This window comes from Dromiciops gliroides, chromosome 1 (genome assembly GCF_019393635.1).
Source record: "Dromiciops gliroides isolate mDroGli1 chromosome 1, mDroGli1.pri, whole genome shotgun sequence".
NCBI classification, from domain to species: domain Eukaryota; kingdom Metazoa; phylum Chordata; class Mammalia; order Microbiotheria; family Microbiotheriidae; genus Dromiciops; species Dromiciops gliroides.
Genome location: NC_057861.1, coordinates 472,286,626 through 473,316,371, shown reverse-complemented (window position 1 = coordinate 473,316,371; position 1,029,746 = coordinate 472,286,626). Strand labels below are relative to the sequence as shown.

The 1,029,746-nt window shown below is 37.0% G+C and overlaps 1 protein-coding gene across 1 annotated transcript; it reads right to left on the bottom strand.

Annotated features, from left to right (window-relative positions):
* Window positions 1-240,270: 240,270 nt before the first annotated feature.
* FBXL17 (F-box and leucine rich repeat protein 17) lies at window positions 240,271-760,015 on the bottom strand. Its single transcript, XM_043986707.1, has 9 exons — window positions 758,856-760,015; window positions 751,703-751,825; window positions 749,197-749,454; window positions 732,083-732,214; window positions 628,634-628,741; window positions 590,597-590,727; window positions 421,041-421,117; window positions 279,735-279,877; window positions 240,271-243,042 (listed from the first exon to the last, which is right to left on the bottom strand). Exons 1-9 carry the CDS (start codon window positions 759,873-759,875, stop codon window positions 242,905-242,907), a joined length of 2,130 nt encoding a protein of 709 aa, XP_043842642.1. The 5' UTR covers window positions 759,876-760,015; the 3' UTR covers window positions 240,271-242,904.
* Between the last annotated feature and the right edge of the window lie 269,731 nt (window positions 760,016-1,029,746).

Genomic DNA, 1,029,746 nt, shown 5'->3' with positions numbered 1-1,029,746 from the left:
AGAAAGAAATAAAGGAAATAAAAGAGGGAGAAGAGACGCGTGTGTATTTCGTAGTTGGGAGGGGGAGAGCGGGAGGATGCCAAATCTGCTTCTTAAGAAGTGGGAGGAGGCTGGTCACCCCGGGAGGGGGAGGTGGGAGCCGAACTGGGCTGTGGCGGCGGCGGCACAACGAGGAGGCGGCGGCGGCGCTCCGAGCACATTCACCGGGAGTTCAGTGCAGCAGCCACAGCGAGACATACACCAACCCACCCACCCCGGCTCAGCCCGTACACCTTCAGCTGAGGGTGGTAGTGGACGCTGACGGGTGGCGGCTCTTCTCCGGCACGGTTCTCTCGCTCTGCCTTGTTTCGTTCAAAGTTATTTTGGTAGTTGATTTAAAAAACAAACAACGACAACAACAAAAAAAAAAACCTGCCGAAGGAAAGCGTTTGGTTTGGAGTATGTGAGTTTCTTTTCTCAAAATAAAATGCGCCCCTCACCACCACCCTTTCGCCTTTGCTTTAACAAACCCGTGTAAGTCTTTGAGGAAGTAGATGCTGCGGGTTCAGGGGAGGCTGTGAAGAGCAAAGATGGGTGGGGAAACAAAACTGCTGAATTAAATCTCACTCCTGCCAAGGTCCTGGAAATGGTTAAAAAGTAGTTGGGCTGAAGAAGAATGGCAGTGATACCCAAACGTTTAAGAAAGTTTGGTCCTTTCCTTTATCCAACAGAAATGCTGGGTAGAGTTTGGCTGCGGTAACTGAGATGAAGCGCCGGTTCTGCAGCAACAGCAGCAGGAGGAGGAAGAGGAAGAGGAGACACCCGGTGTGTTGGAGACTTGATAGGGATTTTTTTCCCCGTATTCTTTTCTTTGCTGGGTTCTGGATGCACCAAAGAGTGTAAGAAACAGCAGATATAAAAAATCAGCCAATCCAAGCAGTGTTATGATGCCAAATCAAGTCGACACAAATAAAACTGTTTTGCTGAAGGGTGAAAAAAATAATTTCAAATGAATCCGACAAACTCTGGGAAAAGCTGGTGTCAGTCGCCTTGTCCGCACAAGGACTGAGATCGAGATAGAGGCATAAAGTGAGATCCAAACATCTCCCGAGCAAGCTGTCAAAGTGACTCTGTGGCTAAAACGAGTCCGAGCCCAGGAACATTAACTTAGAGAAATGCATAAATCAGTTTCAAATCAGAAAAGAGCAAAAAGAGAGAAACCTCACCGGTGACTACATCAGAAAATCTTGTTCTTCTTCGGCAGCTGCTCCTTTTTCCTTTCCGAAGAAAAAAGCAGCAACAAGAGGGGGGAATCACACTGCTACTCCTCCCTACCCCCCCCCCCAAACCGAACCCTGCAAGAAAATGAATAAACTTCTGTGCAGCGGCAGCCAGTGAAGGATTTCAACGACTGGAGAGGGGGTCAAAAGTCAGTTTTGGAAAAAAAAAAAGGGGGGGTGCTCTATAGGAGGGGGAAAAAATCTTAAACAGTCACGCCCCCTTCGCTATGACCTGCGTGTAAATCCGACATCAGCAGCAACCTAGGACAATCCAAAAGCTGGGCGCCCACTGTGCAATGAACATATGCGAGTACGTATGCAGCATATATATTTTATATCCATGCATATGTCTGCATGTGTGAGCGATCTGGAAGCTGGTTGGCGTGTATGCGTGTATGTTTTCGGAGTATGTGCACAGAGGAGGTGCAGCCAGCGAGCTCAGAGCCCAGGCGCTGCTGGTTGATCATGTGGTTTTTTTTTTTCCCATGCAGTTTACTTGGGAAAGGGGGATTTGCAGGAGCAGCCAGTCAGGGAGCAGCCTGCTGTTTGCTTACAGATTGCTTTTTTTCCCTCTCTTTACTTCAACGCGATTGGTTTGCAACACGGGAAAGAGGCGTTTTCCTAATCTCTTCCCCTCCCCCCTCCAAAAACACCGGCCCCACCTTCCTGAAACCTGACTAATTGAATTACTGGGAGATCCGAGTGGCCTGTATCCACTACGGGAGACTGGCTTGCTGAGAGTAACCCTTTGGATGCTGCATTCCGGTTAGAATACTAGGAAGGATTCGACACTTTTTACTTAAGAGCGACCGGGGCGGGGGAGGGGCGCGTTAGAGGAGGGGGTGTCATTTTGAGAGTGGGTTCTCATCCCTTTATCGGAGGACAAAGTATGTTTCCTATTCTCCATCGGCGACATAATATCTGTTGATTGGGGTGTAGCAATAACAGTTGTATTTATTTTATTAGAAAATACGGTCTTAAGATTTTATATCTCTTGGAGTTCGCATGTCTGAAAAACCAGACATTCACTGGTAAGAAGTAAAAAACTGACACCTTACTTCTTACCAGTGATTTAAAGGTTAATAAATGGGAAGGGAGACATTTCTTTAAATTGGTTTTAAATGGTACTCCGAAAACACATTTAAAAAAAAAATTCTGAGAAATCACAGTTGAAAATTATTACAATTCAGTGCAAACCCGCAGCCGAGAGGACATTAATGCGGCAAGTGATCCGATTAGAAATACTTTACACCCTGTACATTTCAGCTAAGAGAATGTATTCATACCCCTCTCGGCAATTGCTCAGCTCTCTTCAATCCCACTTCCCTAAAGGCGAAAATGTCATTAACACTTACGGGGGCTGTGTCTGTGTGTGTGTGGGGGGGGGGGGTAGTGCAGAAAGGAAAGAGGGATGAGTGAGGGAAGGTTTCTCTTATTCTTAAGAATATAGCCCCCTTTTCTTCGACTTCATAGATAGGTCCGTAGACATTTGCATTTGTCTGGCTGGCTACTCAAACATAGTAACCTGGCAGCAAAGTTTGCGCAAATCATCTAAAGTGCCTCTGGGTTTTCACCTGAGGACGTCAAGGGACATCTGCGTCGTATGTCCAGAGGGAGAGTCTACAGCACAGAGACTGCTGCAATTTTGCAGTTTGTTCCCTAGTGCCACGCTGGGACCACTGGAGACTAGCGCTCTCGAGGTGTTGCAGTCTCAAACCTCCCTTTGTATTTTTTCTCTCATTCTCACAAGAGTTTTCTGTCTCAGTAGGAAGAGCTGGACAGAAGAAAAAAGGAGAGCAAATTAGATTTTGCCCCCAAAGCCTGCCACTTCTGCCTTGTACATGCTAGTCCAATAGAACACAACATTAGCTTTTTCTCTCACATCCTTTCTTTTTCTTTCCCTCGACCTGGCTTAGAATTTCTGACTCTGAGCTGTTTGAAAGCGCCCAGACTCCCTCCAGTGGTAGATTTTTATTACACACCCTTTAAAAAGTATTTCTGACAGTACTTTCTATACTGAAAGGACAGATCAACCAGATTAGATTGATGTTCCTCTAGATTTTAAGAAAAAGAAAAACTCCGATAAGAATGGTGGTAGTTGAGGGTTTTATCTCAGGTATGCTTTGTATTTTTCCCACAATGTTACTGAAAAAAATCCTCAATTAGAAAGATTGCATTGCTTGAAGATAATATACAAAGAAGTTGTCTAGCTAATTTGTTCTTCCAAATTTTGTGATTGGATCTAGATTTTAATCAATAGAATTCTGTAACTTCGAATAAAGATATTCAGTAGTCACCAAAGAAATCTATCACAGAGACATCCACCCTTTTCAAGAAATTTTAAAGATTGCATATTACCTAACTAAAACAGTTCTTGAACATGAAGCTTCAAAGAATAAGTATTTTCTCCATATAATGTTATATCCTGAGTTTTCATTATTTTATGTAGTCTGGCCTGAACCTAGATTTTTTTTTTGCTCAGAAAAGGAATCTAATGTTAGCTTCCTTCAACTTTTTGGAAGTAGTAACAATAGACAGGGATGACTGAATCGGCATTAAAAGAGATCTGGGGGGCAGCTAGGTGGCGCAGTGGATAAAGCACCGGCCCTGAATTCAGGAGTACCTGAGTTCGGATCCGGCCTCCGACACTTGACACTTGCTAGCTGTGTGACCCTGGGCAAGTCACTTAACCCCCATTGCCCCGCAAAAAAAAAAAGAGATCTGGACCAGGACAAGGAATACATATATGTTTAGAAGGAAGAGCATCTACTGCCTTTAATAAATCTTTTATGCAAAAGTGCTAATACTTTCGTGGGTGGAACTTTTCTCAAAGCAGTTGCTGTATTTATGTATCTACAGCATAACTACTTTATTAAGTTGTTTTAAAAATTGAAAAAAATAATCATATATTTGCTGCTTGAAATGAATGTTATATCGTTTTTTCTTTTGTTCAAGTCTTCTTATACAAAATGACTAATATGGAAATGATTTACATAATTGCACATGTATAACCTATATCTGATTGCTAACCACCTCATGGAGTGAAGAGAGGAAGGAAGGAAAGAGGGCTAGAATTTGGAACTCAAAACTTTAAATAAAAATGTTTATTTAAAAAAAGAATAACAAATGACAGTAAAAAAGAAAATAATATTCTAAATGAGAAGAACAAATGCTAAAAAAGAGCTTGTAGACTTCAAAATATTAACATCTTCCTACTTTGGTTAATTATATGATCATTCACAGCAGACAGAAGGACTTTAAGCAAATTAGCAAATTATTCTGCCTTTTAAATATTGAATAAGAATAAAGAAAAATGTTGAAATTTATGTCAGGCTACAGTTCAAACAAGCACATGAAATGCCTATAAATGAACAATCGCATGCCCCTTTTGTTGTTTGTGTAATTAAGCATAACTATTTTGAAGTTATAACCATTTAATGATTATTACATTTTATTTTATTCTGAACTTAATAAAACAAGCATTTCCATAACATAGTAGAATAAAGAAAAAAAAGATGATTGCAAATGAAATTCCAAATCTATTATGTAGAACTTGCTGTTCCTTTTAAATATATAATAACGTTATCCTATAACTTTCTTTTCTCCCCTTTTCCTTCCTTCTTCCCCTCCCCCTAGATGGCTACACCACAAATGCACACAATTCTATACATCAATTTATCAGTTCTCTCTCTGGATATAGATAGCATTTTCCTTCATAGGTTCTTACAATAGTCAAAATTACTTAGTCACTCCAAGTTGTTCTTAAAACAATACTGTGGTTACTGTATACAATGTTTTCTTGTATTACTTTTGAGGAAAATCATTATCTTATCATTAGATACTGAAAACAACATAAATACTTATAATTACCTCATATTGGGTTTCCCTAACTTTCCTCCTTTGCTTTTTAAAGTAAATTTCAAAAGTTTCTTCTATGTGTAACCAGGTGGTTACACAGGGCATTCATTCATAGAATTTCCCTGCCTGATAGCCCACCACCTGTGCTTGAGCACTTTGGAAATGATGAAGCCCCTAAGCTGCTTCTAGCTAGTCATGTGTGGCTCAGGACTGAGAAGTACTTTAGGGATGACTGTTTTAGGACTGACAAAGCAAAACCTTTTTTCAGCAGTGAGAGGACGAGGCAATCACTCAGTCGGACTTTAAATGGAAAGGACCATGTTGCCTCAGTCGGACTTTAAATGGAAAGGACCATGTTGCCTCAGGTTTCAAAGCATAGCAGGAAACCTCTTCCCAAAAGGAGTGGAGGAAAGGAAGAACCCACTTTCCCCACCCAGTCACCATTCAGCCATGAGCACCTGGCAGCTAAAGCTCATATGCCCAGATAAGCCAGAGACTGGATCTCAGAGACCTAACAGCTTCTTTCCCAAGAGGCAGTTGGTTGCCCACTGGAGAAAGTACTATGCCTGGAGTCAAGAAGACCTGAGTTCATATCTGACCCTAGGCACTAATTAACTGTGTGACCCTGGACAAGTAATTTAACTTCTGCCTCAGTTTCCTCAGCTATAAAATGGGGATAATAATAACACCTACCTTGCAGGGGGTTTGTGAGAATCAAATGAGATAATATTTGTAATAACACTTAGCACAATGTCTGGAACATAGTAGGTGCTATATAATTCATATTCCCTCTCTTCACAAGTATATGTAACTGAATATAGATCTCAAGAGAGAGTTAGGTGGCACAATGGATGGAGTACTGGGCCCATCTCCTCATCTCTATTTGTTGAAATCTCTAAGTCCAACTTCAAATACCCCTTCTGCATGAATCTTCACTCATCCCTGACTCTCGTACCCTAGTTGGAAATGATCCCTAAACTTCACAAAGCACTCTTCATACCCCATTTTGTTATTCTCTTCTACACTTTACCATAGTTATTGTTATTGTTATTCGATCTTCTCCCACTCCCTACCATAGTACTTTGCCTTAACTTACCACCTATACATTGGGAGAAATCATATAGTACTATATGTGAATTATTACTGTTATTGAATTAATGAATGAATAGCCAAGTAGTCTCTCCTTTTAGTGAGGGTGATTGAAATAGTTCTGGATTTAAATCACATCATCAAGGTCTTTTCCAACCACAAAGGCTTTTATTAAAAATAAAAATATGATTAGAGTTGGTCTCTAAAACAAAGAAAATACTCTTGGGTACAAGGATTAAAGAAACAGAATTAATTAGGCACAAATCACACACTTTCCTAATAGATGTTAAACTGCTCTTAATCTTTGCTTTTTTTTTTTTTTTTTGGCATCTTCCCAGCACTGTTCAGTGAATCTTCAGTAGGTTCCTAGCATCGAAAAGTAGTTCTGGATCTCACCTTGCCCATATCCCTGAAAGGTCTTTTGTCTAATTCTGCTAAATTACTACTGCTTCAAGCTTGGAATAGTATCCTACCCACCCTTGCATCAGAAATTCCCGGGGCCATTCATTTCCTTCTCTCAGTAGCTAGTCCCACCTGATAACTATCTTTAATTGGTTTGCTTAGACTACTTCTTTAGCAAGGTGCTATATATTAGGAGAACTGGGTTTTTCACTGAGACCTCTCTGAAGCCATTTAAAAAAAGAAGAAAAAACCTCTCATCTTTTCTGATTCTGTTCTCCTTTCTGAGTGTAGAATGAAAGCTCTACTAACTAGTAATTTTTGGAAAGTTTTCCCAATCCTGTGACTGGAAATCTGCCTTCTCTTTACTTTCCCCTCTTCTTCCATTGCATGCTAAATCTGTATTTCACAACACCCACCTACTACTAATTCTACTACCAGTTAACACATTCTAGGCCAGCAGTTTTACAAGCTGTTGCAGTATTCTACAGAAGGGATTTTCTTAAAGGGGCTGATCTTATTGTTCTTGAAAATGCTAAAGTATATTTAGAACTTGTCAAATGGCTTTAAAAATCGGGGGGGACTTATAGACTGGTAAGTCCTGCTCAATTGGCTGATATTTAGTTGCCTCAATCAATGAAGACAACCAAACCATGTGGCTAAGCATATATGTGCAAGTGTGTATATATATTTTTTCCTGTACTTGAAATAATTTTCCTAGGCACAAGTCACTCAGTTATCAGTGGATCCTGGTCACCTCTGGGATAAAATACACACTCCTCAGTCTGTTACTTAAGGCCCTCATTTCATAGCTCTTGCTTTATGTAGGTGGACAATTCTATTGACCTCTACACAAAGAAATTTTTACCAGTAATGCAAATTTGCCCCCCACGGTGGGTTGGAGAAAGAAGGAAAGAGACAGAAAGGGGCTGGCACATGGTGCAAGGACAGGTAGTTGTCAGAGATAGAGAAACAAGAGTAAGAGGAGGAACACACACACAGGGCCAGTCACATGGGGGACTGACTGGAACTTATCACAAGGGTAAGTGGGCAGAGTTGGCAAAATTCTCAAGCCATTCCACCCTCCTGCCCTCCAGTCAGGTGGAGGGGGAGTCTTTGCATGTCAGTTCTTTTGCTTTTTACTTGGAGGGGTTTGGGGGGGTCTTTTTTTACAGTTTTGTTTTTGTGGGGGTTTTTGTGGTGGTGGTGGTGGCAGCGGCAGGGTAAAAGAACAGGGGTGGAGAAAGAGCACAGTTCTATACAAAAAAGTTTAACATAGGTGGGGGTGGGAGTTTGGAATACAGATTTCTTTCAGAATTCTTTACCTAAAGTGAGAACTGTCTGTATTCACTTTTGTGCTCCTATTCCAGACAAACTAGACTACTATACATTCCAAATACTCCAATCTTCAGTTTTCTCATGAGGTGTATTTCTAAAAGCTATTTGCCATGAATTCCCACATCTCCACTTTTCAAAATCTTTATCTTTCTTCAAGGCCGAGTCTTCTTGAAGTGCAGTCTTCTTGAAGCTTTCTCCCATTCTACTACTGTTAACAGTCTCTCCTTCCTCAAATCATCTTCTATTTGATCAACTGTGTATATGTTGTAGTCTCCTAATTGAATGTGAGCTCCTTTGGAGCTATAATAAACCATTCTTTATTCTCTTTTTATTTGCAACACCTAACAATACCTTGCACAGAGAAGATGCATTCTAGATTTTCGTTGGATAAAATGAATATTGTCTCACTGGGAAAATATTGTTGTTGAAGGAATGACCTTTCCCAGTATGAAGCAATTTTGGATCATTGAAAGCAGTGCATAATTTCCTAAACGTATTCCAGCCTGATTTTCTTGTCCCACTCAAATTTGGGCCAACTTCAATATTGCTGTCCACGATATACATATTAATGAACTAATTAGAAAAGCTACCCATCCAGCTGCATACTGTGGCCTGGGCAATATGCATTTTCACTGTAGTTTGTTTTTCTAGGAGGGATAGTTAGACAAATCTTACATTGCTGTGTACTTCACAGAGTTGTATCACAGGTAGCAGTGAAATTGTGGCATCTGTGAATATAGGATTTATAATATAGAACTTTACCATGAATAGGAAACCATTCTTTCCTTTGGACCGAATAAAAGACATATCCCATGAACTAATGATTTATCTCATTTGATGTCAATAGATAGGTATAAAACATTTATTAACTCCTTACAATGTGCCAGGCACAGTGCAAATACAAGCAAGCAAAATAATTCCTTATTTCAAGGAATTTACATTATTCCACTTAGGAAGGCTTTCCTTCCCTTTCTTATGTTTATATTGTGGGATGCCCTCCATGGATGCAACTTAAGAGGGGGCAACTCTACTTCTCTAAAAATGTTCAGTACACTAGATGTATTTCTGAGATATTATTTTTAGTGTCAAGGGATCTGTAATTCCATTGGTGTGAGCAACTCCCAATGAAGAAATTCTCTCAGCGCAATGCAAATCAGAAATTATTCTGAAATTTATAGTTTTAGGGAGTTATTTGGCAGCAACTAGAGGTTAAGTGACTCAAAGTTGCACAGCCAGCATGTCAAAGGCAAGACTTAAACTCAGGTCTTCCAAACATTATGGCCAACTCTATCTACAATGCTTAGCTTTATTTTCATAAAAATTGCTTGTCCATTTAAGTTATCAATTTGTTTACTATGAAAATAATTCTAGATAGAACCAGGACTGCAGCATAACATAAGCATTCCAATCAAACCCTCCCAACATTCCATTCTAAACAACTTTAAAATAACATATGTTATTTTATATTATTATTTATATGTTTTTTTGAAAATAATTTTTGTTATTATTATATATGTTATTATTTTGAAATAGCAGCACAAGAAAAAAAAAGAAAGAAAGAAAATAGTATGAATAAGCCTGAAGCTTGAGAAAGCATTCAACCCTAAACCCCTAGGTAAGCAGAGCCCAACTTTAGAAAAAAGTTTAAAGTCAAGAAATGGGATGGAAATATAAGCAAACAACAAAAAATAATCTCACATTAAAAGCTACTATGGTGGCAGGGAAGCTCAAGACAAACTCAGAAGGCAATGACAAGAAAACATCTACAAGCCAAACCTCAAAGATAAATGCAAATTGGACACAAACCGAATAGGAAATCCTAGAAGAGCTAAAGAAATCGATTTTAAAATTATTTTTTAAAGGTTGTAAAAGTCAAATAAGAATCATAAAGGAAAAATTGGGAGAAGAAACTAAAGCAATGAAAGAAAATTATGGAAAGAGATTTGACAGCTTGGTAAAAGAAGTACAAAAAATACTGAATAAAATAACTCTTTAAAAAGTAGAATTGACCAGATGCTAAAAGAGAAACAAAACCTCATTGGAGAAAATAATTCCTTAAAAATTGGATTTGGGAAAGTGGAAGATAATGACTCCATGAGACATCAAGAAATAATCAAAATCAAAAGAATAAGAAAAAAGTAGAAAACCATGAAATATCTCATCAGAAAAGCAACTGACCTAGAAAATACATTGAGGTGAGATAATAATAATTTTAAACTAACCTAGATATCATATTTTTTTAAATTATAAAGGAAAACTGTTCAGATATCTTTGAAACAGAAGGCAAAATAGACATTGAAAGAATCTACCAAATATCTGAAAGATACCAAAACAAAAACTCTTGGGAATATTATTGTCAAAATCCAGAGCTTCAAGGTCAAGGAGAAAATATTTCAAGCATCTAGAAAGAAACCATTAAAATACTGTAGAGCCATAGTTGGGATCACACAAGATTTAACACCTACCTACAACTTTAAAGGAGCAGAGGGCTTGGAACATAATATTCCAGAAAAGAAGCTAGAATTATAACCAAGAATAACCTACCCAGCAAAACTGAATATAATCCTTCCAGGGGGGAAATGGATATTTAATGAAATAGAAGATTTTTAAACTTATTCCTCATTGAAATATGCTGAATAGAGAATCTGATATTCAAACACAAGACTAAAAAAGGTATAAAGAAGTAAATGTGGGTGAGAAATCACATGGAATTTAATAAACTGTTTACATTCCTACATGGGAAGGTGATGCATGTAAATTCTAAGAACATTATCATTATTAGGGAAATTAGATGGAATCTACATAGCAGAGGAAATGAGTGTGAGTTGCTTATTTTGGGATGACTTCAAAAATAGAAGGGTGAGAAAGAAGGATGCACTTGGGGAAGGAGGAAAGGAGGGAAGAATGGAGGAAATAATTTCACATAAAAGAGACCCTCAAAGAAGAGTATTTACAGTGGAGGAGAAAATGGAGAGTGAAATGGGCAATACTTGAACCTCACTCTTATATGACCTGGTTCAAAGAAGGAAAGATATATATACAAACTCAGTTGGGCATAGCAATCTATCTTACCCAACAGGAAACTAGAAAGGGAAGGAGTTAAGAGGAGGTGAAGGTGTTAAGAGGAAGGGAAAATTAAGGGAGGCAGTGGTCAGAAGCAAAGCCGACTTTTGAGAAGGAACAGGTCAAAGAGAGAGAAAGAAGAAGAAACAGAACATAAGATGGGGGAAAGTACATAGTTGGTCATCATAACATTGAATGTGAAAGGGATGGACTTAAGCCATAAAATAGAAGCAGCAGAATGGATTAGAAACCATATTTCACCAGAGACACACTTGATATGACAAGACACAAATTAAAATAAGGGACTAGAGCAGAATCTATTATGCTTTAGCTGAAGTAAAAAAAAGGGTTAAGCAATTGTGATTTCAGACAAAGCAAAAGCAAAAATAGACCTAATTAAAAGAGATAATAGTTACATTTTGCTAAAAAGGTACCACAGAAAATAGATTAATATAAATACTAAATATATATGATCCAAATGGCAAAACATCCAAATTCTAAGAGGAAATGTTAAATGAATTATAGGAGGAAATAGCAAAAATTATACTTGTGGAAGACATCAATTTACCCCCTCTCAAAAGTAGATAATTTTAACCATACAATTAATTTAAAAGAAGCTAAAGAGAGTAACAGAATTTTAGAAAAATTAAAATATGATAGATCTCTGGAGGAAATTGAATGGAAACATAAATAAGTATACCTTTTTCTCAGCAGTAAATGGAACTTTTGCCAAAAAAAAAGAAGAGAAAAAAAGAAAGAAAGAAAAAGAAAAAAATGACCATGTGATGTGGCACAAAAAAAGATATTAAATGCACCCTTTTCAGACCATAATGAAACAAAAGTTACATTCCATAAAAAATCTTGGAAACATAGATTAAAAATTAATTAGAGGGGCAGCTAGGTGGCGCAGTGGATAGAGCACCAGCCCTGGAGTCAGGAGGACCTGAGTTCAAATCCAGCTTCAGACATTTGACACTTACTAGCTGTGTGACCCTGGGCAAGTCACTTAACCCCAATTGCCTCACCAAAAAAATTAATTAGAAACTAAATAATATAATCCTAAAGACTGAATGGGTCAAAGAATAAAACAGAGAAACAACAATAAATTAATTAAAGATAATGGTAACCATTAGACAACATACCAAAATTTGTGAGATGCAGAAATATTTAGGGAAAAAAGTAGTATCTCTAAATGTTTACATCAATAAAAGAGAAAGAGCAGATCAGTGAATTGGGCATGCAACCAAAAGAAACTAGAAAAAGAGGAAATTAAAAATCCTTAATTAAATCCCTAAATAAAAATCCTGAAATCCAAAGATATTAACAAAATTGAAAATTTAAAAACTGAACTAATAAATAAAACTAGTAGCGGGTTTTATTTTTAAAAACAATAAAATGGATAAACCATTGGTTAATTGGTTTTCAAATTTTTATTCATTTTGAACTTAAATACAAAAAGATAAAAAAGAACATTTCCATGTACACAACACAATATAGAGGATTCAACATAAAACCATGAATTTCTATTTCACACTTTACTTTTCTTAAAAACTATGTAATAGGGGGCAGCTAGGTGGCACAGTGGATAAAGCACCGACCCTGGATTCAGGAGTACCTGAGTTCAAATCCGGCCTCAGACACTTGACACATACTAGCTGTGTGACCCTGGGCAAGTCACTTAACCCCCATTGCCCCGCAAAAAAAAAAAAAAAAACAACTATGTAATAAATACTGCACATCATTTTCAAAGCTTTGCTGCTTTAATGTGCTCCCCTCTAAGTTTTCTTTTGTTCTCTACTCTGCATTCTTTTCTTGCTCTCCACCTCATCCTAAAGAAAACTATCATTAGACACAAATGTGTATACATATGTGACACCATAGTATGTATACTGCCATTTATCAGTTCTTTCTTTGGAGGGAGATAACATCTTCCTTCATTGGTTCTTTGAATGACTAAGTCATTTGGAGTATTATAAATACTCAAATCTACTACAAAGTTGTCAATTTGTACAACATTTTTTTGGTTCTGCTCATTTCACTCTTCATTATTTGATGCGAGTTTTTTCATGTTTTTTCTAAAACCAACCAGCTTATCATTTCTTATAGCACAATAGTATTCCATGATAATCATATACCATAACTTGTTTAGCCATTCCCCAATTGACAGACATCCCCTTAATTTCCAGTTCTTTTCCACCACCAATAGAACTGCTACAAATATTTTAGAACATATATGTTATTATCCTTTTTCCCTAATTGCCTTGAGAATCAGACCAATAAGGGTATATTGCTGGGTCAAAGAGTATACAGTTTTGTAACATTTTGTGCATAATTCCAGATAGCTCTCCAAAATGGTTGGATCAGTTCACAGTTCCACTAACAATGAATTAGTTCCCAATTTTTTCACATTCCCTCCAAAACTTGTCGCTCTCCCCTTCTATCATTTTAGCCAATCTGATAGGTGTAAGATGATATTTCAAGGTCGTTTTAATTTGTGTTTAATTTGCATAATCAATAATGATTTAAAGCTTTTTTCATATGACTTTATGTAGTTTTGATTTCTTCATTGGAAAAACTGCCTGTTCATCTCATTTGACCATTTATCAATTTGGGAATGATTCATGTTGTTATACATTTGACAAAGTTCTTTATATGTTTGAGATGAGACATTTATCTGAAAAACTATCTATTAAAATTTTTTCCAAATTTTAAAGTTTTTAATACCCTAATATATGGTCAAATTACAAAAATATACCACTGAGAAAACCACTGAGTACCACTGGAGAAAAGATGTATTACTTTCCATTCCCATTCAATTTTATCTAGATATTTATCATATCTTGCATTTACTTCCTTAACATTTATTTTTTTGGTTAGATTTATCTAATTCTGAGATGGGAAAGTTAAAGTCATCCACTATTATATTATTACTATCTATTTCCACCTGTAATTCATTTAAGTTTTCCTTTAAAAATTTAAATGCTATAGCATTTGATGTATATAGGTTTAGTATTGATATTCCTTCATTTTTATGCTACCTTTTATCACGATGTAGTTACCCTGTTTATCTCTTCTAATTAAATCTCTTTTAGCTTTAACTCTGAGATCATGATTGCTTCCCTTGCTTTTTTTTTAACCTTAGCTGAAATTATCCTCTAGCCCTTTAACTCTATGTATATCTCTTATTTTAAAATATTTCTTGTACACAACGTATTGTCAGATTATGGTTTTTAATCCATTCTGCTATCCATTTCTCTTCTAAGGGTGAGTTCATCCTATTCACATTCAGTTATAATTACTAGTTGTGTATTTCTCTCTATCCTATTTTTCCTCTCTATTATCCTTCTCATTCTTTCTTTTTACCCAATCCCTCTTCACACATCTGATTTACTTCTAAACAATACCTCCCTAAACCATACCCTTTTAAAGAAGCCCTCCATCATTCTTTCTCCTTACCCTCCCATCCCTTAATCTACCTACCAGTCTAAGAATCTCTCCCTTATTCTCTCCCCCACCCTTCTACTTTTTGATCTACACACCCTTCTAAAAGTCCCTCCTTTGTCCTATCCCTTCACATTCCTATTTCTTTATAAATTTAGAAGACTTTTGGAGGGGGGGCAATTGGGGGTTAAGTGACTTGCCCAGGGTCACACAGCTAGTGTCAAGTGTCTGAGGCCGGATTTGAACTCAGGTACTCCTGAATCCAGGGCCGGTGCTTTATCCACTGCGCCACCTAGCTGCCCCCTTTAGAAGACTTTTTAACCTATATATGTATGTGTTATTCCCTTTGACCCAGTTCTGATGAAAATAAGGTTACAGCACTACCAGTTCTTTATTTCCATTTGCATTCCACTGTAACATTTCTTCCATTCGCACCACCACATTTGTATGAGATAATTGCTTCATTCTACTTCTCCCTACCCAATTTTATTTTTTAGAATCATCTCATCATACTCAAAATTCAACCCCTAAGGCTTCTATCTATGCATGTTCTTTCAAACTACCCAAGTAATGGTATTAGGTAACATTGTCCCATATAAGAAGTAAACAGTTTGATCTTATTGAGTCTCTTATAATTGGTCTTAAATGTTTACCTTATGTTTCTCCTAGATCTTATATGTCAATTTTTCCACTGAGTTCTGGTCTTTTTGTCACAAATAGATGGAAAACTTTCAATTCATTAAATGTCCTTTTTTTTCCATTCAGGATTATAATGAGCTTTGCTGGAAAAGTTATTCTTGAGTATTGCAAACTCAGCTCCTTTGCTCTTCAAAATATTATCTTCTAAGCCCTTTGATCTCTTAATGCAGAAGCTGTTAGATCTTGTGTTATCCTGACTGTAGCTCCACAGTATTTAAAAATGTTGGGTTGTTTTTTTCTTGTTGCTTATAGTATTTTCTCCTTAACCTGGGAGCTTTGAAACTTGGCTATGATGTTCCCTTGAGTTTTCATCTTGGAATCTCTTTTAGGTGGTGATTGATGGATTTTTTCTATTTATATTTTACCCTTTTTGTTCTAAAACTTCAGGGCAGTTTTCCTTAATGATTCTTTGTAATACCATATCTCTACTTTTGAAAAATCATAACTTTCAGGTAGTACAACAATTCTTATAATGTCTCTCTAGATCAGTTGTTTTGTTTTGATTTGGGGGATTTTGTTTGTTTGCTTGTTTTTGCAGGGCACTGAGGGTTAAGTGACTTGCCCAGGGTCACACAGCTAGTAAGTATCAAGTATCTGAGGTCAAATTTGAACTCAAGTCCTCCTGAATCCAGAGCTGGTGCTTCATCCACTGTGCCACCCAGCTGCCCTCAGTTGTTTTCTAATGACCTGTTTCACATTCTCTTCTATTTTTTTCATTCTTTAGAATTTGTTTTATTATATCTTGGTATCTTATAACATCATTAGCTTTCCCCTGCCCAATTCTAATTTTTGTTTGGTTTTTTTTTTGGTTTCAGTTTTGGTTTTTTGGTAGGGCAATGAGGGGTAAGTGACTTGCCCAGGGTCACACAGCTAGTAAGTGTCAAGTGTCTGAGGCCGGATTTGAACTCAGGTACTCCTGAATCCAGGGCCGGCGCTTTACCACTGCGCCATCTAGCTGCCCATCCCAATTCTAATTTTTAAGGAATTATTTTCTTTCTTAAGTTTTTGGACCTCTTCTTCCAGTTGGTTGAATTTCTTTTCATAATATTTTTTCCCTTGGATTGTTCTTATTTTCCCCCTAATTTTTCCTCAACCTCTCATTTGATTTTTTTTTTTTTTTGGTGAGGCAATTGGGGTTAAGTGACTTCCCCAAGGTCACACAGCTAGTAAGTGTCAAGTGTCTGATGCCGGATTTGAACTCAGGTCCTCCTGAATCCAGGGCTGGTGCTTTATCCACTGCACCACCTAGTTTCCCGTTCTTGTTTGATTTTTAAAGTTCTTTTAAAGTTCTTCCAGTAACTCTTTTTTGGGTTTGTGACCATTTCACATTATTCTTTAAAGTAGGAGTGGTTTTTTAAGCTTCACTTCTTTTGAGTATGAACCCAGATCTTTATCCCATATCCCCTAGCTGTCTGTGGTCAAGTTCTTTCTCTTTTTCTGTGTTGTTGTCATCATCGTCATGGCCATCCTCATCATCGTGGTCTTCATTGTTGTGTTGTTGCTGTTATCAGGTTTTAGTCCTGATGTGAAGAGGGTGCATGCAGCTGGGGAGGGCATGGTGATGCTTTTGTTTTCTAAGCACAGTCTTGGGACCTACCTAATCTCCACCCTTGAGCCATGGCTAGGGTCTCCACTGTCACTGCAAAAACTCTTGTTCCCTGTGGTCCCTCCTGTGGCTGCAAACTTCAGCTCACCCCTCTGCCCTGGAACTGAAACCAGGGCCTTTGCTCTCAAGCAGGTTCCCTGCCCCTCTGCTACCACACTCATCTGGCACAAGCTCTGTCCTTGCCCACAACTGCAGCCCCAGACCTCATCTGGTTAGCATGACTGGGCCTGGTATCCCCTAACAATGGAGGGTCCTTCAATCTTCCTGTAACCAGTGGTACTACTCATACACAGTCCTTGAGGTGAAAGTTCCTGAAATGGAGACTGCCTCTAAACTCAGCTGCCCCTGGGGCTTGTTGTTTGTTGATTCAGAAGAGTGTGCCTGGAGGTGTTTTCACTTCAATCAGGCCAAGCCTCCACCCAAAGTAGTTGGGTCTTTCCTAAGGTCCTCCCAAGTTGTGTTAGGAGGACAACTGTTTTACCCAGACTTTATTTCTGCCCTTTGAAGTTCACTTTGAGGTGATGATCTATCTTGTTTGTGGTAGAAATTTGAAGAGCCTGGTATTTCCTGTCTTATTCTATCATCTTCCCAGAATCCTCTCTGAATTTTTTAAAAAGAAAATCAAATTACCAGTTTCAAAAATGAAAAGGGTGAAAGCACCACCAATATGGATGCAATCAAAGCAATTACCAGGAGTTATTTTGCCCAATTATATACCAATAAAACTGAAAATCTAAGTTAAATTGATGAATATTTACAAAAAATATTAATTATCCAGATAAACAGAAGAGGGATTACAATATTTAAATTTAAAGCAGCTCTCTGTGGTGGCAAAGAACTGGAAACTGCAGGGATGCCCATCAAATGGGGAATGACTGAACAAGGTTTAGTATGTGATAGTGATGGAATGCTACTGCATGCTATAAAAATAATCAGCTCATTGATTGTAGAAAAACATGGATAGATTTGCATGAAATAATAAAGAATGAAATGAGCAGAACCAAGAGAATGTTGTATAACATATATACATTGCAATATTGTTTTAAGAACAACTTTGAGTGACTAAACATTTTTGATTATTGTAAATACTCAAATTAACTACAAAGGACCTATGAAGGAAGACACTATCTGCATCCAGAGAAAGGACTGATAAAAAGAAGTATGGATGGATATTCTACATGTTTTCTTTTTCCATATTAATTTAATTATCATTTTATCAAGTTCTATAAAGTATCCCTTAGTAATTTGATTAGTACAGCATTTAAAGTATACATTAATTTAGGTAACATTGTCATTTTTATTATATTGGCATGACCAATCGATGAGCACTGAATCAATCTCCCAGTGCCCTCATAGTTGTGCTCTCTCCTGGGTACTTGGTCTCATCTAGCTGTTTACTACATTTTTTCCTTGTTTTCATCATTCTCCCTCTTTTCTAAGCATATGCAGAACCACAATGTTAGAGCACAAGTTTGATAACTCCTGTTTTTGATGATGACAAAAGTTTGTTATAAAAATCTTTGCATGTTATGTGGAGAACAGTGATGAGAGCGTGTAAGTTTGTGAGGGTACAGAGGCCTGGAAGTTTGTGGGCCAGCATAGAACTTTGTGAGCTAAATTCAGATGTCCTACTGGTGATTTCATCCCTGAGACTATGCATCTTTCAACCCTAGCTCTCTCATATATAGCAATATCAGTATCCAGGGAGCAAGGAAAAAGGAACTTTAACATCTGAATAGGACATATCCCCCATAATTTTTCACATGGAAAAAAAAATTGAGTGTCCAGAGAAGTGAGGTGGGATTAAGGTGAGGAATAGGTGGGGCAGGAAGGGTACATGTGGAGCATGTGAATTCTGAGGTTCTTAAATTATTATGATCAGAGAATTTGCAGACAGAACTAACATCTGTGGGCAGCTACATTCCCCTGTCACCTCTCTAGGATAACTGTCTGCCTAGATACCCTCAGAATCTAGCACTTGTTTAGATGGCATATACTCATTTCCTTTAGATTCAGAACACTGTAATACCTCCTCAGGAAAATGCACAACAATGTGAAAACCATTGGTCTCACTGTTAAAAATTTTTTTTTAATTTAAAAAGGAATGAGAAAAACATTTAGCCAAAATTGCAGAATGTAGCTAGAGGGGTAACCAATTGAGCTAGTCCATCAAAATGTATATTTTATAAAATTATCTAGACACAAAATGGAAGAAAAGGAGATTAGCCTGGATCACATTTGGGGATTTGTGCAGGGCTTTCAGTGATCATTAACTGCTTTCGGCCACAAAAGCTCATCTCTTTACCACATATATTCTCCTCCTTAGGATTTATGACTATTAGTCATGTATAGCTGTGATCTTATATCATTATCAATAGCATAAAGAACACTGAAAGGACACATTATGAGCATAAGTAGTTACAGCATCTTATCAACAAGGATTTTTTTTTTCCAAGAAGCAGCTAAGAATCACAGGTTCATAGATTTGTTGCTGGAAAGGACCTAAGAAGTTATGAGTCCAATCCCTCATTTTACAGATAATGAAATTAAAGCACAAAGAGGTTAACTGACTTGTCCAGCTAATAAGTACCTGAGATAAAATTTGAATCAGGGTCTTTTTGAATCCAAGTCTAATCCCCTATCCACTATGCCAAACTTGAACCTTGATTCCTAATCCTCTGTTCATCCCACTATACCATAATCGGGGCAGCTAGGTGGCGCAGTGGATAGAGCACTGGCCCTAAAGTTGCAGACCTCAGATATTTGCTAGTTATGTGACCCTGGGCAAGTCACTTAACCCCAATTGCCTAAAACACCTAGGGTCATCGCTAGTCATCCTGATACACACCTACACATGTACACACATATGAATGTATGTGTATGTATGCATGTATGTATGTGTGAATGTATTGCCAATGGACCCAGATAGCTCTGAAGGAAAGAGTAAGGTTGGTGACTTTACACAGCCCTCCCTCACTTAAATCCAATTATTGCAAGTCATGACATCACCCTAGTGATGCAGGACAAACACCACCACCATTATCAAGTCAAATCAATGAGCATTTCTATTAAGGGCTTACTGTATATCAAGCGTTATGCTAAGTACTGAGGATGCAAATATAAGCAAAAAGATAGTTCTTGCTCTCAGGGGGGTTACATTCTAATGGGGTCTAATGACTTTGAACAAGTCATGTAACCCCTCAGTGCTCTAGATGACTCTCAAAGAACATCAGTTTCAGAAAAAGTACCAACGTGCATAATCAGGGTTCCCTATACTACTGAAAGCACATGTCAAATCCCTCCCTCTATCCCTATCTCTTCTATTACAAAAAGTATAATTATAAATATTTTGGTATATATGAGACCTATTTTATCTTTGATTTCTTTATACTACATGTTTAGCAGTGGGATCTCAGCATCAAAAGGCTTATATATGTTAGTTACTTTCTAGTATAATTCCAAACCAAAAAGCCAACTGTTATAATAGCAATGTTCTTATAGGTAATGTTACATGGCCACAAATCATGTAATAGCACAGTGTCCAAGACATCAACATTTGGCCTAACTAAAGGGCCAAAGGGAGATGTATCATCATACATACATATGTTTATAGCATATTTACTAATGGTATATATAAAAGCAGCATTAATAAATTAGGGAATAAAAAGATATTTAAGCACTTGCAATTTACTAAGTCCAGTCCTAAAGGTTGAGAATACAAACAGAAATGCTAGAAAGTCCCTACTCTCTGGGGTTTCCTCCAATTGGGAAAGAACATGTCGGAGGGCTCAGTTGCAGGATGGATGAAAAGGCCCAATGGTCTTTAGGTTATAGCAGGAACTTTCTGAGTAACTCAGCCAACATTCATATCTTCTGGTCAGCCTGGAATATATGATTCATTCTCCCATTGATAGCAATTTTCTTCAGGCAGTTGTAACTACAAGGAAAACTAGGGCAACTGACACTGAATGAGGATTCTAAAAACTCCTGAACTCCCAAGGTAGCTACCAGACCGGAAAAATGTGTCTCTTAGGATAACTGTTCAGTCAAGGAAGCAAGCACACACCACAATAGGCTACTAGACCTTTAAGATACTATCTTAGGGTCAACTAAACCAGCATAGCTGCTAGCAGAAATTGGGGAAGAAGAGAAAAACACCCACCACTTTGCCTCCAGAGCCTACCTTCTTAAACTATGGGTAGTGACCCCATATGGGATCTTGTAATTGAATGTAGGGGTGATGAAAAATTTAGAAACGGTAAAAGATTATGTATACCTCTTTTTTATGCCTACATACCTGGGGTTGCATAAAAATTTCTTGGGTAAAAAGGGGTCATGAGTGGAAAAAGTTTAAGGAGCCCTGCTTTAGAGAAGTTTAAGGAAGAGCTGTCAGAATCCCAAGACACACATCGAGAAGAGAGAAAGGAGAGAGAAGGAGCTAAATTTCTTTCTCCCTTTTAAGTGTTTTGAATGGGAGGCTCTCCTCAGCAACCAATCAATCCCCTTTGGCATAGCCCACTCACCCCATCTCACTTTCATGTGTGATAATATTAACAGAAGGGGAAAGGAATAAACACCAGATGTCTCTGGATGAACATGTCATGGGGAAAATGAGGTAAGGGGTTTGGGGTCCTTAGGAATTCCTCTTTAGAATTACACCCTCTTGCACACAAAAGCAGTTGGAATAAGATGGTAGTTTATTTAGAGGAAGGGGAAAGGAAGGGAAACTATGAAAGAAGTCCCTGGACTTCTCATGGGGAGAAGGCATGGCACAGAGCATGGCTCTGAGATACCAATCTCCTCAAGCAGGAGACTGGCAGGTACTTTTATAGAGGACTGATGGGGGTGACCATCTGACTGTGGAAAATTCCCTTAGTGAGGGAGGACCATCCCCCACTGGTGGTGGCTGGAGGAGTTGGGTGAGGGGTGGCTGCAGATCTCAAGCCATCTCCTCAGGACACAAAGGAAGCAGCCACACCTAATCTTATCGCCCCAGGGTTGAGGGAGACTAGAATGAAGGGTGGGGGTCCTGGAGCTAGCTCAGTCCAATCTGGTTCCACTTATCTCTCTAGGCGTGTCTGTCCTCTGGTTTAGTTTCTCTAGGAGAAGGTTCTTTGACATGCCCCAGAGAACTTCCTGGGTGCTATGGGCCCGTAACAAACATGAGCATTGTCAAGGGGCCCACTGGAAAAGACCAGAATAAAGAACTATCCTAATGGATGTTCAATAAGACAACCATTGTTACATCATCATTTGCAGTGGTATTCAATCACTAATAACAATACTGTTAAAAAGATTGGCTTATGTTTCAAGGCGCAAGCAATATTTGGCTTAGTCTAGTCACTGTAGAAGCAGAAAACAGACTACATAGCGCCTTCTCTCTCCTTTTCAACATGTTATTCATCCTTTGCTTTTGAAGAGGAGCATTAACATCATGGGGTGATGTCTTAACTTGTGCATAAATTGGATTTAAGTAAGACAGGGTCACACAAAACTGTCAGCCTCATTCTCTCTTCCAGTCATTGAAGTCCAGTTTTAAGACAAAAGTCAAGATGACTGGAAATGGCCTAGATGACCTTGGCATCTTCAATGTTTGACCAAGCTCTAAGAGATCCAGAGCACTAAGAGATCACATATTGGAGGTAGGATGCTTGGTCTACAACTTGCCATCTTTCTTCCCTTTTTGCTTTTGGTTTTAGTGATCATTCAGAGATTTTCCCTTTTTCTCCTCAATTAAAAAAAATATTCACATATATTGACTGGCTACCAGATTTTATCTTTAGAAGCCCCTGTTGCACAACCCATGGTCTTAGAGAGTTGCCTAGAGCAAAGGTATTAAATTCCTGGCCTGTGAACTGCATATGGCAGCAAAATTTCCAAGTGTGGCCCCAACCAGATTAAAATGTAACTTGGGAAATGTTCAATAAAATAAATAAAAATTAAGTGCCTGCCTCAGCCCAACCTCATGATTTTTGAAACAAATTGTTCTCATCCACTCATTCCACTGGGGGAAGTCTTCACATACTTGGGGTACACATCCCCCAAACTCACTGATGGATTTCTGTTGGTTACCTTCAACCTGGTTTAGCTTGTCTCTCAAGATATTTTTTACTGGAGTGTGGCCACTGCACGTTACAGCTTCTTGGAGCCACAGGTGAGAGAGCAAGTGCCAGGTGGACGCCAAAAGTAGATGATCAGCCCTGAAAAGGACTCAGCAAGGTCTCACACCAGAGATGCTTGTAATTGTCCTCCCAGAAAGTCCATATACATGGAAATTATTAGCACTCAAAAGTTGCCGGTTTTTACATGATAAAAGAACCTAATTAGTAGCCATCTGTTTCACAGTATATTCTATAAAATGAATTTCTTAATTCCATTTTTAGATACTTTACCCTACTTTTAGGTACTGACATCATTAAAGTTGCACCCACGTGTTATTTCTGACATTTTCAAGTTTCTTAAGGAGTAACATTTTTGTCAGGGCAGAATGGACTTTAGTTCTAGTAGACTAAGTTCTCAAATTATTCTTCCCATATTTGTTTTCTTACAAAGATGTTATCTTTTTCTAACACATTTTATAAATTTCCTTTTGATCTTGTAACTTGCAGATAGTAGTTTGAAGCTTGATTTTTGTTCCAAATTTTTGTAGTTAGCTTCTTGCTGCTCAGTGGTTCCTTCAGCTATCTTTAATATTATATATTTATGGACCAGGAATTCTTCCAGGGAATGGGCACTCAGATCATATAATTCTAATTTTCCTTTTCATAATTTTTATTCATTTTTTTTCTATTCATTTTTTCTCTAAAATGGTCAGCTTCCTTCACTGACTTTAATATACATTTTAAAATTTTCTGTCTCATTTTTTTTATAGCAAATACTTTTTTTTTCTAGATTGCTAGAGTATTCACAATTATGTTGGAGTTCCATTAGTTTCCCTGGCCTGGTAGAGTACCAAATTTTCCATAATAAGTTCCTAAACCATAGGCAGAGGTGTTCTCAAACACCACCTCAAGCAGCATGGGTTTTGCTCCTCTGCTTTTCTTCACATCTTGGAGGAAAGATGCTTGGTCTACAACTTGCTATTTTCCTTACCTTTTCCTTTCTGTTTGTAGCGGTGCTTCAAGAGATTTTCCCCTTTTCTCCTCAATTAAAAAAAAATTCATACATGTTGATTTGCTACTAGATTTTATCTTTAGTAGCCCTCATTCTACAACTCTAAGTCTTAGAGAATTTCCTAAAGCAGAAATGTTAAATTTCTCACGTATAGATTCCATGTGGCAGGCAAACCTCCCAAGTGTGGCCCCAACCAGATTAAAATGTAAGTTGGAAAGTTCAATAAAATAAACAAAAGTGCAATAAAACATAGATAATGTTTTTTTGTGGGTTTTTTTGGTGAGGCAATTGGAGTTAAGTGACTTGCCCAGAGTCACACAGCTAGTAAGTGTTAAGTGTCTGAGGCCGGATTTATGTGTGGTTTTCTAAGTCACTATGAAGTCTACAGGAATCCTTTCTATTTGAGTTTGATACCACTGTCCTAGAGAACTAAGAGATTAAGTGATTTGCTCAGGGTGACAGTTTGTGTCAGAAGTAAAACTTGAACTCAGGTCTTCCTGGCTCCAAGGTCACTAGCATATGTTTGCTCAGTTGAAGAAGTAGTGCACTTTCCTTTATGTTATTCTGCAAAAGGTTATATTCTTATCCCTTTCACTCATGTGGTGGAGTGGAAGTACTCCACTAAGAGGCTATCTAGTCCAACCAATACCTGAATGAGAATACCCAATACAAAATACTCCATCAAGCAAAAGTTTCATGTTGTAAACTAATTTATACTTCAGTATTAATGTTGCTAATGACCATTCGTATTCCTTTCTGTTTTATTTGCATTTTAATAGGAGGAAATGATTAGTTCCCTTAGAAACAACAACAGAAAAGAGAGCTATTTGAGGGTGGAGGTATCCTTCAAATCACACTTGCCAATTGAGTAGTTTTGCCTATATAGGTTAGCCCTGCTTTTACCATGCTGAGAGCACTTACTCTCCCTCAGACACTATCAACAATAGCCAGAATAACCTGCTTGCTGTCCCCTGGGCATGGCATTTCATCTTCCCTCTCCATACCTTTGCATAGGCTGTCTGTCATGCCTAGAATGTACCCCCTCCTCACCAACTCCTTTTGAAACCCTCACTCTCTTCAAGATTCAGTTCAAATATTCTGGGTTTGAATCACATCTCAGACACTTACTCTCTGATCTGGGGCAAGCTACTTAATTTCTCTAGGCCTCAGTTTCCTCATTTGTAAAATGAAGGGGTTAGACTCTATGTCCTCTAAGGTCCCTTCAATATCTAAATCTACGATCTTAATAATTCAGTGATTCTGAGAGGCTTTTCTTGATTCTCCCAGTTGTTAATGTCCTGCACTTCCAAAATCACTTTCTATTTATATGTTATATATCCTACATTTATTTATTTGTGAAGGTATGTTATCACCCCAGTAAATTCTTTGAAGGGAGGAGCTATTGTTTTGTATTTGCATTCTCAGTTCCCCTTTGTGTAGTAAGCCACAAAATTTCAAACACACAGGAATGCATTCTTAAATGTGTAGGAAATGGTCTATTTTATAGAAAATACAAAAAAGATTTTTACTTTCCTAATTTAGCATTCTAAGTGATGAAGTTAGAGAGGAAATATTTTCATTGATTTGAAAAGTATAAGAGGATCAGACCAATAATGATGCATTTGGCATTCTACTACAAATACAAAATGCAGAGTTAGATTTTTAAATACAATTAAGTATTTTGTAGCCATATACAAGAATATACTCATGACAAAATGGATTTAAATGTGTTTTCTAAGTCAATGTTTTAGGAACATCTTCAAACAAATCATTTCATTCCCAACCTATATGCCTTTTCATGGACTGCCCCTCATCCTTGGGATACATGCCTTTCTCACCACATACCTTAGGATTCTTAGTATCTTTCAAGAGAGGGAACCTGACAGTGGATAGAGAGCTGGTTGAAAGACTTGGGTTCAAATCAAGCTTCTTCTGTATATAACTCATGATCCTGGACAAATAATTTAATCTGGGGGGGAGGGGGCAGCTAGGTGGTGCAGTGGATAAAGCATTGGCCCTGGTTCAGAAGGACCTGAGTTCCAATCCAGTCTCAGACACTTGACACTTACTAGCTGTGTGACCCTGGGCAAGTCACTTAACCCTCATTGTCCTGCCCCCCCCCCCAAAAAAAATCTAGGGGCAGCTAGATGGTGCAGTATATAGAGCACTGGCCCTAGAGTCAGGAGGACCTGAGTTCAAATTCAGCCTTAGACACTTGACACTTACTAGCTGTGTGACCCTGGGCAAGTCACTTAACCCCAACTGCCTCACCAAAAAGACAAACAAAAAAAAATCCCTTAATCTCTCAATGTTCTAAGCAAATCTATAAGAATTTGCCCACTTTCACTGGTATAGTTAATTCTCTATGCTAGTTAATCAGAGGTCCAGTACCTATATGTCTTTATTTTGTATAAATGAGTCTAGCATAGAAGGACCACCTATCTGAGAATCAGAGGGAATAGTGAACTGCACCATTCCCTCTTCTGCACCCAGTTATTAAAATTTGCCTGGGTTCAGCTCTGAGGATTCCGGACATTTAATTAGGAGTATTAGGCTTCCCATTCTTACATTCACTGACCCAGTAATAAAGCTCCAACTCAGTATCCTGGGGTCAATGATAGTTGTAACAGGATGATTTAAACAAGATTCAGTAAGTTGACTTGCAACTAAAATCTGTTGGGAGGCTGATAGTTAAGACCCAATAAGACATAATGTAGTTGTACAATACTGTTCATGAGTCATTTTATATTTTACCTTAGCTTAGCATTGTCCTGTCGCTTCCAATACCTGTCTGTCTGCAAAGGAGCCAGTCTTAGTCTTTCTCTTGGCCAAATGCTATTCTGCAGAAGTTTCCTCTTATATAAGTCATTGCTACTTCAGTGCAAATACTGCCAATATGCTAATAGAAACATTTGTTGCCACCATGCTATTACACATTGCTGACAAAGTAGACCTTCATATTTTTTTTAAAACTCAAATGATTCTCTAGGTATTTATATCTTGAGATGGTAATCAGTAACATAATCAGGGAAATTTAAGCAATACATTTAAAATAGAGGCAGTATAAAGAAATGTTTATGCTTTACTGCTCCTTGAAGAGCTTGGTAGAATTGTAAGTCAGCTAATCATTGTCTGGCTGAAGATATAGCAGCGACCCTAATTGCCTTTAAAATCAAATTAGAAAAAAACTCTATTTTGCTAAAGAATGCCACAGACAATGAATTAATCTCAATACTTAACATATGCACCAAACAGAATAGCATCTAAATATTTCAAACAAAAACTAAATGATTTATATGAAAAACAGATAATATTAAAATAATAGTGAGGGAGCTCAATATAGCCCCTTCCAGAGTTAGACAAATCTAACAACAACAACAACAAAAAAAACCCAAAGTAGGAAGTTAAGAGCCTGAATAGAATTGTAGAAAAGTCAGACATGCTAGATTTTTGGCAATTAGAGAAGGAGAATATAAAAAAGTGTGTATATACATACATACACATACACACATATGTATGTATATACACACATACACATATATCTATACACATATACATATGTCAATTATGCATGCCACTTTTACAAAAAGCCCAGCAAATATGAGAGCACAAAAACCTCACAAACAAATGCTGAAAAGCAGAAATATTAAACAATCCTTTATTGGGTATATCCAACTTAAAGGGGGCGGGGGTTGGAACTGAAGAAAGCATTGCAAATTAACTGGAGACTAAATAACTTAAACCTAAAGAATTGGTGGATCAAAGAACAAATCATAGAAATAACAGATAATTTCATTGAAGATAATTCCACTAATGAAACAAAATAAAGATTGGGGGGATGCAGCAAAAACAGGTCATTGGGTAAAATGTATATCTATAAATACTTTTATCAAACAAGAGAACAGATCAACAAATTGGGCATATGACTTTAAAAAAAACACTAGAAAACCTACAAATTAAAAGCCTCCAATCAAAAAAAAAAAAGATAACCAACTCAAAAAAGAAAGTTGAATGAATTTTTAAAAACTAGACACCTCCTTAAAGCAGGCAAACCAATTGCTAATTTGATTTTTAAAAATTAAAAAGAAAGAATAATCAAATTGCTGGTGTCAGAATGAAAAAGAGAATTGTCAATTATCTGCCCAAATGATGTGCCAGTAAAACTGACAATTTAAATGAAATGGATGAATATTTGCAAAAAGATAAAGTACTCAGATTAACAGAACAAAAACCTAACACAGGGAAAGTCAAAACAGAGAAAGAAAAGTATAGATCAATATCTCTAATGTACATTGATGCAAAACTTTTAAATAAAAATATTAGAAAAGAGGTTACAGCAACATAGCATAAAAATCATATGCTATGACCAGGTTGGCTTTGTAAAAAAATGGCATACCATTAGGAAAACTATAAACATAACTTACCAAATTGATAGCTAGAATAACAAAGATAATATAATATATATATATGATTCTGTATGTATGTATGCATGTATGTGACAAAATACAAGCCTTTCTGTAAAGAAACAAAAAAGAAAGAAATAGATCTTTCTTTAACATTATATATTATGTTATGTATCTAAAACCAAGAGCTAGAATCACATGTAATGGGGAAAAACTAGTGGCCTTTCCAATAAGATCAGGGGATAGCAAGGATATCCAATGTCATCACTTTAATTTGATATATTACTAGAAATGCTCATTATAGCAAAAAGATGCTCATATATGCAAAAAAAATCAAAATTATTACTTTTGTAGCTATAGGATATTGTAGAGAGCTAGAGTCGACTAAAATTAATTGAATTAATGATTAGCAAAGTTCCAGGATGTAAAATAAATCCACATAAATCACTATCATTTATTTATATTACCAATAAAACCCAGCAGGAAGAGATTAAGAGAAATTTCATTGAAAATAATTACATAGAGGGGCAGCTAGGTGGTACAGTGGATAAAGCACCGGCCCTGGATTCAGGAGGACCTGAGTTCAAATCCAGCCTCAGACACTTGACACTTACTAGCTGTGTGACCCTGGGTAAGTCACTTAACCCTCACTGCCCCCCCCCAAATAAAATAATTACATAATGTATAAAATATTTGGGAGTCTTCCTACCAAGATGTACAGAAGAACTATATAAATACAAGTATAAAACACTCTCTATGGAAACAAAGACTGACCTAAATAATTGGAGAAATGTTCATTGCTCATGGGTAGGCTGAGCCAATATAATAAAAAGTATAATACTACCTTAATTAATATACTTATTAAATTCCATACTAATTAAAGGATTACATTATGGAACTAGAAAAATAATCATCATCATCTTGTCAAAAAGTCAAAAATCTCAAGGAAATAGTGAAAAAAAGTGGGAAGGAAACATAGCAGTACCAGATTCCAAATTATGTTATTAAATACCAATCATCAAAATGATAAGGCATTGACTAAAATAGAGAGAAGCAAGTAAATGGTGTGGGGGGTAGGGGGACTCTGCAGCAAGTTTCTCTTATTTCCAAGACATATAAGAAATAGATTCAAATTTCTAACAATAAGAGACCCAAGTGATAAATGGTCAAATTATATGAACAGCCAGTATTCTAAGAAAGAAATCTGAGCTAATTATAACCATACAAAAATAACCCTTTAAATTACTAATAATTGGAGAAGTCCAAATTAAAACAAATCTAAGTTCTACTTCAAAACAATTTGGATTGACAAAGTTGACCAAATGAGAAATGGAGGTGCCATGAGAAAGTAGGTACATTATTGTACTGTGGTGGAGTTGTGAACTTGGTCCAGCCATTCTGGAAAGTATTTTGTAACTATGCCCCCCAAATTACTAAAATGTGCATACCTTTTGCCCCAGGGCCATAATCCCAAGAAAAAAAAGAAATTGACATATATATGCAAAAATATTTACAGCAACTCTCTGTAGTAGCAAAGAACTGTAAACTAAGGGAATGCTCATCAATTGGAAATATATGAACAAATTCCCACCTCCCTATAGTGGTAATACATTCAGAATGAAGATTAAGACATATTTTTGGACTTGAACAACGTAGAGATGTTTTTGCTTGACTGTATTTATTATAAGGATTTTACTTTTCTTTTTCAATAAGGTGGGGGAAGTACATTTCCATTAATCAAAAATAAAATTTAATTCAATTTAAAAAATACATTAATTAGAGGAATTGATCTCAACATAAACACATATTCAATATATAGGAAGCAAATGAAAACAACTGTCGAGTGTTTGAAAAACCCAAAGGCCCCAGCTACTGGGGTAAGTAAGTCACTATTCAATAAAAGCTGCTGGAGGGGCAGCTAGGTGGCACAGTGGATAGAGCACCGGCCCTGGAGTCAGGAGTACCTGAGTTCAAATCTGGCCTCAGACACTTAACACTTACTAGCTGTGTGACCCTGGGCAAGTCACTTAACTCCAATTGCCTCATCAAAAAAAAAAAAAAAAGCTGCTGGAAAAACGAAAAAGGAGTCTACAAGAAACTAGTTATAGGCAACAACTTACATTATAAACCAAAATAAATTCCACATGGGTATATGATTTAGATGTAAAAAGTTACATCAAAAACAAATTAGAGGAGCAAGGAAGAAATCACTTCTCTGATTTATGGATAGTGGAAGAGTTCACAACAAAAGGATGAAGACCCCAAAAGATAAAATGGGCAATTTTTATTATATAAGATTAACAAGGTTTTGCAAAAACAAAAGCACTGAAGCTAAAATTAAAAGAAAAATGAGTGGGAAAAATTTTACAGCATGTTTCTCTGACAAGGGTCTTCTCTCCAAGACATATAAGTACTGATTCAAATTTCTAAAAAATAAGAGCCATTTCCTCAAGTGATAAATGGCCAGATAATATGAACAGGCAGTTTTCTTTTTTGCTGTTTGTTTTCTTTTTTTTTTAGGTTTTTATTGAATTTTTTCCCTCAACTACATGCAGAAACAATTTTAACATCCATTTTTAAAACTGTGTTCCAAATTCTCTTCCTCCCTCCCTTCCCACCCCCCACCCTTAAGACCACAAGCAATTCAATATGTTATACATGTGCAGTCATACAAAACATTTCCCTACTAGGTTGTGAAAGAAAATAGACAAAAAAAGTAAGAAAAAGAAACTAAAAAGATATACTTCAATCTGTATTCAGACACCATCAGTTCTTTCTTTGGAGATGGAGTGCATTTTTTATAAGTCCTTCAGAATTGTCTTTGACCATTGCGTTCCCGAGAATAGCCAAGTCATTCACAGCTGATCATCTAGCAATATTTCTAATACTTTGTATGCAGTACACCTCACTTTGTATCAGCTCATGCAAGTCTTTCCAGATTTTTCTGGGAGCATCTTGCTAATCATTTCTTACAGCTCAATAGTGTTCCATCAGAATCTCATCCTGTAATTTATTCAGCAATTCCCCAATTGATGGGCATCTCCTCAATTTCAAATTCTTTGCACCAGAAAAGGGCTGCCATAAATATTTTTTCTACATATAGGTCCTTTAACTTTTGGGGTTTTTTTATCTTCTTTTGGATACTGACATGGTAGTGATATTACTAGGTCAAAGAGTATGCCAGGTTTTATAGCCCTTTGGCCACAGTTCCAAATTGGTTTACAGAATGTTTGAATCAGTATACAATTCCATCAACAGGACATTAATGTCTCATTTTCCCCATATACCCAACATTTGTCATTTTCCTCTACTGTCCTAATATCCAATCCAGTAGGTATGATATAGTACCCCAGAATTGTTTTGACTTACATCTTTCTATTCAATAGTGAGTTAAAGTAAAGCATGTATAAACAAAAGTTGAGAACTATCTTTACATGTAATGGAAAAAATAAAATATCTCATTAAAAAAATAGTGAGTTAAAGCATTTTTATATGGCTATAGGTAGCTTTGATTATTTCATCTGAAAACTGTTCATATCTGTTGATCATTTATCGAATGGGGAAAGGTTCTTATTTTGCTAAATTTGACTCAGTGTTTGAGAAATCCCACCTTTATCAGAGAAACTTGCTACAAAATTTTTTCACAGTTACTATTGCTAACTGAATTTCCCTCCATCCTACTCCTTCCCCATATCATTTACTCTATTCTCGATCTCCTTTTACCCTTTCCCTCCTCAAAAGTGTTTTGCTTCTAATGGCCCCTACCCCAATGTGCCCTCCCTTCTCTTACCTCTCCCCTCTTATCCCTTTCCCCTCCTACTTTCCTGAAGGATAAGATAGATTACTATACCCAATTGAGTGTGTATGTTATTCCGTGTTTGAGCTATTTCTGATGAGAGTAAGGTTCACTCACTCCCAGGTACTTCCCTAATCTTCCCCTTCACTATATAAGTTTTTTCTTGCTTTTTTTCTGTGAGATACTTTACCCCATTTCACCTCTCCCTTTCCCTTTCTCCCAGTACATTCTTCTCTCACCCCATAATATTATTTGTTAAAGATATCATCCCATCATATTCAACTCACACCTGTTCCCTCTGTCTAAATATACTCCATCCACCTGACATAATAATGAGAAAGTTCTTATGAGTTACAAGTATTATCTTCCCATGTAGGAATGTAAACAGTTTAACCTTTTAATATCCCTCATGATTTCTTTTTCCTGTTTACCTTTGTATGCTTCTCTAGAGTCTTGTATTTGAAAGTCAAAATTTCTCTTCAGTTCATGTCTTTTCATGAAGAATGCCTGAAAGTCCTCTCTTTTATTGAATCTCCATTTTCCCCCTGAAAGATTAAATAAGTTTTGCTGGGTAGGTGATTCTTGGTTGTAATCTCAGTTCCTTTGCCCTCTGAAATATTATATTCCAAGTGCTCTGATCCTTTAAGGTAGAAGCAGCTAAATCTTGTGTTATCCTGATTATGGTTCGACAGTACTTAAATTGTTTCTTTCTGGCTGCTTGCAGTACTTTCTCCTTGTCCTGGGAGCTTTGAAATTTTGCTATAACATTCCTGGGAGTTTTCATTTTAGGATTACTTTAAGGAGGTGATCAGTGGATTCTTTCCATTTTTATTTTACCTTCTGGTTCTAGGATATCAGGGCAATGTTCCATGACAATTTCTTGGAAGATGTTTTCTAGGCTCTTTTTTTGATCATGGCTTTCAGGCAGTCCAATAATTTTCAAATTACCTCTCCTGGATCTATTTTCCAGGTCAGTTGTTTTTCCAATGAGATATTTCATACTGCCTTTTATTTTTCCATGCTTTTGCTTTTGCTTTATTGTTTCTTGATTTCTCATAAAGTCATTAGCTTCCATTTGTTCAATCCTAACTTTTAAAGATTTTCTTCAGAGAGCTTGTGTATCTCCCTTTCCATTTGGCCAATTTGGCTTTTCAAGTCATTCTTTTCCTCATTGGCTTTTTGTACCTCTTTAAGTATTTGGCCTAGTTTGTTTTTTAATGTGTCTCCTTTACCAAACTGTTAACTTTTTTTCATTATGTTCTTGCATCACTCTCATTTCTCTTTCCATTTTTTCCTCTACCTTTCTAACTTTATCTTCAAAGTCCTTTTTGAGCACCTCTATGGCCTGAGACCAATTCATATTTTTCTTGGAAGCTTTATATATAGGGGCCCTGACATTGACATCTTCCTCTGAGGGTGCACCGCAATCTTCCTTGTCATTATAGAAACTTTCTATCGTCCTCACCTTTCTCTGTCTACTCATCTTGCCTTTTTTTTACTTGACTTTTAGCTCCTTAAAGTGGGGCACTGTTTCCAAGCCACACTATGCCAAGCTTCAGGAGGTCCCAGGTGGGATGATTTAAGGTAGAGCAGGTTCTTCACTCGCCTGGCCTGTTCCCTGGTCCGTAGATGACTCCAGACAAGCCTGTGCCCCTCCCCAACCTGGGCCACTGGTACTCAAGCCTACCACCTGATTCCCAGCAGGGATAAAAAACCCAAGTTCTGCCTCAGCACCAGCATAGATCCCTGTAATCTCCCCCCTTCTAAGGGCTCAGCCCTCTCACCAGACTGTGAGCTTAGTTCTAGATGATACTGACGCTGCAGCTGATTCAGAGGTTCTGGGTGGGGGGGAGGAGGTCTCTTTCTCTGGTGAGGCCTTCCTGGGACTGGATCTGTGTCAGGGTGACTGTGGTGTTCGGCTCCACTCCTGTCTCAGCACAGCAGCTCCCTCCTTCCAACCTTCCAAGTCATCCTTGGTTGGAAGATGATTTTAGCACATTCTTCTGTGGGTTTTGCTGCTCCAGGAATTGTCCTATGGCATTATTTGGATGTTTTTTGGAGCGATCATGTCATGATTTAGAGAGCTCACTGCCTTTTCCTCAAGACAGTTTTCTAAGAAAGGAATCCAAACTATCAATTGTCATATGAAAATAAAATCTCTAAATTACTATTAGAACAATGTAAACCGGGGCGGAGCCAAGATGGCGGAGAGGAAGCAGCAAGCTGCCTGAGCTCTCCTTCTGTTCCCTCAAAACGAACATTAAATCAAGCCTCTGGACGGATTCTGAAACTACAGAACCTGCAAAGAGACAGAGAGACACAGTCCTCCAACCAGAGATAATTTAGAAGACTTCAGGAAAAGGTCAGTCTGACTCGGGCAAAAGGGAGGCCCAGCGCAGGGCAGCAACCCAGCGCCGAGGGGCAAGTCAGCAGGAGCTGCGGGCCACAGCCGAACAACTGAGGCTCCCGGAACCTGGTTCAAAAATCTGGTGGCCAAGAAGGACAGTGGAAAAACCTACCTGCACCAGCCGAGAGGGCCACGAACTGCGGGATCAGACGCCAGGGTTTGGCGCCTGGCTGGCCGAGCACAATCAGACAGGAAGTGCAGGGCGGGGGATCTCCACACACCATAAAGGCCTCAGAGTAAAAGCCCGGTCACACAGCACCTATACACCTGCACAAGAAGCCCAAAACAGGGACCCTGGTGCCCCCAGAGCAGACCTCAACTTAAAGAATAAATAAATAGACTGCAATAATGAGTAAGAAGCAAAAAAGAGCCCTCTCCATTGAGAGCTTCTGTATCAATAGGGAAGAAGCCAACACAAACTCAGATGAGGACAATAGCCTCAAATTGGCTACATCTGAAGCCTCACAAGGGAAGGTGAATTGGTCGCAAGAACAAAAAGCCTTCCTGGAAGAGCTCAAAAAGGATTTTAAAAATCAATTGCAAGAGGTAGAAGAAAAAATGGGGAGAGAAATGAAAGCAAAACAAAAAAACTATGAAAAAAGAATCAGCAGCTTGGAAAAGGAAGCTGAAGAAAACAAAGCCTTAAAAAATTCATTTGGCCAAATGGAAAAAAAGCTGCATAATCTCACTGAAGAAAACAATACCTTAAAAAATTCACTTGGCCAAATGGAAAAAAAGGTGCATAATCTCACTGAAGAAAACAATGCCTTAAAAATTAAAGTGGGACAGCTGGAAGATAAGGAATCCATGAGACACCAAGAATCAGTCAAGCAGAATAAAAAAAATGAAAAAATAGAAGAAAATGTGAAATACCTCATTGGAAAGACAACTGATCTGGAAAACAGATCAAGGAGAGACAATTTGAGAATCATTGGACTGCCTGAAAGCCATGACCAGAAAAAGAATCTAGACACCATATTCCAGGAAATTATTAAGGAGAACTGCCCTGATATCATAGAATCAGAGGATAAAATCATCATTGAAAGAATCCACTGATCACCTCCTGAAAGAGACCCCAAAAGGAAAACTCCAAGGAATATTGTAGCCAAATTCCAGAGTTATCAGGTGAAGGAGAAAATACTCCAAGCAGCCAGAAAGAAGCAATTTAAATATCATGGAGCCACAGTCAGGATTGCTCAGGACCTGGCAGCTTCAACATTAAAGGACCGCAAGGCTTGGAATATGATATTCCGGAAAGCAAAGGAGCTTGGATTGCAGCCGAGAATCTATTACCCAGCAAAAATGTGCATCTTCTTTCAGGGGAAAAGATGGACATTTAATGACATTGGGGACTTTCAATCTTTCCTGGTGAAAAGACCAGAACTGAATAGAAAATTTGATCTCAACATACAAGACTCAAGAGAAGTTTAAAAAGGTAAACAGAGGGGAAAAAAAGTTACCCTATTAGGTTAAACTGTTTATATCTCTACACAGGAAGATAATACTCATAACTCTTAAGAACTGTAAATGTATTTGGGCAGAGAGAAGGACTTTATATAGAGGGTATAAATATAAATTGTCTTTGATGTGATGATAAAAAAGAATTAAGGGGATAAAAAGGGAGTCTATGGGGAGGAGAGGAAAGGGGAGGTGGAATGGGATGAATTATATCATATGAAGAGGTGGAAAAAAACCTATTACAATAGAGGGAAAGAAAGGAGGGGGGAACATGGTTTCAACCCTATTCTCATTAGATTTGACTCAAAGAGGGAATAACATATACGTTCATTGGGATAAAGAAACTTAACTCATTCTTTAGGGAAGCAAAAGGGGAAGGGAAAGGGGGGGACTGATAGAAGGGAGGACAAAAGCAAGGGAGAAAAGGGTAAAGAAAAGAGAGGGGGGTGATAAAAAGGGAGGGCAGATCGGGGGAGGCAGGGGTAAGAAGTAAAACGTCAGTGAGGAGGAATAGGGTGAAAGAAGGGGGGGAAAGTACAAAGGGGGTAAATAGAATGGAGGGGAATAGACAGTCAGTAATAATAACTGTGAATGTGAATGGGATGAACTCTGCTATAAAACGGAAGCGAATTGCAGAGTGGATTAAAAACCAGAACCCTACAATATGCTGTTTACAAGAAACACATTTGAAGCAGAGAGATACACACAGAGTAAAGGTAAAAGGCTGGAGCAGAATATATTATGCCTCAGCTAAAGTAAAAAAGGCAGGGGTAGCAATCCTTATCTCAGACAAAGTGCAGGCAAAAATAGATCTCATTAAAAGAGATAAGGAAGGAAATTACATCTTACTTAAAGGTACTATAGATAATGAAGTAATATCAATATTAAATATGTATGCGCCAAGTGGTATAGCATCCAAGTTCTTAGAGGAGAAGTTAAATGAGTTACAAGAGGAATTAGATAGTAATACTATACTAGTGGGGGATCTGAATCTCCCCCTCTCAGAATTAGATAAATCTAGCCAAAAAATAAATAAGAAAGAAGTGAAAGAGGTGACTAGATTACTAGAAAAGTTAGACATGATAGATGTCTGGAGAAAACTGAATGGGGATAGAAAGGAATATACCTTTTTCTCAGCAGTACATGGCACATTTTCAAAAATTGACCATGTATTAGGGCACAAAAACATCATAGTCAAATGTAGAAAGGCAGAAATAGTAAATGCATCCTTCTCAGATCATGATGCAATAAAAATTACATGTAAGAAAGAGCCAGGGAAAAGTAGAATGAAAATCAATTGGAAACTAAATAATTTCATTCTAAAGAATGAATGGGCCAAACAAGAAATCATAGAAACAATCAATAACTTTATCCAAGAGAATGACAATAATGAGACAACATACCAAAATCTATGGGATGCAGCCAAAGCAGTGCTTAAGGGAAAATTTATAGCTCTAAATGCTTACATGAATAAAAAAGAGAAAGAGGAGATTAATGAATTGGGCATGCAACTTAAAAAGTTAGAAAAAGAACAAATTAGAAATCCCCAATTAGACACTAAATTAGAGATCCTGAAAAATTAAAGGAGAAATTAATAAGATTGAAAGCAAAAAAACTATAGAATTAATCAATAAAACTAAGAGCTGGTTTTATGAAAAAACCAATAAAATAGATAAAATATTGGTTAATTTGATTAAAAAAAAAGAAAGAAGAAAACCAAATTACCAGTATCAAAAATGAAAAGGGTGATGTTACCACCAATGAAGTGGAAATTAAAGCAATAATTAGGAAATATTTTGCCCAACTGTATGCCAATAAATTTGACAATCTAAATGAAATGGATGAATATTTACAAAGATACAAACTGCCCAGGTTAACTGAAGAGGAAATAAAATCCTTAAATAAACCCATATTAGAAAAAGAAATTGAACAAGCTATTAATGAACTCCCTAAGAAAAAATCCCCAGGGCCAGATGGGTTTACGGGTGAATTTTACCAAACATTTAAAGAACAATTAATTCCAATATTATACAAATTATTTGGAAAAATAGGTGAAGAAGGAGTTCTACCAAATTCGTTTTGTGACACAAATATGGTGGTGATACCAAAACCAGGCAAAGCAAAAACAGAGAAAGAAAATTATAGACCAATCTCCCTAATGAATATTGATGCTAAAATCTTAAATAAGATATTAGCAAGGAGATTACAGCAAGTGATCACCAGGATAATACACTATGACCAGGTGGGATTTATACCAGGAATGCAGGGCTGGTTCAACATTAGGAAAACTATTAACATAATCAACCACATCAATAAGAAAACCAACCAAAATCATATGATTATCTCAATAGATGCAGAGAAAGCTTTTGACAAAGTACAGCACCCATTCCTAATAAAAACACTAGAGAGTTTAGGAATAGGGGGAGCTTTCCTTAGAATAATAAACAGTATCTACCTAAAGCCATCAGCAAGTATTATATGCAATGGAGATAAATTAGAGGCCTTCCCAATAAGATCAGGGGTGAAACAGGAAGAAAAATTTTAAACACAGAATTAGCTCAGGGACCTTGATCTCATTGGAGTGGGCTCATGGAGGGAATAGCTTTCATACCCAACTGGGAGGAGTAATCTATTTAACCCTGCAGGAAAGTAGGAGGGGAAGAGGATAAGGAAGGAAGGGTGAAAAAGGGAAGTACAGAGAGAGGGAGAGGATAGTCAGAAGTAAAACACTTCTGAGGAGGAATAGGTAAAAAAAAGATAGAGTAAATGTCATGGGAAGGGAGTGGGATGTAGGTAAATAGTTATGATGATTGATTATAATGGCAAAACGTATGGTACCTACTTTGGTGGACTTTTGTGAATAAAATTCTCTGTCAAGCTTAAGGTACTATATAAAGGTTATGATGAACAGGATACTATCAGAAAAACCTGGAAAGACCTACATGAACTGAAGCAGAGTGAAATGTACTGTATACAAAATAATAGCGATAGTGTAAGATTATCTGCTGGGATGGATGTGGTTTATTTTCAGCAAGGCAATGATCCAATATAACCCTGAAGGACTTATGAAGATTGCAGCCCATCTGCAGAGAAAGAACTGATAGTATCTGAAAAACAGATAGAAACACATTTTTTTAAAAATTGTTTTTTCTTTTCCTCTTTGACAATTCCTTAACCTGAAGTTTGGGAGTTTTTGACTGTTTTCTCTCACAACTGGCTAATATGGGAATTTTTTTCATGACTACTCATGTATAACTTATTTTAGATTGCTAGAGTTCTTGTGGGTGGGGGTGGGAATGGAGGGGGCAAGAGAAGTTGGAACACAACGTTTTTTAAAAATTGATGTTAAAATTTTGTTTTTACATATATTTTGAAAAATAAAATTCTATTCAAAAAAATAAAATAAATGAAGATCTATCAGTAGATCTCAAAGCCTTGGGTAAGTATCTGAGTTGATTCCTGGCAAATAGGCCTCCCTTTCCCTCCCTTTCTCTTCTCTTGGGTTTATTGGGGTGGATTCATTGGGATAGACAAGCTGGGGTAGGTAGACAGTAGTGCAAAGGGCATTAACAGGGGGCTCTAGTTAGGGACTGGCCCTGAAGCCAATGGCAAGAGAGGTCCTAGGCACAGACCACTTTGGGGAAAGGAGTACAACCTGAGATAAGTAGCAGAGGGGAAAGACCCTGGCCAAAACCTAATGCAGTAGTTACTGGAGAAGAGTCCCATGGCAGAGCCCAGAAGCAGAGGAGTCCCATTTTACATTTAAGGAGGGGCTTAGTTTTGACACCAATTACTCAGGAACAGACGGGTCTTGCCCAAGACATTCAGTTGCCAAGCTTGACCAGAATAAAGTACCTTTCCCCACTCTGCCCCACCCCCTTCTATGTGAAATAAACAAACCAAGAAAAAACTGCATATACCATAAAAATACTTTGAGCTGAATGACTCCAAAGGGATAAATCTCAAAGAAAACAGTGAACACACAAATCCAGGTAAAGTCTCAAGGAGAAAAATATGTCCTGCCTTACAGAGACTGAGGAATTCATGTAAGAAATGAAAGAGATAAAATTTGGAATAGCTGTCAAGGGAAGAATGGTGAGGATAATTTAGACCTTAGAAAAGACAATGGAAAACCTCCACCAAGAACTTAATGTCCTGGAAATTAGAATAAGCCAAACAGAATTTAACCCAATAATACAACACAAATATTAAAACAAGACCAAAAGATTGGGGGAGGGAGAGAAGAAAATGAAAGAAATATTATATCAAACACAACTGACTGAAAATGGGTCAAGGAGTTCAAATCTGGCCTCAGACACTTGACACTTACTAGCAGTGTGACCCTGGGCAAGTCACTTAACCCTCATTGCCGTGCAAAAACAAAAACAAAAAAATGGGTCAAAAAAAGATAATCTAAGAATTAAAGAACATGGCCAAAAAAAATAAATGTCTGGATACCATATTTCAAGAAATTACAAATTAAAGCTGGCTAGAATTCCTATAACCAAAGGGTGAAGTGAAAATAGAAAGAATTCACCATTCTTCTACTGAAAGAAGCTCTAAGATGAAAATTCCCAGGAATATCATAGCCAAAATCTAGAACTTCCAGGTCTAAGAAAAAATACTAAAGTTCAAGGAACAAATGAAGGAGGAGAAAAGAACATTAATGACACATTGAAGCAATAACAGAAGAAAAAAAGAAGAAACCTCAGAAGGGGATTCAAATAAGAAGTTTTGTTATTATCATATTTTAAAATATTCTTAAAACTATATAGAAGTTCACATTTTTATGGGTTATACTCTTTTCTGTTCTTTGCATATTAAAAGTCCATATATGTTCATGTTTAAGTATATAATTAGAAAAAATTGTATACAAAAAGAGTGGATAGGATGTGTATAAAAAGGCATTTTATAATAAATCCTTGTTTAGAAGAAACACTTGAAAGCTTACAGAAACAATAGGTTTGTTTTTTTAAGTAACCTTCAAGTTTTCTCTAGTGACGATGGAAGAAATCATCAATTTCATTTCTCCAAAGAAACTGAAATTCGATAGCTGAATGTCAGGATGAAAATTAAATAGTTGTGTGATCCCCAAGGGAAGACATATTTAACTGTGAAGTATTTTCACCAGAAACCTTGAAAACTTTACATGAAAGGGAGTAATCTAAACTTTGTGGCATTTGTGCTCTCCTTTTTTGACAACATTGTTTATCACAATAATTACAAATTTTATTTTGAAAAGACTACTTTTTCTATATTGTTATTCCATCTAGTGGGAACAACAAATCATAAGTTTAGTGAGTTTTAAGTTTTGGGGTGTTTCTTAGGCCAGTTAATTCTTGGAAATGAGTGCCTTGGTTGCAATTATTTTCTGCATCTTATATTTTAAAACTATTGTCCAAAGAGAGTCTTAGTAATGGGATTTAGAGAGAATGATATAACAAATTTCTTCTTCTTCTTCTTTTTTGCAGGGCAACGAGGGTTAAGTGACTTGCCCAGGGTCACATGGCTATAAGTGTCAAGTGTCTGAGGCCAGATTTGAACTCAGGTCCTCCTGAATCCAGGGCCGGTGCTTTATCCACTGTGCCACCTAGCTGCCCCCAAACAAATTTCTTTTAAAGAACATTGCTCATTTTTTTCTTCTTCTAATTTTCCTCATCGTTTTCCTATTTGGTATCTTAAATCTGAATGGATTGAGCTAGACTGCACCTCAGGGTAGCTGGGTAGGCCATCAGCCCAAAGCACTTCATTCCAATTGCTTGGATAACTGGATTAGAGTACTTGGAAAACACCTTCTAACAATTAAAACATTCTATTCCTTTTGTTTGTTTGTTTGTTTTGTTTTTAGGCAATTGGGGTTAGGTGACTTGCCCAGGGTCACACAGCTAGTAAGTATTAAGTGTTGGAGGTCAGATTTGAACTCAGGTCCTCCTGACTCCGGGACTGGTGCTCTATCTACTGCGCCACCTAGCTGCCCCAAAACATTCTATTCATTTTGATCTTTTCAGATGCCTCCTTTCCCCTAGCTTCTCCTCCAGCAAAATATCTACTGAAATAACATCTTTTCAAAAGTGGTTCTAATCCATCTTATGTGGTAGGTGATTTTTTTTAAATTACAGACATGATAAGATATATTAGAATATAAACTAGAGAAACATTTGTTTTGAATACTTGACCTTGCTAACTACAACACAACCCTGGAATAGTTTTCTTTGAGGCAATTTCTTCACACTGGCAAACACATTTTTTGGTAATGTATGGAGTGCATGGGACTGGTAAGCCTTTTTTTTTTCCTTATGGGGAAGGAAATTTAATTTCACTCTACAAAAGGCTTCACTAAACCATTTCTTTCAAACTGTTTTAGCCATATTGAGAGATGTTGGGGCAGCTAGGTGGTGCAGTGGATAGAGCACCGGCCCTGGAGTCAGGAGTACCTGAGTTCAAATCCAGCCTCAGACACTTAACACTTACTAGCTGTGTGACCCTGGGCAAGTCACTTAACCCCAAATGCCTCACCAAAAAAAAAAAAGAGAGAGATGTCTTCCTTATAAAAAGTTTAGTAATTGACCAATTAGTCATTCAATATTGTTTTCAAAGAAACACAAATCTGAATGGGCATTGAGAGAGGAAGGAGGAAAGCTGATAGAGGGAAAGGTACTCCCCCCAAAGAGAGAGAGAGAGAGAGAGAGAGAGAGAGAGAGAGATAACACCTTTCTTCAAGAAGCTTGCAATCTAATTGAAGACATTGTAAACCAAGGCAAATGCTCTCATAAATGGAATTTGGATCTCTTTCCCCAAAGGGGAAGACTGGAGAACTCTAAGGCCAATTCTCCAGAGAACATAAAGGCCAGTTCTTGAGATTAAAATCTCCTTCTTCCTAAAAAGGGAAGAAAAGCCAGAGAAAAACAATGCCTGTAAAAATTAAAAGAAAGGTTTTATTAAGCAGTAAAGAACATCTAGCATGATCATGGGTGCTATTCAGCCTATTGCTGAATAGGACACCATGCAATAGATTGCAAGGATTTATATACAGATTTTTAAAAGATAGGTAAAGAATTTGGAGGAAAGATAGACTTAGAAAAGTCCACTCCTAAAAGGAGGGGGCATCTGTGAAAAATTCCAGGGGTGAAGGATGTGGTCTTTGATACACAATCAAATGGTGACAGGTAGTTCAGTTCAAGGCTTGATTATACAAATTTTCTTCAAAAAGAAAAGGATTGTTCCAAAGTTAGAGAATAGTTGAAGATAAAGTCCATATCCATAGTCTATCCACAGTCAGATAAGTCTTTGAGTGGTTTCAGGGTTACTATTTCCCTGTAAGTCCAGCTTGGTTTATTTTCTGTTGTGGAAAGAATTGTTGATGTGTTAGCCAATGAAACCAGTCCTTACAGAGCTGTTCTGTTTACCTGGATAATTGGAGGAGAGGGGGTTGGAGCAAACCAAAGTACCCATTTTCACAACATAAAGTAATTCAAATGTGAAAACTGCTTAAAATATAAGAAATTCTAGATAAATATAATAATGATAAAAATATTGTTATAAATGAATATAGGATAAAGTGAACTCTTAAGTACTATTAAATTCAATTCAATAAACATTGATTAAGTTCTATGTACAATAGATACAAAGAACAAAATAAAAACAATTCCATGCCCTTAGTGAAGTTACATTCTACAGTATGGATAGAACATGTACATAGATGAATATGATAAAATTTGAAGAGAGAAAGCACTAACAACTAGGGCAGAGATGTGCTGGTAAACAACTGTCTCTTTTGGAGAAAGACCAAGTATGCACGACACATTTTTAAGCTTAATCTGCATTAATAACCTTTTCTCCATCACTTTCTTAAAACTAGACAATACACAAAACAATAAATCAAGCCCAGATTTGTAGCATTTTCTGATTTCCAAGTTGTAAATGCTTATATTGAAAATTAAACAATTGAACAAGCTGGCTCCAGAAAGTCCTTGAACTATGGGCTTTAGGAAAGGTTTCCAGTAGGATGTGGCAAATGATCTAAGGGAAGTTGATTATTTTGAAAGGAGGATATGATGAAAGAGCTCCTTTCAGTTGTAAGGGCAGCCTATGCAAAAACACGGTGGTGAGAGGTGGGATGTCCAGTTCTGAAAATAGTCAGTAGCTCAGTTTGGCTGAAACATAGAGGAGAGGAAGGGAAGTCATTTGAAACATCTGGAAAGAAAGCCTAAAGCAATACTGTGAAGGGTTTTAAATGGAAAACAAAGTTGCCTATTTTATGAGCAATAGAAAGCCATTCTTGGGCAGTGAAGTGACATGGTCAGAAATGTATTTTAATTATATATCATTTTGGTAGCTGTATGCATGATGAGTGTTAGGAAGAAAGCATTGGAAATGGGAAGACCAATTATTATACAATATTGTAATATTGTAATCAAGAAGTAAGCAAAGGTCCAAATGAATTTGTTTAGCATAATTTTATAATGAATGAAATCAATTTAATTTCAAAACTTGCTCCAACATTACTCAATAATCAGAGTGCCAGGTGTATGATAATGAAAGTTTACTAGGGTCAGCCTCATTGCCTCATCAGAAATAGTGGAAGGTCAAGAGAGCAAAAAATCCAAAGTTTGTTGCTACTGAACCAAACTACTAAAGTGGTTGACCACTTGCAAGGGTACAAATGGAAACCATAATTGATAAGATAGACTGAGAGAATAAGAAGATGTCTTCCAAGCAGAGGATATAAGATCAAACAGCAAGTTTCTTCTGAAGGAAAAGATGGGAGAAGTGAATATATAGGAGGTTTTGCTTAGAAAGTAGAATTTAGGAGCTCAGGATTCTGGAAGTATCACAGTTTTTGGTAATGGTGTGGTGGCATATAATATAGAAATTATAAGAGATGGAGGTAGAGAAACCATGATGTCAGAATATATTATTATAAGAGTTACTGGGGCAGCTAGGTGGCGCAGTGGATAGAGCACCAGCCCTGGAGTCAGGAGGACCTGAGTTCAAATCTGGCCTCAGACACTTAACACTAGCTGTGTGACCCTGGGCAAGTCACTTAACCCCAACTGCCTCACCAAAAAAAAAAAATAGTTACTAAAATATATATATACATATATATACATATACATATACATACATACACATATACATATATATACATATATACATATATATATATAATGATACTAAGAATGATGGCAAGTGCTGAAGTAGAGAAAAGAGTAGGAGCCAGGTGCCGAAGTTGTTAGGGAGGTGAGGAAAGTTAGCCCGAAATGAGAAGACTCACAGGGGACAAAATTACTGTCTTCAAGTATTTGAAGAGCTATCATGTAGAAGATAAATTTATGTGTTCTGCTTGACCCTGGAGGGCAGCAATAAGAACAATAAGTGAAAACTGCAGAGAGGCAAACAGATTTGCTAGAAAGAAAAACCTTAATAATTAGCACTATCCAAAGATAGAAGGAACTACCTCAAAAGGTTCAAGTATGCTGCAGAGAAAATTCTTAATCAGTCATAGGTTGGATTCAATTATCTCTGAAGTTCCTTCCATTCTGCGATCTGTGATTATCAATCCATCACCAAACATTTTTAAACTGCTAACAACATGACAATTTCTAACCTAAACAAGTTTGTATTCTACTGGTGGGATATATGTTCATTATTAAATAACTACAGGATGTATGTAAAATAATATCACAATTTGAGGGGGGTATTGTTTTGTGGTTCTGAAGGAGTCTGGACATATTGACTTTGATATTAATAGAGAGACGATAATATATACCTGGTTCTGAAAACAAACTAAATAAAACTAAGAAAATGAACATCATCCTCATATTTAAGAACAAGTATTCACGTCAAGTAAAGAATTGGAATTTTTTAAAAAATAAGCTACAATTCAAATTTCTGATAAAGCAATGAATGGGAGTAGAGGAAAGATATTAAATGAGGTGATCTCTTTCTAAACACAGCTGACACTCTGTACCTTAATATATGCTGCAGCAAAACTTGTAAACACAGACTAATATGGTTCTAATGTGTGTTTTTCCAAATATTTCTGAAGATGATGATGACTACATTCTTAAAATTTAATTTCCTTTTTTAAAAGACAGGATTACTAAGCTAAGAGGTGAAAAGAATTCTGTAGACATAGTTTGCCTAAATTCTAGAAAAGTTTTTGAGAAAGTGTATCATATTGCTCTTATGGAGTAGATGGGGACATGTAAATTATAAAACAATACAATTATATGTATTCAGAATTGTTCTGATGGCTAGGCTCAATGAGTAATTGTTGATAGTACATTATCGGTGTAGTAAGAGATCTCCAGTGTAGTACTGCAGGAATCTGTGTTTGGCTCTGTGCTATTTAACTTTTTTTCCATGACTAGAATAGAGGCATAGATGGCTTATCAAACTCACAGAAGAGACAAAGCTGAGAGGTAAAGTTAATCCACTAGATCACAGAGTCAGGATCCGAAAATATCTTTATAGACTACAACATCGGGCTAAATCTGACAAGATAAATTTTAGAGGTATAGTGCATGAGTAGCAATAGTTAACTTCACAAATATGACAGAAAAGGCATGGTTAAGGTGATAGTTGTTCAAAAAAGAATCTTGGCGTTTTAGTATGTTGCAAGCAATATTTATGTAGCATCTAAAAAAACTATTGTAGTCTTGGGCCATATGAAGAGGTAATAACTTCTAAGAATTAGGGAAGTGATATACCTAGTGTACTCCGATCTTATCAGGCCTTATCTGGAAATATTCTGTTCGGTTCTGGGCACTACTATTTTAAAGATATTGGTAAATTGGAAAGTATTTAGAAGAAGGTGACCAAGATATAGAAAGAAAGGCCTTGAATCCATGTTCCATGAGGATTGAGCATGTTTACGGTAAAGAAGAGGATACTCTAGGTGATACATGTTAGATATTTCTTTTCTTTTCTTTTTTTTTGGAGGCAATTGGGGTTAGGTGACTTGCCCAGGGTCACACAGCTAGTAAGTGTCAAGTGTCTGAGGCCGGATTTGAACTCAGGTCCTCCTGAATCCAGGGCTGGCGCTCTATCCACTGCGCCACCTAGCTGCCCCACATGATAGATATTTGAAGGGCTGTCACATGAAGGAAAGATAAGACTTGTCCTTTTTGGTTCAAGATGGAAGAACTGTGAGCAATGGGTGGAAGCTGCAAAGAGACAATTTTAGAACTGATGTCTGGAAAAACTTCCCAACAACTGGAGCTGTCCAAAAGATCAATGACAGGATGTGCTTGAGAGGTGATGGGTTACTTTTCTTGGAAGTCTCCAAGCAGAGATTAGAAGACCATTTGCCAAGTATGTAATAGTGAACATTCCTTTTGCTTATGGATTGGACTAGATGGCCACTGGGGTCCCTTTCAACACTCAAATCCTGTCATTCTGCGATCCTAGCTCCATAAGTCAGGAGGAGTATGAGAAGTATCATTCTCCCTTACAAATGGTTCAGACAGATGTGATGTCCTAATGAATGTCAGATTTTGGTTAATGCATAAAGATGGAAGGAGGTTAATTTAATTATAATAGAAATTCCAAGAGGCATCATTGAAGGGTGTAGGAGAGTTGATAGAAAGTGGTCCTGGGGAGGGATAGAATTGATCTAGATGAAGGACAGAGTAGGAGAGGATATAGTATTACTACATAATATCAGAGGTGGAACACATCTCAGAAGCTAATACAACCTATGCCAAACCCATTCCTCCTAAAGTATCACCAAAAAAGTAATTATCTAGAAGTCACTTGAGAACCTCTAATGAGAGAGAACCCCAAAATAGCCCGTTCCACTACTGGATTGCTCTAATTGTTAGAAATGTTCCCCTTGATGATGAGTTGAAATCTGCTTTTTTCTTAACTTTCATCCATTGCTTCTAGTTTTATTCTCTATAAGGCCAAACATAGTAAGTTAACTCTTTCTTCCATATGGCAGTCCTAATGATTATCATTCTTTCCCTATGTCTTCTCTTCTCCAGGGTAAAGTGTATTTTCAATCAATTCTCATATGACTGCTTTACCATCCTGGCCACTCCTGTTTTGAATGTACTCTAATTTACAATGTCGTTTCTAAAATGTAGCATCTGGAATTAAACATAATATACCAGATGTGGCCTCAGCAAGGAAAAATATAGTGGGTCTATCACTCTCATTCATATTAAGCCTCTTTTAATACTGTCTGCAGAGACAACATGGTGCAGTACAGAGAATGAATTTCTTGGAGTTAGGAAGATCCGGGTTCAAAGATCACCTCCGATACTTAATAGCTGTGTGACCCTGGGAAAGTTACTTATCCTCTGAGAGCCTCAAGAAATCCTATAGGACTTATCTAATAAGATACATATGGGCTGCAATCTGTGTTGTTAAAGGAAATTCCCCCACCTGAAATTCTCCCACATGGATGAAATCACATATCCTTTGAGCATTCACATCATACAGCCTAGGCTAGCATTAAATTTATTGGTTACCATATCACACTGTTGACTCATATTGAGCTTATATTCCAATACTTCCAAATCTTTTTCAGATGAAATGTTTTCTAGCTGTGCCTCCCCCATCTTGAACATGTGTAGTTGATTTATGAAACCTAGTGTAAGACTGTACCTTTATATTTATTAAGTTTTGTTTTCTAAGATTTGGCCCATCATTTTATCCTGTCAAGAGCTTATGGACCCTAACTCTATCATCAAACATATTAGTTATATCTTGAACCTTCTTGTACATCTATAACTTTGACAGCCATACCTTTTATACTCCTATTCAAGTAATTGATAAAAATCTTGAATAACACAAATTCAAAGACAAATAGTTGAGGCATTGCATAGAAACCTCCCTCCAAACCAATATCTACCTCTTCAGGTATACTCATCAGATCAGTTCTTAATCCACTTGATCTACCTAATTGCATATGATGAAGGCATATGAATACAACATTTTCAGAAAAGATAAAAACTGTTAATAATCACATTTAAAAAGCTCGACCTTACTAATAAAAATGATGCAACAACTTAGAGGCTCCATCCCAAACTATCAAATTGGCAAAAATAATTAAAAGCTACAAACCTCATTGCTGAAGACATTGTGGAAGAACAGGAGGGATACTCACATGTTAATTGTATTACTGGTAATTTCTAATCATTCTATAAATATTTATTACTTAGCATTTCCTTTTCTGTGTGGGAATAAACTATCTGTTCCATGCTGGATTCATTTTTGTACATGTTTAGTTTTCTTCCCTTGCTGGAGGGAAACCCTAGACTCTATAACTATTTCTAAAATAAGCAACTTTCCTCAGGAATCTGAAGTCAGGGTAGAATGAAACATGGGACAGCCTAATTTTTCTACTGGGGAGTCAGGATCCCCATAGCAGTGAACCCCAAACAAACCTAAATGGCTGATGAGAGGGAACAATTAATACAACTTGTCAGCCCCAGTAGCCTTAGTCAAGCCTCAGTACCTACCTTGCTACTATACTAAAAATTAATAAGGATATTAGCCACGGATTGACAATATTTCTTAGTCACATTTTGGGCAGATCATTCTAAATTGACCTCCTGGGAGCCTTTATACTGACCAGTTTGAAATACTCTGTTAATCTTCACCCTTACTTGCTAACTGCCCTAGATAATTATTTAACCTGTATTCCAAAGGCTCTCTCCCTATTGGAAGAGATGAAAGCCCTGCTCTGCATAAGGGACAAGGCAGAGTTGGGGAGAGGCAAGAGAGCTGCAGTTTTTACCAGTCCCTTCTGATACTTCTTACAGCAAGTTCCCTTTGGAGACTTACCAAGTTTCAAGTCTTTAAGCCTCAAATCACTTCAGCTTCCAGATTCCAGCTTCAAGAGGGAAGACAGGGAGCAGTTAGATGACACAGTGGATAAAGTACCAGCCTTGGATTCAGGAGGACCTGAGTTCAAATCTGGACTGAGACACTTCACACTTACTAGCTGTGTGACCCTGGGCAAGTCACTTAACCCTCATTGCCCCACAATTTTTTTTTAATTAAAAAAAGAGGGAAGACAGAAGAGGCCAACCCCACTTCAGGTTGCTGAAGAAGATGATTCCAAGAAGACATGAATGGAGCTAGCAGTCTTCATCATGCCCCTATGCTCAGCTTGCTATTTTAGAGACTTCATCTAGTTTCCTCTTAGTTGAGATCTAGGGCACTCTCTCTTGGTTGAGTTAAGTTATCTTGTTCCCAATGGGAGTGCTCCTTCACTCTGTATTGTCTGCTATAGATAAATGATAGATAAATAGATAGATGATTGGTAGAGATATATCTATCTCTAGATAGACATATCTAGAGATAAAGATATCTATAGCTAGATAGATATAAGAATCTATATCTAGAAAAAGGCATCTCTATATAGATATATAGAGATAAGATAGATAGATGATAGATAAATAGATCTCATCTCTGATTTCTGTTTTAGATAATGGGTTTCCTTTGCTATATTCACTGTGTTAATTGTGGAACTTGTATTGGGTGGGAAAGGGGTCAAGCCTTGGATATAGAGTCTGGTTTCCTACATCCTGCCTCCCCAAACAAAACACAGAACAATCAGAAATTAAATGGAAACCAATTATATCTCCCAGACTAACAATATTTAAAGGACCAGGTAGATTTACTTCTAGCCTAGTGCCCTCTCTCTGAGGAGAGCAGAGAAGCCTCTCACCTAACTTCCTGCTTCCTTTCTTGGCAGGAATTAAAGTCTCTCAGACAAGGGTGGGAGGAGAAGAAGCTAGAGATGTCTATTCTGCTTACCTTTGAGTCACACAGGGAGAAGCCCCTTACCACATTCAGGTTCCTCTTGCTACATGTGGAGGGCTCTTTCCTTACAATGATCATCACTGTTTGGCCAGAAAATTGCTGCAGTCCTCATAATTCTCTGTTTGGTAAAGAGAAAGGAGAAATAGAAGGGATGTTGAAAGGGAGAGAGGGAAGGAAGAAAAGGAGGGAGGGAGTAGAAGGGCAGAGAGAGAAAGGAGAAACAAAGAAAAACAAAAAAGGTGGAAAAAAGAAAGGAAGAAGAGAGAGAAAGAGAAGACAGAAAAGGAGAGGACAGGGGAGAAGAAGGGAGGGAGGGAAAGGGAGAGGGAGAGGGAGAGGGAGAGGGAGAGAGAGACAGAGAGAGAGAGAGAGAGAGAGAGAGAGAGAGAGAGAGAGAGAGAGAGAGAGAGAGAGAGAGAAATAGAAGAATACTTCCAAAATATTTTGGAGCCAAGTCTAAGAGTAAAATTTTTCCCCTCTTCTTAAAAGGACAGAGATATCAGAGACAGTTAAAATAAGTGGGTTAGTAAAAACAGAATCTTTGTGAATTAGACTAGCTCAGTTACTTCAAATTGAATTACACAGAATCATGGCAATTAGAATTGGAAAAGAACTCTCAGTCCACTCCCTGTCAAACCATGATTGCTCCCAATAGTATAGTCTCCAGAGTTTAGTCTAGTCTAGTTTAGAATTTTAAGTGATTCAAGCAATGGGGCTTCTACCACATCCCTTGAGAGACAAATCGACAGTCTAATATATCTAACTCTTTGGAGGTTTTCCCTAGATATTAAATCCAAATTTCCTTTGCTTTATTTCCATTATTCTTTGTTACATTCTCTTTATCCAGATGAAAACTATTTGAATTTAATGTTTAAATGCTCAGAATCTAAATGTAAGCAGTATCTAATCTAAATTATCAAAACAATTTAAGATTAAATCTTCTTGGGCTAGATTAGCATCACACCGTTTCTTATGATTACAGAGCTACATACAACCTAACCACATAGAGAAGTAAAATATTACATTAAGACCCCTCACTTTGGACTGTCGCACTAGCGAAATAATCACCACCAAAAAAGGCCACATCAGTAGCATGCTGATTAAAAAATGACCTAGCTGACAAAAAACAAAGAAAGAAGCAGGCTTCTTTTAGAGCCATTCAATTGTAGTGGACAGGGGGCAGCTAGGTGGTGCAGTGGATAGAGCACTGGCCCTGGAGTCAGAAGTACCTGAGTTCAAATCCCGCTTCAGACACTTAACACTAGCTGTGTGACCCTGGGCAAGTCACTTAACCCCAACTGCCTCACTTAAAAAAAAAACACAACTGTAGTGGACAGGAGGTTGGTTGGATGTAGAGTCAGGAAGACCTGTGTTTGTAGCTCACTGTGACCATAGTAGGCAATTTACACAACCTACCTGAGACTCAATTTCCTCATCTATAAGATCTGAATAAAAATAGTGTATGGATGACACCAACCATTTTATTGTGAGTTAAAAATGAGATTTGGAAAATGAATCAGTGTCAAAGACTAGATAAGGAATAATATAAGGAAAAATAAAAAACAAACACAGTGCCCTAGTGTTTGATAAAACAGAAATTATAATTTACTTGGAGAATTCTCTATTTGACAAGAATTCCTGAGAAAACTAGAAAGCCATTGGGCTGAGATTAGTATTAGAATAACAGGCACTGACTGATGTGGCTGCCAGAAAACTAAATGATTTTAAGTCTAGAGACTGGTCCTGTGATTTCATTGGTATAGGCAGAAGAGTGTTGGGAAATTTTTTATCAACTGGCTCTATGGGAGAAAAATGTATGCAAGACACACATTTAAATTTAATTTGCATTATTAACATTTTCTCCATCACTCTCTTAAGTCTAGACAAGCAACAAAACAATAAATCAAGTTCTTGCTGCTTTCCAAGATGTAAACTCTCATTCTGAAAATCTAACAATCATCCCTCATGAGTCCTTTCGGGTGGGTTCCAGCATACTCTTCGATGCAGGTAACACCTGAGTGACAATTCCTTCTACTATCATAGGTTGGCATTTTTTTGGCAATCTGTATTCTTAGAGTTGCAGAGAGCACTGAGAGAGAAAGTGAGTGACTTGATCAGGATGACCTAGTCAGTATATGTCAGAGACAGGACTTGAACCTAGGTTTTTATGGTTTTGCAGACAGCTTTCCATCCACTCTAATATGATGACTTAGTTTGCATTGATAGAAACATAATGTCCAGAATGAGGGAGATTGTAATGACACTGAATTCTACCCTAGGGAGACCACACTTGAAATAGTAAGCTCACCTTTGATTACCATTTCTTAGGAAGGATTAAGTTTGAGCACACATAGAAGAGAGCAACCAGAAAGAGTGGGGGCAGGGAGCTCTTCTAACTATGCCCTGCAAAATGGATTGAAGGAATTGGGGATGTTTAACCTGGTGAAGAAAGACTTTGAAGGATAGAAAAAGAACTTAATTTCTTTTACTTGGTTGTCTCTATAACAGGGGTTGTTAACATGGGTTTCACAGATTTCCCAAAGGATCAGTGAATATATTTCAGAGAGTTCATGAACTTGGATGGGGAAGATTTTTTTTGTTTGTTTCAAAATAATTGGTTTCCTTTGTAATTCTGTGTATTTTATTTTATGCATTTAAAAGTATTATTCTCAGAAGGGGTCTAAAGATTTCAACACACTGGCAAAAGGGATCTATGACACAGAAAAAGTTAAGAACCCCTGACAGAGAGGGAAGAACTAATGGGCAAGAAAAATACAAAAGGAAATCTCAGTTTAACAAAGTAAAAAAAAAAAAACTTCCTTAAAATTAGAGCTTTCACTTTAGTTTGGGCCTTCAACACCTCTCACCTACAACATTTTAAGAGCCTCTTAATTTGTCTCCCTGCCTCAAGTCACTACCCACTTTGGTCCATTCTTCAAAAAACCACCAAAATGATTTTATTTAAGCACAGGTATAACCACATCACTTCCCTTCAGTAACTCCCTATTGCTTCTTCTGCTTGGGTTTTATTTAAACCCCTTCACAACCTATCTTCTCAGCCTGGTTATATATTAATCCCTTTTCTGTCTTCTGTGGCTCAACCAAAATGGCATTCTTTCTTCCTTAAAGACAGTATTCCATTTCCCATCTCTAAGCCTTTCTTGTTGTCCATACTACAAGCCTAGAATGTACTCCCTCCTTACCTCTGCCTCATAAAATGGCTTATTTCATTCGCAATGCAGCTCAAGCATCACCTTCTTCAGGAAACATAAACTGTTTGTTTATTAATCCTATCTTTACTAGGAACAAAACCCACTAAGCCACATAGACTAGGCTAGTTTTCACCAAAAGGTGATGAAACCACCCCTGAGACTTAAGTGGTCCAGGGAAATAAGGTAGGAACCATTCTTGTAGCTTCCTGGTGACCAAGTGAAAAAGCCCATTGTATGAAGGGGTCAGGAGCACCTCAGACATGTCACTGTGATAGAGGCAGAGGCAGGAGAGCTGCACCCAATTGAATCTATTCTGTCTCCATGCTATTTTTCAGGTAAATTACTTTTAGTTAAATGTTAAATCTTGAGCCTAAATCACTAGTCCGGTAGACTGACTAACTACTTCTATGAAGTACAGGAAGCTGGTACAGAGAGGGAAGAGACCTCGTCTCCCGGCTCTGGTTCTTGATTCAACAGTGTTTGGACGGAACAGACCCGGGGTTCGCCCAGCTCCCCTCGCGCTAGATCTTCGTCCTTCTGCAGCCCGCCAGCCCCTGGGACCACCCGACCCTCACTTTTGAGACCATCCGCCCCTGGCCTCCGAAACCAAACAGCTCCTGGCCAGCCGCCTCCTCCTGTTGCTGTCGGTGCCATGAGCTCCACCTCTCAGATCCGCCAAAACTTCTCCTCTGAGGCCGAGGCCAACCTCTACCTGCAGGCCTCCTACTCCTACCTGTCCCTGGGTTTCTATTCCGACCGGGACGATGTCGCCCTGTCGAGGGTGTCGCATTTTTTCCGTGACCTGGCGAAGGACAAACGCGAGGGCGCCAAACGCCATATGCAGCTCCAGAACCAATGTGGCCGCAGCTTGGATGCCATGGAGGCTGCCCTGAGACTGTAGAAGGGCCTGGTTCAGGCCTTTCTGAAGCTGCACTCCCTGGGCTCCAGCCAAGGGGATCCACACCTCTGCGACTTCCTGGAGAGCCACTACCTGGGCGAGGAGGTGACGGTGCTGAAGCGCCAGGGCGACCACCTGACTACCCTGCGTCAGGTGCAGGCTGACCCCCAGCCCAGGCTGGGAGAATAACTCGAGAGGCTGAGCCTGGAGCACGACTAGGAAGAGGAGCCCCATGAGAAAGCCAACGGGATCCACAATAAAGAATAAAGTTGGCTCGCTGCTCAAAAAAAAAAAAAAAAGAAAGAAAGAAAGAGAGAGAGAGAGAACTGGTTAAAACTTTTAGCTTCATTAAAGCAGTCAAATCTTAAATTTTTTATTTTGATTTTATGGATTTATATACCTAGAATTGGAAGGAACTTCAGAGACCACTTAGTTCAGCCCCCTAATTTTTCAAATGTGGAAAATGAGGCCCAGGGAATTTAAGGGACTTGCCAAGGTCCCATGGATAGTGAGAGCCTGAGGTAGGATTTGAACACGTTTCTTCTGACTCTCCAGAGCAAGTTCATATTTATTGCACCACATTGCGTCCCATTATTTAGGATAGACTGCTCTAACTTGAAAGCAATTTAGAGAGATTATCTAGTCATAGCTCCTCCATCTACCACAGAGGGAAACTGACTTCCACAAGAAGCCATTTGCTGAAGGTTTAGTGAAAGTTTTCCTTCTTTAGAATGAATTATAATAATCACTGGCATTTATATAGCACATTATAAATTATGTAGTACTTACCTATTTTTTTTCTCATTTGAATCTCATAGTAATCCCATGAGATAAATACTAAAGCTATTATTATCTGTTTTATAGATGGGGAGACTGAGGCCTAGAGAGTTCCAGTGACTTTTGTTGTAGTTCAGTTGTTTTAGTCATGTCTGACTCTTTCTGATCCCATTTTGGGTTTTCTTGGTGAAGATATTGCAGTGGTGGGGGCAGCTAGGTGGTAAAGTGGATAGAGCACTGGCCCTGGATTTAGGAGGTCCTGAGTTCAAATTTGACCTCAGACACTTGACACTTACTAGCTGTGTGACCCTGGGCAAGTCACTTAACCCTCATTGCCCCACCAAAAAAAAAAAAAAAGATATTGCAGTGGTTTTTCATTTCTTTCTCCAGCTCATTTTCCAGATGAGGAAACAAAGGTAAACAAGGTTAAGTGTCTTGCTGAAGGTCACATAGCATAGTCTGAGGCAGGATCTGAACTCACAAAGATGAGTCTTCCTGATTGTAGGTCCAGCACTCTATCCATTGCACCACCTAACTGCCAGATCAGTGATTTATTTACTCAGGGTCTAACAGCTAGTGAGTATCAGGAAGGGATATAAACTCTTACTTTCCACAGCACCATTCTGCCTCTGAATGCACTTTTTAGTTATATGTAGTGAGAAGCTTTCTTATTAATGTAGCTTAATCTTTCTAGTAAATTCATAACTACAAGACCAGATCTGTTCCACACTGTCCTAATACAGTAAAAATCAAATGTAACTGCTCAAACCCAATGTAAATAACTCATTTTTCTTTTCTTTCAAACCACTTATGGTTGTGCTACCATAAATACTACCTGTGACAAGATGGAGCTGTGTCAGTGGATGAAAAGTATGAATGAAATTGAAAATGCATTTGAATAATAATAGCCCATGATAGCATTTTGTAGAGATGACAATGATGTGAAGCAGCAGCACTCAACATAAGAAAAATTTCAAGAAATCACTAAATCAAGAGAAATTTCTTCAAACTCAATAAATGCAGAGGTTATTCTCATCAGGGCTGCTTTACCATGGAATATATCAACCAATAAAATGCTTACCATATCTTTGTAGTCAGAAGCAATTGCAAATGGAGTTTATTTCATGTATTTGTAGATTAAAAGGGTAACCTTGCATGGGATAATTTCAAATCCTTGAACTTATTGTTCATAGCTTTTTGCCACATGCTACATGAAATTTTCATTAGTTAAACTAATGCATATTATTCATGAAATTCAATATGCATAGAGCCAAAAGATTAGGAAAAATATCTTTTCCATCCCTAAACACTGAACATGAACCGTCTCCTTTTCTATACTACATTCTGAAGAAGTCATACTACTTCCACTTTTACCCACATCCTCTATAGCAAACATTAGCCCAGAATGCAATAAAAAATAACTACCTCCTAGAGACTAGTCAAGAAGATGGATTAGCAAGAAGAAGTACAGCTAAGTACTCCTCCACAACACCTCCACAAAAATCTAAAAAATGCAACAAACCAACTTCTGATGGAGAAATGCAATAAAAAATCACAATGAGTCATTTTTCCAGGTAACTGGGTGATGCAATGAATAGAGTTCTAGGCCCTGAGTCAGGAAGACCTGAGTTTGTATCTTGCCTCAGCTACTTACTAATTGTGTGACCCCAGGCAAGTTACTTTAACCTCTCTGTCTGCCTCAGTTTCCTAAACTATAAAATGGGGGTGACAATAGCACCCATCTACCAGGGTTGTTATGAGAATCAAAAGTTTGTAACCTTCTTTGCACAGTACCTGACTCAGGAGGAACTAAATAAATGCTTATTTCCTTCCAAACTGAGTTGTCATAAGGAGAGAGATAAAGGTGTCTGTGGACACAGAGTAATAAGTCTAGCCAGGAACAAGTATGCAGAACATGCTAGTACAAGTTCTGAAAGAGTACTATTGCTGGGTATCAGTGCAAAAACAGGTCCTAGACCCACACAGAGGGACTCAACCTTATACAGCCAATTGGAACAAGTATCAACTGGCAGCTTTGTCATTCACTACCCAATTCTGGGTCACACATCTAAGGAAGACTATAGAAACCTACATCTAGGAGTAGCATTCCAGGGTAAGGAGGGGTTGCTGGCCCTAGGCTATGTGCTGAGTGAGGAATGACTTCAGGAACAAACAGAAGCTGTGTAACTCTAACCTAGGGAGAACAGTGGAATAGAGTTATCAGTTCTAACCTCCAGACCAGTCTGAAAGCTGAAGTGTAAAACAAGGTAAAAAATACCATACCCTGAAATTCTGTCTCTCAGAACAGAGCTTTACATCTAGCCAAGTGTGGCTGAATCTAGGAGTAGTGCACTGAAATTCCAACCAGAGACAAGTGAGCTGCTTAGATACAAACCCGTCAGGAACTTGGAGAGTTCAGACCTAGTTAGTGACAAGACTTCACTCCGGATCTCTGTGGGACTACTGAAAGCATACAGGTCCCTGGCCTGAGCTGCCCTGAGATCCAGGAATAGCATAAAATTCAATACATTAAGAAATCAGTGATAGGACCCTGAAGGACACAATGTTAGCCAAGACATTGCCTTCAGAAGTTTGCAGATCTCAGCCCCAACATGAAGTCTAAATCATAAAGTAGGCCAGAAGAATAAGAAAACAAACAACAACAACAAAATCCTATGACTAAAAGCTATTATGGGGGCAAGGACAATCAAGACATAACCCAGAAGAGAATTCATTCCAAAACATCTACAAGCAAAACCCCAAAGGAAAACATAACTTGGGCCCAACTTTAACTGCAATTCTTAGATAAGATAAAGCAAGAGGTTTTTTTTTTTAAAGTTAAAATGACTTTATAAATTAAATGAGAGTGCTAGAGTAAAAGAAATAAAAGTCATGGAAGAAAGAATTGGAAAGAGACTTTATAGCTTAGCACAAGAAGTTATCCAAACAACATCTCTGAAAATTAGAAGGGATCAGATAAAAGTTAATAATACCATGGGACAAAAAATATTAAAATGAAGTCAGTCCTTTGACTTTGTCATAGTAAAAATACCCAAACTTGGAAAACAGATCAAGGAAAGATAATGTAAGAATCATTGGAATACATGAAAGTCATGACCAAAAAAGAAAAAAGAAACTGTAATGATTGGAATGACGCCACCTGCTGGAGACTTACTGTAGAAAAGCTCCACGATGAAGTGAAGGTCTTTGAGGGCAAGACCAGGAGTCTTTTCTTTGGCATCAGGAAGTGACATCTGCTGGTGGGAGGAGGAAGGGGTAGCCAGGCGCTCTGTCTCACTCTCTTTCCTTTGGACTCTGGTGGAGAGAGCGGAGTTAGAAATGTGCTCTCCCTTTAATAGATAGATGAATGTAGGACTTTCTCTCTCTTTACCAAATTCTTATTCTCCTTAATAAATGCTTAAAAGCCTAACTCTTGCTAAAGCTTATAATTTATTTATTTATTTAATTAATTTATCTATCTATTTATTTATTATAATTTATTTATCATTAAATATTTTAGACAGAATAGCTAGAATTTTAGCCCTTAACAAAACCAAGCCATCATATTTCAAATAGAAATATTTCACCGTATTTCAGGAAAGAAAACTTCTCAGACATATTAGAACAAGAGGACAAAATTTAAAAAGAAAATCCACCAGTCACCTCCTGAAAGAAACCCCAAAATAAAAACTCCCAGGAATATTCAAAGCTTCCTGGTCAAAGGAAAAATACTTAAAAGTGGCCAGAAAGAAAAAAATTCAAGTACCAAGAAGCCACAGTCAGGAACACACAAGATTTAACAGCCACCACTATAAAGGAACAGAAACATCAAATAGGATATTACAGAAAGCAAATGTTTACTGCAAAAAAATATAATAACTTACCCAACAAATGAGTATAATCCTACAGGGGAAAGAAGATACTTTTTTTTCCTATGAAGTAGAGGACTTATAGCATTACTGATGAAAAACCACAGCTGCTTAGAAACTTTGAAATACAAATACAAATTGGGAGAAACCTAAAAAGCTAATCATAAGAGACTAAACAAGGACAAACTGTTTACAGGTTGAATTTAATAAGACAGAGGGGATGGGTTTTATTATGTTTTGATGATTTTAAAAGAAGAATAGAAAATGAAGGGAAAAGGAATAGACTTAGAAGGAGGGGAAAAGGGAGAAGAGTAGAGGAAACTCACTTAATTAAGGTATGTAAGGTGGAGATTCTCTAAGCAATGAGGGTGGTATGGGGGAAGCAACTAACACTTGAAACTCCCTTTCCTTTGAACTAGTCAGACAAGAGAAGAATACACTCACACTTCACTCTCAAACTCAGAAGTGAGGACAGATATAGGATGCCCCAAAAGCCTTAGTACTGTTTTAAGCTATTAAAGTTATGTAAGCTATAAAGCCTTAAAATTGTACTGAGTTTTTTTAGATACATTTCATTCAACAGAGAAACAGGAGAAAATGGAGAGAAGAGAATAGATTTTCTTTCATTTCATTCATTTATTTATTTCTGAACTTAAAAAATAAAATAAACATTTCCATAACATAGTAGAATGGGGGGGGGAGATGATTAAACATGAAACTGCAAATGTAGTATGTACAAGTTAGTATTCCTTTTAAATATATAATAAAAATTGTCTTGTAACTTTCTCTTTTTTCCCTTTTTTCTTCCCTCCCCTCCCACGGTAGAGCTAGCTACCATAAGACACACACACACAAAATCATTTTGTACACACTTCTATTTATCAGTTCTTTCTCTGGATATAGATAGCATCTTCCTTCATAGGTCCTTTATAGTTAATTGGGGTATTTATAATAGCCAAAATTACTTGGTCACTCAAAATTGTTCTTAAGATATTGCTATTGTATACAATGTTCTCTTGGTTCTGCTTATTTTGCTCTTCATTATTTCATGCGTCTATCCATGTTTTTCTAAGATCATTGAGCTCATCATTTCTTTCTTTTTTTTCTTTTTTCTTTTTCTTCTTCTTTTTTTGCAGGGCAATGAGGGTTAAGTGACTTGCCCAGGGTCACACAGCTAGTAAGGGTCAAGTGTCTGAAGTTGGATTTGAACTCAGGTCCTTCTGAATCCAAGGCTAGTGCTTTATCCACTGTGCCACCTAGCTGCCCCCTCTCATCATTTCCTATAGCACAATAGTATTCCATCAAAATCATATACTCCAACTTGTTCAGCCATTCCTCAATGGACAATGTCAACTTCTAGTTCTTTGCCAGCACAAACAGATCTGCTTTAAATATTTTAGAATATATAGGTTCTTTTTCGTTTCCCATAATCATCTTTAACAGACCTACTAGTGATATAGCTGTGTCAAAGGGTATAGCAACTGAATAAATCTTTGGGCATAATTCCAGAGATTGCTCTCCAAAATGGTTGGATCAGTTCACAGATCCACCAACAGTGAATTCATGTCCCAATTTTTCCATACCCCTTTCAACATTTGTTGCTTTCCCCTTCAATCATTTTAGCCAATCTAATAGATGTAAAATGAAATCTCAATGTTGTTTTAATTTGCATTTCTTTAATCAATAATGATTTAAAACATTTTAATATGACTATAAATTCTTTTGATTTCCTCATTGGAAAACTGCCTGTTCATATCTTTTGACCATTTATCAATTGGGGAATGACTCATATTCTTATAGATTTGACGAAGTTCTTTATATATTTGAGATAGGAGACATTTATCTGAGAAATTGCCTGTAAAAGTATTTTCCCAATTTTCTGCTTTCCTTCTGATCTTGACATTTGTTTTATTTGTACAAAAACATTTTATTTTAATGTAATCAAAACTATCCATTTTATACCTCACACTGCTCTCTATCTCTTATTTATTTATAAACTATTCACCTATAGATAAGTCTGATAATTAACATGTTCAAATGTTTTTGTAATATCTCTCTTTATATCTAGGCCATGTTTCCATTTTGACCTTATTTGTATAAAAAGTTTTTTTTTAAGGAATAATTTTGTTTGTATAGTTTCTAAATTTGTTTTTATAGGTGTTCTCCCAGGCATTTCATACTCTCTAGAGTTATTTTAAATGGGATATCTCTTACTATCTCTTCTTGCAGGGTTTTGTTTGTGGCATATAGGAGTGCTAATGATTTATGTGGATTTACTATATATCCTGCCACTTTGCTAAAATTATTGTTTCAACTAACTTTTTAATTGAATCTTTGGGATTTTCCAAGTATATATCATCATATCATCTTCAAAAAGATAGTTTTGTTACCTCATTACCTATTCTGATTCCTTCTATTTCTTTTTCTTCTCCTATTGCTATTGCTAGGATTTCCACTACAATATTGAATAATATTGGTGACTATGTATCATTGTTTCACATTTGATCTTACTGGGAAGGCTTCTATCTTATCCCCATTACAAATAATGCTTGCTGACAGTTTTAAGTAAATGCTTTTATCAATTTAAGGAAAAAATCTACTTATACTTTTACTTGCAAGTGTTTTATTTTATCAAAAGCCTTTTCTGTATCTATTGATCTACTATATGATTTTGCTACATTTATTATTGATATAATTAATTATATTAACAGTTTTCCTTATCTTAAACCACCCCTGCATTCCTGGTATAAATCCCACTTGGTGATAATGAATATAATCTTTGTAATATATTGTTGCAATATTTTAGCTAGTATTTATTTTAGGATTTTTTATTCATTAATGAAATTAGTATATAATTTTCTTTCTCTGTTTATACTCTTCCTTGTTTAGATATCAGTATCATATTTGTTTCATGAAAGGAATTTGGTAGAACCCCTTAACTTTGCCTATTATTAAAACAATTTATTTAATGTTGAAATTAGTTGGTCCTTAAATGTTTGATAGAATTCACTTGTAAATACATCTGGTCTTGGTGCTTTTTGTTAGGAAGCTCATCTATGGCTTGTTCAATTTCTTTTTCTAAATAGGTCTGTTTAAATATTCTATTTCTTCTGCTAATCCAGGCAGTTAATATTTTTATAAATATTCTCCCATTTCACATAAATTGTTCAATTTATTGGTATAATTGGGCAAAAAGAATAGATTAAAGGGGTGATTATTATTAAAACAAACAAGCTTTTAAAAGAATGGAACTCAAGAGAAAAGAAAGAATTGATAAGAACCCATAATTGTGCTCTGAGTGAGGAAAAGGAAAGAGTAGCAAGGGAACAGAAGCATATTTCATCAAATTTAGAGCACTAAGGCTAACCACACACCTTTTCTCTTACCAACGTCATCTTTATAAAGAAGAAGAGTGAAACAAAGAGAAATAAAAATGTAAGAGAATAAGATAGCGGAAAAACACATAATTAGCAATCATAACTGTGACTATGAATGGGATAAGCTCACCCATAAAATGGAAGAGGATAGAAGACTCTCACAATATGTTGCTTACAAAAACACACTTGAAACATAAAAATTAAATAGAATTAACATTAGAGGCTAGAGTAAAATGCATTATGCTTTAATTGACATAAAAGAAGCAGAGGTAGCAGTGATGATCTTAGATAACATGTTCCAAATAACATAGCATCTCAGTACTTAAAAGAAAAATGAAAATGAGTTACAGAAAGAAATAGTAAAATTAGAATAGTGGAGGTCCTCAATTTACCCCCATTTAGGCCTGAATAAATTAATGAAAAATGCAAAAATGCAGAAGTTAAGGATTTTAATAGAATTTTGTGGAAGTTAGCTATGATAGACTACTGGAAATTTACTGAATGGAATCGAGAGGAATATACAAATTTTTATATGCATATGACACCTTTACAAAAATTGACTAGTAGTATTAGGGCACAAAAACTTCACAAATTCAGAAAAATAGAAATATTAAATACATCTTTCATGGAACACAAGGCAATAAATCTTTCATTCAATAAAGAGACACTGAAGAAATGATTAAAAATTAAATGGAAACTAAATAACAATCCTAAAGCATGATCAGAAAATCAATAATAAAAAATGAATAATCTCATTAAAGATAATGACAACAAGGGGCAGGTAGGTGGTGCAGTGGATAAAGCACTGGCCCTGGATTCAGGATGACCTGAGTTCAAATGTGGCCTCAGACACTTGACACTTACTAGCTGTGTGACCCTGGACAAGTCACTTAACCCTCATTGCCCCAGGGGGAAAAATGACAATGAGACAGCATACCAAAATGTTTGTGATGCAGCCAAAGCTGTCTGTAGGAGAAAATGTGTATCTCTAAAAATTTTCACCAATAAAAGAGAGAAAGAGTAGAAAAAACTAAAAGGCCAACAAAATTTAAAATCCCAATTAAATATCGCAATATTAATCTTGAAAATCAAAGAAGAGGGGTGCAGCTAGGTGGCGCAGTGGATAAAGCACCAGCCCAGGATTCAGAAGACCTGAGTTCAAATCCAGCCTCAGACACTTGACACTTACTAGCTGTGTGACCCTGGGCAAGTCACTTAAGCCCTGTTGCCCTGCAAAAAAAAAAAAAAACAGAAACAGAAAATCAAAGAAGAGACTAATAAAGTTGAAAATAAAAATGCATTCAATTAATAAAGATAGAAGCTTTTAAAAAAAAAGATATAAAATAAACCCACCTAAATCATTAGCATTTCTGTATGTTACCATCAAAATCCAACAGGAGGAGACAGAAACAGAAATTCCATTTAAAATAACTACAGATTTTGTAAAATATTTGGGAGTATATGTTCCAAAACAAACTATATAGAAAAAAACCTCACAAAATACTTTTTCACAAAAATAACAACAGACCTAAATAATGCTCATTGGTAGGCCAAGGAGATATAACAAAAATGACAACACTAGTTACATTAATTAACTTATTTTGTGCCAAACTAATAAAAACAACCAAAGGAAAATAATAATAAATATAATAATATAATAAATATAACAATAATACATATAAAATGATAATAAAACTCATTTGGAGGAATAAAAGGTCAAGAATATCAAGGAAAAGAATGAAAAAAGTGGGAAGAAAGAGGGCCTAGCAGTGCCAGATTTCAAAGTATACTATTAAGCAGTAGTCAAAGCAACTTCATACTTGTTAAGAAATAGGTAGATTAGTGTAACAGATTAGGTACCCAAAACACTGAAGCAAATGAGCACAGTATCCTAGTGCTTCATAAACCCAAAGATCTAAGCTATTGGTTCAAGAACTCACTATTCAGCAAGAGCCCTGGAGAAAACTGGAAAGCAGTCTGGGAGAAACTGAGATAGACCAATAATTCATGATACACCAAAATAAGCTCCCAAGGGGGGTATATCACTTAGATACAATAGATGACATCATAAATTAGGGGAGGCTGGAAGACCTGTCATATTTGTGGACAGATGGGGAAGAGTTCATGACCAAAGATGAACTAGAGAGCATCATAGAAGGTAAAATGGACAATTTTAATTACATTAAAATTGATAATAATATTTAAAAGGTTATATACAAACAAATATCAATGTTGCTAACATTAGAAGATGGGAAAAAATCTTTGCAGTAGGTTTCTCTGCTGAAGGTCTCATTTTAAAGTATATAATGGAACTGAGTTAATTTATAATGAAAGAGTCATTCCCCAATTGATAAATGGTCAAAAGAGAGAGAGAAACAGGCAGTTTTCTAAGAAATAAATTCAAGTTATTAATAACCATATGAAAAAATGTTCCCAATTAATATTAGTTAGAAAAATTGAAGTAAAACAACTCTGAGGTTCTAGCTCACACCTACCAGATTGATGAAGTTTAAAAAAAAAAAGGTTCATAAATGTTAGAACTGTCTGGTCTGGATATTCTGGAAAGCAATTTGGTACTCTGCCCAAAAAGCTATTAAATTGTGCACACCCTTGACACAAAATCCACTATTAGATTTATACCCCAAAGAGATTAAAGAAAGAGAAAAAAGACCCTTATTTACAAAAAATATTTATACCTCTTTTGCTGGTGGCAAAGAATTGAAAACTGAAGGGGTGCCTATCAATTTGAGAATGGCTGAACAGGTTACAGTATATGAATGTGATAGAAAACTATACTGATGAAGAGGACAGTTTAAGAGAGATTGGGAAGGGGTAGCTAGGTGGCGCAGTGGATAGAGCACTGGCCCTGGAGTCATGAGTAGCTGAGTTCAAATCTGGCCTCAGACACTTAACACTAGCTGTGTGACCCTGGGCAAGTCACTTAACCCCAGTTGCCTCACTAAAAAAAAAAAAAAAAGAAAGAAAGAAAGAAAGAAAGAACTAAATTTAAAAAAGAGAGAGATTGGGAAGATTTGCATGAACTGATGTAGAGTGGTGTGATCACAATTTTTATAATAACAATATTATAAAGAAAAACTATTTTAAATTAACTTAGAAATGCTGTTTGACACAATGAACAACCATAATTCCAACGGACTCATAATGAAGAGAGATGATGGACTCAGTGTACAGATTAAGTCGTATTGTGGTGGGATGGGATGGCACATAGTCAAAGTAGGAATTTGATTTGCTTGACTATATATATTTGTAACAAGGGTTTTAGGCAGAGAAGGTATATAAACCAAACAAGGCAGATCTACATTTGAAAAAAAATAATTTAAAAAGAAATAAAGAAAACACCCAGAGTGATTCCAACTAATTAGGGCCCTCAGTCTTAAATGTGTCAGTCTTCTCACCCATATTTCCTTTACTCCAAAGCTAAGGTCTTAGAGGCTTCACTCTGACTTAGGGCAAGAAATGTCTTGCGACTCTCTATTTAATCCTTAATTGCTACCTGGAATCCAGTTAGCATATGTTTCAGAGGCTGTTGTCCCAACAAACTCCCATGGTTTCTTTTTATTGTTTGGTGAGGCAATTGGGGTTAAGTGACTTGCCCAGGGTCACACAGCTAGTAAGTGTCGAGTGTCTGAGGCCAGATTTAAACTCAGGTGCTCCTGAAGCTAGGGCTGGTGCTCTATCCACTGCACTACCTAACTGGCCATCTCCCATGGATTCTTGAAATTTGGGGTGTCTGACTTTTCAGTTTCATAATTCTTTTCAATCCTATGCAAATGAATGGAAGGTGAAAAGTCACAGGAGCAAACATTAGACCCAGTGAGCAAAGTCATTGTTTTCCTCCTACTGTTCCGTCAAGGAAACATTTTGTTTCTTGAGGAACAACAGGGGGGACTGTAATGATTGGAATGACGCCACCTACTGGAGACTTGCTGTGGAGAGCTCCACCATGAGGAAAATGCCTCAGAGGCATTGTGGCTTTTCCTTGGCGTCAGGAAATGACGCTTGCTCATGGGTGCTGTCTATCAAGTCTACCAGCCAATCAACTGGAGGAGCCTCCTATGGTCTGGGAGGAGACAGGAAGGAGGAAAGGGAGCCTGCGCAGAGAGCGCGGGCCCTTTTGGCTTCCGGACTTGATGGTGGTGGCGGCAGAGGACTTCACAGGAGATTTGAGGAAAGATAGGAATGCCAGACTGTTAGAATTCTGTTCTCAATCTTTTTTCTTTCTATTTTCCAATAAACCCTTAAAAACCTAAACTCGTTTTATCAGTGATTTTTAGTCAGTTTCCCCCAAACTGGGGGAACACATTAGAATCCACATTTAGAATCTTAAATTACACACTACCAAGCCAGATTCCTGAATTTATTGTGTACATATGGCCCAATAAGCCTATAGTTTCAGCATATGTGGCTGGCATCAAGCCAGCTCTATCGCTATTTCTCTACAACCTCATTAACCAGGAGAGTACTGGTAATGCTTCACAACTAGATGTCCAGAAATGTGGGATATACCTTTAAGTTGAATTTGCATTATTAACAATTTTTTTCTTCATTTTCTAGACAATCAACAAAATAATAAACCAAACCCTAATTTGTAGCATTTGTTTGTTGCTTTTTGAGGTGTAAATACTCACATTGAAAATTTTAACAATAGAACCCTAACAGCTGATTGAAGCTGGCTTCAGAACACCCCTGCCACCAGCACAGAGTTTTGCTTCTGTTAATTTTAAAGGTTATACCTCAAAAATGCTTTAATTTGCATTTCTTTTTGTTGTTCAGTCATTTCAGTTATGTCTGATTCTTTGTGACCCCATTTTTCATTTGGGGGTGGGGCCAAGATACTGAAGTGGTTTGCCATTTCCTTCTCCAGTTCATTTTACAGATGAGGAAACTAAGGCAAACAGGGTGAAGTGACTTGCCCATGGTGACACAGCCAGTAAGTGTCTGAGGCTAGATTTGAACTCAGAAAGATGAATCTTCCTAACTCCAGGTCCAGCACTCTATCCCCTTAATCACCTAGCTGCCCCCTTTCATTTCTTTAGTTGAGCAATTTTCGAATAGTTATTATTGTTTTATTTTCTAATTTATAAATAAATTGTCATTGTAATTTTAATAGTTTTCTCTTTTTGTTGTTTTGTTTTTTTGGTGGGGCAATGAGGGTTAAGTGACTTGCCCAGGGTCACACAGCTAGTAAGTGTCAGGTGTCTGAGACCAGATTTAAACTCAGGTCCTCCTGACTCCAAGGCTGGTGCTCTATCCACTGTGCCACCTAGCTGCACGATAGTTTTCTTTTTAATGTCAGATTTCTATCTTTTACATTTGTCTAGAATTTTTCTTAGAAATTCCTTTATTGTAACCATGTGTCTTATTCTGGTTAGTCCGTATAAGGCGTATAGGGCAGCTAGAGGGTGCAGTACAAAGTGCTGAGTCTAGAATCAGGAAGACCTCAATTGAAGTCCTGACTCAGATATTTATTAGTTATGTGACCCTTAACAAGTCATTTCTGTGCCTTAGTTACCTCATCTGTTAAATTAAGATAATAATAGCACCCACTTCTCAGGCTGTTTTATTTTTTTTTTTTGGTGAGACCAAAAAGAGAGCTTTTTAAAACACCTTGCAAACTTTAAAGTGTTATATATTGTGAGATTTAAAATTGGATATTAGATCATAAATCTCCCCTACTTAACTTTTCCCTTAATTTATCTCCCAGACTAGTAAATGGAAGAAGCTTCTGGTTTTCTAGATAGAGCCTTTATTGTATATAAGGTGTTGTTGATTAGAAGGATAGGAAAATAGAAATACAGTACAAATCGTCTTAAATCTAGGCTTAGTCTATATTCCTTATAAAAACTCACCAAACCGAAAAGGCCACCTTTGGAGAGAGGGAGACCGTCTGTGCCGCGCCGCCAGGAGTCCCACCAAGCAGGCAAAAAGGGCTACTCTCGTTCTCTCCACCCCGGAAGTCAAAAACCCGGCAGGCAGTCTGACATGCGCAGCAGGCGGACTGTACCCGGCAGGCAGTCTGACATGCGCAGCAGGCGGACTGTTCATCTCCTCCCCAAAAGGGTGGTCCTTGAAAAACTGGCGTCTTTCAGTTATCCTAACCGACTGTTAAAAACTTTCATATTTTACCACATTTCCCCCCTTTGCTTCCTCAAGAAACAGAATGTTTCCTTGATGGAACAGTAAAAAGAATATAATAACTTTTGCTGACTAATAATATGCGAACAACAATACAGAAAAGGAAGAGAGGAAAGTTTTGTCCAGAGGGGCGATTTTTTTTTTTCTTTCCTCATGAACCGACGCTTTGACATTAGTCTTGCAAAGGGAGAGCCTCTGCAGAGAGTACATGTTACAGATAGTATATAACAGAAAGGAGATAGTAAAAGCTAATAAAGCAAAACAGTTCATATAAAGTCTCTGAGTTCTCTTGTCTTCTTGAAGTGGTAAGATGTCATCAGGAGGAAACTGGATTCTGGTCTGGAAAACTGGATTCTGGACTCTGGTCTGGATTCTGGACTCTGATCTGGATTCTGGACTCTGGACTCTGGTCTGGAAAGCTGGATTATCTTCTTTAACTGTTTGAATTGCTGTATTTTTTTTTACTAAACCTTAGCATAGCATTGTCAATGATCAAATTAATAAATTCCATTACATTCCCTCCTTTATATCCTTAGACTTCCAATAGAGGGTTGAGGTAGTTTTGCAATCAGTAACACTTTTTACCACCATGTGTCTGGATCAAAGTCAAATTTAGTATGTGTTCATGACACCTGAAAATGTTATGGAAAGGTTATCATACCATATCTCATGGTTCCGAGACAGCCAATGATTGTGCTAGGCCACAGGTGAATTCAACTGAGTGAGATAAAAAGATAAGTAAGTTCAGTTAAATTAGGTTAAATTAGGAGGGAGAGAGGATAAATACTGGACTGTGCCTAGTAATTGTGCTCTACATAGTCACCATCATAAGCAAACCATGGACTTACGTATACCTGTCTCTCCTTTTGTTGCACATATATTCTCTCCAGGGCCTGCATCAGAGTTCACAGCAAGTTAGTCTCTGAAATGATAAGTTTCCATACTTCCGAAATCTCATTAATTTCACCAAAGACAGTATGATGGTAAAAATGTGTGCTATGCTGCATAACTGAGAACATATTAGTGATATATACAATAATTCCAAACCATACCCAGAGTATAATGACATATAAATAATAAACGAATGTAAATAGCTGATTATATTAGACATTGTTACATAATCTTCTTTTAGACATTATTACATAATCTTCTTTTAGCAAGTAGACCACATCATCTTATACATGAATTCTCTAGTATAACAGTAGCAGATACTTAAAGTGGTGATTAATTCATCAAAAAGAAATAAGACTTCAATTAGCAAGATTCAATATTCAATAGCATATACTTAAAATGCCTTTGAAAAGTCACTTAGTTTACAAAATCGGGTTTTTAAAGAAAAGCAAAAGAAACAAAAGTAAAAAAAAAAAACAAAGCAAAACCAAAAAATAAAAATAAAAGGCAAAAGATTTTTAAGCATTTATTAAGGAGAATAAGAATTTGGTAAAGAGAGAGAGAAAGGCCTAGATTCCTATCTATTAAAGGAAGAGCGCATTTCTAGCTCCCTTCTCTGCCAACGTCCTCAGGAAAGAGCCCCAGAGTCCGCGCCAGTCTCTTCCTTCCTCCTCCCACTAGTCCGTGTCACTTCCTCCCGCCAAAGAAAAGACTCCTGGTCTTGCCCTCAAAGACCTTCACTTCATGGGCAGAACTCTTCTACAGTAAGTATCCAGCAGGTGGCGTCATTCCAATCACTACAGTCCCCCCTGTTGTGTGATGATCAATCTGGGGATAGGTGACTATGACAAAAACGGAAAATGATAAACGTTGGAGAAATGGGAAAATTAGAACACTAATGCTTTGTTGCTGGAATTTTGCACTGATCTAGCCATTCCGGAGAACAATTTTGAACTATGCCCAAAAGGCTATAAAACTGTGTATACCCTTTGACCCAGCCATACCACAACTAGGTCTATATTCCAAAGAAATCATAAACAAGGGAAAAGGACCCACATGTACAAAATATTTATAGCTTTTCTTTTTTGTGGTGGCAAGGAATTGGAAATTGAGGGGATACCTATCAACTGGGAAATGGCTGAACAAGTTGTGGTATATGAATGTAATGGAGTACTATTGTGCTGTAAGAAAATATGAGCAGGCGGATTTCAGAAAAACCCGGCAGGCAGTCTGACATGCGCAGCAGGCGGACTGTACCCGGCAGGCAGTCTGACATGCGCAGCAGGCGGACTGTTCATCTCCTCCCCAAAAGGGTGGTCCTTGAAAAACTGGCGTCTTTCAGTTATCCTAACCGACTGTTAAAAACTTTCATATTTTACCACAATATTTTGATAAAAAATATTGGCTACCAAAATCTTGAGCTGACATGTTTCCCATGTCCCAATGGAGAAACTGTTTTTGTTAAGATGAAAATTTATGATATAAGACATAACATGTAACATAGTATAGTGTAACCTAATTAATATAAAATATATTTGGAATTTTAGCTTTCAGTCAATTTTGCTGATATATTTAAAGCTATATATATACACATACATATATATTTGATTAATTTTAAATATGTGAGCTGAAATTATATATATATTTGTTTCAGCTTACATATTTTAAAATTAATCAGATTCCTACATAACTATTATTCTGTTAATCTATTTTTAAATGGAATATAACAATGATGATATGAAAAGAAAGTTCAACTATGCTACAGTGAAAATGCACAGATAATTATATTTAGATTGGTTACATAATCAGAGAGAAAGAAGATTTTTTTCTCCTATGATGATTTTTGACAGAGAAAACATTTCAACTGCAGGTAGTTAAATAGGGTTGGCTATATGCTAAAATATACATTTCTAATTTTCTGCAGGTGGCATCTCTAATGATATAGCTATTTTTTTCCCTTTAGGGATCTGTGATTAGGTCTTTTGTTAACACTATCTAACTGCACCTGTTACATTCCAAGATCACATTGCATATAATGGCAAGATTATGTACCTTGGGAGATTATTGGTATAGGGCTGTTAGAAGACAATGGATCTGTCATTTTCCATATAATTTGAAAAATAGCACTATATCAATTAGATCCATCAAAGGTAAGTAGTATCCATCTTCAAGATAGAGTTATTAAGGAAGTAATAGTGAAGTATATTTTGAGTCCAACATCCCCCAAATAGCAGAAGATTTTATCAACATGCTAATAATTTCTGCATATACTACAAGGTTTTGGTTGAATAATTATTATGACAACTTAGACCATCTCCATTTAATTGGTAACCATTATTTTTCTTAATTTTCATCACTCAAACAATCAAAAAGACTTAAGTTCTCCCCAGAGAGACAAATAAAAGAGTTGGCACAGTTGGTTTCACTGTGTGCCCAAAGGCAATTTTAAAAAAATTTTGAGACCAGCATGGAGATAATTGTATCTTCCATACCAATGTCTGTTATGGATGATGTAGTAGAAGAATTCTATAAGGGACTTTACATAATTCTCTTAATTAAGTTAAGATAGATCTTGATATTCAAGACTTTAGTCCAGAAATGCATACAGAGCAGGATGACAAAAAATATCTTAAAGAAACATGATATAGTCAAATAATTAATATAAGAAAAAACCTGATCCAGATATGTTCAAAAGAGGATTCTTTTAAACTTACTAAGTACAAATAATCCCTATATTACATAAAGTACTCATAAGCACAAAGAAAGGATACCAAAATATTTTATGAGACAAGAATAGTATTAATTTTCACAGTAGGCAAAACTAACATTAAAAAGAAAATTATTAGCTAATAACTAATTAATTTAGATATAGACATTCTGGATAAATTTTTGATCAATAGAATATACCACTGCATTAAGAAAATTATTCATTTTGACCAAGCAGTCTTAATATAAGTTATGCAAGACTGAGATAAGAGGAAAAAAACAACAAAATAAAAATATAACCCTCCCCAATTTAAAAAAAAAAGCCCTATACATTCTCTTATTAATAGATGAAGGAAAACCTATAGATAAAGTTCAACATCCATTTGTAAATAGAAGAATAAGAATAGACAGGTTTCCCTCAACACAATAAAAATTATCTACTTTAATCCAAAAATCAACACAATATGCAATAAAGAAATTTAAGAAGATTTTCCATTAAAAAGAGGTACAAGGGGGCAGCTAGGTGGTGCAGTGGAAAGAGCACTGGTCCTGAATTCAGGAGTACCTGAGTTCAAATCTGGCCTCAGACACTTAACACTTACTAGCTGTGTGACCCTGGGCAAGTCACTTAACCCCAATTGCCTTACCAAAAAAAAATGTATTTAAAAAGAGGTACAAGTCAAGATGTCCACTCCCAGTGCTTTTCTTTGTCATAGTAATGGAAATTCTAATAATTACAGTAAGATGAGGGAAAGATAGCAGAATTAATACTGAAACTCTCTAAGACTACAAGTTGAAAAATCAGTTGCTGGCCTGCAGTTACAGGAGGTTTTCTCATTTGACCTTCTCCAGGTCAATTACAGATTCAGACTAAAACAAACAAATTAAACAACAACAACAAAATAAGAAAGTCAAAATACCATTATTTACACATGGAATAAGAGTGTCTTTAGAAAAAACAACCATCTTAGCCAAAAAATGATAGATATAGTAAATTAGTTCAATAAAGTGCAAGATAGGTTAACCCACAAAAATAAACTGAGTTCTTATTTTCTATCAACAAATATTTTAGGTATAATAAGATAAGAATCTCTTTTACTACAACAACAATATTTTGAATAGCCTACCTAGTAATATAGAGAACCTGTATTAGGATTACAAGAAAACTATAATGACCAAAATAAAGGAAGACCAAAAAACAAGAGAGAAATTTATGATGAAAGTATAATTCTACTAAAGAGATCATCATTTGCTTTTCAAAAAATTAGGGTCCTTTGAGCAAGATAGTAACATAAACTTCACTGGGGAAAAAAGCCATAAATATGGCCATAACACTGCAAAAGAACTGTTAAGTATGTGTGATAATAACATACTCTTAACATGCTAAGAATTAAAAGAGTTCCTACTAAAAATGCCCTCGTTTGCATCATGTGCATAGTTAAATGGATGGATCAGTATAGTGTTATCCACCTTTTGTTGCACTACAACAGATAACAGAAAAAAAATCTGGAGGCTATGCATGTGGGACTTGACAGTTTGGTATTCAGAGAATTCTGGGAAGAAGATAGGAAGAAAAAGGCACAGAGTTCTAGAGGGACAAGCATATTTTCCATCTTGAAGAAGAATATGGTGGAAGGACTTGTTTCCTTCCCATCACCTACATCAAGAGGGAGTATGAGAACTAATGACCAAAGAGATGCTGCTGGCAGCATAGCTATGGTATCATGGATTGTGTCCAGTTAGGTGAGACCAAGGAGCCCAGTCCCAATGGCCAGGGGTTACTGAACTCATCAATGCTTTTTCTCTTGTAGCTGAGACTAGTCAGAAAAATTTTGCTTCTACCTGGAAAAAGTCCAGTATACTTTCACTGTCCTTCCATAAAGTTGTCTGAACTCTCCTTCATAATACCACATTCTTGTGGGCAGAGACCTGAAAGAAATCCTGACCAGTGGGGTGGCTGGGACCCACAGGGAAGTTTCTCTCTCAAACTCTAATAGAAATAGTTGGAGTTTTAGCCACAATGACCATAGCCTGAGGCTGTATTTCTGTTGTCTTAAAGCAAGGACATAATACTGTAACTGTTTTACTAGTAGTATGAGATAGATACTCAGAGCCAGAATCAAGGGCAGATGTAGTAGGCTCTGGTCAGGCTTTGCTATAAACCCCATTAAATTCCAGTTATTTAGATAGAGTCAGAATGGGGAAGTAGCCTACAACAATTGTGCAGTTGAGATTTAACTGTGTGATAGTAGGAAAATAAGGTTATAAAGCTAGAAAGGGAAAGTCCCAGGTGATGGAGCACCACATTACATAACAACATGCCCATCTCAATGACTATATATTTTCACAATCGCCAAAGAGAGTCTAGGCTGACATGGTACCTAGAATTTGAGTGGGATAAAAGTAATGGTGGGGACAGGTGACAACCTGATGACAATATCACTTCCATGTGGGCTACTGTCAGTGGAATCAGGTGTGCCTCTGTGAGAAACAGAGAAGCATCCGGAAGCCAAGCTTAGCTTTCTTAATGGATTTTGAATGTCTATGTGACTGAAACCTTCTATGGTAACAATAAAAGGATAATTATAAGTTGTTTCCCACAGACTCTTGCCAAAGCCAACACCTAAAAGAGTCTCTGGTCTCATTCAACCAGTCTCCATTTCCAGGCTTATTTCATTTCACTCTCCTTTGCACACTCTATTTTCCAGCCAAACTGGATATTTCACTTCTGTTTCCATGCCTTTGCACAGTATGTTGCCCATTCTTGAACTGTGTGCCCTCTTTACTTCTTCCTCCTAGAACCCCTAGGTTTATTCCATCAGTAAGAAGCCACAGGATTCCACAATCAAATCCAAGCCCAAACCATCAAATACTGTCTACCAACCCTACCTATGGACCATTCTTTAAAAAAGAAATTATCTGAAGCCAAGATAATCCTTTTTATGTTGTTGCTGGAAGGGTCCTGTGGATTAAGTTATCTTAAATAGCCACTTCCTCTCCCCATAAAGGGGCAGAGGCACATGAAGGACAAGCAGCCCACAGGATAGAGACAGAAGTAAACATGTTCAAAGTTTCCACATATGATGAGTGTTACTTCATGTGGTGGCTGGGTAAATTCTGACAACCTAGCAACATGTGAAGTCCCAAGTGGTTGGCCCAAGTCCCAGAGGCTTGATTTTACCTGGGACTTGTCTTGTGACTTAATTGTCTTTTCTTTCAATCCTAAGTAGCAACCTTTAAATGTAATAAATTGGCTTCAGAACCTTTGTCTCCTGGGGCATAGCCTAGTCAAGGGAGTACCCCACCTACCCTGATCCATCTCAACACCCTGAGGTTTCATACTTCTAGAACTGGAGTTGGGTTTTGTGTGTGTGTGTGTGTGTGTGTGTGTGTGTGTGTGTGTGTGTGTGTGTTTTGTTAGTGATATAACTGGATATTTGTCCTTGAGATTCTATCAGAATTAGAGTTTATTTTGATGTTCTGGTTGAAAATATGGCTCTAAAACGATGTCAGTCTCAGTAGAATGATTTCTCAAAGATCTTCAACTGATTTGGTCCATAGGGAGTAGCATCCATAAATATATGAACTATCTTGGCAGTCATGTGTGTGTGAGAGAGAGAGACAGACAGACTGAGACAGAGTGACAAAAAGAGAGAGGGAGAGGAAAAGACAGAGAGACAGAGAAACAGAGAGAGAAGCAGAGAGAGTTAGTTTAGGAGTGGGGATGAAAGAAGGGTGGTATTGTGGTATTATTGGGGCTCATTAGAATATATCCTAGTAACAGATAAAGACTCTGAAGCCCAGAGGGGTGAAATGATTTTTCCCATCTTATTCTTTAAAACTTTGACTTCTTTTGCTTTCTCCTATTCCTTCCTCAAACAAATATTTAAAATATGCTAAATACAAAGATCATCTCCAACACTTTTTTTGATTTTATATCTTGGTAATGGTAATTGTTATTTGTAATTCCATCCTGTATTTCACCTCATAACTCAATATGTCTTGCCTTGGTGCCCCAAAACTCATTATGGATGGTTTTGAGATAGTTTGTTTTTCAATCTTTCCTTTTAAAAATTATTTTTCCAATTACCTGTAAAAACTTTAACATTAAAATTTTTTTTGAGTTCCAAGTTCTCTCCCTCCCTCTCTCCTTCCCTCCCCTGTCATTGAGAAGGCAAGCAATTTGGTATAGGTTATACATGTGGAGTCATGTAAAACATATTTCCATATTAGTCATGTTGAGAAAGACAACACAGATTGTTTTTAAAATGAGAAAAAAGGAAAATTTTTAAAAGTATACTTTGATCTGCAGAGTTTTTTTCTTTTTTAATTTCATTTATTTTATTCTGAAATTAAAAAATAAAACAAGCATTTCCATAACAATCTAATGCTCCATAATAGTAGAAAAGGAAAAAAAGTTGATTGATTCATTGATTCAGACTGTTTTTCCATCTTTTTATGGTGATTTAGCCAGTACCCTAGTATTAAACTCCACTTACATCTTTCCTCTTACTATTTCCATATTCTCAGCTCCATGCTGAGAATTGTATTTTTAGCACAAGTAAAACTTCAGTCACTACTTTTTGCTTTTCAGTCAAGAACAATTGACAATTAAATTGGAACCTGAAGTTATCCAACCTTAATCTTTCTAATATATGGTCAACTGGGCAGTGAGAAGAGTCTCTTTTCCTTAGCAGATTAATTACCTCAATTTAATATGTGACAGGGAGGAAGGGAAAGCTTACCATCTTTACTTATTTGCCATCTCTCTCAAACATATGAATACAGATAATATTCTTTAATTTTTATTTTAAATATTTTATTGATACTTTTTCATCATCTTCATTTCTGAATCTGTCTCCCTTCCCTACTCATAGGACCATCCCTGGTAAGAAAAAATAAGAAAGTGAGAAGAAAAAAAAGTAGTTCAGTCAAATTAACCAACATATAAATCATGTTCAAAATGTATGGAATGTTCCACAGCCATACTTAGTCTACTCACCTCTGGAAAAAAAAAGTAGAGAAGTGAATTGTCTCACCTTTTCTCTGGAAACAAGTATTTGTCATCATAATTATGTGATATTTGGACTTTTTTTAGGGGAGTGTTTTGTGCTTTCTGTTTACATTGTAGACATTCATTTTTTTCTTTTTGTAGCTAGTAAAAATGGTTCTATTTACCAAGAGTAAAAAATTCTCCATTTCTACCTCTATAGTCATTCAAAATGAATTCTTTTCGTCATGGGGTTAACAGACTAAAACTAGTTACATAATGCCCATGCATACTCCAAAGTCCACATTAGGATCACATGACCATCAGTAAAGGCTCTAAATAACTGGGTTTATTGGCCAATCTCTTCCTATATCAATATATGCAAGACAAATATAAGATAATGGGGGGATGGGAAGACACAAAACACTCACAGCTAGAAGGATCAATCAACAAACAAGCATTTATTGAGCACCAACTATTTGCCAAGCACTGTGCAACCTTTGTACTGTATGTATAAAGAAAAAAATTAAATGGTCCCTTACCTCAAATATATTATATTTTATAAAAGCAGCAAAGATATATAACATATACACATATATTTAGAGTAAATATGAGGTAATTTTTTTTGTTTTTTTGTTTTTTTTTCTTTAGTGAGGCAATTGGGGTTAAGTGACTTGCCCAGGGTCACACAGCCAGTAAGTGTTAAGTGAGGCCGGATTTGAACCCAGGTACTCCTGACTCCAGGGCCAGTGCTCTATCCACTGCACCACCTAGCTGCCCCAAATATGAGGTAATTTTTAAGGGGGAATCACTAGTACCTTGGGAAGATCAGGAGAAGCTTCACAAAGATGATGGTGTGTGAATTAAGCTTGCCAGAAAAAGAATTCTTAGAGGAGCAGGTGAGGAGGGATGCTTTTTAGCATAAAATCTGGAGTTCCTCATCATAGGACTGACATAAATCCACCACATCTAGACTCTGCTCTAAATGAAGAGGACACTTTATCCCTGCTTGTGGAGAAAAATCAACACCCTGATCCACATGCTAACTGACAGGCATCCTAGATGGAAAGTCAACAGCAACACTGGCAGAACAAGCCCTGCTATTTGACCTATACCTATAACTTTGTGCTTCTACACATGTAGGGCAGATCTGGGCCCATTACTGATATTCTTCAAACATACCATCCATCTTTTGTGTGGCAGATACACCTGATATGACATCCTACTCAATGTCTGTGTGATAAGCTGGGTGGGGATAGTGGCAGAGATGCCATAGCTTTACCTCAGCTGGGCAAGAAATCAGCATATAAAAAAAAAAGAACTCAAGGAATACATTAACATTTTCTGACTAGCTAGGACACAAAAATGAAAGCAAAATCTGTTATGTCAGAATAGGATCTAATGACCAAGTAAGTATCAGCAGGCAAGGAACCACAACTAAAGAGTTGAAGAAAAACCTTGGATAGTTCAGGAACCTAACAAATTTCAACAAGCCATTTCTTTAATAAGATACAGGCCAAGCATCTTGGAAGTGTTAGGTCAACCTAGTACATTCCAGATACTTAAATCAAATGCAGAGATCAATATCAACAAATGCTGCTCTTAAATTTGTCAAGAAGAGAGTAGAAAGAGGGCTTCAGTGCAAGCACACAATGCCAAATTATTAATAGTGTTAAGAAGGAAACAATGGCAACAATTGGAATATAGTTGAAGTTCCTACTATTAAAGAACAGGGAAATGCCTATATTTCCTTTCCCTTTTTCACATATGTGAAAGTCAATCTAATGCTCCAGGCATTGTTGCATTAAATATTGATGGAGAGTCACTGTAGGTTTTTCTTTTAAGAAACTGATAAATAGTTTATGAGGAATTGGGAAGCTGAGTCCATCATGAATAGGTAATTCTTTTGAATAAAGTTGGCTTTGTCCCTGGAATTGTTATTCCTTTTCCCAAATTCTATAATAAGACATTTTCACTCTAGGTTTATTTTTCTGGTAATTATAAAATTATATATGTGTAATAAATACATTTAGATTCTAAATTATCTGAAAATATTTGGAAAGTTCTCACTCTATAAGAATAAGAGTGAGTAAAATCTAGTAGGGACTGTCCTACAAAATATATCGTACTTGAGGAAGAAAGAAATCAATAGCATCTGCTTAGGAGCAGGAAATAACTGACTGGGTGAAAAGCTTTAACTCCTACTTTCTCCTGAACTTCTAGCCAACTTTTTCCTGAGAGCTATGGACATCCTGGAAATGTAAGAGTCAAGGAGGTCATCTCTTTGAGGTGAAACTGTATATTAAGATGAATGCTTCTCAAATGATTATTTCTCAATTGCTTCAATTCAGCTTAATAAGAATTCACCAAGCATATTCTCTATGCATAGAGTTATAATAGGAATTCAATGCCTTGCACATAGTAAGCATTTAATAAATACTAGTTGACTGACTGAATTACAAAGTGTGTCAAAGAAATAAAAGACATAATGACATAATGGAAAGAACATTGGAAGAGCAGGGTTTGCATCTTAGCCCTACTATTTGTCACCTGTGTGATTTCAGGCAAATCACTTACCCTCTCTTGCCCTAAGACTTGATAAATTTGAATATCCCTTTCAGATCAAAGTCTTAAGATCAAATAACATAGTTCCAGACTTAAAAGAGAACACAATTTAGATTAGAAACAAATCATACATACGTGACACTGCCAAATATTACCTTTTCAGTTTTGGTGAAGCTGTCTGAAAATGGCATTTTTTCCTGGGTTATTTTGTCCCTATTCAGAATTTCTTAGCTAACATTTAGGGTTGTGGCACTTTAGGGTTGACAAAGCCCTTTACACATATTGCCTCATTTGATCCTCATCAGAACCCTGATATGGGGTTTTCCATGCTAAAGTAAGGAATTTAAATATGGAACTGAAAGGCATTAAGAAGCCATAGAGATTTCTCAGATATGGGAGTAACAGTGCTTAGGGTTGGGGTAGGAAGCCAACTTTTTCTGGTATTTGTGGACAGGGTTGAAGTGGAAAGCAACAAAGTGCTTGTCATGTAGTAGGTACTTAATAAATGCTTATTTACTGACTGACTGACTGACTGACTCACTTGACTGACTGACTGACTGGATAGTGTGATGTAACAAAAAGAACACCAGTCTTAACCCTGCCACTTGTGGGAACTGTGTGAACAGTATATAATGGAAAGAGTATGAAATTTAGAGTCAGAGAACTTGAGTACTAATCCTGGCTCCACTCTTTACTATCTGTATAACCTTGGACACATCAGTGAAGCTCTTTGGACTTCTTTCTCTTGAAAGCTTCAGTCTAGATTAGGGATTCTTTACAAACTTAAAAAAAAAAAATTAATGACTGGGGCAGCTAGGTGGCACAGTAGATAAAGCACCGGCCCTGGATTCAGGAGGACCTGAATTCAAATCTGGTCTCAGACACTTGACACTTACTAGCTGTGTGACCCTGGGCAAGTCACTTAACCCTCATTGCCCTGCAATCAATCAACTAATCAATAAAAATTAATGACTGTATTTCAATATAATTGGTTTCCTTTCTAATTCTGCGTGGGGGTGGGGGGTGGTTTGGTTTCGCTTGTGGTTTTCAGGGTTTGGGGTTTTTTTGGTTTGGTTTGGTTTGGTTTGGTTTGGTTGGGGGTTTTTGCACTTAAAAACATGAGGGAAGAGATCCATAGGCTTCACCAGACAACCAAAGGGATACATACCAAAAAATGGGTAAAGAACCCTTGCTCTAGAAGGTCTGTAAGGTCTGTTCCAGTTTTAATATTCTAAAACTCTAAAGGGAAGAAAATCAACTAGGGGACTAGGGCAATGATCTAGGTGTGAATCATGAAAGACTACAATAGGATGGTAATTTTTGGAAATGGAAAGGGTAGAAATAGTGAAGCAATGAAGAGCAAGAAGAGGCAGGACATAGTAAAGAATGGAACAGGGCAGGCAAAAGCATCAGAGACAGAACCAAAATGGATCTACAGTTAAGAATACTGAGAAATAGGGGGCAGCTAGGTGATGCAATGGATAAAGCACCGGTCCTGGATTCAGGAGTACCTGAGTTCAAATTCGGCCTCAGACACTTAACACTTTCTGGCTGTGTGACCCTGGGCAAGTCACTTAACCCTCATTGTCTGGCAAAGAAAAAAGGGGGGGAAAAGAATACTGAGAAATAACTTGGTGCCAGGAAGGAAGGCAGAGGAAAAAAAATCCTTACAACTTCCCCAAATGGCCTGTTCCAGGATTTAACATTCCTTTGAAATTCCTCAAAAGCAGAGACTGTCTTTAGCTTCTTTTTGTATCCCCAAGGCTTAGCACAGTACCTGACACAACATAGGTACTTAATAATGCCTATTGATTGGTTTATTGATTGAAGTTCCCACTCTACTCTTGGAGCAAAATGTTTTCCTGATTATGAAACTTCCAAGCCTGAGTAGTTATGTTTCTGCCTCATAGTACTGTTATCACATTGCTTCCAGAGTCAGTGCTCACTCCTAGGCCTTCAGTGTCACCTTCAGCAACACATTTGGGGAGCAATCTCCAAATTGTAGGGGAAAAGTTGTACTCCAGGAAAAAAGTAGAAAGTATGGTTATAAGAGTTAGTTATGAAGCAGCCTTCAATGCAAGAACAGAGAAAAGATCAACCCCACCACCCAAGGTCAAAATTGCATATTGGTCAACAGCAAAAGCTGAAGCAGGATATGGCTTCTTACTCCACTGCCACATCAGGCTAGCTTTGTGGCATCTCTAACAAGGGCCATTCCTATTCACAAATAGAACCAACTACTAACAATGTGATTTGGGGAGGGGGCAGGGGTGGGAATTCCTTGGCCCAACTTGTTTTCTCCACAGGTCTGCCAAATAAATAAAATACTACCATTAGAAGTTAATTCCTTTGGATCAAGGCATTATATCTTTGGGGAATCCCTAGATTTTTACCACAGTAGTCCCAACCTGTGGTCTACAGTCTCTGGAAGATTACAGAGGTATTGTCTTAGGTCTTCCTCTTCTTTCTCTGTACTCCCCATCTCTGTCTATCTCTATCTGTCTATCTGTCTGTCTCTCTGAGCTCATTTGCTCATATTCCTTTAATCACCAAATCTACACTTATAAACTCCTAATCTACATTCATAGCCTTAATGTTTCTGCATTTTCTACTCACTATGTACAAAACAGAGCTCATTATCTTTCCCCCAAATTCCAGCTTTATACTGGACTTCCCTGTTTATGTCAATAGCATCAACATCATTCCAATAATCTAGATTCATAACCTCAGTATCATTTTTGACTTCTCACTCATACTCACCCCACAGATCCACTTAGTTGCTAAATCTTGTCCTTTGTACCTCTACAAAATGTCTTGCCTCCCTCTCCTTCTTTTCACTCACACAGCCATTAATTACCCTAGTTCAGGCCTTCCACACCTCTTGCAACTACTATTGTTATATCTTCATAATTTGTCCCTTTGCCTCAAACATTTCCCTATTCCAATCCATTCTTCATATAGCTGCTAAGTTGATTTCCTTAAAGTACAAATCTGAGTATGTCACTACCTAACTCAATAAATTCCTATAATACTACCAGGATCAAATATAAATTCCTCTTTGGTATTTAACTCCCTTTACAATCTGGCCCCAACCTATTTTGCCAGCTTATTTGAATGACGCTCCTTTCTATTCACCATGAGGTGCTGCCAAACTGGTTTAGTTGTTGTTCTTCATACATAGCTCTATGACTTTGGTTGTTCTCATATTGAGAATGCATTCCATACTCATCTCTATCTCCCAGAATCCCTAGTTTCCTTCAAGGCTAAGCTCAATAATTTGGAACTATGCCTAAAAAATATCATTCTGCACATACTTTTTGACCCAGCTATACCACTACTAGGCTTACATGCCACAAAGATCAAAGAAAGAAGAAAAGGCCTTTTCTTTACAAAAATACTTATAGCAGCTCTGTTCATAGTAGTAAAAAATTGGAAATTAAAGGAATGTCCTCTTATTGAGGAATAGCTATGTAAATTATGGTAATGAATATAATAGAATATTATTATACCATAAGAAATAAAATATACCATTTCTGAGCAAACTGGGAAGATTTCTATGAACTGATATAGAATAAAATAAGCAGAACTAGGAGAACAATTTACCTAATTACAAAAAAAAATAGAAAGAGAAAACAGTTTTGAAAGACGTTGGAACTCTGATCGTTGCAATAATAAACCATGAGTCTTGAAGACTAACAGCTATTCACTTCCTGGCAGAGAGGTGATGAAATTGAAATCCAGAGAAAGATATAAATTTGAGAACAAGGCCAATGCAGGAGTTTGTTTTGCTGAACAATTCCCGTTTACCCTGAGAGTTTTGTTTTTCTTTTTCTGTTGTTGGTCAATTGTGAGGTGGAGAGGCTAGTAGAAAAGACAGATTTTAAAGAGTGTAAAAATAAATAAACCCATTTAAGTAAATTTTTAAAGACTCACCTCAAGTATCAATTTCTTGATGTCCCCATTTGCTAGTGTCTTTTTAATATCACTTTGCTATCTATTTCATATCTATGTTACAGTTATCTCATATTTATTTTATATCTACATCACATATTTACATGTTGTTTCTCCATAAACTTATTCTTTTTTTTTTTTTTAGTGAGGCAGTTGGGGTTAAGTGACTTGCCCAGGGTCACACAGCTAGTAAGTGTTACGTGTCTGAGGCCGGATTTGAACTCAGTTACTCCTGACTCCAGGGCCGGTGCTCTATCCACTGTGCCATCTAGCTGCCCCCTCTATAAACTTCTTGAGGGCAGGGACTTTTTTTACTTTTTTCCTTTGTACCCCCAATGCCTAGAGTAGTTCATTTAGTAAGTTCTATTGATTGATTGATAAATTGACTGATTGATTGAAGTGTTCCAAGTCATTAAATAACTCTATAATAAATAACCCCCAATAACTTCTATAGTTTGAAAAAAATGTGTCATACATGAATGCACTGCCATTTTTCAAATATATGTAAATAACATTATGAGGAATAAAATACAAATTTATCTAAAAGAACAAATCCATAATAGCTTTTTGTTATCACATCTTTTCTTATGCAACAAATACCATTAATATAAACTTAGTGCCTCTAAAGCCAACAGGTTTTGATGCTGGGATATTTCACAAAGGTGGTTTACTTTGCCCAGACACAGCAAGGATATACAGCAAGGATAACAGCAGCACTTATCTTTAACAAGATGATTCCGCTATTTCTTCCTCAGGAAAACATGTCTGATCAGCACGTCTACAGGATATAACTCCAGTGGTGTTAGGCATCCACTACATGGGTTTTAGTGGCCCCAGGCCACAAAACCAGAACAGAGAAGCTGGGGCCAATCAGGTTTCACTGGTGGGGAATGGAAGGAACGGTGAAGCTACATCTCATAGAGAAGCTGCTAGAGAAGTTGGGGCTGAATGAAGTGCCTATATGTGGGGAAGAAGTTGTGCCAGGGAAGTTGAGGACATAAGGGGGTCCTATCATGATATTCTATGAATTTTCATACCTTAAAAAGGTGTCTCCTTACTTGAAAAAGATTGTGAGAGGTTACACATTAAGCCATTATCATCCATTAATATGCCAGCAATCCAGACCTCTATGTGCACTTAACTTGGGGCCCTAGTGGAGTACCTTTTAAAAATAATTTCAAATGGAGAAATCCTAATCTCTAATAATAATCATAATAATCTCTAACAACTTCTCACTGGCCATCTAATAGCATGAAAGGAAGACTAGCCTGGTCAGAAATATGTTCAAAACATCAGAGGAAAGGATAGGTGAATCATTTTCAATGATGGATAAATTAGTAAATGAAAATAAATTTGAAACTGACATCACCAAGCTATCATCACACTATAGGAACATTACCATTTAATACTTACTATTAGGCAGCTAGGTGGCACAGTAGGTAGAGTGCTGGACTTGGAATCAGAAAGACTTGAGTTTGAATCCAGCCTCAATACTTGCTAACTGTATGACCTTAGGCAAGTCATTTGACCTGTAAGCCTCAGTTTCCTCATCTGTCAATTGGGATAATATTAGTGTTGTTGTAAGGATCAAATTAGATAACATACATAAAGCACTTTTAAAACCCTAAAACTATGTAAAAAGCTAGTTATTGTTATTACTAAATGAAACTGAGTTCCAATACCTACATATAACCAACTTTAACATACAGGTTAGCTTCCAAATGGAATCAGGACTGCCTGAATTTCTTCATAGTAGAAATGACTCAAAGCCAGGCCAAACCTTCTGGAGTCCCCTAATTTTTATTTCCTTTGGTTTGTACCTAGACTTCTGACTGTGTTGAAATTAAATATGTTTTTTGAGTGGGAAGTGAGACATTTACCCAGACATCCATCTTTGACTTTTGGCATTGGAAAGAATAAAAAAATTTCTTCATTTCAATTGATCTGATTTAGGAAGTTTTTAATCAGTCAGAAATTTTTTGAACAGTTATTATGCTGGTATGCTAATTACTTAAGACAATGTGAAATAATTAAATCTATTGCTATATCATAACCCTTTTCAACAAAAAAATGAACATGTATTATATTCTCTTTTTCTGCAGTCATTTGTTTTATATGATGTGGCATTGAGTTCATGAGGTTTTGACACATTTTATTTTTTCATCATGAAATCACACTTTTATCACTATAAAAATCACTATACTGTATCTTTAGGAAATAGTCATTTTTTCCCAAGCCTAGCTTTGATTATAAACCACAGATTTCCGAGGGGGTTTGAATCAGTAAAGATCCCAGGCCATGTTTATCTACATCATTTAGAGAATTCTGTCAACCTTTCATGATGTGTAGCATTGTACAAAGTTATGTTACAGGATTCCACTTCCATTTAGTAATCTTTGTAATCCTGGAACAACTGGGCTTCTTTGAATTGAGTAGTTGAAGATGAGGAATCAAAGATGATTCCAAGGTTCCCAGACTCCATGAATGGAGGAAGGATTGCATCACTAATGGAGAGGGAAGCTCTAAGGGGAATCTGTATAAGGGGAAAGATGAATGGGATGGTAGCATAGCAGAAAGATCACTGAATTTGGATTCAGAAGATCTAGGTTCAAATGTTACTTCTTATATTTATTACTCATATAACCTTGGACAAGTGACTTAATATCTCTAGGCCTTTCTATAAAATTAGGTGATTGGATTAGGTTATCTCTGAAGCTCCTTCTGGCTTGCAATCTATGATCAAATTTGGGTTTAGAAATTCTTAATCTATGATAATAGTAGAACATGCAGATTAAAATTCCTAACAACTAATTGAAGAGTAAATGCTAAAGTTCAAGAGATGGGTCAGGGCCAGAAATGTATATCTGAGAGTACCCCAAGTGGAGATGACAATTGAATTCATGAGAGTAAATGAGATCTCTGAGGGGAAAAAAGAGAACTAGAAGGGGCAGCTAGGTGGCGCAGTGGATAGGCCCTGGAGTCAGGAGTACCTGAGTTCAAATCCAGCCTCAGACACTTAACACTTACTAGCTGTGTGACCCTGGGCAAGTCACTTAACCCCACTTGCCTCACTTAAAAAAAAGAGAGAGAGAGAGAGAACTAGAAAGCTGAAGAACAATCTTTGGAGTATGCTCACATTTATTCATGAGAAAAAAGCATAATCAGGTCAGTAGTAGGTACAAAAGATGAGGGAGGAAGCAATGTATTGCCACAGATCCCAAGGAAAGAGAGAATTTCAAGATGGGGATTTGACAGAATTGGGTACTTATAGAGAGGAAAAGGAAAAAGAGGACTGAGAAAAAGTCACTGGGTTTAGGTGATCACAATGTCATTAGAAACTTTCAAGAGGGAAGATTTAATGGTTTGTTGAGAGCAGAATTTGCTAGATTGAAAAGAATTCATTTGAAAACAGGCAATGAGAAAGAGAATGCAATACGTTGACCACACATTTGTCAGTAAAAGAAACAAAAGAAGTAAGGCAAAAGATAGAGGGGATGGCACATTATGAAGATTTTTTCAAGTTAGAGCTCTCTTTTAAAGTACTTCTCAGTATCCCAAAGAGAATCTCTTTGAGAATCACTGGTATAGAAAGTCTCAGGGATTAATATTGCTAAAGCAATCCTACAGATGTTGTCATAAAAGTCTGTCTTTTATAGGTAGTAAGCATTACTGGCCTAGATTGTTTGTCTCTAGGTCACCATTATGACTCAGTAACTGAAATTTTCCTTCTTTCATGAGCTTATAAAAGAGACATTCACAGCTTGGGCACATTATCCAGTGATAATGAATGCTTTCTTTCTCATTTGGCATCTTGACCACAGGCACTGACCACTCCTGGTCAGTGACTGTCAGTTGTGCTACAGGGAGTACAAGAAAGGGAGGAGTAGGTTGGAGAGGAAATGAACACTTTAGTCACACAGAAGGATCTAAAGAATTGGGTTTAGATCTGTGCTCTTTTCATACTTTGAATTAGAAATAATCCTAATCATAGGGAGTCAGTGACAGTGGGGTCTCTGGTGTTATTAGTCACTGAAGACTTCTTTGGGTTGAAATGTACCCTTCCTACACCTATCAGCAAATCTTAATAACTTCCTATTTTACCAAATATGGCAAATTTCGGTAAGGGTTGGAGAGGACCAACAAAACCAAGCAACTGACAACTAGAAATGAGTGGTTTTGCATTACAATACTTTTTGGTTACAAAAGCAATCCTGCCCACCTCAAATCATGAATATGTTTAAATCACCATGTGAAGGCATAGGAAAGATAACAAAGAGTCCTGTCTTTCTAGTGAATACATTTCTCCTTTCTGAATTCAGAATGTTAAGGTAAAAGCATTTAAGACAGTTGTAAATTTTATTCAATCTTTTAGAACATTCTGAGTGTCATATTCCCCTATGAAACCTCAAGACCTAGAATTGTCATGCCCACTTTCTTATTTTTCCCAAATCCTACTGAACCTTTTCTTATCCCCAGAACTTTTTTTTTTTAACCTAAATCACCCTCTGAGGTGAGTCTAAGTTAAGGCAAACTTTCAACTAGGTCAGGTGTAAGCAGTCTTTTTAGAGGGAAGATAGGGAGAAAGAAATAAGCATTTATTAAGCACCTACTAAGTACTAGACAATTTACTAAACTCTTTAGAGATATCATCTCATTTGATCCTTACAAGAAAGGGAAACTAGGGAAATTGAGGCAGGCAGAGATTAAGTGACTTGTCCAAGGTCACACAGCTAGTAAGTATCTGGGGTCAGTTTGGAAATTAGGTCTTAATGACTCTAATCCCAGTGCTCTACTCTGCCACCAGCTGCCCAGAGAGAAGATGACATTAGGCTTAATATTACAGTTGGAACAGCTACATCAGATTTTATATACACAAATATTCAACTGATCCCAGATTTTGCATAATCTCATCTGTAGTGTTTTTATTTAATTTACCAAAGACAGGATTCTGTTATCTTTCCTATGCCTTCACATGGTGATTTAAATATATTCATTATTTGAGGTGGGAAGGATTGCTTTTATAACCAAAAGGTATTGTAATGCAAAACCACTCATTTCTAGTTGTCAGTTGCTCATTTTTGTTTGTTTATCCTCTTCAGCCCTCACTGAAATTTGCCATGTTTGGTAGAATAGGAAGTTATTCAGATTTGATTATAGGGGTAGGAAGGGCACATTTCATCCCAAAGAAGTCTTCATTTATAGAATGTCAGATGTATAAGAGAGCTTAGAAATCACTAGTTTAATTGTTTTATTTTATCAACAAATAAGCCATTGAAGCTTAAAGAGGTCAGGTAAACTTAAACTTTGTCTAGTGTCCCTTCCACTACACTATACTACAATAGCAAGAGAATATAATCATGTGTTGTCTCCAGAAGGACCTTGTTATAATATATAGCCTAAGCTAGGTGGCACAGTGGATAGAGCACCGGTCCTGGAGTCAGGAGAACCTGAGTTCAAATCTGGCCTCAGACACTTGACTCTGTGTGACCCTGGGCAAGTCACTTAACCCCAATTGCCTGAAAAAAAAATAAATATAGCCTAATATTTGAAGGGAGGGCCTTGGAAAATTTCTATATACTTCTCCCATCAGCACAGCAAGGAGCTTCAGCTTCTTTAATTGTCATTTTGTAAGAGAAGGAGAACCCAGTCCTAAGGAAATAAGATTTGAGAAGGGAGGAGAAGGGAAGCATGATAGCAGTAAGCCCTGGGAGAGGAGGGCTTGACAACAAAGTGCATCCCCACTAGTAATGGGAAGGAAAGCAAAAGGAGTGTGATTGCTTCTAGCCTGGAAATTGTAATTTTACTCACATGGTGAGGGGATCATTGATTCTAGATTTAGTTTTCAACTAGGTTGTTCATTGATAAGATAAGTCAACATAAAGATTATGGATCTAGAACGGGAAAGGACCTTAGAAGTTCATTTCTTTATTTTTGGCTAAAAGAGTTTCCAGGATATAATATTATCACACCTAGAGATGGAAAAGACCTGAGATCTACCTATCTTCTAGTCCAGGAGTTCTTAACCTGAGGTCTGTGAGGGGTTTTTTTTTCCATTTTTGAGAACTATATTTTAATATAATTGGCTTGCATTGTATTCACTCTCTCAAATGGGGTCTATGATTTACCAAAAACAAAAACAAAAAACCTTGACTCTAGTCAAACCCCGTTATTTTATAGATCAGGAAACTGAGATCCAGCAAAGTTAAATGACTTGCCTAAGGTAATAAGTAACAGAGCTTTTAAAGCCAGACCTTCTCACGTCCATTTCAATGCTCTTCCCACTTCATGTGAGAAATACTCTAGATCCGTGTTCAATGCCATACCATATCACCAATTCCATCCAAAGTAGCTATAAACTATCATTCTGTCTTTGATGTTGTCATGAGCGGCAGAGCAACAGAGAAACTTCCTTCTGACATTGTATCTGATGAAACAAATGCTTAATGAAAAGAATAGCTGAGGTATTCTTCTGGGCAACATTTTTACTTGATTCAAGGAAATAAGTGAAAACATATTTGTGTGTCTGATATAAATAGTTTACTTCCATTTTCACTATCTGACATTTGTCTTGGGCTTTTCTCCATTAGTTTGTGGTAAAAAAAAAATAAGTAAAATAAATCAAATGTTAAATGAATTAAAGCACACACTAATTAAAAGAATGTTCAAAAACAATCCTTTTTGGGCAGCTAGACAGCGCAGTGAATAGAGCATCGGCCCTGGAGTCAGGAGTACCTGGGTTTAAATCAGGCCTCAGACACTTAACACTTACTAGCTGTGTGACCCTGGGCAAGTCACTTAACCCCAATTGCCTCACTAAAAAAAAAAAAAAAACAATCCTTTTGGAATGTGAAAAACCTTTCACAATGCAAATTTGCCTCTTTTGTAGGGTTTTCATAAAGAAGAGTCTATCAGAATATTCTACAAAAATAGCTTTAAAATTGTAGGGAAATTAAGGAAAAAGAACAAAATAAGAAAATGTACATAAAGTACTTTAGAACCAACAAAATGCTTTCTAAATATAAGCTGTTATTAGTATTATTTTGTGAGGCAGTGTGATAAAGTAGAAAGAGCACTTAAAACCAGATAATCTGGATTAAGTTCCATCTCCATCACTTGATATTTGTAAGATGCTACATCAACATATTTGTCTGAGTCTCAGTTTCCTCATCTGTAAAATGAGGATATTTATAGTTGCATTACTTGCCTCACAGGTTTAGGACAGGGATCATATGAGATATTGTGTGTAAAAGCAGTTTGGGAACTATAAAGTACAATATAAATATATAGTCTAAAACTGACTTCACTGAGGTATAGAATTTGTAATCTTAGGGAAATGCCTGATGCACTGAGATGATAAGTGACTGGCCCAGGTCGACACACCCAATTTTTTTTAAAATAAAAAGTTATTTTTATTTTTAGCCACACGATTATTGGGTATAATATAATAATATAGTCAAACAAAACAAATTTTTACACTGATCATATATATTTTTTTAAATCTTATTCTGCGAGGGGGACATCTAGGTGGTGCAGTGGATAAAGCACTGGCCCTGGATTCAGGAGGACCTAAGTTCAAATCCAGTCTCAGACACTTGACACTTACTAGCCACGTGACCCTGGGCAAGTCACTTAACCCCCGTTGCCCCTCAAAAAACCAAAGCAAAACAAAATCTTATTCTGTACTCTGGGTCTATCACCTCTTTATCAGGAGGTGGGCAGCGTGTTTCATTATGAGTCCTCAGGAATTATGGTTATTCATTGTGTTAATCAGAGGCCCCACATTATATTTATATTTATATAACAAATATATGTATGAATACATACAAGCACCCCTTTCAACCATATATAGTCAATCAAAACACATTTTTACCATATCCTAAAAGATATTTGTGTCATTCTGCATTCTGAGTCCTTCACATCTCTAACAGGAGGTGGGTAGCATGTTTTATCATTAGTCCTCTGCAATCCTGTTAGTTGTTATGTTCGTCTATATGCTTTCTATGTTTCTCTTGACTCTGGTGTTTAAACTTTAGTTTCTCTGCAGGTCTTGTCTTTCCATCAGGAATACCTGGAAGTCCTCTATTTCATTAAAAATCCATTTTTTTCACTCCTCAGTTTTCCTGGGTAAGTTATTCTTGGCTATAAGCTCATATCCTTTGCCCTCTAGAATATCATATTCTAAGTTCTCCACTCTTTTTAATGATGGCTGATAAATTATGTATTATTGACTTTGTATCCTCAGTACTTAAGATCTTTCTTCCTGGCTGCCTGCAGTATTTTTCCTTTAATGTAGGAGTTCTGTATTTGGCTATGTTGTTCCTGGGAGTTTTCATTTGGGAGTTTATTTCAGGAGGTGATGACTGGATTCTTTCTATTTCCACTTAGCCTTCTGTTTCTAAGAGGTCCTTTCTTTTAAGATTTCTTGAACTATAATGCCTCTTTTTTTCTGGTCATGGTATTCAGAGAATTCAATGATTCTTAATTTTTTTCTCCTGGGTCTTTTGTCAAGGGTAGTTGTTTTTTTTTTCTATCAGGTATCTTACATTTTCTTCAATTTTTTTCAGTCTTTTGACTTTGTTCTAATATTTCTTGTTGCCTCATGGAGGGATTAGGTTTTATGTACCCCATTCTAATTTTCAGGGCGTTTATTGTTTGGTCAAGGTTTCATACATCCTGTGCCAAGCTGTTAGTTCCTTTCGATTCTTTCTTCCATGGTTCTCATTTCTTTTCCAATGTTTCCCTCAACTGCTCTCATTCCATCTATAAAAGGTTTTTTTCAACTCTTTTTTAAATCCCTTGCTTCATGTCTTCCAGGAATTCCAGTTGAGACTGTCCTCAAGCTGTGTTTTTCTTTGAGGACTTGCTTATAATAGATGTTTTGGAGTCATTCTCTTCTTTTGTGTTTGTGTCTTGAGAATCCCTGCCACCATAATCGCTCTTTTTTGGCTTCCCTGTTCATCCAGCCTATTTCCTGACTTCAGACTTGTTGTTTGGGCTGGTTTCTTCTGAAGGGAAAGTCTGGGCTTTTCCTGTTGCTGCTCTCTTGAAGTTATGTTATTCCAGGATCTCAGGAACACATTGTGGAAATTTATTTTGATTTGGGGACCCTACCTTTAGGCTGAGATTAGAAAGCCTTAGGCCCTCAGGGTCTCTCCCCCTCCTCCTCAGCTTCAGCTGAGCAAAAAAGCCCTGTGGGCTATACAAGACACCAGGTCAGACAGCTGGGGGAAAAAAAAAGCCCCAGCTCCCTCCGACCTGTGCAGAGCTATCTGAAAGATAGCCTGTGCTGAGGCATGTGAAGTAGGAGTGCACCCCCCCCCCAAACCAGCCGCAGCCCTGGATGGCGGATTAGCTTGGTCTGTGGGGGCGAAGGAAGCCCCGAGATTTGAGTGGAGAGAAGAAAAGGTATATATAGACCTGGGAGTTAGAGGAGAGGGGGTGACTAGAGGAGGATGGACTAGATAGACAAGAAAGAGGGTGTGACTAGAGGGGAGCACGGACAAGGACGGAGGAGAGTTTGGTTCAGAAAAGGAGAGACAGGGCTGACAAGGTTACAGGGGCTGACAAGATTAGAAAGGAGAGATGGGGGACAAGACAAACAGTAACGGAGGACTAGGAGGGCTGAGAAGGTTACAGGCCTTATTACAAACCAAGAAAAGTATAATGTGCCCTGAGGCTGGAGGCTGCTAAGGTCCTTATTGTATTCAAGAAGTTCGAAGCTCAGCAGGTGGGAAAGAGACTGCAGGAAAGCAGTCAGGTTGTACATTTTATTTCCCTGTATTCTTAATTTTCAACAGTATCTCATAAATAAACTCTGCTTTGATTATTTGGTTAAGAGGCTTCTTAATCTTTAGTTTATCAGTTTGGGAGCAGTATGGTAGAACTTTATAAACAGCCCACATTAAATTAACGAAGTCAGATAGCCAAATAGTCAAAAGTCCCCAGATTAGTCCTCTAGTCACCCATAGATCAGTCCCCCCAAATTAGGCCCAGCCAATTCAAAAATATTTCACATTTAATGGCGACCCAGATGGGACTTACGGCCCAATTATAAATTTTCTAAACTTATCATTTTCATATAATCATAATTTTTCATAAATCCAATTATATATAATTTTTCCAGGTTAGTTATAGTTATTAATAATTAATTTTTTGTACAACATGGAGGGGGGGTCTTCACACTTTCTTTTCTCCCCAAAGTGATCTGATCCAGAGCAAAGTCTTATTGCTGCCTCTGAGCTTTTTAAGTGCTTAACTTGGATTTTGGTCTGAGCCGTTGGACTCAGCCCCAATCAGCCAGTGGAAAGCTCTGTTGATTTAGAGTGACAGAATTGTAAACTCCACTTTGGTCTGAGATTCCTCTTTTAGTTATTCCTCTTCAGGCTAGCATAAATGCTTTAAGTGAGACCCTGTTCTGCACTTGGAGTCTGAGTCATGGTGCTATTGCTTCTGGCTTCTGAACTTCCTCCTTTCTCCATACATAGTCTATGACCTCCCTTTAGGGAATATTTCCCTGTTCAGGTCCTTTTCTCAGTCCACCCTGGATCTTTGACTTGGAACTGGAGAGTGGGCAATTATACTGCCAGCGCAAACCTGTTCCCATTTCAGTGCTTCCCATACATGGATCTGAGAATGCCCTTCATGGGTCTAGAACATCCTTTTGCCCTGTCATTAAAGTCTCCCACACACACACACACCCCAAGCAATGTAGTATATTTTTTGTGTGTGAGGCAATTGGGGTTAAGTGACTTGCCCAGGGTTACACAGCTAGTAAGTGTGAAGTGTCTGAGGTTGGATTTGAACTCAGGTCCTCCTGAATCCAGGGCTGGTGCTTTATCCACTGCACTACCTAGCTGCCCCATAGTGCATTTTTTGAAGTGTATTCCTAGTCAGAATACATTCTTAGTGTCTACTGACCCCCATGTCTGTCTCCCTATGCCTAGCTGAGCTGAACAAATGACTCACTGTGACTTTTTTTTTAATTTACCCATCAGAATTTTGTTTGGTGAGTTTTTTGTATCTATTTGGAGGAGTTTGTGACTTGGAGTTCACTGTATTACTTCATATCACTCATTATTTTGGCTCTCATACCAGAGACTGACTTTGAACCCAAGTCTTTTTAACTCAGAGGCTCACCTTCTGTCTATTTACTGCACAAGGGTCATATAATAAAACTATTTACCTAAAAGAATACATTTCTCTAAGTCTCAGAAATTTCTAGAATAGGATCTACTTTTTTGCCTTTCATTAGTGTCAGCAAATATGACTTGAGAACTGGAACAGTCATTATTCTTCTTTGATGATTTTCCTGTGATCCATAAAGCAATAGAAAATATTCACTTGGGTACATTTATGAACTTTCCTCAGATGCCATCATCTCAGTAATGCATAGCTACAGCTGATGCCCATCAAAGATCCAGATGTTGAAATGGGCCCAGAGAATACTAGCAAAATTAATTAGAGATTTGGGAAATAGGACCCATGAGAAAATAATCAAAAAACAAAACAAGGCTTGGGAGGAAGCGAGGAAGCGAGGGAGAGATTGGCCAGGACATGTTCCTAATAAACTTATCAGTATATTAAGACAATGGATGAGTGACAATTAACAACTGCTCTGTATTTTCATGGAAAGGAGAACTAATGTCCTAAACTTCTGGAAAAGAAATTTATAAAAGATATTAGGAAGAACCTCTAGAATCAAAGGTTGATGAAATAGTGGAATATGCCTCCAATGGCTACTTGATATCATTATTAAGAAAGAAGATGATCAGGGCAGCTAGATGGTGCAGTGGGTAGAGCACCAGTCCTGGAATCAGGAGTACCTGAGTTCAGGTCTGGCCTCAGACACTTAACACTTAACTAGCTGTGTGACCCTGGGCAAGTCACTTAACCCCAGTTGCCTCACTAAAAAAAGAAAAGAAAGAAGATGATCACCATCTTTCTGGGTGACTTGAACACAGCTCTGGCTAGGAGCACAGGACTAGACAGATGATTTATTAGGATCTTCATCCAGTTCAGTGAATCAATAGGAAAAAATTATTTCCCTAGACTATGTTCTTTTGGAATATAAAATATTTCCTGAAACACAAAATCAAATATTTCCAGCAACAATCTCATTTACCCCTTGCCTACATATTCCAGTCATATTGAATCTAAGAATAGTCAGTGGACTGTAGTAGGTGGCTTTCCTTGAAGTACAGAAAACTAAGGTTTATCATCATATAGGCTGTGTGATGCTAGGCAAGTCACTCAACTTCTCAGTGATGCCAAGCAATTCCCTGAGACTATAAATTGTAGATCAGGTGCTGACCTAAGTTGGTGGAGGAAGTTTCTTCACCTGGAGATCTCTATATCAATGAAATCACACAGATCTTTTTTTTAAAAGTGTAGGGGCCAAATTTTAATTGGGGAGTGTTAGTTAGGTGGCTCACCACAATATTGGGGCAAGGAAGGAGATTAACAACCTCTTTCAAAAACAGAACAGGGTTTCTTAACAAGAATGAATTTTAAAACATAAGCAAGATTAGTAGAATTAAGGGAAAGGAAAAAAAAAGAATAGGGGAAGGAAAACAATACAACCTGAATCACACCACCACCCAGGGCTCAGCTGAACACACAGCTGTGTCCTGTCTCTTTCCAGCTCCATACCAGAATGGTGAAACTCCTCCCTTCTCCTTCCCAGCAACCCCTGGGCTTCCAGGAAACAGGGCAAGCAGACACACAGCCCCAGGCTAATTGGTCAGCAGCCCTGATTGACAGAATTAACAAACCACTCTACAACTGCCAGCCACCCTTCAGCTTCCAGATGCTGGAGGTCACCTGACTGCCCTCACCCTGCTTCCAGTCATGGCAGGGCTGCCCTCATTATAATCTGGTCAGGCTCATGCAGGTGCAGGGGTGCCCACCAGAGCAAGGTCAGGGTGCAGGGCCACCTGCCAGGGTAAGAGCACATGGGGTTTCTAATTTTAGGCAAAGATGGGGTCATAGAAACCTCAAATTACAATAAATTCTTTTTTTAATTAATTAATTATTATTAGTTTTAGTTTTCAACATTTGTTTAGATAAGATTTCCAATTTCAAATTTTTCTCCCTCCCTCCCCTTCCCCCCCCTCCCCTAGACAGCAGGTAATCTGATATAGGTTATATATATAATAATATTAAACATATTTTTGCATTAGTCATGTTATAAGAGAAGAATCAGAGTAAAAAGGAAAAACCTCAAAAAAGAAAAACAACAGCACCAACAATCGATTCTTTACAAAAGCAATTAAAATATAAAATTATACATTTTCCCATAATTTTAATGAAAATGTTAATTTTATTAGTTTAGAGATTGTATACCAAATTCATGAATGTAAGAGAGACTCAGACATTACTTTTGATTTCACAACCTTAAACCAACCAAAGTGGTCACATTATATCTTACTTGATAATAGTAATAATAACTCATACATAGTAATTTAAGGTTTGCAAAATGCTTTCAAAATATTAACTCATTTGAGATACCAACTTGAGTAGATGTGAAACTAATTCCATAAAAAACTTCTTGATAGAAAGTAGTTATATCAATCACACTATAAAGTCTATTTCTTCCAAATAGAAAAGGTTCCATTTTTTTGCCTTGTTGTCCAACCTTCCATGCCTGTTTCTTTAAGGATGCCTCCTTCATAATGGGGGAAAGAGGAGTTCCAGTTTCTTCAAAGAGAAAATCTGATGGGTCCAGACTCCACTGGGGTAGCTGGCACATTCATCCACAGAACATAGAAGTCAGCCATGACCAAAGTGGTCCCAAGTGAATGTTTCCCCAGCTAAAAATTCAGGCACCTGGTGACTTCCCCTTTCCCACTGTTCCCTTTACACTTTCTGCTCCCCTCCCCTTCTCTTTTGTTCTCATTAGATTGTGAACTCCTGAAAAGACTGTCTTTTGCCTCTGTAGTGATAGGCCAGTGACTGAGGAATGGGTCCCACTTTGGCAAGGAGAACTGTTATGTGTGGGTTGAAGGAAGTCAGAATAGCCCTCTCTAGCCTCTTCTCCCGACCTTTCTCCAAAGAGACTTTTATTTCTGACAGGAGGGGAAGCAGGTTGGTGCCAAAGGCTACTACTGTGCTCTCCTAAGAGAGAGGGGACACTAGGCCAGAAGTATATGTACCTGCTCCTTTAAATATTGTAAGTCTATGATTGTTACTATATCATTGGGTTCTATCTAACTCTAGATTGCTTTGTCATTTCTGGGAAGAAAGGGGGACCCCAAGCTCTATATCATTCAATGCTTTACCCTTTTCCTGCCTAATAACCAGTTCCACAATGAACTCATAACAAAAGCAAAGAAGCCCATTTATCCAAATTGTAGCAAAACAGAAATCAGAGAAGCTATACCTAGCAGAATATATATCAGACAATAGAAAATGAAGGAGCACTCCTTATTGGGAACAAGATAACTCAATGAAGAGAGAGGGTCCTGGTGCTCACCCAAGGGGAAACTCCCTGAAGTCTCCAGAGGAACAAGCTTGGAATAGAGAAATGATGAAGACTGCCTTCTCCTTTCATGTCTTCCCAAAGTCATTTCCTTCAGCAACCTGAAGTAGGGTTGACCTCTTCCTTCTTTCTTTCTCTCAAAGCTTGAAACTGACTAGACATATGCTTACTGAAGACGACTCTTACTTAGAGATTCTGGAAGGGAGACTCCCACTCGAAGTGTCCATATAAGAGGGATTCTGTAAGGCTGGAGCCCTCTCTCCTTTAGCCAGTCCTAACCATCCCCTTACATAGAGTAGGACCTTAATCTCCACCAATAAGGAGAGTCCCATACCAAGGGGTTTGGGATAGGGATTACACTTCTCTTGTGATCCTGTGAAACCTGGACAGTATGCCAATGCCATTCCAGGAAACTGAATCACGTCCATTTGAATTGTCTTAGTAAGATTCTGAAGATCACCTGGCAGGATAAGGTACCAGATAATGAAGTCCCAAGCATTCAAACTCTACCTCAGAGAGCACACCTTCCAATGGGCTGGTCACTTTATTTGAATGCCAAACATACACATGCCTAAAAGACAATTTTATGGAAAATTCACACAAGGCAAGTGTTCACATGGTGGTCAGAAAAAGGAAGAAAAGGACACTTTCAAGGTCTCCCTTAAGAACTTTGGAACTCAATGAATGATATGGGAGACCCTGGCATAGGACCACCTAGCATGGCATGCCTTCATCAAAGAAGGTGCTCTATGAGAAATGAAATAGCTCAAAAGAAACTTGAGGTGTTCAAATTTAGAGAATCCACCCCAAATGTTCACATGGACTATTTGAGCCTGATCTATGGTTGAGCTTGTATTGGTCTGATCCACCCCAAATGTTCACATGGACTATTTGTGCCTGATCTATGGTTGAGCTTGCATTGGTCTGATCCACCACAATTAGACACACTTATTTGACTCATAGTGATGCCAAGAAGGAAGGACAACTGACTGATCCTAATGCTTAGCATGATGCCCTTAGCATAATAGGCCCTTAATAAACATTTATTGACTGACTCTTTAAAACTGTTTTATGTGTTATTTCAATAGTACCAAGCAGGCCTATGTGGTATAAAGGATTGATCTCAAATGTTTCTGGGTGAGAATTAAGGGTTGAGGATGTGTGACTGGCTGCAACAGAGAAGAACAGTATTTGGTACTGGTAAACAGAGAGACTGAAAGGACCAAGGTTTGAGCTCTGGTCCAGAATTGCCAGTATTCTCCTTGCTGAGGGCTTAATTAAATTTAGAAAGAATCTTATGGTTTTGATTATTAATAATTTTTCCCAAAGGGCAAAACTGAATTGCACTGGAGGTTTTTTTTCTTTTCCTTTGCCTTTGGCTGGAAGAAAGTCAGAGTCATTTTTTTCTGGGGAACACAAAGCTAGGCTTTCAAGTCACATTTCTTCCTTCCTTCCTTCTTGGAGTTGGGTGGAGTTGTGGGCTTTTACGGAAGAGACTGGAGAGTGGGAACCAGCTGGTAGGAGGAGAAAGGGGAGTCTGGACTTATCCAATGACCACATATTCCAAAGGTGAGTGTCCAGGGGGGGGAATAAAATGTCAACTTTCATCTTCTACCTCCAAATATATTCTCAGGAAGACACAGAATAGTGTGGGAATTTCGTCTATTGAATTTCTTTTCTTTTTTCTGTATTTTTTTATTCACTCTTTGTTTGGGGAGTTTAAAAATCATTCTTTCAAAGCAGAATTTCCTGCAGTGTTGCTTCATTCATTGAAGCAAAAACATTTTTTTACAAATTTTTATTTTTTTCTGAATTTTCAGAAAATTATCATTTTATTTTATCCTTTATAGTTTGAGTTTAAAAGTAATTTAGTTCAATAATTGGCTAGCTTTGAGGGAAATTAACTTGTAGATTTTTTTTAAATTTTAATTTGTGTTTGTTGAAATGTTTTATATATAATTTTATTCCCTTTAAAACAAATCCATATTTCTTGTTATATAATTTTACTTTCTTCTTTTTTGCTGAAGTTATCAGTTGGATTTTTCTTTTGAATGCTGCTTATATTTTTGTATCTCATTTACTTTATTTTTACAAAGGAATATTTACTTCAGAAGGTATAATCACAAATATAGAAACTGACATTCCCCCACCCCTATATTGGGAGGCATAATCATCCTCCCCACTTTACCACCTCGGTCTCTAGGGAGGAGACAGGGATTAGGTTCATAATTTAATTTGGTTTCCATAAAGTACAATCTCAGTTCCAAATCCAAAAACCCACTGGCTCAAGTCCCAGGCACCCTGACTTCTCAGGGCTTCCATAACCACTGGGAGGTCTGACTGGCTACACTGCCTCATCTACACTCCTGGCTCCAATGTCATCATGGTTCAAACTCTCTAATTCTATGAATTACTTTTTCATTTACTGTGGATTTGTTTTTCTCTTTCTCTGTATACCTTCTATCACGGTATTCAATCTATTGTACCCCATGGAAGCTGGTTGTGTATTAGATAGGACTCTGGGCCAGGAGTCAGGAAGACCTGGGTTCAAATTTGACCTCAGATTCTTACTAGCTGTGTGACCCTGAGCAAGTCACTTAATCTGTTTGCCTCAGTTTCTTCAACTGTAAAATGAAGATAATAACAGCATCACAGAGGTTCTTGTGAGGATCAAATGAGATATTTATAAAAAGCACTTAATAAAATGCCTGTCACATAGTAGGCTCTATATAAATGCTTATTCCCTTCCTTCACTTACCTTATTTTGCATTGACATATGAAGGCATGTTCTTTGATAGTATCAAATTGAATACTGTTATATAACTTGCCAGTTAGTCTGCTAAGCAAGTTATTGCAGTTAATTTGCATAATTCCTTTCTAATGGGTTAATATAACTTTTGGTAATTAGCCATATAATGGTATTATGAATTGAACTATTATAACAAAGTGTGGCATAAGAAATTATGAAAAGAATGGTTTCAGAAAAACTTGGGAAGACTTACATGACCTTATATATTGAACTGAAAAGTAAAGTAAACAGAACCAAGAGAACATTGTACACAATGATAGCAATATTGCAAGGATAATCAACTGTGAAATATTTAGCTACTCTGATCAAGACAATGATCCAAGGCAATTCCAAAGAACCCATGATGAAAAATGCTATCCATAAGAGATCTGATGAACAGTACAGATTAAAGCATACTTTTTTACTTTCTTCATGTTTGTTTTTTTTGCAACATAGCTAATACGTAAATACATTATGCATGATATTATACTGCTTGCCTCTTCAAAGGGTAGCAAGGACAAGAGCAAGAGAATTTAAAACTAAAAAAAATTATTTAAATCAATGTTCAAAGTAAAAAACAATTAACATTTTTAAAAAAGGAAATATTATAGTAACATTTTTCAAGTACTGCCATTTTATGGAAGTTAACATTTAACTAATTTAACTTATATTGGAATAGATATGTAGCTACTAATGAGGACATTATAAATATCTTGAAGGACACATTAAAAGTGTTGGAGGACCATAGAATAGTCCACATTGAGCGAAGCTTGGTACAATCAACTAAAGATCTACACTATGAATTCATTACCTGACCCAGGTGGCCATACAAAAATACTTGACAAAATCCAGAGAGGGGACAGTGATGGTACATGGGAACTGGTTTATAAACTTCGCTTAAAAGTGGAGAAAAGATGCCAAAAACTTGCAACATTAATGAATACAGACTGACATTGCTAAAGAGATTCCAGCTTGCATACATACTTGGTCTGTACACAGAAACCTGAAGCAAATTCCTTGCTTTCAGATACCTGGGGCCCAGAACAACATCCTAAGCTGCCCCACCCAATGCAAGTTAGACTAATTTTTCCTTAGAAGTTATTGAAATTATTAAGATTTATTAGATTTAGGGAACCAAAGGCTTGGGTCATTGACATCATTTCCTGGCTGCCTTAGTACAGACACAAGGAGCTCTAGTGGCTCTTTGTTCCTTGATTGATGGGTGAAGATGGACACAGAGGCAGGAAAGCTTTGTTCAATCAAATCACTGAATACTCTTCCCCTGCTGTAAATGAGGAAATATCCTTTTGTCAACTCTTGAATGACCTATGAGTGTCTCATTTCTTTCTAATATTGGACCTATAGAGGATAGATAGCCTTAAGGATATACCACTGAAATAGTTACTGAGCTATGACAATTTCATAGACCACATGAAATCATTTGAGCATTTTGAAAAGGACTCCATTCCCAAGATAGCCTATATTGTAAGGATTCAGCTCTAACAACTGCAAGAGTGTTTTCTCATATATGGTCTAAGGAAATTATGCAGGAGACTTGACATACATCACAGAAAATCTATTGAGAAGTAGACCCATGAGGAAATCCATTCCACCTGAAAAGCTAATGAGAAAGGGGCATAAAGACAGCAACAGCCTATCAGAAGAACAACACTATGAGAAGACAACCAGAAAGGTACAAAATTCCCTTCTGTTTCAACTGTGAAGATGTATATATACTAGCTATGTGCATGTGAGAGGAGGAGGCAGCTTTGGTGGAGTAGAAGGGGACAATTATAGGACCACTTTTGGGAAGAGTAGGTGGAGTCAGAGAAGGAAGCCAACTTGGTCCCTGCAAAGCCTGAAGATGACCTTATTAGCCATTCCTAATGGTCTTTTCCACCTAAAAAGAAGTGGACACTGAAGACTGAAGATGTGATTGTACTGCTGACCTAGATTGTAGAGAACATCTGACCAAGGTATTCTTATAATTTTACATGAGCCATTTTAAGAAACTACTGTTATAACTTGGAGAAAGGGGGTTCTTTTTTTTTTTTTTTTTTTTTGCAGGCAACGGGGGTAAAGTGACTTGCCCACGGTCACACAGCCAGTAAGTGTCAAGTGTCTGAGGCCGAATTTGAACTCAGGTACTCCTGAATCCAGGGCCGGTGCTTAACCACTGCGCCATCTAGCTGCCCCCCAAGAAAGGGGGTTCTTAACCCAAGGTAAATGAACTTGCTTTTAAAAATATTTTAATAACTGTATTTTAATAAATTGTTTCATTTGTAATCCTATGCATTTTATCTATGCATTTAAAGAACATTCTGAGATGAGGGTCTATAAACTTCACCAAACTGTCCAAAGGGTCCATGACAGAAAGAAAAAAAAATTAAGACCCCCTGACCTGGAAGGATTTGGTTTTGAAGGACTGAGTAACAAAAACTATATTTAGTATACATTGATGCAACTTTGAAATTTCACAAAGAAATATTAAGTGTCAATAAGAAACTGTATACCCTGCAGCTGGTATCACCTACTATGTGTCAAAAGTATCAAATCTACAGGCAATTTTCAGACAAAGAAATCACAGCTATCTATAGCCATATGAAAAAATGCTCCAAATCACTACTGATTAGAGAAATACTAATTAAAACAACTCTGAGATACCACCTCTCACCTATCAGATTGGCTAATATGACATAAAAGGAAAATGACAAATGCTGGACGGGATTTGGGAAAATCAGGACACTCATGCACCGTTGCTGGAGTTGTGAACTGATGCAACCATTCTGGAGAACAATTTGGAACTATGCCCAAAGGGCTATAAGAATATGCATAGGGGCAGCTAGGTGGTGCAGTAGATAAAGCACTGGCCCTGGAGTCAGGAGGACCTGAGTTCAAATTTGACCTCAGACACTTACCACTTACTAGCTGTGTGACCCTAGGCAAGTCACTCAACCCCACTTGCCTCACAAAAAAGAAAAAAAAAGAAAAAAAGAATATGCATAGACCCAGCAATACCACTACTAGGTTTGTATCCCAAAGAGAATTTTTTTTCAAAAGGAAAAGGAACTATATGTGCAAAAATATTTGTTGCCATTCTTTTTTCTGGTGGCAAAGAATTGAAAATTGAGGGGATGCCCATCAATTGGGGAATGGCTGAATAAGTTGTGGTATATGATTGTGATGAAATATTATTGTGCTATAAAAATGGCAAGAGGTATGCTTTCAGAAAAACCTGGAAAGGCTTACATAAACTGATGCAAAATAAAATGAGCAGAACCAAGAAAACATTATGCACAGTAACACCAATGTTGTATAAGTATCAACTATGAATGATTTAGCTATTCTAAGCAATAGAATGATCTGATAATTCCAAAGGACTCATGATGAAAAATGCTGTTTCCAGAGAAAGAACTGATAAAGTCTGAGTATAGATCAAAGTATACTTTGTTTTTTACTTTTTTATATTTTTTTATAATTTGAGGGATGGGGTAGTGGAGGGTGTGTGTTTTTTTCACAACATGATTAATATGGAAATATATTTTGCATGATGGCACATGTATAATTCATATCCAATTGCTTGCCTTATCAATGAGACAGGGGTGGTTGGGAGATAATCTGGAACGCAAAATTTTTAAAAAGTGTTTTTACATGTAAATGGAAAAATAAAAGATTAAAAAATATTTTTAAAGTGTCAGATTTAATTAGAACCAATTCCAATCTATTCTCTATATGGATTAACAGATTATTGCAAACAATAAGCTGGGCCCAAATACCTGCATTCTTTGACTATCAGTGTGGCCTGTGTAGAAATTCTTAGTTATAGCTCTTCCCTTGGACTACAGAGAAAGCCAAACCATGGAAAAGAGGACTTAGGACAGCATATACTGAGGAAACCCATGTTTATAGATCAACCTGTCTCCCAGGATAATAGCTCCCAGTGAAAACTCTATTCTGCAATAAATTTGCATTGAGTGCTAAAATTATTAGTTAAGATAAGCCAATTTAAGAAAAAAAAACCAAATGTGAGACTTTTAATCAGGAGAAAATGCAGTTCTGACTTGTCTAATAATTACATACCATTATGGACAAACTGCACAGTACTAGCTCCATCTAAGAGAATAAGCAAAAGACATAACATTCCAAAACTAATATAATTGGTGGATAAAATTCATTCAATTCATTTAATAAGCATTTCTTAAACACCTACTATATTTGAGGCACTGGGAGACACACACACACACACACACTCAGATGAAGCTCTTAATTCCCAAGGGTGAGGCTAATGAGGTTTAATTTGAAGTGTAGCACAGTCAGAATTGGCCAATAGTGGCCATGGAGCATGCAGAGATTTGCTGTTTCCGGATGCTATTGACTACATGGGAGCTTTGAAACTTGCTTCCGGCCATATGGAGACCTAACACTGAAAAGACTTAGCATTTTGGTATGATGTGGAAAACTCTGAGTGGTCCCTTTGTCCTCCCAAACCCCATGAAAGCAGCAGGGGACAGGGGACTGTGTCAGTTAAAAGAAGAGCACCTTCCAGCTTGGCCTCTCTCTCTTTGACTCTCCAGGTGGCATCATGTAACTCTAAGACTTCCAACAGCACAGGTTTAAATAGCAGCCTCCCAGCAGATTATAGCTATATAAAGTTATTACTGAATCCTGTTTATGAATCATTCTGTTAATGCACTGTGTGAATCTTTTATGTTTAGCCTTTCTGTGTGTGTAGGAATCAACTACTTGTCCCATAACTAATTCATATTGTAGATTTAGTACCTCTTTGGGGAAATCCTATATGTGAGGCATAACCTAAGCTATAAGTAAAATTATCCTTGGAGTATTCAGGTGAGAGCTTTTAGAGCTGAAGAGTGTGAGAACAGAGACTGCACCCCCACTCCACCTTAAATAGATATCAGGATATCCTGGACTGAACCTGGGTCCAACCCACATGCCTGAAGACAGAATAAGTAATAAGAACTGCCCCCAAATCTTTGTAGACACAGTAGTGGTTTTTCACTCTTAAATGAGCAAAGAATAAGTATTATACACTATCATGAGGATATATAATATATGGTGTATTTTTCTTTGAAACAATCAGGGTTAAATGATTTGCCCAGGGTCTCACAGCTACTAAGTGTCAACTGTCTGAGGCTAGATTTGAACTCAGGTCCTCCTGAATCCAGGGCCTGTGTGTAATCTAACTGCCCCTATATAGTATACTGATAGTTTCTCTCTATGCTAACAGTAGAATTTAAAAACCCAAACTAGAAAACTGGACTTTTTTGACTGAGCATGAGGCATTATAATTAGAATTCTAGTAATATGTTGACAGAAATCTGTGCTGCATGATGATATTTTGCTTCAAATACATACAAGAGGTTAGCTTAGGAATTGGGTGAGAGACAGACTAGACATAACAAAATCCTTAGACATCATAAAGCATCATAATTCTGTGAAAAGAACAAGTAGAGGGTGTAATAATTTAGCTGTAAAACTTCAACAATATAAAACCAACCATAACCATAGTTGTTTGCTAGAAGCCCTAAGAGCTGCTTGGCTGAGTTCTTCAGGACAGTGTTACTGTCTTTGGTACAAAATTATTTTCAAGATCTGTGGTTTCATATTTGTCCAGTTCACTCACACACACTTTTCTTCACCCACACAAATGACAGCATCTACACACCTTAGCAAATGATGCGGCTGAAGCACATGATCTCATTGATTCTCCAAACAATCCTGTAAAATAAATGCTATAGTTATCATTATCACCATTTTAAAGAAGAGGAAATTGGGGTGGAGGGAGATTTAATAATTTATCCCGGGTCACACAATTAATAAGTTTATGAGTCAGGAGTCAAGGCCTCAAACATTTTAGGTGCTTAAGAAATGCTTACTGAATGAATGATTGAATAAATGAGTGAAGGAGGGAGGGAATGAATAAATGAATGAATTTACCCATTAATTACAGTAATTTTGGATTACTTTGTCTTTTGCTTATACTCCAAGAGGGAAATGTTTTCCTGACTTCCTGGTCAATTCTCTATGTACTAGAGGTGATAGATTTAGGCCTTTTTCTTTTCTCCAGGGATAGTGGAAAAGACAGAGGAAAAAGTGATAAGAAGAGATATGGGGAAGCTAGAATAAGCTTCAAAATCCAGCTAGAAATTTGGTGTCCACTTCTAAGCCTGACAGTGATTCCTTGTAGCCTCAAAGGAATCCTTTACAAGGTATCTCACCATTAGGATCTACTGTGACCCTAACCTACTGTGCCTTTGGTTGAGTTGCTAGCAAGTCTGAGGATTTTGAAATCATGGTGAAGGCTCTGTGGTCCCCAGTGACTAAAGAATAACACTAGAAAGAGAGTTTCTATTTGGTAATTCTTTTTTTTTTTTTTTTTAGTGAGGCAATTGGGGTTAAGTGACTTGCCCAGGGTCACACAGCTAGTAAGTGTTAAGTGTCTGAGGCCAGATTTGAACTCAGGTCCTCCTGACTCCAGGGCCGGTGCTCTATCCACTGTGCCACCTAGCTGCCCCTATTTGGTAATTCTAATGATAATCTAATCCCACTGAGTAGACTTCAGGCAGCATGTTGGACATCTCAGACATATATTGCCTATAGGGGACCCATAAATGTGAGGGATAGCTAACACATTACATAATAAGATGATAGATTTGGAGTCCATCACATCCTACTCCCACATGTTAAAGGTAAGTAAGCTAAGGCCTAGAGTAGCTGTGACTTTCCCATGATTGTGCAGTTAGTGAGAAACAGAACCAAGATTAGAAACCAGGTCCTTTGACTCACAGAGCCAGAATTTGAAAAAGATCTTAGCAGGCCAGAATGTTGGGGTCAATCCAATAAAATAAAATTTAACAGGAATAAATATTACATCCTATACTTGGTTTCCAAAAAAAACCAATTTCCTAAGTTTTCATTCAAAAAGACATGGCTAGGTCACAGTTCATTTGGAAAAAATCTGGGTATCTTATTGGGCTACAAGCTCTGACACAATGAATATAGATTCTAGACTGGGATTCAAGAAAACCTAACTTCAACTACTAACTCCATGACTAGAAACTTCTTTCACCCTCAGTTCCCTCATCTGTACAATGGAGATAATAGTATCTACTTCAGAGGGTAGTTGTGAGGATCAAATGAGATAGTTACATAACTAAGGTGCTTTTCAGACCATAAATACCATCGCCATGACCATCATCATTATTATGAGAGCTAAAGAAGCCAATGTGATTTTAGATTGCATTAAAAGTAACAGTGCCCAAGACTAGAGAGGCCAGAAAGGAGCCCACACCTGTAAAGCTACCAGGGACTCTGTTCTAAAACTCTAATCTTGTTTTCTCGGAGGATAGATCTTTCTAAACTAAATTACTTCAACCTGCAAAACCATTGTTGGAGATTTTAACCTCTTCATCTAAGAAGATATAATATGATCATCAATTTTAGAGGTGGAAGTAATCTTATAATCAGTCAATATGTATTCTTTGAGTATTCATTTGTGTGGGCATAAATTACCATGACCAAAACCAATTTCATTTCCTCTTGGCTAAATTGCAGGTGAATACTATTTGGGTATTCTCCAATCCATCCCTGCCACACAGAATTCAAATTCAAGTCCTCTAACTTCAAATTCATTGCACTTTCTATCATAATCACTGCATACCTTACCATATTATTGTTATACTTAGGAAAGCCCTCCCAACTTTATTTGTTTCATAAGCCAAAAAAAAAAATCATACCAGTGGCCAGTCTTCTGCAGATGAGCCTCTCTGAGCCTAACTATTGACAGACACATACACTCAGTTAAGTAAGTTAACAGGTCAGTAAAATTTGTCAGTTTGCACCTTGCTGGCACAACCTTTCAGAACCCAGTCACCTCCATATCATGAAGAAGAAGTACAATAGGATTATGGCGGAGGACTAGAAATTGCCTTACCACAGATATATATATATATATATATATATATATATATATATATATATATATATATATATATATATATACTTGTGTTCAAATACCATAGAAGCTTAAAGAAATATAGGTGTCAGAAAATACAGTCCAACTCCCCTGGACCAGGTATGTTTCCTATGAATAAATGATTAAAAGAGGTGGTTTGACCATTTCTTTTCTCCAGTCATTTTAGTCGTGTCCAACTCTTTGTGACCCCATTTGGGGGTTTTCTTGGCAAAGATACTGGAGTGCTTTGCCATTTCCTTCTCCAGCTCATTTTACAGATGAGGAAACTGAGACAAATAGGGTTAAGTGACTTGGCCAGGGTCACACAGCTAGTAAGTGTCTGAGGCCAGATTTGAAGATAAGTCTTCCTGACTTTAGGTCTGGCAGCTCTATCCACTTTGCCTCCTAGCTGCCTTGCCCTAACCAGATCTACACATTAATAAAATAACCTATTTCCATGGCATTTATTTGTAAATGTTTTCATTTTAATCAACTCATTTTATACTAACAGCCCCCCAAGGAACTTAAAAACAGCTGTTATGATTTCAATTTTATAAATCACAGAGAAGTTAAGAAGCTTGCTTAAAGTCCTATAGCTAACTAGTGGCAGAGCTGGAACTACAATTCATGTCTCCTGGCTCCCAGTTCTACAGTACAGCCAGGAGATCCCACTATCTTTCCTAACAACTGATAAATTGTTCATCTTATGCTAATCTCAAATTTTTCTCTACTATGGAACAGCATTTATGAGAAACCCCAATATGACTATACTACAATCCATTCACGGAATGCTGGCTCTTTCTTCTGGACTCAGAAATTGGCCCCACATCATCACAGAAGCTGTGGGAGTTGCTACACTGAAATGTCCAAGCAGATATCAGTTCACACTCCCCTAGCTGGAGCATCCCTGGAGCATAGTGCAAAAAACCTTAGGCTGGATGTCAAAGTCCAAATACTATTTACTATCTGAATGACATTGAGCAAGTCACTTAATTTCCCTGAGGCTCATTTTCCTCAACTGGAAAGTGAAAAGGTTGGATCAGATGATCTTTAAGGTCTCTTTCATGCCTAAATTCTAAGGTCCTCAAATTTGCTATGAATGACATCAAGTCACTGGAGAAGGGAGAATGTTGAAGAACAAGGCCTGGTGGCAACAATCAGTCTGAAAATAATTCATAGATACCATTCTGCTAATAGGTTAGTAATTACTGATTTAGGAGCTGGGTAAATATTCAATTCATGCAGCCTTAACCTTAAGCTACCCAAATCCTTCCATTTCTTGATGCAGTCAGTTTGTATTTCAGGCACACAATAATAAAAATAAAATACCTGAATTAAAATGAAAGGTGCTTCACTGGGTTACAGTGGGAGTACACATATATGACAAATCAAAGAAGCCATCAGAATTTTAAGTCTACAGGAAGGAGAAGGAAGGGGAGGAGGAAGAAAAGGAGAAAGGAGGAGGAGGAAGAAAAGGAAGAGGAGGAGGAAGAAGAGAAGGAAGAGAAAGGGAGATAGGAAGGAAGGAAAGGAAGGAAGGAAAGGAAGGAAGGAAGGAAGGAAAGGAAAGGAAAGGAAAGGAAAGGAAAGGAAAGGAAAGGAAAGGAAAGGAAAGGAAGGAAAGGAAAGGAAAGGAAAGGAAAGGAAAGGAAAGGAAAGGAAGGAAAGGAAAGGAAAGGAAAAGGACAGGAAAGGAAAAGGAAAGGAAAGGAAAGGAAAGGAAAGGAAAGGAAAGGGAAGGAAGGAAGGAAGGAAGGAAGGAAGGAAGGAAGGAAGGAAGGAAGGAAGGAAGGAAGGAAGGAAGGAAGGAGGGAAGGAGGGAAGGAGGGAAGGAAGGAAGGAAGGGAAGGAAGGGAAGGAAGGGAAGGAAGGAAGGAAGGAAGGAAGGAAGGAAGGAAGGAAGGAAGGAAGGAAGGAAGGAAGGAAGGAAGGAAGGAAGGAAGGAAGGAAGGAAGGAAGGAAGGAAGGAAGGAAAGGAAAGGAAAGGAAAGGAAAGGAAAGGAAAGAAAGGAAGGAAGGGAAGGAAAGGAAGGAAGGAAAGGAAGGAAGGAAGGAAGGAAGGAAGGAAGGAAGGAAGGAAGGAAGGAAGGAAGGAAGGAAGGAAGGAAGGAAGGAAGGAAAGCAAGGGAAGGAGGGAAGCAAGGAAGGGCCTCAGCCAGGGCTGGAAGTAGGGGGGCTGGGAGAAAAGTGGGAAGGGGAAGACCTGCTTCCGTGCCTCAAAGACCAGATCTAAAGCTGAAGGGCTATAGTCTGCAAAGTGAAGAGAAAGCCCACACCACAAAATCATCAAAGTTACTGATAAACTGTTAGTTTTGCCATAAGAGATAAACTGTGAACAGCAGCATGGAGAACAAAGTTTTAAAACATACACACATCATATCAACTTTGAGGTTGCATAAACAAAGCTAATGGTAACAAACAGAAAATACTGTGGCAAAGCAAAGAAATAATTTTTTTCAATAAGAGAAAAAACAAAAATTCTTTAAAATAGAAACATACCACCAAAAAAAACTACATTTTTTCTACCTGCTCTTACACAGATTGAAGTATTAAATACAGGTGGAACCAACAGGGATAAGTAAATGGAGGGAAGAGCAGACAGTTAAAGGGCTGTAGACAAACACCACTCCCTATCCTAGAAGCAGACAAGGTATAGAAGGTATACAGACGCTGTATAGAAGCAAACCATGGAGGCTATGGGATAAGATCAGGCAATAAAAATTTTAAAGTTTTAAATGGTTCCAATCATGGAAAGGGCATTATTTTTTTCCTCCCCAAATAATTTTCAGTCCACAGTAACCTGAAGCCTTGATGGAGAATGAAGTCTTTCAGGAAGTTTTCATGTAGCGAGTTGAGAAATATAAGTGCTGTGGATTTCTAGTGCCAGATGGTACTCATTCTTTGCTCCCCAAGTGACAGTTTCAGATCCGGGAAGCTGCTAGAACAGGTTCGGCACTGCTACAGGTGAGATGTTAAGGAAAAAAGACACAGAGACATAGGATGGGATTGGAAGGGCCCCATGCACTCAGGTGGAGGCAAAAGGCAAAGTTTATTCAGACAGTCTGACATTTTTATACTTGAGGTGAGCAAAAAGAATACCTTTGTGTGAAGTTTGCACCAAAAGAATAGGATGAGGGGATTGATTCATAGACCTTGGGCCATGTCGGCCTTATCTATGATGAAGAGCATGGTTCTGTCCTTTGAAGTTTCCTTGGTGCCTATGCAAATGCATCATCCTTGGTGCTCAGCAAATGCATCTGCATCCAGAAAGGATGATTGTGGTTTACAATCCTCTTATCAAGGGCTAACTAAGAATCAGCGCATATTTTCTGGAAGGTGGGGTTCTCTCTGTGAGCTTTGCTCGAACAGTGAAAGGGGAACTTCGTTAGCCCTTAACACCCAAGGTACTCAAGTGTGAATAGCCTTGGCACTGGTCAACACATAAAATATTGCCTAATTTCTACATTCTTACTGGGACATCTGACTTTTCTGGGAGATTTTTTCTTGACTATGAGTTGTAGAATAAGGTCTCACATCTGTTGGAAGAAATGAACAATTTCTGGAATTTAGAAGATACTGAATCTCTAGGAAGTGCAAGAAATTAGAAAACTTTGAGCCTCACTAATTCTGAATGCATTTACTTCAAAGTCTAATTGAATCAATACAGTTAGACTCTCAATACATGCAGGAAGAAAAAAAGGAAATCAATATTAGATTTAAATATGGTGGTAGGGATGAGAAGTGAGGAACAAAAATGGGGAGGAATGTAACTAGAGAATACAACAGTGTATTCAAAAAGGGATGGAAATAATGCTGCATAAGACCACATATCACACAATAAGACATTCTATATCTTGAAAAGATAGGCTTCAGTGATATAATAGTGGTTAGCTGCTATAGCTGGGATTTGAAACAAAAATACCATGTAATAATACATTTGTTACAAAATTGAACAATCTGATATTTTTACAATATAGAAAATAGAAAATCCATAGACTTGATTGATTTGAGCATCCAAACTCTCAGTAAAATGGGAGCAACCCTTCATTTCAAACTATCTGTGCAATAGGAGCAGACATTGTAAGAAATTAATGACCAGTAAAATTAGAAAAAATAAAGTGAAATGATATTACACCCTGGATAGATTCTGCCTGTGGAGATCCCTACTATGGTAGAACATTGAGTTAAATGTTATTGTAAGAGGAGTAAAGGGGCCATATAATTTTATGATATTAATATCATTTATATTCATGAAATCAAAAATACAAATAAACTTCATGCTTCAGTACATTAGGTTTTTATATACAAGATCTGGTAAGGTATTTACCCTCTTTCTCACCTTAACAAGAGTTATTTTGAGAATGATACAATGGATTAGTTAGATTAGGAAGTAAGGACTTCTGCTTATTTCTCAGGTATCAGATATTGCCTGCCTAAAGGAAGGAGGATGTCTAGCTAGGTAGATCAATATTCTAATCACACAGGCCAGGTAACTAGTTCCCATGAAAGATATTTGTTTAAGAGCGGTTCTGTTCCCTAATCAGCTCTGTGAAGAGAAGGCCCTTATAAAATAAGCTGCTAATCAATGAACTACCACTAACCTCAAGGTCAGATAAATAACACTATAATACTATGCCACTGGGCATCATTTCCCTTTTGTTCATATTGGATTGATAGGCATGTTGTTTCTTAACAAATAAGAATAGGACCAGAAACTTGGTGTTCTTTTGCTATTGGTATTGGAAGTATAGCCACCTAAAAGTCATCAACAGTATAATGTCTACCAACAATCAAAAAGATATAGACGGGGGGCAGCTAGATGGCGCAGTGGTTAAAGCACCGGCCCTGGACTCAGGAGTACCTGAGTTCAAATCCGGCCTCAGACACTTGACACTTACTAGCTGTGTGACCGTGGGCAAGTCACTTAACCCCCATTGCCTAAAAACAAACAAACAAACAAACAAAAAGATATAGATGTCCCTGTTGACCCTTCTGTTTTCAAAAACAATGGTTTGTTCATTTAACTGGTAGTGGATACCCTGGTTAGAGTCCTTTAGCACACTGACTAGAGAACTAAAAACTCCCAAAGATTAACCTTAGGAACAAAAGAGCAAACAAACACAATCTTTTTTAGGTAGTTCTACCAAATGGGGCAATTATTTTAGTGTGTTAACATCCCTGAATGGAATCTTCAGCCATGGTTTAGACAAATCATTTGGTTCAAAAAAAAATTTGTTAATCATTAATGAAGATCAGATATTAATATATAGATCTATATCAGATGTGGATATAGATTTTTATATATAGATATGAATATAGTCAGTCAGTCAACAAGCATCTATTAAATATCTATTAGGGGCAGCTAGGTGTCACAGTCAATAGAGCCTGGTCCTGAAGTTGGGAGGACCTGAGTTCAAATCTCACCTCAGACACTTACTATCTGTGTGACCCTAAGCAAGTCATTTAACCCTAATTGCTTCAAAAATCCAGGGCCATCTACAGTCATCCTGATATATATCTTGCTCCACTGAACCCAGATGGTTCTGGAAGAGAGAGTGAGGCTAGGAAGAGAGAGGGCACAGCCCTCCCTAACTTTAATCCAATTCATTGCAAGTCATGACATCACCTCCCAATGTCATGATCCTCTTCCTGAACTAAAGCCAAACAACAACAACAAGCACTTAGTATGTGCCAGGCACTGTGATAAGCACTGCTGATTCAAAGAAATATAAAAACCAAAACTTCTGGATGATTTAAAGACCAGAGGAGATTCAAGTGCCAAAAACCAGAATTCCTTTGTTCTCAATGATCTTTCTTGAAAAGTCCATCTTTTGAAAACCACATATTCTCTTTGTAGCATCTCTGCATTCAACTATTCAACTATTCATTAATGAATAATGAAAGTTAAGAACAAATTGAAAAGAATGAGTGAATTGAACTGAACTGACTATACTTCACTTTGTAGCAGGGATTTTTTTAAATCAGTCTTTTTCCTCTCAGAAATCACTCTACTCTTAAATTTTATTTTGTCATAGGGCAAAAGCCCACAAATAAAAAATATCAGAAGAAAAGTAGCTTAATATGCTGTTTAAAAATCACTACTCAATCTGCTTTCCATAACTTCACCCCATACACTTTTTAAATGTCCTTATTTCCTTATAATGTTTATGAAGACAAAGTAGAGTATGCCCACCTTCAGACAAAGGTCATGGCATAAAAAAATGACCTAGTAAAAGTAGAGTAGCCTTACCTGTTTGTGATTAAACAATGAAAAAAGATAAATGGAGTCAAGGCTGAGGTCGCTACAATGCGGAAGTTTATCCTGTTTCTTGCTGTATCAGGCTCATTTCCTGAGTCTTTTTTTTTTCCCAAGGCCATCCTGTCTATCACAGGACTAATAATTTTCTTCTTATAGCTCAGCCTTGAATGCTTTCAATACCCTCATTAAAGCACAGAGATGGGGACTGTCCCTTCATTGTTAATATCAAGACACTTCTCTGCTTATTACTTCGAACTTGGGGATAGAAAAGGACAAGGAGAATCTGTGCTATAGTTTTAACATGTTAATTCAAGAAACGAAATTCACAACATCTGAAGTCAATTAGTTTCTACACTGTGTTAAATAACTACAACTAGTGTGCCCCATCTTTACATCCTCTTCCAATACACATGACCAGGCATACTTTACTGTGCTCTGCTAGACCAGGTTAGTGATGTGAGCAATATGCCATTTGCCTTACTTGCTGACTGGCTTAAACAGAGAAAATTAAATACATTTCTCATAAGGATATTTTGTGGAATTTTTCCACATCATTAAATAAAATGTAGCCCTGGTTTAAAGGCTTTTCCTATGAGAAAAACATTTCTTAACCTAAACTAAATGAACTATGTGAAGCAGTCTGCTTGTATACACCATAATATTTTTTTCTTATTATGCCTAATGGGTCTCCCATCATCCTGCAAGCTTACTCATATTATTGAATTGTTTCATGACCATGCTCAAAAAATAAGTTGCAAACCTTTTTAGCATCCTAGGAAATGGGCAGTTATTTAATGTTCTCTTCAGAAATGTAAAAGAATGGATAGCATGGGAGGTGACATTTCAGAAATAATTAAGAAAAATATCTATATTTTCCTTAGGAGGGATGCATACTTCCAAGGCAACTTTTATATAACAAGCAATAACATTGCATCTTTTATGGCTCAGTGAACACTGAGAAGGAGGGGAAGTTCAAATGTGATGGAAAGAAGTCCACAGGCAGGTTGAAAGGTTTCAGGAGTGCCATTAGAACTGACATTTTTTTTCCTGAGGAGCTAAATACAGACACAGAATAAAGGACTGGCAATTGCCTAGGATACAACACACTAGAGGGTACCAAATGATGGGGGTGGGAGAGCAAGAGGGGAGAAAAACAAGAATTCCTTCTTTTCTTTAAAAAAAAAAGGTGTTATTGATGATTTTTGCTTTTATATCACATTTATTGGGGGGGGGGCAGGGCAATGAAGGTTAAGTGACTTGCCCAGGGTCACATGGCTAGTAAGTGTCAAGTGTCTGAGGCCGGATTTGAACTCAGGTTCTCCTGAAACCAGGGCTGGTGCTCTATCCATTGCACCACCTAGCTGCCCCCAACATTTATTTTAAAAATACATCTCCCCTACCCATTGTAATGATAAATATTTTTTAAATAGTAAAACCAACTAATAAATTAACCATGTTTACCAGTATATGCAATATTCTATCATCCCAGTACCTCACCACTCTTTTCATCTCTTCTCTAGGGCAAAGCATGATCATTGTAACTGCAATTTCCATTCATTTTTTTCTCCATTTATATTGTTGTAGTAATTGTGCTTCGACTTTTTTTGTTGCTTCTTACTTAACTCTGCATCAGCTCATATGAATCTTCTTATGTTTTTCTGAATCCTTCATATCATTGAGTTGTTTTTTAAGGCATAGTGACACTTCATTGTATTTTCATGTGTGGAAACTCTGGGTCAAAAATGAATCTTGTTTTCCTAGAACATTAGACTCTTAGAACTTTATGCAAAATCACTCTGACTTCTCAATTGAATTAATCCATCAAAGGTATGACCTAGGTAGGAAAAAGGCATAGATAACTCTATGGAATCAATGAAAAAAAAATCTCATTCCATTTAGAGTAACTACCTTAACCAGGTAAGCATACCTCTAATGAATCAATCAAAAGCCTTTAAAAATGAATATGGGGGCAGCTAGGTGGCGCAGTGGATAGAGCACCGGCCCTGGAGTCAGTAGTACCTGAGTTCAAATCCGGCCTCAGACACTTAACACTTACTAGCTGTGTGACCCTGGGCAAGTCACTTAACCCCAATTGCCTCACTTAAAAAAAAATGAATATGAAGGCTTAAGAATCACTATGTGTGAGAAGTCATTGACAGTTATTGGATGAAATAGAAAAAATGTGGTATAGGAAATGGGGTGGTATTGCATGATGGTATTTGGTCATGCCTGTGGGTCTTCTATAAAAGAGTAAGTTAGTTTAGAACCATCATTGAGAAGAGGATTATTGTGGAGAAGAAGTCTACCTTCCTCATCTCTATCAGCAAGGAGCCAAAAAAAAAAAAAAAACCAATTCAAATATTGTGGAACCATAGTCAGGATCATTCAAGATTTAGTAGCTTCCTCATTAAAGAAGACAAAGACACTAGGATTACAGCCCAGAAAAATCTATCCAGCAAAACTGAGTATAATCCTTTGGGGAGGAAATGGACATTTAATGAAATAGAGGATTTCTTAGCATTCATGCTGATAAAAAGACTAGAGCTGAATAGAAAATCTGACATTCAAACAGAAGCCTCATACTTACATAAAAATGTAAATATGAAAGAATAATCAGAAGGTATACAGTTAAACTGTTTATATTCCTATATAGGAAGATGATACATGTAACTCCTAAGTATCATTATTAGGGCAATTAGAAGGAGTATAGACAGAGGGCACAAGTGTGAGTCAATTATGTTGGGATCATCTCAAAAAAATATATGGGTGAGAAAGAGGAGTGCACTGGGAGAAGAGGGAAGGTAGAATGGGGAAAATTTTCTCACAAAAGGCACACAAGAAACACTTTTATAATGAAGGGGGAAAATGAGGAGAGGTTCAATGCTTGAACCCCAGTCTTATCAGAATTCGTTCAGAGAGGGAAGGATATAATATACCCACTTAGTTGGGTATAGAAATCTGTCATCAAATAGGGAAACAGTACAGAAAGAGGATAAGAGGTATGAAGGGTGGGGAGAGAAGGGATGATAAAGGAGTGTGGATTAAGGGAGGCAAGTGGTCAGAAGCCCAAAAAGACTTTTTGAGGAGGAACAGGATAAAAAGAGAGAAGGATAAGGGGAAGAAAATTGGATGGAGAGAAATACACAGTTAGAAATCATAATTGTGAATGTGCATGGGATGAGCTAACCCATAAAATAAAAACAGAAAGCAGAATGGATTAGAAACCAGAATCCAACAAAATGTCATATGCAAAACACATTTGGAACAGCAAGACATGCACTGGAGCAGAATTTATTATGCTTCAGCTAAAGTAAAAAAATAGGCAGGGGTAGCAATCATGATCTCGGGCAAAACAAAAGCAAAAAATAGACATAATTAAAAAGATAATCAGGGAAACTACATTTTGCTAAAAGCTACCCTAGACAATGAAATAATACAAAAACATTTTATAGCAAGTTTCTCTGACAAAGGCCTCATTTCTCAAATACATAGAGAACTGAGTCAAACTTATAAAAATAGAACCATTCCCTGATATTCAAGGATATGAAGGTAATTTTCAGAACAAGAAACTAAAGCTATCTATAGTAATATTAAAAAGTGCTCTAAATCACTATTGATTAAATAAAGGCAAATTTAAACAATTCTGAGGTACCACCTCACACATATCAGAAATGACAAATGCTGGAGGAAATAAGGGGAAATAGATACATTAAAACACTGTTGGTAGAATAGTGAACTTGTCCAACCATTCTGGAGAACAATTTGAAACTATGCCCAAAGGGTTATAAAACTGTGTATACCCTTTGATCTAGCAATACCACTACTAGTTCTGTACCCCAAAGAGAACAAAGGAAAAGGGAAAAGACTTATAGGTACAAAAGTATTTATAGAAACTCCTTTTGTTGTGGCAAAGAGTTGGAAATTAAGGGGATGCTTATCAATTGGGGAATGGCTGAACAAGTTGTGACATATGATTGTGATGGAATACTATTGTGCTATAAGAAATTATGAGAGGGATGGTTTCAGAAAAACATGACAAGACCTATATGAACTGATGCAAAGTGAAATGAGCACAGCGATGTTGTAATGATAATCAACTAGGAAAGGCTTGATGACTCCAATCAATGTAATGATCCAAGATAATTCCAAAGGATTCATGATGAAAAATGCTATCCACATCCAGAGAGAGAATTGATGGCCTCTGAGTGCAAGCTAAAGCATAATTTTTTTCTCTACTTATTCATTGTATTTTTGTGATATGACTAATATGAAAATATGTTTTGCATTAATTCACATGTATAATTGATATCTTACTGTTTGCCTTCTCAGTGGATGGAGGAGGGAGGTAGGGAACCTGGAATTCAAAATAAAAAAGAAATTAATCATAAAAATTTTTTAGAGCAGCAAGAAAGGGAATCTACAACCTGGGAATATACCCTTACATCTCATGTTATTTCTGCCTCTGAAGAAATATTTCAGGAAATCATGCTCTTTTAAAAGAGCATCATTGTTCATTATTATTGTATAAAAATTTACACAAGGCAGAGTAGGGGCTGAATTTTTGCCTTTACAAAGGGCTTCATCATAAGAAACAGAGGATGGTAAAGTTGGAAGGAGCCTTAGAAATGATCTAGTCAAATCCCTTTATTATACAGATGAGAAAACCGTGAATGTAAAAATAACTTGTTCAAATTAACACAGTGAGCCAGTAGTGGAGCTGTGACTAAAACCCAGGTGATCTGACTCCTAGTCACGAGAATTTACCCCAGTTCACAAATGACAAAAGGCATAGCAAAGATTTGGTAATAAAGGCTCATCAAAATCACAGGCATCCAGGAATGAGTTTTCTCTGGCTATGATAAAGAAATTAGCAGTTCACCGCTGAAGAATGAGGATTATCGTTTGAGATCTTCCGTTTTAAAAGACGTCACTAGCAAAGTAGTTCTTATTTGAAGTGAAATATGTTGATTTTCTGAAATTAAAAAAAAAAAACATTTGTATATGTTGTATTCTCCACCCTTCTCCCCATTCAGACATAAACTCCTTGAGGCAAGGACGTTATTATTTTTGTATCCCCCATCAGCTAGTACAATACCTCACACAACAATTCTGCTTCTTCTTACAAGGTCAATTTTTGATAATGGAACATTCTTTCCAGGGCTATTAGGTATTTATTTTGCAAAGTTGCCTATGTTGCAGGAAGGATTCAAGGCTTCTAGTCAACAGTCAGTCAGAGTGAGCTCTATTTGTCCAACTTGCCTGAGCTGCACAGACACCTGGTCTCAGCTCTGATCCACAAATTAAATAGTTTAAGTCTATTGAGGCTTTGTAGCTTCCATTTAATGGGCTGCATGTTCAGGGCAGGATGAATTAGTAATCATTTCAAATAGACATGATTAATATGTAGGAACTGAAGTATTGTTACAAGTTTGTGTTTCTCTTCAGTACTGTTTTCCTTTGGAGTAACCACATGAGATTCACTTTTAAGGGACTTTCTTGGTCTCTTTGTCTCAGCCAAAAATTTCCTATCAAAAGGAAGGGGAAAAAAGAACCAAACAAGAAGATATAAACATCCACCATTTATTCTCCAGTGCCCTCTAGACAATTTGAAAGTTAACATCAGAAAGAGAGTGGGGTTTTTTTGTTTGTTTGTTTCGATCTGAACTTTCACAGTTCTTCAAATTGAATCAAGAAGCAAGAACTTTAAAACTAAGTCTAAAGCCAAAATAAAAGTGTGAGAGATCTGTTTTTACAAGCTTTGTGTGGGAGAACTGCAGAAAATATCCTGTAAGAAAAATCAAGGAATGCTGTAGTTTTCACATGCAATTATGACTACACAGCAGTCTACAGCAATATACAATCTAATGTATGGGAAATGGATAGATATACACATAATGTAATTCATTTTGCTGTAATCCAGGCTATGTGGGAAAGTTCCTGAGGTAGGGTTTTTGAAAGTATTACTTAAATGATGCCCTAAGATGGAAAAAGTAGAATTCAAGAAGTCAGGTTTCAGGACTCATCCACCAAATTCCTTCCCTCCTCCCCCACCACAAGACATGGTTGGGGTACAAGGATGCTGTGTTTCGAGAGCACCATGGAACAATTTTCTTTTTTCAGATTCTGGATCAAATTGCTGCCCTGCTAACGAGGTTAGTACTTTGTCCTTGCTCTGGGCTGTGCCATGTGGCAGAGGCTAACCTCCCACACCATTTCTATTCATTGAAAAAATAAAACCTGCAAGAATGAAGAATGTCCTATTGTTGGAGCAGAATTATTCCCCTAGATTCTCAAAGAGGAGGTATTTTTGGCATCTGGGAAGAGAGTGTATCCAGAGGGGATTCTTGGATTTACAGCTGGGTCCACTCAAATAGTTCCAACAAGTCAGCATTACATAGAGCAACACAGCCAAATGCACTTACTTCAATCAAGCTCAATTCACTGGGGTTCTGGTAAATGAAAGAACCCCACCCCCAAAACTTGGCTTTTTATTTTTCTTAGGGCAAAGTCCATTTAAAATTGATATAATCACTTGCTATGGTTACATGTGCCACATTCATTTTTAAATAGTTCAACATCCCAAGGGCTCCTGATTTCCATCCATACAGTAAGCTGCAGGAAAATCATTTTCAACAATCTAACTTGATCAGACTCAGGAGTATATCTTGTTAAGCAAGAGTCTACCCTATAACAGATCCTTGATCAGCCACAGCACCCTATGTATTAAACTCTTTGGCAGTGAGTAAGAATGACTGATGTTTTTGCTTGCTACTGCTAAAGATCTGACTAAGCTAATTGCAAAAGTGAATGTGAGAGCAGTCACCTGGAGTGAGGAATGGTTGGGAGGACTCTCATTTGTTTCCCCCTCCATGAATATTGAGTCAGCTATACACAAAAGATTTAGATGACTGCCAGTAAGACAAAAGGGTGAAACATTAATGTGATATTGGGATGAGTATTATTTTTAGTGCCAATTATATTAGCGACACACACACACATATATATATATATTTAACAACATATATATATATATTTAACAACATATATATATATATATATATATATATATATATATTTAACAACAGGATCAACAAGCTGCATAAGTGAGGGAGGTAGCTACATTCCCTCTGTCATTTGAAAGGTATTGCAAGGGACTACATGTGTTCCCTCCCCAATTACTTTCCTATGGTTCTGTAACGGCACCAAGTTTATGGTGGACTGTGTTGTCCAATGGAAAGAACATTGGCACTGGAGTCAAATCTCATGTCAGATCAATACTACTTGTCCGACTTTTGATCCATCACAACCTGCAGAACCCTCAGTTTTCTCATATATATGGAGCAGGTGAAGACTACTTATTCAAGTAGAAAAGGTTTAGCTTTTGAGATGCTATAAGAGGAAGGAGAAGAAAATTTTCTCCTCCTCCAGCCCCCACCCTTGGAATGTGGGCAACACCAAGCCTTGTCTAGCCACTACCCTTCTCCCCCAAGATGTGCCCTACTCTCTGGGCACTGCCTTTAACCCTAAGGTTATAGAAGGATTTCTCTGCACATTTGCAGGGGGAAACAATGGAAAAGGCAACATGATCAAAATAACACCCAACCCCCCACCCCCAATGGAGAAGTAATTGCTATTTTTAGTTCCTAAGGAAGAAGACCCAGATCCATATTTATGCTATTTGAGGAAGTTTGTTTTTTTAAATAACAAATTAATATCAATAAGATTCTCATTTATCTCCTGACACCTGAACCAGATTATTCTGGTAAAATTTGGACAGAGTATCTGTGTTCTCTGTCTGTCTGTCTCTCTGCATATATGTGCCAGTGTCTCTTTATCTCTGCAACTTCCTGTTAACCAGCAATGAAACAAATAGGTCAGAAGTAGCTATGATGGTTCACCCTTATGTAGCCATTAAATTCAGACTAATTTAAGAGAAGTTAATCTAACTTTAAGGGACATTGATTAGCTATGAAACAAGAACACAAGCTCTGCCTGGGAAGGGAAAAAGAAAGAAAAAGGGGAAGAGAGTAACTATCATTATTATCCCTTTCAGCATGCTCAGATTACCAGAGACTCCTTCATCACAACACAGGTACTATCCTCAAGGATCAGAATGAGGGGTAGGCTGGAGCCAGCACCTACTGACTCAAGCTGATTGTTAAATTTTCATTATGAGCATTTTCCATTCAGATATTGACTTGATTTATTATTGTGTTGACTGTCTAAACTCATGAAAATGATGGGGAAAAGGTTAATGCAGTACAAACTTAAAGTGTATCCTGCATACATTTTACCCAGAGAGCCAGTTGTTAAACATTTGCCAGCACATCCTTGATTAACTTCCCATGTTGACCTCTACAGTAAGTGTTCCTTCCATCTCTCTTACTCTTCAAAAATTAAATGGAATTTGAACTACTTGAATTTCTGTACTGGCACTCAATTCAAAATCCCTAAGGCATGGAGGAACTTTGTCCAACTCCCTCCCCCCACCCCCACCCCCAATCTCTCTCTCTCTCTCTCTCAAGAGCATTTCCTCCAAGCTAAGGAGAAAATGAAGCACTGTCCCTTTAAGATATAAAGCCCCAGGGGCAGTTGGGTGGTTCAATGGATAAAGCACCAGCCTTGCTGTCTGGAGGACCTGAGCTCAAATCTGTCTTCAGACACTTACTAGCTGTGTGACCTTGGGCAAGTCACTTAACCCTGATTGCCCTGGGGGGAGGAAGATATAAGTCCCCTATTTTGACTAACTTGGAGGAGATGGAGTTGAAAAATTGTAAGTGGAGGATTGCACTCCTACCTCAGGCACAATTGGGACTACTGAGGGAACCATGCCATTCCTGGGATTTGAAGAGACTACGGTAAAGATTCCCTTTGGGAGTGAGAGGAAGGAGCCAAGAGCCCAGGCCAGAGCAAACCAAGTTATCTTTGCACAGGACTGCAAAGATATTGCTTGTTGGAGCTCTCCATTTGAAGAAAGGGGGAAGGGGAAAGAAGAAGAGGTTTTAACGAGGCTTGGGACGTCTCCCTAGCCTATCCATCAGGCTTAGAACAGCACTGAATTCCCAGTCGAAATGAATAGGGCTGTAATTGAGGTTTAGGCTGTTTCTTTTTCCTTATCCTTATGTCCCAGCTCTGTAACACACCTATTTAGTACCAAGATAAAGTAACTAAAATGGGAGTGTGGAAATGCAGAGTGATTCGTCTGAGCTTCTCCCACTCCCTAGACAGAGTAAAGGGAATCTGGGAATTTACAGAGGTAATACTCTGTTTCCTACAGGCTTTGAGAAGGGAACACTTCATGTCAACTGCTGCCCTGTCTCATATACAAACTGTACTCTTTTTGCCTTTTTTATATTCAGGTAAGAATAAAAAAGAAATCGTTTTAAGAGTCTCTCTCTCTCTCTCTCTCTCTCTCTCTCTCTCTCTCTCTCTCTCTCTCTCTCTCTCTCTCCCCCCCCCCTCCCTCCCTTCCTCCCTCCCTCCCCCCTTCCCTCTCCTCTCTCTCAAGATAGAAAGCCCCTATTTTCACTTTAGATCATGGCAAACCATTTCTTCAGGTCAGCAGCACCTCATCTTCAAGCATGTATTTCTTCATGCCAGAGGTACCCAGGGTCATATAAACAACATATAAAGATAGGAGGTTGAACTACATGTTCTCTGAGGTCCTTCCAGCTATAGATCTATGATCCATGTATGATCTGAGACTCTCGGAGTCATTCTCCCGAGGCAGATAAAGACATGGGTAAAATCTCTAGAAACCCATACTTTTTTTTTCTCTTTAATAGCTAGAAGGGTCAGAATGGAGGAAAAGCCCATTCTGATGCTCAACTCTACCCCTGTTAGCATATTCAAAGAGACTTTTTATTAGATTATTTAGTTGTTGGCAGAGAGCAGCCAATTGAGAATGGAACTCACAACAGATAAACTTCAGTGGAGCCAGAAACATACTAATAAAGGGAACAAGGGATTATAGAATGCTGAGGGGAGCTGAGCAAAGCCAGGAAGAATACTATACAGAAGGAACCTCCCATTCTTTGGTGTCAGGCCTGGGAAGACACACCCATGTCAATGGGGCTTTTAGAGAAGGACCTTAAGGGTTGGGTGGTCCTTCCAATCCAACAGGAGTTGAAAATCCACCAAAAAAAAAAACACCCAACCAATTTTGCCATTTTCACAGTGGTGCAATAGAATAAGCCATGCCCATGGCTTTAGGATACAAGTCATTTACTTTCTTGGTTAGCTTCAAAATGGCTTTTTGTAGCCCTGGCAGACCCAGTCTTCACAAATTGTTTCTATGGAAAACTAGATTAGGGCTCTTAACATTTAGTGACTCAACTTATCATGGTCACCAATATCTTTTTCAGGATTTATAATGTGATCATGGTTTGCCTGAGGGCAAAGGGCTCTATGAGGAAAATATTGAAAGGCTAGTATTTCTTAGAATTTTATTTAAAAGGTTAGAGTGAACAGACAAGCTAACTTTTCTTCTTGGCAGGATCATTTACACACTGGACTGAATGTGTTAGGAATCATCTATCAAGAGTTTTTATACATGAATTCTAAGGTTCTGTTGCTATCATATTCTGAAGACAGAAGAAAATAATTTTAGGGAAAGAGGTAATAAGGAGAAAAAAGGAATTTTATAGAGTTCCTTAAAAAATGTGAATGTAAAGCTAAAGGTTTTCTTTAGTCATGTCCCTTTGAAGAATCTCTTTTTCCCCCCACCTCTCAATGCCACTTAAGTTTCAGTTGTCTGAGCCTGGCTAATTACTAAGTTAGAGTTAAAAGTTCTACATTCTCAGAGAAAAAAAGGAGTAAAACCAATGAACCACAAAAGTTGTGTCAGGAAGGTTTATTTTTTGTGGTCATTGACTTGACAAAGGAAAAAAACCAGCCTCTCTCTATTTCTCTCTCTCTCTCTCTCTCTCTCTCACTCTCTCTCTCTCTCTCTCTCTCTCTCTCTCTCTCTCTCTCACACACACACACACACACACACACACACACACCACACACACAGTCATCCTGCCACAGTTTGGGAGAGGTACTTGTCACAATTAGATCTCCCATTACACTGGGGAAGAGGAAAGTAACAATGGAGAATTTCATTATTAGAAAATGGTTAAAACTTTTAACTTTCATTTTAAACTGCTTGCTTAAATTTGGACAATTGTGTGATTTGAGGGAATATTGTAAAAAAGAAAATGAGGAGCAGATGGATCAAATAATATGATGGATGTTTTTCTTTTTCCTTTATGGGAGTGGAGTTCAAGAGGGCTCAGAAGCCCCTTATTTAAAGCTGAAAGTATTTTCATAGGATCATGGGCTTCTCTTGGCATTGAGTGAATGTTACAGGAGAATTCAAGCATTCTATTAGTTATACTTCCCCCTTGCCATAGTACTATCCCAGCTTTAAAAAAAAAAGTGACTGGATCATAGATTTAGAGCCAAAAGTCCTGCCTGTCATTTTACAAATTAAAAACCTAAGGCAGAGAAAAACTATGACTTCCCTAAGGTCATACAGCTAGTAAGTGTCTGATTTGGAATTTGAATTCAGATCTTCCTGACTTCAAGTCCAGTGTTTTATGCATTATGCCACTTTGAGCAAGTGTGTGTGTGTGTGTCTGTGTCTGTGTGTGTGTGTGTGCGCACGCACGCGCGTGCACACATGCACACACATTGGACACATGCATGTGTTAATTGAAAAGAGAAGAAAAGAAAGAAAGAGGAAAATACTATCATCAGTGGCTAGGAAATTTATCCCAGCAGAATGTCACTTGTCATCCAATTTTTTTTTTAAGTGAGGCAATTGGGGTTAAGTGACTTGCCCAGGGTCACACAGCTAGTAAGTGTTAAGTGTCTAAGGCCAGATTTGAACTCAGGTCCTCCTGACTCCAGGGCCGGTGCTCTATCCACTGCACCACCTAGCTGCCCCTGTCATCCAATTTTGAATGAAAAGGGGATAAAGGCTTAGAAACCCTGGGCTACGAGAAGGCCTGAGGGTCCCTGTGAAGCTGAGGGCTTCAGTGGAAGATAGTCCAGAATAGGGGCTTTTTCAGAAAAAAAATTTGAAAGTAGCTCCATGATTTGGTATGGATTAGTAAGATACTTTTCATAATGATTCCTATGCCTCCTAAACTCTCCTGGTGACAAAGTCCCTGGTTGAGGATTGTGAAATTCTTATTTCAGCTACTTTGGCCCTTCCATGGTTTCAGTGATAGGAATTCGCCCTACCACATCAGATAACACTGTCTTAACAAGTTGATGGTCCAAAAATATATTTCCACCTGTGGTAAGACTAACACTGACCAGTGTTTCCCTAATGCAGCTTCTTTCCCCAACCCACAATGTAGGATAGGCCCAGGCCCTTCCTCTTCTCTCAAATAGGGGGAGCTTTTCCTTAAAAGGAGACACAGATGGCCCCTGGGATCTGTTAGACCCCAACCTCTTCCATGGGGATTCCTGGTCACCTAAGAGCAGAAAAAGTTCCAGTCACATGACCCTGCCCAGATGACCAGATGTTTAGATGTGTTTCCATATGGAGATAAGGGGAGTTGTATCCTGAGAAGCTGAGTATCATGGGATCCTTACTGCATATCCATGCTGTGTTAGGGCAAAGCCAACCTCTTTTTGTTTATCATACAATGACTTCTTAGTGCCTCATTTTGTCCCAGGATGGAACCCAAAATAAGAGAGTGCTGGTGTGAGAGCCAGTCTCCATCATCACCTTATGACTAACCTTCTAGTAATGAGCTTTTCTGAACTTAACCAGGCTAGCCCTCAATCAATTAGTCAAATAATCTATTATTTATTAAATGCCTACTCTATATCAGGCACTATACTAGTTATCAAGGGGACACCACAATACAACAATGAAATACCTCTAATGGCAAGGATCTTAAATTCTTGTGGGGAGACAGTGATGACATATAAAGGTATTTAGAGAATAACCATAAAGAGAATAAAAAGCAGTTAAATAAAGCATAATTTGAGGAGGAAACTGGTTGGGGGAATTAGGAAAGGCTTCTAAGAAAGATGGTGCTTGAACTATATCTTGAAGGAGAGATTCAATGAAGCAAAGATGAGGAGGATATGGGGATACCCATCAAAAGGCATGAAGATGGGGGGCAGCTAGGTAGTACAGTGGATAAAGTACTGGCCCTAGATTCAGGAGGACCTGAGTACAAATCTGACCTCAGACACTTGACTTGTACTAGCTGTGTGACCCTGGGCAAGTCACTTAACCCTCATTGCCCTGCCCCCCCCCCAAAAAAAGGGCATCAAGATGGGAGATGAACATGAGGAACAGAGTGGGCTGGCTGAATAGCAGACTATGGAAGGAGCAGCAATGTCCAATGAGTCTAGAAAGATAGGTTGGGGAGGGCTTTTAAAACCAAACAGAGGGCAGCTAGGTGGTGCAATGGATAAAACACTGACCCTGGATTCAGGAGTACCTGAGTTCAAATTCGGCCTCAGACACTTGACCCTGGGCAAGTCACTTAACCCCCATTGCCCCACAAAAAGAAAACAAAACAAAACAAAAAACAAATGTTTAAAACTATCTTTACATGTAACTGGAAAATTTAAAATACTAATTAAAAATGAAAAAAAAAGATATACATCAGGGACGACTAGATATTTTAGGCAATTAGGGTTAAGTGACTTGTCCAGGGTCACACAGCTCATTAGGTGTCTGAGGTGATATTTGGAACTCAGGTCTTCCTGACTCCAGAGCCAGCACTCTATCTACTATCCCACCTAGCTGCTCAGAGAGGTTTATGTCAGGAAGGGAGCATAGTGATGTCAACAGAGCAGAGAAGCTTCAACTACAGAAGGCAGAAACAGCAGTGATTGAACCAGGAAGAAAGCCCCAAGCTTGTTAAATGCTCCTAAGTTGCAGAGCCCTGGCTGGGGTAAACTGTTCTTTCCTCTAGTTCATCTATTTGGAAAGCATTAGAAAAAAAGCCAAGCTTCCCTAATTTCCTATCTTTCCCCCACTACCTCTGGTATTTTGGAAGCCTGGTTTTCCTTTTATAAATGAGCTTGTTCCTATTGTCTGTGGGCCTGTCCTTTGGTTGGAGTGTGTTTATTTCACAGAGTAAATAAGCTAGAACCTTCCAGCTCTTGTTTCGGGGATAAAAGAACTCCCTTGAGTGCAATAGAGTTACAGCTTAGTTTTTGTAAATGATCCTATAACTCTCAATAAGCAAAACCTTAAAATTTAAATTTAGGGCTCTCTTAGATTTCCCCTAGAATAAAGAGACTGTTGGAACCACAGTGCTGCTAAGAAGGGTGTGAGTGCAGGTCTAGGAGACTAAATTCCAACCCTTTTACCTAAAGGAAGTGGAGGAACTAGAAGGGACTTGAAGAAAAAGATCTGTCTCTGAAACCTGGCTAGTAGGAAGAGTTAAGTATGAAAGAAGTGGGGTGGGGACAGCTAGGTGGTGAAGTGGATAAAGCACTGGCCCTGGATTCAGGAGTCCCTGAGTTCAAATCTGGCCTCAGACACTTGACACTTACTAGCTGTGTGACCCTGGGTAAGTCACAAAACCCCCCTTGCCTCGCAAAAAAAAAAAAAAAAAGAAAGAAAGAAGTGGGGAGAGCACAAACCTTCTTTTGTTCCACTTCCCCAACAAAAGAATATGCTAGAATTCATCATAATTATTCCTACAAACAGAATCTTTGATATGATCTAAAGCTGTGTGACCCTGAGCAATTCATTTGACCCATTTGTCTCAGTTTCCTATTCTGTAAAAAAGGGGGATAAAAATAGTACCCACCTCTGAGGACTGTTGGAAGGGTGAAATGAGATATTTTTAAAGTGCTTTGCACAGTGCCTAGCACATAGGAGATGCTTAATTAATAAATGCTTATTCCATTCCCTCATATAAAATGGAGATAATGGAGGAAAAGTTGTGAGGGAAAGTGCTTTGTAAATGTTACATCATTATATAAATGGAAATAGTTATTATGATTATTATTTGGAGTTTCCAGAAGTTAAAAAAATCTTTTTTCCCCCTGCATTCACATTGACTACAAAAATGTACCCTCTTTTTTACCATCACTCTAACTTACATGATTAGTTTATTTTTAAGTGGACATGGATAAGTTTATCCTTAACCATCCTCCAACAGACAGGAAAGGAAGCAAGCTCATTTTTATATAATCTAATAAAAGCAGATTCCAAACCATCATAAGGAAAATACTAGATGTTCTTTATACTTATAAATGTTTTCGTGAAGAAAGTTCTTTTATCTCCCAAACAAGAACTGGGAGTTTCTAGTTTATTTACACTGTGAAATATAGGAAATACCTCAGGGCTGCTTCCCTAAGCATACTTTAATCATAAGGACAGGCCCACAGATATTGAGAACAAAATCATTTATAAAAGGCAAACGAGGCTTACAAATTACCAGTAGTTGAGGCAACTGGGGAGAGAAAGATAGGAAAAGTAGGGATTTTTGTCTAATTTCTTCCAGGAAGATGGAGTGGAGAAAAGAGCAGTTTATAACCCAGCCTGGGTTCCACAACCTTTGAATGTTTACTAAGCTTGAGGCCCCCTTCCTGATTCAGTGACTACTGTTTCTGCCTCTTGGTTTACAGTATAAACACACTTAAATAAATTCATATGGAAAAACTCAATTATCTCAGAACTAACAAAGTTCTTTTAGTCTTGTTTCCTAAAACCAACGAATTACCTGAGCCTGACCAAACTTTGTCATTTCCAGCCTCTGATTACTTTGTAGATCTCCCAAAGAATCTCATGACTCTCATCTTATTATCAAAAAAACAAAAAAAAAAACTTAACAGGTGAAACAAAGGGTAAACAACCCCAAGGGCAGCCTTTTCATGTGCTCTGGTTTGTTTTGATTTTGCTGTTGTTGTAGGTATCCTATATAAACTCTATTCTCAGCCCCACCCTTTGGGTTTTCTTATTATCTGCTATGGGCTACCCCAAATTATAGCTCCTCTGCCACGATTATTAGGCCTCAGTTTTGTTTATTTGATTGCTTTAATAATTTTTCAGGTTGACAATATAAAGTAAATGCAAGGTGAAGAAGAGTAGGGAAAAAATTCACACAGAAAATGGCATGATGAGTTTTGAAGGAGGCATGGGATTCTGAGAGGTGAAGAGAAAGTAGACTCCAGGCATGAGACATGATAATTTCTCCAAAGGCAAACATTTGTCATCCTCTAAGAGAGTTGCTTTTAAATAAACTGAGAAGTGTGGTCCATAGGGATAGCTCTAAATCCTCGGACCAGATTTGGAACATATGCTGCTACCCCATGTCCGATGCTACCACTAGGTGCCCTTCTATAGGACAGGAAATTGGGAATAAACTCAGATATTATAATTCAGGCCAAATTTGTTCACATACAAGTTGGTCATGATTACTTCCTAAATTTTAGTTGTTTGTGGGAGTTTTCTGAACAATTTACTGAGCTCACAGGATATTGAGCTTCTGAGGGCAATGGGAGGAGGGTCGATTTATTTTTGAAGGTATGGGCATCAGCAACCTGGAAAGGACTGGAAATTAATTGTTTGGCTCTCTGGACACCTTCATTCTAGGCCTGTAAAAGAAGTTTGCATCACACTCTCAGATATTCTGCCTTTTTCTGAACCAGAGAGTAGAATTTTGTACTGAGGGAAGAACCCACCAGAGTCCAATCAATAATCACCTTCCTCACCCCCTCAACACCAGAGATGGCGACAGCCAGGGTAGTGATAGTGTATCAAGGTGTCCTGTGTGCAGAGCAGGAAAAGCCCAGGACCGAACATCTTAGCTATGGCAACTCTTAGGCTTTTGTTTCTGGGTTTTTTTGTTTTGTTTTTTTAAGCTCTTAGGCTTTTGAAGTCTTCACCAGCCTTTTCTTCTTGTGGAGGAAAAGGTTGGGGTCCTTAGGTATTCCAAAGTAAAGAATTACATTCTTACAGCCCAATTAGAATTAAAGTGGTCTTTTATTTGGTGTTAAAGAAAGTGACAGTGGTAAGTCAAAGACTTCACCCGTGGGGAGGAGGTGAATTAGAAACACCCTCCTCCCAGAACAGACAGAAGGCAAAAGCTTTTATAGAGGATAGATGGGGTATCCACCTGAAAGTGGAAAAGTTCTTTTTTGGGGTGGGGTGGGGAAAGCTTAGATGCTTTTCATTCCTGAGAGTCGAAGGGGATTTTTTTTTCTTTTTGGAATGATGGTCCTGACCTCTGGAGTCATCTCTGTCTCCTGGTTCTGGTCAGGTAGTAGCCATGCCTAATTGATTTTCCTACTATAGAATGTTATCTCTCCTTACTCCTTGAGTGTCTGTCGTGATATCTAGTTGGTCAATATGAACTTTAATAGTGTCTTGATTCCTTGATATGTCTGTCCTGTTATCTGATCATCTTTGGTTTTGCTTCTCACAGGAAAAACTTCTGAGTTATCTTAAGCCCCATGTCATTCTCCCTCTCACAGTTTTCTCTCTCCCTTCTAGTCAGTAAGGCTCGCTCTGTGTGTGTGTGTGTGTGTGTGTGTGTGTGTGTGTGTGTGTGTGTGTGTGTGTGTGTGTGTGTGTGTGTGTGTGTGTGTCTCTGTCTGTCTGTCTCTCTCCCCACCCCACCCCATCTCACCAAGTCAAGTTCAGGCAAGTTTTAGGCCAGGAGTTTCTGACTGCTATACAGCAGCAGCCTTCTCATTAGCCACTAAATGCCTTGGCACAGTGGCTGAGGCAATTAGAATTGACTCACCAGCTGTTTTCCCTGAAGCTGGACTGGGGGAAGGGCCCAGTGTTTCCACCACACACACCCATATATTCTCTTTTCCCTTCTAGACTGATAATAGGACACTACAAATCCAGAACAAACCTCAGGCGTGTTTTACGGTAAAGCTTCTAGCAGTTTAATCAAAATAGCAGCAATTTGAAGCAACTGCTATTCCCCAGCAGAGTTCATGCCACACTATTTTAAAATAGAAATATTGGATAATGGAAACCTATCCATTTCCCCTGGTCCCCACATTTCAAGTATATGAGACTTAACTGCTTTAAGTTACAACAGGAGGATGTGAAAATGGCTGCTTCAAAAGGGTGGATTTAAGATTCTAGTGAATAGAATTTTCCAAAGCAAAAAGTCTATCCAGTCCAACAGGGATCCACACCTCCAGCTTGCAAACAAAGAAAAGATAATGATTCTTGTGGCAAATCTGGCCCAAGTTATGCAAGGCAACAAGTGACTTACTTCCAGGTCTGCTTTATAACTCAGACCACAAGATTTATGTATCTTTATTATTATCTCAGCTTAAAGGGGCTACAAACTATACAACCAGTTAGAAAACTCTCCTTACAAAAAGCCAAATTGGTATTACATAAGTGGATTTTCACGGAAGCAGATTCTGCAAGTTGAATTAATGTAATATGAAGTGGTATTTTTTTCTCATTTTACGCCCATAAATTTACCACTCTGATTTCAAGTGATTTTTTGTTGTTGTTCTGACATTCTAGGGCAGGAAGTTCAGGGCAGGCTGATCAGATTTCCTCACACCTTCAGACTTGAAAACCTTTATGTTTGAATATATCAAACAAATCTGTTCAAAGCTTTGTCCATACTAAATATTCTCAACATGTGTAAGTCATACATACAGTAAGCAAACTCCTTCCCTTTTCTCTACTTCCTGGTCACAGAATCGGAGGCACGTAGATTTGGAGATGGAAGGGATTCTCAGAGGGCCACCCAGTCTAATGACCTCCTTTAGCAAATGAGAAAAATGAAGCCCAGTCTTTCCATTCTTACAGTACAAGATAACTAAAGATTAAGTTCCTCTTTCCCAGTCTTAAGTTCCCCTGTTCCTGAAAGCCACAGAGCAGAGATTCCTAAAGCAATCTGACAGACAGCTTGATAGACACAGGCCTTAATCCAATAGACTATCTGATTTAATAGTTATCCCACCCTAGAAATGCCCCATTAAAACCCAACATGCCCACACTCAAAATGTTAACAACAGTGTGAATTTGGGTTAACAGAGCCCAGGAGAGGTTATTAATGTTTGTCAAGGTCACAATAACAATTTTTTTTAAGTGAGGCAATGGGGGTTAAGTGACTTGCCCAGGGTCACACAGCTAGTAAGTGTTAAGTGTCTGAGGCCAGATTTGAACTCAGGTACTCCTGACTCTAGGGCCGGTGCTGCATCCACTGCACCATCTAGCTGCCCCAATAACAAAATTTTTAAAGAAAGGGTGATGGCTACACTTTACACCCAGAAAATCACACTATATCTGGAGTTTGGGACTTCTACCAGATAGCATACCAGCAGTGTATGTGAACCTCTTTTCATTGAACCAATCTTCTTTGTCTGTGAATGACTGGTGAGAGTAGATGGCAAGTGAGGACCATGAGAAGTTTTTTAAAAAGCTAACTGACTTTGTCAGGATAAAATCATTTGATCAGGATAGAAACAAGATAGCGATGCCAAAGGACAGAAATTCTAGCCTCTCAAAGGCTTCCTGCTGTTGAGATAATGGCAAAAGTTGGAACTATGCAACATATTTCTATCTTGAACTGTCACTGATTCCACACATAATATTGGAAATTGTACTATCTATTTCATATCACTCTATGGCCATGAAAACTTTTACATGATGACTTTGGAAGCATGGGTAAAGAAAGAACTTTAGAGCTGGTAAGAAATATATACCTACTGGCCCAACAAGGCTATAGATGTCAACCAGAAGTTTGAGAATTGTTTTTCTTGCATGTATAGAAAAGTGCTAGGAGTTGCTATGAGCAGGTAGCCATTAACATTCATTGATGGAGGGGCAGCTAGGTGGCGCAGTGGATAGAGCACCGGCCCTGGATTCAGGAGCACCTGAGTTAAAATCTGACCTCAGACACTTAACACTTACTTAGCTGTGTGACCCTGGGCAAGTCACTTAACCCCAATTGCCTCACCAAAAAACAAAAACAACAACAAAAAAAACCCATTCATTGATGGGCAATGGCTCCTGATGCCTCTCACATTGTAATTAAAGTCCCACATTTATAAGAATCATTTATTCGTATCCAAAGTTTAGATTGTTTTTTACAATTTATATTACTCTGTATTTACCAAATTAGATCTGCTTCTTGCAATTGAAATTTTTAAAAATTCAACATTAATAGTCCTAAATTCAACACTATAAACAAATTATTCTATTCCTCCAGGTCTCCATTTTCCCATCTGAAGGAAACAGGCATGAAGTTGGAACTTATGTCCTTTGATAACACTATATCTTGCTTGTTGGCTCTCACTACTTTTCATCGTCTCCTATTGCTATCTACTCTCATCAATCATCCGTAGACAGGACAGATTGGTTTAGTAAAGTAAGATTCACATATATTGCTGGCATGCTGTCTGGTGGACATTTAAGCTATACTGAGATTTACTGGTATACCACCTTCCTGGGTGTTATGTTTAGCCTTTGCCCCTTCTTAATTGGTACAGGGCTCATTGGTACAGTCTAACATCCTAGGAAATGTAATTGCTAAGTTAGCAGTATCAATCCTTTTTTCTGGTGGTTGTGGAGATGGACAAGACCTGGGATTTGATCAGGATATAATCATTAATTTAAATCTTTGAGACCTCAAGGCCATTGAGTCTAACACTCTCGTTTTATAAAGAAACTGAGGCACAGACCATTCTGGGGCCACATATCTAGTAAGCAGGATTTGAACCCAGGTCTTCCTGGCTCCAAGTCTAGTGTTCTATATACTATACCATGCTTCTTCTCCCAGTAAAGAAAATCCTCCTATTCCTGCAAATTGCCAATTATTCTGAAGATTTTAGCCTTAAAGTTGACTGGGACACTGAGAAGTTAAATGACTTTCCCTGGGTCACATTACCAGTATATGTTTGAAACAGAAAGTGAACCTACATCTTTCTGATTCTGAGGTTGCCTCAATCTCAATAAAATCATCAAAAATTATTTTAAGTTTGTACTCCCATCCATATATTTTATGAATGTTATTAATTGACCTTGAGTCCCACTGAGGACCTCCTCAATGTTCTTTGGAACATAGTAAATGTTTCATAAATGTTTGTTGATTTAAAGTTCTCCACTCTATACTGCCTCACTGTTTTTGAGGTTCATTATTTCCTATCCCTTGATATCCTATCCCTAGTTTTTAATTCCACCAGACACTTTAACGCAGAATGTGTCCATTTCTTCATGCAGCTGGCTCCCAATTATTAGAAGATCTATTCTATGCAGGCTTGAATCCTTTGGGATTCAATTAAAATTAAACAAGAGTTAACTGAGAACCTACAATAGTAAGTACTGGACACCATTCAGTGCTGGGGATTTAAAAGCAAAAAATTAATACCCTCAAGGATACTTACTGAGAAATGTAATCATCACTTTTTTTTACAACTGTGGCAGGGTGGAGGTCTTATCTTTCTCTGAGTAAGTTCATTCATACAACTAGTCCAAGAATCAAAAATCTGTGGAGATGCCTGATTTGAATTATTTCTACTGTGAGCAGAACTGCTTTCTCCAAATACCCAGGGATGTGGGAGAAGTGATACTCTGGGGAGCAGGCAGTGGAAAAAGTGGGAGTCAGGAAAGCAAATCTAAAAGAGCTAAGAGAATGACAAATTAGTATCCTGAAGGCTCCCATTTCTAGGTTCCATGCCCACTGTACATAATATGAAAGCAAGGACTCTAAGCATTAATTCATCCAAACTCATAAAGTTCCCTGAATATCTAGGAATTCATGCAACATTTTTCATGCAATATTCGTCTGACTTTTCCCCCATGCCTTACTCCATCACCCTCACACCCAACCTTCTGGGAGAGACAGACATAAAATGATATCAAGGATGTCCAACTTGAAGTAATACTCCTTTAAAATTTAATATTGAACAAATTACTTTTTATTTACTCCCATATCTTGATGGATATTCCATCAAACTTTCTGGATTTGGCAATAAATTGAAAGTCTACTTTTGCTCCTATACTAAGATATTCAGACTTTGTTTTGGTTTTCAGCATATGATTTGTGGGAGGTAGAAAGCTGTTTTTCTTTAGTCAGGTTTCAGGTGGTCATTTTTTTTTCCTTTTCCCTATGTTAAGGGCACATTCATGATAACAACTAATAAGAAGGAAGGATTTTTAAGATAATGTCTAGGATCGAGTTTTCCACTCTTAAAATTCTCCCTATATGCATATAGATCATATTACCTCTGGGAAAGCTCTTTCTAATCTGAGTGTTAGAGCTATTTCAACAAATCTACTGTAATAATGAAAAGTCATCCTATCACTCTTTGCTCTCAGTAAATTTACCATTCTTTGATAAGGTTGCAAACAACTGGGAAGTAATTGATCTGTAATTAGTGGGGCAACTCCAGAAGTCTACTGGGCTGGGATTTCATCATTTATCTGCCCAGAGCTGTGCATCCAGTGCTAAATTATTTAGCTTTCCTTTCAAATACAAATGGTCTCATGCCTCCTCCATTATTTTAAGAACTTTCTGAAGACAAGGGTAACATTTAAATTTCTGATTATCTGTCACCAGTGGAATTCTGATAGGGGCCAAGGATGGAGGGAGCTCATTTTTCACATGACTTGCCTTGTACTTAGCAACACTAAAGCTTGCCTCTGCTCATGAATGAAAAGGAACAGGGGGCCCTTTGATCTGAACCAAACTTGCACAATTTATCTTTTAAATGCACTAAAGCTTTTGATAAATGTCAATTTGACAATTAAACTCTTCAAGGGCCACAATCCATCACCATCACCAGTTCTATTTTTAAGGTTCAGTCAGCTATAACATTTTTCACAAGTCTGCTGCATGTGGAAGTCAGAGGCGGAAATGATTGCTTTAGGCCCTACCCTAGTTCTTCTACCATGATGTATTCTTGTCTGTTTCTAAGCAAAATGGTTATGGTCTCTTCCTTCATGATGGTCTCCATAGCTAAATTTGCAACCTTCCTTTCTACACAAAAGGATACCTCTCAAGATCCATTCTCCCTTACTCTCTCTCTGAAAAGAAAGAAAATAATATCTTTAATGACATGCCCCAAACTTTTTGACAATAAATTGCTGCATTAATTTGTCTTTTAAATAGATGTCTCTTTGTTTTTATCTTTTCCACATACAAGCTAAGTGAATAGTTCCTTCAATATCAAAGGCATTAAAAAAGGGAAGCCAAAGTGGGAGTCCTGACTTCTGACTCTAGTTCCATCTGTGTCTTGAATTTAACACTTGCTTCAAAAGGTCACTGGAGAGGTCAGTGTGTCAGGGCTTTAGATGTTGGTGGTTGGAGGGTTTAGTAAATAAATAGCAGACCAATAGCTTTCAGTTTGATTTCAGGTTAGAAAGGCCACTCTATGCTTCAGGCTATGGGACCTTCAAAGCTCCCTCCTGAATAATCCTCAACCCTAAAAGTGCCTCTTTGAGAGTTCTGAATGCACACTTCTTTTGGTGCTTATTAAGCAAAAGCATGGTGTTAGGTACTGTTATAGATCCCATGGAAGAGCTCCACTTGCCTGCTTGGGCTTACATTCAAAGGCATTTCCTCCCCTTTTTGCCCTTATTCCATGAAAGCAGCAACACTGCTGGCAAAATAACAATTCTGATGTGTTATTAAACACTCCACATGAAAGGTCATTTCACACTCCATGGTTACCAGAGTATCTCTAAGAGATGAATAAAGAAGGGTGCTTCAGACATAGCACATGACCTCTGTCATCTCCTCTAACACTATTTCTTTAACAGAGAATATTGCTATAACACAATGTAGAATACCTTCCAAGATAAAAGTTGGCATGGATGTGTGTCTATCTTTTTAAAAAGTCAACATTGTAATTAGACTTATGAAAAAGAGGAAAGTTACTACATCATATGACAAAGTTGCTGAAAATACAGAGACAAGATGTTCCAATGCCTGCATGCTTTCTTTCTTCAACATAAAGGACACAGAAAAGATGCTATAATCATTACTATCTCTCAGAGGAACAATGAAAGAACTGATTGGCCAACTGGAGAGCATCTTGCTATTTCCAGAACTGGTTAATTTTGCGGATGGACTATTGTGCAATATTGGCTGTCATGGGATTATAAAGGCCTAATGTGGCTATAGACCATAATACAATTGAAGTGATTTTTGCAGCCTATTAGAGAGAAAAGAAATGTAGGTCAAAACTCAAACTTTTCTCTCTCTGGAAAGCATTTAATAGATGTGACTGCTCGTGAAAATGTACCAAGTTTCCAAAGGTATGTCACAATAGTAAAAATATGTTTGTTCTGGCAACATTCCATTTTGACCAGGATCATAGTTCTAGAGTTCCAAGGGTCTTTAGAGGTCATCTAGTCTAGTCCCCATTTTTTCAGATGAGCAAAATGAGGCCTAGAGAGGCCATTCCCTAAGTTGCACAGAACCACAGTTGAACTCAGATCTGGTAGCTCCAAGTTCATCACTCCTGACACTGTTCCACAATGTCCGCCATTTTGATCTGGATCTTAACTTAGTAACGTTATCATGCTAGGGATCGACTTAAAGATTAAGCTACCTTATAGCAAATCATTTTGGTATTCTGGTACATGAATCCATCATACAGGGCCAAGATAAAGCAACTTTATACAGAAGTCTATTCCACAACGTGACAGAGTTTCAATATATGTTCAATATATATCCATGTCAGAACACTGTACTAACAGTGCTTTACTGAACTAGTTCAAAAAATATTATTAAAAGAAAATGCCCAACAAATGTGTTCACCAATCTCTGTGCAGGGAGTTATAGATATACTTCACTTTTTAAAGGATCCTTCATTATATTGGTATGAATCTACCTTTGAGATGATGCACATTACATTAATAGATGGTATTTGTGAAATTGAAATGGCCAAAAAAGTTGATCATCTGGTGGCCAACTTTCTGGTGCTAAAGCTTTCTAAGCTAGGCTGATCTCTAAGCAGAAAGCACACAGCCCCTCACCAGGTCCTTACTTGGAACCTTTCTAGTTGCACAGGACCTGACAGACCTTGTACCTTTCTGACTGGCATAGCTTTGAAGAATGTAGAATCACTTTCACATCAGATGAAGGATCAGAGGTGGGACTTAGCAAAATCCTTGCTATGTGTTTTGTTTTTGTTTTTTTTTTCGGGGCAATGAGGGTTAAGTGACTTGCCCAGGGTCACACAGCTAGTAAGTATCAGTGTCAAGTGTCTGAGGCTGGATTTGAACTCAGGTCCTCCTGAATCCAGGGCCCATGCTTTATCCACTGTGCCAGCTAGTTGCCCCCTCTCTATGTGTTTAAACACGAGTACTTTCTGTTGTAATTACATTTGTATTCTAGGGTCTCAGATGAAAAAAGTGAAAGTGATATGTGAGATAATGATTAAGTGGTCAAAACATATGAAAAAAATCATTCTCAGAAGAAAAATTTCAAATGACCAATAACCAAATAAAAATGTTCCAGATCACTCATAACAAGGGAAATGCAAATCAGAACCCTGAAATTTTATCTCAAACCCAGAAAATTGGCAAAGATGACAAAAAACGAAATAATATTGGAGGGACTATTGGAGAGGCTGAAAGACAAGAACACTAATACATAGTTGGTGGAGTTGTAAATTGGTCCAATTATTCTTGGAAGGTAATTTAGAATTATGCTAAAAACAAAAAGTCCTACTGCTTAGCACAAATCCCAAGGAGGTCAAGGATGAAAAGAAATGTCACATATACTCCCCAAATATTCAGATGAACACTTTTTTTTGCAGTAGCAAAGAACTAGAAGCAAAGTAGATGTCCTTGAGTAGAGACAGAGATTGCCAGAGATAAGCAGATGATATTAAAGATGCAATTAGGAATATTTTTCCATGAAAAAAAAAACAACAGTTGAGGGTAGGGACAAAGGGGACTGTGACATAAGGTCACAGAGATGATGAATTTATAAGTGGCAGAGCTAGGATTTAAACCCAACTCCAGAAATCTTGTACTATTACAGAACCCATTTGGGCTTTTCAGATAGCTGGAAAACGTACCACTACCAGGAGACCCCTTTCTCCCTCTGTCTTCCCCTTTTTTGCCCCCTCCACCAACCCTGGGCTGCTTGGCTCCTCACATTCATTTGATGAGATAAGAGTCACTAACTATTCCTTCCAGACTTATGGAAAACTACCAGGCCTTACCATCTGCCCTGAATCTACATCCTCCAGAGCCCTGGCACCATCATCTGTCTTCCTGATGCACCCTAAGGACAAAAGGCTTTGGCATCTGCCCCACCATAGCTATCCAGACCTTTCTACTTGCTCTGTAATTGGTCTTTTTAAAAAATGCGTTGTCCTCACTTAGAGTGTGATCTCCTTGTGAGCAGGGTCTGTCACACTTTTTCTATTTGTATGTCAATTCAATGGCCCATAATAAATGCTTCTTTTTTTTTAATTCATACACTAACACATCACTTTATTTGATAGATGTAGCAATGGTGTTGGGGGTGCACTGCTATGCTATTCTGGTCAATAAGACTCACTCTCCTCTCTCTCTCTCTCTTGTCTGTCTGTCCATCTGTCTCTCTTTCTCTCACTCACTCTCACTCCAGTCCTTATATCAGCAGGACTACTCCTTTCCCCAGACATTTCCTGGCTTTCTCTCCTCTGGAAGGCATTTTTATCTAGAACTAAGCTTGTGAAAAGAGAGAGAAAAATATTGAAGGCTCTACCTCTGGTATGGCCTCCCTCTACTCTGTCAGATTGCTCACATACTAATTCATTGCCTAGAAGTGATCCAAATATAATTCCTTCCCTCACCTGTCTTGGGAAAACCCAAAAGATGATAAATCAACAATTTTCTTTATTTCAGCTCTGAGTCCCAGCCAGAAAACCACCAGAATACCACAGTTGGAAATCTATCTCTCTTCCTTCCCAGGTACCCTCTTACTGCCCTTCCCTGTGATTTTAAGTAATGGCAGATACTTAATAGCAATGCAGCAATTAGCCATGTTTATCATAAGAATTGGCTTTTTAAAAAAGTAAACCAGAAAGGTAAGCAAACTTATAAGAAAAAAAGCTAAGTTTCAGGAAATAGGCTCCTGGGAGCCTGTCTTGGGAGACAGGGAAAGAGAAAGAGAGAAAAATAAATGGGAAATTGTTCAGTCATTTCCATCATGTCCAATTCTTCAAGACCTTATTTGAGGTTTTATTGGCAAAAATACTGGAGCAGTCTGTCATTTCCTTCTCCTTACAGATGGGGGAACCGAGGCAAACAAAATTCAATGACTTGCCCAGGGTCACAGAGCCAGCGTCTGAAGCTGAATATGAACTCAGGAAGATGATTCTTCTTGATTCCAAGCCCAATGTTCTATCCATGCCTCCTAGCTGTCTTGGTTAATGACATGTTAATTACACATTATGCATTGCCTGGCCAGACTGGCCTTCATGTTTATTCTAACAAATGACATCACATCTCCCGATTATGAATTTTGTATAGACATCCTCCATGTTTGGGATGCCCTCCGTTAGATTCCTTATAGGCTCATCTGAAGCACCATCTCCTACGTGAGGCCTTTCTTGATACCCTAACTACTCCAATACTCCCCACAATTATCTTGTATTTGCCATGGGTCTGTTTTTATATGTGTCTATATTGTTTCCCTTAATAGAATGTAAGTTCTTTGAGGGCAGGCCCTATTTAATTTTTGTTTTTATATCATAGTGTCTGGCATATTGCAGATGCTTAATAAATATTGATTGATTTAGGTCAAATCTGGTCTGTGTAAACCCAGAGGTTTTTGTAGACCTTAAACCAATATCTCCCTCTTTACAACTTTTAGCCTACAGTGTGCTTGCCATGGTCCCATTCTCCAACCATCGTTTTTTGTTGTTGTTCAGTCATTTCAGTGGCGTCAGATGCTTCTTGACCCCATTTGGGGTTTTCTTGGCAAAGATACTGGAGTGATTTGCCATTTCCTTCTTTGACTCATTTTGCAGGTGAGGAAACTGAGGCAAACAAGGTGAAGTGACCTGCCCAGGGTCACACAGCTAATAAGTGTCTAAGGTTGGATTTGAACTCAGGAAGATGATTCTTTCTGACTTCAGACCTGGCACTCTATCTATTGTGCCATCTAGCTGCCCTCTAACCATCTTTTCCCTATTGGAAACTTAAAGTCCCCCTCTGGCTCTCTACCTTCTCCACTAGATCCTCAGTCCTGGGCACCAGAAATGGAACTGCATATCTTGCATGAAGAATATCAAAATGAGTGAAATATTCCTGAATTGTTCCTTCTCCAGGCTGCAGATCCAAGGTGAGGTATTTCCCATTTGGGGCAGCTAGATAGTGTTGCCAAGAAAACTCAAATGGGATCACAGAGTCAGACATGACTGAACAACAAGTAATTAACCTGAAAAACTTGTGTTTGAAACAGGTTGTGAAGGACTTTAAATGATAAAGGAATTAGATCCTGGAGGGATAGGTAGCCACTGAAACTCATCAAATATTAGATTTCTTTTGCAATATTTATTTTACAGCTTGTGGAGGGTACATTGTAGAAAGAAGAGACTTGTGGCAGGGAGAAAAGTCAAAGGTTATTGCAGTGGTGCTGATGAGGGGATTAAGGTAGTGGTCTTTTGAAGAGAAGAAGATAGATATGTAAGTAGTATGAATAAGACTTGGCAACTGATTAGATATGAAGGGTGAAGAGTAGAGTGGCAAATCCAGGTGATTGGAAGCATAGCAGTGCCCTCAACCCATATTGGGAAGTTAGGAAAAGGGATATATTTGAAGGAAAGATCAAATGTTAAACCTGAGATGGCTGTGGGATACCTAGTGTAAAATGCTTCATTTAGAGGCGTGGCTTTGCAAACACCCTCAGCAACACAAATGAAAAGTAAACAAATACAATAACCCAGGAATGGAAGGTAATGAAATAAATTACCCCAGGAAAAAAACAATTTACTACAACATAACATAAAATTGGGAAAAGAAGACCCACTTATAAGGTAAAGAGAAAAATACTTCTTTTACCTCTTAGGAGACTTCTTGTGTGAGGTCATGGAAACTCCAGTACAAAATATGGTTTTAGAAATAGAAACACTCCGTCCAGAGAAGTATATTTCAATCTATAACACAAGCTAAACTCCATTCCTTTATTAACAACTGCCTGGTGAATGTCTTCATCCACATACCCTAATGACATCTCAAAATTCAATATGTACAAAACATCACTTCTTATATTTTCCCCAGATCCATTGCTCTTCCTAACATTCTTAGTTCTGTTGAAAGTAGAACCACTAACTTTCCACTTCTTGGCTTTGCTACATTGGACTCATCACTTTTATTTCCCTCTCCTTCACTCAGTTGCCAAGTCTTAACAATTTTACTTCCACATTTTTTATTCCATTTCTTTCATTCTACCAAATTCTACCATTCAACTACCCTAATTCAGGTGCTCATCATCTTTTGCCTGAATTATTATTATAATAGCAGTTTCCCTGCTTCTAATCTCTCTTCTCTGCAATCCATTCTCCAACATTAACATTAATAACAACAAATTAACATTTTTAAAGCATTCGTAAGTTTTATCACCTTACTCTCCTACTCAAAAATCTTGAGTGGCTTCCTATTTACTCCCAAGACAAAATATAAATTCTTCTGCCTGGCATTTAAAGCCTCCACAGAGTGGCTCCCCATCTACCGTTATATTAACTCCTCGGGAATTCTACATTCCAGCTGAACTAGTCTACTAGTTATTCCCAGAACTAAACATGCCATCTTCAATCTCTTTACCTTTGCACAATCTGTCCCTGAAATGTTTTGCTTCCTCACCTCTACCTCTTCAGATTTCTAACTTTTTTCAAGGTTCAGCTTATGTATCTCTTCCTCAGTGAAGCCTTTTTGGATGCTCCTAGTCCCTTCTGAAATTATTTTGTATTTTCTTATCTGTATGCATGGTTTTCATCCATGTCTCAGTACCTCTAGCACCTGTGCTTTTCACACAGTAGGCACTTAATAACATTTGTTTGAATGAATTGGATTGGTGAGAGAAGAGTTAGCCAAGCCTCTTCTCTCCCATTATTCCTCAATGCAGTACAGCTATGGAATTGACAATGATTTTGAGTGTTCCTGGTGAGACCCTGCTTATAATACTTTGTTATGTTGTGAATTACAATTTGGAGCATTTCACTGAATACAATGAACCTAGAAAGAAAGAAATGTCAGAGGATGGCAGTGTCCTGGAAATGAAACAGCACCAGTGATTTTACCAATAAATCTCAAGGAATATAATCAACAAAAGTAACTTTGGGCACCTTTTCTTTTCTGGTTCTCTTTTTGTTTGAAAATTATATAAATATCTAAACATATCTATTGGTCAGAGATGGAGGATTATCACCAGATTAATGTAGAAAGCCATAATTTATTGAAGCCTTATCATTTTTAGCAATAGAAAATGAGAGTTGGAATCAGGATAGTTAAGGACAGTTTTCAGCTGGTGAGGAAGAAATGGAATAAGTGCTGAGCCTGGATAGAAGCAAATTGAGAAAAGGAGGCATATGGCTGGATTGTTATTTCTTTTTAGTATATATCAAGGGTATTAGAGTGTTAAAATTTGGTCCTAAAATATAAATCTAAAGACATTATTATATCCATGTACTTCACATATGTGAAAACCTTCAGATGTTCATGCCACTCTCCATTTTATCAACAGTTCACAAGTACCTGATTAATTTTGGAAAGTTGGAGAGAAAGAACATACTGTCTATTTTCCAAGTACTTCTTCTTTATTCTTTTATGGAACGTACACCACAATAGATACCTAAGGTCATTGGCATGAACTGCCTTTTGCTGGTGTAGATTGCAAACTATCGACATTTGTTGTCCATCTCTTTCCTAAAAACCCTCCATAGAGAAGTTGCCAACCCTCTAGATGTATCCTATGCTTTGCTTAATATACCATGGAGCAACTCAGGCTATCTGTAACTCATGCTCATACTACCTGATAGATGTGACTCTTTAAAAAAATTGCTATGTCCTTGATATCTTTTATGCTGGCTGTCTTGAGCAAAGGCCATCGCTGGCAAGGTGTTATAGTATTCTTTTACCTGTACTTCATTTAGATTGCCCTTTGGCAAATTTAATTCTTCTGAGTTTATGATCTTCCATTATTTGCAGCCAAAAAGCATCACCAGGAGAATACCAATGTTCAAAGAATGGGCATGTATGGCAAGGAATAGCTTGGGGTCACTGAAAACATTTGATAGTCTCTCAAATTCAATCCTTTTCTTATAGAGATAGGGATTCCACCTGTGATTTCACTGAACTAGAGAACTCCTAGGTGAAGAAACAATATCTGCCAATGAGGATCGATGCCTTCTCTGCAACTTATAGTCTGTTGCCTAGAGTACTGAGAGAATAAGATCCTTGCCAAGGGTCACACAGCCAGGATGTTAGAGACAGGACTTGAACTCAGATCTTCTTGGATTCATGGCCTGTCCATTACACAATGCTGTTGGGTCATCTATGTTCACAAAAATTAGTGTATTTTTTTTCTTACCTTTATATGTCAGGATTTCTGCAAATCAAAAGGACCATTACATAGTAAGACACAATAAGGGGAAGTTAAAAGCTGTTTAATAACATGGTATCTGAGGGTAAGATTAGTATTTCTGAGTCATGGCTTAAAGTGTAGAAATGACTGGATCCTGGCAATGAATATAGTCAAAACATTGAAACTTGATAGAGTAAAGGAGGAAATTGCCTATGTATATACACCAAACTAGTTAACATAGAGTGGATACAATGTAGAAAGAATAGCAGTTGAAACAACCAGAGTTCACATAAGAAAAAAAAATCCAAGAAAGGAGTAAGTAGCAAACACATGGCATCAAATGGCTATATTACCAATGCCCAAAGTTTAAGCAATGAGCACGGGAAACTAGAGATCTTAAATCAAAGAAGGCAAATTTGAAACTGGAAATTTGTGGGGTGGTTTTGAGTAGGTATTCCTTGATAAAAAAAGAAACTGGATAGGGCACAATAGCCTTATTAAAAATACACCCGGGGGTGGGGGGCAGCTAGGTGGCACAGTGGATAGAGCACCAGCCCTGGAGTCAGGAGTACCTGAGTTCAAATCTGGTCTCAGACACTTAACACTTACTAGCTGTGTGACCCTGGGCAAGTCACTTCCCTCAATTGCCTCACTAAAAAAAAAAAAATACACACAGGGCAGGTAGGTGGCACAGTGGATAGAGCACTGGCCCCTGGATTCAGGAGGACCTGAGTTCAAATCCAGCCTCAGACACTTAACACTTACTAGCTGTATGACCCTGAGTAAGTCATTTAACCCTAGTTTGCCTCACTAAAAAACAACAACCAACCACACACACACGCGCACACACACAGGAGGGGGGTTGATGCAAGAGCCAAAGTGAAGAACCAAAATGAAAAGTTTTAGATGAATATTTATGGAGGCCAAAAGAAGAAGCAATTTTGCCACTGACATATTACTGACCACTTAGGTATGCAATTTCCCCCCTCTTTCCAGTCTTCTAATACTTGACTCCCTTTCTACTAACTCTATGATCCAGATCCAATGGTCTATTTGCTGCTTCCCTTCACATGACCACTCCATCAGCTAGTTCAGATCTTTTCATTGACTGACCCCCATATATAGAATTCTCTCTCCTTTCACTGCTGCATGGCTTGCCTGGCGTCCTTCAAGATTCATATCAAATTCCACCTTCTATAGGAACCTGTTCCTGGCCTTTCTCCACCCCCACCCCTCATCTGCTGGTGCCTTAACTCTGACATTACCTGCTAATTACATTGCATCTATCTTGTATGTACAGTTATCTACATATCACCTCCTCCAATAGAATGTGAAGTCTTTCAGGACAGGGACTATGTTTTTTACTTCACTTATATTCTCAGCACTTAGCATAGCACCTGGAACATAATAAGCATTTAATAAATGCTTTGTTGCCTGACTGACCAGATCCAGGATTCTTAATCTGCTCCCTTTGAAAGTCTATGGATCCATTTCAGGGGAATCTGTGAAATTGGATGAGGAAAACGATTACATCTTTATTTCAATATAATTGGGTTCTTTTGTAAAACTGTTTTTACATATTTAAAAACATTATTCTGAGGAGTGTATAGGCTTCACCAGACAGCCAATGGGGTGTGTATTAAAAAAAACACATTAAGAAACGAAGGCAAGATAATAGTATAATTAGATGGATATAAAATTGGTGGAATGGTCAAAGTCAAAAAGAAGTCATTAATATTGAATATTGGGGGCAGCTAGGTGGTGCAGTGGATAAAGCATGGGCCCTGGAGTCAGGAGTACCTGAGCTCAAATCCAGCCTCAGACACTTAACACTTACTAGCTGTGTGGCCCTGGGCAAGTCACTTAACCCCAATTGCCTCACTAAAAACAAAAAACAAAAATATTGAATATTGGGAGGAGATCTCTAGTAGATTGCCCTAGGGAGATGTGTGTCCTTGTACAGTTTAACTTTTTTATCAATGACTTAGAGGAAGACATAAATGTCATACTCATGAAATTCACAGATGACACAAACCTGGAAGGTGTGGATAATACCCTGGAAGTCATTGTCAGGATACAAAAAGTCTTGACAGGCCAGAATATTGAGCCAAAACTAATAAAATGAAATTTAATAGGTGAGAAATGTCAAATTTTATATGTAGATTCTAAATCAGTTTAATAAATACAAGATCAAAGAACTATGGTTAGGAAGCAGTGGGCTATCTAAAAAGATTATCAGGTTTTGATGCAACCTCAATAAGAATTAAAACTGGGATATGGCAACCAAGGAAGTTATTATGATCTTGGGCCATACGAAGAGGGGCAAACTTTCTGAGAATAAGGAGGTGATAATCCCATCATCCTCTGTGTTAGTTAAAACATATCAGGAGCATTGTGTTCATTTCAGGGAATCAAAGTTTAACATTCATAAACTGGAAATAGGTCAAATCCAAATAGAGATGATCTGTGCTGCCACATATTGAATTTTAAAAACCCACAATTAACATTACTTATGTTCTATTGTATTTTATTTATTTAACTAAATATTTCTCAGTTATATTTTATCTTGCTCTGGCTGGATTCTGGGGTTTTGCTTGAAGCAGGGAGTGTGACACCTCTGATTTTAGAGGAAGGCAACCATGATGAGAGAAGGTATGTATAAGTATTTGTTGAAGGAACTTGGAATGTTTAACCTCAGAAAATAAGACTCACAGGGTACATCATCATTGTCTTTAAGTATTTGAGGGACTTTCATCTGTATTAGGCTTCTTCATAGAAGGAAGAATCAGAGTCAGTGGGTAGAAGTTGAAAAAACTTTTATTTGGTATAAAGACAAATTTCCTAAAAATTAGATTCACTTTCATTGGAGTATTTTCTTTTGGGGGCCTCTCTTCAAGTGTGAATTGGATTGGTTGCCCTTGAGGTACCTTCTGGAATTAGATACTTCAGTGAATTTGTGATTTCATCAGTGTGGGTACTCCCTTGAACCATAGCTTGCAATAGATCCATTCTTTCCTATCCTGTGTTCATGTATCCTATAAAATCTCCACTGAGTCTGGGGCAGGGTGGGAAGCAAGGTAGAACATGCAGGGTGGTCCACCCAATGGAGGTCATTATGCTTCAATGTTACATTGTGTAGCATAAAGGATTTCCATCTGGCATCCCTTGTCCTTTTTAATGTGTGATTTCATTGGTGTAGGGAGCTCTGAGGTGAGGAAATTCCCTCTCTTGGTGTCAGCATCTTCTATGGCCTTTATAGTCTTAGAGAACTGACTAGAATATTGAGAGTTTAAGGAATCCATCTCACCCTGGCTTTGAGGCAATTCAAGGCTAGCTACCTATTAAGCCACGCTGTTGAAAATTTAACTAGTTTAAGCTTGGCCCCACTGAAGAGATGAGAAAATATCCATCCTTCCCTTCTTTGTGAGATAGAGGACTATGAATGTGGCATACCATATATACTGTCAGACTTGGCTTATGTATTGGTTAGTTTTGTTTTTATTTTGTTTTGGTGGGGCAATGGGGGTTAAGTGACTTGTCCAGGGTCAAACAGCTAGTAAGTGTCAAGTGTCTGAGGCCAGATTTGAACTCAGGTCTTCCTGAATCCAGGGCTGGTGCTTTATCCACTGCACCACCTAGCTACCTCCTTGTATTGGTTAGTTTTGCAGAACTCCTTTTATTCTCCTTTCTTATTCTTTGTTACAAGGGATAGTCCACTGAGTATTATAAAAGAAGGGATATATTTGTAAATGAAGGTGATGTAAAAACAAAGAATAATTTTAATTAATTGGTTCATATTTGATAAAAAATGAAGACAAAAGATGTTCTACCTAAGAGATGTTGAATGGAAAAGCAAAGGAGTTTGGAGGGACTTATTTTTATAACAGAATGAATCAGAACTTCTTGGAGAAATGGTTCCACAGCCTCAAACATTAACTGAGATATTAGAGTTATGGGAGTGAACTTTTGCTAAGGAGAATGCATCCTGGGCCAGATTTCAAATAGACAAGTCCTGGGAGACTATTCTAAATAATTAGAAGCAGTTGTCTGTCATTTTACATCATAAGCATTTAATAAATACTTGCTGATTTATTAATCCTCATGCCAGCCACTTCCAGACCTGTGATTTCTTCTGGTGCCTTAACGCATATAGGAAAATCAACCTTTAAAAGTCCTTACAAACTGAGAAGGGCTCTAGGGGAAGGAGAAATTGTTGGACAGCATTTACTGTGCCTTGTCACAGACAAACTAGCCCCAAATTACCAAATTCAATTCAAGCAACACCAGGCAAACGATGAGTTAAGTCTATCATAGATCACACTGACCCAATTACACTGGACAGGATTAAGCTATGCTTGTGGCTGATGCACTGGCTAATGTGTCATTCTAGCCCCCAAGGCCAAAGCCTTTGGTCATGTTTGAGTAATTGCAGAGTTAAAGGATGAAATGTAATTTACTCTATCATATACCACAGACCTTAGCCATGGGCATTTAGCTACCAGAAATACTGGAAAGAGCTCATGACTACAGGGTCCCATATATATCATATATAGATGATAGTCCAGTTGCATAAACTAAGAAGATAGCAATAGAGCAATACTATATATAAGGTGTACTTCACTCCTGGACATGATGTAATTTCAGGCACACTGGGAAGAAGGCCCCTTACCCACAAAATTCTTTTCCACTTGCTTATGGTTAAAAATCTTTAAAAGAGGACAAAAGCCTTTTATTATGTGAAGCTTATAAAGATTTTAAAAGAAAATTATTCTTGAGAGAATGAATTACATTGACTTACATCCTCACTAAGATGCAAATCAAAGAGGCAGTGGTTGGAATAAGATTGTATGAGGTTGAAAAGAGAGTGGGAGAGGAAGATATGGCAATTGAGGATAGGCTACCTTTATTTTAGGAGTTTAACTGTGAAAGAAAGGAAAGACATAAGACAATAGATTACGGAGATGTTCAAGTAAAGATTGTTAAAAACCTTTATCACAACTACTACTTCTTTGATATGCATATTAGTGAAAATTACTAGCTTTGTCAATTAAAAGTTCATTAGAAACTTTGGAAAGAACAGTTTTGGTTAAATGAGGTCTGGAGTCAGACCCTAGAGTTAAAAAAGAGAATAAGAGGAAAGGAAGTAAAAGCCCCAAATGAAAATGGACTCCTCTACAAAAGGGGGGGGGGAGGAGGGGGAAGGTATAGGATGAAAGCTAATAAGGATGAACAGATCAAATGAAGGGTTTTGGGGGGGTTGGCATCTTTGAAGACAGTCAGAAGCAGCTAAAAAGATAGAAAATTATTACAAATTAATAAGAGAGAAGGAATGTCAATCTGCTAAAGAAGATAGGATGGAATGGGATCACTGAATATTGAAGGGTTTGCCTTGGCAAGGAAAAAAGCCACTTCTTCCTGTAAGACAGGAGTGAAGGAGATGGTAGTAGAAGGTATCTTAGTTATATGAGATAAGGAACAGAGGTGGGGACAGGTAGGTGGCAAAGTAGATAAAGCACTGGCCCTGGATTCAGGAGGACCTAAGTTCAAATCCGGCATCAGACACTTGACACAAGCTGTGTGACCCTGGGAAAGTCACTTAACCCTCATTGCCCCACCAAAAAAAAAAAAAAGGAACAGAGGAAAAGAGGGAGCTCTTAGGTGATAGTCTCTCTCTTTTTTTTTTTTTTTTCAGTGAAATATACAGCTCAGCTGAGCAGGGTGCCAAGGAGGGAGAATTGTGAGAGGTTTGAAGTGGGATTCAAAGGTTTGGAAAGGTGCTTGGTGAGTAATATCGTGACCTGAATGGATTAAAGAGCTAAAAAAGGGTTTGCTTTGATATATTGAGGGTCCAGTTGAGATATAGAACAAAAATTGTAGTGGACTCTGGCAACATGGTTTTGTGATTTTCTCCAGCATCGTAGTAAAAAAGAAGTGAATGATGGAGTACTCCAAGTATAGTGTTTGGAAGAGTAAGCTCTTTGATAGAATAAAGACACATAAGAATGCAAGAGAGAGGACAAATTGATATTTGTAGATTTGAACTGGTTCACCAGCAAGGTCAAAAAAGGGGTAGCCAGTGCAAGGATGATGGTCTGGGGACAAACTAGGGATTGTAGTTCGTACCGGTAAGGATGAAAATCTTACTCCTTGGAATATCATCAAAGGTCCTATTCTTCTTCCTGTAGGCTTGCTTATACTTATTTTTGCTCAATAGTTTATCTCTTTAATTGTAAACCTTGTCTTAGTATTATAAGTTCTTCTCTTCTTCATTTGGCAGCTGCCTAAATTCTTGTGTGATGCTTCTTTGAGCTCCTTAGTCACTTGAACTGGTTCTTCTGGCTGCTTGTACTATTTTTTTTCTTTGATCTAGAAGCTCTGGATTTGGGTTATGAAGTGCCTGAGAGTTTTCATTTTGAGTTCTTTCCAGAGGTGATCAACAAACTCTTTCTATTTTCACTTTACTCTTTGGTTCTAAGTTTTCTAGGTGTTTTTCACTTGTAATTTCTTGAAATATGGTATCCAAACTTTTTCCTGCTCATGGTTTCAGGATAGTTTGATAATTCTTAGATTCTTTCATTGCCCTATTTTCCAGGTCAGTTGTCTTGGAGATTATATTTCTCATATTTTCCTTTGTTTTTAATATTTCTTGTGTATTTTTAAGTAATTTTCTGTCTGGTCCAGTCTAATTTTCAAGCATCAGTTCTTGGGGTTTGAGGGACTGTTTAGGTGGGACTTTACCTAGAATGTTTCTTCCTCAGCTAAGATCATGCCCCCGAATCTCACTAGAACCACCTGAAATACCCTTAGAGGCTACTTTCTCCCTCTCCCTCTCCCTGGGATCGGGGGTGCTAGGCTCAGGCAGACAGTTTCTGAATGCTTCTGAAGCCTCCAAGATCTGTCTGCACTCAACCATCTCTATTCCACCCTCTCACTACCCCAATTTGTCTATCCCCATTTCACCCATATGACTCCAAAGATTTCCATGGATTCCTCGTTTGAGTGGGTGATTTTTTTTCATTTCTTTCCAGAGTGATGCATTCCTAAGCCCCACCAAAGTATTTGTAGGAATTTAGGGTAACAAACCACCTTTTTCCCACAATTCCTAACATTTTCTTTTTTCATTTGCTCTCACTATAAGCTCTGGGATGATTAACTTTGCAACAAACTTCTCAGATAAAAGTCTTATATGCAAGGAAATTAATTCAAATGAACAAATTAATTCAAAAGAACAAGAGCCACTCCCCAGTAGATAAATCATCAAAGGATATGCTGAACAGGCAGTTTTTCCTAAAAAAATGCAGGACCATTAATATACAAAATGTTTCAAATGACTAATAAGAGAAATCAAAATTAAACCACTCTGAAGTTCTACTTCTCATCCATCAGATTGACAAAGGGGAAATGATCATTGTTGGAGGAGATGTGGGAGCAGCTATGAAGTGGACTAGCCATTCTTGAAGCATTTGGAAATATGCCCCCAAAGTGACCTTTGACCCACGAGTAGGTGTATACCCCCAAATAAATAAAAGAAAGAAGAAAAGGACCCATATTTACAAAAATATTCATGACAAAACTTTTTGTTGTAACAAAGAACTGTATACTTAGGAGCTTAGGAAATAATGACTCACATTACCTTACTAGGCTAAAGAAACTCAGAATACACCATTCCCAGAATCTAGCAAATGTTTTTTGAAGCAGAAAGGACAAATAAGCAATACATATTATCAGTAATTAGCAATCTCTGCAGAGATGCCAAGGAATGAGTTGACATCCTTCCTACTTGAAAGACATCTATCCAGGAATTCTGAATAATGGCTACCACAGATGAAGGCCTTTTTCTTTTATGTCTCCTGAATTTTGAAAGGTCTCAGTAGCCAAGTAAAAGAATTTTGAAACACTCTCCTCCCAAAAGTATATATAAAAAACCATCATTCCACATAAAAATGTGTCCCATTTCCTCTTAAACATTAATTCATGAAGACATTCTCATGTTTTCATACAATATAAACTAAAATGAAGCAAAGCTGAGGTCAGTCATCTACAAAAAGGTATCACAGGGAAAGACAGCAAATTTATGGAAGAGTTTTCAGTTAACAAAGAAAGATGAAAGTCAAATTCAATGACTAATTTTCTCTAATTCCTAGTCTTCAGAAGAGGCCAGGAAATAGAATTTGCTGATTCCATCTGTCTCTAGTCTTTCCAAAGTAGAGAAGAATGACCTCGGGCAGAATAGTTCAGACATTTCTCCTTTTGTCCTGAAAAATAAAACTATTCTCTTTGAGTTTGGAGAGTTAATACATAAGTTTTTAGTGAAGAACTTATATTTTAAAATACTGTACAATAACATTTTACAAGAAACTAGGGTCAGTCAATTGTGAGCCCATTAGAAATATGGGAGATAGGGGCAGCTAGGTGGCGCAGTGGATAGAGCACCGGCCCTGGATTCAGGAGGAACTGAGTTCAAATCTGGCCTCAGACACATAACACTTACTAGCTGTGTGACCCTGGGCAAGTCACTTAATTCCAATTGCCTCATCAAAAAAAAAAAAAAAGAGATACTAGAAATATGGGAGATAACTCTTCCTCCTAAGGAAAAAAACCAACCTCATTACTTTTGTTTATTTTCAAGTCTCTTCTCTAAAGAGCAACAATTTAGCTAAGAAAAAGACACTGGACAAGAGTTTGACTAAAATACTTTGTTTCCATAAAGGCTTCATGGTTCCAGACTCATCTTTCAATAAGCACAGTCAAAAGTGTTTATACATTTAAATCGCATCCCCTTCCATTGCCTACTATTTTTCTTATAAAGAATTTCATGTCCTTTTAAAACATTAAATTCAAATTCACAGCCATTCTTATGAAAATTGTATTATACCAGTCTGAGAAGTTATTGCTCTCATTTACCAAGCAAGCCAACTCAGGTATGATGTGATCACGCAGCAAGTCAGTGGAAGACTTGCTGCTCAGGAAATCTGTTCTCAACCTTTTGCTCAGAAATATGAGCTGCCTACTTCTTTTTTTTTTTTCCTTTTTGCTTACGGCAGAGATATTTTTTTTAAAAGTACACTGCCCACCTCTCTTTGAATGTCACTTTAGAAACAAGGCAGGAATAAAGGTGGACCTTTTCTGTGATATACGTGGGATAAAGCTTGGTAATAATTCCATCAACTAATAGCCTAATTGGCATCACCTTTAGACACACATCACTGTCTGCAAAACCATGCTCCAAACATATATTTCTTCTTTTATTTATAAATGTATGTGTGTGGGTGGGGTGTTGCTTGAGGCTCTTAGTGTATCACACCACCACCAAAACATTTTCCTCAAACAAGAACTTGATACATGATGATCTAGTTAAGAAACAAAAAAGCCTTTTTGTAGCATTAATATATCTACATGAGGACTGTGTAATATCAATGGGAATAGGGCAGCTAGATGGCGCAGTGGCTAGAGCACCAGCCCTGGAGTCAGGAGTAACTGAGTTCAAATCCAGCCTCAGACACTTAACACTTACTAGCTGTGTGACCTGGGCAAGTCCTTAACCCCCAATGCCTCACTAAAAATATATATATATATATATATATATATATATATCAATGGGAATAGATTGTTCCAGTAGTTCATGGGCCTTCTCTTGGAATCCTCTCTATGTTTATTTCCTAAACAGGTCAAAGTTAGGAATCAGTTTTTAGATAGAGGCAAAAGTTTGGGGAAAGTATCAGACTTCAAACCTCAGAAAGAATCAGTTCAATTTACTTGTCCACTTAGGGAAGATAGAAGGCTATTATATAGTTCCTGCCTTCATGTAGATTAGAGTCTACAAAGTGATATAATTCATATATTTGTTGCTCATGATCCCCTCAGTATGGCTCCTTGAACGTAACACCCAAGTTGAAGATCCTCTTAGGGTTAGCATCTATTAAAAAAAATTTAACTTATGAGACCCATCTGAGGCGTCCCTTTTACCAGACCAAAGAAAAGGACTCATTAACTCAGAGCTAAGACATTTAATTAAACAGAATTGCAAGGTAAATAACATGAAAAATTGCCTCCCTCCTCCCCTAACATTCACTACCAAATCCCACAGTTTTGTGAATCAGACCTACTGCTGTAGCCAGCCAGAACAGAAGAAAGTCCCTCAGGTCATCTGTCTTTTTTATACTGCTTTTCTTTTCCCATCTGTGTGAATTTCCCTAGGCCTACTAGATAATTGGTTGGCAGTAAGTAATCTTCTGCATTGCTACAGCCATACCTAAATCACTGCCCTTCCTATATACAAAACATTATATTACAAATAGCATAGGACAAGTGCACCAAAGAATTATATGATGACTAAATAGACCTCATACTAATTGGTAGGAATAGTGACTTCTTAGAGGAGGTGTCATTGGAGTTGAATTTTTAAAAATCAGTACAATTTCAACAAGTGAAAAGGAAAGATGGAGTAAAGGTATTCTGGGCACAGAAAACAGCATGAACAAAAAGCATGAGGAATGGCAAATTTTAGTGTGTGCTCAGAAGACAGAGAATTGTCCTAAATTGACTACAGTGTAAAATACAAGTTAAGGAATAGGTAATACAAGATAAGGCTTGAGAAAGACACCAGAATGTGAAGATCTGAATGTCAGTCAAAGGAGATTGAATTATATGCGTAAGGGAATAGGAAGGAATTGAAGGATTGTGAGAAAAGGAGCAACCAAGAACCCATCTAAGCACAAGGAAGATAATCCAGCAACAATAGGAAAGACAAATCGTGTGGAATGGTGGGGTTTGGGGAGGAGAAGGAAGGGTTGATTGTAGGATGACCTTGAGGCAGAAGGCTCTTTTAATAGACTCAACGATAATGCCCACAGTTTTAAAATAGGTGAATGGTGGTACTCCAGAGACAGTAAATAATCCCATGACTGGGGCAGAAGGTAAGCCTCCCTCTAATTCAAGGCTTTCAGTTTTTCTTTGCATTCCTAGCATCTAGCATAATGTCTGCCACCATGGCAGATACTTTAAAATGCTTGTTGATTGAATAATCAATTCCATAATCCACTCCTGATTTAGCATCTTGACTCTGCTCTTCCTTGGTGAGTTTCCTGGGATTAAGACCGTATTAGTAGTCCCACAAAGAGAAAATGTTCTATGTCCCCCTCAACATCTACTTGCTCAATATTTTTAAACTGCCAATAGTATGGAACTTTAAAGTTTGCAAGGTGTGTTATAGGTATTATCTCATTTGAAACCTCATAATAATCGTCTAAGGGAGGTACTGCAGTTATTATTACACCCCTTTAACAGATGAGGAAACTGAGACTCAGAAAATAAGAATGGCCCAGGGTACACAGCTAATCAGTATAATAGATAGATAGATGAAAGGATTTGGTCTGAGGTCCTTCTGATCCTTTACATCATACTACAGAGCCTCCTGAAGGCATAGCAGAGTGATAGAAAATGGATGATAATAGAGAGCTTGAAACAGCTTTAGTTTTAGGTGGAGGTGGAATGTGAACTGACGATGTCCAGACTCTACGTCCAACTATCCATCACTTCTCCAAATGTGAGAAGCACAAAGCAACAGAATCTTGTGTTTGGAAGGGAATGAGAGGTAGTCTACACATTGCTAGGATACCAATATGAAGAAATCATCATGAAACGTGCCACCATTTGCCATTTTTATCTGTAAAAATAACATTGTATTATTGAATTTCTATCTCAGTTAAAGAAATTCAATAGAAGAAACTAACCACACCAGTTCCTTGCATTCAGGGACTTCTGAATTCTCTCAGCTGATAAAGGAGACAATATGTAAGCATATAGTTAGGTATTCAGTCATTTCTATCATGCCAACTCTTTGTGACTATTTGGGGGTTTCTTAGCAAAGATATTGGAATGTTTTGCCAGTTCCTTATCCAATTCATTTTACAGATGAGGAAACTGAGGCAAATGGGGTGAAGTGACTTGCCAGGGTCACACAGCCAGTAAGTGTCTGAGGTTGGATTTGAACTCAGGTATTCCTGACTCTGGGCTAAGAGCTCTACTCATTGTGCCACCTGGCTGCCCATTGTGTGCATATGAGTATATACCAAATAAGTTTATGTAAAATAAATATAAGTTGAATGGGGAGGTTCTAGTAACTGGTGATATCAGAAAAGGCATCACATAGGAAGTGGCTCTTGAGCTAAGCTTTGAATATATTAGGCCTTCTAAGATTTGGTGGAGAGGAAGGCATATCATATGGAAGGAAGAAGAAGGATAGTTTGGATGGACTGAAGAGTAGGTGAAGAACATAATAACGTTGGAAAGGGAGATTAGCCAAGTTGTTCAAAGTTTTAATTGTGGGATGGAGAAGTTTATATTTCATCCTGAAGGTACTAGAGAACCCATTTGAAAAATGAGGGGGGCCAGACCTTTGAGGTCCCATTTCAAGCCTCCATCTATGATTCTCTGATTCTACCATGACTTTTCTTACTACTCCCAACCAGTCCTAATTGCTCCTCTGAGCTCTGGTGTGCATAAATTAAGTGGAACTGTCTAATAGTCATCTCAAACTCCACAAGTTCAAAACAAAATTCACTATCTTTACCTGCAAAGTCTCCCCTCTTCCCAACTTTCCTCTCACTATCAAAGACTGCCACAACTCCTCCAAGTCACCCAGGCCTAAAATCTTTACTACCATCTTGGACTCTCTACTTACTCATGTATCCAATGTGTCAAATCTAATATTTCTGCCTTCACAACATCACAACCCTAATTCAAGCCTCTCATGACTTCTTGCCTGTACTACTTCCCAATACTTTCCATTTGGTGTCTCTGACTCTAATCTCTCCACCCCCAAGACACTCTCCATTCAGCTGCCAAAGAGATTTTCCTAAAAGGCAAGTCTGACCACATCATTCCTTCTATTCAATAAAGGCCATTATCTCTGTGCTACTTCCAAGATCAAGTATAAATCCTTGTTTGGCATTCATAGCCCTTCAAAATCTGACCCCTTGTCTACATTTCCAGTCTTCTATCAACACCCACACCACATATCTACACAGATCCAGCCAAACTGGTCTACTTGCCAATTCTCAGGCTGACAATTCATCTCCCTCCATGCCTAGAATCCCCTCCTTACCTATTATTCCTAGCTTCTCCAACTTATTTCAAAAATCAACTCAAAAACCATGTAGTTCCCTCTCCCAGGTATCTAGCTCCCTGGGATTACCTCCCAGTTACACTATATATATATGTGTGTGTGTGTGTGTGTGTGTGTGTGTGTGTGTGTGTGTGTGTGTGTGTCTATCTACATCTATCTACATCTATCTATATCTTATATGTACATATATAACAGGGTTCTGGCCAAGTAGAGCTCAGTTCTAGAAGCATGAGCTCTGAGGTCAACCTGCTTTAGGAAATGCCTGATGATTTGACATGGAGAGGCTGTCCATTTCAGAGCAAGTATTACAGGATTGTTTATGGTTCAATTAACATTGGGTGAAGAAACGCACTTTTGATTGACTGCTGAGCTGGAATTGGGTGTGAACTCAAAGGTATCAAACAACCAAAGCATGTTTTTGTCTCTCTTTCCCATTTAGTTGCATTTGAGTGAGGAGGCCTTGGGGTAGGGAGAGAGAACTATGGCAGCACCCTACACTCCCCACCTGGGTGGACATATAATTATACTCACATACACCTGCTGTTATTTCTCTCCCTGTTGCATCTATTCTTTCCTGCCTTGTGTGGATTATTGGAGACAGAGCAAACAGCTATAATATTGTAAGCTTTGAGAGTCTGAAAGAACAACCCACTAGATGTTCAGTGATGAAAGGTCCATAGTAGAGTTTTCAAGCAGCTGAGCCTGCTGAGAAGTGAAGCCCCAAGCAAATTTCTTGATTTAACAGAAGCAGTGGGTTGAAGGCAAGGAGAAGCAACTCATCTATGGACTACCATCAGGAAATGCACTGTAGGGAATCAATGCTTTGTAGTAACTGCTTTAAGTTTGAGCCCATTTTCCCCCAGGACTAAGGTGATATAGAGGAGAATGTGCTTGAGGATTGGGGGTAGGGGATGTTGATATGTCTGTTTTTAGCTTCTCATAAATATCCATTTCAAAAGCCAATTTATATTAATTGTTTAAATAATAACAGGATATTAATCACTGGCAATTGATACTGGGTTAGATGAGGCCAATGCAGCACAGGAATCTCAATACACCTCCAGCACAGTTAACAACTCTTATCACAAATCAAGATCATCTATGTAAAGTGGTGGTGGTTTTTTGTCCTTCATCTCAAAGAGAACAAGGATATCAGCAGAGTGATGTCTTTGGCTGCAAGTGAATTGGATTTAAGTGAGGCAGAGCTGTGCAAAGTCATCAGGAAACAAGAGAGAGTCTACAGGGAGAATATATACCAGACACTACAGAGTTAAAGAACTCTCCTTTGGGATCAAGGTATCTCATCGCAACCAAGAGAGAAAGTCCCAAATCTCACCCCAGTTCCCTGAATTCTCTAGTGTAGCAACCAAGATAAGGACATGATGAAAACTGCCTACCTCCTCTCACATGGTCTTCTTCCCAGGATCTTATTCCTGCTTCAGCAGTTCTGAAGTAGGGTTGATATCATCTATCTTCTCTCTAGAACCTAAACAAAACCAAGGCCGCACCTGAAGCAATCGCAGGGCCCTAAAGAGACTGAAGATAACCTGAAGAGACCAGAGGAGACTAGCAGAGACTGAAGAGTTCTCTCTCCACTCATGCCATCTCCCACCCTACCCCTCATAGGGGTACAAAGCTGTGATATCCACAATGAGGAGAGTGTCCATACCAATGGACTTTGGGCTTCAGATTATACCTCAAGCACTGCTAGCTACACTGATGATATTTGCCCAATACCAGCTTCCTGTTCAATTTTTACCAGTGATCAAGCCAACATGTGTATGATTGTGGGGTAGATTAGATCCATATCTGAAGTCCAAAGTCATTATGATAGGGCTCCACCAAGAAGTTGAAGTCTTATTGTCTCTGAGGCATGCTGGGCATAGGAGGTATGTGTCTGTGAAGAGGAAAGATGGTCCAATGGGACATATAGATACTAATAAGCCCATTTTCTTTAAGAACTTCCTCCCTTTTTATTGCTGATTCCCAGCTGGGAGTCAGCTATTATGGGCCTTCATCAAAATGGGACATGGTACAATAATACTCTATCTCAGCCATCTATAAAGGAACAAAAAGAGGTTCCTGTCCAGAACCCTATAGAATTTGCCATCTGCACAAAAACTCCTCAATTAGCTTTCCCAGCCAATGAACTCAGGTGCAGAGACTATCTCAGCATTGGTTCCATTAGGCCACACACCCTCAGGAGCCATTGATCCAGTGATTCCTTAAGTTTGTGTTTGTTCTCATATAACTTGCCCAGTTCCTTAGTGATACAGTTCCACCAATCCTCTATTTCCTCAAGGTAACAAATCATCTTCCTCCCAGGAGGTGTGGCTAGGTGGCATATTGGATAGAATATTGGGCTGAATTCAAGAAGACCTGAACTTCATAACTGTCCTCATACACTGTCTCTTAACCTTTATCTGCCTCTTGATTTCTTCAACTGTCAAGTGAGGATAATGCTTTTACTTACTACCAGCATTGTTGTGGAGATCAAATGAGATAATATTTGTAAGGTGCTTAGCACAGTGCCTGCACATAATAAGTGCTTAATAAATGTTTGTTCCCTTCCCCTCCCCTTTTTGTTTCCAAGAATCCCATCTTTGACACATGCTGGTTGTATGGTTCTAGGAGGACTCATATCGTCTTCTCAGCGCCACAAGGAAATATCTAAGGCTCTAAGCCATAGAGAAAGTGCTCACCTGCATTGGCAAAAAGAATTTCCTTTTTTCAAGTTTCCTATGCGGATAAAAATCACAGGTGCAGTATCATCCTATCACTTCACACAGTGACTGACAGAGGAAGTGAGCATAGGAACTATGGAGTAGAAGCTCATCCAAGGTCTCTCTTTAGCACCTTAAATACACCACCTCACATGGGTCATCTCTGGTCTAATCTCCTCATCCCCCATATTGCCTCAGCCGTGTTTCAGGAAACAGAAGCCAAATGGATTTGGGAAATAAACAAACTCAAAACCCCTTCAGCGGGTAACTATGGTGAGTGGTAGAAAGGGTTTGTTTTTTCTTCAAGTCTTGTTGTTCAAGGAGACAGATGATAATTAAAGTGTCAGATCCCTTCATGCTTCCCTGATCGAGATAACTACTTTAACATTGGCATTAGAAAGAAATAGGAGGAAAATGTCTGGAGTCAGGGAAGATAAGGTGATGGTTCTGAGAAACAGGGCAAAGCTGGATGGGCCAACATTAGAATCAGCTCAAGCCAAAAATGACTTGGGCGGAATCATCAGACCTGATACTGACAGCTTCACCCATAGAGTTCTCTGGAGGTCACAACATACCCTGCCCTGCCCTCCTAAGTTGGGTGTTCATCCCTGCTGATTGATCTAGAGCCAATTTCTAGTGGATCAATGAATTCTTGTTAATTCCAGCCAATTCTTCCAATTCAGTTAATCCAATGCTCTTGTAGCAGAAATAGCAATTGTCAAAGAAGGCAGCTGCTTCCTTTGTCCCCTCCCTTCACCCCCCTTCCCTGATATCTCCCCTCATACTCTTCATGTAATTCAGCCAGACAAATGTTCTTTACCTCTCAGAAAGGAAGTTAAGGTTTTGGGGAGGGAACAAAATGGAAAAAGGAAACTAGGTCTTTGGGGGGGGGGGCAATGAAGGTTAAGTGACTTGCCCAGGGTCACATAGCTAGTAAGTGTCAAGTGTCTGAGGCCAGATTTGAACTCGGGTCCTCCTGAATCCAGGACCAGTGCTTTATCCACTGTACCACCTAGCTTCCCCTGGGAAACTGGGTCTTAAATGTAAAAATGTATCAGGGCTTCTCCTAACATGGTTAACTTTAAAAAATTCTGAGCACTGGACTTGTATTCAGGAGTCAGACTAGGATTCAAATTCTTATTCTAGCACTTAATTGTGTGACCTTGAGTATGTTGGTTAATCTCAATTAATTCTCTTTGCAAAATGGGACTAACAATATTTGGCACCACCTCACAGGGCTGCTATGAGGAAAGTACTTTATAAATCTTAAAAGTGAGTTGTTATCATCCCTGTCCCTGTAAATGCTGGTTGGCCCTTTTAGTACATACAGACCCTATAATTTTTCTTTCTACTGCTCTTATCCACTTCCTATTTCAAACCACTCAAGATGTACAGATTTTTTCTAGTCACTGTTCCTTTGCCATCTTTTTCTTTTTAGTGTTTTTTTGGAGGGGGAAACTCTTTTATTGTGAACATTAATAGTGCTTTTTATTGTAGCAAAGAACTGGCAGGAAAAAAATATGTGCCAGTTAATTGCTGAATGACAGAACAAATTGTGGTGTGTGGTTCTTTTAGGTAAAGCCTCCCCATCTTGTGGATGGAGAGAAAGAAGCTGCATCGAGAAAACACTGGAATAGAATTTTATTGTAATATAAGAAATGATTACTATGACAGATTGAAAGAAAGGTTTATGAGTGCCACTCACTGTACTAAGCACTTTACAAATATTATCATATTTGATCCTCACAATAACCCTGGGAGGTAAATGCTGTTATAATCCTCACTTGACAGTTGAGGAAACTGAGGCAGTCATCAACAAACACAGACATTTCAAGATACAAAGAACAAGAGGAGGAATATATAAAAAATGAATTTCTGTTACATATAATTATATATAATATATGTAAACATAACTATGTATGCATATGCAAAGTATAAAAAGTGATCAAAACAATTTATATCCCCCTTAATTATTTTACTTCTGTGCATTTAAAAGAAAAATGTTTTTGAATCAATCAATAAACATTTATTCTTTATTTTCCATGCCTATCATCTACCCCCAAGATCTCCTGAATAGTACAAATGTAACATTTATTACAAATATGTATAATTTAGTGAAATAAATCAACACATTGCCCACTTCTGAAAATATATACCTGATTTTGTCCCTGTAGTCCAGCATCCCTCTGCCAAGGGATGAGAAATATTTTTCCATTATTAGTCCTTTGAAGTCACGATTGATTGATGCTTTAGTCAAAGTTCTGAGGTCTTTCGACTTAATTTTTCCTCCCAATACCTTTGAGGTCCCCATGTAAATTGTTTTCCCAGTTCTGCTTATTTCACTCTGCATCAAAAGTGTCTTTACAAATGTGACACCCCTTTACCCAAAGAGTTGGAATGTTCCTGACATGGATGTCTATAGGACAGGGCAGAAACCTTCCTTGTATTCTGAGTAAAGGACTGAATAGGCTATGATTATATCCGAAAGGATAGTCTTTCTCTTCCTAAATTCTCAAGGAAGTGTGGTTCATAGGCTTCCAAGAGGGCCATAGACAGATTTTAGGGATGGGGTTGCAGGATCCATAAACTTTGTGGGGACCAATTTTTAATTGGGGAGTGCTAGCTAAGTGGCTCGCTGCAATATTGGGGCAAGGAAGGAAACCGGCAGCCTCCCTCAAAACAGAACAAGATTTATTTTAACAAGAACGAACTTAAAAACACAGATAGGATCAGTAGGATCAAGGGAAAGGAAATAAAAATGGGGGAAAGGGAAATTATAATACCTGAAAAAATACCACCACCCAGGAATCAGCTGAAAATACGTAGCAGAATGCCAGTCGCTTTCCTGCTTCCACCTAGATGCCCAATTCTCCTCCCCCAAACCTAGAAACACCCCCACACAGTCCCAGCCAATGGGATGGCCGCTCTGACAGTCACATGACTGCCCTCACTAGGCTTCTAATCATTATAATTTTGCCAGGCCCATGTAGGCGTTGGCGAGTGGTGATGACGTGAGGTGCCAGAGCCCTGGCAATGGCTACAACCAGTGAGTGGAACACCGTGCGGTTTGCGGAGCCCCAGGCCAGTGCTCCCCGAGGCATAAAAACCTCAAATAACAATTAATTCTTTACAACTTGAAGGAGAAAAATAATTGAATCTTTATTTTCACTAGTCTCTAATTGAAATTTAGTATTTCTTTCAATTATTTAAAAATATTATTCAGGGAAAGGGCCCATGGGTTTCACCAGACTGCCAAAGAGGTATATGACACCCCCAAAAGGGATTAAGAATGTCTGATATAAAAAGAAGAGGGAAAGTGAAATCTCACCAAAGCAAGCCCAAATGGGAGGACATTAGCTCTTCCATTGAAGGACAAGGAGAGAAAAGAGAAGGGTTAGAGGAAAGGGAAACTAGTCTCCCTCTGCAGTGGGAAGCCACCCAACACCACTACTGTTGCTGCCACTGCCACTGCCACTCACTGGGAGTGAGATGTGTGGGGGACAGGACTGTAGCTGAACTCATAGAAGCCATACTAAATAGATGTCAACTGGCTTTATTAGTCCCTATTGCCAAGAACAAAAGTAATCCCACTTTCTATCCTTTACATCAAGCCTGTATCCACAGTCTTCAAGTTTGTTCCCTTTCTGCATTTGCTCTGTATTTTCAAAAGAAAATGGTTTCCTTATTATAGCATTCGGTTTTTTCTGTGTCCCTAGAGACCTTATGCAAAGGGGATGGGGGCTATGGTCAGTCGTATCCACAAGGAAAGAGATTCTCCTTCTGGGATTCCCAGTTTGAGGCTAGAACTGAACAAAAGAGATTTTTATTAATAGATATTATTCTAACTTTGACAAAGCAGAAAAGATTAAATGAATCCAGACTGTCTTAGACATAGAATGAGTCAGTTATTTTCTGGTGGAAGGAGGTATGGTAAGTGACGGGGTATAAGTCATATCTGAGTTGGTGGCCTCAGGCAACTTCCCTTCCAATTGTCTCTCCTTGGGCAGGTTTTTAAGAGTCCCATTCCCTGCAAGGAGCTTACTTTTAAAGGCTTTGAAAGTCATGTCCACTGGGAAACCTGAAGGGAGGAGCTGGGAAATAGTGATGCCACCCACCCAAGGGTGAGGCTTAGAGAGGGGGGATTTGCTAAATCTCCTCAGCTGAATACCATCCTAATCTCAAACTCTGGTGGACATTTTTCTTATTCTGTCATATTCTTTTCTTACAGTACAATAAAATTCTATTCCAGTGTTTCCCTGATGCGACTTCTTTCTTCCCACCCATAACACAGGGAGGCTTTACCTAAAAGTACCACACACTACAATTTGTTTGGTCATTCACTAATTAATGGGCCTATTCTTTGCTATGATAGAAAGTACTACTATCACCATTCTTGTGTATATGGGTCTTTTTCCTCTGTCCTTGGCTTGCTTAGAGTACATGCCTGGTAGTAATATCACTGGGTCAAAGGGAACAATAGTTCCAAATTGTTTTCTAGAATGGTTGAATCAATTTGAAGCTACACCAATAGTGTATTAGTATGCTCATCCTCCTACTGTCCCTCCAACAATTGCTATTTTCCTCTTTTGTCAGCTTTGACAATCTGATGAGTGTGATTTGTGTCATGGAATAAAGACCATTTATCTGTTTTTCTAGGCAGGATTTACTCAAAGCTTTTATTATACATACTGATCAGTTTGGGAGACAGCTTTTATAAAGTTAGTTCAAAATTCTCCAGTACTATCAATACTACGATAAAAGAAAGAACATATGTTGGGGCCATCAACATCAGGATTCTTGTTAGGGCCCAATTTTTCCTGAGCACAAAATTTGGGAACATCATGTATTTGTGGAAGTAAGGATTTTTAAAAAAAGGTAGAAGTTGCAAAGGCTTACCCATAGATCCTTTAGGTCAAGCTGGCTTCTATACTTGGGTAATACCTTACTAGGTACAAGAAGAACACCTAATGGAGGGACATTTCAAAATAAAAATACTTTAGCTAAGCAGGGTTCTCCAGAAGTATAATCTCAAAGTTGCTTTAATTTGCATTTCTCTTTGGTAATTTGGAAAGTTGTTTTTGTTTTTTTTTTTAAATATGGTTGTTGACAGTTTAACCTGCCACTTATCTCCCCAGTGTCCTTTGGGTGACCCCAGCATCTCTTTGGCGGTTAGACCTGACAATTTTATGGCACCTAGAAAAGTACAGTAAATATAAAAGAATAAACCACCAATTCTGCCTAGACAGACACTCAGCTCTGATGGATATGCCCAGATAAACCAGAATGATTATTGCCCTACCAGTCCTTGTGTTTTCCATAATTACAACCTTTATTTAAAAGATGAACAAGCCAAAGATGAGAAGATGACTGTGATTAGGAACCAGTCCTGATGAATTCCCTGATGCATCTTCTTTCTTCTCACCAACAATTTAGAAAGGCTTTACGAAAAAGAAGACAAAGCTGTTGGACAAACCCCTAGAGGCATTCCCTTTAAACGATCCATCAAATCATATGGTGACCATGTGAGTCACCGTACCTGATGATCTTCTGATCAGAAGTGTGTCCATGAGAAGGCACGGGAAGCAGTATCTACCAATACCACTGTATCCTTGTTGTATATCTTTGCTGTGTTAGAACAAAGTAAACCCCATCTTGTTGAATGGTCAATGACTTACAAGCACCTCATTTCATCCTTAAATCAATTCTGAATTGAAGAAAGTATTTGCTTCAACTTGACCTATTCAAATAAACCATTGATGTCAAAAATGAGGAGTAGAAAAAAAAAAAGCCAAAGAGATTCCTTTTGGCCAGGAAGTTGTCATGATTCAGTGGAAAATGCATTGGATTTGGAGTCACTTAACCTCTAACTTCCCTGGGCCTCAGTTTGCTCAGTTGTAAGGGGCTCAGTCTAACCACCCTTCATTCTACTCTAGGTCTTCTGATTCTTTGAGCTTCACCACCATACTATTACCACCCCCTTCCCCATGTATATGTTATCTTCCCCACTACAATATAAGCTCCTTTAGGGCAAGATCTCTTTTTTCCCCTCTTGTATTTGTATCCCCAGCACTTAGCACAGTGCCTGATACCTAGTAAGCTCCTAATAAATGCTTGTTGGCTGACTGAATGAGCTATCTGTTTCTATCCTTTGACTACTTATTTCTTTAAGAATATCTCTTAGTCATATATTTGTCCAAGTTCTTTATTATGGATATAATACCTTTATCTGAGAAGTAGGTTGGGAAGATATTTCCCACTTCCTTGTTTCTCTTTTGATTCTAACTATGCATTTTGCTCAAGCAAAAGCTTTTTGATTTTTTGTGTTCAAAATTGCCCATTTAATCTTTCATAAATTATGTCAGTCAGTGCTAAGGAATATAAAGAAAGACAAAAACTTCCTGCAAGAGGACTGTGCAATGGGAATTCATCTTTATGGAGTCAGGAGTGAATAATTCCCTATCTCTACCCCTTAACAAGAGACAAAGAATATCCTTTAACAGGAGGGTCTAATAAGTTTAACCAATTTGGTTAAAAAAAATTTTTTTAAGTCCTCAGGGAACTTCCCCCATCCCTTCCCAAGCTCTCTGGGGATCAGTTGCAGAAATTGTCTTAGCATTGACTCTATTATATACCACATCCACAAGAGTCATTACTCCATTGACTCATCAGGTTTCTTTTTTAATTTCTCTTATAACCATCTCCAACTCTTTGGAGAAGATCTTCGTGTTCCACCAATGCAGAGAGTCATTTTCCTCCAGAAGGCTGTGCAAGGTTAACAACCTCACTCTCTCCTCTAGAGCCATCTGGGACCAGTGGCAAGATATATATCAGGATGACTAGAGATGGCCCCAGATGTTTAGGGCAATTAGGGTTAAGTGACTTGCCCAGGGTCACTTAGCTAGTAAGTGTTTGAGGTGAGATCTGAACTCAGGTCCTCCCAACTTCAGGGCCAGTGCTCTATCTGCTGCCTCACCTAGCTACCCCCTGTTGTTCCAGTACTGGAAAGTGGGGGGAGGGAAAAGAGGGAAGTAAAGTGAAGCACATATGCAGAAATAGAGCATTTGGTGAGAAGATGATCAAGGGTTGAGGTGAAGTCTGGTTGGAATTCACCTAGACATAATTGGCAAACTGCAGTGCTCATGAAAAAGGAGCTGGGGACGGGGGTGGGGCGGGGCAGGACAGCTGAGTGTACTGACAGGGGAATGTAACAACCTGGAAATTGGATGTGAGGAGGTCTGGGAAGCACCATAAAGGTAGAACTAAAGCACTATCACCAAGCGGGGTCACCAGCTGTAGTTCTTCCATAGCCTACATACCTGAGCCATGACTGTGAATGATGCATGGTGGTATGTGGACACCACCCCAGTTGGAGAACAGTGTGACACCAATACAGACTAGGTGGATTCTCATCCCTTCCTCTCCCTACTCCTGTCTCTTGCTTCTCTCTCCCAGGGAGAAATTGGCTTGTTTGTTAAGTCTGATATCTGTTTTGGCCACTTGCTTTTAAAGAAACCTATTTCTCCAAACTAATATGCTTGTGTATTGTACTGTTGATTTGTGTGGGAGAGTTTGTGTGCCCCTTGGGGTATAATGCAGCTGAGAGGAAGACACTTGGGATAAGGTACTTAGAGAGAGAGAGAGAGATTGAGAGATATTATTAAAGCTGAGAGCTTTTCTCTAGAAATATGTTGCTGCTGCTGCTGCTGCTGTTATTGTTGAGTTGTTCAATGATTTCTGACTCTTATGACCCTGACCACAGCACACCAGGCCCTTCTGTCCTCCACTATGCCTCGAAGTCTGTCAAAGTTCGTGTTTGTTGTTTCTATGTCACTATTTATCCATTTCATTCTCTGTTATCCCCTTCTCCTTCTGTCTTCAATCTTTCCCAACATGAGGTTTTTTTCCAATAAGTCCCATCTTTGGGCTCATAACCAAACTGAAAAGAGACCTTAATGGTCAATATTTTATAACTTCCCAACAGTAGAGAGAAAGACCTAGTGAATCCAGGCTATGAATTTAGGCACGGTCTGAGAAAGGGAAAAAGAAGCTCTAATATACTATGCAAGGAAGGAGAAATCTTAATCCACCAGTGATTTTGAGGAAACTGAAAGTGAGCTCCAGTACAATGAGGGACACACTGGTGGCATGCCCAATGCATGAGCACATTCACAGACAGGGGCAGAGTGTGGCTGTCTAGAGGTAAAACATTGGGGCTCAGGTCACATGTATAAGGTTTTTGTATCCAAGGACGAGTGAAGTACCTCCCTTGCCCCAAAACCAACCAGGTCGTATTCCAGCACGTAGAATCATAGATTTAAGGACCCTAGAGGTAGTATAGCATAGTAGGTAGAGGACTGGTCTTGAAATCAGCAGAGGTGGCAACACGAGTACAAGTGCTACCTTTGTTATGTGCAAGCTTTGTGACCATGGACAAATCACTTACCCTCTCTCTGTCATAAGAAATCCTCCAAGACTAGAACAGAGGTTTTCAACCTAAGGTTGCAACACCCCAAAGGAGTCCATGGATGGATTTCAATGGATCCATAAATTTTGATAGGAAAAAAATCACATCTCTATTTTTAATAACCTCTAACTGAAATATGGTATTTCCTTTTATTATGAAGCTAGGCCCCAAATATTATTCTGAGAAGGGAGAACTGTAGGATTCACCTGACTGCAAAAGGGTCTGTGACACAAAAAGGTTAATAACCTTTATAATTGATTCCTGAAATGGGAATTCCCTATAAAGATGAAAGGATTAGTCTAGATTTTTTTTAAATTCAAAGATAACCTTAAAGAAGTTACAAAGTGGCAACCTAAGGGATGGATATGTGTGTGTGTGTGTGTGTGTGTGTGTGTAATATAATATATGTGTGTGCATGTGTGTATACGTATGTGTCTGCGTTGATATGCATTGTGTATATGTGTGTATACCTATACCTATACCTATACATATGGATACATGCATACATACATACAAAGGCAGTATCCCTGCTTTTCCTTGGTGATGGTAAAAGAATCTGTGGACAATTTAAGTATGTAAATGAATCTCAGGCATCTTAACAGAGAGGGAGAGTCACCTCCTTAAGTCACTATCCATCTGCAAGCAGCACAGCTCCCAAGGGGAAATTGCCCAATCTCCCTTTGTCCTTAAGACTCCAACAGCCAAGTAGCTAAATTTCTAAAGGGACTTTGAGGGCTAGAAGTCCCTCAGGATGGTTCATTATGCTGCAGCTGAGCACCCAAGGTAGTACAGCTGACAAGCTATGTTATCTCTCACCTAGCACTGCCCTGTCCACCTGGACTGCTGCTAAGGAAAGAATTATTTGGACCCTGGTGTTGTCTTTCTGGCTTATGGGTGACATTGCACAGACTCGCCAGTTTTACTCCTGGCTCCTTTGTTTCTGATCTACAAAAGCCTGTTTAGTTTTGTTTGGGCCTTGTCATGTTAACAAAAACAAATGGGATAATATTCATTCAAAAAGCCTGGCAGGTCTTGATATTTTAATAAGCTTGTGATTCTACTGGGGCCTCAGAGGCTCTTAAAAGTTTAAAGTTAATAAGGAGAGAAAAAGAAAAAAATATGAATTGTTTTTAATTATTATTATACAGGATTAACTATGCCAGTTGTGTATAATTAGACAGTAGCTACCTTGTAAAGGGGAGACAGTGAAGAGCCCCACAGGGCTTCTGCCAGAAGGCTGAGGTGTTTACAAGGCACGGGAGACATTTTCACCAAACACATGATCCCCGTTGCGGTAACTATTGCTTTTATAATGGATGTGTTCATTACAACCTGAGAATAATATGTTTATCCATCATCTTCCTAGCAGAAATTATTTTGAAGTGGGGGAAGGGAGAGGAGCATAGCGTTTGTAATACAATTTGGTGGTGGAATTATTATGAGAGCCCATTCAAATGCAGATTTTTTTTGTCTTTGTTATTGTTGCCATTGCCTAGATGAATTTTAAAAAGAACTTATGGAGATTGGTTGCCAGACTAGAAGTGATTAGGGCATCTTCTGAGAAAGTAGAGTTCTTAATATTAGGAGCATAGGTACTCTCAGCACTTCTATTTGAAGTGGAAAAAGCTTTAAACTGGATGCTCTTATTCTGGCTTTAACATGAACTTGATCATATAACCTTAAGTATAGGATTTAATCATTCTCTGCTTCTACTTTTATATCTGTAGATTGGGGATGATCATTCCTGTCCTGCCTATAGTCTCTAAAAATCATGTAAGAACAGATTAGAAAATACTTTGAAAGAAAAAAAAGGATATTTTACAAATGTAAGGGTTGTGTTTTTTTTTTTTAAAGTCATTGAGGATTATAAAGAACTAACTTACATTAATGTTTTTATTATTAATTTCTATTTGTAACATATATTGGGACAGAGCCGAGTAGTACAGAAATGTTTAACTTCAGACTCAGACAGAATTGTAAGTTTCAGATTTGAGATGGATATCAGGGAAGCTAAGGGGTGCACTGGATAGAGTGGTGGGCCTGGAGTCAGGAAGATCTGAGTTCAAATATGGCCTCAGACATTTAGTAGCTATGTGACCCTGAGCAAGTCACTTCACCCTATTTGCCTCTGTTTCCTCATCTGTAAAATGAGCTGGAGAAGGAAAAGGCAAACCACTTCAGTATCTCTGCCAAGAAAACCCCAAAAAGGGGTCATGAAGAGTCAGACATGACTGAAAACAACTAAACAACAACCAATCTGTAGCCATCCAGTACAACCCCAAACTCAAAGTAATCTCCACCATAATATATCCAATAGTCATCTATTTTCTATGTTAAGACCACCAAGGAGAGGGGGAACCCATCACCTCCCAAACCAACCATTCTACTTTTAGACAGTTCTAATTATTAGCAAGGTTTTGTTTTTGTTTTTTTCCCAGATACCAAGTCTAAAATTTTCTCTCTAACTTCTACCCATTGCTCCTGGTTCTGTCCTTTATGAACAAAGAGAATAAATCTAATTCCTGCCTTACATGAAAGCGTTCACATAATTGACACTAAAAGCTAAAATGCTCACCAGCATCTTCTCCTCTCCAAGCTAAACATGTGCCATTCCTTTCACCCATCCTCATAGTCCATAAAATCAAGGTCCTTCACTAACTTCACTGTCCTTTTGACACTATCCAGCTTTAACAGTGTCCTTTGTTCAAATAAAAACTCCTGTGAACTGCTAAAAACAGAAGAAACCCCAGGTCCAAAGGGGGGACCTGGAATGAACCAGAGTCTGATCACAGTTTACAAAAATTTTAACTGCATGTATTGCCTGAGAAGAAGCTTGAAAGCTGGAGCAGTAAGACAATATTATCATCTGCTCAAGGGGGAGTGGGAAAGGTTGAGGTATGTATGTATGTATGTATGTATGCATGTATGTGTATATATGTGCATACCTATACCTATACTAGCTATTTAGAACTTTTTGAGATATGTATGGCTAAGTCAGGGTTACGGGAGAAAAACAATAAATTGGGAGTCCAGGGAAAAGTGGGGGGGGGGGCAGGTCTAGGGAGAAGATACCTATAAATACAATAAATTAGAAAGCAGAATGTTTGCTCTTCTATAGAGAAGTCAGAACCCAAGATGTTTGCATCACTTTAGATAAGACAGAAGCCACGATGTTTACTTTTCTCTCTGAGCTGGTCAAGACTGGTTTCAGCAGTTGCAGGCATTTCCAAGTTCAGCTAAAGTTTACTTCCCAAAGCATCACTGGTATGTCAAGCAGCCCTCGGCATCAGAAGTTCTCCTGCTTAGCTGGTTGTGCTAATCCATCATCTGCTTCTCCTGTGGAAAAGGAAAGCTCTAGCATTTTCAATCAGTTAGTACAAGTATTACAGAGCTCATGTCCACACCTTATAGTATGGTGCCAGAATTAAACAAAATACTCTGGGTAAATTCTTGCCAGGGCAGAGTACAGCAGAACTACAGCCTGCTTATTCTTGGAAGTTAAACCTCCCAGTGCAACATTAGCTTTCTTGGCTGCCTGGCCCCGAGATAGAGAAGTCAAAGTATGCACACTCCATCTGTTTGCCCTTTCCATTTTCAGTACTACCAATACAAGCTTAGGTGAAGATATGATTTTTTTTTTTTTTGGTGAGTGAAGGCTTTATTCATCTTTGAACATAGCTGCCCTAATTTGAGTGCTTCAGTTTGGGTCAGTCAAGAGTTACAAAAAAGAGAGGGAAAGTGGCTGGTGTATTATGGAGGCCGAGAAAAGTAAATGCAGAGCAGGGACCCCTCCTCAACTTTTACCAGAATCAACTGGTTCTAGGCTCACAGCCAAAATAAGAATCTTAATGTTTTTTCAGTATCTTATAAAAATGTCCCCCAATTAAATCTGAGGGGTTTTCTTCCATGGGGCCATGTCGCCAATACCCATTTGCTTTGTCTTTTCCCATTGTTTCTTCCCAGGCGTGCTCAGAAACATCCTCCTGTGGGGGTGGAGCCTAGGTGGTAAGTGGCCCATAGGTCACGACAGGTAGGAAAGAGAAAATCTACAAAATACTAATGTTACCCACATTCCAAAGGAGGAGCATACAGCCAACCTCACAGAAGCACCTGGCTATACTTTCTTCCAGTACTAGTCATATGTCTTGTTTTGACAGAACAGGCACATCTTCATGCCTGTGCTACTTCTAGGATAACCTATTCAACCTCAGTCACAATTCGAAGTTGCCCACTTTCCTATTTTAGTAAATCACCAGGCATGAGAATTGCAGAATAATTTTTTTTACACTAAGTGAGGAGTCATCTGCCTCCATCCTGAGCAGTCATTCAGCAGGTTTAATAATATTTTGGACTGAGAAGCATTCAGTGTAACTTAACAAGAGACTTCATCTCCCTGAGCTGGGAATTTTAAAATGCAGGCTAATCCCCCAGGACAAAATAAGCTAAAACACAAATACTTAAAGGTAGGTGGGTACATAAAAATTCTCCAGTGCCTTTTAGGTGAGCATGACTAGTGAACCTGAATGACAATGAGTGAAAATAAAGGAATTTTTAACATGTTCACTTAGCAAAGTTTTCTTGACCCTGGATCTTCAACCACACACATTTTACGGCAAAGGGCAAAACCCTTTGACTACCTTAGTCTATGATTTAGTATAAGGGTGACATGGTACTATCATAGAAATGATTTAGCTAGAGGTTTGTGAGGCTTGGGACTAGAGATATTTATTTCAGTGTTAGAGGTCAAAAAACAAAATAAAATCAAGTAAAGCTGCCACCATCATTTCAGGACCAGAAGGGATGAATAGCAAATAATGATTTTTTTTAAATAGATTTTTAATTGTCCACTACTATTGTGTTACATATTAAGTGATAACACTATTAACCTAGTAGTACAACTAAGAAATTAATAAGAAGCAAAACTAAAAATAAATATTAAAGGAAAAAATATGAGAGAACTTACAGACTTCTAAGAGCAGATGAGAGCAGGCTTTAAAATCCAGACTAGATTAAAGCCTAGGAAATTTGCAGTATTTTCTATTGTAAGAACAATTCTAGACCATCTCCAAGGGACAGACAAAATCATTAAACAGGACGTTCCTCACTATCATTTTTCTCACTTCTATAAAAAATCCTTCTCAAACTCTCCCTAAATCTCTGTGGTGTTTACTACATGAAACAACTTAGTGCACTCACAGCCATCACTAACTTACTATCCATTTGCTCTTCCAAATCAATAATAAACACATTAAATAGCATTGGTCCCCAACAGACCCAGAGGCCCTACTCTATTAACCTCTCTTCACTCTGGCTGGCCAACTGACAGACTGTCTCCTGCTGCCTCCCAAGTTTTGCAAAACTACATTTTGTCTGCTAGCTCCCTACAAGAAACATGGGGAACATGTCCCAACTCCTGGTTGCATTTTTCTCCCATTAGTGAACTGCAACTGTCAGGCTGTGGGTTTGGACCTTGGTAAAAAGGGAAACCTGAGTACAATATATCTATGTATAAAGGTGGTGTAATTTTTTAAATAATAATATTTTTAGGGGCAGCTAGGTGGTGCAGTGGATAGAGCACCGGCCCTGGAGTCAGGAGTACCTGAGTTCAAATCCGGCCTCAGACACTTAACACTTACTAGCTGTGTGACCCTGGGCAAGTCACTTAACCCCAACTGCCTATCTAAAAAAAAACTAATAATAATAATAATATTTTTATTTAAAGTTTTGTGTTCCAAATTCTATCCTTCCTTCCCTCCCTTTCCTCTCCCTGGGGTTGCAAGCAATCAGATATAGGTTATACACATGCAATTATGTAAAACATTACCATATTAGTAATTTTGTATAAGAAAACTCAAATAAAAGAAAAAAGTAAAAAATAGCATGTTTCAGTCTGTGTTCAATCAATATCAGTTCTTTCTTTGGAGGTGGATAGTATGCTTCATTATTATTCCTTTGGGATTGTCTTGGAGAATTGTATTGCTGAGAATAGCTGTCATTCACAGTTCTTCATCAAACAATATTATTGTCACTGTGCACAAAGTTCTCCTAGATCTGCTCACTTCACTATACATTAGTTAGTATAAGTCTTTCCAGGCCTTTCCAAAATCTACCTGTTTGTCATTTCCTATAGCACAATAATATTCCATCACAATCACATACTGCAGTTTGGAGGCAGCTAAATAGTGCAATGGATAGAGCACTGGCACTGGAATCAAGAGGACCTTGGTTCAAATCTCACCTCAGACACTTACTAGCTGTGTGACTCTGGGCAAGTCACTTAACCCCAATTGCCTTAAAACATCCAGGGCTATCTCCAGTCATCCTGAAGTGTTGCTTGCCACTGGACCCAGATGGCTCCAGAGGAGAGAGTAAGGTTGGTGACCTTGCACAGGGTGATCTTGCACAGCCCTCCTTCCCTTAAATCCAATTCAAGTGCAAGTCATACTACCTCAATGTGATGCTCCTCTTTGAGAACAAAGGACCAACAACAACAACAATACCACAGTTTATTTAGCCATTCCCCAATTGATAGGCATTCCTTTGATTTCCAATTCTTAGCCACCACAAAAAGAGCTACTGTAAATATTTTTGTACAGATAGGTCTTTTTCTCTTTTTTGGGGATGTCTTTGGGTTATAAACCTAGCAATGGTATTGCTGGATCAAAGGTTATGCACAGTTTTAGAGCCTTTTGGGCATGGTTCCAAATTGCTCTCCAGAATGGTTGGATCAGTTCACAACTCCACTAACAATGCAATAGTGTCCCAGTTTTCCCACATCCCTTCCAACTTCCTTTTTTGTTATATTTGCCACTCTGATAGATATGAGGTATCAAAGTTGTTTTAACTTGCATTTCTCTGATCAATAGTAATTTAGAGCATTTTTTAATATGACTATAGGTAGCTTTGATTTCTTTGTCTGAAAACTGCCTGCTCATTGTATTTTTATAAATTTTACTCCATTTTCTATATATCTGAGAAATAAGGCCTTTATCAGAGATATTCATTTTTAAAATTCCCAGTTTTATGCTTTCTTATAATTTTGGTTATATTAGTTTTGTTTGTGCAAATTAATTTTATGTAATCAAAATTATCTATTTTACATTGCTTTCTAAATCTTGTTTGGTCCTAAATTCTTCCTCTGGCCACAAATCTGACAGATAAACTATTCCATGCTCTCTTAATTTGCTTATAGTATCACCATTTATGTGTAAGTCATGTACCTATTTTGACCTTATTTTAGTATATGGTGTGAAATATTGGTCTGTACCTAGTTTCTGCCATACTGTTTTCCAGTTTTCCCAGAAGTTTTTGTCAAATAATAACTTTTTGTTTCAAAAGCTTGGATCTTTGAGTTTATCATATACTAGATTACTATAGTCATTTACTCTAGTATAATTTGTACCTTTTCTATTCCACTGATCTACTTCTCTATTTCTTACTCAGTACCAGATTGTTTTGATAATTACCACTTTATAATACAGTTTGAGATCTGGTACTGCTATCCCAAGGTGGTGTAATTTTAATGAGAGGAGAAAAAATTTGATTGAGAGGAAAAGGATGACTGAAATAATATCTTTCTTTTTCTTTCTTTCTTTTTTTTTTTAGTGGGGCAATGAGGGTTAAGTGACTTTCCCAGGGTCACACAGCTAGTAAGTGTCAAGTGTCTGAGGCCAGATTTGAACTCAGGTACTCCTGAATCCAGGGCCAGTGCGCCACCTAGCTGCCCCAATAATATTTTTCTTAACAAAAAAAAAACCTGAATTAAATTAATATCATAAAATTCCATTGAAAAATTTCTGCTTTCTTTTTTTATTCTTTGATGAAGGCTAATTTGCCTTAAAGTCTCTATACAGAATGAGTTTTTCCAATCCAGTAGTTTGTAGGCCAATAAGCTGAGGAAAACTTCCCTTTTCTGATTCTGCTTGCCAACACATACTTCTCCCTGTGATAGCCATATAAACAGCTGTGAAAGAGTTTGGATTCATGTTACCACCAAGAAACCTCTTTAGCTATCATGCAACTACATACTTCCTCTTCACCATATTGTATCATCTCACTGTGCCCTCCTTTGCTTTCAAGTGATCAGCTATAACATATCATATGATTTGGAACTAGAAAGGACCTTAGAAATCATGTAGTCCAAGCCCCTTATTTTATACATGAAGAAATTGAGGCACAAGAAGGTGGAGTGATTTTCTTAAGGTCTCACAGGAAAGTAAGTAATGTAGCCATAAATTGGAACCCAGGGCCACTTATCCCAAATTCAGCAGCATCTACAATTATACTAGACTCATCTAGTTGTAATTATCTTGACTGATTTTTGAAGCATGAAGAATTATGGTGCTAGAGAAGACTTTTGAGAGTCACTTGGAAAGCAAGGAGATTAAATCAGTCAATAATTTTAAAAAATTAATTCAGACTATATGTTGGAAACTGAAGCTTAAATACTTTGGCCACATAATGAGAAGACAGGACTCATTGGAAAAGACCCTGATGTTGGGAAATATTGGAGGCAAAAGGAAAAGAGGATGAGATGAATAGATAGAGTTGTAGAAACAACAAACAAACTTGGACCAATGTCAAGAGTTAATGGAGGACAGAAGGTATACTGTAGTCCATGGGATCACAAAGAATTGGACATGACTGAATGACTAAGCAACATAGTAATATCATATATGATAATACTATATACTGACAATAGCATATGTAATATATGGAGATGTATGTGTATATATATGGTAATATCATGTATGATAACTATATGCCAACAATATAATATATTGTATATGGTAATACACACATGCATATACATATATGCATACACATCCGTGTGTGTGTATGTGTGTGTGTGTGTGTGTGTACAATCACCAAGAATATGTTTGATGTTATAATTGATGATGGGAAACCAAAGTACAGTAGGCTGAAGAAGTCATAGATGTTTCCTCCTTAGAGTAAAAATAAGAATCCTGTTTCTCATTTATCACAGAGCTGCAAGGATAATGAATGCTCACATTTATATAATAGTTTAAGATGTATAGAGACTTTTTCTCATAGTTCTGCAATTTAAGTAATGAAAATATTGTTTATTCCCATTTTATAGGTGAGGGAATAGACTGAGCAAGGTGAAATGACTTAACTTGCCAATAAATAGCAAATTTTGGTCTCCTGACTACAAATTTACACATTCTTTCCATTATAATCTAGTCTCATTTTGGTGGCCAATGGGAAGAAGATTATTAAATATTAGACAGCAAACCTTTTGAAAAGGGTATTCATGAGCCATGGGTTCCTCTCTTAACTTAAATCCTTGGTACCCATTGTGCCACAAAAGACATCTTTAACTAGGATTTCTAATTACACTGTCTTATAAAAGTCCTAAATATTAGATGAAAAACAAAAAAGGCCATTGCCAAGGCATTATGAACTATGCAGATGAGTGTGGTTGCATGGACTAGAATCTATCCCCCACTTCACACATCTAGAGCCTACAATTTTGTTTTACAACATAGGAACAGCTCTCCCTCTACCACATGGCATTTGGTTAAAGGAACTGTGAATGTTTAGCATGGACAAAGGAGGCTTAGAGAGAGAACATGACATAAATCAAATAATTGAAAGGTTATCATGTGAAAGAGTGATTAGACTTGTACTTCTTGGTTCCAAAAAAAGCAAAGCAATGATTAGCAGAAGTTGCCAAGGAGTGTTTTCAACTCAATATAAATTTAACCACTGGGTGGCATTCATAGTCATTCACTAAGGAGTCCCACACCAACTCTGGCAGTTGTACATGCCCTGCTGGTGTGGAAGTGCTAAGGAAATGCTACATTTCTACGGTTACCAAAGAGTCAGTAGCTTTTTGTTCACCATTCCACTTCTTAACAGAGTGGAGTTGATTTCTTGTCATGAAATGTATGTATTTGTGCATTAACCCAATCAGAATTAACTCTGAGTTTCCTCTCACTGGCTAATATTGCCTCCTCCTCTTGAACTAGTTATATTTCATGGAGATTGTCACATGGCCTTAGCATAATGTCATCAATTTTTATGAAGAAATAGATTGTGTGTAAAATTTACCGAGCACAAAATCAATAACAAATAAACCATATGTAATAAGGAGAAATCAATGTGCAATAAACATAGAGAACATAGACTATAATTCTCTTCAGTTTCTATTGATACCTTTATCTCTAATCCCCACAGATTGGAGTCAAAATTAGAGGGATGAACTTTCTATTAATTAACACTGTCCAAAAAATAGTGAAATAGTGAAGCGTAGGCTAGATAAGCACTTGGATTTGGACTAGAGGACATATGTGGATTTTTTCAGTTATGCAATTCTATCATATCATTTCAAAGACTAAGAGAGAGCTCACTATTCTTCTCAACCTAAAAGTCTTTCAAGACACAGGGCCTATAAAACAGAGTTTGAGTTTGTTTAATTTTTCTCTTATGAATGGGCAAAGAAGCATGGTAAAGTATACTAACAGTTCCCACAACAACACATTTCTGGAGGAATGTTCAGTTTGGGGCTCACAATATGGAGGCGTAGAACTTGGTATCTGATATGAATTTAAATTCAGGAGGATCAATGCTTCTCCTCATCTCAGTTACTTCCAGCCTCAGCTAGACTAATATGGATCTAGGTGAATGTATTCATGTATCCATGCCACCACTATCCTGGAATTCCATTCTCTCTAACCTTGACCCTCTGTTGTAATGCCCTGCTAAAATCGTATCTCTTTTGAGTTTCCATTGGCATTTATCCCCAATCCTCACAGACTGGAGTCAGAGTGAGAGAGATAAACTCCCTGTTAATTAAGACTGTTCAAAAATTGAATTGGTTGCCTTTTGAAATAGTACAATGCAGGCCAGATGACTACTTAGATTTAGACTAGATGACATATATGGTTCCTTTCAATTCTACAGTTCTCATATGATGTTTATCAACATCAAGAGTGAAGAAAAGGAGAGATTTAAAAGATCTTCGAAGAACTAAGAGGGCCATAATAGTTTATGGGCAAGGTTAGGCAGGAGAAGAGTAAGATTTAGTTGAGCTAGGATAGCAGTGAGATGGGAATTTGGGGAAAGCAAGAGCAGCAAAGTCATACAGAAGCTTGAGTGATCTAAGAGATAGAAGAAGAAAGGTCTATCATGATTTGAGTGATCAAGCCCTTTCTTGAATTTTGGTTTAAGAACCTCAGTTTTCTAACTACCTTTCTAACAGTTAAATACTCTAGGTATGTTTGCTCTCTATGTGGGATTATAGGTAAGAGTCATTTCATAATCACATTTCCAAGGGCAGAATAACTACAAAATTTTCCATTAAAAAAACCTTGCCTCATAGACAACAGTTTAATAATGATCAAGAGTTACATACAGCTAGGTGATGCAGTGGATAGAGCACCAGCCCTGGATTTAGGAGGACCTGAGTTCAAATCCGGCCTCAGACACTTAACACTTACTAGCTGTGTGACCCTGGGCAAGTCACTTAGCCCCAATTGCCTCACCAAAAAAAAAAAAAAAAAGAGTTACATGTTGTTTTCCTGGTTCTATTCACTTCATATAAGTCTTCCCATGATTCTCTGTACTCACCATACCCACCATTTCTTATAATGTATATCCCATTACATCAATGCACCACAATTTATTTAATCATTTCCCCAACTGATGGGCATGAAGACTATTTGTTTTGTATTTCTACTTTCCTATCCCTCTAATCGACATCATGTTAAGGGCTAAAATTCTAGCTAAACTGTCTAAAATATCTAATGAGTGGTCGCCAATAAATTATAAGCCTTAGCAAGAGTTAGATTTTTAAGCATTTATTAAGGAGAATAAGAATTTGGTAAAGAGAGAGAGAAAGGCCTAGATTCCTATCTATTAATGGGAGAGCACATTTCTAGCTCCCTTCTCCGCCAGAGTCCAGAGGAAAGAGCGTGAGACCGAGAGCGAGCGCCAGTCTCTTCTTTCCTCCTCCCACTAGTCCGCGTCACTTCCTGACTCCTGGTCTTGCCCTCAAAGACCTTCGCTTCATGGGCAGAACTCTTCTACAGTAAGTATCCAGCAGGTGGCGTCATTCCAATCGTTACAATCACCTTGTAATTTCCAAACAATAAAAGCTCTAACTAGAGACCAGAGGCTTCTTCCATTTACTAGTCTGGGAGATAAATAAGGGAAAGGTTAAAAAGGGGAGGTTAATGCTCTAGTATCCAATTTTAAATCCATTTTACTATTAGGCAACATAAATCTACCTTGTAAATTTTACCTATTGGTCATAATCCTGATTTTTTTAAACATTTAGTCTTCTCTCTCTTTCAAGACAATCCTTCAAAAGTTTAGCAAAGCATAATGAAAAGAAACTTGGATTTGGAGACAAAAGACATGGTTTCAAATCCTGGCTCTGCCACTTTCTAGTTACCTGAACTAATGGAAGGGGACAGTGGTAAAGGAATAGTGTGGGATGGAAAACTCCCTGGCTTTGGCTGTCAAAAGAAGGGCTTTGGTATTTTCTTTGCAATAACAGAGCTGGCCACCCTGGCATGCACAAAATTGACTGCTTAGGATCTCAGTCTTGATTTTTTTGTTGCTCATGGCATGGGATCTAAAGTTGTTTCTAAAAGTGGAGCAAATAATTCATTAAAAGATTCATTATAAACCCAGTAAAAGAAATGTAGTCTGAAACTTATGGATGTAAAGCTCTCAGAATTCAAGTTAAGTTGTGGCTTTTTCTTTTTTTTTTCCAGTTGACTAGTAAGATTTTATAAATGTTTTCTTTTTTGAAAGAACCAAAGCAATAAATCCCTGAGTTGGTATAGCAGTGTAGTATTTATTTTCAGGAGTCTGAAACTCATTTTCTTAGAGCAGAAATATAAGGGCAAGAGAAAATAACAATGTCCAAATGGGTCTCAGTTGGAGATTTTTCTTTGTGCTCATAGCCAAAAAATAGCTTTCATCTAAATAATGAAATGTGACAAGAAATTAATCCACATTGTGATCTAATTATTTTTGGAATTATGAAGAAAATGTAAGGTGTCTCCACCATTTAATGTTGAAAAGTGTCTATGGAAATTAACTTTAACTACTTTTTAGACAGATTCTAAGTTTTCTCACACTAATCCCTATTTAAATAGCATTTATAAAGGTCATTTATATTGCCATTTCTGTGAGGTCAGATCACTAGCATATAAATTAAGTTTCTTGAAGAAATATATTACATGTAGTGGTTGGAACTGATCAGAAGGTAATGAATTACAATCTATGAGCTTACTGTGAACAAGAAGCCAATTTCTTCATCCTCTTCATCAAAGCAGCTGTGTTGGAGAGTTAAATTACATTCAACAAGAAGTTCCATGCTCAATAAGCAAGGTTCCTTGGTGGTGTAGGGGAAAGCAAGTATGAATCTGGCCCTTGGAATAAGTCCCTCAAGAACAAAAATAATGAGAAACTAGGATACAGAAAAGGAGTTAGAATATTGAGAATGTACAATGAGGCAAGAAAGGACCAGGTTGTGGAGATTTTTAGTAATAGAAGACTTTAGATCCAACCCTAAAGGTAATAAGGAACCCTGTAATTTCTTGGATTGGAATGGAGTGAACCTTAAGTAAAGGAATAAGAGTCTATCGCAATAGTCCTAGTGAGAAGAGATATATGCCTGAACTTGGGTAGAAGTTGGAATCTAGTGTAACCTGTTTTTGATGAAGTTAGGCAGGTTACGAGTGAGCTTTGTTTTCCTTTCTAGATGTCTACTGACCGTTCCTTTCAAAACATGTTCTAGAATTCCCAGGAATTAAAGTCAAGCTCACCAGTCTATACTCCTTTTTATTTTGATTTTTTTGAAAATTGAGACAATTGCCCTTCTCCAGTCCTGTGATCTTTCTGAGACTGTTTCTGTATCCTGTATCCTGTATCTTGTAATCCTGTGCAATAAAAGGGAAGATAGAAGGTGATAGTGCATAGATCAGGGGATTAGACCTCTGTCCTTGAGGCTAAGGTTTGAGTCTGATCTGGGTGCCCCAGATTACATGTTCAATAGGATTTTATAGTGATGATTTTATTAATAGCCTTTATTATTAAGCTACTAAAATAGCACAGAAAAGGACCCACTTGGAGTGGGGCCACTCTGCCCCAGCCTGGAGAGCTGACTGCTTTAGCAGAGTCTGGCAGCTCAGATCACAGGTGCCTCAGTCACATCTCTAGTCTCTGACTGCAAAATGGAGGTTGGTGGGGTGGTAGGTACAGAACAGAGAGAAAGTCACACCTCTTGGGATGCCAAGTGGGAGGAGAAAGGTGTAGTCTGGAGGGAATCTGCACCTCCCCAGAATTGCTCTGGGCACAGGGAGTGAAAAAGAGTATATCCTCTGTCAACTGTAGAGCAGTGATACCTGCTTGGAAAATAAGTATCAAAATATAAGATAATCCAACAGACAACTGAGCCCTCAGAGAATGGGGGAACAGGCCCAAAAAGAAGCATGACAATATCTGAATTATGTGGCACTGCTTACGGAAGACACCACAGTTAAGGGCTCTGAGCAGAGGACAGTAATGGGGCACTGAATGCCCAGGTAAGAAGAAGCAAAATTTGGGGCGGCTAGGTGGTGCAGTGGATAAAGCACTGGCCCTGGAGTCAGGAGTACCTGAGTTCAAATCCGGCCTCAGACACTTAACACTTACTAGCTGTGTGACCCTGGGCAAGTCACTTAACCCCAATTGCCTCACTAAAAAAAAAAAAAAAGAAGAAGCAAAAGTATATCGATAAATGGAAATGGAAAATATGAAAGGGGCTGGAGGGAGTGAGCACTGGATTTTTGCATACTTAATGATGTCAATTTTGTGCTTGTATACACACAAGCATCACCACCATCATCAATATATAATTTTTTTTTTGGTAGGGCAATGAGGGTTAAGTGACTTGCCCAGGGTCACACAGCTAATGTGTCAAGTGTCTGAGGCCAAATTTGAACTCAGGTCCTCCTGAATCCAGGGCCAGTGCTTTATCTACTGCGCCACGACCTACCCCCAATATATACATTTATTCAGCACAAGACATGACACTAGGCCCTGAAGATGCAAAGATACATGAGACAGGGGGCAGCTAGATGGCGCAGTGGATAAAGCACCGGCCCTGGATTCAGGAGGACCTGAGTTCAATTCCGGCTTCAGACACGTAACATTTACTAGCTGTGTGACCCTGGGCAAGTCACTTAACCCCAATTGCCTCACCAAAAAAAAAAAAAAAAGATACATGAGACCTAGTCTCTGCCCTCAAGGAGTCAGAAAGGTAGTGAATAGGTATGGGGCGGGGAGCACAATAATAATGAAAAGAACAGAGAAATCACTATTATAATCACAATTATAATCTCCTTTGGGTCAAGGGTCATGTCTAATTTACCTTGGTGTCCTCCTCATTGCCTAGAAGAGTGCCACAAATCTAGCACATTTTCACTATATCATCGAATTGAATGTGTCTGAAGAAGTCAGGGAAGACTTACTTGGGAGTTTAGGATGAGGTAGAGTAATAAGGGGGCAGGGTTCAACACTTGAACTGGGCCTTGAAAGAAGCAAAAGATATCCAACCATTTTACAAAATAATTTGGAATCATGTAAGAAAAGTCATTAAATCCTTTGTAACTGTGACCCGACTTTTCATTAGAAGCTAAAGATGCCAAAAGCAGAAAGGTCCTATATATAAAAATATATTCAAAACAGCCATTTTTGTGGATACTGGGGAGGGGTGGCAACAAAGCAGGTGTTCAGTAGTTGGAAAGTAGTACAACAAACTGTGGTGTGTAAATTGAATGGAGTATTATTGCATTTAAATAAATGACAAACACAAGGGACTTAGAGAAAAGACCTATATGAAGTAAAGAAAGAAGCAGAACAGTGATGTGCCATGACTACGATAATGTCAATGAAAACAATGTCAGAACAGCCAAAATCAGATTAATTGCAAATATAAATCTTAGTCTCAGAGAACAGATGCTGACTCACATCATTCCTCTTAGTAGAAAGGTGAGGGGAAATGTTTATAGAAGGTTGCATACATCATCAATTTCAGTCATTTTATCAGGCAGTTTTGCTTAACTGTTTTCTTTGTTACAAGGGAAAATTCAGTGTAAGGAGATAATGTGTCAAAGTCATCAATAAAACTTTTAAAAAAAGAATCAAGAAACTATATCTGAGGTCTGGGTGGGTTTTATTGCTTTGAAACAGGCATGATTTCATTAGTGTGGATAATGATAATAGCTATCTTTATATAGCACTTTAAGGTTTGCAAAATGCTTTACTTGTTATTTCACTTGATATTTATTTCCTTCACCAACCCTTATAAGACTTCAGTCTGCAGTCTTTTTTTAACTTTTAAAAAATTAAAAAGAACTTATTTTTCCAAAACTAAACCTCCATAAAATATGCATAGTCAAGCAAAATAAATTCCCACATTGGCCATGTTAAAAAGATGTGCGTCTCATTCTGCACCTTGAGAATATCACCTCTCTGTCAGGATGTGGGTCATGTGGGTCATCACTGGTCCTCTGGAACTACAGAGATCAGAGTTCTTAAGTCTTTCAAAGGTGTTTGGATTTGCAATGTTGTTACAGAAATTATTTATAGGAAACTTACTTCATATTAATTTGGACAATCACTATAAAAATTCCAGAAGATATTTGTATTAATTGTATTGTAAGAAAATAATGGGTTTTAGAATGTCCAGAAGCCCCGCTGTTGGAGGGGATTATATTAAGATTGATTGGATTGACTTTGCTGATTGACTCACTTGAAGTTGATTGAAACCACACCTACTGAGATTCTGGCCCTCAGGGAGTGTGTTCGCTGAACTCTGACTTCAGCACATTCTGCTCATGCACTGCCCTCAAGTCCAGTGAACCAATGGATTTGGGTGATGCTAGCCAATTAGCTTGAAGCAGTGTGTAAGGGCCGCCTTCCCAGTCTTAGTTACTCTCTCTGAGATGCTCTTGGTGGCAGAGGACTTGGAGGAAGAAGTAGGCCAGCCTGAACTCTATTCTCTCCTCTAGGCTAGATAGGCCTTCTGAACTTTCAGAGACATGTGTGCTTTCTTTACTAATATTTAATATTAGAAATATTTCATATTAGAAACCCCAGCTAATTTTCCCCAAACTTGAGACAGAAATAGGGCCACCACATATAATTTTACTCGTCATAGTATCAATCAATAAATGAAACCAGAAGATATTTGTATCAATTGTATCAACCTTGTCATTCTTACTCTAAATAAAAAGTTCTGGTTTTATTTATAGTGAGAATGTCAAAAAATGATAAAATTTGGTTCCACTCATTTGTCATTGGACAAGGATTTCACTCCTTACTCCCCTGCCACCTTCTCAACCTTTCCAGCTGCCTTGCTGCCAAGTGTGTACCTTACCTAGAGTAAGTCATGCTTGATGAAGGTTGATCTAGTGGTTCAGGTTTGAAATTGGAATGAAAGATTATACTTGAAAACATTTAGTAGTTTTTGTTTTGTTTTGAAAGATTTACTTTGCCATAATATGAATAGGATACTTGGGTTTAGACGGTAGATATAGCCTCCTTCATCTCCTTTTAGATATACCTGGGGAAGGTATGAAGACTTGTGTGGCCATGGGTTATCAACCAAGTCTGAAGGGCATTGAATCCACATATCCTGCCCTCTTTTATGCTCTTAGGTAATCACAAAGTTGTGTCAATGTTGACATAGTTTGGTCCTTAGCCCCCTAGGTGAACAAATTTTGAGACAGCTTTTTTGATTTGTTTTTAGGGAAAGAGATAACTTAGCCTACACAGTTTATCACAGCACACACTGAAATGGGAAGATCTTAAATGCCTTCTAGGAGCCTTTCCACCATTTAAATGACTTTAAGCTGTTACTGGAAAACTTTAATGCTGAGGGTTCAAGAAGGAGAGGAGATGATAACTAAACAGTAAAGACAGCAAAAAAAAAAATACACAAGTTTAAAAAAATCAATGGGCCTTTGAAAGAGTGACTCAATATGGAAGAGAACAAAGATCAGAAATCCCAAGCTTTTCCTCCTCTCTTTGGAAGGATCAAGTCTCAGATCTCAATAATCTGTTATATAAGGAGCAGCCTAGCTGAAGCTTAGGGAAGATCACCCCCAAAATGGTTGACTAGCAGATGATTACTAATTTTTAATCTCAAGAACCCATGAAGACCTTCTGTTAAAGTTAGTCTTAGATATGTACACATTTCCGTCTTAAATATTATCTGGTAGTTTTAAAAATTATGAATGCCAGCTAAATTTTTTTTTTTTTTAGTGAGGCAATTGGGGTTAAGTGACTTGCCAAGGGTCACACAACTAGCAAGTGTCAAGTGTCTGAGTCCGGATTTGAACACAGGTACTCCTGACTCCAGGGCCGGTGCTCTATCCACTGCGCCACCTAGCTGCCCCGCCATCTAAAATTTAAAGACATTAACTGTTGGTATAGAAAAAGTACTCCCCTGAAGAATAAGAAATCCATTAATATTAACAAACAAGATATGTGGAGTCATTGGAGTTTTATATATACCTGTCAAACTAATAAAATGTTCCTTTGACCCCATCTTGTCTCTATTGGCTATGGTAGATAGGAGTTTCTTTTTTTGGTGCCCAAGGAAGTTTGGTTTTAGTTAAGGAAATCTCCTGACCCTTATGCAATGGGATGTGGTGAACCCTAGTAAAACTATATCCCCAATAAGTAGGAAGAAACAATATCAGAGAAAGGGGTTGGATAGAAATGACAGTTGGAATTTATTAATCCACTTATGTGTGCAAACTGTGAGGTCTGCCGCTTTTAAAATACCACCTTTGTTAAGTCAAACTTTATTTAGTTTACCAAAAAGGGGGGTAGTGAAGAGTAGGAGGTTTTTACTGCTGGTTGTTCAATGTGTGGTAAATTGTCTTGAACACACTATTTCCTATCTGATTATTAAATTACTTAGCACTATTGCTTGTGTTCTGCTGGATAGACTCAGCTTGCCTCAAATAACTCAAGCAGCTATTTTTGCTTGCCAAAGCTGAATACAGCATGAATGTTGGCATGTCTTCCAACAACTTGTATTTAGGTCTTCCTATAAGATTACACAAAACAAAAAATAGGGCTTGAAAGCACTTTCCCCCTAGATTTTGTAGTCATTAATTCCCTCACCACCACTAAAATCCTACCCCAAAGTACTTATTATGTGGCAGGCAATTTAAGAATTGGGGAAGCAAATACAAACAAGCAATACAGTAGAGGCATCAAGAAACTTAAATTCTAAAGGGAGTGAGACACACAAAGAAGAATTTAAAAGTATATGGAGTCAGGGAAGGAATTATGGTTCTGATGGCATGGATTGAACAAGTGTGGTAAATGGGATGCTGGTCTGATTCCAGGCAAGGTAAGGGGAAAACTCACTTGTCAGAGCCGATGGCAGAGTCCAAGGTTCAGTGGGAGAGGAATGAGAGGGATGACCACAGTGTATTGGCATGATTTGGAATTATCTGAGAAGTGATATAATGTCCTGGTTCCAGGTAAGATAAAGTTCAACTATGCCAACCCAGGGTTCATTGTAATGTAAGCTCCTCTATTAGATTATAATGACTTCCATTAGATTGTAAGCTTCTTGAAAGCAGAGACTGGGGTTTTTTTTTTTTGCTTCTTTTTATATCCCCAGTGATCAGCACAATACCTTACACATAGTAGACACTTAATAAATGTCTATTGGTTATTGATTGATAACATGTGGTATGGTTTAGAATGATCTGGAAGATGATATAATGGTCTGATTCTAGGAAAGAGGTGAAAGCTCAGCAATGGAGTACAGGGGTCCCCTGGGCAAAATCCTTCAAAGCTTGTAGTAGCAAAGCTCAAGTATTGGCAGCTCCCACCAAGCTGCACCCTCTGGATATGGGATCGATCTAGTGAAGCTTGGAGAGACTCAGTGCCCAAAGCTGAGAAGATGATAGGAAGACAAAATTAGTAATTTGGGAACCTGTGGTGAAATTATTTTGGGGGATGGGGTGGGGACTCAAAATACGTCTTAGATAATCATGCCAGGAGAAATTTGGGTACAATACCAGCAAGAGGGAAGGAGGAAAGGAAACATTATACAGGGCATGTGGCACTGGGGGAAGAGAGCTAGGAAAGGGAGGAGACACATGGCCCCTGAGAACTGAAAGGCTCCGGGTTGGTGGGAAGAAAGTGTGCCCCTAGATGCTGGCATGCTGAGGCAAAGCCCTAGCTACGCTGGTTATTCCAGTCTACTTAAAGCTCTGATCAATTGGTACTTTCTCAGTGGTCTTTTAGCCACTCTGTTTTTGTGAAGGGATAATTCCTTATGGTATGGTTTCCACTCCAGTCCAAGGGGCATTTTTTCTGTGCTCATATGTGTTCTCTCTTCATCAAGTTCTTTTATCTATAGTTTGGCTTCCTCACTAGAGCAGGGGCAGAGTCATAACTAGAAAATTTTACCACCTGGAACAAATTCCATGTGTGAGGAGGGAAGTCAGTAGTGACATAGAAGACAGTGCGTCACAACTGAGTGCTGCTGCTGTTGTTTTGTTGTTGTTTGTCCTTTGTTCTCAAAGAGGACCATGCCATCGGGGGTGATGCCATGACTTGCACTGAATTGGATTTAAGTGAAGGAGGGCTGTGCAAAGTCACCAACCTCACTCTCTCCTCCAGAGCCATCTGGGTCCAGTAACAAGACATACATCAGGACAACTGGAGATGGCCCCAGCGTGCAGTTATACTTAAAGAGTCTGGCCTTTATCCCAGAATGTCTGGCTTACCTTTGATGGCATAGCTAACTACCCCAGCAGCATTAAGGAAAGAAAGGGGATGACATGGGAGCTGTGTCAAGAGAAAAAAGCCTTGTGAGAGGGATGGGACTCTCAGGAATGGCATTACACATCATACAACTGGAAGATCATGAGGCACAGGGATCCAGAGGCCCACTGCAGGGACAAATATCACCCCTGTTCTACATGGGGATCTGAGGCTACATAATGAGATATACATAGGTTGCTTTTCTGTAAAAAAGGAAAAGAATGATCATATCTATGAAGTCATTTGAAATATTAAAGAAGTAGCTTCTATAGTTTTATGAGACTGATTCTCATTTTTATAAACCTGACATAGCCAGGAATGAATTGTCTGAGTAAAACTAATACAATGACACAGGGACAGGAATATCTCATTCTATGCTTAGGAAGCACAGACATGATGACTAGCTGACTTGCATCAGAATTTTAAGAAAAGGTGATGCTGGTGATAGCGGCAATCAAACTTTCTTGAATATCCAGGTTAAAGCAAAGTCCACAAAAATTACAAATGCCTTGTGTTCCTACTATAACGATATATGAAAAGTAAATATTATTTTTGTATAGTCCACATATTATATGGAGGTCTAGCTGCCAGATCCTCATTACATATACTTTGAATTACTCTACCACTGTTAGATGGACAATGAGTTGGGCTAGAGCTGAAGAGGTGGAAGAGAGGGTAGGCTGGGTTGCATTTGGAAAATTGTTTAAATTTTTTAATGATCCCAAGGTGCCCCCATGACAAAGCCCCCTTTTCACACATATATTCTTCTGAAGATGGCAATATGTTTACAAACTTGGAGATCCTCCAGTTTCCAAGTAATCAAACTTATCAGTGACCAAAAGGTCTCTGAAGAGAAACTTCAGTAGCAAAAAAAAAAAAAAAAAAAAGGGCCAGGTTTTCAAGAATGTTGTAAGGGTTATTTTTTCAGGAGATGTGTAATTGGAAAATGAAGAGGCCCAGCCATGAGGCAAGGAAGAGAATAAGAGATAGAAATCCTAGGTATTGTATTCATATATACACAAAATGTCTAAAGACCAGAAGGTAGGCCTGAAGCATAATGGGTGGATCCTCTTCGTAGTATTTATAGGAATACACAGACCAGACATACATAGCAAAGGACAAAAAGGAGTAATGGATAGGTTGTGATCTACACACAAATGCACATATGTAATCTTATTTGGTTCTTACAACAGCCCTTTGATGTAGGTACTACAGATATTAAGAGATTGTCATTTTACAAATAAAGAAATTAAGGCTAGAGAATTAATTATTTGCTTATCAGCTAATAAGTTTCAAGGGCAGGATTTGACTTCTGTTCTTCTCACTCTAGATCTAGTGTGTCTCTGACCACAACATACTGCTTTTTAGAAGCTTTAGAGCTATAAAGTAATGTATAAGGCACATTAGAGATTATATGGGGAGGGGGGAGGGGAAAGGGAAATGATTTGCCCAAAGTCACACACTTGCCTAATACATAGCAAAGCCAGGATTTGAACACGGGTCCTCTAACCCAAATATGACATTCTTTCTATCACACTGCTGAATCAAAACAGGGAGTGGTGAATTTCTCTGGTCTTTGACAAAGCCGTGTCTTTCTGACATTAATAGGGCTAGTCCTAAACAAAATTGTGCTATGAGAAATATTTGTCTTTGTTGATTCCCTCTTTTTAGCATACTCCACCTAGGTACTCAGTGGTATCTTCCTTCACTTTCACTTCATATCCTCTTGTTCCTAGCTAATGAAAGATCTAACCTCTCAAACAACTCTGTATATTCAAATGCTTCTCTTTAACTTCTTACCAGTTCACCTCAATCAGTGCCATGAGGTCTGCCAATTTTTTAAGTGTATTTAAAAACTATACCATTACTGAAATGTTTTATACATTAAATAGAGGCTCTTTCTTGATTTCTGCTTAGAGATTATGACATGAGTTTCAGGGACACAGACTCTCAAACAGATATATTTCTTAGCAAGCCTGTGGCCTGGTGCAATATCCCTCTTCCACAGCTTCTCCTCATGGGAGAGGAAAAAACGCCATATATTTTAGGCTACATCTTCCAGAAATTCATGAAGCCAGGCACTGAAGATTTTTCTTTGCCCACAGAAACTGTTCTCAGAATGGTCCAATATGAATGAATAAGTGGATGAATAACAAAAAATGTACCTACTAAGTATTTTTTTCTCGTAGTCGGCAGTTTCACCCAGCTATTGCAAAAGGATCTAATTGATGCTAAGGTATTTATTGCTGATATAAAAGCTTAATATTTTGTCCCTCCCAAAGGTGTTTGCATTTCAGCTGGAGAAAATGACTTAAACCTGAGGAGTGAATTCCTAATACTAGAATTTGAGGCATCATTAACATTTGAGACTTAGGTTTCAGACATTATTCCGCTTCTTCAATTTTATCTTAAGATTAGAGTTGGAAGGAACCTTCTATCTGGCCCACCCCAATCCACTCCACCTCTGAATCCCAGAGATGAAGTAACCTGTCCAGAGTCATCATACAAGTCATAAGCAGAAAGCATCCATTCCAGAGCTCTTTCCAGCATATCACAATTGTTACCATATTAATAGTCACTATCTCTCCTTATTTCTATCAGTCATTTTAATCCAATTCAATTCAAAAACTCTTAAGAACCTAAGGAATGCAAGAAACTATTAAATGTGTATTGTTCTGGACAAGGTGAGGAAGAGGAAGAGCACCTGCGGTCTTTGGAGTCAGGGAACTGAAAACTTTCTTTCAAAGACAAAATAAATTTTAACACAAAGGAATGCACATCAATTGAGAAATGGCTATAAAAGCTGTGGTATATGATTGGTTTTGGGGTTTGTTTATTTTGGGGGGTTTGTTTCTTTTTGAAGCAATCAGGGTTACGTGGCTTGCTCAGGGTCACACAGCCACTAAATGTCGTCTGAGGCCATATTTGAACTCAGGTCCTCCTGACTCCAAGGCCAGTGCTCTATCCACTGAGCCACCTAGCTGCCCCTGAGTAAATGGTATGTGATTGTGATGGAATATTATTGTGTTATAAGAAATGACAAGCAGGACTATTTCATAAAGGCCTAGGAAGACTTATATAAACTGACATATAATGAAGTTAACAGAACCAGAAGAAAGTTGTACACCGAGACAGCAATATTTGATGAAGAACTGTGAATTACTTGACTGTTCTCAGAGGTACAATGATTTAAGAGAATCCCAAAGGACGAATGATGAAGCATACTATCCACTTCCAAAGAAAGAAAAGATATTGATTGAATACAGACTGAAGCATACTATTTTCACTTGCTTTCATTTTTTCTTCTTTTCAAGTCTTTTTATACAAAATAACTAATATGGCGATGTTTTACATAATTGTACATGTATAACCTATATCTGATTCCTTACTGCCTCAGTAAAGGGGTAAGGGAGGGAAGGAGGAATAGAATTCAGAACTCAAAACTTTAAATAAAAATGTTCATTACCATAAATAAATAGATAGATAGATAAATGAATAAATAAATAAATAAATGTGAACGCTATCTTATCTACAATCTAGAAAAATGAGTCCCTCTATCTTTGGAAGGGACAGCTTGCCATGTCCTGAGAATCAATTTGTGGTATTCTTAATATCTGATAAAATCTCAAATTATCTTATAAACTTGCTAGTTGAATGAGCCAAATACCACTATACACATTTGAATGGCAGTATAAAACAGATGAAGTATTTCTAATTATGCAAAGGTTATTTACTTCTCATATTAAGTTGTAATTACTAAAATGGAGGCATCAGTGAGGCTTCAAGTTAGGAAGATTTGGGTTCAGGTATTATTCCCTCTGACACAGACTAGCTCAGTGACCCTAGACAAATCACTTAACCTCTCAATGACTCAAATAACTCTCTAAGGACTAGAAGTTACCATCAGTGAAGGGGGTTTCCATTTTGGGCGTTCTATATGTCAGTGAAACCATAGGTCTAAACAAAAAAAATATATATAAATGAAAAGAAAGGGAATGTATAACATTAAAACATTTTTGAGAAGCCTTTTTTTTTAATGGAAAGGGAAAACGACAGTGATATATTTTCTTTAGGTGGCAGTAGTTTTGCTCTTTTTTAAAAGAAAGGATGGAATGCTTAATATTAAATAACTCATCCTTCATTCACTCAGCAAGCATGTTTTGGCACCAATTATGCATAATGTGCTGATATAAAATGTATGGGAGAATCCCCTAAAAATCTCAAATAGGATCCTATTTTCTAGAGACCTGTTGGGAGACTGTCTGCCCTTCAATTATGCTCTGAATTGCAGTGAAAAATGTGGCCCTAGTTTTCATACAAACATGTAACTAAGTGAATATTTGAAAAATCATACACAAACAACTTCCCTAGTTAAATTTGATGGTCATATTTCACAGAACCACAAAATTGCCCAACTTGAGAGTTGGAAGGAATCTCAGCAGCCAGGTAGCACAGCAGATAAAGTGCTGGACCTGGAATCAGAATAACCTGAATTCAATTCCAGCCTCAGGTAACTAACTGTATGACCCTGGACAAGTCATTTGACCACTGGTAGCATGGTTTCCTCATCTGTAAAATGGGTATGATAATAACAGGATTGATGAAAGGAAAAATGAGATATTTGTACAGTGCTTTGTAAATATGAAAGTTCTGTTTTCTGTCTCCTCTAGAACAAGTGATCTCCCAGCTTGAAAACCTCCAAGGAAAGGAAGCTCACCACACCTCCAAACAACCCTTTCCACCTATGGACAATGATAATTGTTGGGAAATGTTTCCTGACATCGAGCCTCAATTTGCCTCTTTGCAGCTTCTCTATCTACATTGCTCTAGGTTCTGTTATCTGGGGTCAGACAGAATAAGCCTCATTCCTCTTATATATGACAGCCCTCCTCATACCACAACATGGGTTATCATGTCTCCCAATCTTCTCTTCTTCAAGCTAACACACTGAGTTCCTTTGCTTAATCCTCCTCTGATGTGGAATCAAGATACATCACCATCCTGGCTGCTCTCCTCAGGACATTTACCAAGTCTTCAATGTCTTTTTTCTATCATGGTGCTCAGAATGTTAGTTCTCCCAGACTCCAGCTGAGGGTCTCTCCAAAGTTCATCCTTTCTCAGGGTAGCACCCCACCCCTCATGATTGCCTTAGCTTTTTTGACTGCCACATCAACCTTCTGACTCAAATTAAGTTTTCAGTCCACTCAGACTTCCAGATCATTTTCAGAATGACTGCTTTTTAACCATGCCCCCCCTATCTAATATTTACGAAGTTGATATTATGTACCATAGTGCATGATTTTGTATTTATTCCTATTGAATTTCATCTTATTAGATTCAGCCCAATGCTAGTCTGTCAAGATCCTTTTGGATCCTGACTCATTTATCCAGTGTGTCAGTTGGCCTTCCAAACTTTGTGTCATCTATACATTTGATGAGCATTCCCTTTATGCTTTTAACCCAGTAAAAGATAAAAAAATATATTATAGTATATATACCTGTGGTCCTATACGAGGGACCTCCTACTTCAAAGACATTGGGCAATTAAAAATTACTCTTTGGGTTCTGAATCCATTTGGTTGTATTAGCATCTAATTTTACCAAGCCACCTTCCCCACCAAAAAACCCCCCAAAAAACTAAAAACTAAACTAAAAGAAATTTTATCAAAAGCTTTGATAAGTCCCAATAAACTACTACTAGTAATAGCTATTATAGTTATGCCTACAATGTGTCAGGCACTGTCCTAAGTGCTTTACAAATATTATCTTATTTGATCTTTACAACAACTCTGAGAGGGAGATGCTATTATTAGCTTTATTTTACAGTTGAGGAAACCAAGGCAATAATAGGTTAAGTGACTTGCCCTGGGGTCACACAGCTATTAAGTGTCTGAGGCCAAATTTGAACTCAAGCCAGATCTTCCTGACTTCAGCTCCAACCATAGCCACAGCACTCCTCTCATCTGCTACTTTAGGAAACCTGTCCAAAAAGTAAGTGAAGTTAGTCTAACAAGACCTATTCTTTTTTTTTTTTTAATGAGGCAATTGGGGTTAAGTGACTTGCCCAGGGTCACACAGCTAGTAAGTGTTAAGTGTCTGAGGTTGGATTTGAACTTAGGTACTCCTGACTCCAGGGCTGGTGCTCTATCCACTGCACCACCTAGCTGCCCCAAGACCTATTCTTGATGAAGCCACACTGGCCATTATGATCACTGCTTCTCTTTTTATATGTTCATCAACCTTCTCTTTAGGGATCCATTAGAGAATTTTCTCAGGAATCAAAGTCAACTTCTCTGGCCTAGAGTTTGGAGACCATGTTCTATTTCCATTTTGAAAATGGGTATACATTAGCTTCTTTAATCTAGTACTTCTTGATTAGAAGGTTGAGGGACCTGGAAAGTCAGGTGGCTTTTGAGCTAAATCCTGAAGAAAGCCAGAGTTGGAGGCACTTTCTTGATCCCTCTCATCTTGTACCTAAAATAATATTAATGTGTTGTTTTTTGAAGTGAATATGTGGCCTGTAGGTAGCCTTATGGAGTTTAGTGGCCCACATTTCTATTTGAGTTTAGTCTGTAGTGTACTCTCATGACAAAATCTCCCTTTGAGCTTTACCCAAATTGTCTCTGTCATGCTTCCCTCTTCTAGTTCCTGGGTTTCCTAATATGAGTATATTGTATCAATTTTACAATGCTATCCTCTCCCCTACCACCACCACTTTACACCTTTCCTTTTTCTTCTGAAAAAATTATATCTATCCAGGGCCACAGTTGAGTCTTTAGTTTCATTGTACTAAGTCTATGAGGTCAATTCACAGCCCCATCCCTTCTTCTATTAAGACCTCAGTTCTTAGACCTTATTTTTCAATATTTAGAAAACCAATCAAATTTATAAAAAAAATACAAGTCATTCTCTGATTGATAAATGGTAAAATGATATGATGGGCAGTTTTCAGACAAAGAAATCAAAGCAATCTATAGTCATATGAAAAAAATGCTCTAGATCACTATTGATTAGAAAAATAAAAATTAAAACAACTCTTAGGTACCACCTCACATCTCCCAGATTGTCTAACATAACAAAAAAAGTAAATGATGGATTTTTGGAGGGGGAGTGGGAAAACTGGAACACTAATATATTGTTGGTGGATTTGTAAAATGATCCAACCATTCTGGAGAGTAATTTGGAGCTATGTCCAAAGGGCTATAAAACTGTGCATACACTTTGATCTAGCAATACTACTACTAGGTCTATGTCCCAAAGACATCCAAAAAGGGGAAAGATCTATTTGTACAAAAATATTTATAGCAGCTCTTTTTGTGGTAGTCAAAAATTGGAAATTGAAGGGGTGTCCATAAATTGGAGAATGGCTAAACAAGCTGTGGTATACGATTGTAATGGAATATTATTGTGCTATATAAATGACAAACAGGATGATTTCAGAAAAATCTGGACTTACATGAACTGATGCAAAGTGAAGTGAACAGTACCAGGAGAGAATTACACATAGCAACAGCAATATTGTTTGATGAAGATCTTTGAATAACTTAACTATCCTCAGCAAAGGACTAATGGTAAAGCATATTATCAATCTCCAGAGAAAGAACTGATATTGTTTGAATACAGACTGAAGCATGCTATTTTTCACTTTCTCTCTTTTTCTTTTATTTCAATCTTTTTGTATAAAATGACATGCATATATTTAACATGATTGCACATGTATAATCTATATCTGATTACTTACCATCTCAAGGAGAGTGGCAGACAGGGAGAGAGGAATTTGGAACTCAATACCGAAAAAAAAAAGTTAAAATTATTTTAACATGTAATTGGGGGGAAATAAAAACATATATAATAAATTGATTTACAAAAAGAAAATAAAAACAAAAGACCTCAACTCTTGCTTGCTGACTAAATGTTAGGCATTTGTATATAGACACTAGAAACCATGGATATTAGAACTGAGTCTTTCCTTGAGTGAGCAGTTGTCATCTGTTTTGATAGATCATAAGAAGTTCTTTTATATATCTCTAATGTTATTATCAAGCCAACAAATAAGTACATCAATATCCCTCAGTGGAGAATCTACTACTTACTCTTCTCTTCTACTGCCCCTTAGTGGATGACTTTTCAGCCGATAATTGCTGTGGCTTCTCTGCATCATCCTTGGTACCTTCTTCCTCCTCAAAGCAGCCAGTTCCTTCCTCTTTAGGTAGAGCTTCAAATTTGTTTTTAAGTTCTAATTTTACATTTGCCCTCTTCCTTCCCTTTCTTCTCTGTAGAACACTCATATTCAAGAGGGTTGAATATCAACCTAGCAAGGGTTAAGTCTCCTCTGCCCTTCCTCAGATCCCCCTTTTCCCATTGAAGTCTTGCTATTATTTCCCTTAAGAATCTTCATTCTCCCCAGCAACTGTGGGAACTGAGTGAACCATACTGGCTCCTCTTGTAACTCAATTCTAAATCTAGCTCAGTTCCCTTTCTATTCAATTGTGGTTCTAGTCCACTTTCTGTCTTGTGAGAAAATTTTATGCAATTATGGGAACTGTGAAAAAACTTAATTGCATTGTTTGAACCTTAACCCTGAGAAGCTAGGAAACTGGATCACCTCTACCTGTTGCTAACAGACCCTTAACTAAGGACCTAGGTTATGTTGACCAGAAATCCAGTCAGATCAAATTCTGATGAAAGAAGTTGTTTCACAATTATATCTCTCAAGTAATAGATATCTTATCTGAAAACTGGCCCCATACTGGTGAATCAGTTGTTGCTTTCAGGTTCCTTTGGTTGAATATAGACATTGGGCGGGGGAGGGGGGGACAACTCATTTTTTGTTGTTTAAATTTAACATTTTATTTTCCCCTAATTACATGAAAAAAGATTTTGAAATTTTTTTTCAAATTTTGGGTTCCCTTTCCTCCTCTCTCCCCTCATTGAGAAGGCAAACAATTTGATATAGGTTATACATGATACCTCTTTTTCTGATTTCAGGCAATTTCTACCTGCGTGCTCTCTGCCTCGCAATTTGGAGAGTCCCTAATCTTTCTTCTAATTAGAAACCAGATTAACTAATGTTGTATCACGGTTAATGGTTTTCTTTTAATTAATTGGTCTTCTTTGAATAATTGTTTTTAATACATAAAAATCTGTCTCATTCTGTGTTCAGAATCTTTGGACTTATTGGGGAATACACTGGCCTGTTTATTATGCCTGCTTTGCTAATAAATCATATAGCTGGGTTTATTTCCTCAGTTATTATTAATTATCCACGAGACAGCCTGGAGTATGAAGAGGCATCATTCCTCTAGTCCTTTCACCTTCTCTGAGGCCAGAGGGAGATCGACCTATACTTTGTACAAAGTTAACAATCATTTGGCTGTGGCAAAAATACAAAAATCAAATAGTGCAAGCCAAAACATCTATTTCCTCTATTCTCCATAATGATTACAATATTGTCTTGCTTCTTGAAACTACTTTAGTATTTACACTTCCACCTTAAGCACTCGTTTAAAACTTTTTACAATAAATTATTCTTACAGGTCATTTTATTTTAAAAGGGGGGAAAAAGGGGAATTCGATGCCTATGTCCTATATATTAAACAAAGATTCATTATTTGATTACTATTCTGAGTGAAACTATTCACAGTGAAACAAAAGTAGATGGCAGCTTGCAAAGGTAAAAAAACAAAAAAACAAAAAACCTGTGGAAATGAGACAAAGTAAGACAAGGCCTCCAGACCTGTGAGAAAAATCAATCTGATGGGGAATTGACAAACTTGTTTAATGTGCGGGCCCAAGATTTGAGGCCTGACCTGTGGAGACCTTCTCTTAGACATGTAGCAACGTTACTGTCAGTTCTCTTAATCTGTTCAATTATACAGCAGAATCTCAAAGGCAACTTTTTTCCCAAGCATCAATTTATATTAACTTTTCCCATTGTGTTTGAAATACCAAGTCATCTTCCCCTCTCTTCTTCTCAATCCAAAATAAATTATTAAAACCAACAACTGCTCTGAAATTGCAAGTATTATAGAAGCAGGAATGCCAAGTTTGGAGTTGACTGAAGTGAAGTCAAACAGAATGAAAGCTATGCTCAACATTTCCGCACTAGTAGTGTCATTCATGGCTCTAGTAGCAAGTAATTAAAATCAATGTGATTTTTCTCTACTGAGACAATGGTAAGTGCTCTCTGTCCCATTATAACTCAGCTGAGGCAAAAGAGGGATCTGAGAGAAATGACACAAGCAGCCTATTTTTAAAAATTTTATACAATTCTTCAACAAATTGCTACAGCAAGTTGATAAAATGAGGAAATTCAGACACAGAGGGAGTCAGATCAAAAAGGAGCTGACAAAGCTAACTCACTTTAACACCTGCCCAGCAGAGAACTGACAGCAAGAGAACTTGATATTCCAAGAACAAATTTAACTCTACTTTTCGCACAAATAGACCAATCCTGGAAACAAACATGTACTTTTTCCCCTGAAGTTCTTTTCTAGCACTTCATGGAGGTGTGGAGGTGACCCTATGCTTTTGATGGCTGTGATAATGGACTACAAGTGCTGACAGGTCGTATCAACCTGGAAAGGCTCCTAGTATAGACCCAGGCATGGGCTGACTGTCATCTGCAAACTAGTATAGCTCAGTTCAGAGACTCATTACCAGGTTGGCCACAGGGTGATTATTTGGTTTTTTTGGATTTTTTTTTTTGGCCCACATGTGACAGGTAGAGGTAAACTATGACTACTACAATTAATTTTATAATGTCTGGTTTGGGTACTATAGATTTAAAGCAGGAAGAGCCCTCATAGGCTTCAGTCTAATCCCCTCACTTTACAAATGAGGAAACTGGTACAATAAAAAAAAATGATGAACGGGATGCTATCAGAAAAACCCAGAAAGACCTACATGAGGTGATGTAACATGAAATGTACTGTATACGAAAATAATAACAATACTGCAAGATAATCTGCTGTGAATGGCTTGGTTATTTTCAGCAATGCAATGATCCAAGACAACTTTGAAGGTCTTATGAAAAATGCAGTGCATCTACAGAGAGAGAACTGATGGTGTCTGAATATGGATTGAAACATAATTTTTTTGTTAGTTCCTTTATCTGAAGTTTTGTTTTCATCTGTTTTCTTTCACAACTTGGCTAAAGTGGAAATGTTTTGCATGACTGCTCATGTATAGCTTGTATTGAATTGCTTGAGTTCTTGGGAGGAGGAGGGAGGGAGGAAGAGAATTTGGAACACAAAGTTGTTTTTGAAAAATTGATGTCAAAATTTGTATGTACATGAAATTTGGGAAAATAAAATTCTAAAAAAAAATTAGGAAACTGAGGTCCAGGGAAAGTATGTGAATTGGCTAGAGTTACTTAGATGGTATCATGTGGAATCTGAACCTAGGACATTCTGACTCCATGTCAAGTACTCTATTTACTATATCATCTTGTTTTTCACCATGAAGAAGAGGTTTGCTATTTAGGATTTTTGTAAGTACAAATGCCATCTTCCCTTTGTCAATGTAAATAAATTGAAGTTACCTGTTAGAAATGTATACATTTTAGTAACTGAGTAATTGCATGATAGCCCATAACACAAATATAGGGAGCATTGAGCAGAGGAAAATTCCTGGGTTAATGCTGGCCTGTTTGTTCTCCCTGAAGCACACTTTGGAGTTTGGGGACCGAATCAGGAGAGTCTAGAGATAAATAGATAATTTGGGTCCTGACTGAACAACAGTATATATATTTTTTCTTTTGTTTTCCTCATGAAGCCCATGTGAGTCTATGTGAGGGATGAGGCCCCTTGGCTCCAGTCACTATGTTACAGAGACCAGCCAAGGCCATAAGAGCAGACTGCTATGTCTGAAGACAGGTCCCATGAATCAGCAATGTTCTGAGCTAGAGCCTCTCCACAATTGTCCTTTACAACCTCCACCAATTAAAATGCTCAAAGACCCCAAAGCATGGATCTGGGAGCATGGATACCACACAATGCCTTGATTCATCACCATTTACTACCCTACAACCCTTGGAAGTCAGGAAAACTATTATTGATATGAATCAGTTATTTTCAACAATGCAATGATCCAAGACAACTCTGAAGGACTTACGAAAAATGCAATCCATCTACAGAGAGAGAACTGATGGTATTTGAATACAGATTGAAGCATAATTTTTTTGTTAATGCCTTTATGTGAAGTTTTGTTTTTGTCTTTTCTTTCATAACCTGGCTAACATGGAAATGTTTTGCATGACTGCTCATGTATAGCTTATATTGAATTGCTTGAATTATTGGGGAGGGGGGAAGTAGGGAGGAAGAGAATTTGGAACACAAAGTTTTCTTTAAAAATTGATGTCAAAATTTGTATTTTACATGTAATTTGGGAAAATAAAATTCTAAATATAAAAATATAATTGGGAAATGTTTAATTAACCAAATAAAACTTAATACAACATAGATAATGCAAATTCTATTGGCTCAAGCCATCATTCTGGTGTTTTCCTTCCAATATCATTGTCAGTAACTAATGCCCTAATATCAGCTAATTAATTAACACTAGGTTTTTCAAGGTGATATTTTTTGAGAATGTATAGCAAGAACAGAAGTATAAATATACCCTCTTGAATTGGAAGGATACCCTCTACTATCTCATTCCATAGGGAGAGGGGGCCCAAACAAAGTCGGTGCTATTAACATTCATTCACCACCAAATTGACTTGTGGGTGCAATCTAACTAATGGATAAATTGCTCTCTTGACTGCAGGACACAGCACCTTGATGGCAGAGTTGATCCACTACTGAACTAGATCAAACAGGTCATTCCTCATGACTGTCTCCTCATTAGAATGGGCTTTTCCAACCTTCATAAGGTCACTGGTCCTAGCTTGGTCAATTCCATCTTAATATTTTTTCACCCAAGAGATGAAAAAACGAACTAAAGAGGCACAGGAAGTAAGGCCTCAGACCTCTTTTCTCACCTGGATGCTTACAGAATTTCTTCCCTCATTTGGCACCAAGAAGTAGAGATTTGGTCTTTATACTGTACGTACACACACTCAGCCAGCTCAACATCCAATTAAAATGCATTTCTTTACCACACAGTGAGCAAACAAGAAACAGTCACAGAATATCTTTGTACAGTCTGAGTTGGGGCCATTTCCAAAAACAAACTTACCCAACCCCTCTCCAGACCATAGATTGGCAGCAGGTGGAGCACACTTTATATGCTCTTAGGATTGGACCCCCATTAGCTAGTCCCTCATTTCATAAATACAAACACATATCAGAGAGAGAGAAGATAGATTAAATATATGATCAATTGATATATTTAGGTATCCATCCATATATATGTGCATATATACAAAGATGTGTATGTAGATGTATATATCAACCCTTTAAGAATTCAAGTTACAGAGTAGCTGCCATCTGTGTAGAAGAGAACTTTACCAGGAACTTGCTATACCAATGAAACCACAGATTCTATCAGAAGGAAGAAAAGAAAATAGAAGAAAGGATGGAAGGAAAGTTAGAAGGAAGGAAGGAAAAATAGAAGGCTAGAGAAGGAAGATGGAAGGGAAAAAGGAAGGAAAGAAGGAAGAAAAGAAGGAAGGAAAGATTTATTAGGTACTTCCTGATGATTTGCTCGTACAAATTCAAGTCAAAAAGAAAATCAGACTCTTACCACAAGAAGCTTAGATACTAATGGGGTATCACAAAAAAGGAGCTGAAAAGCAGGGATGAGTGGCTGTAGAGTTAAAACTACTTGACATAGGGGCATGAAGTCTAGAAGCTAGGGACAGTGCTTGGGAAGGGAATGAAGCCAGCTTGACCCTTTCCACAAAATGGAGGCCCTAAGAGGACCTCACCAATGGAAGAAGGGGGCAAGATCTTACAGAGGAGTATTCCAGGTTGATAATACCTCAGGGATGGTTGAATATTCCAGAATGAAGAGGCTCCAGGCTCTGAGGGAAGTTTTCTGGAAGAAACAGCAAGAGAGGCATTGTTCTGAAGTTTAGAAGCCAGGAACAAGGCCAGGAGGGGTTTGTCCAAACACACAAGTATCCACATATATATGTATGTCTGTAGTCTACATGCCTCTAGTATAAGTTAGGGGCATCTTTGACTCTGTACTGGGGATTCTTCTCCCAAGTCAAGTTCTCATCCAAAAACCCAGGGAAAATCACTACACCAAGCAGACTGATACTATCTCCTCCCTTGCCATAATGTATTTACCTTTAATTAAAGGTAAAGATGAGAGGGGGAGACAGAAACACACATTATTTAGAAGAATGTTATATAATGTAACCACAATATTAGGTGTATAAGGAAAGGTTCAATCTGGAGGCCAGAGTGAATGGAGTGGATATTTCAAAACATAACTACAATATAAAGTCAAAAGGCTTATTTTTTTAAATGGATTTCTAGGAGGCAGCTAGGTGGTGCAGTGAATAAGGGACTGGCCCTGGATTCAGGAAGACCTGAGTTTAAATCCAGATTCAGACACTTGACACTTACTAGCTGTGTGACCTTGGTCAAGTCACTTAACCCTCATTACCCCACAAAAAAAAATTAAAATAAAAAAATGGGTTTCTAGACCTGCTCACAAGAACATCTTTAATTCAGTGTAGTAGAAATGTTTGTGATGAATGATATTATAGGAGTTGAAAAGACAATAGGTGGAGGCATTTCAGGCATATTGTGGATTAAATAGGATATTGTGGGCTATTCTAGGAACCTAATTAACCCATTTAATATTGTTTTCATTGTAAGAGGAATGTTTCATACCTCACAACTCCAATTAATGTAACTAGCACAATTCTCTACAACCAGATACCTTTATCAGGTGAGAATGCCTCTTTGACTGATTTACAGAATCAATTAATCAAAGGTATAAACAATGTGGGAACAAGCTAATTAATTAAATTGGGAAGGACTGAAGTGCTTCGGGCCATTGGAAGAAATCAGATAACAAAATGTATTGGGATTGGTTAAAAGAATTAGATTTTTCTCTCATTTTATATATATATTCAAAAAAAGAGATTCCGTCAGAGACATTTGAGAAACTGCTTCAAGAGTTAAACTTTAGGAGTGCTTTGAAAAGCAGATATTTGTGCCTGTAATTAGAGGGCAGCAAGGTGTATGTTTGAGGGGGGGTGGAATGTGAGCCCAGAGGGAGTATTGTACCTCCTCACCCACGCACCCCCCCACCCACCCATGCATTCAGCTGGAGGCTGAAAGAAGACAAATTCTACAGCATGAGGAATGGCACCTACAGGGAACATTTGGGACAGAGAGACTTGAAGCTTCGGAATTCAAAATGCCTTTCAACTGTGAAAGCCAGCAAAGGGATATACTACTGCAGGAGAACTTTCTAAGAACTCCACAAAGGGAGAAAAGGACTTCCCTTCGACAGAGACACATTACCGTTTTGCTACTTGTGCTCACTAAGCATGCACCCATCTTCTTCTGGACCCAGTGTGATGGGAGAGTAAGTCACAGATTTGGGGGTTGGATGGGGGGGGGGGAGGGGAGCGGGAAATAATTTTCGCCAACTTTTCTTGCTAAAAATAGCCTTAATAAATATTCTTAAATAAAAGTTAATTAACTCAGGACAGAAAATTGATATTAAATATCAATAGGGAGCCCACCAATAGGGGCTTGTGAACAATAGTACTAGAAAACCGCTCCCAACCCCTCAGGGTTATCCCTATAAAACTGAGTAGGAAAAAAAAAAAGTCAGCCATAATCTGAAGATACAATCCACTAAAGTCAGTGGCAGTTTGGAAGAAAAATGTTTTCCTGGAAACTTGGGATACTAGGAACAAATTAGTTTTTATTTGCAAATTAAATGGTCAAGTTTAACCTTCTAATATTTAAATTATTCCTTGAAGATGTTTTGTGTTTTGAGGTACCCTTTAACCCCTTCCCTTCAAAGTTAAAAGATATCTCTCAGGATTTCTAATTTCATCTAAGGGAGTAATGTGTACCATGAATGAGAATCTGGTTGACTTGGTAATACTAAACTGAAGGCTTGGAAGATTTAGGAGAGGGCAAGGGATGCCTTTGAAAATGGAGTACTCATGTTTTTGTTTGATACCAGTCCCCTGAATTGTATCACACAATGCAGTGAGAGAATTTTGTTTTGTTTCAGTTGTTAAAGCAGCCCCAAATCTCAGGTCAGTCAGTTTTTCAGTCCTTGGTCTCAAAAAGAATGTGTATGTGGATTACATGTTTATCATGAATGCTATGCAAAAGATTAGACAGGCCTGCAAGGAAGTCAGGCTAAGGTAGATTTGTTTCCCTCATGTGGGATTAAGGGACTCTGATTCAGCTTGTGAAAACTACATCTTTTAGAGGTAGAAGCTTCAGAACTCAGTCATGTGCTGGTAAAGAAACTCATGCATTTTTACCATAGACTGATGGATCAGCAATCCAAACGAAATGGCTGGGGCCTGAATCCATAAATGGGAAATCTTCAGATATTTCTTTCTGGGGTGACATCGTGTTCTCTGTATAAAGATTTGCTCTAGCAAATCCTTCCCTTCCACCCTTCGTCTCTGGCCATGATACTTAAAACTTATATAGAGTTTATTTCTGTAACACACAATGGTAACATTACTTTTATTTTAAATGGGATGTTGTGTTTTCCACATGTTCCTGAAGCCGCAAATTGTGTTAGATCTCATGGGAAATTTGTGATGGTGTCAGGTAAATGCCTGTCACCACGGCAAGGACTGCAAAAATAGTGTAGCCCTTGATAAAGACCTGGATAAAATCGTGAAAGGTTGCAGCAAGTAAAAAAAGTCTGCAACCCAATTAGTTGTAGCTGTCCTTGTTTCAATAAGTCAAATAGGCATCACATGTATGAGGACGAGCAGGTGTTAGCACACTCTCTATATTTTTAAAATTTTTAGATTGTATTTTTTCCAGTTATATGTAAAAAAAATTTTAACATTGATTTTTTGCAAAATTGTATATACAAATTTCCTCCCATCCCTCTCCCCGCCTTGAGAAGGCAAGCAGTTTGGTATAAATTATACATATGTATATTATCACCCTCTACAAACGCTCCATGGCTACTAAGTAAACAACAGCATGTACATGTTTACGCACTCGAGTCTCTATGCATTAGTCTCTTGTGGGCACAGTTGATTTTGCCTTTCTTATCCACTCATTTTCCCTCTTACCTGCAAAATTTTGTATTCTCTTATTTATATGGCTGTCCATGCCCGTCAGTATTCCTATTCATGTATGAACGTAAATGTACAGTGGACCAGATTGTACTCCTTCTTTGGATACAAGCTGAATATTGAGATAAACTGTTATTCCCAGTTGTCCTTCTTCCTATGGCTATATTCCTAGCTTCAAGGGTCCTAACTACTTGATAATCTTTTCTTCCTTGCATCATTTCTTTATACTAAAAGAGATAGCTTGGTATAATGGAAATAGCACTGAATTGGAGTAAGAATCTCAAATTAGAAAGGAATAAAGACAAAAGAAGCTTGTGCTAAGAGACATGTAATATCTGGTGAGGAGAAAAGCAGTCCAATCCCTCCCTGACTCAGAAAAGGTCATAACGGTTCTCACTTTTGTGGAAAGTCACCAGAGTGGAGACTGAGAGGTATATAGAAATTTTTTGAATGTACGTTCGTTCAGTTTCAACTCATTCTCTCCTGCATCATCAGTCCTTTGAGCTCTGAAGCCAATTAGAAAGTTCATCATGGACACCACCCTTTAGTTGCTAATGGCCAAAAGTAATTTCACTAAGCCTCTACATAGGATTGTAACTGGGTGGGGAATATCTGTACGTTCTGTATAACGCACTAGGAAGAGCAAATGTGAGCATGCTTTAAGGACTGAACTCTTATCTGCCAGTGTCTCACTCTCCATTCCCCATTGCATTTCCAAATACAAGTCTGGAAGGGGAGTGATGCTAACCTCTCACCTTGCTTAAGCAAAGATACTAGAATACAGTCATTTGTTTTGTTGTTGGGTGTTTTTTTTTTTAAATCCTGGAGAGGGCATAGGTTTTGCTGAGTCTAAAAAATAATGCATTTTTAAAATAGGGCAGAGTTCAAAGAATCGACCTGACAGGTATCTTTGGCTGTCCAGTTAAAAATGACGGGAACTCACCTATAATAAATTAGTCAGCAGAAGGAATGTGAACTCTTAAATCCTATATGTATAAGACAGTGATCTTGAAAGTGGAAACCATGCATCCCCAAGAGATCATGGAATGGTTCATGGGGTGCACAGCCAACTAATCTGAGGGTAGGTCACATCCCACCCTCCCTTCACTCATCAGATTCAGGGTTTCAGCCTAATACTCCCCACACTCTACCTCTTCCTACTACTGTGGGAAGCTACCAGCCTCTCCTCTTATGCACCAATATCAGCAGCTCAGAGTAGTTATAACCTAACAGTGACCCACTCTCCTGCAACAGATGCTACAAAAAAGGGAAATCCTTTCCCTCCCCTAGTGCACCTGCCTTCTCTCCCAGATCACCTTGTAGCAACAATGGGCATCTTTCAATGCATTTTAGGGTTTAGGATAGCAGGTGGTCACATACACATACAAACACATTTTTGGGTGGAAGAAAATAAATTTCACAGGATGAATGGGCATGTCTGGGTTACAATCTTCACAGATCTCATTTTTCTTTTCAAATCCACTCCCTATGGCAAATTTTCCTATTACTATTGTAATAGTGATAGAACCCAAGTTATCAACTTTTTTTTCTTTTCTTTTCTTTTTTTGCAGGGAGTGAGGGTTAAGTAACTTGCCCAGGGTCACACAGCTAGTAAGTGTCAGGTGTCTGAGACCAGATTTGAACTCAGGTCCTCCTGAATCCAGGGCTGGTGCTCTATCCGCTGTGCCACCTAGCTGCCCCCTCCAGGTTATCAATTTTGATGGCATCCTCAAATCCTCCTTCTCACTCATCATTCATACCTAATCAGTTGCCAAATCTTATTTCCATCTCCATATTTCTTTCATCTTATCACTTTATTCTCACACAGCCACTAGCTATTTGAAGAAGGGATAAAGAGATGAGTCAAATGCAGCCCCAGACACTAGCCCAGCAAGTCTCAGTTGTCTGACACTGTCTGCCTTAATTTCCTCAAATGGGTTTTAAATAACATGTAACTCACAGGTTTGTTGTTAGGATGCAATGAGATATTTGTAAAGCACTGGCATATAGTAGGCACTTAATAAATGCCTGCTCCCTTCCTGTGCCTAGTTCATGCCCCCATTCCCTCTAACCTGTATTATTACAAAACCCTACTAACTGGTTTCACTGCCTCTTTCCTTCTTGTCTTCTCTTTCCTTTCCTTTCCTTTCCTTTCCTTTCCTTCCTTTCTTTCTTTCTTTTTTTTTTTTGGTGGGGCAATGAGGGTTAAGTGACTTGCCCAGGGTCACACAGCTAGTAAGTGTCAAGTGTCTGAGGTGATATTTGAACTTGGGTCTTCCTGAATCCACTATGCCACCTAGCTGCCCAGTTGTCTCCTCTTTCCGATCCATCTTCCATACAACTGGCAAAATGATTTTTCAAATGAACATCTGATTCCTCTACTCAATAAACTCTAGTGGTTCATTATTACCTCTAGGATCAATTATAAACTCCACTGTTGGCATTTAAGTGCTTTCACAACTTGGCCCCAATCTACTTTTCCAGGTTTAGTCCATTTTACTCCCTGTCCCAAACTAGTCTTTTTGCTATTCCTCACCCATGTAGTTCTAACTCCTGTTTCTGGGCTTCTGTGTTTCATGGGGGTGCTGGAGCCACTTCAAACAGGCTTTCAAAAACCAATTGTTAAATTTTCCGTGAGAGCATTTACAAAGCAAAGCTAAAAACTACAAATCTGGGCTTGATTTATTGTTCTTTTGTTTGTCTAGACCTGAGAAAGTGATGGAGAAAATCTTAATGATGCAGATTAATCTTAAAAGTGCTCTGTGCCTGTGTCTTTCCTTTCCTCCCAGAAAACAGGTTATTAAACCTTCACTGGCTCGCCTCTGGCTACATCCTGGCTCAGAATGCATTCCCTACTTACCTCTGCCTCTTTGAATTTTCTTTCCTTCCTTGCTCTTATAGCTACATGTTCTTTCCCAATCCCCCATCATAAAGATTCTGTATTCACACATTTATGTACAGAAATTCATAGATCTCTATCTAGAAAAGTTGTCAAGGGTCTCTAGACAAAACCTCTTTGAAGCCCACGGTCATATAGCTGGTGAGCATCACAGAAGACCTGAGCCTAGGTCCTCTGTGTCTTCCATTATGAATTGCTCCTCGGGGCAATGGCCTATTTCATTTCTGTCTTTGTATTTCCATTGCCTAGCAGTATGCCTGGAACATAATAAGCACTTAAATTCTTGTTGATTGATTTGGACTCCAGTGATTGCTCAATCAATGAGATTACAGGTCCATTTGAGTATTTGGGCTTCAACTGATTGGTCTCAACATCTAAATCCAGCAAAATCATTAAATGCACAAACAAGCCAAGGGAAGAATGAGATAGGTATTTGAAGGCAAGGAGGAAACAACCATTTGATTGAACATTTACTGTATTCCAGTCACTGTTAATACTCGGGGGAGAAAAAGACCTTCCTCGTCCTCAAGCATTTTACATTCTAATGGGGGACAACATTTAAAAGGAAGTTAGGGGGGTGACTAGGTGGCGCAGTGGATAAGGCACCTGCCCTGGATTCAGGAGTACCTGAGTTCAAATCCGGCCTCAGACACTTGACACTTACTAGCTGTGTGAACCTGGGCAAGTCACTTAACCCCCATTGCCCTGCAAAAAAACAAAAGGAAGTTGGGTGAAGAGGGAAGAGAAGGTACCCACATCGGGGGCATGTTGGCCAAAGTCCAGAGAATTAGAAACCACATAGATCCATCTCATCTTTGGTTTTCTCTGACTCTGTCTCTGTCTCCCCCTCCCCACACCCTCCTCTTCCTTCTTCTATTTGACCACTCCTCAATCTCCTTTATTATATCTTCATCTTTATCCCACCACTTTACTGTGGATGTACTCAAAGCTCTCTCCTGGGTGGTCCCTCTTCTCTTCTCTATATTTTCTGTTGGTAACTTCATCAGTTTTCATGGGTCTATCATCTCCTCACAAATAATTCCAAGATCTATATAGTCATCTTTAGTCATTCTCCTGAACTTGATTCCCATGTTATTAAATTTAAATGGATTGTTCCAGAGACACATCAAATTTAATAGCTCCAAAACAGAACTTTTTCTCTTTCTCCTCATCCACCCTCATCCAAACTTCTCTATTTGTGTGTGTATGGCATCACCATCCTTCCAGTCACCCAAGTTTACAACCTTGGAGTCACCTTGAACCCTCAGTTTCCCATACTCCAGATAGCTTATCAGTTGCCAAAGCTGATAAATTCTACCTCCACAACATTTCTCATCTACATCTTCTTGTCTCTGGACCACTAGATCTAGTCATTAACCATTTGGATTATAGCAATAGCTTCCTAAATGATCTCTCTACTCCAAGTATGCCCACCTCTAATCCATCCCCTACACAGTTTTTGAACTGGCATTTCTAAGCACAAGTCTGACTATATCACCACCTTCTTCAAAAAAATTCCATTGGTTCCCATAGACTCCAGAATAAATGCAACTTCTCTTTTTGGTATTTAAAGCTCTATACAACCTATCTCTGACCTACCTGCCCAGCCTTACTGTACATTTTTCCCCTTTGTGCACTCTACAATCTAGCCAAACTGACCTTGCTGGGCTCACACAAGCTATCCCTCACATGTTGGAAGCACTTCCTCTTCATGTCTTCAAAGTTCAGTTTATGTATCGCCTCTTATGTAAAGTCTTTCCTGACCTCCCCACTGCTGGTGTTTGTTGTCCTAAATTACTGTGCATTAATTTTAATTTCCTGATCTGCACTGGTAGAGGAAATTCCTCATTGGGAGCTCCCTAAATCAATTAAATCACAAGTCTGGTTTTTTAAAAATTCTTTTGTACATTTAATCCATATAGGCTCTGGGCTCATTCTTCTAACCCCTGCTAGTATAGGTGGTTATGATCCCTCAGCATTCTAGGGGTACATGTTGGAGAGGAAAGGGTTCTCTAACACTGATTCTTTTTTGGTTTAATTAATTAATTAATCTATCTATCCATCTGTTTATTTGTCATTGTTAAATCATAAAAGTATTTTATTATTTTCCAGTAAAGATAGTTTTCAGCATTTGTTTCCATAAGATTTTTAGTTCCAAATTTTTCTCCCTCCCTCCTTTCCCTCCCTCCTTTCCCTCCCCCTCCCCAAGACAGAAAGCAATCTGATATATGTTATATATGTACAATCACATTAAACATATTTCTGCATTAGTCATGTTGTGAAAAAAGAATAAGAACAAAAGGAGAAAAACCTCAAAAAACAAAAACAACAAAAACCATAGAAACAGTATGGTTCGATCTGTATTCAGAATCCACAGTTCTTTTTTCTGGATGTGGAGAGCATTTTTCATCATGAGTTCTTTGGAACTGTCTTAGATCATTGTATTGCTGAGAAGAGCTAAGTCTATCACAGTTAACACTATCATTCTTAAGGTCCCATTTGATGTAATTCCTTCCAAATCAATTAACCAAAAATTATTAATTTTTTAAAAAGATCAATTAACCAGCTACCATTTCCTCAACAGTATGACACCAATGACTAGAACCCCAATGTCAGCTTGACCAATTAATATCATCAATTAGCTTTTATAAGGGATATTTACTGAGAAGATATAGTGAGACCTGAAGTATAAAAACTTCCAAAATGAGTATACTCTTCCCTCTGAACTATGGAAGAGTAGATCCAAAATTAAAATGGTTGCTATAGAATTTTCTCCCTCAGCTGGGGAATATGTCCTATATCCCCTCAATCCCTCAAGAAGATGGATTCAAATCAAGCTACAAAACTTTTTTTTCCACCAAGTCGCCTTCTGGATAAAGCATGTTGGATGGATGTCTCTCCCTTGCTTCCAGGACATAGTGTCCTAGCTACCAGTTTTCACTATAGTTGAACTGGGTCAAGCACTCTCCACTTCAGGGCTAGGCTGCCTCACCATGTTCAGTTGCTGGCACTATTACAGACTCTGCTATGGATTCCTGTTGCAGGACTTCTGGTAGTTCTTCTGACCTCTAGATACTCACAAGACCATATTGAAGTTGTTCTAGCCCTGATACTACTTAACCTAAAAGCAGGAAAAAATAAACCAAGAGGCAAAAACCAGATTACCACATGGTGATGACTGAGTGAGGGGTTCCCCCAATCAAGGGGTTGCTTGTAACATTTCTTCCTCCAAACTTGAAAGTCACTGAGATGGAAAGAGCTTTGGTCTGTTTGTGCTTTTTGTGTGTATACTCAGTTCAAGCATAGGAGCCAATCATCACATAGTAAAATGATATGAAACATGCAAAATGTCTACCCATGCTCTGAAATCAGGGGCATGGACCCACAGTATCCATGATTACATGTTTTCAGAAATTAATTTACCAAACCTCAGCTCAGATTGCCAGAATGCAGAGCTAATGTTCCAAGGACCAGATCCCATTGGTCAGTCCCCATTATACACAACAACATTGTGTCTGTTATCCCTTCCTATAGGATGTAAACTCCTTGAAAGTAGGAACTGTTTCATTTATGTTTCTGTAGCACAAGTACCTAGCACATGTTAGTTGGTTGTTTAGTTTTGGAAATACTTGTTGGCTGTTTAATTTCAGAAATTCCTGAGATGGGATGTAATTGGAGCTTGGCCAGGGGGGGGGGTAAGGGGAATGAAGGGGACCCAGAGTAGCAATGACTTAGACAGGAGATTAGGAGAGTGCTTGCATTAAACTTGCCAGTTTGCAAGGCTTGAGAGTTCTTACAAAAGGGCCATAAGATTAAGCAAGGGCCCATCATCTCTGGGAAGATTTAGTTTACCGAATAAATTCTCTTTCTACTGCTGCACAATATATTCAGTTGAAGTAAATTTTATGAATTGAATTTATCACACATCCTTGTTTCAATAATCAGTGCCCATAGGCTTCCACAGTCAACAGGGAGTCATCTGCCTAACTGCAATTTTACTCATTTTTCAATGAAGCCAGACCCTGAAATATAAACTGGAGCATCAGAAAGTATTCCATAGATCTGTGACCCTCTCTAGAGGCCTTTGGACCCACAGATCAGGGAATGGATTACATTCAATTATAAATACATTTTTTTTTCTCATCTGTGGCCAACAGACCAGAAAACATTCCTCATACATTTAGCTTTTCCAACCTGCCAAGTATAAGGAAATATAACCCAAATAAATTACCTGTATGTGAAAGTGGATAATGCCAGTGGATGTGTTTGTGTGGAGGAGTAGGAGGTATATAGAAGAAATGATTCCTAGCTTTCTCTTTCAAGAGGTTAATGTAAAAAGACTCAGGGTTTTTAACCTGAGCAACAGAAATATTAATATGGTGAGAGCACAATGACTTAACATAGTTTTTTTTTTGTTGTTGATTTCTCCACTTTTATTTATTTATAGGGAGTGTTTTTGTTTGTTTTTTGTGAGGCAATGAGGATTAAATGACTTGCCCAGAGTCAGACAGCTAGTAAGTGTCAAGTGTCTAAGGCTGGATTTGAACTCAGGTCCTCCTGAATCCAAGACCAGTGCTTTATCCACTATGCCACCTAGCTGCCCCTTAACATAGATTTTCTAAAAGTTGTACAGATGATGGAAGGGCAAGTAATAGAGGGTGAATGTAAATGCTTGTCAAAGCCCTGTAACAATAGTGTCAATAATACTACAGCTCAAAATTAGCTGAGACTGGCAAAGAAAGTCAGCATTAGTGAACTTTATTAGCTGAAGTGAGGTGTGGTGGATAGATCTCTGTGTTTGGAATTAGGAAGACCAGGTTTTTGTTTTTTTCACTAGCTTTGTGACTCTGCTTGAGTAATTAACTTGCTGTGCTTTCAGGCGACCCCCTAGGGACATACCTCCTGAGTCATTATTTTGGTGGAGGAAGTTACCATGCCTATAGTTCTCTACAATGATGAAATCACAGATCTTTCACATATCCACTGACCAATTTTATAAAAAAACAGCTTTGATCCATGACTTCATCAAGAACAAATTATGCTAGAATAATCTCATTTCTCTATTTCACTAATATTTGCCAAATTTGGGTTAATACACATATAAATCAATGTAATGCTGTAGGTATAGTTTACCTGGATTTTTTAAGCAAAGCATTTGATGACATCTCCAATACTATTCTTGTGGAAAAGTTGAGAAATGTGATCTAGGTCCTAGCTTTTTAAACTGTGGGTTTTGACCCCATATGGGGTCACATAACTGAATGGGGGGGGTGGCAAAAATATTTGGCAACAGTGAAAGGTTAAGTATACCTATATACCCAGGGTCACATAAAAATTTCTCAGGTGAAAAGGGGTCACAAGTGGGAAAAAGATTGGGAAGCCCAGATCTAGATAACACAATTAAATGGATTCAGAACTGGTAGAATTTCTTCACTTAAAAGTAGTAATTGTCATAGTTCAGTGTCTACTCTGGAAGGAAGTCTGCAGTAGAGTATCCTGGGGATCTGTGCTTGGCCTCATTCTACTCAACATTTTTTATTAATGACTTGTCAAAAGTTCAGAATTTTGATCTGCGGGGTGGCATATCATTATTAGCCTTACTGGGCCCTCATAGCAGCAAGGCTTCTACTCTCTGATTGTCTGTCCCACTTAGTACCTTGGCTATTTCAATATTTTTCTTCAAGCTTCTTTTAATACTCCCCTCTCAACAGTGAGTCAACTCATACTTCACACTCAGGCCATCCTCAATGAGCTTTCTTGTCTCTCTCATCTTTAATCCTTTTAATATCATCCAGGACTATTCTCTTCCTTTACTCCAGTGTCTAAGGAAGAGGTAGCCCTTCTCCTTGCTAGGGCCAATCCTTCTACATGCACCCTAGATCCAATGCCCTCCCGTCTTCTCAAACAAATTACTAGAGAACTGGGTATTCTATAGGCATCTCAAACTCCACATGTCCAAAACAGAACTCATTTTCTTTAACTCCAAGTCCCCCTCCCTTCTGAACTTCCCTATTATATATCAATATAATATAATAATTAAAGGCACCACTATCCTCCCAGTCACCCAGGTTCAGCATCTCAGCATTATCTTCAACTCCTCACTCTCATTCACTCCATATATCCCATCAAGTTGTCAAATCTTGTCATTTCCACCTTCACAACACTTCTCATATAAGTCCCCTTCTTTCTACTCACACAACCACTACTTTAGTTCAGATTCTCATCACCTCTCCCAATGTGTCTTAAAGAATTTGAAGAGCTATTAATATCATCTCTTTAGTTCCAAAGGGCAGAACTAGGGACAATGAATAGAAGTTGTAAAGAGACAAACTTTGTTTTGATGGAAGGAAAACCTTCCTGAAAATTGGAACAATTCAAGAGTCAAATGTGCTCCCCAGGCAAAAAGTCTAGATGACCATTGGTCAAATATTGTATAGCAAAGATTCATGTTAAAGTCTAGGTGTCATAGACTAGATGACCTCCAAAGTGCCTTCCAATATGATTCATTTGATTCTGCCTATTTTAACCCCAGGTAGGTACCTTTACTGCATCAGCAGAGCGAGTTCATTTATACATCTATGACAGAGCCTGTTCAGAGAGTTACGTGCCATTTAAGAGCATATTACACTGGAAATGCATCCTAATTAATAAATGTTCTACATTTTTATGGGAGGATGTTTAATATTTAATTTTTCAATAATTTTATCATTTATAATTTATTAAATTTACTGTTTGTAGCTTATATTGATTAAAAATTCATATATTCACTATGTCTTTTGCTCAATTTTCAATTATTTTTTAATGTAAAATAAAAACTGTATGCTGTTCAGCCAACTGATTTATTTTAAAGTCTTAGATATAGTATATCCAGATCTACTGAGTAAAACTCCATTTATATTATCCTATATTATTCACTATTCCCTATAGAAATATTTAATTTGTCTAAATGAGAAGGGGTTTCAGACCACCTTTCACAAGTGAGTGCCAGTGTTGTAGCATCTCTTCTTCTGGGGCATAGGTCAGAGGGGATCAGGGGGATGTAGCCCTGACAACCCTCAAAAGGTGGGTGACTGGGAGAGTAGTGGCACCACCTATCCCAAGTGCCCCTAAAACTCACTGTCTCATTTTCCTGAGTCTAACCTAGTTGAATAGTTTTATAAGTGGTTCAGAATCCTCTTGTGTAGAAAGAAATTCATTATGTTAACACTTTTCAAGAGTATAAAAGATGTCAAGGAATTAAAAAATAAGATCTATCTCCAGACAAATTAGGCTGCTCTCTGATGAGTATTGAAGCTAGATTATGTGGGAGGCTCAGTGGCATCTTTCATTAGTCATGAATGAACACAAGCTATAGAACTGCTAAGCACCATTAAGAATGTTAATGCTAAGCTACTGTCAGTAATATTTGAAAGATTGTGATGAACAGGAAGAGTAACACAGGACTAGAAAAGAGCAAATGTCCTGATTTTGAAGAAAAGAAAGACAATTAAGTCTGTTAAATATAAATCAATAAACTTAACTCCAGTTCTTGGCAAAATGTAGGCCCTTTCCTGAAGGTGATTGACAGAGAAACTAAATTCTAACTCTAGCACTACCTCTTGCAGATCCCTTGAAAGTAAATGACTCAAATGATAATTCTACATTTGTAAAACGAGCATTAATGAGTTTTTGAATCACTTTTGTAAAGTACTTTTGAGGTCCCAGGATAATATGAAGTAATTTAATAGACCCCCCCCATGCCAATATAACAAAAAATAATAGCACTACCAAAGACAATTTACAGTTTAATGTCATAACTATCAGAGTATCAAAGGGACACTTTACAGAACTCAATAAAATAATAACAAAATTCATTTGGAGAAACGCAAGATTTGCAATACCAAGGGAAATAATTAAAAAGGTAGGAATTAAAGGGGGAGGGTGCTTGCAGACCTTAAACTATATTATAAATCAGTAGTCATCAAAACCATTTGGACTCATTTGAAAAATAAAAGTAAATCAATGGAACACACCTCTTCAAGGGAGAATCGGAAACAATGGAATTCAAACCAGTATATGATAAACCACAAGACATAAATGATTGAGGAAACAACTCCCTATTTGATAAGAACTAGTTTATCTGTAAAGCCTGTGGAAAGAGGGGCGGCACACATTGGCGTGTGCTGGAGCCAGCTTCAACTAGTTCTCAAAAACTGTTAAATTTTCAATGTGAGAATTTATACTTTAGAAATCAGCAAGTACTATAAATTATATATATATATATATATATATATATTTTTTTTTTTAGTGAGGCAATTGGGGTTAAGTGACTTGCCCAGGGTTACACAGCTAGTAAGTGTTAAATGTCTGAGGCCGGATTTGAACTCGGGTACTCCTGACTCCAGGGCCGGTGCTCTATCCACTGTACCACCTAGCTGCCCCTATAAATTATATCCTAATTTATTGCTATGTTGATTGTCTAGACCACAGCTTCAGAAACTTTTTACATTCACAACCACTTTTTGCCTGAGAAATTTTTACATGACCCTGAGTAAAAGGTAGTGTCTAGACTTAAAGTGGTGGGGAAAATGTAAATAATGCAAATTAAACTTAAAAGTGTCCTGAGTACATTTTTCCCCCTAGATATCTAGTTAAACATTTACTCATACACTCCTGAGCACATCATTGAATTGTTGATGGAGCTACAAATTGATACAATCCTTATGGAAAGCATGATAATGGAATTATGCAAATAAAGTGAGTAAAATGTATATACTCTTTGACCCAGAGATTCTACTGCTAGGCATATACCCCAAGGAGGTCAATATATAAAAAAATATATGTAGCAGTATATTTTGTGGTATGTAAGACTGGAAATAAGGAAGGAAAGGAGGAAATAAGCATTTATTAAATGCCTAGTATGTACTAGACACTATCCAACATGCTTTCCAAGTATTATCTCATTTAATCCACACAAGAACCTTAGGTTGGTAGGCATTATTATTCCCATTTTGTAGATGAAGAAAGGGAGGTGGAATGCCTAGGGTTAAATATCTAGCAAATATTGTCTGAGGCCAGATTTGAACTTGGGTCTTCCTAACTCCAGTCTTGGCACTCTAATCATCGGGCCCCCTGGTTGCTTCAATTTATGGTACATGGATGTAATGGGATATAATTCTGTTGTAAGAGATAACAAATTTGATGAATAAAGAGCACAGAAAGACTTGCATGAAATGATGGGGAGAGTGAAATAAGTAGAAGCAAAAACCCAATATACCTAGTGACTATAACAATGGAAGTGGAAATAGATTCCACAAGACAATTAAAAGTGAATGTTGTAAAATTACAAAGAATAGGCATGGTCCCAAAGAAAAGACATGAGAAGATACTCCTACCTCTCCCAGCCTCAGACACTTGACACTTACTATGTGACCTCGGGAAAGTCACTTAATCCTCATTGCCCTGCAAAAAAAAAAAAAGTGAGAGAAAAAAGTGTGGAATATTGAATATAGTTTGACTTTTTCGATACATTGATTGGTTTTACTACTTTTTTCTTCTCTTTTTTGTTTTTTTCTTTTAAAATGTTATTTTTGAGGGGCAGCTAGATGGTGTAGTGGATAAAACACTGGCCCTGGATTTAGTAGTACCTGAGTTCAAATACGTCCTCAGACACTTGACACCTACTAGCTGTGTGACCCTGGGCAAGTCACTTAACCCCCATTGCCCCGAGAATAAAATAAAATAAAATGTTATTTTTATATGGGATGGTCCTCGAGGAGGAGGAGGGATAAAAGGAAAAATTTTGGTGGCATAAAACAAGTTATCAATAAAAAAGTTATTTAAAAAAAAATGAACATTACAAGATTCAAAGAAAAACCTTGGCCTAAGAAGAGAAAAGAGAATCCTCTTTCCTCTACTCTTTTGCAGAGATGGGAGGTCCAAGGGTGTGAAGCATTGAATATATTGTCAGATTTTTTTTTTCAATGTGCTGATCCCATTGACTGTGAGTCCCTTTGAGCAGAAACTTTTTGCTTGTCAGTATTCCTAATACATAAGAGGTGCTTAATAAATGATCATTGACTTGATAGGTTTTTCTGATGTTTTCTCTTCTACCTCTTTTTCTTTTAAAGAAAAAAATCTTAGTTATACAAGGTGGTTGTAAGGGAGGGAAGGAAGAAAAGGAACACAGAGGTGATATAAAAACAAGATATCAATAAAATTTGTTTGTTAAAACACAATTAGATTTTAGACCACAAGAGTATATAGGATGTAGAACTTTTTTCCCCTTTTATTTATTTAGATTTTTCCACAAGTTACATGTATAAACAAATTTTGACATAGATTTTTTTTTCCCTGGGAGCAATGAGGGTTAAATGACTTGCCCAGGGTCACATAGCTAACAAGTGTCCAGTGTCTAAGGCCTGATTTGAACTCAGGTTCTCTTGAATCCAGGGCCGGTGCTTTATCCACTGCACCACCTAGCTGCCCCCTTTCACATTGATTTTTAAAACTTTGTGTTCCAAATTCTCTTCTTCCTTCCCTCCACATTTCTCTCCTTAAGAACTCAAACAATTCAATATAAGTTGTATGTGTGCAATCATGCAAAACATTTCCACGTTAGGTTGTGAAAGAAAATAGACAAAAAATTTTAGAAAGAGGAACTAACAAAAAAAACTTATACTTTCAATCTGTATTCAGATACCATCAGTTCTTTCTCTGTCAATGGATTGCATGTTTCATAAGTCTTTCTATTAATTAGCATCATGCTCATCATTTCTTACAACACAATAGTGTCCCATCCTAATCTCATCCCACAATTTGTCCAGCCATTCCCCAATTGATGGGCATCACCCTAATTTTGAATTCAAGGTGTTCTTTTTAATCCCTTTCAGGACACCAACTTAGTAGGAGTATTGCTAGGTTGAAGATTATGCATGGTTTTATAGCTCTTTGGCCATAGTTCCAAATTGCTCTACAGAATGTTTGAATCAGTTTACAACTTTACCAAGAATGTATTAATGTTTCATTTTCCCCTTATCCACCACATCTGTCATTTTCCTCTGCTGTCCTATTATCCAATTCAATAGGTATGAGGTAGTACCCAGAATTGTTTTGACTTGAATCTCTCCAATCAATAGTGAGAGCATTTTTTTTTTCATATGGCTATAGGTGGCTTTGATTATTTCATCTGAAATCCTCATGTCTTTTGATCATCTATCAACTGGGGAATGGCTCTCATTTTAACAAATTTGACTCAGTTCTCTATGTGTTTGAGAACTGAGGTCAATCAGACGAACTTGCTTCAAATTTTTTTCACAATTACTATTGCTAACTGTATTACTCTCCATCCTATTCCCACCCCTTGATATCATCACTCTTGTTGAACTCTTCCTCAGAAGAGATAGTTCTTTGAGCAAGAGAGAGAGAGAGAAGGCATATATTCGGAAACAAAGGTGATCTAAAACAAAGGATATTACTGTAATAGTAATTACTCTAGTTTCCCTTTTCTGAAGGTCAAGTGTATTACATTTCCTTTCCTTGAGGTTTTTCAGAACCCTTAAGGGGATTATCCAGTCTCTCTACTATTAACTCTAGCTCCAACCAATGACGTTTCCTCAATTGTAGGAGTTCTCTGCAGCCCAGTTTCACTGAATCTCTTAATAGTTGGATAAACTTTAACAAAGAAATAATTACATAAAAGGAATAGCAAGAATAAAAATATAAACTTCCTCCTCCCCAATATCTGGGACAGAGTCTCCCCTGTGGACTATCTCACCCTGAGAATAGTTCCTATACATCATAGGACCACCAAGTTCCAAGTACAAAACCCACCTTGTACTCAAGCCCCAGGTACCCTGGCTTCTTAGGGCTTCCCTTCTGGGCTGGTTGACTGCAACATTTAGCCTGGAATTCCTGCCTCCAAGGTCACCATGAATGCAGAGGACAAATAAAATGGACCACAACAAAACCCCATGCTAGTTTCTCAGGGTCACAGGATAAAAGGAGAAAAGAAGAGAAAGCAGCCCTTCCCTCTACCTAGTCAGTTCATGGCACCCATGCCATGGCTGAATATGACTGTTACCTTCTCTGACTGTGGAAAAGAAAGCATATCTTGTCCAACCTAATAGTTTTAAAGGCATAGCCTGTTCTGGCAGCCAAAGGAAAGAGGTTATTGTTGCCACTTATAGGGTAGGGTCACGCAGAATGTCTCCTAGAAGCAGGGTGTCTCCATATTGGGCAATCTGAACCTGTGCAGGAAAATCCCTGTTATAAGAACTCTTTTAAAATAAAAAAATGAGCAAATCAAGGGAAAAAGAAGAAAATCTAGGTCTCTACTTAAACATATCTTTAAAATATAGAGGCTTCAAAAGTGATGTCTGTAAGGAACTCCCTCAGATAATAGCTTTCTTTGAATTCTCTTACACACACACACACACACACACACACACACACACACACACACACACACACACACACACAAACACCTTACCCTTGAGATAACTCGAGTGATTAATTTAACACTAAATGAAAAACCAATATTCTGCTCTGTTTTACTGGAGAAATGAATAGTATCCATTCTAGTGTTCTCATTAGTTTAGTTTCCATGACATTTAGTTGTGTGTCAAGAACATTTTCCTCTGTTCTTGGATTGACTAACTTATCACCAGTGAAAATCATAACATTGCCAATTTAGAAGAATCATAAGGTAAATAGAATCACTTTCATTCATAAAATTTTCATTCTGAACCCCAGGGTTATTTCAGATGTGGCTGGTTTGGGTTGCTGTGTGTGCCATGACAATCTTTCAGCATTAAATGTTTACAGTCTCCTTGGAAAATAAGTAGTTAAGTAGTTGGGGGGGGTTCTTTTCTTTTTTTTTCTTTTTTTTTTTTGGCAGAGAGGTAACTTTCAAAAACTATTTTATTTCTACACATCAAAATAATGAAGATTTGTGAGAAATACAGGTAGTCCCCTCTTTCCAATAATGTGTTCCTGGAAACCATAATGAAAAGCAGATTATTGTAGAGCAAATTCTATTTTCCCATAAGAACAATGTTACATTTGGGAATTGTGTCTCTGACTAAGGATTTGGCATCAAATGTAAAGTGAACACAACCATAAAATCTAAGTCATAACAAATCTAAACCTTGCTAACTGTTAAAAAAAAGAAAAATTATGTTTTATAAAGCTGGGAGGGGATACTGCTGGGTCAACTAATCAACAAGGTGGAGGACTAAGCATTTTCTCTAGTCTTTAAAAACTCTCAAACTCCAAAAAGGAATTATGTGCCAGAGATACAGAAATTACAACTGTCTCCACAGGCCAAGATACTGAGAAACTTAAGGACAAAAGCAGAGAATGCTTATACTTTACTAGCTAGCTCAGAACTCTACCCACCATATCTGACTTTCTGGAAAGGCATAAGACCTGACTCAGCAATTTCTTGCTATTTGTACAGTGTATTCTGCCCCTAACCTTTCCTCATCATCATGTGGCAACAAATAGCAGACCTCAACATGTAAAGGAGAAAATATAGGAAGGTGGGTGTGGGCTTTGGCCAAGGTGGCAGCACTAAGCCAGAGAACTAAAGAACAGAGAGTACTTGGATGGAATGCCAACATGGGATGGGGGTGGGACCTTCACCCCCAGAAGAAAAGGGGAGGGGTAGCTAGGTGGTGCAGTGGATGGAACACTGGCCCTGGATTTAGGATGACCTAAGTTCAAATCCGGCCTCAGACACTTGACACTTACTAATTGTGTGACCCTGGGCAAGTCACTTAACCCCAATTGCCTCACCAAAAAAAAAGAAAAAAAAGATGACGAAGACGACGGGCAGGAACTGAGGCCAGTTACAAATGAATTTTGGAAACCAACCCCAAAGGGGGAAAAGAAAACAACATAGAAAATGAGCAATACAAGAGGGAAAAAAGGCTAAAACCACCAAAGATCTCAGGAGGAAGAAAACTCAGGTAAAACACAAATAGATCAATCAACAAGGAAAATATTAAAACAACTGAAAATGTTTACCAAATCATCTAAGTTATGGCAAACATCTCTAAATTAATATGGGGAAAAACAGAAAATTGAAACAATACCTGACAAAACAGAGAACCCTATTAATTCTCAAAATAGCATAAAACCACAGCAGGATGTTCCTGTATGATTCAAAAGAGAAATCAGAATATTGAAAGAAATTAGAAGGGAATAATGTAAGAATTTGTAACATGCACAGCAGGAAAAAAAAATAGCAAATTAGAAAAATATTGAATCCACCATTGCAAGTTTCTCTAAAGAAGGAAAAGAGAGAACAATTAATTAGGAATGCATATATATGCTAAAATGAAGAACAGTCTACTAGAAGACAAACCAAAAGGCAAAAACATCTTCCTTTCTTTTTGCGGGGTAATGAGGGTTAAGTAACTTGCCCAGGGTCACACAGCTAGTAAGTGTCAAGTGTCTAAGGCCAGATTTGAACTCAGGTCCTCCTGAATCCAGGCCTAGTGCTTTATCTACTCTGCCACCTAGCTGTCCCCAAAAGGCAAAAACATCAAAATAGCACATTGATCCAAATGAAGACCTTACAGTGAAATCTTAAATAATGTTTATATCAAAGAACAAATCATAGAAACAATGACTAATTATGTAAAAGCAAATTATAAAGATGAAGCAACATACCTGGGATGAGGCTAAAGAAGTCTTCAGGGGGAATATAATATTCCTATAAACATTAAATTGATGCAATAGAAAAATACAAAATTAATGAACTGAATATTAATTGTTTAAAATCAGGAAGCCAACAAATTAGCAAAAAACCCCCAAAACAAAACTGAAGAGATGTTAAAAATTATAGGAGCAATAGATAAACTGGAAAGCAAAGAAATTATTAAAATGATAAATGAAACAAAACACTGATTTTTAAAAGAAGACTAATAAAATTGAAAAACTTTTAGCCAACTTATTTAAAAATTTACCAGAAGATCCAATTAATAAATTAGCAAATGAGCAATGTGAAATCACATTATATATGTATTATACATGCATATATATGCTAATAAAACACAACACAAAAGAAATAGAGGCATGCCTTCAAAATTTAAAATACACAACTTGACAGAAGACCAAAGAGAGAGCTTAATTAACCCAATTTCAGAAAAAGGTAATAGAACTAGCTATAAAGAAATTGCCAAAGAGAAAATTCCTGGTTTTCACAGGAAAAGTCTATCAAACTTTTAATGAACAATTAAAATTATACTCATACTATACAAATTTTTCTCAAAAATTGAGAAAGCCCCCTGCCCCGGCCAGATTCCTTTTGTTTTGTTTTTTTTTTGGGGGGGGGGGTTGGTGAGGCAAATAGAAATACTTTTATTTCTGCTCTATCTTTATAGCTCTAACTTTTTAAAATTCTCATTTCTATTACTGGATTTCTAAAACTATATCAAATAATAATGAGGAAAGGGGTCATCCTTGCCTTACTCCTATATTTTTTGGGAAAAGTTCTATTGTATCTCTATTGCATATGGTTCTTCCTTTTGGTTTTGCATACTATTTGTGATATTAAAAAAGAATCCCTCTGTGTCAATATTTTGCATTGTTTTATATATGAATGCTATGATTTGTAAATGATTTTTTCCACATTTATTGAGATAATCATATAACTTTGGATATTTTGTGGACTACATTTTTATGACTAATTATGTTGTTTAACATAACAGTCCTAATGTTGCACATTCCTGGTATAAAGCCAAATTGGTTAGATTTATTGATTGGATTGCTTGGTTGAATTAATGTCATCTGTTTGATGGGATTTTATTTTAACATTATTAATCAATTCTCATTAATGTATTGGTCTATAGTTTTCCTTCTCTGCTTTGTTATTCTCTGGTTTAACTATTAGGACTATACTGTCTCTTAAAAGGAATCTGGGGGCAGCTAGGTGGCACAGTGGATAGAGCACCAGCCCTGGAGTCAGGAGGAGCCAAGTTCAAATCCGGCCTCAGATACTTAACACTAGCTGTGTGAACCTGGGCAAGTCACTTAACCCCAATTGCCTCAATAAAAAAATAAGAAGAATAAAATAAAAAAAAAAAATAGTGACTTGGAGAAATCTTTCATATGACTATTGAAAGTTTGCAAATCTTTTTAAAACTGACCGTATCACACACATATAAAACACACACACACACACACACACACACACACACACAATATGTTTGTGCATGTTTACATTTATAATTACTGTTTTTCCTTGCTTCCAACCACTTTTGTCCATCTAATTTATAACCTCAGCAACATTCTTATGGGTTGTCTTTGTTCATTGGCACTGAGTAGCTTATTTCTGGATATCAGGATGTAATTACATCACAGGAGAGCAGAGGGGGAGCAAGCATGGCTTTACTATAACTGCAGATGTTTTGGAATCATTTTTCTCTCTCTCTTTTGCCCTCTTCCTTCCACTCAACACTTCTCCCATTCCAACACCAACTCAAAGTCATTGGAAGCTGGAGACAATGTCTCCGGGCAGCAGAAAGAAAACTTTAGCGCCCCCTTATGCAATCCCCTGAAGAACTTCCCTAACCCTGCAACAGACCAGGACGAGTCTATGACTGACAAATTAGACCCTTCACATTCCTGATAGAGAGGGGAAGCCACAGAAGAGTATGCACCTGGGCAAGAGCACATTAAAGTGAAATAGTGTGGGGCCCTGGGTAGGCAGACAGTATGACTGCTGCCACATATAGCAACTGCACCAGGAAATGAGAGGGATATGAACATAGGCAGATGAAGAAGGGCATCACTGCTGCCATTAGCAACTACCTTGTGAAACTGTGAAGGGAGAACATGACTCATATTAGGCTACAAGACAGGGAATGTCTGACAACCCCTATACTAACCAGCAATTCAATCAATAAACATTTATTAAGTGCCCACTATATATCAGGAGCTCTGTTAAGGGCTGGAGTTACAAAGCGAGGCAAAAGGCAGTCCCTGCCTTCAAAGAATTCACAGCCTAATGGAAGAGACAATGAGCAAACAAATATGTAAAAAGTAATAGGAAATAATTAAGAGAGGGTAGACACTAGAATTAAGAGGGGGTAGAGAAGTTCCAGTAAAAGTTAGAATTTTAGTTGGGACTTAAAGGAAGTCAGGGAAGGTTAATAGAGCAGAGAGCATTTCAGGCATGGGGGTACAGCCAGAGAGAGTGCCCAAAACTGAGAGATGGAGTGTCTTGTTCATGGAACAGCCAGGATACCAGTGTCACTGGATTGAATACATGTTGGGGAGTAAGATATAAGAAGACTGGAAAGGTGGGAAGGTGTGGGGAGGTTATGAACTATTTTGAATGCCAAACAGAATTTTCTATTTGATCCCAGAGCCAATAGGGCATCTTTTGAGTTTATTGAGTGGTGCACCATAGTGTAGAGAGAGACGAGAAGAGGACTCGGCACAGAAACCTGAGAGATACCTATGGTTAGAAAGTGTGATCTGGAAGAGGATCTAGCAAAGGAGATAACCATAGGTTAGGTAGAAAGATGGCCAGGCGAGTGTGCTGTCCTGGAAACCCAGAGAGAAGAGAGTATCAAGGAGGAGTGATCAACAGTGTCAAAGGTTGCAGAGTGAATCAAGGAGAATGATGACAGAGAAAAGGCCATTGAATTTGACAACTAAGCGATCATTAGTAACTTTGGAGAGATCGGTTTCAGGCAGATGATAAGGTTGGAGGCTAGATTATAAGGGGTTAAGAAAAGAGCAAGAAAGGGGCAGCTAGATGGCACAGTGGATAGAGCACCGGCCCTGTAGTCAGGAGTACCTGAGTTCAAATCTGGCCTCAGACACTTAACACTTACTAGCTGTGTGACCCTGGGCAAGTCACTTAACCCCAATTGCCTCACTAAAAAAAAAAAAAAAGAGCAAGAAGAAAATGAAAGCATCTGTTGCAGATGACCTTTTCCAGGAATTTAACTGCAAAAATCAGAAGAGATAATGGAATGATAGTAGGGATGGAAAGAGCAAGTGAGGGATTTTTTCCAGAATGGGAGAGACATGGGAAGGTATATAGGCAGTAGGAGATAATCCAGGAGACAGGGAGAGATTGAAAATAAGTGAAAGAGTGGGGATAACAGGGCAATCTGTTAGAGGAGATGGAATGGAATGGAATGGGTTGGCTTGAGCAAGTAGAGGGATTGGTCTTGGTAAGGAGTAAGGCCACCTCATTATTTGAGACAGGTGAATTAAGAGAGAGTAACCGAAGGAAGAGGGGAGAAGTGGGAGAATATGGATACCAGAGTCACAGAGCAAGTGGTGCGTTTGCTGAAGCTATTTGAATGGCTGAGATTAAGGGTAATGAGTCCTCATACTTCTCCCTCTCTTCCTGACTTTTTTTTTTAGGAGATAGATGCCTTTTGCCCAAATCTCTAAGAGTTTGCTTTCTGTTTCATTTTTGTTTTTAAAGCTAGAAGATAAATGTGGTTAACTATTGTATTACTGATGTAGGTGTTTTGTTACTCAAATGCAATAGAGAAAATGAAATAAGGAAAGAAATGTACTTTGCAACTGTAGTTTATATTTGCCTGAGCAATTTTTCCTGTCTGAGAACAGAAGCTGAACAAAATAGAATTATTATTATTATTATTTTGTAATTTACCAGAGAAGAGAAAAAATGTGAACCCTCATCTTTCTAGACAGATGAGTAAACAGTTTTGGTGTAAGAATTGTTGGAAGGAGTGGCATCTCCACTACTTTCCTCTCAATTGTCTTCCAGCAGCCAGTTTAAAAGGAAAATAATTTCTCCAGTGGGGTGGAGTCAAAGGAATGGCTAGAGAGAAAGTCACACCAGAGAGGAGGAGCTGGAAAGAAGTTTGGGGTTAGGGGAAGAGAGTGGCCCAGTCCTCACTAGCTTAGCCTACCTTCTACCTGGCTGGATTAAGCTAAAATCTCAGACAAACCTCTGACCCTTCCTTATCTGTGTTCCTTTAAGAGTCAAATGTTTGCCCGAAAAAGTCTTTTTAAAAATGTTTTATTTTTTCTCCCCAATTACATGTAAAAACAATTTTTAACATTAAAAAAAAGTTTTGAGTTCCCAGCAATACAATGATCTGAGACAACTTTGAAAGACTTATTTTTTTAAAGTAACAAGCATTTTTATTTATAGTTTTGGGTTCCATTTTTTTATCCCTCCTTTCCTCCCTTCCCTCCTCACTCCCTGATAAATAAGCAATCAGATCTAGGTTATATATGTATAATTATGTAAAACATTACCATATAAATCATTTTGTATAAGAATACTTGAATGAAAGAAAAAATGAAAAAGTGAAAAATAGCATACTTGTCTGTGTTCCATCATTATCAGTTCTTTCTTTGGAGGTGGATAGTATGTTTCATCATTAGTCCTATGGGATTGTTTTGGATCATTGTATTGTTGAGAAAAGTCATTCACAGTTCTTCATCAAACAATAAAGCTGACACTGTGCACAATGTTCTCTTGGTTCTGCTCACTTCACTATACATCAGCTCATACAAGTCTTTCCAGGCCTTTCTAAAATCATCCTTCTTGTCATTTCTTATAGCGTAATAATATTCCATCATCATCATATACCACAGCTTGTTTAACCATTCCCAATTGATGGGCATTCCTTTGATTTCCAATTCTTAGCCACCACAAAATGAGCTGCTATAAATATTTTTGCATAAATAGGTCTTTTCATCTTTTTGGAGATATAAACCCAGCAGTGGTATTGCTGGATCAAAGGGTATGCACAGTTCTATAGCCCTTTGGGCATAGTTCCAAATTACTCTCCAGAATGGTTGGATCTTTTCACAACTCCACCAACAGCGAATTAACGTTCCAGCTATACCACATCCCCTAAAACAATCCAATGTCTCCTGACAATTTCTTGGAAGATGATGTCTAAACTCTTATTTTGGTCATGGTTTTCAGGTAGTCCACTGATTTTCAAATTATCTCTTCTGGATCTATTTTCCAGGTCAGCTGTTTTTCCAAGGAATGCAAACCATTTTGGAAATGTGTGGATGGGTTTTTGGGAGCTTGGGGGAGTCACAGCCTTTCTTCCACCATCCTGGCTCTACCCCCACCCCCCAACTCCACCCACCCACCCAGTCTTTTTCTGTCTCTTTCTGTTTCTCTCCGTCTTTGTCTCTATCTCTTTCTCTCTCTGTCTCTGTTTTTCTCTCTTATCTTTCTGTGATATGGTCCTAGTAGTGGCATTGCTGAATCAAAGTGTATATAGTTTTATAACTCTTTGGGGATAGTTCCAAATTGCTCTCTAGAATGGTTGGATCAGTTCACAACTCCAACAGTGTATTGGTGTTCTGGTTTTCCCACATCCCTTCCAACATTTATTTTCTTTATCTATCATAATAGCCAATCTGATATGTGTGAAATGGTACCTGAGTGTTTTTAATTTTCGTTTCTCTAATCAATAATGATTTAGAGCATTTCTTCATATGACTATACATAGCTTTGATTTCTGTCTGAAAACTACCTATTCATAACCTTTGACTGTATCCCATAAATTTTGCTGTGTTGTCTCACTGTTGTCATTCTCTTTAATGAAATTATTTCTATGATTTTTTTACTCATTTATTCTTTAGAATTATATTAGTTTCCATTTAATTTTAAATGTCTTTCCACTGCCTTTTATTGAATATAATTTTTATTTCATTATGATCTGAAAAGGATGCATTTAATATTTCTGCCTTTGTACATTTGATTGTGAAGTTTTATGTCCTAATGCATGGTCAATTTTTGTGTAGGTGCCATATACCATTATATAATTTTCTATCTCATCCAATTTCCTCCAGAGGTCTATCATATCTAATTTTCTGAGATTCTATTCCTTTCCTTATTTCTTGTTTATCTTGTGGTTGGATTTATCTAGTTTTGAGAGAGGAAAGTTGAAGTTCTTTCACTAGTATAGTTTTACTGTTTATTTCTTCCTGTAACTCATTTAACTTCTTTTAAAAAAATTTAGATGCTATACTATTTGCTAAATATATATTTAGTATTGATAGTTCATTGTCTATGGTACAATTTAGCAAGATATACTTTCTTTCCTTATCTCTTTTAATTAGATCTATTTTTGCTTTGTCTGAGATAATGATTGCTACTCCTGCTTTTTAAAAAAAATTTCAGCTGAAGCATAATAGATGCTGTTCAAAACTCTTATCTTTACTGTGTATCTCTGTGTTTGAAATGTATTTCTTGTAAACAACATATTGTAGGATTGGGTTTTTTTAATCCATTCTGCTCTCTGCTTCCATTTTACATGTAAGTTAATCTCATTCACATTTATATAGTTATATTTTTTTGATTATATACTTTTTCTTTTTTTTTTTTTGTGGGGAAATTGGAATTAAGTGACTTGCCCAGGGTCACGCAGCTAGTAAGTGTCAAGTGTCTGAGGCCGGATTTGAACTCAGGTCCTCCTGAATCTAGGGCCGGTGCTCTATCCACTGCACCACCTAGCTGCCCCTATATAGTTATATTACATTCATTCCATTCATATAGTTATGATAACTGTGTATTTCTCTCCTTCCACTCTGTCCTTCAAGTGTTTTACTTCTGATCATCACTTCCTCCAATCTGCCCTCCCTTGTATTAGTGCTCTGCCCTTTTATCCATATCCTTTTTTACTTCCCTATAGGGAAAGATAGATTACTATATCCAACTGAGTGTGTATATTGTACCCTCTTTGAACCAATTCTGATGAGAGTAATGTTCAAGTATTGCCAGCCCCACTTTCCCTGTACTGTAATAGTTATTTCATGCTTCTTTTATGTGAGATCATTTACCCTCTCTTCCCTCTTCTCCTTGTGCAATCATCTTTCTCACTCCTTAATTTTGTTTTTTCTTTTTCTTGTCTTTTTTTTTAATGGATAGCATCCCGTCAGTCACCATATACCCACAATCTCTTTCTATGTATACTCCTTCTAATTGCTCTTATAGTAATAAAGTTAATAAATTGCAGAGATCATCTTGCCATGTAGGAATATAAAGTTTAACTTTATTGAATTGAATTTCTTATCTTCTCTCTTGTTTCTTTTTACCTTTTCATATTCCTCTTGAGTCTTGTATTTGAAGATCATTTAAAAAATTTAGTTCTGTTCTTTTAATTAGGAATGCTTGAAAGTCCTCTATTTCATTGAATATCTGTTTTTTCCCCTGAAGGATTATGGTAAGTTTTGTTGGGTAGGTGATTCTTGGTTATAATCCTAACTCCTTTGCTTTCTGGAGTATCATATCCCAAGTCCTCTGGTTCTTTAATGAAGAAACTGCTAAATCCTATATGAAAAGCCCTTTCAAAAGATATTACAGTATTATAATTAATCCTCCTTCAGAGCTTCCTTTTATTTTAGGTAGTTGTATTGGAGGCTTTTTTTTTATACCTCCTTGCTCTTTAGAACCATGATGATATTTATCATTTGCTAATCCAATGTAAGCATTTTGTTTGACTGCCTTTTAACAGCTCCTGAATCAACAGAAACAAAGGGACTAGGGAGAAATGGGAACACTAGAGATGACCAGGAGAGTAAGCTAGTAATATAATATAGAAAGAGAGTCCCTAGAGAGCAAATCAAAAATTCCATAAATATAAATTTAATCTAAAACAAGCTATTTTTTCCCCATTGCTTCATGATCTACTTTATGACACAATTCTGGGTGCCCTTATAATGATGGATATTTGTAGTTCAATTTGTGTATTTATCTATATTTGTCCCTATATCCTTATAATTCACTACTGTAATTTAAATTGGACTTTAGCATTGAGGGATTACTTTAATAAAAGCTCCACTGTAATCCAATAATCACAATGTCTTTTTTGAAGCCAAGTGATTCAATGGCAGGAGATGATTTAAAATACAAATTTGCTTCCATCACCAATGTAATGGTGAAATAATAAAGTCAACCTTGCAGAGCTTCCTCCCATCTGTTATGTATTTAGAAACTGAACATTGTAGACAATCAAGTCCATCAAAACAGCATTTATATTTAACACTAATCTTTAAAAGCCTCGTCTTCATCCTATTATGTTAATGATCACTGAAGAACTGCAAGAAAAAATGAAACCAGAGGGATGAATTCAGTAAATCAGCATTGCTTATCAATTTATGAAGTGAAAAGAAAAAGTCAGAAGGCCTCCAGCTCCAGAAGCACAGAATTTAATTCTGTCCCCAGTCTGCCTGGTTTAGCCAGGTACTGTAACCGCAGGCCCCAGGAAGTTTATTACTTCTCACTCACAATCTTTCATGCCATGCCAAGGTAGGGGAAAATGTAGGGAAAATGGGTGCTTCTGTCATGATGTGGCAGATGAAAGCATAAGGCACCTGTATTCACAGATCAAAGTTTCAAGGTATTGATGATGGAAGAAATTAGAAATGACAAGAGTCATTACCTCTCCATTATTGTTCTGTTTGGATATTTCTTTTCTTGGAATTGCTGGAACACATACATTTGTTAATAAGGCAAGTGGAATTCACTGACGTGCATTAGAGGGGAAAAGGAGCAATTTTTTATATGATTTGTAATGGGTTATGATTTTAAGGGGCATAGAAGCCTTTAAGACACAGGAATTGAGAGTTGTTCTGTGTACCCTGAGCATTTTAAAAAATGGTATTTCTTTCTCAAAATGCTGGCGGGACTTTGGAACACCTCAACTCACCAGCTTTCTGTCTCTATGATACATAGCAATGTACTAGGCTATTATGGCTACATATGGCCAACTAATTTGAGAAGTGGCAACTGTTTTATAAATGTTATCTATGAGGCAGTGCCTTTATTCCCATCTTAATGAAATTATATGTCAGCCTAATCAATTTTTGTGGTCTATCTCACTAGACTATAAGCTTCATGAGGGCATAAACCATTTCTTATTTTTTCTCATCCTCTTGACCTCTCTATAGTATTTTTTTGGGTTGGGGCAATGAGGGTTAAGTGACTTGCCCAGGGTCACACAGCTAGTAAGTATCAAATATCTAAGGTCGGATTTTAATTCAGGTCCTCCTGAATCCAGGGCCGGTGCTTTATCTACTGTGCCACCAAGCTGCCTCCTTCTTTATAGTATTTGACACTATTGATCAACTCCTATTGGATCTCCTCTTTGGGCTTTCATGACAGTTATCTCTTGGTTCTTTTTGTCCCTATCTCACTACTTCATGTCAAGTTTCCTTTTCTGGGTCATCATCTATGTCATGCTCACTAACCACGGGTATCCTCTAAGACTCTGTTGTGGCCCCTCTTTTCTCTCTGCACTCTGTTACTCAGTGACTTCATCAGTTCCCATAGTTTCAATTCTGGTTCTGTTGGTTCTCTATGTTGATGATTCTCAGATCTGTATGTCCAGACCAGGTTTCTCTATTGAGCTCTGGTCCAGCATCACAAAATGTCTATCGGACATTCAAATTGGATGTATCATAGACATCTTGAAATCATTATGTCCAAAACAAAACTAATTTTCTTTTCCCAAAAACCCACTTTCTTTTCTAGTCCCTACAACTGATGAAGCAACCCACAATGCTCCCACCAGATTTGAATCCTCTGTCATCCTCAGCTCCTCACTTTTACCTTGTATATCTAATAAAATGCCCAATATTCTTCTTTCTACCTCCGTGATATCCCCTGTATAAATCCTCTTTCCTCCCTAGTTCAGGTCCTCATCACCTCTTATGGGGGCTATTTCAAAATCTCCTAATTTATCTCCCTGACTCATCTTTCCTTCCTTCTAGTCCATCTTCTACTTAGCTGCCAGTGATTTCCCTAAAGCACAGGTCTGATCTGTTTCAAATCCCATACCTTGAACTCAGTAGCAACTCCAGCGGTTATTACCTCTAGGATCAAATATAAACTTCATTGGCATCTAAAGCTCTTCATGACACGGCCCCTTTCCTATATTTTTCAGTCTACTTATAACATTACTCCCTTCCATTACTATCTACAATCTATCTCTACTGGTCTGCTTGTTGCTCCTCCCAGGACACTCCATTTCCCACTCCCAAACTATTATTCTCGTCCTGTGTGTAGAGTATTCTCCCTCCTTGCCCCTGCCCCAGAATCTCTGGATCTCTTCATTTATTAAGCATTTCCTGAATAGACTGTGCTAAATACTAGTGATTACTTCCCCCCTCCCCAAAAGGGCAAAAATAGTCCCTGCCCTCAAAGAGCTTACATTCTAATGGCAGAGACAACATCTATATAAATACTTACAGGATACATACAAAGTTAGATAAAAGATAACCTGGTAGGGTTGATTAGAAGGTCAGGGGACCTGGAAAGTCAGGTGGCTTTTGAGCTAAGTCCTGAAGAAAGCCAGAGTTGGAGGCACCTTCTTGATCCCTCTCATCTTGTACCTAAAATGGCTCCCACTTATACTCTATATGTACATGGTTGTTTGTGTGCTGTCTACCTCATTAGAATATGAGCTCCTTGTGGGCAAGAACTATATTCCTGTCTTGTTTTCTGTGTTGTTGTTGTTTTTGTATCCCTCATGCTTAGCACCTTATCTAATAATGGCTTGTTGACTATTTCTCATTTGTCTTGATGAAAACCATTGCTATTTTCCCCAATTAGACTGTGAGCTCCTTGTGAAAAGGGACTCTAAAATTTACCTCTCTTTGTATCTCTAGCACCCAGTTGGCATTTAATAAATGTTTATTGACTGACCAATGGTCACTTATGGACTGACCAATATAATATCTCTGAAAAATGGTCACCTATTCTATTTTAATACCTCCAGTGTCAGGAAAATGATCATCTCATGTGGCAAGGCATTCCATTTAAAGATAGTTTGAATTATTATGAATTTTTAGCTTATACTAAGCTGAAACATGCCTCCCCCAAACTTCCTTTCATTTGTCTCAGTTCCCTCTCTAGGAGCAAACAAACATATCATAGGATCATATAATTTATCTATTTATTCATTTTGTTTGTTTAATCATTAATTCATTAATTTATTTGTTTATTAATTTAGTATTGGGGGGGGTCAATGAGGGTTAAGTAACTTGCCCAAGGTCACACTGCTAGTAAGTGTCAAGTGTCTGAGGTCAGATTTGAACTCAGATCCTCCTGAATTCAGGGCCAGTGCTTTATCTACTGTGCCACCTAGCTACCCCCTGGATCATACAATTTAGAGCTGGAAAGGATCTTAGAGATAATTTAGAATAATCTCCTCCTTTTAAAGATAGGGAAACTGGGGCACAGAGAAGTATGACCTACAAAAAAGTAGCAAAGCCAGGATTCAATTATGAGCCCCTTACTCTAAATCCAATGTTCTTTACATAATCCAACAGGTTCAATGCAACATGGTGTCAATGCATCTTTGATAGCTCTTTACCTATTTAGAGATCACACCATATCTTCAATTTAGGAGTGAGTTATATATGATGGTTGGGTGATATGATTACTTTAAAAATATCAAAAGTTTTCATTTTCTGGCTGTTGACAATCATTCCCAGGCAAAATTTTCTAGCCAACTATAACTTATACACACACACACACACACACACACACACACACATTTGGATTTAAAACAATATTCTGAAAAAAAAAAGCTCTTGGATGGATAATTCCACTGGTAGAGGTGACGTGAAGTCCCTCTACCGAAGCTGGTTGACATCTTCTCTGAAACTTGGGAATCTCAAGAGTTGCCACAAGCACTGAGATTAAATGACTTTCCCAGGGCCAAAGAGCCAGTAGGCAAACACTTGAACCCAGATCTTCTTGGATTCAAGGCCAACTTTCTAACCATTGTGCAGCACTACCTTTTGCACTAAAAAAAAGGAATTTTTATTATTTAGCTTTCTTATTCAAAATATCCCAGTACTCTGGAACACCCTGAAACATCCCATAACTAAACTCCTATCACACCTCTCAAAACAAATGACACAGAGAGGCAGGTGATGTAGTAGAAAGAATGAAAAGGGCCCTTGGTTCAAATTCCAGCTTTGCCAAGTACTGGCTGTGTGTGATATTCATTCACCAAGAGTAGTGCTGTAAGTGTCATCCTTTATTCCTTACTTCCAATATTCAATCGGCTGCCAAGGCCTGTTGATTTCACCTTTACGATATTTATTGAATATACCCCCCTTTCTGACATTGCCACCGTGCCAGTGCAAGCTCTCATCACCTTATGCCTGGACTATTGCAATACCTTATTGGTTGATCTGCATGCCTCAAGTCCACTCAGTTGTCAAAGTGGTATTCCTAGAGCATAGAGTTGGCCATGACACCTCTGTACTCAGAAAATTCCAGTAGTTCCTTATCACCTCCAGGATCAAATATAAAATCTTGTGGCATTTCTATCTCACCTCCCCACACTCCTCCAGTCTCCTCACATCTTACACTGCCTCCTCCCCTAAATGTGGACCCTCAGCCATGAAGAAGAAACACCACGTCCTGACTCTGGGCACATCTCTGCCTCCTGGCTTCCTTCAAGTCCCAGATAAAATTCTACCTTCTACAGGAAGCCTTCTCAACCCCTCTTGATTCCAATGCTTTCTGTCTGTCTAGTATTTCCAATTTATCCTGTATATAGTCCGTACAGCATTGTTGAATTGTTGTCTCCCCCATCTTACTGTGAGCTCCTTGAGAGCAGAGACCGTCTTTTACAATTCTTTGTAACCCAGCACATAGCGCAATGCCTGATACACAGTAGGAGCTTAATAAATGTTTACTGGCTGACTTTATAAGTCTTTTCATTTATAAAGTGAAAGGTTTGATGATTTCTAACTGCTCTAAACTTTACCATCCTATGATTTTTTCACCATTTTATCTGCTTTCATTAATCAAAGGACAGCTTAGCAATTGATGAAGACTCAATCATGTTGACTATTCCAGGTAAGTCACTACTAATGCTTTCTAAAAATATTTAGTGAGCCAGGATAGTACAGGGATTCACACAGAGTCCTCAGTCCCCCCCCAAGAAACATCAAGAAGTGTATATGCTGCAATACAGAAAACAAAAGACACAGTGTTTTACTTCTTTTTTATTTCAACCCATTGCAAGGTCAAAAGTTTCACGGAAAAATAGAAACCTACAAAGGCTGAATTTTCTTGTTGCACTCAGAAAGGGGCATTCAGGACAAAGGACCAAGCTTCTCCACTTCAGCAATATCATTCATTGTCTTTATTCTGAAAGGGCTGTAGATACTTTGGAGAAGATAAAAAGCCCAGCATTCAATTTGTCTACATGTATTTGTGACATTCCAATCAAAAATGCTACATTTTCCAGAACTATTGCTAATCTTATTTTGAAGCATCTAATTTATAAGGACACACGGAAGAACAGTCCCTGGAGTCCTTGCAGTAGATGAGGTTTGGGTTGTCCTCTGCAGTGAATACTTTGGGGCTAGATGTGAGCTTTCTCTGAATGTACCAAATTGAGATTTGCCTGTGTCTCAAAGAATAAATGCAACCCCTTTAGTAAAGCTTGAGTATTTTAGAGCACTGTACTTCAGGTTTAAACAATGCAATATTTAAGGGGAAAAAACTCAAGTACACATCTCAAAAAACATTCAGTAACTGAACAGCAACACTCTGGAGGCTATAACTTCCACTGGAAGCCATGACATTTCTATTTTTGATGGCTGTCACTTCTTTTGTCATTTTAACTATTTAAAATATATTCAGACATATATAGAAAATTAAACTTTTGCTTATTCGTTCAAGCTATGACTACACATATTGTCTTATAAATCAGTTTTAGATTAAAAACCAGTTAAAATATTGCCAACTAAGGTATTTTTTCAGTAGTTGGGAAATGAGTATGAAAATCATATAGTACAAGGTGTAAGAAATAGAGTTTGCTGATTATAAACAGCCCCTTTCTTCCAGAGTAACAATGTCCTTCCAGAGAAAGTTAGCAATCTCCTGCATAGTCATGGGAAACACTTCTGTTGCTTACTTGACTAGGATTTTTTTTTTTTAATATGATTTGGACTTTTAAAAAACAGGCAACATTGACATGGTAACATAATCAGAGGAGACAGTTGTTTAAAAAAGGAATTTTAAATAAGTGAATGATATACATATTTAACACCATGCTTACTTCCCAAAGCTACTATCATCTACAACTTTGGGGGAAAAATAAGGTACCTGTGGAAATGGAAAACTCATTTAATATATCTGTTAAAGAGAGAATAGTGTCTAATGGCCATAGCATGGAAGAATAAATAGCAAATTTATGAAACAGGTCTCTGTTTCTAGCTCTACTCTGAAGAATAGTATACTTTATGTTAAGCAGATCCTATGCCTTGATTATATATTTCAACACAGGAATTGACTGAGCTTCGGTTACTGCTATCAAATATGGGACATGGAAATTTAAAAACATTTTCATTTACTGATAGCTGGACATCTTTCTTAAAACAAATAAATGATTAATATTGACAACAAAAGTGTAAACAGAAGTGTAATTAATAAATTTTCTAATTGTTAGCCAACATTCATTCTTTACCTGTGACATACCTACCACTCAAAAAACAAGAACATGCAAAAACAAATCCTTCCTACATATAGCATTTCTAAATCCAAAAGAAAAAGAAACAAAAATCAACTGAAAGATTGTCTATTTAAATATTAATTAGTTAGCGTTCATTAACATTCCTAATCATAGAAAAGGATTTTCATAATTATAAAATTAAGAAAACAATTAAATGATCTATAGATTCTGTCATAACAGCACATCCTTAATTAAAATGGTGGCTTCACTGTACATAATATGGAGATTAGTCCCAATTTTAGTCAAAATATAATCTGCTCTTAAATTGGTGCTTGCAGTGAAACCACAGCTAACACAAATATTAACTTAAACCCTATGAAAAGCTTTAGTACTCTAGATAACTCAAACCACTTGTAGAACAATGAATAATTTACTGAGTTGGCCCAGAGAATTTAGATAGCTTTTTGCTTACAACAATTTTACAAGGGCTCTACTCTGTCTAGTGCCCATATCACCCCATGGTGGTTAGACAATGCTCTTGGATGCACTTAGTTGAACACTATGATGGTGCACAAAATGATTCCCTAGTGGCCTGAAACAGTACCCGAATGCCAACAAATGACATCTGCAACAGAAAGAATCTGGCACAAGGCGGTTTTTGTTTTTTGTTTTTAATACTGGTTTCTAGGGTTCATAATCAGTGTAAGATCACTTCTATTTTTACTATGGCTTGTCAAAGTCAACAATTATATTACATCAGTTAAAGAAAGTGGCCACTCCTTTGGGGAAATCTGAACATTTTAAAGAGAGTAGGAATTTAATGCTCAGAATAATAAATCCAATCTGGCCATTCTGTCTTAAAATTCTTTTTTTTTTTTCCAGAAAAGGGCCCCAAACCCAAGAAGATCCATTGTTTTAAAAATCCTTAATTCTGAAAAATAAAAAATAAGAGCCTCATCTGGTAACAGCTAACATCTGTTCTTATGTTCTGTAGAATCCAAATGGAAAATGCACACCCGCTCGTGCATACACACACGCATATAAACACCGAGGAAGGTGAAAGTTAAAACATTCCCAAGAGATCATATCATATACCCCAAATCTGTAATTCCCGTTACACCTGCTGAATATATCAGAGAGTTGACTTAAAATACTAAAGGGAGTGTTAAGAGGCATTAGACATATTGGGTGTCCAGCCCATCTGATAAGCACGTTCCAGGGTCCTCTTGCAGTCTTGCAGGACAGTACTGAAAGTTATGTGTGGATACTGGTGCACAAGCTGCTCCACAGTTACTTCATTCACCTGTAAACAAAGAAGAAAATCCAAGACTCATCAGAAGCAATAAATATAAATGAAATATTGACTCTAAATTCCTACATTCTGGGAGAATCAGAGAATTTGGAGTTCCAGAGATCGAGTCCTCTTTTGCTCCAAATGAATCCCCTTCTCAAATATACCCAACCAGGAGGTTATACATCCTCTTCCCAGCCAGATCCTGTGTTATGGAACTTAATACTAAACAAAGGGGTTCATTCCATCTGGGGATAGTTTTAACTATTGGGAACATTCTTCTCTAAGCTCATTTGATTTTGCAATTTAGAAGATTACAGGTTAACAAATTCAAACTTTATCAATATCCAATAAAAATCTAGTGATTGTAATATGTTATCAATAAGAGTTTTCTACTGTACAAATATAAAGGATACAAACAAGGGAAATCAGATATCAACTCTAAAACATATTATTACTTACACCTGTTTGTACAAGATAAAAAATGTGTGTAATGACATAGAGAACTCTTGATATTAGCTTTTTGAAAATGTCTATTTTTGTTCTTTAAAATTCAAGCCCTTTATGAAAAGGATTAAAATTTGAGAAATCAATAATTAAAACATACAAGGCTGGCTAAAGTTGGCAGGTCAGAGATATCCCCATGGACCTTAACCATCTTGATTAGACAAGGAAACCAGACAAGCCTAATTAAAACTAACACCTTTACAATTGCAGTGCTGTGAAGGGATTAATTTGTCAATTATTTTAAAGGAGATTGTCATTCATATCACAGAGGGAGACAGCTTCCTTTTCCCTTTAGGTAAATAAATGATTAACCTAAGGACCATAACTTTTAGATATTTTTATTTGAAATCTTTATTGATCACTGGATTGTTTTCAAAATCATCATTATTTTATTTCAATATTTAAACAAGCTAGTCTGAAAGAAGGAGCTAGTAACATATAGTACATCTTTGCAGTTCCTCTCATATCCAAAATAGGAAAAAACAAAACCATGTAGAACCAATGGGGAAAACACGCACACTAAAACTTGATAGACTAAGTGAAAGCCTACTTATAGCTGATGTTGGAAGGATAATGAACTTTAAGAGTCGTTTTTTATCCTCTGAAATGGCAAGATGTCTGTGCTCTGCTGTATTGGAGTACTCTGATAGGAATTCTGAGATTTCATTTTTGCAGACATTTTTCACCAGTGATTTGATCCTAGACACAGGCATGTCTTTCCCAGAATAATTGGCCACACAAAATTGACTTGCATTTAAAAATAATCTGACTTCAAATTCAACTAGGCAATTGTTCTAATGAAAAAAAAAGACATGTTGCTTTCGGAAAAAAGAAAGTCTTTTTATGAGTCAAAATAAAACCCATCACATGATTTATTTTTTAGAATTAAGAAGTAATATGCAAGTAGATATGATAATATATATATTAATATTTCATTTGAAAAAATCCCACCTTGTGGAGCTTCTTAAAATACTGCTTTATTCTACAGACATCTTAGCAAACACCATCGTCTAAGGGCTCACCAACCCCAATACCCCCACAAAGTAAAGATTATTTCAGTACTAACATTTTCTTCTCTTTAGAAAATGTTATTCTTTGTGGCTTTTAATAAAAAACATACCATACCATATCCCAAATGACTTATTTTTTAAAAAGACATTAGGGATTTGGTGGAGTGTGTTTTTTATTAAAGAACATTAGTAGAATGTTAAGAGCTGGAAAGGGCTTATAATTCATCTGTCCATCTTTTATTTCATAGATAAGGAAGGTGAAGCTCAGAGATGTTAAGAGATTTTGTCAATGTCACAGAGCAAGTTAGTGTCAGAGCTGGGACTGTGTTAACTATTTTGAGACTACTGAAGTTGATGGTCTTCCTGCAATATACTGCTGGACAACTATTGCACTAGAGGTTTTTAAGGAACTGCTTTTCTGTGGTTGGGTTCATAGTGAAAAACATTTCTATTTCATGGTATACACACATACATACATTATGACATTAACCTTTATTGTACATGAAGATGGTTATTTTTCTTTTAAAAGTACCCAAGAATTAAGGTGTTATTATTCACTTTTAGGACAGATTACCTGTAGCATTTCTTTTTAATCAAGCTCTGCTAGGACATTTAAAATATATGCCAACCTAACAAAAATTTAATTTAAATACATCTGTCTAATTCATTGGTATATCTGTAATGAGCAGAATTTCAGCAATGATATATAGCAACTTGGCCTTGTTTTCATGTGAGATAACAAGTAGAATGCAACTTCTTTAAATTCCTTCTGATACTGTGGTGGTGGTGGTAGGAAACATAAATATAAATTTCAGAGCTTTGCTGGAATTATACAACAGAAAGAATATGAATTCTACAACTGAAGCTGTTAAGGCCAAGTAAATACATTAGCTTCCTATCGTAAAGACTTTTCGATACATTTAGTGTTTCCTAGCAATATATTGTGACAAATTCTCTACTAAAGTCACGTTCTTTTGCCCCTTTGAAATAAAAATTGTGCCTTTTCCTTTGGATAGACTGCCTATCTATTTGGCTGCCTTACAGAAAGAGTTTAGCAGAAAAAAAAGCAGCAAGCTAGCATAAATCATTTTAAATCATTACCCCTACACATATCTGCAGACCCTTTAAGTCACAACGCTAGAAACTAGGATGAAATGGAATTATGTTCTGTTCCAAATCAGAAAATGTATACAATAGAAAAGGCGAATATGAAGAATTTAAGCTTAAAAAAATGTCTCACCATGACTTCAGGGTCTTTAGATATTCAATGTCTTTTGCTTTGACTGAAAACTATCAGTGGCGACTTTTGTATTGCATGTTTGATTTGAAAAAATGTAGCACATCTTCAAGAAATGTTAGCACAGTCATTTGGGGGAAATTACAGTGATTAAAGGGGAAAGCATGTAACATAGGTATTTTTTGAATGGCAGGAAGATTAGATTTTGCAATTCTCTTCTAACCTGCAGAACCATAATTTACATTTTCAAAATTATTGTAACTTTTTAAGGAAGGTGGTAGCAATTTGTCTGGCATTTTAATCTATTTTGAGTTAACGTCTATTAGTAATTTTTGAAAATCTGAGGCAAATTGCTATGCTAATTATGGTAAATCATACCATAGTGACATTATATTGCTATTGCTGCTACTGAACTGTGATGAGAGAACCTTTAAAGTTTTGGTTTCAGCTTCTTAAAGTTAGGGCATTTATGTGATTTTCTAGACTTTTAAATTGTTTATATCCATAACAGTGGTGTATGACTTTACTCATAACATCCCCAAATCTAAAAATAAACTCAGTTCTACTCTCAATTTCTTCTTCTTTCTACCTTCTATTTTACACAACAGATTAACTCAAGCAAAGTTTTTGTAAAACAAATTTTTGTTAAATAAACCAATTTCCCCCCTCTTGGTTATATTAGAAAATAGGAGATGTGTTGGTGAAAAAAGATGGGCACATGGATCATATATCAGAAATCAGTAAATATATTTAAATGACAAAAATTATCTAGCACAATACTAATAACACAATAGTTTTTAATGATTAATATTTTATTGTAAAACAACAAGCCATTAAATGAAAATAAGGGTAGGAATCTTGTCTTATTTAAACATTCCTTTCTCGGTGCCCGGCACAGTATACAATAGACACTAAATAAAAACCTTTTGAATTAATGAATATAAGAAATTCAAGTAAATAAGATGATCAATCTCACATGCTGTTGCTATACTAGATGCAAGGGCTTTGCAATTTAGCTTATTCTAAAGAAAGCCTTTAAATTCCATAATACTGATTTTATACCCACAGGAAAATTTTTATATATCCCCCACCCCTTGAAATTACTGGGATTCCCTTGAATTTGATGAGATCTCCCAAGAAACCTATGTACCCGATTTGTTTCCGCATCCTCAGATAGGAGAAGATAAGGAATAAAATGCCTAATCTTTGCTCAGCTATTTTTTCTGAGGTGAAATTGTAGGAAAATGATCAAATAAACAGGCTTTATTTTATTAGTTAATAACTACTGTCTTTACTATGGACTTTTTTTTTTTTTTTGCTTTTTAATTTTGTCTTCAATTCCAAATTCTCTCCCTCTCTCCACCCCTTCTTTGCCTATTATCCAGTACCAAATTGTTTTGATGATTACTCTTTTGTAATATACTTTGAGATCTAGTACTGCTAGGCCTCGTCACATTTTTTTCAATGATTCCCTTGATAATTTGACTTTTCGTTCTTCCAGATGAATTCTGTTATTAATTTTTCTAGCTCTATAAAGTAATTTTTGGTAATTTGGTATAGCACTGAGTAAGTAAATTAACTTAGGTAGCACTGCCATTTTTATTATATTGATTTGACCTACCTATAAGCAATTAACATTTCTCCAATTATTTAGACCTATTTTTATTTGTGTGGAGTGTTTTATAATTGCGTTCATATAGTTCCTGTGACTCCCAAGTATTTTAGACTGTTTGCAGTTATTTTAATGGAATTTCACTATCTCTCCCTGCTTGTATCTTTTGGTAATATCTAGAAAATGCTGATAATTTTTTTGGGTTTATTTTATATTCTAAAACTTTGCTAAGGTTGTTGATTATTTTGACTAGTTTTTAGTTGACTATACAGGGTTCTCTAAGTATACCAACAGATCATCTGCAAAAAATGATAGTTTTGTTTCCTCATTGTCTACACTTCAATTTCTTTTTCTTGTCTTTTTGCTAAGGCTAGAATTTCTAATACAATATTGAATAATAGTGTTGATAATGATTCATCTTTGATCTTATTTGAAAAGCTTCTATTTTTCCCCCATTACAGATAATAATTTCTCGGTCTTAGATACTACTTATTTTAAGAAAAGCTGCATTTATTCTTATCCTTTCTTAAAAAAAATAGGAATGAGTATTATATTTTTTAAAAGCTTTTCCTGCTTCTATTGAGGTGATCATATAATTTTTTGTTGTATTTGTTATTGATATGGTCAATTATGCTTAATACTTTCCTACTACTGAACCAATCCTAGATTTCTGGTATAAATTCAATTTGGTCATAATGTTCAAGTTTTGTGATATATTGCTATAATTCCCTTGCTAGTATTTTATTTTAAAAATTTATATCAATATTCATTAGATAAATTAGTCTATTATTTTTCCTTTTTGCTTTTGTTATTCCTGGTTTAGGAATCAAAATGACATTTGTGTCATTAAAGGAATTTAGTAGGATCCCTTTTTACCTGTTTTTAAAAATAGTTTATATATTAATGGAATTAATTATTCTTTAAATGTTTGGTAGAATTCACTTGTAAATCCTTCTGGTCCTGTTTTTTCCCCACATGGGAAACTCATTTATGGCTTTTTCAATTTTTCTAAGAAAGGGTTATTTAAATATCATTTCTTTTTCTGTTAATCTGGGAAATTAATATTTTTATAAGTATTCATCTATTATTTTATTGTCTATATCTTTTTAGCAAAATGTAGTTTCCCTGATTATCACTTTTAATTAAGTCTATTTTTGCTTTGTCTGAAATCATGATTGCTACCCTTGCTTTTTTTCTTTTTTTTTTAACTTCAGCCGAAGCATGATAGTCTTCTCTGGCCCCTTATTTTACCTTTCTGTTAACTTTGTGTCTTTCCGTTTCAAGTGTGTCTCTTGTAAATAATATATTATCGGATTCTTGTTTCTAATCCATTCTGCTATCCTTTTCCATTTTATAGGTGAGTTCATCCCATTCCCAATTATGATGTTGTGTATTTCCCTCCATTTTATTCTCTTCTATTTATCCTTCTTTCTTTTTTTTAACCCAGTCCTCTCCTCTAAAGTCTGTTTTGCTTCTGACTGTTGCCTCCCTTAATCTACTCTTCCTTTTACTGCCATGCCTCCCTCCTCTCCTATCTCCCTGTTCTGAAAGATAACTTCTGACATCAAACTGTATGTTTATATATATATATATATATATATTTTTCCCCCTCTTTCAACCAGATAAGAGTGACGTTTCAGCATTGTCTGTTCCCCTTCATTTTCTCCTCCATTGGAAAAAACTCTTCCTTGAATGCATTTTTAACATGAAATAATTTCCCCTTTCTCCCAGTGCATCCTTTTTTTTCTCAAACTTCCATTCTTCTTTAGAGACCATGCCCTCTCTTTAAGACAACTCCTCTAATGATGATAAAGTTCTTAAATGTAACACGCATAATTTTCCAATAACAATTTAACCTTATTGAGTGCCTTATGATTCTTTACTCATGTTTGTCTTTTTATACTTTCCTTGAGTCTTGTGTTTGTCAAATTTTCCATTCAGCTCTGGATTTCATCAGGTATACTTGAAAGTCCTTTATTTCATTAAATATTTCTTTTTTCCCCTATAGGATCAGACTCAGTTTTGCTGTGTAGGTTATTCTTGGTTATAACCCTAGGTCCTCTGCCTTGTAGACTATCATATTCCCTAGCTCCTTTATACTGGTAACTGCTAAATTCTTTTGTGCTACTGACTGTGGCTCCAGAGTATTTGAATGGTTTCTTTCTGTCTGCTGGAAGTATTTTTTCCTTGACCTGGGAGGTTTGGAATTTTACAATAATGTTACTGATAAAAAAAATAACATTACTGATAGTTTTATTTGGGGATTTATTTCAGAAGGTGATCAGTGGATTTTTTTTTCAATTTTTACTTTGCTCTCTGGTTCTAAGATAATTTCTTGAAATATCATAGGTAGGCTTTTAAAAAAATCATAGCTTTTAGGTGGTCCAATAATTTTCCAATTATCTCCCCTTGATCTATTTTTCTGATCAGCTGTTTTTCTTATGAGATATTCAATATTTTCTTCTATTTTTGTACTTTGTTTTTGTTTTATTGGTTTTTTATGTTTTATGGAATGACTAGCTTCTACTTCACCAATTATAATTTTTAATCAGTTATGTTCTCCCATTTTTGCTTGTTTACTTGGTACCTCTCTTACCATTTGGGTTTATTTTCTTCAATATTTTTTGTGCCTCTTTTACCAAGCTGTAAATTATCTTTTCATGATTTTCTTGCATTGCTGTAATATCTTTTCCCAATTTTTCTTTTACCACTCTTATTTGATTTTAAAATGATTTTTTTCTTTTGTAATCACATTCTTTAGCTCTTGTAGGAGTTCTTTTTTGCCTTATGTTCAATCTGCATTTGTTTTTTCCTTTGAGACTTTGCTTATAAATGTTTTCAAGTCATTGTTTTCTTCTGAATTTATACCTACAGCTTTCCTGTTACCATAGTACATTTTTATGCTCAGGTGTTTTGTTTATTTTTTGGTGCTCGTTTTTCCATCCTATTTCTTGACTTTGTTAGTATTGAGTGCTGTTTACCTCTTTGGGGGAGGGGAGGATGATTAGCCAGAACTTCAGTCTTTTATGTCCTTCTGGTGCTTTCACAGCTAGGTCTGGTGACTCTAAGTTTTCAGTTCTTCCAAAGTGGTTTGATCCAGGAATGTAGCCTAGTTATTATCCTTCTGGTCTGCGCTCTGATCCTTACTCAGATAGGGCCCCTGCTCCCTTGAGAACACAACTGCTCCTCTCTGCCCTGGAACTAATACCTATAACTGGCTAATGGGCAAAGAAGCTGACAAAGAGTGACTTGTTTTGTGCCTGGTGCTAGCCCAGATGACCCCTGGAATCTCTTTCTAACTTGGTGTTCAGTTCCCTTTCTGTCCCTGTGTACTGGGTTCTCCCAGTGCTACCACCACTGCTGTTGCTGCCTCTTCTATTGTCACAGGCTCCAAGACCCACAGCCTGTGGTGTTTGTTCTGTGCTATGCTCCAGGGCAGCTCCCATGCCATTTCTGTAGACCTCCTCTCTTTCTGCCCAGAGTTACACAGTAATGTACTGGGGTGAGACTTGAAGTCAAGATAGCATGACTCCAAAGTCTTGGGGGAAAAAAAAAGAAGAGTAAAGTGAACAATTTTCCAAGCTCTCCAAATACAACACTAAACAGCTTTAGAAAGCACACAAAACAGAATTGTGAACAAGGTAACCAACAAAAAGTCATAGTGAATTATTTTTCCAGCTCCAGACATCTTAGAAGGTAAGGTGTGCTACAGCTATGTGTAAAAATAGGTAGATAAATAAATAGACAGGTATTAGACCTGTGATTTCTTGAGTGAGGAAATCTCCTAATCAACCATTTTGCAGATTTGTAATCTCAAATAGTTGCCTAAAGCAAAGAGAGTCTAAGTGACTTGCTTAGGATAATACAGAGAGTATGTCAGAAGTGAGTCTTTCTGGCTTTAAGGCCTGTTCTTTATCTACTATACCATCACATATGTGTGAGTGTTATTAAAATTTTTTTAACAATGGAAGACTCTTAGAGAAAGGAAGGGAATTCCATTGAACACATTTAGGTATTGATCAACCAAGGCATAAACAGAAACCATGTTATCCTTGAAATATAGATCACATGGACAAAAAAGAGGAAATAGACAAGTTTAGGAAATGATAAACTTATTATAGAGGCCTAGTATAGTAATGATGGGGATCTTCTATAGTGTGAACATCTTCTAGAGCTCTCTTCTTGCTAAAAGTAGAACTAAGAATTTCTTGACTCACCATGATACTATATCTTAGAGTACTAAAAGAAATGGAAAATTTGATTGCTGGGCCACTGTCAGTAATATTTGAAAAATCAAGGAGACCTGGAGAAGTATTGAAGAAATGGAGAAGGTCAAATAACCTGATTTTCAGAAAAGGAAACCTAGAAATTAAATAATTTGGGGGTGTTAAAAAATTTGTTTTTAATTTTTTTGTGGGGCAATGAGGGTTAAGTGACTTGCCCAAGGTCACACAGCTAGTAAGTGCCAAGTGTCTGAGGCCAGATTTGAACTCAGGTCCTCCTGAATCCAGGGCTGATGCTCTATCCACTGCGCCACCTAGCTGCTCCCTGAACAAAGCCATCTCAAGAGGCATTTATGTCAAAACCTGACATACATCCCCTACCTTTCCAGTCTTTTTATATCTCATACTCCTGTATGTATTCTTTGATACACTGACACTAGCCTCTTGATATGGAACACTCCATCTATGGACTCTGGGCATGGTCACGGACTGTACCCCTGCTTGGAGTGTTCTCCATCCTCATCTCTGCCACCTGGCTTCCTTCAAATCTCAGCTAAAATTCTACAGGAATCATCCGTCAATTCCTCTTAATTCTAGTGTTTTCCCTCTGTTGATTATGTCCTCTTTATTCTGTATCTACCTGGAGATTACTGGGCAAGAGAAGGTAATGGACACTGAGGTCCTCTCTTGAGCAGAACTGCCAAGTATTCAAACTCTGCTGCAAGGACAATAACTCTGAAGGTCTGGCCATATAGCCTCAATGCCAAACAAATATTTACCTAAAAGTCTATTTTTGGAGAACTTACACAAGGCAAGTGCCCATGTGAAGGGCAAAAGAAGTAGTACAAGGACACCGACAAGCTCTCTCTGAAGAACTTTAGTATCAATTATGATACATGAGAGACTGGCACAAGACCACGCATCATGGTATGACTACATCCAAGAAGACATTGTGTTCAATGAGCAAAGCAGAATTACACTAGCAGAAAGGGAATGTGAGATGTACAAATCTAGAGACATCTTCATCCCAAATGTTCAAATAGACTATCTGTGCCCAATGTGTGATAGAGCCTTTAAAGCTTGTATTGGACTCATCGCCATTTCTGAACACACTGGACCTTGACCCCAACATGAAAATGTCATTGGTCCTCTTCCGTATGAAGGACAAAAAACAATCCTGTATCTATCCTGTTTGTACATAGTTTTCATTTTGTTTCCCCCATTAGATTATGAGCTTCTTAAAAGCGGGGACTCTCTTTTGCCTTTCTGTGTTTATATCTGCAGTTTGTTGCCTGGCACAGAGTTGGTGCTTAATAAATATTTACTGACTGATTTCCATGTGATGTCACTACTAAGAGTCCTGGAGTTTGATTCCTGTGGGTGGAAGGCAGTATGTCTTATCTCAGGTAATATGCCTCTGGACTGCACTTTGATTATTCCAACAACTTTGTTGTAAACAAACTGAACTTTCCTGTTGTTCTGGGTACAGGCACTAGTCATCCCTAGAGCTAAGTTTTTACCTGGTGCCATTGTCAAGAGTCATTTCAGACAGCACATATTCATGAGATCCCACTGTTCTTTGTTTATGTGCCCAGAGGCTCCAGGATGGGTCCACATTTAGGAAGGGAAAAACAGTAATATTTATTTTAGTAACATCAAAAATTTGCATGCAAATGATATGAGTCATCTAAGTAAGGGTTTTACTTTTTAAAATAAGACACTAAAAAAAGAACAGAAGAGCAATATGGATTTCCCATGATCCTGCAAAGTCTTTGACATGGCAAATAATTTTAGGCTGCTGCATGTATTATGTATTCATTATAAATTTTAATGGCATTTCCCATAGTCAAGTAGTATTACTTCTCACTGTTCCCCTTTTATTATCTAGCATTAGATAGAATGTATATTTAAAGTTTGCTGATTTTGCCTCAGGGTGTGGGAGCAGGAAGGAAAAGTTAAAAGATGTAGAATTTGGTGATCCTTTCACTGTCTTTTTCTTTCCTCTTTTAAAGTATCCATGCTTCTTAGTACCATGGAAGCAATGCCAAATATGTGCCCAAAGACCTTAGATATTGCCTTAGTAGACTACATAAAGAATGGAAGGAGTTGATGAAAGGGGCTCCCCTATCATGATGAAGATAGAGAAAGGATCTTCAGGCTCAGCATCTTCTTCAAAAGTTGTTGACAATCTTCTTCTCTACGAAATGACTTTTTTCTTCTCATTAGCACCTGAGAGACCACTAAGTCCTTAATTGTCACAGACCATCTGCATGATTCTAGGAGCCAGAAACAGGAAAATCTGGTAGGAAGGAGGTCTTTCCTAGGTTCCAACAGTTGAAAGAAGACATTTTAAATCACAAAATACTATTTTTTAAATGATCTTAAGAGAAGAAGAGGATGGCAGGTATCATGAAATTCTATTAGGAACATTTCCATTTGTCTTTTTTAAAAGTATAAAACAAACTCAAAATAGTTATTAAAACTGTTTTCCTCTGAACTTCGATCTTCTGTACATTCTAAAAATGTTTCATTGATGCTTTTTTCTTTCATTTCTTCTTTGCTTGGCATCAGTATTACTACCCTCTTTCTCTTGTCCTCCCAAGCAAGTAGAAGCCAACCCTTGTAACAAACAGGCAAGTTAAAGAACTCCATACATCAGGCATGTTTGAAAAGGAATATGTCCGGGCAGCTAGGTGGTGCAGTGGATAGAGCACCGGCCCTGGAGTCAGGAGTACCTGAGTTCAAATCCGGCCTCAGACACTTAACACTTACTAGCTGTGTGACCCTGGGCAAGTCACTTAACCCCAATTGCCTCACTAAAAAAAAAAAAAACAAAAACGAAAAGGAATATGTCATTCTGTACCTCTAGTCCAACACCTCTCTGTCAAAGGTGGGAAAGCATGACCCATCATTGGTTTTCTACAATTGCTACTGGTCATTTCACTGATCAGAGTTCTTCAGTCTTTAACACAAGTTTTAAAAAAAATTTCTAACCCCCATTGAGAATGCAAGAAAAACAATATTCTTGTTACTAAAATGTTCCTAAGTCTTTTAAAATTGTTTGTCTTTGTAACATTGTTTAATCATGAACTCTTTCTTCTGTTCATAGGTCTGACAGGTAATTTTTAACTTGTTCCTCCAACTTGTCCATGTTTTTACCCTAAGAAATGTAACCATTTGGAGCTTATCTTGGTATATATCTGATTATAAATGTTGTTCTATACCTTGTTTCTGCCAGACTACTTTGCAGTTTTCTCAACAGTTTTTGCCAAATAGTGAGTTCTTGCCCCAATAGAAGGGATCTTTGGGTTTATAAAGAAAGAAGGCTACTCAGAATTATAAAGATCAAGCATGAGTTGAATGACAAGATATAGCACCTGCAACTCACTCTTTCTTGGAGGTGGGAGATCCAGGGTATTGCCACTACACATGTTTTCAGATTTTTTTCAATGTACTGATTAGTTGTGCTTATTTTTTTTTCTTGAAAAATGCTGTTTGTTAAATGTTAAATAAAATTCAAATTTTGTTGGGAACATACAGAATTGCTGATGATTTATGTGGATTTGTTTGCTGAAGTTAATTGTTTCAACTAGTTTTTTAGTTGACTCGCTAGGGTGCTCCAAGAGAACACATCAAAACATCTGCAAAAAGTGATAATTATTTCCTCTTTGCCTATTCTAATTCCTTAATTTTCTTTTTCTTGTCTTATAGTTATATCTAGTATTTCTAGCACTATACTGAATAACAATGGTAGTAGTCAAATTCCTTTCTGATCTTATTGAAGAAGTCTGTAGTTTATCCCCATTACAAATAACACTAGCTCTTGGTTTTAGACAGGTACTACTTATCATGGGCAGCTAGGTAGCCCAGTGGATGGAGTACCGGGCCAAGAGTCAGGAAGGCTCATCTTTCTGTATTCAAATACAGTCTAAGATGCTTACTACCTGTGTGATCCCGGGCAAGTCACAACCTTATTTGTCTCCGTTTCCTTACTTATAAAATGATTTGGAGAAGGAAATGTCAAACCACTCCAACATCTTTGCCCCCAAAACAAAACAAAACAAAACCCAAATGGGGTCATAAAGAGTCAGACACAACTGATAGATAAACAAGAAGAAGTACTTATTTTAAGGAAAGTTCTATTTATTCTTGTACTTTCTAGAGTTGTTAGGTTTTTTTAAACATGAATGGGTTTTGTATCTTCTCAAAATATTTTTCTGCATCTACTGATACAATCATGATTTTGTTTGCTCTTCTTATTTAATATGGTGAATTGTATTTACAGTTTTTCTAATAGTTAACCAGTTTCTGGGTATAAATCCAACTTGGTCATACTAAATAATCTTTGTGATATGTTGCTGTAATCTTCTTGCTAATATTGAAATTTGTGTACCAGTATTCATTAAAAATATTGGGTTATAGTATTTTTTCTCTGTTTTGACTCTTTCTGGTTTAGGTATCAAGACTATATTTTAATCATTGATTAATCTAGTAGGACCTCCTCTTTTCCTATTTTAAAATATATCAGAATTGAGTTTTCTTTAATTTGATAAAATTCCCTTTAATTTGGTAGAATTCTGGTTCTGGGATTTCTATTTTGGGGAATTTATTTAAGGCTTGTTCAGTTTCTTTTTCTAAGATTGGGTTATTTATGTCTTCTATTTCTTGTTCTGATAATCTAAGAACTTTACATTTTTGTAAACACTTGTCAATTTTATTCAGATTTAGTTTTATTGTCATATAATTTGGTGAAAATCCCAATAATTTATTTTATTTCTTATTCACTGGTTGTAAATTTACCTTTTTCATTTTTGATACTAGTAATTTGTTTTTTTTTCTTTCTTTGATTAAAGTTACCTAATAATCTATTTTGCTTACTTTTCTTTAAAAATACATCCTAGTGTTACTAATTCAGTGAGGTTTGTTGCTTTCAATTTTGTTCTTATCTTCTTTGATTTCAGGATTTCTACTTTGTTGTTTAATTGGAGATTTTCAATTAGTTGGTTTTCTAGGGTTTTTGTGGTTGTATATTCAATTCATTCAGGTGGTTTTAATCTCTTTTGCTGATGAAAATGTTTAGAGAACTAAATTTTCTACTAAGGACTTCTTTGGTTCTATCTTGCAAATTTTAGTATTTTGTTTCACTGTTGTTATGAAATTATTTTTTTATGTTTCTATATGTTCTTTGACTCATTCCTTCTTTTCTTTTCTTTCTTTCTTTGCAGGACCAATGAGAGTTAAGTGACTTGCCCAGGGTCACACAGCTAGTAAGTGTCAAGTGTCTGAGGCTGGATTTGAACTCGGGTCCTCTTGAATCCAGGGCCAGTGCTTTATCCACTGTGCCACCTAGCTGCCCTGATCACCTAGCTGCCCCCTCATTCCTTCCTTAGGATTTTTTAGTCTCCAATTAATCTTTATTCACTTCTTCAGTGGCTCCTTATTGAATAAAATTTTTACTGTGCTGACATCCATAAAATGAATTTAATAGTTCTGCTTTTAGTCATTTGTTTAATTTTTAATGACCTAATACATGGTCAATTTTAGTGAAATTTTGTGTGTATATATACTCTTCTATTCCCCTTCACTAATCTCCAGAGGACTATCAAACTTTTAAAAAATTGTATTCCAGTCCTTCACTTTCTAAAAAATTTTGAGGTTAGATTTATTTAGGTCTGAGAAGGGTAAATTGAGGTCCCCAACTATTAGTTGACTGTTGATTTCTCCATGTAACTCATTCAATTTTTCCTTTAAGTATTGAGATGTTATGCCATTTGGTGCATATGTATTTATTAGTTGTGATACTAATTTGTTATCTATGGTACCTTTCAGCAAAATGTAGTTTCCTTATTTATTTCTTTTGATTAGGTCTATTTTTGCAGCTGCATTATTTGAGATTACGATTGCTAACTGTATCTTTTACTTCATATGAACAGATTTTGCTCCAGCCAACTTATTTTAACTGTGTGCACTTCTCTGTTTCAAATGTGTTTCTTGTAAACAACATACCATTGAACTCTGCTTCCTAGTCCATTTTGCTATCCTCTTCCATTTTATGGATTAGTTCATTCTATTCACATTTTGGTTAAAATTTTATTAATTGTATATTTCCTTCCATGCTATTCTCTTATATCTTCCCTTCTCTATATTTTCTGCCACCTCTTTATAAAGAAGAGGCATGAGGTCAGCATTAGTTTCTAAGATTATTATAATTTGCTTCTGCTCTTCCCTGGCCTCTTCATTCCCTAATAATAGTTTCTTATCTTTTCTTTTAAACCCCTCTTCAAAATCCATCCTCCTAGGGACCCACATGTACAAAAATATTTATAGCTGCTCTTTACGTGGTAGCAAGGAATTGGAAGTTGAGGGGATGCCCATCAATTGGGGAATGGCTGGACAAGTTGTGGTATATGAATACAATGGAATACTATTGTGCTGTAAGAAATGATGAGCAGGAAGAGTTCAGAGAAACCTGGAGGGTCTTACGTGACCTGATGATGAGTGAGATGAGCAGAACCAGAACATTGTACACAGTATCATCAACATTGAGTGTTGACCTACTGTGATGGACTATATTCTTCTCACCAATGCAATGGTACAGAAGAGTTCCAGAGAACTCATGATAGAAGAGGATCTCCAAATCCAAGAAAGAAAAAGAAAGAAAGAACTGTGGAGTATAAATGCTGATTGAACCATATTATTTCTTTTGTTTTGGGTGCTGTTGTTTTTTTTTTCTATTTTGAGGTTTTGCATCACTGCTCTGATTTTTTCTCTTGTAACAGGATTAATGTTATTATGTGTATATATATATATATGTGTGTGTGTGTGTGTGTGTGTGTGTGTATATGTATATGTATAGAGATATATAGATATAACCTATATCAGATTACCTGCTGTCTAGGGGAGGGGGGAGGGAGGGGAGGGAGGGAGAAAAATCTGAAATTGTAAAGCATGTATAAACAAAAGTTGAGAACTATCTTTACATGTAACGGAAAAAATAAAATACCTTATACATAAAAAAAAGAAAAGAAAAGAAAAAAAAAAGTGCATGGACTCAGGTTAAGCACCAGAGTATGGTGTTTTGTGCGGATAGCCCAGGAAACTGTTCCATCAACACAAAGCCTTCGGATAGTTGCACACTTCAGATGGACAGTCTGCTGGGCATTGAATAGTAGAAAGAGAACAGGATGGACTGAATTTGGGAAATGGTTTAGTGCTTTCAATGTCATTAATGCAAAAGCAATGCGGAAACACAATTACATCATTCTTTTATATCAAAATTATTCAGGCGCTATTATGTGGCTGTGAATCTTTGGGACCATAACCATCAGAGAATCAAAAGTGGGGGTCACCTAGAGGGCATTGGAAAGATTCATGGTGGGTGTAACCAGGCTGCAGCCTATTACCAAGGATAAATATGGTGGAAGATAATCACACACATTAAAATATATTTACTGTAAAACAAAATCATTTGTTTCTCTCAATTAAAATTAGATTTCCTTTTTGTCAAAAAAAAAAATCTATCCTCCTTAGTTAGAATTTGTTTACTTAAAACTATTTTTTTCCTTTCTTAATCTATTCTCCCTCTTTTTCCCTCTCTCCTTTCCCTGATGGATGAAATGTATTTCTGTGCCCAACTCTGTGTGTGTGCATTCTTCCCTCCTTTGATCAGTTCAAATCAGTGTTAAGTTTAAGTATTGCCTGCTGCCTCCTACCCCATTCTTGTTTGAATTTGTAAACCTCAATTATATGATATAATTTTCTCTATCCTTCCTCTTCATACCCCCACACTGCATTTCTCTTCTCCCCATTCCATTCTTCATATCAGATCATGAAAAAATAACAGAACACTTCCAAGACCATCTGTCTAATTAGACTCCCTTTAAGATTCCCGATGATGAAAGAATTCTGAGGGGGATACATGCAGGAGTTTGCTACTAAATGTTTAATAAACAGCTATCTGAAAATGCAGAATACATTTTAAAGTTTAATTTGCATTATTAACCTTAGGTCTATATAATCAAGAAAACAAGCTCTGATTTGTAATGTTTGCCTCTTTCTCAGGTGTAAATGCTCACGTGTAAAATTTAACAATAGGCTCCAATACACCCCTGGTTACATGGAATATAAATAGTTTTTTCTTGTTTAGATCTTTAAGACTGCTCATTTATGTTTGCCTTTTTATATTTCTCTTGTCTCCTATGTTTGCACTTCAAATTTTCTATGCATATCTGTTCTTTTTATGAGGAATGCTTCTAAGTCCTCTATTTGATTACAGATCCAGTTTTTTTTTCCTGTAGGGTTTTACTAAATCTTTTGCTTTCTGGAATATCAAATTCTAAGCTCTTTACTCCTTGACAGTGGTGGATATTAAATCATGAGTGATCCTCACTGTGGTTCTTTGGTACATCAATTCTTTTTGACTGCTTGGAGTAATTTTTATTTGACCTGAAAGCTCTAGATTTTGGCTACATTATTCCTGAGAGTTTTCATTTGGGGGTTTCTTTCAGGAAGTGACTGTAGATTTTTTCTATTTTTCACTTTGCCCTCTGGCTCTAACAGAGCTGGACAGATTCCTATTTTCTTGAAATAAGGTATCTAGGTTCTTTTTTTATGGGAGTGAATCATCATGGCTTTTAGGTAGTCCAAGGACTCCTAAATTATCTCTTCCCTATCTCTTTTCCAAGTCAGTTTTTGTTATAAGATAGCTTCAGTCTTTTGATTTTGTTTTTACTATTTCTGATTGTCTCATGGAGTAAATTAACTTCTATTTGGTCCATTTTTTTTTTCCTGTGGGGCAATGTGGGTTAAGTGACTTGCCCAGGGTCACACAGCTAGTAAGTGTCAAGTGTCTGAGGCCAAATTTGAACTCAGGTCCTCCTGAATCCAGGGCCAGTGCTTATTTGGTCCATTTTAATTCTTAGTGAGCAGCACAGTGGATAGAGTGCTAGGCCCCAAGTCAGGAAGACTTATTTTCCTGAATTCAAATTCAGCCTAAGACATTTACTAGCTGAGTGACCCTGGGTAAGTTACTTAACCCTATTTGTCTCAGTTTCCTCATCTGTAAAATGAGCTGGAGAAGGAAATGGCAAACCACTCTACTATCTTTGCCCAAAAAATCCCAAATGGGGTCATGAAAAGTTGGATATGACTGAAACAACAGAAAAACAACAACAAACTCAGGAATTTTTGGCTTGGATCAAGTTTTGTACTTCTTGTTCGAAGCTACTGATTATATTTCCAAATCTTTCTTCCATAGTTATCATTTCCCATGTTTCCTCTACCACTCTCATTTTTTTTTTTTGGGTGCGGGGCAATGAGGATTAAGTGACTTACCCAGGTTCACAGAGCTAGTAAGTGTCAAATGTCTGAGGCCGGATTTGAACTCAGGTCCTCCTAAATCCAGGGCCAGTGCTTTATCCACTGCACCACCTAGCTGCCCCTTCTCATTTGTTTTTTATATATTTTTTGTTCCTTATTGAACAACAACTGCCACAACCACAACCTCTTGCTTTATCCCTTGAAAAAATTCCAGTTAAGCTTGTGCCTAAGTTTTATTTTTCTTTGAGGCTTTCTTTATGGGTATTTTAAAGTCATTCTCTTCTTCTGGATATGTCTTGAATATTCCTGTCACTATAACAGTTATTTACTGTGGAATTAATTTTTTTTTACGTTTGCTGCTTCTTCTTCCTCCTCTTCTTTCTGGGCAATGAGGGTTAAGTGACTTGCCCAAGGTCACACAGCTAGTATAAGTGTCAAGTGTCTAGTGTCTGAGTTCAGATTTGAACTCAGGTCCTCCTGAATCCAGGGCCAGTGCTTTATCTACTTCACCACCTAGCTGCCCCCTATGTTTGCTCATTCTAATAAAAGGACTTTCTGATCAGGTGCTCTTTATTTCTGTGGAGAAAGCCTGGGCTTATCTTTTATCCCCTTGGGTCCTACTGTTGCTTTCTTGGGGATGTTAATATTATTTTAATTAGAATATTATTATTTGATAATATTAATATTTATTGTGTCATTTCAGGCTCTTGTTCAGGTTAGAGATCTGCAAGTTTTCAGTGCTGCCAGTGTGGTCTGATCCAAGGTAATGTCTGATTACTTCCCCCTTGGTCTGAGCTCTGAAGTTCTTGACTCAGGTTTGGGTTGACACAATATGCCTATGGGCTTGGTTCCAGTTGGAAAGTTCAGTGGATTGTTGCTGGACTCAGCAGCTATAAGCTAGCTGGAAAGTTCTGCAGATTCAAAGTGACAAAACTGTAGGCTCCCTTTTATTCTGTGATCCCTGCCCTGATCAATCCACTGTAAGCTTCAGACTGAGAGGGAGCTTGGAATTCATGCCCTAGTAGGCTCCCAGGGTCAGAGCCACACCGCTACATCTGTACTTATTTCTCACTCAGTATGCAAGTTAGGGCCATTAACTATAGGATCTTTCTTCATGGGTTTAGGTCCTCTCTTGCCCTGGGACAGAACCTTGGTTCTCTTTCAGCTCTTAAGCACTAGAATGCTCCATGTGGCACATTCTTGACTAAATCTCTAACACCCTGAGCTGATTTGGACTATAAATGTGACATGATTTTTCCCTCCTTTGATTTTCCAATCAAGACATGGTCTGGTAGTTTTCTAGATCTTTCTGGAGGAATTGTGTTGGAGGGCTTCCTGCTTTTTTGCCATCTTGACTCCACTCCTCAAGTCTTTCAAAGTTGCTTTCCTTTATAATTTTATTGTCATTGTATAAATTGCTCTTCTGGTGTTACTTTATTCTACATTAATTCATATAAGTCTTCCAATGTTTTATCCTGGTTCTTACTGGAAAGGCCACTATCATTTCTCCATTACAGATCATACTAGCTTGTGGTTTTAGATATACTATTTATCACATTATTTACCATTTACTATTTATTCCTATGCTTAATGTTTTTAACAAAAACATAAATGGACACTGTGTTTTATAAAAAGCCCTTTTGCTACCTGTTGATAGAATAATATGATTTTATATATATATATATTTTTATCAACATGGTCTGTTATGTTTAAGTTTATACCTCAGAATTGCTTTCCCTGCACACCAAAATTTTTGGTATTTTGTCTCATTTTTGTCATTATCTTTGATCAAATTATCTATTGTTTCTATGATTTGTTCTTGGATCCCCCAATTCTTTAGAGTTTAATCATTCAATTTTCATCTACATTCCAAAAATTTCTTTAAAAACTCTTTAATGACTATAATTTCCCATACATTTCGGTTAGTAATAGATGTTCAATATTTCTACTTTTATGAATTTATTTATGAGATTTTTATGTCCTAGGGCATGGCCTATTTCTATGAAAATGCTATGTACACAAAACTATCTGGTACTGGCTAAAAAATAGAGTGGTAGATCAGTGGAATAGGCTAGGCACAGGAAATGCAGTAGTAAATGACACTAGTAATGTAGTGTTTGATAAACCCAAAGACTCCAGCTTCTGGGATAGGAACTCAGTATTTGACAAAAACTGCTGGGAAAACTGGAAGATAGTATGGCAGAAATTAGGCATAGAGCAACATCTTACACCTTATACTAAAATAAGGTCAAAATGGATACACAATTTAGACATAAGAGGTGATACCATAGGTAAATTAGGAGAGAAAGGAATAGTCTACCTATCAGATCTTTGGACAGGAAAATAGTTTATGACCAAACAAGAGATAGAGTATATTATAAAATGCAAAATGGATGATTCTGATTACATTAAATTAAAAAATTTCTGTACAAACAGAAGCAATGCATCCAGAATTAGAAGGGAGGCAGAAAGTTGGGAAACAATTTTTGTGGCCAGTGCTTCTGATAAAGGCCTCATCTCTAAAATATATAGTGAACTAAATCAAATTTATAAGAATCCAAGTCATTCCCCAATTGAGAAATGGTCAAAGGATATGAACAGGCAGTTTTCTGATGAAGAAACCAAAGCTATCTATTCCCATATGAAAAAATGCTCTAAATCACTATTGATTAGAGAGATGCAAATTAAAACAACTCTGAGGTACCACCTGACACCTATCAGATTGGTTAAAATGACAAAAAAAGAAAATAATAAATGTTGGAGAAGCTGTGGGAAAATTGGAACACTAATGCATTGTTGGTGGAGCTGTGAACTTATCCAACCATTCTGGAGAGCAGTTTGGAATTATGCCCAAAGGGTGATAAAGCTGTCCATACCCTTTCACCCAGCAATACCACTTTTGGGTCTTTCTCCCAAAGAAATCATGGAAAGGGGAAAGGGACCCACATGTACAAAAATATTTATAGCTGCTCTTTATGTGGTGGCAAGGAATTGGAAGTTGAAGGGATGCCCATCAATTGGGGAATGGCTGGACAAGTTGTGGTATATGAATACAATGGAATACTATTGTGCTGTAAGAAATGATGAGCAGGAGGAGTTCATAGAAACCTGGAGGGTCTTGCATGGGCTGATGATGAGTGAGATGAGCAGAACCAGAAGAACATTGTACACAGTATCATCAACATTGAGTGTTGATCTACTGTGATGGACTATATTCTTCTCACCAATGCAATGGTACAGAAGAGTTCCAGGGAACTCATGATAGAAGAGGATCTCTAAATCCAAGAAAAAAAAAAAAAGAACTGTGGAGTATAGATGCTGAATGAACCATACTATTTCTTTTGTTTTTGGTGCTGTTGTTTTTTCTATTTTGAAGTTTTTCATCATTGCTCTGATTTTTCTCTTAGAACATGACTAATGCAGAAATAGGATTAATGTTATTATGTATACATACATATATATGTGTGTATATATATATATATATATATATATATATATATATATAAATAAACCTATATCAGATTACCTGCTGTCTAGGGGAGGGGGGAGGGAGGGAGAAAAATCTGAAATTGGAAAGCTTGTATAAACAAAAGTTGAGAACTATCTTTACATGTAATGGAAAAAATAATTAATTAATTAATTAAAATTAAAAAAAAAAAAGAAAATGCTACGTATGGCTAACAAATAAGTAAACTCTATCTGTTCCCACTTAGTAATTGCCAGAGAGCTACCATATAAACTTTTCTAAGATTCCATTCAGATGTTTAACTTCTTTCTTGGTTTTATTTTAGATTTGTTTAGGTCTAAAAGGGGCACATTGAAGTCTCAAATTATAATTTTGCTATCAATTTCTCCCTGAAATTTATTTTCAAATACTTAGATATTTTTCTATTCAGTACATAAATATATGATATTTTGTGATTTTATTATCCATGCTTTGGATAGGAGTAAGGCATCATAAGATGCTCTCTCCCCTACTGCATCCTCTCTGGTTGTATACAAATTATGAGAAACAAATTATTTTCCTTTTTCAGTTCTTCCTGAGGATTTTTATTCCCACCCCCACCTCTTTTCAATCCCCTTTAAAAATCATCCCATCATCTGGACTCTATATTTGTTTTTCTTAACTCCAACTCTTAACTTACTTTTGAAGACAATAAGTTCTGAAAGGCCACTTGTCTCTTCTCCCCTGATTAAGATGTAATTCATTAACATTTAATCTTGAACAATTGCTCAAATGGATGTACTTTTTGTGTTTCTCTTGATTCCTGTTTTTGCATTTCAAAATTTCCGCTCATCTGTCTTTTCATCAGGCATGCTTAAAATTGTTTTAATGTATTAAAGGTTCATTTTGGCCCCTTTAAGATCATACTCAAATTTCAGGATAGGGAGTTTATGCCTCTTCATAAAAATAGTTGCTACATATTCTTGTGATACTCTGACTGTGGTACCTTAAGTCCTTTCTTGGTGCTTGCAGTATTTTGTTTTTACCCTGGAACCTCTGGATCTGGCTGTGACATTCTTGGGTATTTTCAGTTTGGGATTTCTTATAGGAGGTGACTGTCGGATTCTTTCTATTTAAACCTTGTGTTCCATTTCTCAAGATCAGTTGGACAGTCAGTTAACAAACATTTATTCAATGCTTACTATGTGCTTAGCACAGTACCTGGTACATAGTTTTTAATAAGTGTTTATTGATTGATTAAGTGTGGGGAAATACAAAGAAAGGCAAAAACATGAATCCTGAATATAAGAAGCTCAAATTCTAAAAGAAGAGACAGCACAGAAATAACTATGCACGTATAAAACATACAACGTAAATGGAAGGTAGTCTTGGAGGCCTCTTGAGTGGGATGGGATTTGAGAAACATGAGATTTGAGCTGAGTCTTGAAGAAAGCCAGGTAGTCTAAGATTTTAAGGGAAGGAAAGAGAGCTTGCCATGAATAAAGGAATAGCTAATATAAGGCACAGAATCAGGAGATGAAATGTCATGTATGAGGAACAGCAAGTAAGCAAGTGAAGCTGATTATTAGAGTTTATGGAGTGAAGTAAATGAAGAATATTGAAAAGATAGGAAAGGGACAGGTTGTGAGGGATTTTAATGCCATATAGAACATTTTATATTTAATGCCAAAGGTAATAAGGAGCCAGGGCAGTTTATTGAGAATGGAAGTAACCATCACATTTGTTTAGTTTTCTTTTCTGATATTTGAAATATGGTATACAGGTTTTTTGTTTGGCCATAGTTTTCAGAGTCTGATCATTCTTTTTTTTTTTTTTTTTAGTGAGGCAATTGGGTTTAAGTGACTTGCCCAGGGTCACACAGCTAGTAAGTGTTAAGTGTCTGAGGCCGGATTTGAACTCAGGTACTCCTGACTCCAGGGCCAGTGCTCTATCCACTGCACCACCTAGCTGCCCCAGAGTCTGATCATTCTTAATTTATCTCTCCTTGAATAGTCTTCAGGGCAGTTGTTTTGGACAATAGATACCTTATATTGTTATCTTCTTTTTGTTTTCCATTTTTTCAATCTGTTGACTTTGTTTTAATTTTTCTTTTCTCTTAGAACCACTGAATTCTATTTGCATCATTCCATTTTTCAAGGAGTCTAATAGTTGGATAAGTTTTTCTATCTGCTCTTCTAACTTATTTATTCTCCTTCCAAATTATTCCTTCAAAGCTCTTACTTCATTAGAAAAAATTCTTGCTTAACATCTTCCAAGTACTCTTGTAGTCCTTGTAGCCAGGGCATTTTTTCCTTCTCATGCTCTTTAAGGGGTTGTTGTAGCATTGTTGTTCAGTTGTGCCTGACTCTTCATGACTCCATTTGGGGTTTTCTTGGCAAAGATACTGGAGTGATTTGCCATTTTCTTTTCCATTTCCTTTACAAATGAGGAAATGAAGACAAACAGGGTTAAGCGCTTTGCCCAAGATCACGCAGCTAGTAAGTGTCTAAGGCCAGATTTGAACTCACAAAGATGACTCTAAGATTCTAGGCACAGCACTCTATCCATTGTGTCATCTAGCTGCTACAGTATTCCTCACTTCTTATGGGTTATCTGTGAGTCTCTTTACTGGCAGTACTGTGTTTAGTATTTTATTCTGTTTACTCTTCTCACTGGCCTCCTTTCCTGGTCTGTAGCTCTGTGCCAGGGCCAGGTTCTATCCTCTGCTGCACTCTTGAATGAGATGATTAGGTCCTGTTTGCTCTTGTCTGATTTCTAGGTCTCATTTTGGCAGCTGTACTTATTCCTGTATTTACTTACCTTACTCCCTGCCAAATACTCCTCCAATTTCTACCCCTGCTGGCATTTCTACACTCAGATATCTGGCTGGCTTTAGGTCTCCCTGGAATGATCCCTGGTTCAAGCATGCTGTGGAAAATGCCATCCTCCCAGTCGCTCAGATTCACAACCTGGGTGTCATCTTTGACTCTACACTGTTTCACCTTCTCACTCCTCTATCCAAGCTGTTGCCAAGGCCTATAGATTTCACCTTTGCAACATCTCTTAAATACAGCTCCTCTCATTTAACACCGTCACTACTCTGGTGCAGGTTCTTATCACCTCACTCCTAGACTACTGTAATAGCCTGTGGTGGGTTTGCCTGCCTCAAATCTCCCCACACTTCAGTCCATCCTTGATTTAGCTGCCAAGTAAGTTCCTAAAGTGCAGGTCTGACCATATTACCCCCTACTCAATAAACTCCAAGGGTTCCCTATGGCCTCCAGGATTAAACTGAAAAAATGCTGTCTGGACTTAAACACCTTCTTAGAATAATCTGTCTCCTCTTTTCCAGGTTGTTTCTTTTTTTTTTTTTTTAATACCTTTCTCCCTGCCATGCATGCTTCAATCCAGTGACAATGTCCTCCTTGATATTCCACAAGCAAGACACTCCATCTCTTGGCTCTGGTAATTTTCTCTGGCTGTCCCATGGCTGGACTGCATGACCTCATCTCTACCCCTTGTTTCCCTGGTTTTCTTCATGTTGTTGCTGTTGTTTAGTCAGTCATGTCCAACTCTCTGTGAACCCATTTGAGGTTTTCTTTGCAAAGATATTGAAGTGGTTTGCCATCTCTTTCTCCAGCTCATTTTTTTGTTTTGTTTTGTTTAGTGAGGCAATTGGGGTTAAGTGACTTGCCCAGGGTCACACAGCTAGTAAGTGTTAAGTGTCTGAGGCCGGATTTGAACTCAGGTACTCCTGACTCCAGGGCTGGTGCTCTATCCACTGCACCATCTAGCTGCACCTCTCCAGCTCATTTTAAAGATGAGGAAATTGAGGCAAACAGGGTTAAGTGACTTGCTGGGTCAGACAGTAAGTATCTGAGGCTGGATATGAAGCCACTTCCTTTTGACTTCAGGATAAGCACTCAATCTACTGTGTACTCAATGTAGCTGCCCTGGCTTCCTTCAAGTCCCAACTAAAATCCCATTTTCTACAGAAAGCCTTTTTTCAACCTCTCCATTATAATGTCTTTATCTGTTAATTATTCCCTATGTCCTTTCCTATATCTTTATTATATACTTGTTTGTACATATTTGCTTGTTGATTCCCCCACTATATGGTGAGTTCCTTGAGGGTGGGGACTGTCTTTTAAAAAAATTTTTTTTTTAATCCAAGAATCTTTTATTATGGTTTTTAGTCACTTATGCCATGAATTTGTAGGCAATTGGTTCCAACAGCTCAGGTTCCTTTTGCCATTGGTTCTCACAAAGTGTGCTTCTCTGGGTGGAGCAGGCTGGTGTTTCAGCCGAACCATGGTGCCTTTTTCTTTGGCTTCCTTCTTCTTGTCATTTTCTTCTACCCTCTTCAGGAAGATATCTCTGCTCTTAGAATGCTTAATATGCTCAATACACACATTAATTTTCTTGGCTAGAAAGAATCTTGACCTTAGCCTGTTTGTTTACAACAATGCCTACAGCATGTTGAGTAACATTATAGACCCATCCAGTCTTACCATGGTAACATTTGTGGGGCATTCCTTGCTGAACTGTGCCCATACCCTTGATATCTACAATATCACCTTTCTTGTATATTCACATAGCCAAAGGGACAATACCATGTTTTCTAAAGGGCCTAGAAAACATGCATTGTGTCCCTCTCCTTTTTCCTTTTGTGTTTGTCATTTTGGCAACTCGCTGGAATACAGCAGAGGTGGTGGAAAGGAAGAAGGTGTGCCTTAGCACCAGGGGACTGTCTTTTGCCTCGTTTTATATCCCCAGTGCTTAGCACAGTGCTGGACACAGTAGGCACTTAATAAATACTGACTGGGGGCAGCTAGGTGGAGCAGTGGATAAAGCACTGGCCCTGGAGTCAGGAGGACCTGAGTTCAAATCCAGCCTCAGACACTTAACACTTACTAGCTGTGTGACCCTAGGCAAGTCACTTAACCCCAATTGCTTCACCAAAAAAAAAAAAAATGCCGACTGACTGATTGCTTCTTACTCTCCTAGAGAGTCTCTGGTCAAAAACAATGGCATTGATTTTGTGAGCAGAACTCCTCTCCCAGTGCCCACAGCCTTCTGGTTATCTTGTTTTGCATAGTCTTGTCCTAGATGACAGAGGGTTGATGGATCTTTTTCTTTGGATGTATTGATTATTTTTTATTCTAGTGCCCTTTAGAGGTCTTTGCTATAGTGGGAGAACTGGGCAATTCTACAGTCTTTCATGCTGCCATCTTATTTGAAAATGAATATTAAGTTTTTTTCTTAAGGAGAATCCATTTCATATTAATTATTCTATCAATCTACATTCTTCTCATGAAGTTGTGGTTTGAATAAAGTAGCTTTCCAACCATTCATTCTTACCTATATAACAGAAACCAAAGACAACAGTCTTTAAAATGGATTACATAGATTGGTATCCTGCGCTTCAGCATTCTGCCTGACATGTGCAGGTATGTCTGAAAGGCTTTCACTTGAAAGGAAAAACTTATCTTAGGCCTGATCCTCCTACAGACATTCTAGGAGCAAGGATAGGTATGCCCAGTTTTGCATCCAGTTTGCACAGAATGGGGTATATAACTGGCTCTCTCCAACAGAATCCATCCAAGAAAAAAGGAGTGAGAGGACTAAAAATCGTAGACTTTGAGCTAGAAGGAACTATAGAGGCCAACCCTCTCATTTCAAAGATGGTAAACTGAAGCGCAGAAAGGTTTAGTGACTTGCCCAGAGTCACAAAACCATTAACTGTCTGATCTGAACTCCTATCTTCCTGACTCCAAATATGAATTTATATAACACTATACCATGTTTCTCTGCCTTTCATATTCAAGCCTTCTTCAATAACTTTTAAAAGAAAAAAAAAGAAATATTAAATTGTATCATGAGAGCTATCATCTTAAAAATAAACACAACACAGATACAGACATACACACCCCTCCTAAACAAAACTATAAAACAAACCCTAAAGTAGATTGATTAGTGAATAGTCACAATGATAGTCTCTGGAAAAGGTTACTTTGTACCACTTCTATGCAGCTTCAAGAATGTGCTTTTTAAAATGGGGGTTAAAATATTACTCCTTAGTTGTAAATATCGAAGTCTAAGAACTGCCCCCCCCCCACAAGACTGCAATGAATCTGACAGATGCAGACTCATAAATTGAGTCAACTTTGTCAAATTCAGTCATTCCATGTAGAGTCTGTCATGATTGGAAGTGCTATGCTTTTTAAATATTCTAACAGTCCTTGCTTTGTGCTGTCTTTTCAGCAATAAATAAAGGTTATCTGTTAGCCCAAACATTGATTATTTCCCTTGAATTACAGTGTGATGGACCTGGAGCATGAGCACCGCCACAAAAATGTCTGTAGTGTTAAGTGATAATCTGGGCTTAAGCTTTTAATTCAGGCATCCTTAACTAGGGTCTGTGAACTTTTTTTTTTTTTAAGTTTTTTTTAGGAGCAGCTAGGTAGCACAGTGGCTAAAACACCTGCCATGTAATAAGGAGGATCTGAGTTCAAATATGACCTCGGACACTTAACCCTGGGCAAGTCACTTAACTGTGACTGCCTCCAAAATAAAAAGTATTTTGAACTGTATTGAAATGTAATTGGTTTCCTTTGTTGTCATGCATTTCGTCCATTTAAAATATTATTCTTTGAAGGGGTCTATAAGTCTTCAATGTACTGCTAAATGAGGGTCCAATGTGCCACAAAAATTTATTTTTGTTAGACATTATTGTGATGAAAAGTACAAAACATTAACTATAAGCTATACATATCAAGTAAGGTGTGCATCTGGTGTTTCACCAAACAATAATCTACTGAGATAGGGCTTTTCATGTAAAATCAAGTGACAGGAAAAGCAGCATGGAGTAGTGAAGAGACAATTGACCTTGGAGTTAGGAAGTTGCAGAGAAAGTGCAGATCTACATTGGTATGGGATGCTCCTCACTAGGAACTCCATTATCTATAAAATCAAAGGTCTTTCTAAAAAACAAAACAAAACAAAAAAAGAAGCCGAGTGATGGTTCTCTGGAACAAAGCATATTTAAGTCACTCGAAGACTCTATAATTTTTATCTGTTCATATGATATACGTGGAGAATGCAGACTAATTTGGGCTATCAGGAGGGAGTTATCTATTTGTTAAGTCATCTGCAGCGTTGAAAAAAAAGTTCAGCAAAAGAGCTGCTATTAGGAAAACCTGGTCCCTAATAAAATAAGATAATTAATATAGTCACCAAGTGCAGTATATTTATGGAACACATCTGTGTGCTTCTAAATTAAACTCTCAAAGTTAAGCTGAAAAACATGATCAAGGCAAAAAAATCTGAATTGAAAAATGTGTTTTATATTTAGTGACTATTTTCTGCATTCATTTTTTTCAATAGGCCCCAAAGATGATATCAGACACTAAGTGGGCACTGGATAATGATACTTCCATGCCCGATATTACTGACTTTATTATCCATCAGAATTTACACATTTTAACTGTTTCCTCAAACTGGTTTAACTATCAGTTAAAAGTTGTTCTCGGTGTAATATGTTTATTAATCTCTGTATTTAGAAATCTGAATATTAATAACTATTTAGTATTCAGAAAAGATCTAAATGTAAGATGGTACTTTTTTCTTCTTTCCTATGTATCAAACCTATAAATAACAGAACACATGGGGTTAATGTTTTAAATCAAGAAAGCCTTTTGTGGGATGATTGTTTTGATCTAATTTTTGAGCCAACTTAATTAATTAGTTTTGTGGTGGGTGCTTTTGCCCACCTTTTGATGGGAATGGGGAAAAAAAGACCAATAGAGAAGAGGCAACATAGAGAGACAAGGCTTGGTAACCTATGGTTGAATAGTTAAGGCTCCATATTTTCTAATTTAAAAGTTTACTTCAGAAGTATTCACTAATTTTATATATCACAACTATAACCCCATACATATACACTTGGTCATGTTACTCTGTTAAGAGAACTGAAGTATAATTTGAGCTCTATTAATGACTTGCTATTACCCTTTTCATTTTTAAAATAGAAAATATGATCCACCCACCAAGTTATTTTAATTATAATTAAACCAACTCAAAGTTTTAAACAGTGCACTCACGTGCAAAGTTGCCACAAGGTTTCTCGTGCCAAACTTTAAGGACACTAACACAAAATTCCACTTTCTCTACTATGTGGGTAAAAGTAGGTAAAATCAATTCATTTTTTTAAAATGCAATTATCCCTTCTTGATTCCTTGCCTGGAAGATACAGACTTCTGTTAAAACCAAAGTGAGCAGACGGTAATGACAGGGTGGACTGCACTCTCCTCACAATGGCTACTTGATTCTCAGGAAGCCGTACTGATTTTCTTTTTAAGTCTTGCACTCGGGCTAATGCTTGTATTAATGGTTGTTAATGCTACCGTGTCCTCTTAGTGATATTTAATTAATCAAGCACAGGACTCTAGTGCTATATATAAACAGCAGATTAAAGTTTCATTCACTTTTTAGTTAAATTTTTAAATACAAGTTGGCGTTTTAATATTTAATAGTAGTTGTAGTACAAAGGATTGGGGGAAGAGGTTAAAAGGAGGTTAAAGGTTATCTGTGAATTAACACTACTATCCTGGTCCCAATTACCATCTTATAATTAGAAGTGGATTATAAAAGTGTGTTCCAAAATGAATGATTGCCCTATAATCACCAGGAGAAGCTAGCTGCTTTTTGTGTGAACATGAATACTATGGCAGAATTTCCATCCCTGTAGTTTAGTTTATATTTCTAGTTGATTAAATATGGTGAAAAGGACTCCTTTAACGTGCCCTCCCCTTCCAAATTATCCTTGGAGCTCCCTTTTCACCTCACTCCCACCCCTACCCACGCTCCTCTTGCCTGGAATCAAAAGGGCTATTTGGAATGATAATTACAGCTATTCCTGATATGATCCAGACCTAGCAGAGGAAGAGTATTTATAATCTGCATATCCTAATTATTCCTAATCTTTAACATTTTATTTAGATTCTTTCCTGGGATGATGCACAAGTACATAAAAATATGTATAATTTTTTTTATATGGCATAAATTGTGAAGTGATATCGTCTCATAATAGCTTAATTTTATGCTCTTTGTGGTGTGGATAAACTGTGATACTTATTTGTACATGTAGAATCCTGGAGGCTGAAGACAAGAGCACTCTGGTTTACTGGCAATCTTAGATGATTACCTACAAAATATTTTTCCCTTTAAACTGATATTTCCAGTTAGTTTGGTATAGTAGATATGAAATCCTGTATTATTTTCCATATAGGGCTTTCTTGTACATGATTTCTAAACAGCTTGAATGATAAAAACTTCATTTTCAAAAAAGAAAGAAATAAAGAAAGTGTCATGGTTTTTTCTGGAAAAAAAAGAAATATATATATGTCAGTTTTTCCTAAATATTTTTATATTAAACCAAGTACATAAACCTTGGCCCTGGCAATTTAAGATGCAGAGTCCAGGCTTTATAAAGCTAACTGGTTTCTATTACTTGCTTTCTCTATTAGACTCTTACTGGTTTTATTAAATAAAACTTCTCTGCTATTTAAATAAGATGGGGTTTAAAGAAATACATCTTATTAAACCCTCCTTATTAGGAGAACCCATTTTGAAGAAGGCTGGCATTTCAGAAGGTAAATATAATAGCATTCATTAAAAGGCCTCGAACATTTAATTCCTAAACTGTGTGCTTTAGAAATTGGGCAGAAAGGGAGAAAGGTTATGGCAGTGACAGTTTGATGAGAAATGAATTAATTTGATTATTTTCATGGTCCAGATCAATACCACTCAGCCTCCAATAAGGCTGCCTGCCTGCCTGCCTGCCTGCAGGCAGTTGGGTAATCAATGGAATCAAACAGAGGCACTTTCCTCCCCAAGTAGTGGCTCTGATCTTTTCTGGGAGGACTCTTCACGCCCGTGTAATTCTAATTTGTGTCAACTATATATCAAAGAGATTCCTAGCAGCTTTGGTCAGAAAATATTTTGGTGGACCTTTAAAAATCTTACATAATGTGGCAGCTGAAGCCCTTGCAATGACTGGAGAAATCTCCAAAAGTAGATTATAGATGAGTACCTGCTAATCATAAAGACAAAGCTGGGTGGAAAAACGGTAAACTTTCACTTCTTCCAATCTGCAGATATGCAGGGACATAAACCCTAAGGATTTCAAACAAGATACTTTGCCAAGGATTGTCTCCCTCAAACATTCTCTTTAATGGTACTCCAGACGTTGGCATTTTCAAATCAAATGAACAGTGTATAAAATTAGTTCTGCATGAAGTTAAAAAAAAATCCAAAGTGAAAGGGATCTTTTAAAAACTCTAGCTTTTCTCTATCCAGTTGCTTTTCACAAGGGTTTGGCATCTGAAGACGGCTATATTTATGATGTTATTCACTGCTCATAATTCAGCCATTCCGTCTCCAAATTTCTGTATTAACTCACTACTTCAGAGGTTTCTAGTACAGTGTTTTATCACCAAGGTTTCCCAAAGGAGCCAAATTGCCTCTGGTGAGGCTTTTGCTTCTCAACTGCAGCCATGCCACAATGTTCATTCATTTCTCAGAGGTTTTTTTTTACCCAAAACATTTTTTATTAACCCCTCAGAATTTCATTTCCATTTGCCCTAGAGGCTTCTCCCTGATTTTTTTTAATCCTCTCCAGTCTGCTAGTCTCCCCAAGCTGTCTGTGGTAAGTAGGAAAAGATCACGTGATGACAAGAATAAGATCTAGCTGGCATCTGTAGTTTTGCTGCTGAAGATGTAAAAACGATTTCCATTACCTAGGACATTGACTATCTGTAGCTGCAGTAACCAGAGTAAACATACTGCTCTTGTTAGAACCCTGTTGATTGTACAAGTAGTTTTAACTAAATCCACCCAATAAATGCATGTTAAGTTGATAGGTGATTTGGAGGTCAGCTCTAATTCCCAAGGTCAAGTAACTCTTTGAACAGTCTCTTAAGTATATAAACTCTGCCCAATTCATCAAAGGAGTCTCACACAGCTTTTCTGCTCTTGGTTCTTACAATGCACTAAAGTTTAGAAGATTAAATGGCGTCAGCTTCAAAACCCAGAGTAAAGCCTCTAACATGCTTATCTTCCAAGAAATCTGGAAAACTACTAACACAGGTTTCTTAATGCAATTGCTAACTTTACAACTGCCCTGGGACTGCTGCATTTGTTGAGGGAGGAGCTAGACTGATAGTCTTTCTTGGGTTTTACCAAATGTTTTAGTCAAACAAATTCAACATCTGAGGCTTCAAGTACATATTTCTCACTTGTTCTCTTTTACTGAAAGAAAAGGGGGAAATATATTTTATTAAACAATTAAGACCTTTTGTTCTTTAACATTCTGAGGGAAAAAAATTATTAACCTGGCTAAAACACTATACTTAGAACTTGAAGCAAAGGAAATATAAATGAGAGGGAGAATCAATCCACATTAAGTCTATAATCAGTCGCTGTGTTTGTGGATTATTCCAGTCACTGGCTTCACCTTTATCTTTCCTCTTGCCAACCTTAGATATAGACAACTAGGAGCTGATGGGAAGAATGCCGAATTCAGAATGCTGAGGGTTTTCTTGGGTTTTCTTGATATCCTCACTAGCTATGTGACTGTGAGCAGGCTACTTACCAGATATGGCCTCAGGGTCTTAATTTTTACATTTTGTAATGTTCTCTATATCTTCTGTGGTCCTAAATTCTTCCCTTACCATAAATCTGACAGATACATTATTCCATGCTCTCTTAATTTGCTTATTGTATCACCCTTTATGTATAAATCATGTACCCACTTTGACCTTGTTTTGGTATTCGGTATGAGATGTTGGCCTATATCTAGCTTCTGCTATACTATTTTCCAGTTTTCGTCAAATGACTTTTTGTTCCAAGAGCTTGGATCTTTGGGTCTATCATATACTAAAGGGTCTTCATTTTTAAAAGAAGAGTAAGTAAACTCAAAGATCTTTTAGCACTAGATAATAGGATTTAAAGATCATCAGTGCTACCTTCCTTCAGGTGGACAGGAACAGGGGAGAAGCTTAAGTCAGTCTTTTTTTTCTTTCTTTTTTTTAACTTCAGCAGTTTTGGTTGAAGGCTTAAGGAATAAAAACATTATTTTTCTTTAATGCTTTCCCCCCCCACAAATTACTCAGAAAATAGATTGTAATCCTTCCTGACTATGTATTTCCTTTGCTTCTGGTTTCGTCTTATTTTCCTGTTCTATTTTTTCTTTCTTTTCCTTTTTCTTCTTTCATCTTTCTATTCTATATCCATAGCTCCCTTTCTTGCCCCTGTGTTTATCTTTCATAGTGCCCTAGATTGATTAGGTAGCTGGAAAATGGTCAAAGGAAGGTTTTAGCATTGGTGTCCTGAAAATTATCATTTATATCCAGACTATTTGAAGTAATAAATTGGGTAAGTTTTATTTTGTAAAGAATGTAGAGTTTGTGATGTGAAAGGTTCTAAAAATCATACTGCTTTTATTGTGAATTTTAATGTCAAAGAGGACAAAAATGTAGAGATAGTATTTTCTCATTTAACTTATGCTTTTTTTTCTACTTCTCTCTCTCCTTTGAAAATGTCTGAATGGGCCAGTATATTTTTCTTTTATAAATATTCACAAATCTCATCCTGAAAAAGTCTAAATTTCTTGCCATTCTGTCACCCATACCTTGCTATCAATGAGGATCTGATAGAAATAAAAGAGAGAGGTGATTATAGGAAAGTCGATCTGTAATGCATTTATTGTTGAAACTTTTGAATTTGCCTCTGTAGTCCTCTGGACTTGAAGTGTCTAGGGACTATTCCTCCCAACCTTAAGACTCCTCTGGACTTGAGGACTCCCTAGGTAGCCAGTTTCAGTTCTAGTCTGTGTACCTCATGGTACTGGTTTGCTTGCTTTCAGGCCAGGGTCAAACCTAAAGGTATCAAACCCAAATGGTAGTCCTGAGTCACAGAGACAGGGCTTAAAAGTGACCTTATTTCATTAGGGAAGATGCCCTGAAGCCGATTGGAAGTCTATATGACAGGGATTCTTAACTTGAGGTTTATAAAGACACAAAACATTTTTATAACTGTTTCCTTGGATCCTATATATTTTATTTTATGCATTAAAAAACCTCTTTCTGTGAAACATCATTCTAATTATTTCTAATCAAAATATACAAACCTCCCCCCAAACAAACATAAGCTACCCACATTTATTTTTTATGCATGATATAATTATAGAAAATATTTGTAAAATTATCTTTTCACATACAAACATTCTGTCATATTTATTCTGGTTTGGAATAATGAGCATACAAGTCCATTTCAAAAATATCCCATATGTGCAGATTAGAAGAATTTACAACGATTATAATTGTTTCAAAATTTGTATTGTCTGAAATCAAAGGAACCAAGAAACAAAATACCTGTCCTAGAAACAGCCTTCACCTATGATAGCAAGAAATCAGTGGGCTAAACTATTAACTATTCAATACTGTAGGTTTTATTTAAACAAAGACTTTCTAACTTTGTCTGATTCTTAACAAAACATTTTTAAACAAAACCCAAAGTAAATGCAGGTATGTTAATGTGTAAAAGAAAGTGTAAATTCATTTACATTTTGCCCTTTACAATACTCTGCATAGAAATAAAAGTGGATTGGATATCCCATGCTGTCTGGGATTCACCTCAAATCCGAGAGCTATGCTTAGACAGACATGTAACAATTCTTCAATCTACTATAATAGGTTTCATGTTGGCCAGTACATGCAGCTGAGATGCTGCTATGCTATAACATGTTGGGTACATGAGTTTCTATACTTAAAACTTTGAGGCAACGCCTCTTTTTTTTTTTTTGGCAGGGCAATGAGGGTTAAGTGACTTGGCCAGGGTCACACTGCTAGTAAGTGTCAAGTGTCTGAGGCCGGATTTGAACTCAGGTACTCCTGACTCCAGGGCCGGTGCTTTATCCGCTGCACCACCTAGCTGCCCCGATGCAGCACCTCTTGCTTAAGAAATCTAAAAAAGGATAACCTAGACCTTAAAGAATAGATGTATCTATTTTTTAAACATAAACATTTGGTTGTACTTAGGTATTTTTTGCAGTCTCATTCTGGAAGGATGGGGGTAAGGAGCCTTCCTTTGTTGTCAATGTTTCTGGAGTCCTTTTATCTTTTTGTGTGCGGGACAACAATAATGTTAAAGTAAGTTTTTTAGGTAAGCAAGAAATTTAATAAAAAATTAGTTAATAACAGGGACTTGATTGAGACTGTGTCTTACAGCTATTGCTTAGCTACTAAATCAGGCTGCTTCCTAGTCTGGGCTGGGAGATTACTATAAGGATTGTATAACATAATCAAACTGTGGAGAACAAGCACTGTTTTGTTTTGTTTTGTTTTAGTGGTTAAGTATTCTTATTAAGATATACAAAATGACACAACACAAAATGAGACAACAATCATTCAGACTTGGTCTTTTCCAGTTTCTTACCACCCACTGCTACATTTAGAAAACTTAGGTCATTATATAGTGATTTTTACACTTAGCTTCATCTATTTTTCCTAAATTACTCTGGAACTAGCATTTTAAAGTGAAAAGCAATAGACAATCACAAAACTTTTCTCAGAAAGTATCAAAAGTCAAAATATTCTGGGAAAAGGAAAAATCTAATCAAACTCTTAGTCTTCATGGGCTCTTGTTTAAAGTATTACACCAATATTCTCAATTCCTCATTAATCCTTTTGGCTAGTTCCATCTATTTTTGACATTACTTCATGATTCCTCCCCTCTTAGAGCTCACTTGGAGCTTTGTTTTTTAACTATCTAGTTAATTTGCATAAAACACCATATAATGTAGTTACATGTGTTTGTATGTTAACACCCTAGGTTTCATGAGGGTAGGGGCCAAGTTGGCAAGTCTTATTTAAATTTTTATCAGCCCCCTGGTACTATGCACATTTAATAGCTGGTGTTATATACACTTGATACATATTTATTAAATAAATGAACAAATAAATAGATGAATCACATGCTGAGGAGTATGATCTTCATGTTGCTCTGTGTTTGAAACAAAACCAAGCCCAAAGTGGCCATAAACTAGGCTAAATACTCATAAGAAATATTTGGAATGTGTTGGAGTCACAAAATGTGGAATTCTGGAGAAAGTTTGATTGTTAGAAACCTTAAAATCAAATCCTTATTGTCTATTTCATCCTATTTAGACTCTTGAGGATGTGGTGTTATACTTGTTAAATACAAAAAAAAATGCAAAATTAATCCATGGTTATCGAGCACCTTTAGAAATGTTCAATATAATAGCTAATTCAACTTAATACACATTTCTTACCTTATCACATCTCATCAGTCCTAAATATCTGAGAGACTTGCTGCTCTGTGCAATCAGGGTGGCCCCCTGATCTGTGATTTCTTTACACCATCCAACATCTACGGTCTCTATTGTCATGCTGTATCGTCCAATGGCTATCAGTGCTGCAAAGATGAAAATGGAGAGAGAAGCAAAGTATAAAAATCCAGACTGGAAACCAATGATTCAAAAATGATTCTGTTTTCAATGAATTCAGTATACCTTGTAGGTAAATTGATTTTTTTCCCCAAATGGAATCATATTTGAATGCATTACAAGAACTTATTCCTTAAAGGATTCCTATGAATGAATGAGTGAATGGATGAAAGAAAGCATTTATTAAGTGCTTACTGTGTGCCAATAGTTTGTGACAAACACAAAAGCAAAGATAGTTTCTGCCCTTGAGGAGCTGACATTTTAATAGGGGGAGACAGGAAAGTGGTGGCTAAAAAGGGGTATTTTGGTTTTGAAAGTGGCATGGATAGTTAATGGAATAGACTGACACACCCCTTTACAAGAGCAACGATGGTGTTGATTTGATTATGATTTTAGAACTGGGTGTTTGAAGAGATGGTGGTAGTACACAGGGAGTGAAATAAAACATGGCTGGGCTTGGGGCTATATAGTGGGCAACTGAGGCCAATCAGTATAGTGGGGACCCTAGAGTGTGAGTGAAGTCCTCCCAGGCCTGGTTATCCTTTTGTAAATCAACAATCTCATATTTTTTTTCTTTTAAAAAATTTTTCATGAAGTAGCTAAGTGGCATGGAGAGATCATATTATATGGAATTAGGGAATCTGGTTTTGTGAGGAAATCACTTCATCTCTCTGAGTTTGACTTTACTAACAACACCTAACACACAATAGGTTTAATAAATACTTGAATGATTGATCAATTGTTCTAGCTTTAACTCAATACTTTTGATAAAAACAATACTTTGGATGCTCATCTACGAGAAAGATGAATTAAAATAAAATTTCAAAATATCTTTTTTGTTTGGGGTTAAGAAACTACAAGAATGAACTAAAAGCTAAGTATTCTTGGAAAACTAGCTTTAAACACTCTTTAGAGGTGTGCTATACTGCATACAAATTTTTCTACCAATTGGCATAATTCTTTCCATCTGTTCATGTCTTGTAAAATGTAAAAGAATATAACATTTTCCACATTAGTCCTCCTCAGTGAATCCTATATTTCCCCTTTAGGAATTAAGAATATATTACATATACTGTTGAACTTAATCTGTACCATGCTACAGTTGAGTGAAAGGAAATGCATTTGTTATGGTAAATTTCCTACACTTTATCAGAGGCTTTCTCCAATATTAACACACAAAATAAATGCTGTAGTTTCAAAACAATGATAGTATCTCCAGTCTACTTGAATTTTTAGAACTTTTCCATTACTAAAGTATAGGGGCCTTATCTCATAATCAAATAACGATATGTGCTCTATTAATCTGCAGTTGCATGACTTATCCTGTTGTAGGAATCTTTGAAAACACCAATTATATGATACTTCATATATATTTCTCTATATCTTTATGATCATGTATATATTCATTTATGAATTACAAACAAATTTTATCAGATTCTCTACGCTAAGTGTGTTTAGCAATATCTTCTCTTGTCCTACAATCCTCACCCGCCCCCCCCCCAACCCTTCCAGGGCAGTAATGGGGCTAGTCATCACTAAAGAAAAACACAAAGAATGATATGACACTCCCATATTTAGATTTAGAACTAGAAAGGGCCTTAGAGACGATCTAATCCAATCCCTTCCTTTTACAAAGGAGGGAACTGTACCCTGAAGTGGTAAAGTGACCTGCCTAAGATCACACAGGTATTATGAATGAACTAGTCACACAACTGGAGGCATGAAACTTTTTCAAAGTACAAAGGTACCATTTAGTAAAACCTCTCTTCTCATGGCTTTAGTGGCCTAAAAGAATTAGCAGTGAATATAACTTTTCTTTTCCCACACAGAATCAGATCCATATGCCTCTTTTATAACAATTTACCCAGTTACTCATTCGGCATGTTTTTTATTATTCATAATGATAACATTCTCAAGAATAGTTTCTCCTCAATAAAAAGAAATAGTAAATAGAAAAGATTTTACTAAGTTCTTTGTCTCACTGCTTTGCTATTACTTTCAAACTTATATACTTTTTGTATTCAAAATTAAACAAATTTGAATGGGAAAAATAAAAACTCGAGATAGGATAGCTTATTAACAATTAAGGTTTGCTGAAATGGATGAAATTACTTTTTTTGTGGAATAAAAAACCAATCCCTCTTCAAGGTATTCCCACATAAAAAAGATAATTATTGGTCTTGACAGAGTTATTATTATCTTCATGAGATATGAGGTCAGCATATTACTTTTCACTAACTATACATTCTCTGATGCAACTATAGTGATGTAATCTCTACAACCGCAATTCAATCTAATTCACAAATATGTTAACCCCCAATAATACAAGCCCTGGATTCATGAAATACATTATTTGAATATAGTATGTCAAAACTGTGACCAAAAAGGCAAAGTAAAAATATTTCATCCTTGTTTAAAATATGATTTTGTTCATTCAGATGGAGATCAGTAAATTATGTGGAAACCTGAAATCACTTTGGTATTCCAAATGTACAGTCTTAATGACTAAAATGTTTATAGAAGCTGTTTTTGAAAAACAAATGGAGATGAGCCAGTAGTGAGATAAGCCTTGATCTAGCTTTTGTTTTCACAAACACATTACAGCTCTCCCAGGAGCTAAATAAATGCTTAGGAATCTGAACCTCAGATGAGAAAGGGCAAGAGACAACTTGATCCTGAACAGGAATCTCCCCTACTACAGATCTGAAAAGTGATCTTCTAGCGGGAGTCCTGACAGCTCATTCCGCTTGTGGATGTAATTCCACTCATAGTGAAGAAGTTTTTCCTGACACCAAGCCTAAATCCGTCTCTGCACAACCTCAACCTATTGTTCTTTGTTCTGCCCTCTAGGGCCAAAGAGAACAAGTCTAATCTTTTTTTTTTTTTTTTCCCCATGACAGACCTTTCAATACACAGGGAGTCTAAAATCAGATCGCATTGCTGGCCTCAGAATACTATGCCATCTTTAGGAGTCGGGGAAGTTCCTAAGTCCTTGTGTTAATGGACTCTCTTCCGCGGCCAATGATTTCTTAATGGAAAAATCCAAAAGCCTTTTTGTAGTCGTCCTTCTTGACCACTCTATAGCATCTGATACTGTTGACTATCACAGCTTCCTAGAGACCCTCTTCCTGTTTTCTTGTGACAGTGTTCTTATCATTCTGTCTGTCTGATGTCTCAGATTTCAGTAGGATGACAGACCATGAAGATGGTTCATCATGTATGATGAGAATTTGAACTACTAATATAGCACAAGGCTCTGTTTCCCTCTTCTTTCCTCTCCGTATATTCTCACTTGGTAATTTCATCAACCTACCACAAGTTCGTTTATAATCTCAACGCAGATGACTTCCAGATCATATATATTTATACCCAGAATGGGGCTGAGGATTTAGGCATAATAATGACTTCTGCTTCCCCATCATTTTAGATGTTAACATTATTGTACAGAGAGCTATCTAAGTCAAAAATCCATTGTGGCTTTAGGAGTAATGGCCTGGTAGAAATTGGTGTCCTTAGAAATGACATAGCTTTCCTTCTTCACGCTGGAAGAAAATTCATTCCCTTATCTTTCCATCTTGTTCCTGAGATTAGTTAGGCAAGGGATAACCTTTCTGTAACTCAGGTTGCTCACCTGTAGAATGGGGATAATAATACTTTCTCCTAAAATAATCTTAAGGGGTTGTGAGTATAAAATGGAACCAATATAAAATCATTTTGAGAAGCACAAAGTCTGTGGAATTGAAAGCAATTTTATGCGTACATAGACATGTTGACGGTAAAGTTCACTTGGGTCCATAGATTTCTAAGTAAATTGACAGGCTGAACTTGTGTTGATCTTTCTGCTTTATAACTATTAAAAAAAATGTACTCAACAGCTGCTATCTTTATTGTGAAATCTGTACATACAATAAGGTGTTTTTAAAGGCTTTTGTTTCCAATAACATCCTTAGCACCCTTTTGATGTGGTAAAGAGCGTTTAAAAAGGATCCTAAAAAAGCAAAGTATTGAATGTTTGGTTGGTTGAACATATTCAGAATCTGTAATTTATTGATTAATGAGTGATATTATTGATCAATTGGACATTAACTACACACACACACACACACTCACTCTTACTTTGTCAGATAGCAACCATATTTTTATATATTTTCGTAAGATAAAAGTACATAACTTCCAAAGACAAAATTCATCATGATTTTTGTTGAAAGTACAGATTATTTCTTAGATTCTGAGACCCATTTTATTTTTGTTTGTTTTAAAACAGGGAAATGAGGGTTAAATGACTTGCCTAGGGTCACACAGCTAGTAAGTATCAAGTGTCTGAGGCCGCATTTGAACTCAGGACCTCCTGGATCCAGGGCCAATGCTTTATCCATTGTGCCACCTAGCTGCCCTCCCAGACCCATTTTAATGATTAAAGCACTAAAGGAAAATTTTACAGTAGCAAATTAGATTTACCGTCTAAAAACTAGTATTATTGTCAAGTTTAAACTGAAAGGACTTTACATATAAATGCTAAACCTAAAAATATATTTCTTCCTTATAGAAGCAGTGTTCCTCTCTGCTAGTCATACATGCATTTTAACAAGTAAACTATGTACTGGTAGATTCCTTTTCTTTTCTCTAGCCATATCATCTGTCACCCATTTTTATACTTTAGTAAAATCAAAAGATATGACCTAATGCTCTTAAGAAATAGGCTTTAAACTTAACAAAAGGATTAATATCTTTCAAAAGATGCTTATATACAAACCTTTAGTTAAGAAATTTCTTGGCACAATTCTAAGTAACTATGCCAAATGTGCATTTCTTTTTGTGTGTATGTGTAAACCAAATAGTCTAAAAGGCAAAGTGATGATAGTAGAGATGGTTAGTCATTGGCTGTGGTTATTTTATTTACACAACAATTTCCTAAGCCTCTACAGTATAGAACTTTAGAGGAATCAGTACACTGAAGAAAAAAATTGATTTGATACGTTGTATGTCTATCATCGACATATATTTATAACTTTTGTAACTCAATTGTACATATATTTGTTATAATGGGATTAGCAGAGAAATTAGATCTGGAACAAATCTTAGAAATAGGTTATTTTATTTTGTAGATGGGGAAACTGAAGCCCACTGAGGTGAAACAAAAGACAAAGCTGAGAATTAAAACTTGTTTACTGTCTCCAGATTCAGTGTTCTTTCGACCACATTACACACACTACAATCCTTTCCTCCTGGTAACACTAGAAACTTTTTTCTTTTGGGGGGTGGGGAAGGGCAATGAGGGTTAAGTGACTTGTCCAGGGTCACACATCTGTTAAGTGTTAGGTGTCTGAGGCCCAATTTGAACTCATGTCCTCCTGAATCCAGGGCCAGTGCTTTATCCACTGTGCCACCTAGCTGCCCTTGACACTAGAATCTTTAAAAAAATTTCTGCTACCTTTTCCTATACTGTATTTTCTTTTACTACAGTACACCTAAGGTTCTTTACCAGTAAAATGGTGTACATAATAATAGCACCTACTTTATAAAGTTGTTGTAAGGATCCAATGACTTAACATGTAAAATACTTTGCAAACCTTGAAATGCCATATAAATGCTAGCTATTATTATTACTTTCCCAATATAGCTTTTTATTTACTTAGTCAAATCACAAAGTTACCAGTTTAACTTTATTTTTAAAAGTATAAATATTTTGTACTTGCTGTGGGATAAAAGTAAGAGTAGTTCTAATAAACTTTTGCTATCATCTGACTTCATAGCCCAGGATCATTTTCTGTGCAACAAACAACATTCTTAAGAAAGGCAGCAGTGGAAAAGAAACTCCTTGCCGTATCCTCAAGAACACAAAACTATGATAGGCAAAGCAAACCTGGAAAAACACATAAGATTAAATAAAATTTTTCAAATGATACTTGTTTTTGAAATGTTCAGAATGTGGAGTTTGTTTTGGGGTGACAGCTTCCTTTGCATTTCTTGAAGATCAAATAAAAAAGAAATTGAATCTCAAGTGGTGTTTAAAATATGTTAGTGAAAATGCAAGACTGCTAACATTTATAGGTGCTCATTGTGTAGAGGGCATTAATATTAAATATATCTGCTTACAAAGTTCAGAACTGCAACATCTAAGCATTGTCTAACTTACAAACAGAGTCAGCTTGCTCCGGCATTTGACCTTTCTAAGCAGAGGTTTTTCTACTCTATACATTTTTAAGCTGAAATGTAAGCATTATTTATAGGTTGCACATGCTTTCCTTCCCATGAGATAAACAAGTAGGAAGAAAAATAGGAGTTCATGAGAAGAATTTCATAATTTTAATGCATTCAGAATCAACAGTAAATACTTTTACTTTCTTAAAAAAATACAAGGGGAGATGCACAACACTTGTTTAGTGTGTAGAAATTCTTTAAAACATTAGTTTCAAATGTGTAATTAACTTAGAAATATTTAGTCAGAATTAACTTAAATTCAAAATTAATCAAATCCATAACTCTTGCTTTTTTGCTAGTGCTGTTTTTCTTAAAAACCAATACCTTTAATGGAATGTTAAGATCCCTTGACAATTCTACTTATTAAAATTTACAATTCAGTAAACAAAAAGAATTCTTCACCATCAGCTGACAGTCTAAAGAACCTAATTCAATGATTTTTTTCCTCTTCTGGCCTGCATAAATACATATATTATTTATCATAGAATTATGCACTCTTTTTTTTTATACTCCTGTCATTACAGTAGATTTCATCACTTCTTGAGCAGTGAATTCTGTAGCTTTAGTATGACTATGGTTTATTTATTCTGGTCCACAGATGTGGGAAAATACAGTTAGGTGTTTATCCCCGTGTACTCCATTTTCTACCATTCTGTGATTAATTTGTTGTACACCAATGAAAACAGAAATGATTTAAAGTGATTTCAAATGGCAAGGGCAAAAAAAATCCTTAGTGTCCAGATGGGCAGTGCAGCAAGATGTTATTTTTGTAGCAAACCTAATGCTACTAATGCTGTAGGTGATAATAACACAGAAATTGACAGTCTGGTCAGTCAAAAGTATGCCAGGTGGGAGAAGTACCTCTGTTGAAAATGGACCATGCAGCAGCCAAGCAGGACTAAGAAGGGGAGAGACATACGGAAAAGTATCATTAGAATGAACAGACTTTCAGCCTACTCTATCTCCCCTAAAGCAAATTTCCTTTGTGAAGTTATTCATGAACAAAATGGCAAGTGACTTAAAAAAAAAAAATCTAAAACATGACCAGAAATGGGAAAAAGGGTCCTCATTTACATTCTCATCCTTATGGTTGCAAACTTTTTGTGGGCTGCTCTGTTCCTTTCTGGTACAATTTCTTCATTAAATAACTATCTCTCTGCTTTTTTTCCTCTCTCTGCATGCCTAAATGGAAATGTGAAAGCTGTTAATTCAGATATAGAGTTCTTGGTCAAAATGGACTTCCTCAACAGTTCGGGTACATTTTATTTGGAAACTCCTGGAAGTTGTGGCTAAAGCCTTAGAAGGGGCTGTGAATTCTGTGTACTTCCTGCTCATTAAAAACTGGGAAGGTTCCACAGGTAGTAGACCACTACATCCAATTACCAGTTAATTCAACTTTTCAAATGATCTCAGAGTAAAAAGGGTGCTGTCAGTGCGGAGCTGGTAGGGGTATTACAACTAAATATAAACATTTCTCCTCGATTCCAGTCACTTCATTTAAAAGTAAATGTATATTAAATCATGAATTATACATGTTCCTAAATCTCAAGAAGCACCCTGTTTTAAAAAGGGCGACATTGGACAGATTGCTTTATCTTCCAATGAGGTTGATCTATGGGCTGTCATACCCTCTACACAGAGAGGGTTTGCTCTTTGGGCCAGTGTTCAAGTAATGAAAAGACATACTGCACTAACTAGAAACTGAGTTTATCTAACAATGCAAAATGGGATAAAGCTAAGGCCTAGACCTGTGATTTCACTGCTATAGAGAAGTCCCAGGTAAGGAAATCCTCTCTATCAATGCAGCTTGTTACCTTCTCTTCAATTTACAGAGAGATCAGACTAGCATACCTTGAGACTGAGTGACTTGTTAGTATGCGTTGGAGGCAAGGGGTAGAATCCAGATCTCTGTGTTTGGGGCAAACTGCCTCAGTTTACCCAAATAACTCAAGGAGACCACCAAGTCAAGCAGAGACAGATTTATTACATTCCTGCAGGAATGGGCAAACTCAATGCCTGAGCCACGATAGCTAATACATGCCTTGACCTTTCATAGGAACGTTGGTCAGAGGGGAAGTCCCCACACACACTAGGGCGAACTCACAATCTAACACCCAATCCTGTCTCACCCAGGGTGCGTGTTTAGCTCGTGATCAATGTATGGAGACATGCATACGTGTTCTAGGAACAAGGGGGAAAAGGGGAGGGGGAACAAGGTCAAACTGAAGGAAGAGGTAACAGGGGAGTGACAGTCAGATGTTTCAGATCTCACAGTTCCCACTGACTCTCCTCTCCTGGCCCCCATCTCTAAAGATATTCAACTTGAATAACAGGAAGAGTCACTTAGGTGTTTTAGCATTGTTTTGTAGTCGTGTTAATTTTAGAAGGATGACAGGGTTAAAATTTATCTTTGGCTATGTTGGGAAATCAAAGAAATAGAATAAAGAATAAAAGAATAATCCATTGTTGGGACCCTAGGGTCAAGGGGATTCTGCTCTGAGAAAAAGAGACATGTCACTTAACATCTGGTCTCAACTCAATTGCTGCATCCTGTGCTGAGCCCTGTCCTTTCTTCTTGAGTCCCGAGTATTGAATTGGTGGGCAAACTCCCTGACCCACTCAACAGGGACTGGGGTTCTGACACATGATGGATTCCAGATAAAACTAAAATGTAGCTGACAAGTGGGGAGACTGAGCAGAAGTAAAAATACTGTTAATTGGAAATAGAACTTAAAGGAGACAGTGAGAATTTGACAAGCAATAAACTTTTAAACTAACTATACTGGGGCGGAGCTGGGTACCTTCCAGACCCCATCCTCAGAGTTTAACTGACTCAAATCCATAATCATCTCTGTAACAATTGGAATAACGCCACCTGCTGGAGACTTACTGTAGAAGAGTTCTGCCCACGAAGCGAAGGTCTTTGAGGGCAAGACCAGGAGTCTTTTCTTTGGCGGCAGGAAGTGACGCGGACTAGTGGGAGGAGGAAGGAAGAGACTGGCGCTGACTCTCGCGCTCTTTCCTCTGGACTCCGGTGGAGAGCGGAGCTAGAAATGTGCTCTCCCTTTAATAGATAGGAATCTAGGCCTTTCTCTCTCTCTTTACCAAATTCTTATTCTCCTTAATAAATGCTTAAAAGTCTAACTCTTGCTAAAGCTTATAATTTATTGGTGACCACTCATTAGATATTTTAGACAGACTAGCTAGAATTTTAGCCCTTAACATCTCATACATCTGGGTTCCTGGCTTCAGTGCTGGGTCCTCCATATCATTTTGCCTTAACTTAAATCTGACTACCAAGTAAAAAAACCACACACACAATTACTTAATGGGTTTCTCTACAACTATTGGCAACTTAATGTTAAGAGACACCGAAAAGTAAAATAACTTGCCCAAGGATACACAATAATGTATGGGGGTAAGACTTGAAATCAAGATGGCATGATTCCAAAGTACTGAAAAATAGAATGGGGGGCAGCTAGGTGGTGCAGTGGATAGAGCACTGGCCCTGGATTCGGGAGGACCTGAGTTCAAATCTGGCCTCAGACACTTAACACTTACTAGCGGTGTGACCCTGGGCAAGTCACTTAACCCCAATTGCCTCACTAAAAAAAAAAAATAGCATGGATTTTCGGGATGGAGAAGCACTAAGAGGAAGGGGAAAGGGAAGGGGGAGGGAGGAAGAGGCCTCTTTGTAGCAGATGCTACTTTAACAGAGAGCTGATAGGAGACTGGGCCTAAAGGAGAAAGCATCCCACACAGCCAGTATAGGGAGGGAAGATGAAATGTGTACAGTGAATAGCAAAAAAGCTAGTTTGGCTAGATTGAAGAATGCACTAGGGAGAGTAATATGTAATCAGTCTGAAAAGATAAGTTTGAGACAAACTGTGGAAGACCTAAAGTGCTAAACAAAGGAGTTTGTATTTTATTTTTAAGGCAATATGGGGGCCACTTAACTTTCAACATAATTTAGTCAATGGGTTATTTTGGATATTTTAGGGCACCTCTAACACAAGAAAAAGGATATGAAAAAAAAATGAAGCACAAAGCAGTCACTTTGCAAATCAGATAAAGTTTCGGTGCAGTGTTTTGAAGTTATAGGGACAGTGAGGGATGGCAATATCCAGAGACTCTGACCAGCAGGGGTGGGGGAAGGAGGAGGGAAGGAAGAGAAGAAGAAGAATGAAGGAGGGGAGCAGGAGAAGAAGGAGGACAAAGAGGAGCAAGACTTATACCACTGTAGTATGCTCCATAATCCCTCTGATTCACTTATTGTCTGCTGAGGGGGGAATCCTTTCCCTCTGTTCCCAGCCCTGTACCTCCACAAGCAGTACCCTCTGATTCTGGAATCACTGATCTTTCGGCTAGAAAATCCTTCTAATCTTATCCTCTTTGCATATCCCTGCCTGGCTCCTTCAAGGAGCTTACAGTCTTTCAGGAAGGTGGGTGAGCAAGACTGTGAAGAAGCTCAGGATTCTAAGAGGTCAAGCTGAGAACTGGGCTCACTCCAGGCTCAGAGGATGAGCTGGTGAAAAGGCTGACAAATGAGAGATGGAGTGCCATGTATGAAGATCAGTTAGAAAACAAGTTTGGTCTATAAAATGTGTACAATAAATACAGTGTTCAGAGGCCATCTTTATAGGGATGTTTCCAAAAGTATTGTAGATACACACTGGGCTATGTGACTGGTCAATGCTGGGTAGTAAATAGTTAACAATATTAGTAAACGTGTACGACTTAACTAGGAAATTCTAGATTTGAGAAGATTGTATAATAATTTGTTTTATTTTAAAACCAAGTTACATGTAAGAGTATATGAATTAAATTTGAGAAAATATGTTTAAGATAAAAAGGAATCAGGGTTCGGTTGGGTTTTTTTTTCCCCCCTTTTCCTGTCTTTTAAAACATTCTTTGTTATATATAATGGCTCTCCAGAAAGAAGGAAGGAGAGGGATACCGGAGGAAAGTTAGGCAATGTACAGAAAAAAGATCAATAAAGTTTATTTTTATTTTTATTTTTTTAGTGAGGCAATTGGGGTTAAGTGACTTGCCCAGGGTCACACAGCTAGTAAGTGTTAAGTGTCTGAGGCCGGATTTGAACTCAGGTACTCCTGACTCCAGGGCCGTGCTCTATCCATGGTGCCATCTAGCTGCCCCAAAGTTTATTTTAAAAAATGAATCATGGTTAGGGGTCAGCTAGGTGGTGCAGTGGATAAAGCACCATCCCTGGATTCAGGAGTACCTGAGTTCAAATCCGGCCTCAGACACTTGACACTTCCTAGCTTTGTGACCATGGGCAAGTCACTTAACCCCCATTGCCCCGCAAAAACAACAAAAAACAAAAATGAATCATTGTTACAGGATAACTGTTAATTTTCCATTTTCAGTTCAAATGACATTCATATAGAATTTTCTTTATAATTTAGACTTGAAATTCTTTTTGATGTAAAGATAATCATTGAAAATTGTTGCTCTTGGGCAGCTAGGTGGCGCAGTGGATAGAGCACCAGCCCTGGATTCAGGAGAGCCTGAGTTCAAATCTGACCTCAGACACTTAACACTTACTAGCTGTGCGACCTTGGGCATGTCACTTAACCTCAATTGCCTCACCAAAAAAAAAAAAAAAAAAAAAAAAAAAAAAGAAGGAAGTTTTGGGGCAGCTAGGTAGCTCAGTGGATAGAGCACTGGCCCTGGAGTCAGGAGGACCTGAGTTCAAATCCGACCTCAGACACTTAACACTTACTAGCTGTATGACCCTAGGCAAGTCACTTAATTCCGATTGCCTCACAAAAAAAAAAAAAAAAGAAAATTGTTGCTCTTGCATCAGAATGAAATGTAGAACCCAAGGAAAGGTTAGTCTGTTTTAGATAGACATGTCATATATGAAAAGAAAAATTAATGGTTTGACAACAAAGCCAATAACATTAATGGTATTTATGGCATTATAAACTAATAAAGTAAATGTTAAAAAGGCTTAACTTTTTAGCTGCTGAAGCTGCTAATCTGATTTGTGTTGACCAAACTTAAGCTTAATGTACAACCTAACTTCTTAAGAATAAATAACATATGGGGCAGCTAGGTGGTGCAGTGGATAAAGTAATGGTCCTGGCTTCAGGAGGACCTGAGTTCAAATGCAGTCTCAGAAACTTGACACTTACTAGCTGTGTGACCCTGGGCAAGTCACTTAACCCTCACTGCCCCTCAAAAAGAAAAAAAAAAGAATAAATAACATATTCTGGGATGCCTGGATTGCTCACTTGCCTTTCCTTGTTCTTCTTACCCTCATTTATTAAGTAGTTATACATTGTGTAAAGCACAGGACTAGGCATTAGAGTAGAGCATGTGTATTGCAATAATAGTAATTTACATTTATATACTATCTTAAAGTTTGTAAAACAACTATACATATCTCATTTGAACTTTACATCAACCCTGGAAGGGTGGTGGTATGAGTATCGATATTCTTTTCTTACCTATTACCTCCTTAATGACTTACTCCAATTTTTCACTGTGTCATGGAGATGCCCCCACATTGCTGCAGGCAATGCCAGAGGAGTATTAACTCTGGTTGGTTCTGCCACTCTTTGACTATGGATTTGGCATCAACCTCTGTCTGCTTTCCAGCCCAGCCCATTGTTACTGGACTGGCCACTTGGTGATGAAAATGTTTTGGCCAAGGCAATCCATGAAACAAATTAAAATTCAAAATGACTTTGTTTAACTTCCTTCCACTTAGGTGGCATAATGAAGGAAAAGAGGTCACGAGGTCTAAGGACAAACAGTATTTAGATCACATAAACTTTTACTTGACTTTTGTTATTCCAAAGGTGAGATCCTTGCCCAAATTACATGCTCTTGGAAGAGCCAAATCCTTTCAGTCTTGATATGCTTACTATAAATGAAGGCAGAACAAAGGAGGAAGTTGTAGTTTATGGACAGATGGCTCTTTGGAGCAAAGAAAGGAGTGGGCAGGGTTGATTTTATTTTACATCATTTCATTACATTATTTCACCACTGCTAGGCCTATACCCAAAATAAATCAAAGAAAGAGGAAAAGACCCTCTATATAAAAATGTACAAAAGTTATATACAAAAATATTATAACAGCTCCTTTTGGGGTGGAAAAAACTGGAAACTAAGAGGATGTCCAACAATTGAGTGTGACGTACTATTGTGCTATAAGAAATGAAGAAATAGATGATTTCAAAAAAACATGGAAAGACTTATATGAGGACTTTTATAAACTGTTATTGGCCTGGGGTGCCTCAGAAGTTTTCTGGGGGAAACCTAAGGAACCTTCTCCTTGAGAAACTAAACCAAAGGACAGACACACCTAAAGAGATAAGGGACACCCAATCTGGACTGAGAACTCCAGGACCACCACCCTTCATTCCAGTCTCCCCCACCCCTTGAGGAGATAACCCTATTAAGCATGGTTGCTGCCAAAGTGGTGCAAGGGGACAGAACAGCCTCCTCTCACCAGACTGCTTCTAACCTAGCACCCAATAAGGGAACTTTCCAACAGCCAGAAGATCACCTCGTCGGACCACCATCAGTCCTCTATATAAAGTATCTGCTTGTCTCCTGCTCCATGAGAAAGGTGTCTCAGAGAGCCACACCTCCGTACCATGCCTTCTCCCCATGGGAAGTCCAAGTACTTCTCTCTTGGTTTCCTTTTCCTAGCACCTAAATAAACTATTATTTTATTGTAATTGGATTTGTGTGCAAGAGGGTATAATTCTTTAAAGAGGAATTCCTAAGAATCGCTACCCCAAACCCCCATCAATTTTCCCCAAAAAATAAACTAAAAGAAATGTAAATGAGTAGAACCAGAAGAACAATTCTACAACACTGTAAAATAGTTTTGAAAGCTATAACAATTATGATCAATACAATGACCATTCATAATTCCAGAGAGTTGATGATAAAAACATGCTTTTCAATACAAAGAGGTGATGGATTTAAGGTATAAAATGAAACTTTGTGTGTGTGTGTGTGTGTGTGTGTGTGTGTGTGTGTGTGTAGCCATTGAAGGAATTTGTTTGCTTGACTATGTGTAGTTGTTACAAGCTCTATTCCCCCCCCCCCCCGCAATCGAATGGGAGATAAAATAGACTAATATGGTTTTTTAAAAAAGAGGTGGGAGTGCTTTAGATGTGAAATGCTGCATGAACTTTTAGATAAGGTCATATTATTATATCTGTTATATTCTTATTATATTTCCTATTGTTTTACTTTGTTGTTAGACTTTTAATAAAGAGAGAGTTCTGTAAATGTTTATAACATAAAACCCTGAAAATGTAAAAATTTTAAAATAAACATTAACTCATAGGATATGTGGTCATCTTATAGTACTGATGATAAGTATTTGCACTAAGCCCATCATGAGAAATGTTATGAAGAACTCAGTAAGACTCTTCAGATTCAATTAACATACATGCTGAAATTTGATGACTTCAAGACAAATGTGGGAATAGGAAAGACTGGAAAGAAAAATATGGAAAAACATATTTCAGGAAAAAGTAACAAGAAAAGACAAAGGCCTGTAGATTACAAAGAGGCTTTACGCCTTTCTATCAAGAACACTCTCTTTGAGAAAAGAATTGATAAGCACTGGCCATGGTGAGTACCAAATAACTTTATAATAATAATGAAACATTGTTTTAACAGATTGAAAAAAGGCTTGTTACTGATGTAATATTTATTCTGGAATCAGTTATCTGTGTACAATCAGATCATTAATAAGGAAGCAAGAAGAAAGAATAAAAAAAATACCTATAATTGCTATATCTCAACCTTGACCTCTTTAAACAAATTAACAAGCAATGAGCAACCAGGGAAAAACACCTCAGAAAAGACATAAATACTGATTTAGAGTAATTTTAAAGGGGGTAAGGATAGGGGCTAGACCTTTGATTTCCTTGGAACTCCCAGCTGAGGAAACTCCCTCTACCACTTTGAGTCAGTACCTTCTCTACAATTTAAAGTTGTTTAGAGATATGAGAGCTTAAATGACTTGCCCAGAGTAGCAATATATAGATAGATCAACAGATCAATAGATATCTATATCGATCTATTGATCTATCTTTATCAATCAGAGGTAAGACTTTGACATGGAGGAAATGGGGTACGTGTTGGGTTAGGGGTAGGGGTTGGGGTTCTTAGGAATTCCTCTTTAAAGAATTACACCCTCTTGCACACAAAAGTAGTTAAAATAAGATGGTAGTTTATTTAGGGGCAAGGGAAGGGAAGGGGGGGGAAGGGAAACCATGAAAGAAATCCTTGGACTTCTCTTAGTGAGGGAGGACCATCCCCCACTGGTGGTGGCTAGAGGAATTGGGTTAGGGGTGGCTACGGATGGGATCTCTCAAGCCATCTCTCTCTTCAGGACACAAAGGCCGCAGCCACACCCAAAGTTATCCCCCCAGGGGTAAGGGAGATCAGAATGAAGGGTGGAGGTCCCGAAGCTAGCTCAGTCCAATCTGGTTCCCTTTATCTCTCTATCCTCTGGTTTAGTTTCTCAAGGAGAAGATTCCTTGATGTACCCCAGAGAACTTCTGGGGTACTCTGGGCCCCATGACAACTTGAATCCAGATCTTTCTGGCTCAGCTCTCTATCCACTATGCCACACTGACTCACACACTCATTTTACATGTTTCACTATTGTATATCTATTCCCACAGTAGAAAGACCAAAGAGCCCCAGAAGTGCTTTAGCCAGCAAAACTTTACCCTCAGGGCAAACTAAAATTGACACAAACATAGATTTGTTTGAATAGTTGAGAGAGAGAAGACAGAAGATAGAGAGAAGACAGAAATCTTGGGGGTAAGGTGGGGGAGAAGAAGGGGAAGCTACTAGGCTTCCTTTTGTATTTGTATCCCCAATGCCTAGAAAAGTGCTTGTTGATTGATAAGTAAATACAAAAAATTGAAGGGAGGAGAGAGCACTAACAATGAGAAGCTCCTGAAAAGTCTTCCAGTAGGAGGTAGCATCTGAGATGAACCTTAAAAAAAAGGACAAGGATATATGGAGTCCTGGGAAGAGTTAGCAGGCTAGTTTGGCTGAAATTCTGACTGAGTGAAAGGAAGTAACATGAAATAAGTTTGAAAAGGTGGGTAGGAAGCAGACTGTAGTTAACTTTATAAACTAAGCTGAGGAGTTTGCATTTTATCCTGGAGGCAAAAGAAACAATCAAGCTTTCTAAGGGAGGGGGGTGGGACATATTGAGTTTGATTCATTATAAATCCAGATGGCAGCTGGTATTGAGTAATTTAGAGTTCAAGAATATTAGGGCTTGGGAGTCATTTGCACAGAGATAACAATTGAAAACATTTTTGACAAATTTTCTAAAACTTCTATATAAGTAATGTTATAGGGTCTAGCACCCCAGAAGTTCTCTGGGGGCACATCCAAAGAACCTTCTCCTTGAGAAACTAAACCAAAGGACAGACACACCTAAAGAGATGAGTGGAACCTGATCAGGACTGAACTAGCTTAGGGACCACCACCCTTCATTTCAGTCTCCCTCAACCCTTGGGGAGATAAGATTAGGTGTGGCTGCTGCCTTTGTGGCTGGAGGAGGAGAGAGATGGCTTGAGAGATATGCAGCCACCCCTCACCCAATTCCCCCAGTCACCACCAGTGGGGGATGGTCCTCCCTCAATGAGGGAACTTGCCACAGATGATCACCCCCATCAGTCCTCCATAAAAGTATCTGCCTGTCACCTGCTTGAGGAGATTGGTATCTCAGAGCCATGCTCTGTGCCATGCCTTCTCAGCATGAGAAAAGTCCAAGGATTTCTCTCTTGGTTTCCCTTCCCCAGCCCCTAAACGAACTATTATCTTATTCTATTGGATTTGTGTGCAAGAGGGTGTAATTCTTTAAAGAGGAATTCCTAAGAACCCTTACCCCAAACCCCCTACCCCATTTCCCCCACAACAGTAAAGAATGGTTGCTTATGTACCTCAAAAGCAGAAAAGTAAATGTGTCAATGCTTGGTGAATTATGCATATATCTGTGTGTATGTGTATGTATTATACATATATTCACATGTATATATGTGTGTATACACACATGCATAAATACATTTAACTGAAGAGATTACTTTTAGTCATGTACTAGCACATATTGCTTCAGTATTGATAAAGACAATTTACTGAGAACTGACTGATCTCCACCTACTCCCCATTCCCAGGCCAATGAACTGCCTGGGACTAACCAATCTTTGTCAATTCCGGACTCTTGATTGACTTATGGATCTCCTCCAAACAAATTATGCCCTCCCAGATACTCCTAAACTTACTTCCTGGACTTTAGGTTATTATGTAAAAAGGGTTATTTACATTAAGCAGTTTCTGTCTCTGAGAAACTTACTTTTCCCAAGAGCAGTCTCATAGCTCCCTCTGTTCTGTTACCCCATATAAACCCTGTCCTCAGTGCCCATCTTTGAGTATTCCTGGCATTCTTGCTTTGTGATACTCTGAGTTATGGCTCCTCTGCCCTGATTAAAGACCTTATTTTCTCCTATATTGATTGTTTCCTTAATTTCCAGGTTAACAATATATATCACAGTATTAAGATTTAGCCTAGTTTAATGGAAAAGGAATCTTTCTAAAATGTTATTACACCTAAATTTACTTTACTCCATCATCTATAACCACATATGCAAGAAAAACTGAATTTTAGCCAACTATTTTTCAGGTACAGAACAAGATATATTTAAAACCAGAATATGATTGACAATCCCCCCAAATTAATATCATGAATATTTTGCATAAAAGTTAGAAATAAACAGAATTGATTTAGGAAATTCAATTTGTACTTAATGGGAGCAGACTGGAAATTTTAAAATTAGATTTTAAGATTTTTTGGGGGGGTATGTGAAATCTGTTCTTAATAGAAATCAATTTTTCCTTTAAGAAGTATTAGTTTTTTCTTATTACCTAGATCATTAAATTTCTTTTAAATATAGCTTATGCTTATGTAAGTTTTTGAAAAATTTCTAGTTAACGTATAAGGTAACTAAATGCTATAAAAATGCTCATATGTACAAAATGGTTGCTAGTGGCAAAAAAAGTTATCTTAGGAAATAGTGTGCAGACCTTCAATAAATGAGAAAAAACATTAAATGGCATCCCCAATTTAGTATGCCAAAGCTTCTTATCAATATTTTCTATTTAAGTACTTCATCTCCTCTTGTGAAGCCTAGAGAATTTCAGGTGGAGCTCTACTAGTAAAAAATGAGTCTCTCTAAAAATAGCAACTTGCAACCATGGAGAAGGACCAGATAGAGAAAACTGCAAAACTCTTAATTTCTGGAACATATTTTATTAAATGATAAATACAGTAAACCTCTCCAGAGTGAGCGTTTCTTCTTAAAGGATTAAGAGATTTGTAATGCTACTATCCTATAATAATAAGGGGATTATCAAAAGCAAACTGTTTTCCCATCATCTTTCTCAGAGTATATTATTGTAGCCATGAACATAAGCTAAATTTTATACTTAGTGAATGACTATGATACTGTACCTTTTAACCATGTTTATATGAAACTCATATAACAATTTTCTTCTTTAGTATTTTGTGCATTTCAATACCAACATACATGGCAGTTTCATTTCTCTGGTATTGCCAGATAATGAGATATTCTACATAAGGGAGTTTTCCAGATAACTAGCTTATCTCTTATTTCTAAGCACCCAAACTTAAAAAAAATTTTAATAACTTCAAAATTTTAACTACTTTAGTGGAAATTTTTCAAAGAGTCGAGTTTCTTTTCTAAGAGTTTTTCTAGTTAATGAACAACAATGAATATACTGACTGACATGAAAGATAATTTTCTGCCTCTAGGCAAAACTAAAATTTTGAATTCTTGTGACTACCATTGATAGGTGTTCACTTCTCCTCAAATATTCTTGCTTTCCATTTATAAACATTCTCAGGTCCTCCGATCTAAACCTTCCTTCCTCCGTATTCATTGTATTTAAAGAGGTCTTATAATCTAAAGTAGATTTGGATATTATATAGCAATGGTGTCAAACTCAAATAGAAACAGACTGTACTACTGGCAGCATATGCTGACTTATAAAATCATAAATTAACATTATTTATTTTCATTTATTTCATTAAATATTTCCCAATGACATTTCAGTCTGGTTTGAGTTGCACTCTCAGGAGTTTTGCCTGTGCCTCACAAGTATGATACCTCTGTATAGCTAAGGTTTCAATTTGCAGGTAATCCATGGTATGTTTATAAGTAGAAATATTGATCTGTTGAATGATCTTGTTCATCTATCTCCATCCAAATCAGGAGACCCATAAGCAATATGTGATGAGATCCATATATCTAGCTAATTTATAGTTTAATGAAAGTGATATAGAACACATGAGATGCCCAAGCCTATTTTGCAACCAAAATAGACTTCATAACATACTTTCTTAACTGGAGGAGTTAAATTTCATCCCTGAAATTTGAAAATTAACTTGAATTCATAATAAAAGTTATTCAGATGGCCGCTTTACAAGGCACACAGAGAACTTAAATGCACATCAACATCTACCAAGTACAAAACACTTGAGAAAATAGGAGTAGAAATAGCAGTCATATTTGTCAAATGACATCTAGCATGCAGTTGACTTATAGAGTTTTACTATATAATTGTATATTTGAGTAAATATGTTCTATCCAGCCTGCTTTGCTGAATAGAGCACATAAGCTAGGACTTCACAACATTGGAGAATAAGACAATGGGAGGAATGTTATGCATGAAGAACATTGAGAAAGCTAGTTTGATGTAATAATAATGTACATGAAGAGCGGCAGTATGTAATAAGGCTGAAAAAGTAGGTTGGGGCTTTAAATGCCAAGCAGTAGAGTTTATATTTGATCCTAAAGGCAACAGGAGGCTGCTGGAGTTAATTACTTAGTAGTTAAGTGATATAGTCTAACAAGTGCTTTAGGAAAATCACTGTGGCAGTTGTTTGGAGGATGCATCAGAATAGGGATAGAACTCAAATGGGGAGCCAGTTAGGAGGATTTTACAATGGTTAAATTGAGAGAGGTCATGAGTCATTTGAATGGAAAGAAGAGGATGGATATGAACAATGTGAAGATAGAACAAGATCTTGCAACTGATGGGATATGTGGGGTGCCTTGCACTTAACCTACCAGTCATTCCATAAATGCTGATCTGAACTGGAAAAAATCTGTACTTTTTTGGTTTAAGAAGCTTAGTGGCTTCTGTTTAAACAACAAGAACAAGACAACCAACCAAATGTTTCATACGTTATTGACCAGGCTGGTTTGGAACTAGAACAAAATGAGTCACTTATTGAATATCTAAGAGTTAACCAAAGGAGATTTACTTAGCTAGGCCAGGAGAAGGACATCTGGAATAGGGAAGGTATGTTTATTGAAGCCACTAGATAGAGCTGAGTGTAGCTTCCTTGTGTTGCTATTGGTCTGTAGTCCAAAGTCTGAAGGAAGAACTTGTCACTTGTATCCTGAATTTTTTTGTATTAGAGTAATAGAAAGTTCCATCAAAGGCCTGGGCCTTAGCCTGCTGAACCATTTAGATCTCTAGGATCGTTCCAATACCTTTTAAGGAAAAAAATTATCCTAAGTTGCCCAGGTTGGGTTCTTAGGTTATTACTGCTGCCACAATACATTTTTTCTAGAATAAGAGATTTTATTATATCTAAATCTCTTTTAATCTTTAATTTCCTATTCATTCCATATGTAATATTATGGTAGGACAGTTTACTCTCAAAATGTTAAATAGTTTTAATATATTTAGGGTTATTATGTTATTTATCAATAATGTTTATTGGGTATTTAATGTATATAGAATATTGTACTAGGCAGTATGAAAATGAGAATTTAAAATAAACCAAGTACAGATAAATACTGACATGTAAACAAGTATATGTAAACCATTAGTATACCTGAAAAATCATTATATATATGAAGCTTGTTAAACTATATTTGGATAGAAATATAGCAGTAGTTCTCCCACGTGGTATGTAAAAATTAAAAGATCATTTTTAGGATCAGTCCATCTGGAATTATTTTCATAATGGAATTCCATATCATAGTTTTTGGGGTGGAGACTTGCCTTTTAATAAATTCTGTATGTTTCATATTTTCTCTGGGCCTCACCTGCCTCAGGCTATTGAGGCCTCCTGTGGTAAGTTCGTTGGTATACCTTTGTGCATGTGCGCCTTTGGGCAGCATTTCTTGAGAATTAAGTATGGGACTACAATCAAACTCAGCAGGAATATAAGGGCATGACCACATCAGGGAAACCAATCTAATATGATGCCCAGAGGAACTGAAAAGGAAAAGAGTCAGACTGCATGCCTAGAGCAGATTTTCCCCCCCTTTTTCCTACAAGAGTTTAGCAAATCTGGTTAAATTCCCTAGATCCAAATGTACATTTTGACCTTTTCTTGGAAACTACATGACAAGTCATTCAACTAGTAAGAAGAATTTTTCAGAAAATATATTTCCAAAAAACATGCTTCTTTAGTATAGATTCAGGGCTACATATATTTATTGTAAAGAGGAATATCATGATTGCTACATAGGGTTTTAAATATTAAACCAAGATTGATTTTAAAAGTTTTAAATATGTAATAAGACCAATCAAAGAAATAGATGATGTACAATAATACTTAATTTTAAGAAGTAACTTAAAAAGGCTGTATATGAATGCAATAACTATATAAAATGTGATAATGAGGAGAAAATCTTTATACATTAGAGAGGAAAAAAAAGGTCTTCAATAAGTAAAATCACAAAGGCAATGAAAGAGATCTATTACTCTTCCTTTAAAAAAAGTTTGCACTAATCAAATTAACAACAAATTCCTTAATTTTCAATCTGCTGTCACCTGTCTTTTCCTTTGTTATAGTTTGAAGTTATACTTAGATTCATAGAATAGAGCTTAAGAGGGTCTCAGAGCTCATCTAGGCTAACCCTTATTTTATAGGTGAAGAAAAGCAAATACTCACCATCATGTACCTAGCTCTGCTATCTGACTATAAGGTAATGAGTTGAGTTTATCACCTTCTAAGATGTCTACTGTGAAGGGTACAGCTATCATCTGATTTTTTAAAGTTCAAGTCAATTGTCAATTTCATTCAAAACTTTGATTAAGCACTTACCTATAAAGGATATTTTGCTAGTCAAGGGGTGGGGGAGAAAAAAAATAAAATAAAACATGACACCTCATTTTCATAGAACTTACAATTGTACCTATTAAAAAGTCAGTTTACATTATATTCACAGTTCTAACAAGAGTTGGTGAAACTATTCAACACAGCCACAAATATAAACAAACTTAAAAAAAAAGCTATCTGTTTTAGTATAGGCTCAGCAAACAAACTTTAACCTCTTAGTAAGTGCCATGCACTGTGATAGGTACTAGGGATATAACCTTTGCCCTCAACATGTACATACACAAGTATATGCAAATACATAGGCAAAATCTGTCCTGAAGTAGGCACTGAAGCATAGCTGAGAGACAGCTGGCCTTTTAAGTCAAAAAGACCTGAGTTAAAGACCTGCCTGTAACACACACTAGCTGTGTTACCCTGGACAAAATCACTTAACTTTTTAGTGTCTTAGGTGACGCTTTTAAGACTTTAAGTTGCAAAGAATATGCCAGTTTGCATTGTTAGAGACAGTTTCCTCATCACATTTATTTGTCAGTGAATTCACACGCCTAGTCCCCATATGCTTTAGACCAGGGCTTCTTCAACTTTTTCCACTCACCACCCCATTTTGCCCAAGAACTTTTTATATGACCCTAGATATATAGGTATATAAAATAGGTATACATAACCTTTTACTGTTGCCAAATTTTTCACTACCCCCACGTTCAGTTATGGTTTCAACCCACAGTTTCAGAAGCTTTGCTTCAGACCAGAGCTTCCCAAACTTTCTCAGTTCACTGTATCTTTAGTGTTTCAAGAAAGATTTTAGCCAAAAGAAATACCTAATAGTTTAATTTCTTAAGTTGTTAAGTCAAAACAACTTAATAAGTATTTATATGCTAACAATTTACTAGCCATTTGAAAAAAATAATACACATAAATCAAAAGAAATAGTATTTTAATTAATAAATAATGACAATTACACACTGATGGGGTGTGTATGACTATTGGGAACTACAGTTATCCCTTCCACATTACAACCATCCCCATTGAAGTTTTGATATATTGTGCATCAGCATAAGAAATTAATGGGCACTTTTTGGGAGTCTTGCAGAAATTGCAGATGACAGAGAAGAAGTTTAGAAAGTCAGAAATGCATAAAATATAGGTATAGAATTATATAATATCAACCCAAATTTTATAATAAGGTACCATAAACAACCCATAAAAGAAAAAGAAAAAATTTAGATATCTTCTTTGATACAACGAGAGGACCAAAAAATTTTACATGGATTTTCCATATTGCAGGGGCACTATAGCCATAACCCCCGCAACGTGGAAGGGATAACTGTACAGTTTTAAAAACTCTTGTATCTGACTAAACACTGCTGTATTCCTTTCCTGTTCCACCTTGATTTTTGAGCAGTACTGTGTTTTTGTTACAATAACCATTGAAAACCCAGCTTCACATAGACACGATGTTGCAGGAAAGTGTAAGAATCTACTGAAAAATATGGATAAACAAAAACATATCTTGAACATGCGAGATCACTGAAAAGACGGCTGTGTGGCCTAAAGCTGAAACTGTGAACTACCTTGAGCTAGTAGTTCTCAAGGTGTCCAACAGACATCAAGCATTACTGTGTTTCCCATGAAAAGCTCAAAGATATCATGGTTCCCCTGTGAGTTCTTCTGCAGTAGTGCCTTGGGGTATGCTGGCACACAGTTTGAATACTTTCGGTTCTAGACAAAATAAATCTAAAGTAATGTTGTAAGGAACTAATAGATGGTATTCACTGATTACTTTATCTATTTAGGACTGTGCTAAACGTGAATTGTTTTCTATTTTTGCATATTTGCTCAGTTAATTCTAACCTCTTCTCCTGAGGTGTTCCCCCTTTTGATTGAAGGGATTTGCCCAGGATAGCAACCTCTTCATTTCCTACCAATCTGTACTCCTCTAGAAATCTCCATCAGGCCCCTCTGCTTCTCTCCTTTTACCCCCTATTCAGCTTCCTTCAACGTGATATAGTCACAATTAGAATGTAAACTCTTTGATGGAAGGGACTGTCTTTCTTTTTGCTTGTATTAGTATTCCCAGGGCTTAGCAGTGCTTGGTACATTGTAAGTGCTTAATAAGCTTGTTGACTGACTGATTCCCTTCTTAATATATGTGTGGCATACTTATTTTGCTTCTCATATAAAGAAATCAAGGGTCAGTCATGAAGACTTGTTTATAAGCTTAGTGCATGCCAATCAAAGAGGAATAAAGGAAAGAGGTTTTCTGTTGTTGTTGTGTGATTCTTCATGACCTCATTTGGTGATTTCTTGGCAAGAGTACTAGAGTAGTTTGATATTTTCTTCTCCTACCTATTTTACAGATAAAACACTGAGGCAAAGAAGGTTAAGTGACTTGCCCAGGGTCAGTCAGCTAGTGTCTAAGGCCAGGAAGAACTCAAAGAGTATTCTTGATTCTAAGCCCAATACTCTATCCACTGTGCCACCTAGCCGTCCAAAAAAGAAAGGAGGAGTTAACTGGAAATAAACAAAATTTAAATTAGGACAGAGAGCCAAATCTCTGGGTTATTATACTGCACCTAGGCTAATTTTTGTAACAGGATCGCTAATTAAATCTTCAGAGACTGTAGTGGGGCAAAGAAGACAGTTTGGTAACTGAAGAGGATATACCATGAACACCACTCCCCCACCTCTTGCCACAGGCAAAAGACTGGATATGGTGTTATGCCATAATTGACACAGAAAATACTTAGCCAGGTACTCGAGGTGGAAAGAGAGAGAGTGGACTCAACGGGAGGATTTCATCCCTTCAACAATGAACAATGAGTCTTGTAACCCACCTGGTTATATACAAAAAGAGTAGGTGTGGTATAGTGGCAAGTTTATCAAACAAAGATGAGGTCAGTTAGTTATTCACCGAACAAAGGATGCATAGTGGTGCCTAGTGGTTAGAGGAGGCTTTTTGTTGCAGCTGGGGTACCATTAAGGGAGGGTTAAGGGAGGCTTGGCATTGTAGCTGGGGTACCTCAAGGCCAGAGCTTGTCTGAGACAGACAAGGCTGGAAAGCAGAGATTAAGATGCAGCTGCTTCTTGGAACACAGCCAGGCCCAGGGTCTGTTTGAGATAGACAAGATCAGAGGTTACCTGTGATATTCTACATCAGTGGGGGCTGAGAGATAGTGAGGAGTTGAGGACAACACCTAAGTTGTGAATCTGGGGGACTGGGAGGATAATGTTGCCCTTGGCGGAAGAAGGAAGTTATGAGGTGGGGATTATTTAGGAGGAAAGATGATAAATTCCATTTTGAATATGTTGAGTTTACTATGTCTATTGGATTTCCAGTCTGAGATGTTTGAAAGGCAGTTAGAGATAAGAGATTGTAGGTCAGCAGAGAGGCTGGGGTATGATAGGTAGATTTGAGAGTCATCAGCATAGAGATTTAATACATGGAAGCTGATGAGATCACCAAGTGACGTAGTATTAAGGGAATCAAGAAGAGGATCCAGTAAAGAACCCTGTGCGACACCTATGGTTAGAAGGCACAGTTTGCATGATGACTCAGTGAAGGAGACTGAGAAGAAATGGTTGGATAGGTAGGAGAACGAGGAGAGAATGGTGACCCAAAAATCTAGAGAAAAGAGTATCAAGGAGGAGAAGGTGATTCACAGTATCAAAGGCTACCTAGAGGGTGAAAAGAATAAGGACTGAGAACAGGCCATTGGCTTTGGTAACTAAAAAATCATCAGAAACTTTGGAGAGAATAGTTTTGTTGGAATGATGAAGTCAGAAGGCAAAATGTAAGAGGTTAAGAAAAGAGTGAGAGGAGAAAAAAAAGAGGCCCCTATCATATAGAATGACTTTCAAAGAGTTTAGTCACAAAGGGCAGAAAAGAAACAGAACAACAGCCGGAAGGACCAAGTGAGGATGTTTTCAAGATAGGGGAGATATGGACATGCTTGTAGGCGGGAGGAAATGAGCCAGTAGTCAGTGAGAGACTGAAGGTAAGTGATACAATGAGGATGACAGAGAGGGGCAGTTTGTTGGAGGAGACATGATGGAATTGGATCACTTGAACAAAAAGAGGGGTTAGCCTTGGTTAGGAGTAAGGCCACTTCATTATGTGAGAAAGGGGGAAAGAGGAGACAGTGGCAGAAGGTACCTCAGTGATGGATGACAAAGAGGGAAAAAGAGTGAGTTCAGAGTGAATGGTCTCAATTTTTTTCTTTAAAACATGAAGCAAGGTTCTGAGCTGAGAGAGTGGTGGTAGGGGGAGTCATGGGAGGTTTGGAATTGCTTCTGTGAAAAGTGAGATTGAGAGTTCCTAAGGGAGGTATAGCAGGATTGCCTAGCAGTAGTGATGGCCCAATTGAGGCTGTATAACACAAATCTGTAGTGGACTCAGTCAGAAGAGTTGTATGATTTTCTCCACTTTCATTCAGCCAAGCATGCGTAGGATCAAAGGTGGCAAATGGTGGGAGTGATCTATGGCTGAGGCTTGGTAGGGCAACACTGGCCAAATGATAACGGGGAGTAGAGATCCAAGAGAGGAAGGCTATGTAGAATTATGATGGGGGAAAGAAATGAGTTACTAATATAAGGGAGGTGATGGGGGGGTGGAAACTGAGGCATCAGAGGATTCGAGGTTACAGTATGGATGAAAGGTGGGGTTTTGTAAGGGAAGGCAGAAGAAAAGGTGAAAAGTCAATAGATTATGGTCAGACATGGGATTTCTGAATTCTTGAATGTGGAAGTGGTTCCATTTGTGGGTCAAGGGAAGTGAGTAGCTTGAGAACTGGATGGTCAGGGCATTTGAGAGAGAGAGAGAGAGAGAGAGAGAGAGAGAGAGAGAGAGAGAGAGAGAGAGTATGTGTGTGTGTGTGTGTGTGTGTGTGTGTGTTGAAGTCTCCTAGCAAGAGGGCAGATGATGGGGAGGAAAGAAAAAACATGAGCCATGTGCCACATTCACATGGACGTCTGTAGATAGCAAGATTTTGATTGGGTGGTAGATATGAATTGTATGAGCCTCAAAGGAGGGGAGGTTATTGAGTGGTAGACATAGTGGGAGAACCAGGAAATGGCAATGAGGAGCAAAGAATATTCCAACTCTCCTGCCTTGGTCAGTGAGTTGGGGGGAAGAAGTGAAGGTGCAGCCAGTACTAGAAAGGGTGTCCAGAGGGGCCGTGTCCTCAGGGGGATCAGGTTTCAGTAATACCTAGTAGATATAAGTGGGTGAAAGAAGAAACAATTTAATTGTTGGAAGTTTGTTGCTTACGGAACCGGCATTTGGTTGAGAATTTGGGGTGGAAGAAATGGGAAGGTTTGGGATTTGGAACAAGGTTTGGATGATGACTTACAAAGCTTCAGAATCCCTTGGATCTGAAGGTTCTGACCATGTGTGAGAATGTTCACCACTGGGTGGAGAGAGTCACTCAACTTCCCAAAGGAAGATGGAAATTTGGCTGGAAGCAAGAGAGGGGAGGCACAGGGTCAGATGGTCAAGGACAGGCTGCCTCCAGCAGAAGACAGAAGGCATAAAGCCCATGTAGTCAAAGTAACTCTGGGCTCCACTTCTTACCTGAGAAGGCTGGAAATAAGGGGGCAGCAGGAAGCGATAGACTGGAGTGTGTAAATAGTATCATATCACAACCTCAAACTTTTGCATCTTTAACAGTGATTTAGTTTTGTGTTGATGATCTTTCCACTTCGAGCCATCACACATTTGACAGCTGTAGCATATTAAGTGGTCACAGCAGTGTATTGTGTCACTATGTTAATTATGATTAACCAAACCTGTAGTGCTCTCACTTGTACTTATAAATCAATATAAATGAATGTTTTGAGTGAGTACTACTTAGACTAGGACAAATGAACAAAATTAAAGAGGACTTCAAACTGTGAATCATTGCAGACAGACACTACCAGAAATATTTTTTAAAAGCCATGTAAGAAAAAGAGAGCTTCCAGACAGCCCATTTTGAATACTTATTATTAAAACCTTTAAGTGAATCTTGGGAATTTCAGAACGACAATTGGAGCCATGTTGCTGTGGAAAGAACTACAATTTTTGCAGAGTATTCAGGGGATTCATCAAATTATTTCCAAATAATGACACCTACTGTATGTGCACAATATTTATAGCTCAATAGTTACACATCACTTGCATTTTCTGTAGACTAATAAACATTCTAAAGTAATTAGCTACCCTGAATAATGAATAGCATAAAACTCTAGGAAAGTGGTTGAATGTAATCATCACGATTTACAAGATGGGAGTTTTTAAAAATTCTTTTGGTTCCTAAGGGCTTTGAACTATCTCCCCTCCCAACATTCAACCTATGAACTGAAGAATTACTGTGGCTCACCCTACATTTTAAGCTTAAGCAGCAAAAATGTTAGTTTCCTCGCTAATAAGGGCCTTTTTCCTCAGGGATTGTTTAAGAAACATATTCAAATGGCAAAATATCTCTTCTATATCCTCACCCAGTGAATTCTGACAACCTTTAAATAAAATATAAAAATAAAGGAAGAGGAAAGAAAAAAGGCAGAATAGAGTGACTATAAGAATACAGTATTTAATTCATTTTGGTCTAATGAGCATTTATGATATACCTACTATGTGTAAGGTACTTGCTACTTGCTGGTAACACAAACAGAAAAATGAAAAGCAGCACCTTACCCTCATCCCAAGGAATTAACATTATTTTTGGGAATACAACAAGAAAATAGGCTCTGACTGGCAAGCTGAGTCCTGAAAGATGTAGAGAGACTGAAGATGAGAGAATAAATGTGGGAATGACTAAAAGGGCAAACTCTAGGGGCTTAGAGAGGCTGGCTCTTCCTTTTGTAAGACCAACCTGATTACTTGTGTGCCCTTGATCCCATTCTCTCCATACAATCACAGGTGTTTATTTCTCTTGGCATATCTTCTTTTTAGGTGATGTCAACATTTACTATGGGTTTAATCATCATTTCTATGCAGATGACTCTCAATTCTATATATCCAGCCCTGATCTTTCTCCTGAATTCTAGTCCCACATCAACAATGTCTTGTTAGACACCTGCAGGGAACTCAAACTCAACATATGCAAAACAGAACTCATTACCTCCTCAATGAAATACATTCCTCCTCCAAATTTCTCTGTTTCTATTAAACATTACCCAGGTTTGCAAATCTAGTCATTTTTTATTCTTCCCTCTCCCTCCCTCAATTGAGTAATCTTGCCAATTCCATCTCCAGAACAACTTCCAAGTATGCCCCCTTTTCTCTACTCAGAGCCTCCAACCTAATTCAACTCCCAAAATGCAGGAGCTGGTTTCTGTTTTGTCTTTTTATGCCCAGATTCTAGCACATAGTATGCTTCAGCTTTGGGGAACAAAGAAAGCAAGAGCTGTAATGAAAACTCCTCCCATCTCAAAAAGCCTCCCATCTCTGTCCTTCCCGCCACCTAAATTGTGATCAGGGGCCATGCCCCAACTTTGTGCTCCTTGGGCTTTTCCTTGGTAATATAAATGGCATATAAGGGAGATTTGTACTTTGGAATTCTAAATATCACTCAAATCACATTAAGACAATGTCTAACCACATTTTCCCTGCCTTCATCTGAAGGTAACCCCTTAATGCTTTTGGATAGTTCTAATTTTTAGGAATTTTCCTCTTTGGCATTTGGCATAGGAAATTGACATCTCTACACTGCTTCTTTTTCTGCCCTCTGGGACCAAGCATGACAAGTTTAACCCCTCTCAGATATAACAGTTCTTCAAGACACCTACTGATTTTCCCCTGAACTTTCTCCCAATTTCTTATCCCCACTTCCTTCAAATGATCTCCATATAGCATAATGTCAAAACCTTTTTACCATAATAGTTGTCCTGTGAATACTCTCTAGCTAATTAATGTCCTTCCTAAAATCTGGTGCCTAGACTTGAACACAATATTCCAGATGTGGTCTAACCAAAGCCATTTATGGATTTACATACTGCATGTATGGTAGAATCTCCCTATACCTGGATCACTTTTCTGGCTGCCATATAGGATATAGGATATCTTAGGATAGGATACTGTTGTCTCATCATAAGCCTGCCATTCATTAAAACCATCAGGTATTTTTCACACAAACAACTTTTAGCCATAACTTTCTTATATGTCAGTTGAAGAATCTGGGTTTGGATTCAATGGCAGTAGGGGGAGGAGAAAAAGGGAAAGGGGGCAACATATTTTAAAAACTATTGTGATAAAATAATAATAGAAGGCACCAATAAATCCCCAATATGCACTAAAATTAAAATGTTAAAACCCCATAGCTTTGGGAAGTAGGCTAGACTCCAGGTGATCCAAACTCAAAAGGCATTTAGCAGAGAACTTTGTTTCAGAATTAGAATCTATCACAGGACAATGAATCCAGTTTTCCCCCGAGAGTTCAGAAAGCATGCCAGCCCAGAAACTCCCTTCTTGCCTCTAAGTTTCAAATAGTTACTGCATTGGGGGCAGCTAGGTGGCATAGTGGTTAAAGCACTGGCCTTGGAGTCAGGAGGACCTGAGTTCACATCTGGCCTCAGACACTTAACACTTACTAGCTGTGTGACCCTGGGCCACTTAACCCCAATTGCCTCCTCACCAAAAAAAAAAAAAAAGAAAAGAAAGAAAGAAAAAGAAAAGAAAAAAAGAAAGAAAGAAAGAAAGAAAAAGAAAAGAAAAGAAAAAAAATAGTTACTGCATTAAGGATGACCAGCAGCTGAAAGACAACCTGATCAGAATGGTTCTCTTTTACCCTTTTTCCATTTCCTACATTGGTCTACCCTGGATAAAACTTATACTTTTGGGGAATTACAATTTAACTGGCGCTAGTTTTTAGGCAGGGGAGTAGCAAAGCAGTTCATTTTTAATTTTGCAAACTTTTTTGCTATTAAATTCTATGGCTGATATACAAGCACACTGGATTCTGAGGAGAGTTTGGGGATAATGCCTCATGGACAAATACTGTAGTACAGCATGGTCCAATAGTATATTATGTTTATAAGAGATATAAAAATCCTTTATAAAGGTTTGTTGAACTTAATATTATTATTAATATTAATATTATAATCACCTCCTAGCTGTTCTTTAATTTTAATATCATTCAACTTCAACCCATCAGCATACCACAGTCAGACTATTTTTCCTAAAACAGTATTTTTAAATGAGGTCATCTAGTCCATCCCCCTCATTTTACTTTTTTTTAAATTAAATTTTATTTTATTTTCACAAAGATCTGCCTTCTCTTCCTCCTATCTCTGCTCTAAAGCAAGAAACACAACACCCCCATTACTAATGTGTGTAGTCAAACAAAACAAATTCCTGCATTGACCATGACTAAAAGAAATTATGTCTCAGCCTGAACTCTAAGCCCATTTCTTCTTTAACAGGAGGTGGATAACATGTTTCATCATGAGTATTCTGGACTTTTTCAAAGTTGTTTCTTTTTACAATCTTGTTGTTGCATAAATTGTTCTCCTGGTTCTGCTTACTTCACTCCGCATCAGATTATATGTCTTCCCAAGTTTTTCTGAAACTATTCCCTTTGTCATTTCTTATAGCACAACAGTATTCCATCACATGCATATACTATAATTTGTTCAACCATTCTCCAACTGATAGTCAGTTTCTAAATTTTTGCCACCACAAAAAAGCTGTCACAAATATATTTGTATATATGGATCCTCTTCTTTTCTTTGACCTCTGTGGGGTATAAATGTAGTAGCAGCACTGCTAAGTCAAAGAGTATTTTGAGTTTAAAAGTTTTTAGGGGAGGATAGGTCCAAATGACTCTCCAGAAAAGCTGGAGTACTTCATGGTTCCACTAACAGTATATTAATATATCTGTTTTCGTATGGCACCTCCAAGGCATGAGGCCTTTTCCATTTTTTATGGTTAACTTTACTGAGGTAGAACCTCAGAGGTTTTTAAAGTTGCATTTCCTTAATTGTTAGTGATTTAGAACTTTTTTTTATATGGCTATTGATAGCTTGGATTTCTTTCTCTGAGAACTGTCTATTCATATCCTTTGACTATCAAATAAGGAATGGTTGTTATTCTTAGAAATTTCAATCAGTTCTTATATATCTTAGAAACCAGAAAAACTTGCTGCAAAAATTTCCTTCTCATTTGCCTGCTTTCCCTTCCAATTTTAGCTGTGTTATAAAATAGTGCTTTTAACATGTTACTCTCCTTGACACCTATAAATGTTCCCTACTGCCTATCACATCAAATGCAAACTTATCCTTCCTTGTTTTCAAAACTTGGGTTTAATTCTACCTATGCAACTTTTTACCATTACTCCTGCTTTTATCAGGTTGGTTTCTCCACTGACCCAAAGATAGTAAAAACATAGTTATTTTTGCCCATGGATTTGCTCAAGCTGGCCTATTCTAGCTCTCCCTGCCCCAGCCTGGAATGATTTCCTTCCCTCACCTACCCAGATCTCATCTGTCCTTCAAGGCCCAGTTCAAGTCTCACATACTCCATGAAATTGTCTATATTTATCTCTTTCTTTTCTGAAATCTTATCACATCTGAGGTTAGCACTATATCATTTAGTACCCCAGGAACAATAAGGGGTATATTTCTCATGGGTCTCCAACTGTATCTAGCATTAAGTATCTCTCTCTCACATGGACAAAGTGTGCCCTCAAAAAGGGCTTGCTGACATACTATATAAAGTATAAACTGTATTTGTTAACCAAGAGTCCTCCTTTTTTCTGACTGGCTCTCCCCAAAATCTGAAAGGCTCTCCTTCTTCCACTCAGTCTACTGACCTCCTAGGCTTCAAGTTCCAGCTAAAATCCCACCTTCTGCGGGAAGCCTTCCATAACCCCTCTTAATTCCATTTAATTAATTCCAAATAATTTCCTTTTCTCTTGATTATTTCCTATTTATCTTGTATATGCCTTGCTTTGTATATATTTGTTGCATGTTGCCTTCTCCATTAGATTGTAAACTCTTGAGGGTAGAGATTGTCTTTTTGCCTCTTTTTTTTGTATCTCCAGTGCTTAGCACAGTTCCTAGTACATAAGTAGGCATTTAATAAATGTTTACTGAATGAATGAATGTATGAATGAATGAATGAATGAATGAATGAATGGGAACATATGAATTTGGCTCATTTTAGCTCTTCCCTAAGAGTATTCGTTTTCTAACTGCAAGTAACCAAGGCTACCAAGGCATTTGATCTTAAAGCAACTAACTGTATAAAAAGTCATATAAATAGGAAAAGGAATGGCAGTAAATAGCAAGCACCCTTCATACTGAAACCTCTCAGGCCCTTTACCTATAGTTTGGTACAGACCCCACAAAAGAATCATAACACTAATTATTAAAATTGCAGCAGCTTAAGTGTTCTGCTTCCTTGCTCCCTTAAGTTTTCTTCAATTCTTCAATTCCTTCTATTTCTTCAATTTCCAGCTTGCCTCAGGCACTCCTGGAAGGTAGCCCAAAAGCCAGTGACTCTGCCTGTGACTGCAAGTGTGTCCCTGAAAGTAACTTATACCTTTCCAACAATCCCTTCCTGATGCTCTTCTGCTTTTCTGTGCCCTGAGTCATGAGCATTATGAGAAAGAAAGTCTGATACTTTTCCCATCATCATCAATGCTTCCTCTTGACAACCCTTACATTAGGGAAAAGAAAAGGAAAAAGGAAGAAAGGCTTAGTCAACAGAAACACAGTTCTTTTTTGGTAATATTGCTAATGATGATGACAGCTGTTCATTTATATAGCACTTTAAGGGTTGCCAAGTGCATTATATACTTTTTTCCTTTTAATTCTTATAACAACTCTATTATCATCCCTATTTTATAGATGAGGAAACTGAGGCTGAGAGCTTCGTTCAGGATCACACAACTAATAAGTATCAGAAGTGAGATTGTAACCCTGTTTTTTCTGACTCCAAGTCTAGCACTATCTACTATACCATGTGGTTTCCACTGTTTCCATGATGGCTACACAAAGGAAGAACTTTAAAAATAAATGGATGAGAGGGCAGCTAGGTAGCGCAGTGGATAAAGCACCGGCCCTGGATTCAGGAGGACCTGAGTTCAAATCCAGCCCCAGACACTTGACACTTACTAGCTGTGTGACCCTAGGCAAGTCACTTAACCCTCATTGCCCTGCTTTACAAAGAAAAAAAAAGAAAAAAGAATAAATGGATGAAAGAAAAAAGTATTTATTAAGTGCTGACTATGTCCCAAATACTGCACTGAGTGCTGGGGATAAAAATGCAAGTAGCAAGACAAGAAGCTCTGCCCTCAAGAAGTGAATGGGCAACTGATTGACATGTTCATTCAGGAATGGTATTAAGGGTTCTGTGATGCAAAAAAAGAAGACTTACTCTAAATTCTTCATTTTCATCATTCTTTATGGTATATTAGTATCCACTCATATGCCAAAATGTGTTCAGCCAATTCTCAATCGTTGAGCACACAGTTGGTTTCTGATGTTTTGCTATTATAATAGTAAAAGTTACTGTCAGTAACTTCCATTGAGCATAAACCCAATTGTGGAATCACATGGTCAAAGGGATGAACAATTCAGTAACTTTTCTCCTATAAATCTAAATTGCTTTCCAGAGCCATTGGCACAATTCACAGCTCTAGCAGCATGGGATTAAGATTCTCTGTACAGATCCTTTAACACTAACTTTTGTATCTTTCATCTTTGCCAAATTGATAGTTCTATGAAGTGATACCTCAGAAATGTTTTTATTTGTCTAACAGTGACTTTTGTAGATGGTTATTGGTAGTTTGCACTAATATTATTTGAAAACTTCATCTTCACTAAATAGTTGGTATGTTAGGAAATGGCTCTCAATATTTTGGATCAAATGATATAACATACATAAAGCACTCTGCAAACCTTAAAGTACTATATAAATGTTAGCTATCATTATTTGTGTCATTTCTCTATAGATTTTGGATATTAATTAGACTTTCATTTGAGATGTTAAATGCAAGCGTTCATTTTTTTCTTATTCTAGTTACACTGGTTTCATCTTTGGAAACATTTTTCAACTAATGAAAATCATCTAGTTTATAAAATTTTCTGTGCCATCACTGGTGATACATTATTCACAGTTGTAAAGTTATAACTCTGCATTTTCCTCTAATTTTGTGCAGTTCTCTACAGTACACATTTAATAAGTTGTTTGCTAAAATGAATTGATTATTTTAGCCCTGGTTTTCTTCTCAGACTTGAATAGAATATTCTTTACCCTGAATATTAATCTTCTCATCAGGTACCTCCAAGGGCTGATTCACAGGACTAAGGATTTGGGGACAGTGTAGGAACCAAAGCTTTCAAGACTGTTTTCTTTATGGCCTATTTCCCTACATGGCAGTCATTTATTTAATCACACTTGGCTTATTAAAGGGATATTGTTGACATTCACTTCTACCAATTCCTTTGATTTCCTTTCTTTTTTCCAAATGTGGCAAAAGACAAAAAGCTTCTAGATAGGAAAGTCTATTCCCATTTTAGCACTACAAATGGTCTAATTTTCCCAATTAGAGAAGAGGAACTATCACCTCTCCCAGCAAGAGAGGCTAAATCTTGTTTATTAGAGGCAGCTAAATGAATAGAACACAGGACAGGAATACCTAAATTCAAATCCAGATTCAGACTCTTACTTACTAGCTCTGTTGCCCTGGGCAAGTCACTTAACTTTTTCCTAGAATCAGGAAAACCAAGTGTTCAAATCTATCCTCAGGCACTTATTAGCTGTGTGACCCCCAGCAAATCACTTAACCTCTGTTTGTCTCAGTTTCCTTAAGGCTAAAATAGGGATTAAATATATCACCTACTTTACTAGGTTGTTTTGAAGACTGAAAGAGATATTTGTGAAGCATTTAGCAGAGTACCTGACACAGCATAGGTGCTATATAAATGCTAGCTATTATTATTTATTACTAATAATTTACACACAAAGTGGTATCTTTAGTCACTTTTACTTTCTTGAAAGCTTGAGGCAATTCTTAACTATTGTTTTATAAAATTCATTAGTGTGTGAATTCATTGAGGGCAAGGACTTCTTTTGCCTCTTTTCGGGTCCCCAGCATACAGAAAATGTTTATTAACTGATGACAAATCTAGCTAAGATTTGACCACTTCCCTAGTTATACCTTCATCAACCAGCTAGTATTCATGGCTAATCTAAACAGTCTAGCTGTAGATATAAATATCATATTTAATTTGGTCTTAAAACATAGATGTGAAGTGATTTCATTGCAGCTCTGAATAAGATTTTAGAAAATCAAATCTATGATTTCTCTCTCCACCAATATAAATCAGCACATACTCTGAATCATTGAGAGTTACCTGGGCACTGACAAGTTAAGTGACTTGCTCATGGTCACATGGCTAAATTTTTACAGAGTTAAGACTTGTATGGAGCTCTTACTGATTCATGCTGGCTGCCTATCCAAGATGCTAGCCTACCTCTCTTTTGAAATATTACAATAAGTATTGAAATACATTAGTACTTTAAAAAAATTTTCTTTTGCTTTCTGACTTTCTCATGCAGATGTATTATCAACATAAATGTTGTCTACATTATTGGTTCTTTAGAGCACACCCCTTTCTCCATGTGTGAATTTTTCTTTGTAAAACAACCAGCACCATGTCACACACAAAACATTAAGATTTCTAAATAAATATGTACATTAGATAGTAAAATATAATCACTGGCTAGTTGGTACTCAATAATTTACATAAGGATAATCACCTGAATATGTGCTAAATATCTTCAAATTGGTGTTTTAAAGCATTTAAAATTGTCGTCATGTTCTGTTTTTCAACATTAAACATGAGATAGTTGAAGATCAATTAATATCCATTGACTACTACAGAATAGTCATTAATTCAACAAATGTCAGTTTCAATTGTATGAAAGGCATGAAGGAAAGCAAATCTGTGTATAAAGAGAATACAATAACATTACCTGGCTCATCTTAACATGTCTAAACAATATTACATTACTGTATATTAATTTAAAACATATTACATTAATACATAATGAAGATGTTTAATTTCAATTGTTTTTCAATTTTCTTTTCCAAATGATAGAAACCAAATAGACATTATATTCACTGCTTCATCTCAATGAAGCAGATCAACAGGAAATACTTCTTATTTTCAGCTAGTCATAGCTTTTTTCCCCCACCTTGTGTGAATCAAGTTGAAAATCCGATTTACTCAATTGCTTATCATGCCGGTTGGCCGGCTAGCTCTATAAAAACCAATGATCAAAGAGAAATTCAGTTTTCTAGATAAGGATAAATGCTACCACTTTGGCTGAAAGGCTGTGTATATACCTGTATATACATGTACCATGTTCACTTGGACACAGCTTGCTCTCACAACTTCCATTTTAAAAGGAAAACTTGGCAAATAAGTTGTTGTTGGTGGTGGTGGGGTATGTGTGTATTTACCTAGAGGAGTCATAACCTATTTGTTATTGCTATTATGACAGAAATCTTGGAATTATATAAAGCACTGTAATCATGTATTAATATAACATGTATTTTATTCAAGCTGATGTAAGGGGCTAAAATTCTAGCTATACCAAATAAAATCTCTAATAAGTGGTCGCCAATAAATTATAAGCTTTAGCAAGAGTTTAGACTTTTAAACATTTATTAAGGAGAATAAGAATTTGGTGAAGAGAGAGAGAAAGGCCTAGATTCCTCTATCTATCAAAGGGAGAGCACATTTTTAGCTCTCCTCTCCACCAGAGTCCTGACAAAAAGAGCAAGAGCCAGCCTCCCCCTTCTTCCTCCCACAAACAAACGTCAGACACTGAAGAAAAGCCACATGGCTTGCCCTCAGGTGCCTTCTCCTCATGGCGGAGCTTTCCTATACTAGCTCTCCAGCAGGTGGCATCATTCTGATCGTTACACTGAATAATACAATTACATTTTATATTGCCAATATAATACTAAAAACATGGTATATCCTAGCTTCCATTTTATAGAAATGCATTTATATATTGGCTATATATCCTTAATGTTCTCTAGTAGTTGGTGGATAACAGATTCTGTAAAATAACTTGCTTTTGCTTTTATTTCAAGCAACACTTCTTTTCAGTCATATAGATTTAAATGTTTAGTTACCAAGCAAAAACTGACCTGAACTTCCCCTAAGCCGCTAAATTAAATATAACTGACATAGTCAGACAAAAGAAAGGGTTAACTGCCGATATAGTCTGGCATACCTATTAACCCCTATACACAAAGATGAAATAAATGCATTCATCTTTTGTAAGGGGAATACTTTAAAATTCATAATTTCATAGGTGTGGACTCTCCATCTATGTATCTTTATCTTAGAAATCCCTCTGTACTTCAGTTGATCGTTTTTAGAGATGAATCTTTCTTATTTCTGTTACTTATATGGTACATAAATGCCCTCTTGGGAGGGTCTGCCACCTGGGTGGCACAGTGGATAGAGTACTGGGTTTGGAGTCAGAAAGACTTGAGTTCAAGGCATCCTCAGACAATAACTGTGTGATCCTGGGCATATCATTTAACCTCTGTCTCAGTTTGCTCAACTCTAAAATGGGGATTATAACAGTGCCTACCTTGCAGCATTATTGTGAGAATCCAATGAGATAATATTTGTAAAGCACTTTTAAAAGTGCCTGGTACATGGGGCAGCTAGGTGGCGCAGTGGATAGAGCACCGGCCCTGGAGTCAGGAGTACCTGAGTTCAAATCCGGCCTCAGACACTTAACACTTAATAGCTGTGTGACCCTGGGCAAGTCACTTAACCCCAATTGCCTCACTAAAAAAAAAAAAAGAAAAAAAAAAGTGCCTGGTACAAAGTAGTAGCATTAACAAATGCTTATTCCCTTCTACAGGCAAAACCTTTGAAAACCCAGAGTTATCTCTGAGCCAAGACAGAGTATGGAGCTCAATGTTAGTTGTAGAAAATAACAAAATAATAACTCACATTTATAAAGCAACTTAGAATTCATAGAGGACTTAAAAACAACAACAGCCTTGCACTGCTGGTGGTATAAATATTACTACATATATCTTCATTTTACAAATGAGACAAAAAATGAGGCTCACAAAGGTTAAGTGACTTTCCCAGGGTCACAATGCTGGTAAGTATCAGAATCAGGATTTGAACCCGTGTCTCCTTAATACAGGCCCAGTGTTCTTTCTACTTTTTCAAACTGTCTTTCTTAGCATTTTAAAACAAAGTTATGGGTAAAGGAACTAGTTAAGTTCTCCTATTTTCTATAGGAATTAAAAGGTTGGGGTAGACCTTTTCAGCTAATCATTACTGATTTGTCAAAAATATAAAGGAGCCACGGGGGCACAGAGCAGGCCTGCCTCTGACAATGGGAAACTCAAGTGGGGCATGAACTTTCTTCCTTGTTTCTTTTAACCCATTTCATGGTTATTCCTTAGCTTCCTTAAAACTGATGAGAGCAGTCCCAGGTAAGAAGAAGGGCTCTATGACTGACTTAATTTGAAGTGTAGTCATTCCCTGATGTTGGAAATATTAATGGGAGAGGAAGCAATATTGAATTTCACTCTTCCTTTTGTGTTTAGGGATTGCATTTGCTGTTCCTCTAAATAACCTTTTTTTTTTCCATAATATTCATTTCTGTCATGGAAAAAGGCTACTGGATTTCAAGTCATATAACATGTTGGACTACCATGCCCATTTATTTCCTTACTAGCTGTGCAATACTGAGGGAGATCATTTAACTTCTGGGGTTCAGTGATCTCATCTGTAAAATGCGAATAGTAACATATGTACTACCCACTTTAGCGGTTGTGAAGATTATAGATAGGATAAAGATTCAAAGCTGGAAAGGACTTTACAAATTATCTAGTTCAACCCTCTCATGAGACCCAGAGAGTTGCAATGCTTTTGCCCAAAGTCACAGAGAAGTAAACACCAGAACTCTCATGTGAACCCAATCCAGTGGTCTTGTGAGAAATACAGTAACTTCCTTAACACGATAAAACAAAGAAGCCCCAGAAGAAGAGGAAGGGAGCTGAATTGTCCTGTTAGAAGGAGACTAGTAGTGACAGACCAAAGACCCTTCTACTGTGGGTGAATAGTCTGAATATTAACCAGCCTCCAATTCCCCAGGAATCTTCTTTTCCCCAATTAGCATGAAGCAGTACCAGTTACCAGAGCCAGACTCCTTACTTCTTTCCCCCAGTGCCTGGTCCTGCAGGACCCAGATAAGGCCTCTAAAAACCCACCAAACCACTGGTTTAGGAGAGATAGAGAGCTCCATTTCCTCTGGGACCCCATCCTGCATCCCTGTTCTATTTCCATGATTTTCTCTGATTGTCCTTTCCTTGTGAGCATCTTCTCAATAAAGACAGATGGCTTTTCTGTTTTGTTGTGAACTCCGTATTTCCTTGTCCAAGGTCAATGGTACTCTAACCTTCCAAAACCTATATTAAGATATCCTCCCATTATATCATGCTGTTTTTTTAAAAAAAGAATATATGCAAAATGTTTTGTAACTGTACAATGCTATATGAATGACATAGCAATTATATAATTGTCAGTCTTATTATTATTAATCTTATTATATTATTATTATTGTTGTTGTTATTATTAGTTGGTATGTTGGATATTGCTGTGCCCTGAGTAGGGACTACCTGATGATAGTAATAGCCTTCATTACTCATTTTCAAAAAATAATAGCTATCTTTTTTGTAAGCTTATCCTCTTTCATAAAAAAACCCCAAACTTTTAAATAATAATAATAATAACAGTAACTAAAACAATAATAAAAACAATTGCATAGTGCTTACTATGTGCCAGATGCTGTTGTAAGTACTTTTACAATTATCTCATTTGAACTAACAATAATCCTGGGAGATCTTTATTATCCTTTTTTTGCAGATGAGGAATATGAGGGCAAACAGAGGTTAACGGGCTTGCCCAAGGTCACACAGCTAACAGGAACCTGAGGCTGGATTTGAAGTCAGGTCTTCTTGATTTTCAGCCTGGCACTTTTTCCACTGTGTCACCTAGCTGCCTCTAAACAAAAACAGCATAAAAACTGTGCCCAGTACTCACAGAAAAGCAACATATTACACAGCCACATATAGAATAATATATAATAAGAGAAAGGTTTAAAATTTAATTAAAATAATTTGTTAATAATGGGCCCTATGTACATTTAACATAAAATACAATATTTAAAAGAATAAAATCAGAGGTTTTTTAGTTGTAAAAAGGACATTATACTTTATGTATATATACGCATATATATAATTTTGTCTAACACATACACACACCTTTTCCCCATATATACAAGTATACCAGAAAACATAGATGGAGAATGGAAATTTCCTCTCTCAAATTTGGCTATTCTTTAAACCCTATATTGGTTGTCTACAGCTAGAGCTAGCTATGTTTTAATCAAAAGGATACATCTCAGTGCTTTTGACATGTCACCTATAAATTAACCTCAAATGGTTTCTATAAGTTATCTATAGAAAAATATAGCAAGAAGGCATTTTTAACATGCAGATATTTAAAAAAGCTAATAGGAGACAGAGAACACAAAATGTTTTAAAATAAGAAAGTAATAGGATATCAGTGGTTCTATTCTATAAGCCTTATTCTTTATTATGTATGTGAAATGTAGTCAAAATACTGAAAATCAATAATCTTGTTCATAGCTTTACAATGCTCAACTTAGAAGTAGAAAATTACTATTTTTGTACTAGAGTATAAAGTGATGATGATGATAATTAGTGTTTATATATCACTTTAGCATTTGGAAAACACTGATTGTTATCCCATTTGTATCCTGGTAACAATGCTGTGAGGTAGGTGTTATCTCCATTTTACAGATAAGGAAACTTAGATTGAGGTGTTCAATGACTTGCCCAAGGTCACACCTCTCATAAATATGAGGTAGCATTTGAACTCAGATCTGTCTGACTCCAAGTTCAGCCCTCTAGCAACTGCACTATCTAGTGGAGTCCCATGTATGTGCCTTGTGCCTCATAATGTGCTTACATTACTGCTGAGAAATGCAAGAGAAGCATAAGATAGGGTACTCCCTTGGACATATTTACAATTTACTTGTACACACTATATGCAGAGAGGACACTTGATGGTATTCTAGAATCATAGATGGAAGGGAGATGGTTGTCCTGTGTGCTTACTACACTGATCATCAGAGAAACTGAAAGCTGGCTTCAGCAAAGCTGTCATTTCCAATAAAGAGCTAACAGGCTGAGGCATAGTCTTACATGGACATAACTTTATGGAATGAGTTGAATGAATCCTTCAAGTCTAGAGGAAAAGGAATAGTCAAGATATCTTTAGAAGAACCTTATGAACTTATGGTTTTGAGTTTTATTTCCTTTTCACTAATATAGTAATATATTATTCAAATAATTAATCATATATAAAACATAAATGGAGCTCTGACCTGTTTTTTTTTAGCATGTGAAAACAGGCATTTTGCATGTGAGAAAGATGTTTTTCACTATAATTGAAATATTCCAAATACTTTGCTTGCTTAGAACTGAGTATACACCCATTATTTCTATTTACTTATTTACTTATTTTTGCAGGGCAATGAGGGTTAAGTGACTTGGCCAGGATCACACAGCTAATAAGTGTCAAGTATCTGAGGCTGGATTTGAACTCAGACCCTCCTGAATCCAAGGCCAGTGCTTTATCCACTGTGCCACCTAGCTACTCCCACTCATTATTTTTTATATTCTCTTTCAGAGCTTCTTTCTTCCAGGTAGACTATGAGGAGAAATATCTGATTTCTATGTCATGTTAGGACAACATTTTGCTAGCTCTGTGCCTGGGTATCTTATGTTCAGAACTGGAAGTTTGACATTAATAAATGAGCTCAAGGGGCAGCTAGGTGGCACAGTAGATAAAGCACTGGCCCTGGATTCAGGAAGACCTGAGTTCAAATCCAGCCTCAGACACTTAACACTTACTAGCTGTGTGACCGTGGGCAAGTCACTTAACCCTAATTGCCTCACACACAAAAAATTCCTTTAAAAACAAAAAGATTTAAATAAATGAGCTCAAAAAAACAAAAACCAAATCTCTAAAGATATATATATATCTATAGATATAGATATATATATATGTATGTATTTGTTGTTTATTTGGAGGAATTTTCAATTTCATGGAAGTTATTTCTAAGACAGTGGAACAGAAAAGGTTTCTTTGTTCAAATCTAAAAAGCAGGGCACAACAACAGCTTCAAGAACCTGTTCCTGCTATAATCATAGTTTTGTTTTTAGTGTCTAATATTTATACCCAGATACATTCCCTTTAGGTAATTAAATGGCTTTGAAATATATAATTTTCAAAACAGAATGAGCAAAGGTAAAAATGAAAAACAGAATATGCAGTTATTTTGCTCCATTGAGGAAAGATTTTTTTTTCTTTTTCCTAATGTATGAATGGTTTGCTGCTCTGTTCCACAACTGGAATCATACTTCAACTCAAATTTGAAATTTAATTGTATTATTATTATTGCAGTGTTTGACTACTTCTCTTGTTTTCTTCAATTGAGCTCATGTCTTTTGATTCAAAGGGTTTTACAATACCTGCCAGTAAAACTAGTATGCGTTGGTATTAGGTCCCTGTGCTTACAGAAGTGCTTCTTTGTATTTAGCACTTGATATTTCCACTGCCATTTAAAAAATATAGCACAGATGGACACTTCATGGTGCTATGTTTGAATCATTAAAATCTATTCAGCTAACATAATGCGTACTGATTGCTTATCAGAAGCTCAAAATCCACATTTAAGTGGGACTTTGCATGCTGATGACACTGTTGGATATTTATATGGCAATGTTGTAGCCACAAAATGCATAATCCATGTTTATTTAATAAAAGTCAAATATTTTGATGGGTAATAACAATAGCTTTTTTTCCAAAGGTAACATAATAATAGGTTTTCAAACTTTTAGGTAAGAGAAATAATAATACCCAGCATTTATGAAATACTTTAAAGGTTTCAGAGTGCCTTACATGTTTTCTCATTTGGCCCTCAGTTCTATAAAGTAGGTGATATTACTAAAGATGAGGAAACCCTATTTAAGAGGTTAAGTAATTTGCCAAGCGTCAAATAGCAAGTTAGTGTCTGAGACAGAATCTGAACTCAGGTTTTCCTGACTCTAAGTCTAGTGCTCTATCCATTGCACTAGAAAAAAAAATCTAAGTATCCCATACTACTCCAGAATTCTCCTTGTAGTTGTTTTTTTCACCCCTAAATCCCAGCCAAGAATAAGATGGTGCTATTCACTTATACCAAATCTATTGTCTGGCACTACAGTTTTTCTTGGAGATATAATACCTCCTGTCTGACTTTATTAAAAAGCTTAAGAAAATGATGCCTGATAGAGATACTTGGGAATGTATAGCATCTGATGAGAATACTCCACATAACTCTGAGAGTTAACTAAATAAACACTCCATTAAATCTTTTTAAATGAATGTCAATCTTAAAATTGGGTAATTTTAATCATGGTACAAACTCTACAAACTCTGATTTTTTATAATGAGTTAGATAGCTATATTGACAGCTGTAAAGAAGCTGCCTTATTTTTTTGTCCAGTGATCCCTGGGAATAACAAGTGTTTGTACTAAAGTTCTTGATTCCACCCTTTATTCTATTTATTTTCTGTAAAATCAATGAACAGCCTTCACTTCCAGTAGATTGAATTAGAGGGGGCTACTGTTACATGCCGCTACAAAAGTTTCCTTTCCGAATTAAAACTGCTGGAATGTGAAATGATTGTCCCGGCAGCATGCTAAGAATTTAGCCTTGGACAGTGATCAAAGGTGCATTACTAAGCCATAGTTCCTTTCGATCTAAGAATTCTCTAAGAATTCTTTTCCTTTTCCAGGGCTTACTATTTCACAACACAACAAAGAAACTTGTGAAGGTCCATTTTAAGAACCTTGACAAAATCTTACACTACCAGAAGTGTAAACTATTAGCTACTTAGGTTAATTCGAATAATAATGACATTAGCTTATAATGACCATATGAATACACATTTCATTAAAAAAGGAGAAGAAAAGTAAGGGAATTCATACCTTTCAACTTTGATGTTTGCATGACTTTTATGATAGAAATGTGATCATTAAAAAAAAAAAACCAACTCCTGAAAACAAAATTCAGAGAAGGAAGACTATAAAGATCAATAAAAATTAGATAAGTTTTATAGAAACTATGGATTTCTTAAGGGTGAAAGACAAAATAAAATTTCTCTCAAATGGTATCTCATGAAACATTTTTTAAAAAAATAAAAATGGCGAACCAACAATATGTCTTCCATGATTATGTTTCTATTTAACTGTGGCATATACTGAGTACTTTCATAAACAAGCTTCAGCTGGAAAACACCAAACTGAAGAAACATGCCAAGGTCATTGATATGGAACAATTTAATGTGTTTGCTCATTTACAATTTGATCTGCAAACATCTGATATCATGCTGGAAAGGAAAGGAAAGGAAACCAAAAGTTCTAAGACTAAGCAAAGTAAAAGTAGTTTCTAATGCTTGGATATTTTTCTTGTCATGTTCCTTTTTGAAAAAAGTTAATTAATAAAGAAATTACAGGACTTACTCCAAAATTAGGAAAAGAGAAGTATATAACTAAAGAGACTAGGCACCAGAAAGTTTACCACTAGGAAATGAAATATTTTTGTCAGAACAACCTTAAGGTAGAGGGGTACTATAATTCGTGTTGGTCACAGGAAGAATGAAGCTATTGAAGCTATTAATCATGTATAGTAATATTAGGTGGGAACAACAACAACAAAAGTTGAAGAGTTGTCATGAGGTTTGGATTCTCTCCTGTGCTAAGTCCTTGTACAAGCTTACTACTATGGCTCTGTGAAACTGTGTTCTTTGGATCTTGTTCTGATGATTTTTAATCTCTTTTTGAGTAGGTGTAATGAGATTGGCACTTAGGCCAAAAATATCTAAATATTTAAACACTTTATGTTTTCAAATAGTATCTACCAAATAAGTTCCTTGCTTTAGAAATATATTACATATGAGTAAAACTGTATGTGTTAGGTTGTCTTATATATTGCCCTTTATATAGATACAAACTAAAAAGAATCACCATGTCTGTAGGAAAAACAAAAATCTTACACTACCAAAATATCCATGGATATTTTGTAGAACATATCCATTACATTTTGATTATTCTATTACAGAGTAATCCAGGCTAGGTTAACCCTGCCTCTCTCTTATGACCTTTCTGGTTTTTTAATGCCAGAGTTGCAAGAGACACATTCAAAACTCAAATAAGATGCTGAATCATATTTTTCAGTGTTTCCATTTGTAATTGACCTTTAAAGCCAACATTTACTTTTTTATAATAGGGAAACAAATTAGTTGGCTTTCATTTTGAAAATTGATGCTAACATTGGTAATGCCTATCTGTTAAGAGTGATTAAAAGGCCCACTACCCCATAGCTCCTTCTTAGTAACAGAGAATATTGAATTTGTGACTCAGTAAAATAAACAGCCCAGTTATCTGAAAAAGGTCATATAATTTTTAAAGATATATGAATTAAAATAAAGACTTGGGAGAATCTAGTTCAGTGTCTTTCTTATTCACTAGTCTGAGAAAATTCTCCAGGTTGTAACAGTTACGATTAAAGTAAACTGAGGTAAAAATTTCCAAGCATGATCAATTTATTAGTAAAGCATGAATTTACCAATAAAAAGGATCTCAGCTTCCCCAGAAAAGCTAAGACTCTGAGTGGGGGGGACAGCTTCCTTTTATACTTTTGTGGGAGTACAGAACAAAGAACAGAACTTTATAAACAGAGAACAAGTTGTGATCAGTTAAGAGCTCAGTGTCATGAATGGTAAAATCAATATGATTGATCACAGAGCTGAGGTGTGGGGGACAACATAATTGGTTGGATATTGGGAATGAGGGGCTAGCAACAACCTCCTCCATCCCTCCTGTGATCAAGAAATATTCAATGTTTGAGTCTTCCTTCAAGGTTAGAGATAGTGGACCAGATTTCTTTGGATAATAAACCAGGCATTCTTTATGGATAGATTAGTGGTGTAAAGATGCAAGACCAGAGTCCCTGGTGTCTACCTGCATCCCTCAACGATAACAGATTTCCTTGAGGCAAGAATAGAACAGTGAGTAGCAGGAGGACTGAACTTCTACACTTTACTCATTAGAGGTCAACTGAATTTCTGAACTAAGAGACAATCGTGACTTAGGCAGTTACAGGACAAAAGAAATTAACTGTAAGTAGGATCAGTTAAAAAAGGATACAAAACCAATCTGATCATTTCATGGTTATCAAGGATTAATGTGGTAATGACGGCCGCGTAAATAAAAAATCCACACTCCAAATAGTGAGTTTTAGGAAAAAATTAATTAGTTATCATCTTTTGTAAACCTAGCAAAACTGAATTTATATTAATACTAAAGGCAGAGAGAATCCTTCTCACACAAGCACCTAATTCTTCAATAAACTCATTGAAGAGATATATTTAATATCAACAAGGCTAAGTGCTTAAGAGATCTCCATGGTGTATTCTGTCACTACCAGCAATTTTTGCTATTCCTTAAAAGCCATGCAAATGGCTATACATTTCAGCTAAGAGCTCTGGGAGTCACTCACAGCAGAAAAACCAGTGGAGGTGTTTTTCCTCAGAACTATATTCTTCACAGAACTAAAATCTGTGCACTATTAGGCCAACTTGTTTGTCCCAGTTTTAAAATCATGCCCTACAATGTCAACTGTGAAACCCTATGGTGTATCATAGGAAAATCTGAACAAGTATTTTAAAACTATAAGAACAGTGTTCTCTAAAGACTAGCAGGAACAGCACCATCTATTTAACCTGACAGGTCCTGCTTAAATATAAGATTTTACATTTGCATCGTGTATTTCTACATTTTTCTTGAGGGGGGATGGGACAAATGTTTTTGTTTTTATCTATTATGAAAATAAGTTAGAAACCTTAAACATTAAGGTCTTCTGATTTTAACAGATATATTTTATCTTATGTATCACACTGGGCTGTGAGCTTCTTGAGAGTGGGGATGATTGTGCTTTTCTAATCAATATCCCCAGCTCTTAGCATAGTGCTTTATATAGAGTAATTAAAAGCACTTGGAGCAGCTAGGTGGTGCAGTGGATAGAGCACCGGCCCTGAAGTCAGGAGGACCTGAGTTCAAATCCAGCCTCAGACACTTAACACTAGCTGTGTGACCCTAGGCAAGTCACTTAACCCCAATTGCCTCACCGAAAAAAAAAAGGCTAAAAGCACTTAATAAAATGATTTTTCATTTATTTCCATTTATGTGTGGTATACTGAATAAAGTGCTACATCTGGAGTCAGGAATCCTACATTTAAATCTTGTCTCACTTTCTAGTTGCAAAATGAGATGATACTGGTGTACTATAAAGGATCATAAGGAAAATATTTTGCAAACCTTAACTACATTATAGATGTTATTTGTTTATTATTATTAATGTAAGATAAATATACTATACAAATTCTCCAAAGAAAATAACATTTAAAAAAACTATGAAAGGGGCAGCTAGGTGGCGCAGTGGATAAAGGACTGGCCCTGGATTCAAGAGTACCTGAGTTCAAATACAGGCTCAGACACTTGACACTTACTAGCTGTGTGACCCTGGGCAAGTCACTTAACCCCCATTGCCCTGCAAAAAAAAAAACAACAAACCACCAAAAAAACCAAAAAACCAAAACAAAAAAAACCACTATGAAAAAAGCCAGAGATTGGAATACTGTGCTGTTAAGTTAAAACTAAACATATATAAATAATAAAATACTTCTATTAAAAAAAAAACTAAACATATATAAATTATTTCTTATTCAAAATGTAAATTCCTTTCTTAACTCAAATGCATCAAAAACACAGTAATGGTACACTTGGTCAAATAATGCCACCATTTTTTCCACTCTAATTTTAAAATTACTGCTATCACTATATAGGGCAGGAACAGACATGATAAAGTCAATTTGTGGAGGAGTGTCAATTTGCATAGTTATTTTTATTTGAAACTAACCAGAAGAGCCCATGCCTAGGTTGTTAGATTTTTCAAACTTTAAGAAATATTTTCTCAATTTTGGATGATAGTTGTCTATTGGGAAATTAAGGGTCTGTTGATTTGGGAAGGCATAATTGTTCTTAGTGAATGGCTTTTTTTTGTCCTAAATGTTTGAGGGAGGATATTGGCAGTGGGAGAAGTGTATGGAGTGAGGCACAAATTAAGCTAGTTAACCTGATAGCTGGTTTAGAACATCAGTTTCTGTTTCAAAATGAATAAAGCACCTAAAATGCTCAGTCTAATTCTAGAAGAAGGTGAGAAGTTATTCCCTTCTATCTCCTCTTCTCTCTATATCCATCCACCCCACACAATGCAATTTTATGGATTTAAAAACATCTGTAGCATTATATCTCATTCAAAGCAAAGAATTTGGAATTGTATGTTACAGAAGATGAGAATATCAACAAAGTTCAAGTTTTACCTGGGCTTCAGTTACAGCTATTCAAAATGGTAATATAGGGATCATAGAAACATAGTATCAACTTATAAAGTGCTCTAGTACAAATATTTTCATTTCTCTCACAAAGAGGGATGCACACACCTGAGGTCCGCGTGTATAAAGGAGATGGGAAGCAGTGTAGTATGATGGCAAGAGCACCAGCCAGGAAGCCAGAAGATCTGGTCCCAGACCTGGCTTTTCCTCTGTGATTGCTGTGGGACTTTGGGCAAGTCACTTTATGTGCGCCACAGTTTCCTACTTTGTAAAATAATGGATTGAATGTAGATGACCATAAATGAATATTTATTTATATATTACTTCATATATACTTAAAATTATTTATTTAATCAATATAATCAAAATTGGGAAAGAACACACATGTAAAACAATAATTAACAATATAAAATAATACATGTATATTAATGAATTCCAAATGAGTGGTACAGTGGAGAGGTATTAGAATGCAGAGGAGGGTGCAGCTAGGTGGTACAGTGGATAAAGCACTGGCCCTGGATTCAGGAGGACCTGAGTTCAAATCCGGCCTCAGACACTTGACACTAGCTGTGTGACCCTGGGCAAGTCACTTAACCCTCACTGCCCCTCAAGGAAAAAAAAAGAATGCAGAGGAAGGAAAGACTATCTTGGGCCTACATAGAGCAATAAAGGCTTCATGGGAGAGGCAGGCTGACTTCCTGTTGACAATTTAACTTTTTGCTTGGAGAAAGGATGGTGAAATGACACATATTGTAACAGATCATATGATAAATTAGTCCTTGATTTTTTGGCTGGTTTCTAGCATAGTTAAAACTTCTTATAAATTCTTTACTCTCATGTATTGGGTTAGACATTGTTATATTACATGTAGATATTGATTATTAAAATGTTTCATTTTATTTACCCAGGAGCTTCTGTATTTAGATGGGGCTACCAGCAAAACAAAACAGTATTTGAGTCTGGAAAAGTAAAGACGTATTTGCTCCCCCCCTCCCCCCGGAATGATGGTTTCCAATACTTTGTTGGGGCACAAAACACACCTAATTATGCCTGTGTGTATGTGTGTGTGTCTCACACACACACACACACACACACACACACACACACACACACACACACACGATTTTCAAAGATGAATGATAATTTTCTGGCTACAGTCAGCACCTCTGGACCCAGGGCCACTCATATCCATTAGGAAGTGTAAAACAGTAAATAAGTAAATAAACTTGCTTCACCATTAGTGTTTTTTATTCACTGGTGACATTGGTTCCTATGGGTCAATAAACATCATTTCAAAAATGCAGCTATCAGTTACTTTTACATTAGTGTGAATTAGTTGATCAGATCATTTTCCTCAGATTTAAATAACAAGATACTAGAGGATGGAAGTAGGAAATGCTGTACAAATTAGTATGAAGATAATGACCATTTGGGTCAAAATATCAGGGATGAGAGAACAAAAAGGGAAATAGGCGGATACCAAAGAAGAAATATGTCTACTTTTCACTTCTATCCAGGGTGAGCCATATAAATATGAAAACGGGGGGTAGGCAAGTCTTTTGACCTCTCAGAGCCTTGATTTCCTCATCTATGACTTGGGGACAATAATTCTGGCATTATCTGCCTCATCGCATTGTTGTGAGGAGAGTATTTTGCAAACATTAAAGTGCTATATAGATTTGAACTTTTAGCAGCTATGGCCAACTTGCAACCAATTTTTTAAAAGGATTAAACTTTACAATATTCCATTTAGAACACTAGTTTGAATGTGCCTCATACAGACAGAAGGTCACAAGTTTGCAAAGAGAAATATACTCAACCACCTGTAGGGGCTTATAGGTTCTCTCCAAGCAGTGTAATGATTGGCTTCCTCACTATGGTATGACAGGCAAAGTAAAGCAAGGCAGGCAACTCATCACTGGTAGAATAACTGTGCCCTCCTTGTGCCATAGAGTTCCAAAGTTACACTTTGAACATGCTAAGTTTGAGATGCCTATATGATATTCAGATATCCAACAGGTATTTGTTGATGTAATACTACAGCTCAGGAGAGAGGCCAGGGCTGTGTGCCCATGTGTGTACACACATAAACACATAATACATTTAGAGGTAACTAAAGATATCTAAATATTATAGCTATATCTACAGATATAGAAATATAGAGAATAGGCATAAAGAAATAGAAATATTTTATTATTAAATATTTATTAAAGAGAATTATAGATTTACATATACATATGTGCATACACAAATACATAGACCTATATGAGTGTATGATACATATAGAAATAGATTTATATATGTATGTGTATATAGACACATATGGAAATATATTTGTGTATATTTACACATGTAGAGATAGAGGAAGCTAGATATATACACAGATATATGTGCCTATCTATCTATCTATCTATCTATCTATCTATCTATCTATCTATCTATCTATCTATCTATGCCATTAGGTGGTACAGTGGAGAGAGTGCTGGGTCTTAAGTTAGGAAGACATCTTCCTGAGTTCAAAGTAGGCCTCTGACACTAACTAGCTGTGTGACCGTGGCAAGTCACTTAACCCTGTTTGCTTCAGTTTCCTCATCTGTAAAATGAGTTGGAGAAGGAAATGGTAAACCACTCCAGTATCTTTGCCAAATAAACTCCAAATGGAGTCACAAAGAGTTGAGCATGACTTAACAAATCAACTGATCTATGAATGGATTGATTTGAGTCATGTGCATAGAACTGATAACTGAATCTAAAAAAAAAATAAGATAATCAAGAAAAAGGGTGAAGAAAAAGAAGAGGGCCCAATACAAAACCTTAGAAGATGTCCACAGTTAGGGAGTGACACATAGATGACTAGAAACGAGGAATGAGAAAAAATTTAGACATTTAGGAGGAAAACCACAAGAATTGAGTCACTAAAAACTTAGGACCAAGAGACTGTTCATATAACAACATGATGGTAAATAAGCTGCTTATTACATTAAAAATGAAGACTTTCCCAAACATTAAAGTACCTTAAGACCAGTGAGTTAGAAATACTGCAACATATTTTGAACCAGAAATGTTGTAGAAGTGAAATCTGAGCAAGTGTACTTACTGCATGGCAAAGGCATAGCTCTAACAGTTACTAAAGTTAGTTAACATACAACTTCTTTACTGTGTAACACATTATTACAAAATATGAAAATCAATGTCCTATGGACATAGACATGTAAAAGAAAAGTCATTTAATTGTTTTTTCTCCTTTAAGTATACTCTTCACTTCAAATAAATTCATGTCGCTGTTTCTATGTTAGTTAAGAAAATGCCACCATATCAAACAGGAAACACCATTTGGGAATGCCCAAAGTAGCCAAAAGATAATACAAATCTTGAAAATTCAACAGATTAGTACAAATGCTCCCCGAGGATACGACTGTAAATGAAATCTCTAGCAACTAAAGATTATGAATAACCATTTGAGCTATACTCAATCTCAATAAAACTGACATTTACTTTCCTCCTTAGAACCAAGGCTTTTCTATAGTTCTGATGATTGCTGGATTGTTTTAAAATAAAATTATATAGTCCATTTAAATCTTAGTATATTAAAAGAGCATTTCTAAAAGTGCAAATAATTAATAGTCAAGAAAACAATACAGAGAAAAATGACAGTTTATTATACTAAAAAACTAGGAAAAACCTAGAGAAGAATCACCTACAACCTTTAGATAAATAGGATTGCACATAAAAAAGGAGAAAGCTATGGGACTGATCGAATTGATGGAGTTTAGGTTCTAGGGTTTCCCATCTTTACCACACAATGTAAAAAAAAAACCCCAACAACAAAAAAATTGTATTTATATTTAGGAAACTGGAAATAATTTTTATCCTGTGTCTATAAGCTCTATGAAATTATCCAAACAGAAATTGAGTCATTATGTTAATAGTAATTAATAACACATTTATATAGCACTTTTGCCAAATATTTCTCTTATGATAATTCTGTGAGGTAGGTAGTACTCAAGGAAGTTCATTAACACTAGCAGTATTACCAAGAATCTTAGAGCAATCTCCAGCTTTTGTATGTCTATGGTAATCGTGATGTGAATGAATTAAGTAAACTAGTATTCTAGCTACTCAATGGGTACAAATATGATAGAGTAAAAGTCTCAGGATAAGGAAATTTAACAGTGTTACTGGACTGAAGAAATGCCTTTCTGTGAATGGCAGCTCAGGAATTTTTGGTCATGTTTATTTAGGGAGATGATATACCCTAAAACCTAAAGCATATAGAGCTGGTTAAAGGAAACATGAAATGTGGGGAAATGCAAGTCCACCCTGATCTTCCAAGAAGCTGGAAAGCAATGAAGATAACAGTAAAGAAAGAATAACTTGCTTGTGGAGCTGTGCATGGTTCAGCAGCTCTGAAAAGCAATTTGGAGCTATATCCAAAAAAAATATCACCAAACTGTGCATATCTTTTGTTTCAGTGATTCTAGTACTAGGCTTATGTCCTAAAGAGTTAAAAGAGAGAAAAAATAGATATGTAACAAAATAGTTTCACAGCAGGATTTTTTGTTGTAGCCAAGAATTAGAATAGAGGGAGGGGGTGCCCATCCATTGGGGAATGGCTGGGCAGATTACAGTACATCATTGGATCATATATTTAGAGATTGAAGAGACCTTAAAAGGTCATTGAGTCAAATCCTCTCATTTCACAGATGATAAAACTGAACCTCAGAGAAGTTAAATGATGTCCCTGAGGTCACCCAGAAAAAGTCTGAAGTGGGATTCCAACCTAGGTCTGTCTGTCTTCCTGAATCCAAGTCAAGAAAAATGAAATAATAATGTGCTATAAAAATGATGAAAGGTACAGAATCAGAAAAACCTGTAGGGGGACTTGAAAGTGATGCAGAATGAAGTGAATAGAACCAGAACAATTTATACGAAGTCTATAACATGTTAGAGAAAAACAACTTTGAAAGACTTATCAATCAAATGACCAAACACAACTCCAGAAGAGAGAAAATAAAACATGCTTTCCTGCCTCTTGATAGAAAAGTGAAAGACTAGAAGTGAAGAATGAAATATAATATTTTCAGGTAGGGTCAATGTGTGGATATTTTGTTTGGTTTATTGTTATGTTATGCTATGTTTATTGGTTAAATTGGAGTTGTGTTTTTTTAAGTGTGTTTGTGTGTGTGTGAATTGAGAGAAGAGAGTAAGACTACTGATGCTAAAAATATGCTAAGTGTCAGTGAAACATTTTAAAAACTGGAGCAAAACAGAACAGAACAGAATGCTATTCAGAGGGAAATACAGGTGAATAGGACAGCTTTAAAACATGTTATATGTATTATGTTCCTTTTTTTTTTTAAGCAGGCAGAGCAATCGGGGTTAAATGATTTGCGCAGGGTCACAAAGCTAGTAATTGTCTGAGGCTGGATTTGAATTTAGGTCCTCCTGATTCCAGGACCAGTGCTCTGTCCACTGGGCCACCTAGCTGCCCCTGTAAATATGTACTTACCACCCCTCCAAAAACAACAACAACCTGACAACAACAAAAAACCCAAGTTGTATGCAATGGAGATTCATGGTTTCATGTAGAATCCTCTTTTTTTGTATATAGAGACAATCATATTTTCTGGTGTTTGTCAATTTCAGAAAAAAATGAAAAATTAATTTAAAAAAGGGGTATTAAATTTAAGATGCTTAATATTGATCGTTCTAGGTGACCAAAGACTGAGCCTTTCCCCACCCCTAAAGGGAACTTTCCATTGTCAGGTGGTCACCCCATTTACCATCTATAAATGCTTTTGCCTTTCTTCTGTTTGAGGAGATAGGTACAGCTTAGAGAATCATGTCTCTGAACTATCTCCCCTTGAGAGAAGTCTCTCTTGGTCATTTTCTCTAGAACCAAAATAAAAGATTATTTTATTCTAATTGGATTTGTGTGCTTGAGGGTGTGACTCTTTAAAGAGGAATGACTAAGGACCCTGATCCCCCATGACACACTGATCCATAGAGATCCATAAAGCTAAAAAAGATGGGCTAGTTTAACAACTGTAGACAAGTGGTGAATTAATGAAGAACTGAGGTATAAATTCAGCTTTTGAGGCTTTCCCCTAGCTGTGTTTCTCAACCACTGTTAATTAACATTCGGCTCTTATGAGAAATAAATTAAAGTTCTTTTCAGGTCAAGTTCTGCTCTTTCACCTTACTGGTCAGATTAAAGAGAGCAACTTATATAAGGCCGGAAAGTTTGCAAAGTTTTTAATATAATATCTCATTTAGCTCTAGAGATAGTTATCATAGGTATTATCACCCCATTTTATGGATGAGGAAAGCTAAGCTAAGAGGGGTTAAATCATTATAGACAAGCTGCTATTATCAGGGGAAAGATGCAAACCCAAGATTTCCTGACTACAAGTTTAGCACTCATTCTACCAGGTCCTTTCATAAGTTAAAAATGTATGAATGAGTGCCCCAGAGGGCTCTTTCTCAGGGGGTATTTATGTAAAGCTGCAGTTCAGTGATTTATTCAATAAAGTCACTCCATTTACTTAAATAAAATAAGTGAAAAGATACCCTTGGATTAAAACCATATAAATAAGAACAATTAATCTCAATTATAGATTTTGGTTTAACTTGTATCAAACTCAGATAGAAATTGATCTCTGGGCCAGACTCTCTTAGAAAATCACAAATTAACTTATCTCTGTTGTACTACATTTTTATTTGTTTTGTTAAACATTCCCTGATTACATTTAATCTGGGGTAGGCTACACTAGGGAGTTACCCTTTTCCCATATGTGACTTCTAAATTTAAGCACACCTTCTCCTGGACTCTTTATGCACTTGTGGGAAAGGGTGTCACAGGTTTTGGGGGGAATGTTTTGTACCAACTGTCCTTCCTATATTACATTAGCAAATACTTCTTTCTAAAAGCTCCTTAAAGCTGGGTAACTAAAGTGATTCTCAACTGATGATCTTCAGGGAAGTACATGGTTGGGGCTTGAGCTGTATTAGAAAAGCATTAGAGGAGGCAGCTATGTGGCACAGTGGATAGAGCACTGGCCTTGGAGTCAGGAGGACCTGAGTTCAAATCCGACCTCAGACATTTAACACTTACTAGCTGTGTGACCCTGGGCAAGTCACTTAACCCCAATTGCCTCCCCCCCCCCAAAAAAAAAGCATTAGAAAATCACTCCAGATCCCTGAGAGGAAGCTGTTCCCTTGGCTCCACTCACTATCTGAGACTCATCTGTGAGATAAAGATCCTCAGAGCTTATATTTTAAAAGAATGTTTGGGAGCAGTTAGGTGGCGCAGTAGATAAAGCACCTGCCCTGGATTCAGGAAGACCTGAGTTCAAATCTGGCCTGACACTTGACACTTACTAGCTGTGTGACCCTGGGCAAGTCACTTAACTCTCATTGCCCCACCAAAAAGAAAAAAAAAAGTATGTTAGATAATCCAACAAATCTCCTATATGATTGTAAGACATGACGCTAAATGTTCTGAATTACGGAAACATTTTTACTCATCCTTAAGAATGGTTTAGATAGCTGAAAAAACTTTAAAGTGCAGTAGCATTTGTACTCATCCCTACAGGCAAAGCTAAGAGGGTATGTGACTCTGAAGTCTTTGCATTGTTTGATTTCTGTCATGCTATAATACAACAAAAGAATTACTTTTAACCCTGTCAAGTGGAGACTCAAGGACGCTGATCTTATCTTTTTCTTTTCTAGGAACATTGATATAAAAATTCAATTTAGTTTGGACAAATTCTTTGGCAACAATGCAGAAAGATTGATTTTTAGTATGAATATTACATAATTGAATTCTCCTTTGACAACAGAACTAATCAAAAGGTAACCATACTGAAATTCTTCCAAATACTCTAAGATTATTTTTCACTGGGTTTAAATGGAAAAATAATAAATCTTCCTCGTAGACCTTTAACATGTTTCCTTATTAATGTTTTTTCATTGTGGGGGAATTCCCCCCACCCCAGCACCAAACAATATGCCTATTCAGAAATGAATTCCTATATGACTTCTTCTCTATACCATTCATTTGGTAGTTTACATATAATAGCTTTTATTATTATAGTTCTTTTTTCATGTGTACATGTTTCCTTCCCCATCTAAACTACAAACTGGGGAGAAGGGGCCATATCATATGCTTTATATTCTCAAAGTGTCTAGTGTGGTACCCTGCATATGGTGGATGCAATACAATTTTTTGTTGATTTTAGTGAGGAGGAAGAAGACTGAGGATCATTAAAAATATGCTACTTTATCCTAGCTTTGCAAATAGGACAAAAAATCATGTGTTTGGTGGTACACTGAAATTTGCATTGTCTTTGTCCTCATCTCTGGAAGCTCTATAAAAGAGGTGGCATGCCAAAGAGAGCAAGCCTCCAAGTCAGGGAGAGTTGGGTTCAAGATCCACCTCTGGGGGCAGCCAGGTGGCGCAGCGGATAGAGCACCGGCCCTGGAGTCAGGAGGACCTGAGTTCAAATCTGGCCTCAGACACTTAACACTTACTAGCTGTGTGACCCTGGGCAAGTAACAACCCCAATTGCCTCACTAAAAAAAAAAAAAAATCCACCTCTGACATGTTCCTGGCAAGGTGATCCTGGATAAGTTATGCAACCTCAGTGCTCTAGGAAACTCTCTAAGACTTGAAGTTGCTGAGAAGGAACTGACTTGCATTGGCAAAAGGAATTTCCTCAGCTTGGTAAAGGAGTTCCCTTTGCCAGGAAAATCACAGGTCTGTCTTTATCTTTATTTCCCCATAAAGTCAGAAACCTCTTGCATATTCACACCTTATATTCTGCTTCTCCCTAAATCTTTGGGCTAAGTGATAAGCCACTGACTCTCAGAGTTGGAAGGGGCCTCAGTAGCAAATGTCTATTATTAGCTAATACCTTGGGGTTATTACCACATACTAACAAAAGATCATTTAAAATATATGGTAGGAATTACTGCATTTATTTTAGGCATCCACTGACCCTTTAGTGTCTGAGGTCATTTTCATTGGCATTCTTAGTTTATTCTGCTCTTCTGGTAATCAGTGTGTATCATGACTTTTGGCAAGCCTACTGATTTTCTAACATCTAATATCTCAGCTGAAAACATTAGGAAGATGAAAAGACTGATTTTTCAGTGCTAGATAGAAAAGTAATATCCTATTTTGGTTAAAATAGTAAAAATTTGGAGGCAGTGGTAAGTGATGCTATTTTCTGCTTTTAACAATTTAGAAACAGAACTCAGTAGAGAAGAAGTACAGTAAGCCTCCCACCCTGACTCCTCCAAACAGATGCAGAAAATGTACCAGACTAAATCTTGATGGAGAAATCCAAGAAAAAGAATCATAGTGGGTCATTTTTCCAACCTAGCTTGGCACAAAGAGATAGAGAACTACAGATGCTAGGAACAGGGTCTAGCCAGGAGTTTGCCAAGGAGCACTCCTATTCACAGAGGGGCTGTAATACCATTAAAGACTAAGTCCAAACCTAATAGAGGGCACCAAGATCTTGTGCAGGCTTTGGGAATGGTGCCAACTAGATGCTTTGTTGCTCACTACCCAATTCCAGGTCACAGATCTGAGAACTAAAGAGGGGAATTACATCCAGAGGACTCCTGGGGTAAGGAGTGGTTGCAGGCCCTCAACCATGTGCTGAGAGGACCAAGTTCAGAAGCAAGCTGTAGCTTTAGGACTTGGACATCAGAAGCAGAGCAGGGTCTTGGTTCTAACTTCTAACCTTGTCTGTAGCTTGCAGAAGAATAACCAGGGCAGGGATCCACACCAAAGGGAAGCCGGCAGTTCGGTCACTCTGAACCATCAGAGCTTTCCAACTGGCTGATAGAGGCTGAGTCCAGCAATAGTCTCCTGTTGTTCAGATGAGGGACACAGAGATCAGATTCTGCCCTGGATCAGATCTCTTTGTGAGTACCAAGCTTGTTGATTACCAGTCTGATCTGTCCCACAAAGTCCGGAATAACACAACATTCAATACTCCAGGACAACAGCAATAAGACCAACCAGACCTTTCCCACATTAGTTCAAAGATCTTGGGCCTAATCTATCCACAGTCAGGAAGGAGTCAAGAAGAAGAAGCAAACAAAAAAAGAATCTCACCATAAAAAGCTATTAAAGACAGTTCTTGCTTTGTGTAAATTTACATTATGTACATTTGACTCCTTGGTGGGCAGGAAGCAGCAATAGCAGCAAGGACTGAAGCTGTTCCAGTTGTAGCTGTGGGGTACAGAACTGTGAAAGGGCAGGGGCCAAGAAGGGCTTCATGAAAACTGTACAGTGACACTGAAGGGATGCTCAAAACATAAACCCATTAGAATAGAATGACTCCAAAATATCTACAAGCTAAGACTCAAAGAAAAACAGCTTGGGCACAAACTCAACTAGAATTTCTTGAAGAGATAAAGCAAGCATTAAAAACAGAATTAACAGTTTGGCACGATAAGTACAAAACTTTGCCAAAGCAAAAATACCCTGGTAATTAGAATAGACTAAATAGAAGCCAATGACTACAAGAGACAATAAGAAATAGTAAAACAAAGTTTAAAATGAGTGAATAATCATAACAGAATAAGCAAGTATAAACTGCTTACATTCTAATATGGGGAGATGATACATGTGTCCCTTCTGAACCCTAACATCATTAAGGTTTATAGATGAAGTATACTTAGATGGATGACCTGGGAAGACCTTTCTTGATGATATTAAAAGAAAAATGGAAAGAGGGGGGAATACACTGCATAGGGGGCAGGGAGGGATGGGAAAGGAAAGTAAGGGGAAATTATTGTACGCAGTATGATACAGAAATACATTTCATTTGATAGGGAAACAGGAGGAAAAATGGAGAAGGGAGAACCATAATTCCAGGAGTCATGATGAAACACATTGCTGATCTCTGACAGAGGTGATGAACTCAGAATACAGATTGAGACTTTTAAAAAAATAGTTAAAGAGGGGGCCCCTAGGTGGCACAGTGGATAGAGTACTGGCCCTGGAATCAGGAGGATCCGAGTTAAAATCTGACCTCAGACACTTCACACTAGCTGTGTGACCTTGGGCAAGTCACTTACCCTCATTGCCCAACCCCCCCAAAAAAAAAACCAGTCAAAGAGCAAGTTTCTTTTGCAGGATTGTACATTTTAGTAACAAGTGTTTTGTTTTTCTTTCTTAGTGGGTGTGGGGGGAATGGGATGGGAGGAAGAAAAATGGAGTTTTTACTGATTAAAAAGAAGATTTAATTTTAAAATGTTTATAAACTTATTAAGTACTATTCTTTACAATGTTATATATATGTGTGTGTATATATATATACACACATATGTATGCATACACACACATGTAACGATTGGAATGACGCCACCTGCTGGAGACTTACTGTAGAAGAGTTTCACCCATGAAGCGAAGGTCTTTGAGGGCAAGACCAGGAGTCTTTTCTTTGGCGTCACTTCCTGACGCAGGCTAGTGGGAGGAGGAAGGAAGAGACTGGCGCTGAGTCTGGGGCTCTTTCCTCTGGACTCTGGTGGAGAGCGGAGCTAGAAATGTGCTCTCCCTTTAATAGATAGGAATCTAGGCCTTTCTCTCTCTCTTTACCAAATTCTTCTTTTCCTTAATAAATGCTTAAAAGTCTAACTCTTGCTAAAGCTTATAATTTATTGGCGACCACTCATTAGATATTTTAGACAGTTTAGCTAGAATTTTAACCCTTAACAGATGGCTGACCACGAAGAGGAAAGCTAAACCTCAGTCTTCTGATCTTCTGGTTGGGTAAGAAATTTCCCCTCCCTCTCCCTTTAACTGCTAAGTACTGGCGTACTGGCTGTGTTTTCCCTTTAAATTTTTTCGAATGGACCTTTTAAACTCCCTAATTAGCCTATTTTTGATTTTAGTCTGTTTAACCAGACAAATGGGAGATAAGATCATGTTAATGCTTTGTTTTTGTGGATTTTCTATTTTTCTTTTTCTTTTTGTTAAAAGAGCCAGCAACTTACTCATACAAGGAAATATCTCTCCCTCTCCCAACCATGCTTTTTCAGAGAAGCCTGAAGAGATTCCCGCAGCTTTTCCCAGTTCTAACAGTAATTGTTGCTTTAATTTTGCATGCCTGGAGGCAATGACCCACCCTCTAGAAGCTTTTAATCCCCTAGCACCTGGAGGCAAAGTGGGGGAAGAGGAATCCAGGCCTGAGTTCAAAATCAAGTCTGATTCAAATTGCTCTGGTCCCTCCCCTCCTCTCCAGACCCCACCCTCTACTCCTCACATGGCCAAGCCCATTGCTTCCCCTGCCTGGGAAGTCCAGAGATCTGATGCGCATGCTCAACTTTTTCTACCTGCATTTGCAGCTTCAGGCTCAGCCCTTCCCCATCCTGGCTGTGCTTTTGAGACAATCTTAGAAAACTCTTTAAATTCCAGATATGCTCGTTTTGTTCATAATTTTGCTAACCTGCTTTTGTCTTTCATTAGTAATCTTATAAAGCATTTGTATGGTGAAAAGCCCGACAGACAATATAGAGGGGTTAAAGAAGAAAAACTTAAGCTGAATAAGAATGACAATCATCAACATAGTTCAAGACAATGCTTCTTTTGGCATGGAAGGATATATATTGTACAGAAATGTAGAAGTAAGCAGCAAGGTATTGATATGAGTATTGGGGATTTTAGATATCGGAATCAAAAGTGTTCTGAATTCACTCAGAGTAATTGTATCAGTTCAGAGGTTACATAGGATTTCTATGCTATTACATCTACATTTTGAAATTAATGGTAATGGGTTTATTTTCATAGAGATTTTCATGCTTTTGAGATTGTGTCTTATACTTAGTTTTTAAAACAAGGAGAATATTTGTAAAAGCTTTTTATAGTCATGTGATCAAGTTTATATTTTATAATACTCTTATTAATATTAAGTTCACATTCATTTAGTCCTAGTTTGAATTTCATTGTTTTTTATTGTTCCATGTGTATTTTCTTCTATTCGTTTTTATCTATCTAATTTTAAAAAATTGCAAGATGGTTTTGATTTCATAATACAATGTTAATTCTAGGAGTATTGTGGTCCCATATTCTGAGTTGTTTGTTTTTGTTTTTCTCAACTGATTATTTGATCAAACTCTTTAAAGCATTTCCTTGGCAAATTGGTTGCCATGGCAAGTGTAAATTGATTCTAGAAGTATTATTTTTGATAAGCACATTCCAAAAAAAAAAAAAAAAGAGGGGAACATTTGTAAAAGTTTTCTTTGAGATTGTGTTGTGCTTTAACTTGTATTTAAATATGTTCAGATTTTTCAAAAAAGTAATTGTATACTAAGTTAAAAAAAAGGGGTATTATTTGAAATTGTTGCATAATTATATATTGTGTTCTGAGTCAAGATGTATTCACATTTTTTGCAATCATTTATTATCCTCAATTTTTAAATCCATATGAGACTTGGATTATGGGAATTTATCATTTAAGACATTAATTGCCTTTATTCTGAGTTATCAGATGCCAGTTGGCCAAGATGCCATCCAATCACAAGAGAAATATATGCAAGAGCAGACACTGAACTGTCACATGAGGGGAGACATGCATGAAGTCAAGGTATGGCCGAGGGAACGGCTTTTGACTAATGTTGAGGTTGGATTCTCTTGGTTTAATATTTTATTTTATTTTTCCCCACAATATTGTACAGATGGCTGGAAGTATTCATCCCACCCATCTCACTTCTACACCTGGCTTCTATGCCCCCTCCTATATGCCTGATGCCATGGACATCTCAATCCCATGCATCTGATTAAGTCTGACTCAGTTTCCTCCAATATGTTCGGTGGCATGGACATATATTCCATCCACCTATTTTAAGCCTGGCATACTGTATGGGCAGTATATATTGCTCAAGTGTGGGAATGCTCATATCCCATCATTTCTCTGTTCTTTTATGGTAACCCCCATAATTATCTCAGGTGTCATGATAAATACAGTGTTGAATTTGGCCTTGACACCTGTTACCAATTATATTAGATTTTTTAATTTCTCATAATGGCATGAGGATAATTAGGCAGATGATGCAAAAAGTGATAAAACAAAGATAAAAATTATTTTTATTAATTAATATTGCAGCAATTGTCTTCTCAATTACCCTCCATGAGGGGGGACTATAGTAATATTATAATTTTAAAGAATGTTTTAATTTTTGTTTTATTATATGTTTCATGTGTAACAACTAAGATTCTGAATTCCCTTAGACATGTTTTTGAGAACTTTCATTGTTTGATTTGATTATTGACAAAGCTATTTTAAAGTTGTGTTAAGCTCAATTTTGTAGGAAATTTTCCTGGCTGATTACCAGCATCCACACATCAACCCCTGAAAAGACTTCCATTCTACGACTACACCTAGAGGACATCTGAGAAAAGACTTTCAGAGACTTTAAATGAACAGTTTTGATTTGTTGTTTTTGTTGTTTTTTTTCTCTTTCTGTTATAATATACACCATCTGTAACATGTATTCTCTGCAGAGGCCCTCCCTTTGCAAGACTAATGTCAAAGCGTCGGTTCATGAGGACAAAAAAAAAATCGCCCCTCTGGACAAAAATTTCCTCTCTTCCTTTTCTATATTGTTGTTCACATATTATTAGTTAGCAATAGTTATTATATTCTTTTTACTGTTCCGTCAAGGAAACATTTTGTTTCTTGAGGAACAACAGGGGGGACTGTAACGATTGGAATGACGCCACCTGCTGGAGACTTACTGTAGAAGAGTTTCACCCATGAAGCGAAGGTCTTTGAGGGCAAGACCAGGAGTCTTTTCTTTGGCGTCACTTCCTGACGCAGGCTAGTGGGAGGAGGAAGGAAGAGACTGGCGCTGAGTCTGGGGCTCTTTCCTCTGGACTCTGGTGGAGAGCGGAGCTAGAAATGTGCTCTCCCTTTAATAGATAGGAATCTAGGCCTTTCTCTCTCTCTTTACCAAATTCTTCTTTTCCTTAATAAATGCTTAAAAGTCTAACTCTTGCTAAAGCTTATAATTTATTGGCGACCACTCATTAGATATTTTAGACAGTTTAGCTAGAATTTTAACCCTTAACACACACACACACACATATATATATATATATACACACACACACACACTCATCCAAATAACTTACTATCCTATTAAAAAATCTTTTTTCTGAACAACTGGGGTGAATTTTCTTCATAAAATGTTAACATCACCACAGTATTTAAAAATAGTAATTAAAGATACTGACTTTATAAGCAGAGAGATTGCTTGAAATATGCTGTGGTCAGAGTATACAGCAGCTACATTAGCCGAGTTTTGTGGTGATTAAAGTGATGTCTAAGAGAATTCCATGATATTTAAACAATAAAGAGAAAACAAAACCTAACCCAACATTTCTCTTAAAATAAAAAGGTAACCATCCCTTGATAGGAATGACACATTGTAAATAATGTATGACACCATAATAAATACAACTTTATCATGTAATAATAATAGTCCCTATGATAATGGCTCAGATTCACATTGGATATGATAGCACAAGAATGGGTTTACATGGAATTCTAGATATCATTTTCTTAGTTTTTCAGAGCAAACAGGCTACAGGGCATCCAATGGGGGACAGATGATTAATTGATGCAAGACAGAGAGACATGCCTATTTACTGAATGCTATGAACTATTCTCCCCCGGACCCCATACTTACTCTTTTTATTGGCTTCAATTAGTATTTAATGATAAAAGACCAAGTACTTCAAGCATATATATATATGTGTGTGTGTGTGTGTGTGTGTGTGTGTGTGTGTGTGATCACCAAAGAATTAAATTTCTTCATGCCAGCAGAAGCATTATAAAAAGGGCTGTCTTAGGAAATCATTGGATATACCTTCTCATCCATAATTAAAGAAACACTAAATAATAATGTATGAGAAAACAGTTTTCCTATATCTCTGGTGTAGGTAACTTGGGTATATAATAAAATCTGGTAGTGAGGAGAAGCACGTAGAAGCAAATAAAGAGAAAAATGGGACTCCTCTGAAGCACATTCGAGACCCAGGGAAAGGCTTTTCACAAAGATTAAAAGGGAAGACTTTGACTAGCTTTGCAGTGAAATGAAACTACAGCAGCAGTCTGCCATACTCTTAGTTCTGAAACATTTGTTTTTTTAAACCTTTATTTACTTAAGGTACTCTAGTTGTATGGCTTTGTTCAGCTGACAAAAAAGGGCAAATTTGATAGGGGGACAAAAGGCACCACGAGGATATGTATGAAAAAAACCCTGATAGCCATGTAATAAAAATGTTAGAGACCCTATTCTGAATAGAAACCTAAGTGTGTTAGTGGGTTTTCTGAATATTGCAATTTAAAAATTATTAATGCTCTGAAATAAACAGTTCTAAAGAAGTAACATTTAAATGTTCAGAATTCACTTACCAGTAGCTTCAAAATACTAGTTTAATGGATAGTGCAGTTTGGGGGGAAGGAGCTGTTTGTTCTAATAATCTTACTATTTATTCAAGATCTTATTACTATAAAAAGAGCAAAAAAGATCCATTCCTAATCTTATGAGGACTGAGGCACTTTTATACTCCATTGAGCTGTGTGAGCCTCCTCACAATTACATAGTAATCATTCTAACTGCATGCAGATGTTTGTTTTTGAAAAATGTGCTTTTTTATATGTATAACAAAATTCCATTTTCTCTCATAACAACTCCAAAAGGATAATTACTTGCTCACTCACAATTTTTCAACTGTAAAGTGACACTCCCTAAAAAAAATCTCCTTAGCAGTTCAGGAGTGCATAGTTTAAGGTCTGCCATTTCATAGGCTTGCTGCCCTTTTTTTTGTTTGTTTGTTTTAAACAGTTTACCTTTTCTTTACATATTTCAGTGGAATAGAAATAATACAAAGCAATGAAAGGTGAAATCTCACTCTTTCAAAAGAACTTGCCACACTGGTTGTGAGATGAAATTCTGCGGTCAATAATAAAGACTGTAAAGGTTAAATATAGACAAGACACAATAGGAAGGGCCTTTGGGGAATTCACTTTTAAATGGTTTATCCTTTTATTTCTCTTCTTGGAGTAAGAAACCCTCCTAGAAACTTCAATCAGGTTCTTAATCTCTAAAGCTGCACACTTAGCCTTAGTGACTTACAGAATTTTTATTAAATTTGAACTGCATTTTTTCTGAATTTATCTGAATGTTTAGTATAGAATTTGTTCTAAAAATGTTTATTATTATTTATGGAGAAAATAAATAAAACCATTACAAAGATTATTGTGACCACACACCCCAGATTTTTAAGAACAGTTCCAATTTCAAGAAAAATGTACTTTTAATGAGATTTTGAAATACATTTTTTTCAGACCATATATTCTCTTTTTTTTTTTTTTTTTTGCGGGGCAATGGGGGCTAAGTGACTTGCCCAGGGTCACACAGCTAGTAAGTGTCAAGTGTCTGAGGTTGGATTTGAACTCAGGTACTCCTGAATCCAGGGCCGGTGCTTTATCCACTGCGCCACCTAGCTGCCCCTAGACCATATATTCTCAAGTCAAGTTAAAAGAAGCATTCATTACGAGCTAACCATGAAACTGCTGGGAAAACAGGAAAGCAGTTTGGAAGAAACTAGCCATAGACAAACCAACATTTCACACCATATACCAAGATAAGGTCAAAATGGATAAATGATTTAGACATAAATGAATTAGTAAAAGAAAAATAATAGCATAAGCAAATTGGGGAATAGGAAAATGTACCTCTCAGATCTATGGATAAGGGATGAGTTTATGATCAAACAAGAGACAGAGAGGATCACAAGAAGTAAAATGCACGTTTGATTAAATTAAATTTAAAAATTTTTGCACCAAAATAAATCTAATGCAGGCAAAGTGAGAAAGAAAACTGGAAACTAGGGGAAAATTTTTTTTCACCAAATTTCTCTCATAAAGGCATCATTTCTCAGATAAATAGGGAACTGGATAAAATTTTAAAAAAATAAGCTATTCCAGGGTGGCTAGGTGGCACAATGGATAGAGCACTGGCCCTGGAGTCAGGAGTACCTGAGTTCAAATCCGGCCGCAGACACTTAACACTTACTAGCTGTGTGACCCTGGGCAAGTCACTTAACCCCAATTGCCTCACTTAAAAAAAAAAAAAGAAAGAAAAATAAGCTATTCCCCTATCAATAAGTGATCAAGGGATATATACAGCAGTTTTCAGAAGAAACCAAAGCTATAATAGTCATATGAAAAAAAGTTCTAAATCTATATTGATTTAGAGAAATGCAAACAAGTCTGAGATACCACCTCACACCTCTCAGATTGGCTAACATGACAGAAAAGTAAAACGACAGGCTGGAGAGGATATGGAAAAATTGGGACATTAATGCATGGTTGGAGTTGTGAATTGATCTAATCATGGAGAATGATACGGAACTGTGCCCAAAGGGCTATCCTTTGACCCAGTAAAACCCTATCAGGTTTGTATCCCAAAGATATCAAACTAAAAGGAAAATGACCTATTTGTAGATGAATATTTATCCACAGATTTTTTTATGTTGGTTAAAGAATTGAAAATTGAAGGGATGTCCATCAATTGGGGAATGGCTAAAAAAGTTGTGGTATATGATTGTGATGGAATACTATTGTGTTTTAAGAAATGATGAGCAGGATGGTTTCAGAAAAACCTGGTTTGACTTATATGAACTGATGCAAAATTAAGTGAGTAGAACCAGAACATTGTAAGGATGTAACCAGCAATATTGTAAGGATGAATAACTGTAAAAGACTAAAACATATATACACACTTACATACATGTACACAGAAAGAGGGTGTGTGTGTGTGTGTGTGTGTGCATGCATGCTAACTAACTATATATCTACCACTGTGCTAAGTGCTAGAGATACAACAAAAGGTCATAATAGATCATGCCTTCTGAGAGCTTACATTCTTATATTTGACTTTTCTTTCAGAAAATATGGTCACTGAAAAACCCAAAGCTTTCAACTCCTTGGGTAGGAACTTAGTATTCAACAAAAACTACTAGAAAAACTGAAAGGCAGCCTGGAAGAAACTAGGTATAGACCAACAATTCACACCGTATAACAGCATAAGCTCCAAATAGGCACCTGACTTACATATGACATTAGGAGCAAATTAGAATCAAGGAAAGAATTAACTTGTAGGTCTATAAATACTGAAAGGCTTTTTGGACAAAGAATAGAGAGGATCATAGAGGATAAAGTTTTGATTGTGTGAAATTATACACCTTTTACACAAACAAAACCAAAACAGTTAAAATTAGAAGAAAAACAGGAACTGACAAGGGGAAGTTTTGCAGCAAATTTCTCTGATAAAGGTCTGATTCTAAGCTATCTAGGGAACTAATAAAATTTATAAGAATAAGAGCTATTTCTCAAAAAAAACCTGGTGAAAGTACATGAATAGGCAGTTTTCAGAAGAAGAAATCCAAGGTATCAATAGTCACATGAAAAATGTTCCAAATTACTAATAATTACAATTGTGGTAACTTAGAAGTTCTCCCTCACATTCATCAGATTGGCAAAGTTGATACAAAGGAGAATAACAAATGTTGGAAGGACTGCTGGTAAATGAAGAAACTGTGCATTGTTAGTCTAGGAGCAATGAGCTGTACCAGAATGGTAGTGGTGTCTAGGGAAAGAAGTGGGGTGTATTCAAGAGATATTGCAAAGGAGAAATTGACAGGTCTTGGCAACAGATTGGATTTGGGGGTTGAGGGTGAGCTGAGAGACAGTGAGGCTGGTGTTGCCCTTAGTAGTAATGGGGAAGATGGGAGTGGAGAGGAAAATTTATGAAGGAAAGATAATGAATTCTGTTTTGGTCATGGTTAAAGATATCTACTATGCCTCCAGTTCAAAATCTCTGAAAGGTAGTTAGAGGTACAATATTGGAGGTTAGCAGAAAGGTGAAATGAGGATAGACAGATTTGAGAATCATCAGAGACGGTAATTAAATCCAAGAGACCTGAAGTAGTATAGAGGGAGAAGGAGACCCTGGATAGACCCCCGAGAGACCCCTACGATTAATGGGTATGATCTGGAGGAGGATCCAACAAAGGAAACAGAGAAGGAACAGTTTTGTAAGTAGGAGGTATGATATCTCATACAAAGAAATATATCAACAAGAGGTTCATTCTATGATGTTATATCTCTGAATATTGAATAACTATATATTTTATATAAATATATGTTTATATTAACTATATATATTTTAGCGTTAATCTTAAGGGACAATGATAGTTGATATTTAAATACTATATGTAAAAACTATATTTCTGTTCAAAACTTCCCATAAACATGGGAAAGATTAGTTATCTTTAATAACTTCCATGTGGCTAGCAACAGGTGGAATTACTGTAAACATGGGGAAAATGATCTTTTGATACTTCTTTCATCATATGCAGTCCAATTAAACTGTTTGATATAAAGTTCTGACAGTTGTCTATTGAGCTCTCATCCTCAGATATATTTAATTTAAAAAATCTGATTTATTTTAGGGGCAGTCTTTTGGGGGAGGGTATTTATGGGGAGGATCACATCTCAAAACATTGAAGTGAACAGACATAGCTGCTTTCATTTAGTATATGGTGAAAAGACTTAAGAATAAAATACAATCTTTAAAAATCTAATTGAACATGATTTCTTTCAAAATAAAAAATCTATTAATATATCAAGTTAAAAGAGAAACTGGGAAGACTGACAGGTTAAAAAAATGTAACCTTATCTTCAAAACAGAGTTTTAGATTTCAAATTCCTTCCTAGCCTGACAAAATCTATCACTGCCAGAAGTAATGCCTCCTCTATTTAACCTACTAAAGAAAATAGAGAAGGGCAATCTAGTGTAAGGAATAGAAGCCTCGCCTGGGAGGGAGGATGACCTGGGTGCTAGTTCTGCCTCTGACTGACAAGCTGTGTAACACTGGGTGAGTCAGTAGACCTCTCAGTACCTCAGGTACTGAGGCAAAGATGACAAGTTTTAGAAGATAGTTGCTTAGAATTGGTAGGAGTCTACTCAATAAAACTTACCACAGAAGTGATCAAAAGTCCAGCCTACTACCCTACCTCACTCATCCCACTTCCCCCTTCTCTCCAAAAGAAGAGAAAGTATTGGGTTTATGTTTTATCATGAATATAAAAAAGGATGCTTATTTTGGGAGATCTTTTAAAACTAGTGGTGAGTTTATAATAGAATGAATTTAAGAGGTATGTATTTAAATGTCCAGAGAAACGTGGAAAACTTGAGAAATAATGAATATTTTGCACTTGCCCTTCTTCTCTTTTGCAAATCTCTGCTCAAACTTTACCTCCCCAATTAACTCTGGTTAGTCCAATCACTCCAGCAGATCTCAACACTTCTATTTCCTGAGAGGATTTTGCTAATCTGGCATTGGGATGGGTCATGAGGGTAATGTTTGTCATAGCACAATATTCAGGAAAGTAGGTATATTGAAGGCAAGGGTGGGGCTTGTGTGTGTATATATATTTGAGAAGCCACATGGTAATGTTGAAGGAGTGCTCAATTTGCAGGTAAGAGACATGGATTTGAGTTCTGCTTCAAACACTTAATAATTGGTGGCCCTAGGCAAGTCACTTAACATTTCTTATCATATATTTCTCATCTATAAAATGGAAATAATAAGGCTGACATTACCTACTTTAAAGAGGTGTAATAGAAGTTCTTCGTAAACCTTAAAATGGGGAGAAAAATCAAGCCACAAAACCTTAGCATGTTTTATAAATGTGACCTCTTAGGAATATATGTATATATCTTTATAGATAATCCATGTCCATCTTAGGATCACAAATTTAGAGCCGAAAGGGATCTTAAGGATCATTAACTTCAACCTCCTTATCTTAAAGGACAGAAGACTGTGGTGAAGAGATTTGTCCAAGATCAGAGTAAGGAGGAGAGCTTAGTCTGAGGAGTATTGTGGCAGAGTGGAATCACGAAGACTGAGCTTCACATCTTCCCATCATTAATAAATAGCTGTGGAATGCTGGGTAAGTCATTCAGTCTCTCTGTGCCTTAGTTTCCTTGTCTACAAAATGAGGAGTTTGGACTCAGTGGCTTCTAAGGACCCTTTTAGCTCTAAATCTATGATTCTATGAACCCAGATCCTCAGATTCCCAAATCATGTTCCTTTTTCATTCTATCACACTGTATACTTTTTGTGTATTAAGAGAAGATCTGAAGATCTAAATTAGAATTAAATTCTCCTTTCAGAGATATTATTATGATAAATTGACATATTAAATTAATATTGGATAATATGTTTTAGTTTCATGTACTGATTCAATAAACCATGCATTTTCTTTTTCTTTTTTTTGGCAGGGCAATGAGGGTCAAGTGATTTGCCCAGGGTCACACAGCTAGTGTGCTCTATCCACTGCACCACTTAGCTGCCCCCATAATCAGGAGGACCAGCCCTGGATTCAGGAGGACCTGAGTTCAAATCCAGCCTCAGTCACTTAACACTTACTAGCTGTGTGACCCTGGGCAAGTCACTTAACCCCAACTGCCTCACTAAAAAAAAAAAGTTATTATTTGTTTTTAAGTATTCTTTTCTTTTTTTTAAATTGTGAATGCCAAATTCTTTCCCTTCCTCCAACTCTCCCCTATTCCCTGAAAAAGCAACTAATATGATATCAAATATACATGTGAAATTATTAGCCATATTGCAAAAAAAATCAATAAAAATAAACAAAGTGAGAAAATTATTCTTCAGTCTGAACTCAGAATTCCTCATTTCTCTCTCTGGAGGCAGACAACATTTTTTGACCATGAGTCCTTTGGAGTCTTGGATCATTGTATTGAACAGAGTATCCAAGTCTTTCAGAGGGAATCATTGTCACAATATTGTTGTTACTACACACAATGATCTTCTGGTTGCTCTAACTTCACTTTACATCAGTTTTTATAATTCTTGCCATATTTTCCTGATACCCAACCTCATTGTAATTTCTTTTTTTTTTTAAAGAAGTACAAGGTTTATTTGTTTATTTTGTGTATTTTCTTTTCATATTATGAACTTGAAAACCAACAATGAACATGAATGTTTGCATATACAAAGATTTTTTGAAACCTTATATCTCTATTATATACTGCTTGGAATTTTTTTAAAGTATCTATTAAACTTAGTAAGAAAGTACCTCTACCACTCAGTTTGTATTTTCTTCTTTATGATCTTTTCTATGTATTTTTAAAGATATCATTAATATTCTTTGCTCTTTTTTTGCGATGCTATTCCTCTAATCTTCCCTACAACTTCTCCCCACAAAAATTCAAGTACTCCGCCATAACAAATAAGAATAGTAAAGCAAAACAAATGCCCCTTGTAATTTCTTATAGCACAATAGTACTTCATCACAGTCATATGCCACAACTTGTTCAACTATTCCTCAAATGATAAGCTCAATTTCTCAACTTCCAAATCTTTGACACCTCAAAAAGGGCTGCTATATTTTTTTACATATATGTTCTTTTCCTTTTTCTCTGATATCTTTAGGGTACAGACTTAGCAGTGGCATTGCTGGATCAAATAGTATGCATAGTTTAATAGCCCTTTGGGCATAGTTCATAATTATTCTCCAGAATGGTTGGACTAATTCACAACTGGACCAACAGTGTATTTTTTTCTCCATCCCCTATTATTTCTGATAGATATAAAGTAGTACCTCAGAGTTGTTTTAATTTGCTCTTCTCTAATCAATAGTTATTTAGAACATTTTTAATATGACTACAGATAGCTTTGATTTTGTCTTCTGAAAATTGACTTTTTATACCCCTGGACTATTTATCAGTTGGGGAATGGCTCTTATTTTTAGAAATTTGATTCAGTTCTATAGTCAGTATATTTTGAGAAATGAAACCTTTATCAGAGAAATTTGCTATAATTTTTCTTTTGCCAATTCTTCATGTCTATGACACTTTTTAGTACAATGTAGTTTCCCTGATTATCTCTTAATTAGGTCCAGTTTTTGCTTTGTCTGAGATCATGATTGCTAACCTTTCCTTTTTTTTACTTCAGCTGAAGCATATTACATTCTCCAGCCCTTTATTTTATCTCTGTGTGTCTTTCTGTTTCAATTCTGTCTCTTATAAAAAATATATTATTGGATTCTGGTTTCTAATCCATCGAGTCCATTTTATAAGTGAGCTCATTCCATTCACATTCACAGTTATGATTACTAACTTACCTCCATCCCCTTTTTTTCTGTTTATTCTTCTCTTTTATATCCTGCCCCTCCTCAACAGTCTATTTTGCTTCTAACCACTGCTTCATTTTATGATTCCCCTCTGCTCTTCTCTTATCCCCTCCCCGTCCCATTTTCTTCTTGAAAAAGAAAGGTTTCTATACACAACAGAATGTGTATATATAGTGTTCCCTTTTTGAACCAATTCTGATAAGACTGAGGTTCAAGTATTGCCTGCCACCTTCCTCCATTTCCTCCTCCACTGTAAAAGATCTTCTTTACATAACTTTTTTATGTAAGAAAATTTTCCTCATTCTGCTTCTTCCCCCTTCTCACAATGCATCCTTCTTTTTCATCTCTACAAATTTTTTGGAGATATCCCAGCATAACTGAATCGCACCTATGCCCTCTATCCATGTAGATCCTTCTACCTGCCCTAAAAATGATAAAGTTCTTAGGAGTTGTATGTATCATCTTCCCCTATAGGAATGTAAATGATGTGATTTGAGTTCCTTATGATTAACCATTTGTGTTTATCTTCTTATGTTTTCCTTGAGTCCTGTGTTTGAATGTCAAACTTTCTATTCAGCTCTGGTCTTTTCATCAGGAATACTTAAAAGTCCTCTATTTTGTGAAATCTCCCTTCTCCCCCTTCCCTAAGGACTACACTCAGTTTTTTCTGGGTAGGTGATTCTTGGTTGTAATCTTAGTTTCTTTGTTTCCAGATTATCATATTCTAAGTCCCCCTCACCTTTAATGTGGAAGCTACTAAATGTTCTGTGATCTTGACTGTGGCTGACAACATTTGAATTACTTCTTTCTGGCTACTCACAATATTTTTTCCTTGACCTGGGCATTCTGGAATTTGGTCGAAATACTTCTGGTAGTTTTCATTTTGGGATCTCTTTCAGGAGGTGATCAGTGGATTCTTTCCATTTCTATTTTAACCTCTGAATATATATCGGGATACTGTTCCTTTATAATTCTTGAAATAATGACATCTAGATGATTGCTTTGATCATGACTTTCAGATAGTTTGATAAATCTTTTTTTTTTTGTGTGTGGGGCAATGAGGGTTAAGTGACTTGCCTAAAGTCACACAGCTAGTAAGTGTCAAGTGTCTGAGGTTGGATTTGAACTCAGGTCCTCCTGAATCCAGAGCCAGTGCTTTATCCACTGCGCCACCTAGCTGCCCCTAGTTTGATAAATCTTAAATCATCTTTCCCTGATCTATTTTACAGGTCAGTTGTTTTTTGAACAAGATATTTCACATTTTCTTTTCTTTTTTCATTCTTTTGACTTTGTTTTATTGCTTTTTGATGTCTCATGGAATCACTAGTTTCTACCTGCCAAGTTCTGTTTTTTAAGGTGTTTTCTTCAGTATCTTCTGGATACTAAAAAAACAGCTTTTACCAAGCTGTTAATTCTCTTTTCATAATTTTCTTCCATTACTCTCATTTCCCCCAGCATCACTTTTTCCTCTAACATTTCTTTAACTCTTCGAGGCTTTGTTTGGCTTTGGTCCATCTTCCAGGAATTGTTGCTGGGCTTGGGTTCAATAAGCATTTTTTTGTTTGAAGCTTCATTTGTAGCTATTTCCACATTATTGTCTTCTGAGTTTATGTCTTGGTCTTTCTTACCACTGTAAGTAGCTTTTTATGGTCAAGTTCTTTTTTGGTTGTTTGCTCATTTTTCCCAGCCAATTTCTTCACATTGAACTTTATGTTAAAGTTGGGCTCTACTCATCTGGGAGTTGTGGAGTAGGGTACTATCCCAAGATTCTGGATTTTTCATGCTGCTGTTTTCAGAGCTTGTTTGGGGAGGTCTGCAGGTTTTCAGTGCTTCCAAAGTGGTATAATCCAGGGAGAGGTATGGTCACTGATCTTTTGGTCTGCACTTTGGTCTTTACCCTGGAAGGGCTCCTATTTACCCAAAGCTGCAAGTGCTCCTCTTGGCCCAGGAACTGTAACCTGGCTCCTTGCTCTCCTACAGTCTCAAGAGCTAGTGCTCCTCTCTGCCTTAGAACTATAACCAGGGCCCCTGATTCCTTGCGACCAGCCATAAGCGCTCCTCTCTGCCCTGCAACTGTGACCCATGTACATTCTGGGTTGACCCTACACTCCTGTGTCCCAGACTTCTCCTGCCAATTTTCTAAGTTGTCTCAGACTGGGAAAATGTCTCACCCTGACCTTTTGTTGGCTCTACTACACTAAAATTTGATTTGGGGAGTTATTTTTAAATTGTTTGAAGGGGGAATGTTGGGAGAGTTTGGCTAAGTTGCTGTCTCTAATATGCCATCTTGGCTTCACCATAAACCACCTATTTTCAAGTAGATTTCTGCATATGATACATTGAAATATAGATGATTGAAATACTTTAAGCCAAATGAAGCTACAACTAGCAATTTTTGTGCCCAGAGAAAGTGGAAAAAGCATGTCTTCGATTCAGTTTGGGATGTGAGGGAAATGGTGAAGAGCCAGGATACTATAAGGCTATATAGTTGGGGAGGTGAGAAACAGGACTAGATTAGGCCAAGAAAGAATTTATCAGAAGTGCAGTTGCTAGGTATTAGGACAGGAAACCACTTCCCATTTTAAACCTAAATATTCTTGCTAACATGATGTTAAACTTACTATTTTTTTAATGCTGTCAAAGAATTAATTTTTTTTTTAGCAACTTTCTATATTTTGGCACTGTGCAACGAACCCTCAGTGTCATGTCCTAGCTTTGGTTTTGTGTTGTTCTGATCCCTGTGTTTCCTAAGGGGTGTGTGTATGTGTGTGTGTGTGTGTGTGTGTGTGTGTGTGTGAGAACATACTTTCTAAAACAGAAGATAATAGAAAGCATAAGTCCTGCACCCTGGGCTTAGTTCCTGTGATTTTCTCTCCAACTAGTCACTTAAATAGAAGAGCAAAAATAGCTTTTAAACTGAAAAAGAGTGTCTTAGAGGTGGGGATAGAGGGGGAAACCTTGAGTGCCCAATGCTAATTTTTGAGAATGTAGCCTCTAAAATGGATGCTGACTAGGTAACATTCAGCAACTTGGTACAGAACAAGGGAATTTCTAATTCCAAGTCAGAGTGAAATCTCTGAGGAAAAACCCTGTCTTTGGTGATTTCAAAAATAGAATTAAGTAGGGGCAGCTAAGTGGCCCAGTGGATAAAGCACTGGCCCTGGATTCAGGAGGACCTGAGTTCAAATTCAGCCTCAGACACTCGATACCATCCATGAGCCGTACTGTCTCTAGGGTTAAAAGCTGATGCTATTCCAGGACGACTAAATCAAGTAACCCTAACATCTACCCGACCAGGTGTTTATTATGGTCAATGCTCAGAAATTTGTGGCTCTAACCATAGTTTCATACCAATTGTACTAGAAATATCTACACTAAAATATTTCGAGAAATGGTCTTCTATGATGCAATCATTTTTTAGTAAAACTAAAATACTGCTAGTATTCTAAGGAACTAAAAAACCCTCAAAACACATGCCACAACTAGATACTTCAACATGATTTTTAACTATTATCCTTATAATTGTGTTCCTTTTCTGCATTTACCAACTAAAAATAATGAATCAGAACATAATTTCCATTACAGCACAAGATGAAAAAATTAAACCTGTAAAAGTCACCTTACCCTGAGAGAAAAAATGAACGAAAATCTATTTGCCCCATTCATTACCCCTACTATCCTAGGTATTACAATATTACCAGTCATTATATTTTTTCCATGCTTAATCCTAACAACCCCAAAACATTGACTGCCTAATCGGATCCAAACACTACAAATTTGATTAATTCGTCTTATTACTAAACAAATAATAACAATGCACAATCAACGAGGCCAATCATGAACTCTAATACTCATATCCCTTATTCTATTTATTGCATCAACAAATTTGCTAGGCCTGCTTCCATTTTCTTTTACTCAAAAAAAAATAATAATTAAGTACAAAGGTACTAGTGCACTTAGTGCAAGGAATCTACTTTTTTTTTTTTTTTTGAGGCAATTGGGGTTAAGTGACTTGCTCAGGGTCACATAGCTAGTAAGTGTTAAGTGTCTGAGGCTGGATTTGGGTCCTCCTGACTTCAGGGCTGGTGCTCTATCCATTGCGCCACCTAGCTGCCCCAGAATCTACTTCTAAAAGAAAAACTCCCTAGCCAAGATTCAAAAAAGAATACCTCTTTATTAGGAGAAAAAAAAAAAACAAACAAACCAGAAAGAGCTTTTCCTTAGTACCCTAATTAGGTGTGTTAAGGCTACTGCTTTATTCTGAAAGAACTGCATCAGAAAAACAAAAACAAACTTCTGGGCTGTATACTTTAAGAGAAATGCAAGAATCTACTCTTCCTATGAGGAAGAGATGGAGTTAAAGACTCAAGCAGAAACCAGAAATGAGAGAGATGAGTTCCATAATCTTGTGCCATAGAAGCTATACCTGGAAATAACCAGTAAAAAATATGAGACTCATGAAACAATGTTTATCAGTGACCACATGAGACCATCAGGAAGCACCACATTTAACAATGACCACACACTCAGCAGAGATTACTAAGCAAACCTACTAAGAAATTGCAAGATGGTAACATCACTAGAAAACATTAGTGCCAGGGCAGCTAGGTGGCGAAAGTGGATAAAGCACTGGCCCTGAATTCAGGAGGACCTGAGTTCAAATCCAGCCTCAGACACTTGACACTTACTAGATGTGTGACCCTGGGCAAGTCACTAAACCCTCATTGCCCTGCCCCCCACCCCCACCCCACCCCCCAAAAAAAAGAAAAGAAAAGAAAAAGAAAAAAGAAGAAAACATTAGTGCCTCTGTAGTGGAATGAACATGTAGAGCATGGAGAACATAGTATGAGTATCCTGTGTATCTGCCCCTCTACTTTTATATCTAGCCATATGTATTCCTAATATGTCCATGACACAACACACAATCATGCCTACCTATGTTCCTGACCAATATCAAATTTTCCCATGATGTATTTATTTGTGGGAGAGTGAACCCTGAGTTTATGGAGGAAAATGTTGTATTTTAAAATTGCTTTTTGTGTTATGCTATTTCACTATATAAAGCCCACATATTAATGATACTTAATTTATATTTACTGCTATGTTATTTGTCAAATGCTTAAAGAAAATCTATTTCAATGTTTAAATCAGGAAGTATAGCAGCTAGCAAAAAATTTCATACTGACACTTTTTTTTCCTTTTGTTCCTAATTTCTATAATGTACAGACCTTTTTTTAAAATGGATTTGTTTTTTCAATTAAGTATGCGATAATCTCTCCCCATGAAAACAGAATCATAGAATTTTAGAGATAGAAGGGACATTAGGTATAGTAGCTTAAATGTTTACTTAACTTTAAAAATATATGCTATTATGTCGACTCAACATTTTAAGAACTGAAGTCCAAGATACAAGCTCATAGCTTAGAATAATTTATTTATTATGTGTGGCAAGATTACCCAATTTATATTGGATGTAGTGAAAGAACCTTGTAAATCATTCAATTTATTATTTAATTTCTTCTAAAATTGCACCCAAGGGCTGAAGAGCCTATTTTGTTCCTGATGACTTTCCTTTGCCTTTTGGCTAGCTCTTCCCCCAACTTTCTACCTCAGTAAATCTAACAAGTATTCTTTAGTTCTGGTTTTCTTGTATTCAAAACTATCCATGACCATGCATTAGAAGAATGACTGATGTTTACACAAAGGTTCCTGTGTGAAAAGTAGGACCGTGCTAAGCAGTCCATTATCTTTACATTGCAAAGATGCGCTTATTGGATTTTCTGAAAATACTTCCCATGGAAGAAACATCAAACTCTGACTCGTTGTTTTATATGGACATCTTACCAGAAAGAAGTCTAGCACATCCTGTGAATAAATCTGCCACAGAAAGCTCATTACCTTAAGTTCCTCAATTATAACTAGGTAACATATCTATTTAGCAATAATAGAGTGACTACTATCTACTTTAAACAGATTAAAACAGATGCAGGGTAATCAACTGTACTTGCCATGAAGACTTCTTTAAAGTCTATCTAGTATTCTGTTCAATGATATACAAGATATATATCTAGTGTGACAGAGAAACAAAGGAGTAATAAACAACCAATTAGATCACTAATTACTGGACAGAAGTGGGCAGAAAAATGTTAGCATATGAAAGGTGCTTCTTGTTTTAAATAAAAAATAAATCAAGGAAAAAGTATAGCAGTAATTCTTATAAACACAAAAAAATCAGGTTCTCATTTATGTACACAGAAGGCTGAGAAATAACAATGACATATAATCATAAATACATGTGTATATGTATATATACACATATGTCATATTTAATGCAAGGCATCCCCAAAGTCTTAGTCTTAAGCTATTAAAGCTTAAAACCGAACTAAGGCTTTGGGACATTCTGCATATATTATATGCATATATGTATATTATACATAAGTAATACCTATAAAATACCTAGCATCCAACTATATAGAAAAAGTCACAGACATTCAAACACTAATCAGTGCAACAGGGATGTAGTGTAGCTCCAGTTTTATTCATTCTATTCTTTGCAGCCATTCTCTGATGATAAGACAAAATAGACCTGGAAGCTGATGTTAGAATAGTCTTACATTCCTCTGGGAAACTCTTTATACTCAAGAGCTCTGTGTATTATTAAAAACAATTCGTGAGCTGCTATAAATTGATGACTACTCTCAAACTGGACACCCAAGAAGACAAATGATTATAGACCCCTCTTCAGAATAAGTACAATGCTACAAAGTGCTGATAAGGACACTCTGATCTATTATATCATCTTTACCACGTCTTTCAGCATAGTAATCATCTGACTTATATTATTAAAACGTGCAGGTTTTGTCTCCCACATGAGATTCTGTAAGATCTTTGAGGGCAGAAAGTGCATCTCACATGTGTTTCTATTTAGAAGAATCTAGATACAACGATTCTGGGTATATGTCTGGGCATGGGAGGGATCATAGGATTAAAGATTTAGAACTGGAGACATCAAAAATCCTCTCGGGTCTAAGCTGGGATTAAAACTCAGATTTCTTGGCGCAAAGTTCAGCATTTTATCCATTATATTACACACTTATTACTCCCTTTCACAAGTTCTCTGGATCAGTCAACCTGGCCTACTCCCTGTTCCCCAAAATAATAATGCAACCTGCTGTCATCACTGTTGGGTTAAATCCTTGCTCTGACACTTATTTGCTGTGTAACCTGGAACAAATCCCTTCTACTCTCTGGTCCTCAGGTTTTTCCTCTATGAAAGGGAGGAATCCGGTGTTTGAGGGAGTTTAGATTAACCTGATATCTAAATCCTGTGATTCTGTAAAGAATCTTTATTTCCAGTGCAGATAAGGCTTCTAAGGTCTTCTCAGCCCTGTCTACACCAACAGACAGTAATCACCAGTCATACTGGCAATAATATCAACTTTGATAAAATAATCTATACTGTATATAAATACATATTTAAATTTACATTTCACTTTTAAAAATAACTGCTCTTCCTACTACTGAAAATCTTCAATTGTTTAGAGAAACAATTATTAGGCTCTGTAATTCATATCTATTTAGTAGTGAAACATTAGTCTAATCTCTAGAGAGCTACAGAATAATTTCCCACCATATGTTTCCCTATAGCTAGTTTACCATTAGCACATCTTCTAGAAAACAACCATATGCTTCAACTTTTTATCTATGTAATATTGTGGCTCTTTAATTTTTGGTTATTATTTTCACTATTAATCCAAACTATTTAGCAGTTTAAAATATGTAAGGAATAATTAAAAATGGGTTGGAGTGTTACATTTCACAGTCACTTTTAAGAGGGCAAAGACTTTTTTTTTAAGTTGGGGGATAACTAGACTTTCTAAAATTTATAGATGAAGAAATGAAAAAAAATTAAGAATTAAGTGGACATTTTTATTAGAAACCAAAAATATAATCCAATTTCACATAAATCTTACTGATAAGTACCAACAGAAGCTCCTAAACAATAAAGTAATTTCTGGAACTGAGAGATTGTCTTTGCAAAATATAGTTCAGCTACTATGTAATTTGGTCATGAGGTAGAGTGTTTTTAACTACTCTCGGAAGTCATTGTCATAGAGTAGGAAGAGTACCGGATTTGGAGACCTGGATCTGAATCCTGGCTCTACCACTATAAAAACCTGGGACTTATCATATGACTTCAGTTTCCTCATCTGTAGATGAGGAGAGATAGTCTAAAACCTATAAAACTAGGTTTGATATCTTTTCTAAAGTGCTTTATTATTTCTCCTGAGTCATTTTGATTGTCCTATTGCATTCTGTGACCTTTTATTTTCCTAATCTTTCCAGTAAATGAGTATTTGTTTTTAGGAGTGAAGGGAAAAATTAACTCTTTCTGTTTTTTAACTACTTTTTCTTTCCTCTTGCCTAGCACTTTTACTATCCCCCTAACCTTTAATCAGTGGCTTCTCTAAACTGCTCAGGAAGCTCCTTTGGCTTAAGGATATGGTGAGATCTGAACTCCTCAAACATCTAATATACTTCCAGCTCTTCTTGAGCAACACATTCATAGCAGTCACCTAAGTCCATCTCCTCATGCCAGAATTACTGTGACACTTGCATAGCAAGACTTCATATGTTTAGGCTCATATACCTTTATTCATATACATATATAAACACATAATACTACTCACATAATATGTCAATTATCTTACTGTCTTGCACAAGAACCAAAAATGCTCACAGCAAAGCCAAACTATTTTGTCTGATCTTAGGACATACTCTATCAACTCAATTCTCCCAAGCTTGCTATCCTTACTTTTTCAGGAATAAGTTACAATGAACTGACAGAAAGAAACAATAGAGATCCCTATGCTTAGGTGCCATTCAGTTACTATCAGTTATCAAGCTTGAAGATTATCATCACACATAATAATGAGTGAAATTATGCAGGGCCTTCAAGTTAAATAAAAGTAGGGGACCCACATGTACAAAAATATTTATAGCTGCTCTTTACGTGGTAGCAAGGAATTGGAAGTTGAGGGGGTGCCCATCAATTAGGGAATGGCTGGACAAGTTGTGGTATATGAATACAATGGAATACTATTGTGCTGTAAGAAATGATGAGCAGGAAGAGTTCAGAGAAACCTGGAGGGTCTTACGTGAGCTGATGATGAGTGAGATGAGCAGAACCAGAAGAACATTGTACACAGTATCATCAACATTGAGTGTTGATCTACTGTGAAGGACTATATTCTTCTCACCAATGCAATGGTACAGAAGAGTTCCAGGGAACTCATGATAGAAGAGGATCTCCAAATCCAAGAAAAAAAAAAGAAAGAAAGAACTGTGGAGTATAGATGCTGATTGAACCATATTATTTCTTTTGTTTTGGGTGCTGTTGTTTTTTTTTTTCTATTTTGAGGTTTTGCATCACTGCTCTGATTCTTTCTCTTGTAACAGGATTAATGCAGAAATAGGATTAATGTTATTATGTGTATATATATGTGTGTGTATATATATATCTATATGTATATGTATAGAGATATATAGATATAACCTATATCAGATTACCTGCTGTCTAGAGGAGGGGGGAGGGAGGGGAGGGAGGGAGAAAAATCTGAAATTGTAAAGCATGTATAAACAAAAGTTGAGAACTATCTTTACATGTAACGGAAAAAATAAAATATCTCATAAAAAAAAACAAATAAAGGAACCTTAAAGAGAAAAAATAAATAAATAAAATAAAAGTAGGGGCAGCTAGGTGGCGCAGTGGATAAAGCACTAGCCCTGGATTCAGGAGTACCTGAGTTCAAATCTAGCCTCAGACGCTTGACACTTACTAGTTGTGTGATTCTGGGAAAGTCACTTAACCCTCACTGCCCCACCAAAAAAAAATTATTAAGTAATTCATAAAAAAACCAAGAAACAGCTGCTGCAACAAGTAGTGAATAACTAGAGGATAATTACAAAGAAAGGCTAGAACAAAACCACTACAAAATGCAGTAAAAATAATGAAAAAATTATAAAGCAAATACAACACGTACATGAATTTCATGCCAAAATTGGTCTTCCTTTGACAGGAAGACTCAACATAAAGTGTTCAGTTCTAGATTTATAGCAGGATTAGGGTGGCAATGTGAAAAGGTTCTCACCCAACTCTCCTACGGATGCTTCCATAAAGTCCTAAAAATATATATTTTTTTAATTTATAGGAATAATTAATAAGAAAACCAAAGAGAAACTACTATAAATTTCTCTATAAAGTGCAGGACTTCAAAGGAAATGGCAAGTAACTCATGGATGCTATAAGAGAAGGCAAGCCAAAGGAGGCAGAAGTCCACAGAGCCCAGGCATCTCATGAAGGAGCCTTAGCAGGAGAAAGGGCCCATTTTAAAACTACAATAAGCACAGGGGTTTGGGTTGGGGGAGGCACCAATTCAGTACCTGGGCAATAAAACACCTAGGGTCTTGCAAACCAGGTAACATAGTAATAGACCACATTTACTTGGGACCTATCAAGAGGATAGAAAGGGTACAACCAGATTTTGGGTTGAACCTGTGTAAAGAAAATATAGAAAGCCAGGCTAAAACTTAAATCAGTTCCCCCAGGAGATTGAGGCAGAACCCAAGGATTCTTACAAAGAACATAATCCTACTTCTAGCTACTGCACTCTGGCATTTGAACTATAGAGAGTATTAAACCGCTTAGGCCCTGACTACATCATCCAAAAGTTTGGGAGTGATCAGAATCTGACCCAAGCACAAAGTACCAATCCAGAAACTGAGGCTGGAGAGATGAATAATCAAAAAAAAAATCTAAATACAAAAAAAAATATTATGGGTTAACAAAAACCAAAGGAATAAACCCAGAAGAGAGTAACTTCATAATATGTTTTAAGTAAAGCCTCAGAGAAAAGAATGTCTTCCCCATAAGTATAAGAATGGACAGAAGAAATGAAACAACATTAAAAAAATTAGAATTGAAATAACAAATCTGTAGGAAAAAATGAAAGCAGAATAAATAGTTTAGAATAGAAGGTGAAAAACCTTCTCCAAGTAGTGGACACCCTGAAAAACAGAATCAATCAGAATTCAATAATTCTGTGAGATGAGAAGCAATATTAAGACAGACAAAAGATTTTTAAAAATTGAAGGAAATGTCAAGTACCCACTATTCAAAGCAATTGATCTAGAAAATAAACTGATCAGAGATAACTTAATAATCACTGGACTTCCTGAAAACCTTGACCAAACCAAAAACAGATACTTTATTTTATCAAGTCATTTAAAAAAGTGCTCAATTCTATTAGAACAAAAGGGCAAAGTAGAAATAATAAGAAACCACTGGTAACATCCTGAAAGAAACCCTAAATTGAAAATGCCCAAGAATGTCATAGGCAAAATCTAGAGTTTCCAACTTAAAGAAAAAATACCCCAAGTAGCCAGAGTTCAAATAGCAAGGAACCATAGTAAGGATCACACAAGACTATGTAGCAACAACTTTAAAGAAAAGAAGATCTTGGAATGCAATATTCTAAAAGGCAAAAGATAAAGGTTTACAACAGCCAAGAATAAACTTATGTTGTAAAATTGAATATAGTACTTTAAGTTTTAAAAAATGGACTTTTAACAGGAAGGACTTTTAAGCATTTTGGATAGAATCTTTGAAATTCAAATGCTAGACAGATAGAAAGATAAATACTTTTAAACAATGGGAATGATGATGAAGTGTTTACATTTAAATATACAGAGAAGAAACAAGTGTCCCATCAGAATTCGAGTGTCTTCAAAGGTCACAGGGGCGGTTGTAAAGAACAAAAGCACATACCTTAAGGAAGGGATATTGGTTCAACATACAGTTGGTTTTAAGAGAAGAAAGAAAAGAGAGGAAGGAAGGGGATATACTAAGGAAGAAATGATGAAGAATGGAGAAAACTTGCAATTTCTCATATCAGGGGTACCTGAAAAGAATATATAAACACTGAAAAGGAGTGAGTGGAGAAGGCATCTTCTAAACCTCATGCTGACCTGAACTGGGCAAAAGAGGACTGAAAACACAAACAGAAATTGAGGGCAAAATATATTAAATTCAAGAGTGAAACAAACAGGGACAGGGAAAGGGAAGATGTAGGTTTAAGAAGGGTACAGTCAGGATCAAAATAGTCATAGGCAAAATAAACTTTAACATCAGAGGGTATATAATAAGGTGGGGTGGGGTGGGAGTGGATCAAAAGGGAAGACATGTAAAAACCAGTAAGGATTTGGATTTGCACTATATAAAGAGAAGAGGGGGCAGGGTAGTATAATCAGACCACTTACATTATAGATTGTTCTTCTTACATTCCTTTCCTTTCACCAACTTTTCTTCATTTTAAAAGGGATGATGGAAGGCAAAGAGGGGAGAAATACAAAAGGATATGATGGAAGGAAATGTATAATTATTAATCATAACAATTGTTCTGAATGGAATGGACTCAACCAAGTTATGTGCAACATAAAATATATAATACAACAATACAATGGTTATATGAAAGTTTATGCTCATAATTGGCTATACTTTTGCTATGGTTAACTATAGTAACATAGGCTTGTAAGATTTAGACTTAGAAAGGACCTTACATATTATTTATTTACCCTCTACCACCCTCACACCCACATTATAGATAACTAAAATGATGAAGTTCAGAGAAATTATTTGTTCAAGGCCCATAGGTCTTAAATTTAGATCACAAATTCAGAGATGAGAGATTTAGATCTAGAAGAAACATCTAAAGTCACTTAGTCACAGAATTACAAAATTCCAGTTAGAAAAGCCCTTAGTATTTATCTAGTCCAATCCTTTCATTTTATGGTACAGAAAAGTGGCTCAAAAAGGTTAATTAAATTTCTTAAGGTCATAGAAGTAATAAATAGCAAAGCAAGTTAGAACTCAGGTCCCTCTGACTTTAAATCATTTTCTTTCCACTAAATCAGACTGCCTCTTAAGTAGAAAACAATATTGTTGATATATTGTTGATCAAATTGGTTTTTATAGTCTTACCTGGAAACCTAAACATTATGCATATAACAATTTTTATGAGAAAAGTTATTACACTGTGTAATTTGTAACTGGGGAATGTCAAGAACATATCTCTCTAATGAAGTTCTGGAAGCAGGAATAGAAGTTCTCCATTTCCTTCCCACATGATGGTAAGTAAGGGCTATTTCACTGTGGTGACAATTAACATTGTTTTGTTTTGTTTTTTAATTTAATTTAACTTATTTATTTATTGTAGGGAAATGAGGGTTAAGTGACTTGCTCAGGGTCACACAGCTAATGTAAGAGGCTAAAAAGAGAAAACCCTGCAGGGCTCCCTCAGCCCCCCCTCCTCCTCAGGAGTATCACACCCCAGTTCCTCTGCCCAGCTGGGGGATATGCACAGAAACCCCAGAGCTCCAGGTGGGCTGCATGGGGGCTCCATGTCCTAGCTGGCCTTGGGGATGGCCCCTATGGGTGCCAGCAAATTAGCTTGCCATGAGTGGGTGGTCAGCCTGAGTTTCATGTGAGAAAAGGTTTTTTTAACCTAGGGGTTAGGGATGGGACAGAGAGTTCGTGGGGGCTACCAAGGAAGGGCAAGCAACTGAGAGAGGAGAGCACAGAGTGAGAGGGAGATGTAGAATGAAAAAGCTATGGGGCGAGGGGCAGCTAGGTGGCACAGTGGATAGACCAACAGCCCTGGATTCAGGAGGACCTGAGTTCAAATCTGACCTCAGACACTTAAGACTTACTAGCTGGGTGACCCTGGGCAAGTCACTTAACCCCAATTGCCCTGCAAAAAAAAAAAAAAAAGGAAAAAGCTATGGGGCAACCAGAGAAGGAGACGGGTGGAGATGAGAATGGAGCAGAGGGGAGACAGGGAGTGAAGGCAATGGTGGCAGCAGCCAGCCACACCCACAGAGAGGGAACAACCGAGAGTTTGCAGCAGCAGGTGAGAGACGTGCAGTTGGGAGATAGAGAAAGTTAAAGGCGAAGCAGCAGAGTCCGTTGGTCAAGTTCACAGGTCGTATTTCTTGCTTTTCTTTGTCCTTATTTCTAAGTTTATTCCACATCAGTAAACCCTGCTTTTTGCTTTAGTGAAAGGAGGTTTTTAAATCTTTTTTCTTATCAGTTGGGAAGGGGGCAGGCCCTTACAGATTGGCTCAGTTGGGGAAGACAGAACTAACAGTTGGTGAGGCAGCTAATGACCTACAAATGCCGAGTCAGCTATAGTTTTACAGATAGCTTATAGTTTTTCACTAGTGTCAAGTGTCTGAGGCCAGATTTGAACTCAGGTCCTCCTGAATCCAGGGCCGATATTTTACCCACTGTGCTACCTAGTTGCCCCAACAATTAACATTGTTAAAGATATTGATAACTTGGATGTCTGTCTTGGGAACTAACTGCATAGTATAAACATGTTGTAGTTTATCTGTTTTAACTGGAAATAAGCATCATATGTCATTATTATCATCATCATTAATAAATTAGAGGCTAGAGAGTCAGTCTCTAAGTCCTAAGTTCAAATTCTGCTTCTGAGACAGATTGACTGTATGACAGTGGAGAAGTCACTTACCATCTTATTGCTCTAGCCAATTCTCTAAAACCATAAGTTGTAGAAAAGGGGAAGACCTGCATTTTTTAAATGTTTTAATTTTCTTTTTTTTTCTTTCCTTTTTTTTTGAGGCAATTGGGGTTAAGTGACTTGCCCAGGGTCACACAGCTAGTAAGTGTCAAGTGTCTGAATTTGAACTCAGGTCCTTCTGAATTCAGGGCCAGTGCTTTATCCACTGCACCACCTAGCTGCCCCGACCTGCATTGTTAAGATAAGTTTTCCTCTTTGGGAGTTTCCTATACCAACCGAATCATAGATCTAGTCCCTATTTCCTGATTTTTAAAAAAATCCTATTATGATTAGAATGTATAATTTAGATTAGATATTATGGCATATACAGTCAATACTACTATATAGGAAGCACATCAAGGGAAGGGTCTAACTTCTTATTCATCATTATATCTCCTCATTATGTCAAGCATGAGTTTTATACTAAGTAGGCTCTCAAGAAATATTTATAGATTAAATGAATATATACAGAAATGACTTGGGCTTTTCCCTTTAGAGGCAAATCTTTTTTTTTTTTTTTTAGTGAGGCAATTGGGGTTAAGGGACTTGCCCAGGGTCACACAGCTAGTAAGTGTGAGTTAAGTGTCTGAGGTCAGATTTGAACTCAGGTACTCCTGACTCCAAGGCCAGTGCTCTATCCACTGTGCCACCTAGCTGCCCTAGAGGCAAATCTTTGATAGCTTTCTGTAATTATCCCATTTTGAATGAGCAGAATCAAATTTCAGAATTCTCTGATTTTCTGCTTGGTATGTAGAACTTCATGTTTTACAAGGCTTGATGACTAAGATAATTCTTACTGAAATGAGGTTGTATGCAAATAGACTATTCCAAGAGATTAACAAGGCTGTCCTGGAGATGTACTGAGGGAAGACATAAGTAAGTGCCAGGGAGGCACAGTCCAGGAAAAGATAGTAACCACAGTAGTAACTATGGGAGACCAGACTGATTCTGTTAATTCAAAAAAGATTGATGGCAGAAAGTTCCATAAAATATGTTATTAATAGAGAAAAACTTTGTCTTAACTCTTTAAAGTATTACTCAAAAACACCCAAAGACTGGAAAACTGGCTAGGGATCCAAAAAACAACAACCAGAAAGTCATAAGAATCTTTAAAAACCTTGATTCTACTTATTCAGAAAGCAGCCCTAGACCTGTAAGGAAGAGGATTTGCACACAGTACAGAAGGAGAAGGGCTGTGCAGTAAAGTGGTCTCCTTGATTTGGAGGTTCTTTTAGATAGGGAATCTGTAGGATGATGGTAATATAACTTAAAATAGGTTAATTTATAGCAAGAACACATTTTCTCCTGGTGAATGCTTTCATGTGAATTAGCAAGCTCTGATAATTTATACTGTCATTTTGGGCACAGCTAGGTTAAAAATATAACTTGGGCATTTAATAATGTTTTAGTGCTGGGTAAAAAAATTTAATTTCTTAAAATTGAATATCTGGGAATTAATTATAATCAAAATCCACTACAAACTTCAAATTAGGTAATCACAAATTGGCATATGAATCATTTGTCATAATGGAGCAAATTAAGTCACATGAATGAAGTGATTAATGTGTGACAGTTATCATGTGCTTCATGAGTCCAAACTAATACAATATGAAAGAGTGATTCCAAATGTGATGCAGCTATGAAGGCAATACTAATTTTTGAATCCTAACAGAGAGGTCCAAGAATAGTAATGTTTTCTTTGTGTGGTAGTCACAGCTGTAAATCTGAAAAATGTACATCCAATGATGTCATAATAAATTGCTGGCACAAACTGGAAAAGCATCACGTGAGGAGCTGACCACAGTTTTTTCTGCTATCTATTGGACCAACTTGGCATGAGGTCTTTGAGTGCTGGCATTAAGTGAAGCTCATTTCTAGCTGTGGCCTAAGGCACAACCTGTCTATGAAGCCTGACTTATTCTCCAAAAATACATTTTCAGTGCATATTAATGGAACTCTAGTACAATTCTGGTCTCCATCTTAAATATAGTTTCCTCCTTACTCTTTGACTGAAATAGCATTAGAATACCTGGCAAATATTTTGAAGTTGTTTAGCAATTAAGACACTTAGGGAATGTTTCAGGCTTGTTTCCAGCATAATCACATTGACATCCAGTCAATAAAACTGCCTCCTGATAATGAGAGGGCAGATGCAGGCCCCAATGTCACTAGATATTGATGTAAGCAGTTACTAAGGGATGCACCAGCATCTCTATGACAATGACAACAGTGGACATCTGGATCTCTAAGACTTTCACTGGGGATTGCCAGAAGCTTTACACAAAAGCGAGAATTTCTGGAATGGAAAGAGTCCTGGCCTAGGGGGCAGGAGTCCCAGGGCTCTAGCTCTTCCAAGCACTGTGTAATAATGAGAGTTACTTCGTCTCTTTGGCTTTCAGTTTTCTCATGTACAAAATGACTCCTTCCTTGCGTCCCTGGGTTTGGTCAGTGTCAGCCCTTCCTGGGGTTGGTCTGGGAGATCTCTGAGATCCCTTCCAGTTCAAAATTTTGAAATCTATCATCTTGGCTGATTTTGCAGTTGCAAATGGCATTGATTGTTATGACTTCAAGTACCTTAATCGGGCCATTGATAGAAGTCTTGGTGTTATTACCTGTGTTTTCACTATCTCTTATCTTCTCAAGAGGAAGGTTGGTGCTTTCCTTCTCTTTTGTCTCTTTCCATGGCACCTGACATAGTGTGTACTTTTATACACACGTGTTTAGTAGTTGTTACTAACTGAAATAATAGTTACAAGTTCTCAGTATATAGTGATCTAAAATGATTTGATCATAAGATGGTACTGATACATCTCTACTACAGGAGAAAAGCAAATAGGTTTTTGCTAGAAATTTTTATAAGGTCCTAGGTCTGGGTCTTTTCTGGGATATTCATAAGAAGATTAGAGGAAATAAGGGATAAAAATGACCATAGAGAAGACAGAAAATTTTGACTTATGTAGTTATTATAATTAGAATGCACTTGAACAAATAAGATGAATGTACCTAGGATAAGAATGAAAACTGATGAAAGGGGGAAAATCTCAGTTATCTTTGATTAAAGTCTGAAACTCAATATAAGAAATCAATACAAATGTATATGAATGACCTAGAGCCATTCCCCTATAGGTAAGTGGCTAAAATATATGAAGTTTTCAACCAAAAAACAAAAACAAAAAAAACCCAAACATTCCTTACTAGTAATGAGATAAATGGAAACCTCTGAGGTTTCATTTCATACCCACAAAATTGGCAAAGATGATAAAAAGTAGAAGTAGTCACTGTTGGAGGACCTGGAGGAAGACAAGCATGCTGATGCAGTCCTGGAACTAGAATTTGGTCCAATCCTTCTAGAAAAGAATTAAGAATTTACAAAAAGAATAAATAATGAAAAAAAAGAAAAAAGTATTAAAATATAGGATCACAGGGGGCAGCTAGGTGGCGCAGTGGATAAAGCACTGGCCCTGGATTCAGGAGGACCTGATTTCAAATCTGACCTCAGACTTTACACTTATTAGCTGTGTGACCCTGGGCAAGTCACTTAACCCTCATTGCTCCGCCCCCCCATATATATATATATATATATATATATGATCATAGATCTAGAGCTGGAATAAATCTTAGAGGCTATCAATTGCACCCATTTCATTTTACAGATGAGGAAACTGAGGGACAAAAACAATGACTTGACTAAGGTCACACAGCTAAATAAGTAACTAAGACAGGAACTTAGATCTTTGGCCTTAAAAGTACCATGTTCTATCCAGTACAATAGCATAGCACATATGTGATATCTAAAAATGATAAACAAAGTGAATGCTCACTGAATAGGGAATTGTTCAACTGTGGTTAATATAATAAAATATTATTGTGCCATAAGAAATGATAAATATGAGGAATACAGAGAGAACTGAGAAAACAAACTGATAGAATGAAGTAAATAGAGTCAGGTGGATACAATTTGCAAAAGGAGGTGGAGGAATTTAGAAAATTATGAGATGCAGTCACCATGTTGGCTGGTTTTGCTTACCAGGGAGTGTAAGAGTTAAGAGATGTTAGTAGCAGTAGAAATGACAAGATTTGTCAACTGGTTGAGGAATTAAGGATAACACTGAAAAGTTCTAAAAAGAAAAGAACATGAAAGGAAAAAGAAACAAATGTAGGTATAAGAAGACATAAAGGATAAAATGGTACAAGGTAAGAGATTTTTAAAAAACTCAATAAATGAATATGTAGTAAAAAGAAGAAGACTATGAAATATACAATAACAGGGAAACCAGGCAAGACACAATTATGAACAATAAATAACATTTCATTAGAGGATAATTTACATAGAAACATAACAGAAATTCAGTGAGCAACCAACTTCATTTTTACCCAATTACATTTCTTCCAACTAATGATCTTTTCTCTCTTCACTTACTTAAAACATCAATACTTAAAAATTGCAAATAGCAAGAAAGGATTTGAAATTTTTAAAAAAATAGCAAGTAGAGAAAATACTAGTTAGTATTAGTGTTTTGGCTCATTATAACCAGATAAATATTTTCTTAAAATGTTGAAAGGGAATTCAGGGATACCAACAAGAATAAAGCCTCAGACTACAAAAAACATTACATGATGGTAATATATGTGTGTATCTTTGTTCATACTCAGTCACTAGTATAAACACAGATATACATAATTATATATATATATGTGTGTGTATGCATATAAAATATTTTGGAAGACCATGTGGGGTAAGGAACTGGGGGCATCCCATTGTACAGTTGTGCCAACCCTGTGTTTGCTGTGAGAATCTAGGCCTCGGGAGCCTCATGCTGCCTGTGAGAAATAAACTGCCTGACTTGTGATCTTTTGAACTCTTGTGTTCCTTCTTGGTACCACACCCATGATCTCACAACAGTAGTGGTGGGGATTACAGGTACTGAATAACCCATCACACCCAAGTGATGTGTTAGTTGGTGTTGCTGAACTTTTTTTTCTTGAAAAAAAATTTTAAGTAAGAGAAGGCTTTGCTGGGAAGGGGAAGGGACATAATTATAAATGAATATGATATAAAACAAAAGGCAATCAATAAAGATTCTCTGCAAAACTGATAGAAGTTAAGCTGAAACTTAGATTACTTGAAATACTTAAAAACTAAAATTGTAGTAGCATGTAAAATAAGCTAAAATAATAATAGCATTAAAGTTCCAGTTCCAGTGAGAGTAGTGTAAAAATTAGTTCTTGAATAGTACTCTGAATGTCATTAATCAAGAGGAGCTAGGCAGGGATAGGAAGGGCCACACATTACCTAGATCACAGAATGTTAAAGGAAAACACCTTATTATCCACTTCTTAAAAATCTCACGTAAGGAACTAGCAGCAGGAGCATGCCAGCTGATTGTAATTGTCCTGATGGGTCATAGGAAGAAAGGCAATCACTTTAGCCTAGAATTCATTTCTTGTCTCCTAATTAGTCAAAGAAAATGGCATATCATGACATATTCTCAGTCTATGAGAGGAAACAGATTTAGAAAGGAGAGCTGAATAAAAAAAATATGGCAACAGATGGATAGAACAGAAAATGGTCTTGATCACAGATGAGTGGGGATGAAAGTAAATTGTAATAGGGTAATATGAAAAAGCAAAAATGATTAAGACAAAATTAATAAACAGAAAATGGAAGAAAGTTGATGACAATAATAAAAATTCTGGTTTTATTAGTGTGCATACAAAATAAGGTACAAAACTATTGCACAAGAAATGCTACCATAAAGAGTGAGTAAAATAAAAGCATTGACTGATTCCACCAACCACAAGGAAAAATCAATCTTATTTATGTTTTGTCATAACATACACATTCATTTGGAAATGTTATATTATGAAAATTTATTTGGAAATATATGATAAAAATTAATCTTCAGTTACTTAATTTTATTTGACTTAAATGGATTAGCAATTATGTTTCTTAAATTAGAAGCAACATGGCACATTGGACAGAAAGCTGACCTTGTAACCAGGATGACCTGGATTCAAGCCCCATAGAAGCTGTGAGACCCTGGACAAGTCACTTAACTTCTAGGTCAGAAATGTCAAATAAGGTCTGCAAAACTCTGAGCCAGATTAAAATGTAATTGGGAGGAGATAGGTACCTCTGAGCCATGTGCTTTGTGCCTATCTCCCCATGAGAAGTCCAAGGATTTCTTTCATGGTTTCCCTCCCCCCACCCTTCTCTTCCCTTGCTCCTAAATAAACTACCACCTTATTCTAACTAAAAAAAAAATGTAATTGGGAAACGTTTATTAACAAAATAAATAACAATACAACATAGGTAATGTTAATTTGTGGTTTTCTAACTCAATATGCTCCCCAAGGGAATTCATTTCTATTTGAGTTTGACATCACTGCTGTAGGCAACTCTCTAAGAATGTTTAAGTTGCTAACTAGCATTGCTAGAAGTTATTTCCTTAAAATGGAATAAAATCACAGTCCCTATCCTTTTTTAGATTATAAAAGTGTAATGTTTATAACCAAGACAACATAGATATATGCTAAAAATCAAATATCCACAAGGGATTTCACCTTGTACTGCATCTGCTCATTTTGAATACTGCATGCAACAAACCACAGAAGTTCATGTACATAAAATACAGGACGTTTTCTTTGCATTAAGCAGCAGGCCCTATTGATGGAAATTCATAGACTAAAAGTACTACAAATTCAGTATTTTACAAATTTCTTTTCTTTTCAAAAAGTAGAGTAGATATAATCAATCATGTGAGCATGACACTATCATTTCACCTGAAACTGAAGCTAAAACTTTTTGCTTTGAGTAGGAAGTGCAGCCCAAAGCTATTATAGGACTTTGTGACAGCAGTCTCCTCAGGAGATGAATGAGACTATCCTATTGATAAGGTCAAAATCGATCCTAGGCAAACCTTTTTTAAATTAGCCAAATGTTGCAGCACTTTAGGAAGTGTCCGCAAGTACCCATGAAAAACACACTTAGTATATATTTTTAAATGTAATTTTAAAAATAAAAATGCTTCATAATGATAATAGATCATTGAGCCTTATTTATCTGAAATTCCTATTATTTTGGAGCTGCTTTGATTCTTGTGTCATTTCTTGAACATCTGGATCTTCATTTTTTTTCTAATATGACTTCTTTATTTGTGGTAGCCATTAAATTAAATAATCAATATGCATTCCTGAAAGTTTTTTTTTTAATACTTAAAATACTGATGGTGGATCTATTAATTGGTGGCAGTGCTAACAAAAGTGGAGGAAAGTAATTTTCAACAACTGAAATGACTTTATTTTAAAAGTCCATGATCTCTCAAAAACCCAACATAATCTGGAAAACAAGGCAATGCTAATCTTTAGATCATTTGAGGGAAAAGGCAGAGTAACTGGAATTTTAAAGAATAAGTCAAAAGCAAATTAAGTATAAGATAAAGTGAAAATAGGAAGCAGTTTCTTTACCTTTAGATGAAAAAAAAAGTTAGAGAACATTTTTTCAGGATTAAAAAAATGAATTGTGGGAGCAGTTCAGTTAGTGGCTCTTAAAACACCACTTATATTTTAGGTCTACATCTGGTTATTTTAGTTATTTAGAGCAAGGTTACCAGTTCAATTCTTATATGAGACAATTAACTTTGCTCTTTTCCTTGGCCTCAAACCGAATCCTTAAAGATGGCCAGCATTCCCAAGAATGCCACTGGTTATGTGAAACAAAGAAGCCTGTTGTAAATTGATCCCTACTATTAGAAATAAAACTCAAAATATGATGATTATGGGTCCCTATAGTATTTTGTAATCTAAGATAGGGATATGCAGACAGACTTCTATGATGTATGTAGACAAAAGAGGATTTATTAAACCAACAGATAAAAGGACAAAAAAGTACTTTCTTGATAAGAGGTCAAAGTTAAGGAATGGCCAACTGAGAATTTAAAGTAATTCTAACATCATAAATTGATAAACTTACAACAAAGAATTTTTTATGCTTTATGAGTTCTGTATGGAAAATAAACTTAATACTAAGCAGTATCTAAAATGAAGCATTTAATGTTTGCATTTCATTAAAGAATTGTAATCCTTTAGAGCATTCAGCAGCCAAGTTGTAGAAATAAAAGTCTTAGACTTTGCAAATGAAGTCTAAATAATTTTCCTTTATATTAGGAGGATTGGTTGGGAAAGAATGGTATGAAGGTATAATGATACTACAATAAAGGCCTCCCTGTAGAATTTTTCCAAAGGCCACCTACATCCAGGCATGGAAACAGTCATGATGGTCCTATTTATACTTGTACAAATTTACCTTTTGATTTATAATATAATTTACATGTCTTACTAGTCTAGTTTATAAAATTTCATCTTAAACTCTTTTGATGAATTTCTCAGTGTGGTTATTTCTTGATTATTCTTACCCTGTCCTCCACCTATCCTCCTTCCCAACCCACCTCTTCCTTCCTAGAGTCAATTGGCACTACAATCTGCTTTTGGCGAATTTGCATATTCTTCAGGTTAATAAAGGATTTTCTTAGGTTTGGGGTAGGGTGGCAAGGTGAAATAAGACATTTTCACTAGAGAAAAAAATACAAAAAACAAGGTGCTGGCCAAATTTTGAAAAAAAAAATGCACAGGGAAAAAGAGACTCAAATTTACTCAGAAGCCACTTTTACAAATAAGTTCTTAAAAGATACTAACTTTAAAAGTTATACTGGAGAAGGAAAATCTAAATTTAACTTTTCACTTTTTAGAACTTCTACATGTGCATATATATACATACATACATATATATGTGTGTGTGTGTGTGTGTGTGTATTATATATATGTATGGTATCTCCTTTTGAAAACTAGCAGAAGCACTACAAAAGCATTGATACTCAGCTATAGATACCTTTAATACAACTTCCTTGAGCTTGCACACATATATGCAAGATTGCACACATACATGCTTATATCTGACACACATATAGAATTGAGCCCATATAGTTGTCAGTTTGCTGGATTTTTACCTTTTTTAAAGTTTGGACTAAGTTGTCTCAATAAAGGGTTATCTCCATTGCCATTTAGTTGGCCTCATGAGGAGACATAAATAGCATAATGAATTCAATGTAGGGCAATGGGGATGGTGAAAGGAAATCATTAGCATGTAAAATAGATCTTGACATCAATAATCCATGATGGTGTGGTTATTGATCTAGAGCCAGACATCTTGGAAAATGAAGTCAACAGGGCCTTAAGAAGAAGCATTGCTAACAATAAGGCTAGTGGAGGTAAAGGAATTCCAGCTGAACTATTTAAAATCCTAAAAGATGCTGCTGTTAAAGTACTGCACTCAATATGCCAGAAAATTTGGAAAACTCAACAGTGACCACTGGGTTGGAAAAGATAAGTTTATGCCCCAATCCTGAAGAAGGGCAATGCCAAGGAATGTTTAAATTACCAAATAATTGGGCTCATTTCACATGCCAGCAAGGTTATGTTTAAGATTTTGCAGGCTAAGCTACAGCAACATGTGAACCAAGAATTACTAGAAAAGCAGGTTGGTTTTCAGAGAGGTAGAAGAAATAGAGACCAAATTGCCAACATTTACTGGATTATGGAGAAAGAAAGGGAGTTCCACAAAAACATCTACTTTTGCTTCATTGACTACACTAAAGCCTTTGACAGTGTGGATCACAACAAAATATGGCAAGTCCTCAAAGAATGAGAATACCAGATCATTTTACTTGTCTCCTGAGAAACCTGTGTGTGGGCCAAGAAGCAACAGTTGGAACCAAAATGGAACAACTGATTGGTTTAAGATTGGAAAAGGAGTAAAACAGGGCTGTATATTGTCACTTTATTTATTTTACTTATATGCAGATTACATCATGTGAAATGCCAGGCTGGATGAATCAAAATTTTAAATTAAAGTTGCTGGGAGATATATCAACAATCTCAGAATTACAGATGATACAACTCTGATAGCAGAAATTGAAAAAGAATTTAGGAAGCTTCTTAATGAGAGGGAAAGAAGAGAGTGTAAATGCTGGATTAAAGTTTAACATAAAAACCAACCAAACAAACAACAACAACAAAACCCAGAAACCCTATGGTCTTGGCAACTGGTCCCATCACTTCCTGGCAAACAGAAGAAGTGGAAGCAATGTCAGATTTTATATTCTTGGATTCAAAGATCACTGTATATAGAGACTTAATCCATGAAATTAAAAGATGCTTGCTCCTTGGAAGGAAAGCTATGGCAAATCTGGACAGCATACTAAAAAAACCCAGAGACATCACCTTGCTTATAAAGGTTTGTATAGTCAAAGCTTTGGTTTTTACAGTAGCAACATATGGCTGTGAGAGCAGGACTACAAGGAAAGCTGAGCACTGCAGAATTAATGCTTTTGAATTGTGGTGCTGGAAAGCACTTTTGGGAATCCCTGAACAGCAAGGAGATAAAATCAGTCAATACTTAAAGAAATTAATTCAGACTGTTCACTAGAAGGACAAATACTGAAGCTGAAGCTTGAATATTTGGCCACATAATGAGAAGGTGGGACTCATTTGAAAAGATACTGATATTGGGATTGAAGGCAAAAGCAAAAGGGGATAACAGAGGATAAGATGGATAGATAGTATCATGGAAGCAACCAATATGAGCTTGGACAGACTTTGAGAGAGTGGAGAATAGAAGGGCCTGGTGAAGGTAGTCACAAAGAGTTGGATAGGACTGAATGACTAAAGAACAAAAAATAGCAGTATATGAAATGAGAGCCTAGCCAAAAGGTTGTGATCAAAGCACCTTGTTGATTGCTACAGGTACCACTCCAAACCACCAAATGATTCATAATACTTATTTTTTGACTATTGACAAGATAGTGAAAAACACATACATATAATGCCTTCATTCATACAGGCGCACACACACACAAATACACATGTATATGGCTGTCTGTCTATCTATCTCCCCTGTCTGCAATGATAGGTAAACACCATAATTATCTCTCTTAATTTAAAGAACATGAAGATTGAGAGTCTTAACCAAAGACAAAGTAGAAGAAAAAAAGACTTGTGTTAACATCTGTTGGTCTCTAGGTTCACATACATTTTCCCTTTTTAGAATTTTAGACATATTTTTTTCTTTCTTACTTTATAACTTCTCTTTCTTATACATACACACATACATACATGCAAACACAGTAGTGGAAATATGGTTTGCTACGCGATCCTTTCATGTTTCTCAAACTCCATTTTGTCACTTGGGGCCCACCTGCCTTGTGATGTAGTTTTAATTTACTGTGGAATTTTACCAGCTAGCTTGCTGTAGTCCCCCCACATTTGGACTCCCCTGACTGTGTATACTGATGAGCTACCATCCCTTACTCTGTTCTTTGACATAAGGCCATCAGGGTCAAGATGTTCTGAGGTTAGAACATTGGGCAGTCCTTCACATACCCACTATCCAGAGATAAAACCTAGTATTACTCAAATGCTCAGGAGAAAAGGCCCTTTCTTCTCTTTAAGTCCAGGGAGGAACTTCCTATCCTCATTCCAAGCTGAGAGGAAACACTTCCTCCTCACTTAGAGGTAATGAGGGAATAGCCCAACTATTGGTCAGGGACTGAAGATCCTAGAAAAATCCTACAAAAATTCCACTCAAATCTTGAGTCAATGAAGAAATCACTGACGGTCTCTGAATTGCTTGATTGTCTCCCATTTTTGGTTGATGCCCAGAAATCCATTCCCCCATGCCATGGAAATCATCTAAACTCCCATATAGGTGACTTTTCTGGGCTCTGCCCTTCTCCTCCCTGTTCCCATTTAGATTTCATTGCTGATATGTTACTGTGCCACTTGCCTCTGGACCACAGCAGCTTACCCACGGATTGCTGGTGCTGGTTAAGTGTCAATGTGCCATTAATAAAGCTTCCTGTAATTACTCCTAGATTTGTCTCTTCCCTACAGAATCCAAATGAACCAGTTGGAAGAAATACAAACCAAGCCTGAACCACAAGTACCTGCTTTAGATTATGAACTGCTGACCCAGGCTAAGACTAGAAGTCCTGGTGGATATGAGGGCTGAGTCACTGATCCTGAGGCTTCTGCTCTAGGGAGCTTCTCACTTTGCACATAAACTATTGCCCAAACCAGAGACTATTCAGCCAGTTAGTATCCCTGTGGTTCAACAGGAAAGCTCTATGCTACTAGATACATAAATCACTGACCAAGGCTGGGGCTAAGCCTTTCAACAGCTGCTCCAGAATCATGATGAGCATGGTACTGTAATTCATGACTGCCATGCAAGGGTGAGGGTTTCAGCCCCATGCCTGAGTCGTAAGGAACTTTGTTCCTTTTAGATCCAAAAATGCTGACCACAGTTGTGACTAAGGACCCTAATAGCCAGACTTTCATGGGCAAGATTTCTTCCCTCACCAAAGAGAACAAGGGCCAGGAGTTGAACTGCATAACTCAGCAACAGGTAACTCTCCCTCCATTGTTCCCCTTAGGTTTAGAAGCAACTAACTAGGACCAGATGGGACTTTGGGTTCCCCAGTGACAGAGAACTTCTATTCTAGGGCCAGGATGAGACTTCAGGTATGCTTTACCTTGGTGGTGATGGATTTGTCCCTTACTGTGGTCAAGGCAAAACTCTTCCTCTCCCTCCCTCCCCTTAGATTTTCATACAAATGGAATCCAAGAATGGAAGTGAAATATTCATAACTTTTGGTTTCTTACTTTTTGGAGAAAGGAAAAAGTTAAGGAATTTTCCGTGTAATTATTTTATGCAAATGTTTGCTAAATCATACTAACAAGGCAGTTAAATCCACATACCTTAGCTAAATGTTGCCTACATGCTCTTATCTTCTACTCTATGGGCCATATTACCTTGTAAGAATAGAGGAACCAACTACTAAGTGCTGCCAACTACAGATGTGCTTCAAAGTAAATCACTCTTGGCTTTCACCGTCCCTTATACTTTTGGTCAAAGCACAAGGTCTAGTACCAAGAGGCCCATCTGGGCTATTTTCCTTATATTTAGCCCACTTGATACTTTCTCAGCAGTGTCTGAATATGAAGTATGAAAATCAAAACTAAATCAATCATAAGTTGAAGGGGAAAATGGTCAAAAAGAAAACTTTTAAATGCTCCTGGTAATAACTATATCTTCCTGAGTTCAAATTTAACCTCAGACACTTATTAGCTTTTTTACCCTGGGCAAGTCACTTAACCCTATTTGCCTCAGTTCCTCATATGTCAAAACAAGCTAGAGAAGGAAATGGCAAACCACTCCAGTATTTTTGCAAAGAAAACCCCAAATGGGGTCATATAGAAACAACTGAAGAACAACAACACGTGATATGTTAAAATAAATAGAGCCTCCAAATCTGTACCTGATGCTGCATAGTATTTTCAGACATGACCAAAGTATAAACTCATTTTGCTTTGCAAGATTTATTTGTTCTGAGAGAGGGCTTTTATGAGGGCAGGGAAAGAGTCGTATACAGAGAGTGGATAGATAGTGACAATAGGAGGCGAGGGTAAGGAAGAGGAGTAAAGAAAAAGGAAGAAAACAGAAGGGGAAAAAAAGAACAGCAGCGAAACATTAAAAACACAGAAGCCAACAGAAGGAAATGCATAAGGGAACACAGACAAGCAAGCAAAATATTTTTGTTGTTATAGTCTTAAATTTAATATTCTCTTAAAACCAAATAATACTAGATGACATTTATAAAGTGATTTAAGGTTTGCAAAGAGTTTTATTTATTTATTATATCATTTGATTTATCACAACAACCCCATGAGGTAGGTGCCATTATTAACCCTCATTTTAGAGATGAGGAAAACTGTGGCAGAAAGAGGTTATAAGACTTGCTCAGGGTCAGATACCTATAAGAATCTGAAGCAAAATTTGAACTCAGGTCTTCCTGACTTCAAATCCAGCCTTCTCGCTACTATGCCATATAGGTGCCTATGTGATAAATGCTCAATTTCATATCTCATCCTCTTTTCTGCCCTGTTCTTTATATTCAAGAGTGCTCATGTTAAGTTTGTAATAACAAGGAATTTTAAAATTATTTTGAGCTAGGTGGCTCAGTGGATAGAGAGTTGGGCCTGGAGCCAGTAAGACATGAGTTAAAATCTGGCCTCAGATACTCACTAGTTGTGTGACCCTGGGGCAAGTAAGTCACTTAAAGTCAAACCACTCTAGTATTTTTAGCAGGAAAACTCCACATGGAGTCATGAAGAGTTGGAAACAATTGAATGACTAAACAACAATATTAACAACAAATTGTTTAATGTAGTTACTAACTCTCCCTAGCAAGGATCACTTGTTCTATTCTCTTTTTATTTAAAGTTGTCAGAAAGTGTTTTGGTACCGCAGAGATCCAACAGGGTTCCTACCAGGTGATGAAGTTCTACTGAATTTGGAAAAGTTCTAACTCAGTAAGAACTGATTTATCTAGCAATCCTATCAAGTAGAAATTTCTGTTAAGGCTTTTCACAAATCTACAATGAAATAATAATTGATATTCACAACAGTGAAAAAAGAAATTACATTCAATATCTTTTTAGTGTAAAGTACATATATTGTATTCTTGTTTTCAGTGACTAATAATTATCAACATTATACAAATAGATAACTAAGAATTTTTTATACATGAAATATATTTGAGAACTTTAGTTATTTCAAGATTTGCAAAATGATTACTCTTGGTTCTGTAAGAGTTTGGCAGGAGTGACAACTATAGAGAGGGGAGCTATTTAAAAGTATTTTCTGACATGCAATGACATAATACAATATAATTACACACATACTGAATAGAGTATTTTAAAATAAAATGCCATGTTTAAGTTACGAGCCTGTCTCTTTGCTAGTCACAGGTAACTACGAAAATTCAGAAAAGAGCTTCCATCTTTTTTAGTTATAACTTCTATGATCCCATGACCCCAGTTTTTTAATTTAATAAGCATATTTTCTAATTTCCAGAGATAACTAGTTGTTTTACCTTGAGCTAGTCATATTTTTTCTGGGCCTCAGTTTCCTCATATATTAAATGAATGGGTTGGACTAGATAACCTTTAAGGAATTTCTAGCTATAAAAATTATTCTATATCCTTAATTCAATGTAATCAATATAAAGCATCTACTTTGAACAAGACCCCATGATAGTTGCTGGGGGAAATAAAGCTGAAAAATAATATATACAAAGAAGCTTACTGGTATTTAGTTTGCGGAATCCTATTCGTATGCAAACAAGCATGATATGAGAGAAAATGTGATAAAAGAAGAGAGAATCACACAAAAGTGCTTCAGGAAAATTTGTAGAGATCCCTTTAACTTGGCACAGGGGTTGGGGGTGGGGAGGAGGAAGAGTAAAGGTGAAGGTGGGAAACAAGAAGGCTTCTTTAAGGAGACAGTACTTGAGGTAAGAGGAGAGATTATCTGGTATGCTGTACAGAACTATGAGCCTTGGCATTGGGTCAGATGAAATTCAAATCCCACCCTTTACAATGACTAGCTATGTGACCTTGGGGAAGTAACTACATCTCTCTGGGCTGGGTTTCTCATATGTAAAATGTGTTTACCTAGATGGCTCCTGATTTCCCTTCCAGCTATAAATCCCTGATCCTATACATTTCTTTAAGTCTCAGTTTCTTCTAAAATTGGGAAATAATGCCTATAATGCCCCCACTCACATGGCTTTTATGAAACTTAAATGTAATCATGTACAGAAAGTACTTTACAAACCTTAAAGTGCTATATAAATGTAAAAGATTATTAAAAAGTAGAACAGATTCATTTTAGGCAAGGAGGCAGAAAAAGACGACATGACATGCAGGGACAGTAATCTGGTGTGAAATGATGCTAGAAAAGTAGTCTGGATCCTGATTGGGGCTAGAATAGTTAAATGCTAGACCAAAGATCTCCTACTTTACTTTAAGATCAACAGAGAAGCAATGAAGGCTCTTGAGCAGAGAGTGACATGGTCAGACAGGTGCATCAGTAAAGTCATATAAACGGTTTGATGAAGTATGGATTAGAGGAGAGAAAAGGGAGAAAAAGAGAGAACAATTATGAGGGTATGGAAGTTATCTAGGTTAAACACAGTGAGGGGAGTATTAGTATGAGAGGAGAATAAGGGAGAGATATGAAAGATTGGTTTCCTTCACGACAGAATTTGGCAACTGAATGTTGGAGCAGAGATGAGAAAGGGAACAGTCAAATATGACAAGTTTTGAAAGGAGGTCATATCAATAGCAGCTGGGAAATAGAGGAAGGCCTGAGGGCACAAAGAATGTGTTTAGTGTTAAAGCCTGAACTTCACAGGCTTGTTGCTATCGAGCAGGGTCTTGGAAATGTGGGACTAGTGTTATATGAGTAAATTAAGGTATATGATGTGAGAGAGTTGTGGGAGTAGATGAGACTGTCAAAGAAAAAAGTACTGAAAGATGAAGTCAAGTACAGAAAGGCCTGGGACACCAGCATATTTAGAAAAAGAGAGGAGGAATGTAAAGATGAACCAGAGAAGAAACTGGAAAGAAGAGGCAGAAAGAAAATCATGAGAAAGTAGTGTCATGGAGGCCAAGGGAAGGAGGAATGTTAAGAAGGAAGAGATGTTGAGGAATATCAAATGCTGCATGCAGAAAGGTCAAGGTGAAGAAGCCACTGGTGGCCTTGGAGATAGCAGTTTTAGTAAATTGTTGAGAAGGAAAGTCAAATAATAAGGAGGCAAGTAGTGGTGAGTAATGAGAGGCAATGGAAATAGATTACTCATTATAGAAATTGAGTAATAAAAGATATGAGAGCTAGAGATGATGTAGGGAAGTTTTTTTACTTTAGTATGTTTTTAAATCTCAGAGGACACAATACAATAATCTGAATCAGTATACTTCTATAAATTATGGCAATATTCATTAAAATATGAGAGATTGAGCTTGAATTGCCTAATAGTATGCACTTCATTTTTCTGCTATAACTTAGTTGTCTTTTTTTTTTTTTTGTCATTCTCAACATCAAATTTTAGGAACCCAAGTGAATAACAGCAATTCAGTTTGGGTCTATATAGAATACAGTGAAGAGATGATTGGAAATTTAGGTTGTACAACTAACCAAACATAAAAATGTAAGGCAAAAAGAAATTATTGGAAAAAATAGTCTCGGTTTGTTACCATCTGCCCATCTAATAAAAAATGCACATTTTCATAACCCTTTAAACTTTATGAGGACTGCTTCCCCCAATGCACATTTCCCCCAGTGTGCTTCTGTTAATTAGGGGGGAAAATTGTTCTGAGCCAGAAAAATAAATATACCTGAATAGATTTGATTGTACTAAAAAACATGAAGTAGATGAATATGTTGGGTAACTGCCAACTTTCCACCTCAGTCTATGCAATTTTGCTCACCTAGATAATTTCTCCATGATTTGCTTTGGTGTGGTGAGTTGGCAGTACTGATTCATATAAGATGAAAAATAAAAGTTCCATAATGACACAGAATATGTGGAGTGTGGCCAAAACAAAGTCAAATCTAAGAAAAATTCTTAGCTAGAATAAAATAATTATCAACAAATAAACACTACAGAATCACTGATTTTTCCCTTTCATATAAGTTTTTTACAACACCAGATGAGGAAAACAAAAATTAGAGAAGATGAAAAAAAAATGGGAGCTATTAAGATCTCTAAGATTCTAGAGCTGAACTCTATAGAATCACTATTTTTCTATTCCATTCATTTGTTCATACACAGTACAAGAAGTTAAATAGAGAAGCTGTAACCAAACTAAATTTAAAACTCTGTCCATAGACTAAGAAACACATAGTTGTACAGCTTTTATATGTCCTTATTCTTATCAGCCCACAAGTTAACTGTGTCATAGCTGATAGTTTTAACTTTAAAGCCATTCATAGCAAGCTAAAAACTGTGACCCCAAAGACCTCAATTTACATAAAAAGAAGGCACTATAGTTTCTGCCCAGGTATACAAATCCAACCACATAGACAAAAAGCTTTAAGAACTCATAATCTCTTCTTATGTGGATTCAGTCAGGGATGACTGACTAATAGGAGGAATACATGAAAGTATCTCACAATCCAATTAGCACTTCAGTGCAATTAAATAGTAGAGGCTTTCCTATTCTGTAGAGACATGGCTTTGATCTTTCAGTGAAAAGTATCCTTCCTTAAAGCTGCTGTTTTGATTTTTTTTTTCAGTAATTAGTGCTAATTGTAAACCCAAGTCTGACCTGCTATAAACAGTGTTTTACTGCATTTGACACCAGAACCTTAAATCAGTGTTCTCTTTTGTCTATATTGTACTTGCTTATTAGAGGCCTAACAATTTTTCTCATTATTTGATGCACAATGGGTAAGTACATACTAAAAAGTCAGTTGAAATAAATGACCTGATTTTAAGAGATCACGTGAGTATTTTTCACTGATGTCTCTTAAGCCCTATTTAACATAGAAGGAAGTGATTGAATTTCACTTGAGCACTATATTATAACATTTACAAAGACAGTCTAATTCAGCATCAATCTTGAAAATGAATGTAAGGACCCTTACATGTCTGAAAAAAAAATAAGCATTGTCTTTTAGTACCTGTACATATAGAGAAAACAATCAATCTGGGAAGGCTAGCCAGTAAAAACCACCCGTTACAGAAATGTATCATTGTATGTTTGTAAAGATAAGTCAAAATAGAGAATCACATGGACTCAATGGTGGAAGGGACCTCAGAGCCCATCTTGTTGAACGTGACCAAGTCCCTATAAGACATATGTTTCCTTAATAAATACATAAAGCGAAAGGAGGTTTCATGTTGTAATCAGGACAGAGTTAAAATTATATGAGAAATATTTGAAATTAGAAGACAATTGTTTTCTCTCATTCTCAGCCCTGGTCTGGCTTAAGCTCAGGATTTGTTTCTGGGCTTCGAAGTTACTTGTCGACACTTCCATCTGTGTCCAAAGAGAGCTTTCCATCTGAAAGTGTCAAAAATGCACATGTGGAGAAAAATAAATGCCCATAGCTCAGACCTATACCATAGTAAAGTAAGTAGAATAGTTGCCAAGGTGTGTGTCTCTGTGTGTGTATTCATAATTTTTTAATGAATTCTTTACTCATGGAGATAGGAATAACCTGCACTCCCAAATAGAAGCTTCCAAAAAATTGCGCACGCGCGCGCATGTGTGTGTGTGTGTGTGTGTGTGTGTGTGTGTTTTGGTGGGGCAATGTGGGTTAAGTGACTTGCCCAGGGTCACACAGCTAGTAAGCGTCAAGTGTCTGAGCCTGGATTTGAACTCAGGTCCTCCTGAATGCAGGGCAGATGTTTTATCCACTGTAGCACCTGGCTTCCCCCCTCCTAAAACAGGGTTTTAAAGAAAAAGGTACTTTTAAAACCAACAGACAAGCAAAACCAAACAGAAAACAGCTGTTAGCTCAACTGGCTAGGCATTGTAAACAACTTATTTTAGGCTTAGTTTACTTATACTCAGTTCACCTAGCCTCAGAATTTTACACAGTTCTTGGATGTGTGGGGAGGTGGGGGTTTCTTGAGGGGGCTCCAAAGTTCTGAAGATGATACTAAGTAGTCACTCTGGTGCTCTAGCTTGTCTAGTGCCCTTTCCCACCACTGTGAAAGCTCCAGCCTACTCAGTTCCCTGGCCCCACCCCTTTTCTGTGCCGGGCATCAGCTCCTTAGAACAGTTATAACCTGAGATGGTAATTGTGTGAATGCTATTATGTAGCTCAGAGAAGAAAATCCCCTCCCTACCCAGAATAACCCCTGTACCCCCACCTGTCCCCCACCCTGCCTGATCATGTTATGTCTCTATCAGGCACTCATGGGAGAGTTAAGAACCTTTGACTCCCTCCAGACTTTCATTTTGGGTAGGTCAGAGTGAGTCACGTAAGATGACCAGGTATGGATAGAGTGTGGATCCACAATGGAGATTTCATTATAGTATCTTACTCCTCAAGTACACTCCTCTTCTTAACTCTATTTCTGTTGATTGCACCTTCCAGTTATCAAGTTTATCAACCTTAGTGTCAACCTCTATACCTCACTTTCATTCACTCCACACATCCAAGTGTTGCTACATCTTGCTCCTTTAATATTCATAACATCTTTCAAATCTGACATTCTCTATAGTTACATGGTCACCATGCTAGTTCAGGTCTTCATTTGTTCTTGCTTAGACTATCATAATGGCCTTACAATTGTTCTCCCTGACTAAGACTCTCCCCACTCCAACCATCCTCCACAGAGCTGCCAAGAGTGATTTTCTTTTCTGTGTGTGTGTGTGTGTGTGTGGCAATTGGGGTTAAGTGACTTGCCCAAGGTCACACAGCTAATAAGTGTCAAGTGTCTGAGGCCAAATTTGAACTCAGGTCCTCCTGACTCCAGGGCCAGTGCTCTATCCACTGCACCACCTAGTTGCCCCAAGAGTGATTTTCTTAAAGAACATGGCTGAATATGTTATTGGACCTACTCAGTAAACTTCAGTGGCTCCATAATGCCTCTAGGGTCAAACACAAACTCCTTTGTTTGGCTTTTAAAACCCTTCACAATCTGGTCCTTTCCTACATTTCCAGCCTTAATTATACACTAACTTTCCTTCCAGTACAGTTTTTTTTTTTCATATAAATGCAAAAACAAATTTATCCAAAAATTTTCCAAAAGAACCACAAAGAAAAAAGAATAAATGTACATGAAAACTTTCTGCTGAGTTGAAATCAGACAATTCATTTTTGTTTATTTTCTTTTCATTGTATATGGTGAATATCTACCCACAGAGAAACACAACTACTGCCGAAAAGCTGCTGTGTTCACTGACGATTATGACTTTGATCACTGTTCTGTCCATCTTACTTTTTAAAATTGAATGTAAAAATAAAAGAAATTCACCTGCTTATTAGTGAGCTACAGAATGAAATGAATTTAATAATCAATTACCAAAATAATTATTATATACAAGTCCACTCTAATTTCCATGGCATACACAGAGATTTCTCAAAAACAATGAGGCATATTCAATTACATTGTTACCACTAAAATATTATAAACATAAAAAATTTTTGTGCCATTAATAAAATTTAAAACATTGTTCATTTCATCTCATACTATTTAAGATTTCTTTTTATGTATATTTTGCAAAGTATACAATGTATTAGTAAAGTAATACATGTATGTCATTTATAAATAAAAATAAATATACATACACTGGGGAGACATTTCAAAATTTTATTCATTGGAGAGTGTGACCAAAAAAAATTGGAGACCATGGTCACTGAATATCAGAGGGATGAAGTGCCTTGCTTAAAGATCACAGAAATCACTAATGGCAGAAGTGTGACTAAAAACTGCTTTTTGACTCATTCTGGTAGTTTTCTCTTATACTATTTTGAGTTTTTGTTATTGTCAGTAACATACGACAAATTTGAGAATACATCCAAAAAAAATTTCCCCCCTATAAAGTATGGAATTGTGCATCTTAAATTTGATTAAGAATTTTCTGTGGAACCTGCCAAAGTTGAAATTTATTTATAGTTTTTGCTGGTGTGAGTTTTATAAATTCACAATGTAACCATAAGCAGCATGCCTGATAGCAGAATCAGATCTCCAGATCTGACCAAGCATATAAATATAGAACTTGCTGACAGCTAAACTTATAAGCTTCTCCCTGGTTTGACATAAAAATTTTTAAGCCCTTTTTTTTTCTTTTATAGAGAACTCATCACCTTAGGCAAAAGTTATCAAATCATTAAAAACTCTTAATGGAAAGGCAATCCTGTACAAAATACCTCCTGTAGTGTTTTGTGAAACATGAATAAAAAAATGACAAAACTAACTTTTTAAATCGTGTATTTTTCTCATATACTGAATTTTTATTGTCATTATATATTTAATAGTGAGTCAAAATTATTTTATTAGTATTCTAGCTGCATAGTATTCTTAGTATTCTAGCTGCATCAATGCCCAACTGGAGAAAAAGGGTCACATTATGCTTTTATGGTATTCAGATGCTGCAATTTCAGTTAATGTCACTAGAATAGCTTTAAAGTTCTTAGACTGCAATAGCTCTTAAAGTTGCAACAATAACAAAGACAAAGTCAGAATTCAAACCAGCCGACTAGAATATTTAATACAAAATAAAATACTTTGGTACAAGACCATACCAGGGTAATTTCCTCTTACCTGAAATGTCAATTTAGTCCTTTATTTTATGTATGACACATCAGCTCCTCAATCTTTATGGAAATATTTATGGACATAAAAAACACTGGTTAATATGCGGCAGTATGCCTATCATGGTAAAATTTAACAAATTTTTAAAAACTGTTTTTATTTTGTGGCATTCCGTTGCTGAAGCTGTTTACCAATCACAGAATCTTGGAGCTGAAAGAAACTTTATGGATGATCTAATCCAACCCAACCCCTCCTTCTACACGGAGAGGTAAACTTGCTCAGTGATATACAATTAGTTGTGGCAGCTCCAGTAGGGCAATAAGTGAAATCTACTGCTTCTCAAGCTGTAAATCTGCTTTCCACTTTTCCACAATGCCACCACCTGCCACAGAATAAATATTTAACATCTTACTTATTTGGTTACTTTATGATGTCAGAGAACTAGAAGGGATAATTAACTTAATGTTTGAGGGCAGAATCAGGATGCAAAAAAAGTTACTGACAGGATTAAAACAAGAGGGTAAAATCTATGAAATTTATTAAGGATTAGTGTAAAGTCCTGATTTAGGTTACAAAAATCAATTTGAGAAGTTCAGGGTAGGGGAGATAAGAGTAGCAAAGCAGTTCATGTGAAAAAGACAGACACTTTTATAGACATCTAGTCAACATTGTGACAGGACAATAAAAGAAGCACTATGATGCTGTCAAAGTTAAAGGGCACATATTTCTGAGGGGCTGTTTCCTCATCTGTAAATAGTGGGGCTTGTTTGAATGTCTGCTGGGAACTATCTGTGATATAAAAATATACCAATATAATCTGAAAAGAAGCAATTATTTATGGAAAAAAAACTTCAAAGTTCAGATAGATTTATAAGTTAATTATATCAAACATTCATATAGCGATCAGAGACTCAAAGGGGAAAAATAGATTTGCTATAAGGAAATGAATACCCAGAAGAAATGAAGCAAAAGATTAAAGAAAGAATTTAAAAGCTCTGGAGGAAAGAATTAGAAGGAAGGGGAATAACTAGCTTAGAAGAGAAAATGGTAAACTTTACCCAAATAACGGACACTGAAAACTAGAATAGACCAAACAGAAATAAATGACTCATTGAGACAAGACATTGAGCAAGAAATATTAGAACTCAAAAAAATTTTTAAATCACTGTATTGCCTGAAAACCATGACTAAAATAAAAGGCAATCACACTTTATTTCGAGTAAACATAGCTGAAAACTTCCCAGAAGCATTATAACCTGAGGATACAAGTGAGGTGAAGAAAATCCAAAAGGAAAAGTTTCAGAAATGTCATAGTCAAAATCCAGAGCTCTCACAGGAAATGGACCTAGGAAGGTCCTCAGGTTATCTCTGATTTGTGTATTAATTATGATGAAACAGAACTTTTCCAATGACCATCCTTGCATGTAGGTGCCAATCTGTTGACAGGAGCCAAAAAGGACTAGAAGCTGGACCCAGGCAATGAGAAGGAATGTTTAGGCTGTTGTATATGAGCATGTATATGAGAAAGCCAGAATATGGTGGGGAAAGAGTGCAGGATCTGGAACCAAAGGACATAGGTTAGAATTTTGGGACTTAATGACCTAAACTAGAGCTTCTTAAATTTTTTTTTTACTTGTGACCCCTTTTTGCCTGAGAAATTTTTATACAGCTGAGGGTATATAGATATATAAAATAGGCATACATAGCCTTTTACTGTTTTTTTAATCAAAAAAGTATTTTATTATTTTCCAGCTACATGTAAAGATAGTTTTCAACATTTGCTTTCATAAGATTTTTAGTTCCAAATTTTTATTCTTCCCTCCCTTCTCTCCTCCCTCCCCAAGACAGAAAGCAATCTGATATAATAACCTTTTACTCTTACCAAATTTTTTGTGACCCCCTACATTCAGTTACATGACCTCAAATGGGGTCATGACCCACAATTTGAGAAGATTTGACCTAAATGATCTTGGGAAAACTACTTAATCTATCTGAGCCTGTTTCTGCACCTTTAAATGAAGAGGTTGTATTTGAAGATCATGAAAACACACATCATCCTCTTTGCTTCCTAGGACTAGCCATTCTGATTACACAAAGCACTGGCAGGTTCCTGGGCTGCTGCAGCGTGTGGCAATTGTGGCTGTTCATTTCCAAGAAGAGGAAAAATAAAGTAACAAATTTATACAGTAACATAAGTGGTTAAAAGAGAACAGTACAAGTTGTGGGAAATACTGAATTCTATATATTAAGAACATAAGAAATTTGATCAGATTAAAATATGTCTAAGCCAAACCTGCAACAATGTAAATAACATATTTAATTCCCAAGAAAGACTGAGAAATCATTGTAATCCGTGGAAAACAATGACCAAAAAATACTGGATACCATATTTCAAGAAATCATAATTAAAAACTGCCTAGATTTAATAGAATGAGAAGGCAAGATAAAAATTTATCAGAAAGAATCTTCCTAAGATTGCAAAATTAAAACTCTCCCATAAATGATAGCCAAAATCCAGAGCTTCCAAATCAAAGGAGAAAAAGGCAGCCAGAAACATGTCTAAGCCAAATCTGCAACAAAGTAAATAACATATTTCATTCCAAACAAAGACTGAGGAAGAGTCATGAAGGCATGCTCATTAGCAGTGACTCTATGAACAAAAAGAAAATACTATAATAAAATAAAAAGAACAAAAAACAGAAAAAAATGTTAAATGTTTATTAGCAAAAAAAAGTTTATTAGCCAAAACAACATAAACTTACCTGGATGTAGGCTGAGAGATCATTTAAGAATCATTGTAATCTATGGAAAAACATGACCAAAAAATACCGGATACTATATTTTAAGAAATCATAATTTAAAACTGCCTAGATTTAATAGAATGAGAAGGCAAGACAAAAATTCACCAGAAAGAATCCACCAGTTACTTCCTAAAATTTCAAAATGAAAACTCTCAAGTAAATTATAGCCAAAATCCAGAGTTTCCAAATCAAAGGGGAATAAAGACTTCATGCAGCCAGAAAGAAAGAACTGAAGTACCAAGGAACCAAAGTCTGGATCACACAAGACTTTGCAGCAAGTACTAAAGAGAAAAGAAAATCTTGGAATATACCATTTCCCCAAAGCAAAAAGATAAAGTCCTCAAATAAAGAATAACTTGCTCTGCAAGGCTGAATATTATCCTATGGGACCTGGGGGGTTGGAATGAGCCTTTAACGGAACAGATGACTCTCAAGCATTCTTGATAAAAATCACAGAGCTGAGGAGAACCTCTCAATTACAAAAAATCAGAGTAAAAAAAAATCTAGAAAGGTAAATAAATTTGAATAATTGGAAGGGGCTGAACAATGCTAGAGGTCTTTTATACTAAAAGGGTCTGGGTGGTTGTTGTTGTTGAGTCACGTCCAACTCTTTATGACTTCATTTGAGGTTTTCATGGCAGAGATACTGGAGTGGTTTGCAATTTCCCTCTCCATTTCATTTTACAGATGAGGAAACAGAGGCAAACAAGGTCAAGTGACTTGCCCAAGGTTACAAAGCACTGTCTGAGGCCAGATTCAAACTCAGGAAGATGAGCCTTTCTGATTCTAGGCCCAACAATCTATTCACTGTGCCACCTACCTGCCCTCCCCCCAAGTCCTACCTCTCAAAAGGGGAAGAGAAGACAGTGCTCAGGGTCTGGGAGTATCTCTCCCTTGCAGTCTGCTTCAATTACAAATCCCTCATGGCAATCGCATTCCTACCCTTTCAGGGACTTCTTCTTTGTTAAAAAGAGTAATGTAGGTCAAAGTTTTGAAATATTACAGTGAAGAAGGATAAAATAAATTAAAATCACAAATTTAAAATAGTTCCTTCCACACTGTATCTTTTATTTGATTATTTAAATTATTTTGTCTCATGCTTTTTAATTGTATTAAGTTCAATTATTCCAGGCTTCTTTGAAGTTAAATTAAGTTCTAAGTAAACATGATAGCAGACTATGGAGGAGGCTTCCATTACTAGGCTGGGAAGCTCCAGGACAGCATACTTGGTGGGTTTAAAAGAGTTTAAGGGTAGACTGCTGGTGCCAAGATGGCAGAGTGAGGAAGGAAGTTATGGTAGCTCTCCCCCATTAGCCACCATGTTCTTACAAGCTTGCAGAAGTTGACTCACAGGCTTGCAATTCAATTCTGCCCTCTGTCCCCATGCCAACCCTAGAGCTATAGCATGACAAATCAGTCCTAAAAGAGTACTCAGCTACAGAACTGAGATGTAAAGGAGCAGGATGCCAGTGTGTATAGCACACCACCAGGTCTGAGGGAAAGGGGACTAACATTAAGGTAGGGCCAGACTACAGAGAGCTGAGAATGAGAGCAAAGGAAGTGGAGGCACTGACTGGAGCTAGTCTTCTCAATGACTTTAGACAGAAAACAGAGAAGATATATGGGATGATAGCTAGTGGAAACAGATGGATAAATAGGGATTTTTTTTGAGGATAGGAAAGAAATAAATGTTTGTAGATGGCAGGGATGAAGCAAGTAGATGAGGAGAGACTGAAAGTTAGTGATAGATTGAGGGCAATCTCCTAGAGATGATGGGATTGGAATGAAATCAACTTGTACATATAAATCAAGACATACTTCAATAATGATCTACTTCATTCTTCCAAGAATTATAGTTGACCTTGTTGCCAAGCTATATGTTCCTTTAAAACTTTCCTTATAGATACCTTCAAATTAATTTTCTTCTAGGTTTGTATCCTGAGTATCTCTATCTCCATAATAGCTATTTATTAGTCTTTTTTTAAATTTACTCATTTTCCCAGGCTTTCTTCCTGAATTGTGACTTTTTGTTATGGCTAGCCTCTGTACAATTTTTGAAGGAATACTGGTGCCTGTATGATCCTAGTCTATATTATCTAGGGTCCTGCCACTGTGTTGTGTAGGCATGGAGTATTGGGTCACTTTATCTCAGGGTTTGTTCATACTGGGATGTTAAACTTTTGGTAGGCCCTAAGTGGTCTGGTAAAAGCACAATCTGATCACTGCTCTCCTGCTCCGGCCTTTGCAGATGCAAAAGAAGAACAAGAGAGGGTGAAGGAAGCAGTGGTGATGGAGGAAAGGAGAGAAGAATGTAAAGGAGAAAATGTCTTATTTTGCTTTTGCCTTCTCTGTCAGAGAGAAGGATCTTCTTTTTGACTAGAAAGGAAAGAATAAAAAATGGCTAATTGGGGAGTTGATACCCAAGGCAATTAAAGAAATAATAAGAAAGTAATTGACTACTCTTGATGAGTTTGAATTAGACCCAGAAGAATGAAAAGAAAAGGCAGATGTGATTGCTGATCCAATGTTATTGTTCATAAAAGATGGTGGAGAATACAGGATGTGCCAGAGGTTTAAGAAGGAAAAATATGATTTTCAAAAAAAAGAGAATAGAATATGAAAACTAAAGGCCTATGAGTTTGATTATGGGCAAAATTTTATGACATATTATTAGTCAGTGAGGCAAAAAGCATTTATTAAGTGCCTATTATGCTGCAAGCACAGTGCTCAGCACTTGTTAAAGGGCTACTTAGTGAACATCTGACTAGCGGCAATGCAGTTTATTCAAAGAGGTCATGCCAGACTAATCTCATTTTCTTTCTGGATAGGGTTATTAGAGTAGTATATTAGGAGAATGCTGAAGAAATAGTTTGCTTAGATCTGAATAAAGCATCAGACAAAGTCAAGCACTACTTTCTACATTAAAGCCTTTCTGGAGTCTCCCAAATGCTGCTACTGCCCTCCTACTCTAATTACTCTATATTTAACTAACTTTTCTTTGTTTGTCAAGGAGGACTGACACACATGCAGAGTGCATCAGTGTACTCAGCTGATGAAAATTCCCCATGGAGGCTAGAGAGGTTACATTGGGAGCTGTGAGGATGTATTATGAAGAGCCTGGAGCATAGGTACACATTATGTAACTGGTTCTAATCTGCTAAGCCAAGGTAGGAGAACCTTCACAATTGGTAATGGAACTGGAATTGAAGCATCTTTAGAAAGAACTTAATTGGCCTCTGCCATTTTTTCTACTCCCTATTTTTTCTATTTACTCTTGGTGGATTTCTTGAGTTATTTAGGTGACATTTCTGGTGAGAGACAATGTTTTAAGGAGAAAGGCTTTGGGCTTTCACCACCAAGAACAACAAATGTTCTTGAATATAGGTCCAGGTTTTTTACCTGACTTGATATTTGTTCTTTTCTCTTTTAGATGAAGATTAATCTGGAGATTCCAACATTGTGAGTTTTAAAAGGTTAGGAGAGAATTACAAGTGGCTTAGAGGTCAAGAGAGAAATAACCTTTGGGACCTAGACTGTCAGTAGCTAAGATAAAGACTTGTCTGGCAGTCATGCCTGCACTTAGCAACATAAAGTTGGTGGCGCCAATGCCATGTAGAAATTGCAGTAAGAAGTCTGTGAGGGAGACTGAAGCAGGATAGGGAAAAGCAGGCACCTGGGGTGTTGGGTATAAGATGTTTGCATTTTTTTGCTTATGCTATATCCTCAAAATAAATTTCCCTTTGTAAAAGTTGATGTAAAAGTGGTTAATTGGAACTGATGTAGTAATCACTGGGGGAGGGAAGAATTACGACCAATGATAACTGGAGCCAATGGCACTGTAGTGGAGACATATCCCAAAGTACTCCTAAAAACCTGAGGAGGAGAGATAACTGCTTAACTCTGTGTGAGTCCACAGCATCCTTGCTATATGTGTTTTGAATACACTTACATGTCTTCCCTGAGAGAATATATGATCCTTTAGAGATGGTGTAATGATTGGAATGATGCCACCTGCTGGAGACTTACTGTAGGAAAGCTCTACCATGAGGAGAAAACACCTGAGGGCAAGACATGTGGCTTTTCTTTGGAAGGAAGAGGGGGTGAGGCTGGCGCTCTCACTCTCTTTTGCCAGGACTCTCATGGAGAGTGAAGCAGAACTGTAGCTCCCCAAGATAGATAGCTGAATCTAGGCCTTTTTCTCTTTCTCTTCACCAAATTCTTATTCTCCTTAATAAATGCTTAAAAGTCTAACTCTTGTTAAAGCTTATAATTTATTGGTGACCACTCATTAGATATTTTAGACAGTATAGCTAGAATTTTAGCTCCTTACAATGGGAATGGTTTTTGTTTGTTTGTTTGGTTTTAATATTGAAATTCCAGGATCTAGAACAGTTCTTGGTACACAGTAGGCACTTAATAATGTGAGAATTAGAATGGCACCCCTGCTGGAGAGATACTATAGGGAAGCTCCGCCATGAGGAGAAAGCATATGATTTAGAGACCATGTGACTTTAGCGTCCGGAAGTTACATCTATAGAACTACCTGTGGGACTTGTCAATCAGAGCTACCAGCCAATTAGCTTGGAGCTGTGTGTGTGGATGTCCCTGTTTCCTGTTGGAGAGGAGATTTCTGGGAGAGAGGAATGAGGAAGTGAACACTCGCTGAGAGAAGAACTCTCTTTTTGGGGAGGAGGAATGAGTATGGTGGCAGATGGAGAAGGGGGGGGGGGCGGCCCTCTTAGTCGTTCAGACACCAGCTTGGTGGTGGTGAGAGATTTCACGTGGGCTGCTAAGAAAGGAAATTGCTTTCTTTCTTTCTGGCTATACCGAATTAGATCTAAGCTAGAATTTCCATACTATAAGGAATCTGTTCTCAATCTCTCTCTCTCTCTTCACTAACTTATAATATATATTTTAATAAATCTTTAAAGCCTAAACGCTTGCTGAATTTATCAGTGATTTTAGCCAGCTTCCCCCCAAGACATGGGGGGGGCAGGTTAGAACCCACAATTTAGATTTTAGACAACACAATAAATACTTAATGATTAAATGATTGATCCTGCCCTTGTGAGCAACATTGAAAGATGTTAGCTAGCTCATAGAACAATCATTGTTCAGTAAAAGTTCAGTTGTGTCTCACTCTGTGTGACCCAATTTGGGGTTGTCTTGGCAAAGATACTGGAGTAGTTTGTCATTTCCTTCTCCAACTCATTTTATAGATGAGGAACTGAGGCAAACAGGGTGAAATGACTTGCCCAGGGTCACACAGGTAGTAAAAGTCTGAGGCTGAATTTGGACTCGAATCTTTTTTACTCCAGGCCCAACACTCTACCCACTGAGCCTCCTATTGTGCCATAATTAGGTAGATACCAAACTGGTTGAATGGCTAAATGCAAGGATTAGTCATTAATAGACTAGGCATCTTAGAAAGAGGACTCTAGCCTGTGCTTAGCTCTATTCTGTGCAGTTTAATAGTCTTTGTATGCCTATTTCATTTTGGGGGTAAATTTTTTATTCATCTTAAAAAATACAAAGGGGGCAGCTAGGTGGCGCAGTGGATAAAGCACTGGCCCTGAATTCAGGAGTACCTGAGTTCAAATCTGGCCTCAGACACTTGACACTTACTAGCTGTGAGACTCTGGGCAAGTCACTTAACCCCTCATTGCCTTGCAAAAAAAAAATACAAAACGAGAAAAGAACATTTCCATGTACACTGGACTCAATATAAAACAATACATTTCCATTTCAAGAAAACCTATATAATAAATACTACATGTTGTTTCAAAGCTACTCAGCTTTGCTTCCTTGCAGGTTTTCTTTTGTTCTCCTCTGTTCACTTTTTACTTTATTTTTTCCCTCCTATCCTGCACTCATGCCCTAAAAAAGGATACACTTAAATGTGATATATACACATAGAGATCTTATACCTACTTTGCCAGGAGTTGTACCAAAGAGGAAGGGGAAAAATGTTAATATTTTTTACTTTTAAGGTACAAATAGAGATTTGGGTAGAATGAATGACATGAAGAATATGGTGCATTAGCATGAGTTTTTGAGCATATATAATTAGCATCAGGTAATTTTTCATTTAAAGAATAAAATATATTTTTGTTGTTAAGAAATATAATTCATTTTTTCTAGAATAGAGAAGATAAAGACTGACCTTTGTTAAAAAATCAGAAAGAATTAATATACGGTATGATATAACCCACTATGTCATCATGCCTAAAGTTTGACCAATTGCTTTTCGTGGAAATTTTAAAATGTCAAGTTCTTTTTAAACACATGGCTAGTTTTGTCTACTTTAAATAAAAAGTGACAAAATAGGAAATGACAGAAGGTCAGGTGAGAGACTATGCAATCCACCATCCTTAATATTTTATAATCTATGAGAAACAAGTTTACCACAAATGCCTTTGAAAGAACAAGTTTGACAGATAAACTCCTGTGACCAAATTAATTAGAAAGAGATACTCCTGTCTTGTGATGCCATTTCCACTTTTTGAAAGAATTATATGACCCTTCAGAGCATGTCATGTATGAGGATGATTATCCCTTGAACTGCAGGCATCAGGTTGCTATGATGTGGGGCCAAAGGTCGCGAAGGTGCAAATACAAGACAAAAAATCTTGTCATTTCTATCTACCTGACATTTCTTATATCCATCCTCTTATCTCTATTCACACAGTCACCAACTTAGCCCCTCACCACCTCTCACCTGATCTCTAACAATAGCTCCTAATTAAGCTCTCTTCCTCAAGTCTCTCCCAATTCCTCTCCTTCCTACACACAGCTGCCAAAGCTGTGTTTCTAAAGCCCAGGTCCTACCAAGTCACTCCCCTGCTTGATAAACTTCAGTGGCTCCTATTTCCTTTAGGATTAAATATAAACACATTTGTTTGTCTTTTAAAGCTTTTCACAACCTAGCTCCAGCCAGTCTTTCCAGTCTTATTAGCCATTATTCTGTTCTAACAAATTGGCTTTCTTACTTTTCCTCACGTATTACTCTCCATCTATGTGTTTGCAAGGGCTGATGGAAAGGGAAACAATTCTGATGAGGAGAAGAAATGGGAGTTGTCTAAAGACATTGATATGCACACACAGGAAACAGTAACAAACTTAGATCTAAAATGGGCAAGTAACAGACAATGAATATAAAAGTATGTGGCAAAGTCCTATAAAAACAGTGTAGGAGTTCTAGAAATACTGGGAATGAGCTGAGGCTGGTATGGGAAGTTAAAGATAACAAAAAAAAAATAAGCTATCTTAGAGAGAAGAAGGGATGCTTAGGGTAAGAGACATGGTTACAACAGAGAAGATAGAGCTGCTCAATTCTCATATTTTTGCCTCTGTTTTCACTGCCAAGGAAAATGAGCTTTGTGCTAAAAATGACAGTACAAAACTAGTTAACAACATATACCCAGGATAAGTAAGGGAGTAGTTAAGAGAGCATCTGTTTGCTTTTGATGAATTCAAGTAACCTTGCCAAGATCAGTCAGATCCTTGAGTATAGAAAGAAATGGAAGATTGCTGTGCCACATTGTTATTGATATGAGAAAGACTGTAGGGTTGGAGAGGGGCAAATATTCTTATAGGAAACAAAAGGAAAGGTACAGAGTCTGCAAAATGTAGGCCAGAGATCTATACTCCAAATCTTGAGACAATTATAGAATGGATCACTAAAGAAAAAGATAATGAACATCTAGAAAAGGTGTGATTACAATAGTATGGCTTTCTCAAGAAGAGGTCAAGCCAGACTAGCCTTATTTCTTAAAGCTTTTTATATATTTAGTCATATCAGGCCACAGAAAACTAATTAATGAACTGTTTATTTCTCTTTAGGCAAACTACAAATCTACGATTTCCTTGTTTCATCATATAAGATATAAGCAGAAAAATCAGTATGATAATCACATGTGTGTTGGTTTCTAAAATACCTATGGGTTCTTTGTTTTTTGTTTGTTTTTTCTGGCAAGGCAATGGGGATTAAGTGACTTGCCCAGGGTCATACAGCTAGTAAGTGTCAAGTGTCTGAGGCCAGATTTGAACTCAGGTCTTCCTGAATCCAAGGCCAGTGCTTTATCCTTTGCGCCACCAAGCTGCCCTAAAATACCTATGTTTTAAAAACAAGAGAAAAAAAGAAAAAACAAAATCAGGAAATGTCACATTTTATTAGCTAGGTAATAGTCCACTAGTGGGAAAATCTTATGCTTTTACATATTTTCCACACAGGACAAATATATAAAATGGTTTGCAAACCGTAAAGCATATAAGTGCCAGTTATTATTGTCATAATTGTCGTCATAATCAATACTGCAGTACCATACTATATTCACATTTGTTTCTTGTAATATAAAAGGCCAAACACATAAAATTTAATCAGGCAGAAATCCTTGTTTTTGTGAAGGTTTGGTATTTTAAGAAAGAAAAAACATCATTCATGTGACTTTTGACCATTAGGTATAAAATGCTCCATAGATGTCTAAAGAATTAAATTATACTTCTGTCATATTTATGTCAAATTAAGAGGGGGGAAATAATAACTAGCACATCTATTCCTTTCTCTCTATGCACATGTCCACCATGGCCTTCATAACTTCTCATCTGGACTACTGCAATAGTTTCCTAATTGGTCTCTTTGCCTTCAGTCTCTAATCCCCTCCAATACATACTCTGCACAGCTGCTAATGTGGTATTCCCAAAGCACATGCCTAACAATGCGCTTCAAGAAGCTCCAGTGGTTCCCTGTTGCCTTCGGGATGAAAAAATAAACTCTTGGGTTTGACATTTAAAGCACTTTATCACATGGCCCCAGTTTACTCTTCCAGACCTATATTCTATAGGACAGCCAACTTCCTTGTTTTCCCAAATGCAGGACCCTCTATCTCCTGTCTCCATAGCTTTGCACAGGAAATTTCCTATGTCTGCTGGACAGTCCTTCTTTACCTGTATTTCTAGAATCCCAAACCTCCTTATAAAAGTTCTGATCCAGGGACCATTTCTTCATCTCACCAGATGCCAGCTAGTGCTTTCCCCATCAAAATTACATTCTATTTACTTTGTATATATTTTAGTGATAGAAACTAGACCTGTGATTTCCCTGATATAAGACATTTCCAAGTGATGAAACTCCCTTTACTAATGTAATTTATAGTCTTGAAGAGGCAGGATTTGAATCTAGGTCTTCCTGACCCCTAGGCTATCTACATCCACCACATCATATATTTTGGATATACTTAGACATGTACATATTGTTTCTATGTTTAGAATGGGAGCTCCTTAAAGGCAGGGACTACTTTTTGCCTACTTTTGTCTCCAGAGCCTAGCCTAGTAACTAGTACATAGTAAGCATTTAATAAATGATTGTTGTTTGATCGATTGACTTCCATAATCTAAGGCTTGGAAATTGGATGAAAGCCCTGTCCATTGATTCAAAACACATTTACTGAGTGCTCATTATGCTCAAGGTTCTGTACTTGGTGCTGTGGGAGATACTGATATGAATAAAACATTGCCCATACTCTCACAGAATGTATAATACAGTAAGGAGATACAAATAACTACAATACAAGGAAGAATGTGTTGTCACTAGTGAGATGTAAAAAAATGATCTGTGGAAGTTCAAGAGGGAAGAATCAATTTTTGCTAGGACCATCAGAATGGTATTTGAGTTGGGTCAAATTTTAATCGGCAAAGATGGGAAACTGTTTTAGGTGAAAGAAAGTGCATGAGAGAAAATCATGTTAGAAAGAATATATGGAAGATGTTTGGGGGGAGTGAAATGGAATAGCAGTGAGTAACAGAAACTGGCGAGAATGTAGGGTATGAGACAAAAAGTGTCAAATGGAAGGGTACAAGAAAACTCTGGAAAAGTAGGATGTGGCTAGATCTTAGAGTACTTCAAATGTAAGGGCAAAGAATTGAGACTTCATTCTGGAGGCAGCAGGAAGCCATAGAATGAGCATCATCATTAGAGCTGTACATTAGGAAGATTCATCAGACAGTAGTGTGTCAAATGGATTAGAGTGGGGAGACACTGAAAATGGAAAAATCAACCAGGCTGGTGTGAGTGGGAATTGAAATCAGGTGACAGATGTGAGACATGTGGGAAGCAGAATCAATGGAACTTGGTGAATGACTGGCTATAACGGGGAAGGAAAAATGACTCAAAGGTGACTTAGGAGAGACAGAAGAATGCTACTTCCATTAACATAAATAGGAAAGTAAGTAGGAAGAAAAAGTAAGGCAAGGAGATGATGAGTCTGTTTTAAGACAATGAAAACCACTCTACTCTGTGCCTCCACAACCACATAGTCTGCTTGTGGGATAATAAAGAAAATGGTATCGTTGGCCATGTCCTTTATTCTTCATTGATTAGGAACTGGCATTTGGAGGGTCATTCATAGAATTCTTCCTTTTCCAATGAAATGGAATTTCATCATAGGAGTGCCAGGCATGAAATGAAAACAAAAAGTTATTCCTTTTAGTTTCTTAGGTTCAGATTTAGAATGAGTTTTAGAATTCATTTGATCTAAAGCTCCATTTCACAGAAGAGGAAACAGATCCAGAGAAGTCAAGTGACTTGTTTGAGGTTACACAAGTATTAAGTAGCAAAAGTAGAACTGGAACTTAGGTTCTCTTACTATAAATCCAGCATACTTTATAGCACACTATCTATCACCTGGCACTCATTTTACTCCTAATGGTTTTTATATGTCCTCCAAGATGTAAGTAAAATAATATGCTAAAAAATGCTAGCAAAACAGAATAGGATGAAGTTATTAGAAGGAAAATAGGAAAACCCAGAAAAAAGTAAAAAATAATGGAAATAATGGAAAATAATTTTAGTTCACCTAACTAGCCCGTTTAATGTGCCGAGTCACAAGGACAATGAAACGAGAAAAATTCCTATTTAGTCACTGGGAACTAATTATTATAGTAATTTAGTCCATGGTGACTTCCTATTTTCTCCACTGTTTCACTAAAGCCAGCCTCAATCTTTAAAGGGGCTTAGAACTAAAATTGCTCAGTAAGAATGAGTCAGATACATCTTGGGCAAATAGTATTAAGTGGGTATTTCTATCTTCCAATGTAGTTCACTTTCATTAGGAAATCAATTTGCAAACAGGTTTCTGAGTCATAGCTGTTCATTTTCTACTAAGTAACAGCACTTAAACATTAAAATGCCAGCTTGAAATCTAGGAATTGTAAAAATATCAACAGAACGCTTCTATGTCTTAGGATTGATAATTCTGTGAAAAGAAAGGCCTGAACTGATAGGCAGCTTCATTTCTCTGTAGGTTGGAAGACAAAAAAGCGAAGAAAAATCGCTGTAAAGTGGCATTTATAAAAAATGTACTACTTTTAAAGACTTAAAGTCTATAAATGACAGTTAAAGAAAATACTGCTATGAGAACTATTTCTTGACTTCTCAATAGAGACAACATTATGTAGTACAAAGAGTGCTTGGATCTGGAATCAGAGAACATGGATTAGAATCTTGACCACTCAATAATAGGTGTGTGACCTCAGACAAGTCACTCAATGACAGTAATACTCATAGCTAACATGTGTTTCAAGGTTTGCAAAGTGCTTTACATATATTATCTCATTTTGTTTTCAATAATCCTTGTGAGGGGGGTGTTGTCATTGTTTCCTTTTTATAGATGAGGAAACTGAGGCTGAAAGGTCTAATGAACTCCACATCCAACACTGTCTGCCTCTTAATCTCTCTATATGCATTGGTTAGAGTTAGAACTAAATGATCACAAAGGTGTCTTTTAGTTCTAATCCCTCTGTCCATGAATAATATAAGAATTGGGTACAACTTTTCACCACAGCTTGAATTCTATAGTTTTGGGCCCTCAATGACACTAATGCATAATCCTTTCTCTGCAGCTACACAACTAATCAGTCTTGCCCTCAATTTTCAATGACTCCTTAGAGGCCAGTGGTAGATTTCTACAGATAGGCTCACCAAGCTCCAGCCAGCCAATTCAGAGAATAAGAATGGGACCAGGGAAACAATCTTTTCCCCCAGGATGAGTTTCTATTCTCTTTTCTATTATTATTCTACTTTTATTCATTACAGTAAAAGTTTATGGGACTTGGGGGGGGGGTGTCAAGTGAAGAACAAGTTAGAGAACTAAATATTTTTCTGACCCTCACAGCCTCTCAAAACTCTTCAAAACAGAAATTATGTGCCAATGATAAAGCAACTTCAGCTATCTCTATGGTCTAGGAACCCAGAGTCTTAAAGAAGGTTAAAGAAAACCAAAATCTCAAACCCATGAACTAACACTCATTGAATTTGAATTCAGTCAGCATCCCACTTCTCGGACCTTCTGAAAATAGAAAATTAAATTCTAATTAAAAGAAATTACATGTCACCCTCAGAATAAAATCCATGGCTTCAAATTCTAAGACACACAGTGGTTAAACTAAACAATCCAATTTCTCCAATCAGGAGAAAAAAACTTTAAATACAAAGGAAAGGAAATTTGAATTATATAAGAGTATTCTAAACCCATCAGAAAATGTAGGAGGGAATACAATAATGTGTACCAAACAGTAATGGAGACAGGGTACAGCCCAGAGTGACCTCCCCCGTAAATCTGAGCTTAGCCATACATGAAAAAAGAGACATTCACTAATAAAGAGGCATCTGAGTTATTTTTAGAAAGAAAGTGAAAACTGAAGAGATTCGGATTATTTGCTTTTCAAGTACCCCAAACAACAGAAATGTAGGGATGAATAAATGTAGCAAAGACAACAACAATAGAGTGACAGCAGAGAGACCAGTGAAAAACTTCTTTCTAAATGTACACAAGGAGATTGGGGGGGGGTGAGGGGGTACGTTTAGTGGAGGTAACAGTGAAGAGGTGGACATGGGGTATTATGGATAAAACCCTTAATGACACTCTGCCTACAATGAAGTGTGTGTGTGTGTGTGTGTGTGTGTGTGTCTCTCTGTCTCTACACTACCCCTCAAAAACACATGGGAAATATGGACTCATACATAGTTCAATTAGGTAAATTAATGTTTAGTTTGATAACAGGCTCTACTGACTAATGGAATCACTGATTGATGCCACTGAGGAGGGAGTTTACTTGTAGGATGCCACAGGGTAGGAAGCATAAAGTGTGCAGAGAATAGAAGTGTGGAATTAATATGGTGCTTAGAATGATCAGTGGTACAAGTCAGTTCCTTATGTCTTAGAAATGAGATTTACATCAGAAAAACTTTTTCCAAATATTTTTTCTTCTAATTTTTGCAGCCTTTTTGTTTGTACAAGAACTTCTAAATTTTATGTAATCAAATTTTTCCCATTTATTTCTTTTATGATTCTATTTTTTAATTTGGTCATGTACTCTTCCCCTATCCATATGTCTCAAAGGTAATTTTTCCTTTTCTTTGTTTTTGAAGTGACTTTTGATACTTGACATGTATCCATTTAAAATTTATCTTCATATCCTACCTTCTACTCTGTATATATCATGTTTGTACATAGCTATTTACATGCTCTCTCCACCATCAGAATGTGAGAACACTGACAAGTATAGTGGGTTTGTCTGTTTTTGTATCACCAATGTCTGGCAAATAGTAAATGCTTAATAAATGTTTGCACCTATTTAGATGGAATGTGAGCAGAAAATAAGTACAGCAAATTCTTTCGTCATTTTATCAATTCATTATAACTGCGGGGGACACATCAGTTTTAAATTTTATTTTCGTTAAATGCAGAGAATCTGCCAAACGAGTAAATTGATTTTTCAGGGAGTATGCTAAGATGCACCAATGGCTTTGTATCTAGAACCATAGTGGAACATGCATCCAACTAGAGTTTACTACACAAGTTTGATGGGAAAGTAAACTTCATGCTATCCTGTGCAAATGTGATTTATACATGAAACAAATACTTAAACCTCAACTTTGTAGGAAGATAGATGCTAGACTCTCAAGACAATAAAATTTCACTAAAGCATATCATAAACCGAGAAGCATAAATTGCTCTTAGCATCTCCAAGAAAGGAACCATTATATTAATATTAAGTGAATTCTTAAAAGCACTTAAATCAAGATGATGCATAAACCATTTATGTTCAAGGTATGCTAATTCATTCTCCAAGAAGGAAAACAACATCTATAAAAAGATTTTAATCATAAAGTATACTTTGTTAAAAATAAAGAAAAAACAAACCTGAAACACTGAATTATATTGTGGGATAATGCATCTGGTTATTAGTGAAACATCACATACCATCCAGACCATAACATAAGACAATAGAATACAAACTGAGGTGATGGATAATCGCTTAAACAAACCTGTGCTTGATTTATTTTAGTCTAGGAAAATGTAAATACAGAACAGGTGATGTGAGTTTTCATTAAGATGAACTGCAAATATAAATCCTGAAACTTTTGTCCACAATGCCCTCAATAACCAGAGGGAAGAGAAGCATTCCTTTATAGAGTACATTTTCATAGCTGCAGAAGGTACTTGTTTTTTCAGTATAAATAACTGCAAATTTTTTAACATTTGGCTACAGCTTTTTCGGGTCAGGGGAGTGGAGGAGTATGTGTGTGTATATGGATGTGTGTGTGTTTGTGAATTTGTAATAAGCAAATCACAAATCACACTGAAATCTTCATAATGAAAATATTGGTACTATTATTAAACATTTTAATAAATAAAGTTAATGTTCATTACAATACTGGAAATAAAATTTCAAAATCTCTAGGTGCAAATATCTGTGCATGTTGAGGATGCTATAGGGGTTTGTCTAGGAGATTTCTGAAGTTTCTTCCAAGTCAAAGAGTCTACATTATTATGAATTTATAATCTGCACCAGGAAGGGAAAAGATAGGTAAAACATTTTATACTCTAAGATAATAGGATGTTAAAGGATATAGGAGTATTATGTGTGTGTGTGTGTGTGTGTGTGTGGTGTATGTGTATAATACTATTTTCATATATTCTATATCCATATATTCTGTGATCCAGTGATCCTGCCCTATTTGTTCCATCTCCCGACTCTAGGTATTTTCACTTATTAAACATATGTCTACTGTGTCTTCATCATCTCCCCCTCCTAGCTTCCCAAACTTCCTTGTTTAAGAAACCTTGTCCAATCCACTTAATGCTAGTGCCTTCTCTTGGCTGATTATTTCCAATTTATTGTGTATGTATCTTGTTTGTACATAGTTGTTTGCATTTGTTTTCCTGATTAGACTTGAAAGCATGGATTGGAGTTTTGTTTTGTTTTGTGCCCTTTTTTCTATCCCTAGTGCTTAATAAAGTCAGTGGCACATTAAAGGTACATGTTTGTTGAGCTGAGCTGACTTGCTCAGATCACACAAATGCCTGAAAAAGGATTTTAACTCAGGTCTTTCTTTTCTCCAGTGTTTTTTATATTGTAAGCAAACAAGTCACCTCCAAGAAAACCTGAGTTCTAGTCCTGACTCTGACACTAACTAGCTATGTGACCAGGAAAGACACCTGACCTCTTTAGGTCACAGTTTCTCTGCCAATAAAATCACAGGAGTGATTTTGAATGAATAATGCCTACAGTTCTTCTACCTTGAAGATTTTTTTGTCTCTACAATCTAATAATTGTCATTATCTGGATTAGTTACTATTTTGATTAGTCAAACACCTTGGAAGCAGTATCAGGTATAATGCCCAGTCTGTTTCCTTTTTAATTTTGATTAGCCAAGAATACTAATGATGATAGCTCCATATACGGAAACTACCAGGGCCCACTGATGTCAAAATCATATCACTATATAACATCTACCTGCTATTCTGTTCTGGTTTTAACAGTAAAATAGCTGTGAAAAAAGTAAGGGGATTGTACTTTAAATCTGGTATGTTATTTGGTAGTTATCTTGACATTGAAGAGAAAAGTAGTATTTCTTTAGTAAGGTAAAGTCAAATGCTAATTTTTAATTTCCAAAACTTCTTTTTAGGGTCATATCTGCTTTCAGTTTGGGCTACAGAGCAGGCTTTTTGGGCACTGTAAAATATATTTTAAACAGAATTAATGAGAAAGCAGTCATGGCTACATCTAATAGGCAAGAAAAGAGCTATGAATATAACATATCACAGGTTTTTGTATTTAGAAATGACTGTCATAGGAGAGGGAGTACAAAATATAGGAGAAAATCTCCTACCCCTTGCAAGATGATAATCTAGCAATTTTCTTATAACCACTATTGTAAGATTAAAAGTAACATAATCTTTCTTTTGGTGGATAGGTTGAAAGAGTTTAGTGAAGAAGTCACAGGAAAGACAGAGTATATATTTACAATTGTAGCACATCATACATTAAATCAAAATGATGCAAGAGGAAAGTCTTTACAATGTATTTCAAGATAAAGGGTTTGCAGTTAGTTGGTGCTTAAGAAATATGCTATTGCTGTAATTGACCTCACTGTATAGGAGCTTCAAGTTGCCCAGTGGCATTCCAGACCAACTTTTAAAGAAAACTCCATGAGATTTTCATGACATTAGAAGCAAGCTTAAAAGTTATGCAGAGGGGGCAGCTAGGTGGCGCGGTGGATAGAGCACCAGCCCTGGATTCAGGACTACCTGAGTTCAAATCCGGCCTCAGACACTTAACACTTACTAGCTGTGTGACCCTGGGCAAGTCACTTAACCCCAATTGCCTCACTTAAAAAAAAAAAAGGTTACACAGAGAACATTGATGTTTGGCACTTATTGAGTTATTTAGTGTCATCAAAGTGCAGAGAATGTTCCTTCTGTCTCTATAGAGTTATAATCACTGTTGACAAAATTTTAATTTAACTTTTTGAATGATTTATATTGAAAAATGTAGGTCACCAAGATACAGTTCAGTGCCAAAATATTATGACTGACAGAAAGCAAAGTTTATAAATGAAGGTCTAATTCTGGCTCAGGAGTCTATCTTTAGTGTATTCATAGGATACTGAGTATGTGCTGGAGGGAATCATTTGACTCTCAGTCAGTCAATAGGTGGATTAAACATTCACTGTAGGAAATTTGACTGGCACAGAAAAAAGGCCCTGGATACAAAACGTAATAAACTATAGCCTAAATAAGTCATAAATTCAGTCATTTCTGGCTGGAACCTGGGAGGACTAAAAAGAATTCTGATAGTTCAAAAAAATTCCAAGGAAATCTAGCTGTAGTGTTTCAACAGTATTCTGAAACTCTTTCCAACCCATCAACCCTCTCCCTCCCCCCAAAAAAGGGTTTTTGAAACCCCACCAGCCACTGGACCTCTCATTTCCAAATAAGTCAATCAGGTTCCTGGAAACATTTCCTTAGGTACTTTCTATTTTGGATGACTTTGTGCTTCCAAATACTGTTAGAAATGTAGAAGTAAACAGGATCACAGGATTCAAAATTAGAAGGGCTTTTAGAGATCATTTAATCCAACACTTTTTTCTTTTAAGATGAGGAAACTGAAGCCCACAGAAGGGGGAAAAAATCCTTACCAAAGACATATACTGAAGTTAGTAAGTCCAAGAGTCAGAATTTAAATCTGGGTCTCCTGAGTGCAAATCCAGTGGTATGTCTATCATAATATGCTTTAATTTTTAAAAGTTTCTATTTAAAATAAGTTTGCATTTTTTTAACCTCTCAGCCACAGTTTCCTTGTCTATAAAATGGGGATAGTAATAGCACCTACTTGACATTGTGCAAAATGCTAATTGTTGGGATTAATTATATTTATTAGGAAACCCAATGGCTTCTAAGGACAATAAGAACTAAGAGGCAAATTCTAACTCTCAGTGAAAGCCTGGGTTAAATGGTAGTTCAGGTATAAACTAAGGTGTTGGATTTTATAGTATAGGTATTTAAATATTATTTCCAAAACTTCCTAGGAATTAGAGCAGATTTAGTGCATAGGGAAACTTCCTCTTACATTTGGTACACTTTCTGATACATGTAAATCAGAGATGAACATAAAATCTAGTCCATCAAACTCATATTCTTAGCTGAGAATTGGATGCATTTCAAATAATAGGAAGTTATACCTGAAAGGAATTTTATAGATGAAGGGAAAAAGCATTTTTACAGAACCTACTACTACATGCCAAGAACTGTGATAAGCCCTTGACACATATGATTTCATCTGATTCTTTCAACAACCTTGTGAGGTAGGCCCTGTTATCACCCCCATTTTACAGTTGAGAAAACTAAGGCAAACATAGGTTTAAGTGAGTTGCCTGGGTCACAATGGTTGTTAAACATATGAGGCCAAATTCAAACTGGGATCTTCCTGATTCGTGGCCCAGTATTTTATCCACTGTGCTATGCTTTTTTTTTTTTTTTTTGGTGTGAGGCAATTGGGGTTAAGTGACTTGTCCAGGGTCACACAGCTACTAAGTGTTAAGTGTCTGAGGCAAGATTTGAACTCAGGTCCTCCTGAATCCAGGGCTGGTGCTCTATCCACTGTGCCACCTAGCTACCCCTGTGCTTTTTATATGTACAGCAGAGAGAATGCTATTCATACTGTTAGTTTCCTAAATACAAATCTAGTTGGATAGTTTCAAACGCAGAATGTAATTTTTGGTTAAGTTTCTGTATTTTTCTTCTGTTGAGATATGCCTGGGCTTCATAAGTGTTGTTATTAATAACACTTGATCATAAATGGTCAAAGGATATGAACAGGCAGTTTTCAAAGAAATCAAAGTTACCTATAATCATATGAAAAAATACTCTATATCATTATTGATCAGAGAAATGCAAATTAAAACAACTCTGAGGTATCACCTCACACCTATCAGAGTGGCAAATTTAACAAAAACGGAAAATACTGAATGTTGGATGGGATGTGGGAAAGCTGAAACACTAACCCACACTAACCCACTGTTGGTGGAGTTGTGAAAAGATCCAACCATTCTGGAGAGCAATTTGGAACTATGTCCAAAGGGTATACAACTGTGCATACCATTTGCTCCAGCAATACCACTGCTACGTTTTTATCCCAAAGACCTCCCCAAAATGATAAAAAGATCTATTTGTGCAAAAATATTTATAGCATTTTTTTTTTGTGGTGGCTAAGAATTGGAAATCAAAGGAATGCCCATCAATTGGGGAATGGCTAAACAAACTGTGGTATATGATGGTGATGGAATATTATTGTGCTATAAGAAATGACAAGCAGGACGACTTCAGAAAGGCCTGGAAAGACATTTATGAAATGATGTATTGTGAAGTGAGCAAAACCAAGAGAACATTGTGCAGAACAGCAATATTGTTTGATGAAGGACTGTGAATGACTTAACTATTCTCAACAATACAATGATCCAAGACAATCCCAAAGGACTATTGATGAAACATACTATATACCTCCAAAGAAAGAACTGATATTGATGGAACGGACTGAAGCATGCTATTTTTCACTTTCTTTCATTTTTTAAATCAAGTTTTCTTATACAAAATGACAAATATGGTAATGTTTTACATCATTATACATGGATAACCCATATCTGATTGTTTGCTGCCTCAGGGAGGGGGTAGGAGAGGGAGGGAAAGAGGGATAAAAATTTGAACCCAAAACTATAAATAAAAATGTTTATTATTAAATAAATAAATGGAATTTAAAAAAAATAACACCTAATCATAATAAATATTATTCTAAGTCACTAAAGAAGGAAAGTCATTACCACAGTCTGTGTATACTAGACAAAGTTGAGACCAATGGATCCTAAATTCTAGCTTTTCAAGAAACTCTCTAAACCTCAAACAGAATTTCTAACACACAAGATGGAAGGATTAAATATTGTTGGGATATCATTGCCACTTAAAAATTTTTAAATCAAAGTAAAGTAAAAGCACAATAGGGAAAACAGATTTCAAAAAATATTTCTTATGACAGAAAATGAAAAATCCCCCAAGCAGGACAGTATTACTTTAGGCAATTTGAAGGCCTGGGATAGGGATAATAAGAAGATTAAAACACTGGGGAATTCAGTCTAAGAGAGATGGTAGAGTAGATAAAGGAAATGTTATAATAATTATTATTCACCAAACACTACACAATATTAAATACTCGTTCCTTAATAAGCTGTTTTTTCTACTGAGAATTATTTTCCACAGTGGAAGTTCACATTTTAGAAAACTGACTGCTATAGAATATTGACATTAATAATTGTTATTTAAAAATTGTTAATTAAAAATATCATTAGCAGTGTGTAAATATGTTAATTTCCCATTGCCACAAATATAGTTGTTGCAAGTAGGTATGTTTTACTTTTTATACTTTATATACCCAGAACCTAGCACACTAAAGACACTTAAGAGTGCTAGTTGAATGACTTATACATTTTTTGCTAACCCCTTTTTTCTTCTTTCACACTGAACATTTAGTTTCTCTATAAGATACACAGTTCTTGTGTAGATTAGCACAGACTCCTTCCCAGTGAGAGTCTTCAAAAAGAGGCTGGATTAACTCTTGTTGGAGATTTCAGGAAGGGTATTTTAGTCAGGTAGTGGTTAGACTAGCTGACATGTAAAATCTTCATGGTATTTACAAGACTAATTCTAATTCTATGCATTTGAAGTCAGAACCTCTTTGAGGCTCAGATTCCTCATATAGAAAAGTAGAATTTGGGGTGGGGGGCAGCTAGGTGGCGCAGTGGATAAAGCACCTTCTCTGGATTCAGGAGTAACTGAGTTCAAATCTGGCCTCAAACACCTGACTCTAGCTATGTAACCCTGGGCAAGTCACTTAACCCTCATTGCCCTTAAAAAAAAAAAGGAGAATGCTACTACTGGTACTACTTACCTGACAGGATCTGTGTGAGAATAAAATGTCATTATCTCCTTCACCCCTGTCTCAAGTGCTCTTACTCCTCACCAAGGCCAATCCTGACATTTGTTCAGGAGATCCCATTCTATCCTTACTCTTCCAACAGATTGTCTTATCTGTGATCCATACTCTGTTACTTTTTTTTGGGGGGGTGGGACAATGAGGGTTAAGTGACTTGCCCAGGGTCACACAGCTAGTTAAGTGTCAAGTGTCTGAGGGCAGATTTGAACTCAGGTCCTCCTGAATCCAGGGCCAGTGCTTTATCCACTGCACCACCTAGCTGCCCACCTCTGTCACTTTTTTTCCCCTGTCACTTATTTTCAATCTCTCCCTCTCTACTGGCTCATTTCCTACAAACATACCCATGACTCCTCCATCATGGCAAAAAACTACCCTCACTTAATCCATCTACCCCTGCTAAATGCTGTCATATTTTTTCAGTTCTTTGTAGCTAAACTCCTTGAAACAGCTATCTACAATAGATGCCTCTTAATTTCTTTCTTTTCACTCTCTTCTTATCCCTTTACATCTGACAATCAACTTTATCAATACAACAAAACTGTTCTCTCCAAAGTTACTAAGGATATCTTAGCTGCCAAATCCAATGGGCTTTTCTTAATCCTCATTCTCGACCTTTCTGTAGCCTTTGAAACTGCCAATCATATTCTCCTTGATACTTTCTTCTTTCTAGGCTTTTAGAACACTACTCATTCTTGGTTTTCCCCCTACCTACCTGACCACTCCACTCACACCCTCTAACCTTAGATGTTCCTCATGGCTTTGTCTTGGGCCCTCTTCTCTTCTCCCTCTATATTACTTCATTTGTTGATCTCATCAGCTCCCATGCATTTTATTGCCACCTCTATGCTGATGATTCTCGGATCTACCTATGTTTCCCCAGTCTTCGCTGAGCTCCAATCTTGCATCTACGATTGCCTTTCTGATATTTTAAATTAGATGTTTGGTAGACATCTTAAACTCAATATATCCAAAACAGAACTCATTATTTTTCCCCCTAAACACTCTTCCCTTCCTACCTTGCCTATTACTGCAAAGGGCAACAAAACCGTTCCAATCCCTCAGGCTCACAACTTGGGAGTCATACTGGACTCCTCACTTTCACCTCCATATCCAATTTGTTGCCAAGACCTGTGAATTTCACCTTTGCAATATCCCTCCTCTCTGACCCCTCCTCTCCTCTGACACTGCCACTATGAACAAGCGACTCCATCTCTCAGCTCTGGGCATTCTCTGCATGTCCTCCGAGTCTTATTCTCCCTTCTCTGCTTTGATTACTGAACTCCTTGGCTTCCTTTAAGTTCCAACTAAAATGCTATCTTCATAGGAACCTTCTGTAACCCCTCTTCATTCCAGTGCCTTCACTCTGATAATTATTTCCTATTTATCCTGTATATAGCTTTCATTGTATATATTTGTTTGCATGTGGTCTCCTCCATTAGACTGTAAGTTCCTTTAGGACAGGGACTACCTTTTGTCTCTTTTGGTATCCCCCAGGGCTTGACACATAGTAAATACTTAAGAAATGTTTACTGATTGATTGAAGGTATATAAATGCTATTTAAATTAGTTAATATAATAGGCACTCGTTAGTTGTTGAATAGATGAACAAGTAATGAAAAGATAAAATTAGCCTAAGATTAAACAATTTTATAATGTAAGGAGTTATGATTATTTTGACCTTTTAGCCTTTGTGTTTCAATAAATGTTCAATAATAATCTACTTTAGACCTTTACCACAGGACACTAGGAAAATTTTCTACATACCTAATCTCCTAAGAACAGGCCTTAAAATCAGGAACTACCTGACCAAATAAATAATGTGTTTGGACTAAATTTCCCTTATCTCTAATAATCCTACAACACAAGATTAATATTAAGAATAGCTAATTATTTATAAAGCACTGTGAAATTATAAAGTCCTTTGGAAATGATAAATTATAATTGGTTAGGCAGGAAATTACCCTATGCTTTTTGTAGTTAAATATTTAAATTAAGTATTTAGGTGAAGTTAATTTTACAAATAAATTAAACTGGAAGTTACAACAAATGGCCACATGCCTAGAACTCTGATTAAATGAGCAAGTTATAGAATGAACACTGAGCAGTAGGCCTCAATTTAGGTTAATATTCAACTTCCTCAGATAAAATGAACAAACATTCTATTTACAGTACTTTACTGATATTACCATGCAGGAAAGGTTTTAAATATGGTTTTAGAGATAGATTCTATCCATTGTCTGAGGACCAACCTAGGGAAGTATGGAGGAACCTGACAGTAGTCCATCCACTAAGTGATGAATACTTTGTCTATGGCAACTTATGGAACAAACAAAGAAAATACAAAATAGCCTTTGATCACGTATGATACCTTTCCAATTCAGCAGTGATAGTGGCTGAGTGGCAGAAAAGGAGAAATAGATTTCTAAAATCAACATAATTTTTAGATTTTCTAGAAACATTAGCTCTTGGTACACTAAAGGTAAAACTCTTGTCCAATGAATAGACACACTATTGGAGGATCTAGTCAATATTATTTTATTATTTATTTATTTTTTGCGGGGCAATGAGGGTTAAGTGACTTGCCCAGGATCACAAAGCTAGTGTCAAGTGTCTGAGGTTGCATTTGAACTCAGGTCCTCCTGAATCCAGGGCCAGTGCTTTATCCACTGCGCCATCTAGCTTCCCCCAGATCTAGACAATATTAAAGGTAATATTCTTTCTCTAAATAAAATCATATGGAAAGCAAGTTTCAAAATAAAAAGATGCCAAATAGATTCTCCTTGGAGAAGTAAATAAAGGAATTGGCAGAGCTGGTCTTATATATTCAAACATGAGATGAAGTATCACTTCATGAGGCAGTTGGTCATTTTGTGAACAAAAACAAAAGGTCCACAAGGAAGATAATTATAGTGTATATGTAAAAACTCTATTGTTTAAACAATATGCCTTTCTCTTACAAAAGTCAGTAAGTCAAATAAAGGCAATAAACATTTCTAAGTACAGGCACTATGTAATGTTTTAAGATGAGCAAAAGACAGTCCCTGCTCTTAATGAGCTTACAGTTTAATGAAGGAGGCATCATGCAAACAAGTGGGTACAAACAAGCTCTATCAACTAGAAATCTAGATCAACTAGAAACAATAAACCAAGAGAAGCCACTGGCATTAAGGGGAATTGAGAAAGGCTTCCAGTACAAGATGAGATTTTAGGGGGGGGGACTTAAAAGAAGTGAACAAAGTCAGGAGGCCAAGATGAATAAGGAGAGAATTACAGGCATAGGAGACAGTCATCGAAAATGCACAAAGTTTAGAGGTGAAACATTTAGTTCAGCAAACAGCAAGGAAGCCATTGTCACTGGATCACAAAGTAAATGGAGGGAAGTAAGCTATATGAAGACTGGAAAATTAGGAAAGGGCCAGGTTACAAAGGGTTTAAAAGCCAAACAGAAGACTTTATATTTGATCCTGAAAGTAATAGGAATCATTGGACTGTTTCAAATGGAAGTAAGGGTTTTGGTCATACTGGACTAGGTTCTCCATGAGATCACTGCACAACTATTAATTATTTATACTTATAGGCAAATGCCGAAACTATTTTATTTCAATTGGAAGTGAGATTTTATTTTTAAATTTAAATATATTTATATTAAGATACGTCTAATATGGCAATTCATAATATCAAAGAATTCAGCGTTGAAAGGCATATTACATGTCATCTTGGTCAATTTTTCTCAATCTTTAGATGAGGTAATGGGGTCAGATCATGTTTCTAAACTCACTTAAGTTGCTACCAAGTATTAGAGTTAGGATTCAGCCTTGATTCTATGATTCCAAAGCCTATGCTCTTTTCACTATATCATGCTGCTACTTCAAACCAAATAAGAAATCACACTATGAAGAGCTAGCATACATAGGAAAGAAATGTGTAAAGATAGTGGATTCTTATTCATGTCCTTGCTCAGTTTCTTTCCACATCCTACAACACAGTAAGAAAAGGCAATTCTTTATAGTCAATGTATGTAAAGGATGAACTAAACAACTAAGAAGAGATAAAGAGTCCAAATATTCCCTGAATCAGTATCTGAGAGATACTGAGTACTTAGATTTCAAAACATTTCCCTGATAAGTAAGGGAGGTTACTTTAAAAAAAATAAAAGTGGGGGCAGCTAGGTGGTGCAGTGGATAGAGCACTGGTCCTGGATTCAGGAGGACCTGAGTTCAAATCCGGATTCAGACCCTTGACACTTACTAGCTGTGTGACCCTGGACAAGTTACTTAACTCCAATTGCCTCAGCAAAATAAATAAATAAATAAACAAACAAACAAATAAATAAATAAAAGTGCCGGCACTGGATTCAGGAGGACCTGAGTTCAAATCCGGCCTCAGACACTTGACACTTACTAGCTGTATGACACTGGGCAAGTCACTTAACCCTCATTACCCCGCCAAAAAATAAAATTAAATAAAATTAAAAATAATTAAAGTAAACCTAGTCAAGATCAAAGAAGCAAGTATACACATGACTTAATAAAATATCTAATGTTCTATAAACGCTAGATATATTGATATTTCCTACAAATAGAACTAGATTTGTAATATCCAAGGGTAGAGTGATATTTAAAAGATATACTACAGAAAACAGCTAAGTGGTGCAGTGGATAGAGCACTGGCCCTGGAGTCAGGAGGACCTGACTTCAAATCCAGTCTCAGACACTTGACACTTACTAGCTGTGTGACCTTGGGCAAGTCACTTAACCCCAATTGCTTCACTTAAAAAAAAAAAGATATATTACAATAAAGGCTAATAATAATACCTAGCATCTATATAGTGTTTTAAGGTTTGCAAAATGCTGTACACATTATCTCGTTTTATCCTCACTGCAACCCTGTGAGGTAGGTGCTAGTATTATCTCTATTTCACAGATGAGGAAAATGAAGCTGCTGAGAAGTTAAATGACTTGGCCAAGGTCATACAACTATCATGGCTCAATTGGGATTTTAATTCAGGTCTTCCTGACTCTTAAGTTCAAGACCATATCCACTGTATTGCCTATATGAATCCTTTGAACAAGCAAAGTCCCAGTTCTACCACTACCCTAGACGTATGACCTTGGGAAAGTCACTTACATACTCCTTCTGAATTTCAACTATCTTAATTTTTACAATGAGAGAATTGGGCTATATGATTTCCAATTCCCTTTTCCAATAAATATCATTAGATAGTTGAGAACTGAGTATATGTTAATATGAAAATGGAATCAAGGCCTATTTATTTTTTAATAAAGAAAAATCATTTTAGGAGGCATATTCTAACAAATTAAATTCCATGGAAATAAAAAGCTTACTATTAACAATACATTCTTATATTAACGTAACACAAAGCATTCCACAAACAACCATGTGAGAAAGGTCCAGAACCATTAATATCAATGAATATCAAGATGGATAATCTTGAAGTATCATAAGTCACTGAAAAGATATGAGATTTCACTGGTGGCTAATCACATTTTTCTGAGCTATCTAATTATTCAAAATACATGAAAGTATCACACACAGGACAGTATCACAGGCAAACTTTTGTGGAGCTGATTTAAATTGTTAACAACATCTGTGGTTAGATTCAGTATTATAGGTACTGATAACAATTAGCACTATTTCTTAATTCTTAACCAGAAAACTATTAAGCATGCTAAGAAATAAATCACTAGTGTTTTTTACTTATAGATGAGTTTTACAATATAAACTTTCAGTCATTTAGTTTTGTCACTGCAAAGCAAAATAAAGAATTTTGAGAGGCAGAAGGAAGGCACTAGCTTAGTTCTCCCCTAAATAGTAAAAATTAGGTATATATCTATGTTCAGGTCAAACAACAATCACAGAAAGAAAAGATGGGCTAATGTTGACTGAAGAGAGAAAGACAGATGAGAGTTTATTTTAATTTAATTTTTTAAAAACCCATTCAAATTCTTAGTTTACACATAGAACAGGATTTTAGTTCCCATTTAGCTCATGTGTCAAAAGAACCAATTTGTCATTGTCCATTTTCAATGTTAAAGGCAAATAAATTTCCTCTCCTGCATAGAAAACTCCTGATAGATGCAAAAAATTTAAGTCTGGCACACTAATCAAAGGAAAAAGGCTTTTAAATCTCTGTATCTGAGATTTCATCAGCAGTAACATAAACTTAAGCAAATCAGATCATTCCAGTAATTTCTTACTCATGTTTATTTTCTCAACAAATGCAATTTTGTAATTACTCTGATACTCCCAATGAATACTGATAGTCACATAAAGATAATTTTTTGCAGGCAATATATACATTCATATTCTTGCACATTAGTGTACATTGGGCTCATCTTTTGATGCAAAATTACTTAAAGATAAAAGGTTTTTATGTATTGGTTTATTTATGGGTTAGTGAATGAACTTTTAAAACTCATTATTTTATATCTTTTTTTTTAAATCTTGAAAAATGTGAAGAAAAAAATGTCCAATTACATACCATAATCAGTGATCTTACAAGACACCAAATATAGCTCTTTCAGGTTTTGTCCTTCTTTTGCAATGACCTCCACACACCTGTTAATACACACAAAAATAGCGAATTATGCTAATATATTTCATGTTAAATTAACAAAGCCTCTACCATCAAACACAATAAGAAGTCAGTTTTTGATGGATGACACAATTTCTTCTTTTAATAATTATCTTTCAAACTATTTCAAGAAAAAGTATTATATTCACAGCTTCTAAACTTCATGCATATTCCAATATCCAAATTAGTAAATTAAGCATATTTGTGACTAATACTTCTATATTCTAAGAGTTAAAAATATTGAAAGAATAACGTTAAAATATTTGGTAATATCATAACAGAACACAAAACATCTGTCAATCAATTCATAAGCATTTCTTAAGGTACTACTAGGTGCCAGGTATTATAGATTTAAAAAGAAGTATTGTTTGCAGGAATATAAGCTACTTGGATGGAACTATTTGTGTTTGTCTTTGTATATCCATAGTACTTAGCACAGGGCAACAATAGTCCAATAAAGTAAATATGAAAAAAAAAATGTGTGTGTGGATATAGATATAGTAAATGCAAAGTAATTTTTAGGAGGTAGGAGGTAACTAGTAGTTAGGAAGATCAAGCAATGTTTTGCAGAAATGAGGAGTGAATGTTCTTCCTTCCAGGGAGTTTGGGGGCAGGGGAGGGTACACTAAGCCATAAGGGATAAAAAAGGGTGATGGAATGTTCAGTAGATCGAACATCAAGGAGGCCAGTATGGCTAGAACCTAGAACTGGGAGGAATGTTAATAATAGGAGGGTTATGTAATAAGTATAGAAGGTGAGCTAGAATCAGCTTATGAAATTTCTTGAATGTCAAAAAAAGGAGCTTTCCAAAGACATTACTGAAGGCATATTTATATTTTACAACATATTTCATTCCAAGCCATATTTTATATTATGAGCCTCAAGGTAAATATAACTACATATGCATATAAACACACACATATGTATACATAAATATAAGAAAAATATAAGTAAATTACATGTTGAGAGTAAAATTATTAACTTTTGTCCAATTATTAATCATGCAGCTGAATACGTTCAACAGGATACAATTACTATTTTCTATTTTAAAATTTACTGATATACTTTGTTTTGACAGTTTTCCTATACTGACCCACATGAATCCCCCTACAATGTATTTTCCTCCCCATTCCTATTTTGCTTATTTTTAATCTAAGAATTTCCAGACAATGTTACTAACAATTTTAAAAATATACACATTTTTTTGGGGGGGGAGAACAGGTCAATGAGGGTTAAGTGACTTGCCCAAGGTCACACAGCTAGCAAGTGTCAAGTGTCTGAGGCCACATTTGAACTCAGGTCCTTCTGAATCCAGTGCCAGTGCTTTATCTACTGCACCACCTAGCTGCCCCCTACAAATTCTATAAGCTAAAAAGTAACCCTTTGGCATATAGGAAAATCCATGTGCAAAATAATATTAAAATCTGATCCTCTTATCTTATTTTTCTTAAATTTCTTGCTAAAAACTTTGTGTACATAGGTAATTCTGATTATTACAAACCAAAATATAGACATATAGATGCATATACATAATATGCATATAAAGTATAATATTTTTCTGGTTTATTTTTAAATGAAAGATTTTAAGGGATATTTTCTTCCCTCAAAGCTCCACTAATACTTAAAGAAAATAAATTTGACTTTAAAAACAACAATTAACAATACCATGTATTTTGTTGTCTTGTCCTTTATATTATTTGAAAAATCATAATATACCCTGCTATATGCATCCTTTACTATGTTAACCTTTATTAATATCTGTTGAACATAGCAAAGAAAAAGGCTAAAAGGGAAAAAAGCCATTAACCTTTTCTTCAAAGTAAGGATCAAGTAATTTGATACCAGTATGTATAATCCATCAAGAATTACTCAGTGTCCTTATCTGTCTTTCATGTCTTAAATTTGCTTTCTAACTTATTCAGAATCACAGAATCTAAGAACTTTTAAAATGGCAGAAAATTTAAAACAATTTGTTATTGAAGGTCAAACCATTTATAGAAAATATATTTTTGTAAGAAAACTAAACTGATATTAAAAATATAAAAATTGGAATGATAAATATTTGAGATTTTTCAGATATACACAATATACCCTGAACTTACTAATTTAATAAAAATGACAAACTATTCAATAACTTCTCTAGAAAATAATCCTAAGAGAAGCACAGGGCAGACACAATGGAGAGAGGGCACTTTGGAAGCTAATCCTTCTGGGATTGATATTCAGTTCACTGCAATAAATACACGTTAAGAACCTATGATTTGCAAGGCAGTGTCTGATAGGTTAAATTTTCCTCTCCATAGAACTCTAAGACCAATTCACAAAAGAAAGAAGAGATCAACAAAAGACACTCTCCCCAAATGAAAACTATTGAAAACATGATACTAGAGAGTAAGTGGCCAAACTTTAACACTACATGAAGCTTGAATTGTGTAATTGAGAAAAATTTTACAAAATAAATAAAAATACAAAAGAGCATAATGTTAATAAGTGGTTTCCTAAGTTAATATGCAGTGGAGGTATTCTATTTGAGTTTGATATCACTGATCTAGTGGGTAACTGGTTGAACAGAGAACTGGGCCTTGATTCAGGAAGACCTGAGTTCAAATATGGCCTCAGACATTTATTAACTATGTAACCCTGGGCAAGTCACTTAACCTGTTTGTCTCAGTTTCTTCATCTATAAAATGAGGATAATAACTGCATCTACCTTCTAGGATTGTTGTGAGGATCAAATGAAATAATAATTGTAAATTTCTTAGTCTAGTGCCTGGCACATAGTAAAATTTATATTTTTGTTGAGTCATTTTTATTCATGTCTGACTCTTTGTGGCCCCATTTAGGGTTTTCTTGGCAAAGTTACTAAACTGGCTTGCCATTTTGTTGTGCAGATCATTTTATATATGAGAAACTGAGACAAACTGAATTAAATGAGTTGCCCAAGATCACAGGACTAGTCTCTGAGCACAGATTTGAACTCACAAAGGTGTCTTCTTAACTCCAGGCCTGGCACTCTATCCACTGTGCCACCTAGCTATATAAATGTTATTGTTATTACTGAGTTATTATGTAAGAATAAACATAAAAGGATTTTTTAAAAATCAAAAGGCAACATACAGAAGCAAAGAACAAATGCTTAAACAAAAGAATACTTTCAAGAGCTTATATGAACATTATTCTAAAACAGCTAAGGAGCTCCCAAGGCCAGGTGTTAAAATTTTTTAGAGTCATTAGGAAGAAACAACAAAGAGATGGCTATTGATTAATGAGTAGAAGCATCTTTCATTAAAAAAAGGTAAGGAGGGAAAAAAAAAAGAGAAAAGAAAAAGAAGAAAAAAAAGGTAAGGAGGGGGCAGCTAGGTGGCACAGTGGATAAAACAACAGCTCTGGATTCAGGAGGACCTGAGTTCCAATTTGGCCTCAGAGACTTGATACTAGCTGTGTGACCCTGGGCAAGTCACTTAACCCTCATTGTCCTGCAAAAAAAAAAATTAAATTAAAAAATATTAAAAAGGTAAGGAAAACAATTTGTACAAGAAATCCCTGTTCTGTGTGAAATTCAACTACATAGCATGATTTATGCCTTTCTGTTTAATATACTACTACTTCTGCTGCTGTTAGCTTTAAGATTGGCGAAGTGTTTTCAAATACATTTTCAAATTTGATCTTCGCAACAACTTTAGGAGGCATTTTACAGATGAGGAAACTGAAGGAAAGGTTAAGCAATCTACCCAGGGTCACACAGTTAATAACTGTCTGTGGTAGGAGTCAAACTCAAGTCTCCCAGATTCCAAGTTAAGCAGTACTCAGCTGTTTTCTGAGTATCAAGCAGTATGCTAGATAGTACCCACAAGTTTCTTCCCTAGGTGTACCTGCAAAGAAGAAAAGGAAATATGAAGAATTTCAGCAAAATTTAGTTTTAAGTCATATATACATTTTTAGATTGTTTTTGAGGAGAAAAAAATCTAGCTTCTGTGGGTCTGGGTTAAAATCATTGATAAAATACAAAAGGAACCCAGTTTTTAGCAAACATTGACATAAGGCTATTTTTTGAGAAGTGGAATTAGAATTGGTTTAGATGTTACTATTACTAGAAATTGGTAGAAATATCATGTACTTTGCTGATAACAGGAACAATTAGCCAGCAGCATATCCTGTAATGGAACTGGTTTCCCACACCTCAGTTTTTCTATCTGTAAAATGAGGATTTGGACTAGATGATTGGTTGAAAATTAAGAGCTTCCCCCCCCCCAAAAAAGGGGGCAGCTAGGTAGTGCAGTGGATAGAGCACTGGCCCTGGATTCAGGAGGACCTGAGTTCAAATCCGACCTCGGACACTTAACACTTACTAGCTGTGTGACCCTGGGCAAGTCACTTAATCCCAATTGCTTCACCAAAAAAAAAAAAAAAGAAAAGAAAATTAAGGGCTTGCTAAGGGGGTTTAGCTGCAAAGGTTAGGCCTCAACAAAGAAAAGGCAAAGTATTTGCACAAGCAAATGAATACACCATTGGTTTAAACTCAGACCCACAGGGATTCCTTAATCCTTGGACTCCTGCCTAACTTTAAACCTTGCTCATCTGTTCTGCCCTTTGGAACCTGACCCTCTACATTTCTAACCTTTATTTCTATGCATTGGACATACCTCCTAACTCTGGTTCCCTCCCTGCTTGGGGTCTCCTGAGAACCCACTTGCAGGCATCATTTAACATTCTACCTTCTTCAGGTTGCTCCTTAGAGTACTGTAGGCAATTCTACCTTCTCCCTATCTCAAGGGAGGGCAAGGGAGAATGGTATGCTAGGGTTTACAAGTTAATGAGACTAATTCACAGTCAACAATAACTGTATTCTTGGCACAGTACCAGTCAAAGCATGACAATTAAACTGTGATAGCCCTTTAGGAATTAAAGTTACAGGATTATCAAATGGAGCTCTTACACATTCAAAGAATATCTTAAAGAATGTTATACCTAGAAGGGACTTAAAGGTCATTTAATCCAAACTTCTTATCTTACATTCAATATAACTGAAACATACAGAGGTTAAATGACTCGCTCAGGTTCACACAGATCATTAGTGTAGAACAAGGACTTAAATCTAGCTCTTCTGTCTGTAATATTTTAGTTACATATAAAAGTGTCACAATTGAGAAATGTATAATGGTAATCATAATGATCTTTAAAATGAGTCTTGAACGTTTCATAACCCAATTAAACCTCTTCCCCTTAATCAAAGAACTGCGGGTGGTGTGATTAAAAAAATATTTTAAATCTAGAGAACTTGTATTATGTCCCAACCCTTCCATTAACTAGCTGTATGACTATGGACAAATTACTAAATCTTCAGTGCTTCAGTTTTTCATTTACAGAATAAGTAGGTGAACTAATGATTTTTAAGGTCTTTTCTTTAATATACTATTAGTAAGTATGACACTTCTGACTAATAAAAATATACACTATCTAAACAGAAGCTCTCTGTTCATTTCCATTTTGGTGCACATTGACTCAGCCATTAATTCTATGGTCATGATCTGGCTAAGCTCTGAAATGTTTAACAAAAAAATCTTGCTATTATAAATTTTTGATTTTCAGTAGTGTGCATTTAAAAAGTCTCTCTGATCACAGAAAACATGCCAAAAAGCATCCCAATGTGACTATTACTAATTTAATTTTAATTTATTTTGATAATATACCTTTGAAATGCTTCTGAAATATAAGATTTGCAAAGTAAAAGTGGATTACTTTTGGGCTGTATACCAACTATACAACTGAATATAATTTTAAATTATACATTCGTATCTCCTTGAAAACAGATTCTTAATCACCTGATTTATGTGAGGAATAAAGGTTAATGAATCAAGCTGTATACACTTCAAAACTATCAAAGGAATTCAAAAGAACCTTGAATTATAGAAAACAACTGTCTTCTTTATACACACACAAAATTTTTATGGGTTTTTTTTTTCTCTTACTCAAAAGCTGGAACATGGCATTAGTGACAATTGAAAGGAACTAATGAGGAAATATGACTACACTGCTTGCAAGAGGAGGGTTCCTAGGAGACCTTGTTACTGTTTGTGAATGTACCTCAAACCCAAAAGAAGCTAATTGGGACTGCCATCTGATGGTTTGCAGACCTCACTTTAAAGGACAGTCTCAATCACCTTAGAGGTGTAAAAAGAAATGATGACATTAGAGAAAGCATTAGTGTATGGCTGGATGAAATTCTAAATGAACACTTCTGTATTTGAACAGTACATGTATGTTTAAGAAGATATAAGTAAGTGCTGGCTTAGACTGAGAACAAAACCCAGGAAAGGTGCAATGGTGCAATAGAGTATTAGTACTGCAGTGACTATGTCTATGTTGTAGGATGAACAAACACATTTTAAAACAAAAACCCAATATGATGGCAACATCTTTGGGGTCATTGGTAGCAAGAGCCTGTCCTCATTATTTCTTGAAGCAGGCCAAGTTGCCTTCGCGTGAAAATGGAAACAAAGGATGAGAGGAGAGTAAATATCTAGCAAACTCAAAAATGGCAAAGAAATAACATGGAAATGAAAAATTCAATTCTGTGTGGCAAAGAGTTATTAAATAACTACTATGAGTAAAGAATTACACTTAACTGTTAAGGGAGTCACAAGGAATAAAACGTAATTCCTGACCTCAGAGTTTGTGATCTTGAGGGGAGTTAAAATGGACACATGTAACTATGCTATAAATCAGAACATACTGAGTGCATGGAGAGAGCACAGATAAAGTGCAATGGAAGTTTAGAGATTCATAGAGGAGGTGGAACTTTTAAAAGATTTTTAAGAAGGACATTTAAAAAACCCCCAATAGGGGCAGCTAGGTGGTGCAGTGGATAGAACACCGGCCCTGGATTCATGAGGACCTGAGTTCAAATCCGGTCTCAGACACTTAATACTTACTAACTGTGTGACCCTGAGCAAGTCATTTAACCCCAATTACCTCACCAAAAAAAAAAAAAAAACAAGAAACCCCCAATAACAAATATAATTCTAATTCAGCATAGTAGCAGCTCTATTTTCTGGATAATCCTGTTTTGTTCAGATAAGCCCATAGTCTATAGTCTATAGACTATAGACATATACCTTGCTTTTAAGTAAACCCTGAAAATAACCATGAATTATTCACTTTATAAGATGCTTTAAATAACAATTTATCCTGGTACAATATAAATAAGATTTGATTGATAAAACCTAGTATATGTGAAATTTTTAGTAATAATATCTTATATGTGTAAGAATAGAATATCACAGTTATTGATTGTACCTTTAAGATGTGTAGTTTATCTGTGCATACTCTTTGACCCAGCAATACACTACTAGGTTTACCATCTAAATACACCAAAGAGATCATAAAAAAAAGAGAAAAGGATCCACATTGTACAAAATATTTACAGCAGGTTTTTTTGTGGTGGCAAAAAATTAGAAAGTGAGGGGAGCTCCATCAATTGGGGAATGGTTGTAACAAGTTGTGATATATGAATGTAATGGAATACTATTGTGTTGTAAAGAAATAATGAGCAGGTAGATTTTCAGAAAAACTTGGAAAACACATGAAATGATGCTGAGTGAAGTGAGCAGAACCAGAACATTATACATAGTAATAGCAGCATTGTGTGATGAAACTATGATAGACTTAGCTCTTCTCAATACAATGATCCAGGACAATTCCAAAGACTCACGATAGAAAATGCTCTCCACATCCCAGAAAAAGAACTATGGAGTCTGAATGCAGATGGAAGCACACTATTTCACTTTTATTCGTTTTACTTGTGGTTTCTTTCTTGCGTTTTTCCCTTTTGTTCTGATTCGACTTTTACAAATGACTAATGTGGAAATATGTATATATGATCATACATATATAACCTATATCAGATTGCTTTTGTCTCAGGAGGAGAGGGGGAAGAAAGGGAAGGAGGGAGAAAAATTTGAACTCAAATCTTACGAAACTGAAAGTTGAAAATTAGCTTTACATGTAACTGGAAAAAAACACTATTAAGTTAAAAAAAAAAAAGATGGGTAGTTTCTTCATAAATGACAAAGGATAATACTCTCCTAACTGGACTTGCTGCCTCTCATCCATCCCTTCTCTAACCCATCTTTTATGACTGCCAAAATAATCTAGAATACAGGGCTGGTAATGGTACTCTTCCATCCCAAAACCTTCAGTAGCTCCCTATTCTTTAATGAACAAATATTCATACTGCAGTATCTCATTCAGTACTCTGAACAATCTAACTCCAATAGCCTTTCTAGCCTTACTGTGGGAAATGTAAGATACAGCCAAAGGCAGGGTGATAGTGTAACATTGAGGAAAGCTTACAGGACATGATAGCAGGAAAGAACAGAGTTCATGTCTTGCACTGGATGCTTACCAGTGTGACTGTCAGTTGCTTCATCCCTTTGTTTTCTCTTTTCTCGTCTGTCAAATAAGGACTGTACTATGGGTTTGAGATAGTCTAACATTTTAGGATTCCTATCTCAGAGGAATAAGCATTCTGGGAACAGTCCCAGAAAGAGAGAGAAAAAGATAGGAACTATTGTGATCTTTGAGACCGGAGGACTCTGGAATCAGAATCCACAATCTGTAAGGGGACATAATACAGGTGGGGCAGAGAAGAGCTGAGGAGGAGAAGCAAGAGGAGGAGGGAAAGGGGAGTAGACATCTAGGAAAGTGAACTTAAAGAGCTTTCATTTCCTGAAAGAGTCTTGAAACAAGAATCTGGGTGGAGGCTGCCAGTTGCAATGGCTACTACTGAGAATGAGAAAACTGAAACGTTTACTCTTTCCATAAATTTCCCTTCCAGATGACAGACCCTGTAATATAATCTTCTCTTTTAAATAATAAATAAAATAAATAACTTTCTATATCCTGATTTTTGCTATTTAAAAACCCAGGGTTAATCTTGAAGGCTTATACATGTCTGTTATTATTAGGTTGTTTAAGCAAGGAAACAGAGGAAGTCTGAGGTTTGTAAGAAATAAAGAATTTAAATAAGGCAGAGATCTAAATGTTCCAAATGTTAGGATTTTCCTAACAGAGCTATTATGATTTTTTTTAATATACTTTGTAATATAAACTACAAAACCAGAAAAAAAAGTACTTCACAGGGCTCAAGGGGCCCATTATGTCCCTAGGTAATAACATGTTCAATAGCTAATGCATAAAAACTGCTCAAATCAAAGAGGATGTTGGAAAAATTTCTAGCCTCCAACATAAAGAGAAGTGGTCAAAGTGTTGTAGCAGTGACCTAAGGGAAAAATATTCCAGTGACAGAAGGTGTGATCCATCCTGATGGGAGGAAGAGTAGAATGTAAACTTCTTGAGGATACTTCTTGAGGCACTCACTGTCTTTTGCCTTTTTTTTTTATCTCTGGCTTTTAGAATGGTGCTTGGTACATAGTAGGTGCTTAATAAATATTTCACATCAACACCTACAGCTTACAGGATTACATTTATAAAAATTACCTCACCTATCTACTTCACATAATTGTTATGAGTCAGATGAATTAAAGCATATAAAATAGGTATGCCATGCTATGATGATGATGTCAGTTGCTTTTCTATACTTTGTTTTAGCCAAAATAGACTACTTCTCATCCCCCCAGGCTCATTCTGCCCTATGCTTTTTTGTTCCGACCCTCCTCCCCATCCTTAGAATGATACTTCCTCTCACGCCACAATCTCTACCACTGAAGCTCTCTTTCCTTCCTACCTAGTTTAGGTATCACCTCTTTCATGAACATTTCCCTCATCCCTCCAGATATATTATCTCTGCTTCCTCAGATCTTTCACACAACTCTGCTTGAACCTCTCCTGAAATTCTTATAACTTGTGTTATCTGCATATTTGTTTTTACGCTCTCTGCTAAAATACAAGCACCCTTGAGGGTGGAGATGTTCTCATTTTTGCCTCTGTATAACATGGTACATTGCAGACAAGAGGGGTTAAGTAAATATTTGTTGAATTTTAAAAATTGAAACTTTATTTCAAGAAAACAATAAGTGTCATTAAGGAGATGTGACTTTTTTGTTTTTATTTCATGAAATGTATTTATGTAAAGTTTCTATTAGATTTTATTAAAAACTCATTACCAAGTGTGTAACTTCTTGTAAGTATCTAAAGGTGTTGTCATAAAACAGATGTTAACTACAAGTAGTATGAAAAAGAGTAAGGCTCTCAATTAAAGCACTGAAGAATTTGTTCAATGCACGTTTTGAATAGACTAAAGGGGCAAAGTCAAGGACTGATATGTAAAATGTCACAAGTTCCACCAGTTAATGACAATCATCTTGGGACATTCATTAAATTCGCATTTACCAAGTGTTACTGTCTGAAAAGCCAACATCTGATTAGTGAATCTGAGATTAATTTAGGCCTATGTACTTAAAGAGTAGAAACTAAAGCCCATTTTGTCACACTGGGAGATTATGAAAAGTCATAAAATTGGTACAGATTTTTTAAAAAAGAGAGAGATGCAGCTCAAGAACTAGAATAGAAACTCAAATGTTATCAGAACTTCCATTGTCTGGGTTTGCACAGCTTTGGCATCAGAGTGGTTTAGACTTTGTAAGTTAAGAGATGATAGCAATCTCCTAATGGTCCCTGAACAAAGCAAAAGAGAATCTATCAAGTGTAATCTTGAATACTTCTAATTTTAAGTTTGTGAAATCATGCTATATATATATATTTATAAAAAATGGAAAATTCTCTTTTGGAGAAAGTGATAAATCAACAAGAATTTAGTAAGTATTCACTATAAAAGAAATTATTTTCCCTCAAGAAGTTTCCAGCAGAATGCTAGGTGATGGGATAGAACATGTTCACAGAGAGGTAAATACAGGATAGAAGCAAAATAAGCATGCAGTTATGGGGTTGGGGAGGATTGAGGAGGTGGAAATTAATGGCTAGGGGAAATCATCAGAAAAGGCTTTTTCAGGGAGGTGCCACTTGAACCTAGCCCTGAAGAAAGGTAAGGATTCCAAGAGACAGAATTGGAAAAGAAGATGATTCCAGACAGGAGGAGACAACTTGTGTAAAGATTTCGGAAGCAGGGGGTGGAATCTAATTTCTGTGGTATGGAAAATAGCAACTTTGGTTGGAGAGTGTGAGGGGGAATAACGTGTAATCAACCTAGAAAGACAGGTTATAGCTAGATTATTAGTAACTGAGAAATAGCAATGTTTTTCTCTAATATTTAAGAACTACCATCACAATTTCTCCCTTAAAAAAAACAAAGTCTTTTTTGAGGATTTTGGAATGGTTTCATTCATGCCAAAGGCAAGACTGATAATATAAGAATAGACCTATCCTCTGAGTTATCTGGAAAGGTGATTTAAGCTCTTGGGGAAAAAAGACCAGACTAACAAAGTCAGGGTACATTTTGCTTCTAGTTTCAGATATCGATAATATTTACTTCAAATTGATCTTTTGAATTTCACAAATTCTTGCTTTTTAATTATTTTTTCCTTTTATCATAATTGTATCAATTGAGACTTCTGAAAGCTAGTGTAAAAGGAATGGAAACATAAAAACTAGTCAAAACCAAATTAGATCAATAGGAGAAGGTAACTGCAACCTTTTCAAAGCCTAAGTCAATTTATGCAACATATAAAGTCTAGTTGACAGCTCAAGAACAATAGTGGCTTACAGTATGTAGTGCTTTGATGTTTACAAAGTATTACAATTACTATTATCATCACCACTTTGTAGATAAAGAAACTGAAGCTCAGAGGCTGAGTGACTTGCTCCCTGCCAAACATTTAATAATTAGTGCTAGAAGGAGAAAAGGAATTCAAGATTTTTGACCACAAGTCTGTTGTTCTTTGCAGTTGATCACATTAATTTCCCCAAAGCTCTATGTCAATGTGTCCCAAAACAAAAATAATAGGAATTCCAAAAGCCATCATGAGCAGAATACAAAATCAATCAAATGGATTACATTCTTTTATTAATGAATGTAATTCCTACAACCTTGTATTGCCAGATATTCTATGTTGTTGCTAATCTTAACAATATTGTTATGAGGATGCCCTTGGGATAGGGAGAAAATCATTTCTCTTTCCCCTAAACACATTCAAAATTCAATTAAAACAAACTTAAGATAACCACATTTTAGAAAATAGATAAGTTGTTTAACTATTAATTTGCTAAACAAAAATATGAGGTGGAGGGGAGGAAAGATTAAAAAAATAAGATTTCTTAATTTATGAGTGAATGTCCTCACTGGGAAATAGGTGTGGTTTACTTTGAAGTCACAAAAGAATTAAAGTCTATCCTTCTTTCTTTATTTTCTATCTCAAGGTTCCATAAAAACTACCTGACAAACTCTGCTATAAAGTTCTACAATGAAATAATATCTTTGGTTGTTTTTTTTTTAATTCAGAAAACCTTTAAATAAACAGAATATGAAGGACCATAAACTTGGAATCATGAAGACTCATCTTGCTGAATTCAAATCTGCTTATATACTTACTAGTTGTGTGACCCTGGGCAAGTCACTCAGCTGCATTTGCCTCAGTTTCCTCATCTGTAAAATGGACTGGAGTAGGAAATGGTTGGGATCACAAAGAGTCAGACATGACTGAAAAATGACTGAACACAGACATAAGATATTCTCTGTACCAAGTGTAAGTAAATAATTGTCAGTTGCTATAACTGTTGGTACTATAGAGAAAATATTCTTATTTAATTCTTGGTACTAAAGATTAATTTTAATATATAAAGATAGAAATTTCAAAGAACAGTGAAAATTCAATCTTATAATTGTGAAGCTGAAGAATAACATTAAATCTTTCTCTAAATCTTGATAAGAAAAGTCACTTCTGGAAACAGAGCTCTCACTTCAACAGATTTAATATCTTTTTCAAGTTTCTTTAACCTGTCCTCTTTCTCTCCTTCTACCCCAATATCTGTGTGTGTATACACACGCGCGCACACACACACACACACACACATATGTATATACATTTTATTGTTTTGTTTTATATAATCCACCCCTTCCAGAGAACTATCCCTTCTAACAAAGAGTAAAAGGGGGCGGGGTGGGGGGGGTGGAGTTCAGCAAACTTAATGATCAAGCTGAAAAAGTCTACCATTATATCTAGTGCATTATACCCAAGGTCCATAGTCTTTCGCCTCTGCAAAGGAGGCCTTCTCATTGTTCTTCTCTGGGACCAAAATTGGTCATTATAATTTCATAGCCTTCAGTTTTGATTGTTTTGTTATTGTTGTTCTTTCCATTTACATTGTTGGAGTTGTTTCATATATTGTTTTCCTGGTTCTGCTTACTTCACTTTTCTTCAGTTCGTGTATCTTCTCTGTATTCAGCTATACTCCTTGCTTCTTATAGTATACTAATATAGATGAACTCTTTTTATATTCATGTACCACAACTTGTTTAGTCATTCCTCAAACAATGAGCATCTTCTTTGTTTCTAGTTCTTTGCTACTACAAAAAATGCTGCTATATTAGTGTATTATGGGGCTTTTGTTTTTATCATTAACATTGTTAGGAGTATGAGAGGAATCTCTGGGTCACTAGATATCCACATTTTATTCACTTAAAAAAATTTTTTTTTTTTTGGTGAGGCAATTGGGGTTAAGTGACTTGCTCAGGGTCACACAGCTAGTAATTGTTAAGTGTCTGAGACCAGATTTGAACTCAGGTCCTCCTGAATCCAGGGCCAGTGCTTTATCCACTGTACCACCTAGCTGCCCCCTTATTCACTTTTTTTTTTCTTATTCACTGTTTTTTTTTTTTAATTTTTAAAAAAATTTTTAAGTGAGGCAATTGGAATTAAGTGATTTGCCCAGGGTCACACAGCTAGTAAGTGTTAAGTGTCTGAGGCCAGATTTGAACTCAGGTACTCCTGACACCAGGGCCGGTGCTCTATCCACTGCGCCACCTAGCTGCCCCTCCTTATTCACTTTTAAAGCATAATTTTAAATTGTTTTCCAGAATTGCTGGACCAATCTACAACTCAACCAACAATGCACTAGTACATTTATTCTTCCACAGCCCCTCCAACATCAAATATTTCCATCTTTATAGTTTTTACCAATTTGCTAGATGGGAGGTAAAACCTCACAGTTGATTTTTTGTTCTGATATTAATTGTGATTTGGAACATTCATTCATATGATTAAGAGTTTGTAATTCTTTTGAGAAGTTTGTTTATATCATTTGACCACTTACCAATTCAATATCAAGCTTACCTTGAATTTATAAAGACTATAAATCAGATTGACTGTTGTGACTTTAAAAATAGTAAAAGATGAGGTTTTTGAGTTCATTCATGAAACACTTATACATTTCCTCCCAAGAGAGCTAAAACTATTCTTTGTAGTGACTAATTATCTCTTTAACCTCTGCTCTCTGGAAGTTGTACTATGCTTCAATACTAGTACTGTGGTGCAGGCAAAGACTGATGTTCCACACAGACCTCCCATGACCTTTGCAGCTGAGGGGTTAATGAAGACAAGATGCTAACAAGAGAATTCCTTCGAATTTGTGAAGAGAAAGAAGAATCTTTTGGGGGAGGGGGCAGGGGAAGTAAGAGTCAAGATATAGTCTTAGGAGACAAATGCTCTTCTCTCAAAGATAAAATTTTAAAATCTATGGGATGGTTTTCTGTCAGATACTAGTTCTTAAAATTCAAAAGCATTGTAAATGATTATATTTTAGAAAACTATACAATAATATTGAAAAATTTGGTAATTATACACTGTGGTGAGAAGTGTGCTTACTTCGTTTTTTTTTTTTTACTTTATAAATAGGTAGGTGAAATGAGATACAAAGGAAATAACTCCAAATATTTCCAACCTGTATTAGCATATGCACATAGGATGTTTATACATTCTCTCAGTTTTTAAGTTTAGCAGTTTTCTGGCCTGATCAAAAACCAATAAATACATTTTAACATATAATATTTTACTAAAAAATTTACAAAACAATTCACACACACACACACACACACACACACACACACATATATGGAGAATGAAGCTGCAGGGTTCTGTTTTATTTTGTTTTGTTTGGGGGGAGGGGTGTTGTTTTTAGTTTTTCCTTTCAAAGGAAGGAGGAAGGAAAACAGATAGGTTACTTAGATCTAGAAAGAGAAAATACTCCAAAGGAATCATAAAGAAGAAAAGGGGCAGGCAGAGAAATAAAGTAATTCTGATATTCATTTGGAATGATGATAAGAGAAAGATCACACAGGCCTGATGGAGACTTGCAGACATCATTCTGAATGCTTATAGAGACTGAAATGACCCCTATGAGGCTTATGGATTATTGCTTTCCTGCATTCACAGAGTGAGCTCTTCAGGATTCCAGACGATACTTGTCTTATTGCAAAGTCAACAATATAATCTTAATATCTTAAGTGGAAAAATATAACTTTTAGGATTTTTAGGAAACATATTATTGATATTTGGGCACATTATATCTAAGAATTAAAACAATTCTTTGCTTTCCAAACTAACTTTTAATCAGGATATTTTAAAATGAGGAAGTTATGAGAAAGCATTGAAACTGTTTTTCATTAAAATATACAATATATTTTCATGGAAATCATTTAATATTGGTTTTTATTTATTTGCTTTGGTGGGGCAATGAGGATTAAGTGACTTGCCCAAGGTCACACAGCTAGTAAGTGTCAAGTGTCTGAGTCCACATCTGAACTCAGGTCCTGAATCCAGGGCCAGTGCTTTAACAACTGTGCCACCTAGCTGCCCCCAGTCATTTAATATTGTTAACTAGTATCGTTAACATGAGGTAGCTAGGCAGTACAGTGGACAGAGTGCCAGACTTGGAGTCAGGAAGACTCATCTTTGTGAGTTCAAATCCAGCCTCAGACACTTAATGTGTGACCCTGGACAAGTCATTTAACCCTGTTGACCTCAGTTTTCTCATCTGTAACATGAGCTAGAGAAGGAAATGGCAAAGTACTCCAGGATCTTTGCCAAGAAAACCCCAAATGGGGGGGTCACAATGAGTCAGATGTGACTGAAAAATGACTGAACAACAACAAAAAAGCACTGTAAATGCTCTCGTAGAATTTTAGACTTCTTCAATCCCAGTAGAAACTTGAACGTAGTGCATACTTTTATATAGGGAATTTAACAAAAATAATATTCCCCTTTACTCCTTAAATGATAATGAATAGAAAAATGAGTTAAAGACTTTGAAGCAAATGGTATATAGCCTTATTCTCTAGCTGGTAAATAAAATAATCAAAACTTCTGAGGCAAAGAAGTCCATTATGTAATTACCAATTTTTTTAGTTAAAAATTTTAACAAAACAATTTAACTTACTAACAACTGATATCTTAGATCAGGGATGTCAAACCTAAATAGAAACTGAGTCACTAAACACAAGGATCCTTGCAAGCTACATATTAACACAGAAATCCACTATCAAAATCTATTTTATTTTTGTTGATATTTGCTAAATATTTCCCAATTATATTTTAATCTGGCTTGAGGTCTCCTAGAGATTGTGGCATTTATGTTTTGACACCTCTGCCCTAGACTATTAGGGCTGGAAGAGTCTTTCGGGATCATATAGACGAGACCCTGGTTTTGCAGATGAGGATACTTGGTAAAAAGAGATTTGCTAATAAGTCATACAGCTGCAGAGACCAAAGATTCCCTTATTTCCCACATCTTCTTGCCTAAATAACATGCTGCCTCATTGTCAATCTTTTTTGTAAATGAAATGTTTGTTACAATCCAAACAAGATTTGATTTATAACTCTCAATAGTCAATCAACACATAATCTCAAATTTATAAAACAAAGCATTTATACTAACAGCTTGAGTGCTGAAATTTCATATATTGTGTGGGTGTATACATACTAATACATATACATATATAAACATGTTCACTAAAATTTTTAAAATGAGTTGTCATTATGTGTCAAACTGTATGAAACAAATGCACATTTCTTAGTTCAAAAGGAAGATAGAAAACTAATGAAATTGGCATGTAAGGCTGAGAAAAATCTGAAGGTGAGGGTAGGGTGGAAAATATTACACATTTTCTCATGTAGAAAGTAACAAGATAGTAAATAAGCAATGAGAAAACAGAAGTTCCTGCTTTGTTTTAGACAGTGAATACCTCTCAGCAGGCAGTACCATGTCTGCCAGTCAGCAGGAATGAGTGACACTTCCCATTCTCAATAAGTTGCTTTATATTATTCTAGACAGTAAATCAAAATGCATGGAACATTTGTAATAACTTCCCAAATTTGGCATGATTGATTATTATAGTTACCATTCTACATGGATGATCAACAAGTCAGACAGCAAAATAGAGCTGGCAACCAGCATTCTTAATAATAGCAAACTTACTATGGAAAAGAAGTGTTCTTAAGGTTCTTAAGGAGGTAGGTGGATTAGCACATTTGTTTCTCAGCTTCTAAGTTAAACAACAAAATTGTTCAAAAAGAGGTGGAATGCTCATGTAGCAACAGGGAGAGGATGACCAATGACCATCCCACATGCTCTAATAATATCCACACAATGTCAATAGGTCCCTCAGCACATTGGGTGAATGTTCTATAAAGGACTGTGATGACAAAGACAAGAATCACATGGGATAAGGAAGAGTGAATGGACCCTTGGAAGGACTCGTACCCATATAAGTGTGATTTGTTCTGTTAAAAATATTGAAGCATCTAAGTGCTTTCTTCATAATAGTAAGACAAAAAAATACCTATAAGATTATTACTCCTTTTTTATAGATGATGAAAATGATAATTAGTTTCCTCAGAGTAAAGGGATTTTTTGAAGATCACACAACTAGTAAATATAGTTCAACACCAGTACTTGAACTTCCAAGTTCAGTACTCTTTCCACTATACTAGTCTGTGATTCACTAATTCAGTGCTGTGATTATTTGAAGAGACATTTTTGCTTTATTGGTGTTCATCCTCTCTTAAAAAGAATGTCAGATGCATTTTTAAAGTCAATTAGTCACTTTTGTGCTCACGTGGGGGGTCAAAAAATTCCCTCTTCTTAGTGGTGATGGACTTTTTTTGGGGGGGGGGCAGAGCTATGGGGGTTAAGTGACTTGCCCAGGGTCACACAGCTAAGTGTCAAGTGTCTGAGGCCGGATTTGAACTCAGGTACCCCTGAATCCAGGGCCAGTGCTTTATCCACTGCACCACCTAGCTGCCCCGATGGACTTTTATAGGAAAAAAAATAACTGCCTAATAACTTTGAAGAGCACAAAGGCTTGTCTTGGGAACAGACTCTAGCTATCTTCTGCCTGAGTTGGGGCTAAGAAGACAAATAAACGTCAATGCAAAAACATCTTCAACATTTAAAAAGGGTGAAAAATATTAGAGTGATAATATGAACAAGTTGGTTAATTTGATTTCCTCTTAGAGTTATAATAATTAAAGGGAACAAACAGTACATTATAATAGAAGTGACTGTTTAAAAGTATGTCACACTAAGATGAAGAATAAATATAATTCAAATATACATTATGCATCACTACTAATAGGGAGTGGATTTGCTCACATTTTAGCTACATGTTGTTTCTACACTTAAATTATATACGATAATGAAGTTCATACTATATGGCAAGATACATACCTGTCTGGAAGACTCTCTGAATCTACAATCAATCAATTAATCAATGATTGGTGTTATGAAAGGCTGAAACTTTATATCAATGATCAATGTGGATTAAATCTGAAGATGTTTAAAGATCAGTAACATTAACATGAAACATCACTATTAATGTCTGATAAGTCTACAGCAGGTCTGCAAAAAGGCTGCAATTTCAGAAGTATTCTCAAATATTCCATATACCTTTGTCAGGGCTCCTGCATAATAATACCAGCAAAGGCTTAACTGTAACCTCTACTTTAGGAGACCAGGGAATCAGTGTTCTTGCTCTCAGTATTCTTTGCAAGATAAATAAGCCTAAGGAGATCATTCTCATGTATATCTAGACCTTTAAAGTCTTAACCAAACATTCCTTCTCAAGTCCCTTCAATACAAACTTATGAAACCAATCTTATACAAATTAATAAACTTGGAATTTAGTTAAATTAAAACTACCACATAAATATAAGAGCAACAACATATTTTGTAATAATTAGAAGATTATAGCAGAGAAGCTCAAGGCATTTAATGTGTTAGTTAAAAGAAATCCTGACAAAATTCCTGCATTAAAGATGTGTCTAGATTATTATGTATCACTTTGCCATGGTACACTCTGAAACTCCTAATTGAACCCATACCAACCACCTTGCTAATAAGGGTGACAACTGGGGAAAGGGTTTTATAATATAGAAATGCAGAATATTAAATTTTGGTGATATTAACCAAGCATACACCTCTTTGATTCTAAAATATAGTTCGGTCTCTAACTCACTTTGCTTAATCATCTTTATCCCTACTTACTCAATCAACCTATAATTAATTATAAAATAGTTTTTTTTAAAAAGCCTTTAATCATTTCCCAAGGTTTTCAGACCTTCTGTCATTATCAGCACAATTAAAATTATTATTATTACAATTCAAATTTCTAATGGTTGAAAATGAAACCCCTAATTAGTTATGTAAACTATGCTGTCCCCAATGATCATCACCTTTATTACAATCTAAACTACTGTCACTTCACTTTATAGACAAAAAAGGGTGCTTATACATTATACCTATAAGTAACTGGGAAGACTCAGTTGTACTGCTATCCCTGTAATAATCAGCATAATGGGAAGACTGGATATAATCAGATTTACTTGGAAACTTTTCCTCAGTAATAATAATAACAGTAGTATTAATAATAATTATCCATTTACATAGCACTTCAAGATTTACAAAATGCTTTACAAATCTTATTTTATTTAATCTCCACAAATATCTTTGAAGGTAGGTGCTATTATTATCATCCCCATTTTACAGATAAGGAAATTGAAGCAAAAAAGAGTTTTATGTGTCTTTCTTAGGATCAAATACCTAGTAAATATGTGGGGAACTGTTTGGACCTGTCTTTTTTGACCCCAGACCCACTGTTGCAGTAGCTGCCTCAGTAATAAAAATCATAAAAACAACAATGGAATTATTTTGCTCCACCAGAAGAGTAGACTGGGGGGCAGCTAGATGGTGCAGTGGATAAAGCACTGGCCCTGGATTCAGGAGGACCTGAGTTCAAATCCAGCTCAGACACTTGACACTAGCTGTGTGACCCTGGGCAAGTCACTTAACCCTCACTGCCCCTCCAAAAAATGAAAAAAAGAGTAGACTGGGTTGAAATGCACTTCAACACAACCTCCTCATTTTACAAATAAGCAAATTGAAATTCAGGGAGGTCAAATAATTTGCCTATCAACAGGTGACAGAGTCAATGTGGGACTAGAAGCTCTCCTAGAATCATAGCACCAGCCTTCTCACTACCTGTCATCTTTGTTGTTGTTGTTGTTGTTGTACATGAAATAAAAGTCTTTACCAAAACAGCTACAACCTACTGGTTATCAAATACATTTAAAATAACCATGGTAATGGTTAATATGACCAAGTCTTATTTTGTAAACGTGATTAAATACAGATAGAAAAAACATAAAACAAAGCTTGACAGAAGAGCAAATTAATTCCTGATTACTACACTGTTAATTCTATTTTAGGTTTCATATAAAATCATATATGATCTCAATGATTTATATAAAAGAGAAAAATACTAGTTATTAAAATATTTCTTTGTTGGTATCCCTTGCAAACAAGATCAGAGAAGTTAAAAATCTTTTAAAATGTTCAATTAGAGCTAAAGATCTATAAAGATCAGTGATGGTCTATTCTTCAAGATTGTGAAGAGCTGCAGGATTTTTATAGAAAGAACAGGAACACAGCTGTTACTGAAAATTACAACTATACATTGAAACCTTTTTTAAAAGTCAAATGAGGGGGGCAGCTAGATGGCGCAGTGGTTAAAGCACTGGCCCTGAATTCAGGAGTACCTGAGTTCAAATCCGGCCTCAGACACTTGACACTTACTAGCTGTGTGACCCTGGGCAAGTCACTTAACCCCCATTGCCTACAAAAAAAACCCAAAAAACAAAAGTCAAATGAGAGAGGGCTTAGAAGAAATGAATTAGGTGAAATGTTATAAGTTGATCAGAAAAATATCACACCAGTCATAACTTGGAGATATTGCAGGTTTGGTTTTGGACCACTGCAATAGAGCAAATACTGCGATAAAATGAGTCACATTAATTTTTTGGTTTCTCAATATCTATAACAGTCATGTTTATACTATACTGTATTCTATTAAGAGTTCAATAGTATTATGTCTTTAAAAATGCACATACCTTAATTAAAAATACTTTATTGCTAAAAATTGCACTTTTAATTTCCTTTAAGAACTTTTTCTTTGCATTCACAACTTGACTAACTATTTGGCATAAGAGGCCTTTCTCAGCTTCTGACATGCCTTCCTCACTAAGTGTAATCATTTCTAGGTTTTGATTTAAAATGAGAGACTTGTAACTCTTCCTTTCACTTGAACACTTAGAGGCCATTGTAGGGTTATTAACTGGCCTAATTTCAATATTGTTGTGTCTCAGGGAACAGGGAGACCCAGGAGAAATAGAGATTCGGAACTGCCCATCACTAGAGCAGTCAGAACACACATATTTATTGATTAGGTTTGTCATCTTATATAGGCATAGTTCTTGGTGCCCCCAAACAATTACAGTAGTAACATCCATTATCACAGATAAGCATGTCGGATATAATAATAATGAAAAAGTTTGGAATAGTGTGAGAATTTTAACAAAATGTGATACAGAGACAGGATGTGAGTAGAAGCAGTTGGAAAAATGGCACCCACAGAATTACTTGACACAGGGTTGCCACAAACCTTCAATTTGTAAAAAACTCAATATCTGTGAAGGACATGTGAGGCATGCCTGTTATATACAAATTTCACAAAAAAGTGAAAAGTGAATAATTATTTTGTAAGAATTCTATGAGCTACAGCTACATGTGTAATGATATGAAAACATTGTACATTTTAAAAGCCAGCTTGAAATAATAATTAGAAAATTCAGAATCATATAAATTTTTTTATATTTATGCTTCACCATTTTAGCAATATCTTCTGAAACATTTAAAGGCAGCTTAGTAATGCTGTGAATCTAGAACTTGGAGCTGAGTCAAGAAAATCTGAGTTCAAATCAGTCTCAGACTCTTATTAGTTATGTGATGCAGGGTGATTCAATTAACTCTACCTCAGTTTCCTGTAATATAAAGACAACAATAACACCTATCTCCCAGAGTTGTTGTGAAAACTAAATGAGATAAAATCTGTAAAATGTTTTGAAAAACTTAAAGCAATATATAGATACTAGCTATGATAATTACTATTATCATTTAAAATTCTGAGAAATTTCTAATGAACTAATTTTCTTTTAAAAGTACAAGTTGAACTAGATCATACTTAAGTAATTAAAAAGTGATGGTTAATTTTATCTTCACTAAGTTCTTTATAATTGTTTAAATAGTCTTGTTAAGCAAGGAAAGTCATAATGAGGGTTTCCTTCCTGGAAACTCATGCTAATTCTTTTAGGCAGGAAGAAATCACTATCTTCCATAGGCTCTTTTTTTTGGGGGGGGTGGGGGAGGCAGTTGGGGTTAAGTGACTCGCCCAGGGTCACATAGCTAGTAAGTATTAAGTGTCGGAGGCTGGATTTGAACTCAGGTCCTCCTGAATCCAGGGCCAGTGCTCTATCCACTGCACCACCTAGCTGCCCCGAAATCACTATCTTTCAAGGACACATCTGGATCCAAAACTTTAAACACAGTCTCTTGATTTGTATTTCCATGAAACTGTCCATATGGTTCTTATAAGAACAATGACTAAGGAAGTTGAATAAATGGAGTAAATCATATCTAGAAATGCTTATTTGCATACAATTAAGTTTATTTAGTGTATATAAAATTAAGGTACCAATTTCATGATTTTAGGGAAAATACATCTACACGAAGCTGACAGGTTACAAGGCAATAGAAAATTGTCTGGCTTCCCAATCCTATAATTTTTCTCCTCTGATCAGTTGTAAAGTTCAGTAAGTACTATTTGTTCCAATCTGTTGGGTCAGCCCTCCCCACTGGGAAAGAACTGAAGGGTTAAGGAGTTTTGTCCATGTGGACAAAAATTAAGATTTAGAATTGTATAGCAGAGGGAGAGGTGGAAGGATAATAGATTGTGATAAGATAAGGGAATTTCAGGGTCCATGAACACAGAAGTGATACATTTGTGGGTGATAGAAAGATCAAGGACATGAAGGCAGAGGTATCTGAGGGCATATCACCATGTGAGGTGAAGTCTCCTAGTAAGAGTTGAGGTGAGAAAGACTGAGCGTCAAGTACTGTTGTTGTTTATCCTCCCTTCTTGAAGAAGACCATATCAGGACTGAACTGGATTTAAGTGAGGGAGGGCTGTACAAGGTCACCAAGCTTATTCTCTCCTCCAGAGCCATTTGGGTCCAGTGGCAAGATATATCAGGACAACTGGAGATGGCCCTGGATGTTTTTTAAGGCAACTGGGGTTAAGTGATATGCCCAGGGTCATATAGCTAGTAAGTGTTGAAGGTGAGATTTGAACTCGGATCTGCTGACTCCAGGCCAGTGCTCTAGCTATTGCGCTACCTAGCTGCCCAGACTTAGGGGCTAAGTTCAAAGAGGAAAGCAGGGGAGTATCCTGGAAGTCAGTAAACAACAGTAACTGGAATTTGATTGTGGTAAATATAGGCTGAGTTAACCTCAATTTATTCCACATATAGTTTATGTGTAAATAGTTATTTACATGTTGCCTCCCTTATTAGACTGAGCTTCTAGAGGGCAGAAATTATTTTTGCCTTTCCTTCCATCCTCAGTGCTTAGTACATAATAGGTGCTTAATAAATGTTTGATGAGTCACTGAGGAGGAGGGAGAGTATTCTAGGCATGAGGAACAGCCAATGAAAAAGAAAGGGAGCAGGGGGATGTTGTGCTTTATCGAAAGGAACAGAAAGAAGGCAAGTTTCATTGTATTGTAGAGTTCATGAAGGGGTATAAAGTTGAGAAGACTGGAATGGTGGAAAAGGGCCAGTTTATGAAGGACTTTAAAAGTTAATCAGGGGGCAGCTAGGTGGTACAGTGGATAAAGCACTGGTCCTGGATTCAGGAGGACCTGAGTTCAAATCCAGCCTCAGATACTTGACACTTACTAGCTGTGTGACCCTGGGCAAGTCACTTAACCCCCATTGCCTGCAAAAAAAAAAAAAGTTAATCAGGAAGTAATAGGGAACCATTGGAGTTTTACTGAATAGGGGCAACACGGTCACATCTGTAGTTTAGGAAGACCACTTTTACAGCTGAATAGAAAATGAATTGGGGTGAGGGTAGACTTGAGGAAGATAGACTAACCAGAAAGCTACTGAAATAGTAAAAGCAAGGGGTGATGACAGCCTGCACCAGGGTCTTGTCAGTGTCAGAGGAGAGAAGGTATATAAACAAGACATGTGCCAGAATTAGAATTGAGAGGACTTGACAAGAGACTGGATGTGGGGAGAGGGAAGGACAGTGTGTGAGAGAAGTGGAGGATGACACCTAGGTTAGGAGTCTGGGTGACTGAGAGGATGAAGCCACAACAATGCCCCAGTCTAGAATCAGATTTGGAAACAAAATCTTACTCTTATTTTCAGCCAACTGTAAATAATCTGTTTTAATGAATTTCCTTTGAACATGTAAGCACTGTGCAAGAGTTTCCTTTTGTCCCTTCCTGGTGGGGGCACTTGATTTATTAGGTTATCACTCAGTACCAGTATATATACAGACTATTTGGGCCTGGAGTTAAATATGAATAGAAAAATGAACAGGATTTCCTTCAGGGAATAACTAAGTTGCTCAGACTTCTCTGAAAAATGAAGACCCATTGTTTTTATAACAATATTCTACCACTGTTGTTTTCTGGCTATGAGGCATGGACTAGTACAGTTTCTGAAAAACTGAAAATAAATATCACACATAGACACAGATGGTGAGTACAGCAGGCAGGCTGTAACATTCAGCAAATGAGCCACTTTGAAGAAGAACAGGAATAACGGAGAAAGGAGAAATGTACAAAAGAAAACAGACTGGTCATATAAATGAGGGTGAATAATGAACTTCCAGGTGACTACCCAGATAGCTCTACTGGTATTATCTCATGGTGTCAGGAGATGTCATATTGGACGTTCCTCTATGGCAAAGCATGGACAAGAATTTTATGAGATAGGGAGGCATGACTGGGTTGGGTTCTGAATTACTAGAACCAACATCTAAATCAACATGATCATAAATTCATTTAAACATTTGAGTATCAATGTAATAGAGTAGTAATGAATAGCAAACATCCATTGTTATACAGTGCTTCCACAGTCAGTAGACCTACAGTAGATTGCTGAATTTGTACTTCTGACACTAGGAAAAGTCCTTTTACCTCTTTATGCATCCACTTCCTCATCTAAAAACTGAGTATTAGGAACAGATAATTATTATAAAGTCTCTTTTTGCTTTGACATTACACAAATCAATTCAACAAACATTTCTATCTCTAGATAGCTTGGTTCTGCCCTTAATGTATAGCCCCTCCATGCCTAGGTGTAAAGCTCTTAGCCTGGGCTCATAATCTCTACAACCTGGTATTGCTAGATGACTCTGACCATCTGTTTTAGATTGTGTGGCATTGTTCAACACTGTTATTAGGCTTTGATCTTAATTATTTTATTAATCTGTATGGTAATCTAGGGTTTCCCCCCAATAGACCATGTAGGTTAGACTAATTCTTTTGTTAAAAGTAAAGGAAGCTGTCTTACTGTTGAAATAGCATCCTGGTGGCTTCAGGTCACACTAATAATGCTTTCTGTTCACCTAAGGGAATAAAAAGTCTTGCCCACAAAGAATATTGGGTCCTTTAGTTGTGGCACATGTCTCAAGGTCTAGCAAGTCACCACACCCTGCCCTGCTGACTGGATGTGCTTTTACATGGAGACCACAATGGCTGGACATATCTGAGCTAAGTGTTCAATCCTTGTTGAGTAGCCTTTCTATGCTATGGCTAAATAAATCACCTTTGGTTAACTGTTGAAAAACCTATGAATGTTATATTTCCTTCTAATAGCATTCTTAAATTACCAGCCTGAAACAGGCCTGATCCTTACACTAAAAGCAGTTTTAATATAACTGGCTTAAATGTCTGTTCACTGACATATTTTGTGTCTCTTCTTGCTCCATAGCTTCTCACTATTTGTCAAATAACATTGGCCTAACTTGACTTTCCTAACCAGGATTTCCTGACTGAGATTTCCTCCAACTGACCTTTACATTGAGCGTGCTGGTAAATGTTTAACAATTGGCTCTTCATGCAGGACACACTGAAGTTTAATCTGCATTATTAACATTTTCTCCATCACTTTTTGAAGTCTAAAAATCACCAAAATAATAAATCAAGTTCTGATCTGTAGCATTTACCAATTTGAAAGGTATAATGATCACACTGAAAATTTGGCAACTGGCTCTTGCTGTGCAGTACAAGTTGGCTCAAAGACAACTCTGCTCTCACTCCACACAGGCACTGAAAGGAGGCAGCATTTTTTATGTTTTTAAGAACTATCAGTGCCTAGCATTGTGCTTGTCCTCTTGTATGGAACAGGTAGTCAAGAAATATTTGTAGAATGAGTGAAGGGTGTTGCTGTTGTTGATCTGTCATTAATTCTTATCCAACAGACCCTTCTATCCTCCACTATCTCTCAAAATCTGTCCAAGCTCATGTTTGTTTCCATGACACAGTCTATCCATCCATTTCATCCTCTGTCATCTCCTTTTCTTTTTGCCTTCAATCTTGACCCACATCAGGGTCTTTCCCAGTGAGTCCCATCTTCTCATTATGTGGTCAAAGTATTTAAGTTTCAGCTTCAGTATTTGCCCTTTCAGTGAATAGTCTGAATTAATTTCTTTAAATATTTATTCATTTGATCTCCTTGCTGTTCAAGAGACTCTCAGAAGTCTTTTCCAGCACCATAATTCGAAAATGGTGATTCTGTGGTGCTTGGCTTTCCTTAAGGTCCAGCTCTCACAGCCACATGTTGCTACCGGAAAAACCATAGCTTTGCCTTTAGACCTTTGTTGGCAAGGTGTCTCCGTATGCTGTCCAGATTATCCCATAGGTTCTTTCCAAAGAGCAAGCATCATTTCATTTCATGGCTTCAGTCACCATCTGCAGTGATTTTTTGAGCCCAAGAATATAAAATCTGACACTGCTTCCATTTCTTCTCCCTCTTTTGGCCAGGAGATTATGGGACAAGTTGCCATGATCTTCGTTTTTTGTTGTTCTTTTAAATATTAAGTTTCAAACCAGCTTTTACACTCTCTTCTTTCACTCTCAGTTACAGGTTTCTTAATTCATCTTTACTTTGTGCCATCACAATGGGATCATCTATGTAGCTGAGATTTTTGATATTTCTCCAAGCAACTTTAGTTCTGGATTTTGATTCATCCAGCCTGGCATTTCACATGATTTACTTTGGCCTCGTCAGCTTCAGTGGCTAGAGCACAGACTTATATTATTATGATGCTGAATAGTTTATCTTGGATTTGAATAGATATCATACTGTCATTTTTGAGATCAGTAACTTGCCCAGAATCATACAGCTAGTAAACATCTAGGGTTGGATTTTAACTCAGGTCTTCCTGATTCCAGGCCCAGCGCTCTATCCACTGCATGACCTAACTGCCCAAATGAATGATATATATAATAAAAGTAACAAGAACTTCAAGTTTAGCCAATTTAAAATTCTAATGTAGTTTATTTATATTAGTCAGGGATTATGTTCAGGGCCAGAACAGTGACAAACTAATTCTGCAATATTCCTAGCATTCTGATGAGTGAGAATACTTAATGCATCTTGCTATTAGCAAGATGTCAACAAATTGGAAAGAATGCAAAAATGTATCAAAAGAAATCATTTCTAGTCTACTGGGATTGGATTAATAGAAGTGATGAAAAAACTATCCAAGCAAAATCTACCTAAAGGGAGATATGATCAGCATGTACTGCTATAATTAGGAAAGCTGTAAGAAGGAAAAAGAATGACATAGGAAGGGTCAAAGAATTATAAATTTAAGTAATAGATTGAAAATGTAAAGTTGGATTATCTCAAATACCCGTTGAGACACAGTTTTTAAAAAGTAAACAAGACAAACTACATACTTGAAATTATACTATAATATGCCATTCAGCAAGCAGAGAAAGGAACCAAAACAATACAATTTATGTTAATACCTGGGTTCAAGTACCGCCTTTGAGATATAACAGCTATATGACCACAGTCAAGTTACAACCCCTCTATGCTTGAGCAAGCTCACGAAAGACTATATTACAAAAGAGTCTAGGGGAAGCTAGGTGGCACAATGGATAAAACACCAGCCCTGGATTCAAGAGGATCTGAGTTCAAACTCGGCTTCAGACACTTGACACTTACTAGCTGTGTGACCTTGGGCAAGTCACAACCCTCCTTGCCCTGCAAAAACACAAAACAAAACAAAACAAAAGAGTCTGATCTGTATGGGTAAAATTCCCTACATTCATAAAATTTCATGCCCCACCCTCCCTCCACAGAAAAAAACCATACAGTTATAGATCAAAGTGGGGGAAAAACCCCAGAGTTTGCTATTATCAAGTAAACATCATGGTAACTGAAAGGTAATTTGTGTATGGTATTCTTATTAAAGAAGGTTGAAAAAATGAGATTTAAAAGTACTAATTGTGATAAAATTTATTGACAGAGCTAAGATGAATGGCTTTGAATACTTCTTTTGAATATTTATAAAGGAATAAATCCCTATAGTAGTATTTCAATCTATTACTAGGAAGATTTGTTGGTTTGTTGACTAGATTTTATTTTCACTTAAGTCTGCTCTATTCAAGCAGCAATTCACTCAAGGTTCCTAATGATCTAGCTGGCCAGGAATGCATGACCCATCTCCTCTTGGCAGTGCTTATGTTCTCCTCTAAAACAGGTGTAGTTGCAAGAACCATCTCCCAGTGGGCCAGCTGGACACAGTCATTTCAATGACTCCATACCTATCAAGTTCAAAAGTTATAGACATCCATTTCAGAACTGATGTTTGGTCATCTGTGCTCCAGGAAAGAAACACCAACAGAAGATGGAACTAGGATAAGATCCAGTTTCAAGTTCATTTAGACGCATATGCATGTGAGAGAGAGAGAGAGAGAGAGAGAGAGAATATCTATGATCCTGGTTTCATTAAGAAGAGTAACTTCTTCCAGGAATAGGGAGGTGATTCATTGTAACATGCCCTCTCAGACGACATCTGGAGTACTGTGTTCAGTTCTAGGTCTCAGATTTTTTTTTTTCCTGGTCTCAGATTTTATAAAGGGCATTGGTAAACTGGAGAGTATCCAGAAAAGGTAACTAAAATAGCGAAGAGATTTGCCATATGAGGAAATGGTTGAAAGAAATGGGGAATCATGGAGAAGAAAAGGATCAGGGGAACATAAGAGCTGTGAAAGCATAAAATGGTCTCCCTCCCCCCATTTCTTTTTAAAATATTAATTCATGATATTATTTCAGTGTCCTGGCCTAAAGTTCTTGCTCTGACCTGATTAAGAAAAACATTATCAATACTTAATCATATTCCAAGGACAATAGTGTACTAGCCTGAAGTCTTTTTTAGTTTCATTTTTATCAAAGCCCTAATCTCTTCCAAGACTCGATCCACTTGGGAAGGAAGGGCAGGAGGCCTTTTGATTAGTCCAATTAAGTACCTCTTTGTTCTCAGTAGATGCTAGTAAGAGGGGAATCCTTAGAGGGATAGGTTAAAGAAATAATGTCCCTTTGTTAATCAAAGTAGGTGTCTCTAAGTTTTTTATTATACTTTGGACCTGACCTTGGTTTTCCAAGAAAACATCATCTCCAACATAATATTTCCATAGTACTATTTGGTGAAAATTCTAAATTTACATTGTATATTTTTTTATTTGGCTCTCTGTGGAATTTTACCTTTTGCTTCTTACTTCTTATGTAGACATGGCTTTGGTAAAAGCGATTTTCAAAAGCAAGGTAGATCTCTGCCTCTCTCTTTGTGTCTCTGTCTATCTCACTCTCTTACAAATCATGCTTGGATAATTAAAAATTTGTCACTGACAGGCTTGTGCCAAAAGGAAAAAATACTGAGTTTATCTTACACATACTATTTCAAAGCATTTGAATGAACTATATAGAAGACTGTCATGTATGTGAAAGAGGCATTACTTATTGTTTGGCCCCAAAGAAGTTGTAAAGAGATACATTAAGATTTGACATAAAGGAAAAGTCCTTTAAAATAAAAACTATAAAAAACTGGGGTGAAGTAGTGTGTTCTACTCATTTGAGGTCTTTGTGAAAAAACTAGATGACCAAGTGTGTTGAATTGGTGATTCTCATTCATGTACAGTTTGGTTTGGATCAATGCTTCCCAAACTGTGGGTTGAAACCAGATATGGGGTTGTATAATTGAATGTGTGCGTCGTGAAAAATTGGGCAACAGTAAAAGGTTATGTATACCTATTCTATATACCTATATACTGGTGTAAAAATTTCTCCAGGAAAAAGGGGTCAAGAGTAGAAAAAATTTAAGAAGCTCTGGTCTAGATCAGAAGTTCTTAACATTTTTGGGAGGGTTGTAGACCTTTTGTGTGTCATCTACAGACTGGTGAAGGTTACGGATCCCCTTCTCATAATGCTTTTAAATGCATAAAACAAAATACCAAACATTATAAAGGAAACCAATTATATTTATTAATTAACAATTTTTTAAAAGTTCATGTATTATAAGAAATTCTCTACAAGATCGATGGCCATTTAAGTACCATATGACTCAAAAGTTCTGTGATTTTATGGCTCTTTCCTAAAGATTGTGTCAGACATCACTAAAAATCAAGCTGAATTGCTATAAAACTACTCTATATTAGATCCACTCTAGAAATTATCTGATCATGATTTGGGATGTCAATCAATCAACAAGCATTTATTGAGTGGCTACTATGTACCAAGAACTGGACTAGTTATAAGGGAATAAGAAAGCAAAAGTGGAAATAGTTCTTGCTCTCAAAGAACTTACCTTGGGAGGAAGCAGAAGGTGAGAAATGTATGAATAGATTTATATAGGTATATTCCTGTAACAGGACAGGTACAGAGCTATCTTGCTAGGTATGCTCAGAGATTAATTAGGGATAATGAGGCAATTGATTTGCTGGCCACTGATTTAGAAGATCTGGTGGTAACTTGGGGAATCTTTATCAAGTCTCTCTCTTTCTTTGACCCTCTAGTTTGCATCTTGTAATTCTAGGCTTTTCCATGATAGGTGGGGAAGGGTTGGCCTTCTTGCAACCCTATCAGCACTATCAACTACTCCCATAAAGCAAAGTGGCTTGAGCCTAGACCTCTGGCTGCTGTTTTGTTTTGTGTTTCCTTGCTTGCTCCTAGGTGACAATATCAATTTCCAGATGAACTTGTCCATGCTGTGCATGAGGGAGGTTCAGAGATCCTGGGTCCTCAGTCAGTGCATGCTGAACATAGGAAGAAGGAGTCCTCAGCAACTGCTCTAATACTGTTAGAGAAGATGAGCACTGGCTGGAGGATGAGGCCAATGCCTGGCCTAGCTTGTCAGAAGACATCTGCTTTGGGATGATACAAAAACTAAGGTAAGATGTGAAATGTCTATTAAGCAATTCTGGCACAGGCCTGATGTTTTGATGATTTTAAAGTTTCCTATAACAATGTTATTACTGCTGCTTAGCTTGTTTAAGTCTTCCTGTCAATGCAAGCTTTTAAGGGGCTTTTGGGTTAAGTATTTGAGTGTAAGAAATAAATACCTGTTCCATACCCAATTTACATTGTGCACAATCTTTCTACTCTCCCCTGTGGGAAGACTGTAGATACGAACTAAACCTAAACTTTTAAATCATTTCTTTCCCCCTACTCCAAACCTCAGGTACCAAGGCAGTAATGTAATGGGCCAAAAAGTTTGAAAAAAGGAGCACTCATGCCCGGGCGTGCACACACGTGCACACACTCACACACACCCATACACAGGAGAGAGATAGACAGATTGTCCAAGCAAGTGCACAGTACCCTCCCCCATCCCTAGCCCCCACCTACTGCTAGATACAAACTATATACAAAGCAGAGGCAAAGGAAAAGTAATTGGGGGGGGGTGGGAAGCACTGGTAGCTGGGGAAATCAGAAAAAGTCTCTTGTAGAAGGTAATATTTATGCTCAATTCTGAAGGAAACTAGTCATTCTAAGAGGTACCAATGAGGAGAGGTGAGGGTGATTTCCAAACCTGCCTGCAGATAACTGTGGAGAGTACATATCTTAAGTCTTACTTATTCTGGTTCTGTTGAGGGTTAGAGCCCAGAGAAACATTAATGTTAAAGTCATATGTATAGCCCTTACTCATGAAGACTTGAAGGGGGATAAGCTAGATGCATTAAAACCCTTTTTTCTTTCCGGCTTAATATCTCTCTCTTACTGGGTCAACCTCTCTAGATCCTGAATTTGCTTTTAGGGCCAACATTCACCTGGCCTAAAACACCACATAGCCCATATTCTGCTAATCTTGTTGGTCTCTGTGTAGCATTTGCTGCTAATTTAATTTCTAGGACAAAAAATAATATATATTCTTACCAAGGATCTTGTATTCAAACATAAATGTCAATTTTGGTTCAGTTAACAGACACTGTCAATTTCTTATTGAAGGAAGTTACACTACATCTTTTGAGAAAATCTCCAAATCACAGTGCTGAAATAGATTGTGTTTCTCATTATTAATATAAACAGCAACATTCTCACTATCTCATTTATTACATTTATAAAATGTAAATACTAACAGTGACTCATGGTACTGGTAAGAAGTAGGTTTTCAATTTTTGTACTCCATCCAGGGTCATTTCCCCAATCCCATTCACACTTTTGAGCAAAGTTCCTAGAGGGTCAGCTACTACTTTCAGGATTCTGGGGGTAATCCTGAGGGACTGGGTTTACAGTGCTGTCACTTAGGAACCCCTACTTATGTGCTTCCCACTAATAAACAGCCAGTGTCCTTAATTAGTTTTTAGAAAAGGCATTTGCTAAGATGGTATAACAAAACAGTAGTTAGAAAAATATTCCCACCAAAAATCTAGGGCGTACTCTAATAAATACACACAGGGTCCATAAGAAGTGTTGGAATAAACAAAGTACAGAGTATAGAGGTAATGAGGCACACTTGGAGAAAACACGTGTGGCAAAGGGGTAACACTTTAGGCACTGGAGGCCCTTTTCTCTTTCTGTAGAATCTTTATGACATTCCCCTTAAGTATAACAGGTTTCTGGGCCATAGATGATACTTCTTCCATCTTAGAAAGGAAAGCCTCAGCTCCCAAACTTGGAGTCTTTTTCTGCTAGCCTGCTTTCTAATTTTATTCAGAGAACCAGAGGTATATTTGATTCTTTCAGCCAATCGCAAGATTTCATCCAAAGGCCAAAACCCTATAATCAAATTAATTATCCAATACCTAATTTACATTTTGATTGCTTGATTCAATTCATGTTGTCAGGACTTTCTGTGATTATATTAATTGGGGTAGGAATAGAACCCCATGCTTACATAATAAACCCACAAGTTTACCAAATATCATGCTATATTTTTGGATCCTACGGATTGTTAGGAATAGAGCAAGCTTTCTATCTAGTATTTTATGTTTTGTTTGCTTCAAAAACAGATGCAAACTCCTGTCACATATGAATTACAGGTTAAGTAAGACTCAATACTTTTATAGATCCTGAAACAACCATTTGCTCAGGTAACAGGGCTGTTACAGTTGCTTTTCAGGAGTACCTTAGGGCACAGTTGTACTGACTACTAATCAAGCTTTCACAGTATACTGTGATGTTACAGAAACCATGTTGTAACTGGTATTAATCACCTTCCAAGGATAAGGATAGAGACTGATTTATTTTATTGATATAAGGAAACTGGGATGAGAAAACTCCCAATATATCCTCTCAAATTTATTGTCTTAAAAAAACTGCCTAAAGAGGAGAGGTATTATGAGGCAGTGTGAGTCAGAGGGTCTGGAAGCTGGGTGTTCCTGGTCCCAAGCCTACCTCTCCCATCAGCTCCATCATTTCATTTCCCTTTAACTTCTTTCACATGCCACTACAAAACTAGACTGGATGGATTTCATTCTATCAAATCACTGTAAAATATGCCTTTGCGAACTTAAAGGAACAAAACACCATCAGAAACCCAAGGAGCTTAAAAAACTTTAAAATGTGAACCACAGACTCACAGTCCTTACATCCTATGGTTTTATTTTCCCCTTTTAATACAAAGCCTAATGATCTATAAACTTTATATCCTATGATTTTATTCTTGCCATTTATTAAATGCAGATAAAAATATTTCCCCAAACTGTCTTTTCAAAAATTTCACTGAGTAAAAAAGGTTGGTAAAAGTAAAAGAATGCTGCAAATGATGTCATAAGTGTAAGTCTGAGTCATCAGAAACATTTGCCTCAGGAATTTTCAAAAGGCAAAGGCCTGAGATCACACACTTATGGGACTTTTGATGAGTAACTTGAACTTGGTGAATGCTAATTTTTTTCATTAACAAAATGGAGATAATAAAACTTGTACTCCCTACCTCAAAGGGCTGTTGTGCAAAGAGCATTCTATAATGCTTAAAGCACGGTGAATCTGTAACCCTTGGGCTGGATATGGCTGCACACAAGCCAGTGAAATGTATACATTTCAACGATGAACTATTGAGATGAGCACCAATCACAATTCTTTCTGGGGCAGGTCTGTCTTCCTACCCTCCTGGAAGTAGGGAATAGCTGCAGCAATTATTTTCGTGCTGGGTGACCTAGAAACTGATTTTGGACTCTGAGAATGTAGCATCAGTATTCTCACCCTTTGCTGTAGAAGAACCTCCTTCTTAGTTGTCAGGGAAGGTTCAAAAATGTGGCCGTTGCTGCACTCTGAAGCCATCTACAACTGGCAGGAGATGAAACCCACTGAAGGGGCACTTTACCTTCCTCTTCAACAATGTGATATACATTTCCTAGTGTCTTGCCATCTAACTGGCCAGAGCATCCTCCAGACCAGAGAGGTATCTGACACAGGGCCTACATCACTCTTGAGTGCGGCCTAAAACAATTAAAATGTAATTGAGGGGCAGCTAGAAGACAAACCCAGGAACTCTATGAACACAACTACCAAACACTCTTCTCACAAATCAAATAAGATTTAAATAATTGGAAAGATATCAATTGCTCATGGATAGGCAGAGCTAATATAGTAAAAATGACAATACTGCCTAAATTAATTTACTTATTCAGTGCCATACCAATTAGACTACCTAAAAGTTATTTTATAGAGCTAGAAAAAATAATAACAAAATTCATCTGGAAAAACAAAAAATCAAGAATATCCAGGGAAATAATGAAAAAAAATTCACAGGAAGGTGGGTTAGCGGTACCAAACCTGGAGCTTTACTATAAAGCGGCAGTCATCAAAACTATCTGGTACTGGCTAAAAAATAGAGTGGTGGATCAATGGAATAGGCTAGGCTCAGGAAATGCAGTAGTAAATGATACTAGTAATGTAGTGTTTGATACACCCAAAGACTCCAGCTTCTGGGATAGGAACTCAGTATTTGAGGGGCAGCTAGATCATGCAGTAGATAGAGTGCTAGCCCTGGAATCAGGAGGACCTGAGTTCAAATTCGGCCTCAAACACTTAACACTTACTGGCTGTGTGACCCTGGGCAAGTCACTTAACCCCAATTGCCTCACCAAAAAAAAAAAAAAAGGAAAATGTAATTGGGAAATATTTAACAAAATAAATAAAATAAAAGATAGGAAATATTACATTTTAAAACTAAGTCAATATGTGGCCAGGAGATCCATATGTATGGTTCAGGGGCCCCTCTTTCTATTTGAGTTTCATATGGCTGCTACAGATCATTGGGTCCTACCATCTGCCCTGTAGCTGTGTCTGCCCATTATGCGTTGTCTCTCTTAATTAGAATTTGAGTTCCCAGAGAGTAGGCACAATCTCATTTTTTACTTTGTAGTCCTAGTGCTTAGCACAGTACTTGGCTCATAGTAAGGGCTATGAAAATGCTTTTTCCATCCATTCATTTACTCATATAACTGTGGGTTGGTATTATTGGCCATACTTCATTCTAGATTGCATAAAATAGGATGTATGGCACAGTTCTACTAGGGACTATAAATATATTGTGTACAATAATTCCTTAAGATTGTTTAGCATAAAGAAATGCCTCTTTCTCTCTTGATAGAAATGGATAGACATGTATCAATAGTCTATAATCATATACATTTAAAATTTAAGAACTGAATTACTAGATTTTATCAAATAACTTCTTTCAGACATTTTAAGGGACAAACATTCCTAAGATTCTTTTTTGCTTTTAATGTTACTTTTCCCATTTTATTTACAATTTACATTTATATTATACTTTAATATAATAATGAACATTCATGTAAGAGTTACATTAAATCTAAACTCACACAATATGATTTTAAAATTAGGAACATAAATGTAATTAAACATTTTTAACAGATTTCTCAGTAGAAGTGAACATATTATAAATATATGATGTTTTTTATGGGCCCAGTACTACATTAGGAAAATACTTTTTGCAGTGTTAAACCTCATCACATCCTCAGACTGTGATTAGAAAGCAGAATAGTCCTATAGTCCATTTTAGAAATTCTAAGAATATCCCTGGTATCAGTGAAAAATTCAAAACCATGCTTTAATAATACCGAATCACTGAAATAGGATGAAAGTATCAGAGGACAAAAGAAAAAATAAAAACAAGCATTAAAGGATGTGATTTAATTATACTGCCAATTACAATGTTAAAGGTGCTAAGGAGAAAACCCTGGGAGAAGAGAAGTACCATTAAAAATTGAATATTTTAATGGCTGATGCTTGGAGCCAGAATTCTTTATAATGAAAAATGGCATGATTCTTAACACAAAAGTGGTTGTTTTAAAGATGAAGCATCATGAGTGATACTTCCCTTATGAAACTTATTTTTAATTTTAAAAGTAAATTACCTCTGATAAACATTCATCAGTTTTTGAAAAATATCACAACCAAAAATTTGAGCTCAGAAATCTGAGTAAATGAACTCTAGGAGCACTTTCTCAAGAACTCAAAGAAGTAGATCACAATGCCTTGAACTGCTATGAATACTGGCTGGGAGCTGACTTTGGGACTGTACACTAAAATCTTTAGCTCCTGATCAGCTGAAGAATTGATTATCAGTAGAAGCAGGGCAGAACATTTATATAAAAACAACTTTAGGGTCTTATAAGGTTCAGGATGGTAAGAGAGCAGAGCTGTACTTTTTTTTTTCTTTCTTTCTTTCCTTTTTTTTTTTTTAAGTGAGGCAATTGGGGTTAAGTGACTTGCCCAGGGTCACACAGCTAGTAAGTGTTAAGTGTCTGAGGCCAGATTTGAAATCAGGTACTCCTGACTCCAGGGCTGGTGTTCTATCCAATGCACCACCTAGCTGCCCCAGAGCTATACATTTTCAAAATGATGATGTGAGGAGGGTTGCTTGACACTACTTGCCTGGCATATCTCCCTACATTTGTACTTTTCTACCCAAGGAAAGCATAATAACAAGTCTTGCTTTCTTAAAATCATAATTACCTCTTCAAACTATTATTTGATCATTGTGGTAAGTTACTTAAATGTGAAAATATAAATTGTCACTGAAATACTAATCTTATAAGTCAGGGGTTCTTGACCTTTTTTGTATCATAGACCACTGGCAGTCTGGTATAGCATACGGACTCCTTCAGAATGTTTTTAAATACATAAAATTACAAAGTAAACCAATTATGTTGAACTAGTTATTTATGTGTTGTTTTTTTAAAAAAAACAAATTCATGGAAAGTTAAGAGTCTCTCATCTAAATGGATAATAAAGATATGTAATGGGATATATTTTCCCAAATTTCTACTTGTTTTTAAAAGTACAGTAGCTGCTCATTTAGGAAATCCTTTATAATTTCATAGGTTTTATGTGGTTTAAAACAATAAGGAGACTAACATATTATTAATCCAACTCGCTAATTTTAAAGATGATGAAAATGAAGACTGTAGAGACTGTGTGGCTTGCCAAAGGTCACAAATATGTTGTAAGTAGGATTCAAGTTCAGATCCTCTGACTCTAGATTTAGTGATCTTCTCCTTACATCACATTACTTCAGTGTCAAGAAGACCTGAGTTTAATTCCTACCTCAGATGCTTGCTAACTGTGATCCCCAAGCAAGTCACTTAACTATGATCTGCCTCAGTTTCCTCATCTGTAAAATGAGAATAATAGTAGTACCTACAACTCAGGATTGTTGTGAAGATTTTAAAGAGAGAGAGAGATAATATTTGTAAAGTGCTTTGCAAACCTTAAAGCACTATATTATAAATTATACATATTGCTACTATAATACAGAAACCATATGTCAACATGACAAAACTTCTAAGAATGTTTAAAGGACTCCTTTAAGACTTGTAAAGATTGTAGCTTTTGCCCCTTCACATTGAAAATATGTAGTTTCTTTTAACTGAACACTGTTTTCCTTACACTGCAAATAATGAAATACTTTTACTGTTGACAGTATATTTATTACAAAGAGAATCTTTACCAAGATCATGGAGTCAGGCTTTAAAATAACACTGTATGCCAAATAAAAAATTTAAGCAAGACACCTTAAAATAGGAGCTCTGTGTGTGTGTGTTGAATAGTGCAGACTGGACAAAAAAAAGAAGTTTAAATAGAAACAACTGTTAAGAAGTTGAGATCAAATTAAAGCCTTAAAATTCAGTTTCACTATTCTTCACTTGAAGATACTACTGAAACTTTTAAATTTGGCCTTTTTGTTCCTTGCTACTTTTAAAACTTCACTCCTTTAGCAATGCTTTGTATTTAAGTTTCCTATTCACAAAATTCTTAGAGTTATATTTTTGTCATTGGAGCTTTGTTCCTCCGTGACTTCTTTCAAAACATTTATATTAAAACAATTACTACAATCCTTAATCTATTTGTGGTATTTTAAAGAGACAGTTTTCGTTCTAACTTGATTCTTGTGAATAAAGAATAGGCCCACAATATCCATTTGGTAGGATTCAGTGCCAGCTTCACTATTACTTGGAGTTGGTGTTATTTTTCATTTTTTTATCAGTTACTAAAAAGTTAAATAAAGTGACTTTTAGGGGAGCAGAAAAATCATTGAAATGAACCAAAAAGAAGTCAAATCTCACCCAAGGAATCACTCTATAATACTTTACTTATAGCAATCATGAATGTAAAAATTATAAGAAATATTTTCCATTATTTGAATTATTACTTTAGGCTTTAGACATAGGCCTGAAATTTGTGTGTTAATTTGTTGGGCTAAGTTATTAACCCTAAAAAGTTGGTTTTAAATAATTATTGCCGTATCACTTCCCATATGTAGAAGGATTACTAATCTTTCCTGAGGCAAATAATCAGAGAGAGATTGTGCTCCCAGGTCATACATGTAGTAAATGCCTGAGATGAAATTTGAACCCAATCATTCATAATTGCAGGTCTCATGCATTATCTACAACTAGTGCTGAATCTCATAAATGAATACATCTGTTATTATTGCTCAGTCATGTCAGACTCATCATCACCCCATGTGGGGATTTCTTGGCAAAGATACTGGAGTGGTTTGCCATTTCCTTTTCTAGTGGATTAGGCACACAGAATTTAAGTGACTTAGCCGAAGTCACACAGATAGTCAGTGACTAAGGACAGATTTGAACTTCCTGATTCCAGGTCCAGTGCTCTATCCACTGAACCATCTAGCTGCCTCAAGTGAATACATTAATTGAATTCTAATTTCAAGTTCTTTTAAAAAAATGTTTCTCCCAGGTAATATAGAAGCACTATTTCAAATACATAATACTTATGTATTTATTTTTTTCCAATATTTAACTCTGAAATGATGTCCCTGAAAAATAAAAAATGAAGTATATTTGTATTTTATCAGGTTTTTAGTTTATCTTCATTTATAATAATGGTTCCAAGTATTTGTATAGAACATCTCACTGGGAAGTAGTGGGTTCCTTTATTGTCATCAAAACTTCCTGTGTGATAAAGGCTGGAAGGAAGGGAGGAAAGGAGGGAGAAAGGAAATGAAGAAAGAAGGAAAGAAAGAAGGAAATTACTCATCTTTTCCTCCCTTGCTACAGTCTCAGAGGCCCTTCATAATGCTGACCTCTTGGGCCCTTGATATCAGTTCTGCTTCCTCCAGGAGTTTGTCCCTTCTATCATTCCCTTTCTCTCTCTCTCCCTAATTTTCAACCTTTCTTCATGTACTACTGGTTCCTTCCTTGTTACCTTCAAACATGATTAGATCTCCCCATCCTTGAAAAAAAATTCAGCTAATTTCATTCCCTCAAGTTATAATCCTGTATTTCCTCTCTCTTTCACAGCAAAATTCCTAGAAAAGGGTGTCCATACCTCTTGCTTCCACTTTTTCATTCCTTACTTGATTCTCTTTGCAATTCACTTTGTAATCTGGCTTCTCTGCCTACCACTCAGCTAAGACTGGTTTCTTATTCTCTTAATTACTTAATAAAATGGCCTTTTCTCAGTTCTTTTCCACCTTGACTTCTCTGAAGTATTTGGCATTATTGAACACAAACTTTATCACAATATGGTTTCCTTCCTAGGTTTACCTGGCACTGCTTTGTCTTAGTTCTCTTCCTACTTATCTTGCCAGTCCTTCTCAGTCTCCTTTGTAGACTCCATTTTCTACCTCCTCTGGGTGAGTATAACCCAGGGCTCTATCTTGGGCCCTCTCCTCCTTCCATACTTTTATTTTCAGCTTCCTTGGGTTTGACAATCATTTTTGGAGTTTCAACTGCCTACACATTTACATCAACATTGAAATATTTCATAGGAATCTCAAACTCAAATTTCCAACACTGATAATCTCCTCCTTAACCCTCTCCTCTTTCCTAACTTTATTATTTTGTCAAGGGCACCACTATTCTTCCAGTTAGCCAGATTCTGATTCTCAGAGGCATCCCTCAGTTCTTCACTACACCTTCATGGTATCCAATCAATTCTTAAGTCTTATCCATTCTGCCTTTTATTGTCTCATGTGCATCTCCTTCTTTCCACTTAGACAATCATGTGATTCAAGGCCTCATCATTTCTAACCTAACTTCTAACTTCAATGACCTTCTAATATAACCCCTATATCAAGGCCTTTTCCTCTCTAATCCATCCTCCACAAAGTTGCCAAATTGATCATTTTAAAATGCAGGTCTTACCATAATATATGGTAATGCAAGAAGCTGTAGTGGTTCCCAATTGTCTCTAAGATAAAACACAAACCTTCCTTTGGTGCATTTAAAACTCTTCACAATCCTGTTCTAACTTACCTTTCTAAACTTCTTAGACATTACTATCCTTCATATACTACATGTTCTAACCAAAGTGTCCTCTTTGTTGTTTTCAATAACGACATTTGACTGTCCTTCCCAGATACCTTTTCCTTGACTGAAGTCTCTCTTTTCTACCTTTTATTTCTTTGAACCCCTTAATCCCCACAAGGCTCAGTTCCAGTATGACATCCTTTAAAAGCCCTTTGTTAGTTTCCCTCCTACCTCTAAACATTGCCTTTATTTTGTATGTATCTCATCCTTACTTATCTATGAACATCTTCTATCCCCTCTAATAAACTATAAGCTACTATTTTTTAAAAATCCACCACAAACCTCTTACTAATACATAGTTGTGTACCTGTTAAGAAACATGTTGAGACAGACTACAAAACTCAATTTTCCAGGTTAAATATTTTGGCTTCCTTTTCCTACCAAAATGTCAAATGTCAACTCTCATGGAAGTTTCATGAAATAAAAAGTCAAAGATGTTTTTGTTAAGCTTTCTAAAGGGGTAAAAAGCTTCTTAAGCCTATAAAATATAAATACTTCAAAATTGCTAACAGATTTCTGAGAAGTGTTAGCCGAAAATGAATGTTTACTGTCTATGTTTAGCAATAGATGCCTGGAAAAAAAGAGTTTATAATGGAAACACTGACACAACTTCAACCAGAGCATTTTCATAGCAGCCCTGAATGGGGCTCCCTTGGCTATGGAAGGATGTAAGAAAACACAGAAGGAACATCTGATTCCACTGGAAACAAGCTCCTCAACTAGCTTGTTTAAACAGATGCTGTAAGTGTGAAAGTTTTAGGAAATAAAACAAAACAAAACAATGTATGTTCTAAGCCCTATAAAAATCATAATGAAAAATGTTTTGGGTTTTTTTCTGGCCAAGAACAGAAATTACACAAAGAGATTACACAGAGAACATGCCCTGAAATTTAAAAGTGAAACATATTTACTACAGCTATAACACTATTTACTTCCATGTTCCTTGTTTATTATGATATGATTGGATGAAAAAAATTCGCAATTAAAAAAATGGAGAGTAGCTATTTATTAGGCTTAATTAGAATTTCTTTGTTTATTTATACAGTAATCTACAAGATATTTTATTTTTAAAATGCAGATTTTTACCAAAGGCTGAAGATGTATCCTTTTAGTATTACAAAAATTGATTGATATTTTGTCAAGGAAAGAATTAGGGAATGAGGAAGAAGGAATCTGAAAGAGAATTTATTATTACTGTTAACTACATTAGTGTGCTTAATATGCTAACAACTGGCCACAGAAAAAAGGAATTTTTAGAAAAATGAGCTGAAAAAGAAAAATGAATTTCCAAGGAATAGTTTGGATTTATGGCCTAAGAACATACAGAAGCATAACATATTCATAAGACTAGAACTAGAGGGGACTTAAGAGAAGGGCCTAAAATTATGTTGATTAAACTATTTATTTTATATGAAAAAACTGAGACTCAGGAAGGTAAAAAGACTTATTAGTCAAAGTCACACAACTAATAAGTAGCAGAGCTAGGATTCAATCTCATGTCTTTTGATTCTTAAATTGTTCTGGTATTTCATATCCTAACTTTGAATTATTACTGTCACATTCAAGGCAAGAAACATCAACTTTTAAAGATATATTTTTCAATTATCCTTCACATTCATGATGGGGGAGGGGAAGAAATTACTTGATAAGAAAAGCAAAATTTTAAAAATTATGCCATAATTAATGATCTTAACAGCTCCAATGGCTTACTCACCTGACATATACCAACCATTTAAACAAATGTTTTAAACATTTTTAACAAGCCTCATATTATTTTTCTGACCACTTTTCCTGGAGTGTATCAATACATTAGTCATTAGAGTAAATTCATTAGTGTAAAATAAACTTAAGTTACCATGCTCTGCTCTTAGCATTTCTCAAACTAGATATGAACATTTTCAAATTAAGGTCACTTAATTTAAAATATATAGGTTCTTTTGGACCATTTTTACTAACTTTAGTTCTTATTATCAGGCGCTGGTGAGATTCAAATAATTTAGGGCAGAATATCTCCAAGTGCACCAAAGCATAAAGGTTTTCTAAATTATGAAAATACAAAATAAGATGATCAACCACTCTATAGCTACCACTGGGAGCTGCAATTTTAATTTGAAGCCCAATAAAAGAAAACTGTTTATATGACTGAATATTTTTTTTAAGTTTAGCGCCTGTATCCATTATATTTAGCGATTTTACATACGAAGTAGATATGGAACTACCATACAACTTTTGTTTTAAAAGAAAGCAACTGCTTTTTCCTGGTGGGAAAAATCTCCCCCTGCTAATTAAAGTGTAAAATATCCTTAGACAAAACTTCTCATAAGCAAAATTCAATTCTGTAAAAACAAAATCCTTTAAAACAAATAGCAGGATCATACAACAGGAACCATCTAATTTCTGATTACCATCTAATTCTGATTAATTTAATCATAGTTTTTTTCTCTCAATTTTTGACATAGATTCTTATATATTTCTTATATATCCAGCTCTTCTACTAGTTTTGGTTATGAATTTGAAAGACCTTGCTCTCAGGTATTTATCCATAATAGACCTTTTCTCTTACTTTGGTTTCATTACTGCTCTCAATTCACTTTTACCAGAATTTCTAAAGCTAAACACTTAGCTGGACTTCCAAAATACATATTGTAACATATTGACTCCAAAACCAATTTATGGCTTCCTTTGTACAACTTGGGCTTTCATTGCTAGTCCCATCCTATGTAATAATACACCAATTCTTACACAAAAATGTAGAAGGGATGATACCTGCTTCAGTATGTAAATCATATTTCCTAATGAAGAGTAACATTAACAAAAGGTTTCACAATGGATTTATTGGTTTTAAATCAGGAGAAAAAAGTAGCAATCTTTTGTTACTTGGTTGTCTCCATCAAAATCAGATTTAGACTTTATAGAAGCACAAAATTTTGTCATTATTCTCTTCAATCTGTACCCATTTCATATGAAAACTATCAAAATCGTTATTCTCAGCCACATTTCTCAACAATTATGGCAGCCTATGTATGGGATGAGCCTAAGGTAAAGAAAGTAAACTGTTTATGCAAGGAAAGTTTGAGAGTGCAGAAGCCAGGAGACAAGGCATTTTGAAGTATCCGATCTATTGTTATCTGTATAGGCAGGTAGTGAATCTATATTTCAAGACATTCTAACTAAGTGCATTCTTCCTCAATCTATTCTAACCTCATTATTTTCAAGATTATATAGAAGAGTCTTCTATAGACTCAAACAGACAGCTAAGTTTGCAAATTTCTACTTGTCCCAGGCACTAAAGTATAAGACAGTAAGTATGAAGAAAGCCCACAAATAGAATACTGAGCCACTAATATTTGCTGACAACCATCCTTCTTCCAAAATATAAAAAAGTAGTAAAGCAAATGAAATTAGCATCTTTTGTTACTTCCTTGGTATACACTTTGGCTATACTTTGAAGAGTGGATAACTGGCTGTTGTAATGAATGATTAAGAAAAATCAAAGAGGTTCTGGTCAGTCCTTGCTGATTCAAGTATTTTTTTAAAAAGATTCAATAGTTTGTCTAGATTGTGAAAAAGTAAATAAAACTTGCATATTTATCTTGTCTATGTTTATATTTTTTACAACAACAAGCACAGTGCCCTTTCCATAGAGAGGGCTCCAACAAATGTATGTTAGTCATATTTGTTGCTAGTTGAAAATGAAGTTTTCTTTAAAAAAAATCTATTACTTTTAACATGAAGTGACTGTATCAATCCAATTTCTACCTAACTTTGTAAAAAACAAACAACTTTCAATTTTACGTATATAAACCTTTAATTGCCTCAACTACAAAATGAGTAGTTTGGACTCACTACATACAGTGTGGTGGAGGGAAAAGAGAATTAAGAGGCAAAGATAATAAAATGTGGGAATGGTCCATGTTGGAGAAGCTGCCAAGGCAGGCACACTAATAAACTGTTCTTAGAACTATGAATTAGTTAGTATATAACTAAGAAAGGTAACAGACATTCCCTGCTCTCAAGAAGTCTAGAGTGTAATGAGGGAGAAAACACTCAAACAACCATGTATAAAACAACCTATATATAGTATAAACTTGAACTAATCAGCAGGGAGAAGGCTCTGGAAATGCTGTCAATCTGCTTTGCTTAACTTTTGTTGTCATATTAAAATGGGAGAGGGGAGAATATGGGGAAATGACTGTAGTATTAAAACAAAGGGTATCCATAAAAAAACTTTTTTTTTTAATAAAAAGACTGAAGACCAAGGAAATTTGGATTCTAATCCTAGCTCTTAAACTTAGTTTTTGTTTTTTAAACTTCAGGCAACTAACTAGTCTCTGGGCCTCAGTTTCTTCATCTATAAAATAAAGGAAAAGTCAACTAGATGACCTCTTTAAGTTCATTTCAGCTTTAAAGTTATAAATCTGTTCTAAGTCTTGATAAATTTGAAGCAGACTAAAGTATCAGAAGAACTACATGTAAAAATGATATAAATAGAAATCAATTATGTAATTCTAAATGGGCTACATTCTAATGAAGATTTTAAAAAATAATAAGAAATAGCCCAAGAAATGCTAGGTATTAAGTCAAGTGAAAAGCTGAGATACAAGGGACCACATCCACAACTATACTGGAATATGTGTGTTTATCTTCTCGAACTTTTTTCATTCACACCAACTATAATATATGTAATTCTATCTTTCAGGAAGAAAATTATCTTTTATGTTACAAATTTAAAATGCCTATTAGCTATATACTTGTAATACTTCACCAGAACAACTTGTTAAATAGTAGAATAAAGATGGTAAAATAAAGAAATGGAGATTCCTCTGCATAAAAGTGAATTGAGAGCAGTAATGAAACCAATGTAAGAGAAAAGGTCTATTATGGATAAATATCTGAGAGCAAGGTCTTTCAAATTCATAACCAAAACTAGTAGAAGAGCTGGATATATAAGAAATATATAAAAATCTGTCAAAAATTGAAAGAAAAAACTATGATTAAATTAATCAGCCCAAGTACAAGGTATTATTTGTAGAAACTTAGGTTGAAGGCAAAATTTACCTTAAGCAATGTTGCATTTAAGGAAATGGAAGATGACACTAAACTATAAAATGAATTAGTAATTAACCTGCTCCAACTTAAAAGGAGGTACAAGCTGATGATAATGATTTTTTAATACTCAATGCTTTCAGGTGCAAAAAAGCTTACCGCAAATGGAAAAGGTTAATAATATTGCTACTATAGAAAGTTCTCTGAAATAGCTTCAGGGCTAAACACCATACTTATGAGGGCTGAGTTGATGATATTTGACTTAAAAGTAAAAAGGACTCAATGTAATCTTCTGTGGTACTCAGACCATATAGTGGGAATGGAGAAAATTTGCTGAGATTGCAGAAAGTGAAATTAGTAATTTAATCTGGTAAAAAAAAAAAAAGGAATCATACCTTCAAATGAGTTACTGCATGATTACATGATGTGAAGAAGGCAATTAGGCAGAACAGTTGAGAGTTGAGTTTTTTGTGTTCTTAAGTGTTTTTCTCCTGTTGTTGCATCTGGAAAATCAGCACACTGAGATATCTCTTATTCCTTATAATGTAAATACTTAATTTTCTGTTATTTATCCTACTAATAACAATCACTTATTTCCCTCATGTATTGTAGTTCCTCTCTCTCTCTCTCTCTCTCTCTCTCTCTCTCTCTCTCTCTCTCTTTTTTTTTTAAGGCAATGAGGGTTAAGTGACTTGCCCAGGGTCACAGAGCTAGTACGTGTCAAGTGTCTGAGGCCGGATTTGAACTCAGGTCCTCCTGAATCCAGGGCCAGTGCTTTATCCACTGCACCACCTAGCTGCCCCCGTAGTTTCTCTTTATACTTTGAAAACAGTGCCAATTTCTCTGGTTGTTTTCCGAACCATTTTTTCTGAATACCCCAGGTAGGTACAGATAACGTGCAACCAGTGACACTCACCCAAATGGATCATCAAACAAGAAGACACTTTAAACTAATAGATCAATAAGCATTTATCAAGTACTTACTATATATGTCAGGCACTGTGCTACTAAGCAATACAAAGAATTTGGGGATACAAAGACAAAGTACAAACAGTCCCTCCCCTCAAGGAGCTAGACAGAGAAACAACATGAATATAAATAGGTACATAAAGTACAAGATACAAATGGAATAGACTGAACAACATATCCTTTGAAAGGAAGATAGTAGCAAGTATGGGGGACTGGGAATGGCCCTTTGGTAAAAGGGGGCCCTTAAGCCTGAGAGGTACAGTTCATAGTAGATGAACACAACCTCCCTTATCTTCAACAAATCAAATGTGGTACACTTGGCATATCTGTTTTATGACTGCAATTCTTGAAAGGGCCCTGGAGAGGCACAATGTCCTTTCAAGTAACTTCTCTATTGCCTCCTATTAAAGTTTCCCAAAAAATCCATGTGGTACAATTCTTTAAAATTTTTCTTATTTTCTTATTATGACTTTGACAACCATCAGCAAATATAATCATCATCATGAGGCCCCCCTCTCTCTTCAATGGGAAGTCCAGGGAACAGTGGGTAAAGGGCCCTCATGGAGTGGGATCCATAGGCCCTCCCTCACCTTGCTTGCACATGAAAGCCAAACGACATGTACCAGCCTAGATAAGCCTGACACTAGAGAATTTCTTCTGCTTTCTTATTCTTTCCTTGAGAAATAACACATATTTATTAAGTATCAGTGCTAGATACTTGCTTAGCACTTAGAACAAAATAATATCTATTTGCAATGAGCTTATATTCCAACAAAGGAGAAACAAGTACATACAAAACTGTATGCAGCATAAAGCATTTCTGCACTGTAAAGAATAAACACTGATAAGAGAAAGAAGCTAAGCTGTGTCCTATGGTCAATGCATCTTGGCATTGCCTGAGTCATCCTACATGGCTGTTCTCATCAATATGGTGATAATGGGTAATGATGCCTTGCTGTGATACAACATCCACTTTTCCAAAATGCCTCACTTACTCTCTATGAATTGAATATAAACTAAGAGGTTATTCTAATTGTATTCAAATATAACTTTTTCAAAATAATACCATTAATTAATTTCTAAATTATACTTGATAGACATTACTAGGCAAAATAATTGTTCTTATTACAAGTTATATATCATGATACACAATTAGAAAAAACCCTCTAAAAACATGTAGACACCCCAACAACAAACTTTCTTTTTTTCTCCCACTAAAATCCAGTGGTTTGCAAATACTGCTTAATTTACATAGTTTCCTTACATAGAAAACAGTTGTCTATGGCCACGAATTTTGGGGTAGAACTTGGAAGTCTAAAATTCTCCAGCTATGTCTTTTCTAAACTGCAGTTGTGTCATTAAAATAATTTTTGGTGTTTTCTCCTATTGATGGTGCCAACTAACCTTTGGCTTTTTCTAACTGCTTGCGCAAAAGAACTTTTGTCATTTGGCTACATTTTGTTAACCCAAAGGACCTGAAAGACTTGTATTCTCTTTGTGAGAAGAGAACAGCTTTTCTTCTTTTCTATGGTTTCTTTCTGTTCCTAGACCCTTTGTTATCTCTTCTGGCTAAAGGAAATTAAAGTGAGGATTTGAGACTCTTAAATCTTTGCTTTCACAAGAAATTTCTATAACTATTTTTTCTAATTAGAAGAGCTTCTCTGGCTACAAGTAGCTACACGAATGAATTTCAACCAACATTCTCCCTCTGACTGAAAAGATTAAGCTAACAATTGTTTTCTATAAAAGTATGAGCCTGAAACTCTTTTCTATAAAATTTCTGAAGAATAGTTTTAGATTACCTGTCAACTAGCTGGAGGACTTGGAACTTATTCCATGTCTTTTAAAAGACTGTGTCCCTATGGAAAACAACACCACCACCATCAAAAACAACAATGAACTTTTAAAGAAAACAAAGTTTACACTTTGGTTTCTCCAAAACCCCAAATAAGTATTTAATATTAAATAAAAAGGGGAAGCTCTAAATAGAACACCAGAACAGAGAGGAGAGTAAGTTTACCTTTTTTTTTTCCCATTTAATCTATCAACAAACAAGTATTTATTAAGTCCCTATTATGTGTCCAGCACAAAGGATACACACACACACACACACACACACACACAAAATCATGTTCATAGATAAAACTGGGATACACAGACACACAAAATACAAAGCAGTGAAGGTGGGAAAGGAAAGAGAAGACTAACTGCTTGTGGGGGGGAAGAGGATAAGGAAAGGCATTTTGAAAGAGTCAACACTTAACCTGGGCCTTGAAGGAACTATGGGTTCCAAGAAATGGTGATGAAGATGGAGAGAATTCCAAGCATGGGCCACAGAATGTGTAAAGTCATAATGGTGGAAAGGGTGGCAAACAGATCAACTTGACATGAACATACAATACATGAGGGGGAGAAATGTGTAATCAGTCTGGAAAAGTAAAATGGATTGTTTGAACAAGTAGAGCTTTGGAAAGGAATAAGGCCTTTTCATGTGAGCCAGAGTTGTGAAGGAGGAAAGAGTGGCAGAAGGCATTTCAGTGACAGGAGACGAGGAATTCACAGTGAATAGCCTTATTTTTTTTCTTTAAAATATGAATCAAGGTTCTCAGCTGAGAGAGTGAAGGGAGAAGGAGATATGGGAGGTTTGAGGAGAGATGAAATGTTTGGAAGAGCCTCTGTAGAGGATGGACTAGTGAATTAATAAAGCCGGTATAGAGTAGGACTGCTTAGTAGCAGTGAGTGCCCAGTTGAGGTTGTAACATAAATTTGTAGTAAGACCAGTCAGAATTGATTGCGTGATTGTCTCCACTTTCATTCATCACAAAAAATGGTGGGGGCCGGGAGGGGGAGGAGGAGGGAGGTGGGCAACTAAATGGCACAGTGGTTAAAGCACCAGCTCTGGATTCCAGAGTACCTGAGTTCAAATCCGGCCTCAGACACTTGACACTTACTAGCTGTGTGACCCTGGACAAGTCGCTTAACCCCCCATTGCCTGCCAAAAAAAACAAAAACAAAAACAAAACCAAATGGTGGGAATGATTTAAAGCAGAGGCTTAGCTGGGCATGATCAGTGATATGATATGGGAGCTAGGAATCTAAAAGAGGATGATCCTGTAGAGTTGAAATGGTTTTACCACTTACTTCAGAGGAGATGGTCTGGGAGAAAATTGAAGGTTCAAGGAATTGGTGGACCAGGTGTAGATGAAGAATTGGGTTATGTAAGGGAAAGCAGAAGGAGAGGTGAAAAGTCAATAGATTATATTCAGATAAGGGATTTCAGAATTCTTGAACATGGAGGTGGTTACATTTGTGGTTAATGGCAAAGGCAAAAGAATGACTATCTTTGTGTGTTCTTATGGTGGGGTGGAAGAGTAGCTCATGAGACATGATTCGGTTGTGGAACTGAGTGATTACGTTATTTGAAGAAGAATCATTATGTATGGTGAAGTCCCCTAGTATGAAGACAGGAGCTGGGGAAAGAGAAAACTTGTAAGCCAAGCATCAAACTCAATGAGGAAGGAAGAAGTGTGATGGAGGTAGGGAAGGGGGGTGGGGGTGGGGCAGGGAGGGTGTAGTGCTTTCTGGACAAGTTACTAAGATTCTGGATGGTAGAAATGAATAGCCTAAACCTCAAAGGAAGAGAGGTTACTCAGTGAGGGAAGAAGGGGGAGAACCTAGAAGGGGCAAGGGGCTGGGGGTGGGCAAAAAGTATTTCAATTCCCTGCCTAGACCAATAAGCCCAAGAGAGTGAGTAGAAGTACAGCAGGAACTAGAAGAGGGGAGGAGAGGAAGGCTGTGTAATGAAACAGCAACCAGGTTTCAGTAAGAGCTAGTATATGGAAGGAGGAGGAGAGGAAATAATTTAAGATAAAGAGAAGTTTTTTGTCCATTGAGCAGACTTTATAGTAGGCATAGCGAAAGGGGCTGTGTGGAGTTATACTGGAACTTTCGGGTAGAAAGGGAGAGGGAGATGGGAATAAGAAATTGGGTGGTAGGCTATGAGGTATGGGGTTTAGATAATGATTTACAGGAGTTCAGAGTTGTCATTGGGGCATGAAAAGTATGTCCAAATATGAGAATGTTCAGGGCAACACTCCTCTATCCTCAAAGGACAGGCACAGCAGATGAGAGGCCTGAAGTAAAAAAGGGAGGGTCACTCTTTTTTGCACTGGAGGTTCTCCACATCCCAGCTGGGAGATCAGGCTATGAACAGGAGGTAGAAATGGCCTTTTGCTGGCACATATGGAAGTGGTTGTTTTAGATCAGATGGAAGATGCCCAGCCTTACCCCTAACAGCCTTTGCTCAGGGGACATACTGCACCCAGCAGGAGATGAATGGCACAGGGAGTTAGGGCATCAATTTAGGAATTAAAGAACCTTCCTGCATTCAAGCCAAATTTCAAGATTTGAAAACCATGGAAAATATGTGAAGTACATGCTCCCCAAGTAGCATCTTCCACTAACTCCTGATAGGAAAGTAATAATAACAACTGGTGTATATATATATATATATATATATATGCAATTTATACATGCATGTTGTCTCCCATTAGAATAATAGGCAGGGACTGCTTTGCTTTGCATTTGTATCTACTATACTTGGCCCAATGCCTGGAACACAGTAGATCTTAATAAATGCTTTCTTTGTTGACTGATGTTAGGAGTCACTGGATTAATTTTTTTAATCAAAGTTTATATCGTTTATATGTGCTCCATTTTTCTATAGTGAACAAAACCAGGAGACCTTCATTAAAACGGGGGGGGGGGGGGGGGAGAACCCCTAGCTGGTCATTACTAACATCTGCTTCCCAGAGCTAAATTTGTAATTAGACTCTCTCTAAGATAACTTGACCACAGTGCCTAAAAAGAATTTTAAAGCTATACTGTGGGTGCAAGCAAAGAGGTTCAGAGGATTATCTCTCAGGGGGTTTTGCTAAACCAAAAGCCTGAAGTGTCCTGAGTTGCATAATAGGTAGCAGCCTCTTGTTTACTGCATAGGCATTGCAATGGGCCTAATTTACACCACAATTACTCAGAAGTAACTATTTTGAAAAGCATTTCATGATTAATTGACTTTGCTTCAGGAATGCTTCTACATTGTTGTTCACTTCAACCTAATGCCCCCAGGAGCAAAGATCCAATTAAGAAACAAAGCTGGGAGGAAAATATTTAGCATAGAATTTCTAAATTACTCAGCACTTTTAGTAGAGAGTAGAACACTCCCACCTAAAGACAACTGGTACTTATTTTTTTTTCAACACATAGGAACTACATATTAATATAAATGCAAAATATTTTAAAACACTAAAAATTAAATTGGCTAAAAGCAAACTTTAATGAGTTCATTTGGAAAACTGTTAAAAATGGAGTTTTTCACTGAATTGCAAGGAACAATAGTCTGGTTCCATGAGTTATTGTCAAATGATATACAGTAAACCTAAATTTTTCAACTAAATTGCCAGAGGGAGGAAATTTTTAAGTTCTAATTAGTGTCAACAGTTTGATCAAGTCAGGAAAAGAATATCATAGGCTTGATGTAGAAGGCAAAAAAGGGGTTAACAGAAAAAACTAAGATCCAAGCTCTAATTCAGATATGAGCTCTAAGAGGGACACAGACCCCAGTTAATGGATAACTTACAAGTCAGGATGCTAGGTTCTCGTACTGTCATGGGGTGCAGAGCACCCCAGAAGTTCCATGGGGCACATCAAGGAATCTTCTCCTTGAGAGGCTAAACCAGAGGACAGATACACCTAGAGAGATAAGGGAAACCAAATCTGATGGAGCTAGCTTCCGATCTCCACCCTTCATTCTGGTCTCCCTTACCCCGGAGGAGATAAATTTGGGTGTGGCTGCAGCCTTTGGGTCCTGAAGAGAGATCTATAGCCACCCCTCACCCAATTCCTCCAGTCACTACCAGTGGGGGATGGTCCTCCCTCACTAAAGGAACTTTCCACAGGCAGATGGTCCACCCCCATCAGCCCCCTATAAAAGTACCTGCCGGTCTCCTGCTCCGGGAGATTGGTACCTCTGAGCCGCTTGCTTTGTTCCTATCTCCCCATGAGAAGTCCAAGGATTCTTTTCATGGTTTACCTTCCCCCCACCTTTCCCTTCTCTTGCCCCTAAATAAACTACCACCTTATTCTAACTACTTTTGTGTACAAGAGGGTGTAATTCTTTAAAGAGGAATTCCTAAGAACCCCAACCCCTAAACCAAACCCATACCCCATTTCCCCCATTACAGTACCCACAGTAATCAGTACCCATAACGGGAACATAAAAGGGGCAGGTCATATAACAATGAGACACACAAAGACAGGGTATAGAAATTCTTTTTTTTTTTTTTTTTTTTTTGGGTATAGAAATTCTAATGAAAAATGAAGATATTTTGAAACTAAGCATGGGAACCAGAAAGAGACATGCACAGAAAAGGCCAAATTTGTCTCCAGATTCACCTTATGACATATAAACCCCCAAACCACACCTCCATGGAAAAAGGTACCCGCCTGGGGTGTTAGGAACTCCAAATTAGGAATGGCCCTCCCCTGTACCTTGCAAAGGTGGAGATTATTATAATGAAGAGGACAGGCCTTCCCCTGTACCTCCCTGAAGTGGAGATAATTATAATGAGACTGATAATCAATTTATCCATACTATAAATATAACTGTCTTTCCTTTCCTAATTCGAGAGATACCTTTCTACTATTCTGGTTCTCCCTGTGGTCACCCACAGTATTGCAATAAAACTTGGGAAACTGAGTCACTGAGTCTTGTAATTCTTTTGGGATGATTCATGATCAATTTGATCGCAAATTCTATCCCACATCTGGATCATGAATTGAAAGGGTCCTTAAATCATTCAGTAAAACTCCTTTTTTATATAGATGGAGAAACCAAGGCCCAAAGAAGGGCCCAAGATTGAAAAGAATTTCAAAAAGTCACCTATAATTCATTATCCTATAACTTGTCTATCCACTCATTTGTCTCTTGCCTGTCTAAGAAATTTAAATATTTAACCTTAGCTACAAGAACCAAGTGCCACCCTCAACAAATTTCACTCTGCCATATAATCATTAAGAAGAAATAGCAAACCCACCTTTCTTGTTTAGTTATCCAAGAAGAGGAAACTCCTTTGTTAAGAGCCCCCAATAGTCTTTCTCAGAAAAATACTCAGGGACAACACATAGCTCCTATTAAAACTTACAGCAATGAAGCAATTACTTATACTGTTTCAAATTTCACACAAGAGGAAAAGTAATATTTACTTCTGAGTTTACTGAAGGCTGGGTCAGTTTTGGACACTGGTTAAAGAAGATTTAGCTATTTCAAGTTTTCATCTATTATGTGTAACAATTGGAATGATGCCACCTGCTGGAGACTCACTGTAGAAAAGCTCTGCCATGAGGAGAAAGCCTCTGAGGGCAAGCCATGCCGTCAAGGTCCTTGGCATCAGGAAGTGATGTTTGCTTGTGGGTACTGTCTATCAAGGCTACCAGCCAATCAACTTGAGGAGCCTCCCATTTCTGGGAAGAGGACATGAAGGAGGAAGCTGACTTTGGTGGGACTGTGCTTCCTCTTTGGCTGCAAGACATCGGCATGGTGACAGGGAACTTCAGAAGTGGGAGATTAGGAAGGCTAGGATTGCCAGGTTATAAGAAATCTTTTCTCAATCTTTCTCTTTCTTTTACTATCTTTCAATAAACCCTTAAAAAAAATCTAAACTCGTTTATCAGTGATTTTAAGTCAGTTTCCCCTCAAAACTGGGGGGGGGGAGGAGATTAGAACCCACATTTAGAATTCTGAATTACACATATGGTTTACAATCGAGATTTGATGTCTATAACCTGGATACCAAGTGAAGTACTAATCTATTACTTTTTAAGAAAATACAAAATAAAATGGTAAACTGCACTGGAAATTTTGTTATTTTGTCTTTGGCTTATTATAGAAAATTTGAATCAGGTGATCTCTCAACACATTTTTTGCAAAGAGAAACTTGTGTCCAAAAAAGTGTTGGTATTGACTGCTCTCTAGGTGGGAAATAAGCCTCTTAAATTAGTGATCTGGGAGGCTTGCATTTGATCTGTCAAATATAGTTCGATAAATTCTTGGTAAATTGAAATATGCTTGGATTCAGTTTATCTTGAGATTTTTTTATAATTTCTTATAGTTATTTATTATAGGTCCTTCTTAGAAAAAAACAACTATATGTTCTTTTTAGTTACTATTGTATTATTTTCTCTAAGTGCCTAAATATAAATTGCATTCACCAATATCAATCCATGAAATGCAGGTTCCTAAAGGAAGATAACTTTTTTTTCTTGGGGGAAGGGATAGAATAATCCACTGGTTTATAGGGCAGGGAGCACATCATTGAATTGGGACTATGACAGTAACAGGTCTCATGATTTCATTGGTATAATAATTCTCTTTACTAGAACCTTCTCTGAGGCTGCCACATGGCATAATGGTTAGAGTATGGGACCTTGATATCTTGAATTTTAAGCATGCCTCATATACTCACCCGGGGGCCCTTGATAAGACTAAAACTCTCTCAACTGTTATATGCAGCTGACTATGAGCTAACCACCTTGCATGATCCTAGAACTGTCCAAATGTTACTACTCCTGAGTCTCCTTAGCCTTCTCCATGAACTTTCAGGCCTTAAGCAAAACTACGAAACAGTTTCTGAGGCTGTGTTTGCATGGGCTGTGTTTTCATGAGATTTACTCCCTGTTGAAATGTATTTAAACCCTGATGGATCCTGCTGCCCCTAATGGGCACTCTTGAACTCAGTGACCCTGGATTGCAATCCCTTTGCCTCAATTAAAAGACCCTTTATTGTTGCTACTTTGATATTCCTCTTGTGTCAAGATAATGGAACTCGGGGGTTGACCTGGAGATTGATCTGGGCTGATTGAGTTGGGGAAGAGTGACTGACTGGCTAGCTAGATACTAAGCATGTCTGGCTGGTACTTAAGGGTACTTAATGAATTTGAATGACACTAGCCAATCAGCTTGAGGAACCTCCCATTTGGGGGAGGGGAGCAGGAAGCAGGAAGCAGACACTGGAGGAGGGTTCTGCTCTTTGGCTGCAAGACAAACATAGGTGGCAGAGAACTTCAGAAGGGGGAGATTAGGAAGGCTAGATTTGCCAGGTTATAGGAAATCTGTTCTCAATCTTTCTTTCTTTTACTATTTTTTCAATAAATCCTTAAAAAACCTAAACTCATTTATCAGAGATTTTAGTCAGTTTCCCCCCAAAACTAGGGAAACAGATTAGAACCCACATTTAGAATTTTAAATTGCACACTCTTTAATTTAAGTTGACATATCTGGCTAGTGTTTTTGACCTTGGACCAGAAAGGACCCCTTGTGTTCCACTGCATATTCAACTTAGTAGTTCAACCTAGGTGAATGATGTATGGAATTTCTTAACTTCTGTCTTTTTCAGTTGAGTTCCTGTCTCTTTGATCAAAGGTTTGTTAAAAGTCTTATGGGCAACTTTGAATCTGTTCATTATTTCCCCTAAAAGGATGGCTGCCAGGTTCTGTTTTCAAATTATGGAATTTGTTCTTGGCAAGTACTTAGATAATTGATGAATTTAATCAAATCTAACCCTAATTACTGCTGACAGTAGTCGGATCCTCTCCTATCTAGAAAACTCTGTGTGTTTGTATGTGTGTCTATATATAATACATAAGTATGTGTAACATATATATGCATACATGCATATATGCAAGTATATATGTATATACACACATGCATATATCTCCCAGAATTCCACCTAAAAATGGAGACTCATTTGTGTACACAAAATCTTTTAAAAAGGTACAGTCTTTTGTATTTCTGTTAAGTGTGATGTGTGATGTATGTGTGTGTGTGTCCATGAGTAAAAAGTAAACCTTTTTGGTTCTTCCCTTGTGGTCTAAGAAATGGGGAAGTGGGAAGGGTTGCTAACAGCCATAACATTGCCTTTGGTTTTAGCTACAGTGAAAACTGAAAGGTTTAAGCCTAGGTTACCTTTAAAATTTTTTATATATAATGGGATGCCCAAAGTAGCAAAAACAACAGTAAGAAAAAAAAAAGGTTTGAAACAAGCACTTGATAGCTTTTTTCCAGATGTTCCCTTTCCACTCCCCAACAAATTAATTTGCATAAGCTCCTTTCCTTTGATAATGTTGCTCACTGAGTTATGCAAACCTTTCTGTCATGCAAAGCAGAATGGTCAGAAGGTAATTTACACAGAAAGGCAGTTTGGGAGGGTGGGGGCAGTGTTGAGTATAGCTTAATTTTTTTACCTGCTTTTAAGTAATTTGTTTTTAACTGTTTAAAACTTCAACTGGGAATTGATCTTGAATATTAGAAAGTGTAAATCCAGGTTTCATTGAAACCCAAAATAAAGGTTCAAAGATTATATTCAATTTCAATCTGGGGAACTGTCTGGCTTCTTGGACATCACAGAGAGTTTTAAACATTAACTAAAAGAAAAAAGTTTTTGTGAATTGGGGACCAACTAAAAGGTAAATATAATTGATTAGAAAAACAAATTGAATACTTTGGAGTTTTACAAATTAAAGTAAAGTGGAAATCACTTTAGAAATAACTTTAGAACTGACTTGTTTTGAAGTTAGAAATTTTGTTGTAAATTATATGAAACTATTACCCATTTTTATAATAAATTATGTATTTGAATTTTGAAGAACCCATTTGCTTCTTGTAGCTTGATTTGAAAGTAAATGGGGGGGGCAGCTAGGTGGTGCAGTGGATAAAGCACCGGCCCTGGATTCAGGAGTACCTGAGTTCAAATCCGGCCTCATACACTTGACACTTACTAGCTGTGTGACCCTAAGTCACTTAACCCCCATTGCCCTGCAAAAAAAAAAAAAAAAAAAGAAAAAAGAAAGTAAATGGGGAAAAGTTATAGAGAGTTATAAGCAAACTCAAAAGAATGAGTTCTTTCTAAGATTTGGAATTTTGCCATTTAAAATGAAGTGGGCCCCATAATATGAAATGCTTGGTAAAACACATAGTAATAAATAATTGAAATTATAATTTTAGATTCTAGTGTGACACTATTTAGGAAATATATCCATGTATAATTGAATTTATTCTGGTCTCATTTTAAGTGAGATATGTCTTTCCTAATTAGATGCTTTTGAGAAGTCAGAATTTATTATAACTATTTGGCATTAAGACAACATGTTGGGGGCGGCTAGGTAGAGCAGTGGATAAAGCACCGGCCCTGGATTCAGGAGTACCTGAGTTCAAATCCGGCCTCAGACACTTGACACTTACTAGCTGTGGGACTCTGGGCAAGTCACTTAACCCCCATTGCCCCTCAAAAAAAAAAAAAAGACAACATGTTGAAGGGCAGAGCCAAGATGGCACAGGAAAGGCAGTGACTCACCTGAGCTCTCCCCAAAACCTCTCCAAATACCTTTAAATAATAGCATAAGCCAATTAGTGGAACATTAGAACCCACAAAAGGACAGGGTGAAATAATTTTCCAGCCAAAGAGAATTTAGAAGGTCAGCGGGAAAGGTCTGTTGTACCAGGGTTAGAGTGGAGCACAGACTGGCACAGACTATGCCAGCATACACCCAGCCCAGCAAACCAGGAACAGGCTTTGGGAGCCACAGAATCAGAAGTAGAAGTACCTGCTTCCAGATGTCTCAGCTAACAAAGAGTAAGGAAGTTGAACAACTGATTAGAAGGAGATTACAGGGGTCTCTTTGCTAGCACTGAGGCAAGACTCAGTTGTCCATACTCCAATCTGGGTCACAGCCTGTATGGTAGTCACAGGGTATGGAGGCGCACTAGCGCATCAGAGTTTCCAGCTGCAGTGGAGCTGGGACCCCCTGCTTCCTGACAGTTCTAGGGCATAAAAGAGTGCTTGTAGTCACTCAGAGACCAAAGCACAGGCCAGGAGAGTAGTAAACACACTTCTCCTTAGATCATATCACCTTGGAAGAATTGAAAGCTGAAAGGTCCCTAGAAATATCTCTGAAAACAGCTTCACACAACCCCTGAAGAGGGACAGTGTGCCCTCCACCACAGAAGCATAGCCCTATTTAAGAAAGAGTTAAAAGTCAAGAAATAGGCTGGGAAAATGAGCAAACAACTGAAAATTCTGACCACAGAAAGTTAATAATGGTGACAAGAAAGATCAAAACATCCTCATAAGAAGATAACAAAGTCAAAGTTCCTACATCCAAAGCCTCTAAGAAAAATATGAATTGTTCTCAAGCTATGGAAGGGCTCAAAAAGGACTTTGAAAATAAGAGAGGTAGAGGAAAAATTGGGAAGAGAAATGAAAGTGATGCCAAAAAAAACCCAAACAAACATGAAAAAAGAACAACAGCTTGGTAAAGGAGACACAAAAAAAAGTGAAGAAAATCACACCTTAAAAAACCAAACTAGGCCAATTAGTAAAAGAGGTATAAAAAGCTAATAAGGGGGGGCGGCTAGGTGGCGCAGTGGATAAAGCACCAGCCCTGGATTCAGGAATACCTGAGTTCAAATCCGGCCTCAGACACTTGACACTTACTAGCTGTGTGACCCCGGGCAAGTCACTTAACCCCCATTGCCCCACAAAAAAAAGGAAAAAAAAAAAAAAGAAAAAAAAAAAGCTAATAAGGAGAAGAATGCCTTGAAAAGCAGGACTGGCAAAATGGGAAAGGAGGCACACAAAGTCACTGAAGAGAAAAAAACCTACAAAATTAGAACTGGTCAAAATCTCACTAAAGAAAATAATTCCTTAAAAATTAGAATTGAGCAAATGGAAACTAATGACTTTATGGGAAATAAAAAAATAAACAAAACCAAAAAAAAGAAAAAATAGAAGGCAATGTGAAGTATGTCACTGGAAAAAGAACTGACCAGGAAAATAGATCCAGGAAAGATCATTTAAAAATTATTGGACTACCTGAAAGCCATGATTTAAAAAAAGAGCCTAGGGGGCAGCTAGGTGGTGCAGTGGATAAAGTACCAGCCCTGGAGTCAGGAGGACCTGAGTTCAAATCTGGCCTCAGACACTTGACACTTAGTAACTGTGTGACCCTGGGCAAGTCACTTAACCCCCATTGCCCCTCAAAAAAAAAAAAAAAGAGAGAGTCTAGAAAGCACCTTTCAAGAAATTATCAAGCAAAACTGCCTTAATATTCTAGAACCAGAGAATAAACTAGAAATTGAGGGGCAGCTAGATGGCGCAGTGGATAGAGCACCGGCCCTGGAGTCAGGAGTACCTGAGTTCAAATCTGGCCTCAGACACTTAACACTTACTAGCTGTGTGACCCTGGGCAAGTCACTTAACCCCAATTGCCTCACTAAAAAAACAAAAAACAAAAAACACACACACACACACACAGAAGAAATGGAAAGAATCTACCAATCATCTCCTGAAAGAGATCCCAAAATAAAAACTCCCAGGAATATTATAGACAAATTCTAGGTCAAGTAGAAAATATTGCAAGCAGCCAAAAAGAAACAATTCAAGAAGCATGGACACAGTCAGGTTAACATAAGATTCAGCAGCTTCTACATTAAAGGATTGGTGGCCTTGGAATATGATATTCCAGAGGGCAAAGGAACTAGGATTAGAACCAAGAATCATCTACCCAGCAAAACTGCATATACTCTTTCATGGGGAAAATGGTCATTCAATGAAAAAGAGGACTTTCAGGCGTTCTTGATGAAAAGTCCAGAGCTGAATAGAAAAACTGACTTTGAAATACAAGACTCAAGAAAAGCATAGAAAGGTAAACAAGGAAAGGAAATCATAAGGGATTTTAAAAGGTTAAAGTATTTACATTCCTACACGAGATGATACTTTAACTTATAAGAACTTTCTCAGTATCAGGGCAGTTGGAAGGACTATATACTGACAGAGGCCACAGGTGTGAGTTGAATATAAAGGGATGATATTAAAAAAATAAATAAATAAAATTAAGGGGTAAGAGAGGAATGTTGGGAGAAAGGGAGAGGTAGAATGGGGTAAATTATCTCACATAAAAGAAGAAAAAGCTTATCCAGTGGATGGGAAGATGGGGGAGGCAAGGGGGAATAAGTGAAACTTAATCTCATCAGAATTGGCTCAAAGAGGGGCAGCTAGGTGTCACAGTGGATAGAGCACTGGCCCTGGAATCAGGAGGACTTAAGTTCAAATCCGGCCTCAGACACTTGACACTTACTAGCTGTGTGACCCTGGGCAAGTCACAACCCCAATTGCCTTGCCAAAAAAAAAAAAAAATTGGCTCAAAGAGGGAATAATATATACACTCGGTTGGGTATAGAAATCTATCTTATTCTCCAGGAAAGTGGGAGGGGAGGGGGATAAAAGGGAGTAGGGTGGGTGATAGAAAGAAGGACAGATTGTGGGAGGGGGTAATCAGAAGCAAAACACTTTTGAGGAAGGATAGGGTAAAAGGAGAAAGAGAATAGAATAAATGAGGGTGGGGTAGGGAATAGGATAGATGGAAATAGCAATAGAAACTATGAAAAAAAAATTGAAGCAAATTTCTCTGATAAAGTCCTCATTTCTCAAACATATAGAGAATTGAGTCAAATTTATAAAAACAAGAGCCATTCCCCAATTAATAAATGATGAAAAGATAAGAACACTTTTCAGATGAAATAATCAAAGCTATCTATATCCATATTAAAAACAATTCTCTAACTCACTATTGTTTGAATAGATACAAATCAAAACAATTCTGGGCTACTACCTCATACCTATCAGATTGGCTAAAAGAACAGAAGAGAAAAATGGCAAATGTTGGTAGGGATGTGGAAAAACTGAGAAATTAATGCACTGTTGGTGGAGTTGTAAACTGATTCAATTATTCTATAGAGCAATTTGAAACTATACCCAAAGGGTTATAAAACCATGCATACTCTTTGATCTAGCAATACTGCTACTAGGTCTGTATCCAAAAAGATTTTAAAAATAAAAGGTAAAGGACCTATAGGTACAAAAATATTTATAGCAGCTCTTTTCTGGTGGAAAAGAATTCAAAATTGAAGGGATGCTCATCAATTGGGGAATGGCTGAACAAATTCTGGTGTGTGATTATGATGGAATTCTATTGTGTTATAAGAAATGATGAGCAGGATGTTCTCAGAAAAACTTGGAAAGACTTAGATGAGCTTGTGCAAAGTGAAACATAGTGTTTACAAAGTAACAGCAATGTTGTGGGATGGTCAGCTGTGAATGACTTAGCTATTATCAGCAATGCAATGGGAATACAATTCTGAAGGATCTATGATGAAAAATGCTATCCAACCCCAGAGAAAGAACTGATGGTGTCTGAATGCAGATTGAAGATTTTTTTTTTACTTTATTTTTCTTGAGGTTTGTTTTTTCTCTGTTTTCTTTCACAACATGACTAATATAGAAATGTTTTGTATGACCACACATGCATAACTTACATTGAATTGCTTTTGTCTTCTTAAGGGGGGTGGATAGGGAGGAAGGGAAAGATTTGAAACTCAAACTTTAAAAAAAATGTTAAAATTGGTTTTGCATGTAATTGGGGGAAGATAATACGCTAAATTAAAAAAAAAAGACATGGATCTGAAGATCTGTAAATTGTGTGATCTTAAAAAAGTTACCTCAGTTTACCAATCTGTAATGTGGATAAAGATAATATTTTACATTGATCTTATAATTTATTGTATTAGGACTATTGGTAAAATGGTAAATTCTTTTTAGATAAGTATTATTTTGGATTACAGATTAAATTGTTATAGCCTTTCGGGTTAAAGATTAGATTATTGTAGATTCAGTTTTTAAAAGAATGTTAAATATTTGAAACTTTATTTAGAAGTACAATAGATATTTATAATGTTTTTATTTGATTTGAAAACTAGAAATAACAAAAGGAAAAGATTCTGAAATTTTGACTTTTTAGTGGGCTACAAGTAAAGTTAGATCAGTATCTAGTTGTTGTTGTTTAAGAAGCTCTTGTTTATGGAATACTTAACATCAGGCCTTGCTCATATCACATGTCAAATACTCTGTAAATGTTGGCTACTCTGATTTTCAGTGCTCAATTCTTGTATTAACTCTGTGAAAACTCTCAAGGACTTGAAATGGGTCTTGCCCTACCAGCATGAGACAAAACTACATAGTTTGTCTCTGGGATAAAAAAATCAGCCCTCCTCCACCTACAATAATTCTAACATACTTTGACCTCCCCTGTTAATAACAGTTATGAAACTAACTTGGTAAAGCTTTATATTATTTTTATTAAAAATATTTTATTTCATTTTAATAAGATTGTAAAACTTCATTTTTTTCTGATAAGGTATATAAGATTTGTTATTTGACATAATTATAAATTTGTTTGAACTTTGCTGGTGATATGGTCCATACATTGTTTAAAACAGAGCTACAAGATCCAGAGGTGGAAGAGCTAATTTCACACCAAGGTAGAATGCAAGAGTTTATAAATCAGCTCACATTACAAATCAGCTTTTATTAAAGAAGTGTGTTTCACCTAAATTTGTTCAGCTATATTAAAGCCATATGGGATTTTCTATGCAAAGTAATTTGGGAAATGCATTCAAGTAAACTGAGGTCACCTGACTGGTAATAGGTTTTGTTTCATGTTTCAAATTCATAATATCGCTTATGATATTGTGCAGGTATGCTATTAGGAATGAAGCTTTTCTTTTAATCCAGATGTTGCTAGATTATGAACTAACCTGTTAAAAGAAAGAAAAATGTTAATATTCTGAAGTGGAAACTTCCAGGTTTGCTTATAATAAAGAGGAAGTTTTATCTTTATTTGGTTGTCACTTAGAAAAATTGTGCAGTCCTGTGAAAGAATTTGTGTATTGCTCCACTTAGAAAATTGAATCTCTTTCCCCCACTGCAAATATTCTTTGATGAGAGGGAGTAGTAAGTAGCAATTTGTTTATAATATGGACTGTTTACTGTGAATTATGAAGTGACATCTGGAACAGTTTATACTGACGTTACAGCTTTAACCAACTCAGTCTTAATAAAATGAAGTTTTAGAGCTATATTTTTGCTTTAAAGGATTAGTAAACTATCACTATCTCTTCACTACCTATGTCAACTCACTACCTATGTCAACTTAGAGAATATGATTACTTTATTAAATTCTAATGATTGCCTTTTTACATCAGGTTGAGTTTAAAGCTGTATTTGAAAAAAAGGGAATATTAGAAGAAAATAATGTTATATAGTTCTTTTGCATTTCTTTTTAGAAGGCCTGGTAACTTTTTATTTGCTAACTAATTTATTCCAAGAATTTGACAATGTTGATAACGATCATATTAAACTCTGTGCTCAGTGAAACTTTGTGGTCTAATGTTTTGGGGACCATGAATTTTTTTTTTCTGAGATTCATTTTCAGGTTTTTGTGTGTCCTTGAGCCAGTGTTTTACCATTTCAGGGAAAATGTCTGCAGCTCAATGGGAGTGAAATCTGTTTTCTATGGCCAGGAGATATCTGCCCCTGGGAAAAAAGATTGGGAGGACATCCTTGGGAAAGGTGAGGTAGGACCCTCTTGACTCAGATTCCCATAAAAAAAAAAAAATTCTTCCCACCTGGTTAATTCTGAGCCTGGCTGTGAAATCCTCTTATACACTTGGCTGCTTATGCAATTCTTACCTGAAATCATTTGGAGCTAAGGATGCTTTGGTTGTTCTATGTCCTTGGGCTTCAGCCTAGAATCTGCTATTGTGGTACCAATCTGCTTTTTCCATGCATAGCAAAATCTCTATAACCAGGGCAAGTCTTCATGTAATTGTTGTTGCAATACATTAGCACCTCCTAATGTTTTCATTCTGCGATTCCATACACCGAACAATAAGTAAATCTGTATTTGGCTTTGTCATCTGCCTGCTTATCATTATATATTCATGTAGAAGATCTGTAAATTTTTCAAAATGTTATGGGAATAATTGGGCATTGATGTATATCTATTAATTAGTTCATAATTAAATCTGAAACTTATTCAATTTTGTTTTAAAGAAAAGAATTAACCTCCAAGGAGAATAACATATGGAAAATCCTGTGCTACCTTAAAGGGAATTTCAACTTTACTTAGGGGCTTATTATTTAAAATGGGATTGATGCTTGTATATGGAGGGTGCTCTAAAATGCAAGCAAAAGAGCAGTAGTTTATGTGGGTGTAATATGCAGTTTATTTGAGCATGGTTAAATAACAAATTTGATAATCTATTTGCATATGTATGTATGTATGTATGTATGTATGCATAGGATTAGGTCCTTAACAGCATCTCATCCTCCTAAGGGGGGAATGAGCAGCTAGATTAAATAACTAGAGTGTTTTAAAGATTCTGTAGCTTATTGTTGACTGTACAGAATCTAAAGCACAGAATCTAAAAAAGAAAGAAGTAACAAGGGTCTTTTAAGAATTTAAATTCTCTTAAGTTTCAAGTGAACTATGGGTTCCTAATTTATTGTAATAATGTCATAACCATAAGGCTTTGGCCTGGGTTTAACGAATTACTGGAGAAGTAATATTTAAGAAGTTGCACTAACGTATATTAACATTTGTTTTGTAAAAGATGTTAGCGGGGACATCTGAGCATTTCTACCAGAAGCAAATCTGCTACAGAGGAATCCACTTCAGAACTGCTCTTAGGGAAGATGTTTCCAGAGATCATACATCTGATATGGGATATCTGAGACCCAAGATGAAGTTTGCTAATTAGACATTGGAGCAATCACTTCCAAACCATAACCCCTTGATAGAAAGATTTGACTTTTGGCATTCCTGCCTCAGAGGTCTCTTTCCACAGCAAGGTTGAGCCTGATCCCTCTCCATCCTCAGTGAATTGATGGCCTTTTCAGCTTGTTCCCTTATGGGCCTGGGCTCCCTCAGTAGACCAGTATTCCAGGCCCTCCTGGCTACCCTCCTTGTTATTTTCATTTTAAAATGTCCCCATTCAGCAAAACTCAGGACTAAAATGACTAAAGTCCAGCAACACATGAAACTACTCAATGTCTCCTTTGGTTTGAATGTTGAATATAGCTGACTATGAGCTGACCTTGCCTGATCCCAGAGCTATGAGTTTCCTGAGAGTGACTGAAACCAGTTAAAAGAAGAAAAGAAAAAAAAGTCTTCTGACCTAATGTTACCATTCCCAAGCCTCTTTAGCCTTCCCTATGGAAGTTCAGTTGTTATATAAAACAACTTACTTAACAGCTTCTCCAGCTGTCACACTCATGAAACTCTCCCCCAGTTGAAATATATTAAACTCTGGCATCCTAGCCTCTCTGGGGTACTCTTGCACCCCAGGGCAATGTGGTTACCCTGGATTGCAATCCTCTTGCCTCAATTAAAAGACTCTTTGTTGTTGCTGACACAACCTCAATTGTTTCATATGAGAACCTTGCAAACTTTAAAGTACTTTCCATAAATGTTAGTTACTATTATTGCCTGAAAATTTTCGAGAAATCACATCCAACTCTAAGGGTCTAAATGACTTGCCTAGAGTCATACAGCAAGTACATTTTAGAGGCAGATCTTTAATATAAGTCTTCATGTTCCAAAGACAGCTCTCAGGGCAGCTAGGTGGCACAGTGGATAAAGCACCGGCCCTGGATTCAGGAGTACCTGAGTTCAAATCCGACCTCAGACACTCAACACTTACTAGCTGTGTGACCCTGGGCAAGTCACTTAACCCCCATTGTCCCACCAAAAAAAAAAAAAAAAGACAGCTCTCTATTCACTACACCTACAGCCTTTCTACTGAGTTAGGAATTAAGATCCCAGATAAAAATCTAAACCATTCTGTATACTGAGACATAAAAGAAGTCAGGAAGCAAAGAAAGATGAGTGAAAAGTCAAGGTTTTTTTTAAATGACAAGAAAATCTATTTTCTTTTAAAACAACAAAGACATTCTTTCATCCTTTTACCACCAAGAAAGTTTAAGTGCCAGGTAACATTTGCAGGTAGGGAGGTTCAGGTAGATTACGTAAAAGATTATGTAATATAGTGACAAGAGCTGGTCGAATAGAAATAATAATATATTCACACTGAGATTTAAGGTTTACAAATCTTCTTACATTTTCCCCCATTGAACCTCACAATAACCCTGTGAAGTAGGTGCTATTATTTCCTCTATTTTACAAGTGAAGAAAGTGAGGCTCAGAAAGGTTCAGTGACTTGCTCGCAGAGCCACACAGTAGGGAATGGTCTAAGGCAGGATTCCAACTCCTACCTCTCTAACTCCAACTCTATCCTCTGTGCCCAAAGTGCTGGCTCTGGAGTCAGGGAAGATGCATTTGAATCCTAGCATTCCCAATGGCCACAAAGTACTTCCTCATCTGTGAAACAAGAGAGTTGGGTTGGATATCTAAGCTTGTGATCACTGGAGAAGGTGCCAAAGGACAAGGGCTCTGGTGCTGATGAGACCATCTGTAACCTTGTCATGACTATGGAAGCTTCAGTTTTTCCATCTATAAAATGGGGGTTCTACTCCCAGCAATTTTGCTGTTACTATGAGAATCACTGAGATAAAGGAAGGTAAAAGCCTTCAGAAAATCTGGACTAAAATTTGAGGTATTATTATGCAAATAAAGGGAGGGGTCATTCTTTTCCCAGCCTTACATCTAAGAAAAAAAGTTCAGGGCTCTGAAGTTTAGTATCAAAGGATCCATCTTTGTTGTTATGAAGCCATAAAACTGCAGATAGTTTAAAACAGCAGACTGGCAAGTGTTCTAAAATGCATAATATAGTACTAAAATATAAAAAAAGTCTTCCTATATTCAAAATGGACCTGGGATTTCAGCCTGTCTTCTAATATAACCTGAGTTAGGACCAAATATTTAAAGCCATGCCTATGAATTTAAGCTATGAGATAATGAAAACAAACAAACAAGAAAATCCACAATTTTGTAATAAAAAAGTTTCCAAACCAATCTTCATAACAGGTTGATAACTCACTGTTTTTAATAGTTTGTACGTGGCCAAGAATATCAGCTTTCTTCTGTGTTATCAATGAAAACTATCATTGACCTTCTTCTAGGAAGGTTAAACTTGTACTGCAGTTTAAAATGCCAGATAGAGGGCCTTTTCTCAGAAGAAATCCTCCACAGACATGCCTCAAGCAATGGAGAATACAGGGTAGAGAGCTGGACCCTTCATTAGGCAGTCTGAGGATCTGGGCACCAGCCAAGCTACTGGTATAAGGTCTCTGCATGAAAAGCTGTTTTCAAAGGTAACCTTGCCAAGGGCTATGTTCTGCCTTGGCAAAAGGATGCAAACTTTCCTTTCCTACCAATGGGCTTGCTCTGCAGGAGAAACAGGTGCTAAGGTATGAAATGGGGTTTGGAGCAGTAACAAAATAAAATTCTCTGAAAATAAGTTTTATTTGGGAAAAACAAAAAGTGAACATGAAGATAATAAGTCTGCAGGGCTTACATGTTTTAACAAAATGCAAATCATGAAAACTGGTTAAGGGGATTAAATGCTCTTTTGCAAAAATGACCATGGAGATTATAATCATTAATTAAAATCATGTAAATAATGTTCTGAAAGAATTCTCCCTTTTTATATCATAGGTTTCAAACAGCCTAGTGGTAAAAAGGTTTAGTCTCAGAAGAGTCTCTCTAATTAAAACTAAAAATCCAGTATAATTAATAAGTGTCAGAAAACTCACAATCTTAACCACTTGGAAAAGGCATAAAATTTTTAAGAAATGAAATTAAATGCTGATATACCATAAGGAAACTAATAAAATATCTAAAAAGCACAAATGTATAAGCAGTTCTATTTACAATCCCTCTACTCCAACATCCCTGAAGAGGAGAGCCAGAACTGTTCTAATATTACAACTCACAAACCATATGCTCTTCCTTTTCTTCAGAGCTTCCAGACAGTTAAGGCTCAATTGCTTAATGTTGTTAATGAAAATGCATTACATCTAGTTGCCTTTATTCTTTTGCTGTGTTATGGTTGAAACTGAAAAAAAAAAAACGCCAATAAAGAAAGAGGACAGAAAGTGCTCATGCTATACTTGATTCTTTTTTCTGCAGGTACCCTCAAATGAAATTTAATTAAGCATTTCTACCAGGGGGGATCAGGAAAACTGGTGGAAACTCAAATGAATCAGTTTCAAGTTTTAAGTAATCAAGGGGAATATATGGCAGGCACTGTGCCTTGGGACAAAGACAAAATGAAGAAGCACCTTGGTACAGTTAAGAATGCTAGACTTGAGTCAGAGGACCTGAGTTCAAATACTGTCTTTTCTAATTAATATCTGTGAGATTTTAGGTAAGACACTTAACAAACCTCCTGGGGCCTCAGTTTCCTAATTTGTAAAAGGAGAGGGTGAATTAGATGACCTCTACAATCCCTTTTAGCTACAAATTTGTGATTCCGTTAAAGTCTCTGCCTTCAGAGAGCTTACTTTCTAGACATTATGACACTATAAGCAAAAACAACTTGTAAATTTTCTAAATATGTCGGTCTATTTCTGTATTTCACATTAGAGCATCAGATTGGGTAGCAAATACTAGATAAAGCACTGGGCCTAGAGTAAGGAAAACCAAAGTTCAAATCTAGCCTCAGACGCTTACTTGCTATATGACGCTGGATGATATTGTTCTGGTCCCCTTGACCACTGTCCCCTCCTTCTAGCTAATATAATAATTAAGTTTATAAGCAACCAATATAAAGTAATAATAGCAGGAACTAATATTGCAAAGGGAAACCTAGAAGACACTTATAGACTGTCCCAAAGGAATATAATTTACAAACTAAATCATATATTAAGTAAAAACCAATGCTGAGACAGTGCCTTTTTGGTCCTATGATAGATAAGCCTCAGATAAGCTCCAGACATCTGCAGTAAGATCAGAAAAATGTCTCTGAACTTTCTATGCCATCCGCCCCCTGCACCCTCTATGACTCACTAAAGTGTTACTGAAGCATTATTCCCCATTGCCATTGTGGTCTTTCCTGCAAAGTACCAAAAAAACTAGGCATGCCTGCCCCCATTTCATAATTCCATAAGTTATCGATTCACTGAGCAAAACACAACCAATGTTTGCATCAAATCCTGCAACTATAAATCAGGATGACAACACCATGTACCTAGTAAAATTGTTATGAAGTTCAAATGAGCTAATATTTAAAGGCACAGAACCTGGAATGTAGTAGGCACTATATAAATGTTTATTACCTGGCCTCTCTGTTCTAACCCTCCCTCGTTTATGAATTTTCTCATTGATTACTTTTAATATCTACTCAACTCTATCAAATCATATTTAGTTCTAGAACTCTATCTCTTTTTTTATCCTGATATTCATTTTGGTATAATCCTATAATCAATGTGATTGCATCAGCATGACACCATAAATACTGATTTCTATTTAACATATCATTTAGCTTATTAGTTAAACATTTATTAAGCTCTTATTATATATGCTATGCATTGTGCTAAGAGATGGGAATACAAAGAAAGGTAAAAGAAAGTCCCTGTTCTCAAGGAGCTCACAATCTAATAATAAATGAGACAACATGTAAACAACTATGTACAAATAAGATTGTATAGGTAAAAAACCAGAAATAATCAACAGAGGAAAGGTTCTTGAATTAAGGCAGGGAGAGGGAAAGGGGATCATGAAATGTTTCCTATAGAAGGTAAAATTTTAGTTAGGACCTAAAAGAGGTCAGGGAAGCCTGGAGACAGCAAAAAGGAGAGAATTTCAGGCATGAGGGATAGCTAGTGAAAATGCCAGGAGCTTGTTCATGGAACATCAAGGAGGCTGGTATGTCACTGGATCACAGAGTATATGGAGGGTAGTAAAGTGTAAGAAGATTGGAAAGGTAGGGAGAGGGAACAAGTTTTAAAGGGTTTTGAATGCCAAACAGAAGATTTTATATTTGATCTTAGAGGTTACTACATTTTATTTGAGAGTACCAACTGACATTAAATATATTTTCAGATCTGCAGTGTTACTGAAGATTACAAAATCCACACTCAGACAATTAGAGCTGCAAGGAACTTGAGAGATCGCTTATCTCATCCAAACTTCCCATTTAATTTTTACTAATTTTAAATAATTATAAGCTCATTAACCATCAAGAAAATCAAGATTCAAATAAAAGATACTGTGGAAAATTACAATAGAATCATTTGAATTTTTTAAAACAAGGTTTTAAACATTAACAATAAAAGACCTGTCTGATTCCATATCCCTAGCTGATTTCTTTTTCTTGTGTATATTTTAAAAATTGTGTTCTATAATCATTGTTTTACATAATTATAATCAGTATATATTGTTCTGATTCTGATTTCTTCACTTTGTATTACTTCTCATATTTCTCTGTATTCTTCAAATGCTCTCTGAAAACAAAATAATATTCCATTATGTTCATATGCCACAATTTTTTCTGTCATTGCTCATTTAATCCTTTTAACATGGGGCTTAGGATAAATCAGATGTTTCTCCTGAGAAGGAAAACCAAAGGTAACCATATAACAGGACAGATGTGTGGAAGAATCAAGGAACTATTAATGTTTAGATTGACAAAGTAGATATCAGGACAGACACACCTAGGAAGTGAGAGGAGATAAAATGCTATAGCAAGAAAGTCAATTAGGTGAGGCTACTACCAGTCAGGCGATAGGAGACTTTGGATAACTCCAAAGGTCAGGGCCATCATTTCAAAAAAAAACCTCTTGACTCTTAGGAATCTGACAAGCATTCAAGTTTCCCCATCCCACCCCCAAAAGGAACTTTCTAGTTTTCAAGTGGACACCCCATCTCTCCTCTATAAAAACTTTTGCCTTCATCTGTTTGAGGAAGAAGATGTTTCTAAGCCCTCCTCCCAGAGAGGTGAAGTCTTTGACTTCTCTCTCACAAACCTGCCCTAGTACCAAATAAAAACCCATTTTAATTCTAATTGAACTGCATGTGAATGTAATTCTTTACTGAGGAATACCTAAGGACCCCCACCATTTCCCTGTGACACCTTCATTTTACAAGTGAGGAAAGCAGAATCCCAGATTTGCCTCAAATCTCATAGCAAGGGAATAGTAGCCCAGGGGGAAAAAACAAAACAAAACAGAAATCTCTTGACTGGCCAGTGCTTTGGCCTAGATATTAGGCTACTCAAACACTGGCTCTGAGATATGTCATAATAAGAATTTGTGTTTAAGTCCTTATTCTCATATTTATTAGTTGTATGACCTTAGTGAATTCCCTTTACTTTGATGGGCTTCAGTTTCTTTATCTGTAAAATGAGGGGGTTAGACTTCCCAGTTCCTCAAATTATTCAATTTTCATAACCTACAACTCCACTCTACCTCAGTTACATATAGAGATGATCCTTGATCTTGCCATTGCCCATAAATATTCTAATTCTATGTTTGTGAACTCAAAAATTCATTTTTCTGATCGCGACCTTTTATCATTTAATATTTCCTTGTGCTTTAAGACACCTAACCTATTTTTTATCCTGTCACCTCAAATCCCTTAGTACTTTTCTAGGCCATCAATACTACCCTGGTTACTCTCCTCCCTTCCCGATCTCAACTAGTTGGTTATTAATTCAACCCCACAGTATTCCCTATCCTTGAATTTCTTGCTCTCTTATCCTATCACTGATCAATCATGCCTTGCCACACTCCAACACTGGATTATATTCATGACCTTTCCTCCCGTACTCCTATTCACATGCTGCTGCCCATGACAATTAGACCCACTACGATTTTATGTTACTTGTATAGCCCTTTATTGAATGTAATTTTTATTACATTATAGTCCCAAAAGGATACATTTAATATTTCTGCATTTGTTTGTGAAGTTTTTATGCCCTAATACATGATCAGTTTTTATGATGGTGCCATGTACAGCCAAGAAAAAGGTAAAAATTCCCTTCTATTCCCATTCAGTTTTCTCCAGGTCTATATCATATTTAACTTTTCTAAAAAATTTAGGAATATTGGAAGAACTAAAAGCATGATTTGTATATAATGTAATATATTACATTGTAATATATGTATATGTGTGTGTATGTGTGTATATACATATACATATACATATATATATATACACGCATACACATACATATATATATATATATATATATATATATATATATATATATATAAACAAGAACAACAAAAACCATAGATGTGGAAAAAGCTTTTCACAAAAGAAAATACCCATTCCTATTAAAAACACTAGAAAGAATAGGAATAAATGGAAACTTTCTTAAAAACAATCTGTAATGGGGATAAATGAGAAACCTTCCGGATTAGCTTGATGTGACAAAAGGATGATCCATTTTTCAATAATGACTTAGAAATGCTAGCTGTAGTAAGAAGAAAAGAAAAAGAAATTGAAGGAATAAGAATAGGTGGGACAGCTAGGTGGCTAAAGCAGTGGATAAAGCACTGGCCTTGGATTCAGGAGTACCTGAGTTCAAATCCGACCTCAGACACTTGACACTTACCAGCTGTGTGACCCTGGGCAAGTCACTTAACCCCCATTGCCCCCCAAAAAAAGAAAAAAAAAAGGAATAAGAATAGGCAATGAGGAAATGAAACTATCATTCTTTGCAGATAATATGATGAGAGAACCCCAAATAATCAACTACAAAACTAGTTGAAAAGAATTTTAGCAAAGTTTCAAGATATAAAATAAACTCACATAAATCAGCAGAATTTCTATATATTACCAACAAAACCTTGCAGGAGTGATAGAAAGATAAATTCCATTTAAAATAACAGCAGAAAGCATAAAATAATTAGGACTCTATCTGCCAAGACACACCCAGGAACTGTGACCAGTCCTATTGCACAAATATATGTGACAGATCTTTCCCAAGAGGACCTGCAATACTTATCAAGCTGAGTATGGGAAAGAGCAGCCACAGGAATGATAAACCAGGAAATTTCTTATCTGAGGAAAATAACTTTTAAAAAGTATACAGAGGGGGGGGCAGCTAGGTGGCACAGTGGATAAAGCACCAGCCTTGGATTCAGGAGGACCTGAGTTCAAATCCGGCCTCAGACACTTGACACTTGCTAGCTGTGTGACCCTGGGCAAGTCACTTAACCCCAATTGCCTAAATTAATTAATTAATTAATTAATTAAGAAAAAGTATACAGAGGGGGCAGCTAGGTGGTGCAGTAGATAAAACACTGGCCTTGGATTCAGGAGGACCTGAGTTCAAATCTAGCCTCAGATACTTGACACTTAACTAGCTGTGTGACCCTGGGCAAGTCACTTAACCGTCATTGCCCTGAGAAAAAAACAACAAAACAACAAAAAAACAAAACAAAAAAAGTAGACAGAAACTCACTTCTAAATCCCCTTCCTACCAGAACTATGAGATAAAATTTAAAACATTGCTATCATTAACAAAATCAAGAAAACTAATGAAAAATACTTTACTTATATTTTCCTATCTCCAAATAACATTTTTTTTTAGATAGGCAATTGGGGTTAAGTGACTTGCCCAGGGTCACACAGCTAGTAAGTGTTAAGTGTCTGAGGCCAGATTTGAACTCAGGTACTCCTGACTCCAGGGCCGGTGCTCTATCCACTGCACCACCTAGCTGCCCCCATCCAAATAACATTTTAAAACCAATCCTAAGAAATAAAATTAAATTCTTGCTGCTTTCTCTTTGAGTTCCTGTAAGAAAATTCAGTTCTTGATCACATCCTTTCTTCAACTTCATTTTCTCAAGAATTTACTCAGGAAAAGCAAAATTTTATAAAAGTCAAACTCACTGAAACAAAGAATTGAAATGATTACTAAAGGAGATTTTCTTTAAATTTCTAAAACGAAACTCAAATTGAAATGTATCCAACAGCTGAAAAGGCAATTTACATGGCTATGCATTCACTAAGGGTCCGAGAAGGGAAAACATTTATTTAACATTTTTTAGTGTCTTGTAAGACTTCTCTGTGTGTGTTTTTTAATATTCATTCAAGTTTACAGTCCTACACTGACAGTTCTTAACATATTTTGATTTAGTGATTTTAATGTATTTTGATCTGCAGTGATTATATGCAAACCTCAAAGTCAAGTTGAATGGATCTATTTGAAGACAACAAAATATGACTGAAATTCTAAAATATAATTGAGTGTTTACATTTTATCTTAATGCTTAACTTTAAGGTCTGACATAAATGCATGATAATTTAAAAGAAATGTTCACTTTAAAGGGAAGATTATCAAATCATAGACAGAATTTTAGATAGAACATATTATTGTTATGCCAGAAATATTAATGCTTATGTTATCTATTCCTTTTGCACTGCATAACCTATAATCACACCACTCTAAATGATAGACATGGCTTAAAATGAAAATTGGGCCTAACACTGAGTACTTCAGTTTGAGCATTAACCTCTAAAGAAGTGTCCTTAACAAGCATCACATGCATCACAGTTTTAGATAAAGTAACTTGCAGGTGTATAAAATGTTTCACCTATCCAAGTGATATACTAAAAAGTCAAACATAAGGAATAGCTACAGTAGATCTCAGTATAACTACTAGAACTTAGACAAGTTAGTATGTAAGTCTGTTTTCCCACATTGACAGGCACCAAATAGAATCTGTCAAGGCAGCTAGGTGGTGTCAGGAAGACCTGAGATGAAATGGGACCTTGGACATTTCTTAGCTGTGTGTGATCCTGGACAAGTCTCATAACCTCCAACTTCCTAGGTTTCCTTATCTGTAAAATGGAGGTGATAATAGCACCTACCTCTTGGGGTTGTTCAATTCAATTCAATAAACATTAAGCGAGCACCTACTACATGCAGGACCTATGCATGCAAAGTGCTATTGTAATAGATGAAATGAGATAATATTTGTAAAGTGCTTAGCAGTGCCTGGTACATAGTAGGTGCTTGATGAAATACTTATTACCTTGTTCTCTTGTTACATTTGGCAGTAACTAAGAAGCATTTTTTCAGTCATTGTTTTGTATAAATTGAGCGCCTTGAGACTAGTTAGTTAATGAAGAACCACACTGTCAAATCACAAGGGCAATTTTGTGCTGCACAAACAAGTTACAAAGTTATCTTTCTTATTAAAAATACAAAACTAGTTATATATCATGGTTTATGTGTATCATACATTGATACATTTACCCTTAAACTTAAGGAACTGTATGGCAAAAGAGCCCTAACAATTGGAATAACACAAAAAGCTCCTGTTTTTCCAAACTGAGTAAAGATTCACCATTTGGAGAAAAACTAATAAGAAAACCTATCTATTGTATCTTCACTTATTAAGCCTTTTAAAAATACTGTATTTAAAGAATGTGAAATATGTTGTAGCTCACTTTCAATTCTAATCATATGAAAAGATCATTTATATTCATCATAAAATATCTGTCTTTCATATTAGAAAAGTTTAGTGACAATAAAATATGAATCTATCAAAAAATTGACAATGTACTTATGCTGTGTTTCAGAGGAAGGATAATCTCTTGCTTTTGTGAAATTTATGTGTGTGTATATACACACATATATGCAGTATACATACACATACATGCATTGCCTTCAAAATCTAAAAAGGACTCTCAGTCTGTCTATAAAATTTTCATGTTAATTTCCCAGTGGGTCTAATTATTACATACAGAATTATAATTAAGTATCTGAGAGTGAATAAAAACTGAAAACTGCTTTCACTTCTAAAACATTTCAGGGCATTTTATCTGAACTGATGAGGGAAATGATACAAAACAGTGATCTCCAGAAAGCAATAATACGTGACATATACCCATTATTTAGAAATGATTTAATGTTATCCATAATTATAACAACATATTCATAAAAATTCTTTTTTTCAACTAATATCTTCTCTCTTCTGAAATAGATTTCTGTTCTTATAGTGAATATCTTCAAACACTGCCATGTAAATTGTTTAAATGAAGTTTTTAAAATTTCATATTCACTTGTAACATATTTCTTGTTAAATGTTTTCTTACTATTGAGAAATTATTGATGTAGCATGCAATATGATCCATCTTTGAATAATTTCAAAGCAGATAACAGGAATTCCTCTTTTTAAGAAACAGAGAAGTTAAAGGACTTACTCCAGATCACATGGAATGAACAGAATTTATAACTATTTGGAATAATAACAGCTAGTTACTTATTTAGCCTGGAGCAGTTTTCATAATATCCTATCAACTGTTATAGTGCAATATCTACTACATTCAAGCCACTGTGGGAGCTTCTACCTATGCACACTTCAACATTTATTAATATTAAATCAAAGGACCTGATTCAACAAATATAGTTATATTTTATTCAAAATATTAGGGCTGATCTGAGAATTGATTACAAGATCATAACTACACTGGTGTATTGTGGGAAAAGTTAGGACCTAACTGCAAATCTTTCTGCCTTGGTTACATATATTTCTTTGTGCCTAGGGCTGCATTAGTACAAATTTCCAACATATGGTCCTGATAAACTGTCATCATTCATGCACATCTACCTTCATTTATTTATTTATTTGTGTGGCAGGACTCTGATAAGAGGTTTAATCTTATGAATAAGGGACTAAAGAATTTTATAAAGAAATATGTTTTTCTAGAAATAAATAAAATAAAGCTAATTTCCTATAAAGGTAAAAATCAGTGCTAAACATGTATACTATGGCAAAAATAGAGCTTTTTAAAATGTAAAGATAAAATTGTTTTCTAAAGGTTTGCAATTTTAAAGAGGGAAAAAGTTTTAAATCTCTTTAAGCAGCATGGATTATTTTCTGAGCCCAAAATTCAGAGTTTTAAAAAGATAGGATATTTGTTTGCAATTTTGGACGGTTAAGGAGATTAAAAAAATGTAAATGATCACTATAATATAAAAATACTCCATGTACTTTCTTGAAAATGGAAACCTATAGTTAGGTAATCATATAAGTGGCAACTTACATAAGCATGGAAAGTCCATATCTGAAGTAGTAATGGACTTACTTTTCTATGAGAAAACATTAAATAATTAGCTTATGCACAATTCTTATGAAATAGGCCAATGTTATTATGTAAGAGCAGAGCCATCCCTAAGGGCCTACATATGGTGATTGGAGGGGTACCACAAGGTATCTGGCAGTGTGTTGAAAATGAGTCTATTGCATTAGCAAATCATCACTTTGGATGTTGGCCCTGAGGCAATGAGTTACAGAGAAAATTCTGATGGGGGCTTACGGGGCAGTCATGCAGCAGCAACATACCCAAGATGGCCAGTCAGAAACAGGTGCATTAATCAAGGAGGGCAGAGGGGAGCCTGGGTTTCAAGGAAACATGAGAAATGGACTCATATACAAAAGGTGGATGCTGGACAAGAGAGATGCAGAGAGGACAAAGAGTGTCTCCAAAGGAGGGAAGAATATCAAAGACTCCCCCACACACACACTTCAAAACCGTGCATAGGGCATTAAGATAAAAGTTACCAATTGTTTACAACTTATAAAATTGAAAACTTCTATCTGTTCTGTCATCAACTACCCTTTTCACATGCTATATTTCAATTTCATGGATCCAGAAGGATGAAGAGCTCAATATAATCTACTGGCAAATCTCTAAAGAGACATGAGCAACTATAATGTGGACAAACAGCCCAACTTTAAACTCACACCTAAAACTCTGAGATGATTGCTCGGCCAACATTAGTCAAATACATGATATATATAAGGCCGAGCATATATCTGACACTTAATATTTTTTAACTGTGTGATAGTACACTATAGTGAACATAACTTGAACGCATACTACTACATATTGGGAAAAACATATTTTGCTTCTTAAACTACAAAAGAAAATCACATAGGGAAAACAAGTTTTGAACTCAAAGTACTTAATTTCTGCTAATTTTAAATTTGAATGAACTAGCCACAAACTTTATACACACTCACCTATCTTAAATGGAACTTTCTAAAGTCTCGGAGAGAAAATTTAATGTCTGACATTTTCACACTAAAAGAGTAAAAATAGGTCATAAATTCTCCTTCATTTACAGTTACATAGTTATGATGTTACATGGAATAAAATATCAGATCAAAAGACAGAGGTCTAAAAATCATCCAAGATCACTCTACTTGGTAGCCATTAATTTCTCTTTAATGTTTACATTTTCTCTGACACCTGAATATACTACTTCATTGGAACCCCACTGGCATGGATAAAGAAATATAATATCTAGTATATATCTATGTCTATGTCTATATTGAACTTTAAGGCTTGCAAAGCACTTTACAAATATCTCATTTTATCTTTACAACAACCCCCAGGTGAAAGGTGCTATTATTATCCTCATTTTATAGATGAAGAACCTAAGGCATAGAGAGGTTAAGTGACTTGCCCAGGGTCACACAGCTATTAAGTGCCTGAGGCCAGATTTTATTTGGATCTTCTGGACTCCCAGTCTAATGCTCTATCTACTACATCATCTAGCTTCCATATATAGGAGAAATACACAGGCCTGCCATTTTGTCCAAGAATATCACCCAAACACATGATAATTTTAAAAGAGCTGAAGAAGTTATCATGAAAAAAGTTCATGAAACTAGGCAAATGAAAGCATTGGTGATGTTCAAAAGATTAATTGGTATAAGTGGATTTTTTAAAAAAATTCCTTTAGGCAGTCATTTTTACCACTTAGAAACACTATTTCCATCCTTACTAAATTCCTTGTCAGTTGGCGTTATAGCAACAAAGCAGCATGTAGCCACGGAAAGTTTTTAGAAAGGAATGGTGTCATCAAAATTATCCTGTAGGAAGATAACTGACAGCAATAGCTACGTGAATTGGAGAGAGTAGTTAGCTGGGAACACATAATAATCCAGGCATGAGAAGAACTTTGATTTAGTATTCCATAAAGATAACTTTCTATGATTCAAATATGAGGTTTCTTCAGTAATAATGCAAAGCTATGTTTAACCGATGAAAAAAATCAAGAAAATCAAATAAGTGAAAAAAAATCAAGAAAAGGTTAAACAAAACAATAATGGCACAGAGGTCTGGAATAACTTCAGGTATGTCACTTCCCTTTTTTATTTTCATCTAGTAAGCATTTGTGAAACAGCAAATGAATTCTTTGACTTGAGATTTATTCATCCTGGGATAAATATAGACAGTTCTGAAAAATGCATGAGGGGATATAGACCAAAAACGGGCATTTTGGTAAATTTTGTTTTACTACTACATTCATGGGAAAGACATGGGGGGAGGACTCCGTTAATTTCCAACAGTTAGAACTAGCTGAAGAAATTTGTTCTTAGGTCCTTTGATGTGCATGTTTCCAAATAAAAAGGAAAAAACTATGTCACCCTTACAGCAACTATGTTTCAGGGCATGGTCAAAGGAGGGACTATTCAAGAACCTCTTTAGAACTTTGCTTTAAATATTTGATTATAAATGAACTGCCACAGCTGGAGTACAAAGAAATTCAATGTGTATACACAGATCTAATATCTACTGGCCAAGATTTAATTTCCAAAAGGACACAGGAACTTCTCATTGAACAATGTCTGTGCTTAACTCATTATACTGAGACAGGGCTTGTGCCAGCACATTTAAGTTCTACTTTTCATGATGACACACATCAACATTCTCTGATTCTTGCCAAGGATCAGACAGAGCTCATTCACTATAAATGTAATATTGAGCCCAATCAAATGAATTCAAGGAAAACTTGAACAAGTGTTTTGTATGCAGAATCTAGCTTCTGGTACAGTCTATTAATGTAGTACTGTTCCCAGCTAATGCCTCTCATTTAGAAAGTGGCTTTTGAAGTAAAGTAAGTTACCTCCCTTCTGAATTTTAATATGAACTAATGAAGATTTGAAAATGTTTATAATTAGTCACTTTAAAATATGCTTTATAAAAATAATTTTCCAAATCAATTTTTTTCTTTAAAATATTACATGAGTTAGTTAGATAACAACTTTTAAATTATAATTTTAACTAATTAAAAAGTATACATTTTGTCCTGTCTTAAAATAGTGAGTTAATGCCCAAAGTATATCACTTGAGGAAATCATAATTTAAAAAATGATACTTGGAGGTTACTTAATGGAGAACTGTATGCAGAGGCCTATGTGACCCCATTACTTCTCTACTTCTGAGTTAGTACACTTGATGCTGTGAGGAATCAGAACTCCTTGCAGTAAAGTGAATTGGATAAATTCTTAGACATTTTTCCCCTTTGACTGAAGGAACGCGAATTAAATGTAGCTTTTTTGGGAAGAGGAAAATTAGTAGAGAAGGAAAGGAAAGGAAAGGAAAGGGAAGGGATAGGGAATGGATGTCTGCCATGGGGTGAAAAAAAAAGGCAAAAAGAATAATTGAGTACATTTTTAGAAGTGTTTGTAGAAGCACATACCTTTCTTTGACTGATATACTGAAGCAAAAAAAAGTTGTTTGCTTCATGCAAAACACATCAGTTCTATATTTCCCTATTCCCGGAAAATTTTTTTCCTTTGAAACAAGGATGAAAACTTACATGTGGATCATAAACTTGTTTCTAAAAATGGTCTTAATTTTCAAAATTTTGGAATGGAAAGAGGAAAACTTCCAATTTCACTATCACTATTGGGTTGTGAGATTACAAAGAGCAGAAAGGAAGTGAAGATGAGAAAGCATTTTAAAAAATTTATTAATTTGACAAACATCAACAGACATGAGCATTCCCATATAAAGAGAATAGAAAGGATTGTATAGGAAATTATAAATCTCTATTATTGTAGACTTGCTTTTTGAAAGTATGTTTTAAATTTAATAAAGTAGTATCAGTACTGCCCTGGTTTACCTTTGTTCTCTTTTACGTATTTTAAAATGTTTCACTGACACTCTTTTCTTTTCTCCATCATTACAACTTTACTTCTCAAAGCTCTCCTGCAGCCGAATAAAAGCCCTCTCTTATAAAGTTTTAAGTTTAATTAAGTAAAGTAAATGTACACATTGGTTGGGGGTGGGATGGGGGAATTAATCTAAAGATATGTTTCATTTTCCATCTATAATCCTTCACCTATAATCTTTGCTAAAAGGTGAGAAGAATCAACTATTTTAAATGTGCTTTATTAATGCTTTTTGTCTTTGTATTACTATCATTTCTGGAAAATATACTTTTCACAACTTCCAGTACAAATCCTCCTCTGAAACAAATAAAAACAATTAAGCAAAAAAAATAAAAATAAAAAAAACAACCTTATAGTCACTTCACTGATCATATAAGCAACATTCTGTATGTTCTCCCATTGCCTCTGTGTTTTAGGAGATAGTAATATTTTGGGAGTTATCACTGGTTTTTCAATTATTCAGAGTTTGACCTCTTTTCAATGATATATTCAGAGTATTGCCATTTTAGTTCGGTTTATTTTACTCTGTATCAATTCTTCCAAATCTTCCTCATGGTTCTCTGAATTCTTCCATCTGTCATTTATTACTATATACTAATATTCTATGGCATTCTTTACCCCAGTTTGTTAGCTGTAATGAATAAATTGTTTTAGATTGAACCTTCCTTTTTATCTTTGTCTTAACTATACCAAAAAGGAAATAGTGAAACCAGAGTATTTTAAAAGGCATGAACGGTTTAGTGATTGTTCTTGGATAATTCCAAAATGCTATCCAGAAGGACCACTCTACCAAAAGTGTATCAGTGTGCCTTTCTTTTCCAAAGGGTCTCCAAAATGGAATCTTGTCATTTTTTTTGTCATTTCCACCAATATGAGGCATTACTTTTTTTTTTTCCTTCTGGAGACTGGGTCTCCCTATCTTGCCAAGGCTAGAAGTGAAACAGCAGGCCATAGGCCTGAGCCCCTTACTATCTGCTCCAGGAGTGCTGATTTGCTCCATTTCTGACTTGAGCTGGATCACACCCCACTACCCTTAGGCAGCCTGGCACCCCCTTTCCTCCCCACCAAAATGGTGGACTTAAGCTGACACCTGTCTGGCTTAGTTTCCTGAAGCTCACAACTCAAAGGTTTAAGTTGAAGGTTAAGCCTTCCTGGTAGTAGGAATTATGGACATGTGCTACCAAGTCCATGGTGGCATTATTTCCCCTACAGTCTCATGGAAGGACAAATAGGTATGAACTGCAGCAGTAATCTAGGTAACTAATAGGGAAAACTTCCTGATAAAAATTTTAAATGCTAAAATACCTTAGAAATCTTCAAAATGAAAATAGCAAATCTCCTGGGAGAGTTTCCTGCTATATACTGTCCTACTTCTGCTTCCAGTAAATATTTTAAATTTTTCTCAAGTTAAGCAGTTATTTTAAAACACTTTATCCTAAAAATTCTAAAACAGTATTTCACTGGTTACAAATGTGGCTCTGCCTTAATATATGTTGACTAGATTTAAGTCCTGTTTGGGGCCTTAGTTTCCTCATCTGTAAAAATGAAATGGTTGGAGTAGCCTTTAAAGTCCTCTCTAGCTCTAAATCTTCTGATTTAACTAGAATGTCTCTGAAATGATGATTTTTTTATTGCAATCATGTTTTTGAAACATATGCCAATTCCCTACCTTTGCAAACTCCTGTTGAAAAAATTACTCTGCCTTTATTTAACCTCCTACACATTGTCATATATTACATGGAATATTTCTGTCCATTGGAGAAATTCACTTTTTCTTACCTCTAACACAAAATCAGGGATGGGATTTAAATCTAAGGCTTCAAGTATTGTTCCTCTTTACATTGCTTCACAGCAGCCAGCTTAGAGAGTTGGACAGAGAGCTGGGTAGATCTGGGTTTAAAATCGTACCTTAATCTCTCAGCACTTCTAGGCAACTCTCTAATAAGATTGTAAAATACAGAAGAGTGACAGATAGTCAGTGGTATAAAAGTATTCTCACCTTGTGTTCTTATGCCAATGTAATCATTAAAAAAATTATATGCATGCTTTACACCTCCCTTATTTAATTGCATTGCTTTTCCAAAGAAGGGGTTTTCTTTTTGGTCTTAATTAGAAAACATAGAGTATATAGTCTTTACTAGGTTATCTAGTCTTTGGGGCCTGCTACCAATTACTTATGCAGCTGTCCTTGTGAAGTATGTCAATTCCAAAATGCAAAGCACCAGATGTTTTGTAGAGAAACTCTAGGAAGTTGTACATAGATGACTGGGACAGGTTTGCAGAGGGTTCTGGGAAAAAGATACAAAAGGAGAGAAGCCCTATTCAGAGTAGCAGACACTTCTGCAACCTTGAGAGTCATGTGAGGCAGCCAGGCCAAACCAATTCCCATTTGTTTCCTGACTGATTTATCTAGAGAACTTCCCTGTAGAAGTATGGCTGTGGGAGCTGCGGTCACTCTGCTTCAGACTAAATCCATTTTGGGTGAGACAGCCCATTTAGAAATGCTGTCTCTTCCCCATTGCTCTACAGGGAAAGGTTTGATAAACTGTTTCTCCTTGGGTCTAAGGAGTAAGCCCCCTTTCTAATTCTAATAGCCAGAAAATCACTGGCTGCCATACTGGGTTCTGCTGTTCACTTCTCCCTGATACATAAAGCCTGTTTAGCACAATAGTCTTGGCGATGTGATTATTTGGAGAGGGCTGTGGAGATGGAGAGAGAAAGTTGATCTGAAAGAAAATCATAGAGCTTCTAGTGATCCTCTGGTGCACCTTGGGTGGGATGTAGCACTCTAACAATGGGCTCTCCCAGGGAACAACCGACTCTGCAGTATGAAATCCTTTGCGCATTGTAAACAAATAATAAAGGCATTGAAAGCAGTCACCAAAGGTTTTGTCTTACCTGAGCTTTGGAATTAATGCACATAAGAATAGTTAATCTCCTCTCACTCAGCTTAAAACCAACAGCATTTTATTTACTTGAAGAGAATCTGGCAAGCAGACAATGCCAATATAGATCAGTTTCATCAGAATAATCAAATTGTGCAGGTAATATAAACAAGGTTCAGCAATTAAATTCCTAAAAACTTCATAGGAACTTTTCTATAACTTCATCATCAGCAGATTTACTTTTACCAAATATACTTAGCTTTCAAAGTGCTAGAAAACTTCAAATACTAACATTGTCTTTTGCTTCTAAAAATTGCACATCTTAGTCCATTGTGCTGCTCAAGAAATAAGATTGCATTTTGCTTACATGGCATTTTTTTTCTTTCCATGAGAACTGGACCAGAGGGGAAGGGGGGGACCCTTTGAACTTTTTGCTGAAAACCAGTAATATAAAACCCTGCTGGGCTACTGTAATTGAGGCATATTCAGATATTCAGAGTCCAGCATTATCCAGCTGTTTACTTGAATGAGAGTAATGAATTTAAGCAATGGCCCTTTCTTAACACTGGTGTCTAGTAACAAGACTAAATCAACACTGCATTATTTGTGTCAAAATATCTCTTCCCAAACATTTCTGGCAAGTGCAAACATTTTACTTTCTTTTTTTCCCAGTTCCCTTCCACTTCTCTCCTTCCTTTGCTTTTTACCCCTCAAGACACTTTAGAAGCTGCATGTTGTATGGTTTGTACTACAGTTTAAAACATGAATTACAATTTAAATAATAGTATATTAATAGAGAACAGACACTTAAAATGTTGTTTTAAATAAATGAATGACATACCTTACAATTTCTGTGCTTCTTGGATACCACACAATTACTTCCTTCTCTTTTCTTTTTTTTTCTCCATTAACTCCATTTGTCTTTATTTACTTCTACTGCTTTATTCTCCCTTCTCACTTCACCTATTGTTCCTCAATGTTTTCCTTTGCTCCTTCCAATCCATATACTTCTCTGCCTGCCTTCCTTATTTCCCTCCTTTTCAACAAGGTCTGCCTAACTAGACCCTGGCCCACTTCACCAAGGCTCTTTAGTACTTGCAGAGATTATTTGGCTTTTATAGTTTCCTGACTGGCAAGCTAACAAAACACAATGTTTGATCCTAACTTCAACTCTAAGTATCTTTTGGAAATGACTGCTCTTCTGAGGAAAAATAAATGAATGGATGAATGAATGTGTGTATCATACCAGTTTGAGCTTTTCAATTATTTAGATCTAGACAAATAGCAATTTAGCATATTTTTATCAACAATACTTGACTTCTTCAATTCTATCTTAATTTCAAAGTGTCATGGGGTGCAGAGCACCCCAGAAGTTCTCTGGGGCACATCAAGGAAGCTTCTCCTTGAGAAACTAAACCAGAAGACAGATAACGCCTAGAGAGATAAACTGAACCAAATCGGACTGAGCTAGCTTTGGATTCCTACCCTTCATTCTGGTCTCCCTTACCCTGGGGAGATAAATTTGGGTGTGGCTGTGGCCTTTGTGTTCTGAAGAGGGATCCCTAGCCACCCCTCACCCAATTCCCCCAGCTACCACCAGTAGGGGATGGTCCTCTCTCACTAAAGGAACTTTTCATGAGCAGATGGTCCACCCCCATCAGTCCTCTATAAAAGTACCTTCCAGTCTCCTGTTCGGGGAGATTTGGTACCTCTGAGCCATGTGCTTTATGCCAAATCTCCCCATGAAAAGTCCAAGGATTTCTTTCATGGTTTCCCTCCCCCCACCCTTCCCTTGCTCCTAAATAAACTATCACCTTATTCTAACTATGTTTTGTGTGCAAGAGGGTGTAATTCTTTAAAGAGGAATTCCTAAGAACCCCAACTCCTACCCCATTTCCCCCCATATCATCTCCCTCTTCAGAACCCAAAGGCCACAGCCACACCCAAATTTATCTCCCCAGGGTAAGGGAGACCAGAATGAAGGGTAGGAATCCAAAGCTAGCTCAGTCCGATTTGGTTCAGCTTATCTCTCTAGGCGTTATCTGTCCTCTGGTTTAGTTTCTCAAGGAGAAGGTTCCTTGATGTGCCCCCAGAGAACTTCTGGGGTGCTCTGCACCCCATGACAAAAGGAAAAATACCCCTCATTCTGGAAAAACTAGATCAGGTTTGTTAAAATTAAATCCTAAAACCAGCAGAGTTATTTGCTTAAAAATGCTTTCAAATTTTTAGCTAAATGATTAAAAACTTAATTTTTACTACATATCAGTAAAACAACTACTTAACACTATTTAGATTCATTTATTTTTGTACATAAAATATCATTAGAGACTGAAAAAAGGTCAGTTCTGGAGTTAGGAAGACACATTTTCAAGTTCCACCAGCTTCCACTGTCAGTGTAACTGGGGAAAGCCCTTCTCAGTACTCACAAGCAAATAGTCTCAGATTAGTGAAGGAAATGATCACATTGGAAATCCCCTACATATAGTAATAGTAACCAGAGCCAGAAAGATAACATACACATTAACAAGATTATAATTCTTCTTTGGTAGAATTGTGGTCTACCAAAAACAATGTTTGACTTGGAGTTAGAACAAAGAGTTGGGTTCAAATTATACTATCAACTAGCAACCCCTGCAAGTCACTTATCCTCTAGAATAAAGCTTCTTAAACTGTGGGCTGTGACCCCTTATGGAGTTATGAAACTAAAAGTGAGGGTTGTGAACAATTTGGCAACAGTAAAAGTTTTTGTATACCTATTTTATATACCTATATACCCGGCATCACATAAAAATCTCTCAGGCAAAAAGGGGTCAGGGGTCCCAAGTGGAAAAAGTTAAAGAAGCTTTTCTCTAGAACACTTAATCCTTGTTCTTAGAGGGAGTTCCAATAGTGGGAGAGTTCCCTACACTGATAAAATCAAAAAGCCTTCACATATTTACATATTAGGCTTAAATAGAGGGATAGTATATGGATGACAGCAATTTTCTCATACAAATGATAAATAATGATGCAACAGATTAATGTGCATATTTAGGTATTATTCCTAGGTACTGAAATGAAGTATGTCTAATAAATCCATAACATGCAAGAGATAGGTCTCCTAATGGTGTGCATCCCTGGGTTCTAACCATGATCCTATTCTTTTCACCACTTGAGTCAATACCTCGGATAAAGGCATGTAAGGAATGCTTTTTAAATGTGTAGATGGTACTAACCTGGAAGAGATGATTTATATGCTGAATGAATCAGGATCAAAAGATTTAAATGTACTTGAACAGGGAAAATGTGACCAGACTAAATTCAGTGGGGATATTTGAAGCATAACTAGAAGATTGACAGGATTTATTCTGAGTAACTCAAAACAAGAAGGTGGAGGTTACATGGATACATGTCAATTCTATGATAGAATGAAATACCTTTTAAAGGAACACTGTTCAGTGTCTAAAAATGGAATGCTCGACCTTGTAAAGTGAGTTCTAAGTCTCCAGAAGTGTTCTGGCTGGATGGATTCTAAATGGGTTAAGAGGTTGGAATAGTTGCTATCTAAGATCCTTTTTAATACTTATGCAAGAATGTACTTGCTTAATTGTTTAAGTTGAACAGTGATTTTTATCCATTTCCAGAAAAGAGTATTAGGTATTAACTACCTTAATTTGCTCACAAAATAAGATTAGAATAGGATTCCAGTACATCTAGGTTACATTTGCATCAGAAAAAAATGAACAGAAAAAATGTAAAAATAATTATTTTATAAGGGATTTTCTTTCCTTCCTTCCTTTAAGGGAACTACATACTTCCAGACAACACAATACTTCCAGATTTTTGGAAAGACGTATTATTTTGCTTTATTCTCTGGTTCTCTGCTCATTTTGTAGTTACCAAAGGATCTTGGGTGTTGTTCTTTTAATGGATTTTTCTTTCTCAAAGAATCACAAGGACCGTTAGCAGTATGAAGTACTGATTTCTCTGTACTTATACACAAGTCCTCTGTACCTCATTGGTTCATTCTTCATCCCTTAAGTCTTGTATCGGCTTGCATGGATATTCCCCCCCACCTCCTCCCATAGGCTTACTTTGATTCTGCTTTTATTGAAATTGAATTAATTGCTCTCTAGGCACTGTAATTCCCAATTTCATAATCCTTTAAAATTTTCTCTATGAAACTTGAGAGGCTCCACAATGCAGCAGCAGGACAGCCATTACCACAGATACTCTAATAACATCCTTCTTTTCTTTTTTAGTTCACTACATGACAGAACAGTTCATTTTATCTGCTCTAATAAAGGAAAAGTAGATAGCAATCTACCATCTTCCATTACAAAAAATAATGGGGGGCAGCTAGATGGTGCAGTGGATAAAGCACCATTCCTGGATTCAAGAAGTCCTGAGTTCAAATCTGGCCTCAGACACTTGACACTTACTAGCTATGTGTCCCTGGGCAAGTCACTTAACCCTCATCACCCCCCCCCCCAGCCCCCACCCAAAAGAAGTTTAAATAAAATAATGGGAATACCTGAAACAGTGAACCTGGCAAGGTGGCAAGGCTATCTATCCTACTATCCAGCCTATACTTTACTAAGTAGGGGAGCATGTACAAATGCTGCCTAAATTCTACTTTCCTACCTCCAAATCATGGTTCATAGTCACAGACTCTCAGTACATCAAAGATAAAATAGTACTATGCTCCATCTTCCATCTCTGCCCTAGAATAGTACCTCATACATCTGGAATACTCTCCCATCTTGCCTTTACCTCGTAGAGCTACCTGCATATCTTGGAAGTCTTTGACTTTCTTCAAAACCCCATTTAAGTACAACCGCTGATACTGAGTTTTTCCTGCTTTCACCCCACTCTCTTCTCCACTCCATTTTCTGTCCCAGAATTATAAACAGTTTATAGTTGATACATACTGGCTGTGTGACCTGAGGTAAGTAACTTAAAGCAGTTGAATCAGGCAACTATTTAAGACTATAAGTTACAGAACAAATGCCAATCTATATTAGTAGAGAGAGTTCCCTTTTGGAGAGTCCTCTCTACCAACAAAATCAAAAGAAAAAGGAAAGAAAATACATGCATACACATCTCTCTATTTATAATGTAAACTCCTTGAAGGAAGGGACTATTTAATTTTATATCCCCAGAATTTAGCACAATTCCTTGCATACAACAGGTCACTAATAAATGTCTTTTGATTAATTAGCTGCACAGACTAGATGGAGTTACAGAGGCAAATAACTCTAATATGAGAATAGTATTGTGTGTGTATGTGTTTTATGTTACACATAAGAAGTATAAAATAGAAGAATGGGGGTTGATTTTAAAATAAATAACATCATCCCTTTAATCAATTTTTTTCCTGTCTTACTGTCAGCCACTAGTTTTTTCATCTTTCTAAAATTACTTGACTGGCTGTCAGTCATTTTTCTGCTCTCCTATACATTAGAATAAAGAAGAATGCATACCAGCTTAAAAAGAAAAAAAAAAGGGTGGGTGGGTGGGAGGGAGGACTCACATAATTGCTCTGGAATCATAAGTTTTTGCCCACAAAGAATGAAATTATAGTAATGTAGTAACCTTCTTTGTAACATCTCATCCAGCCCATGTGCAACTAAATGTACACATGAGGTTTCAAACCTGTTGTACAGTCAAAATAGCAATAAATTAGGAGAACGTGAGGACCAAGGTTCTATGGCATCTATTTCTGATGCCATCATTTAACACTGATGTGACCATGAACATAAGTGGCTGTCCGATGAAGAAGTGAAGAAGGCAAGTGTCTTTCTGAACCCTACAGCTTACAAAGGAAAAGTCAGAAACTTTTTTGAAAAGAATGTAGCCCCAATTTCACATTTATCTGGCATGGACATGACTTTAAGTCAAGACAGAATATAAAGGACAAGCCAAGAAGCTGCCAGAACTAAAGGAAACACAGTGTACTGGATTCATGGTCAGGAAGACCTGACTTCAAATCCTACCTCAGACAGTTGCTTGTTCATTGACTGACTGTATATGTGGGTTTATGTAAGTGAATACATATGTATAAAATGAACTTTTAATTCTACATGAGTGAGATAAGAGACTTCTATCCGAATGGGTTAAACCCAAAAGTCATTAAGAAAAACTAGTCAGTGTTCTTTTAAATAAAGAACATTTATCTTTAACAGATAAAGTCTACCTGTCATACATTACAGACTCAACCCTCATCAGTTCTTTCTAAAAATGTAAATCAAAGAGATGAGTATATATTTCTCAATCAGAAGTAAGCCTTTACTAAACATGTACTATGTGCAAGGTACAATGCTAAATGCTGGGGATATACAATAAGGCAAAAAACAGTCCCTGCCCTCAAAGAGGTCACATTTTAAATGGAGATTGTAACAATTGGAATGACGCCACCTGCTGGAGACTTACTGTAGGAAAGCTCCACCATAAGGAGAAGGCGTCTGAGGGCAAGACATGTGGCTTTTCTTTGGGGTCAGGAAGTGACGTTTGCTTGTGGGAGGAAGAGGGGGCGAGGCTGGCTCTCTCACTCTCTTTCGCCAGGACTCTCATGGAGAGTGGAGCAAAACTGTAGCTCCCCGAGACAGATGGCTGAATCTAGGCCTCTTTCTCTCTCTTCACTAAATTCTTATTCTCCTTAATAAATGCTTAAAGGTCTAACTCTTGCTAAAGCTTATAATTTATTGGTGACCACTCATTAGATATTTTAGACAGACTAGCTAGAATTTTAGCCCTTTACAAGATAAAATTTGTAAATGACTAGGTATATACAAGATGAAAATAGAGTCGATGGAAGGTAATTTCATGGGGAAGGCACTAGTACCAAGAACAGGAAAGATCTCCTAAAGAAGGTAGGATTTGACCTGGGTTTTAAAAGGAAGTGTGGGAAACTCAAAAGCAGAGCAGAGGAGGGAGAGCCTTCCAGGCATGAAGAATGGAGTGCAATGTGTAAGGAACAGAAAACTGTCAGTATATATTATTTCAAAAGGTATGATATTTCCACTGATAACTCCAGTTTAAAATTAAATAACTTAGTTCAACTTAGTGTACCTAAAAAAAGTTCCATCAGGTGACAATCCCTTATTTCTAATCACTTGTTTAAAATGAACATATGTGAAAATAGTGATAAATCGGATCTATTTTAATTGAATGCCTTAAAGTTATTTGCATCTTCCCTTCAAAGATTATTTTGAAATAAATACCCTTCTGATACACATTACTTAATTATATATAATGTTGAATAGGGGTTAAAATAAGTTTCCAAAAATTAATTTTCTAAAGTAAATCAAGACAGAATTTGCATGCAAAATATGTCTCAAATATACTATCTGGTGAAAAGCATCACTTGCTAGTTCTGCTCTTTATTTGACTGCAGAAAATCAAATTTGAGACACAGAAGACCCACAATCCATCATGATGTTAACTTAGTCAACATGCAAGGAAAGATGGAAAGGAAAATATACTTTCTTAAAAATGGTAAGTTATCCAAATAAACTGAATAGTATATTATATATAGTTTAGTATCATATATACTATACATAGTGTCATATTATATAATAGTATAGCATATGTATTCAACCTAAAGTATATTGATTTTTCTCATGTCAATAAGACAGTTATAAATAAGTGAATTCTCTAGAAATGGAATATTATCATTCTATGAGAAATGACAAAGAGAATGATTTCAGAAAAACCTGAAAAGACACACATGAACACAAAGTAAAATGGGCAGAACCAGAAGAACATTGTACATAGTAAAAGCAATATTGTACAATGAAAAACTGTAAATAACTTGGCTATTCTTAGAAATACAGTATCCTAAGACAATCCCACAGGACTCATGATGAAAAATGCTGTCCACCTCCAGAGAAAGAACTGATGCTGTCTAAAATACAGACTGAAGTATACTTTCTTTGTCTCTTTCTTGTTTGAGTCTTCTTGTACAAAATGACTAATATGTTTTTACATGATTGAACATGTATAACCCATATCAGATTGCTTACCACCTTAGGGAGGGGAGAGGAAAGGGAAGGAAGGATACAATTTGGAACTGAAAAGTTAAAAAAAAAAAGCAATGAATGTTAAAAATTGTTTTTACATGTAATTGGGGGAGAACAAAATATTATTTTAAAATAGGAAAAAGTAAGCTAATTATAGAGACCAATGATCTAGCAAGATATTTTTTAATTATGAAAAAGGTGACAAAACTCTGCAACATATTCTAGCTGACCCCTTTTCATTTTCAACAGATCCAGCTGAGCAGGAAAAACCACTTGCAATTCAGTGATCCCATTTCTTACTCTTCCAGAATGACCTATTTTGAACTATAATAAGACAGTGAATTCATACATAGAGATAACTATCTCCCAGAACTGGTTTTCATAATATGAATAGAAATAAGCAACAACCAAAAAAAAACGTGAGAGGGGAAAGAAAGTTAAAAGTTTAGGGTTCAATATAGCCATTTATATTTAACTGTTTGGTGTGACAATTAAAAATAAAGTTCGTAGAACCCTAACAGTTTAGTTTAAATGTTTTTAATGCTGATTAACATGATTAGAAGAGGCAGGGTGGCATAAAGACTAACAAACCAGGCTAAGAGTTAAGAATTCCTGGTTTCAAGTCCTGATTCTGACAAAAACTGGCTATGGGACCCAAATAAGTCATGCACACTCTCAGTGCTCTATGCACTTCTCCAAGTCTGTAATTTGCAGAGAAAGTGCCAACTTGCATTGCTAGACAGAGCTTCCTTACCCAGGACTTCCTTATACTAATGGAATAGCAGTTCTAACTCTATCTCAATTAATATGATTAACAAATAATGCCCCTGGATATTACGATAGCAACATTTATGTTTTTCTCTCTACAGAATTAAGGATACACAAAGTAAAAAAGTCACATATTTGCTATTATTGGCATTTAAAACTGGGAAGGACCATAGAAATATTTTACTCATACTACCTCATTTTACAGTTAAAGGCACTGAGATCTAGAGAGATCAATCAAATACTTGTTCAACTGAACTGATAGTAACAATTAGGATGAAGAATACAGTTAGGAGGGATAGCAGAAGAGACTGATGATATGATAGGTAATTATGGTTGGATAAAAGAATTTCAGCATTCTTGATTATGGAAGCAGAACACTTGTGGGTGATGGCAAGCTCTATAGTATGACTATTCCGGTGTGTGGCAGAGGTGGAATGAAGGAATAAGGTACAAGGTTAAAGGAGACACAGGAACTTGGAAGTTAGTGTGTTTGGGAAACATCATTCCTTACCCTGAAATCCTCTAATATAAGGGCAGGAGTTGGGAACATGAAGAAACAGTAAGTCAGGTAACAAACTCCTTTAAAAAGTAGGGAGAATGACCTGGAGGCTGGTAGAAAATAGCCACCACAATCTAGACTGGGTAAAAACTTTTGATAAAGTAAACTAAAAAGAAGAAGCTACGGCTGAGTGGTGGCAGCAGAAGTGTGGGGACCTAGTAGTGTTTTGACTTCTCACCAAAAGCGGTGCCACCATCAAAGCATATCATCAAAGTGCCACCAGTACAGAAGAGGACCTGGGCATAAAGCATCATCTGGCAGAAGCCAGTTCTCTGGGTCAAAAAAGGGAATGTTTACAAAAAGAAAAAGTTCAAAATAAAAGGAAATGCTTTACTTGTGGAGTGGGCACAAAGTACATGATGAAAAGGGGTAAATCAGGATTGCAGTAGGACCTGGGAGGACTGGGGTTGAGGAGCACGGAACTAGAATGGAGAGGAGTCACAAGATCTTCTTGGCAGCCATTCCTCAAATATCACAGGAACTGAGAAAGCAACAAGTGTTTGATGGGAGTTTGATGGCCATAAGAACAGCAGAGGATGTAACGAGCTAAGCTGCAGATGGCAAATGACTTGAAGATTAGAAAACTCACATTCTCCGAAGCTCTGCCTTAGTATCTCAGGAGAGGCAACTCAGAGCTCAGGACTGCCCAGCAAGGTGAGAATGAAGGAGGTCACATTTAGTGAAGAGACAGGAGAAACATCAGAAAAGGTTATAGAGGTAGCCCCTGAAAGGAGGAACTTCAACAGATAGAGATTGAAGTTAAGTCTATCCTAGGCATGGGAAATGGGAAAAAAAAACAAAAACCAAAAACAAGAAATAGAGTAGGAAACAAACAACAACAACAAAAATATATATATATATATATATATATATATATATATATATTTTCCTGCAATGTAGAGTCCTTAACAGGGGTTCAATGTGAGAAAAAGTTGGAAAGGAAGGTTGGTGTCCAGCTAAAGAGGGCCTTGAAAGACAATATATTATTTGGTAGGCAATGAAGTGCCAGTTAAAGTTTTAATTTTTATTAGAATACTCGGGTATACTTTGACCCAGCAATACCACTTTTGGGTCTTTTTCCCAAAGAGATCATAGAAAAGGGAAAAGGACCCACATGTAAAAAAATATTTATAGCTGCTCTTTTTGTGGTGACAAGAAATTAGAAATTGAGGGGATGCCCATCAATTGGGGAATGGCTGAATAAGTTGTGGCATATGAATGTAATGGAATTCTATTGTGCTGTAAGAAACGATGAGCAGGAGGAGTTCAGAGAAACCTGGAGGGTCTTGCGTGGGCTGATGATGAGTGAGATGAGCAGAACCAGAAGAACATTGTACACAGTATCATCAACATTATGTGTTGATCAACTGTGATAGACTAGATTCTTCTCACCAATCCAATGGTACAAGAAAGTTCCAAAGGATTCTTGATGGAAAAGGCTCTCCAAATCCAGAAAAAAAAGAAAAAAAAAAGGGAACTGTGGAATATGGATGCTGATCAGACCCTACTATTTCTTTTGTTTTTGATGCTGTAGTTTTTCTTTTTTGAGGTTTTTCCTTTTTGCTCTGATTCTTCTCTTACAACATGACTAATGCAGAAATATGTTTAATGTTATATGTGTGTGTGTGTATATATGTATACATGTATATACATGTATATATGTATGTATTTATATATACATGTATATATATGTATGTATTTGTATATATATATATATATATATATAAAACCTATATCAGATTACCTGCTGCCCAATATTTTTTTTTAAAAAGAATACTCGGGGCGGCTAGGTGGTACAGTGGATAAAGCACCGGCCCTGGAGTCAGGAGGGCCCGAGTTCAAATCAGGCCTCAGACACATAACACTTACTAGCTGTGTGACCCTGGGCAAGTCACTTAACCCCAATTGCCTCACTAAAAAAAAAAAAAAGAATACTTGGGTATATTAGAAATATTATTCTATCAAAGGTATAAAGGATGTATTGGAGAAATGATAGACTTAAAACAAGAAGAATAGCTAGGCAACTATAATAGTTAGGTAAGTATTATAATAATAATCTAGATGGGGGTAGCTAGGTGGCACAGTGGATAAAGCACTAGCTCTGGATTCAGGAGGACCTGAGTTCAAATTCAGCCTCAGACACTTGACACTTACTAGCTGTATGACCCTGGGCAAGTCACTTAACCCTCATTGCCTCACAAAAAAAAATTAATAATTTAGATGACAAGAAACAAACAGTAGAAATATGGTGGAGAATAGATTTGAGACAACAAGAAATTAACTGAGGTTGGTAAATGATCAGATATGGAGCATAAAGGGAAGAGTCAGAGGGGAAACAGAAATGATCCTTCAGGCCTTTGCTTATATAAATTACTCTACACTTTAATATAGAATATTTATGACAACTACATACATAAGCAATTTCCTCCAAGCTCTAGGAAGCTATTGACTGCATTTTGGCAGTGTGGATCTGATGACCCAGACTGGCCTCTGCCTAGCTCACTATAGAATGTCTGCTTTCTGAAGATGGTCAACTTTACCAACTGTAAAATCAAAGCAGAAAAAGATGGTATGGGGTGTGTATATGTGGAAAATTGTGGGGAAAACATTATTCCTAGATTTTACTTCCTGAATTATGGTGAGAGAAATTAACATTACATATTATATTAATTTTTTATCTACCCTTTTCCTTTTATTTTTTGCTAAAACCCAAGTCCTGAAAAGTGAGTCAGTCTTTGAAGGATATGGCTGAGTGCTGAGATTTGTTCAAAGTCCACAAGCCACAGGCTTGTTAACTGGGTGGTCAGGACCCCACCCACCTGGGAAACCTAATTTCTGTTTAGAGTATAAACAGAATCCAGTCTGGGCCAGCCTTTGCCTGGGGAAAGAACCCGTTTCCTTGATCCCATCCATTAGAGTTTAGGGCAACCCAGTTCATGAAGGAGAAAACTAGGCAGAGAGATGTGGATGGAAATGGCTTCCCCTGCCCACATACCTTGAAGTTGTTGAGTCTCATAATCAAACCACATCCTCAGCAGGAGGAGCTGAAGACTTTTAGCCCACCTCCTCAATTGTCCACCAATTACGGTTAATTTTTACTTGTCAAGGGAGTTCCCTTTCAGAAGGGATTTAAGGTATTTTAGAATCTCCCTTTGGGTCTTTGGTTACTGAGAAAAAATACTGGCCATCAATTTATTGATTGCTGGCTACTCTAATTAATAAATTGATTACTAATTACCCAGATTCTGCTTCTTTGTCACAATAGGAAGGGGAAAGAAGAAGTATTAAATGGAGAAAAAATAAGACTATATTAAGAGGTTCAAAAACATAAAGAAAACAGAGTCTCAAGTTATTTCCCCTAGGTATACACAGACGTGAAAACCCTAAACTGTGCCATATATCATTGTAAGAAACTGGCACTGAACCTTCCTGGGATTAAGAATTATTCTGTTTGGCCTCATAAGGACCAATTTATGGAAGTTATAGGAAGGCAGTTTGGGATAAAATAGAAAGGTCTTTCTAAAAATGAAATATGCTACCTACCTCCAGATAGAGAGGTAAAAGACAAAGAGTAAAGAATGACATGTACAGGGCAGCTAGGTGGCACGGTGGATAGAGTACCAGCCCTGGAGTCAGGAGGACCTGAGTTCAAATCCAGCCTCAGACACTCGACACTAGCTGTGTGACCCTGGGCAAGTCACTTAACCCTGATTGTCCCCCCCCCCCAAAAGAGTGACATGTATATTTATATGTATATGTGTATCTATATATATATAGATATCAGGAGGGACAGAAAGCAAATTTCTACTGATTGAAGCATTTTTAAATGTTGTATCTATATTTGTGTGCATCTAATTTTTAATTGCTTCAATGACCCTCTTGTCTTTGTCTTTTCTTTTTTTTTAGCAAACTTATTAATAGTCACCTTCTCTTCCCCTCACCCCCTTGCTGATAATATTCCATTACATTCATATACCATAATTTGCCTAGACATTCTTTAATTAATGGGCACCTTTTTAGTACCTAGTTCTCTGACACTACAAAAAGAGCTACTATAAAATTTTTGTTTATATATGTCATTTTCCCTTTTCCTTTGTTCTTTTTGGCATATGGGTCTAGTAGTGGTATCATTGGGTCAAAGGGTATATTCACAGTTTATTTAGTTTTTGAACATTATTCCAAATTGTTTTACAGAACAGCTGGATATAAAGCACTTTGTGAACCTTAAAAGGTTTTATAAAGGTTCTCCCAAAACTGATACTCCATAAAGAATCCCATATATGCTCTACTGAATCCTTTTGTGACCCCACTAGATTTTGGCAAACATTCAATCAAGTGGGTATGGTGTAGAAAACACTGTGCTAGATCAAAGCTTCTTAAACTGTGGGTCACAACCCGATATGGGGCTGTGTAACTGAATGTGGGGATCATGAAAAATTTGGCAGTAAATGTTTACTTTGTATACCTATTTTATATACCTATATACCTGGAGTTGCTTAAAAATTTCTCAGACAAAAAGAGGTCATGAGTAGAAAAAGTTTAAGAAGCCCTGACCAAGATGCTGGAGTATAGGACTAAAACAATGACAGCTCCAATCCAGAGGAGTTTGCATTTTATTGGGGATGCTAAGAGGTAGGGAATTCAAAGAAAACTGGCATAAGAGAATATAGGAAGTGACACTTGTAGTGCATTGTAAACAGTACAGTTATACAAATTACAATTATGATTATTATTTATAACTATTATTTTAAATTATTAATACGTCATTTAATGTGCATAAAAATTTGGCCTCTCCAGAAGCAACTTGGTGGCAGCATGTCTTCTATCTGTCTTGAATTTCTCAACAGTATCAAGCATGGGGCTGTCCATAGTAAATAATTTTTTGGCAAAATTATCTCTTAATAATGACTCTCACAGTGATCACAAAGTAAACAATTTTTAAAAGTCACTACAGTATTCACATACTTTAATCTAGCTGGCCAACCACTTGGCATATACTCCAAAGGTCAATGACTAAAAGAAGAGTTTCATGTATAACAAAATATTGATAAGTTTTTCAGGGAGCAAAAATCTGGAAACAGAATGGGTGCCCGCCCATCAACTGGAGAATGACATAACAAATTGTGGCATATGAATGTAATGGAATATTATTTTTCTGTAAGACAGGGTGAATTTATCAACATGACTAATGCAGAAATATGTACATCTACAACATATCAGATTGCTTTTTCTCTTGGGGAGGGGGGAAATTTGGAACTAAAAATCTTATAAAAACAAATGTTGAAAACTATCTTTACTGGAAAATAATAAAATACTTTTATGATGAAAAAAAAAATGATGGGGAGGCAGATTTCAGAAAATCCTGGAAAGAATTACATGAACTGATGCTGAGTGAAGTGAGCAAAATCAGGAGAACATTGTATACAGTAACAGCAACATTATGTGATGATCAGCTGTGACAGACTTAGCTCTTCTCAGAAATAAAATGATCCAAGACAATTCCAAAAGACTCATGGTGGAAAAAAATGAAAGTTGAAAACTATATGTAATTGGAAAAAATAAAATACTATTTTAGAAAAAGACAAAGTGAATTGATGGAAATCTGAGAACCACAGTAAGGTAAGATGAACAGTGGAAAGCAGAACCATACATGCAACCCTAAACACTAAAATATTGAACTCAAATTACTTGCAATGTTTAAGCTTAGTTCTAGGGGAAAAATATACCACTGTCCTATGGTGGGGAGGTGGAAGAATGGGAGGGAACAAGTATAATGACAGATATAGTTGCTTAGTTTGATTTTATTCAAAATTTTCCTTTCTATAAGGGAGGATTGGGTGGAGGAAGGATAGTTATATGTTGGGAAATAATTCTAATTTTTTTTTAAAGGGGGGGAGTTATTCATGGAAGGGAAATAAAAAATAAAAGTGATCACAAACATCAGTACCTTTTGCTATAATATACCTATTAAAATGCCCTTTAGCTGCTCAATATACTGAGATGACAATAGTTGGAAATGGGTGAGGGTGTTAGTATAAGAGAATCAGGTTTATTATTCCAGAGATAACAACAAAGCAAGATTTCTGTGCCTTGTTAAAAAAAAATAAAATAACTACAAGAACAGGCAACAATTCAACACTATAGTCATGTTAACTGTACAGAGTGAGAATGGGCAGGGTCAGAGGGGAAGGCTCCAGTTGGACCTTGGAGTAGATAATCATGTCCTGAGGTTATGAAAAGGGAAATGCCATGGGTCCCAAATCAACAAACTTATTCTATTCAGAGACTGGAATAAATGAGATACTGCAGGGGAGGGAAACAGCTTTCCTCCCCAGGAGGCACTAAAGCCACACAGGTAGGTCAGAGTACCTGCCTGGGGCATGTCAGGTGTCCGGCCAGCTGTGTAGTTCTTCCTAGACATACTCAGTGGGAAGCAACATAATAGGGCCCATTATTAACAGTGTGAAACACAAGAGTCTAGACCTAAGGGAAAGAGTGCATTTTCTCATTTTCTACAAGTCTACAAGTCAATGAAAAAATATTAGAATGAAGACCTCAAGTATCACTGAAAAAGAAGCAAGTTTATATGTGTGTGTGTATATCTATCTCTATATACGTATGTATGTATGTATGTATGTATGCATGTATTCAAGCTGGAAAATGAAGTATAACTAAAATTCTAATAGAAAGTTATTGGTACAGTGCCTGGTTTCTTAAAATGGATGTTTTCTTTAGTGCTATATGGAATTAAACCCTAGGCTGGCAGCAGCACCTCATCTACAAAGGTCAATTCCACCTTCTGAAATGGAGGAAACATGTTCAGAGAGGGGAAGTCATACAGCTGGTAAGTGATGAGAAGGGACAAACTCAGTTTTCCTAACTCCTCTTACAGAACTTTTTCAACATAGTCTTTGACTAATCCTTGACAATAATTGATACCTAGGACCTAAGAGATTAAATACTATAAAAACACAACTCACATTTATATTGTGCTTTAAAGTTTAAAATTTTCTTTCTTCAAAACAGCCCTGTAAAGGAGATACTGAAAGTATTATTATCTCTATTTTATAGATTAGGAAATTAAAGGTCAAAAGATGAATTTCCTCAGGATCATGCAGCTAATAATTGTTAGAACCAACACCTGAACCTAGTCCTTTTAATTCTAAATCCAATGTTCTTTCCACTGCATTGTTACTACTGAAAAAAAAAAAAGACAGGCATCAGACCTAGGAGTTCCTTTTACCAATGCAAGTTGGCAGTACAGATCTTCTTAAATCCAAGGTTTGACCAAGAGAGGTACCCCATTGCACCCTCCTCCTCTTCAATAAACTCCAGTGGCTCTCTATCCCACAACAGAGAGCAGCTAGATGGCACAGTGGATAGAGCACTGGGCCTGAAGTTGGGAGGACCTAAGTTCACATCTTACCTCAGACACGTACAGCAGTGTGATTCTGGGCAAGTCACTTAACCCCAATTGCCTTAAAAACATCCAGGGACATCTCTAGTTGTCCCTATTATATATCTTACCACCGGATCTGGATAGCTATGGAGGAGAGAATGAGGTTGGTGACCTTGCAAACCCCTCCCTCACTTAAAAATCCAATTCAGTGGTGTCATGGTCCTCTTCAGGAATAAAGGACAAACAACAACATCCCCAACAGAATTGAATAAAAAATTCTTTGTTTGAAGGCATCCAAAGCCTTCCAGAACCTATCCTGCCATCCTTCAATGCCTTCCTCTCTCCACTCCCCAAAGTACTCTTGCTCCTTGTGGTTTTTGTTTTGTTTTAGGCGGGGCAATGAGGGTTAAGTGACTTTCCTAGGGTCACACAGCTAGTAAGTGCCAAGTGTCTGAGGCCAGATTTGAATTCTGGTCCTCCTGAGTCCAGGGCTGGTGCTTTATCTACTTTATCCACTGCTCCCTCCTTGTGGTTTTTTAAACAAGCCACTTCATCTTCCCACCAGGGGTATTTTAAGCACTGGCCGTCCCAGGACTGAAATACTCTCCCTCCTCATCTTTGCCTCCTGGTTTCCCCAACTTCCTTCACAGGTCAGTTAATATTCCACCTTCAGGAAGTCTTTCTTAATCCACTTTAATTTTGGTGCCTTTCCTCAGTTGATGACTTCCAGTTTATCCTGTATATAGCTTGTTTGTACATATAGGCATACCTCAGATAAATCAAAGGTTCAGTTCCAGACCACCACAATAAAGTGAATATTGCAATAAAGTCACATGAATTTTTTGGTTTCCTAGTGCATGGTTAGATGACGATTAAGTGTGTAACAGTACTGTCTAAAAACAATGTACACATTTTATTACTAAAAAATGCTAACCACCACCTGAGCCTTTAGCAAGTTACAACCTCTTTGTCGGTGGAGGGTCTTGCCTCAGTGTTTATGGCTGTTGACTGATCAGGGCAGTGGCTGTTGAAGATTGGGGTGGTTGTAGCAATTTCTTAAAATAAGACAACAGGGAAGTTTGCTGCATAAATTGACTTCCTTTCATTCGAACATTTAGAGGACATTGTAGGGTTATTAATGGGCTTTATTTCAATATTGTTGTGTCTCAGGGAATAGGGGGGTCAGAATAAAGGGAGAGACTGAAAGGCTGGTTGGTGGAGCAGTCAGAATACACACAATATTTATCAATTAAGTTGCCATCATATATGTGTCAAGTTTGTGGTGCCCCCAAACAATTACAACAGTAATATCAAAGATCGCAGATTAACATAACAGATATAATAATAATGAAAAAATGTGGATTATTGCAAGAATTACCAAAATATGACAGAGATGCTATGTGAGCACATGCTGTTGGGAAAATGGCACCAACAGACTTGCCACAAACCTTCAATCTGTTTAAAAAAAAAAAAACTAAAAGAAAAAAAGGGGCAGCTAGGTGGTGTAGTGCATAGAGCACTGGCCCTGGAGTCAGGAATACCTGAGTTCAAATCTGGCCTCAGACACTGAACACTTACTAGCTGCATGACCCTGGGCAAGTCACTTAACCCCAATTGCCTCACTAAAGAAAAAAAAAAGAAAAAACCCACAATATCTGCAAAGCACAATAAAATGAGGCAAGCCTATAGTTGTTGGCATGTTGTTTCCCCCGTGAACTTTTCAGAACAGGGGCTGTTCGGTGAAAGCCAGTATCTGAACTCTTGCTTCCCTCCCCTCATTCTACTCTGTCAAAGAAACACATGTTTAAGTGTTTGTGACTTCTGTATTTTCCACTGTGAGGAGGAAAAAAAAACCCAAACCTGATGACCCTGCTTTACTATATTATAACATTATCTACAAAAACAGTCCTTTACTTTGGTACAAAACCTTGGTCTTACTTTCAACTTCGATCATGGGTACTGGATAGATTACTTAATGTTCCATGTTGGAAATCATGAATCTGAAAAATCCTTGGACTGAAGATCAGTACTGCCACTTAGAAAGTTTGTGACCCTGGACAAGTTACTACTTCTGTGGTCCTCAGTTTCATCTATAAAATGCAGGGGATAAACTAGAAAACCTCTAAAGAATCTTCCAGCTCCAATGATTGTGTCATGGCTGGGAATGGTTTTTGTACCATTCCTAGTGTAAAGGAATAAAGGCATATTCAAATTTGACAGTATGCTTCAAATGTTTATTACAGATTTCATCTACTGGTAAGTGCTGTATATTTGCACATGGTACCCAATAACAAAAAGTACATGCAATCTAATGCATGTGTATTAGCAATGCTGACATCCTAAGTAAGACCTCTTTGGCTCAGGCAAGAAGAAATTTCTCAAAATCACAATGAATCATTTTATTTCTATTCTTGCAATTGAATGTTTCTACAAAGGAAACCTAATAAATCAAAGAGATAAAGAAATAACAGATTTTCTGGCCACAATTAATATATCTTTCCATCATATTACTGTTAATTTTGTTTCAAGTAAGTTTCAGATAATTTAAACAAAATTTTAATTAATATTCATATCTTCATTCTTGATCTACTTTAATTGGAGAATCACAGGCATGTTTGGAAAGCACATGCTTACTTAAGTGACTTTTGATGAGGGTGGAATGCAATGAATAAAGTCTACTAATATCTCTAGAATATGTTATAATTATATTCTACTGTTTATAAATCACAATTGGTAAACCACATTGTCCTTTCAGTAAACATTATTTTGATTTCTTGCATAAACATTATAAATTAAGTACAGCATTAGAAAAGGTGAAAGTAAGCAACTGAGGTATGTTTTAATACACTAATGAGTCTAGTCTCTAAACTCACATTACCAATAATGGGAACTTCATGTATTACATAGGAAAGAAATAACCTCTGGGAAGAAAATAACAATAATTGAATATAAACATTATATTAACTTCAGCCACAACTTGAAAATAGACTCCTTAGTAACAAAAACTTGGAATAAGGTAGAGTTAACATCCTCCGGATGAATATTTGCAACACAGAACCATTTGTATTCTGTTAAATATTCTGCAAACCTGGGAGTACTAAAAGGTTTTCTACCTTTTTTAAAAAAGATGCAATTTAAAGAAAATATATTCCCTGGTCAGTTATATCTGATTTTTTTTGAAAGTAGTAATAAGCTCATTACCATACTGCTGAGGCTACTATTGCACCTGCTTGTGACTATGACACATCATGAATGTATAACTTAAAGCTGCCACTGATTTATATGCTTGTACTTCAAATCTGCCTGTATATTATTACATGCCGTCTACTTTCATTTTTGCACTTTTGCTCCTTAGCTATATTCAATTGAGGATTATTTCTCTTCTACATAATGGATCTGTCAGGTTCAAGTAGGGTTTTCTGTAATAAATTTTTGTTTGTTTTGACCTTCACCACTCAATTTGGACATAATTTTCCAGAAAGGATAAAATTCTCAGGTATTTCCCTTTCTAATGTAATAAGTCCTAAGGCAAACTCTCTTAAGCCTATTCATCCTTGATTTTCCCCTTTGTTGTTTTTTTTTTTAAGCACAAGTAATTCTTTTAAAGAAAACATATGGAAACTCTTAAGATAATTGGGAGAGGCTATCAGAGATCCAGAAAACATACATAACATTAAAATAATAACCTGCAAATATTACACATGCACATGCTTGCACACATGCACACACACGCATTTATTTGCTCTTGTGACTTCACAACGAAAAGCAGCAATTCTCAAAGTATGGTCCAGGTACAAGACCCTTTGAGGTCAAAACTATTTTCAAAATACTATTTTCAAAATACTATTAAAATGTCTTAATTTCTAATGATAAATATCAATCAATATGGCCCACATAAACAAACATTCTTTATGGGGTTTTCTATAATTTTTAAGATGGTAAAGAGGTCCTGAAAAGAAAAAGTTTAAGAACTGCTGGTGTAGAGAAATTTTGGGGTGGAAACTATCTACAACAATATAGATCTGTAATTTATTGTTTAAGAGAGCTGCCTGAGCCAATAAGAAGAAAAGTGACTTTTTCATAGTCACCCAGATAGTGCATATCAAGGACAAAACTTGAACTGTGCTCTTCCTGACAGAGGCTGGCTTTCATCCACTATTGCTGTTGTCTCCAAAATCATCTCCCAAGGAGGATAATGGTTTGACCATTCAAGGGAAGATAATTCATATCTCATTCTTGGTATGATAGCCAATTGTGGGGCTTAAATACAGTACCACACCTACTGCTGTTTCCTAATACTTCCCCATTCAACCTCATCCCTTCCAAGGAATATAAGCTCCTAACCACCTTTCCCTCCTTCTGAGTCAGATGTTGGTCCCTCGGAGCACTTATAATTTAAACTAGTAGCTATACACAACAGATGTTCAGGTGCCAGTGAGAAAATTCCACCCAGTCCCCTACTCTTCCAGATTACCATGTAGCTATGTCTGGTGACCCACACTTAAGAACAATAACCACTAGGAAAAAGCCCTATCTCACTCCTTTTCATTTGAAGTAAGGCAGAGTCTCATAGAATGAACAGATACAGATGTTTTGTGATCTGAATGGCAGATATCATTACTTTATCTCTCCCTCCAAACCCAAAGTTAGTATCTTCCCTGTTCCTGTTTAGGGTACTACCATCTTTCCAGTCATCAAGGTCCTCACATTCTCCATGTCATGTTTGACTCCCCACATTCCCTTATCTCATAACCACATATCCAAGCAACTGACAAATTTTATTGGTTTTCCTCCACACTTCTCACATCCATCACCTTTTCTCTAATCATACCACCACCTCTCTAGTTTTGATCTCCATTACCTCTCACTTTGACTAGTGAAATAACCCTTTTATTGGCTTCCTTACCTCAAGTCTCTCCCAGTGCAATCTTTTGTCCACTTATCTGCTAAAGTGATTTTCTGGGGTCAGAGCTAAGATGGTAGAGTAAAGAATTCAACAGAATTCTCCCAAATTTCCCTCTAAACAAATGTAAAATAATGCCTCAGTAGAGAACAGAACCAACATTGGGGTAAAATATTTTTCCAGCCCAGAACAACTTAGGAGGTTGGCAGAAAAGGTCTATCTGCACTGGAGTACCACCACTAGGCGTTGGATGCAAGTCATCAACAGCAGCAGTAACTTCAGGAGCTCTCAACCCAGAGAAGGTTAGGGGGTTGAACAACTGGTCAAAAGGAAATTATAGGGAACCCTTTCCTGGAACTGGGTGCAGTACTGTTGCAGTGCCCATACACAGTTCCAGGCTGCAGTCCCAGAGCTAAGACAAGTACAAGCTCACTAGTGCTGGTTGCTCCAGGAGTCTAGAGGGCCTTGGTCACAGTTCTAGGGTAGAGAAGAGTACTTGTGGTTTCTCACGGACCACAGCACAGCCTAGGAGAGCAGTGACTACAACTCTACTTAGATAATATCACCTTGGAAAAACCAAAAACCTATAGACCCCCCACAGCTAGCTCTGGAAAAAGTAGCTAGAAAGGCATGAAGCTTGGGACAGTGCCCCCTCCACCTTGAGAATAGAGCCCAACTTTATACATTAAGAAATAGGCTGGGGGAGCAGTTAGGTGGCGCAGTGGATAAAGCACTGGCCCTGGATTCAGGAGGACCTGAGTTCAAATCCGGCCTGAGACACTTGACACTTACTAGCTGTGTGACCCTGGGCAAATCACTTAATCCCCATTGCCCCACAAACAAAACAAAACAAATTATTAAAAAAAAAAAAGAAAAGAAAAGAAATAGGCTGGGGGGAAAATGAGCAAACAACAAAAGAAGAACCTCACCACAGAAAGTTGAATGTGACAGAGAAGAGCAAGACATAATAACAGAAGACAATGAAAGTCAAAGCAAATACATGCAAAGATTCAAAGAAAAATGTGAATTGGTCACAAGACCAAAAAGAATTCCTGGAACTTCTCAAAAAGAATTTGAAAACTCAAATAAGAGTGGTAGAGGAAGGGGCAGCTAGGTGGTGCAGTGGATAAAGCACTGGCCCTGGATTCAAGAGGACTTGAGTTCAAATCCGGCCTCGGACACTTGACGCTTACTAGCTGTGTGACCCTGGGCAAGTCACTTAACCCCCATTGCCCTGAAAAAACAAAAGAGTGGTAGAGGAAAAATTTGGAAAAGAAATGAATGACGCAAAAAAAATTATTAAAAGGGAGTCAACAGCTTGTTAAAGTAGACACAAATAAATATAAAGAAAATAACATCTTTAAAAAACAGAACTGGTCAAATGGAAAGAGAGGTAAAAAAGATCACTGAAGAAAATAATTTCTTAAAAATTATATTTGGGCAAGTGTAATACAAGGACTACATGAGACATCAAGAAACAATAAAATAAAGTTAAAAGAATGAAAGAAAAATTGAAGAAAATGTGAAATATCTCAATGGAAAAACAACTGACCTGGAAAATAGATGTAGGAAAGATAATTTAATAATTAATTATTAGACTACTTGAAAACAATAGTCAACAAAAAGAGCCTAGACATCACATTTCAAGAAATTATCAAAGAAAACTGCCCTGATATCCTAGAACCAGAAGGCCATATACAATTAGAAAGAAAGCAGAATATCTCTTAAAGGAGAGCCCCAAATCAAAACTCCCAGGAATATGACAGTCAAATTCCAGAGCTCCCAGGTTAAAGAGACAATACTTGCAAGCAACCAGAAAGAAACAATTTAAATATCATGTAGCCACAGTCAGGATAACACAGGATTTAGCAGCTGCTACATTAAAGGATCAGAAGGCTTGGTATGTGATATTCCAGAGGGCAAAGGAGGTAGGACTAACCAAGAATAATCTACCCAGTAAAACTGAATAAAAATTCATCAGGGGGAAAAATGGATATTCAATTAATATTTTAAACATTCCTGATAAAAGACCAGAACTGCATAGAAAATGTGACTTTCAAATATAAGACTCAAGAGAAGCATAAAAAAGTAAACATGAAAGAGAAATCATATAGTATTTAATAATGTTAAACTTCTTATATTCCTACATGGGAAGATGATATTTGTAACTCCTAAAAATTTAATCATTATTAGGACAATTAGGAGTATACATAGATAGAGGTCATGTTTATGAGTTGACTATGATGGGATGACATAAAAAAATTAAAGGGGGTGGAGAAAGAGGGATGAGTTTGGAGAAGACAGAGAGAAGAAGAATGGGGTAAATTATCTCACATAAAAGAAGCATGAAAGGAAGAGATTTTATGGGGATGGTAGTAATGCTTGAACTTTGTTCTATAGCTCAAAAAAGGAATATCATACATACCTCACCATACACACCACACAGAAATGTATATTGCTCTACAGAGAAGTAGGTGGGGAGGGTGATAAGAGAAGAGGGTGGTTATAAAAGGGACAGTGGATTAGGGGAGGTGGTGGAAGCAAAATAGACTTTTGAAGAGGGACAGGGAAAAAGAAGAGAAAGAAAAAGAAATGGGGGAAAATAGGATGGAGAGAAGTTAGTAATCATAACTGTGAATGGGAATGGAATGAACTCACCCATGCAAAAGAAATAGATAGCAGAGTAGATTAAAAACCAGAAACCCATAATATATTGTTACAAGAAATACACTTGAAACAAAGAGAGAAACACAGAGTAAAAATAAGGGGCTAGAGCAGAATCTGCTGGAGGGAAGGAAAGGATGAAGAGAATATGGAACTCAAATATTTTTTAAAATGAATATTAAAAATTTTACATGTAATCAGAAAGAAATAAAACATACAAATTTGGAAATAAAAACTAAAAATTAAAAAATGAAGTGATTGTCCAAAAGCACAGATCTGATTATGTCATTCCTTTTGTGAGACAATAATTATTAATAATGGATTTCTAGGGGCAGCTAGGTGGCATAGTGGATAGAGCACCGGCCCTGGAGTCAGGAGTACCTGAGTTCAAATCCGGCCTCGGGCACTTAACACTTACTAGCTGTGTGACCCTGGGCAAGTCACTTAACCCCAGTTGCCTCACCCCCCCCCAAAATGGATTTCTAGGAGAAATCCAGAAGCTGCTCTCCCCCTCCTCAGCCTGGGAAGAGCCTACAGCTTAACAAAAGGAATGCGGATTGACCCTTCTGACTTCCTAAAGGAAGGAAACCTACCTTGACTACCCCTCAAGCCATGTCTATCAATGGAGTTGAATGATACTAACCAATTAGCTGGGATCAATGTGTGGTGACCTGCCTCTACCTGAGAGAGGATAAAAATCCCTGGGGAGAGGGGGGTTGCTCTCTCTCTTGCTGTGCTTGTCCCTGATACTCACTTACAGCTTCTCTTATCCCAGGGCTGGCTCTCCCCAGCCTCCCCCCACCCCCTTCCTGGGACTCCATGCTGGGTGTACACATGGTCAAATTAATAATAATAATAAATGGTTGCTGCCAAAATTGGTGCAATAGCATCTAATTTATAAGTAGCAATATATTAGAAATCCCAGCTACTTTCCCCAATAGTTTAGAAGAGAGACTGGCTTCTCCCCAATATTTCAAATGACACATTCTACTTTTTTTTTAGTGAGGCAATTGAGATTAAGTGACTTGCCCATGGTCACACAGCTAGTAAGTGTTAAGTGTCTGAGGCCGGATTTGAACTCAGGTACTCCTGAATCCAGGGCCGGTGCTCTATCCACTGTGCCACCTAGCTGCCCCCACATTCTACTCTTAATAAACTCCATGTCTCCCTTTATACTCTAGTATCAAATACTATTTCTTCTTTAATTCATCCTTTTTAGTTTCTATTTTTGTATGTTTTATATGTACATAATTCTCAGTAAAATAAAACATGTATATAATTTCTTAATATGTAAATATAACAAGGGGTTATGCTTATTTTTTAATGGGGTGAAACCATTACATTATGACAAACTGCCCTTTTCTTGCCCACCCACCTCTAAAATACCTACACAATACTTTCAGTTACTATAGTTCTACTTCAAGTTCATGATCTAGAACAGGGCTTCTTAAACTTTTTTCTACTCAGCAACTCCTTTTCACCCAAGAAATGTTTACATGACCCCTGTTATATAGGTATATAAAATAAGTATAGATAACCTTTTACTGTTGCCAAAATTTTTCATAACCCTCCCACATTCAGTTATGTGACCCCAAATGGGGCTGCAACCCACAGTTTTAAGAAGCTAGATCTAGAAGAACATGAATTAAGATGTATGTGTTTTTAAACATTTTTCACTTCATTGATTTGTTTGATTTTATAGGAAAAAGAAAAACATATTACCTATACTTTTCTTTATCCTTTCAATGATCACAGAGGAAAAAAAATATCTAAGTAAAGAGCCAAACCTGATTACAGCCAACTTTGTATAGTTAGATTTGGAATCAGAGAAGTTGAGACACATGTGAGGGGGGGAAACTTGTATAGCTGTACACAGCTTTAGGTGGTTGAAAATACTTCACTGTACATCACTGTAAGAACATCAGTACTTTAAAGAATCATCTGTGTCTTCCTAAATGTGTCTCCTTTCCTCCACTGGCATAAAATACAGCCAATGCAAACCTCTTCATTGTATATGAATCTTACCCATGACCTTCTTGTCTATGAGAAGTAATGTGGTACCATAGAAATGGCAGGGGATTTGTCATCAAAAGACCTACCTGGATTTGAATACCTGCTCCACTGTTTATAACATATATGATGTTGGGCAAGACACTTTGCCTCTCTAGGTCTAATTTTACTATGAAATGAGGGAAATGAAATAAATGATCTCTAAGTTTTCTTCCAGCTCTAATCTAATCTACAATCCTATTGCAAAATGTCTTTAATTAACTGCCTTTTCATTATTACCTTTATTAACTCTTATTCTCCAACCAGGATATTGCCAGATATCTCCCAAATGAAGATACTATCAAATTACTTAAAAAAAAACAAACCTAAAAAAAACCCCACTCTCAAGCCACATGTCCTACTAACAGTTCACATTGACATCTTATATATAAAGAGTGCCACATTAATATTATTAAGTGCTATTCACAAAATGGCAAAAGCATGATTATCAATCTAGAAATTTTCATATGAAGATACAAAGTTTAAAAACCTATGCCATTCCAGTAAAATGGAAAGAATTATAAAAAATAAATTTGGGTCAGTGAATGTCAGTTTCTTATGGAGAATGTTGAAATTATTAATTCGTTATTAGATAACAAGGAATGTTTTGACACTAGATTTGCATTTTCACGTTTTTTACCATCAATTTTACTAAATTTACTTAAACAAGCCTCAAATGCTAGATGTCAAATGAACATGAGATACGTTTCTTTAAAAAGTTTTAACATTTTCCAAATTAAAGAATATTAGCATAGCTTCTCCCAAGTACAATGGATTTGGATTTTAAATAACAAAATAACAAAAAATTATCACTATTTAAGCAATGGGTTGACTAAATAAATATAGTTCTACACAGCAGAAATATTAGAAAACTTCTGCTTTTTCCTAGACTGTTATTATACTTTAATAGAAAGGCTACCCAAAAAGTAAGGAAATACTTATACAATGAAAATATTTTTACAGCTAGCATAAACAGTTTGACAGTAATTTGTATCATTCTCATGGGGAAAAAAAACTTCTCAATCTCATCTTTCTAATCTATGTAATGGTATTGATTTATAGACTTATAAAATTCTAAATCTCTTCTCTGCATCAATTATAACTCATACAGTTCCCTGAGCAGCATTTAAAAAACCAAGATGTGCAAACAATATTCTGCTTGCTGACACTGGAAAAAATTTAGCTAGCACTGCTGTAGAATTTCACAATTTAAAAATTGCAAATACCCTCCCTTTTCTAGTAGGAAAAGGTACTGATGTAACATGCCAATTATGAAACTCCATATCCTCTGGAAACTGCTTTTAATCCATCACTGCTAATATAATATCTGCCTACTCACCCAGCTAGAAGGAATTTGGGGAACAGGATAGTAACAAATTTGATTAGTGATAATTTTTCTGTACTTGTTAGCAAGGCTAAATGATGTATTCAACCTTTGTTCCATGCTTCTTGAAAAGCTATACTATTTAAAGAATGGAAGACAAGATCTAAGGCATATACAGGAAATTCAAAACAGAGAACAAAAATTGTGACTACAAAAACTAAATGTGTCCACCTCACCTTTGAGGGGAAAAACAAAAAGGGTTCTCGTTAATCTTAGAATCAAGCTGTAGAGCGGGAAAAGGACCTTGGGCAGGAAGCATCAGAGCTTTGGTCTAACCCCCAGTCGTGCTCTTTCCACTAAACCTGCTACCTCCTGTCTTTACAAAATCAAAGTTGAGGAGTATAAAGAAATGAATGTGATTTCCCCATGAAAGCGTCTTCACTATCAATGAACTATGTCAGCCCAAGTCAAGAAGGGGGGGCTTATGTAGCAATTATTAATATGCAAGTTAGCTTTAAGGAAGAAATCCCCAACATATGTCTGCAAAATGCTCTAAGTGGGGCTGCTGGAGACAGCAAGAGGAAAAGTTTCTAACACTTTTCTTTGTTTTGGCCTGGGGTTTCACTGGGGCAAGGTAGGGACCCAGTGAAGTAATCAGCTTGGATAGAGAAGATCAGTAACTATCTGGCACCTGGTAGTTTTAGAGAGACTTTTTGGAAACAAGTCACCTGGCAGTAAATGACCCTCTGGGCAGGGCCAGAAGCCCCCTCAGTGAACAACAGAGGCAGAATTTGTGGCTGGGGCAGTCTAGCACAGAAAAAGACACAGTCAAGCTTTCTATCTGTTATCTCTAATATATATGTGTGTGTGTGTGTGTGTGTGTGTGTGTGTGGTGGTGTGTGTGTGTGTGTATGTGTGGTTGTGTATACATATATATTCAATAATCATGGCAATCTTAAGATTTAGGTTCACAAAGTCTTTTTTTAAATGGTCAGAAGCAGAAAAATAGACATTTCATCCAAATAATCAAACAAAAGTCCTAAAAGCCCACAACCATACATACTAACCCATTTCTAAATCCCTCACTGAGCTTTAAGGATTTTCTCCAGCAATCATATGCTACTCAGAGGTGCATTAACAAGTAGTTTCTGGTTGGTTGTCTACCAGAGATAGTCCTAAAGTGGACTGCTTGTGATATGAGACATACATAAATATAAACCATATTTCCGTCTCTAATTTGATCAATTTATAAACCAGATGACAGTTAAAGTAAATAGGCTCCAGGCTTGAACCTGGAATGTGAGACAGAAGTCCAAGGACAGGTAAAACAAAAAATGCTCATTTTCTCTCTTTTTTTGGTTCAGGTCAATTTCTTTTTTAAAGACACATAAATATTTTAATGGCAGTTATGGTAATAAACTTTAAAAACCATTCAATTAAGTATTATTGTTCTTCAAATTAAAGTTATTTGTTTTGCCTCTTGTCAAATTGCCTACACCAAGCACTAACAACATAACAGAACTTTCCACTTTACATTTGTATTGCTAGGCATGCTGGATGTGAAAGGTTTTGCAATTACTATTTGTTATTCTTAGAACAACCCTGGGGCATGGTTTATTAGTAGTCCTATTTTCCAAATGAGGAGTTACATGGAAAAAGGTTAATTGACTTTGAGGGATAGCAGAACATCTAACTCTGAGATTCTCTGATTCATTGAGCACTTTACCTAATCCAGTCTTCATCTATTCTTTAGTTCATTAAGTGATTCAATTGATAGATAGCATGGGCATAGTGGAAACAGCACTGGATTTCAAGGTAGAATACCTAGATTCAAATCTTGACTCTCCTCACCATATGTGTAACCTTGAGTAAAGTCTCAAAACCTCCCTGGGTCTATTTCCTTGTGTGTAAAAAATTAAAATGGGGCGGGGGAAGGAGAGACATGAAAGAAGGGCTGAACTAGATGAACTCTAAGTTCAATGGCACATTGACATCATCAGAGAGCTTGCACTGGAAGATACTAGTGGCCATCTAGTCAAATTCCATCATTTTACAGATAAGTACCAGACACTCATTGAGTGACTTGTCCAAGGTGATATAGCTATAAATACATGAAATTAATAGAGATAAAACTAAGTAGATCCATAAGGGGGCAAGTTCTCAGGGACTGAAGTGAAAATGCCCTGGGTCACACCTTGAGGATTTTGGCCCATACTAGTTTCCTTTAAGGCCATCAAATGCCTGGAGTCCTCAAAAGAGTGAATTCACAGTCTTCCCTGTGTTCCTCTGTTTGACCATTGCTTTAACAGTCATGAAAATAAGAATGATCATGAAGAGGGAAGCAATAAAACATCTTCAGTATGATCTTGGAAATAACTCAATTTGAGAGACTCCAGCAGTTATAATGCTTGAAAGGCATGCCAGTATAGAAGAACGAATTCTGGTCTTTGAGTTAGAAGAATCATGTCTGAATCTCATCTCTAGCTACGATATTTGTTGTGTGACTTTGGACAAGTCATTTTCACCTTTCTGAGCCTCATTTTTCATCTTCTGTAAAATGCAAATAATAATAATAATAGACATAATACATATTTATCACTGCTACAAGGACAGAATGGGAATATCTATAACATGCCTTATAAGCTATAAAGAATTAAACAAATGTCAGCTTTATAAAATTATTATTATTTGTGTTAATGGAAAAAATACCAACTCACAACATCTGAACACAGTTTAAGGTGATAATGAAATCATGGTAAAATCTCTCGAAAACACTTTCAGTGACGCCACAAGCAAATCTACCATCACTGTTTTCTGTATGGGAGGAGAGAGGAAAAAACCATAGAGCAGAGTTCAAATTAGAAGAAAGGTATTATATTTTAGTCCTCCATAAAATTCCATTTTTTCCACTTTCATAGCTGCCAACAATCCTTACTTTTTACTGGAATGTGCCTGACAGTGACATGAGAGAGAATGAGGTTGCAATTGTTGGTTTTATAGAGCTATCAATACAGAATCCTTATTTTCTGATTGACAGAGGTGAGATACAAGGGAAGAATGAATGGCCTGAGGGTGAGGGTAGGCATAGTTAAATATGGCATTATTTCTGAGAGAATGACATCTAACTTATGAATAAGTCTATTTATATTTTGCCACTATTGATAGATGAATATTAAAGACAGAAAATAACTTTGAAAAGTATACCAGAATATAAGAATATTTTCAGATCAAAGTTGGGAATTTCTAAAACTTTCCATACATCTAATGGCCCAATCTCCCCACTTGCAACCCAAGACTCCAGCATCACATGGACATATCTAACCGCTGTTTGACTCCTCTGACTCACTGCCACCACCTGGAGTTTCTCCAGGAAAATATGCTAACACACTTGGATATAGCTTGCACAATAAGTATTCTAAAATGAACTAAAAATTTTACTATAATGATGATTACTACAAGATTTGGAAAATACAATGTCCCAAAAGTCTTAGTGCAGTTCTAAGCTACTAACATCTGAGGAATTCATTGAAAATAGTCATTTCCAGTACCAGTTCTAGAGTCAGTACACATTCAAGACAATTTCTTAGACCTACATCTTTAGAACTGCAGATAAGAAAGGGAGCAATGCATTTTGGAAAGATTTTTCAACAATGGTTGAAACAACAAAGTTTTCCACCTTAATCCTTTATTAACTAGAAATTTTACTTAACATTCCTACACTTCCCAACCACCATTCACTGTGTATTCCTGTTTAATGAATTTTCACTATATTTTTGTATTTATTTAACTACCCTAAGTACAAGATTAAAAATTTATCTCAGTTTTTATGTCAAAGACCTGTGGATTTCCCAATTTTCATTTGTTTTCACTAACCATAAACTAACTTGGCCCAATTTCATTGGTAAAAGACTAGTAGTAATGGCACCTAGAAAGTGTAACGGATGAAATATTAAAGGGTTAATTGACTCACTTTAATTTGTCACTTTGAATAACTTTCCCTAGAGTGAACAGAAGCTCCATGATAAAACAAAACAAAACAAAACAAAAACCAAGCATGGACTGCCTTCTATCATAAACCTTCTGATGGCTGTCACTTTAGCTGCTAAAAATTTCAAATACAAGAAAAAAGCCACAAAGCATAGCTAGAAGTTATTTGAAGATCTTTAAGACAATTTAGTTTCTGGACATTTAAAAATTTTAATGAGATGTTGCTATCTCTTATCACTAGCTAAAGAAATCAACAGGAAAACACCATAGTGTGCAGCTGCTACAAGGTGCTTCTGTAGATAATGTCTAGGGCAAAGTTATTCACAATTTCTCTGGAAACATCTGGATAGACTTAACACCTGCAAAATTAAAAAGAAAACATTCATACACATGCAAAAATTGGCCCAGAAATTCAATTATTGCATTTATATTCAGAGTATGAAAAGAATTAAATCCTCAAACCTAACCCCATTTCAATGGAACATTTTCAGGATGATAACGTTTTGAAAGAACAGCAATACCAGTAGCTGAAAAAGAGTTATTCTAAAAGAACATCTGATAAATTAAGTCAAAAAAACTCATTTAGCACAGTTGATAACTGTTGTGAGAAAAAAAATTATTCTTTTAACTACAAGCTAGATATCTACCTACATCAGCCTCCTATTACAACATATAGCAATTTTAAAAAAGAAAACTGAAAAAAAGTCTTTATCTATATACCACTTTTACATGACGGGAAAAGAGGTTACCCTTTCTAAGACAGAGAGTGAAGGAGGAAAAAACGTTCAGCCAAGGGGAACTCTTGTCATCAGTGCAAAAGAGATGGAAGGAAGAGTCCCAGGAACACTAAAAAGTCTAGTTAGACCAGAATATGAGCTTATGAAAGGAGAAGTTTTGATATCAATCTGGACACAAAAACTAGTATGTTTGCAAAAGCTGGGAAGTCACCACTCTAACCCTCCACTAAACTAAGCCAGAAAGAATGAGAAAAAAAATTTGTTAAATCTAAACTTTAGTTTTTCAAAATCTCTTAATGAGCCAAAAAAATAGCCCAAATCTGGTGAGTAAGCATTGTACTTTAAAATTTATAAAACAAATTCTTTAAAAAAATACAGTCAATGTTAGAAAAGGTCAAATTTTCCCAGGGAAAGCTCAATAGTAACTTATTTCCATTCATATTACAAGTGGAATGAGACAATCAATTCAATATAGAAAATTAATTTTGCAGACGTTTCAGAAATTCTAAATACTAAATGATAAATTCACTTAATATTTCAGAGTGTAGAAAACAATTGAGTCATAACAAGCTACAAATAATTTATAATACTCTCAAGATATATGCAAAATATACATTTATATTTTGTATATAATATATATGTAATACTTGCTAAATAGGTATGTATGTTATAATAAAACATAGTTCTTGTTATATCATATATAAAATATGTACACACATAAAGATTAAGAAAGAAATGGAAAGTATAAAAGGTATAAGGGACTGTGAAAAGAAGAAATAAAATAAATGTAGTTTAATTATTTTATTTTTAATTTATTCAATTTGGCATCTATTTTATCTTGCTAGTCTAATCATTTTGCCCTGGCACTTCAGAAACTATGAGAAACTGCTGCTTAATTATAATTATTTTAAATTCAAAGTTTTGCTTCCTCTATAATCTTTTTAACAAATAGTAATTTTTCAAAGACTTCTTAAGGATTTTTTCCCTACTCTTACTTTGATCAGAAGGTAATTCTTAAAGTTGTTTAATGAACTAATCTGTAATAATAACCAGAATAAAGTAAACTATAAATCATGTATGCTTGAAATTTCCAGATCCTTTTAAAAAAAAGTTTGTTCAAAGTAACAATCTAGAGGGAATTCATAGGAAATGCTTAGCCAACAAAACACTGGGCTACAAGAAACGAATACTAATTTGTTGCAATATGTTCAATTATTTTTCTCTATTGTCTCCATAAGGCAATACAAATATGGCCTTGGAAAACTAATTACTAGAGCCGAGATAGCAGATTAGGGGGAGCAAGCCAGCTGAACTCTCTTAACATTCCCCACCAAACAACTTTAAAATAGCAATTCAAATCAAATTTTAGAGCAATAGAGCCAACAAAAGGTTAGGATAAGACATTTTTCCAGCCTAAGAAATTTTAGGAGGTCCACAGGAGATGTCTGTGACACCAGGGTGGAGGCTTAATTCAAAGCATATACATGCAGGGGCGGCAGCAGTAGCAACCTTGGGAGGTCTCAGCCAAGAGATAGTAAGGGGGTTAAGACAACAGGTAAAAAAAAAGAAACAGATAATAGAAGACCCCTTTGCTGTCACTGAGTGTAGCTAATGCTGATTGGCAACTTTATTGCCCATACATAGTTCTTGGTTGCAGTCCCAGAGCATAGTGAAGTACTTGTGGTAGATCACAAGGGAGCAGAGGACCTGGTCACAGTTCTAGGATGAAGAGGAATGCTACAGAAGTGCTACATATTTTCTATATGGCTATAGAAGAGTAGGGGACGCAACCATAAAAAGCTACTACAGTGGCAGGGAAGACCAAGACACAAACTCAGAGAAGATAACAATAGGTAAACAGCTAAAGCAAACCTCAAAGAAAATGCTATTTGGACCCAAGACGAACAAGAATTCCTGAAAGAGTTAAAGAAAGCAATAAGAGTGGTAGAGGAAAAATTGGGAAAAGAAATGAGAGTGATACAAAAAAAGTGTGAAAAGAAAATTAAAAGCTTGGTAAAAGGTACAAAAAATACTGAAGGAAAATAGAATTTAGAATTCAAAACCTAAAAACAATGAACCTAAAAATGCTTTTAACTTGCACTGAGGAAAAAATAATTATTATTTTAAAAATTAAAAGAAATATATTCTTTAAAAAGCTGAATAGGCCAAATGGAAAGAGGTGCCAAAGCTCAATGAAGAAAATAATTCCTTAAAATTAGAACTGGGCAAGTAGAAGCTAAGGACTCCATGAGGGTATCAAGAAACATAAAACAAAATCAAAAGAATGAAAAAATAGAAGAAAATTTGAAATATCTCACTGGAAAAACAATTAATGTAGAAAATAGATTGAGGAGAAATAATTGAAGAAAAATTGAACTACCAAAAAAGCCAGGATAAAAAAAAAGACATTATATTTCAAGAAATTATCAAGGAAAACTCTCCTGCTATTCAGAGTGTAAAAATAAAAATCGAAAGAATTTATCAATCACCTCCTGAAGAGATTCTAATATGAAAACTCCCAGGATTTTCTAAAGCTCCTGGGTTAAGAAGAAAATATTACAAATAGCTAGAAAGAAACAATTCAAACATCATGGAACTACAATCAAAATTATATGAGATTTTGATGCTTTTTACATTAAAAGAACAGAGGGCTTGGAATATGATTATTTCAGAAGGAAAAGGATGAAGGATTACAACCAAGAATCACCTACCTAGTAAAACTGAGTGTAATCTTTCAGGGAGAAAATATTTAATGAAATAGAGAATGTTCAAGCATTCCTGATAAAAAGACCAGAGCCGAATTGAAAATCTGACATTCAAATATAAGACTCAAGAGAAGCGATAATAGGGTAAACATGAAAGAGAAATCATTAGACATTCAATAAGTAACTATTTACAATCCCTATGGGAAGATGATACATATAATTCCTAAGAATTTTATCATTACTAGGAAAGTTAAAAAGGAGTTTACACAGACAGAAGGCACAGGTTTGAGTTGACTATGATGGGATTATTTTAAATAATTAAAATAGAGAAGGGAGAAAGAGAAGGCAGAAGAAGGAACATAGAGGTAGAATAGGAAAAAATTTCTCACATAAAAGACGTACAAGGAAGAGCTTTTACAATGTAGGAGAAAATATGGGAAGGAGGGGATTGGCAGGTAATACTTAAACCTTACTCTCACTGGAATTGGTTCAAAGATTAAAGAATACACACATACAGACATATACACATACTCAGTTGTGTATAGAAATCTCTTACCCAATAGGGAAATATGAAGGGAAGGGAATCAGAAAGGTGGAGATGATAAAAACATACATGGATTCAGGGAGGCAGTGGTCAGAAGTCAAATAGACTTTTGGGGAGAGTCAGGATAAAAAAAAGAGAAGGATAATAGGAGAAAATAGGATAGAGGAAAATACTCTGATCAATTCAAGGATTCGAGAAAATTCCAAAGGCCTCATGATGAAAAAATGCTATACATCTCCAGGAGGGGAACTAATGAACTTTGAGTTCAAATTGAAGTAATTTTTTAAAACTTGCTTTAGTATTTAGTTTTTATTTTTGCAATATGGTTAATATGAACATATATATGGCATGATTTCACATCTACAAATGATATATTGCTTGCCTTCTCAGTTGGTGGGGGAGGGGTAGCCAGGAGGAAGAAAATTTGGAAGTCTAAAAAGAAAAGAATGTTAAAAATAAATAACAAGTTAAGAAAAAGTATATAAAAGAAAATTATTAACAAAGATAACCAAAAAAGAAAAATTTTATTCTAAGAAGCTGAATTTCTAAGACTTCCCATTAACAGCCAGCATTACTATCCACATGTGTATGTTTTTAAAGCTTTTTTTTTTCAATAATAGAGAATTGGGATATTGACAAGAGAGGAATAAAGAAAGGGTAGGGAAAAAAAGAAAGAGGAGGAAGAGGGAGAAAAGAGGAAGAAGAAAGGAGAAAAAAGGAACAGGAGGAGGAAGACAGGTTAAGTGAAGCATCATTTTTTGGGGGGTGAGGCAATTGGGGTTAGGTGACTTGCCTAGGGTCACACAGCTAGTAAGTGTTAAGTGTCTGAGGTCAAATTTGAACTCAAGTCCTCCTGAATCCAGGGCCGGTGCTCTATCCACTGCACCACCTAACTGCCCCTGAAGCATCATTTTATAAAAAAATGTGAAGATCATAAAGAAGTATAAAAACTAGACAGTTTTGAATGCTACTGTCTTTATGCAAAGAAAAATTTAAAAAGGGAATTATGCCTATAACTGAACTTTTGTTATTTACTTTTTGTATAAGTATAAACTGTACTTGTACTGTACAGCAATATTTAACAATATTAATTTATTTTCCTGGATATCTGCTGTCTTCTCTCTCAACTGCTAAAAACTATTACATATATATATATATATATAATATATATACATATACACACATATATATATATATACACATGTAAACATATATTCAAAAATATGTGTAAGTACATATACACACACCTGCACACTTTAAAATTTTTGAAAATGGCTTTCTAATCTGTTGTGGGTTTTTTTTTTTTTTTTTGGTTTTTGGTGAGGCAATTGGGTTAAGTGACTTACCCAGGGTCACACAGCTAGTAAGTGTTAAGTGCCTGAGGCCGGATTTGAACTCAGATACTCCTGACTCCAGGGCCAGTGCTCTATCTCCTGGGCACCTAGCTGCCCCCTCTAATCTGTTTTTTAAATCTTGCAACTGAAGACTTTCACTGGTTTTGGAACCATTACTTCAAAGAGAAAAATGTAACATCTTCCAATTACTTATAAGAATAATGGTTTGATATCAAGGAAAATAAATACTAGCCAGATATCAACAAAAACTTTTGCATAGTCAAGTTGATCTGTGATCTCTTCAATTTAAGAGTTCCCTTCAATAATGCTCATCTCAAATAATACATGCCTGCACATCCTGGGCAATTCTTGTTCATATTCTCCCAGAAGTTTAGCACAGGGAATCCACAAAATGTGCTAAAAGCCTACTTTGCTTTCTCTTGAGATGGCTAGGGTATCACTGGAACACTTTGGCCACTCACATGTCAACCTCACTCTTACTCAACTTCTGCACATGTCATATAGTTCCTTAATGCTGTCCTTTAGACCTGTTCTTCAGACTTCCTTACTGGTTATGTACTGAAGCCTGTTAATACACTACTGAAATGAATCAAGAACAACATAAAATAACCACCATGAGCCTTTGCTGTCTGACACTCAGCTTTATTTCTTCTGAGAAAGTGGTGGTCCGCATCTCACTGCCATATAGCTACAATGGTAAAATATCTGAATTGAAAAGATGGACCTCTGCCTTCACAGAAAGCTTGGAGACAATAAAAGAGCTCTGCAATTTCCTGAAAGCAATTCAGCCTCCTCTACTCCTCCGTTCCTCTTCTGAGAGAATACTATTTCACTGTCCATCTGCATTATGTATCCATACATACACACACACACACCACACACATTTTATTGGATAAGCTCTATGTAGTTTCTATCTGCAACCCAGGCAATGGGCATTCTTCATCCATTTGGTCTTTATGGTATGGATAAATGAGCATAACTTCTTTGACTAATTACAGCTCTCTAAGACAGGAGACTGTTTTACAGCATGATCCAGTCGACACAATCTCATCTGAAAACAGGATTATATGGAACAATAAGGGAATACCTCTCGGATCTGTTCTGAATCTCCCCCATAACAGTTGCAATAACTTTGGAGAACATGTATTTCTATGCCTTAACTGATTGTTTATAATTGATATCAATGAATGATTTCTATTGTTAAATCTTCTAGAAAATCCTGAATGATCCTTATGCATATATTGGAAATTCATGCACAAAGGTAGCATAGTAGACCAAAAGCCATGGACTTACAGTCAGGAAGATCTAGGTTCAAATCTTGCCCCAGGTACTTACTAGGTTGATGACCCTGGACAAGTCACTTGATTCCCCTGTGCTTTAAATTCTTCCTCTGTAAAACGAGGTAACTGAACTCAATGAGCTTTATGGTCCTTCTAGTTCTAATTCTGTGATTAATTTACTATGCTGTAAAAGAGCATGTAAGGCAGAGTTTTGTTCTGCTAATGTCTTTTAAAAAATTAAATAATAAGCACAAAAGGATCTTAAATTTCTCTGCATTTTTAAATTAGAAGATGTAAATTCCATTTGTAAAAGCCTGTTTGTTCCCTCATCAAGTATGTCCTTGATTTGTGTTAGGTAACTTTCATAATGATTCTATAAAGATGGGAGAGTAGGATTGGGATTTACTATAATCTGGATTATGGTCAACTTTTATTTGGATATCAACAAAGTCTAAGATTATTTCCCACACCTTCTGTATTGTCCCTTTCTTTAGATACTGGGTATATAATTCCCTCAGTGCCCTGAAAATTGTACCATCTCCAGCATGTATTTCCTATAAATATATCTAGTACAATCCAACTGATTTTCCAGTCTTTGTTTTCTTTATTTCTACATCCTTTATGAGCATCTGTGGCATTAGTATATGAATATCATGGTTCCACTACCCTTCTTAGCTTCTGCAAATCTTTTCTACTCTTTTGTTCAAAGTTTTCCTTCTATTTTCATCCCCCACAGCTGCTGAAATGGATTTTCTAATTTGAATATTTTGCCTCATTTCCATTTAACTGTTGTTACCTTCCATTGCTTCTTTATATCATGAAATTTGTCATCCTTCTATATAAGATCTTATAGAAAAATTTATATTTATTCCAACCCATTGTTGCCTTTGACAGATACCACTGTTTGGCAAATCAGGTGTTTGCTGACTAACTGCTTTCTGGACTACTGAAGTCCCTCAATTGTGACAATTAGTTTGCAATAGTTAAACTTCTGCATAAAAATATAATGCTTGGTATAAATGTCAGTACAAGTGTTAATTTCCAATTTTTTATGTTTAATTATTTGTTTGAATAATTTGGAGTTCAATCATTTGTACTCTATATATTTTCCTCACTACTATTCTTTTTTTTCAATATTCTGAACTTAGCTCTGATGGGTTGATGATGTAAAAGACAGCTGACTCAGTGAAAACTCTCTATCAGTTATAAAATTTTCCTGTTAAAATATATTTCATTGATGGATAGAATTTCAAATTAATATCCTGATTAATGCACATCTTCTATTTATATATATATATAAAATATGTATATATATATACACACACACACACACACACACACCCCTTTTGGAAGGTATCTTTTTCAGCTATGTTGGCCAGTAAAACCAAATATTCAATTTTTAAAATGAACTTAAAACCAGACCCTTTTCAAAAATGCTGAAGTAGATTGAATTATATTGCCCTTACTACGATATTTTAGTGGAACCTAAGAAGTTTCTGTTTCATTAATTTAAAAAAAATTCTTCATCTTATTTTTTCTAGTTTCTATTTTTGCTTTTTAATGTACATAATTATTAGTAGAATATCACATACAAATTATTTATGAACAAGTAAATATACATTGAGGGTGCATGATTAAAGATTTTTACTGATATGGGTGTGTGATCAAAAAGTTTGAAGAAAACTGGTCTAAATTATGTCTGTTTCCTTCTAGCTCTAACCTGTGAATCTATGACTCTAGCTGCCACCAGATGGCAGTGTTGGAGTGTTTCATAACAACTTGGGCAGTCGGCTTCCAAAGTGATACAGATACAACAAAGTAATCTTGACTTTCTTTTTTAAAAAAAATCAAAGGTACTTGAACATCAATATTAAAACTTACTACACACCAAACTGCCATACAAAAGAAAATGCTACTGGAGCAAGATTTAAAAGAAATAAAACTACAGAGGCACCAATATCCTTCTAATAGGCAGCTTTAATGGTTTCTGAGTATAATGGTCCCCTACTTTAACTGCAACTATTAAGAGAAGCTTTCCCAAAGCAAAGAAGCAGTCAAGTCTCTTTTGTCCTTATACACCTAGAAATCTGCTGAAGCTCTGGTGGAAGTCTCTTTGATTAATTTCAGTTAATTTATCTTATCAAGGTTCAGTATCATACTTCTTTTTGTTGTAGTTTGAAAAAAGGAAATCTGCTAAACTTCCTCTTTTTACTAGATCAAAAACTTATGATCTAGTACCTACAAAGGAGAAACCTAACCTTTGATTCCAAACCCCTATGCCTTCTCTGAAGGGTTTTTTCCCCCCAATCAATATCCACAATGAATGAATGAAAAAGAAAACTGCTGGCTGAAAACTCTTGAGGATCTTCTCACTAGCCCATGGTTCTTACCTTGCAATGAGGATATGGTTACCAAGGTAACCTACCTTTTCATGGAGGATACCCATATTCTCTTCTGTTGCTATATAGCCATTCTTACTGGACTGTCCCACCCACCACTTTCTTCTGATATGTTATTTAAACAAAGGTGGTTACTACAAGAAAGTGTGTCATTTTTTCCCCCTTTCGTAGTTGTGGGCAATTCTCTGCTTAAAAAATTAAAATTTTTTTTCTGAACCTTTTGAATTATTTTGAGTTCTTAAATGCAGTATAACATAATAGTGTCTTTACAATGTATAGCTCTCTTCCCATCTTTTTTGCCTTATATCTCTGGGGTAGAAAAGTATGTAGGAAAAACCAAATTATCCTCCATCAAATCAAAGTTTCTCTCATTGGTTAATAAAGACCTTTTTGCTTTACAAAATTACAAGACAAACTATCAATCAAAACCTTACTGTTTTATCTACTTAAAATTTGTACCAGTGTTCAGCATATACTGCAGATCTTGCTTTATCAGCGTCAATTAATTATGAAGAGAAAATAAGATTTCCATCAAAATATTATTCTGAAATCAGGAAAATTGAAAGCACTGTTTTCACTATAAATCCAAGAACAGCTTTCCCAAAAGAAAGAAGTTCAGTCCCAGAACTTTTATAAAAGATATTTCTAAACTATATTATCAAACTTTTTAGCAATAATGTTTCCATTTTGCAAAATTTTGCTGTTAAAGATAGTTTTTAGGGCAGGGCCAAGATGGTAGAGGAAAGGCAGTGACCTACAAATAATGCCATAGAACGATTCCCAGAGCAGCGGAATTCACCAAAGGACAGGGTGAAATAAGCCAAAGACAACTCAGAAGGCCCACAGGAAAGGTCTGTTGCACTGGGGTGAGAATGGAGTGCAGTCCTGCCCAGCAAGCCAGGAGCAGGCCTTGAGAGCCACTGAATCAGCAGCAACTGCTTCTAGACCTCAGCCCACAGAGGGCAAAGGGGTCAAACAATTGGCCAGAAGGGTATTACAGGGGTCTTTTTGTGAGGACTCTGTTTTTTTGCCCACACTTGGATCCAGGTCACAGTCTTAGGTGCCAATCCAAGGCCCAGGAGGAACACTAGCACACCAGAGCTTCTGGTCACAATGGAGCAGGGATGCTTCTCACAATTCCAGGGCAGAAAAGCAGAATTGTGTTTCTTGCAAACCAGAGCACAGGCCAGGAGAATAGGAAACATGACTCTCCTTAAATCATACCAATGGAAGAACTGAAAACTTACAAATCCCTAGAAGTATCTCTGAAAACAGCTGCACAAAACCCCTTGCATCACTCTCATTTCTTTTCTCATTTGTTTCTCTACCTCTCTTATTTTCTTTTCTATTTTTTTTTTTTGCGTGGGGGCAATGAGGGTTAAGTGACTTGCCCAGGGTAATACAACTAGTAAGTGTCAAGTGTCTGAGGCCAAATTTGAAATCAGGTCCTTCTGAATCCAGGGCTGGTACTTTATCCACTGTACCACCTGGCTGCCCCCTCAGGCATTCTTGATGAAAAGATCTGAGATGAATAGAAAATCTGACTTTCAAATACAAGACTCAAGAAAAGCATAAAAAGGTAAACAGGAAAAATAAATCATAAGGGATATTAAAAAGTTAAACTGTTTATATTCCTAAAAAAATATAGTTTTTATAAAAACAGCTAAGTTACTGTTTGCTACACTCAGCTATTAAAATAAATGAATGAAAGAATGGAAATATACAGTAGTAATTCCTCTTTTATCAAAGAGAATTTAGTTCTTAGAATTTTTTTCCAATATAGAAATAATATAAGATCTAGAGGTAATATGTCAGATGACGATAGAGGAATATAAATATAAATACCATGCAAAATTGCTAGAAAACGAAATATCAACCTATAAGTGATTTTAATATTTTACAATTCTGAAAATGATATACAATGTCTTAAGATTAGCTAAACATATATATATATAGTACTATAATTTTTGCTCTATGAATTTGCTAATCCATAATAGTTAAAAAAACAGGCATTTCAAAGTGATTCAGTTGGACATGGTTATAACTGTTGATTAGGAATTTCTTGGGAGAAAAAAGGATTAAAATTGAACTTTCATGCAATCTTTCTCTCATAGATAATTGTGAGATATTACTCTATGAGACTAAAGATCCAGATATGAGAGGACATCTAGCCTAACACTCTCATTTTATAGAAGAGGCATGTAAGATCAGGGAAGTTTTATGCCCTGTCCATAGTCTCAACAAGTGGAATATGAGTCCTCAGGCAAGTTCTGGCTCTAGAGGCACTGCTCATTTCCCTGTCCTACATTGCCCCACAGCTATAGACTCCAAGTCAGAACCATTCTCTGATCCAATCTAATTTATGAGAGCTGCTACTCAAGAAAACATTTTTTTTAGTTTGTTTTTGAGTAGCCTGGGCTCTTCATTCTTATGTCTTTATTCACTTTTCCTGTTTTGCCCTGGCTATTCTGGAGTTCATGCACATCACTGAGATAACTCTACAGAAGACCACCAGCAGTATACCAAGAAGAAAAATGTATTTTGAGTCAAATTACATGAAGCAGATGGAATTATTATAGTTATTCTATAAGTGGATTAAATCAACTTCTAATTCAATGGTTTTAATTTTGGTAATGCACAAAATGGTAAATAATCCATAGCATTTCAGCAAACTATTGCTTTTAATGATTTAAAATACATGAGCTACCTCTAACTGTTAGATAAGCAAATATGTAGTAGCTGTTAATGTATGTCACCCGTTATTAGATTTTAAAATATATATCAGTTTTCATGGATCGCTGAAATAATTAAACAGGAAAAAGAGAAAAATATCAACATATCAATATTTCTTAATAAGAATGTAAAATGTGGGAGAGAATAACATAAATCTTATTTTAAAAAGAACTAGATACAGAATAGGATTAACCTAAGTGAGAAAATCAAAAAGAAGCAAATGTAAATAGTGAATACCAGAAATGCTCTTACTCTAAAGAATTCCTTTTGTTGAGTCATGACATGGAGTTTAAAGTACCATCCATATATATAGTGTCAGTAAATGTTTGAAAATTCCAAACCAGTACAAAGCCATATTCTCCATGTATCTTATCACAGAGACACCCCAAGACAACTCTCTTCCAAGGAAATTTATTCTTAAAACAATACAACTGGATACTAATTTGAAATGAATACTTCTAACCTTGGTCTATAAAGAAAGAATGGTCCTCAGAGACTTATTAAGTATAATATGCAAAACACTAAGTAACCAACAGATTTAACTTTGCTTTTTATATGAGGAAAAACTCTACACATAAGTGATTTGTTTCAAGTATTAAATTTATGAGATTTAATGCAGAAAATGACACTTGTTTATATTATCTTTGAAATGAGCTATTCTTTAAATGTTTACTGCCTAAGAAAAGAAGTATTTATTTCCTCAAAGATGTGTGATTTTTGATAAAAGCCTATGTGTAAGTTTACCTTCTTAGGAAGTTCTATGTCAATCAGTCAACCAATTAACAAGCATTTATTAAATATCCAATATCCCAATATATACCAGGTACTGTGCTAGGTTCTGAAGATAAAAAGACAAAAAAAAAAAAAAAAAGGAATTCTTGTCAAGTCTTGTGAAAGGATTGAATACCATAATCACCTCCAGCTCACAAGTCAACAAGTATGTATTAAGCACCTACTATGTGTGCTTACACAGTGCTTAGTGCTGGGATACAAAGGAAGGCAAAAAAAACCAGTCCCTGCTCTCTAGGGGCTCAGAGTCCAATGAGGAAGAAAGCAAAGCAACTATGACCAAACAAGATATATACAGAACAAATTGGAGATAATTTAAAACAGAAGGCACCAAGATTAAGGAAGACAGGAAAGGGCTTTGTGCAGAAGACAGGACTTTAGCTGAGACCTAAAGAAAGTTAGGGAAGCCTAGGACCACATTCCAGGCTTGAGAAAGAGCCTGTGGGAATGCATGGAGTTAGAAGACAGAAAGAAAGAATACAGAAAGAACAGCACAGAGTAAGGTATAAAAATGCTGGAAATATATTAAGGGACTTAGTTATAAAGATTTAAAAAAGCAAATAGAGGACTTTATATTTGATTTTGGAGATGGCAGGGAGCCAATAGAGTTAATTAAATGAGAGATGTTGAAGGTGACATGGGCAGACCTTCACTTCAGGAAAAACGATTTGATAGCTGAATGGAGGACGGGCTGGAGTGAGGGGAGATTTGAGGAAGGGAGACTACAGTAGTCTGTAGCAGTAGTCTAGGTGTGATGTGATGTGATGAGGGTCTTCAACAGGATGGTAGCAGTGTCAGAGGATAAAAGCAAGCATATATGAAAGACATTACAAAGGTAGAATCAACGGGACTTAGTAGTCAGTTGAATATAGGGGAATAACAGAGAATGAGGTGGAAATTTATTGGCCCAAGGTTGATCTGGGACAGACCTCTAATGCATTCCTTGGTTCCAGTTCCTCAAGAAAACTATGACAGGACCTAGAGTGAATAATATGTTTGTTGGCTACTGCTTATAAGAGGTATGATAACTTAAGCCTTATTAATTCAGGACAAGCATAACATGTGTGTTGTATGTGGGGGATAAGTAGCTTAAAAAATACCAATGTATAGGCAGAGAGTTGATTTTTACTATGATTTTTTAAAAGTATCTTTCTAAAACCAAAAGCAAGCATCAAGGGTCATAGGCAATGCAGATATACTAGAAGTGCCCCCCACTATTTTTTTATACTTGGAAACATTAAAGTTTACAAAGCACTTTACATTTACCATTTCATTTGATCCTCACAACAACCTGGGGAGGTAGATTATATTATTATCCCCATTTTACAAATGAGAAAATGGGGCACACAGAGATTAAGTGACTTGTCCAATATTACAAAGATCTTAAGTAAAAAACAAAAACAAACAAAAAAACCCCACAAAGATCTTAAGTGTCTAAGGCATATTTGAAACCAAGTCTTCCTGACTGCTAGTCCAAGACTCTACTACACCACCTAGCTGCAAAGCTGAGAGAGAGATTAGTTGTACAAAGAGAAGGTAAACTACTCCTATTTGCTGATAACATGAAGGTTTACTTGGAAAATCCTGAAAATCAGTAGAGTATAACTGAGAAAATAACTTCATCAAAGTTAAAACTACAAAATAAACCCAGAAAAAATCAACAGTACTTCTATACAAAATCCTGAAGGAAATAACAACGCCTCCCTCATTCAAAATAACTACAAAATGTACAGAATATTTCAAACTCAATCTACCAAAACAGTTGTATATGACATTCTCTTTAAAGAAATAAAGAATTTAAATAAATGGAGGGATGCTAATTATTCATGGCTGAATCATATCAGTATAATAAAAATGTCAATACTACCAAAATTAATTTATGAATTTATTGGCATTCCAAACTACCAAAGGAATTTTTTTTTACAGAGCTAGATAAAAAAATAAAACAACTGACTTGGAGGGACAAAAAATATAGAATACCAAAGGAAATAAGGAAACATGGAAAGAATGAAAGGGAAATAGCACTTCTACACCTCAGACTATAGTATAAAGCAACAATCATCAAAACCATTTGGGAGTAGTTAAAAAATTGATAGGGAACTACATGAATAAAGTGCTGGGACTAGAATCAGGAAGACTTAATTCCTGAGTTCAAATTTGGCCTCGCTGCTTCTGTTGTTATTGTTTTTCCTCAAAACCTGGTCTCAGAAACTTACTAATAAAGGTGCTTCTGAATTATTGATTTCAATAATTCAATTGAATTTGGTATTTCAACTCATCAATATTTCAATTGTATTCAATATTTCAATAAAATAGCCTGATGACAAGCTAGAGCCTTGGGCTCAACATATGATAAAATTCAGTAGATAGAAATGTAAAGTCTTATAGGCTAGTTAAAAAAAAAAAAAACTTCACAAGTACAAAATGTGAGATGCATCATTAGCCCTTTGTCTGAAAAAGAGATGATGTAATGAAGTAGGCCAAAATAGTTAACTAGATTTGGGGCTATAGGTAGGTATATTCCAGAAATGAGAGGAAAACTGAGGTCCAAGTCTTGCTTCTAGAACACATTGACTATTAAGATGCTGGGTAAGACTCACTGCTGTAAGAATCTCTTTAATACCATGTAAGGTGGACAGCAGGTATTCTGCATTGGCAGGAATAGCAGGTCCAGTAAAACAAAAGTCATTCCAGGAATTTTCCAGGCTTATATTAGTGATATTTCTGCTGTACTATGTTCTCGCTCAACCTCATAATTTTAAAATGATACTGCAACCAAGATGGTGAAAAGCCTTGAGTCCATGACTTAAGAGGACAGGTTAAAAGAATTGGGGATGCTTTTAGTTCAAGGCCCTGAAGGACTGCCATATCAAAGATCTGTTCTGTTAGGCTCAGGAGGCAAAACCAGGAACTACAGGTTCAGTTGCAAAGAGACAAACCTTAATACTTCACTGTCCAAAAGCGGAATGGCTACTTCTAGAAGCAATGGGTCCCCTCACATTAAGATCTTTTAAACAGATCTAAGGTGTACACTTCTTGGCTAGGTGATTATGGAGATTCCTTTTGAAGCATGAGTTGACTAGATGATGACAAAAATTCCTTCAGACTTGAATTCTGTGATATTGGGCAAATCATTTTAGCCTCTCTGGACCTTAATTTTGTCACTAGATGGGAGAATAATTGAATGAGAGTGTGATAAAGAAACTCACCTTTCCTATAGGGGTGTCAGTATTCTCATCTACAAAATTAGCCCTCTCTATGATATCTTCCAGAGATAACTTTCTATTATTCTATAAATCTAAACAGCAAGGAAAAAAATCAGTAGTTTAAAAACAAGATACTTCTTAGTCAAGCAAAATTCTTTTTCATAAGTTACATTTAAAGTAAATAACTTCCGAAAAGGTAATTCTATGAGTTTATTATTGTCCAATTACTCAAATTTACTTTGTAGGTCCAAGAGTCATTTCCATCACAAAATACCAGTAAAATCAGAAAATGGTAAAAAGAACAAGGACAAAATTTTAGGGTTCTAAGGCCTTATATTTCTCCTAATATATTAAAGATATGTAAAATGACATCTAGGAAAAAGTCACAAATCCCAGAGAAAATCTCCTCTTTCAAATATGCACATAGCAATGGTTCTAAAAAGCCTTCTTGCTTTCATGCTTTATTATGTCAAGTAACTACACCAGATAACCATAAACACAACTTGTCAAATGCAATTAGAAACATAGTGTGCTACACAAACCTAAAATACAGTACAGAGATACAATAATCTAAGAAAAGAAACTAGACCAGGTCTTAAATTCACATTGGTATCACTTTTCCACAAGGTAGACAATTCCTTAACATTTTTCTTTCACATAGGAAAAGAAAAAGTATACAAGGTATTTCTGATATTAAGTTATTTATATTTCCACCAACAAAAATCTAAGGAAAAAGACAAGTGAGGCTTTGATGTTGCATTCTGCTGCTATTCTGATATGTCAATAAGCAAATCTGGAGAGCTGCCAATGAAAGCAGAATAAACATCATTAGCATTTTAATAAACCTAAAAGCCAGAGGGCTCAAAAACAGAGCAAGATCTAGGGAAGGAAAAATCAACACCTGCCATTGTCTGTCCCCTGGCAGTTTGCCCTTTGGCAGTCCCCCCCCCTTCTCTATGCCCCTTAAGGAAGATATTTTTGTGTTTTATGACTGAAATCTGATGTCATTTTTTAAACTGAGTAACTTGATTTTTAAGATGCTGCTTTTTTATTTAAGTATTTAAAATTCCAGCCACTTCAATGGGATTTAAGATATTAAGTAAATGGATCTATGTTTTTAAAAAATGCATAAGAGTAAGTTAATGCTTATTTTAAAAGCAAAATGTAAAATTCAACATTGCCTTTAAAATCAACTTGGAATAAATAAAATTTCCTTAATTTCTAATTATCATATTTCACAAATAAGGGGGAAGGAAGGTGGGGAAGAAGGGAAGTCTAGAGTTGTGATTTCATTAATGTAGGAAACCTTAGGAAAATCCTCCTACCACAACAGACAGGCCACTGTTAAATTATGATCTTATAGAGTAGTCTGAGACTCTAATAAGTTAAATAATTTGTCCAGGGAAAGACAGTCAGTGTCTTTCTACACTGCCTCTATGGGCTTTCCTCTCATTATATTATTAGAAGTGGGGACTGGAACTGTGATTTCACTGGCAAAGCAAACTCTTGGATACCAGAGAAAGCTGGCACCTTCTCTTGGTTTTAGAAAATTACCTAGGGGTCTGAGAGGTTAACTAATCTGTCTAGGGTCACACAGAGCCAGTATGTATCAGATGCAGGAAGTTGAACCCAGATCTTCCTGATTCTGAGGCCACTTCTTATCTACAATGACTTTATCTATGTGGCATAGAGTAGACTGGTATGAAAGTCATTTTGCTACCTATGAAGCCAAAGTATACCACTCTCCACATTTCTGGTGAAATTAGTGCTAAATCATTATATTACTACATCAACAAAATGATCCTAGGCAATATAAGAAATTAGAATCTATGGATGTTACTTAAATAATGAATTATGAATACCTGGAATATTCAAATATTTGTCTTATCTTATTTGTCAGTTCAGCTTATTTTTATTTACAACAAAGTCCATCTTGAAAAGGTATAAAGACATATATTTAGATGTAAACTGCTGCCCCCAACCCATTTCATAAACATTTAGTGGCTACATGACATTAGGAGATCTTATTTTATAGTAACATAAAATAGTAATCATTGCTTGTCTAGACACTACTTAGAAATTTAAGTACATCTGACTTCACATTTTGTCAATACAATCTAAACATTGAGATATAAATGGGTATTTATTACTGTGAATACTATTTGAGTAATGTTACTCATATAAAAGTTAACACTACAATGTCAACACACAGTAACAAATCCATAAAGTCAAGATTTGCTATTGAAGTCATAGGATCACATGTTTGAAACCCAGTAGGAACCAAAGATGTGATCTAATCCAATCCCTTCATTTTACAGAGGTGGCCTAGAAATGTTAAATTATTTGCACAGTCACATGGGTGTCCAGAACCTTCAAACCAGGTATCCTGATTCTACAAATAGCACTGTGATTTGACTTGTGATTTGACTTTTAAGCATTTAAAAAAAATTCTATATGTATATGTATATGTATATAGTTATCTATATGTATATGTATATAGATATATAGATATAACCTATATCAGATTACCTGCTGTCTAGGGGAGGGGGGAGGGAGGGAGAAAAATCTGAAATTGTAAGGCTTGTATAAACAAAAGTTGAGAACTATCTTTACATGTAACGGAAAAAATAAAATACCTTATATGTAAAAAAAAATTAAATTTAATTTAAAAAAAAATTCTATCTTTTGTTTTTAGATCACCTACATTCTCCATAGTATTCATCTCTTATCACCAAGAACTATTAAAAGGAAAGGGGGGAAGGGTGATAAAAAACTAATCAACATTTAGAAAAAGTCTGCAATTATATACAATGTTTCACAGCCATAGTAACCCATTTCAGCACAGAAATGGAGGGGGGTACCTTCTGGCATCTCTTCTTTGGGACCAAGCTTGGTCATTATCTTTTCTACTTTTCAGCATTACTTTGTCACTGTTATTCTTTCTTTTTTTATTGCTGCATAATTGGGATGGGGTGCTCATGGAAGACTAGCATCTCTGGTGTGAGGGCTTACCAAGCCCTTTTCGGGGCTGTTCATCCACCTTTGGTGGACAACTCTCGCCTGTTGCTCCAAGAAGCTGTAGCATGCACAGTGGCCAGACCCTGGTAAAACCATCTCAAGCAGGGGCAGCTAGGTGGCACAATGGATAAAGCACCAGCCCTGGATTCAGGAGGACCTGAGTTCAAATCTGGCCTCAGACACTTGACACTAGCTGTGTGACCTTGGGCAAGTCACTTAACCCTAATTGCCCCGCAAAAACAAAACAAAACAAAAAAATCTCAGCAAAAAGGTTCAACCAGGTCGAAGGGTAACCGACAGGCCTCAAACCCATTGACGAGTTTAGGAGAGTGTCTACCCCAGGCATGTGAAAATTTTCCCCTGAAGAACGGGTGGATGAGAAGAATTTGTTCCAACAGCCACGAAGGCAGCTGAAGCAGGTGCTGTGGAGCACTCGGAGCATGCTCAGGCCTTGAGATTCCTAGGTCATCCACTGCATCCTGAGCCGTCTCCAATCATGTTGACTTGTGTCTTGCCAGCAGACTTGGATGACTGTAGAAGAGAGAGCCTGACGACTTTAGGCAATTCTACCTCACTCTGATGTCATTGTTCCTCCTCCAAAATGAAGAATAAACAACAACAGCTGTATAAGTCCTGGTTTTGCTGATTTCACTTTGAATTGGATTGCATAAGTCTTTCTATTATTCTCCAGATTCATCATTTCTTATAGCACTTTATATTCACATACCATAATTGGCTTAGCAACTCCCCAATTAATGGACATTCACTTTGTTTCTAGTTAATTGTCAGTCAGTCAACAAGCATTTATTAAATGTTTACTATGTGCCAGGCACTATGATAAGCACTGAGGATGAAAATATAAGCAGAAAGAAAAGAAAGCTAGCCCCTGCCTTCAAAAAGCTTACATTCTAACTGGAGAAATAACACCTAAAAGGGAGTTGAAGGGAGTGTGAGGTAGAGCAGATTGGAGGGTCATGAGGAGAGAGAGAAGGTGCAGGACATGGTAGCAAAATCCAGAGAATCAAAAAGCATAAATGGAAGGAAGCAGGGTTCCTCCCAAACATGGGAGGAACTCACCAAAAGGAGAAGGGGGACAAGGCGTGAAGGAAGTTCCAGGTTGAGAAGGCATCTGAGGCCTGGTGGTAAAGTCTATAAAGTCAGAAGCAAAGGTAGGAGACAAATGAAGAAAGGCTGGCCAGGACCTCTTCCTAAAATGGAGGCTTTGGGAGGAATTCACCAAAAGTACTACTATGAATATGTCAGAGTACATGGGGCTTTTCTTTTTGTCATTGAATTCTTTGGGGTATAGATGTAGAAGTGGAATTCCAGGGTCAAAGGTCATGTATATTTTAGCAACTTTATTTGCATAATTCCAAATTATTTTCCATAATGATTGTACAAATTCAGAACTCCACCAATAGTCTATTATTTATCCTTCACAAGACCTTCAACATTTACTCTTCCCTATTTTTTTGTCATTTTTGCCAATCTTCTGGGTATAAGGTAAAACCTCAGTATTGTTTTGATTTGCATTTTTATTAGTAGTAATTTGGAGCATTCTTTCATATGATATGAAAGGGGGCCTATGCCCCCTATTTGGTTAAGAACTCACATGATGGCTAGAGCTATTTCTCTTCTCATTAAAAAAAAAATTTAATATGATCTTTATTATGCAGTTCATGTATCCATTTTAACCTTATTGTGGTATATTGTATAAGTTGTTCATTGAGACTGTTAAGGACTAAAATTCTAGCTAAACTGTCTAAAATATCTAATGAGTGGTCGCCAATAAATTATAAGCTTTAGCAAGAGTTAGGTTTTTAAGCATTTATTAAGGAGAATAAGAATTTGGTAAAGAGAGAGAAAAAGGCCTAGATTCCTATCTATTAAAGGGAGAGCACATTTCTAGCTCCCTTCTCCGCCAGAGTCCAGAGGAAAGAGAGCGAGACTGAGCGCCAGTCTCTTCCTTCCTCCTCCCACTAGTCCGCGTCACTTCCTGACTCCTGGTCTTGCCCTCAAAGACGTTCCCTTCATGGGCAGAACTCCTCTACAGTAAGTATCCAGCAGGTGGCGTTATTCCAATCGTTACAGTCCCCCCTGTTGTTCCTCAAGAAACAAAATGTTTCCTTGACGGAACAGTAAAAACAATATGATAACTATTGCTAACTAATAATATGTGAACAACAATATAGAAAAGGAAGAGAGGAAAGTTTTGTCCAGAGGGGCGATTTTTTTTTTTTTTTGTCCTCATGAACCGACGCTTTGACATTAGTCCTGCAAAGGGAGGGCCTCTGCAGAGAATACATGTTACAGATGGTGTATATTATAACAGAAAGAGGAAAAAAGACAACAAATCAAAACTGTTCATTTAAAGTCTCTGAAAGTCTTTTCTCAGATGTCCTCTAGGTGTAGTCGTGGAATGGAAGTCTTTTCAGGGGTTGATGTGTGGATGCTGGTAATCAGCCAGGAAAATTTCCTACAAAATTGAGCTTAACAGAACTTTAAAATAGCTTTGTCAATAATCAAATCAAACAATGAAAGTTCTCAAAAACATGTCTAAGGGAATTCAGAATCTTAGTTGTTACACATGAAACATATAATAAAACAAAAATTGAACCATTCTTTAAAATTATAATATTACTATAGTCCCCTCCTTATGGAGGGTAATTGAGAAGACAATTGCTGCGATATTAATTATTAAAATAATTTTTTTATCTTTGTTTCATCACTTTTTGCATCATCTGCCTAATTATCCTCATGCCATTATGAGAAATTAAAAAATCTAATATAATTGGTAACAGGTGTCAAGGCCAAATTCAACACTGTATTTATCATGACACCTGAGATAATTATGGGGGTTACCATAAAAGAACAGAGAAATGATGGGATATGAGCATTCCCACACTTGAGCAATATGTACTGCCCATACAGTATGCCAGGCTTAAAATAGGTGGATGGAATATATGTCCATGCCACCGAACATATTGGAGGAAACTGAGTCGGACTTAATCAGATCCATGGGATTAAGATGTCCATGGCATCAGGCATATAGGAGGGAGCATAGAAGCCAGGTGTAGGAGTGAGATGGGTGGGATGAATACTTCCAGCCATCTGTACAATATTGTGGGGAAAAATAAAATAAAATATTAAACCAAGAGAATCCAACCTCAACATTTGTCAAAAGCCGTTCTCTCAGCCATACCTTGACTTCATGCATGTCTCCCCTCATGTGACAGTTCAGTGTCTGCTCTTGCATGTATTCCTCTTGTGATTGGATGGCACCTTGGCCAACTGGCATCTGATAACTCAGAATAAAGGCAATTAATGTCTTAAATGATAAGTTCCCATAATCCAAGTCTCATATGGATTTAAAAATTGAGGATAATAAATGATTGCAAAAAATGTGAATACATCTTGACTCAGAACACAATATATAATTATGCAACAATTTCAAATAATACCCCTTTTTTTTTTACTTAGTATACAATTACTTTTGTGAAAAATCAGAACATACTTAAATACAAGTTAAAGCACAACAGAATCTCAAAGAACTTTTTTTTTTTTTAAAAAAGAAAACTTTTACAAATGTTCCCCTCTTTTTTTTTTTTTTTTGGAATATGCTTATCAAAAATAATACTTCTAGAATCAATTTACACTTGCCATGGCAAACAATTTGCTAGGGAAATGCTTTAAAGAGTTTGATCAAATAATCAGTTGAGAAAAAATAACAAAAACAAATAACTCAGAATATGGGAGCACAATACTCCTAGAATTAACATTGTATAATAAAATCAAAACCATCTTGCAATGTTTCAAAATTAGATAGACAAATGAATAGAAGAAAATACACATGGAACAATATAATACATTGAAATTCAAACTAAGGAAATCTAAATGAATATGAACTTAATATCAATAAGAGTATTATAAAATATAAACTTGATCACATGACTATAAAAAGCTTTTACAAATATTCTCCTTGTTTTAAAAACTAAATATAAAACACAATCTCAAAAGCATGAAAATCTCTATGAAAATAAACCCATACCATTAATTTTCAAAATGTATATGTAATAGTATAGAAATCCTATGTAACCTCTGAACTGATACTATTAATAATCTGAGTGAATTTAGAACACTTTTGATTCTGATATCTAAAATCCCCAATACTCATATCAATACCTTGCTGCTTGCTTCTACATTTCTGTACAATATATACCCTTCCATGCCAAAAGAAGCAGAGTCTTGAACTATGTTGATTGTCATTCTTATTCAGCTTAAGTTTTTCTTCTTTAACCCCTCTATATTGTCCGTCAGTCTTTTCACCATACAAATGCTTTATAAGATTACTAATTAAAGACAAAAGCAGGTTAGCAAAATTATGAACAAAACGAGCATATCTGGAATTTAAAGAGTTTTCTAAGATTGTCTCAAAAGCACAGCCAGGCCGGGGAAGGGCTGAGCCTGAAGCTGCAAATGCAGGTAGAAAAAGTTGAGCATGCGCATCAGATCTCTGGACTTCCCAGGCAGGGGAAGCAATGGGCTTGGCCATAGGAGGAGTAGAGGGTGGGGTCTGGAGAGGAGGGGAGGGACCAGAGCAATTTGAATCAGACTTGATTTTGAACTCAGGCCTGGATTCCTCTTCCCCGACTTTGCCTCCAGGTGCTAGGGGATTAAAAGCTTCTAGAGGGTGGGTCATTGCCTCCAGGCATGCAAAATTAGAGCAACAATTAGTGTTGGAACTGGGAAAAGCAGCAGGAATCTCTTCAGGTTTCTCTGAAAAAGCATGGTTGGGAGAGGGAGAGATATTTCCTCCTGTGAGTAAGTTACTGGCTCTTTTAACAAAAATAAAAAGAAAAATAGAAAATCCACAAAAACAAAGCATTAACATGATCTTATCTCCCATTTGTCTGGTTAAACAGACTAAAATCAAAAATAGGATAATTAGGGAGTTTAAAAGGTCCATTCGAAAAAATTCAAAGGAAAAACACAGCCAGTACACCAGTACTTAGCAGTTAAAGGGAGAGGGAGGGGAAATTTCTTACCCAACCAGCAGATCAGAAGAAGACTGAGGGTTAGCTTTCCTCTTCGTGGTCAGCCATCTGTTAAGGACTAAAATTCTAGCTAAACTGTCTAAAATATCTAATGAGTGGTCGCCAATAAATTATAAGCTTTAGCAAGAGTTAGGTTTTTAAGCATTTATTAAGGAGAATAAGAATTTGGTAAAGAGAGAGAAAAAGGCCTAGATTCCTATCTATTAAAGGGAGAGCACATTTCTAGCTCCCTTCTCCGCCAGAGTCCAGAGGAAAGAGAGCGAGACTGAGCGCCAGTCTCTTCCTTCCTCCTCCCACTAGTCCGCGTCACTTCCTGACTCCTGGTCTTGCCCTCAAAGACGTTCCCTTCATGGGCAGAACTCCTCTACAGTAAGTATCCAGCAGGTGGCGTTATTCCAATCGTTACAAGACCTAGCATCTGCCAGACAGCTTCACAGTTTTCTCATCAATTCTTCTCAAATAAGGAGTTTTCTCCCAGGTAACTTCTGCTTTGGGGTTCATAAAACACTGCATTATTGAGTTCAATTATTTCTTCTTCTTCATTGTCTAGAATGTTATATATTTTAACCTGTCCCAAATAGTTTTACTGATTATTACTTTATAATACAGTTTTGAGAATTGGAAGTGCTATATTTTCTCTTCATTCCTACTTCCATTATTTCCACTGGTATTCTAGATCTTTTATTCCTCCAAACAAATTTTACTATAAGTGATTTTCAGTATCACTGTCATTTTTATTATGTTGGTACATCTCAACTATGAATGATGAATATTATTCCAATTCTTTAATTATTTAGTTTACTTTATTTCTTTAAGGAACATTTTGGAATTCTATCTATATAGGTATTGTATAAGTTTCAGTAAGTTAGCTCCCAGATATTTTATGTACTTTTGTTATTTTGAATGACTTACCTTTTTAATACTTCCTCTTGGATTTTGTTATTCCTACCTATATAGAGATATTATAGATATTTGTGGGCTTCTTTTGTAACCTGCTACTTTACTAAAGCTATTAGTTATCTAAATTAGGGGGTTTTGCTGATGTCTAGGATAGTCTAAGTAATTAATAATATAAAAATTGGGATGGTTTTATCATTTCTTTTTCTTGGGCAGCAAGGTGGCATAGTGGAGAGTGTGCTGGATTTGGGGTCAGGAAGATCTACTTCAAATCTGATCTCAGACATTTACTAGCTGTGTGACCCTGAGCAAGTCACTTAATCGCCACTTGCCTCAGTTGTTATTAATGTTATTGTTATGACTATGATGATGATATCTTCAATCTCTTTCCTGATTTACTGTTACTGCTAGGATTTCTAGAATTCTCTCAAATAACAGTGAGGAAAAAGGGACTTCTTTGCTTTATTTCTGTATTTATTGGGAAAGTCTCCAATGTTTTCCATTACATGTTACACTAGCTTTTTTTTTAGATAGATGCTTTTATTATATTTTAAAAGATGTTCTGGAAATTTGCTTTGAAGAGTTCTTAGTATGAATGTTATAGTTTATAATAAACTTTTATAAAAATGTTGATATAAGCATATGGTTTTAGATATTTTCTTTTTTTTTCTTTGGTGAGGCAATTGGGGTTAAGTGACTAGTAAGTGTTAGTAAGTAGTTAGTTAGTAAGCTAGTAAGTGTTAAGTGTCTGAGGCTGGATTTGAACTCAGGTCCTCCTGACTCCAGGGTCGGTGCTCTATCTACTGAGGCACCAAGCTGCCCCGATATTTTCATTTTTAATGATGAATTATTTTACCCATTTCCCTAATGTTGAACTAATATATATTTTAAGTTTGAGCTAATTATAGTAAATTTGCAGAGCACAACTATACTATAAACACAATACAACACTGATAATCCATATTATTACATTATATTGCTATTCTAATAGCAGACTAATGGTTCATTGTAATTATTTGAAACAGCTCAAGATACTTTAGAAAAGCTTTAAATTTCTCAGCATTCCAACAGAGTAGGCTATCATCACCCCATTTTATAAAAGCAAAAAGGTTAAATGATTTGAGGTTATTCTATATATGAGTTAAAGCAAAGAAAGAGAAAAACCATGTCTCCTAGCTAACACATTATCTTCTTACCCACTAGTGTTAAATAAATATTTTATTGATAACTATTATTGTTATAAATTTGAGAGTCTTTGGTAGTCACCTACTGATATGTGTGTATGTATAAATATATACATATATAGAGAAATATACATGTATATAGACATATAGGCATACACACATCTGTATGTGTATATACACATATGTATATGTATGTATAGGTGTGTAAATATGTGTGCATTCACGTGTGCATACACACATAGACATGTGCATGTATATGTATACAAATACACACCTATCAGTAAGAAAAGAAAACCCCTAATGAATTAGGAAAATAAAGTAGGAACAAAGTGAAGGAAAAGATGGCCAAGGACACTGCAGTGCATAAAGAACAAAATGAAACAGTTCTTTAATGGAAGAGATTTCCTTTCTACACATGGCGATGAATAATGCATTTACTCTTCTAACGCTCATGAAAGAAAAGAACTATCAGAGATCCTGTGAGATTCCTTCTCATTTGAGCCCTGAATCCTATTACTTAGCATTCTCTTGTTTTCAAAGTATGGCAAGATGAATGATACAATTTACTAATGTCAAAAGTAACAACAGCAAATGATGCAGAAAATGCACAGCAATTCTTTCCTGGCTGCTGTCAACTGAGGGAAACCAAAACGTAGAAAGCATCTGACACTGAATTTTTGGTTTGCTATTTTTCAAATTAAGTTTCACCTCATTAATGTGCAAACATTCCTAATACTGCTTGAAAATAAGAGAGTAGGTTAACTTTTCTGATGTTTGTTAAGCTCAATGTTCTTTACATGGTTCAACACAGTTACTATGTTGGGTACAGTTAGAATGAGACTTTATTTTTAAGACTGATTGCTGAAGTACACGATTCGACATCACAGACTGTCATAGAAAAGTGTATCTTTATGCAATGTTTCAATAGTTGAGAGCTTTTGAATACACAAGTGATTGACTGGCTTAAATAAAACCTGTTTAAAAGTAACATGCAATTAATTTGTATTATCTACATATAAATTAATGACTTTAAGGATTATCCAATGTACATTTTTAATCTCAGACCAGTTTACCCATAATTCAAGCATCTGCATAGGCCACCTTCACTCCGCTATCAATTGATGTGTACTCAGGTAATTATCCTAAGTAAGATAAACTCCAAAAGGTAAATCTACTGCAAATATAAAGTAAAAATGATTTTTGGATTAGCTGTTATTTTGGATTACCACGCCCTCTATCTCTAGCACTACTATGTGTGTCACCTTGGGCAAATCATTAATCTCTCTGGACCTCAATTTCCTCATCTATCAAATGAAGGGGTTGGACTAAATTAGTTTCGAGGTCATTTCTAGCTGAAAAACGATGATCCTACAATCCTATAATCTCTATGGAAGAATATACTTTAAATGCTTTACCAAAAATAATATCTGCATGCAGAACTTGTTTTTAAAGGGTTCAAATATATGACTGACCAAAATGTGAAACAAAGTTACAAATTAGAAATGAAAAAAAAAGGTTAAATTAAATATCACAAGACCTACTATAAGAAAAACCAACAAACCCCCCTAAGTCAAATATGTGTGCACTTAGTGAAGAGTAATATATCATTCCAAAATTAATGTGACCTTGTCCCATTAAAACTGTTGCATTTTTCACAGTGGGTGACTACCATGAAGCAGCTGCAACATCTGCATGGATTTCAGTGTCTAAGAAGACCTGTTTGGTAATACTTTATACAGTTCTCACTCTAACAAGCATTTACTGCTACATCCTATTTGTGGATGGCTGCCAAGAATCATCATAAAAAAGCTCCTCTACAACATAATGATGTCTGGGTATTGGAAAAAAACAGTACCTGAAAAAAAGATTAAGGCAAAGAAGAAGATGGGCATTTTTGCTTAAGTCATAAATTACTACAGGTCTCTAATTCCAATAGGTCAGTTATAGTCTGATACAATAACTGCACTGAAAATTACTGTATGCTGATTTTTTTTCCTCTTCTTTTTCTTCCTTTTTTGCCTTTAAAATGCTATTTATTATATGTGATAGTTCTCTGGGAAGGGAAGGAGAAAGAATACTGGGAGGAAAGCTGATGCAAAAAACAAGAAAAATCAATGAAAACTTATTTAACAGAAAGAAATTGTACAAAATGTGTTCTCCCAATATTTATGACCAATAAATGTCAATACTTCTGTGGGAAGAAATGCTATACACAGAAAAAAAAAGACAACTCCTTTTAAAATACATTTTGTAAAATTCAAAAATAAGAAATATATTTTATTATGTTTTGTCATTTCTTTTGTATAAGTTTTGAAAGGTATGTTGGAATACTGAATAGAGGGCAAGCCTCAGAACTACAAAAACCTAGGATCAAATCCTGACTGTGGGACACACTTGGTTACAAAGAAGTCACTGACCTTCTCAGTCCTCTGTGTCTCTCACGTCACAAATGAATTAGTGATCTGCACAGGTGAATGGGAATTCACACAGAGAGAGTTCCCTTACCAGTGAAATTAAGATCCAGATCCATTTCCACCACCTCCAACAAAGAATTTTACAACATGTAACAAAGTATATAGACATACTTTGCTCTCTAGGTAAAAACAAATTTCTTTATTCAGTTTTGCTAATCCATTCTTCCTAAAATCAGAGGATTATCATAGAATTACACATACAGAGCTGTAAAGAACTTAAGAAGTCACCTACTCCAATTTCCTTATTTTATAGATGAGTAAATTTGAGATCCAGGTAAGGTAACGAGTCATTCACAGTCACACAGCTAGTAAGTATCCCAGGGACCATTGCAGCTAGCCTTTCATTCCAGAGGTTTCCTGTCCTCACACAGTTCAGGATCATGTGTTAAGGTGTGTCTTTGCATAAGAAAAAAGTATGAACATTCTGACTTCACTGGTTTATTTTGATTTGATCTGTTTTATGGCAAATTTTAATGGTTTCATCTACACCCCCAGACACATCATAAGTTCATTTTCTTTTACAATTCTTACTTCAATCACAATCTTACATTCACTTAGCTTCAACTGTCCATCCAATTAATTACGCATTTCTTGAGTACAAACTAATGACAACACTCAGAGACATGAGGTGACAGTTCTAACCTCTGATCTGATTTAAAAACAAACAAAAACCACAACATGGTGTAATGGATATAGTTTAGTTGCATTTATGAAGCACTAATCATTATCACTACATCAGGAACAAGGGATACCAACACAAAAATGAAACAGTTCATGCTCTTAAGTGAGCAGAACCAAGGGGACATTGTATACAGCAGGACTTCTTAAACTTTTCCACTTGCAACCCCTCTTCACCTGAGAAGTTTTTACTTAAGCCCAGGTATACAGGTATATAAAATAGGTATACAAATCAAACATTTACCCCCAAATTTTTCACGACCCTCACATTCAGTTATACAACCCCCATATTGGGTGGCAAGGCATAGTTTAAAAAGCTTTGGTATACAATAACAACAATATTGTTTTAGGAATGATTGTGATGGACTAAATAATTTTGACTGTTATAAATACACATTAATACAAATTAAAAATAAAGGACATATAGAAAGAGATGCTGTCTACATCCAGATCAAGAAGTGATAAACAGAAGTATGTAAAAAATAATTTTACAATGCAAACATATAAACAAAGATATATACCAATTTGTGTCTAATGGTAGCCATCTCTAGGGCGGGAAGGGAGGAGGAAAGGAAAAAAAATAAATTTACATGATAACTCCAAACATACAAATATTTGGAGGGAATAGCAAGTTGTACGTGTGCCATCATCTTTTTTTTCTTGTACAGCATTATGGAAATGCTTGTTTTATTCCCTGAACTGAAAATAAAATCAATTTAAAAAAATAATAATAATATAGTTTGGGATCACACCCTCTTTTGCATTTTTTCATTAATTCCCTTGATATCCTTGCCCTTTTGTTCTTCCAGAAGAATTGTGTTATTATTTTTTCTAGCTATATAAATTTTTTTCGTAGTTTGATTAATATGGAACTATATAAGGTAGAATTGTCATTTTTATTATATTAGCCCAGTCTACCCATGAGCAATTAATATTTTTCCAGTTGTTCAGATCTGACTTTATTTGCGTGAAAAGTATTTTATAAATTGTGTTCATATAGTTCCTGGATTTGTCTTGGCAGGTCAAATCAAATTTATCTTTCAGTCTCTTGCTACTAGGCTTCGTTGGTGATATATAGATATAGATATAGATATACGTATATATATATGTGTATATATATATGTATATATATACACATAAATGTGTGTATGTATATACATACATATATATAAATGCTGATGATACCTGAAAGTTTGTTTTATATCCTACAATTTTGCTAAAGTTGTTTATCATTTAAAGTAATTTTTGTTGATTCTCTAAGTATACCATTACATCATCTATAAAGAGTGATAGCTTTGTTTTCTCACTGCCTATTCTAATTCCTTCAATTTTTTTCTTTTATTGCTATAGCTAGCACTTCTAGTACAATAATGAATAGTGGTGACAATGGGTATCCTTGCATCATTCCTGATCTTACTGAGAAGGCTTCTAACTTATCCCCATTACATATAATACTTGTTGATGGTTTTAGATAGATAGTAGTTATTTTAAGGAAAGTTCCATTCATTCCTGTGCTCTTTAGTGTTTTTAATAGGAATGGGTATTGTATTTTTTCAAAAGCTTTCTCTGCATCTGTGGAGATAAACACATGAGTTCTGTTACCTTTGTTATTGATATGATCAATTATGCTAATAGTTTTTCTAATATTGAACCAGACCCACATTTCTAGTATAAATCCCACCTGGTCACAGTGTATGATTCTTGTGATATACTGCTGTAATCTCCTTGCTAGTATATTATTTAAAATTTTTGCATCAATATTCATTAGGGATATAGTTTTCTTTCTCTGTTTTAAGCTCTTCCTGGTTTAGGTATCAACACCATATTTATGTTGTAAAAGGAATTTGGTAGGACTCCTTTGTCTATTTTTCTAAGTAATTTATACAGTATTGGAATTAGTCTTTAAATATTTGGTAGAATTCACTTGTAAACACATCTGGCCCTGGGGATTTTTTCTTAGGAAGCTGATTGATAGCTTGTTCAGATAATTTTTCTAGGGTGGGGTTATTTAAGCATTTTATTTACTCTTCTGTTAATTTGGACAATTTATATTTGTGTAAATCTTCATCAATTTCACTTAGATTGTTGGATTAATTGGCATATAATTGGGCAAAATACTTCCTAATACTTATTTTAATTTCCTCTTCATTGGTGGTAAATTCACCCTTTCCATTTTTGATACTGGTAATTTTATTTCCTTCTTTATTTTTTAAGTCTAACAAATGGTTTATCTATTTGATTGGTTTGTTTCATAAAACTAGTTTCTAGTTTTATTGGCTCAATAATTTTCTTACTTTCAATTTTATTAATCTCAACTTTCAATTTTATTAATCTCAACTTTCAATTTTATTAATCTCAACTTTCATTTTCAAGACTTTCGACTTGGTATTTAATTGGGGATTTTTCATTTGTTCTTTTTCTAGTTTTTTTATTTGCATTATCAATTCATCGATCTTCTCTATTTTATTGATGTAAAAATTTAGAGACATGTTTTGCCCTATGTGTTACTTTAGCTGTATCCCATAAATGTTGGTACATTGTCTCAATGTTGTCATTCTCTTTAACAGAACCACTGAGCTATGATCGGTTCTTTGATCCACCTTTTCTTTAGAATTAGATTATTTAGTTTACAATTAAATTTTTTTTTGAGGCAATTGGGGTTAAGTGACTTGCCCAGGGTCACACAGCTAGTAAGTGTTAAGTGTCTGAGGCCATTTTTGAACTCAGGTCCTTCTGAATCCAGGGCTAGTGCTCTATCTACTGCGCCACCTAGCTGCCCCTACAATTATTATTATTTTTTTTTGCAGGGCAATGAGGGTTAAGTGACTTGCCCAGGGTCACACAGCTAGTAAGTGTCAAGTGTCTGAGGCCAGATTTGAACTCAGGTACTCCTGAATCCAGGGCAGGTGCTTTATCTACTGCGCCATCTAGCTGCCCCTACAATTAATTTTTAATCTCTTTTTCCATTGCCCTTCAGTGAATGTAATTTTTATTGCATTATAAACTGAAAAGGATGCATGTAATACTTCTGCCTTTCTATATTTGTTTGTGAGGTTTTTATCCCTAAATCATGGTCAGTTTTTAAGCAGCTGCCATGTACTATCCTCGTTCAATTTTCTCCAGAGGTCTATCATATGATACCTTTTCTAAAATTTGATATACTTCCTTAACTTCTTGTTTATTTTGTGGTTAGATTTATCTAGTTCTGAAAGAGGAAAGTTGAGGTCCCCCAGTAGTATAATGTCGCTATTTTGTCCTATAACTCACTGAATTTCTCCTTTAAGAATCTGGATACTCCACCACTTGGTGAATATATGTTTAGTATTGATATTATTTAATTGTCTATGGTACCTTGTAGCAAGATTTGTTTTCTCCCTTTATCTCTTTTAATTAGATCTATTTTTGCCTTTATCTGAGATCATGACTGCTACCCTTTTTTTTTAACTTCAGCTGAAGCAAATTCTGTTTCAGCCCCTTAACTTTACTATGTCTGCATATGTGTGTGTGCATGTGCGCACGTGTTTCAAGTGTGTTTTTTGTAAACAACATATTGTAGGATTCTGGTTTTTAATCTACTCTGCTACCTACTTCCATTTTGTTGGTGAGTTTCTCCCATTCACAGGCACATTTATCATTAATAACTGTGTATTTCCCTCATACTAGTTTTATCCTTTTCTTTCCTTTTATACTGTCTCTCCTTACCAATGTTTTGCTTCTGACTATCACCTCCCCTAATCTGTCCTACATTCTGTCAGTCCCCACCCCCTTTTCTTAACTCTGTACCTTCCTACTTCCTTGCTAAGATAGATTTCTATTCCAAAATGATTGTGTATATTATTCCCTCTTCAAGATAGTTTTGATGAGAGTAAGGTTCAAGCCATGCCCAATCCCTCCATCGTCCCCTCCATTATAATAGGTCTTTCACACCACTTCATGTGAGATAATTTACCCCATTTGACCTCTTCTTTCATTCTGCTCCCACTTTGATCCTTTCTCACTCCTTATCTTTAATAATATAAAATCCCATCAAAACCACCTTATACCCACATTCTCTTTCTATGTATAATCCTTCTAAGTGTCCTAATAGTGACATAGTTCTTAAGAGTTACAAGTATCATCTTCCCATTTGGGGATATAAACAGCTTAGCCTTATTGAATCCCTTATTTTCCCCTTCTTTTTTTTTCTTTTTCTTTTTTTTTGCTTCTCAAGTCTTGTATTTAAAAATCAAAACTTTTTGTTTAACTCTGGTCTTTTCATGAGGAATGCTTGAAAGTCCTCCATTTCACTGAATGATCATTTTTCCCCCTTAAGGACCGTGCTGTTTCACTAGGTAGAAGAATCTTAGTTGTAATCTTAGCTCCTCTGCCTTCTGGAATACCATATTCCATACCCTCTGATCCTTTAATGTAGAAGCTGCTAACTCCTGTGCAATCCTGATTTTAGCTCCACAATATTTGAATTATTTCTTTCTGGCTGTTTTCAATATTTTCTACCTAACCTGGGAGTTCTGGAATTTGGCTATAATATTCTTGGAAGTTTCCATTTTGAGATCTCTTTCTGTGGGTGTTCTGTGGATTTTTTCAATGTCTATTCTACCTTCTAGTTCTAGGATATCAGAAAAGTCTTCCTTAATAATTACTTGAAAGATGATGTACAGTTAATTTTTTTGATCATGGCTTTTGGGCAGTCAAATAATTATTAAATTATTTCTCCTGGATCTATTGTCCAGGTCAGTTGTTTTTCCAATTAAATATTTCACATTTTATTTTTTTTTTATTCTTTTTATTCTGTTTGATTGATTCTTCATGTCTCATAGAGTCATCAGCTTCTACATGTCCAATTCCAATTTTTAAGGAGTTATTTTTTTTCCACTTAGCATTTTTAACCTCCTTTTCCATATGGTCAATTCTACTTTTTAAGGAGTTGTTTTTTTGCAGAAAAATTTTAAAGTATTTTTTTCCATTTTTTTGTGCTTCTTTTATAAGCTGTGGACTCTTTTTTCATGATTCTCTTGCATCACACTGATTTCTTTTCCCAATTTTTCTTCTACTTCTCTTCTTAAATTTGTAAAATCTTTTTTGAGCTCTTCCAGGAGTTCTTTTTTGGGACTAAGACCAATTCACATTTTGCTTTGAGGATTTTTATGTAGGTGTTTTGACATCATTGCCCTCTTCTGAGTTTGTTTTGAACTTCTCTGTCTCCACAATAACTTTCTATGGCCAGGTTCTCTTTTTGTTTTTTGCTCATTTTTTCTTGACTTTTCTATTACTTTTAAAGTTGAGCTCTGTTCCTGGAGTGAAGACAGCACTGTCCCAAGCTTCTTATGCTGGGGGCCGCAGGTCCTGGCTGCTTGCCTGATGCTGCAGGATGCCACAGGGGTCCTGACAATTTGCTTCACACTGTACCTGGGGTGTAGAGGGCCTTACCATTCTCCTGATGCTGCACTGCAGCCCACAAGGGCCTGTACTGCCCTGGGACCTGGCTACTCAGCTGGTGCTGCCTCAGAGCACCAGCTATTCACCCACTGCCTGGGGCCACAGGGCTTTGGATACTGACTTTCAGTGGGACTCAAGGTCTCCTACTGGCTTGCCCGTAAACTGCCTATCCTAAACTGAGCTCCTTTTTTACTAAGACAAACCTTTCCTTCTACATTGTCTTGGGCTGGAAAACTGTCTGACCCTGTCTTTTTCTTGGTTCTGGCATGCCAGAATTATTTTTGAGGTGTTATTTTATAGTTGTTTAGGTGAATTTGGGAGAGTTCAGGTGATTTCCTGACTTATTCCAACATTTTGGCTCCTAGAAAGTCTCAAACACACTAAGTTTTAATCTTTTTTTTCTTTTTTTGGTGAGGCAATTGGGGTTAAGTGACTTGCCCAGGGTCACACAGCTAGTAAGTGTTAAGTGTCTGAGGCCGGATTTGAACTCAAGTACTCCTGACTCCAAGGCCAGTGCTCTATCCACTGTGCCACCTAGCTGCCCCACTAAGTTTTAATCTTGATCCATATTTTCTTGCATATTTTGGCCATTGTCAACTGTGTTGTTCTTTACATTGATGTCACCAAACTTGAAAGAATATACTGATTTACTTTGGAGGATTTTCAAAGTCATCATAAAACTTTCTACATTTTTTTTATCCTTGAAAGCAATCTAACATCAAAATTAAATTTGTTACTTTGGAACTTCTATCTGCTGCTCTGAGCTCTGCTCCCTTTCTCCTTATTTTTCCTACTTTCATATGTTCTTTGGTATAAGAATGTGTTTTTCAGATACTATTTGTAAAGGAAAATACAACAATAATAATAACAATAATAATGACAATACACTAGGATAAAATAAAAGAAAAATGAGAATAAAATAAGTTCATGGGCACAGAATAAAAGATATTCATGTCTATTATCCTATGTAGCTATTGCTCCTAGCTCTAGCCTGGAGCATGATGAAGAATCATGTCTGTGTCCCATGATCCTTAAACTAGAATAGTGTCCTCAGCCCCCTAACAATGCCAAGTTAATTTTGAGATCCACTGACCTTGGAAACCTGGATTGTGCTAACTGGTTCGATGCATTTTATTTTTACACCATAATTACTTCCCAATAATTTCTCTTATGATATTGACTAACTAAAACAAAATGATGTTTTGTTTTAAAAAATAATTGAGCTTTTCCTTTACTTCACATAAAATTTAAGGACACTATTTCCACTTCTAGATTTTCTTGGCAATGCCAAAGCAGGCCTCTGCATAATTTCAGAATTATTGCTGACAGGGATTTCTCTGCTATCAACAGAGAATTGTTCCAGAAGAATTCAACCCAGCCTTAGGTATTGAACAATCATACTTGTTACCAGAGGGATTTTGTGGGCATGAAATGCCATTAAATAACCTGACCAACATTAGTTTATCCTTATGGAAAAGAGGGGTGGGGGTTGGAAAAGTCTTGATTAGGAAGCTGGGTCACCCTATTAGAAAGTGCTGTAGGATAGAGTCACAGTTTGGAAGAGGTTTAATTCCCTCCTGAAGGCATTTGTACATTCGTTAATGAGGAGATGACTCCTGGATCTGCCACTTGGCAGATTTTAGAAATGGCCTGAGTTTCATTACAGCAGTGAACCTTAAAGGAAAAGTTAGTATCTTTTGCAATTTTAGATAATTTTGAGATGTAAAATTTTATACGGTTTTGCAAAAGCAAACTAAAAGATTGACTCCACCAAGGAGGAGTATGGTATATAGCAGAAAGCTTCCTGGCCTGGGATTACAGAAGGCCTGAATTTTAATCCTGGCTCTGTCAATAATTTGCTTTCTGATATTGCATTAAGTCTGGTCCATAAAACTCTACCATCTCTAAAAGTCTAGGATTTTAAGGATATTAAGTAATACTCCATAAATGTAAAAATATGTCTTCTCTAATACTAAAGAGATAACAATGGAATATTTAAAAATTCTATCATTATTGTACTTAGAATATAGTGATCGATATTAGTAATATATGTAAAACACAGAAGCTCATCAATAGAAAATGCTACTAGACAATACCATAAAACTTTGTCTGGTTACTAATAGGTATTATGCCCCCATAGTACCAAGGGATACCAAGTCAGAGATAATTATCAAACACTTTCATATGAAATATATATATGTGTGTGTGTGTGTGTGTATGTTCATTAAATCCTAATTAATAGAGTTCAAAGCTTATACCTAAGCAAAGATCATGAATATGTGACATACATCTCATTGACTCCATAAAATTTCTAGAACTTTTTTCTGCTCAAAAGTTTATACAATCAATAAGGGACAGCTAGATGGCGAAGTGGATAGAGCACCGGCCCTGAAATCAGGAGGACCTGAGTTCAAATTCGGCCTCAGATACTTGACACTTACTAGCTGTGTGACCCTGGGCAAGTCACTTAACCCCAATTGCCTCACCAAAAAACAAAAACAAAAACCAAACAAAAAAGGTTTATGCAATCATAGGATTAGAGCTAGAAAGGACTTTAGAGGTAAACTTGTTTTACAGATGAGGAAACAATTTTGTCATCTTCAAAGACTTCTGAAGAGCTAAGAGACATTATACCATAAGAAATCAAGCGGAATAGTTATCACTGTTTAGAAATTTGTATGTATAGTAATTTTTAAAGGTAATACAAACATTACTTACACAATCCTAATACCCACAATAACACTTCTAAAATCCATTTTTTAAAAACAGAAAAAGCAATTAGCTTAAATTAATTGCTTTGCTGATGCTCGTTGCACCAGGTATGCTTGGCAGACTTGAAACTCTTGCTTGTACTTTCACAAACTAACATTTTGATGATTTTTGGATCACAGTCACACTGGAGCAACTAACCAAATAATTGCTCTAAAGTGCACCTACCTTTAATCAGTATGTTTAGGCTCACACTTTCAATTAACTAAATAATAAACTTTCCTTTTAAAAAACAGTATTTTTAAAAGGCTACAACAAAGGGGCCATGGATAGATATATGACACTGTTGCTTACATAGCATTAATAATTATGTATTTTGTTCACTGATGTCTCTTCTGTTAGCACAGTGAGAAAAGCAAGTACAATTTTTGGTTTTGTTTTGTAAATTGTTTTTTATTCATAAAGTAAAACTATAAGCCACAACAAAATTCAACATAAAATTCTATTTCCTGTTCAAAAGGGCAGGATTATGATTTTCAAGTAAAAAGGAAGCAATGAGCAAAGCAAACTACATCTGACTGTGGTCAATGAATTAAATCTTAACTTTGAAGCCACATAAAATTCATTCATAAATAGCACAATAAAAACATTTAAGCTGATATTTTAGGCATCAAAATATTAACTCAAATTCAAATGATGACATATATACAACCTGCAAAACTGGCATTTGTAATGGTTAAACAACTCTACCAATAGAGTATTATGACAAACATTATTTCACCTGTATCTTAAATAAAAAAGATGCCCACATTATTTTCATTAAAATTACATGTAGAACTGTCAAAAGTACTGCAATAACTATTTTTTTTACTCTTTACTAAACAAGGAGGATTTTCTGTGCCACTTTAAATATTTTGTTCATTGAGAAATGGTATATACAAAACCATGTTTTCCTGAGGCATAAAGGCTCAAATTGATAATGTTCTGTCATTTCTCATTCTTTCAAAGAATACTATCTTTCCTTAAATTCTGTAATGTTTGTCACAGAAAATATAGCCAAGCAATATTTATGTCAGGACTGCCATTTAAATTTTTATTAATTGAGTCCAAGCAGTTTCTCCTCTGGTTTAACACATGTACCTTTCTTCAAAAATATTTCTTTATGCCACAACTTATAAAAACATTTTAGGCTGAAGCTATATTCCTTCCACTAAATTAATAAGTAATCACAGGAGATATTTATCATCTCAGGGATTTACATGAAAATTGTCAGAATTAATCACCTTTCTCATATTTTCACTATTTACAGGGCTACATTTATCATACATTTTAAAAATTTGACAACAGTGAATTATTGTAATTACTCTTCCCTAGTTCTTACGATTAATAACAAGAAAATTCCTTTGTGGGGGAAGAGAAAAATGCTTATTAATTTATGACATACTTGAGTAGTCAATATCCTGCCAATATTTTTATTAAAAAAGATTTTCAAGAAACTACTTTCTTTAATATTGACAATTTCCCCACATTTTAAGTTAGTAAGCCCAAGTAATATCTTCAAATGTATGAGCATCTTTTATTACATTCCCTGAATAAAATGTAGCCCATTCACAAGAGGAATCAAATATTTACACATCATACCATTTTAGAAGGAAATATATAGCTTTTAAAAAACATATTGCAAGCTATGTGCTTAATATAAATTTGAGTCACAATATGTAACGATGTTAATAATCAAACTTGTAAAGCATGCTGTCTTGGGAGGGGTCCCCAGGGATTAGGCCATGGAAGTAGTCTAACATGGATTTTTCTGGACAGTCTTTGACAATATTTAATGATAAAAATGCAATAATACCATTTACATTAGAATGTTCCATAAAACATGTCCTTATGTCTTTCACTAACTTAGGTCACAGCATTTATTATATTTCAAGCATAAGCTTGCTTGTTTAATAGGAGCAAAAAAGCAAATCATATAGAAGCCATTTTGTTGAAATTATAAAAATAAATCTACCACTGAAAATTTATTTGGAAAAGTTTCATAAACTATTATGATATAATATTTTAGAGAATCTACTGAAGCATTCACAAAGTACAATCACAAAGTCACAACCCAGCCTTCAGGACTAGAAATCTCCTTACAAGTCATAACAGAGTCCTGTGTCAGGAAGCCCAAGGGTTGTATTACAATAAATGTATTATGTATAAACACACACGGGAAGAAAGAGATTGGAATTGCAAAGAACAAACATTTTAGTAGGGGTTTGAGAGGGGGAACTAATCACACAGAGACACAAAAGACAGTATTTTTTTTCATAGGTAGTCTGTGTCTCAAGACGTTTGTTATTTGGCCCCACTAGAATGTTAGCTATAGAAAAGAGTAAGCATAATAAATGTAAGCCTTACAAAAAATTTTGAATATTGTAATAGTTTCCAAAATAATCAGATAGTCTATGAAATTTGACTAGCCTAGAAAAGTTCCATCCCAACCAATGTTACAGCTCCCTCAGTGCACATTAACTCTTATTCCAGTCGTAGTCCACATTTACTTCTGAGGAATACAGTAAGTCTTATTATCTTTTTCATCAACAGAAGGATATACAGGCAAGATAAAATCAACCATTTCATTTCTCTTCCAACTTAACTTTTAACCAAAAAACCCCACATAAGTTGGTAGGTAGTCAGGTTGCAATATTCAAGAAAGACAGCAGAACTAAAACACTACCAAAAAACTGATAAAGTAGAATAATTTTTACAGTCTCTTTTTTCTAAGCTTTTTTTTCCCAGAAAAAAAAATGTTCAAAATTCATAGTCAATACTCAAAAGTAAAAAGCATTATTTTCCTCCAGACAACTTAACTTTTAACAGAAAACAAAATATACTCGAATTTAAATACAACTATATGTGCTCAATTTAATGGATAGATATGTTTCCTTTGGGCAATTCTGAAACCTCAATCTCTCATAAAACTAAATAGTATTAGGAGAATAAAATAAAGTACAATTATAAGTACATATTTTGCAGTGGCATGACATTCACTAGAAGAGAGTAGATGAACACTTTAAAATATAATACATAACATAAGTTCACAAAACAATTCCTGGAAATTAAAAAAAAAATGGGCACTAAACAAATACTTTGTACCAACACCACCTGCTCCAATCCTCACTGAACTTTATTTCTAAATGTCACCCTTTTTTATTGACTCGACGGAAATCTGAAAGAAGAAACAGAATAAACATCCAGAGGAGATGAGGTGAGTTAGAATAATCTTTATATAAAGCTTCATTGAGTTTTATATAAGTCAGTGCTGTCAATCTCCTTTTCTATATTTATAAATCAAATGTAAAAAGAAGTAAATCTATCAGTCTACAAATCCAACCTGTTTAAAATTCTGTAGGTTAATAGATGCATGTGAAAAGCAATGAGTAAAACATATAAATATTTTATTAGTGGTATATATGATTAAAACTTATAAAGCATCCTGAAAAATCAGATGCTGGTGGGTACACATCACAGCTCTAATAAATTCATTTTTGATGCACTACTTGAATTATGGAATCTTCAAATTGTAAAGTTCATCTATCCCAATCACCCTCTCAAAATAGAATTACTTTTACAACATTCATAATAGAAAAGGTAGTATATTTTGGACTGGCTTAGGTCAACCTTAGCGATATCACAATTTATCAACTGACATCCAGTTACCTTTTAGTTGTTTGTAATGGGAAACATAAAACCTTGTTTTGCCTTACTCATTTCCAGCCAAAAAAGTGTCCTCTAACATGTCATGCTAACTAGACTTCATGAAGATCAGGCTTTCTGTTGATTAATAGGTTAGAATCTTCTTGATTCAAAATGATTTGACCTTTTTCTGGGGGTGGGGGGGGGGGAAGGGGGAGGAGAGCATGACATGAGCCATTCCCTCATTCTTCAATGACTAAGAAATTGCCATCTGGCCATACTATCCCCATTCCAGTGAATCTTAACTCCAGCTTCCAGTATTCAAATCTAATTTACTATCTCCTAATGCCCTGATCCCTTATTCCCATAGTCCTCAACAAGACTCCCTCAATGTTCACTCTAAATATACCCACCCCTTTCTCTGTGCTCTATGATTGCTCTATAGGGAACAAACTTGTTTTCATCTTGAATCTTTTCCTTTTACACTCCTTTCATCTTCTGGCTCTCATTAAGACCTGGTCCCCTCCTGATAACTAACAGTGTCCCTGGTCAATCTTCCATCATTTTCACTCATTCCCCCAACCAGTAGACATGAGAGAGCTGAAATACCCTTATTCCCCATTACCCCATCCAAGATCTCCCTCTACTTCCATCAATCAGTAACCTCTCCTCATCTGAGGTTCAATCAGACGATATCCACCATCCAATCAAAATTCTGGTAGGTATTGTCTGTTGACTTCCAGAAAATTCCACTCTTTCCTCAATGAATATAATGCATGGTTCAGTCTTTCCTTAAATCTTGCCATACTAGGGGACTTCAACATAGAGACTGATATTCCCCCAAATACTCTAAACTCCCAGTTCCTCAACTTGCTCATTTTCCTACAACATACTCCTCCACCCGACCTAAGCTACACACAGAAATAGCCATATCCTTGAACTTGGCAAAACCCACAAATATACGATTTCCATGTTTATGAACTCTCAAATCCCCGTATCTGATCACAATCTGTTGTCATTACAGTTCTCCCTCTGCCTTACAATCTTAAAATCTATTCTTCATTCTTACTGTGACCTCAAATCCCTCAACCCTTCAATTCTTTTCCAATAAATCACCCCTGTATTGGCTTCATTCTCCTCCTTTCCCCATCCTGACCCCTTGGTGAACCAGTTCAACTCTACACTGTCATTTTTCTCTCCAGTCTTTTACCCCCTTATCCTAATACCAGTCTTCCTCTTCCAAGCATCAACCTTGGATCACTCCTATCATCCACTGTCTTTAGTCTTACTCCAGTGATTCTGAAAGAAGGTAGAGAAAAATCATGCTACATAAGCACAAGTGAGCCTTCATTGATACACGATAATCATTTTATACTTCCTTAACTGAAGCACTGTCCTATTTGCCACAGCATCTTTTCCAAACAGTTTCACACCACCTCAAAGCTCTCTAAGCTCCTCTCCCCTCCAGACTCAGCTGAGAACTTTCCCATATTTCACTGAAAACATTGAGGCAATCCACAGAGACCTCCCTCTCTTCTCCATCTTACATTACTCAGAGGCTTTGCCCCATTATCTCTACCTTCACCTCTGCCTCATATGAGAAAAGGCCAACCTCTCTACATGCACAAGTGAACCCATTCCATCCCATCCCATCTTCTCCAGCAGACTGACCACTCTATATTCCCCACTCTTTGTGATCTTCAGTCTAACTGGTGTCTGCTTCCCTATTGCCAAGAAATATGACCATATTTCTTCCATCCTAAGAAAAAAATTTCACTTAATTCATCCATCTCTTCCAGCTATTGTCTTTAATCTCGTCTCCTTTTCATGCCTAACCCCTTTTATAAGTCTGTCTAACAATTGGTGCCTCTATTTCTTTCCAGGTAATTTCTTTTTGACTCTTTCCAAAATTACCAACAATCTCTTAATTGTCAACTCTAATGGCCTTCTCTCTATCCTCATTCTACTTAACCTCTCTGCAGCCTCTTCTTTTTGCTACTCTCTTCTCTTTAGGTTTACATGACAGTACTCTATCCTGTTTCTGCTCCTTCCTATATCTCCTCAGCCTCTTTTGTTTTTGTTTTTTTTGCGGGGCAATGGGGGTTAAGTGACTTGCCCAGGGTCACACAGCTAGTAAGTGTCAAGTTTCTGAGGCCGGATTTGAACTCAGGTACTCCTGAATCCAGGGCCAGTGCTCTATCCACTGTGCCACCTAGCTGCCCCTTCCTCAGTCTCTTTTACTGGATCATCATCTAGGTCATACTTTCTCATGGTGAGAATCCCCCGGAGTACTGGCATGGGCCCTTTTCTCTTCTTCCTCTATACTATTTTGTCTGGTGACCACATGAGTTCCCAAGGAATCAATTATCATCTCTATGCTGATGATTCTTTTTTTTTATGCTGGTGATTCTTAAATCTAATTATGAAGCCCTAACCTTTCTCATGACTTCCAGACTCACATCTTCAACAGCCTATTGGACACCTTGATCTAGATGTCCCATAGATAGCATAAATTCAACATGTCCAAAACTGAACTCATCATCTTTCTCCTCAAAATTTCTCCTCTTCCAAACATCCCTAATACTGTTAAGGGGTATTGCCATTCTCCCAATCATGCAGGCTCCCAATCTAAGTGTAATTTTTGACTCGTCAGTCTCTCAATCCCCATACCCAATCTGTTGCTAATGACTACTTGTTTTATTATCTTAGGGTCTCTTGCATATATCTCCTCTCCTCTGACACTGCCCCCACTCTGGTGCAGAGCCTAATCACCTCAAGCCTGGGTTATTTCAAGAGCTTGCTGCTTGGTCTCCCTGCCACAATTCTTTCTCCAGATCAGTCCTTTACAAGGTCCCAACCCCACCCCACATACGCTTAAATATGATAATGGCTCTTATCATTCCTGGCCGTCCCCCACACCAGGAATTCTCTCTCCCCTAATGTCTGCCCTCCTAGTTTTCCAGGCTTCCTTCAAGTCTGAGCTAAAATCCCACCTTCAATAAGAAGTCTGTTCAGATCTCCCTTACTCTTAATTCCTTCTCTCTGCTGTTTATCTAAAATTTAACATGTAACATTTAACATCTTATTTGCTCTTTTCTCCCACGTTATTCTATAGGTATCTTGAGAGCAAGGACTGTTTTTTACCTTTCTTTGTACCCCCAGTGTTTAGCAGTGCCTAGAACACAGTAGATGCTTAATAAATGCATGTAGACTGACTACAGAGACCCTCAGAGCTGGCAGAAGTTGGAGCATAAGAGACACATGATATTGCTTTCAGCCTTCAAGAGGGTAAAGAGAAGCAAGTCTAACATAATAGCAAAAAAGGCCATGAACACGTAACCTGGCTATCACGGAAGCAGTTGGTTGTTCTCTAAGAAAAAGATCTTTGGCAGTTGTTTTCTCTTTCTTTCCTCTTGAATGTAAGAATTTCACACTGATCATTGTCTTCCTTACCTAGTAAGTTAAGTACCATCCAGAGAACAGAGCAAGTCAGTACCATCAAGGCTCCTAACATGTAGCAAGCTCCTTTTTGGCAGAGGACAGCACAACAAAAAGTCTTTTCTTCTTTTTCTTCTCTCTGTGCAGAATATGAGAAATGCCAGGAGCAGAACAGAGGTCTGTATATAACATTTGTTGATCTAACCAAGGCCTTTGATACTGTTGGTTTTGGTCTTTGGGGCCTATGGAAGATCATGGTGGAATTTAATTGCCTGGAGAAGTTGATCAGTATTGTACGCCAGTTTCATGGTGACATGTTTATACAGGTTCTGGTTAATAGATGGTCTCATGCTTTCCTAGTCATCAATGCAGTGATGCAGGGCTGTGTGACTGCTCTCACACTTTTTATTTTTAGCATGATGCTTTCAGCAATGTATTAAGATGCTTTCAATGAGGACGAAAATGACATCAAGGTCAGCTACTGTTCTGACAATAAATTATTTAGCTCGAAAAGGCTATAAGCTAAGACTAAAGTGGAGGAAGAATCGGTGAATGATATTTTGTTTGCAAATGATTGTGTGCTCAATACAGCCTCTTAGGCTGAGATGAAACAAAGTGTGAGATCGACCCTTGAGTTAGAGGACCTGGGTTCAAATCTCTATGTCCCTTTCTACTTTCACAGCCTCCATCATATTTGCATTCTTATTCCCACTCATCTAGACAATTATCATAGCCTTCTCACTGCCTTAAAATCTCCCCACACTCTCCTCCCACCTTTACTCTGCAGCTAAGGTAATTTTTCTGAAACAAAAGCCTGACTATGTTTCCAGTCCTCTTTTCCACACCACTTTCCACACCCTGGCTTAATGAGTTGCCTAATGGCTCCAATAGAAATTTTCCTACTGATCATTTAAGGCACTTTTCTACCTTTCCAGTTTTTTTTTTTACTTTATGCCCCTCTTTGTACCCTAGGAAACAGTCACACTTGCTTACTGGTCCTTCCACCTCACATCTGTGCCTTTTCACTGAATGCCCCCATCCTGGAGTGTTCACATCTCAGCCTCTTTAGCTTCCTTCAGGACTCAAATTAAGTCCCACACTCTGCAGGAGGCTTATCTTAGTCTCTCTTCCTTCATCCCTGCCCACCCCAGCTGCTATTTCAGATTTCCTTCCATCTATTCTATTTTGATCTTGTATGTGCCTACATATTTACATGTTGTATAAGAAGTGCACAAATAATACTTATTTACTGACTTATGATTGCTATCTGTGTGCCCCTGGAAAAGTCACTTCAATACCCTGGGTCTCCATTTCCTCATCTCTAAAATGAGAGGTTTGTAGTAAATTCCTTGCCATCTTCATCTATTATTTAAATAACAAGGCAAATTTCATTCACTGAGCATTTTAAGGATAGAAAACTTCATTTCTCTTTTAATGTCACTCTGTGCACTAATTTCCACATAAGCAGTGGCAAATGTCAAAGGAACATACTTATAACTCACAGTGGCTCCTATAGATTAAAGACTGAAAAAAGGTCACAGATGTAATTTTTAAAATTTAAGAAGAGAAAGTAATTAACCTATTTAAAAGTAAATTCAAAATGGAAAAATAAACTCCATCACATATAAAAAGTAAGCAATAGCTTTGGCTAAAATTTATTATGAAGCAGTTTCCTTTTCTTTCTGGAAGAAATAAAAGAGACAAAGAAAGTCTTATATGCATGAAGTTGCACAAAACAATTCCCTTTAAAATCTCATTCTCTTGCAACCAGAACAGCTAGTGCTTTCAGATTCCCTGATGACCCAAATCTAAGTGGAGGGATTTTTTTTTTACCAGAACTAAATGCAAATAAGCATTTCAACAATCCATGGGTCAGATAATGGAGAAGATATAACAACCAAATGTTTAATATAGATTGTTGATAGAAGTAGTCAGCATCTTCTCACAAACCAAAAACTTAGATTTTGTGTTCAGAGCAATGGTAAATGTCAAGTGACTAGACTATATCTCTGAATACACAAAATGTCTTTGCTGTTTAACTCTCTAAACAAAAAATAGAAAATAAAAAGGAAGATAAAGAACAGCATGTCTCTGTTGCAGAGATCAATTGTGTGTGTACAGGGAGAGAGCCTGAAAATGTCTCACAGTTCTTTAAAAATAATGTAATCATTGTCCAAAATTCAGATCCAAAATATGAAGTTTAAAAAGAGTAAAAGACAAAAATTGTGATAGGAGCCAAAGGCCCACATTATGGCAGAATGGAGAAAGCAATGGTTCTGGAGTCAGATGGTTATAAATCTCTTCTCTGATTTATATGACCTGTATCATTTTGGAAAAAAATACCACTTTATATTATTAAAATTCAGTATCCTCATGAACATGCAGTTTTCTGATGAAGAAATCAAAGCTATCTATTCCCATATGAAAAAATGCTCTAAATCACTATCGATTAGAGAGATGCAAATGAAAGCAACTCTGTGGTACCACCTGACACCTATCAGATTGGCCAATATGACAAAAAAGGAAAATAATAAATGTTGGAGAAGCTGTGGAAAAATTGGAACACTAATGCATTGTTGGTGGAGCTGTGAACTGATCCAACCATTCTGGAGAGCAATTTGGAATTATGCCCAAAGGACTATAAAGCTGTGCATACCCTTTGACCCAGCAATACCACTTTTGGGTCTTTTTCCCAAAGAGATCATAAAAAAGGGAAAAGGACCCACATGTACAAAGATATTTAAAGCTGTTCTTTTTGTAGTGGCAAGGAATTATAAATTGAGGGGATGTCCATCACTTGGGGAATGGCTGAACTAGTCATGGTATATGAATGTAATGAAATTCCATTGTGCTATAAGAAACAATGAGCAGGTAGAGTTCAGAGAAACCTGGAAGGACTTGCATGAACTGATGATAAGTGAGATGAGCAGAACCAGGAGAACATTGTGCAGAGTATCATCAACATTGTGTGTTGATCAACTGTGATAGACTAGATTCTTCTCACCAATCCAATGGAACAAGAAAGTTCCAAAGGACTCATGATGGAAAAGGCTCTCCAAATCCAGAAAAAAAAAAGGAACTGCAGAATATGGATGCTGATTGGACCATACTATTTCTTTTGTTTTTGGTGCTGTAGGTTTTCTGATTTGAGGTTTTCCCTTTGTGCTCTGATTCTTCTCATATAACATGATTAATGCAGAAATATGTTTAATGTTATTATGTATATATATATATATACCTATATCAGATTGCCTGCTGTCTAGGGGAGGGAGAAAAATTTGAAATTGGAAATCTTATCTAAACAAATGTTGAAAACTATTTCTACATGTAACTGGAAAATAATAAAATACTTTTCTTTTCAAAAAATTCAGTATCCTCATCTGTAAAATGTAGGGGGTTGGACTAGATAGCCTCTAATATACCTCCAGCTCTAAATCTATGATATTATGATACTAAATAAGATCTCCCTTTTTATGTTGAGAGCTGTAATATCACCAGTGGTGGTTTCTCTACCAAAGTGAATGGGTAGCTATTCTGTAACTTCAAAGTCTCAGAGAGTTGCCAAGGGCACTGAGAGATTACAGTGACTTGCTCAAGTTCATCCAGACAGTATATGTCAGAAGCAGGGATTAAAATAAGATCCTTCTTACTTCTGAGGCCAGCTCTATCCACAATGTCAAAGTGTCTTTCGTCTTATATGCTCACAACTAAAAACAATAACAAAATTAAGATTGTTTCAAATCAAGATAATTCCTTTTCAGCAAGAAATAATAAATATCAAGCTTATAATAAATGGCAGAACAGAAAGAGAAGGGAATAAGAATTTTTGAATCAGGAATAAGTTCTATAATTGAGAGCTAGTGATTTGTTTAAGCAATATCCTGCCCCTTGCAAGTGTAAGTACATGGAAGTGGTAACTGAGCCTATACGCCTGACTACGAAATGTAAGATATGAAATTCAAAGACAGTTCTAGTGTTCATAGGCACCAAGAGTTCTAATAAAAGCTGAACATTTCATTTAAAATGAATTACAATTAAAATGACTCTGCAACAACAATGTAAATGGGAACTAATTAATTGTTTTTTAATTGCTTGATATATGAATATGTATGAAAATTTTCTTTTTCATACATAATTCCAAAACCTAAAGATAGAAAGATATGACAAATATTCTATAGAGACCAAAAATTCTTTATTATACACAATCAGTTCTATTAAAGGCTTCAGATATTACTGAAATGATCACAATGTTTCTAAAAAACAGTAATACTAAGTCATTATAGTTCTCATTTAATAAAGAAATAAACACAGAGAAATGAAAAACTAAGTTTTTCTTATATATAGGAGAACACCTCACATATGAGAAGTAGTTTCAGATAGCAGATGAGACTTGGAGTGAGAATGACTCTGAGTTTAAAAGTTTTACCTTGGCCTCTGACTGTATAACCTGGACAAGCCTCACAGTGCCCCGGGCAGCTCTCTAAATTGAGAGGGTACAGAGGAGCTACCCATATGCAGGGACAGAGGAAGTTTCCCACAGGGAGTGCCTATCAATCAATCAACAAGTATTTTTTAACAGAATACAATGTGGAAAGCACTGCCCTAAAAGCCTTGGGGGATATAAGAAAAAAAAAAAAAGAAAAGGAACATTCCTACACTCAAATTTCAGGTCAAGACACCACCAAAAAAAAAAAAATCAAAAAAAGAATAAATTTTGACTCATTGTCCATATAAAGTACTATTTCTATTTTTAAGTACCCAGTACGCTATTCTTAGGGATAGATACTTTGTGATAAAGATAGGCTACATTGTATGGCTATTTTCCCCTAAGATTTTCCGATAGAAAGGGAAGGCACTTTAAGCAAACACTAACATTTATTCTAAGAAAATATCTGCTTATATGTATCACCAAGATTACAAGTAAAAATCTGACCCTATACCACTTATTCCTATTTCCATATAATCTTTGTTCCTTTCCGACATCATGCCCATTCACTTCTCTGGGACTTTGTGAGGATAGATTCATCCTCTTTGTTGTTGAATCAAGTCCTGGTATTCTTCAAGGGAAAGTTTTACTTTGTTCAGAAAGCCTTCCCTGACTTCAGCCCTAATTGATCTATCGATGTTTTCCTTAACTCAGTTAATACTTATTACACTATTGTGAGGTCAGATCACATAATTTAAAACTTAATAATAGTCTAGTACTTTTATCTATTATCTCTCAGACAAGATGTTATGTTCCAAGACAACAGAAATCTTTAAAAACATTACTCTTGGAATAATACTATGGAAAGAGTAGGAGCTCGATAAATTATTGACATGAATTGATACTAACAATGAATACATTGGAAATAGTAACTAATGGATAACTAAATATATTCACATTCTATGACCTCTATATAAAAGGTTACCAACCAATCTGAGTTAAGTGCTAAAAGTATAATTAAGCCTGATGAAATGCCCCAGATTTATGGCAATATAATTAAAATATTACTTAACCTAGTTATACAATATAGCAAGAACAATGAGATGAGTAATCTAAATGATACTGAGAAGTGGGTTTTATTGTTTGAAAGTTCTTTTACAGAACACATAATAAGTAGTGTAATTAAACCTAAGGGAGACTGTCCTTTAAACCTGTATGATTCAAATTCATTAAAATGCATATTTTCTCAATTAATCCAAACTTCTCCATTAAAAACATTAAGATAAACCCACTTAGTTCCTGAAAATAAATCCCTACAGCACATAAATTTCTGATCAATCAACAAAAGGCCATTATAATTAAGTAGGAAAAACCATTAAAATAACATCAATGATATGAGTTAGGCCAAAGTAGAAATAAAAGTCAGAGTGAGGTCTAGCTATTATTTTATTTGTCAATTAGCCAGCTATGACTTATATCAGCAATTAGATACATGATTTTAGCTCCATGAAATACTTCCTATTTTTAAATATCCTAAGACCTTAGCAACTCTTACATTCAATCTGTGAGTATAAAGCACAAGAACATTTTCCAAATATATGAAACCCACAGATGAGAAAATGTCTTATTCATTTTTGTAGAACAATATTCTCCTTACATACTAAACCACTACTACTATGTTACTTCTCTTTAATAATTTATAGTATATGCCTATCCCTTTTAACAATGTCATCATAAAGCCCAGCACTTCTAATATCTGTAGTTTTTATTTGATGCTGCATTAAAATGATCTTGCTTAGGGACCTGAGATTCAAATTATTTGAAATTGTTATATTTTACTTGCTACGCTGAAATGTTTAGTATTTAAATGAGTACGTAAGGCAACTCAAACAATACATTAAAATTTGTTAGGGATTTTTTTTTTTTTTGGTTCAGACCTGTGATTTCATTAGCATGAATAACATGGTGTGCAAACTCCGTCTACCAATAGAGAGCAAATAATTTGTCTATAACTTTTTTTTTTTTTTAAGTGAGGCAACTAGGGTTAAGTGACTTGCCGAGGGTCACACAGCTAATAAGTGTTAAGTGTCTGAGGCCAGATTTGAACTCAGGTATTCCTGACTCCAGGGCCGGTGCTCTATCCCCTGCACCACCTAGCTGCCCCTGTCTATAACTTTTTTTTTCCTTTTTTTTGGCAGGGCAATGAGGGTTAAGTAACATGCCCAGGGTCATACAGCTAGTAAGTATCAAGTGTTTGAGGCTGGATTTGAAATCAGGTCCTCCTGAATCCAGGGCTGGTGCTTTATCCACTGCGCCACCTAGCTGCCCCGTCTGTAACTTTTAGAAAGCATCCTACAGCACTTAAAAATTAAATGACTTGAATATGGACGTGCAGCTAATTTGTTGCAATTTAAAGTCAAAGGCAAAACTTGAAGACCTGAACCCAGGTCTTCATTAAATTCAAAGCTGGATCTCTATCCACAAAATACTGTAGCCTCTCACTTCCATACACAATTCAGTTGGAAAGAAATAAAATCTGAATATATCACAATTGGACAAAAATATAATCGCTATTTTATTTATACCATTAATTTAAGAAGTAAAATCAGGGGCAGCTAGATTGCGCAGTGGATAGAGCACCGGCCCTGGATTCAGGAATACCTGAGTTCGAATCCGGCCTCAGACATTTAACACTAGCTGTGTGACCCTGGTCAAGTCACTTAACCCCAATTGCCTCACCAAAAAAAAAAAAAAAAAAAAGAAGTAAAATCAAGGTGGGTCTTGTTTCTAAGGGGTACTCAATAATCCTCCAGTTTTCTGACACTTAAAAGACCTTAGTAATCAATAAGTTATTTCTGAAGACAATGTCACCTTTCCGTTTAAATGCATCTTAATTTTAGTTTGAATAGTATTTCATTATTTTTGAGGGGAAAAGTTTTCCAAAAAAAATACTCCCTGAAGAAATTTTTGAATATTAGATAGGACACAAACAAGTCTTTAAATTCCTAAACTTTAGTCTGTTTTTAGTGTAAAGCTGTATAGGTTAAAAACATTTACTTTAAAGATATATTTGCTTATTCTTCTCCCAGGTGAAAGGTGTATGTAGGTCAGACTTATCTCGTCATTTTGCTCTACTGTTGTATCATTTTGGTGAAACTTGCTCCATTTCATATACTTTCTACAAGGTATACCACTTGCTTTTTTTTCCAAAAAAAAAATTTATAGTTGTAAAAGGAACAAAAGAAAAACCACTCAAATAATAAGAAAATATACATGAGTATTTGCATCATTTTTTCTGCATCAGTCTCCCACAATTTCTCCATAACAAGTCTACAGTAAAATGTGTTTACTGAAGATCTAAGAACACTGATCCTGCAATGAGCAACCAACCTTTGGTTTACTTTCTATCAAGAATTCAAATTGTTTTTATTTTCACACAATGCGGGCAGATGTTGACAATATAGTACTCTGCAAATAATTTTAGAAGATCTTAATATTTTTCAAGACATAACAAAATAACACAACACAATGGATGTTCAAAAATGTAACACTAGGGTAAAACTATTTATACTTCTTTGAAATACTATTACAGCTTTAAATTTTCTGTTACACTGTGTGTTTTATCACTGATAATTTATGCTAAGCATACAAGGTCAACTATGTTTACTACAGTAAACTATTTTTAAGATGTTAAAATGATTACCTGTCATTAATGATCCAGTTCAGGCAGAGATTGAGGGAGCTAAGATTTTTGCACCTCTTGACTATTTCCATCACAGTTTCATTATCCAGTTCAGTGATGTGACGTAAATCCAAACTGGAAAGGTTTCTTAACTAATGAGACAAACAAAATAAAGGAGAAAGAGTTGAAAAGTAAAGGCCTCTTGGTCCTCAATACAAATTAAACAATCAACTATAAATAGTGAATGGATAAATAATATATTACATTATAAATTAGATTGATTTTACAATCCCTGATGATAAAAATGAAAATGTTAATGGCCAAAAGTGAAAATCTTTAAGGAAAACTCGTTATTACGAGATGAATAAATTAGAAAAAAATTAAATGTACCATTTAAAATAACTGCAATAGTTGCAATGACTACAAAGCTCTTAAACCCTACATAAAGAAATTGCATCTATCTATATGACTTTAACAATCTGATCAGGTAACCTTCCTCATTTTTGAAAAATCATCACTCTGACTTCCAGTAAAGATAGCAGTTTTAAACTTTCATAAAGGAGCCCCATTGAGACAGACAGACAAGACAGACACAGGGGATACAAATACGAAGAATGTAATAACATTATGCTCAAAGACATTGATGGAGGACACAACAATATAAGTATACACAAAATAATTATAAAGAAAATGAATACAAAGTCAATAAATAAGGTGTTTGGGGGGTATCTACTATTTGAGGGGATTAGAAAAGGATTCATGCAAAAAGGTGGTACTTGAGGTAAATTTTGAAGAGAGAAGATTCTTCGAGATCAAAATGTGGAAAGAGAGCATTTCAATTGTGAAGGACAGCAACAGCGAAGGCACTGAGATAGAAGATAGCATGTTATATGTGAGAAACACAGAGAAGGCCAGTTTGACTGGACTCTAGCATGTGGCAAGTGGAATAACATACAATAGGGCTGGAAGATAACTTGGGGCCCAATTCTGGAGATGTTTATAGGCTAAATATAAGGGTTTTAAAAAATTTTATCCTAGAGGCAAGAGGGACCCACTGGATATTATTGAGTAGAGTGACATGATCAGAATCATACTCATGGACAATCACTTTTGAAGCACGTGCAGGATGGACTTGAGTGGGAAAGGCTTAAGGCAAGGAGTGCATTGAGGAAGCCACTCCAGCCATCTGGGCAAGGAGTGCTACAGACCTCAATTAAAGTGAGTCAGAAGCAGAGGATGTTGTAGAGGCAGAAGGATAAATTTAGAAACTGAGAGAGATGAGAGAGAATAAGTTTAGGGCAATGAGGCAGGAAGGATAGATCTGGGTCCTGCATATAAAGGCCTTTGAAAAGTTCATATTTGGTCATAAAGTCAATACAGAATCAGAGGAGTTTATTGAATAGGGAAGTAACATTGTTTAATATGTCTTTAAGGAAAATCACTTCGGCAACAGTGTAGAGTGAGATTTGAGGCAGGGACACCAATTAGTAAGCAATTTCAATAATACAATCAAGAGGTTATGAGGGGGGCAGATAGGTGGCACGGTGGATAGAGCACCAGTTCTGGAGTCAGGAGGACCTGAATTCAAATCCTACCTCAGACATTTGACACTTACTAGCTGTGTGACCCTGGGCAGGTCACTTAACCCCAATTGCCTCACCATAATAAAAAAAATTTTTTAAAGGTTATGAGGGCCATAACTAAAGTGGAGAATAGAGAAAAGGGAGTGGATATAAAAGATATTGTGGAGGTAGAAAAAAGATTTGTCCACTAAAGTAAAGAGTATATTTCAAAACTATATTCTAGCAAGGATCTAAAAAAAAGATAACAGATCAAACAATGATTAAGAAATCCAAAAAGAAATATCAATAAGTTTCCTCATTTGGCCCAGGACAACATAAAAGAGAGTCAGAAGTCAGAGCCAATGAAAGAAGTATCCAAGAAAAGTTCTCTCTATACATGGTAAACAAGGCTGGACACCTGTAGCAAGGCCTAGGTCAGGAAAACCTGGAAGGTGTGAGGGGCAGGGTGAGAAAAGAGAAACCCAAAGGAGGACCCAGAAAAGGTAGGTATGCAGTAGCAATGGAAAGGCAATGAAAAAAAAAATTACTGCAATACTCTGACTGGAGATAGTCACCCACAGATCTCTATTCTAGAATACTGAAGCACGAAAGCACATTGCACAGAAACATCAAAAAAGGTGAAAGGTAGCAACAAGAGCCAAGGAAATTGAGACCAGGACCAAATAAGACATCTCCTCCCCATCCATGAGTACAGAAAGAGGCAGTGCCTGATCTTACCACAAATAAGCAACTCAGAAACTGAGCTTAATTTAGAAAGGAGTAAACATACATCTCACATGAAGTAATATTATGAGCTAAAAGCAGAAGAGTTACTGTACAAACAACTAAACGCATAACTTCAGAGGCAAAAAAAAAAAAAAAAGAAAGGAGAGGAGAGGAGAGAAAATGCAACCTTGGCCACAGGGGCAAGAGTATGTGGAAGAAATAAAGCTGGTCATCGGTAAGTAAACTAGTCCGTTAGTCAGGAAAATTGACTGACTGAGGAAGCCTAGATACCATATTTAAAGGAATTCTAAAAGACACTTAGTCAGATTTACTAGAACTAGATGGAATTCCCTGGTAACCTAAATGAAACCCTAAAAATGAAAGCTCCAAAATGCCACAGCCAAAATCCAGAGCTGCTAGCTTAAAGAAAAAATTCTGCAAGTAGACAAATAATAGATTCAAATATTAGAAAAACCACAATGAGGATCATAACAAGGCTTAGATGCAAAGAGTATAAAGAGAAGAAAATATTGGAATACAATATTCCAAATGGCAAAAGACAAGTTTACAGACAAGAAAAATTCCCCATACATGAATGAGTATAATTCTATAAGGGTAAAAATATACCTTTAAGTGAATAAAAAACATTCAAGTATTCTTGATGAAAAAACTGAGAAGACAAGAAATTTTGAAATAAAAAAGTGTTTTAAGAGAAACCAAGAAATGTAATTACATTTAAATAATTAGAAAGGGCTAAGAAAAGAAGCACACTTTCTAATGATAAAGATGACTCTCCCACCATAATCCCACCATCTTCAAGAGTTACACACATACAAAAAAAGTTGGGAATGGAATGAAATCACCCACAAAATGGAGAATGAGATAGAAAAGAGAATGCAATAATATATGATTTATCAAAAACACACACACACGGAGCAGAATTTGTCATGTTTCAGGTGAACTAAAAAAAGCAGAGACAGCAACTGTGATCTGGCAAGAGTAAAAACAGATAGGGACAAAAGAGAAACAGAAGGAAACTATATTATGCTTAACAGCATTATAGACAATAAAATAATGGCAATAACTTTTATATACCTATAAATACATACTAAATGGCATGAAATATAAGTACTTAAAGGAAAAGGTAATAGAATAATGGGGAGAAATTGAAAGCAAAAGTATAATAAGAACCTCAATGTGATCCTGTCAGACTTAGACAAATCTAACAAAAAGAAAAACAAGAAAGAAGTGAAAAGTTAGATATGATAGCCCTCTGGTATTTACTGAAAAGGAATATTCTTATTATTTGAGTTGTGCATGACACCTTTAGAAAAACTAAGCAGGTGTTAGGGAATAAAAACCTCATAATCAAAAGAAGAAAAATTTAAAAATTAAACACATTCTTTTCTGACAACACAAGAAAAATCATATCAAAGAGTTTCTGAAGAAAGAATTGAAACTTAAATGGTGATAAAATACTTTATTTTTAAAGAATTGGGTCATAGATGAAAAATAAAAATTAGAAATTTTTACCTAAGAAAATGAAAATGAGTCAATATAAGAACTTTTGGGATGCAATCTAAGGGGAAAAAATTTCTCTCTCTAAAAGCACTTTATTCAACCAAAAAAAGGAGAAAGAACATATCAATGAATTGAGCACACACTAAAAACAAACTAGAAAACAACAAATCAACGAATACCTACTAAACACAAAATCGCTAAAACTAGGAGATGATCGTTTTAAAACTAATACAATTATTTTATAGAGCTAGAAAAAATAATAACAAAATTCATCTGGAAAAACAAAAAATCAAGAAAATCAAGGGAAATAAAAATTAACAGGAAGGTGGGTTAGCTGTACCAAATCTGAAGCTCTACTATAAAGCAGCAGTAATCAGAACTATCTGGTACTGGCTAAGAAATAGAGAGGAGGATCAATGGAATAGGCTAGGCACAGGAGACACAATAGTAAATGACATTAGTAATGTACTATTTGATAAACCCAAAGACCCCAGCTTCTGGGATAGGAATTCAGTATTTGACAAAAATTGCTGGGAAAACTGTAAGATAGTATGACAGAAATTAGGCATAGACCAATGTTTGACACCTTATACTAAAATAAGGTCAAAATGGGTACATGATTTAGACATAAGAGGTGATACCATAGGTAAATTAGGAGAAGAAAGAATAGTCTACCTTTCAGATCTTTGGAAAGGAGAACTGTTTTTGACCAAACAAGAGATAGAGAATATTATGAAATGCAAAATGGATGATTCTGATTACATTAAATTAAAAAGGTTTTGTACAAACAGAAGCAATGCATCAAAAATTAGAAGGGATGCAGAAAGCTGGGAAACAACTTTTATAGCCAGTACTTCTTTTTTTTGGGGGGGGGGGGTGGTGAGGCAATTGGGGTTAAGTGACTTGCCCAGGGTCACACAGCTAGTAAGTGTCAAGTATCTGAGGCTGGATTTGAACTCAGGTCCTCCTGAATCCAGGGCCAGTGCTCTATCCACTGTGCCGCCTAGCTGCCCCGCCAGTACTTCTGATAAAGGCCTCATTTCTAAAACATATAGGGAACTAAATCAAATTTATAAGAATCCAAGTCATTCCCCAATTGAGAAATGGTCAAAGGATATGAACAAGCAGTTTTCTGATGAAAAAATCAAAGCTATCTATTCCCATATGAAAAAATGCTCTAAATCACTATTGATTAGAGAGATGGAAATTAAAACAACTCTGAGGTACCACCTGACACCTATCAGGTTGGCCAATATGACAAAAAAGAAAAATAATAAATGTTGGAGAAGCTGTGGAAAAATTGGAACACTAATGCATTGTTGGTGGAGCTGTGAACTGATCCAACCATTCTGGAGAGCAATTTGGAATTATGCCCAAAGGACTATAAAGCTGTGCATACCCTTTGACCCAGCAATACCACTTTTGGGTCTTTTCCCCAAAGAGATCATGGAAAAGAGAAAAGGACCCACATGTACAAAAATATTTATAGCTGCTCTTTTTGTGGTGGCAAGGAATTGGAAGTTATGGGGATGCCCATCAATTGGGGAATGGCTGGACAAGTTGTGGTATATGAATGTAATGGAATACTATTGTGCTGTAAGAAACGATGAGCAGGTAGAATTCAGAGAAACCTGGAAGGACTTGCATGAACTGATGATGAGTGAGATGAGCAGAACCAGGAGAACATTGTGCAGAGTATCATCAACACTGTGTGTTGATCAACTGTGATAGACTAGATTCTTCTCACCAATCCAATGGAACAAGAAAGTTCCAAAGGACTCATGATGGAAAAGGCTCTCCAAATCCAGGAAAAAAAAAAAGGAACTGTGGAATATAGATTGCTGATTGGACCATACTATTTCTTTTGGTTTTGGTGCTATAGGTTTTCTGATTTGAGGTTTTTCCTTTGTGCTCTGATTCTTCTTGTATAACATGATTAATGCAGAAATATGTTTAATGTTATTATGTATATATAACCTATATCAGATTGCCTGCTGTCTAGGGGAGGGGGGAGGGAGAAAAATTTGAAATTGGAAATCTTATCTAAACAAATGTTGAAAACTAAAATAAATGAATAAATAAAATTTTAAAAACACCTAATAAAATAGATTAACTATTAGCTAACCCAGTTTTGAAAAGGGGGGGGGGCAGCTAGGTGGAGCAGTGGATGGAGCACTGGCCCTGGAGTCAGGAGGACCTGAGTTCAAATCTGGCCTCAGACACTTAACACTTACTAGCTGTGTGACCCTGGGCAAGTCACTTAACCCCAGTTGCCTCACACAAAAAAAAAAAAAAAAGAAAGAAAAAAGAAAAGAGAGAGGGAAACCAAATTATTCATCTAAAAATGAAAAAGGAGAATACACAATTGAAAAGGAAATAAAAGAACCTACAAGAAATACACCGTGTCCCCATTGGATGCTAATAAAACTGTTAAACAAAATGGATGAATATTTTGTTACAGCTGTTCAGTCATTTCAGTTGCATTTGACTTTGTTACCCCATTTTTTATTTTCTTGGCAGAGATACTGGAGTGGTTTGTCATTTCCTTCTCCAGCTCATTTTTACAGCTGAGGAACTGAGGCAAAAAGGGTTAAGTGATTTCCCCAGGGTCACAAAGCTAATAAAAGTCTGAGGCCAGATTTGAATTCAGGAAGATAGGCTTCCTGCCTTTATGGCCAGTGCTCTATCCACTGTACCAAACAACTGACCTAAATAGTAACTAAAGAATATAAAAATATGTGGCACTCCACTTTCTAAGGCACAGCAACTATATAAATACAATTACAAAATACTTGATTTCTCATAATTGGGTTGTGCTAAGATAATAAAAGTAACAGTTTTACCTGAGATAATTATTCAGAATCATACTAAATAATCAAAGTATTATATTATAGAATTGAAAAAAAGAATAACAAAATTCATCTGAAAGACATCAAGAATCTAAAGGGAAATCATTGAAGTAAGAAGTAAAAAAATAGGGTCATGGCAGTACCAAATCCCAAAATTTGCTACAAAACATCATTTATCAAAAAGTATTTGGGGGGGCAGCTAGATGGCGCAGTGGTTAAAGCGCTGGCCCTGGATTCAGGAGTACCTGAGTTCAAATCCAGCCTCAGACACTTAACACTTACTAGCTGTGTGACCCTGGGCAAGTCACTTAACCCCCATTGCCCCGCAAAAAAAAAAAAAAAAAAGTATTTGGTACAGATTTAAACTACTAAAATTTGATCATCAGCAAAAATAAGAACATCTGATCCAGAAATAAACATTTATCAGAGTGTTTGATAAACCCAAAGACCCAAACTACCCGAATAAGAATTCACTATTTGGCAAATATTACTTGGAAATCTGGAAAGCAATCTGACAGTAATAGGCTTGGACCAAAATTTATACAATATACCACAATAATATCCAAATGGATGCATGACCTAAATATAAAAGGTAATGTCACAAACAAATTAGATTACAGAAAATGGACAATTTTGTTTAAATAAAATTAAAAGGTTTGCACAAACACAATCAATGCAGTTAAACTCAAAGGAGTAATAAATAGGTAAATCAATTTCTGAGTAGCACACTTCTGTGATAAAGGTCTGACTTAAATTTATAATTACAAGAGTCATTCCCCAATAAATAAATGGCCAAAGGATATAAACAGGCAGCTTTCAAAAGAAAAAATATCAAAAACTTCAACAACCAATGAAAAAAGTATTCCAAACCACTGAATATTAGAGAAATGCAAACTACAACAATACTAAGGTTATACTTTACACCTATTCAAATGTCAAAGATGACAAAAACGGAAAATAACAACAGATGGAGAGGATGTGGGAAAGATAAGCACAATAATGCACACCGTTAGTATAACCATGAATTGGTCCAACTATCCTGGAAAGCAATTTGAATCTATGTCTAAAAAAACTGCTAAATCATGTATACCCTTTAAGTTAATGAAACTATTAATAGAGGCATATACTCCAATGCAATAAAAGAAGGAAAAGGTTTAAAAGTGTAAAATACTTCGTAAACCTTAAAGCACTATATAAATGTTAAATATCATCATCACCATCATTACTGTTGTTGTAAGGATGGGCGGGGTTGAGCCTAGACAATTAGCCTATTCCACTTAAGGTGAGTGATAAAATGCTTAGAACTTTATATATCTACCAGGTTGGAATACATTTTGATTATTTATTGGGTTTGAACAGGATCTAGATATCTCCCTGGGGGAGACAGAAAAATTGTTCACATTGTCAGAAGGACAATGCCTTCCAGAACCTGGGTAAAATCATCTAGCTTATTGGAATCAGAGATTTAAGTGTCTAGCAAAAAAGAGGAGAGAGCATTTCAGCTAAATCCTTAAGAAGAAACTTACTAGGAAGTGGGGGTGGAGTAGGGTAGGACCAGAACACCAGGCCTCAGCTTTGGTCTCAGTCTGTCCTCCTTTTTATTGGCCAGGAAGGTACAGAGGATGTAGATTTTTTTTCCTTGGCATCCTAGAAGTATCACCAAGAATGGCTGATGACAGTGTCAGCATTGGTGGCTAATGATATAATGGACTGAATGAAGAAAACAGATTCAAGTCTCTATAAAGAGCACAAAAGAAAAGCTATCCCAGACCAAAAGGGAACATCTTGAGGGTTCCAACAAAAGGATTTCCAGGAGCTATAAACTTAAGCTCACTTTCCCCTTGACTCTATATGTACCCAAAGGAAAGAGAGTCACAGACTTTTTTAGGGAGAATGTTTTATACCAACTGTACAGCCTTTCTAAAACCCAACTAAGCTTGGCTGACCAACTGATATCAACTGATAATTATAGGGGGAAGTTCAATAGTGGAGATTCGTGAGCTGTCTAGCATTAGAAAGATGGTCCATAACCACTCAGGACTACCTATTCCTGGAATCCAAATAAACTGACCTTCTGGGCACCTAATCTGCCAATGTAAGTAGGGTTAAGACTAAGTTAAGTACCCTTAAAACTTACCTGTAATAAATTACTATAATGCTTCTGTCATAACAAAGACATGGAAATTGATAGAGAAGCAATCGGTTTCAGAATAACTGAACGAATCAGGGTGTATGAATGTAATGGAATATTAGCATGGTATAAAGAAATTTTAAAAAGAAATGAATGGAGGGGCAGCTAGGTGGCACAATGGATAAAGCACCGACCTTGGATTCAGGAGGACCTGAGTTTGAATCCGACCTCAGACACGTGACACTTACTGGCTGTGTGACCCTGGGCAAGTCACTTAACCCTCATTGCCCTGCCCCCCCCAAAAGAAATGGATGAAGGTAGGGAATAACTATGCCCTCTACCCCAAGAAAGAAAGGAAAAGTATCAAAGAAACATGTCCAGAAAGAGCACAGAAGAGATACAAAGGATATTAAAAGGGCACAGGTTAGAGAGACAGCTTTGGGACTAACAAGCTCAATTAAGTATAAACTTTTTTTATATAAAGAAAGTTGTGATTTCATATACAATACTCCAGCAACATTTTTTTGTGTGTGTTTATCAAATCTGGATCAAAATTTAATTTTCTTTAAAAGTTATGATAAGTAGAATACAGAATTCAGTAAAAATCGATAAATCCATAAATTCAGAGGTATGTTTTCCCATATGAATACATTACTTTCATTATACATTAACAGTATAATAATATATTATATATGTATATATATGTATATATGTAATAATTAATAATGTGGTAATAATAATGATAACTACTAACATTAAAGATCTGCAAAGTATTTATACAGATGAGTCCATTAGATCTTCACAACCTTTTAAGATAGGTATTATTATTATTATTTCCTTTTAGAAATGTGGAAACTATGCCTCAAAGTAGTGAAATAACTTGCCTATGGTCACAAATGCTAGTGGCTGAGGCAGGATTTGAACTTAAGTCTTCTTGACTGACAAAAGCAGCACCCTATCCTCTATACTGTGCTATTTCTCTGTATATTTGTATCTACAGGTAGGGCCAAATCAGGAGAATTTTTTTTTAAAGCCAAGCTTATCTCTGACAGGCTCTTCCATCTTTCCTTTAAACTAAAGAAATAAGAACTTTATTTATAAAAAAAAGAACTTTATTACCCTTTTTAGAAGGATTTATATTTATAAAGCAAAATGAATATCTGTGCAAGACAAAGAAAGGAATTATTAATGGTGGAATAAGAATCATCAGAGCAGAAGATATTTGGATTAGGTGATCAGAATACCTCTCAAAGGATAATTATGTAATATTAAATTACATAAATCCTTGTATACCTGAACTTTAGGCACATCTTTTCAATCAAATAACCTTACAGCTATGACTTTAGACATCATTTATGCAGTTCATTTATTTTACAGATGAGAAAACTGAGGCCCAGGAATGTTAAAGTGTCCTAGGTCAAATAGTTAATTTGTGGTATTTTAACAGATGAGAATCCAGGTCTTCATTCTCATAATTCACTGATTTCTCCATTGTCCCAGTTATTTTGCCTAAATTATCCCTATAATTTGCCTTAATTTACCTTTCATTTTGCCAATGATAATAATCAGCAAATCACATAAGGTTAGAGTAACAAAAAATCTTAAAAGCACAAAACATGACATAGTAGAGACTGTGTTACATATAAAATCTAACCACTGAAACAAACATTATGACCAAAGAAGTCCTAATAATTTTATCATCCTTAAAATGGGGATAATGATACCTATGGCTACCAATCCTGGGAACATCCATCTTGGGACTACACCACCTTGGCTGGTGACTGAATACAAACTTGCCAAGCTCCAGACCAGACCAGAGTATAATTCACATTCCAGATAGATATTTAAGTCAGGTCAACGTGGTAGCTAGAAGGCACACTGGGTAGACTGACTGAGTTTAGATCTATTCTTGAATATTTACTAGCTGTGACCCTGAACAAGTCACTTAACTTCTGCTTTAGCTATTGTGTGCCTATTCTCTGCAAAATGCTCTGCTAATAAAAATCACCAGAAACAAACATTTAACTTCTAATGTAACGATTGGAATGACGCCACCTGCTGGAGACTTACTGTAGAAAAGCTCTGCCATGAGGTGAAGGTCTCTGAGGGCCAGACCATGCGTCTTTTCTTTCGTGTCAGGAAGTGACGTTTGCTTGTGGGAGGAAGAAGGGGGAGCCTGGAGCTCTGACTCACTCTCTTTCCTATGGACTCTGGCAGAGAACGGAGCTAGGAATGCTCTCTCCCTTTAATAGATAGGAATCTAGACCTCTCTCTCTTTACCAAATGCTTATTCTCCTTAATAAATGCTTAAAAGTCTAACTCTTGCTAAAGCTTATAATGTATTGGCGACCACTCATTAGATTTTAGATAGTTAATTAGAATTTTACCCCAAACACTAATAAGGTACGTATCATATACTGACAGTTACCTATTAAACTAATATTAATATTCTGGCCATCTGGACCTGGATTTTATTGCTCTCAAAAGTCAGTTCCTAGATTGTGGACTCCTGCTACCAGAACCATTATGCTGCCCTTTCTGCAGCACCTGTATGTGATTATCATTTTATTAAAACTTATACAAACAACTCAAGCAACTTCACCTCAATCATATCCCTGTCACAGGAATTTCAAAAATATTGTCCTCTGGGATTTCATAAAAACCTATCTAAAACATTCCCTCCACCTTTATAAAAAAACAAATCATACATTTAAGTTCCTGACATTTTAATTAAATTTATTTCCCTTTATTAGAGATTTGTCATCTTCATCAGTAACATAAGCCAAAGGATTTGATTATGTAAATGTTGACAAACCTTATCTCATAAATGATCCATTCCAACATTTCAACATTTAGTCAGTCAATGTACTTAAAGGAAACTACAGAATTCAGAATGTAGGTGAACATATTTTATTGTCATTTTATGTGGTTTTATAACCTTGCACTGTTGGTAGGCAGACTGTTCTGTTTATTATTTTGGGGGAAAGTTCAAGATATGTTTCTTTTGTAAACCTGGATTCAACAAAAACAACTCTCCTTTGGGGGAATGCTGGTGGAAGATAAATGCCAGCTGAATTTAGCCAATTCATCATGAGGAAGTATGGGTAGGGAAAGGTCTTCGTTATTAGATGACTGCAAAGTGTATCTACTTATCATTGCTGCCAATGAGTTTTGACCCAAAAGAAGTCAAGGAGGTATATATGTTTGAAAAGGAAGAAAAAAATCCATCTGGATGAGTCTGATTAAGGGAAACAGTATGAGGGTTCAAAGATAAGGGAAGTAGATCATGTTAGACTAAGTCTCACAGATACATGGTCTCCAGAGAAGTAGGAGCAGAGATTGTCGGTCTATAGCATTAAGGGAGAAAAGCCAACTTCCTACAGAGGTTAGCAACAGCCTTTTACATGAAGTGAGTGAATCTGCTTCAAGCCAACAAACCAGAACAGAGAGGACAGAGAAGTTACCAGAGGACAAAGTCATTAACAACTATAGAAGAGAGGAAGAGAGAACCACTAAAGGTCAAGACTGGAAAGCTTAAACCATTGCTGGAGATTGGAAACCAATTAGAGAAAGGTCAGGAAGCAGGTAGAAGCAAATATGAATTTCTTAGGTTTAAAAAGCCCTGAAAGTCTCTTTTGTGAGTGTGGTGGAGAGAAGAAAATTCTTCTCACAGTATTAGGCTCCCACACTGAGCTAAGGAAGCTTATTCTTGAAGGAATGAGAGATGTTACAGCTTTGTCAAAATCTTTTATCAATTAGAAACTGTTGAAAATTAAAATATGTTTAATCTTCCTGTCTCCTATTATAATAATAATAATAATAATAATAATAATAATAATAATAATAATAATAATAATAATAATAATAATAATGACATGTCTTTCCACAGAACAAAACCAGATCAGAGAAAATAATGTCTCCTACAGGATAACCCAGATGAGAGGCAGACAGGAAAAACACAATACCAATTTATTTTGTCCCAAGAAGAAAGAACCATGATCATGTGGACACCCTTCCAAAGGGACCTCCAGGACTCCCTTTTTCTAAGAGTATATAAGGTTTTTTTGTCCATGGGTTACAGAGTGTTATCAGTTTCAATCGTATGATAAATTCAACCCAGAAGCAAAAGCAGTTTAACAATTTCAGTTATAACAAGTATGGAGGAAATACAGAAGCATCATGATAAGATTACAGGATTCCAAAAAGGGATTTGGCAAGGATGAGGACGCCCAGATTTCCCCATAAGATAGGGACTTACTATCCTGAGAAAAGAAGTCACCAGGTGGGGACTTTTATCTGCTAGCTATCTGGGTTCAGTTTGGAGTTCAGTTGAAGGACATTTTGCTCCTATTAACCTAGGGTTTCATAAAAAATATTTTTGGATAATAAGGCACTTCCATCAAATCCAGGTGATCCATATATTCATATTAACAAAACCATCTATATGCCAGTTTATTTTGAGGACAAAATTGGAAAGAAAAAGTTTGGTCACATGAATCCCTCTTGTTTGTTCCTAGAGAAAGGGAACTTAAGCATATTATCATCCTTAAGTCTACAGTTATTAGTCCATGGGTTCCCTTTTTCTCCTCCCCTCTATGTGGTCCACTCTTTTATTGCCAACATTCCCTCAGAATGAAATAAAAATCACCTTATCTTTATTTATAGTCAAACCCCACTGTAAAAGTACATACAGGAGCAGCTAGGTAGAGCAATGGTTGGAGTCAGGAGGGCCTGAGTTCAAATGTGACCCTGGGGAATTCACTTAACCCCAATTGCCTCCACAAAAAAAAAAGTACAAAAAGAAAGCACATTTAAAGAAAGCAGGAAACTCCCAAGAGCAACAAATGCCAGTTTGCCAGGTACTCAGGAGAAAGTGGGAGAGAGGAAAGTCAGGAGGAAATAAATTCACCAGAATCCAGTAATAGTGAATTGAGGGAAACTGCAAAATTATTTGGAGGTAGCTCATTCCTTAAACAGTCAGTAATCCAAACAAGGTTTCAACTGTTCATTATAATATTCCATTCTCAGGAACAGTGCTTTCATTTGCAATTAGCTGGCAAGCAAACTCCTAGGCCCCTTACCACTATGTAGGGCTCAAAAGTTCCCTGACTTCCCCAACCCCCATAAAGTATCTCCTGTGTTCCTCTTTCTAGCTCAGAAAAACTACACTTTGTCATCAGCCCCCTTGATAATAAGGAGCTCCACAGGCAAAGGCGTTTTAACTAAGAAAGATGAAGGAAAGATAGTCTGGTATAGGGGAGTGCTAGCTAGGCTTGTAGTGATTAATATGATGAATTAAGTAGCACTTTGTAAACCTTAAAGGACTAAATAAATGTGAGCTATTATTATTTCAGTACCAGGGCTGGCAATTATTAGCTGTAAAATTGGGGTAATTATAGCACCTACTTCTCAAGATTATTGCAGAAGCAAACAAGATAGTACTTGTAAAGTGCTTTGCACACCTAAATAATTGCTATTTATTGTTGTTATTATTGTGGCTAGGATCTCAAGCTTCCCTTTTGAGGCCTTAGTTTCTTCCTCTGTAAAATACAGTTAATGATAATTGCATTAATCTAATTCACAGGGTTGGCATGAGGAAAACCCTTGTACCTCTAAAATATTATCTAAATGTGAACTATTAGTTCTCCCTGTGTGTCTGCAGACAGGCTCAGGAATCACTGTTCAAACATTTACTCGTGTAACTTTTCACCTGGGCTGGTTTCTGCCACTATAATGCCCACATTCCCTATAAGTTTTGAAAATGGGTGCTATGGTACAACCCTCAAATGCCTAAAAAAAAAGGAGGGTTGTATGCATTTTTTCAAAGCAAACAAAAGAAAGAAAAGGTATTTTTCTTCTACCAACTGGGGTATCAAGGGACTCAGGCTCATGAAAATAAATGGTAGCAGTGAGTATCCACTGTGGAGCATCAGCAAGTCAAGTCCTACCACTAACTACTAAAAGATAAGAGTAGGGTCACAGAATATATAACAGGTCTATTGAATAACAATAATATTGCTTTATTTTTAGACCTCACTTTTTTGCCCTTGTAACAGGGAATTGGCCAAGCCCAACCCTTATAAACATGGGCACTGTGTTCAGTTGATACAATCCCCAAAGAATTCACTCTTTCTTTCTTTTTGGAAGCAAGTGGGGTTAAATGACTTGGCTAGGGTTACACAGCTAGTGTCAGGACAAATTTGAACTCAGGTCCTCTTGACTTCAGGGATGGTGCTCTATTTACTGCACCAGGTAGGTGCCTTGACATAGAATTCAATAGAATTCAAAAGGCACTAACCAGACAAAATGTTTTCTCCCTCTTGCCCAGCTGAGACGAAGGTAAAATATATTGCTGTGAGGCTCTGGGTGAGGAGTCTCTTGTTCATTACCTCTTTGCATCTGTTCTTTTCTCCTTTTGGGCAAGGGGGAATTGGAGATACCTGTAACTAACTGAGCTTTAAAATGTAAGGGGAATGAAACACACAAGTCCTATAAGGAGAGCTCAGGCCAATGTTTGCTACCAACCAAAGCACCAGTAGACTGGGGGCCAATTCTAGAGGTGGTTGGGACCATAGGGCATGGTATGCCCCCAGGTATTGTTTGAAAATTTTTCTTATGTCTATTCTTGGTATATATTCATAGTCAATATCTCTTTGGAAAAGCTAATTGATGTTAATTGGCTGAATGAGATCCAACACTGAGGTATATGTCAAGACCAGTGAGGGAAAGATGTAGCCTTCCTTGCTCTGTCTTCTTTCACAACTTCATTATCCAACTTTACAGCAACAATTTGAAAAGTAAAACAAAACTGAAACAAAAGCAAAACAAAAACAGCGGGGCTTTGCTTATGTGATCAGTGTCCACAAGATTATGATGAGATCATTACTCTACTTTTTTCCTCCTCACACTGGGAGGGGGTGTTCCACTCCCCCCACCCAAATCTAAATAGTAGCATAAATCTATATTTTTAACAACTCCAGAACAAAACATTTCCAATTCCTTGAATGACTCTTTCCCCTTTCTTTTCTCTTCTCAAAAATTCCTTCTCCCTTCTTTCTCAAATACTTAAAAGTGATCCAAAAGTCCCCCAATTTGGGAGGAAAAACTACTGGTGCATGTGGACAGTCTCTTGTTGCTAATCATTAATTTCAAAGAGAAAAATCAAACAATAGCAGACTATGGCTATAGACAGTGCAGTACAGTACAAACTACAGAATCAGTGAACTTTGGTTCAAATCTCCTGTATTTGATGTTACCTGTTGCGGAAATTTATTTTGATTTGGGGACCCTACCTTTAGGCCGAGATTAGAAAGCCTTAGGCCCTCAGGGTCTCTTCTGTGTGGGAGGGGCTGGTGCCCCTCCCCCTCAGCTTCAGCTGAGCCAAAAAGCCCCGTGGGGCTGGCCAGGTCAGACAGCTGTGGGGAAAATGCCCCCAGCTCCCTCCACCCTGAGTGGAGCTGTCCCAGAGATCCTGGGCTCATCCAGGCCAGGCTCTGGGTGTAGCCTGTGCTGAGGCATCACCCACGTGCACGATGTGCATGAGCATCGCCCCGGCCCCAGCCGCAGTCCTGGCTGGCGGATTAGCTTGGTGTGTGGGTGCAAAAAGCCCAAGATTTGAGTGGAGAAAAGGAAAATATATATATAGACCTGGGAGTTAGACTAGGAGAGGCGGCAGATGAGAGACAGGACAGACAAGGACACAGGAGAAGGCTAAAAGACTAGGAGCAAGGAGGAAAGGCCGGCAGACAAGATAGAGAGACTGGGCAGACAAGATTAGAAGTTCCAGGGGCAGCAGGTGGGAAAGAGATGCAGTGGAAAGAGACGTGCCGCAATGCTCAGGTTGTACATTTTATTTCTCTGTATTCTTAATTTTAAATAGTATCTCATAAATAAACACTGCTTTGATTATTTAGTTAAGAGGTTTCTTAATCCTTTGCTTATCAATTTTGAGAGTGGAGCAGTATGGTGGAACTTTATAAATGGCCCTTGCTAAGTTAATAGCAGTCAGATAGCCAAATAGTCAAAAGTCCCCAGATTAGTCACCCATAGATTAGTCCCCCTAATTTAGGCAAATCAGTCAAAATATTCTTACACTGTATTGGACAAGTCACTTAACCTCCTGGGCAGACGAGATACACTGGGAGAGCTCTTTTCTTCTCTTCTTCCCTTCACAGAACATTTATCATCACTCATATGAGAGTTCATCAATGGCAACTCCTCCCACCACCAAAACAATACAGTGCCTGGCATATAGTCGTTGTTTAATAAATGTTTATTGACTGACAATGCTTACCCCTTTTTTCTCACTCTTTTCAGTACTTTGTCCACTTCCACAACCTCCAATTTGTCAGCCCCTCAGTGCTCTCCCAGGCCATCCTTTCCCCATCTCGACCCCTTCATGAACCAGTTCAACTCAACAAAGGCTCCCATCTCACCCCCTGCTGCCTTCACTCCTATACACGGTGCTGCTGATTGTAGGTAGAAAAATCACAGCTGTTCTGAGTGAGTCCACTACAAATTTATGGAACACAATCTCAACTGGGCCCACCCTGCTACTAAGCAGTCCTTCCACACCTTCCTAATTAACTCACTCTCCACAACAGCTTTTTTCAAAACTTTTCATGCCTCTTCAAACCTCCCAATGGCTTCCCCTCTCCTACTCTCTCGGCTGAGAACTTTGTCTTATATTTTACTGAAAAAATGGAAGCCATTCAAGAGCTCCCCCTTCTCGTCTATTTCAAAGCAATAGAATGTCTTCCTCTACTTTCTCCTTCACCCCTTGAGGGAAAAGATGTAGCCTTTCTCCTTGCCAAGTAAAACCCCAATACCTTCACAAGTGATCTCATTCTATCCCATTTCCTCCAGCAGTTTGCCCTTTCTAACATCCCCACTGTCTATGTTCAATCTCTCCCTGTCTACTGGCTCCTTTTCTACAACCTACAAACATGCTCACTTCCCCACCCTCAAAAAACCCTCACTTGATCTTTCCGTCTCTGCTAACAATCATCCCATATCTCTTCTGCTTTTATGGCTAAACACCTTGAGAAGGTCATCTACAATAGATTGTTTCCTCTCCTCTCACTCTCTTAACTCTCTGACCTCATTATTCAACCAAAACTGTTCTTTTCAAATTTACCAGTGATCTCTTACTTGCAAGAGCCAATGTCCTTTTCTCAATTTTACTTTTCTTGACCTCCGTACAGCTTTTTACACTGTCAAATATCCTCTTTTCCTTGATATTTTCTTCTCTGTAGGTTTTCAGGACTCTCTCCTAGCTCTCCTCCTACCTATGTAATTGCTCCTTCTCTCTTTGTTGGATCTTTATTCAGGTCAGGTCCACTAAACTTAGGTGTCTCTCAGGATTCTATCCTGGGTCCTCTTCTCTTCTCCCCCTATACTACTTCATTGGTGATCTCATCAGCTCCCACAGATTCAATTATCTCTGCTCCAATGATTCTCAAATTTCCTTATCCAGTACTAACCTCTCTCTCTATTGCTCTCCAGTCTCCCATCTCCAAATGCCTGTTGCACATATAACCTGAATGTCCTGTAAACATCTTAAACTCAACATGTTCAAAAATGAACTTATCTTTTCCCCGCCAAACCTTCCCCCTATCCAAACTGCCCTACTGCTGTCAAGCACAGCATCATCCTCTCAGTCCCTCAGGCATGCAGCCTAAGTGTCATCCTCAGTGTCTCCCTCTTACTCACCTTCCATGTCCAATCAGTTGCCAAGGCCTGTTGATTTCACTTTTTTTGCTCAGTACTCACTGATCAGAGAGTAGAGCCATGAACTTCTCAATCTCTCTTTTAAGGAGGAGGCACAGGACAGTTATCTCCTCATTTCTCATGCAGCTGTATTCATTTTGGACTTCAACTTCACCATCCCCCCTACCCCAGCCAGGTACCTCCCTTCCTTCTTCAGCTTTCTTTTGTGTGTCCTTTTCCTCCAGTATATTCTATGTTTCTTAAAAACAGGGACTGGTTTTTCCCCCATATTTTTTATCTCCAGTGCTTAGTAGAGTGCCTGGCATATAATAGGTGATTAATAAATAGTTGCTGACCGACAACATCTCTCAATACACTTAGTTCTCTCCTCCAGTGCCACCACCATTGTGGTGCAGGCAGTCATCTCCTTACACCTATATTACTATAAAAGGCTTCTGGTTGGTCTCTCCCCACTCCAGTCAGAAAGTAATTTTTCTAAAGAACAGGTCCAACCATGTTATCTCCCTAGTCATAAACTCCAGCGGTTCCCTATCACCTCCAGGATCAAATACAAAATCTTCTATTTGGCGGCATTCAAAGCCCTTCATAACTTAATCACTTAACCCTTTCCAGTCTTATGTCCCATTACATATTCTTTGATCCAGTAACACTGGCATCCTTATGCTTCTTCAAACAAGACACTCTATCTCCAGGTTCTGGACAACATTTTCACTCTCTAGGTCCCCATGCTTGAAATGCTCTTCCTCCTCATCTCTATCTTCAGGCTTTAAGTCCCAGCTAAAATTTCACCTTCTTTATCAATGAGGCCTTTTATATCTCAAATCGAGTTGCTTCTCTCTGTTAATTATTTCATGCCTGTCCTGTATAAGTTTGTTTATATGTAGTTGTTTGCATGTTATCTTCCATATCAGATTGTGAGCTCCAAGGGAAAGGACTATATTTTGTCTTTGGAATTTAGCACATCTGACACATAGCAAATGTTTAATAAATATTTATGGACTAACCAAGTATCTTCTTTGTACATAGTGGTTTACATGTTGTTTGCTTATTACACTGTGAACTCTTTGAGAGCAGGATTTATTTTTTTTTTGCTTTTCTTTGAATGTCCAGCACCTAACATAATCCTGGCACAAAGTACAAGCTTAATATTAATGCTTGCTGACTTGGCTTGTTGACTTCACAGATGCCTCAACACCTTAAGCAATCTTTTCTCTACCTAAAAATTGGATTTCTGATTTCATGATCCTGCTGAAAATTCTCTCCCTAAAAATCACTAAAATCTCAAACACAAAATACAATAAATAGTCTTTTCTAGTTTTCATCGTCTTTAACTTTTCAGTAGTTCCTGATACTGCTAATCATTGCCTTCTACTAGATATTTTCTCCTACCTTAGTTTCAGAGGTAACTTACTCTATAATTCTTTAGGAATTATCATGGCCATTTAGGAAGGGACCTCAGAAGTCACCCAGGAGTATAGGATCATACAGTGAGAGCTGGAAGGGTCCTTAGAGATCATCTATTCCAAAACTCTTATTTTATATATGAGGAAATGAGGCCCAAGGAAAAGGAAGTTACTCACCCAAGGTCACACTGACTTCAGGTCTGGACTTTGAATCCAGGTCCTCTGATTCAAAATCTAGCATTTTTTCCACTGAACCTGCTGCCTCTAACAACTCTTCCTCCATCTCCATCACTAGCTCTTCCTAATCCATTCATATGGATCGGGTATGGAAGCTTTTTGTCTTTAGTGTACTTTTTAATCTTTCAACAATCTCATTCCCTTCTCATAGTTTTAACTACAACATGCAGATGACTTCCACACATCTACAATTCAACCTTTCTTCTGGGTCCTCTTCATCTACAAGACATTTCCATCTAGATATTCCACCACCAAATGCATATTTCTCCTGTAAATTTTCTTGTCATTTTAACTTTACTGTTTCTGAATATGGCAACACTGTCAGCTGTCTCATGCCAATGACCTTGGAGTAAGGTTTCTTTTCCCATTTTTTATATCCAACCAATTTTCAAGTTTTATTGATTTCATCTTCACAACACCACTCCTATCTATTACTTATTCTTATAAGTTTATTGCTTATATTACTATTGCTACTGCTGAAGTACAAGCCCTTTTGCCCAACCACCTAGACTATTCTTTTTTAAGTAAGATTTAATGATTCCTTTAATTTTTACATAATATTATTTTCTTTATAACTTCACACCTCCACATTTTTTATCCTAGAATTGAAACATCCCTTGCAAAACTGAAAAACAACTTAACAAAAACAAGTTATATGAAGTGATCCTCAAGCAATATACAATATTCCACCCCTGGAGGACCTGACTTCTCTGAAGAAAGAAGAGAGTTCTGTTTATATCATGCCTTCTGGGATAAAGACACATTATTACAATGATTCAGAGTTCAGCTTACTTTGAGTATTCTTTTTATTTACATTATTTACAATCATGTTTTTTCATAACTTCATTATGCATGAGTTCTCAAAAGTCTATGTTTCTCTGAATTCCTCTGAATTCTCTGAAAGACAGGTCATTTATAATTACATTCTAATATCTCATTAAATTCATATTCCATAGTTTGTCCATCCATTCCCCAATCAATGAGCACCTATCTTGTTCACAGTGCTTGTCTACTACAAGAAGTATTATGAGAAATAGCAGTAATATGTAACTGTCTCTAATTCCTCTTAGTGTGGCACTGTAATAAGGGCATCACACCACCCACCAGCCCCAAGAAAGTCTATAAACTCCTTGATGGAGTTTATTGTACTTTATACTTCTTTCATAATCTTTCCCACACTTATCATAGGGCTGTCATAAAACTGAGGCATAAAACTTGGTGACTGACTGATAACTAAGCCCAAAGTACACAACTACAATACTGCCCAGAACCTTTATGTACCAAAGAGAGGGGGTTGCCCTTTGGGCACAACTAAATAAAGAAACCACAGTGCAACATCAAATAAGCAAAGGATTTCTTTATGAGAAATTGAAATTGAAAAGGTCACTTCCCAGATGTAATTAGTCACTGGGCTACTGCTATAACAGAACACTTTGGATAGAAATGGGTGACTAGTTTCCAAGTTAATTTATATATCCCTCGATTGTCAAACTGTTGTGTAATTATCATTCTGGTATCAGTACAAAGGAACAGAACTGCATATTTAAAGAAAATTAGTAAATACAGGTAACAAGATACCTTCTGGTTCCATTTTAGTCCTGGAGAGTGCCAGAAAATGACAGCTATCACCTTTATTCTTTTAAAAAAAAGTGAAAAGGTTATTATAAATTCATTCATTGTATTAATAAGACATATGTCGGTTAATCTTGCAGTTACTGTAAGCAACAACATAATTTACATACATACTAAACCAAATGAAAACAAAAACACTGAGGATCATAGTATTCTAATACGCAAAGGACTAAATGGAAGCAATGTAGATTGGTGTTCTGGTGAGGCTAACAAATTGGCTTCATTTCTCTAAGATTATGAATCATTTATATTTGAAATCGAGATCCAAAAGTTTCAGAATATAAATGCTTTATTTTACCCAAAGTCCTAGAAATTACACCTCAAATCTTTGTTAAACACCAGATTTTTTTACCTTCTACCATATCTAAAATAAATATTTATTTATATTGTTATACATATTGTTAAAATATATAAGGTCTGGTAATTCTTAAGATATGCATCTTTTAAAAACTTTACAGCACAAGTTTCATTAATACTTAGATCTAAATCAAATAAAATGCATTTTCATTCCACTGATTTAAAAGTCATTTCAGCATCAAGAGGCACATTCATTTTCCTATTTACATATTTGTTTTTAAAATACAGAACATTTTTTAAAGTTTTAGTAAACTGACAGTTTTAATGTATGTGGCAGGATTCCTGACTACTTTGAGTTCAGCAGTTTTTTAATCACTGTCTTCTGCAGCAGAAATATGATTTTGCTAATTGGATTTCTGCATGTTAGGAAACTAATTCATAAATGATGCACAACTCCAGCTCCTTCACTCTGAAAGACAGCAACACTTTCTAATTGACTTTTCCTAGATTTCTCTTCCCTTCTACATACTTTTCTTTTCTCTACATAAGATTTCCAGAGCTCAAAACAAACTACAAACAGCACTTAAAGTCAGGAGCATTCAGGAAGAGCTGAGGCCTGTCATATTTTTACTCAGTGAGAGGTGAGGATAAGAATTTCATTTCAATTAAGGTATAAATTTTTCATACAGTTTCACTTTAAAAAGTGAGCTTAAATGAGCTAAAGGTAAATCAAATGGGAAATAAGGAAGGAGAGCAATTTCTTCATCTAATTGTATTGGTTTCATTAACTTCCCTTTCATTTTACCATCCCTCCTCTATGCTCATTTCTCATGTCTGAATTCTTCAAGAAGAAAAACAAAAAGGCCACTAACTATATTTAGTTTATATTATATAAACTATATTCAGTTTATATTTTCACCAATTCTGGTGCTTCAAGAGAAAAAATTCTGAAAATAAAAGTCCAATTGAAAATTTTATGACATTAAAAAATGGAGCAAATGTCAGAATTCACTTTGCCAATGATTCCCACCGAGAACTGTAGAATTATAAGAGGTTCATCTCATTAAATAACTCATTAAACTATCAAATTTATAAAATTTTCGATCTTAGCAAGGATGTCTCATACCCCAGCATTATCTGACCTGCTTCTAGAAGTGCTAGTTATAGCAATAAGAACCCCAAATCAAATTATAATGATATGGTGGTAGTGAGACTGAAAATAAATCCAGGAGCATCTAGGTGGTGTAATGGATAAAGCACTGGCCCTGGATTCAGGAGGACCTGAGTTCAAATCTGGCATCAGACACTTCACACTTACTAGGTGTGTGACCCTGGGCAAATCACTTAACCCTCATTGCCCCACCCCCCAAAAAAAATCCACAAAAATCTTCAGCATTTCTATATAATGGTAACAAAAAAATAAGAAAATTATAATAAAAACTTTATTCAAAATAACCACTAAATGCATAAAATAGCTGGGAATTAAGCCATAAAGGCACATGCAAAATTTACACAAATATGACTATAAAACATTCTTAACAGAAATAAAGGCTTGAATAATTAGAAAGAAATTCACTGATCATACTGATCTATACCAATATAATAAAAAACAGTAAAACTTTCTAAATTAACCTATGTAGTGCTATAATAATCAAATTCATGAGATGATTCTTTTTAGAATAAGAAAAATAAAGCCAAAATTAATTTGGAGGAACAAAATCTAGAATCTTGAGGGAAATATTAAGAAAAAGTATAACTACAAAGGATATAACACGACCAGACCTTAAACTATATTATAAAATAGCAATAATCAAAACGATATGAAAAATAAATAAATAAATAAATAAAACCATATGGTATTAGTTACAATACCAAACAGAAAAATTGATCAGCAATAAAAACTAAATAAGCAAGAAAGAGAAGCAATCAAAACAGAAGTCCAATGTATAAGTTAAAGAACCACTGGGGATAAGACTCTTCTATTTCATAAGTCTGCTGAAATGGGGTAAATTCTGACAGAAATTAGATTTAGACCAATATCTCACATTATTTACAACAATAAGCTCAAAATGGATATGCAATCTAATTGTAAAAAATCATAACATTAAAAAAAACACGATCGGTTACTTTTCATAACCATGGCTAAGGGCATAATTATTTACCAAACAAGGGATACAAGAGATCACAAAAGAAAAAATTTTAATTCAATTTTTAAAATTAATTTAATTTTTAAAATTTAATTTAAAACTTATAAGTTCAATGATGACAGAATTAGAAGCAAAATGGTAGAGTGGAAAAATATTATCAATCAAATATTAGGAATGAAAATCAGATATTCAAAAACACAAGAAACTGATATAAATATTTAAATATATTTAAATATATTTAAAGAAATAAATATATAGACTAGTCATTTCCTATGAGAAAATTAATCAAAGAATATAAATTTTACAAAAGAAAAGGAAGCTATAAATGATCACATGAAAACATGGTCCATAACAGTAATAATAAGACAAACATCTTTGAGATCTTATGTCATTCTATGCAAAATGATAAATAGGAAAAAAGATGTGAAGAGCTAATGAAGAACTGATGCAACCATGGGAACATGGACACAATGATGTACTTTGGGTGGAGCTGTGAAATGGATGATTCGTACTCTATTTCAATTTAAAACTCTATAAGAAAAGTGACTAAACTGTTAATACTCTTGGCATACCTTGCTACATAAAAAAGAACACTGACTCTCAAGTCAGTTGACCTGCTTCATACTCCATACCTGCGCCTCACTACCTGTGACTTTCAGCAAATGATTTCATCTCGCTGAGCCTCAGCTTCCTCATTTGTAAAATGGTCTACATGGCCTCTGAGGTGCCTTCCAATGCTAGATCTACTATAACCCATAAGTCAAAGACAAAACCAAAGATCTAGTATATGCCTGTGTGCAAGTATGTACATAAACAACATACACACGCAATATTCTTTGTAACAGCAAAAGGAGAGAGAGGGGAATAAATGGAAAAACTACAGCATCTAAAGGTAATGGACTATTACAGCATGGTAAGAAGTAATTAATTGAGAAATTGATTTTTAGTGATCTCTTCATTTGTATTTTTGTAGTTGTTTTGTAAATTCTTCTCATTTCTGTTATTTTGCTCTGCACCAGTTCATGTTAAACTTATAATTATTTGTACACAGTGCTATAGAGAAGTTAGTAATACAGTGGATAGATCACTAGGCCTAGAGTCACGAGGACCTCAGTTCAGATGCCACCTCAGACAAGTGTCTGAGAACAAGTGTCACTAGCTATGTGACCCTGGGCAAGTCACTTAACCTTGAGTTCCTCATCTATAAAATGAGCTGGAGAAGGAAATAGCAAACCACTCCAGCATTTTTGCCAAGAAAATTCTAAATGGAGTCCCAAAGAATCTGACACAACTGAAATGACTGCATAACAAAAACAATAACACAAATATTCCAGTATTTTGGTTTCTGAAATGAAATTACTGGAGCTACATTCTCCACAAAAATACTGATTCAGTATTTTTGAAGGCATGTTCATATGTCAGCCACTGCTACTAGGGGGACAGGTTCACCAGAATAAACTCCTAGAATATCTCAAAATGACTAATATGATTATTATCAATATCTTGAATTTTTCCTCTCTTCAACAGTAGCATCATTTCTAGAAATTCTTTAAGAAGAATAACCATAAAATGTAAAAACCATACCCCAGATCAATCTGCAAACCTGTCTTGCTTGATAAAAGAAACAAAATTTAAAGAATGTCAATAAACATTTATTAAGCACCTACCATGTGCCAGGCACTACAATGACCACTGGAGATATAAATATAAGCAAAAAGAAAGTTGCTGCCCTCAAGGAGCTTACATTCTAATGGGGAATGAAAATACATAAAAGGAAGTTGAAAAAAGGGAGAAGTGGAAGGTACCCAAAAGGCCATGGTGGTAAAGGCTAGGAAGTGAAGAATAGTTAGTCTAGGCCCTACCTCGAAATGAAGTTATGGGAAGAACTCACTGGTGGGAAAAGGAGGCACAGGGCAGAGGGAAAAGGAAGCTGGGGCAAGGTGGTATGGCATTTCAAAGGTGGTCAAAGAAACTATTTTAACTATTTTAAAGTCTTAGAACTGTCTCAGAAAAAAGAAGGCAATTTCTCTATGAATTAATATAAATAATATCCTAAAAGGTTTTGCTGTGTATCCTTCTTTATTTTGTTGGGGTTTTTTTGTTTTCTTGGGCAATGGGGGTTAAGTGACTTGCCCAGAGTCACACAGCTAGTAAGTGTCAAGTGTCTGAGGCCGGATTTGAACTCAGGTCCTCCTGAATCCAGGGCCGGTGCTTCATCCACTGCACCACCTAGCTGCCCCTATGTATCCTTCTTTAACTCTATTTGTGTCTTTCTTCAATTTTCGTCTTGACCCTACATTTGTCTTTAAAAAAAAAAAAAGCTAACACAATAATTACTTGCTGACTGCAGGCCCAAACACTGAGAGATTAAGTGACTATCCCCAGGCAATATAAAACCATATGTCAGAGGCAGGACTTGAACATAGGGCCTCCTGACTCCAAGACTGCTGTCTATCTACTATTTCATGTTGCCTCTCTGATATTTTCATACATTTGTATATGTGTATATATGCATGTGTATGTATGCATGTGTGTGTATATGTGTGTGTGTGTAAACACACACACATTTTAATGCTTAAAACTGCACTAAGACTTTTGGGATACCCTATACTAAGCCTCCTATCTGCAGCAATTATACCATTTTTAAATTAATTAAGATTAATTTAGTTTTGAGAATTTTTTGTTAATTTCATGACTCTACTTGAAATATCTACAGTCATACTATAAAGCTGAAAAGCTACAGTTGGAAAATCTAATTAGTAAATTTAATATATGTAATAACTATAAAATAAAATAATCAGAAATTACAAAGAATAGTCCATGTGCATGTAAGAAAAGTTAAAAAGAAAAGATATAGCAGAGAAGCATGTGCTAGATGTTGAACTTTTCAAATTATGTATCAATTATAACTGATTTATATTATGCTCTGATGAAAATTATCATTCTTCTTTAATCCTTTTGTCAACTATATCCTATACACCTATGAGTTAAATGTTGTCCTCGGTGAACTCAATCCTCTTCATCACTTTTACTTTATTCCCTGGGAGAGGCAAAGTGATAGAACAGAAAATTCCCCAACTCGAAGTCAGGGGTCATAGGTTTGAATCTCAGCTCTTGACTCCTGACAGCTGTGTGAACAGGGTAAAATGCTTCAGCTTACTCAGTCTCAATCTTCTCATCTGTGCTATGAGAATGCTATTATTTGAACTGCCTCCATCACACAACTGTGAGGAAAGACATTCCTAAACCCTGAAATAGTGAATCAGGTAGTATTAGGACTCTCATATTTCAAGTACAAAAGTAACTGGCTTTTCTCAACTGCAGCCATTTTCCTTCCACTAGCTCCAAACCATGCTCATCTTTATGTGCTTTCCTTCCCTATTATAATATGAGCTGTTTGAGGGTAAAGATTATTATCCTGGCTTGTATTTATATGTATAGTACTTAGCACAGTGCATATAACATCATATATGTTAATCAACATTTTGTCTTGATATCTACACCTAGGGAACAAAATAGGAATTAATTATGCAAGGACTTTAGGGAACAGGGAAAAAAAAGACAACCCCATATAACCCATTTCTAGAAGCACTTTCCGTAGTAAGAAACAGGAAAGACAGTAGATACTTATCAACTGGAGAATTGTTCAAGAAACTGCAGTAAATGAAGGTAATGGAATATTACTCCACTTTAGGAAATTATTCATGTAAAGAATATAGAGAAGCATATGAAGTCAAAAACTGGTTTATGTGATGGTTAGTTTTGCCCACCTGCTTTTTTTTTCTGTATTACTCTTTGCTAGAAAGGTTGACTCAGGGTAGGGAAGGAGGAAGAAGGGAATATATTTGTAAACTAAGGTGATATAAAACCAAAGTATTTCAATGAAAAATATTTTAAATGCACATAAAAGATGATCATGATGATAATGATAAACAACTTGTTTTACCCTCAAAAATAAAATAAAAACCTTGGGGCATTAGGTATTCTGTGTATGTGTGTGTGTGTATCTGTCTATCTCTCTCTATACACACACACACACACACACACACAAATGTTGGTGTATATGTGGGTATATATTAAGGAGATATAGATATAGATATATATGGAAATATGGCATATTTAAAATAAATGAAGATTCAATTTCTTCAAAGGAAACAAAGTTGTCCCTGGGCCTTGACTGGCCAAAGGGGCTGAGGTTTGATCTTCATCTCTCTTGATGCAGTTTCTTAGTCACCCAAAGACATAAAGGGCCCACCTCCTTGGAGTCTGGGCCCTTCAGATATGGGGTTCAGATCCTTTGAAATTGGCAGATGCCCCACCCTTAGCAACATCATAATACCCTGACCTGCAGACTAGATGGGTTTCCATATGGAGATAAGGATGAACACATATACCTAAGTTAAGTGCTGAATATTCCTTCAATACTATTGCTAAGTAAAACTCACTTTGACAACTGTTGAATGACTTATGATTACCTCATTTTGTTCCTATATTGGAACTAAACTAACAGGATCAACCCAACCTGGGTCACACCCACCCCAACATAGTAGTAGGCTTCCACCAGTCACGGACAACCATGGATCAGCGCCTTGAAGAACCACAGGTCACAGTGTGGCTGTGCAGTCTGATACGGGAGCCGCAGCTCCTGCCACAACAAGGACATCGGAAAACTGCGCTCTCTGTTGCCCATCGGTTCCTGCGTCTCATTCGTTTTTCTTCCTCCAGAGCTTGAAGGCCCACCCCAACATAGATGAAAATTAAACCCATGGTAACTAATGCGTTCACCAAGTAAGAGAGTGTACAGAGGAAAGAGGGACACAAGCTCTATGATACACTCACAGTTAGAAACTGATGCAAAGAAAACTGACAAGGAGTGGTCCAACAGGCAGGAGGAGAAGCAAGAGAACAGCGCCACAAAGACCCAGAAAGGAGAGAATATGAAGAAGGAGAAGGTGGTCAACAGTGTCAAATGTTGCAGAAACATCAAGAAGGATAAGGACTGAGAAAAGACCATTACATTTGGCAATTAAAAGATTATTGCTAACTTTGGAGAAAATTTCAATTAAATGATGAGATTTATGATGAGCCAGACTGCAAAGGGTTGAGAGAAGTGAAAGGAGAGGAAACAGAAACAAATACAATTTTTTCTAGTTTTGTGGAAAAGAGGAGAGACAAAGAGCAATAAATAGCTTCAGGGCCTAATTAGGGCTTCTTAAGAATGGGGTAAACTTTGGAGTATTTGTCTATAAGCAGCAGGGAAGCAACCAGGAGAAAGATTAGGGAAAGAGGGCATGAATGTGGAGGCAATAAACTGGAGAAATCAAGATTGGTCTTAGTAAGAAAAAAGGGCTTTCTCTTCAACACTCATGGGATAAGGACAGAATGGCAGATGATGTCAAGAGGTTATAAGAGGTAGAGAAGAGGGACCTCAGAAAATACTTTTGCTCTATTTAATAAGGTGAAATACTCAGTTAAAGGGGTAGAAGTGGTATCAGAAATTTGAGAAGAGAAGGCTTGCAACAGCCACTCTGGGGAATGAAAGAAAGAATTAATTAGAAAGAGGAAAAAGGTTTGGTCTTACTTGTTCATACTGAGCAAGACATAAGGGGAGGCAGGACAAGGAAGAAAGGAAGACAGATAAAACTTAATGACAATATTCATTAAAAGTATTCAGGGGGTGGCTAGGTGGCACAGTGGATAGAGCACCAGCCCTGGAGTCAGGAGTACCTGAGTTCAAATCCAGCCTCAGACACTTAACACTTACTAGCTGTGTGACCCTGGGCAAATCACTTAACCCCAACTGCCTCACTAAAAAAAAAAAAAGTATTCAAAGTTTTTTAATCTCATGGGAATGATTCTCATGACTTTATAGGTATGTCATTTTGGCAGATGAGAAAGGACTTGGCATGATATATAAGCACCTGTTACATGCTAGTCACTGATTCTAACAACTGTGAGAGGTAAATGCTACTATTATGCCCATTTTACAGTTGAAAAACTGAGGCACTGGCGTTAAGTGACTTGCCCAAGGTTATACAACTAGTAAGTATCTGAAGTCATATCTGAACTCAGGTCTTCCTGATTCCAGGCCGAGTGCTCTATTCATATCACCTAACTGCCTGAGTTGGAATAGGAGGTAACTTTGGATATGGAAATGCCTTCTGGCAATGCACACCAGGAACTTATTATTATTAACATCTGAGAGTTAGCTAGAAACAAAAAGGTGATTAAATGATTTAAGGAGGTTCACACAGCTAAAATATCACATACAAGCCTAGACCATGGTCATTTTAATTCTCCCTCTCAGGTCCGTGATGAAATAATGGGATTTAGCAGATAACTCAAAGACCCACCTGAAGATTAATCTATACTGATTGAATCAAGTGAGGGTGATTGACTGCTGATTAAGCCTACTTCAAGTTACTTGGATTTTAATCACACCTGGCTATCCCTTAAGAAGGTATTGTTCTCAGAAACTAGACTGTGAACTCAACTTGAGAACACCTTCAAAGCCAATGGATTTGGATGACGCCAACCAATCACCTTGAAGCAGTGTGTAAGGACCGCCTCTGTTTCAGATCTATAAAAAGCTTCCACAAACAGCTTGCTAGAGAGTTCCTGATTAAAGCAGGCTTGTGGAGGAGGACTTCAGAAAGAGCCCAGCCAGGCTGGAATTCTAGGCTGGGTAGGACTTCTTTTTCTTAACTCCTTATGAATACCTCTATGCTTTGGTGAATGTTTGATGCCTAAGGACTGGTGCTGAAGCTTCTGATTTGGGGCGACCACAATTTAGATTTTAAATATCACAGGTCTGATATATTATATATTTAATGTATGTTGAAGATTTTAAAAAACAAAACCTTATACAGGAGTCATACTTCACAACTATTAAGTATTTAAAATAATGTGATGATGTAACATTTTAAGAAATATTTTATTAACAGGTCACAACAGACATTTACTTCAATTATCAATCAATAAACATTTATTAAGTGCCTACTATGTACCAGTCATTATGCTAAATCCTGGGAATATAAAAGGAAGCAGAAGACCTGCCCTCAAGAAGCTTACAATCTATTGGATTTTAAATCTAATTTACTTGCCAATATTCTCCACATTCAGCACTGAGGTCAGTATTTAATTCCCAATGAATAAAGTTGATTATGCCATGTTCACCCAATGTGAGTGAGATTTTCCCCACCCCTTAGTTATAAGAGATTTAAAGGGATTTAATTATGATACTAATCAGCATGTTAACTAAAAGTTGTGATTTATTATATTTAGATATTTTATTGTATTAGTAAATTAAGTCTTTTCTTTCTACTCAACAATGTCAGAGGATGTTTTCCAATATTAAGCAATATCAGATGATATTATAGTCAGCAACATATTTTAGAAATCACAAGTGATATGCTTGGCTGAAAGGTCATGCATTAAAGTTATGACCATATGTTCAACGAAGGGGTCATGCATCAGAGTTATGACCCTATTGCTGCAAGAAGAATGATAAGGTTATTGGAAAATGACGATGACTTTGTCATGGAGGCAGTTTCAATATTTTCTAAAAATAATATTTGCTAAGCAAGTAAGCTCTGCAGGGATATAAAACCCTGTTGAGTCCTTAGCTCGAGGTCTTTCAGGTCCTACCCCTGACTGACCGGCTTTATTGTGAGATAGGCCCTCTCTCAATAAACCTATTTTCTATGGCTTGGAGACTTTACTGTTTCTTTTCCTTCATTGGACTTAGAAATTTTTGTGACACCAACAAATATCACTCTGTAATACCAACTTATGGAAGTTCATATATATACAGAACTGTCTAAATTAAGTCTATGGTTTGAAATTTCTTTCCTTCCAACCTGTGAGGTAGATAATGTGTTTTGGTTGGTTTTTGTGGTTTTTAAAAAATTATGGCTACTACTGTGCTTTGTAAAATATTGCTATTGTATCAGTTTTGGCAGTAAGCATTTATTATTAATTAATATTATGTATACCGGTAAAGGACTGACCATGTGGCAGTTAGCACAAGCAGGAGAAAAGCCCCAGACTCATGGCTACTATGTTCCATGCACTTTGATAATGCCTGAGGGTAGAAACAAAGTCAAAAAACAGCCCCTTCTCTCAAGGGGCTCACAGTCTAATGTGTGAAACAACATATAAAAAAGATATATGCAGGATAAACTGGAAATCATCCCAAAGGGAAGGTACCAATTTTAAAGAGTATTTAATATAAAGACTTTTTGTAGAAGTTGGGACTTTAGCTGAGACTTGAAAGGAGCTAAGAATTGCAGATAAGAAAGGAGAGAGTTTAAGGTAGGGGACCAGCCACTGAAAATGCCTGAAGTCAGGGGTGAAATATCTAGTGCTCTGATCCCATAGGCCAGAGCATCTTAAACTTTTTCCATTCATAACTCCTTTTTGCCTGAGAAATTTTTACATGTCCCCAGGTATATAGGTATATAAAACATGTATACGTAACTTTTTACTGTTGCCAAATTTTTCTCAACCCTGACATTTAGTTACCCACAGTTTAAGAAGCTTTACTATAGGCAATAAAAGACTACTAGGGTTAATGAATAGGGAGATATCATGGTTGGACTTTTACTTTAGAAAGATTATTTGACATTGATTACCTATTAGTTCTCATGAGTTTAACTGTCATAATTATTTTCATACAGGCAGCTCAAAAACCTATATATTGAACCCTATTCTTTCTTCTAAGTTTAGTCCCACCTTACCAACTGCCTTTTGGACATATAAATTAAATATGCCCAAAATAGAACTAACAATAACAACAACAAATAGCATCATATCACACTTTAAGGTTTGCAAAGCACCTCACAAATGTTATTTTACTTTATCCTTACAATGACCATAGGAGGTAGATGCTATTTTAATTCAAATTTTCTAGATAAGAAAACTAAAGCAGAAATAGATGAAATCATCACTTCTTTCCCAAATACAACCCTCTTCCAAACTTCCCTGTTAGACACCACCATTCTTCTCAGGTTTCTAATATTAGCATCCTCTTCCTCACTATCTCTTAATCCAAACATCCAAGAAGTTTTCAAATCTTGCTGTTTCTGCCTTGATGATCTGTCACATCAAACACTTCTTTTTAGCCACACCATTGCCACTTTATTTTAGGTCCTCATCACCTTTGGCCTCAATTATTACAATAGCCTCCTATTAGTCTCCCTGCTTCAAGTCAACCCTACTCAATCAACTCCAAGGACTCCTTATACCCTCTAGGATTAAATATGAACTCCTCTATAACTTTTAAAGTGCTTCACAACCTGGACCCAATTTATCTTCCCTGCCTCATTGGATATTACATTACTCCCACACTAAGAAAACCAGCAAAACAAGGCTTCTTGTTTCTCAAAAATGGCACTTCATTTCCCATCTCTGTGTTTTTGCACTGGATTTCCCTCATATATTTCTTCATCATGTCTTCCTCATAACCTTTTTCTCTTTCTTTTTTTTTTTTTAGTGAGGCAATTGGGGTTAAGTGACTTGCCCAGGGTCACACAGCTAGTAAGTGTTAAGTGTCTGAGGCCGGATTTGAACTCAGGTACTCCTGACTCCAGGGCCGGTGCTCTATCCACTGCGCCATCTAGCTGCCCCCTTTTTCTCTTTCTACAGTCAATCAATAAATATTTATTAATCAACTACCATATGATAGACACTGGGCTAAGTACTGGGAATACAAAAGTCTCAAAAGACACATGCTACCCTTGAAGAGCTCAGAGCATGAGATATAGCTCAGTCTCCACCTTCTAAATGAAACCTTTCTAGACTCCCAATTCCCTCCCCCCAACTGCTTCTGCCTTTCATCCTTAACTACATTGAATTTAACAACCTAGAGTTACATGTCCCTCTTACTATGCATAGACTGTTATGTATGTCTAATGTTTCCTTGCTAAAATGTAACCTCCTTTTGATTAGCAATTGTTTCATTCTTTGTATCTCGAGTGCCAAGGACTGCATCCTGCACATAATGGGTGCTTTAAAAAGGCTTGTTGATTAATAGAATAGATAATAATTGGTGATGAGGAAAATCTACAAACTTTTACCAGGAATAGGCTTTCCTAATATTTATCAAAGGGATATACCAGATGACTGCTCAAGGTCTCTTTAAAGCTTATTACTTATAGATTCATGAATGACAGAATCTGGGGAGAACTAAAAGATGGGATAGCTGAACCCTTACCTCCTCCCACCAAAAAACCCTTTACATATCAGGAAATAGACCAAAGAGATTAATTATCTAAAAGCCCATAACTAATTGGTGGCAAAGCTGGAATTAAGATGAAGGAAAGAAAGGGATTTTTTAAAATGATGTATAAATGAAGGACTTTTAAACTATTAAACCTTTAAGGGCTAAAGTATGAACCTACTGCCTGATTTTTAAGCAGAATATACTAGATGGGAGGATCCTTGCATCCTTTCCAAATTAAAAAATGTCACTCTATTCTTTTCTCTGAAAATAGGTGACTAAGATAGGAACTCATATTATGACATGTTATTCTTATTGTAGCAAGCATTGGGACTTCTTAAACCTTTGTAATTTCCTTTTATATGAGTCCCAATATACTCTTTCCCCAATTGGAAGAAGCCAACAAAAACTGTAATTTTCAGGTGAATCTTCTCAACAAGTTAATTGCCAATGCAGTTATCTGCTACAGCATCTATTCAGTCAGAGAAAAAAATCTGGATGTTCATATTGGTATGTTATTTTTGTGTTTAACAACTAATTTTGAGCGATCATAAAAAAGACCACAAATAGTCATTATAATACTGTTTACAATCCTTTCATCTAAAGTCATACATATCACATTCTATACAAATCTTTAGATACAAACAAAAAAAAATCCATCTGCCAACATATTAAGCAGAAAGAAAGAAAGAGAGAAAGAGGCAACTGTTTCAGAAGAGGTCACGCATAGAGGAGCAATTTCACAATAAAAATAAAATGTTCTGGTAAGAAAAACAATGAAAATAAGAAATCTGTATTGCTCAGTATTTTTTGGCACTGCTCCAAATTGTCTTTCCCTCCTCTACAAGGTAACTGCTATCCAAGAGATTGGTTCTCTAGGACAGAAAAATATAGCTCATATGCTCACTAGAGAATCTTTCAGATATGGCAGAACAGTGACTATCAATTGAAACTTGATTCTTAGCTCTTAAGGTAATTTTAATTGTGTAGTGTTTTACTTCCTGTTAGATTCTTGATTCTATGCTAGCAAATATTATTTCACTGAAGAAAAATTAAATTTTAACCTCAGACTTCCTACAAGTTGAAGGTATATTCTTCAGGAGACAATTTTTTTTATTAGAAAAGGTGGCAAATATTTTTAACCATTTTAGTGCACACTAAATTTGGTTCAGTGTCATTACTGTATAAAACAGAAAAGATGACACCAAAAACATGGACTATAGGAAGATACATGTTTCTCAGCTTGCTAAGACATGGCATCTGTGTTTAGAGTGCATGTGGATGTACTTGGTGAACCTGTTCTGACTTCATAGATCTGGTACCTGGGACTAATTCTTTCCCTAAGTACATTTGTCAGTTTGGGAGTTTGAGTTATATATGGTTTATATGTCTAACCTGAACACACAAAACAGTTAAGGAACCAATTTCTAGTTCATTTCAGGATATGTAGCCCATCTAAATGACAATCAGAAAGCCATTTAAATTTAAATCTTCCTGATAACCACTTGCAAAATACATAAAATTCTTATTTATCATCATTATTCAAAGTATACATGTCACACTATAATAACTATATCTTTGTTAACATCCTACTTTGATGACTGATCAAGTCAGGAGGTGACAGGGTGTCCTTGCACTACAGTGCATGGTTTGTCAGGTTGTCCCAAGCTGGAAAGATTTCATATAAGGTCCTGGTGATGCACTGTGTGCCAGTCGTCTGACAACCAGCTAAGTTCAGAGAGATTTATTACTTGAGTCTAGTCAAGAGTAATAATGTTTTTTACCACAAAAGCTCTCAAAGACCATCCATTAAAATTATAAAGGGATAACAGTGCACGAAAGCATGGCAAATACTACACAAATGAAATTACAGATGGCCTAAATACTGAAATATCATGATCTGAATACAGAATGATGCATTCTTTAAACAGTTTGTTTTGTTTTTAATACATTTTATGGATGCCTTTGTTTTTATGTTATTGTCACTCCTAGAGAAAAAAAGAAAGACAACTTTCTCTTTAGATACATGAACACACCATCCCAGCCCCCACCCCTCCAGCCTCACAACAAAGAAAAGCAAACCAAAACATCCTCACTGGTTAGCCTGTCTGACAATATATACAACAGCTATCTTTCCTTGTCCGTGCTTTGGGAACTTTCAATGATTTTTCAATTACTTAAGAGTTTGACTTCTAGTAATTTTTTTCATTTTTTTTCTTTTTTTATGTTTTCCCTTTTTCATCTTTTTATTTCATTATTTGTAGCATTGTGTGCATTGCCCTTTTGGTTCTGCTTATTTCATTATGTATCAATTCAGACAAATCTTCTCATGTTCTTCTAAACTCAATCAACCAAAAGACATTAATTGCTTCCCATGTGCCAGTTCTGTGCCGAGCACTGGGGAGACAAAGAAAAAGCTAAGCTTAGATTCTAATAGAGGAAGAAAACATATACATAAATCAGTACATACAATATGAATACAGAGTGGATGGAAGACTTCCCTGGAGGATAAGGGACTAACAGCTAGGAACACTGGGAAACATATCTCCTGGAGGAGGTGTTGCTTGAGCTGAGTCTTGAAGCCATTTTCATCAATTCTCACTGTAAATTAATATCTTAATACATAGGCACTTTTTTCAGCCATTTCTAAGTGAAATGGGCAACTACTTTTTTTTTCCATTTCTTTGGTAGTAAACTATGAAGCTGCTATGAATAGTTTAATGTACATAAGCCTTTTGTTTCTATCTTTGACTTCCTATTCTTAAAGAACATATCTAACATATCATTCCCTTGCTCAAAAATCTTGAATGGCTCTCTACTTCCATTAGGATCAGATAAAATGTGATCTGCTTGGCATTCAAGTCCTTCAGAATCTGACTTCACATCTCTACAAACTGTTCATACGTGACTCTCTTTTACAAACTTAGATCCTGATACATGGGTCTACTGGCTATTCATTGTGCCTGGCTCCCATGCTTGGAATATGGTCCCTATTCCTCTGAACTCTTAGAATCCCTGAGTTCCTTCCAAGTTCAGTTCAAGTCTTTCTTGATCCCCTTGTGGCTACTTCCTCCACAAAAAAAGGACCAGGAATTTGCTTTATAAACATTTTCAATGTACTTATGTGTATACAAGTCAAATCCCTCAATAAAAGTCAAAATTTTTGAGAGTAAAAATTGCTTAATTTTTGTCTTTTATTTCCAAGGGCCAGCCTAGTGCCTGGCACATAATAAATGTTTATTGAATGATGATAGCATATGTGCAATCATGTGCTTGCTAAATCATGTGGTATGGACAGTTTAATCATTGTTCTTGTGTAATTCCACAATAGTACCCAAATTAGTACCAGGTTGGAACAACAAACAACTCCAACACAAGCAAAATACACTACTTTTTAAAACTTATTTCATATTAATTTAAAAATAAACGAAACTTTTTTTAAGGGTAGGAAATGTGGTTGTTCTACATTAAAATATTTTGATATAATTTAAAGATTGGTATTATTTTTACAAAAGGCTCCCATGTATTCTAGTGAATTTAATGCTACTGAAGCCAAGAACTTGGGTGATAATCACTGATGGCAAAGACACAGATATTGTACCTACCTTCGTTAGGTGAATGACTCCTTTTGAAGTAACGGAACAGCCCATAAAACCAACATACTGTAGTTCAGGACAGTGTTCAGCGAATGCTTTTACTGACTGATCTGTCACCTGTGTGAAAAATATGGAGAAAGTTATTATAGATGACATTCCAAGCTGCTCAGAACAATAAACTGTAACAACTATTGATCATTAGCAGTGACATTCTGATTCAATGCAATTAATTAAAAACTAAGATAGGAAGGAGAAAGGTAGAGTGCCTATCATTTGGGAAATGGCTAAACAAATCATGGTATATTCATGTAATATCATTTTGGGGCTGTAGGAAATGGAATATTTTAAGAGAAACCTTGGAAGACATGGATGAACTGATACAGAATAAAGAGATAAGAACCAGTACAATAATTTATATAAAAACAATACTGTAAAGACAACTTTGAAAGGCTTAAGAGCACTGAGTGATGCAATAACCAACTAAATTCCAGAAGAATCATGGTGAAATATGCTACTTACTTCCTGATTGGTAATGGTCTCAAGGGGTAAATTGAGATATGTACTTTTTGGACATAAGTAATGCAAGAATTAGTTTTGGTTGACAATGTACATTTTTTACAAGAGTTTTAATAAACCTCCCACCAATCACTAGTGGGATAGTGTGGGAGGGGAAAATTTAGAAAAATTAAAATTGCAAAAAATACTCTATGGCTAGTTTGAGGTTTTGTTTTGTTGACATGTTTCAATTTGTCTCTATAAAGCCTATATCACAAATAATTATGAGCTTATAGGTGTCTTGTGTGCAAATGTGCTTTTTACACATGTTTTGGAGAAGACCCTTCTTCAACAACACCAGAAATTTAGACAACTATTTTGGATGTTTAAAAATGCTTCAATGTCACTCTTTTTTCTTTATTTTCTTAGCCATTCTATCCCTAAACTCAGATTTCTAGCACCAACCCTACCATCTTGCCTTGTAACATAGTAAAGCAAAACAACTTCCCACATTGGGCATGTCTGAAAATACAAGTCATATTCTGAATCTTCAGTCCATCGCATCTCTGTCAGGAGGTAGTTAGCATGTTTCATTAGCAATTCTCTGGAATAGTCACTGGCCATTGCTATATAACACAGTTTTATTAAAGTCTGAAATGTTAAATGACCACTATGGAAAATTCAGGAATACCAAGAACAGTATATATTTTATTGAACTAAACTAATTTTGTTATTTAGAAGTTTGAAAGTCTATAAATGAAATATTTTGTCATGATACAGTAATACAACAAGGATATATATAGAGAGAGATAGTATAATATGTAATATAGAGTATTTATATATGTATATATAGAGAGATAACATGGCAAGATGAATAGAGTGCAAGACAGACTATATATATAATACTATATAGAGAGAGATGTACATATGTGTGTATATACATACATATTAACTAAACAGTCATACAAAGTATCCAACAGTTGTATTACACTAGTTTTTAGAAATTTGAAATAATAAAAACAAAAAATATAAGAATTGTTAGAGACCTTAAGAAATCATCACCTAGTCCAACTCTTTTCTTTTCTAGATTAAGAAACTGAGACCTAGTTACATGGTCAGGATAATATGTGTAATAAAAGGAGGGCTGTTGCCAATAAGCTTTACTCCCACTGCAATATAAAAACACAAAATAACACTTTGTGATATTACTGATCATACAATCATGGATTGAATGCTGGAAAGGACCTCAGAGGCCATCTAGTCCAAATTCTTCATTTTATACATAAGGAAACTGGGGCCCAGGGAAATTAAATGATGTGACTAGTCGTATCACTTATTAGCAGTAAGTTCTGAGGAGGGATTTGATACAAAGTCCTCTAAATATAGAACCAGTTTTCTTTATGTTGTTCCAAAGGGCCATAAAATTTTGCAAGAACCATGCCTTTAGCTGAAAAACTAGGCATAGTACTTTAAATCTATGCAACACATATGCATATAGAAGAATTTAATTTACATCTATGATGTTTCAGGAACACTAAGAATAACTCTATATAAAAATATTACACATAAAAGCCTACCACCAGGGGATATGGAGAAACAAGGGCAAAAATAACCTGCAATGATGTCTTATGTTTATGAAAATGTTTTCAGCACAGGTTTTTAATATTTTAATAGTAATGAATGTTTTCTGGGTTGAATATATGAAATTTCACAAAAGCAGATGACTTTATTTTTCCAAATTTCAGCTTTAATCACAAATGAAATAATATAATCAGTTGTAAGTCCAAACACAGACTCTATATGAAAACAGAATGTTTTACATATTCATATTTAATACTCTTAAAACAAAACTCAAAACAAAATTAAAATTAAGTTACATGTTTTTTCAGCATGTCAAAGTATCTCCATAGCTCACCAAGTAGCAACCACTTCATAGCTTATAAAAACTTATTTCCCAGGCATACTGGGAAGATTTCTTATTTTCTTTCCTTCCACAGAGAAACCTTTATAGTTATATCTGTACACCATGTAAGCACTTTAACTCCTTTCTTAGTGTCCATGATGGACAGTTATTTTATGTTCCTTCCTAAATAAGTAACATCCACGTGTACTTGATTATACTATGCCAAGATGATTATTCATTTATCTTTCTCAAATATATTAAATATATTTGAGACTCCATCAAAAAGGGGAAAAAGTTACTTAAAGCTTTAATAATAACTAACTATCCAAGTCTACCTTAAAATCCTGGGTAACTGTTACACCTTAGAAAGGAAGGCATAAGAAAGATATATAGTATGGGAGAGCACTTTGGTATGATATAATTTATATATGTGTGCATATATAAACTTCTTTATTTACATTTTAAAATCTAAACTGTCTCCCTCCTCTCCCCACCCACATTAGAAAAGGCCACCATCTGACATAGATATGTATATATGTAAAATCATACTATACATACTTCCTATTTATCAATTCTTTCCCTGGAGGTGGATAGCATCTTCCTTCATAGGTCGTCTGTAGTTGATCTGAATATTTATAATACATAGAATAGCTTAGTTTTCACAGTTATTATTCTAGAAATATTGCTGTTAATGTTTACATTGGTTCTGCTCATTTTGCTGTTCATTATTTCATGTATGCCTTTCCATGTTTTTCCAAAATCAACTTGTTCGTTTTTTCATACAGCACAATAGTATTCCTATCACAATCATATACAGTTTTGTCAATCACTTGGGGCAGGGAGGGGAGGGAGCAGGGGTAGCAAGCATGTCAGATAAAGCAAAAGGAAAAAATAGATCTAATTACAATAGACAATAAAATAATATGAATACTAAACATATAGGTAATAAATGATATAGTATCCAAATTCTTAAAGAAGTGCAATGAGATACTGAAGAAAACAGACAGTAAAACTATACTAGTGGGGGACCTCTACTCTCCCTCTCAGAACTAGATATATCTAACCACAAAATAAACAAGAAAGAAGTTAAGGAGAGGAATAGAATTTCAGAAAAGTTAGATATGATAGACCTCTGGAGGAAATTGAATGGAGATAGAAAAGAATATAACTTTTGACTCAGTGATACGTGGCACCTACACAAAAACTAACCATGTATCAGGGCATATAAACTTCACAATCATATGTACAAAGGCAGAAATGCTAAATGAATCCTTTTCAGATCATAATGCAATAAAAATTACATTTAATAAAGGACAGTAGAAAGATATTTAAAATTAATTGGAAACTAAATAATCCAATCCTAAAGAATAGGTGGGTAAAAGAAAAAAATCATAGAAATAATCAGTAATTTCATTAAAGAGAACAACAATGAGACAACATGCCAAAATTTATAGGATACGAACAAAATAGTACTTAGGGGAAAAGTTATATGTCTAAACACTTACATAAAAAATAGAGAAATAAACCAATAAATTAGGCATGCAACTAAAAAAAAACTAGAAAAAAGAACAAATTAAAACTCCCCAATTAAACACCAAATTGGAAATCCTAAAAATCAAAGGAGAGATTAATAAAATTGAAAGTAAGAAACCTATTGAACTAGAAACTGGTTTTATGACATACCCAGTAAAATAGACAAACCACTGCTTAATTTGATTTTAAAAAGGAAAGATGAAAACCAAATTACCAGGACCAAAAATGTAAGGGTTTATAAATTCACCACCAATGAAGAGGAAATTAAAACAATTATTAGGAGTTATTTTGACCAATTATATGCCTATAAATTTAAATATTTAAATGGAATAGACGAATATTTGCAAAAATATAATTGCTCAGATTAACAGAAGAAATAGAATCCTTAAATAATCAAATTTTAGATAAAGAAACTGAACAAGCCATCAATCAATTTCCTAAGAAAAAAATCTGCAGGGTCAGATGGATTCGCAAGTGAATTCTACCAAATATTTAAAGAAGAATTAATTCCAATACGAAGTAAACTATTTGAAAAAATAGGCAAAGGAGTCCTACTAAATTTCTTTTACAACAAAAATATGTTGCTGATACCTAAACCAGGAAAAGCTAAAACAGAAAAAGAAAACGACAAAACAATTTCCCCAATGAATATTGATGCAAAAGTTTTAAATAAAATACTAGTAAGGTGATTATAGCAATATATCACAAGGATAATATACTACGACCAGGTGGGATTTACATCAGGAATGCAGGCTGATTCAATATTGGGGAAACTATCAGCATAATTGACCATATTGATAAAAAAAACAACAAAAATCATATCTCAATAGATGCAGAAAAAGTTTTTAACAAAATGCAAAACCCATTCCTATTAAAAACATTACAGAGCTTAGAAGAAATGGAACTTTCCTTAAAATGATAAGTAGTGTTTATCTAAAACCATCAGCAAGCATTATCTGTAACAGCCTTCCCAGTAAAATCAGGGGTGAAGCAAGGATGCCCATTATCTCCACTATTATTCAATATTGTACTAGAAATGTCAGCTATAGCAATGAGAAACTGAAGAATTAGAATAGGCAATGAGGAAACAAAACTATAACTTTGCAGATGGTATACTTAGAGAATCCTAGAAAATCAACTGAAAAATAGTTAAATTAATAACTTTAAGAAAGTTGCAGGATACAAAATAAACACACATAAATCATCACCATTTCTCTATAATACCAACAAAGATAGAAACAGAAATTCCATTTAGAATAACTTTAGATAATATAAAATATTTGGGTGTCTACCTGCCAAGACACAAGAAACATATGAACACAATTACAAAACATTTTTCACACAAATAAAGTCATATCTGAACAACTTAAAATATACTAATCACTCATGGTGAGAACAAGCCAATATAATAAAAATGACAATTCTACCTAGATTAATTTACTTATTCAGTGCCATACCAAACTATCAAAAATATATTTTATGGAGCAAGTAAAAAATAATAACAATTCATTTGGAATAGGAAGGAAGATGGCCTAGCCATACCAGATCTCAACTCTATTACAAAGTAGTAATCATTAAAATAATCTGGTACTAGCTAAGAGATAGAGTGGTGGATCAGTGGAATAGATTGGGTATATAATACATGGTGGCGCAGTGGATAAAGCACCAGCCCTGGATTCAGGAGAACCAAAAAATAAAAAAAAAAACAAAACACAAAACACAAAAACAAAAAACAAAACAAAACAAAACAAAACCCTTCTGGGAGAACTAGAAAGCACTTTAGCAGAAACTAGGTATAAACCAACATCTCACACTGTGTACCAAGATATGGTCAAAATGGGTACATGATTTACACATAAAGGGTGATACTATAAGCAAATTAGGGGATTATGGAATAGTTTTCCTATGATATCTATGAATAAGGAAACAATTTATAACCAAATGAGATACATTGTGGGATGTAAAATGTCTAATTTTAATTAAATACAATTTAAAAATTTTTGCACAAACAAAACTAATGCAGCCAAGATTAGAAGGAAAGCAGAAAACTGGGGGAACACTGTTATAGAATGTTTTACTGATAAAGACCTCATATACATATATGTATATGTATATATAAAACTGAGTCAAATTTACAAAAATATACATCATTCCCCAAGTGATAAATGATCAAAGGATATGAACAGGTAGTTTTCAGATGAATAAATCAAAGTTATCTATGGTCTTGTGAAAAAATGTGCCAAATCACTACTGATTTGAGAAATGCAAATTAAAATATTTCTGAGATACTACCTCACACCTATCAGATTGGCTAATATGACAAAAATGGAAAATGACAAATATTGGCATAGATACTGATACATTATTGATTGAGTTGTAAACTGACCCAACTATTCTGGAGAGCAATTTGAAACTATGCCCAAAAGGCAATAAAATTGTTCATACCCTTTGATCCAGAAATATCACTACTAAGTCTGTATCGTAAAAATATTTTTTTAAAAAGGAAAAGTACGTATATGTACAAAAATTTTTATAGCAGCTCTTTTTATGGTGGCAAAGAATTGAATATTGAGTAGATGTCCATCAAGTGGGGAATGGCTGAGCAAGTAGTATATGATTGTAATGGAATATGATTATACTATAAGAAATTATAGGTAGGATGCTTTCAGAAAAACCTGGACTTAGATGAACTGATTGATGCAAAGAGAAATGAGCAAAACAAAGAGAACATTGTACACAATAAGAGCAATACCGTACAATGATCAACCATGAATGACTTATTCTTAGAAATACAAACTACCAAGACAATTCTGAAGGATTTATGATGAAAAATGTTTTATCTACCTCCAGAGAAAGAACCAATTGAGTCTGAATGCTGGTTGAAGAATACTTTTTATTTTACTTTATTTTTTCCATGACTTTTTTTTTGGTCTGTGTTTTCTTTCACAACATGACTAATATGGAAATGTTTTGCATGACTACACATGTATAACCTATATCAAATTGCTTGCCTTCTCAATGAGAAGGAGAAAGAGAATTTGGAACTCAAAATTTTTTAAAACAAATGTTAAAAATTGTTTTTAAATGTAATTGAAAAAAGTATGTATGTGCATAGATATATTTATATATGTTTAATTTTATACACACATGTATATATTTACAGTGTCCAATTAGAAGTCCAATTAATATTTGTCCAATTCTAGTCCAATTCAGGACTAGAGCTTGGAGGTCAAGAGGTGATAACTTGTATATAGAGAGTTGGGAATGATGTGCAAAAAAGATGATAATTAAAGCTATGTGAGCTGATGAAACAACCAAAAGAGAGTATATATGCGGAGATAAAATGATGGTCCAACATGATAAATTATTGATGGTAAATTATTCATCTACTTGTCCCTGGCCTTTACTCCCTCAAAGTATTTTCAGGAAAAGCAGAATATAATTTGTATATGAACTACAAAAAGTACTGCCTCTGAGAAAGAACTCTATCAAAATATTTAATACAGGACTTTTTGTAGTAAAAAACTGGAATCAGTGGATGTCCATAGGTTGTAGAATAGCTTAATAAATAATGACATATTAATGGAATGAATATTATTGAACCATTAAAATGGCAAATATGAGGAATTGTGAGAATGTTGCATCACTGTATAAAATGATGTAGAATAAATATATATAAGTACAATATGCACAATGGTCACTATAATATAAAGCAACACTAAAAGGCAGATCAACAAAATTAACAGTCTTGAATCGTAGGATCATGGATCTAGAGCTATATGGTACTTCATAGTCTATCAATTTTGCATATGAGGAAAATGAGCCCAGCAAGACTAAGGTACCTGTCCATGGACCACACATGTAGGAAGCATCAAGGATGGGATATGAACTAGGTACATAAGGAAACACAGTGAACAATGTAAAGGAGCAAAGTAAGGCATAATCTGTCAGACGAGGTCAATGTGTCATTATGTTTTACTTAAATGCTCTTTGGTTTAAGGAAGGGTTGTGGATAGTGGGTATTTCAAATGAACCAATCAACAGACTTTTATTAAATGTCTACTATGTACCAGGCATTATGATGAACATTTTTAAAGCATAAGTAAAACATGACAAAAAATGTTTAAGTACTACCTCTAAGTCACATCTTTTCAAACATTCCTTTCCGAACAATCCAAATTAATTATACTTTTCTGAGAATCTAAGCAGATATCACCTTGTATTACAGAAGAAAGGAAATTAAAAGACAGAAAAAAAAGAATTTTATCAATTTACATAACAAAAACTCAGAATATAAGATTTAAAAGTAGAAAGCTGATGATAGTCACATTGCTAAGCACACAGGATTTCATTTTAGAAGGGAATTTTCAAATGTTGAGAGCACTATGATGTTTACAGAACAGAAATGCAAGCTGGGATTTTGTCAAACTTAAATGTTCTACAATTAAGTGCCTGTTATTAAATGCTGGGTTCTGCAACTATAAAAAAATTTTTTAAATTATCTTTGTTCTCAAGGAGCTGAAATTCTAATAGAAGAAAACATGTTACAGGTATGGTATGTTTTGACAAGGCTCTATTACAATCAGAATCAGAATGAGAAGATAATCCAAGGGCATTAGTGCAATCGAATACTCTGTTGAAGCAGGAAAGCAAGAAAGAGTATAGTATAAAGACCATGCTTGCTTAAATGATCATGTTTGGACAACAAGCTTAGCAGTAATGAGGGAAATATAATTTGAAGAAGATAAAAGAAGTCTGGGAGAAGAGGATCATTACTTCCCCAAACTTCTTCACATCCCCAATGCTATCAGTAGCACCTTTCTTCAGGCAAGTCTCTGTGAAGATTATGGAAGCAGTTAGGAAGCTGCACTCAAGCTTTCCTTGGGTATCCTAGAATTAAAATAATCTTTTAAGATAACAATTACAGATAATGATAAGTTGTTGCCCAAGTGTTCATTCTTGACAAATCTGACATTTCAGGCTTCATTTGACAGATGAGTAAGGGAAGGGAGGACACAATGGACAAGGTCAGTACTTTTAATGGTGCTGGTACTTGAAATGGGCCTTGAAGAAAGCTAAGTTCCTACAAAAGGTGACCATATGAGATCGTGAATCTCAAGCTTGGGAGCTAGCCTATACAATAGTGCTGAGACTACAGACAGAACATCAGGTACAGCAAAAAGTAATTAGCCAACTTCTGGAACCCAGAGCATATGAAGAGAAGTAATATGCAATGCGCCTGGCAAGGTAGGCTGGAACCACTATGAATGCCAAAAAACCAATTTGGTAACTGTGTGAACAATGGACTGAAGTAAGGAAAAAGAAGCTAGTTGTAGCTTCAATCAATTAGGGGGCTATTAGAATACTTTAGGTAAGAGGTGATAACGATGGCCTAAAGGCAGGTTGTGCCTGTGTGAAGAGAGAAAGGGACAGATGAAATAGATGTTATGGGGGGAGTATATTTGACAAAGCTTGGCAACTCACTGGAAATGAGGATGAGTAAAAGAGAGTCAAGTGTTGAAGATAACTGTAACTGAAAGGATGGTGTTATCCTCAACAGTGATGACAAAAGTTAACCAATATCATAAGCAAGTATTCTTTTAAAAAATTTACAAATAGATATATTTTAATGTTTTGCTCTTCTTTTTCTTTTGAAAATTGTTGGAAATAGCATAGAAACTATATCAGCAAATGCTCTTTGGCATTTAAAGAATTTAAAACAAATATATTAAATCAAAAAAAGATAACATGTACTGATGTTTAGTGATTTCAATTTGAACAGGCCATCAATAATTTTAAGAAATCCACAAAGGGGGGCAGCTAGATGGCGCAGTGGATAGAGCACTGGCCCTGGAGTCAGGAGTACCTGAGTTCAAATCCGGCCTCAGACACTTAACACTTACTAGCTGTGTGACCCTGGGCAAGTCACTTAACCCCAATCACCTCACTAAAAAAAAAAAAAGTCCACAAAGATAATAAAAACAAAGCAACAGAAACCACAAAAGCCACTGATGGTGATAAAAAACATTCAGAAAATTCAGTTCAGAGGCAGCTAGGTGGCTCAGTTGGTAAAGCACTGAGCCTACGGTCAGGAAGAACTGAATTCAAATCTGACCTCAGACACTAAGCTGTGTCAGCAGATTGTTTTGCCTCAGCTTCCTCAACTATAAAATGGGAACCATAAGATCACCTATCTCACAGAGTTGCTGTGAGGATTAATTGAGATATTTATGAAGCACAGCACAGTGCATGGTATATAGTAAGTATTTAATAAATGCTCATTCTTTTCCATGCCCTTATTCGCCACAATTAAATGAACATTCTTGAACATCTACTACATACAATTAGCCACTAGAGAGATACAAAAATGAATGGTGGTCTCTATTTATTATATATACAGAAATTATATTTACAGAAAATATAAAATAATATGTTAAGTCCTTAGGAGAGATATAAAGGAAGTGCCAATGATATGGAAACTAGAGTTATCACTTTAATTTTAGGATCAGTGAAAATTATAGGAAGATATCAGCATTTGAGCTGGATCTTGAGGAATAAGTAGGAATTAAGGTGGTGGAGATGGGGGAAAAGGTCTTTATTAAATAGAAGAAACAGGAAAGCTTGGGATATCTGACTATAGCAGAGGGCATATGAAGAAGAATGGTGTGGATGAAACTTGCTACTTTGAATGCCACACAAAAGACATTATCCTTTAACAACAGAGATTGTGAAGCAATGTCCTCAGAAATGTGCATTAAGAAGAGTAAAACTCTTAGTGGTATCTTGTTAAATAGACTGGTAAGGAAATGACTAGCAATGGCACTGTTTTAAACTGCATGGATAAAATAAAGTTGCAGGTGTTAAAAGTTATATCAGAATTAGTGACAGGTCTAATACCAGCAACCTGTTCGTGTTTGATTTTAGGACAAAATGAGGCACTCATAAGGTAATGAACAGTTAAAGGTTTACTTTGCCCTAAACAAAGCAAGGATATGCAACAAGGATATAGTAGCACTCACCTTTGGCTTTAGTACTCAGCCTTCCTTACCTCCTTATGGAAATGCATCTGGGCATCAGGGTAGAACAAGGTAAATTTTCTGGTCTCAGATTATTTATGTCTTTACATGAACAATAAACTGTATCAGTGGAGGTAAGGACCAATCAAGTCCCAGAGACTTGATTTTAAGGAAAACTAATCCCTGTTGTAAGAGGTAGGATGAAGGCAAGGGACTAATCTGAAATGTGGAGATATTAGTGGTATTATTTGGGGAATGGAGGGGAAGTGTAATTTTCTGTCCTTTTACCTTTTCCTCCTTTGTACAGGCCATGCCTGGAGCTCTGTACAGTAAAAGCCCTAAAAACAATGAAGTGGTAGATGATTTTCTGTAACAGAGGTATCAAATGCATAGCCCGTAGGCCACCAGATTAAAATAAAATTTAGAAATATTCAACAAAATAAATATACAATGGAGCAGCTAGGTGGCGCAGTGGATAGAGCACTGGCCCTGGATTCAGGACCTGAGTTCAAATTCAGCCTCAGACACTTGACACTAGCTGTGTGACCCTAGGCAAGTCACTTAACTCCAATTGCCCCCCCCAATAAATAAATAAATATACAATAAAACAGAAATAATGTTAATAAGTGGTTTTTGAAGTCAATATGAAGCCCACAAAGATCCTTATATATGGTTTAGTGGCCTGTTTCTATTTGAGTTGGATACCACTGCTTTAGAACTCCTTAGGATCTTGCTACCATGTGGTGGTATGTGACAGAATTATTATTTACCAGCATTTTCCTAATGAGTTAGATCCACGCCTCTCTTATTCTTCCTTCCTTCCTCCTGTCAATAAGGACGGGTTTTCCCTAAAAGTACACAAAGCTTTCCTTGGGACCTGACTGGATCCTGCCCTCCTTGATATAGCTTTCTTTTCATCTAAGGCCATAAAAAGTCCCATCTACATGGAGTCCAGGCCTCTCAAATTTGGTGGGTACCCTAGACCACATAAATCATAATATCCTGTCGGGCTGCCCATATGTATTTCTATAAAGAGACAAAAAAAGGCAGTGTTTACCAAAGCTAATGTTAAGGCTATTTCATCTTTGTTGATACAGTTTCTATGCTATTTCCAAATAAACCTCTTTGGTTAACTGTACTGACAAGCATCTCAGTGAATCTCAGATAACAGGGTGCTGGCATGAAAGCCACCCTTAACATAATGTTAATTTTGTTTGTTTGTTTCAAAATAGTTGAGATTATTTAAATTGGTGCAGAATTTTTCAAATGTCACCCAATTTCTGATTGCAATCCTGTTTGTCCTATTCAATTCTAAGGCTAGTTCAGTTGTCCATTTCCAGGGTCTTTTCAAGATACATGTTGTAATGGACCAACTCAAAGGGCTATCCATCCAGATGCAAATCACAGTCTGAACAATAGGCACTCTTTCATATGGGTATCATTTAAATTTCTGATTCATTCCTAGTCCAAGCTACTACCCTGCAGGGACAGAAACTTGATGATATATGCATATTTATATCACTATGAGGAGATATTAATAACCAACCTGGCTCCCTTACCCTTACTGTTGAATTACTTCCATACCAATTTTGTAATACAGGAAGAATCTGACATTTACACAAGAGAAATATAAGAACCTCATGATTTTTTTTTGGTGGGGCAATTGGGATTGTGACTTGCCCAGAGTCAAGCAGCTAGTAAGTGTTAAGTGTCTGAGGTTGGATTTGAACTCAGGTCCTCCTGAATCAGAACCTCATGATTTTTAACATTAAGTTATCTTTACTTTTGACTCTCTTTCACCTTAAACTCCTATTCTTATGGGTTTCTGCTTTATATCCAATGACTAAGTACCTACTCTAAGCACCATTTAACTATATTCATGTCTCCATACCCTTCTGGATATCTACTTGAATTTCTGTATACCTCAGTTCACAAGGTTATCATGATGCTGTGCCCCACCTACCTTATAGGACTAAACATCAACTGTCTGCCTGATGGTCCAGATAGCTCTGTTAACAACTGCAAAAATCCTTCAACATTCTTCCTACCTATCCATACTTCATCCTTAATTCATGGCTGAGGGTCTTCCATAACTGCCTCTTATATGCTAATGTTAGAAGACATTGCTATGGACCATCCTGTCACCATTCTACCCTAGATATTGACAGGAATGTTAAGATAATTGTGATTGCCAAGCATGGTCTTAATCTACAAACTTTATATAGTAGCTAGATGGCTAAATACATAGTGTATTGGAACTAAATGAGGAAGGCCTGGGTTCAGATTCAGACTCCAACATTTACAAGCTATATGACCTTATGCAAATTAATCTTTTTCCTTTTCTGTAAAATAGGGATAATAATAGCACCTTCAAATGGTTGTTACAAAGATTAATGTGCTTTGTGAACCAGAAACCACTATATAAATGCAAGCAAAAAATGGTATAGAAAGCTTAAACTCCCAACCTTCACCACATCAAAATCAAATAGTTGCTAAGTAATAATTTGCAATGATGATATAAGCAATTGTTTTGTTTTTAATTGAGTTTCCTACAAGAGTTCTGCCAAAATTAAACAGGTCCTCTACACAGGTCTGTTGTACTATTCCTGCCATGATTCATTTCAGTGTGTACTTTGTGATTTCAGTGACCCTGTCTTATAATGTATATAAGAATTCTGCTTCTTAGAATGTTTTTATTGAAAGTAGGTAGAGTTCATCACCTCAGGGAATGTGAATGAATGGATATAATGAATGGTTGCTATAAAATACATATAAGCATACACACATTAATACACAGCTACATTAATAATTAAGAATTTTCTCCCTTTGCTATGATCTTTTCTATCTTGACAATTTATTCCCTCTCCCCCAAAGAATGATAACATTTCTATGTAGAATCTCAAGGGAAAAAGCCATAAGAACATTCATAAGACCTTTGATCCTTACCCTGGGAGAATAACCTAAGGCCTTTCTCCTGGCACTGTCCAGGAAATTCAAGAGACAGAAATCTCTAGAAAGTTTCATGCCTTTATTAACTAGCAAGTACCTTGTATTAGTTGCTTCTTATTCTTATTTTTGTTGCTTCCTTTTCATTTCTAAACCAGCTAAGGAAATTAGCTGTGAAGAAATAACTTTTAACAAATCTTACAAGCCTTTTGTGCATTTCCTTGTCCTGTCTATAGGCAGATGAATAAGCAAGTTCTGCATAAAAGATGAAAATGCTAGTGATAAAAATGTCAAACATGGAGAATAAATACATGCATGTGGAAATATTCAATAATATTTTTATTGTTTATACCTTGACATAATGTATTGTTTGCCACTGCAATAGGGAATGCTGGCACTCAGACACAAACCTTGCAAGTTTTGTTTTGTTTCGACAAAAGTGAGCATATTCAAATTTGCTCTACTCTAACAAGACAGAACATTCCATCATTATGACTTCCCAAATAATTTCTTCTAGAGGGTTATCAAAGCAAATTTGAATGTCCTGTGTTCTAAATCGGATTCTGATTGGCTTGATTTTTTAAAAAATTATTTCTATGAACTTTTCTTTATAAGATTAAACTCAATTATATATCTAAGCATTCTAGAGTTATATTGAATTGAAACTTCTACAAATTATCAATGTTTTCCTATATTCACACAAAAGCCCAGATCAGTGATCTATAGAAAAGAATAATATTACAAGTTTTAATGCTTTTAGCCTATCAACTGTTGTTTCATAGCTTGTGCCAACTGCAATTAGAATATGTTGTACTCCTATTAAAGTTGAATTAAAATGGTTTAAGTAATTCTTGTGCTACTTTTGTGACAAGTTACTTAGCCACTACAGGTCTCGGCTTCCTCATATGTAAAAAGGGAGTGGATTAACTGACCTCTAAGGTCCCTTCCAGCTCTAAATCAATATTTTTCAACAATGTACAAGCTTGTTTCTTTAACAATTGTAACTGCAAAAATTCAACTAATATATGTAATGCCCTGAATATAATAGGCAAACAATAGATATCTGTTATATTAGTGAAGTTAAAATTAGATATATGGGGACTAACAGATACATTCTATTCTAGAGGTTCCTTGAGGAAAGGAACCATGTTTTCTTCACCTTTATTTTTTCTCAGCGTCAAGCACAGTGACCTGTACATAACATTGGAATGAATGAATTGTGGATCTTATTTTTATTCATTTAAAATAATGGCACACTCCTATGTTTTGTATAAACATAGATAAATTAAAACATTAAAATGATATGACATTTTAAAAGGGCATGTAGTTTAGTTTTCAATCTATTAAGTATTTTAATTTTAAGATGGAATATATGTTAAAGAAAGTCTTACTTAACCAAGGCAACAATACTGACATAAAACTATTAGTCTTTAGAATAGCCATACCAAATAACTGCAATGTTTACAAATTTAATTTTTTGAAGGTGATGCTTATGCAAACGTGAAAATTATGTAAAAGCAAACATATATTGCTTTATAATTCAAAATAATTCTCTAGGAATAACTCCTATGGGAAGTAGGTGGCACAGTGGATAGACTGCTGGGCCTAGAGTCAGGAAAACCCATCTTCGTCAGTTCAAATCCAGCTTCTGACACGTGCTAGCTGTGTGATCCTGGACAAGTCGCTTACACCTGCTTGCCTCAGTTCCTCATCTGTAAAATGAACTGGAGAAGGAAATGGCAAGCTACACTAGTATCCTTGCCAAGAAAACCCCAAATGAGCCACAAAGAGTCAGACACAACTGAAACAATTCAACAACAACAATTCCTATGATTTAATATCACAGTATTTCATATTAAAACCAAAACATGGTTAAATGTTTTGTTATGATAAAATTGTTAGTCATTTTTCTCTCCCACAGGTAAAACCCATTTAATTTAATGCCATTTTAGCATAGAATACTATGTTTAGCAAATCAATTTCTAGATCTCAGAAGATAGACCATAATTGATGATACCAACCCCCAACTCCAACCTATCTAACAATACACTACTGACCAATTTTTCTAATGTACAATTCTGATCACATAATTCTTCTGCTCAAAAACCTTCAGGGCATTACAAAACATAAAATGGATGTTTTGATTATATAAAATTAAAATGTTTTTGTACAAACAAAACCAATATAATCAAAATTATAAGGAAAGCAGAAAAGTGGGAAAGAATTTTTGCAACAAGAATCACTGATAAAGGCCTCATTTCTCAAATACATGGAGAACTGAGTCAAATTTATATAAATAAAAGTCACCCCCCAATTGATAAATGGTGAAAGGATATGAATAGGCAGTTTTCAGACAAAGAAATCAAAGTTATCTATCCATAGTCATATGAAAAATGCTCTAAATCACTACTAATCAGAGAAATACAAATTAAAACAACTCTGAGGTACCATCTCACACCAGAGTGGCAAATAAAACAAAAAGGGAAAATGTTGGCTGTTGGAAGGACTGTGGGAAAACTGGGACACTAATCCACTGCTGGTGGAGTTGTGAACTTATCCAACCATTCCAGAGAGCAATTTGGAACTATGCCCAGAGTTATAAAACCGTGCATACCCTATGATCCAGCTATACCACTGCTAGGTTTATATACCAAAGACATCCCCCCTAAAAGAGAAAAAGACCTATTTGTACAAAAATATTTATAGCTGCTCTCTGCGGTAGTTAAAAAGAGGAAAACAAAGGAATGCCCATCAACTGGGGAATGGTTAAACAAGCTGTGGTACATGATTGTAATGGAATGCTACTGTACTATAAGAAATGATAAGTAAGATGATTTGGGAAAGTCCTGGAAAGATTTGTATGAACTGATATATGGTGAAATGAGCAGAACCAGGAGAACAATGCATAGTGATAGCAATATTGTTCCATGAAGAACTGTGAATGACTTAACTACTCTCAGCAATACAATGATCCAAGACAATCCCAAAGGACTAATGATGAAGCATACTATTCACCTCCAAAGAAAGAACTGATATTGAGTGAACACAGACCAAATCATGCTATTTTTCATTGTATTTCTTTAATATTTTTCTTTTATTTGAATTTTCTTATACAGAATGACTAATATGGTAATGTTTTATAAAACTGCACATGAATAACCTATATGTGATTGCTTACCACTTAAGGGAGGGGGAAGGAAAGGGAGGGAAAAATGGATAGCATTTGGAACTGAAAACTTTAAATAAAAATGTTTATTATCCAAAAAAAATTTAAAGGAGAATACACAATATATGGATAAAAAAAATCTATGAGTAAAAACTATTTTATCCAACTATATGACAGTATAACTGACAACGTAAGTGGGGGGAAAAAAACCACCTTCAGGAGTTCCAAATTTTACCCTGTGGGGGAAAAATAGGAACCAATCATTTCATGACATTTCGATGGGCTAAGAATGTAGAAATCCCAGGGGTAGGCAAGCAGAGATAAGTAAGGAAAAAGAAAATATAAACAAGTTATATAAGGCAGAGGGTCTCATGCACTATTACTCTCCTTAAACAAGTTGACACCTGTAATTGGGCCTAAACGATTGTCCAAAAGGATTTCTTTCACAGTTGTAAAATTATTGGTTCAGGGGCAGCTAGGTGGCACAGTGGATAGAGCACCGGCCCTGGATTCAGGAGGACCCGAGTTCAAATCCAGCCTCAGACACTTAACAATTACTAGCCGTGTGACCCTGCGCAAGTCACTTAACCCCAATTGCCTCACCAAAAAAAAAAAAAAAGTATTGGTTCACCTCCCCTCATTTCCTGCCCTTGGGTAAGAAATGTCTTCTCATTAAATGACTTGCCCAGGGTCACACATATAGTGTTTAAGAGCAGATTTGAACTCATATCTTCCTCACATGCTCTTACTGTGCCACCTAGATGCCCCTTAAGGTAGGTTTTATTACAGCTAACTATAATAAAATGTCCATTCCTTCTGTCTAGAACTATCAATTGCTTCATCAGAGGCAGTGTGGTATAAAGAGCTGGTCTCAAAGCCAGAAAAGCAGGTTTAAGTTTTGCGTCTGACACATACTATCAGACCGGTAAATCATTTAACCTCTCAGTGCCCTGGGTAATTAAGAATATCAGTTGCAAAGAAAATTCTGACTTGTATATGAAGAGGGACTTTCTTCTCCTAAGAGTTCCTTATACCAATGAAGTTCCTATCTCTTCATAGTAACCAGTCCTTTTATTGCATAAGCAAACTCTCAGAATTTTTTTTATTTCAATTTTACTGTCCCAGAACTATCAACCTTATTAAAGATAAAATAATTCTTTTCTATCACACAGGAATATAAGAAACTGATTTCTATTACTTTACAAGGGGACAAAGATGAAGTACAACACTTCATTTACAACAGTGTTTAAACATGAAAACTATAAATCTTGATAAACTGAAAGCACCTACTAAAATTGTTGTCATCTGGACAAGTTATGAAAAGACATTTTTAAAAGCCTTCAGTTGCAAGTAGTACATAAAAAGAACACTATTTAGTGCACATGGCTAGATCCCACACAAGACAAAGATTCAAGAGACCTTCTTGGATTGTCATAAGTTTATACACATACACATACACCTCAAAATTACTTTTTGCACTTTTACAGGGCTATTGGGGGGGCGGGGTTGGTTTGCCACATCTCTATACAAATGACTCACAGATATACCCACTCATCTCTTTCCTGAGATTGAATCCCACATTGCCAGTCGCATATAGGACATTTCAAACAGGATCTTCTGGAGACCTCTCAAATTCAAAATGTTTAAGAGAACTCATTTTATCTCCAAAACCCATTCTTCTTTCAAACGTCTCTATTTCTGTTGAAAGCACAACCATTCTCCTAGTCTCCAAGATTCACAACCTTGGTATTCTGCTCAACTCCTCACTGTCATTCCACACATCTAATCAGTTGTCAAATCTTGCCCTTCCTACCTAAATTCATACCCATACCCCGCGCCCCGCCCCCATCACCTAGACTACTGCAATGGCCTCCTAATTGGTCTCACTGCCTCATCTTTTCCCACTCTAATCTATCCTATACATCAGCTGCCAACTTTTTTTTTCTTAGGCACAGATGTGATCCTGCCACTCTCCTACTCAATAAACACCAGTGGTGCCCTGTTACTTTTGTGTGTGTGTGTGTGTCTGTGTCTGTGTGTCTGTGTGTGTGTGGCAACTGGGGTTAAGTGACTTGCCTAGGGTCACACAGCTAGCAAGTGTTAAGTGTCTGAGGCTGCATTTGAACTCAGGTCCTCCTGACTCCAGGGCTGGTGCTCTATCCACTGTGCCACCTAGCTGCCCCTGCCCTGTTGCTTTTTGAGTAAAATACACAATTCAAATACCATCTTCTACATGAAATCCTTCCTGATCCTTGCAAAGCTAGGCTTGTTCCATCCTTTACTACTGTTTTATAATAAAATACCAACCATTTAATTTGTATTTATTCAGCACATATTATATGTATAGCATAATATAAGCCCCCTAAGGGATTTTTATTTTTAATCTTTGTATCCTTTATGTTAGTTCTTTGTGTCTGGCAGAGCACCTAGAACATATAGGTGCTTATTAGATGCTTGCTAGCTAACTGAATTGAGTTCTGGAAGAGTGCAACAAACTATAAAATACCCCCAGTAATCAGACTACAAAGGATTTTCATAGACTCTTTTGAATTTTACCCATATGGGGAGCCATGTAAGATTTCCTATTAGGGGATTAAATACCAACTCAATATTTTTCATGTTTCATATGTTTTAAGAAGTTCCATCTGGTTAAAGACAGACAAAGTGAGAGTAACTACAGGCATGAAAGTACGTAGACTGACACATGGTCTGAAATAAGTGATAGTGAAAAATAAGTGGAAGCAATAGAAAAGAAAGTCTGAAGGCTAATTACATGTGTAGAGCACAGAAAAGGAAGGATTAAAAAATGAATAAAATTTTAGCTTGGAGATGTCAAAAAAAGTGATATTGGGAAGAAGAGTTTATTTTGCAGAGGGAAGATGAGTACAGGATTCTGAAATGAAGCTTTAGGGGACAGAAAAATATAAAAGGAAAAATGTCCCATGGAAAGTGAGAAGGAAGAAGGCCTACCAAACCTCAAACTTTACCACAAAGCAGTAATCATCAAAGCAATTTCGTAGTGGTTAAGAAATAATTCCAATGGAAGAGAAACTTTCTGTGCTTCAGTTTCTTCATATGTAAAATGGGGGGACGACTCAATGTTCAAGGTTCGTTCCAGATCCATATCTGTGATCCTATGAACTCTCCACAGTAACAAGGAACAGGAGAATGTAAACAATGTCAGAGATAATCCTTGAACCTCAATATTCTCTTGCCCACACATTTAGTAGGTGATTACTGCATGTTTGCTATGCCACAGGGAAAAAACTTTTCATGTGTCAAAGCTGGGATCTGAATATAAGCCTCTATAAATAGACCATAACACAACAAAGACCAAGCAAGAAGGAAGAACTTTGGATCTGGCACCTTAGGCCTCCAAGCTATAATGAAACTTCCAAAATACTAAACAAGCAACAACAAAATGACTACTTTGAAATGTTCTTTCTTCTCTTGGATTCTTTCTACCATCTGGCAAAGTTCTAACGTGAAACAAAAAAGCTTAAAGGCAAGCAATAGAAGGATACAAAGAATGAGAATAAAGTAGATAATCAACTCAAGAATTATCTTAAAAAAAACCCATGTTATAATTATAATTTAACTGTGTTTTTGAGTATCAAAAAATCTCACTGGAGTGCCACTTTCTTCTCTAACCAGATATACACACCTAGGATTTTCTCTTTTCCTTCAAAACCTTTTTCTCTCAAAACATAAGTAAAGGCTATAAACTACCTCCTACTTAACTTTAGCAGATAAGAAATAGCGTTTTATATTCTACAAAGCACCATATAAGTTTCCCTCCTGAACTGCATCAGTCACTTGGATCATTATTTTAGTCTTCACAGAAGATGAGTTTTCACTCCTTTTATGATAAACCATTCACTTGAAGTTAACAAAATTCAAGTTCAAACTATGAACTTTTAAAAAAACTAGTTCAGTTCCTTTAAAAAACAATTAATATAATGTATAAATATAAACATGGATATAACTAGTAGTACCCTTAAATTTAACATATATATTTTGCATCTTTTAAATGATGATTCAAAATGTTTTCATTTTTGGAGGTTTGGGGAGGCAATGTGGCATAGAGGAATAGCACTGGGCTGGGAATCTGGGAAGAACAGGGATTAAATTCTGCAGCTGATATTTGCTACCTATGCAGATATGGAAAAATCATAGTCTGCTCCATGGTGCATGAACAAGAGCAGGAGAGAAATTAAATTTTTTAAAAATACATGTCAGATGACTTGAAAAAAGAAGATAAATTAGTAAGTGCACACTGTTATAGGAAAAAGATATTTTATGTTTGTTTTCGTAAATTTTTATTTAATATGAACCAAAAGGCCCAATTCAAACAACTATATGAAATAATTCCTACTGAAATGTGTTCTCTTGGTTCCACAATGAGGCACTTTAATTGTTAGCTTCATAAGAAGTTGGTACTCCAGGAATGAATACATTTGATGGATTTCTATTGCTGAACCAAAAGGTATATTTATGGGCCCATAGTAGGACTTTCTAAGCATTATAGTTGTGCTAGATGTATGTGAATGTGGTGGGCCATTCATTCTTAATCCATTCTCTTCCTCCATCTGAATATCAGTCCCTCATGTATTTGTTTTCAAAAAGTGAAAAAAAGGAAACAAGATACTTTGTTCACAAGGTCAGATCCAAAAATGGTTGATTTTTTTTAGCACTTGGAAGAAATGTAAGAAAACACATTTGGGTCCAAATCAACATAATATAATGTAATGTTTAGGTAACCTCAAGCCAACACAGCGAGAAGTCACCCTCTGCTAAATGAATATTCAACTTCTATCAGGAAAGTTGGCTACCATTAGAAAAACTAATTTGGGCCTGTGTGAAGAACTGAGAAGAAATTGGAAGCAAGAAAACCAATCAGAAGGCTATTACAATAGTCCAGTCAAAATGTAATGACTGCCTGACAAATAAAGTAAAAAGGAACAGACAAATACAAAATATAATCAACAGCATGTGACAACTGACACAGGGTGAATGGGAATAGTAAAAAATGCATTTCAATTTAACTTGAAACACTGAAATACCTCAAAGATAAGGACCTTGTCTTATATTTTGTTTCATTCCTATTTTAGTGGTAAGTACAGTACCTGGCATATATTAGGTGAAGCAATCATAGAAATATTTAATAGTTGCTAACTATGTTCAAGATACTATGCTAAATGCCTGGGGACACAAAGACAAAAAAGCAAAACAACCTCTGCCTCAAATGGCTCATACCTCACTAATGATTTCTCCAAGATTGTACTCCTGGGTGGTGCAATCAACTGAAAAAAGAAAATTGAAAGGAAAGGAAGGTTTAGGACTGTTTGGGACATGAACAAACATCAGAGGTTGTCTTGCTTTTTTTCTATGAAGAAGTATGAAGAATTGATTAGAAACAAAGCAAGAGGACCAATCAGAAGGCTATTACAATAGTCCAGTCAAAATGTAATGATAGGGGCAGCTAGGTGGTGCAGTGGATAGAGCACCGGCCCTGGAGTCAGGAGTACCTGAGTTCAAATCTGGCCTCAGACACTTAACGCTTACTAGCTGTGTGACCCTGGGCAAGTCACTTAACCCCATTTGTCTCACTTAAAAAAATTACCAATAACCAAGCAGAAATGTTTACCAGACATCCAGAAATCCAGATTTGAACTTCATGGGAAAGAGCTAAGCAGGAGTCAGAAAGGCAAAGTGACAAAGAAGACTAGCACTGGACAAAGAATCAGGTGAGAACTAGGATCAAATTCTGCATTGGATATGTGCTACCTACATGAACATGAAAAAATCATAACCTGCTCCATGCATTAGTCTTATCTTTAAAGTAGGGATAACTGTAGCATCCATCTTAGACTTGTTGCAAAGAACTGAGATGTATATGTAAAGCACTCTGCAAATCTTCTAGTATTATGTAAATATCAGTTATTATTCACCTAGAGGTGATGATGATAGTCAAAGAAATCACTATAATTAAAAGAGTAGATGACAAAGAAGTCATAAGTATTAAGGAATAGATAGAATAAGCAAAGGGGTCCACAAACCAGGGACCAGAAAGGTAAGAAAAATCAGAATACAGAAGACAAAGGAGGAAACTGTTTCAGGAAAGGAGAGTTAAATGTTGGTGTCATTTTCCTTAAATGCGGGTCCAATCATGTTATTCCATAGACTACAATGGCTCCCTATTACTTCCAAGATCAAGTACAAAATTCTATTTGGTGTTTAAAGCCCTACAGAACTTGCCCCCCACATTTCCTGCCTACTTACATCTTTACCCCTTCTTCACATACTCTTTGATGCAGTGATGTTTGCCTCTTAGCTGTTCTTCAAAAAACACTTTATAGTTCTTGGTTCCTGCCATTTTCATTGCCTGATACACAGCAGAGCTATAATAAATGCTTAACGATTGACTGCAGAAAAGTCAAGGATGATGGGGACTAAGAAGAAGCCATGGGCATCTGGCCCATCAAGGGGACACTGAAGCAGTAAGGTATCCTGAGGGAAAGAGAGTTGTAGTGAATCTCCTTGAGAAAGCAGTAGGTGGGGCAGCTAGGTGGGGCAGTGGATAAAGAACGGGCCCTAGATTCAGGAGGACCTGAGTTCAAATCTGACCTCAGACACTTACTAGCTGTGTGACCCTGGGCAAGTCACTTAACCCCAAATGCCTCACCAGAGAGAGAGAGAGAGAGAAAGCAGTAGGTGCCTACATTTTCTTTCCTTTCACTCTCTTCTATAGTCTAGCTTCTGACTTCATTATTTAACCAAAACTGCTCTCTCCAAAGTGACTAACGATCTCTAAACTGACAAATCTAATGGCTTTTTCCTGATCCTCATATTTCTTGACTTCTCTGCAGCCTCTGACACTGTCCATCACCTTCTTCTCTTAAATATTCTTCCCTCTAGATCTCCTACTCTCTCCTGGTTCTCCTCCTTGTCTGACCACACCCTCTCTCCATCTCCTTTGTTGGATCTTCAGCCAAATTATATCTATAACCATGGGTATCCCACAGGACTCTATCCTGAGTCCTCTTTTATCCTCTACACTATTTCACTTGGTGATTTCATCATCTTCCATTAATTCAATTATCACCTCTGTTCTAATGATTCTTAAATCTACTTATTCAGCCCCAATTTCTGAGCTGCCTTATAAATTCATATCTCCAAATGCCTAGTGGACATCTCAAACAAGATGTGCTATAGACAGCTTAAACTCAGTATGTCAAAAACTAGACTCATAATATTTCCTCCAAATTCTCTTCCAAACTTCCCTATTACTCTCAAGGGTACGACTGTTCTCCCAGTCTCCTGGGACTCAAAACCCAGGTGTCATCCTCAACTCCTCACACTCACCTTCCATATTCAATTTGTTGACAAGGCCTGTCGATTTGTCCTTCACAACATCTCTCACATATATCCTCTTATCTCCTGTGACTTATACCACCACACTAGGTGGTCTTCATTGCCACATGGCCAGACTATTGAATCAGCCACAAGTCCCTCCCCTCACCAATTCATCTTCCACTCACATATCACATATCAAAGTGATCTCTTCATAAAACAAGTCTGACTCATTATCATCTGCCTTTCCAGTCAACTCCAGCAGCTCCCTGTCACCTATAGAATAAAATCCTAGTATACAAACCCCTTCATAACTTGCCCCCTCCCCCATTACTTTTCCACTCTTCTCACACATCCCCCTGGTGTTCTATCCACTGCACCACCTAGCTGCCCCCAAATTCCTCTTAATGCTAGTGTTGATTTGCTCCAATTTATGCTGAACATAGCTCATTTATACCTATTTGTCTGCATATTCTATCTTTTGTTAGTCTTTTGAGTTCCCTGAGAGCAAGGACTATTTTTTTCAGGGGAGGAGGCAGCTTTTCTTTCTGTTCCTAGCCCTTAACAGAAGCTTAATAAAATTGACTGATTGAATGATAGAAGAGGATCTCCAAATCCAAGAAAAAAAAAAAGAACTGTGGAGTATAGATGCTGATTGAACCATACTATTTCTTTTGTTTTGGGTGCTGTTTTTTTTTTTCTATTTTGAGGTTTTGCATCACTGCTCTGATTTTTTCTCTTGTAACAGGATTAATGCAGAAATAGGATTAATGTTATTATGTGTATATATATATATATATATGTGTGTGTGTGTGTATATATATATGTATATGTATATAGATATATAGATATAACCTATATCAGATTACCTGCTGTCTAGGGGAGGGGGGAGGGAGGGGAGGGAGAAAAATCTGAAATTGTAAAGCTTGTATAAACAAAAGTTGAGAACTATCTTTACATGTAATGGGAAAAATAAAATACCTTATATGTAAAAAAATAAATAAATAAATAATTGACTGATTGACTGACAGGAAGAAGCACATGACAGGCAAGCCAAACCAACTCAAACCACCATTCTCCCCATAGATCCCAGTGGGGATAAGCTCATGACCATTGACTCAAAAGGCTTGGGAACAGAAATGCTTCCAACTCAGTGTCCACAATCATCATCCTACAAAAGAGTACTTGTAGACATGCAAACTATTCCTACAGGTATAGCCATAGCTACCGAAAACCTAGAAAAGAAAGTCCTTGCCACCACAAGGCCTTGGAACTGTCAAATAGTTCAATATCAGAAATTGATAAGATTTTATGGGAAATGATTTTGCTGCTACACACTAAGGGCCACAGGCCCTTTCCATCTGACACAGCTGAAACCTTCTGTATGTGTTGTCTCCCTCATTAGAATGCAAGTTCTTTAAAAGCAGGGACTATTTTATTTTTCTATTTCTATTTATAGCCCCACAAAGCTTAATATGGTCGCAGCGAGGTGGCAGAATCAACAAAGTTCTATGCATGGAATCTGGGTGACATGAATTCAAATCCAGCTTCAGATACTTACTAGAATTGTGGCCCTGGACAAATCATTTAGCCAATTTCTCTCAGTTTCCTGAATTGTGAAATGGTGATAATAATAGCCCTTACCTCCCAGGGTTGTTGTAAGGATTAAATGAGATAATTATAAAACACTTAGCATAGTGCCTGGCCTAGTAAGTCCTTAACAAATGCTTATTTCCTTCCTTCATTTCCATACTGCTTTACAAATAACAATTCACTGACTGATCAAGCCCATGGTACACTGAAGAGCCTTCTACATGAAACATATATAGTTGAGTCCAACTATCTACATAAGAAAAAACAAATGAATGAAATATACCTATTGCCAGACTATCATATGCAGTCATCTATACCCAATAAACCTGGCATATTTAGACTTTTACCTTGGACAGACAATGCAAATGGACAACAAACTAAGCCCAGAATTACACAGGAGGAAAGCACATTGGAATGCAATTGGGAAATGATACAGTGCTTTTAATGACCACAAGAGTCTCCATGAAACAGAAGTTTATTTTTTAAATACCAATAGTATACATAATACCAAGTCTACCAAGGATGTTTTCTGGTTAATAAATAAAAATACAGTCTGTGAACAATTAAAGTATCAGGTCACCGAAAGCACAAAGAAAAAAATAAGGGGACAAAAAGAATATTCTACAGGAAAGACATGTCCAGAGAATGAGGTGTCTTGTCATGTAAAGAGAATAAGGAAAAACTGACTGACCCTCCACAGGTTTTACTTTGTCCATGCAAAGGAAGGTAGAAGGAAGCCCCTAGCACATTGTGTAGGGCCCTAAGCAGGATTTACAAGAAGACAATGACAAAAGTAATAGGAGATTAAAATAAGATGTGCAGAGTGGTAAATATAACAAAAATGGAAAATAATGGATGTTGGAGGGAATGTGGGAAAGCTGGGAAGCTAAGTGGAGTTGTGAAAAGATCCAACCATTATGGAGACCAATTTGGAACTATGCCCCAAGAGCTATAGAACTGTGCATACCCTTTGATCCAGCTGTACCACTGCTAGGCAACTCTTTTTGTGGTGGCTAAGAATTGGAAATCAAAGGTATGATATATGATGGTGATGGAATATTATTGTGCTATAAGAAATGTCAAGCACAATGATTTCAGAAAGTCCTGTTAAGACACGTATGAAATGATGTATAGTGAAGTGAGCAGAACCAAGAGAACATCGCGAACAAAGACAGCAATATTGTCTGAAGAACTGTGAAGGACTTGACTATTCTCAACAATACAATGATCCAAGACAATCCCAAAGGACTATTGATGAAACATACTATCCACCTCTAAAGAAAGAACTGATATTGATGGAACATACTGAAGCATGCTATTTTTCACTTTCATTTTTTTCTTTTAATCAAGTTTTCTTGTACAAAATGACAAATATGGTAATGTTTTACATACTCATACACATATAACCCATATCTGATTGTCTGCCACCTCAAGGAGGGGGGAAGGGAGAGAGGGAAAGAAGGATAAAAATTGGAACTCAAAACTAAAAATAAAAATGTTTATTGCAGGGGCAGCTAGGTGGCGCAGTGCATAGAGCAGCAGTCCTGGATTCGGAAGGACCTGAGTTCTATTCCAGCCTCAGACACTTAACACTTACTAGCTGTGTAACCCTGGGCAAGTCACTTAACCCTCATTGCCCAGCCCCCCCCCAAAAAAAATTTTTTTTAATGTTTTTTGCAAAAAAATAAGATGTGATTTGTGGTCTTAAGAGGAGTAACCACACTGATGAGATCATGGACCCACCCAAGTATTTAAATATCTATAGTTACTAAAAGTACTTCCTTAAGATGAGGCCAAAGAGTTTTATGTGTATATACCACAGTATATATTAAAGGAACTAGATATATTTCAGTAAGAAACAAAGAATCACAAAATAAAATAGTGCAGGCTACATAATCTAATCCAGTACTTGACTCAAAATTACTTGTGTAACCAGCCTCAAAAATGGCATTGTTTTCATTTAAAGACCTCCTGTGAGAGAATCCACTACACCTACGATGACATAGGTCATTTCAGTTCTAGCTAAAGCTTTAATTGCTGAAATATTTCTTCTTCCAACATGCCTAAATTGGCTGCTCTACAACTTTGACCATTTGTTCCAATGTCCGTCCTCTATGCCCAAGTAGAACAAATTAAACCCCTCTTCTTTTTGACAGCCTTTAAAATATTTGAAAAGAACTATAATGTATCTTCTCTCCTCTTACAACCTTTCTTCCAAAATTAATATCACCAGTTCTTGTATCTGATTCTTAAATGGCAAGATCGATCTATCAATAAGCATTTATTAAGCATCTACAGGCACTGTGCTAAGCACTGATCGTGATGTCCTCCATTATCCTGGAGCCCTTCCTCTGGATTTCTCCAACTTCAATTCAGTTCAACAAATATTTATTTTACATCATGTTTCTGGATCTGGATCTATTATTTCATTAATGTAGGGAGCTAGAGATATGGAAACTTCTCTCTGCTGGTAAAGATTAGAAAGCAATCCATAACTTAATAAGGTCTTAGAGAGTTGACTGAGGTACTGAGAGGTTAAGTGACTCGTCTAGAGTAAAACGGTTATTATGTATGTGTTCATTCGAATTTATAAACAGATCACTAAGTCAAAGGTCAATTCTTTATCAACTATGCTATCTCTGTAAGTACTATTTAATTTGCTAATGTGCATGAAACTGTGCTTAAAATGTACTTCCTAAAGTATGATGCCCAAAACAAAATAAAATATTCCATACAGCATCTGGCTATGGCAGAATACAGTGAGACAGGCATTTCTCTTGTTCTAGAAATGCATTTTCTCGATGTAACCTAAAATTAAATTAGATTGGCGGGGAACTACATTACATTTTTTTCTTTACATTGAGCTTGCAGTCTACCAAAGTCCCAGATCTTTTTAACACAAACTGTAGTCTAGTCCCCAATTCTGTGTTAATGAAGTCAATTATTTTTTAAGCCCAATTACATTTCATCCTACTGCATTCAGTTCGATATTCTAAATTATGGTTTTTTGGATCTCAGTTCTATCATTCCCTCCATATCAGTTATCCTATCTTTGTCTTATCTGAAAATCTGATAAATAGGCTATCTACACATTCATCAAAATTACTGATAAAATTGTCACATTCTTTGCTAAAATCCAGGTAAATTGTATCATTAGCAATAACATCATCTACTGATCTTACAATCTTGCAAAAAGAAAATCAATCTGATCAGTTTGGCATTACTTGCTCATTATGGAGCTTGTTCTTTGTGATAAATTGTTAAACTATCCAATGTAAATGTGGTTTACATATTGATAAAGTGTTAGAAACTCATTTAAAGACAAAACAAAAATAAACATTTTATATTCTTTTGAATTATGTAATTCCACTGCTAATCAAACTAAGAATTAGATGCAATGTTTAAGGCATACATCTCACTGAGATTATATTTCCTTTGTGTTTTTAGTTGTTAGTTTAAAACTAGCAGGCACTAAAGATTTCTTTGTGGAAAGTGATCACAAATATCACAAATGAATTTTAAAACTTTGATAATAGGGGCAGCTAGATGGCGAAGTGGATAGAGCACCGGCCCTGGAGTCAGGAGTACCTGAGTTCAAATCCGGCCTCAGACACTTAACACTTACTAGCTGTGTGACCCTGGGCAAGTCACTTAACCCCAACTGCCTCACTAAAACAAAACAAAACAAAACAAAAAACTTTGATAATATTCCCAAAACAAACAAAATAAAATTATTTGTTCAGTTTCATTTTAATTTCTTTTGTTATTTTACTGCATCAGTACACCTTAAAACTCCAGGGACCTGAATGTGGCAGCAGTTTATTTATAAAATGTTCACTGCTCAGGTAGAGCATGAAAATGTTCCTCCTACCATCCTTATTACATGACCTTTGTGACCTGCATAATATTTATTATCAACTAGTAAACATTCATGAAGATATTTGCTGGGATGACTGTGTTCTTTAGGAACCTTAAACCAAATTGTCTATCATTAAAATGATGGCCTCTGTCAGCACAGTTTTTTTTTTTTATCTTTGTTCAAGTCCTTTCATAGCAATGACAATCAGAATAATATACTCTAGGGGGCAGCTAGGTGGTACAGTGGATAAAGCACCAGCCCTGGATTTAGGAGGACCTGAATTCAAATCTGGTCTCAGACACTTGACACTTACTAGCCGTGTGACCTTGGAAAAATCACTTAACCCTCACTGCCCCACAACCCCCCCCAAAAAAAACCAGAATAATACACTCTAAGTCTTTATGGAGCAATAATGCTCAGGACAAAACACTGCAATATAACCACCAGAATATTTATCCACACATTAATAACTGTCTCCAATAAGCTAACAGTAAAAAATAAAAATTTTTTCATCGACATATCTAATAAATAAGTCCCATATAACACCTTAAACAGCACATGCCAAGTGAGAATAAATAAAAAATTTTGAGGGATCCTAGTCTGGCAAACTTTTACCCTAAAGCAGTTTATTGCCTGAATTGTCATTTGCAAACTGTTTAAGAGGAGAAGGATGAGGATTCAGATCCTTACTTAGGCATTTTGAAATGACATATAAAAGGTTATTCATGAACCTACATTGCTTCATACTGTCAGAAGAAAAAATTAAATTTGCTTAAAATCTTAAGAAATTAGATGCATACATGAACCTTATTACATTTTATATGGAATTTTAGATGGCAAAATAGCTTCTCATATGAATGGCATTTAAATGTGTGCCTCATATATAGTTCCATGGAAATCTAGTAACAATTAAAATGCAATTAATATTTTCAATTAAACAAAAACATGACTAATAAAACACATTCTTTATAAACAAAAATCTAGTAGCAGCATCACTTGGTCTCTACTTTTACATATAGAATCATATTAGAGGGTTGGCCTATATGACTGTGAAGGTTTCTTTGAGAGCTCTGAGCTGATGATGATCCATCCAATACAGACTTAAATGAAGCAGGGATAGACTACTGCATCATTCTTATACTGAGCAGACATCCAATTTTTGATAGCATACCATAAGTAGACATTTCTCAACATGTTGCTTTCTTTAATTCTACCAAAACATTCGATGTGATAACATAAAGGAGTACTTGATTTAGAATAGATAATTTTTATAACACTTAAGAAAAAAACATTCATATTTCCTCTAAAAAAAGGCCATTGGGCATTTTTTTACATCTTTCAAAATGTCTAATATATAGCAAGATACTCTTACCATTGAGTTCACAAGATTTTAACACATACTCTTCAATTCACCATGAAAGCATGGGCTTTTATCACACTGGATATTAAGCATATCTTTGACAGTCCATTTTTGCAAGACTCTGACCTTGACTGCAGCCCATAGGGTTTATTTAGTTTGAACTTACCAAACATCAAATAAAATGAGTATTTCCATTCATGAAGTGGAACATAAAAAGAAGACCGTACATGAAACCACAAATTTCTATTATATAAAGCTTGCTTTTCTATTTAAGTATATAGCAAATTCAACACAATTTTCAACTGTTCCACTTATCTGGGTCTTTCTGTTCTTTCTCTTCTCTCTCTTTCTCTCTCTCTAGATAAATGAATGGATGGATGGAGTTGATATATACATATATATACATATATATATATATATATAGAGAGAGAGAGAGAGAGAGAGAGAGAGAGAGAGAGATTTTAAAATAACACTTTTATCTGGCCTTTTAGAGACTGGGAGGGCATCCTACTGTTGGTCCCACTTTCTCTTTACTCCCGAAAAATGAAAAAAAAAAACCAAAATATTGTAATAAATATGATGGTCAAAGAGAAACAATTTCCCATATTACCTATGCCTAAAAATATTTATCTCATGCTATACCTGTAGTTCATCCTCTACCTGTTAGGAGATGTGTAGCATGTTTCCTGACTTCCTCTAAAGTAGTGGTTATTCACTTCAATGATCTGCATTCTTGATGTTTTCAAAGTTAATTTTTTTTCTTTACAACTTATTTTCTTCCCAGGTTTCTTCTGAAACTGTCCCTTTTATAATTTCTTAGGCAATTCGAATACATTCACCTAAAATAATTTGTTCCACCACTATCCAATTGATAGACACCCCCTTAATTTCTAGTTTCTGGTTGAAATAAAGCAAACAAAAAAAGAGCTACAAATATGATTGTAAATTGGCATCTTTTTTCCTTTTTCTTTGATCTCCTTAGGAGTATAAACCTAATATTGACTTCAGCTACCTCAACAACTCTCATTGTACATTTTCTTATTTTTGCATATCTAATGGGATGTTATAAAGTAGGCTCCTTTGTTTGCATTTCAAAGTGTCTCTTCTGGTCTTTTCATGAATACTTGAAAGTTAACTTTCCATTAAAGGTCTATTTTTTTTTCTCTACAGGATTATGCTCAATTTTTCAGAATTAAGTTGTTCTTGGTCATAAACCTTTATTATTTGCCTTTTGAAATATGTTACAGGGTCTCCTCTCCTTAAATTGGTAGCTGTCAATTCTTGTGATCCATGCTCTATTAGGCCATTAAAGTGATTTTCCTAAAATGCAGGTACTGTAATGTGACCTACCTACTTAATAAATCCCTGTGGCTTCTTATTGCCTCCAGGAGCAAATACAAAATGTTCTGTTTAGCATTTGAAGCCCTATAAAAACTAGCCCCCTCCTCCTACCTTTACTCTTTTCTTACACCTTACTTCCCCATCATGTAGTAGCACAGGTTTCCTGGCTGTTCAACAAAACAAGGCAATCCATCCCTCAGCTCCAAGCATTTTCACTAGCTATCCCCCGTGACTGGAACACTCTCCCTTATCTGTTTCAACTACTGATCTTCCCAGCTTCCTTTAAATACCCATTAAAATAAGTCCCACATTCTACAGGAAGCCTTTCTTAACTTTCATACATAATTCCAGTGTTTTCTTTCTTTCTTTGAGTTTTTTTTTTATCCAATATATAGCTTTCTTTGTATATATTTGTTTGCTTGTTTTCTCCCCAACTAGATTGTAAACTCCTTGAGGACAGGGGCTACCTTCTTCCCCTTTTCTGTATCACCAAGCATTTAGCACAGTGCCTGGCACAGTAGTTGCTTAATAAGTGTTTGTTGATTAATTGATTACGTCCTGGTTTCTTACAGGAATTTTTCTTTGACTATGACATATCTGGAAGTTTTCACTTGGGGATTTTTTTCAGGAGAAAGAAATACTTTTTACTTTACCTGTTTTCTAGTCCTAAAATGTCACTGAAGTTTTCATTTGTGAATTCATAAACAATGTTGACCTTTCTTCTAGGTCATTTTTTTAAAAAATGGAATGCAACTTACATCTTTGTCTCTTTTGTCTTCCCAATCTTTTGAATTTTTTGTATTTTTTTGTTTTCTGAGTCATTGCCTTCTGATGGGCCTATTTTATTTTCAGGAAGTCCTTCTCTTTGGTATTGACTATCACCTTTTATTCTAAGCCATTAACTGTCCATTCCATTATTTCTTCCCCAGAATTAATTTCATTTACAATTACTTTTTTCATCTATTGCTTCATTTCTTCTAGATACTACTATAGTCCTTGTAGCCTAACCATTTTTTTCTTTGAGGTTCTACTCAAAATTATAGAATTCTTTTTTACTGGGTTTACCTCTTGGGCTTCTCTCAATTCACAGTATTTCTTCACTGTGTTTGACATTTTCTTCTCTTAATTAACATCTCCAGCTTTTGTGCTTGTTTGAGAATCTGCTCTCTCCTATACTTGTGAGTGGAGTGAGTAGGATTTGCTTTGTCCTGTATGCAGTAGCTAAGACTAGATATCACCCTTTTCAGAAATCCTTGGGATTAGCTCAGTCTCCTAATGGTTCAACTTGGGTTCTGGCCTTCATCCCTTCTCTTTGCACAGTCCTGAACCAAGAGTTGACTACATCCCTTGCTGCAAGCCTGCAGGTCCCAAGTACATGTTATCAGTTGTGCTGTTAGCAGAATTCCTGCAAGATCCCACTCTCTTTGCTTCTGAGGTACTGTCTTGGCTCTGTCTCCTGCAATGGCATCCAGCTAGTTGTATATGTTCTTTCAGTCTACCCTGGCTAATCTCTGCCCAGAGCTTCCATAAAGGTTTCTGACAAGCTTCTTGTACATTCCTAGACTAAATGGAAAAGTTTTTTTTTCTATATCAGTGGTTCTTCTGTATATTTTTAGAGCTTTATTGGAGTATTTGTGAGGTTTCTGGGCTCCCCTTATGCCACCATCTTAGACAGAAGTGACAACAGTTTAAACATTCTGGAAAAAAAATTAAAGTACTCTGGTATCCTAAATTAAGATGATTACCTTTAAAATGCAGGGCAAGAGTTTACACTCACAACATGTTTTATTACCAGTTGTGACCAAATGAATAATGAAATGAATTTTTTAAATATACAAATACACTGAATTTCAAATGAAAGTTAATACTTTCAATTTTGACTAAATACTGATAAAATTCCCCAAATGCCACCATCATAATATTATTACATAAATTCAAACACAATGAAAGTCAATTCAAACACACTATAAAAGTCACATCTATCAGAAAATAGTTATATACAATAAAAGTTAAATAAATACTTCAATAGTTAGACTATTTAATGTGAATATTAGTTCTATTCACTAGTAACAGCATTAGGATCAGAGGTTTATAGATTTAGAACTTGAAGGGCATTTAGAAGTCATCTAATCCAACCATCTTGACTTTTGTAAAAAAAAAACTAAGCTGAAGCCCAAAAAGTTTGTGACCGGCCCAAGGGTAATTAAAAGCAGTTCCACTATATTTATAAATTATGTGATTATATTTAGAACTCAATGTAAAATACAACTATTTTAAAATGAATAGTGAAGCTATATTGGTTAGCTTATGAATAAATAAATCGTAGGGAGAGAATTCCTTTAAAAAACTGGATACTACAATATCCTTTTATCTCCTCAAAATATTATGAATTTGTAGTATCTGTAGTATATTGTATGAATGTGGCCCTTCAAAATGTTGCACTAACTTTCCTTTAAAAATATTGCCGGGGGGGGGGGGTGGCTAGGTGGTGCAGTGGATAAAGCACCAACCCTGGATTCAGGAGTACCTGAGTTCAAATCTGGCCTCAGACACTTGACACTTACTAGCTGTGTGACCCTGGGCAAGTCACTTAACCCCCATTGCCCCACCAAAAAAAAAAAAAAAGAATACTACACAGGGGCAGCTATGTGGCACGGTGGATAGAGCACTGGCCCTGGATTCAGGAGGACCTGAGTTCAAATCCGGCCTCAGACACTTAACACTTACTAGCTGTGTGACTCTGGGTAAGTCACTTAACCCCAATTGCCTCACCAAAAAAATTTTTTTTTTAAAATGCAGGACTGGAATTTCCAAATCCATATTTTACATGAGAAGAAAGGTCTGAGATATTCTACTATTAGTAATAAAAGTTTTTCTAATAGAAGCTAATTTAAGGCTATTTAGAACATTCATCAATTTTTCATAGCCGTTGATTTATAAACTAGAACTTTCTATAGAGCAAACTATACAAGTATGATATAGAGCCTATGCTATGAAGGCTTCTTCAGAACAGGCAAAAACTGATTGAGGACATGAAATTTTGGTATTTTTGTTGTTGCTGCAGAGTAATTGTTCAGTCAGATCTTGACTTTTTATGACCCCATTTGAGGTTTTCTTGGGAAAGATACTGGAATGGCTCGCCAATTCTTTCTCCAGCTCATTTTACACATGAGGAAACTGAGGCAAATAGGGCTATGTGACTTGCCCAGGATAACACAGCTATTAAGTATCTGAGGCTGGATTTGGACTTGGATCTTCCTGACTCAGGCCCCAGCACTCTATCCACTGTGCCACCTAACTGCCCTAATCTTGGTATTAAAAGATGCCAAACAAAGGTAATGAAAAACCTCTTTCTTTCTCATCTCCATACCAATAACTTCATTACATTGAATGCATGGTAAGAAATGGTTGAAATTATTTTCAGAAGTAACAGTTCAGCAACAGCTAAACCATAAAATCACTCATTTGGAGAAGCATTTTCTGTCAAATGCAAGAATTAAAACTGATAGAATTTGGGACAGTTAGGTGGTGCAGTAGATAAAGCACCGGCCCTGGATTCAGGAGTACCTGAGTTCAAATCCGGCCTCAGACACTTGACACTTACTAGCTGTGTGACCCTGGGCAAGTCACTTAACCCCCATTGCCCTACAAAAAAAACCAAAAAACAAACAAAAAAAACTGATAGAATTTGGCCAATTCCTTTAATTTTTAAGGAAAATTTTATGAATTAAAAAAAACAGGAATAATTCAAATTAGTGTTCATTTAGGGCAGCTATTTCACTGTGAGAGCCAAATTTCTCAATGGAAAGACAACTGTGCTGTCCCATATACCTAAATACTTAAATCAAATGGGTCTCAAGTTAAGTGACAATACAGAACCTATGCAACACAAATAGTTGTTAGAATTTCAATTATGAATTGACTATAACATCTGCTAAAAGTTCACTTAAGACATGATGTATGAGAACATCTAAGGAACCTGTTACTTAAACATTTGTCCATATTCTTCAACTTCTATCTCTGTATCATCAGGAAACAAAGTACCTGAATGATATCAATGAATTGCCTGAACTGACTTAAAATTTAAAGTTCTTATTCATTCATTCATTCAACAAATAGAAAGTGCCTACTTCATATAAGGACCACTAAGTTTTATCCAATAAAAGATAAAAAAGATGCATAAGAAATAGCTTTTGCCAAAGACTTTATAACCCAGATACCGTTTACAAGTGGATACAAAAAGTGTCCATTTAAAGTTTTTCTATGTTTTCTATTTCAACTGTAGTTGAAATTATCTAACAGGTTACCTAATGTACCTTTGGCTCATGTAGGTGGTACAGGGGATAGAATGCTAGTCCTTGAGTCAGGAAAACTCAACTTCATGAGTTCAAATCCAGTCTCAGACATTCACTAGCTATGTTACCCTGAGTAAGTCACTTAACCCTGTTTGCTGCAGTTCCTTATCTATAAAATGAGCTGGAGAAGGACATGGCAAATCACTCCAGTATCTTTGTCAAGAAAACCCCAAATGGGGTCACAAAGAGTCAGACACATCTGAAAAATGACCAAACAAAAAATATTCTTGTGTGATAAATTTCTCTTTGTATTATTCTAAGAAAAAATATTTACCACCAGAAAAACTGTATATCTTTTGTCACAAATGAGAACAATATAACTTGGCATCTGACTGAGTTAGTTATCATCTCAGATGTGTCCCCTCCTCCTTCTTGCTTTAGTTTTTACTTTCTTTAGATCATTAATTGGCATAGTTTATTCTATGTTTAATTTCAAAAGTTGCTTCAAGTTCTTTTGAAAATAGGTAGGGGGACAGCTAGGTGGCACAGTGGATAGAGCACTGGCCCTGGAGTCAGGAGTACCTGAGTTCAAATCCAGCCTCAGACACTTAACACTTACTAGCTGTGTGACCCTGGGCAAGTCACTTAACCCCAATTGCCTCACTAAAAAAAAAAAAAAAAAAAAAAGGTAAGACATTCTAAATAAATCTAGTTCAAGAAACAGACACACGTGAGAAAAAGTTTAAAAGAGAAATGACTCTTCTCCTCACAAGAGAAGTCACTCATTCATGTGTTAAATGAGTTGGTAAAGACTAGAAGTGTTACAGGAAGTTCAGGGGAAGAAGAAAGAGATTACTGTGACCTGAGTCGTCATCAGCCGGGAGCTCAAGCTGTTCCATAGCATCATAAGCTAGTAGAGTGAAAGAAAAGGTAAGCCATGAAAGGAAAGTTGAACATGGATTCCATGCAGGGCAGACTGAAGACCAACCTGGTTGGAGAGGAGTTCACACAGCATGAAATGAGAGATTATTTTGGAAAGGCAGACAAGAGCCAGATGGTCATAGCCTCTGACTGCAAGGCTAAGGAGTTTGGACTTTAAGGAGATTATTAAGAACCAACCCTGTGAGGTCACAGAGGTACTTTTTTTAAACTGAAGAGAGAAGAAAGGGGTAGGAAAAAAAATATCACAGATCTGCAGGCGAGCCACAGGTATTATTGAAAGGCCCTAAAAGCTTTGTAGGTACCAAATACTCTGGAGGTGTTGAGAAAAAACTTAAGATACCAAAGGTATTTATTTTGCATTAAGAAGAAAAAAATCTTACACACACACACACACACACACACACACACACACACACACACACAAACACTGGGGAAGAGAAAGAGATGGATGAGGAAAAGGACGAACAGCAAAGTGTGTGCAAAACAGTCTTTCGTCTCCATCAGCTTATGTTATAGTAGGTAGAGATAGCACACAGAGGAATTTTCAGCTGCAACTTGGATGGAAAAGCCCAGTGGTGTCTGGGGTGCAACCTTAAAGAAGGTGGTTTTTTTTTTAAATGGTATTTTAAATAATAAAACCAAATCCACTTCTGACGCTGAAACATCTGACCAGCCTAAAAGACTGGGTCAACAGACTCTAGAGAGGAGTCTTCTTCACCCTCAACAACTCCAAAAAACTCTCATCTCCTTATATACTCACTATCCATACGGAAGAGAACATATAAAGTCAATACTGGAACTCATAGCCCAGAGAACAAGTGTTCCTGCTTGTATAAATCCATAACTGCCTGTGCCCCCCACCCCAATTTTCTGACAAAACAATGGAAAGGCAAGTGGTGGGCCTTATTTACTGAAAGTTCCACAAATATTGGGAGTACCAATACCAATCTGGATACCATGAACACTCCCAGTTATCTTATTCTAACAATGCAAGTGTCAATAGTATTTTTTCTCCTTAGGATAAAATTAATTTTTCTCCAAGCTACCCAAACTGCAACCAAAGGAACACATAGGGAATATGCAACTAGTGACAACACTGGACCCTGTACTTATTTGTCCACCTTCAAGGTCAGTGAATTAGTATGGTAGAAAGCTGCAGGGAGTGACAGATGGCATTCCCATGAGAACAGGAGCTCAGGGGATAGGCAATGCCCTGAGAAAAACAAAAGACAAACAACAACAACAACAAAAAAGATGTTCACATTAATGGGATGAGAAACCATCTGTCCCCAAACATCAGAGACAGGTAAGGAATGGTGGGGAAGAGAGCCATAAGCCCTAACTACATCTGTTTGTCTGCTCCCATCTTCTTATAGGTATCACAGACCAGACTTGTCTCTTTATGGGAACAAAGAAAAATGTCCTCTTCTGCCTCCTGATCTTCCTCTTGATGGCTGCCTACATTTCTATTATTTGTGACTTGTCCTGTAGGTTCACCACTAGCAACCCCTAACCTCACATTACCATTAGGACTGGATAGAGGATTATAAATTACCTGTTTGGGGTCAGGAAGAGACAGGAGAAACTTGACCTGTGCCTTCAAGGAAGTTTGACCATGAATCTAGTTTGATTATCTCAGTCAGGAACTTCCCAGCCTAGAAACACCCGAAGTCCCTCCCTCCCCCCACAGCAAATTTAGTATACAATTTATTATGGACAGGACGTCAGTCCTATAACCTAAGAACTGACAGGCTGCCAAAGACATCCCCAAAAAGAGAAAAAGACCTATTTGTACAAAAATATTTATAGAAACTCTTTTTGTGGTGGCTAAGAATTGGAAATCAAAGGAATGTCCATCAATTGGGGAATGGCTCAACAAGCTGTGGTATATGATAGTGATGGAATATTATTGTGCTATAAGAAACATCAAGCACAATGATTTCAGAAATGCCTAAGAAGACTTGAAGTGAGCAGAACCAAGAGAACATTGTACACAGAGACAGCAATATTGCTTGATGAAAAACTGTGAATAACTTAACTATTCTCAACAATACAATGATCCAAGACAATCCCAAAGGACCATTGATGAAACACTATCCACCTCCAAAGAAAGAACTGACATTGATGGAACACAGACTGGAGCATGCTATTTTTCACTTTCTTTAATTTTTTTCTTTTTTGTTTGATTTTTCTTGTACAAAATGACTAATATAGTAATGTTTTATATAATTGTACATGTATAATTCATATCTGATTGCTTACCACCTCAGGGAGGGGGGAGAGAGGGAAGTAGAGATAAAAATTGGAACTCAAAACTATAAATAAAAATGTTTATTACTTAAAAAAGAATTGACCTGCTGATTAGTTCCCTAGAGTGGAGAGAGGAATTTGGGATATGATTAATATACTTTAATGGCAACAAACACCCCTTTTGTTAATTCTGCTATACAAATTGGATCTCTGAAATATTAAACAGTATCTTAGGCCACTGGGGAAACTTCCCAGACATTCACCACCCCACTCATGTCTTATGGGCTTTGGAGAAAATTAGGACTGGGCCTTAAACTGCTACCAAGTTCTCCCAACTCTGTTAACTATTCATCTCCAGACTTCTGGAACTGAGAGGATCTTGACAGCATGGATTTGCTCCTCCACAAAATTACTTTTAAAACAAATTCTCTCTACCTCTGTTTCTGATAGGGACTTGTTAGTCCCTAGAAAGGAGTGTACTAGGGGCAGCTAGGTGGCACAGTGGATAGAGCACTGGCTCTGGAGTCAGGAGTACCTGAGTTCAAATCTAGCCTCAGACACTTAACACTTACTAGCTGTGTGACCCTGGGCAAGTCACTTAACCCCAACTGCCTCACTAAAAAAGGGGCAGCTAGGTGGCTCAATGGATAAAGCACCAGCCCTGGATTCAGGAGGACCTGAGTTCAAATCCGGCCTCAGACACTTGACACTTGCTAGCCGTGTGACCCCAGGCAAGGCACTTAACCCTCATTGCCCCCCCCCAAAAAAAAAGGAGTGCACCACCAGTACAGTAACCAGACCATTCACCACACAGAAGGGGCCCTGAACACTGTACAAACTGGGCTCCACAAGGTCCATAAGGATGACTTTCCAAGAACTGTTTCAAGAAACTAGACTCCAAAGATTTGTCAGAATCTTCTTATCTTGGATAGAGTATATAAGACAGATGCATGATCTGTAACTTATCAGCCACTGGAACACTTATAATCAATGAAACTCATATAGTGCCAAGTAACTTAACCTCTATTCATCCTCAGTTTCCTCAACTGTAAAATAGGAATGATAACTGCATCTACCTACTGCTGAGGATACCACCATCCTCCCAGTCTCCTAGGCTTGCAATCTGTTATGTTCAATTCCTCATTCTCTCACCTCCCATATCCAATCTATTGGCCAAAACCGTCGATTACACTTTGTAACATCTCTCGTTATTCCCCCTTCTCTCCTTTGATATTCCCAAGGATCCTGAAGTAGACTTTCCTCACACCTGCTCACTGGTCTAACATATTTCTCCCCACTTCAGTCCATCCTTATTCAACCACCAAAGTGATTTTTCTAAAGGGCAGGTCCAACCATCCCCCTACTCAACTCAATCACTTCTAGGATCAAATAGAAAATCCTCTACTTGGTGTTTAAATAACTTAATAATCTAGCCATACCCATAACTTTCAAGTCATCTTACTCCTTACTCCCTTCCTCATGTACTCTGCAATCCCATGACGGGCTCCCTTGCTCTTCCTCAAACAACATGCTATCTTTTAGCTCCAGCCATGTTTACTGTTGTCTCTCCCTCATGGCTAGAATGCTCTCTCTGCTCATCTCTGCCTCCCAGCTTCCCTGGCTTCCTTCAAGTCCCAGTTAAAAAAGATGTCAGGGTGGCTAGGTGGCGCAGTGGATAAGCACCGGCCCTGGATTCAGGAGTACCTGAGTTCAAATCTGGCCTCAGACACTTTACACTTACTAGCTGTGTGACCCTGGGCAAGTCACTTAATCCCCATTGCCCTGCCAAAAAAAAACAAAAACAAAAACAAAAAAAGATGTCTAGGGGCAGCTAGGTAGTGCAGTGGATAGAGCACCGGCCCTGGATTCAGGAGGACCTGAGTTCAAATCCGGCCTCAGACACTTATCACTTACTAGCTGTGTGACCCTGGACAAGTCACTTAACCCCAACTGCCCTGGGGGAAGAAAAAAAAAAAGATGTCTGTGGGAAGCTTTTCTGAATCCCTCTTAACCTCAGTGACTTTCCTGTTATTTCTTGCTTAGTCTGCACAGAGCTTGTTTATACACCACCATTTGTATGCTCTCTCTTCTACTAGGCTGGGAGCTAGCTCTTCAAGGTCGGTGATTGTCTTTTGTCTTTCCATGTAACCGTAGTACTTTAGCATAGTGATCGGCACATAAATGACAAGCCATTTTTGGACAATCCTAGTCTACTGGTGTTCCTCCTCAGGGGTAGCTGGAGAGAAAAGCATCCCATCTGACTAAAGAGTAGAGTTTAACAATAGTCAGATTAGGAAGTCTTGAGAACAGAAAGACAGATTTTTGGCCAGGCAAAGGAATACAGACATTACTTAGTAAACAACTGGAAGCCATTAAATGTTTTTAATTAGAAGAGTGATCTGATCATAGTGTTGCTACTGGGAATGAATCTGATCCATTCGCAGAAGGAATTGGAATGAAAAGAAGTAGGAAAGTGGGAGACCATTTTAATAGGTTATAGCATTAGTTAGGATGAAAAATGATAAAGTAATATAAGCTATACTTCTTAATATATTTCTATACTCTTTTTTATTCTACATCTATATAGATTAGTTTGAAGCAGATGTCACATAACCTAGAAGTGTTTGTCTAGTCAATTCAGTTTCAAAGTTAAGAATCCACCAGCTTTAAACTTTAGAAATATTATTTTTCATTAATCCTAGAAAATATATGCCTTTTTAAAAAAAGATAAAGTGCCTAAAACTAAAATTTTCCCCATGGAAACAGGAAAACTGCTCAGAATTACTTTGAATTTTGTGGCTTTAATACTTTCCCAGATTAACATTTTACAGGACTTTTGCTGTTCAGGATAAATGAAGTACTATGAACTTAAACAAATGGCTATTCCTACTTTAGAATGAGAAATATCTGTCATCAAAACATCAAAGAGCTTAAGGTGGTCATCCTTAAACCAGCATACATCAAAGAGAAGATATGAAAAAAGAAATCCTTACTAATATTGGAAGCCTATGCCCTTGTTTATACTTCATGTCCTATGGCAGATTTACAAATATATCAACACTACAAGAAAATTTTATAAAAAGAATTTTAGACGTAAAGCCTAATATGTTTCATCTCCTAAAATTCATTTTAAAATATTTCTGTATGTCCTCTACAATTACCAATATGATTCAAGTTCCAATATATCTGAGACCTTTAGTAAGACCCCTTCTATTAAACAAGAAAAATAAAAATTATGAAATCATTTTTTAAAAATGAATAAGTAACAAATTGTTTAAACATTAAATTCACAATGATATCACTTTTACCAAATCCTGACACATAACACCACAGTCTAAAAGGAAGCAGGAAACAAATTCAAACTATCACTTCTACATTCATAGTATGTATTCAGAAATACTTCTCATAGTAAGACCCACTATTATGGAAAACCCAAAAAAGTCCTGGAAAAATATTCAATTCAAATAAATGTAATTCTATCAAATAAGTCTATATTCCAAATGCCATAATTGTTCAGTCTCTGAGAACAAATGGTACTGCCACCAAAAAAAATTGTATGTTTGCATAGTTAATCAAGTTGACTACAAAGGTTTTTTTCCTAGAGTAACAAATATATGTGTGTATATATAGATGCATGTATTTCTTTTTATGCTGTCTACATATATATATATATATACACAAATGCATATATGTATTCTCAATTCCTAATATTCAAAGGTTCTAAGAAGTACATGCAGAGTTTCAGGATTTTAATACAAGTTAGAGCCTCAAAATTGTTATTTGTTCTGGATATTTACTGATTTTCTGGGGTTTTTACCCTTTTTTTTGTCAAGGACTCTTCAGAGTAATTTTTTTAATACACAAAATACAAAGGAAACAAATTACACTGAAATAAAAATGTAATTTTTCCCATATAAATTTACAGACAGATGGAATCTAGATTAAGAATTCTTCTTCTGGGTGTATAAATTCCACGATTATATATAGAAACGTGACAATACCAAATGGATGATATAAAATTTCATATTAAAGAAACTTAACTCAAATAAAACCAAATAAGAAAACCTTCCTAATTCTCAATCCTTCTCCTTCTCCATTTCCTCCTCCTCTACCCCACCGAACCCAAGAAAAAGCCAAGAAAACTCGAACACCCAATCAGGACACATTGTTGTGTATGACTAGGAAGATCCTTTTAACAACTTAGGAGGAAAGCTATCGAGAAGCTAGATGTTGTTTGTCCTTCATACTTGAAGAGGAATATGACATCATGGTGATGTCATGACTTGTACTGAATTGGATTTAAGTGAGGAAGGGCTGTGCAAGGTCACCAACCTTTCTTTCTCCTCCAGAGACATCTGGGTCCAGTAAGCAACATAGATATCAGGATGACTGAAGATAGCAGATGTTTAAGGCAACTGGGGTTAAGTGACTTGCCCAGGGTTACACAGCTAGTGTCTGAGGTAAGATTTGAACACAGGTCCTCTTGACTCCAAGGTCAGCACTCTATCTATTTATTGCACCACCTAGCTGCCCCTAAGAAGCTAGATGGTGAAGGGGTAAACCACTAGGATTGGAAGACCTAAGTTCAAATTTGACCTCACACATTCACTGTGTAACCCTGAGCAAGTCACTTAACATCTGCCTCAGTTTCTTCAACTCTAAAACGCGAACAATAATAGCTTCTATTTCACAAGACTGTTATGAGGATCAAATGGGACAATATTTGTAAAAAGCATTTAGCATAGTACCTGGCACACAGAAGGCACTGCATAATGCTTATTTCTTTAATCTCCCTATCAGTGACCAATACACCAAACAAAAATAAAAATCATATTTCTAGACATTGAGCTTATATTCTTTGAGAAAATGTATTGTCATTGACATATAAATCATCTGCTTCAGAATTTACATGCTTCTATCTTGTTTTGCTTTGCTTTAAAACAAACACCTGAGGGACTTCATTTTAAAATTCAAAATTCAATTTCTATAAAGAACACAAGATATCAAATAAGCTATTTCCTTAATAATTTCTTTTTTTTAAAAACCCTATGAAAAGAAACTTGTGCTTCCAGCTATTTAGTGCAACAGATTACTTTTATTAAACAAGCATAAATATAAACTCCTAAAACTAATGTTTTCTTTTAATATCAACTTTTTGAACAAGTATTCATATCCACACACATATCTGAAAGAACTGCTCAAAAATGTTTTTAAAAGTTACACAAATTAGGGGCAGCTAGGTGGTGCAGTGGATAGAGCACCGGCCCTGGATTCAGGAAGACCTGAGTACAGGTCTGGCCTCAGACACTTGACACTAGCTGTGTGACTCTGGGCAAGTCACTTAACCCCAATTGCCTCAACAACAACAACAACAACAAAAAGTCACACAAATTAATGTTCAATTACTACTTACTTTAGCTTTTTTAGTCCTCTAGAGAAAACTAACTTTAAAATTAATATATTAATTTACTGTATAAATATTAAAAATCTAAAACTTTTTATTAAAGTTCCATATCTCAGAATGTCTACTTCAATGTCTTTATAATAACTAATGTTGAGTGGGGATTTCACTGCATAAGTGTCAGGAAATAACTGAAAACAAAATGTCTATTACATAATAGGTATATAAAAGATATAAAAAGAATATATAGAAATAAGTAGGATTCACATCTTGAACTAAAATTAAATATTTTTTCTTTCATTATTATTAAGCTTTTCAAAAAACACTTGAAAAGTTTATCTACATCTAATAAAACCATCTCTGAAACTAATAAATAACAATTATACTTTTTACAAAATACCTCATATATTAATTTGGATACCTTAATTTCAAGATTTCCATGGTAGTCCTATTCAAAGAGTTTTCTTGCTAATACTACATATCCTGAAGTTAAACAGGGTATTATTATGCCTAAAAAAGAATTTCCTTTAAAAAAAAAAAACAGCCTCCCTACGACTCAAAAGCACTAATTTATTTACTATATATTACTAATGTATAAGGGTTAAGACTTTGATATAGCTCTTAACATTCACTTTGATGTCAAGAAGCAAAAGAGTATCATGGATGCCTTTTTGCTTATTCTTAAAGAACATATTTTTTTAATATCTTTCAGAAAGCCAAATGTCACTTCAGATTCATGCTTCACACAATGGTTAAATCAGACAGTTCGTAAACATTTTTATATTTATCTCCATCTACTTGGGTCCCTATTTCACACTGAACATCTGCCATGTAAAAGCCAAAGTTATTTTTTTTTCAAAGTTAATATTTGTAAGACTAAATTTGATTTAAAAGGCACATCCTTGATAGCACAGTGTGCTTGCTATTCTTTGGCTTTATAGAGTCGCACAAATTAAAGAATTTACTCTTATTTCAGAGAACTATTTAAGAGGATAACAAATTGTAAATATGAAGCGGAAAAATTCCCTTTTCCTTAAAGAAAACAAATTAACAATGGCATTAGAGAGTTCATTTCATTTTATTAGCTTACTATATAATGCCAGGAAGAAGAAAAAAGAATGGTTAGTAAATTGTTTTCCTTTAATTTGAATGTTGATCTTAGATGTAAAACCCTTAAGTAAAAAATTAAACTCTCAATATGTTTAGTGTTCTAGTCTTCTCAATTATTTGAAAAACATAAAAGAGAGGAGAAAACAACTGTGTTTCTAATGCTAATTTTTTTTTTATAATTTAGCCCAGGAAGAGAAAACTAAGCTGCTTTGTATCCCATGCATGACATTAAGCTAAGTCTACAGATAGTCTCTCTTATCATGTCTCTTCCAAAAAAAGAATTTGCCATACATACTTCAAAATGTAATAATAAACAGAATTGGTGGATTTCTTTTATCAAGTAATTTCATTGTTTCTTAAATAAAAATTCAATTTGACCAAGAGGTGGTGCTATATCCCCATTTATAAAGAACACAAGTGTCCTATATAGGATTCTATCATTGTTGAAATGATTTTCAAATTGTTTGAATATTTCTCCTCATTTACCCAAACTAGAAAATGTTTTCATAAGATATTTAAAGTTACTTTCAAACTGATGAGGAATAATTATTTCAACTAACTTTTAAGTAGTATTTTAGTAATGGCATAAATTTCTAATAGTTAAAAGATTCAGAAATGCTGAGCCTGTCTTTGAAATACTGTTTGTAGATATTAAAGTTAGGGCTAAGAAATTAAGTTGTTCTGAATTTCACTTTAACAAAAATGTTAGTCATAATGTCAGTAATGTTTTGTAGGGAAATCTTTGTATCTTTCCAAAAACTTAGTTCTCATAATAGCACTATGTGGAATTAGGAATTAAGCCATTTGAAAACTGGGTTCACAACTCAGAGTCTTGTTTCTACATCACATTTTAACCCTTGGTCTGGAAGATAGTTGGAAGAAACTAAACACTCATGAAGTCTGCAAAGTTCGAACTCATATGATCATAAGGATCTCTAGGCTCCTAGAAAGTGTAGCTATCTTTTCTATTTGTGGAAATTGATTTTAAAACCAATTTTGTAACTAAAATATAAATATAAGCTCTCAGAAATGTCAAATATTTAACTAAGAACTTCAACTCTGACATAACTATTTCTCTTTATGAATTATGAACTTATTTAACTTCTGTATTTATACACTAACAATATTTTCACTCAATTTATAATGTAGAAAATTCTGAATATTCTTTTGATTTAATCTCATGAATAAGGACTATTTTTGAAAATCTGCAAATTAAAGAATCCAATATAGACTATCGCACCAGAATAATCTATCTGAAGTTATTAATTTGATGCAAAATAGAGACAATAAGGAAAAAGCATAAAATAACTCTAGTTCTTTCTCACTATATAAAATGTCACCTCATTTTAGAAAAGGAAAGAAAGATGCAAGGGAAAATTACTGTTCATTAGAAAAAACTACATAGTACAGAAGGTTATTTATTTCTAGTTCATTACTCAAAGAAGGAAAAAGATCAGTACAGCAGAGGAGAAATAACTTTATAATTAGAATCCAAATAACAAGTCCCCTTGACAGATTCTTTTTAATAACAAAAAGTGTAAGTCCTCAAGTTCTTTTCAACATAAAAACATCCATTGCTGGTAATATATGAGGAATCAAAGCAGTACAGAATTATAGTTTTGTGAGGAAACTTTACCAAGTACACATATAAATTAGAAATATAATACAGATTGAGAACAGGGGTTCCTTAATTAACCCTTTGCCAATCTGGTAAAGCCCAAAGACATCTCAGGGAAATGTTTTTAAATGTATAAAATAATACACCTAGGATTACAGAGGAAATCAATTATATAAAATAAAAAGTTACCAAAATTCTTTAAAAACCAATTTATGGCCACCGGGTCACTATACTATAGAATACACTCATAAAATGGGCAGTTTATGTTGTTGCTCTATCACTTTCAAAAAAAGCATTTTAATGTAATTAAAAACTAAAGAACTGGTCTAATTATATGAGGTAGGTTTAAACTCAAAGTTATACTAAGAAAGATGTGGGAAAAAACACAGATCAACTAAAAGAGCACTGAAGTACCTAATCCCCAGGAAATGGATTGTATCCTTTAAGTATTAGTTTCCTCAAAAACAATATACTGGATAACAGAAATAATCAATCTGACACCTTTATTTCCCCTTATTTCTCCTACTACCTATTAACCTCTATCTTTTTTTTAATCAACTTTACTCACAAATATCCTTAACCCTAAAGGGGGTTATATAACACTTGAAATTTGTTTTTTCCTGTTCTACATAGCAGGAACATGACCAACAAGGTGAAGAAAAAAAAAAGTAAAATAACTGTTCTAAAAAGATTAAAGTTCCATTTCTTAAGAGCACAACTGAATTTGTTTTTATATATATATACTATTAACAAGTAAAATTAAGAAAACAAAATAAACTGTTCAAGTTATAAATTATATTATATGAATGAATTTCTTTTGTTACAACACTTACGAAATCATTTCTCCCAACTCTGAGCAGCTGGAGTTAGACAGCAATACTTTGAAAGGAGGGTACTTCCTTACAAAATGCCCATACTTTCTTAAAACAAATCCACAAAAAAATGTTTACTTGCTGATTAATTTTTCTTTATATCTTCTATTAAATTTTAATAATATGTGCCTTTGAAAAAAGTACAATCTTGTTACACAAAAGCTAATGAGATTGAAATATCTTCACAAAAGTGATATAAAATGAAATGTCCTTATTATAATTCATTTTAAGTCCTTTCATAATATAATAATAAATTCTATTAAGTTAGATATAATGGTCTACACACAATGGTTGCTGAAAAAGTGTTTGATGAATGAATGTATAGTGAATGAATTCTCTTAGTTAAGAGAAAAGCTGGCCTTTTTTTATTTCAGGGAAACAAAAAAAAATAGTTCCTAGTTTGCAAATAAATTCCCTTGTATCCTTCCCCCACCCCATGGGGGCTGGGGATAATATGTATTCAATATATACAAGAATGCTTTATTATTTGAGGATAATGGATGCTGGGAAAAGACCACTTAAAGAGAACCCACTTAAAACAGGCACAAACATTTAAAAGTTAATGGGGTTGTGAGAGTTTAACTGAATCTTTATCCTGAAAAATGAAACTAAAATTATGAGAATAAGTATATTTTATCTTATACTTAGCAATATGTAGGCTATAATTGAAAATGTGTTAATACTTAGAATGATGAATCATGTTGATTTTTCCTCATTTTTCCCCCAAAATTCAATTATAGTATCAAATAGTAACCTTCACTTTATATTTTACTTTCTTGTATAATCACAGAGGGTCATTGTTGCAAAAATATTTGAGGGCTTCATCAATTTTGCCCAAGAGCCTCTCAATTTTTTGTAACTTAAGTCATTCACTTCTGCAACAATTACTGACAATCAGTAAAAAACCCTGACCTGCAAAAATGTCAATGGAAAGGGTTGAAATAGGGAGGAGATATGTTTTGAGTAGAGATTATTTATTTCAGCTCACTAATGAATACTTTCATTTTATGACTACTATTGATTCCCTATGTAGCAGCATGCTGATATAGCATGTTGTAATGAGTAGAAACTAATTTCAGAAGTTTTCAGAAACATTGCCAATCTTCATTGGTAGAAGATCTACAATGAAATCACAGGGCCAAACCAAAATAACATCCCAACTCTATCTAAGGAACTGATGTTGTGGGATACTTGGATGACAAAGAATCTCATGTAGTTAAATGATTCAATAAAATCAGTTTTCTTCCCATAGATAAAAATATAATTTAGGAAACTGCTTCATTTCTACACCTGACATCTTTAAATCGTAGTGGCTCCTGATGCTTAAAATTAAGCACCTCCCAACTGTCCTAAGCTTCAGCACGAAATATATGAAAGGAACAATGAAATTCACTGAAGGAATTTATTATGTAGAAGAGTTTATAGTACCTTTTCTAGTAAAACAACCCTTTTTTCCAGTACAAATAAATTATACCTAATTATTTTTGTCAAGTTTGGGTTTTCCTTTATACAATTTAAAAAGGAGATACACACATGCATATGTGTCTGTTTTTCTTCTATTAAAAAATTCTTTCAATTTTAAAAAATAAACCTTATATAAAAAACTTTGGATTTACATCATGTCACTATACCTTTGTTTTTCCTGCATAAAAGTAGTTTTAAACACTTATTACAGGAGACAAAACAGTATCAAGTCCTACTACATAACATGGTACAAGCATAATGACTCAAGTTATTTTTTTCCCCACACATTCACAACAGTTTTACATGATAATGAGATGTAGCAGCAAATAAAAACATACAGTAGATTTTTAAGAATGGTCAGAAGAGTAAAATCCACATAATTTAACCAGCAAAACAAAATTTACATTTCAAAACTAGTGAAATGTTAGAACCACAGTGCAAACTTTATAGAAAAAAACTGAGCATAGTGTAAATATATTAATTTCTAAATGTTCCATATATTTTAGGAAATTGCAATTATTATAATAAAATTCTACACTTGGGAATGCAAAAAACAAAATTAAAAAAAAAAACAAGGCCAAGTTGCCCTATTCATGATGTTTTTGGCTGTCCCTGTTCACCGATTGGTGTTTCTTCGATAAGGGATGGGTCCCTAGGTAAGTTATCCTCTTTGCAGGAGCTGATTGAAGCACTGCATGTGAAATTCAAGAGTCTTCAGGAAGAACTAAATAACGTAGACACAATAACAGGATAAAATGTCTGTCGAGAACCTGAAAAAAAGGGTAGATGTCATAGAAAAAAATCATTACATATTTTTCTTCAAATCCTCTGATATGATGGGTAAATGGACCTAACATTCCAAATTAGTGCTCCTATAACTAAAATACCTAAGCAAAAAAAAAAAAATTGTAAAGTTCAATAAAGAACACTGCTGATTCTTAGTGAAAATTCCAATTATATATTATAGTATATATAGTCTATAACTTCGGGAGAAAGAACTCAGATATTTAATTTCAGATCTCAAAATTTTAGGATAATGTTCTATCACTGTAGATAATATAAAGCTTATTTGATTATCATCCTTTCCACGTCTGACTCAAAAATGCTACAAAGTGACAAACAAAAAGAATCTGAAAAAGTGTCCAAACAATGAACAAAAAAGCAGCTGTTCTACTTTTCTAATAAAGTATAGAAGAAAAAAAAACCTACTCAATTATTATTCTACACTAAAAATTAGCAACAAAAAAAAAGACTTGGATTTAAGAATGTCAATACATATATGTATATATATGCATGTAAAAAATCCAAAGGTAGATTTTTTAAATAGATTAGAATTTTGTTTAGATTGAATGGCCTAATGCTGTATTTCATAAATGATTAAGGTATATTTAAATAGAATATATTTTTACAAAGAACGCATATGGATATGGTTCCTTTTTAAATTAAATCCATGTGTTTAGGCAATAAGCTCTCTATGGAGAGAACATCATCTTTAGTCATATGAACTGAAGCTCTTCTCTGCTTCAGTGAAGCCACATAAAATGACCTGAAGGAGAAGAACTGACTTCTAAGCTCCTTACTACCAAGAAGGACAGATTAGAGAAAGCAGAATTAAATATATTTCTAACTTCGATTTTTTTATTATCTTGCTAGAAAGCCCTCAAAGGAAGTCCTATATAACACTCATGTGCTCCTTTATCACACCTTCTTGCTCAGAGGTAAAGGAATAAAGCATTACCTAAGATTAAAAATTGCTATTCTAAATGTAAGACAAATTTAAGTATTAACATTGAATATGTGCAACATATATGCTTCAGAAACAAATGGGCTCACAAAGCTTCCTGACTCTATGCCTTAATTTTCAAATAGATCTGTTTTTTTCATATATTTTTCCACTGAATATTTTCATGATTTCTTAAAGAATTACCATTTTCCCCACATTCAGTTAATTGCTCAGTTTTCCTTTTAACAAATGGAGGACAATGTAACATAATATAGTAGAAAGTTATGAATTTGAAGTCAGAAAAAATGACCTAGGTTTAAATCCTACTATCTCTGTGACCCTGGGTAAGTCACAATCTCTCCCAAAGTTATTTACCGTATCTCTAAGATGGGAATGATAATAACTCTAGGGTTATTTTGAGGGTTAAGTAAGAGAGAGAGAGAGAGAGAGAGAGAGAGAGAGAGAGAGAGAGAGAGAGAGAGAGAGAGAGTGTGTGTGTGTGTGTGTGTGTGTGTGTGTGTGTAAGTAATGCGTTGCAAATGTTAAGGCACTATAAAACTAACAATAATCATCACAGAAGGCAGGAGAGGTGTTATAGTATAAAAAGCACCATGCTGAGTCAGAATACCTAGGTTAGTCTTTGCTTAATAGCCTCCGAACCTCAGTTTCTTCATCGCTAAATTGTGATAATTATTCTTATAGTATCTACTTCACAGGATTGCTATGAAGAAAGTACTTGGTAATGTGAAGTGCTTCATAAATATGAGCTTTCATAAACACAGAATTGGATACTATTGAGAAAATGTTAAAATACTTTGGTATCATTGGTTCTAGAACCAGAAGGGGCTGCAGAGGGCATCTTGTCAAACCCTTTCACTGGACATATGAGAAAATTGAGACTCACTGTGAGAGGTCACTCTGATTAAGTGACCTGCCCAAGGCCATAGCAAATGTCTTCTGACTTCAGGGCTAGTGCTCTTTCCATTTTAATTCACTACTTCACAAAACAGTGAATGCCTCAGTGCAAGCTATTGATATTATATGAATTTTTAAATCATTTAAAAGAAGTAGTATTTACCTAAATTTCAACAGTCTCCTACACTTTATAAAATACATGTGTTTATACTTTTCTTAAGTAAGATTCAGAATATTTCAGTAGGTTAAACACTGCTTCAAAATTCAGAAAACAAAATTAACTAGGGCAACTGTAAATACTAGAGCTATGTTTTGGGAATAGGAAAAAAGCTTACTAAAAAGTAACACCTATCCTTACACAGAATATATGTTACAAGTGAAATACACATATATGCTAATATATAAAAAATAAACAAGATCTTCCTCTTTGGAATAAAAAGGGAAAAATATGCTGACAGTACAGAACAGTTGTGGATCTATCCATTTCCATGCCAATTTGCAAAGGCTACTTCACAAATATTTTTAACTGTGCTTATAGAATAATCAAGTTATTCCTCATTCTCTGAGACATATGCATTGATATAACATAACAGCACAACTAATTTGTAAGAATACCTCCTAGTAGAACAGGCAATCCAACAATTTCTCAAGTCGTGATTGGTTAGTGACATTTCTGTGCTTCAACCAGATCATAAGTCTTTCTGAAAAACATGCCACAAATTTGGACCAATCAATCAATAAAGCATTTGGTCAAAGCTAGTTCATCTGAAAATTGTAGATGTCAATCAAAAGAGTTAGAATGAAGGTTCCAAAAACAGGTTTACCCAAAAGGTTTTTTTTAAGTAGTAATTATCTTATGTAAGTGTAGTTATGCCTGGTCAAAAATTATTTCCTAAAATTATAAATAAAATCATAGAATTTGTGAGCTGGGAGGAACATCTGAGATAGATTTCAAAATCTTCATTTTACAGATAAGAAAACTGAGGCCCAGAAAAAAATTAAGCTCTTCTAATTCTAAAAGGTAATTTTGTGAGAAAGGAAAACATGTTCTGTAACTGATTTATATCCTATTTCAAATATATAATGACAAAAAAGTTTAATCCTATTCTTTTTTTTTAATTTTTATTTACTTTTTTTGTGTGTGTGAGGCAATTGGGGTTAAGTGTCTTGCCCAGAGTCAGACAGCTAGTAAGTGTTAAGTGTCTGAGGCCGGATTTGAACTCAGGTCCCCCTGAATCCAGGGCCAGTGCTCTACCCACTGCGCCACCTAGCTGCCCCTTAATCCTATTCTTTTAAATAATTCAGTAGTCTATCCAAATTTAGAAGAGGACAAATCTTTCAGATTTAGAACCAATTAAAATACATTTATTAAGTACTTATATATGTCAGGCACTGTGGATACAGATATTAAAAGTGAAATGCCCTGCCTTCAGTGTTCAAATCCAATCAAGAGAAACAACATGGTATATAAGTATAAATAAAAAATGTATACAAATAGATTAGAGGTGGATAAGGGCATACTAGCAGGTTGGGGAGTGGGTTGGGGTTGGTCAGGAAAGAACTCACAGAAATGGAACTTGTGCTGAGCTGCAAAGAAAGCCAGGGATCCTGAGAGGCACTGGTGAGGAGATAGTAAATCTCAGGCAGCTAAGATGCCTGTACAAAGCCAAAATGGATTGTTGTATTTCAGAGCAGCAAGTAGGCTACTTACTAGTCTAGGTTGTACCTGACTTTCAAACCCCAGCCTCTTTAAGTTTCTTACTAAGTGCTCATTATACAGATTTTGACTGAAGATGCCAAATTAAGGGGAACATACTATGTCCTAAGAAAGATCAGTCTCCCTACTGTCTTTGCTTCAATCAACAGCTCTGAAGAGATACTTCCCACATCCCTCTTCACCAACCATAAGTTTTCCAGTCCTTCATTTCCAACTACCTGCTGAACATCTACATGATTATCCTGGATCCTAGATCAAATAAGATTACTTACACACACACACACACACACACACACACACACACACACACACACACACACACGCACACACACACACTTTAAACTTTAAAGTGCTTCATAAATGCTAGCAATTATTATTATTGCCCATTATTGTTATGTCCTAAACTCTGACATCATATACGTGAATCACGCATATATAGTTGACACCCAATAAATGTCGATTAGATTTTATTTGACCCTTCTCACTGACCTATCTATCTGTATATGTCTGTTCCCTTTTTACTCCTCCAAACCCCTATACTGGATTCTGATAATGATTTCCTCTCTACCCTAGATCTAATGGCTTAAAATCACAAAATACAAGAACTTTAAAAGCAAAATAGGGCCTCAGATGACTTGAAAGATGAAGATAGTAAGTAAGCCTTAGGGTTTAAAGTGACTTCTCCACTGTAACAAAGATTACCTTGAAGCAGAGCCAGAACTAGAATAATCCTCTGCTAACTCCTAATCCAATGTTCTTTCAATAAAACCAGTTCTTCAGTATCCAAGGTTAATACCACCTCCCAAAAGGGGGAAAAAAACTTTTGTAACATCTGCCAATTTCAAAAACTATTTATTACATTCTATTAAAATATAGAACATCCTCAGGCACAATTGACCTCAGAGTACTGAGTGTTTCAGATCAAGGACTGGATTAGCAGAAAGATTTTTCTCATGTGAAGTTCTCTCCACCAGAGACATCAAACTCAGTGCTCAACCTCCAGAGCTCTGTCCCAACCAGATGAAAATGTAACTGGTAAACATTTAATAAAATAAATTAAAACAGAATACAACGTAGATAATGTTAATCTGTGGTTTCCTAAATCAATGTGTGGCCAGCAGGATTTCTATTTGAGCTTGATGCTACTTACTCTATATTAATTAAATCACAGGTCTGGTTCCCATTCCCCTTTACATCCTCACCCAAAAAAATACAAGAAAAGGAAATATCAATAATAAGGATGAAATCATCATTATCAAGAATATCTCTTTTACAGACAAAGTAGTAAAGACATTTGTGATTTAAGATTTTAATTTAATAATTTAACTGTCATGAAGAATTTACTGTATAGAAACAGGTGTAATAAAAAAAAATTTTTTGATACTGAAATCTACCCACAGTATAATAGGCAGAAGGTGTTGTTGCTCCCTTGTTAACTTTCAGGATATTTATTAACTGAAATTAAAAATTAGGGAGACAAAAATAAGAAAAAAATGTGCTCAGCTATGCTCAGCATTTACATTGCAAAAGAAATCCATTTTAAATTAGAAGAAACAAAACCTCAACTTGAAGCAATTAATTCAGAGAATTACTTAAAATTCAAAGAAGTTTTTGTTTGTTTGTTTGTTTTGGTGAGGCAATGAGGGTTAAGTGACTTGCCCAGGGTCACACAGCTAATAAGTGTCAAGTGTCTCAGGCCGGATTTGAACTCAGGTCCTCCTGACTCTAGGACCAGTGCTCTATCCACTGTGCCACCTAGCTGCCCCTTCAAAGAAGTTTCAACCATAAAACTGCTATAGAAGTATCACTCTATAAATTTAAAATCTAATGCAAATGTTTAAATGACAACAGAATGTTTGTGCCCTCCGATGTTTTGTCTGAGAATTATCCCTACGTAAAAATTCCTGGGATTCGGATTCAACAACAATGAATTAGGTGTTAAAGATATAAAAGGGGAAAAAATCCCTCAAGGAGCTTATGTTCTCCTGAGAGGAGAATATAGCAAGGCAGCTAGATGGTATCATGTATAGAGGTGGGTCTTAAAGTCAGAAAAATCCGAGTTCAAATGTAGCCTCCGAAACTCCTTGGCTGTATGAGTCAGGGTAAGTCACTTAACCTTTGTCTGCCACAGCTTCCTTAACAGTAAAATGTGGACGATAATAATAGTACCTACTTTACAGGGTTTTTGTGAGGATCAAATGAGACAATATTCATAAAGTGCTTAGCATGAGTGCCTGACATGTCATAGGCACTTAATAAATGCTTACCTCTTCTTTCCCTTCTCTATCCTTCCCCAACATGTGCACAAGTAAATACAATGTTTATAAAAAATAACTTCAAAAAATAGATCATGCCTTTGTAATTCTGTGATGTCAAAGAACATTAAGATGTCCCATCTAGACCTCAATTTCTTCACATGTAAAAAGGAAGGGGTTTCAATTAAATATCTCTAAGGCTAAATCTATGATGGGCTTCCCTTTACAGCAAATGACAACAAAATATAGTAAGTATAGTATTTTACACCTTCTCAAAATGTAATGGCCTGTCCAAAAATGAGCCTCATGAGAATTATAGCATTAGCTTCTACAAATGCTTTCTTTGACCTCAGTCAGATAAGTGAAGACTAGTTCTCTAATGTAGTCCAAACATAATCATTCAATTCCAAATGTGTTTTACCAGTTGATAAATATAATTATACTTCTTCGAAATGCATCCACCTTTGTACACTTAAATAGACCCTTGTGTATTAATAAGCACAGGGTGCATGTCCTCTCAAAGACAAGGATTAGCTATAGGGTACAGAAAGTACAAAATGTGCATCATAGAGCCTCATTGTTATGGGCCTGGGGTACCACAGAAGGTTTCTGGGGGAACTCAGGGAACCTTCATGCATTTACATGCTATTTAAATATGTCATCTGAGACCAGGGAAAACCAACAAGCCTATAATCTTTCATTAGATTAGGGATAATCAATTATAACTTTCCACCTTTTGGGGGGGGGGGTGTCACACCACTGAGTTGGTGGTTGAGAGACTGAAATAGAAAATTCCTGTTCTTTTACTTGTTAAAACAGTGGAATAACAAAATGCAACAATGACTACTATCTACTAAATTGCTCTAATATGAACCTAACTAAGGTTAGTAGCAATAGTGAATGTTCAAACTGCTGAAAACATTATTACTATTCTTGAGATTATCTCTTTTAATTATTTATAAAATCTTTAACCAACCCTTTCCAAAGTTAACAGGGAACCTTTTTTCCACACTGCATCATGTAAATAATATGATATACTAAAAATATTAAAGTGACAAAGTATTATCATTTACAACTCCCAAACAATACAGTTTCTAATGTATATTAGAAAAAGTAAAGTGTGAGTGGGCCCTTATAAAATACCAATGTAACAGAATAACAATAATATGAAACAAACTATAGCATAAGTTTTTGCTAATAATTCTTGAGAATTACAGGCATAATTGAAAGTTCAACTCTTTCATTTTACTCGTAGGTTAAGTATTTCTCCTAAAATAGGAAGAAAGGAAGAGATAAAAGGAGGATCAGGGCAGCTAGGTGGCGCAGTGGATAGAGTACCAGCCCTGGAGTCAGGAGTACCTGAGTTCAAATCCAGCCTCAGACACTTAACACTTACTAGCTGTGTGACCCTGGGCAAGTCACTTAACCCCAATTGCCTCACTTAAAAAAAAAAAAGAAAAAAGGAGGATCAGAGGGAAGTAGGGAAGATTAGCTTAGCTTAGTTTTCTGACTATGAAGTAATAAAACTCCTTGAAGGCAGGGTCTGTTTCATTTTTATTTTCGTATCCCCTTTAGTACTTTTAGTACAGTGCCTGACACAAAGTTTTCACTTAATAAACTGAATTGAGTTGAACTAATTTTTAAAGCAACATTGTTGACTTTAATCTGTTGTCTTATCTTAAAGCAATGTGTTTCAACTGAGTAGTAGCTAAACAGAAAGAAATATCCTGAATGATAAGAGAAACACATAATCTAATAATTTATCTTAACATAAAAGTTTGTTTATAAAATCTTAAGACCATAGAGTTTAAAAAATTATGTTAATCCCAAACTGCAGAAATTAATTTTTTCTTAGTATATTTCTATAGAAAAAAAGGCAAAATAAAATATTTTCTGAAAAAGGAAAAATGTTTTAAAAATTACTCAATCTTTTACTTCTGAAACTGCCTTATAACAATATGCATATACAATTTATTTTAAATAACTATTACCTAGAATGATGCACTGACTTGTTTCAAATGAAAAAAAGGTCCTGAAAGACATGCTTTACTTTGTCTAGGACCACACAGTCAAAATAGATTTTAAAATTTGTATCCAAATTGATATTATTTTCAAAGAAATCTAAGGATATATTTGTAAGTTTCTTTATCAGTCAAAGAGACAATGCATCATAATGTGCATTAAGATAATCCTTGCTGAAAATCAACTCAGAATGATAGATTAATCGATTGATTAACTACAATACAAAATATAACTCATTAAATAATATTTTGCCTGTACTTTCTAATCAAAATATACAAAGATAGCATAAACATAAATTCAGCTTAAGTTTATTGGCCAAAAAAATCAAAACAAATAAAAATTTCTCACATATCAGAATTCAGTTTCTGACAGAAGAGATTGAGGTGGGGTGGTGGGGAGAAAAGATGGAAAACTGAAAAGAATTTTGTTTTTTCTGAATTTGCCAATTAAAAAATACAAAAATATTTAAGTCATAAGAATTATCTAAATTACTCTTTTCTACTTTTAGATGTTGAAATGCTAGCTTTTTATTGAGCATCATTAGAAAATTTTACATTTCTAGGCAATAAATAGCACAATAAGAAGCAAATATACTTAAAGCATTTTAATGCATGACTTTATTATGTTATTAGATTTGTTGTTATAACAGATTATAAATTACCACAACTTGAAACAAAAGTCTACGTTATTTAAACTATTAATATCTTATTTTCACTGCCTAAGAAACTGAAATGCATACTTCCCCTCCTAATTAGTAATAAAATCATAAATTCAAAATTAACTTTTTTCTTCCATGCAAACCTTATTTAGAACTAAAAACCTTTCTGCAGAGCTTTATATATTAATTCGTTGTTAGTTTGTCCCTATAAATTTGACCTAATCCATTTCATATCTTAGAAGCAATGCATAATGTACTTTAGCCATAAAAGAAATTTCCAATGTACATCCAAAAAAATAAAAGAAAAAATATCTAAAATACATTTTTTGAGTATATCATACAAAATATGTGTCAAATAACTTTTGGACATTTTAAATAAATGTTAACAATATACAAAAATTAAAAGAAACATCTTGAAAATCCATATACTGTAGTATTTAAAATTATGCAAAGAACACAAGATTAAAGATCTCCAATGCACAGAATGAAATATCTGAAACAACTTCATGTAACAGTATATTTAAAGGGACACAAAAGAAACATACAGCTACTAAATTCACAGACATCTCAGGATTAGCTTTCTCATTGAGATATAATTTTGGTCTCAAGTTCTTTCAGTAACTAAACCTCTTTGGATGAGATCCAGTTGGGTTTGACCACCTGATTATGCTTACACAAAATAAGCAGCATTTTATTAAGATATCAGCATATCACTATACAGAATTCAACCTTTTATAAAAAATTTCCCTTGTATCATATAATAAATTATGCCATTCTGGATATCACCTGACCCTCAACAACATTCAGGTGACAAATAAGAGAGGCCATAGTCAATGTTAAACTATTGTGTCAGATAGCCTTCTGAGTAAGTCATTATAACAATGAAAAAGGTACGTATGAAATATAAATAAAATTATATATTTTTAAAAAGCGATTACTGGGAGACTCAAGTTTCTTATATTAGATCTTTCCTTAAAAAAACACCAAATGTCACTAAAAACAGTGAGTAATTTTTAAAAAACACTTGCCTTGACATCAATGGTATAGTACTGTCTACAAGGTTAGATGCTCAAATTTACATAAGAGTAATAGTTTTCTATGAAATATATATATGCTTATTATGTAATAGAAAAGTTTAACATTTTTAAGACCAATGGAACATCGTAGGGGCCTTAGAAAGAATTAAAGGGGAGAAAATACTTTGTTCACTCATGATCTTAAAAGAAATGAAAGTTTAAATTTGATAGCAGGTCTGCTAGATATTCCTAACTAGGCAAATTATTTCAGTAAGTTTTTAAAATTTCTCATCTCATACTGATTTGTAAAATTCCAATCATTTTGAAATAGCAGTGAATGAAGGTATTAACAAAATGTTACAAAAGTCTGCAAACCATAATATAAATACTATATATTATCATATTGTTTTCAGTTTAAGGAGCTCAACTTTTTTTTGTTTAACATTATGCTTTGGTGATATAAACAATAGTATACTGGTTGAAATTGAAAAATGAATACATTAGAATAATCTTAAAACAATCACCTATTTCTTAGTTTATTCAACATGTTTGCTTCTTTTACCCATTTTTATTATAATGGGTATCAAATCACAATGGACAAGGTTCACAAAAGATGTTTCCATTTCTTAAACATTGCTTAACTAGGACTCTATTAAGTTTCATGGTGTATTAATTAAGTAGACGTATATATGTCAAAGCTACTTTTCTGAATTTTCTTCAAACATATATTTGAAGAGGTTTTTTTCTCCCTCAAAAAATGACTGAAATTTTTCTTTTGAAGAACTAAAACGTGTAGTGTATTAATTTGTTTTTTAACATCTCATGCTCTGAAGGCTGGTCACAATTTTTAATGGTAATGTTTTTTCAAGTTTTAAAAAGTAAAAGTTGTGGTAATAGCAAATGACATAAAAATGTACTAAATGTAAGGCTTAAATATCTTTAGCATAACCAAAGAACAAAATGACAACACTTTCAAAGCTCTGAATCACAAATCACAATAAACATGAAAACACATATATTGATTTTCTGATTAGAAATGTATAATCTATAAATCAGAAGTGAAAATGTTATAAAAATTAAAGTGTAAAATTTGACTACCTCACAAAGAATATGAAATGTTATAAAATGGAAATTCAATCAAGTAGGAAATTTAAGTATGTTAAGAAATTTAAGTAATGAAATGCAGAAACTTCTTAGAAAGACTACTGTATACATTTCTATGAATTAATATATTTTCATTCCCAATCACCAATCTAGCGTGAAGCCGTATTAACCTTATTTTTAACAGAATGCCCCTTTGGGAGAAGGGGAGAGGAGCTTATATGAAAACAACATAAAATATTTACTTCTTACTAAAATTTGCTACAATGGTCACTGATTTTTAAAATATTTTTTAAATTGACTACATGGATATCTTCCATTAAAAGTATATAAATTGCTGTTTTAATAGTTTTAATCTAATCTTCAACTCTCATTTTTCAATTAATTTCTAACAAATTAGAGTATGCTTAATACATAAAGTTCAAAATCAACATAGACACAGTGTAAAATGTTATTTGTTAGTCTTTCAATTTTTTGCCAATTCTGCCAAGTTTGCAAAATAGTAAGATGCCCTCTACATGTCAAGCACTTAGGTAATTTGGTCATAAATGACTAAAACTGCCTGGTGAATGGGAAACAGAGTACACAGGCACATTTTATAACAATTTAATATATTTAAAATGTGAACACCTGGGGCCAACAATATAAAGTAGAAAAATACATCCAAATATATTTCCCTTTAACATAAAATATTGCATTATTGTAGTCATATAACCTAAGTCCTAAAATAAACAAATGGTATCCATTAAAGCAATATGACACTGTGCCACAAAATGTTATCTATTTATTATTAGATACAGGTGTTGGGAGTTACTTGCTAATTTTTAGAAGATTTCATCCTCTAAATTTCTAAATTCACATAGAAATTAATTATTGTCTAACTATTAAACAAAATTACAGATCATTCCAAACTCCACAGGCCAAATCCAATTACAAGTTATCTGACATCTGGAAGTTTCTGATCCTTTCCCATAAGTCAACACAGTGCCATAGAGAATTGCCATCTAATGGTGGTTTTGTTGTAATCATGTGTCCTCAGCCTTTAAGTCCTTCTCCAACTATCATCACCACTCAACTTCCCCACACAAAAACAGCTTTTGAAAGCAGATTATATACAACATAGAAGCTTTGCCATAAGCTTACAAATATAATGAAAGCATCACAATATAGTTTGAGAAATAGTAGGCACTTCCCTAGCATATATATGTTAAAATTTGAATGAAAGAGTTGAAGAAAGATCAAGAAAAATATAAGTCACTTCCATTACTTTTTTCTCTTGAAACAGAAGGGTTCTATATGAACACTGATAAGTAGATTAAAAAAATCCAAGGCAGAAAAAAATTAAGGAAAATATATCACAAACAATATTTGGAAAAAAGTTTCTATGTATATCAAACAAACTGAATTCATATTTGTTCATCTGTCTGCATATAGAAACTGCTGATATGGTAACATATATACACAATATATGGGTGTTTGAATCATTACCTAATGATTAAAATGTGATTACCACAGTTAATCAAAACGATATCCATGCTAGTTGTTATTTTAGCATTATTGGTATTTTTAATTCATTAGCATTTCTGTAACTACACATCATTTTTGAGATTCTCTTTTAAAAACTAAGTATTTCAAGAATCTTGGTGTGCCTTAGTATAATCAGTACAGAGATAACTATGTCCACTTGAAGAGAAGAATACATGATATTATTCATTAATTTACTTTGGCATAACCATGCTTCTAAGTTGTTTTTTTTAAAACATTTCCAGCTCTTAAGCAGTCTCAATTTTGGCTAAAACATAAAAATATCAGGACTGTCTAATTCCATTTACATAAAACAATAATCAAGAAGCAATTTTTAAAAACCTGAGTCCAATTAATTTAATAGTTCAAAGGGTTTAAATATTCATAATAAAAATGTACAGAATTCATTTTTATGAAATATAATGAAATAACAATAAAGATTAAAATTATAGGATCTGGTCCTAAGATTTCATAAGAATATAAATGTAAGCTATTTTTTGAAGTTAAACATCCTAATATCCATTGAGGATGATAAAAATATGCATCTTTTAACATAAAAAGTAATAGTAATATACTTTTATATGAGAATATTTATATCTGAGAGATATTAAAGAATAGTATTTGGAAAAGATCTTCAAGAATAACTGATTTACTAAATTCTTAATTTCAAATGTGATCTTTCATTCCAAATGATGCAACTTTATTCCATTCTTAATTTCTAAAAAGCTGCATGTTTTTATATTTATTCTATAATGGCAACCTCCCTTTTCTTAATCTAACCAGAACTAGCTCAGTCATCAGTGAAAACAAAATCAAACTCCGATAATTTCTCAGAATTTAGGGTTTTAATCATTATCTAAGTGTGTAATGTAAAAAATATTTAAAAAACAGACTATAGATATAATTGCTTCTTAGGTGCTGGAAATAATCTAGTAGCCTTTATACGTATGTTTCTTCAAGAAATTCTTTTTTCAAATATATATATATATATGTATGTATGTATATGTATTTTTAATCAATTACCTTAGATACATTATTTTCTAAGCTATACAATGTACTTCTAATTTATGCAACATAACACTCAAAATATCCCAGTGACATTTAGAACTTAAGCACACTTTAATTCCCCTACCTTAAACTTGGAACACTTTCAAAAAAAAATTACACTTAGTGCTATACTCCTACCTTTGGTTTAGGTTCTCTTCTTAACGTTTCCTATCATGCCGTTCTTTGTTTTTATCATTTCACATTTCATTCTCTCTCTTTTAGCCGGCAGCATATGAAGCCGGAGTGGCCAGTGTAGCCAGATCAGAGAAAGTGAAACAATTCTTACTATTTTAAAAAAAGAAAGAAACCAGTTATCTGGGAAAGGATGGGGGGGCGGGGGGGGCTTTAACCCACAAGACAAGCCTGCCCAATAAAACCCAGACTCAAACCAAGTGATTATAACTTCTGATGCACACACATAGAGCTCTTGGAAAGCATCCAAAACCTTTTTTTTCCCTTTTTCTTAGTTCCTTTTCTGCAGTCTACAAAGGAGCTATAAGGAATTTAAGTGTGATATAATAATTCAATTTATTGTACTTAATAAGAAAATGTTAAACATGAAATAATTTTAAGTACAAGTACAAATGAAAATTTTTCATGCTTTTTAAAGATGGTTGTCTTAAAAATATATATATATTAAGCCCAAGGAAAATTTATATTTTATTCCCGCAATTTTAATTACCATTTATATAAATATAGTCATGAATACTGTATTCTATATTTCCTCACTGTAACAACAAAAGTAACTAAAATAGTTTTGAATATTTTTAAGCCTGAGCTGCTCCAACATATTTTCATACTTGTTACTTTCACCAAAAAAAATTATTACATACCTTGACATTTTCAAGATGATCACTATAATGTCCATTAAAGGTATATGAATATTATTTAAAAACATGTTTGAAGGCACTGTCTGTACTTAGACCATGGTAGGTGCTATATAAAGCAAATTAATGTTCCCTAAATTCTAACCTAAAAATTGTCTTTAGAAGGACCATAACATAAAATATATTTATTGATGAAAGTCAATTTAATATTATATAATCTCAAGAAAAACTGTCATAATTTTTTAAACGCAACTAATTATAGTGTATCTTCATCTAGAGTGGCTCAAAATCCATTGAAACACACAATACGCATAAATATATTCCTACAGAATACATTACCAGGAAGGTATTTAACAGGGACAACTCCAAAACCATACACGTTTTCCTCTTTGAGGATCAGAAAAGAGAAGGCAAAGGTATCTTTTCCTCTCATGAAGGACAAATCTCTTACAGAAAGCTGTGCTGTTATTCATTATTAAGTCACTGCTGAAGGGACAACTGTCCCTTCTATAATTTGCTCATATAAAAATCGATTAATGAAATTTGCTACTGTTTACAATTTTGTTCTACTGATTCTATATTAACAACAATACTCAGAAGTACTCTTATTTCTGAGTGTTAACATAGGAACAAGGAGAAGATTTATTCTTTTATCAGGTCAGCACTTTCTCTGCAACTGAAAGGTCTGAGAAAGATGCCTAGAAGTAGCCAATAGATAAATGACTTGCCCAGGACCATACAGCCAGTATGTCAGAAGCAGATCTTGAGACCTTGTCTTTGAGATTGGAAGACAAGCCTCTAAACCATGCTGCTTCATTGAATGCTACATGCCCAGTCTGCATTATAACCTAAAGGCTTATGCTTCTGTCATGTCATCTTAAATTATGTGGGTGTTTTGGTTCTGGATTACCTGGTATTATCCAAATTAATTCATTAACTGCCTGCCCCACTCTAGTAGAAACTAAGTTTCTTAAAGACAAGGGCCTCTTTCATTTTTGTCTGTTTCCCCAGTTCCTAGCTCACGTCCAAAGAGAGCAGTATTGGAGAAATAAAAGCAATGATAGGCAGTTACTTAGTTATATGCACTGGTGTGGGGCACAGTATTCTAAAACCTTATAGTAAGTGATTTTTTTTTTCTAGGTGTTGGATCATTTGTACCTAGGTAAAATGTTAAAAATGTGTTAGGCTCACCAGGCATACCTATATGTTCAATTAAAACCAATGGATGGACAGTATATATAGAGAGGAATATTTATTATGCATTTACTATGTGCCAGGCACTGTGCTAAGCACTGGAGATACAAATACAAGCAACCATGGCAGTCCTTGCCCTCGAGAAGTTTATATTCTAACAGGAGGAAATAATACATACAAGAGTGCCAGACATGGAAGAAAAGGAGGGGAATCTACTATGGGGCAATATGGCAGAAAGAGAGATAAAGGTGAAGACAGAAGAAAGTAATGAGTGGGATAAAGCAAAACAGGGGTCCCTCCGAAAATAGTGGTCCCTCCCAGGAAGGAAGTAGACAGTTGGAAAATGAGAGCCCTACGATAGAGGTTTTCTAGGGTATCAATGAAAAGATGGAGTATGCAAACAGATCAGTCTAGAGTGAGGTAGAAATGGAAAGATGATTGCTTCTACATGCTCTCTTCATCAAATTTGGTGAAAGGAAAAAGAAGAAATCAGAATTTACTATTTGGCATCTACTCTATGCTACTCTAATACTATGCATAGCCCATAACCAACAAAATGAAATTACAAGGGCACACACATATTCCAATCCATTTGAAAGATAAATAAAGATTGAAAACATGAAGACCAGGTAGAAAGTTCTTTTAGTGAACCAAACTAAAGGTAAACAGGTCTAGAAAAATGTGGAAGAATAGGTATGGATGAAAGGACCTTTGGGAGAAAAATTCAAAAGGCTTTGGTGAGATATCTAATATAGGAGATGAAAGCAGAGGAAGCATGAAAGGTGCCACTGAGGTTACTGACCTAGTTTAATAAGAATAATGATCTACCACTGACAGAAATGATATAGAGGAGAAAGGGAGCTAAAGTAGCTGTAGAGAGAGCAGGTTGCAAAAGATGCTTGGTTTTCAACATAACAAGTTATAGAGATATTCTTTAGAAAGGAAACTAATAAGCTGGATACCATCCAAAAGGCAATAAGAATGGTAAAAGACCTCAGAATCATGCCACATAAGGAATGATTGAAGGAAATAGGGAAATTGAGCCCGAATAGATGATTTAACTATCTTAAAATGTTTGAAGAGCCGTCAAGTAGAATGAGGATTATAGTACTTCTAATGGGTATTAAGTTGCAAAAAGGCAGTTTTAGGTTAGATGAGACAAACAATTAGTTATGGGAAATCAGGATGAGCAATTTTGAGAGGCAGTAGATTCTCTTTCTTTGAAAGTCTTCATCAGAGATGTTCTACAACAAAATGATTTCTTATTCAGGTACATGTTAACACAGATAGACTCAGATCCTGGCCTCAGACACTTGACGGTTGCTAGCTGTGTGACCCCTGGGCAAGTCACTTAACCCTCATTGCCCCGCCAAAAAATAAATAAATAAAAAGGAAAAAATTGAAGTTTACCAATAATGTCAAATATCAGAGATATAAATAAGTAAGTAGAGAAATGGCATTTGAATTTTGCAATAAGAAACACAACGTCAAATAGGCTTTAATCATCCCTGTTCCAAGGCTGGGCTTCCAGATGCCCTCAAGACTCAGCCATGGTGCCAGACACTAGATCAGGGACTTAAAGGGTATAGGGTTTGGGCCCAGATCAGACTTTGATCCTTGGATTGAAGATACAGAATGAAAATATACATTTCTGGACATAGGACTATTGGACATGTCAAACTAGATGTCCCCAAAATAACACAAATTCAAGATATCTAAAACAGAGAACTCATTATCTTTGTAACCAATTCTTACCTCTTCCAAACTTCCTTAATACTGTCAAGTATTACATTTGTCAAGGGCATCACCATCCTCCAAGTCACTCTCTAAAACGTCATCTAATTCCTCACATACTTACTCCATGTGTACAATCTGCTGCCAAGGGGCAGCTAGGTGGCACAGTGGATAGAGCACAGGCCCTGGAGTCAGGAGGACCTGAGTTCAAATCCAGCCTCAGACACTTAACACTTACTAGCTATGTGACCCTGGGCAAGTCACTTAACCCCAATTGCCTCACCAAAACAAACAAACAAAAAAACCCAATCTGCTGCCAAATCTTGACATTTCTACCTCTAGATGTCTCTATGTATGTGACCTCTTCTCTCATTTGACACAGCTAAAATGCTGGTTTAGGGCCTAATAACTTCACACCTAGATTATTAAAATAGCCTTCTGGTTGGTTTCCCTTCCTAAAGTCACTCTCCCTGCTTCAAACTATCCTCTACTTAGCTGCCAAAGTGATCTTCCTGAGTGCAAGTCTCTCTCTCTCTCTCTCTCTCACACACACACACACACACACACACACACACACACACACACACACACACCCCTTTCCCGTATCTCCCTATTATCTATGGGATCAATCAACTATTTGGCTTTTAAAGCACTTTGGAACCTGTCCCCTTCCTACTTTCTCAGTTTTCTTATACTCTACTCCTCCCTACATAGATTACAACCAGTGACACTGACCATCTTGCTCCTCCTCCAGGACAATCTATCTCCTGATACTCTGGACCGTTTCACTGGCTGTCCCCTGTGCCCAGAATGCTCCTCCTCCACCTCACCACTGCCTCCTGGCTTCCTTAAGGACTCAGCTCAAATCCCACTTCCTGTAAGAGGCCTTTGTCCATCTCCCTCAATGCTATCCCTTCACTCTGAGATAACCCTCCAATATGCCACCTGTATCTCTCATTAGAATATGAAATCTTTGAAGGTAACAGCTGTTTCTGCCTTTCTTTGTAATGCCAGTGCTAGCAAGGTGCCTGACACGTGGTAAGTGCTTAATAAATACTTATTGACTTGATTTATTGAGATGAACAATGTAGACATTTGTTTTGCTTGCCTGCAGACATATTTGTTAAAAGGATTTGTGGGTTTTTTTCACCAATTGGAAGGAATGGTAGAATAATTCATTGAAAACTTTTAAAAGTTGCATTAAAAAAAACCTTTTAATAATTTGCCCCATCAGAAGATTATCTACTAATATTCAATTTCCAATGGATAACATGCTTTCCCACCTCTTTTCAATCTAGTAATACTTTGTCTTCAACTGTAAAAGAACCTCATTTCCCTCAACTCCAGCTGTGTTCCCTAAATTCCATACATCTCAACTTCTTGAATATCTCACTCCAAATGCATCTACTCCATCCACTGTATACTCAGGAACTCCAGCTCAATGAGTAATACACTTCCTTTCTTTTTTTTGGGGGGGGGGGGACAAGATAGGGGTTAAGTGACTTACCCAAGGTTACACAACTATTAACTATCTGAGGCCACATGTAAACTCAGATCCTTCTAACTCCAGGGCCAATGATCTATCCACTGCACCACCCAACTACCCCCCACTTCCTTTCATTTTAGATATTTTCCTCTCTTGCTCTTTCCATCTTCTGGCACTGAAACCTGGTGTTCTACCACATTCCTTTCAATCCTTTTCAATACTGGAAAGACCTGCACTTTAGGAAAAGTCACTATGACAGCTAGTGGAGGGCAGATTAGAGAGAGACTTGCTGGCAAGGAATCAACAGACTTTTCAAATAGTCTAGTCATGAAGTGTTGAGGACATACATCCAGGTGGTGGCAGTGTCACAAGAAAGAAAGGGGCATATGGGAGAGATGTTACAAAGATAAAAACTGATAGGCCTTGGCATTAGAATGCCTACAGAGGGTGAGAGAGTAAGAAGCTGAGGATGACACTTAGGCTGTGAACCTGGAGACTTGGAAGGATGGTGGTGCCCTTGATAGTAATAGGGAAGAGTTAGGAAGAGAGGAAGGTTTAAAGGAAAAAATATTATTCAGTTTAGGTTTTGTACATATTGGGTTCAAGATGCCTACATGACATCCAGTTTGAGATGTCCAATAGGCAGTTGGAGATGGGAGACTGTAGGTCAACAGAGAAATTAGGGCTAGATAAGTAGATTTGAGAATTATTGGCATTGATATTATAATTGAATCAATGGGAACCAACCTCCAGAACATTCTCTAATAACTGTTAGGCAATTCCTTCTCTCATCAATCTTTTTTTTTCCCCCCCAATGAACTTGGTGCCTGGCTCACAGACTCCCTCTCCACCTTATTTCATAATAGGGGACTTCAACATACACCAAAGTTCCCTCAAAGACTCTACCTTGCAGTTTCTAAATCTACTCAATTCATATGATCCACACTCTGCCATTCCACCTCAAATTTACACGGGGATGGTTCAGTCTGGATAGTACCATCATGCACAATACATTCTACTTTCATTATGAAGAACTCTGAAATTCCTTTATTTAATCATAATCTCCTATTATCCCGTCTCACCCTATACCCAAACTTACTCTTTATCCTCATTGTGACTTAGAGATCTGTCCATCACTTTGTATTTTCCCAGGCCATAAACCTCACTATGGTGACACTCTCTTCTCTTCCTAATCTTGATCTCTTGGTTGAGAGTTCAACTCCATATTATCCTCTTAAATCCCTGGCACTTTTATCTTTCTATTGCCATGCCTTATCAAACTATAAACCTGGGTAACTCCCAAAAGCTCCCTTCTTTACTCCAGTTCACAGGCTGCTGAATAAAGTCCAAAAATGTGCTGAATGGATCCACTGCAAACTTATATTATCCAATCTCTTGGCCCTTTCTGGGAGTTTTTTCTTCTTCCCCCAATTTATTCTCTTAACTACTCACCACAGCATCTGTTCCAGGACTTCTCTCCTCAAGCTTCCTAAGACTATAAATTACACAGAAGGTAACAACATGTACTAGTAGAAAGAATTTGCTTACCCCCAAGTTGCCTTTATCAATTAAATCAGTGGTCTATTCCCTACCTCCAAATAACTCACTGTGTGAACGTTATCACTCCCATTAGAAGATAAGTCCTTGAGTATAGAAACTTGTTTTATATTTTCTTTATATCCCTAGCACTTAGCACAACATTTGGAATATAAGTTCTTAGTAAATGCTTATTGACTAACTGAAGCTAACTATAGTCTTTCAGAGAAGAATTTCAATAATTGTAGCAAAAGTCAGATTTCAAGTAGTTAAATAAAAGAGGCAGCAAGGAAGAAGAGAGCTACAAAAATAAAGAATAGTTCAAGTCATAGGATGAAGAGAAGATTTTATAGGAGTTTATGGGTAGGTTTTTAAGAGATCTTAACACTAAATTTAAAAAAGAGGCACTTGTATGAAAGGTTTAAGAAAAAAGGATAATTATAGGAATAAGATACTACATCAGATGAGAAGATTATGTCCAAAGAACAGTTGGAGGGGTTAGCTATGGAGAAAACAGATTTTCCTCTGAGATAAAGAGACATATATCTAGTGTTATAACAAAGATAAAAGGCCCATATAATCTTGATTTTTCTTTAAAAATCAGAAAAGAGGGGGCGGCTAGGTGGTGCAGTGGATAAAGCACCAGCCCTGGATTCAGGAGTAACTGAGTTCAAATCCGGCCTCAGACACTTGACACTTACTAGCTGTGTGACCCTGGGCAAGTCACTTAACCCCCATTGCCCCGCAAAAAAAAAAAAATCAGAAAAGAAAGTCATCAGCTGAGAATAACAAAGGGAAGAAAATTAGATATTTATAAATGGGGGGATCTAGAATTAATGTTGTGGTGAATAAATTAGAAATAAGATGTAAGTAGAAGTGGACTTCAAAGCCAGCACAAATTTGTTAATGGGACAAGTCTATGAAGTTATGAATAGCCAACACATATAAAGTACTTTAAAGTTTGCCAAATCCTTCACATATGCAGGATGTTTCAAACATCCAGAAACCATCCTGATTTGTAATACCCTGTGTTCCAAATTAAATTGATTTTATCCTCCTAGCAAACATTTAAGTTAAATGCTATTATTATCCTCATTGTATAGATGAGAAAGTAAGACTAAAAGGAATTAAATTACTTTCTCAGGGTGATACAGATAGTATCTGAGTCAGGATTCAAACTTAGTTCTTCCTGACTCCAAGTCAAGTACTTGATTCCATCACCTCCCTGCTACTGTCTCTTTCTCAAGCAGCCTTGGGAGCAGAACACACAAAATGGGTAAGGGGAATCCAACTGAGGTTCAGTATTGATATGGCAAGCTCAGTGATGCATCAGGGAACTGAAGGATTCTACAGTATTAGAAGAAACACCTTCCTCTGTTTTGTTCTTTAAATTTGGCAACTTTTGATTGTAACAAACATGTATTAAGCAGCTACTACTTATGAGAGGAAGAGAAACTATTTTAATTTGATATTAAATATTATTAAAGTTGGGCTAAGAAAAAATCTGACTATATAAATTTCTTATTCTTCTGTAACTCAATGGTTCTAAGGCCAGAGATTTGGTCTGTTCTTTCCACTGCCTCAAGGAAACCAAATGAGAATTTGAATTCCAGTAAAAAAGAGCTATGAATCTCATATTCTAGAACTGTAAAAATAATTGTCACCATATTTACTTATTTTTATTTTCCCCAGACCTAACATTTTAACTCTGAAAAAGGAAAAAAGGATTAGAGTATAAATTCTGCCTAGATCCTGACCCACTACCACTTTGGGAAAATACTTTTTTTTTTTTTTGGTGGGACAATGAGGGTTAAGTGACTTACCCAGGGTCACAGAGGTAGTAAATGTCAAGTATCTGAGGCTGAATTTGAACTCGGGTCCTCCTGAATCCAGGGCTGGTGCTTTATCCACTGTGCCACCTAGCTGGCCCAGGAAAATACTTTTAAATGGAAAATTATAATCTAAAATCCATACAGAAAGGTGTCAGTTTGAATAACCAAGCAAATTTACAAAATGGAAATCACAGTGCAATATAACTAAAAATAATATTTTCAATTAGGATTTCTTTTCCTTTCAAATTTGGTACTTAAAATAGTTTTTCCCTAGAAAGAGAAGAAGCAAGCAACAGCTATAAGGCCAACTCAATGCTGAACTCCAATATCAACAGGAACCATTATTTAGTTTTTTCCCTTAACGAAGAAATTAACCACCATCAGCTAAGCCCTAACTCTAACAATCAGAGAGAAAAGATAAGATAGGAAATAAGAAAGAAAAGCAACTGGGAACCAAAGGTGTTTATCAAGTACTTATTATTATGTGCCAACTAGGCACTGGGGATAAAAATGGGGTGGGGGTGTAGATTAGAACCTTTTATTGGTCTTCAACTGCCAAAAGTTTGGATCTAATCATAGAGGCAATATGGAATACTCAAGCTTCTTGATCAGGGGAGGGACATGGCCAGAGACCTACCCTTTAAGAATGCTGATTTGGCAGCTGTGTGGGAAATTAATTAAAGAAGTCAAAGAATGAATTTAGTGCAACAAATTAAGAAGCTAAAGTATGGGTAAGAGGAAAAAAGGACCTAAACTAGCCAGTCTGTCAATAGGCATTTCATTAATTTAGAAATTTACTATGTGCCACTGGGAATACAAAGAAAGGCAAAAATAATTCCTGTCCTCAATAAGCTCATATTCTAATAGAGAAGACAACAGGTAAACACTTTGTACATACAAATTACATACAGTACAAATTGAAAAGTAATCTCAGAGGGAAGACACTCCCCTGAGGGGGACAGGGAAAATCCTCTTGGAAAAAAGTGGAACTAGAGCTGAATCCTGGAGGTGACCAAAGAAATCACAAGGCAGAAGTGAAGAGGAAGAGCATTCCAGGCACAGAAGACAGCCAGTAAAGTCTGGAGTCAAATCAGTAAGCATTTATTAAGCCATTACTGTGTGTCAACATCTCTACACTTAGCTATGTTGTTTTTTCTATACTACATGTAATTGTGTGCCAATAATTGCTTACTAAATGCTTACTGATTTGACTCCAGACTTCACTTCCTATCCCTAATTGCTGTGAAGAACTGAAGAGTCAATTGTTTATGGGGAAGTCAAAAGGGATTGGCATGTTGCTATGAGGGCCCAGTTGAGATTATGTAACAGAAATTTGTAGGTTATTCAGTCACCATGGTTTCATGACCTTCTCCAGCTCTATTCCACAGCAGTGAGAGAAGAAGCAAGGGTAGTGGATGGTGAAAGTAATTTATGTTTTGGGACATGTTTGGCAATAGGATAAGGAGGCAAGGGACTCAAGTGTAGAGCTGATATGATTCACAAAAGGGCTGAGATAGGAAACAGAGAACAATATAGCCAGTGCAGAGATGCTGGCCTGGGAAAGAACTGAAGGGTAAAGAGGTGATCGAAATGAAATTGAAGGTAAGGGTTAAGAGTCACAAGGGCACAGTGTATAAAGCACCAGCCCTGGATTCATGAGTACCTGAGTTCAAATCCGACCTCAAACACTTGATACTTACTAGCTGTGTGACCCTGGGCAAGTCACTTAACCCCCAATGCCCTTCAAAAAAAAAAAAAGAAAAAAAAGTTGTTTGGGTTTTTTTTTGTTTTCTTCACAAAACTACAATAACAGGGAAAAAATACTTGCATACAAATAGCAATTTTCCATAGTCAGTCATTAAAATATCTGACTAGTTTTTGTTGTTGATTAATTATTGTGAAAGTAAATGATTTTAAAAGTTATTTACAATAGCCTTCTCTCACATTATTTCTCTCACATATTTTATAACAGAGTGTACAGAGTGTATCTCTCACACACACCTTTATTAAAACTGCCCCCTGCCCATATCAGAAAAGGAATTTTTCTCCTTTCAAGGAAGAAGTTCCTAACAATCAAAAATATCTAAAAGTGGAAGGAGCTATATCTGTAGGTAATTGATTTCTTTTTTTTGGGGGGGGGGGTGAGGCAATTGGGGTTAAGTGACTTGCCCAAGGTCACACAGCTAGTAAGTGTCAAGTGTCTGAGGCCGGATTTGAACTCAGGTCCTCCTGACTCCAGGGCAGGTACTCTATTCACTGTGCCACCTAACTGCCTGGTAATTGATTTCTAATCACCAAAGGTTGTGGGAATTTTTTGTCCATCAAAGTTCTTAAAGCAGAAGAGTTGTCAGGAATGATTCCTTCCTAAAAGCAATTCCTTTTATGGTACAAGCTGGACTAGTTCCCTTCCTACTGATCAACTGCAATTCAGTGGACTTGCCAACGATAAGTAGTACAATAAGCTTAATGTTAAATACTGTACATAGAAGGAAAAGGTAAGTTTAAAGTGAAAACAATAAAGGTTTGATGAAATAATGTCAGGTACTGACATGACATTTCAAATCGGAATAGGGAAAACACTTCATAACAATGCATTTAAAATTGTTTGCTATACTTGATCATTTAAGTGAATTTTACACCCTTGAAATTCTTAAATAGTTTGGTATTATCAAAAAAAAAATACTTGAATAGATCTGTGATGAAATAATGGGATTTAGCAGATACTCAAAGACCCACCTGGAGATTAATCAAGACTGATTGAATCAAGTGAGAGTAATTGACTGCTGATTAAGCCTACTTCAAGTTAACTGGATTGTAATCACACCTGGCTATCCCTTAAGAAGGTATTGTTCTCAGAAACTAGACTGTGAACTCAACTTGAGAACACCTTCAAAGACAATGGATTTGGATGACGCCAACCAATCACCTTGAAGCAGTGTGTAAGGACCGCCTCTGTTCCAGATCTATAAAAAAGCTTCCACAAACAGCTTGAGGGGAATGCTGATTAAAACAGGCTGGGGAAGGAGTTCCTGATTAAGACAGGCTCATTGAGGAGTTCCTGATTAAAGCAGGCTTGTGGAGGAGGACTTCAGGAAGAACCCAACCAAGCTGGAACTCTAGGCTAGGTAGGACTTCTTTTTCATAACCTTCTGAACTCTTTGTAAATATCTGTATGCTCTAATAAATGTTTAATGCCCAAAGACTGGTACTGAAGCCTTTTAATTTTTGGCGACCACAATTTAGATTTTAAACATCACAGATCCATTCAGTATACATGCTTCAGTAGACAGTGGAGACTGAAATCCCTCCAATTACTCATATCCAGTGTCATTGCCATAACTCTTTGCACAAATCATTTAATCTGAGTCTCAGTTTCCTTATCTATAAAATGGTAATAATTATCACTTACTTCACACAGTTGTTGTGAGGATCAAAGGTGATACTGTATGTGAAGTGCTTGCAAAACTTTCCATCACTATATAAATGTCAGCAATTAAATATTTATAATCAAATAGTTTTTCGATGGGTATTAGAGCATCAGGAATTAATTATAGCCTATGCTAGTGATCAATGTGTTTTAAGGTACTCAATCCTAAAACCACAACTCAGGAGAAACTTACTCTGTAGGAGATTTAAAAGGGGATGAGGCATTCTTATCTCTAGGCTGTGAACCTTAAAGGGAGTCAATTCAATGAGCATCTAGTAAGCACCTAGTATGTGAATAGAAGGAGAGTAAAGGCAGGGGACATACATATATCCCAACCCTCATCCCCCCAAAAAGGGAGAGGAGGAGCTACCAAAAGTAGCATACATTCTATGGGGGCAGGGCAACAATAAACACATAAATAAGTAAATACAAAGTATATAGTACTAACACTAACAACTGAGGGAAATCAGAAAAGGTCTACAGTAGGAGAAGACAATTAAGCTGTGCTTTGAAAGAAGCTAGGGATTATACAGGGGAAAAGTACAGAGGGAATCACAGAATTTGAGGGTTAGAAGATACCACAGCGGGGGCAGCTAGATGGCGCAGTGGTTAAAGCACTGGCCCTGGATTCAGGAGGACCTGAGTTCAAATCTGGCCTCAGACACTTGACACTTACTAGCTGTGTGACCCTAGGCAAGTCACTTGACCCCCATTGCCTGCAAAAAAAACCAAACAACAACAACAAAAAAAAGAAGATACCACAGCAACTATCTAATCCAACCCACACACCAAAAGTATCCCCACTATAACATATTCAACAAATGATTGTTGTCCAGCCTTTACTTAACCTATATAAAGAAGGAACCACTTCCTTTTGAGGCAACTCACTTAGGGAGTACAGGACATGGGAGATTTGCTGCTACAAAGGAAAGGAAGCCAGAGATGGAAGGAATCCTTGCACGGCAATTGAATCAAACTAACAAGCATTAAAGCACCACTCTAGGCTAGATAAAGGGTTTACAAAGATGAAAGTCAAACAGTTTCTATTAGGCCTCAAGAAGTTTCCATTCTACTGAAGGGATAAAATATATACACAAAGAAACATAACTATAATAATTTGGAGTGACAGAAAACACTACCACCTGAGGACGTTAATGAAGGCTTCACAATGGAAGACAAAAACAAGGAGATAGAAATGAAAGGCTACATTCCAAATATAAGAGCAGCTTGTATGAAGGCACAGACAAGACATGGAATGTTAAAATAGTTCAGTTAGGCTGAAAGTTTGAGTTTAAGAAGGAAAGTATTTGAAAAGTGTTGGAAAGATAAGGTGTGACCAGACTGCTGATGTTCTTAAATACCAGGCTAAAGAGTATATTTAGCCCTAGCAGAAAGAGAAAAGGCTCTCTGATAGTGAAAACATGGGTGGAGAGGCAAACTGTTAACACTAACAGCAAAAAGGGAATGGAAAAAAAAACAGACACAATATTTAGGAAGAACTAGAAATAGTTTCTCACACATACACACACATATATGTATAATATAGATACATACATATGTGTATATATCATTGGATATAAGTATATACATATATGTCTGAACAAGAAACTTTTTTTTTTTTTTGGTGAGGCAATTGGGGTTAAGTGACTTGCCCAGGGTCACACAGCTAGTAAGTGTTAAGTGTCTGAGGCCGGATTTGAACTCAGGTACTCCTGACTCCAGGGCCGGTGCTCTATCCACTGCACCACCTAGCTGCCCCCATATATGTCACTGAATTGTAGGGCTATTCTATTACTTTATAGTACCACTCTTTTCTGTATGTCAATTCAGATATCAATTATCCTTCAGTCTTTGAAGATTCTCTATTTCATCATTTTCTACATCTCTTCTAGTTGATTTTGATTTGATGAACACCTTCAGTTATGCGACTCCATATGGTTGGGATCCACAGCTTAAGAAGCTTTGATCCAATGGAGGAGACAACATACAAACAACTATGCTATATACAGGATAAATTGGAAATAATCAACAGAAGGAAGGTGTTGGAATTAAGGGGGATTAGTAACACTTCCTCTAAAAGGGGGGATATTAGCTGGGACTTGAAGGAAACCAGTAAATTCAAGAAATAGAATGAGGAAAGAAAGCATTCCATGCCTGGCGTAGAGCCAGTGAAAATACACAAAGTCAGGAGATAAAGTGTCTTACTCAAGGAATAGCAAGGAAGCCAGTGTCACTAAATCAAAGAATACTTGAAGGGGTGTGAGGTGTAAGAAGATGGGAAAAGGAATCAGGCAAGGGGGACCCACACAGTTTATGAAGGGCTCTGAATAGCAGAGAATTTTATATTTGATCTCTGAGGTAACAGGGAGCCAGAGAAGTTTTTCCGAGTAGGTGGCATGACATGATCAGATGTGAACTTTAGGAAGAAAACTCTGACAGCTGAGTACAGGAGCAGAAGGAAGAGATTTGTGGCAGGGAGACCAACCTGCTAGCTATTGCAATAGTCTAGGCATGAGGTGATGAGGGCCTGTACCACAGTAGTGGCAGTGTCACAAGAGAGAAGGGGGCACATGCAACAGATGTTACAGAGGTACTGGATATGGAGAGTGAGAGTGAAGAGTCAAAGACGACACCTAGTTGATGAGCTTGGGCAACTGGGATGATGGTGGTACCTCAAAGGGAAGTTTGGAAAAGAGAAGAGTTTGGGGGGAAATTAGTTCATTAGTTTATTTATTAGATAATGAGTTTTATAGCAATAGTTTTGGACATGTTATCTACAGTACAAGCAGTTTGAGATGTCTAATAGGCAGTTGGAGATGGGAGACTGCAGGGCAACAGAGTAGTTGGGGCTTTAGGGCTAGAAAAGTAGATGTGAAAAGCATTAGTATAGAAATAACTGAATCCATAAATGAAATATTACCGAGGGAAAAGAGACAACAGCCCAAGATAGGGTCCTGTGAGATATTTACAATTAACAAGCATGACCTGGATGAAGATCCAGCAAACAAGACCAAAAATGAAAAGTCATCCAAGTAGGAGAGGCAGGAGCAGTGTCCCAAAAACCTGGAGAGAAGAGAGACGAGGGAGATTTGATAGTATCAAAGGCTGCAGAGAGGTCAAAAAGAATGAGGATTGAGAATAGATTTGGTAATCAAGAGACTTGGTAACTTTGGAAATAAATTTGCAGATAATAGTTATTTAAAGAAATTGTTTGCTAATTGAGTCCAATCTATTTTTAGAGAGTTGTGTGGTGTTTGGTTTTTCTGTCTTTTTTGTGTGTGTGTGTGAGGCAATCGGGGTTAAGTGACTTGCCCAGGGTCACACAGCTAGTAAGTGTTACAAGTCTGAGGCCGGATTTAAACTCAGGTCCTCCTGACTCCAGGGCCAGTGCTCTATCCACTGCGACACCTAGCTGCCCCGTTTGTTTGTTTGTTTTTAAGAGAATGTGAAATTTCCCAATTCTGAACCTTGGGACAAAAAAAAAAAATCAATTAATAAAAGATGAAAGGTTCTTTTGAGTTTCATTTTCCAAAAGTAATATCATGTTATTTGGATAACTTCTTAAAGGTAGAGTAATAATAAATTATTTTACAGGATCCATTTTGGGAACTGAGTAATGGCAGATGCAAAAAATATAGCAAAATAAACTGATATACCTAACAAAAATAATTTAAGGTTTGAAATTCATTTCCATACCAAACTGGTAAAAGGGTACATCTGTCTATAACACACCTGGTAGACAAAAACATAAAAGAGTTTAAAATGTAATTTTTCTGTCCACTTATATTATAGTGTGAGGATGGGAAGTTAAAGTTTTATGATGACAAAGTAAATTACCTGCTTATGTATTGTTGTTCTTAACTCTTAGCTATGACCTAGAAACCAGTTTAAATTTGACTAGTAGAAAATAGTCTCTCCCCACAACATTAATACTGTAATCCACAATGATGATTATGAATAAATGACTGGTCAATTTTTATAGCAACCAGTTTAACAGAAAGCTAATTTTTATTTTTCCTTTAGGAAAACAACAATTTTCCCAAAACACATAAACAGTTTTTCTTCTATTTCATTCTTGCTTTTTAAACAGAACCCAATCTTTTACCCTTCTTCCCCCATGAAAGATTAAAAAGTCAGCAGTCCTTCAGAAAACGAACAGTCAAGGGAAGATTATTCTCTAAACTGAATTGGAACAGTGCCAAATCTGAATCTTGATTTCCACTTTGTAGTGTCAAGAATAGAATCATCATCTATTAAAATAGGGTTTCTTAATCTGAGGTTCACAGATCCCAAAGGGTCAGAGAATAGATTTCAGGGAGATATGAACTTGGATGAAGAAAAATGATATCTTTGTTTTGTTAACCTCTACCTGAAATTTAACATTCCTTAAAATTATAAAGTTTTTAAAATGTGTGTGTGTGTCTCTCTCTCTCTCACACACACACACTTCTAAAACTCTGAAAAGTTTATAGTCATCACTATACTACCATGTCCTGTGAAACAAAAAAAAGTTGTGACTGCTGTATCTGAATATGAAATCAAGTTTAGAGGAAATTATACAAAGAGCAAATAGTTATTTTGAGTAGCTTTTTCCCCATATTTCAAAAAAACTTCAAAACAAATTATCTGGAACAATCTTATTCCCATATAAAAGATTTTATTTTCAAATAAGACTGGTACCTACCTATGATTTTTGTTTAAAATGACTGTGCCTAACATGGCCTTCTAGACTATATTACCATGGGAATTCAAAGTTCATTCAACAATAAGCATTTTCTAAGTGTCTACTTTGTGCTAGGCCCTAAAAATGCAAAGGGAAAACAAAAAGGTTTTAAATTTATATAGTTTTCTACAGTTTTTAAGTGCAATTTATTTAGAAAACAAACCCCAAAAAGCCCAAGTGAAGTTAAAATCTTTCTGGAAAAAAATGTTAATTTTGGAATTTCACTAATATAAATAAGATTATTTGTAAAAAATAAAGACAAGCTAAATCATTTATTTTACCTGAAAGCATTTTTCCATACATTAACCATTTATTACATGCCTACATATTTTGATGTGAAGAAACAATGTGAAATGTCATTCCAAGAATAACGAAGGAATAAATGATTACTTCAATTCCCAGTGCTATGGTGGTCACTAAAATTCTGGCAGCTCATGCAACGATTAGTGAGTGGACAGAGAAAAAAATCTTAAATACATGAGCATTTAAAAAAAAAACTACTGCTAAGAACTCTTTTTAAAGACAAATATATGTGTTAGGCTAAACTTTCAAAATATTTCAGTTCCTAAGAATTTGCACTGAAACTCCATTTTAACTACCCAATGTATACCCACATTGCTAATATTAAGTATTTTCATATCAGAATCCTTCCTTTCATCTAAAACCTAATTTTTTTAATGTCCCAAATGCCAGTTTATAACACTAAATTAAACAAAGACACAATTGCTGTACTTTGCTTGGACAATTTTAATTACATAGTTTTAAGAACAATGAAAAATCAAATAAAACACATGTGGACAAAATGTTACTAGAATTTTGTTTTAACTTGTTTTAGCAGAAAGAAGAATACATTCAGTTTAATAAAAATTGTTCTCTTTAGTGAAGTCATAGCTAGTACTCAGTATACAGTAAGAAATTAGTTAATCGGCTGTTAGATAATTGCAAAAAATCATTGAGCTTTTTCCCAAGTCAGTCATACTTCACAGCAACTTGTTTATTAACTATTACCTCATTATCACCTTTGATTATCGGCAATAACAAATGTTAGTATATTTATACTTGCCTTATAAATGGAATCATTTTTGAAACCCTTGATTAAAGTGAAAATAATGAACTGATTACTCAAAAAACTAAGGAATCAACATTTTCTGTATTCCAGTTAAGCTTCCATTTCTACTTCTTATTCACTGTACATCAAAGAAAATCAACTCACCCTGACACACAAGGACTATTCCCCTCAGTGATCAGACAGGTGTCGAGGCCAGAAAGAGAGCTTATTTTCCACAGCCCTTTACCTTGTTTGATCACTGGTTACTTTTGATCTGACACTGCCCTCTCTCTAGTAATGACTTTCCCCTCACAGACCCTACCTCACATCTGTCAGAAAGAATAAAGGGCATCAAACTGAGACCTGACAATGCCTATGGGCCTTGAGATGTGCTGCCAAGACAAGAGTCCCCAGCTCCCACAATTTCTAATTCAGTTCCTTTTGTTCTGGTGGGTATCGGGTTAGGGTACCAATGACAACAGAAAGGATTATACAATCAACTGTGAAACCAAGCCTTCTTGAATGTGCATCTTTTATCTCTGATTCTTCATCCCCTTAAATGCTGTGCACTTCATGGTGGTTACTATGAAATACATATTCAACAAGTCCAATATAAAGTTTGTTTAAATCTTCTGTCCTGAGGGGGAAAAAGGTCATAATGTGTTGTATTTCTCCTATGAAGCTTTACTAACCTTACAACAGATAAAGGCCAGATGGTAAGCTATATTTTAGCAATAAATAAAATCCTAAAGGTTTTTGTTGTTCCATTAAACTCAAACATAGCTGCAGTTTATTCAGTCCAGAGAATGGTGGTTCCTCAAACTGTAAGTATACACAAGATAAAACTGTAACTGTTTAGTAGACAGTTCTATGAGCTAATTAAATGACAATCTCTGATAAATGGGAATCAGAAACATGCTCTTATATTTTTATATTCAAATAAAGTAATAAATATTTAAAAACCATTAAAAGTTGTTAATTTGGGGGGCACTGGACCACCTGAAATGCTACTGGAAGGAACTATCTCTGGTCAGTGAAATGTCCCTAGTACACTAAAGATTAAGCACACTTCCCACTCCTTGGCTGAGAGGTGACACAATAGGTGTGCCAAGAGTCATTTGTTTCCAAACATGTTTCTAGACCAATGTGAGAATCTGTTGTTAAACTACATTTGTCTATTAACGGGGAAGAATTTAATTTTGAGAAAAGAATGCAGGGGTGGGGGGATTGGGGAGATGATAGTTATGTAAAATAAAAAAGAACTTCAATGAAATATTTTTTAAATACACAAGAGAAGGAAATTCAGAAATAAACAGACAAGCAGAATAGTGCTAATACTAGGTGCTAAATTCAATATAGTCTTTTTTAAAAGTTACACATTTTTTCTACTTGCAACCCCTTTTTGCCCATGACATTTTTAAGTGACCCTGGGTATACAGGTATGTAGAATAGGTATACATAATCTTTTACTGTCGCCAAATTTTCAGCCACCCTCACTTCAGTTATGGGACCCCATATGGAGTCATGAGCCACAGTTTAAGAAGCTTTGATATAAAGTCATAGTTTTCTATATAGTCATTTCTATCCTTTCTACATCAAAATTTTCATTTTTGTTAACTCGATGTAGTTCATAATAAAATAAAGAAAAAAGTAATTACTTTTTAAATACTATACCAATATCTTACAAATGAAGAATTCTTTTTCTTTCTATTTCCATGGGACTTTGACTACGGATGCATAAACAATTCAGAAAAAAACAAACAAAAGAATGGTCCTAGAAACCTGAGCACTGTCTATCTTTCCTGCAATTCATTTTGTAACAATTTCTTGAGTTTTCACTCATAGAGTTAGACAAAGGTGTTATAAAAGAAATGATTATGTCAATTAACCTTTTTAAACTGCCTTTTCAAAATGGGAAGGAGAAAATATATTTTAGTATATATTATAAGCAAACTTTATAACCCACTACAAGTGACAAAAACATATAGTTACACATAAACCTTTAGGCTAAGAGGTAGGAAATTGAAGAATTCAAAGAAAGGAAGTAAGGCTCCATAGTAAATATTCTTTAGTCAGAACTGCAAAGGAAAAATGGGATGTGGCTTGGTGGAAAGAGCAACAGAAAGTGCATGGTTGGTGGCAGCTAGGTGCCTCATTGGATAAAGTACCAGCCCTGGATTCAGGAGGACCTGAGTTCAAAGCTGAGCTCAGACACCTGACACTTACTAGCTGTGTGACCCTGGGCAAGTCACTTAACTCTCATTGCCCCGCAGAAAGCAAGCAAGCAAGCAAGCAAGCAAGAAAGAGCATGGTTAAGTAAGTGCATTCCAGTAATCAATCAACATTTATTAAGTAGCTAATATATTGCAGGCAGTGCTAGGCATGAGAGATACAAATACAAAATGTAACAGTCCCTGCTCCTCAAAGAGCTTAAAAATCTTAAAATAAATTTTTAAATTGAGCAAATCTTCATGGGAAAGGAAGGAAGAAGGGAAGAGGATGATTGTGAAGTTAAAATTTCATTAAAATAACATACTTGTGATTTTTAAAACTGAAATGTAATTCCTCTAGCACAGAGCTAGACTCAAAGCAAATGTTTTATAAATGACTGCTAATCAACTCATTGATTTCCAAATATATTCTCTCTTTTATTCTTAAAGTACTGGAAGTTAACTATTCCTCTTTCCTCTACTATAAATCAAAATATTTTCAGGTGTACAATCTGTTGATGTTAAGTTATTAACATTTTCTGAGCAGATACTCTACCTCTGTAGGAAGGTATAAAAGAAATAGCCTGGTCTTTAAAGTCAAAGAACTTAAATTAATTCAAGAAAGCAAATCAATGTGAAACTTGAGAAAGTTTATATAACAATATAATGGCACAAAAAAATACAAACAGGGCACATAAATGACCAAATGGGATAATATGCCTGAAGCTCTTTACCACCTTAAAGGGCTATATTATATAAATTCTTCGCAATTATTACTATGGGATAACTTTATATCTTACTAAGAAAATTAAGCCCATTCATCATTAAGTTTCATTCTCTCCCATTCTCTATCTCCAAACTCACATATATGAACATCAACCCCAATTTCTTCTTTACTCCAGTGTCTGAAATGGTAACCCTTCTCCTCACCAAAGGAACCCCTCGACAAGTCTCCTTGATGCACTCCCATCTTCAACAGGTTGCTCCACAATCATCTACTTGTCACTAATCTTCAGTGTCTCATTGACTTCAAGTTTCTTCCCTAATACTTGCAAACATGCTCTTTTCCCAAAACTGATAAATTCAATAGACCCTACCATTTCCCTTCAAGCAATCATTTTACATCTTTCTTCCCTTTAATAATCAGGAGGAAAAAAAGTTATCAACACCCAATGCCTCAAATTCCTCTCCTCTTATTCATTTGCTTTTTAACCCTTTGCAATATGGCTTCCAATCTCAGTACTCAACTGAACAGCTCTCTCCAATGTTGTCAACATTTTAATTGACAAATCTGCTCTGAGCTCTTTGCAGCATTTGACACTGTTTAGCTACTTTGTCTTCCTGGATATGATCCTCTCTTTGGGTCAGTGTGACACTACTACTATAACCTCCTTAAGAATTGTCCTTGATCCTACTTCTCTTAAAACCCAAAAGAATAAACTATACTAGTATCCAGGCCTGAAGATTCCTCTTCAAATTTTCCTCCATTTCTCCCAAATTCAGTCTCTAACCAACCTCACTAGTCCAAATTCCTCTGAGTCACACATTACATAATTTTATTTGGCTCAAGCCCTTCTCCCTATTCCCATATTTTTCTCCCATACAAAATGAAACAGAACCATTCCAGCCACTGGACCTGGATTCAGGAGGACCTGAGTTCAAATCTGACCTCAGACACTTGACACTTACTAGCTGTGTGACCCTGGGCAAGTCACTTAACCTCTATTGCCCTGCCTGCCCCCCAAAAAAGAATAATCAGAACGTTTTATACACAGTTATATGGTAAAAAAAAAACCACACACACAAAATAGAGATTTCTTAAAAATATTAAATATCCAAACTTTCAGAAAGCCAAATAAAGTAACCCAATCCCAGAAAAGGAAATAGGACTAGCTGTTAAACTACCAAAGGAAAAAACTCCTGGTCCCAATGGATTCACAGGAAAATTTTAACAAACTTTAAAAAACAGTTAGTACCTATATTTCACAAGTTATTCTCAAAAACTAATAAAGAAATCTACCAGAATTCTTTCCTGCCATAAATACAGGCCTAACACCTAACCCTTAGAAATATAAAACACAGAAAGAAAACAATAGGCCAATATCATTAATGAATGTTAGCTCAAAAATTTTAAAGAAAATCCTATCAATAGACTATAGTGATTTATTCAAGAAATCATTCAGGAGAGGTTGTGGGAAGATGATGGAATAAGGCAGGAAACTACCAGGCTCTCCCAAATTTCCCCACAAAAAAAACAAAAACAAAAAAAAACCCACCACACACACCTCAAAATAATGCTTAAAAGTAAATTTTAGAGCAGCAGAAATAATTAAAAGTTTGGGTAAAGCAGTTGTCCAGTCTAAGTCAACCTGAGAAGAAGTCAGGAAAGATTTGACCACCCACATGATGGTCTGACCTGACTGAAGTGCAGATAGAGCAAGGCAGAAACTGATGAGTCAACAAAAAGCAAGCTCTGAAGGCAGCTTTGTCAGTGGCAGCCTTGGCTTCAGAACTTTCAAGAAAAGATTGTGGGGGGCAGCTAGGTGGCGCAGTGGATAAAGTATCGGCCCTGGATTCAGGAGAACCTGAGTTCAAATCTGGCCTCAGACACTTGACACTAGCAGTGTGATCTTGGGCAAGTCATTTAACCCTCACTGCCCCCCCCCCCAAGAGTGAAATGGCAGTTAGCAAAACTAAACAACATATGCCTAATAGCATATGCAATATTCTACATCTCCTTTGGCCTGAATCTGATTAAAATGTAACTAGATAATGTCTAACAAAATAAATAAAAATATAACACAACATGTTAATTTGTGGTTTTCTAAATCAATATGCAGCCCACAGAAATCTTCTATTTGAGTCTGACACCACTGTTCTACACCCATAGCCTCCTAACTCTGCAATAACAGGAAAGAAGTACATTTTCTTAAGTCTTTTCCCAGGCCAAGCTTAGTCATTGTGATTATAAATATATAATTTTGTAATTATAATTAAGTTTCATTTTCTTAATTTACATTGTTGTAGACATTCTATATATTGTTTTCCTGGCTCTGCTCATTTTATCCTGTATCAGTTCATGCAAGTCTTTCCATTTTTCTTAAGTCTTAGTAATATTCTATTATATTTATATACCATAATTTATTTAAACATTCCATAATCCATAGATATATATTTTGTTTCCAGTTCTTCTGTTGTTGTTTTGTTGTTTCCATCATGGCAGACTCTTCATGACCCTATTTGGGGTTTTCTTGGCAAAGATACTGGAGTGGTTTGCCATTTCCTTCTCCAGCTTATTTTACAGATGAGGAAACTGAGGCAAACAGAGTTTAGTGATTTGCCTAAGTTCACATAGCTCATTCACAGCTAGGCCAGATTCTAATTCCGGTCTTCTGACTCCAGGACTGGCACTCTACCTACTGAAAAACCTCACTGCCCTTTTCCAGTTCTATGCTACCAGAAAAAGGCTTTCTGCAGTGTCATCATAAGCACTGCAATACAAATGACTAACTGTCCCCCATCAAACAACAAGCATGTATTAAGTACCTACCTCTGCCAGGTGCTAGGGATAAAAATAAACGAAAGACCAAAAAACAAAAAAATTCCTGCCTCCAGGTATATATGAAATATATAGTGAGAAGATTTGACCAATAGACTCTGGATTAATTCATTTGCACCCAAAGGCAGCAGATGAAATAAAGGACAAATAACAAAGACAATGAGGTGTTGAAGCCTTAAAGAGCAAAAACAGGATTTACACAGTGAGAACTTCTTTACACCTCATAAATACATGGTAAGAGCTGGCAAAGGATCAGTCATATTCCTGATGACCCTTTAAAATGTAAGACATACTCTCTCTAGAACAAGTAGAGGAGACAACTCTGAGGAATGTAAGCTATCACATAAGAGAAGACAGGAAGAAATCTTTTTTTTTTTTTTTAGGAAGAAATCTTAATGGAAAATCACTCTACTTGGAGAAGGTGAGAGCTGATTTGTCTCTCTTCTCCACCTCCCACCTCCATCTACCATGGTGTTTGGCAGCAGAACTAGAAAATGCACTTAGTAGAGAGCAGGACCAGTGAGCAAGGCAGAGACCAAGCAGCTTCAAGAGCACAGTAAGACTTAGGCTTAGCTACTGAGTTGGAATTACAGAGATAAAGAGGATGAAGGAGCCCAGCCATGTGACCTGTCTAATAAACATCAGGCAGATCATGAGAATACAATGGAAGGAGAAAGAAGACTCTGCCGTGCCCAAGCTATGAATTTCTATGACAATGTATGCTCCCTATGTGCATGCTTTTCTATCAATGAACATTATGTGTGTGCCCTATCTCTCCACTGATACTACATGTAGTATTTGTGGAAAAGTGTTCAATAGGAGAGAATATTTTATAGTTACTTTTGGTCACAGTGCCATTTCAATAAATAAATTTCAATAAAGCCTTTGCTTTAAATTAATTGTGTCTACTGAGAAAGATTCATGAACTATAATTTTAGAAGGGCAAAGTCAGAGTAAGATTCATTCTAGGTACCTATCCCTGAGGGAACCTAACCTGTGATTGTGAGTGGAAGGTTGGAGGAAGGGGGTGGGAGGGAAACTATATACATACAATGTAATTTTCTTAGGGGCAAGGGAAGGTTACTAGCTCCTGGGCAGGAGAAAAGTAATCAGGAAAGATTTCAGGAAGAAGGTGGCATTTGAGGTGAGGAAGGAATACATTCCAGGATAGCCATGAAGCCAGATGACATAAAGTATCTGAAAAATAGCAAAAAGTGGGGCAGCTAGGTGGTGCAGTGGATAAAGCACCGGCCCTGGATTCAGGAGGACCTGAGTTCAAATCCAGCCTCAGACACTTAACACTTACTAGCTGTGTGACCCTGGACAAGTCACTTAACCCCAATTGCCCTGGAAAAAAAAAAAAAAGCAAAAAGGCCTGTAGTCTGCATCAAGATGAGTATGTATAATGAGGTTGAAAAAATAGGTTAGGGCCAGGTTATAAAATGGTTTTAAAACTCAGAAGAGTTTTTCTTTGAGCTTGGAGACAAAGGGAGTCATTGAAATCTATTCAATAGGAGAGTGACATGGTCACCTGTGCTATAGAAAGATCATTCAGGCAGCTTTTTAGGAGGATGTTTTGAAGTGCAGAGAGATTTGAAGTCAAGAAGCCAGTTAACAATGATAATAATAGCTAACATTTATATAGAGCTTACTATAGCTAGGCCCTGTGCCATAGTAAGCATTTGAGCCCCACAACTCTGGGAAGTAGGTGCTAATATTATCCTTATATTACAAACAAACTGAATCAGAGGACAAGTGAGTTACCCATAGTCACACAGCTACTAAGTACCTGAGGGCAAATTTGAACTCAGGTCCCACTGACTTCAAACCCAGCACCGTATCTTCTGCACCAATTAGAAGGCTATTGCAATAGTCTAAGTGCTGGGAGACCAAAGGGCTGAACAAGAGTGGTCCAAAAAATATTTTGTATTGGCCTTTGGACACATAATAAAACCAAATCCTCTATTTGTCTCTGCAAGACAAACCTCTGAGCCATTTTTCTGTTCAGCTGAAATATTTGATTTCATTTCTATCAAAATTGTCATAATTAATAATAATCTAGTTTCTCTACTAGGAAATCTGATCGTTGGTCACTGGACAAGGATCTCATATTTACAGCACCAACAGCTAGAGTTTAGAGAAATCTAAAAGCCACATAACTAGATATTTTTCTCACCATTTTTCTACCCTTTATTTCCCTCAGCTTCTTACTTGGTTTTGACTTCACCATCAACATAATCCTGCTCCCCTTCCAGAAGTTCAGCCAAGTCTTCATCCCTATTAAATTACACACTTCCTTATGCCTCTAAACCTTGTTCAGCTACCTTTTATATCTTGTCTTCATGCATTAGATTGTAAGTTCCTTGAGGGAAGAGACTTTCTTATTTGTATTTTATCAATTTAGTATTTTAGTACTTAAGCACAGTGCCTGGATTATAACAGTACTTAGTAATTGTTTATTATATTATACTGCCCTCTAGCACACTAACAACATAAGAGTTACAATGTACTAAGACCCATTTTGTATTTTTCTGTTTAATGAGCTGCTTATCCTAGAATCTTGGGTAGCTAGATGGAGCAGTGGATAGAGCACTAGGCCTGGAGTCAGGAAGACCTGAGTTCAAATTCAGTTTTGGCCAATTATTAGCTGTGTGCCCCTGGGTGAATCATTTAACCCTGTTTCCCTCAGTTTCCTCTTCTGTAAAATGAGCTGGAGAAAGAAATGGCAAACTAATCTTTGCTAAGAAATCCCAAACGGTGTCACGAAGAATAAGACATGACTGAAACAAATGAACAACAACAAAAAATAGCTATCCTATGATTAATGCCAAATACATTGTTCCATTTGGCATTTTTCTATGTCATCTGTCTACTTGTGACACATATCATCTCACATGTACATGTCTACATACATACTTTGTTAGAAGTATGCTCTTGCTGGAAGTGTTGTTCTCATCTGTGGTTCCTGCTGCTGGGGAAGACAATCCCGAGACATTGTTGGAGGTTGGGAGTACTAAACTGCAGAAGGGCAAACCCCAACTGTGTGTCCACACTAACCATGGAACAGACCATAGGACTGCATAAGGAGCATTGAACCACCCCAAGTCAGAAAAATGAAGTGCTTTAAACCTCTGTGCAAAACAGTACTGGGATCAGTCCTGCATGCCCAATGTAGGCAAGATAAGGAGATTTAGTCTCAAAAAAATAATAATAATGTTCTTTGAAGTCACAGAACAAATTTCTATGGGATTTTATGTACAAAACTAAAATATCACCACATAATTAAACTTTATGACATGAAGAGAAAAAAATCACCAGCATAAAATAAGAAAGACAAAGAAGTAATTAACTACAGACCAGAATTTCCCATGGCCCAAGGGTTCACACTAAAAATTTTTAAATGGTATCTTAATAGTTAATTGCCTGATGATGTAACAAATGTATTTTTCCTTTGTGAAAAGAAGTATGTGTAGGCTTTAAAACATTACAAGCTTGTTTCTGTAGCTATCTGAAACCGACATGATCAGTTACATTCTAGTATTCATATATTGATTATATCAAACTGACCAATTCTGATTAAATGCAGTGTGTTCTTGTTTCTCAACCTGTCATCAAATTAATTCTAAACTTCTTAAAAGAGTTTGTCCTTCAAAAGCTAACCAACTGACAGAAGATGACCAAATGTACATGCATATCCTTATCTGCATTCTATACACTTTACTAGAGTAGCTCCCTAGTGTTCCTATTACCCTATTATCCTATCTCATCACCTATGTCATCATGTGATCAAGACGTTATAAATGTGTTCTTGGCAACCCAAATATCAGGAGTTTGAAAACCCTGATTGCTGCTCTTTGCAAACCATCTTGAAACCATCGGGGACCATTAGAAATATTCTGCAGAAACAAATTTTATTTCATTGCATGTTAAGGTTATTTTCAGATGTAAACTTAGCCTATGCTTAGGTTACTATTCTTCTGACAGATTTTCAAATAAACTGGCTGCCAACACTGGTCATTTGTGCAGAGTTTTGGTGAAATTAGCCAGTATGCCAGTTACAGAAGAGAGTAAGTCACATCTAAAAGGATTCTTTCCTTAAAAACCTTAGTTACATTAAACTATATGTGTGTGTGTGTGTGTGTGTGTGTGTGTGTGTGTGTGTGTGTGTGTGTATATATATATATATGCAACTAAACATTAAGTACATTTATACTAAATAGTATATAGAGCTTATCATTAGCCAGTAGAAAAGTAAAAATTTATATAGCATAACTAGCTTATTCATTTTTGTTGAATGGTTAAGTGGCTAAAAAATAAAAGGGAGGAGAAAAAAAGAAGGAAGTTAGTTCAATGGAATAGACTAGACAGAAATAAAAAATAAGTAAAAAAATAAGTGAATATAACACAGTATTCAATAAACTCCAAAATATAAATTAGCTAGGTGGGGAGGGGGGGAAAAACTTCCTTATCTGATAAGAATTGCTGGGGAAAGTGAAAAGCAGTCTGGCAAAATTAGACTTATACCAATATCTTACACCATATTCCACAAATAAATTCAAGTTAGATACTTAACCTGAATTTTAACAGTCATACTATAAAGCATTACAAAAGAAGCAAATCACATCCTTTTCATAGCTATGGGTAATGGATATAATTTTTTTTTTTTTGCAGGGCAATGGGGGTTAAGTGACTTGCCCAGGGTCACACAGCTAGTAAGTGTCAAGTGTCTGAGGCCGGATTTGAACTCAGGTACTCCTGAATCCAGGGCCGGTGCTTTATCCACTGCGCCACCTAGCCGTCCCAGTAATGGATATAATCTTAACAAGGAATAGAGGCAATTACAAAATACAAAAGAGATTATATATGAAATTGAAAGACTTTTGCATAAACAAAATTAATGCATCTAGGATAAGGAAAGTGGTTAATTTGGGGGAAGGGGAGAATCTTTGTATCAAGTTTCTCAGGTAAGAGTTAGTTATCCAATATATATAGACAGATACATAAGACCAAAAGCTGGTCCCCAATAGATAAATGGTAAAGGAGATAAACAGTTCTCAAAAGAATTGTAAATCATTAATATCCACAAGAAAGAATTTTCCAAATCATTGATAAGAAAAGAAATTAAAATCAAAACAACCCTAATGTTTCATTGTACACCCAGAAAACTGCCAAAGATAACCCAAGAAAAGAGATAATATTGGGTGGGTTATGGGAAAACAGGCCCATTAAAGTATTTTTGGTCAAACTATAAATCATTACAAACTTTCTGGAAAACAATTTAGAATTATTCAAATAAAGTGACAAAACTGTCTATACTCTTTCGGTCACTGACAAAAATAACGGTTTTATATATACCAAAACATTTATAGCAGCATTTTTTGTGATAGCAAAGAACTAGAAACAAACTCAATAACCACCAACTGGGGAAGGTCTAAAAATTTTTTTGCTATATAAATGTAATGAAATATTACTATACTGTAAAAAATGGTAAGCCTGAAGAAAACAAAGAATCATTAGATGAGATGACACAAAGTAGAGGCATACTTCAGATATATTGTGGGTTCAGTTCCAGACCACTATAATAAATTGAGTATCACAATAGAGCAAATTTTTTTTATTTCCCAATGCATATAAAAGTTATGTTTACACTATAGTCTATTGTTTTTACCTTTTTTGTTTTGTTTTGTGGGTTTTTTTGCGGGGCAATGACTTGCCCAGGATCACACAGCTAGTAACTGTCAAGTGTCTGAGACTGGATTTGAACTCAGGTACTCCTGAATCCAGGGCTGGTGCCTTATCCACTGTGCCACCTAACCACCCTACACTATAGTCTATTAAGTGTGCAATAGTTTTGTGTCTAAAAATTTTTATATAGATTAATTTTAAAATAGCTTATTGCTAAAAACAAAATGCCTTCAGTGTGTTGTAATCTCTTTGCTGGTTGAAGGTCTTCCCTCAATGTTGATGCTGCTGTCTACTCTGGGTGGTGGTTGCTAAAGGTTGGAGTGGCTGTACCAATTTCTTAAAATAACACAACAAAGAAGTTTGCCACATCAATTGACTCTTCCTTTCACCTGAATACTTAAAAGGCCATTGTAGGGTTATTAATTGGCCTAATTTCTATACTGTTATATCTCAGGAAATAGGAAGCACAAAAAGAAGGGAAAGAGACAGGAGAACAGTTACTTGGTGTAGTAGTCAAAACACACAAGACATTTGTCAATTAGGTTCACTATCTTATATGGCACAGTTTGTGGTGCCTCAAAACAATTAAAATAGTAACATCAAAGATCACCACAATAGAAATAATAATAATGAAAAAGTTTGAAATACTGTGATAATTACCCAAACGTGATACAGAGACACAATGTGAGCACACATTGTTGGAAAAATGGCACAGACAGACTTCCTCAAAGTCAGGTTGTCACAAACGTTCAATTTGTTTAAAAAAAAAAAAGAAAAAGAAGAAAAAAGAAAGGAAGGAAGGAAGGAAGGAAGGAAGGAAGGAAGGAAGGAAGGAAGGAAGGAAGGAAGGAAGAAAGAAAGAAAGAAAGAAAAGCAATATCTGCAAAGCGCAATAAAACTAGGTGTGCCTGTAAGCAGAGCCAGGAAAACAATATTAGACAATGACTAAAATGTAAATGAAAAGAGAACCACCATAAAAAAATCAAAATTGAGCCTTGTAAAATTATTAAAAATAAGCTTGCCCTGGAAGAAGAGAAAAGACATCTATCTCCATTCCTTTGAAGAGATATGAAACAGTATATAACATCAGTTTTCAATGTGCAGAATGGTTTTCTTGTCTTTTGTCACCCTCTTCTTTATTTAAAAAAGGGATAGCTTGCCAGGGGTTGGGGGGTAGGGGTTTGTACCCGACAGGGTGCAAGGAAAACTATAAGTGATGTAAAAACAAAAAGTAACAATAAAAATGTATTTTAAAAAATACTACTTAAACCAAGCAAACCAAGAGATTTAAAAATCTGCTGTGGGAAAATGCATTCCTAAGATGGTTCTAAATAATTTTTGCATTATTCACTATTTTAGATAACCTGCACCACTGCTCACCTCCACTGGCACTCAAGTATTGTCTTACCATGTACCTACCTATATAATATATTTATAATTTTATATGTATATATATATATATATCCACACACACACACGTAGCATAAAAGTCAAGACATGAGAAATCTATGCAACTCCATAGCCACCTACCACTTTTTACATTTGATATATTTGAATATATATCTTCCTCAAGCACTTCAAAAGTTTGAGTTTATCTTACATAAAAATATTAAATATGTAGCTTCTAGTTCACACTTCACAATTGACATTGGTCAATTCAACCCTAAAACATTATTTTTTAAATGTCATCTCAGGGGCAGCTAGGTGGAGCAGTGGATAAAGCACCGGCCCTGGATTCAGGAGTACCTGAGTTCAAAACCGACCTCAGACACTTGACACTTACTAGCTGTGCGACCCAAGGCAAGTCACTTAACCCCAATTACCTCACAAAAACAAACAAAAATAAATAAAATGTCATCTCAAATGTTATGAGTTTTCCCCCCATAGTTGTATAATCAATCATTTCCTTATGCCAGTGAAATTTTAAAAAAAAATCTTTACTTCAAAACTTATATTTTCCTAGAATGCTTATGTTCTGACTGCTCCAATCATCTGCAGAAACCAATTTCTATTTCTAATAGATAAAACAGATTTTGGTTAAAGAAAAAATTGGGAGGTGGAGAAAGAATGCACAAAATCATTCTCTAATGTACTTTTTCTTCACAAAATTTCTGTTCAAATTCAACAAACATTTATTAAGTACTTACTGTGCACAAACAGTGTGCTAGGTGCTTGCTGAGGCAAAGGACACACAACACAGACTATTGCTGGACTCAATCTACTAATTCTAATCAAATAAGGTTTCCAAGACAGCCCCTCCCCTACCTTCCCAATGAAGAAGAAAAATCGATATAGCCCTGGTTAGGAGTAAATGAGCAAAATGAGTTTCTTCTATTAAATGCTTTTCTCTTTATTTAAATTACTACAATTAATGAAGTAACAGGAGTTTTAAATGCAGTGTTTGTTTTAAAATAACTTCAATAGGATCAAAGCAATGCTATTTCAAAGCTTCAGATCTGATAAACAATATGATTAATATAACAACTACATACAAGAAACAAAAAATTGCAACTATTAAGACTAAATTATCTGGTGTTTTGGGCTTTTATTTATACACCCACATTTCTTCTTTTAGAACAGTATTTCCTCAAAATATTTGAAGGAAAAAAAAGATTTAAAAAATGTTTAACTCAGCAAGAACCCATAAGAATTTCTATTTGAACTATGAAATAAAAATGAAGTGTTAGGTTCTATGCATGGATTTTATTTATTTATTTGTTTGTTTGATTGATTATTTATTTATTTATTTATTTTGGTGGGGACAATGAGGGATAAGTGACTCACCCAAGATCACAAAGCTACTGTGTCAAGTGACTGCATCATGGATTTTATTAAAAATGATCAAACACGGGGCGCAGCTAGGTGGCACAGTGGATAAAGCACCAGCCCTGATTCGGGAGGACCTGAGTTCAAGTCCGGCCTCAGACACTTGACACTTACTAGCTGTGTGACCCTAGGCAAGTGACTTAACCCTCATTGCCCCGCCCCCCCCCCCAAAAGATCAAACATAGTAGAAATTATGATCAAAATATGGTATGGTATACAGGATGGTCAGCTAGGTAACACAGTGGCTAAAGTGCTGGGCCTGGAATCAGGAGCACCTAAATTCAAATCTGACCTCAGACCTTACCAGTGTAACCCTGGGCAAGTCTCTTAACCTTGTTTGCCTCAGTTTATCATTTATGAAGTAACCTGGAGAAGGAAATGGCAAAGCACTCCAGTATCTTTGCCAAGAAAACCTCAAAAGGGGTCATGAAGAATCTGAAAAACAACTAGATAAAAACAACAATAAATGGTATAGAAACACAAAGTTTGTAGTCAGAATTTATGTTCAAGTCCCATCTCTACTACCCACATGACTGTAGCCAACTAATTTAAACCTTTCAGAGTTCAGTTTCTTCATCTGTAAAATGAAAAAGTTGGACTAGATAATCTGATGTTCTTTCCTGTTCCTAATGACACCATGATTTTGCAAAATAATGAAGTTACATTTTATTATTCAAAACCAGCCTGTTTACAATTACTTATGTTCCCAATTAAGTAGGAATCCCATTATACATTTTTTGTTTCATTACTTGTACTTATTTTTAAGAAACTTGGGTAGAATATATTCACTGTGAGCATCAAGGAATTCTAAGTACTGTTCCAGAAATACCTATTCTATCTATTATTTCCCACTAATTCATTATGTAATTTTAGTGAGGTCACTTGATATCCATCAGCTACAACTTAAAGAACTTATACTGACTTCCAAGTTCCAACTCTAAGCCTCTGACTCTATGGCTAGCTTCTTTTATGTTTATAATATTGCCTCTCAAACTCACCATGATGCAGGATTAAAAAAAAACAAACCAACCCATGGTCCCAGTTAAATAAAATAGTACCCTAATAAAAGTTGGCTTACATGGGGGCTAAAGGGGGAAGAGGGGACCTCAGACTTGTGATTTTATCAGTTTAGGGAACTCTTGATATCTCTATCTCCACCAATATGTCTATCTCCATCAATGCAACTCAGCAGCTACCCTTTTATAGAGTTACCTGGGGCACTAGTTGGGCCATGATCACACTACTAGTGTGTGAGAGGCAGAACTTGAACACAGATGCCACTGACACCAAGGCTCATCTACTACCCTGTGTAATGTAGTAAACAATAGTAAACAAGATTTTGAGAATGGCATCCATATTCAAATATTTCCATTAATAGTCAATTTCAACTACTCAAATAAATTATTTTATAGCGTTCTTATTACTATCCAGGTCTAAGCATTTCTGATAGATGAGGTTAGAGTTCTAACATTCTATGATCTTCTCTCTGAAACTGCTCACCAGAGCCAAAAAATGGAAGAGAACTCATGGATATGAAATTCAAGTTATAAGCAAAGTAAGACTATAATATGAGCCACTTCTTGTTTACTTTGTATTTTACCATTTATACTACATACAAAGTAGCTTAGTAATACAGTAAACTTTACAGTCAAGAAATTAAGGTGATTAGCCAAATATTTCAATTATATCACTAAATATACTACTTAGGAATTACCAATTTTCAAATAATTGAAATATAACAAATAACAAAGTTATATTAAACAGAACTTCATTAAGACTATAAAGGATAGGGGGCAGCTAGGTGGCGCAGTGGATGGAGCACCGGCCCTGGATTCAGGAGTACCTGAGTTCAAATCCGGCCTCAGACACTTACTAGCTGTGTAACCCTGGGCAGGTCACTTAACCCTCATTGCCCTGCTAAAATTTAAAAAAAAAAAAAAGACTATAAAGGATTATATAATACATTAAAGGATGATACTACAGAATGTCACAACTACCAGAGAATATTCAAGGCAAATAAGTAGGCCCTATTTCTGTGACAGCTACATGATACAGTGGACAGAGTACTGGGTCTGGAGTCAGGAAGATGCAAATTCAAGTCTAGCCTCAGATATTTACTAGCTGTGTGACCATGGGAAAGTCACTTAGCCTCTCTGTGCCTCAGTTTCCTCATCTCTAAAATGAGAGTCATAACAGTACCTACTTTGCAGGGTTGTTGTAAAGATGAAATGAGATATTTGTAAAGTACGTAGCACAGTGTCTGGAACATAGTAGGTACTATATAAATGCTTATTCCCTTTCACCAATTGAATATTTGACTTTTTTTTAAAGTTTCATTGATTTACTGTTACATTTTTTAAAGGACTTTTTTCTTTGGATCATCCTATCAGAAAAAAAGGGGAAAAATAAACTTCTTTATCAGAAACCCAGAAACCTTTTTTTTTTTTAAAGTGAGGCAATTGGGGTTAAGTGACTTGCCCAGGGTCACACAGCTAGTAAGTGTTAAGTGTCTAAGGAAGGATTTGAACTCAGGTACTCCTGACTCCAGGGCTCTATCCACTGCACCACCTAGCTGCCCTTCAAACCTTTTAAAGTGATATCCCAACACCCTTGCCCTTAAGGAATACAGAGAGGAAGGACAAAAATACCCTCACCAGTTTCCAAAATTTACAAGCTAAAAGAGAGAAGTTTAATCAATTGCTGACTCCACCAAGCAGAGAAAAACTAATGTACTGGTAGTCACTGACTCTCCCAAAAGGTGATTCTAGCAGACACTGAAGAGGTGACAAAATTTACCCAGATACCAGTCATGATTGTCCCGAATACCACCTTTGAAATATGATGTTGGTAGGCATCATCTCTTTTAGATGAACAAAAATGGTAACTTACATGCTTCTGTAAAACATGCGCTTTAAAATGCTACCTTGGCATTGCACAAACAAGAAGTCTTAAACCCTGTCTTTCCACTCCACAAGAGCAATGACTGTTGTCTTATCAAAATACTGTATGCTTCCCAGGATCCTGATTGGAGTTCTACATACAGAAGGAGCTTAATGTTTGTAAAAGCGAAAAATGAAATTAATTTTCAAATGACTAGGAAGCTGATTTTTTGCACAGGAAAGGCAGAGGCATGGCACCATAGCTGGTTTTAGTTTTAAGAAGAAACATCACCATCTTGTGGAATTTTAAGATACTGTCTCCTGAGACTATTTTTGCTATGTTGCATTTTCTCAATTACTAGAATAAAGAAGCTTAATTAGCTCTGATTAACAGTGTTGCAAGTGGCAGAATGCCATATAACAGAATTTACAGTTATTGACACAAAAGGACCCCAAGAATATTTCTAAGCAGAGTGTAAAATGGTACTACAGACAGTTATCTAATAATAATTCTTTGTACACACAAGCTTCATGGCATAGTGGGAAAAAAGTCTGAGTCAGAGGACTTAAGCTCAAGTGATACTTTCAACCTTTCCCAGTTGTATGACCATGAGCAAGTCAGTTTCTTTGAGCTTGTTTCCTCATCCGTGAAATGGTCACAATCCTAAAACAATTACAGACAAGAATGGGAAGAAGTATGTGGTATAAAAAGATGGCTCTATTTTGGGTCGGAGGACTTGGATTCAAACCCAACTCTTCTACTTCTTACCTGTGTGACCCTAGATAAATCACTATACTTAACCTTTCCGGGCCTCAGTGTCCTCATCTGTAAAGTAAGGGAGAGTTGGACCAAATGACCTCTCATTCTATCATACTGGTACACTCTGTAAAACTTAAAGTGTTATGTTAATATGAGCTATTATAAAGAATAGCATTTAACACTATTTTACTTAACCAAAAACATCTTTACTACAAAGGTCATCCTTATTTCTCTTATCTTACCTTCTTTAAAAAATCTACCTACTGATTCCTTCTGTCATTAAACCTTCAGACATTTTATATTTGCCTTACTCAAAATAACTTAAGTGTCAAATTCAAAATCTGAAAAAACAATGCTCTTTTTAAATGCTTAAAATAAGAATTCTCCCAAACTGCTTATTAATAAAATTCAATTAATTTAATCACGTGATGTATATCAATAGTATATATGTCCATATACAAATATACATAATTTCCAAGAAAAGCCTTATCATTATTCAGATAAGCACAAAAAAGTTAAGCTACATAGATATATACAACTAGTAGAATACCAATTAACCAGAGTGCTGTGTTCCAGTTAACTGAATTACTTGACAGAAAATCCTTCTTGCTTCAATCTCTTTTTTCCATAATTTTATCTTATTAAGGATATTTTACATATCATTTCATCTTTTTTTAACAATTTAGAATTTTACAAGATATTAAAGTTATATATAAAGCAAAGAGATTTTACTGATTGCAGAATGCACCCCCAGTTTTTTTTTTAGAATAATAATAAAATCACTACATTAAGATTGGAAGGAATCTTAGAGATCATTTAGTCCAACTGTCTTATTATTTCAGATGAGGTAAAGAAATGAACTTTAGTTTCTTAAAAGTTATGGCTAAGATTTTACCACATGATTAATATAAACAGTTTTTAAACATAAAATATTAAAATAACAAATACTAACCAGAGCAATTAAATATATCTTTATGAAAAGTACAAAATAAGTGACCAAAAATCTTATTGAGGTAAGGAAAGTATGCAATGTACTAATACTTCAAATAGTTTAATCCTTCAATTATCTTTCTACAGTATGTAGCTCAGTACAATAGTTTTACAGCAAATGCTGTCTACTCTATTTTTCTCTTTCAAAAACTATCATGAGATAGTAAGTTTTCTCTTTCAGCAGCATCTCTCTTACAGATACAAATTCTATCTCATCATTGTTAGCATTTACTCCTGTAAATTATATATGGTTTTTCTCATTCTGAATGAGACCATTTCAATTCACATAAAAACCAGCTTCCCTTTCCTCTACTAAAAGAGGCTCCTATTTTAATCAATTATTCTAATCAGTATGATTCCTTAGACCCAAATATAGTATATACTTTAAAAAAAAAAAGCACATTAAGATTTGTTAGTTACAGTTAATGTTTTGAGTTTAAAAAAATACAGATAAAATCTTGAAGGATAAAGATAACATACGCTGGCATACATATAAATACTTTAAAACTTTTTAAAATAACTGATTTTCTTCATTGATATAACAAGGAAACAAAAGCTATTCTACTGAAATATTTAAAGACAATACTGCCATCTAAAGGCAAAGCCATGGAAAATGCAGATCTGCTTTTATTCTACATATTATTCTACATCACTTATAAAAATGATTATTAGATAGTAACTTTAAATCACAATTTCAGCTCATTTTTATTTTGAAATATATACTATAACTACTTCTGAACAATATAATGCAATTCCCTCACGTTACATATTATTTAAGAAAACTAGAAAAAAGTGGTTAACTTTCATGGTTTCAAATCAAGGATGCCAAATTACAATTGGTAGCCTTTCAAAATATCATTTTCTCTAATTACTTTTAACTTGGCACCAATTTAAAATATCTAAACTTCATGCATCAAACCAATTTGATTTTTTTTAAAGTGCTAGTAAAAATGTTACTATGTTTCATAAAGTAAAAGATTTGAAAAAATATTTTTTTAAAGTTAACAGAAAAGTCAGTGGTAGAATAAAAATATAAAATATTCAAATATGCATTCTATTAGCACATTAAGGTAAAGAACACTTCAAAAGAGAAATTTAAAATTTCAGAATTTAACTTTAATGTCTTCAAAATGCTCAAAAGAGCCAAATTAAACTAAACTTTTACTTCTCAAAAAGAATTCTAACATAACTATATTACCACATTTTGAAAGAAAACAAGTATTTGTTATATTCCATACTGTGAGAGTAAGGAAAAGATAAGGAAGAATTATTTTAATCTCCATCATCTTCAGCAAGAAAAAGATCAAAATTTTATGTAGTCCAAGAGTAAAATATTTATGACACTTTATAAACTAAATCTTAGTGTTCTTTCCAAGTTTTTCAAAAATCTGCATTTAGCTGTCAAATTTAGTCTAAGATGACAATGTTAGAATTTTTCATTTAGAACTGTGAAAAATTACCTCACTTTAATTAAGGAATTTAGTTTAAAACTATATAGTTATTTTTCTTGACAAATATGTTAACTCTTTCAGAATCTATTCCCTAATAATTGTAATATGTCCTTTTTGGTCCAAAGCCTTATGGATAACATTGATGATTTTTTATATTGTCAATCACCATTCTGTCAACACTCCTTTCTTCCCCCAAAAAACATTAAATAGCCTAACATAAACACCAAATTTAAGTGAGTTATGCTAAATGGCATAATTTGCTTCCTTTAAGCTTTAAAATCAATACAAATCATGAAGATTTTTTAATCTAATATCACTAATTATTTTCTCACCACAACAAGAATTCTGAGATTTTTCTTAAAGTTTTAATAAGTAACCACTATCAGTATAATTTTCAGTGTTGAACCAAGTATCTACAATATATGTGTGAATCATATAATGAGTAAGTATGCAAAATGTTGGCATCAAGGCTTGCATTTTCATGGTGGTTTGTTGTTGTTTTTCTCAATTGACCATCTACCTAGATAAGCTTAAATAGTAAGGTACCTTTCAAAATAGCCTTTTAGTAGGTGCTCACCATCTCTTAATGTTGCAGTACCATATATCAGCACCTGTTAGATTATGTGCTTACTTTTATAAATCTATATTTTAAAAGATTCTTAGCTTTGATTAAGCTATTTCCCTCATTTTCAAAAATAAGATAAGCAACATTATGAAGAGAGCACAGAGAATTAAAAATTTATAAGCTATAATATAAAAAATTGTTTTCAATTATACACATAGTACATATACTTACAAATTTGTTTTCCTGCATGTATATTTTTTGCAACTTCAGACAGCCCTTAGCTATAACAATCATTCCTTCATCTGAGATCTTGTAACACTGGCCGAAATGAATATCTTTCAGATGTTTGCACTTTGAACCCAGCTGTAAAGAAAAAGATACAGGTGAATGTGTGTTGCCTTATTTTGGGGCTTCATTTTTTTTGTACTGGTGGTTGTTGTTTTTGAAGACACAGACTGATAGTAATGAAGATATAACTCAGAATTTCTACATAATTTCTTGCATATAACCAGTAAGCTAATCTAAGTTTTAAAATGTGGCAAACAATGATTTCTAAACATTTTAAGAAGATAAAGTCTGTATTCTATTATTAAAGAAACCAATGTTTTTTAATTACATTCATCCCATAATTCCCTCCTAACCCCTGCAGCATCTATGTGCCAATAATTTTTGAGCATTCAGTCTTTACACTGTTTCACTTAAGTCTTCAACATGAGTTATAATTAACATAAGCTTAGAGCTTGAGCACATAGGAAAATTGAATGTCATCAATATCATTGAAGTTTGATGAGAAAAAATGTATTCAAATTTATGATGATAAATAGAACTAATTATTAGAATTGGTTCTTCAAAGATAGATGAGCAACAGAACACTAAAATATCAAGAGACCACAGCCTTGTGTGACATAATATTGAATCATTTGTAAGCAAACCTTTATCTGTCCAGCAAAACAGAAATACTACTATGTGCCCTAGAACAAACTTCCCAGAATATTATGGTGGTCAGTAAACATCAGCAAATTTATAGTCATACAAGAACTGAAAGCTGGCAATCAACACAAAAGTAATGAAGACAATACAAACATGAAGTATCACAGGGACTAATATAGTAGGTTTTATTTTCCAAACTTAGAGTAATAAATTTCTCAAATTAAGCAAATAAGCAGTTGTATCATACTTCCTAGAAGGGAATTACCCATTTGTAGGGGAAAAAAGAAATGTTACTATTACCTAAATTTAAAAAAAAATCATTCTTCACATTTGAAAATGCTATTACCCCACCATCAGAAAGACATACACACATTTTTCAGCAGAACTGAGATGTCTTGAGTAATCTCTAGACTCTTACCCTTTTTGCCTAGCTACTGATGATATATGTTCAAAAAGGTCTATGATTCTGGAAGAGTTCTCTGAACAAAATGGACCCATATAAGAAAAGTTATAACAAAGCCTAGAGCACATAATCAAACTTCCAATTGATTACTTTATAGAACCAGACAAAATACTAACAAATCCATATGTTAAGTGAAGAAATATAAGGGAAACAAAGGACTTGTAAAGATGATCTAATTATCAGAAAATATGACAAAAAACAGTAATGGTTAATGTTAGAAGGTCCACAAGAGAGCATCACTCCTGATAGAGCTGTGAATTGATCCAATTGTTCTGAAAAAAATCATTTAAAATTATACCAAGAATAAACAAACTACATATATACTTTGAACTAAAGCTGTACTCCTGGGTACATCCCAAGAGTTCACAAAGAGCGGCAGATTTTATATACACAAAAATGCAGCTGCACTTTTTATTGTAGTAAAGGAATGGAAACAAAGTCCTGCCCATTAAGCAGAGGAGGGCTAAACAAATGATGGTGTATGAATATAATGGACTATTTATTGCACTCTAAAAAAACCATGAATATGAAGAGAAGTTCCTCACACACACCCCCTTCTCCTGTCCCTGTGCTTCTTCCTTAGCTATCTTCCCTGCCTAGAATGCTCTCCCTTCACCTCAACATCTCAGATTCTATAGCATCCTTCAAAATGTGGCTCAAATACCACCTTATAGAGAAACCCTCTCCCAGGACTCCCACCTGCTAATGTCTTCCTGGCAAAGGTTATCTTCTATCTTCTCTACTAAGCTTGCATTTTCATTTTATGTCCAGCAGAATGTAAGCTTCCTGGAGGTTATGAATTATTTTTGTTTTTTCCTTCATATCCCCAACAATTACAGTGCCTGGAACATAGTAAGTGCTTCACAAATCAACAAGCATTTGTAAAGCACTTACCATGTATATGAAGTGACATGGAGGGAAGAAAGCACAATTTACGTGATAACAATAATGTAAAGAAAAACACCATAACTATGATCAATATGGTGACTAACTGGGACTTAAGAAGACTGATGGTGGAGCACACCTCTTGTTTTTCTGAGGAGAGATGAATTCAGGCATGAGCCAATGTGCTGAACTGTTTTTCTCGACTATACCTATTAAAAGGGGAAGTTTTCTGAGATAGGAGGAGTCAATGAGAAGTGACAGTGATGAAAAAGGAAAAATCAAGTCAATAAAACTTTAAGAGCATAGTGACAATGTGATCAGATAATTCAACTACCCCACAAAAAGTAAAGGCCCTCAACATAAATTTCCAATAATATACAAAACCAAACAAAGAACTATATTATACTCCCCTCTCCTGTCAACCAAATAATTAGTAAATATAGAAAACATTTCTTTTCAGACTCTCAGATGTTGAGCTAACTAGATGTTGAGCTACTCAGAATAGGATTATGAGGTTATAAAAGGGATCTGTCTTCGGTTTTTTGGTTGCTTACATGAAATAATCTTCAGTTTTATAGTACTAAAAATATAATTGTTTATTTGGCTGTTATAGAGACCACAAGCTGACAGGCAATGAGGAAATTTCAATTGTCTACTATTAACAAACAAGCATTTACTGAACATCTATTATGTACAAGACATGCAACACATACACGTGTTATATACACTGACCAATGTGTATGATTATGTTATCTGTATATAATGTTCCAGAAGTTAAGATGGCAACAGAGTTGAGGAAACGGACGTATGCTAGGACATGGAAGATCCAAGACCCTTTGCAAATACTGTATCAGGGATTATAAATGCACTACTCTAGTAAGAGCTAGAAAGAAATCACTTCTAGATTCTCCCAATACAGAAATATCCTACAGAGATCTCAGGACTGACAAGTTACAGATTGAGTGCAAAGAGCAGGTTCAAGAAGATTCAGCACCTCTCCCTGCTCGGATGCACAGCGTAGCCCAAGCCTTTCCCAACATGTGTGGCTTCAGAAGCCAAACCAAGGAGAGAAATGTTCATACTTCAGGACATTCCAGGTGGGTCCAGCCTGACACTCAGTGACTGAGCTACATAGAGCTGGACCAGAGCTCAAGCACTCTCCAAGACTTGGATACAAGAGCTTGAAAGAAGGCTCGGGGTGGGGGCAGCTAGGTGGCACAGTGGATAAAGAACCGGCCCTGAATTCAGGAGGACCTGTGTTCAAATCCGACCTCAGACACTTGACACTAGCTAGCTGTGTGACCTTAGGAAAGTCACTTAACCCCCACTGCCCTGCAAAAGAAGGAAGGAAGGAAGGAAGGAAGGAAGGAAGGAAGGAAGGAAGGAAGGAAGGAAGGAAGGAAGGAAGGAAGGAAGGAAGGAAGGAAGGAAGGAAGGAAGGAAGGAAGGAAGGAAGGAAGGAAGGAAGGAGTATCAGGATCTGTGAGGAAAGACCATACCAGCACTCCAGGCATGAGTGAAAGAAAGCCTGAGCCCAGTCCAAAAGAGCCATAGCTAAGCGTCAAGAGCAACCTCCAAGCATTCCAGACAGGGTTCAATGGAACCAGGGGCCCAAACACTGCTGCCAAGAGAAAGGTCCAAGAGCTCCTGAAACCTGTGGTGGGAACCCAGCATAGAATAGGCCTTGGGCTTAGCAGTAAGGGCCACCCTCCTTGGGGGAAATGGGAGGACCCCAGACAGAACCTACAGCAGAGAGAAAAGCTCTCTTGAAGAAGCTCCCTAGTCTGTCCCACTATACACAGGACCATGCAGGCCCCAACTACATGACTATTGAAAGGTTTAACCCCAACATATACCCTTCAACCTATATACTGAGGCAGATGAGATGAGAAAACCAAGGAAAACACCAATATCATGAGGAAATACCTTGGTTTGAGAGATACTCAGAGGATAAAACCCAAAGTGGATAGTGACCCCACAATAACTCCAGGGAAAACATCAGATAAAAAAAAATGCCCTGGCCACAGGAACACAGAAGTACCTAGAAGAAAAAGAAATAAGAGATACAAAATAGAAAATCTAACAATGAAAGAATAGCAACAAAAACTGACACCATATAACAAAAAACAAAAAACCTCAGTGAATGCCCCCAAAATTAGAACAGGTTGGACAGAAAATAATTTGAAAAGATAGCAAGAAGTGTTCAAATAAAACCAAAAGATTGAAAAAAGCAGAACAAAATCTAAGAAATAATGTCAGAAACAACTGACCTGAAAAGCAAGTCAAAGAGAAACAAGCCAGAAATTATCCAAACATTTGAAAATCATAATAAAAAAATAACTATGGATACCTTATTTCAAGAAATTATAAACAAAAACTGCCCACAGCTCTTAGAACCAGCAACCAAAGTGAAAACAAAAGGAATTCAATGGTCACCTCTAGAAAAAAACACCAAAATGGAAACCCCCAGGAACATAATAGGCAAAATCCAGCAATTCCAAGATCAAAGAAAAAATACTATAAGCAGCTAAAAAGGGTTTAAGTACCAAGGAGCAACAATAAAAATCACAGGAGTCAGCAACTACCACTCTAAAGAGATGAGATCTTGAAATGATATTCTAAAAAGCAAGAAATAACAAGATAAAGGTTTATAACCAAGGATAACCTAATTGCAGAGCAAAGTGATAACTAGGAGAATGATTTATATAATGAAATCATTATAAAGAAAAACAACTCTGAAAGATTTATAACTCTGGATCAATGCAATGATAAATCATGGGTTCAAAAGAATGAAAATGAAACAAGCAACTCACTTCCTGACAGTTAATTCATCACTTTAATTTTCATCAACTTTAACTGCCTATTTCTGATATGAATAATATAATTCAAAAAGAAAACAAAGTTATCTAGTCCAGCCATACTACTAGTTACCAAACCAAAACAGGAGATGCCAATTAACATTTGTGTTTCAAACAGACAAACAGCTACTTGGATAAATACAACAACATACTATCCCCTTCCAATATCCTTCCAGCTGAATAGTGACCCAAAAACAGGGTGGGACAGCATAATATTTCAAGATACTACTAATCTTTGAGAATTTACAATACCCCACATTTCCAATACTGTGAAAGAAAAACAGCAAGGATGATTAAAGTCAAAGCAGACCTAAGTGAAATTTAATATACCTTACCTTTCTCATCTATGCTTATCTGGCTTGTGGCAAAATACAGGGCTAAGATTATGAATTATAGAAGAACTACCTATTTGAATTGATAGAAGTAGTTTCCACACTAGAAGTTCCCCATGCCAATGATGTCATAGACCAGCAACTCAATCCAACCCAATCAAAAAAAAAAAAAAAACAACAAAAAACCAAATTATATAGTTACCCAAACTATTCATTGCAAGTACTCTGTGTGTATGTGTGTGTGTGTGTAATTTTTTGTTGTTATTTGCTTAAGTGGTTTTCTGGGAGTTTACTTAAATTTTGTGTGTTTATGTGTCTTTGACAATACTAAATTTATCAACAACAAAAGAAAATTCCTCACATAATAACCATCAGGAGGAAGGAAGTCTTAGTAAATATGAGAGGATTAATACTTTACGGCAAAGTTGTATTCCTAGTGATACATTATTTTCATGGATGAATACATATAAATATGTATTTATATAAATGCACTTATTTAATAAGGCTTAAGAAAACATAAATAAAAACAAAAGCACAATAGAAAAACATCCTAAGTATCTCAGGTGTAACTGTGTATTCTAATTATTTGGGGGGCAGATATACACAGATTAAACTTTTAGCTTCTGCTGGTTATAAATATAACATTAAAATCATCCATTCTTTTTTTCTTACATGCATTAATTAAATTTGTTTATACACTAAACATAAAGATATGTTTTCATGAAATGCCATGAGGCAACTTTGCCAATTCTTAACTTTTTTTTTTTTTTTAAGTGAGGCAATGGAGGTTAAGTGACTTGCCCAGGGTCACACAGCTAGTAAGTGTTAAGTGTCTGAGGCCGGATTTGAACTCAGGTACTCCTGACCCCAGGGCCGGTGCTTTATCCACTGCGCCACTTAGCTGCCCCTTAACTTTTTAATTATAATCTTATTTGATAATTCATACAATGTTTTAATTTGTATTCCTGTAATGTTATTTTTCAAGTTAAATGGTTCAAAACATGTACTTTAGAAAATGGACATATGAAACCACTGGAATAAAAATAAAATTAACTCTCATCTTATCATATACCAGGAAGGATGTTCAAAACCAAATACAATAAATTATTTTAAGGTTTTGAGAGTGATATCTTCAGTAGAAAAGAACAGTAATTCTATTTTCCATAGCCAAAATGTGATTGGTTGTTACTACATAAATATGAAAGACAACCTGAAATTAAACCTAATCATTCTACTTTCAAACTCCACCAAGTAAAATTTTCATGTTAAATTGTACAACTACAAAATCATTTTATTATTTGATCTAAAACCAAAGTGTATTCATGAGTTTAATAGTACCTTTATGTATCTTACAACAAGGATATGATGAGAAAAATGCAAAGCCAAGTGCTTCAAAATATGTGACAGCTCTCTCACACTCTCTCTCTGTATGAATATTTCCATGCACACATATATACATATAGAAGGTTTATATATGTATGTATCATTCAATAACATCACCAATCCTGTTCCTAGCATTATATTGTTCTTGAATCTAACGTCATCCTAATGTATTACACAACACTCTGGCTAGGTACACAACACAAGCTCATCTTAGCTAATCTCAACAGGGCCCTCATTCCAGCAAGGCAATCATTTTATTCCTCCCTTAACTGACTATCCCACTCCCCAAAAGCAGCTATCCTAAATCTTTTTTCCTCTCCTCAAGGTTCCAAACCACATTCTTCTGTCATCTGAGTAGAGGATCTTGTTTCACTTACTATGGAAATAGAGACCACTTGCAATTTACTTCCATTAAGAGTCAAATTCCAGGGGCAGCTAGATGGCGCAGTGGATAAAGCACTGGCCTTGGAATCAGGAGGACCTGAGTTCAAATCCAGCCTCAGACACTTGACACTAGCTGTGTGACCCTGGGCAAGTCACTTAACCCTCACAACCCCACAAAAAAACAAAAAAAAAACAAAACCAAAAAAAGAGTCAAATTCCATGAAAAATCTATCTACTTCTCAACTCTTTGCAATCTGGCTTCTGACCATCACTTGACTGAAAGTGCTTTCTACAAAGTTATTAACGATTCTCTTGTCAAAACTCATCCTTTTTTACCTCTCTGTAGCAGACTACCTTCTCTTGGATACCCTCTACTATAGGAGAACCGAACTGCCAAGGAGTCAAACTCTACTGCAGAGAGAGCAACTCTGAAGGGCTGGCCACATTTGCCTAAAAGACTATTTTACAGACAACTCACATAAAGCAAGTGCTCACATAGAGGAAAAAAGAAGTGTTACAAGGACACTCTCATGAGACATGGGAGACATTGGCACAGGATCACCCAGCATGGCATGCCAACAGCACTGTGTTTTATGAGCAAAATACAATTGCAGTAGCTGAAAAGAAATGTGAGATGTACAAAATTAGAAACATCTCCATTCCAAAAGTTCATATGCACTATTCATACTTGTGGTAGAGCCTTCCAAGTTCATATTGGTCTCATCAGCCACAGTCACACACGCTATACCTTGACCTCAACATAGTGATATCATTTTGGTCCTCTTCAAGAATGAATAACAACAACCAATCAACCCACCAACCAACCAACCAATCTTCTGGATAATCACCACTCTGGGATTTTGTGACACCATTCTCATCCTACTTGACTGACTATTCATTATCAATTTTCTTTGACAGATTATCCTCTATATATCCCTCAAAACTATGGCTATTTTCCAAGGCTCTATCCTAAATACTCTTCTCTCTGTGTACTCTTTTGGTGACGTCAAGATCTATTATTTACAAACCTAGATTCTCTATTAGGCTCTAGTGTCATCAGAAACTGCCTGAGGGATATCGGGAACTGGTACCCACAGGAATCTTAAACACAACATATTCAAAACTGAACTTCTTAAATAAAACCCATTCCTTCTCCAAACATTCCTATTTCTCTTGAGAACACCATCTTTCCAGTCACACAGGTTGACAACCTCTGAGTCATCGTCAATACCTCATACTCCCTATCATCCCATATATACAAACAATTGTTAAATATTATTTCTACCTCCACACCATCTCTCATATCTGTTTCTTTCCCTGTGCTCACAGAGAAAACCTAATTCACTAGGCCCTCATCACCTCTTAACTGGACTATTTTGCAAAACTAATGGGTCTCACGGTCACAAGTTTCTTTTCTCTCCAATTCATCATGCACACAGCTGTCAAAGAGATACCCCTAAAGCAATTTCTGACCACACCATCGCGCTCCTCAAACTCCAGTACTTAGGACCAAAAAGTAATTCTTCTGGTGGGTATTTAAAGCTCATCACAGCCCAACTTCAACCTACCCTCCCAGCCTCCTCCTACCAGCCATATTTGCCTTCTTGCTACTCTTTTTGTTGTTTTGTTTTGCTTGTTTTTGTTTTTTTGCAGGGCAACAGGGGTTAAGTGACTTGCCCGGGGTCACACAGCTAGTAAGCATCAAGTGTCTGAAGCCGAATTTGAACTCAGGTCTTCCTGAATCCAGGGCCAGTGCTTTATCCACTGCACCACCTAGCTGTCCCCCTTCTTGCTACGCTTCTTAAGGAATATTTCATCTCTTAATCTTAAGTGTTTCTTAAGCACTTCCCATGTGCCAAAGCAGGCACTATGCCTGATGTTAGGGATAGAAGCAAAAGAAGTAAACAGTATCTAACCACTAGGAGCTTACATTATAATAGGAGGCAAAGATACATAAAAATAAATATAGTTATAAGTATAAATTAAATACACACAAATATACACCAAGTAGTTAAATACAAAGCCATGGGTAGTTGGGGGATGAGGAAAGACTTCATGCATAAGACAGTGCCTAAGCTGTATTTTAAAAGATGAAATGGACGCTAAGAGGCAAAAGAAGTACATTCCAGGCATTGGGCAGAAACAGAGTAAAGACACAGAGATGGGAAATGGAGAAATATGAGTGAGGAATGGGAGAGAAAGCTATGTTGCTTAGATTGCAAAGTGCCAGAGGAAGCCATTCAAGGAAGTTGGAAAACAGTTTGTGGCCAGACTTTAAGGCTTTAAAAGCTAGAGGCATTAAGAAGTCACTGGAGTTGGTTGAATAGGGAAGCAACATGCTCAGATGTGTTTAAGAAAAATTGTTTTGGAATCAGAATATAGGATGGGCTAGGGTAGGAAGATACTTAAGACAGACACCAATAAGAAATCACTGCAATGATCTAGGCAAGAGTTAATAAGGGCCTGAGCCAAGGTGATAGATGTATAAGAAAGGGTCAGACTTGAAAGATGTTGTCAAGGCTGAAATAGCAGGATTTGACAACTGACATGAGGTAAAGGACAAAGAAGAACCCAGGATGACGCTGAGTTTATAAACCTGAAATACTGGTAAGACGGTGATTCCTTTGACAGAAATAGAGACATTTAAAACAGGAGAGCTTCAGTTTTGTGCATACTAAATTTAGGATGTTTCCAAGATATCTCTTTTGAAATGTCCAATTGGTGATCCTAGTGATTCAGGCAATCTCAGGGGAGAGAATGGGACTGAATCTAAAGATGAAAGATACAGAGGTGAGAACTAAACCAATGAGAGCTAAAGAGGCTATTAAAAAAGAAAGCAAAAATGCAGAAGAAAAAGCCTAGGACAGAAACTTGTTTTCTTCTCTCTATACTTTTATACAAACTATTCCTCATACTTAGAAGGCTCTCCCTCCTGCCCTCCACCTTTTCTAACCATTATTGTTCTTCAGTCATGTCCAACTCTGTGACTCCATAGATCACAGCGTGCCAATATTGTCCATGGGGTTTCTTAGCAAAGATACTGGAGTGGTTTGGCATTTCCTTCTCCAGTGGATTAAAGCAAACAGAGGTTAAATGACTTCCTCAGGGTCACACAGCTAGTAAGTGTCTGAGACTGGATTTGAAATCAGGTCTTCCTGATTTCCAGGCCTAGCACTACTATATCCACTGAACCCCCTAGCTACCATGATCATTTTATGATTTTATGTTCAGTAACTTCCTTCAAAATTTAGCTCAAGCACCATCTCCTAAATGAGGCCATTACTGATTTCCCCAAAATGTTAGTTCCTCCTTGTCAAAATTACCTTATATATACTTTCTATTATCATATAGACATATATCCTATATCAATTACTATATATGTGTATGTGTGTGTATATTAGATGTATATATGCTTTTCCTCTATAGAACTTAAACTCCTTAAAGACAGACACATATTTTTGTCTTTGTATTTCCACAGAACATGACAGCGCCCAACACATAGTAAATGTTTAATAAATGCTTGCTGGGGGCAGCTAGGTGGCGCCTTGGATAAAGCACTGGTCCTGGATTCAGGAGGACTTGAGTTCAAATCCAGCCTCAGACACTTGATACTTACTAGCTGTGTGACTCTGGGCAAGTCACTTAACCCTCATTGCCCTGCCAAAATAAATAAACAAATGAATAAATAAATGCTTGTTGACTGAATAAAGAGTAACTCATATCACTGTGGAATATTTTAAGCCCCTAAAATAAGAATATATCTACTAGGAAAAAAAGTTTAAAATGTGTGGTTTTGTGGTATATTTATCATCTAGGTTCAATTAATAAGCTTTACAATTCCATTTAGAGAAACAAGGGATAATTTCCATTTGTCCTAGAAATATATATTGTCTTACCCAAATTTCCCAGGTGTCAAATATTCTTTTCAATAGAGAATTAATATGGGATCATGAGACGACAACAAAACTTGGAGCCAGATGTTCTGAGTTCCAGTCCTAAACCACCACATATTAACGTGCCATGAGAGGCAAGTGAAATAGATTTGAAGCACTATAAAGGACGTTGGTTCAAATCACCATTTTGATACTTACAACTTGTGTGACCTTCAGTGAAAAGTAGTGTCAACAATAGCCTCTGACATCTATATAGCATTTTAAGGCTTTTACAGTGTCTTATATAGATTATCCCACTGAAGAAGCCTTACTACAATCCTATGCGGTAATAACTAAAAGTATTATCATTCCCATTTAAGAACTCAGAAATTAAACCAGTCATCCATGGTCAATTAAACTAATAAATGATGGCAGAATTCAAACCCAGGCCTTTCTTGATTCTAGATCGAGTATTCTTTTCACTATTTAAAATGCCTTAAATAATGTCACAGCAAGTCACAATCTCTCTGGGATTTTCTTTCCTCACTGGTAAAAAAAAAATCAACTAGGCTAGATGATCTCTAAAGTCCCTGTTAGCTCGAAATCCTATAAACCTCCCCCCAAGCCTCAGTTTCCTCAAATATATGAGAATAACATACCTACAATGGCTTACAGGGTTGTTGTCATAGAAGTACTTTATAAAACTATAATATATTATACAAAAGACTTATTATTTCATTTCAATTCTTAACCTTGGCAATTAGCAAATTTTAGAAAATAATCAGTATGGCTAAGTACATAAAAGTTGTTTGTCAAGACTACAAAATTAACAATTTTTAAAAATGTGAAATTTTACATGACAACAAATACTTTTGTTTCTATTCTATTTACATTTTGGATTTATTTTCCAAACTGCTCCTTAGATAACAGAAAGGTGGTCCTTGTCCTTGAGCTTTTCCTACAGTTATTTTCCTACAGTTATTTGACTTCCTGCTTCATGCTAGCTGCAAAGGAATGAATAATGAGCAAGTGCCTAGTAAATTATATGTATCAACTTAAATATATAGCCCTCTGTGTTAAATGCCATCCCTAAATCTCATAAAGAACCATATCATAGGTGTTAGGAAGAAAGTATAGCAATTAAGTTCTTTGGACAAAAACCAAGAGAGGCTTGTTTTATACTGAAGGTTAGCATGTGATAGGTTATGCTATCATGTGCCCACATCATATGTCATGAGTTGGAAATATGATAAACTTTGTAATCCAGTATGGTCATGGAATGGGACATTCTTCATATTAAATATTGTGGTTGTAGAAAATAACCACGTAGAAAATATCTGAAAATTACAATATAATCAAATATACCTGAAGAAGCCATGCAGCATGGTGGAAAGCTGGACTTGGGCATTAGGAAGACCTGGGGTCAAGTACCAACTATGATGCATACCAAATGTTATTTAACCTCTTAGTACCCCAAGCAATTTCCTTAGATTACAAGTTTTAGAGAAGATGCCGATCTGCATTGTTTGAAGATTTTCCTCACTAAGAGCTTCCTATACAAACATTTAACACAAACTATACTGTACAGAATATAAATTAATGTGCATCAGGTTGTAAGGCACATGTGGATCTTAAAGTGCCGTGCCAATATCACAAGAAAGTATACTGTGGAAACATGGAAAATGCTTTTAGGTAATAGAGTTATCAGGTAAAACTGGCTACAATTAAAGCTAATTTAAAAAGTTAAAATTAGTGTTCCACATTTTATAACTCAACATATTACAACTGTTCCTAGTTTTAATTTGTTCATAAATCTGCAATAATTACTCACACATACCTCTCCACTGAACTTCCAAACCATTTAACACTCTGAATATCAACTATTATACACATTAGAGCCTCAAATCTGAAAGGCTGTTGGTAAACTGCTTCAGGTCATTAATAAATGTACAGTTCACATGGAAAAATATACAAAAACTGCACTTGTTACAACTAGTTAAGAAAATCAGTGTTCTGCCATACTATTTTTACTTTTTGTGGTGTTGTTTTTTTCTTTTTAGAGGTTTTTCCCTTTTATTCTGATTCTTCTTTCACAACATAACTAATGTGGAAATATGTTTAATGGGATTGCACATATATAATCTATATCAGATTGCTTGCCATCTTGGGAAGGAGAGAAGGACGGGAGTGAGGGAGAAAAATTTGGGAATCAAAATCTTATAAAAATGAATGCTGGGAGGGCAGCTAGGTGGCACAGTGAATAAAGTACTGGTCCTGAATTCAGGAGGACCTGAGTTCAAATTCAGCCTCAGACAATTGACACATTAGCTGTGTGACCCTGGGCAAGTCACTCATTGCCCTGCAAACAAACAAACAAACAAACAAAAATGAATGTTGGAAACTATCTTTACATGTAACTGGAAGAAAAGAAAATACTATTAAGATTAAAAAAGAAAATAAAAAGAAAATCAGTGTTCTCATCAGATTGTATAACATTTCTGCTATTTACATGAAAGCTGTATTACATATTATCTCAAAATATTCCATTTTGTAGCATAAATTTTATAATCTCTAATTTCCTCTAAATTAAAAATAAAGGGCTACAAAGTTTGCACTGTACTATGTCATTAAAATGAAATCCAAGGGTAAAAAGAGAAAAAGGTTCCTATGTAATTACAGGAGCCAAGTTGTACGGAGGGGAGTCAGGATAAAATTTCTAATAGAATACTAGATTGCTCACATGTATAGTCTATCTAAATCATACTGACTGAGTCAAAAAGAATGAAACTGAAACAATTAGGTCAATTTGAATAGCATAAATCTATGGACTTCTGGAGCGATTGTATTTTTCAAGACCATCACTAAGAATTTTAAAAACGAATAGTTTATATTAAATTTATAACACCTAACTTGTCTAGTGTGATTGATAGAGATCTGGTTTTAAGAGGGTACACTTCACATCCATCAGATTGATAAAGATAATCAGAAAAAGGGAAATGACAACTCTTGGCAGGACTGTGAAATAACAGGCATATTAACGCATTAATATAGGTCAAGGACTGAACAAGAAAAAGCAAGAAACTATATTTTTTAAAAGACAAAGAATTGGCCTCAGAAAGTCAAGCTGATCTAAGTTCAAATTCTTCCTCTGATACATCCTGGCTGTGTGACCATGTACAAGTCACTTAATCTCTCTGGCACTTCTATAAAACTTCTCAATCTACACTGGAATTTCTTCCTTGAGACCACCCTACACTAATGAAATCATACAACCAGTTAAAAAACAAACCTCTCTACTAAACCGGGCCTTCTCCCTGACAAGGCTTCCCAAATCTCTACTCTCATTGTGTTATGCCAATAACACTATTTTATAAAAAGCTTCTTCCTAGGACACAAGCCCACAATCTGGAAGCAAGAAAAAATTAAGCCCTAGACTCTAAACATGCCTACTTGCTACAGGGTCATTTACTGAAGAAGAAAAAATAAGTACAAGAAGAATTCATTCTCTTAAAAGATAAGTGGTAAAAGGATATGAAAAAAATTAGATTTGCAAATCATAAGCAACTACATGAAAACATGTTCTGAATCACTACTAATGAAAAGAAATACAAATTAAAACAACTGAGTTTTCACCTCACTTCCCTGTAAACTCTTAGAAATGAGAACAGTCTGTACTGGAAGGGTTGAGAGAAAAGACAGAGACATGGGCACTTTGGGAGAGTTGTATAGTTCAACCACTGTGGATTTCTATTAGGAATGAGGCAAGAAAAGTGATTAAAATGTCTACTTCCTTGGACCCAGTGATTCACATACCAGGCATAAACCTAAAGTCAAAGAGAAAAAATTTCCAGATAGACAAAAATATTTAGAGCAGCACTTTTTATAATGGAAAAGAACTAGAAACAAAGTGGGTACCCAACAACTGGGGAATAGTTGAAAAAAAAAATATGGTATATGAATATAAAGGAGTATTATTGTGAAGATAATACGAGGAATTCAGAAATTTTAAGAAGCCTGAACTAATATATAGTGAAAAAAAGCAGAACCTAAAGAACAATATACACAATGACCACTATGATATATATGAATAGAACATTAAAAGGAAGTTGAGATCTAAGTAATGGAAAAAATCAAGGTCCCAGAGAAGAGAAAATGACAAATACTTCTTTCCTCACAATAGAGAAAGGTAAGAGGCATCTAGCATGGAATTTTATATACATGCTCAAAGTGACCAAGCTACATTTTTTTTGCTTGTTTCTCTTTATCACAAAAAAGGGTTCGGCCAGCAAGAGAGAGTGATAGAAATGACAGATTGTAAGAATATTTTGACTGACTCGGGCTAATTTGAGGGGGCTAATCTGACTGGAGGACTAATCTGGGGACTTCTGACTAACTGGCTATCTGACTGCTATTAACTTAGCATGGGCCATTTATAAAGTTCCACCACACTGCTCCCAAATTGATAAGCAAAATATCAAGAAGCCTCTTAGCTAAATAATCAAAGCAGAGTTTATTTATGAGATACTATTTAAAATTAAGAATACAGGAAAATAAAATGTACAACCTGACTGCATTGCGTCTCTTTCCACTGTGTCTCTTTGGAACTTCTTGAATACAATGGGCCTTAGCCACCTCTCGCCTCAGGGTATTCTCACTTGCTCAGCTACTTTCACTAACTCGGCCTGTACCCTTTCACTTTGTAAATCCCCCTGCTTTTAACTTTCCTCTCCTTACTGCCACTGCTGAACCTGTGTTTCTCTCTCACCGACCTTCTGTCTGTCTGCTCTGTCAGTCTGCCCTTCGGCCTCTCTTTTCCCTGCTCCTAGTCCTTCTCATCTTCTCCTGCATCCTTGTAGCCCCGTCTCTAGTCTGCCCCGCTCCAACCTTTCTAATCTCGTCAGCTGCCTCTTGACCTCTTCTCCGCCTACTCTCGTCCCCTGGGAACCCCTTCTCAGCTTCTCTCGTCCTTCCAAACCCTTGTCCAAACCTCTTCTCAGCCTCTCTCGTCCCTCCAAACCCCTCCGTCCTTGTCCCCAGGCCTCCAGTCCTCCTGTCAGCCCCTGTACCTTGTCCGAACCCCCTGAGTCTAACCCCCAGGTCTCTATATACCTTTTCTTTTCTCCACTCAAATCTTGGGGCTTCTTGCACCCACAGACCAAGCTAATCCACTAGCCAGGGCTGTGGCTGGTGGGGGGGGGGCGTCTTTCCAGCCTCACGTGCCTCAGCACAGGCTATCCAGGATCTTTCGGATAGCTCCGCTCAGGTCGGAGGGAGCTGGGGGCTTTTTCCCCCAGCTGTCTGACCTAGCATCTTGTACAGCCCATGGGGCTTTTGGGCTCAGCTGAAGCAGAGGGGGGAGGGGCACTAGCCCCTCCCACACAGAAGAGACCCTGAGGGCCTAAGGCTTTCCAATCTCAGCCCAAAGGTAGGGTCCCCAAATCAAAATAAATTTCCACAGTATGTACATAAAAATATAAGCCTTTCTCCCAAGGATATTTCAAACTTCCCTATATTAAGTTTGAAGAAACCTGAGATACCCAAATTATTCTTTATCAACCCTTCCCAATTCTAAGGCATCAAACAAATTGTTAAACTTGATAAAATATTTGTTACAGCTTACATTTTATGTCAAATTTATAACAAGGTAAGATTCTATTTTTATGTTCTATAAGAACACTTTATAATGTAATGGCATAATTAATCTATATCATATATACATGATACCATACACAGATTTATAAATCTTAAATGTTAACATTATTATGCCTTTTTGATAACTGTAGAACCTAATTAAATCATTACAGAAATACATGCTGCTTGTACTTTTGCTTTTATGACATGAGACCTAGGACAAAAAAAGCAATCTGCAAATAAAACAGTGCTGCCTATGGGTAAATATCATTTGCTTCACAATTTATATCATAACAGTTTCCAGGAACACATTAAGGTGAAAAGTTTGGTCTGTCCATATAATAGAAGAATTACAGTCAAAGATTTACCTAGTCTCCCTTTCAACCAACATCCATTTGCAAGATTACTAGTGACCAGAGATCAACTGATTTAACCAGTAAAAAACAAATATCTATGGATAAATATAGACGAGTCTACATTTTAATATTTGGCCCCTATTAAAAATGTCATTCTTTTTCTCTCTAATTTACTACTTTCAAATGATTGCTATAAGAAAAAAATTTTAAATTAATATCACTAAACTCATTTTATCAAAGATGATGATTACCTGCTTGAGTCCTTCATCAGTTAATTTGTCCTGGTTGCCTACATGTACTTTCTGAAGTAATGGACAATGAGAGGCAACTGCAATGATAGAGGTGTCAGAAAGCTGTTTGCACCTGTAGGCTGTATACCTAAGTAGTCCAGGACACTTAAATGCTAGAACACAAACTCCTGTATCAGACATACTTCGACAATCAGAAATGTTGATTTCAGTTATATTTTGACTCCTTGATGCAATTTTTTCCAATAGTTCATCAGTGACCTGAAAAAGGAAAAAAAACAAAATTTTAATTTAAATTTTTGCTAGCATGAACTTATTATTGCTATTTTTTTGTTAACTTCCTCCTTTCACCCTATTTCAATAAATTATCTGGCAACCAGTGGGAAAAATAAGTATTAAGTGCTAGATTTGGAGTCAGAGGACCTAGGTTCAAATCCTGGCTCTTCACTTTGGTCCCTGACTTTTGGCTAGTCACTTAAGCTCTCTAAGCCTAAATTTCTTTAACAGTAAAATAAGAAACTTGAACTACATGACCTAGAAGGTCCTTTTCAGCTGTAACACTATGATCCTATGGGTGGGTGGGTGTTTTGGGGATGGGGGGGGGGAACGAGATGTGGGGGGATACAGATGATTAGTCAAAAGAGAATCTACTCTATTGAGAGGATTAAACTGATGCTTTATCATTTTTAACACTATTTACAAATAATTGATTTTGTCCCATAACTGCTTAAGTAATGAACTTAGTTCAGAATTCAGCTAGCCTGTAATGGGTTAAGTTTAGAAATCCAGTTCTCTTGCTAATCACTATTCCATTCTTACCCCCAAGGAATTCTGCTATCCTTGGGGAACCAGGTCTTGTATCTTTATACCACCAACCTATACTTCAAGGAGATGTCTGGGCCATTATCTTTGGCCCTGAAGGTAGACTCAAACAATGAATTTTTCTTAGTCGTGGGAGAGAAGGAGGGGGATGTTGCTAGCCCCTCATTTCCAACTTCCAACCAATCATATTGTTCCCTATGACTCAGCTATGTAACCAATCATGTTGTCCTCTACAACATGATGTCACTTACCTTATTCTGTTCTTTGTTCTGTTCTCCCAAAACCTATAAAAGGGAAGCTATCCTTTTCCTCAGACCAAAAATTGGAGGCTGCCATTGACCCATCTTATTCTCAGGTTTTGCACCCTAGGAATAATGCACTATCTTGCTTGGAAAAACATGTCTCAATTTACCTTTTTGTTCAATTTCACTTGTGACACTATCAAATTAGTACATAACAAGTATATTCTATCTTACCTTTTTTTTGGGGGGGGGGGGGAACGGCACGGCAATGAGGGTTAAAGTGACTTGCCCAAGGTCACACAGCTAATAAATGTCAAGTGTCTGAGGTCAGATTTGAACTCAGGTCCTCCTTGGTACTTTATCCACTGCACCACCTAACTGCTCCTTAAGTATATTCTATCTTGAGAAATGGTCAAAGGATATGCATAATTTCAGAAGAAGAATATAAGATATCAACAACCAAAAAAAGGTTTAAAATGTTAATAGAAAAGCAAAATGACCTTACAACCATCAAATTTGTGCAAAAGAAAAAGAAAAATTTTATTGTTGGAGGGGCTAAGTGGGAAAGGAAGGAATCCTAATTCACCACTGGCAGAGCTATGAAATTGGTTATGAAAACTATTTGGACCATGCAATAAAAATTACTAAATTATTTCTAATTTGATCCAGAGATTCCCCTCCTGCAACTATTCCCCAAGAAAGGCAACAATAAAAAAAAAAGGTTGACATGCAAAAATATTGATAGCAGTCTTTATAAAAACAAAAAGTAGGAAGCAAAATATGTACTACTAAAATGGGAAATGGCTAACTGAAAAACAAACTGTGGTATACAAAGGTAACATACAACAAAGATGACCAAAGATGCAAATGTACCTATGTTAGAGTTGTGAATTAGTCCAACTATTCTATCTAATATATAAGGCCACCATGTGTGGAAAATGCATTACAACTTACCAATAATAAACTTCCCAAAGTACCATAGGTAATTAATGTAACTCCTCATATTTCCTAACTTCCTCTCAAGAGCACATTGCATGTGGAGGTACATCGGATTGGGTGCTGGACATGGAGTCAGGCAGACGTAATTTTGGATCTTGCCTCTGACACTGTGTGACCCTAAGTAAGTCAATTATCTCTAGATACCTCAAGTTCCTCATCTGGGGCTAATAATAGTACTTACCTCCCAAGATTGTTGTAAGAATTAAGTGAGAAAATATTTGTAAAGTACCTTACAAATATTAAAGCACTAAATAAATGCTAGCTATTATCATTTTTACTTTTAAATATAACATTTAACATAACTTTTATTTTATAAAACAGGTAAAAAACGGCAGTACTTATACATTAAACACAGGTTGTGCTCAACCCAAAAAGTATGAGAAATATAGCAAACGAGATTACAGAATGTGTCAAAAGCACATAATTCTCAGAATTATACTTCATACCTGCTGACGATTACTAAGGTCCAACTGCTTCCAAAACTGGAAGTCTAGACAGAGGTCACGCCAATATTTGCAGACTAATGATGCAGAAAGGCAACGTTCATCCAGGGACAGATTGGAAAATATCTGTGAAGAAAAAAAAGGTATATAGTAAACAGAAATAAATAAGGAAATACTTTTCATTTTAGCTGTAAATGCAACTGTGGGTTTTTTGTTTGTTTCTTTGGGCACAGGGATATTGTTCTTGAAGAAGAACGTGGTCATGGAATTATAATTTCCCCATTTCTCTTTCTGCTACCTCCAGACCCAGTTATTGATGTTGAGAAACTGGTTTCCTCCATTCTTGGGTTACTAATTTATTAAATAACTACATAAGCTACAAAGTGTACAAAACAATCTGACTTATAAATATAACAAACTAATCATTGGATTTAAAACATCATTTTCACATATTGGGTAACATACTTCCTGAAAAGCAGTTTGTCCTCTTCTCAATTATATGACAACTAACCCTAGTTCATTTCATTCCCTTTGAGAAGGGATATAGGGGATACTGGGAGCCAAAGGAGATTCAAGGCTGAAAAACTTATGAGAGTCACTAATATACAGTGATTACACAGATGAACAAAAGTTATGCAAGTGAAATGAAAGGTAATACCTGGAATATTACACTAATTCTGCTGCAAGACTTCCAAAGTCATGATAAGACATCCTAGAGGAAGAAATCAAAATCATGTGGAAACATGATGAAGCACATATACCATCACCATCATCCTCCTGTCTGCTACTAGAATTGCTTTCAATGAGCCTGCAGAAGATGAGTTTACATCCTTATACTTATAACACCCGTTACCAAAAAGTCCTTTTATCTACCTTTACAATGGTCCAAAACAAGAAACAAAAACATTAAACATAAAAGACAGGAACCTGCCCTAAGACTATTTCAATCTGAATGGCTCTAACAAAAAATATCAGAATAAAGAAAACAAGAGCAGTAATTATCACAGGTGGCATTTATCTAGTGCTTTAAGGTTTCCTAAGATCTCACTTGATGCTCACTGTGAAGTGGGTACCATCATTACAGATGAGGAAACTGGGGGGAAGTTAAGTGACTTATTCAGAATCACACCACTACCTAATGTCTCAAGCAGAATTTCAATACAAGTCTTCCTGGATGCCATGTCCAGCAGTCTATCCACTAAAACAAGCAAGTAGAGAAATATGTGAATAATCAGCTCCCCCCCCCAAAAAAAAGCTCACAGCACCCTCAAGAGGAAAAAAGGATAGCAGAGAAGGATTAAGGTTAAACTCAAGCCAAGAGAAAAGGGAGATGTGTTACAACTACCAGAAAATCTAGAAGGAAATAAAATGAGAGGTTGAAACAAAAAGGCCAACCCTAAAGATAAAAAATAAAATAGAATCTGAGGTAATTATAACCACTGAAGTCCTATTCCAACATTTCACATGGAGGGCAGCTAGGTGGCATGGTGGATAGAGCACTGGCCCTGGATTCAGGAGGACCTGAGTTCAAATCCAGTCTCAGACACTAGACACTTACAAGCTGTGTGACCCTGGGTAAGTCACTTAACCCCAATTGCCTCACAAAACAAAACAAACATTTCACATGGAATAGAAATTAATCAGAATCCTCAGACTATGCCAATGGAAGAAACCTCTGGCATATCCTACTATCCTGGAAAGGTTTCAAGGAGAGGCCCAATAGTGGACGTTATCGCTGGTGTCAAAGGACCATGTAGACTAAATATAATGAGACTCGTCAAAGGACTTTAGGTGCCCAAGTGATGTGTTGCCACAGCAACACCTGAAAGCAGTGTAAGAGGGTGGTGCTCTGCAGGAGTCACCACATTGATGAAATAACAGATCCTTCAAGTGTTAATTATTAAGCAATCAAGTGTTAATTAAGCCATATTCACTCACATAAGTGCAGAACAAATTTATTCAGAATATAAAATCATTTCATACTTATGTAAAGCCTTCTTTTCTATAAAATCCTCCTTCTCACATGTCTGTAATGAAGTATTTCTACTTTACACATGTAAAATGGGCAAATATATAAGCAACTTATCCAAGAATAGTGGGGGAAAGACAAACATAATTACTGACATTTCACTTGCTATCCATCATAGCTCTTTATTACTGAGCATACAAATTTAAAATGAAAAATTTAAATATTCATCCTGATGAGCTCTCCCACTTTCCTTAACATAACTGCCACAAAGTATCCCAAGTTTAAATACAAGGAAAATGCAAAAATGTTAAATCCTAAAGTAGTATTAGGTATTATTATTATTAGTTATAGTATGTATGGATATAAGCTCCTAAAAGGCCATATTAAAACATCATAGCAAAAAATAGATATGTATATATATACATATATATACACACACACACACATCTGCAACAAAAATTTCCCAATTCTCATAATTAGGTCATCTATTACTTGTAATAATGAAAATTCTATATAGCCAAAGAATTTAAACTTAAAATTCAGTTTAACACAATTTTATCTATATAAACAGTTCCTAATTTACAAATTCATTTCCAGGTCAAGTTTCTGAAGATTCAAATCTTTTTTATAAATAAATGGTAGATTCCCCAAATCAGCCCACAAAGCCAAAAAGGATTTTAAATTTGTCACTCTTCTCAAAAGACAGACTTTTAGAGGCAGGCTTTTCCTAAAGAATAACCAGGCCGAATTATTTTTAAGTTAGAAAGAGCACTATAATAAAATGCTCTCATCTCCCCACCTCCCTAAAACAGTACCTTCTTCAAGAAAGGCCAACTAGCTAAGACTATAACCCAAACAGAAACAGGGAACCTTTTAAGTAACTGAAAAAAGAAAAGTCAATCCCACTCCCAAAGAGTCATTAGTCTCTGGTTCATAGCTTTGGCCTCCTGGAATAAGACTGATAAACAACATGACAAAAATAGGTGTCTAGAAAAGGAATGTAGACTCCAGTGTGGTAAAAACAGGCACTGGGGATCAGGGTGTGTAGGGATAAGGAAATTATTAAGAGAATAATGAAATTATTGCTGAGTAAAGTGTTGAAAAGAACAAAATGACAGGAAATGAGCTTACATAACCTCTATACTGTGTGTAAGAACTCATCTGTGCTAATGCAGCCCCAAAACTTCAAAGAAGCCACCTCTAGAAGCCTACAGAAAGAATTCCTAGGTTCAGTTAATATTTTTTAACGCTAGTATTTGAATCACACTAAATAGACTAATAGGCTTTAAGGGCATAATCAAAACAATGAAGATAAAACCCTGGTAACAAAATAAAAACAATCAAGCCAAATAAATTGTAGTACATTGAATGGAAAAGGGAGGGGGGGGAGGCAGGAAATGGGTTTGAAATCCATTTACAACCATAACTCCCTTCTCTTCAAATCTTGCATAAAGCAGGCTACCCTGATACAGACAGCATGTTTGTGGTAACTTTCTGATGATTTAGAAATGTTAAACAAGCCATTCTTAATCTGTTATACTTTCTTTAAGTACTTGGTGCTTAGTGTTCAACCATGTTTTTGTATCTTAAATATTCAATCCAGATCCAACCACAAAATTAACATTTGCTACATTCCATTTGGATGGAATTTAAATGCCAAAATTTTTTCTTTTGCTCGGAATTTGTGATTTCATTAGTGCTACAAATGTGGAAGCTCCCCCACCCCCACAACAGACCAATATAGCTTTACTATTTATCTGCCACACACTACTACTCCTGTAGCTAACTATCTCCCACATTCTGTTTCTCTCCTTATCCATGTATTATTAATCAATCACTGGTCATGTAGAGGCAATCTATCCCTAATTCACTTCCCATTCTCTCATCCCCATTCTCTTCAACCCAACCCCACTCATGTTACACTGCAACCCTAGCCACCTTCTTTTATCAAGCCTCCTGGACTTTCCGTTTGATAGTGAACAAAATTGCCTTCATCGTGAACCCCCTTCTCTCACACTGGCTTCACAAGGATGAAAGTGAAATCCTAGCCATGCTCTCTCCAACACTGGCAGTGCTCAAACAAACAGGTCCTGGAAGGAGAGTAAGAATACTGTGCTCCCCTCCCCCCATTATTGAAGCCTCTCCTCTTTAGTCCACTCAGTGAAGAGTCCATAAAATTGCAATCTTGCTGAAGGTTGTTTTCTTAACACCCAAGTCATTTTCCTTCCTTTCTCAGAGTTCAAAAACCTACCTTACCATTGTCCTCTAATCCCCAACTCCTACCCTTAGACTAGTAACCTTCAACATTCACACAGATGTTCCCTGAAACTTCTTAATCTCCCAGTTCCTCAACCTCTTTAAATCCTTCAACCTATTCCTTCACTCCACATTGGCCACCAATATGGATAATCCTTGAATTTCAACATGAACCACAATTGTTTTACTTCTTTAATCAGAACTCTAACATCCCTCTAGCTCACCACAACCATTGTTCCATCTCTCTCTACTTCTTGCCTCTCTCTATACCTACTCTTCATCTTCACCACTACTTCCAATTCCTCCCACTCTGAGTACTGTTCCAGGACATTAACCTTGATCTGACTTCACTTTCCTCCCTTTCCAATAAAGACCTAAGGGTCATTAAATTAACTATTTTAACTCTGCACTGGGCTCTGCTCTGGAGTTGCTTATCCCCTTTTTCTGCTCAACTTCTGAGAAAGCTTGGCCCTGGATTATTCGCAGAAAGGAAGTCTCTCACCTTTGTTGACAGGATACATTAGAAATTTAAAATGTTATCCAACCTCAAATAGACTCTCATTGCATCAAGATAGTCCTTTTATTCTTCCCTAATTAATTCCCTCTCTCACTCCTCACAAAATCTATTCCAAACCTCTTCCCTCTTCAATCCTTCCACACTTACCCCTTTCCACTCTCTCCTGGTTAGCCTTTTATTTTACCGAGAAAACTGAGGACAGTCTACTTGAGCCCATTCTCCCAATTCTTTTTGTCTCAAAATCCCTTGACATCACCCCCCCCTCTCTTCCTTTCCCCAAGTCTCTGACAAAAAGGTGGCCCTTCTTGCCAGGACCAACCACACTACATGAGCAGCATCCAACACTGCCAACCACCCTAATTTCCTGGATTTGCCTCTTTGACGTTTTGCAACAGAAATGTCTCCTGGTCCACCTCCTACCTGTATGTCTACTCTTCAGTCTCCTTTGCTGGTTTATCAACTATATTATACCCCCTAATTGTGGTGCTCCCTGAAGTTTTATCTTGGACCCTCTGCTCTTCTCCTCATACCCTCCTCAGCTCCCATGCATTTAACTATCACCTCAATTCAAATGCCTCCAGATCTATATATCCAGATCCAGTCTCTCCCTAAATTGCATGCAAACTGTTTATTGAGCAATCACAGAGACTTATGTACATATATGTAACTGAACTCATCTTTCTACCTAAACCATTCCCTCTTCAAAAAAAAAAATTTTTTTTTTGTCAAAGGTACCATCTTTGCAATTTCACTCTCCCTGACTGCCTGTATCCAGTCATTTGCCAAATCTTGTTTCTATCTTCACAACATCTCTCAAATCTAAGCCCTTCTCTCTACTCACATAGATACCACCTATATTCTGGCCGTCCTCATCTGTTGCCTAGATCACTGCAATAGCTTCTTAGTCTCTGCCTCAAATTTCATCCCATTAGAGTTCATCCTACACATTGTTGCCAAAGTAATGTTCTAAAGCACAGATCTGAGCATGTGACTCCCCTCCGCTACTTCACCAACTCCAGGGACTTGCAGTGTCATTTTCACTGGCTGCCCCCCCCCTCCCCCTACGCCTGGAATTCTCTCCCTCCTTATCTTCTTCTCTTGACTTCCTTTAAATCTGAGATAAAATCCTTAGGCAAGAAGCTTCTCCTGGGTCCTCAACATTTAGTGCCTTCTCTCAGAGATTATCTCCAATTTATCTTGTATATAACTTGTTTGTACATAGTTGTCTGCAAGTTTCTCCCCTCAAGAGATTGTGAGCTCCTTGAGAGCAGACCGTTTTTGCCTTTCTTTTTTGTATTTACAGCATTTAGCACGGTGCTAAGCACTTTAAAGGGACTCAATAAACACTTGTTAACAAGACTTCTGCAGGAAGCCAACTGCTAGTGCCATCCCCCCCAAAACTATACTGTATTTAATAATCTGCAATCATACACGTTTGCAATAACTATAAAATAATCATTTGAAGTTCAGGTTCATAATTATATAGTCATAAATTATGGTAATCTGAAATTAATTGGAGGGAGTGGAATATGAGCAGACAAGTCAACACAATCTCGTCAATATTATGAAAATGTGTTACCAAACAATGACAAAAAAGTAACTAGTAGGTTGTTACTCAAAACTTACAAGATAAAATTCTAACTCTCTCCCTTTCCCTCCAAATCACCACAGACTTAATGAGATTTTAAAGAGGTAGATGTTTCTATCACCTAGCAACAGTAACCTAAAAAATCCAGCTGGAAAATTTCCAAGCAACACTCATTCCTACCTTCCAGAATCTTCATCTTCCTCTAAGGCTCAGCACAGGAGTTACATGCTTTTAAAATTAATCTCCCCTTTTCTCAATCCCACCACAGATTTTCCAAGAATGGTTTGTCTCATTTTTCTGACACTCCCTACAGTATTGATTTATCTGGGTACCTGTTGCAAAGCCCCAGTAGAATGTTACCTCCTTAAGGGCAAGAGTCATTTCATGGAACTTTTAAAATCTTTTTGTTCTTTGCCCAAGAATTTACAGAGTAAGGGTTTAGTAAATATTTGCTGCATAGAATACCAATCAGCTTCAGTTGTAATTTTTCTGGAAATCCAAAGTCACACACATCTTCATCTACTACACAGGAACACAAAAGTCACACTTCAGCAGGACTACACAACTACTCCATTGGCTAAGAGGGTCCACACTTGGATGACTCGAGGCCAACCTTTCAGGGTTTCCTCCCGGTAAAAGGGTTAGGATCAGTTTCCCGTAGCTCTCCTCCCCCGCCCCCCAGCTCAGCCCCCCCACACACACACATATACACCCGGGGCCCCCCAGGCCAGAGCCCCGCCCGAGGAGGGGCCGAGCAGCCAGCCCCGGGAGGCGGGGACGCGGGTGGGGGCTCGGGCCGCCCACGCTCCCTCTCGCCCAGACCCACCTTGAGCAGGATGGAGGGCGGCAGCTGATTGATGCCGGCGGTCTCGGGGGGCGGCTCTCTGCAGCCGTCGCTGGGGTTGTCGGGGGAGTCCAGAGAGTCCGGGTCGCCGCCCTCCGGCCGCGGCGGGGCAGACGCCGGGGCCGCCCCCGGGCCGCCGAGGCCCTCTCCCGCGGGGTCCCTCCGCAGAGCGGCGCCCGCACAGTCCGAGGAGCCGGAGGCCGCGGGCAGGGGGCAGAGCTGCGGCGGCGGGGGCTGCTCCGGGCTCTGGCAGCCGCCGGCCTCGGGGGGCCGGGGCGGCGACGCGCCGCCCCCTCCTCCTCCTTTGCCTCCTCCCCCCCCGCACCCCCCGCCGCCGCAGCGGGGCTGTTTGCAGGGGGTGCACGCGGGGACCCCGGCCCCCTTCCGCTTACACACCATCTCGGGCAGGGTGGGGGGCTCGGCCGCCGGCTGCCCCCGGAAGAGTTGGAAAGGAGGCGGCGGCGGCCCCAGGAAGCGGATGGGCCCCACGCCGGGGAAGAAGAGGCTCCTGCCCTGCTGCTGCTCCCGCTGTTCCCAGGCGGCGGCGGCCGCGGCGGCGGCCAGGCCCAGCTCTTTGCAGCAGGAGGCCGACGACGAGGAGCCGGCGGCCGCGGCCGACGAGAGCAGAAAGTGGCGGGCGGCGGCGGCGCAGTCCTCGGCCACCCTGCGGTGCGCCAGGTGCTGCGAGGTGGCGGCGGCGTAGGCCCGGTCCCGGTCCCGCGACAGCGGCGGCTCCTCTTCTAGGCCGGCGGCCGCGGCAGAGGCGGGCGTGCTGGGGCTGTGCACGATGAAGCAGAGCATGCAGGGCCCGCGGAGCAGACAGTCCCAGCTCCGGGGCGGCGGCGAAGGGGAAGGCGAAGGCAGGGGGGGAGCCTTGGCCGGGGGCAAGCGGGGCAGCCGGAGGAGGTGGCGGTGGCGCCGGCGGCGGCACCAGCAGCAGCAACACCGGGGACCCCTCTGGCTGTGACGGTTACGCGGCACCTTCGAGAGGAGGTGGCCCATATAGAAGGCCCCGAGGAAGGAGCCGGGCGGAGAGGGGGGAAGGAGAAGGGAGAGGCGAGAGCCCTCCCCCCGCCGGCCGCGACAGCGAGACACGCGCGCACACACGCACACTCACTCGCTGCTCGTTCACGGCCCGGCCCGGGAGCAGATGTCAGCTGCGGGCGGCCCCGGCGCGAGGTGGGGGCTTCATGCCTTTGCCAGGGAGCCAGGTGAGCGGGGGAGGGTGGGGAAGGACCGGGCCGGCACCGGGGCCTAACTGTCGGAAGACCTGGTTCAGTCCGCCTGCGGGCCGGCCCGGCCGAGGGGGGAGGAGCAGCGAGCTCCCTCTCCGGCCATTTTAACCGAAGAGCATCCGGCGCGCGCGCCCGTGACCGCGGCTCCGACGCTACGGGAGCAGCCGGCACCGGGAGGGGGGGAGGGACGGGGCGGGGCAGACTCCGTGGGGGTCCTGCCGTATCCCCCCTCGGCTGCCCAAAGACTCCGGGGTCTCAGCGCCGTTCCCCGCCTCTTTAATCGTAGGATTTGGCGGAGATTGGAGCCCTGCTCCCCGGACGGGGAAGGACTTTACCGAGCAAATTGTGGGACGTTTACTTGCCTTCCCCTTCCTGTTGCCCTTATCTCAGCACCTCGACCTGTGACTGCTGGTGCAAGAACTGGTGGGTCACAGATTGTCTCTGGTCCCAATTCTGCAAGGAAAGGAAGGTCAAGGCCCCCAGTCGAGTAAGTGGAACTTAAGACTATTCTGCAATGAATATGTGGTACGTGGGTGCACATACACACATAGGGCATATACTGGGCCTGGGATTTCATTGGTACACGGTTCTTCTCCCACCTGTCTAGGACCCTTTTCTGCAATTTAGAATCTCTAGTAGTCACACAGCCAGAGGTGGGATTTGAATTCAAGCTGTGCTGGTCCCTGAGGCTTGCTTTCTAACCAGTCCCCTACCAAACTTTTCTTTTACCTGAAATAGAGATACACTTGTGTTCATTTAATGTAGATAATAGCTTAATGCTTTTTAAGCTATTTATTTTATCTTTGAATGAAGATGCCTCAGAAAATCAGCTCTCTACTAGAGATAGCTAAACATTAAAATAACGTTTTTATTCAATAAAATTCATAGTATATTTGGTGTTAATTTTTATCTTTAACTTGTTTATCAATAACTTCAGCGTGCCTTTATTACTTTTAGACCCCTTTCTGGAAAAAAAATTCAAATCTATTTTAAACTTGAATAAAAGTCATTTTACTCAACTCACTGGGTGGTCCTATTACAATTTTTTTCCTGTTAGGTTATGTGAGCACTTTCCCCTTTGAAAGACATTTACAAAAGTCTACTCCAACACAGGGCATAAATAATGTGCAAAAACATGATTTTCATGACAAACCACTATACTCCTTGAAAAGGATACTCTGCTGCAATATTATTTGAGAGTTACGCATACAATATGTTCTGTTGGAGTAGATTTACCCAATGAAAAGTTCATGCACTACACTAGTATCCTCAAGAGGTCAAGGCAAATCAAAAGGCCCCTTGGGTCAAGTTTATGGAAGGACATGGATTGGCAGGCATGCTTGGATTACAGTTTGCGTCATTGAAGGGAATACCCACAATGAAGAGATCACAGGCCTATTTGAGTATTTCTTTCCCATTCTCCAAACCCCACCTCTGTTATTTGATACTTCTGTAACCCCATTAGGCAAGTCACAACTTCCTCAGCTTCCTCATCTATAAAATTAGATGGTTAGAATAAATGGCCCTTTCCAGTACTAGATCTATGATTCTAAAATATCATTTATGCATTTCAGAAATTGTGTTTTATAAAGCTACTAATACGCGATTCAAAAATGTTTTCCAAATGACCTGTGAAATAATATCTTGGATGACAGGATTATAGGTTTAGCTCATTGAGTCTAAGCCCTTCATTTTTCAGTTGAAGAATCTTGAGGGGCTGTGATTTACCCAAGGTAACATAGCTATTAAGTATCTGAGTTAAGATTCAACCTCAGGGCTTCCTTAACAGGAGGATGCCTCAGTTTTAAAGACTTGCCTGAAAATGCATACATTTCTTCTCTAAAGTTTTATTTATCTCTAAAGATTTTGTCAACATTATCCCTATTAAACAATTCATGTTTTTTTATTTAACTATTAAATATGATACTTCCAAACTTTGAAATTTAAATCACTATGCTTAGTATTGGTTGATGACACACCTATGGAAAGCTGTTTACTCTCATACCAAATTCAGTAAGATAGTAGCTAGCAGAACTGTGCAGTTGGACCTAAGCTTCCCTACTATTTTATGAAATACTTAAAATTAGCACCTGTTTTCATAATCATTGTAAAGAGATACAAAGAATTATCCATGCAATAACCAACCATGATTCTAGAGGACTGGCTGAATGAAGCATGCTGCCTCTGACAGAGAAATGATGGATTCAAGATATAGAATGAGACATACATTTTTAGACATAAACAATGTGAGACTTTGTTTTGTTGGACTATCTCTATTTGTTACTTTTTTTTTCTTTTTAATGGGGTGAGTGGGAGGGAGAGAAAATAAGTGTTAATTAAAAATAAAATAAAATTTTAAAAAGATATAACGAAGTACAATACAGGGTCTTAGAATATTGTTTACAATTCTATTTGAGAGAATATAAAATAAGAGTGAAATAATGGTGTCACATGATATGTGATTAAAGTGCTTTAATTCTAGTCCTTCAATCTTCATTTTACTGTTTAGTATTGATCACATTGTTTACCCTTACCTTTCCCCATCTTCAACATCATCTGTTCTGTAATATTGTACAAAATGGCTGTGCTATTAAATTGTAGAAAAATAATTGAATTGATATTACTGTGCCAGTAGTTTATTACTCAGATCTCCACCGCAAAATGTGAAACATTTTTCAAATTTATATTTTATGTGAAAGTACTACACATTCTTCACCCTCTTCTTTGTGATTGTTTACAACACTAGCCTACAATCAAGGAACATGTTATATGATGACACAAGATAAATCACATTCCATAGAAACTCATCACTGCCCTCTGACCCTAATGAGGTGTGTACTTTTGGGCAAACTAAACCTCTTTTAGCGTCAGTTTCCTCATCTCTTAAAAGGAGACAGGGGCAGCTAGGTGGTGCAGTGGGTAGAGCATGGGCCCTGGATTCAGGAGGACCTGAGTTCAAATGTGGCCTCAGACACTTGACACTTACTAGCTGTGTGACCCTGGGCAAGTCACTTAACCCCAGTTGCCTTACAAAAAAAAAAAAAAGACAGGGGCAGCTAGGTGGTACAGTGGATAAAGCACCAAACCTGGATTCAGGAGGACCTGAGTTCAAATCAGCCTTAGACACTTGACACTAGCTATGTGACCCTGGGCAAGTCACTTTACCCTCATTGCCCCACAAAAAAAGAGACAATGCTATTAGTACCTACCTTATAGAGTTGGTACAAGGCTTAAATGAGAAAATGTATGAAAAGCTCTTTGCCAAATTTAATTTGATAATTGTCATTCTATAATAAGATTGCCTTATCTTTAAATTTTAGATATTCTTTTTTTTTAAATGATTTTTTGGTGTCAGGTATCTGAGGCCAAGTTTGAACTCTGGTCCTCCTGAATCCAGGGCCAGTGCTTTATCCACTACACCACCTAGCTGCCCTCAATCTTAGATATTTTTGAGTTTTTCTTTAAACATCAGATATTCTCCACCATTATAAACTCATTGGTATAGCTCTCTGTTGGGCATCAAGCCTCTTTTCCTTTGTAGCTACTTCTTGCTGCCACCATCAGGAGCCACACTCCTTGAAGATGCCTTTCCGTAGGTCACCGTTGTACACACCTGGATATGTGGATCCTCCTGATCCAGTTTCTGAAGACACAGTGGGAAGGAGGAGGAAGAGAAACTCTTCACCTTACTCACCTGAGGCACCTATGTGGTAAAGTGGTAGAACAATGGGCCTGCAATCAGAAGGACCTGAGTTCAGATCCAACCCTAAGAAGTCTTTGCCAAGAAAATCCCAAAATGGGGTCGCAAAAAAGAGTAGTATATGACTGAAAAACAATACTCACCTGAGGGATTCCCTCTCAAGGGCTCAATTTGGAATACTGGATTTAAAATGCCTACAGGCCAATATATAACACTCAATCCCTTTTCCTAAATTCTAAGTCTTGTTGCCTGGTAAATTCTAGTCATGAGTTACCATTAGCATTTCCATCAGGATGTCCTGTAGGCATTTCAGAGTCAGTTGCCTGACCGTGACCCCATTTTGGGATTTTCTTGGCAAAGATACTGAAATGGTTTGCCATTTCCTTTTCCTCCTCAATTTACAGATGGGGAAACTGAGTCAAACAGGGCTAAGTGAATTCCCCAAGGTTGAATTTAAACCACCATTCTACACCAATCCCTTTACAGAAGAAGCAGAGCCTATCAGGAACGAAGAAGCAACAATGCAACTCAGTGTAAAAGTACCCTAACAACAGTCTTGGGAGTAAAAGGTATTCATTCTAACTATGACATGTCAGTACTATCACATGCCTGGTATAGAATGGTAGTTCTCAAAGTATGGTCTAGAAATGAAACCTTTTTAGGGGAACCATGAAATCAAAACTGTTTTCATAATAATACTCAAGATGTTTTCATTTCAAATACAATAATTATTAATAAATATAAGTTAATGGTAATAAATATATTAATAAATGCAACCCACATAAATAAAAACTTTCTGGGAAGCCAATAATCTTTAAGAGTGTAGAGGGGTACAGAGATCTAAAAGGTTGAAAACAGCTGGTATAAAAAAATCTAAGTGAGGAAACTTCTTTTAGTAAAGATTAACAGCTGTCCTGCAGTTTATAGTCTTAGAAAGTTGTCTGGCACAGAGATGTTAAGTGATTTGCCCAGGGCCAAACAGAGGCAGGTCTTAAATTTAGGTCTTCCTTTTTTAAAGACTAGATCTGTAATCTAGGCAGCTAGTTGGTATGATGAGTAGAGTACTGAACTTAGAGTCAGAAAGACCTGAGTTTAAATGTGACCTCAGATACTTATTCACTCTGTGATCATGGTTAAATCAGTTTCACCATCTGTAAAATGGGGATAATAACACCTTTCTTTCTTTCTTTCTTTTTTTTTTTAGTGAGGCAATTGGGGTTAAGTGACTTGCCCAGGGTCACACAGCTAGTAAGTGTTAAGTGTCTGAGGCCGGATTTGAACTCAGGTACTCCTGACTCCAGGGCCGGTGCTCTATCCACTGGGCCACCTAGCTGCCCCGATAATAACACCTTTTAATATTTATATTATAAAAAATTCCTAGGGTGGTTATAAGCATCAAATTAAGTAATATTTGTAAAGTACTTTGTAAACATTAAAACAAATGTTAGCTTTTTATCTCTACCTATTATAGTATATTACTCCATATTTGGGCTGGGATGAGTAAATTCCTTCTAACTTAAATCATACCCCTGTTATTTAGCACCAGGGTAATGCACATTACTCTGAAACTACTCTGTAGTTTCGTTTTGCAGCACCAAAGGAATTACAGCATCATAGATCTGTGATTCCTCATGCCTGGAATGTTCTCCCTCCTAAACTGTACCTAATGACCTCCCTGGCTTCCTTTTTTGTTATTCAGTCTTTTTTTCAGTCATATCTAATTCTTTGTGACCCCATTTGGGGATTTCTTGGCAAAGACTGAAGTGGTTCTCCATTTCTTTCTCTAGTTCATTTTACAAATGAAATTGAGGCAAACAGATTAAGTGACTTGCTCAGGGTCACACAGCTAGTAAGTATCTGAGGCCAGATTTGAAGTCAGGAAGATGAATCTTCCCAATTCCAAGCACAGCACTCTATCCACTGTGCCACCTAGTTGCCCCCTAGCTTCCTTTAAGTCACAACTAAATCTGCCTTCTCCAGGAAGCCTTATCCAACCCTTCTTAATTCTAGTGCCTTTTCTCTGTCAATTATTTTCTATTTATCCCATATATAGCTAGATTTGAACTCAGGTCCTCCTGACTCCAAGGCCAGTGCTTTATCCACTGGGCCACCTAGCTACACAGTCCCATTAAATTGTAAGCGGCTTTTTTTTTTTTTATTGTAAGCAAAACCTGTCTTTTGCCTCTTTTTGTATCCCCAGCTGAGCACATTGCTTGACACATAGTAGGCACTTATTGTTGATTGAATGAGATCAATGACTGAAAGAGACTTCAGGAACTGTATCTTCCAGACCTCTCATTTTATGAATGAGGAAATTGAGATCCAGAAAGGCTAATTTTCCCATATTCACACAAGGAGTACCTGTACTTATAAACTTACTGTATTAACAAGGAATTCTATTATACTAAAAGGAATTGTAGATAAACCAATATCAGTCAGTCATAAACATTTATTAAGCTCCTATTATATACCAGGCATTGTGCTAAGCACTGAGAAAAATGAAAAGACTGTCCTGCCCACAAGGAACTCACAATCCAATGGGAGAAGAAAAAAAAGTAGGAGTGAGACAAGGGCATATTTACAGGTAGGTAGTAAGGGAAAAGCCAATAGATGGAGAGGTTAAAAATAAGTGGGGGGGTGGCAGCTAGGTGGCGCAGTGGATAGAGCACCAGCCCTGGATTCAGGACTACCTGAGTTCAAATCCGCCCTCAGACACTTAACACTTACTAGCTGTGTGACCCTGGGCAAGTCACTTAACCCCAATTGCCTCACAATAAATAAATAAGTAAGTAAGTAAGTAAATAAATAAATAAGTAGGGGCAATCTGTTGGAGATGGAATGGAATCACTTGAGCAAGTAGAGGGGTTACACTTGGTAAAGAGTAAAGCTATTTCTTTTTGAGAAATAGGTGGAGGTAGCAGGAGAAGATTCATGGGTGATACGAGACAAGGAAGAGGGGAGAAATGGAAGCTTACAGTGAATGGCCTCAATTTTCTCTATAAGATATGAGGCACAGTGCTCAGCTGAGAGGGTGGAGAGAGGTAGTGCCATGGCAGGTTCAAGGAGGGATGAAAATACCTGGAAGAGCAATTGTGGAGGGTGGGATAGGGAATTGATGAGGGTGGTATAGTAGGATTGCCTAGTGGCAGGGAGGGCCTAGGTGAAGCTGTGTTACAAATTTATCTGTATCAAATTTATGTGCTCCAAAAGCCTTAGCATCCAAATTTCAAAAAGAAACATTAATTAAGCTACAAGATAACATAGATAGTGACAAGAGATTTCAGTGTCTCAGGTTGGAATAAGTGTAACAGAAAAATATACAAAAAGGGAAATATAGAACTGAACAAATGGCTGGAGAAGGTAGAATTAAAAAAATTTATAGTGTCTTCTAAATGCAAAAAATATATATACATATTTAAATAGCACATTTGTGATAGAAAAGGATTAGAAACAAAATAGATGCCCATCAGTTGAGAAATAGCTAGACAAATTGTGGTAAATGAATATAACAGAATATTACTGTGTTGTAAGAAATATTGTTTGTGATGAATGGAAATATTTATGTGAAATTGATGCAGAATAAAGTAATCAGAGACAAGAAAACAATATACACAATGCCAACAATGTAAACAGAACAACCCTAAACACTAAAAATCAAAAGTGAATGCAGCAGAATTATAACTAATCAATACATTGAAAAAGGCATAAAATGGCAATACCTGTGGATTTCCCACCTCCATAAGGGGAGGAGGGGAATTTTTACCCATATTTATTAGATTGAGTCATGCTTGATTTTTATAATTTTATTACATTTGCTTTTTTTTTTTTTTTGGTTTGTCACATTCAGTTTATTGTAGCACACTCCACGAATGCCATGAAATGGAAAACAAACAAAAAAAAAATCAAGGAAGAAAATGGCAGTGAGATTAAAAATAAATCAAGGAGTTTCCTTTCTCCCCAGTTAGGCTGTGATTATAAATATTAAATGTGAAACTTGATGCCTCTGAGTTTATGGCATTATTTATTTTAAATACCCACACTATATTGTTCTAGAGTTTCAGAGTAAAGAACATTTGGGGCGGCTAGGTGGTGTAGTGGATAAAGCACCGGCCCTGGAGTCAGGAGTACCTGAGTTCAAATCCGGCCTCCGACACTTAACACTTACTAGCTGTGTGACCCTGGGCAAGTCACTTAACCCCAATTGCCTCACTTAAAAAAAAAAAACATTTGGCAAGTGATCTGAGTGAATGGCAGCATGCACCTTTGTGATGTCCTGGAAAGAGGCTTGAACAGAGTAAAAAGATCTAGGTATCAGATCTATTTCTAACAGTAATTTGCTGTGTGAGCTTGGCCTAGTCAACGAACTCCCTGACCTTCAGTTTCTTCATCTCTAAAATGGGGTAAAAAGACCTTCTTTGCCTACTTCAGGACTAAATGAGGGCAATGGGGTGGTTCAGTAGATAGAGCACAGGCCTTGGAGTCTGGAAGATTCCTTCTCTCAAATTCAAATCTGGCTTCAGACACTAGCTTTGAGACACTGGGGCAAGTCACTTAACCCTGTTTGCCTCAGTCTCCTCATCTGTAAAATGAGCTGGAGAGGAAATGGCAAACCACTCCAGCATCTTTGCCAAGAAAATCCCAAATGTAGTCATGAAGAAATAGATACAACTGAACAATAGCAAAAACAAAATCATGCTGTAGAGCAAAGAGCACTGGATTTGGTATTGAAGGGCCTGGGTCTTCATCCTTCCTCTTCTACTTATTACCGGTGTGACCTGAGGCATGTCATTCTGAGCCTCAGTTTCCTCATCTGCAAAAGTGGGAGTTTGAAATAGATAATATCTAATTTCTCTTCTGGCTCTATGATTCTATGAAATAATATAGGCAATTTTTCTGGTCCAGACCTGTGATATCAGTGCTATAGGGAACTTACAGAAATTCTTTATATTAATTTAAATTGGTACCTATTCTGCAAATGATAGTCTTAGAGAGTGTCAAAGAACTAGGAACTAAGGAGGTGCCCATAAATTGGAATGGCTAACCAAATTATCATATATGAATGTAATGAAATACTACTATACCATAAGAAATTTTTTTAAAAGATGGTTTCAGAGACACCTAGAAAGACTTTTATGAACTAATGCAAACCAACAATTTATACAGTAACAAAAATGTGGTCACACAGCTAGTAAGTGTTATGTGTCTGAGGCCGGATTTGAACTCAGGTACTCCTGACTCCAGGGCCGGTGCTCTATCCACTGCACCACCTAGCTGCCCCACATGCAAAAAATTTAAATGAAATTTTAACAGGAATATTACAGCAACATATCTATGATCAGGCTGGATTTATACCAGCAATGCAAGGCTGGTTCAATATTAGAAAAACTATAAACATAATTGATCATATTAATAACAAAACCAACAAAATTCATTATTCTAAGAGATTGTAGAAAAGGCTTTTGACAAGATAGACCTGTTTAAAAAACAAACACTAGAAAACCTAGGAATAAATGGGGTTTTCCTTAAAATAATTAGTATGTATCTAAAACCAAGAGCCAGCATTATCTGTAACTGGAATAAGCTAGAAACCTTTCAAATAAAATCAGAAGTAAAGCAATGATGTTCATTATCACCACTGCTTTTCTTTTTCTTATTTTTGCAGGGCAATGAGGGTTAAGTGACTTGCCCAGGGTCACACAGCTAGTAAGTATCAAGTGTCTGAGGCTGGATTTGAACTCAGGTTCACCTGAATCCAGGGCTGGCACTGTGCCACTTAGCTGCCCCCCCAATTGCTTTTTAATGCTGTACTAGAAATGCTGGATATAGCAATAAGACTGGAAAAGGAGGAATAATTGGAGTAATAATCATAGATAAAGAGGAAACAAAACTCACTTTTTGCAAATGGTATGATGGCTTACTTACAGAACCCTAGGAAGTCAACTAATAAATTGATTTGAACAATTAATAATTTGGCAAAGTTGCAGAATATAAAATAAATATAAAAACCATTGGCATTTTGAATATTACCAAAAAAAGTCAATAAGAAGAGAAAGAGAAATTACATTTTAATTAACTATAGATAATATAGAATACTTGGAATCCCACCTGCCAACATACATACAGGAACTATATAAACAAAAATACAAAACATTCTTTATACAAATAAAGACATTTAAACAGAGAAATGTTAATTGCTCATGGCTGGACTAAGCTGATACAATAGAAATGGCAATTCATTTATATTCATTTACTTATTCAGTGCCATACCAATCAGATTATCAAATGATTCCTTTATAATGATAGAAAAAGTAATAAAATTCATCTGTAGAAACAAAAGGTCATGAATATCAAGGGAATTAATGGGAGGAGGGAAGTGGGGAGGGAAATTTAGCAGTCCTAGACCTCAAAGTATATACTATGAAGCTTTAACCATCAAAAGAATGTGGTACTGAGTAAAAAATAGGTTGAGTAATGGAATAGATCAGGTATACAATATACAGAAGCAAATAAGCATACTTTTTTGTTTTTTTTAGTGAGGCAATTGGGGTTAAGTGACTTGCCCAGGGTCACACAGCTAGTAAGTGTTAAGTGTCTGAGGCTGGATTTGAATTCAGGTACTCCTGACTCCAGGGCCAGTGCTCTACCCACTGCGCCACCTTGCTGCCCCAAATGAGCATACTTTTGATACCTACTGTTTGATAAACTCTAAGATCCCAGCTATTGGAGTAAGAACTCACTATTTAGCAAAAATTATTGGGGAAACTGGAAAGTAGTCTGATAGAAACTAGGTATAGACAAATATCTCACACTAGATACCAAGATAAGTTTCAAATGAGTGTATGATTTAGACATAAAGAATGACACCATAAGCGGGGCAGCTAGGTGGCACAGTGGATAGAGTACCAGCCCTGGATTCAGGAGGACCTGAGTTCAAATCCAGCCTTAGACACTTAACACTTACTAGCTGTATGATCCAGGATAAGTCACTTAACCCCCATAGCCCTGCCAAAAAAAAAAAAAAAATGACACCATAAGCAAAGTAGAGGTTCATGGAAGAAATGACCTATCTGATCTATGGATAGGAGAAGACTTCATGACCAAACAAGATAAAGAAACATTCACAGGATGTAAAAGGAGCAATTATGATTCCATTAAATTTTTAAAAACAAATTTCAAAAACAAAAACAATGTAGCTAAAATTAGAAGAGGGGAAAAAACATTAAAAATGGGGTGGAAATCTTTGCAGCAATTAAGGTCTCATTTCTAAGATATAGAGAAAAATGAGGTAAATATATATAAATACGAGCCATTCCCCAATTGAGAAATGACAACAAATAGGAATAGGCAATTTTCAGAAGAAAAAATCAAAGCTATCAATAGCCATATAAAAAATCTATAAAGCACTATATAATTAGAGAGATATGTACATAAAACAACTCTGAGGTACCATCTCATACCTATCAGATTGGCAAAGTTGACAATAAAGAGCATGGCAAATATTGAAGGGGTAGAGAAAACAGATACTTTGATGCTTTATTTACATGTCATCTCTCTCATTAGAAGTATTATCTATAAAGGCAGGAACCATGTCTTTTCTGAGCAGAGATTTTCTTTTTAGCCACAGCAATTGACTTGGTGCCAGAAACATAGTAACTGCTTATTATACTTGTTGACTGAACTAGATGATTGTTGAGGTCACTTTAAATTCTGAAATTCTGTAATTCTATGTGTAAAAAGGGATGAAGAGGTCATTCAAAAAGCTAGCCTTGCTCCTGGATGACTCTGTGCTTGATTCAGTACTGAAGGTGGGTCAAAGACGACAAACCAGTAGCAGCTTATCTTTTGCCTCAGAGCTGAAAGGATTTGGTCAAACTATTAGCATGGCACAAAAAAAACCTGAGTGGTCCCCTGGCCTTCTCCTGGCCTCATAACAGCAAAAATAGTGTGGAGTGTTACATCAGTTAAAAAGAAGAGACCAATATAATAAAAACAATGATTCTACCAAAGGCAATCTACTTATTGAATGCCATGCCAATTAAATTACTAAAAAAATTCTATTGACCTAAAAAATAATAATAAAATTAATTTGAAAGAACAGAAGGTCAAGAATGTAAAAATAATTAATTGGGGAAAAAGTAAAGAAAGGTTTAGCACTTTGGGATCTTAAGCTATATTATAAGGCAGTAATTATCAAAACTGGTACTGGCTAAGAAATAGAAAGGTGGATCAGTGGAACAGAATAGACATAAAGTACACAGTAATAAATGATTATAATTACTTTGTTTTTTGGGGGTTTTTTGGGGTTTTTTTTGGTTTTTTGCAGGCAATGGGGGTTAAGTGACTTGCCCAGGGTCACACAGCTAGTAAGTGTCAAGTGTCTGAGGCCGGATTTGAACTCAGGTACTCCTGAATCCAGGGCCGCCATCTAGCTGCCCCCGATTATAATTACTTTGTGTTTGACAAAAGTAAAGATTTAAGCTTTTGAGATAAGAATACACTATTTGGTAAAAAAAAAAAATGTTGGAAAAACTGGAAAGCAGTCTGGCAGAAATTAGGCATAGATCAATACCTTACACCATTTACCAAGATATGGTGAAAATGGATTCATGACCTAGATATAAAGGGAGATATCATAAGAAAACCAGAAGAACATGGAACACATTACCTATCAGACTTATGGATAGGAGAAGAATTAATGAATAAATAAGAGACAGAACATTGTGAGATGTAAAATGGATAGTTTTGATTGCATTAAATTTAAAAGGATTTATATAAATAAAACAAATGTAGCTAAAATTAGAAGGAAAGCAGAAAATTGGGGGTATTTTATAGACAGTTTCTCAGATAAAGGTATCATATCTCAAATATGTAGAAAACTTTGTCAAACGTATAAGAATATGAGGCATTCCCCAATTGATAATGAACGATAGATATGAACAAGCAGTTTTCTGGTAAAGAAATCAAAACTATACATAGTCATATGAAAAAAAATGCTCTAACATTATTGATGAGAAATGCACATTAAAACAACTTTGAGTTGTCATTTCACACCTATCAGATTATCTAAAATAGGAGGAAATGACAATTATTGGAGGGGATGTAGAAAAATGGGACATTAATATACTGTTGGTGGAATTGTAAACTGACCCAATCATTTTGGAGAGCAATCTGGAATTATACCCCCCAAATTATAAAACTGTATACCCTTTGACCCAGCAATACCACTATTAGGTTTCTTTGCCAAGGTGATCAAGAAAAAAGGAAAAGAACACATCTGTTCCAGAATGCTTATAAACCAGTTCTCTTAGTGGTGGCAAAGAGCTACAAATTGAGGGGATGCCCATCATTGGGGAATGGCTAAATGAGTTGTGGTATATAATTGTAATGGAATACTACTACACTGTAAGAAAATGATGAGCTGGTTGATTTTAGAAAAAAATATGTAAAGACTTGCACGAAATAATGAAAAGTGAAGTGAGCAGAACCAAGAGAATGTTGCATATAGTAACAGCAATATTTTTCAAAGAATAATTGTGAACGACCAAGTTATTCTGACTTCTATAAATACTCAACTCAACTATAAATAACCTATGTTGGAAGACTCTATATACCTCCAGAGAAAGAACTAATAAATAGAAGTACACATAATATGGTTTTATATTTATAAATCTTCATCAGTTGATGGCCTTCTCTAGTATGGGATGGGGAAGGAAGGAGACAGTTCAGAACTTAAAATGTAATCAAAAAGAGAGAGAAAAGAAGAGAACTTCTGGATCACATTTGCTCTTCACCCTCATTTCTCTTTCCATTTTTTCCTCTACCTCTCTAGCTTTATCTTCAAAGTCCTTTTTGAGCACCTCTATGGCCTGAGACAAATTCGTATTTTTCTTGGAAGCTTTAGATATAGGGGCCCTGATGTTGACATCTTCCTCTGAGGGTACCCCTTGGTCTTCCTTATTACTGAAGAAACTTTCTGTGGTCCTCACCTTTCTCTGTCGGCTCATCTTGCCTTTCTTTTACTAGACTTTTAGCTTCTTAAGGTAGGGCACTGTTTCCACACTGCAGTATCCCAAGCTTAAGAAATCCCAGGTGGTATGATTTAAGGAGAATCAGGTTCTTCACTCCCCAGCCTGTTTCCTGGTCCTTAGATGACTCCAGACCAACTTGCTAATCAACCAGCTTTGTGTGTTGTGGTTGTTAGCTCCAATAAGCCTCTGCCCCTCCCTCACCTGGGCCACTGCTACTCGAGCCTACCTCCTGTTTCTCAGCAGGGGTGTAAAATCCAAGTTCTGCCTTAGCACCAGCATAGACCCCTGTAGTCTCCCCCCTGCCCAGGGCTCAGCCCACTCACCACACTGTGAGCTTAGTTCCAGACAACACTGGCACTTCAGCTGATTCAGAGGCTCTGGGAGTCTGCTTCTCGGGTGAGGCCTTCCTGGGACTGGATCTGTGTCAGGGTGACTGTGGGGTTGGGCTCGACTCCTGTATCAGCACAGCAGCTCCCTCTTTCCAACCTTCCAAGCTGTTCTTGGTTAGAAGATGATTTCAGCACATTCTTCTGTGAGTTTTGCTGCTCCGGGCATTTCCCTATGGTGTTATTTGGATGTTTTTTGGAGTGATCGTGTCATGAGTTCGGGAGCTCACTGCCTTTCCACATTTGTTCTTATCATCCTGTGTTACAAGTAGTGTTCTCTGTCATAGTTTCCTATGAAGGAACAAGGGAATGTCTTATATACACACACGCACACACACACACACACCACAGAAGAACTTGTTATTAGGCACCCTGACTGCCTTTTCTATTTTCTGTTCTCTTTCCTGCATGGGATACTACCTAAAATAATTTTCAAGATGGCCTAAGATACTTGTGTCCAGGCCTGGAAAAGACCTTAATTTTAGTCCATCATATGAACTGATGGGCATCAAGGAGAGTTTCTGCATAGGAGAAAATGAACACTGGCAGAAGACATGGACAAGGATCTGTTTGGATGATACAGCTCTGAAATAAAATGTAGAATGCCTATTCAGTGAGCCCATAAATTGCTTTCTGTTTTGATGAAGTTCATGCATCAGCCTCCCAAGAGGTTGTTAAGTGAAATTACAGAATCCCATTCTAACATATTCAGCCTGTGCTAAATTTCTTTTGGCATTGAGGTGTGTGTGTGTGTGTGTGTGTGTGCGCGCGCGTGTGCACACATGCGCTAATATATATGCAACATTTCCCCAGAGTGATGGACTTAGTGAGTCAAGGTGTGAGGAAAGGAAGCCTTACCTCTCTGATCATGGGCCAGGATCCCCAAGGCTGAACCTGACCTGACTGTGTGGATAGGGTCAGAGAAGAGGTCCCTTAGTTGAGAAAGAAGTATGTACTTCATCAGGCCCTTTGATTCCAGCAATAGTTCTTACTGTTAGATTTTAATTAGGTAGAAGGGTAACAAAATGTAAACAGAAGACACATCTGTCTCAAAACCAGGCAACTCTACTAGTTTTTTTCCCATGCCTTACAGAGCAAAATGTCATTTTTGCTAGTTCCCACTATATGTAAAAGAAACAACAGTTCAGGTGCTCTATGCAAATCTTCCAACTTCTGCTAGTTTAAGAAGATAACATCAACCTTTCACAGAACCAAAATCAGCTGCTGAAATTTTTTTCTGAAAAATACAGCAGTGGCTACAGTCCTTGAGCTTTCCCCACTGCCCTCTTTGCATTGTTTCTCATTAGGACATCCATCAATCTACTGTTCATGTTGTATGGTTCAACTGTGAGTGAAGCTTTTTTTCTAGGATGCAGAGGCAGGCCAAAGCATGGCTCACTTCCGTGTTGTTGATCTAGGTAGAGGAACTACTATTTGCTACCCCTCTTTTTTTATCCTTCTCTCTCTCTCTCTCTCTCTCTCTCTCTCCCCCTCCCTCCCTCCCTCCCTCCTCTCACTCGCTTTTTTTCTCTTACTGTCTTTCTCTCTGTCTTTCTGTACTTCTATTTCTCTGTCCCTCTCACTTCCTCTTTCTTTTTCACTGTCTCCCCCTTGAAAGTTCACACATCCATCAAAGTCATCACAGAATTTGAATTGGAAGGATAGCTTTCTGGTCCTGCAGAACATCTTTTGTTCTCCACAATCTTTAATATATCACTGACAGAGGCTCAGCAGTCATATCTGCCAGTATATCATTACCTGAGAAGGTTGTTCATCTTGGCAAGGCTGCTCGAATTCATCAAGGAAAATTAGGAGTTCTCTGACTGCCCATTATTTATGTTGATTGTCAGCTTCTTATTGGTGATTTTTGATCAGTCCCTCTCCATTCAGAAGTCATTCTCCTTTTCAGAGGAAACAGAAGCACAATGAGAAATGAGCAGCTCTGTCCTGATACCTGCTCATTGTTCACAGAAAAGGATGCAAAATACTTCTTGTCCCCATTCACTTCCACCATCACTCAACAACCTATTCATTCAATCCACGTTTATCAAGTCATCAAGATTCTGGTAGCTATTATATACTGACCCACAGGACAACTCCACTTTACCTCAACCCTGCACAGAGATGGTCATAACCTTGATCTTGTCATCATCCAAAAGTGTTGCATTTCCATATTCGTGATCCCAAAAATGTATTTTTATCATTCCATCTTTCCTTCTGCCTTAAGACCATAAGTTGTTTTTCCAATGAGATATTTCCCATTGTCTTCTATTTTTTCATTCTTTTGATTTTGTTTTGTTTGATTGTTTCTTTATTTCTCATAAAGTCATTAGCTTCCATTTGCTCAGTTCTAATTTTTAAGGAAGTATTTTCTTCAGTGAGGTTTTGTACCTCCTTTTCCATTTGACCAACTCTACTTATTAAGTTGTTTTTTTCCTTCAGTGAATTTTTGTGCCTCTTTTTCCTTTTGGTCAATCCTGCTTTTCAAGGCATTTTTCTTTCCGTTGGGTCTTTGTACTTCTTTTGCCATTTGGCCTAGTCTGTTTCTAAGGTGTTATTTTCTTCAGTATTTTTGTGTGTGTGTGTCTTCTTTACTAAGCTGTTGACTTTTTTTCATGATTTTCTTGCATCACTCTCATTTTTTAACCAATTTTTCCTCTACCTCTCTTTATTTTCAATGTCCTTTTTGAGCCCTACTTTGGTCTGAGACCAATTCATATTTTTCTTGGAGGCTTTTGGTGTAGAAGCTTTGACTTTGTTATCTTCTTCTGAGTGTATTTTTTGATCTTTCTTATCACCATAGTAACTTTCTATGGTCAGAATTTTTCTGTTTGCTCATTTTCCCAGCCTACTTCTTGACTTTTAACTCTTTGTTAAAGTAGGACTCTTCTTCCAGGGTGGAGGGTACATTGTCCCAAACTTCAGGGGTTTTGTATAGCTGTTTTGAGAGATACTTCTAGGGACCTATGAGTTTTCAGTTCTTCCAAGGTGGCATGATCTAAGGAGAGGCATGTTTACTATTCTGCTGGCCTGTGCTTTGGTCTCTGAGTGACCATAAACATTCTTTTCTGCCCTGTAACTGTAAGGAGGGTCTCTGCTTCACTGTGGCCTGCCTCAAGCTCTGCACTGCCTCCTAGGACTACAACCTAGATCTGTGTGGGCAAAGCAACAGAGTCCTGTCTCAATACTAGCAAAAAGACCCCTATAATCTCCTTCTGACCAATTGTTCAATCCCCTTACCATCTGTGGGCTAAGAGTTCCAGAAGCAGTTGCTACTTGGGAGCAGTGGCCCCCAAGTCCTGCTCCTGGTTTGCCAGAGCCCTGTCTACATTGGTGTGGCATGTGCTCTACTATACTCCACTTTCACACTAGTATAATAGACCCTTCCTGCTGACCTTCTAAGTTGTCTTTGGTTGGAAAATTATATCACCCTGTCCCTTTGTGGGTTCTACTGTTCTAGGAACTGTCTTATAGCATTATTTAAAAGTATTTGGAGAGGTCACTACCTTTCCTCCACATCTCAACCTCTTTGTTCCTTTTTAAAAAAAAATTATTGTTACAAATAATTATTGTTCTCTCCCACTGCTCCCCATTGAACAATTTTTTTAAAAAACCTCATAAAAATTAAAATATACATGGTCCAGTAAAACAAAATCCCATGTTGGCCATGTCCAAAAATGCATTTCTCATTCTTTGTTTTAAGTTAATCACCTCTGGTAGGAGGGGGACTGGGTGCTTCATCTTCAGTCCTTTGAACTCATGGTTTATGATTATATTGATCAGAAATCCAAAGTCCTTCAAAGTTGTTTTTTTTCTATAATGTTGCCATTTTAAAAATTGTTCTCTTAGTTCTGCTCACTTTGCTCTGTTTCAGTTCACAAAGATCTTCCCACTTCCCTCTGAAACTGTCCAATTCATCATTTCTTATGGCACAATAATATTCCATTCCATTCATTTATCATAGTTTAATCCACCATTCCACAATAGATGGGCACATCCATATTTTCCACTTTTTGGCCACTATGAAAAGAGCTGCTAAAATGTTTTTATACATTATGGATTCTTTTCCTCTCAGTAATAAACCCAATGGTGGTATAGCTGAATCAAAGAGTATGGATAGTTTAGTGACCTTTAAGGTACAGTTCCAATTTTTTCTCCAGAAAGGTTGGAGCCATACCCAAAAGTCTATCACCAAAAGTCCACCATTAAAAATACATCAATGTGAGAGAAGGGATTAATAACCAGTTATTGGTGAGATCCATGTTTTTTCCCCCTTCCTCACCTTATTCTCTACTGGGTCAAGCCAGCATCTGAAGGACATTGTTGGTAGATGAGATTGCTTAAATCCCCAGGGTATGTGCCTTTCAATCCTGGTTGGAAGTTGTTGCCCCACCCAACTAGAAACCCTTACAAAGAATTTAATTTATGGTAAATTCTGGCCCATTGTTTTCCGGTAAGGCAGGTTTTGACCTCCTTCATCTGAGGTACCAAAGCACAAATCATGTGGGTAGGTAAGTTTGTTTTTCGCTCAAAAATGAGCAAGTATGCTGTGCATGTGCACATGTACTAGAAATGACACATTGATTCCACTAAGCTTTCTATTCAGATCTCAAAGTTCCCAGCATGTTTAACAGAGACTGGTTAAAATGTTCAAGCTATAGATCTCCTTGAGAATAGTAAAGAGTTGTCCTAGACTTTTTTGATAGCTGCCAAGGGCAGTATTTCCTTAAGTAGCTTGATCTCAAAGTTTCTACTTTGGTCAGAGTGAATCCTGGCAGAAAATCCATACACTGAAACATTTTTCCCCCCATAACCCTTTAGCTACAGTAGTTTCTTTCTGGTTTCTGGTTGGGCATACCTCAGAAAATGGTCCATCACCACCAAGATATAATTCATTTGTTTATTTTGTCCTTTAAGAGAGAGAAAATCAATACAGACAAGGCTTATATTCTTTAAATAAGCAATGTGAGTTGGTAAGGTTTTTCTTTGTACACATCTAGTACATTTCACATTTCTGGTGACATATGTATCCATCTTAGGTCAGTAAAATTAGCTTCTTACCATCTCCAGGATCATTTCTTGACCAATATATTGTTCAAAATTTGTTTTTATTCCTGTCTCCTACAGAAAACAAATCAAAAAACATTATTTTCATAACATCTCCTACAGAAAAAACCAGATCAGAGAAAAACAGAAAAAACATAGTATCAGTTTATTTGTCCCGAAAACAAGCAGCATGATCATGTGGAGACTCCTTCTAAAGAAGGAGTTCAAAGACTCCTTTTTTATGAAGGTTTATAAACAAGGTGTTATCAGTTTCATCAGCATGACACAATTCAACTTAAAAGCAAACACTATAACAAGAATGTATGAGGGGGCAGCTAGGTGGTACAGTGGATAAAGCACTGGCCCTGGATTCAAGAGGACCTGAGTTCAAATCCAGCCTCAGACACTTGACACTTACTAGCTGTGTGACCCTGGGCAAGTCACTTAACCCTCGTTGCCCTGGGAAAAAAATGTATGAAATACAAATCAGTTAACAATTTCAACTATAGCAAGAATACATGAAATATGAATCAGTTTAACAATTTCAACTATAACAAGAATGTATGAAATGCCATTCAGTTTGATAGTTCAACTTGAAGGAAACACTATGATAAGATTATATGATTCAAAAGGGGTTTGTCAAGGACAAGGATGCCCAAATGTTTTTACATGATACAGATTTATTATCTTGAGGAAAGAAGTCAGTAGAAAGGGACTTAGCTGCTAGCTATCTGGGTTTAGTTTGGAGTTCAGCTGGAGGGCATTTTGATCTTATTAATCCAAGATTTCATAAAATTCTTTTGGAAAATAAGGCAACTCCATCAAATACAAGTGATCTATACATTCATCATAACAATATTCAAACTCATACCTTAAAACATTCACTGCTATTGAGCCATATGCTTCGAGTAGCACCAGCTGCTTCCTGGTTCCATGATTGTATCGGTCACAAACTTATACAGCTCTCCATTTCACAGTTCCAACTTCTGTCATTGACTGAGCAGTAAGGTGACTTTTGCTTTCCAAAACTTAAGACATGTAGGATTGTTAACAAGCTTTTTAGCTCATTTCGCTTCTCTTAGTCCTTCGTTAAACATCTGTTCTCGCTGCCAGTCACCTGCAGACAACTGTGGTAAGGAAGATTCATTCAGCGACACAAGCTTTACATATTGGCATTTGGCATTCTGTCTGGTGGAAGTCCCTGATTCCACCCAAGGGGGAATTCCCCCAAAGTCTCTAGGGAAGTAAACTGGGAAGAGGGACATGCTGAGATACCAGTTCCTCTATATTTTGGATTCTTCATAGTCTCTCTCCCTCTCCCTTCTCTGAAGAGAACCTGGAATTACATGTGTTCTTTTTCAAACCCAGACAACAGAAGAGTAATATATCTCTTCTCCCAAGCGCTCATAAATTTTGCCCTTCATTTTCTATCAATGAGGAGAGTCTGAGCCCTGACTTACATTCCTAAAGGAGGGATTAGGATCACAGTTTAGTTCAATTCCCACATAGCATTAGTCCCATCATACTAAATTCTGGAGCCCCATTGGGCTTGCATTTAGGATTATTATTATTTTTTTTTTAGTGAGGCAATTGGGGTTAAGTGACTTGCCCAGGGTCACACAGCTAGTAAGTGTTAAGTGTCTGAGGCCAGATTTGAACTCAGGGACTCCTGACTCCAGGGCCGGTACTCTATCCACTGCGCCACCTAGCTGCCCCTTGCATTTAGGATTCTTGTTCCTTAGAGCTTTGCTGTCAAGTTGGCTGCATCACCTGGCCTGGATTCCTGGGCTCCCAGATCCCTGTAGCTCAGTCTCCCTAGTCAGGGATTCCACTTCCTGCCCCTAGAACTGAAAAGGACAAATGAATCAAGACCAAATCCTCAAGTCCATTTCTCTGAGCCAAATGGCCAAAGGGGTGAGGGGTTGCATAGCATTTGCTGTGTATGAGTCCATGACCATATAATTGAATGCAGGGGGAAAAGGTAGACTTGAGTCAGGCAGGCAGTTTGGGAGATACAGATAATTTTTTTTTAATAAATTATTTTATTTTTTTCCTGTTACACGTAAAGGTAGTTCTCAACTTTTGTTTATACAAGCTTTCCAATTTCAGATTTTTCTCCCTCCCTCCCCTCCCTCCCCACCTCCCCTAGACAACAGGTAATCTGATATAGGTTATATATATATATATATATATATATATATATATATATATATATGTATATATATGTGTATATATATGTATATATATGTATATATATGTATATATATGTATATATATGTATATATATGTATATATACACACACATGTATATGTATATATATACACACATGTATATGTATATATACATAATAACATTAAACATATTTCTGCATTAGTCATGTTATAAGAGAAAAATCAGAGCAATGATGAAAAACCTCAAAATAGAAAAACAACAGCCCCCAAAACAAAAGAAATAGTATGGTTCATTCAGCATCTATACTCCACAGTTCTTTTTTTTTTTTTTTTCCTGGATTTGGAGATCCTCTTCTATCATGAGTTCCCTGGAACTCTTCTGGATACAGATAATTTTGACCATTCAGCAAAAGGGAAAAGGCTGTTCCTAATCTGTGATGGGACATTGTAGAAGGCTCCAGTTCCCCTCCCTCTCAGAAGCAGGGCCCCAATATCTCCCATTTACATAACTGCATCTAAGGTGATCTGGACATGTGCTGAACTTCGATCATACCAGTTGTTTCCTTTTGTAATTTTTTTTTAAGCGAGGCAATTGGGGTTAAGTGACTTGCCCAGGGTCACACAGCTAGTAAGTGTTAAGTGTCTGAGGCCGGATTTGAACTCAGGGACTCCTGACTCCAGGGCCGGTGCTCTATCCACTACGCCACCTAGCTGCCCCTGTCCTTTTGTAATTTTTAATATATTTCTCTGTGCCAAAAGTTTTTAAATTTATATAGAAACAACTATTCATTTTATCTTTTATTATCCTTGCTATACCTTATTTGGTCATGCATTCTTCCTCTAGTCTGTATATTTGGTTTTTTTGTTTTGGGGGGTTTTTTTCCAAGTATTTTTTTTTTTGCGGGCCAATGAGGGTTAAGTGACTTGCCCGGGTCACATAGCTAGTGTCAACTGTCAGAGGCCACATTTGAACTCAGGTCCTCCTGAATACAGGGCTGGCGCTTTACTTACTGCGCCACCTAGCTGCCCCTTGTATATTTGAACAGTAAATTTCTTGCTCATATAATTTGCTTGTGATATCACCTTTTATGTTTAAATTGTGTATCCATTATATAGTCATGTATCTTGGTGTATACATTATGAAATTTTGGTCTGGATCCATTTTCTGAAAAACTACTTCCCAGTTTTCTCAGCAGTTTTTGTCAAACAGTGAATATTTTCCCTAGAAACTAGGGCCTTTATATTCCTTGTTTCTTAAGATCTTTGCTTTCTGTTCTGTGATTGTTTGAAAACTGGATTACTTATGTGTTTCATTATTCGGATTCAGCTGAGAGAGAACTTTGGTGGCAAAGCACACAGGACAGAGAAGTAGATTTTAAATTACAATACATGTAGCAGAGAGAAAGGGGGGAGTGAGGGAGACAGGGAGAAGGAGAAAGAGAGAGAAAGCAGAGAAAGGGAGAGAGAAAGAAAGGAGAGGGAGAGAAAGAGAAGGAGGAAGGGAAATAGAGGAAAATAGAGAGGTGGGGAAGAAGAGCTAGTGAGAAAGAGAGGAGATGAGAAAGGAGAGAAAGAGAAAGTGAGAAAGAGTGAGGAGAGAGGGAGAGGGAAGGAGAGGGAGGAAGGAAGAGAGAGGAAAATAGAGGAGGTGGGAAAGAGAGAAGGAATGAAAGAGAAGAGGAGAGGAGAGATTCTTTTCTGGGATTTTCTCAGCTTTTGGTAAAACTGGGGGGGAAAAAGGATTGTTGATCCATGTTTTTATAGTTTTCCCAAAGAAGAGAAAGAATATGTGAATCTGGACTAATACTTAGAAACAAAATGAGTGAAACATCCTGGTGGTGGGAAGGTTTGAAAGGAGCTGCAGTGAATCTTTATGAGACATTCACCTCAGGTACTGCCTCTTCTATTATCTTTCTACAGTAAGTCTGAAAAGAAAGGAGTAGTGCCGCTCATATAAAGAGGGAACCAAGAGGAATTAACTAGTTCTCTGCTCACCTTGCCAGGCACCTTCCACTGGACACCACTCACATCTAGAGAGGGATGAACATCATGCATACTCTAAATGGCAGACACACTATAATACTTCTTTTTCTCAGTGGAAATAACCTATGGAAAGCAATGGCTGAAGCAGAGCATCAGAGAATGGACAGGAAAAGGGTGGCTCCTGGGAAAGTCTTTCCCTTCTCACTTTTCATGTTTCATGTTTCAGTTCATGGTCTCCTTGTTGTGGGTGAACTGGGATCCTCAGCCTTTGAACAAGCACAGGAAAGAGCCTGAGTCAGCAAGCATAGAAGGAAGACTGAATTCTCAGCTTACTCCATTCTGTATCTGGTGCTCTGCCTGGTTTCAATTCCAGGGAACAATATACCCCCTGGTGCCCCAACCTTTCCTACCTCCTTTTGTGTTGTCTCCCCCTTTGCTCCTCCTCATTAGATTGTAAGCTTTTTGAGGGCTTAATTAACTGTATCCCCAGTGATTAGCACAGTGCCTAGCACATAGGAGATGCTTCATAAATGCTTACTGGATTGGATTAAATGGAACTAGGGTTCAGGAGGTCACCCCCTATAATTGAGGGAACAACACCAGACCCCACTGGTACCATTTGCAGAGAGCATAGATACCTTCCCCCAAATCCTTTAAGGATGCTGGAGAACTCTGGAACAGGAATAAAATATAACCTGCCTTGTACCCCGCACCGTGGCAATCAGGGCCAGTGTAATCAGTGTTATACATTCATCAGACACTCCTAAAGTAATGGGATACAAGGCTTCAGCCAGGAGTGCCAAGCAACGCTGTCTAAAGCTTAGCAAGATAAAATGCTGACGTGTTATGCCTGGCAGGGCAAGCTTGTAAGGAGGAAGAAACAAGGCAAGTTAGCTACCTGAGTAATAAGCATGACATACAACAGAGGCAAACAGACCAAGACAGCAGATGTGACTGGACAACATAAGGGCAGGTCAGAAAGATAAGTGAAAAGCATCAGTGAGATCCAAGGGGGTCAACATGAAAACACAGTCTAAGCTTGAGTTCACAGAAATCAGTGTGCAACAAGGTCTAAGTCTGAGCAAAGAGAATTTATATTTACACCATTTGTTAAATTCAGTGAAGCATGATGGGAAAACTTAGGGGTTAATTGACTTGTCCATGGGTATCCAGATATTGGCTCAGACCTGAGACTGCAACCAAGGTCTCCTGACTAAGTCCAGTTCTATTTCCAGTATATAATTCTGTCTCCTCTTAATGAAAACTAGCTATCAATAGTTTGTGGCTGCTGCTAAATTTTGTTTGCATAGAAAATAGCCATGTTGAAATGGAAATGTCCAGACTTCCTCTTTCCACTTCTCATATCAGGAGGAGATCATTGGCTGGGGAAGGGAGACCTAGATGATTCTGCATTGGACAGCCCCAAGGCAGGTGGAGTGAGGAAAAAAAGTAAGTATCTAAGAGCAGGGGTCTGCAATCAGCAGAATTTAACAAAAATTGAGGAGTAAGAGAAGGTTATTTCTGGCTTCATAATCATAGTAAAGTCAAAAATATGACTAGGCAAGAGGAAAACAATGATCTTACTCCATGGGTTTAGCATTTATATTTGTTCCTATGTCTTTCTTCCTTCTACTCATTTGTCACTTCTACTCATTTATTCATTTAAAAAAAATTTTTTTTAATGAGGCAATTGGAGTTAAGTGACTTGCCCAGGGTCACACAGCTAGTAAGTGTTAAGTGTCTGAGGCTAGATTTGAACTCAGGTACTCCAGGGCTGGTGCTCTATCCACTGTGCCACCTAGCTGCCCCTACTCATTTATTCATAAAAGCAAAAAAAAAATGAGAGGTTAAGAAATTTGTCCTTTTAGTCATGTCCAATGCTTCATGATCCCATTTGGGATTTTCTTGGCAAAGATACTGGAGTAGTTTGTTATTTCCTTCTCCAGGTCATTTTACAGATGAGGAAACTGAGGCAAACATGGTCAAGTGACTTTTCCAGTAAGTGTCTGAGGCCAGATTTGGACTTATGAAGATGAGTCTTCCTAACTCCAGGCGTAGCACTCTATCCACTGAACTACTAGTTGTCCCAGTTAAAAAATTGAGGGCCTCCAAACCCAAAAACCCTTCAGAGGATTTTTGGAAGGGCAACATTTAAGTGGATTTAAGTGACTGACAGTAGGTTAACAACTAGAAAATAAGCAGAGTTATATGCACTTTCTGATGTTGTCAGACAAACTCCTAATAAAGATAATGCCCTTGGTGATCAGGAAATAGAGTTTAAAAAGTAGACTTAGGCCTGAAGTCAGTCATTAGCTGAAACAGTTCTAATTCTAAGCAGTTTGATCTGGGGGGCAGAATTTATTTCTGGAAAGGAAATACCCATAATAGTCACTTTTGTTGTTGTTGTTGTTTGTCCTTCATTCTCGAAGAGGACCATGACATGAGGGTGATGTCATGATTTGCAGTGAATTGGATTAAGTGATGGAGGGCTGTGCAAAGTCACCAGCAACACTGTCTCCTCCAGAGACATTTGGGTCCAGTGGCAAGATATACAACAGGATGACTGGAGATGACCCTGGATGTTTGAAGCAATTGGGTTAAGTGACTTGCCTAGGGTCACACAGCTGATAGGTGTCAAGTATATGAGGCCAGATTTGAACTCAGGTCTTCCTGACTCCAGGGCCAGTGCTCTATTTACTGTACTACCTAGATGTCCCAATTAAGAAACTGAAGGCCTCCAAACCCAAAGAACCTTCAAAGGCTTTTTGGAAGGGTAACATTTAAGTGGATAGTGGCTGACAGTAAGTTAACAATTAGAAAATAAACAGAGTTATATGCACTTTCTGATTCTGTCAGACTTCTAATAGAGATACTGCCCTTGATGATTAAGAAATAGAGTTCAAAGAGGCAGCTAGGTGGCTCAATGGATAAAGCACTGGCCCTGGATTCAGGAGGACCTGAGTTCAAATACAGCCTCAGACACTTACACTTACTAGCTGTGTGACCCTGAGCAAGTCACTTGTCAACCCTCATTGCCCCGCAAAAAAAAAAAAAAGAAAGAAAGAAAGAAAGAGAGTTCAAAAAATATACTTAAGCCTGAAATCAGTCATTGGCTGAAACAGTTCTAATTCTAAGCAATTTGATCTGGGGGGAGGAATTTCTTTCTGGAAAGGAAAAAACCCATTACAGCCAAGGTTCTGAGAAAGCTATGGTCTCACGCCCAGCAGAGGCTTTAAACCGCATAAGAAGGAACAGATCAGTGGAAGAATCATGATGAAATCACTAGGAGCCAAGATTGCAGAGAAAAGGCAGAAAGTTGCCTGAGCCCTTCCAAATTTACCTTGAAACAACTTTAAATCACACCTCAAAAGGAATTCTGGAGTTACAGAACCCTCAAAAAATGGGGGTGAAACAATTTTGCAGCCCAAGACAACTTAGAAGGATTGCAGGAAAAGTCTGTCTCACTTGGGTAAAAGGGGAGCATAACCCAATGTAGATGGTGTCTGGGCAAGCCAGCAGAAGGCCCCTACCCTCAACAGAGATCAACAACTGAGGCCCTATGGCCCCAGCTCAGCAGGCCAGCAGCACAATGGGCCAGCTGAGAGGTCTTTAGCCTGGCACAGCAGGCTACTGGGCAGGCCCAGCAGGTCTGGTAGGTCTGTAGGCCCTAATGCAGCAGGCTAGACTGGGGCTAGCAGATAATCAATAAATTTAAGTCAGTGGTTCTCATGGAAACCATAGACCCTGCATGGAGGCCCCTTGAATGTTTAAATGCCTTTGGAAAAGGGGTTGTCCCTGATGGGTAGAAATCTACTCTGATTGGTTAATAATTAATGAGAGAATGAATATTATATTAAGAGGTGGGCTTTGTCTAATGAGGAGCTGGAGGACTTAACTTTGATCATTTCAGTACTCTTGGAAGAAGAGACTCATCTCAAGCCAGACCACTTCCATCTCAGGAAATCTAGACAAAAAAGGATCTATTCTCTACCCAGTTCTACCTGAATAGAACAATGGGCCAGAATTCACCAAGGTTAGATTCTCATTATCCTTTAAGCAGATAATAAGAAATAGTAACCAAATAATAAGAAATAAGTTCTCCAAGTTGGGTGAAATCCTGCCTAAGACTGAGGAGAATGTTTCATTGTCAGGCCTGTCCTTCACAAGGAAGTAAAAAGAGAAAAAAACCCTACTAATAACTGACCTACTAATAACAGATAATTAATAATTAAAAAAAGGATCTTTGGTTCCTGTATATAAAATTGGTTATTAATATAACAAGAAAATAATAATTTTCTCATTACTGAATCAAATCCTTTTTTGTAACCAATGAACAATAAGCCTAGAAGAACATATTTTCTTCAAATTTTTCAGTTAATTGTGAGAGTAAGATGTACTCCACTCTTAAATATTAATTGTTGCACATACTGGCTTGTTCTCTACCAAATGCCATCATAAAAAAATCCCCTCAATTCATGTATAGATGACATTCTTTTTTTTCAAATGGAAGAACAGGCATATAGTGATGCTAGCAATCAGAGAAGCTAGTGATGTTCTCTCCATCATCTTTTTTCTTTTTGGGGTTAAGTGACATGTCCAGGTTCACATAGCTACTAAGTGTCTGAGGCCAAATTTGAACTCAGGTCCTTCTGACTCCCTGGTTGGTGCTCTGTCCACTGCCCCTTCATCATCTTTTTTATTATTTTTATTAATTAGGACCAAAAAATGTTTGTATACCTTCAGTTTCTTCCATTCCAAATACCTTCTATATCAGTCTCTCAATAACCTCACAATGATTTCTCCTCACACACATCTCCTCTCTATATACATGTCCAATCTGGCTGCATTTCCCACCTTTGTTCTCTTTAGTCACATTTCCATCTCTTCCATTACCACATTTGGACCCTAGCAGATGTTTGCTGACTTGTAGGCTCTTTTAGTCTCCTTTACACTGGTTAAACTTCCAAATGAAATTATTTTATTTGAGATTATAATCTCTGCTGTCCATTTCCCATTTTTATTTTTAATTACTTGTTTAAATAGTTTAGAGTTGTCATTTCAATTGTGCACCATATATTTTTCTCATTATTATTTTTTTCTTCATGGTTTGGGTTTATATTGGTTTTGGATTTTTTTGTTCTTTTTACGGGGGGTGGGGTTTTTTTTTTTACTAATTCTGATATCAGCTCATGGTCTTACTGCACGTGGACATCTAACTCAAGAATAACTTCCACATCAGTAACAAGTCTTCCTGTTGTTAAAAAAGTGTAAATAATTTTGGTTTTCTATGGTCTTATTTGGTGCTTGTTATGTCTAGAGCCTACCTGTGTTTGTGATATAAAAGCATGAAGCTTCTCTATAATCTTCTCATCTTTTCCACTCATATAAATACTCATTTATCCCACTAGGAATTTATACTTAGTCACAGAATTAAGTATCACCATTTTTTATTAAATAAGCATTTATGAAGGATGCACTGTGTACCTTGTACACTATGAAATACCGAAAGGAAAAAAGAAAACAAGCATCCTCTTTAAGAATACTGCAGTCTACTTGGGAAGAAAGTATAGTAGGTTAAACAAGGTCAGAAGTTGGGATGAGCTGGAGCCAGGAAATTTTTAAATTTTCAGTGTGAGCAGTTACTCTGTAATCTACGAACCCTACAAATCAGGGCTTGATTTATTATTTTGTTGACTGTCTAGACTTAAGAAAGTTATGGAGAAAATGTTAGTGAAGCACATTAAACTTAAAAGTGTCTCCTGACTTTTGGGAGAGCCAATTGTTAAAAATTTGCAAACACACCAGTGACAGGGATCGAGTATGTATACTGTAGGGATTTTTAGAAAGATATGATCCAGATTATGTCCATGTTCCACCTTGTGAAACATGATGAGAGACAGTCTCTTTGTAGAGAGTAGGAAGACAACTGTGTCTGGAAAATCACTCCTTCACTGTCCTATCTTAATATTATGTTATTAAAATATTTTTGCACAAACAAATCCAAAAAAGCTAAAATTAGAAGAGAAATAATTAATTGGGGGAAAAAAATCTTTGCATCAAGTTCTTTTGATAAAGGTCCCATTTTCAATCAGGAAATGATTTAAATGTATAAGAAAAAGCCATTCTCCAATTGATAAGTGGTTTAGGGATATGATAACAGACAGTTCTCAAACGAAGGAACTCATAGTCATATAAAAAGAAATACTCCAAATCACTAATAACTAGAGAAATAAATTAAAGCAGTTATGAGATTCTACCTCACACACATCACATTTGGGGGGGGGGGCAATGAGGGTTAAGTGACTTGCCCAGGGTCACATAGCTAGTGTCAAGTGTCTGAGGCCGGATTTTAACTCAGTTCCTCCTAAATGCAGGGCTGGTGCTTTATCCACTGCGCCACCTGGCTGCTCCTCACACCCATCATATTGAAAAAGATGATAAAAGTAAAAATAAAATGACATGTTGGAGGGTTGCAGGGAAACAAGCACATTGATACTCTATTGACTTCTTTTAAGTCCCAACTAAAATCCTGCTTTCTACAGGAAGCCTTTCCCAACCTCTCTTGTTTCCAGTGCTTTCCCCCTATTAATTATTTCCTATTTATCCTGTATATCACTTGCTTTGTATATATTTGTTCACATACTGTCTCTCCAATTAGATTGTGGGCTCCTTGAGTCAAGGGTCTATCTTTTGCCTCTTTTTGTATCTCCAGCACATAGCATAGAACCTGGTATGTAGTAAATGCTTAATAAATGTTTATCACCTGATTAACTGGAGCTGTGAATGGACCTAATCATCCTGGAAATTAATTTGGAATTCTGTACAAAAGGCCCAAATTGATCAGGGAAAAGGAAAAGGTCCTATATATGCAAAAGTATTTCTAACCAGTTCTTTTTATGGTAGCGAAAAACTGGAAACCAAGGAAATGCCCATCAATTGGGGAATAGCTGGACAAACTGTGGTGTATGAATGTAAGGGAATATTATTGTACTATAAGAAATAAGGGAAAAGACAGCTTCATAGAGACATGGAAAAACGTATCAACTGATAACAGAGTGATATAAGCAGAACCAGAAGAACTATTTACTTATAATATCAATATTATAAGAATGAGGGGCAGCTAGGTGGTGCAGTGGATAGAGCACCAGCCCTGGAGTCAGGAGTACCTGAGTTCAAATCCGGCCTCAGAAACTTAACACTTACTAGCTATGTGACCCTGGGCAAGTCACTTGACCCCAATTGCCTCACTAAAAAAAAAAATTAAATATTATAAGAATAAAAAAATCTGAAAGACTTAAGTATAATCAACAATAATTCTAGAAGACTGATAAAGAAGAACACTACCTACTTTTTATATCAGAGAAATGATGGACTAATATGCAGAATACTAGATGCATTTTTGGACATGATCTATGTCGAAATATGTTTTATTTGATTTATGCTTATGGGATGCAAGAGTTCTTTCTTTTTTTCTTTCCTTCTTTTATTTTCTATCTCTCTCCATTCTCTGTGATAGAGAGAAATAGGAGGGCAGAAATGAATGACAATTTAAAAATTAAAAAATTTTTAATGATATATTACAAATTATATATATGTATGTATTTGTGGTCTAGGGGTATAATATTCTTTGGGGTTCAAGATGAAGTCACTTTCCTAAGAGAGTAATAATAATAGTTAACTTAATCTCAGTCAGTTTAGCTCCCCTTCCACCAAAAGCTTAGTGCACAAGACAATCATCAATATCAAGCCAACATTTACCAATCAATCAATAAACATATTAAGTACCTACTATGCGCAATGCACTTTACTAAGTGCTGGGAATACAAAAAGAGACAAGATACATTCCTGCCCTCAAGGAAGGGGGAGACAACTTGCAAAGAACTATATAGAAAGAAGCTATACACAGGATAAATAGATTAGCTGGGGGGGGGGGACCACTGGAATTGAAAGGTGTTTGGAAAAGTTTCATGTACAAATGGTATTTTAGTTGGGACTTAAAAGAAGCTGAGAATGCCAGTAGGAAGAATTGAGGAAGGAGAACATTCCAGGCATGGGAGTCAGTCAGAGAAAATGCCCAGAGTAGAGAAATGGAGTATTGTGAAGGGCTATGAAGGGGTGAGAGAGAATGAGGAGTTGGGGATGATTCCTAGGTTCTGAGCATAAGAGACTGGGAGGATGACGTTACCCTCTACAGCGATAAGTAAAGGGACAGGGTGAGGGTTTAGAGGTAAAGACAGTGAGTTTTGTTTTGTACCTGTAGGGTTTAAGATATCTACTGGACGTAAAATTCAAGATGTCTGAAAGGCATTTGGAGATGTGAAATTGGAGGTCAGGAGAGAAGTAGAGGCAGGATAGGTAGATTTGAGAATCATTAGCTCAGAGATACAAGCAGTATAACAAACTGAGAAAACTATATAGGTTAATGTAGGCAATAGGATACATAAGCATAAAGGGGCTCTCTGACTTGGGAATGAGATGAAATTTTAGCCCTACCAAGGAAAGAATAATCTCTTCCAAGAGGTCTACTTCTAGTGGTCTCTGGGTACTAAGTACTAGGAATTAAGGGACACGTTAGTTAGCAGACTTTTCTTACATCTCTGAGGCTATGGAGAGGTCTTGCCATTCAAATCTCACTCCTCTCAGCTCATCTCTTATTTTCTTTCTCTCTGAAGCCTCTAAATCAATTGGAAGTCATATCCCCTTGCACTTAGCAGGACTAGTAAGACACAGCATCATAAGACTGTCCTCAGGGACAGTAGGTTATTCCCACTTGCTATGGGGTGGAGCTACATAATATACATAATAATTAATATACAGAATATACATAATAATAATTATTCCCATTTGAATAAAGTTTTAAGGTTTGGAAATCAATCTGTTTATAATCTTGTGAGGTCAATCCTGCAGGTTTTACTATCTTCATATTACAGCTTCAGAAACTGAGTCTCTGACTGGTTGTACTTTCTTTAGGAGATTAAGTCTTAAGGTGAAATTTAAATTCCAGGTCCAATTGTACCTTACTGCTTTTAATTATGTTAAGCAAATTGTAGGTAATAAAATATAAACTGCATATAATTATGGTCTGAGAATCAGGGAAAATGAACAGTATGGATTGAGATTAATAGGAAAAAACCTCTTGGAATATATGTTCACACCCTTTTAAATACTGGTCGATTTTAAATTCAAAAGCTCTTCATGACATTTTTTCAGTTATCTATTTTGCTTATAGAAACTTCATGTAGAGAAGAAAGTAATTTTCTTCTTTGCTAGCATCCTCAAGATGGCAGCATTTTACTTTGGAAAGAGATTTGTATCCATGCAGACTGTCCTATTTTATATTCATAATATAATACAAGTGATAGGCTGTCTGTTGAATGGAGAGATCTCAGAGAAAGGGTATAGAACATGTTTCAATATATTCTGACCTGTCATAATTTTCCCTAATTCATGATCCACAAAGAGCCTTTGTAACTGGCAATGCTGTTAAGCAAAATGTCTGTTAACATTATAGCAATAGGAATGCTGTGCCAGGCCATGCTGTGTCGCAGTAGCTGAAGGGTTATTTTTTGTTTCTAGTGGACAGACACACACCACACAAAAAATATACATATGCCACACACACCATATATAAAATACAACACACACAAGCATACATATACATATTTTTAATTTCTCACTTTGGCAAAATAACAATAGACCCTCAAAGACACAACTGTGGCTCTATCTCTACAGCTGAGGCAGAATAAACTGTGGCCCCAGGGCTCCATCAGTTGAATTTGCTGCTGTGCTTCATTCATCCAGCAACATTGTGTGAGAGGAATTTGGAGATAGCAGTCCCATCTCTAATAGAGCAGACTTGTTGCATGGCAAACAATTTTTGACTAATTTTTTCAGAGAAGTCTGATTCTCCACTATTCATTTATTTTCTTGGCAAGCATTTAATGAAAATTTTCCCTCCAAAAAAAAGATATCGTTAAAACAAAAGTGACCATGAATATAAAATTTGCATGATAGTGCTATGCAAAATTAAATAATCTAGATACAAATGAGAGGGTTAATGAATATCTATATATCTATCTATATGTGTGTGTGCGTGTGTGTGTGTGTGTGTGTGTGTGTGTGTGTGTGTGTGTATGTAGGTATAGGTATATGCCACCTGGATTTGATGGAGCTGCCTTATTGTCCAAAAGAATTTTATGAAATCTGGGATTAATGAGATAAAAATGCCCTTCAACTGAACTCCAACTTCAAGCAAACCCCAGAGTTATTTGGGTGTTGCATACCATTTGCCTCTCCAAATGTCTGGGAGTTTATAGCTAATAGATAAACTCCCATCTACTGTGACTTCTTTCCCCAGGATAATTGGTAGATTTTACAACTCTCTAATGAACACCTTTGTCTGCTAGAGCCATTCTGTTTTCCTCCTCAATACTTGTAAAAACATCTAATCTAGGTATTCTTATCTATGACAACCCCTTTTGAATCATATACTCTTGTCATATTGCTTGTTTTCGAATTTGAACTCTTAAACTGATTTGTATTTCGTATACTCTTGTCATATTGCTGGGTAGGTGATTCTTGGTTGTAAACCTAATTCCTTTGCCTTCTGGTATACTATATTCCAAACCCTGAGATTCTTTAATGTGGAAGCTGCCAAATCCCGTGTTATTCTGACTGTAGCCCCACAATATTTGAATTATTTCTTTTTGCCTGCTTGCAATACTTCTTCCTTGATCTAAGAGCTTTGAAATTTGGCTATGATGTTCCAGGGAGTTTTCATTTTTGGATCTCTTTCAGGTGGTGATTGGTGGATTCTTTCAATTTCTCTTTTGCCCCCGGTTCTAATATTTCGGGGCAATTTTCTTTAATAATTTCTTTCTTTCTTTTTTTTGGTGGGGCAATGAGGGTTAAGTGACTTGCTCACTTGACACTCACACAGCTAGTGAGTGTCAAGTGTCTGAGGCTGGATTTGAACTCAGGTCCTCCTGAATCCAAGGCCAGTGCTTTATCCACTGTGCCACCTAGCTGCCCCCGATAATTTCTTGAAAGATATTGTCCAGGATGTTTGGGGTTTGTTTTTTGGTCATGGCTTTCAGGTAGTCCAATAATTCTTATATTAATCTCTCCTGGTTCTATTTTCTAGGTCAGTTGTTTTTCCAAGAAGAAATTTCACATTTTCTTCTATTATTTTACTTTTTTTATTTTGTTTTTATTGTATCTTGCTGTCTCATAGAGTCATTACCTTCCATTTGTTCAATTATAATTTTTAAAGAATTATTTTCTTCATTGACCTTTTGTACTTCCTTTTCCATTTAGCTAAATATATTTTTTAGGGAGCAATTTTCCTCAGTAAATTTTTGTATTTCTTTTTCATGGTCCTCTTGCATTACTTTTGTTTCTTTCCTCAATTTTCTTCTACTTCTATAATTTTTTTTTTGCAGGGCAGTGGGGGTTAAGTGACTTGCCCAGGGTCACACAGCTAGTAAATGTCAAATGTCTGAGGCCGGATTTGAACTCAGGTACTCCCGAATCCAGGGCCAGTGCTTTATCCACTGCGCCGCCTATCTGCCCTCTATAATTTGTTTTTTTAACATCATTTTTAAGCGCTTTCAGGAATTCTTTTTGATCCTGAGACCAATTTACATTTTTCTTTGAAGCTTTGCCTGTAACAGTTTTGTTACTATTGTCCTCCTCTATGTTTATGTCTTGATTTTCCCTATCAATAGTTGAGCTTTTTTTTTTTTTTTGCTCATTTTTGTGCCTTGGTGTTTTTCATGAGAGAGTTGGACTCTATTCCTGCACTGTCCCAAGTTTTTGTGCTGAGACTGGGTCTTACTGGTGGCTTTCACTGACCTTCAGTGCTTGCTTTCTCTATAGAGTAAGCTTCCCTTCTGATGGGTATTGGGGGGTTAGTCCTCCCTTTTGGCCTCCCCTGGGTGTGGGCTGGCCTTCTCCAGGGGTGGTGTCCTGGTGCTGGGTTGCAAAAGTTGATAAAGTCTTTCTGACTGGCCCTGTGGAGTGATTTTTTTGTTGGTCAGCTCCAGGGGTGGTGCCCTGCTGCTGGGTTGCTCTGTTAGCAGGGCCTCTCTGTCAGCAGTCCCTGGAGGAGTAATTTTGTTTCCCATATGCCCAAATGTAGGGGTCCTGCTGCTGAGTTGCTATGGTAACTGAGTCTGCTAGCAGGCCCTGGAAGGGTAATTTTGTTGCAATCTGCTGGGGGTTGGAGTCCCCTGTTTCTGATTTACCCCATAAAGAGTCTCTCTTCTGAGAGGTCACTGGAGCTGGAACTTGCTGTTGACCAATCTTGGGTGGGGTTTTCCTACTGGTCAGCAGTGGGGTCAAAGTCTCCCTGGTGGTCTGTGCTAGCTGTGGGGTGCCTGGTGAAGGTCTCTGCTATGCTGCCCAGACTGCTCACTTGCCCAGGGGGCTGCTGGTTTGAAGGTGGTCAGAGCCTCAATGGTGATTTGCCCCAGGTTCAAAACCTTGCTTCAGGCCCCCTGCTATGAGGCCAGAAGCTGCTGCTGCTCTTGGACCTCACTTCTCTCACATCCAGGTAAGACAGACCTTTCCTGCTGGGCTGGTAGGCTGCTTCCCTGCTCCTGGAATGATTCACAGGCAATTTTTTGTTGGTTTAGAGGGGAAATTTGGGAGAGCTCCAGAGGGTTGCTTCCTTACTCTACCATCTTGGCACCAGAAGTCCCCCAATACTCTCACTAACAAAGGGGTTTTGAGTTTCTTCTTTGGAAGGAGTTTTTGCATGTGCATGCCCACTTGCTCTTGAGACAATAAACTGGTGGTGTGTTTTCCTAACTGCTCTGTGATCTGTTCAAGGAATTTCTCTCTCTGTTTTCCATAGGAGATAGTTATGAAGACATATTTCTCACAATAGCTATTACAGTGGAGCAGTGGATAGCATAAAGTCCTGAGTAAGCACTGACTTGACCTGTATCCCAGGCTTTCCCTTGGGCTGGTAGCAACAGATGCTAACTGTGATGCCTCACACTTGAAGTATGAAAATACATATAAGACAGTAGGAGCACTTCCATAGTGTTCTCAACAGAACATCATTGATCAATTCTGAAGCCATGGATCATTTACCTCAGGTTGAAGTCAGTCCCTCTTTAGCCAAACTTCTAGCTGGAGAAGAGGTTTTGAATGTCATTAGACTCTTCTTGTGTGGCAAAGCACTTGGTGCTGATTCTATTCCAGGTGAAAATTATAAGGCAGAGGATGCACTGCTCATATAAGCTGAGTGAAATCTTCTGGGTGATTTGGCAAAAGGAAGTTGTCTCCCAGGAGTTTAAGGATACCTTCATTGTTCATCTCTATAAAAGGAAAGGAAATAGATTGTCCTGTGACAATCACAGGGGGAATCTTTTTCTTATTCATTGCTGAAAAGATTCTTGCCAGAGTTCTCCTTAATAGGCTGATCATTCACCTAAAAGATGGTCACCTACCTAAGAGTCAGTGTAGAAAGGGCCAAGGAATAGTTGATATGGTGTTTGCTTCCCAATAACTCCAGAAGAAATGCCAGGAGCAAAACAGAGGTCTATACACAATGTTTATTCATCTGACCAAGGCCTTTGATACTGTCAGTTGTGAGGGCTTGTGGGAAATTATGTCAAAATTTGATTGCCTGGATCAGTGTTGTACATCAGTACTACAATCAATATTGTACGTCAGTTTCACGACAGGGTGCTTGCATGGGTTCTGGATAGTGGATGATGCTCTCATGCTTTTCCAGTCACTAATGGAGTGAAGCGGGGCTGTGTGCTGGCTCCCATGCTTTCGAGTATGATGTTTTCAGCAATGTTGTCGGACACCTTCAATGAGAAATAAAATGGCATCAAGGTCAGATATTGCACTGAGAGTAAATTATTTAACTTGAAAAGGCTACAAGCCACGACTAAAGTAGAGGTAGAGTTGGGAATGACTTTTGTTCATAGATAATTGTGCACTCAGTGCAGCCTCTGAGGCTGAGATGCAACAAAATATGGACCAATTCTCTGCTGTTTATTGATAGCATGCTTATATTGCTTCTTCTGACCTCCTTGTGAGTATTTGCTTTGTTTGAGTTCTCCATAAAATAGTCTTTTATGAAAACCTACTTTTGGTATATGAATGTGGTCAGCCCACAAGAGTTGTTCTCTCTGCAGTAGAGTTTGAATGTTTGGCAGTTTGCCTCAAGAAAAGACCTCTGTGTCTGATACCTTATCTTGCCATGTAATCCTCAGAATATACCCAATTCAAATGGAAGTGATTCAATTTCATGGCATGGAGCTGGTATACCGTCCAGGTTTCACAGGCATACAACAGTGAGGTCAGCACAATGGCTCTGTAGACCTTCAGTCTAATAAGTAGTCTGATACTTCTTTCCTCCCATACTTTCTTTCAGAGCTTCCCAAACACTGAGCATGCCTGCATAGAGGAAGATGGTATGATCAAAGTAGCATTTCAGTAACTCAAAATAAATGTGGATGCACAAATTTAGTCATCTCTACTCCAAACATTGAAATTGACTGTTTGTGCCTGACCTGTGGTAGAGCCTTACAAGCTCCTATTCATCTGATCAACTATGGTCAAACACACTGTACCTTCATACCAACATAATGATGTCATTTTGGTCCTCTTCGCGGACAAAGGACAACAACCAACCTGTATGACTATAGGCAAGTCACTTAATTCCTTTTGGTCTTACTTTCATGAAAGGATTAGAATGCAGGATCTTTAAGGTTACTTTCAGCTCTTACAATTCTATAATTCTACTGTTTCTGCCCCTCCCTGATATAGGTTCTCACTTCAGACAAGCAACTGTAACGATTGGAATGACGCCACCTGCTTGAGACTTACTGTAGGAAAGCTCCAACATGAGGAGAGGGCCTCAGAGGGCAGGACCATGAGGTTTTTCTTAGGCATCAGGAAGTGACATTGGCTTCTGGGAGGAAGAAGGGGGAGGCTGGCGCGCTGGCTCATGCTTTTTCCTGAGGCCTCTGGTGGAGAAGGGAGCTACAAATGCACTCTCCCTTTAATAGATAGATGAATCTAGGCCTTTCTCTCTCTCTTTACCAAATTCTTTTTCTCCTTAATAAATGCTTACAAGTCTAACTCTTGCTAAAGCTTATAATTTATTGTTGACCACTCATTAGATATTTTAAACAGTATAGCTAGAATTTTAGCCCTTACACAACCAAGATATCTTAGATTAAAAGAATCATGGGGGCGGCTAGGTGGAGCAGTGGATAAAGCACTGGCCCTGGATTCAGGAGTACCTGAGTTCAAATCCGGCCTCAGACACTTGACACTTACTAGCCGTGTGACCCTGGGCAAGTCACTTAACCCCCATTGCCCCGCAAAAAACAAACAAACAAAGAAACAAAACCAAAAAGAATCATGGGCCTGATGGCTTAGGGGGGTATTGTCTGACCCAAAAATGTCTTTCTTTCTGGCAGGGGGACAAGGCAAAACCCCTTCATTTTCCACTTTCACCACTAAAATCAGTTAATTTCACCTCAGATAAGATCTCTTTTAGGTATACCTATCCTTTTTTCTTTTCTTTTCTTTCTTTCTTTTTTTCTTTTCTTTTCTTTTCTTTTTTTTTTTTTGCAGAGCAATAAGGATTAAGTGACTTGCCCAGGGTCACACAGCTAGTAAGTGTCAAGTGTCTGAATCTGGATTTGAACTCAGGTCCTCTTGAATCCAAGGCAATACAAAAAGTATTCACTGAGCCACCTAGCTGCCCCCCTTTCTTTCTTTCTTTCTTTTTTTTTTTTGGTGAGTCAATTGGGGTTAAGTGACTTGCCCAGGGTAACACAGCTAGTAAGTGTCAAGTGTCTGAGGCTGGATTTGAACTCAGGTCCTCCTGAATCCAGGCACAGTGCTCTATCCACTGTGCTACCTAGCTGCCCTCACCTATCCTTTTTTTTATCCCTTTCCTCCTCTCTCATACAACTACTGTCTAGTTACCCCAGGAACCCTACCTCCTTTTCTGTTTTTTTTTCTCTCTATCCTGCTCTTTTTCCTTCCTCCTTTCTAAGTTCCAATTATGAATCCTTTCTCTTTTCAGATACCACTGACATGGAGCTTAGGATAATTCAGAAGAAGTTTCTCCTGTGAGAAGCAAAACCAAAGAAGATTAGATAACAGGACAGACATACTGAGGAATCAAGAGACTATTTATTAAAGTTTAGATTGACCAACTAGATATCAGGACAGACATACCTAAGAAGTAAGGGGAGATAAAATTCTCTAGCAGGAATTAGGCATGGCTACTACCTGACTGGACTTAGGAGACAGGGATAGCCTCAAAGGTCAGGACCATCATTTTTTTAAAATCCCCCCTGGACTCTCAGGAATATGACAGACAAGCTTTCCCCACCCTACCCCAAAAGGAAGTTTTCCAGTTTTCAAGTGGATACCCTATCCTCGATAAAAGCTTTTGCCTTCCATCTGTTTGAGGAGAAGGATGTTTATAAACTCTCCTCCCTGAGTACTTGGTCACTTTCTCTAGCACCAAATAAAGACCACTTTAATTCTAACTGGGCTGTGCTTGAGAGTGTAATTCTTTATTGGGGAATACCTAAGAATCATTACCTCTCCCCCATGAAACAACCACCCACACACACACAAAAACCACAATCATGGTTGAAAAGCAGCATAGTATCAGTGATAAATGTGTATCAAATATAACACTCCCTCTTGAAGTCACTCTCCCAACTCACATTAGACTAGCTGATTAGATACCAGGAGTATGGTTGACCACTTTTTTTTTTTTTTTAAGTGAGGCAATTGGGGTTAAGTGACTTGCCCAGGGTCACACAGCTAGTAAGTGTTAAGTGCCTGAGGCCGGCTTTGAACTCAGGTAATCCTGAATCCAGGGCCGGTGCTCTATCCACTGTGCCACCTAGCTGCCCCTCCACTTCTTCTTTTGAGGATAAACCCTGAGGGATGGAGTGGGGATGACGATTTCTAGTATCACTCAAGAGCTACCTCTGCTACGATCCCCATTGATTTGTAGTTAATATCAATTAGCCCAACCAGAGTTATTTAAATTTTAGGTAGGGGTATTTACTAAGATAATGTACAGTTAGTACAAACATTTCACACACACCACACTCCCCAAATCTAGGACACACTTTCTCAAAGATACAGAGTCCAGGAAAAAGTAGCTCAAGTTTGTTAATCACAAGTAACAAAGTAACAAAGGGGTAGTTTACATCTCCTAGCTGGTTCTTCCTTCTTAGAGACCTCATGAAATTCCCTAGAACTGTATATGTAACTTTCTATTGGGCAGGTCATAGGGTTGAGGCCCTGGGAGAGTCCAGAAGCTGCACTTATCTCTAACCTAAATTGGTCTAAGTCCTTTCCTCAATGTATCTAGTTTGTTTGTCTCTCACCCAGATGCATTATTTATTACTTGGCCAATCTCTCCTAAGACATAAGGGAAAGGAAATGTGACACTCTCTTTGGGTTGATTCCCTTTTCCTTTCCTTCCCCATTCCCTCCACATTATAGGTATAAGGTTTCAATTCCTCAGGCTTCACTCTCAAAGCAGTTGGTGGATTGTCCCTCTTCCAATACATTTTCTTATCTTATTTCATTAACGGCTTAAGTATTTCATACTTTTCCAAGTCGATTAACTAGATTGTTTGCCTCTAGCTTATGTCTGATTAGACTGATTGAGCCATTCAATAGAGGTGTCAATGAATTGTTCATACCTACTTTACCTCTTTGAGTAGCTGATTCTAGAACTCAAAGAGTCATGCTTATCTATCTGATAAAAGATATCACTTGGCCTGTAGCATCATGTTAGTTACATTACATTAACTGGGGCTGGGGATATGGGACATCTCTCTTACAGAAGGAAAAGGAAAACCTTAAGTTTTAAAGTGAAATTGACTCAATAGAAAATTTAATGTACTAAGCCTGTGAAATCCTTAAGAATTTCCACAAATATCATATGGAACTTTTTAATAGAAGCCCCCACCTACCTCCTCATTATCCTCTGACTAAAAGCTTTTTTCTTAAGTACCAGCGTTGAAGAGTACAAAAAAGAAAAAAAATCATACTTTAAATTATACTCTTCCCTGTTCTAATTACTAATATTATTATAATATTACTTTCTATTTTTCTTTGAAAAGGTACACTATTTCAACTACATTCTGAATTAAATAAGCTTTTGCAGGTGGGCTGAAGGCCTTGATAACCATTTATAGCATTTGTTCCTGTGGGAAAATGTGTGTTCAGTTCTAAGCAACAGACTCTCAAAATAAATTTTTGAACCATAATCTGATTGTAAATTGGGTACTACTAGTATTTGCTAATCTTAACTTCTAATGAATGTTTATATTGCCTAACAACTGAAAGGAGAAGAAATAAGGTTTGTGGGCAAGAGGATTCAAAACTCTTTTTATAAGCTATCATGCTCTCTGAATGTAAGGATGCTCTGCTGCCTATGTGTATTAGCAAGGAGACCATGATCCCTCCTCCACCAAAACCAGTCCATATATGCTCTGTCTCAAGCCTGTAGTTATGGCATGCTGTTGAAAGGAAAATTTTTCATTTGGGCTTTCACCCTGACTAATGAACCAAAACTCAGGACAAAAAGAATTTAAAAGATTTTATTATAAGTATATTAAGGTAGCAAGACATTGATGGGGCTGATCACTGAAGATCAGCAATGGTTTCATGGTGGGTATAGCTTTTATTGGTTCCTTTAACACAATCCAGATAGGTCAGTCAATGTCAGCAAAAGAGATTGGGCCCTTGAATCTCATTTCCTTTCCAAGGCAGCAAGAATGTAACAATTTGCAGTAGAGGTACCTGAGGAAAAGCAAGTGATACAAAAAGCTGCAGACTTGGCATCTCCCTCCCCACTATAACCTCTCTCAACACTAGTTGATAAGCAGGGCTGGAAACAACGGGTCACTGAGTCAACAGGACTGTCAACAATGCTTTATAAAGCCATTGCCCTTTATAACAATGTGTATAAACTGTTAACCTGAAAATTAACAAAACAATATAACAGAATTAAAGTCTTTAATGAGGGCAAAGGAGTTATAACTCGGAGTGTCACAAAGTAGATGCTAAGAATACTCAAAGATGGGAACTGGGGACATATGGGGGTACAAAGACAAAAGTGAATTGGTTACCTCACAGGTTTCACCAGTATTTCCTTCACATAACAAGCTGAGGGATTGATGAGATTATTTTTGGGAGTGTTAAGTATCTAATAGTTTCATAAGGTAAGTTGTTTTATATAAGCAAATGTACATAAAGAAAGGTTGACATTCTTTGGAGGGGAGAGTTTTGGATTCTGTAATAAAATGCACCATGCATTCCAAGTTCTCATAAAATAATATTAAAATGCCAATATACAGAAATTTTCTTTTTTGGTTCATGTTTTGTGTTTACTTAGATGGATAACATGTGTGTGTTAGGAAAACATTGAAAAGAAAATTAGAAAGGAAAGAAAAGCCCCCATTAAAAAAGATGTTTCTTTTCTAGACAGAGATCATTATTAAATATTATTACTTTAATTTTTTTCATTTTCATAGAATGGTGTGATCACAGCACTTCTAGGAAAGCTTTGTATTTATACGGGTTTTTCCCTTCATCAATCCAGAAGTGTATTTCAGACATCTATTGTAAAGATTGTCACATTTTGCTGAAGGGAAACCAAAGATGAAGGTTGTCATATCCAAAATCAGTTGGAAATCAAAATTTTGTTTGCATTTGGGCAGTATTTCTTCAGTCATTCTCTTTTTGGCATCTATTGAACACCCAATGTTTTATATTACATAAATGAAAATCATTAGGCAGTGGAAATTATGCCTTAAATTTCAGTGAGAATTATTGCTAGAACAATTCATTTCCATTTCTAGTAAATAACCACATCTCACAATTTCCATCACCACTGGACACCATGACTGGATGCCCTGGTTGGGAGTTTGAGGAATTAGTTATGTATGAACAGGATGCTATGAGGTTCTGGTTTCATTGCATTTGAAGCTGTCAAAGGATCATACAGTGTAAAGTGGGAAGGAATCCTCTCACTTTACAGATGAGGAAACCAAACCTCAGCGAGAAAAAATGACTTGTTAAAAATCACACAGATCTGGGATTCAAAAATAGGCCCAATGATTCCAAATACAGTGCTCTTTCAAATGCATCCTACAAGGAGGAAGCAATTCTGTGGCTCCATGTACCATGAGCACATGTATCCATACCCCGCCATTCCCACCTCTGTGTTAATTCATTCTGGTGTGTGCTGCCCCATACCTTAAAACTAGGGATCAGCAAAGGCAAATCCAAGCAGTCTTTGCTGCCTCTGATTCTCACCCTTTATCCCTGTTTGACACATTAATAGAGTGAGATGCTGGTACAGTAACTTCCTGCCTCTACTGCTCCAGCACTGTTCAAGTAGCTATGACTGTGGAATGCTGAGCACATTGAAAATGAATTTTCCCTTACTTTCCAGTCTATGGGGAAGTCAATTCCCAGGGTGACACATAGCAATTTACCCTGTCTTATTGCATCATGGAACTACTCAGTTGAGATATATGATGATATTTCTTTTATCTGTCATCACTACTATACTTATAATAATGATAACTGATATTTATGTAATATTTTAGTGTCTGTTTTCTATACATTTTCAGGATTTTCTGTGTTAAACTTGTCTACTTTTACAACATCTCCCTCCTTCTTTTACAAAACATTTTGGTTCTGAACCCATCTGTGAGGTATGGTAATTCTAGTATTCCTATGCTCATTTTACAAATGTGGAAACTAAAGCTCAGAGAGGTAGTGATTTCTTCAAGGTCACACATGCGGTATACATGAGGAACAGGATATGAACCTAGGTCTTTGTTGTATTGAAGTATAATAGTTCAGTGCATTTTCACTGAATCCTCACTGTAAAGCCAGAGTATGAGGTCTGTCCCGTGAAGTCAGCTTTGACATTTCCATTTACCAAGTCTTTGGCATTAATATCCTTCTTTCTGGGGCAGCTAGATGGCGCAGTGGATAGAGCACCGGCCCTGGAGTCAGAAGTACCTGAGTTCAAATCTGGCCTCAGACCCTTGACACTTACTAGCTGTGTGACCCTGGGCAAGTCACTTAACCCCAATTGCCTCACTAAAAAAAAAATCCTTCTTTCTACTTTGACTGCATATACCCTAGCTCCAGCCCTCATGTCTTCTTGCTCAGATTTTTATGATAGCCTCCTGACTGTTTTTCATTCTTTCAGCCTATCCCCTCTCCAATCTATCCTTTACATTATTAATGTTTGCAAAATCTTCCTAATGCCCTTCTCTATCAAATCATTTCTATAGCTCCTCATTGCCCGTCAGATAAAGTAAGAACTCAATATTGTGGGGTTCAATAGACTCCAAATTCTGGCTCTAACTCAAACTTCTAGCCATAGCTCATACTACTTCAAGAATCCTATGACTCAGTCAGTCTCTAGACTAACTTGCACCCCTTATTTTTCTTCTAACTTCTGTCATGTCTGGGCTTTCTTGATCACACAATCCTTAATCACAAATCCACCTTAATTTCTTTTTGTATGAGTCCCTTCTTTAAGGCCCCATTTAGGTACCATATCCTCTATGAATCCTTCCCTTTGTAACCACACATTCAAACACACACACACACACACACACACACACACACACACACGTGCACACCTTTATAGGTGAAAGTAATCTAAACATCTCAAACTTATTATGTCCAAAGCCTTATTTTCTCCCATCCACTTCTTGCTAATCCTTGCCTCTTCCAAACTCCCCTAATACTATCAAGGGTACCACCCGGTGTTGTTACTTGGGTGCCATCCTCAACTCCTCTCCAGAACTCTTTCCACATAACCAATCTGTTGTCAAGTCTTACCATTTCTACCTTAGCAACATCTCTGGTTAAATTTAACAATTCAATTAGAAAACAATAAGTTCTGCAAAGTTATCCAGAGAACAACCTTCAAACACAAAGGAAAGGATATTTGGATATTCAAATACTCCATACCCACTGGGGGGAAAAAAGGAGGAGGAATGGAATAATGTGTTCTGAAGCTCAGGACTGGAGCTCAAAATGCAGCGTAGGATGACTTATCCTACAAATCTGAGCTTAACTATACAGGACAAAAGATGGATATTCAATAATAAAGAAGAGTTGGAAACATTTTTAGAAAGAAAACCAGAACTAAAGGGATTATTTGCTTCTTGAATAGCTCAAACAACAGAATTGGAGGACTGAATAAATGCAGACAGAGACAACAACAGAGTAAACAACAGAAAGATCAGTAAGAGATTTCTTTTCAAATGTACTCAGAGAGGTGAAGGTGAAAATCTGGTAGAGGTAAGAGTAAAGTGACAGACAAGGAGCATAATGGACAGAACCTAGTGTCCCCCCACCCCTGCCCATAAGCGAATGCTTCTTTTGTGGAACTATGTTAAAATATGGGGGAAGTACATGAAAGAGGGGAGAGGACCAGGAGGATAGAGAGAAGTGAGTGATGCTCCAGAGTCAAATCAAGAGCTAGCAATTTAGGGAGGGTGATTTCTGTGATCTCAGAAAAGGAAGAACATGCTGGGGTGTGGGTGAGGACTAATGGGGTAAAGATTGAAAAGTGGGAAAGGAAGCAGGCCTTATCGTGGAGGTGGGAGGGGATTCCACTGATGAATGACTCTATGGGTGAAAGTAGATAAAGACCATACCCTGAAAAGGCTATTTGTCCTGGTACTTAGAGAAATAGAAGAGTAGATATGAGAGATTTCCAGGCAAATATAGAAAAAAAACCCAAAAAATCAACAAAAGAGGATCCCTACCATAGTAGGGACCAGCAATAATTGATATTGTTCTGAAAGAGCGGCACAAAAGAAAAGGTGAATCCATGGAGAAAGGACTACAAGGCAGTGACAGAAAGAACCTAGAGGGCACAGCCTAGAACAGAAACTTTGAAAGCTTTGAGTGCATAAACAATAAAAAGAAAAGAGGGATACCAGGTAATTATAGGGGTCATGAATCAGAAAATGAAGGTCTAGAGTAAACAGAAACCAAAGCTAGATAATGAAGAAAGTAAGAAAAATACTTTTTGAAGAGGAGTTAGGGGGGAGGGAGGAACTAAAAATCTAATAAATAGGATTGGCTGGAGGGGAGAAGGTGAAAACTACTTGACTAAAAGGGAAAAAATATATATAATCAGATAAAAGCAGGGAAAAGGAACTAATAAAAAACTCTAAAAGGAAAAAGGTAACAAACAAAAAGAGGGGATTGGAGAGTGGGTAAGAAAGCCATTGGGAAGAGGGCCACCTTAAAAAAGATTAAAGCAAACTAATTGAAGAAACATAATACTGTGTTTATAACAGGAGAGGCAAAAATCATAACTTGAAAAAATATTATTGAGACAGATGGCAGGTGACAGATTGGATAAGAATATAGCTAGGTGGAGCAGTGGATAGAACACCGGCCCTGGAGTCAGGAGTACCTGAATTCAAATCTGGCCTCAGACACTTAACACTTACTAGCTGTGTGACCCTGGGCAAGTCACTTAACCCCAATTGCCTCACTAAAAAAAAAATAGCACCTACAAATTTGGCGCTTACAAAGACACATTTAAAAAGACAATGGGGCAGCTAGGTGGTACAGTGGATAGAGCACTGGCCCTGGAGTTAGGAGGACCTGAGTTCAAATCTGGCTTCAGACACGTGAAACTTACTAGCTGTGTGACCCTGGGCAAGTCACTTAACCCCAACTGCCTCACAAAAAAATAAAGAAAAAAAAACAATGGCATACACAAAATAAAAATAAAGGGTTGGAAAAAATTACCATGCATCAAGTGAATCCAAAAAAGTAGGAGTTGCCATCATGTTATCAAACAAAACAAAAACAAACATTCAAAAAATAAAAAGGAAAAACAAAGAAGAAATGTTATACTGAAAAGAACCATAGACAACAAACCATATCAGTAATAAACTTATATGCTCCAAATGCCTTAGCATCCCAATTCAAAAAGGAAACATAATCTGTGCTTCAAGAAGACAGACAGTGACACAATCATGAGAGGAGACTTCAATATCCCTCTATCAGTTTTGGATAAGTCAAATAGAAAGATAAAAGAAAAAATATGGAACTGAAAAAATTTCTGGGGAAACTAGAGTTAAAAGACATATGACATCTTCTAAATGGCATAGCAAAATAATATATATATTTCTCAGCAACACTTGAAATGTTTACAAAAATTGACAATGTACTACAGCAAAGAAATATCATAAACAAATATTAAAAGGCAGAAATAGTCAATACATACTTTATAGACCATAATGCAACAAGAATAGAAATTGGTTCAGGGACCACAAACAATGGATATAGACCTAAAAGGAGACTTAACAATGAAATCTTAAGTAATGAGTAGATCAAAGAACAAATCATAGAAATAATTAAAACTTTGTAAAAGAAAATAAGGATGAAACAAAATAATAAAATTTCTGGGATGTAGCTAAAACAGTTTTAGGGAGGAAATAATATCCTTACAATCATACATTAGTGAAAAAGAGATTGACTAACTGAATATACATTTTAAAAACTAAAAAACAAACCTAAAATAAGCACAAAAGAAAAGATATTAAAAATTAGAGGGGAAACAAATTGGAAACAAAAAATCCTATAGAAATTATAAATAAAACTAAAAGCTGATTCTTTGAAATGACTGATAAAATAGATAAAATTTTAGCTAATCTGTAAGAGAACAGGAAATCAACAAAATGGCAAATGAGCAAGGTGAAATCATCAAAAAAAAAAAAACCCAGAAGAAATAAAGAGGAAGCAGAACCTATTATAAACAGTTACATGCTGACAGAACTGAAAAACACACTAAAAAAAAATAGATGAATACTTTCAAAAATATAAAAGCCCCAGGCTATCAGAAGACTAGATAGATATCTTAAGTAACCCAATATCAGAAAAAGAAATAAACCTAGTTGCAAAAGAACTACCAAAGAAAAAAATTCTGGGACCCAATGGATTTGCAAGAGAATTCTATCAAATTCTTAAAGAACAGTTAGTACTCATACCTCACAAATTATTCTCAAAAATTGAGAAAGAAATAACCATACCAGAATTCTTTTATGAACCAAATATAGTACTAATACCTAAACCAATGAAAGATAAAGCGCAGAAAGAAAACTACAGGTCACTATCATTAATATACATTAACTCAAAAATTTTAAACAAAATCCTATCAAGTAGACTATAATGATTTATTCAAGAAATCATTCATTTGTATGATAAAGTAGGATTTATACTAGGGATATAAGGATGGTTCAACATTAGGAAAATAATAAATATAATTATTCATATTAAAAATTAAAATATTCAAAATAACATTACCATCTCAATACATGCAGAAAAAGCCTTTGACAAAGTAAAACATTCTTTTATGTTTAAAACCCTACAGAAAGGCATAGGGGTATCTTTTTTTTAATTCATAAAAAGCATCTATCAAAATCAAAGCAAGCATCACAGACAATGGGGATTCACTAGAACTTTTCCCAATTTCCATTATTTCGTATAGTTCTGGAAATGTTAGCAGTAGCAATAAGACTTGAGAAAGGAATTAAAGGAAGAAACATAAAGAGGGGATAAAACTATCCCTGTTTCCTGATGATATGATAGTTTACTGGGGAAAACCCCAGGGAATCGACAAAGGTACTAATTGAGACAATTAATAGCTTTAGCAAAATTACAAGCTACAAAAAGAATCCTCAACAGTCAACAGCATTTCTGTATAATAACAACAGAACACAAGAAACAATAATAAAAAGGGAAATTCCATTCCAAATAGCTACAAAATGCATAAAATATCTGGGGATAAACCTCCCAATGTACACAAAAGACTAATACAGAGTCAACTGAAAATTACAAAGTGCTCCTTAAAGAAATTAAGAACATTTTAAATAGCAAGAGGAATATTCAGTGCTCATAGCTAGATTGTGCCAATATAATAAAAATGATAACATCACCAAAATTAATTTACACTTTTAATGCTATACCAATCAAGTTACCAAGGGGATACTTTATAGAACTTGATAAAATAATAACAAAATTCATTAGAAAAACCAAAAGATGTAGAATATCAAGAGAAATTATACAAAGAAGTAATAATGAAGGGGGAATAGCAAATCCAGACCTCAAATTATAACATAAAGCAGCAGTTATCAAAACCATCTGGTATTGGTTAAAGAATAGAGAGATAGATCAATGGAAAAGATGAAACGAGGTTGATTCAGAAACAATAGAAATGCAATAGCACTGTTTGATAAAAATAAAAAACATAAATTATATGTGGAAAAACTCCCTATTTGATTTTTTTTAATTGCTGAGAAATAGGGAAACAATCTGGCAGAAATTAGGCTTAGACCAAATGTTATATCGCACTTCACAATACATTTTAAATGGATATGTGAACTTATTATCAAAAATCATACTATTAAAAATTAGAAGAGAAACAGATCATATGCCGCTAACAGCTATGGCTAAGAGATGTTTTTTGGGGTTTTTCCCCTGTATTAGTCATGTTGTGAAAGAAGAATCAGAACAAAAGGGAAACACCTCAAAAAACAAAAAAAGTAAAAAAAGTATGAATCTGCATCCAGATTCCACAGTCCTTTTTTTCTGGATGTGGAGAGCATTTTCCATCATGAGTACTTTGAAATTATCTTGGATTATTGTATTGCTGAGAAGAATTGTCTATCACAGTTGATCATCACACAATGTTGTTAATACTGTGTACAATGTTCTCCTGGTTCTGCTCATTTCACTCAGCATCAATTCACATAAGTCTTTCCAGGTTTTCTGAAATCTGCCTGATTATCGTTTCTTATAGCACAATAACATTCCATTATATTCATATACTACAATTTGTTTAGCCATTCCCCAATTAATGACCATCCCCCCAATTTTCAATTCTTTGCCATAAGAGATGTATTCTTAATCGAACAATAGTTAGAAGCAATTACAAAAGATAAAGTAGATAACTGATTACTTGAAATTGAAAAGTTTCTGCAAAGACAACATTAATGCATCTAGGAGAAGAACGGAAAAGAAGTTGTTAAATGAAAAACCATCTTTGTATCAAATTTCTCTGATATGGATTTGGTATCCTATACACACATATACACACACACACACATATGTTTTGGATATATATGTATATATGTATATACACACACACACATATATATATATACATGTATATAATATATAATGGATATATACATACATATATATAAACAATTAATAAATACATATGAGTCATGTTAATTTTTCAATAGACTAATGGTCAAAGGATATAAACAAACAATTCTCAAAAAAAACTGCAAAGCATTCACAACCACATGAAAAATGCTTCAAAGATAAATGAAAGTCAAAATAAATCTGAGGTTTTGCCGCATACCCTGAAAATTGGCAAAAATAATAAAAAATGGCAATAGAGCTGAAGGGCTTGTGGAGAGAGATAGATACACTAATGCCTTGTCAGTGGTTCTCAGAGGAGTGGTACAGCCATTTTGGAAAGCAATTTGGAACTATTGAAAGCTAATGGAATTTAGAAAGCAAATAAAGGAATTAAAATATCCAAACCTTTTGAACCAGAGACTTTCATGACTGGGCTTACACCCCAGAAAAGTCTTCAATAAGAAAAAGTCCCCATATATGCCAAAATATTTATTGCAGCACTTTTGGTGATAGCTAAGAATTGGAAACAAAGTAAGTATCCATCAACTAAGAATTGACTAAACAAATCATGGTATATGAATGTAATAGAATACTAATGTGCCATGAGAAATGAGGTGTGTGATAAATATAGAGAAACATGGAAAGATCTTAAGAACTAATGCAGAGTAAAGTAAGCAGAGCCAAGAAGACAATATACACAATAACTACCTCAATGTAAATGGAAAGAACAACGCACCAACAAAAATCTGAAGTAAATATGAGAAAATGATAAAGATCAAGCCTTGAAAGAAGGGCTTGAAACAAGTACTCGAATGAAGAGAAACCCCAACCTACCCTTGTGTGGAAGTGAGAGGCCTACAAGTGTTACATGTTGAACACATTTTTGGACATTTTCAATATATCAATTAATTATGCTGACTTCTTTTTCCCTCTCTAAAAAATACTATTTGTCATATGGGATAGATCTTGAGGAGGGCTGGGGGAGGAATACATGGGATACTATGGTGATTTTGTTGTGGGATTTTGTTTTGTTTTGTTTTGTTTGTGGGGCAATGACGGTTAAGTGACTTGCCCAGGGTCACACAGCTAGTGTCAAGTGTCTGAGGTCGAATTTGAACTCAGGTCCTCCTGAATCCAGGGCAGGTGCTTTATCCACTGCTCCACCTAGCTGCCCCAACTATGGTGATTTAAGAAACAGAGAACATCAAGAAGAACTTTTAAAAACCAAAACAAACTTTTTAGAAATATACCTTATATAAAAGTAGGGGATACATGTAAGGCATAGAAGAGGACAATGTACCTCCAAGCACAAGAAATCTCACTGAGATTATCTATAACCTTAAGACACTGTTAAAAATGGCCAGGTGGGGGGTAGCTAGGTGGTGCAGTGGATAAAGCACTGGCCCTGGATTCAGGAGTTCCTGAGTTCAAATCTGGACTCAGACACTTGGCACTTACTAGCTGTGTGACCTTGGGCAAGTCACTTAAGCCCCATTGCCCTGCCAAAAAAAAAAAAAAAGAAATATTTTGGGGGCAGCTAGATGGCGCAGTGGTTAAAGCACTGGCCCTGGATTCAGGAGTACTTGAGTTCAAATCCGGCCTCAGACACTTGACAGTTACTAGCTGTGTGACCCTGGGCAAGTCACTTAACCCCCTATTGCCTGCAAAAAAAAAAATGGCCAGGTGGGGGCAGCTAGGTGGCTCAGTGGATAAAGCACTGGCCTTTGATTCAGGAGGACCTGAGTTCAAATCCAGCCTCAGACACTTGACACTAGCTGTGTGACCTTGGGCAAGTCACTTAACCCTCATTGCCCCACAAAATAAAAAAAAAAATGCCAGGTGGGAAACCTCTCTTGTTTCCCAAGACCCACGTAGACTGGGCTTTTAATCAAAATCAGGAGAAGCATCATTCTGCCATGCAAAGCCCATGTGATCAATACAGCTATGTGGTCATGGGGTAGGACACCAAAGTCTGCATCTGTGGATTGGGGTAAAACTGTGAAAAGGCTAAATTCATCACTCCTTATCCCAAAATGGAACAATAAAAATTCCATCAAAATAAAATCAAATAGAGGCACCTAGGTGGCACAGTGGATAAAGCACTGGCCTTGGATTCAAGATGACCTGAGTTCAAATATGACCTCAGACATTTGACAGTTACTAGCTCTGTGACTCTGAGCAAGTCTCTTAATCCTCATTGCCCCACCAAAAATAAAATAAAATAAAATAAAGTGGATGAAAGGATAGGAGCCATTACTAATCTTTACATTGCTAAGTAACCCTCTCTATATTTCTGGATAAAGGGGGCAGTGTGGTATGGTAGAAAGATTCCTGGACTTTGAGTCAAGAAAGACCTAAATTTGAACCCTACCTTGGACCCTTATATAACTATGCATGCTACTGAATCTTTGAAAGCCTCAGTTTCCTCACATACAAAGTGGGAATAATTCTTTTAGCACCTATTTCATAATGTTGATGCACAGAATAAATTAGAGTAAATGTGAAAGAGTGAATGTAAAGTTACTTGTAAACATTAAGAGTTATATAAATATTAGTTATTATAATCTTTTCAGATTTAAGGACTTGAATTATATTCAATTCAACAAACATTTTGCAAAAACTAATTAGTCAGGGGGTAGCTGGGTGTCACAGTGGATAAAGCACTGGCCCTGGATTCAGGAGGACCTGAGTTCAAATCCAGCCTCAGACACTTGACACTAGCTATGTGACCCTGGGCAAGTCACTTAACCCTCATTTCCTTGGAAAAACAAACAAACAAACTAGTTAGTCAATAAACATTTGTTAAATAGCTACCGTGTGCCAGGTCCTATACTAAGTACTTTACAAATCTTGTTTCATTTGATCCTAACAACTCTAGGAATCTCCATTTTGCAGTTGAGGAAACTGGGTCAAACAGAGATCAAGTTACTTATTCAGGGACACAAAGCTAGTAGGTGTCTGAGGCCAGAATTGAACTCAGGTCTTCTTTATTCCAGGAGAGGCACTCTATCTATTGTCACCTAGCTGCCTTTAAATGGAGACAACATGAAGACCTCAATGTACAAATAAGCTATATAAAAGATAAATTGTAAATAATAAACAGAGTGAAGTCACTAGCATTAAAGTGCAGCAGGAAAAGCTTCCTATAGAAAGTAAGATTTTGGCTGAGACTTGAAGGAAACCAGAGAAGTCAGTGATTGAAGGAGGATGATGAGAAGTGAAAGCGTTCTAGTCATGAGAGACAATGAAAATATCTGGATTTGAGAAATGAAGCATGTTACTTGATGAATAGCAAGGAGAGCTGTGTTACTATCCGAGAGTAAGGTATAAGGATTCTGGAAAGGTAAGAGGGGGCTAGGTTGTGAATGCCAAATAGAAGATTTTATTTGATCATGGAGGTGATAGAAAGCTCCTGGAGTTTATTGAGTAGGGGAGGGTGACATGGTAAAGCCTGCACTTTAGGAAGATAACTTTAATAGCAAAGTGGAGGATGAGAGATTTTTGTAGAAGAGAGATCCACCAGCAGGCTATTGAAACAGTCCAGGATGAGGTGATAAGGGTCTACTCCAAGATGGTGGCAGTGTCATGGCACAAGAGAGAAGGGGGTATATGTGAAGATATTACAAAAGCAAAATTGACTGGCCTTGGCAACAGATTGAATATGAAGGGTAAAAGAGAATAAAGAATTGAGGATGACTCATAGGCTATAAGCCTGAAGGACTGAAAGGATGATGGTGCCCTCAACAGTAATAGGGAAGTTAGGAAGAGGAGAGGTTTTGGGGTGTATGTGTAGGAGATAATGAGTTCAGTTTTTGGATATGTCGAGTTTAAGGTGTCTACAAGATATCGAGTTTGAAATATCCATTAGGCCGAGGAGGGGAGCAGCTAGGTGGTGCCAGTTCTGGATTCAGGAATACCTGAGTTCAGTTCCAAACTCAGACACTTGGCACTTACTAGCTGTGTGACCGTGGGCAAGTCACTTAGCCCTCACTACCCTGCAAAAAAAAAATTAAATTAAATTAAAAAGGGTAAATCATAAATAAGGAATGTTACATGTTCTGCCAGTTACAATGGAGATAGCACATGGTTTTACTTAACTTATTTAAAAGGAAAGATGTTTTTTAAAGAATGATTACTAAGAAGTAAGTGACTGTCATGTCAAAACAAAAGACAGAAATAAAACTTTGTTAAAAGAGTCAATAGACTCTAAAGTGCTCCCATGAGTATTAATGTATAAACTTTGTGATATCTATTTTGCTTCTAGTTTTCTGCACTGTCTTCCAGATAGTTGATACCATCCTTGCCCACATGGGAGCCAAATCATAGGGAAGTCTCTCTTTGTGGATCAGAGAAAATTTAATAGAGGCTCACAATGATGTCTAGAGAAATTGGTCTAATTCCAAACTTCCTTTTTGTCCTCTTCTTCCCCTTTCCTCCTCATGACCCATGCCTTTATAGCAAACAGTCACAGTACTGAGTGCAATAAAAATCGGCTTATATTTATCTGGAGACAAAACTCATTAAAATATGTAGAACCAAATCAAGTTTAAAGAGAACAGAAAATTCCAGAAGGTAAGTGATGCCAGTTTGCAAGGTATCTCTAAAGCAAAGGAAGGGGAAGAAGTGGAGAGTGGATAAATTTACTAGGTCACAGTAGCAGTAAAACAGGTACAGTCAAAGAAATAGCAAAACTCTGTCTAGGAAGATCACAGTTTCAGCAGGTCAGGGAGCCAGCCAAAGACCCATCTACTGAAGTTTATATTCATTTGGGGTGAGCAGCATCTTTCACTTTTAATCAGCTTACTGCTGGTAGGTGCTGTGCTCCTGATCCATCTCTATAGAGCTTAAAATTTTCTGCTAAGCTCCCACCTCCCATGATCCTTCTTTAGTCCCTGCTCTCATCTGGGAAAATGTATACTTTCCATCAAAACCTTTATGTTATACCTAAGCACTCTGTATAAAAGAGCTGTCAGATTCACAGGAAAAAGAGATTCTGGGCATTTGAGGTGTTGGAGCTTGAAGTATAGAGCAAAAGGAAGATGAACTGAAGCAGAGAAGAAGGGAGGGAGTGAGGAGGATCTTTGGTTCAATGAACCTAGTGGAGAGGAACATGCAGGCTGATGAAAGCCCCAAGAAAAGGATGCTGTTTCCCCAACTTCCCTTCTTATTTTTCCAGGTCTATGCTTTGATCATGGTAATTAGTTGGGGGAGGAGGAAATCAAGAGTGTGAGAGAATTTGAATTACCCTATGTATGACTTTGTAACTTTATAGCTAATAAGAGCCTGATGTTACAGCACTGGCTGATCCCCAAAGGTTCACTTATCCACAGACGGTCATTAGCTTAAGTGTTTCATGGCAAAACATTAAGTTTGTTCATGGCCTGGATTCCTGACTTAATTCTTAACACCTTTGAGCCAGATTCTGAAGCATGTTATAGGTGTAATAAACAGGTTAACATCTACTCAGGACTTGCTAGCAGGAATTACTGGGCACTAAGATATATCTAACAACAAATGTCTTTATACAATAATGCCCCCCCAAACTGCTATGGAGGTAATTCTTAAGTATATGCCTTTTGATCCCATGAGCCCCATCTTGAAAGCAGAGAAAGTTGAAAATAACCTCATATCTTATGTGAAGAAGTGAGATTCCTTTCTGTTATCTTGCCTTTTGGGGAGGTGCTACAGTATGCAAGAATACTAATTTCCCTCTGGTAAATGGCTTGCTATTAGAATGGCCAAACTGGGACAGCCCTTTCTTTCTAGTGGCCATTTTCTCTTCCTTTGTCAGCCACTGCTGCACCATTGACCACTACACCGTATGAGGGGATGGTGCTTCCACTGTAACCAGAGACTTTTAAACCTTTCAAAACTCACAGGATTGCCTACTTAAAGAAAGAAAATACAAAAGAGGCAGCCCCATTTTAGACACAAGATTGTCTAGAGAGGATCACATGTTTGTGGCAGCAGGAGGCTGGGTGGGAAATAGGGCAGCTATCCTTACTCCCCCTGAGTTTCCAGGCATACCTCTGAAGTCTTTGTGCTTCAAGGTTGGAAAGGAAAAGAGAGAGGCAGCGGCCCTTTTTGTATATCCATTGATTCTGGCTTAGCAACCAGTTAAGGAACTCTTATTTTCATTGTAGACCCCTACATCATGCACATTTCTAGCTCAGCAGATAGGGGAATCTTTTTTCCCACGTGGCACAAATTCTTCAGCATTTGAGTCATACATGGACAGATTCCAAGTTTCCAGGCAGTAGACCAGAATCAGACAGACAATGTCTGTGCATGATTTAAGAACAAATCCAAGTATTCTCCATAACCTTGTTACACACTTAAGAAAAGACCAGAATTCCTTCTTCAGGCTACTCTGAACATTGAAACATCAATTCATTTTTGTTTTTGTATACCCAACACCTAGCACTGTACTTGTCAGGTAGTGCAGTAAAGAAACTGGAAGGCTTTTCTGGGCAAAGAAACCAATCTTTATTAAGAAAAACAAAGATGGGGTCTATAGTCTATCCAGTATAGTCTGAGACCCCACCTAGGTTGGTTTCTTTGCCCAAAAAGGCTCCCCACTTTTTTGTTGGTTTTTTTTTTGGTTGGTTGGTTTTTTTACAAATTGGCACCTCAGATGGGATGGATGAAAACTAAGGCTCCAGTTCTTGGGAGCTCTGGGAATACCTGGCTCCTTCTCTGAGGGACCTGGGACACTGGACTCCTTTTCTCACCAATCCTTTCCTTCCTGTGCTCAGGCAAGTCCCTGACCTTAGGAGGACCTTGTTCTTCTTTTCTGTTTCTCTTGCTAAGTTTTTTTCATCTTAATCTCTCTCTGGTTTCCACTTAAAGAGAAAGTTAAAAGTATGTGGAGAAAGATTTTGAGCACCAGAAACCAGGCAACTGTAACTTTTGTAACCTCTTTTTTTTCTTTTTCAGAAATTAAAAATAGGACATATCCGTTGGTCCATAAAGGACCTACTTGTGTCTGTTTGTGTTTTGTGCTAACCCATAGTCAACAGGTTTTTCACTTATGCCCTTTCTTTTGGTTTGAACAACCAAAAAGAAGCCAGCTGTAAAAAGAGATTTTCAAAAAGTCTTCATAGAAGACAAATCTCTCTTTTTTTCCTTTTTTTTCCAATTCTAGCCACATTGGAGGTTGTAGAGATAAAAGACAGATAATAAATAATTTGAGACTAAACTTGTGATTCAAATTCTAAAACTACAATTTGACTAGAATGTACTTATGCCTTTCCTTTGGGTTTTCTTAAAGATAAGAAACTAAGATATAAAACTGATTAGAAACCAAATTTTCAAAAAAAGGAAAACAATCGAATGTTTCACTCTTTGTTCTGGGTTTGTCTATTTTAATTTACTGGTCCCAGATTTTTAAATTTTAGATGAGAATTTAGATTATGTCCTGAATAAGTCCTGATAGGAAGGAGATCTATCTAACTGGTCTGTGTAAAGAGACAAGCATAGGGAAGTTACTTTGAATCTACATGGGGTACACCACACAAACATAGACTGTTGGAGATGGGTTAAGCTTCTGAGTAATCCAAGAAACAAATTGCTGGGGCCCACACTTAACGTTACTATAAACTGCCTGGTCATACCTCTGGTTACCAACTGCTTAGGACAGTAGTATCTTGTCACTGGAATCAGAAGAATTTAAAGTAGGAATTTAGTTAGATCGCTCTTTGTTATAGATGAGAGGTGTAGCAAAGATATTAGGTTTAGCAACTGGACACTAAGCTACAATAGTAGCTGGTAATGTCATGACTTCAAAAGCAGTTGTAATCTACATAAGGAAGGAGACTTAAAGGAGGTGATCCAAAGGAGTAAGAAGCATTGTGGAATTAACTGCTTGGCAGCAATGCAGTTAGTGTAGATAGGGACAACAGGCAGACAACAGCTTAGTTAGACAGGGTATTATTAAAAGGATTTTTTTGTTTGTTTTTGGGGTTTTTTTGCAGGGCAATGGGGCTTAAATGACTTGCCCAAGGTCACACAGCTAGTAAGTGTCAAGTGTCTGAGGCCGGATTTGAACTGAGGAATTCCTGAATCCAGGGCCAGTGCTTTATCCACTGCGCCACCTAGCTGCCCCAAAAGGATTTTTTAAACAGGGACTCACCCCACTCTTGTTAATTACTCTGTGTGTCAAATTCAGTCAACCACAAGTTCAAGAACAAGCTACAGCTGATCTCACAGAGGGTTGCATAAGCAGCTGGGAAAATCTCTCACCAGGCTTAACGGGTCCTTGTTTAATTGCGTCTACCATACATACATACATACATACATACACACACACACACACACATAATAGTCTTAATGTGTTGTTATGATCGGGATTCTTGTTAATACTTCTATTTTATTCTTTAACCAGCTATTCAAACCATAAATTGATTAAAAGGAATAGCTGGTAAACTTCTTTTCTCTTTCTTCTCAATTCTTTGTGATCACACTTTGTACATTGGAAACTTTTTGTAGTTGTTGTTTAATCCATAAATATGTTAGAAATAATAATTTTTTTCTAAGATCCATTTAGGTTGGTTACTTAAGCTATAAATCTTTTTACAACAATTGTTAAATTTATTCTCTTTTCTTACCTTCTTGGGTGCTTTGTAATCACAATAGTCTTTGTTCTGTTGTGGTTGAAGGATATCTGAGGAAACTGAACCTATCATCTCTTTCTTTTGTTTGCATGTTAGAGAACTGCTTGGACTAGCTACATAAGCCATAGATTTGTTAGAATCAATTAGTAATCTTTCTTCTCAAGTATTAAGTGAACTCTCTCCTCAAGGCATTGAAAATGAAGAAGCTACATTTAGCTCTCCTCCATGCCCCAAAACCACAGGACTAAGACAGGAAATGGTGAGGAAAGACAGCCAAACTGGGGGGATTGCCCACCACCTCCCACTGAATACAATCCCCAGACCCCTAAACTTGAGGGAAATCTGGACCCTAACTTCCCTATAGAATAGGATAGACTGGTTCAAACAAAAGAGGCTCTGACAGAGAATTTTAACAAGTTTCTGGAAATTAGGCAAAAAAGGAAAGAGACTCTATGACTGTTTCTGCAAAGGAGCTAAAAGTTATATAGGACTTGACCTATTAACCCTAAGGATACAAAAATCTTTAATACAGTTTTTTTTTAATTAGACATTCTCAGAAATCAGAGAGTTTTTCAAGAATGATTGCCCTAAGTAGCATGAGTGAAATTTGTGAGCTCAAAGCCATAGCTCTGTGCATTTTTGAAAGGGAGAACAAGAAAGAAAAGAAATTGAGTAAGACTCAGACTCTTGCAATAACACCTGTACTTGAATCCAAAGCAAACAAAACAAACCTTTAGATTGTTTTTACTGTGGGGAAAAAAGGGTCACTGTGCTAGAGATTGTAGAAAGAAACAGGCAGATCAGAAGCAGAGAAACCTCAGGACCAGCCCAAGACAGGTTGGGTTTTCTTTACCCAATCTTGTGCCATGGAGGTCACGTGCCCTCAGAATGAAGTATGTAGGTATTGGTGAGGGGAAGGATGGTTTACAACATGAAACTGGGAAATTTGGGTTTCCTGATTCTAAATAACTAACTTTTGATCCTTTAACAATAACATCACTCCATGCTGTTCATTGCCAAATAGTTAACACCATTAAAAGAGATTTGTATAGCTGTGTGACCTTGAGCAAGTCACTTAACCCCAATTGCCTCACTAAAAAAAAAAAAGAAAAAAAAAGAGATTTGTAGTGCGTACTTAGAGATACTATTGGCTGTTCATCTTATTGTCTTTCTCTGTATTTGTAATAACTATTATTATGTCACCACTAAGCAGATTCCATCTATATTACCTCTGAATAAGTTTGGGCTAATTTCTTTAATAATGTGAGGCTTTTAAGATCATGTTCCTTTGAGTTAAAAGGTGACTCTCCTCCATCTAAAACACAGTATCTTTAAAATTATAATTTAGACATTTTAAAAATAATTGTTGGGGCCCCTAGGTGGCGCAGTGGATAAGGCACAGGCTGTGGATTCAGGAGGACCTGAGTTCAAATCCGGCCTAAGACACTTGACACTTACTAGCTGTGTGACCCTGGGCAAGTCACTTAACCCCCATTGTCCTGCAAAACAAAAACAAAACAAAAATAATTGTTGTTTAATTGGCAGAATTAATTATCTTTGTATAAAATTATTACCATCTATTGATTCTGAAATGATAATTTGAATATTCACAAGAGTGTTGTTGTTTTAACTTTTGATATTCCTCGTATAAAATTATCACCACATAAAGCCTCCCCAAAGTTAAATGAGTAAAATAAGGATTTCTATTAATTTGGACCATCAGAAAATTAAACCTCCATGTCACAACTATATTGCTTATATAAACAGCTAAGTCAGCCTCTGATGACAACCTTTCTATTGCTCTCTATGTAAGATCTCTGTGCTATTAGTTCTGATGTCATTCCTAGGTACCTAGGTCTCCACCATTCCTGATACAGTCAAATTGCCTTACTACTGTTAAATTATACTCAGCCTTTTTCAGTTTTCTAATCAGCGAATCTGTTCTGCACCTGTTCTCATTCACCTGGAAGGGAACTCAACACAGCCTGAATGAAGACAAAGAAACAACCCCACACCATACTTATAGCTACAAGTTACTGGGGACATTATATTCCATCCTTTGGTGAGATTGTTAAACCAATAACTGCTCTAAAGACTCTGTTCCAGACCTTCAGCTTCTGTCCTCTGAACATCTGGTGACAGCTTAAAAGATCTCTCCTCTCAGTACCAGCTTTGAGCCTTCCAGATTATAAACCCTTTTCCTCTTTGCACATGAGCAGAAGGGAGTGGTATCTGAAGTGCTCATCCAGTGCCTCAGACCATCCCTTCCACCCACTGTCTAATGTCTGACACCTGTCTGCTGTTGACTGGGAAGTACCTCCATGCCCTTGAGTGATAGCAGTGACTGTTCCCTCTTAGAGGATGAGGTTTGTGGTGTGGTTCTTGGTCTCAGCACACCATGCTGTGCCCTTATGAGATAGTAAACTTTGATTTGTTAAATATTAGAAAATGTTACCATCAAGAAACAAAGAGAACTTGTGAAAAAGAAGTTGAGTCCCCTAAGAAGTGCAATGCAAAATAGGTATGTGGGGTATGGGTGGAACGGGTATGGATCACTGAAATTGGTAAACCACTTAGAGATTTTACCATTAAACTTGCGTTCAACTCACAGAGGGAGGCATTTTGGGAATGGTAGACACAATCAACTGAATATGGGTGGCCCCAAGTATCTCCTCTGTAGCCAAACATATATGTGCTTCCTGTCACACATGTAGGTATTTTAGGAAAGTTGCTTTTGGAGGGTATCCCTTCGCCTACACCTCATTTGAACATTTTCGAACCGACTATGTTAACATGCCCAAATTAGGTATTTACACACACTGTCTTGTTATTGTAGATCAACCCAGTAGATGAGTTGAGGCCCTTCCCTCCTCTAGGGCTACATTAACCTCTGTTGCCAAGATTATCCTGAAAGAGATAGTTATCAGATTTGCCCCTGCCACCTTTATTGATTCAGACTGAGGGACTCATTTTCACAGACTCATTTCACAGATTCAATCTTAATTCAGGTTTTCCTATCTTGGTGTTAAAACCTGCTACCACACTCCACATCACCCCCAAAGATCAGGCCATGTTGAAAGGATGAATAGGGATTTAAAAACTATAACTGAGACATCAAAGGGCTAATTGAGACATCAGGGAAAGGACAAAGTTAGGATGTCATAAAGGTAGAGCACAATGACCTTCAAAATGCAATCTTGCATGAATCAGCTCCTAGAGGACTTTGCCATACCATACCTATAAATAACTGTGAATTTTGTACTGTACTGGGTGGACCGTAGACCTCACTTTTGTTTTTCTTAATAAATGTTGATTTCTTTGCCCAGTAAGGCTTCCCAGTTTCTTTTTTTTTTTCCTTCTTCAGCCTCAGGTCAGTCTGCTCTTTTTTTTTTTTTTTAAACTTTATTTATTTTTTTTTTTAAGTGAGGCAATTGGGGTTAAGTGACTTGCCCAGGGTCACACAGCTAGTAAGTGTTAAGTGTCTGAGGCTGGATTTGAACTCAGGTCCTTCTGAATCCAGGGCTGGTGCTCTATCCACTGTGCCACCTAGCTGCCCCCCCCCCAAGTTTCTTTTTTATCGTGCTTAGCAAATGTTTCTTGATTGGATTGTGTTACTGAAGATGTGGTATGCTACAGAGAAGCATTCTGTTCCCATATCACACTTTCATTCAGGAGAACCTTAATGTGTGAGTAGATTCTTCTCAAAGGATCCTATAGATATTTCTTGACATGTAAATTTGGGCCAGCTACTCTTCCAAACTTCCCTCTTAAACGCCATTTCTTCTTCATCATATAGAGATCTGGTACTGAAATGTGTAGATAATCTAAAATCTATGTGATTCTTAGTACCTTCTGCCCCTTTTCTGCCATAACAAAGAAATGGAAATATTCTATGAAGACCTTAGGTAATTTTGAATCTAGAAATAATTCACATTTAGAGAGCACTTAAAAATCTAGAAAATGCTTTTGTTGCATATTGTCTCATTTGGTCATCATAGAAACCCTGTGAGGTAGGTGCTACAGATATAAACTATAAATTGAATCAAAAGAATCAAATATTGTCCCTGGGAACCTAGAAGTGTTAGCGAAAACAACAATAATAACAAAATGAAACACTCAAATATTTTGCAAAACATCTACCTAGAAAGGTCCATGTTGTCTTAGACTACTTTAAAAAGGCAGTCAGCATCTAGCTAAAAGAGACAAGTATTGTTATAGTTACTCTTTTTTTTTTGTGGGGCAACAGGGGTTAAGTGACTTGCCCAGGGTCACACAGCTAGTAAGTGTCAAGGATCTGAGGCCAGATTTGAACTCAGGTACTCCTGAATCCAGGATGGGTGCTTTATCCACTGTGCCACCTAGCCGCCCCCTGACAAGTATTGTTATAAAGAACCTAGAAATCAAAGCAGAAAACACTTATACAATGAGTCAATCTAAAGAGCTTCATTTAGGGGCATCTAGCTGGCACAATGGATAAAGCACCAGCCCTGGATTCAAGAGGACCTAAGTTCAAATCTGACCTCAGACACGACACTTACTAGCTGTGTGACCCTGGGCAAGTCACACAACCCTCATTGTCCCACAATAAAAGCTTCATTTTATGTTGGCTTGACAAAAATAGCTAAAAAATGGGAATCCTCCTACCTAAGGAAACCTACCTTTGCCAATAGGAAACAAGATATTTTAAGTATAAAATATGTAAGGGAAATAATCAAAGGAGAAACTATGCTGGGTCTTCTTTCCAGTTCTAGATCACAAATTCAGCATGTAGGTAAATGATGAAGGCAGAAACTGTTTAACAGAGGTAAATCAGGATCCTAGACTCAGTGCTCAGAGCTCTGATCTTGGCCAGCAGTCTAGGGATACCTAGAGCTGATCACATACCCAACTTCAATTCCAGGAAAACAGTACAGGGTTTCCCACAGGGCCTGGAGGCAATGACTTAGTTTCCAGAGTTCTTAGCTATGCTATAGATTGCTAGAAGAATGGGTAAACAGACAAAAAGATAATCATCTATTATGATGCTGGACTCCCAAGACACAAACTTAGAAGAGAAGAACTCCAAGACACCTACAAGCAAAGCCTCAAAGAAAAACACAATGTGGCCACAAAATCAATTACAATTCAAGAGTTTTAAAAAGGGTTAAAACAATATTGCAGGGGGCAGGTAGGTGGCACACTGGATAAAGTGGCCCTGGATTCAGGAGGACTTGAGTTCAAATCCGACCTCAGACACTTAACACTTACTAGCTGTGTGACCATGGGCAAGTCAATTAACCCCAATTGCCCAGGCAACAAAACAAAACAAAACAAAAACAAAGAAAACAACAAAACCAACCCCCCCCCCAATATTGCAAATGAAATGAAGCAATAGAGGAAAAAAATTGGAAAATCAATTAAGAGGCATGGAGGAGAGCCTTGGAAACACAACTAAGAGCCTAGTACAAGAGATACAAAACTTGGCCTGAAAACAGACTCTGTGAAAATTAGAATGGACCAAATAGAAGTTAATGATTCAATGAGACAACAGGAAACATTAAAATAGTTGGGAGACTGGAAGAATAGAAAAAAGTAAGGTATTTCATGTTTTAAAAAATGACTGACCTGGAAAACAGATCAAGGACAAATAATTTAAGAATCACTTGACTACCTGAAAACCATGACCAAATAAAACTATCCTAGGAATAATATTTCAAGGAATGATGAAAGAAAACTGCTTAGATCTCTTAGAACTAGAAGACAAAGTAAATATAGGAAAAATTATCAGTCACCTCCTAAAACCCCAAAATGAAAACTCTTAGTAACATCATAACTAAAATCCATTATAGTTAAAAAGACTGTGGTCCTTTTGGGTTTTTTCCCCAAAGAGATCATGGAAAGGGGAGAGGGACCCACATGTACAAAAATATTTATAGCTGCTCTTTACGTGGTGGCAAGGAATTGGAAGTTGAGGGGGTGCCCATCAATTGGGGAATGGCTGGACAAGTTGTGGTATATGAATACAATGGAATACTACTGTGCGATAAGAAACAATGAACAGGAGGAGTTCAGAGAAACCTGGAGAGTCTTGCGTGAGCTGATGAGTGAGATGACCAGAACCAGAAGAACATTGTACACGGTATCATCAACGTTGTGTGTTGATCTACTGTAATGGACTATATTCTTCTCACCAATGCAATGGTACAGAAGAATTCCAGGGAACTCATGATAGAAGAGGATCTCCAAATCCAGGGGAAAAAAAAAAAAGAACTGTGGAGTATAGATGCTGAATGAACTGTACTATTTTTTTTGTCTTTGGTGCTGTTGGTTTTCTGTTTTGAGGTTTTTCATCATTGCTCTGATTTTTCTCTTATAACATGACTAATGCAGAAATATGTTTAATGTTATTATGTATATATGTATATGTATGTGTGTATATGTATATGTATGTGTATGTATATATGTATATATGTATGTGTGTATATGTATGTGTATGTATATATGTATATATATGTGTGTGTATATATGTGTGTGTGTGTATGTATGTATGTATATATATATATATATATATATATATATATATATATATATATATATATATATATATATATATATATATATATATAACCTATATCAGATTACCTGCTGTCTAGGGCAGGGGGGAGGGAGGGGAGGGAGGGAGAAAAATCTAAAATTGGAAAGCTTGTATAAACAAAAGTTGAGAACTATCTTTACTTGTAATGGGAAAAAAAAATAAAATACTTTATTACAAAATAAAAAAAAGACTGTGGTCGTTCCTAAGAAAGAGAAAAGAAAATATACCTTCCTTTCTTCTTTGTGAAGGGGAGGACTTAGGTGATGTGTTGGTTACTTTCACCGAACTGTTTTTCTCCCATTTGCTTTCTTATTTTTTTTTAGTTTTTACTTGTTTTTGTTTGTTTGTTTGTTTTTTTAGTGAGACAATTGGGGTTAAGTGACTTGCCCAGGATCACACAGCTAGTAAGTGTTAAGTGTCTGAGGCCGGATTTGAACTCAGGTACTCCTGACTCCAGGGCCGGTGCTCTATCCACTGCACCACCTAGCTGCCCCTTTACTTGTTTTTTTCAAAGATCTTAACAAATGTTTATTGGTGAAGAAAGCCGAAATAAGAATGATATACAAAATGACTACAATAAAGTAACAAAGATAACACTAAAAATATATGAATTTTTACTAATAGATTTTACTTGTTACAAGTAATTGGTTCCTAGGTAAAGAAACCTAGGTAGGGTTTGGAAATGAAAATGCTATGAAAACAGGATATGTAGTAAAAATTAATAATAAAAAAAGAATTATTCTGCCATGGCTGTGAAGGCACTTAATACTAATCTCGTCTAAATTTTTTTCTATATGGAATTCTATATAGAATTTAGGCAATTTGTCAAATTAGGAAGGCTGAATTCAAGGTTCTTAATCAAGGGGTGCACACAGTTAAAGAAGTATTTAGGAAAGACAAAACTCAGTTAGGATGCTATTGTAGCAAGCCAGGAAAGATGTGGTGATGGCCTAGGCTAGGGTAGTGGCATTAGGGATCAAGACTAAGTGATAGATATGAAAGATATTTTGAAAAAATAAAGAGCATTTTAAAAAGTCAGTGGCTCAGGATTGGGAAGCCTTCACATTTGCGGGTAAAGATACAGCAGTTTTGATTTTTCTAGTATGAACAGAAGTAGACTCCAGTAAAAACTTTATCAGGTATAAAGTTCTGAATAAAGCATTTGAAAGTTTTCTAAGAACAATGCTTAGAATTTTGTAAGAGGGTAACAAAGGAAACAGAGCACTGTAGGTACCCTAATAGGGAGACTGAGAAAGAAGAGACACTATATCTGTGCTCCATTAACTTCATTTAATCATCAAGATGTGACCTTTTAATTATGATCTGATAAAGAAACCTTAAGGTACATCCTCAGGTAATAATACCATAAAGTAAGCAAAGTCACACTCAGGTTCACTAAATAAGAAAGATGAGATTAATAATGAAATTAGCCAAGTCTTAAAGAAGACCTGGGAGAGATGAAAAGCTTACATGAATGCTGAATTATTCATGCTCCACTAGAGAATAACTTGGTAGGATTTTAATTTTTATTACCATTTGTGATTCCAACTAATTAGTTTTACTTTTAAATGAGTTCTCATGCTTATGTAACCCACAAAAATATATTTGTAGATTAACTTTTTTCACTTTGACCACTGAAAATTATTTCAGTTTACTCTGAAGTTATGGGATTATATTTTTCTTCCTAATGAATGCATTGAAGATATATACTAAGATACATAAAACCCCTATTTTTTTTACTTTTTATGGTTAATTAAAATCTTTCTTTTCTATATATTGTAGAAAAAGTGCTAAAATTAGAATAAACTGACACCATCATTAGTGGAATGGAAATAATGTATCTATTTCCAACATGCATTATCATTTTAAAAAGTCTTCATGGGTTTGTAAATGTAGATGTCCTTGCCTTACTTCTCAACATATAGAGAGAATTGAGTCAAATTTATAAGAATACAAGTCATTCCCTACTTGATAAATGGCCAAAGGATATGAACAGGCACTTTTTAGATGAAGAAATCAAAGATATCTATAGTCATATAAAAATGCTCTAAATCACTCTTGATTAGATAAATACAAATTAAAACAACTCTGAGGTACCACCTCACACCTATGAGACTGGCTGATATGATAAAAAAGGAAAATGACAAATGCCGGAGGAAATGGGATATGCAAAAATAAGTATACTAATGCAGTGTTAGTGGAGTTTTAAACTGGTCTAACCATTCTGGAGAGCTTATTCTTGAACTATGCTTAAAGGGCTATAAAATTGTGTATACCTTTCGACCCAGCAATACCATAACAAGGTCTGAATCCCAAAGATCATAAAAAAGGGAAAAGGATATACATGTACAAAAATATTTATAAGAACTTCTTTTTGTTGTGGCAAAGAATTGGAAATTGAGGGGATTCCCATAAATTGGGGAATGACTGAAGAAGTTGTGGTATATAAATGTAATGAAATAATATTGAGCTATAAGAAATGATTAGCAGGCAGATTTGAGAAAAACCTGGAAAGACTTAATCAACTGATGCAAAGTGAAGTGAGCAGAACCAGGTGAACATGTATATAGTAATAGCACCATTGTACCATGACCAACCATGAATACTTCTTCTCAGCAATACCATGATCCAAGACAATTCCAAAGGACTCATGATGAAAAATGCTATTCATATCTAGAGAAAGAATTGATGGAGTCTGAATGCAGATTGAAGCATACTATTTTTACTTTCTTTATTGTATGTGTGTGTCTTTTTCTTTTGGTCTGTTTCTTCTTTCATAACATGACTAATATGGACATATTTTACATGAATGAACACATATAGTTATATGAAATTGCTTGCTGTTGTAGGGAGGGGAGGTGAAGAAGGGAGGGAAAATTAGAAATCAATTTTTTAAAATGAAAGTTAAAAATTCTCTTGACATGTAATATGAAAAATTAAATTCTATTAAAAATAAATAAATAAAAAGATGCCCTTGGAATTGAGAAGACTTGAGTTTAAGTCTTGAGTCTGGCAAGTCAATTAACATCTCGATGAATTGGTGTTTTCATAATGGGAGTTTCCTAGATGAAATCACAGATTACAACTAAAACTAGTACAACAGAGAGGTGCAATGATAATGGTAAGAATGAGGAAACCTGTGCTTTAGTTTCAGGTCTGCTAGTAACTAGTTGTTTGACCAAAGACAAGTCAGTCTACCTCACTACACCTCATTTTCCTCATCTGTAAAATGAGAGGAGGGAGGGGTCCTTTTATGCTAACATAATTTCTAAAGTCATTTCTAGCTCTAACAGTCTGGGGTTCTAGAAATGCCTGTTTCTTGTTATTAACCAAAATATCCATGATTCAGGACACTAGCTGTGTCTGTGAACACACAATAGGGTGTTAAGTTTTGATAGGTTAAGTTTCTGCCTCTTCTGCCCCTGTAGTGATGATACCTTTATCATTATAAAAGGAAAAGAGATTGAGGAGAGAAAAGCCAATTTTGCTCTTACATCTATGGCTGTTATTCTTTGATTGCTTACTTTCAATGTTTACTTTATGCAGTTTAAACTGTTATCAAAAATGTACCAGCCTTCATCAACCTGAGCTTGCCTGGTTGGATGCCTGGGGTGAGAGGGAGACATGGAGGTAAGCCAGAACACTAAAAGAAATAGTAGGTAATTTCCCTCAGTAAAATGAAGTGGGGTCTAAGCCAAGGAAAGAATCTGTTATTTTCACAACCTTTCAGAGTACATATGAATCCTAATTTAAACCCTAAACTTATTTCTTCTTTTGCATAAACTCTATGACAAAGAAAACGGGACCAGCAAGAAAAGCCATGCCCTGTGAGCAGCATGGCTTCAACTTTCAAATGGTGGAAAATTGGGGTGGAAGGATCCTTTGCCTGATGGTTTAAGCTGGAGGGCACAAGGAGACAATGTGATTTGAGGGCTTTGAGCATCATGCATTAGCTTTATCAGCCTCAGTCCCCTCCTGCTCACTCTATCTCTACCTCATTTTACCCAATCCCAAATTCTATTAGTTTATCATTATTTTTATATTTTCTCCTGCTAGCTACACTTCTACTTCTTTATTTGATCCTTCCTTTACTCTGCTCAGAATCCTTTCCACTCTCCCCACCACCTCCTGACACTCATCACTCTGTTAATTACAATGAAATTAACGTCTAATCCCCCTTCCAAGAGAAATGTTGTTTTTCTTCCGCTCCCTTTCTTACTCCTTTGCTTTTCTAGTTTACTCTAGAATTTAGTCCCAGGAGTATTAATTTTCCTTTTTTCCCTTTTTGTTTTTGGTGAGGCAATGAGGGTTAAGTGACTTGTCCAGGGTCACACAGCTAATAAGTGTCAAGTGTCTGAGGATGGATTTGAACTCAGGTCCTCCTGAATACAGGCCAGTGCTTCATCCACTGTGCCACCTAGCTGCCCCCAGAGTATTAATTTTCAAAAGAGGCAGTGGGACTAGGTCTATACCCAAAAGAGATCAAAGAAAAAGGAAAAGAACCTATATAAACAAAAATATTTATAGCAGCTCTTTTCATACGGGCAAAGAATTGGAAACTGAGAGGATGCACATTAATTGGGGAATGGCTAGTTGTGGTATTTTTTGGGGGGGTGGGAAATGAAGGTTAAATGATTTGCCCAAGGTCACACAGCTAGTAAGTATCAAGTTTCTGAGATCAGATTTGAACTCAGGTCCTCCTGACTCCAGGACTGTTGCTCTATCCACTGCACCACCTGGCTGACCCCTAGTTGTGGTATTTGATTGTGATAGAATACTATTGTGCTTTAAGAAATGAGGAGCAGAGGGGCAGCTAGGTGGTGCAGTGTGTAAAGCATTGGCCCTGGATTCAGGAGTACCTGAGTTCAAATCCAGCCTCAGACACTTGACACTAGCTGTGTGACCCTGGGCAAGTCACTTAACCCCCATTCCCCCCCCAGACAAAAAAAGAAATGAGGAGCAGGATACTTTCAGAAAAACCTGGGAAGACTTACATGAATTGATGCAAAGTGAAATGAGCAAAGTAAAATGCATAATTGAATGAAGCAGGAGAACATTGTACACAGTAACAACAATATTCTGTGATAATCAATTGTGAATAACTTACCTATTTTCAGCAAGACAATAATCCAAGACAATTGCAAAGGACTTACAATGAAGAATGCAATTCACCTCCAGAGAAGGAACTGATAGCATCTAAATACAGATGGAAACATATTTTTAAGCTTTCTTTATTATTCTTGTTTTTTGTCAGCATTTTCTTTTGCAACATGATTAATATGGAAATCATTTGCATAACTACACATATAAGTCTAAATTAAATTTTGCTTACCTTCTCAAGGATGGGTAAGGGGAAGAAGTGAGAGAGAGAATTTGGAACTCAAAATTCTTTAAATGTTTGTTTACATGTAATTGGGGATAAAAAGATTAAATGTAAAAATATTTTTTAAAAAGAAGTGGGATTCACGGGGGAGTACTCTATAATCCAAGTCTGGAGGCTATTCTTTACTTTCCCCCTCAACACTGATGACTTTTGATGCCATACCAAACTCCCTTTGAATCCACACCTTTCATTTCCATCTTTTGGAATCATTAAGACTACTCAGCACCCAGAACTATAATCCTATATTGGAGAAGCTATTCTCCTAAAATGTTCACCCCTATCCTTACCCCCATTCCCTGGCAAATTATAAGACATTCATCTTATCTTCTCCCACTCTGATGGGATCCCTTTGTGTTTCCTCTCCTGAATCTTTGGGTAATTTCTTGGGGTTGCTCTATGAAATTTCCTTAAATATTTTCACCTTCATTGGGGAATTTTTGTCCAATTTCCATTGCTTCTAAGTATTTGTTGAGAAGGCTCTACTTTTCAATTATTTGTTCATTTCTTCTAAGTCAGCTTTTGTTTGCCATTATCAAATATTCCACTAATGTTCCTATGTTGTCCTTTTAAAGTGCCTGACACATAGTAGGCATTTAATAAATACTTGTTCCCTTTTTCCCTCTTCTCTTTCCTTGCTAAAAATATGTGCCCTTACTGGCACACTTTTCCCTTCTGTGAGTGCTTTTATCTACCAATTCCTTCTGTTCTCTCAGGCAACTATAGTTGGTTATTTGTTGTCACTGCTGGTGTGTTTTAGGAGAAGTGAAAATATCTTCCTACAATGTATGCCAAATAATTTTCTTGTTATGAAATCAAGTTTTGATTTAGGGTAGGCTGTTAGCAATCTATGGCATGAATGAGTAGGTATATATAGTGAAAAGAGGCATGGACTTGGGTTCAGAAGACTTCCTTTGAATTCCGTCTTTGCTGTGGACTAGCTGTGTCATTTAATTTTTTAGGACCACAAATTCCTTATCTATAAAATGAAGGGGTTTAACCAGTCCCCAGTATTCTTCCATTGTTAAAATTATAAGCAATGTCTTTCAGGATCCTGGCTGCCATGTTGTCTTCCTTATTTCTTTCTGTGATCACTTGCTAACATTCAACAATTTATTTAATGGTAACTACTGTATGCACTTTACTAGGTACTGAGAACAGAGAGAAAGGAAATAGTCCCTGCCCTCAAGGAGATTATATTTTACTAAAATGGTAATGCAGCATGGTATAGTAGAAAGACCACTATATTAGAGTCAGGAGAACTGGATCCACTACTTATTAGCTGCAACTGTGAGCAAATCACTTAAATCTTTCTCAATTTCCTTAAATTTATAGGAATTAGGGCATATAATGATAATCTAGTCCTTTATTTCATCAGTGAAGAAACACAGATCCCTCCAAAATGGAGAAATGAATATAGGGTCTAACTGAAATCCAGATATCCATCTCTTTGTGTTTGCTTAGTGCTTAAATATCCTTGGATGAAAAACATGTGTAGGAATGTGTGTGTGGGAGAGGAGAATTTGAGCATAAGAGTTCCCTGATCAATTTAATGTGTTCCCTAATCAACTTAATGAGCCAATAGGGCAAGAAGTCTTTGGGATAACTGATAGGAACCACCTCAAAGAAGAGACTATGGGCATATTCGTTGGCAACTTGTTGAGAAGACAAGGAATGAGTCCTAATTGGATTTCAGGAACTGGGGACAGATAATTGGCTATCTGGAACTTAGGAAAATGAGAAAAAAGGCCCTCCTTTTTTTTTTTTTTTAGTGAGGCAATTGGGGTTAAGTGACTTGCCCAGGGTCACACAGCTAGTAAGCGTTAAGTGTCTGAGGCCGGATTTGAACTCAGGTATTCCTGACTCCAGGGCTCCAGGGCCGGTGTTCTATCCACTGCGCCACCTAGCTGCCCCAAAAGGCCCTCTTTTTCTTAGCCTATGACAACAAAATATAGTATTTTTAAAATTGTTGTTTGGACCTGTAACTTCACTGGTCTAAGGAATTCCTAGTAAGGAACCTCCCTCTACCAATGCAAATTGGCAGCTCTTCTGCAATTTATATTCTCAGAAAGTAGCCAGAAATAACTGAGAAGTTAAATAACTTACCCAGAGTGATACAGCCGGCACATACTGCAGGTAGGACTTGAAGCCAGGGCATCCTGACTCCAAGGCCAGTTCTACCATTTCATGATGCTTTTTGAGACATTCTGAAGAGTTGTTCATTCCGAGACAGGACTCTATCCTGGATCAAACAGCATTAAAAGAGCAAAATTATGTTAGGTGAGTTTGAGCTTTACATGCCAGCACCTAGTGGAAGCTACTATGGGTGACCACCTCATATTGTTCCCCTTCACACAGCCACTCTTAGACTAAAGCTTATAATCCTTCAGTAATTTTCTTTTGTAGATGAAGGAAGTCATACTAAATACAGAGTTTGTAACGTGTCAAGTTACAAGAGAATTGTGAATAAAGGGAATTATCTTAGGCAGAGATGTGAGCATGTTTATAAGGCTAGATGACTAGTAGAAAAATACGACTAATAATGAACATGCTACTGCCAGAATAAAGGAAGGATATGGTATCTGGTAACTGTTTAACAACCAATTCTCCGAGGGGGAAAAAGTAGGCATGATAAGTTTAAGTTCAGTCTGCACCATTGACATATTCTCAATCACTTTCTTAAGTCTAGACAATCCACAAAATAATCAATCAAACCCTAATTTGCAGTTTTTGTCAATTTCTGAGGAAATAATGCTCACACTAAAAATTTTAAAGCCAGTTGGTTTTGGTGCCAGCACACCCCTGAGTGGCAGAACATCTATGTGCATTACATTTTAGAGGATAATATAAAAATAAAGGTCAAGACTGAGAGAGATCTTACTCTCCCTGAAGGCAGATTTTAGAGGGCACTTGTGGGACCTCTAAGAGACTTACTGACCCAAGATCTAGGCAATAGCTCTTTTCCTCTCTCAGCTTTATTCTCTGGGTGACTTGCAAGGTGCCCCTTGTCTCATCTTCTCCCTAATGCACTCCACAAGAATGTACCCACAGGACTCCCAAAGGGTTATCTTGGTGGTTCTGTCTTAACCAGAAATATTTTCCCAACAGTTTTTGCTTCTACTCTGTTCCTGCATTTTGTTTAAATCTTCTTTCTGTGTGTCTAGACTTAAGAAAGTGATGAAACAAATGTTAATAATGCAGATTAAACTTAAAAGCTTTTTTAAACTAATTTTGGCTCCATCCTTCCTTCTCCTATGTGAATCTTTTCTAAGTGGTATGTGTGTGTTACTATTAAAAATTCTTAAGGCTTAAGCAAAGTAGCTTTCTGATTCAGCTAATTTATTATTGATTTACATATTTTACCTTAAGCTTAAAATTTTCCCAAAAAGATCTGTGGAGATTTTAATTCTATGTCCTTGATAAATCTGCACTCTTGGTGTTTTTTTTTTTAAAGAGCTATTGGGTGCATCACTGCTCTGATTCTTTCTCTTGTAACAGGATTAATGCAGAAATAGGATTAATGTTATTATGTGTATATATGTGTGTGTATATATATATCTCTATATGTATATGTATAGAGATATATAGATATAACCTATATCAGATTACCTGCTGTCTAGGGGAGGGGGGAGGGAGGGGAGGGAGGGACAAAAATCTGAAATTGTAAAGCATGTATAAACAAAAGTTGAGAACTATCTTTACATGTAACGGAAAAAATAAAATATCTCATAAAAAAAAAAGAGCTATTGGGTACAATCTACCAAGGCCTCATACTGGAGAATGTTGTGGGAGGCTGAAGACAAGTTTGACCTAGTTTTTAGAAAAGCATTTGACAAAAAAAAAAAAAAAAAAAAAAAAAAAAAAAAAAGCATTTGACAAAATCTTTCATATAATTCTTATGGAAAAGATGGCAAGATCATCTCCAATGGATTACTTCAGGGATTTATGCTTGATATTATTCTGTTTAACATCTTTAACAGTGACATAGATGTAGGTTTATCAGATTTTCAGATGTTGAGCTGAATCTAAAAAGGTGAAATTTATTATGGATAAATATAAAGTCTTATCTTTGGGTTCCAAAATCAAATGAGGAAAACATGGCTAGACAGCAGCTCATCTCAAAAAGATCTTGGTGTTTCAGTGCACTGCAAGACAAATATGAGTCTATGATGTGAAATGGAAGCAAAACCAACTCATATCATTCCATTGAAATTGCTCTTTCCAAAGTTACTAGTTATCTCTTAGTTGCCAAATCCTTTACTCAGTCCTCATTCTCCTTGGCCTCTCTGCAGCTGGTGACACTGTTGATCACTCTTTCCTCTTCTCTCTGGGTTTTTGAGGTACCACAGTCTCCTGGTTCTCCTACCTCTCTGAATGATCTTTTTCTGTCTCCTTTGCTTCTTCCAGATCACACCCTCTAATCATAAGTGTCCCTCAGGGTTATATCCTGGGCCCTCCTCTCTCCTTGCTCTATACTACTTCACTTGGTGATCTCATCATCTCCAATGGATTTAATTACCATCTCTTTGCGGATAATTCTCAAATCTACTTACCCTGTTCCAATCTCTGCTGACTTCTACTCTCACGTTTCCAACTGCTTTTCAGTCTTCCCCATTTCTGTAGTAGGCAATAAGTGCCTTAGGGTTGAGATATAGGGATCATTTTCTACTCCTCTCACCCCTTATATGCAATATGTTACCAAAGTCTGTCAGTTTCATCTTGGTAATATCTCTAAATATCCCCCCTTCTCTCCTCTGACATGCCACCACTCTAGTGCAGCCCCTCATTACACACACACACACACACACACACACATAAACTTTGGTGGCTTCCTATTGCCTACAGGAGTAAATACAAAATGCTCTGTCTGGCATTCAAAGCCTTTAATTTAACTCCCTCTTACTCTTCCAGTCTTCTTATACTTTACTCCTCAATATGTACTCTTCAATCCAGTGATATTTTCTTCCTGCCTGTTCCATGAAAAAGACACCCCAACTCTCAGCTCTGGGCATTTTCTCTGACTGTCCACCATTCCTGAACATTCTCCTTCTTCCATTTTGACTACTGACCTTCCTTCCTTCTTTTAAGTCCCAACTAAAATCCTTCCTTCTACAGGAAGCCTTCCCCAACCCTTCTTAATTCCAGTGTCTTCCCTCTGTTGATTATTTATTATTGTTTCCTGTATATTAGCTTGCTTTGTGTGTGTGTGTGTGTTTGTATGTTGCTTCTCCCATTAGATTTTAAGCTCCTTGAGGATAGGAACTATCTTTTGCCTCTTTTTTTTTGTATTTTCATCATTTATCACAGTGTCTGACACATAGTAGGCACTTAATAAATATGTATTCATTGATTATTATTCTTTGGACCTATATTAAGGGAGGTAGAATGCTTAGGAATAGGTGATGGTCCTGTTGGATTCTGCCCTAGACAGATGCCATATGGAGAATTGCATTCAGTTCCAGAATTCAGGAAGTTCACTGATAATACAGAGAAAATCCAGAAGAGGGTGACTAGGATGAAGAAGACCCTAAAGATCATGCCACTGAAGAGATTGAGAATGTTTAACCTGGAGAAAAGAAGGCTTGGGGAAAGAAAATAGTCTTGGCTTGGGCAACCAGGTATTTGAAGGTTATCATGGACAAGAGGGGCTTGGTTCATCTTGGCCTCAAAGCAAAGAGCTGGAAGTGATAAGTGTGAGGGGCAGGGGGGCCATAATTGCACTTGAAGGAAGGACAAGCTTCCTAACAGCTACCACTAGCTAAAAGTGGAATGGACTGTCTTAGGAAGCAGTGGACACATCTTTACTACAGGAAGTTTGTCTACCCCTGGACCAGGTGATTCCTAAGGTGCCTTCCAGCTCTATTATTATCTGATATTATTATTATTATTATAGCTCATTATTATTATTATTATAGCTCATCATTATTATTCAAGTGTTTGTTTTGCTTTGATTTCATTGGGGGTTGAAGTTCGATGGTTTTTTTTGTTGAGGTAATCAGGTTTAAGTGACTTGCCCAGTGAAGTTCCTTCCCTAAAAATATCTTCTCTGTCTCCTTTTCACCTTCTATCCCAGTAACTAGCCTTTTTTACATGGCAAATGTGGGCGGGAAAAAGAACTGATTTTAGGACTTAGTTATCAAGTACAATTTAAAAAGGAAGTTACCACATGGCCCAATTCCCAGGGGATTGGGATGACATAGAGAGAGAGAGGCAGCTACCCCAGCAGCTTCCTGTGGCATTCCAGAGTCTCTGTCCCCACCTCCACCTCTTTCTGTGTGTGATGTTTAAAATCTATATTGTGGTCGCCTTACATTAGAAGATTCAGCACCAGTCTTTGGGCATTAAACATTTATTAAAGCATACAGATATTTACAAGGAGTTCAGAAAGTTAAGAAAAAGAAGTCCTACCTAGCCTAGAGTTCCAGCCTGGTTGGGTTCTTCAAGTCCTCCTCCACCAGCCTGCTTTAACCAGAAACTCTCAGCAAGCTGATTGTGGAAGCTTTTTATAGGTCTGGAACAGAGGAGGTTCTTACACACTGCTTCAAGCTGATTGGTTGGCATCATCCAAATCCATTGGTTTTGAAGGTGTTCTCAAATTGAGTTCACATTCTAGCTTCTTAGAACAATACCTTCTTAAGGGCTAGCCAGGTGTGATTACAATCCAGTTAACTTGAAGTAGGCTAATCAGCAGTCAATCACTCTCACTTGATTCAGTCAGTCTAGATTAATCTCCAGGTGGGTCCTTGAGTATCTGCTAAATCCCATTATTTCATCACATGTGGTACTTGCAGAAGTGCAAAAATTCTTTGGAGCTCAGCCTCAAGGTAAGGTTCACAATCTTACAGAATCTCAGAATTTGAAGGGACCTCAGAAGTGACCTGGATTACCTTGTAATGGGAAAAGAATCCAAGAATCCTCTTTATAACATATTCTGTTAAAAATAACAACCCTGTAGTTAGGAGATAGTAAATATTTTAGGCTTTGGAGGTCAAGAGGCAAAACTGAGGATATCATGGGAGTACTTATAGAGCAAAGAGAGGAGAAAGATCCATTTTTATTTTTGAATCTTTTGAATTTTTATTGGTGAAATTCAAATAATAATAATAATAATAAAGTACTTTTTTGTAATACAGATCTACTCATGAAAAGAAAGAAAAAAATTTTGGAGATAACATTTCACTTAATTGGGGTTCAAAGTCAGTGTTGAGTTATAAGTGGGTCACTGTGATTTGTACTGCATTGAACAGCCATGCAAAGGGAAGAGAGAACCATATAATCTGTTCCAGTTACTCAGCTCTGCTGCTGGAGTACAAAAGCAGCCATAGATAATACCCAAATGAATGCATATGTCTGTGTTCCAATAACACATGCACTGAAATTTGAATTTCATATAATTTTTATGTGTCACAACATATTGCTCTCTTTTTTATTGCTCTTTGAAGATGTAAAAACCATTCTTAGCTCACTGGGTGAACAAAATCAGGTAGTGAACAGCCATAGCTTGCCAGTCCCTGAACTAGTCAAACTACTTAATTTTATAGAAAACAAAACAAAACAAAATACTGACACCTGGAGGGAGTAAGTGAGCTGCCCAAGGTCAGATAAAGATAGTTCCTTCAACTTACTGAAATTGAGTCTGGGCTGAAGTGGAGTTAAATGGAGCTCCTATCTCATAGACTCCAGTCTGTTAGAACTGAAAGGAATCATAGAGGCTGACCAATTGTTTCAACCCCCTCATTTTATGGAGGAAGAAAAAGACTCAGTCTATAGCAAAGCTTGGACTAGAATCCAAGGCTCCTGATTTCCTATCCAGTGTTCTTTCAGTCAGGTTATAGTAATTGGATCTACCCCGGAGTACTGGTCCTTCCAAGGCAGTATCCTAGCCTCATGATTCAGAAAAAGTTGGGGGTAGGGAGATGGCCAACAGTCCTGCCAGGTCCTCATTCATCTTCACCCTGTTCCACCCTCCCAACCAGACCACCAAAAACCCTGCCTGGGAGGAGCTAAGCCCTTTCCCAGGAGCAGATGTCTTCATCCTTAGCTCCTGAGACATCTTCTGCTTGGCCCTCTGTTCTCCCCACCATTTCCCCTCCAGCTCTTGCTCTGAGAACCAAATCAGAACCCCAGCTATGTAGACATGGTCATCTTCTGTATATGACATGTATGTACCCATTTATGTACATGGTTGTTTCTCTTCATAGAATGAGCTTCTTTGAGGCAGGGATTGTTTTGCTTTTCTTTTGTATCCCTAGTGCTTGGCAAAGTGCTCAGCAATCCGTAAGTGCTGACTGACTGAGGAAACTAAACAGCTCAGCATTTCCACTGCCAGTGTGAAGGGTCTCTCAGCTGGTTGTCTCATTGTTCTTCTAAGCACCTTTGTGATTTCCCAGACTATAACTCCCTTCCCTGGGCATCATTCCCCTCTATGCGATATCTCCACAATGTAAATTCTTTGAGGGCAGGGTAGGGTCTGCTCAGGTTTCAGTTTAAAATGAAATGAGACATTCATCGAAACAAAAGGAGGTATGCTTAGCGGTACTAGGATGGGATAGATATGCAGGACAGGCAATAACAAATTTTGTATTCAACAAAAATAGATCCCTGAGTTAGCTGAATATAGCTTTTTGTGTGTGTGCTGTGTTGATCATGCTGCTGGTTTGTGTCAGAAGCCGGAGGAAGGAGCTGGCTCCCCTTTTCTCTCGGTTGTTTCTGTGTTCATGCAAACAGGAAAACACATTGATGCCATTTAAGGAAAAACTACCCTAACTAGTGTGGATCAAAGTGTAGAATATTGCTAAAAACTAGCCTGGCTAGCACGAAGCAGCTAGGTGGCACAGTGTACACAGCCCTGGGGTTGGAGTCAGAAAGACCTGGCTTTAAATCCAGTCTCTGACACTTCCTAGCTGTATGACCCTAGGCAAGTCACTTAACCTTGTATGCTTCAGTTTACTCAACTGTAGACATGTAGAGCTGTAAACATGTATGGGTTAACCGTAGTCTCTATGTTCTCCTTCCTTTGCCTTTATTCACTAGAGATGGAGTCTAACTTTGTCCAGCACTTTCACTATACTATCACTAGCTCTGTCTCTCTTTACCCCTTTCTTTCTTAAAGGAATGCAAGTGCTGTCAACAGAACTTGCTGTTGGACAAATTTCTATCCTTGAGGCAAGATCCCAAGGTCAAAAACTTAGAGGAGAGCCCCTCCTCCATTATGTTCTGGCCTAAGGGTTTTTGCTCTTTGTCCTGGTACACTGGTTGCCTACTTAATAATTGCTAACATTTATATTGTGTTTACTGTAGCTAGGCACTATGCTAAACACTTTACAATTATTATCTCATTTGATCCTCATAACAACAACCCTCCAGGACAGATGTTATTATCACTCCTATTTTACAGATGAGAAAACTGAGGCAGAGGTTAAGTGACTTGCCTAAGGTCCCATTGCTAGTAAATATCTGAGGATGGGTTTGAATTCAGGTTTTCATGACTTCAGGCCCAATGCTCTATCCAATGTGCCACTCAGCTGCCCTGAGTGACCTCAGGATTTGTGCTCTGGAGTATAGGGAAACTAGTAAATATATGGTCAAGGAAACAGTGAATGGGAAATTGTTTTGGGTAGAGTCCTGATATTCAAGCCAGGAAAAGGAGAAAGAGACCCATATCACCAAATGAATTTTTGTGATCCCTTTATATACAAAATGGTGACCACTGGAATCAAATGGATAGAACTCTATGGATGACAAAAGGGGCAAATTTGCTATATTAGGGCAAAGGTCTCTTGTTATTCTGAGAGCTCCTGCCTTCCCCTATTATGAGCCACCATTTAAGATGGAAGAAGTATAGCCTGAGTAGTATGAGTAAGGATCCCAGTGGTTGTAGCCTCACTGGAGAGATTTATGCTAGAAATCCTTCCTGCTCCAGGGGCAAAGCTGACTGTATTACCCAGTCCAGGTGCTCTAATGCTCCCCAAGTCCCCAGAACTCACCCTGAATGAATCTTTTCTATATGGACTTGAGTTTCCCTCATTGGCTTTTCTAACTAGTCTTGAGGATGATTGTTTAGGTTTATACACTCTCTCTATCCTATAGAGATCCAAGAAGCTCCAACCTGTTTTTGAATGGAAAATGAATAGAGGAGAGAGCAGGTGTCTGTCTGTCTGTCTGTCTCTCTCTCTTTTTGCAGGGTAATGAGGGTTAAATGACTTGCCCAGGGTCACACAGCTAGTAAGTGTAAAGTGTCTGAGACTGGATTTGAACTCAGGTCCTCCTGAATCCAGGGCCGGTGCTTTATCCACTGCTCCTCCTAGCTGCCCCCAGGTCTCTGTCTCTTAAAAGACAAAAGGAAACGCTCCCTCTCTGGGTCTCTCTGGGCCTACTATCTTTAACTACACGCAAATCAGAATTAGTGGCAGCCACATTTTCATTAATTTCAAGTGAAATGAAGTGATAGCAACAAAAGGACAGTAAAAGCTCACACTTCTAGCTATAGAAGCAAAATCACTTCCTCCCCTTTAAATTTTCCTTCTTCTCCAACAGGGAAACATGGACAGCAGTTAGAAGAGTGCACCAGTTAAGGAGGGGTTTGCTCTTTCACCCAGAATGGGAGATGTATCAGGGGATTAGAGAAAAGGAAGGCAGGGTGTGTGTTTTTGTCTCAGTGTATCCTCATTGTCCTGCAGTAGCAGCCCACCAGATTTTCAGTGCTCATGAGTTTGCAGGAGGGAAGGGGCCCAGCCCACGACTGGGGGTACTGTCTTCCAACACTGCAACCTAGCCCCATGCTTCTTTGTGGTTTTCAAAAGGTAAGATTTTCCTCCTTATCTCTCCCAACGAGTCCCTCATTACCAAACTGATGAATTCCAGTGTCTGCTCAGTTACTTCTCAGTCTCAGGTCTCTATGGCAACACTAGCTAGCTGGCTGGCATCCTGGGAGGTGAACAGTTCCATTAGACAAGTCTTTATTGCTGAAGGCAACAAATGTAAGAATCTTAATCTTAAAGAGATTTCACTTATTCAATAAGAATTTAATTGTGACCTTCAAATTTAGTCTAACATTTGAGCTATTTTTACAACTCATTTCCTAGTACATTAGCTTGGAAAAAGATTAAAAATTTTTTTACATTGTCTTTGGAATAAAACTCATATATTTAGTCAATCTAAGACAAAATAACCTATTTTCTTTTTTTCCACTTACTAGTATTTTATTTTTTCCTAGAGATTGGTAAAGATAATTTTCAACATTCATTTTTGTAAGGTTTTGAGTTCCACGTTTTTCTCCCTCCCCCCCACTGCAAGACGGCAATCAATCTGATCTAGGTTATATATATATACAATCATATTAAACATATCTCCATATTTGTCATGTTGTGAAAGAAAAATCATAACAAAAGGGGGAAACCACAAGAAAGAAAAAAAAACAAAAAAAGTGAAAACAGTATGCCTCAATCTGCATTCAGACTCCACAGTTCTTTGTCTGGATGTGGATAACATTTTCCATCATGAGTCTTTTGAAATTGCCTTGGATCATTGTATTGCTGAGAAGAGCTAAGTCCATCAGAGCTGATCATTGAAAATAACCTATTTTCTTCAAAAAAGATTGAGAAATTATAGTTTGGACTTTAACTTGATGTACTTTAAAAAGCTGATATGATTCTTTACCTCTGAAATATGTAATTTACAATCAGAGACAACATAGCATAGTATAGTATAGTGGAAATAGCCATGAATTTGGAGTCTGAGGGCCTGGGTCATTGTCCTGCTTCTGACATTTAGTAGTCTGATAACTAGAGGTAAATCATTTCAGTCCTCTGAGCCACTGTTTGTAAAATGGAGATAATCCTACTTTCATTACTGGCATCATAAGGTGGTTGTAAGGAAAGTACTTTGTGTGTCTTACATGACTCCATCAATATGAGTTGTTGTTGTTTGTATTAAACTGGTTATATGAATCTGAAGCTGTGAAGGGCTCCTACCAAAGACTCCAGAGGGCTTTCAGGTTATGCCAGTCCAATGATATTCTCTGCTCTGCACAGTATATCAGACTATACTTCTCTCCATTCTGATAGATCTCTGGCAGCAGAAGCAGAGGAAAAGGCCTCCCTGCAGCAAAGAGCACAATCTAACCTAGAAACCAAAGTCTATTAGATCAAGTAGGTTCACTGGAGTACAAAGTCTCCTACTAGTTTATTCTTGAATTCATTGTTTGGTCTTTTGTATCTAGGCTTTTAGTTCACACAGTCTATCCCTCATCCCTGCAATGCAGTACTTTCTCAACCCCACCTTTCAGAATTTGTACCTTCTCTCCATGAATCCCTCCAGGTGCTATTGTTTTCTCCCTCTTGAAATTACCTTCTATTTACTATTTATGTACATGTTGCCTCTGGAAGGTGAGTTTTTTGTGAGTAAGGACAGCTTCTTTTTTGTCTTTTTATCCCCAGCACAGTTCTTGGAATGTGACAGACACAATAAATATTATTGAAATCTAGATAAATGAAATGGGAGGTGGGAAATGAAGCTCATAACTGCCATTCCAAAGCCAGATGAAGTAAGTCTAACAAAGGCTCTGGACTTACTCTCCCAACATAAATGTGCATTAACAAGTCAGGCTCCTAGAGGGAGATTGGCTACCCTCTTAGGAGTACTAATGTGTGAGAGGTGTCTTTCTCCAACGCCATGAGCTTGAGCCCCCATCATCAAATATCTCCTTGTATCTTCCCCATATCAAATATCTGCTACCATTAGTATCACTTTTGTATCATCAGTACTCTCCAGTGATTAGTACTTTAGTATCATTAAACCAGTTAACATCAATTATCTGGTACACAGAGACATTACTGGGACAGCAAGGTGGCACAGTGGATAGTGTCAGACCTGGAGTCAAGAAGAATCATCTTCCTGAGTTTAAATCTGGCCTCAGACACTTATTAGCTGTGTGACCCTTGGCAAATCATTTAACCCTGTTTGCCTCAGTTCCTCATCTGTAAAAATGAGGAGTAAGAAATGGTAAACCACTCCAGTATCTCTGCCAAGAAAACCTCAAACGAGTTCACAAAAGTTGGACATTACTGAAATGACTAAACAACAACAAAAATAAATATTAAAATAAGACATACCAAGAGCAGAAATTACAAAGCATTTTCTCCCAGTACCTGGGGTATACTCCTCTGTGTCACCTTGATCCCTGAGGAGAATGGACTCGACATTAAAGCAATTGCTTTTATAAAGCAGTTGCATTCACCCCCCCCAAGTTCTCTTCTAAATGTAGCGAATCTGATGAACGTCACTCACTCTCTCTTGCCTGGCTTTGATTCTATGCCTGCTGGGTTGATTGGGTTGCTCTGGACTTAGTTTCTTATGGAGCTGGACTGTGGGCAAAATCTGGCCTGGATTCCAGCTTCCAGCTCTCTGGCAGCTTGATCTCCTGACCTTTCAAGCTCACAAGGTCAGTATAGTCTAATAATCTTTTTTTGGTGAGGCAATTGGGGTTAAGTGACTTGCCCAGGGTCACACAGCTAGTAAGTGTTCTAATACTCTTTTAAGTGAGAGCAGGAAGGAACAAAAACAAAAAGGCAAAGGCACGTGACCTACATTCATAAGCCACATGTCTCTTGGTGAAGAGATAAACATCTGGCAGCAGGGAGCTATCCCACCAGGAAGAAACCCACAGAAGTTCATCCTCTTTGATGAACCATCAGAAAAGGGAAAAGGGGCTGAGTTTTCTCTAGGGAGTCTTGCATCTAAATGCACTACAAGTTCCAGCTCAACAGCCCATTCAAAGCCAGTTTCTTTACCATATGGTTAGAATGGTACCAGGAACAGCATACCTGTGCATGCTACAAAGTCTATAAAGGGGATTGCTTCAGGCATGTGCTCATAATGACTGAGCACTCGTTGGCCAGTCCTTGTTATGTTAGAATGAAGTGTCTCATGGTAAAAGCATTTACACAGGGGGATGGTAGGTGTGGCAATGTATCTGTCTATTCTCACATAGTTTCTCCCCTCTCTTCCTGCAAGATTGCATTCTTTTCACATGTAGGTGATACAGTGGGTAGAGTATTGGACTAGGAATCAAAAATAACAGTTTAAGTTTCAGTTTCTTCATCTGTAAAATGGGGATAATAGCCTCCACCTTCCAGGATTGTTGTGAGGATTAAAAGTGATCATTTATGTGACTACTTTGCAAACTGTTATTATTTATGGCCATTATGCACTAGCTGTACCCTTGCTTATGGGCAGGAATGCCTGCCAAGTGCCTGCCTTGTGTCAGGGTTACTGCAGGATAGACCACATCGGGTCAGAGGCTGCAGCTTCTCAAGGACAGATATCTAAAGGAGAGGAGAATGGCTTCAGTATGAAATATCATGCAGGCAGTAATTCCTGCATTTTAGGGACATTTCTATGGTGCTCCAATCTGAAGTCATTCATCTAATCACTAGCTTTGTTCTCTTTTACTGCTTATCTGCTAGAACCCCTGACCCATTTGCCTTTATGGTTATAGACAGACATAAACTAACTGAGGAAAAGGAACTCATGAGGCAATTCCCTGAACGCTTCCTCTAACCAAATGCCACCTTTTAAAAGCACAATTAAAAACAGGAAAAAAGACATCTTAGGATCCTCAGTTACTGAGACTAATGTCTCATTACACATTTTTTCTCATTGCCTCAATATTTTATTTAGTAGCTACAGAAGGAATGGTGTGGTACACAGGTTTACAAAGTGGAATGCACAAGGTTTTTCATGTGAATGCAAGAAGAAAATATTAAAACTTCTATTTATTTTTATCCAAAAATTAAGAAAATTTAAGCTTTAGTTGTAGCTAATATGTAGATCAATAGTAACAACCTCAGACATGTATATGTGTGTGTATATATATATATACACATACACACATATATGTATATATGTAGTCCATATATCAGATAGTCATATATCACATTAGACTTCCCTGCTTCCCCATGTCTGTAAAACTGAGTGAAGTTGACTGTAACACAAGGCAATTGCTCAATAACTCTCAGTGGGACTAAGAAGCCAAGACAAGGAAGGGCTATTAGTAGAAATTAAAAAAAAAAAAACAACCTAGATGCAGGGCAGATAGGTGGCACAATGGATAAAGCACTGGCTCTGGTTTCAGGAGGACCTGAGTTCAAATCTGGCCTCAGACACTTAACACTAGCTGTGTGACCCTGAACAAGTCACTTAACCCTTATTGCCCCACAAAAAAATTAAATTAAATTAAATTTAAATTAAAAAAAACCCCAAAACCTAGATGCTCTAGCCCCTTAGGTATCTAGCTGCTTTAAATGATTTAGGAAAATTAACCTTGCTATTCTGGCCCCTTAATAAGCAGGAGAAGAAACTGTCCCTACCAACCCCCCACAGGCCCTTGCTTTGGGACCCTTACTTGGAAACCTCTCTCTTTCCATTCTCATTCCCACCCTACCTTTCCAGCTCAGAGCTGGGTCACAGGGATATATCTTATGGGCATGTATCATCTACACCTGTTAGTCTATACAACCCCCACAATGGAGGAACCTTTGGCCTGGTAGCTAAAAAGTTTTCTTTCTTTTAGGGGGAGAAGAAGGGACTAGTAGTGAAAGTTTTAAATGTGGGGTATAGTATGACACCCATATCTTTCCAGATCCTTCCCATGCCATTTGGTCAATGTGTTCCCTTTCCCTTGCCCCCTTTCCATTTCTCCATCCTCAACTTTGCCTATTGTAATGAAATTTAGCTGCTTAGAAAGTTGGGCTTGGTGATTTTTGTAACAGAGAGGGAATTTTGGAAGGCTAAAAAATGCAGTTATTTTCTGTTCCTGGTGGGAACTGAAGAAGATCTTTAAGGAGTTGGAAGTTAGGTGACACAGTGAATAGACTGCTTAGCCTGGAGTCAGGGTGGGTTGCAAAAATCCAACCCACAACAAAAGGAAACTGAGGCAGAACTTAGAGCACAATCAGTTTTTTAGGCAGACAAGTGATCCCTAAGCAATTGGATTCAAGACCTTTCTCCTGGTCAAGGATGCTCCCCGATCATTAACCAAGCCCTTTTATAGATCTTGGGAGGTCATTAATGAGGCACTACAATTCATGATTGGTCATTTTCAGAAGTGGGGGTGAATTTATATAATTGGCTAAGGGATATGTCCATCAACTCTTGGTACTTTGCCAACACTTTGTCAGCAATGTTCTGGAACTATCTATAGATTATAAGAACATTTGTCATAAGGAAGCTGTGTTTTTTTGTGCCTCAGTTTGACTTTATTTCTTTTTTTTTCCTTTTTTTTTTTTTTTAGTGAGGCAATCGGGGTTAAGTGACTTGCCCAGGGTCACACAGCTAGTAAGTGTTAAGTGTCTGAGGCCGGATTTGAACTCAGGTACTCCTGACTCCAGGGCCGGTGCTCTATCCACTGCGCCACCTAGCTGCCCCGAGGAAGCTGTGTTTTTTAAAGCATAGTTCTCTTATAGCAGGTGGGGGGTAGTGAGGGTAGGTGGTGTTGACACACCAAATTGCTAATATAACTCCTTAACAGGCTTAACTAATGAGGTATAAATCTATCCCATAAATCAAATATAAGTAATACTATTATCAATACATGGTGGATTCATAAATTATGATCATTATTCTTATAGCATTAACTAAAATAACTAAATCAAACAATTCTATTCTACTTAACTCACTAATATAATCACTGATACCCATGAAATCACAATGAACTGAGCAAATACTGATTAAATTGGGTAGGGGTATAAAAATTATTTTCACATCAGGAAGACTCATCTTCCTGAATTCAAATGTGGCCTCAGACACTTACTAACTGTAACCCTGTTTGTCTCAATTTCCTCATCTGTAAAATGAACTGGAGAAGAAAATGGCAAATCATTACAGTATCTTTGCCAAGAATACCCCAAATGGGGACATGAAGTGTTGGACATGACTGAAAAACAAGAAAAAGTCATTAATATATCAAAAGGTTTATGTAAGGATGGGGCTTCATTGATTATCTCACTCACATAAAAATAATTACCTTTGTTTGGCAAGAACACTTCTTGACTGAATCAGTCAATTAGAACAGAGTGTAAACAGAGCCTGTATACCGACTTAACCCAATTAAAGCCATTTGTGACAGACTTGGTGGTACCCTAAGGAACTTAGAGGAGCTATCACATGGCAGAAATTTCAAGGATCTAAGAGCAAAGAATGGGGTCATACAAAGCTAGACCAAGAACCAGCACCTCTAGGGTAGCAAAAGGAGAAAGAGAAGGTAGGACTAAGCTATAACAGAGAATAGAGGTAGTAAGAACCATTGGGTTCTACAAGCATGTCATAGGAGTACCAGCACCTCTGGTGTGAGGACTGGGCTGCTGAGCCCTTTTCAGGGCTGCTCATCCACCTTTGGTGTCTACCTGGCACTCGACTCTCACCTGTGGCTCCAAGAAGCTGTAGCATGCACAGTGACCACACTCCAGTAAACCAGCTAGAAAGATGGGCTAAACCAGATTGAGGGTAACCCACAGGCCTCAAACCCATTGATAAGTTAGGGGACTGTTTTCCCCAAGCATGTGAAGACTTCCCTGGGGGGAATGAGCAGATGAGAAAAACATGTTCCAGTGGTCATGAAGGCAGCAGAAGCAAGTACTGTGGAGTGCTTAGAACTTGGTTAGATATGGAAGATGTTGAGATCATCCATTATATCCTTGGCCATAGCCAGTTATCTTGACTTTTGTCTAGCCAATGGATTTGGATGACTCTAGAAGAGTGAGGCTGACCCCCTAGCTCAACTCGGTCTCACTTAAATCCAATTCACACACAAGTCAAGATATCACCCCTTGATGTCAATGGTCCTCTTTGAAAATGAAGAACAAGGGGGCAGCTAGGTGGTGCGGTGGATAAAGCACTGGCCCTGGATTCAGGAGGACCTGAGTTCAAATCCAGCCTCAGACACTTGACACTTACTGGCTGTGTGACCCTGGGCAAGTCACTTAACCCTCATTGCCCTGGGAAAAAAAAGAAAATGAAGGACAAACAACAACAAGCAGAAGACTCTGGGCGATACTGCAAGAGCGGCATCTACAAAAAGACTCAGGAAGTCCTGAGAAAAGAATCATCTTTTCCCTCAACTTCTCTTCAAGATATATAATCTGCTACTTCGGGGCAGCTAGGTGGCGCAGTGGATAGAGCACTGGCCCTGGATTCAGGAGGGCCTGAGTTCAAATCTAGCCTCAGACACTTAATACTTACTAGCTGTGTGACCCTGGGCAAGTCACTTAACCCCAATTGCCTCAACAAAATTTAAAAAATTAAAAATTATAATCTGCTACTTCATTACTGAAATGTTTTCCAAAACTTGTATTTTGCCTCAACCACAAAGTGGCCAGAGGTTAACTAGGTAGAGAGCCTAACCCTCTGTCTACATGTTAGGGATCTTCCTAATTGAGAGCTCAGAACAAATATGATTGAACTCAACTTTTTGCTTAAAATTACCCCCATAAAGCTACAGAGGAGCCATTATATTTCTCCTACGCTTAAAATGAGCTAATTATTGTGACAGAGTGTTACACATAAAATTCAGGAAATGAAAACTGTATGGAACAGAATTCAGATTAAAGTATATGATGTCTGCTTATTCCAAAAGCATCTCTTCATTTTCTTGACCTTTCTGTCAGATATTCTAAGAATATCCATCCTCTTTTCCTTAGTGAGCAGAAAGTGACCATCTTTCTATAGCATGTTGAGGGTGACATTGATATTGTATTAGTTTTTGTTAGTATCCTATCCAAATTTGTTAGAGTGCATCTTTCCATTCTGAAAACATAAAGCCTGAAAGTGTTCTTTTTGTTGTTGTGCCCTACTCTTCACAACCCCATTTGGGGTTTTCTTGGCAAAGCTACTGGAGTGGGTTGCCATTTCCTTCTCTAGCTTATTTTACAGATGAGGAAACTGAGGAAAACAGGGTTAAATGACTCTCCCACCATTACTTAGCTAGTAAGTGTCTTATTTGAATTCAGTTTTTCCTGATTTCAGGCCTGGCAATTTATCCACTGCACCACCTAGCTGCCTGAAAGTATATGTTGTTTTCATATCATTATTATCTCTGAACACAGTTAAGGCCAAAAGAATATAAACCCTATCCTCTTTTCTTTCAGTTATTTTTATTTATTTATTTATTTTTGCAGGGAAATGAGGGTTCAGTGACTTGCCCAGGGTTGGACAGCTAGCAAGTGTCAAGTGTCTGAGGCCGGATTCCTCAGGTCCTCCTGAATCCAGAGCCGATGCTTTATCCACTGCTCCACCTAGCTGCCCCTCACTTATCATTTAAATGAAATATAAATTTCATTTTAAACTCCCTCCTTGAGATTGCAAGATTTTCCATGACTTTTCCTTCACTTATCAACTAGTGTTTATACTCATCAGAGTAACCCACTCTTCACTTGCAAACAAACAGATCAGAGGCATTGTTTATTTGTAAAAGAAACGTCATTTAAAAAACCTTTGACAGGTTAATTTCTGAAGCTAGATGTTATAATGACCTCTAAGCTTCAAATCAACATTAATCCCACATTATATTTCCAAGTAGAAATGGTGCTGGGCCATAGCAATGACTTTGGGCTGAGTGACTGCTTGCTACCTTGCCAGCTTAAATGTTGCCTACACTTAGACAGAAGTAGAGAGTAAGAAACTCTATCCAGCCTCCTTCAAAATATACTTTTTGAGAAAAATAATATAGTCTCCATCACCATATTACCCATCATCTTATAGTGGAGTCTCAAAACTGCTTAGCAAATTCTTTTGCCCAATCCTCCGGATGTTTTATATAGCAAGAGCAATAGATTGTTGTTGGGGGAGAGAAGGGCACAGAGGGAAGTGAAATGTTTGGAAGAGTATATTCTTTTAGATAATGGAAAGTAAGAGCTGTGGTCAAGGGATACTAATGAACCAAAAGTCAGACAAGAAGAAAGAGGCCTTAGTAATCCAAGAGAGCTCATCTTAACAGAGTTAAAGGAGAAGTATAACTTTCTTTGGTTGTAATATGAAAGAGAATATACTGAAATTTGAAACTTTCTTTTGAAATATGTAGAAATAGTGATTAGAATTTGATTAAAATTACATGTATCAAAGAGGCAGGAAGAAGTAATTTTGGGGGTTCTGGTTGAACTTGTCTTGAGGTTTAGGTTCTTTTCTCTTTTGTATCATCTATGTTTCAACCATATTAAACTGCTGGTTGTTCCCTGATCTCCTGCCCTCTCCCAGGTCTGCACATTCATATAGACTGGCAGGCACTTCCTTCCACATATTTCCCTTTTTTTTTGGCAGGGCAATGGGGATTAAGTGACTTGCCCAGGGTCACACAGCTAGTATCAAGTGTCTGAGGTAGGATTTGAACTCAGGTCCTCCTGAATCCAGGACTGGTGCTTTATCCACTGCGCCACCTAGCTGTCCCCAACACATCTTTCCTTTTGAAACCTTTCTTTTCCTCATGCATAGTTCTGACCATGTCACTCCCATGGTCCAAAAGATAAAATAAAAACCCTTTAGCCTAGCATTTAAATCATTAGTCCACAGCACTTTCCCAGACTTATTTCATATAACTCCCCTTCACTAATTTTACATTCTACTCAAATTGATGTATTCTTCCTCAAGCTCAACATCCTATTTCCCATCTCTGGGAGGCTGGATAGGCTGTCTCCTGGTCCTTTCTACCATCTCCTTTCAGTCCCTCCTCACCTCTTCCTCCAGGGTTCAGTCCAGGAACTACTTCTTACACAAAGCCATTCTGGATTATGTGCTCTCCCTTCTCATATTACCTCATATTGACTTATCTATGTCCGTGTTGTGTTCCTCTAGTAGAAGAAAAGTTCCTTGAGGCCATACACTATCTCTTTTCTGTCTTTTACTCCAACACTTAGCACAATGTCTGGCACATAATACCTACTTAATAAATGTTTTAGTATTGGATTAAAGACTTTTCTTAATTTGCTCGGCTGGAAGTATTCCATTCCTCCTTTAATTTTCCCAGAACATTTTGTCTGCATCTCTACTTTGTCCTCATCTCTCTCTCTCTCTACCTTTTATTATACTCATTTGTGTATATATCTTATCCCTTCTATTAAATTAAGTCCCTTGAGGGCTTAATATGCCTTGTCATCTTCATATCCTTGTAATCTTCATATTCTCAGTGCCCAGTAGAGTGTCTTGTACTTTATATAAGGTACAAGCTTTATAAGTATTTTCCGAATATATTCAGCCTTGTAACACTAGATCACTTTCCAGAAATACTGAACTGACTGGCCCATACTTAATTACTTTTCAGGAATTTGGGGGGAGCTGTGATTTCATTGGATTGTTTATTCTCTGCAATGGCATGGAGTAAAACCTCTCCATGCCTTTTCATCCTGTATGATTCCTGTCTATGTTTTCCCATAAATCCTCCACAGAGAATCAATTCCACTTGTCAGAGGCTTTTCTCTCATCCCTTAATATCTCAGGGGGCATTAAAGTACCACTCAAAGCATCCATCTGTTGTCTCTCATTCTCATTACCTGACTAACCCACTCACTTCTCTGATTCCATATATCCTTAATGATACCACTCATGATACTTCTTCAGCACAAGTTGTCCTTGGGAACATGCTATAGCAGACTTATGCCTAGAATGCATCTTTCAATTTCCCCTTGTGGCATTTTTATTTTAAGCCATGATATTCCATTATTCACAGTAGCAAAGGATGACTGGGAGAATACTGATATTGAATGGATGGGTTTTGGTGACAGTACAGTGTGGGATTATTGCAAATGTTACTCAATTTCCCAAATGCAATGCAGCCTAATCTCCTATTCCTGCTTGAACAGTTCTGGGCCCAGATCATTGTCCATTTGCAGAGCCTGTTTGGGATATACATATTGATGGACCTTAGAAGGTTGGCATGAAATAACTTCCCTCCTACTAACAAAGTTTGGGAAATGCTTTGAGCACTTTCAAGAAAAAGACATCAAGGATATGTATGAATATAAATTACTAGTTTAATGTTATTCCTCTCCTCAGGGTGAACTGAAGTTTCAATCTCCAGAGATTTCATATTCTGCATATGGTATAAGAAAAGCAATATTTTCTCACAGCAAGAGAAGTTATTTTTGGTCATCCAGGCTGGCCCTATGGCAAGATAGAGAAATAGGTGAAATTTGTCTTTAGCATCTCCAGGCTCCCTTCTGTACTCTTTCCCTTACCTGCTGTCTCTTCTATTTTCCTATTAAGATTCCCTCCCTCACCCTAAATTGTAAATTAAGTATAAGAGCTTAAGGTGATATGCCCTGACTGGGAAAGGCAGGGATGCTTCCATTTTAACAGGGCCTAAAACCCAAACTAAAAGTGATTAAGCTCCAATGTGGGATGGGAATGAGGGCAGTGTGACTTTCTTAGTATTAGTGAAATCACATCAGGAAAGATGGTCTTCTGCTCTGCTACTGGGTAAGGCCTATTATTTCATACAGCTGAGGGTCCTAGTGGAATTAACTGAATGTAAGGCAAATAGTGAGGCAGAAAAGCAAAAAGTCATTGTAAGGAAGCTGAGCTCTCCCTGCTCTTCTATAGTTCCATGACAACTGCTGAAATTGGAGGTAAGTGGGTAGTCACTTGCTACATCTACACTAAGGGAAAATCCTTCACAAATATTTTAGGATAATCTGGGTAATTTATACAGTTTTCTGTATCTTCACCATGGTGGGTATTTGGGGGAGGGGATTGACTCAAGGCTATATTTTAAAACGTAGCCTATTTTTTTCTCTTAGCTTGATTGCTCATTTTAATACTACATGTGTCTAGACCAGGAATTTTAATCTTTTTTTGTGAGTCACTGAACCCATTGGCAGTGTAGTGAAGTTTATGTACCCCTTATCAGAATGTTTTTAGATGAACAAAATAAATTGCATAGGATTAAAAAGAAAACTAATTATATAAAACTTTCTTTTCAAAAGCCAAGTTCATTGCCTCTAAGTTAAGAACCTTTGGCTCTAGAGCAGGGCTTCTTAAACTTTTTCCACTCGCAACCTCTTTTCGCCTGAGAAATTTTTATGTGACACCAGGTATATAGATATATAAGATAGGAATACACAACCTTTTACTGTTGCCAAATTTTTCATGACCCCCACTATCAGTTATATGACCTCCAAGGTTTGGCAACTAACTATTCTGCAGCTCATATCTGCCGGTCTACTGGGGAAGCTACTGTGATTAATAAAGATGTTGTATCTCATTTCTCAGGAATAGCTCTTCCTTTCAGCTGCTCCAAAAAATATGATATCTGGGAACTTTGTCATAGTTTAACCTCCTACTAAACCTAGCTGTTATTGGCTAAAATAGTTGTATATGGTAGTTGGGGTTAAGAGAGTTGATCTAAAACTAAGGAATTTGTTATCATTCAGTTGTTTCAGTCATATCCAACTCTTTGTGACCCCATTTTGGGGTTTTCTTGGCAAAGATAATGGAATGATTATCCACTTCCCTGTTCAGCTCATTTTACAGATAAGGAACTAAGACAAAAAAGATTAGTGACTTGCTGAGAGTCAAACAGCTAGTAAGTGTCTGAGGTCATTTTTGAACTCATGAAGATGAGTCTTCCAGACTGTAGGCCCAGCACTCTATGCCACTTAGCCACCTAGCTGCCCTAAAACCAGCCTCAAGAATTTCCCAACATAGCCCTGATTCCTTCTTTGAATACTCTTCTGAGATGGTAGTTTTCCTTTGCTGAGCAATCATAAACTAAAAGAATTCAGGTCTTAGCCTTTACTAGGTGAAAGTTTCACTTTTAACTTTTGATAAGATATTATGTCCACTTCAGAGAAAGTGGGACATGTGTCATAACACTAATTTAAACCTATGGCCAAAATCTCCTGCTTAAATTTCTTGATTAAAATGCTCTACTAAGGACCCACATGTACAAAAATATTTATAGCTGCTCCTTTTGTGGTGGCAAGGAATTGGAAATTGAGGGGATGCCCATCAATTGGGGAATGGCTGAACAAGTTGTGGTATATGAATGTAATGGAATACTATTGTGCTGTAAGAAATGATGAGCAGGTAAATTTCAGAGAAAACTGGAAGGACTTGCATGAACTGATGATGAGTGAGATTAGCAGAACCAGGAGAAGATTGTACACAGTATCAACAACATTGTGTGTTGATCAACTGTGATAGACTTGATTCTTCTCAGCAACACAATGGTTCAAGATAGTTCCAAAGGACTCATGATTGAAAATGTTCTCCAAATCCAGAAAAAAAAAAAAAAACTGTGGAATCTAGATGCAGATCGAACCATACTATTTCTATTGTTTTTTGTTGTTGCTGGTTTGTTTTTTTTTTTTAGTGAGGCAATTGGGGTTAAGTGACTTGCCCAGGGTCACACAGCTAGTAAGTGTTAAGTGTCTGAGGCCGGATTTGAACTCAGGTACTCCTGACTCCAGGGCCGGTGCTCTATCCACTGCACCACCTAGCTGCTCCCTGTTGTTGTTTTTCTTTTTTGAGGTTTTTTTTTTTTTTGCTCTGATTCTTCTTGAACAGCATGACTAATGCAGAAATATGTTTAATGTGATTGTACATATGTAACATATCAGATTACTGGCTGTCTTGGGGAGGGAGGAAGAAACATTTGAAACTAGAAATATTATAAAAACAAATGTTAAACTATCTCTAAATGTAACTGGAAAATAATAAAATATTTATATGGAAATTTTTTAAAATGCTCTAATGTAGAACTATGAAATTCTTCATACCTTTTGATCTGCTGGAGTAACATAGTTCAATACTTGGATGGATCTTTGCTTTTGCCTGTGTGGGTACTTCTTCCACCAAGGTGTGGTACAAGCCTTCTATATCTTCTCATCCTGCATGGTTTTCATCTATTTTATTCCATGTGTGCTACATAGGGGATCCATGTAACTCACTGAAATTCTTTTTTGGGCTTTCTTTAATACAGAATAGGGGTTAAATATTCTTATCTTATCTAATGACCAGAAAGCTGTGCTCCAAGTTAGCTACATGTATAAAGCCAAAAGTGAAGGGACAAATCAGAATGTGATATACTTATTTATGGCTGAAAACCTGGAGTCAGAAACACATTGGAAGAATAATGATAAGCTTTTCTTACCAGGCTGTGATTTCCTAGCCAGTCTACTTTCTTTCTTTCTTTTTTTTTGTCAGTCTACTTTCACTATATTGCAAGTAACATTGTGGCCTTGGTAAGACATAATCAGAGGTCCCTGCCAGCAGCAAGAAACAGAAGTGGAAAAGCACTGACCTTAGGAGCTTCTGCTTGCATCAGTTTCCAAGTCCATGTCACCACATGAGAAAGAGGAATTAAGTCTCAGATCCAGAGATACTGAAGTCTTTATTGAGTAACTGACCCTACTAGTTGCTATGTCAGACATGTATTGTATCTCCCACACTTTTTCTCTAATTGAATCATAGGATTATAGCTTTAGAGCTAAAAAGGATCTTTTAATGCATTGACTTCAAACTCTTCACTTTTAGAGATGAGGAAACTAAAGCTGAAATGGGTTAAGAGACTTGTCTAGGGTCATACAGGTGGTATGTGTCTATGGCAAAAATCCTATCTAGGTCTTCTAAACTCCAAGTCCAACACTATTTACTATACTACATTGGCCCTCTTTTTTTCTAAGTTCTAAGTTTAGAATATGCATATATACTGCGGTAGGGGTGGGGGAGTCAACTGTCTAGAAGTTGAGGAAATGCATTTTTTGCAGCAGATGGTCTATTATATATTATTTAATCCTTTTATTAATTCAATGCAAAAAGAATAAAATACTAAATACAATATTCACACATGCCTGTCTGTTCCCATTGAATACCAACTTCATTACACCTAGCTCTTGTCACTAGAGGTCAGTGAAATATAACAGATATATGAAGAAGGTGTGATTTTTTTCCAATAAGTAAGACTCAGAAAGAATTCTGTTTGGGGAAATCCATAGCAGCCACATTCCTTAGACTTAGAGCACCTAGAGTGAGATGGACCTGGAGAATAGGTGTCCCATTCTCTGAGACACTCCTCCAACATTGTCCCTCAGTATGGTGGAGTGAGGACTTCATAGAGCTTGATCCTTTTTGATTAAACGGATTAGATAAATGGATAGCAATACATCCTTGTGGTTAAAATATATATTAGGAATCCCAATCTAACTCTCAGGCCATCATCTACTGGCTAATGTTTCTTCTCCTGCCATACATGTCATTGATGGTGTCTTCTATGCTACTTTACAAACACCAAATCTGTGGTGGCCAAATTATGCTCTCTTCTTTAGTTTCTATTACTGTTTTGAGTACTGGTAATTTTCATCAAAGCTAACAATAGTCACATGAAAAAAGGCTCTAAATTACCTGTTGTTCATCCCTTGTTTTTGAAGAGGACCAATGACATCACAGTGGATGAAGGCTGATGTCTTGTCTTGTGATTGAATTGGATTTAAGTGAGGCAAAACTCATCAGTTTCACTTTTTCTTCCAGAGTTTCAAAGTCCAATGGCAAGGGGGCAGCTAGGTGGTACAGTGGATAAAGCATTGGCCTTAGATTCAGGAAGATCTGAGTTCAAATATGGCCTTAGACACTTGATACTTACTAGCTGTGTGACCCTGAGCAAGTCACTTAACCCTCACTGCCCCACAAAAAAAATAAAATTAAAAAAAAGTCCTATGGCAAGCAAAAGTCAAGATGACTGGCTATGTCCCTGGATGCAATGGATGATCTTAGGATTGTTGATGTCTGACCAAGAACTAAACACTCCACAACCCTGTTTCAACTGCCTTCATGGCTTTTGGAAAAAATTGTTCTCATCCACCCATTCTACCAGGGGAAAACTTCACATGCTTGAAGTAGACACCCCTCTAACTCACCAATGGGTTTGAGGTCTATTGGTTACCCTCAATATGGTTTAGCCCATCTGCCTAGACTGTTTTATTGGGGGTATGGCTGCTGTGCTTTTTGGAACCACATGTGAGAGCTGGGTGACAGGTGGATGAACAGCCCTGAAAAGGGCTCAGCAAGCCCTCATATCAGAGGTCTTAGTTCTCCCTGAACACTCCATATACCCCCTCTAAGTCACTATTGATTAGAGAAATGCAACTTGGAGATACCACTTCATATCTTTCAGATTGACTAACATGACAGAAAAGAAAAATGGCAGATGCTGGAAGGAATGTAGAAAAACAGGAACACTAATTTACGGGTGGTGGAGTTTTGAAATATTACTACCATTCTAGAGGACAGTTTGGAGCTATGCCCAAAGGGCTATAAAATTGTACATGCCCTTTGATCCAGCGAGACCACTAATAGGTCAGTATCACAAAAAGATCAAAGGGGGAAATGATCCATTTATACAAAAATATTTATGCCAGTTCTTTTTGTGATGACAAAGAATTGGAAATTGAGGAAGCTCATCTATTGGGAAATGGTTGAACAAGTTGTGCTATATGATTGTAATAGACTACTATTGTGTTATTAGAATTGATAAGCAGAATGGTTTAAGAAAAACCTGGGAAGTCTTGTATGAACTGATGAAAAGTAAAGTGAGCAGAAGGACCAGGAAAACATTGTACACAGGAACAGTGTAAAAGACTTAGCTATTCACATCAAGACAGTGATCCAAGATAATTTCAAAAGATCCATGATTAAAAATGCTATCCCACCTCCAGAGAGAGGACTGATGAAATCTGAAAGCAAGTTGAAGCTTATTTTTTAATTTTATTTTTCTTGTGGTTTTTTTGTGTTTATGTGTTTTCTTTTGTAATGTGGCTAATATGGAAACCTGTGGGTGAAGGAAGGATTGGAGAGAGGGAGAAAATTTGGAAATAAAATTTAAATGAACGTTCAAATTTTTAAGTGTAATTGGGAATTATTTAATGAAATAAAAATGTTTTTTAAAAACCACAGACAATAGCAATTAATCTTTGTGTTTATCAGGCACAGGTTACTGGGCTCATTTGCTTCTATGTATTCTTTTTTTTTTTTTTTTTTTGGTGAGGCAATTGGGGTTAAGTGACTTGCCCAGGGTCACACAGCTAGTAATAGTTAAGTGTCTAAGGCCGGATTTGAATTCAGGCCCTCCTGAATCCAGGGTCAGTGCTCTAGCCACTGTGCCACCTAGCTGCCCTACTTCCATGTATTGTGGAAATTTATTGTGATTTGGGGACCCTGCCTTTGGGCTGAGATTAAAAAGCCTTAGGCCCTCAGGGTTTTTTTCTCTGTGAGAGGGGCTAGGGCCTCTCCCCCTCCATTTCAGCTGCAGGGAGGCCTCTGAGCCAGGCTAAACTGCACAGACGAAAACCCTGGCTTGCCAAGCATAGGGCTGGGCTGACCCTGGGTGTGGGGAGCCTGAGTTTCACCTGGGAGAGCAGGTTAATAAGAAGGGGGCTGACAAGAGAGATGGGGAGAGATGGTACAAGAGGATGGAGAAAGCGAGAAAGAGACGCTGAGGGGGGCGGACAGACAAAGGAAGGAGCCTTATGGAGTAAGGGGCTTTTCAGGGTTCAGTGGCAGTGCAGAGAGGGAAGTTAGATGGAAAGGGGGGATGCTAGAAGAAGGTCAGTTGGTACGGAGACACTAAGAAAGTCGCAAGTGTGGCAAAGATTAAGCACAAGTGACAGCAGCAGAGAGATGCGCCAGAAAGCACTCAGGTTGTACATTTTATTTTCCTGTATTCTTAATTTTAAATTGTATCTCATAAATAAACCCTCTGCTGTTAAATTGGAAGAGGCTTCTTAATCTTTTGCTTATCAATTTGGGAGTAGAGCAGTGTGGAGAAATTTTTAAAAGGCCCTAACAGATTGGTTTAGGAAATTAATAGCAGTCAGATAGCCAGCCAGTCAAAAGTCCCCAGATTAGTCCCCCAGTCAGATTAGGCCCCAAGGTAGTTAGCTAAAATATTTTTACATTTGAATGGTGACCACAAAGGGATTTATGGCCTAATTATAATTGTTCTAAGTTATAATTTTTCATATAATCATAATTTTTCATATAAGTACAGTTCTATAATTTTTCAGATTAGATTAGTTGTTATTTTTTTTACACAGTATTCTGTACCTAATCTGTTCCATTGTTCAACCTTTCTATTTCTTAACCAAATTATTCTGATAATTGCTACTTTGTAGTATAGTTTGAAATCTGGTACTAATAGCCAGTATTTGTCTTTTTTTTTTCTGTTGAGATTCTTGACCTTTGTTTTCATGTGATTTTTGTTGTTGACTTTTTTTATGACCCTCCTTCATCACTTTCATTTCTCTTTCCATTTTTCCCTCTATCTCTCTTACTTTATCTTCAAAGTTCTTTTTGAGTGCTTCTATGGCCTGAGACCAATTCATATTTTTATTGGAAGCTTTGGATGTAGGAGCCCTGATGTTGCTATCTTCTTCTAAGGGTGCACCTTGATCTTCCTTGTCACTAAAGAAACTTTCTGGGGCAGCTAGGTGGTGCAGTGGATGGAGCACTGGCCCTGGAGTCAGGAGGATCTGAGTTCAAATCTGGCCTCAGACACTTGACACTTAATTAGCTGTGTGACCCTGGGCAAGTCACTTAACCCCAATTTCCTCACCAAAAAAAAAAAAACCCTAAAGAAACTTTCTATGGTCTTCATCTTTCTCTGCTCATCTTGCCCATCTTTTACTTGACTTTTAACTCTTTCTTAAAGTGGGGCAGTGCTTCCAGGATGTATTGTCCCAAGCTTCAGGGGGCTCTAAGATGGTAAGATTTAAGGAGGGGCAGGTTCTTCACTTGCCTGGCCTGTTCTCTGGTCTATAGATAACCCCAGACCAACTTGCTAATTAACCAGGCAGCAAAACTTTGTGTGCTGTGGTTGTTAGCTCCAACAAGCCTGTGCCCCTCCCCCACCACTCAAGCCTACTTCCTGGTTCCCAGCAGGGGTGAAACACCCAAGTTCCACCTCAGTGCAAGCAGAGACCCTTGTAATCTCCCCCCAGCCAACCACTCAGCCCTTTCACCAGACTGTGAGCTAGTTGCAGATGACACTGGCTGGAAAATGATCGCAAGGGCAGCTAGGTGGTGCAGTGGATAGAGAACCGGCCCTGGATTCAGGAGTACCTGAGTTCAAATCCGGCATCAGACACTTAACACTTACTAGCTGTGTGACCCTGGGCAGGTCGCTTAACCCCAATTGCCTCACTAAAAAAAAAAAAAGAAAAGAAAATGATCTCAGCCCATTCTTTTGTGGGTTCTGCTGCTTCAGGAATTGTCCCATGGCATTATTTGGAGTTTTTTGGGAGTGATCGTGTTGTGAGCTCTGAGAGCTTACTACCTTTCTTCTGCCATCATAACTCTACCCCAGAAATTGAAAGGCTTCCTCCACATGATTTTTGTTATAATTTCTTTCTGGTGCTACAAAGTTATTCTTTGGTATTTGATTGGTATAACACTTAATAAGTGAATTATTTGAAGTAGTATTTTCTATTTTTTTTATATTGACTCAGCTTCCCTACCAAAAGAAAGATTATAATTGATGGGATAAGAACTCACTGTTCAACAAAAACTATTGGGAAAACTGGAAAGCAGTTTTGGAGAAATTAGATATATACCAATATAAACCTCAAATGGTTACATAACTTAGACATAAAGAATGACATTAGAAACAAATTAAAGGAGCAAGGAAGAAACTGCCTGTTAAATTTATAGATAGAAGAGTTCATGACCAAATGAGTTCTCTTATTTAGAAAAGATCCCTAAAGGTAAAATCGACAATTTTGATTACACACAATTTTAAAGTTTTTTTTAAAAAAACAAAACCAGTAGAGCTAAAGTTAGAAGAGAAGCAGATAGGGCATATAGAACACATCTAAAAGCAGAAGAGATAGTAAATACATCCTTTACTGAACATAATGCAATAAAACTATAATCAATTAAAGCCTCTAAAGAAAGGATTTAGAATTAAATGAGCACTAAATCATTTAATCTTAAATAATTCATGGTTCAAATAACAAGTCATAGAAAAATAGATAATTTTATCAAAGAAAATGACAACAATGAAACAATACATCAAAAATTTGGGGATGCAGCAGAAGTAGTCCTTCAGAAAAATGCTTATCTCTAAATATATTCATCAACAAAAGAGAGAGAGACTACATTGGTGAATTGGAGATGCAACTAACACCTAGCAAAGCAATAAGTGAGAAGCCTAAAATTAACATAAAATAGAAATTCTATAAATCAAAGTATATGTAAAGCTCAAAACACCCCTACCAAAGTAATTAAAGTAGAAGTTAATTTTTAAAAATAAAGTGAAAAAGTTAACACTTTGTCAATATGACACAAAAAAGAAGAAAACCAAATTGTCAAAATCACAACAAATGAAGAATAAAAAAAATTATTAGAAACTATTTCGTGCAATTTCATGCCAGTGAAATGATAATTTAAGTGAAAGAGATAAATCACAAATTAACATAATAAGTAGAAATTTTAAATAACTTGTTCTCATAAAAATAAATTTAATAACCTATAAGTCAATTCCAAGAGGAAAAAAAAAAACCCCAGGGCCAGATCAACTTATCAGATGAATTCAAGTAAAGAACAATTAATTCCAATTCTATATAAATTGTTTGCAAAAGTAGAGGAAGATGGAATACTATTAAACTCCTTTTATAACACAAATATAGCACTAATACATAAACCAAGGATAAATAAAATAGAGAAAGAAAATTGTGGCCCAATAGCAGTATGAATACTAATAAATAAATATGAAATAAAATATTAGCAAGGAAGCTTTAGCAACATATTAAAAAGTTCATGAACAAGATTTTAACCATCAATATTAGGAACACTATAAACAAAATGGACCATATTAATATCAAAAACAATAAAAATCACATTATTATATCAATAAATATAGGAAAAGCTTTTGATGAAATATAACATTCATTTGTATTGTTGTTATTCACCCTTCATTTTCAAAGAGGACCAATGACATCATAATGTTGGGGTCAGGGTACAGTGTGTTCAGCTACAGCTGATCAGTACAACATGAGTTTGGAAAACTCATTTATACTTAGAATACTTAGAAAGAACAAATATACCTTTCCTTAATGGCAAACAGTATCTACCAAAATAATATAGACAGTGTGATGTAGTAGTGGATAGAGAGCTATTTTCAGAGCCAGAAAGACCTGAATTTGAGTCCTATCTTTGACTCAATTGGCTCTGCAATGCAATCCATTTAATGTTTGAGAGTGCTAGGCAACTATCTGAATATAAGCTGCAGAGAAGGTGCTGACACATTAGTATAGGGAAATTCTTCCTCTGAAAATCTCTTATATCAATGCTATCAAAGGTCCAGTCCCTATCTCTCATCTATCCAAAGTTAGGGGGTTATGATTTTCTATAATGAAAACTAGAACTGTTTTAGTAAAATCAGAGGTAAAATAAGTATGTCCATTGTTACCACTATTATTTGATAAAGTTCTAAAAAATGTTAGCACCTGATTCTAGCACAGTTGAATATCTTTGTGACAAGCACACCCTTGGAGAAAGTGATAATGAGAGCTAAGCCTCAACCCGGCTTTCCCCACAACTAGAAAATGTGGGTGTGATGCCTACTATCTTTCAACATGTGCATATTTTGTCTACCTGACCTTTTCATAATCTGTACCAAAAAAAGCAATCATTATTTACATCCCAATAAAGTGACTTAGTATGAATAAAAATGTGTATACACACACACACACACACACACACACACACACACACATATATATATATAAAATTCATGCATACATACATACAGGATAAATAGGAAATAACAGAGGGAAGACACTAGAATTAAAAGGGGTTGGGGAAGGCTTCTAGTAAAATATGGGATTTTAGTTGGGAATCAAAGGAAATCAGTAGTCAGTAGGCAGAACTGAGGAAGGAGAACATTCCAGACAGGGGGGATAGAGAAAATGCTCAAAGCTGAGTGATGGAGTGTCTTGTTCATGTAACAGCTAGGAGGCCAGTGTCACTAGATGAAAGAATAGGTATTGGAGATTAAGGTTAAGGAGACTGGAAAAGTAAGAATTGGGGTAGGTTATGAAGGACTTTGAACACCAAATAGAGCATTTTGTATTTGACTCTGGGGGCAATAGGAAGCTACTGGAGTTTATTGAGTGTGCGTGGTGAGGGTGTGATGTGATTAGACCTGTGCTTTAGGAAAATCATGTTAGTGGCTAAATAGAGGATGAAGTGGAGTAGGGAGAGACTTGAGGCAGGCAAACCCACTAGCAGGTTATATTACAAGAATCCAGGGGTGAGGCACTGACCACAGGATAGATCTTGACAAAGGATAGCGAGGATTACAGGAGCCAAAATGGACAATTCTGATTACATGAAATTGAAAATTTTGCATGAGCAAAGCAACATGGTTTAGAAGGAAAAGCATTTAAGTAGGGGGAAAATCTTTGTTGCAAATTTCTCTGATAAAGGACTGATATCCAAAATATATAGGAAATTGCTATCAACATAAGAACAAAAGCCACTGTCCAATGTATAAATGGTCAATGGTTATGAACAGCCATTTCTCACAAGAGAAAATTCATCAATCATATGAAAAAATATTACAAATCACTCATTTTAATAGAGAGGAAAATGAAAACTATTCCTAATTCCAGATGAAACCTCTCTGCAGGTTGGCACCCTCTTTGCAATTTATGGTCTTAAATAGCTAGGTAGAGCCCTGAACAGTAAAGTACCCTGGGCAAGGTCCCATAGCAAGAAAGTGTCAGAGATGGTTCTTAAATCCAAAGACTAGCTCTTTCTTTGTTCACTGCACATTCACTGCTTCTTCATTTTTAATTACGATTTCATAATGTTCCATTTTGTTCTTATATTATAATTCAACTATTCCTCAATAAATGAAAACCTACCCTGTTTCCTGTTTTTTAAGTGGAAAAGTGATGCCATTATTTTTTTTTAATATATGGAACCTTTCTTTCTCTCTTTGACATCCTTGTGGTATATGCTGAGTACTAGAATCTCTGGGTCAAAGGATATGGACCTTAGTCATGACTTTTTTTCTCATAATTCCAAATTGTTTTCCAAAATGATACAACCAATTTAAAGCTCCATCAACAGTAGATTGGTGTGCCTGTTTTTCCACAGATCCAAAACATTGACTATTTCCATTTTTGTCATCTTTTTTAATGTGCTAGTGGGAGATGAAACCTCTGAGTTGTTTTAATCTGCATTTATTTTATGATTAGTGATTTGGAACTATCTTTCATATGTTTGAGAGTAATTACTCCTCATTAGTGGCTATACAAAGAGAAAGAAGGGCATAGTAGAGCAACACTTCATCACAAGAAATCACACAGTCTAGACAGGGACTGATTTGCATGACTGGCAATATCTCTTATCCTGTCTGAGACCAGCTCCCCAAGTGCCCCTTAGAAATGCACAGATTGACACAGGGAAACAATATACTGACCATAGATCCCTGCCCCCTCAAATACGAAGATGAAAGACATTGGTCCTTTAACCTGGACCTGAATGGACAAATTCTGCCAAAGGCACACCGGAACCATAAGAGCAGATGACTGAGAAAGGACACCTAACACTATGACTTTGCATGGCCAGTAATTTCTATTATAACATGGGGTGAGTAAATGGAGGAAGAGTAAGTGGATCCTGTGCAAATGAGACCTAGAGCTAAGTTCATAACTCAGTAAGGTGATAGAAGTACTTAGTGACCAGCCTCATTGAACCAAACTGGTGGTCAACAAGCATTTATTAAAGTGCTTAGTCTGTGACAGGCACTGTGCTAAATGCTCTCAAGATGCTCACATTCTAATGCAGAGACAATATGCAAACAATTATCTATGAACAAAAATATAAAAAGAGTAAGTTGGAGATAGCTTAGAGGGAAGATATTACATTAAAGGAAAAGCTTCTTGCACAAGGTGGGATTTTGGCTGAGATTTGAAGGAAGGCAGAGAAGCCAGTCGGCAGAGGTGAGGAGGGAGAGCATTGCAGGCATCGAGGACAGCCAGTGAAAATTCATAGAAATGGGAAATGGAGGGAGCGCCTTAAGCAAAGAATAACAAGGAGGCTAGTGTCTTTGGATCATAGATGATGGGGAAGAGAAATAAATAGAAAAAGAATCAGATCATGAAGGGCTTTAAAAATCAAACAGAGAATTTTATATTTGATCCTGGAGGTAATTAGGAGCCCCTGGAGTTTATTGAGAAGGGAGTAGAATGGTCAGAACTGAGCTTTAGGAAGATCACTTAGACAGCTGAGTGAAGGATGGGCTGTAATAGGGAGAGACTTGAGGCAGGGAAACAAATTAGAAAGCTATTAGAAAGCTAGGCATGAGGTGATGAGGGCTAGCATACACGGAATGTCATTGTCATAGGAAATAAGGGGGGTTATATAGAAGATGTTGGGAAGGTAGAAATGATAGGACATGGATTGAATATGTGGAGTTAGTGTTATTGAGAAGTCAAGGATAAGACTGAGGTTGTGAGCCTGGATGACTAGAAAGATAGTGGTACCTTGGACAGTAATAGGAAAGTTAGGAATGGTGGCAGGGGTTGGGGGTGAAGAGTGTCATGGAGGAAAAATAATGTGTTTGATTTGGGGCATGTTGAGTCTAAGATGTCTATGGGACATCCAGTTTAAAATGTCCAATAAGCATTTAGGAGAAAGATAAGGACTGGATAAATAGATCTGAGAATCATTTGCACAGAAATGAAAATCGAATTTCTGGTTGCTGATAAGATCTCCAAGTGAAATAGTAATAAGGAAGATGAGAAGACAGTCCAGGAAAGTTTGGGAAGGTATGCATTATTAGAGGGCATGACTGGATGAAAATGCATAAAAGGAAATTGAGAAAGAGCAATTAGATAACTGGAGGACAAGAGAGAAAAGAGTTGTAAAAACCTAAAGAAAAGAGAATATGAAGGCAAAGAGAAAGACTGAAAAAGTGTCAAAGGCTGCAAAGACATTCTTATTAACTTTCCTATAGGCAATAAATGCTTGCAATGAATAGTCTTTATTTGCCAGTCTCTGGGGCTATTCTGTAAGTAGTCAAGTTGTTCAATCCAACCCACAATAATGTGTGGAGTAGCTTTCCATTACTTTTTTAACTTTTGTATTCCCTGACCACTAAGATTTCACAGAAAAATTATGTGTCTTCCTTGGAGGTCTTGACTCAGTCACTGTACTATTGTTTATTTCTGTCAGAGTTCTTCTGAGCTAAAATCATGTCTAGTTTGGTAGGTTTCTTTCAGTGAGTAGTCATATTATCTCCATCTTCTGAAATACCACTGTACAAGTTAATGGATAGACAGAAGATAGAGATATTGTGAAATATCCAAGTAGAAGCAAGTATGGAAGAGTTATATAAGGAATGCCACATGCTGACTCCATTGCAAGTTTTCTTCTGATCTCAAAGTTTCTAACATGTCCAACAGTTCATTCACTTAGTCTGTGAATCTCCTTTGAGATAAGAAGGTATTTGTTGTTGTTAAAAATTTCTTGATACTATCAAAGTTAACCTTTCTTTGAAAAGTTTGTTCTCAAAGTCCCTTGCTCAAAGAGTATTCTAGAAAAGGGTCTACATGCTGAGAAATACTTCTCCCATAATAATTTAACAACTGTGGATGCTTTCTTGGTTGAGTATACTTATAGATAGCTAATAAAAAGATCAATCACTCTTGAGATATTACTAATAAATTTTACTATCTCCTTCCAGAGTTGTCAATGTAGATGAATTACAGAGTCTTGGTAGTACTTGTGTTCTCAAAATATGGAGCACAAGTTGTTAGTAATTTTCTTTGACACAATGAGTGTGTGACACTTATTAGTGACATCTGCTTCATCTTAGGCCAATGAAACCTATTTCTTATTAGTTCTATGGTTCCTTTTCAATACAAATGTCCAAAGTCATCATGTAGTGCTTTCATGACCTTAGACTAAGATGCTCTGGATAGTATTAATTGCCTGCTGGTACTGGGGAATTAGTCAAAAACCAGTAGAGGACCCTTGCACAGCTCCAACTTTTGCCATTTCCTCAATAGCAAACCACTATCAAGCAACTGGAACTTCAGTCTTTTGTCATCATTTCCTTGATCTTTGACCTATATTATTTCTCTCAGTCCTCCATCAGCCATCTGCTTATATTGCCAGCCATCCCCAGTCAACTAAGGAAAAGGAGATTAGGTCAATGAAGCAAGGTTTACATTCACTGTTGGCATAATGTCTGGTAAAAATCTCCAGCTTTCAGATGTTTTCACAGTGCCCTGGGTATAACCTATTTGTTGTTGTTGTTACTGTCATTATAGTTGTGTCCTACTCTTCATCATCTCATTTGGGGTTTTCTTGGCAAAGATACTTCAGCGGTTTGCTATTTCCTTCTCCAGCTCATTTTACAGATGAGGAAATCCAAGCAAACAGGGTTAAGTAACTTGCTTAGGGACACAGTGTCTGAGGCTGGATTTAAACTTGGGTCTTCCTGACTCCAGGCCTGATATTCTATCTACTACACCATCTAGCTGCCTGGGGTATAATCTATAACGTTCACCAAAGCTCCCTGGGGTCTGATAGATAAGCTCTTGCTTTATTTTGCCCAGAACTAAAACTCCATCTCCCTTCCCAGCCTCTACTTTCAAACCACACAGCTGTTTTCTGGCTCTCCTTAATGTGTTTTCTTCTGTCTTTAGAATGTAAGCGGGGCAGCTAGGTGGCACAGTGGATAAAGCACCGGCCTTGGATTCAGGAGGACCTGAGTTCAAATCCGGCCTCAGACACTTGATACTTACCAGCTGTGTGACCCTTGGCAAGTCACTTAACCCCAATTGCCTCACCAAAAAAAAAAAAAAAAGAATGTAAGCTCCTTGAGCATAGGGATTGTCTTGCTTGCTTGTATGTGCACTCCAAACACCTTATTAACTATTCTCCTTCTATGATCAAAGCAAGAGACTATGTTAGACCACAAGCACCAAACCTTAGTCACTAATGTTCTTTTATACATTGAATTCCTGTTTCCATTCACACTGGCGCAATTCCTTTTGATTGAAGTTTTTGGTTTTTGTCTTTTATAAAGAACATTGAAACATATGTAACTCTGTTCTCTTGAAACTACCAATAAACTAAGTGGACTAAATAAACTAACAGAGGTAAAAAAAAAAAAAAATTAAAAAAAAAAGGGGCAGCTAGATGGCGCAGTGGATAGAGCACCGGCCCTGGATTCAGGAGGACCTGAGTTCAAATCCGACCTCAGACACTTAACACTTACTAGCTGTGTGACCCTGGGCAAGTCACTTAACCCCAATTGCCTTACTAAAAAAAAAAAAATTAAAAAAAAAATAAACTAACAGAGGAAAGTGTGCAAGAAATGTGGTATTAGAAAATTTGATGGTTCTATGGATTATAGTTTGTCATTCTGGTCCAAATAGAAGGTGAATTCACTACTGAACAAAAAAAATCAGTTCATTTTTTCAGGATGAGCACCTCAGAGGATACTCTACACCTAATATTGGAGGAAAATAAATGTACTTGATTAGTTATGTAGTAAGCACCTGGTGGCAGTGATATTTTCAACATGTGCATAGTTAAAATGTCAAGTTAGCTGTTGACCTCTCTTCTCTAAAACTTCCCAGCCTTAGTTTTGAAACTTATGCAACTAAATTTAAGGATCAAGTTCAAAGCATTTAATCATCTCATAATTTTGATCTCTGAAAAATAACTTCAACCTCACTTACATGTCACATCTTTTCCCTCTAATGTATTGAGTCCATATGACAGTGAATGCAATTTGAGGCTTAGAATCAGGGAGATCTGGGTTGAAATCCTGGCTTATACACTGACTAGCTATATAACTCTAGAGAAGTCATCTAACCTCTATGTGCCTCAGATAGTTCCCTAGAGGTTTACATACAAAGTCATATGCTGGTTGTAAAGGCCTTGTTTTGGCAGCACCCCCACCTTTGTATCCCTAGTTTCTTGCATATAAAAGATATTTAATTATCTGTATTGAACTGATGTACTTGCCTAATGGATTATAATCACCATGGGAGCTCAATAAGCTATGATTGATTCAAAATGAAACATTTTGGAATTTATGGACAGACCTCAAATTCATATAAATTTATTAGGGGCTCTCCCCTAGTGATTCAAAATAATTGGACGTTTATGAACGGCATAGAGTACAAATCCCTTTCATCAATAGACTGTGTCATAAGATACAATTTGGTTTGAATCATTCATACATCAATAAACACTGAAGTGTTTCTATTTTCATTGTACAGAAAAGGTGCAAATGGTTTGGAAAAGAAGTTCATGAGAATCTACAAATCCCACTGAATAGATTGCCTCCATGCTTCACTACCCCCTCTACCAATAGGTATTTAGAAACTGAATTTGTTTTTTTGTTTTTTTTAAAGAGGAAGGTTAGGGCAGCTAGGTGGCACAGTGAATAAAGCACTGGCCCTAGAGTCAGGAGGACCTGAGTTCAAATTTGGCCTCAGACACTTGACACTTACTAGCTGTGTGACCCTGGGCAAGTCACTTAACCTCTATTGCCCCGCAAAAAAATAAAAAATAAATAAAAGAGGAAGGTTAAAATACAAGATGTGAGTTAAAAGATGCAATCAGGGGGCGGCTAGGTGGCGCAGTGGATAAAGCACCGGCCCTGGATTCAGGAGTTCCTGAGTTCAAATCCGGCCTCAGACACTTGACACTTACTGGCTGTGTGACCTTGGGCAAGTCACTTAACCCCCATTGCCCCGCAAAAAAACAAAAAACAAACAAACAAAAAAAAAGATGTAATCAAGGAAGGAGTATTCTTCTTGGCAGAGGAGAAGGATCTGTCTTCCCCTTCCTGAAAATAGTAAGTCCTGGAGAGAGTAAGTTCTATTCTGGGAAACATACCAAAATTGAAGATTTAAGATTTCAAATGCTCTATTCCAGTGATCCAAAGAAAACAGTGAATTCAACCTATTTGTAAATGCTGCAATGCACCTTAATTATACAGTTGTAATCTGGACCTACACTTGAGAAACATGAAATCTCAGCAATGTTCCCCACTGGCCATAAAGTGATGACATCACTTATTACATGAAGGTGAAAGGGTACACCTAAAAGAATATAATGGGAAAATCCCAACTGTGTTTATAATTGATTATGAATCACTGAGAGAGAACTAAACTATGTTAGGCAGACATACAGATTGCCTCCTGGAGTCACAGGATTGTTCTTATATTCATAACACAAAGCTCGTCTATTCTTTGCCAAAATTCTATTTATTATAACAATAATGAGTCAAGGAACTCTGTGGAAAGTGAATTGATGGGCAAATTGCTTGGTAGTCTATTATTTGAAATATAATAATAATTTCCAGGTAGTTTCCACAATGTGAGCCTGTTACAAGTCTCTTTTTTTGCCAACATATGACATGTATTTTTCCAAATACTGACCATTATTTTATTATAGTAGTACAAATATTATTATTCAACAATAAGTACCTATGGTGATTTGAATTGCCTTTTCATTGAGACCTCGCAAGATAAATGAAATTCAAATTTGATTAACAGGAAGAAATACTTCTAACATGAAATGATGGAATAATCTCATAAAAATTATCAAGGAAAATTAAATTATAAAAAAACCGTCTGAAAATGGAATCAAGACAATTTCTAGGAAGCTTCTCAGAGTGGTCAAAGAGACTGAAGATGGCAACCTGACATAATTTTTTTGGGGGGGGGGCAATGGGGGTTAAGTGACTTGCCCAAGGTCACACAGCTAGTAAGTGTCAAGTGTCTGAGGCCAGATTTGAACTCAGGAACTCCTGAATCCAGGGCCGGTGTTTTATCCACTGCACCATCTAGCCACCCCCTAACCTGTCATAATTTAATGGCACATTTGCATAGTATCATAATTCTGAAAGCCTTTCTTTCACCTCTTCATATTTTAGGAATGTTCTTCTTTTTAAAAAATTCACATTGAATTCTATTGCTATAATGCTACTTTTTTCCCCTTTAGTCATAGGAGAATTCCTAGGTAATTTTGTCTTCTCCACTGTAAACATCCTTTTTCTACAGTGCTCCTGACAGGGCACCAGAGATCCTGAAATATAGATTAGAAGAACTCTGAAGTTTGGAACTTCAGGGAGTATTTGGCCATATTCTGTGAAGGGAATGTGGGCCTCAACCATTGGTTGTAGCTGTAACAACCTATTACTAATCCTTGGATCCAGGGGATCAGGTATGGAGGGAGGGAGGGAGGGAGGGAATCGAAGGAAGGAACAAGTATTCATCAAAACTTATGTAAATTTATTTATTAAACCTACTATGTGCCAGATACTGCTTTACAAATATTATTTCATTTGATCCTCACAACAAGACTACGAAGCAGGTGCTATTATTATCACCAAGAGAAGGGAGGTGAGGAAGGAATGGATTCCAAATATGGGGAAGACAGTCTTTGCATAGGCATGAAGGCAAAATAATAAATCTGGGGATATCAGGGAAGCTTTATGGAGGAGTTCGCATTTGAGTTGGCTTTAAAGGATAAATAGGAAATCAACAAGTAAAGATATAATAGTTGTTGTTGTTGTTGTTGTTATTGTTGTTGTTCTCAAGAAGACCATGACATCAGGGTGATGTCATGACTTGCTCTGAATTGGTTTTAACTATCTGGGTCCAGTAGAAAGACGTACATCAGGATGATGAGATGGCCCTGAATGTTTGAGGCAATCAGGGTTAAGTGACTTGCCCAGGGTCACACAGCTAGTAAGTATCTGAGGTGAGATTTGAACTCAGGTCCTCCTGATTCCAGGGCCAGTGCTCTATACACTGTCCCACCTAGCTGCCCCTGTTGTAATACTATGCCTCAGTGGAAGAAAACTCATTAAATATATTTCAAATAAATATTTACTATCATAACATATAATAGCATAACATATCAAACATAACTGGATAAAAATGTTAATCAAATTATAGAATTTAAGCACTGAGAGAGCCCTTTCTAGAAATCTATACATCATTAACTTCCCCATCTGTAAGATGGGGAAATGATTGGTCTTAGATGGGTTAAGTGACTCACTCAAAGTCACAAAAGCAGTTACAAAGGCAGTGTAACGATTGGAATAACGCCACCTGCTGGATACTTACTGTAGAAGAGTTCTGCCCATGAAGGGAAGGTCTTTGAGGGCAAGACCAGGAGTCAGGAAGTGACGCGGGCTAGTGGGAGGAGGAAGGAAGAGACTGGTGCTCAGTCTCGCGCTCTTTTCCTCTGGACTCTGGTGGAGAAGGGAGCTAGAAATGTGCTCTCCCTTTAATAGATAGAAATCTAGGCCTTTTTCTCTCTCTTTACCAAATTCTTATTCTCCTTAATAAATGCTTAAAAGTCTAACTCTTGCTAAAGCTTATAATTTATTGGCGACCACTCATTAGATATTTTAGACAGTTTAGCTAGAATTTTAGCCCTTAACAGATGGCTGACCACGAAGAGGAAAGCTGAACCTCACTTCTGATCTTCTGGTTGGGTAAGAAATTTCCCCTACCCTTTAAACTGCTAAGTACTGGTGTACTGGCTATGTTTTCCTTTAAATTTTTTCGAATGGACCTTTTAAACTCCCTAATTACCCTATTTTTGATTTTAGTCTGTTTAACCAGACAAATGGGAGATAAGATCATGTTAATGCTTTGTTTTTGTGGATTTTCTATTTTTCTTTTTATTTTTGTTAAAAGAGCCAGCAACTTACTCACACAAGGAAATATCTCTCCCTCTCCCAACCATGCTTTTTCAGAGAAACCTGAAGAGATTCCCGCAGCTTTTCCCAGTTCTAACACTAATTGTTGCTCTAATTTTGCATGCCTGGAGGCAATGACCCACCCTCTAGAAGCTTTTAATCCCCTAGCACCTGGAGGCAAAGTGGGGGAAGAGGAATCCAGGCCTGAGTTCAAAATCAAGTCTGATTCAAATTGCTCTGGTCCCTCCCCTCCTCTCCAGACCCCACCCTCTACTCCTCCCATGGCCAAGCCCATTGCTTCCCCTGCCTGGGAAGTCCAGAGAACTGATGCGCATGCTCAACTTTCTCTAACTACATTTGCAGCTTCAGGCTCAGCCCTTCCCCAGCCTGGCTGTGCTTCTGAGACAACCTTAGAAAGCCCTTTAAATTCCAGATATACTCGTTTTGTTCATAATTTTGCTAACCTGCTTTTGTCTTTAATTAGTAATCTTATAAAGCATTTGTATGGTGAAAAGCCCAACAGAAAATATAGAGGGGTTAAAGAAGAAAAACTTAAGCTGAATAAGAATGACAATCAACATAGTTCAAGACTCTGCTTCTTTTGCCATGGAAGGGTATATATTTTACAGAAATGTAGAAGTAAGCAGCAAGGTATTGATATGAGTATTGGGGATTTTAGATATTGGAATCAAGAGTGTTCTGAATTCACTCAGATTATTAATGTCAGTTCAGAGGTTACATAGGATTTCTATGCTATTACATATACATTTTGAAATTAATGGTATGGGTTTATTTTCATAGAGATTTTCATGCTTTTGAGATTGTGTCATACTTAGTTTTTAAAACAAGGAGAATATTTGTAAAAGCTTTTTATAGTCATGTGATCAAGTTTATATTTTATAATACTCTTATTAATATTAAATTCATGCTCATTTAGATTTCCTTAGTTTGAATTTCACTGTTTTTTTATTGTTCCATGTGTATTTTCTTCTATTCATTTATCTAATTAAAAAAAAATTGAGAGATGGTTTTGATTTCATAATACAATGTTAATTCTAGGAGTATTGTGCTCCCATATTCTGAGGAGTTTGTTTTTGTTATTTTTTCTCAACTGATTATTTGATCAAACTCTTTAAAGCATTTCCCTGGCAAATTGGTTGCCATGGCAAGTGTAAATTGATTCTAGAAGTATTATTTTTGATAAGCATATTCCAAAAAAAAAAAAGAGGGGAACATTTGTAAAAGTTTTCTTTTTTCAAAAAAAAAGTTTTCTTTGAGATTCTGTTGTGCTTTAACTTGTATTTAAATATGTTCAGATTTTTCAAAAAAGTAATTGTATACTAAGTTAAAAAAGGGGTATTATTTGAAATTGTTGCATAATTATATATTATATTCTGAGTCAAGATGTATTCACATGTTTTGCAATCATTTATTATCCTCAATTTTTAAATCCATATGAGACTTGGATTATGGGAACTTATCATTTAAGACATTAATTGCCTTTATTCTGAGTTATCAGATGCCAGTTGGCCAAGATGCCATCCAATCACAAGAGGAATACATGCAAGAGCAGACACTGAACTGTCACATGAGGGGAGACTCGCATGAAGTCAAGGTATGGCCGAGGGAACGGCTTTTGACTAATGTTGAGGTTGGATTCTCTTGGTTTAATATTTTATTTTATTTTTCCCCACAATATTGTACAGATGGCTGGAAGTATTCATCCCACCCATCTCACTCCTACACCTGGCTTCTATGCTCCCTCCTATATGCCTGATGCCATGGACATCTCAATCCCATGCATCTGATTAAGTCTGACTCAGTTTCTTCCAATATGTTCGGTGGCATGGACATATATTCCATCCACCTATTTTAAGCCTGAGATACTGTATGGGCAGTACATATTGCTCAAGTGTGGGAATGCTCATATCCCATCATTTCTCTGTTCTTTTATGGTAACCCCCATAATTATCTCAGGTGTCATGATAAATACAGTGTTGAATTTGGCCTTGACACCTGTTACCAATTATATTAGATTTTTTAATTTCTCATAATGGCATGAGGATAATTAGGCAGATGATGCAAAAAGTGATAAAACAAAGATAAAAATTATTTTTAAAAAATTAATATCGCAGCAATTGTCTTCTCAATTACTCTCCATAAGGGGGGGACTATAATAATAATATAATTTTAAAGAATGGTTCAATTTTGTTTTATTGTATGTTTCACGTGTTAACAACTAAGATTCTGTATTCCCTTAGACATGTTTTTGAGAACTTTCATTGTTTGATTTGATTATTGACAAAGCTATTTTAAAGTTGTGTTAAGCTCAATTTTGTAGGAAGTTTTCCTGGCTGATTACTAGCATCCACACATCAACCCCTGAAAAGACTTCCATTCCACGACTACACCTAGAGGACATCTAAGAAAAGACTTTCAGAGACTTTAAATGAACAGTTTTGATTTGTTGTTTTTGTTGTTTTTTTTCTCTTTCTGTTATAATATACACCATCTGTAACATGTATTCTCTGCAGAGGCCCTCCCTTTGCAAGACTAATGTCAAAGCGTCGGTTCATGAGGACAAAAAAAAAAATCGCCCCTCTGGACAAAACTTTCCTCTCTTCCTTTTCTATATTGTTGTTCACATATTATTAGTTAGCAATAGTTATTATATTCTTTTTACTGTTCCGTCAAGGAAACATTTTGTTTCTTGAGGAACAACAGGGGGGACTGTAACGATTGGAATAACGCCACCTGCTGGATACTTACTGTAGAAGAGTTCTGCCCATGAAGGGAAGGTCTTTGAGGGCAAGACCAGGAGTCAGGAAGTGACGCGGGCTAGTGGGAGGAGGAAGGAAGAGACTGGCGCTCAGTCTCGCGCTCTTTTCCCCTGGACTCTGGTGGAGAAGGGAGCTAGAAATGTGCTCTCCCTTTAATAGATAGAAATCTAGGCCTTTTTCTCTCTCTTTACCAAATTCTTATTCTCCTTAATAAATGCTTAAAAGTCTAACTCTTGCTAAAGCTTATAATTTATTGGCGACCACTCATTAGATATTTTAGACAGTTTAGCTAGAATTTTAGCCCTTAACAGCAGTATTAAGTCAAGAGACTGCCAAGCCAGTTTTCTCCCTCTTTTTTTTTTTTTTGCAGGGCAATGAGGGTTAAGTGACTTGCCCAGAGTCACACAGCTAGTAAGTGTCAAGTGTCTGAGGCTGGATTTGAACTCAGGTCCTCCTGAATCCAGGGCCAGCGTTTCATCCACTGTGCTACCTAGCTGCCCCCTTTCTCCCTCTTAATATGCAGCTAGAGGCTCCTGTCTTACCACTCACTGTCTGTTAACCATCCTCCCCAGGAGCTAACATTAATCACCAGTGTGGAGGGAAGCAAAGGGCAGGTTCAGATACTGACACCCTCCCCTCAGCCCTTGTGAAACAGGGACAAGGATCTTCCCAAAGAGGAGACTGCCAGAAGGGAGATTTGAAAAACAAACAGCTGTTTCCTACTCCAGCCGTGGACTCATGGGTGCTGTAGGGTGAGAGATCATTCAGTGAAGGCTTCTTTCTAAGGAGTCATACACACACACACACATACACACATACATATGTATTTGTATATGTATCTATGTATATGTATGTGTGTATGTATGTATATATAATGACCTGATGACGATGATAGTTAACATTTATATAGTGCTTTAATGTTTGCAAAGCGCATAATAAATGTAACAGTGACCTACCACCTAAAGGCCAGATATGCTACATTTTTATCCCTCCCTGAAGTTTTTCAGTACTCTTAAGGGATTTCAAGTTTGCAGTTTCTCCACCATTGACTCTAGCCCTCAGTGATATCATTCCCCCAATTTTATGAGTCCCATGCACCCAGCTCCATTTAATCACTTAATTGGATTAGCTTTTACAAAGAAATATTTATCTCAAAGATATAACAAGAATAAACATGTAAATATCTCCCCAGTACCTAAGGCATAATCCAACCCCTGCACCTCATACCCTGAGGAGGGGGAGAGAAGGGGATAAATTTTACAATTAGCTCAGTTCCCATATAGCTTCGTTCCACCAAATTCCTATTCCAAATCAAGTCCCAGGCCCTCTGGCTACTTAGGGCCTCTAAGCTAGGCTGTATAGCTGCTCCTCCGGTTTGGAATCCTCCCCTCAAGATTGACATGACTTGAGTTCCTGGGTCCAGTGTGCATTCTTCCACTGGAATTGATAACTGAGAAAAACAAGTGAAATAAAATAAAACAAACCAAAACCCCAACCCAAAATCTGTTTCTCAGAGACAAGTTGGGGGGAGGGTAGTTCTCCCACCAAATCAGTTCATGGCACTGTGAATAGTGAAAACAGATATTGATAAATCTACTTGAAGGCTTAATCAGTTTAGTTTATATTCTACAGTGTGAGATGTAGTATCCTATTTAGAGGTCTCTATTCCCATTAGAAGCTTTACTTATGTCTCAGAAAAATTTACATAAGACAGATGTCATAACTTGCTGATAGAATAATTCCATTAATCAGAAGCTTTTATAATATCTCACCCAATAAGTGAAAATAATATCTATTACTTAAGATTATGTAAATAGATAAGTTCCTTAATTTCTCACTATCCGTTCCCTATTTTTGACTGAAGCCAATCAGAAATCAATAATATCCATATTACTCTAAATTTTGTAAATTTTGTTCCTCTTTTATATTCCTTCTTACTGACTGTAAGAAAGCTGTGTTAGTCACCATTCAGCATCTTTGGTTTCTGAAGAGCCTTTGATCTCATTTATTGACAATTGCTAGCTTTGCTAATAAATTGATACGCTCAGATTTTATTGCTTCAGTCCTTGATTGATTTTACTTGCAACAGTTTTGGTGACCCTGACCACCAGGATGGTCTTCTGAAGGACTTGTTTGCAGGTGATTGCCCCAGAAGTTGGACTGCCCCTTGAGTTCAACTCTTTTTTTTTTTTTTGAGCCAAGGTAAGTCATCTAAAGTTGATAAATTCTAAAATAACTATAGTCCAAGATCAATCTCACTCTGTTTCCTTGGCAGCTTTGTAAGGGAAGGACCTTTTTTAACTCCCTTGGGAGATGACTCCAGGGCATTATTTAATTCCTTTGGCAGACATCTCAGGGGAAATTCCCTTGGGAATAGGGGATGCTCCAGGAGAATAATGGGGTCTAGTAAGTAGCATTCCAAAGGGGCCCCTCCTAGAAAAGTTCCTTATATCCTGGAACTAGAGAAAATCCCAATTCAGCTAGGTATGACAAAAAAGTGTGCTTCTAAACTAGAAGAGATTCAGCTGATAAATTATTTTGGCCTCAACTTAGCACCTTAGATATGTTAAAGAAATTATGTGATTGGCTATTAAACAACCACATCTTCCAAATTAACTGTTAGTTTTGTTGGCTGGCATTATCTGATGGGCAATGTCCAACACCCCTTAAAGGGACCTCTTCTCTTTCTCCTGATTCTCCTTCAGTTTCTTTTCCTCCATCTTATGAAACACCTGCTATATGCAAAAATTTGTTTTGTTTTGAAAATGAGAGACAACCTTCTGGTATCTTCCCTCCTCAGGAAAGATCGATTCATATCACCTTTAACATAAATAATCCAGGAAATATGGCACCTATTACACTCTATCAGCTTTTTAGTACTTCTGACCCTGACACCTGGCAGAAGGACACTCCAAAATGTGATAGTCAAGAGGGAAATGAAACCCTTAATTACTTAAACTATAAGGGGTTTTATTGTCACAGAAAGGGTCATATTGCTAAAGAAGGAGGAAGAAAAAACAAGACTTAAAATAGAATTGGCCGGGGCAGCTAGGTGGCGCAGTGGATAGAGCACTGGTTCTGGAGTCAGGAGTACCTGGGTTCAAATCCGGCCTCAGACACTTAACACTTACTAGCTGTGTGACCCTGGGCAAGTCACTTAACCCCAATTGCCTCACTAAGAAACAAAAAACAAACAAACAAACAAAAAATAGAATTGGCCTACAATGGTTCCCAAATTTGGTTTGAAGAAAAGACAAATTGTTATGGGTCCACAGCACCCCAGAAGTTCTCCGGGGTACATCAAGGAACCTTCTCCTTGAGAAATTAATCCAAAGGACAGACACACCTAAAGAGATAAGTGGAACCCTTGCGGCAGAGCTAGCTCCAGGACCCAGACCCTTCATTCTAGTCTCCCTCACCCCCGGGGAGATAAGATTAGGTGTGGCTACTGCCTCTGTGTCCTGAGGAGAGATGCCTTGAGAGATCTGCAGTCACCCCCTCACCCAACTCCTCCAGCCAACACCAGTGGGGGATGGTACTCCCTTACTAAGGGAACTTTCCACAGTCAGATGGTCACCCCCATCAGTCCTCTATAAAAGTACCTGCCTGTCTCCTGCTTGAGGAGATTGGTATCTCAGAGCCATGCTCTGTGCCATGCCTTTCTCCCCAAGAGAAGTCCAAGGATTTCTCTCTTGGTTTCCCTTCCCTTCCCCTGCCCCTAAATAAATCACTATCTTATTCTAATTGCTTTTGTGTGCAAGAGGTTGTAATTCTTTAAAGAGGAATTCCTAAGGACTCCCAACTGCTACCTCTACCCAAACCCCTACCCCATTTTCCCCATGTCAAAATCAAAAGTTTTAAGATTGTGTTTAGAAAATTGTGCTCAATGACTTTTGATTAAACTTTCAGTCTGTAATAAGGAAAAAAAAACTTTGAAGGTAAGTATATCTATGTATCTGTTTTATCATATTACCTGCATTTTGTGTCTACAAATTAAACTAACCTCTTCCTGTGACCTAATCAGCCAGAGGAAAAAGAGTGCAAAATTAATGGAAACTTTTTTTCTGGGGAATTTTTTAAGTCTTCAGAAAGAAAGTTTTTTTCTCTGCCTTCCTAACTCAGGCCAAGTTAGAGATACAGACAAGAGACATAGTTTAGAAGGAAAAGAATCTGTTCCCAATCTACAGGAATTTATGACTTTTCAAATTAATTAAAAAGTAAAATTTGTGACTAAATTGTAAAGTCTCTTCTGAAAAATGTCCAAATTAGGGCTTGGAAGATAATGATAAGATGTTTTAGTAAGTTTGCTTTAGGGAAGAATATTTTAATCACTTAAGACCTTTTTTTATCACTTTTTCTCAGCAGAGTGATTTATTTTAGTGTAAGGAGGAGGAGTGATTTTACTGATTAGAGAAAGGAAACTAAAGCTAATTTCAGTGAAGTTCCATTTACAGTTTAAATTTTAAGAAAAGAAAGAAGCTTGTCTGAATCAGAAACTAAAGATAAATAAAATCACATTTGGAAGAATTTGTCTATTTTTTTTCTGTGAATAATATATCAGAATTTAATTGTTGGGCAAACTAGAAACAAAGCAATGGAATAGACCATGAGTTTAGCCTAAAACTCATTAAAGGGCTATTTTCCCCAACATTTCTGTTGATCCTCAGACTTTTCCTTAGACGTAAACTGCATGTAGGGGTTAACTTATTGACAGACATACCTACACTGCGGGAGTATGGCACTGTGAACCCAGTTGTAGAAAGCAAGGGTCAATAGGGAAATCCCCACATCCTCCCAAAAAGGACATTCATGACAAAGGACTGTCACAAAATATATCCTGGGTAGTCAGTTTTTGTAAGCTTCAAAGAAAAGAAGAAAGATATAAAGGAAAAATTAGAATGCCATTCAGAAAAGATAGAAAAGCTACTTTATTACAAAAAAGGTAGTGATGAAAATCCCAACATTCAATCCTTCAGAATAAGAAAAAGAAAGGGCAGCTAGGTGGTGCAGTGGATAAAGCACTGGCCCTGAATTCAGAAGGACCTGAGTTCAAATCCAGCCTCAGACACTTGACATTTACCAGCTGTGTGACCCTGGTCAAGTCACTTAACTCTCATTGCCCCCCACACCCCCCCAAAACCAAAAACAGAATAAGAAAAAGAAGGCAAGAGATTTAGCAGATTACAATGCATTAAACATAAACTATTTTTCATATGAAAGACTGAATTTGGCAATTTCAGAAATTGATAGAAGTTCATTAAGGAAACCTAAGACAGTCATTTTAAAATGTCAAAGTAATTTTAAATGTCAAAGAATTTGTATAGTATAATAGTAAAAGATGGTCAAAAGAACTATTGTTTAATTTACATTGAATTGCTTTCATTAGAATCAATGTGATGTTACCATTAATCAAATCTCAGTAATTATAATCTCAGCATCACTTTTCTAAATTGTGTGTTTTTAAGATGCTTTGTAAAGTATTTTAAAAGCAGTTAATTTTGTAAAATTAAAGATCTCCACCAGGCACTGTTTTTCAGTAGCTGAATATCTTTATGAATCTAAATTGTATATGAACCCTGTTCTCTTTAACCTTCTGGAGTTATACCTGAAAAGCCTTAGGAAAGGTATGACTAGATTAAGAACACAAAGAAATTGATTTGCCTTTTGGGTGAATTAAAGGGAAATAAAGATAAGTTATGATACCTGGGAGTGCCACAATAGGATCTTGGGAAAAGTGAGATTGAAATATTACTGTCAGTGATTATAAATCAAAATTTAACTTCGTTAAAATTTTGTTCTGAAACTAACTTATAATTATGGCAAAACAGAATGGATAATCTAAAATACACTTGTCATTTAAGATAATAAGGCACAAGAGATAGAGAGCATTATGGGATACAAAATGGATAATTTTGATTACATTAAATTAATTTTAATGTTTGCACAGTCAAGATTAGAAAGAAAGCAGAAAATTGGGGGGGGGGTTATAGCAAATCCCTGATAAAGGCCTCATTTCTCAAATATATAGAGAACTGATTCAAATTTATAGGAATTCAAGTTATTCCTCAGTAGATAAATGGTCAAAGGATATGAACAAGCAGTTTTCATAAGAAAACAAAACTATCTATAGTCATATGAAGGCATCCTCTAAATCAGTATTAATTAGAGAAATGTAAATTAAACAACTCTGAGGTACCAATTTATACCTATCAGATTGGCTAATATGACAGAAAATGAAGATAAATGTTGGAGGGGGAAGCTGGGGCACTAATGCACTGTTTGTGGAGTTGTGAATTGGTCTAGTCATTTTGGAGAGTTATTTGGAACTATGACCAAAGGGCTATAAAACTGTGCATACACTTTGATCCAGCAATATCACCACTAGGTCTGTGTCCTAGAGAGATCAAAGAAAAAATACAAATATATGTACACATATATGTTCAAAAATATTTATAGCAACTCTTTTTGTGGTGTTAAAGAATGGGAAATTGAAGGAATGCCCATCAATTAGGGAATGGCCAAACAAGTTGTGGTATATGATTATGATGGAATACTATTGTGCTAAAAGAAATGACAAACAAGATGGTTTCAGAATAACCTGGAAAGATTTGTATGAACTGATCCAAACTGAAATGAGCAGAACTAGGAGAACATTGTATATTGTATAATTGAGCATCTGTGAATGACTTATTCTCCTTAATACAATGATCCAAGATAATTCCAAAGAATTTATGATGAAAAATGTTATTCACCACCAGAGAAAGAACAGTTGGAATCTGAATGCAGATCAAAGCATACTTTTTATACTTTATTTTCCTTAGCTTTTTTGATCTGTGTTTTCTTTTGAAACATGACTAATAGGAAATGTTTTGCATGACTGCACATGTATAATGTATATAAAATTGCTTGCCTTCTCAAGAAGAGGGGAGGGGAGGGAGAGAATTTGGAACTCAATTTTTAAAAAATTATGTTCAAATTGCTTTTACATGTAATTGAGAAAAATAATAATTTAAAAGTAAGAGAATAATACTGGAAAATGTGTGAATCAAGCAAATCTGGGTTAAATTCCAATCTCAGAAATTTATTAGTTGTGTGACTATAAGCAAATTACTATACCTGTGTAAACAGGATAAATAATAGCACCCACCTCCCAAAGTTATTGGGAAAACCACATGATGGTAAAGCACAGTGTCTGGTCTATGATGTGTGTGTGTGTAATATATATATATATATATATATATATATTATATATATATAATATATATATATATATATATATATATATATATATATATATGTTTGTGTGTGTGTGTGTGTGTATACTATAATGATTGGAATGACGCCACCTGCTGGAGAGGTACTGTAGGAAAGCTCTGCCATGAGGAGAAGGCATCTGAGGGCAAGCCATTTGGTCAGGTCCTTGGCGTCAGGAAGTGACGTTTGCTCGTGGGTACTGTCTATCAAAACTACCAGCCAAGGGGCAGCTAGGTGGCGCAGTGGATAGAGCACCGGCCCTGGATTCAGGAGTACCTGAGTTCAAATCCGACCTCAGACACTTAACACTTACTAGCTGTGTGACCCTGGGCAAGTCACTTAACCCCAATTGCCTCACTAAAAAAAAACAAAAAACAAAAAAAACCAACCAAACAAAACTACCAGCCAATCAACTTGAGGAGCCTCCCATTTCTGGGAGGAGAACATGAAGTAGGAAGCAGACGCTGGCGGAGGGTTTCTTGCTCTTTTTGTTCCTGACCGGTGGGATGATGGGGTCTCTTAGAAATAGTTAGATTTTTACCTTTCTCTCTGATCATTTGATCCTAATGCTCTTTAATAAATACTTAAATACTCTTGCTAAAGCTTATAATTTATTGGCGACCACTCATTAGATTTTAGATAGTATAGCTAGAATTTTAACCCCTTACAATATGTACATATATAAATGGTATAACCTATATAATATATTATATTATATAAATATTAACTATTAAATATAATTAATCCATACTGGATTACTAGGTTTTAGATATTATTAGTATGTGATTATTGTATTTCTTATGTTGTAAATTTAGTGAGTCATTGCTGGATTAAAAGAGAAGTTGTGATTGCAAATTTTCTCTTCCCTTTTTCATCTAACACTATTAAAAAGCTCCTTTCTATGATGAGCAGGTGGATTTCAGAAAAACCTGGAAAGACTTACATGAACTAATACTGAGTAGAGTGAACAGAACCAGAACATTATACACAGTAACAGCAACATTGTACAATAATCAACTATGATGGATTTAGCTCTTCTCATCAATGCAATAATCTAAGATGATTCCAAAAGACTCATGATGGAAAATGTTCTCCATATCCAGGAAAAGAACTATGGAGTCAGAATGCAGATCAAAACATACTATTTTTACTTTTTTGTTTTTTGTTTTGTCTTTCTCATGGTTTTTACCTTTTGTTCTGAATCTTCTTTTACAACATGACTAGTGTGGGAGTATGTTTAACATAATTGAAATGTAAAACTTATATCAGATTGCTTACTGTCTAGGGGGGAAGAGGAAATGGAAGGAGGGAGAAAAATTTGAAACTCAAACTCTTACAAAAATGAATGTTAAAAGCTATATTTACATGTAATTGTAAAAAAATACTATTAAGATAAAAAGAAGCTTATTTTCGTGATTAATGTTTACAATAATATCCTAATTGTTTTTCACATATAAAGAATCTTACTTAAAACAGAATAAACAATTAGGATTGTATTAATTTGAAAATGTTTCTAGAAAAGAAACTTCTCTGTTAACAATAGTTCTCCAAACAATGATTCTCTTTTAATCCAGATACTGTTAGATTATTAATTCAGCTGTTAAAAGAATGTGGTAAAAATATTTGAAAACTGTTAAAATTTATGGTATAAAATTTGTGGTATATTGTGGGGTTTTTTTGTTTTTGTTTTTGTTTTTTTGCAGGGCAATGGGGGTTAAGTGACTTGCCCAGGGTCACACAGCTAGTAAGTGTTAAGTGTCTGAGGCCGGATTTGAACTCAAGTACTCCTGAATCCAGGGCTGGTGCTTTATTCACAGCGCCATCTAGCTGCCCCTGTAATTACTCTTAAACTTATAAATGAAGAACAAAAGAAGGTATCCTTATATGTGGTCATTGTTAAATATACATTGCACCATGAAAGGAATAATAATAACCTAGCAGTAAACTGTAATTAGTGAAATTTTGTTATTAGATAAGCATCTCACAGGACTATAATTGGATGTTGTTCTAAGTTTTTTTTAGATATGATTGTCTGAATTGTCATGAAACCAATAGTTAACCATTCAAGAGGAATGCCAGTGCTGCCCAAAGACAGTGCAGTCTTAGAACTACTACAGATAGATGTCTATGCTTGTGACAGTAGAGGGGATGACCTTGGTATAGACTAAGGAAGAGTCCTCTTGAGTCAATTTAACAGGAAAAAACACATCAAGGAGAGATATTTTAATAATCATTGGACTGGTTGGGCCTATAATCCCTGCTACTGAGGAGGCTAAGGCTGGTGAATCAATTGGGCTCAGGAGTTCTGAGTTGCAGTGGGCTGGGCCAGTCCAGTGTTCACACTAAGTATTGAACCAATGTGTTGAACCCTTGAGAATAGGGGACCACCAACTGCCTGGGGAATGGTAAACTGGCTTAGATCAGGAAAAGAGAGGAAGTTAAAGCTCCTATGACAATCAGTAATGGGTCTGACTGGTGAGTGCTCACTGCATTTCTTGTTTGGGTAAACCAGGGAAACCCAGTCTCAAAAAAAAAAAAAAAATCATTGGACTATCAGAAAGCCATAACCAGGAAAAGAGCCTAAACATGATATTTTGAGAAATCATAAAAGAAAACTGCTCAGAATCCTAGAAGCAGAGAGCAAATGGAAATAGAAAAGATCTACTATTTTCTTTTTTCTAAAAGAAATACCCAAATAAAAAGTCCCAGAAACATTATAGCCAAAATACAGAGCCTCCAGGTCAAAGGAAAGATATTTCAAGCAACCAGAAAGAAAGAATTCAAATAAAAAGGAGCTACAGTCTGAAGCATACATGATTTAGCAGTCAGCACTTTAAAGGAGTAGAAAACAGAATATAATATTCCAGAAGGGAAAAAGATATAGATTGACAATCAAGAATAACTTGCCCAGAAAAAAGAGGGGAAATGGATCTTTTTTTTTTCTTTCTTTCTTTTTTTTTTTTTTTTTTGCAGGCAATGGGGGTTAAGTGACTTGCCCAGGGTCACACAGCTAGTAAGTGTCAAGTGTCTGAGGCTGGATTTGAACTCAGGTACTCCTGAATCCAGGGCCAGTGCTTTAACCACTGCACCATCTAGCTGCCCCGGAAATGGATCTTTAATGAAATAAAGGACTTTCAAGTATTCTTGATGAAAAGACTAGAACTGCATAGAACCTCTGAAATACCATAACAGGACTCAAGAGAAACTTAAAAAATAAATATGGGTGAGCAAACATAAGGGGCCCAATAAGGATGAACTGTTTACATTTTAATATGGGAAAATGATACATGTGTTTCCAAGGAGTCTAATAACATAGAAGGCCTAATACTGATTTTCTTTATGTTTTGATGACATAAAAAGAATAAATGAAAGGAGAAGAAAAATAATATGCTTACATAATTAGAGGGAACCACTAGAAGACTATACAAATAAGGAGAAAGAGGTCAGGCTGGGCAATGACACTTGAACCTCAGTTTTGTTTAAACTGGTCAAAGGAGGGAGAATACATGCAGTTTGGGTGCAGAAATACTTTTCATTCAACATGGAAAAAGGAAGGAAATGAGAGAAGATAAAGGGAGAATAGAAAGGAGGACAAATTAAGGGAAAGATTTGTCCTAAGCAAAACAAACATACCACAGAGGGGTTTAAAAGGAAAGAAAGCCTGTGAGTAGGCTCTGGGTAAAAGAGAAGAGGAGCAAGAGAGAAAAGCAGATGCTATCAAACCTAGATCGGTGGTGCTCCTTCTCTCTAAGCACCCTCTTCTTCATAAAGAGGGGCAGGAAACCCTGATCAGTGCAATAGCCAACTATATTTCCAGAGGGCTCATAATGAGACAGGTTACCCTACTTCTGACAGAGAGATGATGGATTCAGGGTGGAAACTGAGACACATTTATTTGGATATAGCCAAAGCAAGAATTTGCTTTGTCTGACTATGCATATTTATTATGTTTTTTCTATTCCTTTTTCAATGGGGGGGGGTGAGAGAGAAAGTCAATTTTTAATCATTAAAAAGAATAAAATTAAATTTTAAAAAGGAGGATGTCAGTTGAATGCAGCCAAGATTAGAAGAAAAGCAGTGTTTACTGGGGAAAAATTTTTGCAGCAAGTTTCTCTGATTAAAGTTCTAATTTCCAAAAGGAATTGATTCAAATTTATGTGACTAAGTGTCATTTCTCAATAGAAAAAGATATGAATAGGCAATTTTCAAAGGAAGAAAATCAAGCTATCAATAGCCATACAAAAAATGCTCCAAATCACTAATAATTAGGTTCCACTTTACACTCCTCAGATTAGCAAAGTTGTCAAAAAAAGGGAAATGACAAGTATTGGAGGAGCTGTGGGAAAACAGGCACATTAACACACTGTTGATAGAGCTGTGATTTGGTTCAACCATTGTAGAAAACAGTTTAAAACTATACCAAAGAAGTTACTAAGCTGTGCACACCCTTTAACATACTGATAGGTCTATAACCCAAAAAGTGATGGATTTAAGACACAGAATGAGACAGCCATTTTTACATGACCAACGCGGGAATTTGTCTAGCTTGACTATGCATGTTTTTTAGATTTTTTTTCTTTTTTCAATTGAGCCTAAGATGTGGGGAAAGGAAATTAATGATTGTAAACTTAAAAAAATTTAAAAACAATTAAAGCTTTACATATATTTAAGACTGTCAATGAAAGAAGTTGATTATGTATTCCCTGGAATTATTCAAGCAGAAACTGTAGAAATGACCATTGCTAGAGATGTTAAGGTGATTTCTGTTCAGGAATAAATTGAACTAGATGGTCTTGAAGTGGTCCCTCTGTACTCTGAGATTCTGATCATTTCTGGGATTGAACAAATCTAAGAAACACATGAATTCAATGATTGTTCCAGTCATCAGGTATTATCAAGAGCTGAGTTCAACTCCAATAACTTTTATATTGTGTCAATGCATATGACCAATTAAACCATTATAACTTTAATGACCGGTTACCCAGTTATTTAAGAAACTGACCAATTTTTAGGTCATTTATTCTCTTTGTTTACAAAAAAGTGTTAATGATGCTCCTTTGTTTTGTGAGAAAATTATTAATAATAGGGATTAAAACCATACCTACCTGAAGGCTTTTTCTCCTCAGAGGGCTCCATACCCTGACATCAGTTGTACCACCCTCAAATCCAGTAAACCAATAGATTTGAATGATGCTACCAATTAGTTTTGAGCAGTGTGTAAGGAAGGGCTCTCCTGCTGCCCACAGGAAGCTTACAGAGTGACTCACTCTCTTGGCCAGGGAACTTGGTAAGAGCAGATGCAGCCCACTATGGTTCCCCATTATCTCTCTCTTCTCCCCTAGATCCTAGCTAGGCTTTCCTAACTTTCAGGGCCATGTGCTCTGTATTTACTAATATTTAATGTGCTTTAATAAATGCTTAATGCCCCCAAACTGGTACAGTAGCCTCTAATGTCTAAATAGCATATATGTATATGTATGTATATTTGTATGTATAGATACATACGACACACATATGTATATATCATATACATATGATAAACCCCAGCTACGTTCCCTGAACTTGGGACAATTATAGGGCAACCACATATAATTTTACATGACACAGTTTCAAATTGCTGCCACTTCCCACTGAGTTCCCCACCCTTCCCCATATAATCACACTCTCTTGTAAACAAAGTACAGTTACAGTTAATTTATTCTGTTACAATGACCAAACTGATTTCACATGCATATATGGATGTATCTGTTACATATGTATATATATATATATATATACATGTGTATGTATATACATATAGATACATATTGAACCTAACCCTTTCATTATATCTTTAACATTAGTCTTTTGATTTCCCTACTTAGCTGCCAATAATATTGAACAAAGAGAAATTTGAGTGTTATAATCACTTTGTGCTATTCAGACAACAGAATTTTTTTTCTTGGTAATAAAAAAAATCATTAAAAAAGATACTGCCAAAGTAATATTTAAGCACAAAATTCTCCATGCCCCTTCTAGCTCCTGAGTTGAAAGTGTGAACTCCTCTAAGTTATATACCCTATTAAAATCCTATCTTTGAAATGCAAATAGAACTAATATCTTGCCAAATATCGGAGCAGGGGGCTTAAGATCTGAAACAAGCATTCAATTTCTATTTAAAACACAACTTTCTCTGATTTTGGTGTTAGGTCTTTCTGACATTTTACATTTAGCAGGAGGTTAATTAGATATAATTGCAACACTACTGTGCTGCTCCAGGGCGCAATATAACAGGACAGTTTGAAAATGGTTGGGACTTATAAACCCTAGGAGATGCCAGCTTGAAACTTAAAGCAGGTTCAAACTGGAATCTTCAATGCAATTTTAGTAACTTCATTGGAAATTTAGTTCCACCGTATAAATGATAATTGGACTAAAGTTTTCACTACAATAAACTGCTCAAGGACACAACTAAAAGTCAGCTTCCCAATATGCTTCTCTGCATCTTGGCTCCTAGGCACAATTGCAGATGCTAACATCCAGATGCTCATCTACAAAAAGAAACAGAGGGATTTTTATTTGAATTATAGAATGCAGATTTTCCTGGCCCACAAACTTAATAGTTATGCAAAGAGAGTACTAATAAATCAGCAAATGCAAATGAGTATTCTAGAGATGGTTAAATATTTAGTTTTCTGCCTATCAACGTTGAAAGGAAAAAAAGTTATCATGCCTATAGATTAGAACTTTTCACTGGATAGCATACCCTTCCTCTGTGCTTGTCTTTTGTTTCCCAAATTTGAGGTCCTTCCTTTTCTCTATTTAATTAAATCCTACTCAACATTTGAGGTCTAACTTAAGTCTAATCTTTCTTCTGAAAGTTTCCACCAGACTACTCTGGCCTATAAGCAAATTCTCACTTCTTCAAAAGCATGGTACATATTGTCTACATCAGTTGTTTGTCAATTAATTATACTCTTAGAATATGTTGTCATGTGTTATATTCTTGCATATAATTACTCTTGTTTATTATTTATTGTTATTATTATTTATTGTTATTATTATTTATTGTTATTATTATTATTATTTATTGTTATCTAACTTTTCACATAATTATATTTATTCTGTCATTGAGACTATAAATTCCTTGAAGGCAGAAACTATTATACTTTTTTATATTCCCCACAATACAGCATAAAGACAGCTGGTTTCCATAAAGCAGTAGCCTATTTATTCTTTTCCTCAAAGTGCCTAGTTGAGTGCCTTGCACATAACAGATCTTTTACTTGCTGACTGATTGATTGACTGATTCATGCAATATACCACATAGAGGCCACATTAATGCTAATATTCCATCAACAGAATATTGCTCACTGAGGAGAATTATACATTTGGGCTTTAGAGATAGATAACTAATCCTTCTCAAGAACTTCAAAGCTTTAGAGAAGAAAGTGTCTTTGAACATGAAGCACTCCATTTTTCTCAGCTGTATAAAGTGAGAATGTCATTTGATTTGTCCTATAAAACAGCTTTCAGGAATAGTCCTGTATTAATTAAATACTTTTCTCTGTGATTTTTGCAGGACAATATTCCAAGTATTCAGGCATAAAAGACAAGCTCTTAGCTACACATTCATAAATTTTGAAGAAAGATATAAGCCTTCTTAGGGAGGATAGAACTGTGGCAAAAGGGTTTCAGATAACATATGACCCTGGGTCCCATTTTTAGAAGAAATTTTAAGTCAAATTTCTGTTCAGGTTGTAGAAGGAAAAACACTTGAAAATACAGCTTCACAAACAAGGTGACATTGCTTGGAATTGAAAATAAAGTATTTTATGTGTAGCTAGACAGAACTGGTGAGTAATGTAATTATTCTAATGTATGCCAATTGCTGTATAGAGAATCTTTGGAATCTTTGGAAATAGAATCTAACACAGAAAAGGAAAGACAAGAACATAACTAGGGAAAGCTTTTACATAGCCACTGCCCTGACTTAATCATGGGTCAGTTTATACTCCTTGGGAACAAGAGAGGGACAGCAAGAGATGTGCCCAATGTGAGAGACAGAATGGGTAATTTTATATACATATATCCTTAGGCTATGAGTTGAATGGAGCATATTGCTTTTTCATATTGCTATTTGACCAGGCTATTTATTTTCTTCCAATTACAAATGAAATTGCCAACTTTCATTGTATCTGTACTCCTATGTGAATGGGGATATATGACTTCCAGCCTCACACAGGAAAATTCAGCTTAACATCAGTAAATGCTTTCTAGAAGACCTGACTTTAGGTGTAGGCTACTACAGAGGGCAATTAAAGTCCTTAAGAATGTCATGAAATGGCCAAATGGATTTCCAACAGTATTTCACAATTTTGTGGTGGAGTTTGGTTATGCTGTTTCAGCAAAGTTGTTGTGAAACATCATTGAGAGAATATGCCAAATTGATGCTAGGTCTTCACCCCTACCTTGTGACCTGCTTAGCTGCCTCTCAGAGCAAAAATTCTGAATATTTGATATATAAAATGTTCCGAGAACATATTTGTGTTTGAATTGTGCAACATTCAAATTCACTGTTATCTATCCAGCTTTTCAGTCATGTGTGTTAATATTTCTTTAGGTAATAAATTTGTCAAGGGAAGTGACCAAATCCATTTAACGTAACTGATACTATACCTATTTCTAAAATGTTTATAGCATCTCTCTTTGTGGTGGCAAAGAAATGGAATTTACAGGGATGCCCATCAAGTGGGGAATAGCTGAACAAGTTGTGGTATATGATTGTGACAGATTACTGCTGTGCTAAAAGAAATGATGAGCTCAATGATTTTAGAAAAACATGGAAAGACTTGCACGAAATCATGAAGAGTGAAATGAGCAGAACCAAGAAAGCATTGTATACAGTAATAGCAACACTGTTTTAAGAACAATTTTGAGCAACCATGTCATTTTTGCTTTTGTAAATACCCAAATTAACTATAAAGGACATATAAAGAAAGATGCAATCTGCATCCAGAGAAAGAACTGATAAATAGAAGTATAAATAGAATTATATATACATACACACACACACACATATATATATATATACATACATACACACACACACACATATATATACACATGATTTTGTTGTATATGTAAAAAGAATAGCAAGTTGTGTCTATTTGTAGTTTCATGTCTAATCATATTTTTTATTTTACTGTTACAGAAATGCTTGTTTTATTCCATAAATAAATTTTAAAATTTGAAAAAAAGAAAAAAAAAGGTGAAGATGACAAGCATTCTCAGGGCAGTTGAAGTCTTTTGGCCTATTTCTCCTAATGATTCCTTGAATCTGTCTACAATCCTAAATTCTGTTTGCAACGACACAGAACAACTGAGGGAATTGCAAAATATCTAAAAAAATATATCAGTAAAATTTTTTGACTACATAACTTACTCAATTTTAAAATATATATACTTTTTTTTTTTTTTTGCGGGGCAATGGGGGTTAAGTGACTTGCCCGGGGTCACACAGCTAGTAAGTGTCAAATGTCTGGGGCCGGATTTTAACTCAGGTATTCCTGAATCCAAGGCTGGTGCTTTATCCACTGCACCACCTAGCTGCCCCAAAATATATATATATACTTTTAAAATGTTATTGTTAAGCAAGACATCCAATCATATTTTACCTGTATTTCTCTGCATTTCTCATTTTATTTTGAAATAATATATAAATATAACCTCTACTGTTATTTGTATTGGATTCATAGATTTTGTGTAGTGGGTCTTCCACTCAACTCTATGCTCTTCACAATTCTCAATTGCAGTATGGGCTGGTGCATTTGGCTAGAGACACCATCCTGTGCATGCTATTCTTTTACAGACCCAACAGGAACCAGAAGTCAAATAGCAAATCATCTAACTGAAACAGATTAACAAAACAAATAACAGGGAAATACTGTGTAGTGGATCATTTTTAGCTTTCCTATAAACACTTGAGAACAATCTCCTCAGATACATGTACCGATGGGAAAAAGCACCACAGTTTCTTCCTGGAGAAATGCATCTACCATGTCCAGGAGGAGAGGGCTGCCTTGTGCTGCAGTGGGAACACATTCAGCATCTTGCCTGTCAAGCTGTCATTTACTAAAATTTTCTCTCTGAAGCTTCAAAGTCCCAAAGCTTTGCTTCTGACCCTTCTTACTTCCAAAGCCACTATGCCAGTGTCACTACACACTTCTTAGTTGTCTCTTCTTAAAACTCTGTCCCACTTATTGCTGCTATTGTTTCAGGTAAATGTTTTTGTTTTGTTTTTGTTTTTGCGGATCAATGGGGTTTAAGTGACCTGCCCAGGGTCACACAGGTAGTGAGTGTTAAGGATCTGAGGCTGGATTTGAACTCAGGTCCTCCTGAATCCAGGTTCAGTGCTTTATCCACTGTGCCACCTAACTGCCCCAGTTTCAGGTAAATGTTACTCTTTTTTTTTTTTTTGAGTTAGATTTCTGGGCTACAGGTTTTTGTGGCTATTTTCTACATTTTTAGGTTTCTCCTTTTTTTAATTGAAATTTTCCCTTTTAAAAAAGTATGAAGGGGCAGCTAGGTGGCACAGTGGTTAAAGCACCGGCCCTGGACTCAGGAGGACCTGAGTTCAAATCACGCCTCAGACACTTGACCCTTAATAGTTGTGTGACCCTGGGCAAGTCACTTAACCCTCATTGCCCTGCAAAAAAGAAAAAGGAAAAAAAAAGTATGAACTTAACTATCAGCAAATAGAAACATTGCAATATACAAAGAACAGAATAGAACAAAAAAGATTTTATGGGAAATTGTGAACTTTTATTAACACAGTTTTTGAAAATGTATATTAAATTTAACACAAAAGTAACAGAACCATCCTGTTTGTGTCCCCTTCTGAACTTCCTTCTCTCTTTGTTTATGTATGTTTTGTTTCACTGATACTTGCTCATCTTTTTTTATCTTTTCTTCACACGATGTGGTTATTACTACTTGCCAATTCCTCCCACCTACATCTCCTCCCAACCCAAATAGGAGTCCTCTCTTGATAACAAATACGTTTAATCAAACAAATTGATCCACATAGTTAAGTCTGTCTTTTTACCTAGTTCACAGCTTCACTCACAAATCCTCAAAAGGCTGCTCAGGTTACTGGGAGACAGCTGTTCTACCATTTTATCAGAGGGTCCCCAGTCTTTATTCCTATCCGGGTTAGGTTCAATGACTTTCTTTTACTTCTTACTTACCTCAGGAGACAAGAAGTGTACCTCAATATATTCTGTACCTCTTGTTACATCTGAGGCAGGAAATAAACAATCACAACCCATTTTTGTTTGTCCTTTTGATTTCCATTAAGCTCCCCTAGAAATAAGACCTCTACCATGTAAATGTTTTGAAGTTTCACAAAGCCTCAATAAAACACTATAAACCTTAGCCATGGGGTAGAGGAGATTTGGCAGCTTGTTCCCCTTATAATGATAACAACATTGCCTTATGTAAAACTCCTCTAAATTTAGGAAACATATATGTAATTAATTCTGTGTTCTTTTCTTAGAGAATAACATCACAGAAAGGAAATATCAAATCTAATGAACATTAAAAACTGAATAACTAAAATTTTAAGAAAAAAATATGGTTGTAACTTCCAAATGAAGAAATCCCCTTAGCATAATAATTGAAAGAATGAATGCCTATTTAAATAACATTTTTTTCTAATTTGAAGTGGTCTTTTTGTATACACACACAAAAAAGAAGCTCTCTCATGAGACTCCCAAAGGAAAATTGTAGGTGTGAAAAAAAAGAAATTTCCAATTCTCAGGTTACTTTTCAATTTTCTTACTGTTAAAAAAGGTGTCATTGAATTAGCACTTCTAACCTCCTTTTCTTCTTCCTCTATGAAGAAGAATTTCAAAAACAGAGAGGTTAGATGAGTTCAGTAATAAGGAAATACAAGTCAAATCCCATTACAATGAACTACAAAAAAACCTCATCTAATTTATGTATTATGTGTAACTTTCATTCCTGCCAGGAGGGAAGGGAGAAAGTTGAGGTGGGGGGAAACCAGTCTGCTCTTCTCAGGGAAAGGGGATACCAGGCTAGGATTATATCTATCTGCTTCCCTAGTTAGTCTAGGGGATAAGACTAGGTTCAGTCTAACTTCTGATCACTGTTGTCACTTTGGGAAGGAAGAGGAATTCCAAGTTTTATATTCAAGGCTTTAACCCTTTACCACAAAATAGCAGTTCCATAATGTGAATAGCAAAGAAATCCATTTATCCAAATCATAGCAAGATGATTTGTATAACAAATCATAATATAGTAAACAAACAAGATATACGTGGGAGAATACATACCAGACAATGCAGAGTGAAGGAGCTCTCCCATTGGGAGCAAGATAACCCAGCTCAACCCAGAGGGATAGTCCTGGATCTCACACGAGGGGGGAGTTTTCCCAAATCTCTGGTGTAGCCAGCTGGGGACAGGGACATGATGGAGACCGTCAGTTTTTGCCATGTCTTCCCAGAATCTTTTCCTTTTTATTATGCAGGAGCATTGTGCAAGGCCAGTAAGGAACAGAAACAGCTGCACATTCCATTACCAACTTTTAGACTGAATATTAATCTATAAACCTCCATTAGTATGTACCCATGCATATTGGGGCAGCTAGGTGGCTCAGTGGATAGAGCACTGGCCCTGAAGTTGGGAGGACCTGAGTTTAAATATTACTTCAGATACTTACTAGCTGCGTGATCCTGGGAAAGTCACTTATCCCCAATTGCCTGAAATATCTGGGGCTATCTCCAGTTGTCCTAAAATATACATACACACATACATACATACATACATACACACATACATATACATATGTATGTGTATATGTTTGTGTGTGTGTGTGTGTGTGTGTGTGTGTGTATCTCTTGCCACTTGACCCAGATGGCTCTGGAGGAGAGAGTAAGGTTGGTGATTTTTCACTTAAATCCAGTTCAGTGAAAGTCATGACATCACCTCTATGTCATGGTTCTCTTAGAGAAGAAAGGACAACAACAACCATCCACACATGTGCCAACTCATAAAGCACATACCTATGTTACTTTCCAACTCAATAAACTCCAGTCATGCCCTATTACCTATAGAGTCAAATACTAACTCCCTTGTTTGGCATTTCAAGCCCTTCACAACCTGACTCCAAACTACTTTTCTGGACTCATAACACATTACTCTTCTTCACAAACTCTACAGTCAGGCCAAACTGTCCTTCCTATTCCTCACATACAACATTCCATCTCTTGCCTCCATACTTTTTCATAACTTATCCCTCATGCCTGTAAACCCTAGTAGGTGGCTCTAGCAAGCAAGGCAGACTAAGTTGTTTATCATTTTCTTGAGCCAAAGAACTGTCTGAGGATGTCCAGGAACTCCTTCCATTCCCTTCATTTGGGTGGACTCTCCCTAGCAACTCATTCTTTCTCCCTACATGGGGGCATGGCTTTCTTTAGCAACCTACTATGCCAAGACATCTAGTATTATGTTTAAGTCTTGAAATTAGCTTTAAGAGATACATTGTCCTTGAAATGTCCTTACACCATTAAAGAAAGTTTTATCTCCCTAACAACTCCTTCTAGGCACTAGGGAGTCTGCTAACCTCAGTCCACTAACAAAGTTTGCAACATGTAGATGAGACCAATAAACCAATCAAGCATTCCTCTGTGACAGAGAAGGATGGTTACTAGCCCCAAATGGAAGTTAGTCCACTCTCCTTGGTGTAATCAATCATGCTATCTTTACCCTGAAGATGCTATCTACCCTATAAGCACTTGTATTGCATTCCCCACTTACTCTGTACTCCCTAAAACTATATTAAGATGAACCCTATCTTGGGTATTAGGTAATTGAGAGAAACCATTGATCCTATTTATTGGTTACTGCTAATCTAACTAATAAATTGATCATGCTCAGACCATTGTCTCTCAGTTCAAACATAACACTACTCTACTTCAGGACCCCGTCACTCTTTGTCTGAACTATTACAATAGCCTCATAATTGGTCTCCTTACCTCAAATCTTTTTCCTTTCCAATCTATCATTTACAAAGTTGCCAAAATGATCTTCATAAAGCACAATAGAGGGGGTCCAAATTCTCCTAGCCCTAGTTAACAACTTATTTGGGGTGTAGGGTGTGTTCAGGGAAGAGTAGTACCACTGGTATGAGGGCTGCCAAGCCATTTTTGGAGTTGCTTTCCACCTTTGGTGTCCAACTGATTCACTCAACTCTTACCTGTGGCTCCAAGAAGCTGTAGCATAGGGGCAGCTAGGTGGCACAGTGGATAAAGCACCAGCCTTGGATTCAGGAGTACCTGAGTTCAAATCCGGCCTCAGACACTTAACACTTACTAGCTGTGTGACCCTGGGCAAGTCACAACCGCCATTGCCCTGCAAAAAAAAAAAAAAGTAAAGAAGTTGTAGCATGTACAGCAGACACGTTTTGACAGACAGGCTAAGCCAAGTTGAGGGTAACCTAGAAGCTTAAAGGTCAGGTGGGGCTGCACCGGACCTGGATTCAGGAGTACCTGAGTTCAAATCCGGCCTCAGACACTTAACACTTACTAGCTGTGTGACCCTGGGCAAGTCACTTAACCCCAATTGCCTCACCAAAAAAAAAAAAAAAAAAGGTCTGTAGCAGGTGATGGGAATGCTTAGAGCTTGTTTAGACACAGACGATATCAAGGCTATCTACTGCATCCTGAACCATTAACTTGATTTTTGTCTTGCCACTGTCTGAAATTTTTCAGGTTATATGGCAAGAGGAGGTTATCCCCTAGGAGTTCAAGTATGCCTCTATTGTCCAACTCCATAAAGGTAAAGAAATAGATTGCCTTGTAACAATCACAGGGTTGGGTATCTCTCTTAGTTATTTCTGGCAATATTCTTGTCAGTCCTTTTTAATAGGCTGATCCTTCCTCTGAAATATGGTCATCTACCTGAGAGTGGATATGATTTAAGAAAGGGTCAAGGAACAATTGATATGGTGTTTGCTGCTCAACAATTCCAGGAGAAATGCCAGGGGGCAGAACAGAGGTTTGTATACAAATCTGTTGATCTGACCAAGGTCTTTGATCCTGTCGGTCATGAGGCATTATGGAAAATTATGTCAAAATCTGATCGCCTGGTTCATTCAGTACTGTACTTCAGTTTCATGACAGCTTGCTTACATGGGTCTTGATATTGAAGGATGCTCTTGCATTTTCCTAGTCATCAATAGAATAAAGCAAGGCTGTGTGCTGGCTCCCATGCTTTTGAGCATGATGTTTTCAACAATGTTGTCAGATGCCTTCAACAGAGATGAAAACAGCATCAGGGTCAGCTGGTAGCTAACCACACTGTAGAATTTACCACACTGATGGTAAATTATTTAAATTGAAAAGGCTATAAACCAAGACTAAAGTGGAGGGAGATTAAGTGCATGGGTTTTTTTGTGTGTGGTTTTTTTTGCATGATTGTGTACTCAGTGCAGCCTCTGAGGCTGAGATGCAACAAAGCATGAATCTATTCTCTGCTGCTTGTGCTAATTTTGGCCTAACAACAGCAAGAAAACACAGGCTCTCCACCAGCCAGCACCATACTATTCATATGTGGAACCATTGGTCACAGCAAATGGAGAAAGTTTGAATATTGTAGATAAATTAACCTATTTTGGCAGTATACTTTCCAGGGATGCACACATAGATGATGAGATTAACACAGACATTGCCAGAACTAGCTCAGTCTTTGGGAAGCTCTGAAGGAAAGTGTGGAAGAGAAGAGGTATTAGATTGCCTATCACACTGAAAGGCTACAGAGCCATTGCACTGACCTCATTTTTGTATGTTTGTGAAACCTGGACAGTCTACCAGTGCCATGCCAGAAAGCTGAATCGTTTCCATCTGAATTTTCTTATGAAGATTCTGAAGATCATCTGGCAAGATAAAGTACTGTACACTGAGGATCTTTCTTGGGCTAAATTGCCCAGCATTCAAACTCTACTGCAAAGAGTGCAACTACAATTGTCTGGCCATGTTATTCAAATGCTAAACACTCTTTTGCCCAAAAAACTATTTTATGGAGAACTCACACAAGGCGTGTAATTACATGGAGATGAGAAGAAGTGATACAAGGATACTTTCAGAGTCTCTTTGAAGAACTTTGGAATCAATTGTGTGACCTGGGAGACACTGGCACAGGACTGCCCACCATAGCTTGCCCACATCAAATAAGGCACTGTGCTCTATGAGAGAAGCAGAATTACAGTAGCTCAAAAGAAATGTGAGGTGCACAAATTTATAGACATGCCCACTCCAAATGTTCATGTGGACTATTTGTGTTCCACCACTGATAGTCTTCTGAGCTTATTTTGGTCTGATCAGCCACAGCTGACAACAACATAGTGATGTCATTTGGGTCCTCTTCAAGAATGAAGGACAACAACCAAGCAACAACTTACCAATACCTGGTCTATTCAAATAATAATTTAGTTCTTTTATGTCATTTACATAAGTAACACAAAGCCTTTTTTCAAATTAAATTTTATTTCTTTTTTCTCTCTTCACTTTGGAATCTCACTAATACTACTTTTCACTTTTCAGAATCTAGATTGAGTTTTCTGCAGATTCAGTATTTCCCTCCTTTCTTTAAAATACCCAGATAATATTCTGTAATTTACAAATCAAGATTTGCATTTTTTCATCTTTTTAAAATATTTTATTTCCCTCCAATTACATCTAAAGACAATTTAAACATTCATCTTAAACAATTTTGAATTCCAAATTTCCTTCCTCTCTACCCCTTTCTTCCTCTCTAAGATGGTAAGCAGTTTGATATAGGTTATACATGTGCAATCATGCAAAATGTATTTCCATATCGTCATGTTGTAAAAGGAGAGACCAATCCCAGCCCCTACCAAACAACAACATGAAAAAATAAAGTGAAAAATAGTCAGCTTCAATCTGCATTCAGATTCCATCAGTTCTCTCTCTGGATTTGGATACCATTTTTAATCATGAGTCCTTTGGAATTGTCTTTGATCATTGTATTGCTGAGAGTCATTCACAGTTGATCATCATGAATTTTGCTATTACTGTGTATGATGCTATCCTAGTTCTGCTCATTTCACTTTGTATCAGTTCATGTAAGTCTTTTCAGTTTTTCTTAGAGTATACTGTTCATCATTTCTCATAGCACAACAGTGTTCCCTTTATAATCATACGCCACAACTTGTTCAGCCATTCTCTAATTGATGGGCATCCCATTAACTTCTAATTCTATGCCACCACAAAAAGAGCTGCTATAAATATTTTGTACAAGTAGGTACTTTTCCCTTTTTTATCTTTTAGGAATAGAGAGACATAACTATGGTATTGCTGGATTAAAAGGTTTGCAGAGTTTGATAGTCCTTTGGCCACAGTTCCAGCTTGCTCTCCAAAATGGTTGGAACATTTTAAAAATTCTTAACAACATTTATTATACCATGATTTTACAAAAGTAGCATAGCTTGGGGGGGGCAGTGGGATTCAAGTGACTTGTCCAGGGTCATACAGCTAGCATCAAGTGTCTGAGGTCGGATTTGAACTCAGGTCCTCCTGAATCCAGGGTCAGTGCTTTATCCACTGTGCCACCTAGCTGCCCCAGTAGCATAGCTTTTTGGTTTTTTTTGGTTTTTTTTTTTTTTTTTTTAGTGAGGCAATTGGGGTTAAGTGACTTGCCCAGGGTCACACAGCTAGCAAGTGTTAAGTGTCTGAGGCCGGATTTGAACTCAGGTACTCCTGACTCCAAGGCCAGTGCTCTATCCACTGTGCCATCTAGCTGCCCCAGTAGCATAGCTTTTTAAAGCATTAATTGCTGACATTCTAAATTGATTGTATTCAAGGCCAACATAGAGAAATCTTGATCAAAGTATAAAAGTATTCAAATCACAATTTGGAAATTCGCATTACAGAAATTACATTTTAGTCTCTGATTAGTTTATGATGTCATAAATTCCCTGCATATTCCTTCTTATCTGTGTCTCTTGTCTTCTTTCTGACTTGACCAGAGTCAGGAGGCAGAGAGACTACGACTCTGAAGACGAAGAATACTCAGAAATTTCACAAATACATACATACACAGAAATAGAAGTAAACAGAGAAAACAAGCATATTGCTATTCCCATTTTGATCACCAGGTGTCTCCAGAGACCTGCTATACAACACTCTCCAGGCTGATCAGGTCATAAGAAGAAAATAACTTGATTTACAAAAATAAGCATACATAGCAACATTAAACACCAGCACTGGAGCTCCAAAGAGAATCAGTGTGGATACATAAAAGTGCTTTTTCAGATTAACATTGGAATGTAAGTTAATTGGCTCAATTCTTTAGTTATACCTGTCTCTGACTAGGAAAAAAAGGCTCTGAAGAATATCAATATGGTGCACATTTTCTGATTATGCCCCCCTCCCTAATTTGGGGTCTTCCTTAAGGAAAAAAAATCCCTCAAGGGATTGTCCAAAGAGGATTTTCCCAGTCTTTGTATTGGCAATTATTTCCAAATTGTCACACTGAGCACAAAATAGTACCTCAAGACAAATATAGACAGATAAAATTGTAACTTTCCCCTAATGGGGTGCTTATCTTCTAGCTTAGAGTTCTGGGTTCAATGGGAGAGTCAGGTCTCAACCAGTTTTTTAAAAGCCCTCCCTTTAGGTGGAAAGTTAAATCAGGTGTACCCAAAAGAAAAGAAGGGTCCCCCAAAGAGAATTTGGGGAACCTTTCTCTGTCCCCCAACCTCAGTGAGACCTCCAAAACTGTACTGAATAAATTTAATAAAGGTAGACTGAGGTACAAACTCTGAACAAGATCAGTTTATTGATAGTAACCAGCATAACTGTTAACAAAGCAGATCAGACTGGCCACTGTATTAAAGCCAGTAACCCTAAAGAAAAGGAGGGTACCATCTAATTGACACACAATAAAAAAGGAATCTTGGTAATCTTGGGATGTTACAATTGGCTTTACTAAGAAAGGTGGCCTGACATTCAGGTGAGATTAATCATGTCCCTCTCTGACAATTAAGGAATGTTGTTTTATAGAACCCATCTGCACCTTGTAATCTTTGCTAGGAGATCAAAATTATCAAACTTGCTCTCTCCCTAGAAGAGATGAAATCTCCCTAATTGCACAAGGACAGGCAAGGACAAATGACATATCTTTTGGGAATGGTACCAAGTTAACTTGAGGGATTTAAAGATAACAAACTTGTCCTGGAAATATCCTAGGGACTACTAGTATGAGAGATAACAACTTTTCATTATAACTTTATAACTTTAAATTTATGATATAATAGTTATACATTTATAATTTTAAACAAAGGGGGAAAGCTAAATTCCTGAGCTCAACTCAAGAACATAGAAAAGTGAGGTAATAGAACAACCAAATAAACCCATTTTAGCAAAATAAACTAACAAGGTATAAATGAGCTTCCTAAGGGAAAAAAAAACACATCAGGACCAAAAGGATTTGCAAGCAAGTGAGTTATATCAAACATATAATGATTCATTATTTCTAATATTAAATAATTTGGAGTAAAAGGCAAAGAAGGAATCCCACCAAACTCCTTTTATGAAACAAATATGGTGCTGATACCTAAACAAGGAAGAGCAAAAATGGAGAAAGAAAATTATAGACCAATTTCACTAGTGAATATGGATGACAAAATCCTAAGTAAAATAGTAGCTAGGAGACTACAACAATATATCACAAAGATTACAAATTGTAACCAAGTAGGATTTATAACAGGAATGAAGGGAGGATTTGACATAAGATAAACTATTAACATAAATGATAATAATAATAATAGTAAAAAATTATATAATTATATCAATAGATGCAGAAAAAAACATTTGACAAAATATAACCCTTATTCCTATTTAAAAATAAACACTTGAAAGCATGAGTATAAATGAATTTTTCCTTAAAATGATAAGAAGCATCTAACTGAAACCACCAGCAAGTTTACCTTACCTTCCCAGTAAGATCAGGAATGAAATAAGGATGCCCATTATCAACAGTATTATTCAATATTGTATTAGAAATGGTAGAAATACCCATTGCCCCGCAAAAAACCACAAAAAACAAAGGGGCGGCTAGGTGGCGCAGTGGATAAAGCACCGGCCCTGGATTCAGGAGTACTTGAGTTCAAATCCGGCCTCAGACACTTGACACTTACTACTGTGTGACCCTGGGCAAGTCACTTAACCCCCATTGCCCCACAAAAAAACCCAAAACAAAAAACAAAAAAAACAAAAACAAAATGGTAGAAATAGCAATGAGAAAAGAAAAAGAAATTGGAGGAATCAGAATGGGCAATGAGGTAATAAATGTATCTCTTTTTGCAGATGATACAATGGTATATTTGGAAAATCCTAAAGATTCAACTAAAAAGCTAGTTGAAACAATTAATGTTTTTATCAAGTAAACCCATATAAATCATCAGCATTTCTATATATCACCAAGAAAACCCTGCCAAAAGAGATAGTAAGAGATACCCAATTTAAAATAACCATAGACAGTATAAAATACTTGGGAGCATTCCTACCAAGATAAACCCAAGAACTACATGAACATAATTATAAAACACCTTTTATACAAATAAGGTCAGATTTAAATAATTGGCGCAATATGAATTGTTAATGGGTGAACAGAACCAATATAATAAAAGTGACAATTTTACCTAAACTAATCTACATAGTCAATGCTATCTCAATTATATCACCAAAAATTATTTTACTGAAGAAGAAAAAGACAATAACAAGATACATTTGGAAGAATAAAAGGTCAAGAATATCTGTAATTGCACTCACTGCTTTCGGGGTTGATAGAGTCCACATATAATCAGTTGAAGCACCTGGACCCCAAGGCATTCAGCTAGTCTCCTTCTCCTTTGCAAGAACTGACACCAGCTGATTTCTCTCTAGGTGGCCCCATCATGCCTGCATCCTCTCTTGCCTCATCTCAAGAGCTACCCCTCACCAGAGGCACACTGTGGCTCTCATAATCTCATCATGGAAAAATAGCTGCAGATAAAGAAGCAAGCTTTTTCCCTTGTTAATGACATTTTTTCTTCTTTTTTGCGTTTCTTCCCAAAGTTTATGTGCTGGTTGCATTATTTCTTTTCTGTTAGCTCATTTGTTCCATTGGCACACAAAATTCCATTAGCAAGCCTTGTTTCAGAATTTGGCTAAATCCAAAAAGCATTTACCAAGCATCCATTAGGTACCAGGCACTATGTTAGGCACTGGAGACACAAAGTCTGCAAGGGGTGAAAAGGGGGAGGGACAACTGATGAATTTCTGGGCCCCTAGTTATAAGGATGCATCTGTTTCCTTCTCCCACCTCCAATTTTCAACCAGGTGAGTTCTGTGCCAGAGTTCACTTCAACATTGTGTAGATTATCTAGGATGAGGAATTTAAATAGGTCTCTGGTTCTGAATTGGTGGCTAGAGTAAAAGGGTGTCAGGTAAATGACCAGACTCTAGACGTGCCTAATGGTCAAGGCAAAGGTCAGTGGAAACCTCAGGTCTTTCTCATTAATGAGGTGTGAGGCATACTTGAAGTACCTATGCTCCAATCTTCAGCCTACCTGAGAGCTCCCTCCAGTGTTGAACAGAACAGTGATGTCCAGAAGATTTATGGGTGGAACCAGCCCAAGGCTTGAGGCTAACTTAACAAATAGAATACAGATATAACCCTTTGCTACTGCTATATTTGGATGAAATGGTTTTGAGCTCCAATAGCCCTTGTAATGGAAGAGAGAGTCATTATTTGGGTAGAGTGAAGGAGAGAGTGGGTGGCAGGGTAAGCACACAAAATGACCTCTCTCTTGATGAGTGATTGATAGTGAGTGGAGGGGGCAGCTAGGTGGCACAGTGGATAAAGCACTGGCCCTGGATTCAGGAGGACCTGAGTTCAAATCCAGCTGCGTGACCCTGGGCAAGTCACTTAACCTTCATTGCCCCACAGCAAAAAAAAAAAGTGAGTGGAACTATTGTTAATATTTAATTTAAAAGATTGGCAATTAATAAATGAGGCAAGCAAATACAATCCAACAAACATTTATCTATATATGGATGCTGTTAGACCCTCAGATGAGTTTGCAGCCTTATATAAACACTTCAGAGCCTTCCTTCTATTGACATATAGATAGATTTGTAACCATATTCTTAGGTATCTATGAGCAAAGCTAGTCAAAACAAATGGATCTATTCTAGGGCCACTGGATGATGCAGTGAATAAAGTATTAGACTTGGAGTCAGGAAGACCTGACTTCTAATCCTGTTTCAAATACTTATTCACTGTACAACCCTGAGCAAGTTACTTAATAGCTCTCAGTCTCAGTTTTATTCCCTGTAAAATGGGGATTATAACAGTACCTACCTCATAGGACTGTTGTGAAGATCAAGTAAGATACTCTATCTATGTAAAGCACTTCGTACTATATAAATACAAATTATTCATTTTTCTTCACCTTAAAGGATAATATACAACAAAGTCTCCTTATCCAAATATGTTTTTTGATTATCCTTATATAAATAATCTAGATACTTGTCTATACCAAAGCTTTTCAAACCACGGATTGTGACTTCATATGGGGCCACATAACTGAATGTGGGGGTGGTGAAAAATTTGACAACAGTAAAAAGTTATGCATAGGGGCAGCTAGATGGTGCAGTGGTTAAAGCACCAACCCTGGATTCAGGAGTACCTGAGTTCAAATCCAGCCTCAGACACTTGACACTTACTTACTAGCTGTGTGACCGTGGGCAAGTCACGTAACCCCCATTGCCTAAGGGGAAAAAAAAAAGTTATACATACCTATTTTTATAGACCTATATACCCAGGGTCATGTAAAAATTTCTCAGGCAAAAAGGGATCATGAGTGGGGAAAGTTTAAGAAGTCCTGGCCTATACATATCTAAATAAATATAGTATGGAACTATTGAGAGGCATTGTAATATATAGGGTAGTAGGCTTACTTTTAAGTAAAAAAAGAATCTTTGGCAACTAGGTGGTACCATGGATAGAGGGCTGGACCTGCAATGAGGAAGTCATGAGTTTAAATACAGCCTCAGAGAGTTACCCTGGGCAAGTAATTTAACCTTTATTTCCCTCAGTTTCCTCAAGTGTGAAATGGAAACACTAACAGTTCATACTTCACAGGATAGTTGTGAGGGTCAAATGAGACGATATTTGTAAAGTGCTTAACACAGTGCCTGGCACATAGTAGGTACTATATAAATGCTTATTCCTTCCCTCCTACTTCTTTGTTATCCTAAGCCTTCATAGAATTTATAGATTTCCCTCTGTCCCAATAAACTGGAGTATCCTTCTCATCCTCCTCATCCTCCACTGGATTCCCAAAGTGGCCATAAGTATCAATATCATAAAAGTGAAATGTTTATCCTGCCTCTGATAATTATTAGGTTTATATAGTCATATGGAAATCACTGAATTTCTTGGTGCCCCCGTGTAAGTTTCTACAAATTGCAGATGAGTTGCATCCATAGGGTGTTTCCATATAGGAGCTGTCTTACACTACTGAAATCAGAATTGGGCCCCAAAAGGAGGTAACCCTAGATTGCTACCACTGGTAGGCACTCTATAAATGCATACTATTATTGGATGTAGAGACCTCAAAATTTGGTTCAAGTCCTACCTTTCGTCTACTCCATATTGGCTTTATATGTTCTGATTTATACATGTCACTCATATAAACTGTGAGGCTCTTTATCTGAATTCCCATTGTCAGTGGCAAGTCAGGTTCCCAGAGCAAGACTACATTTTCCTGAGTTTCCTGGGTTCCTAGAGGAGTTGAGAATGTCTAACATTATTTGCTCTGGACCCCATTCTGGTGTGTCTCTGGTGTCAATTGCTAGTTATTATTAGTATCTTCCTCACATCATTGATAATCCAGTGATTAGCAGCCCAGTAGCATTTATCCAATTAATATTTCATTTTTACAATGGTATATTTGTATTTATTGAGAAGATATGGCAAGAATTGAAATGAGTTGTGCTGTCAGAAATTAATCTAGGGTCTTCTTGACTCTATGCCCGGTGCTCTATCAGCCAATGTCATATTGGGGTTTTTTATTATTATTATTTTTTATTTTTAAGTGATGCAATTGGGGTTAAGTGACTTGCCCAGGGTCACACAGCTAGTAAGTGTTAAGTGTCTGAGGCCGGATTTGAACTCAGGTACTCCCAACTCCAGGGCTGGTGCTCTATCCACTGTGCCACCTAGCTGCCCCGCCATATTGGTTTTTTAAAGGCTACTTTTAGAATTGATGAAATCAGGAATGCTTGGTCTGTTTTATTTTTAATGGCTCCTATATAAATGGATATGAAAACAGGTGATAGCTCGTTGGACAATATGAACCATTTATACCTATCAGGGCAGTTGTTATCAGCCTGAATCCCTCCATGTGGTTTTCTTTTTTTTTTTTTTAACCTCAGCATAGTTTCCCCTATTATCCCTATTGACTTTCCCAGAGAGCCATCCCAAATGTTGTTGTTCAGTTTTTTTCAGTCATTTGCAACTCTTCCTGACCCCAGTTCCACCAACAATATACTAATATGCCTATATTCCCATAACCCCTCCAATACTATTCCCATCTTTTGTCTTCTTTGTCAATTTGTAGGGTGTGAGGTAAAACTTCATGGTGGTTTTGATTTGTATTTCTCTTATTGCTAATGATTTGGAATATTATTTCACATAGTTGTGAATAGTTTACAATTCTTGTTTTGGGAACTATTTGTTTATATTCTTTGATCACTTATCTGTTGGAGAATGGCTTTTAGCATTTACATATTTCTATATTTTATTGTATATATAATACTTATAAATAAGATATATTTCTATATAGCATATAGGAACATTTTTGTACATATATATTTCCATAAATACAGATACATGAAGACAAGTTGTGCATATGTATATTATATACTTATATATACATATGTATGTATTGGTTTTTATATTTTTAAATGCAACAAAACTTTACTCTAAAATGTCAAAATCATTCTTAGCTCATGGCCTGTTCAATAACAGGTGGGGAGCCAGATTTGTCCCATGGACTATCATTTGCCAACTCCTGTTCTAGATCTTTATTTTTGCAAATGAATTTTGTTATTTCATCAAATTCTATAAAGTAACCCTTTTATAGTTTAATTGGCATAGTTCTCAATAAGGAAAAACCAGCCCAACTTGAATGGCAGCAGGGCTTAGAATTTGGCTTGTACCACTGCAGATAATAATGTTTAAACTGGATTATTTTGCTTATTGTCACCAGCCCAGGTCAAAAATTACAGTGAAAGAGTGGATGATATTTTGTTTCAAATCCAATTGTGAATTAAGAGATACAAAACTGATGGACCAAATCTTTCCATACTTTTTGTATAATGTGAAGATAGAGCTGCAGAAAGTGGTGAACCAAATCTGTCACTATACAGACTTTTTGGAGTTTTGCAACAATGCAGCTAAGGCATCTATGAAGTAGAACTGAGGCTGAGAAATGCATGTTAACACAATATTGACCAATCTCAATCTCTTTCTCTTCCTCCCTCTCCCTCCATCCCCCAGAGGGCAATCAGGCTCAAGTGACTTGCCCAGGGTCACACAGCTAGTAAGTGTTAAGTGTGTGAGGTCGGATTTGAACTCAGGTACTCCTGAATCCAGGGCCAGCACCTACCTGCCCCCAATCTCAATCTCTTTTAGTGAGTCTACATGTAACCTTAGTCATGTATGCTACACTTAGGTTGGTATCTAGAAAAGGAGTATATCTATCTTCAAAGGGGCTTGCCATGCCTTTCAGGTAGGGTTTCTATGTATAGTTTGTAGCTACTTGGCCCCTGTTAACCTGGCACTTACTTCAGGGTCACTAACTGCTCCAAGTTGCATGACAGCACAAAAACTTTCTGTGACTAGCAACTTGAATGTGTTCCTGACATCAAAACAATTTGTTGCTTCAATCAATTCCATGGGGGGAAAGTCAGTCAGATAAGGTGTTTTTTTGATGTTGGGAGAAAAAAAACCCCACTGGTTAACTGAATTTCTCACTTATTAATTTGTTATTACAGCATCTTAAGAGGCAGAGTGATATTTTGGATAGAGAATTGGCCTCAGAGTCAGGTAGATCTGGTCTGAAGTCCGGCCTCTGACACAAACTACTGGCTGTGTTGCCTTGAGGAAGTCATTTAAACTCTCTAGCTTCTTAAACATATGGGGTTGAATAACAGAATGTGGGGACCACAAAAATTTGGCAACAGTAAAAAGTTAGGTATGCCTATTTTATATACCTATATACCCAGGGTTGCATGAAAACTTCTCAGTGAAAAGGGGTTGCAAATGGAAGAAGTTTAAGCAGCCCTGCTCTAGGTTACTCTCTAAGAATTATTGTTTTTCCTTTGTTCTGGAAGAGGACCCTGACATCAGGGTGATGTCATGACTTGCAGTAAATTGGATTTAAGTGAGGGAGGGCTATGCAAAGTCACCAGCATCACTCTCCTCCAGAGGCATCTGGGTCCAGTGGCAAGATAAATATCAGGACAACTGGAGATGGCCCTGGAAGTTTAAGGCAAGTGGGGTTAAGTGACTAGCCCAGGATCACATAGCTAGTAAGTAACTGAGGTCAGATTTGAACTCAAGTCCTCTTGACTCTAGGCCCAGTGCTCTATCCACTGCACTACCTAGCTGCTCCTCTCTAAGAATATGAATTACTGAGAAGGTGCTGACCTGCATTGATAGGAGTTTCCTCACAGCGAATATCTGCATCAGTGGCATCACAGGTCTAGTCCCCAAAATAATCAACTTGTAAACTCAAGCTTTCTTTAAAAATACAAATGTGCTACAGCAACCTTGTGAAATTCATGACAAAATGATCAACCCAGTGACTGGTTAAAGAAAAAAGGAAAATTAGATTTTTATCATAAGGCTGAAAGCCTGTAAAATATTAATACTAATCAGTGCTTATCAGCATTCCAATGTGTTCACAACTGTTCTAGCAGCTGAATGCCTATAAGTTAAATTGATTTTAGCCCTTAGACACCTATTAACTGTGATGCTCCCCATTTAGGTAACGGAGTACAGTTGTTTAGAGCTTTTTATGATATGACATCTAGTTGATTTATGAGTGACCCTGAGTAAATAAGATTGTGTGTGTTAACATTTAATAATCAACTCCCCTCACTGATTACAGAAATACAGATGTGAATTCCCAGCTCAAGAACTTGAGAATCCACAAAGGTCTATAAACAAAATATAAGATTTCTCTGACCATAGCAGATTTATTCAGAACAAGTAGCTTGGGTTTAGCTGTTACCCATGTACACATTAACTGTATCAATATCAGTTCCTTGTATAAGGAATCATTAGTAGTAACAACATCATTAGTAATAAGGTTAGGCTTCAAAAAGTTATGGACCTATCTTGTCATGGCTATGACTTTTTCTAAATGTTCAGTTTCACAGTGACAGTATCTGTGAAGTGATGGAAAAGGTGACAGATCTCAGGAGATTATCTTAAAAATAATTGTCAATATGCTTGAGGACATAGGTGTTACAGTTTATTTAGCCTCAGAGAAACTTATCTTCTGCCTGATTTTCCCTTTGTTTTTAAGGGTTGAAACAAGGCATTCTGGAAAAGTGTCAATCAGGGGACAGAGTGTATTCAGAGGGGGCAGCTAGGGGGCGCAGTGGATAGAGAACTGGCCCTGGAGTCAGGAGGACCTGAGTTCAAATCCAACCTCAGACACTTGACACTTACTAGCTGTGTGACCTTGGTGCAAGTCACTTGACCCTCATTGCCCTGCCAAAAAAACAAAACAAGGGGCAGCTAGGTGGCGCAGTGGATAGAGCACCAGCTCTGGAGTCAGGAGTACCTGAGTTCAAATCCGGCCTCAGACACTTAACACGAACTAGCTGTGTGACCCTGGGCAAGTCACTTAACCCCAATTGCCTCGCTAAAAACAAAACAAAACAAAAAACAAAATAAAACAGTGTATTCAGTGCTACACTTGGAGTCAGCAAGGCCTTGGTTCAAAGGTTGCCTCAGATACTAGCTGTGTGACTTTGGGAAGTTACTTTGCCTTCAGCCTCAGTTACCTCAGATATAAAATGGGGATAATAATATCACCTCCCTCCCAGAATTGCTAAAAGGTTCAAATGAGATAATATTTCTGGAGCACTTTGCAAACCTTAAAGCACTATATAAATACTTGTAGTCCAGCAGAGGCTTGCTGCTGAGCCTGAACCTGGAGTTGGTGAGTCTACAGCTGGCCATTAAGCAGCAAGCCTAGAGAGTCTATCAGGTGGAATCATTCGCCATATGAGGAAGAAACCCAGTGGAGCAACCTAGCCACACAGGTATCATACATAGCTGAGAACTTTGTGAGGACTCTCCCAACAGAGAAAGGACATTGAAGACCTATCACTACAGAACTGTGAGCCAATTGCTTTGGCCACATGTGTCCCCGACAAGTACTTTAAATGTTTACCCACTCTATGTGTATTTGTTGGAATGTGTACCAGAATGTTTTTGAAGGGTGGGAAAGTTTTGTAACTACTACTCTTATTCATAATGAAGGAGAGTTCAGATGAAAAGCAGCAGCCCACACAGATAGCTTTAACAAATTATTACTACTCACAAGGGAAAAAGAATAGCAACTAGGAGGGGCAGACTCTGTGTGTGGCCTCCATGCCTGCAGAAGGTAGCCCACAGGGTGGGGTCTCCAAGTTTCAACTGAAGGCCCAGAATCCCTCAGGGCTCAAACATATATATTGTTTGAGACAAAGAGCTAGAATGATACCAATGGGAAACTGCCCTGTTATCTGTAGGACCAATGAAGTGAGGGTATTTTCTAAATTGCCTAATAAGGAGTGAGGAATGAGAGGCAGGGAAGGAGAGAATTTAACCCTATGGTACCATACCAGCAAGACGCTGAAGAAGGAATTGGGGGAGGGGCTGGGGCTGTACCCGTCAAACTGGTTCTCATCAGTTCACAATCCATCCCTCTGATCTCATTCTTCCATCATATACAAAAAAGCACTTCTCTTTAAGGGAGCTATATTGCCAATGGTGAAGGAAATATGAAAATGGTCCTGGGTGTTTTATGGTACACCACAACTTGTGATCAGGTTTATGGTTATATCTGTCATGTAGAAAGTCAGGGTTTGAAATTATCCAGGGATTCTTGTGATTTAGGCACCCCAGAAACCAAACCCTAGCCATGAGAATAAATCCTACACACCAGTGTCTGGCTGTGTCCCAGAGCCCATAATAGCTATGTGTTAGCTAGTTACCAGATTGGCTAACTAGTAGATGGTCATGGATGTTATCTATCATCATTCAGACCAGGGAATTCCCAACTGTGAGTCTGTACTTCCAATGATTCTGTAGTCTCATGGGCTACCTATTTTGGTTTTGTTTTGGTTTTGTTTATTTGTTTTGTTTTTGTTTTTTGGTGAGGCAATTTGGGTTAAGTGACTTGCCCAGGGTCACACAGCTAGTAAGTGTCTAGTGTCTGAGGCTGGATTTGAACTCAGGTCCTCCTGACTCCAGGGCCTGTCCATTATCCACTGTGCCACCTAGCTGCCCCTAACTGGGCTAGTATTAAGGAAAGGTCCCTGATTACTTTTTTTTTTTTTTTCAGTTTCTGCCACCCCTAGTGATAAGAGAAAGGCCCTTATATACAGATAGAACAACTGATCCTTCCCCTTTCCCCAGGCAGCCCCCTTATAAAAGTTGGGGGATTCTCAATGAATAGTAAAGAGCCAGGCCACCACCCTCTGAGTACATTATTTACCAGGGACAAGGGTAGAGGAGCCAATGTCATCACAGAAATGAAGTCTCTGGGGGCGTCTGCCAGGTTAAAGAGTCTGTGTTGAAGATGGTGTCAGGAAAGGGGCATGGCCACGGTTTCAAAGAAGTACCCTTCTGATTCACATAACCTGTTTGCATAATTATAGTCTGTAGTGCTGGTCATAAGGACAGTGTTTAAGTCATGACCTTAAATTTCTGCAACATCTGAGAGGGAAGCATGATGGGAAAGAAGGACCTATATTTCCCTATGGTATTACTGTCTGATATTGTGGTTATATCTCATTTGTACGACAGAATCTGCAAGATTCATTACCATCGACGTACCTAACAATAGTATCCAAAATTCTCCTCTTTCTCTCTGGGTTGGTACTTTTCCCTGACAAATGTGATGTTATATCACCAGCATTAGGTTGGGTTGACAACTCCTCCCCATCCCTCAGGTCTTGACCTGTAAACTGTACCATTCCCTCCAGGAAGTCTGGAGATTTGGTTGCTACTGGAAGCCAGCAATCCCCCCATCAGGTGTTATTGGAGCCAAGTGACAGATTCATTTTCTGCTGAAGTTATCTACCAGTGCTATCACTTGAGTCAGGTTCAGTGAAGAGCAATGTACCTGCAGGAAAAAAAGTATCTGAGGCAAGATTTGACCTGAGGCATAGGGACAATCCCATGTTTCTTGAATGTCTGTGCAATGCCATTCTAATAGAGCAGCTTGTTGTCTCTGTGCTGTCCACTGGGAAGCCATTATTTTAGTCAGGAAAGAGTCAGTGGATAAGCCCCAAGGTCAATCCATTCATCTTCCACAATGAGAATAATTTAGATGCCTTAATCAATAATTTGAACTATCCAGGCTTCTAAAGAATCCTTGGGATTCTGTTGGTGCATGTCTCAAATGTTAGCGAGCAAATTATAGCTACTTGTGCAATTCATGAGTCTGCCCCTGACACTTCTCCCTCCTAGATGAGAGATTCCTTCCCTGTCAGAAGCATCTAAGTAATAGAATCATTGACTCCCTTGGGGTTAATATCTTTTTCTTAAGCAACCCATTGCTCAAGATTCTGAAAGGTCCAAGACCCTGAGTATTGAATAATAGCCTTGTAGCCTGTAATGTTTAAAATCTAGATTGTGTGATCACCTTAAATTAAAAAGCTTCAGTACCAGTCTTTGGGCATTAAACATTTATTAAAAGCATACAGGCATTCACATGGAGTTCAGAAAGTTAAGAAAAAGAAGGCCTACCTAGTCTAGAGTTCCAGCTTTGTCTGATTCCTCCTCAAGTCTTCCATCACCAGCCTGCTTCAGCCACGAACTCCCTCACAAACTGATTGTAGAAGCTTTTTATAGGTCTTGAACAGAGGCGGTCCTTACACACTGCTTCAAGCTGATTGGTTGGTGTCCTCCAAATCCATTGGTTCACTGAACTTGAAGGTGTTCAAAATCTAGCTTCTAAGAACCATACCCTCTTAAGGGTTAGCCAGGTGTGATTACAATCTAGTTAACTTTGAAGTAGGCTAATCAGCAGTCAATCACTCTCACTTGATTCAATCAGTTTAGATTAATCTCCAGGTGGGTCTTTGAGTATCTGCTAAATCTCATTATTTTATCACAAGCCTAAATCTCCTAAGAATCTGCTACTAAGCTCTATGGGGAAGATTTACATCCTCAAGGACCTTCCCTTTTCTCTCTCCTTCCTATGTTTCTCCAAAAAACTATTTGTTGGAATATGTTTTTATCCCCACTACTGCCACCAGTAATGCAGAGAGATTCAGATGAAAATTGGCAGCTAACATAGAGGTAGTGCTAACAAATTGTATTGCTGGGGGCAGCTAAATGGAGAAGCAGATAAAGCACTGGCCCTGGATTCAGGAGGACCTGAGTTTGAATCTGGCCTCAGACACTTGACACTTACTAGCTGTGTGACTCTGGGCAAGTCACTTAACCCTCACTGCCCTGCAGAAAAAAATTTAAATCAGTCAAAAACTAAATGGATGAATGAATGAATAAATGAATAGGTAAATAGGTAAATAAGTAAAAAACCAAATTGTGTTGCTATGCACAGGGAGAGGAGAAGAGCTGTTAGCAAGGATAGTTTCAATGTGTACCCTACATTCCTGTGTTGTGTAACACAAAAGTTGGGGGGAGAGGTTTCCCTGATCCATTCAGAGTCCCTCAGGCCTCAAAATTATATATCATTTGATACAAAAAGTCAGTATAATACCAATGGGAAACTTCCCTGTTATCTATAGTAGCAGTAAACTGGGGGTATTTTATAAATTGCTTAGTAACTAGTGAGAAATCTGTTTCAGTGATTTCATGTGGATAATTGGAGGAGAAGCTAGAAGGAAGGAAGGAGAGAATGGGAGAAAGAAGTAAACAGGGCATGAGGGGAGGAGGATGAAATGAGAGAGGAGATATTTCTCTCCACTGTCACATTTTTGTTTCTAAGAAGTAGAAGAGAAAAATAATCCTCCAAAGGAGCAAAATAGGAGATGCTTTAACCAACTGTAGCTGAAGGCATCAATAAACCTGAAACTAGAAATGATGGATACTAAAATTGCTGTTCAAGAATAAGTCCAGATGAGCAGAAGAATAGCTTGGATCAACTTATTAGATCAACTAGACATACCCACACAGAAAGAGGTATTGGTCAAACATAGCTTGGATCAATTCAGCTTAGCAACAGAACCATCTTTTCATTACAAAAAGTATGGTCATCAGGGGCAGCTAGGTGGCACAGTGGATAAAGCACCAGCCCTGGATTCAGGAAGACCTGAGTTCAAATCTGGCCTCAGACATTTGACATTTACTAGCTGTGTGACCCTGGGCAAGTCACTTAACCCTCATTGCCCTGCCAAAAAAAAAAAAAGTATGGTCATCAAGGAAATTATATAGATAATTTCTGATGTAGAAAGAGGACACCAAGCTATATGGTTCCAAAGTTGTGAACTGCTTTGAGTAAATGGGTTTATCTCACTCATATGCTTCCCTGACAGGTTTCTTTAGATGTATGCCTAATGTCCCCCACAGATACTAAGGTAATTAGTGGGAAAGAGAAACATAATTTATGTGTAGACTGTGATTTGTTTATTATATCTTTATTTGGCTTATATAAGTACCTATGATGTTGTTGTTTGTTACTTTCATATTAAATAAATGGTTGTATTTAAGATCTTTTAAAAATTAGTGAGGAATGGGGCAGCTAGGTGGCACAGTGGATAAAGCACCAGCCCCATATTCAGGAGGATCTGAGTTCAAATGTGACCTCAGACACTTGACACTTACCAGCTGTGTGACACTGGGCAAGTCACTTAACCCCCAAAACCCCGCAAAAAAAAAATGAGTGAGGAATGAGAGGCAGGAAAGTAGGGAACTTGACCCTAATGTACCATCCCATCAAGAGACTGAAGGAGGTGAGGGACTGGGGCTATACAGTCAAACTAGTTTTCATCAACTCACATTGTTATGCCATTTTAGTAAATGACTTTGCTAATTGAATGTATTGGCTAATTGTTCGTGGGAAGCACACTAGTGGGACTCTTGAGCCGTAGCTGTACAAAGATGGTACCAACAGGTATATCTTTAACCCTTAAAGTAGTCAGCTCTCTGCCAAACTTGCAAGTGCAAGTTGGGAAAGTAGCCCAGAGAGAGTGGTATGTCTTCATAAGTGATGGGAAAGACATTACTTCAGACATGCATAAATAGGAAAGGAGGGTAGGTGGTCATGAATTGAAAATGAGAGAATGCAGATGGATAGCCCAGGTGCTAGAATTCTACCTCTGAGTTAATAAGAGGAAGAGGAATAGCCCTATCATACTGTATGAATTCTGTATGGAGGATTAATGGAAAGACATAGACAAGAATGATACAGCTTAAAAAGTTGCTGACCAGGTTACAATTTATATTATTGAAGTATCCACACCTGTGAAATCACAGATTCATCAGAGTATTTAAATATATATAAGCAGTCTGGGCACCTTGACATTTGTTGCTTGTGTAACTCTTTCATTCTTCAACACATCTGAGTAATGAGGACTCTTGTTTCTCATAATACACAAAGTTCCAGACACATGTAGACACTTTGGAAAACAAAGTAAATTTTCAACTAAAACTTCCTAAATTCATGATTCATAATGTCATCTAAATTCCCTAAAAGTCAACTCAGTTTAGAGCTAGACAGTAATCTGCTTTATATTGAATTGGGAGGTTTGTGGAAGTATATATGCCACGAAGTATTCTCAGTTTACTACATTTTATAGTTTAAAGGACCATAATTTTACTGAGAAAGAAAGTGACCTTGAAGAAGTTTTACACTTGCCCAATAACCACGCAGAAAATTTGTGTTTCATTTGGGAACTTCAATACTCATTTTCCACCTGTCCCAGGTCATGCTTCAGTCCAAGCATGTGAAATATGCCCAATACAGCCTGCTTTTCATTGTTCATGTTTGACAAATTTGATTGGACAATGTAATTTGTTTAGGGGTGAAAGATATTTGGAGCACTGGTGTATTCTATGCTGTAATTGGTGGAATTAGTTTCAGGATTCTATAATAATGTAAAACAGCTGCTAAAGAACAATCTCATTTTAAGTGACAAGGAGTTGGAAATGGAGAGCCAGCTTCCGAAGTCATTTGTTCGGTCATTTACATGATTGAATTTCCTATTCTGTGGGAGGCAACTGACATTTTACATATAAAAGCAATTTAGTGTTCTTTTTCGTGGGAGGAGTTTAACCCACTAACAGAATATAGAACAAGTAAGCCAAATAAGGGAATAGTAAGAGGGAATGTAGGGGAGGAGACAAAATGAAGTATGATGCCTAAGAAGTATGATGCTATATATTTCTGAAAATAGAGTTTACCTGTTTTCCTGTGAAAGTTTAATTTAATACCTTTTTTTTGTTTCAGTGCAATAGTTGCACCCTTTTATTACTACATCTACCCTCCCTTTGTTTCCTGAGATTGACAAAGCAGAAAAATGCTGGTACTCAAAAATGTAATTTGCACACATCACATGGGCTAGATGATTGAAAACTCATCAGTACCCTAGGAAGTAGGGTAGCTACCAAGCTGAGTTGTGAACCCTTTGGATGCCCTGCTTGGATTCACTTTAAACAACTCAGATTGAGTGCCCACCAAATGAATGGCAGCTGTATTTAATCCAGCAATAGATGGTTCAGGCTTTGAATTATTGTGTATCCTGTCATACTATGAAATGAGTTTGACATCTAAGTTACAAAAGGCATTGTGATGAGAAAGTTCTGGATTTTGAGAAATTACTCCATTTTACATTCCCTTAGGATTGTTTTAGCATTTTTTCAGGATACTCTAAGTTTATGCCAACTAAAACAACACATTTTAATTTATGCCTCTGAGTTTTTAGCAGGGATACATACATACATATATGTATGTGTATATATATACACACACACACACACACACACACACACATATATATATATATAATACATAATGCCCTCTCAATTCTATTAGGTAACCTAGAATTTGCCTTAACCTCAATCAGGTAGTTTCCTAAAAATTTAAAAATATACTAAGGTTTATATGAGGCAATACAATATTTTGATTGATTTTTAGAGAAGTGGTTCAAATTTCACCTGAGAAAATTATACTACTTTTACCTATACTATATTCTAAAGGAAAAGAATAAAAAAAAAAGGTATCTGTCTAAGATATAATTGCAATGAACTCAAAGTATTTTACAGATAATTTCTGGGAAGTAATAAAACCTATTCCTTCCTGTATATATTCTAGGACAAAGAAGATCCCACAGGAAGAAGGCCATATATATTGGTTGTTATTGAATTCTCTTTCCATCTCCCCTAGGTTTCTCAGTCTTGTGCTTATCTCTTGGCTTTACTCTCTTTCGGACTCCTCCCCTCCCAAATAAAATGGAACTGAGGGCAGGATAGGATTGAATGGAGTAACTGAGTGGAGTATAATCAATACCTACCTGAGGGATTTCCTTGGTTTCTACAATTCTGATATCTCTTTTGTAAAGCTGTGGCCCAGAATCGACCATGGCTGATTAGAAGCCTAAGGAAAGAGTCAAGATGAAAGCAACAACCACATTCGTTTGAATGTGGCAGGGAAAGATGATTCTACAATTTAATTTAAGATTAAGAGGCATTTAGTAAGCTAACAAAAATCTATTGTGTGCAACAGTTGGAAATGGATGATGAAGGTACAACTGATGTGTTCCAGCATCAGACAAGAGGCAACCTGCAATTTTACTCCAGATCTGTTCTTTCAAGGAAAACACACTCACAAGTAGAGAATGGTTATCGCGGTTATTGCAGTGTATTTTGTCTCTTTATTGATACCCCCTTCCCACAACTCTGTTTCTTTATTATAGACAGAGAAACTTGTGTATGTGCACAGACATAATTCATTGTTATTATTCTGGCTGTTTTAAACCAAATGGCTGATGGCATGTTTTGATCAGCCTCAAATGGAGAGGGGGAAGAGAAAAAAAAATTGCTTCTGAGAAATTACCCCCCTTTCTTCATTAGTGGCATGTTCAATCAACTTTTATTTTTATATTCCAGTATTTTATTTACTTTGCCCTCCCTGTTTAACAATAACACCAAAACCCACCAAAAATTGTTGCATATCTTGTTTGATTACACAATCAATGTTTTTTCACTTATTCTTGTAAAACCAAGGACAGTTCATACTTTTTTTTTGCAATTAGCTGTTCCTTAAAGAACTTAAGTCTTTTAGTAGAGATTAATTACTATTAAGAAATCACTTGTAGTTAAAGTTCTCTCCAAGCCAAAAAACTTGTTTAAATAAACTTATTAAAAAATAAACTTCTCATTAAAAAAAAAACTACCCACCCACCAAATGAAACCAAAACATATGAAGAAGTTGCAATTAAATGAAAGAGCAGGGTCTCTCAGAAAGGTGAATAAAGGATTCGATTGACTTGGCTTCATCATGCACACAAAGTCAACAAGAAACACAGTTTCATGGGACTCAACTCACTGTGAACAGTAAAATGGACCAGCCTAATATCAGCCTAGAAGACCAAGGAATGATTAGGTTTGAACCAAAGGCATCTCACTTTTCAGAGCTCAGAATAATCATAAAATACTAAAGATAAGCAAAGAATAATAATTCTTTGGACTTATACCCTAACACCTACGTAGAACCAGGAACACAGGCATAGCAATTTAATAAATACTCGTTGAATGAATGTTGATTCATTGATCATTACAGTTTATGTGCCAGTATGTATTGTAGATGATGCAAAAAAGAGAAATTAAATGAAGAATATGACAAGATCTTTTAAACCAAGTCATAGGCAGGAGAGGGAAAAAATGTGGGAAAATGTGGTGTAGGACTGAGAAATGAAAGAAGCCAAAGACCTGAGAACCACATAGTAGTGCCTCCACAAAAGAGATTAGCCTCACTCAGAAATTAGCCAAGTTAACAAAGAATGCCTATTGCAATCATACATTTGTTTAAGCAAGGCAATGAATTAGTACCTCACTAAATCTATATAGGAAGTAATTGACAGTGAGTTGGGCCCAGAATTGAATAAGAAGAAGAGAACAAATTTGATTGCACTTAGGAAATTGCATAGTACTTTCAACAATCGCAAATTGCTCCCAACATTTTTAAACAATCATTTTAACAGCGTTTTTCTTGTAATGCTTATGACCGTGATCTCTAAAGAATCAAAATCATAGGTTATCCAAATGGCAATGAAGAAGTGTTTGGTGAATATGAATACGTGGCTTCATCTATAAGCAATCCTAGATAAGTACCCTCAAAAGATAACTCAAATGGGATAACAAAGATTAGGTTCAATGTAGGGCATGTTGAACAAAAAAAAGTAACTCAGTTTAACTTTGGTCCCAATTCTGCCTCAATTGGAAATAACAATAATAGTGGTAATAATAGTAACAACAATATTTAAGGTTTGCAAGTACTTTACATGCATATTAATTCATCAATCTTCATAATATACCTGTGAGGTAGGTGCTATTATTATCCCCACTTTACAGATGAGAAAACTGAGAATGGGGATGGTTAAGTGACTTCCCCAGAGTCACACAACTGCTATCTGATGCTAGATTTGAACACAGGTATTCCTGGCCCAGGACTTCCTTTCCACTGTGACACTTGGTTGCCACTGAAACTTGAAAGATCATCTAAATTTGTTTTTTACAAATGTATCTGATCACACAATGAACCTTTGTTGCAGCTACAAAGCTTAGTAAGGAATAAATAAAACAGTAAAGGAATAGAAATCAATTTCAGCATACATACTCTGGGGATTAAGTTCAATATTGAACCAACTACTGTTTAGTTGTTCTTCGACTTGGCTTGGAGAGCTCTCTGAAGTACTTTTACAGTCAATTAAATTTCTTAGCATCTCCAGAAAGGTAATATTGTTACTTTTTTTTTTTTTTAGTGAGGCAATGGGGGTTAAGTGACTTGCCCAGGGTCACACAGCTAGTAAGTATTAAGTGTCTGAGGCCGGATTTGAATTCAGGTACTCCTGACTCCAGGGCAGGTGCTCTATCCACTGCGCCACCTAGCTGCCCCATATTGTTACTTTTTAAATAGCTAATATGAGGAGCTATTTCTATCTAGCTCCATAAAGATGAATTCCTATCGAAGTCACCTCCACATGGGGATCTTCAAGGGAGAGGGTGAGAGTAGAAGGAAAGAGAATAATTATTTGAGGGAATAAGTATTAAATGTTGCCTACTATGTGCTAGGCTCTGTTAAATATCTTGTTTGATCTTCACAACAAGCCTGTGAAGTAGGTTCTATTATTAGCCCCATTTTATAGATGAGGAAACTGAAACAAACAGAGGTTAAGTGACTTGCCCAGGATCACACAGCTGGTATGTGTATGAGGCTGGATTTTAACTCAGGTCTTCCTGTCTCCAGGCCCAGCACTCTATCCATTGTGCCACCAGTTGCTTCTGAGTACAAAGAGCTGAACAAAGTTATTACTACAGCAATTCCTGACCTCATCAATGCTGTAGACCAGGTAACCAAAGCCAATGAGGAAGAGGAAAGGTGACCCAGGGCCAGGGTCAGACTGTACCAGCTCAACTTCCATCTCCTCCTGCTGCATGGGTTTGGCTTCCATCTCCTTCTTGCTCTCTTCTACCTGATCTGCAGCTTCCTCTTGAAAGAGGAGAGGTGCTTTCCACTTAATGATGAACATAATGATGAGCACTTGGTCATATCTTTTTTGTTTTGTTTTGTTTTGTTTTTTTGGTGAGGCAATTGGGATTAAGTGACTTGCCCAGAGTCACACAGCTAGTAAGTGTTAAGTGTCTGAGGCCAGATTTGAACTCAGGTCCTCCTGAATCCAGGGCCAGTGCTTTAGCCACTGTGCCACCTAGCTGCTCCGCACTTGGTCATATCTTAAACATTGCAGTGCTGCTAAACCTCTATAGGTCATCATCCAAACCTTTATCCCTCATCTGATTCCTTATTCCCACCCTCTTCAACCCTCCCATACCAAAGCCCCAACCAGACCTTGCCCATACCTTCCACTATGACCTCTGGAATGCTTGCTCCATAAGCAACAAGCTTTCCTTCATCTTAAGTATTTTCCTCTCTCATTTTTTCAATCTGGAAATCACCAAGACATAGCCACCCTTTCCACTACTGGCTGTACTTTCACTCATTCCCTTCAGCTCACTCTTCAAGGCAAGGGAATTAGAAACTCCTGGCTCCCCATTGCCACTTCTAGGTTCTGCCTTTACCTCCATCACTCAATAACATCTCCTCCTTTGAGGTCCATACCATCCATATCTTCCACCTAATCAAATTCCTGGTCACTGTTGTCTACAGACCTTCAGAACACTCCCTTTCCTTCCTCAACAAATTCAGTACTTGACTTAATCTTTCTCTTCTTCCCAACTCTTGCCCTCATACTGGAGGACTTCAACATACATATCGACACCCCCTTAAAAACTCAAACCACTTAGTTCCTCAATCTGCTCACTTCCTAAGACTTTCCCATAACTTCCACCACAACCTCAGCCACAGAGAAAGATGATCATACCCTTGATCTTGTCATTACCCATAAATGTACCACCTCCATTTTCAAGAACTCTGAAATTCTCTTATCTGACCACAGTCTATGGACTTTCCACCTCTTTCTCTGTCTTCCCATACCAAGACCTACATATCTTCTACAGTGTAACCTCCAATTTCTCAATCCCTCAGTTGTCTCCAAGGCCCATCACCCCTATTCTAGCTACTTTCTCCTCTTTTCCCCATCTTAACCTCCTGGTGAACCAGTTCAACTCTACACTGTACTCTTCTCTTTGACTCCTTGCTCCTCTTATCACATCACCAATTGATCCCTGCCATGTCTTAGCCCTGGATCACTCTCACCATCTGCTATCTTGACTTCTATAAATGTGCTGTTAAACAAAAGTAGAGAAAGTTAAACTGAGTCCCACCATGACCATGTTCTACACATGGTCCTCCTCAGTAGCTCTTGTTGCCCTATTGGTGAAATCACCTTGTACCATCGGTACACAGTCCTGGAAAGTTCAATTAGGTCTTTCTTCAATGCCCACTGCTTCCTGAGAAATGCATATTTTTTCTCTTAGACATCACTGTGTCTCACCTGGAATGTAGTAATGGGGAACCATTGTTATAGAATGCCACATACTGTCAGATGTTGGCTCGTTTTGAATAACTTTTTTAGAGGGAGTAGAGGGAGGGGAATAATGCAAAATGTCTGCAATGTGAAAACAAAAGGTATCAATAAAATTTACAAACAAAAACAGATGTAGGTACAGGGAGTTCATTTTAGGTATGGAAGACAATGTGAACAAAAGCATAGAGAGAGGAAAAGGCAAGATAAGAAGAAAGGAATGAGAGTAATCCAGTTTTTCTAGAATGTAATATACATAAAGGAAAAAAATATAGGACGAGGATGAAAGGTAAACTGGAGCTGGATCATAGAGGGTTTTGAATACCAAGATCAGGAGTTTGTACTTTATTAAGAAATGGGGGGGGGGGGGGCAGCTAGGTGGTGCAGTGGATAAAGCACCGGCCCTGGATTCAGGAGGACCTGAGTTCAAATCCAACCGCAGACACTTGACACTTACTAGCTGTGTGACCCTGGGCAAGTCACTTAGCCCCAATTACCTCACTTAAAAAAAACAAAAACAAAAACAAAAAGAAATGGGAGGCAATGAAATTTTTTGAGCAGAGGAGTGGCAGTATTTATAACAGTGCTTTAGGAAGATTGGTTAGCAGTATGGAAGATAGATTGAAGCAACAAATTGGAAAAAGAAAGACTGGTTAGAATGCTGAAATAATAATTTAGGTGAGAAAAAATAAACTTTATATATATATACATATATATATATATATTACTAGTATTATTACTCAGTCTGAATTCCTATACATTCTTTTTTTTTTTTTAAGTGAGGCAGTTGGGATTAAGTGACTTGCCCAGGGTCACACAGCTAGTAAGTGTTAAGTGTCTGAGGACGGATTTGAACTCAGGTACTCCTGATTCCAGGGCCGGTGCTCTATCCACTGCGCCATCTAGCTGCCCCCCCTATACATTCTTTCATTTGACTATTTTTTAATGTAGTCTCTACTGGGAGAGACAGAGAAGCATTTTCATAAGATTTTCATAAGATCATTAACTTTAAGTAATCTAGTCCAAGCCCCCTCATTTTATAGATTTGAAAGCTGAGGCTTTGAGATGTTAAATTAATTTATTATGGTATGAATACAGAATTAGTGTCAAAAGCAAGATTTGATCTCAGGTCTCCTTGACTTAAAATCCATAACAGTCATTTAATATAAGTTACCACCCAAAAACCCATTTAATCATATGTTTAATGGAATGAAGTTCATCACATTTGATTATGTCTATTTTTACATAATCCCTGAGGTACTGACCATGAATACAGAAGAAAAACTCCTCAATATCTGTTGCCTGCATGGAATATATTTTTAAAATTCTCAAACAGGTTTCTATACATCACTTCTGAAAGTTTCTTGACAGCAGACTATCTTGTTACCGTTACACATAGAAAATACAGAGTCCTTGAACAGGGATCATTCATTGGGTATTAGAAGCAGGCATACATACACCCACTGGAAATCCAAGGAGGATTACCTTGGCAACTAATGTGACAGAAAAGAAATGGAAATGGGTAATTGCTTTTTACTTCTTAGTACAAATACAGAGAAACAAAACATTTCTCAAGATCTTAGAAAAAGGGAAAACTCCATCTTCTCAAAAACAAGAAGAAAAATCTTGTATAGCTTTAGGAGAAATGGGATAGTTAGAATCACACCATCTTGTAGCGTAACAACAAATAAGAAATCCCAATAATTGCAAATGGGAACACATGGAACAGCAATACCACTGTGAAACTTGCTGTCTGAGACAGATGCACACATCTAAAATATTGATTCTGGAAACACTTATATGACTTTGCCTTACTGCAAAGTTACTAGAATAGAAACCTCTACTACCATGCAGCAAAAATAGTAATCTACAAAGTAGAAGTCATCTTGAGAGTTTGGGAAGCAGTCACTGTTATTCTTAATACTTTAAAAAAAAAAAGAATTCTTTTTAAATGGACATTTAGAAGGGGAAAATAAGTATTTTGTGTAACTCTTAATGGTAATTTACATTGATATAAGAGAATTATACAGGGGCAGCTAGGTGGCGCAGTGGATAGAACACTGGCCCTGGATTCAGGAGGACCTGAATTCAAATCTGACTTCAGACACTTGATACTTACTAGCTGTGTGACCCTGGGCAAGTCACTTAACCCCAATTGCCTCACCAGAGAGAGAGAGAGAGAGAGAGAGAGAGAGAGAGAATTATACAAACTGTAACATCATCTGGGTACAATTTTTCGTCTTAAAAAGATATGAGTCCAGGGGGCAGCTAGGTGGCACAGTAGATAAAGCACCAGCCCTGGATTCAGGAGAACCTGAGTTCAAATCCGACACTCAGACACTTGACACTTACTAGCTGTGTGACCTTGGGCAAGTCACTTAACCCTCATTGCCCTGCCCAAAAAGAAAACGGAAAAAAAAAAGAAAAAAAAAATATATATATATGAGTCCAGGGGCAGCTAGGTGGCACAGTGGATAAAGCACTGGCCCTGGATTCAGGACTACCTGAGTTCAAATCCAGCCTCAGACACTTGACACTTACTAGCTGTGTGACCCTGGGCAAGTCACTTAACCCTCATTGCCCTGCCCCCCCCCAAATATATATATATATATGAGTCCAAAAAAGCAAAGTGGTGTTAAGAGGAAGTTGGGGGGGCAGCTAGGTGGCACAGTGGATAGAGCACCGGCCCTGGAGTCAGGAGTACCTGAATTCAAATCCGTCCTCAGACACTTAACACTTATTAGCTGTGTGACCCTGGGCAAGTCACTTAACCCCAATTGCCTCACTAAAATTAAAAAAAAAAGAGGAAGTTTGGAATACTTAGGATGGTAGTCTTGCCATTTTAGAAATATCTATGGGAAAATTGGAATTTCCACCACTCGTAACTCTTCATTAGGTCCTTGCCATAGCAATGAAACCTATTTTGGATATTTGTGATTTATTTATATCCAAATAGTTCTTATATGTGGAAGTTTGTTTAAAAAAAAAAGCAACGACTATACGAGAAGATGGAGTTGCGAGAAAAAGTCATCCCTACTTCAAAGGGTATATTAGACAAACAGTTTATGGCCATGAAAAATTGCTTGTGAAGTGAAGGATACTACAGACTTTTTAAAAACAGAAAACCGGGGCAGGTAGGTGGCACAGTGGATGGAGCACCGGCCCTGGAGTCAGGAGTACCTGAGTTCAGGTCCGGCCTCGGACACTTAACACTTGCTAGCTGTGTGACCCTGGGCAAGTCACTTAACCCCAATTGCCTCACTAAAAAAATAAATAAATAAAAAATAAAACCAGAAAACCACAGTATGTTCTGTAATACCTCTCTGATGTTAAGTTGTATGCATATTTGTAACTAGAGGAGGGCTTGAGCTCAGATTTGACAGATGATTTGCAGCTATCTGTAGAGGTTTTGTATGATATTGAATGGTCAGGAGCCATAGAAACAGAGCCAAGGATGATAGGATAAAATTTTTAATTTTATATATATATTTTTTCAATCAGCAAAAATCTTCCTTTGCATCCTTGCACCCCACTATGCCACCCCCAACTTGAAAATTATAGAAAAGCAAATTCTGTTACAAACGTGTAGTCAGTGTTTTCATAGATTCAGAACCTATAGTAGTGGTAGCTGTGGGAAAAATGCACAGACCTACAATCAAAAGCAAGAAAAAGGGAAAAAAGAAACAAGAGCTGAGTATAATTTCTATACTTGGCTCCCTTTTTATGTTGGAAGTTGTAGAGGTTAGAGAGGGTAGAGGGAGGGTAGAGAAGACATGCTTGAAGATGCTGGGAAAAAAGCCAATGATCATAGGCCATAATCATGTTTTGCACAGGCTCAACTAGAAGGAAAAATGTAGTCTGCATTGATATGAAAAAGGCAATATGAATACCCAAGTATGTTATGAAGCCTATTGTCATTAAATGACGATTATCAGGCTTCTCAATCTAAACATTGACTTTCTTTCACCTACATACCTACTCATTGCCAAATCCAGAACTTGTCCTGGCCCCTAGCTGAAAGTATTAACTGTATCCTGTTAGAGGCAACTGTCAAGAATGGATAAAGCACTAGGCTTGGAGCCAGGAAGTCCTGAGTTCAAATCCAGCCTCAGACACTTACTAGCTGTGTGATGCTAAGCAAGTCACTTAAACTCTGTTTGCCTTAGTTCCTTAACTGTAAAATGGGAGTAATAATATCACCCACTTTGTAGGTTGTGAGAATCAAATGAAATAATATTTGTAAAAAGCATTTAGCATGGTGTCTGAGACATAGTAGGCTCTATCAAAATGTTTATTCCCTTCCCTATGACAATACTTATTCCTTCTCCTTAGGACTCATCTTCCCTACCCTTCCTTCCCCTTAGTCAGCTTCCTTGCCTTTTTCTATTTAACATTGGAAAAAATGTATTTCATTCCTCCTCATAAAGGCCACCCTTACATGTAGAAACACAGAATTGCAGAAAATGAAGGAACCCAAGGCATGATCCATAGTCAAATCCCTATCTGAAGCAAGAATTTCCTCTACAACAGCCCTAATAAATGGTCCCAAGGCAGTTCCTGCTTGCAGTGGGAGGTTGCTCTCCAGCTCCCCAGGCAGTCTATTTCATTTCTAAACCTCTCTAATCAGCAGGAAGTTTTTCCTATATTGAGTTGAAATCTGCCTCCCTGACATTTACCTATACTGGCTCTAGTTCTACCTTCTACAGTGGAGGTTGTTAACCAAGGGTCCATTGACCTCCAAGGGATGTGTGAATAGATTTCAGAGTGTTGGTGAACTTGGATAGGAAAAATATACCTTTATTTTTGCTAACCTCTAACTGAAAATGAGCATTTCAATAAATTATTAATTTTATTTTAAAAAATTATTTTGGAGAGTCCATAGGCTTCACTAAACTGCCAAGACAGGACTCCAGAAAGGTAAAGAACTTCTGCTGTAGAGGAACACCTTTTTTGAGGTCAGTTGTATCTACATAACCCAACTTATATTTACCCATTCTCTCCAAGTTATCACTTCTCCAAGCTAAACATCCCTTTTTCTTCAATCATCCCTTGTATGTCATGGTTTCTAATCCTCTCACAATGCTAGATGACATCCTCTAACTGCACTACAGCTTATCAATGCTCTTTCTAAAATGTAGTACCCAGAATTTAACACAACGTCACAGGTAGAGTCTGACCAGGATAGAGGAAAGCAAGGATTACCACCTTCCGTGGTCTGGACATGATGTTTCTATTAATGCCATCTGCTCTAAGTTTGAACTAGATTTTCTGGCTGCCTTGTTCCATGTGACTTTTCAGTCCACAATAATCCCTGGGGTTTTCACATCTGTTATCCAGACTGACTCTATCGAAACAAGAGCAGGGCTTCATCCTGGGACCTTTTCTTATCTCTCTAGATTATTTCACTTGGTCATCTCTTCATCTCCCTTGGATTCAATAATCCTCTCTATACTGATGATTCTCAAATCTACTGATCCAGCCCTAACCTCTCTGCTGACCTCAAATACATCTCCACATTCCTACTGGTTATTCAGAATTGGATATCCTATAAACATCTGAAACTCAACATATCCAAAACTGAACTCATTATCTCTTCCCCAAAACCTTTCCTCTTCCTTACTTCCCATTACACTCATAGGTACTTCAAACCTCCACCGGGATATATGGGGTTTTTGAGGAGGACTAGCACCTCTGGTGTGAGGATTTGCCAAGTCCTTTTCAGGGTTGCTCATCCACCTGCCACCCAACTCTCACCTGTGGTTCCAAGAAGCTGCAGCATGTATAGCAGGCACACTCCAGTAAAACCATCTTGGCCGACAGGCTAAACCAGGCTAAGGGTAACCAATGGACCCCAAACCCATTTGTGAATTAGGGTAACGTCTGCCCGAAGCATATGGAGACTTCACCTCATGGAATGCATAGATGAGAACAATCTGCTCCAATAAGCTGAAGCAGGAGCTGTGGAGAGCTTAGAGCTTGGCCAGACGTTAAAGATACCAAGACCATCCACTGCATCCTGGGCCATCTCCAGCCATCCTGACTTTTGTCTTGCCACTGGGCTTTATAAAAATTATATCATTAACTGGGCCCTAATCTGTGAACTCCTGGCTGGTTGGCTATCTGACTGCTATTAGCTGCCTATCTGCCTGGGGGTTTAAAAAATCCCCCAGGTTCGTTAAGCCCCGAACTACCCAACCTGTAAGGGCTTGCCCCTTCCCCCACTGACTCTCCCAGAGTACAAGAAAAAAGATTAGAAAGCCTCTTTCAATTTAACTCAAACACAGGGTTTATTTATATGGAACAAACTTAGAAATGAAAGCAAGAAATATAAGACCTGACTGCATTTTAACTTTCGCTCCTATCACCTGCAGGTCTCTCACCTCTGTCTGCCCAGTCCACAGCTGTAGCCACGCCTCCTCTGCTTTACTACATCTTGTCGTCTCCCCTACTAACTGAAAGCCTCCTTTTTCAGTCTTCGCTGTAGCTCCTTCACTCTCACTCTTCCTCTCACTGTCTCTTTAGCATTCCTGTAGCGTGCCCCTCTCTCTCCATACCATTCCTATAGCCCCTGTCTCTGTAGCATACCCCTCTTCTAACTTCTCTCTCTATAGCAACCCACGCTCTCTGTCCAACTTCCCTGGTATATAAAAGGCCTCTCTCATTGGGAACCCTGGGGCTAAGCCCCCCCCCACACACACACACCAAGCTAATTGGTTGACCGTGCTAGGGCCATGGCTGGGGGGCTTGAGAGAGCCATGCGTACCATGCCCAGGGCTCAAGGGGGCCATGCCCCCTGCTGTGTGCCCAGGGCCTCTGCACAGGCTGTGCCATACCCGGGCCCGGGGTTTTTGTCCACACTGCTTAGCCCTGCTCCAAGGCCCCTGCAACTGAAATGGATGGGGAGGGGTGGCTCCATTCAGGGTTCCTGAGGCTAATTTTAGGCACTCACAACTTCAAGAACTCTAGAAGAGAGAGTGAGGCTGACCCCTTAGTATAACTCTGTCACATTTAAATCTGATTCATGTGCAAGTCAAGATATCACCTGTGATGTCATTGGTCCTCCTTGAAAATGAAGGACAAAATACAAAGCAAGCTATATACATGATAAATAGAAAATAATTAAGACAAGGAAGGCACTAGAATTAAGCGGGGCTGTCACCATCATTTTACTGACATGGAACTGAGAATCAGAGAGATTAACCAAGTTAATTAGTTTACTTAGCTAGTAAGTAGAGGAGCCAATACTAGAAGCTTAGCCTTCTGGTTCCTGGTCCAGGCATTTTCAACTAAGTAATTATTGCCTTTTCTTTTTATTTGTGTCCTATTGCCTTGAGTATATTAACTTATACATGGCAAATGCTCAATAAATATTGATTCATTGATTCATTAAAATGTTCAGTTTAGGGGCAGCTAGATGGCACAGTGGTTAAAGCACCAGCACTGGATTCAGGAGTACCTGAGTTCAAATCTGACCTCAAACACTTGACACTAGCTGTGTGACACTGGGCAAGTCACTTAACCCTCATTGCCCCGCAAAAAAAAAAAAAAAAAAAAAGTTCAGTTTACCTCACTAAACTGTGTATTGTACTTATAAGCAATCTATAAATCATTTATTTTCCTCTCATTTTTCATATCATAGGAGGTTAGGATTTAATTAATGCCTTCAGATCACGAGACACATGGCAGTTTTAGATTCTTTTCTTTTCCCCCAAGATAGGATAGTACCTGTGGGAGGGATACAGTAAATTCAGTTGTCTGAAGGATGTTTCAGAAATATCACCTGATTATGGCTGGGGCAGGGGTGAGAAGGAAGAGATCTCTTAAAGCTACTACAACAGTGAATTTTATCCTTGAAATTCTGATGCTTAGATTGATACAATGTGAGTGAAATCTCATTTTAAAAAATAGAGATATGCCTGAAGAGAGTTCTGAAGAGATAGGCTAATCAATAAACTGCACAGCTCAAAATGAATTTCAATCTGAGCATTAGTGTTACACCAGGTTTGATTGGACAAATGTAATAGAACCTCTCCTATGCTTACTTTCCTTGGGGAAAGGCTGCCAATTTTTCAAAAATCACTATTGGCCCCTAAATTATTTTTTAAATGAAGTTAAAATGCAACTAATTCATACTGCAACTCATCCTCAGTAGTGAAAGTCTAGTGAGTCTATCTGTTGTGCTATCAACTCTTCTATTTGATAGGAGCTTTATCAGGGAAATGAGTTATTGCTGTTTTAATGTTTGTGGATTATGGTAATATGCTTGACTATATTGATCCTTTCAGTATTCTGTACTTGTTTTGACTGCTATTCCAAAATGCCAAGAGGAAGAAGGCATCCAGATGGTCATAACATAGACTATAAAAAGGATCAAAGAAGTATGACACATCAGCCTAATTCATAAAATATTAGATTTAAAATTTTTGACACCTCAGTTAAGCAGCGAGTTTTATTGAGAAGATCATTTAATTGATCAAATTAATCCCATGGCCAAAAGAAAAAATATATTAAAGGTATATGTGACAAGAATGAAAAATGTCCCCAATTGACCTATCAGTGAAGTCACAAATAAGTAGTAATTTTCCATGGATAAGGAAGTGGAACTGAACTAAGGTTATACCTTGGGCATAAACCTCAGAAAATAACCTACTTGCTCCTAGTTAGACGCCAATGAAAGTAGAAAAGGTCATAACCTTTTCAACCTTATAAAGGGCACATAGCTAATGGCAGAGCTTAATTAGAATTCCAGCCCCTCTAGTCTTAGTTCTAATGAAGACACTATGTACAGTACCATCTTGACCTTCTGGGCCACAAAAACTTGGAGCAGCAGCTGGTAAGACCCACATGTCCTTGCTTCAGCATCTTTGTCATCTGTCTCAGAAGCAAGCTCAAAGGTGCTGACATTGAGTCATCTATGACCCTCTGTTCTGAGAAGATGGGAGGGGATGGGAGGGAGAGGAACTGTGGGGCAGGGGCAAGGTTAGATGGAAAAGGACATGGAACTCACCTCACCCCCTGCTGTCCCACACTGTAATTTTTCGGCAGAGAACAGATTGCTGGCCTGTCATGCTGGTCTTCCTGACAGATGCTGTGGGCATTTTATAGCAAAAGTGGTAAAAAGTAGTTCTGCTGGCTAAAGCTTTAATAAGACTGGGGAATAAACAATAGTGAACAGATTAAGTAACTAAGAACAGTCTATATTCATATCAGAGAGGTTAGTGGAAACCGAGAGGATAATAAATAAAAATTTCCTGATGGGTTGTAATAAAGCAAACAAACCAAGGCGTCATTTGTTCACAATGTGGAGGAATTGTTTTCTGGAGAAATCATGCAAAAAGGCTCAGGCACTCTTATAAATGACAAAGTGTCCTGACCTCATCCTCTTTAGCTGAATGAACCCCAAACACAGGATTTTTAGAGTGCTTTTTTTTCCAATTAATGTTTTAGTATTTTGAGCTTTTTCATGGAAATTACAGCTTCAGCCAACCAAGATGACTTAGGCGACAGCCTGATTTACAAATGCACCCAAGCAATGCCAATGGCCTTTGCAAATTAGATTTTTGAAATAATTCATACAGTGGAATTTTTTCGTACTCAAAAACCTGCCATGCATGGGCCCTCTAGCCTCATTTTGAAGCACATGTTTTCAGAGACTATTAAACATTCAAATTCCTTTTTCTTCTATTCCCTTTTTTATTTAGGTATTCTGAAGACTACTTTTTTTCCAAAAGAAAACTGTGTATGTGGAGCCCACACTGTCCTAGAAATCAGTCACTTTGTCCAGCATATTCTCCCTTCAATCAATTAAAATAAATCAATAAGCATTATTAATCACTTCCTATGTGCCAGGCACTTTGCTAATTGCTAGGAATACAAAAAAGAGGCAAAAGACAGTGTCTGTCCTCAAGGAGCTTATAATCTAAAGGGGGAGACAACATGCAAACAAATATAAACAAAGAGAGTTATTATAGGATAAATAGGTCATTAACAGAAGGAAGGCACTGGAATTCAAGGGGACTGGGGAAGGCTTCTTATAAAAAGGGAGATTTTAGTTGGGACCGAAAGGAAGCCAAGGAGGTCAGTAGTCATAGAGGAGGAAGGTAAGTGTTCCAGGCATGGGAACAGTCAGAAAAAATTCTTAGAGCTGAGAATTGAAGTGTTTTGTTCATGAAACAGCCAGGAGGCCAGTGTCACTGGATTGAAGAGTATCAGTTTAGAATAAGGCGTTAAAAAGACTGGAAAGGTATGAGGGGGCTAGGTTATGAAGAGTTTTGAATGCCAAACAGAGCATTTTGTATTTGATCCTAGAGGCAATAGAAAGTCACTGGCATTTATGGAGGTGAGGGGTGAGGAGTGACATAATCAGACCTGTGCTTTGAGAAAATCACTTTAGTGGCTGAATGGACGATGAATTGAAGTGGAGAGAGATTTGAAGCAGGGAGATCCACCAGCAGGCTATTGCAATAATCAAGACACTGCCCATCAATTGGGGAATGGCTGGACAAGTTGTGGTATATGAATACAATGGAATACTACTGTGCGATAAGAAACGATGAACAGGAGGAGTTCAGAGAAACCTGGAGGGTTTTGTATGGGCTGATGATGAGTGAGATGAGCAGAACCAGAAGAACATTGTATACAGTATCATCAACATTGAGTGTTGATCTACTGTGATGGACTATATTCTTCTCACCAATGCAATGGTACAGAAGAGTTCCAGGGAACTCATGATAGAAGAGGATTTCCAAATCCAAGAAGAAAAAAAAAGAACTGTGGAGTATAGATGCTGAATGAACCATACTATTTCTTTTGGTTTTGGTGCTGTTGTTTTTTCTATTTTGAGGTTTTTCATCATTGCTCTGATTTTTCTCTTATAACATGACTAATGCAGAAATATGATTAATGTTATTATGTGTGTATATATATATATATATATATATATATATATATATATATATATATATAAAACCTATATCAGATTACCTGCTGTCTAGGGGAGGGGGAGGGAGGGGAGGGAGGGAGAAAAATCTGAAATTGGAAAGCTTGTATGAACAAAAGTTGAGAACTATCTTTACATGTAATGGGAAAAAAAATAAAATACTTTATTAATTAAAAAAAATAATCAAGACACAAGGTGATGAGGGGCTGCACTAGTGTGGTGGTGGCAATGTCAGAGGAGGAAAAGGAGAATTGGAGAGATGTTGCTGTGATGATTAAAAACACAAGAGACATGGTTTCCAGGTAATTCAACCATTTTATGAATATAGCCAATGGGTCATTAGTAAAATGAGGTCCATGGCCATCTCTCTCAGACCAAAGACTCCTACAGATTATATGCCCTTTGAAGAGGAAGTGTTCCTGAGGGATAATCACTTCTGATTGGTCAACTTAATTTGGAGGTAGGCTATATTAAAATGAAGGGCCAATTGCAGACCCCCCCAACCTAGGGTTAACTATTAATCTTCAAGCTATACTAAATTTTTATTGCCCTAACAAGAATTTAGAAGGGTCATCCTTATCTTATCAAGATTCCTAAAAGTTTATAGCTGTGACCAGGGCCATGGAGAGTTAACTTTATTTTATCAAGAAGGACTTTGGAATGGGGGGAATTCAGGGAACCTCCAAGATATTAGTTGCTAAAATCATTTCTCATATTGCAAAGGTGACATTGACAGGTCTTGGAACAGATTGGATATGGGAGGGTGGGAAGATGAAAGAATAAGGAATTCAGGATGACAACTAGGTTGAGAATCTTGGGGATTAGGAGAATGGTTTTGCCCTCTAAAATATCAGGGAAGGTGGGAGTGGGGAGGAGTTGGAGGAAAAATAATAAGTTCTGTTTTAGACATACTGAGTTTAAGCTATCTACTGGACCTCCAGTCTGAGAAGTCTGAAAGGCAGTTGGAGATGGACAGTTGGAGGTCAGTAGAGAGACCAGAGCAAGATACATAGATTTAAGAATCATAAACATAGAGATAGCATTAAATCCATGGCAGCTGATGAGATGACCCAAGTGAGATAGTATAGAGGGAGAAGAAAAGAGGACCCAGGACAGAACCCTGAGGGCCACCTACAGGTAGAAGGCATGATCTGGAGGAAGATCCAGCAAATGAGACGGAAAAGGGAGCTGTCAGATAAGTAGAGGGAGAATACCAGGAGACAGTGGGGTCCCATGTCATCCTGGAATAACCATTTATAAAGTGGAGCAAGGAAGTCGAAATTGAGGCTACCACAGAGCATGAGGTATTGGAGTGGTCATCAGAACCAGGCAGACAGGGTGATTATATTACAAAGGAAGAGGGAGGAAAGCACAGGTGATGGAACACCAGGAAGCCAGAGTTTCATAAGGTAGACTGGTACTGAGCAGGGGGTGGAGAACAAGAGTGGGAATAACACAAGGGTACTTCTTTCCATGCCCGTGTTGTAGATCTTAGAAAGATCACAAGGCTGATCTCAGCTGAGGCTGATCTCAACCTATCTTTCCCATTTTGGATGATTGATAGTCCAGGAGTTTAGAGGAAAACAATGTGTCAACAGTTATGCAGCTTGTGAATTCAACATTTGTCCTCTTTTGGTCAAGGCAGTGATTGGTCCTTTTGACCAACAGAGGCTTCAAGGAGTTGCATATGCTGCTTGACCATAATGGAGTTAGTGACTTTAGTTCCCAGTCTTGAAGCAGAAGAACTGTAACACCTTATGAGAAGGGGGTTGGGGGTTGTTGATCCTAAGCAAATAGCAGAAGAAGGTCTTATAGCAGGGAGAGGAACCCCTCCCCCCCAGCATTCTACAAGGAGCCAGCTGTTCCACTGAATGCCAGAATCCCCTGCAGGTTAGGGGAATGCCAAGAGCAGCAAGAATCCTGACATTAGCTTTAATAGCTTTGATGCTTTAAGACCAGACCAGATTCATTGACATAAAAGCACTTTTCTTCTCCAAGGAAGGCACACACACACTTCTCTGGACTGCTAATGAGGTGTTAAAGGTGAAGTGGTTCTGCAAAGCAGCCTCAGCAGGGGGGAATCCTGCCTGTTTAAGGTCTCAAGGGCCTCAGTGGTCTTATTTAAGTAGTTGGCCAGGATGTTGGAGAGGTTCCTCACAGTGTTTTCAAGCTCCAGGACACTAAACCCTGGAGTTAGCATGTGAAGTCCTGTCTAAACCAAGTAACTGTGTTCAACCAAAGGTTTAAATTGACACTGCCAGTGGGGAAAGAAGGTATCGGGGTTGAAGATTTCTGAAGCATTCACAGCAGTATACTTGGAAATATCAGGTATTGTGGTGACCAAGCTGCAGGTCCTACGCCACCGAGGTAGGAAAGTTTGATATAGGTTAATGCCACAGAGGTAGAATAGGACACAGTTGGGTCCCTCAAGGGCAGTGCTCACAAGTTTCCCTAGGCACTTATATCTACACAGAAGTGTGGTGAAGATGGCTGTCAGCACGTTTTTGGCACAAAACCCAGTGAAGTCATTGTAAGGGCAGTCAAGACAAGAGTAATTTGGGGAGACAGTCTGGTTTAAAAGTCCCCTAGTAATTGAGTCAAAACCCCAAGGTTCCCTGGGTAGGGAGAAAAACAAATTGCCCTTCCCAGTCTGATTAGTGGGAGTCCCCATGTCATAGGGACAGTTGGGAAAGCTGAAGTTACTAGAGAAAGAAGGGAAAAGAGTAGAGTTAGGTGAGCTCTGGGGATTTCCTCTGCAAGGGGAACATTAGTACAGTGGTGGTTCCATTGAGGTTGTTGGCACATGGCAGAGGTATGGAAATATGCAGAATGAACAAAGGAAAGCATTAAATATGGGGGTACCATATTGGACCAAATCTGCAATCCTACAGGGTCTATGAGGAGGGTAGGCTCAATGGCAGAGTAGTCATTGCATGTAGAGAGCCAGCAAGTGGACAGTTTGGCTGCTGTGGCTAGGGCCTGTAAGACCAGCTTGTATGGATGAGAAACAATGGCTGAAACAGCCAAACCATAACTTGGAAGAGTTATAATGACCATCCTTAAGGTACCACCCCAAGTCTGGCCAGTGAGAGATATAATACCATGAAGACAACTGCAGAGATCCAGAGTGCAGTCAGGTCAAATAGTTGCAAAGAGCAATCACACAAGGAGAACCAGTCAGAAAAGCAGATAAAGGAGATAAGGTCAAAGAATGTGATAAAGAATGGAGTCATCAGTTAGACTCAGCCCTCATCAGAATGTTGGGAGAGCTGTTTACCACAGATGTTGGCTGCTTCTCAGTCCTGATTAGATGCAGGGAGAGGTCTCTGATAGGTCATGATGTCCCCTCAAGTATTGGGGCTTTCTTGAGGTGAGACAGGTGAATCTATCTATCCACACCTTGGAGTTTGGCCACATACAGGTTTGTTAGCATGACTTGACATAGTCCCTTCCATCAGGGCTGTAATATGTCCTTTTGGAGATGCCATTTCCAATATATCCAATCCCAGATTCTAGAAATGAGTTCTCTTGGTGAGAGGGTAGCTTAGAGTAGGACTGAGAAATCATATGGTTAAGGGCTGAAATGGATTGTGTGAGCCTCTTACAATAGGAAATGAAAGAACCCTTGACCCCCAGAGGGTCATTGGTGGGGGCTGACAGACTTATGGGGCTTCTAGTAACAGTTTTCAAAGTGAAAGTGTGTGTTTCCCAAAAGGGGCAGCCTGGAGATTGAGGAGGACCAGGGACAGGGCTTTGGGCCATAGGCTACCTAAGGTGTCAAAAAATTTGAACAGCTGGGTTTTTATTGCCCCATTTAAACATTCTACTATCCTGAAAGACTGTGAATGATAGGCACAACGGAGGTGCTACAAAATGGGCTAAATAGCCAAGAGCTCAGAAATTACCTTCCTGGTAAAATGGGTCCCCTGTCATTGTGAATTCCCTGAGGGATACCCCAAACAGGGAATATTCTTTCAAGGAGGAGCCTGCCCACAGTTGTGGCCATTCCCTGTCAGCATAAGATAGCCTCCACCCACCAGGAAGACATACAGACCATAACCAAAACATATTTGTATCCAGAAGCTAGAACAAGCTGGATGAAATTCATCTGCCAGATGTGGAAAGGGACGTCAGGGTGCTGAAATTTGCCTAGAGATGACAACAAGAATTTGCTGGACATTATGCTTAGGGCAAATAGAGCACAGCTAAGAAGTCACTTGAGCAGCTTGCCAGAACCTTCCCCACCAATATTTGTGGGCCAGAAGGAGAAATTGGTACCCTAGTGGCTGAAGGAATGCAAGAACTCCATCATGGGGAGGCTCAGAGAGTCAGGTCAAACTGTGAGGCCATATAGGTCTACCCAAAGTCCGGACTCAGGATCCCTGAGGCAGCCCTCCTGGCATAAGCATGCCTTGGCCCTAACAGTCTTTGTGGCCTGCACAGCTGCCATTTCCTTAAGCCTGAAATACAGAGAGTAGGGTTAGGGGCTTGTGATGTGAGAGAGAACAATAGCAATGAGAGGACCAAAGGCTACCTGATGGGCTGCCTACCTGCCAAATGTGTTCCCTTGAGCATGCAGAAAATCCTCTCTGGAGTGGCCAGGATCCTTAATAATGGCTAATTCCTTTGGCAGGAGGAGAGTGTCACAGAGCCAATTGACATACTGACTTTTTGATAGTGAACTCAGAGAAAGTAAGGAAACTCCTCTGTCTCCAAAGCATCCCAAAGTCATGTGTGACCCCGAAAGCATAACTGCTATCCATAAAAATGTTGACAGTACAGTATTTTTTTTTTTATGTACAGCAGTGCAGTATTTTTCTTAAAAGTCCTTCCTTAGCAGGTGGAATGGGGAGTCTGGGCAGAGGAGAAATTAATGATGACTAAGAGAAAAGGATAAGGGGTCAGAAAGAGGTACAGTTTGTATAACATTAGAGATACCCATGATAGAAACTAGTTTGGAACTCTGAGAGAGGGGGTCAGGAAAGGTCTTCAGATTTAGGACAGAGGAAGCGGCTCCAATATCAACCAGGATCTCTATAGCTTGCTAGGCCACCACCATCATAGTCATTCCAATAGGCAGAATAACAGGAAAGACACCACCACCACCACCACCACCACCAAAACCTCAGAACCTCATCAAGCTTTTGTCTGTGGAGCATGGTTCCATCACAGATTAAGGGGCAGAGGCCTGGCTGCTGACTAAGGATCCACCCTTTGAGGTAAGAGGCACCTCTGCAGTTTGAGGCAATCATGCTTCCAGTGACCTGGCCTCTTGCAGTAGAAGCACACCTTATTCTTGGATTCCCCGATAGGTTGGGCCAAGTAAGGGAAAGAGACCCATTCTCTTTTTAAGTTGCTGCAATTTTAAATTGACCATCTGGGCAGATTTCTTTTCTTTGGTTTCAGTGAGGGTCACCTATTTTGGCTTGCCAAGTTAATTCAGAAGTAGGAATTGTGTTTCAATCCGATTTTCTCCTTTTTATTAAGTCATTGAGGTGCTTGTTCAGACGATTAACATAGAGGGAGATAAATATGATCAAAGAGTCAGGACTTTCAGGAGAGAGTCCAGGATTTGCCTTGAAGACAGACAAAAACCAGTTGTAGTAGTCAAAGACTAATTCCCCTGGATTTTGAGTATAAGCCTCAATTGTATTCCAATCAATAGGTTTGAGGAAGGTGTTAGGAATTGCTTTAAGAAGGGCTTTCCCAATTTCTCAAGCCTTTTTCAGGTGTTTGGTAGGGTCAGTTCTTTCCCACAGTTTAGTAATCTGTTCTAAAGGAAAGTCCCACCAGGCAGTCCTAAACAGTGATATTCATCCCCAGGACCAAGGAAGACTTGTGCCAATTGGTACAGATAGAAAAGGCCAGGTTGGTAAGTCAAAATGATGACTCTAAATTCTTAGACAAAGTCTATAGAATTTTCATGTGCCTTAAGGAATTCCTTGGCCACTGCTCAAAGGTTGGCCTTGGTTCAAGGAGTATAAGATACCTAGAAATCCTTTGAATCTTTCATGCCCTTTAATTTGAAAAGAAATTGAGGGAGGAAGGTTGAGAGAAGTCCCAACTCTGGGGAAGGGAAGAGTAAAGAGAGGAAGCCTTTTCAGTATCTTCTTTTAATGTCAGATTTCTTTAGGTCTGATTTAAATTAACATTTTCTTGGAGAGAAGCAAAAGAGGTAGAGAAATTGCAATTCAGGGTAAATTGCAATGCAGGGTGAAGGAATTGCAATTCTGAATGCCACACAGCATAGGGTACTGGAGTGCCTGCCAGAACACAGGTTGATTGTATTACAGTCAAAGGAAGAGGGACTGATAGACCTGGTGATGGAATACCCAGAAGCAGAATTGACTCGGAGCTAAATTAAGATATTAGGATAGGGGCAGCTAGATGGTGCAGTGGATAGAGCACCGACCCTGGAGTCAGGAGTACCTGAGTTCAAATCCGGCCTCAGACACTTAACACTCACTAACTGTGTGACCCTGGGCAAGTCACTTAACCCCAATTGCCTCATTAAAAAACAAAAACCAAGATATTAGGATAAATTAGGACATTAAGATAACTCAGAAGTTTCTCCTTTGAGAAGCAAAACCAAAGGTGACCAGATAACAGGACAGACATATGGAGAATTAAAGGACTTTTAAAGTTTAGCTTGGCCATCTAGATATCAGGACTGACACACTAAGTAAGGGGAGATAAAATTCTATAGCAGGAAAGTCTGTTAGGCATGGCTTCTACTGGAGCAGTGCCTGGGGACAGAGATAACTCCAGAAGTCAGGACCACCACCCCTCATTCAAGCTTTTCCATCCCACCTCCAAAAAGGAACTTTCCATTTTCAGGTGATCAACCCATCTACCCTCTATAAGATCATTGTCTTTCCTTTGGTTTTGGATGGTCAAAGTCAGGTCCCCTTGTACAGAATAAAACTGTTCTTTTATCTTTAATCAGGACGTGTGGGAGTTGTAATTCTTTACAGAGGAATACTTAAGGACCCCCATCACCTATTTCCCCCATGACATATTTCTGGCACCCAAAGTGGGGCACAGGATCTTCCTCTTTTCACCACAGCACCCTGAGGTAAGAACTCCTTTTCATTTATTCTCTCTCTCCCACCTGACTCTATCCCTTGCCAGCACTTGAGGAGAGGTAGAGGTGGGATCAGCTTTTCCACTGGATGGGCAGGCACATCTCCCTTGCAAAAAAACTCTGCCTAAAATCTGAACCACATTGGGACCATTGGATTCAATATCTCTTTAGACAGGATTGATGGAGGAGGCAAAAAGGGGTTAAGAGATAAACCAAGGCTTGAGTCCTTATCAATAGTACCAATGAGGGTTAACAAACTAAGGTTTGTGTTCTTACCGTAACCAAGCGGGTTTGTCCCTATCGACCCTTACCATCAACAAAGACAGTAACTAGGGACCATAAACCATTAATAGCCATTAATATTCCTAGATGACAGGACACCTAGAAACCTAAATTGTAAGTAAAGAGATATCATAAACACAGAGACCCTCTGGATCTGACAAGTTTAAGCATGTCTTTAGGAACATGCACAGAAAGGGCCAAATTTGTCTCTAGATTCACCTTATGACATATAAACCCTAAAAACATACCTTCAAGGAAAAAGGTACCTGCCTTGGGGGTTGGCTTAAGCCCCCAGGAACTCCAAATTAATATAGGCCCTCCCCTGTACCTCCCTAAAGTGGAGATTAGGATAATGAGGAGATGATCAATTATTTTCTGATTATAAATATAACCATCTTTCCTTTTCTATTTGAGATCCCTTTCCCATTTTTCTGGTATTCTCCCTGTTTTCATCACAGTCTTTCAATAAAACTTAGGAAACTGAGTCACTGAGTCTTGTAATTTTTTGGGGATGCCTCACAATCAATCTGATCAACTATTTACCATCCTACATCAGGATGATATGTGAGTAAAGGTTTAAACAGCCTTAATCCCATGGGGCAGAGAGGGTGTCCTGAAGGATTCCCCTTTAGGTTGCATCCTGAAAAATTGGGCTAAATTTGACCATACAAACTTGAAAAAGAAATGCATGATCTTTTACTGTAACACTGTCTGGCCGCAATATCAGTTGGATTCCCAAGAAAATTGGTCAGTGCACAGGACTCTTAACTATAATACCATTTTGCAATTGGGACCTGTTCTGCAGGCATGAAGGGAGATGGATAAAAATCCCATATATACTGGCGTTCATGGCCTTAAACCAAAACTCAAAGGGGAAGGAACTGTACAAGAGTAAGGGACAAAGCAGGATATGCCTGGCAAAACTGACTGAACCTAAGGAGGCTATTGACAACCCTAAAAAGCCTCCTTCCTCACAGGACCTCAGTGACTTATTAGATGACTTCCTCCTGTTGTTAGGAAATCTCAAGTCCATGTGACTAGCAAATCTTTTTGATACCCCTTCCTCCTCTGAGACTCCATCCCCTCCAACTCCCCTGCCTCACTCCCCTTTCCCTCCTCCCTTCACTCTCTCTTTCCTGCTCACTCCACTATATTCTTTCCTCCCTACGGGTCAACTCCTGTCATACAACTCTATGTCTGAAACTGACCTCTTCTCCTCTTTGCCTGCAGACTGATCTCAAAATTGATCTCCAGGAGGCCCCCAATGCTGAGTCCTGCCAGAGTGGAATTCAGTACACTTTTATTTTTCCCACTCAACATCTGTCATCACAATTGTTCCCACTCTCACCTGTCCAGCTGAGCCCCTGTCACAGTCTAGGCAGACTCTAGTACGGTCCCTATTCTCCTATTTTTTCCATTCAGTAGCTGCTCCTATTTGCTACACCTGTTCCCCTGAAGGTGCCTATGCCCATTCCCCCAACCTCCATGGTCCCCTCCCCCACCCACTTCACCCACTGTCCTGGCTCTTCCATCCATTTCTCTGCCAAAGAGGATCAGGTGGCCACTGTATCTATCAGAAAAACCGCCTCCTCACCTCTTGGCCCCACCCTTATGTTTATCAAGGGTTCTGGGCAGGGGCCCAGAATAAAGAACCCCTGACTTCCCTAGTCACCAAATTCCATCAAGGAGAACACTTTGGCTTCCTCTTCATTATTTAAACAGTTCCTCTGCATGTGCCCAACTTTTCCACACTTGAAGCAGGTGAGGGGTTTCCTCTCAGTGCCCCTCCTCCATGGGCTTCCCTGCCCTGCCTCCCTTGAACTATTTCTCCCATACTGGTCACAGTTCCTTTGATATCTCCTGGGAGATCCCCCTGGGGGGATGGTTAGCTTCCCTACTATTGCTCATCTCCTGCTTTTGCATGATTTCGGTCATGGTAGATACCATAATCTTAGCTTTTTGCTTCTGTTTCTCCTCATCCCTCCTTACAAACATTTTTTGTGCTTCCCTCAATAATTCCTCCAATGGCTTCTCACTCCACCCCTCAACTTTTTGTAATTTCTTATTAATATCTGGCCAGGACTTGGCTACAAAGTTTAATTTAAGCATTCCTTGTGCTAGCTGACTTTCAGGGTCCATACCTCCATCTGATCCCCCAGTCTCTCTAAAAACACCAAAGGGGACTCATCCCTCTCCTGCTGTATTTCAAAGGCTTTATTGAGATTCTGATTCTTTGGGACTGACTCTTTTATTCCCTGTATTATCAATTTCCTTAAATCCTGCATATGATTCCAGTGATTCTCATTGTTATTATTCCACCCCGGATCTACATTTGGAAATTTCTGGTCAGCCAGGACTACCCCTGGGCCAGGCGCATGACACCTTTCCCCATTTTCCATTGCCGCCCTTCTGATTTGCTGTCTTTCCTCCCCAGAAAATAAAATGCTCATAATTGCCATTAACTCCTTCCAGGTATATATACTGGAACCTAAAAATTGATCAAACTGCTCCACTAATCCAGTGGGGTCTTCCAATAAAGGTTTCAGTCTTTTCTTAAAGTTTCTTATATCTAGGCTGGTTAATGGAGCATCTATATAACCTATTTCACCCCCTCCTAATGGAACTTCCCTTAATGGGAACAATTTTTTTTGTTTATTGGCACTGGGTTCCTCTACTTTTGATTCTAGAGGGAGATTCTGGATATCCTTATGAAGCTGGCAGAGCTCTCTCTGGAGAGTTCCATGTGGTTTAGGAAAAGCTCCTGAGGATAAGGAGGCCACAGAACTCAAGGCCCCTTCCCCCTCCTGTATTCCAGGTGCTCCCACAACTGGGTGTGGGGGAGCATAGCGGGGAGGGGGCAAGTACTCTAATGGATCCCACTTTGAGCTGCTCTCCATGTCCTTAGTTTCTTTATTCCCTAGGGGAAACAGGCTAGTGTCAGACAGCCATAATTTAGCATATTCCCCTTCTTCTCGATTTTGGGGATTTTTACTATTCACATATACATTTAAGGCTTGACATACCCGATTTTCATTAGACCCAAATTTAGGCCAAAGGACTGAACCTCCCTCAAGGGGAACCCCAGCCCATACTAGGCAACAATATTTTATCATTTTCTTTTTGCATTTTCCTTTATACCTCTCAAGTTTATCCCAGCTTTCTAATTTATCTCCCAAAGGGCTATCTTTGGGAATTTCGGGAGATGTATTTCCTTCACTAGAGGTGGCATTCCCCATCTTACCCATTGAATTCTCGTGAACCACCCCCTGGTTGGCACGCCTGACACCTATGGACTTTAACCGCCTGGCACCCTGGCACACCCAAAACCAAGAAAGTGGCACACCTGGAACTCTAACCACCTGGTACCTCTTTACCCCGGGGGTAGTCACCCAAGAGTATTCAACAGCCCTTTCTTCCCCTGTTCTGATAGATTCTTACCCCTCTGGTGAGCTGGTCAGTGTGCTCCACCTGGCGTTTGTGACATCTCTGCTGAACTCCTTGGGTTCAGGAGTCGGGGGGTGGCCCCTCTCTGGGCTCCGACAATCGCTGGTGAAGAGCACTGGGAATGCTGAAACTCAGAGGGTCCCCACAGCTCCTTAAATCTCAGTGGGAACTCCAATTGTGAGGGAAAAATCCATCCTCTTCTCAATAATTCTCAGGAACTCAGCAGTGAAGTGACAAAGGCTTTATTTTCTTCTCATGAGGAGGCACTCTAGTGTGAAGCCAGTGGGTGCCCAAAAAGGGGGCTCGTAGGCCCTGTTTTATACCCTAGTCCCTAATGCGAATGGACCTTCCCCTTTTTCATCACTGGTGGGGTTACAATCTACACATAAAAACTAGCTAATCTGAATGCAGTATTCCCACCCCTCTTCCTTGTATGGGCATAACTCAGGAGTGGACCTTATATTTCCTTATATGGACACAACTCTGGAGCGAACCTTATTGAGACCAGGGCTCCTTGAACCATGTGACCTTGCTAACCTGAGGGGGAGGAGGGGATCTGAGACCTTTGTCCTACAAACAGGTCAGGGGGAGTATCACTGACTGTTATATCCACATAGAGAGGAGACAACTACCCATTTCTCACACCAACCCACCATGAAGGGACAAGGAGAGAACATTCCATGTGATCCCCTACCCCTGGGGTGTGTTCTTATAGACTGAACTTAGGCAAAAAGAAATGAATGATTTTCTAGTGTAACAGCAAATGGCCATTATTAGCAGCAGAGAGGAGAATTAAGGCACACAGACCCTACCACAACCCAGCATGGGCTAGACAGGAAGAAGTAACATCTCACAGTTGTCTTATATGTCTATCAAACTTGTGTACAATCTATGGACGTTTTTGGTTGTGACTCATAAAGCTTATTTTAAACCCCTGTTGCTTTCCCTAGCCATGGCCAGGCTCTGAAGGTGGGGAAAGGGCAGATACCTTTACATTGTGAACTACTCAAAGTTTGAATTTGGCATTGGAATGTAAATTCTCTGCTAGGAATTATTTATAATGTGTAAAAGTTGCAAAGAAAAAAAGATTTTTTAAAAAGTCCAGCTTTTGATTTTGATTTAATGAACTCCTGGGAAATGTGCCACACCCTGTCAGCATTGAGAGCTGTTGTAAAAGGGGAAAAAAGCACATTTTAAATCCCAACTTATTCTGTGTAAAGTATAGAGTAAAAGAACATTCAACTAAACTAAGAACACCTGATTGGTAATTAATTGCTTTTGTTTCAAGTTTTTTCAAATGTCTAATATTGTTTTAAGGTACTATGTTTTCTAGGTTTTCTTATAGTATATAATGTGGTTATTATTAAAAAGGGAATGAATGGGTTAGGAAGCTATTGGTCTGCTGACAATGTGTCCTGAAGTATTACGGTGAAGAATTTATATTGTTGGGGCAGCTAGGTGGCGCAGTGGATAGAGCACCAGCCCTGGATTCAGGAGGACCTGAGTTCAAATCCAGCCTCAGACACTTAACACTTACTAGCTGTGTGACCCTGGGCAAGTCACTTAACCCCAATTGCCTCACCAAAAAAAAAAAAAAAGCATTTATATTGTTAACCAAGCTATTTGGAATTATGTAGATATTTTTTTAAAAAAAAAAGAAACAGTCTTTTTCTTTCTCTTTCTCTCCCTGATGCTGACTGCAGCAGTATCAGTGGGGTGGAAAAGAGAGAAAAAGCCCAGAGAATTTGATATGATTGGTAAAAGCAAGTAGAAAGAAAGTTGTACCCTGTTTGAAACAGTTTGGAAACTTTTGAGGGAGAAAAAAAAAGGCACTTACTGTCACTTTAAGTGCTTACCTTGCATTAAAAGGTCTGTGAATACAGAAAGAACCAAAGAGTAATTGAGTTTGATTGGAACATCTAGTTGGGTATTTACAGTCTTGCAAACTAAAGTACTGGTCAATTATAAAGTCACTTTTAAATTCGTGTATGTGTGTTAAAACTAGAAACTGTAAATTATATGACTCCTACCTGTTTTTGTTATAGACTATGTTAATTGTTTTGTTTCCTCTAGGACAAAGAGGAAAGCATTGGAAGAATTTAGGAAGTAAAGGGAAAGTTGGTAAATTATTGTATGGGAAAAGACACTGAAAAAGAGACCTTCTAGACTCCCCTTAATTTGTAAACTTGGCAGAAAAGAGCTTGTTATGGGTTGTTGTAAAAAAAATTAATTATTAATAACTATAACTAACCTGGAAAAATTGTGATAACTGGACTTATGAAAAATTATGATTATATGAAAAATTATAGGTTTATAAAAATTATAAGTGGGCCGTAAGTCCCATCTGGGTCGCCATTCAAATGTTGAAATATTTTTAAATGACTAGCCTAATTTGGGGGGCTAATCTGACTGGAGGACTAAACTGGGGACTTTTGACTATTTGGCTATCTGACTTCGTTAATTTAATGTGGGCCGTTTATAAAGTTCCACCACACTGCTCCCAAACTGATAGACTAAAGATTAAGAAGCCTCTTAACCAAATAATCAAAGCAGAGTTTATTTATGAGATACTATTTAAAATTAGGAATACAGGGAAATAAAGTGTACAACCTGACTGCTTTCCTATACCGTCTCTTTCACACCTGCTGTGCTTCGAACTTCTTGAATACAATAAGGGCCTTAGCCGCCTCCGGCCTCAGGGCACATTACACTTTCCCTGGTTTGTATTAAGGCCTGTAACCTTGTCAGACCGGTCTCTCCTTTTCCGAACCTAACTCACCTCCGTCCGTGCTCCCCTCTAGTCAGCCTCTCTCCTAGTCCGTCCCTCTCCTTCTTTTCTCTAGTCCGTCTCCCTCTTTCCTGTCTCACTCCCAGGTCTATATATACTTTTTCTTCTCTCCACTCAAATCTTGGGGCTTCCTTTGCCCCCACAGACCAAGCTAATCTGCCAGTCAGGGCTGCGGCTGGGGGGGGGGGGGGATGCTCCAGCATCACGTGCCTCACCAGAGCCCAGCCTGGACAAGCCCAGTATCTCTTGGATCCCTCCACTTAGGTCGGAGGGAGCTGGGGCTTTTTCCCCCCAGCTGTCTGACCTGGCGTCTTGTACAGCCCACGGGGCTTTTTCCGATCAGCTGAAGCTGAGGAGGAGGGGGAGAGACCCTGAGGGCCTAAGGCTTTCTAATCTCAGCCTAAAGGTAGGGTCCCCAAATCAAAATAAATTTCCACATTGTGAAATTCCTAGACAAGGAAGGAATGAATGGTCTTACTGAGAATTTATAAGGTTGCTTATTATATAGTAGTATTTTCTAATGATTGATCTTTACACCAGGATAAGTTTAAATTCGAGAAGGAAAAAACAAGTGAAATATGTTATGTGAAACCTCTTACATGTGTGTGTCTCCTAGTAAACTTTTTTGCTCATTGCAACTCCATGAGAGTAAAGATTTTCTATTTAAGATAAAATATTTTAGGACTGTACTTTATATTGCTTTGAGTTTTGAATTCAGGTATAGTTGTCTGATGGTAATCCACCACTCCAGAGAATGTGCTGCTACAAGTGGAGGCATCTGGGAAAAAGCCAAGAGGATGATTTTTGTATTGCCAAAGGTAGGATCCCTCTGGTTCCTTTCCCCATTGTGTTCCTGATGAACAGGAAATATTTCCCATCTGAATCTATCTGGCTACTGGTTGTCACTTGTGACTTTCACCTGAAATCAAACAGAGCTAAGGATGTCTTATCCTGGCTGTTATAATCATGTCCCTGCTTTTTCTTTTATAGCATTTTTCTATAATCAGAGCAAGGAGTCAGTAGAAGAAATGAGCACAATGCGAGTGTGTAAGATTTTACTGTTTTCAGTCTAAATGTGTGGTCACTTGATATGCCAAACAACTAGGTACATTAATACTCAGGTTTGTCATCTGCCTACTAATGCTTATGTGCTATTATGATCAAACTAAATTAACTCAGTATCTTTTTGGTTTAGAAGAAACTGAAGTGGCAGCTCGGTGGCACAGTAGATAGAGTACTGGCCCTGGAGTCAGGAGGACCTGAGTTCAAATCTGGCCTCAGACACTTAACACTTACTAGCTGTGTGACCCATGGCAAGTCACTTAACCCCAATTGCCTCACACCAAAAAATAAATAAATAAACAAACAAACAAATCAATCAATCCTGCTCTGTTTTTGAGGAAGGCTATATCAGTCTCCTTCCTTGCCCCAATATTGTAGGGAGCTGCATAGCTAACAGTCCCCAATTAAAAATTGGTCCCTACAGTACAAATTAATCAAAAGGAGTTCCAGGTACTCTGGTCCTTAAGCTGGTAGAAAACAATGGGCAACTCAGGCAAGGGGTTTTTCAATCAGCTGACTATTTCTTGTTGAATATCCTTCTGTTATGGCTAAGAACATCTTTTTTTTTCTTTTTTTTTTTGCGGGGCAATGGGGGTTAAGTGACTTGCCCAGGGTCACACAGCTAGTGAGTGTCAATTGTCTGAGGTGAATTTGAACTCAGGTACTCCTGAATCCAGAGCCAGTGCTTTGTCCACTGCGCCACCTAGCCACCCCCAGAACATCTCCTTTTAAAAAACTATTGAGTGACCTATTGTTGTGGGGACTTGTGTCCTGGAAGGGGGGAGGGGGGGCAGGGTAGCTCGCCCAAAGAATTGGAGGCTCATCATGAATCCTGTAAAAGAAAAAGATTTGTTAGGAGAAAGGAATATATGGCTGGGAGACAGAATCACTGTGGAGACTGTCTTGCTGAGTAAGAGAAGACCTGGTCTTTTTGTTTGCTTACAAAAGAAAGAAAGAGGAAGGGATTACAAAGCAGCTGGGAAGGAAATGCAAAACTGGAAAGGGCAAAACAACTGGGAGGGGATTTTTGAATAATGGGGTATCAGTAAGAAATTCATCACCCATCCATATCTTGCAAATCATCTTGCACACCTAGTTATTGTTTATCAGCATGCCAGGGTTGTGCTCAACCTCACCATATTCCTAAGGTGGGAGGCAGAGCTGCTTTTTCCTTGGGAAAGTTTAAGGATTCCAGGAGGGTTAGAATCTTTGGGATCCCATGACATTGTGAGTATTTTACTTCATTTTGGTATCAAATATAAACTATCAGAAGACTGGCCTGAGTTAGGCCCAGCCCAGAATAGTTAGCATAGCCACACATGATTGGAACATGACCTCACTGAAGTAGGGAATGGGTAGTACTGAGTAAGGTAAGTCAAGACTGGTCTTCAAGCTTTTGGTGGTGCTTTTGCTAGAGCCTCTAGAAATGGGGGTTGCTTTCTATGAGAAGCCTAATTAGAGAGTAAACTACTTGTGGCCATTCAGCAGGAAGAGACCAATGTGAATGTTCTGTGATCTTAAAAACTGTAACTTGGGGGCAGCTAGGTGGTGCAGTGGATGAAGCAACGGCCTTGGATTCAGGAGGATATGAGTTCAATACTGGCCTCAGACACTTGACACTTAATAGCTGTGTGACCCTGGGCAAGTCACTTAACCCCCATTGCCTTGCCCCCCCCCCCAAAAAAAGAACTGTACCTTGAAAATAATTTAGGTGTTTGTTTGTTTTCCCAGCCTGGTAATTTGAATCTCCTCCAAGTTCTACAAAGGAATTTCCACACTCAGTTTTCCAATAAAGCAGCCAAAGGGAAGTCAACTGGGGAGGAGAGATTGAAAGTGATTTTACTTCCCTCAAAAAGGACAAATAGCAGAAGAATGAGACAGCTTTCATTAAGTTACTTGGAGATAAACTGAGTATTTAACCTAATAGAGATAGAAATATAAACTAAATTATTTACTTTAAACCAAATACATTGTTTTCTATAGATCTAGACTTTGAGGCATATTCAGCTGGGCAAGTTATTTTCCCTTTGCTTCATGTGAGGAAACGATGTTTCTTCGAATGAAGCACAGTGGGGGGAGTGTGAGAATTGGAATGACGCCCCCTGCTGGGAGGGGCATTGTGAGCTCTGGCCTGAAAGGAAAACATGTGACTTCAGTGTCCGGAAGTGACCTTTCTGGGGTTTCAAAGGTCAGATTGGCGTCCAGAAGTTGTGTCTGCTGTCTATGGGTCCTGTCAAGCAGTGTTACCAGCCAATTAGCTTGGAGCTGTGTGTGTGGACAGCCCTGTTTCCTGTTTCACAGGAGGCTTCTGGGAGAAGCTGCAGAGAAGCGAGGTCTTTTCGTTTCCAGACTTTGGCTTTGCAGCAGGGGCAGGCAGAATAGGGAGAGCAGACAGATCTCATTCTTTACCCACGTGTTTCTCTTTACTAACCCCTAATATACTTTAATAAATACTTAATGCCCAAAGATTGGTGCTATACCTTTCTAATTTAAGGTGACCACTCATTAGATTTTAGATATCACAGCTAGAATTTTAGACCTTACACCTTTTAGTGTCCCAGGGAACTTTTTAAAAATAGTAGAAAAAGTATTGGTCTGCATTGGCAAAGGAAATCCTTCAACCAGCATTCCTCACACCAAGGATATAATAGGTACCCTAAAAATTCTTTTTAATACAATGTCTTATTAAAATGTTTTTAGAAATCCTAAAGTTTTAATATTCCCCAAATTAGGCAATACAGTAGTTCTCCAAAATGATAAAACTGATGGTGAAATAATATTTTGATGGTATATTATTTTTAAATTTGTAAATAAAAAATAAATGCAATCACTATGAAAATAAATAAGGGGGCGGCTAGGTGGCGCAGTGGATAAAGCACCAGCCCTGGATTCAGGAGTACCTGAGTTCAAATCCGGCCTCAGACACTTGACACTTACTAGCTGTGTGACCCTGGGCAAGTTACTTAACCCCCATTGCCCTGCAAAAAAAAAATAAAAAAATAAAAAAAAAATAAAAAAAAAAAAAGGAAAATAAATAGAATGCTACCTTACAACAAGAAGCATTACCATTTCTCACTGGCTTGAAGTCCAATAATCTTTACTTTGGAAATTACTATTTACGAATTGCTTGACCTCCTTGAGTCCCATTTCTTCATCTGTAAAATAAGGAAGTTGGATAAAATTACCACTAGGGACCTTCCTACTCTTAATCTGTGAACATATTATTCCTCTACTATTCTTTAATCTCCATCTCAGTGCATGTGTGATTAGGGAAGTAGCTAGAAAAATGTGTGTGTGTGTATGTGCTGGAGATGGATTTACTCTATGCAATATATAGTTTTAAAGAGCTGCCATGGGCAGTAAGAAATTAGGTGATTTATCCATAGTTACCCAATCAGAAATGTGTCAGAAATGAGTTGAACCCTGCCTTCCTGACTCTGAGCCCAGCTCTCTCTCCACAGCAGGCAATCCCTCTCCACCCATCTACTTCATAAGCAAAACAAGAACTATATATGTTATGGAAAACTTAGCATTTTCTTTTCTTTTTTCTTTTCCATTTTCAATTCCTGTTTCCAGACTCTTTTTTGTTTGACTTTTCTCTTTACATATGAACTCAATTCCTTCCTTCATTCCCCATGCCCATTCTAGTCTTACTTTGTTACTTTGTCTTTCCTTTCTTTCCATGATATTATCATCAAAAAAACAACAACAAAAACAAAACCCAGGGGTTATGAGGTCCCTTGTGTATTATTTTGGTTTTCTTCTTGTGCCTCCCTTAAGTTTATTTATCTGCTTCAGATCATAGATAAGGAAAGAAAGTAGAAGAAAAATAATTTTGCAAGTTCCTGGCTTCTCTTGAAAAAGTTTGTGGAGGAGTTCAAGGACTTGATTGAAACAATGCATCTTGAGTCTGAAGTCACTTTCCCTAAGCACTAACCATAGTCAAAAATAATTATTAAAATAGACTTTCGGGGGCAGCTAGGTGGCGCAGTGGATAAAGCACCGGCCCTGGATTCAGGAGTACCTGAGCTCAAATCTGGCCTCAGACACTTGACACTTACTAACTATATGAACCTGGGCAAGTCACTTAGCCCCCATTGCCCCGCAAAAAAAAAAAAAAGAAAAAAAAGAAAAGAAAAGAAAAAGAAAAAAATAGACTTTCAATTTATTCAGGTTTTTTCTTTCCCCAGTTAGCAGAGGTGATTACAAGGCAGCTGAATGAAAAAAGAAAAACTCCTCTCTTTAACTTTCACTCTTCTTTTTAATAATACAGACCTTTACACTCCAAACTTGTGGAAAGTCAGCTATCTACCTACTGGGGAAGAACAGTAGACTCAGGTTTGAGGAAAATGTTTATTAATAAACAATTATAAATATTGGAATCCAGGGTTTTTTCTCTTTTTACTTCCTCATTCAATGCCCAGTCCTTACTTAGCATTCTCCTCAATTTTCAGTGGGTTCCCACCCAACTGGGAGAGTTTATTTCTCATTAAAAAGTAAAGGGGTGGGGGGCAGCTAGATGGCACAGTGGTTAAAGCACCGGCCCTGGATTCAGGAGTACCTGAGTTCAAATCCGACCTCAGACACTTGACACTTACTAGCTGTGTGACCCTGGGCAAGTCACTTAACCCCAATTGCCTTACCAAAAAAAAAAAAAGAGTAAAGAGATATAATCTAGGTCAAAGCTTCTTAAACTGTGGGTTGTGGCCCCATATGGGGTCACATAACTGAATGTGGTGGGGGAGGTCATGAAAAAAGGTTATGTATACCTATTTTATATACCTATATACCTTGGTTCATGTAAAAATGTGTCATGAGTAGAAAAAGTTTAAAAAGCCTTGATGTATAAGATAAGGGAGTTGGATAAGATGACCACTAGGTCCCTTTCAACTCTAAATCTGTGAACCTATTATTCCACTAAGCTTTTTCAATCTCTTTCTCTTAGTGCATGTGTGATACTTGTCCAAAGTTATTGCTGCTTCTTGTTTTTTTGATGCCTTTTCAGTGTGAAGCTGCATAGGTGAACATTTACTAGAAGTAGAAAATGTGGGACAACATTCAGCCAGAGGCCAGCAAGGATGACCAAGGGGCTCATATTCATCCTTTGCTCAAAAGACTTTTTGTCCAAGTAGGAATAAAAGTTAACACAACAGATTTTAGGTTTTTAATGTCTTGATGTTTTCTTACTTATTCCTTTACATTTAATTTCTCTTTGGAGCCATCTCTGTTGGGTCAGAGCTGGCTGCATATATAGGAAAGGAAAGAATCCCCATTTGGAATGATTTGAGGAGTATGAGTTTAAAGTGCCCTTTCCCAGGCCTTAAAAAATTTCTCCCCCAGCAGCCAACCACAGTTCCTTCAGTTTAAGGTCCTTTATCTCTTAGTTTTAAAATGTAAATGTTCCTGAGAACACTATATTTGCATATTAGATTATTAGAATGAATGGCTGGTTTTTCACTTAGCAAGGGCCTAGGGAAATGTTTTTCTATTTTACATTAAATGTGTTTACAAAACAAGTAAATTTTGAGGAAGATAAGAAGAGAAACACGGTTTAGATTAGCCACTGCTGTGGTAAACCTGAGAGTCAAGGGAACAAGTCAGGAGCACTAGGTAGTGGGGCAGCATGAAAGTAAAGAAAAGAAGATGGCAAGATGTCAATGTTCACCTTTGCCCTTTTTTTCTTGGGTTGGTCCTGGCTACAGTATTCACACCTGAGAATCCTGGGAGAGAAAAAGATGAGAGAAGGGGGTGGATGAAAAAATTAGAAGTGGTAGTCACAGTATATAAAATAGAGAGTGAGGGGGAATAAAGGACTTGTTGTTGTTTAGTCATTTCAGTCCTCTCCAACTCTTTGTGACCCCATTTGGGGTTTTCTTGTCAGAGATACTGGATGGTTTTCCATTTCCTTCTCTAGTTCATTTTACAGATGAGGAAACTGAGACAAACAGGGTTAAATGACTTACCCAGGGTCACACAGCTAGTAAGTGTCAAGTGTCTGAGGCCAGATTTGAACTCAGGTCCTCCTGAATCTAGGGCCGGTGCTCTATCCACTGCACCACCTAGCTGCCCCCAAATAATGATTCCAGAGATTTTTGACCCTTGTACTATTTTTTTTTTGACAGGGCAATGAGGGTTAAGTGACTTGCCGAGGGTCACACAGCTAGTAAGTGTCAAGTGTCTGAGACCGGATTTGAACTCAGGTCCTCCTGAATCCAGGACCAGTGGTTTATCCACTGTGCCACTAGCCACCCTCAGGCCCATTACATTTTACCCTACACTAAGTTGTCAGGTATCCTAAAGGAGTGGGGGAGTCTTTTGTCTGCTATTGACTCAAACCCTCATTGGCTATGGTCCCTCCATTTTTAAGAGCCCAGTAACTAGAACCTCAGTTCCATTTAACCACTAAACACTGGATTAACTTTTACAAAAGGACATTTACTTAAAATACAATAGCAATAATAATAATAATAAATGCTATCATTTATATAGCATTTAAGATTTACAAAGTATTTTACAAATATCCATTTTATCCTCACAATAACCCTGGGGAGTAGGTGCTATTGTTATTTCATAGATGTTATAATGTTATTTCATAGATGAGGAAACTAAAGCAGACAGAGTCACACAGCTCATCAGTATCTGAGATCAATTTTGAACTCAGACCTTCTTGTCTCTGTTCACAATGCCACCTATCTGCCACATACAGCAAAAACAAAGATTTTTTTCTCAGCACCTAGAGGCATAATTCCCTCTTCACTACTTCAGTCAGGGGGTGGTGCTGGGGGGTTATATTTTTAGCTGAGCTCAGTTCTTATATAGCATTAGTCCCACCAAGTTCAACTCCAAAGCCAAAGTGCTGGCTTCTGTTGGGCTAACATAGGGGCCTTTGCTCCTTAGGGCTTCCCTACTGAGCTCTAAGGAACATCTGGCCTGGGTTCCTGGACTCCAGGATTCTGATGGCTCTAGCTCCCTGGTCATATTGCAGACAACATTCCCAGTATCTAGAACAGAAAAGAATGAATGTAAAGGCCAAAGACCTATATGTTTCTCAGGTCTATCTGGCTTAAGGTGGAGAAGGAAAAAAAGGCCCTCCTTCCTTTTAGTAGGGTGTGAGTGAATTAGTGTTCAGAAAGCTTGGAGGTTGCTGAGCCAGATCCTTTTAAAGAGGTCACAGTTCTGGTTATGTAGCCAAAGGAAAAAGGTTACTCCTGATGTCCCAATGTATGCTCCAGTCCTCCAGTCTTCTGGGAGCAATCCCCCCTCATCCTAAATGTGGCTGTCTCTCTCTTCAAGGGTCTAGACATGCACTAAATCCCTGCATTACCCTTACAATCAGGAACCTTACTGATTTGATATCTTTTGAATAATGAAGGGGGAATATGCTAAGCTGATGGAAAGGCTACATATGTTATTATTAACTCCACATTCCTGGTAATGAGCCCATGATGCTACTACATAGTTCAATAAATACAACTGGGTAAGTAATTACATACAAGCAGGGTTATTCAGCTGTCATTCTGACTCTAATTTTTATAATTTGGACAATGGAAAGTTCTGAGAAAGCTTTAAAAAGAGTACCATAATTGTATTCTTTTCCTCAGACCTCTAACTACATCTGAAATAGACACTGCATCACACATTTTATGGAGCAATAAGGGAGTAGAGCCAGGGCCAGGGGCCGAGGTTGGGGGGTGGGGGAGTATGGGGAAAGATTCATTCCTGAAGGGATTTCTAGTGTGACTTTTCCTGCTTCTTGACCTTGGTGACAAATAACATACTAAGAGTGAAAGTCTTTTCCATGAGATCATTAAGTTTGCCTACACATTACTCACCCATAGCCAGTTAGTTGAAGAAAGTACAAAAGGTCTAACTTGATCTCCATTCATGTTGCAGTTTTAAAGGGGAATGGAGAAAACAAGGGTGTTTTTTGTTGTTTGGTGTTTTTTTTTTTTTTAGAAATCTCAGAATATATGTAGAACTAGGAGCAGCAATCAGCCATAGAGTAAAACGATGCATTGTTGTTGACTTTGAAGATTTCATATAGTGAAATTCTGGCCTTTATATTTCATATAAGGGTTGTCTGGGTCTGATTAGTCAGGTCAATCACTAAACATTTATTGAGTACCTACTGCATGCTAGGCACTATGCTAAGAACTGAGGATATCAAAGAAAGGTAAAAGTTAGTCTCTGCTCTTAAGCAACTCACACTCTAATGGGGGAGACAACATGCAAATAATTATGTGCAAACAAGTTTATACATAGGGGAAAATGAAAATAATTAATAAAACAATAAATTAAGGGGGATCAGAAAAGACTTCTTGTAGAAAGTGGGACGTGAAGGAAGGTAGGGAAGTCAGGATGAACAAATAAAGAGGGAGAGCATTGCAGGCATGGAGGGCAGCCAGTGAAATGCCCAGATTTGGGGGATGGGTCGTCTTGTTTCAGGAACGTCAAGAAGTCAATGTCACTAGATCTCACAGTATATTGTGGAGTGGGGGGGAGGGGCAGGGCGCTGCTGTGTAAAGTATAAGAAGACTGGAAAGTAAGGGGGTGATGGAGGACATGTTCTGAAGTGCTTGGAATGCCAAACGGGATTTTCTCTTGTATCCTGGAGGTGACAGGGAATCAATTGAGTTTACTGAGTAGAGGAGTGACAAGGTCAGACTTGTCACTTTGATAGTTGAATGGAGGATAGACTGAAGTAGGGAAGAAAGATGCAGGCAGAGCAATCCGCTGGGTACTACAATGGTCCTGGTGTGAGGTGATGAGGGTGGTGGTATTGTCAGAAGAGAAGAGAGCATGTGCAACAGATGAGAGGGGGTGTGGGACTGAGAATGACTCCACCAGGAGCATGAGTCTCAGTGACTGGGAACATTTCCCATTTCACTTGCCAATGAAGGCAGCCTCAGACAGGTATTTCATGTATGTCCCAACATAGTAAGAATTACCTTAGACCTAAGTTGTATTGACCCTGGATTTGTAAGACTAATCTGTTAATTTCATTTAAAAAATTGCAAATGTGTCTTGGTATGGACAAAAATAATAGCTATACAAGTAAAAGTATTATTTGGCAGCTTTTCATTTCCCTGTGCTTGCTTTTTAAATTTCATCTTTAAGGTCTAAGGTTGCAAATAACTCAATATAATTTTTAAGATCATCTGACACCTTAGAATAATAGCATGTCAAAGCCAGATGAACTGGATATTATTAATCTTTCAATTTTATAATGAATCAAATTGTAAATGCAACTGTCATTGACTGCCTATTGGCATTAGTCTCATACAACTGAATGTTTTCCCTAAGCTGTTGAGAACTGCAAAATTTACTGAGAACTGATTCCCCACCCAGTCCCCTTTTCCCCAGACAAATGATTGCCTTGGGCTGACCAGTCTTTGTCATTTCCAGACTCTTGACCTTATGGATCTCCCCCCAGCAAACTATCCCCTCCCAAAGATTCCCTAGCTTACTTCCTGGACTTTAGGTTATTATGTAAAAAGATTCATTTATGGGGCAGCTAGGTGGTGCAGTGGATAAAGCACTGGCCTTGGATTCAGGAGGACCTGAGTTCAAATCCAGCCTCAGACACTTGACACTTAACTAGCTGTGTGACCCTGGGCGAGTCACTTAACCCTCATTGCCCTACAAAAAAAAAAAAAGATTCCTTTATATTAAATAGTTTCTGTCTGTGAGAAACTTACCTTTCCCAAGAGTAGTTTCATAGCTCCCTCTGTTCTGTTACCACATAAAAACCCTGTCCTCAGTTCCCATCTTTGGGTATTCCTAGCTTTGGAGCTTTGCGATACCACGAGCTATAGTTCCTCTGCCCTGATTAAAGACCTTATTTCTCCTATATTGATTGTTTCCTTAATTTCCAGATTAACACTGTCAACATCCATCTGAAGACAACTTAAAAGACATTGAGACTGAAAATACAAAGGTCTATATTAGAACAATTGTTAGAACATAGTTGTTATAACAGTTGTTATAACACTATGGCATATGCAGAACATACAACATACAATAAGAGGTAAGGTAGCATTACCTAGGAAGAACAGAATGGGATCTTCAAGATACCATTGTGAGAAATGGGTAGTTGTCTCCTCTCTATGTGGATATAACAGTCAGTGATACTCCCCCTGACCTGTTTGTAGGACAAAGGTCTCAGATCCCCTCCTCCCCCTCAGGTTAGCAAGGTCACATGGTTCAAGGAGCCCTGGTCTCAATAAGGTCCCCTCCAGAGTTATGTCCATATAAGGAAGTATAAGGTCCACTCCTGAGTTATGCCCATACAAGGAAGAGGGGTGGGAATACTGCGTTCTGATTAGCTAGTTTTTATGTGTAGATTGTAACCCCACCAGTGATGAAAAAGGGGAGGGTCCATTTGCGTTAGGGACTAGTGTATAAAACAGGGCCTGTGAGCCCCCATTTTGGGCATCCACTAGCTGTACACTAGGGTGCCTCCTTCTCATGAAAAGAAAATAAAGCCTTTGTCACTTCACTGCTGAGTTCCTGAGAATTATTGAGAAGAGGATGGATTTTTCCCTCACAACCATTCATTCACACAGAAAGATAAGACAAAGGATTTCTTAGGGTGGTTCAGAGAATAAAAAGTTTATTTCCAATTCCTCTAAAAGTTGCCCACATTTATAAATAATATTGTTGCTGATGCATTAGTTGTAATTGCAAAAAACCCCAAATCAAAACTGGAAGCACCCTAAATATCTAACAATGGGTAAAATGGTGGTTATATAATATTAAGGAATACTATAATGCAATTAAGACCATCAGGTATGAAAGATGCAAAGAAATCTTGAAGGACTTTATGAATGGGTGATAGAGCTAGCCACCATCACTCCTGTTACATGAAATACTGCACAGCCCAAAGCAGAACTCAAAGAAGAGAGTACACATTATGACCATATAAACAAAAGGAAACAAAATTTGAGATTGAACAAATAAATAATCCTTATAGAGACATGACTGAAATTGTATATTTTACTCACTGAAATTTATTTAAATATAAATACTAAGAAAGTTTAATTGGCTATACTGGTGTTCAGTATTAAGTTTATAATTTTAAACATAAATAGGGGGGGGCAGCTAGGTGGCGCAGTGGATAGAGCACCGGCCCTGGAGTCAGGAGTACCTGAGTTCAAATCCATCCTCAGACACTTAACACTTACTAGCTGTGTGACCCTGGGCAAGTCACTTAACCCCAATTGCCTCACTAAAAAAAACCAAAAACAAACAAAAACATAAATAGGGAATATACACACACACACACACACACACACACACACACACAAAACCATAAATAGGGAATAAATGAAGTGTCCTTCATTTAGATGTGAAGGAAACTCAGAAATTTGACAGACACTGAGATAAACTAGAACTCTATCCAAATGGCACAGAAGTGGCCAAAAATAATCATATAATAGCAATTTAAAATTTTATTTAGTGCCTTCTGTGCCCTATGCTGGGCATTATGGGCTATACAAAGAAGTATGTAACTGGATCTCAGACTAATTTCCCCATGGGCAGAACAAAATGCTTAATCCCTCAACTGAGAATTTTGGAAATTGGAGTCTTCACCATGCTGGGGGATCTATCATAGGTTTTAAGCTGGAAGGAAGAGTTTTCACCAAGTGAGAGCTTTTAGAATCACTCTGTGAGAGAACAAGAGAGAGATGCCCATATGGGGAGATGAAATGCAGTGATGACATGGGGGTTGGGACGATTAAAGATTAAACTGACCTACTAGGTAAATGATGGACACATCTTAAGAAGTAAGGGAGATAGGCCTATTAGGCATGGCTGCTGCCTGATTGCCACCAAGGGACAGAGATAACTCCAGAAGTCAGGACCACCACCCCATTCACACTTTCCCCACCCCCAAAGGGAACTTTCCATAGTCAAATGGTCACCCCATCTGTCCCTACCCCATCTGTCCTCTCTAAAGGCTTTGATCTTCCTCCCTGTTCGAGGAGAAAGATATCTCAGAGAATCATGTCTCTGAACCATCTCCCTTGACTTCCCTCTTGGTCACTTTCTCTAAGTACCTAAATAAAAGACTATTTTATTCTAATTGAATTGTATGTAAAAGGACATAATTCTTTTTTTTTTCAAGTAGGATGTGACAAAGGCTCTTTTATTTCCTTCTTCTGAAAAGGAGGCACCCTAGTGTGCAGCTAGTGGGTGCCGAGGGTGTAATTCTTTAAAGATGAATATCTAAGAACCCCTCACCACTGTTAACAGTGACAACAGTGCAATGGTGGACACATTGACTAGGAACTTACAATAAATATTGATTATCTGAAGTTTCTCCTGCCCACCACTCCATTTTTTTTTGGGGGGGGGAGGGTGGGTGGGACAATGAGGGTTAACCCCAACTGCCTCACTTAAAAAAGAAAAAAAAAAAAAAAGAAAACTACATTGAGGGAGCAGCTAGGTGGCACAGTGGATAAATCATTGGTCCTGGATTCAGGAGGACCTGAGTTCAAATCCAGCCTCAGACACTTGACACTTACTAGCTGTGTGACCCTGGGCAAGTCACTTAACTCTCATTGCCTGCCCCCCCCCCAAAAAAAAAACTACATTGAATGCAAACAGATTAGTTTTTCCTTGTAGACAGGCTATAGATATTGCAAAACACTGAACTTCATATGCCACTTTCAACTCCATACTATATGAATAGACCCAGTTATGCTCTCAGAGGGTTCACGCTGACATTTTGGACTTCTGTTAGCAGGTAAGATATTAATATATTTATCCAAAGTGAAACAACAGCAAAAGATTCCAAACTCTCAGTAATTTTCATACTTTATACTGGTATCCCTACTAAAGCAAAAAGCTAAAGTCCTTTTTAGTAGTTTTGAAACATTTTGTCATGGGTATTTTCAAGTATAAAATTTGATTCTAGAAAACTTAACAACTTTGAGTGACTGCATGAAATTTAAATATCACCAAAAATCTTCTTTAAAACACATCATAGATACGTGTATTAAAAGCTCTTGTTAGTAAAAATAAATTGGGCGAAAGTGCCAAGTTACTGTCAGTTGTAAATACCAGCATATACCCTTTACTAATGAATGGCTGTTCACATACTAGCAGACTATATTGACATAAAGAAAATAAAATGTTGCTCAATTATTTTTAATCTTCCTTTAGTCTCCTTTTACTTAAAGAAAAATTCCATTACCATGACATAGCTGTAGTGTTTCTACTTTTATACAAAAAAGTCTTTCTTCTCCTGGCTCTTGATTTTTTTGGTAGTTTATCTGAGAACACAAATTTCCCAAGCCTTCAGACCATAGGAACTTGAAGTGCTTAAAATTATTATATTCTCCTGTTATTTTACAAATAATTTCTAGATCCTTGTGTTACTTCCACAATCCTGAGATTTATTGTCCAGAGAGTAAATGTAAAATAGCTTAATGACTACAACTGACTTGCTTCTGACCAAGCTTCATATCCATATACCTCCCCAAACACGTAGGAACATCTTGTCATTGACCTTACCACTGGCCCCCACCCTCAACCCATCTGGACCAAGGACATGCCTCCTTCTATGGGTGTTATGATAGGGCTGGAAGTCATGTAGCATCATGCTCTTGAAAGAAGAACCATAAGGGTATGTAGCTCAGAGGGTTATAGATTTAAATTTCAACTCTGAAACATAATGGCTGTAAGACCCTGGGCAAATGACCTAACATTTTATGTCCTGGGCAATAACTTGTAGAGCATGTGCTGATTTCCTCACCAGGAGTTCCCTAGACTTGTGAAATAATAGGTTGGAATAAAAGAAAGTGGCAGAGAATAGAAAGATATATAGTGGGAATAAGTGTGTTTTACATTTCACTAATGATGCATTGCATAGGAATGGTAAAGAAGATGTTATTAAAATATACACACAAATTATCTGAAAAGAATATGAGGTGATCCTAGAGACAAAACAAGGGATAACAAGTGTTCTGCCTATTTTTGCAAACTGACCTAGCACAAGGCCTCTTGCATGGTGGATGAACCCTCTCTGGAGGATTTACATTAGAATGTGGACAAGAATCTAAAGCTGATGATGTTTCATACCCTCTGATGTCTGAGGGAAGAGCTACCATTAAAGTTATTCACAGTAGTCTAACCTGAGGAACCACTGCTGAGGTCATGGGATCTGGGATACTGTACTGACTCTGTTCTATACTCAGACATGTGGTCTGGACCAGGTTCATTCCTGGGGAGCCTGGCCTCTTGATTCTTTATCCTCACTCTTCAGCTTTTGAAACCCTTGCCTTGGTGATATGGACACTGTTTTACTTATATCTTAGGTTATGACTTACACCTAGGACTTCTCTAAAAAGGTACTCAGTATACAATATGAATCAGTTTAGTTATTCTTGTATTCAGAATAATTATTTCTACACTCAAAAGAAATGCTAAAAAAAATACTTGTGTTCAGTTGCGTTTGACTCTTTGTGATCCCATTTGCGGTTTGGGGGCAAAGATACTAGAGTAGTTTGTCATTTCATTCTCCAGCTCATTTTATAGATGAGGAAACTGAGGCAAACAGGGATAAGTGATTTGCCCAATGTCACAGAGTATGTGAGACCACATTTGAACTCAGGAAAATGAATCTTCTAGACTTTAGGCTCAGCACATTATCTACTGTGCCACCTAGCTACTTCAATCAAAGACTTAACATCACACTTTTGGGGCAGCTATGTGGTACAGTGGATAGAGTCAGGAGGACCTGGAGTCAGGAGGACCTGAGTTCAAATCTCATTTCAGATACTTACTAGCTATGTGACCCTGGGCAAGTCACTTCACCCTGTTTGCCTTAAACATCCGGGGCCATTGCCAGTCATCCTGATATAGATCTTGCCACTGCATCCAGATGGCTCTGGAAGAAAGAGTGAGGTTGGTGATCTTGCACAGCTCTCCCTCACTTAACTACATTTCAGTGCAAGTCATGACATCATCCCAATGTCATGATCCTCTTTGGGGAATGAAGGACAAACAACAACAATAACAACATTACACTTTCACAGAACAACTAAGATCAAGATTCAGAAACTTAACCTACCTCTCAGAGGCAGGTAGGTGACATAAAAGATAGAGTGCAGGACTTGGAGTCAGAAAGACTGAAGTTAAATTCCATCTCAGACCCTTACTGGTTGTCTAACCCTGGGTAAGTCAATTAGCTTCTCTGTGCCTCAGTTTGCTCATTTGTAAAAAGAGGGACCTTGACTTGATTCCTCCTAACTCTAAAATGATGAATTTACTATTCATTTTATAATCTGCTAGGAAGCTGATACTTAAAATTAATCTGAACAGAAAGCAGTGTGCTAGATTGCTATATAGGCATTTTACATTTTGTCTTGGGTCTATACTGTTCAAACAACTCCTGGTAATCAGGCTTGGGTCAGTCTTCTTGTTGATAGCCATCCTCCCCAAGAGCACAGGAGTATTTGCCAGGGACTTCTCTCCTCCTGCCATTCAGCTCTAACCCTACAGGATGGGTAAATTGCACTGTAAACCAAATCATCAAAACTCTCCTATTATTCAGAGGGCATCTTTTAAAAATGCAAGACATAGAGACAATCTGTGTTTCTGAATTATAGTAAATATAGAAACTGTATCAGTTGTCCCAGAAATATCCTGTTACTCACCAGAAGAGTTTTGTAAAATAACTTCCCATGGTTGATAATAATAAGAATTCAAAGTGAAACTGTTACCTGTATGGAATTCAAAGAGGAAATATGTATGGTCTGATGTAGGCTGGAATTTGGGATCAAATTGATCATGAGTTGTCCCATAAGAATTACAAGACTCAGTGACTCAGTTTCCCAAGTTTTATTGCAATGCTGTGGGTGACCACAGGGAGAGAACCAGAATATTGGAAAGGTATCTCTCAAATAAGGAAAGGAAAGACAGTTATATTTATAGTATGGATAAATTGATTATCAGTATCATTATAATAATCTCCACCTTGGGGAGGGCCTGTCCTACTCATTATAATATTCTCCACCTAGGGGTGTTACAAGGGAGGGCTTATCCTAATTTGGAGTTCCTGGGGGTCCTAAGCCAACCCCCGAGGCAGGTACCTTTTTCTGGGGAGGTGTGTTTTGGGGGTTTACACATCATAAGGTGAATCTGGGGACAAATTTGGCCTTTTCTGCGCATGTCTCTTTCTGATTCCCATGGCTATTTTCAAAATAGAATCATTTTTCATTAGAATTTCTATAGGTTGTCTTTTTCCTTTATTGTTATTTTGACCTGACCCATTCTGGTCCGTTATGGATGTTGATCACTATGGGTATGAGAACCTAACATAAGTTATCCATTAACTGGGATCTGACTCCCTTTTAGAGCTAATATCTGTACTAGAGCTTGGGTCTTAGATTTTTCTATTAACCCTTTTTTGCCTCCTACATCATGGTCTACTAAACATGAACTGAATTAATCTGGTGTAGTAGATGAGATGACCAAAGATGTACAAGGGATATTTATTTATCTTAGTCACAGTTTAAATTTAACACAGGTCATTTTTTGAAGGCTATGACTTTTTTTTTTTCATTTTGGTTAGGCAATTGAGGTTAAGTGACTTGCCCAGAGTCACACAGCTAGTGTTAAGTGTCTGAGGCCGGATTTGAACTCAGGAACTCCTGAATCCAGGGCCAGTGCTCTATCCACTGTACCACCTAGCTGCCCCAGGCTATGACTTTTAAAACTATCAGAACCTCAGCTTCAAGTGTGATTGCTTACTGTCCCAGAAGCTTTAGATAGATTTAAAGAATCTTGTAAGTGGAAGGAATTCTGCAAATTGAACATTTCACTAATGGATAAAGGCAGTGTGGTGTAGTAGAAAAAAGGAATGGCTCTGGAATTAGAAGTCTTGGATTCTAATTTTGTACTGAAAACATATTACCTGTGTAATCTCCCTGGGCCTCAGTTTCTCAATTCATAAAACAAAGGGAGTGACTTACTTGATTTTTGAGATCCCTTCCAGGTTCTCTGACCCTATGACTGCTGTCTGTATGCTGCCTTATCTCTCTCTTTTTTTGGGGGGGGTGAGGCAATTGGGGTTAAGTGACTTGCCCAGGGTCACACAGCTAGTAAGTGTTAAGTGTCTGAGGCCGGATTTGAACTCAGGTACTCCTGACTCCAGGAGTACTCTATCCACTGTGCCACCTAGCTGCCCCTGCCTTATCTCAATGGAGTGTTTTTCCAAGAAAGTGAAATGGAAATTTCTTCCCTGAAATGGAATATATTTTGGCAGTCTATATTCTCTCATTGTCGTGCCATTCCCAGAAGAGATTCTCCTATGACTCTGCAATCTTTTGGGATAAAACATTTCCAAGGAATACAAGCAATTTTACTCTCATTCTTAGGAATAGTGAGGAAGTGGGCTCATGATTTAGATAGGATTAATTTTAGACAACAATAATAAGGAGATAAGTAATTGCATTGACTTCTCAGAGACTGGTTAGGATGATAGGAGTGGGACATAGGGACCAATTCTAAGTTAAAGCTAATTCCCCCCCCCCCCCATAAAACTGCAGGGGTGGTTTATGCAGAAAATAAAAGAATGACTACCAGTAAAGCCTGGAAGTGATAATTTAGTAGGCTGGCAGATCACTTTATATCTTTATGGCTTAGTTGGCAATTAAATCTGAACTTTCTTCACATTTCTTAGTCTATACTTATTTAACACATTAATGAGTTGGATTATTGATAATGAGATGTTCTTATTACATGTTAACTATAACATCTCAGTCAGAGATGTGCAGGAGGAACTCTCTATTTACTACTTCAAGTTGTTTTTTGAAAGGAACTGAGGAAAGTGTCTTGGCTCTGTCCAAGGATATTGGTATGAATTTTAAAGGGTTTTGTAGATTAGATTGCCCTTTAGAACTTGGTCACTGAAAATTATTCTCCTCTTCCATTAGCTTATGAATTTAATTTGAGCCAAGTAAAAGTTCAAAGTAGATTATGTGTCCACATGGTTTTGTCTAGATGTGGCTCCTAGGGAGGGAAGAATAGCTATCTCTAGTTTCCTTCCCCTACCCTTCTCCAAGGGAGACTATGATTCCTGACAGGAGGGAAAGCAGGAAGTTGGGACCAGAGGCTGACCATTTTGCTCTTCTCAGAGAAAGGAGATACTGAGCTAGATTTATATCTATCTGCTCCCTTAAATATTGTTATTCTAGGGGAAATAATTTTTACATTCAACTAAATTTGCATCTAGTTGCTATTCCCTAATGGAGAGAGAGTACAGCAAGCTATATATCTAACGCCTGACTCCCTTCCCACCAAATACCAATTCTATGATGTAAACACATAATAAATAGCAAAGAAAACTATTTATCCAAATTGATAGCAAAATAAAAATTGGAAAAGTTATACATAGGAGGATATATACCAAACAATACAGAGGAAAGGATCTATCTCATTGTTTTTGAGGTGACTCAGTTCAACCAAATGAGTCGGTGATCTCACCCAAGGGAAAACTCCCCACAGTCTCTAGTCTAGCAAGCTGAAGAGGGCAGACATGATCGAGACTGCCAACTCTTCCCATGTTTTCCCAGAGTCTTTTCCTTCAGCAACCTAAAGAATGATTGAATTCTTCCATCTTCCCTCCCAAAGCTGGAAGCCAGAAGTGTTTGAAAAAACTCAAAGCTTGAAGACCTGAAGTTTGAGGAGTCCCAAAGGGGTCTCACCTCTTGACAACTTCACCCACCCCTCATAAAGGACAGGGCCTTCATCTCCATCCATAAAGAGAGAGTCCTTTACCAATGAATTTTGGGACAGTGGAACTCAAGGAGTCTAAGAGGGACCTTGTGGGGAAGGGAGATTTCAGGGTTCTACCCTGCTAAAAAATTCAAGTTCAACTCTAAAAAGAGGGACCTGGAGGAAAAAGAAGGGAGGATATTATTTGGCTTTCTGCATCTGTTCTTTGGCTCCTCTAAGTCCTTTGAATATTTTGTATTTTCTGTAGGGTGAAAATAAATGTTGTTCCACCTGAAATGCATTTGATACCTTGAGTGCTGCAACAAGAGCTGAAGATCCCTTTGACATATTTTGGGAGAACCCTAGATACAAATAATGTTGGGATTAAGTTATGCTAAATCAATGAAAGGGCTACATAGATTATTATTAACTCCACATTCCTGGTAATGGATCCATGATGCTCCTACATAATCATTTAATAAATATAACTGGGGAAGTAATTGGATACAAGCAGAGTCATTCAGTTGTCACTGACTGTAGTTAATTATTATTTGGATAATGGAAATCTCTGAGAAGGCTTAAAAAGAGTATCATAATTTTGTTCTTTTCCTCAGACCTCTAACTACATCTAAAATAGACACTGCATGACACATTTTATATATTAGAGAAACTTCAGCAGGGGGCAATGAGACAAAATGCACTCCCTTCTTTTCTGAGCCCCTTGGACTCTCTAACGTCCATCACTGGATCATAATATCATAGATATTCAGCTGGAAGGGACTTCAGAGTCAAATTAGTCTGACCCTCTTATTTTACAAATGAGGACACTGAGGTCCAGGAAAGTTGTTCAGTTATTGCTGTTTGTTGTTAGTCCTTCATTCTCAAAGAGGACCAATGACATCAGAACAGTGATGTCTTGACTTGCAAGTGAATTGGATTTAAGTGAGGCCAAACTGTTCTAAGTCATCAACCTCTCTCTTTCGGAGTCATTGAAGTTCAGTGGTAAGACATAGGTCAGGAAGACTGGAGATGGTCCCAGATACAGTGGGAGACATTGCCCTTTTTAAGCTAAGGTCTTTCCTAGGTTCAGTTTGTTGGAAGCAACATCAATTCTATAGTTAAAGGCTAGGTAAGAATTGAGGTAAAACAGGACCTACTTTGCCTTCACAAAAGAGTCAGGGAGGGGAAGAACCTCAAGAGTTTCTGGCCAGAACAGAAACAGTTGTTATTTACATGCACTCTGAGTCATCAAAACCAAAACCATAAGGGGCAGGTAGGTGGCACAGTGGATAAAGCACCAGTTCTGGATTCAAGAGGACCTGAGTTCAAATCGGGCTTCAGACACTTGACATGTACTAGCTGTGTGACCCTGGGCAAGTCACTTAACCCCCATTGCCCCACAAAAACAAACAAAACCATGAGCAAGTGAGGTTTGAGCTGAGGCTTATTATTGTCCAATCAGTAAGAACCAGAGTGATTTGGGTTTAAAGGCTGAATCAAGTAGCTCTATTTGAATTCCAATGGATTTTATCAAAGCCAGAGCTATATTTCATGAAGTCATACTTAAAAAACTACATTAGACAAAAAGAGTTAATTCTCCCAGTTTAAAAAAAAAATAAGTAGGGAAGAAAAAAATTAGCCCCCAAATCTCGAGATACCTTGTGAAGTATAAGCAATCAGAATTTATATTCCTTTGGACAGAGCACCCTCATATAAAGGTATGGCGCTCCCCACATGGACAGATGAGGAGGAGGAGGAAGTGCTCACAGTTATACAAGTAGTAAGTTCAACGGGACCTAGGTCTTCTGTCTTCAGAACCCATGTTCTTTCCAAACTCGGTTCTGGGTTCACTTTTCAGGAATCTTTTTCTGACCCTCCTCCAAAATACTAGTGCCTCCCCCTCAAAAATTATCCCAAAACTTCTATTTGGATGTTATACCTGCTAAGTTCTCTTGAAACAAGAGCCGTTCATCTTTTGGGTGTACTGTATTTCATGTTGTCTATAAGCATGTGCACATTCCATGTACCAGTGGTCAGTGGAATCATCTTTGCAAAAGTTTTTGTACATTTTTTGTTTTTGTTTTTGACAACAGGGTGGGATCCCTGCCTGCCACAGCAAACAGGCCATAGTTGTGTGAAGCAGACAATTTTTAGGGCACCTTTACTAGCCAGGATGTGAGCAATGTAGTCCTTCCAAAAGGTTGCTCAGATACCCAGGGGAATGCTGAATCCCACTGCTGCTTTGGTCCAGTGAGAAGATGACCCTATAGCTTGGACTACCTATGGCAGCCCAAGGGCAGGGTTGTGACCATAGTGTATCTGCACCTGCTGCCTGTTGCCACAGAACTTTAAGGTAGGTAAAAATGGCAAAATGTTATGAGTGATATCTTTTGATTTGTGCATACATTGGATTTAAGTAAGGCAGAGTTATGTGAAATTGTCTGGCCTCACTGTTTCTTCCAGGGTCATCAGAGTCCAGTGGTAAGACAAAGTCAAGATGAGTGTCAATGGCTCAGGATGCAGGGGATGACTTTGGTGTCTTCAATGTCTAACCAAGCTCCAAGTGCTCCATAGCTCCTGCTTCAGCCACCTTCATGTCCATTGGAACAAATTGTTCTCATCTGCCCATTCCTCAGGGGGAATGTCTTCACATGTTTGGGGTAGACATCCTAACTCACTGACAGGTTTGAGACCCCTCAGTTACAGTCAACCTGATTTAGCCTGTCTTCAGAAATGGTTTACCAGGGTGTGACTGCTGCATGTGCTACAGCTTCTTGGAGCCACAGGTGAAAAATTGAGTGAAACAGATGGACACCAAAGGAGGAAAGCAGCCCTCATACCAGAGGTACTATTTCTCCCTGAATTCCCAGTCCTATTCATGCTAATGGGCAGTTGCCAGGTAGATTGCAATCCCCTTACCCCCAACAAAAGAAGACTCATACATACAAAGTCTAAAGTTTTACACTGCCTTAGGGAGACATTACAAAGGCAAAAGGACTTATAAGAGGAGGGTGCCCAGCCATTTTCCTTATTTGGGAGGTTAAGTAATAGGAACAGTGTCAGGTGGTTTGGGGGAGAATGTGTTTAACTTTGGTGTTTCAGGAGTGGCCAAAAACCAGATTTGTTCCAGTGTGTTTTCCAGGTATTTAATTTTATGAGATTATCCTGGTAGGGCAAGAAATCTCTAAGATAGTGGAGGCCTCCTTCTAGGTAGGAATTGTTTGGCTCATCCTTCCCAAAGTTGTGGTACAACCCCATAGTTCTGTTTCTTTGACCTCTAAGATGACTTTTTCTTGGGAGAAGATGTTTCATCCAGATTGGCAGCACAAGGTTTTTATCCACTTCTCCACATAACAAAGAAAAAAAATAGCAAAACTAACCTACAAATTAACAGTGTCTGATAGAATAAAAAAATATTCCACACCTATAGCCCTGCCCTCCTCCTTACCTCTCTAAGAATAAATAGCACTGGGGTCAGCTAGGTGGCGCAGTGGATAGAGCAGTCGCCCTGGAGTCAGGAGTACCTGAGTTCAAATCCGGCCTCAGACACTTAACACTTACTAGCTGTGTGACTCTGGGCAAGTCACTTAACCCCAATTGCCTCACTAATGTAACGATTGGAATGACGCCACCTGCTGGATACTTACTGTAGAAGAGTTCTGCCCATAAAGCGAAGGTCTTTGAGGGCAAGACCAGGAGTCTTTTCTTTGGCGGGAGGAAGTGACGCGGACTAGTGGGAGGAGGAAGGAAGAGACTGGCGCTGACTCTGGGGCTCTTTCCTGAGGACGCTGGCGGAGAAGGGAGCTAGAAATGTGCTCTCCCTTTAATAGATAGGAATCTAGGCCTTTCTCTCTCTCTTTACCAAATTCTTATTCTCCTTAATAAATGCTTAAAAGTCTAACTCTTGCTAAAGCTTATAATTTATTGGCGACCACTCATTGGATATTTTAGACAGACTAGCTAGAATTTTAGCCCTTAACAGATGGCTGACCACGAAGAGGAAAGCTAAACCTCAGTCTTCTTCTGATCTTCTGGTTGGGTAAGAAATTTCCCCTACCCTTTAAATTGCTAAGTACTGGTGTACTGGCTGTGTTTTCCCTTTAAATTTTTTCAAATGGACCTTTTAAACTCCCTAGTTACCCTATTTTTGATTTTAGTCTGTTTAACCAGACAAATGGGAGATAAGATCATGTTAATGCTTTGTTTTTCTGGATTTTCTATTTTTCTTTTTATTTTTGTTAAAAGAGCCAGCAACTTACTCACACAAGGAAATATCTCTCCCTCTCCCAACCATGCTTTTTCAGAGAAACCTGTAGAGATTCCCGCAGCTTTTCCCAGTTCTAACACTAATTGTTGCTCTAATTTTGCATGCCTGGAGGCAATGACCCACCCTCTAGAAGCTTTTAATCCCCTAGCACCTGGAGGCAAAGTGGGGGAAGAGGAATCCAGGCCTGAGTTCAAAATCAAGTCTGATTCAAATTGCTCTGGTCCCTCCCCTCCTCTCCAGACCCCACCCTCTACTCCTCCCATGGCCAAGCCCATTGCTTCCCCTGCCTAGGAAGTTCAGAGATCTGATGCGCATGCTCAGCTTTGTCTAACTACATTTGCAGCTTCAGGCTCAGCCCTTCCCCAGCCTGACTGTGCTTCTGAGACAACCTTAGAAAACCCTTTAAATTCCAGATATACTCGTTTTGTTCATAATTTTGCTAACCTGCTTTTGTCTTTAATTAGTAATCTTATAAAGCATTTGTATGGTGAAAAGCCCGACAGACAATATAGAGGGGTTAAAGAAGAAAAACTTAAGCTGAATAAGAATGACAATCAACATAGTTCAAGACTCTGCTTCTTTTGCCATGGAAGGGTATATATTTTACAGAAATGTAGAAGTAAGCAGCAAGGTATTGATATGAGTATTGGGGATTTTAGATATTGGAATCAAGAGTGTTCTGAATTCACTCAGATTATTAATGTCAGTCCAGAGGTTACATAGGATTTCTGTGCTATTATATATACATTTTGAAATTAATGGTATGGGTTTATTTTCATAGAGATTTTCATGCTTTTGAGATTGTGTCTTATACTTAGTTTCTAAAACAAGGAGAATATTTGTAAAAGCTTTTTATAGTCATGTGATCAAGTTTATATTTTATAATACTCTTATTGATATTAAGTTCATATTCATTTAGATTTCCTTAGTTTGAATTTCACTGTATTTTATTGTTCCATGTGTATTTTCTTCTATTCATTTGTCTATCTAATTTTGAAACATTGCAAGATGGTTTTGATTTTATTATACAATGTTAATTCTAGGAGTATTGTGCTCCCATATTCTGAGTTATTTGTTTTTGCTATTTTTTCTCAACTGATTATTTGATCAAACTCTTTAAAGCATTTCCCTGGCAAATTGTTTGCCATGGCAAGTGTAAATTGATTCTAGAAGTATTATTTTTGATAAGCATATTCCAAAAAAAAAAAAAAGAGAGGAACATTTGTAAAAGTTGTCTTTGAGATTGTGTTGTGCTTTAACTTGTATTCAAATATGTTCTGATTTTTCACAAAAGTAATTGTATACTAAGTAAAAAAAAGGGGTATTATTTGAAATTGTTGCATAATTATATATTGTGTTCTGAGTCGATGTATTCACATTTTTTGCAATCATTTATTATCCTCAATTTTTAAATCCATATGAGATTTTAAATTATGGGAATTTATCATTTAAGACATTAATTGCCATTATTCTGAGTTATCAGATGCCAGTTGGCCAAGATGCCATCCAATCACAAGAGGAATACATGCAAGAGCAGACACTGAGCTGTCACATGAGGGGAGACATGCATGAAGTCAAGGTATGGCCGAGGGAACGGCTTTTGACAAATGTTGAGGTTGGATTCTCTTGGTTTAATATTTTATTCTCTTTTTCCCCACAATATTGTACAGATGGCTGGAAGTGTTCATCCCACCCATCTCACTTCTACACCTGGCTTCTATGCTCCCTCCTATATGCCTGATGCCATGGACATCTCAATCCCATGCATCTGATTAAGTCTGACTCAGTTTCTTCCAATATGTTCGGTGGCATGGACATATATTCCATCCACCTATTTTAAGCCTGGCATACTGTATGGGCAGTACATATTGCTCAAGTGTGGGAATGCTCATATCCCATCATTTCTCTGTTCTTTTATGGTAACCCCCATAATTATCTCAGGTGTCATGATAAATACAGTGTTGAATTTGGCCTTGACACCTGTTACCAATTATATTAGATTTTTTAATTTCTCATAATGGCATGAGGATAATTAGGCAGATGATGCAAAAAGTGATGAAACAAAGATAAAAAATTATTTTTAATAATTAATATCGCAGCAATTGTCTTCTCAATTACCCTCCATAAGGGGGGGACTATAGTAATATTATAATTTTAAAGAATGGTTCAATTTTTGTTTTATTATATGTTTCATGTGTAACAACTAAGATTCTGAATTCCTTTAGACATGTTTTTGAGAACTTTCATTGTTTGATTTGATTATTGACAAAGCTATTTTAAAGTTGTGTTAAGCTCAATTTTGTAGGAAATTTTCCTGGCTGATTACCAGCATCCACACATCAACCCCTGAAAAGACTTCCATTCCATGACTACACCTAGAGAAAAGACTTTCAGAGACTTTAAATGAACAGTTTTGATTTGTTGTTTTTTTTCTCTTTCTGTTATAATATACACCATCTGTAACATGTATTCTCTGCAGAGGTCCTCCCTTTGCAAGACTAATGTCAAAGCGTCGGTTCATGAGGACAAAAAAAAAATCGCCCCTCTGGACAAAACTTTCCTCTCTTCCTTTTCTGTATTGTTGTTCACATATTATTAGTTAGCAATAGTTATTATATTGTTTTTACTGTTCCGTCAAGGAAACATTTTGTTTCTTGAGGAACAACAGGGGGGACTGTAACGATTGGAATGACGCCACCTGCTGGATACTTACTGTAGAAGAGTTCTGCCCATGAAGCGAAGGTCTTTGAGGGCAAGACCAGGAGTCTTTTCTTTGGTGGGAGGAAGTGACGCGGACTAGTGGGAGGAGGAAGGAAGAGACTGGCGCTGACTCTGGGGCTCTTTCCTGAGGACGCTGGCGGAGAAGGGAGCTAGAAATGTGCTCTCCCTTTAATAGATAGGAATCTAGGCCTTTCTCTCTCTCTTTACCAAATTCTTATTCTCCTTAATAAATGCTTAAAAGTATAACTCTTGCTAAAGCTTAAAATTTATTGGCGACCACTCATTGGATATTTTAGACAGACTAGCTAGAATTTTAGCCCTTAACACTAAAAAAAAAAAAAAATTAAAAAAAAAAAAGAATGAATTGCATGCGCTTTTCCAATTCAGACTTAGTTATAATTATACAACAATTCCATTTCACTTTTATGTCCTGTTTGTATGATTGTAGCCATCATGTATATTGTTTTCCTAATTCTGCTTGCTTTATTCTACATCAGTCTTCTTAGGTTTCACTAAATTACTCATTTGTCAATTCTTACAGCACAAGAACAATCTTTTATAGATATTTAGATTTCTAAAAGCTATTGGGAGGGAATAAGCATTACACAGCACCTACTATGTGGGGGGTGGGGGAGTAGTGCAGGGGAGTACAGTTTACAAATATCTCATTTGATTCTTATAACAACCCTGCAAGGTAGGTGCTATATCCACATTTTGTGGTTGAGGAAAGTAAGGCAAACAGAAGTTGTGACTTGCTCAGGATCACATAGCTAGTAAGTGTCTGAGGAGAGGTTTGAACTTTCTCACTCTAGGCTGAGTACCCTATCCATTATGCCACTAGTTACCTCAGCTATTATAGAGTAACAGAACTGAAAAGGACATTTGGATGGGAAAACTGGAAAGGACATTTGGATAGGACAGATGGAAAGGTCATTTAGTATAACTACTACCTAAGCAAGAACCTGTTCTACAAAGTTCCTGAAAATTACTGTTTTGGCTTGTGCCCAAGTATAATAATTAAATTGATCTTCGCCCCCTATTTAATTGCAGCAAAGCTGGGACAAAAATAGCTAGTATTTATAAAACTCTTGACAACTCATCTCAGTTGATCTTCACAACAACCCTGAGAGGTAGGTGCTATTATTAACCCTGTTTTCAGAGGGGGAAACTGATTTGCCCAGAGTCACATAACTAGTATCTGAGGCCAGATTTGAAGAGAGGTCTTGCCCATTCCAGGTCTAGCACCAACAAAATGCCTCTGAATAAACACAATCAAACTGACTATTGATTGTAGCTGCTTAGACCACTGTGCACAATTCCAATGCAATCGTATATCACCTATATAAACAGATAACCAGCTTAGATGGGAACTGTCAGTCACATAGACAAGGCCTATGTATAGATATGTTTGAAAAGGTATCTTCTTTTTAACAAAACCCCAGTGAAATTTTCATCAAAGGTGGCCTAAGGGATTTTTATGTTGGCTATTTCCTTTGCTAGAACTGCCTGCCTCTCAATCCTTCTCAAGGTTAGGTGTGGGCTGGCAATGCATAAAGAACACAAAGGGATAAAAAGAAACAAAAAACACAACCTCCCAAGGAAGGTACTTTTAGATCATCCAGCTTAATTACCTCCCCTCAAGAAGAACTAAATTATATCAGAATGATTTTTTTTTGAGATGCAAAGGTGCCTTTAATTAAAATAACTATGGCAATATGATAGAGTGGTAGGCCTGGAGTTAGGAAGACTCATCTTCCTAAACTCAAATCTGGTGTCATACACTTACCAGCTGTGTGACCTTGGGTTTAACCCTGTTTGCCTCAGTTTCCTCATCTGTAAAATGAGCTAGAGAAGAAAATGGCAAATGACTACAGTATCTTTGCCAAGAAAACCCCAAATGGGTTCATGAAGAATTGAACACAGGGGGTGGCTAGGTGGTGCAGTGGATAAAGCACCAGCCCTGGATTCAGGAGTACCTGAGTTCAAATCCAGCCTCAGACACTTGACACTTACTAGCTGTGTGACCTTGGGCAAGTCACTTAACCCCCATTGCCCCACCAAAAAAAAAAAAATTAAAAAAAAAAATTGAACACAACTGAAATGATTCAACAACAACAACAAATGCCAGATGGTTAATAAAGCCCAGGCAAATATAGTAATATGTCCTTATTTTTAAAAAATGATGCTTTGCATTTAATTTCAGCTGCAATTTTAGATAATTTTCTTCCCTAATATAAGCTATAAGTTAAATTTTTAAATGCTAGAAAACTTAAGGAAACAGGTTGATATGAAAACAAAAGCTCAATTTTCTGAAGAGTCCATTTGGAGTCAACTTAAGCTAATATCAAAAATATTTATTTAGTGAAATATGATCAGTTATTTCCTAGATGCCAGAGAAGGACTTTCAGAAACTGGTACCACAATTTCGCTGACTTTTGCTTTTAAATTTCCAAAAGAAAGAGAAAAGCCAAAGCCAATATTGTCTTGATGATCATTGCAATACCAACTTGACAGAACAGAGGACATGATTGTTTTACTTGATTAAATACAAGGCCCATCAGAATGCCCTCATCTCTTTCATAGTGACCTGGAGGTTTTAAGATGCGGAGCATGAATGCAGGCTTGTTTTTCATTAACAACCTAAATCCGTTTCTGCTGGAAGGAAAAGCAGAATAAACTATGTCTTTGCTGGTGAGTTTTGTAAAGGTTCTTTCTTTCTATGACAGGCAGAAGATAGTGACCAGAGGAAGGAAGCTGAAGCCACAGAGAAAATATGGGTAGGATAGGATAAACAAATATCATCCCTTCATATTCAATTCACACCTGTGCCCTCTATAAGTGTATTCGTTTCAGCTGCCCTAATAACTGAGAAAGATCTTAGGAGTTACAAGTATTATCTTCCCGTAGGAATGTGTGGGAATTTATTGTGATTTGGGGATCCTGCCTTTGGGCTGAGAATAAAAAGCCTTAGGCCCTCAGGGTATTGTGTAAGCAGAGCTGCCCTTCCCCCTCCACTTTAGTGACTGAGCTGAGAAGCCCTGTGGGCCTTAGAGAATGCTGGGCCGACAGCTGGGGAAAGCCCCAGCTTCCACCACCCTAAGGGGACCTGCCCTGGAGATCCCAGGCTTGTCCTGCCAGGCCCTGGGCACAGCCCATGCGGAGGTCCCAGCACGCAGCCAGGCCCCTCCAGCCCTGGGTGTGGTGCGCACAGCTCACTCCAGTTCCCCCTCTCTTCCCCCCCCCCCAGTGAATTAGCTTGGCTAATTAATTAATTAGGTGGCCACCCTGAATTTCACCTGAGAGAGGAGGTTAATAAAAAGAGACTCTAGAGATGCTGAGAAGGGGCTGACAAGAAAGATGGAGAAAAAGCTAAGGAGAAGGTAGAGACGTTGATAGGTTGGTGAGAAAAAGAAGCACTTGGGGGGTCATCGCAACAGTACAGAAAGGGGGTTTGCAAAGGAGACTGAGGCTACGGAGAAGTTAACGAGTGAAATGGGGGCTTTTTTTTTTTAGGTGGGGGCAATGAGGGTCAAGTGACTTGCCCAGGGTCACACAGCTAGTAAGTATTAAGTGTATGAGGCTGGATTTGAACTCAGGTCCTCCAAGCAGGGGGCTTTTTGCAGTGAGAGGATGGAGAAAGAGCTAGTGAGAAGCTAGAGAGACAGGACAAAGAGCGGAGGATGAAAAGAAAGTTGGAGGCATGGCAAAGAGTAAGCACAAGAGGTGGGAAGAGAGAGACACGCCGCAAAGCAGTCAGGTTGTACATTTTATTTTCCTGTATTCTTATTTTTCAATTGTATCTCACAAACAACCCCACTGCTGCTAAATTGGAAGAGGTTTCCTAATCTTTTGCTTATCAATCTGGGAGGAGCAGTGTGGAAAATTTTAAATGGCCCTAACAGACTGGCTTAGGAAATTAATAGCAGTCAGATAGCCAGCCAGTCAAACATCCACAGATTAGGCCAGTAAATTAAAATATTATTACATTTGAATGGTGACTGTGGCAGGACTCTCGGCCCAATTATAATTTTTCATATAGCTATAAATTTTCTAAATTTATAATTTTTCATAAAGTTATAATTTTTCATATAAGTACAGTTATATACTTTTTCAGATTTGGATAAATTAATTTTTTTTTACAAATGTAAACAGTTTAATCTTTTAATATCCCTCATGATTTCCTATTCAGCTCAGGTCTTTTCATCAAGAATGCCTGATAGTACTGTCTTTTATTGAATTCCCATTTTCCCCCCTGAAAGATTATACTCTGTTTTGCTGGGTAGGTGATTCTTGGTTGTAATCTCAGGTCCTTTGCCCACTAGAATATCCTGTTCCAAACCCTCTGATCCTTTAATGTTGAAGCTGCTAGATTTTGTGTTATGCTAACCATGGCTCCACAATACTCGAATTGTTTCTTTCTGGCTGCTTGCAATATTTTTCTCTTGACCTGGGAGCTCTGGAATTTGGCTATAATATTTCTGGAAGTTTTCATTTGGGGATCTTTTTCAGGAGGTGATTGGTGAATTCTTTCAATTTTTATTTTACCTTCTGCTTCTAGAACATCAGGGCAATTTTCCCTGACAATTTCTTGGAAGATGACATCTAAGCTCTTTTTTTGATCATGGCTTTCAGGTAGTCCACTAATTTTCAAATTATCTCTCCTGGATCTATTTTCCAGGTCAGCTGTTTTTCCAAGGAGATATTTCACATTGCCTTCTATTTTTTCATTCTTTTGGTTTTGCTTTGTTGTTTCTTGATTTCTCATAAAGTCATTAGCATCCATTTGCTCAATCCTAATTTTTAAGGAGTTATTTTCTTCAGAGAGCTTTTGTACCTCCTTTTCCATTTGGCCAATTTGGCTTTTCAAGCTGTTGGCTTTTTTTTCATGATTTTCCTGCATCACTCTCATTTCTCTTTCCATTTTTTCCTCTACCTCTCTTACTTTATTTTCAAAGTCTTCTTTGAGTGCTTCTATGGCCTGAGACCAATTTGTATATTTCTTGGAAGCTTTGGATATAGGAGCTTTGACTTTGTTGACTTCTTCTGAGGATGTATTTTGATCTTCCTTGTTACCATAGAAAATTTCTAGGGTCAGTATTTTTTCTGTTTGCTCATTTTCCCAGTCTATTTCTTGACTTTTAACTCCTTCTTAAAGTAGGGCACTGCTTCCCAGGTGCACTGTCCCAAGCTTCCAGGTGTCCAAGGTGGTATGATTTAAGAGAGGCACGTTCACCACTTCCCTGGCCTGTGCTCTGGTCTGCAAGCAACCACAGGCCTGCTTGCCCTCCTCAATTGATTTCTAATTCATTGATGAAGACAGTAATATTAGTTTTCTGAAATTGGGTCTTAGGGCAGTATCAAATTAAATAATCTAAAAGGTTATTCATTTATAGTTATTACTTTGGTGGTATTTTTTCTTACTATTACTAATATTTGAATAAAAATTCCATACAGAAAAAAAAATTTTTAATGGATTAATGTAATTTTTTAAAAATGCATGATTGGAGGCAGCTAGATGGCACAGTAGATAAAGCACCAGTCCTGGATTCAGGAGGAACTGAGTTTAAATCCAGCCTCAGACACTTGACACTTACTAGCTGTGTGACCCTGGGCAAGTCACTTAACCCTCATTGCCCCAGAAAAAAAAAGGCAAAAAAAAATGCATGATTAGACACTTATTAATCAGAATTCATTACATAATATAAATACTCTATGAGAACAAATTGTAAATATATCTGTTGTTGCTGAATTAAAAGAAAGCCTTTTGAATTCTTCATTCTGTGAAAAAGAAATAAAATTTAAATTTATTTGCAGAATGAAATGAGACATTATGAAATTATGTCTTTTTCTCTAACTTAAAAAAATACATATGTGTATAAATAGCTGCAGCTCTTCTATTGTCAAGAGCTTAGCATTCAACTTGACCCTGACCTGTCTTTTACCTCTTTGTCTCTTGCCTCTAAAGTCACTTAAAATTGCTTTGACTTTAGTTTTCTAGATACTCCCCTTAGGACCTGTATTTTGTCATCATGCCAATACAAATAATGGAACTACAGTTATAAGCTAAAACTCTGATTCCTAACATCATTTTCTTTCATCCATAGTCTTGTAAATCATTCCATTCATAACCTTTTAAATCACTTTCCAGACTTTCAGTTTCACCCACAAATAAGGCATTTAACTCACGTCTAGACCCCTTCCCCTTCTTCCTTCCTAGGAATAGGAATTCCCATAGGAATTGAATGAGATTGTGTGGCCTAGAAAATAGAATTTTGGACCTCAAGACAAGAGAGCTGGGTTCAAAACCCACCTTAGATTTTTCAAATCTCTGTAAGTATAATCAAGTAATTTAACTCCTCAGAGGATCATCAGTGTCTTCATCTCAAAAACGGAGATAACTTTTTGACTCAAATGTAGTCAACAAAACACCACCTTTTGTCAAGCCTGCAATCATGCCTGCCTAGGCAGACAAAAGCACACTTGTCAAATCGTTTTTCTCCTAAAATTTTGCTGCCCCCAGTATGAAATCATTTAGCATTCTCTCTTAGTAGTGTTGGGGCAAGTGTACTACTTTCAGCTGCTGTTAAGCCCTGGAAGCTAGCAGCAAGGACATGGAAATTACCTTGAAGCTTATATAAATTTCAATGGAACATTTAACAACACTGAAACAGGAATAGTAGAATTTGTCATCTTTTCCCTAAATTTCTCATGCAAAAGTTAATATTTTCATTAAGTATACTAAATTGTTACACCTCACACACTTTTTTTTTGAGATATTTTATTTTTTCCGTTACATGTAAAGATAGTTCTCAACTTTTGTTTATACATGCTTTACAATTTCAGATTTTTCTCCCTCCCTCCCTCCCCTCCCTCCCCCCCTCCCCTAGACAGCAGGTAATCTGATATAGGTTATATCTATATATATCTATACATATACATATAGATATATATATACACACACATATATATACACATAATAACATTAATCCTATTTCTGCATTAATCCTGTTACAAGAGAAAGAATCAGAGCAGTGATGCAAAACCTCAAAATAGAAAAAAAAAACAACAGCACCCAAAACAAAAGAAATAATATGGTTCAATCAGCATCTATACTCCACAGTTCTTTCTTTCTTTTTTTTTTCTTGGATTTGGAGATCCTCTTCTATCATGAGTTCCCTGGAACTCTTCTGTACCATTGCATTGGTGAGAAGAATATAGTCCATCACAGTAGGTCAACACTCAATGTTGATGATACTGTGTACAATGTTCTTCTGGTTCTGCTCATCTCACTCATCATCAGCTCACGTAAGACCCTCCAGGTTTCTCTGAACTCTTCCTGCTCATCATTTCTTACAGCACAATAGTATTCCATTGTATTCATATACCACAACTTGTCCAGCCATTCCCCAATTGATGGGCACCCCCTCAACTTCCAATTCCTTGCTACCACGTAAAGAGCAGCTATAAATATTTTTGTACATGTGGGTCCCTTTCCCCCTTCCATGATTTCTTTGGGCAAAAGACCTAAAAGTGGGATTGCTGGGTCAAAGGGTATGCACAGCTTTATCGCCCTTTGGGCATAATTCCAAATTGCTCTCCAGAATGGTTGGATCAGCTCACAGCTCCACCAACAATGCATTAGTGTTCCAATTTTCCCACAGCCTCTCCAACATTTATTATCTTCCTTTTTTGTCATTTTAGCCAATCTGATAGGTGTCAGGTGGTACCTCAGAGTTGTTTTAATTTGCATCTCTCTCTCTAATCATTAGAGATTTAGAGCATTTTTTCATATGGGAATAGATAGCTTTGGTTTCTTCATCAGAAAACTGCCTGTTCATATCCTTTGACCATTTCTCAATTGGGGAATGACTTGGATTCTTATAAATTTGATTTAATTCCCTATATATTTTAGAGATGAGGCCTTTATCAGAAGCACTGGCCTCAAAAATTGTTTCCCAGCTTTCTGCCTCCCTTCTAATTTTGGATGCATTGCTTCTGTTTGTACAAAAATTTTTTAATTTAATATAATCAAAATCATCCACTTTGCATTTTATAATATACTCTATCTCATGTTTGGTCAAAAACTGTTCTCCTTTCCAAAGATCTGATAGGTACACTATTCCTTTCTCTCCTAATTTACCTATGGTATCACCTCTTATGTCTAAATCATGTATCCATTTTGACCTTATTTTAGTATAAGGTGTAAGATGTTGGTCTAAGCCTAATTTCTGCCATACTATCTTCCAGTTTTCCCAGCAGTTTTTGTCAAATACTGAGTTCCTATCCCAGAAGCTGGAGTCTTTGGGTTTATCAAACACTACATTACTAGTGTCATTTACTACTGCATTTCCTGAGCCTAGCCTATTCCATTGATCTACCACTCTATTTTTTAGCCAGTACCAGATAGTTTTGATGACTGCCGCTTTATAGTAAAGCTCCAGGTTTGGTACCGCTAACCCACCTTCCTGTGAATTTTTTTTCATTATTTCCCTGGATATTCTTGATTTTTTGTTTTTCCAGATGAATTTTGTTATTATTTTTTCTAGCTGTATAAAATAATTTTTAGGTAGCCTGATTGGTATGGCACTGAATAAGTAAATTAATTTAGGCAGTATTGTCATTTTTACTATATTAGCTCTGCCTATCCATGAGCAATTGATATCTTTCCAATTATTTAGATCTGATTTGATTTGTGTGAAGAGTGTTTGGTAGTTGTGTTCATAGAGTTCCTGGGTTTGTCTTGGCAAGTAGACTCCCAAGTATTTTATATTACCTACCGTTACTTTAAATGGAATTTCTCTTTCTATCTCTTGCTGCTGGACTTTGTTGGTCATGTATAGAAATGCTGATGATTTATGTGGATTTATTTTATATCCTGCTACTTTGCTAAAGTTGTTAATTGTTTCAAGTAATTTTTGACTTGATTCTCGAGGATTCCTTAAGTATACCATCATATCATCTGCAAAGAGTGATAGTTTTGTTTCCTCCTTGCCTATTCTAATTCCTTTAATTCCTTTCTCTTCTCTGATTGCTAAAGCTAACATTTCTAGGACAATATTAAATAATAGGGGTGATAATGGACATCCCTGTTTCACCCCTGATCTTATTGGGAAGGCCTCTAATTTATCTCCATTGCATATAATACTTGCTGATGGCTTTAGGTAGATACTGTTTATTATTCTAAGGAAAGCTCCCCCTATTCCTAAACTCTCTAGTGTTTTTATTAGGAATGGGTGCTGTACTTTGTCAAAAGCTTTCTCTGCATCTATTGAGATAATCATATGATTTTGGTTGGTTTTCTTATTGATGTGGTTGATTATGTTAATAGTTTTCCTAATGTTGAACCAGCCCTGCATTCCTGGTATAAATCCCACCTGGTCATAGTGTATTATCCTGGTGATCACTTGCTGTAATCTCCTTGCTAATATCTTATTTAAGATTTTAGCATCAATATTCATTAGGGAGATTGGTCTATAATTTTCTTTCTCTGTTTTTGCTTTGCCTGGTTTTGGTATCACCACCATATTTGTGTCATAAAACGAATTTGGTAGAACTCCTTCTTCACCTATTTTTCCAAATAATTTGTATAATATTGGAATTAATTGTTCTTTAAATGTTTGGTAAAATTCACCCGTAAACCCATCTGGCCCTGGGGATTTTTTCTTAGGGAGTTCATTAATAGCTTGTTCAATTTCTTTTTCTAATATGGGTTTATTTAAGGATTTTATTTCCTCTTCAGTTAACCTGGGCAGTTTGTATTTTTGTAAATATTCATCCATTTCATTTAGATTGTCAAATTTATTGGCATACAGTTGGGCAAAATATTTCCTAATTATTGCTTTAATTTCCACTTCATTGGTGGTAACATCACCCTTTTCATTTTTGATACTGGTAATTTGGTTTTCTTCTTTCTTTTTTTTAATCAAATTAACCAGTATTTTATCTATTTTATTGGTTTTTTCATAAAACCAGCTCTTAGTTTTATTGATTAGTTCTATAGTTTTTTTGCTTTCAATCTTATTGATTTCTCCTTTAATTTTCAGGATCTCTAATTTAGTGTCTAATTGGGGATTTCTAATTTGTTCTTGTTCTAGCTTTTTAAGTTGTATGCCCAATTCATTAATCTCCTCTTTCTCTTTTTTATTCATGTAAGCATTTAGAGCTATAAATTTTCCCCTAAGCACTGCTTTGGCTGCATCCCATAGATTTTGGTATGTTGTCTCATTATTGTCATTCTCTTGGATAAAGTTATTGATTGTTTCTATGATTTCTTGTTTGGCCCATTCATTCTTTAGAATGAAATTATTTAGTTTCCAATTGATTTTCATTCTACTTTTCCCTGGCTCTTTCTTACATGTAATTTTTATTGCATCATGATCTGAGAAGGATGCATTTACTATTTCTGCCTTTCTACATTTGACTATGATGTTTTTGTGCCCTAATACATGGTCAATTTTTGAAAATGTGCCATGTACTGCTGAGAAAAAGGTATATTCCTTTCTATCCCCATTCAATTTTCTCCAGACATCTATCATGTCTAACTTTTCTAGTAATCTATTCACCTCTTTCACTTCTTTCTTATTTATTTTTTGGCTAGATTTATCTAATTCTGAGAGGGGGAGATTCAGATCCCCCACTAGTATAGTATTACTATCTAATTCCTCTTGTAACTCATTTAACTTCTCCTCTAAGAACTTGGATGCTATACCACTTGGCACATACATATTCAATATTGATATTACTTCATTATCTATAGTACCTTTAAGTAAGATGTAATTTCCTTCCTTATCTCTTTTAATGAGATCTATTTTTGCCTGCACTTTGTCTGAGATAAGGATTGCTACCCCTGCCTTTTTTACTTTAGCTGAGGCATAATATATTCTGCTCCAGCCTTTTACCTTTACTCTGTGTGTATCTCTCTGCTTCAAATGTGTTTCTTGTAAACAGCATATTGTAGGGTTCTGGTTTTTAATCCACTCTGCAATTCGCTTCCGTTTTATAGCAGAGTTCATCCCATTCACATTCACAGTTATTATTACTGACTGTCTATTCCCCTCCATTCTATTTACCCCCTTTGTACTTTTCCCCCCTTCTTTCACCCTATTCCTCCTCACCGACGTTTTACTTCTTACCCCTGCCTCCCCCAATCTGCCCTCCCTTTTTATCACCCCCCTCTCTTTTCTTTACCCTTTTCTCCCTTGCTTTTGTCCTCCCTTCTCAGTCCCCCCCTTTCCCTTCCCCTTTTGTTTCCCTAAAGAGTGAGTTAAGTTTCTTTATCCCAATGAACGTATATGTTATTCCCTCTTTGAGTCAAATCTAATGAGAATAGGGTTGAAACCATGTTCCCCCCTCCTTTCTTTCCCTCTATTATAATAGGTTTTTTTCCACCTCTTCATATGATATAATTCATCCCATTCCACCTCCCCTTTCCTCTCCTCCCCATAGACTCCCTTTTTATCTCCTTAATTCTTTTGTATCATCACATCAATGACAATTTATATTTATACCCTCTATATAAAGTCCTTCTCTCTGCCCAAATACATTTACAGTTCTTAAGAGTTATGAGTATTATCTTCCTGTGTAGGGATATAAACAGTTTAACCTAATAGGGTAACTTTTTTTTTCCCCCTCTGTTTACCTTTTTAAACTTCTCTTGAGTCTTGTATGTTGAGATCAAATTTTCTATTCAGTTCTGGTCTTTTCACCAGGAAAGATTGAAAGTCCCCAATGTCATTAAATGTCCATCTTTTCCCCTGAAAGAAAATGCACATTTTTGCTGGGTAATAGATTCTCGGCTGCAATCCAATCTCCTTTGCCTTCCGGAATATCATATTCCAAGCCTTGCGGTCCTTTAATGTTGAAGCTGCCAGGTCCTGAGCAATCCTGACTGTGGCTCCATGATATTTAAATTGCTTCTTTCTGGCTGCTTGGAGTATTTTCTCCTTCACCTGATAATTCTGGAATTTGGCTACAATATTCCTTGGAGTTTTCCTTTTGGGGTCTCTTTCAGGAGGTGATCGATGGATTCTTTCAATGATGATTTTATCCTCTGATTCTATGATATCAGGGCAGTTCTCCTTAATAATTTCCTGGAATATGGTATCTAGATTCTTTTTCTGGTCATGGCTTTCAGGCAGTCCAATGATTCTCAAATTGTCTCTCCTCGATCTGTTTTCCAGATCAGTTGTCTTTCCAATGAGGTATTTCACATTTTCTTCTATTTTTTCATTTTTTTTATTCTGCTTGACCGATTCTTGGTGTCTCATGGATTCCTTTTCTTCCAACTGTCCCACTTTAATTTTTAAGGCATTGTTTTCTTCAGTGAGATTATGCACCTTTTTTTCCATTTGGCTAAGTGAATTTTTTAAGGTATTGTTTTCTTCAGTGAGATTATGTACCTTTTTTTCCGTTTGGCTAAGTGAATTTTTTAAGGTATTGTTTTCTTCAGTGAGATTATGCAGCTTTTTTTCCATTTGGCCAAATGAATTTTTTAAGGCTTTGTTTTCTTCAGCTTCCTTTTCTAAGCTGCTGATTCTTTTTTCATAGTTTTTTTGTGTTGCTTTCATTTCTCTCCCCATTTTTTCTTCTACCTCTTGCAATTGATTTTTAAAATCCTTTTTGAGCTCTTCCAGGAAGGCTTTTTGTTCTTGCGACCAATTCACCTTCCCTTGTGAGGCTTCAGATGTAGACAATTTGAGGCTATTGTCCTCATCTGAGTTTGTGTTGGCTTCTTCCCTATTGATACAGAAGCTCTCAATGGAGAGGGCTCTTTTTTGCTTCTTACTCATTATTGCAGCTTATTTATTTATTCTTTAAGTTGAGGTCTGCTCTGGGGGCACCAGGGTCCCTGTTTTGGGCTTCTTGTGCAGGTGTATAGGTGCTGTGTGACCGGGCTTTTACTCTGAGGCCTTTATGGTGTGTGGAGATCCCCTGTCCTGCACTTCCTGTCTGATTGTGCTCGGCCAGCCAGGCGCCAGACCCCGGCGTCTGATCCCGCCGTCCGTGGCCCTCTCGGCCGGTGCAGGTAAGTTTTTCCACTGTCCTTCTTGGCCACCAGATTTTTGAACCAGGTTCCGGGAGCCTCAGTTGTTCGGCTGTGAGCCGCAGCTCCTGCTGACTTGCCCCGACCCCCTCGGCGCTGGGTTGCTGCCCTGCGCTGGGCCTCCCTTTTGCCCGAGTCAGACCGACCTTTTCCTGAAGTCTTCTAAATTATCTCTGGTTGGAGGACTGTGTCTCTCTGTCTCTTTGCAGGTTCTGTAGTTTCAGAATCCGTCCAGAGGCTTGATTTAATGTTCGTTTTGAGGGAACAGAAGGAGAGCTCAGGCAGCTTGCTGCTTCCTCTCCGCCATCTTCACCTCACACACTTTTAAAAAAAATTGTAATCCCTGCAAATCACATTAGGTGTCCAGGTAAAGTTTGTAACTACACTTTAAAAATCCATTAAATGTATTAAATATAGTATAAATTTAGTAGTATAAAATAGTAGTGTTATTTCCCCAGACACATAGGCCACACATAGGCAAGCAGTACCTAGTACACAAAGCAAAATTGCAGACAGTAAAGGAAACATTGCTGTTGTTTGTCTTTTCTTCTTGAAGAGCACTATGACAGATGTCATGACTTACAATGAAATGGATGCAAGTGAGGAGGGGTTGTGCAGAGTCAGCTACCTCACTCTCTTCTCTGGAGCTATCTGGGTCCAGTGGCAAGATATGTTATCTGGATGCCTGGAGATGGCCCTGGATGTTTAAGGCAACTGGGGTTAAGTGACTTGCCCAGGATCAGTAAGTGTATGATGTCAGATTTGAACTCAGGTCCTCCCAACTTCAGGGTCAATGCTCTATCCACTGTGCCACCTAGCTGTTCCACAGGAAACACAGAACATATATGAATACACAGTAAGATCATATAATGGCATGTTATGGATGTAGTAGACCAAGAAAAGGAGTCATATCCAATATATCACATGTTGAGGTTACATACAAAGTACATATTATAAAGTACATGCATACAAAGTACACATTAGGCACCACCTGACAACATGGATAACATCTCTATTCATTTTCCCTAGAGTATTATATGTCAGCCTGATCAATAACAAGACATTGAGGTGTAGGGTATGTTCAGGTAAAACTAATACCTCTAATATGAGGGCTACTGAGTCCTTTTCAGGGCTGCTTTTCACCTTTAGTGTCTACCGGATTCACTCAACTCTAACCTGAGGCTCCAAGAAGCTGTAATACGTGTAGCAGTTGCACCCTGGTGAACCATTTCTGTAGATAAGCTAAACAATGTTCTGGGTAACTGAGGGGCCTCAAACCTGTCAGTGAGTTAGGGTGTCTACCCCAAACATATGAAGACATTCCCCCTGAGGAATGGGCAGATGAGAACAATTTGTTCCAATGGACACGAAGGTGGCTGAAGCAGGAGCTGTGGAGCACTTAGAGACATTGAAAACACCAAGGTCTTCCACTGCATCCTGAGCCATCACCAGTCATCTTGACTTCATCTTACTATTGGACTTGGATGACTCTGAAGAGAGAGTGAGGCCAGGAAGAGCCAAGCTGGCAAAGAAAAGGCAGGGACTCACCTGAGGTCTTCCTACTACCTTTCCAAATATCTTAAATTATGACTCAAAATAAATTCTAAAGCAGCAGAACCTATAAGAGGATGGAGTGAAGCAATTTTCCAGCCCAAGACAACTTAGAAGGGCAGCAGGAAAGGTCTGTTGCACTGGGGTGGGGGTGGAGTGCTATCCAGTACAGGCTGTACCAGTGCAAACTTGGCCCCAACAAACTAGGAGCAGGCCTTGGGCTGGGGGGGGGGGCGGGGGCGGGGGAAACTGAATAAGTGGTGGCAGTAGCAGTTTCGGGACCTCAGCCAACAGATGGTAAGAAGGACAGAAAATTGGTCAGGAGTTTTCAGGGATCCCTTTTCTGGCACCAGGGACAGAATTCTGTTACATTGTCCATACTTGGATCTCGGTCACAGTCCCAGGGTGAGAAGGAGCTTGCAGCTCAGGAGCTGGGACTCTGGTCACAGTTCCAGGGTGGAAAAGAATGCTTGTAGTCACTCACAGACCAGTGCACAGGTCAGGAGAGTAGTGAACACACTACTCCTTAGATCATACCATTTTAAAAGAACCAAAAGATTACAGGTCCCCAGAATTACCTCTGAAAACAGCTGCACAAAAAACATGAAGCTTGGTGTCCCTTCCATTCCAAAAACAGAGCCTCACTTTAGCATAGAGTTAAAAGTCAAGAAATAGACTAGAAAATGGGCAAACAGCAGAAATAGACCGTGACTATAAAAAGTTACTATGGTGACAGGGAAGGTCAAAGCACAAACTCAGAAGAATACAACAAAGCCAAAATGCTTATATCCAAAGCCTCAAAGAAAAATATGAATTGGCCCTAGGTTATGGAAGAGCTCAAAAAGGATTTTTAAAAATCAATTAAGGGGAAGCTAGATGGTGCAGTGGTAAAGCACTGGCCCTGGATTCAGGAGTACCTGAGTTCAAATCTGACCTCAGACACTTGACACTTACTAGCTGTGTGACCCTGGGCAAGTCACTTAACCTTCATTGCCCCACAAAAAAAAATAATAATCAATTAAGAGGGGTAGAGGAAAAATAAGGAAGAGAAATGAGAGTGATGCAAGAAAAGTATGAAAAAAGAGTCAACAGCTTGGTAAAAGGGATAAAAAAATACTGAAGAAAACAACACTTTAAACAATAGAATAGGAAAAGGGAAAAGAGGCACAAAAATCCAATGAAGAGAAGAATGTCTTGAAATGAAGAATTTCTTAAAATGTAGATATACAAAAGATATACAAAAATTCACTGAAGAGAAGAATTCCTTAAAAAGTAGAATTGGCCAAATGGAAAAGGAAGTAATTCCTTAAAAATTAGAATTGGGCAAATGGAAGCAAATGACTTTGAGACATTGAGAATAAAACAAAATCAAAAGATTGAAAAAAAATAGAAATTTGAAATCTCTTGTTGGAAAAACTACTGACCTGAAAATAGATCAATCGAGGAGAGATAATTTAAGAATTATTGGTCTACATGAATGCCATAATTAAAAAAAAAAAGAGCCTAGACATAATCTTTCAAGAAATAATCAAGGAAAACCCCTGATATTCTAGAATCTGAGGGCAAAATAGAAACTGAAAGAATCCACCAAATATACAGGAATATTAGAGAGCTCTCAGGTCAAGGAGAAAATATTGCAACTAGCCAAAAAGTAACAATTCAAATATTGTGGAGCCATAGTCAGGATAACACAAGATTTAGCAGTTTCTACATTAAGGGATCAGAGGGCTTGGAATATGATATTATGGAGGGCAAAAGAGTGGGGATCACAACCAATGATCATCTACTCAACAAAATAGAGTACAATTCTTCAAGGGAAAAAATGGGCATACAATGAAATAGAGGACTTTTAAGTATTTCTGTTGAAGAGAACCTAGCTGAAGAGAAAATTTGACTTTCAAAAACAAAACCTGAAAAAAGCATAAAAGGGCAAATAGTAAGGAGAAATCATAAGGGATTAAATAAGGTCATACTATTGACATCCCTACATGGGAAAATAATACTTATAACTCCTAAAAACTTTCTCATTATGAGGGCAGTTGGAAGGATTATACATAGAAAGCACAGGGTCATCTCATTAGACAGAAGCAGCAGTGGGAGTCAGTAGCCCCCTAGGTGTCTGAACACCCTTTTTGATGGACTGCACTATACTCACCTCCTGGTGGAAAGAAGGGGCTAGACAATGCACCCTAAAAATTATCTGCTTCACCCAGCCTGAGTTGCTTGCTGTGGCAGGCAGGGATCCCACCCTGTGGTTGAAACATAAAAAAGTATACAAAAACTTTTGCAAAGATGATTGTACTGTAAAGAATTAATTGTTATTTGAAGTTTTTATGACCCCATCTTTTGGCTAGAATTTTAAAAATCCTGGCACACAACAGGGCACAGCTGTGTGTTCTCAGCTGATCCCTGGGTGCTGGTGTTATTCAGGTTGTATTGTTTCCTTTCCCCCATTTTTTTTTCCTGTCCCTTAATTCTACTGATCTTGCTTGTGTTTTTAAGTTCATTCTTGTTAATAAACCCTGTTCTGTTTTTGAGGGAGGCTGTTGGTCTCCTTCATTGCCCCAGTATTGTGGCAAGCCACCTAGCTAACACTCCCCAATTAAAATTTGGTCCCTATACTACTCACCATTAGTACATGGAATGTGTGCACACTTAATGGACAACATGAATTTCAATAGATCTGAAAGATGAACAGCTCTTGTGGCAAAAGAACTTAGCAAGTATCACATCTACATAACAGCCCTGAGTGAAATAAGGCTGACAAATGAAGGCTGGTTTACTGAGGTAGTAGATGGATACACATTTTTCCAGAGTGGCCTCAGTGAAGGGGAGCACAATGAATCTGGTTTAGGTTTTGCAATCAAAACTAGTCTAGTCAACAAGCCTGTTAGCTTACCAAAAGGAGTGAATGGCAGACTCATGACAATGCCATTGCCACTTGCAGGAAAATGGCATGCCACTATCATCAGTGGCTATGCTCCTACCATGATGAACCCTGATGAGGTTGAAGAAAAATTTTATTAAGGCCTGAAAACCCTCATCATCAATGTATTGAAAGAGGATAAACATAATTCTGCGTGACCTTAATGCAAGAGTAGGCACAGACTATCAGACATGGCAGGGAGTTCTTGGGAGGAATGGAGTCAGAAACAGAAATCTTATTAAAAGGAGAAGAGACAGACAGGATGTGAGGGTGACAAAGGTGATATGTAACACAGAGTGCTGGACTGATCATAGATTTATTCTTTCCACATTAAACATTCACATTGAACAAAAGTGGTAGCTCCAAGGTAAGACAATTACCAGAAGTCTTAATGTCAACAGATTAGAACACTTCTTTGACAGGGAACAGTTCCTTGATAACTTGTAAGGAAAGCTGAATAAAAAACACAGTTGGTAACAGTGGAGCAAAAAAGGAGTAGGCAGCTTCTAGAGATTTGGTGTACAAGAGTTACAATCTAGATGTTCAAGGATACCTCCATTGTACATCTCTATAAAGGTAAAGGAAATAGATTGTCCCGTGAAAATCCCAGGAGAGCATCCTTCTCTTAGTCATTACTAGCAAGATTCTTGCCAGAGTCCTCCTTAATAGGTTGATCCTTCACCTGGAAGATGGTCATCTACCTGAGAGCCAGTGTGGCTTTGGAAAAGGTCTGAGAAATGTTTGATATGGTATTTGCTGCTCAACAACTCTAGGAGAAATGCCAGAATCAGAACACAGGTCTCTACACAACATTTAATGATCTTACCAAGACCTTTGATCCTGTCAGTCATGAGGCATTGTGGAAAATTATGTCAAAATTTGGTTGCCTAGGAGCGGCTAGGTGGCGCAGTGGATAAAGCACTGGCCCTGGAGTCAGGAGTACCTGAGTTCAAATCCGGTCTCAGACACTTAACACTTACTAGCAGTGTGACCCTGGGCAAGTCACTTAACCCCAATTGCCTCACTAAAAAAAAAAAAATTTGGTTGCCTAGAGAAGTTCATCAGTATTGCATGTCGATTTCCTGATGGTATGCTTGCATAGGTCTAGATAATGGATGATGCTCTCACATTTTGTCACCAATGGAGTGAAGCAAGGCTGTGTGCTTGCTCACATACTTTTTAGCATCACATTTTCAGCAATATTGCCAGACACCTTCAACAAAGAAGAAAACAGCATCAAGGTCAACTAACACACTAACAGTAAATTATTTAGTTTAAAACGCTACAAGCCAAGACTAAAGCAGAGGGAGAGTTGGTGCATGACTTTTTGTTTGCATATGATTGTGTACTCAATGCAGCTTCTGAGACTCAGATGCAACAAAGTATGGATCAATTCTTTGCTGCTTGTGTTAATTTTGGCCTAACTATTCTTTTTTTTTTTTTTTTTTTTAGTGAGGCAATTGGAGTTAAGTGACTTGCCCAGGGTCACACAGCTAGTAAGTGTTAAGTGTCTGAGGTCATATTTGAACTCAGGTACTCCTGACTCCAAGACCGGTGCTCTATCCACTGCGCCATCTAGCTGCCCCTTGGCCTAACTATTAACAGCAAGAAAACACAGGTTCTTTGCCAGCCAGCATCACACCATCCATATGTGGAACCATCGGTTACAGCAATTGGAGAAATTTTGAACACCATGGATAAGGTTACTTACCTTGACAGTATACTTTCCAGGGATGTATACCTAGATGATGAGGCTGACATAGGCATTGCCAGGGCTAACTCAGTGTTTGGGAAGCTCTGAATTGTGGGAGAGAAGAGGTATCAGATTGCCTACCAAACTAAAGGTTGACAGAGCTGTTGGGCTGACCGCATTGCTGTATGCCTGTGAAACTTGGACAGTGTACCATTGTCATGGCAGGAAATCACTTCTATTTGAATTGTCTTAGGAAGATTCAAATGATCACCTTGCAAGATAAGGTACTAGACACTAAGGTCCTTTCTTAAGCTGAACTGCCAAGCATTGAAAGTACATCATATATTTTCTTTCTGTTCTTTCTAGGGTCATATTCAAAGACTTTACCTCATAGTAGAACCTTACAGAACTTATACTCCACTGGCCTAACCTTTATGAAACCAGGGTCACTGCTTCTGTTAGAGTTGCCTATAGTAAGGTTAGTTTTTAGGCTGCCATACTATTTTGCTAATGTGTTAAATTTACATTGCCACTATATATCTAGAGCCCTAGATGTTTCTCTGTGGAAAGCTAACTGGTTCGCAACAGAAACAAGTCTGTTGTCCCATTAGCACAAAGTTCTACAACTAATTGAACTAAATCAAGTATTTATAATTCTACAAAGATCACTGAGAGAGAAAAAACTCTAATAATACTATATTGTTACACCTCTAGATAATAAAAAGTATGAAACACAAATGAGGTAGTCTATAGTGAATCTATATGGATCTTGATTTGGGTTGAGATAAAGTTAAACTAAATTGTCTAGGAGCATGGATGACAAAAGAATATCCTCCACTACCAGAAAACTTGCATTGACTAGAAGTTTATTGAAAAGGTGGTAATTCTTGAATATTTCACAAAAGGAAAAGTTTCAATATTCTGAAGGCACTGAAAGCATTTGTAATTTTATAATGTGATTTGGAAGCTTGATTCACACCTACATATCTTCCATTCAAAAGACTTTTGTAAATTTTTCCTTAAGTCTTAAAAAAAGAGTTCTATTTCCATTATGAAGGAAGTAGAAGTAGGAAGACAGGATATCTCTGATAAACATAAGTTTCAAAACCAAATTTTTCTGTGCACATAGATATAGGTAGAACTATTCAAACGTGGTTCAACAAAGAATTGGGGATTATCTATCTAAACTGAGAATGAGTTGATGTTCCTTGACTAGGTAAGAGCTTCCAGGAATAAAATTTCACTTGGAATATCTTAGATCTGACTCTTAACAAGCTTATTTTAAACCTCATAGGAATCTGCTTTGGTAATATTCTTATTGGTTCTCTCCACTAACTTTCTCATTTTATTGCTATGTGCATAATGACATTCTTTAGTGTAACCAAGGGAGTTTTTGATATTGGAATTTGCAACTACTTAAGCTTTGCTTTTAGCAACTTGAAGGAATTATGACAAACCTCTCATTTTTACAGTTACAATCTCCCTCTAGGCATATAATTTCATTTACAAGTTGATATTGTTCTTTGTTCTACTAAATTTTTCCATCCAATGTGAAGTACAAAACAATGGTTATTTCCCCACATACAGCTTTTAGGTTCCTAGTGCATGATAAAGACTTTGAGGAAAACTGTGAAGCTGACATTTGGGAATTGAAGACAACACATTTGAAAGTAGAAGGTATGAGATGAAGGAGTAAAAAGGGCTAAAGTATTGAAACTGACACCAAACTACCTAAGTATTTGATGAGTAGTAGAAAAAGATGAGAGAAGAAAGCCAAGTCAAGTTAAGTAGTTCAATGGTCCTAGAGTCAATATGACCTCAGTAGTGTCAACCTCATGCACTTACCTCTGAGCACATTAGCCCCAGTTGTTATGAGGTTCAAATGAGATATTTGTAATGCATTATGCAAGCAATAAAGTGCAATACAAATGCTATTGTTGTTTTTCTTAGAATCTGGAGTCTGGAGTCTAAATTAATAGAACAGAACACCTGTTAAAACTAGCAAGAAAAAATATCTGGACCACATGTAAAAAAGAAATGGGTTTGAGGCAGCTAGGTGGTGCAGTGGATAGAGCACCGGCCCTGGAGTCAGGAGGACCTGAGTTCAAATCCCGTCTCAGACACATAACACTTACTAGCTATGGGACCCTGGGCAAGTCACTTAACCCCAATCACCTCACTAAAAAAAAAAAGAAAAAGAAAAAGAAAAAAAAAGAAATGAGTGATGATTTGAGGGTGAGGACTTAGGAGGTATCAGACAATGGAAATTTTTAGAAGGACTGATGTCTTTAATAATTAAATGATTTTATTATTTTTTTGTTTTGTTTTGTTTTTATGGGGCAATGAGGGTTAAGTGACTTGCCCAGAGTCACACAGCTAGTAAGTGTCAAATGTCTGAGGTCGGATTTTGAACTCAGGTCCCCCTGGATCCAGGGCCAGTGCTTTATCCACTGCGCCATCTAGCTGCCCCAATTTTAAAAGAATGTGGATTTCTATACACCCACTGCATTTAAGATGCTTGTGAAAATCTATGCCAAAATATGATAATATTTCATTAAAGGCAATATATGATATGTAAGTTGGAATTATAGTTGTCAAGATGTTCAGCTGCCTTGATTTGGTAGGATCAATATCCTAATGCTCTATTTGACACAGACTAAACTAGCTTTTCTTTAAAAGGTATTAAAATAATCTCTGACATTTAATCTGGCCTAGGGATTAAGGCTAGAATTATTGACTGAACTTCCTCGTAGACTAAGTGCATAAATCAGAAAATGAGGAGTCAGTAACTTCTTCCTTAGGCTTCTGACCAGCAGAACAGCATGCCTAACAAGCTGTGTCCAGCTGAATGAACAGTGTAAACTTGTATATATCCTTTCCCTGCTCTGGCTAAATAAATCTCCTTTTGTTAACTGTTAGATGGTCTACGAATGTCTCATTTTGTCACAATCACAAACCTGAAGTACCAGTCCAGCCTGAATCAGGTCCAGGTTACAACAGCTAGTACCTCTACTTTTTTCAGTTTAAGAGTACTAGTTTTCACACACTCAAAATAAATTTTGTTACATTTCTTTTTATTAACCATATATTTTTTTCTATTTTTGTTTTTGTTTTTGTTGTTGCTGTTGTTGTTGTTGGGTTTGGTTTTTTTTTGGCAGGGCAGTGGGGGTTAAGTAACTTCCCAGGGTCACATAGCTAGTAAGTGTCAAGTGTCTGAGGCCGGATTTGAACTCAGGTCCTTCTGAATCCAGGTCTGGTTCTCTATCCATTATATCACCTAGCTGCCCCCTATTGACCATATAATTAAAAGATAATTATAGTGGAATAGAAAACATAGAAGTTCAGCAATAATATCTACAAAATAATCACAGAACAATTATCTTTATTGATGAAGTATGCATTTTTATATATGCTAGTGTTCTTTAACATTAAAAAATACAACAGGTACTTTATGCAATAATTGTGCCCTTAAATTTAAATTGTGTGTTTAAATTGAAAAATTATATCAATGTGGGGAACTTACAGTTTAGGAAATGATGTAGTTGCCCTTAGTTTTCATTTTTTTAATTGTCATTGATTTTGTTTTGCTTTGATTTTGAGGATAGTCCAAGTGTCAGACCTCAGATAATATTTTCTAATGTAATAATCTCTCTTGTAAAGCAAAGAATCTCTTGGTAGTATCAGTAATTACATCTTAACCTACCTTGTTAATTTGTTTTTTCCTGTCTTACGGTTTTAAAGTAGAGCATATTTATATTTTGGTGATTAAGATTTTCATGAATATTTAGCTGGAAAAAAACATTTAAAGGCAATTTTATAGATATATTCTAGTAGGCCAGATTTTAGTTATAACTACCTATTGAATTAGACCAAAGTACTCTTCAATTGATTTTTCTTGTGTAAATTATTAGATTGACTTCTTCGTATGGTTGTGTTATGTAGGCTCTGTAGAATTCTAAGACTAGATGCAATCAAATGTTTTGGGGAGTACAGGATTCTATTAGCATCCTTCCCTGCATTCTGACATTCTGACATAACTTCATTTTCAAGCCTCTTGGGCTGAAATAATGAAAAATAGAGGACAATGATGTGCAACAGAGGACTGTGATCTACATTGGAGGGAAACAGTATCAACCAAAGCTGTGCCTGTCCTCCCCAAATAGGCAATATACCATACTGAGGTTAGCTTCAAAAATATTTAATCAGTATTTCACTTCAGTTTTGAGGTTATGAGAACATACCAAAGGACAGTGAAGTTCTTGACCCTGGTGAGCAGTTTTCTCAGGACCCTAGAGACATTCTAATGTTCTGTTTGCCCATGTAGCTATAACCTAGAGAATCACATATCCCTCTCCTCTGCATAGAGTGAGAAATATTTTAAAATGTAGTCACTGAACTTATAAGTTATTTCTTATCTTTGGACTGTGAGATAAAAAAGAAAGCTTAGAAAGGGTATCTAATTTTGATACCTTTATTATTTTTATTTTAATCCAAATATTTTTTTAAATTAAGAATGGTGTTTAAATAGATCAGTTGTGCTGGACCTTTTTTCTCTTTAAAAATTACTATTTGTCGCAGGGGTGGCTAGGTGGCTAGGTGGCACAGTGGATAAAGCACCGGCCCTGGATTCAGGAGTACCTGAGTTCAAATCCAGCCTCAGACACTTGACACCAGCAGTGTGACCCTGGGCAAATCACTTAACCCCCATTGCCCCCCCCCCAAAAAATTACCATTTGTTAAATGGGATGGCATTCTGGAAGGGAGGGAATAAGGGATATTAGGGAGGGATAACCATGATATTGTAAGAAATAGTACATGTTCTTTATTTTATTTTATTTTTTGGTGAGGCAATTGGGGTTTAGTGACTTGCCCAGGGTCACACAGCCAGTAAGTGTTAAGTGTCTAAGGCTGGATTTGAACTGAGGTACTCCTGACTCCAGGGCCGGTGCTCTATGCACTGCTCCACCTAGCTGGTCCCTATTTTATTTTTTATAATAAAACCAAAATGAACCACGCAAAAAAAAAAAATGGTGCTTAATACCTATGAAAGAAAGGAGAGAGTAGCTAAATTGGAGTGAGTTAAGAGATTTGATTGGGACACAAAACTAATTGATTTCAGAATCTAGTATTGCTTAATGCTCACCACTGAGTAAATGACAACCATCTACCTTTAGGTATTAACTGAAAATAAGAGGTATCTTGGTTAATAATTTCAGTGTGATTTGTCACATGATCATATAAATATGAGACATATAGATGAAAATCAAAGTTATCCCTAATACATAGTTTTAGAGATTCAATAAACCCAGGAACACTTCACAAAATTTACCAAATATTTCTATTTCCTTTGCTTTAAAAGGTACATTACAGACTTTCTCAACACATAACAAAGAGCAAAGGCAATGAACATTGGCTTTCATTTTGGATAGAAACCTGGTCTATACTGAATTTTCCAAACTCTATAGAGCTTTCCCCACAGGAATTTGGGACCTGGGATAAAGTGGCATCAGCCCTCTGTAAGATGTGAAAACTGTCCTGGGTGGAAACTCTTTCATCATTCCCTTAGTACATAAAGCCATCCAAATGGCTAAGCAAAATATGTCCTCATCTACAGAGCATACAAAAATTCTCAAAAGATCCCTGCATCAAAGGAAATCACCACAGAGGTCCAGGCAAATCTTCTTTTGGGCTTTATTCCAAAAGGCACCCAAATTCCTTCCATAGATTCTCGCCAAAGCAAGGGTAATCCATATGGAATTATAAATTAACCCAACAGGACAAGAAAACAAGTAGGCTCAGTTAATGAAGTATCAAAGAATGTCCAGTATTTGTTGATTTTAAACACAGGCATTATTACCCTGAGAAGTTGCTGGGCATTTTGTTGTGTTAACCTGGAAATTAAGGAAACAATCAATATAAGAGAAAATAAGGTCTTTAAATCGGGGCAGAGGAACTATAGCTCCTGGTATCCCAAAGCTTGGAAGCTAGGAATACCCAAAGAAGGGAACCGAGGACGAGGGTTTTTAATGGGGTAACAGAACAAAACAGAACAAAAGGGAACCAAAAGATTGCTCCAGAGTGACATAGAGCTAATTAATGTAAATGAACCTTTGACAAAAGAAATAATAGAACAGCTCCTAATTTAAGTATAGGCCTTACAGACTCTGAATAGAAACTACTTAATGTAGGTGGACCCTTAATGTAGGTGGACATAAAGTCCCGGGAGTAAGGTGGGGAACATTGGGTGGGGATAAATTGCTTGAGGGAAGGTCCAGAAGTCTGGAAATGACAAAGACAGTCAGCCCCAGGCAATTCACCTGCCTGGGAAAGAGGGGACTTGGGGGAGGTGGGGGCGGGAATCAGTTCTCAGTAAATTTTGTAGTTCTCAGTTGTCACTAAAAAGGCAAGTAGTCTCGATCTATTTAAATGTAAAAAGATAATTATGAACATTTCACTAATCAGTAGCATTCTAGTGATGTAAACTTTAGATTTCCCAAATTAAACATAATATTGTCATGGGGAAAAAATGGGGTTGGGGATTCGGGGTCCTTAGGAATTCCTCTTTAAAGAATTACACCAGGGGCAGCTAGATGGCGCAGTGGTTAAAGCACTGGCCCTGGATTCAGGAGGACCTGAGTTCAAATCCGGCCTCAGACACTTGACACTTACTAGCTGTGTGACCCTGGGCAAGTCACTTAACCCCCATTGCCCCGAAAAAAAAAAAAAAAAAAAAAAGAATTACACCCTCTTGCATTCAAAAGCAATTAGAATAAGATGGTAGTTTATTTCGGGGCTGAGGAAGGGAAGGGAAGGGAAGGGAACGGAAACCAAGAGAAATCCTTGGACTTCTCATGGGGAGAAAGGCATAGAGTGTGGCTCTGAGATACCAATCTCCTCAAGCAGGAGACTGGAAGGTACTTTTATAGAGGACTGATTGGGGTGATCATCTGACTGTGGAAAGTTCCTTTAGTGAGGGAGGACCATCCCCCACTGGTGGTGGCTGGAGGAGTTGGGTGAGGGGTGGCTGCCTATCTCTCAAGCCATCTCCTCAGAACACAAAAGAAGCAGCCACACCTAATCTTATCCCCCCAGGGTTGAGTGAGCCTAGAATGAAGGGTAGGGGTCCCGTAGCTAGCTCAGTCCCATTTGGTTCTGCTTATCTCTCTAAGCATATCTGTCCTCTGGTTTAGTTTCTTAAGGAGAAGATTCTTTGATGTGCCCCAGAGAACTTCTGGGGTACTCTGGGCTCCATAACATTATCAATATTTATACAGGATTCAATAACTGATAAAGTATTGGTATTTAGATAGTCAAGCAATCAACAAATAAAAATTTGCAAAGTTACATCAATAGAATGGACTTGTAAGGGAACATATATAGGGAAAAAATAAACTGTAGTCTAAAAAAATTTTTTTTGGCTAATTTCTCTAGGATCTTGAAGTATCTAAAATTATCTCCCTGGGGGGTCCCCAGAAAAGCAAAGTGCTCAATTTTATTCCAGAAAAGGCCCTACATGTAATGGTGACTATAACTGGTTGTCACTGCTTGAAGGGTGGATATGTTAGATTTAGGAAGGAAAGAAGAAAGAAAGGGAGTTAGAGTGGGAGGAATTTGCATTTACCATATGCAGAGTTCCGTGCCTGTCAGTGCCAATCCCTAAAGTTTTGTTGTTCAATCATGTCAGATTCTTTGTGACCCCATTTGGGGTTTTCTTGACAGAGATACTAAAGTGGTGTTTACCATTTCTTTTTCCAGCTCATTTTACAAGTGAAGAAATGAAGCAAACAGGATTAAATGACTTGCCCAGGATCATACAACTAGTAAGTGTCTGAGGCTGGATTTAAACTCAGGAAGATGAGTCTTCCAGGCCCTGGCATCTATCCACTATGCCACTTAGTTGTCCAATCTTTGAGGACACAAATACAAAAGCAAAAGTAATCTCTACCCTCAAAGGAAATTAAATTCTAGAGACTGTCTGGCTATGGGGATCCAATCAAAGCAAGTCTGGGGGCTGTCTAAAATAGAAGGCCAGGTAAGACCAACCACAATCTAGACAGCCGGGCCCCATAGCCGAATTTCCAGTGAAAAGAAGGTTAAAAACCTCACATCATGGTTTCTGGCTAGCCATTGTCAAGAAGATGAATGTAAATCCCTTACAGAATTATGGGCCTCAGTAATGAGAAGTTAAGAGTCAATCCAAGGGGGCAGCTAGGTGGCGCAGTGGATAGAACACCAGCCCTGGATTCAGGAGGACCTGAGTTCAAAGCCAGCCTCAGACCCTTGACAGCCGCACAGTATCTCAAAAGGATAATATGAACTAGAGGCTGTATTGAGGCACAAGGTGAGAATCCCAGTCTTTTGCCATGGTCATATCAAAGCTGGAATGTTGTGTCCATTTTGGGAAGGAAATTCACAAACTGGAGTATACCCAGAGGAGGGTAACCAGGACAGGGAGTGAACAGAGGCTAGTGAATGGGGATAATAAGGGTTGGGGGGTATCCAGTCTTTAACATTGACTCAAGCCCCTACTAATTTAATTCCCCAATTTTAAAGACTGCCCTCCTGCATGCCTGTTCTATTTAACCACTGAACATTCAGATTAGCTTTTGCAAAGAAACATTGACTTCAAAGGTATAACAATAACAAATATACAAATACTTCCTCCCCAACCCCTGAGAGGCAGCATTCCCCTTTTATAACACTCCAGTCTCTGGGGATGAAAGGGAGATTAAGTTCATAGTTAAATTAATTACTATATAGCATAATACCAATAAGTTCTAAGCCCAGAGCCCTACATAGTCTTGCATCCTGGCACCCTGGCTTCTAAGGGTTTTCCTGCTGGGCTGGTAGAAACATGCATTCTGGAATCTTGCCTCCAAAGACATGGCTTGAGGTCCTGAGTTCAGGGGCTGTACCAACTATGCCTGGACCTGAAAAAAAAAAAAAAACCCAAACTCCAAGCCCATTTTTGAGGCTACAAGGCTTAAAAGGTTAGGTGGAACCTGCACTGTGCATAAATAGGATGCTTCTGGAAAGGGAGGGAAACTGTCTCAGTCTGAGAGTTTTTAAAAACAGAATGTTTCAGAAAAGCAGCCTTACCCCCCAGCCATGTGGTAAGGGAATGCAGAATGTCTACTCCCAAAAGTAGATTCCTGATGTTTTTCACACACATGCCTTCATGGGTGCCTTAGGTGATCTGGGCACGAACAGCAAAGCCCTGTTCCATAAATGATGTTCCTCATTGGTAAATTCCCCCACCTCTGAAAAGGAACTGGGGAGGTGTCCTCCCATATTTCTTCTGTGGAGAAGCTTGTTCAATTCATTTTCTATTGTTTTGTGGATTTTGTTCTTTCCATTTTCATTGTTTGTGGTTATTGTGTATATTGGTTTTTTGGCCATGCTTACTTCACTTTATATTAGTTCATATAAATTCATGCCTCTATATATTTATCATATTCATCATTTCTTATAATGAATAAGTAATATAACATCCCTGTTCATGTTGTTATACAGTAACATTGCATTACATTCATATTTCACAATCTGTTTCATCATTCCCCAACTGATATAGCACAAAGTTGTTATAGTTTCAGAGAGAAGGAAAAGAGGAGTTACTCTTAGGATTCCATGCTTTTCCTATTATGGAACTCCAATAGGACTGGGGAAAAAATGTCCTGGGGCCATAGACAGGGAAAGGAAAGCAAGGAAACAGATATCACTTTGTGATCTCCTTCATGAGCTAGCTACAGAATGCAGGAAGTAGTGATATAATTGACTGGAGGATATAGAGGAAGTGTGCACTAGGAATGAAAATGTAGTGTAGTGTGAGCTAGGAGCAGTCTAGGTCAGTTTTAGGTTTTTTCTTTTCTTTCTTTTTCTAACCTGCTTGAGCAGGGAATGAGCCAGGTTTGATTGTGTTTATTACTAAGTCTATCGTATAGCACAGAGTATAGCAGGCACTACCGTATATAGATTTCTATCATATTGTTGTTGTGCAGTTGTTCAGCCCTGTCTGATTCTTTGTGACCTCATGGACCATAGCGTACTAATATACAGGGAGTTTTCTTAGCAAAGATACTGGAGTGGTTTGTTATTTCCTTCTCCAGCGAATCAAGGCAAACAGAGATTAAGTGAATTGCCCAGTGTCAGGTCTTCCTGACTCTAGGCATAATACTTGATCCACTGAACCAACTAGCTGCTTCCATATACCATATGGAAGATATATACACTTCCATATATTGTATCTGTATAGCATATATATAGTTTATATACTATATACACACATACTATGTGTATGTGTGTCTTCCATATGGTATATGGGGGGTGTGTATTTATACAAAGGAGCACACACACACACATACATATACATATGTATTATGCATGTGAGTATATGCATATATGTATATGCCTATACAGTATATAGTATACTCATATACACATATGTATGAGTATATGTGTGTGTGTATATATACTAAATGAGTATGTGTGTATATACATATACATACACACATATATGTATATGTACATATACTGTGTCGTTTTAAATATGGGGGACCAGCCTGTCTCTGTTCTAAATTATTGGGGAATTAGGATGGGGGTTTCTAAGATATTGACACTTATAAATTAATGGCTATTGCACCAGTTTTTGGCATTAAGTGTTTATTAAATCATATTAAATGTTAGTAAAGAGTTGACCACATGTCTGCCTGACTTCCCTACTAGTTAAATACCTAACACATTTTTCCAAGCAGGAGAGGCAAGTGCATGCCTAGCTCAAGCAGTTCTGGAGCAAGAGAGCTAGGGAAAGCAAGCCTCCTGCAGTCCACCCCAGTTTCTCCTTCCCTGGGGTGGCTCTTACACATTGCTCAAAGCTAATTCAATTCCATTGGTAGACAAGATCTGAGGGTGGGGCATATTAGAATGAGCTGTACCATTCTGAGGTCAGAGTCTAGTGAAAGACAGACACCCCCCCACCCCCCACCCCCAGGACTAGAGGTTTTAATCTCTACTGAGTTAATCTGATTTCCATTTCTATTGATCCACCCAAGGGCTCCTGGGCTGGTCCCAAAAGAGATTAGCTAAAGTTTCTGAGCTAAGGCTTCCAGTTGGGGGGGTGGGGGTGGGGAGTGTTCCCTGTGTAGTAGGAGAACCAAGAGAGAACTGTGACACAAGAACCTAGAAAGAAGAGAGTATCAAAAAGAAGTTTAGTTCAACTGTAGAGAAGTCAAAAAGATGTAGTTTGAGAAAAGACCATAAGATTTAGCACCTGAGAGATCACTGGTCACCCTGGAGACAGCAGTTTCAATTGAATGATGAGGTCAGAAGACTGACTTCAGAGAATTAAGAGAGAGAAAAGGAAGTGGAAACACCACTTTATACATAGCTTTCACAAAGAGTTTAGTCACAAAAGGGAAGAGAGATAGGTCATGATAGTTCATAAATTAAGGACAGATCAATTAATTTGAAGGTGTTTTCAGGATTGGGGAGAAATAAGGATGTTTGCAGGTAAGCAGCTAGTAGACAAGGTAAAGACAGAATATTAGTGAGAGAGTAGGAATCTCTGGAAGATGAGATAGACTGGGATTATTTTTACATGTAGATAGGTTTTCCTTGCAATGAGAAGGCATTTTCATGTGATACAGAGGTGAAGGAAGAGATTGTGGCAGAAAGCATCTGAGTAATATGAGATGAGAAGGGGAGAAGAGGGAGCTCTTGGTGAATGGCCTTATTTTTTTTTGTAAATAAGGCTGATTGCCTAAGATGAAAGAATAGGGGGAGCTATGGGGGGAATGAGAATGTTTGGAAAAGTTGCTGTGGTGAATGGAATGGTTACACTAATAGAGAGGTGAAAAAAGTTTGCCTTATCTTAGTGAGGGCCCAGTTGAGATTATAACATAAATTTATGGTGGACCCAGTCAGTATGGTTTTAAGTTTTTCTCCAGCTTTATTCAGTAACATGAGTAGGAGTGAAGACACTGGATTTTGTGGGTGATCTCCAGGCTAAGACTAAAGCCAAAATAAGATCTGCAATACGATAATAGGGCAAGGGACTTTAGAAGAGGGCAGTAGAGAGTTGAACTGGCTCTCCAACAGGTCAAGAAGGGTAAGGGATGCAGTTCAGGGATGATGGTCTGGAAAAGAACTAAGGAGTGGAAGAATAAAAGTTATGGTGAGGATAAAGAACAGGGTAAGGGGTTATAAAGCAAAAGGAAAGAAGTATTGACACCAGATTATAATCAGTTGTTCCTTGCACTAAAAAGATCCACAAAGATCATAGAATCATAGCTATAGAATTGGAAGAATCCTCAGAGGCCTTGTAGTTTAAACCGTATCATTTTACCGATTAGGAAACCAATGCCTAAAAGAAAGAATGGAGAATTGAAAGAATTCAGATCCTGAATTGAGAAGCTCTCCATTGGATCCCTGCAAGTGTGGAATGGACTGAAATATATCCTGAAAAAATCTGCACAGTGCAGCAGCCCTCAGAAATACTCTTTGAGCTTGCATTCACACTGAAAGGCTGGGTCCCCAGAGGGTGCCTGCTATTCCCAGTTTCCAGAGATATTCTGTGGGTCCAGTCTCCTAAAATTATATTTCAGGAAGCTTCGCCAACTAACTCTTGGCAAGGGTATTTACTAAGATGACAGAGTAAAAATTTCCTTCTTTGATTTTTAAAAACAATGTAATAGTAAATTTGGGTAAGGAAAAAGGGTAGATTTAATGTTTTCACTTTCATTAACTATCCATCAAGTTGAAAATGCTTGCCAAAGTAGATCATTGGAATACCTGAGTTAAAATCCAGCCTCAGACACTTGACACTTCCTAGCTATGTGACCCTGGGCTAGTCAGTTAACCCTGATTGTTTCACCAAAAAAAAAAAATGGGCTTATATACAAAATAGATCATTGAAGAGGGACTATCAAGAAAGCATTTGGAAATGCTGCAGATGTATGTATATGTATGTATGTATGTATGTATGTATGTATGTATGTATGTATGTATGGTGTGTGCATAGACATTGTCATATGTATATATATGTGCATACAGGCATATATACATATACAAACATACACGTATATTTGAGAATTAACTACAGTAAAGTTCAGGCTAAAACTATATCATAAAGCAGCAATGATCAAAACTATTTGGTACTGGCTAGGAAATAGAGTGGTAGATCAGTGGAATAGGTTAGGCACCCAAGACAGTAGTAAATGATTATAGTAATCTACTGTTTGAGAAACCCAAAGACTCCAGTTTCTGGGATAAGAACTCACTATTTGACAAAAACTGATGGGAAAACTGGAAAATATTATGGCAGAAACAAGGCATGGACCAACTTCTCACACCATATACCAAGATAAGGTCAAAATTGTTACATGATTTAAATATAAAGGGTGATACCATAAGCAAATTGAGAGCAAGGAATAGTTTGCCTATCAGATCTATGGAGAAGGGAAGAATTTATGACTAAAGAAGAGAAAGAGATCATCATGATATGCAAAATAGATAATTTTGATTACATTAAATTAAAAAAGGTTTTAAACAAACAAAACCAATGCAACCAAAATTAGAAGGAAATTAGAAAGCTGGGAAATAATTTTTAAATCTAGTGTTTCTGATAAAGGCCTCATTTCTCAAATATATAGAGAATTGAGTCAAATTTATAAGAATACAAGTCATTCCTCAATTGATAAATGGTCAAAATATATGAACAAGCAGTTTTCAGATGAAGAAATTAAAGCTATGTATAGTCATATAAAAAAAGTTCTCAATCACTATTGATTCAAGAAATGCAAATTAAAACTATTCTGAAGCGCCATCTTACATGTATCAGATTGGCCAATATAATAGAAAAGGAAAATGGTAAATGTTGGAGATGTGGGAAAATTGGAACACTAACGCATTGTTGGTAGAGTTGTGAACTGATCTAACCATTCTGGAGAGCAATTTGGAATTATACTCAAAAGGCTATAAAAATGTGTACTTTTTTTTTTTTTTGCAGGGCAATGAGGGTTAAGTGACTTGCCCAGGGTCACACAGCTAATAAGTATCAAGTATCTGAGGCCGGATTTGAATTCAGGTCCTCCTGAATCCAGGGCTGATGCTTTATCCACCAAAACCCTATTATTTTCTCACAGAACCCACCATACTAGAAGCCCTTTTTAATTTCTCCCGATATCATATTTAATGACATTAAATATTAGGATTTTGTTTTTTTTAGTGAGGCAATTGGGGTTAAGTGACTTGCCCAGGGTCACACAGCTATTAAGTGTCAAGTTCTGAGGCCAAATTTGAACTCAGGTACTCCTGACTCCAAGGCCGGTGTTCTATCCACTGCACCACCTAGCTGCCCCTAAATATTAGTTTTTAAATTAAAACTAACCAATGACATTACTACTGGGTTAGACAAAGAATCAAAATGGAACAGGCTACCATACAATATATCATAAATATATTTAAAATGAAATGTGTGGTTGCCTTATTCCTATCCCAAGTGTAGAGAAAGCTAGCTACGGTTTACTTATAAATTAGAAGCTTTAGCACCAGTGTGGGGGCATTATGCATTTATTAGAAAAAGGAGAACACCTGGGTCAGAAAGTTAAGAAAAGGCCTATCTAGCCTAGCATTCCAGCCTCACCTGGTTCTTCCTCAACTTCTCCACCACCAACCTGTTCAAGAGACAGGGTAACTGAATGTGGAAGCTTTTTATGGGTCCAGAGGAGAGGAGGTCCTTACACACTGCTTCAAGCTAATTGGCTAGCATCAACCAAGTCTATTGGTTCACAGGACTTGAGAGTAGTCCTGTGTTGAAGTCAGAGTTCATACCCTCTGAGAACACACCTTCTTGATGACCAGGAAGGTGTGGTTTTAATTGAATTAACTTTAAGTGAGTTAATCAGATAAGTCAGTCAATCCAATCAATCTCCTGGAAGAGGACCTTTGGGCATTCCCCAAACCCTATTATTTTCTCACAATCTCCATAATTCTCTTCATCTCAGGACACAGAAATATAAAGGGAGAAGAAGGAAGAGGATCAGAAAAAAAAGATAGAAAGCAAAAAAGACAAAAATAGGAGAGCTCAGATAATCAAAATTTTAACAAATATATACTATGCAATATACTAATATTGAAGTAGGCACTGTGAGGCAAAGATAAATAAGATAGGCCCTTTTACTCATAGAGTTTGCAATCCAGACTGAGAGAAACAAAATCACCATAACACAAAATATAATAAGATAAATGCATGAAAGTATAAAATGGTATGTGATGTTTAAGGAAGGAAAGATAATTTCTCTAAGTATTCATCTACTTTCTTCAAATTGTCAATTTTGTAAGCATAAAACTGGACTAAATAGTTTCTAATAACTTCCATTTCAACTGTAAGTTATGCTTTTTAAAATTTTTGCTATAAACTATTTGGTTTTCTTCTCTTTTTAAAAGTAGGCTAGCTATTTATCTATTTTATTAGTTTTTTATTTTCTCTCATTCAAAAAGCCAAGATAAGTTTTCAAAGAAATAACTCTTAATTTTATCAGTTATTAACTTAAAATAACATTAATAGTAATGATAAAACTAATATTAATTTAAATAACATAAATATTAATAAATGAACATTAATTTGGAATAACTATCAATTGTTAAATTATCACTTTAATGGAATTTTTCTTTAAATTTTATTAATCTCTTTCATTTGCAGAATTTTTACTTTGTTCTTTAGTTGTTTTGATCTGTTGTTCAATTTTTTAAATTGCCTAACCAATTTATTGATTTGTTTTTTCTTTTTTTTTTAATGAGAGCATTTAGAGATATAAATTTTCCCCTCAGAAGTGTTTTAGCTGCATCTCATACAATTTGGTATGTCTCATTATTGTCATTTTTTAAATGAGATTTTCTATCATTCCTGTAATTGGTTCTTTGGACCACCACTAATTCTTTTTTTCCCCCACCACTAATTCTTTTTTTTTTTTTTTTGTGAGGCATTTGGGGTTAAGTGACTTCCCCAGGGTCACATAGCTAGTAAGTGTCAAGTGTCTGAGGCCAGATTTGAACTCAGGTCCTCCTGAATCCAGGGCCAGTGCTTTATCCACTGTGCCACGTAGCTACCCTCTCCCACCACTAATTCTTTAGAATTATGTTATTTAGTCTTCAACTGCTGCTTTTTTTTTTTTTTTGCGGGGCAATGGGGGTTAAGTGACTTGCCCAGGGTCACACAGCTAGTAAGTGTCAAGTGTCTGAGGCCGGATTTGAACTCAGGTACTCCTGAATCCAGGGCCGGTGCTTTATCCACTGCACCACCTAGCCGCCCCCCTTCAACTGCTTCTTAATTCTTTCTATCTGGGCATTTTATTGAATACAATTTTGTTGCATTGTGATCACTAAATGATGTATATATTTTTTTGTGAAACCTTTATGCCCCAACAGATGGAAAATTTTTGTAATAATGCCACATATAACCCATAATTATGGAAATTGTTTTCTATTCCTTTTTATCAATCATGAGGAAGACCTGTCATTTCTAATTTTTCTAAAGTTCTAGGCAGATCCTTAACTTCTTTCTTGTTTATTTTTGGGTCAGATTTGTCTAGGTCTGAAGTAGGTACATTTAGACACATTCTCCCTGCCTCCCCCCATTATGGTTTGACTATCTACTTCTTCCCCCAATTAATTAACTTTTTTAATTAATTAACTTTTCCTTTAAATATTTAGGTGCAATGATATTAGGTGCATATATATTAAGTACTTATATTGATTTATTATCTATAGTACCTTTAAGTATTATATAATTTCACTCTTTATCTCTTTTTATCATTTCTATATTTACTTTAGCATTATCTGAAATTATGAATGCTACTTTGACTTTTTCTTTACTTCAGCTGAAGTATATTTTGTTCCAGTCCTTCATTTGAACTTTGTGTTTCAAGTGTTTCTCATTAAAAACAAAACAAAATAAAACAACAAGCTGTCACATTTTGTTTTCTCATTCCTTCTGTGATCCTCTTGTTTTAGGAATGAGTCAGTATCATTCACATGTATAATTGTTAATTGTGCATGTCCTTCCATCCTGTCCTCTTGAACTTTTCCCTCTCTTTACTCCCACTTTCCTCTTTATAAATTATAAGCAGTAGAAGAGAGAGCATTTTCCTAACTTTTGATTTTATAAGTGAAACAGACTGTTTTTCTCCGTTGTAGTTCTTTTTTTAAATAATAATTATAACTAACATGTATATACAGCTTACTATTTGTCAGGCACCATCTTAAGTGCCTTACAATTACTTTTTCATTAGATCCTCACAAGAACCCCGGGAGGTAAGTATTATTAGTCTTATTTTACAGATAAGGAAACTGAGGTAAATCAAGGTTGTGATTTGCCCAGGGTCAGAATGCTGGGAAGTGTCAGGTTGGATTTGAACTGAGGTCTTCCTGATTCTAGGCTCAGTGCTCTATCAACTACACTACCTAGCTGTCTTTTCTTCTTATCCTGCCCTGGATCCCAGATTTTTACTCTTTCCTCCATTCCTTTTAATCCTCCCTTCATGTTTTTCTCATCAAATTCCAAATTGTTTTGCGACTATTCTCTTACCTTAGACTTGTCTCTAAGCCTCCATTTTTCCTGTTCCCTCCAATTTTCCTTTTGAATTGTAAGGGGCTAAAATTCTACCTAGTCTGTCTAAAATATCTAATGAGTGGTTGCCAATAAATTATAAGCTTTAGCAAGAGTTTAGACTTTTAAACATTTATTAAGGATGTGAGATTTAAAATTGGATATTAGATCATAAATCTCCCCTACTTAACCCTTCCCTTAATTTATCTCCCAGACTAGTAAATGGAAGAAGCTTCTGGTTTTCTAGATAGAGCCTTTATTGTATATAAGGTGTTGTTGATTAGAAGGATAGGAAAATAGAAATACAGTACAAATCGTCTTAAATCTAGGCTTAGTCTATATTCCTTATAAAAACTCACCAAACCGATTTAGGCCACCTTTGGAGTGAGTCAGACCGTCTGTCCCGCGCCGCCAGGAGTCCCGCCAAACCGGCAAAAAAAGCTACTCCCCTTCTCTCCACCCCGGAAGTCAAAAAAAAAAACCCCGGCAGGCAGTCTGACATGCGCAGCAGGCGGACTGTACCCAGCAGGCAGTCTGACATGCGCAGCAGGCGGACTGTACCCGGCAGGCAGTCTGACATGCGCAGCAGGCGGACTGTTCATCTCCTCCCCAAAAGGGTGGTCCTTGAAAAACTGGCGTCTTTCAGTTATCCTAACCGACTGTTAAAAACTTTCATATTTTACCACATTTCCCCCCTTTGCTTCCTCAAGAAATGGAATGTTTCCTTGATGGAACAGTAAAAAGAATATAATAACTTCTGCTGACTAATAATATGCGAACAACAATACAGAAAAGGAAGAGAGGAAAGTTTTGTCCAGAGGGGCGATTTTTTTTTTTTCCTCATGAACCAACGCTTTGACATTAGTCTTGCAAAGGGAGAGCCTCTGCAGAGAGTACATGTTACAGATAGTATATAACAGAAAGGAGATAGTAAAAGCTAATAAAGCAAAACAGTTCATATAAAGTCTCTGAGTTCTCTTGTCTTCTTGAAGTGGTAAGATGTCATCAGGAGGAAACTGGATTCTGGTCTGGAAAACTGGATTCTGGACTCTGGACTCTGGTCTGGAAAGCTGGATTTCTTCTTTAACTGTTTGAATTGCTGTATTTTTTTTTTTTTTACTAAACCTTAGCATAGCATTTTGCAATCAGTAACACTTTTTACCACCATGTGTCTGGATCAAAGTCAAATTTAGTATGTGTTCATGACACCTGAAAATGTTATGGAAAGGTTATCATACCATATCTCATGGTTCCGAGACAGCCAGTGATTGTGCTAGGCCACAGGTGAATTCAACTGAGTGAGATAAAAAGATAAGTAAGTTCAGTTAAATTAGGTTAAATTAGGAGGGAGGGAGGATGAATACTGGACTGTGCCTAGTAATTGTGCTCTACATAGTCACCATCATAAGCAAACCATGGACTTATGTATACCTGTCTCTCCTTTTGTTGCACATATATTCTCTCCAGGGCCTGCATCAGAGTTCACAGCAAGTTAGTCTCTGAAATGATAAGTTTCCATATTTCTGAAATCTCATTAATTTCACCAAAGACAATAAGATGGTAAAAATGTGTGCTATGCTGCATAACTGAGAATATATTAGTGATATATACAATAATTCCAAACCATACCCAGAGTATAATGACATATAAATAATAAACGAATGTAAATAGCTGATTATATTAGACATTGTTACATAATCTTCTTTTAGACATTATTACATAATCTTCTTTTAGCAAGTAGACCACATCATCTTATACATGAATTCTCTAGTATAACAGTAGCAGATACTTAAAGTGGTGATTAATTCATCAAAAAGAAATAAGACTTCAATAAGCAAGATTCAATATTCAATAGCATATACTTAAAATGCCTTTGAAAAGTCACTTAGTTCACAAAATCGGGTTTTTAAAGAAAAGCAAAAGAAACAAAAGTAAAAAAAAAAAAAAAAACAAAGCAAAACCAAAAACCAAAAATAAAAGGCAAAAGATTCGCTAAGCACCCTTTTGTGCTCTTAAAGAATTTAAAGGTGTGGTGAATTCCAGGTCTTTTCAGTGCCTTTCAAAAGTCAAAACAAAACAAAAAGCAAAAAGGATTAAAAAAAAAAAATAGGTATAGGGTAGGGAAAAGGGTGGGAGAAATTGAGGTGGGCCAGAAAACTAGGCCATGTGCTTCAGTGCTTTTGCCTGTGGAAGGAAATGCTTGTTAAATTTTAAGGTATTTAAGCTGCTAGAGTTTGGGGTATGCCACATTGTTTTAACTGGTTCCCCAATTCTCTGCATGCCAAAGTGGCAGGGGTTTCTGAATTGTCATTGATCTTTCTAATGCTGTCATAATGTTCTTTATGGTAGAAAATGTGGAGTTCTCTAGCATCAGTTTTGTCTGTGCCACTGATTTTCAATAAAGGCTGATTTAATTGATGAACCACAACATTCAGCTGATGCTGCTTAGCAAATGCTACAATTGTATCATTTCCTCCCCACTTTCCAAATTTCTTTAATTCATCAACATATTCTTCAAAAGGGGAGTCATTTACTATAAAAGACTCAAACTCTTGTCTATGGTTAATCATATAAGAAGCAGCTTCTTGTCTGTGTCTGAGATGATTTCTACAGTGACCTTCTAGCTGGTCTGCTAAAGCCCTAAAAAGGCAATTTCCGTCTCCTGATACTTTACGAAGACTGAGTCCCAAAGCATTTAACTGATCAGTGGGATTATTAAATGGGAACTGCCTTTTTCCTCCGAACTCTCTTTGCTCTTTAACAGTTGCTATCTTTAGGGTTTTTACCTCTTTAGCGCCTACCTCAGGTCTATCTGAAATCTCTTCACCTATGAATGGTGCAGGCTTTATATGAGAGCAATGAATCCATGAGTCTTTTTCACCAATTTTAATGGCAGTAGGAGTTGTCAATAATACCTGAAAAGGTCCTTCCCAGGCAGGTTGAGTTCCACTGGTTTTCTGAAAATTCTTTACATATATTTTATCTCCTGGGTTGAAGTTATGCAATGAAAAGTCTAATGGTCCTGCCTGGACCACAGCTCCTGCCTCATGGAGTTCACGTAGCCTGGTCTGTAATTCCTGTATATAGGAAGCAACAGAAGTATCACCTCCCACCAGTGATGTATAAACTGGGGAAAAAGTTTTAGCTTGGATAGGAGGGTGACCAAAAAGCATTTCATAAGGAGATATATGAAGTTCTCCTCTTGGTCTACTTCGTAGATAGAATAATGCCAATGGTAGAACATCAGGCCATTTCAAATGGGTTTCAGTACATAATTTGCCAATCATACTCTTAAGCTCTTTATTCATACTTTCGACTTGGCCTGAACTTTGTGGATGGTAGGGCGTGTGGAATTTTGGAGTCACTCCCAAGAAAGAGTAGATTTGGGATAAAATCGAATCAGTGAAATGTGTGCCTTTGTCAGAATCGATGCGGGCTGGTGGGCCAAAACGAGGTACTATCTCTTTAAGAAGAATTTTGGCAACAAAGGCAGCTGTGGCTCGGGGGCTGGGAAAGGCCTCCACCCACCGAGTGAGCTGATCAACTATAACAAGGCAAAATGTATAATGTCCTGCTTTTGGCATAGTAATATAATCAATTTGTAAGTGCTCAAAAGGTGTATATGCTAGAGGACGCCCTCCATAAGCTTTGGCCTTAAAAGCATACTGATTATAAGACTGACATGTGGAGCAGCCCGAGCAGATTCGAGATGCTGTATTAGTCACACCTGGTGCTATCCAGGTTCTCTTAATAGAGTCTACAATGCCTTGTGTACCAAAATGGCCTTTTCTGTGAACAGAGAGGCATACCTGGTGGTAGAATTTCCGGGGAAGAAATGGCTTACCTTCCGGAGACACCCAGATGCCATTGATCTGTTTCGCCTTAAATTTCTCTTTCCACTTTTCTACTTCAGAATCGTCATAGGTTAGGTTGGAAGGAATATCCTCAGAAGGTGAAAGGTTAAATACATGTTCAGGAGCTTCTAATGCAGCAAGCTTGGCTGCAGAATCGGCTCGTGCATTTCCCTTTGAAACAGGATCACTATTCCCTGTGTGGGCAGGGCAATGTACAACGGCTAGGGAAGAAGGCAGTTTTAGGGCATCTAAGAGGTCCTTGATAAGGTCCCCATTGGCAATAGCCTTGCCCGAGGATGTTAGAAAGCCTCGTTGACGCCAAATCATACCAATAAAGTGGCATATGCCAAAGCCATATTTCGAGTCAGTAAAAATGGTGGCACTCTTATCTTTAGCTATATTACAGGCCTGTGTAAGAGCCACAAGTTCAGCAGCCTGTGCACTAAAATGGGAAGGCAGAGAAGCTGCCCAGAGGGTGTCATAATCAGAAACTACAGCAGCTCCAGTAAAACGGGTTCCCTCTCTCATAAATGAGGAACCATCTGTATAGAGGACAAGATCAGGATTTTCTAAAGGTGTATCAAAAAGATCGTCACGGGGTTTTTCAGCCATATCAACTAAAGAAGCACAGTCATGCAATGGTTCCCCCGAGAATGGTAAGTTAGGGAGTAGTGTTGCTGGATTAAGAACTGTGCAGCGTTTTAAAGTGATATTCTCATTACCTAACAGGGTTATTTCATACTTAGCCAGCCTTTGATCTGAAAAGGCTTGTGTCCTGTGACGTAGTAAGAGAGCCTCCACTTCGTGAGGGCATTGCACAGTTAGAGGGTTACCTAGGACCAAATCAGAGGCTTTTTCTACCAAAAGCGCTGTGGCCGCCACTGCTCTAAGGCAAGGTGGCGCTCCAGCCGCTACAGGGTCCAGCTGAATTGAATAGTAGGCTATAGGACGTTGGTTAGGCCCCAGTGACTGAGTCAGGACTCCAGAAGCCACCCCCCTTTGTTCATGCACAAAGAGAGTGAAAGGCTTACTATAATCTGGCAGTCCTAGGGCAGGTGCTGATAACAAGGCCCGTTTTAATTCTTTTATGGCTGAGAGATGCTGGGGATCCAACTGTAAACTGTCTGGAACAGAACTTTTTGTAAGAGCTATGAGGGGTTTAGTAATTTCACCAAAAGAGGGTATCCATTGTCTACAGTACCCAGCTGCTCCCAGAATGGCTCTCAACTGCCTCTTAGTAGTGGGGGCAGAGAGTTGTTGAATGGCCTGGACTCTCTTAGAAGAGACAGAGCGAGTTCCAGCAGCCAAAATAAATCCTAAATATTCTACCTGGGGCAAACACCATTGTACCTTTGTCTTGGAAACCTTGTGTCCTCTCTTGTGCAGCTCCAGCAGTAAGTGACGGCTATCTTCCTGACAAATTTCAGCATTAGGAGAGGCCAAAAGTAAGTCATCTACATATTGTACTAGTATGGAGCCCTTAAAGGTAATAGAGGCCAGATCCTGCTGTAAAATTTGGGAAAATAATGTGGGACTGTCTACAAATCCCTGTGGGAGTCTAGTCCAGGTCCACTGTCTATTTTTCCAGGTAAAAGCAAATAAATATTGGAAGTCCTCATGTACTGGTATGGAGAAAAAGGCAGAGCAAAGGTCTACCACTGTGAAACATGTAGATTCATAGGGAATCGAGGAAATTATCGTAGCCGGGTTTGGAACTATGGAATGTCTAGGAATAACATAATTATTAATCGCTCTAAGATCTTGCACAAAACGATAAACAGGTTTACCATCTGGCCCAGGCTTGGGTTTTTTAACTGGCAAAATGGGAGTATTGCATGGAGAGTGATGACATGGAATAATAATACCCTGGCTTTTCAAAGCCTCAATTATAGGGGTGATCCCTTCTATTGCTTCCCTAGACAATGGATACTGTGGAATGGAGGGGGGTGGTCCCCCCTTAACTTTAAAGGTAACAGGCATGGCAGACTTAAGGAGCCCCACCTCATTAGGGGATGAGGCCCATAAAGACTCAGGAATGTCAGAGGGGATTTTGGATACCTCCCCTGCTGTTCCTTGAGCTTCTGTAAGTAAAATTGGTAATAAATGAACAGTATCCTCTGGCAATTGTAAGGAGACAGCCCCATCTGGAGCACAAGATATGGTTGCTCTAAGCTTGCAAAGGAGATCACGACCTAATAAATTTACAGGGGCATCAGGCATGAGTAAAAATGAATGTTCCACTGTTAAGGGCCCCATAGATACCATGCGAGGATTCAATTTTGCCACTCTCTGGCTCTTTCCTGAGACTCCCACTACATTCAAAAATCCTACAGGTCTACACCCAGCATCTGGTTTGCTTACTAATACTGATTTAGAGGCTCCTGTGTCTAGCAGACAATCATAATAAGTCTCCCCCACTTTTAAGGTGACATGTGGTTCATTACTCTGGGGAGGTGAATGGACTGGCACAAGTGCATTCAAAAAATCCGGATCTGGGAATATATGGCTTTCATTATCTATGTTCCATTCCTCCCCAAGACACCATCATTCCTGTGTCCTCTTCTGAGGGGGGTCTTGGTTACCATTATTCTGGTACTGCCTTTCTGTATTCCTCCAAAAAGATCTATTTCTATTTTGATTTCGCCTGTAATTAGAATTAGAATTTCTTCTCCAAGTCCTACATTCTCTCAATTCATGCCCCTCCTTACGACAGTAACAACACACCTTAGTGTCCTTGTTCCAGTGTCCACATGGCTGACTAGGAATCGCTGGTGCCAGAATGCTCTGTTTAGGGTGATCTGGATCTTCCTCACGTGAGTCAAAGACATAATTTGCAAGTTCCTTAATTCTATCTACTGAGAGATTTCTCCAGTCTGGACATTGTTTCAGAAAGTATCTGCGTATTTCTGGCAGTGAATTATAAACAAATGTGTTGAGAATGATACAGGAATCTCTTAAATCTACTGGATCCAATCTGGTGTACTGTCTAGCGGCCTCACAAAGTCTATCATAAAATCTGTTTGGTCTTTCATTAGCCTCCTGAGGTAGGCTTAAAAATTTCTGCCAGTTTTCCGGTTTTCTAGAGCAAGATTCCATTCCCTTCAGAAGTGTTTCTCTAGCATCTTTTAATCTTTGGAAATCCCTATCATCATTATAATTCCACTCTGGATCCTTTAGAGGCCATTCCACATCGGCCTTACCTTTCGCAACAAGGGCATTTCCTGCTGAGATAATATCTGTAATCTCAGTTGGGGACAGTAAAGTTTCCAAAAGGCAAGTAACATCAGCCCAACTGGGTTGATATGCATTAAATATAGTCCTTAACTGTGAAATTACAGTGTTTGGATTTTTCTCAAAACTAGGGATGATTGATTTCCATGCGCTCAAGTCACTTGGTCTAAAGGGGCTATATTTTCTGACTTGAATTGGCACTCCCTTCTTACTATGTTCTATAGCTTCCTGCAGAGGGAGTAGTTTCTGCTGATCTGATTCTGAACTTGGATCATCTCTAGTAGAAACAGCCATTTTGAGGTCTCTCTCCATATGTGAGAGTTTCCCCCACATCATAACAATGATAATAACAAAAACAATGATAATAACAAAAACAAAAAAAAAACAACAAAAAAAAATAAAATCCTTAGTCGTATGAACTATGGATGTGGTATTAAAAGGTATTTCAATTGCAGGCATAAAATTTCTACTTATATTAAACGTATTTTCCCAAAGATTCTCACGTATACTATTATACAAAAAACTTTTTGCTGCCTGAATGAGGAAAAAACCAATAATGTTATGAAGGACCATTGAGTAAACTATTCCTCTAAGTCGGGATGTTATGCTGTCCCAATACATTCCGATGAGAAAAATCAAAGGGATGGTAGAATATTCAAGCATCTTGCCCTTTAAACTGGGCTGGCTTTTCTGTTTAAAGCGAGACTTTTAGAGGCTTAAAGTCTTTAAGGGAGATTAGACAAAGGGAAAGTCCGCGGGGGGGGGGGGGGGGGGGGGGGGGGTATTTGGAAAATCCACCGAATTAGCCGGCTTATGGCCAAACTAGGGAGGGTGGGAGGGTCCTTAAGGTCCCTTCGGGGTCGCCAAACTGTGAGATTTAAAATTGGATATTAGATCATAAATCTCCCCTACTTAACCCTTCCCTTAATTTATCTCCCAGACTAGTAAATGGAAGAAGCTTCTGGTTTTCTAGATAGAGCCTTTATTGTATATAAGGTGTTGTTGATTAGAAGGATAGGAAAATAGAAATACAGTACAAATCGTCTTAAATCTAGGCTTAGTCTATATTCCTTATAAAAACTCACCAAACCGATTTAGGCCACCTTTGGAGTGAGTCAGACCGTCTGTCCCGCGCCGCCAGGAGTCCCGCCAAACCGGCAAAAAAAGCTACTCCCCTTCTCTCCACCCCGGAAGTCAAAAAAAAAACCCCGGCAGGCAGTCTGACATGCGCAGCAGGCGGACTGTACCCAGCAGGCAGTCTGACATGCGCAGCAGGCGGACTGTACCCGGCAGGCAGTCTGACATGCGCAGCAGGCGGACTGTTCATCTCCTCCCCAAAAGGGTGGTCCTTGAAAAACTGGCGTCTTTCAGTTATCCTAACCGACTGTTAAAAACTTTCATATTTTACCACAAGGAGAATAAGAATTTGGTAAAGAGAGAGAGAGAAAGACCTAGATTCATGTATTTATCTCAGGGAGTTACAGTTCTGCTCCCCTCTCCAAGAGAGTCCTAGCAAAAGAGAGAGAGAGAAAGATAGCCTCGCCCCTTCTTCCTCCCACAAGCAAAGGTCACTTCCTGCAGCCAAAGAAAAACCGCATGGCTTGCCCTCAGGCGCCTTCTCCTCATGGCAAAGCTTTCCTACAGTAAGTCTCCAGCAGGTGGCATCATTCCAATCATTACAGAATTCAATATATTTCTATACTGAAACTTTTATATGTATTTGTGTGTGTAATTGTATTGAGTCATTATCTATTTTAGATGAAAGTGAGATTCATATTATGTTCTTTCCTCTGTGGGTATATACTCTTGATCTTATGCACCTGTATAATGCCAGTACAGTCTCTGGTCCTTCCTATTTAAGTCTTCTCCTATTGTCAAAACCAAACCAAACCACCCATAGACCCTTTGTCATTTTAATTTTTTTTTTAAATTAAAATTTTTTTTTTTTTTAGTGAGGCAATTGGGGTTAAGTGACTTGCCCAGGGTCACACAGCTAGTAAGTGTTAAGTGTCTGAGGCTGGATTTGAACTCAGGTACTCCTGACTCCAGGGCCAGTGCTCTATCCACTGTGCCACCTAGCTGCCTCCCATTTTAATTTTTAATAAACATTTTTATTTAAAGTTTTGAGTTACAAATTCTATCCCTCCTTCTTTCCCTTCCTTCCCCCTCCTTGAGGCAGTAAGCAATCAGATATAGGTTATACATGTGCAATTATATAAAGCATTTTCATACAAGATTTGAATAAAAGAAAAAAAGAAAATGAAAAATAGCATGTCATTTAACTTTTTCTCTATAACTTTTGTGGATTTACAATTCTGAAAAGACATATCCCCCATTAACATGTACAAAACACTGCCCTACACATTCCCTTTCAATTATACCAGTTCGTGTATTTTTCTACATTTTTCTTGGTGCCTTCTTTTCCATTTCCAAATATTTGTTCAGGTCAGGTCTTTTCAATTAGAAATACTTGGGAATCCTTTATTCCACTAAAGGTTAATTTTTCCCCCTGTAGAATTATACTTAATTTTGTTGGATAGGTTACTCTTGGTTATAAACCTATATCTATTGCCTTTTGGTGTGTCAATATTTTTAGCTCACCTCTATTTATCATAGTAGGTGCCAAGCCTTGTGTGATGTTTATTGTGTTTACTTGATTTTTTTTTTTTGTCTGCTTGGAGTATTTTTTCTTTGATCTAGAACCTTTTGGACTTTGGCTATGCCATTCCTTGGAATTTTAATTTTGGGGTTTCTTTCTGGAAGTAATTGGGAAAATATTTTCAATTTGCCTTCTTGTTTTAAGAGTTCTAGGCAATTTTCATTTATAAATTCCTGAAATACGGTAAGCAGACTTTTTTTTCCGATTATCATTTTCAGATAGTCTGATAATTCTTAAATTGTCTCTCCTTGACCTGGTTTCCAGCTCAGTTTGTTTTTTTTTATATTAAATTTCCCAGATTTTCTTTTGTTTTTCTTATTTATTTTATTTGAATATTTCTTCTATTGTTGACACATTGTTTTCTGTCTAGCCATTCTAATTTTCAAGACATTCAGTTCTTCAGTGGAATTGTCTACTTTCTGTTCTAAGGTGTCAATTTTCTTTGCCATCTTTCCCATTCTATATTTGTTTCACTTTGTGTCATTTAAAATATACTGGTGGTGCCTGTCCCTGTTCTAAGGTATTGGGTAACTTAGCTGGGGTTTCTAATATATTGCTGCTTTTAAATTAGAGGCTAGTGCACCAGTTTTTGGCATTAAGCATCTATTAATCATATTAAATGTTAGAAAGAGAGAGCACCTGGCTCCAGGTAGAATTTAGAGGACCTACATTACCTAGAGAGGAGAGTGAGGGGGGCAGCATGGCTGCCTCCTCCAGCATCCTAGCCAAGAGAGAGGAGCCTGACCCCCCCATGCTCCCCCATTCTCCCCCGAAGGATTTTTATCCTTTCTCAGGTAAAGGCGGGTCACTGCACATTGATCCAAGCTAATTGGCCAGTAACATTCAAGTCCATGGATAGACATGATTTGGGGGTTGTCAAGGGAAGTTACCTTCCTTTAGGTAGTTAAGAAGGTCAATCTACATTTCTTTTGAATTTCTACTGACTCTGGGATGGCTCTGGGAAATCAGCTAGGCCCTGAGTGGGGGGCAGTCCCTGGGTCCCCCAAAAAACCCATTTTTAATAATTTTCTTACAACTTCTTCTAGTTACTATTGCTGTGCCTGTGCCAAGAGGCACTGGACTTGTGGAGTAACTATCCTCCTCAGTGTTTATTCATTGGGAGTCTCTCAAACCAAGGTATTTCCTCATTGTGGTTGGATTTTTCCTTGTTTTGTTCATGAGGGTCTGGTGGTGGGGTAACTGTGTTTAGGTCAAGCTCAACGATTGATTATGGGCAAGGCCTTCCTGGTCCTGAATATAGTAGGACAAACTGCCCCAGTCTTCACGAGACTCATCAGCTTTGCCTGGGGACTCCTTTTTTTCAGGACTCTCCCTGTTATAGGCTCCTTCTGGAGTACTTTCCCCCTGCTGCTAGGCTGAGGAGTCAGTCCTGTGCTGGGTACCCACCAGACTTTGCAGGTGTCCCAAGTCACTCTCCTGTAGTGAAGGGCCTTTGGAAAGTTTGAGATTGACTGGGTATGGGCACTATGGTGCTCATGCAAGGAGGACTAAGATGGGTTAGAAGGTTCCCAGGGGGCTGCCTGCACACTCCACCTTTTGCATTTGGCTCGAGATGATGGTTTGACTATCCTAGGATTGCCCAAGGACTTCAAGAGTCCCTCTCTGGATTCCTGGATTGGGTGGTGGTAAGTCTAGATGTGACTCCCTCCTTAGTTTAGTGCATTTCTAAGCCTTGATGGAAAGATTGTGGCAGATCTGGAATTCTTGTAAGATGTTGCCATCTTCCTATAATTGAAAGATCACTTCTGATTAGAGAGAAAATGAAAGGCTTCATGGAAGTGGTGGCACTTGAGTTGAGTCTTGTGTGGTGGATATGATTTCTAGAAGCAGAGAAGGCCAGGGAGAGCAACTTAGGAATAAAGATGAACATTACCAAAAGAAGGGAGGTAGGAATGGTTGGGATACGTGTTGGGACACTGAGTAGATGAGGGTGGTTCAGGCTTAGAGGAGACAGTTAGAATGGATAGAAAAATGAAGGGGGAGAAGAAGAAATAGGTATGAGGGGATATTGATTATGATTTTGTTAAAACACACCTGATAAAATGTTAAAAACACATGAGCTATCAAATGTATGAAATGCTTTGCAAGACTCAAAACACCATTATAAAAAGTGATATTTTTTTCATGAAGGAATTTCCCCTTAAAATAGAGATGGGAAAAGTTACTGAGATGAAGGGGGCATGGCAAAGGGTAGAGAAAAGATACAAATGGTTAATAAAGACAATTTTTATGCTCATTTTACAATTACCTAAGACCAGCATGCAGAATACAACTTTTTGTACTACTTAAATAGTTCCATCTCTCTCTTGCTTAAACAGAAATATAAGTATCTGTAACTAGAAAGTAGTATGGATTTAAGAACGAAAATAATGCTAATAAAGTTGTTTGATAGAATGGAGACCTGAGCTAGTAGTTGTCAATTGAGACTGAAGAACATCATCTATTCCATTGGGTTAGAGTGATAGTATAATTTTTATGCATTTTTCATGAATCTTCTTTGCGCCTTATGCAATGTAACCTACTCACCTATACCTTAAAGGTTTAAGATGTATGGACAGTTATTTACAATTAATGAAATAATATGAAACTTAAGCAATATATCAGATTTTCAGGAATACAGAAATGTAAAATGTATGACAAGGAATTGTAAGATTAGAACTTGCTATAATCACTTTTTGAGCTTCAAAAATGTGAATTACATGGCGGGGAAGAAATTATGAAAGAAAAATAGGAAAGATTCTGGTTATTTTCAGTATTCAGTATATTTTAAAGTATCCTATTGGCATCATTGTATATTATGTATAAAAAGTTCTATTTTAACTATTCTATCTTTTTTTTTTTTTTTAGTGAGGCAATTGGGGTTAAGTAACTTGCCCAGGGTCACACAGCTAGTAAGTGTTAAGTGTCTGAGGCCGGATTTGAACTCAGGTACTCCTGACTCCAGGGCTGGTGCTCTATCCACTGCACCACCTAACTGCCCCCTATTCTATCTTTAATAAAATAACAAAATTATTTCTAGAACTGCCTATACTTATGAACTAAACAAGAAAACCTTGTGTATTGTTTTCTCCCTACAACTATAAATAAGGTCCTTGGTAATATGCATTTCTTCCAAACACAACATTTTATGGCTGGAAAGACCTTTAGAAATCATCTAATCTTTTATTCTGGGCGGCTAGGTGGTATAGTGAGCTTGGAATCAAGAAGAATTATCTTCATGAGTTCAAATTTGGCCCCAGATACTTTTGAATTGTGTGACTCTGGGCAAGTCACTTCCCTGTGTACCTCAGTTCCTCCTCTGTAAAATGAGCTGGATAAGGAAATGGCAAATCACTCCAGTATCTTTGCCAAGACAACTCCAAATGGGGTCATGAAGAGTCAGACATGACTGAAATGACTGAAAAAAACAAATCTTTTATTCTACTGTTGTTTTGAAGTTAAAGAGAGACAGAGAGGTAAAGTGATTTGCCCAAGGGGACATAAATAATTAGTGACAGAACTTGGACTAGAACCAACATCTACAGAATCCCAGTCTAATCTTTCCACTGTACCACAATGCTTCCCTTGTTGAAACAATCTCTCTGTTCTCAACTGTAATTTATTCCTGTTTTACTTAAGTTTTCCTATATCAAATAATATTTTCATTTCTACAAAGAGCAGTCTAATGTTCTAAATAAAGTGATCAACCTATAGCTAGAACAACCTGGTTCAAATACTGCTTCTGGTACTTACAGAATGATCTTAACTTCTTTGAGACTCTTTCCTCACCTGTAAAACAGAGACAATTCCCCGGTTGTTTTAGGTACTAATGACAAAATATAAAAGCTTTGAAAACTTTAAAGCACTTTAATGCATGTGTAAGTAATTATTATAGATACAAAAGCACAGTAAAGACTTTCCAGAAATAGTTTTTCCCCCAAAATCAAAGGCTTTATTAACATAAAGCACAATACACAGAATATACTAATTTACCCCAAAAATCTATACCAAGTAGAATTTTTTCTATCCTATTTGAACCTATTACAAAGACAATTATAATTCAGTAATAAGTTGTCCAGGAATAAGAGGCCAGCTGAAAGTCAGTCAATAAACATTTATTAAAGTAGCAACTATGTGCCAGATACTGTGCTAAGTGCTCCAAGTACAAAAAGAGGCAAAAGACAGTCCCTGCCCTTAAGGAGCTCACAATCTACTGGGGGTGATGACAAGCAAACTAATGTGTAGGAGAAGCAGGAGAGAGCTGTATCACAAAAACCTAGAAAGAAGAGAATATCAAGGAGAAAAGGGTGATTGACAGTGTCAAAGGCTGCAGAAAGGTCAGGAAGAATATGACTTGAAGAATGGCCATTGGATTTGGCAATTAGGAGATCACTGGTAACTTGGGAAAGAGAAGCATTGATGGAGTGGTAAGGTCAGGAAACAGATTGTAGAGAGTCAAGAAGAAAGTAAAAAGGGGGAAGTGGAGGCACCTATTGCAGATGACCTTCTCAAGGAGTTTAGCCACAAAAGGAGGGTATGGGATGGCAGAATGCAAGGATCAAATGAGGGTTTTTTTTTTTTTTTGAGGTTGGGAGAGACATGAGCAAATTTGTAGGCAGTAGGGAAGAAGTCACTATACAAAGAAGGATTAAATATAAGTGAGAGTAGGATGACAAGAGGGTGCAACCTGTTGGAAGACATGGGATAGAATGGGATTTCTTGTGAAGATAGAGTTTGCCTTGGCCAGGGCTACCTCTTCATGTGAGACACAGGAAATAGTGGTAGAAAATATCTGGTAGTAGTAGAAGAGATAGTGGTGGAAGGCATCTGAGTGATATGGGGAGGAGGGGTAATATAGGGGTCCTCAGGAATTCCTCTTTAAAGAATTACACCCTCTTGCACACAAATCCAATTAGAATAAAATAATGGTTTATTTAGGAGCTAGGGAAAGAAAACCAAGAAAGAAGTCCTTGGACTTCTCATGGGGAGAAGGCATGGCTTTCTGAGATACCTTTCTCCTCGAGCAGGAGATAGGCAGATACTTTTATAGAGGACTGATGGTGGTCCAGTGGGGTGATCAACTGACTGTGGAAAGTTCCCTTATGGGGAAAGACCATCCCCCACTGGTGGTGGCTGGGGGAAGTTGGGTAGGGGTGGATCTGGATCTCTCAAACTCTCTCTCTCCCCCTCAGCCACAAATGCAGCAGCCACACATAATCTTATCTCCCTGAGGGGTGGGGAAGACTGGAATAAAGGGTGGTGGTCCTGGAGCTAAATCAATCCCGATCTGGTGCCACTTATCTCTTTATCTTTAGGTGTGTCTCTCCTTTGGTTTAGTTTCTCTAGGAGAAGGTTCTTTGATTTATCCCAGAAAACTTCTGAGGTACCCAGGGGCCCATAACAAGGGGGAAGAGGGAGCTTTCAGCAAATGGCTATAATTTTTTTTTTCTGTAAAATATGAGGCAAGGATCTTAGTTGAAAGTTGGGGGAGAGTGGGAACCATAGGAAGTTTGAGGAAGGATAAAAAGGTTTGGAAGAGCTGCTATTAAAATTGGGATAATAAATTGATATGGCTAGTATAGAACTGTTGCCTAGCAGTGATGAGGATTTAAATGAGATTGTATAAATTTGTAGTGGACCCATTCAGAATGGTTTCGTGATTTTTTTTTTTTTCACCTACACTAATGGTGGGAAGGATCCAAGGCCAAGACTTGGCAAAGTACAACTGGAGATATAAGGTGGACTGGGACTCAAGAGAAGAGAAAGGAGTAGAGCTGAACTGGTTCATCAGAGGGTCTAGATGGAGAAACAAGGAGAAAGCAATTAGTGCATGGGAGATAGCCTGGAAGAAAACTGAGGGGCTGAAAAATTGGAGGTAACAGTATAGATCAAGTAAGCTTTGGTATGGGAAGGCAGAGGGAGGTTGAAAGCCAGTAGAGAATGGTCAGCTAAAGGAATTTCAGAGTTCTGTACCTTTTTTTTTTTTTTTTGGTGGGGCAATGAGGGTTAAGTGACTTGTTAAGTTAAGGTTAAGTCACACAGCTAGTAAGTGTCAAGTGTCTGAGGTCAAATTTGAACTCAGGTCTTCCTGAATCCAGGACCAGTGCTCTATCCACTGCGCCACCTAGCTGCCCCAATTTCAGAGTTCTGGAAAAACAGAGTTGGTGCATTTGTGTGTGATAGCAAGATACAGGGCATGACCATCTTTGTGTATGATTGAGGTGCGTGTTAAGGAGTGGTAGTAGGTCATGGCAAGTGAGTAGGCTGAGGAACTGAGTGGTTAGGATGTTTGAGGGAGTGTCTGTATGTATATAGGTATGTTGAAGTCCTCTAATATGAGGGCAGGAGTTGGGGAGAGGAAAGATTAAGAGTCAGGTACTGAGTTTGTTGTGGAAGAAAAGAGTGTTCTAGAGGTCAGAAGACAATAGTGACTAGAATTTTGATTGGGAGGAAAACATCGATTGTATGGACCTCAAAAGGAGAGAGGATATTGAATTGGGGAGATAAGGGGGGAATCTGGAAGTGGCTATGGGAAGCAATAAATATTGGTGAGTCAAAGAGAATGAGTAAGGATAATTTTCAAAATTTCAAAACAGAGGGGGCGGCTAGGTGGTGCAGTGGATAAAGCACCAGCCCTGGATTCAGGAGTACCCGAGTTCAAATCCGGCCTCAGACACTTACTAGCTGTGTGACCCTGGGCAAGTCACTTAACCCCCATTGCCCCGCAAAACCCCCCCAAAAAACCCCAAAAAAATTCAAAACAGAAAAGTGATCACTTCCCCTTCTCTCATTTTTCATTCATATTATTTTGGACTTAAAGTCAAAATTTGCTTAGGTTTCTTTGCAGTTTAAGTATGTTGACCACAGTGGCCAAAAAGCAGTATTGCCTTGGAATTAAAATATACAAAGCTTGATTTTCTTCTTTTTTCTTAAGAAGGGCAGAAGGAGCAAGGGACACTTTTTGAAAGATTTTCTAGAACTTAATGTTGCCTAACTTAAAACATAAAATGCTTTAAAAATTAGGACTCTCCCAGGAGCTTAGGAGAATTGTCTTTCAATTGATCATGTTATCATATGGCTTTCTTCCACATAATGATTTGTATTACCTTTGCTTTGTTAAATTGTTCATTTAACTTATCTCCCCCACTTACCTTGCTTCTCCCTTATTTGAAAGGCTGCTTGCCTATAGAGTTCACGTGGCCTAGTTTGGATACTCTCAGATGGGCAGGCCCTCATTTAAGAAACCTTTTGGGAGCAGAAACTTACCTATTCTCAAATTTATCATTCCCTCTTTAACAGAATCAAAAAGAAGGTAGACCAAACAGGAGCCCTGGAGGCTGAGGAATATGGTTTGAATCCCTTCTGTCATTTGTTTTC

Excerpts from the sequence above, each read along its gene's own strand:
- FBXL17 (XM_043986707.1), bottom strand. The coding sequence starts at position 759,875 with ATGGGCCACCTCCTCTCGAAGGTGCCGCGTAACCGTCACAGCCAGAGG. Across the intron at positions 421,118-590,596 it reads AACTGGATCATTAATGACAG|GTGTGTGGAGGTCATTGCAA; the intron begins GTAATCATTTTA and ends GTGTATTAACAG. Across the intron at positions 279,878-421,040 it reads TTGTAAGATCACTGATTATG|CACTGATAGCCATTGGACGA; the intron begins GTATGTAATTGG and ends TCATCTTTGCAG.